Source organism: Neodiprion pinetum, chromosome 3, assembly GCF_021155775.2.
Source record: "Neodiprion pinetum isolate iyNeoPine1 chromosome 3, iyNeoPine1.2, whole genome shotgun sequence".
NCBI classification, from domain to species: domain Eukaryota; kingdom Metazoa; phylum Arthropoda; class Insecta; order Hymenoptera; family Diprionidae; genus Neodiprion; species Neodiprion pinetum.
The window spans coordinates 32,027,917-33,101,125 of record NC_060234.1 but is presented as its reverse complement, the minus strand read 5'-3'; the positions used below and the strand labels follow the sequence as shown (position 1 = coordinate 33,101,125).

General features: G+C 42.1%; 34 protein-coding genes, 4 long non-coding RNA genes and 1 other non-coding gene across 112 annotated transcripts; 19 read left to right on the top strand and 20 right to left on the bottom strand.

Annotated features, from left to right (window-relative positions):
- Positions 1–19,328: 19,328 nt before the first annotated feature.
- On the bottom strand, positions 19,329–22,123 carry LOC124214041 (cobalamin trafficking protein CblD). Of its 2 annotated transcripts, none has more exons than XM_046616005.1 (5): positions 22,031–22,123; positions 21,715–21,853; positions 20,445–20,890; positions 20,124–20,340; positions 19,329–19,992 (listed from the first exon to the last, which is right to left on the bottom strand). In XM_046616005.1, the coding sequence occupies exons 2-5, from the start codon at positions 21,851–21,853 to the stop codon at positions 19,919–19,921; spliced, it is 876 nt and encodes a 291-aa protein (XP_046471961.1). In that variant the 5' UTR covers positions 22,031–22,123; the 3' UTR covers positions 19,329–19,918. The 2 variants fall into 2 exon arrangements, with proteins under 2 accessions (XP_046471961.1, XP_046471960.1); XM_046616004.2 differs by having other exon boundaries at positions 22,000–22,105.
- A 639-nt stretch (positions 22,124–22,762) lies between these two features.
- LOC124214039 (EH domain-containing protein 3-like) lies at positions 22,763–37,253 on the top strand. Its single transcript, XM_046616001.2, has 7 exons — positions 22,763–22,866; positions 23,399–23,512; positions 23,705–23,816; positions 33,507–33,655; positions 35,382–35,685; positions 35,888–36,302; positions 36,457–37,253. Exons 2-7 carry the CDS (start codon positions 23,401–23,403, stop codon positions 36,706–36,708), a joined length of 1,344 nt encoding a protein of 447 aa, XP_046471957.1. The 5' UTR covers positions 22,763–22,866; positions 23,399–23,400; the 3' UTR covers positions 36,709–37,253.
- LOC124214044 (uncharacterized) lies at positions 27,597–28,934 on the bottom strand. Its single transcript, XR_006882054.2, has 4 exons — positions 28,467–28,934; positions 28,298–28,367; positions 27,894–28,111; positions 27,597–27,814 (listed from the first exon to the last, which is right to left on the bottom strand). It is a non-coding gene; the product is annotated as an uncharacterized lncRNA (long non-coding RNA).
- Positions 37,254–37,873: 620 nt separating the features above from the next.
- On the top strand, positions 37,874–39,841 carry LOC124214040 (zinc finger HIT domain-containing protein 2). 2 transcript variants are annotated; one of them, XM_046616002.2, is made up of 5 exons: positions 37,874–38,100; positions 38,198–38,468; positions 38,571–38,837; positions 39,000–39,209; positions 39,477–39,841. In XM_046616002.2, the coding sequence occupies exons 1-5, from the start codon at positions 38,054–38,056 to the stop codon at positions 39,801–39,803; spliced, it is 1,122 nt and encodes a 373-aa protein (XP_046471958.1). In that variant the 5' UTR covers positions 37,874–38,053; the 3' UTR covers positions 39,804–39,841. The 2 variants fall into 2 exon arrangements, with proteins under 2 accessions (XP_046471958.1, XP_046471959.1); XM_046616003.2 differs by having other exon boundaries at positions 38,178–38,468.
- Positions 39,842–40,234: 393 nt separating this feature from the next.
- Positions 40,235–51,357, top strand: Pi4KIIIalpha (phosphatidylinositol 4-kinase III alpha). Of its 2 annotated transcripts, none has more exons than XM_069134666.1 (13): positions 40,235–40,426; positions 41,378–41,771; positions 41,864–42,688; positions 43,723–43,973; positions 44,219–44,415; positions 44,507–45,827; positions 46,042–46,245; positions 46,676–48,178; positions 48,331–48,558; positions 48,646–48,992; positions 49,131–49,416; positions 49,598–50,004; positions 50,094–51,357. In XM_069134666.1, the coding sequence occupies exons 1-13, from the start codon at positions 40,337–40,339 to the stop codon at positions 50,317–50,319; spliced, it is 6,279 nt and encodes a 2,092-aa protein (XP_068990767.1). In that variant the 5' UTR covers positions 40,235–40,336; the 3' UTR covers positions 50,320–51,357. The 2 variants fall into 2 exon arrangements, with proteins under 2 accessions (XP_068990767.1, XP_046471947.1); XM_046615991.2 differs by having other exon boundaries at positions 43,723–43,977; positions 44,217–44,415.
- A 657-nt stretch (positions 51,358–52,014) lies between these two features.
- On the bottom strand, positions 52,015–52,915 carry LOC124214043 (NADH dehydrogenase [ubiquinone] 1 alpha subcomplex subunit 7). Its single transcript, XM_046616008.2, has 3 exons — positions 52,775–52,915; positions 52,426–52,604; positions 52,015–52,159 (listed from the first exon to the last, which is right to left on the bottom strand). Exons 1-3 carry the CDS (start codon positions 52,841–52,843, stop codon positions 52,099–52,101), a joined length of 309 nt encoding a protein of 102 aa, XP_046471964.1. The 5' UTR covers positions 52,844–52,915; the 3' UTR covers positions 52,015–52,098.
- Positions 52,916–53,126: 211 nt separating this feature from the next.
- Positions 53,127–56,897, top strand: Noc1 (Nucleolar complex protein 1). Its single transcript, XM_046615995.2, has 3 exons — positions 53,127–55,125; positions 55,295–55,723; positions 55,820–56,897. Exons 1-3 carry the CDS (start codon positions 53,310–53,312, stop codon positions 56,314–56,316), a joined length of 2,742 nt encoding a protein of 913 aa, XP_046471951.1. The 5' UTR covers positions 53,127–53,309; the 3' UTR covers positions 56,317–56,897.
- A 127-nt stretch (positions 56,898–57,024) lies between these two features.
- On the top strand, positions 57,025–62,422 carry LOC124214036 (serine-rich adhesin for platelets-like). Its single transcript, XM_046615997.2, has 2 exons — positions 57,025–59,596; positions 59,713–62,422. The coding sequence occupies exons 1-2, from the start codon at positions 57,120–57,122 to the stop codon at positions 61,166–61,168; spliced, it is 3,933 nt and encodes a 1,310-aa protein (XP_046471953.2). The 5' UTR covers positions 57,025–57,119; the 3' UTR covers positions 61,169–62,422.
- On the bottom strand, positions 60,684–62,608 carry LOC124214042 (U3 small nucleolar ribonucleoprotein protein IMP3). The gene is made up of 4 exons (XM_046616006.1): positions 62,357–62,608; positions 61,884–62,198; positions 61,380–61,452; positions 60,684–61,219 (listed from the first exon to the last, which is right to left on the bottom strand). The coding sequence occupies exons 1-4, from the start codon at positions 62,491–62,493 to the stop codon at positions 61,196–61,198; spliced, it is 549 nt and encodes a 182-aa protein (XP_046471962.1). The 5' UTR covers positions 62,494–62,608; the 3' UTR covers positions 60,684–61,195.
- Positions 62,609–62,715: 107 nt separating this feature from the next.
- On the top strand, positions 62,716–66,363 carry hyx (cell division cycle 73 hyrax). The gene is made up of 4 exons (XM_046616000.2): positions 62,716–62,936; positions 63,927–65,200; positions 65,403–65,544; positions 66,138–66,363. Exons 1-4 carry the CDS (start codon positions 62,806–62,808, stop codon positions 66,172–66,174), a joined length of 1,584 nt encoding a protein of 527 aa, XP_046471956.1. The 5' UTR covers positions 62,716–62,805; the 3' UTR covers positions 66,175–66,363.
- A 318-nt stretch (positions 66,364–66,681) lies between these two features.
- LOC124214033 (uncharacterized) lies at positions 66,682–77,429 on the top strand. The gene is made up of 6 exons (XM_046615993.2): positions 66,682–66,968; positions 70,104–71,126; positions 71,414–71,591; positions 71,696–71,989; positions 72,689–72,931; positions 74,131–77,429. Exons 2-6 carry the CDS (start codon positions 70,105–70,107, stop codon positions 76,066–76,068), a joined length of 3,675 nt encoding a protein of 1,224 aa, XP_046471949.1. The 5' UTR covers positions 66,682–66,968; position 70,104; the 3' UTR covers positions 76,069–77,429.
- Positions 77,430–77,974: 545 nt separating this feature from the next.
- sick (sickie) lies at positions 77,975–257,440 on the top strand. Of its 4 annotated transcripts, XM_046615988.2 has the most exons (22): positions 77,975–78,198; positions 89,369–89,466; positions 137,733–137,850; positions 138,727–138,779; positions 162,443–162,612; positions 182,966–183,120; positions 201,235–201,388; positions 202,312–203,893; positions 204,660–205,054; positions 213,996–214,209; positions 219,376–219,726; positions 220,609–220,839; positions 221,151–221,565; positions 221,888–222,029; positions 224,273–224,517; positions 225,184–225,335; positions 248,572–248,655; positions 251,526–252,173; positions 252,606–253,672; positions 253,822–254,024; positions 254,132–254,496; positions 254,776–257,440. In XM_046615988.2, the coding sequence occupies exons 2-22, from the start codon at positions 89,404–89,406 to the stop codon at positions 254,938–254,940; spliced, it is 6,972 nt and encodes a 2,323-aa protein (XP_046471944.1). In that variant the 5' UTR covers positions 77,975–78,198; positions 89,369–89,403; the 3' UTR covers positions 254,941–257,440. The 4 variants fall into 4 exon arrangements, with proteins under 4 accessions (XP_046471944.1, XP_046471943.1, XP_046471946.1 ...); XM_046615987.2 differs by lacking the exons at positions 77,975–78,198; positions 89,369–89,466 and adding an exon at positions 130,512–131,303; XM_046615990.2 differs by lacking the exons at positions 77,975–78,198; positions 89,369–89,466; positions 137,733–137,850; positions 138,727–138,779 and adding an exon at positions 147,922–148,606.
- LOC124214045 (uncharacterized) lies at positions 177,861–179,883 on the top strand. Its single transcript, XR_011176812.1, has 2 exons — positions 177,861–179,328; positions 179,766–179,883. It is a non-coding gene; the product is annotated as an uncharacterized lncRNA (long non-coding RNA).
- Positions 257,441–280,301: 22,861 nt separating the features above from the next.
- On the top strand, positions 280,302–286,125 carry LOC138190566 (uncharacterized). 4 transcript variants are annotated; one of them, XM_069134295.1, is made up of 4 exons: positions 280,302–280,915; positions 284,996–285,101; positions 285,366–285,471; positions 285,738–286,125. In XM_069134295.1, the coding sequence occupies exons 1-4, from the start codon at positions 280,823–280,825 to the stop codon at positions 285,853–285,855; spliced, it is 423 nt and encodes a 140-aa protein (XP_068990396.1). In that variant the 5' UTR covers positions 280,302–280,822; the 3' UTR covers positions 285,856–286,125. The 4 variants fall into 4 exon arrangements, with proteins under 4 accessions (XP_068990396.1, XP_068990398.1, XP_068990399.1 ...); XM_069134297.1 differs by lacking the exon at positions 280,302–280,915 and adding an exon at positions 282,014–282,046; XM_069134298.1 differs by lacking the exon at positions 280,302–280,915 and adding an exon at positions 284,530–284,673.
- Positions 286,126–294,343: 8,218 nt separating this feature from the next.
- On the bottom strand, positions 294,344–298,682 carry LOC138190560 (uncharacterized). 2 transcript variants are annotated; one of them, XR_011176605.1, is made up of 8 exons: positions 298,109–298,682; positions 297,732–297,868; positions 297,330–297,459; positions 296,947–297,068; positions 295,946–296,172; positions 295,258–295,363; positions 294,888–294,993; positions 294,344–294,621 (listed from the first exon to the last, which is right to left on the bottom strand). XR_011176605.1 is itself a non-coding variant. In XM_069134259.1 (7 exons), the coding sequence occupies exons 4-7, from the start codon at positions 297,052–297,054 to the stop codon at positions 294,504–294,506; spliced, it is 438 nt and encodes a 145-aa protein (XP_068990360.1). In that variant the 5' UTR covers positions 297,055–297,068; positions 297,330–297,459; positions 297,732–297,868; positions 298,109–298,682; the 3' UTR covers positions 294,347–294,503. The 2 variants fall into 2 exon arrangements, 1 of the variants encoding a protein (XP_068990360.1); XM_069134259.1 differs by lacking the exon at positions 295,946–296,172 and having other exon boundaries at positions 294,347–294,621.
- A 7,938-nt stretch (positions 298,683–306,620) lies between these two features.
- LOC124214794 (hemolymph lipopolysaccharide-binding protein-like) lies at positions 306,621–309,426 on the bottom strand. Its single transcript, XM_046617429.2, has 2 exons — positions 308,806–309,426; positions 306,621–308,210 (listed from the first exon to the last, which is right to left on the bottom strand). The coding sequence occupies exons 1-2, from the start codon at positions 309,220–309,222 to the stop codon at positions 307,914–307,916; spliced, it is 714 nt and encodes a 237-aa protein (XP_046473385.1). The 5' UTR covers positions 309,223–309,426; the 3' UTR covers positions 306,621–307,913.
- Positions 309,427–338,589: 29,163 nt separating this feature from the next.
- Positions 338,590–383,746, bottom strand: LOC124215089 (ras-related and estrogen-regulated growth inhibitor). The gene is made up of 5 exons (XM_046618056.2): positions 382,062–383,746; positions 375,117–375,173; positions 367,290–367,366; positions 348,200–348,381; positions 338,590–343,360 (listed from the first exon to the last, which is right to left on the bottom strand). The coding sequence occupies exons 1-5, from the start codon at positions 382,120–382,122 to the stop codon at positions 343,102–343,104; spliced, it is 636 nt and encodes a 211-aa protein (XP_046474012.1). The 5' UTR covers positions 382,123–383,746; the 3' UTR covers positions 338,590–343,101.
- Positions 383,747–386,567: 2,821 nt separating this feature from the next.
- LOC138190676 (uncharacterized) lies at positions 386,568–390,184 on the bottom strand. Its single transcript, XR_011176705.1, has 3 exons — positions 390,019–390,184; positions 389,782–389,921; positions 386,568–387,354 (listed from the first exon to the last, which is right to left on the bottom strand). It is a non-coding gene; the product is annotated as an uncharacterized lncRNA (long non-coding RNA).
- Positions 388,499–394,318, top strand: Karl (lipocalin/cytosolic fatty acid-binding protein Karl). The gene is made up of 4 exons (XM_046618054.2): positions 388,499–389,051; positions 392,431–392,659; positions 393,084–393,255; positions 393,462–394,318. Exons 1-4 carry the CDS (start codon positions 388,887–388,889, stop codon positions 393,622–393,624), a joined length of 729 nt encoding a protein of 242 aa, XP_046474010.1. The 5' UTR covers positions 388,499–388,886; the 3' UTR covers positions 393,625–394,318.
- A 452-nt stretch (positions 394,319–394,770) lies between these two features.
- On the bottom strand, positions 394,771–538,675 carry CASK (peripheral plasma membrane protein CASK). Of its 11 annotated transcripts, none has more exons than XM_046618024.2 (23): positions 538,035–538,675; positions 526,200–526,312; positions 522,697–522,802; positions 521,754–521,831; positions 520,612–520,787; positions 517,113–517,184; positions 513,028–513,117; positions 507,379–507,557; positions 503,887–504,009; positions 503,336–503,525; positions 502,953–503,074; positions 496,483–496,662; positions 417,023–417,214; positions 416,489–416,653; positions 413,859–413,927; positions 407,626–407,655; positions 405,276–405,513; positions 402,716–402,772; positions 400,604–400,723; positions 400,098–400,214; positions 399,500–399,607; positions 399,050–399,225; positions 394,771–398,435 (listed from the first exon to the last, which is right to left on the bottom strand). In XM_046618024.2, the coding sequence occupies exons 1-23, from the start codon at positions 538,091–538,093 to the stop codon at positions 398,256–398,258; spliced, it is 2,940 nt and encodes a 979-aa protein (XP_046473980.1). In that variant the 5' UTR covers positions 538,094–538,675; the 3' UTR covers positions 394,771–398,255. The 11 variants fall into 11 exon arrangements, with proteins under 11 accessions (XP_046473980.1, XP_068990631.1, XP_046473981.1 ...); XM_069134530.1 differs by having other exon boundaries at positions 507,379–507,554; positions 538,035–538,674; XM_046618025.2 differs by lacking the exon at positions 407,626–407,655 and having other exon boundaries at positions 413,853–413,927; positions 538,035–538,674.
- Positions 538,471–776,430, top strand: Atg16 (Autophagy-related 16). Of its 9 annotated transcripts, none has more exons than XM_046618047.2 (15): positions 538,471–538,953; positions 541,752–541,965; positions 542,227–542,479; positions 543,063–543,225; positions 543,421–543,509; positions 544,981–545,034; positions 546,344–546,482; positions 552,519–552,608; positions 554,513–554,618; positions 558,081–558,223; positions 761,875–761,995; positions 767,247–767,426; positions 769,404–769,488; positions 770,132–770,278; positions 775,711–776,428. In XM_046618047.2, the coding sequence occupies exons 2-15, from the start codon at positions 541,836–541,838 to the stop codon at positions 775,802–775,804; spliced, it is 1,794 nt and encodes a 597-aa protein (XP_046474003.1). In that variant the 5' UTR covers positions 538,471–538,953; positions 541,752–541,835; the 3' UTR covers positions 775,805–776,428. The 9 variants fall into 9 exon arrangements, with proteins under 9 accessions (XP_046474003.1, XP_046474002.1, XP_046474000.1 ...); XM_046618046.2 differs by lacking the exon at positions 538,471–538,953 and adding an exon at positions 541,290–541,420; XM_046618044.2 differs by lacking the exon at positions 538,471–538,953 and adding an exon at positions 541,295–541,425.
- LOC124215087 (uncharacterized) lies at positions 539,154–541,282 on the bottom strand. Of its 2 annotated transcripts, none has more exons than XM_069134535.1 (5): positions 541,012–541,282; positions 540,714–540,916; positions 540,262–540,433; positions 539,945–540,030; positions 539,154–539,582 (listed from the first exon to the last, which is right to left on the bottom strand). In XM_069134535.1, exons 1-5 carry the CDS (start codon positions 541,117–541,119, stop codon positions 539,387–539,389), a joined length of 765 nt encoding a protein of 254 aa, XP_068990636.1. In that variant the 5' UTR covers positions 541,120–541,282; the 3' UTR covers positions 539,154–539,386. The 2 variants fall into 2 exon arrangements, with proteins under 2 accessions (XP_068990636.1, XP_046474008.1); XM_046618052.2 differs by having other exon boundaries at positions 540,714–540,913.
- Positions 655,484–750,047, bottom strand: neo (neyo). Of its 2 annotated transcripts, none has more exons than XM_046618039.2 (6): positions 749,914–750,047; positions 693,614–694,017; positions 684,780–684,981; positions 662,316–662,652; positions 661,275–661,940; positions 655,484–658,592 (listed from the first exon to the last, which is right to left on the bottom strand). In XM_046618039.2, the coding sequence occupies exons 2-6, from the start codon at positions 693,984–693,986 to the stop codon at positions 658,053–658,055; spliced, it is 2,118 nt and encodes a 705-aa protein (XP_046473995.1). In that variant the 5' UTR covers positions 693,987–694,017; positions 749,914–750,047; the 3' UTR covers positions 655,484–658,052. The 2 variants fall into 2 exon arrangements, with proteins under 2 accessions (XP_046473995.1, XP_046473996.1); XM_046618040.2 differs by lacking the exon at positions 749,914–750,047 and adding an exon at positions 695,393–695,511.
- Positions 776,431–777,433: 1,003 nt separating the features above from the next.
- On the top strand, positions 777,434–808,128 carry LOC124213873 (uncharacterized). Of its 2 annotated transcripts, XM_046615575.1 has the most exons (7): positions 777,434–777,489; positions 777,736–777,884; positions 796,674–796,879; positions 802,331–802,466; positions 804,486–804,619; positions 805,678–805,909; positions 807,943–808,128. In XM_046615575.1, exons 1-7 carry the CDS (start codon positions 777,449–777,451, stop codon positions 808,017–808,019), a joined length of 975 nt encoding a protein of 324 aa, XP_046471531.1. In that variant the 5' UTR covers positions 777,434–777,448; the 3' UTR covers positions 808,020–808,128. The 2 variants fall into 2 exon arrangements, with proteins under 2 accessions (XP_046471531.1, XP_046471532.1); XM_046615576.1 differs by lacking the exons at positions 777,434–777,489; positions 777,736–777,884 and adding an exon at positions 783,650–784,224.
- A 1,317-nt stretch (positions 808,129–809,445) lies between these two features.
- Trmt6 (tRNA methyltransferase 6 non-catalytic subunit) lies at positions 809,446–811,706 on the top strand. Its single transcript, XM_046615574.2, has 2 exons — positions 809,446–809,840; positions 809,911–811,706. Exon 2 carries the CDS (start codon positions 809,944–809,946, stop codon positions 811,339–811,341), a length of 1,398 nt encoding a protein of 465 aa, XP_046471530.1. The 5' UTR covers positions 809,446–809,840; positions 809,911–809,943; the 3' UTR covers positions 811,342–811,706.
- Positions 811,707–812,005: 299 nt separating this feature from the next.
- Positions 812,006–814,940, top strand: LOC124213874 (uncharacterized). The gene is made up of 2 exons (XM_046615579.2): positions 812,006–812,906; positions 813,160–814,940. Exons 1-2 carry the CDS (start codon positions 812,571–812,573, stop codon positions 813,436–813,438), a joined length of 615 nt encoding a protein of 204 aa, XP_046471535.1. The 5' UTR covers positions 812,006–812,570; the 3' UTR covers positions 813,439–814,940.
- Positions 814,941–823,982: 9,042 nt separating this feature from the next.
- Positions 823,983–827,016, top strand: LOC124213875 (chromobox protein homolog 1). 2 transcript variants are annotated; one of them, XM_046615582.2, is made up of 3 exons: positions 823,983–824,085; positions 825,343–825,679; positions 825,944–827,016. In XM_046615582.2, the coding sequence occupies exons 2-3, from the start codon at positions 825,349–825,351 to the stop codon at positions 826,165–826,167; spliced, it is 555 nt and encodes a 184-aa protein (XP_046471538.1). In that variant the 5' UTR covers positions 823,983–824,085; positions 825,343–825,348; the 3' UTR covers positions 826,168–827,016. The 2 variants fall into 2 exon arrangements, with proteins under 2 accessions (XP_046471538.1, XP_046471537.1); XM_046615581.2 differs by lacking the exon at positions 823,983–824,085 and adding an exon at positions 824,107–824,317.
- Positions 827,017–828,163: 1,147 nt separating this feature from the next.
- LOC124215652 (NADPH:adrenodoxin oxidoreductase, mitochondrial) lies at positions 828,164–837,030 on the top strand. Of its 6 annotated transcripts, XM_046619300.2 has the most exons (8): positions 828,164–828,297; positions 828,396–828,604; positions 831,889–832,027; positions 832,199–832,417; positions 832,563–832,778; positions 832,980–833,803; positions 835,819–835,944; positions 836,072–837,030. In XM_046619300.2, exons 3-8 carry the CDS (start codon positions 831,908–831,910, stop codon positions 836,079–836,081), a joined length of 1,515 nt encoding a protein of 504 aa, XP_046475256.1. In that variant the 5' UTR covers positions 828,164–828,297; positions 828,396–828,604; positions 831,889–831,907; the 3' UTR covers positions 836,082–837,030. The 6 variants fall into 6 exon arrangements, 4 of the variants coding, with proteins under 4 accessions (XP_046475256.1, XP_046475252.1, XP_046475255.1 ...); XR_006882413.2 differs by lacking the exons at positions 832,563–832,778; positions 832,980–833,803; positions 835,819–835,944; positions 836,072–837,030 and adding exons at positions 830,504–831,050; positions 831,139–831,234 and having other exon boundaries at positions 828,396–830,420; positions 832,199–832,335; XM_046619296.2 differs by lacking the exons at positions 831,889–832,027; positions 832,199–832,417; positions 832,563–832,778; ... (1 more) ...; positions 835,819–835,944; positions 836,072–837,030 and adding exons at positions 830,504–831,050; positions 831,139–831,234; positions 831,384–831,862 and having other exon boundaries at positions 828,396–830,420.
- On the bottom strand, positions 833,905–835,432 carry LOC124215653 (uncharacterized). Its single transcript, XR_011176805.1, has 3 exons — positions 835,332–835,432; positions 834,736–834,987; positions 833,905–834,453 (listed from the first exon to the last, which is right to left on the bottom strand). It is a non-coding gene; the product is annotated as an uncharacterized lncRNA (long non-coding RNA).
- Positions 837,031–839,051: 2,021 nt separating the features above from the next.
- Hr39 (nuclear hormone receptor FTZ-F1 beta) lies at positions 839,052–857,759 on the bottom strand. Of its 2 annotated transcripts, none has more exons than XM_046619294.2 (7): positions 857,584–857,759; positions 846,995–847,312; positions 845,005–845,297; positions 843,626–843,994; positions 842,105–843,514; positions 841,621–841,906; positions 839,052–841,463 (listed from the first exon to the last, which is right to left on the bottom strand). In XM_046619294.2, exons 2-6 carry the CDS (start codon positions 847,143–847,145, stop codon positions 841,640–841,642), a joined length of 2,490 nt encoding a protein of 829 aa, XP_046475250.1. In that variant the 5' UTR covers positions 847,146–847,312; positions 857,584–857,759; the 3' UTR covers positions 839,052–841,463; positions 841,621–841,639. The 2 variants fall into 2 exon arrangements, with proteins under 2 accessions (XP_046475250.1, XP_046475251.1); XM_046619295.2 differs by lacking the exon at positions 857,584–857,759 and adding an exon at positions 852,050–852,474.
- A 1,605-nt stretch (positions 857,760–859,364) lies between these two features.
- On the bottom strand, positions 859,365–922,504 carry LOC124215650 (GTPase-activating Rap/Ran-GAP domain-like protein 3). 19 transcript variants are annotated; one of them, XM_046619281.2, is made up of 19 exons: positions 902,375–902,557; positions 902,111–902,296; positions 900,930–901,659; positions 882,461–882,530; positions 869,940–870,023; positions 869,587–869,668; positions 869,196–869,317; positions 869,010–869,074; positions 868,830–868,896; positions 867,940–868,042; positions 867,370–867,468; positions 866,581–866,793; positions 866,176–866,441; positions 865,779–866,067; positions 862,875–863,143; positions 862,252–862,588; positions 862,081–862,167; positions 861,763–862,005; positions 859,365–861,458 (listed from the first exon to the last, which is right to left on the bottom strand). In XM_046619281.2, exons 3-19 carry the CDS (start codon positions 901,250–901,252, stop codon positions 861,202–861,204), a joined length of 2,976 nt encoding a protein of 991 aa, XP_046475237.1. In that variant the 5' UTR covers positions 901,253–901,659; positions 902,111–902,296; positions 902,375–902,557; the 3' UTR covers positions 859,365–861,201. The 19 variants fall into 19 exon arrangements, with proteins under 19 accessions (XP_046475237.1, XP_046475238.1, XP_046475236.1 ...); XM_046619282.2 differs by having other exon boundaries at positions 859,365–861,446; positions 902,111–902,558; XM_046619280.2 differs by having other exon boundaries at positions 902,111–902,557.
- A 2,929-nt stretch (positions 922,505–925,433) lies between these two features.
- pot (papillote) lies at positions 925,434–939,835 on the bottom strand. Of its 4 annotated transcripts, none has more exons than XM_046619409.2 (5): positions 939,721–939,835; positions 935,113–935,185; positions 931,528–931,867; positions 931,298–931,457; positions 925,434–931,224 (listed from the first exon to the last, which is right to left on the bottom strand). In XM_046619409.2, exons 2-5 carry the CDS (start codon positions 935,134–935,136, stop codon positions 928,869–928,871), a joined length of 2,880 nt encoding a protein of 959 aa, XP_046475365.1. In that variant the 5' UTR covers positions 935,137–935,185; positions 939,721–939,835; the 3' UTR covers positions 925,434–928,868. The 4 variants fall into 4 exon arrangements, with proteins under 4 accessions (XP_046475365.1, XP_046475363.1, XP_046475366.1 ...); XM_046619407.2 differs by having other exon boundaries at positions 939,430–939,833; XM_046619410.2 differs by having other exon boundaries at positions 939,699–939,832.
- An 11,854-nt stretch (positions 939,836–951,689) lies between these two features.
- On the bottom strand, positions 951,690–976,024 carry shakB (shaking B). Of its 4 annotated transcripts, XM_046619412.2 has the most exons (7): positions 975,340–976,024; positions 974,188–974,318; positions 973,889–974,093; positions 957,662–957,881; positions 956,806–957,095; positions 955,887–956,145; positions 951,690–952,910 (listed from the first exon to the last, which is right to left on the bottom strand). In XM_046619412.2, exons 1-6 carry the CDS (start codon positions 975,571–975,573, stop codon positions 955,897–955,899), a joined length of 1,329 nt encoding a protein of 442 aa, XP_046475368.1. In that variant the 5' UTR covers positions 975,574–976,024; the 3' UTR covers positions 951,690–952,910; positions 955,887–955,896. The 4 variants fall into 4 exon arrangements, with proteins under 4 accessions (XP_046475368.1, XP_046475371.1, XP_046475370.1 ...); XM_046619415.2 differs by lacking the exons at positions 973,889–974,093; positions 974,188–974,318; positions 975,340–976,024 and adding exons at positions 966,122–967,174; positions 968,374–968,731 and having other exon boundaries at positions 951,693–952,910; XM_046619414.2 differs by lacking the exons at positions 973,889–974,093; positions 974,188–974,318; positions 975,340–976,024 and adding an exon at positions 966,122–968,731 and having other exon boundaries at positions 951,693–952,910.
- A 12,586-nt stretch (positions 976,025–988,610) lies between these two features.
- Positions 988,611–998,598, bottom strand: ogre (optic ganglion reduced). Its single transcript, XM_046616386.2, has 4 exons — positions 997,392–998,598; positions 993,474–993,581; positions 993,236–993,391; positions 988,611–990,377 (listed from the first exon to the last, which is right to left on the bottom strand). Exons 1-4 carry the CDS (start codon positions 997,641–997,643, stop codon positions 989,802–989,804), a joined length of 1,092 nt encoding a protein of 363 aa, XP_046472342.1. The 5' UTR covers positions 997,644–998,598; the 3' UTR covers positions 988,611–989,801.
- Positions 998,599–1,013,266: 14,668 nt separating this feature from the next.
- On the bottom strand, positions 1,013,267–1,017,136 carry Inx7 (innexin 7). Its single transcript, XM_046617080.2, has 6 exons — positions 1,016,760–1,017,136; positions 1,016,242–1,016,332; positions 1,016,080–1,016,152; positions 1,014,406–1,014,583; positions 1,013,731–1,014,259; positions 1,013,267–1,013,647 (listed from the first exon to the last, which is right to left on the bottom strand). The coding sequence occupies exons 1-6, from the start codon at positions 1,016,845–1,016,847 to the stop codon at positions 1,013,356–1,013,358; spliced, it is 1,251 nt and encodes a 416-aa protein (XP_046473036.1). The 5' UTR covers positions 1,016,848–1,017,136; the 3' UTR covers positions 1,013,267–1,013,355.
- A 6,091-nt stretch (positions 1,017,137–1,023,227) lies between these two features.
- On the bottom strand, positions 1,023,228–1,027,610 carry Inx2 (innexin 2). The gene has a single exon (XM_046616053.1). The coding sequence runs from the start codon at positions 1,027,383–1,027,385 to the stop codon at positions 1,026,312–1,026,314; it is 1,074 nt and encodes a 357-aa protein (XP_046472009.1). The 5' UTR covers positions 1,027,386–1,027,610; the 3' UTR covers positions 1,023,228–1,026,311.
- A 4,138-nt stretch (positions 1,027,611–1,031,748) lies between these two features.
- On the top strand, positions 1,031,749–1,031,821 carry TRNAR-ACG (transfer RNA arginine (anticodon ACG)). The gene has a single exon. It is a non-coding gene; the product is annotated as a tRNA-Arg (tRNA).
- An 11,966-nt stretch (positions 1,031,822–1,043,787) lies between these two features.
- Positions 1,043,788–1,055,143, top strand: KFase (kynurenine formamidase). 10 transcript variants are annotated; one of them, XM_046616174.2, is made up of 10 exons: positions 1,049,088–1,049,504; positions 1,050,021–1,050,174; positions 1,050,353–1,050,443; positions 1,050,563–1,050,664; positions 1,050,758–1,050,892; positions 1,050,986–1,051,064; positions 1,051,210–1,051,389; positions 1,052,483–1,052,609; positions 1,052,783–1,052,912; positions 1,054,112–1,055,143. In XM_046616174.2, the coding sequence occupies exons 2-10, from the start codon at positions 1,050,163–1,050,165 to the stop codon at positions 1,054,114–1,054,116; spliced, it is 861 nt and encodes a 286-aa protein (XP_046472130.1). In that variant the 5' UTR covers positions 1,049,088–1,049,504; positions 1,050,021–1,050,162; the 3' UTR covers positions 1,054,117–1,055,143. The 10 variants fall into 10 exon arrangements, with proteins under 10 accessions (XP_046472128.1, XP_046472123.1, XP_068990370.1 ...); XM_046616172.2 differs by lacking the exons at positions 1,049,088–1,049,504; positions 1,054,112–1,055,143 and adding an exon at positions 1,043,788–1,044,032 and having other exon boundaries at positions 1,050,026–1,050,174; positions 1,052,783–1,053,197; XM_046616167.2 differs by lacking the exons at positions 1,049,088–1,049,504; positions 1,054,112–1,055,143 and adding an exon at positions 1,043,788–1,044,032 and having other exon boundaries at positions 1,052,783–1,053,197.
- Positions 1,053,071–1,058,894, bottom strand: Daxx (Daxx-like protein). 3 transcript variants are annotated; one of them, XM_046616163.2, is made up of 5 exons: positions 1,058,683–1,058,887; positions 1,058,471–1,058,609; positions 1,056,259–1,057,564; positions 1,055,196–1,056,050; positions 1,053,071–1,054,231 (listed from the first exon to the last, which is right to left on the bottom strand). In XM_046616163.2, the coding sequence occupies exons 3-5, from the start codon at positions 1,057,553–1,057,555 to the stop codon at positions 1,053,225–1,053,227; spliced, it is 3,159 nt and encodes a 1,052-aa protein (XP_046472119.1). In that variant the 5' UTR covers positions 1,057,556–1,057,564; positions 1,058,471–1,058,609; positions 1,058,683–1,058,887; the 3' UTR covers positions 1,053,071–1,053,224. The 3 variants fall into 3 exon arrangements, with proteins under 3 accessions (XP_046472119.1, XP_046472118.1, XP_046472120.1); XM_046616162.2 differs by lacking the exon at positions 1,058,471–1,058,609 and having other exon boundaries at positions 1,058,683–1,058,892; XM_046616164.2 differs by lacking the exon at positions 1,058,471–1,058,609 and having other exon boundaries at positions 1,054,154–1,054,341; positions 1,058,683–1,058,894.
- Positions 1,058,895–1,073,209: the final 14,315 nt, after the last annotated feature.

Below are 1,073,209 nucleotides of genomic sequence, written 5' to 3'. Positions count from 1 at the left end.
AAAGAGCTGAAAAAGTCACTCCAAAACGACGACGGAATCGACGAATGCCTTTGATTTCCAGGTCACTCAAACGTTGTTCAAGTATTAAATATCCGTGATTCGCTTCGTTGGTATAAAAAGTCAGCTCGTTAGCGAATTGAGAATAATTATTGTTACCTACATGACTCTATATTCTGGAGTAATGTCAGCGAATATTATACTTGGTGAATTATTTATCAGGAGGCGATGAATATTCGTTACTCGACAATAAGTGTTTCTCGTTGATTGTACGCCAGGAATACTTTTAATTCAAATGCGCACGTGTATAACGTCTAACTATTACACCTGCGATAGATTTTTGCGACAGGGCAAATCATAGGAGTAGCTAGCCGAATGAGAGGGAAACAAAATTTTGTTGCCTTGTCATAAAACTTTTGAATGCATGAATATATTAATAATACGCCGGGGCTGGAAAGCAAATATATGCTCGTTATAAAACCCCTCTAAACGCAGGCAATTTAACGCGGTTAGTTAAACTCCGGTTATACTACACACATATATACTTGTACTTGCTTATCCCCAGACTCTGTATAAGAAAATTATAATGTATATGTACATATATATAATACGTATTGCGTGGAATGAGAAGGATATTTTTAAAGCTCGATGTAATCAAGAGTCCGGATTTAACACGCTTTCCGGGCGTACTTCCGATATGAGTTGTTGTATACCTATATATAGGTATAATATCATACAGAAATGCAAATGACTCCGTTAACGCGTTTAAAGATAGGCATGACAGACCGTAAAAAGATTTGCCAAATCTGCCAAATACGCGTATTAGGTTGAACAAACATTGTTCCCTTTAATTATTTCTATTTCTTCCTCGATGAGTATACAGCATAGTGTGGAACCGATTGATTTCCGTATCTTAGAATCAAACCACTTTTTGACGATCCGAAAGAAACTCTCATTTCTGCATATTTCATCGTTACACCTTACTGTGAGTCTAAACGAGACCAGATAACTATAGTGATTAATTTGTGGCATCTGGGATATGCGAATGAGTCAACCATAATTTGCACCCAGTGCTAATCATAAAAGCACGCCTTTTACAGATATCCTCAAAGGAGCACCCTCTAGTTTTTGTCCTATCGCAGTCCCGCGTTATTTTGAAAGGACTCTTTGTACTTGAAAAACTCTTCGCGGTAGGCTCAAAAAATCAGTAAAGATCTTTACCGAGAGGGTATGCACGTGTCCATGATTGGATAAATAAAGGCGAATCAACACTCGCGTGCAAACGCGTGCCTTGTGTGCTTTATGAAAGGACGATACGTCCGCATGCGTGCGGATTTATTTGGAACAAGTTAAAATGGATTTTGAAACTGGAAGGGTTGAATGTAGAAGTTCGGTGGTCCAATCAAGGCGTGCGTTTGATTGCTCGTTAATTAATGCGGTGGAACCCTTCACTCGCCTAGCTATTTCTCTCCCGACGTCCTCACCATGCTGCGCGTTACACATACACAGGTATGTTTGTTTGCAAGTGTGTAGCTGCAGAGTCAGGGCGCCGGTTACGCAATGCGGTCACCTGTCCAAACCACCTGTTGTGATCGCGTTATTGCCGAGTTGTAAAATTGAAGGGTTCGAAGCGATTCAAGGAAACGCTCGAGCGATAGGCGCGGATAGCGGGAAACCTACGTCGTATGATGACCCACCCGCGGAAAACACATTTATTTTCCTGATGTGCGAAAAAAATCGCACGTGCGCGCGAGAGAGAGAGGGAGAGAGAGCGAGAGAGAAAGATGAAACAGCTGCGCCCATCATCGTCGTTCGAAGTTATAAATGAGTCTTGTGGCAGCATCTCGCAGGAAAAGAGATTCGTGCGAAAGGAATACTTCTTCTCGCAAATAAAAATTTACCCGTCCTCTAGACACGACGATGGATTTTTTACAGACCAAATGTAAAGAAAAGGCTAATTGTTTTCCATTCAAACTGTGGAATAATCGCGGTTTTTTTTTATCGCGATTTGTACAAGCGTATAGACTTTTAATTACATTTATTACAAGTTTGCATAAGCCACAGAAAGATTATTCTTACTTTCTCCTAGCCAATGTTTCGCACAAATAACTTATATTGGTAAGTTGAAAATTCTTTTCCTACCTGTTTCGATCGTCCCTCAAATTCATCTCTGTACAATGCGCGCATGTACGCAGGCTTGTAAAAGATGCTTATTTAACTTTTATACTCGAGTCGCGTGACAGCTTCGGTGATCTTATAACAAATTACGGTTCAGCCTCGTGCGCCTCGTGCTTCATTTTTCAACAGTTTATATCACAGAAAAAAAGAATCCTGCTGAAAGTACAAAAAGTTTTCCTATCTACTCGTACCTGTCTTCCTCCCCGACCGTATATTCGTACATATATATGTATTATGTATATACGTATAATGTATATCTATACGTGTTAAACTTAACTTTCCTCTTTCGATAATGAGGGCGATAAAATCAGACTTTAAACTGGCCGCTGAATATTTCAGAAGTGGCCACGCCCACATTTGCAATATTATTATCTATTTTTTCATTATATTTATTTATTATTATACTAATTGGACGGGATTATTTTCAAATAAATCGCCAGAACAATGAGGTGGGTGCTTTTCCTCTCTAATTGGTGAACGAATTTTTCACCCATTTCTAGAGGTTAAAAAAGGTGAAGTGTCGTTATTCCGAACGTACTATTCCCGCGCAATGGGAACTTTTTTCGATCTCGTCAAGTATAGGCGTGGGCGTATGTGCGGTTGTTCGAAAAACTCCGAGAGCTTAACGTCGACGCCACATGGTACCACACGCCGTAACGAGGGACCATCAATGGGTTGCCGAGGGACGGATTAGTAATGAGATATAAAATGAAAATCCGAACGACCGAGCGGCGCGGTGTAAGGTTTTTATAACGACGACATTTATGATACTGTAAAATGTCGCAACATGCCGTTTTAAGGCCCCGCTGACCCGGTGTGTCATATATATATTTCGTGACGTCAGAAGCAGGAAAATTTCATAGTCGAATCGTGCGAGAACGGGGTTACGAATCTGACTAGGAAAATTTTTTAATCGTAGCTTGAATAAAAGCGTACCTCCCTATCTCCGTCATTGCTATTCATATATATTCATTTCCGACAGGGAGATCGAGACGTATAAAAGCACGCACGTCATTCGGGAAAAGCTATGACATCGGTTAGCTTTCCGTAAATATGACGGGATTAGACAGCGAAATTTTCAGGTGACGGAGGCCCGTTCACGATGGCCGACACGACACAACGCGACACTACGTGATTTTATTGGCCTATTCCGTTAGATCCGGCCAATCAAATCATGTCATTTAATTCAACGTCTAGGAGCGCTGCAAGTATTTATGACGATACGAAAATTTCAAACGCAAGCCGGTTCAGCGGCACCTTAACGACAGTTTTACTGACTCGCGTTCTGGGCTTCGTACAGGCATTTCCTGTCCAGTGGTCAGAGCGACGCTGAATGCGAGAGATTACAATATTCCATCATAGCTATCGATAGATCGGAATTGCCAATTAATATCCGAACGTCGCGATACGTAGAGGCGGCGGATTAACGTGACGAACCTACCCAGCTAATTAATTCTCGCATCACGGGTTCGAAAAACGAGTGTCCTTCATAAATCGCGTAATTGAAAAGCCGCCGCCGGGCGAGCTGAAAGTCAAATTGAGTTAGGCGGTGTGGTAATTTTCACGCGTTGCGTGAATCAGGATCATGCATGAACCTTTTTATCCTGAAACTAAATCGCGAATGTTGCTTGACGTTCGGATAATCTGCAACGCGATCAGAAACTATGTGTAGTACATTCAGGTATCTAGGCAAGTGGCTCATCTGATTGTAGAGAAATCCAATTATAGGATATCCAAGGGAAATACTCAATGATATTTCATTTAAAATAACAAGTTTGCAGACCTGAACAGACCTCGAGGTCTCTTTCCAATAGTCGGGCATTTCATCCTGCCCTCGGCTTGTTTAGATGTGGCTTCAAATTTTATTCGCACTGCAATGCGGAGAGGTCGTTAAAAATTTTATTCGCCCAGCTACCGAATGAATCTAGAAATTCATCCCCCGATTCTCGCTCAATAATTGGTTGTGTATATCGTACATACATATGCCTCATGTATTTGAAAAGGTTTAAATTCTGCGCGCAACTGCTAAAATCATATTCAGCTTCAACGAACCGTGACCATTTGCTGCTGACTATTTGAAAATTAATTCAGAAATAGAAGGAGTATCTTTTACTAATTTTGAAAATTACCGCAAAAATAATAAAATTAACAAGATATGTATTCCAAATAACGAGATTTAAATTACTTGACTTTTCCGGATTTTCCTGTCAGCAAGAATTAATTTTCATTTTTCCAACCATATTTTATGTTACGTATTTTAAACAAATTGGTAATTATATTAAAAGGTTTCGAGATCTGTGAGTTCTTGAAAAATTTTAACCCTGCCATTCGGTTATTTTTTCGTTTCATCGTACTAGAAAAATACATTCACTCTGGGTGAATGCTAATTTTGAAACAAATTGTGCGTATCGATATCAAGCGTACGGGGCCAAGTAATTGTAAAATTGATCCTGATCCCGGGCGAGGCTCTCCGACATTTTCGTAACTTCTCTAGAATATAAAACTTTCCTAATCATTTTAAATGTTCCAAACTTCCTGCAGTTTTCACGGCTCCCTTGTTTCACCGCGATAAAAAGAGACGTCATTATCTTTCTCCACCTCTGCGCATAAAAACTTTGGTTAAATTTACCCCTCTTACGCCAATTAGTAATTATGTGAAAAAGAAAGGAGTATGATAATACGTTTCGTTGAACCGTAAAGATTCTCGGTGATCTTGGACGAATATGAAAGAGTGACCTAAATCACTTTTACAGTTTTACCTTGGAAGCCTCGTCACGCTGCTTTTTATTATTCATTACGGGAAACAATTTCTTCGCCTTCCTCGTCGGCACGTAACGCACGTATATAGCGGAACACTAACGTGCCGGGTATTCAGCACGTAACCTATATAACGTAACTCGTTGCCAGTATTAAACATGGAAAACCTTCCGCCAATCTGCAGCTACGCCGGTTGAAGAACAACAAGAAATTCGGTGCATAACGCGCCCAGAAGCCTTCCGGAACACAGAAACGGTACTTACGAAAGTACGGATTCGCGTGACCAAACAGAAGCCAAACAGCCTGCCGCCCGAGGGGTTAATTTCCGGAAATGTCTGCCGTTCCAAAGTGAAGACGTTCGCGAGATAGGATCCCTTGCGATATTTTGTCCCAAGTTTACCCGGCCATACCTGCCTGCGAATAAATTACTAGGCCCAAGTTTACCCTTTAAACTTTACTACCCCGTTTCGAATATAATCGTATTAATCCTACGGGATTAAACCCTGGGGTTTGCTCGGTACAATCCCTCATCTCTGTATGCATACATGCGTCGAAATCTTGGCCGAAATTATTGTCTCCGAACGGAACAACTGGCGATGAGAAATCCCTCGACGGCCTTACGAGACGAACTATCTACGATAATCTTCTCCCCTTGACTTGTTTCCCGGCATCGCGCCGAGCGTGGCTGACTAGCGTCGCTCTTACTACTTATTTTTTTTATTCGAACCGTGCGCTACCTTCGATCGTTTAAATTGTACTTTTGGCCGATCGGATCCAGAGCTATCGAGAGTTTCTCACTACTGTTATAGACTTTTTCCACGCATCCGTGACACGGTCCCCAAACGCTGGGTGGGTTCGTGTCTGCAAGTTTTCCAACTCAATGATACTGGGTGAATTTTATTTTTCTTCTTTGGAACGTGCCAGATTAAAGACGTAACAAGTTTAGATATCTTCGAACGAGAAAATTGGGGAACAGAAGTTTAAATGCAGCAATTTAACGGAGTTGGGTGAAAAAACGTGTCGTTCAGATTATTATTTCGAGTGAATCATTTTGACGGTCTTACAACAGTATGTGATCAATATCATTTGCGATTGACACGAAAAAATTTTTTTATTACCAAAAATGTCTGGTGGGTCAAATATTACGTGTAATGATGAGTGTTTTAAAGTGTTTTTCAGTTACCGTAACAATTCATGGTTATGTAGCGCAGTGTAGACATTCTATACTGGTTTCAACAAGTGTACAATTTTGAAGAAACAAATAAACGAGTCAGCGATACTGTCAAAGTTGAAGAAACGATCGTCATGAAATCTCCAGCAAGGAGTAAGGTAATACTCTAACTTTATTTTAAGTAAAAAGTGCAGAGTTCCGGAAGAAATCAGTGGAAGAATCCTGCAATAAAATTTATGTGATTTCTTAAATGTGACGCGGAACCACGGTTTTAAAACGTTTCGGGAAACAGCGTACAAAAAATTCTTCTCAACACAAATTACGTACGCCGCTATTTAATTGCATGATCTGACTTAGATGAATAGAATATACAGAATCTAACAAATACATGCGTGCCGATAAATCCGATTGGCGACATTCAGTTATATCGAATAAACAAAAACAGTGTAAAGGTGCAACGAACGAACGCTGTTTCGTCACTTGTATTTTATTTATTTTCCTATGGAGCAAATTGCAAATATTGACATTCGTATATGTATTTCATACGCACGACGCACGATGGACACGTTACTAATTGGGGATCGACCGTAACTTTTTTTGCTGCAATTTATACCTGCTCGACATTATAACTTGTCATCTTTCAACCTTTGTCATTTATATTTTCTCGCGCATAACCCGGATAAAAATCTCTGTATTAAAAAAGTTACGTAAATAATATGAATAAGGGCGGGTCATGTTTTTAGACCGACGCATGCATGAATTTTGCGAATACTTATTTCTTACGGGAACTGGCTGGTGTTCATAATTTTTGTACTCCCCCTGTCACTCGTCTTCTCGCCGATCCGTATATCTTTTCATTGTTTAACTTTTCGTGCACGTAATTCTTGATTATAGAACGGCCCTCGCCTCGTCGCAAATTCATTAATTACGCATGTCACAATTATGCGTTGCCTTACATACTATTATCGACTTAGTGAAATCGATTGTAAAAAATTATTCCCGTCATTTTCATTGCCCTGCGTAATACGATAGCTCGGCGATTATAAATTCAATTGAGTAGACTGAGCCGGTACAGAATTTATCGTCGATGTGAATAAATAAGTGTGGTGGTATTGATGAATTAAATGAAATGTAAAAACCGATTGATTACGGGCGAAGTGTTTTGGACTAGTGGATTAACGTTATTCCCAAAAATAAAACGGTTCTCCACTAGCTAGGCTACCCTTGAACGGATCGTCTTGATCCACACGCATGTATCCAATATTAACAACAACTAATTTGGGTGAAGATTACACAATTCGCGTTCGTCCTGTGCTCGCTGAAAATTGACAAATTCACAGCTGAGGACTCGGGGTCGAATTAAAGGGAAAAGAAGTATCCTAGTATGACTTTGCAGAACATCAGTTAAGATGAATCGAATTTTTATGATCATCGTCAAATTAGGATGATGGATCTAAATTAATGGAATATGTCCATGAAAATCAAGGTGTTATTTCATGAAATAGTTAGATATTTTTTTTTTTTTTTGCGGACATCGTGAAGTGAAAAAAATTGATGTTACTCATTAATCGGATTTTCTGAATACGTACATCTCTTATTCATCTCTACATTAGTCTTAGTGGCTCAAGTCGCTTTCATCATGTTTTACAGGATAGGAACGAGCAAAATGTAAAATTTCGTGAAAAAGAATTTCATTCAATCGCTTTATGTACACTTATCTCAGTTTGCCTCAGTAGCATTTTCACTATCTGAAATTTTGCAAAACGATACGTCATTCAGTCCACCATGTTTCATTGCTGAAATTCGGATGCGTCGAATTCGCAATATATATGTAACTCAGATGAAAGGTAATTTTTTTCACCCTGCTTTCGCGAAATGTACGATGCCATGTGTTATAAGCTATGTAGAGCAGATCTAGTTGGATCGAAGGGAATATTCGGTAAATTCTGGTCCCACGACCCCAACCGCAAGTTATAAGCCACCTCAAAAGTATGAGATTAAATTCACCGCCTTACCCCGGAAGTCGATAACTCGTGGCTTGCTCGCTCGATGGAATGAAATTCGACAGACTGCTTTCCGGCTTCGACACGATCCGAACTATTTTATTCCGGTGAAAGAAAAAGTCACGAACCATCTTCAGCGAGACCGAAGTGATCCTCTGCAAAAATGCAACCTGCATCGAAAATCGCCGGTTAACTTAAAACGTCTGATAGAAAGAAAATTTAGGAAAATTGTTACACGGACGAGAAACCATCGCGACACTCGACGTCATCGAGTTATAAATTGTTTAGGGTGATCAATGTCCCCCGGATGTTGGTCGTAAGCTCGTTTCAAATTTGGCAGGCTTTATTTCTCAAGACTTTGAGTTGAATCCAAGATAATGGGATAGCGAGTCCCAATGCGATTGTAAACGCGATTCGAAAAGCTGGATGAGGGGCTGAGCGACTGTGGACTCGGAAATATATGGGATAATGGAGAACTTTATTTTGACGTTAGTCAAACCGATCATCCGCAGAACCGAAGTAGAGAATCATTTTGATCCATCTCCAACCGCAAACCCTGCACCCATGCTTCACCGTCCCGATTGAAATGGAGAAGGAAAAACAGAAAAAAAATCGAACATCCGCCTCGTTTCTTTCTCTCCTCTCTCCTCTCTTTTCGCACCCGTCAGCGGGACAATAACACTGGGCGCAGCTCGTAATTATAAGAGGCCTCAGGCTGTCGTACAATGCAGGGTTGTGCGCGACGTCGATCCGCGAATCTTGTCAAAGGGGTCAAACGGGTCAAACGGGTCAAATGGGTCAATTGGGTGTCGGTTTAGTCATCCGAATCTCCCCGCCGCGTGGTAGGCACTCGTTAGCTTCGCGGTCTGTATACGGGAACAAAAAAACCAGGGGCTTCCCCGCCGGCTGTTAGTTTTCGCCCCCCCCCCACGACACTCGGTTCGACATTCAAGTACCCACCCTCGTACTCCCGCAAGGTGGGTGCAGGTAGCCTCGTCTGGTTCATCCGCTTTCATCTTCATCTCCTCAACAAGGAGAGAATAACTCTGGTTCTTAAGACTCGGGGGGCAAGGAGACCGTTACATCCTTTGGCCAGGATATCGATCCGGGTTAGGATGAACCGCCGGGCGGTCGGTGAACCGCTCACTTGATACACGGTACTCGGCGTCGGGACTTGGTTAAAGTCTTTTTCAACCTTTAACCCTCCGCCGACTTACGAGACCCTCCGCTATTTCGTCTTGATCTAAATTCTATCGGAATCAAGGAAGAATTGCCCGGGCATTCCGTTGCACCGTCTGGAAATACCTTTTCGCCTTGTATTTGCTCAGTCTCTGCCCCCCGCCGCGTACGTCACATAACATGCCTTATCGTACACTGCAAAGCTATTTCTAATTCGGTCCTCTCGATCCTTGGGATGGTTTCCATTCTTCTCTGTATTTCCTCCGCATTTTACCTGCAACTCTTATAGACAACTTACCATTCAAAATTCTGTTTCGAAAAATTGGTCGATTTAAGGATAACTCGTGAGATCGGGAATTATTGATGGGGTAATATTTCATTGATCCTTGGTGCTGATATATCTGGGTACTTGTACGGATCAGAATCAATTTCTCGTTATGGTCAGGGCGTAATATTTTACCGAGCACCTCGATATCGACTGTAGAACTTTAGTCAACGCACATTAATTCAAAACTTCCGCAGAGCAGGGTCGAAAGGGTTGATTTTGTATAAACATCTCCTCAGAATTATAATTGCAATGAGATGATGAATTCGTCGTTGTGGAAAGTGCAAGTTTTAATTGCACTACTTCGCAGCTCGGATGATTTTCCCGCTGATTAAAACCACAAGCCCAGCACCAGTTCGCTTCTCGTTGTGTCATCCCACTTCTCGGAATCCACCAAGTTCTCAACGGTTGGTTGCTTAACAGGTATACACTCGCTGTGTTCCAAAAGCAGCCGGCTTCGTAAAGTGCGGAACTTATCGGTCATTGCACAGGAGAGATTTATTGATATGTATTAACCGAGCCAGATATTGTGCTCAGACGTTACCCGATCGTAGTATATACCACTGATTTGTGAGTAAAAAAGGCGGTGAACTGAATGATACTTCGATGATTATATTGACACGAAGCCTGTTTGATGGCACTAAAATTTGTTCAACACTGATAATTTTTTCGCCGCTTTATCCCTCACAATACAATGCAGGATTTACGGCGTCATACATTAACGTCAAGCCTCGAGAAACTATTTCAACTTACGAATATATCGAGTTGAATTTAAATATCCCGGATTTGGCTCGGTTCGCATTTAGACAAGTCAATTCTTCAGCTTGAAAGTGCATCTCTTGGCTTACGCTTGAGCTTATTGCCATACGTAAGTACTTTTCATCGTAACTTGAGCCTGCATTTGGGATTCTTTTCAGTTCCCTCGCGCTTTTAGCTTATCTGCTTCCGCTTCGTCTTTCATCCACGTTTCGTGAGAAGGATATAAAATACTGGTATAACAGCTCATCGAATATGCAGTGAAATTAAGGGGTAAAAATGGCCTGTTAAAATGTTCTTTGACGACTTTTTATCATCGTTAATCAAGTTCTCCTGTAATTCGAACTGCTAGCAAACTTTCGATGAAAAATTTAAAGACAAACGAGATAAACCGCATAACGCGACGGAGGCTTTCGAGGGCTTACGTAACGCCAATTCAACATCCGAAGTGCGGGGTGGTATCAGAATCTAAAGAAAATTCAATTTCAGCTTTGAGAGTAACTTTTTATTCGTTAGTCAGTATTTTTCTTTTGCCTAATTCGCGTGTGCTTACAGTTACGCCCATGTAATTTACGAGTGAAATCGGACCGACACACCCTACCAAAGTTTTTACTTTTTGTATACAGTTTAGCTCTCTGGTTCGCGACGTCAGCCCCAATTCTCGATACAGTTTCATTAGGGCAGGAATTCAAGAAGTAACTTTTCGTTTTTATCTGCTATCGCGAATCTATGGGGATATAATTTAATTTGCGGCCATTATTAAAAATCTCTCCAAAAATTCACTCCTTTCTGTTGACATTACTCGATCAATGGAGGGAAATAGAGAGAAAGAGAGAGAGAGGAAGTAGAATAGAATAGTATAGAACAATTTTTATTATACTAAAGCACTGCACCCAAAGGTATAAAGCAATGAAGCCAAGAACAGAGGAAGTACAATATCTTAAGGTTAACTTAAATCTATATTACCAGTAAGTAAATAGCAGCGAGATACCTCCATAATAAGAGCAGGATTATAAAGCAATAAACAGACATACTTGTAAGAAGAAAACAATGTGAAGGAACACAGATCCATGATTAAACTAGGCTAGAACTAATACCGGTACGACTGCTATTATGCTATTGTGCCCGAAGAATAAAGTCGAAAAGAGATCTCTTAAAGGGCGCAATGGTGGGAACCGCATGTATGGCGGAGGGAGGGATTCAAGAGCCGAGTAGCTGAAATCGGGGTCGATTTTTGATAAACCAAAGTCCTGCATACAGATACGACAAAGTTGGAGAGTAATGGAGAGGGGTGCTCTCAATGACTGGGCACGCAAGGATTCAGTTTCAGAGAAAGAGAGAGAAAGAGAGAGAGAGAGAGAGAAGTAAATAACCCCGCAACCTTATCTGACAATGAAGTAATTTTTTCCCACGTTCCATCGCGTAATTACAGCTATTCGTTAGGGAAATTGAAAATTTCCTCACTTTATATGCGTAACAACATAATAATCGTCCAACTTTTCGACGATTTCTTTACATGCTATTCGTGCCGCGGCGTTCCCTCGTCAATGTAAGCGTTATGCATACGTGTGTATACCAGCATATAACACGTACACGTACACATGCAGGCGAGGGTAGAAGATTACGGGTCGCTGGTCGGAAGTTCTTGCAGGTTGTTGTTTGCATAGTTATACATACGTATACACAAGCCGCGAGTTCGTCGACCCCGAGGCAGATTCGACCGTTCTTGAACTAGCCTTCCGACCGTCGCGACGCCGCAAAGCCCATGTTGCGCTTGTCTCCCGAGGGATTGGGAAGGAACTACACCCCCCATATTTATTCGACCAGCCTTCACTTACAGCCAAACACGGCGCTCCCATTTCTAATTGATTGTCAGAGAAATTCTGTTTTACCTCCCTTGATAATTTCCCGCACTCAACTAATGGGCACCATCAAATTCGCGAACGTGAAAATATCCTGGCCACACTTGTACACTATAGGGTGCGATCCCTGTTTGCGCACAGATTCACCTTGTCGGTGCAACAGGTTCAATTCTACTTACGTTAGTATGAAAAACGGAGGAACCGATAATAGAGATTATACTAAAATTACAAGTAATACAAAACCGATATCGTGTGTATCGATTTGAAATTAAATCTTTGAAATGATAATTGGAGTAATTATGCATGATGCATCTACTCTCAGGTGAATCGTGAATTGAGTTCAGACCAATTTTGATATCGCCGTTGACAAGGCATATTAACTACCGTAACAAGACATTCGCCCAGTATCGACGAAGCAACAGCAATGCAGGTATAACTAGAATTCTATCAACAATCCGAAATTGGAGGGATTGCATAGCTGCAGATGATAATAGACTGCATTACAATGAGGGATGCTGATCTCGGAGATCTCGAGAGACGGATATTTCTGTTTGGTAACTATAGGTGTGTTCTGTATACACACAGCCCAAATGGGTCGGGCTTTATCTTCGTTTGGAAACGAGCCGGTACAGCGATACTCGAAGTACACGTTTATCTCGTGAAAAATTTGCGGGGTCCTGCAGGATTGATTTAATTGGTATTGGAAGATAATCGCGTATTCGCAGAACCACTCCTGAGCCAATAATAACGGCCTGGAACAATTCGCGATAAAATCTACACGTTAGCGAACCTCGGTAAAAAAAGAACTGCGAAAGTACAATGTAGGTTTTTCAGGACATTTGTTAGTTTGGAAAATAGTTTGTGTCTCCAAACGCGAAAGAAACCAGAACCGTATTCGCTCCACAGTCGAATCGAAACTTAATTTAACTATTAGTCTCAAACACAAGAAAACAAGTCAATATTCTCCCCTTTTCATTTATCTGCATCCCATATTTCACGCATAACGCTTTATGACAACATTTCTGAGCTTAATGTAATGTGCAGCGGCAGGGAAAAGTGGATTTTTTAACCAATCTCCAAAAAAGCATGTAACGTAAATCGATTTAGCCCTCTTTGCCTTTCAGCCCTTCAATTAAAATCGATCACGAGCACCTGAACTTTGCGCTTTCTTTTTACTTTTTATTAATCCAGTCTCCAATCCTTCTCCATTAATCTTCAGAATAACCGTGACATCCTCATGGTGTTGGAACATTTCGGTAATGTTTCAGACCGTTAGCTTTGAATAGAATTTGGGTATTAACTTGTTTCCGGTTCTACCCATAATCCTCTCTGGCCGTGTGGACTTTAAAGCTGTCAGTTGGCCGTGGAAAATTAGCCCGAGGAATTCCGGTAGTGCCTCATCGACCAATTAGGGAACGCAACTTGCGATATGAGGGTCGCGTGGCCATAACGACGTCGAGAAGATCGATTAGTCTATACTTATGCGGTAAGGTACTCTTATAATTTCATTTAATTTTCGTTGGTCACCTCGAAATTTCGTTCGTACAGTGAATGTCGTGGCAATTACGCCGGGAAGCATGTGCAATGTGCACGTATATAAAACTACCAGTGGGGATTGAAAAGGGGGGAGGAAAAAATCAATGAAACAAAATTAAACCCTCTGCAAGCCTTTGTAATTGCCGCGTCACCGGAAAATTACTTCAACTCGATTTAACTTTTGAACTTCTCTAGTTTGCTCCCGGAAAATCGACCTGCCTTCCGGCCACCACGTAGCTCAGCGCAATTCTAATTAATCAGTCTGGTATTAACGAACCGTTTAGCTTGACTTCAGGATTGATACTCAGACAGGAGGGAGGGCCAGTATTACACGGATCATAATTGCAAATACTTTTCTTAGGAGTCACAAAGCTGCGCTCGAGTAAACTACTTATAAAAATTTCCCCCTAACGATTCTTCGTCTCCTTTGACACGACTCGTATAACCACTTCACAATACGTAGATTTGTGTATAAATTGAAAACTTATCTCGTTTAATTATCATCCGCTGGCGTTGTTCAAAAGTATTCGTTTGACAAGAAATTTCACCTGATAATCTACATTTCTGATTAAAGAGATGGAAAGAATGAACTCCTCGGCCCACGCGTACGACGGTACATATCGAGATTAGCATTTACCTGCGTAAGAAGTCATGTCTATATCAAAAGCTATATCACGTGTCGTGACAAGTGGAAACACATGATCTCACAGAGTTCCCAACGCCCTGTCATTGCGTGAGTTCTGATAACCCGAGGGGATGACGTTACATACTCAGGCATCGAAGCACGTTTTTTTGTCGGTTATATTTATGTACACAAATACATAACAAGTGTGGCTGGTTTTAATTACATCGCAGAAACATTGTCTCAATTTCATGGTAAAAGTCGACCGCATTCACCATGCATGGATAAAAATGAAAGAATTCCACTCGTTAAAGTGGAGTGATACCTAGTAGCACTCACGGATGTAACTGCAGTCCTTATACGTGAACATTGAAATCATTCTGATCGCAGATATTTCGACCCTAAACTCGAATCTACAAGTTGCAGAATTTAGCAGGGATTTCAAAAGAAACGCGCTTATTCGGCTTAACTCTAGTCCAATTTCCTAAAAAACGTATAATGCGGTCGCAAGTTCTTGTTCACGAGAATATCGTCGGATAGCGTACGAATAGCGTCGGTGAAGCCACGGAGGCCAATCCGCGGAGTCGATGCTTCATTGATTTCCTAAACTCATACCAATCACGACCGTGTGTGTAGAGCAACTATGTCACTATTCATAGTGGTTGCTGATTCATGTAAATCAATAAAATGTGCAGCCCACGTTCAACCCTACCGCACTGCAAGCTCATATATTTATATCCTCGCAAGCATTATACGGGTGTGTCATTTGCTTGCTTCGAGTAATTATAAAAAATGTGCTGCAGGGTGTTCTCGGCCCGCATGATGTAACCCGATGAAACCTTGGTGTACGCCGTAGAATCGAACAGTCCCAATTGCACATCATTACCGTACATTATATCTCACGGCGTTTGCCGAACTTGCGCAACGATCGGTTGTTGCTACGTTGATACCGCTACCCTGCTGCTGCTGCTGTAACTGGCAAATTTAAGCACCGCTCGTTCATTCAACCCAAACACGAACATACTCGTATATTTACCTAGTTTCAGTACAGCGTAACACGGTACGTACGAACCGAACAGCTTGTCCTAAATCCCAATTGATTAATTAACCATCCGCTGCTGCATGAATTGGCCCGCCAATGGTTCGTCGGAGTTGCGAATTCTGTACACCTGTGTATGTATAACTCCCAATTATATCCTGTAAGCATGAATTTACCCGCCAACGTTATATCAAGATACGTGACATCTAGTTGATGTCGGAAAATTGGGAAATTTGGGAACTGCAAATCACGTCTGCGGTACGATTTTTGTTTTTTATGCATGTATCGCATTTACCTTTCCTCGTACGTACAAAAAGTATTCATTTCGGAAAAGGATGCACCTACAATTGAAAGGTTGTACGCGCTACGTTTCTCCGACAGGGAAATTCGCTCTTTCCTCCAGCTTCGTTAGATCTTTCATCGTTTGTTTGACGCAAGCCGACATTAATACCTATCACCTTTTACGCGCGATGTATGTATGTGTATAACCGCGCTCATTTCGCTCAAGGTGGTGATCTATTTCCCAATCTGATAACCCAGCCCGATATCCCTCGTATAATACACTGTCGGTATAGAGTCTACAGACTGAAACAGGCCACGGATAATCCACATAATCCACGCGACGTGTTATGCAATGGAAGCCTGTGGGTCTACTTATTGTTAATAAACATGACGGAAATATTGATATGAGACTACCTGCACAGGCACGATTTCGATTTATTTGTCGTACATCTATACCTACAGTTGTGAAAGCTTGGAAAATGTTTCGTTTTCTTTTTAACAAACGCTTGATAGATTATCCTCGACGTGCCTTTTAAGATCTTCGATGTACGAGGATGTGATACGCGGATTTAACTGAATAAACTGAAGGTATGAAATGGCATTATTCGAGCGCCAGATCCAGAAATTATTCTTCAGATTCAAGTATTTGGCATGTGATAGCGTGGGCTGGAAATACTATTGACAAGTGAATTTCAACGGATTGGGTCAAAATCAATACAACCGATGTTGATTGTACGTTTGCAATTTCTTTTCGGTTGTACCGTCATTTCCTGTGCTCGTTAGTCTTCGAGCGTCAGTAATTTACGCCCAATAAAATTACAGCAAGAATAATTTAGTCACAATTTCGTATCTAGGCTTCTATAAAAAGTTGAAAACTGGAAATTCAACTTGCAGAACTTAGTTTTACTGCACGTATTCGTTTAGTACATGAACTGTTGATTGTTAATTCCAATGTGTAGCAACGGGAGGAATTTATGCCACTCAGGAATGTTCAACATTACGTTATTAAATTGCAATTCTAATGGACTGCTTCAAATTTTGAATTGACCAACGTTACGCGGAATTTTATCCGTCTGTACACAGCTGCGGTACAGACGGATTATACGAATTATATTTTATTCTTTTTTCTCATTTCTGTATTAGCATAATTATTTTTCTTGCGCAATAAATTCCTTCCGATATTCGCAATTATACCGCATTCAGCTCCGGTTTGTTAAAACAAATTGAAATAAGCAATAAAATGGAAAATTGAATAATTTCGGTTAAAGATTAGCGGCATTACCACGATAAAGGAATGATTGGATCATGGAATATGAATAATACATGTTGATTGAAGAGGAAAATTGAGATTATCCAATTAAAAAATCGATTGTAAACTACAATTATACATCGACGCGGAAGAAAAGCAATGAATAATGACTCGTGTCGTATTTATCATAAAATTTCCACCATAAAATGAAGCATTTATTACAATCTGTACTCCATTACAGTACAATACCGTACAGATACCGTACACCTATTAAAATCGAATATACATGTACATGTGTGTGTGTGTCTGTGTACATATAGGTATACGTACGGATAGAAAAGACTTGTACCCACACCGAAACGCAGTGGGGGCGAATTTTATTCAGGCTGACAGAAACACGAAGGAGCCTGAAAAGTTTCGAGACTATGAAAAAAAGCGTATTCCAGAGCCCTTGCAGACAACCATTATGTCTTTGATTACAAATTAACGAATAAATTAATTTACACCTGTAAAATAAATATACAATAATTGTATAGTGTGATAACATCGTATATGTGTAAGAAACAGATATTTGCGGACCATAGCCTAGCGAATAGGCATTTTTTTAAATATCGATGTTCGCTGTATATTATATTATAATGAATAATCATATTACTGTAATTATATCGAATCAAGAAAACCAATCAAATTTCTCATATATATAAATATTCAAATAAACTAAATGTATCGTATTTGTACTATATCTACGATATTCCTGTGTACCCATACTTGTTTATTTATTTAAAAAATAAATCAATGATAAATGTCTAGTGAAGGCGGTGCAGCAAAAATGTAATATAATAATAACCAGACCGATAATAATAATGAACGGTCGTATCTCACAATATGCTAATTAATTTTTGTATTATATCTAACCGTGACACAGGCAAGTACAGTCGCCTGTTTGACGAGAAATGTATGTATCCCACTGTCTGCGGGTGAATTACCAAAGCATTTGTAATAATTAAACTATTGTACCTAATTAGAGAGACCAATTTCACGTCCTCCACAGCTACCACCAACTATTTGTATGCCCATCGGCATTTTCTTCCGGCAGTTAATTGAATTTTCCAATAATTAGCTTAAGGCACGAACGTGTTCGCATTACATTCAAGATTTATGCAATATTTTCAATTCACATTTAATATTATTCACGAGAAGCAATATTCACAAACTTGGATAATTTCATCTATACCTAGATATGTTTTTTATCATCGGGAATTGAATACTTCACTTTCAGTCTGCAGAGTTCAAATTACTCCAATGACTATAACGCATATTATGCCCGTCAGCAAATAGGATTCATTGATATTTTGTATGCAGATTGCAGAAAATCAATAGCTTACTAATTAGTAGCTTACTAATTCTGTGAGAACAAATTGCCTACTGATATAACCTATCCGATTGTCTATCATTAGCCAATTAATTGCCACTTGTCTCATACATATAGGATATATCATTCTTCCAGCGAATAATGTAAAGAAATGATTATTTTGGTTAATAATTATTGTCAAACTTACACATGTGAATTTTCTTCTATCCTTGACCGCCTAATAAATGTGTAATGAAATGCTGAAGAATTGATACTGCGAATATACTATCATTCAAAGAATACGGTACGGTATGTTTTAGATACTAGACAAGTGATGTTTTTTAAGTGCATACATACAGGAACGAAGGGAGTTGGGCTTGTAAAAATCTGTGTACAGCGCGTCAAGCATTCTTTTATACTCGCCATCAGATTAAATAATTGTAGTAATAATAATAATAATATTGATATCGATCAATTTGAAGAGTAAAAAACGGCATCCTTTTTTCCAGAACACTTTGTACGTCAGATATAAATATAACTCAAATCTATTTAATTTCTTTGCTGTACTTCCTACACTATTGTATATCCGCGTACCTATTATACATACCTATATTTATACTATAGTATACATATGAATCCTAGTTACCTGTACTTCATTGTGTAATTCATATGTAATGTGTCATTAATCATTTCACACTCAAAAGTGCATTGTATTTACATACATCTCTATACCTAATGGCAGAAACAAGATATTTGTATATGCTGCGTTGTATTATAATCTACCACTGTAAATTGCTTTATTATCTGTGTGTTTCTTCCTCTCTTTCTCGCTACTTTCGAGTATCTTTTTTTTTCAGTCATACTTCAACTAAAAACTACCTTCGTAATCAAGAAAACCAGCTCGGTGTAATAATTCTTTATACTTCAAATGAGTCGAAAAACGGTTGATGCCCAAAGGCAAATAATTTGGCCAGTGCAATACGGGTTTTTTAAGATTTTGAAGAAAAAGGCTACACGGGGATTTAAAATTCGTAATCCAGCGAATTTATTTTCATTAAACAATCCTGTAGTACATATTTTTCACTAATCTTCGAATTTAATGTTTATTCGAAAAACTGTATAGTTTAGTTCTTTCAATACTTATTGAAAACGTTCCTAATTTAACGTGAAGATACATACGTACATACTCTGATTTCGATTCAAGGTATCCGTTGGAATAGGGAAGAGTCACGCAGTACCGACCAGCCTACAGTATCGGTCAAAGCTAGTTGTCGCTTCCCTTTGACAGACTTAACAACTTTAGTCGATACCAAAGGCTGATCGGTACTGCACGTCTCTGCCCTAAATGTCTTAGCTTCACAATCAGATATCATTATCTATTAGTCAATTTTCGGCTAGTAGGCTGCCTTTAATTGTAGGTTGTTTTTTAACTACGTTTTACTTCATACGAACATAAGTATGAATTGAACCGGTAATAAGAAGTCAATAAAATTAATCAACACTAGTTGGTATAACGGAAAACGAATTTTTCTTCTCTTTCTTTTTATCTTAATTCAACAACTAATCAGCGATATTGAATTGACAATTTCTGCTAACACGACTTGAGACATGTCATTGCTCGTTTAGATCATTCACAAGTTCCTTTAAAAACTCCGTGCTGGGGGGTGCCGTTGTATAAAGACTCCCTGAAACATAATTGAACGTCAATTATTTATTAAATACTGTATCTGCTGCCAGTTTTCTATGCTGCCTTCATATATGGATCTGATTAAAGACAGTTTTGTTCAAATTGATGGATTCTACACAACCCACTCACCGATAAAATTCGTTTGATCACTGTCAATTGAGATGACCTTGCAGAATCTTTTCTGTTCAATTTTAAATCCAAGGCATCTGAAACGCTCATCTGTTTTATAAAGGGTACCATTTTTATGCGGGTTCAAGAACGGCTGTCCACTGAATGGATTTATAAAATCAGCCCAGTAGCCAACCATTTTGAGCTTAGTACAGATATCAGACGCTGCAAGAAGGAACTGTAGAAAAATGTAAGGAAAAAAGAGATATTATGAAATTGATGAAAGTGAATATGATTGGCAGGGTGGTGTTCGGGAAGAAGTATTGGCTGTATTATACTTACATATTTCGCTAACTTTTCAGTTTCAACTTCTTTGCTCCACCTCATTGTTTCAAGATTTGGTTTTTGACTGATGGTCATTATCGTTAACTGCGGCGAGTTTATCTCCATACATCCGGGGAATAACTCGGTTATACCTTTTCTTAACAATACTGGGCATTCTTGAGCCACACAATGTAAAACGGGTCGACTAGATTCAAGTAAAGTATCGTCAGATTTTTTCGGTACAGATTCATACGTATCTGAGTCTTGCGGAAAAGTATTGGCTGCTTCCATCAAATTCTCAATGCTATTCTCATCATCTAACACTATTGAACGCGTTTCCACCTGAGCTGTTGTCGAAGCATCTAGCCAGCCAGGACCAACACTGCCAGGTAAATAAAATCGGAAGCCCCTTGGCGCCAATAACTCCCAGTTGGGATTTGCCCCAAATACAGTGTTTTCCACATCTAAAAAAGACGCAAATTTTGAGTTTTTTTTCAAATGTAGAATAATGGAGCAGCATTAAAATTAGTCTTAACAACTTACTGAGCTGAATAAATTATTATACCTGATCATTCTTATTTTTAAATGTTTCATCCACTCAGTCCGAGCAATATTTACGTAATATCAGTACTTCCAAAAAAGTTCTAATCATATCTGATACTAAATTTATCTAACAGTTCATTGCAACGTATAAATAATATATTCACTCATTTCATCTATGCTGCATCATTTTATGGTAAATAATGTAAAAAAAAATAAAAAAACCCTTGATCAATACATGCTGAATCATGATTGCACTTTTACTAGTCAATCTTCATATATCCTTGGTTTTTGCAAACAACATACAACTCTAAAATTAGTTCTTGAAAGTTAAACTTTGACATTAAATTCATTTTCCAACTATGAACAAAATAAAAATAAATTGTAATTCTACTGAACCGATGATTGCTGAATATGATGTGAACTGATGAATGTCAGGTGTAATCAAAAGTTAAACTATTCTCAATTAACATATCAACGCTTGATCTTAAATACTTTAATTAATAACCTCAAATATTTTCTTATTGCATCATTCTCTCAATGCTTCATCAAATATAAATATTTCTAAGATAAGACGAAATGAACCAAGGAACCAAATTGCCAAATCATCAATCGATTCTGACTAAATATATGTATTTAACATAAGGCCAGCTGAGGTCATATTGCCAAATCTAGAATAATATTAGCCTCTTTTTCTAAGGAAAGTGACAATGCATGAATAAGGAGCAAAGATAAACAAGCCCTTTACCTTCGAGCGGTTCGTTGTTGGATTTAACGACCTTGTATGTACTTGTATTCTTTTGACTGCGTCGTGAGTACTTAGCCTTCAAAATGAAACTGACGGAGGTAGCGTTGCAATTTCTTTGCAATATTTTGGAGCAAAGCATCTAGAATAATATAAAATTGGATGGGTTAGGTTATGCCTACTGAAATCGTACGAGTTTCCTGGTGATAACGTTTTGTGAACAAAATTGGTTTGGTTTTCTAGAGTTTTTGAAATGAAAAATGCATAAAAATACGATGTAATATGCACCTTATTACGATTGAAGTATAATTTTACATACTAGATTTAGATTACGTATCGAAGACGATTCAACTACCCAGGTTTACTTTCGCGGAACTTCATTTTGCAGATTAACTTAAAGCCGACTGATGCTAGATGGCGCTACGTGTTATAAATTCAAACAAACCGGTCGTGTGACTATGATACGCGCGTGTTTTGAACTAGCGACTCTGCTTTTTACATACCTATAAAAATATTGTAACCTTAGCGAATAACTTACAAAAAGAAAAACATTTTTTCATCCAATAAAACAAGCAGCGATTCGCAAATAGCACTCATGTTCGTACATACATACCTCTAAGAATGCATCTCATTGTTAATTATGGTTGAACACACGGCTATGTGATTGGTTTGTAAAATAGAGACCGAGCCTTTAGCCGCCAGCCCAGGGTATGGACACTTATTAGACCTCCCCTCCACTCCTTATTCAAGCGCAGTGGACCAGGGCCATACCACAACAATAAGATGTAAAATTCCCATGTATTAAGTTTAAGTGGTATCACTGACATATCGAGGCGTCCTCTGGAGATTTGATAATTGGCTTGTATGAAGTTAATGTTAATGATAAACTGTTTGAAGGAGGTTTGATTATTGTTTGTAAGTATCAACAGAGGTCGTCGTAATCAACATGTACCAACTATTGTGGAAAAAAATATGAAATTCCTATAATTTTGTTAGTGAAAACTGTTATTATGTTGGCTATAGCCCAGTCCACACCGACGAATAATTTGCCTCAAAAACTGTTGAGTGTCCATACCCTGCGCCAGCCGCCAGGATTCTCACGGCTACCTGCTTTGCGTGTTGCTTTTTATGATTGCTTATCCGGGTACTGAAAAAGTAAGTTTTTAAATGACAAGAAATAGCGTAGATCCTTATTTAAGCCGCTAAACAATTGGCACTATATCTCACTAGTTGACATTGTCTTCTTATGTCTCAGCATTTCTGTGAAAGAAATGGAACCCTTGAGGTTAGAATCCCCACGGTCTTATCGTGAACCTTCTTTACTGATCATTACTTAGTTTATCTAATACGATAATCTATGTTAGTAAAATAAGACAGAGCGCACACCAATCTTCAAATTTGTATTCTGTGTATTTAAATGTATACGTTTCTTATTGAAAATAATTATGCGCACAACATTCAATGTTGACTTGTTTCTAGATTTTAAAAATTCTTTGAACTGTTCGTCCCGTTGCATAAACTAGAGCTAAGAAACAAATTGCAACGAATTGCCAATTCATTACAATTATTATTCTATTATTTTAAGATACCATTCATCTTATGTCCATGTATCCAATTAAAACTATACGAATTGAAAGGTAGTTGTGAAATTCGTTATTATTGACCCTGTCTTATTGGTAACTTTCAGCCATGTCAAAGACCAATTCGCTGGACATAGCCAATCCACTTCAAAATGACAAGCTAAGCGTGAATGAAAAGATTCTTAAAGAATGTCACAACCTCTACATAGAGCCGGAAAAAGGTACAAAATGTGTTTCAGAAATAGTGAATGATATATGCTATATGAAATCGTAACTTCATATTCTTAAAAGTGTAAAAACCTCACCATCCGACCATAAGGGACCGTCTAAGTGTTTCATCCTGGCTCTACAAGCTCTGGTATTGAAAGTTTTGCAAATACTCATTCGACTATCTCTCCTTTTTATACCTGCAGGTCTCATTCATATTGCAAGTCAATTTGGGTTGAAATTACTTGCCCCAAGGAAGAAAATAATAATTCAATTAATCGGTAATCATTCTGCTGGAAAATCATCATTCATCAACTGGTGAGTGAAAGTTATAGGCCTTATTCAAAAATTGTTTATTATACGGTATTAAATTATGAAGCAATCATTATCATTTTCGTAACAGCAAAAAACTAAATATTTAACGTAATTGTTATGAACAAGGAATTTGACTCCAAATGTCTTTTTACCTGCATGATAATAGTTTTTATTGTCTTCCACAGTAAGTCTTTCAGTTACAATGATTTTTTATTAAGTAACTGATCATGATATTATTGCTGTAACAGATGGTAATTTATTGCACTTGGTGAGACATTTTGTTTTTTAACCTTGACTGTAGCACAAATAGCATAAACAGCGGCTGTGCATCTTTACCTAACTCGCCAGCAAACACTCTTAAAATTCTCTTTACACGTATAGAAAAATTTCTACACATGAAAAGTGTAAACACTTTTTGTGTCCTGCTGCCTTTAGTTAGTATTTTTAGTTATGTCCCGAGTCCCAGATGCTATACCAGTTTTTTGCTTTAGTCAAGTGTATGCATCCCTTTTCTGGCCTTATCCCATCATACACTCAACAGCTTCGGTAGTCCCTCGAATTTGTCTACTACAGGCCTTCCTCCTTTATCCTAAGTCAGTTTAAACCGTCTCAACGGATTAGAAAACATCTGCGACTTCCGAAACATTCTAATGTAATCCTATTAGCAAGTTGGTACCTTAGAGGGGGAGTATGACTATTAGCAAAGAAGTAAAATGTATTTCAAAACAAATATTAAAAGAACACGATGAATACAATTATACCGTTGGGAAATGTATTGGACATATTATTCTGTATTCCTTGGAAGTTTGGCCATATTTTATTTTTCATGTTTCGTAGTACATAAACATTGTCAAGGTGATGAAGAAGAAAGAATGAGAGAATGTAAATTAATTTCAATCATTTTGCGATTATAAAATTGTTGGAAAATCAGGGCAAGCGATCAGAATTGAAAAAGGTGGCGAACATGCATTCTTGTCAAATGAATGTGGCGCAACAGCCAAATATGTAACAGAATGCAGCATTGAGGACCGTAAAAGTAACGCGCCGTACAATTAGGCACGTACCTAATTGCCGCATTTAATCTGTAACGATATCGGTCGAGGTCAATTGTGGCCGCGAGCGCTATAAGTTGGTTTACGAAAAAAAAAATAACGATCATATTCACGATCATGTCAATCCGCGAATGAAGATAAAACGAGTCTGACGAGTTCACCGAATGTGCATTCCAACGTTGTGACTCGGCGATGCAACAACATCCAACCGAAATTCATTTCCAAACGTAATACTCGTAAATTACGTATCGCCGGTACGTAAAGAAATCGGAAAACTTTTAAAAGTCGGATAATTTTTAAGCGTTGAAAATTTGCGTACACTTTAGTTAAACTTGACATGAATTAATCCGAGCTTTGTCGTCGTTCGCGCAATTTTACAACATGACTCGCACCTCACACGTGTGACATTCCTAGAGAGTGATCAGTACTTATGGAGAAAACCTTGGATTATTTATTTTATTTTTTCCCTTATATTTCACGGTCTAATTATAATGTAAGGACTTGAACACGGACCTGTAAGAAACAGCTGCTACGATAAACGTTCGGTTTAATAGCGCACTTCGGTCTCTCCGCATCGATATTGTCGAAAGAAACGGGGCGTCAATCGTTTACTCAACGACGTAAAAATATTTATTCAAACGCGTAGTCTTTGCGTGCACGTATTAAGTTGATAATTTCTTTTTCCAAACTACCGTCTATCCTGCAACAGGGTAAATATAGGGATTGTGGTTTTCGTATCGGGCGACACATTTCCGCATTAGATTGTTGCTTGGTAAGACCGCGAGAAACGGTTACAATTATACGTTCCCAGCATTGTTACTTTTACATGTATACACTATTCGTATAATATATAATATTTTAGAAAACCGCTACTACTTTGCCAATCTTAGCTACATTTATCTTCGGTAAAACGGAAAACTTTTGTACCCGGTAATACAGAATAAACTGTCGTTTACACACTCATAGAGTTCTAACGAACGCGTTTATCACCGCATTCGAGACACTGCAGCTGAGGCTAGACGGAATGCAGCTAACTGCAGATACAGCGCAAAACGTTACTCATACAGTGTTTTACCATATTCATCAAACAGGAAATGCAAATGCGTTGTCTCTCGTCTACACGCTCTCGCGGTTAGGGACACTGCCCTCTGACCCTATCCCACCCTCTCCATCTATCGCCTGACGGTATTTTTCACTTACAATTAAACCTGCTCCATCCAGCTTCCAGACCACGATCCGAGAGGTTCGATTTCAACGGTCATTGTTACCGCTCGTCTTCGCCTCTAATCGTAGACTTGGTGCCTTCAAGCCATTTATATGCGCAAATTAAATATATCGAGAAGATAGAACGAAACACCGTGTCGTCTTTAATAAGCACTTATATTCTTTTCTCATCAAATCAATTTTCCAAATTAATTCCTTATAATACTTCCGGTTGGTCACCGGAAATGTCCTTGTAGTTCTTACAATTAGCCAGCGGTTGTTAGAAAAGTAAGCCTACGTAAGCCGCAGATGTACATTGAAATTGTAAAGTTAGAGAATGGGATAAACGCTACCTGTGTGAAACTCAAAAGTGTAGGTAGGTAGGGATCGGGGTATACGTTGCAGGAGCAGATATATCTGCAGATGTATTCTTGCGGTAATTTGTCATTCGTAGCATTCGTTTGTATCATTTACCCCGTATAATCTCGACTGTTGCTCATTATATGCCCGATGCAGTAGGTATGAGTGATCGAGATAAAGTGCCAAACGGTTCATAGAATTCCGACTGAGATTATATTAACGAGTAGGTTGGACCTTCCATGCATATATTCATGTACAATATTACGAATACGACCCCGAAAATTTTCGTCTTATCTTCAGTCCGTGGATATCTCACATCCGCTGGCATTTATCTGCCAGTATATTGTCGTTTACGAATAAACTACATGCAATCAACCGTATCCACGATATACTATTTTTTACTTTATCATTAAATCTTATTAAACTGGACCAGGATATCCTGGCAATGGGCTTGTTACACAAAATCTCATGTATAAGTTGAACTTATTCTAGGTATTATAGGTACAATATAACGCTATCGGATCTCAGAACTTTGTTCACCGCAGCTCTGCGACATTTACCGAGTAACGTACACAATATATTAAGTATATATATAACGTTAATACGTGATGCTTAATTTTGCCAAAGTGTAATATTAGACAAAATCGTAGTGCTGGTATCCATTGTATCGCGGCACCGGCTCTCGAATGATATGATGCATAAAATAAGCTTCTCGATTCAACTTTTTGTAATATGTGAAAATACTGAGAAAACGTGATTCTCCAGGGCTTAGACACCTGCTTTATGCGCAACTTCCCATGCACGTTTGCGACGCATCAGGTACAAAAAAAACTATCCATTGCACTTCTGCGTCGAAGCCGATCCCGAGAACCCCGAGTTACGTACGAATTCGTACATGTATGGACTGTACCGCATGTGTTATAGGCGTAGGTATATCAAACTTGCAGTCGACAAGTCGTTGAATTCTCCGTGTAAAAAGCGTCGCCGCGGGGGCCTGAAAATCATCGTATATTTGTACAACTTGTACGCACGTATATTACATCTACATATAACGTATAACGTTAACATCCTCTTTACGGGGGCCCTTGAAAAGCGCGCGAAGGTAAGCGGCCCCTTGCCCCTCCCCTACCACTACCCCCATCCACATCTGCACCAGAATATGGCACAGAGAGCATACATGTAGATGTGTATACATGCATACATACGCGTATACGACATCACCACGTGCTTTGCGCAGCGTTTGTCTCGCCCCCGATCCCGCTCCAGGGCCAGGAGATTCAACTCAGTTTTATCTTGAACACCATCCGAGTCGTTTGCGGTTGCGCAGTCCTGCAGCAGAATCGGTGCGATTCTGAATATCCGAGGAATTTTTGTCGTTTGTCTCGACTGTAATATACATATCCATACATACATATATATATATATATGTGTGTGTGTATATTATTTTTTTATTACTTTTTTTTACTTTTCAACAACTCGCCAACCAATCATGCCGAATCGACGCAAGTCTCCAAGGGTTATCAAAATTCTAGTGCACAAGTCGTCCTCGTTTGCGGTGCCCCGGCACACCGCATCTGCTGCTTGCCGGGTACGGAGAACTTGTGATTTTTGAGTGCGGTTTTGCCGAGCTTACGCAGTGACTCAATCTTTCAAAGTAAGTGACCGCACTGTGTGCGATTACATCTGTAAACCAACATGTATTATACACTTTATCTTCTTGACCACCCTTTTTCCTTATCCTTTTACTCTTTTTTCACTTTTACGCCTGCTTAGCTATTATGAATTATGTTATTTTACTTGGAAACTTTGATTTGCGATAACGCAGCGAGTAGGCATACCGACGTATAATGCGTATAGAAATACAATCACCTTAATTAAAGCTCGCTATGTAATCTTGATCACGGATGGATGTAAGTCGTACAGCGCCCACCAAACTTTCCTGCGTACACATTGAAGTAAGAAACACATGCGGGTAAAGCCGGGATATGAAAGAGAACTACGCGCAGCTTATGTGTTACGTATAATATGGTATACCTACTGTGTTGTACGAGAATTGTTCGCATAATTTTAGAGCAGTGTTTCAGCAAGTAGACGGAACCCCGATTACTGCAAAATCATCTGTCACTGCATAGATTTTATACTTAGTTATTTCGTTACACTTTTATGTAAATATTACGTCAAGTTTCAATAATCCCGACTCGGCTGCATCGATGATAAAAAAGGCGAGCTTACAGTCGATATTTTCAGCTCCGAATGCAAAAGGCTATGTAACCTCATGTGTAATGCATGATTCACGCGGAAAAACATTCTGTGGCATAAATAGATATGTATATGAATGTGTTGAAAAAACATTCGTGACTGTCACGCCGTGTGCTGCACCGGTCAATTTTTATCGAACGATCGGCTAGTCACTCTCGATCTCCCGAGTTCGAAAACCTCGAAAAAACATTTATCTTTACACATTTTCGCATAAGCGAACGGAAACTGCGCGCAAACCCGGAGAGTCGCTAAAGTCGAGAAACGCGAGTGTAGACTGCAGGTGTGTGTAACACATGTGCGATGAACGATAATAATACCTTGCCAATGTATTGAGAATACGTGAATAATTCATTCGCCAATTTATACGCAAAAAATACTGCGATCAACCTCAGCGTCAAGGTTCAAAACGGATTGTTCATACAGTTTGCTGCGTTATTTCTGTTACTATGTTAATCAAGCCGTTTCCCTAATATATTAATTAAATGCATTTCTTCACTGCTCCCAATGTCGTAACGAATTTTTCATTGTTTCTTGTCGTGGTTGCAGTATTCACGTTTCTATTTCGAATTTCTATTTATTTTCTGACGAAAAAGCAACTCCGAGTTTTTTTTTTTTTTTTTTTCCTCTTGCCGTCACGATAACTTTCCAGTTCATAAACTTCAGGGAAATGAGATTCACTAATAAGCGCTTGGAGACGAAATATTTCAGCTCTCAAACCATTTGCCAGTCAACGCCAAGTCGTCCTCCTGTCAAATCGACCGATAATAATTGGGAACTCCTGCAATTGCTCCATAATTCGTTATAATCCGGGACATCTAATAATAAGACTGCCCTAGTCTTATCGAAGAATTTTACGCACGCCCTACGTCATCGACTGTATTTTTTCTGCGGAATTACATACATCATGCTCATGCATTCCTTTCCTATTGCAACATCGTGACGCTATAATGGCTGTAGAATTTTATCGACAATTTTATTAGTAATTAGAAGGCTCTTCGTGTTTCCAGCTAGCTAATTTTATGATTTGAAAATCCGATGAATATTCTGCTTTCTATTTATTATTGCATAAAGGAGTGATAATGATCATTTTGATGAAACTGTACCATAAAGCTTTGCCAAAATCTGCAGGCTGAAATTACGTCGTATATCTATAAGACGAAATGATCAGTGCGACTAGAAAACGCATTTGGATAATCGGTTTTTGATAGCTTTACGTAAAGTTTGCTGGCAACTTTATGCACATACTTACAAAGAAGCATTGATGTGCAGACGTATAATAAAAGCGGTATACCGATTGTGAGTTACGTGAATTTTCGCATCGCTGATGTTCGTACCGTGGGATCCGTACAAAGGCTTCTTCGATGAGATTATATTACACACACACACATAGACACACGTAGACTAACTGTTCAATTTTGAAAATTTCTATAGAACGCACTGAATAGACCACCGCGGGCCTTCCCGCCTTATGAACGGAATGGCCAAACGGTGGTTCGGCATAAGGCGAAGGGAGACTGCGTGATCTAAACATTTTTTCTTGTCTTTTTTTAAAACTTCCTACTCGTTTTGGGTATAAACTGCAACGACAGCGCTACACGTTGTTTCTTCATCACTTCTACAGGTCAGCATTAACATTGTAAATTTCTCTCCAACTGCCGAACACTGGTTTATTTATGTCCTTCGCTGCACAGATATGTCGTGCTATTACCCGCCTCTTGGAAAGTTAATCGAACTCCTTTAACCACATCAGAAATTCGGTTAAGAACGAAGCTTACAACGAGTTACACACGTTGCATGTCTACATATTACTGTTAAACATTAAAATTAGGAAATTCTGAATAAGTACGGCTCCAAACCACCGATGCTAATGGTTATTTCGACATCTGTGTATGTCTTCATCGACACGCTTAAGAGTTCGTTGGATTTTTCATGTTACGGTTACTTGCACCGGTTTTGGTAGGTATATTCGCTAACTAATTGGCTGGTTATCGGACGATATCTAAACGAGTTGCGCTTTTGATGTAACACCTCGGATATTTTGCGATCATGATCCTGTGATCGCAATGACGGTGTGATCATGACCATGAGGTGAGCAGCTCTCAACCCCATCGACTCGAGCGTTCTCGAGTCTCAACATGTGGGTCAACGGTGTCGAGCCATGCAAGTTGGAAACTGGATGGAGTGGCTGGGGGCTAGTAGGTACCTTTGGGATTTTTCAAAAAAATAAACCGTTTCCCTTGGGTCTAGCCGGGATTTACAACACGACCACGACGCTCCGTGTAAGGTATATTACTATATGCGAGAGAAAGAAGAGCCTGCACGCTGCAGCTTATAGTCGGCTCGAAAAGGTTGCCCACATCTGGTGGCGCAAGAAACCGTCGTTACTGAGAATCTTCATGGGAACCCTTCTCCAAATGCTAATCAGTCATGCCTTGTCACATATTTTCTCCCTTTGTTCCCGGTTCAATTCTCGATTTCACGTACCGCGTACCTATTTATACCTTTGCAACTGCAGGTAATGCATGCATGTCTGGTACTTAGTATTTTCACCCTTACGCAAGCAGCTATTTACATTAACAATGAATAATGCCGAAGTAAATGTGCAGTATTTCACTTCACTTTATGCAAGGTATCGCATTATACGTGTCAAATGTGTTTGAGAATACAGGAATGTCAGTTTGAACGGTTTCAACCATTCAAACCACTACAAATATCAGTTGTCGTGGATGCAATATACTGTACTCACAATAAAGCCACAACTACGCCGTTATACTTGACGTCGGATATGAATGAGACCAGTTTGTGGTGACTTTGACAGTAGAAAAAAATTTAAATAAAACGTTGGATTTTAAAAAATTTTTCAGTTTTAACAGTGCGGTTGAGTAATCGGAAATGACTACGAAGCGAACCCGCGTATTCCGAATCCTCTGAAGGTAGTAGTTTTAAATTCACAAGAAGTGCCTAATACGGTGTTGACAAGTTCATGTTTTTACAACAGATACGGGTGTATGTTATTTTAAGCCCGCTGACGGATAGTTATGGTATAGATAAACAAACGTAATTTTGCGCCGCAATGTGACCGTAATTTATTGTTTAAACTATAACGGCTTCACGATCACGATAACTGTCATGTCATAAATAATATAGTGATATAATATATTGATATAAACTATTCTCCATATTTTCGAATTATTCGTTATATTCCAATCAGCCGTCACTACAGAGGCCAGAACTTCTTCTGTAATTATCAATTATAACAACTACAGCTGGAGAGCAATTTGCAGGAACTAAGATTTCGAAGTATGAGTGTGTTCCGTTTTATTACGGCTTACTGAATTTCAGACAATTCCAAGATCGTGAAGTAACGGTTTTTCCTCAGCATGAATCGTTACGATAACTTTACTCATTTCAATGTGATAAATTCAGGCCTTCCCTGTTAAAAATACCAGACAGAGTTGATAAATCCATATTAGAATCATCAAAGTTTGTCAAAGATCCGGGTTCAGAACCTTACGGCAAATACGGTTTTTGAATCCGCATCTAATATGAATTTATCAGTCTCTGTACGGCATTTCATGCAGGGTTGTGACGTTTCTCCCCCGTGTCACGAAAAAGTTCCGTCCTTATGGTACCGCATTCCCATCTGCCGAATTTCATTCTTATGTATATGATTTACCTAAATCACTAATGAAAATAATTCAATGACCTGTTGATATCAAACTGTACTTTTTTTTTATTCAACGAGCAAGTAGCTCATAAATCTCCACCGATCTGATATTAGTAACTTTCTAAGACGCTGAGCATTTCTCAATCAATAATATTTGAGAAAATCACGGGGCAGCAGAAAAAAAAAAGTATCATGCATCGCGATTTTTCTACCGAATGGTTTCACATCCGTACAGATCACTAGTAAAGTCAATATCGTAACGCGATTATTGGAGATTCGAAACCCACGATTACACGATATACGCTCTCCGTACGTAAATCATGCAATTCACAATAAACGCATTCAAAGCGGAGTTTACTTTATTTAACATTATTTATACAAGTAAAGATGTAAGATTACGAAATACGCCGCATGTTTCCCGTTTCCCGCTCGGTAGTTCAACCGCAGCGATAAAAATGCCAATGTGGCGTACGTTGCACGCATTGAAGATAACAAGTCTGTTCCACTAGCCGAATCAGCGTTTTGCACGCTGTTATTATTCCACCGATGTATAATATTTCGCAGAAAATAATTACCGCTATATTTTATTCTCACACCGTTTGTAACGTTGTTGAATCAATTCCCTTTGATCATTTACTACGTTGACCATCGTTAACTTAATTGTATAAAGAATCGCAATCAATTTTCTCATCAAATATTTATCGCTACACTGGTCGTTTTTATTTAAAATTTCCGGGTCTTCTTCAATAGCAACAAAACAAAGACGTTGTAGCGTACGTAGAACGTGGTTGATATTATAGTACAGCAGACCTTACACACAAGTCTTGAAAAAAGGCAAGGCTATTTATTATTAAACTTGACTATGATTTGAATTTTTGATTCAAAAAGGATGGCTCCACCTGTTTCCAAAGTGCCTTGACAATTCCTAAAATATGTATCAACAATAGAATTTGAAAAAAATCAAATGACATTGCAAAATATTTCAAACCAATTTGCATCGTATTTCATCATATGGAGTTTTCTAATGTACAGCAACACTTACGACTGCTTTCGAATATTTACGGCCAATATTTTGACTCCTCATATTTTAAAACTTTCCCCCCTCCCCATAAGTCCTAAGTCCAAATTAATCACAATATTATTTCAATTTAGGTATGTCGAAGAACATGTGCAAAAAACTGGGGTCGCAATTGAGACGCAAGGTATTTGCCTCGTGACATCAGGCAAAAGGCGAGAATCGTTGATGGGAAATGCAACGTTACATCTTTATCCACACTTTAAGCCTCTCCAACAAATTTCGGGTATGTGCTTAAATTTTTCTTAGCACATCTAACCGTTCTTGTAGAAATTCTCAACTTTAGATATGATAAAGTTGATTCTATCGTTACACAGCTGTCAAGTTATCATTTCTGCCATATCTGGTTCATTTATCTACAACGTTTTCTTGCTTGCTTGAAGTTCCGAATTAATCGAGTTAATCAAACCAAAATAAATACAAGGGATATGCCCTGTCAACTCAATCGACATTTAATTCCGGTTGTCTTGTGTTTAATGAACATTTTTCCAGTCATTCTTTCTCCATGGCCATTTTGAAATTTCTATCTTATTCAAAAGAGGTAGTAATTTGTTTTCTATTCCTTTTATTGTGAATAAAAAGAAATTAATACAGTTTAGTGAAAACGAAAATTGATCGAAACTGTGGCGACACAATATAGTTCTTGCGACACTTTTTTTAATATCGATATTAATGTAAATTTGTAAGGTAAATGAAAATCGAAAATAACTAATGGTTCAAGATAAAACTACGAGTGCCTTTTGGACTTGAGACAACGATGTACGAAAAATATCAATGGATCCGTGAGGATTAGATTTGATCATGAGAAAAATTGACGCGAATTACTCTGTTGACTTTTTTTTCCTATTTTTTCAACGGATTTAAAAAGTAAGTTAATAATAGTAACATGGTTCTGTTGTATAACTAACGATCTGTTATCTTGGTGACGTTTCTGAATCTTCAGTAATTACTTATTTAAGAAATAATTAGCACCGTTTGAATGAAATTAACTAAATGGTAACATGAAATTTAAAATAAATTTTACAATTTATATTCGAAATTTACCGTATGTTCGTAAATATCAAAACGCTTTCATATTTATAATATAAAAATATTTAATTCAGTTGAATGATATTTTTTTAGAAACTTGTAAAGAGCAAATAAACAAACAAGTTATGAAAAAAAAGAATACATTGTGCGCTCTGAGTTGGGAGAACTCAGCTAAGCTCCTGGTATCTCGGGTTGTGTGATCACCGCCCCTTCCTGTTTCCTTGCCTTGGTTAAACTCGGTCCCACAATTTCCTGTGGGTGGAGCAGAGATTCCCTTATAAATTGGTTCGTTTTACACAAAGTTCTCATATTCGTACTGTCGTCGAAACTGAGTAGATCTCTCTTAGCTCAGCTTTGAAGCGCTGCGTTGAGGTACAAAAAAGCTAAAATCCTTTCGTGTAAACATTGGCAAAGGACAATGGAAGTAGAAACATACACTAACCATCTCACTGTCACTGGGATTACTTGAAATGGTATGAAATACTATAAATTTAAATAATTTTCATTCCACTTGGAAATTTATCGAGTCTTGCATAATTTATAGTTACTGTATATTCTACTTAAACATTTGGTTTAAAACAACGAAGAATGGAGGAGCCATGGAGACTGAATGTAATCTGTACAAGTAGATATATTTCTTAGGACGATCAACACTCAACTGTAATCTGAAGCGTAAAGCATTGGAGATATCTGTCATACGAAATTAACTACAGTGCGGCTCATCATCGGGCACTTTGCTATTTTAAATGCAAGCTGCCTAGTGAAGGGCAACATTGTGGTTATATACCATCATCGCCAACGCACCTCAGATACCTTGCTGTTATTATTAGCATAATTATAAGTGTCAAATATATTACGTACAGCGATGATGATTTTCCAATTTATTTCAATCAAATTCTTATTACTTTCGATTTATGTTACAGGAGTCGTGGACTTCTTGTCAACTGAAATTTCAACTTCTAATAAGAAGAAATTTAGTCTGGTTACATTCGTGGATACTCCAGGATTGGTCGACGGTGACATGCAGTACCTGTTCGATGTGAACGAAGCACTTTTGTGGCTTGGTAGCATGGCAGACTTGATATTTGTATTTTTTGACCCAATTGGCCAAGCACTGTGCAAGAGAACCTTGAATTTAGTCGAAAAACTGAATTCAACGAATGCCGAGAAAATGAGGTTTTACTTATCCAAGGCAGACGATGCTGGAAACGAGTCGGACAGACAAAGGTATGTAATATCGAAAAAAAAAAAATAATCATTATAATCTAAACTACATGAATAGCTTTCTAGCTCTGAATATCAATAGATTTCAGTCGTTTGGAACAAAATTAATTAATTACATATCAGTAGATAGAAGATTAGAAAATTTGATAGTATTTGTAGACACGCTGTTGCTACCTTTATTTAATAATAATTTTTCGAATTTCAGAGTAATGATGCAGATAGTTCAAGAGCTTTGTAAGAGACCAGGATTGAACCGAACAGGTTTTGATATGCCGACAATTTTTATACCAGAATTGAACAAGCCTTCTAAATGTACTAATCAAATTGAAGAAACCTGTCGTGATATTGAAAAGACAATAAATAGAACTATACAGAATACCTTGAACACGTTGGAAAAAGATTGCAATGATATTAAAACCCTAATTCGTCAAGGACTTTCCAAAGATGAAGCTGATAAAAACTACAATTATAAGACTATTTTACGCACTGCAATGATGGGAGGCGCTGCTGCTATCATACCCCTCGTGCTGTGCTTACACCTCGTAATATCTGGTCTGGGAACAGACTTTATGCACTCGGTATTTGGCGAGGAGTTTACGTATATACTACACAAATATTTGGTAAATATCTACGGTATAATACATCTAATCATTAGTAAATATGTTTCTAATTGTTCAGTTATCGGTTAGCCTTAAAAAGTCTGAAATTTAATTCATAATTATGCATTAAAAATCTTAATCAGTTCTTGATGCGCTTTTCTTCTTTTTCTCTTAGAGTCCTGTAAGGATCTTATGGTCGATTGTCCCTGCAAGTCAACAATGGAACATATTTCTTCTGGTGCTTGCCTTGTCTGCTGTTCTGTTCCTGCTAACACAGTCATCCCTAGGTCTGAGAACAACATTGACACGCAAGCAGAAGCACTCGTATATTGAGATGTTAGATCATGTGTACAATGTTGTTGTTCCTAAGAAAACACAATTGTATTTTGAATACTTGGAACAGAGTGTAGGTGACCATGATTTGTGAAATTGAATATCTGTTCCTTGTGAGGTATTGATAGACATATATAACTTCACAAAATAATTGGACTAGCATATTTTATACCATGAACCTGACATACGATTTATCTCACCATTTTTTTCTCATATACGCCCTTCATCGTTATCTATCTTTATTGTACTAGATCTATGAGATTTTCAATCCAATCAGAGTATGGTTTTTATCATACTGGTTTTTATTGTTTGCAAAAAAAAAATGTATTACTTCAACGTAGAAGTATAATGATAGAATAATTTTATCGAAAACTTGTGGTATTAATATGTATTGTTTTATTATACTAAACAAAAACCTGAATTTAAGGAGATCTGATTAATTGTAAATGACTGCCACTGGCATTTTAATTACTTAAGTTGCCTGGATTTACATGACAAAATGGTAGCTATATACATTTGGATGTGAAATCAGGCATTTATTGAATTTTATAAATAAATTTGCAATACAATGTGATTTTTAAATATAACAATTAATACTCATGTTATTCAATCATTTAATAAATACATCCCTACAATGTATCACTGTGATCTGTATCTCACGGGAGGCCGACGCATACATATGTGTACAGATCTAGTCATAGAAACTGAATTATTGAAAATTTAATTTTTCACAATCACGAACTGACCAATGCATACACATACACCTATCATACTGTTCTCAGAAAATTTGCACGCTTCTAGTAGAGCCCAATTTTTTATTTTACGCCAAGTTTGAAACCTGCGATGTCTAGGCTTTGGGAAAAATCCACAGAAACCTTTGTGACTAATTTTAACCGATGTTGAAGTAATTATAAGTATTCAAAATATAGACTCCCCCGGACATTGTCAGTTTTGGGAATATCAATCAAAATAATCTGCGAAAATATAATAGTAAATTTTTGGTAATCTAGTGTGCATATCGTTAAAAGCATCTCAAGACCTTCTTGCGATTATTATAAAACATTCGATTAATTTCTCACAAATGTTATGGGTCCGATTGCAATTACTATCAAAGCACAGCAATCATGATACGTTTAAAATATTTGCACAAAAAATGGATATACTGATTTCCTCACTAATCTCTAGCACTTCGGGCTATTGCGCAGGTGTATACCGAAGCAGTCGATTAGACGTCATTTCAAATTAGAGATTAGCGCGGCAGAACAGACACATGTGACTCAACACGACATGGCAGACATGGTCTAGCCTAACCTATCCTAACCTAGTACAACACGATTGTTCGTAAGTGCGGAACAAACTGGCAATTGAACGGACCAGAATAGACTAACAGCAACTCATAATACGGAGATAGTACGAATATCTAATTTGAAAACAATAAAATGGAGAGCAACTCATCGAAGGAAAACTACATCAAATTATGTAAAATGTAAGTATTGCCCACACGCTGAATTTGAGCTTTGTTTATTATTCATACACATTAGCTAAACGTTGAAGGTATTTAAGCAATAAGAATTCTTTTACAGATGCGATCACAATGTGCACAAATATCTGTGCCCCAGGTGTGGTATAGAATATTGTTCCGTCGTTTGTTACAAATCTGACAAACATTCGGAATGTTCAGAGAGCTTCTACAGAGGTTGTGTTGAGGAGGAATTAAAATTCAATGAAAAAGACCCGGAAACCAGGAGAAAGATGCTGGAAATTTTGCAGAGAATGCACGAGGAACACGCGAATGACATGGAAGACATGGAGGAGCTAGCGCACCAACAATTGGACTCTGACGACGATGACGAAGTAAGTCATAGCTTACTTTATTACCTGATTCGAATTTAATTTAAATTGCAACACATGTGGCTTCAAGTTTAACTGTGTTATTATAGACAAATTTTCCTCTAGGTGCCAGATTTGTCTGATCGTTTACGAAATATTGATTTGGATGACGCTGATTCTGTCTGGGCTGTTTTGACCGACGGTGAGAAACAAGAATTTGAAACTTTACTATGCAATGGTGAGATGGAGAAACTGTTACCTCCATGGAAGCCCTGGTGGTCTTACCGAGCAAACGCGAAACTAGTGGAAGATCTGAGTAAAACAAGCAAGGCATTTGATTACCAACAAAACTGCCCACGGATAAAAAATATCAAACACTATAATGAGATATCGGTAATTTGCTGTTTATATATACCAGTATAGCCTACAGTTATAGAATTCTTTCAAAACAAGCTTTCTGAGAACAAATTCATTTATTCTACTGAGTATCATTTAATATGCGTAACTATATTAAAATTTATTTCACTCTAACCATGTGTAAAATTGTTTGTTTAGAAAGTACCACCAGCTGAATGTGTGAAAAATAACGTATTGAACGTCCTGCACGCTTACGCTTTTACTGCTTTATATTTCAATGGTGACCATCACAATTTTCCTAGGGAAGCAATATCTATAATTACAGAACTTTCCAATAATCTCAGAGAAAATGAAGTTTTCATTAAAGCTGATCTAGCCATTGAATCTGTTTCCCAACAGGCAATGAATGTGAGTATCAATTTTTCGTTCTCATGTTTAGTTATAATGTAACTTAGCTAAATGTCATTGCTGAAATTACAGCTTTATTCCGACAATTTTCAAGTAACGGACGGTATGGTTTTGTCTTAGCAATGCATTTAAAATGTTTCCTTCACTACACGAAGTGTAATTTTGAGGAAATTGCTTTAACAGTTGAAAGGCATTATTGATATATGAGTGACATTCGATGCATTTTGCTTCTTCACATAAAAAAACAATATTTTTGTTGATACCCAGTGTCGTACGCTCGTCGCTGACACGGAAAACATATCGGCGACAAAGAATGCATGCACTTGCATTCTACAAGGACCTGAAGATTCAAACAAGTATTTCTATGTGAAAGCGGCCTTTTCTGACCTACACAAACTTTTTTCAAAGTGTACGGTGCCAAGCAAACGAAAGGACACTCCCAAATGCACCAGCAAGGAATTCTCCAAACGATTTCCTGATCATGGTGCAATTTCTGCAATGGAAATACCTCGAAATAAGTTGAAACTTTATTTGAAAAAAATCGAATACTATCTTTCTTGGGTTGAAACCTATGGCTCGAACCTGTACACGTAGGTTTAACATATGAGAATAAAACTATTTATTTAATCCAAGTAACTATTGTCATCGACATAGTTCCTACATGGCATAATTGGCTGTTCTTGTAAGAAAAATTAAGTTTAAATTTTCTGCGAATAAAACAGTTATACCATACTAAAAATTCGAAGCATAACTACGCTAAATGATACCAGGATTAAAGTATGATTATTAATAAAACCAACAAATGAACACCTCGACGGTTTGTCTCCTATGGTCATGAAACAAAAAAATATATTGAGGCCGCTTTAGAATACTACGAAATAGCGGATAAATGGCTTCAGGGTCGATAAATTGATTTAATCCTGTAGAGAATTCCATCCCAATAACATAGAATATCATAATGTTTGAAAGGACGCATGCGCTTGATCGCGATAAATACGTCTGTGAGATAATCAGGCGGCGTGGGATTCAGACGATCAGAGAGACCCGAGCAGGCAAGTTTTAATTAGAAGGAGATAGGCGCGCTTGTATGTCTGCTGCGCTGACTAGCGCTGACAGTTTCGCGCAAAATGGCAGCGGATGAGAAATTATTTTTCTCAAACACTGTTCAACATTTGGCGAGATCATTGGCAGCGATTAAACCTACACCGTGGGAAAAGGTGAGCTTCGAGAATTATTGACCGTAAATTTCATAGCTAGGCTGTAAATTAATTTAAAAATTGAAGGTGGAGTTAGGTTATCTTTCTTGTTCACCAACAAATCACTATGATTCGCTGTCGATTTTAAATGATACATTCCGATTATTATGTAACTTTTATTTATAGGTGTAACTTTTAAATGTTCGAGAATAATACATTTGTTAGTATGGGTAAACAACAGAAAATGTGTGGCTTATAACCTAATTTCTCTTAAATACCCATTCCTAATTATTAATCAATAATCGTGTAGGAAAATTAGTTTTTACTTTGATCTATCGATTTGTTATTTCTATTGTTGCTTTTTTTTTTATTCACATTGCTGCGCGCAGATAAACTTTCTCAACTGGGTATGCGCTCAATAAAATTCCATGCATAATATCTGTCACTGATTCGATAACCCACCATTTCCTGTGATTACGACTTGCAAATGTAGCGTAAACAACAATTTCTTGCACGTCACTCTCAGTTATACAACAATAGCTGCAAATCTTTAGTGACGTGAAGGATAATTACATGTAATTAAGTCTTACCATTTCGCAGTATCAAATAATTATTTGCTAACAAGTGTAAACCATGTAATTCTATTAGGAAGAATATTATTTTATTATATCTATTAGTTTTTTTCCAGAACCTGTTGAATGAATAATGAGTAAACATGCTGCCGACTCCCACATTAGATGGTTAATGCACCTTAATTAGCCCAAATTGAATCTATGCTAACTTTTCATGTTAATGCAGCTCTTTTCTCCTTGATGTCTTAATCTTTTCATGTTTTATTTCTCAAATGAATGTAAATGGCAGTGTATTCAAAAATGAAGTTCATATTACTACATGAAAAAATGGATGAATCATTTTGCTTCAAACAATTAAAGCTGAAATTGATTATTGCACTCTAGCATATTTTGTTTTCAGGTGAACAGATTATTCAAATTATGTCCACAAGAATCAGCACAAGGTGTTTACAGACTAGACCATCGCGGTCAAGATGCGGTCATTGCGCTGGGCATATATTTTTTAGAATCACATCTCCAGCACAGAGACAAAATTCTACCATATTTACTGAAGCTACTAAAAGGTCTTTCAAAGGCAGTATGGCTTGCCGAAGTGAGAAGTACTCCTAATGACAGGATTCCAATCGCTGAGCGATTCAGCTTTTGTCTGAATACACTGCTTAGCGATATAGCTACCAAATGTGAACCAGTAAGGGAAGAGATCATAACAACTCAAGTTGAGATCCTAGGTGTTTTGACAAACTTGATAAGAGGCTGCAAAGATCAAGATGGCAATCGGAGTATGCAAGCAAAACGTGAGTTTAACTATGCTCAGCTTCATCATTGAAGCAAACACTTTATTTACTTTTTTCATGATATAAATTAACCATTTCAATTTCCTTATCAGTGTCCCTCTGCAAGTGTCTGGTGCCCATATTGATTGGACTCGCCCGTTCAATGGGACGTTTTTGCAGTTCGGATCCGCCACTACTAAGTCGTATTTTTCCGCGTCCAGAGCCTCTTATTCCACCACCTCAGAGTTTCACTGAAAAATCTCCACTGAACAAAAAGAAAAGTTTCAACAATTTTCGCTCCATAATTCCACGCTCATTGAGCGGAAATTTGAATCCACATACGTTAGAAATATTACAGTTAACAGATGTTGTGGATTACGCATCGACAACCAAAAGGCCATCGCTGCAGTCTTATTCATCAGTTCCTTACGATGCAACAACATACTTTTTCAGCAAATATGGCTCTAGTTTCAATCAGTTCCCGCAAATGCGGTTCACTGAAAGCCCGGAGAAACGAGCTACTCTCCAACTCAGCATTGTTCACTTGCAAAGTGTCCTAGCTTTAGCAAAAAAATTACTTACTAAAGATGTGCTCACGTTCCTTGATGAGGAAGCTCAACAGATTTATAACTCTGGACAAGTCTTGGTATTTCCATACAAGACATTCAGCGAAACAATGAATCTAGTGATGGTAACACTACTCAGAGAATTATTGCAAAATCAAAGAGACTTACCAACACCATTCACGAGAGATGTCCAAGAATTTGTTAAAGGCTTGTTTTTATCTGGTCAAACAGAACTACAATCCAGGAATCATGATGCAAGTGAGAGAGAAGATATGGACACAAATTTTCAAACAGTCAATAAATTCAAAGTAAATGTTATGGCAAATTCAGCTTGTGTGGATCTCTTGGTTTGGGCTATAGGCGATGAAACTGGTAAGTTCGTTTTTGAACATATGAAGGTACACAAATAACTTCAACATAGAATATCTCTTCAAATTTATAATCCGCTACCGAGTACATCATTTTATTTTTATTCTTTTATTATTCCGATTAAAATATGTGATTGATACAAATATTTTCTGAAATTAAATAAAAAGTTTTTGTGAAGAAGTATTCATTGAAATAATGAAGTTTGATTAGCTTTCGATATGTTTCCAGCAAATGAGGAGTATGATTTATCTGCATTGTATGCAGATATAAGTTCTATGCTGATCGGCGAGGGTATTTCAGTTCCCTTGTGTTCCGTTTTGAATTATTCCTAAACTAACAATCTGTTGTATTCTGTATCCATGATTTAAGGCAGATTTAAATCATGTATTTCTCAGAAGCAAGCATTTACTGATCATCCAAAATCTTGTGCATAAAAAATTGGTCAGGAAAAATATAAGACTTTAATTCTGAACATCAGGTGTCTGTATGCAGTTATACAGAATACAACTCTACTCATCTTTGTGCAATAGTGTAGAAGAATTAATCGATGCTGCTGTCTTGAATTGATCATAAAGACTCACAGTTACTGTTGACTGGAAAGCTTTGTCAGAGCTTTACAATGATAGCTTTGCCTTAGCGGATTTCACTGTCTTAGACAGTTCTTGCCACTTTCTTTATCAACAATCCTTGTATCATGGAATTGTAGTATTGCCACATAATTATTTTGTATAGTTTACTTTGTTTGCAGTATCTTTCATCTGTCTGCCGGGAATACTATAAATTTTCATGATAAAATAAAACAAATTAATGTCACGATAAGATCCAATTCTGTTTCTTTGCATCTCTACAGTTAGAGGCCTGTATAATTAGCATGGTGTACAGTTATTTGAAATTCTACAAATGATAATGGCAGCTGCTGGAGTAGTAAAATCTGATTTATTATGGGAATAATCAAACTTCTTGTTTGAAAAAAGTAATATAGATAAACAAGAACTATATTTTACAATTAGGATGATTAAAAATTTTCTGGTTTTCAGGAGCTGATAGTCTCTGTGGAAGGCTAACCGAGAAAATAAACTCCAACCACGGTCACAAATTAGTTCTGGCTCATATGCCCTTGCTCATGGTTTGCCTTGAAGGTTTGGGAAAATTAGCTCAGAAATTTCCAAATATAGCAACGACCTCGATTTACTGTCTACGCGACTTTTTGGTTACACCATCCCCTATTCTATCAAAACTTCATCGCCAACACAACGACAAACATGGAAAAGATCATCAATTCAAAGTTACAAGTACTTTAAATCTCTTAATTCATGTATACAAGTATTATCTAGATGGCAAATGCTTGAAGCTTGAAGGTATCTCAATTTCTCTTGGAACTTTGGAACTCTGTCAAGTTTTCTCTCTCCACTATTTTCCATATTACATGCAGTGTTAGAATTCAAGATAAAGTTTTACTTTTAAGCTGCGAGCATTCCGTTGTATTATTTTTTTATTGAAATAGATATTATCACGTGATATTTGGTTTTAGTTCAGGGAAAGGAAATGAAGACAGTGGATACTAAGCAAACAGCTTCACAGACGCAAAGTGCTTTTGAAAAACTGAGAGATGCTGCGATTGAAAATTTGTGCATTGCCTTGGAAGCAGCTCACTCGGTCGATCCATTTTGTGTTCCTGCTTTGGTGGCAAGTGTTTCCAACAGACTATTCACAGCAGAGAAGAGTGACAGGTATAAATACTATCTATTAAGTATGTATAAAGCTGAATATATCGTTTAATTTTATGAAACATAAGTTGACCATTCTGTTTTTTTCGATTAGTGAAACTTCTCTCATTTCGACCAACATCGTTATCATGTTGGGACACGTAGCAGTTGCACTGAAAGATACGCCAAAAACAACTGATACAATCCTGCAATTCTTTCAACAACGATTTTGCCGAGTACCGAGCGCCCTGGATATTTTGATTGTAGATCAACTAGGATGCATGATCATCTCTAAATGTGAACCCCAGGTTTACGAAGAAATAATGAGGATGTTTACTACAATTACCGTTGAATCGGGGAGTGCTGCTTACACTACAAATGATGAGCGAAAACAGTATAGACACGTTTCTGGTGCCGTGATAAATGCATTGGCTAATATTGCTGCAAATCTTAAAGGAGAATCAGAATTGAATGATTTGTTAGTTCGATTGCTCGAATTATTTGTACAGCTTGGCTTGGAAGGAAAGCGGGCTAGTGATAAAGCACCTAATCCACAGAAAGCTTCGAGCAGTGCTGGTAACTTAGGTGTATTAATTCCAGTAATTGCAGTGCTTATGCGGCGGTTACCTCCAATAAGACTCCCTAAGCCCAGATTATTGAAGTTGTTCAAAGATTTTTGGTTATACTGTGTCGTAATGGGATTTACGGCAGCAGACTCGGGGCTATGGCCATTAGAGTGGTACGAGGGCGTGAAAGAAATTGCAGTTAAATCCCCATACCTAATTTCTCAGACTTCAGCCCGCTTGGAAATGCGTGAATTGCAATACACATCTGCTGTTAGAAACGATAGCGTGTCTCTCAATGAACTACAGGAATTGAAGTCACAGATACTCAAGATGCTAAATAGATCAAGTGACATCACAACATATGTGAATAAGTTACAATTTGCCCAGTGTACGTATCTATTATCAGTTTATTGGCTAGAAACCTTGAGGGTGACATACAGCCCGGAGCCAAGCTTGCAACCGATGCTAGAATACCTGAGTGACACTGCTCTCCAAAAGGATAAAAGTGGAATGTGGCAGTGCATTTGCTGCGTCAGTGATTCAGTGTTTATGAAATTCAAAGAAGTTATGCAGCATAAGCCAAAAGATGAACATAGGGAAAAGGAATTGGAAAGTCATGCTCAATTCCTGTTGGTCAATTTTAATCACATACATAAACAAATCAGAAGGGTTGCCGATAAATATCTCAGCACTCTGGTCGATGCCTTTCCACATTTATTATGGAATTGTAGAGTTCTTTGGAGTATGTTGGATATTTTACAAATTCTTTCATTTTCACTCCAACTTGATCCAAACGAGGAAACACCAACTCTAAAAATACCCAGCACACCGTACAGCATTCAATTGATGGATACTCGTGAAGCAAGAGAAGTGAGTAGATAGAACAGTAATTATGGTTTTCAAGCAGAACTATTTTTGGGTGATTTAGACCAAATATATTACTTTGAAAGAATATTTCATCAATTTCTTACTACAGTTATTCCAACAGTCGTAGAATTTGAAAGTTACTTTATTTATATTTACATATCTCCTTTTGTACTTGAGAATTTAAAATACTTGAGAATACAATTATTACTTATTCCAGAGTATAGTGAAAGATTTTGCTGCGAGGTGTAAAGGTATTGTTCAAGAAGCTATGAAGTGGGCACCTCATGCGACCAGGTCGCACTTACAGGAGTATATTAATCATATACCATCATCCGGAATGTGGCATCATGCTGGATTAGCATTAGCTACTGATTCGGTCTTGGAGTTTACAGACCTCACCATCTACACAGCTCCAATTAATGTATGTGTACTTAAAACCTCAATACTCATTGATCCCTGTGTGTAGTTTTCGAGTCATAAGTTGTATATCAATGGTAAATTACATGGCCCAAATCAGGATACTATGAAATTTTTCTCAAGTATTTCAAGTATTGCTGTTTTGTGTGATTTTCTCTGTTGTGAATAAGAAAAATACCAGGCATACGAATTGAACATGAGAAAACTTCATTCTGAGTGCATTTAAAAATTCGATAGTCAGATCTGAGGTTCCTTTGCTACTTTATTACAAAGCCTTTGCTTCAATTGCCATTGTGTAAAATCATATTAAAATTTAAGTTGAGTAAGTGTCATTACACATGTTATGAAATTTTGCAATAAACACAGTATTATACTTTCAATAAACATACTTGGAGTTACTGGTAAGTACAAAATTTTTGTTTTCGTTGTTACAGACGAATTCGTTGGATAAAAAACCAAAATACGTTAAGGGGAATAGTTCAAAACTAGTCTCTATGATGTCAATGCGATCACGTTATGCAGGTGAAGTTTCTGGAATGTTAGCACTTGATCAAGATGAATCCCCATCATCGGAACTGATAACCTTCAATATGACCCAGAATAATAAAGTTATCAGCAAGTTAATCTCATCAGTCTGGAGGGCTTGCAGTAACAGAAGCGATTCTCAGCACAGGGTTGCCCTCTGGCGTGCAACTGCTCTGTTGATTTGTACACCTGGGATTCATAGGACATTGCTGCACACAGTAGCATGTTCGCAAATTGAATTATTCACCGACGATGCTATGACAACAGCAGTTGAATGTTGGCAATGGATACTAACGGCACGACCAGACTTGAAATTGAGATTTTTACAAGAAATGTTAGCGGCTTGGCAATACACTGTGGACAAAAAAATGGGTGTATTCTCTTTGGAACAAGAAGAAGTCAGTCCCCTGGCCGTTTACGAGGGCTGTCAGCTAGAACCGAATTTACCCTATGTGAAGCCTCATGATATCTGGGTGACATTCATAGCAGAACTAATCGAAACCGCAAAGTATTGTTGTCAGGAAACAATCGAAATGATTGCAATGCTAATCCATAGATCTTTACCAATGGCTGTAGGAACATTGGAAGATCACTTGAATAGACATGTCGCTGCTGTTGGAGTTCGTTTCAAGCTATTGTCCTGTGGTTTGCTGCTTCTGCAGGGAGATATTCTTCCGAAATCATTGAGCAAGAATGTCCTTAGAGAGAGAATATACTGCAATTGTTTAGATTATTTTTGCCGGGCTCCGCAAACACCAACTCAAGGTACAGGTCAACTCAGCGAAGACATAACAACGTTAATACGATTTTGGCAAATAATGCACAGTGACAAGAAATACTTGACTGCAAATGGAGTCGGTGATTTTGATCTCTATGGACCTCATAACAACTTGACTTCAACATTACAATCCGACATAAGAGCCTCTACAACAAGCAGCGAATTAACAAGACCTGTTACAGGGTGGATAAATACAGTGCCTTTGTCAGCTAGTACAAATACTTTGAGTAAGAGAAGCTCTCGTAGTAAAAGAATTGTTAATGCTGACGTCTTTGTTAAAGATTACATAAAGAAACGTAATCTTATACTAGAGCTACTGGCTGTTGAGATAGAACTATTATTAGTCTGGAGAAATCCTGGAGGCAGACAAGATTTGGCAATGGCTGGTGAAAATCATATCGCTGAGTGGAGAGCTAAAGCAACGAACGAAAAAACATGGAGAGATTACACTAGGCTTGCCTGGGAGATCAGTCCTGTTTTGGCTGTGTTTCTACCAGTCAGACTGAAGAACTCGGATAGTATCGTAAGCGAAGTATCGCGTCAAGTGAGATTGAACCCAATATTAGTGGCGCACATTCCTGAAGCTCTTCAGTATTTAGTTACCACTGACATGCTACTAAACGACGCACCTGAAGTGAGTATATTACTAGTATTAACTGGGTACATAGTTGCAAGGAGCAAGCTTTGATAAGACTTGAAAACTTAGGGCAATCGGTCAACAAACTGCAAAACAAAGAAAAGAACAGACTTCTAACATTCACCGATTCGAAATTATTGCCGTTTCAGCTGGTGTACATGTTAACTTGGGCCCGAGTTTCTCCTATTCAAGCATTGGCTTACTTTTCACGCCAATTTCCACATCATCCAATTTCCGCCCAGTATGCGGTAAGAGTATTGAGCAGTTATCCGGCCGATGCTGTTCTATTTTATATCCCACAACTCGTGCAGGCTGTCCGGCACGATGCTATGGGTTATGTAATAGAGTTTATTAAGGCCATTGCTAAAAGATCACAGGTATGCAAAACGTGATACTAATTACACTGTCAAAGAACGTTATGTAACGAAGCTTGATAGCAGATAAAGTTATAAATAAATTTTTAGGTGGTGGGTCATCAATTGATTTGGAACATGCACACAAATATGTATATGGACGAAGACAAACAATTAAAGGATCCAGTGCTCTACGACATTCTAGATTCTCTGATCAAAAGCATTCTCAGTGCTCTGTCTGGTCCTGCTAAACAATTTTATGACAGGGAGTTCGACTTCTTTGGTAAAATCACAAGTATTTCTGGTGAAATAAGACCATACCCAAAGGGTCCGGAGCGGAAGCAAGCCTGCTTACAGGCTTTGAGTAAAATAAAGGTGCAGCCAGGGTGTTATTTGCCATCTAATCCTGAAGCTGTGGTCTTAGATATTGATTACAACAGTGGAACACCTATGCAGAGGTAAGTTGACGAATTTTTTAGATATCAATTTATTTACGTAACACATTCAAATGGATTGAATAGGCTTTCTTGTTAATTACTTACAAATGATTACCAAGTATTAGTGAGGATATCCGTGTAATTGTGTACAAATTTCAGTGCTGCTAAGGCTCCATTCCTTGCAAGATTTAAAGTGCAAAGGTACGGTATCAATGACTTGGAGCATATAGCGATGGCTGTCTCTACGAATTCTAGACTTGAAAATGGAAGAGACCATCATAATATGGGTGTGGAAATGTGGCAAGCAGCAATATTCAAAGTAGGTGATGATGTAAGACAAGATATGCTGGCGCTTCAAGTGATTGGAATCTTTAAGAATATTTTTCAACTTGTTGGTCTCGATTTATATCTCTTTCCATACAGAGTTGTAGCTACAGCACCAGGGGTAAGCATTTTTCACAAAAATAGATGCTTGCATTCATGTATGCATTATTTTTTACATCTTTTGTTTCTAACTTCTGCATAGAGAATATCCAAGACTGAGCTGCATGTGTAAAGATTTGAAAATAATATAATACTTTTCACTGCTTGCCATGTTCAATAATTTATTCAAAATAATTTTTCAGTGCGGCGTAATAGAATGTGTACCACATGCAAAATCCCGAGACCAACTTGGACGACAAACAGATATTACCATGTACGAGTACTTTATCACCAAGTATGGAGATGAGCAAAGCAAAGACTTTCAATGTGCAAGAAGAAATTTCATCAAATCTATGGCAGCCTACAGTGTGATCACGTACTTATTACAAATCAAAGACAGACATAACGGGAATATTATGCTGGATGATGAAGGGCATATTATTCACATAGACTTTGGATTTATGTTCGAATCATCTCCAGGAGGAAATCTCGGATTTGAGCCAGACATAAAACTTACTGATGAAATGGTTTATGTTATGGGTGGGAAAATGGAAGCAGCACCGTTCAGATGGTTTATGGAACTGTGTGTTCAGGCATATTTAGCAGTCCGGTCAGTATATATAATGGAAATATAGAATTTTACTCACTCACTCACTGACGTTTTAGCTATCCTTGCATTTGAACATTTTTTTCTTACAGGCCATATCAGGAAGCAATTATTTCGCTTGTTTCACTGATGCTGGATACAGGATTACCGTGCTTCCGTGGTCAAACAATAAAGCTACTACGTTCTCGATTTGCTCCATCAGCCACAGATCGTGAGGCAGCTGCATTCATGCTGAATGTCATTAGGAGCAGTTTCCTTAATTTCCGAACTAAAACGTATGACATGATACAATATTACCAAAATCAAATACCATACTAAGTTACCTGGTAAGTGTAAGGCCAACTTAATTACAGTATTGTAAGACAGTATAAAAGAAAAAAACTTGAGTAGCTACTTATATGATTTCTCCTGAAAGTGGAAATATACCTTAAAGCCACCTACCGTCTGAAATCGAAATATATGTATAAGTGTTAGATGCTAATATTTTTTAAGAACTGGTCGTACTTACTGAAATTCTCCTGTAACTGGTTTTAGTAAAATAGCTGAATGGTCTTGCAATACTACAAAGTCAAAGGATCTGTGTAATACCGCTTTTGTAATTGGAGGCTAGTGAATACCACTATTATTTTCGTAAAAATCATTTTTTACCGTTCATGTTGAATTAATGAAACACGGCTAAAATTCTTTATGGAATACAAATTTTTAAAAATAAACATTACTTGAAATACACCAGTTCTTCAAAAATATCACTTTTTGTGGTATATTCTGTTTCAGTATGAAAATTGTGCGAAATTATTTAGTAAGTCAGTTAAAAACTGTTCATTTCGTCTCTCGAACAAACGACGTATACAAAGATTAAAGAAAGAACTTGTGACGATTCCTTGTTCTTCGTCAGATATATGCCTCCGCGTAAGTAATCACCTTTATGCAGTCAAGCATTTTACCAAGACTGTGAAACATTGTATATTGGTTCACACATAATATATTTCTATATTGATAGAGATGATGTTTATATATTCCAATTATACTGCACGCACCAACGAAGAAGATTCCAGTCTCTGGTCAGTTATTCGGTATTCCTTAGATTTCGCTTTTGAACTGTGGCTTGCAGCCTTCCAAAGTAATATACAGCCATACAGAATTGAATCTTCAAAATATCATTGTAAAATAAGGATATTACATTTTAGGTATTCATTGTTCTAAAGGATATTACTATATTACTGTTATCACTGTTGAATGAAATGATATTACCAATATTTATCATGTTAACGAGAACTGTGTACATTCCATTGATTTATTTATTAATTTACACTTAGGAATTGTTACTATGCAATAAAGTAATAAAGATACTATTTATGCGCAACTCTTGTCAGTCTATTTTGGCATAAGAGCTGCAATAATTATAAATTTTTATCATTTTAACGATGAACTGAACAGATGATGTTAGGATCATGTACAGAATTAAATAAGCACAATTTAATTTATTTTGATCTAAAATCTCGGATATCTTGAATTTGTTATGAATCTCGGGCAGATTCTTTAATCTTTCACCTTGCTTGACACGGTAATATATTTATTCTCTTCTGTTCATGGTCCTTATTATTTACTAACAAATAATGTTCTTATGATTTAATATATTACGATTTTTGTGAGTAATTGTTATATGTACATACTAAGAAATGGAAATTAAAAAGGTATATATATGTATATACTTTATATGTATATTCCATATCTCTTCGGAAATGTCAGAATTCATTGCTCGAAGAACATACACTAACGGTAACGATGAATGCTAAATCAGTGGTGCTATAAATGAAATGCAAAATGAACTTGAAATCAGTACATTTAATTGAAGTCATGAAACAATTTATGTGATCGCGACTGTCAATGAATCCTCACTGAAACTGGAGATAATTCAAGACTTTATTTATCCTTATGGCATTGTTCACATAACATGTCATGACTAATCAGGTTGGGAGGAAAAATTCAAATTGTATCCAGCATCCAATGTAGTAATTGTCAGCATATATTTATTTCGTTTATTTACATTCAAATTTTACCACTGTAATTCTACGCCAACTACCATTTCATAATTACTTAATCACATTCGAACACTTTTCCAGGTGTGACCGGTTTAACTTCAGTTGATACTTGGCCACTAAAATTTTAATTGGAAAAATGACTTTACTTCTCTTTACTTCGAGAACTTATGGATACGGTTAAAGTATGGTATTTTGTCTACAAAAAGGATAAACTTTAAATGAGAAAACCTTTTTAGAGTGCATATGGTGAAGACATCTTGAAGGTTTTCTTTTGCAGTCTCGGAACTGTACTGATAATTAAATTCTAGCCATATTGGTGAATAATTTCAACTTATAAGCAACCCTGAAATTGTCAAAAATATGTTATAAGTGAATGACTCACGATGAAGCGATTTGGTGACTGGTAGCAATAACTGTTGGGGGTTGCACCTCTCGTCTGGCATCCCTGGTAAAGTAGTAGATTTTTGAGGTCTTATGATATGGACCACCAGGTATTTCAGGTGGAGGTTGTGTGCGGGCAGCAAGACAATCAGCAAAGCGTAGAGCATTTACGTGATCTTTCTGTAATGAAGAATTGTCATAAATTGAGAGATAAGAATGCGAAATCAGTAATTGTGAAGCAATTTGGCTTAATGAAATTGAACTTTGTGTATAATCATTATATAAGCAATCAACTTAACCTCTAAATGTAAATTACATCGCTATATTTAAATATAATTCCGTGAACTTACCCCACGTAACAGTTTACGGATTAAATTCACCATTCCAGTGACCGAACGATGTTCAACGGTGCCAGGCATTATTGCTAATTTATATTAGATCAATTGATGCAGAAATTTATATCACTCCCAGAATAAACTGTCAAATAACAAATCGTCACCAATAATCACAGTATTTTCTAACGTTGACTGAAGACTATAAAGACAGTTCCCCTGGGTAAATTTTTGTGTATCAGTTTTCGACGAGCAAGTGGGCCCAGGTGGGAGCGTAGGAGGTATGAACTCAGTGGTCTGTAAGATCAGAGTGCGGTGTGCTTCGCATCAATTTTCTGGATGGGATGCCGACTCTAATATAGCTGCTACGTCTGTGACTTTGGCCGTTGAAGCAGCATGGTTAGCTTACTCTAGGCTCCCATGAGCTGTGCAATCAACGCATGTGCGCTTCGTTAACCTAAAAATCGACCTGAAAATCGTGCTGCAGATGATCGTCATTTGAGACAAAATAATACATGAGAATACAAGTGCGGTGACAATAACGAAAGTGACAATGTCGAAATCAAAACACAATGTAAGAGACCTGACTAAAGCAAAGTTTGACAAATGGCATGAAGAATTTCCTAAAACAGATGACATCATTGCATCTGGTAAAACCGAATTGGAAATTATGGAGCTGAAAGATGAGGCTAAAAAGTGTTTAGACTCAGATACAGCAGCTTTCAATTTGAAGCAATCAAAGTTGGGAAAGTCAGATTTTTCCTGGATGAAGACGTTCTTGTCTAAAGGTACTGTTGCAGACAAGGTCGCAGCGTCTGTCATACTGATTCAAGACAATCCGAAGTACAATTTATCGCGGCTAAGTAATCTCGTATCGATGGTTAAAGTTTCTAAAAAGAAACAATGCACAATGATCATAGATACGTTGCAGGAATTATTCTCCTCGGACTTACTACACCCAAACTACAAGTTGTTTACATTCGAGCAGCAAAATTTCATCCTGTTGAACGATAAGCTTTTTGCCAACAATCCTATCAAACGAAGGCGGCTACTTGCTCACTGGTATTTTGAGGACCAGCTTAAGATGTGCTACTCTCAATTCATCGACGCATTGAACACTGTTTCTCATGACACGGTTGATGCAAATAAAGAAAAAGCTATTACCAACATGTACAAATTGTTGGCTAAAAATGCTGAGCAAGAAGAAAAGCTCTTGGCACATATTGTGAACAAAATTGGTGACCCAAGTGCCAAAGTTGCCTCCAAGGCGGTATTTTGCTTGGGGCAATTGTTGGATGAGCATCCGAACATGAAGCAAGTAGTCCTGAACGAAGTGGAAAAGTTATTGTTCCGAAAAAATATAACGCCAAAAGCACAATATTATGCAATCTGCCTGCTGACACAATTTGTTCTTGATGACGAATGTAAAGAGGTAGCAAATAGTTTGATATCACTATACTTTAGCTTTTTTAAGGCTTGCCTCAAGAAAGGAGAAGTTGACTCTAGGATGATGGGAGCTCTGCTCATGGGAGTAAATCGTGCCTTTCCATTCTCACAAATGGATCCAAAAAAGCTGGAGGAGCATATTGATACTATATACAAAGTTGTGCATATCGGGTCCTTTAACGTCAGTTTAAACGCTCTCAGTCTACTGCATCAAATCATTGGCAAAGAAGATAAGCAATCTAATCGATTCTATTGTGCTATGTATAAAAAGCTCATGGATCCACATATTGCAACAACAACTCATCAAGCGATGTTTCTTAGTCTGCTGTATAAAGTTCTCAAAAAAGATACTAGCATTATACGCACAAAAGCATTCATCAAAAGAATACTGCAAATTTCAATTTACTTACCTACGAATATGATTTGTGCTATACTTTATATGATCTCACAAGTATTTAAAGCTAAACACGGTGTCTACATTGGAATGTTCAAAAAAAATCATGACATTGCTACTTTGAGAAATACAAATAATGAGATATTGCTTAATGACAGTGAAGAAGAACTAATGGAAAAGGACGAATCGAAAGATAAAGAAAAAGGAGAAGAAAAAGAAGAAGAAGAAGAAGAAGAAGAAGAAGAAGAAGAAGAAGAAGAAGAAGAAGAAGAAGAAGAAGAAGATAGCGAAGAAAAAGAAGATAAGACTACTGTCACATTATCTAACGTCACAGTAACACCAATAGAAAATTTGCTGGAAACTGTGGAGCCAAAAATTGAAGTAAAAGAAGAAAATATTAAAGCATATAATCCTTTTCACCGGAATCCACTTTATTCAGGTGCCAACCTGAGTTATTATCATGAACTTTGGCCTCTCACATTTCATTTTCATCCAACGGTGACTCTTTTTGCAAATACAATAATCAAAGGTAATATATAAGGCACAGAAATTTTTGTCGCCTGTTCAGGATAAAATTTTTTTAAGTAGGTTAGCAAACAAAATTAATAAGTTGGAAATTTTCATACATGGAAATTTATAAATATAAATAAACTGATTTATTACAAATCTAATATATATCTAATTCATTCTCAATTCAGGAAAACCAATCGTCTACACTGGTGACCCACTTCAAGATTTCACCTTGATTAGATTTCTTGACAGATATGTGTTCAAAAATCCAAAGAAATTGGAAGAAAAAAAAATATTGATTAACCAAAAAAATCCTCTTGCTAAGCGTTCATCTTATTTGGCGAAAGGTGTGAAGTCAATGCCAGTGAATAGTAAGATGTATCTAAATGAAGATGAGAATAAAATACCAGCAGACGAGTTATTTCTATACAATTATTTGAAGAGCCGAAATGTGATGACTCAACATGACAACGAAGACAACGATGAAGATGATGACTTAGAGAGCGTAAACAGCGAGGAATTTAACACAATGCTGGATGGACTTAGTAAAGACAAAGATTTTGATGATATTGATATTGCCGGTGAAATAAGTGCTTCGAAAAAAAAGAGGAAAAAAGGTAAAACTTATCCCAGCTACATTTTATAATAAAATTTAGATAATCATCATGAAAGTTGACACAATTAACTACAATCTTCATGTTATTTGTTTCCAGGCGAAGAGGAAAGCGAAAATGAATCATCAGATGACAACGATGTCAATGAAGATAGTGATGAATCTGTTGACCAAGACAATAATGGATCTGAAGACGAGATACTAAGTGATATGGAGCAAGACGATGAAGATGACCTTGAGGGTATTGACGACGAGGATCTTAGTGACATGGACTTTGATGATGACGATGAAGACCAGTCTGATGAGTCCTCTTCCCATCAAACCAGCAAAAGCAAGAAGAGGAAAAAATCGGATTATGATCAAAATGTCTTTGCTGCTGCAGAAGAATTTGCAGAGCTTCTTGATCAGGAAGGTACCTCAAAATCTAAACACGGTGGAGCAAATACTTTGAGCAACGTTGATAAAGCAGCGGTAAAACAACTGGACTGGGAAGAGAAAAGGCACAGATGGATCAAAGGATATAATAAGAGCATAGGAAAATCAAAACCTAGGACTGGTTCACAAAGAAAGGGTGTTAAAAGATTTAAAAAACGATGAATTAGAATGGATTAATATAAATAAAACGCATCAATGACTCGTGTTCATTATGTAAAGTGGCTTGAAAAAAACAACTAAATGTATTATTTAAAATTTATTCACGTTATGAAGTGAGTTTTCAAGATCCGTAAATGACTTATGTAATTTCAATGTCAGATAATTGAGTTTTGCTGCGAACTTGAACACCAAGTAAGCTAGTTCATTTTGGTTCTGCATTATTTTTGGTTGCAAGCAACCCAGGTACTATAGGTTTTCTTTTTCTTTGTTTTTCCAATAGCGAAAATTGATAATACGCAACGATACCACATTATTTTATCTTTTCAGTAATCGACAACGTTTGTCTCCATCTCGACCTCACCATTCTAATACTGATCCCATATATACGAAATATTATAACAATGAATAAAAATCAACTTAATAATTTTCCATTATAGTATATATGAATAATGGTTCGTTTTTTTTTTCGCAGAAATACTCGGCACAATTATCGTAATTATGTTTTACGTTCATCAGTCTTTTAAGTAGAAACATAAGTTGTACGCTTCGAAATTAAAGTGAAGAAATTTTTACATGAAAATTAAGTAACCTTGCACAGTTTAAAATTCAAATTCGCCATTGGCGTAGCCATGTAGGATGTTGAAATGTTCCGACCAATAAACGGTCACCGTTGACCGAAATCTGTGCAGCGTTACGAAACTGATCAACAGTAGCGAAGAAATTTGGATTCTGTTAGGTTTCTCTCTGTATTCAGTATAGTCAGTACGGAACCTGTCCCAAATAGTTTAAATCACGGATGGTCAGAAATGGCAAACCCTAAATATGAATTGACGATAACCTGTAAATCACCGCGATCGCCACAATCGACTGGGAAAATAAGTAAGGAAACTGGGGATGCACGTGAAAATGTCAAAAGTATGAATTCAAACATTTTTGATGAATTTGAATATGGGAATGAAAGCAATTGTATTAATTCGAACATAAGAAATGATAGTTTCGCCACTACAAAAGTAACACTGAAGAATACTGTTGACCAGATACTCATAGATGATCCAGCTCAGATTATGGAAGTAAATGAGAGTTTTGATTTGAATTCAGGGATCCAAGGAAGCTTGTGCTCTCAATGCAAATTCACGAATAGACTTAATAGCTATATTGAGCGCGCTATTAATAGTTCGGTTGAAATGGAAAAGGAGTTTCAAGAATACTTTGCCATGTCCGAAACTAGCAGCTTCTCACCTGCGATGAATGGAACCGTAGACTTATCCGAATCTGTGTGTGATGATAAAACTAAGAGTGTAACAGGGTATATTTCCCCGAATATTTTAAATTCATCATATCATAGTATTGGCTTACAGAATTCTTCATTTACACCTAATTTGTTATTAGAATCAAATCGACCACAAATTTCTGAACAGTATTTAAATGAAACGGAAAAGACAGCACTGGAACTTGATCAATCCTTGACCAAAAACTCTGTTGAGATTTGCAATGGGAAGTCAAGCAAGGACCAATTTACATGTAAACGATCTCTTACTATGTCATGGAATTCTGAAACTTGTTTGGTAGAGTTTATTTCATCAAAGAAGACTCATTTCCACAGTTTAAGAAAGTTTAAATCCGAAGATAACATCCTAGTGAAGCTTACAGGAAGTAAGAGTGATAGCAGAAACAAATTTTCTGTTCTACCTGACAAATTTATGTCAAATTTGATTGAAGGGTTTGGACTGATACCCTTCATCAAAGGCAACCATTCTCCAGAGATTATAAAATGTAACGAAAATGTCAGTAATGCTCTTACTTTGAGGCAGTCAAAAAACAAATGTCTTGATGACTGGAATAACGATAAAGTAAACACAGAAAATTCACAACAGTTTTCTGTGCTACTTCAAACTGACTTTGAAAAATTAGAAGACATAAAACAAGGAGAGATGGGTATGGACTTTGCACAAACGTACAGGACAAGTAAAAGCATTTCGTTTGAAAGTAGTGATATTTTCTTAGAACAATTAACACCATCAAAAAATCTGAATGTACAAGATACTCCCACAGAAGATAGCAGTTCTACATTTAATCAAAGTACAATTGAAGAAATGTATTTCATGGATTCTAATGATAATATTGACTGCTCAAGCACTAATGAAAAATTCCAAATATTGCCTCAGCACGAGACTAATGGAAATGATTCACTCCAATGCACACTCAATGACAAAATGATAAGAGATACAAGCACTACAGAAAAGTTGGTTGATTTGAATCTCCAACAACTTGCCAACTCAACTACTCAACCGATTCACGAAGATTCAAAAAAGAACAATATCACTGTTAACAGAGACTCAGGCAGCATCGTTGCCACGATTGATTCAAAAACTGGATATAATGAGATGCAAAGTTCATCCACCGATACTACACTAAAATCCGACGCACATTTGTCTGTCATACAGTTGAAGGTTATGCGGAACGAAGAAGAAACGACAGTGAAGGCCATCAATCTTGTTAATCCTATCGATGATCCAGGGAAAAGTTCTGAATCGCTAAGGGATCAACAGCTCGGAAATGAAAAGGGTTTGGAAATTTCAAGTAACTCCTTCTTAGAACTTTCGATAGAATCACAGATGGATACCATACGAGAAAAAGACACACTTGGAAAGAAAGAAATCGTTCCTATTCATATAAATAATAGTATCACGAGTTTCACAACTTCACAGAATTTGAGTGTGGAAAATGTAAAAACAAGAAACAGGCAACTAGCTGTTTTAAATACAGTTAATATTAATGCTGATGGAGCAACAATAAATTTACCAGATAATGTGAATACAGAATTTATGATTAGGGAAAAGTTGAATAGGGTTGAAAAGGAAGATGAAAGGACATTAGAAAAGAGGATGCTTTCCAACTTGACCGACAATCTCTTTCCAAATGTTGATTCGCCAAAAGATGAGAATATTGGGAATACAAACCGTCAGACATCTCCAGGCGATTTTAGTTTGGATATGCTGTCTGAGTCACAACTGCAAACAATTGAAACAGAAGCTTATGTAAAAGCAGCAAAAATAGATGTTGTCCAATTAAAGAAAGCAACAACCGAAGGCGGTGTAAACAAACAGAATATATTCTTCAAACCTGAACAGACAGGTATTATTACTACGGATAAGAACGATCTGGTACTGCCCAATTGGGTGACAAATCGTGCTCCTGAGCCAGACTATGATAAAATGAGACGTGCCTTTCAGAACAGACGACAGTACGTGAAAATACTACTTCAGGAAATACTCAGACTTAGGTGCGCAGCATATTTTAGTTTTCCTACATATCATGCAGACAAAGATCGATAGTTCAATAAATTACGTTGTCACATTGATCATGATTGTAAACTCATCGCATCATTATCATTTTCAGTACGATAGTTTCCAAGGTAGGGGCTGTGCTTCGTGCAGAGCATGCAGAAAACAACTTGAAGCCACATGTGGACAGTGTTGATGAAGCAACTATTTGTGAGACCCTTAGTAATACCAAAACCAATGTTCAGACTTCTAATAATGCAGTGAAAGACCTTAAAAATAAGAACATATTTTACGTACCGCCGTCGAATATGCCATTTCCAAATATCCCTCAAGATTTTCCTAACAACATAAATAATCCGCCTAATAGTACTGGAGCTTCCATGAACACGGTAACACTTGAAAATAGCGTATGCACTGATATAACAACAGATCTTAAACGTGAAAAATTTTATGTACCTACGACAAATAAATCGAAGTACGATACCCTTCCACTTGTGAATCAACAAATGGATACAAAGTTTAAGGATGGTCAAATTACTGAAGCATTTGTGCGTCACAATGCCTCGAATATGTTTGGCTCCCTGAAGCAAATTTCGAATAATCATAAAACTTATAAACCAGATGTCAGGAGTATATGGCACTCCTCTGGCCAAGAAAGTGGTTCCATTCCGGAAATATCGTTCAGCAGAAACAAGGTTCCGAAAAACAATCAAACAGTTCGACAACAAATTGCTGCAGGATATGAAATGCCACAGTCAAATTTAAATGCTTCAATTTTTAGCAATAATACGGTAGCCAAAAATGTTGAAGAAGGAAAAAGTAACATATGTGACTTGGATCATTCAAAACTGGCTAATAAAAACACAATTTTTTACGTACCCGATGAAGGGTCATCAGTGTCAGGTGATTACGTTGGATTAGGCAGTATAAAAAATGATCCAAGTCGCTCTTATAAGTTTTCAATGCCATCGAAATCGCAAACTAGATCAAATGAAAATTCAAAACTATTGGTCAATGATATATTAGCCATGAACACACAAAAAGCACAATCTAACAGAAAAAATCTAGAAAATTTGCAGCTCACTGTTAAAAACGACATTTTTTATTCACCTGATGAATCATCAGTGTCAAATAATACATTATTTACAAGTAAATTCGCAGAATCAAGTGGTACAAAAAGCGACCAAAATTTTTTTTATTATGCAAACTTTCCAATGCCTTCTTCATCCCATCCAAGACCAGATCAACACCTTATGTGTAATGTGGTAATCTCAAACAAGTTGAAGAGAAAAAGTAACATTCATGATGTGAACAATGCAAAGCGTGCTCGTGAAAATACCACTTTTTATTCGCCGGAGAAATTGTCAATACCGTCAAAAGATTTATTCTCAACAAGTGATTACATGGAAATACGCGATACAACAAATCCGAGCATTTCTTCACGTAATTGTTCACTGCCTTCATCCCACGTGAAACTAGGGAGACCACTACGACTGTTGAATAATACTGCAGTTTTTTACAACGGTAATAAAGATCAGGAAACTGGTTTCAGAAAACTATATCGCCATTGATTGTTCTGCGGCATTTCATCAGAATGTTCATATACCCTCAAAGTCATCTTTCTGAAACAGTACAGCACATGCAATTGATTAGATAAATGATTGTCACAAATTGTAACAAAATATGTTGAAAAATGTTGTGTATTAGAACATTTTCTTAGATTTTGCAACACAAAGTGTAACAAACGACATATTATTACTTGCTCCAGAACATGACACCTACCATTTCATTGTATTCCAATACATGTTTCCTTATTGCTGAAGTATCAACCCATGTCACAAAGTCTTCCAAGTTTCTGGAAATCGAAAATTATTACGATTAGCATTTTAGGGATGTCAATTTCAGATAGATAGCAAAATTTAAAAATTGATAGATACTTGTACCAGTTAATTTTATTTGGTCTTATTATTTACAGATTAAAACTAAATTTACTGTTTAATATCAAACTGAATAATTACTTTACGTCTCTCAAATGTCATATAGAATAAGGATTATTGTCTAGTTCTAAGATCTTTAATGTGAACCAGGAAAAACTGTAAAGTATTCACAGAAATATCTTTCAAGTTACTCTGGTAAGTTATAACTGATATAGAATATGTATTATTTATTAACTCTACCGTCAACTACCCTAAGTAAATTAGAAAAGTATATCATTATATTTTTAAAAATAATGCCAATTTGTTTTGAATAAATTAGGATATTAATGATTTAAAAAAAAGTATATACCTTGTTACAAGAAATGCTGGGTCCTTAATGACTTCAGGTCCAACTCGTACATGAGCTTGTTCGATTAGCTTTGTCGCCATTTTAATGGTTTCACTCATTTTATTACGAACCATAACGACAGGTAATCTTCTTCTACAAAAACAGCTGGCTGTAACTTTCTCGCACAGAGATAAATCCCACTTAGTGGAAATGAGACCCATCATATACAATTTCTCCAGCAACATGGCACTTTGCTCTATTCTGAATGGATGTTCAGCATCTACTTCCTTGATCTTTCTAGCCAGTTCTCGAATTTGTCGTGATAATTTGTTGTATCTGAAATAAAGTAGTTGTTATACGTACACATAAGTTAAAAATTAGAAACATAACGAACAGTTTTAAGGAAACAGTAGCTTAGGTGATGTCAATATCTCGGAGAGAAATGTATCGAATATTTCGATCATGTGGAGGTTATACTGAAAATGACAACTCACTTCGTATAATCTTCTCTTTTTTGGATTCGGTATTTTTTCAAAATTTTAATCTCGTGCAAGTTATTGTCTACCTCCCAAGAAATAAAGTCTACTTTTTTCAGCAACTTCTTCTCGTGATGTTTCAATTTTCGAACCATCTTTCGAATTCAAAAATGTCACGACTTACACGAACACGTGTGTTTTGTCGACACGCGAGTCTGGTTTTCAGCAGAAAGCAATGGGTGCGTTCGACTTGGGCGCTTACGGCTTCAGGCTTCAGCGCATATATAAATATACATATAAATGCTATAGGATATGGCGCTCACAGCGCTCAATGTGGCTCAAAGCGACCCAGTCGAACGTACCCAAAGTCGGCCTGTACAACCTCAGTACTCTCTGCTCAGTAAAAGCGTGCGTGGACGGTGGTGGACGGTGGGAACTGCGGAACGAAACCGTCACGGTAAACAACCATGGCGGATCCGTTGAGTTTGCTTCGCCAATTCAACGTAAATAAAAAGGAAATTATTGAACGTGAAAACCAAATTATATTTGGTGAATTCTCATGGCCAAAAAATGTCAAGACAAACTATTTGACATACGGGTAAGGATCTCATCCAAAAAATCTCATTATATTTCTTATACTACTTTCCAATCTGGGCAAACTACAACCAAAAATCAGGCTCGTCGTTTTGCTTTTTTTGGCACAAAGATTATTTAAGTTTTCATATTGCATTCATGTGTAGCTGACTGAAATCAGTGTTATACAATCCTTATTCTTCACCGATATTTTAAGAACTGGTTACTTCAGTGGCGGATGAAATTCAACGCGGGCCATTTCTCAACAAATTTGTACACGTATAATAAGGTGAAGTCTTTTCGTGTGATGCAAACACGCTCTGATACATTGAGTAAATGTAGCAAACAAACGCAGTAAAGTTTAAGTGCTTCCTCCTATTTATTATGAAGATTTTCTTTTTGTACATCGACGTAGCTGACGATGTATTTTGGAATTTACGAACGAATCAAATGTGAAATTTCTACGGAGATACGATAAGATTTTCTGCTGTTCACAAATTTCAAACTTGATTTCTACTAGCATTCAGATATCATACATTGTTGATGAATGTTCAAATGTAATCCACGATGTGAAAAAAGAGGTATCATTATACCTTCTCACATACTTTTTCTCCAGCGAATCGCAAAATAAACAAAACATGTTTATTAAATTTATTATTGCATAATCATAGATTTGAACACTATGAAATGTAAAATGAAGCTGTAAACAATTACCTACATTTATAATTATCCAAAACAATTGCGCAATGTTTATATCTCGATTTCACTTGCATCAAACGAGTCAGCGAGACATGAAACTTCAGTGACATAACGAAACGCAAATAAGAAATATAAGATAATAGCTTGATCGTTGTCAAAATGTGAAATGTCATGAATTTAATTTTTTTTATATTACAAAGTGGTAAGATTTCAATTGCATGTTAGTTTTTGGGTTTGTCTACGAATCGACATATATTTTGTAGTCCTTGTAATTGTTTGGTTGTGAAATTTTCAGTTTTCTGCTTACATTTTGCAGATCCGGAAAGGAAGGCACACCTAAGGAGTACTATACTCTTGAATGCCTTTTGTTTTTATTGAAACATGTTCAACTCACGCATCCAGTGTATGTGCGGCAAGCCGCCGCAGAGAATATACCTGTGGTGCGCCGTCCGGACAGAAAAGATCTGCTGGCTTACCTTAATGGTGAAACAGCCACCTCAGCCTCCATAGATAAATCAGCTCCATTGGAAATACCAACACAAGTAAAACGAACTGCCGAAGATGGGCTAGATGCGGGACTTTCTAAGAAGCCACGTTTTGAAGAGACACATGTTCAGAAGGTGAAGGAACAATTGGCAGCGCGACTGGATGCGCCAAAAGAAGCTTCTGTGACAGTCGACAATATCAAATCTCTTTCAGAGGCAATGTCTGTTGAGAAAATTGCTGCAATCAAAGCTAAACGTTTGGCAAAAAAGCGTACTACAATCAAGGAAAATGACGACATTGGTATGGGTTCGGATTTGCGTGTTATACTAGACATGGATGTCGATGATACTAAGGACATCGTATCTAGAGAAAGACAGTGGAGAACTAGAGCAACGATACTTCAAAGTGCAGGTAAAATGTTTGCCAAGAACATATTTGCCATACTTCAAAGTATCAAAGCCAGAGAAGAAGGCAGGATGCAAAAAGGGCCTGCAATACCCGCACCAATGGTTACGCCAAGGTCTACACCTATGCGCCCATTGCCACAACCAGCAGTTTACAATCGTTATGACCAGGAAAGATTTATTCGTCAAAAAGAAGAAACTGAGGGATTCAAAATCGACACAATGGGGACTTATCATGGTATGACGCTAAAATCTGTGACTGAAGGTACCAATCCCGCAATAAGAAAGCCCACAGTCAATCCTGCTGCTACACCAAGCTCCGGATTACTTCCTGCATCTGCTGCAAAACTGACTCCACAACAAGCAGCTCAGAATAAAAGACCAAGTAGAACACCCATAATAATTATACCCAGTGCAACTACATCTCTTATAACGATGTACAATGCCAAAGAAGTATTGCAAGAATTGAAGTATGTTAGCAACGAGGAAAAGCGAGCACAAGGTGGTAAAAGGGAGAATGAGATTCTTCTTCAGCGAAGAAAAGATGGTGGTCTCACTGTTCCTTATAGAGTTGTTGATAATCCCCAAAAGTTGACCAATGCAGACTGGGAGAGAGTCGTTGCGGTGTTTGTTATGGGTCCTGCATGGCAGTTCAAAGGTTGGCCTTACGACGGAAATCCTGTCGAGATATTTTCAAAAAGTAAGACAATTCAATATATCTACATTACTGGTCAATGTCACTTGGATACGTGAGAGATCCTGTAGTTTTATTCTGTAATTAAGTTTTTGTCACCCAAACTTTTTTTCATTTGGTGGTTGGAGAATTCAAATAGTTTTTATATTATTGCTTTTCATAAAAATGCCTGATCAAGTTTTATATGTTTTTACTAATATAATTTCAGTTTGTGCCTTTCATTTGAAATACGACGAAATGAAGCTAGATGCAAATGTTGCCAAGTGGGCAGTAACTGTTGTGGAACTGAGTCGCACCAAGAGGCATTTAGATAGAGCAGCATTGATGGTCTTCTGGGAGCAATTGGACAAGTAAGATCAATTTATGTACAAAATAGCGAAGTTCATAACTTTTTGCGATTAAAGAATATCAATAATTCCGACGGTTATTATTTTTTTTTTTTTTTTATTTGCCTAATTTTTCTGTAAGGAAAAAAGCTGTCTTAGCATTCAGATCATTTTTACATTTATTTGAAATATGTTACAGCATGTGTGTTGTCAAACTTCCGTGTTCTTCCAAAGTTTTATTATTATTACTATTATTATTATTAATCCTATCCTACTGTCAAATATCAGCCAGCAATTTTCTCTAAAGTTGTATGTATGAGGACCAGTTTTACCAACTTTGTTTAAACATCGAACTTCACTTGCATAGTGGTTTAATTGACTTGACAGTTGAGCAGTGTAGTTTAGTAATAGATAATAGTTTGGAGGAATGAACGGATTAGAAAAGGCATAGAGCAGCTAACTTTTTTTTACCAACTTTTTGTATACCAAGAGAGAACTAGAAGTAGATCAAATTCCGAGCGTAAGATTTCTGGTCTCCAATAGGTAAAAAGACCTCTAAGCTGTTGACTTTCTAATTTATGATATACGGTGTCATAATGGTTTTATTTCTGTTTCAGGCATATGATCAAGAATAAACCACATCTGCGATTTTAATAACTGAACATGAATCGTGCTCTAAGCAGCTTGTAATATATAGATGACACAATCATCCACACAGCATACGCATGCACATATATTAAGTTTGTATATCATGACTAATACGGTTTATAATCGTTAAAAAAAAGAGAATAGCATTATCAAGTGTAAATATTGGTATAAAAATGAATAAAATGAGTACATGAATATTATGTGGAAATATAGATTGAAAAAATGGAAATATTATATGTTTATAAATAGTACGGTTGTGTATAACGATAAATATTCAGTTATTTGCAGTGGTGATGATTTTTTTTATTCGGAAAAATTTTCTTTTCCATGATAAAACGTGAATGTTTTCATACTTCCGAATGGTTAGTTTCCGGCTAAGCATGTGGTGTGAGGTCTCAGCCCGTGGTCTCAATATGTCTGCCATTTTTTCCTCCTATCCCCCTCCGGCCAGCCGCTGTGTTTTCGTTTACGCGTGGCTTACGCCTATGTATGTTATGTAGGTACGTATCTACATGCCTACTTTACAAGATTTATTGGATCGCAGTCTGCCTTCGGAGGAAGATCGTGGTGCGTGATTACGGGATTTGTGCGGCGAAGAAATCAATCTGTTCAACGGAAATAAAAGATCGCGTGGGTGCTGTAACGTAATATAGGAGTGTTTATCCTGTAGTTGAGTAACAAGTCCGTTGAAGCGTGAAGTTTCAATTCCTTGAAAATATGTCAGGCCAGTAGTGAATCATTTCTGCCGTTTCAGTCAACGTATTTTATCAATCCAGCCGTCGTCAGTTGCAGCGAGACAGGTGAACCACCGTACTTTAATCATTTCTTTATTTCTCCTTCGTCATGACCAGTGGAACGATTCTTGACACGACAGCGAGCCGAGTAACAACCCGAGGTCTTACATCTGTATATATTGAGTGTGCTGCGTAAAGGATTAGACCGAATCTGTAGGTTAGAAAATCCTTCGTCGCACGATCTGTCAGAGCTGCCTCGTTCTCTTTATATGTTATACTAATCGGTCGGTATATACATTTGATTTTTCTATAACGTGTAAAATTGTGACCGGTGATCCTGCGCGGGTTCAACGATATTTGCATGAATATATTTGCGGTGAGATTGCTTGATTCTTCGCCTAGTGATGTAGTGCCGGGATTCGTAGCTGTGAAAATTACCGTATAAATTAATCCACGTACAGGGTGCTGCAACTTGGACCGTTAACGATTATCGCAATTATTATCCCAAGTTTAAACATACACTTTGAAACAGTTTAATTGCTGTTACCGTGGGTCATTGTACCACCCTCTCTTAACGCGCCAGCCCCTCCCCTCCTCCTCCCACGAGTTGTACCCTGTGCATACCTATAGGTATGATATTTATACACACAGAGCATGTACGGTATACCTATATCTACGTGTAGTTCAGATCTTATCGTTATATCTCCCTCTCTTTTCAATGGTGTTGTCGGGTTTTGGCTGATATTAGTCACGCTTTTAGCATGTTTTGCATACTGATTTGCAATTACAGTGTACCCTTTGTACACAGATTACCTATTATGCAGTTATACATCATTGCAGTACTTACGTGTGCGTACAATATGTATGCTCAGAGTCATAAAGTTTTAAAGCTATGGGATTAGCTCTGGAATTTGAGGGTGGTAACAGATATAGTTTAACCACTTACCTATGATACTATGGTGTTACCACTTTTTTTGAATTATTTACTCTCCTAACACACTTTATATTGATGGCTAAAAATAATCCAGTGTTGTAATCGTAGTTGCTTAAAGTTCATTCCCCTTTTGCTTTTCAACTCTTGCTTACCTGTTCACCAATGTAACACAATACTTTAAACTTTTATTTCTCCGTTATTCAGTCCTGCTTATATATAATCACTCCATCCTTTGTGTGTCGACGCGGCTTCGCTCTTTATTTATTAATATTTTTATCCGTGAAAATATAGAAAACATATACAGGTAAGAAAAATGTTGCAAATTAAACCATCAGCTATTTCTTATACAAGTAAAGTTTTCAATTCACAATGCAAAGTAACTCGAGGCTATATATTGTCTTGATATATATCGTACTGCTTTATTTGGATACAAATTATTGCAGCAAAAGAACTGCTTGGTATCAAGTAAATAAATAAAACAAGGGGTTTTCAGCAAAACTTTTTATTGACGTGAGACAGCAATTGTTATAATTTGAAACATGATTTATTAGGCAAAACTTGGGGAAAATAGTTTGACGATAAATAAAAACTGAAAATGAAATGAATGGTTATAACTTCAGCAATTGTGCTATTAATAAGAATACTTATCATATTAAACCACAGAGTCCAAGCTACTCATTTTTTAACCAAATTAATATTGTGTATATTCTCTAGCACTTTAGTTGTTGTTATAAACATTTGTATCTGCTTATGAAAAAGACAAAAATTACAAATAATTACTTTTCCTGAACCTTTATTAAATATATTTTATAAAGTGAACCTTTCTAACCAACGTGTAATGATAAGTTGCCCAATATCGTGTTGCCTTACTTCTTATGTAGCAGAGGCGTATAGTTTAATTACACAGCTGGGATAGTAGAGGAAATTATAGTTTTCGAAGTGTCAATTATTTATTTATTATAAATGGTAATTGGAATTTTGAAATTTTTAAACATTCTTCAGACTTTCGACACGACAAAGGTGCGTCATGATGTGCCCTATAGCTTAAAATTAATCTAAAATGAGGAACAAGCAATGGAATTCTCTCAAATATATTATCGCTTCAAATGATTGAGTCAGGTCTTGTCAATGTATTCAATAATGTTACTAGTAAGAAATAGTCATGGGAAAAATTAAAGTACCATGTACAGTTAAATTGTCATTTTGTCATCGCGTGACTTTCTGTTGAGAATGTAAAATTGAATTATCAACCAAAAAGCACCTTGGTGCAAAAACCTTTCACCAAGTACATTAAACATGTGTCCTCGTCCTTTATAAAAAAATAATGAAATCACATATTACTGCCAAGTATATGTTTGTCAATGCACAATGAAAGCAGGATTGAAACTCAACCCTTAGCTTCCACATCTCTCTGGAATCACACTGGGGTCAGACCGACCCTAAACTTATCCAACTACAAATGATAATTAAGTATGAATAAATAATAAAACAACTCATACACTGATGAAAGTCCTAAGAAAAAAAATAAAATTAGTAAGTGGTGCTTGGCAGGCCTTTTTAGAAAAATACCATACAGTTTTAAAACGAGGTCTGAAAGTCGGCGAAAATTCTTGATCGAAGTGACGATTTCGTCGACGTTGTAAATATCAGAACTAGTATATTTTGGCTCTTTGTGCATCGATCGTATTGATATAAGACTTAAGTGAAAGCTCTAAAAATCTGTAGACTGATAAAACTTGTGGGATGCTGAATTTCATCGTGAGAGTGGGGCAATATGTGTTTATATTTTTGCTGGGTAGGTTTCTGTTTGCGGTAAAAGATAGTGCAGTCGGCGAGTCTGTATTTATGTTTCATTTTACTGAATTTGGCGCGATTGGCGACTGCTAATTGTGATAACGAGCCCTGGACAGTGATACGATTTTTGGTCAACATTAGGGAGAACTATCAACATTTATAAAGAAGCTTGATTTGTCGAAATAAATGCAATCCACACCGATCTATTGTTTATTATGTTGTGTTCAAACCAGCTGTTGCACAGAGTTTCGTACATCATATACATATCACTCCTGATGATATAACTATGCGTGCGTTAGTCAGAAATGGTAAATTGGTGGAATCTTGAAATTTGTGAACAACATCGCAGTCCTATTGTTATTCAAGATTTTTGTTATATTGTGTTTTTGTAACTGGTAAAACGTCTTAAAGATAGAATATATTATAAATGAATATATTATGTGATAGTTAAAAGTTGATTGTTTGAAACGCAGGATGATGGAGGAACCGTTGAGTCGGGGTGTCTCGCCGTCGGGAGGCAGTAGTCTCTCTGGAGGAGGTGAAGTAGGCGCTATGACAAATGTGACATTGGAAGAACGCTTGCTTGATGTAACATCACGGCACTCGTTGAATCTGCTTCGAACACCACCAGCAAAGAAGGCGAAACGCGTCCGTTTTTTTCGCAACGGAGACAAATTCTATACCGGTGTAGTAATGGCAGTGACCCCTGAAAGATATAGGAGCTTTGACAGTTTGGCAACGGATTTGACAAGAGCATTAATTTCAAATGTAACATTGCCCAATGGAGTTAGAGCCATTTACACAATGGATGGAAGGAAAGTGGTAAGTGTCGGCGATTTGGAGGATGGAAAATGTTACGTTTGCTCTGGACAAGGTGAGACTTTCAAAAAAGTCGAATATTCTGCATCAAAAGTTCGGAGGGGCAGCTCGCTATCTGGACTACCGCAGTCACCGGCTGGAACCGGTCGCCTGACTACTTCTGTTCCTATCTATGTTCAGGCCAAAATTGTGACGTTGATTAGGCATGGAACAAAACCTCGCAGGGTGCTGCGGCTCTTGTTGAACAAAAGAAATGCTCCGAGTCTTGAGCACGCTTTAGAAGCGATCACAGAAGCAGTTAAGTTAGATTCTGGTGCTGTGAGAAAAGTTTATACTTTGAGTGGTGTTCAGGTCACAACGTTGGAACAGTTTTTTCAAAATGAGGAAATTTTCTTGGCTTATGGTACAGACAAATTGACTCAGGAAGATTTCGAACTTGACTTTGAGGAATCCAAAGCTGTTCAAAGCTTTAGGAGAGGCCATGGCCTGACCAAGAGATATGGGGGTCCCATGCCTCCAATGCCGAAGAAATCAGGAAAGAAAGCTCTCAGCATACCACAAGTCAGAACACCAAGTCCTGTTTTTGTACAACTACCACTACCCCTCAGAATGCATTTTGTAGCTGGACATGTTATTGGAGATGGAAATTTTGCTGTTGTGCGGCACTGTATCCAGAGGTGAGTTTCATAATGACATTGGGCTTTTTCTTGCCTTTACTCGTGTTTCTACTTGTATAATAGTATAAATTTTTTTATTACATAGACATACTAGAGAAGCTTAAAAATTTTAATTATTTATTTACACTTATTGAAACGTAGACTTGTACAATTACAGAGTTTTCACTTCGTGACAATCTATTTGTGATCGTGGTACTCAGTTCCATTCTGAAGCTGATTGCTGTAATGTGATTTGGTGTCTTCTGTTTATCTATTTCACTGACATTTTGAAATTTTGTTGTTCGCAGGAGAACTGGGGTAGAGTACGCGTTGAAAATTATCGATAAATATAAATGTCAAGGTCAAGGAACAATGCTGGACAGTGAAATTGCAATAATGAAACAAGTTTGTCATCCGAATATAATTAGCTTGATTGCCGAACAAGAAACAACTGACCAATTGTTCTTAGTCATGGAGTTAGTCAAGGTAAAGGAAACCGGGTTTCAGTACTATTGTTTTCCTTCCATCATTTTTAGAACTACATTCCTTTAGGTGACTTGTTTCCTAAACTAAAACTTATTTTTTATCAGGGTGGTGATCTATTTGATGCAATAGCTGCTGCTACGAAATTTTCCGAAGCAGAGGCTAGCGTGATGATCACTCATTTAGTATCAGCCCTAGCATACTTACACGCGCACCACATAGTACATCGTGACGTCAAACCAGAGAATCTCCTAGTCGAGATGGAAGGAAGTCGTGTAACATGTTTGAAGTTGGGAGATTTCGGTCTTGCACAACTCGTCAGGGAACCTTTATACACGGTTTGCGGAACCCCTACCTATGTTGCTCCTGAAATACTTGCTGAAGTTGGCTACGGATTAAAGGTAAGTGTGTCGGATTTTTTTTTCTATTCCTCGAAATATGAATATCTTATGAAATTTACGCATCCATTTGTATAAATAATTTGGTTGTTTCAATTGGTTTAAATTTCGAAAATAAACGGAGCAATGAACAGATTATGGAATGCTGATGGCCTGTGTGAGCTACTTGGGAACATATAGACAGATATGGATAGACAACTTTCCTCCTACGGTTACACCTACTAATTTTGTCACAAGTCAGCTGCGTTTCCATTTATGTGTTGGTTAAACTGTAAACTTCTTATGCTCGATATATTCCTATATATATTCTTGGGTATATGTACTTGAAATTCACATGAATAACAATATCGTTTATTTATTTTATTTATACTTGAGGGTGGAAAATATTTGTAAATACCCGTGTGGATTTTGGTGGTAAATTCTGTCAATTTCAATTGTAAAGACAGGCAAAGTTTCTTTGAATTATTGTTTTTTTAATTACTCTAAAAGACACTTGGTGATTTTACTTGGATGAGATTTATAATTAGCTTGAGTCATTGACACCAACCTGATCATTTCCTCTGTATGACTTATTCTTTTCTGACTATAAATATTTATAACCATATCATAATCTGCCTACGTTTTATATTAGAAATATTCATAAGAATAAATAAAGTTAATTTTCGATGCAAAAGTTGAATGCCTACTTTTTGTTATTCACAGATTGACGTGTGGGCTGCTGGCGTAATTATGTATATTCTGTTGTGTGGCTTTCCACCGTTTGTGTCTCCCGAAAATGAGCAGGAGGAGCTGTTTGAGCGTATTTTGAGTGGTCATTACGAGTACACAGCGCCGTACTGGGACTCTGTATCCGAATCAGCCAAACAGCTGATATCGAATATGCTCCAAGTGCAACCGGAGCTGAGATTTAGCGCCGAAGATGTTCTGGACCATCCATGGCTCGCGGTAATTTTTTACTCATATGCTTTTTATAATTAGATTTACCGGGTATAATAGTTCATATTTGCATGCCTGAAAACTCATACCTGTAGGTTACTTCTTTGCAGCCCTAAACGCCCGTTTCGGTTGTAGTAAAAAGAAAGGTGCTAGGAATGGTTGATTCCAGTGATAGGTTCTGTTCTGTATATACGCAGCTATATTTATATCTAATCGGACACATAAAATTTCAGTATTTTGTTGGTTAGTAGCTTGATTCAATAGTTTCATTTCGAGTACAGCTTTTGCTCTCATTATCATCTCTTACTATCGTGTACGCTGGGCTCTGTTGCAACGAACTTTGAACTGGATACCATTTTATTACCTTGCACTTATTGGCACATTTCTTAGCTTTGTATTATTAGATGTTCGCACTACTTGATTTCAGATTATATAGTACTTCAAGCTTATCTGTTTCAAAATATAAATAAAGTGACATACAATCTTGGTGCGTAAACTAAATGTGAGGTATATAGGAGTATTCTCCGAGGGTGTAGGTGTAATAAGATTCAGATAGATAACAGAAAATACTGAAAAATCGGGATAAATTGAGTACGTGATTGCGATTTTTGTGTTCAATTTATTAATTGCATATTTCCAGATTTCAATTCATATTATTGACAGGGGGAATTTAATGCTATAAAACTTCGCATTTGTAAATTCTCTCCCGTCGTATTAAGATTGTCGTGATCATCAGCTGACCACCTTACAATTTACAAAATTTTATACACTGAAAGTTATATCAGGGATTTTCTCTAAGACTGGTCCGCCTGCAACAGATTCTTCATTAGTGAAACATCGTATTCTACGTATTTCGAATTACGAAAATGAAACCCTTTTCTATTTATCTTGTAAATTGCGCAGAAATTTGGGTTTTTTGCTTCCTTTTTTTTGTTTAAGATGAGAAAGAGGTGTTATTTTGGTAGTTGCACTTTATGTATAATTTATTGCAGCTTATAACATGTATTTTGTTTGCCAGTATACCCTTTCTTGAGATAGACAGCCCAGCTTCGTAAACTGCTTACGTAAGAAACCGTTAATTTGATCCTTGGTTGTGATTCGCTTCTATCGTGCAAATCACGCAGCGCAAGTTCCTCGCAGCAGCTTTTGTAGTGGTTTGTTGTATCTGTAGCGGTATTTTCTTTTGTTTGGTCTCTGTACACTAACAGAGCTTTTTAGGAGGCGAGCAGGCCACTGCAGCAGCTGCAGAACCGGCGGAGCAATACTGGCATAAGCAGCGTAAGCCGATAAGACAAGCCACGTATGACTTCAGCTATGACTATGGAACGAGAAGACAAGAATCTAGCAATAACACAGGAATCGATGGTCAATACGCCTACGTGGCGCCCACTTCGTCTCTGTCAGACTTTGTGTTTACTCAAGGACACTGGTCTGACTTTCCCAAATCTCAAAAAACATACTGTAATGTTTCTCTGTCTGCATCTGACACGCACATCAATGAAATTGACTTTTTGAATGGATATTGTAATGCCAATGAACCACAGTCTCTTGATACTGCCTGTTTGGAAGACATTAGAGCAATGACAAAATCGATGCATGATTTAATGAATAACATAGGTCAGATGAGTGATGCCGATATCAAAGAAAGACCAAATTCAGCTCTAAATTCTGTACCATCGACGAACGGTGCTTCAATCCACCCTAGTTCGAACAATAAAAATGGAAAATTGACTGCCAAAGAGAGGAATTGCGGTAGCTCTATGTCAGAAATTGCAACACGCAATGAAAGTCCTAAATTAAAATCAAACAGTCGTTCGTCCTCTGTTAGGAATGGACATTCATTGTCTGACGTCCGCGGGAGAATTAGTGCTGGATCGAAATCTTCTAATCAGCGGCAGAAGTATGGTAGTGGAAGTAGTATCGAAGAGAATAAAAAAGTACGTGTACGGAAAAGTACTCATGCTAAGTCTGTCGAAAAACTTGAATCATTAAAATCGACGCATCGCGACTCTTCGGACTGCTCGGAAATTTCAAATAACGGTATTTCTCCAATGAGTACACGGTATAGTGGAAAACAAACTTGTTCTAAAATCAGTTGGAATAAAGCGCCACAAACTTCAAACAACAATGCATCAAAATTCACAAAGTTTGCTAAGACTAGACATGTAGATACCGTAGATTTAAGTACCAGGTCCAATTACGATGGAAAATCGAGCTCTGATAATGATATTGAAACTTCAGATAGTTTCGTCAATATACAATTTGCAAGGTCAGCTCTTTGTCAGAGTTCTGACTCTTCTCACAGTATCGAGTCCACTGATAGCTTTGAAAATGTTCAGTTCATCAAATTCACTAAGAGTGATAGGATCTATGAAGCGAAATCGTCAGATAAAACTGGCGAAAGAGAAAGGTGTCCTAATTCTAGCACAGACGATAAAAAAAATGTTATAAATTCAAGTCGTATCCAGTCTCCGTCGGAATACAGTATTTCTAAATCAACCAAAAAAATACAGAATTCTAACCAGTCACAGAAAATTAGCAAAAGTCAGGAAAGTGCATCAAATGTTACTGAGAAATGTTTAGTCAAGCGAAGGGAAAAAAAACCATCCCATGTCAGTAATTCTACAGACGAACTCAGTTCAGCAAGGAATGAAGTTCATAGAAATAAAAGATATAGCTGTCATACTCCACACGTGGGTAGAAGGATGCAAGGTGGGAAGGATGTTGATGAAAGAGTTAATCAAACGTCGAGTAGTGAGTACGTGACGAAAAATAAGAAGTCTAGTTCCACTGATGAGCTACACGATGTAAAACAAAAACATTCGAACAAATCGAAAAGGTATAGCTTGTATTATACACCGCAGCCTTCGCGAAAAAATTACAGTAGTGATGGTAAGGATGCAAAGAATACAAAAAAACTCGTAAACGAAAGTATCTCACAGTTGGGTAGCCGTCAAGCAGATTTTGAAAAAAATATCACAGAGACAATTACCTCGAGCACAAGAAAGGATGTAAAGAATAGAAAGTCCGTTTTGCAAACGACAACGGCAGCCAGCAGGAATAGGTCCAACAAACAAAGTATTCATATAAAACCAGGCATCGTTAACGTTAAACCAACACAGACGAAATTAGTTAAAAAGTCGTAATAATTAATATATCGACAGTTCATTAAAAACGATCTCGATTAGGGGTGACCTAATAGGCATAAAGTATCTCAAATTACGTATATGACTCAAGAAAAGAAAAAGAATGTTTTAGAGTTCGAATTGACTAGGAATCATAGGAATGTGGTAGAATGAATATTTTTTAATGACGTATGCGTATAAATGCTTGTAAGGCCGATTTGGATTAAGGTCACGATGTGGAAGTATTTTTTGTGTTAAAATAACTTATTTATTTAGATATCTTAATTTCAAAACTGACAGAAAATATATAGGAACCAAAACATGCCAAATGCATTTAAATAGATTTATTTTATATTCTTCCCTCATAAAACTATAATACAGCATAATACTCCAACGTGAATTGATGATTAATCATTAAAGAGTATGGGAGTGTAGGGAATTAGGTGAATAGCAATGTAATATACAAGAGTCCCAAAGACTTGAGGCTTTACCTCCGCTGGGTTACAGAGAGAAGCGATAGGGTACTAATTCACGTTTAACTGGTTACTGTATGCATACAACGAGTAGCTGTCTGTTTTGCTCAAGAAAAACTCCACCTACGTAATTGCTAGATGGGATATTTTTATACAAACTTATTACAACAATGGCGACCCTGAGCAATAAATGAAACGGTAATCACGGTATTTGAAGTGAAAACGCCTTAAGAACAAAATCATTCAGTGACGTCCTTTAGATCTGATCAAGGCTGTTGTAATTATTTATAATTGTAATTATACAAATTATCACGAATATTGAATTCTCTGTTACCCAGAATTAGCCGAATATCCCGCATAGTACTTTTCTAACGCAAATTAATTTTTCTATTTAGCTATGTATATAGAGATAGTATCATGTAATTGAAAGAATACCACAGAGATCTGTGTTTATTATTCACGTAACGATAACTAATTTTTAGACGTGTATGATAGCTTGCGATAGCCGTGATGTAATTGTAGTCAATTCGTGAATTGTACTTATAATTAATCAATGTTACTCCCGTGTAATTTTTCGTAATACTCGCCCGCGGTGACCGCCAGAAGTATACTGTATTATTAATTTATAAATAACAATTTTTACGAGGAGGTGAATAATAAATTACTAGTGTTAATGTACGCCAAATATTGCGCAGTGATTATACGGATACCAAATTTTGTTAATAAACGGTATAATTTTTTATATTAAAAACATAGTATACACATTATACCTATAATAATTATCATGCAAATTAGATGTTATATTCGCTACGCGCATTACCTAATCCTATGATATGATATATCACACTAAACTAAAAATAAACGTGTAAATTTATTGTATTAATTTTATTATCTAGAAAAAAGTAATTAAAAGACAAGTACAACTATACGTCTAGTTTCTGGCATAATCTTTACTCCTACTACTGTTCAATTACAAACTCCCACATTGATTTCATTCGAGTCAAAGAAACTGGAATATTATTAATTATCAACTCAATATTCATCTCTATCAAGATTATCAACACAAGACACACGCGTAAAGAAGTTAGCGCATAATTTGTTAAAAAAAAAATGCGTACTTCGCGCAGTTTGTTATCGGCGGAGCTGATAACAAAAGCGCGCGAACTTGAGTCCGCTATCGAGTCTGAAGTGCGGAACGACGACGGCCAAGGTCGTGTTTTGAACGTTAACCGATGTAGCGTAGCGTTAAACAGGCCGCAGAATCAGCAACGAAGAACGTATAAACTCTGTCTGATCTCAATTCTCAAATGCGATAGGTGGTCAGATTAAACGAAGCGGTCGAGCCGGCCGGTATTTGTTTCGACTTTACGCAGCTGTTGACGGATCCGCTGGCACATCGCGGGCGCCGCGATGTCTAACCTCTCGGTATGTTTCCACTCGGAGCCTTTCGTCAGTTGCACGCTTGTAAGCGTGCGGTGAGGGTGCCCGCCCTACAGGCGCCCTTTGCCTGCCCGATTTTGGGAAATCAACGCGTGTTCACATTCGAAATTCGAATAACCTGCATATCAACCAGTGACAGTCGTGCCTAATATTCATATCAGTAGTTTTCAGTTTTTACCAGTGAGTTGTGACATGTTTTTGTTTACCTTTCGTCGGTGATTGGAGCACCGCTATATAGGTAAATGTTTACTATCAATAAGGCCTGGATAAATATGTATTCAAAATTACAAAATATGTACTTATAATTTAGAATTGAAAAAATATGGAGAATAGAAATTGCATTTTCTGCCTCCGAATATCATACTTTACGTAGAAAACCAAGTAAGGAACGAAAATCATTTAAGTAAAAAATATATATTTACGTATTAATCCGGGCCCTAACTATCAAGGTCACTCGTCATATTGTAGGATAATTTCAACATCCATGTACCGACTAACTGGAACAGCCAATCAAATCAAACGCTTATCACAGTTACGTGTAAGATTCTCATGCGATAGTTGCTCACAGTTTACTCTCAGTTTCGGCCAAACCTCGCACAATCAACTCGGAACGAATACATTCCGTTTGACTTAAACTAGGCGAGATATTTGAAACCGCGGAAGGGTGATCGTCACGTGTTTGGTGGTTCGAAATAGCGGTGAAATATTATTTACACTACGTACTCGGAGCGCCGTGCACCGCTTTTAGAGCCTAAATATATTATCTACTATAGCGCACTTTGTCAGCATTGACAAACGGTAAGTGAGTTGGGAGGGGTACGATGAACCTTTTTTTTTATCCGCTTCAACATGTCTGCTTTTTCTATAACTTTTCACCAGACGAAAGATTGAGAGTCGAACAATATTCACTTATTCATGATATTATTCCAGCTGCTTAAAAGTTACGGATTATGCGTCATACGTTTCGACATTTGAAATTAATTTTCATACATTTATTGAATGATAGAAATCTTGTTCAGTAATTATTTTTATACGTGTGGTAGAAAAAATGATAAAAATAATACTAACAATAATAATAGTAATAATGATAGGTATACGTAATAAGCTAGTATAAAGAAAAATTCTTAAACATACCAGATGCCTGCACAGATTATGAAATTGTTGTCAATGGTCTTGAAAAATTAATAACTCTTTGACGATATATCAAGTCAGTATTCACGCGGCTGCTGCAACTATAGGAAATATTCAAAGAAGGAACATTTTTCAAATCATTGATGTGAGCGAAGGAGTTTCTGTTGAAAGTTATGTTCATTTTTGAATAAATTAAATCACGAATTATATATAAATCACGAATAAAATCCTTGAATGGAATGTATATTTATACAACGATATTGTACATGTTCAGGGTGTGCATACATTTGGTAGTTACTCAATTGAATTTGAAATCATTTGGCGCGATATCGTCCACGTTTGATGCAGATTCGCAAAGACTTACAGTTAGTGTGAGATTATTCTCTGTGTTCGCGCGAAAAAGTCCAAGTTTTGTACAACAATTTTATTGAGCGATTATAAACCGGTATATTTTCATGACTAGAAGATTGCCAAAATTAGGCAAAGTAAGATAACCGCAAGCGCAATACGCCAGAGGCACTGAACATCGGCTTGCCTTCTGTACCGGCAATTCATTAGCAAACGTGATAAATTTGTCTGTGATTCCTACCTCCCTTTCTTAATTCAAATTCGCCTTATCGTATCGTTGAAAACTTTTAATTAACGAACCTAGTTTGCTGCCCCCGGTAGTTGGGCTTACTCTTTGTGGACATTGGGTATGCACATACATACCTACGCGAGGCTTCACTTGTACTCCTTGTATAGCTGAACACCGCGTGATCTACAGATTAGAGATACAGATAACCGTCGGTTCAATCTTTCATCTGGACGTGCGTTATCCGTCGCCCCAGCATCACGTGACACGTTCAATTAATCAACAGGGGAAATTAGAGGGTTATTAATTACCTACGGATACAACAGACTTGTTCCCCGCATGCTCGGGCGTTGCCAATATCCTCAGACATTTTACTTTTTTCTCTTCTCCAACAAAATTACGAAATACCGTTTTACCTTTTCTGGTACGACTCGGCGTGCCATGTACGTGAGAAATGTCTAACTAATCGGTTATGTGATTCGTCAAAATTGCTATAGGTTGCAGGGAATATACTTTATACCTACCTTAGTTATAGGCAATAGCTGGTACCACGAAGAAGCGCGTCTTGTTGATGTTTCGCTTTGATTATTTACTTTTACCGATAACCAGAAGAGCGCGAGGCGGTTTGCTGGTTCCTTTTTTTATTTTGTTATTCATTATACACATAAAGATGTTTCACGTGAATCAATAGATTGATGAATGAATTTGGTGCCACGTATACTTTGACGATACATAGTATATTTTAGTTCGCGTTGGTTGATACGCGAGGGAGAACGAGACTGAGGTAGCCTGACGGGTAAGTTGTCGCATTGCTTATATACCAGCATCGCACCCTTCGTGGTTGCTACGTAAAAGGAGCTACAGTATTCAATTTTTTAAAACCTTTTTGGATACGAAACTCATGGGGCTGAAAGTATTATACTTACATGGCGCTTTCTTTACCCCTGTAGCCGTTGATGTGATAAAAATTTTTTTAGTCATTCGTTTGCCGTGATTTGCAGTTGAATGCACGAAGATTTCTATATAATAGAAATAAATTGGGATAATGCTCGGAAAAGCGAAAAATTTATGTCGGGAGAAGATATACGTTACACTTCGTGCTTTACTCGTCATTGGTACAATAACACCAAGTAGAGAGTATATATATATTCAAGATACAAAATTATATGAGGTGAATTACCCGTACAAAGTAAAAGAGGCGAGTTACTTTATGACATCGTTTACGTTGTTACCGCCAACCTCATGAACTAGAATTAGACAGTATATAACTATCCCCCTATGATATATATATACATATACGTCAAGTAATTTATGTGCATTACGTGGGGTGAAATTGACGCATTAAGGCCCCACAACCATTATAGGTTGGAAAAAAAGCTCGTGCCGGATTTAGGGATATGCACATATACGTGGGTAAGTCCATAGTACGTCGTCATTACACGAGTTACGAAAAATTTTGGAAACTGCAATTTGTCCTCATTTGCTCGCACCGTTCGAGTTTCCCGGTTAGGCATGATGTTCACGAAATACACTATTTTCACGTTATGGCGGAAAAAAATAATGCGTGGTAAGTAGGCAAATCGGGCATTATTAACGTTGGTATGTAAATAAATATACAGTAAAGCGGGGGTGGCGAAACGCGTTGAGTCGTTATCGCGCCCGACGCGTAAATCAAAGTCGCGTAGAGTGGAGAATTACTACGTCATTAAACAGTATATATATTTAGCGAAGTGTTTTACGTCGTGGTAAGAGATTCGTTGTCAACGCAAAATGCAAAAACGTCGAGTCATCGTCCGGCGGACTCGCCTGCTCCGGCGATGCCAAGAGTGTGTGATCCACGTTGGCTGTACGGTGATCCTGCCGCAGATGAATGCCATCGCATTTATCACTTCGAGTACGTCTACTATGTACGAGCATCGCACATGCGAGCGAGGCGAGCTAAATGGACGCTAAATGGTCTGACTTGAAAATTATCGCGCCTCATTTGAACGTCATCCTTGAGTAGACACCGACAATCACCTCAGACTCCGAAGTTGGTAATTAACCGTACGAAGGGCCTTCAGGATCGAACCGATTCGGTTAGTTCCATGTTTCGTAAGGCTGTAGTCCTCTGACTTCTACGTTTAATATTGCGAAGCACGGACGTTCGGACTGTTGATAATTGCCAAAGTTATCGATTCTTAGTAATGCAGGTATATACAACAGTCACTTAACTTACTGTTGAACATACTTTTGTAATAATTGCCTAAATATCAACAAGGAGAGTGTAGGTGTCGAGTTTTATTCTGAATCCAGAGGAAAACGACTGGTGCGGATGACAAGTTGTAGCCTAATTTGCAATCAGAGGTACCCTATAATCTTACGACGCGAGTCGTGAGTAAACACGTTGTGAACGCGTATCCGACGGCGAGCACTTATTAAAATCATTTGTCAGGCCGCCGATTAGCGTTAATGTTACTTTTAACGACGCACGCCTGCTAACAAACGGCGAACAGAGACCCTTGAAAACGATTCACGCGACACGCAAGTCGTAAAGTGATAAAGACGTCCGGATTCTGATGTAACCGCGGATCGGATGCAGGGAGGCCGTTGTCGTTCTCGCCGTCGAAGTGGTGAACGACGAAAGGAAAGGCAAGGCAAGGAAGGGAAAGCGAGAATTCGACGAGTCACGTTTGAAATTCCTACGGGACATCTGCAGGGAGGAAACCTGGAGCTGTAAGGGACTACGGTGTACAACGTCGCCTAGCCGGAGGTGCGTAGACGTCGTCGACTGTTTGTTGATATACTTACAGCCGGCATTTGCACACGTCGGTAAATGCCTGTAGGTATTCTCGTACTATACATATACGTAGGACACAATACGAGGAGGGTACATTGCGGCGAAGGGAAAGGCGATATACTCGTGTTGTAAGGGGTACTAATGGATGGGGCAGGATGCCCACGACGTCGCGTGTCTTGTGGCATAACCATAGACTACAAAGGCCAGATAAAGATAGGGTTAATTTACTTACCCTTCCGTGTTTAATCGATGTTACCGCAAGACAAGTACACATTTTGGTGTCGTAGGTATCGTCTATTGGTTATATATCAACGGGTTCAGGATCGTCACTCTATTTGTGGAGTGTGAAGGACAATTTGGATTCAGAGGTTCAAGAGGTTACATGTATATTAGAGTGGTTTACCGTTTTTTTTTTTTTTTTTTTTTTTTTTCCAGTGCGGATTCCTTATGAAACTGTTGTTTATGACGAAAAGAAATCGCCAGCAAATTTGAGCTCGATCGGATAAGATTTAGAGGTCCCGCTTTCGAGTTTTCGTTTTTACAGTGTAATAACACGTAAAAAAAATGCTTACCTTGACTCACCGTCGATTTCGCGTGAAAATATATACGAAAATGAAATGTAAAATATGACGCGATTCCGAAAGAGGTGGTATTTGATGACGAAAAGCCCCGGTAGCACCGTTGGTAGCTTCCTATATTCGTTTTTGTCTACTATCATCAGTCCCCATGGGGATTAACTGCCAAAAGTAGGTTATCCGAATTTATGAAGGAATCCGTATCATTATTCTTATCCAACAAAAAAATCCGTACTACATCGTAAATCATGTGACGCCGATAACATTTCGGATTAGTTTCTTTTTAAGATGATAGATTTTTACCATGATTATTTTGCTGGTAAATTGTTGAGATGATCATAACGAGGAACAGAAGCAATCGCTGAAGGAAAAGTTGACTATACACCCTGAAAAAGATTTTGCAAACTACCGAGATCGTAAAGATTTCAAAACGGCACTCGTCGAGACGGCCTTATGTAGTAGTTATTGATGTAAAATAATGTAACGATAACCGAATTGTTACAAGTACGTTACTCGCTGCTCGACGTTCTTACCGACGGTTTGGCAAAGCGATTACTGCGTCTAGTCACGTAACATTTTTCGTATCGTATACAATTTAGTCATAAAGATTCTCTAAATTCCGCGTATACCTACACATATAAGCGTAGGGTGGATTTAACTCGACCGTGAGGAATTGTGTGCTTGCCTGACGCTTGGAATTCCCCTGAAATCAAGTCTTGCGTACATTATGATCTTGCAGTAGCAGCAGCAGTAGCGGATTCAGGGGAGGAAAAATATTACGGGACATTACAGACCTGTTATCAAAAAATGGTGTGAACGTAATTGACCTTTAGGAAAATTTTTCCCCACCCCAGGAGTTTGTAGACTTTAAAGACCTCCTCTTCAGCGGCTCTAAAGCTGGCAGTGAATATTCCAACAGTTTTAACCAGTGAACGCTTATAGATGTAAGGAAAGTAAAACGAGAGTCTCGCAGGGTATGCGGTACAAGAATGCGGAAGCATGGGGGGCGGAGAAAAATTGAATTGGTAAATTCGGCGGACACGGTGTTCTCTGCAGGAATAACAAATCGAATTTCCTGTCCTCCGGAGAAATCACAAAATCACGGAACACCATGGCGGGGGTGGAAGTAGTATTTTTTCTCACCACCCTCCCCTCCTCATCCTCCTCCTTCGTCTTCTTATTCTTCTTCTTTTTTTTTCTCTCCTTTTTCTCTTCCTCCGCTTCTCCAAAATGTCGAGAGTTAAGCAAACACTCCTCGAAGTGCGCAAGGCTCTCTCTTTCATGCCCTGCATACCACACTCCGCTTGGTTTGGGGCTATAAAACTGCCCACGAAGGGTTGAGGACCTGAGGGACCGTCGCCAGAGGTGCCGGATACTGGATTCTGGATCTTTCAAGCTGGATATGGATGGACTGCTCTCCTGAACTCCTCTGATAGAGATATTAATCTTTCCGTGCCCCCCGGTTAGCTCTGTCTTTCTCAGGATCGGCTGGCTTACGTGCGGCGAGGTGCCTTTGTGAGTTGCACTCTCTGTCACTCTCTCTCCCTCCCCCCCCCCCCCTCTCTCTCTCTCTCTCTCTCTCTCTCGCTCTTCCGTCTCCCTTACCCTCGCACACGTATGAAAAGTGAAGTACCATATGTCTGTGTCCAACGGATAAACTACGTCGGGTCGACTACCCAAGTTTCGACTGTGTACCGGGGGGCTTACAGCTCGTGGGTGCGTGACCTCGCCTTTTTCATTACTTTTGCCCCCCCACTTTCCGTCATTTTTTGCTCTCACCTTGGCCCTTTTTCATTGCAAACGATCCTCCGTAGATAAATATATAAAAATAAGATGATGGAAAATAATAAGATGCGGCAAAAAAGGTATGCGCGACGGTCCCGACGTCGGACGAAGGGTTTCATCGAGTACAGACACCCTCGTTACGTTTTTACGATTTCCTTTTATCCGCACGGTATAAAGTTCGTAAATTTTGCACCGCTCTATACCTAATGGGGTCTTCTTACCGGTCCGCATCTATTATCTCAACACCGAGTCTCCGTATCAGTTCTCCGCAGTCGTGAAATTAAGATCACTAACGTTCTTTTGATTGCAAATAATCTATAAATTTTACAGATTGTTAAATAAAGGATGTGGAGTCATACGAAGTCTTTAAAGTAAACTTGTCCGATACATGGAGAGCTGTGATAATGGCTACGAGTACTACAGGCAAAAATATTTCTCAAAGTTAACCAGTCATATAATCTATGTAATTTATAACGATTACTGCAGTTCAAAATTTACGGATAAAATTGTTTTCAATGTTCACCTAAGAATTCGCCTACGGTCGTACGAGAATCAAAGATGTCAGTTCCGTGGTTCGGTGGTTCGGAGGAGTGTATTTACCGTCAAGTTCATTAAAATTCGCGCGCCTTGATCAGAGTCCCATTCATGTAAGCCCTGCACCTCTCGACAATCCTTACGCCTCGAAAGGCGGGTAAACTTTGTTAATTCAATCAAACCGGGTAAAAGTTTGAGTTCTCATTGCATAGTCATTACGCGGCGTTGTTACTCATCCGTACTGTACGACCTGAGTCCACACGTATACTGTACGGTAATGAGGACAGGTGGTAAACCACGATCATACGCAGCACGGAAAAAAGAGAAAGAGAGAGAGAGAGTGTGTGTGTGTGCGCTGCTCTCTCTCTCTCTCTCTCTCTCACGTCAAGAGGAAGGGGGTAGTGCACACCGCGTACGGTGTTGCACTGGGTTGTGTTATGGCATTGCGAGGGTGGGGACGATATCGATCCTCTGCAACGGGGAGTAGGTAGACCTTATGGTGCCGCGTCGTCCTCGTCGCCGGAACCCGAGGTATATACCACGTGTGTCTTCAGTTCAAGAATTAAACTTATTGTTAGTGCAGTAGAAAATATGTTGACATGTCTCGACTCGAATGATCCTCGGTCTTTTTCACTCGAAATTACAGTATAACGGTTAAATTGTTCTGTGTTTGGGTTTTGAAAATAAAGGAGACAAAAGAACATTTTTTTTTTCAGATTGTAATTCAGGCGTGGGAAAATATCGAGTCGATCGGATGTCGAGTCCGTTGAGAATATTGCTTGTACGTCGGTGTACATGAGATTTTTTTTTATATAGAATTTTGAAATTTGAATCATATCACATTAACGTGTTAACAAGGTACGAAAAAAATATTTCCGAGATTTGATTTTTAGAGACGCTAGATTGTGCGTGTATGTTATGTAAAAATACGCCGTAAGCATTGAATAGCGTGTGCAATGGCACAAACTTTCGGATATGGTGATTAAAGCGATACTTCCGTTGGCTGTTATCCGAGAGTAGATATCATCGGGTCTTTCAATCACTGTCATAGTGTAACCCTCAACACGGTGTCACCGTTGGCCAAAAGTATCCCCATTAGACCGATATAAACCCCGTTATCTCGGAAAGAAAGTTCCGTTTTCTGTCGTTGTTGTTTTTTTTACGCCTCCCCTTTCATTCTTCAATTCGTGAACTAAATCCGATAAAATATAGAACCCTGACTAATCGATGCTTTGCCATTAATTTATTTATGGGGCAATAATGTACCGAGTCAGCGAACGGGCAAGCCTATAAGTATATTAAACGCGATGGCTGCTGGGCGAGAGTCTATCTTGCACCCCGTGTCAGGCCTCATTAGACAGCATGGGACCCCATATATATTGCCTCGAGGGGAAGCCCCGCGTCGAGTACTGAACCGGAAACTAACGACGTGAACCTCTCTCGTGGCCTGCACTTCCGATATATCGGATATGGATCGAGGCTCAAAGCCATCGGATACATCCAGTGGAAACCAATTTGTTGCATCTTATCTCGTAGGCCTCGTAAATACTGAGATGCAAGTGAAATTTTACACACGCCAGGGTTTCGGATTCAGAATTATTCGGAAACTAAGCGAGTGAAAGGAAAAGGAAGTAGAAAGAGAAAATGAGAAAGAGTTTCAAACGTAACTAAAACCGGGGTTAGTTTTGTTCGTCAATTTTGATGAAAATTGACGATTGTTTGAAAATTAATATACCTTTGAATAATTTTATTTATGTTCGGTGTTATTTTAATTATCTAAATATCCGCTCTTGGTATGTATTCAAATAGTGTGAATAGTATCACTGAAACTAAAGCCATTGAGAAGCTCTTTCACAATGTGGAAATTTTGGCGAGTTTGAGGATAGCGATAATAAATTTACTCTCTTATTATTCTCCACCAAGTCTCTCCTTTTTGCCGATGTGCTTGAACCTTGTAGCACTTGACCTTGTCACGGGGTTATTATTGTATAATATTCGAGGTACTTTATCCTTAGTTGCTGCAACAGGCGCGCCTCTCCGTTCTCGACTGTTTTGATTGTAGACCCGTCATTAATCACCGCCAATTCTTGTATGATTGATACGTTTTAGATTCGATTAAATTTTACACGCGAGCACTCTTCATTTCTCTTAATTTAGCTAATTGAATCTTTCAGCTGTTCACATAAGCGTACATACATTAATAGACGAGAGCGTAATTACACGTCTAGCCATTAGCCACTATCGTCTTAACTTTTATTTTAGGGTTTCCATTAGGAAGCAGACTTTCATTCGATTATTTAAGAAAAACGTGAAAAACTATACCGATGGTACCATTGAATTTTCCTTAACACGGATAGCAAAAAATCCCGAGAAAATTGCCATAATAATGCGAAAATGTACGTTAGCAATTTTTTTACGATGATGTACGACTATAACACGCTGCAGGTTCTGCAGCGTATAAAACCCTGTTAGAATCTCTTGGATATATTCGATGGCGAATCCAAGGGAAAAATTTTGCTCCCCCGGTGTTACTCACGGCTTCCTAGCTCCCCGCAGCATCCTGGACAGGCTCTCCCCCGTCAATTGGTACCTGGGTCACGTACCTCTTCGTATTGACAGCCAGCCAGCCAGCCAGCCAGCCAGCCTGCCTGCCTGCCTTCCTGCAGCCTCATGCTGGCGCGTTTCGCCCTCTGTACCCTGCCTGACATCCCCTGGCCTTACGGGGTATTGCAAACGCCCAGTTGCTGGGAAAATGGTAAAAATGTTGAAAATGTAGGAAACTGTGCCTGTGTAGGAAAATTCGAACAGTGTATTTGAAAAAATTCAATCATTTGGGAAAATGCTGTCCGTACAAGCTTATTGTTAGCAGCATTCGGAAGATCCGGTTAAATTGTGCTCGGTTAGTTGGAAAATTTGAGGAATCGGAGATATTTCCAGAAGGAATACGAGAAATTGTTGAAATGTATTCGCAGGTGACTTGTGTCACGTTTTCGAACGAATGCTTATGTTGAGTCATATTTCTAGTGGCATGCGTCAGCGGATTTTCGAATATAAGGGTCGTTTTTTCAATTCCCCATCACTTTTGTACCTTTAGTTTCTCAGTGTCGCTCCAACTTTCAAGACCGGTTTTCAAAAAGCAGTCTTCAAGATAACCCCTCCGGTTCTGTGGCGTAACTTAAATCTGGAAAAAATTTAAATTATGAATATGTATTAATTTTTTTTCCAAATACTTGTCCCAGTAACAAATCAGCTTTTCGATAAAAAAAAAATCAATTTAATGCCTTTTCAACATTTATAGGTCGTGGTTTTCAACCGACCGCAGTTTCCATTCGTCAGTGCCAAGCTTCAAGTCGATAATTTTATGTCTGGCTGTTGCACGAATGATACGGCATACCGGGATTCACGCGAAAAAATTCCCCCAGGCTTGAAAATATCTCTCGGTTGATAACACCGTGTGACAACAGATTGGGGAGAGGTTGACGGGATCTTTGCACGTGTAAGAATGTGTAAATCGATGATCCGCGATACACTTCTATAAATCGGCGAGTAATCGCGGTTCGGATTCACCGCCGTGTTCGGTTTACGCGACCTTGAGATGACCAGAAGATCACAGCAGCCCCATCGGCTCCACGTACACGCGTTTCACCCCTCAGGGGTCGTGATGAGGATGACCTTCCCGGGCGAACGACCGCGACGTAGAGGGCCGTCGGTCGGAGGCTGTAAATTGCAAGTCACCATATCCAGGCATGCAATGCCGCCTGTTCGAGGGTTGGGACGGAACCGGAAGTCAACTGCTGGGACGTTATTTACTTATTTGTCTTCCTCGCGTTCCCCTGTACGCATAGCCGAAGGACCTCGTAGAGCAGAGCTCGACGACTTAGCCATTAAGCCGGGTCGTCGGCTCGACTTATACTGTATATAGGTGTGCAAAATCCGGGCGTTACATCCCTCGATAATGTCCCAACATATCACGTCCTGTACCGATTTATTGTTATGTCTAACCAGGATTTTTCGCTTCTAATTGTTCCAGGGATATTCCAAGTTCACTGCAGTGATGTCCTAGCGATGAACCTGCAGGTCCAGACGGCGAGTCAACGTGCGAGGTGCTCCCCGCAGGAGACCGTCAAGGTAAGACTCACACGCCGTAGATCGTATGGTTTAACCAAATTCTACCGTAGCTTATTTCTTGGACTTCCATTAGTTGTATGGTATTGAAAGAACCGGAACACCCTTATTGTTTTTAACACCAATTCCATTGAACGTGTATCATGAACGTGAGATTTTTCAAGTTTACAGGATTATCCGTTTCTCAACGTATTCACTAAAAATTTCAACACCATTATTGCATGTACACAATGCTTAAATCGCTATGTATACTTTTACACGTGGTACACGCGAAATCAATATTGGAGTATAAATTCAACGCCACTTCAACTTTCATTTCGATACGAAGGAATGAGCAAATTTTTGCTGTGTAAAGTGAGCATGGTGTCCAGTGGTCCTGGAAATGCCCTTGAATTTTTCTCGTCCTCCAAAAGTCCTGGAAACTATCTTTGAATTCATCTCGTATCCTGGAAATATTATATATAAATATCCTTGAACAACCTGAAAATTTCTTGAAAATTTCCTGGGAATGTCCTTGAATTTGTTACAGATTTTTTACGAAACACTATGTAAATTTTCATTCGTCACGATTATAAAAGATTTGACGATACGGTAAAACATTATACAAATAACGAAGCAACATGTTTAAAGTATTTTGAAGATTATTTATTGACAACGGAGAAAAAATGATCGGTCTTGAAAAAGGTCGACCAACTGATTATATACGAACTATAAATTGCAGGGTATGAAAATTCTTGGTTTTCAAACTTGACGTATTTCAAGTTACATGAAAATTATCTGCAAATCCTGTAGTACCTCGACGTCGACGGTGACGATGCTGAAGTCGCAAGTTGTCGACTTTTGTATAAGAAAAAGGCAGCTCACGCCGCGGGGGAAAGTTTTAGCGAAGCGTCGGGTCGTGCGCCCTGAATATATTCCTCGCGTTAACCGAAAACAGTTGCGGTTGCGGGTTAACGCGGCCCGTGGCTCGAAAATGCGGGTTTAGCTCGCGGGGGCGGCTGCAGAGAGGTGAGAGATTTTTGTCGGGGGTGGGGTGGGGAGGGGAGACGAAGCAGAGCAGAGGAGAGCGGAAGAGGGTGCGGAGGACCACGCCCCGGCCATGAGGATGAGATGATACGCGCCCCCGCCTCCATCCCTCGAGATTCCCCGGTTTGCCACCCCGCGCGAGCCATCCCCGAGTCGGATAATTAAGGGTACAACAGGAGACTGCTGCCGCCGGGTTCTTCCGTGAAACAGGGGAAACTCGGAAACTAAATGTTAAATTGGCTTACGCCAGCTTACGGGCACAATGCCTGCCCTGGCAAATTTCCCTATTATTTCAGACATTATCTAAACGTTTCTCATCTTCTCTTCCGGATGCCCGGAGGTACGTCGCGCCACCCTCTCGATTCGCGTCGGGATCGGGTTCTCCGGTATAACAAAACACCGAATATAACACTCGAGTCGATTTTCTTCTCCCGGTTGACTGTGTGCGACTACATATATTTACCTACCTAGCTTCGTATCATTGTCCCGTACTCTGCACCCTTCGCAAATATGACACCACACTTTCGATGGGGTAGACATGTGCTCATTGTGTAGACGTATACTTGGATACTCGCTATGTATTGTACCAGGTACGGAGACGCGCTCAACTCGATTTCGAGAGAATGAATTCGGCACACCGGCCCACGTAGGAACACGTAAGGGGCGGTACGGGGTGTTCTAAAAAATTAACACCGACGGGAACACAACTCGACGTGACGAAAAGCTTGTTGAGTAAATATGTACGTGTGTATATTACAGTTGGATCTCGCAGGAACGAATTATACGTGAATGTACTGCCGTGCCAAAGAACCACGAAGACGGGCGAAAAATGACAGAAACAATATTCAACTAATTATTCAACGTCACGTATGATTCTTTGGTACTCGTTAAAGCAACGAAATCAACTTTATTTCAGGTATTAAACATGCCACTTTTGATAGAAATTTGAAACACTAATGCAGATTTAGACATACTTTCTACTTATTCCATGAGAATAAGTAAGTTATTTGAAATTTCTTTGAAATCTAATGAAATCTGTACCACAATTGCAACACATTATCTCACATGGCTGAAGGTCGTTGTAAATCCAATCCTACGATGAGATATGAATTATAATCAAACTCAGGTTCCAGCAACGTCTGATTCCAATGCATTTATTTGACTAGTATCATGTAGATGTACCTCGGAGTGCGGAGGGTAAACCTTGTACAAGGTATCGCGAAGGCCGGTTGATGGTGGCAGCTGTCTTTACACGCGGATATCACGTAGGCTGGTTTATCTCTAGACTCGTCATCTCGAGTTTCGCTGACGAGAGCACAGCCGCCATGTATCCAAGCCGTTTACGCTGTGCAGGATGACGGTTCCTCGATTTCAGCGGAGGTCCTCACCGACTTTCTCCGATAATCGTTTTCGGTTCGTGACGGATTTCACCCGGCTGACTCTTTCCACCACCCGGCTGTAAATTACCGGTAATATTAATCTTCGATTAAACCTTATCGCAGTTCGAGTCCTCGGGCAGGCAGGCAGCTGGAAAATTCGTTGGTGCGAAAAAGTGCCTTATCTCGGCTTCGACCGACGCCTCGCTGCGTCGCGACGCCTCGTGGAGCGCGTGAAAATGAGAATGGGGGAGACGGAGACGGTCCGGGTACAATATGCCGTTGCGACGTCGTCCCGACCCTCCCCAGCCATTCCATTTCCCGTCGTTCCGGACCGTTCTCAAACGGCGGAGGGAGAGACGCCGAAATGCCGGGCCAATTTCGAGAGCCGATAGCCTATCGATATCAAATGTTAGAATTCTTAATCAACGCTTTTCGGATATACGCGGAATTCTCTGCAGTTCCCGGAACAGCGAGAATCGAATGTGAAACGTCCCCAGCAGCCACTTTAAGCGCGCTTTTCTCGGCTCCAAATGTTTCCCTCTTCTTTTTCTTACTTTAACCGTTTTTTCCCCGTATTTTTCGGCCGTTCCTTCTCCTTCTTTCTGGGGTGAAACGCTGGGGTAGCCGATATTTGTCGTCTCCGAAAAGCGTTGGAGTAAACTTGATCTCTCTCGACCTAAATATCACTCGAAATCCGAAACGACGGACCATGCTATGCGGCTCGGAACAAAAGTTGAACAAGATTGAATTATTCAACGCGTGGGGGGTGCATCTATGCCCGGCTCATCCCTGATATCCTTTTTCCGCGAACGACGACCTGCCCCTTGGATGATCCCTGATGTGATGCTGCGCTGCATCCTGGCTCTGCAAACTTGTCCGTTGGTGGTCAGACAACCAACCCACGTTTCTTGTATGTTGACAATCTTTTTGGTCAAGCTGCGATTTTCATTCAATGGCATTCGATGAATATGTGACGAAAAACATGAAACTAAAAATATGGCAAGAGAGAAGGAACGTAGAAAGAGAAACTTTAAACGAGTCCTGTTAAGAGAATTCTATGCTTCGGAGAACTATCAAAATGAATGTAATATCCGTTTGTGCTCATTTTTGGTATGAATAAAATATCCGGCTTTTATTCTCAAGGTGTAACTATTGTTCACGGTGAAATTCATCTAGAATGAATTACTCCGAAAATTCCTCTGCATAACAGTGTTTCATTATACAAATTCGATCGATTCAGGATTACAAGAAAACGGTTAAAAGAAACCAGAGTAATTACTAAAAACTTCAATTACCGCTGATAACCTGATAAATTTCTTCAATAGTTATTCAATCTGGAATCAGGTTCAATTCGTGCTCTTCGACTGTATATAATTGTATTTGAAAACTTTTGTCACGCAAAAAAAGTCTTCATAATACATATGACAATAGATTATCCGTCTCGTCCTCGATCACAATTTTTTTATTTGTTCGTCCAGTTCATGTTCGCATAAAAACGACGGTGCATATTTCGTCGATCAAATCGTCACACCATCTGGCGTCCCTCCATTCGCCATCCAAATATTACTCAGTCCTCGGCACGTCGTTTGACTGACGCAGCTTAATATTTTGCCCTCGTGGCCGAAAGGGTTAATAATTATTCGACACAGTTCGGTGAGTTGCGCGGCAAAGTTTAGATACAAATGTACGAATTAGGGGATGAGTTGTCTATACCGCGTGCAGAGTGTTATACTCGGATAATCAAGATCTCCTGGATAAGCCATTGCAAGGGAAAATCTGATGGTCGAATAATTCTTGGTACATATCGGAAAGATATTTGAAGAAAGAAGTGATAAATCGTTTCCAAAGATTCTCCCGGTAAAGTTCAATTGAAAATTGTCTACAAAATTTTTATTTTCTTTAATGAGTTTAATTTATTAATGAAATGTTGTCCAATTCATGCCTTAAATATGATTTTGTGCGTTACATTAACAAATGAAGGAAACGCACAGATCGTTGAATCTTTCAAGGCCTTAATATACCTGTCAAAAGTACGTTAATTGTAGGTATGTTAAAGTTTATGAATTTCTGTCAAATCGTTCCTCGTTATCATTTTACACAATAAATTGTTATCATCCCTTATAGACTGTAATTTACACCAAGTGGATGTAACCGTGTAGCTGAAAATTGTTCGCGTTTACCAATTCTGAAACGATATAATCGCGGGAAAAGTACAGTATTCCGCATACGTTTTCGGATATCATGTCACTAATGTAGCCCGCGAAATAGCAAGTCTAGTATATTGACAAGTGCGTTGACTCGTGCGATGGAAGTTGTTCGGAGGAGCGCCGAGTCGTTTACCGCGGCAGTAGTGCACGCACGGTGTTAGTCAGACACGCGCCAAGTGGGCTAATCCAATCGGTTCCGCACGCCGTGAATTCGGCGGATAGGTGAATTTAATTCGGTTCCTGGAGCTTCCCGGAGGTTCGTTGCGGCAGCCCGAGTGGCCGGATGGCCGGGTAGTTGGGTACATTAGACGGCGAGCTTGCAGGGAGGCGTCGCGCAGTAGTCAGAGCCGTGTTGGGCCCGACCAACCCGCGGGGACGCCGACGCCGCGCACCACTCGCTACAGCTGCTGTCACATAAATATCCCCAAACCCTCGGATTCTGGAGTCTCCCTGCAGCCCCTCGCTGGTAAAGTTGTACAAACTCAGCTATCGATTCTCAACTCTTATATTGCCTACCAAAGCTGGTCCCTCGAAGACGCTCCGATTCGAAAAGCTCAAAATCGCGGCCCGAACTTTACTGGGTTTTCAAATTCCCTGATAAGCTTTAATCTTGTGAGAAAAAAAGCTGCTGCATTCGCCGTTGGTAATATCGAAACTTGACTTTTCGCTGTACAACAGGCTTGATGAGGTCTATAAAAGAGGATCCTCTCCGATCATTTGTCGATGCTGGTTTCGAAGCTTGTATTATATAACGAGAAAAAAAGTGAACAAGTTTTCACGATTTCGGTTAGTCAAAATTTTTTACTTACAGCACCGATTGAATTTTGAGAAAGATCGGTCAAAATAGGTCAAAATATGCTCGAGTTATTTCCAAAAGCGAAAGTTTTGTCGTGCAAGATTTTGAATTTCCACAAGTCACAGAAATTTAACAGTGATTCGAGTTGAATTTTTCCTGCCACATTCTTTTTCTTCTTCTTCGTTTTCTCCTAAACCCGCGAGAACGAATCCGCTCAAGATTGACGTTGTGCACTTCGGGAATTAGCAGCAAAGCGCAAGGGGAGACGGACAAGTTTCTTAATTGGCTGAAAGTAACGGGTCCGCTTTACGCGCGAGTCATGCCGAAGGATCGTCAGGTGGTCGTGGCTCTCGCTATAATCGAGGTCTCTCGCCTCTCCTACACCCTCTCGGAGGGGCGGGTGGCGAGGGTCAGACTTGCGAGTCCCGACGGAGAAAATTTTCACAATTCTGAATCTCTCCGAGACTCGCCTGAGAGCCCGGAATGCCAGAGAAGGGTCAGGACACAGCAGCGTCACTTTTCGTTCGTTGAACCTTCTTGCAGACTGACTCTCTCCACCACGTGTAACGTCGCAACTCAAAGAAGAATAATAAGTCCTTTGTTCGAGAAACTGTGAAATCTGTTGTTAAAAATTTTTTCCTTCTCTTGACGTTTTACTCTCTCACAGCATCGTGTGAAACAAAATTTTTATTAAACATTTTATAAACTTATTTTCAGATCTGTAAGGAATTATCGCGTGTTCTGTTGTTTCAAACAATTTCTCATTTCAACCGATAATAAATAATTGAGTGTCCCTTAAAGCCATCCTTCACAATTTCATATCTCTTACAAATTGTTTTTCAGTTGAAATACTTCAGCCCTTATAGACAAATGTATTGGTGTAAGTGATGAAAAAATTTCCAAAAATGTAAGCGGGATAAAAAAAATTTCCTAATTTAACGTATATCGATACCCGCCCGTTTGTTTTTGCTTCTAGCCAGATGTAGGTATTCGAAAACGACTAATAGCTTCTTGCACCGTTCGGGGATGAAGCTCCCTCTCAAGATTGCGGAGAGTGAATAATTGCTTGTGATTAATTATCGATGGCGCAGCTTGTACAGACTAGGTAAAAAGCTTGGAACGATAATTGCACGATATACTATTATCTAATAATAATACGTATTATTCAATTACGCGAGGAGTTTGAAACTGTTCAAATTACCGTGGTAAAAGTTCGCAATTCTTCAGGGCATTTATTTGCCCTTTACAAGGTGCGCTGGTATTTCTTAAATTAAACTAATCGTCACTTCTATTCGTAAGAAAATTCGGTCAAGATAGAAATTGTGTTTTGAAAAAGGTTCATAACAATCGTTCGTGGATTTAGAAAGAAATTCGAACTACGGTTGAAAAGAAGCCAATTTTAAGTTACACGGGTAAACCTAATGTAGCCGCGTGAAGACGTGTATTCCGCGAATGCAGTTATTGGGTTGATTTCATTTCAATGAACGTACCTGACAACGTTTTTTGCGCAAAGAGTTGAAAGTCGATTCACAGTTTCGCGATATGCGCGCTGCTTCTATGAATTTCTACCCCCTGTTCCGGCCTAGACTGCGCGTATCTCTGGTCTCACGTACGTACCAACAGGTATGCCTCAGTTTCCTAACTGAGGAATGCGATGTTAATAGCCGAGAATGGCGGTTTGGATTTCTCCGGGCGTTTCTTTTCCCGCTAATTTCCATACCGAACGATTCAGGTTTGCTGGATTCGGTGCCGCCTTGACGACACTCCGACACGCAGCGAAGCGTGCGTCAAACGACTCGGTTTACCGCATCGTTAAACCTCTGCAAACGATATTCTTTAATCTCCCCCTATATCCACATAACAGAGAGTCGAGGCTGCAGGGAAACATTTTTTATATCAGAATAAAATTAACCTCTATCCCCGCAGGCTGCATTCAAGCTTATATAATACAGGGCGGATGGTTTATCGCCACCGACATTCGACCGGACAGGCCGATTCGTCTTTGCGAAAGACGTTTGATCAAAGCTTAGGTTAGCTCGAGTCGTCGGAGGGTCGTCTTCACCAGCAGCCCCATCCTGCGAATACCTAGTCGAGTGTCCTCGCGCCGCCGAGTGTCCTTCACCCTTAATGGAATTCATAACGAACGACAATATCACCGAGGGTCTCCTTCTCGCTTCTTTTTTTATTCAGCTTTCTTTCCGCTCTCACCTCGCGCCCGGGAAACTTCATCTCGCGTGTATAATGCACGTCCTGTATCGCGTGTACGTCTGTGCACCTACAAACCCTGAAATTTAGCTCTCCGTTGCGTAGACCTTCTCCCCTGTACAACTCGGCGTTTATCGCCTGCAACGCGGCGCCGAATGGCGGAGGTCGATGCTGCAGGGTGTTGCTCCATGAGCAGCCAACGTGATGTTTGCCGCTACTGCGGACCCTACGAGGTACATTTAATTAGAATATAGTACGTACACCGGCGCCCGCCAACGTTCAACGGGGATATTTTGTCAGCCGCTTTCTCTCCCTCCCCACCGCCCCTCCCCCTCCTTTAAAACTCCGCCAGTTTTAGCACGCGATGAAAATTCACAAAATTATTATCCATTCCTTCGTTAGTCAGACCAACGCATGTCACTCCATACATGAGTATAAGACTGATCAAAGTAAATCGGTAATCAGAAACAATCAATTACAGTGCACAATTGAAAAGATTTTTTCTATTCTATTATATTTATATATTTGTAAATATGTTAGATTTAACTACCGTGATATTTTTACTGGGCTTGCGATAAATTTAAGCCGTTGCGAAATATCGAAGTCCGTGCGTCCCTCATTCCTCACACTCCGTAAAATCCGAGGTCCATTATTCGCATGGGCACCCGCTGCAGCGGTTCTGACTCGGCTAATTTAGAGAGCACTCTGCATACGCTGTAATGGGGATGGATAGACACGTAGGTACAGCTCGCAAAGCTATCGCTTTGCATGGACAAATTGTCTGTGCGTCTCACCTAATTTTCAACCGAAATCCGTGTTTGGTCGAGCACGAAGAGGCAAGTTAGTTCTTTCGTATTACAGATACAGCGGGAATTCTGGTTGAAACTGATCTAGCCAAATTCGATCGTATATTTTTTTGACACGTTCGTTATCTTGATGGTAGAGAAACGCAACTCTTCTTCATCCCGTTAGTTATACTCGGCTGAACCAATCGAATCATTTATGATCAAATACCTTATATTACTATAATAGATGCCAGTCGCTAAATGTTTTTATATCGACAAACGCATATTTGTTTTGTTACGCATAAGATGGAAGAGGGAGCAAGGGATGAAGAAGATTTAGAAGGGATCTCCACACTGATGTTTGACAACTGAATAATTAGGGCTGCCAATCAACCTCTGAATTACTACCGAGGGTGCAGCGGTGTCAAACCCCACGAAATCCCACGAAATCCAATAGCATCTGTGTTTGGGAAACGCGGTTTAATACAGCCATTTTGCTGCGGAGAATCACTTTTACCGAACGAAACTTTTCATGACTGTAATGTCGATGCGCAAAATTTTGAAGAAGCAGTTTGTTATCAACAAATGAGACTGCGAATTTTAATGCGTTATTTGCCGCATATCGTGGAGTTTATTTTTCAACCCCGACCGAATATCGCAGACTTTTACTTTTCTAGCGTCAAAAGTGAAACCGACGAGGCGCCGTCGCAGCCTGCCCGAACAATTTGGCTAATTGTAATTGCGCACAGCCGATGCCAAACTCGGCGTATTCCTGCCCCCATAATTCGAGAAGTACGTATAAATTTTCAGACCCGGTCGTTTACCCACGTGCGCGGAGGCCGCCCACGTGACGAATGCTGTGGCGACGAACGTACAACGACGTCGTTACGCCACCGTCCGCGTCGCGACGCCCACGGGCAATATATAGGTATACTCGGTATACGTATAGGTATACAGCCGCGATACCGGCGCACCGTCATATATCTAATCACCGCGGTGTTTGGTGAAACATGTATATTTCAACCTGCACGCCGCACGGATGGGTATACAGATGTGGGCAAATTCTCGCATCGGCAAAAACTTGTCTGCGTGTTACAAAGGGGTTTAAAGTTACACCCTTGCAGACATCCCTTGGCTATCCTCGAATCGAACCCTTCGATCTGCAAGGGGTGGACAATTGTTCAAGTGTACGGTTCAAGAATTGTCTTTGTTTTGTTTTTGAACTGTATCAGAAAAGTTCAGGAATTTTTCATGGGTACTTGAAGAATCATTTCGACAAACTGTTCGCGGCGAATGAAAACCTTGTTACGATTTCCGTCGGGGTAAATTTTGTCGTTCTTGCTTCACTGCGTATATTTTATCTCACGTTTTGATTGATCGATTTATCGTTTCCGCATCCTCGGATAAACATGAAAAATTCTCAAAGCTCGCGTTCACCGAAAGCATATTGTAACAGAATTTTCTTACCCTCTATTTCGTCGAGAGGACTCGCATTTTATTCACGAAGCCGGTGTATGTGCGCGAGGAACTGCAGGGGGTTGGAAAGGGCGGGCCAAGGTGCGCGTGACAGTCGGCAATAACGTTAAGAAAGAAGAAAGTGTCTCTGGAAGTCGCAGCGGTGAGCCTCTTCAGGGAGACCCATCACCGGAAACAAAAACTCTCGTATTTATAGGCTGTACCTTGCAATCGCGACACGTAGATACAGGTATATTCATAATGTAATCCCATAGCGATAGGGGGCGCAGATTGCGATACACGTTCCACCAGCACGCGTTATTCAGTTATTGTTATTTGTTGCTGTAATAAAATCGCGGGATTAACGGAATGTTTGAATTCCCGTCCCCTTTTTCGCGGGTAATTAAAAGTGCCCGATTGTTAATCAGCGGTTCTCGGGTCGTTGGCATTTGCGTTGAAATTGGTAAAAGCCTCTCGACGTTCGAGACAATCCCTTAAAATTTAGAGCCTTGTCGCCCGCCTACCCCGATACATATATATATATATACCTACCTATTCTTAGGCAAGCTGAGGCACCTTTATCTGACTAGTAATAAATAAGGGTCTTGATCAGGCCTAGAGAACTCGCCCTTCCACCGCCGTTGCCCTGGCAATACTGCAACACGATAACTTTTCCATCTCTTTCCTGGAACTCAGGTGCTCGGAGCGTTTTTTACTCTTGTATATTCGTCGCGCGCAATGTTTGTTCTTATCGTCGTGAAAGCTCGACTTCGGGACTGTGCTTTTTACTCCTGCTGCAGAAATAACTCGGGTGTATAATAAGAGAGGAGAAAGGCCTCGACAATAAAACAAGTAAAATACGTGGAAGAGACGTTCGCTGTACACGCGTTATTATACGTTATAATTAGAAAAATTAACTCGTGTGATGTCGCGAACCGAGCGTGCAGGCCGTTTATTTTTCACAAAGGAGGAACTCCTTTTTGCCGACGTCACGTCGTTTCATCCCTTTTTATCCGGTATACGTCGAAAAGTACACCTGTGGCAAAGTGTGTATCGCACGTGATATGCGATATCGTATTTTTCTGTAGAAAGGATTATAATCACGCTACTGTGAGGAATAGGGAGAAAAAATAATTGGGAACCTAGAATGTATTCGGAAAAGCACCTTTGTCAATTAAACCTTGTTTCCCCCGATATAGCGTAAAGTCTAAGTATAATACATGTATTTTATGTAAAAATGAATCTCAATTACTGTATACCACCGTGAAAGGTTCAATTTCGAAGAGCGTTGAAATTTGAAAATTTCTTTGCAAGAAACTTTTGAGCTGTTTAAGTTTTATATTGTACTGAAAAGTCAGTTTAATTTAATTACTTCAAGTTTTAATAGCGTTTAATCAAACAATTGAAAAAGCAACGAACAAAAAAATAGTTTGCCTTATTTTCTCGGTATGAAATAATCAAAAAACGATTACAAGTTTTACAAAATATCAAAGATCGGCGCCCTTTGTGTATTTTTATAATTTTTCCTTTTCCAACATTTCGCCAGTGTTTTCCAAGGGCACGCAGGTATTAGAGTACGCGAAGCGCGCGACAGTGCGTTTATTGGACAAAACTTGAGCGTCGCGACGCCGCGCAAGCTCTGTGGGGCCACGTGGGAGTACTCACCCCCTGTATTATGCAGGGTGCGTCATTCGCGGCGACGAATTTACCGTGAAATCAGCACAGAAATCTGGAGATTTTCTTGTACCTGCGCTACTTCTGCAGCATCTTTTCCTGCCCTTATCTTTCCAGACAGAGTATAAAATTGCCTTGTATAAAAGTCTGCCTCGCTTTAATACGGGGTTCATTTCGCGTGATATATATGTTAACATCGCGCATATAAATGACGCGAATGAATAAATTTCGTGTACAATATTTATAGATAAATTAACTCATTACCATGATTAAACAGTTAGAATTATAATTTATTTACTCCCTGTTTCGATTTACGCATCCGCCATGGGGGATACAAAATGTGGGTTAGTGTATCCCAGTTTCGTTAACTTAACGAACTGGGCACCACGTGCTTTTCACGAGCCACAACCGCTTCCGTAAACAGAGGGTAGACACGTATATGGAACAACACGCGTGTTCTATTACGTCACGGTGACTTGCAGCCCCGTAAATTGGTCACAGCACATAGCTACCGCTTTATTAGCTTACCCCACTTTATCGTTTCTATGCCTGCATGGCACGCGTAGATTTTCATTCTGATTACTTAGATTTTGGATACAGATTTTTCAAATTATTAGGTATTACTCACTCCGAGTGTGTTCGTATATAAAGTCAGATCCGTGATTAAATTATCAGAATCAGAAATTCTAAGATATTTATAGTTCCTGTTCTGATCATAGACGTGGTAGTCAAATTTAATTTCGTGATTTAGATTATTAAATTCACAGTGATTCAGTTTTGCGACTGATCAATTAATGGATCTGAAAGTGAATAATCAATAGGTCGTAAGATATCAGCGATTCTATGTGAATTTACTAGAACTGAGAATATCGACGGTTGTAAATGCGAAATATCGTAAAATTGGAATCGATCAATTCGTTTCGGTTAATCGAACATTTTGTTGATGTAGAGTTTAATGTGATTTTCAAATTCTCCAGTATTTACCGCCTTCTGCGTTGTTTTTTTTTTTTTGTCATAATCCGTCGCACGGAAGATTGCATATTCTAAGGTAGTTCTAAAATTCATTTCAAACAATTCCCATTTGATGTTTAAAAATTTACAACACAATTCCAACTCGCTTTCGAGCTAAGGTTGCATCTATGCAGGTAGCCGAGGTGGTTGTCCAGTAGTTGAAGTTCCCACCGTAAAGCCGGGACAATAGAATTGCAGCGGCGGGATTCGAATTAATGGCAAATCCATAGTCACCCTTTGCGCTGCTGGGTTCTCCGAGTCACCGAGGCGCCGAGTTCGTTCCTACGCCACTGGCAGCGCGCTCTGCCTTTTTACCTTCTGTACAGTGGTTCCATCTTTGAACGAAAGCCGGAAATACGTTGGGGGTGGTTCAGCGCTTTCACAAGGGTGACAGGGCGCTGCCTTACCGACAGGAATGGGGGGTGGGTTCCATCAATTTACGAATGATTTAGCAATTAACTACCAACGTCGCACCGTTGCGCGATACTTATTGAAATATTTATCAGCACCCCTTTTTCAATGAATATATTAAAACGCGAATCCTCACCCTCTCGGAGGATCGACCTTAGACTGGGAAGAGGATGTAAATAAAGGTGTTAAAGTTTTTTCTCGTCCCTCGGCTAGACACGGTTTTTTACTTTCAACTCATTAGACCACATTATGGTACCGTAAATAAAAAGAAATTTATCCAACCAGTTTAAAAGTGCAACTTGTTGTTTTTTTTTTTTCTGTTTTGCACAAGTTTACCCAATACCGCGCTTTATTACCGCAGCAGCCGTGACTTTCTCGTTTTATTAGTTTCTCGAGAGCGTGCAGTTGTGTATGTGTTGTGTGTATACCTCACACATACGTGCGAAGGCGTATGAAATTAATGCCAGAGTATTACGTCCGCTAAGTAAACAACCGTATCTGCTAACTTTTTTAATACAAAAGTAAACTCGGACTGGGCGACGTATTCCTGATTATTACAAGATAGTATCTCGTGGTGACTTGTATTTCCGAAAGTTTCCAATTCAAAGTGGAGAATTCAATTACGAAAAATTGATTATAATTTTATGAGGATAATGAGATCGCCCGACTCATAAATCGATTATTACATATGAGAAAATTCAAGCGATTCCAATCGGCGTATTATCGATATTACGTCGGGCATACTTGCGTACTCCACACATGAAAAGGATAGTGGCTCTTCGGCTTATACATGTATACATACACGCGATTTTACATACAAGGATAGTATTTATACACCTACATAAGTTAAACGACGCGTAATTGGAACTAAGCCGTTTTCGGTGGATCGAGAGGGAGAATATAATCTTGGTACGGGAGTGCAGGCAACATGTAACAGGATAGTGGGGATTATAAGTTGTAAGCTTCCGTGGCGAATCCATTCGTTAGGCAAAGCTTGCGGGTGACCGAAACCGGATTCTGATTCGACTAAATTTAACCAAATTTCTCTTCCCGTCCCCCCTCGATGTGTGGTCAAGCTGCTTGAGCACTGACCATTTTTTTCCTTCGAATAATATAACGTCAGTAAAGATGTGAAACGGTAATGGAAGTTGCGAGCAATGACAATAAGGCGTTGCAATTTTTGATTCAAAATAAACGGTGCAGAGTGTGTCACTTCAGACACTCTGAAGCTTTGAACAATCACTGATGACATAATTCGTCATTCATAAATGAAGTTTGGATGTCATTTTCAACCCGATTCTCTCCGACTTCACAGAATTAAATCGTCGAGGATACTTTGCTAGTCGTGCATCAGTCCATTGTAGAGTTTCTTTAGATTTCGAGGGTATAGGAAAGACCAGATCGATGGCTCGTCTGGCTTAAAGCAATCGAGGCTTTCGAGTGACCAATAAGGCAATAACGTAAAGTGGATTCAACTCTCTGTACGTTGATTCAGAGCTTATTTCTTATTTCCCAATCGCGAGCTACTTTGTAACTTTCGTTACTTTCAATCCTATTTTTACCGCGATCTGCGCTGTCTGCACACTCAACATTTTAATACCGCTTTTTTCTTCACGATTTCTCTCACCCGGCTCACTTATCTTCGCGGAATAGCAGAATGGCAGCCCTTGCCCCTATATCACTGAGGCACCATGCTAAGTGCTCCACGTAACGCCCTAAGGAGTATTTATTTCACGTCCTGAGACAGCTAAGGGATGATCTTTCACTCCCTTGTTCCTTTCGGCTCAAGCTAAGTTGCCATTCCTCGAGGTATACAGCGCAAATGGCAATGAGTCATAGTTCACGCGGATTTACACACGGGATTTTGCTGGTGTGTTCGTGTTTGTATCGCGGACACCTTTCTCACCGGGATGGCGGGTCCGCCTCGGCAAACACAAAGTCGCGATTGGAGCCTGGTCCGGAAATGAAATTCCCTGATTGAGGACGACGTTATCTTTTGTCGTCGTCGTCGGATCTTTCCTGACGTAGCTTGGTAAACTTGCGGAAATACTCTCACCTCCTCTCACATCGTATACCCTATATACATACTATATACGTATACGGAATATACGTAAATTACTTCCGGTTATCATTTGCTATACTCACGTTACCCATTTATCATACACCCATACCTCGCTTCACGGCCTCGATACTGTTACGGTTTCCCCCTTCGAATATGCATGTATTTATTTAATTAATCAAAATGAAGATCTGATGTTCATTGACAACGAACGTCTTTTGGGTTCAACGAGTATCTTTCTCGATTCCTGGAACGGACTTCAAACGTCACACGTCTCCTTGTACTTTTGTCCTAAAATAAACCGCCCCAGTCTTTTTGAATTCTCCTGATTATTTATTTCGCCCTCTTACGTAACAATACGTTCCGGAAAAGTTAGCCGTAAAGCGAAAAGCCGCATAACGAATCAATTATTTTTATACAAACACATAAAAATTGAAATTGGATCTATTCCAATTTTTTATTAAATAATACAGCTCTTACTTCACAAACTATTTTATTCTTTTAATAGGGAAAAAAATTATTTGTTTCGCCATATAACGTAATCGTGGCCATAAATCTAATTAGTGTCGTAATTAAAAAAAGCCGTTATAGCGAAATGCCGCATAAAGATCGGCCGTACAGAGAGGTATAGGTGTAATACAAACACAGGTTTTGTAGAATATCTCATCTGAAATCTGAACGAGTATTTTTAGAACGAACCAATAGTGTGATCACATCCGTTTCCCCGCTGGTGGTCTACAGACTCGATCATTACTCTTCGCACCAATCCCATCAATCGTAGATTCTAAATGCGAAGCTATATGTTCATGAATTTTTTATTTCACCCACTTGACCCTGATGGTCCTTGGTTGTTCTTCGGGTAGGAAGGCACCGATACCCGTCTTTACATAGTTCCAAATTTCAGAAGCTCAATTATTTCGATTTACCAATGATTCGCGTGTTAAAAGTTTACATCTGCAAGCTGCGATGAACTTATAGGATTGAATAACCCGAAATGTCTCTCTCGAATTCCAAGCTGATTGCCCAACTGTCCTTTGTTCCACCCCAGGGAACTATTTAATGTCGTAGTATATTTTTATCTGCGTGGAGAAAAAAACTAGGTATTCGACACATGACCGCACATTAGCCGAACACGTGGTAGGTTCATCGGATACGCCTCCACCATTATGTAGATGACAATCGAGTTGATCCTTTTTTATAATTACGGACGGCTGTGTCTGATGTTATTTCAACTCCCCAATGCCACATTTCGTTTATACTAAATTCCAGTACAATAAAAAGGTAACTCGTCAGAGAATTGAGAAATGGTAGTTTATTACACAGTACAAGGTCCGCCCATCGGACACGTTTTTGTCGGTTACACCGTGTATTAGAGCCGAAAACGCTGCACCGAGTCTCTGGGGTGAGTTTCGACGTCATAAATTGTCCCATCGAGCAACGCGGTGTATAAAAGCGCTTCGCTTTTTGTTTTATCGAACAAATATTAGGCTAGCCGGTTTCTTCTGTGTCATATTACGCGCAACTGTCAATCGATCGTTACCTGATTGCGTGTTCGTTTCACCCCCTGCATAATCATAAAATATTTTTCCTTTATCTTATTATCTCGACGTGGTAAAGCGTTCCATCGATCGCTGTCGAAGATTGAGATGCGGATACTCTCGCTTTGTCGAAATTCGAACAAAGGTACTCGGAGGAAGAATCGAACTCCCCTCGTGGAATGCCTTGATCAATCCGGTTAAATTATTCCGCCGATCTGATCCTCGAATCGCCCTTCCCGCGTCCCGGCCGCAATTGGTGTCAAAATATTTTCAAACAAAAAGGCACCCCGCACCCTTTTCTCAGTGTGTATATAACGCTCATGCCATAACTGTAGCAGTGTTACCTCCTGCACGGCCAGCCGTAGGGGTCGAATCATCCCTCCTACGCCGAGGGCCGTTCGCCCTATGGTATCTGATGAGATTGTATCCAAATGCTATTCATGAGCCACTGTGTATGCCTTCGTTCGACGACGTGAAACCACGGACACACAGCGAGCTGTGTAAAGAGATGGAAACAACCGATATCACAAAGACATTTCTATCGCTATCCACCTACCCTTAATACTGCCCATCAACGACTACATCGAACTTCTCGTCTAAATGACCATACTTGGTAAGAACATTATCGATTTTCATTGTCGATGATGCCCCGCAATCCTCCCTCCACCCTTGTGCAATCACACAACTCAGTCGTGACGAAATGATAGGATTGTTTTCCTTTGGTATTTATTTTTTTTATTCGTTTTCCGATCTTAAGTTTCACTCGTTCATTTACATACCTCATAAATATATCCATTTTCTAATCTAGTTTCCTACTATACAATTGAAACGTATTTCGCTCAATTTCCTTGATTTCCTTACAGTAAATAACTGTGGTAAAAATTTTTCTAGAAAATTGGCAGATAAAAACAGAGGTCCAACCGTATCGGATGCCGCTCTGCAAACTTGATTAATCACATGTATATCGAACATAAAAATAGTGGCATTCGTTACAGTAAATATATCGCGAAGCAGGCTTGGACTGTCACCCCGTTCATTGCACCCATAATCATGAAAGATGATGTAACAGAGAACAGAAATTTGAGCTTCCTATCAAGCGCAGTCCTTCGGGAGTCATTGGCCGTTTTGTTCATCCAGCGTATAAAATTGCGAAAGGGTGCGCGAAGGCCCATTGCATCGAAATTCAGTGACGCATTTCTGGTGGCGCGGTTTGAGATGTGAGGTTCGCTCGACGTCGGGCCGAGTCGAGGGCACATGGGACGTGGTTTTCACGGGTGTTGCGTGTTTCAATATGGTGCATCGCGCATCGGGCACCCGCCGCCCCGTACACACGGCTTGCCCCTGTGGCCCAATATAATTAGTTTTTCGCCCCGTGGCTATGATAGGGGATGGATGCATGGTTGCTGCTGCAGGGGCTAGGACCTCGGGCAATGGTGTTGCAAGCTCGCCGGAGCCGTAGGCGCCAGGACGATCGTCGAGGGTAACTTGCCGAGGGTCCCGCCGCTCGTGCTTAGCCTCGAGGCATAGTCAGTTTGCTGGGGGCACTCTTGGCAAGTGCATCTATTGTCTGGACGCAAGAGTCCGCGAAATACGGTTATGGTATCTGCGCTCATCGAGACCTGCACGAGCAGCCGCCCTTTCATCCATTCGAGAATCCTTCGAATCTCTGACGTCGCAATTACACGAGGTCAATGCGCAAGGATTGCAGTGTGCGTTGTTTAGTGATCATCGTCGTCGTCTGCGGGATTATTCGACAAGCGTATATACCGTTGGTGCCACGGTGATGTCGGTGAAAAGTTTATAACGTCAACGTGCAGCATTATAGACACGTTTCGCGGAATTAATCGATGCTTGATGATTATCGTTACCGGTGCCTGTTTTTTCAGAGAAACAACTCGGGTGAAGGAATTGGAAATTATACCCCGAATGTACGCACATTCAATTAGATAACGGAGGGACTTTAGCAGCTGTCGGTTGTACGTCTGATTCTTATTAGTTTTACCCCGAAGTATGGATTCCGGGCGCATAGACTCGTCGCATAATAGATGCACAGCGCACGGGGTGCAGAAGGTATAAAAATGGCTAGATGCAAGCAGAACTTCCGGTTCGACTCGGCCGTCAAATAGGGTCGGAGAACCGGAGTGGCGCTAAAAAGGAAAAACAAGAAAAAAAAAAATAACGCTCGTGCGCATGAATTCTTCTTTTCTTTAATTATCTTTTCTACACCACGTGTTGTGCGTACAGAAATCACGGCTCCATTAACTGCAACGTCCTAAAAAATATACACTCGCGGGGCAGAAATTCGCAAGTGTGTTGAAAAATGAGCGAAAAGTATTGTATATATTTAGATATTATGTCGCGGAAGTAGCCGCGGAAGGGGGAGAGGGGGATGGGAAATGATGTTCTCCAGACGACGAACTTTCCACGTTGACTGGGACTCCCCCAGTGACGAAACTGGAACCGTAAAGCGACGCCCGGCGTCGTTTAGCGTCTCGTCGCACCCCACGTGCCCCGGACAGTCTATATTTAACGCAGACGTAAGGAATTGCATCGAGAGCGTGCAATACTACCAAGTTAAGGACTGCACCGGTGGTTTTGGCCTGAAGCTACTAGAGTCCTTGGACGTGAACGACGCTTCCCCGTCGGCGAGGATTTCCACGAACCCGGGGGCGGCAGTGATCGCGAGATTTATACCCGGGGAGAAATCGATCGGTGGATCGAGTCGGGTGCCGAATACCGAGGATATATTTTCGCGAGATAAAGAAGAATTGGCTATTCAGAACAGGCCCGTTAAGGATAATAGAAGCGGCGTCGGTTCGCTGTCGAGTTTTCGAACGGGTCTTCAATCTCTGCACCCGTCCGGCTATAAAGGGGATCAGGTTGAAAGTTTATCGGGGAACGAGGAGGATGCGGGGCGAGATCTTGGCGACGAGGAAACACCCTATACCGAGGGTATAGATGATCTCGCAAAGAGGGCTCAGAACTCGAGCCTTGTACCTCCTATTCGCTCTCCGGTTTTATCCGTGACCCACGAATTGCCCTTGAGCAGGAAAAGCTTCGGGCTTAAGCTAACGCAGAGGCCGTTCAAGTTCTCGTCGACGGCGAAAAAGCTTGGGAGAAATCACGCAATCGAAAATTGCAGCGACGCCACATCAAGGAAGTCAGGAATTCCCAGGCCGAAAGTGAAAAAATCGACTTCGCAAAACTTCGCACTGCTTGGAAGAGGGTTGGTCAATTCAAGCTCGGAGAGTTCGGGAATCGGATCTCCGCTCTCTCCCCTCTCTCCGAACCAAGATACAGCGAAGCTTCCCGCGACTTCCGGCAGGACCGGAAACCCCATCAAGACTAGCGACAGCGCGAGTTCCGGTCTGGGATCACCGGATTCTCCGCTTTCGCCGGATAGTCAGCAGTATTCCGCCGCGTATCTGATTCAGGACCAGTTGGAAAAGTTGCACAATTGTTCCTGCGAGACACGACAAGCACAGGTAAAACGGAGGTCAATCAACTTTTACGTCGATACGATATTGGCTTATTAGTATTCCCGATTATTCGGTTTTCTTTTTTTGGTTCCACTTCATTTTTGCGCGGGTACTCGATCGTCTCAGTTTATACAGGTTTTCTAATTACGTCTGGGTGTAGGTATGTCGTTTATGATACATGGATAACTGGATTGGTTATCCGCGAGAGGTTGAGGCTAGCTGTTAATTGGAAACGTCTGTTTTCATAATTAATAGATCCGTTGCTCGATGCGAAATTCGGCATTTGAATTGACCGGATGATAATTACAGAGCCGGGTACACATCGGATGATGTCGTTGGCGAATTTAATTGCGACTAATGCTGCCGCATCGCTCAGCACTGTAACCAGTCTTTTTGATGCCCGGGGCAAAACAGAAATATTGCTCCTTTACGATACTTGTTAGTCTGATGGATTGGAGAACACTGAAATTATTGAGAAAAATAGCTCATTAGGCGTACTGATATCAGTTTTCACAAACAATTGTTGTGAGCGAATGGAGCTGGGGCTCTGAACCTTTCCCTTCCTTGCCAAAAAGTTCAGTCACTTTAAAAACTGTAGAGACGAACTCATCTCAATTCTGTATCAAAAAGTCGACTGCAATGGGTCTCAGGAGGAAAAATACAGAGTATAACTTCAAAGATTCAAGTAATCTTCATCTCCATTGTAAGTGGTTGGTATGATTGCGATATTTTAGTGGTCGTTTCCAAATTCCTTGTATCTCGCATAGTAGGATTTTCTGAGAAAATTTCAACCTCCCGATGGAAGGGAAAGACATGGAAACCTTATCTGTTCTCTTTTGCGAAAAGTTTCTAATTTGGAAAAATGCTAAAATCGACTTCCATCAACATTTTAGGGCAATAGGCTTTTTGAGTTCCGAAATCGCAGAAATACTAAAGCTGTACCGTTTCGATTTTTGTCAAAATTTCAATAGATTTGTTATAGCAGATATGCGTTCTTTCCCGCTTACAGTAATTACACCTGAAGGGCAGTTGATAGGGTATGATTAATAATTAATTTTCGTCGAAATGTTGCTTATTTATTAAAGTGAACGTACAGATTATTTGGTGAATGCAATTGAGGGTAAGATCTGGAAATGTGTCTTGAGAAAGACTTGGTTTTAGAGTGAGATGTGTGTTTGTTGAAAGTTAGAATACGAGTGAGCTTAGAGATAAAGCGTATGGGTGCAGGAAAGGTGTGAAAGTCTAGAATGAGCGGAATGGAATTAGCTGAGTAAGGGCGATAGCGATTAGCGTAAACCTGGATGGAGATAGGAGGACAGGATAAAGACTATAAGGTTAATGTAAAAAACGTGGGAGGGTTAGCAAGTAGGAGTAACTGATGCAAAAGAGGGTACGCCGGACGTAACAGATTTTGGAAATCATTAGAATTAATTATGTTATTAGAAATTGTAATGCCAAATCGTTGCCATCAATGATTCCATTGAATTCCTAAATTCCCGACGACTTTACACGATTTCCAGATACGCCGAATGATTTTATCTTTCAATTTCTATCATCGATTTCCAACCGATATGCTCATTTTTCAAAAATTTGATCTTATCGATTGCAGAGTCTTTGAAATTAAATTCTCATCGCTGGCGTTAATTTGTCACTCGAATCTCATCGTGATGATAAAACTAATCCACGAACGTGAATACTTTCAAAAATGAAACGGAGCACATCTGAACCCAATAATTCAAATTGTGTGTGCATATGTCAAGCTTTGGTCGCAAGCTTCGGCGGCCGTGGTTCCGGTAAATTTTATTATTTTTCAAACGTAGGGTTAAACTTCCGCGACAAACGTTACCTGACCATCCATATAACAAGTACCATGTTTTATTCGGAATCATAAACACGCGTCTAATTGGAAGTATATCCACTCTGCACGCGACCATATTTCTGAAACGTGGGTGTCTCCAACGATATGTCGCAATACGGCGAGCTGAGAGACAAGGACGAAGCAATTCGATTTAGCGCACGTTGCAGAATCCCGCAGATTGGGACGTCCACTGTTGAAACAGAGGCTATAAATCTTGTGAGTCACATTCGGCTACGGGGGTGGGAGCTTCCACGTGGTGCCGAGGAATTGCCCGGGACCCGGTGACGCATCCGGAGTGCGTAGGCATGCGCGAAGAGTCGGGATCACAGGCATGCACCTCTCATTCATACGCCTACACTCTCGCCCCGAATCCACCCTCTTTTTCACCCTCGCCCTCTTCTCTGTCTAGCTCAAAAGCTCGCAGATTCCCGAGTTACCGCGGGGTGAAATAACCCCCTCTTTTTGGCACCCCTTCTTTCGTTCCTTCGTCGTCAGATGGCGCTACCTTTGTCTTAGCTCGTGGTTGATCTCCTCATTCGCCAAACTAGGTCAGTCCGGTGCTAATTTTGTTCAATTTTTTTAAATCACACGTCAATTGCATTAGATTTATTGAAATATTAACTAGATTTGAAAACAAATTTTAATCGCGTCTTTCACGAATTTTAGTTTCTTTGAATTACGGAATTCGAGACTCTTGTTTCTCAATACAATAAATTGTTGATCGAAGTTGTTTAAGTTTTATGCAATCAATGGTTAGAAGTATAGAGACGACAGAAAATGATCAATCCTTAAGTTTTATTGTCAATAATTAATATTGTATAAACGTAAAAACTTTTGAATTTTGTTCTCAGTGTGTCATTAAGTGGTACATCCACCTTACATCGTCATTTCATGTCAAAGAGTTCGATGTATGTATAAAAAGACCGTATCCGCAAAGTGAAATGTATGTTTACACCCACAAACGATGATCGTGGTCGAAATGTTGAAAAATAGGACCCACAGGGGCTTAAGGATTGCAATAAGTCACTGCAGTGACAAGTTACACCGAAGTCCATCTGATTTTTCAGCAACTGTAGAGCCGGGTCGCAATTCTCAGTAATTTTACGCGTGGTGGTAGGAATTTGGCAATATATCTTTGAACGAGTTGTCGTTATCTTTGCAGCTGCTGAGGGCAAGGGGATAAAAATAAAAAAAAAAAGATATCTGTAATGGGATGAAGGAGGACTGTGAGACAGCAGCTGTGGTTGTGCTTGAGGGGAGAAAATAAGTGCGGTAAAAGAAAGTTGATTATGGGGATAATTAACGGACCTTTGATTCTCGGAAATCGCGAGACTTTTTCTTTTCTCATTAGTACGTACTCCGAATTGTGGTTTCCATACGTCTGTACCTACGAGACGAACGAGGGATTGCATATGGCCTAACGGTAAAACAAATAATAATAGACACGCGGCGGCACGTACCAAAGTGATGTGTGTGAAGCCTTGTGCGAAAAATCAGCGTTTTAAAGAAGATAAAACAAATAAAATAATAAATAAAAAAAAAAAAAAAACCAGAAAAGAACAGATAGCATCCAACAACTTTGTCCGCCTCTTTGCGTCGCCCAGCCAACCTCGAGGCGAGACGGATATGAAAAAGAAACACTAATAAAAAACGAGGGAACGCTTACGCTTACGCTTCGAGTGTGCAGCGTGCGTTATAGTCTCGCTTTGAACTTGCGTTTTTTTTTTTATTGTTTCACATTGTCGTGTTTCACCCGTCGTACGTACCAGAGCCAGTCACCAGTTCGAAAATCAAACGACATTTTCGCTCTTTCGGTCCAATCGAACCTCACAAATTTATAGTCTCTCCCCTGCATTGACGCGTCGAACGTGTTCTTCTGCGAATGAAGGAATTGTAGCCTGTACTCACTTGATTCGCGACGAGCGAGCGTTTCCTCAGTGATGGATCGACTCATCGACTTCTACGATCGATCGCTCTCAGCTGTTCAAACCCATTCATAGCTGTACATGTTGCGTAACACTATGTAAGTAGGCGCGTAGTGTTATTGACTTTTAGTTTGCCTCAGGGAATGACATTGACCGTGAGACGTCGCTGCCTTGGTTTATTCTTACCGCGTCGTATGAATTATCGCATATATGAGGTCGAAGGAAAATGACGAAAGTGTGGTTAAAATTATATACGACTTTTGGATTATTCAACTCGGTAGTTAATATGAGAAATAATTCCTCAGCTACACTTCACGATTAGTTTTCAAAAAGAGTTTAAACTTTCTATATGATATTGATTCCGTTACTTGGTAATAAAATTTTCCAAAGATTAAAGTATGCAAAAGAAAACGGAAACCATTCGTATCTGGCGACAATAATAACCGAGTCGCTATTGCACGCCGTGCTCACAGCGGTGTACGTTTATCTAAATTGTCGGATTTAGATGATTCACCATCGACGATTTACCCAGCGAATAAAATTCCTAAACGTATCTCGTTTCCAGTTTGCATATCGGTCCCGCATAACGAAAACGGATATCGCAATTTTGTGAACGTAATCCCATAATGCGATCACCCATTCAAACGAACCTCGCGAATTATACATTCGGAAAAAAACGTTAAGCGCTTGGGGGATGAAGCGTGGATTTGTAAATGCATATACGGGGGGTTATTTCCACTTTTGGTATAGATTGTGTATGCATATGTGTACGTGCACACACACACACCCTCACACACACATGCGCGTACGATTCGTGTCGAATTATATTGTACAGCGATGCAAGTAAGCCACATCATCCCTCCTGTATACGCGGGACCGCATAGAAACATATTGAACAAAACATCACTTATTCCACGCGGCTTCGCTTCCCTTGAAAAGCGTTCCCCCCTCCGTGTTTGTACAAGCACACTCCCCCGTCCCAACAGGTGAATCCATTTTCTCTCGTTTGTATTTTCGATGTTTTCTATGGCGTTTCTCCAAGTGATTTGATAGAATTTTTTTATCCCTCGTCTTCTCGTGCCTTTTTTTTTTCTCTTGTTCATTTTTTTTTTTTTTTGCTCTTTATCGAGATGCTTTCTCGCTCAACGTTTCGGGTCTTTCGTCCGGTGTTTCGCAACTTCCTTTCAATTAACACTAAATGTATTTCGAGGGATGGCGGGGAATGAAATAAAAAGCAGCTGCGTATATACAGACTGAAATTGGACGACCCTCCGGCTGAATGAAACACATTATATTCCCAGCCATTTATCCTTTTCTGTATTCTTCCTTTCAGGGGATCACCATCGTGTATTTCGTTAAAAATGAAAACCTCCTGCGCAGTCCGCATTGCGTGTAGCACCTACCGGAATTATTTCAATCCCTTTGAAATTCAATAACCTCGTAAAAAATTATTCTCCTCTTACGTAGACTGTACAAGGCTTATTCGATTCATAGATGTAACATAAATCGGATTAAAAAGAAGAGAGTTGAAAAAAAAAATGTCACGTTCCACCGCTTGCGAGAACACGAACCGAGGACTGGGGACGGAGATACGTCGCGATTCGCAAAGGGGTCCTACAATACCGAATATATAATATTCGAGGAATAAGTTCACTTTCATGTGGAAAAAATGAGGCCGTAATCCCGAAGCCAGTGACATGGCAATAACGGTTTCCGTAAGCCACCCTCAGGAGTAGGGGAGGATGTTCCGGGTATCGGCCCTGCGACTCTCTTCCTCTTTGACGATGGATCCGGGAAGAAGAACCCACCGTCCGTTCGGATCCTTTCATTTTGGGAATGAGAGGTGCCGTTTTGGCCCGCGGTGAGAACCTCTGGCATAAAGCTCAGCCGCGCAGGGTTGACAGGGCGCATTATTATATTGAATCCGTAGAAACGGAAAAGCTATATAGTCTCGGCTGCGGGGGAGGCGTTTCTCTGTGTGCGAACAATACGCAGGTTCAACGTGTAGACGAGGACGGTTTACACGCCCTCGATGCTGCGGTGTGAGTTTATTAATTATAGCGGTGACGAGGCAGCCTCTGGCTCGGTGCCCTTCGGCTGTCCATCCATCAAAACCCCATAAGTCACACGCGGAAACGCTGCAGGTTGCGCCGCAAATCGATAGATGCGGCGATCCGTTTAAGGAGTTGCATCCTTCGTGTTTTCTGGCCCGATTTAGTCGACGGATTACAAGTGCGAGCACTCTATTAGCGGCAGGGAAGCATTTCGTTTCTCGTTCGAAACATAATCCGTCAAAGCTTTGCTCACGCGTGTATCCGTGTATAAGCAGTATTAATCATAGTAATGAGCATCGTAGAAAATACTGTGGCGCAACGGCAAGTGATCGCGTCGATTTTTCTTCACTGTGTGGGAAAAGAAGTATAGTGAACTCATTATGCTCACAATTAGTGAGAAAAGTGTGGTACGGTCTACATGGTAAGTGAATTTTGATGGTCGGTATACATTGACTTACGTAAGTAACAGATTTTCGAACAATCAATCGGAAGACAAAGAATATTAAAGCCCCCCCCCCCTCAAATAATAATTTCTCCGAATCGACTGATTGCGCTTTACTCTGTCACAGTTTCGAATCGATGAAAATGGTACGAAAAGCTCGCCGTTAACAAACCTGTAACAATTTCCGTGCAATTGTTAAGGCGTGTATATAGGTATACGGAGTGCACATGGGCTATGGGGAACGTCTCTCGAGTTCGGGATGTCGTGACGAAGAGAGATACGTATCTACTGGTCGAATTAAAACCCCATATAATAGGCCTGGTTGAGTGACGTGTGCGTGCAACAGTACGATGATGGATATGGCCCGGTATCTCCACGCTTCTACGGGCCACCGGCTTCACGGCGAAAGTTAGTTAGGCGGTTTATGTACCTCGTGAAAAGTATAGGTTTATACTCTCCCGTTATGCATGCACTCGCACCCCGCTCTCTCAACCCCATGTCGAAATACCTACGGGATTACAGCTGTAGTGGTGCCAATCCGGCGTGCAGGCGACGTCAAAATACAAACTTATTTAGCATGCATGTAAAGTCTTCTGGCACGGTGAGCATTCACCATAAATATGTATGCATATTATGGCCTGCGGAGGTGCCGCTCCGCTCTAGCCATATATGCAGGGCATGGGCAACCGGCGATACACCACCACTGTATTTTCATCTTACTCTCTCTTTCTACCGCTTTACCGCGCCTCACTTTCCTCCTCTCTTGCCCGCCTTGCAGCCCTCTGCAAATGCGTTTATAATATTCACCCCCATTGAGTGGAAAGAGAGTCGCAATGCCGATCGAGCCGTCCATGGGGCGCTCTCCATCCTGTTTCCGATGGTCGGAGTACCGCGCTGTACTAATTCACCCTCGAATCAGTAATTCTGCCTTTCAGTGCTATGTCGGATCCTCATGGGGCATTGGGACCATTTTCCGCTTGTCGGAAAGACAGGCTGTCTATTTTACTTCGAGATTTTAGGACCGATGTAGAGGAATCCGAAGGGTTTTAAACTGCACAAGTTCTGCAACGCAAGGTGAAATATTTATACGCCGGGGCATTTTTCCGGAAAGTTTTACATTATTTTACAGCTGAATCGCGCGTTGAAATACGATAACAACGAAAGCTTGTCGGCAAGTTAATTTCACGAACGAATTTTCACCGTTTCGTTCGAAAAATTGCGGAGAACGGTCAGGATTTGAATGCGCAGCACTCCTTGGAATTGGATTGTTCACAGAACTTATACCTTGCTGTACTAGAAAAAACCTTGTGAAAGAAACAATAAACATAATCAATAGCATTTCTCGGCGTAATGATAAATAAAATACATTCGTTCGCGAAGAATCAACACAGGTATAATAACTATATATAATAACGGATGACTTTCGTGCATAAACAGACGGTGATTAGCGTAATTGACGCAACCAGTCACGAGACTCGTTAGCGAGAGGTATGAATGTATATATATATATATGTATATAACCAATTTCGTTTTGCATCGCTTTCCGTATCCGCGGTGGCAACGAACTTCAACTCGTCCATCTCGGCGCTTCGATTATAACCGGGTATAACACCAAACGAAGCCAATTAACAGTTTATTTCACATAAAGTAAAGCGTCCTACCGAGACAAACAATCGGGGAGTTATATCGATCGTTAAAAGAAGATGCAATGAAAGCCAACTCCCGAAGTTATTAACGGTCATGCAGTAACGGGACGAGTTTCATCGAACCGAATTGCAGTAATACGGTTCAGGATTACGCGGGTGGTGCTGGCACGATAACAGCAAAGTTTCCTCCAACTACTGCGGAAGCTGTAACTTCAACGACTCCAGCAATTGTCGAAATCCTATCGCAAACTGCCGCTAAACGTCTATAAACACCTCGCAGTCCGAAAACGTAACACAATTAATTCGGGTAGAATTAGCGGGATACTCCGGTTCGAAATTTTGACATGTCGAAATACGAGAGACCGGAACGCAATAACAACGCGCTTGTCACTGCAGCCTCTGAGGGGAATTCGCAACAGCGGACAATAATTGGCGCACTGGTCAATAGACCCATTAGCTTTGGATATGTGGAATTCCGGGCACACGCACGGGTGATTCTTACTCGTGTTCGCAGTTCGTGCAGAGCCAGCCATGGTGTGGGTTCATCGGGAACACAACTGGCACACGAGTCGAGCTGCTGTGCCAAAGTAGCGCGTACGTGTTCGCGCGCGCGCCCTTGCATCGGCCGTTCGTCCTGCGGACGGTGCGCTCCTTGAACCATTCAGTCCCTGCGGGGAATCCTCGCGGGAACCTCTTACCGTGTGCGCTCAGTGTTCGACGTGAAAGAGCGCCCGGTGATCCGGTGGTTGGAGAGGTCATCGTTTATTGTTGCCGTTTGTCTGCCACCTACGGAGCATGTGGCGTCGGTGTGGGTGGATTTGAAAAATGGGTGTACAATGTCAGGAAGCTCAGGACTGAAGTTACCGAGTAATTACAAGCAGACGGGAACCAGACCCAAGGTGAAAACGTCGAAATTGACGTCTCCAAAGCCGGTTAGGTCCACCTCCATCGCTAATGCTAATAATAATAAGCGACAGGACGTCGCTTTTCAATCACTCACTGCCGAGGCTCACTGTCTGAATTCTAACGACAAGCAAATTAAAGTTACCTCGAGTCTGCTGTCGCCGAAGAATTCTCCAAAGAATTCTCCGAAGAAATCACCAAGGAGGCTGCATTTTCCTTCCGAGGATCAGGATCAGGACACTGGTTTCTCACCGAGGAACTCACCGAAACGCTCGCCGAAGAGGTTGTTACCTTCGTTGGAGGACGCTTCTCGCCCGGTTACCATGGGTCTCGCTTTCAAGCCGCAAAACAACTTTCAGGACGAAATGCGCGACATGTCCTTCCTCGAGTTTGAGACCAAGTATAACCTCGAAAAGGAGCTGCTTCTGTCCAGGTACGAATTACGGAACGAGTACGACGGCTGCGGCGGCCTCACGCCCACCAGGATGGGCGTTTACACCGAGCTGCCTGACCCTTGTCGTAATTTCGAAACCGTGACAAACTCCTGCCTGCAACCTGCTGCCGAAGGATTCAGCTTTGCTCCTGGATGGGCGTTGAACGCCGAACATTTTTACCAGTGGCAACAGCGGGGGAAAACGACTAAAGAGGTACGCTGCAGTTTTATGACAAAACTGCATCGACGTGCAGGTTCACCATATTGCTGCTGCACTTGCGCGTAAAAGTGCTCAGTGAACGTGGTAAGGGATCCTCGACATTGGATCGAAATGTTGATTCAGAGATATTTCACGCGACGAATTTCACGCCCAGTGGCTTTACGGTGTTGGGGTTTAATTGAGACGCTACTTTAATCATGCGTAATACCTACTCGTATCTGAATGTGACTCATTCGCTTCGCTCGTGTTGGCCGAATGCCAGAAATTAATATTCCGATCGAATTTTCCATGGTTTTCTTTTATCTCTTTGGACCAGTATTGCCCTAGGCAGAGAGTGAAGGGAATATTACGCCTACGCTGTGAGATTCATGTTTAGTATCTGATCAAGGTGGCTCATATAGTTGATAGTAATTATCACTGAATTCGATTTGGTGTAACGGAAATATGCACATTGGTATATCACTGAACGGCAATTTATTAAACGTAATCAATCATCGTCAATTTACTCTAAAATTATACCCTGTCTTTGAACCTGGCAATATAAACGGTCAAGTTACATCGTTACTGAACGAATATCGATACATCATTATTCCTCGTGATAAACATATTAGCTGCGATCGCAGAATTTCTCTTTCGCCTTGCTGGATATATTTAAAATCTCAAAGTAAATCGTGACAAATCAATTAGGTACTTTGAATTTGGTCGTTGAATGCGCGATTATTTAAAAATATTGCAAGAGATGCTTGTATTGAAAAATCGTATCTCTCAATACGCAGAGTTAGAATTCCAAGTTTCCCTTTATAGAGTGAGTGGCGCGTACGACAACAATGAGATTTGATGCGGCGAATAAAGCGTAGCGAAGTGCTCGAAAGGCCGGAGTTAACATAATTGAAGTTATTCCAGCACTGAAGAGTGAGTCAATTAATATCGTTGGAATTCGCAAATTTGCAAGCTGTCAGCTGCAGCTCTTCACTCGGTTTCGTCCGCCTCTGGCTTCTCTGGGAGAGAACAACAATGACTTCTTCCCTTTCCCTCCGGGTCCTGAAAGCCTCAGGGAAGTCTACCGTAGGCTCGATGGCACGGCTTTGAAACCCACTCGTTCGTTCGTTTGCATTACGATTCAATTCACTTATGCAAAAATATCCGTACATACATCCATAGTGGTGTATGCCTGCATATCTGCTCGAAGTTCATTCCTGCACTCGGTTCGTTTTGCTTTTCCTTTCGTCAGTTAGCGAACGGCGCATGAATGAGCACGCTATTCGACTTACGGCTTACGGTTAATTTTAATGGAAATAAAATCGCCCGGTTCCTCGTACAGTTGCAGGCGTACGTATTGCATATTTTATTTGCAACATAATTCCAGCTCAGACGGCTACATCGCGCGGAGAAAGCTGCTGTTTTCTTTCCTTGCGAGATTTCTTATTTCACTTTTTAATCGAGATACTTTTTGTAAATTACCTAAGCTCGGTACGACGCCTCGAGGCACGTTTGGGGTGGCTGCATCGCAACAAGGAAGCAATATTCTCCTCGGTGGTTGCGCATCACCGAGAAAATATACCTCGCTCTATCAGGGCTCAAAATTACCCTCACAATTACTCTGCGGTCACCCGCATCCAACGATGGAGTTTACATAATTTTTATTTATTTATTTTACGATAGCTCGGGATTTTGACGTCAGGCGATTCTCTTGATAAAATACTCATCAAAATGAAAACACGACCCTCGTGCATTCGTTGGCAGAGGCATCGGTATTTCCCGCCTTTACTCCCAAATATTCGCGGTTATTCGCGCATCTTTGGTCGCATTCTCGGATAATCCATCCTCACAGCTCAGCCTGACGATCTGGTCTAACGCTTACTTGCCGCCTCTCCGACTGCATAGGGTGTTTTTCTTAGTCGGGCGGGCCCGTACTCGATGCATCCGTAAGAGGCTGTAGGGCCGTATGAATTTCTTAGGGTGATTTTAGACGGGGCTAATACAGTGCCCGAGGGTGTCGAAACACTTTGATCAATCCCCTGTCCGCGCTTGGTTGGTGTTTACTCTGAGGGCGACGAGAGCGGAGCTACTACCAGCATCTTACGCCGCTGCAGCTAGAGCTCGAGATTCAATATCGCGAAATCTCTACCACGCTTCGTGGAAGCAGCTTCGCTGCAATGCAGGCTATCGTACGCCATGCGTCAGATGCCCGGGCGATCAATCGCTCGGAAAAATTGACTTTTGCCGCACATATTGCTTCCGGCTAGGCGATTCTCCACCCCGAATGTATACATGTGTATATATATATATATATATATATTAATTTGATTAGTAACATATTTTCTTTATACCGCCGTCATAACTTTTACGCCCCATCCATAGACATTGCAGGAGTACGATGGCAGCTTTATGGTACGTCTACCGTGCTTTCGTGGTCATGGAATGTGCAAGCCGTTCCGAATTTCATATTACCCGAAAATTCGTATCACCGCACGAAGATTCGGTGTCGAAATTCGTTCTTTCGGTTCGAAGCAATGATCTCGTTGCAGCATGTTGACTCTGATGTTCTTTTGAAGGACAAGTTACGTATTTTAAATTCGCAAGAACATTCTGACGAGCGAATCTTCAAGTTTAATGGAAGAGTCTTATGCATACAATTGATATTGAAATAGTGCGAAAATTAAGGGGAGCGTTGAAAGATGAGGAAGGGAAAATAAACGCTCTAACAGGAATCGCGAGAGCTTTAAACACGTCTATGTTTTTCGCAATAGTGAATATCGCGTTTCGCAAATTGGGAACAGGACGAGTTGTTACAGGTTCCATGAGTCATTACTTGGGCTGATTGAATCAGAGATCCATTTTGGGCGAAGATTGTCGGGTGGAGATATTTAGTTTACCCCGAGGGCTTGGGGTAGGTTATACTTCCCTCCATTCGGGACTTGGGCCGACCTCTGACCCCACTCCGAGACCGGGTCGCGTCCCAGTTCTAAATTAGTTGCTTCGATTGCCAATTTTCGCCTCCCCCAAGTTGAAATTCTATCCTACAAACTCACGGGAGCTCGGCACACGGCGGCGGCTTGACTTACGACCCTCTCTAATGTATACACGGACACGTGTATGGACGGGTATACAACTTCCGGTTAGACGCTGCGGCGCGTTGTCTAGTATCTATCCGTCGAATGGATAAAAAGCGAATCGCCTTCTTCGTCGATATCGTCGTAGGTCGTGGACAGACTCAAGTAAGAATCGTCATCGAATGATTCGTGCGTCATCTTCGTGAGAAATTTTATCGTAGGAACTGATGTCATTCGTTAACGACGGTTAACTCTCCGTTTCCGGGAACGAGACGCGTGTCTCAGGGGCCATTTCTTATCTCTTCCTTGTATACATGCACATGCCTACACAATCCGCTTGGATTTATTTTCGTTTTGTCATCGCTCTGCAGCCAACTTACATGGGCGATGCTTATTGTCTGCGAATGAAACGGAACGCATGTGCTCTGCCTTATTTTAGGACTTGTTTTTTCTGTTGCAGGCATCCTAGGAAATTCTTTTTTTTTTATTTCTACACGTTGAGTGACGTGGCGTCTCAGAGAAATTTACACAAACTGTGACTTCACTTTCAGTTTTGAAAATACTTCGTCTATTTGTAATCGAAAATTTATGCGAATGAAACGGAACAAGACCTTGAAGGATGTATGTAACAGTACATCCGAATATCGTTTTTTTTTTACGGACCAGAACATATAATTCAGAAAATGCGTCTCGAGCTCCCTGAATATAAATAAACGTTAGAAAATACGGAATGTCCGAAAGAACCGATGTAAAAAACAGACCCTGCATTCTGTATAACAAAAAACCATACTTTGGTTCTATTTCTATTTCTATTTCCAAAGTTGCGAAATTTCTTTCGGCGTATCATAGCGTGTGATTACAAAGTGGAGGAAGCAATCGTCGTTTGAATCAAGTCACCCGGTAAATAGGTAGGTACGGTTTGTCAGCGTTGATCTTTGTACGAGATACGCTAACCAGCAACTGACAAGGTTGATTAACCGTGAGTGCATTTCCCTCCCGTGTAGTTAATTAATCCTTGTTTTTGATGACCGAGCTTCAGCCCCGAGTGTTCCATTTCATAAACAACGGAAAGCGAACCAGCGCAGGTAACTCGATAAACCCGTGCAGCCGATCCATTTGTTCGGTTGAAAATCAAGCCCCCATTTCCCATCGAATCCCCCGGCGTCGTCCGGGGGCTGAAAAAATAGACAAATCCGTCAACCCTCCTTCGGCGGCGGCAGACGAGTCCGTGTAAACGGCCAGATTTTTTTTCCTCATCGCTTTTTCTCCTTCCTTTTATTTACCGCTGTGGACAAGCGTGTTGGCGCACAGTTCGTCACCCCATATACGGATAAATTACTTGTCGTAATTCGATTATCAAGGGCGTTCCCGAGAATGACTGGAGGAGAGCCGCAGATGCAGCCTTCAATTGGGACGAATTCGGCCGGATTCAAGGGAGAGGAAATCGGGATGGGGGGGATTAGTTCAAATTCCGGTGGTCCTTTGCATCCCGGATAGGATTTCGTCTGAGTAAACCAATTTGGGCATCTGGATTAATGGATTGTGTATCCCGCAAATTAGTTGTGCCTACTACTCCAAATTGATGCACTCGCATTGGAACACGGCCCGTACCGCGATCTACAGCTGATCAAATCCAGTGCGTCATAATCCATTTTTTTTTTTCATCAGACAATTAATGCTCACCCCTCAAACAAATTTCCGTCCTCAATTCGGTACTTGAATTCTACAGGGAAACAATTTTCCAGTCTTTAATACGTTCAAATTTCGCGCAATAGTCCAAGGAAACGCGTTGCTCCGAAAATATTGAGTTTTTAAAAATGATTTGGCACCTTTTTATTCCCAAATCAGTTACATGGTGTACTGTGACGATTGTTCAGCGAATGTTTATACACAGTTTGTACACAGTTTGGTAAAGTCAGAGCCTTCCTCTTACCGCAGATCTTAACTCGGTCACGTTCAAATTGCCGCCATATGGGGTTACTCGAGTTGCAGCGCTAGTCTTAATAACGCAAAGACAGCAAAAGCCGCCAAACACAGCTTCACAAAGCGGTCAAAAGTGGTAACAGCTAAATATAGACACGTGAGTTCGTTTCTCCGAGGTCTTAATGAGGCTCGATTGTGCATTTGCATCTCCGCGCCGTGAATGCGGCAGGTTCAACGCTGCACTTTTTTCTTCTTATTCTTATTCTGAGTACAGTTTAATTTTTCGAGGAGATACGTGTTTTCATATACGCTTTATTTCATCGTTTCAAGTCACACCGGGTGATTTCAAATGATTTTCGACGTGCACCTTCGAAGCGAATAACCCCCTATTTTTTCGGTCCGTATCGTCTTTGTTCATCCCCACGTACAATCTCATGCGATACGAGTCTTTACGAAATCTGCCAACGGGTGCGAAGCTAGCAGAGCGAAGACGAGGGCGACGTCCCGTTGATCTGGCATCGGGTAGAGCCCTTCGGGGGAAAACCCTGCCTCGAAATGTCAGGGCTCGTTAGGACGAACCCGAGTCAGGGTATCTTCCGGAGGTGCCCCGTGTCTGTCACTGCAAGGCGGCCGAATAGAATGCATGCGCGTACGTGAGGAGGAAAAATTATCGCAATTCCGTATTCGGCCCGCGGGCGAATGTGTGCCGTTGAAGACGCCCCGATCCGTCAATTGGATTCGACGTGGTGGCTCATCCTACGATTCCTGAACCCGAGGGCTGCGCTTGTAATTTCAGGCGTCCGTCAATCACGGCTCGTAACGTATAACGGGGAATCGGCGCCTTACAGTCCGAGCTTTGGAAATCGCTGTGAAGTGCCGTGACGGAAATCGGGACGGAAATCGCACGCGTAACTTACGGCTACGTCGGCAAATCGCGGGGAAATCGTACAAAGCTCGAAAAGCCTGAAACGGTGAGAGTCCCGCTGGTGTCGTGACGACTCTGCTTCGCGGTCACATTTCAGGGTTTAACGATTATTGGAAGAAGTAACGTGCTCAGCTGTAATTACATATCGACAAGTGCTGCTGGTGCTGGTGCTGCTGGTGACGTCGATGGTTTATTATACCTAGTAATTTTACGCACATATCTGCACGTAGAGCTCATGTGTTGCGGTTTTTCCCACTATGACATTGTATGTCGGTCAAGGTTTCCGAGTATTTTTTTATAAGCTACATATGGTTTGCGTTTTGTTGTATATAATTGCTTAGTGGAGTGTGTTATTCAGGTTTTTTTTTCTAACCGTAAACAAATTTTCTTTTCGAAAAATGATCTTCTTTTAGTACAGGTGGGAAAATTGATTTCGTAATACTTGAGCTTTTTTATCAATTTTTTTTTAAAGGTAATTCGTGTCCACGGAAAAGTGCCACCATATTTTTTAAACGTTATTATCTACATTTTTGTGGAATGGAAAATTTAAATCTTTGTGTAAGCTTTACGGACGAATTTTCTCAGTGTCAAAATTCGTGTCGAATGTTTCATGGTCATAATTCAAAATGATGAAACTTTTGACATATTTATCATCACTTACTTGCAACAATTGTTCCAAGTATTCGTACCTATGTTCGAGGAATCAATATAACTTTGAATACGTCCCGATTTTCTTGTCATTGAAAAACTCGCTCCCGCCCGAGTCCGAAATGTGAAAGGTGAAAATTAAGCTCGGCGACGAAACTTCGGGGTGGGTATTTAATCGTAGTTTAACCATTATTACACGGATAATGGTTATACGCAGAGAGTACGTCATTATAGCTGATACTTATAACCTACACGAGTTCCACGGGTGTAATAAATGTGCATATCGCGTCTAGCCACTCTCGTGTCGAGGCCCACACGGGTCCAGCTGACAATGGGAGGGTTGGGCTCCGAAGGATCCTTTTGGACGACGCCGCGATGCGGTTCGGCTCGTCGCCGGTCTTCTCTCTCGCCTCGTACGGAGGAACGCGCGTGTGTTGTAATGATATGTACGTCTTACTCATTCATAAAACATGCTCACGTGGTCGCATGGCGCCTACCCGAGTAACGTATGTTCCGGTAAAAAGACGATTGTGAGTAAAATAGCGTCTCTAAAACCGAGAATTGTGTGACCCGAAAAAAGAAGCAGAAATAAAAGCAAAGGGGGTGAAAGAGAGAGGACAGAGATAGAGAGAGAGAGAGAGAGAGAGAGAGAGAGAGAGAGAGAGAGAGAGAGAGAGAGAGAGAGAGAGAGAGAGAGAGAGAGGATATGGCGGGCCCTAAATAAATTATCAGGGCTGCTTGGCTGCTGCTCGGCCAGTGCAAGTTAAAATGGGGAGAAATTTCAATGCATTATACACGCATAATGCGAACTTGTTACCACATAAATATTTATCCGGCTACTTTCTCCGTCTTGAACGCATACCTATCAGCATCAGCCCGCTCCTCAAGGAGCCGCCTGCACACGCTCCAGTGGCATTCGAATTCACGCGCGACCTTTTGCACGTTTCATATGGATATGTGTCCGTACGTCACACACGTAGACGTGTACACGGATAACGGGGAATAAAAATTTCTCGGTTCGGTTACCATGGTAACTTTTACCCGCGAGGGATGCACGTATTCCTCTAGGACACGTACTACGCGCACGTCCTGAGGGAAGAGGGTGCATCCTCTAGCTTTCGGGGATCGCTAACTAGGTTACAGAGGTTCCCAACCGTACCGCCCCCAGTCACCCGACCGTCTTCATTATCCCTCCGATTCTCTCCCCTTTATACCTAACGTATCCTGTGCAGGCTACGTGGCTTATTTAATGCCGACTTGACCGACCGTTGCTTATACCCTTTGTATACATTTGTGTATAAGATTGTAGTGAATTTTTTTAAACAAAAATTTCCCTTTGACTACGATGTTTGCGGTAGGATTCGATTTTCCGTTTCGTCTAGTATCGACAATCTTATAACTGTCAATAAAGTCTTGCCGAGACTTTTTATAACTATATGTCGTGAAATGAAAAAATATCTTTCATTTCATCACGGTTGATGCTTGTACAATCGTGTCTGGGTATAAACGTAAATAGACACGCGTTTAATTAAAGTTTTCTTTGTAACATTGCGAGATATTGCGAGGTATCGATGGAAAATTATTATTTTCTCGTATTCCTTTACAATGAAGGATGTTTAAAAAGGTATATTTGGAATTGCTTAGAATCTTATTTTTCAATTGTCCTACTTCACGTGTACGAGAATTTTAACAAACGAGAAAATAAAACTAGCGCGAGGTAACGCAGATTTGAAAATTGTTCAACACGTGTTTTCGCTCAGCACACGATTACTGATTGCAGTATTCGTATTACATGCACGCAAATATACGCACGAAGTACACACACAGAGGCGAATGCCTTATGGCCGCGATGTGCAAACTTTTCAACAACATACGTGTACTCACGGAGGCGTAATTGGTGTGTGTAAAGTGTATATAGGAAATGGGCACTCGTCCAGCTGAAAGAGGATTTTCTTTTTTTTATCCTATTTTTTTTTTTGGTTTTACTACTATCCCACCGCGTTTCCCCCCCCCCCCCCCCCATCTTTTACTCTACTATCAACTCCATCTCGCTTCTACGTGTTTCCTCGCCCCGCTTTTAACCCCGTTTCATATCAATCCCTCTTTATCCAGCACTCGCGGCGTGATCCACGCTGCACGTGTAGTAGGTACGTACGTTTATAACGTTCATACGGGAGGCAGCGATCCCCTGCATTCGCGGTGGATGGAAGGCGAACATGTGGCCTCTGTTACTACTTAGCCTTTTCTCCCCCCCCCCCCCCCCCCCCCCTTCAGCGGGCTATCCTGCACGAGCTTTCGCTCCTCTCCATTCGTCCGTCTCTCCTTTCCATGTCCCTGAGCAGGCCCGCCTTGTCCGTAGTCCCTCGCTTTTTTGCGTCGGAAGCGCCACGTGCTCGTGCGGAGCTTTTTTACCCGCGCGTTTCCCCGTCCCCGTCGCCCCATCGTTCGCCCTTCTTTTGTTTTTAAGCGGGAGATTTAAGATCTCGCGCCGGGACTTTAACTCGAGGATTTCAGTTGAAGGGGGACGACGGCGACAATAATTAGACGTCATCTAGAATTTGTAATAATTCTGTCCCTCAACACGCGCGATCGTTACAACTTGGCTTCTGTTTGTATTTTTAATTCACGTTTTTTTTTTTCTTTTGCCTCTCTTTTACCCTTCAATTACAAATCCTCCGATGGAGCTATACATAGGCATCTTTGTATACATGTATGTATATATGCTTACATGTCCACACGTGGGTCGGGGATCACCCACGAATCACGATTGCGCTCTGCTTATAACCCGGAGACTGGGTCCCTCGTTTTTCTAGTTTCGTCTGCTCGTCAATCTCTGTTATACTTTATTTCTTTACGAGTTAAGGGGGAAATGACCTTTTATCTTTGAATAAGTTTTTTGTAGATCGTGTAAATATAAATTTCACCTCAAATTATCACTGTCTGTGCTAAGTTTAATTTGTTCAAAAAATTTTACATTTTACATAGCATGACAGAATTTTCCGTAAAATATGACAGAGGGTGTATGCAAAAAGCCTTGTCAAAAGCTACTTTGTTACATGTATTATTCACGTTGAAATTGTCAAAAAAATCGTAAAAATAACTGACACTTCTGTTGAGGTTTCACATTATGTGTGCGCAAAATTTTCGCGATGAAGCTTCCTAAAAAAGCTAATTTTTGAGTTGAATGAACCGAACGGAAACTGCAGTCTTTCGTAACAAGTGGAACAAAAAAATGTGCAAATAAATTTTTCGGCTCATTTGTGAACGAAAATTTTGACTTGTGGCTACCAAAGAAGAACGGCATCATGAGTTCGCGACGTTAGGTTATGACAATTACCGAGGCTTTTCAGTCGCCCGCGGGACTGTTCTGAATCGTAATAAAGTACTTGGCGCATGATTCGAATGATAATGCGCCTTTCGACCACGTTGATACAACAAAGAATAGCGAACTTTGCACTTCATGAGGTTTGGATGAATGAATGTGCAGTACAGCAAATACATCGAGGAAGATACCGAGGGATTGAGATCCTGCACGAGAAACGATCAGACGCGGAGCGATGCAGAGGAGGCAATTATTTACTAATTAATTTATAGCCGCGGTAAAGCTTCGGCCAATGGCTGTTGGTAATCCGTTAATTTGTTTTATTTCCCGAGTTGTTAGTTAGCCGCAGAAGAAGCCTAGAAGGAAGGCTGAAAGTTAGCGGTGCGGTAGCTGACTAAAGTAACGCGTCTATTCCGGTAATCTTATGAAAGTTACCGCGGCGAGGCTACAGGCTGCTCTAACCCTAATCTCTAATCACCCAATCATCTGTTCGTTTCTCTCAGATGTTATTTTCGTTCGGCGGATGGAATGGTATTGTCCAAAAGACGGCCTGTTCGGCTACGCCAGGACCGGGACGCGCGGTGCGGATGGACGTTATTATTTCTTAACCAACTCACGAACTTTACTGGCAGGTCACTTTTACGTTCGGCTGATATATTTCGCGTCGAACTTTTGCCTTTTTCTAACTTTTTTCTTCAAACTTTAGTTATTTGCCCCATGTTTGACAACCTCGTTTCTTATTAGACCACAGTATTTTACCTCGTCTAAACCGCGGTACCAGTTTGTTGTCTAATAAATTACCTTATTTTTATTTTTATTTTTTGTAAATACAAATAATCCCAACGACTTATGTGCATCAGTGCTCCTCAATTTTTAAGCTTGCAATTCATGATAAAATATAACGTTCAGTGGCCATAACGTGTCATATGTGTTAGTGACCTCAGAGCTTTGAGTTCACAAATCGTGGTATTTGAAAAGTAATTTCGTTGGTCTCATATTTCCGATTTTGAAAAATGACGAGCAAATTTTACTCGCATTTGTTTTTCGAAAGGACATCGGTACACAACGAAAAGTATTTAAAATGCAACGGTGATTTAAATTTCGATATCACTAGAGCGTATTCTGAATATCCAGAAGAACAACCGTAACTTCAACAAAGCGTTAAAACCACAAGTTAGGAAATTTGATTGCATATGCATTAAAAAGAAACGAAAATTACAAACGACGGACTTGCAGATAACTTGATTCATCGGCGCACAGGTACATCGGTGTAAAATAATCGTCCTCCCTGTTCTTTGCACTACGGCTATTATTTGAGGTCAATATTTTGACTGTCTGAGGCATCTGCACACACTGGCGCATGTCGACGCCGGGCGTCGCAGTGGATTCAGTCACGTCTAGTACGCCGCACCGTCGAGACGCACGTTCCGCTCGTCGCGGTTTGCCTTTGAAAATGTGCGCGCCGATCAGGGAGGCCCGAAACGCTACTGAAACCTTCTTAAACACTTCGAAGATTCGTAAAAAGTTATGAAATTTGGTGCTACATGTATAGTTGTCTAATATTATTGTCGATTGATAAACTTATCGGTGAAAGTCTTGCACCGAAAAATTTGAACTCGTGTAACCGAAAAATTTGTTAAAAATAATATATGAATAGAAAAATTTCTTTAGAAATATATAATTATGGGGTATTACTATTTTTACAAGTCAAATTCTATCACACAGTGCCAATAACTCAAGGTGAACATCCTTGAGGATAATTTTGTCGTGTTACATAATAAAAAGGGTGATTCTATTCAAGAACGACAGCGAAGCTTGACGAATTGTTCAGAATTCACGCGTTAGGAATCGAAGGGTTTGATGGTGCCGTTACTCTCCCTTCCTCCGGTCACGTGGTGCACCCAGGATAGTTGAGTTCGATTAAGTTCGAGCCGTGTCGTTGTGGATGTCACAGTTGATCCGTCGTCTAGATTGAGTCTAGACGGGTCGAGATCATAAATACCGGTGAAGAGCGGCTGACGGAAGAAGGATATCGGTGCAACACCGCAGTGATTGTGGGTGCTTTTTAGGTGTCCTTAGAAAGGTTCGTCGGAATCATTAGGTGGACATTGAGTGCGGTTTGTAAGTGACGTAGAAATATATAGAGCCGGTGCGGGACGAGGCGAATGCCCACTTCGGACACGCATACCTTAGCGCCTTTAAACCTCTCAACCTTTCAACCTTTAAGCTCTTTAAACTCCTTAAGCCTTATCTTTATTGCACGGGAGGACACCGTGGCACTCTCTCATATACATACCAACGGACATATCCGTACTCATACGCTACTGTCCGCCGAACGCGGCCTGGCAAAGCCTCGGTGAAGCACCAAAGTCCGGGATTATGGCTTGCATCAGAGCTCCAAGGTCCGTACAAGGCTCAACCGACGACGTCAAGATCGACCCTACTACCCGAAACATTGTACAGGTATTTCACCCTCCTATCCTCTCGACATGAGACCCTCGTGTCCTCTGCACTAACCCCAGAACTTTCAACCCAGCCACTCGTTAGCTTCGCTGGGAAATTACTCGTACCAAATACTATACTTGGGTATATTGATAGGGCCAAGAATAGTGTAGAAGTTTTTTTTTAACTGCTTTTGCAGCAACTACGTTTGAAGTATTGACTATAAATTAATGTGAATCGAGAGAATTTGCAACTTTTACGTCAAGATGGTTTTTATTTGACACACATTAATTTCAATTTGCGCATTCTTCATCAGAGATTTTAAAAATCTGAGGGACTGAGCGTTCGAAAGATACTGAAAGTTCGGTATTAGAATCCTTTCAGCAGTGACATGATTGATCCCTACTCACTACACCATTGAGGGATGGAAGTAGTTTCATTTTTAACGAATGCACCTCTCACATGTTCAATGAACAAAGGCTGGAAGCTCAGATCCATGTATTATTGCAAAAATTCAACGTTCTTTTCGCTTTATATATGGTAACGCGCGGCTGTAACGTGGCATTTTTAATGCGCGTTACAATATACGTAAATATACATATACTGGAATATCGTTAGAAAAGGAGGTGACGCTCATTTCGAGAGTCGATTTATATCCACCTAACTTGCACCTTCCACTATAAAGTTGTCAGCACGGTTTGACTAGCAGACAAAACCCATTGTTCATGTAACCCACTCCACCATCTGCCTTCTGCATGGTCTATACATACTTCCATCAACATGAGCTTTGGATCGTTGAATTCTGAAAAAACATGTTGATCAAGGCAAATAGAGGGATGAGTGTTGACTCTTTTATCGAAACATCTCAGAGGCGTTTATATATTTGGAATGGCTATTCGGTTACTGCTGCAGTAGATAAGGGTGATGTTGTGCAAAGAGCACGGCTAGTGACCAGTCAGCCTTTTTCGTGCCATAATTGCACGTTCCATTGTTTCGGATGTCTCTGTGTTATGCTTCTTTAAAGTTTTTCTTTAGCAAAAAAATTCTCAAATTAAAGTGGAACGTGTGGAGTTCATTTACCGCACAAATCCCCGCTGACCCTAATCATCTTTGTGGCGATGGATGCGCCTAAAGCGCAGAAATTGTGCAGCAAGCGCAGAACAGCGCACGTCTAATTAACCATCGGAAAGACAGACGTGCGGATGAGCACAATGAAGATTCGTCCGTTGTGCACACCTACGCGAAATCTACGACATTACAGCGTCGGGTTAGGTTGCAATAAGCGTTGTTCAGTCTGCGTCGTCGGCTCTGCACCGCTTTATTAACACCTACGGTTAACGTGCCGGGTGGAAAGGGCAGGTTAGAGAACTCGAGTGGTTGTTCGAGGATTTGCGAGACCCTCATCCTGTGCTCAAAGCAACGCTCGGTAACTTGAGAATCGGCCGTGTGACGAGCCTGGAATCAAGATCCACTCGTTGTTGGGTGTGAAATTCTCCTATCCATAGTTCGTTCCCTTTATCTCGTGAATTGTTTTAAAATTATTCTCATGCGGGACAACAGCGTATTATAGTACATGTATACAAAACCAAGAATTCGACGTAAGCCGCTGACTCAATTTTCATCACAATCAGTTTAAACCAAACTTCCCCTTGTGTTTTTACACAGAATCGGTGATTGGTCGTTTGCTGGTTTCTTCAGGAATGACGAACGTCGGAATTTCCGGAGAGTCTAAATTTTATATTTAAAATCACGAGAAGTGTTGAAACATGTCAGTGTGCCAGTAATAGCCACTGTGTGCATGCTGATCGCGCTACCAACTGTGCCGTATCTGGTCGTAATTTTGGAGCCATTACAAACGAGTAACATCGTCCCATAACTCAAATTTTTACACCTTTAACCTCAATCCGGTGTGGACGGTTGTTGTTATACCTTCTTGACCGAATTTCGATCATTCCAATCAGAGGAAAAGAATCCCTCGCAAGCTCATGCCTTTACGGAAAATTCTTGTATCTTCTTTAGATCATAAGCGATCAAGGAGTATACATTCAGCATATTCGTTCTTTTGTCACGAGCTCTGCCAAAGACTTGAGGGAACAGTTTGTTCCCTGACGGTTGACGTTAGAAAACACAATGCGGGATGATAACGAAAAATCGTTCGAAGAGAACGGGAAAGTCAACTCGTCGACAGGTATCAGATATGCATCTCAAGTTGACGCAGTGTTCGATAGCTTCTGGAGGCATTCAGGTCTCTTTGAGTTGTATGAGGCAGTAAATCCGGAGTAAAAGATGCCGCCAGAGTTATCGGTATTTTGGTATTTACAGTGGCGATGCAGGACGCACTGCCTGCGCTTGGAATAATAGAGATTAGGAGTGACCCGAAATTATGAAGGAAGTGATCTTGGTTTTCTCTTTGGACGGCTCAAAAATAGGTCCGCCGTGGTGTGTACGCCGGTGACTAACCCCCCGTCCTCTCTTCCTCTCTTCCTCTTTTCTCTCTCGCTTCACTCCATTTTAGAATACCCTCTCCCTCTCCTTCTCCCTCTCTCCCTCTCTCTTGCTCTCTGGCTTTTTCCTACTCTGTGACACTCTCCTCTTCTCTCATCTGCGCGTATTTCACCTCATCTCATTTCATCTTCCCCTTTTCTCTCTCTCTCTCTCTCTGTCTCTCTCTCTCTCTCTCTCTCTCTCTCTCTCTCTCTCTCTCTCTCTCTCTCTCTCTCTCTCTCTCTCTCTCTCTCTCTCTCTCTCTTTCTCTCTTTAGCTCTCTTCCCGCCCGTCGCAAAAACATTGGCTCTCTCCCAGCACAATAAACACTACGAATCCAAGAGTGCTGATGCACTCCACGCAAGCAATACACACTGCCCATGCATACTTTATACGCCTTCTGTTTTGGCGCAGGACCTTTACGTCTCTCGCGCATTATACAGGCGTATCTATAGATCGGCCAACCAACGTCAGAGGCTCACACATGTACATACAAGGCGTAACATCGCGAGTACGCGCATCGAACAATACACGGTATAATGTGCACTTTATACCTGTATATTATAACCGGGCGTAGGTTTCATTGTTACCACCGACGGTCCGGAGGAGATTCGTGATCGTCATCTTTTCCGTCGTTACTATCATCATTATTATCATCGTCATCGTAGTTATATTGCGTATCTGTACGTATACGACAGTATTATTTTGTCACTCGGTCTAGTGATGGAACACAATAGACAACGTCGGGTCGACTTGATTACATCGAACTTAATGCTACGCGACGCTCATACCGATGTATTTATTGCTTGCGTAGGATACATCCAGTAAGTAAAGATGAATTATAAAAGCCCGTTACACATACAAATCTCGTCACGCCTACGCACACCAATTCAATACTCGCGATGGATTATTGTCGTACCTATAACTGCAGCAATGCGCGTGCAACTCGGTGACTAAGTATACGGCGTGCCACATTCACCACGAGGGGGTTGAAGAGATGCATTGTGGTTCGTACGTTTTGTGCGTTTTCAAGGGTTGGACACGCTCGTCAATTCCCTTCGTTTCGATTCATTCACTCCAGACGCGAGCTAGCCTCGTTCGACGGACGACATCGTTTACTCACCGAGGTGATTTTGTTTTTCTTTGATTTTTTCATAATCATCTTATAGACTTGTACCAGTGCCTGCGAGAATGAGTTATCGCGACTTCGTGATTCTTCTGCGAGCTACGATGAAGGAAAAATAACAGAATCCAACCCAATGCTTGTGCGATGAATTTTAACCCGGGCTCCTTCTTCTTCTTCTTATCCAGATGTAGTTATCGACTGGAGTATGAGGTCGTACAATGGGCATTGGAATAACGACATTCTGTGGCAGCTGCCGTTGATCCACACTGTTATTTCTCGTCTAATTTCAACATAAAACCGATGTGATGTCTAGTCTATACTAATATATAAAATCCTTTGTCTCTTTGTTACCGATAAAAACGAGAACCAATCGACCGATTTATGTAAAACTTGCACCAAATTGTTCCTTAGGGTTGCTCGACGAACATTGGTTACATAAGCTATGTGAAATGGATCCAATTAGTATATGACAATTGCCGAGCAGCTTGACGGGTCTAGTCTCTTACGCACGGGCAATATAATCCAGTTCATTGGTGCTATCTTTGATTTCATTGCTGATCAACTAGCTTCCAATTCTTTAGTCTTGACTCGTTGGGCCGTTATAACGTGACTGCAGCTACCGGAATTCGTAACCTCGATCGCAGCTGGTATCTGCACCCGTAAATTCAGTATCAAGGTGCACCGTATCATGAACTGCACAGGTGATCATTACGTATCACGCTCTACAATTAGGAAAAAATGAAATCGTGCTGGGAATTTTTAATTTTGTATGCACGATCAGCCTCTCGGCATTCTCATTTTTCTCTTTACACTTCTCTGCCGTGATCGGATTGAGAAAATATAAGCAATGGAGCGAATCGATGTGATGTTGTCTGTTTTGTTGAAACGTAAGTCTACCGTATTTCGCTGACGAGAAAATAATGTTGACGAAAAGTCAGATGTTTCTAATTCTCTAAAAGTTCGCGAGTCATCGACACTCGCGTCTGTAAGAACGTAACGATGCGAAGGTTTACGACCCCGCGCTTGATTTTCCCAGAGTGGTGACAGACCGGGAAAACCGGGAATAGTCAGGGAATTTCGTCTATCAGAAAAATTCAGTTGAAAAGTCACGGAAAAGTCATGGAATTATGATGGACCATATAGGGAAAAAACATACTTTCTTTACAAATCGTCTTCAAACTTCAGCTATACGTCGTAAATTCAGTTAACGATAAGTTAACTCTCGGAAATGGTATTGTTCAATTTCTAATCATTTGTGTGAAACGAAGTAATACCACGTGTTTTTTAGATCCAAAATTATATAATCAAGGTGCACAAATTCAGGAGCTTTTGGTTATAAAAGCTACCCAACATCACGCAAGTTTCGTTAGAAAAAGTCAGGGAGTTATGAATTTTTTGACGGTAAAAGTCAGAGAATTTTATATGAGCATAATTGTCGGCACCCTGTTGTGTGGAAAATGTCACCTTTCTCTTTTTTTTTCCTTAAATTTCATTACAGAGTCGTTGATCATTCGCCTCACGCTTTGATTGAGTTTTTTAGAAATCTACACCAGACGACAAATTTTACGAGTTTACGAACGTCGGCTCGTTACAAAATCGATTCGCCATTACGATCCGAGATAGTGGTGGTATCGTGTCGTTGATGTGGTTCGAGTTCTTACAGAGGCAACGAGGCAGTTCAGATAAGTTACGGATCGGGACGCGTGAGGTTCGCACACCGTCGCTGTACAGCTCACACCCAGAACGTCAATTACGCACGCGATTGTTCGCAGGTAACTGCAAAACGAGTTGCAGTTCGCATGCTACATATTTACTGCCAATCTCAGCGGCTACCGCAACTCCTCGACCTCCGCCACAGCGGCGGGTGAATAAAAATATTAATCAAGTCAACGGTTCTACAGCTCCATAAACACGTGATCCTATTCACTGACCGTTACAATGCCCTGGTTGTAGGCCACTAAAGTTTACAATTAGGAGCATGCGTGCTTACTTAGACGATTGATCTCTGCACGGTAATGCCAGATGTTCATTTTCTAATCTTGATTGTAGCTCCTACAGATTGAGATTAATCTGCGAGTCATTCGTCAACTCCGATGCTACTCTCTCCGATCACTTTGGCATACCGTGAAATATGAATCTCTGTTTATTCTTTAAGCACGATTGTTCTCAATGCGGTTAAGAGATTCGTATGCATGCAGTAATTTTTCTGTGCGCTGTAACGCTCAGCTGCATTATGGGATACAGGAATGTTTTGTTTCTTCTTCCATGGTATTCACGCTTATACTCTTGTTGAAACAGTGTATATCTTTTTACCGCGTTATTGTCATTCAAAATTCATCGCGTTCGAGAGTGTCGAATTGAATATTGAAAAACAACAAAACGCAGAAACGAGTCACTCGCACTATCAATATATCGTGAAATACAGCTTGAAACATAAGAGCCTGATCCATTAAAGAAAAATCTCGTTGTTCGAAGCTGAGGTCCGTTTTTTCTTCCTCGCGTGACAAAATTCCGCCACTTTATCCGTACACGCGTCGGGTTACCGTGAACGACTCTCTGCAGAGGTCCGTTATCATCAGCCTTCTTAGTAACCGAAAACGATCTAGATTCAACGGACTTACTAAACCCAGAATACTTAGGAGGACCGGACAGAGGCGATGGTAGAGAGGGAGGAAGTAAGAGAGCACGGCCGTTTCGTTTCTCCGAAACACTCGATGGCTTTATCCGCTTCTCTCTACCCTATATACATACGTATATGTATATTGTATATTTACACATGTATATACGTTGCAGTTATACGTTACATGCGCTAATGAACCTCTCCAATTTTCTTATTTCAGATATACACAGACTGGGCGAATCATTACCTGGAGCGAGGCGGTTCTCGTCGAAGGGTTGCGGACCTCCAGGCCGACCTCTGTGACGGGGTTTTGCTTGCCGACCTCGTCGAGGCTGTCAGTAAGTACATTAATATCGCCGGACCTCTCGAAGGATTGTCAGGCGAGAGCAGCAGGTGGCTCATTGTTAGAGAACCTCCACGGAGGATCCCAAACGCGTTGTACCAGCCAGCGAAACTAGATCTAGTCTTGCCCGAGGCGCGAATGGATTACATCGTGTTTCCAGACAGTACATCGTGCCAGAATTAATCAATTTAATGCGAATTTAAACAGCCGGCTTTGACACGTGTTACCAGTCGGTGATGCGTCAAGCACACGGCTTCGACTCTTCTCCATTTGACGATCTTCGTGTGAAATCGATCATTCCTACAACACCCGGAGGGTGTGGAAAATTTCCAGAAAGCTCATCGAATGTGATTGCAAAACTTTTTTCATTCGGATTTAGATAGGCGTAGTCTGGCAATTGAAAGCAATGAGAAGTTTGCCATACGCGTTTCTAAGAATTTCTAAGCACTTTCTAAGCCTGTCAGCCCCGCACTCGCGTCCCGAATAATTTATTGTTCCGTTTTAACGTGGCGATGAGGGTTTTGGTATATTCTTTCAACTAAATTAGGAAGTAACTGTGCATGAAACACTTAAATGGTAACCGACAGTTAGAGTTTATGAGACGTGTGGCTCACGTGCTAACTCGTACGCCATATGCCAGGCGTTACGATATGTGCGTATGCACCAACGTACGTTACAATCATAGAGCCGTACATGCACAGGCAATTCCACGTGTATTTGTTTGCGTAGGATAATAAGTATATGCCGCCAAGCAGAATGTTGTCTCGATTTGATTGTCGTGTACCGTTTGTCGCTATTTCAAATTAATATACCTATATAGGTCACTGGCCAATTAATTACGTATTGATTAATAATCAACTCATTGTTTCAGCCAATCAGAAAGTAATTGACGTCAATCGAAAGCCGAGAAATACGCAACAAATGGTGAGTAGAACGTTTCCTCTTCTACAATCTTTATTATATGTATAATATATCCGTACCATTTTTTTCGGCGAGGTTTTAACGCTATATTGGAAGATATATCATTGTCTGAATGTGGAATAATGCTACCGTAGAGAATTTTTCAGTGTAAAAAAAAACCACAAAAAAAAAATATCTAAGATAATTAGATAATGAAATTTTTTATTTACTTTAGGCGTGCATTAAATTGAACTCACGGGTCTTTTTTGACGAGCGATGCCGACCGCGGGACAAGAGCCGCAACTTTATTTTAAGTGCATCTTGAGATTAGAATCAATATGCGGGGGAGGAGTAACGGACCGGAAGACCGAAGACGATTAGAGAACCGGGCTCTGATCCCGTTTAAAATGAAGATATCGGCTCCACCTACGGTCTCGGAAAAGTCTTAAAACCGGTGGGCGTTTGCTGGGTGAATCTTGAGTCATCGTGAGCATCGAAGACGCGTAGACGCATCGCCCCCGACTCAGGGTTCCTTCGGGATATGGTTCGACTGTCACGTAGGTGGACGGGATGGGACGCCGGGTCCCCGAGGTGAACTAGGAGTACAAAGTACAAAGGAACCGAGAAGTACCTACACGTGTTTGCGTTTCTAGTCGATCCATGGGGGTCCGACCGGTGATCTATGGGGTCTTCGGCGCGCAGCTGTGCGGCGCGTGCCTTAACCGAAATATCCATATAAGCGCCATCTTTTTTTTTCTATTTTTAAATAACTACCTCGGGTGCAGTAAACGGTTCGCACCGAGTGTCGAGTACCGCTGTAAACATTGACGACTAAGAAGGGAGAGCGAGAGATGAAAATCCTATCGCGCACCCACGCGGCTATAAATATACGCGGACATGCTCGTACGGAGACCTAAACATACGTATACTATGAATCTTTTAAACAGTCATCTTACTACCCAGGTTTCTGTGTCACTGGGCTGAACCACGCTTGATACGGTGCGATCCGAATTATGTGAGACGCTTCTACGTATTCGAAATTTGTATGGATAATTATTGATTGCGGTACAATACATTTAGAGAAAAAAGTTCTCTCCTCGCAATCAAAGTGATCGTAGACCACTTCGTACTGAGATCCGATCGATCCTCAACCACGGTTTCAGTCTTTCATCAACTACTTAGTTTTCGAGTAAATTTTTTTCCAATTAAGAGAGATTTTCACAGCCGCTGCTGACCGTTGTGTATAAATAATATTTGTCACCGGTTCGCTGGTTACACGACAACGACGAAAGTAAACGGGGGCAAGCGAATATTTTCTGGACAGATTCCAACCGGCGGAAGTATCTATCTCGCGAGAGACGGGCGACGACGCCTCATTACCGCGATTACTTTCTGCTTCCATTAATGAGCTGTAATCACCTCGTATTACCTCATACGTAGGAAAACCGTTCTTCGAAGCTTCCGGCCTGCGGCTCGGACCAGTAACAGTAGGATCTGGAAATATGTACAGTGTGGAAGGCGATTAATGTACACCGGCTCGGTGTCACGTGGCGTTTCGCGTATCCGGTCTGAAGAATCCGAGAGAACTTTCGATGTCATCACCAAGATGATTTTTACGTAGAATTGTATTTAACTGACAATTGTCAACGTAATAATTTACGCATAATCAATTTACTAAATATTATCAGTCGCGATTTGATTGTTGATATAACTTTCATGGTCAATAATTGAGCGACGAAAGAGAGGAATGAAAATGTGTCATTTGAAGGTAAGACAGGGTGAGCGTGATGTAGAATTGAATTCTCAAACTCGACCCGAGGTCCTGACTACAAGCCTCCGCAGGAGCATAAAACGATGATTTACGATGTCGGTCTTGCGGGCGTTGAAATTTTAGAAAAACAAGTCTCCGTAAAATAAAGCGCTAACAAGCTTCAACACAGTTACACGGCCACCAGGCTGATTAGCATAAGAAATAGCGTCTCGTCGTGTCTGGTAATTAAACTGTCTAAAATTTTACTACCATCAGCCGCGTATTCCGCCGATTTAACCCGCCGCGTGACTCTGCTGGCTGCAAGTCGACTGTGTTGTAACTTTATAATACCCAGTCAAATGTTAGGAAGTACTTACAGGTCTACCGATCAGCCGTGGCAGACACGCACGCACTGCGAATCTCGAGATCACTGGTACACGCCCTGTTAAGTCGCCGTTTCGCTTGGTTTTGTTTGCCGCGATGAAAAAAGATGGTCGGTATAGGGTTTGCATGCATGAATTAGGAACCACGGCCCCGGCTATAACCTCACTTGATTTACATTTACTTGGCGAATTTTCACCCGCAAGGGCGCCACGTTGTACAACATTTCCCATAATTAAACTTCACGCGTGCAAAACGCAAGACCCACCTTAGGTACTCTTTTGCTGATCGTGGTTCACGCACTGAATTACCCTGCGATGTGACACGCAGCCGAGAAACTATTGAGCTTATTTGTTTCTTCGTCCCCCTGGCTTGTTGATAGTTTGGATCGATTTTCATTTGACAAAAATCGCGCGAAGGAAAATAGCAAGATAAAGGTCCGCGGAATATTTACCATGGAAGTTTAATTTTGTGGAAATAAATATCTCCCGAGGTTGGAGAAGAAAAATCGGACATCGAGAAGCTTTCGGAACGAGCGGACGAACGGCAACGTCATCTATGGAGTCGCCAGTGGTCTAGCTGCACTACTGTAATCTATTTCTATTTCACGAGATCCTATGACTCACGAAGATTAGTCAACTCCTCTACCAGAGCTTTAACAAATTTTCTCCTCCAATTTATAAATACGGTGGAAAAATGGTCAAGTCTAGAGTCTGGACGTGTCTGGAGCAGTTTAACGGTGTATCACGTATGTGATTGAAACTAGTAATGCTACTGTAACGATGCATGTTCAGGAAAACTGAATTATCTGAAATTAAGTAAATCATACCACACCAAACACATCGATATTTTTCGAAAGCCAACTCCTCGAAAGTCATCTTAAAATTGCGAAATAATGATTTTCTTCCTGAAGTTTCGTGACGTTAACGTTGCTTACTTCGATCTTGTTATTACATTATTATAGCAAGTATCTCGCGCTGCATGACAATTTACACGATAATATCCTAATAATTGTACTCGGTCATTGCGATGAAAAAGTCGGTGCTCTGTACCCAAGTATCGATGGGCATGACGACCTGGAGCGAGCGATTTGCGTCGATCTAATTGCCCCTCGTTTCTACGCGTAATCGGCGATTCGGAGCCTAACTGCCTGGCGATAAATGGTAAGAGGTAATCGCGATAACCTCGGACCGTGTTATCTTGTAAAATTAATCGGTAAAACCTGACTTCCGAACGATGCGGTTAAACTAGTTGAAACGGCGGGTTGCACCTGCAAGCACGTCGTTGAAGAGCGCAACGGAAGGTCATCGAGATGGTAAGTTATGCGGTTGATGAGCAATAGACGCTGCACGCTTATACGGTGGTACAAGGCATGCTAAAGTATGCTAGAGACAAAATGTTAATTGCGGTAGCTACACGCGTCTCGTCGCTAAGAACTTTCTCTGCTGCTCGTATCCTATAGAGTTCCTCTTTTTGACGCAGCTGATGCTACGCTGCGTTGCGCTGCAATTAACCCGGAATGCTATACAGCTGTATTTGTAATTATCGTTGAATTCAGAGACACTCTTCCGAATTTCAGAGGGACACACTCGGCGAGAGAAGAAGGCACGAAGTGCGTCTGTGAAAAAAAGAAAAGGAAGATTAAAAACGAAACGAGAGGAAGTTGAACGATCGGAGAATCGAGGTCTCGCCGTTTTTAACCGCGTGCTTAAATTCGACGCGGTTAGACCGATATTTTTAGCGAATCGGATCGAATCGGTGACCTTTGGCGTCGGGTATCGATTTTTTTGCAACTCCGCGACGCGCACGGTTTCGATCGATCTTCGACCGTTTAATATCGTGACGAATTATCAAAATATTTTCTGAAACACGTACGCGTTGAGAACGATTTTGAACGCTTGATAAACCGATACACTCGCATAACGTATCATATGAAATCGTTATGCGGAACCGATTGAATGCTATGTGAAATTTACCCCCGTGAACCGATCAAACGTAGCCAAGATGGAATTAACTTCATGTTTCAACGGGCCGGTCCGATTTTCGATAACGATTTTTCACCGGTCATTCGACGTCGGAAAGACGAGTATGTACAAGGTTAGTAAAAAGTGCGGTGTGGGTAGTCCTTCTTTGACTTGTTGCTGCAGTAGTTGGTATAACATACCTGTGTGAAGATCCACGTGATGCGCATCGGTAAATCGAATGCGGTATTCCAACCGCAAGTATTTGTTCGTTTCTTGGACGTAATCGATTCTCAAGTCCCTCGAGAAGAAGTCGGCCTATTGAATCGCGGGAAAACAATTAAAATTGACGCTGGACGGCAATACGGATTGATACGACCCGACTCGTAGATATTATGTATTTATTCAAGAACTCGCATCACGTGTCAGATACTTATCGAGTAACGGAATTGAATTTTGTAAATTAAAGAAGGAAGAAAAAAGAAATGATACAAAAAGTATTTTCTATCGCTAATGATATTTGATTGAGGAAGGTGAATAAAAAAAGAAGGAAAAGGAGAATATTAAAACCTCATGGATCGTTGTGGGTCTTACATAGATAATGGCCTACTGAGCGTGGTAATTTATTTAGATTGCTAGGAGTGAGAAGGAGAGAGAGAGAGAGAAAGAGGAAAAAGAAAATGGAAGGAAAAAATCACCCACCATATCCCACATGAAAAATATACTCGTTTGCGCCGTTACGTCGTCGTTTCTCTAACTTGTCTAAGAATTAGTTGAATACCCAAGTTTTCAGGAAACACGAAAATTACTGCGCGGGCGCACGCGATCTCCTAATATCCAGCCACTTGACGCGTCCTCATCAACGGATCTGAGTAGGTGTGCCCTTTACAGTGCGTCTGGATCTCTGATATAAGCTTGAGGTAGCGCAGGGCAATTTGAATAATTTCCTAAACACCGTACCTAGTTGTTAATTATTTCATTGCTACAGGCGTAGGAGTTTCCGATCGTCAATTCCAAGTCTAGCGATCAGTTCGTACGACGGGGGACGTTAATTTATGAAAAACTGTTTTATTGAGATTAATTAAATCCAGTCCGTTGACTGTTGGGATTAATTCACGGGCCAACTGGCTGTCCCCGAACATTTCGTTGCTACATGCGCCGCGCTATTCGTGTTGTGTGCAGTTGCGAGTTGGGACCGAGATTAGATGATGGGTCGTACAGTTAACCCGCTCGTATATACACGTGTCTCTAGATCTACGATTAGTTCTACGTACGTGATTTCTTGGGATGATCTCCACCCGCAATTATCTTGCCTCTGTACGATGTATGTAACCTTCCAAGTAATTGCGATTCTTTCCTTTTCTTCGTTGAAACGTGCGCCTATTGTAAACCGCATTACAGCCTGTTTCTACGTCTATGACTGAGATATTAATTACCGTATTTATACCGCAGTCATCACGGCACGCCGAGGAATGTTGATCTATTCTTTTTCACGGGCAAAAGTTCTCCGTTCGCACGAAGTTGTACATCGTTCAAACTTACACGTGCAGACAGAATCTATACGGCTAAAAATAACGTACACCTTGTCATTTTTCAAATTACCCACAGGCGTGTCTCTTTTCGATCCGACGCGTAATTTTATTCATTTTTCCATCAGTCTTTCATTACCTGATATTTTTTTTTCTCTATATTTCCCATGGGGAAAGTCTGTGCTACGATTCCAACGTGCAGAATGGTGTGTTGATATTGGAATTATTTATAGCCGATTTCTAATTACTGCTGGACTTCAAATCCGCGATGGGAATTTATATTGTTTCAGGTTTTTCAGTATAAGTATTTTTTTTTTGCTGAATGCGTGACTTATTGAGTAGTGGCGAATGATTGATGAAATGGTAGGATTCGTGAAGATGTAATGAAAATTTTCAACTTCTGATGAATCTATTTGAACTGGGACAATTTTGTACAGAAGTTGGTGGACGATGTTTTTTGCAATCAGTGTTGATCCTAAATCTAAATTTCATGATTTTCCAGGAATGCTTTGAGACAAAAATATTGCCATAATTATTGTCTAGTTCCAGTTTAAAAACCGCCATTCATAAGACTCTCGAGAAATTTATAACTTTTACAGCCTCCATTTTCTTTCTCGTTCGTATCGGCCCGAAGATGGTTAAACGCAAAATTGCGAAGAGTGTAGACACGAATGATGCCCATCTCGACACGTATGCCGCGCGTGTTGGCAGCATGGGTATTTCACTGTATAACCCATTCAACTGTGGCACTTAAGGAGCACGCAGTGATTTCTGTAGGGTTATATTTCATCCCTTTTTGTATCTCTCTCGGTTCATCTCGTCTCGAGCAAAAGTGTATGGAACATGTACAGATACTCATGTCGTTGTGTATGCATGCGTAAAAGTTTTGTTGTAGAAACGCCATAAACGTATATTAGACCACTTATGCATGTAGCGTCGTGCAGGCTGCGCGTCGTCGTCCTACACCGTTTGTTATCTGATTAATATTTTGATTTCAACCGGGTGGTCTCAATATTTCTAGATTTTTATAATCCGAAGAGGTTCCAAGTAGACACAAGGATTAAGGTCTACCTCTGTTATATATAGGTATACATAGGACCCAGAAGGAACTCGTCGAGCGTTTATAAGATAAAGAGATGCGGACGTATACAGCGTTTGTGGTCGAAATACGGAGGCTTCACCAGGGGTTCGGTCACGGGTCTGCCACACCCCCGTGCAGGGAGAAACCAGGCCACCTGTGGTGCCGGTTTTACGGTAACCGTACATAAAACATTTCACTTCCCTGGAATATACCGGAAAAAAGACAGAAAAACACGTTCTTATTTATCTTAGTTTTTTTTTTTTATATTTATCGGATCGTGTCTCAGAGAGGGGAAATAGACAGGAAGGGTCAAGGGGTGTCACGATCGTTTAGTGCAGATTTTAAGCGCGATTTCGAGGCTTCTATTCACCAGCAGCACAGTTTCTCGATGACGCTGAGTCGGTTGCGGTCGTCGTAACTTGTAAATTCATTAGTCGTCAGGACCAATTAAACTGTTTTATTCGCTCTCCAGTTGTATAGTTATACACGTACTGTTCCGCCCGGTTCTGCAGTCGTTAGGCATGGTAAAAAGTTGGCAAAAAGTATAAATGAAAAAAAAAAAGAAAAAAAACCCATTCTCGAGTATTGTATGCTCGCGGAGCGCTGAGTGCTCCAATCACGTCTTGTGGCAGGATGTTGTACCTGTGGATTAAGTGCTTTTGACTCAAAAACACCGAGAACTCACCGGAAGAGCGAAAAACAAATCCTCGAGTACATAGACTTGCGTGTTTTAGTTAATTGCGTTAGAGATATATAGCAAACTGGACACTTGTAGTTAGTGAAAATTGTTCGACTTTAAGGGATCGTCTCAGTGTGACCCTCCGAAAAATCACTGATTTTCGCGAATTTTTTTTTTAATGTTCAAATAAACTAATCGGTCCGGTTTTTTTTTATAAATAAATACGTTTATGAAGAATACAAAATGATTTTTTTAAAGTTTATTTATTGAGTGCATCATTGTTGTATAAATTGTTGTAATTTCACGTGAAAAAAAAGGTGCTGCACGGTTTCCACGATGACGGCCGCAATTTTGATCTGAAAAAAAAATTTCAAAAAGATTATTGATCTATAGGAAAGTCGCTATCGCGCTATGGAGGGGTTTTTTTTTTTTTTTTCAAATTTGACAAAATGGCGGCGGTTTGAACAAAAAGTGTCGAATGTGGCCCTTTTTTTCGACAGTTTTTCGTAAAAAAAAATAGGAAGTTTTCAAAAAAAAAAAAAAGCTTCCATAGCGCGATAAAGAATGACGTTTAAAATGTTCTCCCGAAATTGGAACTAGATATCTTTGAAACTCTTCCTTTGAGAGTGGAAACCGTTTTGAAAAACACCATTCTGAGAAAAACGCGTTTAAAGATTGAAGTTGGAAAAGTTTATATAAATCGTTTACTTACGATCAATCGGCGATGCCAGGTCTTGATTTTTTTCTTGTGGGTTTCTCTCGTACGTCTATCCGTGGTGGATGTCAAAAACGAACTGAAATGCTTGGACAGTTTATTCTGCAAGGTTATAGAACCTAAGCACCTTAGTACACGCGCAGGTAGAAAAACCGTTCCCTTTCTACAAGAAACGCTGTAGCGACCGTAATAATTTGAATTTTGATTTAAAAATTTGAGAGAATGTTTAGAACAGTGTATACTATACGATAATGCAAAAAAAAAAACAATTTTTTGAAAATTTCACACTGAGACGATCCCTTAAAAATTTCGTAAACTGTTAAAAAATGCACAAGTAGAAATATTTCTCAACCACTTTTCCTTCCTGCCAAGTATCATACCTGAGAGATTCTCCACGGGGGTTTTCTATTATCTACATACCACGAAGCAGCGATGAAAGATACGGCGAAAAAAGGAAACAAAATTGCGAGTCATGGGGAAGAACCTGCATCCCTGTTTTCCGTATAGAAATTAAACCCTCGTTGTGTATAAAAAATGTAGGTATAGTGTAGTTTGAAAATAGGAAGGATATTTTGAAAAATTTCATCCAATCAGCCGGGCATTGTGTTCGGGATAGGAACTCCAGCGGGGATGTTTCCTATTGAGGGTTTCTCAGGGCTTTAGGGAATTAGTTATAAGGTGTATCCGTACTTTCCAGCGTGTGCAACGTGTCCAACGTGCCCGTGTCTCGACGGAATCTCAGTGTATGCGTGATCAAGTGACGTCAGTGGAACCGCGATCAAACGTCCAATCCTAGGTCGGTACCTGGACCACGTGACGTACACACGTTACGTTACCATGCCTCGTAGTGCGTACTCGACCCGCTCGCACTCTCTAGTCTCTTTTATTCACTATCACACGTGGCCGTTCCCCGAGCGTGTAAGTGCTCGGTAGAGAGAGAAAATAAGAGAGGGAGAGAGAGAGAGAGAGGGAGAGAGAGAGAGAATACAGCCTTATTGGAGCCTGAGCCTGAGAGTCGAGTGTTTCACCGTGAGCTAGTGTATCGCGAGAGGTCCAGTAGCGCGGATGCTGTGTCCGATCTCTTCGCAACGGTCCGCAAGCGTGCGATTGGCAAACCGACTCGATCGGGCTTTCAAATTGCCCGCGCAAATTTGCCGATTTTGTTTTTGACGGTGTCACCTTATTCGAATGAAACACACTACGCGCAGTTTATTTTTGCACAAAATTTGGCTCGCGTTATTGTAGGTACGAGAGAGATACTCGACTTCGGGCTAAAGAAACTCTTTGATAACATTGGCTAAGAGTTTGTGGACCAGAGTTTGATGGTGATTGCATCGGCTACGTCAGTGCCTGCAGTGCAGTTAGAATGAAGTGTACTTAGACTCTGAATCGATTGCTACACATTTCAACGTTGTTTGGTAGAAAGAAAGACCCGGTAGACGACGGTGTTCCTATTAGATAAAATACCAATCGGTAATAAATTTTTACGATAAGAATAAGTTTGTGTTTCATTTGTAAAACTTTTATCGTTTCGTGATGCAATGTTCTAGGAGTTCTATACGGTGAATTGGCGATATGTGTTTTAATCAATAAATTGAAATCGAGTTGGTCGTCGTGTCGAATGATACTGGATGCCAAACTTTATAAACTCGAGAAATTTGAGGATAAGCGTTTTCCGATAAACTACGCAAATTCAGCTTATAACTATCAACGAGATTAGTTCCTCGCAGCCAGGATGACATCGTGCTTATACAGGTAACCGAATTGCAGAAAATATACAATATGTTTAGTGAAAATCTATCGATATACCGCAGAAAAAAATTGGTACGCTGCTTTATCAGTAAGAAATGAATTAGAAATTTCACTTCACAAAAAATTCTCAAGCAATATGTAGAATGTTACAGCAGTATATATCTGGTTGCGTGTTCTCTCTACAAATTGTGTAAACTGTGGAATTCTATGGTTTTTCGTTATTCAAATCAACGTGTTTTGGCAAAACTGTGGCAGAGGTCAAAATTTTAGAAAGTCGTTTCCACTAACAGATCTGTCAGGACATCGCGAGTTGTTATTTCACTTGAGTATCGCTTGTTAAAGGCGAAAAATAAAAACCTATATTTGACGTTATCGATAGCCGAATCACTTTTGGATTTCAAATGTTGCAAGATACTATAAGTCTAAAAAAAAAGTGGCATACATAATTTCTAGTATAATGAAGACAGTGAATACTTGAATTGATTATTAACTTTTCTATCACATGTAATTCAAAATGTAACCTAACACGTAGATCGATTGAAGAGATTGAAAAGTGAAACACACAGACTGTTCTCGAGTCTTAAACAGTGCTTACAGTGATCGCCCATCGATTACCGAAAGTGAGTTACATGGAGTATAAGCCATTCGAATACGTAAACAAGAGCGGTCGGAAAAATTTTTCATAGAATTTGAAAAATTTGGTATGCTGACGGTAACGCTTTTACGCGGTATCAAACGTACATTTTCAAGTGCGGTAAATCGAGGGAGCGGATAAACGTGTAACAACCAGCCTGTGTATAAACTGCATATTGTGAACACGTGGGTATTTCCAAATCACGCTATACACTCGTTAAGCAGCGAACGGTGACCAGGCATTGACCGGTTGTCAATAATTAGATAGATTATTGTCGGACCACGATCAATAGCTACGGGCACGTCCCTCCCTCCCCCTTATACCTTTAAGTACCATGCATTGGTAGATTGTGCACGGGGTACGCGGCTAATGAGGACCCCGGTTTTTAAGGTGTTCTAAATCCATGTTCGATAATCTGTACCTGACCGGCGATCCTCGGACCTGTTCTATGGTGTGCGCGACGATAATACGAGCACATGCGGAGGGAGGAGGAGGGCAGAGAGGACCGATATTTATTCTCGCATTTACAAGCTCTTTCCAAGAACAAGGAAATAACCTGACTCACTAGTTTACACTCGGTCATGCGCAGCTCGGCTTTTCTACGGAATCTAGATAAATATGATTTCTTTCGAAACGATTCGTAACGCTCAAACCTGCCGTGCATGCATCGACTTACTTCTTTTTATAGACGTGACGATTCTCACACCAAGGCGTATTATGTCCTTTATATGTCCACATGTATATTCACGTCTCGGAGTTGTAATCTAATGATTTACCCGTCTCTCCCGTTGCCTGTGGTAACTCAACCAAATTGGCTGATCGCCAGGAGTAAATTGATGGTTGGATCCAGATACACGAGCACACGTGATACGATTCGTAAACGGGAGGAATTGGCTTTTCTTGCATCCGTTAACCCGTCCGCTTATTATGCATAATGCGAAAATTCGGCGAAAATCTGCAACTTGTTTTTTACGAGGCTGAAGCTACCAGACAGAATTAACAGCCAAACGTTCTAATGTTCATTCGAATCAGATAGTGATGTCCGAAAATCTAGACTTCGTGAAATACCCTGAATCCCCAATACTTTTGTAGAATTATGAAATTAAAACTGAACTGCACTTTGGTATTTCCAAAAAGTTTAACCTTCTTGGCTGCTAGCTTCAGCTTCGTACTTTTTTTTCATTCCTGATTTCTACGATGTTTTGGAACATCGTATTATATTGCGTGTATCACTTCTGCACGAAGGTGGTTGAAAAGAATCATACTGATAAGAATCAGCGTTACCTACCTGTGGAAAAAAAAAATTGAAAACATTTCCAGCATCGAAGATCGTTGTTTTTTTTCGTTTCTTTTTTTTCCGTAACCTTGCGAATCTCTTTGTCGAACAAACCTCATTCCGTCAGTCAGACTCGTTGTGTTTTACGTAACTCTTAGCAAAGTCCTTGGTGCGAATCACGTATTGTTATGACTGGTTGTCGGAGTTTACCGTATCGCCGGGTTTCCGTAGAACGAAAATTGATGAAAAACTAGCGAGTTATAGGCGTACATGTGCACGTGCGAATTCCGCAAGGAAAACAGCACCGACCCGTACACCTAACAATTAGCCGCTAGGGCTCGTGGCACGTGCGTTCCTCGACAGCCACTCCAGCAGCAGCAAGCTCAATGCACTTACCTTTCCGAGTGGGTACGTAGTTTGGTTGCACCGCAGGGCTAACGAGTCGATTGACTCAACTCGAATAGGCACGGGTATACGTATAATAATGAGAGTCTGCGTACGTATAACTGGCGGTATTATTGCACGTGCGAAATGTGAATTGAAACGAAATGCAAAGCCAAGGAGGCGAGAAGCAGCTGAGAAACCAATCGTGTTATTTAATAATCCAGCTTATATCGCCTCTCGTCCCCGTCCCGTCTCTTTTCGTATCGTTTCGTCTCGCTTGGCGTGAATGCTGCACTTCGAGCCAAGCCTTCTGCGGTCTCGTTAAGACGTTATCATGTGACTTAATTGTATACATTCGGTTTGGCTCTTTCTCGTTCGCTGCCACACTCCGTACATGCATGTACGTGCATTATATGCCAATTCGGGCGGACGTGACAGCCACGGCTCGAACCACACCACGATAATATTTCAGTATTCGGCGTGCACGCTTACTGGTATGCGTACTCGTTTGTGCTTATAAATATATACGTATGTGTATTTATATTTGTATATTTACGTATACAGGCGAGGGAACTTAATGTATGAGCTTCGTTGATTTAATCACCGCATCGAGAATACAAGGACCTCTTTAATCCTTCAACCGCGTTCTTCGAAAGTTACACAAACTTGCCACATCCTGTCGCTGTAGTCATTTTTGGCATGGTATACGGCGTGTAATGTTGCAGATTTTCATTTTCATCAGTTAAACGAATCTGACATATATTTTGTTCACTCTGTGGCCTCTATTTCGAATTAATGATACATAGTGCCTCTGTGCATGCAAAATGATGCGACATGGTATATATATTGACGATTCGTCAGACGTACAATCGTTACTCCAATACGACGTGCAGATGTCTTTTGATCTGAAAACTTGGACAATTACTTTCGAACATTTTTTAATACCATCGTCATCCACGACTCGAACAATTGGAACATCATTCGCTGTAGAAAATATGTTTCGGAATTCATTGGTTAGCACCGTCGCCAAAACGGACTCGAGCGAATTTGATACAGTGAAGTTGCGATGAAAGGTTTAATTATCCTCCCCCCCCCCCCCCCCCTGATCTTCCCCTCTCCACCCCTCGTTCTGCACACTGGCACGCATGCATACCTGGGCCAATATGCAACATAACATATATACCTATACTCTTTGCGAGAAAATAAATTATGAAAGCTTTGAAACGCTTGAAAGTGAACATATTTTTGGCATGGTCAAGGCCGAATAGCCGGTTGAATGCTACGACGAAACTCGTGCCACTGACTTATTGGAGTGTCTGGACGACAATGGAGCGAGGAAAGATCCACGGCATATTGGTCGTTAAGACAAACATGTCACGATCTCATGGAATCTTATTTGAAAAATGTATTCCGGAGGCCCGACGGTGTCATGTGAGGCGTGCGTGGGAATAATAGATCGGTGCATCGTGAAACGAAAAAGGATTACAACCATGTCGCTTCACGTTTCGAGTTTATATTGCCATAAGATTTCCCGTCAATATGCAGCAATTGGATATGGTGAAAATTAACGACTTGAAGGAAAATTCCACGGACCATTTTCTTCGCGTAACGCGTCAAGAGGTCGAATTCCCAGGGCAATTGACCGACACGCTGATGAAGTAGCCCAACAATCTCTGAAGCGGATGAAAAAGAGAAGAGGACGTAGGTATGCGAATTACTACAACGACTCGGGATGAAATTACTTTCTGTAAACAGTGTTTACTCATCTACCTTGCTACCTGCGGGTAATTCGCGCCCCGGGCATTCGTCGTTCCAAATCTACAGACGAGCACGAAAGGTGTGGCTTACACGATACTGTGTTGTTCCATCACGTTCGTCAAAGCCACGTGACGTGTATCCAGTCTCTTCGGTGTGCATTTCGTCTCATTGTTGGGACCGTGTTACATACCTGCCATTAGCGGATACAATGCTCGTTTTCTTTGAGGTATTTCAACGAACTCGTCACTTGTTTGCCGCTTTGATATCGCAACGAGGTATCGATTGCAAACTTGATACCCTAAGTGACGAAAACAAATCTCGTGCGGTTGATAATTTAATTTTTTTTCTCTTCAAACTGTAGCGAAAATAGCCAGCGATGTGAAAACGAGGAAGGGTCAATTAGCTGGGTGAAACTCGTTTTATGCTCAATTGATCGCGGTAATTACGACCGACCTTTGATCGTTGAAAATACGGATTGTGGGTAATACTAACAGAACCATGTCGAAAAACTCACCTATGAGTTGTAGAATAAGTCTGATCTTAAGATGATCTTCAGATGCTGATTGTGTGCTCGGTTAACATTCTTCTTTTACATCTTTGCGAAAAATTTCGAGTGATTTGGAACAACGGTAAAATCAATGAAGGACTGTTTCACACCTCATATCGACATAATTTTCTCAAGACTGTTGAAGGTTATGCGATTAGTTCCGAGTCGGTCGGAACGTGCGTTTAATAAATACCAATAAACACCAAAGAATCTTAATTCTTTTTTGAGTCAGAAGTGTAAAGTTTGTGGTAAACGTTAGAGAAATGGGAGATGCAGAATTGAGCCACGAATAAGCCTCGTACAAGACGAGTGGCCCCGGAACTTGTCGGTACTTACACGAATAAATTATTGTAATTTTTTTTAACTTACAAAATAGACTTGTACAAAAATTTTCGGTATAAGACATAATCAGCAACTCACCTACGATTTTTTTTAACACGACGCTGGATAATATCTCGCAGATGAATTTGTAGAAATCAAATTTCGGCATTACCTATTTCGATAAACAATGTTGGCACTCGACGCTTACACGATCAATTACGCATACGGATATTCTCGCTTTTCGTTGGGCAATTTTTTGCGCTGCAAATATTACAGCATCACCGTTACATTCCGCGGTCCGTTACCCCAGATCCCAGAAGCCCGGACCTCTTCTCCTGTGCCCGTGTTTGCTCGTTCGTTCGCTCGCTCGTTCACTCGTCTGATCTCACCTGCTGGCCCACAGACCTCCTGATGCCCTCTGATTTGCATCCTCCTTCGGGTCCGCATTTCCCGTTTTCGTATTCAACGGTACGGCTGCTTGACAAGCGCTCCGTGACTTCGGAGGAGGACCACCTGAATACGATACAAAGGATATACACGTACAGCGGGATTTCCGAACTGAGTTCATTCTTTATCGTCACAGACGCTACTCTCTGTACAGTGAATCTATCATCGATTGCAAGTGTTCGAACAACGTTTCGTCAAGTTGGGTATTACGAAATATGATATTACCTGGTAATTGCTATTGCACTCCAGCTGAACATGCAATCGTCTAAACTTTAGCTTTTTTTTTCGCTTCGCAAATGTCCAAGTCATCGACGTAGCTATTAATTTGTTAATTGCGTCGTATAATTTTCTGCTAACTGAATTGCCATGCTTGTGGTTATTCTCATACCGATTTGTATGTTTTATAGTTACACGAATGAAATAAAAAATATTGTATTGTACAACGAAGTGTACATTGCGTACAAGTTGTCGGAACATTAGTACCTGCGTATCAGTGTTCTCTATATGCCGAAGAGATCGATTCAATTATTTATGGTTCCGATAGTGGGTAGGCTTCTTTTTACCAGGAGCTGCGCACCGTCGTTCGAATCTCGTGGTACATGTGTCGCCTTCTTCGAGAATAAATTTAACAAGATACCCGTGGCGTCCCTCAGGGACTGCACTCATGGGGCACTCACTTTTTATCTTCTTATTGCGCCTATCTTTCAAATTCGTGGATGTGCACCGAGGAATTACTGTTGAAGTATGAGCGCCGGACCTTGAGTGACTCTCCAACCAAAATACCTCTGTCGATGAGAATGTTTTTAAGAAAGAAAAAAAAACTTCATTCAACGGTGATTAAAAAAAATCAACGAAACATTAAAATAAAATCAAAAAAAAAATCGAAAAATCCACACTGACGATGCTTCGCGTGGCGATCTTGTATTTCAATCGAAATCCGCGTAAACCGATGATGGTCGATTTTTAACGATGCTCTTGAGTAACCTCCGAAGGTGTACGATGCTAAATGTTTGCGAATTAACCGATTATCTGACCTGTACGGCGTTACGTAATATGCAAAATTATTAGATATTTGTCGTTCAAATGTGAAGGACGAGTATTGCTGGACGATACTGAGGATTATCTGCGCTTAACACCGGGAGGCGTCGCGATTACATCACGTGGAATTGTTGATCATTATTTGCAATTCGCCACCTTTGGACATTGCGGTGTACCTACGTTATACGTATGAAATCGCGTGTGACGGTATAACCCACACATGCCTGTCCCCGTAATTATTTTGCCATGAAGTAAATTGCAATTCCTTTCCTTATTGCCCGGTCGTTCCCGCGCGACGATGACGTCACACTTATCATTCTCGATTCGCGCCCCGATGCCCAAGAGAGAGTGAGAAAGAGAGAGAGAGGGAGAAGAGAAAAAAAAGCAAAGTACCACTATTCGCCTCATTGCGTAACATCGTTCGCTGATTTTGGTCGCAGTGTAATGACCGATGGCTCGTCCAACTATCGCTACATGGCAAAGAATAACATATATGTATGTATATATACGTATATAATATGTAAATATCTACCTACCTATGCGTCTAGCAGTCGCGTGCCTTCCGCCTTTTTCAGGAAGCAAAACTATCATTATTTTTATCAGGAAGACGAGCAACAGCAGCAGCTTCCTGCGGGCCATGTGCGCCTCGAGACCTCTCTATCTAAATATATACATAACTTAGCTTAGCCGAGCGAGGCCTAGTCTAGAACAGACAAAACGACCGACCAACCGGCCGACCGACGGACAGATAGACAGACAGCCGGAGCCGTGTATCCACCACCATGATGCAGCGATTTGGACAAGCAAGGTTTGAAACGCTTTTTAGGCGCCGCAGAAATTTCCCTCGGTTATTACACGCGGCGTACGTACGCCGTCTTTTCCTCTTATTCCTACAAGACAGCTCGGTCTCGGTTCGAGGTGTTAAGGACTCGTTCCGTCTGACACAGGCGAGAATATCGAGCCCTAAGCAGAGCTTCATTAGGATCGGTTATTTTCGTCACCATAGCCGTCAGGCTGTCTTCAACGTCGACGAGGGGATCTTGTGAAATATCGTGGAGGTACGAATGGACTGAAACCCTTGCGACCTTTTTGTTGTCGAGGACTTTTCTTCTTGCGGCAAACTTGAACGGGTTGGAGGAAATTGGCAGGCAGCCTCCTTGATCTTACAATCAGCAGCAAAATAATTCAAAGATGTTGCCGTGCTAATTGTGCAAAATATCGTCAAGTATTTTACTGACAACGAATTAGAAGGTTGACGTGTCGTTAATAAGTAGCATAACGGAATCAGGTGTACCGGATCTCGTTTCCAGATACTGTTAAGAGAGGTCGAGTGGCCTGCAACGCGTTCTGGAATCTGTGTTTTTGTCGCCCTTTGTAACGCCTCGGAATCCGAATTTTTGTTGTCCTTCTGGTGTGACTCAACTGGCGGAATTCCAGCGGTCGAACGTCGGATCGCCAGCTGACCCAAGGAGCGTATAACAGCTAGAGGAATTGTTTGTCGTATTACGATTCGAAGTTCCGTGTGACCAGAATTTTTAATCTGTATTTGAGTGCCGGTTGTTCTTTGGTTCCCATAACGCGAATCATCCAACCTTTGAGATACGAAAGCGAATTGATTTTCTTCGGTATTAAATTTATCTGAACTTGTTTCTCAACAATTTATGCAAAACTTGTTCGGGTCTTCCGGCTTTCGGAATAATGAATTTTCCTGCACGGACCCGTCGCATCGACGCGACTCCGACTCGCTCTTTCAACACCCAGGCCTTTTCACTTAAAATTACGAGAGGAAACCGCCCAATTAACGGTAATCTGTAATCCCGGAAAATCTTGCCTCAGTCAACGGAACTAGTTGAATTTAATTTCGAGTATCGTGTAACAGGTTCTGGGCAATTGCCTACGAGCCCTGCTATGCTTTTGCCGAAGTTCCGTTTCATCCATTCCATTTCTTCCGTTGATACTATACAGGAAAATAGCCCGGAGCCTGTATGCGCGGACTAAAAATAATGAATCCTAACACCATCAGGATCCCGTTACGCATTTCGACCGTACCTTGAATAACGATGAAGTTTTCAAACCTCGGATGTTTTCGGCAGAGATTTTATTCGAAGCATTACATATTTTCCCGGTTCGTGACCTGGGAAGCAATCCGCTCCCCGCGTTCTTCTATACAATAACTCTTTTTCAGCTACGAGTAACGCGATTCGAGAGTGGGAGGGGATCGGGTCGGTCCCATAAAGTCCGGGTCTTGTGTACGACTATTTCTAATCTGTAACGCTGTCGTCGCTGCGTAGAATGACGCAGCGAAATCTGAGTAGGTATCGTAGACGTGCGGATCTCGCTGATCGTATATCGCGTGTGAAAAAAGGTGTAATTATTTTATGACTTGAGAAATAAATGTGCAAAAAATTCAGGCTAATATCCCCGTTGGACCAGCTCGTAAACAGAAGTACAGAAAAAGAGTGAGTAGAAAACGTTATACAAAAAGAAAAAGAAAAATGCGAAAAGCTGTGAGAATTGCATAATTTTTCGTGCTTCACGATCCTCCTTATCGCCTTGCGAGAGTTCGTGTCGCAAAAGCAAGTTAATTAATCGATGCTGCAGAATGAGAGGGAGAGAACGAGACGGAGAAAGGGAGGAGGGGAGAGTTCGTCGGTGTTTTATACGACAATTAAACCGGACGGCAGAGGTACGTGAATTACCTTATCGAGAACACAAACTCAGGAGAGAAAACTCTGTACACGTCGCCCATAAATATGTAGGTGCCCGATTTCAAAGAAATTCCATCGCCCGTATATATTCCGAGCGCGCGGTAATTATTGCCCTCTCTTCCTTCTTCAAAAGCCGCACTCCGCAGCCACGAGTGGGGGTGATTTTTCTTCTTTTTGTCCGTTGACTGTCTCCCTGCTTTCATATGGCATGTACCGTACCGGCATCCACCGCTGGGAAGGAATAACTTGATCAGGTTACAAGAATTGATTCGTTTTCCGTAGAGAGAGAACGTTGAACAAGTTGTTGATCGTTGTCTGCGTCTTCCTAACCCGTCTTGTACATTCGGCCTAAGCCAAGGTGCCCGAGACAAGAATAAGTCGATTGAGATTTCTTTAGGGAATTTTCTACTCAAGTATAAATTTTAGGAAACAGGTCCGGGGGTTGGTGGGGTTGGGAAAATCCACAAACCACAACATTAACGATGCACTCGTTTCCGTTGAAATACGATATGGGAAAGGACTGGAACAGGAAGTATTTCATCCGGGACGAAGAGCATACCTACCTGCGTTATTGACACTGCAGTACCTACGATCCTCTGAGAAAATACTGATCCCTGGGTGGAATGGTCGAGGTGTCCGAGGCGAATAGACGCCTCGCTGTTTGCACTGGATCTCTCGGCTCGACCCGAGCGAGTTAAGAGTCGGCGTCTGCACCCCGAGCTGGAGCTGGCATTACAGGTATTTGCACCAGAGAAAGGAGCCGCAGGACAGTTTCTGCAGATAATAATTTTTGTCACGCGTCTGAAATCTCCGTAAAGGCAAAGCGTGTGAGTTTTTTTAACGCATGCCTCGTTCCGGAGACGCGGGGGGCACCGATCATCCAATGATCACTTTCTTCGCCGCCGCGGTCGCGGAACTCTCTGTCCCTGTATCCTTATCCTTGCTCTCCCGCTGCAGGGGAGAAGAGGACAACACCGGTCCCACGGGTCCGCAAGAAGATGTAACTCGCCGGGATACTGCAATGGAACCCGGCGACCTGCCGATGCCTACACTCGTGCCTCTTATTCTCCGATTGTGATTCCTCCTCTCGCGGTCCCCGAAGACGACTCTCCTTCTCCGCGACGAGTCGCGGAGATGTCCTCTTATGGTAGCGCTTCGCGTTCAGCGCCTCCGCGATAAAAATAAACAACAACAACGACAACAACAACAACGAAAAAGGAAAAAGAACTAAGATGAAATGTAAAGAAAAAAAAAAAAAAAATAATCGAGTTGCCCTCCGCTCGCTTGCTTTTATGTACGCTGGTAAGAGTGTACGTTATAAAGACAAAACGCAGTTGGTAGCTTACGTCGCTGGAGGATAGAGAGAGGGAGAAATAATAGGTTGCGTAAGGATGCTGCATTTCCTCTCTCGTCTCTCCGCACCGAGACGGGATACGTTTCTCTAGGTGGTTTATCTGCTCGGGCGCATCCTTGTTTGATATTCCCTGGTGTCTCGTAGATTCGGACCCACTCTTCCTACGTACAATCTGGCCTTAGTCATGCACTCTCTAGGTAGGAGTCCAACGTTGACCGACAACGAGATTCCGTCCCTACTGCCAAGGGAGTGGTTTAGTTTAGAGGGTATAAGGGTACCATTCCCTTGGTATCCTGTCTGAATATACCTTTTTAGTCAGAAATTTCAATGCCAGGTTGCGAGTGATACATGATTCCACACTGGCATGGTGTATTGGTCCTGTATTAACGTACCTGTATATAGTCAATCATAAAAACTGTTCGTACATAAGGTTCTAATAATATCTCAATGGAAATTGAAATTTATTGAACAAATATCTTACATCACTTTTTCCATCCTCTACGTAGGTGTGCAGTGATGTTCATTAATGCCTCCGAATTCAGTTAACTTATTTTCGGTTCGAAGCAAAATACAAGTTCAATTCTATACGAATTTTGTGACAATGGTTCCCATTCTCTTACGTTGCCTGCCCGTGCATCGCCAGTCGTTGTCACGAAATTCGTATAGAATCGAAGTCGCATTTTGTTTCGGACCGAAAACAAGTTAGTCGGAAGGTTAAAGCATTAATGAATATTACTGTACATTGGGAATGTGTCTTTTTTTTGCATCTGTGTCGTTTCCTCCCACGTTCCTTTCACACGGCGAAGAATGATGGTTAGGTCAGCAGTAATTCATTATGTCTACTGCATCAGCGTGTTGCAGCAGAGTTTATTACCGTAGAGAAGATAATAATTATGGGGACTAATTAAAGCGATGCAGCTTTTATAGCATTCTGTCACTCAGCAACTATCATTCCCAGCGCTTCAGGTGCGGGGAAAAGTATTGGCAAGTTACAGTCACGCATAAAATTGCGGTTATCAAACTAAAATAAATGCTCAATCCCCTTGGGTTATTCACTCCTGCCTGGTCACCGGAAAGCATCCCTTCGAGTACGAAGCGTAGGTGGTGCAGCTATTGTAGCACTGAAGCCAATACGAGAAAGAAGGATCAGGCTGAACTTGCAGGCGAGCATCGAACCGGCGAATTCCCCTGCCCGCAAGTGCATCAAACAGATGAATTTCGGATGAAAGTGCACTGCGGAGATACGGGGGCCGAGAATCCGGGATAGGGACACGAACCCCGAACCCCTTTGCTTGCGTCACGAATCTGTGAGGAGAGCTTGCAGTGTACCAAAGTCTAGATACCCATGCATACGGATACCGACTATATGTGCAAGTGCATGCTCCGTCGCTGCAGCCTCCCTCTCCCTCTCGCTCTCCCTCTCCCCTTCTCTCCACTTCGAGTCTACCTTCGTTCGAAGGTAAGAGCGATCTATTTCAGATCCAGTTTACCTGGAAGCTGCACTCGAGCCTTGTGACCTTGCTTGCTCTCCTTTTACACGATCGCCTCTCGCGCGACATCAATTGTCACTCGTAATCAGAGCGCGAGGAGGAGAAAGAACGAGATTATGTCAGCGGCTGTACCTGCAGCCTGATACTGACTTGTCAGCTGACTCGACGATCTTCACAGAAATCACTCTGGATCGAATACTATAAGCACGCTTCGTCATTCTCGGCTTCTCGGCGATTCGGAGACCTGGAGCAAGTCGGAAAGCGTTGAGGACTGATTGTGTGTAGTCGGGGTACCGTGGCTGGTGGTCAACGTTGAAAACAGCTTTTGCAAGTATTGTTTGGTGACTCACCATCAACAGGGTTCTCTGCACGCGGCACGGCTTGCTTTCCGTCTAACGTAAGCCGCCAGGCTGAAGCTAAAACTAAGAACAATAGAAACAAAAGAACAACGCTTATGAAGGTAGGGTAGGGTCATATACCTACATGCCAAACCCACCTATGTACCCACTGGCATTTACTCGGAGTATGTGGAGCTACACTATGTAGGTTCAAATAAAACCACGTGTACATATACGCGCGTGTGTGTATAATTACCCGTACTTTGTTATACCCTAGGTATACATACTTGAGTATTCAGATATACGGTAGGTATACCTAGTAGGTATGGGAGGTAGACCGTACACCATGCTCTATGGTCAACGTGCGGTCACGTTTCGTGGAGTACACACGTGGAGGCCTGGTTGCAAAGGGCTAATTGCAGCTGGTTGACACAGAGTTGGGTGCATATTCCGGAGTCAGGAAAGCGACATTGCAGTACCGGTATACAAGGACACACCACACGGTGATGGTGAGAAATTTACGTGAGATGAGAATAACGGATAGAGAAGAGATTATTTCATCCTCTTTCGTTCGTTGGCAAACCTAATATATTTCAATTTTATGGCACGGACCAGTGACAGTATGAGACTCATTGTCAGCAATGAATTCACAGTTTAGTATTGATTATGAGCTCAGATGTGCACCACCATTATATTCATTTAATTAACCGTGGAAGGAATACTCCTTTTGTGAAAATAATCTATTACGCTATAGCCGGTGAATATGGTGCATTTTTCGTAAATTATACGATACAATAACGCGAACATATGCATGCAAAAATGAATGAGTGAAATCTACAACACCCCAATACTTGTTGTGTATAATTTATTCTTTTCTATGTCTTGTATATAATATTTTATAATTGGATTAATTCAATCAGGTTTTGCGTGTTTCGAAAGGCTACGTTTCTGTATGATGCGAATTTTCATATGATTTCTTGTTTAGACACCTCAATCATGTCTGGTTTGTCAATTTGAAAAGATATCATTAGGTATAATAGTTTTTTTTTTTTTTTTTTTGTTTTACCCGAAACCGGTTGTCAACTATTCAACAAGTTCTGCACGGATACTTTTCGACACGTAAAAATCGAAGGTAACAAAAAGTTTTGCGACACGTGTATAGAGTTAGCTTGTTGCTGCCGTAAAATTAACATTATAGGTATATGAAAATAGATAGATAGTTACGGTTATTACGGATTCCGTTACGTAATTCCTGCAGACATAAAATAAAGTTATTGTGCGGAAACAGAAGTCAAACTACTAATCCAGCGAAGATATAATTTTATCAGTCATTACTCTATAACCTTTTGCATCGTTAATTTGCAATTTTAACGGGAATCTGATTACGCTGACTGTTTGTTCGAGTTATTTCATGCAGGCATTGCATTAAAATTACATGTATGCGTACGTTAGCTTAAGCCGATGGAAGGAAAATTGTAAGTGAAAAAAATTCTTTGTTCCCTCCAAGATGACACTAATGCGTTACTTTAATATTTCATGCGTAGGTGGAGAACGTGAGCTTGTGCGTCGGGGCGCTTCGCGCACTCGGTGCAGACGTTGGGGCGGTGAATCCCGGTGAGCTTGCCTCCGGGTCCACCCTACGCCCCGTCCTGGCCCTTCTCTTCGCCTTGTCGCGACACAAGCAACGGGCCAAACAACTTCAAGACATGCCTCGGTGAGTCACGCTTTTGTTCACTTCAAGCTGTTTCCCGAACCACCTTCATGACTACTAATTACAACTGTAACAATTACTCGCTCCTGGAATCCCTATGATTTACTTGGAAAACAGTTTCAAAGCCACGCGCTGAGTTTCTTCGGAACTCGCACAAAGCTCAACTTTCCTGTGTTCTCGACTTGGAGGAAAACGGACCAAATGTGTTTACTTTTTATGTCCTCTCAGATTCATCATTTCCAAAATTTTTCAATTTTCAAATTGGTCTAGCTTTCGAGTTCAACTTCTTGCTAAACGAAGAATCCAAATTTGTATTACCTGCCAGTATTGACTTGGTGGAATCTGCAACGATACGTTGGATTGGTAAAAAAAAATTCGTCGTCTCGGGTGACGCACTTTCGTTAATACGATTACCGACGGTGTTTTATCGGCCGGTAAGCTACCGACCCTCAGTGACTTGGCATCTGTCGGTGACGTTGTCGGCCGTTTGCTGCTTCGTTTCATCGGTTGGTAACATCGACAACTTCGAGACGTGCAGAAGAGTAGTTTGAATTTACTCTACGTAGATAAGAATAACGAAATGTCGAATGTCAGTAAAACCGTTCACAGCGGCACAAAGAAATACAAAAAATTGTCACCGATGGACCTTCCACTTGCGGTTTTAACGAGCATTACATATATGGTTTTAACTAATAGAAACTCACATAAAGTGTGTCTACAATGAGCCATCAAAATTCATGTTGCAAAATTTCCTATTGCTATAAATGGTATCGATTACGAATTGTTCAGGGCTAGGCTCGAAATGAATTGAGCGAATCTATACATCCCAACGACGCCTGTTAGGAAACGATGATTAGAAAAAATAGACACTGGATAAACAAAAGTTATACGAGTAGCATCGTCCGTAAAACGGAAGATAGTTATAGCTGAACGATTTGTTTGGAGGCTCGATTCGTCCGGAGTAGAACAAATAATTTACATTATTTTCGAATCGCCCCTCTGCAGTCGAACTGACGACGAAACTCAGTTAATTATTATTTCACGTAACGGAGATTCAAGAAGTAATAAAACCGTTCGTAAAAAGAAAACCGTGAGCGTTAAAGTTGGTAGTTCGAATATCCAGGCAAGCGCGGGCAGCAAGAAAGGGGTATACGATTCTTGAGACTCAACGAGGTCTGAGCACTAAAGCATCCCGTCTAGATACCGGGGTAAGATAGCCTAAGTGCACCGAAATGCGGCGGATATCTGGTTACTTGCATCAAGATTCTCAGCAGCACCGTATTCTACTCAGGTCCAGTGCTATCCACATTTGTGTATGCGTATACGTATATTGGTATACTATACATATGTATGTTGTGCACTGTACGTATTACATAGCTGTTCAAGTAGGTAGAATACGAGCGCATATAACACATCAACCCGTTCATTCAAACGAAATATACTCATTTCTACCTGCCTTAGGCTATTACAAGGCAAGTCTGCGGGTTCATTGTACAGTGGAGAACCGTATTTCGCAAAACAATATGCACTGTCAACAATGATCAGAGGAGATAACGACTCTGTTCAAACTTTGCGGGGAAGTTCTGTACCAACGGATGCTTATCTAGTTATTTATATCTGTTGGTAGGTACTCTACAGAGTTACGAGTACATTTGCATAACCGCAACGTTCTTGCTGTAGGAATCGAAACGCTGTAATTAAATTTAGCAGTCGCAAAATAATTACTTTCTCGAAAAGAAACGTCACTAAGCTGCATGTCCTTCCGTCTTTTTCCATGCGATATCTAATACATTAACGGATGATTTTCTCTGTTATGCTCGAAAACGAAGATGGAGTCTGTCACTTATTCCCGGTAGCATTTTTGTCTTAATTAACAAGAAAGTAGAAGAAAAATTATCCAGAGGCTATGGGTCACGTGTATTCTGCGCCGCGCAGCTCGCAAGGCAGCCTGGCGACTTGGGGCCGAGACTTGAAATATTTTAATTACTCCGGGCGCAGTTAATTCTTAATAGCAACTGCCAGGGTGACGGTTAAGAGAGAAGTGTTCTGTGCTGGTGCCTCGTTCCCGCAGTGCAAAACAGGATCGTTGAGGAGGAGCACTTGCTCTCGGGGTTCTGGAGTTCTCAGTTGGAAATGTGTGTCTGTAATTGTGCGGTTCTCCCCCTTAGGAAATGAAGCTGTAATCTTGTTTGGCAGTTGAAGAATGAGTCTTGCAGAATTTTTAATCAGGCCGCAATACTTGTTTCTAGTGCTTTTTACTCCTTGTACTGTTTTACCTGACTTTCTACTTCCTATTTTATTGTTAATACACTGTTTCCTAGTTCTGTTTTGCCAATGTATTAAACGTTCGCACTTATTCGTACTCGGTATGCAACATTAATCTACGATGATCATTTCAAAGGATCGAGTTACAATGTGGGTCGGCTAAAAGAAGATAAATCGTTGCTCCCGATTGTGATCACAGTTCTCGTATACAGCACGATAATCGTTTCACCGCGTGTACTCATTTATTAATGTAATTGTGCGGGATTGCCTTCGGAAACGAAGTTGTAATCTCGTTTGGCATGTTGAATAATGACCGTTACACAATTTCTTATCATATATCACGCACAATGTTCATTATTCTTTTTCTCCAACGTCGAGCGCGTTATAAGAGTCTCTTGTATCGCGTGCATATTTTTTCAAGGGACAATCGGTTTGCTCAGGTGCCTTGGACAATCGATTCGGCAACTAGATTTTAGGTTTAAAAAATTGTCCTATTTTTCGAAACTCACATTTAACAAATTCGCTCCGCCAAACGGACTGAAAGATGATATTGTCGAGAAGTAGTTAGTCGTTATTGGAAAATCAGCGGAAATGTCAGATAACTCAACACTCCCACGAACGTGAGAAACTCCGGCTTCTTCACGGAGGTGATTAAAATCCCATCCCAATGTGGATGCCGGCTCGTGTACTCATTTTAATACCCTGGACACCGAGAGCATATTAATACCGAGAACCCTTTGTGAAGCCTTCGGAGGTCTCTTACCATTTCAACAATGTACCATTATGCCACGCGCGGCTGTGCCGAGGCCATGCTGCGTGCAATGTACCTCATACCTGCGGTCGTAGGAGCCACCACCCATTACAATACGTTCGTCGGCGATGCTTTCAATGCGAGCCGATGTACATACGAGGAGGATACGAGGAGGATACGAGGAGTCACATAACACCCAGCAAACACAATCATCAGACGTGGATGGCTGCGCGAATACGCTCCGACACCTGGAACACATACACCGCGGGGCTTCAGGTACGAAGAGATGACGACAGGCAGTTCGAACGTGGCTGCTGGATCCATCGGCAACTGTACATAGCGGAGGAGGCGGCGAGTCGTGGGGCGCGCAACAATGCATCGTGAGCGTTAAAGTAAAAATCTTTGGAGAACCGGGTAGGGGTGCGATTCGGGCCACTCGGTTTCATCCTCGTTACCCATTCGTCCGCCCCAGGGGAAAGCGGCGACGCGATTGGCCATGCGCTCGACGAAGGGTCGGAGGGGAGGCTGCGGAGACGAGAGAGAGAGAAAGGCCATGTGGCTATGGGAATCGGCTCCTGCCTTCAGTTTCAAACAGACCATCAACGATGCCTACGCCATGGCCACGCCATGGGCTCCGTTGAACCTGCGCTCGGCGTTTGACAGGCGCATGTGAGCGGTGCGGTTTTCGAGTCAACGATACTGTTGCACCGGGACTTTTTATTTTTGAATATTTTTGTGGTTCTTTGTGATGTTTGGTTCGGGTTGAATTGGCCGCGAAAGTTTTTCTCTTTTTTTTTTAGTTTTTCTTTTCTAATTTTGCTTGCGTTATGTTTATACGAATGCGACGATAATTGATTGTACAAACTGCAACGGATTTCGATGTTTTATTTATCGATGACGATGCGTTATCGACGCGTCGACGAAGGATCTTACTTTGGACACGTTGTATTCGTACGGGGGTGAATTTATTCCAACCTCCAGACAGATTGTGCTTGACACATGCTGTCAAATTTAGTAAGCATAAAAAGGTTTCGTCCTCGGTTTTAGGCCACGGTAAATCGCCGTGCCGGTCGGAATATGATTTACGATTTTTACTGCTCTCACCGGTCGTCGGGTGAAGCATAAAAATTCACAAGCGAAATTGAAATGTAGCGAGGGGATGCCGAAGTTTTGTACCAGTTGCTTTAGTTTCGTTAGTTTTCAAATTCTCGAAGATGCGTGATCCGGTATTTGTCCGCGAAAATCGTTTACCGTACTACGATGGTGATCGTAACATATCCGAATACAGCTGTGCGAGTTAGGCTGTAACAAATACCGATTTCTGGTGATATATAAATTTATACATAAATATTATGAAACACACATAATCATTAGTATTAGCTGTCAAAGAATTATTTAAATTACGTGTATAATAAAATTACTACTCTCGGGATTTTAAAGAAAGTGATAAGAACCGAGTCCACGTCTTCCTTATCAGTGATAAATAAATTAACCTAACGTAAATATGGGAAATAGCAACAGCAACAGTAGCAGCAGCAGAAAAGCGCGCAGTTTGCCGAACTCACCTGAGGCTCACAGGTATTTTCCCCACTGTCACTACATATACGTGTAATATGTAAAATACTACTATCGCCTGTGGGACTTCGAACACATCCGCTCAACCATAAATTCTCGGCGTTACTTGCGCTTCGATCTATTATTTCTGCATTTGCAGACCTATCTCAACAGCCGGTGCAGATAATATCGCGATCGTAGCGCAGCAACAAAGGCGGGCTTTACAAATTATTACACGAGCTACTAGGTAGCGTGCATATCGAAACTCGGCAGTGATCGTTCGCTCGGATATTCGCTGGGCGATTCTCATTTGTTTCACGAGCCGTCGCGCAGGGCACTCGCGATCTATATTAAGATTGAAAAAATTGAAAACCAGATCCGAGAGTCGAGCCCTCTGCAGAGACCGGTTAGCACGTGGTGTCTTTTAACACCTTTTGCCTTCTATGATTTTAAAATAAACCGGTGGGACACGCAAGCCCGTTTCTTCGAACCGATTTCAAACCTCGACGTTGTTGCTGTCGCGACGAATCGACTCGCCCGCACACATATTTCCACCGATCGGAAATCTGCACGGCACGCGAATCAGGCAGGATTAAACGATATCGATAACCCATGGAGGATAATCGACGCGAATTGGTGCTGCAATGGTTTAGCCGAAAATTAAGCTTACGTCCGATTCTTCGACTTCCACATTTACCGAGCAACGTTCGAATGATCAGAAATGCTAAATATCGACGGTCACCAGCCGAGAAGCGTAGGCGGACCGGCCCTCCTTCGAACACGAATGCATTACACAGGTACACTACGTTATGCGCCTTGAGGAGACGTTGGAAATATAAAAGGGGGTTCCCCCTGTTCCTGCAGCGACGCTGCGTCGGGCCACGTATTATACTACCGGCAGGTAAGAATGTTGCAGGGATGAGCAAAACGTGAAATAAGGAATGAAAGAAGGGAAGGAAACGAAACGAAACGAAACGAAACGAAACGAAATGAAATGAAATGAAATAAAGCGTATAGAAGATGTGAACGCGTTACAAGTCTGGTCATGCAAGGGACGTTTGTTCTTTCGTATCGTCTTTATAACCCAGTGCTTACACAATAGGTTGCACTAACGAGATGCAGTGCGTATTCTCTTTGTCCCAGTCGCCTCGTCGAGTTGTCTGGATTGCACGAAAAAACGAGAAACACTCGACGAATTTCGAATCAGAGGAGAAGAATCATTTTTCACGACGAAATGTTAATTGGCATGCAAATCGGCGAAACACGTGAAGAATTCATTGCAATCGAAGACGCGACGGGGACTCGTTGAAAGCACGTGGAGCTGACCGATGCACTTTCTCCGATTCTTCATTCTTCTCTGTATCCCTTTGGTTCTCGGACGTGCGACTGCGGTTTGTCGATAATAATAAATCCTTTCTTCTCCCGGTTCTCTCCATCGACGTTCCTCCTCTACGCCGGTGCTGCGCAACGAGTTAGTATAACTCGTATATGTCTACAGTGCGTATATATTTATTATTACGCGGTATACGGTTTTTATCACGTTCAAATATCTTTATTTAGCAAACGAGTTCAAAGACATCGCAAGTGACTCAATGTTTTGGATTTGAATGACCACAGAAATAGATTTCTCGACTTCTGTGCCTTCGTATGCGTATATGTATTCCTATATACATATAAATACTGGGTATATAGCCAAGGCTTTTGTACATACGTGATACGTATGCACCTAACGGTGTATCGTGCGTATAGCAGTACATATAATATATAACACCGTACGTGCGTAATTTCACAGTAATTGTATCGTCGACTAGTCAGAGTGGTTCATTACAAGTCCCGTTTCTCGCCTGCTGCGTAATCGATCATATCAATAGTTTCATGTCCCAATTTTTAATTTGTTTTTTCATATTTTTTAAATTTACCGAAACTAATTAATTTATTTCTTTCTACGGAGATTGAACCTGCAGTTTTTATAGCAATTTAAACGTATGTACAGCTGAGGATTATTACTAAAACCAGTGCAGGCTACACTCGTTCAAATTTCGATTGGATTTTAGTCATAGATTCAGAGTTTGCCGCAGGCGACTTGTAGTTGATGCAATAATTCGCCGCTCTGCAGATTGGAGAATCTCATTCTGTAGAGGCCAATTGGATCTGATCGTTTTTCACACTAGGGATAAGATCATAAACCAGCTTTCTGTGTCAGCTGTTTTACCTCGTGTTAATATCAAACATAACACAAGTACTGTATTCCTTATCTTATTTCGTGGAAGTTGGAATGTGGAAACAATCGGAAGAAAAGATTAATTGGCATGAACCGCAATACGCTTCATCGAATTCATTATTTCATCCGTTTCGATTAAAGATTCGAGCTTTTGCATTTGAATTTAGCCCACACGCTTAATGACCGTTGTGGAAATACGACTGACAATGAATGACAAACTGCTGCCTGATATTCACTAATTTTTCAACACGGGTTGACACAAGCAATTAGTCACTTATTGTATCCGGTATAATTTTGATACCGATTCCCGACAAAGAGGCAACGCCCTCGGCTTCTCTTTCTTCTCCCTGGGTCTTGCAGCCGGATTTTAATTACGTTTCGACGAAAGAAATCCATTCCGGAGGAAGTGCTATTAATATTATTTAAACGCGCGAGCGTTCATAACTCATTCTCTTAGCGTGGGGAGGGCTTCGAACCCCGCAGCTGAGAGGGTGACAAAATCGAAATCTACCACTCGCCGGCGAATCCGTGTACTTACGTATCCCTCACAGGCCTGTAGAAACCGACAACACACTGAAATTCAGGAACGCGAACTCCTCTTGCCACCCCGTTGTCAATTCGTTTCTCCCTTCTCGATATTCGTCTACGGCAGCTGCTTTGTGTCCGCCTATTCCGCTTCGTTCGTCTCGAGATTTCGGTTTTGCTCCGGGGCTTTTCGTCTGTTTACAATCCCTTCATGCGGCCTCACGCCTGACACATGTTACAAGCTATTTGGGGGATGCATGGCTGTTCGGTCGCAGCAGCATCTCACGTGCTAGGAAGTATTTGTCGAAGTGATTGGTACTGGTTGATCTTCGACAAATGCGGAACGCACAGATCATGCATTGTCTCGTGATATTAAAACGCGACTCAACCTGCGTGTTAGCTCATTTATAAAATTCTTTTGACCATCTTCGTTTACTCAAACTCACCCTAATCCGTTCCATTCATTTGAACAATATTATCTATTTTATAGACCATTTATCCTTATTACGAGCACGTTGCGTTACGTTACGTTCCAAGTTCGTACAGCCGTGTTACGTTTGCAGTTATAATTGAACCAACTCGGTAAATCATTACGGTTTAGCCAGGTGTACCGGTAGGGATCTGTTCGAAGTGCATGCCGGGCCTAACGTCGTCGAGGCGGGTGGGTGTGGATTCTCTGGATTCGGAATATGCGACGTGGCGTGTACATATCGCGGCTGAACATTGCATAGTTACGCCCAGCTATAGTTGTACCTTTAACTCGCCCAGTATGTGCTCCGTGCACGTAGACGGATAGGTTCGCGTCCGTAATTCATTCCGGCAATTAGGGGTAATTGCGTGTCATACCCTCAGGCCAGCGCTCAAACCGTCTGTCCGTCTGCCTAACCAAGGAACGCCGTAAAGTGCGCTGAGCTGCACTCTCGGAGTGCAGGGTATATATTTAGAAGGGGTAGAGAGCCACCTTTCCTTCCGCAGCAAGAATACAGAGAGTGAGACTACGGCATTCTCGGATAATGCACCATACAGGCTCAGTTTCGTGTCCGTTCGTTACTGATAGGTAGGTACTCGGGAGATCGATCATCCGCCTGAATATACTATGCACCTCGCGTAATTATACTTATCTATAATAAGCTTTTGACGCTGGGTAAATCACGAGAAACCAACACCAGCTATCCCCCGCAGGAGTTGATTCTTATTTTGAACGAAACATTGAGAGTAAAATTTATCGTAAATGGCCAGAGGTGCTCACGAGCCCGTGAAACGAGGATTGTATGTAGTTTTAACGTAGCTTTGCTTACGATCGCATCGCGTTACAGGTGTTGAACATTTTACACATGACGAACCATCGCGAGAGCCAGTAAACAATAAATTCAGTCACTCGGATCGTTCAACTTCGAATGCTGTGCTGGTCTGGTCCAACGTTTAGAATTAATCTTGCGTTATTATATTATACTTTGACTGTTCTACGGCGAATTTCATATCCGCCGCAAAATATTACACAGTGTCGAAATGAAATCACAGCTATTTTGGAGCTTGGGTTTAATTTAATCGCTTGACATTAGGTGTGCCATTGGGATCTAATATGCCCGTGTGCGTGGGAATGCTCAAAAGCAGCGATGAGGCATGACATTTTACACGCTGTAGTTTGTTTCCACGTTGCTGATCTAGCCTGTCGTTTCCAAAACGCGTCATACATATTTCATTCGCTTTTTAATAACAGGCATTTTTCACAAATGTATATCGCTATACATGCTATATATTGTATGTACAACAAAAGTCACAAATTTACGCTGTCAAATTTGTCTTCTTTTTCTGCAAGGGAAATAAATTGTCGACTTGGTCGGGGGGAAGACCCATGACATCCTGTATAATAATTACTTGGAGATAGCAATGACAAGTGTGCCATTTTCATTTTCAAACAATGTTCATTATCAGGTGATCAGGAATGATTAACGCTCGACTTGCTGAACTAGAAAAAGAGGAATTCGAATTAGAAACATGTCATGCCGATAGTCGTGTTAAAATGAATGCGTCACTACTTGTAAAATTGAAGCTTCTGAATGTTGAAAAATCGTTATTTCAAGGATTATTCTGCAAGGTATATTAATTCACGTAATTCGCGAAGAACGAACTTTAACGCCGTACAAGCATTATGAAGCATTGAAATTTCCTGCCGTTCTGCTTGCACTTACAAAAAAATGTCGGGGCGTCTGTGCGGCGTGAACGGAGCCGAAAGATTTGCCACGCTCTCAGCGAAGGCTCGTGTACGGCTCTAACACATATCGAAGCATTTGTGTATACTTGCATACGCCGCGTATGAACATACATTGAGGTATGGTGCCGGTTGGGCAGGTAAGGTATAAGCCGAGCTAGTCAGGCGAGCTCGACGAGCTGGTTCAGAATTAAAAGCAACAAAAAACGCTGCAGCGCCGTGCCGCCGCCGTGGACATATTTACGATATCAGATGCGCGTTTGCTCGCCCCCGCCTTTTTGGGGGGGCACACCTCCGGAATTCCTAAAGTCCAGCTTTGTTTCCGTCCTTCCACGGCTCTTCGTTGAGTCGAGGCACCTTCTTCCCCCGTCTCGTTTCGAGCGTCCAATGCATGTCCCTTCAGCCGGAGAATAGTGCAGGTTGATTTTAATATTCGTACATTATAATATACTCATCACGTAATTTCGTCGAAGTATTGTGCAAGTGTAATTATGATATTTTGAAAGTAGTCTGCCAATTTTTTTCACGTCGCAGTGACGCGCGGATATATTATATGGTGTAGTACAACGATTTCGCGATATCAACGATCTGCAATTTTCGCAACGAGCTTGCGACGGAAAGCTTTGTCAGCACGATAAAGCGATCCTTTCAACTTTTACGTCCTTCGCGCTTCTTCCAGTTCGTTGCTCGAACAGGGAAACCGACACCTGCGACGTAACTTCCGGCCACAATCTGCGGCTCGCCGCTGTTTCCCAGCATCCCCCTTGCCGGATCAATCGAATTATCAAGTGACAAGGGCAGAAATACACTCCCGCATTCATTATCTCTCTGTGGAGTCCCGGTTTACGATGCCGTTGTCGAAACTCCCCGCACCTCGAGTAACTGCCATGCCCTTCCGAAGCGTACAATACTCCGTAAAATTGGTGTATTTTTTCACCCTGTCCCTCCGCGGATTATGCGTATGTCCGCTGAGGCGCATGTTCCTGGGTATTTATTACACACGGAGGCCACTGTCATCCAATTGCAGAACCGCGTCACAACCCAACGGAGTTTGCGAATGCGTGCAGCACATGTGAGATCGCGAGGGGCCCGGCTAATTACCAGCCTCCCCCCCTTTCCTCGTCTCCACACTCCATACGGATGAACGGACCGATGGACGAATGGCTCTGCCTTGGAACTTCCCCCGCCTAGCCGCACACACGCGGAATTCTCACTGCATCTGGATCCCGGGTGGAATTGTCGTTTGTACTTTTCTACACACCTATATAACGCTCCTCCGCTTGGACATGGGCACGGACGCGGACTCCGCCTGTACACCACATTTGTACGAAAGCACCGGACCGTGTTCCCTGCTGCTGATGAAAACACGTCATCTGCACACGCCGGTTATTTCCGACCGAGGAATATCAGACCGCCAGGGTGGGCACCCTGAGTGAGGTCGTGTTGGACACGAATGGCTTTCTTTGTTTCGGCATACGTAATCGATCCTACAATGGACCTAATGAGCAAAAAATATAGCATTTCGTATTCGGAGCGGAGGTCATTCTAATTGGAGATTCGGAAAATTCCAGGTTTCGCGGGAAATCGTACTGTAAAAATTGTACGCTGTGTTGAAAAATTCACTGCCAATTTCAGTACACACGACGCGGATCGGTGGATTAATGAACTGTATGAATTTGCCGTTACGAGAATGGATTGGATACCGCGAAACGTAGTTTCACAGTTGAACGTCAATTGAACTTTGAAACTCCGTCCAGACAAAGATCAACACCAAGGATGCAGCTTGGACTAGCCTCTAACGACTTTTCGGTGCATACGATCCAGGCTTTCTGCGGGAGTTGCTCTTTAAAAACCGGTCGAGAAGTGACGAGGAGGTGTTCTACCGGGCGGGCTGATGGCTGAAAAGCGAAGTGACTGAAAGTGTCACTTCTGGTAATATACCGTCACGTATATCGTACTTATAGCTGAAAGTATGTAAATATTTGTATTATATGCACGTACTGAATGGAGCAGCCACTTGACACGAGCTGCCCACGAAATGGTGGGTGGTTAGACACCCTCGGCTGAGTCTGTACCCGGTCTGGCTGAATAACGAGCGTCAACTTGAATTAGGACCTTTTCGAGGTGTTAGCTACGCTCATCCCGACCGAACTCCGAGTATCCGGTTTCGCTGTGAATTATTACCGATGTATTTGTTAGCCATAACTTGCCGAAGGCGGACCAACAACCTTATAAATGAAGATTTTAACGAGTTTGAGATGATATTGTTGTAAGCCGTCCAATTCGCGGGTCTAATTTCGACGCGTGCAGGCGCGAGACTCTTTTCGATTTACGAGCCCAAAACGCTGAGAGACTAACTATAATTTACACCTGTGCTTACGATCGTAAGTTTTGAACAACGATCGGGGTGCTGGAAGAGGAAGGGGAGCCAGTCTGCAGCCTATCCGTTGCCAAGGCATTGAATCACTGCAATGCCGGGCCGTACAAACTGCTGGGCACAAACTTGACTTCGAGTTGTATTTCTTCCAAGCATATAACTCAGAGTCACGCAGCCTCCAAGTCGAACTTTGATGTCTACTGCATTTCGTCTCTCCCTCTCCCTATCCCTATCCCTCATCCACCGAACTCTACGTCCCTCCGATTTCACGTGCTGCCCGCTTTTTGTTCCCCGCTGCACCGGCAGTGCAGACTCCAATTCCAAGATTTAATAAGTCCCTGGCGTGATGGAAATCTCGCGCAATCCATAGGCAACGCAATGTTCCTCCTGTGTCGCCGCTCCAGAAGCCAATTTCGCGCTAAAGCCGTTTCGCCGCCTTGAAAATTCTATTAAACTTAGTCGCCGGCTCCTCCCACGATTCGGCCGGGGGTTCTCTCTCCTTTGAGAATCGTCCGCCCGCGATACCGTCTCAGACTAAATATTTACCCTCTCGTGTATAACTTAACCAGGTTTAAGTTACGGCACCGGGAGACCGGGTTTATGGACCTTGATACACCGTGTGTGCTACCATTTGCCGTGCGGTGTTCACCTCGTCACGATCGATTTGCGATACTGTGACGTTAAACATCCGCTTCATTCGCGCGGAATTCCGACATCGTATTTGCCAACTCGATCCCACGGGTTCACCGCCACTCCCGAAACCCTGCACGATGATCCCATGATATTACATATACCGTGACCCGATATTCAGAAGCGTGCACAAAATTCACCCGTCGCCGTTATCGACTCTATTCTTATCTTCTTTATGTTTATGTGCATGCGCGCAAACTCTTCTCCTTCTTCTCCCACCTTTCATTTCATCGTTTCACGCATCAAACCCCACCGCCTACTATATAACACCGTATTGTATAAGGGTAGATTTTTTTCATAACGCGATATCGCACGTGCAATGGACATCGAGGGGGTTCAAAGAGATTGGAATATATATGTATATATATGGAGCTGAGTAGACGAATTATTACGGGGAAAGAATCGAAGTTCTTTCATCTATAGAAATTTCCTTTTCATACATCAGTTTTCACCGGAAACTCACCCTGAATTTAAACTCTTCATATAACCTCTTTCCTGGTGAATTCATAGTGCAGTCTAACGATGGAAGACACTTTAATCGTGAAGTTTTTTTATCTCGTTAAAATGCTGAGACGATCCTTCAAGCTAGATTTGACAGTCCGGAGTAACAATCCAATTCATGGTCATAAATTTGTCGTAGCAGCTGCTTTTGTCTACGGTGAAATCTTCAGGCATGTGTGTACCGTGAGGAAACATTGACAAAGATTAGGTTTGAGCCACGCGTGTACCTGTATTGTCAACATACTTTGGCCGATGTTTTAGATGAGATTACCACGATACACTCAGCTGTAGTGACAGGAAGCTGCAGCTGCGGAACACGGTACGATATTAGTAGAGATTGTGAACTCGCTCGATTCTGCAAATTGCGCGACAAAGGAGGCGTATTATGGTCATGTCGTCACAGTCTAGTGATCGTAACTTTAAATTGCAAATTACCTTTCCCTTTCCTCGGCGTTGAAACAACCGCGAGTCCGTTTGCATTAATGATCAATCGCACACTCGATTAACCAGGCTACATCGCAAACGAACCCTAATCGATTCATAATACTTCTATTCGCAGCGTACACGCTATTATACGTAATTGCGAAATAAACGAACAGGCAGCACCTAACCGCTGACCGTAAAATTTCACCGTGTATCGGGAAATCACTGCATGTATTTCTTGACATAAGTACCCGATCATTCGGAGCACAAGGTTCATAAACCGTATTTCAATCCCGAAAGAAAATAGTCTACCGAAGGGATGACTGGTTTACTCGACCGCTAAATTAACATTTCGAAATACAGGGAAGCTATGGGGTTCCTTTTTACGAGTTTGGGACGACTACATTTCACTCGTCACGAGAGTTTACACTTCAGTTCAGGTAGTTGTCGATCACAGCTGAAGCGAACGATCGCGTACAGTGGACGGACTGTGTTTTTTCTATTTAGCTTTGCTATCATGTAGGTACTTTGGTGAGATACCGCAATTACAGTATTGGTTACCAAACTCTCCCTAACTACTGTCGTACCGCCGACGTAAGACGTACAGTTTTTCTTGGTGAGAGCATAACGTGGAGCAGCGCAGAGTTTCATTATTATTATTCGGTTTACATAACTTTTCATGCGATGATGTTACTCTTACAATTAGTTACTCTTGCGTTACTTTAGCTTTCATTATTATCACATAATGGCGTACCCATTTTGTAATTGTTTTTCAATAAGTAAGAAAAGGTTCACCGAGTCCTTTGATATTTGTTTTCAAACGTGTTTCGAAGGAAATTTCACACCGCAGTGGTACAAAAAAGGTACGATAATCAAACCAGTAAGGTAGGCTTGCGAGTATAATTATCTATCTCTGGAGATTTTCATCGACTAAAACCGGTCGAAGAACCTGGCATGCGATATAAGGAGACGGCAAATTTGCGAGCATTCGGTATGTGGAGAGTGAAGTGTTTTGTTACATGCTTCCGTACGAGTACCTACCACCTTATACACTGTAAAAAATTTGCGGTGTAAACAAGCTCGGAGTTGTTGTTTAGGAATATCGGTGTCACAAACAACACCAATAAAGTGTATGAAAGACTCCGGCGATGTTGTTGTAATTAAAAATGGTGTTATCTTAACTAAATCAACACCATCTGCAGTGTTTAACTCATACTGACACCTTTTGGTGCAATTTAAATGACTAAGGTGTTGATTCAGCCTCTTCAGAAGTTAGTAAGCAAGCTCGGTGTTATTGGCTGGGAATTTCGGTGTCACGAATAACACCAATAAAGTTTATGAAATACTCCGGCAATGTTGTTGGGATTAAAAATGATGTCATCTTACGTGAATCAACACCATCTGCAGTTTTTTACTCAAACAGACACATTTCGGTGCAATTTGAATGATCAAGGTGTTGATTTACCCTCTTCAGAAGTTAGTATATCTTCAAAATAAAAATTCTCATAGTCACAATGAGCCTCGTCTGTGGTACGAGGTATACTCACTGTCTAGATGTCGGAAATCTTCGTACATAACTTGAGAATTGTATTCAGTGATTATATCTCACCGTGCGCGAGATTACTCGGGAAAAAAATAGTCCGCCCTAACACGATAAAATTAAATAAAAACAAACAAATTACAATTCGTATTTGATCCAATAAGATTATATCAGATTATACGCATGTATGTATAAATTAGTATATATTATATGGGCAACATTTATTCGCTAATTCAAAATTTAGCACTATATGGTGTCGAAAATGACGAGTTGCGTGTGTTTAACAAGCTGACCGTGAGCCAGCCCTCGATCTTCCCGTTATCACACTGCAGGTTCCAAGTTGACGGAATAAAAAAATATTAATATCCAATTCGAATTTCGAACTACAAATTCAGATTCGTGATTGATGTGTCGAAAGTCCTTGGATACCATATTACATGAAGATAATATGATTTTCTTTTATTTTGAACCACTATAATGGATCCACCATTATGAATTTGGGAATTCTGACCTTGGATTTGTTATCGGTGACCCAAAAAACCTCCGACTACTAATTTCTACCAAAATCCGAATATTTTTAGATTTTATTCCACCATATTGGATTCGCCATTTTAGATTTTGCAAATCTGATCCCATATTCGTGATCAACGACCCCAGAAATCTCATGGTACCAATTTTCATTCAAATCCGTTGATCCATTCTCAGGATATTTTTATTTTATTTTTCGGAGATTTGTTGTTCGAATAATTCAAAAAGTACTGAACCGATCAAAGCAAAAATCTAATCAGTTCTAAGTTTTGAAAAGCCGCGTCGATTGGGACCAAAATCATTGAAATGCGGTGCCTCGTTTTTGAGATATCGTCGGATAAAAAAATTGATCAGATACGTATATACATACACACATACACACACACAGTCGTCCGTCCGAAAGCGGTCGGAGATGATTCTCTGGATCTTGAAACGTCAAGATTTAGTGAACACCTAACTTTTCATTTTCGGGGTGATGACAATAATTTCCTTTTTTCTCCGAAAATGGAGAAACGGGAAGTTAAAAAGCACCAAATAGTGTTGCTTCCAAACCGAAATGCAGTCTATAGAAGTTTTATAGAAGTTCACACCGTCGATTGTTTACAATGTGTTGGTTTGACGGCGATGGTGTCAACCTCAAAATCCAAGTCTGTCACAGATTTGCGTGTACACCGACACAGTGTTGCATTGACACCGATATAATGTTGAATTGACACCGATGGTGTCAATCTGATGTCGAAAGCTCTTACGCGTACAAGTTTTAACATGCCGCAAGTCCTTAGCCCGCAGTCAGAGAAGCTCAGTTTCCTCCACGCGCGCTTACAAGCAGTCGCTTCGCATTTCAGGTAAAACGTGTTGTCTGCCTCGTGTATGGTTCTAATTATGTCGGAATCAGATTTTGTTAATGTTTTTACCGTGACTTTGCTTAATATGGATGGCCCTGAAATGGAAAATGTGTTGATTGATAGTGCGCAGCAAGCAGCAAATGTGCAGGATGCACCGGATAGTGGTGACATTGTTACCGGGACATCTTTCCAGTTGCGAAAGGGACGATACAACGGGGAGACTAAATAGATAAAAGTGCTCACTCCCAATGGCAAGCCCTTGGAATAGAATGATTTTATTATTACAGGTAAGTGTTAATAAATAATATTTTCCAATAAATCGTTAAATGCTATTTTCTGTTCATCTAACACTATTTGGTGTTCTTTGAATAGTATCTAGGGTTCTTTCAACGCTCTATGGTGTTATTTTAAACCATTTGGTGCTGACTTGTATAATTGAGTACCAACCAAGCATTATCATTTCATTCCGCGTACTGAATTACCAAAACGCTCGGTGTACACTAACCTATCTCCATTTGGTGAATTTATTGGAAATAAATTATTAAATTGGAATAAAATACTGCCACATTCTAGTCGGCATTGGCTTTGAAAAAAATTTTGAATTAACATATTTTATCTATATATAAGTGAAACTTTAGCCCGATATTTTTTACAGGATCATATACAGTAGCGAATTATTTATGTGTTAATAAAACTATCTAGCATTTACTGATTTAAATTTCAGGAAATATTCTATGACCCTGAAGGCCGGTCAGGTTACATCTCCTGGAGACTGCGCACCCTCAATAGACGTCGTCAGGTGCCAAGTAAAGAAGTTAAAATTGAGCAGAAAGAAAACGTTCGACCCCCAAAAATGTGTACCCTCACAATGAGGAAAGTGCGCAAGGACAGTTGATCTTCCTCCGCAATGCCTGTCCTAAGACACAAAAGAAAGAAATTTTATTGGCACAGGCGGAGGCAAATTTGATAGGTATGACAATTTTATATCTGAATTTTTGTTAGCGAGAAGCGATTTTCAATTTAATCCATCCGATAGAATATTCGTGGTGAAAAAAGTAGTTTCTGGATTTCTTTATAAAGTCGGATTTTCAATTGCAACCCATATTGATGAACAGACGGATCTACCCGTATTTCAGGTCATCACTCATATCTTTGTACATCGCAATGTACCATTCGTTATTTGTACCAAATGTAAAACAAAATATTTTAGTGACGAGTACCATGCTTTTGTAGTCGAACCCAAAATTATAAAGACCTATAGTTTAATCGATCTCAATCTGTTGGATCATAAATATGCCTATGAATTTCATCAAAGTTATCACAAAACTACTACGTTCGTAGTGCCGAGATGTCATATTTTTTAAACGTACCTATATGCTACTATTTTCATCATTATCATAATTATAATCTATATGTATATTGTACTATTAGTTTTTACGCCGTTTCGTGTCACTCAATTCATATGTTCATATAAATGCATACGGTATTTAAAAGTTCCTATCCCGCAGAACGGAAAGTACAAACAATAATGATTAATTATTATTTAGCCAATTTGTTGTTAAAGAGAAAATAAGTTTTGTACTTTTGATATCAAATATATAATATGTAAGATTATTCTAAGGTTCATGTGGTTATATATATATGTATAAGCAAAAATAAGTTTATATATGTATATATTTGAAAGCACATGTAAGGTGTTTACCTATGTAATAGAAATTATATATTGACTTGGATTATCTTATGAATCACTGTATTTTATTTTTAAACCCTACCTCATGTGTCATATATGCATATACCTATATTCATATAAGAAAAAATAGTCGGTTTGCCAATTCTCTGGTGTTATTACCATGGTGTCAATTTTTTGGAGTTGTTTTTTGTTGTTGTATAGTGCTATATTGCGGATGTCAATTTTCTGGTGTTATCAACTGGGTGTCAGTTTTTTGGTGTTATTGCCAGGGTGTTAATCCGCTGGTGTTCATTCGCAAGGTGCTTATTCAGCGGTGCGGATTCTTATGGTGTCCATTTCGATGTTGTTATTTCGCAGGGTTCAAATTCCTTGGTGCTGATTTTTATGGTGTCATAATTGTCTGGGCGTCAATACTCTGGTGTTATTCTGAAGGTGTCAGGTTTCGGGTGTTACTGCAATCGGTGTTACTTCGGAACACCAAACTTTTAACACCGTCTGTTAACACCAAGCATGCACACCAACGGAGTGGACTTTTCGGGACTACGCGTGGTGTTAAAATGGTGTTGATTTTGACACCAAATTTTTTACAGTGTAGCTGCGAGAGTAATATACCAAAGTTGCGGAGCCGCATAGTGGAGATCGGAATGCTTGGCATCCTTACCTCGCGGTGTTTCAACGCGGGCGGACATGTTATTTCGAGATAAATTTCCCGACAAATTATATCTGCGATAGTCCGAAGCCTCGGAGGGTGAAGTATGACGTCGAGTCGACGAGACGGTGGAAAACTCCGAGCCGTGGTTATAAATCAACCGTTCAACGAGAAACATCCGAGCTATCTCTGCTTTGAGATAATTTTTCGCTTCGCCCTTTCGCGCTCGACCGTCTCGTTCGCTTTTCTAGCGAGACAAGAGCCAAGAAGCACCCAATCGGAAACTTCCACCGCCGACAAAGAGGTTTTACCGCTCTCCTTCTTTCGGGAAAAGATAAGAAAATATACGTCTCAAATTCTCACCATCACAACGCACCCGATTGTGGAGAGCTTAGAATTCTTTCGCTTGTAGATACCTACCTTCGCTGAAAATTCCTTTGTCGCACCGGCAGGTGCCAGGCAGGTGCATCTCGCACTGCAGACTTAGAGAAAAAAGAAATCGCATAAGCCGATAGGCTGTAGACATTGATTGTATCGTAGCATGTCAAACGCGTGTCGAGATGTGCTGGAATTACTTGAAATATTGTATTTGCTCATTTTCAAAATGAATATTTGAACTCGGGACGATTTCCGAGTGTACGTTATACGAGCACTCCGAATTTGTTGGAAATTCACTTTTCTCTGACTGTTCCTAATAAAGTGATCGCTCCCAAGTGATTAATGTTGAACTTGGGTTGTCTCATCGCGACTTGGCGTAATTCGCGTAGTTACACTCGGGCATGTGTTAAGAATTTGCGAAGTTAGATGAGATCCCGGGTTCTCCTCGCGAAATGATCGTTACGCGGCTCGGCTAAATTCCGTCTCATTACACAACGACAGTCAAGTGTCGTCAGGCAGCACTTTGCCGTCACCTTTAACGTAACGGGTACACGAGCGTACGCGTGTTTTACGCGATATAGTTTAGTAAACATAACCGCGTGCCGTGCCATTCGTGAGTGTTAATCATGTCCGGCTTCCGTAGAGAAGCGAATGCGGGACACGCGACAGAGTGGACGAACCTACGTGTGTCTGGATGCATGATTATGAACCGTGTCCGAGAAGATGGATTTCGACGGTTTGCTGGAATTTATGCAATTTACGAAAATAGAATTAATATCTAGTCAGATTTCGGTGTTCCGACGTAGTATCGGGGACAAACAGAGCTTAATCCCGCTGGTCTGAGATATTTTAGACACTGATCCAACCCTCGATCGTCAGTATTTCCTTCTTGCGGTCTGACAAGGAATCTGAGACTTCCCTCCACATTCCTTCACCCCTTCCTCGTCTCCATTCACTTGTGAATCGAGTAACACTGGCTGCAATCCGAATCGTTGATATCTACGGTCGTTTCACCCCGCGTGTGGAGAGGCTTGTAATGTCTACCGTGGGTGGAGCGTCTGGGATTCATGCGTGTGTACTATGAATACAGTACGTATCGAAGTACAGGAAACTGATACAGGCGATAATTTCTCATTTGCAATAGAGTAATAAATTTGACTGCATGGACAAATCGTTCCTTAAATAATTTCGTTCAATTTGATTACAGATTGCCTTCGCCCTACAACAAGCAGGCGGGTGTCGCCGGCCCGGGAGGTCAGGGTGGAACCAGCATCCCCTTGCCTGCGACGGTCGCTGCCACGAGAAGATGTCCTCCGGACAAAGTCAGGCCTGCACCGTCGCCGGCTCACCAAACGCAACTCGGTTAGTCACCGCAATCAATACTAATACATTATTCATGCCTGATTAAATTACCGACATTCTTAGTTCTGGTCACGGGGAAAATCCGTCGTCTATCTAAACGTAGACGCATAATGTGTCAAACGGATATCAGGGGCCGTAAAGGGTCCTCATTCGACCGGTTTTCATCCGAACTTTAAAGCATGATGTGCGTTGTTATCGACCGTTCGTGGAAAAACTTTGTCTTATACCCATGCTTTCACATTAGGTTAAATCTATACGAACGAGAATCGAAATGGCAGAAAAAGTACACGGAAAAACGGGTATGCTAAAAATTTGCATGCGATGTATGGTGAAAGACGGATTTCCCATTGCAGTATCAGGATTATTCCGATTCTGTAATGCAACAGTCAATACAACTTCAGTACAATGTTCCACCCAGCATGAAACCAACACTCATGCGAAGACAGCAAATCTATCCGTTACTACAGCATTCGTGATTCTTAGTATAGGTATATCCTTATGTACGGATATATTGGGCATCGCGTGCTGTGTTTCGATTTAGGAATGTAACAGTGTAATTTTGTTGTTTTCCAGTAGGTGTTTATTTCGAGCGGTTGTCCTAAAGATTTAGTAAATTAAACGTGAAACGAGTCCCCGGTCGGAGGAGGGCGGGTCGGTGGGAATTCCGAGCAGAGATTCCGAGCGAAACGATTCGTGAATTATTTAAACGCCACTCATCTGGCCGGACCGAATTGCGTCGAGTTCACTCTCTCGTCCTCCGCGGACCGACTTCCCCCAGGGGTCTTGCGTACCTTATAGGTTTGTGAAAATCTTCCCGCTGCCCGTTGATTATACCTATACGCGGGGTTGCGAAAGAGGGGAAAATTAAATTCGGCTTTCGAAGGGGGATGGGTTTTGGTTTAACGGAGAAAACCCCATTAGCCCCCGTCAAGCCTTCCGCCTTTTAGCAACCCTTTGCGCATTTTGGAGCGTTTTAAGAGATATGGCCGCCGCCTCCGCCACGCAGCCTCTCCACCGTGCAGCAGGGGTTAATGCTGCACGCGTCTATAAGCGAGTCTGCGTGTCCCTCAGCACCCACTGTGCATCCACACAAATGCAACATCGTACAGCCAGCGCCCATATTATCCCCGCTTTCACGTCCACCTCTATACCAAAACTCCTCCATGCCTATGGGGTGCAACCCCATAGTTTATACTTTGCTCCATAATTCCAACTCCCGTGCCTAGGGCTCCCAATGTTACTGACCAGATGTGCACGCTGATTCTAGAGGGTTCTCAACGGAACGATTACTTCTTGCTTCTTTGTGCTGGCTTCCCAGCATTCGTATGCCCGCTGATAAAACGCGAGGGTTAATTCGGGCGGAGTTTTCTTTGAATATTACTGATATTGAGTGGATTCGATGCGTGTATTATACATACATGGATGATGGAGGGGGAAACAGGGAATCGCAAAAGTAATCGTACGTATGTCGGATTTAGTTTGTACATGCTCGAATTAGACAGTCTTTATCGAGCAATAAGGGGACAATTTCGCGATTGCGGACTTTCAAACGGTGCTTGTATCACATCTGCGAATAGGTCTTTGAATTTCCTGTTTTTTACGACCCTGAAGAATTGATACGAATGCTCCAGAGAACAATCTTCGTTAACAGAGGCACCGAGAGATTCATTTTGTAAAATAAAATGGCTCTTAAAACTATACTTATTTTATAGCAACAAGATTTTTTTCTCGCTTAAAAAGTTACAAATCTGATTGACAAAAGCAAAAGTTGATCGAATCGTTGTTCAGGGAAGCTTTACCTACTGTAAATATCTCTTTAGAGCATAGGATCTGATCGATGTATGAGCATACGAGAGCTTGTGGATGAAAAAAAAAAAAAAATAGCATTAATCAGTTCAACGGAGAAAAGCGATGTAGAGAGATAGAGAAAGAGCCGGAAATACAGATGCATGGGGATAAAAAAATACACGTCACGTACTGGTAAGACAATAAATACTTCATTAACGAGCCTGACTTTTTTTGAAATCTTTTCTTGTGTACAATTAAAACACTGCCAGTGCGTTGCATGTACGAAACATTGGACTGACAATGAGAATCCGTGGCACAAATAAATCGAGGAACTCAAAACCCGGTTGAGAATCTCTGGTTACGTTTAGGGGATGCTGCTGCGCGTTCTGCGTTGGTACATATACCCTACATCAAAGCGCGTGTCTCCCTGGATACGGACGGCTACGTCGACGCCGCGGCACCGTCGAGGACGCCCGGTAGAAATAGACGCGGGTCCCTGTTTTACGATACAGTTTTGAACCGTTTTTTTCCACTCTTCTTTCTCCTATCTCTACGATTCTCCGTCTCTTCCTTTTTCCCCATTCCGACGGCTCGGCTCATGCCGTTCTTATTTATTAGATCCTTTAGTCTAGACTCGGCTGGAGCAGATCTAGCCCTAGGTCAGGATTTTACTTTACGGTAGTTTTACCGAGGGAATAACAGACAACTCGGTTATTTGTAAGACTTAATATTCACGCACGATTACGTGTATCCGTCTCGTAAACGTCCCAGGCAACGATCGCTGTTTGTGAACGGGGCCGAGAGCTTAAAAGCGTCGCAACGCTGAAGGGCTCTCTCTGAACATAGGCACAGGGATGAGGAGGAACCGATGGATGCACTATAACCGTGCACTAAAGCAGAAAGAGAGAGATTATGCGAGGAGCGGAGAACCGACGACTCACGAATTCACCTTCGGTACATGCCGGCGGTACGTCTTGGGACTCGGGGTGCATCCCTCGTCGCTGATTCTACCGGATTCAACGCTACTTAGCACTTAACGCTTACGATCCAGTCAGGAAGCTGCAGTCATCCTGCTGCCGACTCGGGTATTGCACGGAGCCGAGACGCGAAGCTGCACCAGATACCGTGAGGAGGGTTGAGGGGGTTGCCCATGAAATTTATCAAGTTTATGGGGTGGCAGAAGTTAAGCTGCCGCCCAGCGCGTCTATATGGGGTCTGCCCAAGTGTTATGAAAATGATGATTTTTGGGGAAAGATTTCCCCGGAGGGTTGTAACAGATAATTCGACACGCTGCAAGTATCTTATGTATACGTATACATGTATAAGTAAGCGTATCTATGTAGATATGGATATACGCCGCAACATCTTGCCAACTTTCTTTTTATTCACCCGCAGCCGTTTCAGCGATCGTGTCACTTTATTTGAAACGTTCGATGGAGCGTGAAAAAGTTGGAGAAAATCTGTGTATAACCTTATACCCGAATTTATTCCTTTGACTGCGAGATGAAGGATCATATAGATCTTGATTGTGCTACGGATTGTAAAGATATTCGGTATACCTGACGTGTATATGAGGAAAAGTTGAAATAAAAATAGCGGTACTGGAATGGTTTTCGTAATCCCCCCCCCCCCAGGCGTAATTATATCTTGAAAAGTAACGCTCTCGAATATGAGAAGGCAAGGAACTGGATGAGAAGTTTCGCGGGTGGATTGAGGGACTAATTAGTACCGCCTAGACTGACGGAGCGAGCAATGATAGTTTCCCGGGAGTTGGACTCGGACCCGCCGAGGTAATCCGGGTGAAATCTCGCAGTGTCTCAAGTAGTTTCAGCTCCTAGGAAGGAGGGGTCACCCTGCAGAGTGTACGTAATTGTCGTACGCGCAGGGATGTTAGTTTCGAAGGAGGGCGGTGGGAAATATTCGTCAGCACTGATATAAAGTATCTCCGTCCTGACTCGGGTAACGATCTAACGTAAGAACTAACGAGGCCCGAGAAGAGGAGCAATGGATCTACAGCAGAAGAGTAAAATGGGGCTAGAAAGAGGTCGTCACAGAGGAAGAGAAAAGCAGGAAGGGGGTAAAACGACAGAGAGTAAACCTCGGACCGGTCCTTAACCCGGTTCGCGACCATGTCAGGGGTGCTTGGTTCGAAAAACACGCGAAAAAATGTCACGCTGTCGAACCACGTGTCAGATATTCGAAGTTACTTAAGCTGAGAAGTACTGCCCGAGAACATTTGCGGGCCTTTAAATCTCTCCGGTTAAAAATACAACCCTTCGGGTTATTCTCTTTCTCTCTCCCTTTTTCTGACTCCGTACGGAGGGACTCGGTTTATACATCTACACATGTACATACGATATGAGCATAGTTGCCACAGCGTGACCGTCCGTACTGTTTCTCGGTAATACATGTGTACGCATCATCCGGATAAAGATTCGGAGTACTATTAATATATCAGGGGGTTCAAAACAACGAGACTCGGCTTGAAACCTTTGTTTCGGAAATTCAAGTTGCAGGTTACGCATTTATGGGTTGAGTCACGGCTGATCATCCAGAACTTGAATCACGTAATCAAATACTGACGCTGTCAAACGTCCGTGATCCTCTTATCGGTCATGACTCGTTTTCTGTAACTCAATCACGGGTGGTGAAGTAACTTTAGCGTTTCACCTGCTTCCCGACAGGTCAAAGCGTCGTCAATTATAACACAAATTACAGAATAACCCCCTTGAGCGATAAAAGGTATTGCACCTTGAGAAGGTCATATTCAATCGTGACACGCAACTCTTTCCCGAGTCGCATAGTCGTCGAAAGGGATCTTTAGATAAGCTCGATTTGATTCGATTTTCACGGCGTTTGACACTGCAGCCTCGATGCTCATGAAGTTGACGACAACGCTGGCTCCACCACAATCAGGAATTTAACTAATTCACAACGACACCGAGTACCTACCTGTATACAGCAGACGTTTATTAAAATTGTTGGTGGATATGATTCCGCGACGAAATCCGTGGAACCGACCCGTATGCGGGGATGAACGCGGACCAATAGAAGACTAATGAAAGCAAGACTTGAATCTAATTGGTCGCAACGGCGTGGGGAGCAGGGTTATGGGCGGTAGTGTGCGCTAGTGTGCGTGGCTGGATCTTTCTTCACTCACGTGAGATTTCCGTCGATGCAGCAATTACATGGAAATATTGTGCCGAGGTCCCCCGTGCCTCCCTCGCAATGGTGCTTTGGGGCTGAAGCCAGGCTGATTCTCAGGCCTTGGTTTCTGCGCGTTACCCCCACACCATACGGGGTGCGAACCGCGTTTACGTGCGCCGGTCGGCGGGTGTCGGGGGTGCTGGCGCAGGTACTCGAAATCCGTACCGTAGAGTCGGAGACCGACGGAGACCCGGCCGCGAGCCGAGGTCTCATGATCCATGAAGAACGCACACACCTCGGTTGATAAAAGAACACCAACACCGAGCCGCGTGGGCGGCCTTAAACAACGAGACGGAGAGCCGAGGCCGCGAACACGGGAGTGAGTCGGTGTTACCTCGCTAAAGGAAATGTCGGAAATAAAAATCAGTTTCTCGAGGGAGGCTGCACCGAGAGGTGCAGTTGCGCTGGGTGATGTGGTTTTTATAAATTTTTACCCACTGATCAACGGATTAATCGCCAACTCCGAGCCAATTAGAGAGTATTTTCTCCTTCTCAACGCCACGATGGTCACGGACTTCGTGTTCGCTGCAAGGGTGAGTTCAATGTCGGTGTTGTCTTTTTGTATTTCACGTTATAGGGTCCTGGTCGGCAGATGATGCGGCCGTTAGTTCGTGTGCGTGAGTTGAGCAAGATTTTATATTTTGTGTTTTCTTCGCATTGTCGCACAGTTGCATCGTCTCGATATAAAACTTCGACGATATCAAGAGCACTGTGGATAATGCATGGTATCAGAATGATGAGCAATTGTTCATTTTCTCAGACTTCTGCGTGCGGACATTTTTTTGCTGCTCGGAATTTAGGCGTCAGAGATTTTCTGTAATTGTGAGTCGGTGGGAAGAAGGGGTGCGTACTTTGTCGTTGTTCGTGAATCGTGATTATAGAGCGGAGTTGGCGAATCCGTGAATACGGACCCTTCGGTACGAAGTTTCGGGACAAGTGTTCGTCAAATTCCAATTGAATTCAAGCCATTTGACATCGTTGAACAGTACCTACCCTTGATTCGTTTCCGTTTTACCGTCATTCTCGAAACGGAAATCACTGCTTCTATACGAGGGTCCGATCACTTACTTCGGATTATCGATTCTACTTAGACAGCCGGAATCACGTTTCAATCACTTATTTTTCCCATTCCTTCGCTCTCCTCGATGCAAGTGATAGACTCTGTCGCGTATAAGCAATACTTGAGATCTACCTGGGGAGTTTTAGACCATCACCATGTCAACCGCCGAAACATTCTTTCCCTAGATTTATTTTCTCATTTCCTGTTCGCTATGAGCCCGGTTCGTGAATATGCGTCGATAAAATTCAACGACACGAAGGGGTGACCCCACGAAATATTTGTACCGGAAATAAAGAAGCTTATAATTTTATTCCTGAGTCGCAATCGCGTGTACTGATCTTGCCCACGCCTTGGTTACGATTGTGTTCCACGCACTGACGGCGATACAACCTGCAGACTGCAGGATTTGTCGCTCAGTGAGTCGCGACCTGATGTTAATCTTCTAGAATTCCTTTTTCTCTTTGACCATTTTTCCTCCGGTACCGGGTCAAAGACGCGGTAAAGAGAATCTGAAAGCATTTCGTCCTCAGTCGTACAAAACGCGAGGTGGTTCAGGCTTCGGTCCCTTTAAAGAGCTGCAGAAAAAATTATGGATAGTTGCGAGTGCGGCCGCACACAAACGCGTGTCTAGATCGTCTATTCACCGCATGCATGTCTCCTGTACACCACCCCTATTCCACTATGTAGACGTTATGTAGATGCATGTAGATTTCGAGACGTGTATAAGTGGGAAGGCGCTGTTTACCGTACGGTTGTGGACCATCTTTGCCCGGTATAATATCCGCATGCGCTTGTGCAAAAAAAGCTGCAGGCAGGAGATGCAGGCGTATGCACTACGCGGGTCGAGGTGCAGTTGGGTAAATGACGGTATAGTAGACGGAGTTGCGCTTGCACACAAGAGAGAAAATACTGCAGTGACTCAAGTGAAGGCAGAAAACTCTTTTAGGTCCTCTCGCAGTCCTTTTTCTCTCGCTCCGGGCCTATGCAGCTAGATCTGAGAGGCTCGAGGGTTAAAAATTTATTTATAGCCTCTAGCAGTCAGCTGTATATCACTGCGATGTCGAATAGTAGTAGTTGTTTTTCTTCTTTCTTCCTTATTAGGATTCCTCTTATTATTGTTTTTATCTTTACCGCAATTGGTGTATTTCTGCTTACTCTTGTTCTTCCTCCGCAATCGATCGACCCGAGAGTTGAACCCACGCATCGCCATTATTGCGTATTTTCTGGTCACCGGTGAAAATTATTTATTCGATAGATTCAGGTTTTTTCATACGTCGGAGTCTTTTTCATTCCGAATAAAACCTCTTGTTCATACTGCAATAGCACCAGCTGCAAAGTCTCGATTCGCGGAGGTGTAGAGATTTTTTTTCTTTGATGTACACCGTTACGCAAGAGATGGCATATTCGAAGGTACAAAAAACCTTCGTTCCAGCTTGTAATTATCAAGGATAGCGGGATTTCCAGGGAATTGATGGAGCTCGTATAATAACCACCCGATACTTCGGTGCTTTGCTCGTTCTTGCATGTCCCCCGCATAAGTCGGGCAGCGCGATATATAACATTTTTAATGAAAGTACCAGACCGTCGTAAAAATCTTAATTAAAAGAACTTCGGGTCTTCTTTTCTTTTTCTTTCTCGTTTTTTTTTTTTTCTTTTTCCTTCATATTCTCTTCCCGGCTGACAGAAACGCGGCCTAATTTACAAGGCTGTACGAGGCAGAAACTGGTGACTGTTGACTCTGAAATTGCTCCAGGGGGACGCGGAGGGCCGAAAAAGAGAAGAACAGGCCCGTCGAATGACTGGCGGCAACAGTTGTTCATCTCTCGAACGCTGCACCGGGAAGCTATTTGATTTTCACGCATTTGTACGGGGGGCAGGGCCGCGGCTTTTCCTTTTTCTCCTCCTTCTCTACCCGAACTCAAAAACGACAAGTCTCACTCGACGAGGACAAGGACAAACCTGCACTCTGGATCTCCACCCTTGCCGACGAAAATCTAGACGCAGTCAGGATCGAGCTTGCGCTTTCCACCAATCGTCTCTAGGAGATATGAGAATCCTTTTTCGCCGTTGCAGGCCAGACTTAGGGAGATAGACCCGGCTTAGGACTCGATAGGATATTGGATTAGGGGTTGATTCGAGGGATGAAGCCAATTTGGTATATACAGAGTTACATTTTTCATGCACCCGTGCCGCACACACCCTATTTTCCCATCACGGGTATTCACGGGATATACGCACATGGGATTCCGTGAGCTGTTTTTTGTTCTCTATTTTTTATTCCTTGCACGGCGAGCGTTGGCGCGTGCAGAGCTCATCCAATTTCGGGTTATTACTTTTGAATCAAATATAACGAACTGATAACTTCGCTTAGAATATTTATAGGTACAGGGATAATCTTTGTCGTGTCTTTGTAGCGCTAAAAATATGTCATATTCCAGTCTATGTACTCGCTAGCTGTAAAATTTCTCAATTTTCAGAAAAGTGATATTGGTATTACCCTTATAGTTCAATGATTTTTATATGCGAATGGCGAACTCAATTCTCTGCTTGAAACAATACAAACCTTGTTCGAAGTAAATTTGATTCTCGGTTATTGCATGATCAAGTATAATGAGCTGTATAACGCGTTGAAAATTGGACGGAAATATGATTAAAAATTATTAGTCGTCCACCGATATTCGTTATTTAGAAATAAAACAAATTGCTCGAATAGTTTCGCGGTTTAATATACTCGTTGTGTAATTAAGGAGTCAATAAAAGCACGGTTAATTGTAACAATTTTTCCTGTTGTTAACACAGCAGATGTAACGAGCTCAGCATACCGCCGCGGTTCTGTGCGGTATAAACTTTTCATATAAAGCATACTAATTAATTTCCCTTATATTTGCGTAGTTAAATTTCCTTTGCCAAGCTCTCATCCGGCTGCCCGACTCAACAGCTTCCCATCTTTCGTTCGGTACGGTATAGGGTAGGTGCAGAATGGGTGAATGGGTGGGTATATATAGGGTTGAGCTCAATTCATCCGCGTCAAATTTTCATAAGAGGCTTACTCTGGCGGAGTTTATTAAGTCTTCGAGAAAAGATGATTAAATTTTATTCTCCCACACCTAGTGGTAGCGAGTAATACTGTAGAGGTAGTATGAAAGGTGGAGAGGTACGTTTGGCTAATCCGTCGGGGATGTTTAGTCCAGAATCACCTCTTCCTCCATCCATATCCAGATGGGTCAATAATTTACCGAAGCGCCGCGCCCTCGCGCCGTCAGTTTCTTGTCTTATTTCCTTCGTCTCGTAACAATTTTTTTCTGATTTCTTTCGGTTATTTTTCTCCTCTCTCCTTTCTTTCACACACGTTTACATCCAGCTCGTGGGGTTAGCCGAGCGTGTGTCACGGGGAGGCTGCAGGGACGCCTAGCCAGGACTCCAGCCGGGCTGTCTAGGACACATGTCGGCAATTCTTTATCCGATGTCTCAATATAAATCGTCCTCTCTCACCTAACGGTATACACGATCGATCGGTAAGCCCGGCGCCTACTTCACCGACAACCCTCCAACCTCTCTCTCCTCGCCCTTCGGGGACGAGCTTCGAAACAACCTAGGTTTACATTACCATGGGTATGTGCCCAACGTGCAACGGGATCTCTAACCTTCGCATCTACATACCTTACGTCTATACATATGGATGTGTGCCCATAATCGATGTACGGGGTGGCTCGAGCCGTTCGTGTCGAGAGACACATTCTTTGTTTCCACTTCAGAATTGGGCAGCAGAAATTACTTTCGTCATTTCATTACCCGTAAATTACAATTACTGTGAATAACTGTAATATTTAGTAACTAATTACAATTGCGGGAAATAATTATAAATTTTGATTTATCAATTACAGTTAGTATAAACAATTGTAATTTTATAATTATCAACTACAATTACTCGAAATAATTGTAATTTTTTTGTTGTCAATTAAAATTACTTGAAAAAATTGTAATTTTTTTGCTACTAATTACAATTACTTGGAACAATTGTAATTTTCTGTTATCCATTACAATTAATGGAAATGATTATGTTTTTTTTTCAAATTTCAATTGTTTTTCATAATTTATTTAAACAAATTACCTTTGGAAACGTAATGTCGAATTCTCAACATAATTTCAAATTCCGAAAACATCGGGAACTTCATGGAGCTTACATATTCACATTGACTGGTCAAGCAAATTATTTAAACAAATTAATTTTTCAAAGTAATGTGAAATCCTTGATCAGCTACCCAAAAAACTTTGGTAACCATAGCCCATTCACATATTGACTGTAAAAGACTCGTTCTCGACAAAAACGGAGTAAATTTATTTGTCTATTTGTTATTATTTCACAGGAATAACGTTAGAGAAAAAAATTCAATTGGACCACATCGTGTGGTTTACAATTACTCAAAAGAATTTTAATAATGTCTGATTTAATTACAATCACTGAGGATAATTGAAATGATTTCTGATTAAATTCCAATCCCTGAAAGTAATTTTGATAAACATTGATTAAATTCAAATTACTCAATGTAATTTTAATGAAATCCAATTCAATTACAATTACTGGAAATAATTTCGATGGACTCTGAGTCAAATACAATTATCAAAAGTAATTTCACTGAACTCCGATTCAATTATTATTACTGAAAATAATTTTAATGAAACTCAATGTCATTAAAAATTATCCTTAGTGATTTGTAATTGTTAATTTTTTATTACAATTTTGCCCAACACTGTTCCACTTCGTTTAGGAGATATTACGAGAAATGATCGCCAAGTTCAATCGTCTGAATTTCTCTTCTTTTGCTCTATCATTTCTCGTATATATATACATTTTTCTTACGCATTTTCAATATAGTGTAGGTATGCAAGATTCAGTGAAATATGTTTTGAAATTTTTTCACAAGTTAGTGATCCATTTGACTGAAAATCGCGGGCTTACTAATTGCAAATGATTTTTAACACAAGTAAATTATCATTCTAGAAATCGATTCCGAATTGACGTAGGAAATTTTGACAATTTAGTTGATTTTTAATCGCACTTGATCCTTGCTCGACGGACTGTTTTCATCTATATCTATGTACTGAACTTTCTACCGAGGCAGGATGTCATCGCTGTTGCCGCTAACATTAATCTTTCGAATTCCATTTTAATTTGAAGAATACATTTGGCCGCGGAAAGCATCTTCTTCTTCAAATAATATTCTAGACAGTTTTCTCGTTCCCCTCCATCTTTCACCCCCGAATGTATCGTGTAGCATCTATTTTTATGCTCGCTTGCTAGACGGGAGTCCAATTAGTACAAATTAGTGCATGTATATAGGTGAAAAATCTAGAATTCCAGTTTTCGTTGTAAAAGCAACCATTTCTCAGTTCCGGATAATGAGGACGCGCGTTCGAGATGAACGGATCATCGGCATTTGAATATACAGAAGCAAGAAGGATCTTTTTCGAGATAGATACAATATTTTCCTTAAAAAATGGGATTTATTACAAGCTCATCCATGCACACGTGTCGATATTTGACAGCGAGAATTACAGCTTGTGCGCTAACTGGTTTCTTGTTTCCGTACAAGTTTCGGAGCAAAATTCAAGGTGAACTGCTAGGGTGACCGAGTGGAATTCGCTCGCCTTTTCGCGAGTGTATCGTGTGATATAAGTATACATGATAGGGCTTGTCTCCGATACAGATCTACAAATATTCAATCAGTAGGCCGTAGCAGCCCCATGACTCACATCCCATCCCTTCCCTTCTCTCATCTACTATCTCCATCCCCTAAAACACGAAGTCTGTTGAGCCTGACTGACACCCCCCTGTTTCCACCCTTGAGGGATCCGGACGCGTGCGGATCCATTCTCTTCGTCCCCGAACCGCACGTCGTTGGTAAACTAAACAACGTAATAGATAATAGACACCCTGAAAGTGAACACTACGTAGTAACAGACTGTAGAGAAGCTCTCGATCGTTACGTATTCAACCGATGCAAATGCAGTCTGTTATCGCAGAGTTACTCCATCCGCAAGCAGACACGACGAGACGCGTCGCGACGCTACGCCGCGTGCTTCGACGCCGGCGTTTCTCGCATGCGGAGGCTGCGTCGAAACACTTGGTGGTATTAGCCCCGTCCCCAGGGCTCGTCGACATCGACCGTCAATATTAACGTAGCACTAGCTAACACCCACCTACATGTCAAGGTATACCTTATACCTACTTCGACATACCGCACGGGAAAAATCCTTCGGGGTATTAAGAGATAATTCTGCTCGACGAGGACGGTCGTATTTCATCGTAAAATATCGCGGCTAGTATCTTTCGTATCGTTTCTCAGCAGACATTGGAATTTATTACTAAGCGAGACGCAATTCTTTTTTGTCTCGGGAGGGAAATTGCAGCAATTTGTGATTAAAGGCTTTTATTTTGAAATTAATAAATCGATTTTGTTCAGAAGATTAATTCGTATGTTACCGTTTCCGATTGCTCGGAAAGTAATTTTTATACTTCAATTGGGCAACGACGTAACCGTGTGTTTTGATTCCCGAGGTGAAATAGAGATATTGCGAGATTTGAAAAAAACTAAAATTAATTTTTAGACAGGCCATGATTTTCACCAATATTGAGAAATTGAATAATAAGCAAATAATATTTCATTGGCTATATACGTGTAATTTTACAGGAACAGACGATGACGAATAGTCCTGAATTGCTGCGATCAATTATGCAAAAGATGCAGCTGGAAAACAGAAAAATTGTGTCGTATTTTCTAGTATCTATTCTAGAATTTCTTTAGCTTTGATTGAAACAGAGATGACTTCCTAGCTGTAGATTCGTCAGGGGAAATAATTTGGATTGTCTTCCCTCGAAAATATCAGTAATTAAAGAGCTACTACGGAACTACGGTATTGATTCCGCTGCCTCGTTTGATTCAATATTGGTTTGTCTATCATCCTTTTGCGTTGGTCAATACTTCGAATAGGGAAAATGTTCAACAACGAATATGTCCAATCCTTATCTTGCAAATTTGTACCTTGGATCACGTTACGCCCGAAGAATACAGGGCCTCGTTATTTCCTCCTTTTGTAGTTGCCGTGCTGCGTTTCGGTAAAGTCGAAGTCGAGACGAAATAACGAGGAAAAATCTATGGGTATTCTCGGTAAATATTGAGCTACTATAGCAGTATTCTCGGTAAAATTCATAAAAATTTGTTTCGGAATCCCACTGGAGCAAAGGATCTTTACATCGTACTTTCTTCACAATACGACGGTAATTTTATCTACATATCAATGGAAGAAGCAAGAGCGAGGCGCAGAGTATTTGTGCGTTGAAAAAGTAGCCTCTGGCCAAAGAGAGGCTACTGTGTGCAGTTCCGACTAGCGCGGTACGCATCGTACGAGCGGAAAGATCGTAATTAATGGAGTGTGCAGGAGGCTCTAGACACTCCAGAGCTAATTTCCAGACGTGAAGGGCCCACCGTCGTTGTTGGAGAGCCCTTAAAAAAAATCTTCAAATCTCCACTTTCCCTGGCAGTAGGTATAGTAGTTTGCAGTACGCTAGAGAAGCACATCCACGCGAGACTCAGCGTTCTATGAATAGAGCACGGGCTGTTCGTCTATAACGTATGAAACGGTGGCCGTGGTGACTAACCACTGATTATCGGTTAGCCGTCAAACGGCGCGAGACTCTCCAGACACTCGTAGCTTCTTATCCTACTCTGACGTCACGGACGTACAAGGAAAGAAGATATCGCCCGTAGATGTCGCAACTACCGGTCTGTGTAACAACATTTTTCGAAAGAGGGTGTGCGAGGGTATCGCCAAAGTAAATATTACACCCCATTCTGAAAACGATAACGTTACACAAAAATCGGAAGCACATTGGTTACAAAAAAGTAAGCGTTCCCATCAGACGTAGGAGGCGAATCCAAGCTTTGAACAATATGCAATGCTTCGTAGAAAGACGATTGTTTGTATTTCGTAAGTCAATGTAGGCTGTCTCCTCGAGAGACGTCGGTTTTCTTTTCTTTTCTTTTCTTTTTTTATCGAAGCAGCTAGGCACGCAGAGATAAAACTTTCGTCCTTATCTCTGTATGGTTATTTTTCTCTTTTTCCGGGATCGTACATCTCCGAACCCTGCATCCAGCAAGAATCTTGGTTCCACCGCAAAACTAATCGTCAGGTTTCCAAGCTCCGCAAGAAGCTCTTGAGAACACAGGGAAGCGACCGCATCCGAATGTGAATATAGAAAGAAATGCATAAAAAATGTACGCGGGTGAATGAAAAAAAGCAAAGATAAACTCAACGGAGTGGGCAATTAAGATTAGCTCCAATTGCTCGTAAACCGTAGGAATATCCCCGATGTGACGACCGACCGGGCAGCTCGACATTGCGGCACACATACCGGCGTGTAATGGACTCTTAACTACTCCTGCACGCATAATCTCAACGTGGTTCCCATTTCGAGTGCCCGCTTAGCCGAGGACGCGTGACCGGGTGTCGTTATCGCCGAGTTGACAATCTCTGAAGTTAATCTCCTTGGCCCGTCAATCGGCGAGTCCATCGCCGAGTGGCTAAAGTGACGTGTGTGCCTTCAGGCTTCGTGTGTTAACGGAGTGCGATTCGCGATGGGTAAACGCGTGGTCAATGCATCGCTTCTAGTCGCCTGTCCGTCTCTTCGCGCTACGTAGAGAGCTGAATTGCTCCGGTGGCGATTTCTGGACACTTCAGAGTTCAGCCCGGACTTATCTTCGTTGTGCCGCTGTATCGCAGTTTTTTTTTTTTTTATCGATAGCACTGCGAAACCTCCTTCTGGTCTATACACGTGAGTTTTCATTTACATTCTTACGTTGCGTGTGACAGAGACGCGGAAAATGAGGGATAGCTTCTGGCAAAAATATAATCAGCATCTATGTTGTAGTTGCGAAGTTTGTCGTACTGTGACAAGCTGCAGAGCAGTTAGGTTTGAATCGATTGTACAGGGTGCTCTCAAACGATGATCGAATCAACCTATAAAATAACAAAGAGGGAAGATTGCCAAGAGGAAATTTTTATCAGAGAATAGAATTGCACGGGGACGGGAGTTGGCGTATATACTGCATATAATATGAACGCTTCCAGGTAGCCGATTTCAATTTATTCTATTCAGCATGTGACCTAGATGCTGAAAGAAAATTGGATCATGTTTCGTATAGGGATCTGAGAGCTCGTGCGGATATGTGCCAAGGGATGAGAAGAAATCGCTACACACACGTTTCAATTTTCTTCATCGAATTTCGCCTCCGTTGTTTTAGAATGCCTGTCCTGTTTACTCAAATATTATTCCGTGTCGAGGTTTTCTTTCCTATTCACTTGCGGCAGTTTGTGCGAGCCAAATGTTTGCCAAAATAGTAAGTTAGGTACACTGTACCGGCACGACGAATATTTCCGCTTTGATATCTACGGTTTGAATACGAAAAAGTCAATTCGAGATAAACTAAGGATGACACATCGCCGATTGGATCCGTTTACCGTATTACACAGCGTCGAAAAATTCGTGAGAGTATATTTTTGTAGCTGCCGTGCACGGATCGGATTTTTAGCTTTGAAAGAATGGCGTTTTGGTTTTTCGTTTTCCGCTGATTTCACCACGTAGCGTTTGACGGTAGTAAATTCGCTGTTATATTTACAGGCACGGGAGAAAATCGTGAAAGCTTTCCTTTGATCATCAATTGCCCATGGGGAAAAAACGCGGAACGGACGTTTTCGTCCGATCCTAATGTATCCGAGGGATAACGGATAAAGAAAAAAAAAAAAAAAAAACAACGAACGTGGCTGATGTGGCACGCGTGTATGTTTATGTCAGTGAAAAAGTGACCCACGTGTATACCGTAATGCTTGATTGTACGCACGTCAATTGTAAAATAGAAACTAATCCTGAGGTCGAGCGTTGCAATAATACGCGGCCTCGGAGCCTCGAGCGCATCGTGGTCACGGGGGGGCTATTAATTTTACGAAAGATCGATCTTCGACGTAACTGTTCTTGCATACAATACCGAATGAATCATCTGTTCCGGCTAAGCAGCTTCCAGCCGATGCCTAGTCACGTTTAAAGTCTTCTCTTCTTCTTTTATTATCGGCACGGCGGCCAACCACCACCTAGCTGCCAACGTGTTTGGAATATATTATTTTGACACCCTATATTACGGTTGCCCGATGCCCCGGGCCCTTGGTGTCGTAAAAACCGTCATAAAATACGGATCTCGAGCCCCCGAGTTTGACACGCGTGACAAAATTCCGATTTTATTACTCTCGGATATATCTACGCTATACATAACCATCGTTGTTTTTATCATTGACGCATATCTCTCTCTCCCTCTCCCTCTCCCTCTTCCCCTTCCTTTCTCTCTCTCTCTTGCTCCGTTTTGTCTCACCGTCGATCACTTTCATGCCAGGATTAAAGCCATTATTCGATGATGATATTCTCTTTGTTTTATACCTCTATGCCTTCCCTTTTCCCCCGATTTTTCCTTCGTCTTCTCCCTTTTCTTAGCTGCACCATTTATAATGGACTGGAATTTTCGCGAGACCAAAATCTCAATTGGCATCTCAAAAATTCCTATAATCAACTGGCTTGCAGACAGATTCACTTCGCCTCAGCGCTATACTTAAATATCATTTAAATCAAGGCGACTTGAAACGAAGAGAGAAAATCATATTAGATCCCCCGTGAAGCTGTTGATTGGTGCCCTTGATGGTACATAAATACGCTCGTGCATTCCCACATGTATTATATATAATATTCGCCTACGTACATCGTTTCATCCAATTTATACACAGCGATAAATAGCAGTGTCGTGATTACCGAGTGTGCTAGTCGCCTCACCGCTACCCGTATATTCCTCGCCAAAATACCATCTACGTGTTTCGCATGGTTTAATATTTCTGCGCCATCCGGCAGACCATCCCGCAGCCTCGCATGACCGGGGTTCATACTGTATGTCAAATGTGTTAAGTATCAAAGACACATCCTCAATTCGAGCCGACCGGTACGGTTGTATAATTTTAATGATGCAATCAATTCCAATTTTGCTTCACTGCGCAGCCATATTAGCAACCGTTATTCTCATCAGATCTGATTTATCGTTGGTCTCATACATGTTTAGTCGAATCAGATTCTGATCAAGTATTGTAGTCTTTGACTTTTACTCGAAGCGCAGCATTGAAAGTCTTAGTTAAGAGACGAGAGTTGGAGTGAACTTATTTTTAATTTGTTTTTAATATTTTGATTGATATATTGAAATCTGTAGATCAGAGTCCAAGCCCGTGATCACTCTCAACATTTTGCAACGATGTAATAGAAGCGAAATATAGGACTGAAAATTCATCAAAGATGATATGCTCGAGGCAAGATTGTTTGAAAAATGACTAGTGTACACGAAACGAATGGTACATGTTTCAAAACTAATGTGTCAAAATGTACGGCAGAAGATGGTGATAAGTTACGAAAAGCATCGTGCGTCGTGGTAGTTCAAAAAAGACGCACAGCAACGCCGGCAGGAAGCTCTTATCCTTACGAAGCGGTGGGTATAACACAGCAGTGAGCTAACGATCCTGAGAGAAATTTATAACGCTACACGTATACATACTGGGAGAAAACGGGAGAGCCTGACGGATCCGACGATCATAATTTTGGCTTTCAAGCGTGCAAATGCCGTGGAGATTGTCGCCGAGTGGCGCCATCTGGGCAAGTTGTCGAGAACTCCAACCACCCCCTGGGCCTCAGCAGGTCTCCTCGGCAATTTCTTCTCCCCTTTCCACCACACCTCGGCATGTTTCATCCCTGAAACTCTCTGCCCTCGCTTCATCTACCCAGACATTATCATCTGCCTCTCGTGGAATACATAAAAGCTAAACAGGAGGTGGTTCATCGAAAATAGTATTATACATACCCAGCCGTAGCTTGTCCCCCGAGCAATACAGTCGCCGGTTTTGCTTTTCACCAGCCTGCGTGCAATCGCACTTTTTGATTCTTCCTTCTCGTGAAAACAACGGTTATATTCTCGTTCCAGGACTGAAGCATGGAAACGGAGGGATAGGAAGCGCCAGCAGCTCTAGGAGCACGAGTCCTAGTCAACAGCAGCCCCCTCAGGGTGGCCTGTCCTTCATTCCCCAGCCGAGAAGTCAGAACCCTGCGAACAGGCATCCTCCAGCAACTACTCCAAGGTACGTAGCCGGGCGGTTTTTCTTGTCGCCGGCGTATACCGCAGCCCTTCAATTCATTTCCCAAGATCGTCGATATCGAAGGAGGCAAACGAGTGTTTCGTACCCCAGGCACGTATTTACGGTCTGCACGTAGACAGCTGGTACCTGCAAAGCGGGCGTCTGAGGTATACACATCACCCCTGAAAAGCCTCGGCCTTTCTGGATTTTCGGGGTATTTAACGGCCCATCTTTCAATTTCACGCTTTCATCGGGTGAAAAGGTAGAAGAAAACGGAAAAGCAAACATGTACGCGCCGGGCTTTGTCTGTTCATCCCCTTCTCCAAACGCTCCGGGAATATTAAATCAAGCGGTTTCGTGACGGCCATCATTTACTACACCCCGTTCTTTTTATAAACCTCCGTCATTCTTCAGTCTTCGCGTTCCCTCGTTTTTTCGTTCATTTGCCAAATGTAGCTATTACCTGCGCAACGATGGATTGCACGAGCTTTTCTCATTTCCTCATGTGTAAAGGTGTTTTTGAACTAGACGGTTAGCGGTGGTCCATTGATGCCGGTTGAAACCCCGTGTATCTTTGCTGTGTCGAAAATTTCACTGAATCTTTACAAATTCGTGGGATGAACCTGCAGGCGTCGCGAGGGTTGATGGTACACAGAGCTGTAATATTTCGACACCCTCCATGCTCTCTAACGGGTAACGAAGCACTCTCTTATCCTCTCTGTTCCACCCCCCTAAATTCCGAAGATCGTTACCCCGGTGCATGTATGTGGCAGGTGTTCGACCCCGAACGACCCATTCCGGAGTTGCCCAACAAGTGGTAGTTTGATGAGCACCCGAGGGATTCCGCCCTTCTGCTGCTCGTAGATTCTCGCATGGATTTCCGCCCGGTTCTGAAATATGCTAAACTCGGTGAATCTTGTTTTCAGCCCGCGGGCCTCGACCGTCGGCCGACCCGGTGGTCTCAGGGCGCCCCAGGCCTCGCCGTACGCAGCGCCGCAGCCGACGGTACAGCAACAGGGGAAGAACTCGGTTCTCGACAAGTTCAAGCTCTTCAACAACAAGGAGAAGAATCAGGAACGAAGCAAAGCGTCTTCCGGCGTTTCAAAGCGCACCTCAAGCTCGTCCGGATTCTCGTCAGCGAGGTCGGAACACTCGGACAGCTCGACTTCCCTCTGTGACCAGAGCAAGGTTCAGGTAGAATCGCCGAAGTCGAGAGCTCTCAAGTCCAAGCTTCAAGCCAAACCTGCTAAACAGGCGAGCCCCAAGGCAGCGAGGAAGGAACAAGCCAAGGCGCAGAGCAAAATCGCGAGGACGAAGGGTCCCGAAAAGGGTCTCGCCTACACTCCGCCCGTCGAGGACGCGAAAACCAGCAAAATCGCCAACATCGCGCCGAAGCTCGTCTTGGACAAGAAACTGAGCAATGCGGAATTCCTGAAGCCGACTAGTCAGGCCCAGAAAACAAACGCCGCTCTGACGGCCCCGAAGACAGTCGCACCTCTGCAGGAAACTAAGATCGTTGCGAACCAGAAATCGGAAACGAAACACGCCCAGCGGCCGAAAATGGAACTTCCGGGCAAAATATCCGACTCGAAAATTCAGCTCCAAGGTCTCAAGGGCCCTCCGAATGGACTGAACAAGGATATAATTGCCCACAAGGCAGTCACCCCGAACAGCAACGGTTTCATCAAGCAAAACGTCCAGGAGCACAACTATTCCGGGTCACCGATCTCGCCGAGCCACGGACAGGTCTCGCCCTTCGATAAAACCATGTCAATGAACCATTCGAACATATCGGACGCGCAGAATCATCACTTGGAGACGAATCAGCAGCAACAGCACCACTTTTCGACGGTCGACGAGGGCAACGAGAAGCAGTATTTTGCGGACATAACGCCCTCGGCGCAAAATGGTAATCAAAAATCAACTCCCACCGAAACGCGGATCGCGGAGGCTCGAACACCGAACCAAAATGAGTCCTCGACAAAAGTCCCGATGTCACCGGTTTCTCTTCACGTTACGGACAGCGCCAATCAAGCCGATAATTACAACTCTGGGCAAGGTGACAACAGTTCGTGCCAAAAGAAAATTAAGTCCGACGCCAGTCCCTCCGGTCAGGGATTCGAAACGCCCCCGAACAACTTGGGCAGTAATTTGGGAAATTCGATGCAAAATCTCGCTCCTGGGTCCAGCATTCCTAAACCCACCGCGCTCGTCAAGGGCACCTCGAAACCCCCCAAGGATCCGTGCAATCTCGGCACTCCAACGCCCAACAAGTACAAGGCTGACAGCTTGCACCGGAAGCTTGATCCAAACACGGTCGCCATGGTCTCTCCGATGCCCAGTATTTCCGACCTAATGTCCGAGAGCTCGCACAGCAACTCGAACAGCACTGGGCAGAGTAACTCGAGCGATAGCAGCGTCATATACAGGCCAAGCAGCGAGAGCGGAAGTGACATCAAAACCATTCCAAACAGGAAAATCGAGACTACCTTCGAACAAATGGAAAAGGTCGGTCGAGCTTACACTCGTTCTATCATCGTTGATCGGTGCTTTATTGATTGCCGGAAACACGGCCTCTTTGGACCACGGGAAATAGATTTAATCTTCCACTTTTATTTTTTTTTACTCAACCAAATGCTATAAAATTCTACACTAAAATATATGAATGAATATAGCATCGCATGGAGATCCAAACCGTCTGCTTTAACTGATGTCCGGAGGGTTTGAAAAGGTCCACAACACTTTCGAATCGATATAACGGGCTTCATCGATAGTATGAATTTCGTTTCTTATAAGCTGTTAAAGATTAGAGTATTTTCTCATTGTCAGTTTGATTTCAATACATCAGCCGTAATGCGGCAATTAATCAGTCACTTTACACGCATCGAGGCGTAGATTCGCGTTAAAAATACGGACTTTACGTGGTCTTGAATAAACACCATAACGATAGAATAAATTCATTTACGAAGTATATACGAAGTAAAAACATGAGAACTTGGGTGTACATTTACATACAGAATGATCTGTGATAAGGGTTCCAAGAATCATATTGGATTGAATTCTCTCTGTTTATGCTCGTTTGGTACTACTCGAATACTGTATTTTTTTATACCTTTTAATGTTCGAAGATAAAAGCACTGTTTACTATTAGCTGACAAAAAATAGCGCTTCCTGTTATAAATTTGTCGAAATCTATTAGGATTGGATTGGGCTCTGTCATGAACCCTTCGAAACTTTTCAACGAGATCTAAAACCAATCGTTTTCTTCGTCTAGGTTTTATCCGAAGTCCCAAACTGTGGAGGAGGAGGCACCGTGGCCGAGGAGGACACGGAGATGACGGTGAAGCCGATGCAGCCTCTCCTCCGCGGGTACACCCCGGGTGCACGAGGTCTGCAGACATTGCCGAGCAGAACTACGACGCGGCAGTACACGGTGCTCCATTCCTCGTCGCATCACCACGTCGGACACGTCGGTCACGATTACGCGGACAGTGATATTGCCTCCGGGTATCTGAGCGACAGGGAAGTCCTGAGGGGAGGAATCGGCGTCGGTGGCGGACCCGGGGTCGGAAGCCGAACCTTGTCGGATCTCTGCGACGGTTACATATCGGAGGGTGGCGCCCCCCTCTACGCTCGAAGAATCATCCCCGATTATTCCCACGATGACCGGTAAGAGATGAAAACGAGTAACCTGTGACGTACGAGAAAGTTGATCCAATTTACCCGCGGAAGATTTAAAACCAATCGTCCGAAAATTATTCGGCTCATCCCTTCGACGGAAAAGGGTTCGAGTTTTTATCCAAACCAATTTCAAACCTCAATTTTTCACTGTCGTTTCGCTACCGCTCGCCATCCTACTGAAAAAAAGTTTAAACCGACGGTCCGTTTACTTGCGATATATTTCAACGAGGACTTCGGTAGTCGGTGTTGTATCGCTAGTTCCGTGTAGGAAAAGGTATCGGTTTTTATTTAGAATCATGTCTCATGGATTCTTCATGATAGAATTTAGAGAATTCAATTGAAACAATTTTTGATAAGATTAATGTTGTGATTTGTAATTCTTATGCCATTTTGGCGGTTTGTAAGAGTGATTGAAGTTTTTCGAATCGAGTCTAAAGTCAGTCCTTAAAAAATGTTATTCATTTCAAGAATTTCATTCTTCGTGATTGAAATCCCGTAAAGCAGCCACGGCTTGAAGAATTTCAGATGAAAACAAGAACTTTCCATCACTTCTACGAAACAGCCGCAACGCATTACGAAACGCCCTTCTGGGAGTGAAATAAAATTTGTTCAAGCGTTTCGCGGCGCCCGCGTTGTATGTATATGTATATCTATACGTAGAGCTGAGACAAGAGACGCTTTTGGCACACAGTAGAGATCCTCCTAAAGAAGTGGACCGAAAGAATGATGGTACACAAAGACGAAAACCGCGAAACTCTCCTCCTAAATTCTGACCCGGTAAGCGTGAAAATTTCGAAAATTGTACGACCCAGGCATGGTTGATGAAGTCGTGAAAATGAAATGCCGAGAAACGCGTGCTTTGTCACATCGACATCATAACCTTACATCCTAATGGATGAGCCACAATGTCGATTGATTTGGCAAGTAAGACTCTCACGGTGATAGAAGCGATGAGAAAAAGAAGGAAAGAAAGAGTATATTTCCCATGTAGCAAGTAACACGACTTCGTGTTGGACTTTCATTATGTGCGAGGGTTTGAGACGTCGTAGACCCACCAACTCGCGGTAATGTAGTCGCGCAGTTAAAAGACCGCTTTCATTCTAATTTCGTTTAATTAGCCGTAATTTGCTACGCTAATTTTGGAGGTTGAGTCTTATCCGCTAATTACAACGCGGGTTGGATTAATTGAATTAAACCGGGTAAACTCTCGGCGAATAATTAATACCGTGGTGCGGAGGACACGTGCCGCGTGTCTAGGCTAATCAGAGCTGTTTTAAAACTCGTATACGTAGAAGTTGCGTAATCCCGAATGCCTAGAGTCACGTCTGTACGAGCTGGCATTAACGTGATGTTTTGAATATCTCGGTGCATGAGGGGTGAGAAAAAAGTAGAAAAATTCATCTAGTATGTGAAGCTATAACGATGATCATTACAAGAATCGAGTGGAAACGAAAGATGAGATAAAAAAGAGCGAGGCGATCGGAGGAAACTTCATTTCCAGGCAGGATATTATCGGCGTGGGGTTTGAGGATAGGTGGAATTAGGAAATGCGGGAAAACTAGTAACGACCGGGTCGCACTTTCATGGGAATTGACCGAGTGTTTTCCTCGTTTGGGAAATACGGGGCTGGCAGTCACGCGCGTATTTAAGCCGGTCCCTCCTTAACCCCGAGGTGAACTTTGCAGCACCGTCTGGCGCGAAGTTTCGGTTACGGGTTGGTCTATAAATTCTTTCGGGTCCGGCATGCAATTACTAGAAAACGCGGCCTGCTATACACGCGGTTGGACCCTTGCCACCCTGCCTCCCGAATACACAGCGCGGAGGTGAGATCGATCCGTAGTAGTGTGCAAAGAGAGGATTAAATTTCGAGAAACTGTATCGCCTTTCAAACGAATGATATAGGTGCAGGCACTACAGGAAACATGAGAAGCCCTTGTGTACCGTCCTACAAAGTCTAATACACTCGCTGGCCATATCGAGGGCCGGATATTTCCAGCAACGACTTCAGCGCTGAATGGTTTCCCGCGTTCGAGTAGCAATATACATCCTTGGAATATCCAAACACGACGTCCAATATCCAGAAAAACTTGCATTATCCGATCCTAACCAGTTTCAAACCGTCTATTCCTATACCGGATAAAATTCCTCCCCGTATTCGAGCACTCAATATTCGCCGTCGGCCTTGGCCAAAAATTTCGTCCAGGCAGCGGAGATATTGGCTGCTGGCTCGAGAAGAGCTGCTTCGAAAACAACGCGACGGGGCACAGAGTTCGCTCTTCCCCCAGCTCGAGCAGGCTTAACGTGGCCGAATTCAATCCACGGGATTTAATCGGGATTATCCGTTTTGGCCCACTTCCGCCGCGGTCTCGACACCCTCGCTTCTTCCATAACCCGCCTGAACCTGGGTGTAAGGGTGCCGTTGCATGCAGGGGTAGGTTTAAGGAATGGAAATCTGACGGAGTTGGCAGATATTTCTGCGGGAATCGAATACTCGCGGTGGGAGGAACTCCTTGGAATATCAAGGGGACGTGATCCTCGGGCCGTGTTTTCGGCCGCGCTTCCTCGAGCGAAGAACTATTGTCTTCATCCTGATGCAATGAACGTTCACCTCCACCACCCTACCTCTCTCAATTCGCACTTCACCTTTGACTCCGTCCTCTTCATCCTTTGTCAAAATTTGCCGATTTTTTCTAACGGCTTTGCACGCGATTTTCATTTCGGGATTGCAGTCGATTGGACGCGCATATTAAGATAACGTAACTCGAGTTGATGCTTCGGTAGGATGGAATGTATCGTCTCGGTATAATTCAGTGAAATTGTATTCCATCCACTCCGATAGGGGAGTCGTAAAAACTGGAAGCTTCGGAAACCAGCTCCAGGGGAAAAGACATGAAAATTTTGTAATGGCTCAGTCATGTATAGGAAGCAAGACCCCGACCAGACTTGGCCCGCCTTTTTATCACGCGCGTGAGATGCGAGAAAGAAAGTGAACGGCTGTATCTTCGAACCTTCAGAAAACTCGACATTGAAAATTCATAACCGCACAATTTTCGTGAATAAAATGCGATGGGGATCGATGAAAATGAGTATCATTTTTTACATTCTGCACCTTGGGCGAAAAGCGACGAGTATTAATTACAGATACTGTGCGGAAAGTATATAATACAGTATAGGTATACGTATATGTGATACAATATATCTGCGGTTGAAAGTGCAGTCGCGGGGAGGGAATCGTTAAGAACAATGAGAAATGACCGAGAGGCGTGTTGGTGCGTCACGTGATGCCGGGTGCATTTAATGAATGCTATCTCTCAGCTGAATGCTGGCATTGTTACGTCTGAAGGAAGTCCTTTGTCGAGAAAGGGGCAGCCTTGGGCCTGCCGGAATAGACTATAATATCTATCTATTATCCGTCGTTATATCAGGCGCGTTACACAGCCGGACCATCCCGCGCAGTTTTCACCCCTGGGCACCCTTCTATTATCATCGAGATTTTCTCGCATCTTAAACTTTGATAAACCGCTAAATGAGTTGTGTAGAAAGAAGAGTAAAAAAAAAAAAAAAAGTAAAAAAAGAGGAAGTAAGAAAATTAAGTCGAATAACGACGTATAATGCTTCGCATGCTTAGGTAAAAGCGATGAATTTTTACGGCTTGCAGTAAGTTCTGCACGACGATGGGGCTTGCAGCAAGCCTGTTTAGCATAAACACGCCTACCATCTACGCGGCACGGCGGCGACTTTATTATGCCCACCTTCCTTCCTTCCTACCTTGCTCCTTCCACCTTCCTACCATGCCGCGTTGAAAACCAGCGCAGAGTCATTAAACCTAAGCGTTCGGCTTTCGCCTGGCTTATTGTAGCTGCAGCCGTGACGCCCTCGCGAAATCTTGGACTTTTCATCTCTGATCGATATGGAATGGAAACCAGAGCGGCTTAACGATTCCCGCTCATTCTGCCTCCGCCCGCCGCGATTCATTTTTATACGCTCCATCAGCGCGGTGTTATCGTCGAGGCAAGAGGCTTCCTACCTCGATACGGCGTGTAATTAGCCTCCCTTAATAAGTGTACGTATACATGTATATATATTTTATATATATATATGTACACACCTATCTCTATATGCATCTAAATTCACAAGATTCGAAAAAAGACCACCGTGTACCAAGTCTCATGCCCTGCATTGTTTGAAATTTCCCTAATTGGGTCGGATTAAATTCCACTCATTATCGAGGTTCCTTGATTCTCACAATCAGTTTCGAATCGATACAGGTATATTCAACAGCCATTTCAAACGCTATCTGCTCGTATGCTTTTCAAGAGGAATAAACTCTTTGCAGCGGAGATAATTAATTGGCAATTCACTACTGCCTAATAGTCCCGCCATATCAGTCTAATTAGAACTCTGGTAAACGACGCTTGAAAAGCACATTTTATGTGGGGTGCATGCAAATTAACCCCCGCTGAATAGTGGCCGATTATTCAACGGCTTTCGCTGGTTAAATTTAGAAGAATCATCCTTGACGGCGTAGAAATACTTTGGTATTGTCTGAAATGAGACCAAGAAACCTGCACGGGAAACGAAAAACTTTGCCAATTCGCGAGTGTGATTGGCAGTGTAAGAAAATGTCGGACATCAAGCGAGTTCGCAAAAACTGTAAAAGTTTTCGCTGATCGTACTTTGCAGAGAACAAGGGGATCGAGCAACAAGGCATATTTATATATACATGTAATGTAAAAGACATTCAGCGTTACACATCTCCCTCCGTTTTTATTTTGAATTATACCTTTACGAGTTACGACAAAGCAGGCGAAATTTTTCTTCGAAAACCGTGGATGTACATAATCGTCCGACGCAAGAGGGCCGTATCTCCTTATCTCCCCATCATTGCGGTAAATCGTGGATCACTGGGAGCTTTCAATCATATTTGGCACATATCCCTGAACGTACGAGACGTCGTTACATTATCCTAAACTGCGCGGGGTGAGGTAGGGGAAGAGGCAGGGGCGAAAGGAGGAACGATTGCGCAATTCGATATCACTTTGTGCAGGGTGAATACCAGTCCGTGTCATATTTTCGCGGGAAATGACGTCGGTCGTGTCAACCGGCCGAAACCGTCAGGCACTAGAACCGTAGGCATTTACTACTTCGGCGGGTAGTACGAAGCGATGACGCTTGCGTCCAGGGCGTCCCGTGACGTCACGTCGATCGATCCCCGGCACATCGCGCGGTGGCGCGACCTGCTGGCGTCGCGACGCCTACTGGCACCACGACGGGCGGGGAGTCCGGGGCGGCAGCGGACTGACAGTGATGATCCTGGCCCGGCCCGTCCACCAGGGTGATCCGAACGTGCCTCTTCGGGGATCTACGGGGTGGACGGTGAAAACGGTGGAAATAATTATTATCCGTGCGGCAGAATTACGGGGTTGTTATATTAAACGATGTGAGTATTTCTCCGGGGTTTTTCGTGCGCCGTCGCCGTCGACGTGACGGTTCGAGACGATCGTGTTTTTCCAGTTTGTTGTAGGTATTGCGAAGCGAGGAACCGGAGCGGACAAGGTGAAGTAGATTTTTACCCTCAATCTTATTACTCGGTAACCGTACATTTACACTCGTGGCTTGTGTTTATGGGGTTTGCATTTTTTGATAGGCCATGTTTTAGGAGTAGGAATTTTGCGAATTTAGTGTTTCGATTTAATACCGAATCGCTGAAAATTAGACGAAATAGGTTTGGACAGAATTTTAGCTGTCAGAGTTTCAGTCGGTCAGTTTCGAGCATGGGGCCGCGGTTTTTAACCAATTAGGTATTCTTCTGATGTCGTTTGAAAGTAGTCTAACGCGACTCGAACTTTCAAAGACTCAATCTGTATCGCAGATATTGCTTTTCGCCAAACTTCAAACTCCGATGTTACTTCGTAGGCAAAGTTTCCAATGATTTACCAGGTTCTTTAGTACAGTGGGCTGAATTAGTATTGAACGCAAATTTTTCTTTGTGATTAATTGTTTGCGCCCAAAATTGAACAAAGAAGTTTTTCAATACATTATTCAGATAGATCTACAAAACAAAAAAAGGTGAAATTGGTAGCGCTTGAAACTCATTACACACTCTTCATAAAACATCTCAGTCAGTAGTTTATTGCAAATTTATGTGTGTAAAACGAAAAATATTTTTTCTTCTTTAAGCTATTTAAATTTAATCTCAATAACTCCGTGATTTTTAGAATGTAGCAACTTATTCGATTTTCCCAAATTGGAACTTTATGGAAAGCCAAACGAAATCACTGCTCATGCTTTCATTTATAATGCAAGTAAACGACTGTCAAGGAACAGCCCATCTATCGTGACTTTTATAACTCCAGGCTATGGTCTTCCTATCAATTATGAAAAAGCGTTTTCTGTAGTTTGTGACCAGTTGTATTATTGTATAGCCACAATCCTAAAGGTGGACACTTTACTATGCTCATGTATTCTTTATGCTCGTGAAGGCTTGTGAGGTAGCTAAATCTCGTTAACCCATTCTCTTTGTCACAGGTAAAAGCGTAATCTACTGCCAGAACAGTGGCTTTAATTAGATAAACACACACAAGGACCGTGCATTATAATTGCCCATTTTCAATAGGAGGACATATACTTTGAACTCGTCCCGTCAGCTGTTAAGGATTGAAGTTATTGTTATCCAAGACAATCCGTCAGTTTTGAAAAAGTCTTTGGGTTTGATTACTTCGTAGAATAGGCGGGTATGTTATTTCAGTTGACTCCAGTCCTCAATTTGACTACATTAATACAACTGCCAAATTAGCAGTGAGACAGAGTTCCAGTATCGCACTGATTAAAACAATATTGAGCCTTGTCTTCTTGTGTCCAATCTGTGCACAGGACAAAGGAATCGACAAGGGTATTCGTTTTGAGCGGCCTTCATATATTGTCATCCCGAAATCACCCCACTGAACATATTACGATCTTCGGGATGTGCCAGTCTGTTTAATCTTTCAACGTGATCATACTTGAGATTGCGAATTAGCCACAGACTGATAACTTGATCAATAATCGAAGGTTCGTCCTGTGACGATGTTAGGCCAGCATTAATGGAAAGACGTCATTCGACGGTTTACTTGGCAACCGTAGATGGATGGAGTTGAATTCATACCATAGCTGGAACTATTCCCAATCTTGTGATTATTTCTCCACGTCTCGCGGTTGAACATCGCTGACCAGAGTGATACGCAAGTTGTACTTAAATTCGCTGATGGACGCGATCCTTCTAAAGTATCTGACATTTTGCACACAATTGCAGACGTTTGATAACAATGAGGAATTATTCATTGACGTTGTTGCGGTGAAAATTCAACCTGCAGCAGTGAGTTGTGACGCAGTGCAGTTACAACTTCCGGTCTTTCAACGGAAACGTTTCTCCGAGAAGAGTATGATAGCTGGTTTTGAAAAAATAACATCTCCAGCTTACAGTTTAGAGTTAAAATGAACATTCGCTGGATGATGAAGGAGAGATTTTCATCTCCCTCCGATGCATTTGGTTATTTGTGCAATACCCACCGTGTAGATCAAAGGTTTCGAATCGGGAAATCCAATCACTTAGTGCAAGTGAAATTTTTCGGACGGTCTTCAGGATATTGCTTATGTAGATTGGTCGCGGCGAGCGTTCCAACCGAAGGACCGAGGGACGACAGTGAATTGGACTCTGGTCACTACGGGGTGGGAATATTATATAGGTGGCGTGGAATAGATTGGGCCGATGGTTTAATCTCGCTAATAGAGCTATTCCTTCTGGAGAGATAACCGAGAAGGAAGGCGTCTCTGCTCGTCGTAGGAATTGGTTAAGTGCTCCGAGACACAAAGGCCTTCCAAATACCGATATTAAGTGTAATGGCGTGATTACGCGTCTTCGTGGTGTGGAACAATGTGCTGGTTCACAGCTCTCTGAAGCGGATGGTGAAGCATTACCGCAGCACCGAGTGTTAATGGCTCCTCATAACGATGGTTGACGTTCGAGAAGGTCATACGAGGTCGGGGAATGTCGAAGCTCGCGTCGGCGACCAACGTCTCGTCATAAATTTCTGAACCACACAGCGAGACTCTGGTTTTTTCCCCGTGTTATCCATTTCGTCAGACGTGCCAGAAATACTCCTACCGAGATGAGAGTTTTATTCGAAGCTTATGGACAGGTCACATTGTCTGGTAAAGGCAATGAATCCTATCCGATGTACACTGAATTATGTGATATCAATCCCAAATATTTTTATTTGGATCTAACCAGGATTGCATTCGGTGGGGTATGAAGACTCGAAGATTTAGGTGGTTCGATTCAGGATGACAAAACGCGTCTGAGAATTTATGAAGAGAGAATAATGAAAGGAAAACGAGAAAATACGGAGGTCGACACGCCTGCGTATCAGGTTCGCTTCTTGGCAGACGAAAGATACAGTCAGATAATAGTCCTCCCCGGAGATCCTCGAACGTGAAAACACTCCATATTCAATACCGCGGTCTTTTCATTCGTACACAAGTTTTCGTAGAATATTTTCTATACCTCTTGATTGTATGGAGATTGCGAATGCTCTCGGTATTGCGACGCGCTGGGTTCAACGAAACCGCACGTACCTACCTACCTTGATTACGAACGCGCATGCATGGAATGCCTTGCAGTTGTATTCACACTTGCAAGTCACGAATCGCACGTATTCGCTGTTTACAACCACTCCACTGTGATTGAGAACTATTGAGAATCAATTTCCGATGAATGGGGTCGACCAATCGGAAAGCAATCTTGCTCCGTAGCTGCGAAGACTGGTTATTTTATCTTTTCGATAGTAAAATTGTAATGTAAACTGCGCCATTGTTTCTTTCAGAAGAATTCCGTAACACGAAGATGGCTCTTTCGATAAACTATAAAGTGGCTCTTTCCCTCACGTTTCAGACTGGTGAGTGGTTCGAGACGAGAATTGTCCGGAGTTAAAGATCTGGTGTCTTCTCGGAGGGTCCAGAAGAGGCCGTCGGGCGCCGGGAGGTCGGATGGTGGTGGTCTTTTAGGAGGCTGTAGTGGTGGAAGCGACGCCCTGGCCGAACTCACCATCGAGGAACTGGCCTCCATACCCGCCGCCAATCACGCTGGTCATCCCTCTCATCACAAGGTTAGTCATCCACGATCAATCAAGTCATACTTCGAAGTGGCAAATCGCTCAATACACATCCGCGGCGGGATTGATGGCGATATTTTCGACTGTTGTGGCACCGTATTCAGTTTTTTTTCGGAAACGTCGCACGTACCGCGTGGATTTCAACAGACAATGTATTATAAATTGACGTGTCTTAGCGTAAGTAGACAGCTGGTCCAACCTTACGCCGTCATCCATTAATCTCTATCGGCTAACGACCCTTCCGCCAAGAGGTTCGCCGTAATTACGTTCCTCTACCTAAACGCATTACGCTTCATACTCTGATTGGTAAAAGGGTAATTAACTCCACCGATACAGAGGCATTCCGCCGTTTATTGTGGGGTGACAAAAACTGTTTGATGATACGTACTAATACCTTCAAGGCTTGGATGTATAACGTGTATAACGAATATTACCTCGGATAACAAAGCGCTCCAGAGATTGTGCAAAAATTTTGAAATAGCAGACGTATACTTCTTCAGGAAAATTCCAGTCAAATCAATGTCAGTACTTAATTCGACCGTTGAGGATTCCTTATTTCATTAATTCCCAATAAAAATCAAGGAAATAATTTACTTTAGATCCATCAATAATATCGACATGTATCACTGATTCCCAAGTCGAAGTTAGCGAATTATAAACTCATTTCTAAGTTACTTAATTTTCCTAAAGATGATTTCCGATCCATTTTGCAATTTTGGATTCCATTGTGATTATCTCGCGTAGTTGGACGTATTCGATCTTCAGACATTAATCTTTCTTAGAAATCTATTCCCTCGACTCCTCTTGCCGCCAGCAAAACTTCTTAGCAGTTGCAAAACTTGGGACAGACTTGCTGACGCATGCATTGCGCTGAATATTGAATAGGGTGCAGGGGATGTTAACCCCGTCTTCTCAGACGGCGCGATTCGCCGAAGAAGCCATACGTCCAAGTTATCAAGAATGAGCTATACCATCACTTAAGGTCAACTCACGGTTAAGGGCAGCTGCAAGACTAAGTCGACGCGTTTTAATTTGAAGCGGGCCTCGCGTCCCTTCGTTCCCCCACAGCGCGGGTGTTTTTACGGCTTAAACTTTAACTGCAGTCCTCGATGTACGTACGGCAGCAAACCTGTTATGAGACCTCTTCCGACGGGGTTTGGGGGGCTCGTCGGTCTAGTTTTCCTCTTATTAACAATCCTAAGTGGTTTATGCCCCGGGTCGAGTCTTTAGAATTCGGGCTAACCTAGGGGCGTATTCATTCATAGCTGCAGATACAAAAGACCCGGGTATACTATATCCCATCTCCCAATTCTAAGGGAGCAATTAGGTGAAATTATTATTATAATCTGGGTTTAATCATCGCTACTCGAGTTCCGCTCCGTAATTCTTTATTATTCATATTCGTCTGGAGGAAAGGTGAAAATCCGCTGTACTCATTTACAACACGCAATGTTTACCATAATCTATCAATGACACCTGATCCTTGAAACGGTTTGAGCTCAGCATTATAAATTATAAATAATAAACAACTGAGAGTTTAGAAATTGTAATTATTCTTCAATCGCAAAAGCAACTTTGAAAGAATTTCGAAATAAGAAAGACTCTCGATTCGATAGTTCTCGTTTTCACTTTGTATTCTTTTTTTCTCTGAGATCGGTTTATTACAGTCATCGAAATAACACACTTCAAATCATGTGCCATCCACCTTTTGTTCGAACAAAAATCACGCACTCCCGATCGTTGAGGCGACAATCTGCGCTTCCTCTGCTCACTCGTTCTCTTTGGTACTCATCCTGAAAGCCGAAGGCTTCTGTTGTCACCGCGAGGTGAAGCAGCCGAAGAAACGGACGGGGTTAAGAGAAGCCTACACTTATTGGTAAAACATTTGACCTCCTTTGCTAACCGTCTATTCGCCACCGGCAAAGAGTGCGCAGCACTTATATTTCTTAAGAAGGAATTGCCGAGACCTCCTCTTCCCGTCCTTGGCGCTTCCCCGACTCCTGTAGACTCCAGGGTCTCTTATCGATAAACGTTAAAAGAAAATGGAGTGCTACCAAAACTCCGTTCGTTGTTGACTCTCTGTTAATCGCCTCGTCTCCATCTATACTTCTTTTGTCTTGTCCTTTTTTTCCTCGGGGCTCAATGAGACTTTCAACCCTTCCGGCATGATTTTCATTTCCATTGAATAGCCTTCGCTCTCGTTTTGCACGTATTTCACCGAACCTATAAAAATTCGTATTTTTGCGATTCGACTAAGTTGACTGAGCATAGTTTTGGATTAATAATTCTTGTTTCTTTGTGGTATGGTATCGCATCGAAACAAAGTTCTAACCAAAAACTCAACAGACCACTGATACGTTAAAGGTGTAGAAGTTTAGTCAATCCATTTATCGCCCAGGGATCTACATTCTCATGGTTTTTAAAATAATGGAAAAATTCGGTTGGTCCTTTTTCCTTCTCAGATGTCAACTCGGTGTACCGCCCTTAACGTGATAAGACTCCCGGTATTCACGCAGTACCTGCATAACAGAGGCACGGCGAAGAGAGAATGTTTTACGTCAGAAATTTAGGGCACAACGGATATATAAGTCAATTTAGTCGTCGTTATACCCTCCTGCCCCTAAATTAACGAACCCAAAAACTCCATGCCATCAAGCCTGACCCGAAATCGACTTAAGGAGACTCAAACCATAGGCCGAAGATTGGACTTCTTGATTGAATTATGTAGACGGGTCACGCCAGGTCGAGTTGCGCAATCGATATCAGCTAAGTAACAACAATCGGAGTCGGGGTGGACGCACTCTGCATGTCGCTCGCTTCCTCACGACGCAAAACATTCACGCATTCACAACGCATGCGTACTATTATACCACCACTGTGCAAACGGTCTTGCAGCCCTTTTTTTCGTGATAGGGCAGAAGCGTTGAGCGTTGAGCGTTGCGTGCGCGTATGGCTTACGCACCGTGAGGATGTGTACGTACGTCATAACACACCCGGCTCATATGGCAGCTGGGGGTGGTCGGAATGGTGTATGTATGCCTGATGTGGCCAGTTTACACGTGTCCATGGAAGTGCGTGCAAGCACTGTCCGGCCGCTCCGCCTCTTCTTTTCTCGCACAAGCGCGATTACGCAGTTTACTGTTCTGTCGAGCAACGCGTTACGCATCTACAGAAAACGGACCTGCGTGCCAATAATTTAATGCAACTCGTGACCCAAATATTCTTGGAGAGTAATGAGAGACCGTGCTGTACTTGCACCGATAATTTTCGCGTTAAAGTTGTGACTTCATGTGCGCGATAAGAGTAATCTTGTTTCGTTTGAACCGTACCAGCGGACGGATCGAAAATTTAACTGCGATGTAATCGGTTGTGCGCTGATCGAACACTTTCACTCAGATTTGGAAATAACTTCTGCTCATCCTCTTTAATCTTACTATCGAGAGTCTAAATTACAACGAAGTATCGGAAGAATAAATCGACGAGGACGAATTGTATAAAAGCGTTTCCAACTGCGGTTGGGAAGATAAAAAGCGTCCGAGTGTGGTTAATTAGGAAAGAGGATAATCAGACTTGTAACAAAAGACATTTCGCTAAATGTTGTGGAGCTGGTAGTCGGGGGTGATACGTAATCGATGGTGAGTTTTAAAAATCGTTTTTCATCAACTTGGATGTAGGGAATTTCGTCTTCTACGTTGTTCTTGAAGCGGCGGCTGCTGATGCGTCGGCGGCGCAGCCGTCTAACGGTAGAAAAAAGTTCAAAGCTTCATGGGAAATATTTATTGTTTCTACGGGGTCTACGTATAATCATAAGCCCAGAGTCATGGGTAACGTCTGGGTGTGGTAGGTGTCAACTGCCTCTGACAGCAAGGAACACGTGTGGCAGCCGGCCACTGAAACTCTCTATAGTAAGGTCCTAGGTACATATAAGAACTTGAACCGCACAGTTCCCCATGTGTAAGCCAAAGTGCGGCTGGGCCCAAACTGCGAACAGTTTACGGGGTGCCGACCCCCATGACTCACCCATCGGGCTCGTAGAGATCCGTCGAGTGTAGTCACGGCGCTTCGAGACTCGCGAGAGAGAGAGAGAGAGAGAGGAGAATGAGACACACCCCATCGAAAAACTCCAGAAAGACCCCTACTGACTCCTCTGATTCATGCAGCGGGAGGCTCGATGATACGGCCCCGTGGGAAATCGATAGAATCAAATTGGTCGCACGAGAAGAGTGTACAGACTTAGGTACATAGGCGGCTGCGTCTACGCTTGGTGTAGGTCGTGGAAAATTATTCAGGTCGGGAGAATTTTATTACGCAATCTTCTTTCGTCGATATTTCAGTCACGTATCTCAACTTTTATAGCATGGGTACACGTCCCTCCCGTTCGCCACTTCCTCGGTCTTCTTCCACCACGTTTTTCGCACCAATTTTTCTTTCAGCTCAGCTACTCAAATCTCAGACGCGGAAATGTGATTTTACGCGGCGCGGTTATTCTATTCTATTTTATTTAATTTTTTTTCAGGATGTGATTTCTTATTTTAACTAACTCGCTATATCTGCAATAATCGCGATAACGTGATTAGTCAAATTAATGATGATCATCGTTGTGCAAAAAAGTTTTAAGCTGCTAGGCATCAATTTGATATGTACTGTAAAATGTACGGCGCGGTGGCGCTGTGTTATCCGTATCAGTGACGCGGCACTACTTTAGGTTTATACGGAAACTTTTGATCCTATCCGAAAATTTATTGACACCGATTCGTCATAAATTTAATTCCATAGAAACGGGAGTTGTATGAAAAATGTTTATAGACTGCCCGGAATGCTTGAATTTCATGTTTTTTTTTACTCAGTTTAAGCTTAGGAACGAAAGCTCTATGGAAGTGTTAAATCTCACTGCAGGGTTTCCGAATAATTGAGAATCTAAAATATTATTTACTACCTTAAAAGAAATCAGAGATGTTGAAATTAGGACAGTCGAAAAGTTTTCTGACAAATTGTATACCCTGTAGTGTTCAGTTTTTAAATATAAGAATATAACTAATGTCAGTCGTCCTCATTGTGTCAGTTCAAGCTACTTGGATCAGATAATTCGAATTTGAATACATTTGTGTACGCTATGAATATGATAAACATGTGATAATGAAGAATGATGTTGAAAAACAGAGGGTGCCTGGAGGCGGTAGCGTGGTTGTGGGGGGTGGCGTTGTGAGCGGGAGTGCCACCCCCCAAGGACCAGGTGTACAACAGCAGCAGGGCCACCCCGCTGGGAACAACGTGGTACACAGAGTCGTCAGTTCGAGGCACCCAGGCGGTCACCACCACGTGAAAAAGTCTGACAGCTCGCAGCAAACTGACACCTCAGCGTTCAAGCAGCCCCAACAAAACAGCAACAGCTCCAACAGTAACTCGAACAGCCAACAATGGAAAATGTACATAGAGGCTGGCGCTGCGAGAGACAGGGACCCGACTGGCCATCCGGGCCCACCCAGTCCTAGTCCTTCCAGGCGATCTCAGGTCAGTTAAAAGAATTTCGGAGAAAACCTTGTTCTACATTTAGCTTCTTCCCAGTCGTTAAAGTCAACGGCCAATCAGTGACTCAGTTTCCTGCAATTTCGGTCAAAACGGAGAAAGGAAGAATTGTCGGCAGGAGAAGCGTTCACATATGAACGAAAGACATGGTTGTTACAAACCTGGCAAAACTTAGGAAACTCATAAATATCGTCATAAATAATCTTTTCAGCAACTCTGACTGCAATTTTCTAGTTTTAGAGAATGGATTTCTTGCTGAGCTAGAGTCTCTGGTTATTTTTTTTTTTTAAAACCTCCTTTGGTATTGTTTAGTATAATCTTACCTTAGTATTTTTGAAGTTTTAGGAACAGTTGCCCAACCTTCATTAATTGTTTGACTTGAACCATTGAAGGTTTTTTTTCTGTTTGGCAAAATTTGTGATCTGCAATGTCTTTCCAAAACATATTGTTTATGAGCTCTCGGGGTTCAGCTGCCAGCTGACAGCTCTTCGGAGATACAGGAATGGCGACTAACGAAGTGTAAAAGAAATTCATCCGTTACCATCCAGCTCTGCGGAGGACGAGATAAGTTTAGCCGTGTTTCATCCCGGTTAAGTGGAATGGAGCGTGGAACGCACAGGAAAACATTTGTTCCAATGACTGTTGCAATTACTAACGCGAAGAAATGTTTTCCTGAAACCACATTGCGGACTGGACGTGTGTATACCATGCGTGCTGGCCAAAGTGGAGAAACTGATATACGAAAATAGTCCTCGTCGTTAGTCATCCTCTTTCCGTTCTTTCCTTTTTCTGCGCTGTCGTGTATGTGTGTGGTATGTAGATATAGCATTATACGCGGCCTCGCGTGACGTGTCGCGCTCTTTTCAGGACAAGCATCGGAAACAGGCAATGGCGGAGTACGCGAACGGGGAGAAGCCACAGAAGGTTTCTTCCGGTACCTCGACCAGCAGTGGCGGTAGCAGCAAGGTCAGGGGGGTTCCACAGAGCTTCGGATACGTCAAGAGGCACAGTGCCGGAACCAGTAACACCAATGGTTCGCAAAACGGAAGCAAGGATCCTACCAGGACGGCGCAGGTCAGCGCTGTTCCTCGTACGAAGGTTGGTATTGGTAACGAAACCTAATCATCTTCTATTTCTCATCCTCCTATATGAGAGTTCAACGTCCGACAAAGAATAAAAAATCTTAAATGAAAACTTTTGAGGCATTGCGGGGCTTGCTGCACCACGAATCGAAAAATCCTCAACATGTCGTAATGAATCGAACTAAGCACATTTCGAGCTTAAGACGGACGTTTGCGATTCCAGAATATATCTTTCCGATCCTCAAGCTGCTACACGGGTTCTTCCAATTCTGTAAATCGATACTGAGTCACTGAAACCATTCGAATGATCGAATAAATTTCATCTAGGTCAAGGTGTCGGGTGGCACGCAGACCTGCACTACCGAGCTTCAGGCGAACTCTGGTCAAAATCAAGGTCAGGGTCAAGGCCAAGGTCATCACTACAAGAGCTACAGCCTTACGGGGGCGAGTGCCAGCCAGTTATCGCAGTCGGTACGGGATCGGCTGATGCTTGGTTCTCAGAGCCTCCCGAAGCCGGGAAGCCCCGAGTTCACTGCCCTCTTTGCCGCGGCGCACCATCGCGGCGGTGCAACGTCTTCCTTCACTCCGCGGGTTCTCAAGCCCTCCGACGGTAGCCTCAGCGACACCTGCAGCAACTACGCTGCCCCCGATGTCCAGGGATATTACACCGGCAGCAGTCCCTACGCCACCACATCATGGATGCGACATAGCAACACCTACACACCCAGCGGACGCAGCCAAGGTGAGTTATACCCGATCGCACTTGACGGATGTTTCATTTGTCGTGAGGAAATGGGATGGAATTATTTTGTTAGACGAAAACGTGGAATACATACGAGTCACGCTGGATGATAATTATTGAATCGTTTCGAACATAAAAAAATGTTTCAAACACCTGATGAATTTGGGTCCGATAAGTGAATGTTCACGTTTCTAGAATCGGTTTTTGTGGTTCTTGAATCATTGCTTCTTTGGCTTCACTGCAAGGTAGTTTTCTCCAGTTCTCTGATATTTATCGTGCAAGTGTCAATTTTTGTTTCATTCTTCTTATTACCATCCGCCAGGTATGGGCCTGTGTGAAGCGGACAGCGTCGAGTCGCTTGGCTCCCATCGAGCCAGTTTAACCCACGCCCGCCTTCTGATGCACCAGAGGGATTCCACCGGATCACCAGCTCCGCCTCGGCTGAACAGAAGCAACTCGATCAGGTGAGAAGCTCGTTCATCTCCATTTTATCTGTCACAAATTTTATCGTCTGGTCTAAGGCCAAAAGATATGAGCCTCGTATTGATAGGTCGAAAAAAATTTATCGTGAGATTGAACATGGGGTTGATGCCGAATTCAGTGTTTCATTTTTTGCTGTGTGTTCGCATATAATATTGAAGTGTCAGAATTTATGAGTGACGATTATGAAACTAATTCGAATGATGATTTTACACAAATATTAGAAATTGAAATTCGAGGCTTGTATTAAACCCATAGACTAGAATTATTAATCGAATCCTGGTTTTCTTGCACTGTAAAAACATCCATTCAAGCACCTGTGTTTTTTTCTCGTCTACAATCGTTTCGAACAGTAATTTTGTATACAGAACAGTGCGGTGATATATTTTTACAAAATTCTTTTTTCGTCCACACCGCAAAACTACTATGTGAATGATTTTATTCAAAAGAATAATGAATCTCTGAACAAAATAACAAAGCGATTTGGTACCGTTTTAGCCATCTGCGGGACAGGACCTTCCCAAGGTAGAAAAACTGAAACAAAAAAAAAAACAAAAAAGAGTTGTACACACACGATATATACGGTATCGATGTACCGCCCGAATCTTTTGATCGCGACCAATTTGAAGTATCTAAAAATTTGCACTCAGCAACTCGAAGCCATAAATTAGGAAAATAGTTATCTGGTACAAAGAAGATGAACCGAAGATTATTGTTACAGAAGACGATAATCTTCGGAATAAAAGGTTGTTTTTGACCAAAAATTTAGCGATTACAAGTTTTAGTATCGTTATGCAAAATTTTGTTGTACTAAAGAAATCGCCTACTGATAAATTCGGTACGTTTTCCACGGCTGCATGAAATTCAGTTTGCTCGAGCCTGTGCGTATGCAACCTAACATACGTTCCGGCGTAGCGTCAAGCAGTCCACGTGGAGATGGCGTTCAATTTGTACTCTGTTAGAACGATGGCCGTTTGGTTCAAAAGATTCCCGGCACATCGACGTATGAGAAAGTTTGACACTGTACTGAGTGGTTCACGTTTGGTAATAATTGGAGTAATTAAAGTAATCGAAGTAATTGGAGCGACGTGGTCGTAACAACGCTCGATTGTGTTCTTGCATCTGACAAGCTTATAAATATGTCTACACCAGTATTTTTCTTTCCTTCGTTTCTTCTTCTTTCTTTTCTTCCTTTTCTTAATTCTTAACTCATTCGTTTCATGTTTTCGGTTACTTTTCTTTGTCCTTAATGTCATTTGTGCGCCTTCGCATGCGTAGCAACCATAAATACACATACCTTGTACCCTATATTCAGTTGCGTTGGTATGTACAGGTTGGCCCCGAAAGACTCTAAGCGAAATGTGAAACGAAGGGAAATCATTTTCTTTTTTTCACGCACAAGACGGTGCTTGATATACATCACGTTAACAAAAAATTTCGCTCTAAAACTTCTCCGGTCCATCCTGTACATTCAGTCACAAAGAGTCTATTCTTTAAATTCTCGAGAAGTGAAATGAGAGCAAAAGAGTTAATGAGAAAAAAGGGAAAGGGCAGAAAACTTTCGAGGCACTAATTGAACGTTTACGGTGAATATATGCACCACTAGTGACTGCAGTTGTTGGCGTAATTTCAAACTCACTTGTTTACGTTGACGTTTTCTTCTCATGTCTTATAATACCCTGCAGCTCTTAGCGAATTAAGGACAAGAGAAAGAAATTGTTGTTAAACCTTAACGAGTGAAATTATCAAGCAATATCACAAATTGAGAATAGGCTCTCTGTTTTGTTACTTCTCGTAACTCTAACTGCTTTCACAGTGCCTGTATAACGATACACTTTATCTTCAAGTATCGTTTATTTGTATATAGACGGGAGTGTCGGCAGATTGCACGGATATACACAGTACTGCGGAAAAGAAAAGAAAACTTAGAGAAGTAAAATAATGGCGACCTTAACGGTAATGGAGAACACGAAGAAATGAGTATCATAATCATTTTTCAAAAGAATCAATAAAATTAGGTTCCGTGATCTTTACGGTCGTCCTACCATAAATCAACCCAAAATCAAGAATCAGTTCCCACAGTGCCATATATCCGTTTTTTGACATTTCCGCGCCTTGCATTAACTATCTCTGCGAAACTTCAATAAAAAAACATCACACGAAGATAAAACAATAATACTTCGCTAATGACTTTCAACGTATTTGGGTTTATCTCTGATCGGTTCAGGTCAACGAAAAGTGAAAAAATGTACCCGTCCATGCTCGCCCGAGGAAGTGGCGCGTCTTCCTCCGTCGGGGAGGAGGTTGGGGTTGGAGTTGGGGTCGGTGTCGGGGTCGAGCCCTACTACAGCGTGCCCGTAGGCTCAGCGGGATGTCCTGGACAACACTGGTCTCAACCAACATCACCGACACCCACGCACGCTCCAAGGCAACACCCGAACCTCTATCAACACGTCCACAAAGATGACGACAGTAAGTTGATGTAACGTACATGCAAAACATCGATTCTTGCTCGACTGTTTGTGGATTAACATATTTGAAAACAAAAAATGCTGACTACACGAAATAACCGGAGTTTTTTTATGCTGTTCGGTGTTTTTTTTTTTTCCGAGTCTTTGGTTTCTTTTTTTTTACGTATTAAGGATAGTCGCGAAATTTTACACGGTCGAGAAGTGAAATCTGAGAGTACACAGAGGTGTTTATACAGTCAGTATATGTACATAGTTAGTTGATTAAATCGAGTGTAAAAAATTCTTTACAAATCCTGCTAATATGGTAAATCCCTTAAGCCGTTTTAAGAATTTGAAATGAATTCTGCAGTAAATCAAAACTTTTCGAATATGTTTTACACCTTCAGCTTTATTTTGGACCAGAAAAAATATTGACCATAAAATTGAGAAGAGAGCGTCTGTCAATTCTGCAGTCGAGTAAGAAGTCGGTAAAAAGTTGTTGCGCACTAACGGGGTTTCGAAGTCACTGAGACGAGGCCAAAGCCCGCAGTCACACAAACGCGCCATTAAATTCTAGCAAACTGGTAGAATTTTTAACGACCTGCCGGACGACAAAATTTTTTAGACGGTGTCGTACCATTTTTATTCGCTGGCACAACAAGCGTTTGACCTTTTCTTTCACCCGCAGTTCACGGGTCCTCGGTGTCCCTGGTCTCAACTGCCAGCAGCCTCTACAGTTCAGCCGAGGAGAAGCAGGCACACGAATTGCGCAAATTGAGACGCGAGCTTCTTGACGCACAAGAAAAGGTCCATTCCCTCACCAGCCAGCTGTCGACGAATGTGAGTGCTCTTTAAAATTGAATCGAATAATGATCTCGAATATTAGATTGTTCGAGGAAGATTGCTTCAATTTCTGGTCGCGTAATACCCATTGCGGTGTGAATTTTCGTACAGTATATTTGCACGGTCATTGCACAGGTGAGTCGATGGTTTTCCAAACCACTGCATAATTACTTCTGTTCCGGAATATATACCCGTACCGACTTTGCACAGTGCGCATGCAATTCCAACGTTTGCAATTTGCTGAAACGCGCGCGAAGCGATCCAACACCGAGATACCGTTTTCGCTACGGCCGCTAAAAAGTCGAGACTGTGTGATGCTATTTCCGCAAAAGATTTTTAATGCGCTGAAGAAGCAGAAAAAATTTTATTTCAAATTACGTAAACTACGTAGAAATCTTTGTTGAAACGAAATTCTGGTATAATTTACATATATTTATCCGAAAACCGATTCGAATAAGAATATATCAACCGGGATATGGTAATTGCCGCAGCCATTACGGGTGCCGATGGGTGTACATAAGGCATGGTTCTGAGTGAGGCAGCAGCTACTGCGAATTCTTGTACGATTCATCGTGGAAAATCGGGTGAATCCGTAATGCGCATTAGCTTGAATTACTATTAAACGTGACTATAACGTATCCCCATCAAGTAAATTTACCGCATGGCAGGTTTGAAATGTACATAAAATATTTAACGTTAATGATTCGATGCTAATGCTTGGTAAGGAATAGAGATTCAAGATGTTTAACCATTAACAGATTCATGTATAGTTTCTGCACAAGTAACGTAGGTTATCTTTCTTGATAAATGCGAAAAATATTTGTACACGCGTCTCAATCCGAAATTGGACTGCACTCGGATGCGGGCAATTTAATAGCGATAAACTTTTGAATAATCAACTTTAGATGAAGATGTAGCTGTGCTAAAGACCACTTATATATGCTATTGAGTGGCAATTTTGCATTTTACCACGATTCTGTCCGTTAGTAATTTGCTTTTGCAGTGACATCACGTTACAGTCAGGTTTTACGAGTTTCCATCACGTCGGTATCCCCGCGGTGTTTCGGTAGCAAACTTAACGATCGGCATTCACTGTGATCAGTGATATGCAGTATAAGTAGAAGTGGAAAAAAATTATCAATGTCCAGTCTATTGGATAAATTCGGGTTTTTAATCGTATAAGAATCTTTTAGAAAATTGTTTGCCTGATCTCTTGACGTGCTTTGGAGAAATTTCAACCTGAATCACAGTCAAGCCGTTGGTCAACGATCATTTCGCTGATTATAAGAACGCGTTCCGTTAAGTTCGGCGTTCTCTGTTATACATACCTATGTGTGCAAATGACCCGCACTTTCCCAAACGTGACTATCGGCACAAATCAATTTTGTCGCCATTCCAATGCATGTGTTTCGATACCTCAACGAAATATGGATATGTGGAAATTCAACCATACCTGTCGAAGATGGCTAATATCCATTTATCGTTAGTTGTTCGCGTTGCGGCAACTCGTTTGTGATACGATAGGTATATTTTTGTAGTTACGCGCAGCTTGACGAAATCGATTAAGCCATTTCCATGGGACATTTAGTGAAATTGATGCGCAAGCTGAAGCCGTAAAGCCAAACGACAACCGCTACACCCACGCTTGTGTATTTCAAACCTCTGTGTAATAAATGATATCGGTAGGTACGTGTGTGTGTGTGTGTGTGCACGAGATTTCAAACCCATCCGAAACCAACGAAAGTAAAGCATAAAATATTATCGCCCCGTGCCCGTTCGAGTCAATGGATAACGCTGGCTGCATTTTATCGCTCGCTATTGGTCGCCTGGCAATCTTTATTGGATTTTACGCAACGAGGCTGCTGCATGGGCTTGGGTGCAGCGCCATGTGAGAGACACGTATGAGTGCCGAGTATTTACACATAGGCCACTCACGAATCTCTCCCCGCATACCTCAAAACGTTTTTAAATTTGAAAAAAAAAAATGTCTCATCCCATTTCCACGATTTTTTGTCACCGCGATCCTCGCGTTTGTTTGTACTTTTCAAAAATATGTATTTACCTACCCACATATGTGTGATAGTATTTCAACCATACGAGACCGTGATGAATTTCCGCTTGATATATATCTCACAGTACAGTTTCTCCAATATTAGCTTAGGATATCCAGCCGTACGCGTTGCAGCTGAGTAGCGGGGAATAGAAAATGTGATAAAAAAAAAAATTGTGGATATCAGACAAAGGAGAGATAGGATCCTGCAGCGTGCACTCGACGAATGTCCTGTTGAAGGCGAACCACGCTAACGGTACCAACACACGCACGCGTCTATTAATGTGTAGACTATGTCCGTTTCTTGCCCCGGTCATCGCTGCATCGCCGCTGTGAACGCACCGTCCTAAAGTACAACTTTTTGCCTGGATTTTTTGGGGTATGCGTGCCTTCGTGGCCTGTTTCTTTTACATCTGGCTTAGAAATAAAATTCGACGTGCGTGCGGCCGCCAAGAAGCCGTAATACGGTACCAAGAGCACATACATGTGATAGTCAAAAGTTGAAAGTGGCTCGGATAATACCAGTTACAGTTACCTCGATACATGATTGGAATTTAGTTTCAATTGCTTTGAATATTGCTGGCGTGCCGTATCAGTTTATTCTCTCATCATCCAGACCTGTAATTATCTCAATCACGAAACCTGATTAGATTCGAAATTCAAAGTTGTGCGTTTTATTGGGCTTCAAAGAGCAATAAAAGGATTAAACAAAGAATAAAGGTAATTAAAATAATCGAGGAAAATACGACGAAATGTTTTTACTGAACAAACTTCTGGTTTTTCATTGATGTGAAATAAATTTGTTTAACGGATTTCAAATAATATGAATACTGTAAGAAAACGATAGAAAATGTTTTACAATTATTCTTTCAGTTTTCTATTTCGGTATTCTTACACGTATTGCTGTTGTATATTTGGTCATACATAAAAGCCAGAAATGATGGAACTCTCAGAACAGTGAGAAGGTGATTTGAATTAGTTAATCCCCCATTAAGGGCGTAGAGTTGCAATATTTTGGTTTCATACAATTAGATTTTAGTATGAAAAAATTTGACATGCGCATACAGCAGGGAAACCAAAAACAATCAGTTCATGGTTTTTCTTTTCTCGATTAAACAGAATTTGCAATTACGTTCTTGCAAGCAAAAGAAAAAATACCATTTGACTGTTTTTTTTTTTTTATTTTTCTGCTTTATACACATATACTGTTGTTAAAATGCAATGACCCAATTGCATACATTCCATCCAGCGCAGCTGCCTTTTATTGCAGACTTGTTTGAAAAGACGATATAATTTTCATAGAAAGCACGACAATCGTAGAAAGGAAATCACTAAAACTCAAAGAAGGAAACGTTTGTCTCCATCGTATTCCTCCCGCTTCGTCTTGTTTTTTCTTCTTCTTCGCGGACAACAAATTTAGACGTAGGCACTTACTTCAGCGTATGCTATGCAATGCCATGCTTCAGTACAATTTTGGCGCGAAAGTGCAACAATGCGACGACTATTGTTGCACCGCACGGTTCAACAAGTACCCTGCTAAAGGACGCCGAGGAGAGGGAAGGGGGCTTACGACGTCGCAAGGTCATTGTGCCCGGACCAATCAACGTGAGGCGTCGAAGCGTCGCGTCTGAGATGCGGACGGTGGGGGAGGCGAGGCAGTCGGCGTCGAGACGCGGTTGAAGCAACAGTAGTCCGTCCCGGGACAGGTTGCCAGTGAACGCGGGTGGACGTGGATGTGCCGCATTGGAAAAATAAAACTCTGCGGCCATAAAACGATATCGAAGACCGAGCGACAAATTTTACAAGAACCGGAAACAAAAAAAAAAAACAAAAAAAAAATCCAGAAAATAAAATAAAAAATGTCGACGTTACGTTGATAGTGTTAAAAATAAAAAGATAAAAAATTGGAAGCAATTGTTTGAGATAGTTTCTTTTGCCACTATTGTAATTGCTTAGTTCAGTCTCGCAGTGATAAGTGAAAACGATCACGTAATTATACAATTTTGTATATAGCTCTCTGTTTGATGGTGACTCACCGGCCTTAATTTCTTTATCTTATCGATATCTATAGGGTATGCTTACATATTGATTTTATTTTGTGAACGAATACCTTTGTCATGACGTGTACCGAGGTTTCTTTAAAAAAATTTTCCCGGGGTTCGACTGTCTCATCACTTATCTTCGACATGTCCAAAAACACAAATCTTCGAACGAACGTGATTCCGAAAAAGAAAAAGATCTTTCTTCATATCTATAGTCGATTGATTCCTTAGTGAATCTCTGGTTCGATGAATCCCTTTAGAAGATGCTATCTAGGCACTCGCACGATCTAAAAGTTGGAATCAAGTACATCGATAGATCTACGACGTATAAGGCGAATCGTGCAGAGCTCTGCAGAGTGCGTCCGTATTATACCGTTGCCGTTTGCAACTTCCCGCATTGAACATTCCGCGTGCGACCTCCTCTCTTTCCACTTTTCTCTTCTCCTTCTACTTCTCTTCTCTTACGCTCGTATTCCTCGATTTTCTCCCCTTTTCTTTCCCCTGCGTAGAAGCTGCTTGCCCCCCCCCCCCCCCCCCCCCCCTCGCCGCCACCTCTCTCTTCCCTCTCTGTAGTCTCGTCACAATTTATTCCTATTCTTTTTAGCTAGACGCGCTCCCCGAGTCCACTCGCTTCCTTATTCCCACCAACGATTCAGACATCGGTGCACCTGCCACGAGTTAAAACATCCCTGCCCACCGACCCCGGTGGTTGAAACGGTCGAAAATTTTCTTTCATCTTCTTTCAATTTCGGTTGTGAGATTAGGAAAAGCTCTACTTTGAGAACCGAAGCGAGGTGGGAGGGTGCGCACAGTTCGCATGCTATTCAAAGTAAAATATCATCCACCTGTCGTGAAAGGCACGTGTAAAGGCGCAAGTTCCGCTGATCCTCACGTGGCTGCCGGAGCCAACTTCTGCACGCGTAATAAATGTGGGTAGACGGGATGACTGCATTCATGCGTAAGCTGCAGAACCATTGCACGTGCATCGGAGAAATGAGGAAGTCGGCCAAGAGCAACGACGACGCGTTTACCACCGATTTTCTTTAATATACCGGTGAAATTTAGGACTCCGTGACCGTCCCTTGACGAAGGGAGATCAACAAAAGTACCCGTAGGATATTTCTGGGGTCCCTTATTCTCAGTGGGCGAACAACTTTGGGCCAGCCAGCCAGCCAGCCAGCCAGCCTCTTGGGAAAAGTCACATACACACGGAGAGAATGGTTTTGGGGTCTCTGCACTGTGTCAACAGAACAGAAAAGCGAAAAGCCAAAACTGGCCTTACGTGTCGTTGGAGCAGGCAACGGTCGAGTCCAAATCGCGTTGGGCCAAAGAAAAATCCCCCCTTTTTTTCACTTCTACCGGATTCCCGTTTTCTAAAGGATTTGACAATCGACCCCAAAACCTTGTTCCCGGTTTTTCTTCATCTTCTAGCGTCGTAAAACGGCGGTGTCAGGTAGCCGATTTCCCTGCACCGTTCGTCATTTGTGCAATAATAATCCCGAAATCCGAAATTATCCCTACCTTTCACAGAATCCTCTGATCACAGAGACGTAGGTTATGAATTCAAATTTCACCCGAATTCTTCAAGTATGCAAAGATAAGTACGAGGCCCGCATGAATAATGAAAACAGACGTTGCATATTAATACTTCCGGTGTGAGTATGTATAAACTGCAATGAAACTCTGAGAAAAGAAATTAATTGACTCGTCGTTCAGGTTGTTTAGAATTGAGAAACTTTACTACCGCTTGCGCAAACTTTGAGGGTTTTTTTCGAGAATTATCTACTTTACAGGGAAAATTAACAATTGAATTATAAAAGAAGGGAGAAAGGAAATAAAGAGAGGAAAAAAAAAAGAAAGCAAGAACCGGGGGGCGTCCGGAAGCAAGAAGAAGGTGCCGGACAATCGTGATTGATTTTCAATTAAACTCATCGCACGTCCCTACCGCACGTGTATCTTACGTATATACAACGCATTGCGTGTCTCTCTGGTGTGGCATGGTTTATAGCGTCCGTGACTTATCGTTTAAGGGAAAATTAGATAACTTTTCGCTTGCGGACATATGATGCTGTTTGGATTGAAAATGGTAGCTGGACGCTTTGCAGTTGACCAAGATATACGATTGAAAAAATTGATCAATGATTAATGTCGCGGTTGAAATATCAATTCAGCGAATTAAACGTATCGTTGCGATCGGTATTTTTATTGAAAATTATTACCGATTGTAGAGAGAACGCGGGTCTGTTGAGTGGCCGGTTAATTATTAATATTCCGATGACAATTGAGCGGCGACTCAGACACTTCCATTGGCGCCGACCAGCCATGTCCGACGGATAAAATCCCGGCTGAAATAAATCCGATATCGAGTTACTACTACTCGGTCTACAATTCTCTCTCGAGCGGAGGCAAGAAGGGCCCGGATCCTGTAACTCGCTCCGACGCACACCATGTCCGCCCATCCCTTATACGTGCGAACACCATCGAGGGTTTTTCACGCGCTCTGCTCGTCATTCTCTCTAGTTTAGCTGCTGATCGCAGGATCGCGAGCCTGAAATGAGCTGCGCTTCGCGATGTTTTCTACTTTGATTTTTCACTCGTGTGGTATAATTTTACGCGAACAAAAACTGACGAAGATATCTTGTATTCTTCTTATACCTAGGTGTATACGCGAAATCTTGACACAATTTTCTTGCACGAATTACCGCGACCGGTATTCTGCGTGGGTATAACCCAGCGCGTACAGTTCTCGAAGTGTCTGCTTCACTTCGAGGCGATTGCACTCGCCTTATAAATTCGACGCGGTTCTTCGCTGGGGCTAAAAGGGGACGACTATACTCAGGCATTGAGTGGCTAGTCCGAGATCTGTCGGGTTAGGCTCGGCTATGGAGGAGAACAAACCCTTCCGTGTTATCCGCTGCGTTGCGTTGCGCGCTTCGGGTTGGTCTTCACATAGCCATATTTAGCATCAACGTACTCCTGTTCCGGTACGCATCTCAGTCGGGGTGAAACACGGTATCGATCTTACGAATCGAACTCAATGCTGCGATCCTATCGCGAGTACCATTTCAATGCTCAAATTATGCAAAATACCTGGTTGTATAGAGTTAGATGGAAGATTTCTAAAGTCGGCTGATCGATCGACGATCATCAGGAATTCACGGTCTCAATGTTTCCCTGCTGTAATCGTTGTCCTTTCAAGAATTTTGGTAGTTTCTTAAGATATAAGTACAGCCAAATAGACCTCGAGTCGAATGATTTAGAAAACTACTTTCTCCCCCGTGGTAAAATGTTCACTACCACTCACCGATAAAACTGCAGCTAATATAATCAGTAAACTCGAGTTTAGATCATTCGTAGTTACGTCGAGTTCATTTTGATCTACTCTGAAATGGAACCGGAGTCGCTGCCACGCCGATGTGGTGATGGTTTCTTGATAGGCGAGATAGATTGGGTACATTAATCGCGTTGGATAGGTTGATAAAACGAGATTTTATTAGGTCTCATCGCCGAGTCAATGGAACTAAACAAAGAGGGGTTAATCGAATCGAATTTACTCAGCGGAGGAAATAAGCCTTTGTTGGTTGAATACCAAGGATGCACTTACGCTACGCCCGTGTGCACTTGCTGCTTGCACGATGCGCGAGGTCCGAAAGATGACTCGTGGGTAGCGTTCATTAGTAAGCAGTCGCTTTGCTCGCGCTACGAACGTGGCCGACGAATGCGTGGGGGGATGGTGGAGGGGGAGGAACGGGGTGGCGTCAGCCCTTCTCGCGATGCCGAAGACCCCGTCTTTATTGGAGCCAACTGGCCAACCAATCGCCGTTTCTGGATCATTAAAACTGACGTAGTTGTTTTGTCTTTTGTATTCTCTTTAACTCGTTTACCCCAGCGTTACGCTAGCTTCCCGTAGCTAAGCATTACATACTACAAACACGCCATCCGACGACTGATAGGTTAAGCACGTGATCCAGTTGTGGTCGTAATCGGCATCTAAAAACCACGCTAATGAATTGTGATAATTATATACTTATTTTACATAGAATGACGACGAAGCAGAGAGAAAATAAACTTACTTCGCCAGTACCGTGAATACTCGCGGTTCTTATTTTGACACCTCATGTATACGCAATTGGCGCTTTATCACCTCAATGGAATTTACTTAAATACACAATATGTCGTAACAGGTTGTATAAACCGATCAGTTCACGTCGTTCGAAATCGGCGGAAACAATATTATTGTACAGGTGTGTAATAATTGGACGTCTATACCGTGTCATATACCGGATTATCTGTATGAAATCGGTTCTCGGTAAAGAGAACGATCCGAGCGTCTCGTTGTCCGGCCATCTTACAGTTCTCTTTCAGCGCTTATTTTCTACTTCTTCTTCTTCTTCTTCTTCTTCTTCTTCTCCTTTTCCCCTTTCCTCTTTCCTGTATTCCATTTTCGTATTTCTTTTTCTTTCCCCGCGCAAAGCGGTCCATTATACCTACAACTCTTTGCGCCAGAGCTTGAAGTATATTTTCTCCTACCTCCGTTTGTTCGCCTCTTTGTAGACTGCGCACAGCTGCCGCCGCTTCGTTTCTGCCCTACGGGCTCTTCGTCTTGCGCCGCGAGACCTCCAGGATTTCTTTGATATATACGAATAAGTAGTCAGTCATACATGTGCCCTTACCGACCGCATTTACTTCCGTGATATTTTTCGTGCGTTGGAAAGGACAAGTCTCACTATACGTATGGTTGGAAGGGATCAGGAAATCGAGTGATAATTAAACTGTTCGTACGTCAAACAACGTGAATAATTGTCATGCCAATTTGTTACACCTGGTTAAAATATGAATCCAATTCCGAACAAAAAAAATTCTTGTTGGAAAAAAAATTTGAGTGATACTGATCTGACACTAAAAATATGACAAATTGCTCAATGCCGAACAGGTGTTGGATGCCATCGGGAGTGGATTTGAGGTCCTGAGTCGCCGGAGGCCGTATGAAATATCTAAAATCATTCGTCATAGACTCAACGGAATGGCAAAAGTACGGAATTTTTTTATCTCTGTAAAAATCTGCCGCCTCTTCAATTGCATTAACGATGGCGAAACTTATGCTCTGTTGAAATGATCGTTTAACGTGTTTCAGAGAATTGACATGAGCAGGAGGTTCAAAATAGAAATTATGAACGTGTTAGTCTCGTATTACACAACATTTCAACACTTGTTCAAATTATTTCCAACAACTGTCTACCGGCGCAAAGGGAAATCCTAACCATTTTGATCTTGACTGTACCTACGGAGGGTTTCATACGGACTCTGATTCGGAGATTGGTCAATTTATAATAACGTATTCGCCTGGATTTATAAGGCGCAGAGATGTGTCGCGATCTAGGCAATAGGGTCGAGTTATTATTTTATACCTGGGATCGAGGCCCGCGGCGAAAAGCGTAGGTGCCATCTTTATCTCTGTCCGCGATAAGACTATCTCGAAATCCTATCAGTAAATAAACGACGCCACAAATGGCTGCGACAACAAGGCGTCTCGCTGCTGCAGCAACGCTACCGGTCTCTCAATGCCGATTCCCATACAGATACTGTACTATACTTTGTAACACGCGGCAATCATACGTACCTGACATACATAGGCAGTTGACGTAGGTGTGCGGTCATTTCACTGAATTCCCACAGCTTCTAGGCTGTCGTAAGAGACTTTCTTTTGATTTCAAAGACTTAAAATTAATACATTTAGGTACAATAAAGGACAACGTATCGAGAGATTAATTAAATACGCTCCGTTATACCGATGTTCATATTATAGGTACGAGGTATAACAGCTTCATCCACTTTCAATATTATAATATTTATTTACGGACGTTTTCATGCTGCATGCGTACAAAGGCATACGCGGCACACATGTATTTTTATTACTATTATTCTTGTTATTATCGAATATCTCTTCAATGCCGTAACTCGTTTTAATGCTTGCGTATTATACATACACACATAATTTCGCGGTCGCCTCTAGTCACGTCACGTCGTTAATTCTGCACACCGAGAGATCGGAAATATCAGCCACGTAATCCTCCACGATCGTTTCGTGAAATCGTTAGAAATCTCTTCCGCAATTTTGCGCGTAACGTATAATTACAGAAGTAGGGTAAAATTGAAAATAACGAAAAAAATAAATAAAGCAAAAAAATATTGTCATGGGCGAAGGGGAAAGGAAGAAAAGGAAAACGACGGTGATCCGAAAAACACGTATATGTCGTTCTCCAGGAAGAACACCGCCGCAATGTGCGCCGTATTTATGTTTCTCAGCTTGTCCGACGTGTCTCGTTCGCCATATTTTGCTTGAGGCAGGGTCAAGTGAGCAACTGCAGCACACTTCGAGAGTAGGCATCTTGAAGGAGAAGATTTCCGTCCTCCTTATAAGACGTGGAGAACAGGCATCATCTGTTTCCCATTAACCGCATACCTATTGACGACTAGTCCGCGGAAATTGAAAAGAAAACCACGACAAGAAAAATTCGCAGTCTTGATTAAAACCCGCTGAAGTGTGAATAATTGCGCGTTGCATAAAAATGAAACGAGGAACTGTAGGTCCGAAAAAAAAAAAAAATCTAAATCGTGTTCTAAGTAAATAATGGTTCAGTGATTATATTTTACCGTCGTTGCAAAATTTTACTAGCATGAGAGGGTTAACTTCCGGCTGTGGGAAATACTGTAAAAATATTATAGCTTCGAAATGCAATTAGAATCATGCCGCAGAGTATCGGTCGAACTAATGATACCTAGTACGCGACTATTGAACCGAGGGTAACCGATCTCATCGAGGCTCTGACCACTCGTCGGGTTGCTACATTGATATATGCATGTATTCAGGAAATGAACTACTTCATTTCGAGGTTGTGGCTTATTCGCGAGTCGCTTGATACAGGCTTTGGTTTCCATCTGTGTAGCGGGTACCGTATATTTTGTACATTTGCATCGAAGGAATGGTTTATACACATTACACAATACTTACTGTGTATAATACATACACATACATACATATCACATACGTATATATATCATGTAGAGAAAACCAGATAGCATTGACATTCGAGAACTAGAATGCGCAGCGTCCAGTCCGTCGGTGATCGCGTGTATCTGTCTCTTGTCTCTGTCTCCTTGTGACCCCAGACTACCGTTCATCTTCTTCGTTGCATAATTTAAAACGAGAGAAAAAATTACTAGTATCTTTCGTTAACGAGCTGTATGTAAATACTAAAGCTTGAATTATCAATTCGCATTTGTAACCAACTGTTGGCAGGAGTTTTTGATCGATCGAATACCCCTCGGTCTAAACCTCTAAACTACTAATTTATCGCGTAACTTTCAGATCGGTTTGAAAATTTAAGCATGAATTTGACGATAAAATGACGAGGCTAGCTGATTTTGAACTATAGTATTACTGGACGAACGTGTAACATGGAATTGAATTAACGGTGGAAATAATTACTTCGGTTGTGTTAAGTATTAACGAGAAACGCGAGTAAAACGGAGCTGTTCAATTGTGATCTCCATTTCACGATTTGACAACCGTTATTTATAGATATTGACTTATGGGTATCGAAGAGTACATAAGTGTGCCAACGTTTATCGATGTAGGCGAGCGTTCAATCGCGGAATTGCGAACATCACTAACGTATAAAGTGTTTCATTGACCCAATACAATCATTTCGTACCCGATATTCATCGAATGATTTGTGTGTATGTTTGGCTTCTTGAGGGGATTGGAAAAAGAAAAATTGTATTCATTCGTTTAATCTCCGGTCCAGATAACACGGCGTGATGATTATTCGAATATAAATCGTGCAGGGCACGAAGGTTCTATACGTAGTCTATAATTCTTCTGTTAGGGAAATGGTTGGTCAAGGGTTCTCGGCGCTAATAATTAAAAAATCGAAAAGCTTATCGTCTGCTGTCGTCAACGTCTCCTTTGCGTTTTTATTGAAAAATTTACTCTCGCTGCTCCATCTCTCTCATCCACTCTATCTCCTTATGTTTTTCTTCAGGCGACCGCGGTTGCTGGTATAAATTTATAATTTCACATAAACGTCTTCTCCGACGATTCCGGAGTAAGAAAAACTATGCATCGTCTTTACCACAAGATCGATTGGGGAATACAAAACGAAGGAATCGAACCGTGCAGTAAGCTTGTCAGCAGGAAGCGCGGACAAGCGTGAACTGAATAAATGTTATTAACCATATCTCCAGTCGATTAAATACCGGCTACCGATCGTGCCGCAGTATCGGGGATATATTGGTCGCGCGTGTAAACGATCGCGACACAATTAATTCAACGTGGAAATAAGTCGCATGGGCGCGCCGGATCTTTGTCGGTCTGCGCGAGGATAGAATACCTACATCTGTGACTCGAATCGGAATAATCCCGTCGATGAACAAGCTGAGAAAACAAATTAGGTAATCGATGAATATAAACGTTCGTCCGGCCGGCTAATATTATGCGTTTTAGTTATGCAACTTGGATGTCGACGAGGTTGAATAGTTGGGTTGTTATAGCTAGGTTTAGTCGAACGTGAAGCGATGAGCTTCAAAAACCAGTCTTATATATACATGTTTCTTAAATATCTATCGTAACGTAAACAAATTGGCGAAAATTTTCAGCCTGGAATTGTGCTGCTGTCATCGATTCAGTTGCAGCCCCGTCTTATATAAAACACTTGATAATTACTCGTATCGTTCTATACGCAGCACGCACAAGACTTATTATGGTACACGTCATGAACAGGATGTTTTCCCTCTTATTTTGTATACCACAAAGTGTGGTACTTGAATTTTACTGCTTTTACTTTGGTGAGATCGTTCGTACACCCGGGTTATCTTAATCGTTGCGTACTGTCGTCACCAGTAACCGACGATTTTGATAAGGTTCTCTGTTAAAAAAACGCCGATCTGAGTCACCAATCGGGGAGATTCAAACTTATTGTGAAATCAAGATGCCTGTTGCGAAATCGTTCGAAATTCAACCGGCAATTAACCGGGCTAGTTATGATTATTGGAGCACCACCTATGATTTAGAACCTTGCCAAAGATCGCTTTCGACAATTAGTCCCGCAGCAGCGTGTAATTTATTTTTTACGACTGACCACTTTTACAATTCAATCGTCATTAATTATTCATTATTATTACCAATAGCCGGTCTTCGGTGCTGTTCTTTTTTCTTTTTTCTTATCCTACCCTCGTCGATCTACTGATACGTTGCTTTGACTTTGAAGTTTAGCAAAATTTGATGCCTCACATACTATTTCCAAGAGTGTTGTTAGAAACGATCGATTTGTCTCAACTGTATACGATATTCAATTAGTTGATGTAATACTTCTCTCATTCCAACCAATAGCAATATCAAATACTTACAAGTAACTAGAGCGCACGTGTGGCAACTGAGTTAATAAATGGGTAAGGGGCGAACGTAGTGGGACCTAACGATTGTGATGGTTATAACATCAGGCAACTTTATTTCACAATGGCGTACCATAAATTTATGGTACTTATACTGAACTAAGCAAATACCCGTCCATAACACAGTATATATTGTCATGCGCCCCGACGTGAATAAATAAAAAGTGACGCGTGTGTAACCAGTGGGATATTGTCAATCTTCCAGCGATGCAGTTTCAAAAGAAGAAAGAAACATTTTGAATAAACAAAAAACGCATGTGTTCCGAGAAGAAGAAAAACATCTTGTTGTTTCCGCTACTCGAATACAGATCCACGCAATGTTTCGATACGCGGCGGAGCTGACGGTCATGGTGGAACAGAACGTCTGAAGTCATTCTGAACGTGAATAAGATGCGAAAACCCTCGACGCTACCTTGATTACTGGAACAAAAATCATGGAACTCAACGTCTGCTCGAGACGCGTCCATGACGGGTACGCGACCATCCGAGCTCGAGGCCGAAGCAGGCCGAGAGCAGTCTACAGATCCGACTCCGAGGAGCTGCTTAAGGAGACCAACGGTCCTTATGCACCTATGGAGATGTCATCGATCGTTTCTCTTCAAGGATCGGCGCGGGTGCCGCGATGGTGTGACGCGGGGAAGGATTCCTTCGCCGAAAACTACGGCACTCTCAAGGCTAGTCTGAGACGAGCCCCGTCCCTGAACGAGGATCGAAAGTCAACACCGGACGACCAAGTCCCGATATTGAACACTTTTGCGAGCAAAACTAGACCGAGACGTCAATCCAGCTGCACGATTTCCTCCGAAAGTGGGACCTCCTTTATCGGTAGCGAATCGGAAGCCCCTCAGACGCCTGTCGCCACATCCGTTCTCCAAAATGGAGACGACGCGAGGCGAGTCTACGACAGTCTTCCTCTTGAGGGCGACAGGCATGCTACGATTAATTCGGACTGGGTACAGAAGGATAATCATGCCGACGAGGAAAGATCCGCCATAAGGTCACCGGAGGTGGTACAGCGCGATATTGGATGGACGAAGTTTGCTATCGATGGTAACGTTAACTCGAATGAGAATAATTGCACTGTGGATAACTATGCGAGTCTGAGAAGCTCGGGGCATAGAGGAGATGACGGTTTTCTCCACGCTGATAATAAGAACAACAAAAGAACGCCGGCGAATAAGACGAGGCAGCCAATTTACGCGATTCCCAACGTGCCTCGGTTGAACAATAAACCACCGCGGGCACCGAGGGACCCTGGTGTTGAGGGCAATTACGTACCGAGTGGTGATCTGTACCGTAGCACGGCCCAGTATATCGAGGATTTGAATAGAAACATCGCGAAAATTGATAAGAACTATGCGGAAATGAAGTCGGGGAATAACAGGAACTCCACGTACGGTATAATAAATAAGATCGCCAAGAATGATGTCGAGAATTCATCGAAAAACATTTACGGTGTTCACAGAAAGAGGGACATGGTTCCCATGCCACCGATTTCACCCAACTTTGGTGAACCCTCCGAGGATCGGGAATTCGAGTTCAAGGCGCCGAACGGAACTGCCAAAAAGACGACAAAGGCGAGGCCGAATTCGTACGGAAAATTGCCTCCAAAAGTACTACCCAGGTCTTCGTCAATCGAGAGCACCTCATCCCCGTCGAGAAACTCGAATGGTTCATCATCTTCGGCAAAATCTACCGAATCTCTATACGCCATCAGCGAGGCTTTGGCCGGATTGCCAAAGAGCAGAGTAACCTTCCAGGAGCCGAATGTCTCGAAGAATACTTTCAGTTCGAACGAGGTTACGACGAACGTGGCCCATACTCTTCCAGTCAAGCGATCGTCCTTCAGGAACCGGAAGGACAGGGCAAGACCACTGGATAATTCCAAGGAGGATATTCTTTCCGTGACGTTGAACAATGCAACGGGCCGATCGGTGACCCTCTGTCGCAGAAACACGGAGCGCATCCTTCGGCGGAATCCGTCAGAGGAAGAGATGGTGGACGATGTGTTTGTCGAAAACGCGAACAACTCGTTTCGCAGTTCTCCTTCGAGAAAGGTGAGTCCGAAATCAGCAAAGGTCGTCCGCACGATTACCCGTCGGAACAGTGCGCGCTCTCACGAGGATATCCTGAGTGATACCCTCGCTGTAGGGACGACTTATGGAACGCTGCCGTACCGGAAGCCCGGGATGTCTCCCAGGCCGTTGCACAAGTCCAGCGAAGACGTGCTGGACGGTGCCAGGAATTGTGGTATCGAGACCGAGAATCTAGGCAGAGCCTACAAGAGCACGGTTGACGTGAGAGACCACACCGAACTCCTGAAAATCCATAGGAGACACGGTTCCGGGAAGTGGATGAACGCCGTGCCCGTCTGCCTGCTCGACGCCACCGACGTCATCCTCAACGGTCAGCTTCAGCGCTCGAAGGAACTTCTCAACTCCGAGAAGCGACCCGAGGAGGTCTCGAATACCACCATGGATACGGTGGACCATTACGCCATGCTGCAAGCCCAATTCCGCGGTGAGGGTGAGGACCACCCAAATCCAGTGGACGATAAGAGCGCCAGAAAGTCCAGCAGAGCTCGGACTAGACATAATTCTTTGGAACTGGACGCCGACGCGTCGGTCTCGAGCAATAACATGAACTACGCCACTCTGCCTCGAAGAAGAGGGAACGCAGCTAAAGCCGACCAGGACTTCGCTGATTGTCCGAAACGCTTGTCCGGCACCTTGCCGGTCCTGGAACCGCTCTACGAGCACGCCGTTAGTGACCCCGTCAAACCCAGGAACCCGGATAATGTGATTCCGTGGTGGGAGCTGGCCACTAGAAAGTACAGGCATAGGAGCTGCCCATCTTTGCAGGTAACACAGTTGTTGAAAGAATAATAGGCATCGTCAGATCTTGTGTAGAAAAAGCTAGACTCGACGGTCCGCGCGAGCAGGCGCCGTCTAAATTAGAGAGAAAAAAAAAAAAAAAAAAAAAAACGAAAAGTAAAGATGAAAACATACAAATGTGGTTACACAATCTAGCCTCTCTGAACCGGCGAGCTTATTTTTAAACAGATAAGAAATTGATGACTCTTTATCTCCGTTCCCCAAGTAAAGAGCCGACGTCCCCTCCCGATGACTCGTGTATGGCAGTAATATGGTAGATATAGATAGTAATGGTACACAACAGATATTACATCAATTCTATCTGCAGCTAGTGGTGTAATTAGCGGTATAACAACTGTGTAAATACCTTAGCTGCTTCGTAAACGTGTCACTGTATAAGTATTTTATTCAACGTGTATGAAAGAAAACTAAGTATGTATTATGAGTAAGCCGGTAAGTCTGAAGTAGGTACATTGTACAACAGCAGGTAGCCGCGTTGCTTCTTGCCTGTATGATCCGTTGGAATACTATTATTCTTGCATCTTGTTAAATTGAGAAACAATCGTCTATTATCAAGCTGAACACAATGTAGCCTTAAAAAAGGGAACCGAAGTCTTCGGGGATCTCACTTCTGGCAGCGCTACCAATTTCTTTTTCTAATCGTAACCGTACGTCGTGTCTATAGCCATATGAGAATTCTCTCGTTGTTGGACTACCGACGCAACTTGGAAACATTAAATCAAACCAACGGACAAACGGGGAGAATTGATGATGACCTCTGCGCCGCCTTCGTATAGGACTCTCTCTGGCCAAGCCCTACTTATACATTATACCACACTTCCAGCCTTGCTTGTTCGTGTACTTGGAGAACGAAGTGGGTACACGCGAGCGTCGGAACCGAGATGGATGTGTGGGTTGAGTATGCGATGCTCATCTCTCCGACTGAACAATAGATCTGATTGAATAATTAGAAGTAGTTGCAGTGCCTCCTCCTTGCATTCTATTTACTTATTTCAGGAGCACATTACAGGGCATTTCTACTTCTGTCGCATACATACGTTCGGAAGCGAAGATCTCTCCGAGCTCCTTGAGCACTGTTCATTGGCGCAAATTCTGTAAAATCAGACGATTTCACATCAACGGATGGGCAGAATTTATCGTGTAATTCGTAAGTGCGACCACGGGCGTGGGACAACGGGAGTGGCATGTCGCGTGTGCATGGCTGCTGCTTCTTTCGGTTACCGACCAACCGACCAAAGATTTATTTCATAACACGCACGTACGTCCCGGGTTTTCGTACTCGTGCAACGCGTCCCACGTAGGACAAGAAACAGCTAACCAGATGATGTAGGGCCCGAGTTTGCGTGGACGCCCTTATACTCCTGCCTGCAGGGCCATGGTCCGCAGCTCACCGATTCCGATTCCGCGGACAGCCCATGGGTGACATCATGTCTCTAATTATTTCGTATATAACGCGCATCTAATCCCATTAACTTCGTCAGGGCGCTGTCAAGATGGCAACCACGTGTTCATCCTTGATGGCAAGACCGACGCGACTCACACACACATACGAGAGCTTCTGGTGGGTTGCCTCTTGCGCATCCGTATCTTTCTTCGCGCGTCTGTAGCCCGTAGAGGCAACGCACGCATGTAACTCTGAGATAATGTTTCACGCCAGTCCTCTGTGGCCTGGGAACTGTTACTCCAGTTAACACTCCGTAACCTCCACCATGGCTCGGGTGCCTTCACACCGAACGATCAAACGATCGGACGATCGAAGTGTATAACTTTATAGCTTTACTCTCATACTCTGATCAATGCCACTTTTAAACGATCGTTCAGAGCCAGATCATCAGATATTCCGTATCAAAAAACGGACTCACGAGTATTGTCCGCGACAGGAAATGTCGGTAGTACAGTTTTGTCGCGGCTTAGGAATACCAACTATCGAACACACCTGTGTTGTATCAATTCACAATGGGCTTAAAAACTTCCCATCGCATCGTGTCGCGCATGCTGGTGTGCATTGACGTTGCATACTGATTTTATGATGGTACAGCCGTCAGAGAAACATCGTAGGTTGTTTATCGTTATGCCGAAGTGCTCCCGCGTTCATCCATGTAAATTCTCCTCAATTTTAGTGTGAATGCTGCCTTGTGGGTGAATCGAGAGTTAAGAGACCGTATCTCGAGACTTGGTTTTGTGACTATAATTTCACCGCGATGCAGCTGCGTCGTTGTAAGTGCATTATTTGCACGTTTTCTGACGTGATGTATGCGTCGTTCATTTCAGCGCAACATCTTGAAAATATTTGGAAGGTCAGCCGTTCAAAAAACGGACGTTTCTTACCTTCAGTTTCGTTGGCTGCTACGCAGCAAATGATATGTCACGGTCATCTAAAGTCACAATTCCTACCCTACTCTCTAGGTACGTTTTTTTTCTCAACTCTTCGGTGGAACCGGAAACGAGTCGCGAAAAACAAATAAAATGTTTATACGTTGGTGGAAAATTAACTCCGAATGTGGGATGAGTGAATGTTAGTGGGGCCTTGTTTCCATCACTCCGAGATATCCATTTCTTTGTGCACTTTGATTAAACTTATTTTGAATCCAAATTAGAGTCGACGAGGTCACGATTCGTGAAGTTTGAGCAATCGTTCGTGACCGCTTAAAAAGCTACCACGAAAATCGAAGAGTTTATTATTATGCACGTGGGTGGTACCATTTTTAAAACTGTATTATGGACTCAGCTTACGCAAATATCCCTCAGCCATATGCGACTGTATCTTTCATTCGTTTATGTAGCAGAAGTCTTAACTCGATCCAGAAGGTCGTGTTTGGCTAGAGGCGCGATAACGAAAACCAAAACTGCACTCCGTGTAAACAACTCTCGTGCCTAAGCAAATTATCCATTTGGTCGGACACATTCCTACGGTTGATTCATTATATACACAAATATTCGGCGATCATGGACCCAGACTAAGTGCCATTCTCGAACCCTTTTTCGCTTACCCATTAAAGTAAACGAACCAAAAATATTTCATGCGACTTAAAATTTTCCAAAGGTCACTTATCGCTAGAAGCTATACGGCGTACTCACGATGTTCTCAACATTCTACTGCTAAGAAGGTGTCATTGGCCTTTTATGAGAACTCGGTAAGACGTGGAATAAAGTATAAGGTAATGCAAAGGATACGGGAACTGCAATGTTTGACGTTGATTGTGCAAGCCATCTTTCCACTATCGTTGAATTTTATTCGATAATCATCATCGAGATGGCGACGATGATGTTGCAATACGCTCCGTGCGTGAAATTTAAGTTCTCATTATCCTTTGAATTGATTTGGTTGAATCGTGTTGTTACAAAATGAATTTCGCTACAATCTGAATACGCGCAGCAGTATGACAGCTGCTGATTGATTCTCTTGAATTTTACCGAACAGGGTGATACCTAACAACCACGTGGGTATTATAACTATCGTATACTTTCTCTATAGATTGTGGTATGCATGATATCGTGTGGCCAACTAGCAATTTTCGAAACTATACATGCACTAAGTCGCGGGCTCTGAAGGCTTGAGTCTATCTCGTCAATCGAACGTTGGAATTATGAATACTATAACAACAGCAGAGACAGTGAGTCAAGGATGTGTCTCCCGGCTTACATACTTTGCCTATGACATCTGACTCGATCCGAAACTCACGGTATCTCCGTCGATCCTTGCGCTTCTTGTGCAGTTATCTTATTCATTTATGGTGGCTATATCCGCGTGTACTTACGTATATTTATAATACCTTTGAATACGAACAAATGCTGTGGGTGCGGCCGTAAATTTGTAAATTGCAACCTATTGTTGATAGAATAGAATCCGTCGGTACATACAGACGTATGGACATGGTACAGTAGCCAGCTGAGTGAATTACGTAGTCATCTGGGTTCGTCTCCTCGTATAGCTGAATATTAAACGAAACTAGGCTTCGCTAGTTACGCAATTCCAATTATCTTACCCACTCATGACGACCACGACATACGATCTCAATTCTCAATCAGACCTTTCGCTACACGTTCTTGGGTCCTCGCCTTACCATACTTACATCACATACATGTACGAAACTCGATGCCTCATCGCTGTAAAAAAGATCCTCTTAAAGAAGACCGCAGAAAGAGGCAAACAAAAAGAAACTATCAACAGTTCTCGCAGTCATCGGTCTCGAGAGGTCCATAGCAGAAAAATATTTAGGAAGTGAAAAACAGCTGTCCAAGTCACAATCGGCTTGGTTGCACTCAAGTTCACGTGAATCGGAACGTGACACCGATCGGTGCTAAATTAACATGAAAAGATTCGATTGAAACGGGTTTTCGGTTAAGCGTAGGAGGAAATAGACGTCAACGCTTTTCATGGATCGCCGTGTGTGTTCGAGATTAGATATCAGATTGAGCCCCCACGTCACGGTACAGTGTTCACGTTTCATTCCCTGCAACGATCTGTGGTCGATGAATTTGTCCATAACACACAGTTTGCATTTGAGTCACCGTCGTAAAGTTCCAGGAATGTTGAAAGATAGGACGTAAATGTGGTACTTGGGATCCTTATTCCACAGATCTTTCGTAGCAGCGGCGTATAATACTTAATTCAATCCATGATCCGGTATATTCCCACATTCCGTGAGAATTTGAAAAATTATCCAGAAGACAGTCGGGGGAATCAGTTTCAAACCGCGGCCCACCGCATGATCCTTTCTCGAACCAACACGATCCAGAATCGATACAGTTTTTCCGACTTTTAACCGCTATTCCTTCGAGGATATCAGCTGTATTCTACATCTAAATATCACAGCGTCCAGGTGATAATTTCTTGAAACTAGTCAACTAGCAACAAATGAGGTAGGTATCGACTGCCGCAGGAGCAATTTGATATCAGAAACTGATATCCAGATGTTACGCGTACCGTTATTGTATACATCTTATTTCCTTACACCTTTCAAATAGAAAATGGACCATCTATCCACGTATGTTTATAGTACATGTATATGGAGGGAGCATGCATTCACCGAGGATACATGTATGTAATATGTTTACATACAGAAATTTCAATCGGTGTGGCGGTGCGTCGCGGCGCGTGGGCGCCGGTTTGGGTCAGTCGCCCACTGATGCAGCGTCTTGCCAGACTAGCACGAACAATTTGATACGGTTTTTCTTATTACCAAGAGCTTATACTGGACCATTGGAGTGCAAGAAGTAATACAGAGTTGCCAGCGCCATTATTTCTCGGTCCAAGCACAGAGCAGATCCGGGTACGCTCGTCGCAAGGCTTGTCATGCCCATCGTGGAAATTAAATTTACCGATGAATTGTTGAATAAAAAACAGCCAGACTTGAAGGTCTGGCGAGACGTCGAATAGGTCATCAGAGCGCAGGCCAATAAATAGACCTCGGTGGTATAGACAGGATGTTTACGAGTTGATTACTTCATTAAAGCCGGTCATAATCAGAAGCTAAAAACGCTGGTAGGTACCAGAAAAAGCTGACAGGCCTGACTAGCGTAGACTGTGCGAGGCGCCTCGGTGACTGTGCATACCGGCGTTTCTCATTGTTAGTATGTTTCTCCGGAACGGTTTTACTGCACTTTGTTCTCCGTTCTTTATTAGTGAATCATTCTTTCAATTGCAGCGACAACTGTCAAAATTCTATAACTAACCGAGTCTACACAGGTATGAACATACGAAGATAATGTGTTTTCCTTTTACCTGCGCTCTGCCCGATTATGTTTATATTCACATTGCATTACAGTACCCAGAATCGAAACAGTAACATATCCAAAGTGGCGCAATATCTTTGAATGGATAGCTTTTAATGCTTAACGTGTTATAATACTACGTCTTGAGGATTACGTTCATTGCACGAGCATTAGTCTGTTCGCAGCGGGTTCACTGAACCACAAGAGGTTCTCAGGTTCTATATCAAATTTTCTATTTCCAACCGAAGAAATCATTCAGATAACGAACTACGACTTGGCTCCTCTCGCTTGTACTATGCCTCTTGAGAAAAAATAGAATCTATAACTTTGGACGAAAATAAAGTAGATTACCGCACCGCGAATGGTTATCATTGTCTATTACTTTATATACGCATACACGCAAGGTACGGTCTGGCTTCGATGCCGATACAAACCCGAGCCAGAGTGAATCGAATACAGCTGGTGGAGAAATCACAAAGAAAAATCAATAAAAAGATGATGTGAAAAAGCCACGGAGTAATTTAAGTCGGTCTAGTTTAGTCAGATTCATCTTGCGACTGGTTTTAGAGCGCGTCTTATACACCTGACAGCGGCTGCTTATCTTATTGCTGTCAGGCCCCACTGTTGGGAAATATCATCGTAATTACACGTCCGGACCTAGGGACTTGCGGTACACATACAGTGGCCTGCCGGACCTTACCACGCTACGCGTCCGACTCTCCCAGCCCTGAAAGCCCAGGGCCCGAGGCCGGGTGCGCCAATGGATTTTTTTCATTCGTTTTAACGTGCTAACGACAACCTGCGAACACGTGTGCAACTGCGTACGGCCCTATGTTCCGAACCGTATAATTTTCTCCGATTCCACGACGAATTCTGAACGAAAAATAAACAAACTGGGATCAACGGGAACGTGTCGAATATTTTAAAATATTTTATACGCTAGATTTACACTAGATCTTAGATCCACAGTCTCGTTCATCAATATCCACGCTGGGATACGGGACTTGAATAAAATAACTGCTATTCTCTCGGGCGTAATATCAGCCTTTTAAATATTTTTATTTCTCTTCCTGTTACAGGCCCACGTTGTATCTGCCTTCGAACAGTCCCTGTCCAACATGACCCAGAGGCTGCAGTATCTCACCGCCACCGCCGAGAAAAAGGTAATTATTCAATTTCACCGCATAAATTTATACCGCAGGCGCACGCGTCGGCTTCACCAAGGTTCAAGTTGCAGTTCAAGCGGAGTTCACGACTCGTGGATAATGCACGCCGCCACGAGTACTACGTTTGTATCACTGCTGCGTAATTGTACTCCCAAGTTTTATCATTGGCGTGGTTGACAATCTAGTAAGCAACTTCAACACGCTGCGGTTGACTGGGAGAATGGTTTTCGTTACATGGGGAGTAAGTAACATGTGTTCAATGTTGGGCTGCAGCGTGCGGAGATATAAGTTACTTGTTGGCGGGAGGAAAAAATCTGACGGCGGGTAATACCATCTGGTGAATGGAACGAGAGAGCATGAATTTCGTCTGGAATACTATTTGTGAAATATTTTGTGCCGCCAGATTGCATCGTCATTACTGTATCAGTTATGTGGCTGAAAATTGAAGCTGAAAAGATCTTCGTGGCCGGCTGAGTTTTTACGCTGTAATCTGAACCAAGTTCTGTATGAAAAACAAAAGATAGAATGTCAAAAGAAGTAAGATCTTATTCCGCAGAATCGTTGCGGTGCCGAAAAGAAACCTCAAAATTAGAAACATATAAATTTCGGCAAGCTTTGATGACAAAATTAAATAAAACACGTTATGAAATGATCAAGATAAGCTCCGAGCAACTCTAACTTGAAAAATTTCAGTTTTCCGAAAATGCTAATCGATGTGGATCGTCCTGCAATGGACCAAAGCCCTCCGCTATTGAGCTGAAAAGAGCCTTGAGTACCACTGACATGACAGATCCCGAATACCAGCAGAATGTCAGAGCGGACGAAAGTGCAGCTATCCTACAGGAAACGAGTCGCTCCCTCGTTGCGGCGCCTAGAACGACAGAAAATCTTGCAGGGTCTGTAGTAGAGGATTCAAAAACTACTACAGTTAAAAAGAATCGGTATGATTCAGATCACCAGGTCTCTGGATACTCTCCAATCAACGCATGGAGGAGGGCTACGGAAGCGATAGCAACAATCTTCAGAAGTGGCCAGCGGTCGAGTATCAATTCACCCAGAAATGATGAGCAATCCGTACCGCAAGAGTCCGGTGGTAAATTACCTTCAGATACTGTTACCCAGGATCCGAAAAATCCTAAGCGTGATCCCAGGAATCCGAATCGCCAACAAAAAACCAACCACTATTCACGACTCGAAGATCTAGGCGCCACCGACAATCCCTTAGTCCCCGGATTAAATCAGATCATTTCGCCTTCTGCTATCCCTATGTTAATACCTACCCTCTCAGAGGACGATAGAATCATGCGTCTCAAAATGCCACCTTGCTCAGCTTCTGCCAATGTTAGAAGGACGTCTGGTCCTTCGGAGACGAAAAAATTAGAAGGAGGAGCGTCAGCAGGAAAAGACGCTTTAAATAATGTCAACTACTCTCAGAAAAAGATGGAAATTTTCGAGGCGTTGGACGGTCAAATAACCGCGGGCAGTCTTATCGGTTACAGCTCGAAACTGGATCGTAGCTTGAGAAGAGTATCCCGTAAACCTGAGCTCCTGTCCAATCCCAATGCAAAGACGCAGCTGGTGCCGAACCGGAATCTGCTTCCCGTAGCCATAGTAAATGCTGGCGGAGCTTTGGGCATTGGAGGATTAAGGAAATCACCCACTATGACTACTCCTCAAGACGACAAGGCTGACAAGCCCCTGGATCCGAGCTCGAAGTCCACGAGACAACTATATAGCATGGCTGACTCATGGAGCAGCGATTCTGTCACCAGTCACTCCGAAATTTGTTCCTGTTGTCACAATAATGAGCCTTGTCCTATCCATGGAAAATCCAATGTCACACAAAAATAATCAGCGACAGTGAAAATAATTAAGGCATCGAGTTTAAACACTTTCTTAAAATGATAGTAACGTTCTGGATAATGTCATAGCAGTTCGTCGACTTTTTTAAATACTCATGCACGTGGAAGCTTATTCATAAACCCGTACACTTATCATAACTGCGTCTGGCATATAACAACTGTAATAGAGCCATAGAATAAAATCTATTGAACGATTTTACTTCAGTATTTATAGCGTTCGGGGCCTACTTAAAGAATTCGTTTTACTGTCATCATTTTTCGAACTCGATGATGTTGTACTGATTAGGAACAATATACGTTCATCGGTACATTTTATTTTTAAAACGTTAATTACATTGTTGCGCGAGGATTGCTTATCTTGTATCGTGAGGAGAAGATTTTAGGTTAGTAGAAAGAAATTGTTTCTGACACGTATACAAGGTAAAATATAACAAAAATAGATTTTCGTTTCCTCGAAAACGTTACACTCATACCAAGTTCTGCAGTTTATTCCCATGTAGAAATCAGCTTTGCAGGGCCCCGCATAAAGAATTTTTACTTAATAAAAAGAATTCCGAAAATTAATTCATAATTTTCCATAAAATACAATTCACCTCCTGCTCGCGCTTTTATCGTATACAGTAAATATGTTGATATCGAACATTTTTTTATCGTCATTGATAATGAGATTTATTGAAATCATCGGTTTGTATGAGAAATTTTGTATCTTCAAAGACGGGGCCCCAATCAAGGCGGGGTCCGGGGTTTCGGCCCCATTCCCTTAATCCAGGCCTGGTTGTTGCGTATGGGTGTATTTTTAAGAACCTCAGATGCTGGAGGATCTCTTGCAACACATTTGTGTTGAATCAATGGTTCAAAAGTTTTTTATAGATGGGTACATCGAATTAAAGTCAATTATGACAAGTAATCCTGCCGATACTTGCTTATCGGATGTCTATTGTCTTGCAATTTAAAACATTGTGACCATTCACTGATAAGTAACAAATGTCACTTCTTTCTCCACAGGATTCCGAACTACAAGAGTTGAGAGATACGATAGAGCGACTGAGGAAACAAAGTGCGGAGGCTGGACTGAATGCGTCGAATCAAAATGCCGCGACGAATGGACGTCGACATACCCTCGGTGATTCGGAAAGCACAACCGGGTGCACGGGATCGAACAGCAACCATCAAGGGTCTTCAATGGCGAGGCAGTTGTCAGCGGACAGCGTGACATCGTTGAATTCTTTGAGCAGCGCCTGCTCAGCCAGTAGTCATCACAAGAAGAAAGGATGGCTTCGAAGTTCCTTTTCCAAGGCGTTCTCTCGCTCGCGGAAAAACCGTCACGGCTCTGTCTCAGACGCCGAAGATTGCAAGGATGGACCAGGCGAAATGAGCGCACCAAACAGCCCAAGGTTACCCACGGCAGCTAAACACGAATCTCGAAGTCAAACTCAGGGCCCGAGGAGCAACGGGCAAAGATCTCCGGAGAATGAAAACGGAATGACGGGTAGCAAGAGTAGTTCTGCGTTGTACAAAAAAGAGGATGAGGATGTTGACGAGCTGAAGAAACAATTACGGGAGAAAGACATGGTTCTTACCGATATTCGGTTGGAGGCTCTTTCGTCGGCACATCAGCTAGAATCTCTGAAGGATACAGTTATCAAAATGAGGGTACGTATTGACATGGAGACTATTGAATCGACCTCGTGACTAGTCACTGTCTTTGCATATATTTATGTCAGGGATAATTCAACCTATTGCACGTACGCCATAACCATGAATGTATTCTTATCTTACGCACCTTTGATCTCCGTTGCGAAATCACACAGTTTATAACAAATGACGTCTGTTTTCATGTGCCATTTTGCCACAAGTTTGATAGCTTTTATTTTTGTCTCGTTAGACTTTACTCGTGAAACGCGATATTTGATATCATTATCAAAATTGCGCTGCGTCTTACATAATGTAATATGTAAACGAGGTCGTTCAGTATCACGAGTTTGAGAAGCCCAAACACTAGTCCGAAGGTCGGATATTGCCAGCGTTATTCACGCACCTGTTATAATGATATTTTCTAACTAAGTCTATCCTTTATTCATCTAGAACGAAATGCTGAATTTGAAGCAAAATAACGAGCGTCTCCAGCGTTTGGTAACATCGAAATCCTTGACCTCCTCACAATCATCGTTGCCAAGTGATCCTGAACGAAGATTCAGCATGACCGAGGTTGCCTCAAGCGTCGCGGCAATGTCGAGCGGAGGCAATCATCCCCAGGGTACCGATCAACTCGAGGATTTATCCGTTCCGGAACATTCGGTTGTTCAGACAGCGACGACGATGACGAACGAACCTCCGATCGAGCAAGACACCGACGGAAAGAGGATCAACGTGGCGGTTTACCTCGGAAGTGAACGAAGCTTCAATTTGAACGTGATCGGAAACACGTCGACAGACGGAAAGAACGAGCCGGCTCATTGCGTGATCGCCAGTGTCTGTATATCGAACAAAACCACTTGGGATTCTCTCGATGCCACCGTAAGACGGTGCTTCAAAGAGTACGTCGCCAGGGTAGATCCGGTGACGAATCTCGGCCTCGGAGTTGAGTGTATCGCCGCTTACCACCTCGGCGAATCTTCCCGCTGTACCGCCGACTCTCAGTTACCGGAATTACTGCCGTGTGGTTACCTGGTCGGTCACGTAAGGACGATCTACTTGGTTTTGTCAGGCTACTCGTGGCTTGCCGTCGATACCTTGATTCCAAGATCCATAGTTCAGCGGCTGGTTTCACTCCTCACGGAACATCGCCGTGTTATATTGTGCGGCCCGAGTGACACTGGCAAGAGTTACCTCGCTGGAAAACTCGCACATGCTTTAGTCGACACCGACACCGAGACGAAGTATGCTGCGTCGGTTGCTACTGTAAACGTAGATGACAAGCCCAGCAAGGAACTCAGGCAGTATCTTGCCCACATCGCTGAACGGTGCGATTCGAGCGCTGCCGATGAACTACCTCGCGTTATCATTCTAGAGAATTTACAACATGCCGCATCGCTCGGTGAATTGTTTAGCGGGCTGCTAGGCACAAGGCATTCCTCCTGTCCGGCCATCATTGGCACCATGAGTCAGGCCACATGTAGCACTACCAATCTTCAATTACATCATAATTTTAGGTGAATGATAGCAATTTTTCTTTTCAAGTTCTCTTGTCATTGTTAAAATGGGGGGAAATTGACAACTACTTGCAATGACTAGATGTATTTCATAAATCCGGCAAAGTTATTTGATCTTAAAAACTTTGTGTCATTATAAATTTCAAAAGGTGGGTTTTGTGCGCTAACCACATGGAGCCGGTCAAGGGTTTCCTGGGACGTTACCTTCGACGAAGACTGCTGGAGCATGAACTGCGGGAATCGGGGGGAACACGAAATGCAAAAATGGCTGCAGTCGTAGAATGGATTCCCAGAGTTTGGCTACACGTGAACAAATTCCTCGAAACACACAGCAGTTCTGACGTCACGATCGGTTGGTTACCGAAATTGATTTCTGTACATGATATAAATCATGAAATATAAAATTAATGACGTGTTGAAAGTTAATGATTCGACGGAACTTGTTATCGCGTCTTTCAGGTCCACGACTATTCCTATCTTGTCCGATGGAAGTCGCGGGCTCCCAAGTCTGGTTTACGGGCGTATGGAATTACTCCGTGTTACCGTATTTGGTTGACGCGGTAAGAGAAGGACTGACCTTATACGGTCGGCGAATTAGCGGAAATGGTAACGGAGATTCTCCATGGGAAGATCCTACCCACTTCATCACATCCAGCTACCCTTGGGTTGCACCCCACGCCGTTCATGGCGGGAGCGATGCTCTCCATCGAATGCGACCCGAGGACGTCGGCTATGATGTTAGTTCCGCTCATAATTCTGGCGTTGGTGCGTCCAGCGTCAAGAGCCTTGGCAGCACGCACAGTGACACGGAAGGCGATCCGTTGGTACGTTTCGAATTAATTCTGGATGTTTTATCTGTAGTTGAAGTATATTTCCCAGTGAATCCCACAGGAAATTGCTCATATTCCGTGAAATACATAGGTGAATATTGAAAGACTTGTTATTAGAATTTAGAACGAACTAGGTATATAGGCCTTATTTTGTAGAGAGATGTCTCATTAGATAAATTGATGAGCCGATGAGATTAATTAGCGGTATCTATATTTAGTCAAATTAATCATTGATCAGTTTTATTCAAGGCATTAAATAAATTGTTATTACAGTTAAACATGCTGATGCGGCTACAGGAAGCAGCCAACTATTCAAGTCCGCACAGTAACGACAGTGATTCGGTTACGTCACTGGACTCTTCACACACTCGGCACTCCGAAGACCTGACTTGCAGCTCTTCAACTTCCTCCTCCAGAGGCGTTGAATCTACGCTTTAGAGTATATGAAATGAATCGCCATGTCGAAACTACGAAAACGATATTACAAATTTACTAACTATCGCTAAATTTTAGAAGAGAGCGTATAAATGTCAAGATGATTGCTGAATTCAGGACTAGGAAGGAAAATACGCATGTTAAAAACGAGTACATGCTGGTTTTTGTTTTATAATTTTATTTTGATCATAATTACTCAAAAAATGTCTGATGTTGAATTGATAGTTATAAAAATTTATTCGTCAATCAAAAGATTTTTAAATAATTATGAAAACTCCTGAGAGTTATTTTTATTTGTACAAATATTTCTTCCAGGTAAGATATTTTGTTTGTGTATATCTACGATTGAAACGCATGAGAAGCTAATTTATTTGTATTTCAGAATCGCAATATAATCATTTTAAATATCGATGAATAAGTTGGTTACAAATTCTATTACTTTCCCAACTTACAGTTTAAGAGTAAGCTTCATTTTTTTCTCTCAATAGGTGAGTAAATGAGTGAAAAATTAGAATGTACTATGCAGGCGGTGAATGTTTCTCACTAGTCATATTTCAAAGAACAGAAATCAATGGTCATAACTTGAACGTTTCGATTAAAATAAAGTCATAACGTCAATTCTTGACACTGTATTCAGCAGCTGTATTTTTGCCATTTATCATCGCTACTATTGTTGTTCGTAAATAATACTCTTGACTATTGACGCAAGTAAAGCTCTCGTCTCTCCCCCATACTATCAGTGATTGTGTGTTAATTGAATAATAATAGAGAAAAGAACAAATGTTATCCATACACAATTTATTATACAGCACCATGCTGAAGTTGGTATGGATAGCTCGTGTTGTTGGCTACAGAGGCCTAGGTAGAATAATAAGAAGAAAACGAAAAAAAGAAACGCCTTTTCAATACAACGTAAATCGTAGTATAAATTTCACATAGGAGGCATCGTCCGGTCAAGATTACCAAAAGTATGTACAATACCTGCAATTGTTTTCCATTCTTATAATATTTATCAATCGCTTAAGAATTGCCTCAATGTTGATTGGTATTACTATAAACATAAACTGTGTACATATTTGTAGTGCGATGCTCGAGGTCTATATTTCTATATGTATAGGCGATTGGTACGAAGAAATATGTTCAATTGAAATGTGGAAACAGAAGAGTCAATTCTAAGTAAACAGATTGCAAAATCATTTAACCGCCAAGTGATGAGTCCACAAGTATTTTTGCGATTTTTTAAAATTAGTATGGAAAAACGCGATGCAATAAGCTGTGCTGCCATTACAGTAGTGTGATTGTATTTTAAAACGAATATACTATCAAACGATATGTGAGTGTCGCAATAGTTGATAAAGACAGATGCGTACTAAACTATAAATTCGGAAAAGCATCAATTAATCATGTGAAAATTCTTAACTTACAATTTTAGCCGTAGATACACACTACAGTATTATCGATGAAAATGAAGTTTACTTTAAACTGGGTGCTTTAAATTAAAATCACTTATGCAGTATATATTTATTACTATGCATATTAATTGTTCCCATTCGTCATTCAATTTGAGCTGATATCTCGACATAGCTTCAAGGAAGCTGCTGCACAATAAAAAACTAAAAAAAATCGAAACCGTATCGATTGCCAGTGTGCAGTATATTTATAACATAGAGAACTATCACGGGTCGTTTCGCCAAAGAAGTCTAAAGGATAACATACATAACTGTGCAAAATAGTTTGGCACCCAGGATGAAGTAACATAATCAGGATTATACTTGCGCAAAGATAAAATCATTATTTATACATAAACATGCTATAATAAATTTTATTTAATACAAGTTGTTAATATAATGATATAATATATGAACCAAAATAACGACGGTGTATATACATATATGTATCAGTGTACATGCATACAAAACGCGTTTGTATCTATATATAAATATATATATATATATACGCATGCATTTAATAATAACGGTGGTAAAACGCTTAGTTTAAGATACATGAGTAATTCTGGTCATATAATATTGTATATATCTATACTCATAAATCGAATGAAAACTAAGCGAAACCAGACGATGTTGTATAGCCCGTTTAGATCTGAGTGGTCTTTGCCGATAATCAACTGATGGAATATACGTCTTGCTGCGACGAAGTTTCCGGATTCAAACTTGAACGCCATGAAGTTTAACATTTTTCATAATATTTATATTGATAATAATACTAACGATGAATTTAAATTCGCCTAAGACCCGAGAGGAGGTGATCCAAATGGACTATACAGATGATATATTTAATTTAGATTATTGCGTCTCGCTCACTTAGGACGCGCCTAAAAACGTAAGTTATAATGTAACATGTAATCATTATACAGTCACGTTTACAGGTTTTTTTACGTTTTTACCGTATTTATACGCTATATATACATACGGCACTACACACAAGTTCTACTCGGATGATAACGTTATTGTGTCACGAAATAAAAACATCAAATTCTGTGAAATTAATCGCGTACTCTCATTTTCTAATCACGGTTTGCTGTATCAGATTGCGCTGGCTTTTTCTGCTACCGACATAAATCTTAAACAGTATTGATTGGTACTTTTGGTCAAGTCCGACTAGTGATACTAACGTGTTGCCGTCGATGTGCTGAGTTCTGTCGGTCAGTTAGAAATCTCAGCAAGATCTTTGGTATTTTGTGGATCGGGAAGCATAACTTTCACACGGTACAAAACCGGTTGTGCTGTTCAGATGATAACTTATCACGAACAAATCTACAGCGATCGACTACTACGTCGGTATTAATTGTGCATCCTGCACAGCAATGCATTTTATAAGCACGTTCATCACCGTACAATTATACACACGGTAGTTAAGGGTCTATTCAATTGATTAACGATTTCTATTCTAGTCATAAATCCCTGAACGCATGTAGTATGTGCAATGGAATTATATGGAGTTATATAAGTAACAAAGGAAGTCATTAGATGAATGCCCGTGGCCTTATAGTATGCTTTTTTCTTGACATTCGATCTTTTCGAATTATATTATATAGTCATTAGAATGACTCTAATGCTGTATATGTAACGAATAATTGAATTATGTTTGATGATCGACAGAAGAATTGCGAAGCATGCAACTGCGATTAGTTCAGAATGCAAAATGTGAAAATTATCGATGAAAATAATAGATCGGTATTCAGTGATTAACAATCAGTACCTGTACATAGGTTGGACAATTACATAACCATTGATCACTCATGTCGCGGTATAGACATCTTATATCTACGGCAATGATCGTGATCGAACCTATTAACCTTCCGCATCTATAATATAGGCTACCACGCTTCACAATCCAGAGATTTAATGAACTGTTGCACCAGATTCCTGCGGTATCGAAAGAAATACATTAATCAAAGTTTCGTTTCGTCATTTTCCTGTATTGAAGCAGTCAAGTAGTTGCCTACATGTACGAGACCAAAAAAAAACTAACCGTCTTCCTAATGTGGAAGTAAATTCTGATCTTATAATCATAGAATGTCTCTGATACCTATTCCGAATGCAATACTGTCTTGCATTTCACTAGTTGCGCGGAAACGCGAGAAAGAAAAAAATAACTTTGTTATAAGATATGCTAAAGGTACCAAAATATGTTTGAGGAATCTGCAACTATAATGTTACACTCAACTCGACGTTTCTCGAATTAGTAACGGGTAGATGGGTAATATTCCATGGTTAACTGGTTTTAATAAACTTATGTATTTTTGTTTGGTCTGGTTGCGGTTGTTATTTGAGTAGCCTGCGCATCCCTTGGAAGGGCCAAGGAAAATGGCCAGGCTGGCATTCAGGCTTATCGCCACGTGGACAAAAGCGAGATTATACGTGTGAATTTATGACGCATGCCATTGTATTTTTTTTTAAATATTTACGTTATTATACAAGTTTGTCGAACGGCATGAGATCTCGACGTACGAACGGCCGTATTTCGCGTATTCATACCTGTTTCTAACTGATTACTTGATCCAAGTCCGTTCAGTTGGACAATTGATTTGGGTTAGGTGACCGGTGGTATTTGACGATAGAATTATAGTGCCTTTGCGTAGCTATACAGTAACACTGATCCGGCATTGACATTCAATTTGAAGTGAATTCTACTTGTAACACCATGTAGGAATGTAATTTGGAACGCGGTTATCGAATAATCGAATCATCTGGGTAGAATGGAACGAATTGTGGATCGGTTCGTTGACTAATTAATTATGTACGAGAGCGTTCTCCGAATGCTGTAATTTTCAGGAAGAATGAATAATGATCGTCGTGCGGAGTGAATGTCTTCTGAGATGTGTAGTAGGTATACTCGTATGCCGTGTAACTGCTTGCCAGTGGATTGGCGAACCCACCAAACCAGATTGAGACAGGCGTGTACGCGACAACTGACAATGAATCTTGAATTTTTCATTTTAATAATTAGTAGTAAGAGTGACGTTGATCGATTAATTGTCTGCACACTGAACCACGGAGAATATACTCACGTACACAGTTCAGATTCAAATTTATATCAATCGGACGAATGATTATAAATTAACCGCCATCAACTGACTTCGGTTTGTAAATGAAATTACGCAACGACGGCATTACTTCATATTTCCATGCAAAAGTTGTTAAGGGATGACAGTGAGAGTGGTATTGAATTCGTGCCAAGTAATTTTACGAATCTACCGTGAACACCCGTTTTCATGACTTGATTGACTTCAGTTTCTTACATTTCTCACTGATCGACCATCTACCGAAGCGTATGTATAAATAGACAAGGGTCTAACGATGTTCCCTTACATCAGGTCAGCGAGTTTTGCTCAATGAAATACGCGTATTGAAAATTCGTGGCAGGTTGTTGCCAAAGCGTGTCTTTCGGCAATCACGCGTTTTGCAGACTGTTATACGCGGATTAATAACGTGGAAGTTTCGGTGCGACGAAATCTCCAAGGAATGGGCTGGACGATGAACGCCCAGCGCATCTCGTACGAGCCGGTTAAGTAGTTGTATACCCACTCAACCAATATATGCAAGCCTGGAATGATTGCCACACACGGATGCGGTACGAAGGCAGGTGCAGCGCTCGAGTACACCTTTCGAATGTGTGAACTAATTTTCAATTAATTTGATACTTATCCCTCGGTGCAGTGTTTGCGGTTACAGACACGCACCGGGCGGCGTGAAAGTGCGCGGAGTATCGAATAGGTATATTATCATGGAGATCTAATCTTATCGTTGGCGATGCATCGCCAGTGAGTAACTAAAGCCTATGCAGCGTGCGTTTAAAGCTGAAACGTGAAAAAGAGTGGCGCCAAACGGAACCTTAGGGCTCGAAAGGTTAGCGACCTTGGCGTGTACTGCCTGCGGTAAAGGTCGGGTCACTTGTTCACGCACCACGAAATGGTCGATGTATAAGAAGGAAAGGATGGGAGGACCTGCATCCATCATTGCTATCCCGCAATCAGTATTCCGGGCCCATTTTATCGTTCAATTTAATCAACACATTGACCACCGTGACGATTCCGGGTACGGAATATTTCGATGGATTTCTGTATAATGTAAAATTTGTCGAGTAATGTTTGTCGCGCGAATTATCATCCGACGCGGTCAACAATGAACTGGTAATACCGATACATAATTTTTGGGAAAATCCATAGAAAATAGGAATTGAAGTAATATTATAAATAACAAAGAAGAGAGAAATTAGTTTACCACTTTTGTCGCTGTAGAGAATATTATATTATATTACGCATACATTGAAAGATAGCCGGTTTAGTCATTTGAATTAAATTTATAACAGCCAGGTTTGTTTTTGAATTGCACTAATAATTTTTCTTCCGCAGCTCTTCCGTGTCAGCCCTTCCTGTTTCTTGAACAATGATCGCACGGTTTCTCGACACGTGGACAAAGTACATACAACAATTTCATCCCTCGCACTTGGAGGAAAGTGCAATATAAGATACCTGTATGGGAATGGCAATGCATCCGTCACAAAGCAAATGTGCAGCAATGCATTCAGGTATGATATTAAGGAGTCCGTTATAACTTACGTGTTACGGAGATCAGCGTGCAGGTATGGGATTGCATAGCGCGCGTGTCGGCCATGAGCTCGTGCGGGTATTACGGAGGGTGTACGGATACGGTTCAAGATTGTGTACCGTAGTCGTACACGTATGTGTCCATATGGATACGATATGCAACGCGTATATGAGTACACACGAAGGTGTACCTTAACGTCGAGAGGCTATAAATAGATCTAGCAGACCGCAGACTCGCCCTGCCCTCTCCAAGCTCAACGGACTAGTAATCTAGTCGCTCGGAGTGATCCTTCGTCTGGTCGAAATTCTTCAGGCATCACCTCATTCCAGTGCTTTTATTACACGTACGCGAGTATCTCGACTTTCCATACCGATTCTCTGCACCACCGCGGACATCACCGATCCGGCTGATGCTCGGGATGAGGAGCTTGCGCTCAACTGTAAAATCGTGAACATGTAATTTTCTCTCTTTGCCGCTCGGGCATCTTTCAGTATTCGTGGTGTAAAGGAAGGCTCCGTAGGGCCACGAAAGGGGGAATACCAAGTGGTTGGTGAATTTTATCGCACCTTGGCTTAACAAGGCGGCGAGAGATGTTACACTGTAGGGTAATTCAAGCGTTAGTTTCACGCGATCCGTTATGATACCGGTACCCTAGTGATCCTGAAAACCTCGCGCCATGTCAGGTAGCTTCTGTTTTCGGCAACGAGGATGTCAGACAAATTATCGTACGTCCACGCTGCTACCTTATACCTATAATGTAATTTGTGCGTCACGTTAGCGCGATGCTCGTTTCATTACAACGACTTCATCTGGTGGATAGAAATAAAGATCTTCAGAGACAAAGACGGAGAACTGGGTAAAAATTATCAGAAACAACAAAGCTTATATGTCTGGAGCTGAATAAATGTCTGTACAACAAATCAATCTCGTCTCGTCTGTCTCGCTCAACAGCAGTACTCATTATCTTGCATTCTCTGATAAAATCTGAGCTGTTTTCGTAAACAGCGTGAGAAATTGCGTACCGGTATTTTTTTTATTTTTTTTCGCAATAATAAATCTCTTCTCTTACCTTCGCGCGATCTTCGCCCGCGAGAGTATCGATCACGATATTGATTGCGCAAGCTCGTCACGTTGCACAGCGATACGATGTACGAGTGATACGTTGAAAAATAAACGAAAATCCACGGCTAACAGAAAACAAAACTAAAAAGTTGGACAAACCGAATTCCACTTCACTTCACCCCTTCGTCTTGCCTTCGAATAATCGATATCTCTACTGATACTCGCCGATCAGCCAGGCGGCATTCCAGTTACCAATGTAGTTTGATTTCACCGCAGGTGATACGCATACACTGGCATGCAGACAGCAACAAGCGTGGGTAGAAAAAATTACAAGGAAGGTGTTGTCGACTGTATCGTGACCCAGGCCGTGGGACGTAACTATTATATCAACGAGTCAATTATAAATCCAGGCAATCCGGAAAATAAAAAGCTCACCCCCGAGACAGCGAGGGTAGTGCTCTGAGGGGTGATTGAACCCTAAGGAACGAACGCAATGCGCAACGGGCTGTTCTGAAAGACAGAACGCAAAGATGCCTGTGTCACTCAAGTACTCGCATTCAAAGTGGGTTGCCTTGATGGATATTTCGGAAGAATAAGAGTATGTACGTACACCACCGAAATGTGGTAATTGCGCGAAAAATCTGTCCCGGACGCAGAGGGCGCCACCGGAAATCAAAGCGATCAAACTGAAAATCGGAGCGCTCGGCGCGAGGGAGCATTCCAAAATTATCACCCAGCGTGAAGGGTCGCTAAGCGGAACTCGGAGCAGCAGATACACCCATCAACACAAGGAGTCCTTAACATTGACCGAAACGTATTTTTTCGGTGGCTCACGTTCCACGTACCTCGAAGCGGGACGCGGAAGAAGAGTTTCCGCTAAAGGTGAGTAAAATTGGGCCCATTTGTATCTATTACTAATTAAATCTAATAAAAATTCCTCGAAGACGGTAAGTCAGGTGTTGCGTAATAAATTTCTTTAAAGTGATTAAGAGGCGTGCAAACGTCGGGAAACCGTGACCGCGAAATTGCCGGGACTGGCGCCAACGCACGGACGCTGTCAATTACCTCGGGACTTTCTTTCGTCCGTCTTCTCATGCAGCGGCAGGTTGGCCGATGTCGCCGGGACGCCGCGGTTCAAAGTGGTGCCTGCAGTTTGCGTTTGACAAGAACCGCGAACGCGTTCAGGCCGGATTAGAATCTGCTCTAGCCGAGGTTGGACACAATTAAGAGACTGCGATCCGTTCACCCATCAGGCCCAGTCACTCACCGAGGAATTCCTCGTGAATATCTTTAATGGATCTGGCCTTGATCCAGAGCCATCTGCATGCCTGCGAAGGCGAAGCATCGTAACTCTGCGTATCGGCCGACCGGTGCGGAAGATACGCATGGAAACCATGAGTTCGTGCAGACCTCGGAGACCTGGCGGTTCTCGGGCTCCGTTGTTACGATTGTTTTATAGGTCGACTCATGTGCCAGCTTCCAAGAGTAGTCCCAGACCCATAAATTCTGGCCTTAACAATCCCCGACGGTCCCCGCAGCTAGTAATTTGATATTTTAGATCGAAATCTAAGTGGTCGAGAGGCGCGTGTTTGCACACCGTTCTGAAAATCCCAACTCTTAACAACTCGTGATGATTCACAAATTACACCGCTCGTCGTTCTGCATATTCACGACTGGCATAAGCGTGTTATAAGTATGGAAGGGTCCTCGCATCCGTTTCAGATCTGCGACTACCGCGAATGCGAATTAATTTCTTTAATCTCTTTTTCTTACTCGGTCTGGTCAACGACGTCGGTACGTGGCTGTGGTGTATTCAACTTTGGTTTTGACATTTTATTTTTCAGTAGCACGTTAACCTCGATTCGTCTTCGTACCCAGCAGCCGATATATAGGTGTTTTGCTTATCTACGTACACGCACACGTGTTGCATATTGATTGCGTTATTCTTGTGACTATTCTTATACCTTAGTAACAATTTTGTAAGTCAATTTTCCTAACTCTTACGGTCCAATTGTGCCAACAAATATTCATCACCGTGTGGGTATTCTCGGTTTCTAAAAAACTAACTAACAAAGAAATTCTCTGGGATATTCTCTGGATTTGATCTGATCTCTGATTTGTCTTTTCTGCAAAATTTGAAGCAAGAGTTTTCTAAAATGGTGCAGTGGTACTAAATTACTGCTCGAGTCATGGAAAGAAAATTGGATCGACCAAATTTGAACATTCATGTTTGTTAAATGGTAGCCAATACCTGCATAATCGAGTTAGTAATGGAAACTCTAAATTAGTGAAAGTTGGTATGTATCGTTTTACTCGTTGTCAAAACATATGGTAGATGCTCCAGCAGCCCGTCTCATCAATGTTTCCATTGATTCGTAATATCGTTCGTCACTACGTATAATGAGATTCAATTACCCGGACAATTAATTCTTTACAATGATATCTTGATGGGAGTTCTACGGCGTCGTATTGCATCTGCTTCGGTTCACAGGAAGATGAGAACGATCGGTTTCGTTATTGGTACCTTCGATGTTATTGTTGTCGCTACGATGCAAGGAAGTTAGAATTTGATCCTACACGCGTGTAATTACTTGTCTCTGTAATTACGATGTATACACGCCCCACCAGCATAACGTCCATTAATATCCATTGCAGGTACAAAGTGAGGGTATTTCGGTTTTGACGTTTGTACGATATAAGACGATTATTCGTTAGTGTTGAAAGTAAATGTCTTACGGTCGAATAAATTTCTCGCTTATACGATGGCAAACCTTGTTTCAAGTAACACCTCCGCGTCTGGAGAAGACTCTCAACCGTGTAATTGTGTAAATTGAAAACACGCGTGGCAGAGGTTAGTGCAGGGAGATTTGATCGCGCAATGAATCATGGAAGGATTTAATACATTCAAGCGAATTGTTGAATATAAATAAGCTGTAAATGTCACCGATTGATCACGGTGTGATGTCGAGTCGAGACTCAACTCGAGTCCCGAGTAGGTAAATTCACAATCACAGAGCAGGTGCCACTTGCAGGCGAACATTGCCGGGAATCCATCAGTCTCGTCTTGCCATATGGGTGGAGATCGGTTGCTTTCGTATTCCATTGACGCGTTTGCTCCCATCTCGTGCATACCCTTCGGATAATTTAATCATTAATACGTCGAATACAGTGTATTCGTATATAATGTAAGTGCGGGATTGAATGTGAAAGTTTTCCTCTGACGAAGTGAATCAAGATGCGTGATCATCGATTGATTCCGGCTGTCGGAGGCGTGTGAAAGAAAGAAAGCTGAACCGATTTGGGTTTTCTGAATATTCAAACAAGGATTAATCCGATCGATTTCAAGCACCCTTCTAGGACTTGCTTTGTGTAATTGCAATCCGTGATTGCAATTAATTAACCCAGGTTTCGATACCCGCTACTCTTTACAACCTAGAACATTTACTGGGAAAGGTTTAATGCTTGCAAAACGGCGTATACACAGCATACGAGCGAATAATTTTACTGCCGTGAAAGTCAATATTTATACAGTCTATTATAATGGGATTAGAATGTATCGTTGAAGAGTACATCTAGTGAAAATTTTACAGTTTTCTCGGCAAATTTCATTAATTGAGAATGTTTTACGCCGTCTAAAAAAGAAATGTTTGAGGAATAATCGTTTCTTCCAGCGACATTTGTTTGTTTGAAACTCACGTCGCGACTTCTTGTAATTAGGTATACATAGAAGCGTAAAATTCTGCCCATAATATCCGTTACGTGTCACCAGTGGGGGAGCTGCGAGAAACGGTGTAAGCGGAGGTAAACGTAGACAAAGAGTATCGGAACCCCACGGGGTCTTATAGGGTCCCATGGGGTCCCTCGGTGTCCCGCGAGCGCCAATTTATCGTACAAGGTACACCGTAAAGTGTAAGTACTACCCGGGGAAGCAGACAATACGAAGCAATCACAGTTAAAACGATAAAGGTAATTGTAATCCCCATGCGTTCCAGCCCGCAACGAAATTACACGCTTCTTCTGTTTCACGATAAAGACTCTGGTAAATTACCCATAAAAATCACATAGCGCACTATCACGATGTTCACGGTTATCCTTGTATTACGTCAGCTCCGGATATCACGTGAACTTCTTGTAATACTAATTGAAGGATTACATGCAGGTATTTAGATTTGAATGAAATTTGATAGTGATTTAAATAACAATAAATATATTTAACAAATTCATGTGGCAGTTGATCGATGTGATTGGTTGTCAACGAAGTTCTCATTGATGGACCATTACACGAGTATGGATTGAAATTTGTTGAGCATAACTCGTGGAGTGAACACGTCTGCTCTGGTTACTGGTGCGTGGACAACTGATATATAATTGGAATTGAAAACACGGCAAAGTTGTGAGAAAGGGTAGAGAAATGATAGGACAAGGGTCATAAATATGTGGAAAGTGGACATGGCGGGAAAATATGCCGGTAGGTACTTCAAAGGTTGGACATAGAAAATACGGATACAAAACTAAAGGACCTAGTGAAAGTAGGTAGAAACGAATTTGGGAACCAGACGTGTTCTTAATTGTAAGGTAGTTCTTGTATCCTAGGGAGGGTCTTGCAACGCAACACACGATGAACCTAACGTCTTATTTTTCTCACCTTCAACGGCGCCATCAGCCTTATGAAATGGCAAAGGTATTATATGTATTATAGGAAGGAAGTTAGCTGTTAGGGAAAGAATCGTCGGACTAAACGCCGGCCGTTGGAACTGCACGTAGTTACGGCAGCCCGTCTTTATGTCATTATTTTACAAGTAGTACACGTCGAGTGCAAGCCCCACGTACCTATACGGTTGCGCAAAATACTTTTAAGGAAGTTTGCCCCGTTCTTGTACGGGGTTTACGATCGCAGCTAATTTCCATCTACGCGAGCTAAATTATTGTTCAATTAGCGTATATCCTTGGTGCACTTTCACCGCGATATAACTTTACTTGTGTATCAATTATACCCCCAGTCGCGGTATTTCAGTTTCAACTCATCGCAAATTCTCTTCGTCAATCGATGTGAAATACACACGTATTAAACGTTACTCAAGGCGATCGGGATAATTTTAAGAGGAGTGAAGCTATCCGCACGTGCGTCAACATTTATGTGCTACGTACATTAAAATAAATTCAACGTGGTCATTGTAATATCTCAGATTATAAGTTCCTGTTGCAAAGGAGTTAAATCATACCCGTGAAATTATGAACTGTATCCAGTTATTCTCGAATCATCGACACTGGGCCAATCAGTGAGTGTGCATTTTTTGTTTTGACATCATTTTATTTTCCTTCTTAGACACTTTTATGTAACACTCATTCAATATTACCGGAAAAGAGACATAGTAGGATAGGAGTGGGTTCCAAATAGATGGCGTAGGCTGTGTGGGACACCTACTGTAGTTTGGAAATCAGACGTCGCTGTTTTTGGTCAGGCAGAACCTGATGAGTAGGGAACTTATAAAAGTTCCGTGAAAAGCTTCTTCGCGATCCTTCATTGCCCTCAAGACGTTTTCGACAATCTTATTCCCATTCTCATGCTGGAAATCATGAGGATAGTAGAAGACGAATAGAGCAGCAATGGCTGTTTGAAAAGCAATTAACCGCATGTACCGTGCCAGTGACAGAAAACTGTAATTGAATAGCGCGAGAGTATCACGGGTAGGATCGCAGGGATGGCTGGAATGGTGCAACCGAATCGTTTACCATGCATCCACTGTCGCAACGATGTTATGCAGCCACTTTGCGTGATCTGTAATTGACATATTATTCCATTATCTACTGGCAGTAATAGATCCTCTAGTTCCTTGATTGGCTCGATACTTTAGCCGTCTAATCTTTCGGCGTAATCGAAGCATCAGCTTTCTCCCGTTCAACGTATTTTCTTTTTCATTCTGTTATTATTTTTTCTTTGTTCGTTCAATGCTTTTCCTATTTTCTCTTATTGTAGCTCAACTTTCGATGCATGAAGTACACACCTGCGTGTCGCAGACCTATGTAAGTATATCTTGCGAAAATACACCGCTTGCATAACATTTTGTCTGTTGCAATACTCTGACTGGAAAAGTCCAGTTACATTTGCCTTATTTACAGCCGCTCGATCGTTGTATACTTATCGTGGTTACGGTTTGCAGCGGGAGCACGAAGAGTCCTAAGCTCGATAAAAAAATTCGCTGAATAAGAGTGCAAGTGCTAGTCCGAGTGTTTCCTTTCAACAAGTCAAATCGTCGACCATTCACTTTCTGAACGTAACTATTGAGGATTGTCTATCTGAGGTCTGGAAAATTTGCCCGTTGCGCGATGCGTTACGCAACGATGAAACGGACCGCATGGACAGTTTTGCTCTAATTCGTCGGGCCAGTTCGAATAATAATGAACGGATCAGAAAAGGATGACGACGACGGAGGTCAGAGGTGAGCTTAGCAGCGACGCCAAGTTTCGCTGCATCATCCCGTGAAACAGTTCGACATAAATCAAAACAATCGCCCGATCGGACGTAGGTACGAAGCGACGTGGACGGAACGACGTGGTGCGCCGGCTGTGTTGAAAGAAGGAGAAAGAAAAGTTGTCCAGTCACCGCTTCACTCCCTGAAGTCTTTGGCGTCGGTGCGTCCGTCGGTGTACAATCTCGAAGCGTCCCGATCTTGAAGCATACCGACACGAGGCCAAGCTCGGGCTGACGTTTAGACCTGACAAACGCCGGCTCTCTAATCTTCACAAATCAGTCCGACTTGAATCGCCGGCTTGGCCGTCTATTTATAAGGGATGGACCGCAAGCCGATGCGGAAAACTCCGTCTCGTATACCGTTGGATTCCGAAAGTTGTGCGAGTCCGCATGCGTGAAGGAAATACCACGATTCATGTGACAAATCCTCTGACCAGTGAGTCGTTGTTCCGACACGATCCTTTCGTCTGTGTCCACTTATGCGATCACTCCGACAATTCGTTATATTCCTCCATTGTACTCGCAGAGTAGTTACACTCCGCGCGTAGGACGTGCACCACCGGCTTAGTTTGCACTACTGGGTATTGCTATCGGCTTATTCTCGGTTTGAACACGTGGGGTACAGCCTACTCGGGAGCATGCGTGAGTAACCTGATCCGAACTGGGATTCCCCCTGAAGGAGTCTGTCGATCTCATCTACGGTCCATCAATATACTTTCCTTTTCTCCCTCTTTAAGCCTGCCTCGTTTTTATCTCAGACTTGAAAAACGCCTCGTTCCACGTTTCTTATTCCAGTAAAAACATCCGACCAGAATGCCCGAGTAATTTCAAACGGCGACCATATCGCTTAACGTACACTTTCGTTGAAGATATGTTAGCCTCGGATGTGTCCACGGTTCACCGAATGGACAATTTCTGATTGTACGCTCGTCTGGTGACGATCCCATCCATCACATACTTTTGGATGTTGTAATCCTTCGGACAGGAACAAGATTGTTGCGTTTATTATGCTTCTATTAGAAAGACCTGGATAAAATTAATTCAATTTGGACTGATTGTATTTCTAACAGGACCATTTTACTGTTGTTCATTGAATCATTTATCAAAAATTAATTTTTCATCAACATTATACTATTGTATAATTGGCTTCAGAGTTTGGACTAATTTCGAAATTATGTCACGAGTTTGTTTTTCGGCTCTCGTTGTCAATATCTTCTTCAATACATTTGAAATTACTGCAACTGACAGTGAAAAAAAAAAAAAAACCAGTTCCCGGAGGAAGGAAGATACGCTGCATTTATCCTCCGGCCTCGTTTCTGTCTCTTAGGTCGCAGACGAGAATGATCTTACAATCACGCAGGCGTAAAATTGGCTTCGGTAATTCGATGAAGCCACATACACTACAGGCAGTGCAGACTGCGGCCGTCGCACACGCGTGCTGATCCGTCCGCTTGTGTGATTCGTAAGGTTGTGGGTACCAATGAGAATGCGTTCGTACGGTAATATCTCATCGAATGAATTTCACAAGGCGTATAATGGCGATCAAATGACACATTGATATTTTCTTACCTGAACTTTTAAGACACGATTGTATCTTGCTGCAGGGCGTAGGTGGCGCAGAGTCGAAGGCTGCACCGGACCATCAGCCGATCTTATCTGGAAGCGAGAAATTGAGTAACTGTTACGACCGTTGTACAAGAAGTGGCACCTAACAAGGGAGAAATGGCTTCGGCTTGCTCGACGAACCCTATGACATCCAACTGTGTGGGTTACTGTTACGGAACATGGAATCTGTCTTAACTTATATTCCAAGGATTATTAGGGGCCCGCCTGTGCGCCGTGCTGGCTACACGACTGTCAGCTAAACAGCCCATGAATATCCCTGCAGCCTACCCGTTCTGTGTTTACCCATTCAGGACATAACGCTGGTCTCTCAATTGACGATTAAGCGTTGAATCGGGCATATCTTAACGTTTGGCCTCAACGTGAACGGGATTATTACCACGTGCGTAGTTCTTGAGCTTGGTCATGAAGTTAGGTATTTGTGAGTTCATGAATTTCATTCACCGTGCAGTCTGGAGAGAAATCAAGAGTCGACAGTTCTGCAAAAGCTATCGACGTATCTCGCCTAGTATATCAAAGTAATTTTACGATACGCCATGTATTTATTTTTCGCAATTTCATCATTCGGAGTACGGCGTCTATCGTCCACGCGCACCGTCCACAAGCACTCTGCAATTTACACAGTATTTTTTTTTTCCTCGACTATGAACCGAGGTAGGAAAAGATTACCTTATTCCTGTTTCGTAGATCAATGATATACTACCTAATAATGATGATTTCATTCTCCGAGGTTATAAAGGCAAGCGTGATGGTATGCAGACGATGCGAACAATTTAATGCAGCATCGGCTGAAAAGACATCCGTCTAAATATCCATACCAGTTTACTTGATCTTTTCCTCAATAACGATACCCCGCTGAAAGTAGAAAGTGAACTTTTATAAACGGCCCATTGTCGAACCAGGCATCCTGAATGATCCTTCTATTATTTCCATCTCGTTGTTGGATCAGTTTTACTCCACGAGTTCCTTGTTGAAACGCTCATTTCTCCGCAGGCTGTATTGCGGCAACGCTACAATTTCCACCTGCATGAACGTAGATCGTTAATAGAGCACCAGGCACACTATTCTTTATATCCGTTTCATTGGTTGGCCGCTATTTTCTACCCAATACTTTACGGATCTGCATTGAGGAAGCAAATGTTTATAAATAGATGAACACCGGTCTTGGTAGCCGCTTCATGTAGACAATTAATTAGCTTGTGATCAGATATTGCTAGCTGCTGACCAGGTACGAGTGATACAGCTCATCAGCTACGTCAAGACTGATTGTGAGACGTCCGAGTTTAGAGGTAATTATAACAGACAAGGTAATATCACGGGGTACGTGAACCGTACAAGTACAACGATCCATTATTGATCTCCGATAAATTTAGCTAATGCTTTGAGAACCGAATGGCTCACCTGGCCCCCGGGTCAACGAACACGGTAACATAATGAGGAAGCAAATCCTTCCTCCCACCGCGAGCGATCCTATCGTTGTACGAAAAAATCGTTGCGTCATCCGTTAATGGATGAAAGCGAATTACGCGTGGGATAGATTTTTGTATTATTCTCTCCGTCATAATAGTTGTGATGTTCAATGATTAGCAGACTGTGATACAGGACATGAGAAAAAAAATGTTCTACCACATCAACGTTCAAGACTGCTTATCACAGATTCCCTGAACTTTATTTTTTGATTAGATAATGGATAGTTGCCGCAATAATGACGCTCCGGTTTTACTGACAACCTACAATCGAAATCTAAGATAAAATTGATCTTTCGTATACTTTACGTCCGGTTTAGTATGCGTTATCCCCGGTTCGGAATTGATCTCCATGAAAGTTACGGGTGTTGAAAGGTCCTGCAAGCCGAGAATCAACGTATTACTCACACGTAGATGAAACATGTCCAATCATGCATCATCACGTCCTATGAATTATTAAACAATGTATATCGAAGAGGTGTGCCTACCTGCTGGATTACACGATGAGTATAATCTCGAGAGGTGAGATATATGTATGTTCACCATCCCTGCGGGACACGTGTTACGTAATTTTAGATCATAGAGATTTGCATTATCACTCGCGCTGTAACAGTTGTTGCGGAAACTGAGGTTAATAAAACGCGGGTCATGGCGCCGAAGCGTTGACTTCGCCCAAGGTTCGTAGGGAATTCGTATTTTTTGGAATCGAAATATCAGACGCTGAAATCCGGTCATTTCTGATTACAATAATATGGATACTCTCGTTGTCGTGACCTCAGAATTTCTCTTCACCTGGGTTGCTTGTTCCTTTATTTCTCAGTGCGACTGGTACAAATGAGAATCGTGAGTTATTGAAACCAGTTTTTAAAGTCAGTCAAGAGACGCTATTACCGTAGCGAGGCCGAGTGTCGCCGTGCGTCTTTTAACTCTTTCGGTATAACTTTACAACCGTGTCGAGCAGCTAAAAGTGCAATTTTTTACTGTGATTGAACCTCCTGCATGTGTTCCCCGTGGCCTCGTGACCTCTGCAACACTGTTCAAGGCAAAGGTTCCATTTCAATCATTCGTGGCCTCTTCCTACAGGAACGGTAAAAGTTGACGAGCAGTTGGAAAGTTCGGTTACCGGATGTCGCGACGCGACGCAGTGCCTCAGGCTACCGACGGCTTCCATGACATCCAAATACTTCGATAATCCCAAAGGACACAGGTAGTCAGGCACGACGGATTTGAAGTGCATAATTGATAACCCCGACTACATAACGATGGCGCGTTTCAGTTCCTCACAGATATCCTATGTCACTCGGCGATCGTTGTTATGCGATTTAGTTGCGTGCGCCTCACGTCATTGCCCTTCAAACACGACAGGGCTCGCCGAGATTTTCTTGGATTGATATCAGTCGACGCGATCAAGAGATTGACCCGTTCCAGGTCGTGGGACCTCCTACGGCCCGCGGACTCTGGAGCGAAACGAATAACCTACCTTCAGTGTTGTCACCTTGTGCTTGCAGCTTGCTTCAGCAGCGTCACCTGGTCTGCCCTCGAGCTTCGCGAGTCACTCCGTTATAAAAGTCCGCAGTCGAACGAGTTCCTTTCCCGTTCCGTTAAATATGCAGGGGTCCTCGCCTACGGCATATTCGAAGACACCCTGCTGCGTGGGGGGCGGTTTGCTTGATAGGAGAAAGATGAATCGAGTTAGCCACGCGTCGGTGAGCTCGTGACCAGTCCGGTTCAGCTAGGTTAAGATTTACATTCATTGGCACTCTCGGGATACAGTTGTTGGCACTAGCTATCACCCTTTCTCTCTGTCTATCATCGCCACGTTTGCCGGACGAGTCTTTTACGAGTGACAACCGCCGTCGGAGTACCGTCCGCGCCGCATATCCTTCAATGTCATGGAGTTTTTCGTTACCCCGTAACCTCGTAGGGTACTTTAAAGGTGGGCCCTCGATATTGAGTGAAATCACGGGTATTAGAGGTCGAATTAAAAAGAAATTGGGCACTAGATATCACAGACAATTCGTATGTTTCGTATCGAATCTGAGTTGATTTCCATGGACGGCTATGAGGGGAGAGGGAAAAGTGAAAGTTTGTAATACTGCAGGTAACCCTGGAACATCACTTTTGATTCCTAATTTGAGGATCTAGAACCTGAAACGTAGAGTCTAGAATCGTTGTTATTCACCGCCCTTTCATTAGACGGCGGTACCGAACGTGGTAACAGTCGTCGGGCTACAACATCTGTTCACTTACGAATCAGACAATTAATTTTCCGGAACTTGACAATCATTAGTGCCTCACACTCACTCCTGACACGATTCCGGACCCTGATTGTTTTTTAATTAGTGCCTTGGCATTCGAAAGTGAAATCCTCACTGTTAATTTCGTTTTGTGAGCTTCATCGTCGTTGTCATCGAAGCAGGTACTTATCCATAGGTATAATCCTAATATTTCTTTCATGGAACCTTCACCGTTTGTTGGGATAAACAACAATCGGCAGAGAATAAAAAGAGAGCAGATATCGGTGAGTATGTCATTGTCAGCACGGTTGTGAGCAGGCGGTGCTTCTTTATAGTTCTGCAACTCGCAGCCTTGTGACATTCAACGTTCCAGACGCCATAAAGTAAAGCAAGGTACGTTTATAGCTGCCGCTGGACAGGAATAACGAATATAACCCGCCGTAGGCCCAGAGGGATGAGGCTGAGGTTCCGAGCCACAGTTGTGTTCTGAGACTGAGTCTGCAGCACTTGCTTAACGCGGCACAAAGCAGCAAAAGCGATGCGGGTAAACCAGGCGCGTACGTTAGCGAGGCGAGTCAGAAAACGAACGACTGTGTTCTCACAATCTCTTTATACACATTCTTTGATCCGTTTCACAACCCAATCCATTTACTTTGACACCAGGTTCTCATAAGATATTTCTCATGACATCAACTTTCTCGGTATCGCGGTGCAGAGGCTGCAATGCTTGACCTTGGTATTACTTTAGCACCCGGGTACCAAATTTGGTTGAAAATTATCGGGCATGTCTTTTAGATTATGAAAAATTGTTTACAGTGCTGCATTCATAGACTGAAAGGTTACTCGTGGTTGTACAATATCTATGTGGCTTAATTGATACGCGTTAATTCTATTCCTGCAATATCGCAGAAGTATACGAGCACTTTAAGTTGCTGCACCGACGTTTTTTCAAATTCGAAAGATCCTGCTAATTTTAATTACCGACTATTCAGCCGTTGGTAAGCGTTATCTCCGTACATACTTATCTTAGCGATTCTTCGAAAGGTAGGGACAAATCTCTTCGGTGTTACCCGAGTAACGTTACCGGAATGCTATCGCGGCTAGCGCGAATTGTTCTTGAAATTCAATACTGTTAAACGCGCGAATGATATTGTTGAACCCACAAAGAACGATAATGTTCATTTATTAAAGGGAACATCCTATTCGCATCTCTCCAGCTTTACGTGCAGCGAATAGGAAGCTGCATGATTCTGCAGGAAACGCTGTAAAGTCAAACAAATTACGTTTGCGCGGGAATTTTTGCTGAATTTTGCATCTTTTTACGAGGTAACGTTTTTCAGGTGTCACAGCTGTGCATCTGCAATCAGAATTACCCGAGCATGAGCTTCAACAGCTAGGAATCTAAAGATGCACTCTTGATGGTAATGCTGTCACGGGATCTTGGGCCAAAGGATAAAAATCAAATAAAAATGACAAGAACGTAATATTAATTACCCGTAAGATTACGTGAAGACTAGTTCGCTGACAACTGGACAGACTGACACCTGCAGAAAGTTGCACCTCCACTTATTCCCCTTCCTCACGCCCCTACGCAAGGCGATCCCTTCCAAGATCGAGATGAAAGTGTCCCAGCATTGCCCTCCGGCCGAAGCATGTAACTTCTCGGAGAACTCGTAAGAAGCATCCTTCGAGTACCCGCTTCAGCTGCCCCGAGGAATCGCTTCAGGTTGAGCATCCTCCAATGTCGTAGGTTCAGCGGGATGCTGGAATGATTATACCGAAAATCATTCAGCCACTTGGATTTGGGAATTCGTTTCCCAAAGACAATCTTCTTTGAAAGTTTCGTCAAGTAAGTATTAGATATTTATCGTACAATTCGGAACGCCCAAGTTTTTGCTAGGTTCATTCCGTGTGGCAATAAAGTGAAATATATGGTTATGGCCTATTTTGAGAAAGCGGTTTTATTTATTTGTTTTGTCCACACTCCGAAGTCTTTCCAAATTCATACATAATTGTAAAAAATCTCTAGATCATAAGACTTTATTTAAACCGTGTCTTATCTGACGATCTGATTTATGAAATACATGTAAATGTGTATTATGCAATTGCGAAAGTTAACTAACAGCAGTGAAAATATATTTTCTGTTAACGTTTGTGATCCGTAACGCAAGACGGTCAGGTGTGGATGTGCCTTTACTCTTTAGAGATCATCTCGTTGTCTTTACGTGCGGATGCGAGGCGCGCCACTTAGCTTGAGCGTGCTTCAGGCTTGGAGATGGAGTTTAGATCGTTATTTTGAAAAATGGTGCCAGGCACGTACTGGATAGAACTTAACCTGAATACAAAAAACTATCCGTATTATTAGTACAGCGCCACTTCGCCACGATACCCGGATCAGCGTTGATCTAGTAAATGGTGGTAAATTCGAGGATGGAACACCATGGACATAAACTAGTGGTGCAAGAGGAAAGAATTATGACACCGTAACGTGTTAAAAATCGATTATGAAATCCCCCGGGATTCTTCCAGATCTCTTCTTCATTTTCACACGTCATGGAACACGTGTTTATAATACACTTAGTTGGGCACGATATTACCTCGGCTTATTAGGCACCGATACCAGACCCAGTTTGAGTTCAGGTACTGCTGAGTCCCGTCGAGTAGAAAAATCCGAAAGAAACCCAGGGGATCCTGGTGACTCGACAACCCTCGGGCATCGTGCGTTTTCAAGGTAAGAAGGGAATAGTAGCTTGCGCGTCATTAATCATTCGTTTGAAAGATTTGTAAGAACGCGCGGGTTTACTGAACTTACGTGCTGATCACGCGGCGTTATACCGGCCACTTCAAAACGCAACATGCGTGTAGAAAATGCATCGTTTTAATTTTTCAAGGAGGTTCTAACACACTTTTTTTCTTCCCTTTGACCCCTTTTCTTTCGCTTGAATTGACCGTTGAACTTTAATCGTCTTTAACGAGATACTCGGTATTTCTTTTGCGTGACAAGCATCCGTATATTGCTAGCGGTGAACCCTCTATAGGACAGCTATTAAATCCAGCTAATTATCAAAACAATGATGTTGCCGTTTACGAGATCCGTTAATTACAGGGGTTCGTCTGACGAATAGAACAATGCAGCTTCAGTCACACTGTGATCGTTTCCCAGAGGACTTAATTCACTATCGGAACTTCCTCCGTTTGTACGACAAAGGATTTTTATTCGGATGAACTAACTTGAACAGATCCAAGTACGTGTTGTGCAAAATTTCAATTTCTGTATCCAGCGATAACGGATAATACGATTCTAATCGATTACTTTAACAATCACCGAGATGGTGATGATTCTCACTCAACGTAAGCAGCGAATTATCCAAAAAATAATCACATCCTGACTGAATTTTTATTCTCGCCATTTGTCAAAGTTAACTCTGATATAGTGGTCCCCTCAAAAATGGGCGGCAACTACTGCTTACACTCGTCAGCCGCTAAATGTTGAACTGTTACGATTAAACACGCCTCACAGCACTCAATAATGACATGATGAATAGCGCTCGTAAAGTGTAATACTGTAATAACTGGCTGGTGCGCATAAATCACACCGTTTCGTAACTGTCCAATGAGTACTGCGTACCGAGCGCGCAAAAAGGTGTGAATAGCGATATGCGTAGGTATAATGTTATACCTACCTCGGTGTTGTCTCCGCGCGTCTTCACGTGGGTTATCTTATCCAGAGGCTGCAGCACGGTTCAAGCCGCGCGTGTTCTAATCGACCGATCATGCGGAGTTCGAATTTGAATAAGAATATTAGTCGGTAGGTATAATGTTGGTATAAGTAGGGGAGCTGTAAGAAATTCTCAAGGAAGTCAACAATGTGTGATTGTAAAGTCAAATACCCACACGTTGAATAGATGTAGGCGCTGCGTTGTCTGCCGCGAATAACTGAGCGACTGAAAAAAAAATAAAGAGGGGGGAAAAATGTATGCAGGTAAGCAAAAGTGGAAAAAGGTAGTACCGAATAACAACGATATCAACAACCATGACATAATGATAATAATTTTCAAGCCAAACGTGCAACGATGAATAAAGCATATACCCACGGCTTTGTATTCAGCTAACCGAAGCGTATAGTCACTACTCCGTCTGTCATTCGTATAACTTATAGTATTTTTTGCGAGCGAGCGAAAGTGGATAGAGCCAAGCCGTGGTAAAAGTTCCCCCGATAGCGTGGTTACGACTTTTGGTACTTTATTAACTCCTTGCTCCTTATCCTCCTTGCTTGTATGCCTCATAGACGCCTAAGACGCGTTACAAATTAGTCGTTTCGATTCACCGGTAGCTATCGGCGATATCCCAATGTTCCAACAACACAATGCCTGCGTATCCTATCATCTACCATTCACTGCTTCCAACTATTGCAGACGCGTTGAAAAAAGCCTGAAGCTTCGGAACTCAGCGCGATGTGTCAAGCCCGAATTTTCGAGAATGAATAAGCTTCGACTCGCAACTTTTTCTGTATTAGAAGAAATTATTTCAGCCTTGTGAAATTCAGGTTAACGGCACACTTGTCAGTGATTGTTCCTCTTACAGATGTGATAATAATAGGAAGTTGTAACAATTCGGTATCATCCGTGTCCTTGTAGGTAGGTACTCAGCCTTGTTCAAGCCAATCGAATAACTACCACATACACTGAGAGCGAAAAAGGGATAGTCGGATTTTATGACTAGTATAACTATTTTTATGGTAAACTGCACTAAAGTGATAGTTTCTCAGGCAATATTACATTTAAACACACAACAAAAAATTTATTCCAACTATAAAATGTGGATGGCCCCTGAGGCAACTATGTGTATTTTTCACTGGGTGTACAGCTCGAGTACGATTTCGTTCCTCATTTGCAAGCGATAAAATATACAAATCTCTTGCCATCTATTTTAATACAAAGAGAAAAAAGAATTCTATAGAATCATTCATCGAAGCATTGGTAGTAGAATACTCGATACCGCGAATGATGAATATTTACGTGCCATCAGTTCCTCAAGCCAATCACGCGAGAAGACAGGCGGAAGTAAAGGTCTGCGAGTAGTTTATACTCTCCGACCGAGTAAATTATCGACTTTGATAATTAGGAAAGTGGGATTAGGTCTGCTGTGTAGCAGGATCAGTCGCTACGCACAGTTTATGTTAAATGCCTGGCAAAAGATGGCACGGTGCGGATGCTATTTACATATATGTCACTCAGCGGTATGAGCGAGTAGAAAAGAGAGTTGACGTTGGAAATTCGTCACGCCAAGGCACGCACGGAAACGTTCGCAAAGCTTGAGAGACTAGCTGGACTCCGCAGGACTCAGGACCACGATAGATACCTACTCGAGAATATTCCCCATCGCAAGAGCTTAAGCCCAGGCTGCAGCGGCGATACGGATGCTGTTATGACAAGTTGGCTATTAATTCAGCTCTCGGTATACGGAGATATATTACGCGGGCTCGCCTCTCGAACGAGTCCTCTTACCTTATCCCAACTAGCAGTATACGCGCGAATCTCTCTGCTCGCCACGTGAATACGATCGTTATGCCTCGGATCGAAAGATACCCAAGTTCAAAAATCATCGGAGCATGACGCGAGGGCTTTGGTGTATTATGCAAAAGTAAAGGCGGACTTATACGCTCCGCATTATGACCTGAGCAGCCCGTACGAGCAACTTGGTCCTACAACTTTATAAATATTTCAAAGATAATCGCTGTACGGTTTGATCGCAACTTCGAGTGAAAGTGCTTGTCGTCTAAACCCTCACAAGTGAAAAGTGTTTTAATCGTAGGTTTATCGTCATCCTAAAGACGAATCAAGCGTTTTCCCCTCGTCTAGGTACGCACCTTTCATCTTACAGTATGTCGTAGCTAAGTGCTCTAGCGTGCGTTTTTTACCGTGCCACATTAAAACTGAATAGGAGAGCCTGTAATGAGAAAAACGGAAAATAGAACCTGTGATAAACTAAGGCACAGTCTTAATAATACTGTGTGCTGGGTTTACGTTACAAAACTACTTTCCATGATTTCACAATTACTTCGAACCCCAGTTTATGTATCACGGTGGTTCGACTCGGCTTCGTTTGTGTGTTGAAATATGCGGCACGTGGTTGTTAAAGATGCGGTGCAACGCGAACCGTCATAAATGAAATTGTCAGCCGTTACAATTTAATTTACACGTTGCCATATATATTCGAACATTAACTTACAAACTCTCCACGGTCTGCCGCATTTGTACTCGGAGCAATCTATTCCTTGCATGCATACGTCAAGGAGGCTGATGGTTCATTTTATGGATGAGAAATGATTATGGATCATAACAACAGCCAGAACTCGTCTGTTTGTCTGCCTATGTTCGTGTCACAGTTTGCACTCGACAATACGTGGGAATAGTGAAAATCGTCATAGCTCAGGTCTCTGTGCTCGTAAAACGAGAATCAATTGAAACAACAGGGAACGAAGTCTTGAGCAATTTGAATAGATCGTCTGTGACACAATTGACGTTTCGTAATCAAGTCAAATCTCTATGAAAATAAAAAAGTGAAAGAAGCGCCTCGATCGCTAGTTGTATTGGTACAGTTGTACACAAAATGATCGTTGAGGCTAAGAAAGTTTAAATGTTAACCGAATACCGCTGCTCTCGTCCGTTGTGAACCAGTGAAGAAACCTTGATTGATCGGATAGTTAAGCGTGCCTGCAGTTCGCGAAAATTATTAATCGTGTATTCTCATAATTGCAACTTGATTCTATCGTTATAAGACTCCCGGGACGAATGACGCAAGCGGCGCCAGCCTTCTGGTGTTATGTGCTGTTCGAAGAATGAATTCTCGTTCCGCGAATGCATCTCAGCATCCCGTCTCATCTCATTTCAGTTGTTAACGTTATTCGCGAAGAAATTATTGCAGTGACTCAAGTGACAGTCTTTGACATTTATGGTGCTCCAAACGATCGACGCTATCGCTGCTGTAAAATCTACAAGAAAAATGACTCGCTCTCACAATTGGAATATCATGATTAATTCAACGGTATAATATATTTTGGAAAGAATTATAACTCATGTATACTTCTAGTGGATTAGCAATTCTGGCAGCCTAGCAACGGAGCTGGGAAGATGGAAATGGCAACGGCGTTATGGTGGTACGGTACAAGTCTTTCGTGCAGAATTAATTTTGGGCCGAAGGAAACTCTCACCCTACGAGAAATGCATATGAAACGGTTTAGAAAAGGGATAAATTCTGCGGGCATTATCATACGAAGCGTTATTTCATGCGGCAAAAGAACCAACCGATGCTCTCTGTCGTTCCTGTTGAAAACTATTAGGCGTTGCGGTGTCAGGATTCAGAAGCCGCGATTCAACCGTGCATGCATGTTCGGTCTAGTATATTGCCCGTGTCGCGCTTGATGCACGAGTCGCATTACCAATTCAGAGGCAACGCTCTTCCTCGGCTGGCTGTATCGTATCACCGCATATTATGATAAGCGAAGGCCAATTCCAACAGCGATATTACAATCTATGGGTAATGTAGCAGTGGCAGCTATGAATCAGGCATTTTTTTATTTGTTTTTTCATTACCCACATACTGATTTTTGCGCAAAATTCTCACAGGGCAAACGAACTGACGCTTATTGCGTATCGTAAGCTTGATGTGAATTCCCAAGTGCCGATCATTAGGTGTTGTGAAGATTGCCTATTTTTCCTGATGTGGCAAATCGCATGGGAAATATTGCACGTGAAAGCTCGGGCAAGTACAATGTGTGCGGCTCGTTAATCCTCGTTAAACGCAGGTAATTGTCAGCCGAGGGGAAACACTCACTGGGTTTATTCAGATTGCGCCTCGTATTATCTCATTGTCAGGTTCGCGCGTGGTGAGCCTGTTCTTGTCACTCAATCCCACCGGCTTCCGCCTCGGTAAGTGTTTCTGCAGCACGTTGCTTTATTATATTTGATTACTTTTCTACCTTTGCCGTATATCGTTCGATCGTGAAACGGAACGTTGCGATCACCTGCGTAATGAAGTGAAATAAAGTGAAGTTAATACGTGTATATATCAGCAAGTTTCTATGACCGCATCTATACGCTCTTCTACATCGCGGCGTATCCTCGGTCCAATTAACCGGGTTAAGTGGTAATGAAGGAAATGCAATTCGCGCCGCTGGTAATGTTAACTTATCTTTCGATATGAATGATCGAGGATGTGTTTCATCCTTAAGAGTCTCTCATCACTCTCCAACGGTCGCCTCTCTATCCTGTGCTATAATTTCGATGCTATTTCTGTTTTACGTTTGCGGAAAGTAATAATACGCAAAGTTGATATTTTTCCAACTATTTTACTTCTTGTGCTTCTGATAAACTGACAGCTAACTGTCGAAACCACTTGCAGCTTGTTTGTCAGAATACGTCCTCCATCCGCGAGGTGCACTGTATAGGTACATATATCAATCTCTTTGAGATATCGCGATCAGCGCCAAGGCTAGGACATAGAAATGACGAATGGACAGTTGCTTGAGTAATGAACATCTCGAGTATGTAATGTGCATTGATACTAATCGTAAGCATACGCGTGCGGTATGCTAATCTCTGCATTAGATTGATCAATTATAGATTGTCCGGCCTTATCTGATATCTTTACGACAGTGCAGAGCAAATGCAAAATAACAGACGGGCAAAACTGAATTAGACACTGAAGTGGGAAATTGTTGGTCAATTTTGAAAAAAAATTGGAAAAGTTAGAATATCGTCAATTTGTGCAAACGAACCTCAAGCAGGTGCTTACAAGTCGTTAAATATCGCTAAACAAATTGGCGATGAAGAGGCGACGGCTGCAGAAACGACTGTATAGCTTAAGTAAATTCTGTGCAGCGTTCTTTGTTTGCGAAAGTTATTGGCGCGGTCTTGGGAGATGGTTTTGATTGTCGGACACCAGGGCGAACGCACTCGTCATCCATACTCGCACTTGCACGTGAACTTTACACACGTCAATAATTTACCGGCATGTGTTACGAACGTATGTACTTGCTCGTACGTTACGAGGCATGCACATAGCGCGGTCCACGGATACGCAGCGAAACGACCGGCGCATCTTAGAGGCAGGCAGGTCGCCTTGGCCGTGCAAACAGACCTTGGGTCACGAAAAGGATCCTGCCTGCTGGCAGGACATTCAAGAAGCTTTCCTCGTTTCGCTGCAGGCTGGATAGCCTTGCTACATCCAATTCGCGGGGCGCCACCTGTCCTTCAATTCTCTGCTTTCGCGTATTTTACACGAAGCCGTGTCCGCGTCCGGGAATGAAACGGCGATGATAAAGCCGTGATTTACCACACTCGCGCCCGCGGCTACGTCACGTTGTGAAAATTTTCCAATTAAGCGACTCGTCGTATCCGAGTAAATAATGACCATGCCCACCGTTCAGGCGGACTGAGGTGAGACTATTTACCTAAGTTGAATGCTGGCATCTCTCGAGAATTGTCAGTTGAGAAAAGGCGTAACCAACACGTGCCGCGTTTCACGCGTGGACACTGAGCGTATAGCCAAGCACACGCTTACACACATCTCGAGATGTCGTACTGAACCGGGCAAAGCCTACCGGCTCTTCGTGTCTCTACGTGCAAACGTACATTTTATTGAGTCTCGATCACTTCCGTATTCCACATCTCAAAGATGTAGCAAGGTGATTAGCGCCTTGGTGTGTTACGCTGTCTTATCGTTCCATTCCTCTGCGTTGCTCGCGGGCAAACCAGATATTCATTCTTGAATACGGCGAATGAAATTTAATTATAATTCAGCGAGTCCGCGTTCGCTTTATTATCCAGCGTTAATCCGACTGCGATAGTTCGAGATTCCCTGAATATGATTGTAACCTTTTCTCCTTTTTATCTTTGAATCCTCCTAATGATGATACCCCTAGGTCTTGCTTCTTTCGGTACACGAAGTGTAATTTTGCTGAACCTGTAACGTCCTTTGAATATCGTAAACAGCGTCATCACATTTGAATTCTAATCTAATAATGATTCGCCTTTTCAAGGAGCAACAAAAGGTGATAAGAAAGTTTGGAAGCTACGAGAAACCTGTTCGAAGAGAATACTGATCAAAAGTCAATTATTCATCGTCGAACGCGTGCCGCCGTGGGGCTTCTGTGAGTACAGATGCGTTGAATGGTATTTAGACTTGAGCTATTTCACTGGTGCGGTTCGGTTGCCGCTCGTTAACGCTCGTCAGCCGGGCATACCGGTGCCAACATCATCGCGACGGTAAGAAACTTAACGCAATGATTTTTGACTCAGGACAAATCTTGTTGATGGCAACGTTATTATTGAGGATCGAATCCTTCTTCCGAAATCTTCGTTATTTATATGTTATCCAATCTTGAAATCAATTTGCAAACTTCGTGAAAATCGGTCATGCCGATGGTCTTATAAAATAAGTGAGTGAGTGATGTACATCATACATCATACATCATCATACATCATACTTCATACATCATACATCATACATCATACATAGTATTGAAGTTCGTAACCAAAGTTTGGATGTCGGATGTTCGGATGTTCAGAATGTGACGTCACCCAAAATTTTTTTTCTCTTGACGTCATCGATCTATATAGACGAAAATCAGCTAGCCGAATTCCTCAGTCCGAAAACAACCGCGCAGTGGAGCGGACGTATGAGAATCACGCTCGGCAGATTTCGAGTACCGGCTTCTTTACCTCTTGGATCTTGCGTTTCGCGTCCGCTTTCTGGTGCAACTCGAGTTCCAGGACAAGCGCTCCGTAGTTTCTATGCTTCAGGTCGGCTACCTGGTGAAACTTGACTTCCAGGACAGGCGCTCCGTAGTTGTGGCTGTCCAGGTCCTTGACCTGGTGACTTTTGTCCTTCAGGACTGATTTTCCGTAGTTCTGGATAAACTTGTCATGTTCACAATAAATTATTTCAATTCATTTTTGCGCAAGCCCAAATTCAGAGGCTATCAGTGCGCTAACGAAATTTCTATAAGTTGTTATAATTATCTCTTACTCTTCTTAGTGAAATGTGTCAATAAAAAATTTATATGAATCCTTACGTAATGTTTTTGATGTGTTCTTATACTGAAAATGTTTACTGCTATTCCAGGTACAACCCGAGGTGGTTGACAGTGATTGTTGGAGGTGGTTGAATGTGGTCGGAGGTGGACGAGGAAGAGGACAAGGAAGACGTGGAGAACGAGGTTTTCTGCACGGTGAGTAAAACATTTTTATAATATTTGATGACAATTGTAATTATATTTTATCTAAAATTTATTAAACTTTTCATGTATACAATAAATTATTTCAATTCATTTTTCGCGCTAGCCCAAATTCAGTAAGTATCGGTCCGCTAATGAAATTTTAATAATTTTTTATAATTTTCTCATAATCTTTTTAGTAACATGTATCAGTAAAAAAATTATATTAATCCTTACACCATATTTTTGATGTGTTCTAATACTGAGAATATTCATTAGTATTCAAGGTATCTCCTGAGGTGGTTGGCGGTGGTCGTTGGAGGTGGTCGGCGGTGGTTGGAGGTGGTCGGAGGTGGACCTGGAGGAGGACGAGGATTTGTGCATGGTGAGTAACACATTTTCATAATATTTAATGGCAATTGTAATTATATTTCATTTAAATTTATTAAACTTATCATGCTTACAATAAATTATTTCAATTCATTTTTCGTGCAGGCCCAAATTCACTATCTCTTAATGCGCTAATAAAAGTTCTATTTTATAATTTTCTCATAATCTTCTTGGTAAAGTCTGTCGATAAAAACATGATATTATTCCTTACACAATGTTTTTGATGTGTTCTTATACTAAAAATATTTATTACTATTCCAGGTATAACCCGAGGTGGGTAGCGGTGGTTGTTGGAGGTGGTTGGCGATTGTTGGAGGTGGTCGGAGGTGGACGAGGAGGAGGACGAACGGAACTGAGTCTCAAAGCCCTGTTGACATAAAAGCAGCTATTCGATAGAAATTATAGTTTATAGTTTACACAGCCCATTGCATGATATTTCATTATAAATACGTATGTTTCAATGTATTTAGGAATAATTTATCAAATGTACAGAGGTCATGTGCAAATAATAAATGAATTCGACCGCAGTTTGACGTATTCATTAGAGCTTTAACAATAAATTTAAGCTTTGTTACTTCTTTTATTTCATTATGGATAATCAAAAACATTTCCGACTATTCGTGCTGTGGAAGCATGGGGATTAAACCAAATGTAGCAAAAGATTAGAAACAGTGTATGTAGAGTACGGGTATTTTTCTAATAATGCAAATAGAATAGAATACCACGCCTTGCGAATTAGCTTTCCAGACAGAGATGAACGATGAATTTTAAGGACTGCATTATCGTTGTTGAATACTCTATGCCTCATGGAAAAAGAAAATCTGTAACGATAAAATTGATGCACCGGATCATCGTCGACTTTAACTTTTGAAATGTCCTACCATTTCGAACACCTCCTACCTCCCCCTGCCACCACCGACCGTCAATGGCCACTTTCGACCACCCCCTATCACCTTCTGCCAGCGCCGACCACCTCCTACCATTTCCGAACACCTCCAACCATCCTATTTACCTATATTACTAGATTAGCTATGATATGAAAAGAGAAGAATGATTCATTTCGAAATGGGATTCTATTCGACGCGCGGTCGATGTATTCCATAACATTAGTATTCATAATTATTCCAACAACTTTTCATTTGCTCTCTCGATCTTGAATTTTCATAGGCATAGAATCGAAACGTTGTTTTAGCTGGTCGCAAGTGAAGTATCTGCGTTGGGTGGAGGAGCGGAATTGTTTTTCGAAAAGTATTCGGATGGAAAAAAATTCAGAGTAACTGCAATACATAACGGATGCGCTAATTCTGAACGAGATGAAATGGATGCTTCGTATATGAGACAGTATTTAACGCTGCGTAGTGATTTGAAGACCTAGAAAGGTGATAGGGAGAGAAAGAACGACGCTTCTCAACACTTCGAGTGTATTTTAACACACATTTGAAAGATACGAGCGAAATTTTTCATCATCCAACTGTCGCAGAACGGCAGCGTTATTAGCCGACCCGTTCACTGAAGAATACATCTTCAGTCAACGGCTGACCATCGAAGGGCCTGGCCGCTTGAGTCTGGAATCGGCAGGAGAGATAAAGTGTGTATTTCTTGTATAAAATGTGAAAGCTAAAATCATTATACATCATATCATATCATCATACATCATACATCATACATCATACATCGTACATCATACATCATCATACATAGTATTAAAGGTCGAAACCAAAGTTTGGATGTCGGATGTTCAGAAAGTGACGTCACCAATTCAAAATCAGCCAGCCGAATTCCTCAGTCGGGAAACAACCGCGCAGTAGAGCGGACGGATCAGAGTCGCGCTCCGCAAATTTCGAGTACCGGGTTCTCAACCTCCCAGATCCCGCGCTTCGGGTCCGCTACGTATTTCGAGTACCGGGTTCTCAACCTCCCAGATCTCGCGCTTCGGGTCCGCTACGCGGTGAAACCTCGACTTCCAGGATAAGCGCTCCGTGGTTCCTCGTTCATGTTTACAATAAATTATTTCAATTCGTTTTTCGCGCAAGCCCATATTCAGTAGCTGTCGGTCCGCTAATAAAATTTCTCGACTTCCAGGATAAGCGCTCCGTGGTTCCTCGTTCATGTTTACAATAAATTATTTCAATTCATTTTTCGCGCAAGCCCATATTCAGTAGCTGTCAGTCCGCTAATAAAATTTCTCGACTTCCAGGATAAACGCTCCGTGGTTCCTGGTTCATGCTTACAATAAATTATTTCAATTCGTTTTTCGCGCAAGCTCATATTCAGTAGCTGTCGGTCCGCTAATAAAATTTCTCGACTTCCAGGATAAACGCTCCGTGGTTCCTGGTTCATGCTTACAATAAATTATTTCAATTCGTTTTTCGCGCAAGCTCATATTCAGTAGCTGTCGGTACGCTAATAAAATTTCTCGACTTCCAGGATAAACGCTCCGTGGTTCCTGGTTCATGCTTACAATAAATTATTTCAATTCGTTTTTCGCGCAAGCTCATATTCAGTAGCTGTCGGTCCGCTAATAAAATTTCTCGACTTCCAGGATAAGCGCTCCGTGGTTCCTCGTTCATGTTTACAATAAATTATTTCAATTCGTTTTTCGCGCAAGCCCATATTCAGTAGCTGTCGGTCCGCTAATAAAATTTCTCGACTTCCAGGATAAACGCTCCGTGGTTCCTGGTTCATGCTTACAATAAATTATTTCAATTCGTTTTTCGCGCAAGCTCATATTCAGTAGCTGTCGGTCCGCTAATAAAATTTCTCGACTTCCAGGATAAACGCTCCGTGGTTCCCGGTTCATGCTTACAATAAATTATTTCAATTCGTTTTTCGCGCAAGCTCATATTCAGTAGCTGTCGGTCCGCTAATAAAATTTCTCGACTTCCAGGATAAGCGCTCCGTGGTTCCTCGTTCATGTTTACAATAAATTATTTCAATTCGTTTTTCGCGCAAGCCCAAATTCAGTAGCTGTCAGTGTGCTAATAAAATTTCTATAACTTTACAATCTTCTCATAATCTTTTCGGTAAAATATATTGATAAAAAAATTATATTAAACCTCACACAGTATTTTTGATTTGTTCTCATGCTGAGAATATTTATTAGCATTCGAGGTATAACTCGAGGTGGTTAGGGGTGGTTGCGGGTAATCGCGGTGATTCAGGAGGAGAGGGACGAGGATTTGTGCTTGGTAAGTAAAACACTTTTATAATATTTGCTGGCAATTGTGATTATATTTTATCCAAAATATTTCAAACTATTCATGTTTACATTAAATTATTTCAATTCATTTTTCGAGCAAGCACATATTCAGTAGCTATGAATAAGCTTACACAATTTATTATATTATTAATGATTGAATTAATCAATTACTCAATTACTCAATTATATTAATCCTTACACAATATTTTCGATGTGTTCTCATACTGAAAATATTTATTACTATTCAAGGTATAACCTGAGGTGGTTGAAGGTGGTCGGAGGTGGACGATGAGGAGGACGAGGAGGACGAGGATTTGTGCTGGGTGAGTAAAACACTTTTATAATATTTGCTGGCAATTGTAATTATATTTCATCTGAAATATTACAAACTTGTCACGTTTACAATAAATTATTTCAATTCATTTTTCGTGCAAGCACATATTCAGTAGCTATGAATAATCGTATACAATTTATTATATTATTAATTAATCAAATAATATTCTTATAATATTTAATGGCAATTGTAATTATATTTCATCTGAAATATTACAAACTTGTCGCGTTTACAATAAATTATTTCAATTCATTTTCCGTGCAAGCACATATTCAGTAGCTATGAATAATCTTATACAATTTATTATATTATCAATTAATCAAATAATATTCTTATAATATTTAATGGCAATTGTAATTATATTTCATCTGAAATATTACAAACTTGTCACGTTTACAATAAATTATTTCAATTCATTTTTCGTGCAAGCACATATTCAGTAGCTATGAATAATCGTATACAATTTATTATATTATTAATTAATCAAATAATATTCTTATAATATTTAATGGCAATTGTAATTATATTTCATCTGAAATATTACAAACTTGTCGCGTTTACAATAAATTATTTCAATTCATTTTCCGTGCAAGCACATATTCAGTAGCTATGAATAATCTTATACAATTTATTATATTATCAATTAATCAAATAATATTCTTATAATATTTAATGGCAATTGTAATTATATTTCATCTGAAATATTACAAACTTGTCACGTTTACAATAAATTATTTCAATTCATTTTTCGTGCAAGCACATATTCAGTAGCTATGAATAATCTTGTACAATTCATTATATTATTAATTAATTGATTAATTACATTAATCCTTACACAATATTTTTGATGTGTTCCTATACTAAAAATATTCATTTCTATTCCAGGTAATACTCGAGGTGGTCGGAGGTGGACGAGGAGGACGACCAGGTGGACGAGGAGGAGGACGAGGTGGACGAGGAGGAGGCGGGATGGGTCGTGGGAGAGGACCTCTCCTCTCCTCAGAGGAGGGAAGGGGGAGAGGTGGGCGGGGAGGGGGAAGGGAAGGGGATGGGAGGGGAGCGGCGGGGCAGGGAGGGTGGCGGGGAGGGGGGTGGGGGAGGGAGGGGAGGGCGGCGGGGAGGGGGGTGGGGGCGGGAGGGAGGGAGGGTGGGAGGGAGGGAGGGAGGGAGGGCGGGCGGGCGGGCGGGGGGGGAGGGCGGGAGGGAGGGAGAGAGAAAGTGGAGGACGGATATCAATGCGAGCCCGTTACAGTTAATAGAGCAGTACACCCCCCCCCCCCGCCCGCCCTCCCGCCCTCCCCCCCGCCCGCCCTCCCTCCCTCCCTCCCACCCCAACCCCCCTCCCCGCCGCCCTCCCCTCCCTCCCCCCCTCCCTCCCCCACCCCCCTCCCCGCCGCCCTCCCTACCCCGCCGCTCCCCTCCCATCCCCTTCCCTTCCCTACCCTTCCCTTCCCCCTCCCCGCCCACCTCTCCCCCTTCCCTGCCCTCCCCCTCCCCTCCTCTGAGGAGAGGAGAGGTCCTCTCCCACGACCCATCCCGCCTCCTCCTCGTCCACCTCGTCCTCCTCCTCGTCCACCTGGTCCTCCTCCTCGTCCACCTCCGACCACCTCGGGTATTACCTGGAATAGAAATGAATATTTTTAGTATAGGAACACATCAAAAATATTGTGTAAGGATTAATGTAATTAATCAAATAATTAATCATATAATGAATTGTACAAGATTATTCATAGCTACTGAATATGTGCTTGCACGAAAAATGAATTGAAATAATTTATTGTAAATGTGACAAGTTTGTAATATTTCAGATAAAATATAATTACAATTGCCATAAAATATTATAAGAATATTATTTGATTAATTAATAATATAATAAATTGTATAAGATTATTCATAGCTACTGAATATGTGCTTGCACGGAAAATGAATTGAAATAATTTATTGTAAACGTGACAAGTTTGTAATATTTCAGATGAAATATAATTACAATTGCCATTAAATATTATAAGAATATTATTTGATTAATTAATAATATAATAAATTGTATAAGATTATTCATAGCTACTGAATATGTGCTTGCACGGAAAATGAATTGAAATAATTTATTGTAAACGCGACAAGTTTGTAATATTTCAGATGAAATATAATTACAATTGCCATTAAATATTATAAGAATATTATTTGATTAATTAATAATATAATAAATTGTATACGATTATTCATAGCTACTGAATATGTGCTTGCACGAAAAATGAATTGAAATAATTTATTGTAAACGTGACAAGTTTGTAATATTTCAGATGAAATATAATTACAATTGCCAGCAAATATTATAAAAGTGTTTTACTCACCCAGCACAAATCCTCGTCCTCCTCGTCCTCCTCCTCGTCCACCTCCGACCACCTTTAACCACCTCAGGTTATACCTTGAATAGTAATAAATATTTTCAGTATGAGAACACATCGAAAATATTGTGTAAGGATTAATATAATTGAGTAATTAAGTAATTGATTAATTTATTAATTAATAATATAATAAATTGTGTAAGCTTATTCATAGCTACTGAATATGTGCTTGCTCGAAAAATGAATTGAAATAATTTAATGTAAACATGAATAGTTTGAAATATTTTGGATAAAATATAATCACAATTGCCAGCAAATATTATAAAAGTGTTTTACTTACCAAGCACAAATCCTCGTCCCTCTCCTCCTGAATCACCGCGATTACCCGCAACCACCCCTAACCACCTCGAGTTATACCTCGAATGCTAATAAATATTCTCAGCATGAGAACAAATCAAAAATACTGTGTGAGGTTTAATATAATTTTTTTATCAATATATTTTACCGAAAAGATTATGAGAAGATTGTAAAGTTATAGAAATTTTATTAGCACACTGACAGCTACTGAATTTGGGCTTGCGCGAAAAACGAATTGAAATAATTTATTGTAAACATGAACGAGGAACCACGGAGCGCTTATCCTGGAAGTCGAGAAATTTTATTAGCGGACCGACAGCTACTGAATATGAGCTTGCGCGAAAAACGAATTGAAATAATTTATTGTAAGCATGAACCGGGAACCACGGAGCGTTTATCCTGGAAGTCGAGAAATTTTATTAGCGGACCGACAGCTACTGAATATGAGCTTGCGCGAAAAACGAATTGAAATAATTTATTGTAAGCATGAACCAGGAACCACGGAGCGTTTATCCTGGAAGTCGAGAAATTTTATTAGCGGACCGACAGCTACTGAATATGGGCTTGCGCGAAAAACGAATTGAAATAATTTATTGTAAACATGAACGAGGAACCACGGAGCGCTTATCCTGGAAGTCGAGAAATTTTATTAGCGGACCGACAGCTACTGAATATGAGCTTGCGCGAAAAACGAATTGAAATAATTTATTGTAAGCATGAACCAGGAACCACGGAGCGTTTATCCTGGAAGTCGAGAAATTTTATTAGCGTACCGACAGCTACTGAATATGAGCTTGCGCGAAAAACGAATTGAAATAATTTATTGTAAGCATGAACCAGGAACCACGGAGCGTTTATCCTGGAAGTCGAGAAATTTTATTAGCGGACCGACAGCTACTGAATATGAGCTTGCGCGAAAAACGAATTGAAATAATTTATTGTAAGCATGAACCAGGAACCACGGAGCGTTTATCCTGGAAGTCGAGAAATTTTATTAGCGGACTGACAGCTACTGAATATGGGCTTGCGCGAAAAATGAATTGAAATAATTTATTGTAAACATGAACGAGGAACCACGGAGCGCTTATCCTGGAAGTCGAGAAATTTTATTAGCGGACCGACAGCTACTGAATATGGGCTTGCGCGAAAAACGAATTGAAATAATTTATTGTAAACATGAACGAGGAACCACGGAGCGCTTATCCTGGAAGTCGAGGTTTCACCGCGTAGCGGACCCGAAGCGCGAGATCTGGGAGGTTGAGAACCCGGTACTCGAAATACGTAGCGGACCCGAAGCGCGGGATCTGGGAGGTTGAGAACCCGGTACTCGAAATTTGCGGAGCGCGACTCTGATCCGTCCGCTCTACTGCGCGGTTGTTTCCCGACTGAGGAATTCGGCTGGCTGATTTTGAATTGGTGACGTCACTTTCTGAACATCCGACATCCAAACTTTGGTTTCGACCTTTAATACTATGTATGATGATGTATGATGTACGATGTATGATGTATGATGTATGATGTATGATGATATGATATGATGTATAATGATTTTAGCTTTCACATTTTATACAAGAAATACACACTTTATCTCTCCTGCCGATTCCAGACTCAAGCGGCCAGGCCCTTCGATGGTCAGCCGTTGACTGAAGATGTATTCTTCAGTGAACGGGTCGGCTAATAACGCTGCCGTTCTGCGACAGTTGGATGATGAAAAATTTCGCTCGTATCTTTCAAATGTGTGTTAAAATACACTCGAAGTGTTGAGAAGCGTCGTTCTTTCTCTCCCTATCACCTTTCTAGGTCTTCAAATCACTACGCAGCGTTAAATACTGTCTCATATACGAAGCATCCATTTCATCTCGTTCAGAATTAGCGCATCCGTTATGTATTGCAGTTACTCTGAATTTTTTTCCATCCGAATACTTTTCGAAAAACAATTCCGCTCCTCCACCCAACGCAGATACTTCACTTGCGACCAGCTAAAACAACGTTTCGATTCTATGCCTATGAAAATTCAAGATCGAGAGAGCAAATGAAAAGTTGTTGGAATAATTATGAATACTAATGTTATGGAATACATCGACCGCGCGTCGAATAGAATCCCATTTCGAAATGAATCATTCTTCTCTTTTCATATCATAGCTAATCTAGTAATATAGGTAAATAGGATGGTTGGAGGTGTTCGGAAATGGTAGGAGGTGGTCGGCGCTGGCAGAAGGTGATAGGGGGTGGTCGAAAGTGGCCATTGACGGTCGGTGGTGGCAGGGGGAGGTAGGAGGTGTTCGAAATGGTAGGACATTTCAAAAGTTAAAGTCGACGATGATCCGGTGCATCAATTTTATCGTTACAGATTTTCTTTTTCCATGAGGCATAGAGTATTCAACAACGATAATGCAGTCCTTAAAATTCATCGTTCATCTCTGTCTGGAAAGCTAATTCGCAAGGCGTGGTATTCTATTCTATTTGCATTATTAGAAAAATACCCGTACTCTACATACACTGTTTCTAATCTTTTGCTACATTTGGTTTAATCCCCATGCTTCCACAGCACGAATAGTCGGAAATGTTTTTGATTATCCATAATGAAATAAAAGAAGTAACAAAGCTTAAATTTATTGTTAAAGCTCTAATGAATACGTCAAACTGCGGTCGAATTCATTTATTATTTGCACATGACCTCTGTACATTTGATAAATTATTCCTAAATACATTGAAACATACGTATTTATAATGAAATATCATGCAATGGGCTGTGTAAACTATAAACTATAATTTCTATCGAATAGCTGCTTTTATGTCAACAGGGCTTTGAGACTCAGTTCCGTTCGTCCTCCTCCTCGTCCACCTCCGACCACCTCCAACAATCGCCAACCACCTCCAACAACCACCGCTACCCACCTCGGGTTATACCTGGAATAGTAATAAATATTTTTAGTATAAGAACACATCAAAAACATTGTGTAAGGAATAATATCATGTTTTTATCGACAGACTTTACCAAGAAGATTATGAGAAAATTATAAAATAGAACTTTTATTAGCGCATTAAGAGATAGTGAATTTGGGCCTGCACGAAAAATGAATTGAAATAATTTATTGTAAGCATGATAAGTTTAATAAATTTAAATGAAATATAATTACAATTGCCATTAAATATTATGAAAATGTGTTACTCACCATGCACAAATCCTCGTCCTCCTCCAGGTCCACCTCCGACCACCTCCAACCACCGCCGACCACCTCCAACGACCACCGCCAACCACCTCAGGAGATACCTTGAATACTAATGAATATTCTCAGTATTAGAACACATCAAAAATATGGTGTAAGGATTAATATAATTTTTTTACTGATACATGTTACTAAAAAGATTATGAGAAAATTATAAAAAATTATTAAAATTTCATTAGCGGACCGATACTTACTGAATTTGGGCTAGCGCGAAAAATGAATTGAAATAATTTATTGTATACATGAAAAGTTTAATAAATTTTAGATAAAATATAATTACAATTGTCATCAAATATTATAAAAATGTTTTACTCACCGTGCAGAAAACCTCGTTCTCCACGTCTTCCTTGTCCTCTTCCTCGTCCACCTCCGACCACATTCAACCACCTCCAACAATCACTGTCAACCACCTCGGGTTGTACCTGGAATAGCAGTAAACATTTTCAGTATAAGAACACATCAAAAACATTACGTAAGGATTCATATAATCACAGGTTTTGTTTTTTGGCTGTAACTTTCGATGCGTTGATCGCAGCGTCTTGGGACTGCGCTCAATCGATTTCTCTCGCAAAATTACGTCAGAATAGTGCCGCAAATAATTTATTCCAGCACTTTTGAAAATCGGGAAAATTTTTGCCAAAAATGCAAAGGGGTTAGCCTTACTTTTTCTCTATTTTTCGACCGAAAATTTCAGGTCTCAGATTCGATTTGTACGACCCTTTCCTGACTAATTGGACCCCCAGGAACTCAGAAAACGCAGCGAAAGGAGCGTGGGATCCACAGGAGAAAAGATACGAGGAAAAAATTACCTGCTGAAGAATGTCGAAAACACAGGTTCTCGTTTTTGGGCTGTTACTTCAGAATCGTTGATCGCAGCGTATTGGGACTGCGCTCAATCGATTTCTCTCGCAAAATCACGACGGAATTGTGCATGAAAGAATTTATTCCGGCACTTTTCAAAATCGCGGAAATTTTCGCCAAAAATACAAAGGGGTTAGCCTCACCATTGGATGAAGAATATAAACACAGTCGCCCTCATGGGCTTTAACGTGACAACCGAAAACTGCTCTGTGAGGTATTCCAACGGTAGAGTTGAGAACTTATTGCAGAACATCAGAGAGTTTCCGATTTCGACATGATGCTGCCTGCATTCAACTTCTGAGTAACACAGTCTTCGCAATGGTAAGCCCAAGCCAGTACTTGGCCTGAGTGTACTCACCGACTTGTCGGCCTCCAAGAAATTGATAATGAGAATAAATATCTTTCAAAATTCGTAGCAAAACAGTGATTCAATTAAAGTATAGGTATCCGAGAGAAGAATGATGCATACATAGATCATGAATAAAAGTAGATCAGATGTAATAATGATGCAGAGACCAAAAAGTATAAATGTCAGTATACGCGGTCCATGTTCGACACTGATATATATATGATTCATTTATGATTAACATGTGATGCAAATTATAAATTTTATAATTTTCTAGAAAACATACTAGATAATCCACTATAATTGGCTATAATATGACAATAAAAGAATTGTTCGTTTCGATATGGGATTCAATTTGATACGCAATCTATATATTCCGTAACATTAATATCCAGAATTAGCAGTAGGAATAGGAGTGAGATCAGGAGTAGGAGTAGAATTAGGAGTAGGATCAGGAATAGGAGTAGGATCAAGAGTAGGAATAGGAGTAGGATCAGGAGTTGGAGTAAGGTTGTAGTAGAAGTAGGAGTAAGATTGAAGTAGAATCAGGAGAAGGAGTAGAAGTAGGAGTATAGGAGGTGGGTAGGGGCGGGAAGGGTAGGGTAGAGTAGGGGGTAGGGTAGGGTAGGCTAGACTCCTTCTCCTACTTCTACTCCTACTCCTGATTCTACTCCTACTCCCACTCTTGATCCTACTCCTATTCCTGATCCTACTCCTAATTCTACTCCTTCTCCTGATCCTATTCTTACTTCTACTTCTACTCCTACTTTATTCAATACTTTATAATGTTATACTCACAGTGCACAAATCCTCGTCCTCCTGGTCCACCTTGTTCTCCTCGTCTTCCTCGACCTCCTCCACGTTCACCTCCGAACATCTCCAACCACCTTCAACCACCTCCAACATCCATCGATAACCACCTAAGGTCATACCATGAACAGTCATAAATATTCTCAGCATAAGATCACATTAAAAGTGTTGTGTGAGGATTTATATAATCAATTGATAAATTAATAAACCAATCAATCGTATTAGCGCATTTAGAGCTACTGAATTTGTGCTTTCTCGAAGAAATGAATGAATGAATTAAAATAATTTATTGTAAACATGACCAGCTTACAAAATTTCAGATAAAATATAATCAACATTGCCACTAAATATTATAAAAATGTTACACTCACCATGTATGAAACTTCGTCCATCTCCTCCTTGTCTTCCTCCTTGTCCCGCTCGATCACCCGCAACCACCTCTGACCACCTCCAACGACCGCCAACCACTTCCAACGACCACCGCTAACTACCTCGGGTTGTCTTGAATACCAATAAACATGTTTAGTATGAGAAGACTTCAAAAATATTGTGTAAGGATTAATACCATTCATTCATCGACAGACTTCACTAAGAAAATTATGAGAAAATTATAAAAAGTAATAGAACTTTCATTAGCGCATTAAGAGCTACCGAATTTGGGCTTGCTCGAAGAATGAAGTGAAACAATTTATTGTAAACATGCCAAGTTTAAAAATTTTTAAGTAAAACCTAATTACAATCGGAATTAAATATTATAAAAGTGTTGTACTCACCCTACAAAAATCCTCGTTCTCCGTCGCTTCCTCGTTCTTCTCCCCCTCGTTCTCCTCCTCGTCCACCTTGATCACCCGCAACCACCCCTCACCACCTCCGACCACCTCTAACCACCGTCAACCACCTCGGATTATACCTAGAACAGTAATAAATGTTTTCAGTATAAGAACACATAAACAATATAGTGTAAGGATTATTATAATTAATTAATTAATCAATTATATAATAAATTCTATTAGCCTATTTATAGCTACTGAATTCAAGCTTGCGCGAAAAATGAATTGAAATAATTTATCGTAAACATGACAAGTTCGAAAAATTTTAGATACAATATAATTACAATTGACATTAAATAGTATAAAAGTGTTAAACTCACCGAGCGCAAATCCTCGTCCCACTCGTCCACCTTGTTCTCCTCGTCTTCCTCGTCCTCCTCCTCGTCCAGCTCAGACCATCTCCAACGACCAGCGCTAAACACCTCGGGTTATACCTCGTATACTGATAAATATTTTCAGTATTAGAACACATCAAACGTATTGCGTAAGGATTAATACAATTTTTTCATCGACACATTTCACCAAGAAGATTATGAGAAAATTATAAAAAATTGTATAATTATTATTAGCGCATTGACAGCTCCTGAATTTGGGCTTGTGCGAAAAATAAATCGAATTAATTCACTGTAAATATGAAACAGGAACCACGTCGCGCTTGTCCTGGAAGTCTAGTTTCACCATGTAGTTGAGCTTGCGCGCATAAACTACGGAGCACTTCTCCCTGAAATCGAGTTTCACCAGGTAGCGGACCTGGAGCATAGAAACTACGGAGCGCTCGTCCTGGAACTCGAGTTTCACAAGGTAGCGGACCCGGAGCGCAGGATCCAGGAGGTTGAGAACCCGGTACTCGAAATCTGCGGAGCGCGATTCTCATCCGTCCGCTCAACTGCGCGGTTGTTTCCAGACTGAGGAATTCCCGTCGTCGACGATTACTATAGATCGATTACGACAAAAAAAAAAAAATTTGGTTGACGTCACTTTCTGAAAATCTGAACGTTCGAACATTCAAACTTTGGTTTCAAACTTTAATACTATGTATGATGATATGATGTATGATGATATGATATGATGTATAATGATTTCAGTTTCTACATTTCAGACAAGAAATACGCACGTTATCTTTCTTGCCGATTCAAGCGGCTAGGCCCGTCGATGGTCAACTTTGACTAAAGATATATTCTTCAGTTAACGGGTCAGCTAATAACGCTGCCGTTCTGCGACGGTTGGATGATAAAACTTTTTGCTCGTATTTTATTATTTGCTCGTACATTATTTCAACCAGAAAATGAAAAATATTCATATAACAGTTCACAACATAATATTGAACCGCCTGAACGCATCATTTCGTATTCGCTTCTTGATGAATATGTATAATAAGAAATCCAATTATGACGACTGGATTGAATTTATTATTTTTCTGTAAAAGGACGGATCTTCGTTCGGTAGCGCATTAGAACTCATTTGATTTCCCTTAAATCGGCGCATCGTAGAACATTCGAAGTCTTACGATCTTCAAGATATTCAAAATTGTGTAAAACTTCGTTTTTTGCCTTCTGAAAAATCGGTTCTTAGTATAGACCATTTTTCATGTATTGTGAGGGGATTATTCAACATTTTACTGTGACCTGATCGAGGAAGCTGGCAGTCTATCCTTGGTACCAATTTTACGTTTCACACTGTCAATCCTTTCAAAATTTCTTAAATCCTTCAGAAATCGATTTTCGTGGAATACATTTCTATTGTCATCAAATATTCAGGTTAACCTTTGTAGCATTTTAATTCAATTACATCGGTGTTATGATAAATGCTTGAATGAAATTTCCTGTATGTCATAAGAGCGATTTTTGTATTAGTCATTTTGACGTCATACCGCTAGCGGAACTGATATGGTTTACAATTAGCTTGCTAAATTGCTTAGACTACGCAGCGGAGAATTACAGCTGGCAAATCCGCAGGGCATCTTCTGGTAACTATCCGGAAACTATCCACATTTATGCTCATACGAGTCAATTTGGTCCACTCATCACGTCATAAACGATATCTATACCTAATATGATTTCCATCCATACCTACGTATTTAAATAATCTTGCTGTTCTTTAATCCTGATAAAATGCATATCCACCACTTCTAGTAACTAGTCATTAAACTTTTTAGCGTGTATGCAGTACGTGCATGTATGTACAATGCTTTAAATGTCTAGAGAATATCAGGGATTGCATAACATTATTCAGCTTATTGGTCCACCAATGAATACACGTTACATAAGTATTTTGTTATTATTAGTTATGGTTTCTCGTGGCAGACTTTAAATCCATTCACGACTATAATTAGATCGATTACGAATCATGCATGTCATTTTCAATAGAATTTTACCGAATCACTAAGTCTCACAGCAGCACGGATTTCTTTAATCTTCAATTCGGTCAACCATCCAGAGACGTCGCACGCCTGTAAGAGACAGGACGAAATCGCTAACGGACAGTGTCACTGTAGTTAAGATAAGACTGCCTCGGTGACTCGTTCGAAGATGTTCTGCAAATCAGCAGAGCGCGATGAACCACGTTGACGTTTGATGATCGATTGGCGGCTGATTGCTCCGAGTATTCTCGAACCCTCACCGAATGGAGAATTTTTTCTGAGAAAGCTGCAACACAATTTTACGCTCAATATCTTAAGCTGACACAGTGCTCCTACTTCACATATTACTTGTTTCTCACCTTAACCCACATGAAATCATGCAACGGATTCTCGGAGATTAATTCTCTATCATATATATTGTCGCAACTATGCGAAATGCATTGTCATGCCAGTACTTGTATTTATTCCACTTAATTGTCGTTTCATCATCACAATCCTTGCACCCGCAAAGATTTGACGAGGGTTTGACACAGGCAAGAAATTGATTTGTCAACCCAGATTTCCAATCAGGTCTCGCGTCAGTCAATGCCGATGCTGAAAAACCACAGAAGCTTTGCCTGCAATATTCAATTACACTGAGAATGTTTACTTAACTTCATTTGCGTGAGACAAATGATATACTTCCATGAAAATCATTTCCCAGTGCATGAGGAGGTTCCTTCGTGGCGCCAAAGCTTATTTGCATTCGCAGGTACAGGCAGAGGTGCATTGCCCGAACGAGAGCCCGAGCCATGCACTCCGACCATATCCTTTCTGGCTACCAAGTAATCGTACATCTTCCAATTTAAACCTTCAACGTGAGTCTCTTCGATCTTATCTCAATGGTACAGCCGCATTACAGTTGAGTGTTACAAAGTTCGAGCTGTCCTTCGTTATTTCACGAAAACGAGGCAAAGAGCTGGGCACCAGCTCCGTTAAACCTGTGCATTAGGTAATAGAATTAACCGACAACTTCTAAGGGTCTTGGGTACATGACAATATTACGAATCACTACTTATTCAAGTTTCCAAGAATATCCGTCTCGCCACAAGAACTCTTAATATATAAGGCGTGAAGTTGGCGCCTGCGTTGTTCAACTTGTGTATCATGAAATAGAACTGATTGAACAACGTTCTAGAGTCTTACAGCACAATATTTGTTTTCACTAAATATTTAGTATTCCAAGAATGCTTCTTGCTCAAGAACCATCATCAAAGAAACATTGCAAAAACCGTTCATGAGAGTAAACGTACTTGGCGAATATTGATTTTTGAAGAATTGGCTTTACCCAGAGACACTGACCAATGATTCACTCATATTAAAACATACATTACCTTAAAGCACTGAAATCGAATTAGTTTTTATTGGTCGATAAAGTGTACTCCCATTTGGCGTAAAAAATTTCGGAATAAATATACAATTTATTGAACACGTTTTCGTTAATTACCTTATGGATTCTTGCAGCAGTAATTATTTCCGTAATCGTGTATACGAATATTGGCTAGTAAAAAAAATTAACCCAGCAGTATACGTACCCTCTAAATTTTCCTGGATAAGAATCAATGAGTTGCGCACCCATACAAATTTAATTCCGAAGTGAAGCTTATTGAACAACTTTCACAAGGCGACATTATAGAATTAAATCGGTGATCTATAACTTCTGATATACGTGGAATGCGAGCGATACATCTAGTACGTGTTAATTCAATCTGGATGATGCACGGGGTCTACTACAGCGGATTGTACGTATATAAGTGTGAAGATACCCGAGTACGGCTTTTCTTCTTATACATATATTTATCTGCGGAATTAAATGTATATCGTAATTAATAATCACTATTTTCCATACGCTCTAGATTCCGTATCTTGATCAGTCCCGTTTGTGTACATAGGTGAGTACATAGATACGCATTTTCATGTATTATATATCGCTGAGTGTAGTTTGGACTTTGATGTCATACCTTCCGTCCGTCCGTCCGTCCGTCCGTTCGGTCCATCGGTAGCTTGTGTGTGATCAGTCATCGGTGGTAAAGCAAACTCTATTTTCCTGCAAGTTGGAAGCGCTGTATTACGAAAGTACTGCAGGGCAAGAGCCGGACGGTCCCGGCGTAATTTCTAAACGAAGACAAACGTTGCATCGAAACTACATGTACGTTCTGTTCCATTAGTTCGGAGTAAGAAAACGTTCTAGGCGCCTGTACGTATCCCACAATAAATATTGAAACAGGCGACGAGTTCTTTGAACTGAAATGCACGTAAGATGTACCCGAACCTTCGCGAGAACTTGCTCGCTCACTGCAGTCGACGGACAGACGGATGAACCGATCGAGAGTGCGTGCCGTTCAAATTAAGAAATAGAAATGAAACTTGAGTTGCATGAATTACACCCGACGCGAAATTACTGTTGGCTTTGAAAATCCGACGAAAACACTCCACCCACTTCATTCTAGTTGATTAGGTACATTTTCGACACATTTTTCATCGGGATCCGACTCAAAAGGCGTGGTTAATAATAAGCGATATGACGCTAGAAACAAGTGTAAATCAAATAAATCATATTCCAATATCAAAATGTGAAATATTTCGTACAGACTGGTCAACTTTCACGTTCCAAAGTCAGATTTACTTGGAATGTGAATTCAGATAAGAATCTACTTTTACAATTAAATAGTTTTGCCCTGCGGTTTTGACACGTGAGGGTGCCACAAGTGCTGAAAATAAACAACCATTCGAAAAGTTCGAGCATAAATTTTCTCCCCGTATCCGACAAGCTGGATTTGCTTTATGAGCTTGAGCTGACTTCAAGGAGTAACGCGGTGAACAACGATCTGCACCGGAGAACTTATTTGGTCCATCGTATAAACTTTCGAGTTCTGCTAACTAAGCGTGAAATATCGCGCTTCGAGGGTCTTGCCTGGTGCAATCGCCCCGGGGCCATAACGCCGGCTTAGAAAACGGATAGAGTGTAGAGAAAATCAGGGAATAGGTGGTAAATAGCGGAACTGTAAAATCCGATAACTGTTATAAACATCTCAAGATGTGATCGCGATCGCGGTACACGCGCGGCCTTATCGACGAAATTACAAGAATGGAGAACAGTGATACCAGGACATGCGACAGCAGGAGGATTGTTGACGTTGCGATATTGTTATCGTGTTTGAAGTCCAGAAGAGAGTCGACCCGATTATCCGAGATAGGAAGCGGGACGAGATAAGGATAAGGATTCCTGTCCAAGTAACTTGAGCCCTGCTGCCGGCCAACGAAATGGTCGGACTACCGAACAACAGCAAAACAACATCTCGAACAAATAAGTTAAACATGACTTGTGATCACTTAGCCCAAATCCAGCCTCAGTAAAATCTCTAAAGAAACTGCGAGGATTCCTCTTCTTTATCTCTCCCGATTTCGATTATTCCACTTGAATTCGTAGTTGATCCTTGTTATTTTCTTGCTCTTGGAATTAGTGCTTTCATATTTTTATACAGGCTAAACCTTACGTTTCACCGATGGTACACATGGTAGGTGCACCGGCCCCCTGCACTGTGAGATATTGTGCTTAGGATGTACCGTTCGGGGCTGAGCATAATCGGCAACGCACGTATTTCTCATTCCAAATCACACGACTGACACGGATAAACTAATGGAATCTCTATGTTGGCTACTCACCGTTGTCGCATTCTCTATCTCTGTTCAATGAAAGAGAGGAAAAAAGAAATATGGCACCATCTGAGATCGACCGCTCACTGAGCTCCGATCTCCGTTTAGTTCCCATTTCTTCTTTCCTATTTTACCGTCTTTCCCACAATATTGTTTTTTCATTTTTTCGATGATTTCTGCCTCTTTCTCTTTCTCGGCCGTTGCATTACATTCTGTGGAACAATAATATATTTTTTCCTCCCTCTAAGTATCTCCGATTCTCTTTCTTCGATTCCATGCAGTATCGAGCACCATAAACCATAACCTTGTGTCAAAAATAACAGAAAATATCATAAACTCTTACGTGGAAGCTGAAGTCTCGGGAATCGAGAGAGCTCGGGACAATGTCGAGGGACAGGAAGAGACAAAGTCTATAACCAAGTGCGCCGGTCGTGGCTCGCGGATCTGCGCTCGCTGGCGCGTGAACGAGAAACTGGCCTCCCGTCGGACGACTCTGTTCATTTGCTGCCTACTGACAGTGCGATTTCATTTCCAAGCCAAGTTCTAACTGATCTTCGTGCGATTCTTAATCTTGTGATATTTGAGGAACTGATTATGGACTGTGATTATCCAGCTTTGTCAATAAATGCATAGCGCGTAATCTGGTAAGTGATTAGGTAACCGGCATAAGGCCATGATGACCATTTCAGTTTCCAAACCCTTCAGTCTTCATCTGTCGACATTAGAATATTTTTCATTTTATTATTCCTCTAATTATACATATCTACATATTATTCCTTAAGTTCGCAAACTTTTTAATCGTCAAAGACATCGTTACTTTGACGATCATTGGCTGGGCTCTTGAAGCCCATATTAGTATGGACCAATAATAAAGAATGGGGAAAAATTTACTGTACTCGAATAATTTGCGCTTATAGTCGATTCTTTTGAATTCTACATAAAAAGCTCTTTCGTTTGGGATACAAAATTCAGTGTTCGATCACTGGCCCTTCTTCCTCCTTCTCATACACCCTTTAAATGCCAATGCTCGAAGGACTAGCTTTACCTCTCTTACTAAAAAAGGTCCCGGAATTTTATTACAAACGTATCGTGAGAAAGCCTTTCAGATTCAGGATGCTGCATTCAATCTGTGTTTTCTAGATCGATATGTAGCGTGGGCCACCTGGGCGTAGATATGGTGCACAGTGCTGTGCAGATGGAAGCAGCTAGGATCGGCTTTCTAGCGCACAGAAATCTCGGTTGCGAATACAGCTGTACAGCGGAATGAAACGTACCGAAGCCTAGGTTTGAGACAGCAAAGTCTAGGTATACAGGTGGCTCTGTGGTTCGCGAACAATGCTCACGACACGGTGGCTACAATGGAGATCATAATCAACATCTTGACGTGTAATGACTTATAGCTCCTTTTGCCATCTCCACAGGCGAACAATACATCCCGACAGAGATGTTTAGAGCTAAAACCTCTGGCCTATTGTTATTTAAAACCACGAACGTTGGTATTTTAATCGACCTCGCGAACGAATCATGAATCTGCACCTGCGCCTTCTTCCCTAGCCGTGTGACATTAGCTTGAAGTGGCTCGGGTTCCTTGCACACCTCCGTATAGAAGTCCTCTGCAGGCTCCGCCACGGACGTGGGATCCATCGCTTAACTTTTCAAGAAACCGAGAGATTATTTTTGTATTACTATAACGCAATGCCACGGTCTTTTGGATTTTTGACACGTTGCTTCTCAAAAGTCGCTGTAAGTACTGTAGTAGGTACCTGATCAAACATCACCGCATCTAGGATTGAATTTTTACTCCTTCACCAAGCAGCTGGGGTAATAGTAAAATCTGTGGTTTGATGTTGATTACTTTGTTCCTTCAGCTTAAGCAAGGGGAGAGCGTTGCACTCAGGGCTATTTTGGTCTGATCTTACCGTATCCGGTTTGACACGGTGCACTTATTGCTTCTTACGCAAATGACTCTCCATTCTAGAAGAAACGAAGTAGAAAAGTTATTTCGCTTCAAGCTATGCCTAGATTTTTGTTGTGTATTACACTGCTCCGTAATCGGAAGAGAACTGAGAAAGTACTGTATAGATCTGACAATAAAATCTGCACGCATTGTGATTCAGGGTCAAATCAATTAATTTTTTTACAATTGAATCTTCGTGGTAAGAAATCCACGGTGGTCTCTTTACATAAATCCACATCGGTGTAATATACTTCAGTTCTTCAGTGGGACGGACTCTTGAGTGCGGCGCTGATTTACATCTCGGCGTAATGTTGGAACGTTTGATGGGATCATTGAACCACAAGGACTGCCCATTGACTTGAATCAATGAAGAGGGTGAAAGAGAGGAAGGGAACGGCGGGGGCGGGGGAAAAACGACTTTACGCACCGAAGTGGCGCGAACCTGCAATTTAAACAGCATTTTCGCCCGGTCCGTTATAATTGGAGCTTGTGCACGAGGCACATACCCGAAGAATGTTCTCGCGGATCGTTCTACCATCAGAGCACCCGGTGTACACGTAGAAACCGATACACTGTTGTAACGATGTATTGTAAATCACAATATTGCTGCATTTTTCTCTAGCTTTTGAATTGAAATTTGGTTTTCACATGAGATATCGAATAATTACCTTTCGCATTTCTGTTCACAAAAATAAAGATTGAGGGAAAAGAAAAGATATAGTTTAACAATAAGTCAAGTTATTCATGGAGTGCGATCAATTCTAAGGTAAAATTCCAAAACTAACTAAGAATATTAAAAGTTGATAAATCATGGAACTAATTCTCCCCTGAAATGGGGTTTCTGTTATTGTGAAACATAGAGAAATGTTGATGGAGGAATGAAACAAAATTATGCAGTTGTAATTGGTATATCTTTACGCAACACGGCCGGAGATTTCTTATACACAGTGTCACCTGCGGTTGTGATTTATAGAATTCTATAGTACATTACGACCCTAGGCCCGAAAGTTGGATTTCCTGGCCGCGTGTGATATAAAGGCCGAGGCGAATTTTCGCCTCTCAAATGAAACTTTATGGAATTGAAAGCTATATCTGTTAATATCTATCGAGCTGCATCGAGTGCGCATATATGTAGGGTTAATAAATTACAGTAATTAACAGATCTACCTATCTTAATGGTAAATTGAATCGCCCAATTGGCAGTATCTTCCGTCGGTGGCGTGACTACTTGCGGCAATAATTGCCAACTGGTTCTTGATTTTCAGAGAAGAAAAAGAAGTGCAAATCGATATAGTATATATTGCAACGCCCGTATATCGATCGGTGACTTCAGCTGCAGTGCTACCGTCAGACGGAGAATTTGAAATTTATGAAGCACTTGCAAACCCGCCGGATTCAATCTCCTTGTTCCGATATTTATGAACTAGACTGCGCCGCGAGGTGTATTAGGCCAGAATGGCAGAACGAGCGCAGGAGCCAAGGCTCAGTCTGGGAGCGTCAGCTACTCGCGATCCTTCGAAGTTTCTTACATATGCCGGCAGCAATGTTTGTTGGCAATTAGCAAGGATATCCAGTAAAATGAGTAACATCGTTCTGCCAATGACGATTCACCGCGTACTCTCACGAACAGCACACAGCTGGGTTAACCGTGCGCTAAACAGTTGGTGAAAAAAAATTTCAGGAGCAGATTAAAAAGGTTGTGCAAATTGGAGTTCTCGAGCATCGGTACAGATATTTGCTAACGAGGTGTAAAAAGTTTCAGACGAAAGAAAACAACATATTTTTTCAACCACACAAAGAGGCATGATGCATCAGGATCGTGACTTAAGCCCAACCGCACCGTAACCGTATCGCGTTCTGTATGAATTCACCGTCCGTTATTATAAACTGCAACCAGACATGTAAGTGGTAAATTTTGCGCTGCGTGATGATCAAACTTGGAAGACAAACTTATTTTTATTGCAAATAACAACATGTTGAGTCTCTAAGATCGAATGGAATAGTAGAAAGATGATTTCATAGATGACACCATTTTCGAAGTTGTCGAATAACGTAGATCAGACATCACACGATAAACGGAATTCCACGAAGATCGGCTATTGCGACAATCGAATTAATTGACGAACTGAATTGTGGGCAGTTCACAGAAGTACGCAAAAGCTGCCTCGCAGAATACGTCGTCCATGCCTCCTTCCTTGTACAACACACCGCAGTTCTGTTTGCCATCACCGTTGTCCGGCTGGCCGCCCCACTTGTCTGTCCATTTGGTATATCCAGTTTGAGCCAAAGATTCCCCTGAAATCGTAACCCATTCGCCCTCTTTGTACAGATCGTGAATTCCAAGGTACGCCGCGTGATCGTAGGCTGCGCCCTTCACCGGACTTGACTTGTTGAATATGTCCAACAGCACCTGGGGATGTCAAGGAATTTCCTATTTTAAGGGGGTTATTGACCATGGTAATTATCACATGGATTTAATTATCTTGTAATCTTGCTCTAAGCGACGATAATTCCAACTAAGAATTTACAACGAATCGATTTTAGGCTTACGATAATAGGTTTATTCGATCAATGTCTTAGATTCGTTTTTAACAGCCTAATTCTCTTGACAGTTAAGTCGAATGGAATAATTTGTTCGTAAAGAAATTATCGTCACGAAAATTTATTATACGGTAGGCTAATCGTAAGCCGGTGTGACAAACTCGTCCTCTCTGTCCTGTCATACAGTCCCCTAAGTAGATTATCCGAGAATTAGTCATTTTGGACCAAACACAGTATTTATAGTTAAAACACAGGCGCTTTCAACGGTGCCATACCCCAATCCAGTAATTGCATTATGGTACTCGAGACGCTACAAGTACACCTCGTACGACACTCGAAACATATTTAATACAGCGATAAATGAGGGTGCAATTGTGAGGCTCAAGGAAAAATCCAGGCATTGAATAGTACTTGTGCGTCATCGAGGTGGATCGCGTGTCCTTTATCAACAAATATAACGTTACCCGAGCCTCGGAGACAGAGTTAATGATAGCAAGGTGGCCGCCTTCGTCGTTGCAGACCTTCCTCGCGTCGTTCCAGACCAGAGCTCGCGTGTGAAGTTTGTGCGAGCCGATGCCTGGCGTGTAAATGTAGTCGTCCCTTATCGGAATCCTGGAGGGACCGAAGCTACATACACAAGGCATTCCGTTGTAGACCAGGTTCTGCAACGAATTGGTGCGGGTACCGGTGCCAGAGGAGAGCAGAGGGCGATTCGCCACGGTGGGTGATTCGATCTGGGCAGAAGACACTGAGGACGAAGGACAATGGCACGGTTCTTCCGCAGTTTCGACGCTGTCAGGTTTGAAGGCCAGCGGCGATCCGTTCCCCAACGGACCACCGAAGACTCCGCCGAAGAAGAGTATGACCAGCAATTTCCACATAGCTTTGGAACGCGTAGGTAAAAAATAAATAAATAACACCACACGAGAACGTCCAAATTTCACTGCGTCCTGCGGCCGACTGAAGTCCCTCTGTCAAACGTCGGGCCTAACCGCACTAATTAGCCGTTTCCTCACGGCAATCCACGCGCGTATTATGTTTGAAGACGAAACACGATAGACGATAAACGCTCTTATTGGAAGAACGCTGCGGCGTCGTTCAAAGTTTATATGTATATAGGGCGGTGCCGAGTCTGGCCGTATGCATATGTACGCCTACGATGACGAATAGCGACGGCGTCTGCGTACCTTCGACCCCAACCTATGCCTGCGCTGACTTTGCATTGTTCTGCCATCGTCATACGTTCACTCGTAATTCGTAATTCGTTACGCCGTGGCTCATCTTCAAAGACCTGGGGGGACCGTGTCTAGTTGATCACAATATTTCGACCTATTCAATTTTTCTCAGTCACTTTCGTCTCCCGTACCACAAGTAGTACATTCGATGAAAAAGAAAAAAGAATTTTATTCAAGGAAAACTTTTTCTGAAATTATTTAATGTCTTCATAAGTATCTTTAATTTCACGATCAAATTCTTCAATCAGCTTAGCTACTATAATTATGGGCGACGCATATTTTGACTGCGATATAATTGTTAAAATAATACCGAAATCATTGAAGGATGATTTTCTCGTACTTTAGATTTTATAAAGTTTCTGTATTGTACAAGTACTTTTCTCACCGCTGGGGTAATGGATTAAGGTCATCTAGTTTAATTTAAGCCTTCAATGAATTATGCCGATATAGATCAACTTAACGGAATTGACATTTCCGGCCGCGCCTATTCAGGTCATATTATGTTAGATTATATTCAATTATAAGCTGCAGGTTCATTGTGAAAGTAGCTTAACGCTGTTTGTTTTAAGATAAATTTATTTTGTGCTCTCTATGCAAGCAGAAATTTATTTTCTGACGATGATTATGTGTGTGTCTGTGTACAGACAGCAAATATTTGATACTCTAGTCGTTGTTGTGGGTACTTAGTTCCGCGCTTTTATCATGGCCAACACGCTACTGCATTCATATCGTCTTATAAACGGCCGAATAAAAACGATGCTGCTCAAACAAAAGTGCCATTCGATAAGCACAAACACGAAGCTGGAACGAATAAAACTCGCGTGTGCAATATGAATCGATAGCATACGATAATATGATGAGAATACAAAATAATAAGAATGAGGTAGAGATTCTCCACTGCTTTCACTACCATATGGGCAGTAAGTCATATTTTCCCGGATGATTTAGAATCATTGCTTATTGCGGTTGCGACTATGAAATATATCCGTGATACATTGTGCATAGGCATATTTGCATAACAGTAATTGAAATATTTTGCAATACCAGCAATACGCCATCGTTTTCACCTTTCGTATCGAAGCTTGCTCTTCACCTGGTGGACTGGCTGTAACGGGTGAGTGTAGGAAGGAGGCTATCAATTACGTGCGGCACTTGATTGTCATTCCCCATGATTCACGTCGGCTCGCGATATTGGTTTTCACAGTGACTTCTTTTCTTTTTACCCACTCGAAGCGAGCAAATATTTTCTGCATACCAAAGTGCGCACAAAGGAAAGACTCGAGATTATGATAAATTCTGTCGAAGACGAAGGCATATTGAAGAGGCTATATTAGCAGGTCGTCAACATCTTGAAAAATATAATTCAACCTTTGTATTCTTTCGTCTGTGGGATGAGAATCAAATGTTTGAAACGGGCAACTTTCTCACCTCCGAACAAAATTAATGCCGCGTTATATATTCGCGATCGCGTTAAAAACTCAACAGTGCTCTTGAGTGGTATACGTGTATCAGAGCTGCGCTGTTTTAGATGGTCAATTGAAAGCACAAGTAGAAAGAACACGGCATTTCACTTAAGCGAAACAAATATGTGCGTAGTGGTTACCCAGATCGAGTTCTCTCCCGGCTGCTTCTTAGCGTTACTTCTTAAATTCATGGAGAACCGGCCCCTCGCGTGAGCTGCAAGGTCGTTCTTGATGCATGTGCGTCTCAAGAGGAATGGAAAGCAGAGGATGGCGCCATCGGATAATCTGGAGAGCCAATATCGAATGGCTCATCAAGATTACTTCGAGTCGGTAAACCCAAAACATGTTATACGTATGGTGTCTCTCAGCAACTACCACCGCGAAAAACATGAAGGTGGAGTTCGGTTCGAAGACCATGAGAGGTTTTAAACTTCAAGATTATGAAGATCTTCAGCAACCGATGCAATTCTTAGCAGGAATTTCAAGCGGCGTTAATTACGAGAACATAAAACATGTTGGGAAGCCTAATCGTAAGCATCGTGCCCACGTTTACGGCTCTGCCGCAATAAGCCATAAGACTGTGATTATTACCGATTTTTTCAAGTCCTCTAACGAGCCGTTCAATGTTTTCAGTTCATGCACCCCGTAAACGGAGACATCACTCGAATCGAATACGACTGGAGATTAGCTGCCACTTTTAGATACACACTCTCCGTGTTTTGAAAAATATTGAATATTTCCGGTAACGTTGCATCGAGGAGTTGCCGCGTAATTATAATAAAATGAATGAAATAATACTTTGGGTACGAGGCGCGGTCACAGTCATCCCGTACAAATCGGTCGAGTCTGATCAAAGGCGCAAGGTGCAGGGTCAGCTCCCGAATATACACGAGCATCGGCGCATCGCGCCAGAATGTTCATGACTCCCGACTTCCGATGAAAAGGAGATAAAATACCTAACTAAGTTCAGAAGAGCGTGAAATTGAATCAGGAATGGAAGTGCGTGCATCGCGTGCTCCGGCCGATGGCATCGTATAACCAAAATTAAACTCAAGGATCTTTTTCCGGACAAGTACCATTTCGGTGAAACCGATCATTCTCCGCCCGATCTTATCCCGGACGCATCTGTCGTTCACAGAATGTGGATTGTGTAATAATAAACTACATCGATAGACGTATCAGCGGGTTCGTTATAGCGCAGCGGTAGACACGCATGTGATCAGGGATGTTCAATTTACATGTGAGTGTGGTGCGTGTAACGTCGACGCTTCGTAAGATCCGTACGTTCATCTCCCCGCCGCATCGTGGTCCTCGGAAGTTTTTCTGACCTGGTTTGGTTGAGAGGAGATGATCGCGCTGCACTCACGGCTGCACCACCGTCAAAGGTGCCTAGTCATTTCGAGTGGCTGATAACGACTATTAAATGACTGGCGGGCAAGTGATTGGACATCGAGTCGACCGAGACGTCGGTGCACGGTAGCGTAATCGAAACCCCTCTCGATATAATCTGGAGGATTTTAAGTATGAGCAGCGTGTACGCAAATGGGATTATTCCGTTGAGAAGGAGAAGAAGAAGAGGCTCCACACTCGCGGTACGCGTACAACCTAGCTTAGATCCACACGACCGTATGTAATATTATTATATTTTTTCCACCATTAATTCATGCTCCTCCTGCAGTAAAAGATGCGCGTGTTGAGCGATGGTAATTGTGAAGTTACATTAAGATTATCGCTACCCCATAAACATCCCGCGTGCGTGGATTGCAAACTCCATCATCTTGATAACTACAAAACATATATACATGTATATATATATAACGAATTTAAGTGTAGGTGAGGTACGTATGATTAATGCTACGTGTTTAGTTACGCTATGCGTGACTGATTTCATAATTTCTTCACCTACCTTATTATACGTATACATGTAGGCATATACATATCTACATGTGTATACGCCCTGGCCGTTTACGCGCATATACAGGTATGCATATGTATATATATATATGTATACATACTCGTACATGTACCAGCATTTATGGATAATACATAAATATTTCACATTAGACGCGTGAACGCATATTTATTATCGAAAGAAAGACATCACGATCTCAACAACATCTTTTTTGCTGAAACCCACATCTGTCACACTGGCTAGACGTCGCTTCTTCCCGAACAGATGAACTTTAAGCGATACTCTGGGGTCTGCACTTGAACGCGACTTTTGCACTACACGTTGGTATACGTACTGATGGGACTGATGGGGGTAATCGCGAATAACTTCAAGCTAGCGGGACAATTCACAGCGAAGAATGTTTCCGCTTCTCGGACAGTAGAGATATATTTATTCCAACCTCGGGAATGAAGTCTGAAGAGGTGGAAATTCTGGTAACACTTGAAGAATCGTCATTCGTTGAAATTTTCGACCAACCACATTACTGATTCTGCAAAAATCTTACCGTAAACATACATTCCTCTAAATTTCAAACCAAAGATCGCAATAAAGAACCGCAGTACTCATTCAACCATCAAGCGAATCTTTTTTCCGCCTATTGCCGTGCAGGACTTTGTAACGCGTGAATGGCCGCGGGGCTAGCTGCATGCGTGGTGATATAATGGAGATGAAAAGCAAGACTAATGGTGGTACAGTGACCAACTCCGTGGTCCTCGGCTCTCCACGTGACATTAATCAACGTTTCCAACGGGTGTACGGCTGTCGACGAATCCACGCTCATCCGAGAAGCCGGGTTCTAGGTATAATGTCCCGAAGGTAAAGGTACGGAGCTGAGATCATCAGAAGCTTCAAAACGGATCAAATAAGGCAGTAACTTCACTCCAGTCGGAAGATTCCTCTTTAATTACCGTCGTCTAAACGTCGCCGACGACACATCCGATCAGTCTCCGAAACAGAGCCGATCCTCTGAGCAGAGCTGTGTGTCTTTTGCCTTCTAAATTTTTTGTTTCTTTCTCTGAACAAAGCGGTTCACTCAGTTTTAATTTACAGATAACATCTCGACATCTTGAATGACTCGAGCGTATCGAACTGAACCCGAATGAAAGAGAAAATAAATTTCAGACACGTATGTAAAAAAATCTAAAAATCATACTGATACTCTGCGTGTTTTAAATCGTATCTCAGCGTAGAAAGGGAAATTAGTAAGAAGCATCGGATGTTATTGGCGATTGATTTACATGCGCGGAGCTGTCGAATTATAAACATCCTCGATTACGGATATGAGGTCTGGTAAATCGCTATCGCTTCTGCTTCTTCATTCGTTGTAATAAGCAAATCAAGCTGATGACAATGACTCCTGGTTATTCTAAGGGGAAAAGAATTCAGGATCAGAATAAGAAATGGAGTTTTTCGATCAATCAATGTCATGTGATCCGGCTATAAGTATAACGTCTAGAAAATCATGGAACGTGCTTTGATTCTTCGGAAGGGATCAAAGAAATCGAGCTGAAAATTAGGGTGTTACATTAATTGAGCCTTCATTATGTTTTGGCATTTACCGATTTGAACGAAAAAATGGAGGCGCCATGGCATTGCACGAAAGATATTACATACCCTGTGTGTTTCTACTAGACTACCAACCGATCAAAAGTTGGTATCAAGCCGATGCTGCAAGCCACATAAATAAGCTAGGTATTACACGACCCGATCAAAATTTACGAGCATTCCGAACACCTGACAAGATCTGCCGGTAGTTTTTCAGAAGTTGGTCGATCACTCGGGACCCAGAGTTCGGTACCTATGAGTGATTGACGCTGTAAACTACCAATCACGGTGTCAATTTCACCTCAATATTTAGCAGCACGTCGATAATGCCTCGAACATTGATGGGCATCTGATAGTCGTAGACGTAATACTTACGCAGCTGCAGTGGATAAGTGCCACAAAGTAATAGCGTCTGTCACGGGGAGATTGATCCGACGATATTATTTAGTGGATTTGCTCCATATGGAAGTAAAATTTACCGATGTCAAAGTGAGACGGCTTTGCGTCATCTGTTAAACTTTTTCAGCAAAGTCTTATCGCGATCCTCGCATCGTCCGGCAGACAGGCGAATAAGATGGAAGATTCGGCGGATCAACATGCATGGTTATAATAGTGATGCAAACTGTCGTATCCCGGTGACAGCCGGAAGCAAAGTTATACTAGCATTGCGAATTATGGAGTAAAAGTTTTGCAGGCTGTGCCACAGAGTTAGAAATCGCAGTTTCAGAAACGGAAGAAGTTGACGACCGTTGGGGCGGATTGGTTTCCGCGAAAACGAATCGGGAAACTAGTTGTCCGCAACTTCCTCTTGGGCAGGATATTTCTATCGTGTGCGATCCTTGGATGATCGTTTAGTACTTGTGTTTACACGTGAGGCTACTTCCTAGGTCTCTGCCTAGGACGGATTCGTCACGCTACTTCGTGTCAAATCGTGCATTTCACTTTTCTAAAGCAGGTTATTAATAATCCTCCTATTCCTAAGCTGAGACAGTCAGGCGTGCTTGGTCGTCGAGGGGAATTATTACGTAGGTAGAAAATACATAGTTCAGAACACGCATGGAACAGTTAGTTACTACGATAACGGCTTGATATGTATATACAGGGACTGAAAGAAAGTCGTTGAGGATCTAGAGTGTTTGTTTTTTCGGATATAATATCTCAGGTGTCTTTCCGCAGGTCAGTATAACGCTTAATTTATTGTTATAACTGCGTACACGTGGTGTAATAGCGCGATGGAAATTGGAACAAATGTATAGGAAGGCTGCGGGTGAAAATAATTTCAAATAACCAATTATCTCCGGCAATATCTGTACCGTAGCGCGATGCACTGCGGTGCCGCATTTTTCATCTAGCGTTAATAAAATTTGTTGCTGTATACCTGACCGCGATGAGATTGAGATTAAAACTGCTTCACCGGATGACGGTATAAACTTAAATGCAAATCAAGCCTAGGTACCTAATCGACCAATTTATGACTGTGTTCAAAATTCATGCAACATAAACGTTAAGCCTTATTAAGAAACCAGTTTTTAGTCGCCCATCGCTGCGCGTATATTATACTAAATTATTCATTTTCTTCCTAACTACCCCTTAAATGCCTCTAATTGTTGGGTAAATATCTATAAGGATAATAATTGATGACTATGTTACTACATCGGAATACATGTACGGCACTGGAGAAATTCTTTGGTCAAAGATACCCGAAGGACTTAATCTCTTCATTTCCGGATTAAGAGAAGTACTGAGCGGTATTGATTTTTCTGAGTATATATATACTTGGTGCATACGTTTTGTATCACACTCGTGCGTCTTCGTATTTCTTCATGAATTTCTTTTTTGATAAGCAGCAGTAGCCGAATTGTTGGACTTGACTCACAATTAAGCTGTTGTAATTAAGTACTGGCATGCGCGAAACTTGTATAAAAACACACAAATCGATAACGTATTGTCCATAAAAAAATACTACATCCCAAGCGTATACTCATTACCTGCTATAAGGCTATCTTACAAGTCACAAGTCTTCACTAATAGTAATTTTTTGCGTACAGAACTCTCTGGAATTGCAATGCTAAAAGGCTTTCACTAAAAAACTAACTGAACAAAAGTTTGAACGTTCGTATAAGCGGAACCCCATCTTATCGTAAATATCATCTGACATTACGGTGTGACCGGTTAAATGGGCGGACGGTCAATCAGTTACGCGTTAGCATCGGATCTGTCTTTGCCTTTTTGCCATTCGGGTCACTGCGATGGCTTATAACGTGTAACGATTATACTTCTATAGTATTTTTTTCCAAACACTTTGGCATGGACAGTTTTTCAAATCTGAGATCGAAAATTTGCCCACAGAAATAACTCCGAATACGGTGTAATATTTTGATGATCATTTGTCGCCGAGGTTGTTGACTGTTACCGAAAGATCAAACCCGGTGATATTACAGCGGCCATGGACTATATGGCGATCCTAATGCCTTGACAGCCTGATATGATTTAAAATAAAAATTAAAAATCATGCAGTGGTTTTTTTTGGGGGGCAGTGTGACCACTACTCGATCTTTGAGATAGGATTGAATGGTGGCAGGACGGAGTCGGGAGGTCACAACGGTGATCTATTGTTTTTGACAAATATCTTTGACAGCATCACGACTGGACACCGACAGTCGGTCTACAATGCTGACGTACCGGTTATCGAATAATGCTAATAAAATTCAGATCTGTTTCTAATAACATACTATGGGTATAGGAATTTTTTGCGCGACTCGGATATGTAATCTCAATCATTTCTGAGTAAGATCAGTGACCCCTGAGTAGCTTAAACTCTGTACCGCGGCCGGGTGATCGGCAAATACGAAACTTGTAATCAATTTATTAAATGGGCGAGCAGCGTCGTCATGGAGATCAGCGCGTTTCAAAATCAAGGTTACTGAACTGGTGGTACGTAGATAGTACATTTCTAGCGATGCTCGCTTTGCTTTTCCTCGATGAATTAGGATGACAAAATCATTGCTGTTTCAGTCATTTCTTAAAAGTAATAGACCATTACTAGCCACTTGGAGATTTGAAGAAAAGAATATTTGCTGTACAAAATTTTTATGTTTCAAAAACTCGGAAATTCATGTAAATTGTTAGAAATTATTGTTACATAAGCTCACGTAACATGCCCTGTACGCCCTGAACGCCAGCTGAGTCGACAAAGAAAGATAGGAATTAAGTAAATGGCAAACACGATGTGCCGTCTATCAGTAAAGTAAAATGTGCAGGGATCGAGTAATCTTAACGAGTTGCGTGGAAGAAAAACGACGAAAAAAAAGAGTTCGAATCGCGGTGTATAAAGCCATGTTTTTCCAGCGCAAAGAAATATCCCTCTGCACGACATTCCTTTGTTTTTGCGCCGAAGGTAGATGCTATCTCAGGATATATCGATCGTTTCATACGCGCCACGGCGAATATGCCATCGGCTATTTTAATTAGCTGTTCATACTTCGTTAGCCAGTTAATTAAAATGTCATTAACCTTGTAGTAGTACTCGGATGCAGGTTATCCAAAGGTTCATTAAACACACACGCTAGCGCATGCTCAATTTGTTTGCTAAATAATATATCGCGAGTCACGCGGGTATTCAGGTGGTAATGAGATTCGATTACCATAAGGTTTATTGAAATGAAACGTAAGAAGAAAAAAAAAAAAAGACGCTTTCATTTCCCACTTTCGATAGTCTCGTTTATGAATTGAACTCGTGGCTTGTTAATGCTTCGTAAAAGTAAATCGTGCGCCGAGTCCGAGTGCCGAGCACGCATTCACAGACACAAACAACGGTGAAGAGATGAGACTGGTATGCTTTCGCTGAACCTATCAACACTGACTTCCCGCGTACACTGTTAGGCCACTTCTATAAACTTTTTATACTTGAGCACATGCATTCATTCACGATCGTTTGCTCAAACGACATTGTTTCCTCGTCTTCACGGTTCTCTCGAGGCACGATTTCAGGACCCAAACGTACACCATCTGTGAACAATACCCGTGATATATTATGAAGCAACTATCGTCGTTGGCCTGCCACGGACTCTCCGTCATTTCTAGTTCACAGCCTTACACTTGAGCTCAAGATCAGGACAACCGAGAAATCGGAAAGAACGAATCCACGAGTATCGTTTTTGTACGTAATACCGACTTTACAATTGAGCATAGAAACTTGTCTCTTTCATAATTTCAAGAAGATACGATCGTATCTGTATATGATTGGAAAAATATACGTATAAATGTTTATAAATTCCTGAATTCAAGCTTCGGTCATACGCTTTAACGAATATGTATCTGGCCGAAACAAATCTATTCACTCGAATTAATCAAATCGTTTGATCGAAGAAAGCAGTTACCGTTACACAATCCAGTGAAAGGTTCATTCCGTTTAAAAACCAATCGCAAGGGCTGCACTGTCAGTTGTCCGACGCAAGATAAGTCGTTCATTTGATTTTCCTCTTTTAAAATTATCAAGCGGATCGATTCCGTTTTATGATCCAATGTCCGCCTTAGATTCTCACGAATATCTCTAGGCCAGGCCTGGAAGTGTGATCAACATTGTCGATGCGGCAATTGTGGTCTTCAAATTTGTATCAAGATGCCCGTGTTCCAAGCGACTAGGCGATGGATTAACCCAAATATTTCTGATCACCTAGTGCCGGTGTACACGTGTACGATAATGCCCCGTTGAGGCCGTGGCGCCGTTTGGAGTGGCGATAAGAATGGGCTGACTTAAAATGGTATGAAAAGAAGAAGAAAATAATAAGAAGGCTAATCCACTCCCGAAGCGAAAAGAAGTATTCGTGGGGGCTAAAAGTTCCGCTCTATCGAGATCTACATAGTTGCATAACTTGCATGGGTATCGATGGTTACAGGGAGCAGCAACTGAGGCAAAGCAGTCGCCGGGGCTGGCCTGCAGGATGAGGCCGGTGCTCCCTGAGATGCCCGATAAGAGTCGTCGACGCGACTGACCATGTGACTACCGGACCAGCCCGATACTCGTTGCGGCTCCAGCGCAGCCTCCGCTTCTTCTGTCTGCTGCTACTGCCTACAACTATCTCTATACCCCGTGCATCCACTGCCGGCTAGTCCATGCTGTACGCTCTACTACTGTTACTGACTGGACCACGGCTGCCCACTTGGTGGTTTTGTACCAAGGTGAACCTCGTCGTAAGCGTTGCGCCGCGCCACACTGAGCTTATGCGGCTGCCCACGATGTACTCGGAATCCGATGACTACTTCCGAGTATCGATCACCTCTTTCCATAACCGGCCGCTTGCACCTAGCCCAATCTTTGTCTGAGTGTTATACCAGCGAGGCTCGTAATTGCCGACAATGTAACTTACTTCACCGCTGTGATACACATACCCTCGTCGTTGCACAACCTCTTCTGAAACTATGGCTTATGGGGCCCTTGGTTGGGCAACGTCCTATTGTTAACGGCGAATGGACATCGTTTGTAAGTCATCATCGTCAAACTATTGTTGTTCCGCTCTTCGCGTTGAAGACCTCGTGGCGAAGTTATACTTCACGAGGATTGGTACCAGTTCTTTTCGAAATATTTTTCACCACTGGTCTAAATTGCTCGCTCAATGACCCGGTACAGGAACGACTATTACTTATTGATCCAACGAATGTACGTCATTGACCCTCCGAATCTATTTTTGCCTGACAATATAACTTTATAATCATTTCATGCTTCGCCGCTGTGATATATTCGACCCTGTGATGGTTGCACAACTTCACTAGAAACTTGAACGGCCCTTGGGCGACATTGTACTGACAAAAAGAGTGGATATATCGTTTGTGAGCGATCGCCATAAAATTTTTGTCCAATTATAACGGCTTTGATTTCTCCGCATTAAAGAATCCGTAGCGTAGCGAAGCAGTAGCCCAAGGATATAGATATTGGGGAAAAACAGTGCTTAACATGTTTACGTTCGGTGGTTAAAATTGTAGACTTAATGTCCTAATACCAGGCCAACTATTATTAGATGATCTACTTGTGCAAAGCAGAAGATCCTTTCCCCGGTTATTCAAAAAATATTTCCAAACAATACATTCCACGATAATGGTATTACATTACGGTTGAATGAGATTTGAGACACCATACATGATTGTGCCAGTGAACGGTTTCATAACTGATCCCTAGAACTCGTGGAACAAAATTCATTGCCATGTTTATTGTGACGAGTGTACGATTCCGGATGACCCAGTTCTCTTTCGGTAAGTGGCTGTTATTGGCGCTCCTGGCCATCAATCTATCAACAACGATTGTTTTTCGATATAGGTATATCGAGATCACGGAAGTCCAGCACGAGATACCGCAGAAATTGGGGAAGTATGCCGCTGGGGCGTGTCTCTCGGCGTCCGTTTCGATTACCCTTGTTCACCTGAGCGGTATGGCGCACCCTACGACTTAAAATATCTGATTGAGTATCGACGGTTCGTTTAAGGTCGAAGAGCAACGGGTTAACGAAATCCACGTAAAATCAGTTTTATGAGCTGCAAATTTACAGACACACACGACCAAAATATGCTCATTCTTTGTTCAGTTTTTGTAAAGGAGAGTCAAGGTAAAAAGAAAAAAAAAAGAATAGAGAGCAAACTTAAATGCAACAAGATGATCCAGCAAGCACGACAGGTTCACGATCTAGTGACTCATAGAAATATCGAGAATTATTCGGTTTCACTGAAATATTCTTATACCTTGAGTTCTGGGAAATCAAAGTATCACAATTTTGAAATACCCATAACCCATCTTGAATTTTTGGGAACAAGGTTTCTGACAAGAACTAATCATTAACTCAAATTGCATGTTTCAAACACATTTCAATACTGCGTGAATAATATCATTAACCACGAATTCAAATACAAATCAAAAAATTTTCCCCGGATGACGTTTTAAAAAACAAGGAACGATACTCGCTTAATCATTCACGATATAACGAAGGCACCAATTGTGGAAGATGAGGGAGCATGCAACCGAGTGAAGAATCGTTCGGCAGACATTTGCAAGAGTAAATGGCACGGGTGAATAAAAAATATCCACAAGGTATGCAGGATGAATGCGCTTACGTGCTGCGCTATTGAGACGCGATAAAGCGCAGGTCTCCGAGAGAAGTCCCGAGGCCTAGTAGGGGAGGTGACTTTGGCTATGTCGTATCCGTTGTTAAATATAACCAACGCTTTGATAAATCACACGAATATCTCAATGGCAGAGGGGCGGTGGCGAACGCGTAGGCCGTCAATGCGCTCGCTCGGGCGTAAAAAGTTCGTAATAACAGACTCTGGGCATCGCTGCATCTCTTCGACCCCACGAATGCCTTTGCCTTGGCAACCTACGCCACGTGCTCCCTTTTCTCATTTAAAAAATGATTGCGAAAAGAAAGCATTTGCTTTGAATTACAGTTTATCACGTACTTACGGGTGAACCTGCAGTGTCCTCTTGACCGAAGTTGCGCAAATCGAATAAAGAGAATCGCGGTACTCTTCGAGCCCTGTCACATTTGCGCTATAATTCGTCGAGAACCGGTCTTTATCGTGCAGGACGAATGTCAAGTTCAGTAAACTTCGCTAGTGGCAACCCAAGGAATACGATAGCTCATCCACAGTCGAGTACCTCCGCGTAATATCCATCATCCATAACAGTTGTACCGTTATTCGTAGGGTACGCGTACGGTTACGGAATATCTAAAGTTGATTCACAGAAGTCACTATCGAGAATTAGGGTTTGCTGTTGGTTATTAACTGATACCTCATCGGAATCCCGTTGAAATAAGAGCTCACTGTGCGTTATCAGTACTGGATGCTCGTGTAGCATGCGCAGCTACACCGTTCGAATAAAGCAGAATTTTATACAGGCGGTGACTTCCGGCAGATGAGCGAGTATCGCGCGCACCGTTCCTTGCAGGATTGAATTCCATATTCTTTTCTCCGAGTCAACATCTTTCTGTTTTTCCTCTCTCTCTCCGTCAGGGATTAATGAAAATACCCAAAGGAGAAGCGCGAAGATTTATGCTGTTAATAAAAAGACGTTTAAAAGCAAGATTTATGTTGTTATTTGGACAGACGCCACCTTGTGGATATATATACACGCAAGACGGTGGTATGAAAAGACTCGGAGTGGTCGGAAAAGGTAAATGCGAGAAGGTGCGAGAGCATGCTCAACTTAACCTGACACAATTTGTACTCATTCAAGAGTCTGCCAAACAATGTATACAAACGCGACGTCCCGATCTGATATGATCAATGGCGCTCTAGCTGTGCTTATTAAATTCCTGTATGATCGTAGCTGACGCATCGTATGATTTGTGTGGGTACTGATTAATCCGTACGAATTCCAGAAATTTCGTATTACATTTAAGATGCGTCAAACCACTCTGAAACCAAAACATAGTCTCACCATTCTGTTGTTAATTTTCACGTTTAATAATAATTGCTCACCGTTAACCATTCGTGAAACCCGAGAACGGAAATTACTCCTGTTCATTTACAGGACCATTAGAAGAGATTAACGCAACTTTGCGAGTCCGGAAGACAAGCCTCACAGCAATCAACGTTGATGATCATTCTGCATGGTGCATGATACACGCTCACCGAGAGTTAACTGCAGCTGAATCGTGCCAGGCGTTTGTGGGTGTGACTTACGTAGGCATAAAACCCGGGTATCTCGACAGTTGTCGAACAACGTGATATTCGCCCATGGTTCCCCGTCGCAATATCTCTGTCTCTCCGTCCGTCTTCTTATCCGTCGTAAATACCTATGAACAATGGATGGTATTAGATCAATTACGAAATATAATCGCCTTTCCTAGATTATGTTAGCATGGCTTATGATAGGTTAGTTATAATGCTACGTTCTCACTTTTACCGTTGATGCAGACGGCCCTTCCGGTCGGTGCGCTCGTCCGCAACCTGCGCTCCTCGTCAATATATTCTTACTTGCCCTCGCGGACACACAAGTAGATAAATGCACGTTTAACATAGCTAATACGTACGTTCGACGACAAAGTATCATCGTCTATACAGACGCAAGCTGTTCTCTCATGCATCTGTCGCTACTACCAAAGCTTTATTTTCATTGGCTACAGCGTTATAGGCCACATGGCGAGACCGTTTGAACAACGATCACTATTTGGTGAAGCAATTCCGGAAACTTTGCAGATATATCAAGATCTTTCAGTTAAACTGAGAGAAGTTACTCTCATTCGCAGCATCGATCTCGTCGAAGAGCTGCTCGTGACCATTCATCATCCGCGATACGAAGTTTTCATGCTGATTGCTTAGTGATGGTAGTCCTGATGGATGGTGTAAGGTATAATGTACAAATAAATCCTGAACTCGAAACCACTGCAGGATATTGATAATTTTCTATGTGGTTCCATCCGTTCCATCAATAGATTAGCAATAATCCCTGGAAGGTCTGCTGAAAGTGTTGGTGAATCTCGAATCAGGAGCTTGCATTCTTGGTAATGGCGACGACCTATTCAGCGAGCGTTACGGAATAAGTCCGACTGTGAACCCCTATATCCTCGTATCTATTACGAGCCGATGTAGATCGATACAGATCGCACCTACAACACGCCAACCAGCATCGGATGAATAATTAATGAATAATAATCGATGGTATCACAGGTACAATGCCGGCATGATGATCGCGAGATCAAAACCCCTGCCTTGCTCCTCCGTCTTAAGGGCCAGAAGTGATCCGATCGCTGCTCATGGGCTGCTGGTAGACTTTTGCTACGGTGCTGTCCACTTTCAAGTCCTGCTACAGCATGTGCAGAGCACCAACAAGAATAAAACTTACAGATAAATTGACGAAAATAAAAGACCCGATAGACCGACCATGTGGTGGTGTGCTGCCCCCCTGCAATCACGATGAGCAGCTATATTTACCTTCGCCTCAACCTCCCCTTCACTCTTCATCTCCAATTTTCCCTGGCCCTTCTTCATCTGCAATGTCCTGCCCTATCCGCCTCTCGATCCCGTCTCTGGTGCTCTTCCCGACTTGTGAATTTCGTAATACGCTTATTCATCATCCGGCTTTTATGCTGATTTTAAAATCTGCATCTTGCAGCGTATTTTCAGCAAGTGTGATCGCTGGTTAACAGATGTTGCCGTGCCTTCGTCAACTGGCAAGTTTGCAAGCATTTGACGCACCGCACTTGGATATTCATAGGTCTGGCCCAAGGCGTGATTTTTACGTTACCTTAACGAGTGCCGAGTTCCAGCGTAAGCATCCCGAGCGAAGCAAAAGGGCACTGATGAGCACTGATGAGTCTGTGGAACCTGAAACAGTTCAACGACAGGTGCAGCAAGGCGCTGGCATAAAAGTTTAAAAATAGCCTTGGAGGGGTAAATTCTGGTCCGGTGGAAATGATTGTTGAATAGAAAAAAGGAGTGTATAGAGTTGAGGAAAAAGGAAGTTTCAATTTAGGGTTCGTTAAGTTCTAGTTCATGTGCATCTTGAGATGCAGTAACGAACGCCGTGATAACCGGTTTTTACATCGTACCTACAAACAGTTTTGAGATACGATCGGTATAGGTCATTAACGTCTTGTAAAATGAATCAAGGTGCAACACATCTGATTAATAACGTAAGTTCATCGGGCTGTGCTCAATGGCCGAACAATTCATTACTCTGCCACTCGCGCTTCACTCATTTTGCAAGGCTGACGAAATCTTTCCGACGAAATTTTCAACGTTTCTTTTTCCCTTCCCTTTCCAAGTATCGACCTTCTCGGACCAAGAAAAGAAAACCCACGACGCGGTAGGATGCAGTTGTAAAAAGTACGATGCTTTACATTGCGATAATCAAGGTACCCTTGACCGCGCAGAATAACTGACTCTGAATTTACACGCCGTATAATTCACAAGCAGCAGTACAAAATTGAAAAAGGAAATTTTTTTAGTCAAATTTTCTATTCTGACTATTGAACCATCCTTTGCACAAGAGCGTTACAGAGGCATAATAGTATATACGAGATTAAACCGCTGAGGTGGCAAGCTTTGAGTTTACGTAGGTTGGAGTGATGACGCAGAGTAATCTATTAATGACTGGGATTCGAGCATGTTTTCGCGCGGTCGTATTTCGCTGCTCTGTTCGGCCTGAAATCTGCAGATGCGAAATCTGTACGACGACTGAAAGAATGTGGCTTGGGGAGAATCTCGGTGAAAGTTTCAGCTGCGGTAGAGAGTCAATGATAAATTTGACAAATACATACCTTTGCAAAGATATCCTGCGAAGTGGTACGCGCGGTTATTATTCGCAATGCATTTGGGTCAGGGACAATTTAAAATTATCACCAGGACCTTGCACGGTGGATTATGAGGAACGATTTTCTAAGGTAAAAAAATCAAGACTGCCCGTCTCTCGCTGCACGAGTTATGCACGAATATACAATTCTTGGAATGCTCCGTCTCTGACGAATTGCATAAATTTACCGCGGCCAAACGAATCCCGGGTAAAATGTATATACATATATGCAGATATGCGTGTGCATCCGAAACATCGCGTCACACGGATAAAATTACCAACAACCCGCCATTTGCAGAGATTATGTGCAGCAAGAGAGAAGAAAAATCGTATTATAGAACAACGTGCACCTGTCGGGCGAAATGTAAGGAACCGAAACGAGAAAAAGGTAGCACAAGAACGAAAGCTTAATTAAATGAAAATTACTCACGAAGGCGTACGGCGTCGTTGGGCATCGTAATAAAATCAGTCCCAGGGGTGATGATATCTGTGCGAGAAGACCGGTAGCCGAAAGCCGAAAGGTAGATGCAGGACGGCTGCACACGAGTGCGCTAGGAAGTGTTCGAGGATAGGTGTATCGACTCCTTGGTGGATAGGTGCGGGGTCCGAAAATGCATGCTCGAATGTATAGGAGGATCGTGTGCAGGGTTGATTAATGGGCTGCCAGAGCGAGCATCCCCCACCACACGAAGCTGGATTCTGGAAGCCACCCGACAACCAACGGCGGCATTGAAGAGAGGAAAAAAAATTGGGGGGGCTCAGGAAAAGCCACGTCGAGAATAACAAAACGTCCGGGTAACGAATTTGCACGTATCTCTCAAGCCGGGAATATGAGGTGAAGGCAAATAAGCAACGGAACGCGGGGAACTCGTCCAACTGCATTTTTCCTTCTTACTTTCTTTACGCCTCCCCGCCCCCCCACTAACTTCCAACTTCCCGGGATCGAGGTGATCTACGGTACTAATACCGCTCCGTACTCCGTACACGCGATGGGAGTGATTATTTTAAAGTGGCCCTTCCCCCCCTTCGACCGAAACGAGTGCAAAAGCCGATCTCGACCGAGGGAAGCGGGATTCCTGCGGCGCTCATTGTTAGTTACAACCTCCGCGTGATATCCGAGGTGTTGCTCCCCGTTCATCCGGATCATAAAATTCGAGTGCAATTAAGCCCAACTTATCACCGTGCCGCTAAAGCCTCGCGAGGTTGAAATTGGAAATATTTACTACCCGCGTTACGGCGTATGAACGAAGTGCGCAAAATGCTAAAGATGAAACCACGAGGGGACGATGGAAACGAGATCAGTAAAATTTACCGCTCTACCAAATTTTCAATGTCTTTTTACGAAATGATCTTTCCTCGTGAGTGATGTAAGGTATCGGAATATTACCTACGGCAATAGGCGGCGTACGTACGCTCTCATGGTACTAGTTGAACGCGTCGGGGTTATTTGAAGCTTATCTTATAGGTAGCTTGTCCCGAGTACATTCTGCTCGATAGTCTCCTTCTCTCTATCCCTCTCTCTCTCCCTCTCCCGTTCCCCTCGCAGTTTCTATCGCTCATGGTGGGTATATCGCAAAAGCGGTTTCCTTCAAGGCCTGAATCCGATCAGTCGAGGCGACGACCAGTTTCGATATAAGCTCACCCACGTCGGTGGGTTTCAACTGATACGGAAGGATTAGAGGCTTCAATGTGTGCAACGCGTGCGTGCCGACTGACCGAACGAACCGAACCAACGAACGAACGAACACCGACCGACCACCTCGTTAGATTTCATTAATTCGTAACAGCGAAACGCACGACGGGCAGCCTGCTTTATGACCTTCGAATAACAGCGTTGTGCTTCATCAGGAGGAACCGTCTTTTATCCGTGAACACGCTGCGTGCGAGAGAAGATACAATAACCTGACTTTGCAGGCGCCTCCATGTTGCATGCTGCATCCTGATTGCGTAATCATCAGTTATCTTGTATATTGCGAATTATTTTTCAACTCTGCGCAGATAAAAATTATACACGTACGTTGTTTTTAATAAATTGTTCTACGGTGGGGTTGTTCTTCTTCCTTCGCAATTGTGTTATTCCAATGTTCCGAGGAAAAAGAAGATGAATCCTTTCGTCGCTCGGATGTGAAACGTAATCTTCGAATTGTTCCGTCGTATTATACGCGGAGTTCTGATATGTAAAAAAAATTCCACTCTAAAAAATATCATATGAAAAACACTTTGAAGCACCTTAAAGCAGAGAGTTATACAACGCAGAAATTTTTCCATGGATGCAATTTACTCATCTGTCCATGATCGTGAAATAAAGAATCGGAGTTCGAGAATATCCGTGAAAATATCGCGGTGATCAATCGACGAGTATACCGTTTTAGACTGCAATATTTATTTGATCTTTCGTTTGCAATCCAAACGAACGTCACCAGACTCTATAATAATATACTAAGGAGTTATTCCCGTACGGAAAGGAAACGGAAATAGAAAGACGTATTATGTAGTTTCTAAAATTAACTAACTTCGCAAGGGTGGCGATGAGAGATTCACGAAAAACCGACAACTCTCCGGTCACGTGGAGTACTCCGTTGGTTATATCGGTCCAGCTCACTTACGCTATGCAAATATGACGGCCGCGGTACTATTATGAAAGTAAAACAGCTTTTCAGTTGCCCGATAACCGTTTTTAAAGATGCTTTTCGGTGTTATTTTTTATCCGATTGACTTTCAAGAGTTTCACCTCGAGAAATTTACATCTCCAGTTGCACCGTATAGAGATGACAGGATTTGGAGAGAGTCAAAGTTTCTGAGATCATATTGCGTAACCGGAGTTGGTATTTCTGAAATCGGAAATACATAGAGCTTCGAGTTACCGTAGCAAGATTCCTGATTAGCTCCGGACGTGATATAAAACGCGTTGGAGCTACAACAATGAAGTTTACACGTCGGCTTTGTACCGGATAAGATTTGCCAGCTCGAGTCGACGAAATATACGAGGTAGTCTGTTCCTGTGCACAAAGGATCAAAGAAAATAAGGACATTATCGAAAATGTCGGTTAAAAAATGTAGTTTGTCAATTTCTGAACAATATTCGTAAATTTTACTTTTCATGATCAGTCAAACGAGTGTCTGAACCATTAGTCGCATCACGTGCATTAATTATTTATTTCAATAACAACGTGACCGATTATCTTATCTGAATGTTAACAACGAATCTATATTCACTTGGAGAAAAAATTTAAGGACCTGGTCTCCATCTCTCAGAGTTACGATTAATCGCATCGTATTCAATCACAGTAGAGTACAATAAGATATTATGGAACTTGTGGACCGATAGTTGGATGTGTCAATAATTGTCACGTCATTCGGTGAGTTAAGGTTCAGAAAACATTGCGACAGCGTTACAGTTTCTAGGCATGTGTGCTTCGCACGCTTGAATGAGAACGCATAATATATTCCTTTCCTCGAACCCTTGCATTCTTCTACCTGCCGGTATGCAGTGCATACGTATTGGACATACATGCATCGATGCTACTCGCGATTCGGCCATCTCTTGTCTGAATTTCACCCTCAACATCGAAGCGCAGGATGCCATCATGCTCTTTGAATTTACGACCGAGTCGCTCGGGATGGGGAAATAAATTCCGTATATAATATGAGATTTCGTTCGTTTCCCGGCCGTCGCATTAGCTCGCGTTTATTTATGACATGGACATACGTACTCATACGAAGCACTGTGTGGTGATATATCGCTTGTGGTTACGAAATACACAAAGCACGCCGTACCAAAGCAGATTATCTGATAAGACTTGCAGAACTTTTTCCGCTTTATTATTACTCGATAAAATCGGGGTACCGTAATAAATAGCAGCCGGGTACAACACGATTCGCCTTTCTACTTACCAGCGAAAACAACGTGCTTGTCTACAACCGTGGCGTTGTGTCTCTCCTCTCGTGCGACGTCGCGTCGTCCCAGCAATGTGACCACCGTCGAATCAGCCCCCCGAAACACACAGATCGGACCAGATCAGTTCAATTAAATCGGTTGAGCAACGAATGGCTCAACGTGAATATCGGAACCAATCGGTTGATTGGAAAAATCGATACAGAAGAAAAATCTGTACGTTAATTAACTGGGTATAGCTCGAATGATTAGTTTTCCGTCAATAAGATTGTACACAAAGGAGACGAACCTCAGAGATTCTACAAGTTTCCGTATGAAAAAATCTGTTTGACAAGATCAAAGATGCAGCTTCTTTGGTTTTTACTATAAACTGCAATAAGTGAGGTAATTCAATTGCACAAATTTCCACAGGTTTGCAAGGAGTAGAATTATTGTTGTTAAATTAGACCTGTCTGAACGCAGCTGGCGTTAGAAAATAAAACTGAAACTTTCCGTGCTCTGCTTGAGGAATTAATATTCGAGATGTGCTCTGAAGGCTGGCGCATGTAATATTAGAAAACTTGGTGAGTGATATGACAGAATTTACGTTTCCTGGATAAATCCACTCCCGAGTCTGTACCTAGTTGTTACGAAGTAATAAATGGCGGTGTACCTCCTGGGCATACAACTTCCCGTGTAAAGACAATACATCTCTATTTTATTCGCCGGATAATGGATAGAGCCCGGTTATACTTCTCTCGGTAACAATATAATCGTGATTCAGCCAGCCGGGTTCAGTCCGTTTAAGCATTCTTTTACATCCATCGAGGAACAATATGCGGAAACGTTTGAAACTTCATGCAGCCTCGCCGCACCCGGACGAATGAATATGACGTCATAGGTGAAGGGTTCTACTGCTCGCGAAAGTTACAATCAACCGTATCCATGCGGCAGATATCCTCAACGAATCGAAATATCTTCACACCTTCGTAACTTGTCTGCAATAATCGCGTCATTTTGCGAATTAATTTCTCCCTTCGAATCCGTTTGAAAACTCGTCGTAAGAAGGGGTTCGTTATCAAGACTTCGGAATCCCTCAGCGATGTAACAGGGACACTACGAACTGCCGCGAGATTTATCCGAGATCCCCTTTCCTCGAGACACTTACGATGATAAATGAAAATTAAGTTTAGGTGAAAGTTGCCCGTCCAGGACTCTATCCCATGTTAACACATGCATCCAGCCGTGAACGAACAATGCCAGCCAATTACCGGTGCAATACGGTTGACGATGTCAAGTTTCCCTTTTACACAGCCTGTAACGTGTGGTCCGCGAACTTGCCAATGAGCTGATCACTTTGAAAACAAGACTTACCTTCCCATGATGACACGTTGTTGTCCGAAACTCAATACGCTTATGTTGAGCAAGGATTCGGATATTTACAGTATTTCACTTGCCAACACTCTACCACTTCACCCACTGACCGCGATTTCGAAGCATTACCGTCTCAAGAAAACTCATTAAATGCCACTTCAAATTTCCCGCATGCACAACTACGGCACTTTGACGAGAGAAAAGGAGCAGCTATTGTACACTGTGACAAAGAACATCGGAGAATCGATATCACTGACTCGCATAGCACAACACTTTTCCCAATGTAACACGGTTGGCATACATTTGTGGTACTTGCGTGTAATTCATCCGTGTTATTCGTTACGAGACTTCAAAGTAGACTGAGTAGGTACTGTTTGGATGGAAGCCGTAGTTCCATTTTACACAGGCAAGTATTTATCGTTCACACAAGCTACGCTTGGAATTCGTGCCATTGTACAACGCAGCATGCAGGCTTGTACCGGAGACTGTCTGGGGACCGGGAGGATGAATCTGGAAAGAACGGAGAGGACACGAGGTCCTGCAGGTGCTAATTAAGTTAACCAACGACTGTCCACGCGCGCAATCCCCGGCTCACGGTATGCGCGGTAATTTTTTATCCCTTATTTTTCTCGTATGCCTCTTTTTCCTCCCCGTCCTTTTTTCAATGATAGCTACCATTACTGCGATGAACATATCCACATGCGCCTTGTGAGCGGCGGTAATAAGCCGGTGGGTGAGCATCGTACCGACCTCAACCATCTCCGAGATGACTGTGTAACCGTACCGTAAGCTCGGACTCCGATGGCTGGTCTACGTAATTGCTTCAATTTTTACGTGTAGGGTACGCAACATTCCTCCATTGTCATGTTTGTTTTTTAGTCCTCGAAACGATCCTGCGCAGCAATTTTCCATTGGAAACTCACCGCGGGCTTGTCATTAATCGAAAAATTTACCGATGTGACAGCGAGATACAGAGATTCTTCGGTCACTCGAGCCGTTTCGTCGAGCATTGATGATGCATAGGTGGCAAAAGAGTTCTGGGAACAGTACTTGCCACCGCAAGTTGGTGTAACACTCCGTTTCGTCGCGGTACGAAGTGTTCACCTCCCTGCAGTTGGTCGTACGTGTAAATGTTGGTATGATATTGCTCAGCTGGTTATTGTTTGCGAATACGGAGAAGTCAGATTTACTGCTAACCACTGCTGTATAGGACGTCTGTGGGACGCTGACTACATGGAAGCGAATTGTGTTTGAAAACAAGCTCCCAGGGCTTATCGCGAAACCCATTAGAAGTGCTTTGTCTGCGGGCGCGAGTGTCTCACTATGGTCACTGAAGTTATCATTATCATATCTGCAGTGGAACTTCTCGACGTATCGTCCGCATGGAATTATTTCGCTCTGCTTTCACTACTTTATGCTTTTCACAAATCCGGATTTTCCTCAATATTGTTCACACTCATCTCTGATAGACAAATCTGCTGAAGTGCTGAACAGACGCCATAAATTTACACCGAGTCCTCTTTATTACACGCTGATCAACGTCTCGAGGATTTTGTTTTTTACTCACCGATGCATATAGTTGAACTATATTTACCTTTCTCATCCTTTATGTGAAGATAATTGATACTTTCTCGCTAATTTTCACAATCTTCAAAATAGGACTCGTACAGTGAGAAAATATGAACTGGGCCTGAATCCGTGCGGTGAATATTTCAAATTATATTTTCTAGTCGACCACTTTAAGTTGAGTATTCTCGTCACATGCTGACTCTTCTCTAATATTAACAATGCAAACAATTTGATGGTAGGATACGTGCACGGGCATAATTTGAATTTTTTTTTTTTTATTTTCTACGTTCCTGTTAATGGTTCATGCGTTTGAGAATTATTGTGTGTGTGCGCGCGCGTGTAAAGAGGGAGGAAATTTAGCTGCAATCAACTTTGTCACGCCGGTATATAGGATTATTTCGGTCAAACGTCTGCAGTTTGCGTACAACTACGCTCTTTGATGTTTAAGTATTATATTATACGGGTTCGTGTTCTTTGCGCCTCGTGAAAATTATTTCCGTTGGAAAGAAGTGATATTTTTACACCTTTAGAAAACCGTTACTCGGACGAAAGACGAATTGTTTTTTATCCGCCAATATGATGTGAGATAATAATATTATAAATTAGCGGCCAAACAAGAGTATCAAACTGGAAATAGACGCCCTTCCGTGAAACCATTTCTGTTAAATCAGAAACATATGCCGAATAAATGCCGTAAACGTGACCGCGTGCGATCTCGCTATCAACGTCTTATTTCTTTCGTCTTAATGACTGCGAATGTTGTTCTGTAAGGCGACGACGGAATAAATACACTATTATAATTAATCTTTAATGTTTGGGTGTATCCGACACGCTTCTTATTATACGTTTCCCTGATATCTATCAAATTTTGATTTCAATCCTCACAGTCTACACGGATCTTCCAATAGCAATAAGTCAAAAATGTTAATCATTTTTAGCAACAAGTGGCTAGTCGTGTACATGGTTGGAAAAAGGTGCTTCAAACATTGAGGAAAAAGAACGAATCGTGCCACGCAGCGTGGATAATTTATCATAATTCACTTCCCCGCGGATGATCGAGTCGAGGCAACCTTTGAGGTTGAAACCACTCGAGACACTGCCGCTATTAGCGTTTGTCGAAGACTGCGCGCTATCCTGTGCGTATACACGATTGTGTCGAAGGTAGAGTGCAGGTACAAGAGCCGTATTATAGGCTGGTACTGTGTTGTGAAGCGGGAATCCCCTTTATGACACCCCGCATGCTGCGTGGAGGCAATGCGGCATCTATCTCGTGCCAAGAAAGCATCGTTCCCAGAGTGGTAGGTCATGTCCGCAAGCGAAGGCCACGCACAACGCATGATGCGCGAGGCAATCGTTTCTGCCATCGAAGCTCGCGATTCCGTTGGAACAACGCCGCGTTTGCCTCATAATTCAAGTATTTTCTCTAACGGCTGAATCGCCCTCTTCTGGGACCTTAATTGTGCCGATCTTTTTATCAGTACAGAAAACGATGGAATTATACGTTACAGCTAGGGGCTTTTTTGTACGTCAGACAAAATTTTCCCGTCAATGAAAATATGCCCCGCATAAACCGTATAATATTGATAAATCTAAATTACATAACCGAGTCGCCGATATGCCTAAGCGTCGCGTCGCAGGGTCGTAATGACGCCAGTTGTGCGGCTCTAGACGTATTTAACACACGTCGTAAACCAGAGTAAGCAGTGCATGTATCGTCGTCTTTTCTATGCATATTTATAACCCTAGGTGCCCGCAGATTGAAAAGCAGAAACAACAGCTAGATCCCCGTATGCGAAACGACTCATACGACCACACAGGTAGGCGTAATGCGCGTATTACATATTGCAAACATCCCGAAGTGTTGCAACAGTTTTACACACGTTTCCGTTGTTCTTTGCCTGCGAGGAAAGGGGCGGAGAAATTCGCGAGCGTAGACAGAGCTAAAAAACGATCCAAGAGCACCACAATCAAGTTTTCAAATAAAACGAGTGTTTTCATTTTTATTTGATTGTGAAATACGCTCGAGGCATATTCACTGCCTTCCTCTCGGTCGGCTAATCTTGACTGCATCTAGTTGACAAAAGCTGAGTACCGAGCAAGTGTCGTTTTACGCGATAAGAAAAAGCGTGGCAGTATATCGAGTGGCTGTGCTTCTGTTTTCGAATGAATCCACAGACGCTTAGGTTGAAATTGAAGCACGATACCGTAACCAATGATTAAGCAGTTTCATTCTTCAAGGTAACGAAAGAATAAATGTTCGTATATTATGGTCAGAAATAAACGAGGTTCATTGGCTATTTGTGCAATCGTGTGTGCGTTGTGAAATATCCTACACACCACTTTCCGATACATGAATTCGTTTATGAAGGAAAAGTAAGTAGTCAGTACAATCGACAAATAATGTTCGGATTTCGATGATCCAACGACCGTTTTACAGAATTGTGATCTTTGCAGGGCTGCCACCGATAAAAATACAAAAATATTCATTACCGCGCCGTGACAACGACTGCAAAAATTGTTGACAAAATAAATAACGTAACTGGTCATTATACTTACCTACCGATGGCGCTCGGCAATACCTACTTCGACTACTTAGCATGAATTATGCTCTTGCAGAGTGTGGAGCTGTAGAGTGGCACGTGTAACAGAATTGCATAAATAAAGAGCTGCAACAGCTCCTTAAAACGCGAATCGAACTAGCAGAAAACAGTGGAAGCAAACATGGTAACGAAACGTAACCGATCGCTGTTTGGCGCCACACTGTCCTGCCAACAATACCTGTAAAATCAGGTTGAAGTGATCGTTTGTCCTCACTATTCAAATTGCAATAGTATATTTTTTATTTGAAATCGACGGTCGGAGATTTTTCAACGTACGGCACACATGTTGTAACTATTACGTGCTGCACGTACAATTCGTTTCAGAAATATTTTTATTTTCAATTTTAGTAGAGAAAAAAAGAAGGTCCACATGTGTCTCGATGCTCACAATACGCTACGCGGACCCTGTTCCATCACATTTCCGTTCCACTCACGATTCGAACTTTGGAGAATTAACTTGACACGCGAATCGGTCGAACCGATCGCGCACTGTATACTCAATTTCAGTGTCAACTTCTCGAGAGGATGGCTACGCCAAGGGCGCTGCACACTCTTTACTTCCTAGAGCCCAAGATAAATTCCGCGACGTCCCGACGCTCACGCTAATAGGACGTAAAAACCTGCCAGCTCAGACACAAGTGTGCAGGGACGGTGTGCATTTCGCCTGCATCACCCATGCGGGATTCACCGTGTGATTTAATGATTCGGCTGGGAAGATGGTGTGCATAAGGGGTTGGTATAACGAGTGTTGGCTTAGCTAACTTCGAGGCAGAACTCCGCAAGACAGACGAGGACGCAGATGTATTAAATTTCAAGACTAGCCTCGGGCCAGACTAACTCGAGAGATGCCGACTCCCCTTCACTGAGATATAGCGAACCGGGCGATAGGTGCAAGGTGCATCGTGGTGACCTACAACCTTCGCGTCACGACTACGCTGCTCAAACTCTTCGAGGATATATACAGTTCTTCGCTCACATTTTACTAACTTATCCTTACGAAAATATTATACACCGATATTTGAACGCGTTAATTAACTCCAGAGATCGAATGCCGCAAACTGCAGTCTCCAGACCGGTCAAATTTTCTTGAAGACGAAATAGCAATCAAACTATTTTTGCTATCTTTTCTGTCCCCATGAAATAGCATTTTGGCGCTGTATTGGTGAGTTGAATTCTTCACTTTAAATACTAACGTTCCGATTTGTTCACAGCGGCATACAAGTTAAACTGTATGGTTGGAAAATTTCACGTATTGAAAACAAATATTGGTAACGAATTCTACCAAATAGGATATATAAATTTTCTTGCAATGAATTGATGTGGCTGCCAGAATTCCGTTTCAACCTAACTTTCAACCAGGGCCAATGATTGTTTCAAGCAGAAATAGATTGTACGTGAATCGCCGGGAAGATCACTCGCCGTATGTAGCTCGAACTTTCCTGCATATAAGCACAAAACGCACATCGAATATCAATAATTATTTAAAATTCCCGTGTAATTTCCCAGAGTATAATATTCGATTACCGGCACGTGGTTAATCTTACAACCCCTGTCAAGAGGCTCTCTCCATCCATATATCGGAGGTATAATTACCGTACTCGAGTAACCGTAGGTAGGTATAAATTAAGTTGAACGTGTCTAACCAGCCGCCACCCACGTGAATTCCACGTGACGTGTCGAAGCTCAAGAAGTCCCCGATTACAGTCGGGTTCGAAATGTTTTCCGAGGCGTTGCTATTCTCGGCGATAAATTGGCGTCTGTGTTTATCGGGGCGTTTGGCTCGCGCGATTTGTCTTTCCCGCAGGATATAGTAAGGCGAACCCGGAGGACCTGAGGGACGCGGAGAGAGTCGGGAACTTACCGAGATGTCTCGCTCCAGGCTGAGCAGGGGCAAGCCTGTTACTTGTACCTCTGGCCCAGCTAACTGCGGCCAGCGCCTCTTATTCCAGACTCGAGAATCCCGCGTTTAACGCTTCAGTTTACCTCCGCTAAATATATTATACATGCATATTACTCTCCATCGCGTGCGTGCAAGTGCGCAAACCGTAAACATACATGGATATATTATATACGCACCTGCGCACTCGTGCGGGTAATAGACCGTTGTTATCGGCCGTTTCAACCCAGGGGTTAACTACTCGTTGATTTTTGCGCACACCCGATTCACGGAATCCTGCGGGGCAGCTAAGATTTCACCGGATTTCAGAAATTTCAAGGGATTCCAGATGTAACAAGATCTTACAGATTTTTACAACTTTCACACGATTATTCTCTCTTATGGGAGTTCCAAGATGTTCAAAGAATTCAGAAAAATATAAGCATAACTTGGAAAGATTTCACGGGATTAGAGAATTTAAAATAATTTCACAAGATTCTTCAAGTTTCCATGGAACATTAAACGATACGGAATCGAATATGGTAATCGACAGATGAAGTTCTTCCCATATTATAACACACATAAAATTAGTTCGTAGTAAGATGTGTGCAAACGTTGAATTTTTGTGCCGGAGATAATTCTCGGGATCGAAATTATCATAAATTCCTACCATCGTCGGTTCGTCCGAGCTCGATTGCCGCGTCACGCTGGCGCTGCCAAGGGGATGAAACGTGTAATCGCCATAGACGCTTTCACGGGGCCTCCGTATTATACAATGCCGGCAATTGGTAGTCGGAAAAATCTAGAGCCAACTCTGATGCGATTTGCTCCGGTTATACAGACGGCCGTTTATGGTTGACGGGTTGTTCTAACGCGGTGTAACCGTCTCATCTGCATGCGTGTACGTACCTACGGGATGGGTCACGAGACCCTGGCCAATATAATAATAACGCAAGCGGTTCGGCCGCGCTGGCGCATCTAATTGTGCACACATACAACAGGTAAAGTTACGGTAGTTTTTGACGAAGATTCATCGCGGCGTGGCGTCGCGACGCGTTTTTCTCGCGCCGCTTCATATGCTCAACTTCTTCACGGATCCTTCTTTTCCTTCTTCTTCTGCTTCTTCTTCTTCTTCTTATTCTTCTGCGTCTTCTTCTTCTTCTTCGGACAGTTCCGCAAGACGCGGACGGGGGTGGGCAGCAAGGAATTTGCCTGCGAAACCAATACGCCGTTAAAGAGATCGAGGAAATGTATTTTCGAGAGGCACAAGTGCGTGACACGTGCTCTGGAACCTTGGCCCAAATCTGCAGCCCGCCCACCTCGAGTCTCGTGCATGCACTGGTACACCGAACGTGATCCACGCAAATTGCAAATGCAGCAGGTAGGTACAGGATGCAGGTCGCGAGTGGATCTGCGCGTAAAGAAGATTCGGTGAGAATTTTGGACAGTGGATAAGTCGATAGACGATATTGTAATTTCAAATCTTGATATTTTTTTCTGCTGTATAACTTAACATACAAGTTTCATCGCTTATTATTTAAAAAGATTTACAATAACAAGTGACTAGCACTTTGAAGTACAGGTTTAATTCAACGCATTCAATTCGACGTCGTATCTGTATATATATGCATATAATAATTTGAATTCTTATACATTTGGAATGTATTTATCAACTATTAATATAATTAATAGGTATTATATACTTTAAACTCACACTTCGTTATTTTTTCTCAACGGTAGCGAGCGCGCGCACCGATGCACGAGAACTAACAATAAGTATAATGTATACTTTCTGGAAGGCACTGAATATGGTAAATATTGTAATATATTATGTACAGCTATAGATTATAGTATCTGACCTACAGTAAACAGTTTTATCATAATCGCAGAATAAGAAGAAGGTGATAACGATGAAGTAGAAAACCGACGAAAAGAAAAACTCGGTACAATTCTTACAACCTGAGTGATACCTCGAAACGAAAAGTACATCTAAACGAATATCTCGCTGAAATTCAATTCGGGTAAATCTGCACGAAGTTTTGAGAAGATAATCAAATAATAGTTGGAAAAAAAAAAACGAAAATAAATAAAAATAACAACGATTCAACTGAAATTAAGTATACAACCTACCGATCGGATGGATCCAGCAAACAATCATATATTCTCACATTCAGAACGAATCTCACTGCGCGGGCATCTTTCACAGGACCCGGTTACTAAATTATTATGGTACACCGACAGCTGGTGCGGTTAATCAGGATAAAGCCATCACAAATATCCATAAGCTTCAAATAATAATAAGAAAGCTATTTCATACAACAAAAGCCACCTTGCAGATATACTGTGTTGTAAAAATTATGCAATCATTTTACGAATTTCTATTCCTTGTTTTTCAATAATTCAGGATCATTTTGTAAACGATTGGTTACGGAAGTTATTGGTTGAGAATATTATTGGTTAGGATCAGCAAATGGTTTTTTTTTTATGAGCTAATCATTTTATAAAAACCTTGTGCTAGCTGTAAAACCTTCACTCAGTCACATTTGAATCGATACGGAGTAGTATGAAGGATAAAACGTCACTTCTAAACTAAAATACAATTAAGTTTCCACATCACATTTTCTGTCACCGTTCAGATGGCCGATCTGGGTTATTCAGATCCCGAAATCGTAAGCAATGTTCAAATGAATAAAATCCGTTCATGATTTGTTTTAAAAAAATCTGAAAGAAAAAAAATGTTGTATATCATTAATATACCTGCAGGCTCGCCTTTCATACTTAAATATACAATAATATACGTCTAACATGCGTTTACGCGTAACCGTATAATACATGTATATAATTCAAGGTTATACTCTAGATTAGGAACATTAAGATTTACTAGTATCCTTAGCACAGGCTCACTCGGAAGTAGGGCACTCCAAAAATAAGACTTAATATATAAACCACCTACGCTGTATACAACAATAATGATGATAGTAGTAATAATAATAATAGTAATAATAATAACAACAACAACAACAACATCGGATATAATTTAAATTTACATTAATTTCAGTCGCTTCGATGTGTACACGTATAGTATGTGTATGTATACACATACACACACACACACATATATATAATGTATATTCAAGGCCTCGCGAATAGGTGTATATAAACATATACGCCTAACATGTATATGTATACCGTGTGCGTGATATACCTATGCACAGGAACTCTGTACAATGATTTGTCCGCCATTTGCATATACGTGTTACTTACGCTACGTTAACGACACGGACTTACGGAGTAGGTATGCCGATGCATTATAGGCAGAGGGTCGGGCAAGGGCTGCAGCCAGGAAGTACCGGCGCGGAGGTGAGGAGGACTCGAAGAAAGGTTTCGCCAAGAAACAGAGGCTTCGTACTTGAGCACGGGGGTCACCCGGGTCAACCTATGCGACCTCCGACAAGGCTACCGGCTACCCTCAACCTGCGGCCAACGGAGGCTCTCGCTGTGCGACCGTCGCTCGAATCACGAGCCCAGAGGTTTATTGCGGCAAACGTTGTACGCGGAATTGAAAATACGAAAACCTAGGAAGTTAACCCCGCTGAATACAAGACTTGTAACCGAGAGCTAACTACAGGGTATAAAGATTCTCCGGCCGCCGAGGGGATGGGATGCTGCGTTCGAATGCAACTGACGGGTCGATCCGAGGACCTCGCACGTCTGGCTGATTAGAAATTGCGTTTAATTCGTCGGAGATTACGATAGATTCCGACACATATGCAATTTGCCAACGAAGCTACCGTAGTTTCAAAATCTACAACCTATAGATCATCGTTATTTTGTCGAACATTTTTTCACCAGCTACTGTACGAGTACTCAGCATATTTAGGAAGATCTTTTATCTGTTTGTAATTTGTTGTTAAATGAGTGTAGAATTCGAGTTTTGACGACCTAGAGACCGAAGATTAAACGTGGCACGATTATGTACAATATTCTCACACGACAGAAAAATTGACCTACGCTCGACGGAATCAGAATTAATTTTTCGATGATCTCAAAATGTATGCTAAGACTCGGACATGTTTCATGGAATGCCTTTAAGAAACACCGGCTATTTCACCTACTTGAACGTCCGTTCGTTCCGTAATTTAATAACGCGTTACAACTTCCCGAATCGATGAATAAAGAACTGATACTCGTGTACACGTGATACATGGTCATGTAAACTCTCTGGGCTACAACTGAGTTGCAAGGCACTTATTTTTCGATACATCACATTGCTTTATTTTGCAGCAAAGGCGGTCAGGGGACTGTTCAAAAGGAGAGCAAGAAAGAAGAAAGAAAATAATTCAGCACGTCAGGTATACGACTTGATTCGATGCGCGTATGCTTACTTTTTAATATCCCTAACATCCACCAAACGTAATTACTGCACCAGTTTGAACCCCACAAAAATTCAGATCACGCTTCATCAACTTAGAGATAAATTGTTGTCACCTAGCAGTCATATCAAGGACCATCGACCACACTGTATGTACATTTTTGAGTTTTCGTGCTCATCGTGCGAGGACTGGCTTCTCAAAGAGTGGCCTTATAACGCGAGAGCTGGACCGTGTTGAGTCATTGACATAACAACGGTTTCAGCGTACCATGTTTATATTCGTAAATTAAACAGTTTGGATTAAGTATTTTCTGCCTTTTCTGTTTTCCCATCGACTTGCGTACGCAGTCAAGCCATACTTTGGCACCTGGCCCAAGACGCAGCGATAAGAGAGTATCGCCGATCGTTCTCACTCTCGCTCTCGTGTATCAGCAAATTTTCACGAGAAACTTATAAACAGCCGATAGAACAGACGAGTATTAAGTACTGAAAGAATGAGAAGCCGATTATTCGAAATAAAGCCTTCAAGAGATCCGTATATAGCCTATAAAATATAAATTGAACTCATTGTGTCCCTCGTGGTAAATTAACGAAGACGATAATTCAATTGCACCAACCCGACGATGCTTGGCACGCGTTCACATTATGTGTATAGATTTATAAATCTAGCGTACAGTATAATATCTACCTAAATATTTTACCTGACGTAACACTAACAGAGCTGCGTACATTTATGCATTTTTTATCGATATTATATTATAGCTATGAAGTAACGGTAATTATTACTACGTATATCAATCTCTGGGTACGAATTTTCCGCACTTTTTCCCGCCCACGCCCAGTTTTGAGATGTGGAATGTCCAAGCTGAAAACTAACTTCTAACACTGCATAGACCGCAAACATGTTTTACAATTCCCAGCACATGCTGCATGTCGGTTATGCTTGCCCACTTCCATTATACGCACTTAGAAATGCAGATTACTCGCTTATTGTTTCTCACGTAAATTAGAGCGTGGCAAATTTTCGTGAGTATCAAACGTAAGCTTGTGAACATCTAAGTTCCACAACACCTTAAAGCACTTACACTCGTAACGCTATATTTCCGTTCCAATATCCACTTCTAACACTTTTTGTTTAAGAAGAACTTCCGGTACGTCTGGGTGGTTTTTACTTTTCGAATTTCGACTCCATTATTCCAATGAGGAGAAAAATAATTGGGAAAGCGAGTGAAACGCCTTTTGGAAAGACAATTGTACCGCTAGCTATTTCAATATTCGATCCAGACCAGATAATTCCAAGTACCAAATTTAGATGAAAATAAATCAAACCATTTCAAAGTAGCTGCAGTTCTATCTCGAACTATGTGTTTCCGCACGTATCAAATGTTCGAACTGTGGTACAGACAAAACGTTACGCTTCTTTCAGACGTACTAAAAAACATAAAAACCACCGCAACGCGTACCCGTAATAAATAAAAATAATATAACCGAGTGAAATTACATCCACGAAGGAATCACACGCCGCTAGTTTCCGTGCACGCTGCTGCTCAGCACGATCACGTCCGTCCCATGCCTGGGATCGTCACTTCCACCGAGGAGAAGCGCGCACAGGAGACGTCATATACTCAGAGATGGCCTTTTCTTCCGGTCTTTGGTGGTATTCTTCCCGAATATCGTACCGAGTACCCGCGACACCGAGTGAACGCCAAGTTTCCGGCGTATCGGAAGAGCGCGGAGCAGCTGGACCGAGCGGGCTTCCCGGAGGAGAGCCTGGAAGGCGAGGGCCGCCCCTGCGGGACTTTCCGCAGCGCTGACCTCGTAGAATTGGCACCCGTGAGCCAGCGACAACTGCTGACCCTCGTCCACGCACACCTCTCTGAAACACGAAACAAACGGATTACGACACCTGTCACCCTATAGCCATCCGTGCGATGCGGAGCCATTCCTGCCTCTGGCAACTTTCCGCTTCCTCCGACTGCGTATAATGCATGTCGCAACGTGAGCGGTGTTCATTTTTACGCATTTCCGAATCTTCTCGAAGGTCACGTCAGCAGCCAATTTCCGCCGTTTGTATTGCCTGTGTCTCTCGCCGTTTTGTCTTTTGAACCAAATTTTGGTCAGCAAGTAGTACTCGACCACATTGGACCATTTTGAGGTTCGAGTCCTCAACGTCGATTTCAAAGCACCTACTTTCAGTATTCGATTGCATTTTTTGTTCAATTTACTGCAGTTTTGTCAGTCGATTTGCACTAAAATGTATAATCAATACATTTTTAAAGTTAAGCTTGGAATTTTATTCTGGGAAAAAATTGATTCACATTCATGTAAAATCGGAAAAGTTATAATAAATCAACTACGAAAGGAAAATAAAATCTGCCAGGTACATTCCACGTTGTGAAACGGACAAAATTCAATGCGAGTAATGAATTTTTGGTAAAACGAAACAATGTCGAATGTGCACGCAGATAGCAGTGTCTCCGTATTATCCACGCAAGCATCCGATGTTAGCCATTCGTACGTGCATATTCGACTTTCGTTGATACGTTGAGTGCAGCGGTGTTTGATTTCCTCGATGCAGTTTTAGAACGAAAATTCTGGTTCTGAGCCAGAAGTGGGCACGCTCTGAATAAGAGAGGTAACACTGCAGGCCTGCGGTGAAGCCGGAGGAGATTGTATCCACCCACCAACCACTTCAAATTTGTAATATCATTACGAGCTTTTATTAGATTGTCCCCCGAGATGCACCGACTTCTCTAGCTGATGTTCTCTACCATCGGTAACCAATTACAGAACTGCAATCTAATTGTTGTCGTTTTTTTGTAGCGTTCTAATGTCCGCAGGACCGGCGTATAGTTTTGTTGTTTCAGTGACCTTGTTACTGAATTATTTCAGCTTGCATAATTCAAAGACTGTTAATTCGATAAGAATTGTCTACGGTTTCGTCGAGCTTTTGCCATCCCGCGGGCACGTGCACGGAAATACTATAATAGACGTAATACATCAGCTCGAATCGATATCGTGTAACGGGCGAAGTTTAACCGACGAGGTGCTTGACCTCTACTCGGGCAGTCAAAAATAGATTTGTCCCTGCAGCATATCGATCGCCAAATCATATTGAATGGTGCTAAATATTTCGATCCCATTAATCAGACGGCCGGCTAACGAGTTAACATGTGTGACCCAATACTGAGAATAATGGTAGAAAAGCGTTTGTCGGTAAAATATCGACACCTTTTTTCCCCCGTGTGAGGATTATTGCCACGTGACGTTAATCGGATCAGATGAAACGTGCACGGAGCGAGCTCGAGGTTTATACGATGTTAGGAATAAAGGCGAGTCGAGAGGGAACCTGGGCAGTCTTGAGATGGCTTCAATGTAAGGTTATGGGTATAATAGTGGAAGTGAAATGGCTGTTGGGCGCTGCGTTGCACCGTGCGATGGATCTGGCGAAGCCTGGAGTCGGGACCGTACGGAGTGCCCGATTGCCTCCTCTATAAAATAATAAAACAAGAAAAGAGAGAAGGCTGAACACCGCATCGAGCGATGTAGTGTGACGTAGGGCAACGTGCCGGGCAGTGGAACCACCCACCCACGCGATAGCTCAACACTCCGGACATCACGTGTACCGCAAATTTAATTGCGTTCATAAATATTGCTCGATAGTCATTCGAGCGTTCGCATAAAATACGCAAGCTCGAATGCCACGATCCGGTTTGACCCTTTTTTTTGTCTTTCTTTTCCGTTTTTCTTTCTTTTTTTTTTCGTTTATTCTCTTTGTTAGAATGAGAGAGAAACGACGAAACGAGACTTGAATGAAGTGACGCTTCCACGCGTTATATACGTATCCCGCAGGCACTGCATCATACGCCAAGAATATATGTTATGTATAATGTATTTACCCGGTTGAATATTGATTGTTAATGCCGAAGGAGAATATGGAGTACGGAAAATACATCTTAAACGGATTTCTCCTTTCCATTCCGGGCGGGTAAAAAGAACGTCGAACATCAGGTACTCCGTTATAACCAGCGTACATAATGTATACGTGTATATTATAACACTTTGCGCTCCGCCTCATGTACGATCATACTCAGGCACGGAAGCTTAATTGGATAATCAATTATTAATGTAATTATGTTTCAATATATATTGCCGTAGTTATAACGACGACGTATCAAGAAAAAATACGCTGAAATCAATTCGTTGTCTGCTCCAGTTCACTCGACGACATTGTACCTTATACATATATATACATGTGTATATATATATATATGGTCGTCAGAGAGACAGAAGGCAAAAATAAGAAAAAGAAAAAAAAAGAAAAATAACGCGTCTGAGAGAAACAGAGTCCCGTAATTATACATTATCTGTTACTTGCACTACAAGTTCTTGTGTGCTAGTGGAGAAAGCTTGGACCTTGACTTCACAACGTCAGTTCAATAAGACTGTACAAGTAATACGCTGTCAGCTGACATCGACGTCACCCAACGCACTTACAGCTGTTTCATTGCCCTTTTGCATGCCTCGGTTACTCCGCACTGAGTTTGTTTCGCATTATTTCTTTGAATTGCACCGTACGTTCAGCAAGGAATTTCATCACTTAAGCAATTTTTTAGGGGTAGCTCTTGGACGTATTTTGAGGTCTTTGTGCACCATAATAATGTGTCGGCGGAATCTTAGGTTCTTCAACCCCATGTTCTACGGAATTGTATCCCTCATACGCCGTATTTTTAGAAACGCCTTCAACCATTTAAATTTTATTACATACAGGCAGTTTCACCGCGGTCAAATATAAAAACTTATGGAAGAGCAATATTGCGCTCTATAGCCACACGCTCTCTGGCGACCGTTCACTTCGCGTACGTACTTATGTTGATTTTCAGAGTCAGAGACTTGAGGAAAGGGCTGTGCATCTACGAGCGGAAAATGCTTTGAAAAACTACGGTGATATGAAAGAAGAAAGACTGTAAGCGTTGAAAAATCGAGCAACGAATGAAAATGGAGTGTAAAGTTTATCGCAGTTTCTTTATCAAACATGTATTTCAACGTTTTTCGTCTTCGCTCGTCGATTGAATAAATATATTCAGATCCCAAGTTCCCTGTCACGTGACATTGGTTGCTACTGCGACGTAGTTAATACACCACGGTTCGATCAAATGTTTTATTTCTGGCAAAACGCTAGACACACATCTGGAATATTCGAATCACGGACAGTAAAAAAAATAAACAAATATACGTTCAGTGGTTAATGGGATCGATCAGCCAGACCTGCGACGCAGACAAGATTCTCTGATATGTTGTACCAGGGCGTCTACTTTCTCAGCTTGAAGGAATATAGGTATCAATTTATATCTCCTCCTACTTTACAGTATTCTCATGATAGGATTAGCAAAAGTCAATCGGCACAGATACACTGCACGCCCTCTTTAATCAAAGGAATCAAATACTGTGCTACATTTCTGGTGATCAGACTTGTAATTATCAAATCACGATTTCTTGCTTAATCCTAATTTATACAACAAATAGCTTGAGCGTGTAGATTTTTTCTCACTGATGTTTCTAATTTTTTCGAATTCTCGAACGTACATAATTTTAATCAATTCTCCATAAAATCTAATGTGACGTGTTTCCAAGAAAAAAAAAAAAAAATATACCGAAACTGGAAAGTAACTTTGAAGAGAAAGAAAATGAAAAAAATTGACACTGACGCGGTAATGTGTAAACGAAATTGGGCAGCATTAGAATTCAAGGACTGAAGACTATCAACACCATCACGAACTGATCTCGTATTTACGATACAAACGTCCATTCTCGCGGCATAAGGAATACGATTTAATTTAATGGCTGTACCTTGAATTCAAACATAAATTAATTTCCATCATCTGCACTGATGCAAAACTGACCTAAGCTCGAATTAATTCAATTAACGAAGCGTTCAAGAATTTTATTCCATCGATTTCCATTTGATCGAAATGAAGCAGACGGAGGGTGCGTGTACGGAGATCGCGTGAATGGTTTCTAGGTGACCAGAATCGAATACCAACCACTACCGGGTATCTTGTGCGGTGCTCTGCGGTGCGGCAGAGTGGACCATGAGCTCTGGACTGGCGCCGTGCCGCTTCTACTCGGATTTCAAATGTGGGCACCGGCCAACAGCCGTGCAAATTGCACATTTCCATTCGCAATTCCCGTTTCGCATTCCAATGAAGATAATAAAAAATCACAACGGAGCGCAGAGATTCGGCTTCGTTGCTTCCTTAGTGGTTATCAGAATTGGCACAGCTTAACTGTTTGGTTTTAAATTTCAGGGTTGCGAATTTTCAACGTTGATCATTTCGATTCAAAGAGCGCCTTCGTTCGACGAAACTATCCTCACAAGTGAGCACGTAATTATCTAATTACCGAACGTTACATGTAATCGTGAAAATGATTATCCGATGTTTCGTAGCCCATGATTAAAAATAATTTGGAATGAGCCGACAGTTTGTGAAAAGAAGACGTCCACTTAAAGAGATATTGAGTTCTGGTAAAAACTGGTCTCGGCTTAAGCCCGCGGTAAGCTGAATAGAGTGTTGAGTTAGGAATTGGAAGAAAAAGCATAGACCAGTTTTTGTCCCAACCGCAGGTACGACGTAGTAAGAAATAGCGTCGAGACTGTGTTAAAGAAGCAAAGAAAATGATAGAAAATTGTGAGAAAAATTGATGTGTGAATTACCTCGCATGATCCAGGTCGCGCTTGTTGCCAAGTAGGAGGGCTGTGAAGTAGGAAGGTAAGCGGAGGTCCGCGAGCTGCTTGAGGAGGCCCCTCGCCTCCTGAAAGCTCCGCTTGCAGGTCACGCTGTAAACCACGACGAAGGCCTCGCCCCATCTTATGTGCGAGTAGAGGCAGCCGCTTTCCTGAAAATATGCACATTCGACTTAAAGCTCGTCGCTGCAGCGTTCTTGCGTACCAACCTGCGCCTCAAGTGCGTCGGTGCAGCAGTTCTTTTACACTTTTTACACCGCCTGACGGACAGGCAGGTAGGCAGGCAGAGAGACAGGTAGACAGCTTCGCCATTTCAATTCAACCCGTGGTTCAAAACTGTTGAATTATATTCGCATCAGCGGGAAAGCCGCTTAAATACATATACCATGTATTTTATCAAAAGAGAGTGTTATTTTTGTGCGTGCAATCGAGCTTTCAATCCTTCTACCGGTAATTCAATTAACTGCCTTGTAACTTGTAATACCAAGGTAGATGTTATGCCGCACTCGAATACGAGCCCACTTCACAGGAACCAGTTGACTGCATACTGCCAATTTTTCGTGCCCGCTCATTATCCGATCAGAGATATGAGATAAGAAAAAAATTACATACAGTGCTGATAAGTGATTCCCGGTTACGTTTGAAATACGATGTCAGGTACCCCTCGGTAAGGAAATTTTTCCCGAACGAAATTGATTGACCAGGTAGCAGAAATATTGAAGGAGTAAAATCTGCATTGCTCATCGTACAGACGGTTCTCTCTCTACCAGACAATCGACGACCAAAAGGTCCAAAACACAAGGGGCAATTGATCTTATTCCTAACGGCACTATAACTTTCACTTGGACTCATTGCGCTACACGAGTCTGTAGTCACCTGCTGCGATAAGACTCGGACGTTATCAAAAATACACTTCAGGTATTCCAGGATATTCTCCATCAGAGACATAAATTATAATTAATTCTGTAATTCACTGTCATCCTCCTCGCGGACGATTAGGTAGCAACTTTCAACAATTACTCAAACGCTTCTATCGATGAAATGACCGAGCTGCATTCATTTTTTATTCATGTATAATTTAATAACCGACTACTCCCCAACGCCTCGAAGACGTGTTCAGTCAGTTGAACTTCATTTAGGAAATTGAGCAGTGTCACGCAGTCAGTGAGTTCGATGTTCGATCAGCCACGGTTCAATTAAACCGAGAGGAACTTTTGCAATAGAAGAAGGGCTACGTACGCATGCGATTGGCTGCTGTACGAACTTGCCTTGGAATAATATTTCTACCGTAGAGAAGATGCATGATCAGATTACAAAGATTTTGTTTCATTGCTACCGGTACACAATAATCCTAGATACACTTTCAAAAATTAAAATTTGAAAGAACTCCGGCATGAAATATTTTTTCTCATTACAACGGACGACTGAAGATACTGATAAAAATCCGCTTCATCGTTCCTGAGCATTGAAAAGAAAGTCGATCATGTTTTAATAGCGATCCGATCGTGAACCTGTAATTGTTACTAGCTTTAAAACCCTCGCCCGCTGAAGCTCGCTCAGGGTCGGATGCCTAGTGTAGCTGGTTTTTGTGCTCGTGCTCTCGCTTACTAGTTGTCAGTGTTTCACCAGATGACATAGTTGTAGCGGAGACTGGGGCACAATGGACCCCCCAATAAATTCTGGTATTTGCTTCACAGTATACAAAATGAACACTGTCTTCGTGCATGTGACGCAAACCGAATCTGCCCGTAAGATTTTTTCTATATAATGCTACGAATCACGTTTACGCATTCATGTAATTATAACGTATTGTGATTTTGTGACAATAAATTTCGTCAAAAAATACCACAGAACAATCAGCTAAGTGCTGACAGATTTGAAACACGACGCACAGCAATTTTAGCTCTAATCGGACGACGTTATTGTCATGTATTCCTATGTGCACAATGCCAACCACTCACCAATTGCAATTTGTTGATCCTGGTCGTACGGTTTTTTCCGATTCAAAATGTTATCTGAAGCATGCATATCGGTTTGATAGTAAAAAACATGACGTTTTCAATAATCAAACTTGTAAACTTGAAAATTTATCCTGAAAGTCAAAAGTCACCAGGTCAAGAACCTGGACAGGCAAAACTACGGAGCGCTTGTCCTGGAGATCGAGATCCGCCAGGTGGAGGACCTGGACAGGCAAATTTACGGAAAATTAGTCCTGAAGGTAGAAACTCACCAGGTCAAGTACCTGGACAGCCAAAACTACGGAGCGCTTGTCCTGGAGGTCGAGATCCGCCAGGTGGAGGACCTGGACAGCCAAATTTACGGAAAATTAGTCCTGAAGGTCGAAAGTCACCAGGTCAAGAACCTGGACAGCCAGAACTATGGAGCCTTTGTCCTGGAAGTCGAGTTCCACCAGGTAGCCGACCTGGAGCGCAGGAACTACGGAGCACTTGTCCTGAAAGTCGAGTTTCACCAGATAGTGGACCTGGAGCATAGAAACTATGGAGCGCTTATCCTGGAACTCGAGCTGTATCAGGAAGCGGACCCGAAGCGCAGGATCCAGGACGTAGAGAACCCGGTAGGTACTCGAAATCCGCGGAGCGCGATTCTCATCCGTCCGCTCAACTGCGCGGTTGTTTCCAAACTGAGAAATTCGACTAACTGATTTTCGTCGACTAGTACTATATATCAATGACGTCAAGAACAAAAAAAATTCGGGTGACGTCACTTTCTGAACATCCGACATCCGAACATCCCAACTTTGGTTTCGAACTTTAATGAACCTGTAATTGTTATTCTACTGATTCTAGGCTCCGTACTGTAAGTGTAGAGGCCGGATTTCATCGGATTTCGAACGGAAACCGAATGCTGTAGCCTCGTGTGGATACGAGCAGAAGCCTTTGAGCGAAACTCCGGTTGGAATAGCTGCTGGAATCGTAATAGCATTCATCTTCGTGCATTGAAGAGGTGATTGGAGTCTGGAGGAGGAAGCTGGTAATACCGGGAACAAGCAGCGAAAGAACACGAGAGTAACATCTGCTTGAGAGGTTCGAACGTCGAATACTAAACCAATACGTTTGAACGTAGGTAAAACGACCGATGTGGTAACGCTATTTAATAGCTCATAAATATTTATTGATCGATTGTATCAAGACAATTGGATGAGATACCGGTGTGTTTGGTAGTTAGATGTACACAGGAGGAACTTGCGATGTTATGACGAGTAGGAGCTTGAGCAATCCAACGGGCACACGTACGCGTTAGTTTAATGGGATAAGGTGGGCAGATATATGCCCATATCGCATCTACCTGTGTACACAAACACAATTTTCCCCCGTAGAGATCGCGCGTACGCGTACTTATAGATAAATACGCGCGGGTACATGTATTTACGTATGTTTGCCTCCCCCTCGAGGCGGCCCGAAAATTTCATAACGATGAAACAGCCGGCCTGCAGTACGAAACCCCGATCCCGGTACATCCATAGACACATCGGTTGGTACGTGGTACCTACCTACCTACCTACCTATATACCGTTGTTTCAATATTTAGCTTTACATAACACGATGCCCGAGAACTGGCAGACATCATTAGGCAATTACCGAAGCGATTGTAAATGATACCAGGTTTCGACCAGGTACCTCTACACCGTACCCGGGACTCGTGAGGCCGAAGGGTCAGATGCTGCCGGGATCAAATTAACCATAGATCGAAATCTTACGCGTCACGTCTGCGGCTGCCGAATATTTCAGGGTTCGTGATTCGAAAAGGAAAGAAGAACCACGTCCCCTAACGACGTGCCAGTGAATTTTTAAAAGTTACGTTTTACTGTTAGGAAAAGGGCTGGTCTTGGTATCAGCGTGATAAAGCAGAGAGGCACGGCCGGTTACATCGTCCAACTATTTACCGTGCGTTGTCGTCGCCTCGAGGAGCAAAGAATCAGAGTGAAGTTAGCGCTGATGGTAGATTGATAACGATTACGTAACAATCGCCCGGGTAGGTTGAGGGTATGAAGAAAAGAGGCACAGAGATGAGATAGCTCGTGGAAGGCTCTTGTATTCGTATATTTCCTTTTTCTTCCACTCCGTACAAAGAGTATCATGCATGGCCAGTACACGAAGCGAGAGATGTCTGTAGTGCCCTAGGATATATTATTTCCTCTTGTTAATTGTTTTCACTGTCATGTCTGCACATAATACTACCGCCGTCAGACTAATGATCCAGCGCTGTTATACCGAAGACTTGGGAAGGATACAGTTGCAGGTTCGAATATACGCGGCGACCGAACGTGTGCAGCAGCTTTCTTCTTATTCTTCTTTCTTCTGACTTCTTATTCTTTTTCTTCTTTCTCCTTTCCAGCAAAGTTGTTTTTTCAACGATATCTTTCATATTCCTACTGCGTTTACGTCATCATCACGATGATCTCTGACCTTCTTTTCTCCCGCTTGGAAAACGAGAAATATAAATACTGCTTCAGAGGACGTCGAGGGAATCGCGCAAGAGACGAGAGGTTTGAAATGACGCTGTCAACGGAATCATTGCATCTGAAGGTAGAAACGCCAGGAAACCAACGAGGGTCTCCTATCGGGCATCGGGCGACGTTATACCGGCTGCCTTCCAGCGTAACTTCTGTAAGCTTGTGTAACTTCGGTACCATGTGTGTTTTACTCACACAGTCAACGGTGCCAAAGGGCAACAGGCCTCTCTGCGTGCCACAGTCATCGCCACAGGGAGCTTGTACTCTCGTCATATCCTTTCTGTCAACGTTTCACCAAGCCTTGACCGGGGTAGCGAAAAGAAATTTATAAAACAAAATATTTTAAAAACGCATACCGACACCACGCCCAAGGCTCTCTGCCGATAAGGACTGTTCGAGATACGACGCGATTCCACCCACATTCGGCAAGTAGTATTTGGAAGAGAGCGTTTCGTTCGAATTAAACTACACGAAGTTTTGGGGATCCTAGTTGACGGATGTGCAAACGTTGCAACATGTTGCAACCTTCTCAAAAGTACTTCGCGCAATTTGAACCCGTGACAATTAACTGCCTCACCAACCAACGACGCGTGGTTTAAATATTTGCACACCGTATGAGAGCAAAGTGCAAGTCGCTGCGAGTATACATTCCTTAAGTTCGAATTCCTGCGAGTGCAGGCTGGTTTGAATAGAGCAACAGCTCGGTGCCGTCTCGACATCCTGCTTGACTGTCCTGTCGCTACTATTTGCTCGGTCTCAGGTACTTCGCCAAGGTGTTCGCTGGCCCCTTGTTATTCCGACAGAGACGATGACGACTGTATCGTGCCAAGGTACTTCTGCGAGCATTACATACGGCAGAGGCGGACGTTAATATCGGCTATCCAAGGATCGGCTCTGGAGTTTTTTCTTGCAATTGCGGTATCCGCCTCATCTCCGTTTTCAAAAGTCCGTGAATAATAATTCGCAATTAACCGCTTTGCTCGAGCGTTTTGCGTGGGTCCGTGATGCAGTTTGGTTCGTACGGTAGAGGGCAAGCATCGCAAATGACCGCGGTTGCAGTACGTGCATTGCACAGACCGGTATATACCTTCTCGTGCCATGAAAAGTAAAGTAATAATTACACGGTGCAGACTGTGGAGTATGCAGTTACAAGGGTAAGACTGCTATTAATCTTATCTCGCCAGCCTCCCGATGCGATTGAAACACACGGAAGAACAATGCAAGAATTGGGGAAGTGTGTCACTACAATCGAGCTTGAGCCGTGATTCGCGGTTGGTCCGAGAGCATCGTTGTTGCATCGTCACCGCCTGCCTTTCAACCGAGACTCTCCGATCGCTTGACCTGGGCGCGAACTTGTAATATATAATACGTTGCAGGCACCGGACGCGTGTAGAGATTTACGTGACAAGACGATAAACGCACAATGCAAAGGACAACTTCGGGCGTGAATAATCATAAGCCCGGCTGTTCGGAGTTAATAGCATTTCTTTCTCTTTTTTATTCCCATTTTTAAAACAGTTACGACCACCGGTCAGATTTACGACTTACAGCTTAACATTTTCGACCGGCCCATCGCCCGTTCGAATAGCGCAAATTACTTACGGCTGCATTGAGATGATGCGGATAATTAAAGGGTAGTAAAGGTAAGACATTGGTAGAAGAAAAATCGTTCAGCAGAATATTACAATGCGTATTCTGTCTTAAGTCGCGTCCGTTAGCAGGGTACAGGCTGATCATGAGCACGTGATTCGTTTTATCAATATCGAGGACTGGAGTACGTACGATTGATAGGAATATGACGTTTGTAATCGTACGACCCTCGTTCCGCAGTTGTCGTAAAGCTTAGGATATTTACAGTGGCGTTGTTATATACGATATTGTTATGGGAAAGTATAAGGAAGTGAGTTGACGCTCCGGCAATCAACATCCAGCATGTGGCAGTCCGCAAAGTGAAGACTTGACGGTGGGCAGAGCGAGTACCCGCAGCGATAATGGTGGTGGAGGCGGTGATGGTGGTGGTGGTGGTGGTGGTGACGGGGATTCGTAAATTTATCAGGTTTAATGTCTGCACGTACGGTTTATTAAGTAGACTTCATGCCACGACATCACGACGCCGTTACAAGTTACGGTGAGCGTAGGCAGGCAGTCGGGCAAGCATGAACCACTCATAGGTTGTCGACGTGTCGTCTTGTGAAATGGATCGATTAAAATACAATAGCGATCGGGCGCATCTCGCAGGGATTCTGCATCGCTTCCCATATCCCATCCGCATGGCATACAAGAATTAGCATCGACAAGAAAGCCACGGGGCCTTGCGCTGTTACATATTATCAGTTGATCGGAATCTCCGAGCAATCAATTGACAAACGTGCGTTTTTAACGCACACTAACAATGATATTCAACTGTAACCTTATTGGGTGCAGTTATATTTATAGTTGCCTCGATCGAATACCACGTTGCGACAGTTTATTCAAATCCACTTCATACCTCACATCGGTATAATTTTCATGCACCGAATACGATGTGTGGGGAAAATGAAACCCCCCCCCCACTAATAGATACAAGCATTAGGTATACGGCATAGTAGTTTTACCATCAGCACCAGAGACCGTTTGTGATATGATTACTGACAACTTGGTTGTCATTTCGGAAATCATAAGAAAGCTAACGGTACTTTACTACTTTCAATGCATACAACACTCAATCTTAAGCAGTGCAACGATTGATTAACCACGATTTCACAAAGTGATTATCTCTATCCATTGAAGAGAACGATACAATGATTTTGCTATATTTAGCGTGCCAAATGCACGATGCACTTGTAAATCAAGAATTATACAATGAAAAAACTTAACAGCGTCGGCATTAGGTTACACGAGGCGGAATACTTGTGCAATATCTCAGCGCAACATAAAAATGTTCTTCAATTTCTATTGTGTATTCTTGCTAAGGAATAACCGTTTATATTTCGCAATTGTCATCACGGCGATTGGTAATGGAGGTTGTTGCCCATTTAAGGCTAAGAGAAATTTATTGGATCACTATTACATTTTATTGAGGCAACGGTGAATTTATGGTCTGGCTCAACGCAGCTGTTCACGGACGTGACGATCGACGACAGACGCGTGTCGCGTGTCCGAGTCGAGAGACGAAAGCACCCTGCTCAACGACGCGATGTGACGCGATGTCCGCTTCGCACCGTGATTGGCGTCGAGATACTCTCTCGTCACTCGCGTCACTGATTCGAACCAATTACGGTTTTTAACCACTTAGCAATCTCCGCTTCTCATTTTCTATTTTGATGCAGTTGTTTTTTTTTTTTTTTTTCTCTTTTTCTTCCACCAATCATCGACTTGACGCTAATCAATCTCCTTCAACTGATTACGAGAAATTTGTATTTTATCTCGATCCTACAAGCAATTCATCCGTAAATTGAGCGAGTGGTGACCAAGTAGTTCTGATATAAAATAACGTCTCGCGAACAGTGATCGGTAATTCGAGGAGCAGTCGATTCGACCGACTTAATCGAAGCAACCAATCAGCAAAATTGTTGAGTGCGATTTACATTCTAATATTCGGTCACGTTGAAGCTTATTGTTAGTGCCGTTGGTCGACGCAACGCGTCTAGAATTTCCGACAAATCATTTTGGAGATGTGCTTTCCCCGTTAAAGTCGCTTCGGTTGAACAAACGCAAATGTCCGAAGAGAATATCAAACAAGGTGTCACGTTGGGATTTGTAGCAACAAACCAACATTCTCGTGTTTACTCTCGTACAGCCCTAAGTCCCAGCAAACCGAAGTATAGAAACGGGTTCGAGGAAGCCTTTGCGCATTAGACGGAGGCGTTGGTGGAGAACACGCGACTCGATCGTACACGTATGTATATATCGTTCGTACAGGCAATAAGGTATGAGTCACGAATTGTATTGCGTTAAAAGTCACACGTTCCATAACATTTGGAACGTATTTAACGCTTGACTAAACATTGCAAAGTGCTGCACTGCCACACGCGCCAGCATCACGCCGCGGATGAATTATCTCCTGTAATTAGATTTTCATAAATTTTCAAATCTCCGCGCATGATGCAGTCGAGTCTAATTCAGTCCCTCCGCGAAGAGCAGCCTGAGAATGTAAACCTGCGAGAGTAAAATCCGCAAACAAATCCGACATACCGCGTTTTCATTCGGCTTTGCAATAGTGGCCGTGGCCTTTTACGCAGGTGTAGACGTATAACATAACTTCCGCTATAAATCATCATTTCCTAGGCATTCAAACGACCGAATGTAAATCTTGTTCCGCGGATTGTGCCTGGTTTAAATGTTTCTGGTCACATGCAAATGCGGTCCTACGTGGTTTATTTTTCACTTTTCAAAAATCATTTTCTCATTTTACCAGTGCGTATAATCGACTTCCCGCAATTATACCCGGCTCTTATAATGATACCTCGATCTGCACAGTCCTGCTGGAAATGAAATTGGTACAAGTCAATTTTTTTACCCTCAAGGACTACAATTCGCCCAATAACAGCGGCGAGCCGATGTTGCGTCAAATTACACATTACAGGCTGCATGACCAAAATTGATCACTTACTGACTCATATCATTTTCATCCTCACCGGCTCACGTACGTAACGCACAGCCTGCAGAACGAGCGTGGCGAGTTGACGGGTCAGTCGGCCGTCTTCGACAAAACGGTATTCACTATTAGTGCGCGACGCGTTAAGGTGATGGAAGCTCGATCAGTGCCGTCGATTGCTGGCCTTGATCGTGACACGAATATTTCACTTCCTGTTTCGCGATAGTGTGTCGGAAAACATCGTTCACACTACGGTTACCCGCTTTCCTGCGGTTCTCGAACGATGGCTTTGCCATAGTTGCAGAAATACAGAAAAGAAAAAAAAAATAACCTCTCTCTACGGAAACCTAATAACCACTTGTCGTTCATCATGTGCGTCAGGAATTGCACTATCAGACTTTCTCACGGTTGCGGAAATTCGTAACCCAACTCAAGTGTGGTCGAGATTCTATAACCCTCTCGTGTAAGACTATCAAGCTGGAGCTCCAACATGCTCTGGGGCATTTTCTTGCTAATCCGTCACAGTGTATGCGAAACTCCAAGGATAATTATTTCGAAACTAGTCGGCACGCGACAAATGTGCATGCCAAGGATTATGCATGCTTATTATCGGCGGTAGAAAAAATGGAAAGAAACCAGACGTCAATTTTCGCCCCAGTTTTTCCATCACCGATTCACTGAACCTTTTGCGAAACTAACAGTGATCAATTTATCAGACGATTGCACTGAAAAACACTACAAAGTACTCCACGTTCTATGTACTGGTTATCAGATGATCCAGTTCTCGACTAACCAGATTGACTGGAAGCAAATCTAATGCTTGTGAGCATAGTGGAGATACAAATCGATAAAATACAACGCCGGAGATCAGTAGGTTAGAGAAAATACTTCCATTTCATGAAAATTGATGACCGTATACACTTGCCTAATCCGACTTGATAATGGATCGTCCAGACGACAAGAATAGGCCTAGATAGATAGCTCTACAGTGATTTACATACGAATGAAAATTCTTGGCTGCGCGGTAGGCTGCACTGCTGGGAACCTTCGGTCGGTAGGATAAAAATAATTATGAACAGGGAATAGAGAAAAAAAAATAAAAAATTAAACAAAAAATCAAACGTCAACTCGTAAAGTATCACGATATACGGGGATTGAAATCGGAGCGGGATCTGGGAGATCTGTATCGATGTAGAACAGTGTGGCAGTGGTGCCATGGCACATAACACACAATGACTACTCCTTTTCCTGGTTGCAGCGAACGTCGTTACCTGTACGGTTTATACCGACGTTCGTTCGGGGCGCACTTGATACAGGTAGAACCGTAAATCCAACTATATCTTCAGGTAATTGTATGTGCGAGTAGCATACCCACACCACGTCTCGATATCGGACTCGGACGTGCAAAACACACATATACATGCGGAAAACGTTCAACTGGTACAAATTGCAAGAACAGCTCTCTGCTCCCTGTCGAGGTTATTTATTGAACTCATGGATCAACGGTACCTATTGTATCTTTATATTACTTGAAAACATCGGTGCTGCACGTATGCATCAGCTGTAGACCAGTATTTGCGGGTCAACACACACACACACGCACACATTCACACGTTATACCGCCCAATTGCGTTCAATATCGTTGCCAGGCATAACGTCTGGCTCGAAATTCGAATCGCTTTGGCAAATCACAATTCAATATCGCAGCCTTAAGTTTCTCCTCCGCACTCCGCGCTCCGAAGCCACGAATTACATTGCTCCCAGAGTATCGCGAATTTTGCCTTCGGGCTGAACGTATCGTTGATGTACGATTCGCAAACGGAGAACGGATAACTTGTAGATGAGGGTAACACTAGTGTCATTTCCCTACGTAAGTCTCCATTGGCTATAACCACCACTTTCTGTTGCGAATCATAGACATACGCAAAGTCCGCGAATGGATGCGGGCAACAAACCGACAATCAACCATCAACCGATCAGTTCGGTAAACGTACTTCGGTATACAGAAGATGTGAGGTTTTTAAGAAAAATTTTTACGGAGTGGTAACTTTCAATTCCTGCGGATTGCGGATCGTTTATTCTCCGTTATTAAACAACACGATGAAATTACGTGCACGATTGTGCGCAAACATCGAATACCGCGAGGGTTGCGCGTTATATAAATGAGACGAAGATTTCTTTCGTCACTTTTTTTTCCGCTTGTAGTATTGTGGTTTTTGTCCGACAGGTGCAAACTTCTCTTTCTCTCTTCTCAAGTCCATGTTGGAGAAAAAAAATTGGTCGAACATTTTTTAAACAGACTCTAATTACAGGCCACGTGAAACCAGTTTGCTAAAAACAGCCTGCCCCACCTATCGCGGAGCAGAGTGTGCTACCGAATATACATATATGAACCGCGTCTCACGTACGCCACAGGCCGATCGTTTGGGCCTTGAAGCGTCACGAAACCTGCAGCGAAAGAAAAGAAAAGACCGATCGAAATAACTTGGAAATTACTGAAGAGTTTGTACAGCAAACGTCGTACCGTAGGGGCCGGTAAAAATAATGATACTAGTAACGATCATCGACATGGATATTGTGTGAAACAAATTAATGACTCGTAAATGACAAGGCTGAACGTGAGAGGATCGGTTCTAACCTACTTGGCGTGTGTAAGGGTTAATTCTTAAGCCCCGACCTGTCAACCTGGATCAGGAGATAATGTTTCGATACACCAAAGCCCAAAAACGATCCACCTCAACAAAGGGCCCAGGGTATCTGTCACCCATCGTATATGACGAATGGGCCATGCCAGGGGCGCCAGATGTAAACATCTCCATTACGTTGCACCTCTTCGTCTCTTGGTCACGTTCACGCCCACGCGCATTCTCAACGTGTCCATATGGCCTCCTTGGTTCGATTATACCTCTACACAATATCCCTTTTCGACTGATAAATTCGAACCAACCACACAGCAAGGCCCCGACTAATCGTAACTGTTTTTCCACAATATCGTTTGCAAATATACTGTTCCAACTTCAGCGGTCACCATTATTAAAGGTCTGGTAGTCGTCGATCGCAACGATTACCCGCAGCTTGTAGTTATGTGGTGACAAGAATTGTGGGAATCGACACGACGATCCGATGCCAATAACCATTGAACTTCTGCCGATAGTCGGTTTATGGTTTTCCATGGTAAGATCCTCGACACTTGCCAACGATCCATTCATTCATTTGCAAGCTCACGTTGAACCGTATGAACCTACAGATATTTTCTTCTCTTCTGAGACAATTATAGCCACTGTGAGAGGCGATCAGTTTCCGGGAAAATCGGGGGTGTAGATCTCCCGAAGTCTCCGAGAAACGGGCATCCGGTGCTCGTTTTCTTCCATTTCTCTTTGAGTCTGCAGTGGATCGTCGAGCGAAGCGGCGAAGCGAAGCGAAGACGGACTAGTTCCGTTGTCCGGATCTCTTGCGGGGGGGGGGGAGTCGAAGCCCCGACGACGTAAGACGCTTGCAGCTTCGTTCTTACTACCCGTCGGCTCCGACGTGCCAAGGTCACTCGAGACGGCGGGCAGTTAGACGGACGGCCGGTATTCTTAGCTTTGGATCCGTTGATGGGTTCCCGGTTGACCCGTGGGCTACGCAGTCAATTATAATCAGGAATCGAGGCGATTAGTTTGGGGTTTATATATTCTTCACCCGCGGCTACACGATGAACAAAAACAAATTCTCGTAGAGCTGGTATAAGAGCCCCGCGATTAAAAAAAGGGTTCTATAGATGAAAAGCTATCTCAAGTTATCGGCTGACAATTATACATGTGCACCTGTAGAGTTCAGTGAAGAAGGTAAACGGTACCCTTTCGACAGCACGGTATGGATGCGCATTCCAAGATACATAGCATCACGTTGGTTTTACCTGTACAACATCAATTAACGGATTTTCCATCACACCTTCGGTACAGCTTGTATAACGTGGTCGTGAATCGAATAAAAAGCCAGAAACGTCGTCCAGTTGCAGTTGAAAAAATGCTTCCGCATATTAGGCATTTCGTTTTGCGAGTAAACGAAGAAAGATGTTTTCTCAACGGGTCGTAGAAATGACTCGTTGCGGAGTGTTTCAATAAATCAGCCGAATGAAAACGATGACTAAATCCATTTACGTCCCTTTTCTCCATTGTCCATATCCACCAGCGTGACTCGAAGGTAAGTGCCAATCCCCACAATTCTGAGCACATCTCAAGCCTGAAGTACTGCAATCAAACCACCGTTCAAACGTTGATCGTGACTGCGCGAGTTTGATTTTTCCCCTCGACCACCCTCAAGGATGAACAGAGACGAGTGTTCCGCGTGAATTTTATCGACTCGGCTTCGATCACGAAGAATGAATAGAATGCCTCGCTTCACCCCTCCCGGTATCGAGGAAGAAACACTCGGGTATAACGTAATGCTCATCGTCCCGTGGGAGGTGGTTGCACGATTGTCACGCCCTTACGGATCCTCCAGGTGACTAGCATTGCACTCGATGGAGTGACTGGCAGCGTGTTTGATTGACAGGTTGAAACGGGAGTTTCATACATCGAGCCGTGCCTGCGTGTACGATCAGCCTTTGTGCGAGGTAAAGTACGAGGAGTTACCTGCTCGCGATGATGGCAGACATTTATGCGAGTGAATGTATAGCGAGAGATCCTTTTCAATGGCACGTCCATACACGCGCATCGCAAGAGACGATCGACCCTTTGGCTGGCATACGCGAGCTGTTTATACCGGACACAATAATGGCGACTTGTTTGAATGTGGGAGGCTCAGAGGGGGGACGACTGACGTACGACAAAGCATGCAATGAAATTAGAAGTGTTTTCATCCTCTCGAAATAGAGGCGGTACGGCAGCTCGGTAAGCGTTTGGCCGCTTCGGCTTATCGGCATTCCAGACCAACTGCACCCGATGTTGCACCATCTTTTGACAGGCTGAATTATTTATAAGATTTATGGGATGAGGGTGCTGGGGGCGAATATTACTCTTGATTAAATGCTAAGCTTATAGGTCACGGTAATCAAGTATGAACTTCCCTCACCGCTGTGCTCTCCTGGGATTACTACCTGGTTCTTGGTCTCTGCCATAATACATTCCTCGGAGTATCTATCTGCAGAAATGTATTTCTCGTGAATAGCGGTTCGAACGTTACGTTGAGATCATTACTAATTGCCAATTTCGAGCACACCTTATATGTATAGTCAGTTGAGAATTGAGCAGAACTGAATTCATTCGAGGGTGCCGTTAGTAATAAGACAATTGATTGTTCATTTCCTGAGGTCTACTGGAACGTTTTCCATTATTTTACCTATTTGACAAAGTCTCCTGACAATTTTTCTCTTAAAAATTACATTTACCGCACCTAAGCGTAAGCACGTTTTTTTTTCAATATAATGGTAATAATCAAACTACTTTCTCGGAGCATGTATACTATTCTATGAATTAACAGACGTATATATATTATCACAGGTGTATGTACATGAGTAGTACGACTTATAATTGGTGGCAAAAGTGTCCTACTTACAAATTCATTTGTATGTGTGGCAGGTCCCGAGCTTTCATTCTCTGTTTTAATTAACTCCATAATGATTTGCCTAACCACAAGCGCTTAACCTACAGTTATATTTCCTAGTGACATAGAAATAGTATATGGCCCGTAAAAAGCACGGAACGACGTAATCAATTTCAGAAAGAAAAAAAAATTAACCACGACCGATTAATCTGCTTATTTGAAGAAAAATTGAATTATTGGGTTATTTTGCAATCTCAAGATATTTCCCGATACCTTTGATATTTCTATCCATCAGGTATACACAACTTCTTCAAAAAATTTCAAAGAAAATAGTCATTCGCGAGACAACTTCGTGTATGAAAAATAATTAAAAAATATTGTGACGCGTGTTTTCTTTCGAGTATTCTACGATTTTTCACGTGTAATTAATTTTTTTTTCCTGTCCGCTGTTTGCTTTGTGGCAAAGTGCCGGAAGGTATGAAAACAATGCCTGGCTTCACGTATTATTCAAATTAGATGCCATGGTACCTGCTGAATAATCCCAACCGTTAGATCGTAGATGTATTTGTATACGACACAGAGATTCCCCAACAAATCTACGAAAATGACACCTTCGGTGCTTGTGCAACCAAATCATTCGATTCCATGAGTTGATCGGAACAATTTGTTCAGGCCCAGGTGCGCACTGTTAAAACTGTAAACTAGCGTCGCAAGCTTACTGTAGAATCTCTACAAATTTATAACAAGATTGATGCATTTCGCCACATTTCATTTTTGAATCATACAGAATGCATATGGAATAATTGAATGACAGTTTCATTGTCGGTTCATTGAGGTTCTCGGTGAATGAGATTAGATCAATTAGTACAAAGGCTTCAAGACGGACATCGTCCACTTATCGAAAACCCTACTAGATTAACGAATCAAATTGTCGTTTAGATTTGGTTAAGAATCGTTTTCATCAATTACCAGTTTCCGTTGATCATGTCAACAGCAAAGTGATTCTAGAGCAATCTATAGAATTCGGAAACACTATTTCGTCACACAATTTGACTAAAATACATCGCTAACCCTTTTCAATATTAAAAAAACTAGCAGCAAGTGTACTTTGGTAAATATAGTTTTTATACGCGGTATTGCGATACATGCTTGTTGTATTTACAATACAGTGAATGAGAATAGTTTGTACCTTGTATTTATATCTGATTACTTAATACCACATGAGCGAGAGATCTATTAAAAGTATACTCGCAGTATAATGATTACCTGCTGAATTGCTCTAATGCGTCTACCATTGATAAAGAAAAGGTTGGCTCTCAACGGGTCTGTTTAGATACACTTTGCGGTAGTCACTAATCACCGTAGCGTGTCAAAAACTACGGCGTTTCAAAGGAGTTAAACCTGCGGTAGCCAGGAGATTAGGCTTTGAATAGTTACGGAAACATACCTTTATACACACATATATATACATACACATACTGAGATTAGCGGACCGGTCGTAAGTGATCGTCGGTATTTTATAGCATGGAGATACATACCTTTTACCGCTTAGAAATCGTATACACACCAACGTACAGGTGTATATACGTATACAGACGATGCCTGTATATACACCCGTATAGCGTAAAACTACGGGTACCGTTAGCACGTTTGAATTGAATAACAATCACGTATAAATTCCGAATGTGGGTAACTCGCAATGAGTTCTCACGAGCTTATAGCGTTTCTCTCCGAACATAATATTATTTACCCGCCTATTCATGCTACGTATTTCCAGACGTGGGTGCGGGTGCACCAGCCTTACGTACAGGGCACGTATAATGGTACCTCGGAGACTAATCCTGACACGGAGTGTACCTGCCGCGGACACGGTAGCTCCAACGAAACTGCACCATTGAAATTCATCCAGGCGAACGGTTTTGCATGTAACGCATTGTTTTCAGTATACACCGAGTGTCAGGAACCAAGACTACCTAACAGTTGAAATAACGCTTACGTGCATTAACCTATGAATAAGTAAACAACGCCACATGTTTCGTCACCATTATGTACGTACGTACGTCTCTCGCCTCTCGGAGACTCTCGTATCTTTTAAAAGTACTCCTGTTGTCTAACCGTGTGAACAACTGTGATTGAACAAACGTCTCCAGGTTTGTGGAGACCTAATGTTCAAATTACTCTTGAAGTTCGGATTTCTTGCTGTATTGAAATCTTTTTCCCTTCGTAAATTGTACTTTGTCCGACGTTTCCCACAGTACGAGGAATTGTTCGATACCGTTTACTCTATTGGTCTATTGCGGGAAGAATGCCCGCAATTTTGAAGCCAGCCGCTTGTGCTATCTCTGCAACTATTCTAACTATTCTTTACCACGCAAACGACTATACACACGTTATTCTTCACCTTGCTCGGAAAGTTGGCTTCTTGAGTAGCCGGACCATAGAACATCAACAGAGGAATTCTGGAGGAACATTTTTTCCCAAACTTCAATCTCCTCACTAATTCTCTCTCATTTTCGGTCGAGAGTCTTCCCTCGACCATGGTGTCGAATCGTTTTATTTTTTCCAGTCCCCCTCCTCGTCTGGATGCTGGAGTCTAGTGTTACAGATATTTTCTAACGGCTACAGTGGCCATGGTGAAGAGCTGCGGGATGAGTTTAGAAATTCGTGCGTGGTATAACGATGTAATTTTTTACGCCACGAGCTCCGGAGGGGCTCGGCGCATCCGAGATACACGATAGAAAAACGCGTCACACCTCTACACGTATTCTCGGGACGTCTGAAGGGAAAATAGTAAAAAGGTGGACTGAGAACCTACGGAGCCGAGGCCCGAAACTTGAAAAAAAGGTGTTGACTGAACCACGACAACGCTTACGAGTACGTCGACCATCATGCGTGTATCTCGAGAACGAAGAACTGCGACGCCTTTACCTCCGGCGGGTGAGGGAAAGTAATGCATGTGTTTGAAAAAAGGAAAAAATTTAATAAGAAATTATCCTCACGTTCGTTGGGGTTTGGAACATCTACTTGGAATTCTTTTCAAAAAGAAGTTAATTGATAAGATAAGAATGTATCATTACGATGTTTCACGTAGGTTGTTTGACCAAAAGTCGATACCTCCCATTGATATTATTACGAGATAGTCATAGATTGAGTCATCGGCAAATCATTACATATTCATAGGCTTCAAAGATTTATCCAAAAACACAGAATTAGAAATCATTGGAATTGTGAAAAATGGCTTAGGTAACGATGCTTAATTTCGAATCACTTCAAAGTTATTGAAACTCTATATTCATTAGATTTCACTCTACGATGGCTAATTTTATTCGTAAGACTATTGTACACAAATTTACTGAAACAATTTTTTTCATCATGCAGGAACCGCTAAATATTCAATTTCACAAATTTGCATCGATATTGATTATGATTTACAAATGGCAATGCTGTAGTACCTGCTGAAAAAAAACTCTGAAAAAAAACCACTGTCTTTGAGGAAAAAAGTATCATGAATAAAATGAGCATTCTCGGAGTGAAATCAAACGAATCTATTATATTCTTAATAATTTCAAAGCGCTTTGAAATGACGCAAGAATACACAAGCTCTTTATTTATAATTCAAGTATTTTCTATTTTTGTACCTTTAAAAATATCTTTGTAGCTTAAGTATACAATAATTTGACGAATACTCAATGTACGACTACCTTGTAATGACATTAATAAAAAGCAGCGATTTTCGGCGAACAAACCTCCTTAACTCGGTTCGTAACTGAAATTTTGATAGCAAATCCTTGTTCGGCGGTAATGGTTTACAGCTGTTAGTGATACAAGCGCAATTTATCAGAGCACAAAACGATGAACTCCGCATCGGTGGTGTGCAAGCATCTTATTAAGACTCGTGCCCCCAAGCTCGGTGCAACGTAGTATTGTCAATCAGCGTTCCCCACTGATCGGTGTGCTTAACTCATTGTTAGCGAGAATTGCATCGATAAATCCTCCTCGCTCGTTATTTCCCATTACGACCGGCTATCAACGATATGCATACATATAAGTATGTTGCAAGTCGTGTGTGTCGACTGGACGTTATTACACGCGTTGCTGCACCGGACCACGCGCTTATAGATCCAGCTCCGCAACATGTTCGTTCGCTTTTTGCTTTTGCCTTTACATGCCGATACCTTTTTGCTATCTCAAACATAACAATGTGTATGCGTGATTTGAGATAAGATGTAATATATATTTGATCGGTTGCGGCTGATGGTTCATTCGCTTCCTTATGAGAAGGAATTTTTTCATCGCACTCAACAAGGCAATAATTATTCCTCTTATAGAAAAATAATGCGCTAGAACTTCTGTCATGAACTTCGGTGTGTATTGTCTTTCAGACAATTGATGAATATTATTTTTTTTTCCAAGTATTCTCTACAGTAGGTGACGAGAGATCGTCAGGAAACGTTTCAATTTTCAAATAAATAGCAGAAACTTACCTCGCACCTGGAAGTATCCAATATCTCGACTTCAGTGGCAACGTTATCAATAGTGACACTGTGGCGGTAGAGGAAATCTGCAACATAATATATATAATAAGCGAGAGTGCAGGATTCCGCGCCGAGTACACGCAGGTATAACCATTAAAATAAAATAAGGAACAATATAATTCACTGCCCATAATAGATTACCCTCTCAAGTCTTATAACCGATCCTTCGTTTTCTTAGTTATAAATCTTTTAACGCTAAGCAAAGCATCATCGACATCAGGAACTTTATGGTACATGGAAGGGGTTATAATGGATGAAACGTAATTTCCTTTAGGGATACGCAAGGAGCACGGAACGATGGACGATAACTTTTTACTCGCAGTATGAAGAAGACTTATGGTTATCTATTTGAGCTATTTCGTTGAAGCGGCACTGTCAGTCAGTTGCTCAAGTTATCCGAACAAAACAGTGTATTAACAAAATATGCACGAATGTAAGAGAAATGTGGCTATTAATGGTGCCGCGTGAATTGTCTCTCAAGTTGAATGTCCCAGAGACGTACTTTATATTTCTACATATTATCGGTTTTTGAACCATCCGGATGATTCCGATACACGCGCGTCTTACACCGCGTGGAGGCGCAGGGCGGCGCGCGTGGTTATTAACGAAAATTTAGGTCATCCCATTGCAGCTCGGGTTCACAATGATAGCCGCAAGGTGACACCATTTTTTCCGTTACGCGTTACGTTATGCATCGAGGCTTGAGCATCGGGTAAACGTTAATTACTACCGCGGCCACGCGCTCCGGGGTCATTTCGACCATCCGGAATACGTGCCGTTGATATTCCTACGCATACGAAAATATAACCTTAATTATCCTAATTGGAGCGTAACGCATCTTGTATGAGAATTTTCTCCCCACTTACCGGACGTTTACAAAGTATTTACCGAAAATAACTGAATGTTAATTACGTATGTATATGTATATATAGGTTGGAATGAATTTCTCCGTCGTGTCTCCGAAGCTTTGCTACACGTCGCTATTTCAATGTCGGCAAGTTTTGATCGAGCGATGAAACGACGAGAAGGTAACACAGATGGAAAGAAAGCTAGAAACTCAGTATTGGCAGTGATGACGTATTTTAAGAAGCGGGTAAATTGGCTAAACGAATCGCAAAGAGATGGTTGCAAGTCGATCAAGCTGGCGAAGGCCTTACGACTTAATGCGTGCCCGGGTATGAAGACGGACAGATTATCCATCGGCCGCATCGTAAAAGTAAAGTAGAAGCGAGGTGCATGCAATACGTTTGTATTACACGTTATGTGTAAACGTGGCATCCGAGCGCGACAGTTTGAATCAGCTGCGCTATCACCTCAGCCAGTACGAGTACAGCTCTGCCATTAGATCCGATCTCAGAGTAACTGAACTTTCGCTCCGTAAAGTCGGACTGTGAGGATCGACAATGGAAGGGTCGTTAAAGGAGGAAAATGGAACAACGTTTTACTCAAGTTTAAAAAACTTAAATGCTGTGAGATTTCAAAAAATTAGTGAGGAGCTCGATAGCCCTTTTCCAATACTTCGTACGCGGTGTTCAAAACCAATGTCAAAAAGCTCTTTTTACTCCAGAGCAAGTAAATTACCGGAGAAAACGCGGCTCCTTTTTACGCCAATCCATTCAATCGCATACTATCGAGCATTTCCTTCGTACTGGGATTCTGTTCGTCATTCGAAGAAAGACGAAAATGAAACAGCATGAAAGGAAAAAGCGAATCAAAAATAATCAGGAGTGCGTTGCCATCTGTCAGCATGATTTCTGCGAAGGCAGCAATTGCAGGCAAGAGATGCGCGTTGAATTCCGTTATCGCGTCATAACGAAATTACTGGACTGAACTTGGTTCAGGCACCATACCGCGAATTGTATGGAGATACGAAACCGCGAAGCCCGTCTGCAATGATATTTTAATTCAACTGTCACCGTTATTGCAATCGCGGGGAGAAAGAAAAATAAAAGGTGCAATAAAGATTGCGGCGCGGGTCCTTCGTACAGCATTGGCGTCTCTTCGCCTCGCAGTTTTTCCCTTCAACGGAATCTCTCGCCTATATTTCATTAAATATCGAAGGAGGAAAAATAATTTTGAAAACTCCTCTCTCGTTGACTGTGCAATTTCGCGCTGTGAAATTGCACGGGCAGAAGAGATATCCGTGGGTGACAAGATTTACTCGACATCTGCATAACGCGGCTTCGCACAACGGTGTGGGCGGACAATATGTACGGAAGTAATCCGGATATGCTTAACAAGGTACAAGAAACAAGATCTTCCCTCGTTAGATTAAGATCGCACTTACAGAAACAAGCAAATAAAGACTAGTAGTTATATTATATTACTCTGACCAGTATCCGATATCCGCAGTACGTGCATGCTGCACCAGCCGTGCTGGGATGCATGTGTGCCGCTGCACTTATGTACCTACCTAGGTGTATATCCACGGTCGTTACCTTCGTGAAAGTTTTATTACCAGACAATGGTGGAACACAAGCGTGAGATTTTAAACGGACGACAGGTTGATTCGCAGTAAAATATATCGTTGGCAAAATTTCAATCTCTTGACACGGTTAGAAAGCGATGAATTTCTGGCAAATATAACGCGCACCACTGTCGTTATTCGGATCGATCTCGATACTCGAAGATATGAGGCAACCCGGTGTAGCCGAATTGCCATCAATCGTCGCACAATGCTCTTTAGTTCGACCCAATTAATGACTCCACTGTAACGGTGGAAAGTCAAACGGAAAGGCACAATGGTGCAGCCTAAATAACCGGTAACAAGCATCCTAAGAACTCGGGATCTCTCACCGGGAGGCTGCAAGGAATATGCGGCCAGCAGTGAAGACCACCGATTTAATCGTTTTCTTGATAAGGATCACCCACGTGGGACGCGTCGAAAAACGAAGACCGGTACAAGATTTGCTTTCGAAACAATAGTCATAACGTTTAGGTGGGCGGGATTCTGTTTGAGGTTGAGGGGAAAGAAACAATAAATAAAGAGAATCGTAAGATAATTAAATATAAAATTCGAGGAAGAAGAAGAGAGAAGAAAACAGTCGTGTTTACATCGTATTATAATAGTGTACACATGCAAGCACAATACAGACCGAAGGAAATGTGTAAATTGCGGAGAAAGTGTGGTTTGTCTTGTTCATTTTTCATCCTAGAACTAATATGTAGATATTTCTTGTTTGCCGCGACGACGATAACGAGAAATTACGTGGGTGTAAGCGCGAGGAGAGGTTAAGTACCCGTTTGAAGCGTTTGTTAATCATGTAACGCTATCTTATTATACATATGCGAACGAAATGTTTTCCCGACTAACAAGGCAGTTTCTCACTTGGCATATTACGTCAAACTTGTTGAAAAACAAAAATTCAGATGCAATTTATTCACCCAATGCACGGAGAACGGATCGGAGAGAGGATGCCTTCTCCAAGTACACTAGCTGCTGCAGGTATACGTATGTGCAGGGGATTGAAACGCGACGTGATCTTGAACCTTGTAAAGTCGTATACTATACACGGTTGGACATGCGCGAGGTATCGATGCGTCAGAGCCGAGCCACGTTTTACCTAGTCGATCGAGCAAAGGGCATAACTAAAGTTCCTCAAGCGTGATTGAACTACAAAGTATGGTACGGAAAAAAAAGAGCCGGTTATACGATGCGCCCTGCACACTGCTCGTGCGTAATTTGAATTGTACGGTGTGCAGGAAAGTGCAGGAAAATTGCAAAAGTGCGGTGCCAAGCTGGCGTACGCAAATAGATGCTAATACATCCGGATGTCGGATAAGCGAGTTTGCTCGAATAGAGACAACGGAAAGTAAAGTCCAATAATTGGCTGGTTCTTGTCGATCAGTCGTGGACGGCGCGTTCCCAGCGTCCAGATCACAATGCAAACTTCGCTTTCTAAATCATTACCTAGAATTATTCCACGCAATAAGCGGAGATGGGAGAAATTTGCATTGTTAATCGAGATCGAAATAATAGTAGATCTCGGGAGGCTGGTACACGCGGTAACGTGGTTCTGTTACACCGTCTGGGCAGCTGCCTCACTTCCAAAGCCGAAGATGAAAAGGTTCGGTCTCGTTTCTCCTGCGCAGCGCGGAGTCGAAGCTTATAGAAGCTGCTCGCGAAACGAAAAACGCAACGTTGATCCCTCCTCGCACCGTAGCAATACGATACGTATTGGAGAATCGTATATCGGCAAAGGATTAGCGAAGCTGCTATAACGATCGATTCTCCAACAAGGAGATTAAACTTTTTCGATCGCGTTGCAATCCTCCGGCAAATACTCAACCGAGAGTCCGGTCAATCGATAAGCAGTTTCTCCACACTCGAATGATTCCAGCCCCCTGGAGCACTCCGCACTGTATGGCGGTCCGAGAGCTGTAATTGCTAGGTCAAGAAAATCCCCGGCCTACGCCTCGGCGAGCTGATCGCTGCACGAAACCACGGGGCGTTGACACCGGGGCTTCTTCCTCACCCTCGACGCTCCCATAGGCATTCCGATTTTTCTCAAAACACTCCGAAGGCGTCCGCATCTACACACCGAAGGTGAAATAATCACGCGCACGCTACGCGGCTGGATGTTTCAGCATCGAGGCAACGCTCAGCATCGGTTATGGATAGAAACGCGAAGTGGAACTTCGTCGGCGTTGATGTGGAAGCGAAGAATTAAACCCGGTCGAACACTGGCGTCCCGTGGCAAGTCACCCACTGACCCAGAGGCGCAACCAGTTCTTGGACAATTGCAATTACGGATTGACCAATTACTCGTCCGGCTCCCCGATACGAAAAGTTTCTTCCCCAGGATCAGGATCCTCGCTCGTTCACCGAGCTGCGGATCGACTTGGCGTCTGTGGGAGGTGAACATTACGATCATAAGGTCCCCGCGGAGGCACCAAATGCTCGGGTGAGTTATGAGAGAGATCTGCATTCTGCGGGCTGTTCCTTCCACTTCATTTCTTTCCGCCGTGCCTGCAAACGCCGCAGCACGCCTCTTATTTATTTATTTATTCATTTACTTATTTTTCGTTATCAGCTCCTCCGATCTAAGCCTTTCCGCCGAGAGTTGTTGCTGCTGCTGGTGCTGCCGTTGCACTGCCCGAAGCCTAGTCGATGCTCTCCTGCGCCATGCGATAGTCAATAAATTATCGCTCGGAAGCCTTGAACCGGAGCTTTCGAACGCGCGCAGACCACGCGGCTCTCTGAAATCTGGTAATCTCACCATTTTATCGTTGTACAGCTTGTTCCGACGCGTGTTCGTGTAACCTGTCAGGCTAATTGAATCGAATTAGTCGTTGCGCGTCATGGGTTACACAATGGGCATCGACGGTACGTGTACACACTCGCAATCGGGATTGAATGGTGAGCAACGTCAGGCCGGTCGAAGACCGTCAGTAGGCCACGGATGAACCTGAACGGAAGTTCTGATGCCTTCGTGGTAATCGGTATTAACGAGAAGTTGTCAAAGATCCGAACCGCAACGTGGATCCCAGGTTGAAAAATACAATCTAACGCGCACCTACCAGCCTGACATACGAATCCTCGAACCGTGGATTCGTCCGCAGGCGGAGTGACGATGGTGCAAGTGCTTTTATGGAGGAAGAACGGGCCGACATGTCGATGGTAAGGAAACTTGAACCAGACACGAAGACTGGTTAATTGTATATGGAAGCCTGGAGTGAAGTGGACTTGGTGCCGTACGAGGACTATTCTTAGAATTGGTACAACGCAGGAAATCGGAAGACGTAGGTGTTTGTTTTATATCCTCAAGTGGTCAGACCCCGCGTTCCCCAATCTTAATTACGAGTCCGGTAATTCGAAGGGTCGAACGATGCCGTAAGCTAACCTCGAATTATCATCGTAGCTGATCGAAGTTCCGCGAGCGTTTTTTCGGAGAGATATTTATACGCGGGGTATGCGGCACGCCTCCCCCTCCAATGAGCTATATGTAACATGCCCACCAGCTGATGGGTACCCTTAAATTTCGAAGGACCTTGAACCGACACGTATGTATAATAACGCGATATTTCCAACCGGTTGGACGGGAAAAGACTGGCGAAAGAAATGGTTACTATAAATACATTTTTAATCTGAACCAATATTTCTGCAGCTGCAAGTTTAGTCATAAATCAGGTTCCTACACTGTCATTTGCAAATAGTTTATGGTGCCGGGCTCAGAAGGGTCGTGCTGTGCACTAAAGTTTCAACATGCAACTTACAACGCGTGCCTTGTGAATTATAGCAGATGTATAGTATCTTCAATAAAGGATATTACATGCATCACCCGGGGTGTTGCCATTGCGGCGAGTCTGTTTCACCGCTCCCTGTGAAACAACGGTCACGTTATACTCATTCAACTTTGCCACCGCAAGAGCTACGCGCTAGACTCAAGAATCATTTTTAGGAAGACAAGACGAAACTCTATGATATAAGATTAAAAGTGCCGCTAATGGGACAGGTAGCTCGACGCAAATAGAATTTCGGGAAAATAAATTTGTGTCGTGAAAAAAAGATAAGAATGAAAAACGAAAACCACTGACTTTTTGACACGCTTATGGTTGAAAGAAATTTTTCATCGATATATTATATATTAGTTAGCGTTGTCGTTCTAACACCTCTCGCCGTGTTTGAAACGGCAGGTGACAATTGTGATGCGCGAAGAGTGTGAAGATTGATTAATTCCGTCTCATATAGATTCGGCACTGCAGCAACGGTTCGTCATCCGAAATGATCGACTATTGATACTGTAAAAGCTGCAACATAAATTCGCAACTAGAACGTCGAATCTTTTTTTTTCACTTTGAATTGGTTCAAAACGATTACCTTTGAATTGAACCGGTTTTAAACCGTTATTATCCACGGTGAAACGAACGGAATGAAAATCATTAACCAGTCTCAAGTATATCGCGAACTTGACAAAGCGCATGATTTTAACATTGTCTAAGCTTCTTCTACAATTTCTTCACAGCTGATCGCCTTAGAACGTTGGAGAAAAATAGCTGGTACTATGTATTTTCACATCCTTGAGCCTATATACGCGCGCTTCAATTTGCTCCATTGTTTCATTATAGGGTGTGTAAGAAGTGGTTGAATATATAAACAATTAGCACTTTGAGAAACACGAATGCACGGCTGCTGCGGGAGTACCGATCTCACCCTCCATGGGAATTATCTCGAGTCGAGATAATCCAGCAATTACGAACTCGTCGATCTCGGTACTCGTTAATTTAAGTGTAAACTCTAGAATATCTCGAGTTCCCGTCCCACCCACGCTAAGAACTCTTCGAATAGTCGAGAGCATTGTGATACAACCGAACATTGTACACAGAGGCATCAGTATCAAGGCAGTCTAAAATGTCGCAAAAAAAGCGGCAATTTTACGCTTGCACATCGCCATAGCTGGCCACCACTGACTTCAGCTAGCACATCGCGCGCATTCCAATAAAGTAACACCGTCCGGCCTCCGAGAGAAAAAACTAGATCGACTAGCTCAGGCCACGAGTTATTATATGGCTGTATCCAAGATTCGAATCGACTCCACATATAATGTCCACTTTTTCTGAATCTTCCACGAGAAATGAATGAAAATTTTTTTTTAAATAATTAAATTTATAATTATTAAAGCAGAAAAAACTTGGAAGCTGAGGATTCGGTGTGACGCCACGTTATTTCCCTTCACTTTAACTTTACTCTAACTTTATTCGATTTCTATTTCTTTTCTTTGGGATTCCATTCATTCCGTTAATTACTGAGGGTAATTAAAAAAAACGTTTACTCACCACTCGTCGAGCTGTATTCGCCGATGTATCGCCTCGTCAGGTATCGGACAACCACCGCTGAAACAGAGATCAACGATTATTTAGTCACTTGAGTCGTGCGTGAACATTAAAAATTCGACATCGGTATTGGCGGGACGAAATTGATCTGGACCTCAAAGTTTCGAAGCAAACTTATCACTGAATTTCTATAAAAAATTCGACCACGAACAATTGTGACTACAATTTAGTAGAAAGTTTAATTGTTGTACATTTGCAGAGTCTGTAAGGTATTTTCCTTCTCATCGGTATATCGACGAGAATTGACACTTTCCTTTCGTCTGAATATGCAGTTTCGTATTTGCAGGTGAACGTTGGGGATTTACATGCAAATTCACGTTGTTGTTTTTATCATTTTCGATTTTCTTTCCGATATTTTTTTACCGAGCACACGCCTTATACGGTTTTATGCGAGTGGCAACCTATCGTTAGAATGAGTATCGGCGGTCGGTTAGCATCTGTAAATCGTTTAACGCTGGAGAGAAGTTCTTGTTCGCGTTGCACCGCCGCTCTGAAGCCAGCCGAGCCAACTCGTGCGAACGTAGAGAATATACCGAGATTGGCGAACTCGCAGGGGGCGTCGCGGGTGAGTGGAAAGTTGTATCTCTCCTCTATCTCAATTTACCGGTTCACGGAAAGTTTACGACGCTGCAGAAAGAGTTCATTATCTGCCAATCTTACGCCGAGATGAGGCATTAACGATGCGCAAATGAGTAACGTTCCTCCAATACGTGTTGCCAACGCTTCTGTCAGTACACAGATACGCTTTCTAACTCATACATGGAGGTACAAAATTTCTTGATGCCGGCTGTCAAAATTCATACGCAGGTACGATGATCTCAATTTAGTCAGAGAGAAGAAGATTATTTGACATCGTTAGTTACGCGGATTCGTTGATGCGTGTCGGACTTGAAACTCTGCAACTATATGACAAAGGAAGCGAGTAACTTTTTGCGTAACTTCCTCCTTTTGTTCCTGAACCTTTTTCTCTCTTACCGAACGAGAGAGTTCCCTGCGGGTTGTGCGACGATACTTTAAGTTGGAGCCCTGCAATTTTCCTCATTCTTTGAAGGCAGAAAATTGCACACACGTACCGATCATGAACCCTTATCGGAAGGTAATTACACGCTGTACACTACATACGGTCCGGCAATGTAACACCTCCAAAAGAGCGGATGATTTGCGGTGATCGGTTCACGATTTAACCGTGACATTGCATTGCTACGGATAATATTTTAATGCCTACCTACACACAGCGGCATCATAGATCATGAGAAAAACTCGCGGGGAGTATTTAGGTGTTGCCACGACGGGTATGATTACTAGACAGGAAAAAAAAAAGTTGTATACCTACCTAGGTTCACGTTAGATGCCTTACGCTTCAAAGTAACCATCGCATTGATACCGATTGTAATCGCAAGCTAATGCTCCAAGCGCAAATATAAAGCAGATTGCGTAGGAAATACATCTCGTGTAAAATGCACGTTCGCCTTGTACGGAGAATGGTGTTAAAAAAAATAAAAGATAATAAGGAAAATGCGATAACGCATTGCACTGCAGATTAATTACGTGTGCTTTGGTAGAATAACGTAACAACTTTAGCGTGACGCGTTGTACGGTCGTCGTGCTTGAACGCGTTCCAATTCTACTATAATCTATAAGAATTGAAAAAATTCAATATTAAATTTTGTAATCTTATTACATGGCAGATTAGCCGCAATTATAAGTAGACTATTAACATCGAACTCGTGAATTTCGAGTATTTTTAATTCAAAATTTAACTCCACGGCGGGCGTTGAAGCTGACTCAAAGTTCGTGAAATTACTTTTTCGGTCTTCCGTGAAGAGATATTCACCCTTTGAAGCGAGGAATGCCGGCACAAAAGTGGTTACGTAGCCAAGTGTCTGCGGTTAGCGAATACGGAGGTGCGAAGTTAAAATTTCGTTAGGTCAAGTCGAGACGAGGTTTGGTGTGTGTTGCAGGAATATTTCGCCCAAGGTGTGGTTCGGGATATATTATACGCATAAACTCCGATAATGGCAGCATAAATACTTGCGGCGTTGCTGCAGGTAGAGCGAAAAATACATCTGTACAAGTAATAACTGCGGTCGTCTGAAAGCCGAACGATTCCACGCTTCTTGAAATCTGTGTTATCAATACCCGTCCGCGGTTGATACTAAATACGCTCTGTTATACTCACAGTGGAAAAACTGATCGAACAAGAAATTGTGTACATTATACGATGCCAGTTTTACAATTGATTCCGCTTGCGACTATGTAAATAAACGAGGCAGGACACTGAAATTCACGCGATACGCTTACTTCGGGAGGATAATTAGGTTTTCAGAGAATCCCGTTCGAACACCGCCAAGATATATGTGCGATCTAAAACTTTATCGGGCACGTATCCCGTTTGGATACACACAATTGAACTCCAATTATTCTTGAATCGAGCATTCCGATTAAATGTAATCCTGTGCCAAGTAAAACGGGAGCTTGTGCGGAGCTATAAATCTTGTGCCAAGTAAATGTTTTGATTATTTATGTTATGCCCAACTTGAAACTTGTGAAAAGTTGTGATCTCTGCCTTGTTCCGTCGTCGGTCGTATTACTTCGTTTATAAAAATTCATTCGGTTCATTTTGTGAGGCAAACTGGAAAATGCCACGTGACGTACGATCGTGACTACGGGCACCTCGCGAGGGCAAAGGTCAAATCGGTGCGCGTTGCACCTTGCAGCTTTATGCAATGGCATGGATATAGATACCTGTATCACTATCCGCAAAGCTGTACGGGCAAGCAGCGAGGGTCGAAATATATTTGACGAGACTTCCATATTCAAATCAGGGAGTGTGTGTACCAGCTTGGATAATTATACGGCTCGCTAGTTCTCGCAGCTACACGCGGTTTGTTTGCTCGTTTACCGATAACTGGTTATCTCTACCTTGCAGCATCCCGAGTTCTTGACCGCTCGCGTTTATTGATCTTTTCCGTAGGGAAAATGTCTCGGTATATAATTATAATTAAGAAAGTGATATTGTTAGGATGGAACTGAGTTTGTTTTTCAAGTCACGAAATTTTGTTTCTAGTACCTTTTTTTAAAAATGCAGATCACAAAATTTAACTCCTTCTGTTTCGTTTCAAAGCTTTCTAAAACTCGAGCAAACTTTCGGGGAAAGATTTTTTTTCTTGAACGAGCCAATTTTCAAACATTCTTCACGACATTCATCATTAACCTCTCAAGATATTCTACTCGTTTTGCTAATCCCGAGATGCCAGGATCGTATGATCAGCGGATGCACAGCATCTTAATTCGACTCCTCAAGTTATTATTTCCGGATACCGTGAGTCTTATCTAATCAAGATACGCTGATGAACTCTGCAACTCCAGAAAAAATGTCGGCTTTGTTTACTACGCATTTAACTAAGACCGAGTTGAAAACAAGATGAAAAAATTTTCTGCTGATGTCACGAAAATAAGCTTATAGCGTATACATACAATATTATGTACGACACATGTTCGGCTTCATCTGGCCAATTAGCAGGACTTGACAGCAGCTGTATAAATATATTTTCAATGAAAATGTATTATCGATAATAAAAGTTCAATAAATATTGAATTGTGTAGAAAAATATTATTCTCATTGAGCTGTTCATCCGAGTTGTAGGAACGATTTATTACAATTGAAACGGTGACTGGAAATACATAAAGGAATGCTATGTGAATTAAACCGTGCATTAACCATTTATAGTCTCCATCGCAAGGAATTGAATAATCATGAAAATAAACCATATCATTTCTGTAGATTGCAAGTATAATTTACCGCAATGATTTGTTTTCATCAATATAAAATCTGCAGAATTAGTGACAATGAACGAGAAATTTTTGGAAACTAAAATCGCACAGTACAGCTTCAGTGTAATCAATGTTTATTAAAACAAAGTAAACTAACTTTAGCCGAAAGAGAAATTCTGACCTGGTTCATCTTCGCTTATCTTATCACACCCGACTGCAAATAACGCTGCAAATATAGCCGCCGCGGTGAATATAATGTTTGCCAAATACTCAAGCGAGGCGAGACGAGACGAACGATCGTATAAAGCAAGGGAGTAAATAAGTAGTTGTGAAGCTGAAAGGCTTAGGATGGTTGCAAGAAATCCCCGTGGAAACCGCCTACCTACTACGTACACTTGTAGTCGATCCGATCTAAAGAGCAGCGGAACGAACGAATGATAGCGTGGTCGCAGCGGTTCGAAATGAGATCGCCTATAGAACACGCTTGCGGTTCTGCACTTGCTGCAGCAGCACTGAAGCCGCGACGTGAAAAAAACTTACCGGCGCAGCTTAATTATACCGCTAATTAGCGTATTGACAATCTCTACCAGAGTATCGACTAGTATAATCGAATACAGGGCACTGGGTTCTTGGGTTAAGACCAATCGTCGGTCGATCGGGACCACGAACTCTAATGTAGATTTAAACTGCATCCGAGTCTGTCTGCATTGAAGAGGGAGTCAGGTTTTATGGTCGAGGTACTAGGATGTATAATATCGAATGCGTCAAGTTCGCATGAAGTAAACACGTGATTATAGGAAATAACTGTCAACGAGTTCCTTTTGTCGAAAGCATCATCGCCTGCGGGAATTACTGACTTTTATGAGGTAGGTATCGATTCTCTTCTTGGAATTGATTTTGCGTCAACTCTTCTAGATTGCCAAACGGCAATCGATGCGATAAGAAAAGTTTGTCAATCGGCAAAGAATATGGCGAACAACGCGGTCCCGAGGCTGCGGAGGTAAGTCAACGTACGGTGAAATCGAAACTAGCTATAAAACACCGTTCTCTAAATATAGACAGAGCGGTAAAGTCAGGGCCAGGGTCAGCAGCAACGAAAGCCTGGAAAGGTATTTAACGAGGACATGCAGCGAAAGGTGATAAAGGTGTTCGGCAGCGGTTGCAGGTTCGGAATGCTCGGCTCTCGAGACTCACCAACTAATGTAAGACCAATTTGACCCCGTGGTTGAACGGAGTCACAAAAACGATCGGTCCGCTGAGTGCAGGGAACGCGGGGCGTCGATAACCATTGAAATAAGAAAAATGTGTGGAATTTTGGACTTAAAACTTTGGCTTAATGCGGACAGGAGGCAGTAGGTACCATAATACTCCGTACTCCAAATGGATATCGGATGTCTGCATCTCCCTACCTGCCGTCGGAAGCACCCTTTACGGACTATTGGGCTCAGACTGCATATCCTGCGCTCGGCCAGCCGACGACTGTGCACAAGGCGACATTCGATCGCTCATCCGGAGATCCTAATTTCACGTCAGATTCACGCCACTTTTAGGGACTCACCAACCCCTGTGGGGGGGTCTTATACGAGACGCTCAGGGATCGGTTATACGATACGTATGGGAGCGCTAAAGCGGGGATTACGTTTACGGAGCTTACAGAGGTGAGGAGCTTTAAACGCTTGCTAAATTTCATTGGAGAACGTGCGCGGTGATGTCTCATGTCCAGCTAATGATCACGACGCGGTAATTCGTGTGTTGAAATTTCTTTATTGCTCCACGCACAACTACGATGACGAACGAACTGAAATGAGTTCTAAAAATCTAGAACCTCTTTCTTCACTTTCGACGGAAAAATTAGTGCCGCATTAATCTCTAAATGAGTGGGAGTGTAATGAACGAGAAAGTAGGTACCGACGTGATCGTCAAAGAAGAACAAATTTCATTCGTTTGCTGAAGAGTCGAAAGAAAAAAAGAATAAACGAATCTGTGCGATGCAGGATGGATCTTTGAATATAAATATACATCGTGTAATCACGTGGAAAATTGAATATGAAGAAACCATCAATATGGGACCTCGAATATTGATTATGAAAGAGGCAAGAAAGAAAAATCACAGACCATAATTGAATTTGAATGTTAAACGTGATAATTTATATTCAAGTTGCACCTTCACCGTTGATAGTTCATCAGATTTTAGAACTGCTAATAAGTATATTATCCACAGTTCTGAGTTTATAATGTATGTTATATGTATAATAAATCAGTATACGGGGCTCGCGATTCGATTGTTATTCCTGAGAGGTTTTATGGTTATGCAGCAACAATAAAACGCAGTAAAATCCAGTATATGATGCACTACGGTAAAATTTGAGGCTAGATGCAGCAGACATTCGTCGGTATCAGTTTTTACCAATGTTTCCGGGACATGCTATAATAGCTATATACCAGAATTTCGACATTCTTGCAGCCCCTTAGCCCGAGCTATTGAACCAGCACTTCGTTTCACATACAATTAACACTTGTCCTGACTTCGAGGCGTGGGTATATCTACAACCTCAATAAAATTTAACAGTCACACTTCGAATCGAGTTCTCAGTCCCACAATTTTTCTGATTCAATTACCAAGTAATATCTTACCGTAAGGACTGAGTTACACAAATATGGAATAAGTAAACTGTTTTCCCACAACCTGTTAGGTTAAAAATAGGAAACTGGAGGAAAGCTTGCTTTCTTTCAACGTCCGTTTTCTCTTATTACTCAATACTTGTTATTTGATTTCTAGTTCGCTAAAATCGGTGTCACAAAAGTTACAGGCAGCTGTCTTAAGAATTGAACCGGTTCGTAAATGATAGTCTCTCCTTACTGATTCTGCCGATATTATCCCTTTATGCTACTTATTAGTAGTAGTTATCTGTACTGCTCAGGTTCAAAATATGATACTGGTATTTGAGATCGCTGTTACCGTCACATCTTATAATTATTGTTTTTTCTTTAGAACAAAGTATTTGCCCAACTATCAAACATACATACAAAATCAATGAGATCGAGTTCCAAGTGAATTGCGATCGTTCGTTTTTCAGAGTACGAGAAGCGAAAAGTTCAACGAGCGTTACTTACCAGATTTGCCGACTCTGGGGCCGCCGAGGACGACCACCCTGATCCTATTGACGTTTGTCATCGACCAGGAGAGATGGGGTTGTGGTCAAGTATCGTTTGAGTCACGTGGGCGCATTCTATCTGTAGTCTTTAATCAGCGTCGAGTGTGGAGCGGTGATTAATTATCGTTGGTAGGAGGGTAGCGTTAAAAAGGAAATCTTCTCTCGCGTAGGATTCACCGATATTTATCGATCACATTATTTTGTCGTCCTGTTCGTTGTACTATACGCACTGATCCAGGGCACTGACCTATTTATAAAGGAAGCGCCGTTCCAGCAGCGTGCCGGCAATTTATAGACTTCGGGCAGGTATGGAGAACTCGAGGCGAACTCTCATACACCAACCTACCAACCAACCAACCAACCAACCTACCTACCTTGAGTCACGAATAGAGGTAATTATTTCGAACGCGGTGCAGTGTCGCCAGCAAATTACAAGTTCCTGGTTCTCGGTACATTATACATATATATATATATTTATTTATAATACACGACTTAGCATTTGATGATGTCTGGCGTCAGCATAACGCGAAAGTCACGCCAAGTAGAAATAACGCGTCTCGAGCACCCCGACGAGCGCGACGTGCTTACATGGCAGTTAAACGCCTTGTTTACCAAACGCATACTTAATAACACAATAACCGAGCCAATTGCGTAATTGACAATCACTTACGCGACCGCTGTGTCTTTCGGCCGGATCAACGCGAAATCCGTGTTCAAACAAGTCCCGAGTTAAACGCGCGAAAAAATTCCCGCCGTTCAGTTATTCTTTGCTCCTCACTGATTCACTTCACTTTCTTCACTTTTCACTGATTTCCCACGCACTCTCTTCGTTTGACGACACACCGGAAATTAGAAGTTTGTATTAAAACCAGGCGATTGGAGGATACGACGGGAACAGCGACGTCAATAAGTAGCTTTCAAGCTTCAATAAGTAAAAATTTACGGACTGGTAAAAGCCGGCGCGGTGTCAAAACCAGCGTTACGCCGCTTCTCGAACTTGGTCCATTTGCGTTTGGATGCTGAATGAGCGTGCGCGGTTGCGGAGCCAAGGTGCGTTCATCCGACGACGAAACGTATACGCGATCTAGGTGGGTGGGACGGAAATGTCACTCGTCGAGGATGATACAACACAACACGAGGCACTGTTGTGAAACGGTATTTACGTACGTCGCTCGATCGCTGCCAGCGTCTGTAACATGTGCGACGATAAGGTCTCGCCGTCTCCGCGACAAAGGGCGAATCTTCGATTTATAATCGTTCGAAATTGCCGATCGGTAATTCCGAGGAGAAGAAGCACGTGCCCGGGCGGACCGCGCTTGAACCAACGGCACAAGGCACACCTCACACCGACAACTCAGGATTATCGAACAGCGGCAACGGCGACAACGGCAGGTGGATTATGCGGACGAGAAGGTGCGTAAGTACGAAGCAGGTACTCGAAACATCGGTCGGACGATTCGGCTGACGCGACTCTTGCGACGCAATCGCGAACCGTCCCTCTCGCTCGCAACGCGGCAGGCGAATGCCTCTCGCAAGGCTGTGCGTGCCATCTAATATCCAGCGCACGCTTCGTTCGCTTAAGGCGCCAGTCCGCGCTGCGCAACTCAAACGCTCCCGCGCCGCCGCAGTCGGATTACGGCTAGCCGGCTACCCGGAGGTTGAGAGACACGCCGTGGCGCCCGACGGTGCCGGTATGCGCTCCGCTCCGCTCCGCGTCTCTGGCGGTGCGCAATGCAACAGGTAAAGAGTGACTCGCGAGGCTCGCGAGTCACCGGCAAAGGACCCGGCGGCGGCGAGCGTTCGCGATACCGAACCGGACGAGCCCGATCGTTTCGTACAGAATTGACGTCGCACTTTAAAACCAGTATACGAACTAAGTACTCACTCGAGCTGCTGGAGTATTTCCGGTGGTCGTTAATCGGGGGGTGTTCCTCCCTTCCGTAATCACGCCTCTGCGGTTCCGCGATCTTTAACCGGTTCGTTTTCTTCTGTTTTCCTTTTATTTTTCAATCTCTTCACCTTCGCTTACCATTTTCCTGTTTTCCTCTTTGTAATATGTGATTTTTCTTTGTTTTTCTTTTTTTTATTTACTACTAAATGTAGAATCACGATACCGCCTACTTGTACTCGCCAACTCGGTCGTGTTATGAAAATTTTATACTTTTCATTAAAATTCTGCATTCTTCAGGTGAAACCATATGCCGCCGGAAGCTTTCCCCTGCCCCGCCGAGTTCATGTTACATTTACTACGAGGGTTCTCAAGTTTTTGTCATTACTTGAAAAAGAATTTATTAAGATTCTGAAAAGCAGCCATTTCTTTTTTCTATTCTCAACTTTGTTTGAAACTCAAGGTTTCGTTCATCCTCGGTATGGTTTCAACGAATCGTGTCTATACTCCGGAGGAAGCTTGCACCGCTATATTTCTTTAGAAGTACTGAAATAGAAATAATTGGAAGGGCTGCTGCGCAAGGATCATGTGGCTCCGTTTGAAATAGCGTGTAACACCCTGCAGCCTGCATGCGGCATAACTGGCAAATGTACACGTATATGTATGTCTATGTTTGTGATGCCAGCTGCTACATGATTACATCTCGAATATTCAATCCGTTTGAGCTCAACTGATGTTTAATTCTAACAGCATCAGGTACATCTTGAACATCATTGCACCGAATTTGACTTTCGTAACAGCGAGAGTACACCGATCAACGGTAGCATCAGCAGCAGCAGCAGCGGCAGCTGCAGCGTCGATCGATCACGGGCAGTCGGAAATTGATTTCGACATTTTAATTATAACGAGCACCCCGTACTCTTTGAACACTTCGCTGATCCACGTTCCTCGATATAACACGATGAGCAAAAGTCTTTGCATTCAAATTAACGATAAGAATTACGCCCAAGTGAAAGCCTCAGTTGAATTATTCGCTTCATCGGTGGCTCCTGGAATGATGCACAAGACCCGGGAGTGTTGAAAAATGATTAATTATTACCGTTTGCAGCCAACTGCCGTCTATTGTAATTCATTCGACCCGAATGAAGAGTGTGAAAAAATTACCACTGATCGGTGCCTATAGATCAGTAATCACGATTCGTTCCGCGTCTGCGACTCAGATGGATCACTGAGCTGTCTATTCCTAATTAATTTTTCCCAATTCCTGTTTCGCTTTCTAATTATAGAATCCAACTGCACAGTATGAGGACTCGAAGCTGACAAGGTAGACGGCTCACGAGCATGATAATCACTACCACTCTCTGACTGCGATGTAATACGCAATTGAATATTCACACACGTATAGATAGACACATGTACAGCGAATGGAAAAATTCCTGGAGCATATCAATGCGATGTTTGACAATTGAAAGACTGTACGGACGATTAGGAGAGTAATAGTGAAGCATTTCCGAGAAAAATGCGGATGCTAGTAGCGTCATTAGTGCCATTCCATTAGTCTCGGCGCCACGACTTTAGACGTGATAACGCGTCTACACCGAATGTATTCTGATCATCTCTTCCCTAACACTGTTAGAAAGAGGTCTAAATACACCGAGTGCATCCCAATGAAATAATCGCCAGTAACTTTAGAGGGACTCGGCGTGCTCTTCTTTATCAATGCGTTTGTGCAACATCTCCACGGATAAACGCAGCACTCCGGTTTTCTCATCTGAAACTGGTTGAGCTTTTGTCGGTAGGTATGCTGTCTCTATCTACAACAGCTGAAAGCCAACGCATCGCTCGGAGGGTAAGAGGACACTGACAAAGAGGGAACTGCAACTATTCACCTTCATCGCACCGTCATCATCATTGTTTATAAAACTTGATATAAACTAAAAATAAAGACAAGAATGTATATAAAAAAAAATGATGTACGAATAAAATCTCAAACATCAAACACTGGTATTATTCATTCACAAATCGCTGATTACGATCCACAGTCGGTTTCCACAAAGCTTCTTAAATTAAACAGACTACTATTCGAGTCTACATCACGTGCTGGAAGTTTAAAATGGGTAAAAGGGTTGTAAAACTAATTCAAGCGACGCATCGTCGTTCACGTCTTTTTGAGATTAATCACACGGCGTCAAAAAATCGAACATTCATGAATCCCCACAGCATGACGCTGGGTAATCATACGATGAACATGAACAAGCATCCCGATTGTGTTAGCGGGACACGCGCTCCTCACTTTGTAATTATACAAGTGTTGATGCGTTGTGGCTTCGGCGTTATCATATTTACAACCGTCAAAGGAAGAGGACGTGAGATAACTGCATGCGATAGCTCTCAACCAAATTGATAGAAGTTATGTTACTGGAAAGCCCGGTGAATAACATGGAAAAATTTTTCCACTCCGTTAATTATTTACCAAGAAATTATTGCAGAGAAGTTTAACGGAAACGAAACTCAGAGAACGGGACGAAATGATGGCATTATAAGTGTAGTAAATACTTTCGCTTATTCGACTGTATACTTACAGAAATCTTTTTATTGCATACTTCGTCAAGCACTCTTCGTCTGAGACACTGGAGCGCTTCTACAAGCTCGGCATTGGCATTTAGTACATTTTCTGGTCTGTTCGATATGTTGAGAGTCATGCCACGTCAAGGCTGTACGGACAGAATTATAAAACGACCGTGTACGAATACTCAGGACTGCAATTGTCCGAATGGAATTATCTTTTGTCCATCCAGCAAGCCATACTCACACGCTTTGACGTCCGAAATTCTTATTGCTATTCGTGGTGTTCGACAAGGAGTGACGAAATACGTGCTTCACGTTCCTCAATGACCGGCCCTCTGCTGCGTGCTCGGTTAATATTGTTTCGCTCGAAACATGTGCAAGCGCTTTACAATTACGCCGGTTATGTCATAAAGCTGTAATGAGTCAGTTCACGGAGCCGGTCGCTTGATTTGTTTTGATACGACGATGCCGCGCTCCCGTTTACGAGTTGCTTAAAAATTTTTACCACAATTTTTCATCCGACTTCTTTCAAAGGGCTGCATTGAAGTTTATAGGTTTTCAGGTTCTCGACGAAACCACAGCAGTGACAGGAAACAGCGTGTTACTGACACTAGGAGTGATTAGTCATCGACGAGGAACGAAGCGGTACATTATTGAGCAGTCGACGCATATAATAAGACTGGTTTACTCGTATTTGTGCAAAACTTTGTAGCTTTCCTTTGCCGTTCAACGATCGAGTGATCCAATCATTGCGAAAATGCGTTCCCGAAATGTCCATCGAAACTACGGCTCGCCCCTAAAAACAAAGGTGGCATTAATCGACACCATTCGGATCTGTGAAAAGAATGAACCTGTTGTTTTTCACACCAGGCTCGAACTCCTGTCAATGCATTGCAACCATATCTAAAAATACGATCGCTTCGGGTCGTAACGAAGTTACATCGGGGATAAAATCTGAGAATTCTAACAGCGACCCCCGAAATAATCCTTGCTTACGATAAAATCACTCGTCACTGAAGATCACGTCTTACACGTCGTGAATCGAATAAATTGCAAACTAAACGTCAATTTCGTTATCGTTTATAAGTTATTTCACCAGCAAATTTCGCGTCAAACTAATTCAGATGTTAACAATCTGCACATACGCAAACTATACCCGAAATTAAAATCTGAGTTTGACATAACAGCTAGCAAGCCTGGGCAATCGGCACTAATTCATGGAACACACGACTAATATCAGAGAATAGAAATTCATGAATTTATGATCCATTTAAGAATGTGACAATTGGAAAGAAATTTAAATGAATTTCTGCGGGCGCACGGTGGAATCATAAATCGGCTTTAACCGGATGCCGTCATTTCATAATTAAAGGGTTCAAAAAAAAAAAAAAACAACATACACTGATTAACTATTCCCATGCCGATAATAAAACCACAGACTGTTCAGCGGCTAGTTATAGAGTCTCAGTTTATATCGTGGAATAAAATCGAAGGTTATAGTGTGTACCTTATACCTTCCGAATGCTCGTCGAACACGTCGAGTCTGGCCAAATCGAATTTGTATTCGCTCGGCGTACAAAGTATACCTCAGAGGTTGCGGTTCCCATCAGCGGAGACAAAAGGCAAGTGTCGTTAGGTAGTTGGGTTCTCTAACTTGGCAGACAGCTGACACTACTCGTGACTCAATGTACTTTCCTTCGCACGAAATAAAACGAACGGTGTATACGCGCGTATAACCGATGCAGTAGTTCTGGGGCCATTTTCCCAGAGACCGGGCGATAAGGACAGAGACATAAACACGTGAATATAGCCTCCCGAGAAAAACTTTACGAATACTAAATTCATTCAAAGCGTTACATGCGAGTCTTCCTTAAGCTCGTCATGCGACATTACAACATTACAATAATTTGATTCTTGGTGCAAGGTCCAAGGCTACCGGAACACGAAAGTGTGCAGCTCTATTTTTTACAGTCGTACTTTGAACGGAACTGACATAGAGATACGGATTAATCAGTCGAACGGGACACGATCGTTTCCGCTGCGAGGCAGCGGGATCAGTGTAGAGAGAGAAAGAGAAAGATTGCGCGCGGGGAAAACTTATATTGATCAAACCGTTGGGATAATTGGGAAAAGTAGTAAGGCAGAGCGGAAAGTAGGAGCTTTGTGATTAGTGCTTCGATTCCCGTTTCAGGCCCTTCCTCCCTCCCTCCCTCATCCGCGCCCTTACCGTTGCCCCCATCCGAACTCCCCCCTAAAATCGTGCAGACAGACAGACCTCGTGGTTCCGATAGTAGAACGTAGCGCGTCGACGTTAGTGGACGGACAAAAATGACCTCCGCCTTCGAGCCTTTCGGCATTTACCGTGTCCGTATTTTCCTGTTCTTATTACTTACCGTTTACTTTATCAGTGAGACCGATGGCGTCTACAAGAGACGGGAGGATAAATCTAAGTGCCCGAAGGTCAAAGCTATACGCAACTTTGACACGGCTGAGGTACGTTTTGAAAAATTGTTTACTTTAATTCATTAAATACACTGTCCAATTCTCACACTTGATATTTTTGGAGTAAGTAGTTCAACTTGACGAAGGGGCCTTGAATTTATAGTTCACCCAATGTTTACACTCCCTAGATTCCAGTTTATTTTTCGATTGCAAATTCCACCACGGACTTGTTCCCAGCCTCCTCCGTCGAGCGCGGTTTTAGACTCACTTTTACGACCAGTTTAGAAGCATTTTCACACGATGAGCGGTCGTTATTTCGTTCTTATTAAAAACAATAATTCGTTTGATCTTTCCTGAATAGGTACTTGAAAAATTAGTAACCGGAAAAGCTCTGCAATTTTCCGATTCGATGAACAGAAATCGGATTCAAAATACTTGCAAATATCTTCGTGCATATGTATATTGATGAGTTGATTACTGACTCGGCAATCAACATTTCCGTAGCAACAGTTCTAAAATCCGCTGCAAACTCGTTTTGAGAATTTTTCAAAGTCTTCCGATTGAGATTTAATTAATGCAAGAATCGCACATGAATTATTTAGCTACAAGGGTAACGTCTTCCGGTCAAACCCATGGGCATACGCAAGTAATTTCATCAAACTATTGCGAGAAGCGTGCTATTGAACAGGTATAGAGCGTCTGTATAACACATCGATAAATTACGGCTCGCTCTATACTTGAGACAAGTCTCAAGACGAGACCGGCTTTCAAAAATGCTCACCCAGGGTCGAGAAGTTGCATCAAAAGCCAGGTTGAAATGCTTTCGAATTCCTTTCGCTTGTCTCGGGCTCCATTCCGCCTCGTTTAAAAATTGGCATTGACGAGGGGGATGATGCTTCTGCCGGGGGCTCGAGTTCGTCCCTGTGAATACCAGCGTCAAGGGAATAGGAAAATATGAGTGAAATCGTGACTGGTAGTCAGAGTGGCGTTGCCACGTCGCGACAATGGTTAAAAATACCCATTCGATGACGAATTTGGCGTGTGGCGTTTCGGCCCGTGTACCGTTGCGCGAGACGAAGGGATGCTCTCGTTCGCCTTTGAAGAAGCTCGCTGCACTGGAACGACGCGGCGACGCATCGCCTCGTCGGGCGGAAAGTCGTCGTCTGGGAAACGTGACCTAGGGATCTCCGTTTTTACGAGCTGTAACGCGTCCGCCCGGCTATCGGAACGCGATGCATGGGTTTCAGGGCTCCAGGGTGTATCTGAGGCCACGATCTGCCCGGTCATTGATAGCGGGGATTTGTATCGAGGCGGCCGGTCGACTGGACGCGAAAATGTCCAAAGAAACCGCGCGGCGCTCATATAAAGCTTCGTTACGGCTCACTGTTCTTCGGCTACGGGAATAGACCCACTGTTGACTCTGCTGGAAATTCGAGGTTATTGGGCCAACGCGTCGACATTCCGTCGTCACTGGATTACACAGGCTCGGCCGATCCTTGAACCCCCGGCTTACCGAGACGGCATCATCGGCTCTGCCGCGATTCCTCAATTATTAGTTTACGCGAGCGTTCATCTTCAATCCGAGGCCTCGCACCGAGTACTGATAACAGCTTCGCTTGGTGTGATGATCAGCCAAGGCTGAGCCGGTGACGTAACGGACAATATCCCGACCAATTTCTAGACCGCGAACGATTATACGAGAGTAAAGTCGATTAAGATCGAATAAACTGAAGTGGGTTTATAAAAGACACGGATTTCAACTTCTGCGGATGATTCCTTTCAATCGAGGCTCTTGAAACTTTGAATGACAAGTTTCTTCAACGAAAAGATCCTTGCGATGTCGGCTGACTCTGTTACGCACGCTATCCTCGTGGTGAAAGCTTTCATCGTCTGGACTATGAGGAATGTTTGGCTCGTCGGTTTATTTTCTTCGGGAGATACGGAAAGGAGTGTTGAATGATGAATAATTTCTTGTTCGCAATGGTCCACGGAAGAATCTTTGATCGCATTGCATTGTATATATCGTTACGTAGCAATTTTATGTGTCCGTTACCGAGACTTTGGGAAATATGATTAGCTTTGATCCGAATAAATGGAGTAGGTCATATTTATACGAGTAAATTTCATTTTCGTATCTTGACGACTGACAGAGATTACATTAACCTAGTTTTTCTCTGTATAATATGGTAAAATAATATATATGTTTATTCGCGATGAAAATATTCTTTATACCGATTCGTATACAATCACAGTGAGATTTAGCCTGAGCATTCATTACCCGGTGATCATAAAATATCGGCTTTATTTTTCAACGATCGTAGGTTTTCAACTGTGCAAAATTGCTTTTAAATTTCCAGCAATAACTGACCATTCATCGTTGTCGAAGTGAGAGAAAAATTATCAACGATGGTGTACTTTTTGATGGAGTATAACGGTGTACCATGAATCTGAAATCCTGTTACAACTCATTTTGCAAGCTTCTACATACCCGTGGTGTTCAGTTTTCTCTAACAATAAACGTTGAATAGGAAATTCTTCTAATTTGTAAATCCGGTAATTTAATTAGCGTGTCTGGTCAGATTGCCACGTGGTGATAAGTCAAGGGTACACTTGAGTGCACTACACAATCTATACACTCGGCACAAACGTTTACATTTGAAAAAGATTGGTTCTTTGATGCAACTTGCGAAAAAATTTTTCAAAAGGGGTAAACTATTTCCTAGCCGTTACTAAAATTAATCAAACAACTATACCGAGGTAAAAAAAATTTATTTATTGAATTATTAGTGGAAAAAGAGACTAAACGTTTCGCATTGTATTACATACATACCCTGCAGCATAGATCAAAATTGTTTACTAAAGTGGAGTAGTTGTATTGAGTTCCACGTGGCAAACCCTCGTGTTTTGTAATTTGTCCAAACCTGCGGTCAAACCGTGGCATTTGGAGTTTACGATTCATTTTCCCGTGCTTCAAAAGTGTTTAACGCATAGAGCGGCAGCTATTTCGGTAATACGGAGCTGCTAGAGAGCCATGTTAATGGGTGTGTCTCATTTCATACCACTCGTAAGAATTTAGTGCGAAGGATTGTACCAGAACCGAATAACGGATGATTCCGTATCGTCTAAAAGGAATTAACCAATGTTAGATTTGTATCGGCACGTGAAAAATATAAGCTGTAGCGATATCGGGAAATTCATCAACACGCTGCAGCTAATACCCCAAGACACCGCGTCGGATTCACAAAAGTCCCGTCCCGGAATTTGTTAAATTTGTCACGAAGTACAGAGAAATTATTTAAATTCAAATATAGGTTTTCCGATACGTCTGTCACATTGCAGCTTTTTCTACTTTCCCTCGCACCATTAAACTTCCCCCAATATATTAAATAATCCTAATTCTTACCGAATGAATTTTCACCGTACGCCACAGTTCTTGGGATATTGGTACATCGTCCAGTACTATGCAAGCTCGGAGGAAGCTCTGGATTACAGATGCATGCGAGCCGAGCTGTCCGTCTCTTCGGAGATCGCCGAAGTGACGATGAACTTCACCTACAGTTTTGCCGACGATCCAATCAACGAACAGCTCGGTGGAAACATCACCTGGAAAATACCTTCGCCGGATTTCCCTGCGCACTGGGTCCACGCCGAAGACACATGTGAGAACTACACGTACCGTTGCAATTTCGTAGGGCAGCTTTTTCTCCCTCGCGAGGCTTTACCCGAAATTTCTCGGCTATGATTTTATGCTCAGAATTAGTTACCGGCGCCACGAGGGCCGAGATTTTTACCCAACATCACGTAGCAGCGCGACTGTTAATAACTGCGAATCGGGAACAAGTTGAAACTAACGAGCCTGCGGTATTTTGGCAAAAATATTTTATGCTTCGGTAAAACGATTCGAGCGGGTATTGTGTTTGTGAAAATTTACTGGCGCCAGAAGCGCCCCTCTCTCTACTGACAAGGGCGCGAGTCAAGGCCGTTAATTTTACGGATCTCAATTCTTTCACGCGTCTAAATAAAATGTTATATATTAATGATAAATTTCCCGCGCATTGATATCGTGACAATTGTTATCGACAGACGAAGGGATATACAACACGTACGTACTCGATTCCGACTACAAATCTTGGGCCTTACTGATGCATTGCGCCGAGAAAAGCAAGAGCCCTCGATACCTATCCAGCTTCATTATGAGCCGGGATCCTCAACTTGGGGTCAACGTCATCTCTTATCTCCGAGAGAAACTCCCCAGGTTGGAAATAGTTATCAACCTAAGTGTATATTAGATTTGCAGTTAAGTTCAGGAAAATTTTCAAGCGGAATGACTCTTTTGACTGACTTACGAATCGATGATGAAAAGTTTGGTGGAATTGACAAATCTTTGCCACGATTCCGATGATGTAATATAAATGCGAATCAAGTCCCTGATTGGCCTGATCCAAAAAATTTTATCAACAGGTATGACATCGACCTGGAGTACATGTTCCCGATGTCTCAAGAAAATTGCACGACTGTGGATCCAGGAATCGGACTACTGATGCCACCTCCGGTACGCGTCGTGTCGAAGAGGCGAAACGGGGGGCGGCGACATCCGTTGAAGAGGAAAAATCGTCGCTTCTAATTACCTGTGAACTGCTATAATGCCGCAGCCTTGAATGAGAGAGTTTAATTAGTATTAGTTTTTGAATTTTGCAAAGGTTTGATTCACAAGTCCTTGACGATTACACGTATTAGCGGTATAACGAAATTGTCGAGAAGAGGTTTGATACATTGCTTCGAATTCCCCCGTTAATTGGAATCAATTAATAATCGACCCGTGTTGTTACCCCGGATTTGCTCAAATCGTTTGGGCATTGCTCCCTAGAACTGTACAATAACAAGCTATTGTTTTAACAGCTGTTAGTAGATGCCGGAATTATAATTAGTTATGGCTAAATGCGTATAAATAAATCGAGGTAATATATGAAGTGGGAATATTGCCGTTTGTAAATGGATGTAATTATTCACAGAGTGTAATAAGTCGGATCTTGTAATATGTACTATAATATTCGTAATTATTATATAGATAATAATAATGATAATAATAATAATAATAATAATCACGATAATGATAATGATAATAATGATAATACCACCTGACAGAAGTGAAAACACTATAATTCCAATTTCCAAAACAGCGTTTCTCTCTGCTTGTAAAAGATCTGCCTTTTCGTGCCGATATCTTCACGACGATTATGCAAGTGCAGTCATATCGACAAGACTAACTTGATCAATGATCCTTTCTACGCAAAATAATTTCAGCATTAGCAAGAGGATCTGAAAACTAATCACACTCATTGCAAAGGAGAACACAAATTTTCATCATCGATTGTTTAAAAAATTATCATTGTTACTATCGTGTCATATTTTTTATCATTAAAGACGAGAGTCATTTTCTTTTAGTATTGTACTTTAGTTGGTCTTGTCGAAATTATATGCACGTGTAGCGCGTGCGAATCTGCGTAGAGTAAGAAAATGATATCAGGAAGTATACAATTTTAAGGGTAAGAGATAAACGTATATACATAGAGAGCAGTTAGCGTTATGTACTGATTGTAAATAAAATTATGTGATATAGCGAAAAGGTGAAGAAAAGATAGAAAAATTCTAGACACAGGTAACAGTGCTAGCTGACCATAAGCATTAAATGTGTAAAGCGTATACAATCTGATTTGAAGAAGGTATAACTTCTCAAGTAATTGGCGATATATAATTTTTTTTCCTACTCTTCTTTATCTTCTATATAGATCGTCGTTACATTAAAAGAGACGTGACGTACGTATAGTTAAGTAAAAGCGTATAGGAATACAGTACCTAATTAATACTCTACTTCGCAATTCACGCAATTTTTATATATTCCTTTGTAATGCCTGATGTAATTGATGGGAGTAAGCATAAAATATCGTGCCACAATTACTACTATCTACTATTATTATTACTATCATCTTTATACATTCTTTTTTTCTTTGGATAATGTTAGGTTATTTTTAGTCAAAACAACAAGCTTAAAACCATTGATGCATCGTTTTTACCAACGGATCGTAGCATCGAATTGTCCATGAACATGAATCATCTGGCAGTGATGCGTGAAGAGTAATATTTCGTATTCAATTGTTGAGATGACGAAAGGAAGTTCAAGTTAATACAAGACCGATTGTTTAACCATCTATCTTATTTATTTTATTTGTTTTACGCCATATTTTAGTTACTCGATAACCGTTCCAAACCGCGTTCGTATTTGAAAAATAATATTTTTCGAACGTGATTGTCCGTCAATTCAAAAGAGTGAAAGGTTGAAGTTGCATTCTTTGTCAAGTATTAAAAATAGAAACACAGAGTAGGTGTTAAAATTCCAACAAATTTACGTTATTAGACCCAGTATTTTCTAATATGACTTTCAATGCTCAAATTTTTTCCGGGACGTGTTACACGAGTCTAGTGCTATATCGATTGTAAGACAAGTGTGAGTAGAACGCCGAAAGTGTCGACGAAAAGAGAGAATTCGTTAGTTTTGAGGCGTGGAAGGCCGTATAAATGAAGTTTCCGTTACTCTAAGGATTCGAGTAAAGGCAGAGAGATAGTTGAAGGTTATCAGAATCGTGAAAAAGGCGAAGGCGATGCGACGGTTCGGAATCAATATAATAGATTCAGATTTCAGGCGCTGGGTAACTTTTAATGGAAATATACCTTAATCCTCGCTAATTAAACCGGCAAGTCTGTCTCCCTTCGCCTTCTCGCAATTTCGCACACAACTATTCTCAGGTTATTCAATTCAGTTATCAAAATTCATTTAGGAAGTTTTTAATGAATTAAAATACAACTTTTGATACTTTGGGCTAGTTTTATTAATTCAATTAACAACGTTTTATAATACTCTTCATTCCTCTCTCTCTCTCTTTCTCTCTCTCTTTCTCTCTCTCTCTCTCTCTCTCTCTCTCATTTATAATTACATAATTATAATGAACTGTTATTGTTTCTTTTAGACCCGTCATCTTATTTCAACATCCGTTAGCTTCAGCTTTAGCTCTAGATCAGCCATGCAGCCAGTCGTTGGTTATCAAGTACAGACTTTTCCAAGAGTGCGAATGCCTCCACTTTGATACTCGAATTACTGATATTATTTCCGGAATTTAGTTTTTAAGTACTCATCGCTAGTTAATCATGGCAGCTACAACTTATGAGAAATATTACAAAATCACTTACGACCTTTACGGTTTCTTGTGTTTCTCTTTTTTAGCTCTCAATAATTTTCACGCACACATTCAATTTTTCATAATGACACGTGCAACCAACTTACTCTCCCTCCCTTCCTCTCACCCTCTCTCTCTCTCTCTCTTTCTCTCTCTCTCTCTCTCTCCCTCTCCCTCTCCCTCTCCCTCTCCCTCTCCCTCTCCCGCTCTCTCTCCCTCTCCTTCTCTTTTCTTCCCTTTTTTTCTCTCGTTTTCTCACACACGCTGTAAGTATATAATCAATTATATATTTATTATTAATCGTTAATTATGCTATCCATTCTCACCGGTGATTCGAAAATACTAGATCGATAAATAAAAAGAGTACGTAGGCGCAGCGGCGCTGCTATGTAGGATATACAATAGAATCATGCCAGTAACTTCGACTCATCGTGATTATATAATCCAATCTTCATATTCAATTCTTCATGCGCGCACTCACATCCAGCATTCCTACGGGTTGCGTATGGAAATTTCTATTAGTCTTCTAGTAATTCATTATTAATTACTTACACAATTAATTCATTAATTACCTAGGTCGTTTAATCTGTTTTAATGTTAAATTTTTATTTTTATATTTTCCATTCTGTTATTAATTATTATAGACTGGTAAACTATCTATTTACTTGATTTACGTTATATAAACTTCTATATAACCGCGTTTAGTTCGATATTTCGATTATGCGTTTGTACGAGGGTATGCAAACCAGGTGTTTCTGGCTTTATTAGGGGCGATAGAAACGCTTGCCGCAGGCAGCCACCGTTACTATCGAAATTCATCATCTTCAATTCTTAAATTTCATTATTAAATAGTTTAATCGACAATCAGCCGTTCTTTCGACTTGACGAACTGCGGTTGTTCGACACAACTCGCAGAGCCAGTCTTGTTGTCGACGAATTCAGAAGGAAAATAGTTCAAATACAGTTCAAGGATGAAATTATAATTATTCCAATCAACTGGCCTATGATATTCAAAGACAAAACTTAGATGAAGTTAGTGTTTTATAAAAATTATTTTAAGATGCACCGCAAATTTTTACTTCCCCAATTATCGTTAAGATCTATTTATCGTCGAAACGTGTGACAAATATTTTGAAATTTGAAAGACTTGACAAGAAATAGAATTTTATTCTATTCATTTTATGATAAGAATTCAGTCAAATTAAACCGTTGATTTTAAACGAAGAGGATCGCGAGAGTGACGGAACCCCGAGATATTACCAACTGATTCAGGACGAGCTTTCCAACACGGCGGTTATGTACTTCTCATGCTGAGCTACGAGTCCATTATATTTCTGCCGAAATGTCAAGTCTTTCCGGAGAAACGGAGCAAAAAGCTTCCACGCAATCGGTTTCCATCTCACGGTGTAAAAAAGGAGAGTAAGAAAAAAAAATACACAGGGGGTATAAATGATTGAGTCCGGAAGAAGTCGGGAAGCAAAAAAATTCCCAAGGGATAAAAATATTCGCAGCTACTACCTTGATTTACGAAAGAGGATTGATACAGATATATCCTTAGGGCCGCAATTAGCTCCTCCATTTTCCTTCTCTTCGTCTCAATCATTAGGTATAACAAGACTAACGTCTTCGCTGATCGATCTGCAATATATTATTATATACATGCACGCTCGGTGGCTGTGTTGTGTGTGTGGTTTGAGTGTGTGTGTACGCGAGTGTTTGTTTGTGTATAAATAATGCATATACGAGTACATATACATGCATACGCATATGTACGTTTAAGTAATAATTATGAACACGCGGTCACTGCCACGGCATTCGGCGTTGCGGTGACGTCATTTGATTGGTCTAAGGTCCCGATACGTGTCGCTTGGCTACTGTTTGATTGATTGTTCCACGCGGCACTGCGTGGCGATTGATTAGTCCGCATTCGCGTCGTGCCGCCTAATCACTGCTTGGCCGTTTTAGCGGGGCCGTTGAAGCCGTTGTATTCTGTGTAAATCGCTCTCGTCGGCGAACTCCGCTGTCAGTAGACCCAGGAGACTGGAATCCATTGGGGTGTAGTGTGGACTCGCTCGATCGCCGCCTCCAGGGAAGCGATCGTCTCCTCGATGTCGTTGTTCACTATGGTCAGGTCGAAGAAGTGTCCGTACGCCTGCCTCAGCATGTCCGACTCCTTCGCCAATCTCTCCAAACTCCCGTCGTACTGAAATACGTCGGTATTAATTCCATAAATCATTTCTCTCCGATGAAAGCAAGGTTAATACGAATGAAAAATAATTACAATTTCTTTTTCATTCCAGATAAGGGTTTATAACACTTTAATAGTAATTTCTTGGCGTGCGTCAAGATTTTTCCGCTCAATTTAAGTTCGTCTCATTGGCAGAATTCATACGAATTTCTCTTCTAAAAATTAGTGATACTTGTTAAAAGTAAGTGAAGAAAGAAAAAAAAACTAGAGGATTTCGGTGAACGATGAAGGATTAGGTAGAGCTACGGAGCGAGGAATGTCGGTACTTCGAATTCTATTACAGATAGATACTCCTATCGGCCGGGGATGGAGATTTCATCGATAGGATTCAGCTTCGCTTCCACACGGCTCGTAGATATACATACGGGGGTAGTGTGAAGAGGAGAGCAAGCGGCGTAATGCATTCGCTATTCATGCGTGAATCCAGACTTGGAAAATATTGAAATTTTCACTCGACTTTGGAGGTTTGACTACATCCGTTTTCATCCATCCGCAGAAATGTTACATTTCACAAGTAGGTATGTATATTGAACAATGAGAAATTTATCCCCTTTTCACTCGTTACTCACATCGGCAAGATTCTGCAGGACTGGCGCAGCTATGAAGACGACGTAGGGTGCGAATTCGGCGGTGCGCAGCACCTTCAGCGCCTGTGGTTCTACGTCCAAAATCGCCATCCTGCCTTCCTCGTGAATCTTGCGAATAGTTTCCAGCTTCGTTCCGTACATCGCGTCCTCGTGCGTCCCTGTCGTTCGTTTTTCGTTAATGCATCGAAGTATCAGGAATTGCAAATTCAGCTACGCTCGAATCGTGATTTATAATGGCAATTTGTCGAATGGTTAATATGTCTGGTAGGTACATTGCACGAAATGGTTGATTTCCCGTAATAAATCAGTCGCTCATTTTTCAACACCGATGCAGTTCGGAAGGTTGAGAGTGCAAGGTTCACCGAACTGTTGTCGCTACTTTATACGATATCAATTGACACAAAGATCCCATACACGGGGTCCCCTTCTTACCGTATTCCAAGTACTCGTTCGCAGCAATATCAGCCATCATGTCATCGTGCGATACGAAGTAATAATTGCGTTCATTTTCTTCGTCGTTTCGTGGCGGTCTCGTTGTATCTGCATCGAATGAATAATAGATTAACGCTTGTATCTTACAGTTGTCACTCCACCTTATCCACGCGACTGTTTCTTTCAAGATTTATCAAAGAATTCGGGTTGAGCTTGATAGAAGCGACGGAAAATAAAAACGGTGAAAAAATTGAATGCAATTTTGTGCAGTGAGTTTGAATTTTCAATCAAAAAGCAATTAGGCAAAGTAGCCGACTCGAACACTGCTCGTACGTAACGATGGTTTAGTCGCTCTTTATTACTTTCGCCTGTTGGTAAAAGGCGCTTACGGATAAAAATATGAGACGCAAATATTTCCGTACCCGGAAGACTTTGAGGGGAAAATGTGTAAGCGAAAATCCATATTATATCTACCTATGGGTGGATAATCTTCGGAAAAATCGTACCTCGAATTCGATCAAACGAAAATAGAAAATATGTAAAAGAGGGTTGGCATAAAGGTGAAATATTCTTAGAATGATAATGGTGAACCACTTACGCGGAATGGGATAGGCGTATTTGTCGGGGTGCTTGGCGATGATGGTGTTTTTGATATGCCGACGACCAACGCCGTGCGCGCCGAGCAATACGAGAGTCTTGCGTTGAAAGGCGGGATCTGTTGCGACGTAAAATTTCGATTAAACACCGCACAAAAGATCCGGAACTTCGAGCCTCCGAGGCTTCGGAGCTTCGGAGTTTCGGAGCTTCCATCCACCCGTCGAGGTTTCAAGACTCTGTCCGGATAGAACTTCGCCGTGATACTCGCGTCAGCTCGCGGTACTTTCCCGTTACTTTTCTATTCTTATTTTTAGTAGCGAAAAGCCTCGGGCCACATGCGGGCCCGATAACAACTGCGAATATGGCACCTCAAAGCGGGGCGTCCATCCGATCTATCCTTCTGATCAGAGGAAGCCTTGAGAAGCGGATAGGAAGTTTCTCAAAGTTTTAGAGACGGGGCTTTTACGCTGACGGAGAAATAATCGATAAACGGACAAAGGGACTCACAAGGGAGCTTGACGACCTCCTCGTATGTGACCAGATCCAGCTGATCAAAAACCGCGTTGTGCTTCGCCAGATACTTATCCTTGTATTGCTTCTTCTTCCGACCGAATATTGAGCAATTTACTGAAATCAGAATAGATCGTTACGTTTTTTGTACCTTTACCTCAGAGGTATCACCTCAAAAATACGTATATAATGTACAGGTGCAACAACGCAATTGTTCCTTCGTTTTGTATAATCGTTGAACTCTCTGAGCACCAAATTTTTAATCTCTAACAAATCGCCAAGTTTCATATAAAATCGGGAATTGCGCATTTCCAACTCTTCTTCATCCGGTGTAAACAAAATTTGCCAGCAGCATTGGTTTTCAGCAGATTTGAGACTCAGGTTTTACGCCTCTCTGTTTATCTGAGTGTTTTCTTGCGCGAAAATTGGGATTGCATAAGACACTCGTTGCGCCTGAAAGGACAATAAAAGACGAAACTGGCGTATCGGGTATCGGACAGCTCTCGGGCCACGAGATTGACGTTTTCTCTTCAGTTTCTGTCAAGGAGTTTCTTCAGCGATACAACAAGCACTCCTAGATTTGAGAATGAAACAGATTATACGGAAGAATTAGACAAACTGACGCAATTTAATTGTAAGACATACAAATTCGAGTATTCTAGGTCTTGGCAGGGCAAGAATATTCATCGATAAGTGAGTCTTGCGATGATGATTAACTTCATTGCTGACTCAATTTAATTAACAGTTCAAAAATGTTCGGCAGACTCACTTGTCGTTCGTCATATTTCGCCGCATCGCCACGTCTACTTCCCTTGCCAAGAACAGGACTGTGAGAAGCGTGTGTTGATGTAATATCCGTCTAACAAAAAGACTAAAGAACAGTTCTGCCCACTAGTCGGTAAAAAGCCAAACATATAATGGGGTCGGCGTTCCGATAGACTTGAAATGTTCCAGTAGGTCACAATATCGAACAAGCTTAATGTGTCATCAGTGCGTGAGGCAACGTGTTCGTGAGAATATTTCAATACAGAGGAACATGCCGAAAGAGTAGACATGGAAAAACAGAACGGGGATCCAACTGGACATGCAATTCTGGTTCTTACATTCGAAATATTGAAATGTGAGTACAGGTAATGCGGATAGTGCAATGTCGTAGATTAATTGTATACATGTAATGCGGATGGTGCAATGTCACAGGTTAATCGAATACCACAACGGTTTCGGTTGATCGCGTTTTAGGTATTTTGTGCTCCGATGACCGCTGTGTAATTTGATAAGTCGACGTGCACGATACGTGATTTAGGTTTTATGACGAGTGACTGACCGGCGGTTGTGCCGTTACGGATGTATCCATGTGTATACGTACTTGGTTGTAATGAGAATAGAGTATTTTACTTTCGGTTGATAAATAACAAAGTGAAATGCAATTCGGTTGTCCGATGGAGCTTTCGTGAAGATAACGATCTTTAAGCTCCTCGTGTGGCTCAGCGGGAATAGGGTGAACAATTACAAGAAGGATACATATTTTGTGGTGCGGAGTCGACTTCGCGATGAAATAAATGTTGAATCTTAGGTTTCTGTATATAGCCTTGCGGAGAGTATCAAGACTCGGTTGGCACGTGAAATTTGTAAAACGCCTCGAGGCAAGATATCTTGATATTTTTCATTCCAGAACGAGGCCACGATCCGTGTACATTTTCTTCTCGAAATAAAAGACTAGAGAGCGCGTCTTCCGGAAAAGCTTTTATATCTGAATGCATGACTGAAATACGTATAATTCGCATTAATGTATGCCAGGTACCGGAACCTTCTACCTGGGAGAAACGAGAATGAAATAAAATATGACACTTTTTATGGAAAATCGATAAAATTGAAGTTTCCACCGTTCACATGGCGGTGCGATTAAAATTTGCTCTGAGACTAATCTCGCGTCGAGGCGATTGATGCTTGACAGTTGTTAGAGGAGGGTAGGCGTAATTGTCTGATTGGTTGATTGATTGATTGATTGATTGATTGATTGATTGATTGATTGATTGATTGATTTATTGATTAATTAAGATACGGCATGCTGCTACGCGACTCTACCAGTCCTAGGCCAGTCGGTCGTACCTGTGGAACCGTCGCAGCCCTCGGCATGAGACGAGCATCCTCCTTCCCCTTCCGCTTCTAAAGCACGCACAACATACAATAACAAACATCATCACGCAACTGACAACTGCGTAAACTATCTGCCGAAAGTGGGTGCTGCTAACCACCCACCACTTTTAACTTCCACTGCACAACTAGATGAGAAATGGCAAATGTAATCGGCTTCCTTTTACCCTCGTGAAATGTGAATTTTCGGGTCGTAAGATCGCGAGCTGAGGACACAAGCGTGAGTGTCGTTATTTCGATTGAGAAAAAAACGTTTTCGGATATCATACAATTTACGGTATTGTGTAGCACTGACCACGGCTGGGAAATTTTTATCCAAACTTGCAGGCGAATGAGTTGAATGAGATTTGTCGAATAATAAAAATTTTTAATTTTTCGTCATTATTATCTTTTCCTCGAAAACATTTTTCCCTCTGTATTACGTACATACACGCTTTGGATTTATGTCGCCTGACACCCAACACGCTGTGATCCAGTACCGTACATTCCACTTTCGCGTTACTTCTTGGTTTTTGCTTTACCTCTTTTTGAAATAAAATTTTTAACGACGTGTCTTTAGGACTCAGAATAAAAGCTCGTATCTCGGCGGCAGGCCAACTGTTTTATTCTGCAAGCATGCGATAGCATATTTCAACTCGACCATTTCCCCTGCGTTACAAAAACGGAAGAAAGTAAAGAATTGCGCTCGCTTGTTTTATCCAAGTCCAATCTAATGCTCAACCACAAATATCGCACATGCTTACGCTAGTTTATCTCATTATGAGTTTGTAATTAGGCTGCACCGTTCAACGATCTTGGTAGAAGTTTGTAACTCGTACTTAGAAGTGCTGGAATTTCATCAACCGATCGATAGCAGTGCATTGGCAATTAGAGGAGCTTACAGTTCGAGTTTCGGCAGGTATTTCGGTATAGCAATCACTTCCGGAAACTCGATGGACGCCTGATTTCGTTTCATACGTGACTGGTATCAAGTTCATGACTCCGACTCTACAGGACAAATGGTTATACTGAACGGAACGTGAAATATATGTATCATCTCTTGCTGTAATATTGTTTAATAATAGTGAAAATCTTCATGAGGCAATTTTGTTCTCGCCAAGCGTAATAAATTAATATTTTCTGCTGCGTTTTTCTCGATTTCAAACTATTATAGAAAGTGGAAGAAGCTGTTGCCAGTAAAAACCCCTTCGCGTTTATAACTTCTCAACGATTTTAATTTACGGCTAAAACGTAGTTTCTTGCTAAGAAACTGCAATGGGAAAACTTCCCCAACAATTCTTTTTATCACTCTGAAAATTTGCACGATAACTCCCGTTACAGCGCAGATGAATTGTGAAGATTTCAGAAAAGCACACATAAGCATAATTTTGCACGGTTTTAGGGTTATTAAATTGTTTAACATCGATCGATATTATTATTATTACTATTACCATTAATATTACTTTTTAACAAATTACTATGACTGACTCGAAACACAATACTTCATACCGACGTATTATTATGACAGAGAAGTCGGATGACAAAGAGACAATTGAGGATCACAATTATTGGATTTCACGAAACATACAAATCTGTCAATGGAAATACTGACAAAGAGGTATAAATGAAATGAATAACGAATAAACAAAGAGGAATAACCAAACCAATCAATAATTTTGAAGATTTGAATAGTGAAATTACTGTGTACTGGAAAAGTGACAATGAACAGAATTATTTTTGGCAGAAAATTTGTCCAATTTTGAAAAATTAATCGATACTTTTTTTATCTTGGAATTTAGGGAATTGCTTCCTTTTAAAACATATTTATGCACAATATATATTCTAATATGGAGTTATATAATGTACATCATTCGTCTAAATGTGGAATGACAGCGCATGCTCCATCAAAATCTCATACAAATAAGTATATATACTTAATGATCTGAATTATCACATATCTGATTCTAGATTAATATAATATGAATGCTCACATAACAATATATTACACGCATTCCACACGACGAGACATCATAAAGTATGTGATAAATATACGTGAAAAGGGAACTGAACGAAAATGCGAGAAAATAGTATATTGTTCTTTCAGGGTGTGTATAAATATATAAATAATGACCCCCAAGAGGTCGCATGGACACGACAATGCGATCTGCTGGAACCAGCGGGCTTTGCAGGCTCGCCGTTCAAGTTTCACTTCCGTTTACAGCCACGTTTGCATCTGTTATTGTCTCAGAAAATTTACCCGGCAACTTTATCACTGTTTGGATACACGAAACCGTCATGCACATTCCCAATTGAATGGCAACACCCTCGCCTGCTTCGCGCGCGATGGGAATTATAGAACATAGTTTTCACAGATGTGTAACCGGCTCTTCATACGCACAAGAATTTCTACTCGCGAAAAGCGGAAATTTCATTTTACAAAACGCAAGTGCTTTCGTATAATGGAAGTGGAAGTCGGAAAGGTGGGAAGGGTGGGAAGGAGAGGGGCGGGGGGGGAGGAGGAAGCGTAAAAACGCACCTTGTTCCTGCTTCGTTTTCTCCATAGCCACGCAGGCGGTGCGCCATTCCTGGAGTTCCGGGGATGGTATGAGGCCCGCGGATCCGGCGGCATTGTCCTTTCGGGCCTGCCACCAGTGATGATCGTCCTTACTGATGATCTGCAGTATGTCCCCGGTCTTGAAAGCGATTCCCGCTTGCGCGCAGGGGATGAGCTCATCCTCCAGGGGATCGTAATCGAACTGGGCTCGTACAAAAATCTGTATCAAACAAAGAGAGCAAGAAGAAGGGCGTCAGTTTGATCGAAAAACTTTTGCGGTTTGGCGATCAGTTTTTAAGCATTTATATGTATTTGTTATAGCAGAGGAGTTCACATACGTTTCTTTGACAGAGGGATGGAGTTCGAAAATTTTTTATACCTACAAAGCTGATCGATTACTTTTCTATCTCTGTCCAAAAAAAACCTTTTTTTGCTTATTTAAGGTGTGAAAATATGCCCCTGTCAATGAAAAATATCACAGAGAGCGAGAAAACAGAACAAATAAAAGAAGAAAGAAAATATGTTAGGATAATCTCGGATACGTAAAATGAACGTTTTCACACATGTAACAAACTAATCGTAAAAGCCTATAGGTGAAAAGGGCACAAGTAAAACTGTGCGTGTACCGCGGCAAGCAGGATGGATTTATGACGATTTATTCGGTAAGTAATTATTCTCATGCATTTTCTTCTATTCACAAATTCAATTTCCATAGTCAATCTATGCCAAACGCTACGAGGTTCTTGTGGTGGCTGACTGACGTCGTGTCGCTTATTCGTCGAACTGCAGTTTCCGGTTCGTTGGGCTAATATGAGCAAGTGAAGTGGCCGATGTTGCATTATGTAGGTCAAAACTCGGGTCAAACTACTCGGACTTAAGTATGAAGGGTAATCGTGAGTGGCTGTGTTCAGGGAGAACGTGCGCGGCTTTATCGCACTACTATATGAACTACTTTTTCTCAGGGGTAAGCCATGTAAAAGGCGAGATATTATCGAGTCGATTTTCATTTACGTGTAAAGACTGCAGTTATTGTCGTGGTATTCGCTCGGCGGTACTCTGCAGGTAAATAGACAGTCAAGATAGATTATTCAACAATATCATATGCAACGATCGCTATAGCAGCATCGATTTTAGATTACATCTCGTTTCTTTGTTCGTCACGTATTTTATAAAAATCGAAGCGAAACGGAGTCGAGTTGGAGATCGAGAGAGAAGTAAAACATACGAGAAAGCACTGCCAATAAAGCGCTATTTACGCTAAATTGTTTCGACAAGTTGCATTAAGTCAAAACACGGGCAAAACGAACGTAGAATATTGAAGAATAGCACCGAGCTTGGATTTCGGGTAGTGTGCACGCATTGCCGTAAGATGCGAACCAAAAGCTAAGTTACGCAGGCAGCTATGTTATATTGTTGTGACTTGAAAACAATAACGGCTTTGTGAAGCAAAAACTGTATGTTCAAGAAAACAGTGAATTGACATACGTGGTTTCGTAATCATAAGCTGAGCTGAGCGGTGATTATCTGGGTGTTGATCGATTTTACTTGTTTGTCACACTATCGCGTACGTACAAGCATTTGGTGTGCTTACGCATTATTGTGCATGTGGGGATTTTTCTCAGTATTAATCGTGTCAATTTTTTCGCTGAACCATTAGATTGTCAAAAATAATTTTTCGTCTAGCGGCCGATTACCAGTGAGTGGATTGCAGCTCAAATCGCATCGAAAATATTACAGATCATACGTTGAATTAAAAAATTTGTAAACATTGACGACAGTGGATTTGATAATCTGAAAAATTCACAAAGTGATCAATCAAGTATAAGTACAATCTGGCAAAGTACAAGAAGAAGTACTTAGAGGTCAACGAAAAAATTTGCCTGGTTTAAGGAGAAAGCAGTCCGGTATGTCCGACGGTGTAACATGGATCAACCTTCATACGCACACCGATACGCGTGCAGAGTACGACGATGCAGTAACGCGGTTATGCATAAAAATAACTGTAAAATGTCCGAGTGTAAGTATGCATAAGCAAATACGAATGCATGTTTACGCGTGTAAGCTGGGTTAGAGGGGCTGGGCTATGGAGGGTGTGATGGCGGGTGTCTGTCGTTGAGAAATAAAATATGAATACGCTACAGTTCGCTATGCGACATGCCGCGGGGTGTGTGTTGTGTACAAAATCCAACTCGACAAACAAGACCGCAAACCAACTGAAAATCAATACCAGAAAGTTAGTGAGAACCTACACATTGTATAGGCGGTAGCTGCATGTGCGCATAGCTTCTAACTACAGCAGTCCAATCACACCAGATCAAGTCATGGTACTTACTAACACTGGCAGAGGCCTAATCCTGAACAACTAGAGTTTGGAAAACAGAAGAACAGTAATTATTAATTCATGAGAAAATTCATTTGTTAATTTTGTGTAGTATACGGCAGCTGTCAGGTTTCGATTTACCCGGTGCATGTCTGACCCTGCCGCATGCGATTCAGCATCAGGCTACATTGTGATAGTCCATTGTTGCACGGAGGCAGTCGTCTCCGACGCGTATTTCACGAGTAAAAAAACACAAACCAATAAAACAATTGCAAGCAAATGGAGTTAAAAAACGATCGAAAGAATACGAGTGATGTGTATAGAAATCAAATGCCGAGTGTCCATTATGTATGCAGATCGTTATCAATTTTCACGATTGCGATGCAAAAAAAAAATAAAAAATAAAGTTGGGCAGTGTAAGAAAATTTCGCAGCACAAATAGTCCGCAAACACCAGGCGTAAAATATTGTTAATTTACTCACATTTTTCAATAATCATGAATCTATGTTAATTGTGCGAAGCATGGTCTGCATTCCAACACCAGCGCTGTTATTTGTTAGTTCTGAATAGTGTTTTTTTTTTTTTTTTACGTATTTTTTTATTTTTTGATCAATAAGCAAAGCAAAACAGGCACAAACCGGTTATAAATTCAAAGAATTTTGAAACTGCTGGAACAGCACGCTGCCTCCGTTGACCGATCGAAACGGTGTTAATGTATTATCCGTAAGTAGTCAGACATGACGTAAGCTCACCCTTGTCGCGAACAATACAGGGATGGTCCGATTGTACGAAGAAGAACGGTACTGGATCCGTCTTCTTCGTCCTGAAGTTTAGCCTGATATATACGAGTGTATGTTATGGTGATGAGAGTACGGCACAAGTGCACTAAAATGATACAATCTACGGATTACGGTACTGAAGGTACGATAGACTGGGACAAATGACGATTTCTCTACACAGTAATATGATAGATACGTTATAGCGGGTAAACTATCGATACACAACTCGACTGGTGGACTGGCTGCTGTGGTCGATGAACATCCAGAGGATTCTCACGCGAGACGTGCAATCCTCCGCTACTGTTGTGCTATTTTTCACTTATCTTTCCTTCCGGATACTCGATACTATAATCGTCAATTAGCTGACCGAGATGATTCGAATGGTTGAGAAAGGAAGATGAATAAAAAAAAAAAAATCTCAACGAACTTTAGTGCAGTGCTCACTACGGGGTAACGTGTATCAGGGAAGGTGCTACGATGTTAGAATGATATTGATGATAACAGTAAACATAAAGATATTACCTAAATAATCCACGCATACTGCAACAATACGTGTAATGAAGGATAGTCGAGGTTGGGATATTACTCGTGGGATGCAGTTGGAAGCTGCCGAAGTTATATTTTCGATCAACTTTTTAAGGGACAAACTACATGTACCCCTGTCAGAATGAAATTAACGCAGAAAAAAAAACACAAACAATTCCGTAGCTTTCTTGCAAATTGTCAATTTAAGCCATGAAATCCTATGAGAAATCTGTTTACTCAGTTTTCTACGTTATTTTGTCAACCAACGGTACGCGGTGTCGTTTAATTAACGTGAAAATGAACAAAATGAAACAACTGATCGATACCACAGCTGAATCTCCTTGACGAGGAGGGCAATCTGCCACAAAGTAAAAACAGATTTTTTTAATATCGTAGAAAAAATATTCGGTAACAAGTTCGGACACTAATAATGCAAACGGAACCAGCTAGAAAGCTGCTTTTTCAATATCTTTTTGCATTACAAGACGGTACGATCCTACCTTCTGCCGATTGTTAAGATACAACGTATTCGACTCAGTTTATTGTTAGTACTTTAAAAATTGGAGGACCGCCCGACCGAGCAACGGTCGTAAGCTCCAACTGGCAAGGTGGCGACGGGTAGATTATAGAATGGATCGTACGCGTTATACCGCAGCGTACAGGTGGGCGATAAATGCATTGGATAGGTAGAACGGAACGTACATAGTTCACATATACGCGGCACAACGTCGCGTGTTCTATTCTACGAGGATGGGTAAGAACAGGTCACGTGTGCCTTCGTTTCACGCTTCGTCGTGCGCCTTGGAACAATGTGCTCTGAATGTACCGACACGAGGCTGTCGAGTAACTCGTTGGCGACTGTCAAAGTCGGTAAGCGTCGCCTACGCAGCATGAACCAGCGGAAGAACTCGAAATAAAACAATTTGTCTTCTCTCATTCTTGGGTAAATTCAATCAGCTCTTGGTCTCCTTCGTCTTCTTATCGCCGCATACACAAGAGAGTTATCGGAAAACCCGTGCACGCGAGCTTTCGATCGAAGGTCTGCAAAGCGCGGACGCGAAGACGTCCCGGATTAAAACGGAGTTACCAAATGTCCGCAAGACTCACCACCAGGGGGTCGATATTACCAAAATTGCGAGGGTACTTCGCCGACTGAAATCCCGTAGTTACAAATGGTATCCGTTTTGGACTCGAGACGTGCTTCAATTAGGGGGGCGTGTATTATTGTTGTTATGTTCGTTATGCTATTGCTACCGGAAGATAGGTGTATATATAGAGGTGATTACTTCAGTCAAACTTAATTGTGTAACCGTAGACCGCAAAGCTGGTTCGCCGAACACGTCGAGTCTCTGCTGAACGAGGATAGAATGTGAAGCACGCTCTGCAGTGTTTCTCAATTATAATTACACGTATACGGGTGCAATATATTTTTTGTCCCTTTGTTCGACAAAATAATGCAAGTTTATGTAGTTGTTACAACAGAACGTCTAGCGCGGCACACGGGTACACAATTACGTTTACTTTTACATTGTTGGATTTACACAGCAGTTGAAATTTGTAACAGTAATAAATATGTCACTGCGGTTTTCACTGAATATACAGATGGTAACATTGATTTCAGTATTGCGTTTATTTTACAGGTTTAGTAACACAGTTGCACTTGAAGTAATTATTCTTTACGTAACATGAAAATTTTCAGATCTTGACGTCGGTGGTTATCAAGCACTGAATTTTACATTGCAAATTATGCAGATGAAAGAGCTGAAGCTATGTATTACAGGCTGTGAAGAAAGCGTGGCGGTCTTCAAAACAAGTCCTGTCCCACCACATTTACGGCTACTTTTGTATGCTCGTGACGATTTAGTTTTAAATTCGTTGATTTTAGTTTCATAGGTTTACATAGGTTTCCTGTATAGTTACAAGACTCGGTTAAATCTGTGGTTTCCCAAAAATACTTCGACAGATCACATTGGATAAATAGAGCAAGGAATGAGGGTAAAAATGAACTACAATAATCATGAAAGAGAAAAAAGAGATATGTGAAAATGGATATAAGTACAGTTCTAAAGAAAGAATGATAAGTTACGCTCGTTTCAAAATTATTGCTCACCACTTGAAAAACTGAAGATTATCGAAACCGGAGATATCAAATTTTGAAAAGCGCTAGGTTTGCGAATAGAAACACATCGAACTGGTTGAAGGGGGGATTGAACTACAGTCTGACTTGAAGTTGACGCAATTCAAGGGAAAAATAGGAATTATAACAATCGACTCTCGTTACTAGTGGAAACAAGAGAAATAAATTACCTTTTCACCGTTTAGTTGGCATATTTTCATCATTTTAGGCGGCAACCCGACGATCGTGGAGAAAAAATAGACTATAAAATGGACGTCATATAACAGGCAAACAAAGCGGGGTGTAACAAACGCTTCTTACATGTCAAATAATCTGTGTCCCACGCCAAGTTGGTCAAATCCAATGAAGATAGTTAAAAAAGCTTTAGAATTACTTAAGATAAGCATCAAAATTTTCGGGACATTGAGATTGTACTTGGAACAAGCAAAATTGCAAATAAATCGGGGCATAAGATGTTAACCCCGGATAAAAACTTGAGGACCATCATTGATACTTTATAACTCCGCTGGATACCCAACAACGTCCGTGGGAAGCTGCACTGAGATATTCCTTCATAAAAGAGCCATAGGTGTACTTATTTTAGTTATGAAACCATAAAAATAGATGTTTCCTTAGTGAATTATACACGTGTTTGCCTAGCGGTTCTTTTATCCGAGCCATAGCGAACTACCGAGAAATTCCCGCGTTTGCGAACAGAGATTTTTCCGCAAAGACGTTCGATTAATCGGGCTGCTTGTTGATCGATGAAGCGATTGTTAGACCCCGTCACAGTCGCGCGACACGCATCCTCCAAGTAATGCCCCGCATCATGAAATTTTAACGTAAGAACAATATTGGCGAAATTATGAGATTATATACAATGTATGTCCATTATTTGTCGTTCGCTTCATAAACACTGTATATATATATATATACCACAATATGTATGCACACATGTACCTAATAAAACACGTATATATACAATATATTACGTACATATAGTAAGTGTAGTATGGAGTGATCATCGAGCCCCCGAACAAAAACGCAGACATACAATCAAGGAATGGGAATACGTGCGTATAATACTAAAACTTTTAACTCCTAATAACGTGTTTATGCCATGCCATTTAACCGAAGCAAGATGCCGATCTGTGTTGTATACAATACACTATCTGTACGTGTATGAAAGTTGTGTTGTGAAACTGTATGGTACCTATTACATGAGCAAGTAATATTAAAGATCCTTTCGAATAAGTATTTGTATGTATGTACGTATAATACGGATAAAAGAAGAGAAGAAATAAGAAAGAAACAAGAATACAATAAGTAATATGAGAGATAACGTAAAGCAAATAATAAAGAAAGAGTACAGAGAAGAGATAGGTGAAGCTTATTTTTCGGAAAGAGCCAGGGAGGGGGTTCGCAAAAGGTTCGTGAATAAGGAGGGTACCCTGTACGTATAACCATATATACATACATATGAGTGCCACTCGAGGAACGACCAAACGTAAACGGAGGAAATGGCGGATTCCGGATGGTTTGGTAAACAAAAGTTTGGTCCCTTCCCGAAATTACCCCAGTCGACCCTGAATCCGGGCGGTCCTTTGCAGAGAGTTAATTAAATTCGTTAGTTGTCTTCATAAATATTTCACAAGCAAAATTAGTGGGAGCCGTTTCAACTTTGTCGCCAAACGCCGTCACGTCAAGGCGGGAAATACGTCAACCGGAACGAATCGATGAGCCTTCCGCGGAGGAGGTTCCATTTCAACTAGACGCAACCTGACGATCGTTGACATCGAATAATCTTGTCATTTTTTATTTTTTCCTGCTATTTGAGAGTATTTCGTTTAACGTAGCTTAGGATGACAATAATGTAATATTCATTTAACTGTGAATTATTTAGTTTCATGAAAATATTCAATACATACGGTATTACGATAGAATTATGAACAATGTTAACGGTTCGATATAATCTACTTTAACAAGCTATTTCAAAGCTTTAAATTGACTATACTATAGATCTGAAATCTAGACAAGCTGCTCGTGTTTATAACATGCCGTCCTAAAATTGACTAGAAGAGGGAAGAATCCGGCTTGGATCACTTCCGATTTAAAAGACGCTTTAGTCGGCCGAGATCGAGTTAACGAACACGACTACTCCTCATCTTTCGAGACTGCGATGTGATGTACATTTCTGACAGCGATTAAGAAGCCCGCTGCCAAGTCATTGCAAGGAGTTTGCACATTAGAGAAACCTTGGCTAATAGCCACAGAGCGTGAAACGCGAAAAGCGAAGCGGGAAAGTTATCCTAATCCAAGTCGAGCTTAGCTAAACTAAGCCAGACTGATTGTGTGATGAGCCGGACTAACCTTGAAGGAACTGACTTTAGAACAGGTACGCGATCTTTGGCGAGAGTATTATGCGCATTTCCCTATCTTGGCGAACTAATCGTCAGTTGAGCGGTAAACTATCCGCGAAGAGCGCAAACTACTGTAAAAACGCGAGCTAAGCACCGCAAAAACGCGTAAGCCTAAGACTTGCGAGCAGCCCTCAGAGCCGACAAGGGGTTGAGGCGACGTTTCGGTGTATTTTCCGCCGAGGAGGAACCGACTTTTGTTTTCTTGCTTTTTGGGGTTTTCGGGGTCTTAGGAGCGGCGCTGCACAAGCAGGCCGCGGTCACCGGTGACTTCGGAGTGTTTGTGGATGCGGATCTTACGCTTGCCGTACCGGCTGCGTTGCCCGAGGAGGTGGACGGGGGTGCCGAGGAGGATGCGGGGGTTGTGGTTTGGGAACGAGCGCCGCTTGGGCTGGGGCTTACTTGTACCTCGCAGGGGGGCGGCGCACTCCTGTACGACGGCACTATCTTGAAGGTCACCGATCCTCTCGCCTCCCGCTGAAACAGAAAATTATTCTTTCAAGAAACTTTTCCTCGTGTGGAGGGTAATCGGGACCGGATGGCTCTCAAAAGCCATAGGTTAGGTGACAGGTAAGTGCGCGTATACCAAGGCGAGTGAGTAAGAGCGACCAACGGGTGCAGTCTTGTCGGAGAAGTTAGCGAACGAAGTGCGCATAATTAAAGTCAACGAATGCAAATATTCGTGACGGAAAGTTGGGTGTCTATGTCGGCATTCTGGCGTCTGCTGGTCGGCGATGCTCTATTATATGAATAGGCATGAATCTTGGTGCAACGATTTTTGGTGTTTACTGCATTTCGATTCACCCTTAATTCTGTGAAAACAGTTATGTACTCGAGGGTATTTTTGTCTTTCAGAAAACTACAACTCTTCCACGATTCAAGCACGACCTCTTCGTGTTTCGTTAACAAACAAATCATTAATTAATTAAAGAAGTACTAGACTTTGATCCACGTACATGATTTAAAGTCGAAGACTCAAGTCCACAGCAGCAGCGTATTCAGAGCTCGTCTGATTGTATTTTTCGACAAACATTGCCCTGATATTTCATCACTGTTTCGTTGTTCTGGAAATATGCCCCGTCAAAATATCCTCTTTTGGTACGTCGATTCATTCATTTTACCAGTCAGATATATTACTTTATCACGTTTGCGGAAGAAATGACTCGTGCGTTGGCGAAAAAAAGGAAATTCGAAGAAGAAACATTCGATTATTATTGGTCTGTGGAAGAACGTGATTGACCTTGCGAAGTGATAATCGTTGGCGGTGAAGCTGAGGCGGCATACTCAGCGACTGTATTATCGAGCTGCATTTAATATTCGAGAGTGGGTAACAGATATAAGCACGATCTTCCCATAGAAAATCGTCTAACAATGAAATAGAGTCACGCCGCCGGCTGCATGCATTATCAGGTAACTCTGCATCGGACTTGAATGCAATCCGTAGCGTGGTGAGTTCATTTGTCAGATTCGAGTCTGGTATAAAACTTTTGCGTGGACGACGTGAAAGAATAATTCCCACAAATACGGGTGGGAATAAATTGTGAGAGTCAAGTATTCGACTTTCTTTCACTGCGAATTGAGTTCTAGGCAAATATCAGGTACTCCGCTTTATTCGAGTCAGTGTCTGGTTTGGTTTACCGAAGAATCAGACTACCGCTTTAACAGCCAGACAACTTAAGAACTGAATGCTTGGTGAGCTAGCGCATGCAATAGTTCACAAAGAAAATAAATCTCCGAGGCCAGTGCAGAGGAGTTTTCTGAAAGGAATTAGACCTGAGGCTTTTACTACGCGTACAAAGGCATTCGTATCCGTCAATTGAAAATACGAAAGAGGGCCGGTTTCATCGTCAAAAGCGGAAGAGTAATTCCTCAGTCGAAAAAATCCGCAGTGCTATATTGGAAGCAAATTGTCTTTGTGCGTACTGGTGACTAGTAGGATTTGTAGCCAGCGCAGACGAACCGAACACCACAAAATGGTACTTGAATGTTTGAAAGCGAAACATCTGCAGCAGTACTGAACGATGTCAAGAAATACCCGAAAATAGCTTTCGAGGATATACTTTCAACTTTTTCTAAGCTTTGATCTGGTTCAATCTCGTGCGAGGGAGTGAAGTTAAACGATGCTTCCATGTATCGAATATCATCCGTGAAATGCAATATCTAGGACCACGAAGGACTGGGGGAATCGTACATGCCCTACAGATGTATAGATCCTGGATATCAGATGCACGTGTCGCAAGTCAGCAGGGGATTGGAGGGCGCACACAGATATTATATATTGGCGCGTCATCCAAACTACATGGAGTTCATGGACGGCAGGTTATTCCATTTGTGCTCTTTATAAAAAAAAAAGTTCCGATAACTTTGATTGAGAAAAAAATCCATGCTACAAGGACGGAGAGAATTGAACCCTACTTCCAAACATTAGAAGTTTATAATAGTAAAGGTAGAGTTATGCGGCGACTTTTGGCGATCATAAACTTTTTAAGAGACCTTGCTTTCGTCATATTGTATTATAATAATATTTCGTTCGCACAAATTTTTATTGGACGCATGGCTTTTTTCAATGTAGTACAAGTAACGGTTTTGATGAATCAGATTGAATGCACCGTTTCTGTATTGTTAAAGCAACAGTGTGCAATGAAAGCATAAATTTTTCAACTTGATGTGTATATTGGGCCGAAGTACTTTGTGGTTCTTGATGTCCACGAGCTCATGCTGGGGTAGGGCGAAAATTTTGTGTTTTTTACAATCTACCCGCGCAAGTTGTGCATATAGAACGACATACAGAGTACAAATCGTTAAAGTTTATGTTCAACAACGACGAGGTAATGGCCGTGGGTCACTAAATACTGGGGAGAACATATAAAGGGAGTCGTGTTCGTAATAAACGTTCCCTTCAACTGTCGTTCTTTACGAGAATCACGCTCGGTTCTCCCTCGATATTCAAGCAATGCTTGAACGATAAGAGTAACGTATCTTCCATGCACGTATATTCGGCAACCTCAATACTATACTTGATCTAAGCTGGTACTCACAAGAATTTTTTGTAACGCGTTGACCGATTGATTGGCGACTGGGACTCCGTTGATTTCTCTAATCTCGTCCCCGACGTGAAGCGTTGCTTGTCTGTGGATCATCCCGCCGTGCATTATACGAGCGACGACGCACTTACCGTCCTCGTTCATTTTCAGCGTGATTCCCTGCAGGCAAAAATTTATGTTTTTCATAACTGATCACTTTCCGAAATCTGTGGAGAGATGAGCGAAAAATTCGTTTTCCAAGAGGAATTTTGACTTCAGTAACTTGACTACTGTTTTGGTATTGAAACTCAATCAGACGAATGAGAATATTCAAAGACGTGGAACCTTGGGCAGTTTTTCATAGTACGTGTATGTATGCTTTTCATTGCACTTGCGCCTATTTGCGTGGTGCCGGTATAATGTTTCATTATTGTATTTTGATATGGTTTACCGACCAACTTACCTTATATTACACATGTACGTATTATATATACCTATATGCAATCAAATAAATACGCATCTATGTGTCTATCAAGAGAAGAAACTCACCATTGGCTCGTCAGTGTTCTTCTGGAACTGTACCAAGCGAACACGCGTGACGTTTTCAAGGTCTAGGTCACCGTTTTGCCCTTCGAGATCATCGCCCCCGTTCAGGTAAGGAAAAAGAGGTGGAGGCGTAACTCTCGTCGCGTCTTCGCCGTAGACGTCGTGTCCTGCCACATCATGTGCTTGTAGTAGCGCCTGGAACACGAAGTGTTGAGGCAAATTTTAGTAAATGATCGACTTGAGTTCCACAGTAACTTTTTTATTTATGTAATTAGAGAGTGATGAACTTTCGCAATTGAAATTGTCAATTCAATTGAAGGAACGAGTTCAATGACAACGGCTCAAAATCTGGAAATGGGAAGAGAATTTTAATGAAGCTGGTATAACGTTACGCGCCATTTAGTAAACGGAACTCCTCTGAACCCTTTTAAGGTGAATACTGCGATGGCGAATGAGATGATAACATTGGCATCAAATGCTCCAGAAGTTAGAAGAGCAATTCAAGAATAATCATCTTTTTGTTTTCAGAAGCACGTCCGCGTGATTGTACGGAATAATTGAATTCTTTGAAATAAGCTTCGATATCTCTTAACGAAAAGGCTTTCGCCTGCCTCACCATCAAAGAATATTTGACGAAGAAAGAACAAACTTTTGCATAAAGTTAAGGGTCATGGTGAAATTATTTGCAGCCGACTGTTGGAGATAAAGAATTGAACGCATTATTCTATAAGTAAACTGCGTTAATGCAAACAAGCACTGGTTCGACAAATTCTTTCTATAAATGTTTCTTTTAAACATTTTTCAGAAGTAACATGGGTACATGTACCATTTTTTTGTCGTATAATCAATTCACGTGCGATGATTGTGCGAGAAGCTAGTTTGAATTAATTCAATTTTCGCAGGCAACCCAAGTTTTAAACAAGCAAACCTCAGTCGGAGCGATCGTGAATTGTACGTTATTATAACATCCCCAGTGGTTGGAATATTGCCTGGGCTCTACCTGGTTCTATGCACTAGAAACTTCCGAACATTGTAGTTACGAATTGGTATTGATTTTTCTTGAACCATGAGAAACAGCTGTTTCACTGGATGATCGTTAGAGCTTGCCGGATATTGAATGTGAGTATATTTAGATAATAGATCGCGCGTCTCGTGCAGGCGTAACATATACGTCTGCGCTCGGATGCATTCATTCGAAGAACATAGAATTAGCATAAGGAGATGCATTCGTATTGTTGTGCGAGGCAGTGATAAATGCGAGGGAGTAGCCATTGTGAGAAAATTCGCTTCTCGAGAAGCTCGGTGAGTTTGCTGTGCGCGCAAAGCACCCTTGACTCGTTCGAAGGAAATTTATTGTTCAGGAACTGCTACGATCACTGTTCTCTTTATCGCGCATATAATTTAAATTCAGCTTTTCCATACTTGTTCAACACTAGAGTAAAATGAGTCAAAATTAAGTGAAAGAAGTTTTTATTGTTCCCGGAATAATTAACTACTCCCCATTTATTTAACCTCGATCAACCTCCGCGAGCGAGCAGTTTCTTTCTCTTAGATTGCGTAATCTAATTCCTTCCAGCGAACGAGCGAAACGAGAAGCATTACTGATTATGATAATCAACCTAAAGCGTCGTTCACTCTAGGCTTCGATCGCTTGAATGGCATTAATCAGAAGTGAATGTATGCCATCGGCGAATCCGGCTCGATAATGATGAGAAATAGCAAGAGCAAGCGGGTTGCCTAGAAGATACCGGATAATTTGTTGGATAGCTGCCAACGGAAAGACCTGAAGGATATCAGAGCAAAGTGGCACTCCTCGAATGCACCAGCCATCGCGCCTAGAGGTTCACAGCTGGATGAGTAACGCGCCTCCGGAATGTCAGAGAGTTCTAGACTTTGAAGGCAATTTACCTATTTGAAGCGAAGCCAAGCTCGTCACCTGTTATAACCACCCAGTCGATAACGATTTCCATTTTCAGTTATTCCATTACGGTCGGCGATTATTCTTAATTAATCTCTCCGCCGCGCACATAGGCATTTGCGTAATGTTGCTGCAGGCTTGCAGCAATCAGGCCAACGGTTCTGCCGTTGTGGGGGTGAAAAAGCTCCGAGCTCTCTGACACTAATTCTATTTTTTTCTTTTTTTTTGTCAGTATTGCGTCTGGTTGGTTGACACGCTTTCCGGAAAATCACTGTTAACAAATACAATTTCAACTAAGCATAATTGATAACATGCTTTAATTGAACCTTAGTTATCTGACTACTAATATACAAGGCTATAGTGGCATTCTCTGCATTTCAAAAAACATCTGGGGGAAATTTAAAAAATCGGAAATAATGGTTCAACCGACGCCATACCCGGGAAGTTTGTAATACTAGCTGAATAATGAAATTAATGTTGTTATATACTTATTTATTGAGACAAAAGTTACAGAATAATGCACGACATTAACGTCTCACTTGACATGTAGATCAAATATTTCAATTGTAAAACCTTGAATAGAATTGAAATCCAATCAAATTTGACGACAGTAACAAAATTAGCTTTTCTACTAAAAATCACAGCTTCAACAGTATTGAAATACACGGGATGAAACGTTACAACCGTCTCCTGCACATCTTTTAGACGTTTTATCGACATTGAAAGTAAATTTTTTGTAACGTTAAAAGGTGTAGTGATGAAAAAATAATTTATCCCAGTTAAGCGTGTAACCTGCATCGCTTGCGTAGGTCTGGTGAAATGTTCGAATGCTATAAGGAGGGAAGACGTATCGATGATAGCACAGATTGTATTACCTTCAAGATAAATTTAAGCGAGCCATGTTTGATCGGTGCTACCGAGAACTATTACCTAGGATCTAGGTTTCACGTAACGATCAATAAGACCCTTGTCGTGATCCGCCTCGGATATTTCGTCATGCCTTACTTGTTGTTACGGTAGGGGGAAATAGTGGGGAAAAAGTGCTGATAAAAACACGTCTGGGTTGAAACTATTCTAGAATCCACTGCTTTTAGTATCCGTGTCAACGAAACAAACCCAAACTTTTTGATTTCTATACTTGACACTGAGTTTTGGCACATTACGAACCAGAAGAAAAAATAATTAAATGATCACCGCGTGCTTTGACCGAGTGATACTGACGAGATCAAAGCTCAGTGAGACGTCGCACGTCATTTACTATCTACTTCATTTATTTGTGCGACCTTTAATAATGAATTTGATTCCAAGCCGTTGAAGAGGTAACAAATATTACCTCGACTCAGGTTAACAAAAGTTGCGGGCAGTTTACTTTGCAACTAAGATAATGACTGACTAGTGAAACAAAGTTTCTTTCTCCGCGAGAGAAATTTCTTAGCTGTTTTCTGTCTTCATATTCTTCATCAACACTTCAAGCGGGCAGGTGCAGATTGTGCAACTTTTAGTGAGTAGCTGGCAAAATGGTGCCGTGGACTCGCGGTAAACTTAGCTGGAAAATAAATGAGCAAGGAAAGTAAGACGGAAAAATTGAAATAAGAATAAAAAAAACTGTTCGGGTAAAGCACGAGTGAATTAAAAGAAAACTACGTTGAAGAACTCGAACGTATAGATCAAATTTGTCGCTTGTGTAAACGACAGCTGTGCGAAAGCGATTCGATCGAACGTATATGTATTTGTTGGATCAAAATAGCAATCAGTTTCGATAAAAAAACCTGTTTTTCCGAAGCGTAGAAAATAATTGTGACACCGGCGTATAGAAATACGAGATCAATGCATCGAAGTATCTCAATTTGAAGCCCGTGGTGTCTGATAACTTTTAGAAAAAGTGTCACCAAGATAATCGAAACAATTTAATCATCTAGTTGTTACAGTGAAAAATTTTACCATTTTTGACAATCGGATGGGCGTTTTAATTTTTAAACGTTTTGAGCCTGATAGTTGGAGATGTGGAGTGAAAAAATGCAATAAACTTGGAGTAACGAATGGACGCGATATCCATACAGACGCGTACGTGATTTCGGTGAGCTTTTAAAGAAAAACCAAGCGGGTTACAAGCTCGTTTGGGTTGACGATTATTGTCCGCGTAAAATTCTTTAATGAAACGAAATAATCCAGTAGGTAGGTTGAGGGGAAACACACCGTATTTGCGGGGCTCATTCTGATTTTACGAGACGAAAGAGTAAAATATTAAAGCTGAGATAATTGACGGGCAACTCTCGCTTGTCAACGCGCCGATTCTGCGGAAGCCTTCCAGATTTTCCGAAATTACTTTAACATGGTTAAAGCCTGCACAGAGTCTGAGAAAGCATACACAGAATTTGCCACTCTTTTTTCCTATTATTTGATTTCAATATAAAATCACAAAAAGTACAATCTTCCAGTTCTAATTTTGATGCAGAAATTACGCTCACGTGGGACCATTTATTCGAAGGACAGAGCGCAAATTTTCTATAGGAAATTGGGCAAAACCACATATGCAGGTTATTACAGTGAAAACCAGATCGAATTAAGCTCGTTCAGCTTCTTATCGCCTGCAGTGCTCGGTAGCGTTGGATTATGATCGAGTTATTCTTCGGTTGGCTTTGTTAACCGTCGCCCTCGCACCTTCTACCATCTCTCGTAACTCGCGCCCTGGCCTGTATAGCTATTCATCAAGTTTTTATTCACTTTTATTTTTTATTCCTTGCCTTTTTTGCGGCACGAACCCCTCCATCATTCCGGGTAAAAGCGAACGTAATAGAAGAAAACAGAATAAAAAGGCGAGGGAAAAAAACGAGTAATTTAGTGCGCACTCGGTTAACGGGTTTCGTAAATAAGCTTCGGCTTCAGCTTCGCCGTTTACCCTCATCCTCGTTTCATTTCGTTTTCGAACGACTTATCTCGGAGCTGGGGACCCGAATGTACCTTCCTGATGCTGAAGCGTTTCATTGTCACTTGCACAGTAATATCATCCTTTTCTTACCCTTTACTCTGTAACACCTAATATTGCTTTATATACGAAAACAGCTCTAGTGTCTCATTACACTTTCTGCGGTAAAATATTTTTTTGTTTTTCACCGAGATATTCAAACTTTGCATTATTCCTCGACTCTACATTATACTAGAATGAATATTATACCTATGTAATCACACAGTACAGGAAACGGTAATTCATTTTACTGTATCAATGGTAAAGTTATAAATTAAAGAGTCGTGCAAATGCGATTTCTTCCTATAAAATAAGGAATAAAAAGGAAAAAATAAATAAATTGAAGTAGCTTTTATTCATGTCAATTTATCGAAGTGCAAACAATTTACAGCAGTTTAGGTTTTCAGTGATATCGATTGAAATTCATAATGATCCTCCATTTTTTGAATTACCGTTGATTCAAGTTTCCAATCACTGACTGACTGATTCGGTCAATGCGTTGCGTTGAAAATGTCGTGAGCAAAAATGACAAGAGGAATAAACCGGATTTTCTGGAACCACTCGTACTAACGCGGATGGGGACAAAGTGGACAAAATGATTGCGTCACAGACAATTACTGATATAAATCATCCCGCGCGAAACATAGAGAAATCCAGTTTTGCAGACATTTGTCCTACAGGATCTTTGCTAAAGAAATTATATCTCGTAGATCATAGAGCGCAATTCTACAGAACGAAAATTCTACAGAGTGCAGTCCTACGGAAAACATTTAACCTGAAATGATATACAACATTTTTTTCTACAGAAATTTCATCCTACAGAATGCATTTCTACAGAGTCCGTTTGTACAGTAAAATTCTGTAGAACCGCAATTTATGAAATAAAATTTATGCAGACTAGATTATGTTTATCATTTCAGGTTAAATCTTTCCTGCATGGCCGCACCCTGTAGGATAAAATTTCCTGTGGAAAAAACCCGGTAAGATATTTTTTGTAAGGCTTTTAGTCTGTAGATTATATTTCTACAGAACTGGAGGCCCCTCCTAAATATTGTTGGAAAAATGCAACGCATCTGTTACTCACAATTTATTAGAAATAATTTTATTTCTCATGTATTTAAGGCAAGCCAGAGAGATGAAAAAAAAAATAAGTTGTTATGAGCTTGCATTATATTACAGTTTACTGGTGTGGCAGGTGAATGGTAAAATAATGACCGAATTTTAGATCGCATTGTTGGGTCAACCGTAATATTAACCTTAGGACATATGTACGAGGTCATGAACGACCGCAGCAGATTTTCAAACTGCACTCCTAAGCTATAAATAAATATTATCGCGTTATCACTTACGCTAATACTACAACTAAACTTCAATAAAATTAAGTTTGCTCTTCACCATTCATTTTCTTATAAAAAACGGAGGAGATTTATTTACTTACAAGTCTCATTGTTGCTTTTATAACAATTTTACGAACAAGAAACGCGTGGAGTCGTTATCGACGTACTCATGAATTAGAAGGTAGTAAAAAAGATACATGTGTTCTAGAATTAATTCAAAACTATCCGGTTGTAATAACTTCGATATTGTAACAGGTATAAAGCAATTGGTGTGAATAAACTATCACATCTATCCACATTGTTTGCTGATATCAATACTCATCTGCATCCCTCAAGGCTAAATTTTATTAGACACATAGCGTACCAGAGTTTTTTAGATACGCACTCTGAGCTTACACTTTACCACATAACCAGACCATCAATTTTTCGACTTGTTTTGTGAAAAAAATAAAAAATAGACTACATGGAAGAACTTATGAAAACGACGACTCCAAAAATTTTGCAAATATTATGGATCCAGGTGTGAAACCCTTGCGGCAAGAACGATGTGCTGAATAAATCCGATGACCACCTAGCGCACATCGAGGATCTGTCAAAACGTAGCGCTCACCGTGATCCTCGGAATTTTCGCAGCGTATAATCGGCGTGCTTCCGAAAGCTTGGCACGTGCACCGAAAAGGGCAGATTCTCGTATGAAAACGGAGTTTGAAAAAAATGTAGCTCGAAGAAGGTTGCGCGTTTATCATTTAACACTGTACCCTGGATTAAAAATGAAGAAGTGCACGAAGGAGTTTAAACACGGCGGAAGGGATTAAGGGTGGGCGAGAAGGAGATGGGAAAAAACGAAAGAAGGCGAAGAAGAACAAAGATAAACACAGGTGTCACAATGGTTGCGCGAAAGGCATTGGATATTCGAACGCCGTTTCTGTACAAGACGCGCGCAACCACCTATAAGCCTACCCACCCCTTACAGACAATGAGTCGCTCTTTATATTTGGCTGTCAGGCGAGCACCCCGAAAGCTTTCATAATTGCTGGTCATTAAGTCGACCGAGATTTCTTCTTCTTTCACGGAGCTTTCGCGACTCAACTCGACTCGGCTCGATCCTAAGCGTGTGAAACTCGTCTTTTTCTCCGCCCCGCCCCGCCCACTCTAGACCCATTTGCTTCTTCTCTTTTTACTCCAGTATGTTTTCACGTTGTTCGGCGCGCCCGCGAACCTCCCATGTCTAATCTGCATACATAACTTTCAACCTATCCAACGCCCGAAGTGAATACCTTATCTCTTGCACGGAGTATCACGATTATCATACCCGCGCAAACAACTCGTATAGGTATGCGTAATACGTACTATAGCTTGGTGGTGAGATGTGAGTGTAAATTCAACGATCGTTGAGAATGACTGCCTCGTCGTTCCAAAGAGTTCGCGATACAAGAGTTACTTTCGAAATATTCCATCTAACGTGCGATGTGTTGCGGATGCGAGTTAAAGGGAGGTCATTAACGCGATTCATTCCGAATTACAATGGAATTTTCATAAATCTACGGATATAACAATTTCGAGGAGTGTCAAACTTCATTTAAATTTCTCACATATTGCTCGGTTATTTCCAGGGGGGTTAATAATGGTGTTATTTCAATCATTCCGGAAATTTGACGGTAACCGCAGACACCCCGAAGTTCTTTTCGTCAAGGGATTACACTTGTTGCACTTGACGACTTGGGAGATTGCGCGCGTACAATACTAACGAGGTTGAGTGAAATTGATGTGTTCGAAGCAACTTTACAAGCAGTTCAATCACCCGCCTACAACTTCCCCAGCTCCCGGGCTTACCATATCCAATTTTGAACGATTATGTAGCAGGATAACTGATTAGGTGATCAAGGAAGCTTGGGCGCCGTTGTTTTCTCAAACCTAACGAACTCTGGATCAAATTGTCGTTGCAGACGAGAAAAGCGTCGGAGGTTTCAATTAAGCCTAATGCCACGATAATGCGATAGGAAAAGGGATTGTTATCAATGTATTACACCGACAATGAGCATATTATGCACGGTATATGCCGATGGGATAATTCAGTTTTATTCCCGAAATAAAAAGGAATTCACGGTTTCGGTTTCACTGCCAAACCACTGCACTGCCCGCCTACGCTCCCTGTTTTCCGCTCTAGAACATCAGATTAATTGAAATCCACCCTCTGTCTTGGCAATCGGAAGAAATATGCGTAACATAGATCGTCGATAATTGAGAGAGGATACTCGCGTGGGTGGATTGCGGGGAAAAATAAGAAACGAAATTTCTCTCTTCTAGCTCAGCAGGGCAAGAATTTCGACTCTGTTCCTTAATGGATGAATCCAATACCAGTTCCGTTGTTTGCTTTTGCAGAAGCTACAGCTGGAAATCTAGGTTGACTCGTCCCAACTTGGTATAGTTTCACAAATGTACCGAAGTTCGATCGGAATACAGTGGGTATAGCAGTAGTAATCTGCCCCGTTAAACAACCAACTAATTCGCATTGATTAAACTTCCGCAGTTCCAGAACACTCGGTTTGCAGCTTATACGAAGTAAACGTAAACACCGTTTCATCTAGCTGCCTCAGCTCCTCAGAAACCGACCCTTCCGATTCAGCCCTGTCGTTCAAATAGACCGGCCATCGAGCCAAGAGGAATCCAACGAGAGCAACTGATAACGTGAAACGAGATATTCCACCGAGAAATATATACGTGAAAAAAAAAAGAAATGACGCGATAAAATCTCGGCGGATTTGCAACCGTGTTGACTCGATGAGCCTTTACTCGCAATGTGGTCTTCATCGATTGGCGAACAGACCAATGCGTGACAGCTTTTACAAAACTTTAACCAACCCCAAATTGAACAAATTAATTGTCGTCCTTCCCGGATAAAGCGGGGATCCGAAATATCCGAAATGTTCGCCAAGTTGAACTCGGCTGAGAATTTCCGCGAATGTGCGGACGACAGGGACAGGTTAAGGGTTGGGCTAAGGATTCCGAAAGATAATCACTGGTTTCGTTGTGGAGCAGCGGCGTTCTGTCCGTTATTGAAAATGCCAGCGAACTGCAACTTTATCTTTCCTTTTTCAGAAGAATCCCAACAATTTCGGTCTTTCACCGCGCATTTCAGGATATTTCTAATCTTTTCTAGTGGACTCAACGGCGGTTACCAACGCTTCAGAACTAGATCGGCAATTGATTACACTCCGAAGTTGGTATCTGCAAAACGGAAGAGCTGATGCCCGACGCATGAACGAAGTTTGCATTTTTTTTTTCAATTGCGACGGCAGCGATTAATGGGATATTTTGTATGAGTGGTGAGTTAATTAGGATAATAGAGCTACTACGTTGTCAAGGTTCGTAGATATAGACCTGCACTCGTGGTGCCGTGAACATCATTTACAAGCTTCTTAAGGCGAAGGGCTCATTTGTTCAAAGTCAAACTCGAAGTCTAGAAGAGGTATCCGCGAGCTGTCAGAAATTTTTCCGACGCTTCTTTCTTACGTAACGTACCGAGTTAATGCGTTGCCGCTTTGGTAAAAAACGTGATTCTAGTACTGGGCCATGAAGCCACGATACGACACGTCAGAAATGAGAGCATGTTTGAAGAGTCGTAATTTTCGTAAAATATGGAACACCCGCAGCAGCATCCCCGCATTTGTTTATGTGCGTAATATTTCATATACCGAACGAATATGGCTTCTTAGATCGAATACAATGTGAGAAAGCTTTCGGCGCCTTCGAATTACGTCGCTCAAATTTACTCGGTGTGCGCTCAAAACTCCGATGAAAAATACAGTTTAGAAACCAGAAAATAACTGGGAAAACGTCTATCGCACCATGGCGCTGATCACAAGATTCATTTATGAACAGAGAGAAGGCTTGTTATGGCAAACAATATTCCGGACTAATTCGGTAGATTAAAAAGATTCTTCCTCTACTTGCAGCCTCCTTTATCTAGTACACTGGTTCGTAACCGAATAATAAAATCAGTAAATGGGAATGAAAATTTCGACGATACCTCAACGTAAACAGGATAATTGATTTTCCCAGATTATCGCAACTACTATTACAACAGTGACGATAGAAATTTGTGCCAGGTGGTTGAACGCGCGTGACATACGAAATTAATTGAATATCCGTAATGCTACACAGTGTGGAATAACGGTGTTAACCAAATCGCTAATTGCGTGAAATCGTTTTATCGAACGTGTATGCGTCAAGAGTGGCGGATTATTACACCAATAATTTCCGCAATTCTAATTGAAAACTCATTTCTAAATATTGGAGATTAGTTGAAAACTCACGTAACACAACATTGCGACTTCTGGTTGCACGAACGGTGCCTAGAACGGATCTTCAACCTGCATGATGTCGATATTTTTAAAACTCTTTTACTTTTCCTAGACACTGTCTAAATCGTCGATTCAACTGCGGTTAGCACATAACTGTTCACTAGGGGAGATTCGAAATACGAAATATGGGGCAAGCTAAAAAAAAAAAAAAGAAGGAGAAGGAGAAATAAGGCAAAAATCGAGTAAGAGGATCAGATATTCACAAATATGACAAACGTCGTCCACGCACGTGACCACCACCCGCGCAATGGGGCGGCTGCCCGCGAACTGACTCTCGATCCACCGCGACGCCGAGCGTCGTCGACGTAGCCACGTTGTCGCCACCCTCGCTTTCCCGCCAAGATTCGAAAGCTTGCGGATCAGAAACGAGGGTCTTATTTGCCCGACGAATACCTCGCGCTGTATACCAAACACAAATATATTTCACGCCTATTTGCGTTCATCTCATTGTCAGTGGGCATTACGGCTTGGCGTGGGCGGGTGAAAACACAATCGCGCTGCTCTTTATTTGTTCACAGGAACTTCCGCGTACAGCATTATTCATGTTCTTATTTTGTGATGCTTAAACCATCCGAAACAATGAAAGAAATTGAAATTGGATTGAAAAGGGTTATCGAAATCAAGTGGAACCGTGAACTCTACAGCTTCCTGTTGCTCAACCTATTGAATTGATTGAAATCGCGATACCCGAAACGATTTCGAGATCAGATTTGAGTACGGTTATTTTCGCGCGAATAGATCCTAGTCCAATTGGTGAATTTAGGATTCGCCACGTATCGGGGATATCTTGGAAAACGCACGCGTGACTGGCTTCGTGTGTCGCAATGCTGCGCCGACGTTTCGAAGAATCTTTCAGGTTATTTTGAGAACCTTTAGCGTCGAGGAGAATTGCCGAAGAAAGGTAAATGTTTATACGGGACAATTGCTTCAATCTTCGGTCAGTCTATATCTGCGGAATTAATCTCACCAATTTTCGGATTACACTTAGGCGGGTTTGTTAGCTTCTCCGACGATATTCCGGAGATTTTTCCCTTTTATGGGCATCTAAATGAGCACAAATACGGCGTCCCTATAAGGTCTGGTTGAAAGCAAACCCCAGCTCAGTACTTGTTGGTTGATCCTTAATCGTAACTTCGTCCCCCCGGAGGCCGATAAAAGTGAAGAAGTAGCAGAATCGCGTGAAAAAGGTGTACGCGCGTTAAATACGATTTCGACAAATTGTGCGCCGTTGCTTTACTTTATAGGTTTTCGGAGCTCGGCGCGAGGCCTCGTAAAATGTCTGTGATTGGTTTTTTGCGACGCGGGTTAATTTTTCATACGTATATTTCGCCCCACTTTTTAAATCTCACACAGCCTCTACAGATTCAATTTTTACCGGCCCTCGTATTCTCGGAAAAGTTACGCGGCACGTGGTGAGCAAAATTTGAATTCGCGACCCGGATGCACGTGACGCGGCTTAAAAATCGGTTTACAGAGAGCAAATGGAATAAAGTAGCCTTTTTGAGGGTGTGAAATTATTCAAGGCACGGAGAAAAAAAAAAGGACGTGCGTTTGTTTCTCTGCAGTGGGATCGAATTTTGGCTATTTTTCACGCGGAGAAAGATACGCTGTGCACCAAATTTTAGCAGTAAATACTTCGTACGACCTAATGCATTGGTCGTTGGTATCGCAGATTTCCGGACTAACGCGGATCGCGCGATATCACCCTTTGAATCTGAATCGTTGATTTATAGACGAGAGAAATATTAGTAAAAATTCACAGCACGCATTTGTTGTTCTCCAGTGTGCAGTTTGTTAATATACACTCGTTACACGACCCACTCGTTATAACTGTCAGGATTTGAAAATTATTCTGTAATTAGTATTCAAAGCTACGGAGAAAAAAAAATCTCTGGTAGAACTGCAGTACTGCGTGAAAACGTCAGCGGCATGCACGTTTGTAATATGCTTGAAAACGTGTTTTTTCCGTTTATTTAGTAAAACCAAACGCATGCGGCAGTTAGGAACGTTTCTACACAGAGGAATAATCATTGTATGGCTAACTTGGCGTTGAAGCTACAGCATGATTCGATCAATGCGGAAAAACTATACGCGTGTTTTTATTGGAGTTAATTCGTGTGGTCAGCGAGCATAACTATTTCTTATATAATTTGTTAAACATAATCTTGGAAGGGAATCTATATCCTGTCTGAAAATCATTACATTTAACTTTGGAAAAAACACGCGGCAAGCATTAAAGTATTTTCGCAATATCCGAGGCCGAGAGCAGCTACACCCGCTTCTTTCCCGTGTTGCTTCCTTTTATTCGACAATCAATGCAGGCGAACCATCCGTCTTTCGCGACGCGGTATTTTCCTCTCGAAAAGCAATACAGGAGAGGATTCGGACAGCAGTAAGCCAATGAGCCGGAAATTCCAGAATCGAAATTGGGCCCCGTATAGATTCTACGCCGGATGAAACCGCTGCTGCACCTTTGACTGCCTACCTACTGACCATGCCTACTTCGTAAGCGATTGTTGCCGGAGGCTACGCTAAAAAGCTTCCGCAATATTGCGGTTTCGATCATTGTCAGTCGATGTGATGAAAGCTCGGGCCGTAATTGTGAAGAATTTTCTTTCTGATATTAATTTCACCGACTTCGATTAAATACTCGATCGATGTCGAGGTGAGGCTTCCTTTTTGACGAAAGTTAACCGCAACTTGTTAAACGAGCGATTTTATGTCTGAAAGGTTGAGGCGCTTCAATCCGATACTGGGAGTGGTTAATTGGGGTTCAAAGTTTGGAAGAGTTAATTGGTGGGATTTTTGGGGTTGTGAACGGTTGCGTTTGTCGGAAATACTGAACATTTCCACGTGTCAAATGTTCACAGACATCCAACGTTCTCAATCGTATTCAAAGCAATACGTGCTTGGTAATAGCAGTGGCATTCGATTTAATTACAAAGTCAGTTTATCACGTACTCTGAGCCATTTTGCAATCTAATTGGCAATTTACTCAGCGAGGCCGGCAAAAATTCTTACCGTTGGAAATATTTCGAAGAAGAAGAAACAAAAGAGAGATGAAAAATGAGCAAAGGACCGAAACAAATTGCAGAAAAAGGATCTCAACTATACGGGACAGGTGATACGAGGATATAATAAATTGATGTAATTCAGCGAGTCTGGCAAACAGCTCAGCGACCCCATAAATTCATTTTTCTAATCATGGACCGCTCTTCGTCTTATTTATTCATAAATTACTAGCACGCGAAGAAGAAATACATCGCACGAAGATTACTGACTGGCTTCACGTGAATCAAGATGCTGTTTATAAATTTCAAATTTGAATAGAAATGTGAGATTCGTCGTTCCGGGAAGGGGATCCGGCATCATGGAAGCTGATTAATTCACGAGACTCCGGTTTATGAGGTGACATTTCCCACCGACTGCGCCATCTTGCGCCGTGCACTGGGTATATCAGTGTGAGCTCATACTATGAATTAACGAGTGGCGGGAAGTTAACGCCTGCAGGGAAATTCCGGTAGAAATAAAAAATGCCAGAGAAATCTGACTACAATGACAATAATTGCGAAATTTATGAGGGATTCTTTTTGCAGTGTTACTTGTAGGCATATTTGACAAAATGGACTAGAAGCAGCGTGTTTCAGTAGTGATCGGTGCAAGGCAATATTGTGAAACCATGGAGACATAAGTGCGGGGCGAGTGAAAGAAGAAGTGAGAAAAGCTCGAGGCGGCGCGGCGAGGAGCTCGTAAGCAAACAAACAGGCCGCGGCAGCCGATAAATACGTTGTCTGGGAATGAGTTTGGCTGATACGCCGTGGCGCAGAACGCACGGTTCTTAGCTTCGCAGTTTCCCAGGGGGCGAGTTCGGGGGAATTGATTCACTGCGCCAATCCGCGGAGCTTCCGCCATTCACCGCTCGATGGCGCCCAATGGTGCGTGATTCACCACCATTCAGCCCCGCCAAACCCTGCGAGAGCTTATCAATTACTCCCCGGAAACAAAACAGCCTATTTATCAGTCCTAGTAATATCTGTCGCGGATGGAGGCGGCGAATCCCTCGACGGAATTGCCAACGCTCCCGAATATTAGGGATCAGGGCGGAAGTGATCGCTGTTTATGATTCATCAAGAGGGTACCTAAAGCTAGGTTGACGCTCGGACGCGAGACTAATTCGCACCTGAGTTTCAATTTATTATTAAATAAAAAATTCTTCACTCCACCGGGAAAGAGAACCCCCGTGTAAGCCTCGGAAGCGGCGATTTTCAATGGCGCTCAAGCTTTTTTTTCACCATATCTTCTTTGTCACGTTGTTGTTACCCTACGTCCTCGAATTGTAAGCTTCTGATTGGATTTTTCATTGTGATTAATCAGTTCAGCGCGAACAACGATGCCGATGCGAGTATCTCAAGGCCATGGGTAAAAGGAACGGAATTGTGACCCCATTGCTCGCTCGCCCCCGTCACCGAACGTCGATTTTATCCGACGATTGACCCTTCGCGAGCTAAGATATTACGATAATCGGTTACCGCTCGTTATCAGCGTATTATGCATACACCGTTCAGGCTCGCAATCATCACCTTTGCATTATAATATACCTTCGCATCAGACTCCCCACCTAGATGTGCTTCTGACAGGTGATTATGATAACAATAAATTCTACCACGCGAACATCCCTTCCTTGCTGCCCTTGAAGCCGGTAAATACAACCACGTTACACGTGTGAGGAAATTTTTACTGTTCATCTCGCATGAGCCGTTGTATTTATTCAGCCAGAATTTTCAGGTATTACGAGGTCTGACAATTTTGCTATAATTACATACAGCTGTAGTGAATCAACTGAAAACGTATTTGAATCGTGTAATTTTCACCACAAAACAGTAATTATGTTATGGACGAAAAGAAGGTCTATGACGCTGAAACCAAAGGGATCGTGCATCAATGTAATGATAAAAAGTTTGTGTCATGATGTAATGTAGGATGTTTAGATATAGCCAAACTGCATTTCTTGGCTCACATCGGGATGAGGCTATCTGAAACCAACATTACAGAAGATCGTTGGATAGATCGGGGGAAAAACACGAAAATAGGTCAGGACAAATTCTGTCTACATCCTACTACGTAGGTTGCAGGTGGTTTTACTGCATATCAAGTCTAACGAAAGTGGGATGCGCCAAGGTAGAATAGAGATCGGTGAATTTCTCCATGCTTGTGTGAGGCTTCATGGATTGTCCGGGTAAATTGAAAGTCACGACGCGTCGTTCATAATTATATATACCTACCGGGTGGAAGATGATAGGGCAATTATCTCTCACAAGTGAGTCTCAGGTTCGCGTCTCAGGTGTCACGTACGCGAAAGCAGTAATTACAATAGTGTGCAGAATAGCGTGTGTGGGCAAAACACTTCAACTTGAAAATCTACAATTCATAGATGGATTAGAAATTTCCTCAGAAGGATTATATTCCATTCAGCCAATTGTGTACATCCTTGCAAGCCGATTTCCCCTCTATATTTCCTACACTTCAAACGTGGAGATGCAAAGAGAAAAACTATCGCGAGTATTTCAGTCGTGTAAGAATTTTGAAGGTATTTTCGCTCGGATCTGCTTTTTCAATGGCTTTTACAATGGAATGGGAAACTTTATTGCACCAGACCGTTAAACCAGAGTGAATTTCTTTACTGCAATTTAATGGAAAGTAGCGCTGTTTTCAAATAGCTTTCCACGTTCTATTCTTTGAAATCGAATTGTGGCAACTAAAATTTCAGACGAAAGGTTAGCATGTATGGTTTGCAGACTAACACTTTTTGTTAAAATGTCTCAAATTCTAATGGTTGAAATTGTTCAAGACCGCTCCGGTATATACATAAAAGCCGGAATTCATAAGACTTTTCGGTAAAGTCTTTCTAACTCAAGAAATACGTAATTATTAATAACAGGCGAATAACGTAATAAGATCTTTCCCTTCACCACCCTTAGGGTGATTAAATTAGCCAGCCTCTTCGTAACCCATATTTGAATATTATACTTCAGACGGAACCTCTAACTCGTAAAAATGACTTGCTTTGCGTACTAGAAACGTTCGAATCAATCTTCGTGGAATCGAATTTTGTGACGGTTGCAAACACGTACGCACAGGTTCGACATAATTCCACCTGAAACAACAGCTGGATGATTGGCGTGTTGGTGAAGCGTTCGCGATACAAAATGTCGCATTGTACGCTGGGGTATTTCAATCTCTACGGCAAGAGTACAGGTATAAACAAACAGGCTAGTTATCCGTTCGTTAGTGTAGGCACGTTTGAAAATTGATGCGAGCAGCGAACGACGCACACGGAACATGATACGACAATAAAAAAGAAAAAAGTGAACTCCCTTGTCACAGTCGAAACAGAGCACACGTCGTGCCTTCAGAATTTCCAGCGTAATTTTTTATCTTCCCGTCCTCTGTTCGACGCCATCGCGTTAAACGTTTCGAAGCGCACCTTCCGCATGCACGACTGGACTTCGTTTCCGCCTCTCACTAATTGCACGGGCGTTAAATTTCCCAATTCTTTTTTCAATCGATTTTCCCAAACTCGAACACTCCTTTACCGAAAAAATCTGCAGGCCGGGTAAAAGTTGGGGAAGTTTCGCGATTCCTTCCCCAATTTGCCCATCCTTCGAATTACTTCCGGTCGCGCGAACCCCGCTAGAAAACTTTTTTCGGAATATGCCCCGCGTCGTCATTTTTTACACCCTCGCATTAGGATCCATCCAGAGGAAATAATTTCCGGGCGAACTTGATATCGCGGTATTCGAAGAGTGCTCTTCGCTGTACGGAGCTGCCGAAGCGAGGGCGGTTGAAAAGTCAACAAGAGCTGCGCACCCTAGAAAAGTGTCATCGGGACTTCATCCCGACCTGTCTGGGCAACGAGGCCACTATGGTACTCCCTCTCGCTCACAAAGGGGCTGCAATGACTCTCGTCGGTTGACCTAGATCGAGGTACGAACGATCCGAGTGGGACGTCGAGGCAGGAATTGAACCTTGACACAGTCGTCTCCGACGGCGAGGTCCGAGCGCTGGAAGCCTCGCATTAACGTGTCGCTGATTATCCGCTCCGAGAAAGTTCCTACCGGGACCGCTGCGACTCCTCCAGCCTCCGAAACAACGGCGAAATTATAATTACTAAATTTAAGTAGCTCCAAGAGTTAACGATCTCGGGTTGAAACGAGGCCTGACAGCGGAAAGACCTTAGAGGGTAGTCAAACTGACGATTAAACTTCACCAGCGCGACGAGCAGGCGACGAAGTTGACTTTTCACCGACACGTCGGTGCCCTCTCTCGGTGTGTAGCTGTCTAATCTCTCGAGGGTGGGTACGTACGTTCTATAGAGCCAAAGACGCATTGCTGCATTTTGCCTCAAGCTCGGCTGCAGGTGGAAGTCGTTGCGGCAGAACAGTTAAACTTGACCAAAAGTAAAGTTGCGCAACACTCGAGCTCTTTGAGTGACGACAACTTCGCTCGGAATTAATTGTCCAGGTAAGCCGTTTAATCAAGTCTCATGACTGATTATGAACTGTTTCACTATCGGACATACGTATTACAGAGACGCCTCTTGGGTATTACGAGCCATGCGCCTGTCAGTCGTAGAAGCCGTAGTAAACATATCTACAGACCTCTGCGCGAATGAATTTATTCCCGCGAGTGAGGCGGTATACATTTGTACAGATTTTTCCTCGAATTCAGGAGAAATTTGTCCTTCTGTCCTTCCTGCAAACCGAGTCGACGAAAGGTGAAACGCGGTATCTCGCGGCATGGAGTTACAAAGATTTTGCTGGAATAACGAGAGCCGTGATGAAAGCTCACCTGTTACTTGCAAAAATAAGTAATTGGATAAAGATGCCGCTGCGTGCGGGCTTTTGTTACACTTTCACGTGATTGCAGGTATCTTCATGAGACTTCGAAGAGTCCGTCTGTGAGGTCATTCCTTAAGCTCCGAATCTAGTCTAGGAAATTCCCAGCTCACTAGCGGATAAATTTGATGCGGTCTCCTAGCGAAGCACGAATTTCGGGAGTTCTTCTAATCCCACTCGAAAGAATTTATGTAACGATCTTTGGTAGCCAACAGAATTGGAAAATGTCGATGGTAAGAGAAATTAGCACGGCATTCCGCGAAAATTTAACGTCTCCTATTAATTTCATCTCCCCCGCGAGGGGCGAGATGAAAAATGACAGATCGATACTTTATTCGAGAATGGGCGCCGCGCAGGGATACTCATCTGTTTCCGGATGGTAAAGCTCATGCCGCCGGCAAATGAACAGGAGCAATTTTAGAGCGCATGGGCAACCGAAACGACCATTTTTGGAGTAAATAACACACCTATAACCAAACAAAGCTGGGCGCCATGTTTGCCAATTAATCACTCCACGTGACCTTAATCCTCCTCCCTTTGAATCCCCTTACGCCATACCGGAACGAACCAGCCAGGTCCAAGATAGGCCGTATGAATTGCACCCGGGAGGCAGTATTGTAATTTCCTGGGACTTTCGCCGCCACCCCACGTGGGATGCCGAGTTTCACGTACCATTTCAAGCCAGCCTTTTGTCGCTACTATCAGTTCTGGCCTCTCCTCGTCATGTTCTCGGGTGGGTGCGTGATTAATTGATCGATATTCGGGGAGCGTCCGAAGAGCACAACCGGAATTCCTTATTCGCAGGTGAATCAACACGCAGAGTCACGTATCATCGTAATAAAAAAACCAAGTAATTATTTGTTTTCATCGAGAAAACAATCGAGAAAATAATCAGCTGTGTTCAGGGCCACCGAAATATTTGCATGAAAAAATATTTTGCTTGCACTACTTCTGGGTAAAAATACCAAACCCACCATCAAACGTTAACATTAGATTAAATGATTAACTTTTAACCCAAGTAACAAGCTCATTGTCAACGATCGACCCAATTGAGCTAACTGGGAAAGTATATGAGCGTGTCCGAAGTTTTCGTGTTGGAAATCTCTGACCCACGCTTTTGGATAGAAATATTTGAGCTAATAATAAGACGAGAAAAAAAAAGATGAGAAAGAATTTAGTAAACTAAATTGGCTTTTGATTAGAATTCTACAACGCATCTGGTATACTGACGGTGGTTATGGATATGTCCGAGAAGTATGTCAAAGTGTTTTAATGAAATTCTGTCACTTAAAATATTCACCCTCTTTTTCAGCAATATTTCCGTCACACCTACATTTCACTTCAATTATTCAATGTAATAAAGCGAAGTGAAGTAGCGCAAAGTAAGCCGAGGGCAGGGAACGAAGAGTTGTGCAGGGTTAGGCCCTAGCAAACGAGAACAACCGAGGACGAGCTCAGATAAAAGATCATATCTTCCTTTATAATTTCACGTGATGTATCGTCGAGCAACGCCTCCTCGTCCTGCCTAATGAATAAAAGCTTTTTTGATAATTAAGTTTAGACCTCGTACCTTGTTATTGAATAGCCCAGAAAAAAAAACCTAGAAGATGGAAGGGAGACGAGACGGAAAAAAGACCACATTAAACAATTCATGAGGAACAACCCCCAGCACAATGAACAGCCTTGCCTCAACGAACTAAAAGGTGAATTGGCCTTAGTAAATTACGGAAAGACTTGCGCAATATTTGAGAAGAATAATTACCATTTCCTCAAATTTTTTCGAATTGTTTTTATCAGTCAGTCCCGTCAATGAATATATCTGTGATTTCTATCAGGAATATGAACAAATTGTTGAATGAAAAAACGTATTTCAAAACCTACGCAAAACGATCGTAGACTGAGTTTGGTTAACCACTTACTTTATAACGTAATATATTTCGGAAACGGATTATCTCCCTTTTCCGTAACGGTATACGAGATTTGAATCACCCTACGCAATTTGCCGTACCTACAACGAAATTAAGCGTAGTAACGGACAAACTGAATTCCGGAGAGGGTTATACGCACGTTATACGCATACATACGAACATGGATTTTCCCGTTTCTGATGCATCAATCTGGATGCGCACGTATATTTCATACGTACACATGTTTTTTATGTACAAGTAGAATATCTGATTCAAGAGGTCGGCACCAACTCAGATTTCACGCTGGCCGTTTTTCAAGACAGCATCGTAACCGATCGGGCATTTCACAGCAATCTAACTGCTCGGAATAGTGGTGTGTACCTATCGAATAACAGATAGGCGTCACGTGGAAACTCGGTTCGTCAATAGCTCTCAACTTAGTGCTTTACTCTGTCCGCCATGTGTAGACCAGAGTGTTCGGTCTAGTTCATTGAGCCAGACATTTCGATGTAACGAGTGCTGAGAGCTGGATGGATTCAAATTGACGAGGGAAAATTAAGAGACCTGATTCACCGGGTGAAACGATTTTCCCGTAATTTAAACGATGCACCGTTGCAGTTTCTCGTTAATTTTTTAACCTAGTTGCAGTAGCTACTTCAGAATAAAACGAATCGATCGGGGCACTAAAAATGATATCTTCGTCAAAGAAGCTCAAGGTACTTCTGTCAGGGTGACAGTGACTTTCACATTTTTAGTGTTCGTTTGTCGTTTACGATCTCCATACATCTCTGTGCGGTACGTAGAACTCTCTTCAAAGGTAACGTTTGTTTGAATAAGCTTTCGAACTCCTAAACTCTTAGAGATTCAGATGAACACCGTTCAGAGGAGGTCAAGTTATCATTGAAGCCCGTATAAGACTTTTGTAGGGTTTATCTCTACCCAAAGTAATAATACTTTTAACAATCCTTCCATAACACAAATTGAACCAACACTCATAAATGAAAGACAATTTCGAATCCATCGCAGAAGGCGTTGTGTTATCTGCTTATACGCATTTTCTTTATTACGGGTCTCTAAGTTTTTTCTCCGTGGGAAGAAAATATCTTGCCATGTTAGCGAATCTGCTTCTCAAAAAAAATAGCCTTCCAGATATCATTTGGCCGCGCCTTCTCTTAATCCTGCCATCAGTAACATTCCCCTAACGAAATAACGAAGCGAGGCTGAAGTCCGCGCCAGTCACTGGTCTGATTCAATTCGGTGAAGCCACTCCGATTAATCACTTGAACGAGTTTGAGGGCAAACTTCCGTAGAACTAAAACCTTGGTTCGCGGACAACTGAGGTTGATTCTTTAAAAGAACTCCATCTTCGATTGTTAACATAATTCTACTTCGCAGTGGACTGAAAGTAGAAAATGACCGACGTAATAAAATTCCATGAGTTGTAGTAGTCTACTTTCGTGAACGCATTTACAAAACGTTTCCGTAATCAAAAATCAATCAGTATTCCAGTTGGAGATAGTCGCTGTATTCAGATGTCTCCGAAACCAGCCACATACCGCAGAGGTGCCGGCAGGGGATCAGAGTGCCGGCGGAACCCTTCCGGCAATATAATTGGAAGCAGCGAATTCAAAGTCTGCTTATTCTCGTGTGGGGGCACAGAGATCCCTGAAGTTCAGAGCCCCTATATTAGACCGCAGCCATGAGCAAACTGGAGTTGTGTAATGGCAGATAACGTTGAAACTGAATTCTTCATCCGTATGCGGTTAGAGCTTCGAAGCAATCAAACATCGTCATAACCTTGAATAATGTACCAGAAACTAATCGTTACCGTGTAAGCTGGTAAATTACGTGAGAAGCGAAAAGTGCAGTGAGTTATTTGGATCACGAACGATATTTTCCCCCGTCTGGGTGTAGGTATTAATGGTAATCCTGATACTCTTCCGCGATTAACAATAAATCAGAATAATGAGTGAGAATGATCTTACATTGCGGGAAATCAAAATTCATCAAATGATTTCACGAATTCTGGGTTGAAAAATCAAACTCCATACTCGGGGTGTATAGCGGGGTTTTGGCGTTGCAGGCGGTCTCGTTGGGAAGTTGGGATGAGTCAGCAAACGGCAAGAGTAGCTGGCCGAGTAAATGATAGGAGTTCCCGGTATTTCGGGCTTTTCAGGAACAGCCAATTCGCCCCATTCTACATCCGGTGTATGCATTTCCTGGCAGAGAGCCGACCTCAACCGCGGGTGCAGACTCTACACAGATAAATCTTGCAAATGAATTTTATATTTTAACATCTGAGGTGTATTTTCACCCTGATCCACAGGGTCTTTAATAGCTCCAGCCAGTTAGATATTATCAGATAATGGCGCAAGGCTCGCTATCAGATTTGGCTCGATGCTGGTAAAACGGTGGAGCTCAAACTCGTACACTTTCCAGCTGTATCAATTGAAATAACTTTACATTTTACGTTGATATTTCCATTGAAATTTCACTCAGGATACTTACACGAGATGAGGATTTCCGCCTTCAGCGGACAGAAAAGAAAAAAAGAACAAAAAGTAAAGAAAGTCTTGGGTACGAATAAATTGCAGCACATAAATGTACACCTATATTCGTCTCGTATTGCACACTCACATACATATCTAGGTATAAGGTAAACGTATATTTTTGAGGTGGCAAGCTTGAGCCACGAAGCTCGGCGACGCCGCGACAAACGAGGATAGTAAATCTTAATTTTCCACTGACGTCGAGGCTGACGTAGAATTCTGTCTCCTAGTTGACCTCACGTTGTACCACAAATTAGCCCCGGAATTCTGACAAACTTTCTCCGGCACTATCATGACCACATCCACCACAGTCGGCACAAAATAATAACAATAATAATAAAAAAAAAAGATAACGAACTTGTTTCGCTAAAACTGTCTCACTTTCTGCAGACGCTCTTTTTTTTATCTTTATGAAGTTTCACATCCTAGTTTAGCAGCACCGTTGCGGATGCGTGTAGAATTTTTTTTTTTTTTTACTCGAACCTTGGAAGCAGCTACAAACGTCAATACGATTGCGGAAAGTGTTGTGCAATCTGCATAAAATAGTGGTTTGTAGTCTTTGAAGGTTCATTGAAATCTGATCTCACCAGTGGAACGGCTTCGGCCTCATCCCCTTCGCCATTTCCGCTCCTTATAACTGTTCTTCACAATCGGCTCCTTCGTGCGTTTTGACATTTCTCGTCTTTTGACGGATACGTTCCGTACTCACGCGTATTAATTACTGATCGATATGCCTGTGATATATTGCATGTGTGGTTTGCATGTGTGGGCACTTGATTACTCCGAAGGCTTCGGAGCCCCGATTCGTGGGGCAAGAAATAGGTGCCACAGGTGGAAGCAGCTCCGCATCTACAATGCTTCGTTCAACCAGGTATATACGATGTTTACTACATTTTCCATTTGTCACACAATCGATCGACTTGTTTCCCACTCTTCTTCTAAGCTGCTTGTCCAGGCATCTCAGCACGTTACTCCATTTCCGCAACACAGGGTAAACCACGCCCCCGGAATCCTTGTCTTGCGACAAAACGGTAAGGGTCGATCGTTTCGCAGGACCCCTATAAAGATTCATCGGATTCAAGGTGAAAAGCCTTGCGCATAGCTGTATATTACGCATGTTGAAATATCCACGCAAAATAGTTCAGCAAATATTTACCCGCGCCTATTTAATAACCATTGAAGTTTTAATGTAACGTTCGGATAGTAGAATATTCAGAAAGAGAGTAAGATAAGATCAATTCAAAAAACACAACACTGCTACTGTATTTTAAACCGCAGTAAAAGTACAACATTTCGCCATCGCAAAAAGACAACGTGTTACTCGCGTCTCTTTACAGACATTGCAAGAGTTTCCGCAACCTCAGATTCCTCAACGTCAAAATGGCACGGATGTGAAGAAAATCTTCATCCAGCCTCAAAGGACGTAACCAACTGAGGAATCCACAGGATCCGGTGCATATTGCGGCAGGTTTATGCACCCGCAATTTCACATTACTCGGAACTTGTCAAACCCTTTACAACTAAGTGCATCACTTTCTATAAAGTGGTCGGTAAAACTTAAATTGCATTCAACTTATGCTTTATTTATTCTGTAAAGAGATACGATTACATCAGTTATAGGCAAAGGTTGAGCTCCTCTGATCCGTGTAACTAATCCAGCCAAGGTTCATGCAGCCATAAATAACAGGTTGAGATGACAGAAAACTTGCCAAACAACCTACCCGGTGCCAAGAGCTGTTTAGAAGTAAATCCATCAGCAAATAGCACATTCTACTGGCTTAAAGTCAACATTCATGTTCATCGAACTTTGTCATAAAAATTTCACGGTATTGACCGTCACGAGGACGGCAGGTGGCGATGATACGAGAGTTTCAATTATGCATCGGTATTTTCACACAGTTTCTCGAAATCGGTTTCCACGATTCGAGGTAATATGCACAATCTCTTAAACGCATTCCTAGTTTTTATTGTGACAATCCGTACGGAATACTGGAATATACCCATCAAGAGAGCCGCAGGCGAGCAATCGAACGCAATACGTGGGATGGTATCACATGGATGATATTTTCCACCAGGAATTTACTCTTCAACGAATTCACAGCCATCCATCGGATGTCGTTATGTTGCATGTATGAAAACGTACACATGAATGTATGCCCGCACTGTGCCTGGCCGAGTTGTCGATATCGGGCGTCATATTTCATCCCTCTGTGACCGTAAATAAAAAAAGGGTTTGGAAAATTAGGAATTACATGTGTATCGTGAAAAAAAAGGTGTGGGTGTACGATATAATGCGCAAAACAGAATATGACGATTGAATTTATACCGAATTGGAAAACATCGGCGAACGAGTATGCGAATGACTTGGTTAATTAAATTTTAAATCAACCAAGCCGTGTGTCTGGATGCGAGTTGCCTTGCCACCCTCGGGCAATAAATTGCGAAAAATTTAATACGCAAATTGTAGAGTAGTGAAAGAGCAATAGGAGTAACATAGAACAGTGACAAGTCAGCTAAGATTACAGAAATGCAGTGTAAAGCTAAACGGCCGGTCTGAAAAAAGAGTATAAAACAGGAACAGAAATGCATTTGCATGGAAAAAGCAAATTTTTCTGTGCTTCGTTTAAATTTTTTTTAATTCTAGCAGAGCCGCGATATGAAAACGAGACAAATGAATGCGTAGGTGGCCGCAAAGACCGGGGTAGAATTCCCGCCTGGAATAAAAACTGAAATCCCTTTGCGGGATAATTTGTTATCGTTATCGTCCAACCGAGCCGAACCTGACTCGAGCCGGCCCGGCATCACGTCGCGTAAGCTTTTTCGTGTTCTGGCCACGAGCTTATTACACGCAATGAATGAGAGAAAGGCATGATGTTAATTTTCCAACGTTACAGCGACTTGTTCCCTCTCTCCTCCCTTCATTTCGTACAACTATGGCCATTCCCCAAAATTGAAAGTAAGAAAAGTGGTGTACAAGCTTGTTTTTGGCAACGACGAAGAAAAAACGGAAGAGATTACGAAAACTACCAAGTTCTAATTCGAATATGTGGTTGACTTTGCATGCATGGTTGGCACGTGTACCGTTACAGACGTACATAATATATCATACCTGCAGGTATACCTGTGTTGACTGAAGTGAGCTGAAACTCGCTGGTTCCCGAGCTTAAGCTTATTTGCTCTGGCAGAGCCACGACCTAGTTCACTCATCCACTTCCACCCACTGTTATGAGCGTCGAACTACCGTTTAAGTATGTTTTGCAAACAAAAAGTCCCGCTTGGAATAGCAATATCTAACCCTAGCTTCGACGAACGGTTACGAGTCAACCTGCTCACTGGTACATACATGTACGACACATGGATACCTACACCCACCCACTCGTTCCTTCTGGCCGGACGGGTAAAAATACGAGAGATTCTTTATCGTCTGAAAGATATCTTGTACTGCTATCTTCGAATACTTTTTCCAGTCTTTCAGAACTCCGTAAGTTAGCTCCTACATATTTATCATTACGATACGCGCTCAGTTTTTACGATGAAAAATCCGTTTCCCCAGACCATTTCCCTCAGACACGAAAAATAGGCATATCTGTTGTATGAATAATCTGAACGTATTTCCTAATTATTCATCAAGTCGCTCGACTCGTACTTTGATGACGATCAAGGATCGAAGCTGTTTTTCGTCGAACACAGTTAGCTTGGTTTCATGCTGGAGAAAAAGCACGTAGTAATACATTAATTGGTAGGTGTTCGACTCTCGGAATATCTGATGCACGTGTGTTTGCGTCGACACGTGAATCAGTGTAGGTGTAAATTAAGGACGGGCAAGAGGCAAGATGGGCGTCCTTGATTATCTGCTGATGAGGCGACGCGAAGCAGGTCTTCCTGCTCTAGCTAGTTGATGGGCTGTAGAATCAGGTAACTAGTGAGATGGCCCCGGAATACTCAGCAAGTGTGAAGATAAGGGATGCAAGCAGTACCTGCGGTGGATCATATTACGGTGTTTGCGAAATTTCCGGGCGACAGCTTGGTGGCAAGGTCAGTTCAAAGTAACATGACATTCATCGCGATCTCGCAACTTGCGCGTTTTGCCGGCTATTGGTAGCGTGATAAGGTAGAACCATAATAGTCGAAACGTAGAGCAAAAAGCACATGATGCGGTTCTTTTCAACAACAATTTGGCTTTATCGGAATCGAACTTGTGACAAACGTTTCTTAATTTCTTGTTCTTTGCAGTCTCCCCGGCTTCGTCGAAGAAGACATTGGGGAACTTGTGGTTAGTTTTCGATGTTCGATGTTTTGGCGGTATTTGCCCGCAGATTGGAAAAAATTGCAAGGAATGGAGCCCTCGATTATGGTTGTGAAGGTCATAAAATACTTGGTCGTTTTTTCGGTGATACACTGCTGCATATTAGTGAGAACTATTGACCAGCAGAGAGGTAAAGGTACCTTAGATTCGACGCAGCAGAGATCAATACGCAGGCGGATGCACTGCGTTTGTGCCGAGCTCCCGCACGCCTCGTAGTTTCTCTTTGAATAAAGGGTGAAAAAGTTGTGAGAATTGCTTCACTGTCGGCGCAGAGTGTTTTCTTTAGCGGTGCGCAGTAGGCATGAGATTCCTCGAGCAATGCTCCATCAAATTTTGAGTAAGGAATCCCAACATGCTTACAAAGGACGCTCGACGAAGGTCCTCCCGTAAGTAATATGCTTTCATTTGATCGTTGACGCGTTGTCACGCTCAGTAGATAATCCTGAATAGTAGCTATGGTACAACATAATGGAGGGTCATTGTTAGCTTCCGTACACAACACCAACGTTGACACATGGTTCATCGTATTGTACGGTAGTCTAGCCGCGGGTATCATTTCCTGAATCACTCAAACTTTGGAACGTTCTCCTCGTTGACACAAGCTTGGCAAAAAATATGAAGGATTTCCCGTCTCCGGTTGTGCAGCGACTCGGTGGGAGTGGAGATTCTTGAGGAGACGAGCCCGGCGTTCAATACTTATACATGGAGCTGGTGCCGTCTATTGTGTAACCATATTGCCACTCGCCAAGCGAATCTAGGATGGCCGCAAAGGCAACAAATTAACCGAAGCTTAGCTCGGGTTACAGGAAAGGGGATAGGGGTTGATATGCGCACGAGTATTGTGGTATAGTCAAGTGTTCGATATCAGTTTCGTCCTTTCCTCAAGTTCCAACTTTCTGCGGATCACGAGTTACAAGGTTCGAAAGGTTTTACCGTAGGCGGAAAGTCTTTTCACGATACAGTCGGCCAACATTGAAATTCACGAATAAACTACCGACGGCGTATAAAATTTTAAACAGGAAACGGATTTGTTTACGAAAAACCGAATCTAAACGAGTCCTGCAACGTTCAAATAAACGTCCGTTCAGGTGATCCAATGCCTGTGCTCGCTATTCATCGTTCGAATATTTTCACTCTGGGCTCAAAAAAAACTCGAACAGCTGAACAACCAGAGAGAATAACGTCGGTTCGAACTGAACGAAGGGATAAAGAAAGCGAGACGTCATCGCGTCACTGTGTGCATTGAATGGCCTAAGGGTATCGAACAACGTCGTATCATAGATGTATTATGCACGGCGGGACACGCCGACGCCGATTTTCACGGATTAAATTCATATACTTTCAACCTTGCTATATACAATTCCAATCTCACTTATACGCGAGCCGGAGGTCAAACTTGGCAACTGGTGAGACGCGCGACTGCAGGATGCGAGGTCGAGGAACGTCGCGCCGCTTATACGTCGGGGTACATCGTAGCTGGTTCGATGGACTTGAAACTCTCAACGTCACGCGGCGAGATTTTTCCAGGTTAAGACAGCTGAAGCGGCAAGGTAAAAAGATGCTCTCGGCAATTCATTAGAGCGAGATATTCCTTGGAGGAAAATAACGAGGAAAGTTGTTCTTTGCGGTTCGCTGAATTACGCGCCTGCAGACGGGAGACGCGGAAGACTTGGCCTCTGTCCAAGCAACTCCACCGATTGGCTACACCCTATTCTCGCATTGCGGTATGTTCGGTAGTGGTTTTCAAACCGACCGTTTGTCCACGTTTCGAATTCCATGCTCGCCTCGTCCTAACTACGAATAAATTTACTTTGTTCGTACTAGGCAGGAACTCACGCGACGAGCTATCTTTTTTGCTGTATTTTCGGACTGTTACGTGGCGGCTAAACACCGTTTTAAAAATGTACCGGCGTACGAGTTTCGTGATTCACTGTACACTCGAAAATCGAGTGCATGCCCGTAGAGGTGTAGAAACCGCGGTGAATTCGGGATATTCGTTAAATCGAACCCGAAGCGCTGGAACCTGTACTAGTGGGTATTGACGATTGCATTCGAGGCTGATTCATAGCTGGAAAACTCATTACCACTCGATCGATGAAAACTCTGTTACCGAGTGAATTAAACGAGACAAGAGAAGCGCGATTCGGCATCCCAGCCCATTCGATCCCATCTCGATCGACGTGTACCAAGGTCGAAATTTCTAGTACAAATGACAGCTGGTTCCGAGAGTCAAATCGCTAATAGCGGGTGGAACGCGCTACATCCGCTTTCAGATGAAACGACCGTGACGGCTACGCATCGAAAGCGCTCCTTCCTTTCAAGCAGCTTCGCGCCATTAGCCGCGTTTAATATACGCAATTATGCTTGCACGTAAATTATATTTTGTCATTCCATGTTTCGACTTCATTTCTAGCTCGACAAGGGAACAAGATTACACGTAAAAGCGGGAAAAAGTACCGAGAATGTGAACGGAATATCAAAAATCTGCGAAGGAAGCAGCCAAGTGAAACGAGCTGCGCGTTCGACCGTCCGTGATCGAAGGCTAACCGAGCCAGGTAATAGGATTTACGCTAACGGTGTGAATTTTTCGCTGACGAGGACCTCGCAAAGAAAAAATAAGATAGAAGCAGAAAAAGAAAAAATATATCGTGCAGCCTCTGAGTTGGGTCCTTTGGGAATTTCGTTGCTGACAACTCTACGGTTGAAGACGTGATTAAACGCTTTTTGCAGTCAGCACCATTCTACGACGACCAGATTGTCTCAATAAACGTGATAATTCAGGAGTCCGACGACGGCTGGGACGGATATTGTTACTTCATTGTTCGAGGGCTTTTTGAGAATCAAGTTCAACACCGATGAAACCTACACACTGAATTATATAATTCGTTTCATTAGTTTTAATAGTTGTTGCAGAATTTTACAGAAACTTGCTGCATCACCAGCAAAATTCACCGGATTCAACTGGAAGCATTAAAGTTTTACTCGAATTAGGAACTGAGGCGTAACTCGCGGCCGACTTGGGGTTTCACCGGTGGGAATGTGAATACTCGGAACAACCTCATAAATTCACGAAGATGGTTGAGAAATCAAATTAAAAAATACGGGGTTCTTTTTCCACATCGATCAACAAAGACAATTATAATTATGGTTGAGCTATTCAAGGAGAATGTCTGGAAACTGGGTCGTTCTTATCGGACAACCAAACGAATGAATCGACCATCGTTGGTTGTGGTGGAAAATCGAAGATATTTCAACTGGAACGAGTAATGGAATTGGTATCTCTCTGGAGACGCTCGGCGTCACGATCTTACGAAGAGGTTTAGACATTTTCGCAGAATCTTCAATCGCTTGGCAAAATAAAATCACATAGTATCCAAGAATTGTATAGGTTGCTACTGTAATTGGGTAGCAAGACAAAATTCGATTCGTTCCGTTTATACGTAGCGATATTCATCCGATTCTTTTTCAGCCTCTCACGGGATTTATTGTTTTTCACTATAAATGCTTGCCACGAGAGCTTCCTGTTTGGGATAAAAACCAATTGAAGCTATCAAACCACAACAAAAAAAGAAACTATAAAAAGCCGCGGCTGGGGTTGGGGATTCGTGGTATTACTGCAAGGAATTCGTAAGGGGGAGGCATCAATGAAAAGCGACAGCTCCGAACCATTGAAGGAGGCCGAAGTGTCTGGAATCTAGATCAATCCGCAAAGCAGGATCGTGCTGCTAAGTGATGACGCTCCTGATGGAAAGAACATTAGTCAGTTGGTTCTACATTGCGGGGTTGTAAGGCTTTCTGGTGGGCTGGTCTTTTGGTGAGAAATCCATGCAGGAGATCGACTGTTGTAATTGCACAAAAATGAGGGTGATAATTATTTGCGCGTTACTGAAATTTGAATACTGAAAAAAAATCGCTATATAAATTCTTTGACTTCGAGGACGAGTAGGAGCAGCTCAATGCGACGATTGATCTGTTTTTTTATCACCCATAATCGCACAGCCTTCATATTTTGTAGTTGATATTGAAATGGTTTTTCTGTAAATTTGCGTTGTCACCCGTATTACAGCAGGCTTTACTCTTCACTAACTTGAGATCACGCGACGGTTGCAAAAAATTACACAAGTTATAGTCGTAAATTATGAGAAAGAGACTTTGCGCTTTATAGATGAAAAAACTTCAGCAAACGATGCCGGTGAAAGTGATACTTCTTGGATTTTTGAAGCCTCTTATCCCCGCGGCTAAGGAACGATATCTTTTATTCGTCTTGAAATGAGTTTTTTCATTCTACCACGTGATCGTGAAATTTTATCTGCTTTTATGGGATGGTAGAGATTTCACTAAGAGTTGCGATATCGCGTATAACACGTATATCTATTCACGGTCATTTCGTATATAAAATCAGATAAATCTCGAATACTTCTTTTCCTTGGAAAACCGAAATAATTCAAGTGATATAGTTTGGCAGAATAATTATCTCGAGCAAAAGCAAGGTGGAGTGGATTTCAACAAACGAGAGAAACCATCGTGAGATATTCGTTAGACAGCCAAAATATCATTTGATAACACGGGTACAAGCCTTGTGAATGTACGTACAGCTATTCCTTGCAAAAGAAAATTTCGTGCACAGCGTTATATACAGTCGATATTCTATAATAGGAAAAAAAAAAAAAACTGAAAAATAAATAAACGTGAAAAGAAATCGAGGAGCCGGTACAACCGAAAGGTTTCATTATAATCCCTTGGCGTTCGCTTCTACTTCCGTCCCTCCTCGGCTACATTCACTGAATTTGGGCTTCAATCACCTTTGCTCAATCGGAAAAGCTGCACGACTTCCTAAATCCTGTCCACGGCTCCCTCACCCTCCCCCCCGGCTTCGAACGATCAATTAGGCAACACATGAAAGGGCACTCATATTATCTAGATGCAGAGCGCAGGACTTGCGCAAAGACCAGACTTGTCCCCAGTGTGCAGGGTCAGGTAAATGATGGCAGCAACTGGCGCGGCGATTCCATCGGTAGACCGATTCAATTACAACACTATAGTTGTTGTGTGGTGCTAGCCGCGAGGGGAGGTTTTGGGTGATCGATACGGTCGAGACAGTTGTACACAAGGATCAAGAATTTAGCATGGGGACACCCGCTGCAGGCTATCCAAAATCCCCGATCGACGTAACAAAGGCGAGTTGCTGTGAGCTTCTAGTAATGTCCGGGCCTCCGTTTCGAGATACGTTCACCCTTGTGAACTGTATATTAGGGTATTACATATTGAACAAATGAAATACGTCGAATTAATCCTCCTTGACGAAGGCCTAAACTATATTAACTCATCGTTAATGGGATTAGGTTTTGGCATCCTGTTGTTAAATTCGTGGTTATCGCTCGGTCGATTCCTCCCCGGAGAATTGAAAGTTGGGCAGGAGGCTCGTTCCTAGAGTTATGGATAATAAATTTCTGTTCGGTAATGCATGGGTTAAATCGGAGGAAGCCTCAAGACTTTGTTCAATCTTTCCGCCCTAGTCAGCATTTTCGCAATCCTCTGGTTGCAGCCTGAGCGATGGCAATTGAATCCCGATAAGAAATCCACTAAAAAGGTAGAGATGACGAAAACTTGTCACTCGTCTTTAGATATCTGCATAATTCGATTCCAAATGCCTTCGGAAACAGGAGCCGGATCACCACTGATTCGAATGAGAAAAAGAGGGTCGCATATGTTCCTCTCTTCTTTGAAACTTTTCCCACCGAATATGGGCACCGGTGAAATGACGTGTAGAACGACCGCTGCTGGCACGCGAACGATGATTGAGAGTGATTTCGCTGCGGGGGTTCTCATCGCGTTTGCTCGCGCGAAACGGGGTAACGGATCCCAGTCCGCAATGCGGGTCGGCTATAACACACTCGGCGTGTCACCCAAATTTTTGCGAATTTTTCACCCCGAGAGAACCAAGCCTCTCGCTATTTTGTCTCTTCTTTTATTGAACCGCGAGGCGTTTGGAATCACTCTGTGTAGTCAGCAAGGCGGGTGTGAATGATCGTCGAAAGCCATTCGAAAATGTGCCATTTCATTTTACCCTGAAAGATTGATGTTTGACGTACCTACTACGCGGATTGGCAAAGCTGTTACCCGGCTACCAGATTTGCGGTTTTTATGGACCAATGCAGCTTGTATGCATCTTCCTTGATTACTTATGCAATTTGGGTCATCGGGTCAGCCGATATTCATGTGGAAATGTGCAGCGATGCGGTATGATTGAAAATAGAAAAATGAAATGGGTATGTAGCCCGTTGAATATTAGCCAGCACCTTTCAATCGCTAATATCCCGTCAGTGCATCGCGTTTGTCTCGAGACGTGTAACAACGATACATACATAATATGTGAAACATAGACTCGTTTTAGCCGATTTACTCTGCTAGTTCTCGGACATAGACGTCCCACGAGGGTCGCCGTAATTAGATTTTCTTCCTTTCAACGAAGTAGAAGAACCGAAGGGATTGTTGGGCGGATACAGTTGCACCGACAAATATCGGAGTTCAGAATATCGGAGAACATTCACGAACAGTCGGTCGGGAGTCCAGAGGTTACCCAGTGGAGAGTATTATAGGTGTCCAGTCCCGTAAGAGCTTTGATGACTTTCGCGTTTGATCTCAAAGAAAATCGATTATTGGCGTTGAAGGACTTGAAGGACTCGATGCCGAAAATCCAAGCGTTGATTCAGGGCAAAGATTGATTTTTCAGTCAACTTGCCCCGATTCGGCAGAAGAGTACAACCTGCATCGATCGAAACCCCACTCCAAGAGAGGAAGAAAAAAGAAAGGACAAAAAGAGAAAATCCGCGGTACAGCCTGCTCGGCTTATTTGCGTCGGGCACAATAGGGGAATATTTCGAAATACTTTTCACTCTTAATACGACGGGCTGCAGAGTTTGATCTGAGAAATAGAAATATGGAGAAGTCTACACGTGCGTGGGGTTCGCGAAAGGAAATCTTTGGTATATGAGACCAGATCCCGGCCGGGTTCAGTATGACGAATGATCAGGTCGAGATTGTAGAAGAAATGTCACATTTCATTGTATCAAATTCACGAAATTATATTTAATAACGACTCGCTCGACGTGGGTATTCTGAACTGGTTGCCGCGGCGTTTCGCTGGGATCACTAAACCAAAAAATAGGGTGGCCTTACCCTGTATGAGACTGCAGAGAAATGGCCCCGTCGTTGTGAAAATTTTTCCATTTGTTTGTTTTTTTCTCTCATTTTTTCCAACAGCCCCGTACCGTTAAAGCCAGAGCACATTTCTCGCTGCTCCTTCAGAAGCTACTCGGTCCTTCTGTTGCAGGGGAACGAAATACGTGCTACTCAAGATTCCGTAAATTATTTCACGAATGAGAGATTTTTGAAACCGATTTACTTTACGACAAAAGAAAATTCCTCCAGTACTGGTGTCAAAAAATAACAATGATATGCAGAATTTACTGGCAATTAAAAATATTGAAAGAACATTTTTGCTCGATTGTCAAGGCTTGGAACGTGTGCCTACGTTGGGTGAAAATTGATTAGATGAATATAATTCAGTCATAATGGTATACCGTTTATGATGGGATATAACTGGGTAACGGAGTTATTAATATTTTATTGCGGAAAATGTCTCGTAGACGTACAAAACCAAAGTAACTCCATAGTCCGTAATACTGCAGTTTCTGGTACATTATTGATCTTCTATTACATACGTCTATATTGCACATACGACGATGCTTGCGTAACGAATTGAATTGCGACCGATGCCCAGTTTTCGTCTATGAGCTGCTTCTACGATAAGTACGTTTAATTCTTTACAACTCGAAGCGTAGATCAGCGAAATTGACAGTGGTTTAGTAAGTGGCTGATTGTATATAACGTGAAGAGAAAAACAAGACAAAACAAATTGGTAACGAACCTGAAAAAGTGTGAAATAACAAGTCTCGAAACAAGCATGGGTTATTTATTAAAAATTCATCCCGCAAGGTTTTCTGCTACAAGCTTCAAAGACCACTCGGATTTACCGTGATGTGTTGCATGAACGAGAACGTCTGACGCTGAGGTTAAAGGCGGAAGCGATGAGAGGTGGAAACCACAGCAAGGGATTCGCGTGGCACTCCGGTACTGGAAGCAGCACCAAAGACGAGCGTGACGACCGCATCCGTGAGAGGAGAACCTTTTTTACGATGCGCAACACGAAGCCGGATCCTTTCCACTGGGATCGGGTTTTCTTCACCTAGCGGTAGATACCTAACGACGAAGCGCCTACACAACCGGCGAGGCACTCCAAGCCTACAGCCTCTGCTGCATTTTCGCAAAATAATTTATTGCCTCTCTCCCAGGGTCCGTCTCAACCTGTTACCCCTGTACTTTCTCTCTTTCGAGTCCCTCTCGAGGTGCCAAAAATACGTGAATATTAATGACGTTAGGTGTGAATAACCCACTGCTGGACCTGCGGATGGATCAGCTTGCTTTCAGAAAAAGATATATTTGTCGATTAACGAGGGTGGGATCGAAAGTCAAAATGTAGGGCATTGAAATTAATTTTTTCCTGGAATATTTAATACTTATCCAGCTCATTGTTGTCCATCTGACGATGAAACAATGGTAACGTTTTTGCAGGTCTGGTTATCCGACGGACCGCATAAATAATAGAGAGGCGACAACGCGAAAGATTAATGACTGCAAATCGGCAGGCTTCGTGCGAATGTTTGTCCGAACCTTTGGAGTTTGACAACTCTGAAAGAAGCTTAGCGACATGAGAATGTCCAGTATCCAGCTGATACAGAAACTGTTTAACGTATTCTTATTTGCGACAAAGAGGTCACGTAACTTGCAAAACTTTTCATAGTGTCCTCTCTTTTCTATCACTATAAGCAAGTTTCGTATATTTCGAGTCCGCCGGATACTGATCGGCGTTTAATTTCATGTCACCAACCCCGTTCAAAAGTTGTCCAATTCAAAGGAGTTCAGAAACCATAACCGTGACTACGAATCTATAATTCAGGTGAATAATAATGTATACAGATAGATTGTTCCCCTCTAAAGTGTTTTAATTTAATGATGAGAATTGAAAGTTTAACGAAATACGTACCGATAATACTAACCAACACGACGAAGCACGCAGTAGGGTTGAAAATTTCTGCTCAATGTTAGTTTGTCAAACACCGACAGGTAATTAACACTTTGTATTATCCTCCTACATTATCTTCCGAGCCAAGGACTACCCACACCACAGGCAGAAGTTTATTTTGCAATTAACTCCACTCCACCTTCCGACAGAACCGTTATCTTTTTCACGAAAAATGGGTAAAACTTCTGCTGGTAGCTGTATTTACAGAGACGACTTGGCTGAACTTCGATTACGTGTAACCGTTGGTTAAATTCCAGTATGGCTATTTTACGGCTGTGAAAAGTATGCCAAGGTTCGCAGAAGTGTACTTTTATACCACAGTATTGAGTATTGTGATACATATCAATCATATTTCGAATACGCCATGGCAAATAATCTACGCGATGCTATCTTCGAAATTCTACGTGGTGAAACTGCGAATGTTTACATGTGTTGTATGTTGAGGGAATTTGGTCAAACGGGACCTTGGTCATGTCCCGTATCGAAAATGGGAGTGTTTGCTAATTTATTGGCTGGTCGATTGTGTTGCTCGCAATTTAGCAAATTACTTGATTGCCCAGGGTCAAAGCGTTCGTCACAAAATACGCACCGATTTAGTCACTCGAGACACGTGTCATTCAGTAATTGCATATTTGGGGCCGTCCATAAAAAAAGCAACACAAATTTGGGCAATTTGACGTCCGCCCACCCACAAAAAGTGACACAACACCAGGTAGAAATAGTACATTGCGTATCAAGGCCGGAAAGAAGGCGATTAGGAGTGCATTATTATGCGTTCTTACATCTGCATTCAGTATTCAGTAGAATTTGGATTATTTTGAGATGAGTATTATTAACCTTGACTACAATTTTCAAAGGAAAATTCATGATTTCTGTGAATAGTCAAACAAAGAAGAATAATTGGAGTTATATAACGAAACCTCCACCCCTCGACCCCTGGAACAAGTCGTAACGCCCCTGAAATGTATTGCATATTTTATGACGACCTCTTTTGTTTTATATTTTCTAACCAGAATTGGAAACTGATTTTTATTCAAAATTATTGTAACATGTTTAGTATTATACCATACGCAAAAACCAAGCGGGTACGAAAGAGATTTTACGTTCGCTTTGTGAGAAACGGCATTCAGTGCTAAAAAACTTTTGAATAACTCTGACTCGCTGATCAAATTTCATACGACAAACAAATTGTTTCAATAAAACTGTGCTGCTATGTCTGAAAGGTTACAGAATTCGTTTGAGATATACCGGTGCTTCAGAGAGACCACCAACATCAAGGGTTATTTTTCTCTTGTCATCTTTTATATGCCCGTCGTTTTGCAGCACATACTTCGGTATCGAGGTCAGGACACTCGAAGGACTCGCGGAACGCGGACGTTATGTCTGGCCGAGTCCCAATATGTGTGTCTTCATAATCCCTCAGCTTAGCGATAGGGGAGGAGGGAGACAGCGTTGTTTTTCTTCAAAACGTGAGCACAACTATGCTGTTGGTATGTGTCCTAATGTATGTGCACAAGGTTACAGATTCAGTCCGAAGTCTCCGATTTCCGGAACAAGATCTAGGAAAAGAGGACAGAGACAGACTGGTATATTCCGAACTACATTTTCCGAAATATGATGCTACAAGTTCCGGTAACTTAACAATACTCACGCAATATTGGAGATTCTGCATCGAGCTTCAAATTCTTTGATGACAGCGAAATGTTAGTCTAGAAATAGTACCGTACCCGGAGAAATAGTAATGACAACTGAGTTCAGCGGCGGATAAATAATTAGAGACCGTAAACGATTTCTTTGCCGATCACCTCAGGGTATAATAAACGAGAAATTCAGATTTTTTGCTTCGAACAGACATTTAAATACTGCCGTCGATAAGAGTTTTTCGTGGGCTTATACGTTGCCGAGCAGCTATAAGATGAAAGAAAGAAAGGAAAAGGTTTGGGCAAAAAAGCTGACCTGTCGAATTCAAGCGACAGAGGGATATATCAGTGTCTCGATTTTGTACCGTTAAGAACTGCTGTTGCCACGTGGCAGTTGGCCAAGACTTCGCGTGCTTGTTTTGACACATGACGATATATTGGTTACATTTATATGCGTATTTTTCAACAGGCGTCAACGAGAGGTAAAATAACAAAACGCAAGAATGATTGAAACATCTAAAACTCATTTAATTCGATCTCCCGAACTTATGAATGCCTTAGAGAATGAAGTATTTAATTAGGCATATTTAAGATTGGATAAAGTAGAATCAAAGGACAACTTCAAGAGGAACATGTGTAACATGCAACATACGATGTACACGAAAGGAAATAATAAACATTAACAAGTACCAAATGCAATTAGACGATACCTTGCAAAATTTTTTGCACGAAGTTGAGCGTAAAAAGAGCCAAAGAATCTTTTCCCAAACTTTGTTCACCTTGAATGGTTCACCTGTTCCCTGGCTCGATGGGGCAAAGTGGGAGAGAGAAGTAGAGGATAGGGAAAATCGTTATTCGAAAAATCTTCACTCCTCGACGATAATTCAAAGGCCGCTCTGCAGATTATATCCAAAGTTTAGTGGAAGACTAAAAGGCATCCCGTGTTCCCCGAGTGGTTTTCAAGTCTGGGCACTATGCGACTCGGACGCGCTAACGCGGTGCCTTCGAAAAGCTACGAATGACGTATCATCGAGGCTTGAATCAGCCGATACTACCGGGCCGTTTAGCTCAGCATCTTATATGCCAAGTAGTTTGAGCAACTTAATGAGATTTCTCTCGTCAGTTTAACGCCTAGCGTACAATAGGCTTGAGGTTAGGCAATTTACACGGCCCATACGTGCGTGCAAAATTTGTGTCACCCTTCATTACCGCAAAAGCAGATGATACTCGAGGGAGAAGGTCAGAGAAAGAGGGAGAGTGATGTATGTATAAAATGTTGGGGAACCCTTGATGATAAGTGGGAGTTTGCTGTCGGCAGTCGGTAGTCAAACGAAAGCATAAGACAGGTTGGCGATAAATAATCTGGTACATGCGCTGCCGCACTGACGTACGAATCCGTCGTAACCCTGTGTTGTCGCATGCTGATGTAATTAACTCCTCGATTAATATGATAGGCAGAGTAATTCTGTGGATCGCGACAACGGTATAACGGGAACTGGTTCGCCATAGAATGGTTGACGAGTCCTCGCTACCAAACTTGCACCTACCGTCGTACCTAGGCTACAGCTCATGAATACATATGCCCTCGAGTTTTGGCGAAATGAGATTTCGTCTAAATTATCGAATTATCGTCCCGGCAACAGCCTGTTGAGACTGGTAACTGTTGGCAATTCGAAATTTTGGTTAGTCGCTGCTTCGTCGCCTCGTCGGCCTAGCCTAGAAGCGTTTTTTGCAACCCTTTGACCCTCCTGCTTCAATGGATTATCGATTACGACGACGTCGGTTTGCTTTAGGCTCGGCCAAAAAGTTCCTTTGTTCCTCTCGTGCCGGCGTGAGAGGGCTGCAACAACATTGGAAAGCTTCGATTCCATGGTAAGATGATGTACGTCAACTTGGGTCCTTCTGCTCGGCTGCGACGCTAGGCAAATAACTTGAGAGACAAATTTATTGGGACTGGGCCGTCCTTATCGATCCGCTGGCTGCTCAATTGGCAGTTTAGCGTTGTTCGCGTAACTAGGGTGCGAGAAAAAGGTTCGAGTGATCGGTCTACGCGGCATTCGGAGCCCCACTCAAGCGTAACAATCAATCCAGCCTTTTCCTCGACCGCAAGGAATTATATTCCAAAGGTGAACAATGAACATTGGGGCACGAATCGTTAACCTCGAGCAGGAAGAGTTTCAATCGCGCTGCGCTCTCCTTCAGGTTTCGATTGAACGCTCGAGCGTCTAACTCGACACTTGGGTGCTCGAGGGCTTTTAATGACTGCATCTTCTACAGCGTACATCTATACGTTGGTTAGGAAGGTTACGTGTATCTGTTTGTGCCAATTACCACCAGCAAGTAAAGAGAAGCGCGTAGCTCGGCATCTGGGTCAGCTTGACTAGATTCGCTGTTTGCGGATTAAGTCTTGAACGTTGCCGAATTGGCCGAGGCATTTACGCGGGTGGAACAATTTTTTGAGTAGAGTTTAGCAGCGGCGACGAAACGCGCCTGCAGGATCAACGCGGTAGCCTTGAAAGTTTAATGTTTTACAACGATCAAGCGAACACAGCAACTGGACAGCGGCACCGTCGGTGACATTAGCAAAATCGCGAATGTTCGCGAACAAGCGAGAGCGGGAAACGCGTAGGTATAAGCAGCGACAAAAATATTTCATGAAATATTCACCAGAGGGTGATGAGGGTTGTAGCGCGGGTTTAGTCTATCTCGGCCCCTTCGTGGATCGAGGGCACGGCAGGGTGTAGTGGATGCAGCCTTTGCAGTGGTGGTTGGCATAATAACGATGAAAAGTTCGCCGAGCGTGTGAGTGCGCAAAGTCACATAAATGCGGCCAGGGTTTGTCGCGGTGGAGTGCGAGGTCGCTATAGACGCTCGGTGTCAGGGTGTGGACTTATGGCGTGGTCCGTTCAACGCCGGGTAAATTTTTCTTTCAGCTTTCGAACAGAGCTTAATGTATTCCATTGACGGGGCCCACTGGCTAGGGTCAACACCCCAGCCCACCGTATCGACACAACGGCTTGCTGTCTAAATTATGAAGATAGGAGGTGGCACCGCTGCCTTGAATGCTGCCAAGAAACTCAGAGAATCGTCAAGCCTGTGTCTGCTTGACGTTTCTGTGCCAACCGCGTCACGCCCGTTCTCTTTACTGCGAAACACTTTGCTCACAAGCACCAACTGATGCCTGAGCTTTTCTGCGCCTCTCGAATTAGTAGTTGATTCCTGCTTTTCCTAGATCAGCGCGCTAGCGGGCGACGCACCAACGCGATTCACAATTGACCAGCTTGAATTGGGTTACTGGCCGTTGAATGGTTCGCCTAACTACACCATTACAGGAGACGGGAGAGCTAACGAACGATTCAAATGCGCTGCGAGGAGAATTTGACGTGCCCAAAAATAGAGGGATTTTTATTCCTGCTTCACAGCTTGAATATCCACGTCCGTATGTACCTACAGGGCTTCTGGAATCTTCAAGTAAGCGCAAGCGTCGTCGACGAAAATGTCTGGGCAAAATTACACCGTGATTCTTGGTTCATTCAAATCCACGTATACCATATACATACCAACTCTGGGCAAGACTCTGTTTTCCACGCAGACGGCAGAAGCAGCGAATCGTTTGGTGGAAAACAATAAAACTCAGAATACTCAGATTGAGGTTAGGAACTCGCGGAAAGCAGTAAGACTGTATTGATTCTGCATAATTTCACTTTAACCCACACGCTCGCGATTCGTTTCAAAATGAAATTTTCTGCTACCTGAACTGGACGTAATTTCAGTCAGTAACCTAAGCACGTAGCTTTTTTATTTTTACTGCCCGAGCGATAATCTGTCGATGCAAGTAATGTTTCCAATGGAACTGGAATAAAAATTTAATTGAAAAAATGTTCAGGTGCGACGGTATTATTTTATTTTTGCAAATGTCAACTGTAAAATATCTGCAAAAATTTTCGTTGCCCGGATTCCTCCAAGCTAGGTTGCCAGGTTCAGTGAGACACGTTCCATCCTGGAATTCAAGGAATTTCTGTGCTGTCGCAAATTGGTACAACTGAATGTGAAGTGGCGAGAAAAAATGTTGAATCGTAGCCAAGGACTACCGACAACATGGATAGAATAAATACGTAATTCCGTCACGATAACGATCCTGATATTGAACAGTGTGTTGGCGCTAATTGGTACGTTGCGCGGCTTTGATAAATTATATGATCTGCTCTTCTCCTTCACTTTCCTTCGATGAAGGCATTAACTGCACCAACGGATTTGTCCGATATTCACGCGAATGAAATGAAATGAGATTTTGCAGTCCCATGAATGGGTTCAGGTAATTCTTGCGTAAGTCTGATAGATTGGCGTCTGCTAATGTGACTATATAAATGTTAATTTTTCGCCAAAGTTCAACGAAATTTACATTTTCCCGTTTTTCACAAGATTTCATTCAGAAACTGGCACAATGGATGCGGCTTTACCAGATGCAGACAGTACGAATTACATTCGCCAAATTTCTGAGCAATTTCAACTGCTACGTGCGAGAACGCACAGAATTGTCCATATTAAACCAAACAGTGCGAGGCTTCTAATGTAAATGACTACCAAGGGCAGAATGTCACAAAATATTTTTACCGTTGGGGTGATGAGCACTGTGGGGAAAATATCTAATGTTTCTTGTTTTTAGCGCGGAAGCAGAAAACCCTGCCTACGCCAGACAACGGCTTGGGTGAAATTAATTTCGAGGATCGTGGCCCAGAGCCGTTCGAAAAAAGTAGTGCTCTAGTAACTAATTTGCGAGCAAAGTATTCTATACGTATATCGTCGTTCATTTATCTTTGCGCAAGTGGGTCGATCCTGCAATGAGAAAGTGCAGGGCTTGTTAAAACGATCCGTGTAGCCCCTGGTAAACGGGTTCAGTCAAAAGCGATTTACGTTGTACTATAATTATTACCGTATAATTGATAGTAACTCCGCGCGTTGTAGCAGGATTAATTAGCCAGGGCTTAATTGCTCTTTGCGACATTGCAAGATTATTGACGTCTCGGGCAAGGAAAAAGAAACGAAGGAAGAAAATTAAATTTACGTAAAAAACTGCGTTAGTTGAGCAAAGAACTGCTACGGCGTTGATGAATAGAATAAAAAAACTGATATGCCCTTGCAAAGAAGCTTTGAAAAATGTCATAGTGATATCGGAATTCATCAAAATGCAACCGGTTTTTCGATCGCGGTCTACAATTTAATATCCAACGGAAATCAGAATTTGGACCGGAAAACGTATCAACTTGGAACGGCATTGTGTCGCCGAAACATTATGTGGTAGGCTATTGCTGAACTCTTCTACAAGAAAGAAGTAGAAGATCGAAAGAGTATCCATAAAGAAAAGTTTCGCAGTATTTCTAGTAGAGAGAAAAATATACTACATGAATTCAAACGAGATACGTATCACTATAAATCAAGACAATTCAACTTGCACAAAACAATCGTCGATTTTACCATCCACTCGCTGTGTGTGGAGTATGCAGCGGAGCACCTTTGGATAAAAAAATCCAATTGCGCAATTGAACTGCCCCTCAAAACATCTGTGTAACTGAGATCATTATCAACGTGATGCCATCCTTGATTGATTGGCGATTAAAAGAACTGTGATCATGTTGCACTATTCTGTAATGGTAAATTTTTAAGATATATTTATATATATCTGTGTATAATTGTATTAGCACTCAATATCAACTAATAAATATTTATCAAACCATATGAATCGATATCGTATTATTTGTACGGCTGAATCAAATCAGCGAATGTCGAGATGAAAAATGTGATTATTCGATGTTTCATTGAGAGAAACATATCATAAATGTTCTTTCTTCAATGTTACGAAGAAAATTCTGTTTTCCATATGCCTCGATCCCCGATATATTGTCGTATTACATTTTTCATTCGATAATTTAATACTCCTCAAACCAGTCCATGCACTTGTTTTCTGTGATCCGCTTATTCGCGTCATCTGCGCGCGTTTCTGACTGTAAGTGGACTCGAGAATCTCGATGAAATTTCACTGTAAATAAAGCAAGACCGGCCTTACCAGTGTACTCTGAATTCCCTAATCCAAAGCTGTACGCGCAAAATGATCGACGACTGTACATTGCAGCTTCTGATATTTGGCTCTGGAAAAGGTACGAACTGATACTTGAAAACGTAATTCTTGGTGCTGGTGTATGTGCGTGTTAATCCCATGTTTGGTAAAGTGCTGAAGGAATCTGCTCGAAGCGCTGCCAATATTTAATGCGTATTGTTCGCGAATACCCGTCTGTAATCGATTACCGGGTTTCACAAAACTGTCAATCAACAGAATAAATTCACACCACGGTATCAAATAAAAAGTCTTGCACGTAGTAGCCCATTGCGGGCTTTGAAGCCACGATGACACGAAATAGTCAATCTGGCACCGACGGCGTCCCGATAGCGGTCGAGTCATGTATGACAAAGTAAATTCTGCGAACCACCAGCGCTTTGGTCAGGCCACTATTGGAAATCGACGGTCTATTCCACGACAGTAAATCATGCGCAAAAGGCACAACTGCAGTTATCACGCGCGAATATGGTGAGGTGTGCGTGACTGGTGAGACTGACGAGTAAGGGTCGTTGAAGGGGGGGGGGGGGGGGGGGGGGAGGGAGGGAGGGCCGACTCAGATACGGAATTCAAGGTTGAAAATGTCAATCAGGTATGAACATGCACGGGCATAAATCTTTCTAGGATCGCAGACAATAGATTTTACTCAGAAGGACGGTGTCCTGAAACTGTTACTGAAACTCTCTGGGCGTGAAATACGACGCCATTTCATTCTCCCCTTCATCCCTTTCGACACTATCCACAAACTTTATCGCTATCATATGCACTGGCTTTTCCCAAGAGTATAATGCACTTCTTGCGACGAGAGCACGACGCACGCTCCATTACCAGCGAGAAAGAGTGTTAACCGTCGCACGCACCGCTTGCACACGTTCCGAACCTTGGGGGAGTAATAGCGTCAGGATGAAAAATGTTCGTCCGCGTTCTGTCAATGGCAATAACGGTATTACACCGAAGAACGTCGATAATAACAAGACCAACCTGGTCCGGAGAACAAGCGCGAATCGGGGAAGTTATTTAAGGGTAAAACCAGAACAAGAAAGACCAATAAATAGAGTACGAAGTTTCGGTTTACCTGGTGCTGAAAAAACTCCGATCCACCATTGGGAAATCGAAATCTGAAAGGACTGTGAACGGGACAGTTAGCTCTGAACGGACTTTCCGCAGGCATTCGCGGTGGTGGATGGGTGTGAGATCCAAAGATAACGGAGTCCATAGGCAAGGGACGGCCAGGCGTGTGCTCGAGGGAGCGACAGGAATAGTTGAAAGGTCGACACGTTGCTTCGACGACGGGTCTGCCGCCAACGTAATCGTGGAGCGGCCTATGTTCGACCGAACGGCATCCGTGGTCGTGTGCACGAGCAAGCTGTTCACGCGCGTGTCCCGTGTGGTCCATCAACCTGCAAGGATGTTCCATGGCACGCGGAGCGTGATGCTCGAGACTTCGGACCGACGGATCCATCTGACGCATTTGTTCCGTCGGCCTGATTTGCTCCAACGATCTGATAGAGTCGACCATCGGCCTTGATTGCTCCATCTGCCTTATGGAATCCATGGACCTCATGGACTCCATGGATCGCATTGACTCGACGGAGCGGAGACCATGGTCGATCGGACGCATCGGCGAGGGATCCGTCGATCTGCACGGTCTCTCCCAGCACCGGGGTCCAGGGTGTCCTTGCGGTGGTCCCCATCCAACGCCTCCGCCACCTCCGCCGATTCCTCCTCCGGCACCGTACGGATCCATGGCACAATCCGGATTCAGGCACTCACGAAGAACGCCCCGACACTCGGAAGTCGAGTCTACACTGACCGTAGCACATGGCCCTGTCCGGCGCCATTTAGGAGTGACTATCTAGCAGCTCTGCAGATTTCCACAAGAGTAAAAGAAGTTCGCGGCGAGACGAGGACTTTGCCAACTTTACACGAACGACACCCGTTACTACCGACGTTGCGTTCTCACAATTTTAATTCCGATCGGCACCACGTCGGCTCGACGATTCAGCGCGCAGTTTTACCGAGATTCGAAAGTTATTATTCCGCAATTCACAAAGAGAAAGAGACGAGGAGAGAGCGCAAGACGTAAAGCGAGTGCGGCAGCACCCGAACGCATGGCGTCGCGATGCCGCGCTCCCTAGCACTGAGCCCCGCCGTCGTAGCACGGCCTCGCCGTCGACGCGCAGTCCCTCCACGCAAACCGAGTCCCACCTCCGCACACCACCCCCGCCAACCTTCCCTCGCCCTCGGCCGGCGCCTCAGCCTCTTTCGTCCCCATGGACCGAACGCTCGTTCCCTCTTCCATGGCCCCGTTCACCCCTCTCTCGCTGCGACATACAGGCAAGGGATTCGCATGCACGCGCCCACACCTATGCATTGGGACATAAGACGTCCTTCTCAGCCCCTCGTCCTGGTCCTCAACTTCGAAATCTTGTCCCGTAATCAAACTCGGCATCGTTTTGCAGCTCAGGAGTGGAAGTTCGCGGTAACGATATCTATGCTTACCTTGGCCAAATGTCGAGAGTTGACGACGGATACTCTCCGAGGAAAATATTTGATAGCGTATTAGCTCAGGCACGTGGTTCGCGGTGAGGACCGTTTCATGAATGAATAAAGCCAAACTCGCGGTTCTTTTGGGCATTGCAGAAAGCACCGCTCAAAGTTGGACCTTCGGATGAGACGAGGGACCTAGCTTTGGGATGCGTGCGGATACGTGAGATTTTTATGCGGATACGAAAGCGGTGATTTTCTCATGAGAAACGGCGAAACGAACAGGGAAAACATACCGACGAACATTCCTCAGGAACAACACTTGTTGCGTTATAGTTACAGCTTTTAATTAACGACGCTCGTGAAGTACATTAAGAATTCGCAAAGGAGCAATCCCAACCCTCAACTTCATTCTGCGGGCAAACAATTCACCATAAACTTGCCGAAGGCCTTAAACGCTTTTACCCTTGGAAGAATGTGCAAAACATGTGGATGTTCATTTACAAAACACATCTTGCGGGCACCGAAATACGGGTCACATGAAAAACGCCGCTTTTTTTATATAGCGGTCTCGTTAACGGTTGCCCTTAATGTTCGAGCAATATAACCTGCCAGAGAGGCGCGCCAATTGCAACCTCAAATAAATTTATGCGCCGAATGCCAATGGCGGCAGGTACAATTCGGTACAAACTCGAGGCTGTTCGCGTTCCACTTCGCTATTTTATCGAGGCGGTGTCTACAGGCAATTCGAGTATCCCCGGAGTGAAAGGACGGGGTAAAACAGAGGCTCGGTGACTCGGAAGACAACTCTGCTGTCAATCAAGCTTATTCTTCGCGGTATCGACCAAGGACTGAGTGCAACCTTCAATCAAATCTTTGATAATCAGCGTAGGAAGAGCTGATCCCCGATCCGCTTCTTTTCATTATCCTGATACGGATCCCTGTTCTCGATCTCATTCAATCACATCGGTTGCACGCCGCTAGAGCCTCGACAAGCCAAAATAAGATTGACAAAACTACAATACTGCGGTGGATAATACGGAAGGTGTACCTCACCACGCCTCACCTCTCTCGAGGCAAATCAATTTTGAGTCTAGCTTGCAGAGGGAGCAAAATGGTAGGATTCTCGTGAGGAATTTTGAATCAAGGAACGCGAAGATGAGAAGACCACCAACTGGGGCTCCCGGTGAGCCCGGAAACATATATCTATTGCCTAAAGTTATCCGTTCCAACGATGAAAAAGGTGAGAAAAAATTCAATTAAAATCTAATTTTTGCTCCTTCGTAGTTAATACGGTCCCTCGGCTTTGACATGCAAAACCAGAGTTCCGATTAGTTTGTAACTTTTTGAAAACTCCACGGTTAATCCCCGCCGTCGACGAGTCACTACGCCGCGTCCGATTCGATGCGCTCCATATTCAACGCTCGACTTGATCTCGCCCTGTGCTCGACAGCCCTGGAATCGATGGATCATTCGTCCGCGGAACAAAGACTGCAAACGAAGATGACCCTCAGGCATAGACGGCTGTCGGAGAATCTGGTCACGAGCGAGTCACGGATTCTGCGAGCGAATGAGCCAACGAATGGACACCACAGGACGAGGAGGAGCTGTCAGAAGCGGTAACGGCGGCATGGACGCCGAATCGGGAGATCGATAGCTCGGAGTCGGGTGAACGCTGAAGGTGGCCGGGGAACCGGGAGATGAAAGTTGGGAGGAAGTGGTAAGGCCACAGAGGAAATACAACTACACCTACAGCCGGGTATGCGGACTCGTCAAGCGTTCCAACTTTATCGTGACAAACACCAATCTAATCGCCATCGGATTTCACCCTTCACAAGACCATTCATGTCACGATATATTCCCTTGCTTACGTATTTATCACCGCCCCCTGGAAACGCCGTATCTTCACGACACAGAGGACCTGACTCCAACATTTATATGTCTGCCATAGCAAACAGAGCCCTGCGTTCCATATACACACACACACATATATATATGTGTGTGTGTGTGTGTGTGTGTGTGTGTGTGTGTGTGTGTGTGTGTGTGTGTGTGTGTGTGTGTGTGTGTGTGTGTGTGTGTGTGTGTGTGTGTGTGTGTGTGTGTGTGTATTGAATATACATGTATTATAATGTATATACATACATGCAAGTTTGGGGTCAAGTCAAACTTGAATCAAGATGAACAGAGTTGCTGGTTCTATTCAAATTATGCATAACAATCAAACCTGAGCTTTGTGACTCGTAATTAGTTGGAACCAGAACGTGACTTTGTGAACATGCCTTCGAGGGCAGTGGTGACCTTCGAGTCAAGTTGACGAGAAATTGAGATAGCTGATTTTGATGTCTTATTCAATTATAGTATTCAAATCAGTTTACCTAATCCAACCAAGGGTGAAACGGCGACGCGGCCCGAATCACTGTCAGTTTTAACGCCGGGCGTCTGTATAATACATGTTCTTCAGCGTCGTAGCCCGAAACTCGGTTAACCGAGTCACGAACAGTCAACCACAAAAACTCGACGACTTTACCGCTTGCAAAAAATATCGGCCATACTTTGCAACGATCAACCATTAAAGCAAGTATAAAATAAATACTTCCAATGTTTGCACGTATTCAGGTGCACCCCAAGATCGTTCTGCACTTCTCTCAACTCCTTTGCCTTGTTCCATAATATCTTGCTTAACACACGTTTCGTACAGACGAGTCTCTGATTTGATTTGTTTCGATTTCGGTGTTAATCTTGCCTGTTTTTTTTTTTTTGCTTCGAGCAGTATTCAACATTTCTCGAGTGCATCAGAGTTGAATTTAAACGGGAAGATAGTGCAGTAAATCGAATGAGTAACTTCTGTGTCTGAGGTAGGCAGAGTAAGCTATGACTCGGATAATTTGGTACTCACCTCAATGATTCGTGGACGTTGAATACGGTGAGAATCAACGGTCAAATATAAAGCTTAGTAAAAGTAATACAAGGTAAATTGAGATAACGCAACGGTAAGTGGAGTTGCCGACGGGGTGACCGTGAGAAGAAATCCTAACGCGTTTACTCAAACTCGGGAACTATTTGTCGAGGATGGAAAACGTATCGTGCGAGGAATAAGTAAGCACCAATTTAAATTTTTTAAGATATCTGGGTGATCGAAGGAAGATACTTCTCCTCACTCCGGAGGGGATTATAGGTACCTTGCTTCTACCACTCATCGCCCTGCTCTCGGCTTTGAAATATAGAAGCAAATTTTATAGCGCAATGCCTATAGAAATGACAATTAGAAGTGTCTTATAAGCAGCACTTGGATGCGAAGAGGAAAAGGGTAACCCCTTTTTATCCTTCGACTCTCCACCGTCTGCACTGAAAAGTCAACTACTCGGCTGTTCCTAGTGTAAATGACTTCAGTCAGCAAGGGCAGAGCGTTCATTCTGGCAAACCACTGTTTTGTCGCCATCTTTTATAATGATTTCCGCTTTTCACTACTTAGTATTGGTCTGGTGCGATTGTTTACTCACTTGGTAACTAAGATAACCAAGTGCAACTTTCGCGAGACTTAATTAACTCATGCTGCGTCGTAACTTCGCGTCTTACACTAGCTTTTGAATGTGAAGGGTAGGTACGCGAGACTGTAAAATGTTATTTCACAGAGTTTAACGCGACGGTGGAGATAACCTGCACCCTCTTAAACTCGGCCTGGTTCCAAAATAGCCAGGATTATCAAGAAATATACGCATGTGTGTAAAGTCGGTTGCAAATGCTTCTGTGATGTCTGCATATTGCCGTTACATCCGTAGATTACCCTGCCATAAATATATAACAACTGGCAGACGTAATCGTGTTTACCAAGAAATGGTGACCCATATTATTTGGCATGTTGGGGACAATCCTCACCCGATTTCGCTACATTGTACAGTAGACCCCTGAATTACTGTGATAATACTTAATTCTGAAATAACGCGAATTTTTCCATGGACGTGTCGAAAACAATGCCGTCATCTTGATTCCTGAATGAGTTTAGATTTCGATTCTGGTTTACATTCAATTTGCAAATATCGTCACAAAATGCACAAAATGATTCCCAGATCGTAGACTCTCAAGAAATCTCCACCCTGTGGTTATTCTATCATCTTTTTTCGTTAACAATGTACACTGAGCATAGGAATTAGCTTTTAAAGCCCTGGTATGACAGAATGACAACAGTGATTTGAGACACAAGTTGTCAGTGGCATGCCTGCGAGCCGAAGAAATGAGATACCTATGATGAGACTAATATTTTCACGTTCGTGCAAAAAAACGAAAAAAAATCACTTCAAAAAAAGGTTTTGAAATTTTTTCTTTAGCGAAATAAGGCGAAATGGAAAGCGGATAGAAATTTTTATTCGCGTGAAAATAGTTCGCGAGGCAGAAACGTTTGGATAGAATATTCATGAATTTTTTGCTGATTTCGAAACACCCGTTATGCCTGTAGAATATTCATAATGAATTTACGTTTTAGATCCCAACTGTCACATCTCTGAATATTCCGTATTGAAAAATATTGATTTCATTGACAGAATATCTGATGCGAACAAGAATCATTGTAGAATATAAATCCGGCACACGTCGTGTTTATCATCGATTTTGCTTGGAATATACACTATAAATTCGTCAGCTGGGTACGGTTCGTTACAGATGTCTGCCGCGTATAATCGGTTCAATAATATTACTACCGCGGTTTATGTACAGAGGCGGCGAATATAGGGAGTTACTAAAACACCTAAAATTGATCGGGAACGTTAACTCAGTTCCAACGAGATAACAAAATTATAAGATAAAGGATGTTGCGTGGACCGAGACGATAATCATTAACACTGAAAAAGCGTACAGCCACGCTCTCAAACAAAGTTACGCCTGGTTACCGTATTAACGGGAAAATTTCAATTGAGACGGAAATTATTTTGAACCGTAAGTCGTTAGGTAGCACAAGTTTACCGCAAATTCGTTACGCATATTACATGACGCAACGTTTTACAATGCGCTTGCTTAGGGACAGAGAAATCGAGGTATGTGAACAGAAATACCGGAATCATCCGTGTATATCGGAGTAAGACGACACGAAAAATATCAGAGATTTCGCGTGAAACAAAACTTTGTGCCTCTCTTTGTCGAGACGCGGTCAAAGGATCACGCCGCCCGCCCAGAATCGAGAGGTCGGATAATTAACATGAGAACTGCACGAACAATAGTAGATGTTAAAATGACCAGAATCTATTAAGAATTCATATCGAATCAGAGCAAATTGTATTTAAAACTAATTTTCTTTCCGTGATAAAAATTTACATTGAAAGAAGGACACGGGTAGAGAAAGGTGATCCCGGTTTACGTGTGTAGTACGAGCCTCTTTCATCGGGTAAAAAGTTATCTAGCTCGAGGGGTTTCACGCTTTAAAACTTACTTGAAACAAAAAAAAAAAAATAAATAAATAAAATAAAATATAAAAAACGTATGCACAAAATTAGTTGGGCAGGCGGGATAGCAACTTTTAGTTCTGCCTTTCGAAAGACTTTTCGCATGGCAAAATTAGCGGATGGAGAAAAATGTCTGTGTATAAAATTCGAGGGAAGTTTCATGTTTTCCTCGGCCCTCGGCGCGGTCGCGCGATGCATTACCATATGCATATATACTTTTCCTCAACTTTTATAGGTTCCGAAATGAGATGCATTTCTAGTTTACTCAAGTACGCGTACAAACAGATATAGGAACTCTTTACACCGAGAAGGGAAAATACGGGACTCGCTCTCGCCGATTTCACTCGAGCTTCGCAATGCTTTGCAGAAAATCGCCCCCCTACTTGCCGGAGATAACGAAAAAGTGCCGAAGCAAATTTTTCACTCGTATTTCTCCAGCTTCCGCTTACAACATTCTGATTTTAACTGAAACGCTGTTCTCTTCGTGCCCGTGCCTATATTAGTGGCATGATTCAAGCTCAAATGGATTACGATACGTTCCAGACCGTGTATGCGATAAACTGCAGCCGATAATACGATGTGCGGGACACCGGGAATCGATTGGTAATTCGCGGGGATACGTGAGTATCCAAAGTACGTGATATAGAGTTTGGATTGACCTGAGGATTGCGTATTCAGGTCAACGTGACCTCGTGCTCAATTTTCCGGGAGGAAAATCAACGAATTCAGCTTTCATATGGGTGAATATATAAATAGTTTCAGATGATTTTCCACCGGTAATTAAGCACGCGAGTTTGCTCTAGCTTTTTCATTTTTGTCCTATTCACCGCACTGAATAATTACGTGCCACCGGCTGCTCTTTCCCGTTTTTTGTCTGCAGGTTAAAAGTTCCACGAGACTACAAAGAATTTTACATGTGGAAAAATTCTTTTGAAATAAAAAAATATTCATCATTGCTTGAATATAACTCGTGAATTATTATATGTATCTAGATACGTGTGCAATTCATCAACAATACTAACCACTGATCCGTTTTTACCGTACCGATCATTTTCAAGGGTGCAGTCTGTCACAGTAGCGTTTATGGTCATATGTGTATAATTAGCAGCGCTGCTCGATGGAAGTACATCTCTCTGTGTATGGGTTAATTCGAACTGTGAAACTACTGATGTTTCATAAAGCGTTAAGTTTCATCAGGCGATGCAGTCTCGTTATCCTGAACCAACAGATAAAGGTGGAAGGACTCGGTGCGCAGTCACCGATTTTGGATAGTGAGTGACTGATTATGGGGTCCTGCCGGAAATGCGAATTTCAGCAACCAAGCTGTACGTGCGACGTATCAATGATCGGAAATTCAGCAGACGTCTGCAGCCCGGAGTTCTGGTGGGTTAGACGCTTTGTACCGAGATTAAAGATGGCTGCGTTGAAAGGTGAAAGTGCACGCGAGGGTTACCAAGCGTCTCGGGATCACTCCATAGTCTATACAATAACCCTTGGGAATATGTTCACGGTAAATTTGCTAATCAAGGAAGTGCAAACGAAACTTCCTACACGGGGCTGATTTAAATGTAGACGACACTGATCCGCTAAGAATTTGTTACAATTAAACCGACTACAGTTGGCGCACTAGGGGCTCATTAAAGGTCGGAGAATCCCTCCGAGACAATTGGATTAAGAACGGAAAATCGCTTCGTTACTTCTGCAGTAACGGCATCAGGTTCGAATAAACTCAATGAAGAATTGACTCAGCTTCATGCCCGAATACACTCGAATATACAACGGAGACGAGAAATCGAGCCACCAAATTTACAATATCAACAGTCGACAGCTTATTTAGCTTTTCGATAGAATTTCGTCGGTCTTCTTTTCGATGTGAGATCCGAAAATAGACAAATTTTTCAAGTCCAAGACACGTCAGTTCAGAATATTCTCAAGCTTGTCAGAAATTCAGCAAAACCTTTGTCCTGTAAACGAACGTACTTGAAGCATAAATATTCGAGCGATTTCATCGACCGTCATAAGCAGGTGACACGATTAGCCAAGGAGTGATTATGCTAATATGTTCTTCAGTGTATGAATATAAGTCGGATGATGAGCACCCCTCAACGTACTTAGACCAGGCCTTTCTCCCTGCGTAGCTCGGCTCGCCTACGCCTGCACCGTTTTCAGGATTTAGTGAGAATTAAGAAAGCGGATGGAAAACTTGGCCCTAACGAAAGTTAGCTGTTGGATATCACTTTCAATACAAATAGCGTAATGCTTATTGAAACGAAAAATCTGTAGCAGATCTCCAACATTCGTTGAACATGATAAGTAAAAGGAATAAGTGAAATTAAATTTGGACTCTGTGGAACTAATTAACGAGATGGGAAAACACATATTTAAAGATATGGAGTAACGTAAACGTTTCGAATCTTATGTACGAGTACACTCAGCTGTAATATTGCTCAATAGTAATGCACCCAGTGCAAAAATTATTTTCTAATTCTATAGGAATTGATGAACATTTTTAGGATCCTTCAGATTACGTTCTGTTGAAATTTTTGTTTTTTGTTGAATCGTAATAGCTTTGTTGTACGGAATGAGAATTGCAATATTTTTTCACGGAAATTCGGGGTTATGGGTAAACCACTTCATCAATGCTATCCAACCTCTCAATATTGTTACCTTGAAGGACCGAAATGGTGTAAAAACACTTGCGTAAATAGGTTTACAATTTCAATACTTTCTTCGAATGAAAAAAGTCGAACGAACTTCACCCTATACGGGTATCGGTATTATTCAACGATGGATGTTACACTCGGCATATATGTAGATACATAAAAAATATACGTAAGATGGAATAAACATGCCGTGGGGAATTTTTCCAACGCGTCAGTCGCTCACTCCACGTGGAGAACGCGGTACATCCTCAAAGGTGTTTTCCTCCGGCTCAAAAGTCATTCAACAATTTGCATCATAAACATTCGCAGCTCATTCCCCAAGGAAGTTCCTTTCATGAGACGTTATAAATAATGCAACATTCATCAGTACCTCTTCCGGAAAGGTTTCATCGTCACATATCGGCACGAACGACAAAACTGACGACAAGTGTCTCGTGGAATAGCTCTGCTTTTGAACAATTCTTACAGAAATTTCAAATTGTTAGCTTATCAGGCGTTTTTTCGCAAAAAATAACAAAAATTCTCGAAAACCAGACAACAGCTGTATTCGAGATCCCAGACTTTCTCTCAAACGTTTTCTTCTTTCACTTTGACACACTGTTTCATGTTCGTCAAGTGGTGTATTACAAAATGAGAATCGTGATTGCTGTTACACGTTAGCAAATGAATGTATACAAACATCCATATGTGCGTATATGTATCTTGGGAGAATATCTTACACACAAGGCCTCGATAACTCATTGTCGATAAAACCATGAAAGACTGCTGTTTTTACGAACATTGATGGTGCGAACTCGCGCGAAAAGAAAAGATTGAAAAGAAACCATGCTTAAGCTGGTCGGTTTGAAAAATTTGATTCAACAATCAGGTACCAATAACAATAATGATGATGATGATGATGATGATGATGACGATATGCGAAGAAAATATATCAGTAATTATTTGCAGAGATACATGCTGTTATACTGCAGGTGTAAATCAGTGCAATGAAAGGAATGAAAATACATTTAAAATATAGCCATACAGTTTGAGAAGAAATATTATGATTAGCTTCTTCATTTCGTGACAAGGACCGCAACGAGACGTTATATTCGTAATTTTGTGGTTTGATCTTTCTCGATTAGCAGACAGTCTCGAATATTTATGGTACTTCACTCGTGGCTGCCTCTCGAATTAGTCTTTCATCCCTGAGAGAGATTTTAATGAGAGTGTAAAGGTTCAAACGAAATTTGCCGTACTTACATCGATGGTCAAAATTTTGTGTAAAATAATTTCACGCGAGGGCAATCATGAATAAACCTCAAGTTCCCAATATTTTTCCTTAGCGCAAAAATCCGTGAACCAAGAAAAAAAAGATTTGTATACATCATAAGATGTCACTCGAAATTCAAATACCGCAGCAACGTTTTTTGAACTGAACTTCGTGTCGTCGAGTGATAGCGAGGCATCGAAGTTTCTTTCAATTATCTATGGCTACCGTGATCTATCTGCATTCGCTTCGATAAAATAGGCTTTGCTCAGTTGTCGACTCGGCTCCCGAGCTGAAATTGGATTCAACAAAAGTCCGAAATAAATCTGTCTCACCAGGTTCCTACCTTCCGTACATCAGACAGCAAGAGTTTATCGTTAAGATGATACTGCGTGCCGGGATTTCATCCCCCACTCGAGACCTCAAAACCCTGCTCTCTCATTTCTTTCGGTGCTTCGATTTCCAATCACAATTTCTCACTCGCGTTGCGTATATATACGTACATACCTACGCATAGAGAGTTTCTTCCCCTGGTGTCCTTTCCCTTTCTTTCAGCTCGTAACTGCAGTGCAAAATGGAGAAGTGAGAAAAGAATCTAATCCACCATAACAATGTCCGTAGAATAGTACCTAGTGTGAAGCTCGTACGAGGAGTGTGATGGAGGGGTGGAATGGGGGAGGCGTACCTTCATGTTCTGTCGACGATACTCTTGCACGTGGCCGAGGTAATACTTGTAGACGTGAGGTCGCAGCGATCTCCTTGTCTCTTCCCCGATCCATCGGTCAGGATGATCGAGCCCCGGAGGTCGCTGAGTCGTCGAGGGTGAGCTCCGAGCCAGCGAACGTCCCGGCGACCCAACGCACGATCCGGCCGGAGCAGAGTTGACGCTTGGCGACCTGGCGGCGGTCGGGGGGTGAGTGCGGTAGCGGAAGCTAGTGCGGGGCGAGACCCGCCCCTGAAGAACCGCTTGGTGGTTGCGATCCGAGTCGGCGAAGACACCCCCAAGGGCGTCGGGGGCTCCGCAGAGATGGAAGCTGGACGCGGGTCTGGCGCACAACCGGCAGATCGGCAGAGCTTGAGAATTCCAAGGATGATAACAGCACCCCGCCGACCTGACCAACCCGAACGGGTCCCTGGTCGCAGGGTGATTCATGGCGCAAGTCACATCGCACTTTACGAAAGTAGCGTCGAGGGTTTTCGCGGGGAAACGCTTGAATCAACGGTCGCCGCGTGTAACATTTTCTTTTTAACGATGCCGGCGCAGGTTTGATCGACGAAGCGCGGTTCTCTCGGTGGTTGCCAGGAGTTTCAAACACGTCGCTGATGATTGTCTTTACGGGAGGGTTTTTGCTGCAGGGTAACACTCCGCGGAACTCTGCTGGAAGCCTCATCAAGACTGGTTACTCGCGGCCGTTAATGGTGGGATGAGGCGTACCTAATCATTGTCGCGGGCAGAGGCGAGCGTCTGACACAAAATTTATCTACTACATGCGACCATCTAGGATCTCTACTGAATCTCTAGAAACGTCTTAAATATCGAGGAAATACTCTTTGTTTACAATCCGATGTGCATGCGCGCTGTAGGTTAGATGGTTAGATACTTCTATTTCATTCTATCGGATTGGAGGACGAACCCGAGAAACCGCCTTCGTTATTTTAATTATTTTTTTCCAGCCAAACCACTTGAGAGTTAGAAAAGAAAAAGAAAACGTCCAATCAGGTCTGAATTTAAAGTGAAACTCACGCTCTGTACCACAAGTAACGCGTTCCCTTGTGAACGAACCGAGAGGCCGAGAAAAAGAGACGTGCGCAAATAAAGAGCGATAGACCAACACCTTGTGTGGGCCACTATCTAACCGAGAAGAATAAACGAAAATAAGAGAAATTGAAAGAGCCGCGTTAGTTTTGATTACCGAGAAAACGGTGAAAAGTTACGACTGCTGAGCGGCTTTTCCATTCCCAGCTAAGAAACAGCCTCTTCGGCACAGTTTCGGATAGCCAAACATCTCTCGCGGCACATCGCCACCATATTTTCAATCGACGTCTAATTGTAAGACACTGCATCGACCAACTAGACAAGCTACAGAACTTACAGATACAACGATGCACAAAGAGAGCCAACTTTTTTCCGAGAACACGAAAGCTGCTCTGTTGGCACGTGAAACTCTTATACTCTCCTCACTTTGCCCTTACGGTCAGCCATCCGGCCGTTCTTCCACTTACAACCGCATATAAAACGGACTTGATGTATGAATTCCGATTTGTCCCACTTTGTTCAAAGCACTTGCCAGAGGGTGGGAAGAAAATTTAGGCCCAACTGTTAGAAAACTACGAAAATAAACTGAGCTTATTCACTAGTCAGTTTCTGTTCAATGACAAATCCACTCTATGCATTCAAAAAAAATATTTAGATTCAACAACCAAATTTTCTGATGCAATTCGTGAATTTCAAGACGATTCTAAAATTGATAGAGTCATTTTGCGAAGAAAACAAACATTTTTTAGTACTGTCTGGGGAAAAGTTTAGAGCGCAACAATTCGATGGGTTCTGTTGCAATTGCGAAACTGGATTAAATAATTTTTCAACTATTTTGATTGTAAAGATTATCGTTTTAATATGATTTATGCTACATGAATAACATTCAACGTCAAACAAGAACGCGGGAATTTTTCATTGTTTTGATGCACTGCGGTGAATAGGTCAAAAGATATTTTTTAAAAATATAGAAATTTTCGTATCTTTTGAGGTTCTGAGGTACCGATTAACCGAAAAAAGGGCGGCTACAAATCGATTACGAGAAAAAAAAAATTTGAGCCTGAAAATCGCTCAAATACAAACGCTTTTTAACTTTCGCAAAAATATTGTGCGATTCTCAAAAAGGCTAAAATAAATTTTTGCATGTGGTATATCAGCGTATTTTTTGAAAGTCACCGATTACAATCAGTCTCGACGTTGTATATATTCGAAAAAATTTGATAAAAAATGCGTCAACAAATTGATGTTAACAGATATGCAAAGACCTTTTTCTGAGTTCACATTTGTGTCCGTGCATGTGTGCACGTTAAACCAAGTGAACTGCCGTAGCAAACGATGTACCTGCACTGGGGAGCAAACATGCCGGTGCGTTGGCGCACAGGCACATTATTCCAGTTTGACAATCAACAAATTGAACGCTCGATCACGAAATGGTGTGTAGAGGAGTCGTCGGATTGATTAGTATTGTTGCCGTAGAGGTGCTGTAGTTTCAGTTGATCTCTTACAATTATGGCGAACATGAAGCACCTCAATTCAGTCGCGTGTAAATTAACGACTATGTGATTATTGGATGCGTAAACTTTGTCCGAGTACATATTATGTGTGTGCATTCGAGTGAGTACAGCGAGGAATATTATTGTCGTTGGAGAAAAATGCAGAGTCGTGAAAGTATGCGCTGAGAGAATCGAAGGAATCAAGAAAACCGCATTAAACATTTTGCGAGATATCACACGCCATCAGTTTCGTGTGGACGAGCTATTTTCAAGATATTCGGGGGGAAAAGAGAGAGCGATATGGCACTTCTATCTGCACGCCCCAAACTTTGGGCCATTAGAGATCGATCGTTTAGGGGCGGAAGATTTATTTTACGTTCATTAGAAATAATTCATCGCTGACGTTAAGTATTTTTAAACTAACCATATTTATGACGCGTGAGAATTACGCATATACCCACCTACAGCGTCTCGTTGGGGCAAAGAGAATTTATATCCAATTACGCGTCACCGTGGATGTTCAATAGAATGTTCCCGCTCTCATAAATATATTTAGAAATAGCGATTCAATAATTTCATTCAGACTATTATCGAAAAGTAATCTTATACCACGTTACGAACAATTTTCAGTATCGAACTAATTTTTACCCCTTGCGTTCGTCGGACTCGCATGGAAAAAAACTCTGGAAGCAAACAAGATGATTTGCATAACGAGATTAACCAGAAATGTCACAGGCAATTAAGCACAACTCGTTCGTATACATACGGACAAAAAATCCTGAAATGAAAAGCAGCGATCGCAGGGAAAAGCCATCTTGAACGTGTTCGAAAGTGGTAATAAATTTGACCGCCCTTAGGCGAGAGGAAATTGATGGACTGTCGAGTCAATGTATTATTTGTCCATTCGTTTGAACGAGACGAGTCATATAATGAAATGGCAAGACAGATGTTCCGCGAAAGGTCGTCGCTCGAAGAGAAAATCAATGCCTGGTGGAAGAGAACTACCCTTTTCTATCGGATTCTCTCGCAGTTAATACTTTATACGATACTTGGGGGACTTGACGTGCCCGATCTGCGTAAATTAAACTCACACTGATGTACCAGTGAGCTAAAGAAGGAAAAAGGTGCGTCAATTTAATCGCGGTTCGAAGAGACGCGGTCTTGTGCGTGGCTGTGAATACAAAGCAGAGCGAAGTGCTGTAATACGAGTACGTAGGTACAAGAGGTGACGATACTTCAAAGGAAGCAAGTGGTTCTTCGTTCCTTTACGTGTGAAAATGTATCGCACGTTGTTGAAATTCGTCTCATCCCCGAGTCCCTTTCTCTAGCTAACTATTCTTGTACAAACGTGTGCTGTGTAGCTCCTGCCGTACACCGAATTCTCTCTGAAGTTGGGCAATACTAGAATTCCGAGCTGCAAAATCGGCATTGGAAAGTTGCCCAGGAGCATCGTTCCGTCAATGAATATTAAGGGGACATGGACAGTTCACCGTTCGCATGGATACCGCGAAAAAAGTGTCCGCTCAAGGTTTGATCGATGAGGAACTCCGCGGAGTATCATCTCCGCAATTTTTCAAGTATATTCACCATCGGCTGTATCTGTCACGAAAAATATTAGGTACCGGCGCCACATTGCAGTCTCAAATTGACACCAGCAAAATGCTTTTTTCCGTTGTCACTAGCATCTGCCAGTTTCTGTTTTTCAGCACATATCTATTAATTATTTGTCTATCGTTTAAGATGTTTCAATACAAGGTTTGTCAAATTCACATAGCGATTTTTTTCGAAAAATCATTCGACCTTGGCTAATAAACCTCAATTTTGTTATTCTCACACTGTTATTGAATAATCAAGCCTATATTTCGCGACGGTGGATCCCGTGGCCAGGGTTAATTTCGGGAGCCCCGTGTGGTCGGTCAATGTTTGGTTAATAAATAATTTAGGGGAGATGGTTTAATGAGGAAACTCCAGTGAGCCAGGGGCAGATGCAGGACTTAAATCTGAAAATAAATCGGGCAGGCACCCAGTATTCCGGGATGGCATTGATTAATCACGGTTTATAGAGAGACATTCTCGGCACTTTTCGTCATTCGAAATCCAGTGGCTCATTTCGCGACTGATGTGAAAGCAAAGTGTAGCAGGTATGAATGTACGTACATACGTACATATATTTATGTATCCGCGCCCTGCAGCGAACCGAGCGTACCAAAACCCTCCTTTTACCTGGGGATGAACGTATAATTAATCGTTCGTTTGACACAGTCTGGCGTATCGGTGATAAGCGAAGAGAGTTGTTAGGGTATTTTTACCGGCGCCGTCACGTTTCGACGAGTTCTCCACACCGCGACGAAATTTTCCTTTAGACTCACACACATATTTCATTCCACAGCCGTACGCCTCTCTTGATTCGCACAAGCTACCTTCTGTGATAAATTTCATCCACAAAGCATGCGCCGCGCCTACGTTCAATTTCCCCATAAACCATGAGGTAACGTGTAATACGCACAAAATTCACGGTAATCCGGACATAAGAAAGTTTTAACAGCGCAATTTGCATATTCTTTTATGTTCGCTACTTTTGAGCTTGACTGCCGATCGTTAGACACACCTCAATTTCAACGCTCTAGTATTTTTCAAGCAAGCCACAAAAGTGCTAGGAAGATAACTCCCGGGATAATTGGTTCCACTATGCGATCGTCTCGTTATGGGCTACGTCAATATAGGTATTCGGGTTTCTCTCAGAGTATCTCAATTCTCGTTTTCTAATTATCTACCAGGAAGCTTGTTGCGTGCGTAATATCGGGCGCTGCAAACTAGTTGAGCAGGATTATGGCTGAAGACACGCACTACCCATTTATTCCGATACTCTACATCCAATTTTAATGTGTTAATTACGGCCCAGTCAAGTCGAATCGTACGTCGAAAAATTTTACTTCAGTTTTCGGGATGAGTTCAGTGTCCAAGTTGCATTTGCACACGGATAACGATTGATTTTCGGTCTTGAGAATCTCGACCTGAGCTGCAAACAGTGCCGAGTATTATTTCAGCCCGTCAGAATTACTTCGCGACCGCAGATCTCCTAGCGTCATTAAACGTGAGCATCCTTGTTCATATAGGAGGTTTAACGATCCGGCAGAATGACGATCGCATAGTTCGCTCAACCATACCGTCTAAAAATTTTCTCATAGACGTTATATACAGTGAACAGAAAATTCATATGAAATATTTTCGAAAGATTTCGCTGGTGTTTATAAGGTTTGAGGACGGCCATCAAAATTTACAGCGATGGTAACAGTTTCGGCACGCGTTCCCGTTATCGGTGAGTTTTAACGCTCGCGAGGGTTTGATGGTCGTCATTCAACTTCCACCGCCTGACTTTGCATTTTCCGATCCGGACTCGTTGGCAGGCGAAAAATAGCCACCGATTTTTTCCACATTATAAAGCGGAAGGCTGCATAAAAATTTCCGAATCAATCTCCGTACCCTTCATCTTCCGCTATGCATTTTTGAACTTGCGCTAGTAGAAGACACGCCCCTTGAAGAAGAAAACTTTAACGTGGGGGATTCAAGCGGCAGTCGTCATAGACAAAGAAAGGTGTTCAGGGAGTCCATAGCTTTGCAGTAAAGATCTTTCAGACCGAATCCGTTTTGAGAATGGGAGCGAGCTTCCGAACGGACGGCTTCAAGGCATGGAAAACCGGGTGGTCGGGGGCTCGATGGGGTGAGCGTAGACGAGTATTGAATAATGATTCGAGGCGGAAGACGTGCTGCACGTGCCGACTGAATTTCGGACGAGTTTTGGGGAAAATTATTGTTCAAGTCCTGGCTGGGACAGAGTCGCAGAATCAAATGCCAAAAGCAGATTAGATACGACACTGAAATCTACTAATTGCCTTCGTGAACGTTTCGCAGGTGATTGAAAATGCTCGCGTGGTTATTGTTGCCTTCAACATCTCCGATCTGCACCCTTGTCTTTTGCGAATCAGGAGAAATGAAGGAAGATTAAAAGTTCCTGATACGTACAGCCGGGGAGGAAAAGAGATATATGAAGAGGTAGCGAATAGTACTGCCTGAAGATGAATAACCAACCACTGGAAAATCATACACTCCGATACAAGCGTGAATGCAAGACTTGCGGAGTATAATGGGACTCCTTAATCTCAGCCACACTATCAACACGATAAGAGGTGGTTTACCAATATGCTAGCTCAGTGCTGGAAAAAAAAGCCCGTCGGAAGTAGAGAAGTAATGAAAAAGTGTTTAGTTCGATATCCGAAGGTAATATGTTACAGACAATGATCGGACCAAATCAAACCGGTGAGTTTCAATGCGGGTAAGGTAAATAAGTCGTTGTTTGCATCAACCAACATTTCACGTTATTTCAACTGAATATTTGCTTTACCCCGCCAAAGGCTGCATCATCACTTGGTTTAATTCGACTTTTTTCGGTGGTTCGTCAACATGGTTGTTTGCAAAGGTACGAATAATTTGGACCTGGTTAAAAAAGCATAAAGTACTCGGCCTCAGGTTCTTCGGGAACCTCACTTGACCACCCCGCCTACGTGCGACACTTTTTCACGGCCTATTCAGCAGTTAAGATGTCCATATAATTTATGTTAACGCTTCGAGAAACCCATTAAGATTGCGAGGTTTCACAAAAAAATTAGAATTGCGCTACTAAGTTATGCAGCAGATTATTACATCACAAACCTCTTTATAATGTCGTTATGGCACGTCCTTGAGATCAAGATGAAAAAGAACCATTACAACACAACTGCCATTCTTCCAACTGCCATTAACAATCTGCAATTCCGCCGGAGAGTTAATTACCTTGTAATGGGTTGGTAGAAGAGTCTTTGAGTTATGAAATGCAATGAGAAAACTTGCATCTTTGGAAGGGTTCTGCTTGGAAACAGGTAGTTGGAAAAAGTCGATTTAGTAGAGCATAAGATATTACCGATTTTTCTGAATATTGAAAAATTAACGAGTCGAACGGATAAGAAGCAAAATGGCTGTTCCAGTCAAAGAAATGAGCATGATTCGCGATGTTTCGAAATTTTGATTTTCTTTGTTCGGTCTCATGTACTTGACTCGCCGCTATTTTAATCAACGTGAAGAATAACGCCATTATTTCGATTTAAACTTCCCTCAGTACGAACGGACAATGAAGTTGATAAGTGCGAACATTCTTCTTCGTACACCCCGTACATTTTCCGATTACTCAAGCCAACGAGGGCTGCAGCGAAGCGAGAGGCGGCGAGGGCAAGGAGAAGAAGAGGGAGGTTTGGTCGTGGGAAGCTGGGCAGTTTGCCATGAAGTGACTCGCCATGCGCTGAGCTATAAGGGGTAAGCGGTAAAAAATAAAAAGCAGGAAGTAAAAAGTAGAGGGCGAGCGGGGAATGATACAGGAAGGAGAAGAGTCGAAGAGCAACGACCAAAGCTCAAGGACTAAGGACGCCGGCCTGCAAAGGATATCTTATACATATAGGTAGAAGTATTTGAGCGGACTTCTTTGGAACTTTACATCCGCTATTCTCCCCAGCAGGTTTTCTTATTCCGACTCACTATTTTTTTCGTATGTGTCCTTTACATCCGATATACGCCTATACTTCAAGAGCAGAAGCAAGGGAGTGGAATTGGCAGTGTTTCAACAGCATCGAATGTTTTTATTTGTACTTATTTTTCAAAGTTTTTCAACTCGATAGAATACAACTGTCTGTACGATCGCTTTTAAAATGGTTTTTTCTTCGTGAAATTGAATTAAGGGCGAATCCTAAATTCTACGACTCCGCATGACTGTTGATTCCGCAAAATTTGGTGACACATTTCATCTCGTAACTGACCGCATAGATATGTTTATCTGAAGCTATCGATACAATTTCTAGAGCGCTGCTAATGTGAAAGTATAAGTAACGTGTAATAAATTCTGTTACACAAGGTTAAAATATGAAAATAAGGTAGAAGGAGATTCTGTTTGAGAGTGAAAACGAAAGTCTCTGCAGCAGAGCGTCGAGAGTTGTTACTATTTAACTAGAAACGTTGTATTCTGATTGGAGAAACAGTTTCAATTCCACGGTGAACGGTAGACCTATCTCATTCCAGGAGTAGCGAAATTTGTTCTAACACACGACATTTCGGTTTTTCCTCCCTATTTGGTGTACCCCATTGTACAGCTGGTAACAAGATATCCGTATGGAAATTTTTCGGATAATCAATCGAAGATTTCACATTACCGATCGAGCCGATTGATATTACGCCGAGTGGAGACGTATCATCGTGAGGCTGTTATTGCACGGAGGGCTTTTGTAGCTGACGTTAAGTACACAGAAATGATATTTTGGGACGCGGAAATCGCGGGGAAAATATACGGGGTGAAAGGTGACGGAGAGGCGGAGGACGAAGAGGTCAGAGGGTGAAAGAACAGGGCTGTGCGTAGCATCAAGGGTAGAAATGGCAATGTTTCCAACGCCGTGGAAGCAGCTGGTGGAATATGAAATTCGCAGCAGCCCAGGGTCCTGGCATCGTCTATATGGATTCGCCAGCGACGGGTGATTTCGCAGCAAATCGTGTCCACGGTTAAGAATCAATATCCACCTACCTCCACCTAGCTTGTGACGGGATCCAAATTACTGAGGTGATGGAAAAGCTACAAGAACACTAATTGACCTCTCCAAAGTTATACTTTCCCATGATATTTCGGAATTCGTCGCCGAGTGCAATTTGCACTTCTGTAGGTAAATTTTTTGACTCGATCTGTCTCGGAACTGTACCACAATTTCCTACGAATATCGTAATCGAATTCAGCCAGAACGACTCTCTACGGTGTCGGAATTCAAGTCTGTTTTTCGGAAACAAAATTTTTGAAGAGAAATACATTTATGTGACTACCCCCATCACATGTGGAGGGTTACGCGCTTGGTCGAATTTCACAATATTTACTGAGTCAATAATTTAATCGATTGTTTTCACCGCACTATATTTGAGTTTACTGCTGAAAGGCTGATTTATGATGTGGAACAACACGGAGGTTTCTACAGCCAATATGAGCTGTGTTGTACCAACGAATGAAGTTTCCGCACCTATACGGTTAGCGAAATACGTGCGAAATCTTGCTAATCACATCCATCCACTAAGCAAAGCTTACCGCAGCCTACACTCAAGTTGGTTTCTTGTTAATTGGAATAATACAATCCCAGGAACGTTTTGAAGCAAACACCCACTTGACCGGGATACACGTACACAGTCTACGTAGTGCATAAAAAAGGGTGAGAATGAAAACAGTGAAAAAAAGTTTGAAAGCCGACCAGGAACTGTTTTTGGAGTCAATTTTAAAGCATGCTTAATTCCTGGTTTCCATTGAATCAGCGTGAACCTAAGACCGTAATGCAGATAAGATGCTAGTCCGTGGTTTATAGATAACTTTACATTTGCTTCCGTTCAATTTCTCAGAGCCGCACTCAAGACCAGCCGTTACCTAGGTTCGTGATTCATATAAATGGGGAGATTTTTCCAACCCGCCTTTCAGAAAATCATTAATAATGCATCCTCCGGCCATAAGGATTCTTACTACTTTTGCTGGAACCAATATGCGTCGAGGCGACTGCGTGTGTCGCGACGTTGCGGACTTGCCCGAAATCTGGACAAACTTTGGAAATTTAAATCACGTTTCTTGGCCACACTGCAAGCACCACTTCCGCGATGCGTTCTGATATTCGCGACACTGCAACTAAGTGGCTTTTCCTACTGCCACTAAACTTTTAACGATACTAAATGGACAATCATAGCTTTATTTTACGGGAAACGTTATTGTGAGTACAAGACTTTCGTTTCAAATCTTTACGACTCGTTCTTTACGTTTCAAAGGTACAGTAGAGGCTCACTACTTCCTAGTTACAGCCGCCTATAGTCACCCTTTTCTGAAAAAATGTACTCCGCAGCGTATGGAATACTCGGAGAAAGTATCCACGTTCACGTTCGCCTGGATAAATTCAGCATAATGTTATGCTGGTGAAAAAGCATTTGGCTAAATCGAAAGTTTAACGACTCTATTTAGATAGCCTGTCTGCGCGAGACTTGATAAGAATACGTCTCAGGTTCAGTTTCAGTTGATTATTTGAGAAATTGGAACCAAGGTTGGGAAGATGGAGAGGACCAAGAATTGCTTGAAAAAATCCCAACGAGTTTTAAGCAGCTCAAATGACAAGCTGCGATCTTTTTTGTCTGCTGCTGACTAACTAAAGAAGTGCCTGATCATCGTCACAAAGGTTGAAAAAAAAAAAACAAGGAGTAAGAAGCCCTGCGTACTTTGAGAGCATCCTTACGGCAATAAACGTGCGTCTGGTGATTACGAGGCGGCTGGCTGACAAGAGAGGCTTGAAATGTTTGATTGTGAGCGTTGGCGCGATGAAAAATCGAAAACAGACTGGTAGGTAGGAGAGCCGCGATATAAGAGAAGGCAGAGACAGGTGGTACGTACATTTTTATGCACGGGCTCAGAGACAAAGCAGCCCGATGACAAAACATGCAACGTTTCAATGCTCGTCGAGGGAAACACACGAAGTAATATCGTCGACGGTACCATCGCAATGCCCCGAGGCCCAGAAGAAGTCCGGAAGTCCCGAAGCTCGAGCCTCCGAGGATTCTCTTAATTCGGCATCCGCGAATCTCGCGCGAGTTATATAAGTTTCGCGTTTCATTATCTCCCTCATAATTCCCCGTTCACCCTAAACGACTCCTGTCGTCTAATTCGGCCCGACAATATTACCGACTATAAATTATTGGTGTAAACCTAGGTAGTTAGGCGTATTCGTAGTTGGAGTCGCCAAATACGATGAAAAATATTTATGGTCATTCGGCATGGATTTTTATTCCGCTACTTTCCAGGTCACGGTATATAAAACGTGTTGTGGCAGGAATCGAAGCAGCTACGCGATTGCTTTTTAAACCCTGAGCATTCATCGTCGAAATACCAGCCCCTCGAGGGTTCCGAGTTTGAACAAGATTAAATGAAGCGAACAGGAAATCTTTCAGCAGTTTGAGATGTGCCAAATCGAAATATACGGGTTGATCATCGCGGCGGTTTTTGCAGTCGCGTGAAAGGTTTCCAGAAATTTTCGGTAAATGTTGAAAAGATTCTTCCTAGTTGGAACGAAGAATGTGAACGTTTTAATCAGCGCATTTCATTTAAATTGCGAGTAATCAGTGAATCCCGAATGTACGAGTATCGACCTCGTCGACCTCGAGTGTCATGCATACTTTGCCGTTGATTGTAGCACAAAAAAGCCTCGCTCTCTATAGGCTCTGTAAATTGTCCGAGTCAGAGGGTCAGGCTTAAGAAGGAGCGAGTATAGTCTATAAGAGATCTCACCTCTGCTCGACTTTCGGCCGAGTTATAACGGGGGGAGAAACAATTTGGCACGTACGAAAGTGCGAGGGCGACGACGCAGAAGTCGCAAACAGGGGAGGCTGGCGGCGGATAGCGTCGTCCTTCCACCATCCCATAGTTTCAGCTCATTCGTCTGTTTCCAGCGAAACCAGCTGTACCAAATTCAATCAATGCGCGAGCGCGCGGCCTGCGATCAACCGGGTTTGCGAGTGTGTGTGCGCGCGCCAGCGTCTGTAGGTGAAAGGAGTCTACCGGTGTTTGTACATCGTGGACACGCGTACACGCCTTTCAGCTTGTAGTACAGAAACGAATATCCATGCACATCATCCCGCGCTACAGCTTTGTATTCATTGATTGTTCTCGTGCCCGTCATTTAACCCAAGCGAATATCATTCGCTTCGAAGCTTGTGTAAAAGGAATTATAATGTACGTTCAGGGGCGAAATACGAAGTTCTAATGAATATCGATGATCCGCGAGAGTTGAAAGGAACAGGATGAAGTTGATGCACCGTGAAAGAGACCTACACGCCTCAAATAATCCGGGCCTTGATCTTGTACAGATTTCCAATTGAACCGTTAAGGAGTAAACGGCCCCATTCACGCGTCCATTTCTCGTCCCTCTAAATCCCATTTACAACTAGTCTGCAGATTCAAGTTTCGTCGTCGTTGATCGGAATCTCTCAACGAAATGATTCCGTACCCTGGAACCATGTCAAGGCACAATTGTACGTATAAAATCTGCCGTGACCTTCAAGAGTGATTGCGAAAATATCGGGAGAGAAAATTTCATCCCTCTAAGAGTGAATCTGACATCAGTAAATGGCATCTACTGTATCTGCATAAAACAGGCAAATAGTAAGTTTCCGAATGCTAAGGCACCGCGAATGTTGCTTTGAAGAGTTAACTGACAACATGACTCGAGGTTTCCTGAACACCCGCCACGTTGCGCGGGAACACGATGGCTAGTAAGAGGTCATGTTTTCGCAAACCCGTGGCTCCGCAAGGCTCTACACCCGGGCGGCAGCACCGGTAAGAAGAGCTTCGACTCGAGACAGAGCTCCACTGCAGGGTGCCTGGAAGGTGCCGCTTTCGCGCCACCCGCAGTGTCGACAACCTGCCGGTCAACTTCACGCACTTTCAAACCAGTAGCCGACATGCACACAGGACTGCCAGTTACGGTTCATCCCTTATAATTATTCCATCTGTTTTCTTCAGTTTAGCCCATTATTTATTTCGTAGATTATAATGTTTCACCTACTTATTGGTTTACTTTGAAGTTTTTTTTTTTTATTATTCTCTGGTTCGACTTAAAACATGTACAACAAGAATTACGCCGACGAAGAACAAAGTTTCGAAATTAGATCCACCTACAAGAACCAAGATGAGAAGACAGCAATCAGGGAATCCTTAAGCAGGCGTAGTAGTTGAGGGTCGGATGAGACCGGGTCAGGTTAGGTTAGGGTATGCGAGATGGGGGTTGGGCCGTGTTGATCACGTTGGACGAGAAGGGGTCTTAGCGCCGAGGCGGGATGCGAAACTTGACGTAGCCGGCAATAGGTACGTGAGGATCCAGACCCTTGATAAAGAACCGTACGCTTCAACGCGACGCGACCCCAGGGCGACGGCCAGGGTGACGGACGCGTAGCGTCGCTCGCGATCCACGCTCTGCGGCACACTAGCTAGATGCCCTGGCGCCCGCGGCACCCCCACCCCCGCCCTTGCGATTCGCCGCTCACCCCCGCATCCACCTCCTCCGCCTCCACCACCACCGCCACCACCGCCTCCGCCTCCACCTCACTTCCGTCCTTCGTCCGCGCCACTTCCATTCCCGCATCGGTCCCGCCCGGAACTAACGTCCCGCACACCCGGCCAAATGCCCACCCTACCGCTACGTTTTTCGCCGCCACCTTGCAACCTCCCGTGACTTAAAACTGCCATGTCGTTACTCTCCTCCGTTTTCACGATGCTAAAACCCTGCTGGTGTACACTGGGGTGGAACGGATAATGGGAATGCAGACTGAGGGATTTTGGCCGGTGCTCAGGGTCCTGCTCGCCCGAAGTCTTCAAGATACCCGGAAGCATTTCTGTAAATTCATTTCCACTAAAACAAAAACGCTGGAAATAGTTTCACGGGATTATGATAGGTATACCGAGGAGGCGTTTCTTTTTTCAACTCTTTGCTCCTAGGATATTTTACAAAGTTGACATCAGGGCCAAGACCCTAATTTGTTGGTAATCGTTTAGTACAACGTATGCCATTGTTTGTTTTGTCGAATATCCGTGTAATTAAACAAGTTTGCAAAACGACATCCGTTTCGGTCACACCTCTGTGTTTATCTGCGAACGTGTAAAAGATTTTCTACCGTAGTACGACATTCCAGTTTTTTTCGTCTTTTTCTAACAAGACTCGTATCGTAAGTCCGGCTATAGATAGACTCAACGTAAAACAAAAAAGGACCTTCTTCGTCATACAAAAGAATTGCACACAGCGAATGGTCACGATCAAAAATCTACTCTGGGATCCAAAAACTTGAAATAACCTCGTCGAAAGTCTAGTTGCAGCTTGTCACTCTTTGAAATCTTTTTGGCGAAATCGATTCCTTTCAAGTCACCTCAGTACGCGTATCAATATACGGCGCTTCAATGATTGTTATTCGTCAACGGCTACTTTACCCGAAAATCAGCTCAAACCCAGATCAAATCCGACGAAACCGTGGCCTAACCGCAAACGTGCGGAGGCCCGGAAGACAACTGGTCGATCAACACTCACGTATAATCTGAATAATGCGATCATTGATCAAAGGCTTAAGCATGCAGCGAAGGGTCGTGCAGGTTAATCACTTCTGCGACCTCAGTGGTTTATTAGTAATACTCCTGTAATCGATTCGACCCAGACGTTTCGAGCGGCGTCACCGAGCTAATGAACACTGAGCAGCACCCTTATCCATAAAATTGAGTATATAATCCAAGTAGCATAGGAAAATCCATGCCAAATCAAAAATCTAGTTTCATGTAACAATTCAACCGGTGCTGCCTGAGGTTGAAAAAGAGAACACAGGTCTGCAAAAAAATCCTCCATCGAACAAAAGTATTATAAATATGAAGATTTTAATGTGCCAAATCTATATCTGTTTTCCGTTTTTTTTTTCTGTCACTGTATGTATTATATTATATGATTTTTTTACACTATTCAAAATTTATAATTTGCAGTGTTTTATTTTTGCATTCACACTACTTTCATGTATTTGAATAGTATTTGTACATACACACCCAGTTCGAACTTATGGAAAGAGGAAGAAAGTTATCTCCTAACGCTGTTTCCACACCAATGCATGCCCTTCCGCAGTTCTCGTCGTGAATTCATGTCGCGTAGAACGAATATATAAAAAAACTAGCAAATAACTCGAATTATACTAATATATAAATTTTCTGATGATTTTAATATTTCATCATTTGAATTGGATAACTTTTTTGTATAAATAATGTTGCTATGATTAGTGTTTGGTGATAATTTGTAAACAAAAATATCGCATCTTTACAGGGGAGTAAAATCAAAACCATTTTATTATTAACTCCAATGAAAAAATTCTAAAATGGTCTTGAAACTGTAAACAATAAAGCGCTCAAACTCAAATTGCTCAAAGTCTTTTCATTTTTTTTTAAACAAAAACTGCTAAAAATCGGTATGCTTTAGACCGTCCAAGCTGTACACCCACCCCTCTTAAAAAAAAAAAACATTACATGCAAGGTATATATGGTAAATATTTTTGATTACTATATTTTGATTCAGGAAACTCAACTCTATTACAATCATACATAACAATAAGAAGAAAGAAATGAAATTTTTTTTTTTTGTAGACCAGTGTAATCAGACTAACAACTCCTCAAAATCAAGCGACGAAGAAACGAGTAGGTTTCTGTAATGATCGGAAAGTTGAGTACGTACCCTCAATTCCAGCTTGAAGCTGCAAGTAATCCATTTATTAAAGCTTGTCTGCTCGACAAGTCAGTTGAGTGGTAAAATCCAGTTCGTAAACGATCGGCCAATAATACCCACCTCACCGTAACCGTAAAGTTAATTTCTCTCGAGTGTGCTCGATGCAACAAGTGCAGTCTGTCAGCAGGCAATCATTGGTTCGGATATCAATCCTTCTGCTATTACAACCAGTCGAAAACAAGCTCTATAATAGGAGGGGGGTACAGAAGTTAGAGAGACGATACAGGAGTGAACTTTTACCGCGAACAACTTGTTTGAGAAACTATCGCTTAACCCCATCATACGGAGATGTTACCATATTGTCAATAATTCAGTCGTTGTGAAAATTACGGGGCACGATAAGAATGAACTAATTAGTGCTTTACTCACTAATGCCGAGGCATGTGAAGTCCGTACGAAATCTTGGATTTTTGTACTTTTATGTTCCCGAGTCAAGACGACTTAACAGTTTGGTGCTTTCGGACTCAGACCGCAGTTTATTTAAATGATGATTTAAATTACCCTTAAGAAAGGAAGAAATTTGCCGAGCCTCAATTTCGAAGTTGAATTTGAATCTGTCGTTGATAAATAACCGGCAACGTCACCGTTTTCCAACATACGCTGAATTACAAGGGTAGAAATGGCCACGTTCGAGCCATTTGACTTACCCCAAGTTGAATATATACCGACATAGGATTACTTCCAGGCAACAAAATAATTCCAACTTGCTACAGCATCAATTTAACGTACGGGGAAGAACAATTACTAACTCTGGTTCAGCATTCACGAAATTTTCCGTGGACAGTAGCGTGCAGGATGCTAAAAGGGAACCCGAAGACCCGTAGGGAACTTTCGGCAATACCAACGACCCCGATACAATAATCGGTGTCCCTTTCCTCGTCCTTTTCGGTTTTGGGTAGCTGATACGGATAATTAGGCCGTCTCCACTTTTATTTCCCTAGCAGATACAACCGCTGCTGGTTAGGTGAATCTTTAATCACCTGCCGCACGTGTCCCACGGGATTCGCGATATCGCGCGGGAAGATCTTCGTAGATCCACTCCCGGAATCTCCCATATAATAACCGTTCGACTTCACCCTTGACCCTGACCTCCTTCTGGCCCAAAGATAGAGAGCTTAGGTTTTTGCATTTAGTTTGACGACAAGCAGCCTTGCGCCCCTACATTTCTGCCTCGTTCTCCTCCTCTTCCTTCGGGAATTAAGCCTCCTGGCTCCAACGTCCTGGTTAAATTTTGACAAAGATTTCACCGAGACGTGGTGCTGCTTGAGCTCCTACCTCTATCAAGTCAGAGTTTAAACTTGGAGCGAGACTTGAATCTGTAAGGAGCCCGGCTCCAGTTTTGCATGCATTTCATTTATCTCCTTCACCGTTACACACAATTTCCCGTGCTGCGGCACAGTGAGCTGCTGCATTATATTTCCGAAAATATTAAGACGGAAGAATATAATTTATTCGTTCAGGCCGGTAGAGACATACGTGCTCAGTATTCTCGGTCCTTGGAAAAATATGAAAGGAAACGGAGTTGCAGGGATGGCTTGGGTTTTGTGAAATCGGTCAAGGTAGAATAACTCTTAAAATATCGCGTATCTCGCTGCGGTGGAATAATATATGAGTAAACTACGAAAGTATACCGAGAACCCAGCGACAAACAGCATTGTCATATATTCGTTCCTCCCCATCGTCCGTACACACACAAAAGTGATGCTGGGAAAAAATGGCGAATGGGGAAATGGTTTCGAACGTGAAAAAGCCTGGCTGTTACATTTGTTTCTACGATTTTAGCCGAGCTTCGAGTGACCTCTGTCGCCGTGAGCCAAGCGGCTTTAATTCCTTGCACGTTATTAGCTGAAAGCTACAGCTGCGACGAGTTTCAAAGGAATTAGCCATGACGTACAAAGGGGGGTATTAAACATTCGATTAGCGTTTGTAAAAGCTGACGCTCTCACCCTCGACCTGGTTTTTGACTCTGGTGTATAATTCGTTGTTTGTGCAACCATGCAGATCGAGGCACACCGGGCAGAAACGTCATTCGGTGAAACGTAATTGATGAAAATACGTGCTGCTGCCAAAGAGGGTGCCGTGCCAAATAATTTGCATATATATTTAAGCTTGGTAGAGGCTTCACGGGTGCAACTGACAGTTGCTTATCTAGCGGGCGAAGGCTGACGTTTCTCATCCAGATGCCGCGTTGTCGCAAGCTTGACAAAGCGGTTGACGCATTTAATATCACTTTCTTGAAAAGGTGAAAATACTCCTAAGCCCAGGAACGATACGAAGTACAACCGAACCATTCGAGAGCGCAAACTTCACGGTGTTTGGCTTTCCGGTCGCGCTAGGAACCGCGAGAGAATTAACCGTTCGTCGTTTGCTTTACTCCGAAACCCCCAGCCAGACAAGAATCACTCTAACAATCGTTGAATAACGAGGGCGGGAGATAGAAAAAAAGAAAACTTTGAAGCACGTAAGCCCCTGAATGTACGATAACCTTTTCGCGCGTACCTGTATTGCCATTGGAGTGTATAGAATTGTTGGTGAGAAGTGGAGGGTTCGGGTACCGATGGGCTTGCAAACGGCATGTGGGAATATCTCAATAGTTGATTTATGTCTCATATGAATAACAAGTGCTGGGCTATCGGAAGCACCAATTACACAGGTCTGCGAAATATAACTTTTAATTTACCCCTCGAGTAATAATGCTTTTTTTAGGCATTAAAGTGTGTTGAGGTAAAATGTAGCGCTAATTTTTTACAGCACATCGAGATTTATTGTTATGCATCGTTGAACTATTTTTATGGAACAAAAATAAAATAATATAATACTGAATGTTTGGGCATAAAATGAACAGCATTAGGTTCAAACAAGACTTAAGAGACCAGATAAATCAAACAGACTTGTGATATGTTTTTCTACTTTCTTTAATGCTCATGTTCAACGATGAGATGAACCGAATCGTCGGTACAAGAGTAAAAGATATCACAAGTCTGTTTGATTTATCTAGTCTCTTAATAGTCTTGTTTGAATCTAATGCTGTTCATTTTATACCCAAACATTCAGTTTTATATTAATTTTATTTGCGTTCCATGAAAACAGTTCAACGATGCAAAAACATAAATCTCGATGTGCTGTAAAAAACCTAGCGCTATATTTTAATTCAACAATCTTAAGTACCTAAAAAAAAAAGCATTATTATTTGAGGTGGAAATTAAAAGTTATATTTCGCAGGCCTGTGTTATCGAGCAAGCATTCTACGTTGTGCGCAGTCCAAAAAAATTAAACCAAGAAATAGAAATATCTAAAGATTTCTGAGCATGCATTCTGATGGCCACTTGTGCGAGATAATGCCTGTATCTACTTGGTTGGATTCAGTATATTATATCCATACAGTACCAATTCCCCGTTCGCGTACTTATTTAGCCCAGCTGGTTGCCGGTGTTGCCACAGGATTTTTGAATGAGAATTTTAACGATCGACCTACATTTACTTGCCCCGTTTACAGAATATTATTACATACACGCGAAGATATTGTATGTATAGATAGTTATGTACAGCTGTGTTGCAATAATGTCAAACGTAGCGCCTGAAACTGTATAAAAGTATATACGTATGGGTATAACTAGCGGTAAGATTCATCAGAGACTCGTGATTCGATAAAAATAATCGCGAAGTTGGCTTGTAGTGAATGTCCTTATTAAATTATACATATATATATATTAATATAAATTATAATAGTACCTTATGTGTATATTGCATATCTACCGGCTTTTACAAACCCCCCACAACCAAGGCAAACCGAATACGTACTCCGCTGAATCAAAGTTGATCTTTGACCTAAAAGTTGGGTTTTCATTCTACAGAATATTTTCGGTCTCCAGGAATGAAGCGGTACCTCGTTAGGAAAGCTAGAAAAACGTTGAATTGGGTTTTTCAGATACGATGATGAAAAATATCCGTTCCTTCGTTGACGGAGAAATTCCCGATGGTATCGCTTGTCAGTAATCGATAACGCGTAATCTATGAGTTTGCGAAGAAGTCCGGTGCTGTGAAATTTTCAGGAAATGCGCGAACTCGGTTTTAACACAATACGCCTTAAAAGTGAGTCAGAGCACAGACTGGCGCTGTTACCAAATTTCCATTTAACCACGCACTTAATTAACGCACGGAGATGTATCTGATGCGGTTTGCCGCAGGGGGGGGGGGGGGTCGGGGGTCGGGGGTCGAGTCGGTTTTCCCCAGCTACTGAAACTGTTCTATAACTGTATACATAGACCACGTTATGCGGGGGTAGTCAAGTTTTAGATTTCCCCCAGATGGGGTAAGAACGAAACAACGCCGGACCAAATCGTGGGTCGTATATGCGCAATATTACCTAGATCATGGTACGAAAGTTTTTTGTCGCCTGGCGGATGTTGAAAATTTCAAAACATGTAGCAGCTGTCGTTTCGTGGGATATTTGAGGTGAAATTAGTTCGTCGCCAGACAAGAGTAGCCCAATGAGAGTGCATGAAGAGTATGTTGATGTTCGCTGCTAACTTTGAAAATGGGAATAATTACATTGAGGTAACTTGTAAGAGTAAGTTACTTGTCAAAAATGAGAGAATCGACCGGCTGTTGAATCTTAAGCAGAGATCGTGAAGCAATTACTATCTCGACGTATCCTGAATATGACGAGAATTTTCAGAAGGAGAGGCAAATAATCCAAGAAACGCGCCGTAATTCTGAAGAATTTCCAATAGTAGGATTATCCATGGCAGATTCTCGCCGGCATATCCAGATTCTCGTAATATAATAATTGCGAGTTCATTAGATTTCTCTTCATCCCTCTGGAGGACCTCATTACCGCGCGTTCGGTATATCCCAGGATCAAAGGCGTCGGTAGACTCGGAATTTTCGAACCATGAATAAGAAAAAGTGTCACGCCAACGTACGAGGTTTAAGTTTTTTCATACTCCGATGTTCCTGGGGCTGGATTTCTCGGCGTGTTTATCACCGTGTCCCCGGAAAGCGAAGCCGCCTGAGAATAGCCCGCGAGGTGGAACCGGAAACGCAGCAGCCCGTTGTAAATTTTCTACACTTTTCTCACGATTTGCTACAAATCGTGGTCCTCGTGTTGCGATATCTCACGCAGGCTGGCTGTTTCCTCTAAGAACTTTCCGCGATATCACTCGCACTCCACCGCGTAAGAGCGTCGGGGCTTATGGGGTCACGTCTTAAAAAAAACGCCTGGGGGAAATGCGAAACCGGAAGCACTAATCTTTTATCACGTGCACCTTAAGGTGGGTATTATACCCAGGACGCTCTCTCTCTCTCTCTCTCTCTCTCTGCGGTATTTGTACTAAAAATGTGCACCACGTGTCGCTGGATTTGTCTTTTTTTCCATGTTTGACTTTTTCCCCTTTCTCTCTTCTTCTCCTCCACAAGTTAAAATCTCTTTCGCCTCTGTATACGTTGATATTAAACCTACATTATACACCTATACGCCTAATCGCAAGGAATAATACTTTTTTAGAATAGTATTCCGTACGCATATCTTGAGGAACTAGTGATATCGATCAAAAAATCGTCATCTTTACTCAGGGTGTTAGCTGTTGGGAGCAAACGATCAACGGGGATGTGTTATTCTGCAGCGACCATTACCTACGAGAATTTTATAGGGGGTGTCTGTTAAGTAGGGGTAAAATTGTTTTATTCAATTCAGCAGAGCCTTGCCGCAATATCGACACCCCAAGGGGCCGAGTTCTCCTCTCTCCTTAATTGGTCTAATTGCACTTGCCTGTGTACTCCCTGCAGTTAGTAGGAAGGTGAGCCTCGGTGTACCGAAGCCTCGCCGTGGTTACCTCACGCGTTTTAATTGGCCAGCCCATCACGATGGAAATTACTCGGGAGCGCTATGTCAGAAATTCAAACATAAATGAAACGCGTTACGCGAGACTTGAAGACCCCCGTGAACCCAATAGCGCAGGCCTCGATGTGTAGAGAAACTTGCAAAAGCCTCTTCGATAACGAGCTTCAGGGCACACGTCGAACCGAAGAGACGTTAATGCTGTTTAAAATCTGATGCAACAGCACCCTCTTGTTCCTCCTGGACACAACACCCAACGCACTCTCCGTCATACAAAGCTCATCCTCGGCGAATTCAGCCGACAGAGGAACTACAATGGCCATTCATCTTCGCCGTTATTTCGTTACCCGAGCGAGACAGTCGCGGTACGGCTGAGCACTTTGTTCATTATGTTTTGCTCTTTGGCAGGGGGCGTACGCAGGGGAGCTTAAATAATTACGTTCCATATTCGAATCTGTGAATTAGATGGAATGAAAATCCCTCGAGCAGAGCCATGCGGTAAAATGTTGATGATGCCAGGGCCAGAATTGCTCTTCGAATGTCGTGTAAATTCTTTGTTCCTAATATTTGACAGCCTCGAGTAACGCCGTTATTCTTCAATTCCATACACTTAAAGTGGAGCTGCTTAAAGTCAATCGGGTTTCACGAGAAAAAGTAGCAACAATTTACAATGTAACTGTACAATTGACATTGGCGATCGAGACGTGCTGAGAACATTTTGCGGTACGTGAAACTACCACCCTTATACCGAACGTATCGGCTCTCAATAATAGAATATCGTAACGCCAGGGGCACGATTTACCCCGGTGTACGGATAGTTTGAACATTATCGGAGCGATTCCAAGAGGTTGGTATTCTCAAGTATAAAAATTTCATCTCTATCGACTCTCACACGCGATACTCAGCCTGCACCAATGATATGAATAACTTAATCAAATGGTTGGCCGCTAACAGTTTCGGACAGAGTTCCGAGCCACTCGCACGTAATAAATATAAATAAATAAACAAGTGAAAATTAACTCACCTTGAGATGCGGCTGGACCAGAAGATCCCGGAGCTCTCGGAGATCGGCACGATCGACGTTCCTCATTGCTGACAGTTCCGCTTCTTTCAGAACCTCTTCGACCTCGCGAGCACGTTGGACAGCGTCGGTGGGAGGCGCCCTTGTCGGCGTAGGAACTCTGCTCGAGATTCTATCGTACAGCTGCAAAAGGCAGAGAAGAGAATTGAGAGAAACGCGATGAAAACATTTCAAGGTACCGTCCATGCTGCTTGACAGTGGATGCAACTGGACATTGTGCAGGTTTATTTGATGGAAATAATGGAAGTAAGAAATTTTTATAATCCATCCACGGACACCCCGATCTTAGAATTGAAACTGAGATTGTGCCTCAGTACAGAATTCGAGCACCGTTGCATTATCACCGAAATTTTTTTCACAGCGTAACCTTGGATGTCGTATATCATAGACCAGGAAGGAGTTTGAGTCCACTGAGAGTAGCCAAATTAATCATGATGTGCCGATCAGATACCTAATTTTCCCGTCAACGCCACCTTGACAAACTCAATTACGGTGGACAGTTTCCCGCGGGGTGAGACAAGAAACGGTGCTACGTCAGATCCGTAATTCAGATTGAATGGAGTTGCAAACTAATCCCCTAAATAACATCAGTACGGGCCGTTATAAAAGAAGAAGAAGAAGAAGAAGAAGAAGAAAAGAAACCACAGATCTGAAGTTGGATGTACGTTAAATAGCTTGGAAACCCTCGCAGACTGCTGAAGATTATTGATGATGATACGTAACTCTGCTCAGATTCTGTTGTGAGCTACCTTTAATGCAGGTGTTACTTAACAGAGAAATATTTTGCAGCCGGAAGTCGGTGTTCCGACCTTTTAGATGTTATGGTTTTTGACGCTAGTGTACAATATATGAGCTTCAGCGAAGCTACGGTTCGTTCATTTGTCGAGGTAGGTAATATATTATTGTGCGCTAAGTAAGAAGAACTACTGCCCGTATTATTACGAATGGAACTTCGGAACGGATTAAGGAGGCGAGACAAAGGCAGGAACTGGGAGCCTTTAAGAGGTTGTTTGAGTGAGTTCTCAACCTATGGTAGGCATTCTTATCGCGAGGTCGGTCTTATGCGAGCCGTGTATAGACTTTGTTTGCTCAATCGGGAAAGTTTCATTGTTCCAGAGCCGTCCGGAACTACTGCGTCCAACGAGTCGCGAAACACACCCTCTAGAACCAGGGTGAAATCCTTTGGAAAAAGTTTTGGCGAGCTTTGATTCGCCTTTCAGATAAATTCTAATCGCTCGTTAATCTCGAGTCGCACACATCCAGGATCGATCAACACCTCAAAATTAAACGGGCCTAACTCGACTGACGGATAAGAGGAATGTATCCGGGATGTGCCGGACACGTGACGCGGAGTAACACATCCTAAGAAAACATAGGCGGACACCGATTGTTGCGGATTGTCGCGTATGAAAACGTAGTGAAGATTGTAGCGACCGCGAGAAGAGTCGCCGTTGCCGGAAGAGCGGATCGAAACGTCGCGTGTTATTCGTGTATATGAGAACGAAACTCACCAGGAGACCGGCAATTTCAAGCAAGTCGCCGGCTAGCTCGGCGTCATTGATGAACATGAGTTGGTAAAGGTGCATATTGGCCGTGATATCACTCCCGAGACATACCAACGCGCACAATATTCCCCCGCCCTTTTTTGCCCTTGCCTATCCTGTCATGTCAACGAGTCTCTCGGTGTCTCGTTTTCGTTTTTCCTTCAAAACGATTATCGGTACGTGTCCATTTCGATGTTTGGGAGCCGGAGAACTTGCTCGTCGGTGAATATTGTTTATCGTTGTCACGATATTTTCATCGCCATTTTGGTTTCAGGGCGCTTGCCCGTCTCGGCGACGCGCCGGATAAGCGCAACTCGACTTTTCCGAAACGTGCAGGGTGTCGCCTCTGCTGGAAAGCCGTCGGACTCCCTCTACCGAACATGAAAAGGGGGGAAAAATAATGAACGAAAAAATCCCCGCGAGCAACAGTTTATCCTTCCCTCTTATCTCGAGTCAACGCGCAGACGCCGGCGTCGGATAAATCGTTACCTCGCACTCTCGTCGCGTTTCCCCGATCGTCGCCGACGCGCGAAATCGAAGTTACAAAGGACTGACGATGAGTACGGACCGTTCGCAAAATTTCACGCAATTGATTCAGAAGCAGATCGTTAAAACTTCATCGTACCTACGCCCTTGTCCTCCTTACGCAACTTCCAACGCGTGTCGGTACATCGTCGAATCGACTGACTTTGAAAAAGTTGTACCGCTTTTTTCCCGAGTAGCATTCTCAACGTGACCAGGTCAAGAAGTATTAAATCTTATGCAACGAAATGTCCAACTATTGCATACAATAGAATATCATGCCAGCCATAATAACACGAAATATGTCCCGATGACATATCATCTCATTTGTGTTATTAAGGAAGCAGTGGAAATACAATAGCGTATATAATCTGATAGTGTCTCCGTATCGCTTAATTCTTGCGACAATGGTTTTGAACTTTAGGTCACCAGAAAGAACAAATTTCAAGATTCCGAGAGCTTTTGGTATACTTGTCGATACCGTGAAGGTATTCAACATCGATCATTGCTGTAGCAATTACCTGGCGTTACCAACTCCGTCTCAATTGTTTCGCGAGATTGAATAAAGTCATTGGAACGGAGTGTGTCAAATGGTTTTAGGATGACAAAGGTATTACTGAGAAAACAAGAGGGAACCGAAGAAGCCTAGCTCTATACCGGATAACAATCTACTCGGCTGCCAAACCGGATTACATGAGAATTGTCACGGAAATTGGACTAAGTTCTCGAACACTCTCTCGTAGACGTATGTAAATGAGGAATAGCTTCCTCGGTGCTAACTCCTTTTTTTCTGTATAAACAATTGTTCCGGTAATCACAGCGCCACGATAATACGATGATATAAATTTAGTTGGAAATTAGTATGGGGAACATTATGTTACAAACTTTCGAATATCTAGTAAAGAAGCTGCGAAATCATTACCGTTCTTCTATTTGATTTGAGGTCGATTATTCTTTGCAATAGAATATAATTTTTTTATCGCAGCGAAGATCCAATTAAATTATGGGGCACGATAAAAGGGTGGAGAAAACCGAACGTATGTGTAACTTTGCTTGCTTCTTTACATCGTGGGAGAAAATCTATCGCGATTCTCGATGCTTTTCACTGTACTGAAGTTATAAGTTGCGACGTAAATCTAAACAGAATACAACTTTTCCCACAGAACTCACTTCCTGCTACTGTATTAAAAGTATTGAAATGTATTTCAGTGAACCGTAAATGCAACCGGGGCAATTCAACAATAGCTCTCGGGGTCAGAAGACGTTGAGAATGTTCATATATTTTTTTTTTTTTTTTTTTTTTTTTTTTTTTACAACTTTTCCCCACCAAATACATGACAGTGAATTCACTGGCTGGATTATCTCGCGTAGTCGCGTCGTAGAATGTATGCGAGGCTTTTACATTAACGGATTATAATGTCGTAACAGCCGTAGCATTTAAATGAATTACGAGATAGCTTTGCATATTTATCCTACGAGTTAAGGTCAGGCCAAGTCCTTCTCTTCAATTCTTCACGTATTTATCCGGCGCTGAAACATTCGCGTGAAAAAATCATCATCACCAAATAGTAATTATTCGTGGCCGTAGTTGAGCACTGAAATTAAGAGGTGGCTGAAGGGAAGATTTCGAGGCCAGGATTTCAAGTTTTTATGAATTTAGTAAATTGAAAAAAACAGGTTTATGTCCAACGGTACCAAAAATTGTCTCTTATGAAACGAACCTTCCTAACTTGATAAGAACAAGTTTGTGAAGGATACTATAATTAATACTACTGACACAGAAAGAGTGACGAACTTGAAAAAAAAATATACAAGTTCAACGAATAACAATTTTAAGCAAACATTGTAGTGTTTAAAAGAATTTAGATAAAGTTATTGGAAAGTTTTAAAAGTTTTTAAAAAACTACGTGTATATTTCTTCTGAAATAGAACTTTTGAAATGTCGTAGAGTAGCATCGATGCACTGTGTGTGGGAACTCGAATTCTGTCTACTTCAACAAATGAGATTTATAACAATAACGATGATAAAAATAAATCATTCGTATCGATTGTGCCATTCTTGACCAAGTTCGGAATTTCGATTTCTGTAGGGTGAAAATACTATTAGGTTAAAAAACGATCAGTGGAAACTATTTTGTTCGTAAATATGCCTATCTGATCAAAATAAACGTGAAAACTGATTCGGTTGACTGGAGAGAGGAATTGATAATTCCGAAGGAAAAAAAATACGCAGAGCCGAAAAAAAAATGTCGATACAATTTTTTATCACTAGATCTCAAAGTACAAAATATTGCTATACCGGTATTAGTTTACTGAAATTATACTTCTTACATCAGATAAAGAAACTTCAAATTGTACTACCCACGATACTTCGAAACTTGAACTCAACCTCACGCTACATTCTCATTCCAGCATTTGAACCTGAACAGCATTCGCTGGGAAGAAAACAGGAAATTGCCCGACCTAAGTATCGGAGATTTACGTATCCGAGAGCCGAGAGGGTCCAACTGCCCCAACGATGTACCCTCATAATCATAAAACGTGCAATCGACGGTGAACGAACTACCTACCTATCTCTCTTATCACCCTTTCCTTACCCAAAAGCTATGAGACTTTACTTCGAACTCCTTCCTTACGACATAACCACCGTTTCAGGTTCTGTGTAGTAGGATCACTGTCGGTATTTCAGCCCGCAAAGATACCTGTTCCCTTTAGCTATAGCCACTCATGAATGCTCTCATCAATCGTTGGCAGTACGTCAACCGTGTATGATAGCCATTGACACGCCTTACTCGACGACTTTTTCTGTTTTCCGTTTAGAACTGATAAGGATGTGCCATATGCTGTTTTTGTAAGATGAAATTGTTCTCCGATCGACAGTAAAGGAAAAAAAATATGTCAAACAGGTCGATCGAATGACAATATTTTACAATAATGCCAATTAGCCCGCTAACCCGGCTCTTGATCTTATTATCGTAACAGATTTTTTGAATTTTCTGTAGTGTCGGTAAAATACTTTCGTTTCAGCTTAGGGTAAATACGCAGTTTTGCATTCACAATATTTTTTGGCGATACAAGTGTTTGCAATTAACGCAATTATTACCACTTTTCTTTAGTTCAACTCTTGTATAAGCTTGGTAAATATTGTGATAATATTCCTGACTGAGATGTATGATAAATTTCACCTTATACAAAATCGGGATTACGTAAGTTAGGTGATTTGAGCGTGGACGAGTTCTCGTTGTTTAACGAATTAATCGTCAATTGAAGCAGATTTTGTTTTCTAGGTGAAGATTGAGCTTAATCAGCATTATTTGACAATATCAAAGTGCAAAACTATTCATGCTTCCAACGAATCTAGTTTTGATCTCTTCTACGCTCATTTTTCAACAAGCTCACGGACTGTCAGATTACTGTGACGCACGAATATTAAATGTTCCATATGCATTTTGCAGAATATCACACTTAATTTATAGATAACGTGAACTGGAGTTATTAAACGTGGAAAAATATAGCCTTTGAAAATAGATAAGTGCAGGTAGAACGTTTCCAACAATAATTGTAAGAGAATTGTAAAAGTAATTGTAAGAGAATGTCAGAAAAGGACGTGAGGTACAAATTTTGAACACTGGCCCTGATAAACGGCGCTCTGCTTATTTTTCAGTGTCATTTTCAAGCTTGTTGTAACCCATCATTCGGACATCTGTGGTATATTGAATTTGACATCGATAATTTCTTTTATATGTCATTAATATCAGTTGACGTAACGTCGAACAGACGTTCCAATTTCCGTGTTATCAATTCCACTTCAATCTCTCTCTCATTCAATTAGCAGATTCATTTTTTCCTTAATCATTTTCAACTTTAATCCAGTAATTGATCGACGCTTCATTTTTCATAAAGAGACCTATTGTAAATATGATCGAGTTCCGTAGCTTTGTCAGATAAAATATCGAGACGAAAAGAATCCATTAATCATATTCAAAAGGATTCTGCTTAATCGCTGTATGCAGAAGTCTTAGTCACACTCTCGTTTATTTTCTACTGTCGAAGACCTTCGATCATTGATCTTGAGACCACTTTCGTCAGGATTTAGATATTTGATCTATATATAAATCAAACTGATTGCTCGAGGAATCAGCATAAAAACTGACGCAGAAGTGGCCATGCAGAAAACTGCACATCTGCACATAATTCTGCATGTGAAATTTGACCTTTAGTTTTAGTGGACAATTTTAGGGGTATCGGGTCACTGCTAATTAGCGCAGTGGAGCAACAAGAACAGTGTCGAATAAAATCGATGGATACTTGTCGCGTCCCCCGACTTGACGTTTGATCCCAGCTTACCTCCAATATTGCTCGAAGTGTAAGATCATCGACAGTTGCTAAAATCTCACTTCGCGAAAGTTTGGCACTTTCCTGGAGTATTTCGATGCCGTCGAGAGAGTCTATAATTTCCGCTACGGCTCCTGAAATTCGAAAATTGATCGTTCAATATTTGACTGATGGGCACGTTTTTTTTTTTTTTTTCATACACACGCGTCACGATATCAATTAACAATATTGGATAACTGTTTCTCCTGCTGGGCAGAATGGTATTACTCTCTTTTTTCAAAGCTTCTAAGCCCCTTCTTCATGGAATGAATATCGGGTCAGTCTTATCGTGTTATACTTTCAAGGTAGGAGGGGATGAATTGACATGGTTGGGCACGTGTTGCGACCCGACTAACCTGTGGTGGTGAGTTCATCGTCACCGACGTCTGAAAAACTGTCGGTATTCGTCTCTGGGTAGTGAGTGTGCCACTTTGGAGACGAGACGGCGGCTATTACGGCCTCCTTCAGTTTCCGTCTTGCGTTGAATTTCTTCAGCTCTTCTATTGTGCCTCCTAAATGTGTTCGCGCTGCGCCCTTGTCACGGTCCTGCCACGCAAAATATACACACATTTTTATATTCATTATACACAACAGCGAGGAAAACAAAAAATGACAACGATGCACGAATATAAATGTAAATGTATACGTTGAAAGTGATTGAAAAACTTCCGGTCTCTCTTTAACAGAGTTATAAATCGCTCAAAACTGTGAGATAAGTTGTTCCCTCCTTAAATTTATACCCAACTTGATGATAAATGTTAACAAAACTCTTGACAAAATTAAGCCTCAAGCTACTTGTTCCCCTTTAATTAAGCATCATAATTGTAAGGCATGACAAGACCAGAGAATTTCGTGTATATACATATTTATATATATATAATATTACTCTATACATGTGCAAACTTACTCTAAGCCATTTGTGGTTCAAAACTTCTTGAATCGTGATTCTGTGGTTCAAATCGGTGCAGAGCATCTTCCTGAGTAAATCTTTGGCGGTTTCGCTAATCGTGTCCCAAATTGGCGTCTCCATCTGAAAATTTAATCAAGCCTAATTCAATAAAACCCCTTTTACCATCAAGTGTGAAATATTTTGGATGGAATATACTAAAAAAAAAGAACATAAAATTAAACCGCTTCTGTACATATAATATATATATACATCCCGCACGTATAGCGGAATTAACTCGAAAGCAGAAGCGAATTTAGGAGATCTATTTATGAGCTGGATTTGCGTACATTTGTGCTGTACAATCGCAGCCCTACATAGACGTAGATATGTGTGACGGGTCAGAAGACACATCAATATCTGTCGGCTAGTAGGAGTCCGATCTATAATATCCTCCCACCCTGCAGGAAAACTCTGGTGTAAAAGGAAGCATGCCTTCGTTGCGAGAGGCATTATTTACGATTGACAAATTGAGAATAACGTTATTATAGTTGTTTTCTGGCTTCCGTCCCGGTGGAGAAGAAAAAAAAAACAATACAAATACTACCGTTTTATCGACAGGTGTAACTATCGCAGCATACACGAAGAGTAAGTGGAGTACATGTTCGAGGAGTGGAGTACATGTACTCGTATGTGAACACATACACGGGCACACGTGTGCGGAGCAGTGTGGGCAATTGAAAAATTCCTCGACAGGCGTGTAACACATCTGTGAATGTACTGTGAGGGATGTAGGTACACGTGTAAGGTATATCCACCCTTATCCCTGCAGCCTCTGTATTGCTCTAACGGCGATATTTAACCTACCGTGAGACAGGGTTGATGTTCAATATCGATTAAACTACGGGCTACCCCTGGAAGAACGTTCACCCGTTGCAGGATGAAAACAAACTAAAACATACTCATGGCACCACCGGAACGCGACGGGATACGTTGATGCCGGAAAAGAAGGAAGAAAAGGAAGAAAGGAAGAAAGGAAGAAAGCAAGGGGGTGAGAGAAATTTATGGAACAACCGGGAGTCGAGAGGTGGAGGTTTTGGAAATTCGTATACCCAACCGGCGTTTACCTGTCCGCCCTGCGACTGACTTTTGTACAACATAGCACTGATGTGGGAATAAATGCATTGCTCGAGCAGAAATATTTGTGTAAATGCCGAGATTAGGAGGCGGAATTGTTTCTGGTGGAAGGGTGGAGGACGTGGTTGACATTTTTCAACGGAATCGCGGGTTAGCGAAAGCTGACTCGATAGCTCTGCGGCACGGATGCTCGGAGGTTTACAGACGGGATGAAGTTCGAAGATCGAGTTTGAAGGCTTACGTTAAGGGCGCCGCAGGAATTGGCTTATATCCTGGTCCACTCCAGCCCTTCGTACGGGAAAATGACGAGATAATACCGGGGGTTACGTTCTCTACGCTATAAAGTGCGCTGCGCAACGCTGCATTATAATACATGAGGGTTATACATCTTCCTTCCTATTTTGGCAGCGACTGCCTTTTAGATTTGCTGTCGCGAAAGACGCGGCTCGGGGTGAAAAATTATAATGACTACACGCTATATGAGAGTGAAAATGTGGAATTTTCAGAAAACCGAGAAGTGTGATTCCTGTCACTTTAAAATGTAGAAAGATAAAATGTATATGAATATGGCTGATTCCGCCAATCACAGGTAAACCAGCAGGTGCGAATCATTCGATTTGGCTACAATTACGGTATGTCATCACAATGTACTGTGATCTGTGTAATTAGTAGTAATACAAATCATTTTTTTTTCAGATATTAGGGTAACACCTCCGGTACGGCTGGTTCAATCCCAGGGTGAGTAAGTATAAATTTCACACAAATTGAGCTCAGACCGATTCCACGGTCATCCCACACCGAAAATCTGGGTTCTTCACAAAAAAAATTACCAGCTTTTTAATGGAATTATCAAAATATTTTTATTGTTTGCGGAACCTTGAAAGAAATGGACGACCTATCCGAAAATGGATTCAAAATTTGGAGAGATAAGACTTTTTTTTTACAGAAAATAACATAGAGGTCCATATTTTTCTCCTGTGACAAGAGGTGCTGAAAATTCAAAGTAAAAAATTCATCAATATGTTTCTCGTAAACGGTAGGGTCGAGAGGTCTGAGATTTGGAGGATTTTCATACCTCAGGACACATCATGACATACCGAAATTGCAGCCCAATCGAATTTTTCGAACTTGGCGGCTTACCTATAATTGGCGGAATCAGCCATGTATGTATATATGTTAGGCCTAATATATATATGAAAATGTAGAAACGTCAAAGTATAACGGGCCAAAATATAGAACCGTTGGAATCCCGGCCATTTTTTAACTTCAAGATTTTCGGATTTCGATTTTTCTAAATTTTCAAATTTTGTGTAATGGATTTTCGAGTTTGTAGAAATTCGATATTGTGACCGTTCTATCATAAAACTGAAGCTAGCAGTCAACAAAGTAAGCAGCCAACCCTTTTAAACTTTGTGGAATTAATAAAATTCACTTCAGTATTATTCGGATAATTGTATAAAAGTGTCGGGATTCGTGGTATTTCAAAAAATTTTGATTTTCGGATTTCACAACTTTATTAGAATGAACTTCAAAAAAAAGATTTGAACTTCAGAACTTTTGGCTGCTAATTCCGGATGCTAGCTCAAGCCTCGTCGTTCTATCGTGTGGCTATTTTACTTCTAGACCCTAATCCGAAGAACGCCTCGCTTTGCAAAATAAGTTCTCTTCTTTAACTTGGACGCATGTGCTCTATGCCTCGCGTGTTACACTTTGCTAGCATTTTGAGCGTGTATATGTACAGTGTACGCGAAATCGATTTTATGTCTTGAACTTTCGAGGAAAAACTCGACCGAGTTGGCTAAAATTTGTCAGGGAAATCTTAAGTAGGTACTCGGAGAAGATGCGCCATTAACCTATTCAACTTCTTCCCGCAACTTCAGATTACGAAATGGCAGTCGGTTAAACTTTTGCATCTTTCATAAGCCGCATAAAATTTTTTATAAATCTTCTTTTCGACTGATGAACAGATTGCTCATTGTTATTACTGCTGTGTTTATTATCACTGTTTTTTTTTTTTAAATTTCTTTTCTCTTACGCTTGCGCGATTGATTTAAAAAAACCAAGTTGAAAAGATTTTTGCGCTAGGTATGCCAAACTCGTTGAGTAATGTCTATCTCACATGAAAAAGTAGCGCTTCATGTTGAAAATTTACAAACGTAGACAGAAAATTCAGATTCAATAATTTTGACCATGGAACTATCGACAAAATAAAGCGTCTCTTTCCTTTCACGTTTCATGAATCAATAAACATAGAGTACGTTCCATCGGTAAATCAAACATCGGTAGATTTACTTGAGGACTCCAGTCAGATTGTTTGCCCTCGTTTCGTGCAAATTAAATTTTCATCATGTATGCTTTACGCAGTTCGTAACGTACCTGTACCCGCCCCCTGCAGATGGCTTCGCGCAGGCGATCACGGGCCCCGATGAAGGGTAAGCTGCCGGTCAAGAGAACGTGGAGAAGAACTCCGGCCGCCCAAACATCTCCAGCCTTCCCGTACTGTCGTCGTTGAATAACTTCCGGTGCCATGAAGTGCGGACATCCGACTCGTCCTGCTTGGCCATGTGCAAGAATCGGAAAAATTATAGAACAACATCCGGTGGACGCGTCGAACGATTTTCATCGCTGCTTCGTAAGCTCAACGAAAATAGAAAGTGAGACAAAAAAAAAAAAAGCAAAGAAAAGAAAAAACTATCGCAAAAACAACGAAATCGTTTACAAGCAGCAAATCACGATAACGATTTTCGTTGCAATAATTATGTCGCATCCTGTTTCCTTTTCTCTATGAATAGAACCGCGTGCAATTGGTCGATTTCAACAACGATTTTCCATCCAGAATGATTCTTCCTACACGTAAAAATACAAGGCAACAAAAAGTAGAGGGTCCTCCAGAGGCTAGGGGCGTAAATTGTTCTATTATGCATCGGGATAGGAGCTAGTAGGTATATTGCTGCAGCCTTGCGACGCGCCGCGAATAAAGATTTGGAGAATCAAGGGTCCCACCTTTACGACGGGTCCTACATTCGCTGCGACAGTAGCGAATGAAATCCGCATCCATACCTCCGGGGAATTGTGGCGATTTTTTTTTGCGGTGCATCCCGCACCTCTCAATGTTCCTCGGAAAAATCCTCTGGTTTTTAAAAAATACAAAGAAAATGACTCGTCTCGCGCTCATATATTCTTCCTCTAGATTTTCTCCCTGAAAACTGTCGAGGTAGTTATCTCGGTCCGGAAACAGCGCGACCCTCAACTCGCGTCGCGATCTAGAGAAATAAGATAATCCGACGCGAATGAGGACCATCGGCGACGAGCCACGCAAAACGGTATAGGTACACTTAAGGGTGGCCGACTTTTAGGACTGGACGTTACTGTAATCTCTAAACTTCCTGCCGGGGAGTCCTTTAGCTTCGTTGCCACCGAGGTTAGCATTTAGGATTCGTTGAAACTTAAGCTGCGGGACTTTTTCGCTAGTTTCTTTAAATTTTGGATGCCGTTGTATAAAAACGAATGAATTCGCTCGGTAAGTGGTTCGAAATGGCGAATATATGATATGGCTTGAGGCTGAGACGCGTTATATTTGTTCAATTCAAGTAATTGAGTTATCAGGTGCAGTAACAAGTCCTTTCAAATGCTTCTTGTACATAAATCAGCATGCGTTTCGCGTCCCATGAAGAAACAGCCTCCAAGGAGTTTGATTGACTCGTGAAGGATTCTAAAACGAGATGCTAGAGTTAATTGATAGTGTCATTTCCACGGTGCGACACGAATGCTTTTCACACCGCTTTTCCCACTTCCTCACATCGGGCGATTTCCAATCTGACGGAGAGATCATTCGACCATTGGTGATAAATTGTTCTCATACTTTCGATAACTTTGGAAATCGCAATTCAACCCGAGTGGCTTTTTGCAGATTGAAAATGTTTACGTAGGAATTGGAGATTCGATGGGCACTATACAGTGGCAAACGGCGAGTTGTAGCTGCTGTGCCGTCCCTCAAATTAGGTATTCAAGGTGTAGACGCACGGATGCAAGAGAGAACCGTTTTTGAAAATTCCTCGGTTGAATCGAATAAAACTTTGACGGTAGCTGATCGGTGTGCTGCCGACAAACCACGAGTACAGTGCCCGAAAGCACTAGAAGTGCAAAGATCCGAGATGCTAAGCCCTTCTCGAACACGAACCGCGGGCAAATTCAAATTAGATTTGCGTCACGCGATTCACGATTTAAATCATTCTGCATAGTCGTTGTCAAAACCAACCAAGTGCTGTTGAATTGTTTTTTCCGCAGGCAGTTAATTATGCAGTGTACCCGGAATATCGACACGAAAAGGCATTTGAGAAAAAAGAAAAAAAAAGTCAACACGCAACTGCAGCAAGAGTGCAATGTGGTATGCGAACAGAATGCAACATATCTTAACCATCTGGTGATAAAAACTCTAGACGAAAGAAAGCCACACACAATGCTTGATTCTCTATCTCAGGGCCCCGGTTTCATGCCAGAGTGTGTTTCCAAACCCATTGACTGCACAGCATCAGAATATGCTCGACGCTTTCAATGCTTCTTACAACAGCGTAAGAAGTGGTAGAGCATTTCAATGAACGCCAATTTTCAAGGCGTGAATAAGTTTCCAACAACAAGAGATCGGAAGAAATACTGCGCACAAAGTAAGCAATTGTTTTAATGGATGTAACAAGACGGAATTAACCAATTCGGTCAATTGGTTTGCACACACTGTGGCTTCCCAGTTCATATGCGTTCAGTTTATTGTAGTAACCAGCACAGAGGAGAGATCCCATTGTAAATCTCTGCGGCGCTGATTGCCCAAACGTGTCAAATAAAAGCAATATATATATATATACATACATATACATATATATTTATGCATGTACGAATAATATGCAAGTGCTATTTCTATTTGCGACGCAACACCGAACACTCAGAACGATGCATAGACGAAATAACGACAATGACAAACATGTATTTAGTATAAATGCTAGCTTTGAAGCGGGGAATATCGATGAAGCTGTACATTAAAATGATACGATGTTTCAGAAGCAATTAACGTAATAACGAAACGGTAGCAGGCAAAATATATTATTAATACGGTAGTTTTGATGTCACGAACGTTTGAAACGCTTACATGTATACTATGTTATGTATAATGTGTATGTATACATTAGGGTGAGCCAAAAGAAAAAGAACAAATCATTTTCTCAAACCTGCGTTAAAATTTTGGTAGAGCATCTCGAATAGTATATCTCATCTAAATATGAGCTCTTAATATTGATATTTACAGATGCTTATTTTGTTTTTTTCTATTTTCCACTTAAATAACACGTAAAGAAAATCGGAAAACTTTAGAATTTTATTTTTCGTAAACGGCTCGACTTATAAACTATCTAAATACAAATTCTTCAAGGAAATTTTGTGCTCTATAAAAAAGTACCAAGATCAAATCTTCCTATCTCTGACCGATTAAGAGATATTCGCCTATAAACTTTGGATCATCTTGAAAATCTATTAATCAGCTAAAGTTAGGAAAATTTTTCTCCAGTACTTTTTTATAGAGCGTGAAATTTCCTACAAGAATCTGTATTTAGATAGGTCATAAGTCAAACCGTTTACGAAAAATAAAATTCTAAAGTTTTCCGATTTTCTTTACGTGTTATTTAAATGGAAAATGGAGGAAACAAAACAGACACCTCCAAATATCAATATTGAGCGGTCATACGTAGATGAGATATACTATTTGAGATGCTCTACTGAAATTTTGATGCACGTTTGAAAAAAAAAAATGTTTCTTTTTTTTGCATACTCTAATATACATATACCTGGTATTGATATTCGAAAATAAACAAATATACGATAAACATAAGCGTTGCGGAAGAATTATGAATTATTCGTAAGTATCGCACAGCTCAATAATTAAATATGGGAGCATCAAAAATCGCGTTTCTTGTATATAGTAAGAAAAGTGAATCGATGAATGCGGGAGTAATTTTTAACTCGTAACAAAACTTGTTCGTACCGAAGAGTAACATCGAATAACGGTCGCAATTATAATCATGTTTTCTTTCTTCCTTCCTTCCTTTTTTATTTTTTTACTTTTTGTTTTAGTTTTAAATAGCTCGCATTTACTTGATTTGAGAGCAGGTATGACTTTTGCGTCTATACATACCTACTTATAAAATTTGAAAAAGACGGAAATGACACGGCGCCTGGAAAATGTCAAGTATAAAATTTTACCGCCTGGCTATATAAGTGCAGGTTATGAGGTAAATGAAAGTAAGGATAAAACGAAAGCCGGAACTCGTGGAAACGACGCGCGGTCTCGCTACTTCCACGAATTTCCACGTCTTTGCCAAAATTCCGCAACGGACTTGGAAAGATTGGGTCCGTTGATATTGACTCGCGATTCGTTTTCTAAATACGATACGAGGCTGTCATCCACCGACCTGCGTCGTATAAACGTTATTGGAACGGCGCTTGAATGTGAACAACGTTCGTTGGTTCGCGTTGCGGTTCGGCGACGCGACGTAGCAGGGTGCAGGGCATTGTTTCAATCTGCAAACTCTCGACTAACTGCGAAACCGCGGCTCTATTTGTCTTCAAAATCGATTACTCCTTCCTTCTTTCCCCACCGTCCTTCTCTGTTCCTCCGCTTTCGCCTCCTCTTTCGATTACCCTGCATTTCCGAACCCGTCCCGCAATTTCTCTTCCTCTCGTTTTGCTTTTTGTGCTATATTCGATACAACATGTCGGAATGTTCTCCATTTCATAATCTCTATTTTCATTCGTCGATACTCGAAATAACGGCTCCGTACCTGATCGGAAAACGTTAATATTTTCGCAATTTTAAAAACAATGCACACACGTGACTACTCGTACCGTACCAGATGTGTTTTTTCGTTTTTGTTTGTTTTTTCACGAATACGTACTCATTACTCGTGCATTGCATATCGTTCGAAGAGATAGAAAAGCTCTATATTCAACGAACTGGGAACATATCTACTCTCGTTCAATTTAAATGGGCTTTGTGACGATCTGCAATATCTCTAATCTCAATATTGACACAATAATCACAGTGATAAAAAAAAAAAAATAAATAAAAGAAGAACACTATCCGAATATTTGGCGATTTATACGACACTATATTAACGCTACTGCGGAGCGAACGAATGGTAAAAGCTTATCCGCAAACCACGAATAACTATTTGCATATAAACACGTATACCTACGGTGTAAAATTGATGATAAAATTAACGAACATGTACAACGTAGGTTTAATTGTCTGCACGTGACAAAATGATGGACGGACGGACAGACGGACAAACGGAGGGTATTTACGTTACATATGTCGTACGTAAGTGTACACAAACTAACGCATTACGTTGCTGCTACGTTATATTACGCCTAGGCGGAAAAACACAACACACGCACACATGTGGACGGAGCCACCTAAACACGACTATGATAACTATGAGTGGTATAGTACAGTAGCTATACATACGTACTATGGCACAGGCGAAAAACTGAAGAGAATTAATCGTAAAAGAAAGGGCACGAAACACACGAGACACAATTATCCTAATTCCTACGATCGAAGCAAATTTTTCAAACAACATTATTTATGTGTACAGGTGTAATGATACGTGTTCGCACATTACCACAGAACTACTTGTATGCTGATTCGATTTCTTTTAAACGAGGCGAAAATATGCCAAGGCACTAGAAATCCTTCAGCGATAAGTTTTATTCAACGCTAAGGCTAATTGGTATATTGTTGATACTATTATTCTTGCGCCGGGTTGTCGCAGTTCTGTGAAAGTATTTATTAATTTATCGACTTTACACGGTGAAACGAATTTTGAAAAACTTAAAACTCGAGTGCAGAGACGTTACGGCGCAAAAACATTTTCACGTACCCATGCGTCTGCGAATACAGAGAATTATATGTATTGTACGATACGTCGTTGATAAACGCATACCGTCAACGTAACAGTAATGAGTGAAACTGGGGAATACCGATTTTCTCCTCCGTGTCGCTGACAAGCGAGTCCTCCGCATCTGTCAGGTCCTCGAAAGGGAAATTGCTGCTTGGAGGCGCAGTCGGTCCTACCGAAATAATAATAATAAAGAAATGTCTAATCGGTAGGGTCACTTGTAATTTTTGCTAAACGATTTTTGAGAAGGGATAGAGGTTATCTGTGTGTAAAATACAATGAACAAGTAAACGAGTAAATAAATGTAAATGAGTGATCAACGTGAATTGGCCTTCGCTCACGCGCAAGATTCACGCGTGGAATTAAACGCACGATATAACAGAGCACCTATGCGAACTGCTTCCGAACGTGCTGAGGAATACATTTGCGATTTCAGCAGCTATTCGTAAGCCCGCTACAGTGAAGCATAACAAGTAGGTATAACGTATGCATTTGGATTATACAAGATTAGAGCAGCCGCAATTCGTTACGCGGGGGTCGAGGGACGTTTCGCCCCCGCGATTTTCGTCTAGCTTTTATTTTTATACCTTTCTATTATTATTATACGTTTATTTCGCGCCAAGGAAACGCCTCGTTTTTCCTAGGAAAGTATAGTATACCTAGTATATTTTACACGGTATAGTAAATTTTCCGAGTGTAGCGCAGGCTTTTACAGGCTCGGAATACCAAGTGATAAGGATACTCGATCGGTCACGTTTTCACTTCGTATTCTGCGCAGTGTAACCGTTAGGAGTAACGTACCACAGGAAATAATTAATTCACGGTTAACTTAATTACACTGCGGCACCAGACTGAAGGAATTCAGTTTTTCCATAATTAATTTCATTGCATCATCATCGTTATCGCGTATCGCAATTTAGCAGAACATGTTAAATAACATCTATGGCCTTGATACGCCTGATCTGCAAATTTTACCATACGAGATAAACTTGTTTGTTGCTGCGATTTTAACGCGTGTGACGGCTTGTGTTACATTATACACGCGTAGGCATCGTGCAGGCGTAAGCACAAATAAATTTCATCACGATGACGGTTATTATCGCACGGAATTGATTATATTCTCACGAGAGCAATTGTCCGATATGGCGTTAATTGATTTTTATTTTTATTAATTACTATTTTTAACGTAACCTACAGTCATGGGCATGCTGCGGAGTTAAACGCCTACCGGTTTATGAAAATACAGCTACAAGTGTTTTTTGTTTACTTCTTCTTGGAAAGCAAATTTTTTTTTCGGAGCTTAAAAAATTTCATTAAGTACAGATCAAAACTGCTACGTTCCGAAGGCTGTACAGTAAGGTGGTTCTTATTTTGATCATGCCGGATGTATGGAAAAAACTTGGCCGGAACTCCGAATTTGATCGATATAAAAATTCTACCGTTTGACGGGGCGTGTTAGAGTTGTCGAAAAATTCAGGGTTGCAGCCAATTTTTCTTCTGTATACGTTGATTACTTTGGAAGGTAAGCGCGCAGAAATTCAGAAGAAAAAAAGAAGAACCACCCTGCTGTGCAGTACCAGAATGAAATATAAGCTACGAGCGAACATAATAACGGCTAAACTCAATTATGAACATTAATTTTTGTCTAGACTAGCAATGAAATTAATTCTGAAAGGGCCACGTTGCATGCAATTTCTCTCTGACGCGTACACAAGTAATTTCATACACGTTAACTGTATGCCAAGGAGTTGACGAACACCTTATATCGTAGAACAATTTCTATGCAGGGACTGTAAGTAATTCACTGTGTTGATACGTATGCGTATGTACGTACAAATATAAGTTTAAAAATTCTTTTGCTTGTTTTTGTTTTTTTTTTTTTGTCGAGTACTGCAAAACTTTCCATGCATTATAATTTTGTCATATTCTTTATACACGACTGTCACGTGCAGATAATTATATAATTACATAATTGTCATATGTGTATATTAGGGTGTTTCAAAAAAAGACGAATTTTTTTTTTTTTCTTATGGTGTCCAAAAGTTGATAGTATATCTAAAAACAGAAATTTTGGCGCCAATATGAGCTCTTAATATCAATAGGAAGGTTTGCCTCTATCCATTTCTTTATTTTTCATTTAAATAACACGGGAATTTTTTTTTTTTTATTTTTGAATTTTTATTACTTTGGAACGGTTCATCGTAACAACAATCTGAAAAAAGAGATTTGTAGGAAATTTCACGCTCTACAAAAAACGCCCGAAGATCAAAGTTCCTCAGATCAAAGGTTTCAAAGATATCAGCGATCAAAAATAACACTAATCAAAAATTTCAAATATTTTCCAATAAAACTACAAAAAAATATCGTGTGCCATATTTATATTGTTTTTTATGTAAAATTAATTTAATTCTGTTAACCTGAGACTGTAAACTTTTTTTTTTGCTAACCAATTCAATACTTAACTCACAAAAAGCACAAATACATAAATATAAAGGTTAAAAATATCACATAAATGATTATTGCGGTGAGAATGTATCGCTATTCTCAAGACTCGGGATAATTTTTTCTTCTTGACTCCGCGTTTGAAAAGCAAGATATTACTCTACAAACATCTGTAATACGTAAAACGAAGCATATATTGTTCGATGCTTCAAGTATAAATCATACATCATACGCAAGGACATTTAATTCAGGAAAGTCTAAATATATGATATTAAATTGAAACTTCGTGAAAATTAATTAGCGAACGACGATATTGCAGAACCATTGGAGAGCATTTTGAATCATTTAAATTGCGAGAATTCACTTTTGGAAATTCGGAAGATCATATTTGTAAAATGCATAAAGTTTCTAGCTTAATTTTGGTATCAGTGCCACCTCTCAACGGAAATTCGTGACCTCATCTTTGAACAGTTTACAAAATGCTGTCTGTAATGTGTTAAGAATCGCGAAAATATAATTCTCACATGTACTTGGAAGAGGAGAGCTTACTCAATTCTCGCACCCTTATAGTGGTTTTCAGATTTTCCTAGCGAATACAGACTTTGAATAGGTTTAATTGAATAGGTGAGTCTTAAATACCGTTACGCACTTACAAAATGTGAAGACACTCGCCGCTAATGATTTCGTGCAGAGCGAACACCAGAGACAATGCGTGGGTACAAAATGTGAAAAAAGCTCTTTTCACCGGCCGTAATGCAGAAGAGCTATCGTTGACTATCGCGACGCTACCCGAGTATAACTGCAATAAGCGATGTTATTGCGAAGCATTTCCAGCTAGTGTAATGTTCATCTATTGTGCGACAAAGGCCGAGGGGTTGATCGTTGCTTCTATGAACCAGCGTACACCCGAAGGACTTGATAAAGCTTAAATCGACCCCGAGTGAATTCACATTCAAACCTCCGCCGGCGTGTGATTTTTTACTGACGTTGCCGGCTAACATGGACGATTACGTCCTGGGCTTTCATCTAGGTGCCCGCTTCATATTCCGAATTGTCTATAAGCGAATTAGTAGAAATTGCTGAACAGTGAAAAATTCCCGGGACACCGATAAGTGAGAAGGTCAGCTTAGCCGATATCGTCCGTGTCGGCCTGCGGAGGGTTAAGTGACTTTGGGCGAGTTCAGAAGCTTCCAATGCTCGAATTAGCGTAAACCTGACTTAAGGAAGAATGGCCAACCCCTTGGCGTGAGTATGATGCGCGGGTAAACAAGGTGATGGAGAGTGTCGAGAGCGATGTTGAAAAGCTGTCAGCAGCGCGGGTGAAATTGACAAGACCAACGGTGTGAAGCGTGTATAAATAACAAGAGTGAAAATGCGTCTAATAATTGATAAACAACGAATGACGGCGGTAATTGCGAGTGAAAGGACGACGGGAATAGATGTACGACGTGTATTCTATGAGTAAGAGAAGTTGGAAGGGGGCCGAGGTGGGGGATTGGAGGCAAGCAGGCAAGCGATAGCGACTTCTCTCACATTATGGCAGAAAGGCGTGCGCCAAGGTGTCTGCGTGTGAGCGTCTGTGCGTGTGTGTACACGTACGTATGCAATAATAGATAATGCGCGATAGCAGTCGGGAAGAATGAAGGCGTCGTGTGTGGTTCGAGGGTGTAACGAAACGGCACAAGGTCCTGGGGAAGCGATGAGAAAAGGTTAGGTCAGGCTTACCCTCGATGTCGGCCTTCAAGTAGAGCTGCCCCTTTGGGCTCAGACTTCGCCGATACTCGCTCGTGAAACACTCTGCATTCATTCAAACCAAATACAGGTTATCAAACCTACCTTATACAACTTCGTATCACGGCATATGTCTACCTACATATACAGGATTACTTTTTCTTTAACCGGATGGGTCACCCTTCATCAGCTTCTTAGCGAGACAATTGTTAATTTTAATCGAATTTTTCATTTGCTCTCATTTTTTATACGACAATGTACTCGCGAATCATTACACGCTGAAAGTGACAGTTGAATACAGTGCTAATTGTCCTTTGCAACTAGAAATTTTGATTCAAATCTGAATACTGTGTATATAATTATAAGGTGATATATTATGTGAGTTAAAGACGTTTCTCATTCGTATAACAATTAACGGTAGTGATTTTCGAGTTCCTAAACAATGTTTGTAAATTTAATCCCAAATTTATGCAATGTGATATTGAAAATTCTCTGAACACCTGCCGATTTAGTTTCCACGCCTACGATTTCGTATCTCGGAGGAACGTGAGCCGCATTTCGCGGATCGGGGCGTGAGTTATATGGGGGGATTTTTTACGTCACTATTAAAAAGACATTGATAAAAGAGCCAGAAAATTCACCTCGCACGATGTAAGACGATCTGAAAGTGCAGGTATCGGACAATTGAGAATGAGTGTCGGATAAATTGACTTTGTGGAAATATTCTGATAAATTTCAAAGTTACCTAACTCTTTCTTTCGTGTATCGTAAAGAAGAAGTTCAATTAACGCGCTAAGCGAAGTTTGGCGAACTTGTCAAAAACGTTCAACAACTTCGCTCGACAAGTGCGAGGTGAAATTTGCTTCACGCTCGTAGCCCTGACGTCACTTTACAATCTTAATTTAAACCCTTTAGCTTTTCGGTGACAAAGAGGAAGCGTCAGAAAAGAGGATTTTGAAAGTTAAAATTTTCCGAAACACGTTGTTAAATAAGTGTGTCAAAATAAAGCAGCACTCTGTGTAGATTTTAAAGTGATCATTCAAGACCTCGACGGGCTTTTTATCCATGTGCAATAATGCGATTGTACAACCGACGCCATACGCGATAAGTAGTAAATTGATCCAATGTTCGGTCAAGATATTGTTACTACTAATGATCGTCAAAGTTCTAGCCCATAAATCAGCACAAGATATTAGTACAAGGTAATTAGTAAGGAATTTAACCTAAAGTTGCACACTGTACGATAATAATAATGTAAATAATCATAATAGTAACGGTGAGAATATTAAGAAAGATCTGTCACTTGAATACATGTATAAAATATCAAATATTATACGTAGTAGAAAAAAATCAGTACATGATATTATGCGTAACTGCAGCGATTATTATATATATATAATGGAACCATAGTGGAGGATGAATAATCAGAGAATCTATAATTATAATAAAATGCTTTTGCGGCCGCTGCATTCTCCGCATCATCCCCGCCACATTGAACATTGAAAATTTCGAATGCGACTGCCAGTACAATAATTATCGAAGCAAAATTAGTGTATAATATAATACAAGATCGCAAGAAGAGCATCCAACAACGAAATTAAAACATTTATACAATGTCTCATAGACGATTCAATTTATAGGGCCATTTACGTAACAGAAGTACGTTACTGTTATAGAATAGGCCGATATAACAATGGCAATACTAAATCAGAGAGGCAGTATTCAAAGCGATCGCGAATTCATACCGGCGAATAGGGCGACCTAAACACGAATATAATACAGTTGGAAACTTTGCGAAATATTGTGAATGGCCTCGGGTTCTCTGCGTTATACTTACAAGATCGCATATTTCGTCCGATTTATTAATTGGCCAAGTTGCCGGATTGTTATATACGACGTGAATTAGGTGAATTTTGTCAGCCGAATGCAATGCGCAATATCGCGTATAAAGGAAGATCCGAAAAAGAAGAAACAGGCTATCGTTTACGCATTTCCCTTTGCCGAATAGAAAATTCAACGTCCCGTTACCCGAATGCCAAAATATTGTTATTCCGACCAATTTCATTTCTAACGGGCTTTCTTTGATGCCAAAAGTACGAGGCAGCTGCGACGGTCGTTTGAAAGGTTCCAGAAAATTGCGCCACCAGTCTACCGGTGACCTTTAGCGGTGAAAATAAAGCTCGGAGCTTTGAAACGTCGGCGTAAGCACGATGCCTGAAAAAAGGGAGTAGAATTCGGACGCGCGGTATGCACAGCTCGTTATACGCAGGTATCGTCGTCAATTCAAAGGGGAACATGACTCGAGAATTTTGACGAAGGCACGACTTCTGGTTAATTTGTATTCGCATTAGCGAGCGGTGCGCAATGCGCCGCACTCTGTAACCGACGAGTGAAACATTGCACTGGAAAATGAAGAAATCATCTCCCATGCGACGTCCCCACGAACTGTGTGCACGTATCAGTTTCATCCCATGCTTCGCGACGCACGTAATTCTCACCCTATCTCTCGCTGCGTCTACGAAGGAGGATTAACAGAGCCGAACGAGCGGTATGAACAGACTTCAAGAGCCAACGGAAGTGAGCAGCGCGTAAGACGTGCTCTTTTCATGTGATACACTGGCAACTATCCGGCAACAGGTCGTCCAACGCAGCTATGGTCGGTGGCGAGAGCAGGTATAACGATAGACCATAGAGGAAGAATGAAAAAGGCCGGCTCACGGCTGTCTTTGGTTGAAATCACTTGAGGGTGAGCGCCTTTGGGTTAGGAAAAGAGGCGACGGACTGTTTTTTATCCCTTACATCTCTGTACCGTGCAGTGGAGTCGATAAAAGGCTTACAACATGACGTTAAGTCTCAAGGGATTTTCGTTACGAACAAACGTCGAAGCTATCCAGAATTCTGCCTCTCTGACACTAACTCTCCGACGTTAATTACTGTACAATTTACGTATGTGCATGATGATATACGAGGAGAGAAATTCGAGGAAACGACTTTAGACGAATTTATACTTTTGTCATGAGATAAGGTGCTGTACCTACTCTCATACTGTCAATCATTCGAGGGGTTAATCCTACTTAATGTTACCCGAAATCTTATGACTCTATGGTGTTAAGTACGGAAATCAGGTGTCTAATTATATACTTACAATACATGACTACTACACATACGAATGTTCTGCATTTATACATATATATATACATATACATACACAGATACATGTATTCACCGTATTTCCAGACAGAGAAATGTGGGTGAAAATCAACTAGCCAAGTCTAGCGGAGAAAAAGAGCTGGGAATAAACACATCGTGTAAATTTCTCGGCACGCAGGAATTTAATACAAAATCGAAATAATCATATCTCTATCTAGATGAATATGTGTGTATATGTATATATAATGTGTGTATATGTATACATATAATTATATACATACATATGTATGTTTGCACGTGTACAAAATACTACAATATGCGGGAGAATAATGTGTAAACGTACCGACGCCGTTTGTTTGCGACGCTGGCAGCTGGACCGCAACGCCAAATCCGCGTAGCTTGACAGGGGCGGAATTTTCCCGACCTGCTAAGAGCGCGCACTGCGGCTTCAGGTCCCGGTGGATTATGTCGTTCTCATGACAGTATCGAAGGGCTTCCAGAATCTGCCGCATGTAGTGACTGGAAGAAATTTTCATAGTTAAACATTTTCGACAGATCACGCGGATTTCTAGGATAAAAGGTCAAGAGCTAAGGTTCAGCCCGAATGCCGTGCGAGCCGAAAGTTCTGCCGGTAAGGTACGAGTATCCATGGGTGTACTTTGGAGCAACCGAATAACCTCTGACCTTCTTTCTTGGGTCGCGAGGGACGGGAAAAGAAATTCAACCCGAGTCAGTATAAATCTGAGAAGACTCCCACCGAATGTGATAAGGATGGAAAATTGCGTGCAGGGGTATTTCACTTATTATGGATCGGTGACAAATTTTCACAGGAAAAGATCTCAACAGGTACGTTGAAATGAACAGTTTGCAGGAACGTGCTCGAATTTGCGTCGACTGTTCCCGCGACGTCGAGAATGAAGGTGCTTTAATCAAGAGGAAGGAGAAAATTGGCGAGAAGATTGAAACAGCGAGGGTGACAATGAATTTTGTGAATTAAGGCGTGTGGAAAACTAATGAAAAAGAGTAATTCGTTTTTATTGATTAGCGGTGGTACGAAGTCCTTCAAGTTATACAATGTATCTGTACGTACGTTACTCTCCAACGTATATAAAAAGAATTCCATAACGTAAATTACCACTTAACGCGTTCATTGAAACAACAATTCTCAACTAGTTTTACGTCTTTTTTGCACGGTGTAAAACGTGAGTAGCTATCATCAGTCGTGCTTGCGTGATGTAACGGATTGACGGAGATTTTGGATCTCGCAATAATGTGCTTCTTCTCATTGATCATTGGGATCGAGCTATTTTACCGCAAGCTCTATTTCCAAGTTTAAATAAAGGCTCTTATTGCTCATAGACCCTCGAACAAACCATTCTACGTTGTATGGTTGACGAAACAAGTAACCGCGATCATGAACTTATGACCGAGGAATGCTCACGCATTTGTCACACATGGATATATAAGGGAAAATTAATCTCTGACCTGGCAACTGCTTCGCTGTAGACGAAACCAGCTGTGGCACGACGCACAACTTCGAAGCAAAGGTCCGATCCGTCCATGCTGTGGATTAGAACGGGTATAAGTGATTATTCACCACCGGCAAGGAGAATAAAATCCGAGTATTGTGTTCAAGGAATGAACAGATACGAATTCTTATCGATACTCAAACGAAGTCAACTACTTCTCATATTAATGCATGGTATTTGATACGCACGATATGCTCTTAGCTGCATCAAATTTACTCACTGATTGCATATTGTCAGATTTATGTGACGTACCTACCTCTGTAATCTAGTTCGTTTGATTCATAAATTTACTGAAATCACGTCTATAATTACTACCTTCAAGATTTCTGCATCTGCAAGAACGAACTATCGCTAGAGCCGTAGCTTTCACACCATCGTTCTGGCAATGCGAACAAAAGTTCTGTGAAACATCTTGTAATAGGATTTTATAAAAAGAGTAGAAAACCGCAACTAGATTATCAAATGACAAAAAAGAAAGTTCGATATAGCTCTGTTCGTGGAATGACTGTTGAAAAGTTACAGTTTGTCGACGTTCATTTTTGCTGATGTAGAAATCTCTCGAGGTTATCGACTTATTTTTCTTGCAACGCTGTAGGTTCAAAAACTGAATCAGTGAATTCGGTGATCTCCTTTTCCAAGCGAGTTTTCTCGTCAAGTATGTTCGCAAAATAGTTCGTTTGCCTATTCCGACGAAAAAGTTTGAGGGTAACAGACTTTACAATGAAAAGAACTGATCAAGAAACTTGTCAAAACATCTCGAGTTAGGTAAGCCTTTAAAGAGGACGTCACTTGAATTGTATCCCATGGACTGAATTCAAGTAAACTCGTTATCATCTAAGGCCCACCGTACGATACATGTAAATTGTGTAAATGGGGCTGTATCCGCAGAACATACTCACTATTCGAACACCATGTAAAGCATTCCTTCGGAACTGTAGGTCTCCAAGAGTTCCACGATGTGGGGATGTTTCAGCATGTGACATATCGTTGCCTCGCGTTTCAAGTCTGTAACATCCGTGCGACATAATATGCATTGGGCATACACTGTAGTTGGGCAAATTTTTGAAAGAGTATTTGGACAGTTCGTAGAATCAGGATAGAGTAAGGATGTTAGAGATGTCCTGTGGCGGCTGTGTCATATTGCAACAGGAGCCTGGCACGAAGAAACTTTTCGAACGCTAACGAGTAAGCTGGAGCTTGACCCACATTACCCTTTCTGCGACTGTATCTTGTCGTGAGAGTAAATCCCCGGCGTGCAAAAGTTGAAGCTCGTGAAAAGAAGCGCGGTAATTAGCGGATGGTAATTACCGTGTATTGTTATCACGCCCGGGGGTTACTGAGAATGAACTAGGTAGTAAACTAAAATAACAATAACGACGCGTGTCTACACAGAGAGACAATGAGAAACAACGATATTTTAAATCAACTTTTTCGAACGCGTTGATATCAATGTTCCGAAAAAAAACGTTCCAAAGCACGTATATTAAAATAGGCAATCGATCGATACGCGGAATATTTTATTCCAGACGTAAAGTTTTCTCGGTTGAATCGCAAGTTCTTATTAAAACGTGTTTCGGTGTTGGTAAAATTTATACGCTTCTACACTTTTGTAAAAGGGGAATATACGCTGGGTACTTTCTTCAGGCAAAAATACATCTCAAGATATCACAAATCTGGCAATGCGCGTTCGAAGTGCAATTGTGGTACATCCCTTATGGACTATGACATGGATTCTTTCCGCTTAAAGCGATAACACCTGAAGCGTTATAGGTGAGATATTGATTACTGATTGATGTTGGTCGAAATGTTTATCTAAGAACGTGAATTAAAAGATTACTTTGTGAATGTAATTGAATGTAGGGTGTGTAGAAGTGTCTTCATAAATAGCAGGTTTTTGAGTGATAGAAGGGATCAAAATGTGAGATGTTCAAAGGTGGCCTGGGAGAAGCAGGGGGTCACGCATAGCTGAGTAGGCACTTTTCAGATATATGCAAGTCCGAGGAGACGTGAAAGATAGAGGGACAAGATGAGAAGTATGAGGTTACAGTTAAGAGATAAAAGTGGCAGTCCGAGACTCGGCCGGATATTACAATTGTATGATTTTTGGACGAAACGTAGGATGCGTGAGACCAGTTTCCTTCAAGTCGTGTTTAATACTACACCAACCGACGCATTATTTTCTTTTGTATTTTGTTTACCAATCCACAGAAATGTCCTTCCAATTTCCCCCAATGCCAGTGTAACAGCCCCCTTTTCTGTTTATGACATGATACGCGGGGGGGAGGGGGGGGGGATCAATCCAATGCTCAGTAAAAATTTACTCCCACGTTCAAGACGCCAGTGAATCATTGCCGCATAATCGGAGAACAGAGATGAAAAACTTGTAGCAAAATGGTTTAACCCTTAAAGTTAACAGAGTCAGTCAGTAGTTTCATTAATCATCGGAGGGCACATGACGGTCACGCAGATGTTAAAGGAAAAGAAGAATCTCGCGCTCAGTGACGACTGCCGAGTTAATAACCGTAATTCCTCTTATGGATTCCCGGGAGTATTTTCGGACAAGAAATCACCTCGGAAGACGCACAATGCAGCGAAGCCCATTATGCTTGCGCAACCAGGACTCAGGTGGGAGTCATATCCATCAGTGCTCCTAATGATGTATAACAGGTTAGTTGGGACGACTCGAGATTGAGGGTTGACGGGTCGAATGAACAACGCAACAAGAACGCAGTTGCCTGGATGCTACTCCAGCTGTGATACCTCGTTTTATTCAGTTAAGAGTTCTTATTGTTAATATTTAGGCAAACAGACCCCTGCCTACCTGGTCCGCCACTTACTGATCGTGTCTTTCAATGCAAAGAATTACGAACATTGAGCGCACGTTATTTCTGTCCGAGAAAAGCTCGTTAAACTCTTTCCACTTTTCGGAAGAAAATTATTTTCGCGAGAAGATTATAAGTGAGTATTCGTTTTTTTTTTGTCCTTCAGGGTGATTTTGTTATGAAAAAATGCCTTGCAACATACGATATTCGATCTTCTCAGTAGAGACAACTATTATTACTTGGATTTAACAAACTTTTATCTCCTTATTTTTATAAATAGGGTTAGATAACTGTCACACACTTTTCAAATTTAATTGTTTCGGTTACATTATCTAATCGTCAGTTTCAAAAGCTATCTGATAATTCAGTGACAACGAGTCTGCATATATTAGATAAAGGCGCAATCGGTGTGAGAAAATTCAGAGAACCGTTTTCCATCGATAACTTGTGCATGACAAGGTTTCTAGTGTACAGCAAAATAGCCTGCAAAAGCAGTCCCAGAAACGTTGATGAATAAATATTATAAGTTTCGCATGTATGTACCTATCCAAAATGGTACACAGACTCGGCTAGTGGGATGTAGTGTAGCCTACTCTTGCAAGACTTGGATAAAAATACATTTTCAGGGATTTTTCAGACCGAGAAACCAATTGAATGTTTAACCATGCTCACGAATTCTGAAGTGGAGATAAAACAACTCTTATCGACTTACCTTAATCTGTTCGATTCACGTAAACGAAATGGAAAGAAAACAGAAAAAATGAAAACTTCATTTCAGGCGAAATGTTTTTCTTACTGGTACAAATTAAATTTTCCTTTTTAGGAGTGAATATTCCTTAGAGTTCTTAAACGTATGTCTAAGCTTCGAAACCGCGCAAGGGTCTCACCTTCTATTGAATTATGAATATTCAATATTGGAAGAGTGGATATCGCGGTATAGAATTTTGCTCTCACTGTTTTTGAGGTATGCAAAAGCGCAATGCCACACCCGGATCCCCACGCTGCTCGTAACTTTCCATCTACGTATACGCACGTACATATTACATACATATATGTATATGTATATGTATTTCTCCTGAAAGTATCCTCCTCCAAGAAAACTTGCCAATCCTAAACTTTGACACTCCTTTAGAGAGTTATATTTCACTATCGCTTAATTCACGTCTGTTGGAAAAATCTTTCGTACTTCAAGCTTTACAGTCTAGAAACATGAAAACATTTGTTGCCGATATTTCGAGTGGGTATTCATTCAAAATACAAACAGCGTTGCAGAGGGCGGAGAATCGACTCGACAAGTCCTGCGTGCCAGTAAAAAATACGGGCGGAGTTGTGACATAAAAATGCAGCAACCTGCCTCCTAGACGTATATTCTTGACGAAAAAATAACAGATCGTGTTCCACGACGATCCATGAACACAAAGGCGAAAGTGAGGAGAACACTTGGACGTAGATCGTTATAATTTTAGTGCAAATACAACTCGATGAGATAATCATTACCGTCATTACCTGTGGCTTTTGCTGATAATTGGTTGGGTGAATAATTCAGCGATGATTAGATATGATCCGCTTGATGTACTTACCGGCTGTGCTGAGTCCAGGACTGGAAGTGAATTTCGCAACGTCGACGATTTTCACAGCAAATGTTTGACGAGTTTGACGGTGATTGCATTTTCGAACGACGCTGAAAGGCCCTCTGAAAATGGAAAAGAATGTTAGAATCAGGGATTTTCGTGCTATACATATGTGTGCATATTTGAATTTGACGGTGTTCGAGAAAGAGATCCGAGGATCACCCATTACAAAAAAGACATGTGCAGACTGCCTTGCCTGCGTTATTTCCCTGTGAGCATGATCAGATAGAATGATAAGCATCCGCAACAAACACATTACCATATAATATTTATTACACATTATTTATTGATTTTAAAATACCACCTATAATCGATATTCCAGTCATGTATAACGAAATAAACCAGTGTGCTGAGATTATCCGAGATTTATCGCTCAACGAACCGTATAGTACATGTACATATATATTATTGTTCAGCCTATGCTTGACGTGACAGACAAACTGATCCTTTTGAATTTCATACTCACAATCAGACGCGAAGGATGCCAGAATTCATTCAATTTTTCGGTTCGATCCGTTGCGTCTCAAATCCGTTACGGTATATTTCTAGTCACGTTGGGTATCTAGAAAATATGTGGTTTCGAGAGATTGACTGGATTTATAAAAGTCAGATTCGCTGCATTCTGATTGAAGAAGAAATTTATTTTCGTACTTCAAATCAATAATATCATTTCCATTGTACTTAGTGCCTGAACGCAAGTTAACGTTAACATTTTAGTCTTCAATGTCTAAGAAATTCGTCGTTACACTTTATTTTCTTGCGTTCAATAATTTTTTTGCCCTAATCAAGGGCTTTATCTGGTTCTTCACAGCTACTAAACTTTGCGTCGTTTGTTATTCATTGAATATTTACGTTACGTTGTTGAATGAATATAAAGATTACGTTACCTATGTTACTCTTGACACATAAAAACATGTCGAATTCTACAAGCATCGACTTTCAAAAGTGCAGTCCGTTATAGCTAGCTGATATGACCGGCAGGACCGAACTTTCCGGTCTGCTATCAAATTCGAGTCAGGTGCCGAAGCCGTCAGAATGATTATATCGTGCAGTTATAAAATTCAAGGAGATTCCACGGTCAGCCTGCAGGAATGCAGATACGATGAAGGAAAAAAATAAAATCCCCGCACGTTGTTCCGCCGCGACGGAATAAAATAATCTCACAATCGGTCAGAAACTATACGATAAGATCAATTGAAAATTCTAAAATTCAGCTTTGAAACTGAAAGTATTCAAAGTGGATGGTTTTACACACGATGCAAGACGATTATTAGGTTCGTCTTCTCCCTCGACAATAACCTTGTACAGGTATAATTGTGAAAAGCCAACAGCTGGATTTGGCGACTTAGTTAAGGGCCGAAGGTGTCGGGTGGGATTCGCACCGAAACTAACCGTCCCACCGATGGCCTCGCTATTTCGAGTAAGTTACGAACTTTCATTTCGCTCACAATTTCCCGAGGTTGATCCCGCCGTATTTCACCCCAGCAGGTCAATCAACCAGGTGACCTCTTCGGCAAAGCCTGGAGCTTCTGAAAGCCACGTTCCACCGAGATCATTTTGCGAGCTTTTTCTTTCAAGACGAGCCCGCAAGACGCTGCTCCTTACTCTGATAAGTTGAGCCTTCGAGTCACAGCAGTTATAGTTGTTGTCAGCCCTGTTATTGTACGTGAGCCCATCTGTTTATACCTATAGTAGCAGTTTATCCCCTTAGGTGCGCTCATCAAGTTCGGGAGACGTGGAGCGAATCGTAGATATTATAACCTGCTTCGCTTGGATGGAAGATTGTCCGACTTAGAATCGTGTATTCACTACTCATTGCTACTGTCGATTGGACGTCTTCGTTTGTACAGCCGTATGATTCAGTACTTTCATTTGGAAACAAATATCGACAACGTGAAGATGACGCATTAATAATGTATTTGAAACGTTCAAAAATCGCAGGCGGTTGCTGCCAAACATCAAAACTAAAATTGTTGCTGAGTCCAACTTTGAACTATAAATCTGAACCCTTAAGTAAAATGAATACTATAAGTATACGATTATACATTGTATACTCGTTTTAACTTATTCGAATTTGGAAGGTATGAAATATACAAGTACGTCAACGACATACCTATGTGAACCTAGCACCCGACTTGGAAAAACAAATGTATTGACTAATTTCTGAATATTCGCATTTTGACCATCGCACGATAAGCATGGAATGTGGAGCCCAATTAAAAAAATTGAACGTCTAATCCAGCGATAACGGAATTCCACCTTAACGGTACTCCGAAAAATCTTAGCACGTACTAAAATAACAGAAGTCTTTCCCTAACTCGCAGCGATTGCGCGCAGAACATCACGAGTTTCACCGTCAGCATAACAAATTGTGATGTTCACTCTAATAGAAGGCGAACTGGTCGAGGTAAGCTTGGAGTTGCATGTAATTGAAGTTTGCAAGTGGAATTGACAGCGCATCCCCGCAAATAAATGACGCCCCCCGATTCGCAGCTTTGCGCATTCGGATGAAATATCGCCGGTGGCCACCCGCCAGCACCGAACAGTCGGCAGACCCTTGTTGTCCGGCTCTCGGTGCCTATCGGTGTATTTCAATAGATTCTGCATGTTGTATTAATACCCCACGTAGCTAGCTGCGCGTTATAGACACGCATTGGTTTCAGACATTTCTGCACGAACATGTACTACGCAGGAGAGTAATGCCTGTTTAAAATTTCGGCTCGGAGTTATGGTCCAATTATTTGGCTCCTGAAATCCACACTTGGCAAAATTTCACAACGCCAAGTTTCCAGCTATCTTAAGGCCAAGGCCGCGCCGGAAACGTTGTCCGGTATGCAAGAAAAAATTTATACTTTTCAGGATTTTATAACCTGATTAAATTTTTAGTAACCATGCATCTATACCTAGTAGTGCGCTAAAAGTAACACCGATATAGTATACCGTCACTGCTCATTCTCATCAGTCTGGATATTAGAAATACTACGTGATAGAATTACCTCAGCGAATATGATTTCATGGTTACATGGATGATAAAACATTTTGCATTCAGCTAAAAAAGTGACTACAATTATTCTCAACTCCATTTGACTACTTGAAAGTGCTGGGATACAGAAGCTTTGCATTTTGCGAAGCTATCTGCACATACTTCTCTTCGGGTGTAAGATTTATTTAGCCGAAGCCACCCTGATGGAACGCTCATTCGAAATATATACCGACCCTTCATCTTCTTCATCTAAACTGTGATCGGTAATACATGACTTATATTTCTGTACTATCGATTTTGCTGGTGTAGCTATTCCATAAGGAAAGTTAAGCCCTTGGAATTCAATAGCTACGCGAATAGATGTCTAGCATCGACCGATACTTGGCTTCGGTAAATCTTTGCTTTGTGTCAACGTGTACTTGAGTTACGGCGCGAAAGAGACAAGGAATGGAAGAATTTCCGCCAGCCTGATTAGTTAACATCTGCTTCTTACTGATCCACTCTATAAAAATTGTTTAACGCTGAAACTGGCCGCCTAAGAATCAAGTCGCCAAGAGTAACGCATAGTAATGACTACACGTAGTCCAATGTCGTTTCATACTAACTGTGAGCAAAATGAAACATATTCACATATTCTAAAAATGACCGATAGTGTATCTGCATGTAGATCACTGACTATGCCACAATTTTAACATACGATATATCTTCCTGGGGGCAAGTATCGCAGTCTTGTTGAATTATAAAGTACTCGGGATGGCCGGGAAAGAAAATAGCATCCACTTCCATCGACTTCTCATCGGGTGTCCCGGGCGGAACGTTGAAACTGTAGGATATAAAATACCTGTACTCAAAGAGCTGGAGATGGAAGATAAATATCAATAAGGGTTAAGCGCTCGCGCAGTGTAATACGTTTCTTACAATTCGTAGAGTCTGCCATTTGAACCGATGAAAACGAGACACTCGTTTCGAGTGAGCGAGTTTGAACCGCGGACTTTTATTTCATTGTCAGATAAATAAATCAGTCCGACTACTTGCGAAACTCTTGACTAACAATAAATTCACAGTTCGTTAATGACGGTGACGCAGAGAGATTTGAGCAGCGATTCGTTTTCAACTTTTCGCCCATTCGCGTTTTACACGTTCTTTACGAACGCCGCATTCGCTGATGCTCGAAAATTCTCAATGAAACGGAAAGGTGGACTCTTTCCCTGGACCATGAATGATAATTCAATGTAATATGATGACATATGAAAATGTTACTGACATATTTTCATTCACGAGTGATGTGGGAGTAGATCATGAAATAGGTGAACATTTCTATCGGTTTTACATGAATAACGCAAGAAAAACAGAATTTTAATTTAGTATTGTTAATGAAAGAGAAAAAGTAATTGCACTGATGTAATAATTCCTATCCCGTTTCTATCACAATCACTTGTATTGTTGCATGTAGTCGGAATAACGAATTCTCCAAAAAATCTCCATATTAACATTAACAACGTCAAAAATATTCACACGTTAAGTTTGTCCGCAGTGGATGAGTTTCGTGTCAGTTAAATCTCAATTATGAGGACTCGATATTTTTCGGCTGTATCTTTTGAGAATAAATTGTCTGATCGTTTTACGACTGATCGCCATTGCATTTTCTTAAAAAGATACGTCGATGGGGCGCATGAAACCATTAATTGCTTCATTTTTTCAATATTGTTTGAAATTTTGGCAATAACCAAAAGCGATAGTACGCAGTTCTACAGGATCATAAAATACTTTATTTGGACAGACTATCGCATTAGATACGGTATAGTTCCTGAGAGGCGTTGATTACTAAGAACAAATACGCGAAACACGTCGAGGATACATTTCCGTAATGCAGTGCCTCCAGCAACGAGATAGTAAAAGAAACGACACACAGTACGTACCTCCTTTCTAATTTAAAAATGTTGTCCATGCTTTCTGTTCTACGTCATTTGCGAAAACTGCTTGAGGCAATGCTGCATAATTTTCCTGGCGTAAAGTTTGTCGGACGTTGCCATAATTGTACGTCTCATGTATACATATATATACATATATATATATATATATATATATATATATATATATAAAAGAGAAAGAAAATTCATTCCAGTGAAATCGATTCGTATTATTAAGTTATTTTCCACAGGGGCTTATTTAGTTAATTAGATGAATTTTTCTTTCGCAAGTATCGCATTTCTTGAAATTCTTTTTATTACGGGGGAGATTAAATAAAGTTTCTGCACTTGATGCGGATTCTTTGCACAACTCAAATTTTAAAACTAATCCTGTGGGTGTTTTCCCCAAAGCCTAACGTATACCCAAGAAGATATCAATGGCCTCTCTGAAGTGTATTACGAAATTAACCCTCACAATTGTCACAGGCATTTTGGCTTATTTATTTTATAAACGTAAACGACATATCCAGCACTCGAATTAATCAAGTTGGAAGACAGACCGGTATACCAATAGGTTTATTTATAAAGAACGATCGATCTATGGTCCAGTATTATACCCGATTTTCGCTCATTTTAAAATGATTGAAATTGAAATTGGGTTTTCATTCTTGCATAACGTGATTTTTGGTAACAAGATATTTCATTGAAAAATAGACATGATGGATGATATTAACGGCATCGAACACAACTGGTCTCGCACACTCGTGAGTACTCAACTTTTTGGTTATTTAGGTTACGCCTACGTTGAATCTACATGTATTAGCATGTCGAGGGTGGATTCCCGTCAAAGTTTTCCCACGTCTAAGTTACGCTTAAGTTACCTTACTTGATGTGATAACAAGTCGTAAAAACCATTCGTGGTATGCATCACCTATTATTTTTATCATCAGTTGCCTGTAGGATATTGGAAGGAGTGTTATCCCGTAGGGAACAAACGATTCACGCTTTACTGGCACTTCTGCCAGGCCAACGATTGCACTTTATGCCAAGTATATTGGCGATTTACGTGATACTCTTTGTGAATTAATTTCCATTCTAATGCGTTGTCGCCGCGGCGTTTTCGATTCATCGAATAACAGATTAGTACCATGGCGCGAGTGTTATACATAGACAGGCACTACATGGTATGGTCCCGTGTAACCTGCCCCGTGCAAAGTATGTGCGGTATAAGCAGACACGTCAAGTTGCATGACAGGCGAAGTATGTGTTTCGAGTAGAGCATGATGTTGGTCGAGGGGATTTGCAGCAACGAAAAATGATAAAGAAATGAAAAACGTCTGCGGCGTATGCAAACTGAGCTGGATGAGAGTTTTGCAAGAAATATCAACATGAGCTACTGGATGGCGTGTCGTTATTATTGTTCAATTACATGCACACGGTGGTAGGTCAAACTGGGGTATAATATTACCACTACAGGTGAAATATTTCTCGAATTATGCCACAAGACTTTCATATTTTGAATCAAATTAGGCGCACTTGCGTTGCCACCAGTTATAAGCACGTGATGCATGCCATTAGACGTTTGCTGCGATTTGATTATTCCCGAATGGATGTTTTGTTGTTCACCTCTACGGGGCAATGGCTCAAAGCGAAAGGTTGGTGTACAGTATTTGGCGAAATTTCAAACTCGACTCGAAAGTTGAATGGTATTTTATATCAGATTTGATACCGAGTATCAGTAGATTTGTTCACCACGGATTTGATAGAATTTTTCACACATTACGAGGACAGATCGTCCAGAATCGCAATACGATTTAAATTTCAAGGATCCTTGCCCCCTCTTAAACCTACGTCAGTTCAGATTATTTAATTGTGAATCAGCAATCTTCGATTCTTCGTTTTTTCTTTTATATAGCCATGCGCGGTGTTTATAAAGAAGCTGTTTTGTTTTTCTTGTTTCTTTTTCTCTCTCTTCCTCTCTCTGATTTTTTGTAACGAGATGCACTATTTAAGTTCAAATTTAGTGATTCGGTGAATTAATCGACACGAAAATGTCATAGGTATGCGGCTTAATCAAATGCCTTTTAAGTTCTTGTGCGATCTAAACATGTGTGACAAAACAAACAGAAGACAACCTTCAAATTACAATTGAACTTTCTTAATTTGTAATTGATTCGAAAAAAACGCGTCAATTACAATTTTAATTTGTGATTGATTAGAAAAAGGATGTCAATTACTTTTTTAATTTGTAATTGATTCGAAAAAATATGTCAATCACAGTCGTAATTTGTAATCAATTTTTTTTTTCAAATATAAAATACATTTGTTATTAATTTTTGTCAATTACTAACACAACTGTAGTTTGTAATTTGTAATTAATTAATCACAAATTTGCTCAACACTGCTTAATTGTACGAAATTTTGCGATCCCGTCACGTCTTCAACGTGTAATAGATTATTGGTAGTAAGATATTATAGAACAAGGTAAGAAAATGGATGTAAAATTGTTTTGGGATGTTTTTACGAGAGCTTTATAAGTGACATATAATATACGGTGGGTAATAAAATACGTTGTTATAACCGAGATTAATGTCCTGTGAAAATAAATGTCTACGAGAAGAGGAAAAAGGGGATGATACCTGATGAGACTTCCAAGTTTCAAAGATTTTCTACATGGCTGGAAACATCGTAAATTGTACATAATATGTATATGTGTGGTTTTAAGATCGGCTAAAAAACCACCGACCAGCAAAGACGGTGCTATTTTCATCCTCAAAAAAACTCTTTCAGTCGAAGCGTTCCAAGTACAACATCCTGTCTTCGATTATTGGTCTACCACGAAAATATATGCATACCTGTTATATCGTATTCTGAACGGGTGCGATTCATCACGTTTGGCGGTGAGAAAAGGCTTTATAAATATTTAAACGAGCACTGTGGCTGAGTGAATTCTATCTCTCTCCAAAAAAGAAAAAAAAAAAATCCTCCGAAGACGAATGTAGTATGTACGTGCAGACAAAAGAATTTATGCCAGAAGTGACAAAATCAGACTGCTTCGCATGTTTATAATATTAGACATCGCGAAACGATAAATCAAACTTCCAACGCATATGCAGGGGTGAACACACCAACATGCCATACACCTACATCTCTACCTCTGCGTACTTCGCCGGTTAAGTTCAGGGGCAAGACAAATCGACAAATCAAAGTCCTTTACATGACGCTTATTGTTTTAGTTACACGGTGATTGGACACGATCCAAGCAGCCTATTGCGTGTACGCAGGTCATGCAATTCCTGAACCTCTAATCCGTTAGTCGGACATTTATTCACAGGCAAAATGTACAAGGTACTACGAGTGAATGATGTAGGGCGCTCAGCCCTTCCATTTCTCACCCTCCCTAGCGTACTTAAAATTCTTTCATCTTTCTATTTCCTCACTCTGCTTCGCTTCCGGAAATACCGGACGAGGCAACGCGGAAGCAACGAACGACGCAAAGTCGTGGCCAACTTTTTGCCTGTCTCAAAAACCGAAATATAAAAACTGCAATATTTCTCAATGGTGCCGTTGTCCTCTAACTTGGCACAGTACTATGGTCAGCTCGATTGCGGTGGTGGTCGTCACTAATGCTGCAGGACTAGCCCACGGAATTTGGATGTGGGGGGAATCTTTGTAATTCTTACAAGCAGTTGGGTTGTTTACTACCCGGTTAATTCTCACACCGCGTGATTCCGGCGGAGTCTTCAAATGCTTCCATTACCCAGAGAGTTTTCGAGATAAATTAATTAGTCGCGGCTATTCAAGACAGTCGACTAAATAACGTTCCTCTGTGTATTTTCATTTGCAGAGTGAACCTCAGTGTGCCTTCAGATACGGGCGTGTTACACAGGTATATTCGATTTTGGACGACGATCAATTTCCGGATTGGAACACAGTGTAGTAGCGACCAGCAGTCAAAAATAGTAATCGTAACATACGTATGACAGGCATATGGATATATGTATATTTAGGGTACGCAACGGCACCTATAATTATGTACATACACGCAAAGTCGAATGAATATATTCATTTAGGTGAGCAGCCCAACGGGGGCAATACAATTAAGCGACTTTAATGTATCAGACACATAGCTCGTAGATTAGGGTGTCCACGGGAACACCTGGTAAAATGGTTGACTCAATTTTCCACGTGAGTCATAATTATCTGAGAGCCCCTCCCTGCCGCAATTTGTAAAGAGCAGACGGTCAATTTTTACTTGATGTCGTTTATTTGTGACTGAAGAGATGCAGTAACGAATGAAAACTTGTTAAAACATGAAATAAATTCATAGAATATTTTATATTTATAATTTCCGAGACGAAAAAAATGGATTTGAACAACTAAACCGCAAAAGTGTAGGACAGCCCTGAGTGGGAGGAATAAAGTAAGCCGAGCAATATATTAATATGATCAAATATATAATTGTAGGTACCCAGTTATACCGAAGGTTGAAGATCAAATTGGTTGACTTATCATTAGACTCTGAACCGCATTACCGATCGATGGAACGAACCGTTCTAAGGAGAACAAAAAAAAAAAAATAGAGCAAGTATAAAGAAACGTTCGTTGATTGCGTCTAACTGGATCTGCATATCTAACGTGTGTTCACTCAATCTTTAGCTGACACCTTTATCTGGTATAACATTGCTGGCACCTTGGGGTCATTGAAGACTCCGATCGAAAATTGATTGCTGTCATGAAGCAACTTAATATTTGAACTCTATTTTTTTTGAGTATTCACCTAAGTGTGTTTTACAAGATAAAAAAGATCCCAAGAATAATTTTAAATTTTACAGTCGACCCCAAGGTACCAGCAATGTTAGACCAGATAAATGTGCCAGCTAAAGATTACAAACCTTTATGTCACAAATGACCGTAAGGTATGTTAGGTATGACCAGCTAAAGGTTAGTTTCAATTGACGAACAGCAAATTGACTCGAACCATTCAAGTATTCATGTAACTCACATGCAACGGTCGTACAGTTTCAACGCACACGACGAATATTCTCTGTCATTAAATCATAAAATGCTTAAAAGATTTATGAAGTAATACAGATACTACTGCGTAGTGCACAAATTTCTTTCGATAATAACACCCTTATACTTGCTCGTGAATGTAGTTCTGCCGAGCCCACTCTCTAAATTTGAATCAGTGAAAATTCGCTGATTCCCAATTATAAGTATACCACTGGAAAAAATCAGTACATATGCACTGACTATTCAGTGAGTTTTTACTAATACTTCATAGGGTGAAGTTAGTAACGTTACTGTAATGATGCATGTTCAAGAAAAATCGCTAATCCGCATTTTTAAGAATGCCCGAGATTTAGTAAACTATTACAAACAAAATATACTTTAATTTTGAATAGCCAACTCCTTGAAAGTCATTTTTAAATTGCCCGATAATGTCGACTTGTTAGCCTAAGGTTTTGTTACGTCACCAATTTCAGCCTGATAATGTGTCATTGACTTCCAGTGTATGCACAATGATTTTCTCCAGTGGTATACTTATAACTAATTCATATTTAGACAGTGCATCCACAGCGCCACAGCTCAATTTAGTTTGTGAGATTAAGAATTGTTCACAGGATTGTTTGAATAAGAGTCCAATGTAGACCAACAAAGACCCAGAGTAAGCTCAACTCGACGGTCGTACCATAAATTCAACTGTCAACTCACGTCAAGGACTGTTAACTTTTTCGTGGCGCATTTTAACGCTGTGACGTTCAGGTAAGAAAAGTAAAAGTTCCGTCACAGTTTACTTTCCTGGCAATCGTTGGTGTATAACATTTTGTTCGTCCGTCACGTGTTGCCTGATACTCGTCTAAAACATTATGCTTGGGCTTTGATCTGTAAAAAACTTTATGGTTGAACTTTGACTCGGAAACGGTAAAACCCGAGGACTGGCATATGTGGTAATACAAAAGTTTTTCATATTCGTTTCCCCTTTCCTACTCGGTGGATATATTTCGGGACAAAATAATCGATATCAAACACATTCCCGTCTCCCGACCTGATACATACATGCAAGCATATGAGTCCGTGTATGTATAATAATATACCTATGTACGTGAATAAAGGTACTGTGGACTAGGTATGTCTATATGCATGAAATAATCTGCCTATGCTAATTTTCAAAGAATGAAATAGAAGTTGAAGATAATACGCTAGATCGAAACCCTGACGTGCGCTTAAATAGTTCCGGACAAATTTCACCTGTGTAACATGCAAAGGAGACGATCAGTGAACCTGGAATTTATAGTACCAAGTTTAAAACGAGCAAATTCCAACTGCTCGTTAAAATGTCGTTGGAAAATAGAAGACTGAGGTTATCGTTTCCACGTTGAAGTTGACGGCGATAGAGAGAAAATAAACTAGTCTTGATAACGGATAATTGAATTTGGCGGGCTGAAGTAAACACAAGATGGCCAACTACACCTGATATAAGTCAGGCTATCCACACATACTCTCGTAATAAGCATTCCGAAGAGTAGGTAAACACCCGTGTGTGCGTCGTCGACACGTATACCTGGAAATGTGAGATCACGCTGACGAAACGCCCGTCAATCAGGTTAGGTTCAAGTGTGACAAAATTATAAACAATGATAATAGAAGTGTGCCTATTCGAAATTTCGGTATCGCATTCGAATACCGACCGAAATTCGTTCAGCGGGTAAAGAGTGTAGTAAACACCTGAAAAGTTGAAAAACAAAATACAATCGTGGACACGAAAACGCTCGCAGTGTGTCAGCGGACAAACATTCGAACCGTTGACCGTTACTAGGTTAATGTGAGGGAGTAGAATATTCTCTATTCGTTCCGATGAGAATCAAGAGTCCCGAGTTTACTCACTTTCCGATAATCTCACAGAGCTCGTAAACATCGTCGAACAAGACCTCATCCTCTGCCATGACTTCGTCTATGCCGGCCGACAAGCCCGCTGCCTCCGTTCAACACGGCGTGGTAGTAGCAGAATGGGGGGGGGGGGGGGAGGAGGGGGCAGTGGCCCACGGCGTTCGCCTCGCCTCGCCTCGCCTCCTCGCGGAGTCTGGTCCTACGGTAGTTGGCAGCGATCGTAGGCTGGTCGTTCGGCGCGAGCCGTTTGTTCGTTCGTTCGTCCGTTACTTCGTTTCACTGTCACTTATCACGTACACCAACCTATTTTTCCACCCTCGGCACGGAGAGCACAAGGGGGCAAAACGCAGCGAGAGCGCACACGCAAACACCGCCTTTTAGCACAATGCGGAATTCACACTTTTGTCAGGCGGTTTTGAAACTACGAAAATGGCCGGAGGACACGCGCCTCCATTCACTGACGTTTTGACAGCAATCCTACTCGCTACTAGGACCGTGACAGATAGCACACGCCTTTCTGACAACCCCGCTGCTCTCCGCCGAACGCTGCAGCGCTCGACACCCAACCACACCAACCAACCCGTTGCTCCGACGCAAAACTGGTTGCATAAAACACGGCGGGCGCAGGGCGGCTGCGCGACGATTCGGCACCGAAACCCGGCCGCCTGCCGTAGTCTACGCAACGCGCGGAGCGCGCGCAAGCGGACTGCCGACGAAATCGACGTGGTGGGGCGTGTCTCACTGCCTTCTCGACCCACGGTGTGCCCTGCTCGTATCACGGACGAATTCAAAATTCATCGCGGAATATGTCAAACACCGCATACGTGTTAATTGACAATATTTTCCCATCAACGATACAAACAAGCGTAGAAAAGCTCCCGACTCTGTACGTGACACCGTCTATGCATAAGTATAAGTACGCATATTTGACAACAACTTGATAATATTAAAATTAGTTACTTAGCTCTACTTGAGCGACAAATGATTAGGTACGTATACGGATTCGCTGCTGTGAATTCGTAATGCTTGAAAGACTAGTGTTAGAACAAGATATACTTCAGCTGTTGCGTTTACGTTGCGGTAAGAAAAACTAGGAAAAACAAAAACAGAGACGAATTTATAAACCGTGATATGTGCAATCCTGTATTGATTCGTTATTATTTATTCAAAATATTTGTTAGACTTGAATTTCTGTCCAAAACGACTTTGAGGCTCTTTAAATAAGTAACATAGCTTCTAATGACTTGACACACAGTATAAGCCACACACGGTCAAAGAGATATGTCACGTTGTGGCAGTGAAGTTGCCCGCTACATCTATGCCGACAAATCAAGTTGTTTACATGGACGTCAATGTAAGTAACACAGATCGTCAAATGCTTCTTCCATATCTTCCTCTCGGCCAAACGCTGTTAGTACCAGCATTACTCTGGCCTGACCAGTTGTTCTGTATAAAGTGTTTGATTCAACAGCTACATGACGTACTTTCTTTGCCAGGTATACGAGGTGTTTGTGATTATACCCTTTCAACACTGTTATCTTCTGTCTAGAATGAAAATAAAACATATAATAACCCCTCAATATCGCTTAAGAGATCTGATAGAACAGGCATGACTTCAGTTACTGTGAATCGATAGAAGCGCTGCTAGTGTGATACAAACAGGTGATATTCAACTATTTGAATGCAAGGAACACCATATTTGAGTATTGATAAATAGGAATTTAAATGGGAACAAAAATAATATCAGGTTATAAGCATAGTTTTTTTATTTGAGGGATTTCAATCATACGTATTATGTATCATACATACTGGCAATACCAAATTGTTCTGTCGTTGTATGTTGTTACAAAACTTGAAACTGTTTACTCGTTAGCATACAAACAGGTTAATTATTATCAGAACCTTACCCTGCTCTATCCCATGAATCAACCAGACTCGAATGAACGTTGCTTTCGTCTAGCTTTAGATAGAGAGCGAGAAATGATCTGCAAAGCTGTGAAAGCATAAACATTCCTTTTATCAATTCGGACAGAAATATCTTGACAATATAAATTAGGTATACGATTTCATTACGGTACCAATCCAATTGTGCTTCTTAGAAAAAATTTATCATTTTTATCCTGAATCTTTTATACATCTTAGTTTTTGAAAAATATGAGTCAAAAGTGGTCACAGCAACAGTTTGGAAAAATTTGAAAGTGAAAAGAATGGGTAAATATAATACCGCAGCAGCCGTCACACCTTGGTCCATCACCACACCTGTATTTATCACAGAGTAAAAAGTATACTGGACAAGTCTAGATAACACACTTCTACTTGCATGCCGAAAAGGTGGACGTGTGTCGGAATCAGAGTTGGATGAGGCGCTGCTGTTTTCTTCCGATTCAGATTTCTTTCTGAAATATAAAAAGCTGTATTGAAAAAAATTCAGAACGGTTTTTTATTTTGCTTTCGATGAAATACGCTAACTGGCTTCCAGATTATAAGTAAATTAGGAATAAAGGTATTAAAAGAATATCTACTAGCTTCTTTGTACTTAAATGCTAATATAATCACACATAAGTTTTCGTCTATGATTACTGGGATAAAGTCAACAGATTAGGTCAAACCTATCACAGATTTAAGTATTCCATTGCAATGATTTCATGTATGTAAACAAATAGTTTGATAACGAACCTTTGACAACTTCTTAGTCGTCTTCTAGACCCGGTGGAATTTTTCCATTCGTTCGAAGAACTGCATCTGGTCGGTTGCTTTTGACTCTTCGAGGTATGTGTATTTGTAGTTTGACAATCATTGGGTGAAACTGGCACGACTGACCGAGTACGTTTGCCATTATTATCTGTTAGCAAGAGGTTATCTGCGCGGCAGAAATCCTGCTGAGGTATCTCGTTTGAATCATAGATATTAATCTATGACTTGCTATTGGCGGAGGTAAACAGAGGTAAATATACAAACTGAAAAACGTGTTTACATCGATCGAGAGACTCTCGCGAGAGTCCGATAGAAGTTTCTTTATGGTTGACAGCGTATCCGACAACCAATCCGTTCCGTGCCTTGTGCGTTTTAATTTCTTTGACATGTCCTATTAAACGTGAATTAAGCGTCTAAAATTCTTGAAAGTATGCATTCAGTCCGTTAAACACTTTTACTTGAGATTTCATTCCATAAGTTAACCTTTCCCAAGCCAGCGATTCATGCTGATAACGAAAGTAATAAACACCTGTGACATTTGCTGACGGTCGGTCTGTTCGAGATAGGCAAGAGTCGAAGCTTGTGATACTCTTGCTCCTCACACAGACGCAGTTCCAACTTAAAGATTCGCCCAATGAATGCCCTGATCTGCCGAAAGTAGCCAATGAAAAGTCAGTTCATCTTCAAAAGTAAGGTGCGCATGCATTCGAGAACAGTGATATGTATGTGGCGATAACTTCAGGCTATTCAGATTGGTGTTTGGTACGGTGTAGTACCGATTGTCTAAACGACATTGATATTTGAGGTTAGGATAGTCAGTTTTGCAAATTGAAAACTTTATTGGCTCTAACTGTGATGACATGTGATTATTACGGGTTTTTCGCTGTTACATATTGTCGGTAGTTACGTAGGATTCATGTATGTGCCAACAAAATTCATTAAGAACCCTTAATGCAAGCCTATTTCTGGTTTGAGCAAAGTGAGCAGCATCTATTATTATAATCATTCGAATTTTTTCAGTCTTAATTCGCACAACCCACCGGCACGATCTTTAGATTCAGTTACTTTGCTAAAACGGAATCAGTTGGCAAGAATATTTGGGCCATGGCTGCTTCCAATGCAAACACTCACCACCTGCCTGGGGAGGACACCGATTGGAGGAAAAACATTATAACCCAACTGCGAGACAGGAATAGATCTGAAACTTACTGCTTTCACGATCTTATCTGCCTACGTAAGTTACGATAACTACTATTTCTTTCACATTTAACAATTAGCACTTGAATATACAAATATGCATTATTATTATAAGCAGTTTGACAACATGTTTAGCAGAAGAAAGGTTTTCTGCTTCACGCCAGAACACTACCAATCGCGTCATTGAACTGTCAAGCTTGCAGCTTTTAAGCAAGATATTGTCTACTGTTCTTATGATGTTTTTTCAGGGTATCAACAGCGAGATCACCAATCTCAAAATTTGTATTTTATTTTACAGATAATCGACTTCTCGAAAGTGCCAATACATTAAAATTGGAGAACTATCAATTGTCCATAGCTAATGAAAAGCTAAAATGTGAGGTGGGATCAGGTGGATTTGGAGGTAATTCAACTTTGGAAGCTCGACTTTTGGCTCATGCTGAAGAACTGGCCACTCTTCATAAACGAAGAGGTGAACACACTCAGCAGATTGTAGATCTTAACAACAAACTTCAGGAGTTACGAAAAGAATTACAAACAAAAGAATCTAGGTGAGAACCATCTTCTATGAATAACACTATTGTCCAACAGATTATACACGTACTAAACTCGACAAATCCAGATGTAACTGAATTTCAATTGAATACAAAATCGATCATTTTGTTTCGAGAAGTATGTACATGTGAGGAAATCATCATATAGTTGTTTCAGCTGAGTTAGAACGAAAGGCTGTGTTGTTCGTGAGACAAAAATATAATATTGCACAGATCTCGTGCTAAAACTACTATACCATGTTTAAATTTTATATTAAAAATCAACTGAGTATTAATATTTGCATCATAACTTTCTCATTTTATTTACTATACAGTCAATATGGCATGAATTATTGCTGATTAATGCTTCCGTTTAATGAAGCTGAGTCATTAAATGAGGATTTTCTGATCTATATTATTCTTGATTACCGTGCTCTCAATGAGTGCGATGTACGTAATTCATCATGCCTGTTCATTTATCAAATCTTAACTTTTCTGTATTAATTTTTATACTCATATCCTGAAAAATTATTCACATAAAAAATTAACAGTGTGCAACGTTTGATACAAAAATAATCTTTTCTTTAATTTATGTGAATAGTATTGCAGAAAGTTTAGAAGTGAATGCTGGGCTGCGCGCAGAAATTACAAGATGTGTCAGCAGGGAGCGAGAATTGGAGAATGTAAATCAAATGCTGAAAGACGAACATCAAGCTCTGCAGCTTGCTTTCGCCGCTCTCGAAGAAAAACTTCGAAAAGTTCAGGTTAGATCCTCTTATTACTTTGAGTTACATACTGCCCGTACTTAGTACAATAGGTGCTTGCTTTGATCATCATTTGAATTCACAATGCCTGCTCCAGGTCTTCTACAATTTCACTAGTATTATAAGTAAAATCATAGCCTGATTTCTATTAAAATGCGTATTCTATACTAACCACATTTACAATTTAATTTTCAGGAAGAGAATCGTCAGCTGGTAGAACGTCTGATCAGGTATAAGGCGAAGGATGCAGAGAAAATGAATGAAGAAAATGACAATTTTTTAAAGTAAGTCTCGTCGATTGAGGTTTGTACTGAATACCTTTTTAACTGTTTTTCATTCAATTACATTGTGTACAGACCATGAGATATTGACGCTAATATTTCAATTTCGTTTTTAGAATTTTTCAATGCATGTACCTATTATTTACGTTTTCGGAACACTGGTCTTCATATAATTCTTCTTTTATAATGCAAGTTGAGATTATTGTACAGAAACAAGCATCTCGAATACTCGATGGCAAAGGCCATAGTAATATGGTATCATTCAAAGAGGACAAATTCTCGCCCAATGGAAGTTGTGATAGTCGTTGCAAAAACACATCTTTGAATCTCTCACAAGGATACTGTACATATCTTGACTGTCCATTATGGTTTTTGTAATATTGAAGCTAGAATCATATTTAAAACTTTCTACAAAAGTTTCCAAAACACTAATTATAGTTGAGCAATTCATGTCGATCTGTATCTTCTTCGTCGTATTTTTTCTGCTAAACGTTATCTATACAGTGCTGTTCATAAGTCTTTATGGATGTTATAGCCTCGATGCATAGTAAAGAGACAAAAAAATTTCTGTTGCATGTAACACCAATTGTGCTCGGTCCACTCAAAACTACTGCAAAATAAGGAAAGCTTTCGTTGTGTTCTTGTATCATTTGAATGCCTTGCGAAATGTGAGACATAATCTCATTTAATGGTGAATCAAAGTTTGTCATTATACTGCTTGTGTTTGACTTGTGTTTCATCTACGTGGTTATCAGAGCTTAGATAGTACAAGATTACCACTAGTCTTGAACTCTGAGAAAATGTTCAGGTGTAAATCTGATGTATACACATACGATTTAGGTTGTGCAATTTGCTAATCTTCACATTGATAGACTCTCATGTTGATTTTGATGATATATTCAAATATTGACATATGCATATATATGTTATGTACAATATTGCATGTATTCCCTGAATTCAATTCAGAGTCAAGAAAACATTTAAAAATCGTTATTTTTGAGGTTTAGTCGGCACATCTTCAAATCATCATGCAGTTTCCAAAAATAGGTGTTAAGAGTCTGTTATAGTCATGTTTTGACTAGTTTGATGTGCATCTGCACAGCAAAAACTCTTAGGGATTGGTCGTTCTAAAGAATGTGAAATCACGAACCAGTTATCTTGCAATTTCATCAGAATTTTCAAAGTTAACGCTCTAGTCAGGTAGTGCGAAGTATCATGATTCTAAATCTACACTGCGAATACCAAAGACTTTTTGGCTTGAAAAAGACCATGGAAAGTGGTTTTTCACTGTGATTCGATAATCTTGGAATATACTTGTTGAGATGAGGATACCTGTAATTGATTTTGTACATCGCATGGTTGAGTGATTGGATTTTTTGTACGAAAGTTCACGTTCACTGATGCATCTCGTAGGTATAGGAGTAATAGGGCTTGCTACACCAGCCACTTCACGCTAGTTGACATTTTTTTTCAGTGAGGCTTTTACCAGCCCGACAACCTTTTTGATGCATACACTATCAAAATTTGGGTAAGTTTACAATATCAAAAGAAGAAGACAATGATCATATTTCTGCTTTCCTCATATCGTTTCAGTTGTTGGGGTTTTTTCGTTTCTTTTATTAATATTTTAATTCAGTCATTTTATGGTGACACCTGCTTTGCTAAAAAATAACTGTTTCGTGTCTACTCTTTATAAGTCAATGTAATTTGAATGCAGCTGTAGTTTTATAGAAAAATTACAAAAAATCATCGTCGCCTTTCTTTATTTGGAGTTCATTCGGTTAAAATATTAGGCTGTTTTACATCCAACGTCGATGATGCCAATTGCTATTTATTCAGTGCTACCTGAATGTACCTATCACAAAAACTTGTGTAAAAACATAGTCAATGTTGCATGGATGCTATACATATACCCATATCTCTCTTGGATTGGAGATGACAATAAATGGTTATAAAAATATCATCATTGTTTATAGTATTCATCATTCCATGGGTTTATCATTGCTATTTCACTCTACTGTTTGTTTTCTCTTACGATACTCGCATTTCACACGAGTACGTAATTTATATCACTCTTCTGAAAAATTGAAATTTCTCATTTTTAAACCGGGATCATTCAACTGATTCATAAGTATAAACCTCGTATTGCCAGTTGTAAACGCCACCTTATGTTTAAGTGAGCGAACACATTGCCCATGTATCTAACGTACCTACTCTCAAACATTCGATTGACTATCCTGTTTAACAGCAATTAAGAATGCGCTATTATCATGGATTCACATTGGTTTTGTTGCTGATGAGTGCTACTAAAATACGATCCCTCTACCAACATCGTATCATTCGACCAAACTATACATGTAGTAAAATTGGTTTTAACAACACCCAAACCTTACAAAAGTTTCTGTTATTATTCCGCTTTCGAAGAAAAATATTCCTTCCGACATATCCACAATGAAATATTCGTCGATAAGTCTAGGGTCTCTAATAGCATGTCATCAAATCAGCATGAGCACAACAAAAGTTAGACATATATTACCATTTTAGTTTTGGCAAATTATTAAGGCATGTAAGGCGGGACTGCCTATTGGCTCAAATCTGTGAGAACACTACTTTCAAATCCTTCACTTGACCTGAACAGATATCCAGGTATTCGCCGTTACCTGTTGCAATTTTCTCAACTGAAAGCTTGTCCAAAAATTTGACTACTGGCATGTCGACACTCTTATTCTCTGCTCTTAACAGAAACAATACCTAATTATTTACATATTTTACGTTATATTAAGATGCTCGATCAATGTGAGGTTCAACGATATTGATAAAGGTTTTATATTTTTCAGAAAACGGCAAGCTAAAATGCAGAAGGAATTAGAAGACGCAGCACGAGATACTCGTGGAATCAGTCCAGATCGAACAAGTTTGAAGGAATGTCCCGCTGGATTTTCGCCGTCGTTACCCACCAAAGTTTCTTCCAAATTTGTAAGTTTATTCTCGTATTTCACATTTCTCGACATTATCGAGGCTACGGCATCGCTTAACTGCATGTTTGAATAATTTTTCTTGCAAAACTGCTCGACTATTAATTAAGTTCAAATAATTGAGTCATCTGGTGCGAAGAGTGTTTTTGTTGAATAACACTCACGTTGCATGTATATCACATATCTAATCGTACAAAAGATTATATATCATATAAAAACTAGGTCGACATTGAGAGTTTGTTTTCAAGTTTCGTTAGACTTTGTTTCTACAACTTTCACGTGCTTCGATACTTGTATAATTCGACTTACGGAATCTTACTTACTTAAAAATCGTAAATGACTATCATAATGCTGTACACATTTCTTGTATGTATGCTCTCTCTCTCTCTCTCTCTCTCTCTTTCTCGCTTTCTTTACGTACTTTTACTGTAGCAACTGAATTATTAATCTAAAAGTTACACGGGTTATGCGCCAATGAAAATGGTGGATACTTAGTTGGTTCCAAGAGTGTCGTATTTCTACCCAAACTGTCACATTTTATGGCATACTCACGTTTTATCAAATACTTAAAATGATCGCTTTCATCCTCGTTTGCACGCGGATACTTTTGCACTTGTCGAGAATAAGTATTCAATAGACGCTGAGTTTGTTTTCAAAGGCTGGTTACAACTTCGGAATTCACAATTTGTATACGTTTTCTTTGGGTTGTTTTAACATTTTCTTTTTGGCCTACTTTCACCGATTAATTCGTATAATATATCAAAATCAGAGCTAGAAATACAATGTTTCATTCGGTTGTTCTTTGTTTTCTTTTCGTAACTCCTTCGATTCGATTTCATCTTCGATATATTGTTTTCAGAGAATAGATTAATCACAGAATATAACTGTACCAGTTTTTCGATAACCGTGTAACGCAAAAGCTGAAAAATAGCAGAGGTTCAAAATGGTGAAATCAGTTTCGAGACTGCATTTCGGTGTTTAGTTTCTACCGTATCCCACTGTAAATATATGACGTACGTATTATCAGCTGCAGTTTTGATACAGTAGACTATATTTGTCTGTCATTAGTTTTATCGGTGAAAAATTTCGTGAGTCGAGAAGCGCATACAGGATTACAGCAGTTTCCGAGGTAGTTTCACCGATAAAACATCGATTATTTCATTCCTGGAAACGCTCAAAAAACGGAATGCGCAGCAATATGATTCGACAATCGTTACTGTCGTAAATCATGCCTCACTTCTTACGTACCTGACTAAGTTCTCTAATCCTAGCTCTATAGCGGAGTGAGAAATGATCGTAAAATTTCAACAATAGTCAACCGCTCTGGCGAAAAGTGGAAACGACGTAACGCCGGTCCAATCTTATCAATTCGCATTCCCTCGTTCGCGAAAATGAGAGTGCAGGAAGGAGAGGGCGAGCTGCGCGACTGGCTCGGTTGGATTCGCACGTAGGAGGATATGCCGTACGCAGTTTTTGATGAATAGTCATGTTTGAACGTCGGACGGAAATTCGTTCATTTCGGTGCAGGGACTTCCCGTGAAACAACCGTCGAATCGTACCCAACAAATGTCCGACCCTCGTATAAGAGTTGGCACGGCATCCCCCATTGCGATGGCCTACAACGCGTGACGTTACAAAAGGACCGGTCAACTCGCCTCGGCCAAAGTCTCATATTTCAAATAAAGAACCGCGCGAAGTGGTCCTTTCAGCGAGGCACCGGCAACGACCTCGCGTATTTCTCTCACGATCCTTTTTATATCATCTATTATATACAACGTACCTGTATACGCCCCTCTGCCGTCTAAAATCGAAATGAGAAATATCGAACGTCTCGTGCACCTATTAGGACACCTGTGTCTTTTTTTGCAACACAGTGTTTTCCTTGCGGAAAAATTCACCTCTTATCCTTCTCTCATCGCAGGCTGCGTCTTCTCTCGACGCTTGTTGATTCGAGTAAACGAGACGACTCGGTTCAGAGGATTGAAAATTTACCGTTGATTTACACGTGATTTAGAAAATTATCGAAATTCGAACTGGCAACAGGAGCCATTCAAGTATTAGCTAAAGCATTTTCTGCAAATTTTTGCATCCCACCATTTTCGCTTGGTTTGCCCACTACTGTTTTTTAATGTTAGCTAACGCTGTTTGAAAAGCTTATCGGTAAATCGATTCCATACCTGAGAATGGCAGAAATGCCATTTATAGATCGATTTATTCCTACTTTATTAAATATTAGTTATTATTAATTATTAATACATGTTCAGTAAAACGTGAATCTGTTGTTCATTGAGTATTAAATCTATTATGTATTTTCTTTCTTCTCAAATGCATGCAATAAACATTATATTTGCTAAGATATTATTATTCGGCAATTCACGCATTACTAACACCTTTTTTTAAAGACATTTTTTTATCGTTGTCAAACTGGCGGCGTGTTGGCTTTGAGAACGCATTTCGAATTTCCTATGTTAGCTAACGCTTGCCTGGAATGCCTACTGCTATAGAGTATCATTTGATAACGTTTCTCTGAACGGCCTTCCCCTGTTTTAGCGTTAACTAATATTTCAATGGCTCCATAGTTTTTGTCGAATTCACGCATTGATTCTTGAACCGTTCGAATTCATTGACGTAAGCTTGAAGCAAAGGTGAAACGAACAATGATTTTGGCTTCGAAGTCTGTTCGAATTGTAACTGATTCTATCAGAACCCCATTGTAGGTAGACGTGATGTACCGTCGATGAGAAAATCACAAAGTATACTCGTGTATTTGCGAATGGTTTGTCTGTCTGCTGAAAGACGTAATAATTGGTTCTGTAACGAGAATGTTACACAATCAGCCGTGAAACGAATTGTACACCTTTGTTGCCGGATACTGGATATAAGAATCTGAACTTGCGGGCAGAATAAAAATGGTCGTCTTTTATCTGCCTGTCGAAGAAAAAGGACGTGGATTCACAGTAAAAGCCACGTGGAATTTTTACTGCGAAGTTGGAGGGAACAGTTCCGCTAAAACTCAATTCATTAGCGCCGGAGCGCGATGTATAGCCCGAAGTAGATAAAGATAGAATAGAGGTTCAAGCTGCCCACGTCGTTTTCTTTAGATGACTTCGGAGTTGTACGTTTCATTTTAATTAATCTTGTTTGTCCATTTTACGCCACGTGCAGAGCCGACCGATTGAACGTGACGCTGGTAATAAATAATGAGCTCGCTTCGTCGGGAACAAAGAAAGGAAAGGAGATTGGAGCCGCGATTAATTTCGTAGGAATAAAAGGGAAAAATTAAACCGGACAGATAAGCCATCTTAGTTTACGTCAATATTGCGCAACGTCTTTCATTCCCCTCCGCATGAGTTAGTTGGAACCTTGTTACATCGGGATTCGCCTCTTCTAGCTTATTGTTAAATATATTGTAAATTGGCCGCCCATCCAAAACTCGAAGAGAAGCAATGGGGCGATTCCTCGTCGAAAAATCGCTCGACGAAACGAAACGTTTGGAACGAAAGTTTTTATACCGAGTGAATTTTTCACGAACGCGAAAAGTTCATATATATTCAAGATTTTCAACTTGTTTTCATGCGGAGAGAGAAAGAGAGTTCGCCCCATCCTTCCACGCGATCCCCCCGTGATATCGATGTTTTCTTTCAACTCGTCACCAATTGACAAAGCCATTCTCCCCAAAAGTAGACCGCGCTTTTCAATGGAGTTTTATCGTGCATCTCCTCTATGGCTCTCAACGTAACTTGCTTCCTCGTTTCTGTGCGAAACGCAAAAATAACGTGGTATAGATAGTGGAAAAAACAACCGTACCCACTTATTCTAGGAACCGTTCCCCCGTGGATACATAAATTTTGTTTAAATATAAAACCAGCTGAAATACAATATATCGCCGTCCAAGTAAAGACTGTTGTTTTTCTTTGTCGAAATTTACGCGACGCGCCGGTGAAGAAATTTTACTAGATACAATATTCAATTTATTTCTATCATGTCAGGCTGAATACCGGTTTCAAACGAATTGAACGATACCTGCAACCATTACGCTGAAAAACATAATAACATTCATTCAACCATACACGCACGATGTTGGCCTGGCTACGCGCGGCCATTATTCAAACTTTTTCGTACCCGCAGAATCTTCATCATGTGGGCGGCTGTCTATTCGTCAATCCTCTGTCTCGCTTGTACCGTCTTGAAAATTGTATGAATTTTCGGAAACGCTCATATGTCAAGTATATCGAACTAACGACCTCGAATATCCAGGACGATCGAAATTTCGCTTGAATCAAGTCATTTCTCAAATTTTATAACCTGCGCGGTGTTTCAGTTTCTGCGTACATTGTACGTATATCGGCACACAGCGTCACGGGTTAGGAATGAAGTTATTCGTCGAGTGCTGGTTCTCCTTTTTTCTATCCGTATATGCTGTGAAATTTGAAATTGCAGTAAAGCTGTTTAGCCGATGCTGGTGAAACTTTGCCAGTTTTCAAAAGTAAAATAATCCAATTGCATAGCACGAAGTTCTTTGTACGAACGCAAGTACCGCATGCGATGAGATTGAATAGATGTATGGTCCGTGTCGATGAGGACCGAGTTTGAAAGCTTTCGGATCGAAAGTGTACGTCTTGCGCGGTTGTATGCGGGTATCTATGCCTATACACGCATTCGCATAAGTATGCACCTTAGTGTACGTAGATGTCTAGTAGACTCCCACACGCAGGTCTGTTATACCTTTGGAAAATACCCCTTGAGATACGTGGAGTAAGTATACGTCTACCATCCTGAAGCTCGGGCGGGTACGAAGAGCTCGTTTCTCCCGAGCCAAAAAATTGCATCATCTCGTAACAAATCTTGACGGAATCCACCGTTTAGCCTTTTTACAGCTATATCGATCCGGCCTCTGAAAGTGTGTTTTCGCCGCTGTTTTCTATCCGTATAACCATTACCAGGACTAACGAGATTTCTCAAAATTGAGAGAGCTGTACAAGCTCGCGATTCGTTTCTGCACGGCTCCGGCGTTTCACCCTTTCTTTATTTTCCTTCGATGTTTTTATGTAGCTCGTCGAAATTAGGATTTCGTTTATTTTTCACGCATCGCGCGAGGTATGAAATATCACGATTCTGGTTTAGTTTGTTCATTTTTCAATCATCGCCAGAAGATACTAAAGTGACGAAGAACTCGAGTTTTCGAATGATATTCGATACAGGTACACGTGAAAAGTGATTATAAATTTTTGTATTATCCGACATATTGTTGGGGCAACATCCTCGTCATGTACAGTACATATTTCACTTGTTTGCGGTATCTCAAGTTTCTGCAGCGACTGCAGTCTGCAGGTAGCGAGCCTTTTAAAATCCGAGAATTCTGGCATGCGATCGGTGGACTATATTTAATCGTAGTTTTCGTGAATTTTCTGTAAATAGAACCTCTCGAATGCGTTACTTTACTCACAAGCGGCGCCACCCGCAGAGCGGAGTGTACGGTGTAATCTTGCCCACGAATCAACCGTGCGGAAATTGATTGTGTGATTTTTTTCCCCGGCTCATCTCTGTGAACAATATTTACGGTATTATACAATATTTTCGAAAAGCGCCGTTCATTTCACGTGTCAGTTACCACGTGGTTCCTTCCCTCTTTCCTTCCCTCCTTAATTCGTTCCTCAGTTACGTGGACACCCGTTCGGTTCGGTGTTCTTTAAAACGGTCGAATAAACGGAGATTATTTTTTTTTTCGAGTGCCGGTGTTGTTGTATACTTGTGAATTGCGGTTGACGTTGCGGTTTCACGATCGAACGCGGAAGAATCTGACAGTTACAGACCGCAATTGCCACGCCTGTTCGGATACCTGGGTTTGAATAAATATTCTTACCCTTCGACGAGATTGAAGGAAAGAACGGAAGCAACCACTCGCAACGTTTGCTCGCCAATTGACTTAATTCACGAGCCAAACAACCGTGTGATATCCGGTACAACCGACTGCACTGAAATCGTCTCGACGAAATTTTTTCCTTTCATTGCATTTTTTTTTTTTTTCTTTTGCTAGGCCAACGCTTTCAAAGCTGTGTCAAATATGCCGAATAGGAAACACAATACGCGTCTGACGAATCGCTACCAAAGGGATATTTTGATACAGGTATATTTTTTGATAAATATATGATTGTCGTGAGCAGTAAAAAGTTTACTTGGATTATCCGAGGATTTGGTCATTGTACTGCATGCCCGATTTTTTTTTTTTGATATTCATTCGTTACGAATTACGTTTGTTGGAAATTTGCGCTACAGAGGAAGAAAATTGTCACCTTGCTCGGCGCGTTGAGCTTACGTATTTTAAACGGAAATTAATGAGAATGGCTGTAACGATAAAGTGGAAGTAATTACTTTGAAATAAATGCGCATCAAGAAATCAAGATGGGAATTCATTTTGTCGGACGACAATTTTCTTCTCAATTACATTTCGACCCCTCCTAGAGCTCATTAGTGACACTTGCTCTCAAGCGAAAGTGAAATACTCACCGTATTCCGAGCTTTATTCGAATCACGAGACTTTATATACATATAATAGAAATAATTAATTCCGGCGAGACAAAAACTGAGAACGACTGCTGGGAATATGACTGGAATCCAATATGTGCGGAGAGGGATATATCTCCTTGTTCATATCTATCTTTAAACTATCGGTGATCCATCACGCCATTAAATATTTAATAGCATAGCACGCCTGGGATTAAATGTACGCTTTTAAAACATTCGTTGTGTTGACCGATACGACAAATATTCGACGGTCACAATATCTCTGTATTGATGGTAAATATACTACGCTATAAACCAATATAAATTTATAACCGAAAAACATTAAAAAAAATTTACAGAGAAAGGCTGGGCAAGATTTTCTCCCAAAGTTTCCGTCTGTTGTACAACTTGCAGGTGCTTTATAAAGATTGTGTCTTCGAGATTTAGTTCGTACATGAACCCAGAAACATGAAGTGTTATAAAAGCAACCAAATATTAGTTATTCACGAACTCATTAGAAAGTTTATCCGCTAAACGCGAATGTTTACTCGAATTATTGAAACTTTTGTATTTCTTTGACGAAACGTAGTTTGATGCAGCAGAAGTGATTTTTTTTTTCTAACCTAACTATCTCTACATGCTATCACTAAATTTTCTTAACGATTATTCGTGATTTATTAAAAATTTAGTTCCTTGAAGCCCTCTGCTTTCTTGCATGTAAAAGTTAATCTAAATATAGGAAACTTTATAATACCGCTTCCCAATTTTAAATTGATTGAAACCTTAGCGTTCGTGTTAGAAAGGCACATTTTAGAAAGAATGTAGCCACAGCTTCTAGATGATGAAAAAGTAAAAGAAACAGCTGTAGAAAAGCAATTTGTCCGTACAAAATTGAGCTAACTCGAGAATTTAGTTCCTCGTATAACTCGCAAGAAATTTTTTTCGTCTTAGTAGTCAATGATCTAAAACTCTTTGCTTCTATTTAACCATTTACTCATCTACACAAACGGCTCAATCTGCAGAACGTTAATTGCTATTGAGTATGAGGCAAGTCAGGCAAAGTTTTTACCGAAACCTTGCAAGCAAAAGTAATATTTCCCTATAAGGCGAGAGGGTGATTACCACGAGTGATGAGACATATAGTAAAATACTGAGCATGTGCTCAGTTAACTCGCGAATTTCATTACTAACATAACTCGCGAGCAATTATTTTCTCTTCTTTCTTAATAATGTTAAATTCTTATCTCCCGTTTAACCATTTACTCGTCCACATAAACGGGCTCGATGAACAAAACGTTAATTGCCGTTGAGTATATGAAGCAAGTCAGGCAAAGTTCTTATTGAAATCCCGCAAGCACTTTGCGAAGGATAGTTAAATTTTTTCGCGCTCGGGGTGATATCGAGGCCGACTAGCGTGCCGCGCGTAACTAGATCCCGTAACGAAAATCGAACAGCTAACCATTTTTAACACATTGCGCAGCATTTGTTCTCCTCACGGATCTGTATAATCCTGGTGTATTGTTGCAGGATGCTCACGATGGCGAAGTGAACGCGGTGAAATGGTCACCCGTCGACCGAATAGTGGCGACCGGAGGTGCCGACCGGAAAGTCAAACTCTGGGACGTATCGAAGGGTGAGTAATAAACCGTCAATTATATCGAATGGTCGACGAACTGCATGCGGATTGGGGGCGGAAACGGGGAGCATAATTCTTCGCCGATAGATTATAGAGTCGAATCGGCGAACGGCGCAGCTTAAACTGCATGAGTTAGTGGAATTTGTATAATAATGAGGCTGCGGGCGATAACCGCTGAATGATCAAAACGATCCCCCGGTTAACAACGCAATACTTCGTTTCACCCGTCTGCGCCTATTTCATCGCTGTCACGGTGTTTATACGTACGTAAAATATACAGTACGTAAAATTAGCAGCCCATGCACCTCACCCGCTTCGGTTCTGATTATTTTTTAGTATGGTGTTCTTACCGACGCAAAAGATTCTCGGGATTTTTTTTTAGATATTCTTTGGCCACTGGTGAAATTTATACAAAATCGCAACACCAATTACGAAAATGTGGTTTTGAAAAATCTTGAAAAATTAACAATGATTCTATTATTTAAAATGTAGTTTTTGAGCACCGCACGATAATGGGATCAGAATATTTACTCTTTTCTTTTTTGCAAGCTTTTAGGTTTTCCATATCGGAATCGTTTTTGTTTTATTTTTAATATGTCTCGATCCGAATAGATTGCAGAATTATATTATTTTCATGATTCCGTGATCTATTTAGATAGGAGAGTCGAAAAAAGAACAACAATATTTCAATTCTCATATGGAAAAACTAAAAACTTGAGAAAAAAAATTTCAAATCATAGAATCTGTATGAATTTTTTTATATTGTTAATAATGGCGTTTTCGGAATTTATTTTCGATTTTCTTCATAATTCACCGGTGGCTACACAAATCTGAAAAAAATTTGAGACCTTTTTAGGTCGGTATAAACATTATACTGAAAAATTATTAAAATCGAAGAGGGTGAGGTATATGGGCTGCTAATTTGACGTGGAATGCCCCATATACATATGTATACAGGTGTGTACAGACTTACACGCGCGGGTGCGTAATTGTTCTTCAAGTCGAGAGCTGAGCCCTGGACTCGTTAGCCATTTCGACTGGTAAGATTAAGTCGGGGAATCTGTTTGCCGACCAAATTGAACGGCTCACCTCAGACAATAGCCGAGGAACTGTAGGTAAACTACTTGAGGAATATATGCTCCTCTTTCACTATAGGTACTCCGGAGATTCTAAAGAGTCGCGGTATCGAGCATATTTATTTTGCGTATTTCAACACACTGTTAACAATGATTATGAATTTACTACGCATTTACTGTAGAAAAGAGTTGTCAATTTGCGAAATCAGGTTGAAAATTTACAAATTCAGCGCAGCGACGTAAATTACTATGCATTTGTCTTAAAATTTAGAATGAAAATTTTTGATTTTACTCAAATTTATAGGAAAAACAGAAAAAAGTTATTTAAATTTAACAAATTGTGTAGTAAATTTATTGTCATTGTAAATTGAATAAACAGTAAATGCATGGTGAATTCACTGTTCGTATCTGAATAAAACTTCCGAGTATAGTGTATAGGAAGTTCCGTACAGAAATTTTTAACAGTTGCACGACGTGCAAAATGCGAATTTCAGGCAGATAACATTGACGTTAAGAGTAACCTAGCAACTATAATGCACGGGCAATAAAAATCTCCACCTACCGAAAAATATTTTATTTATTTTTCTTTGTATTCGAAAAGATGATCCCCACTATTTTTTCATCCTAGTTTCTCTCTCGCTCTCTCTTTCTCTCTCTCCCTCTTTCTCTGTCTCTCTTATTTCCATTCTCTTCTCGACCTACATTTTATTCCCGTCGTCGTTCAATGAGACAGGAAACTACGCTTCAAAAGGGTGAAGAGTTTTATGTTATTCCAGAATTCTCGTAAACAGTGTATAATATAAACTTCTAGCGAGAAACTCAGTCGACGTTCTCAACAATTACGAGGCTCTAGAGTCTCGCTTCAAAACTCTATCTGCGACACCGTACGTCATAGCAATAATATTCGAAATTAGATCGCCTCGATCCGCGTGTCTATATCCAAGAATTTTATGTGCTCAACTTTTGAAACATTTTTAAATAAACTCATTACGATCATTCTTCGTTCGCGTTAATACCCGAGCTCCGCACGGCATTTATTGCTCATTTTTAGATGTTATTTTTATATTTTTTTTCCGTTCATATATTTTTACGTTACACCTACGCAATGTTGTAACTATGAGAAAAAGATATTCTCCGTATTCCACGGTGCGAAACAACTTCAGTTTCCAATGCAAAGAACAGATATGATACTTGCGTTCATGTAGTCTCTGGTGCCAAAAATGCGACGTCAACATTATGATACTTTAGAAGTACAACATCCCTCGCATTCAATGTAGGTATTAGAAGAAGAAAAGTATTGGAAGAAAGATCGGAAGAAAATGAGAGAGATGGACCATCGGCGTTATAAAATTAACCCATTCATGCCACACCCGGTTCTGTGGGACGTCTATCAATAATTCTTGTTAAAATGGTCGTATTTTCATCATCTTTATTTTTGCGATGGTCAATTGGTCGAGAAATCTATCTATGCGTTGACAAAATCAACAGAGTCGAAGACTTCTTAGATATATTCGGTTGAAAAAATGATTTCTCTCGAGAAACGCAAGCTTAGGCTTTCACTTGTAGTTTTCTGAGATGCCAGGGTTAATATTCAATCAAACTTTCGTGTTATCTTGTAACAAAAGATTACAGGCACTGCCAAAGTTTGGTCGTAAATTGTTTACTTCGTTGACTGTCGATGATTCAGTCATCATCTGCAAGAATTGGAGAAAGCTTAGTTTCTTTGTGCAAACGAATTCGATTTGTAATTTTTGTAATTATACTATATATATCCGATTGTAAAGATTTGCATTTTTAATCTGCGCGGTTTAACGAAATTTCATGACCGATTGCAGACTGAATTTGCCGTTGAATGGTACTAAATTCTATTACTGCTCACCGGCGCAATTTAATCACTCGAAGTTTGACGAAAATCCTTTACTAATCGCTTTCTGAACTCTGCAGAAAACACTCTCTGCAGTTTCTGCTCGCTTGCCGGTTATATTATGCTTATAATAAAGTTTCGCAATTAGAAATTATAATTCTGCAGTATTGAAATAATTAAATCGTTCCATATTACTCTGAATTCATGAATTACAGAAATATACGCATACGTCTAATCTGGTTCGTCGTATATCTACATCAATACTCGAGGCACTCGAGACCTGCCAGCAATTCATCGAATTCCAATCGCACCCATCTCACGATCAGTATAAACGTCGCGACGCCGTTAAAGAGCGATGTAAATCAATATCGCACCAGCTCGAGTCCTGTCCAAACGTTAAAAACTGTCATTTCAATTACACAAGTAGATTCCATCGGTGTTTAAATACGTTATTTACACAAGAAGCAACGAAGCGACTTTTTATACCGCGCACCCAGTGAAAACTTGAATTATTTTCAGGCTCGTACGACAGTAAAGGTATGCTGGTTGGCAGCAACGCGGGCGTCATGTCGGTGGACTTTGACTCAACCGGAAGTCTGATTTTGGGTGCATCCAACGATTTCGCCAGCCGCGTTTGGACGGTCAGCGATCTTCGACTGAGGGTGAGTGCTTGATATTTTGTTGCATTTTCGAGTAATACTTATTGAATTCTTCTCGTGGTGAAAGCCGTGCTGTTTCAAAGTCGAGGAATCGAACTTGCTGCAAATCTGACGCGTTCAGGTACTGACTTTTTCTACTTACTCAAGGGCGTTGTTACCGTTCGTCTCTTCTCGCGGTTCGCCGCTGCAAGCTCGGCCAGAAAGCGCATTATTCTTTGTGGAAACTATAGGTATACATACGTATGTAGGTACGATACAAATGCAGACCGAACCACAGTTTCTACTTCGTTCTCCGCTGAGCGTTTGTATTTATGATATTATTATCCACAAGTTGTTGTAAATTTTGCGCACGGAATTGTAAATCGGATTAGCGGGAAACGTGGTATCTTTGCAACAATTTGCAGAGACCCGGATCTGCAGGCATGCCTTCCCGCTTGCGTTGCGTACCTTACAACAGCTGGCAAACTTAAAATCTTGAAAGAGGAAAATTCGTATAAGCTATGTATATACGTGTATTTTTATATATACAACGATATATATGTATAGGTATATCGGAGGCAGGCCACCGTGTATAGGTAGTTACGGCGGTGCAAATAAGATTTTTGGAAGATTGCCTACGTTGAGAAAACGGATTAACGCGTGAAAATAGCGAGAAAATTTATTGGCTCACAGACTACGTCGCGGAAGATTGAAGCACCCCGTTGGTCTGGATGGAAAGATCGTCTCTTTGGATTTTCCTTTTCCTTTCCGTGTTCTCTTTTTTTTTTTTTTTTTTTTTCTTCAACATTTTTTTTCTCTCCTCCCTTGCGCGAAATCTGATTGGCTGAGTGGATTTTGCATTGGGACGCGAATGACTCGCGAACATCCATTAAATTATGGGAGACGAGATGACGAGGGGTGCCTCCTCCACCCCTGCCCCTGCCCTTCCACCTTCCCCCGTTTTCGGTGCGGTGCAGAGTTTGGAGGTGAGATGGAAAAATAAGGGTGGAAAATGTCGCGGGATGAAGGGTAGGGGGAGTGGGAGACACTTGGCAGGGGAATGTATTTGCAATAGAATATGAAATTTATCGTCACCTTCCCGTCTATTATAAAGCCCATCTACATTTACTGCTCTATCGTAAAACTAATGACGTTCCGGGCTGAAAAATACAGTCACCGAACCTCCGCCTTACAGGCGCCGCCTGGAACTATTATTTTTTCGCTACATTTCGGGGCGGGTCTTTTCTTCCTATTCCTCTCGTCCTATTCTTCCTTCCGTCCCTGTTTTCATCCTCTATCCTGCACTCAATCCCCCTACAGAAACCCATCGTTTCGCTACCCTCTCAACTCTCGAAACGGCAGCTAGACAGACAGATGGATAGCTCTAAAGAGATATAACTTGGACCTTTAAAGATAATTCTTGTACTCGATGAGTCTGTCTGGATCCTCTTTCGATATATACATACCTATGACGTCTCTGCTTTTTTTTTTACCGTTCTTTGGTAATCGTTACGAAATCGAATAACTCCCGTTTTCAAGCCGTTTTCGTACTTGGGTAAAATATCACAGCTCCTCTTTCTTCGTTGTTATAAACATTGGCGATTATCATTCTATTTTAAAAATATTTCTTTATGTTAGACAATAGTACTTGGCGTGAACGACACAACTTTTGCGACGAGAAAACTTGAAGAAACTGTGGTAAAAAAAAAAATTATCAACATACATAAAATTTGTCTTTTAAACTTTTCCGTCTTTCTGTACCTGCACCTACTAAAGAAGTTACAGAACAAAATTATGCAGAGTCGGTTTACCAGCAGCATACAACTTGTTTGAATAATTTGTTTACACAACCGCTTAGTATAAAAGTACGTTTTGAAGTGATAATTTCTTGCATTTTGACACATACTTTCGAAAGCTCGCATGCGACTTTTCACATCTAAAGCAACCGAAGTGGAAAAATACGCTTCATTTCGTATACGTGGATCGTTTTAATGAAAAAATCGAAGAATCCATTCAAACGAGATATCATGAAAAAAATTTCACCTCTAGCCCAGCGTTCACAATTTAGTAGGTCGAGAGGCTTGAAGAGCATACTTTTTTCCTGTATTTTTTCGGAATTAAGGATAAATTGACAATGAAAGGTACGAGTGGGACGTTTCGATTCGTCGCATGCATCGTTGCTCCAGTGCCAGTTTGTTGTTGATATTTTAAGCATGACGATGGGAAACTGTACGGTATTTCTAAAATTTTGAACGATTTTGTATTGAAAAATTGGGCCTTACTTCGTCAAAAGTTGCAGATTAGGAATATTTCGTTCGTCCGCTTTACCCTGTAATAATTAACGGCGACTATGCGTAGCCAGCTGCCTGCCGCAAACAGTGGTGATTAATCACGATTGGGTTGCCATAGGGTGGCTCCTAAGCTTTTCCGTAATCTATGTAGACACCTTGTCTGATCGTCGAACTTGACAGGCTCTTAGACCCGGGAAAGCCCGCAACTGGCCAATAAATAATGTATATCAGGTAAAATCCGTGTGCAGAGAGTGTGGCGTCTAAGCGATGAAAAATACACCATCAATCCGGCCGCGTGTTTCCCGGTTCACATAGAATCTCGCGTTAGCTTGCGGCTGATGGTTAATTAATCTACCGTCAAACGCAGCGCACCCTTTATCCCGAAACGGAAAAAGAGAAGCTAGAATTTTACCGTAACCGCGAATTGCGATTGATTCGTCCAATGTATACACTTATACATATATCTCCCGATTCGTTGGCACACTGGTCGAAATCGTCATCGGAAGGGACCCAACGACCATTTTGCGTTCGAAGCATTTCATCGGGGATTAATATAAGGGATCGTGAATTGTTTATATGGTATGAAATTGCTCCGGTTGAATAATTGTTATTTTCGTTGAATAACGAGGCGATATTCGTTCACGAGTTGTTCAACGTTCGTTTTATATTCTGCACGGTAGATATTTGTTGGAAATGTCGGTTAGTAATCTCTTTTAATGAAAAACATGGGAACGGTTAAGATAAATATTAATCTCCACTGAATTAATTGAGCCTATATCCTTTTAACATGTAAATTCCCGGTATACGTACGTATACTGTTATGAATGTGTGGAAGGATGAATTTTCTAAATCAGAACTCTCGCGCGAACACTTGAAATGCCACGAGTTTGATCGATGTTTGAAAAATGGTATTTCTATCCAGCTCGATTGATCGGCGATGAAGAAATGACGCATCAGTGATGTCTGCGCGTATGATAATAATGGAAGAATTTTCCCAGATGAATATGCTATATTCTGTTCGACTATGTCAAGTCGGGTTACGTTCAAATTACTCCCGGTGCACATCCCTTGTTCAACCGACCTCAAGAGCTCATTATGAATTATTGACCATTTGAATTATTGATGCTTTCATTAAGTGAATCTGAACATGAACCGGAACCGTCTAGATTTCTGATATATGTATTTCCATCTAGGAAATGAACTTTTATATCTATAAAAAATAAAAAATCATTCAGGAACCGGTTTATCGCAGCACAGATCTGTATGTGCGTAGCTTTTATAGATCGTAACTAACCGATATGCTCGGCGAAAACTTCATCATTCTTTCAACAAATATGATATCTGGCAGCTTCTTCTGGGAGAATGAAATTGTATGAAGAAAAAATATGAAAGAATGTATGCAAATCCAGAAGAAAAGTTCAAACTAAACCTACCAAGGAAGAAAAAGAGAGAGAGGAGGAGAAATAACGAGAGATAAAACATAAATAAAAAATAATACCTCTCGTGTATCGAAGTCCTTAAATTCAATATAATTTTCTTCTTCGCGACCCTTGTTTGTCAACTTCACGGAAAATAAACGACGCGTTAAACAGATATTGATAGTATTCGGGTACCAGACTCCGAGTCGGGTACAACCTGGGTAAGGCGATAATGGACTCGATTTTTGGCTACGGTGTTCACCGTTCCGTAACCAACGGCGATCGATCGAGCTCGGAATGATCGTAACTGCCGCAGGATTCCTTCGCTGGCTAAAACCTGTCTACAGGTTCAACCTTTCATACGTAAACTGTGAAAAATCGGCATTGAAGGTCAAATCCGCCAAATTTTGCCGATCAAAGTCCGATGGTGTTAGATTTACACCCAAAAATATGTTTTACGGAGGAAGAAGGAGATATTTCTGTTACCGGCTGCAAGCCGTCTTGCTTTCACCTACGAAACAAAATGCCTGCGAGACAGCCGGCAAGGCCCTCGCTACACTCTCAAAATACTTTCGGGATGTTTCTTAGAGCTTTTTCCGACGCGTTTCGACCGTGCGTGCGCCAATTTTCACCCCAGGTCCGGGGTTCGTATGTTTGCAGGGGTGGGATTTATTTATCTCCTGTCGAGGAAGGGAAAAAGTGAAAAGTCCCTAGAGTGTAACATCTCACACAGTTTGTCGAATTTCCACAGCCTACTATACTCACCTTTTCGGTGTATTTTTTATTTTATTTTTTATTTTTATTTTGCTTTTTATTTATCTAAAAGTGGCAATAAAACTCTTTCCATTTTACACGTCAAACCTTCTCGCTTCACACTAGATTTCACATAAATCAATCTCTACAGCATTATTATCTGAAAACGTGCTAGTCAGACTTTATCGTCCCGGTCGATTTTGGTTCTCTACTTTAATTCGAAATCATCGATTCTAAGTAGTAATCAGTACAGTATATATGGGCAGTCAAGAAAGCAAGAAGATAAATGAAAAAATTATTATACTTGCGTTTTTTACTTTAACCATAAGTATAAGTATAATTCATTACGATTTCACACCAAGCACGACTATACAATGTTGAAAAATTAGTTCCGGTATCGTGATTCTTGCGAAAGTATACTTTCTCGATTCTTATAGTAATTCGCGTAGGTACAGCAACTTGGAGATATCCAATGACTGCGAATTGAATCCTCGCCAAACTTCGTCGGTACATAACCACTGTCCAGTATTCAATGCGGTTTAAAAATGGAAAAACAATTCCACAAGCGATTGAATTATTCAATGCGTATTTTCTTCCAGTTATTTAGAAAAAAGCGAAGCTTTGTGTGAACTGTTTTAGTGATCCGCGATATCGGCTGCAGTATCAGTTATGTATCAGTCTTCAAAACATGCCTAGATACATTTTTATAGATATAATATATACACATTGTCTATATATGTATACATATAATAGTTTTGCCCCTTCGATTATTCGTCTCTTTTTAACAGCATGAAGAAAGTTGAGTTCTATTGACAGTCGTCTAAATCACGCGCCTCGTGTAACTTTCTTTTCAACTTCCGCGGCTGTCTCCTACTGGAGAAAAGTATTTCCTATGTTCGTTTTTCCGTAAGTTTTTTTTTTTTTCTTCTGATTCTTTTTTTTTCTCGTGTTATTTCATTCCTTTTTTTCCTTCGAAGATTGAAAAATAGGAAATAAAACCTGCGGTCGACCGAGTCGCGGTGGCCAAGTTTTCTATATTACTTTGTAAGAAAGGCTGTGTGGATGGAACACGAAGTGTTGATATACAATAGCTTGAAATTCCATACTGGTTTCACATCCTCTCCCAATCAGTTTCGACAATTTGGAGATAAGGACGTAGAATAAGAAAGTCTGGACATCAAGTTGTCCCCCGAAACTCCGGAGTCCACCCCTGGTAGGGAATTTCGTTTGAAACTCAAACCCCGTCCTCGCCTCAACGTTCTTTACTCTATCGAGCGGATTCCGGTTGCAGATTCAGATTATCTCGCCGAATTCCACAAGAGTTCTGGATTTTGAAGTATTTTCATTTGATATTGGAGATTTGGACAGGCATTTATTTTCAGTAATGAGCCGCTCTTGTCTACATACAATTATATATATAATTATATATATATATATGTATATGTATATATACCCGGGCATCACAAAACTTTGGAGTAGAAGAAGGAATTTAATTAATTGGCGATTTGACATGATATCATTGGGTCGGATTTGCGCTCCTCTCGTTCCTCCTTCCCAAGGCCAATCTCTTTCCCACAAATCTCACGCTGACCGAAATCAAATTAAAACTTGCGACGAGTCTCGTTTGACAATGAGAATTTATACCCCCTGCCCTCTTCCACGTTTGTTAAAGGACACCGGAATTTCGGCCACATCTTTAACGACCATCTCCACAAACTCCCTTTGTTAGCCCGCTTGTATTCAGCTTTGTTCGGTTCGGAGACAATAATTGGACCGTCGACCGCGAACGGAAATGTACGCCTGGATTTTCTCCGGCATCGGAAAGCTCCGGCTAAGCCGCGTACATCTCGCTGACTTTTGTATGACGGTTTCACCCGGTTAATTCTCCAAGTAGGTATACCCTGTACCGTACACAGTACTTTCACTTTCACTTTCGACGAATCCCTTGACCCTTCGCTTTCTGTCCGCGCCATCCGGTCAGAGTATTTTCGCCTGAAGCATCATTTTCCCGGAGCAAATGAGGCTTGCGGTGGTCATCCTTACGGGCCACGAGCACCCCTGGAACCGATGGCAATCCTCCCGATCACCGATGGATTTCCTCCGCGTATTCGGACCACCCGAACCTCGACGAAGCTCTCAGAGCACCGCCGAGAAATTGCCGAGAATCAAACCCAGTTTCCGTTAATCACTCATCTGTCTCGACAATTTTCCGTTCTTCTTCTCCCCTGACAGCTAAATATCCGCGGTAGACGCGATGTGCGTAGTATATATAATACGAGAAAATAATTCAACCGGCTGCGGTGTTCGTGAAGTTTGTAAATTTCGAAAAACCCAACAGTTTCAGGTAATTTTTATAACGATGTTGAAATTGAAAATAAATTTGATAATCCAAATTTTATTTGAGCTTGTACCGAAAAATTTATCGGTATCGCATGTACGCTTCTGGCTTCAGCTTTTGTGTAACGTTACCTAACAAGTTTCGCGAACTCTTGGATTTTATATGAAATTACAATTTGTGCAACTTCCATGCGTTACCGGTATGGAAAATTTTACAACGAGGGAAAATCATATTTATTCTCTAATTGGAGTTTGTACAAAAATGTGTAGGTACGATAGTTGCTTTAGAAATCATACTTAGAAATGTTTACTTTTTGTTGGTGTATAGTTTAGAAAAGTTGTTTACCACACGGTAAAAAATGTGATGTAGATTTTACATCTCCGTATCTATGTGAATATGTAAACACCACTTTTTTGGAGTGAAATCTACATCAATTGTGGTTTATCTACTTAAGCACATTGTAACTCTTACTATTGGTTTTGTAACTCTTATTATTGGAATTGCAAATCTTGCTACAATTGATGTAGATGCAACTCCAGAAAAGTGCTGTCCATAAATTCACCACAGTAGATGCAAAATCTACAATATTTTTCCTTCCGTGAAAATACACTATCACGTTTGACTCAATGAACCCGGATCTACTTTTTGTTTCACTCGCTAGCAATGAATGCAGATGCATTCGATCGAAAAAATTATCATATTGGCGAAGAGTACTTTTCGTTCAGTCTTTAAAAAAAAAATTCCTGGTAAAGTCCTGAACTTTAATACATAAAGTTTGCCGAAGGGTGACCTGAAAAGATGAAGAAGAAGAAAAAGGAAGAAAGAATATAAATGTAAAGAAAAAATGAAGCAAGTAATGTCGGTTGGATATGGTGAATCCGAGAAGGATCGCTTTCGCAGGAATTCGTGTTCAAGACTCCCGGAAGTACCACTGGCCTGAAAATTTCTAAAGACCAAATTTATATTCAAGCATACCTATCCCACCACCCGCGGGTAGGGAATCAGGCAGGCCGTATTGAATTTATCAAGGGCTCACCCTACTTACGAAAACGTTATCATCTCCGGAGCTGCATGCACAACAGCGGACGCGTTCATGCCGCGATTCGCATTGCAAACGGTGGTGGTGCAGACTTTTTTCTAGAAATCCACTTATCCCGCAAATCCATCTCTCGCACCTCTATTACTATATTGTACATGTGTATACGTACGTATAACGCTTGTATGACGCGAGTAACGGTAAAGCGAATTGTTCATTCTCATCTTGCACCTTTACGCAGTATTATATGGTTTTCGTCCAGAGTTTAGAAAAAAAATGAATACAAAAGGGCTTAACGAGAAACATTCCACTTTTTACCCCTTTAAAACTCTTTTTCGTATATCGTAGCGGTACTCTTCTTTTTTCAACCACAATTTCTATTTCCCTCGCGGATACATTTTACGCTGAAGATGATTTAGCTCGACGTTGATTACACAATACTTGAGAAAAGCGTATTTTCTTCCGCACGCTGTAACCCAAACGTATTTTTACTACACGTTGTAAAATTGGCCGAGAGACCGTTTTTCAGGGCGCACGACGCGCTGAACAGTGAAAAGCATACGTCGCAATGCGTATTTGCAGCTGTGTTTGCTTTTGATCGCGAGAACGGAGTTTAGTTACGTGTTTGTCCTCAGACCGAGGCGAATTCCATTTATACCTCGATATGTACGTAGGTACATAATGCCTTAGGTTTGATGCAGCGGCGGGCTGGCCCAGGCAATTCCCGTTCTTCTCTATAGCCCTACATAGCTGCACGTCATTCATTAATCCGACGACCTGCGGAGAGTTAATGGAATTAGTTTATGGATCCCCGACGTAGATACCATCCTCGGGCCCTCGACTTCCACTCACTCGCCTTCCATTCCTACCATTTCGAGGATTCCGTATACCTTGAACCTCGCCTGCAGGGTGCTACGAGCAATTTCTTCGGCGTCAAGCGGATGAACCACATGTACAAGCATACGTACATGAGTACAACCTATATAATGTATTCGTGTCAGGAACAATGCCGGGTAAATTCACACGGAATGATTGCGCAATAATTAAATCTCTGCCGGAAATACCGAGCCGAAGCCTCTCGCTATTATATAGAACTTGCTCCGCATGTCATCATCAATTTTTTCACGACATTCTCGAGGCCGCCGAGGCGTATTCTCCTTTTCTATTCCCCCAGATCCGCCCGTCCCTCGGTCGCTCTTCTCTTACGTAATTACGTTATGCAATTTTTATTCTTATCTTTTTCCACCCTCCATCCTTCCCCGTCGTATCTTCCACTCCGATTATAATCCATCCCCTGAAAAGTACCCGTCGTCGTCTGCATGATGTCCGTCGTTCTTGGTTCACATTGTGCAGGAAAAAAAAAAGTTATTAAAACAGAGTCGCAGGACGGGAGTGAAAGTTGAATTGCCGATGCTCGGGGCTCTCGAGGGTTGCCCAAATACGGCCATCGTGCGTGTTTGCCAATGGGAACAAGAAGATGATCGGTCCGTCGCTTTTAGGGCGCTACTGTTGTATAATATCCAGGGATAATCCGATAACGCCAAGCTCCGGGAGTAGTCCGGAACAGTTCGTGACCCTCGGGTGTGTTTCCAGAATTGACTTCGGGTTAATTCACCGAGAGCGGAAAGAAGATACCCACCGATAGCTTAGCCAACCTAAATCACTGCTGCCGCCCGTCAACCACCCCCTTTCCCCATCACAAACCACCATCACGGTGGTGAAATTCAGTTTACTCACAGATTTCGTGAATTTGCGTTACCGCGTATAAACTTCAACTGCGCCACTGCACTATTTTTAGTACCAGCACTTCCTCGTTCGAAACAATAAACAGATTCGTTGTTGCCTTAACCCTTCAAAGGGACATTTTTCTACTGAACAAATTTCGAAAATCATAGGTGATCTCTTCGGTAGAAATTATTTTTTTTTTTTTCAAAAAACTAGGATACGGAAAATTCTAGGAAAAATATGCATAGAGAATAGGTAAAAAAAATTTCAGAGCCTTGGCCTGTTTACGGTATACAAGAAAACACTGATTTTTTTTTAGAAAAAAACAAATTTTTTCGCTTTAATTCTTCATAACGAAAATATAAATAAATAAATTATCACAATTTTGCCTGAAATTTTTATGCCTCCGACACTCAAGAGCCTAAAAAGTGTTTACGCGCGTATAAAAAGTGCAAAAATATATTAGAAATATGAAAAAACTGAGACTAAACAAGCGGGACGTATACGTCCCACTGCCCCTCAAAGGGTTAATTCTCAATTTACTCGCTTATGTCTCACACGATTCGATTAGGTAGTTCAAAAGAAAACACAACCTCTGGCTTACTTTTTGATCTTTTTTATTTCAAATATGTTTGTTACGTTGAAAGCTACACGGTGTTGAAAGAAACTTGACCACTAGTCATCATAGGTGATTATGTACCTAAATAAGTAAATAATGTATTTGAACCTCGGCCCGGAATATCCGCCCTACCAACGACAGTATAAATACCGTAATATCGAAATACCTCATGCGATACGCGATCGGTAAGGTTTATTTGTCAATTGGTAGCCACGCATCACGTTTGCTCAACGCCAGGTAACGAGCTTCTACAGTTTAAACGGTTTCGCCGGCAAAACTGTTTGCCCATTACACTGCACCGCGTTGCTTTATTCGAAACTGCGTTCGTTGATGCGCTGAAACTATCTCGAACGTAGAGCCCCGTATGTAACGCTCCGATAAGCATTTACTGCACGGTCACATGCAATTTAAATTCCGCAGTCACGATTGCGTTAACGAACCCACAACTATAAACGTCGAGGTTGAAATTATGCGGGATGTTGGCGGATTTTGAATATAGCTTTTCCATCCCGTTATCAAGGTTGAAAAATGACAAGCTGAGGGTTCGGTTTTAACCCGGGTTAGCGGCTCGGGGCACGCTAATCCAACGGTGACCTCATCGTGACCGGAGTAGACGATGCTAACCGAGTTTTTATACATACGTAATGACACGCAGGGCATTTTTTCTTACCTAGGTACATTATTAAAATAGAGAAAGTTTCAGATCAACTTCTGCATTCCTTGACAGTTTTTCGATAAACTCATGTCGCTATTATAGGTTTTACCGTAATCCGTGCCGTTCGGTCGATTTATTACCGAAGAATATAAAACGTCCGTATGGAGAACTTGTGATTATCCGTATACATATACAATTTTCTTAGCCACGTATAAATTGTTTTGTCGTATATTTGTCGATCGTTTTCTATAACATATAATATGTGATATTTTTAACCCAGTAGCTTTTTATCACATCTCTCTGCTCTCCTTTGGACGTACCTATAATTACTATCCTATAATACGTTATTTGACGACTGCGTGCAAGTCAGGCGTGTAATTAACGAGATGGACACTTTATTACCGCAGGTTTATGCGTTGCGAACTCGCGTGCAAAACCCCGCGGCGCGTGTCAGACGACCAAAGAGATTTCCTCGACAACGTGTTTACATCCACCCCCCGCGAACAAACGCGTGTACGAGAAGCATATGCCCCTTGGATGAGATACGGCACAGGGTGGATGGATTTGAAGATGGTCCTCTCACGGTTATTATATCCAACTAAACCCGTCGAGCAGTGGTCACAATTTCTCGTTGCGAGTGCGTTGCTATAGTTACACAATGAAATGGCCGGCTCGAGCAGCAAGGGGTTGGAGACGTCGGGGGTATCGACCGGTAACTGCAACAGACGGACGCAGCTCTCGGTGGTTGGGTAACTCGAAAAAAGTTGAAGAGAGAGAAAAAAAAATCCAGACCTCTCCGCGCACCCCTGAAATAAATGTAAAAAACAGAAGAATCGAGCAAGTTGAAGTATGAGGGGAAAAAAAAAAAACCGTTGTCAAAGAGGGAGATAATTAGATAAATCGCCTTTGAACAGGAACAATTAAATGGTACAGTTTCACCGAACGAAGTACAGATCCTGGCTTTCGCTAATTGGCCGAACGTTTATCGGTTGGTTACTTCGCCTTGATAGCTCGCATCGTCTACGGTGTAGATTCCCCCTCTAGTGTACACGTGTTGTGTCTTTGTGTACGTATGCAGAGGTTCAAGATAGTAGTATAAAGTAACTTTGACAAGCCGCGGTTAAGAGTAGCGATTCGTTTTATACGTAGTAGCCATTTTTTTTTTTTTTCTTCAATTGAATTAAATTTACAGCGAGCCAACGATGAAAAAAATACGTAGCAATAAAACGAACGAAGCTTCGTGCCCCCTTAAACTCACTTAAGTAAGATTAACAAACTCAATCTTTTTGTCGAGATTTCTAAATATTTGGACGCAATTAAAACATACTTTACTTTATAATCATAATGTCACGTGTCTCACAGTCGATATGGAACGCCCGAAATCCGAGTCATTATATCGTTATATTATCATTATCATCATTATCATTATGATATCATTATATCCAACGAGATCAAAAATTTATTACATATATCGTTATAGTACTTATATTGATTTGAAGAATGATGATGTAATATTTTGTTCATTTTTATTGTTGATGATCCAAAAATTAAAGTGAACACCACGAGAATACCTGAGCCTAAATTTGCTCAGATTTATTCAGTCATTCACGAAAGTGTCTGTATTTCCTCCCATTTGTCAGAGTTAATCAGTGTAGCGATCCACTTTTCGCACTTTCTGGCTGAGAGGTGGAATCGTAAATTTGACGACGACTTGTAGACTGAGAGTTGGTGGCCATTTGACTTACCTCATTTCATAAACAAAATTTTCCATCTTACCGCACTCTCTTAACATCGCTGATAATTGATTCGGAAGTCTGTTTGGCAGCCAGTGCTGCATAGCGTGGCGGGACGGGCGCGAAGGGTTGAAAAAATTAATTGATAAAAAAAATATCAATTGATTTGGTTTCTGGAAAATGGCGGCAGACGGCAATAAAGAAAAGCAAAAATATGTCTAATTTACGTCATACCTTAAAGGCTGGTACAAAAATAAATATTTACAGAAAGTCATCCAAATTCTATGTACAAAAGAGCAGGCAAAAATCTTGACCCGAACAGTCTGGAAGACAACTGAAACTCAATTATCAGCGATGTCAAGAGAGTGCGGTAAGATGTAAAATTTTATTTATGGAATGACGTACGTCAAATGTCACTGGCTCTTCGATTATTCTTAACATTGATTTTAACGGACTTGTGTCGTGCCGCTCAAAGCTTGGCGAAACCCTCTGAACTTTTCGATATATCTTTGCTCTTGGGCGGAATTGCCGTAGCCACCACGTCTCGTTGCAATCAGTAAAGACCCGTAATATATATCGTTGTGTACTCATTTTAGCGCCGCATTATCATTGAAGAGTCGATTCGGAAGAAAAAAAAAGCGAGCTTACGGCGTAATAAAGGGAATTAAGGAAAACAAACACTCTGCTCCGGAACTTTAAGACTCACTCTCGTAACATCATTCGTGAAAGTTTTTCGAACGGGTCAGAGATGGCCAAGAGATTCTTTCCGTACCTGGAGGTTCGCCTACAGTCGTTCGACGAGGCGCGAAAACGACTTAAAGAAGTTGATTCGACTTTAATTGGAACTGAAGAATTTCGGCGGTAACGATCTAATCATCAAGTTTAGACTCCGCGCTGCGATACAGGGCTCAAGGCGCGGATCTAAAACCATCGAAGCGTTGCACTTCCTGATTAGAGTTACCATGTGTACGTGATTAATTATACGGATCTGTGCAGGAGCGGTGTCTCTTAACTCCGAAGGATACCGTCCTCCTCTCTCCAGAGTTGGAAATTGCTTGTTAATTCCACTACGGGCCTGAAATGACACTTGGAGCCAGCTACAAGTTTCGAGTTGATATTAGCTGAGGTACACCTACGTCATACTACCTACGTTCAATTAGGCGTCTGCGTGCACACGAAAACGCGTAACTAACTCACTTGCATGAGGACATTCAAGTAATACGCGAAGTGCCAATTTTCATAACTTTCCTTCGCCCGCTCTTCGGCTGTTATATGCGAGTATGTATATACCTATATTTAAATAGCAACCCATGCGACTCGCCCGTCAGACATTTCCGATGGTGTTAGATACATTACAAAGAAGCCTCCCTCATCTCTCCTCCCGTCCCTACCCCCCGCAGAAGGTACTTGTCAAAGATACTCCGCGTTTGAATTCTTCCCGAGCAACATCATAGCCGATTGTCATTCCATGATAAATGGAATTGATTGGACGCCTCAACCCCCTGAAATACACCCGGATCTCTTCATATTAATTTTGTTTGTTTTTTTTTCATCTTGTTCATATTTTTCACTGAATTTTGAATAAAATAAAGGTGACGTAAGATAACGTAACCCTCTTTCAGAGCTACGTAGTATTCGAACTGCCCCTTATAAACCGATATAAATTGCACGTTACCTTCGACGTCTGTATGTGACACGTGACGCGGATTGGGGACAAGGTTATTTTTTTCTTCTCCCCTCCCTTTTTCGTCCCCCGACTATCTCGCGCTGCCGCTATATTCCGAACTTTTCGATATCGTGTCTCGGAATGAATTTTCCTTGATCGATTCTTCCGCTAAGCTGTTGGGACGAATTAGGCTTCGGTAATGGGAATATGTAGCGAACTCTTTTACAGGGTAAGCATGCTTCAATCGAAGAAAGCACATCTCCTTTTCATTACGCCAAGGGATGTTTCACTCAAGGGATCATGGTGTCTATATCATTTGAAATCATTTCGTGATCACCGTAATTACACTGTGTTGGTGTCAATTTTTACTCCAGTGAACACCTCTTGCATTGTACATTATATATAATGTGTTTTCATGCGCCTGGCCGGAAACGTGATGCTTATCTTTGATTATTATCTGCGTATTTTTAATTCAACTCGCGCGAACTTGTATTCCGTGTAGTCATCAGCGGAAGAGAGAGATAGTAACGTTTACCCCATTCGTACTTGTCTAATATGTGGTGACTACCTCGCCCAAAAACATTGACCGTCAGAGCAGAAGACCGGTCGTGGCGTAAACTTTGACCCTGATGTTTGCAGATAAGATAATATTTGTAAATAATATCTACATTCCGAGCTGCAAACGTCAGCTGTCTCGGCTTACGCCACGATCGGTCTTCTGCTTTGACGGTCAATGTTTTTATACTAGATGGTCGCCACGTATTAGACAAGTGCGGACGAAGTAAACCGTAACTATCACCTTCTCAGAGCTTGTCGCTATGCGGAACACAAGCCCGCGCATGATCCCATACATATTGAGACCGAAACCCGGTAGGAATTGAAAGTGTGAAGAAAAGTGAAAAATCAAACGAGCTACATATTACAATCAGACGTGACGTATACCGCTCGTCTTTTCAGAGAATTTTTCTTCAAAACCTAAATAAACTTTTCAGAGAGTACCACGGTGGAAATTCTCAAATTATTTTTTCCTCAAACACCCTAATGCATTATGCATTGCACTATATGTTATACATATATGCGTTTGTAAACGTGTACACGTATCTAGACAATTCCAAGACGATTATATTCAACGAGTGATTTATATGCCGGCTATTGTTTTAAACTTTTTACTCCAAACTTTATTGCTCCTCGCGGCAGTTGCTCCGGCAGTTTATACAATTCCGATTTACTTCGAAGTTACTTGCGAGCAAAGTATTGTTTTATCGCGTTAATCTCCTGACAATTTTCTTGGAATGGAAAACGCCCTCGGTTAAAAGTTCTTAAAATCCCCTCGTTGTACATCCGCGTGTAAGTACTTCTCTTGTTGTTACCACCGCAAAAAATCCACCTGCGGATTAGTAAGAAATTTAACTAAAGACAAATCCCTTTTGTTTACCTTTAATTACATATAACTCTCTTTCTTTTTTTTTCGCCTCTTCTAGTATTCTTTCACGTAATCCTTTTTTTACTTCGCAATTTATCGACCCGCACTGAGTGAATTGGTACAATTAGTCAGCGGACGACCGATTCCAAAATTGAATCGCGTGCTGGAGTAACAACGTTAGCTTTCAACTTGAAATCGCTGCTATTCCTAATTGAAATACATTTCATTCGACGACGATGTAAGAGGTTATTTGCCAAATTAATCACAGCTTCCTTACCATGGACTTGAAAGAAGTTTCCATACAACGCGTCATACGATCAGTGCGCAGTCGAATATCTCAGGGTTTCGGGAATGTTCAGCCTACGCGTGTTCGATCGATTACGACTAAAAGTATCTCCGTTCACAAAGAGTGCGGGCGTTGATAAAACGCATTAAATTTCACTCAATCGCATATCTCATCGGCGATTTTCGTCAACCTTACAATCTCCGGTTAGCGAAAATAGCTTAAACCCTCCGAAGGCATCCGATTAACTTTTCCCGGCTTGTTAAGCCTGCAAAGTCTTATCAGAGGAGTTTACTTTGAAGATACGTGACTAATCGTTGTGACAGGGATCCCATTCAAGGTATACATAAGGATATCCTCTCCTCGCGGCTTCCTGGACCCTGTACAGGGAATTTCACTCTTGGGATATTCTCGCGCTTGAAGCCCTTGCCTTATGCGTGCCGAAAGAACGGAGACAAGGCGGGCGAAGCTTTCCGGTATTATAACCTTCGTCAAGATATTAACCTCGTCTTCGGAAGCAGCTTCGCGTCGGTGCAAACGAGGCTTTTCGATTATTCGAATCAGGTCAGCCTTTTCGCTCTTATCATTCCGTGGACTTGGAGAATAGTGGAACAAGCGTACATTGTCGTGAGCTAGTTGGGTGGTCCAAGAGCTGGCGCACCTGTACCCAAAAATGGGTCGGAGCCGGTGCGGAATTGTCGTCAGGCATTGAACCGCCTGCCGCATTTCTCTTTTGAGGAAAAATTACCGCATGGAAAACACGTCGAGGCGGGTAACGGTGGCCCATTCACGTCACCATGATATAACAAAGGGGCCGAGGGGAGGCTGCACGACTTCTCTTTTTCTCTCTCACCTCCTCGTTCCTCGTACGAGCTGGTGGGATATCGTTTTCATAAGCGGAAAAATGTTTCCTCGAGACGACGGCGTCGAGTCGCCGCACGTACCTCGCCTCCTAGAAACGCGCGTCGCCTCGTGTCGCGTGGCTCGGAGTCGCTACATGCAAACCGCTAAGTGAATGCATAAATTTATCTTGTTTTAGGCGCAGCAAGACCAGCAGGGCAATAAGGCAGCGCGTTTCTTTGCGCTTTATGATATTAACGGCGTCGACCGTAAATGGGCGAATAAACAGCTCGGCTCTAATACCGACAAGCGGTGGTTGTTCGCCACCCTCTGCTTCTTCTCCTCTCCTCTCGCCCCTTATACCCTTGCGGGCTTTCACCTCGGGGACCGCGATTCGATTCCCGTGCACCCTGAGCTACCGAAATGGCTGCACCACGCTTAGATTCTCTGATTTACGAGCCAAATTAATAACCCATCTTCTCGACGGTCGGAGACGCGCGTCTCTACCCATCGACATTCGAATCAATTTGCTTTCAAGGTGTGCAGATTCACTGGATATCGTTGATCTTCTTTTTTCCCCTCTTATTTCGCCCGCGGGAAACACTTTTAGCACTTTTTTCAAACCTTTGACAACTTCTATAATTTCCACCAATTATCGTACGCGAATCGTTGTTGAATTCACTTTGGCCTTCGTAGACTTGTAGAATCTTGTGAAGCGATGATGACAGACTCAATCCAGATACACCAAAAACGGTGTTCGTCGAGGGTGAAGAAAGTGGCTCGAATTTCGACTCGATCAAGCTGACCTCCAGTCTCGTCTAGATCTAGACGCGACTCGAGTACCTTTTATCTGATTTTCCTGCCATTTATGCGGATCACTGTCCACAGAGCTTGACCGCTCGGTTTATCCGGCCGGCTCTTCTTCCGCTCTTCCTAGGCATCCAGATACCGACGGACCCTTACTGAGCAACGATCAGATTTCGAGCAGCTCGACCGAACGTCCGAGGCTAGATCCAAGGCGAAGCCCGTTTATCCCGTGGCCAATCCGGGGAGGGGATCGACCGCCTGTACTCCCCGGACTTCTTCCCCGTCGAACGTGTCCAATACCGGCGGGATTCATGCTTAATGTACTTGTATTAGGTATCGGTGAATCGCGTCTTTGTCCTATGTGGAATGTGGATTAAATTCAATAGCACATTTCCAATGGAAAATAAAAATTAAAGGGAAGAGAAACTATGCATTCGTCCGGTTATTTTGTCCCCGTAAATGCAACGATTTCGACGAGAAAGGTACAATCTGAATGTACGTACAGTAATAACAGAGGACATTTGATCAACATTCATCATTTCATCGCGTTTCACTCTGTCGAAAAAATTTCGTGACAAATGTTCGCCGCCGAATGTATTTTCCCTTTAATATTCCAACTGGGTGAAAAACTGATCAATTTCTCTCTATTTATTTCTATTTTTCATTATCCGAACATCCAATTGCTGTTCTTCTTCACCTATACCATGGTCGGAAAAAATTGGGGGCGAGATGTTCACCGGAAGAAAAAGAAAAGAGAAACAAACTAAGCGAATACCTCTTTCAAATGAATCGAATCATTCCTTCGCATTTCATACAGTTCGAATTCCTCATTTTTTCATTCATTCAATACTGAATTTATCGCGTTACAGCGGGTCCGCAAGCAAAGTGTGCAGTTTAAAAAGAATCGTATAAACATTTGAAACTTCGCAATACGCCCTGGGAAACCTAAATCGCAAACGTCGCTCGGTTCGCCAGCTCGTCCTATCTTCCTAGCTCCAGGTACTCGCGGATAACTTTTTCGCGCGATTTGCATCCTGCTTTGCTACTTCAAATTGCGCTTGGTGAAACTTTTCTAGTGGGAAGTAATGTGCTAGACTTTCTCTCTCGCTCCGCCGACTTAGTTATAGTTGTAATGCAAGTACGAAGTTGGGTTATACAGACTTCACGGATGGCGCAAGCCTAGGTGCAAGTTATAATGTATCTCGCTTTGATGCAATTAACATCGTGTCATCGTGTCATCGTTTGAATTTGTCAGCGAGGCGGAGATTGAGTGTGTATAAATACACAGATTCAACGAAACAGAAAGGAAATAAAAAGTAAGCGTCAAGATTTAACGCCCCTTTCCGTTCGAAACTAAATTATGGGCACATCCCTTTGGAATTTTTTCATATTATAAAATTATATTCCTGCAGATTTATACGACAGGTTGTGGTCGGAATCTCAACGAGCTGCCAGCCGACCGGGCTGGAAAAATTATGAGAGTGAAATTAAATCTCAGCTTCGGTGTGATTTTAATTATGAAAAATAAAGACGGCAATGTTTAAGGCTCGCCTCGGTGCAATTTTCAACGACTGTCGCGGTTGCTAAAAATAAGTCCCCAAAACGACGCTTTCGTCGGTGATTTATATTCGAAAAGTTTTTCATCATTGTTCTCTGTCCTTCGTTAGTTCGTTTATTTCACGAGTCTCTTACGCATCTGTAATACATGTCCAAGTATATCGATGCAAATTTCCTCGTGCTAAAATCTCAATTTCGCACATCGACATGCAACGTATAATAATACGACGCCCCGGCGAGGTGATACTTTGATCCCCGGCGACGAAGTATAAGATCGAAAAAGTGAATCCCATCAGAAACCCCGTAAGAGATAATGGTATCAACGAGCTGAAAATATCGACTAATCGAATGACTACGGAGAAGCAGCGAGAGTAAACGAAGGGTGAAGGCGCGGAGGAAGAATATTGTGTCATGGCTCGGGTCGACTCGGTTTGACGATCGGAGGGAATCGGGGCTGCTCGCCGAGGGTCGGGGGTCCTCGGAGGGGGTGAAAGGTCCTCTCGAGGAAATGAATTAATCTCGTTCCTTCGAGTAATTCTGAAACTATCTTCGGTTAGGTGTATATATACATGTATCCAGTTATTATCGTCAAGGATTGGCGGGTTCCTCCTCTTCGCAATGGGATTGAGATAAATCACTGGCGGGGTAACGGCTCGACGGCCGCGACTGTATCGGGCGGAACTCTCGTATTCTAGGCTCGCCTTCCATCTGAAAGCAAATCCGAATCTATTGGGGTGTGTTAGGGAAGGATAGAACGGGGTTCACATATTACGACCACCAGCATCGGCGCCCAGGCCGCGCCATCCGCGACCACCACCACCACCACCACCACCGCCGCCCTTATCTTTTGTGTTCAGCATCCACCTGCAAAATTTACTTCTCCTCCACGATGACCTCTTCCCATTAGTATTTTTCATGGAGCCGGTTAACTATGCCGGTAGAAGGGGTTCCCTATTATGTTTCCTCCCTTATCGCGCAAACGTTCCATATATATTCCCACCGTATATTTTATTTCCCATCCCCAACTCCGTCCTCCGTACCAACCAATCCCACACTTTCTTTCCATTTCGGATTTAATCTGACGTCGGGTCGGATGGATACATGCATATACCTAATAGTCCTCTATATACGTACCTATATGCAACCGGCGCACCTTGTGCCGCAGATCGGGTGTTTAACCGCCTCGCTTGCACTGCCCTTCCCGACATACCTGTCCCTTTAATGAATAACCACGTCAGGCGCATCGATTTCGGCGCAATCTGTCCGCGAATCATACTCGGCGTCGATTTACTCGCAACCGGTGCACGTGCCACGTACAGGTGTGCAGGTCCGAAAGTAGGAGCTGCCAATCGGGCGCTACAGAGGTATGTGAATTTGAACTGGAATATAGGGTCAATATTGAAGGTTGGCGAGTAGCGCAGACGGCGGGGGTGGGGGTGGGGGTGGGTCCCATCTGCCGACCACCGAGTGTACACTGGGCGATGCGCGGCGCCTCGACGCTTGTGCTGTGTGAGACAGGGTGGTGTGTATTGTTACGCTACGTTGGTTTGTTTGATTACGTGGTTTCGAATGACTCTCGGGCAAACATGCAGCCCCGCTACTTCCTTTATATATGTATATACACACACACACACACATATGTATATATATATATATATATATATCTTGTAATACGTAGGAACGTCGCGTCGGTACGGGTTGTACTTTTATTCAAAAATGTAGACCCGTATACATATATATTATGTTTGTAATACGTACGTATACGTATAACACTCTACCGCATGAAAAGATCAGACGTATGCTTTTCTTCCGTTCCGTGCTGCAGGTTTTTTCACCTTTGGTATCACGTGATAAAATCTGCAAAATTATCGACGTCGTGATAATTATACTTCAGTGTATAGTAACTAGGAAATGGAGACAAAAAATCGTTCCAACGTTATGCTTATATTATATGTATATTTATATACTTATGTACACTCGCACGTTGTATATGTATGCATATGCATTCAGCCTCAATCCTACAATCCTTAATCACGACGCGATGTGAATCGAGTTGCGCTATATACCTTTATACGCATATTCCTTCTTTTCTGGAATAAAATACGAAGCGCCGAGCTCTCTCGGGCGGTAATTCAGGAAGGAATGAATGAGATAAAAAAAGGGCGAAACAGTTTACATCTGAAATATCTTGAATGGTTTAAAAGACGGTTGCCTGAGGCCAGGGTAATGAATAGCCAGTGCAAACATTTCGTTTCAGCTCGAATCCTCATCTTTACACCCGGCTGTGGCAAACCTCGCCTCTGTTTGTGCGAACGTAGGCAGCCCGGCTTGGCAGACCTTCGCCTGCATAGACGTTATACACACTTGTGTCGGGTGCTTATGTACGTGCAGCCGTGTATAGCGTCCCCATTATGGATAGCGACTACCGTATCTCACCATTTCTCCTCGTCACTTCCCAGATCTGCTCCACTTACTGTCCGCTGGCTCCGAAGCGTAGCCGCGAATATGGACTCGGCTTCCCCTGCGAGGTAATTCGGAAAGCGGAGAAAAGAAAGATGGAAGAAAAAAGAAAAGAACGAAACCACGTACCGCGTTTCGTGAATTGTCATCAGTTTCACAGTTTCGGCTGCACAGCAATTTCTCGGCGAATATTTGAACCCCGTGCAAACAGAAAGGGAGAGAGAGCCAGAGAGAAAGAGAGAGAGAGAGAGAGAGAGAGAGAGAAGCGTTTATTCAAAATGTCCTGGGGCAAGGTACCCCTTAAGGACAACAATACATTACAATGTTGAGCTCTCGATAGAACGTAAGAAACAGAAACATGTAACAGCCTTATTGAAAAACACATGCTATCAGGGTGGTACTACAAACCTAGTTAAATAATGAGCTAATCCTACAAGGAACATACATGTATGAGTCGTAATACATTGACATTTGAAAAATAAGATAATCATATATCATATGTTGAGAGTGAGAGGGAGGGAGAGAGGGAGGCAGGGAGAGAAAGTAGTAATGAAGCGCTTCTTACTCATCTGCACAGGAAACGGATGAAACGATTCGCGGGATGACACAATTATACATCCTCCACCCTGCATCATTCTACCGGTAATTTACCGTCATTTATCAAGCTTGCAATCCGACCCCTTCAAATCTCGATCAGTCACGCTTCTGCAGTGACGAATACGAAATCACAGATTCCAAACATCCCGACTCGAGTTCGCCGGATGTAAAAAATGAGAGCGTCACAGACGGAGCCGTAAAGGATTTCGCCGCTTCCACAGTGTTTATGGAAATTGGAGCCTTGACAATTAGTATCGCATCTCGCGGTGTAGGTATGTAATCGTATGAGATGCATGTAACGCCGCTTGTAGCTTTGCCTGCACGTATGTACATTGTACATGTATACATATATGCACGTAATGCAGTGCAGAAGTTCAGGCTTACGTTTAGTTCGCAGTTTCACGCCCACATTTCCAACGCGTATAACGCGTTTATAACTGACGTAATTTATGCATCGTGCGGGCATTAGGTTAGGTAGACGCGGCCTGGTAACCAGGGCTCGATTGCGGCTAGTTTACTTATTTGCCATGAACTTGATGCCAAGTTAGATCAGGGGAAGTTTCGAAAGTGGCAAAGCCCCAATACTGTTGAATCCGACCTAATTAGGTTAATGGATAATGGCGAAACTTGGTTTGGTTTGACAGTTTATTGTTAGATGGTACTCGGTCGATAAAATTCTTCAGGCAACAATGGCCGGGCAAAAGCGTTGACTGGTGCCACTTTAGGCTTAAGGTTAAGAGGGTTGACGCCAAGATTTCACCAACCTCGTGTAGAAATTTCCCAAGTCTTGAACTTTCGCTATTCAGCAAATCATACACCCTTCACAAACAATCTTTTTCCATTATATACGCGATATGTATACATATCGTATGTACATGTGCAGTAAATGGCGGGGCTATGTATGCGCACATAAGAGGCCCTAATAAAATGGCTTTCCATTCGGAGAATGTGAGGCAGGAAAAAATTCTGCGGTCAAAATCTTACGGTTCAACGACTTAAGAATAACGTAACCTGATCAGATATGTACCGAGCATACATTTTCATCCAACATTTCCTTCTTCCCTTTTCAATTTTATTTCGTTTCCGTATTGTATTTTTCTCTGTTATTCTTTCCTCTCGTTTCGCTGGAAAAGACTTCTGTTTTCATCATCAATTTTTTATCAGATTTTGATGTGATTTCTTATTATCATCTTCTTATCAAAAATACAAACGTACATAACCCATTGATCTACCTACGTTGGAGGCTTTGACCACATGACAAGCCCTCGGGTTCTTGACTTCGCGTCTTGTATATCGCACCTTTGCACAGTTCGAGATCTTCAAAGGTTAGACTCGAATGTAACGGCGAAGGGACCGTTTCTCCGTATTCGTTGACTTAGCAATTGGTCAGAGTCCACCCATCCGTCACAATCCTTCGGACACATTCTCTGATTACTATTTGGTCAGAGAATCGCTTGTCCGTTGGTGCGAAAATTGGCATGGTTTGGATATTTGGAGGTTCTACTCTCGCAGAAATTCACTCGTCACAAATTATCGCACGTACAAGGTACACGGTACGTGTCAAGTGGAAAGCCCGCAGTCCCTCTTTTGGAGCCTTGACTGACCGTTGTTATGAAATTTTTTCAATAATCTTGATATCCGTCAAAACAGAGCGTGCGAAAATTTTACTCAAGCCGACATGTAGATTTCATGATACCCTGCAACTCTCGAACGTGTGTGCAAATTTTCACCTCAATCCCCCTCCGCTGAGTCATCTCGTTTGCCGATTCGTTCGTTATATCCGTTTATTTCTTCTGCCGTTTACCCCCGTTTGCGAAATTGATGGATTTTAATAATTCTGACACGCGTCGCAATCTTCGTCGATAATCCCGGTACATCAAAGGTAACCACGGCCAACCTGCGCCTTGCACCCTGCTTTCCCAGCTACTCGCGTGCTCGTCTCAACACTTGATTACCAGACTGTATTACGGTAGCACGCGCTTGGTAATCTTCTCAAGAGATTCTCAGGATCAATTGAGAGAGCCTGTCCACTGATCAGACTTCTCAGGTATTTCGAGACGCGGAACCCTTATGACGAGAGCCAACCTCTTGACCTCTTGACTAACCCGCTATTTCTATACCGCCAAGCCCGAACAACTCTTGGGAATTACCTCGTCGACTCGAATCGAGTTAATCAAATTCGAAACTAGATCCCGCGGGATCGTATAAGTTGCTTGATCAAATCTCTGATACGTTTGTTGATGTTCCAGGAGGGGGAAAAAACAATGGAAAAAAGAAATGTATTTGGACACTCGTGACAAGGGGATATATGTATACTTATATTGTTCGGCAGTCGCGGTATCGATGTTACATATACGAGTCGTTCAATATTTAGGATAATCTCGCAGCAGTCGCAGTCTTTCTGAAGTTTGGCAAGCCGCTGCTTTTCTGCGCCGTCAACGAATTCCATCTACCTATAATAATATACTTTCCAAGGAGATATCAATAATGGAACTTACCGAGCCCTTGAATCCCCCCTTCTTAAACATCGAAATAAGAATCAGAATTTCTAACGCAAATACCCTTTTATACATACAAAAGAACCGATCACTTACATTTCGGATATTGGAATATTGTACCAACGCGAGAGACAGTTCGTGCAAGGCATGGCATAAGCCTCGAAGTCGACGTGTGATTGCGCCTATAACGAAATCGGAAACAGAGATGGAAAAAAGGACGCGAAATACGAAATTGATCAACAAAGCGAAGCCGGATGCATCGCTGGATGCAAATAATTGCAGCAAATTGAATCGACCATCGAGCGTGCGTGCAAATACGGTTTTTCCATGTTCGCTTTTACGCCTCCGCGATGAAACCCCAATAACTGAAAGACCTGTTGTGGGTAGGTACGGGACTCGGGAAAAATTATTTCAATACAATCACCTGCAGGCCCATTCCAAAAGTACTTACCGGAAGCATGTACGCTGGCAAATGATGCACTCACGGTGCCTGGGTTTTCAATAATTCATAATCCTGCAAGCTGCGAGTGTACCGGCTGTATTTATATATGTATACCTAAGTATCAGCAGCGGCGAGCGAGCTTTGGCAAACCCCGTATAGGCTAGGATCAAGTAAAACAGGAAGGCATGTGCGAGTATCGGTGTGCACGCCGCTTGCTTGACGTAAGTACGTGGTGCAGCATAATATTATGCCGTTAATACAGTGCATATCGGGACAGGAGCAGCTGCTTAGCGAATTACAGCCCGACCGCTTCGCTTCTGCTTTTCAAATCTCGTCCCGTTCCTCTCTCTCCCTCTTCATTTTCCCTCCTTCGACAGCCTGGAAATTCCTTCATTAACACGCGGTCGCGTTACACCTTACAATATACCTACCGGGGAAGAAGATGTCTTTTCCGTAAGCTCGCGTTCATATACGATACAGTATATTGGATGTTACGTCAGTCTTGCTAATTCGTATAATGGGATGATAATTTAACTGTACAACTCTCGAGACGACCTTCAGGCGCAGCTAGATGATCATCTATGAATGCGTTACATCCTCCGTAGAAATATGAACAAATTATACAATCTTTGAAGAAGATCGCTGGATCTTTCAATTTAATAATTTGATGGAAAAAACATGCTCATGCAGAGATAATTCTGATTAAAACAATTTGAAGTCCTGCAAAAACTGATTCATGGGATTATTAAACGGTAATAAATTCATTCCCGTATATAACTGTCATCAATTACGAAAATAATTACAACGTGACTGCGTCGAGATTTTTTTTCCCATTAGTCGAGGTTCAAGAGTGTAGAAATCTGTCCGTTCCATTGGGTTGACAAATTAATTTGACATCAGCAAGCCTTAAAAATTTTACATTCAGTATACGTATATCGTATAGCTGGCGTAGTTGATTCGATATTTATGTATGGAGGAAAAACGATGGGAAATGATTTCAGCTTTACATTGACACTTGATATATTGGATCTACGTATAATATTATACTGGAACTTCGGCCCTGTCGCAATCGATCACTTCTAAGTGGTCAACGATTCGCCGGGGGGTTGACGCGATTCGACGAGATCGAGATCACGCAGACAAATGGGATGATATTCCACACCCCGGGAATGTACGAAGGGTTCGTTAAAATGTATTTATTCGATGAAATTTCACGACGAAGTATACAGTGGCTATGTTTTGAATATTTCGATTTCCCCCCTTCAGTCCTTGTGGGAATTTCACTTGTGCAATTTTTTGACCCTCTCACTCTGACCTTGCTGAATGTAGAGTCTACAAGAGGGCGAATAGAAGTTAACCCCATATCGTGAATCGCATATTTCTACCCGACTAACGAGGCGGCATGAGGTGTAATATTAATTTGTATAGGAATAAATTTCATTCTGATTATACGGGCTGCTTGAGGAGAACCGCTCGTGGTTGCGAAAAGTTTTCTAATATTTTCTCCAAGTGATATTGACTCGATGGGTGTGGTAGAATTTTGGCGAAAAAATATTCAGTAACACGTGTTATCTCCTCTCTATTCGCCGCATACGTTAACCCTGCAAGCATAGACGCTGCTGGTGGCGGATTTCTAACAATTCCATAAATATTTATGCGACTCTCTGCTCTTCACCAGAATCGATCTAAACGCGAAACTCGAGCATATTATAGTTGAAGGAACGGGATCTAGCGGCATATGGGTGTAGAAGAGTTTTGGCTGACGGGTGCGCCGAATTTCGTTTTGGCGCAATCTCCTTTTCTCGCTTATACGCTCTTCTTTTTCACGGCATTGATTTATTTGCCAACGGAGCTGGAAATTATATCCATTAACCCGTTAAATCCATTAAACTCGGGCAAGAGTCGGAGGCGGGGACTGAAGGTGTGCGGGAGAAGGGAAGTCTGCTCAGTGAGGGGTTGAGGGCTGGAGATTTGGGAATCCGCACCCGTCAACTGTACCACCGAATTTATGAAATTAATAATTGGGTACGTGCTGATCCTCGCCATTCAATGCCTCCCATATTCCGTGATCCTCCAAATTCAAATCTCCTGCAGCTCCGTACGAACCTTGGCCCGAGAAAAACTTCTCAAATATACAGGACTACCACCTTATATACGTTAAATTTAATTTCAATCCTTTTCAAAACGCAACCTAGCGTCGCGTCGGATGATATCTGGTTAGAAAAAGCACCACGTCGCCCTTTGCGTCTTCGAACCTCCGGCGCACCTCTTCGTCTCCTTCGCAACCGGATACTTACAGAGAGAGAGAGAGAGAGAGAGAGAGAGAGAGAGAGAGAGAGAGAGAGAGAGGGAGAGAGAGAGAGAGAGAGAGAGAGAGAGAGAGAGAGAGAGAGAGAGAGAGAGAGAGAGAGAGAGAGAGAGAGAGAGAGAGAGAGGGAAGAGCAGGGCTGAAGGAGGAAAAGAGGGGGGTGAGTCTCGAGCCAGTCAGGCATGGGGGGTAGGTGCGACTTTAAATCGAAAATTCTGGTCACAAAAACGATTCACGTAGCCAACTAAATTCTAAAGGAGCGAAATTGAAATCCCTCGGTGAAAATAACGCGACTGTGTATGACTGTAGTGATGCAAAGTATCTTCATACATTCTTAATTCTCACTGCATACCGCACGCAAAGGTGTTCTATATGCTGATACACCGCAGGATACAGATTAAATTTGGAAGTGATGGAATTCTATGTTTAAGAATTGCTGATACATCTGTGTCAATTTTTTTCCTCGTCTTAATGTTCGTTGTTTCAGCTGTATAATCAAAGTAATGTGACACATACAAGTCGTGGTAGGATTATTTACTCTACATATAGTCGTTACTTGATTGATCGTTTAGTCGGTAACGCGCTGGAATGTATCTTTCATCGGGTAATTGGATGCTTTTCTTTGATGAAATATTTTTAGTGGATATTTCGAGCTCTCTCTTTCTAAAGCTAATACCTACCCTCTGCACGTTTGAGATTGAACGTGAAGAAAATGATGAAAAATATCGTTTCTTCATTGCGCGGCTGCAGTACAAAATATACTTTTTTTCGGAGTATCCCCGGCAATATAAAAAATGTTGAAAGCCTGTAGGGAAGAGGCATCCGCAAAGGCTTCGTAAAGCCGTATACATCACAAGACTGAGTATTCACGTGCAGCGCGCGTAGAATCTTAGGATCTAGTGACATTTTGGTTTATTTTAGAGGGGGACTTTATGTCGCGCGCCTCGCTGCGATTTATTGGATTCCTCGAAGAGTTCCTACAATATATACGTACACACCCAACGAGTTTCCATGTACACGCTATCGATATTCGTCAAATACCGTAGCTGCTGCATACAAGCCGCGAAATTTTGTAACTGAAAATTGAATTCTCTGCCGGATCTCCGTATATTCGCGGTTGGTACAGAGAAATGAAATTCTCTCGAACGGAAGAGCATACTTCGTCTATCAAATCATAGGTCGGTAGGCCGGGTTCCAGGTGCACTTACTTGGCGCCCTACTTCTGCCGGTGTCTAGGCACTTATTTACCCCAACAGCCAGTGCCCCGAACATTAACTATTTCCTTGCCTCTTCCCCAAACTTGCCGACTACCGAGAGGAAGCACTCCGGCCATGGAACTTGGAACCCTCAAAGTGAAGAGCGAGCGACGATGCACCTGGAACCCATTTGGATCCTGAGCATTTGACCGTGGTCCTCACGGCTTAAGACTCGCTTGTTCGAAGAGGAAACTTTACCCTCAGCTGAAATTTCTAGACAATCATTCGCTTCAAACGCGTGATACATGGAACATGAGTGCCCTTAAGGCGAAGATCTCTTTGCAGTCGACGATTCGAAACAATATCCTATGACGTTTGATTCTGTAGATTGTATGCCTCTATATTAAAACATATGAAAAGTTTCAATAAAAATCATTTGAATTGTAAATTGTGCAGAGAACAGGTTTCATTGCAACGGGAGTTTTTATTATTTATTCATGTCAGTGGGACGAGGTAAAAATTGGAGAATAAATACGAATGAGATGAAAAGGCGCACCGTGGAAAAGTTTTTACCAGGTATATTTTCCTTATTTTATTTTGCATTTAATTGTGTTTTTTTTTTTTTTTTTTCCGCCCAACTTCATTATCTGTTCGGAGTTTGAACTAACAAATTACGAATTGAATTTAATTTTCAATCATGCTTCTTACTTTGAACCTGCCTACTTTAATGATGTTAAATACTACGTGGAAGGTTAATTAAGGCGAGGATGAATAAATATGTCTGCAAAAGCAGCGGAATGATGAAAAATGAAAGGCGTTTCTCGAAGTTTCAAACTTCCCTCGGTGGTCCCTTCGATATTTTGGAGCCCAGGAAAGGGGCGAATTGGGTCACGGAGTTCGGAGTTTTGGAAGCGAATAGAAGAACGGGCTGACGTCGGTGCACCTGAACCGAGATGAACGCGGTGTTATACATCTGCAGGCGAGCCACCGTTTTGCCAAACTCCGGAGAACAACAAATTGGAGCGCCGAGAGTGGCGTCAGGCTGGCAATGGGCAGACATTCGTCCGCGTCAGTGAGAGGTCTGGAAAACGCTACGCGAACAGCATTTTAACCATAGGGCGTCTCTTCTAAAGGGTCTAGCCACGAGATTCGCCTCGGGAACAGACGGACAATGTAGCGGAAGAGACTTTGTCGCCGATGTTAAAATACAGGCGCGTGTGCCTTCTCAAAAAGCTGCGGCCCGTGACCCGCGAATTTGCCAAAAGTTTCTTCTACCGACGCGCGCGAAATTGCGATTTCTGCTTATTTCCGCGCTCTCTTTAAGCGTGCAAAGACTGACGGGCAATACGGGCCTTTGGGAGTGACGGCAAAAAAGTACGGAGCAAAGGAGACAGAGTGAGAGACGGAGAGACGGGAAGGATCCCAGAGCCGTAAAACCGAACAATATACTTACTCACAGTTCGAGATCTCTTATGGGCATTATAGCGTTACTTGGCATAATATCGCAGCCCGGCTTCCAAGTATTGGAGAGCGGTTTGGGTGCCTACAGATCTTCCAGAAATCGCTGCCCTCGCGGAACCCTCCGTATCTTGTTACTATCCATAAAATGGTCCCGGCGTCGCAGAGCGTTGCGCGAATCGCTTCGGCGAGTATACGCTCTGCCGGATATATGTATTTTTGTCCACTGGCTCTGGAGCTGCGATAATCCGGCGGGCGATAAAACTTCATTTCTCATTGATAAGCCGACCTACGAATTAGAGTTTTCGCCTAGTTTTCGTCATCGATTTTTACCCATACCGTTGTCAGGAAGCTGCAGAGGTATCAATTCGCTGATAGCAATCGTTCGCATTGCGAAATTTCCGTATCTTTTGCCTCTTTTCCTGCGCGAAATCAACCAGTCATCTCGAAGACGTACTAATGACACACCCAGAAAGCAATTAAGTAAGTTCCTTTGTTTGACATGTACTAGGACCGTCAGTGCTTTCAACCTTGTTCGGTAATTCGCGTACGCGAGTATACACGTTACACTCACTCGCATCAGCATCTTATACCTACCTACATTTGACTTGGGCGTTGCGTGTAAGACTTCGCGAGTGAAGTTGAGGACTGTACTAACTTCGTTTATACGGCGGTAAGAGAGGAGGCGCGAGAGATCCCATAGAAACTACTCCCGTTAGCGGAAACGGGTGACGTGGAACTTCGATTAGATGCCAAGAGTCCCGTATCATCGAGGAACTTGCTGTAGTCCTCGTCCCTTCGCCGCCGAGACGCGGAGCGGTATAAAGGGCGAAAGTAATTCGCGCGAGGAATCGCCCGCCGCAGTGCCTTAGAGACCCACTCTCGCTGCTACTCCATAATATTACAGTCAACTCCCGTAAACTAAAACTTAATGACTTATCGGGTCTGCGTTGCGTGACGCGAAAGACAAGAGCTCCGGCACGCAAAAAATAAAATTCTAAAAGCTGAGACGGCGATCGAATGAGACGGATAGGGTGAGGGAACGAGGAAGGGAGGAAAGAAGAAATGGAAAAGGACGAGCACCAGCCAGAGCAGTAACGCGAGAGAATTAAGGGGTTACGAAGGTTGTCGTCGAGGTTTTCGAAATTAACCTCATTTGGAACTCCTTCGGGGCTTCCAGCCACTTGCCGCTTTCTCCGCCTCTGCGGGCCTTGGAATATCACCCCTGCCATTTCCCATCGGCAGGACCCCGACAGACACGCGTATTGCTTCGTCGTACGTCAAACGACCTGCCCAAACCAGCCGGTGGATAGTTGCTCCGTCTTTCCCCCATTCCTTCGATGCGACAACGCCCTTCGCGGTCCTGACCAGATATCGGCAGAGTGTGCCGGATTGTTTGCGGTCACCAGATTGTGTCGATTCCGTGTTGCTCGGGGCGCCACATGCGACGAAACCCACCCACGTCCGTCCCGAACCCTCAGACATTAACGACTTTTGCACCATTGGGGCAAAGGAGGCGAATCAATGATCTGCTAAGACGAGTTTTCACCGCAGTATTCAACTTTATTTTTATTTTCAATTTTCGGTTCATGCGTCAGTCTGACCTTGTGAATAGGTTCTAGAAAATCAAAGTATATCTTAAAAACTGTACACCCACCGTCACGGTATCTGTCGCACCCGGAATAGGCAATGAAAGTGACAAATTCACTTTAGATTGGCAATAGCTTAAGTCACGTAGAGATCTGCTGACTCGAGTGCGCGCGAAATGTGAAGCTAGCTAGCGAATAAAGCTTGTAGTTAGCGGATTCCTATATTACCTCAGCTATTGCCAACCAAAATTGAACGTGTCACTTCGGTTGCCTATTTCGGGGGCGACGAATATCGTGACGATGGGTGTACCTACTTAATGAAAATTCCTCTCTGGGATTATTCTTCTCCTTCGATGTGTCCATATGACGGTTATTTATTCAGGCGGTGATCTCCTCTCTGTTCTCTTTATACACTTCGAAAATCAATTGATGCGAGAACGTAAGGAATTTTGCTAATACTTCAACCTTTACCGTCGTTTATTTCTTGTTTTAAAAACTATTCAGAACAATTTATGAAATTTCAATTGCATAACCGCAAGAAACAGTTATGTTGGTGAATTCTGCTCGAGATTCCACCCGCATCCCAGCACAAATATTATAGTTTGAAAGGTATCTTGGAAACGGTGAAACATTATACACGCGTGAAAATAAATCTCGAACACTTGAACAAGCTACCCGTGAAAAATATGTCCGCCGGTGTTGATTTATTTCCTCTTCTATGCAAATGGCGAGGAATAGATTTAAATTTTTAATATTCAACATGGATGCGCATACCTCCCTCTTCCAAGCTTCATAATTGTTCATATATCACATTTTACTCCTATATTTCTACACAATGGTTAATATTGCTTTAGCTAGGATTGCACGTGGAATGCGCCAAAGAATGCATCTACGTGCAGTACGTATGGTAAAACTGAGATTTGCGTGCTCATTTAATTATCTAGAAGAGCGTGGCGTATCCCGCTTATACCGTTGGGTCTACGGTAATATGCACAATTATCTCATAATTCCTGCATAACACCCCGTGAATATTTTTACTTCCGATTAAAAGGTCAGAATTTTGAGACGATCGGTTGGTTATTACGGAGTTAATAAACCGAGCTGTACACGTACCTGTCGGCCTAATAATAGTACTTAAGTCAAAATGGACTCTCTGACATTTTTCATTCATTTGATATTTTATTTTCTTCCACGTTATATTCACATTCAGACATTTGACACATTTTCTTTACTTAACGTAGCCTATTTAATCTTCGCCCTAATCCCTACACCGATTGAAATGCTTATCGTTGAATCATAGTGAAGATAAAAATGAAAAAAAAAACCCACTAAACACATAATTGTTTTACAGTTTCTTATAGCTCACGAAGTAGCGAATCGCGTGCCAGTTCAACCTGCTAAAGTATGCGGAAACGAGACCGGAAGTCGTGGATAAATTGGATTTATTCTTCCGCCCAGAAAATTGCAGAATACCATCGTGTACCTTTGGTCCGACGGCGGACTGGTACGTAGAAGTGGGAGTAAAAGCTTTTCTCGCATTTAAACTCCGGTTGAAAAATGCGAAGCATCAGTCTCACCTCAAGCCACGTCGCCTCAAGCCACGACCCCTGAATTCCCCAATCGTGATACCGCCGCGCCTGAGCCTCGAGATCCTGATAATTTCCTATTCCGAATTCTGTTTCAATTCGTCTCTTTGGTTTCCAATTTGTATCGCGAGTCCCAAGCGGATGGGGCCGATTAAATGTACCCACTTACATCGAATGTATGTATGTTAATTCCCTCGTTAAATATACCCGATGTGGTTGAAATGTGGTGCATGCAACGGTTTCGCAGTCTCGATATTTTTGTGTCAATGAGGAAGGTCCCCGAAGGAAATCAGGTCTTACTATACACGCATAAATACATCCATAGTTTAAACCCAATAATTTTCCCGTCGACAACGATTACGCTTGTAGAAATATAGTCGCGTAAAACTTGATCGGTATAAAGGACAATTATCGTAGATAAAATTATTACCAGCGTTGAAAAAGAAGACAACTTGGAGGAATGAAGAACCCTGAATCAATAACCCGTTATGACCCATTATACACTTTGTACGATTAAGAGTCTGTTAGCCGGTAATGTATACGAAGGCTTTGTAAAAATCTATTAAACGCCGCTGGGCCTCCTATTAATTGCATCCCTTTCAACCTCCCGTCATGTTGCCCGCTCGTGTCTACGCGGTTTTACTTGTTGGCATTTTATGCCGGCGCGGTAGGCTGCATGGGAGACAACCGCTGCACTTGTCACACACCTACGTGTGTGCGTGCAGCTACGATGCAGGCGTGTGTCTGCCGTCGAGGTGCACTCGGTAATGAAGTACAGGGATTGTAATGGAGCCGTTTACACACCCGGTGCCGTTGCAAGACCCATTAATTATTATCTACGTTCGGGTGTAGCGTCTATCCTCGTAGGTATACGTAGGTACTACACCAGCCCATTTATGCGCGCAAACTCGCCAATTTTGGCTCGGTTCCGCCCTGCGACACTCAAGAATTTCCCACTGCCGTGCCATCAATCGATTTACAATAGTTTATGTGAATTAGAGCGTGATATACGCGTCCTTGCTTTTATAGGTACGGTTCTCTGTATGCCAACGGTACTTAGACTTTCAGGGAATATATTTTCGCACTCTTCAGTGCATTCCTCTGCCACTGGCGCGCTTTTCACATCATGCCCTATACCTGTATTTGAAATTTGTTTGATCGACGATTCACCGAATCATTGCAAACTGGACAGACATAAAATCGAGATTTGTCAATATGATGTTCCAACTGTACTTAGACGTTCGGGAAGTATATTTTCCCATCCTGCAGTGGATTCCTCCGTCACCGGTGGTCCTTTGATTTCACACTCTACTTGTGTTTGATTTTTGTTTCATCGTCGATTCACGGAATCATTGCAAACTGGACGGACATGAAATCGAGATATTTCGCTATTCCATTGACAAGCTCTACATCATAGAGCTGTATTTCGAAAATATGTATGTTTTTTATACACGCTATACCTACATGAAACATTGTTCACAGGAAATTCACTACCTCGAAATTCTAAGGATTTCTATCGACTAAATATGAAAATATATTTTCTGTTCAAACGAACGTTAAAATTATATAACCTTTGACCACGCGGTGCTTTTTCGTATAAATATCTTAAAAAAGTACTCTGGCTTTTGCATTCTTCGCATCTGGAGTTATTTCGTTTCAGGCCCGAGATCGGTGATTTCCGTACCCACGGAAATTGTAACGGCGATTGAAGGCAATTTGTGCCGTTGATCAAACTTTAAGCGAGTCTAAAACTCTATTAGAATGTACAAGGTATTTCCGAAGGTGTAATGCAGTGAAGCAGACCACCGGGATCGTTAATCAAAATCGTTACTCACAATATATATTTGAAGATTGGATTAGATGGAATTCAACGGCGAAGCAAGGTGGATCGTTCCAATTACTCGGAAAGAAATTGAAATTTTCACCTTCAAAGCGTCGTTTGTTCTACATTTTCACGAGACTCTGTAAGCAATCGTTGATTGCCAACCAATGAAGTCTGGTAGAGAACCGGTCCTGTTAGTTTTGCTTGGGTTTGAATTCGGATCGATTCACTGGCTAATGTCGCCCTCCGTGGGCAATGTCAGTTGGTATTTAATTAGAGAACCCATCGCGGTGTCGAGTTCCTCGTCCAGCAAGCGTCTATTCCAGTGAAACTCTGGTGAATCCTACAGCCGATTCCGGCGTTTGCCAACGTAAACTATGCGCGGCTCTATCTCGACGCGTCGGTTATGAACCTCCGTTTGGTCGATACGCCGGAGTTTGTTTAGCTCTAACCGAACAATCGCGGTACCTCGCCTGCTTTAGCAAAACAGATTAATAAGTCAGTCTGGTCATCGTTAACGCAAACGTGCCGTGCTGCTGGATTCTGCGATGTTTACGGGTGGCAAGAACATCTGCTCTATCTGTTTCATGATCGTTCTATCGAATTCCAAGCGAACGACCCTTCGATTCGTCCCTTGAATCCATGTTACCCAGCAGAACTTTGATTTGGACGATTAGCTACAAATGGAAAATGATTGGTTTCATCTCTCGTGGATTTGCGTAGCAGCTGATGACGAGCCGAAAAAACTATCTTCGCTAGTTATTCTTGGGATCAACCGATGGAATCCTAATTCTGGGTTGTACACACCACATGTCGCACAACATATTCGTGTTCTACGTTTAATGGTGTGCATTTATCTTGTCAACTCAAATTTTGAACCATAGTTTGGGTCGTTTGGCTTGCGGTTACAAGAATCAACGTCTCAGTGAGTTTGTTTGCAGTAATTTAATCAGAGTTCAAGTTTTACTTTCGTGCGCACGACGTATCCACTTGAAGTTAGTTTTGTAACTCACAGTTCTTCGCGTTTATTTCTAACATTATCTGCGACCTACATGTTCTTTCTCGGCTAATGAATTTGATGATGCGCAATCCAACAGGACAACGTTTTTTTCAGTCATTTATTCCCAAGCCAAAGAAAAAAAAAAAAAAAAAATTAAACATGTAATTGGATTTTCAAAATGCACCTAATACGTCCAAATAGTTTGATGTATTATAACAACGGCGTTGGGCTGATTTTCAATGTATTTTATCCGGATTTGTTGACAATTAGGCACAGCTGGCTGCGATTTAGTCGCACAACGATCACTGCCATCCACCGCGGTTCCTCATTACACCGTAATAGCGTTCCGAACTTGGCGCGTAAATCCAGTTTGCTGAAATCGTCGGGTCCCCGTCCTCTCGCGACCCTCAGAACTCTACAGGCTACAAAGAAGCTCAACCCACCAGTTTCTCACTCCGAGGAAGAGCTCGGGTGTTGCCTAAGTGGGAGTCTTCTGAACGCTTCCGCAGGCCTCCTTCGAAAAGGTTCCGAACAAAGCGATATCGATTCTACTACTTGCCCGGATCCAGGAAAGAGGCGATGAGGCCTCACCTGCGACGCGGACTTGAGAAAAATGTATAAGGTGTAATGAAAAGTCGTATCTCGTTTGAAAAATGAATTACATTCGTTTGCATCAGTATTTTTCGACCTCGACTTGTCCGCTGGTTTCACCGCAATTAACGGATTCCCCTCTTCGTCCGTCCCAACTCCGAATCCTGCAGCATCTCTTTCGCTGTATAGCCGATGTCTATTTATTCTTCTTTCTTGTCCATCGCGTGGATGTGCTTGACGATAGCTCCTGCAGAAGCAGTAAAATACGAGGCCTATTCCCTGCTAACAAGTTTTTTTCCCCATCCTTCCTTCCTTTCCCTTCTACCGTCGGTTCCGATAGCTCGAAATCCAGCGACGGTGTCGACGTGAAATTTTCTAGCGCGCGAAACGATTTATAGCCAGTGTAAAGCAGCCCCACTAGATATCCGAGTCGAGTTGTCGAGTTGTCTCGTTCCATTGATACGCCGTTGGCGTCTCTTTGACGTCCCGGTACCATGCCGTAGATGCTGGATGTGAGAGCGCGAACCCGTTCTTCCGCCAACATAAGCCCATCTTTGCAAGTCCGATGTCTACTTTGAAACGTTCCACTCCTTCGGCGGCAGCACTCTCCGAAATAATCGATTCGGAATGGCACTGAATCTTCGACGGTACGGCGGTGGCGGCCCGCTACCCATATCCTTGAGAGTATGCAGCCCTGGATCCGCATCACCATAACCACCTTCGGAACGAGCGGTCCGGATCCTTCCGTCGCGTCGTTTCAGTCCGATAAAAATCTGTCGGAAACCTCGTTAGGGTGTCGAATAACAGGTTGGTTGACAAGAAGGCGTTGGTTTCCGTTCTCCTTGCCTTACCGGAGCCGAACCAGGAGGTGAAAGTTCGCTTGGCGCAGGCATCGACTTCCCGTGTAACGTTCACACGTGTGGGTACCGCGAAGCTTGGAATACCTAGTATCGAGAATTTCTGAGAATGCCGCGCATAACGGTGGCGGACGAAATTAGTTTCTGCTGAATCAATTAAATCCCGACGACACGCTAGGCGGTACAGAACTTCTGACGACGTCAAGATTGTATTTCGGTATTCAGCCTCTAATGGAGTCTGGTATGAAACGTGAACTAGACTTAGTCTTGATGCGGGGTAACGCGGAGGTCTCAATAGCTAGCCGGGCGCGAGAAGAAGTTCTTTCGGCGAATGGTTGAGGCAAACTTTCGACTGGGGGTGCCGTGTGAATTCAATATATACGGCAATAAACAGCAGGGTATAGTATATCATGGAGGGTACGCGTTTGCACGAACACCGTATTTCACCATCAAGTATAAATTTAATACATCGGTTTGCACGGTCCCGTGGTGCAACGCGCATGCTACCCCTCGCTCATATTGATTCTGTTTCTGCAAACTGCAAACACCGAGTACTTTGAGGACCATCGTTACTTGTCGCTCATGGTCCCCGTTTGCGGGTATTCTACGTATTCCACGATCAGGCTGCGCCGTTGCACTGGGTCATTGATTCGCCTATTTACGAACATTGATACTCCAAATTACTTGGGGTTTTACTGCGTTACGTTCGTTCATCTGCAACAGCAATTTTCACCGTTGTCTGCGTTCGCCGATATTGAGGAGAGTTTATCCTCACATTCTCTGCGTCTACATTCTTTTGAGAACATGAAAAAGTAAATAAAAATAAATAAATAAATAAAGAAATAGTAAAAAATAACAACGAACAAAGCAACGATGTTCCAGATAGCTGGAAGTTTTTCATGATGGGTTATAAAACTCGAGGGTTTCAATCAAATCGGGTGGCTATTTTTTTTATTTCTATACAACTTTACAAACTGTGCAAACTTTGCAATTCAATGCAGCGACAAATTTTTAATTGGAATTGAAAATTACTCCCTTCCATCGCAGAATTATAATAACAAAAGTATGTGTGAATATTCGAATTTTAGAACACTAAAACTTGACGTTCTTTGAGCGCTTCAAGTAGAAGATTTGAATATTCAAACCTACCTGTATTCAACGTTTGCTCTCTCTTTCTTTATGTTGAGTCCTTCTTTATTTTCTTTTCCAGACTTATTTATTTCGGACTGAGGATATTCCACTCTCTCAGTGTGAAAAACTCAAACGGCTCCAGAATTGCATTTCGCGAGTTTAGAGAAAAAAACGACAGCTTGACTTGAGCGGAATGTTTATTTATGTATCTCAAAACTGAGCCATATTATTATGCATGCTTCGCTTTTTCCAGAGAAAAATGATTATTCACCGGAAAACTCGGAATAACAAAGATCTGTTCGTTTTTCGACGGTTGTAGCAAAAATAATGTAAGCAAAAAAGACACGGTGTGACCGGCCGGCAACAAGCTTGGTAATCTGCACGTACAACTTGCAAAGGTTCAGAGAGAAACGGTCGAGCATAACTTTCTTCGCGGTTAAATTTTCGTTCCTGGAGACAGGTTTCGTGAAAATATGACCGTTGAAAATTGGTGTAACCACATGCCATATCATGGTTTCTGTGAGAGCTAGAGAAGTTTAGCGTTTTATTTTTCTGCATCTTTTTCGTAGTATTTTCTTCCTAATAATCTCTCTTTAGCGATTCTTTTCCCACGTTATTTTTGATGCTCGCACATATTTAGTAAAGTGTGCAAAAATGACCCTTGTCAGAATCATTTGGTCAATTTATCAACTCACTCGGAGTCTTTCGGAACTTCTACACATATCATCTTTATCTATCGCGAGTAAGATCCGAAGAGCCCATTTCTTGTGAAATATCCTGCGCAATCCTTATACCTGTATACGGAAGTTTTGTGCCGAGGCGAAGCGCTTGTTTCAATTCAAGTTGATTGATTTTTTCTAGGGAATGCTCGACAGCCAACATCAAAGAGATTGAATTTATTCGGAGAATAGAAACTGCGCGATAAAAATTAATCTATGCAACTCTGCCATAGAATGTAAATCGTATAAATTTGACGATTATATTGTCGATGCGGATATGAGTAAAGTCTTAGGGTGAGGGTCACAACTTACACGAGTAACTGCTCAGGCACATCATACTTTGAAAAAAATTCGATCAAGTACAATCGGTGCCCTCTACCGGTGATTTGATTGTTTCGATTTCTTACGTTTATATTACCGTGGAAAGTTTTAAAACATTTAAACTCAATTAAAACCCGCCGTGGTGAAATTATTAATTACAAGTGCGTGAACTTGGTTAAAATGACGTCGAAATATTCTCACTCGGATATACTTAGGTGTTAAATTTCACCTTGACAAATACTCCCTCCGGAGTTCTCTCTGGTTGGCTCGAAATCAGCAGACTCGGCACAATTACACCGGCTGTCTCAAGCGAACTGACTAATTCGGGTTATCGCTCGAAGCCGTGGTATCATCATTTTATATCCACGCCCGGTTACGCGTTCAACATCGGAGCATCGAATGTTTCAGAATCGTCGAGACTCTCTTGGCGGAAAGACAATTAAAAAACAAACGGGACCAGGAAAATGGTCTCAATAATCCAAGCTCGTGGGCCGCGAACGATTGTCCATCTCTTAAATGAACCGCCAGCTGTTTCGTACTCTTTATCCATTAATACCATCAGTTCACGCGTACCTACGTATACCTATAGCGAAACGTTCATCCCTCTGCCAAATGCCTGTTATACCGTTCCGGGCCGGAGGCCTGACCAATTTTCGAGTCAAATTGCAGCCGAAGCTGATTATATTATGTAGATGATCACCGCTGCCTCCAGCCCACGAAACGCACTCCGGGGAGCTGCTTGCCCAATGGATAGTCGTCGCTTTGGGTCGACCTTCGGCCTCCGATATCCGACCTCCTGGATACCTCCTAGTCGAACTACCGAGGGCGAACCCTGCCGAACCCCAGCCGTCGGCCGAAATTCACGAACAGCCCCTTCGGCGGGGGGTGTGAGAGTCCCGATCCGGGTACTCGCAGACTCCTTCGACCCTACGGCCTCCCTAAGTGTCCCGTGGCCATCGCAGGGTCAAGACGGGTTATCCGAAGGTTTGAAACTGCGCAGATATCCCGATCCCCCGCGCACGTGTCATATATTACTTTTCGAAATGCCTGGCAAAAAGTCGAACCGCGCGTTTGGCTCTGCGGCGGGGTGAGAATCTGTCCAGACCGATAGGGAGCGGGTGCGGAGGAAAAAAGTTTGATAAGTCGGGCGATAATACAAACCTAGCGACGTCGTACGTGCCTGAGGTGGTCATTTACTCGACTCGCCCTCCATCGCCTACAGGTCAATTGTATTTCTTATACATCATCCCTTGGTTTCCGACGCAGACAGCGTTCCTTGGTGGCTGCGCGTCGAACTGTGGCCGGAGACCGTGAAGGGGGGCTCGCAAGGCACGTTTCAAAGTTTTAATACCTCTTGAGCTCGCGTCGTCGACCCGCGGTGAGGTTCGTACGCGACAACAACGCACGAGGCCACAGTTATATCGAAATACCAGAGGGGCCAGTATTTTTCCGGCTTCAAAGTACAAAGTTTCCTTATTGGAGTCACGTAGAGACCTCGGATATTGTGTTCGCGCGAAAAGTGTCCTTCCCGAATGGAACCGTCGAACCCACACCACGCCACACGTCGCCTTAATCGTTCGCCCGATAACGAAGAGGGCGAATATGGAAAGGATTTCACCCCGACGGCCTCGTCCATCTCTCGACATTCCTATTTCACTCCCTAGCTAGACCACCTCGCGCTCCGGCTCTTCTCCGGTTCTTGATCCTTCGCCCGAGGGATTCCCGGGAACGATGAACGGAAGGAGAAAAAAATAGTCAACTTTTTGCAGACCACAGTGGGCCTTGTTGGCTCGTTATGTTCGCGCGGTGTGTAATTGAACTGGCTCACTGACGACAAAAGCCAAGCTCTAAATGACGGTTTGCATTCCCTTGGTATCCGCATATACACACAATCGCATCACGCCAACCTTGGTAGGTAGGTATGCGGTCTACTTGGAAAGCAGCTCCGCCTGCCTCCGATCCCATTGGCGCTGCAGGTCCCTATGGTCGGGGGTAGGTGTTTGAGCTAGTCGGAATAGTACGAGAGACGAACTTATTGCCGGAAGTAAACTGCAGAGCCAGCTTGAATCCGTGATCGAAACTATACCCTTTGTACAACCTCGACAGTTCAGGTTTCATTTCAATCTAGTGACGATGGCCATTCGCGTGTACTTCAACCGGAGGTATAAATTTATGATGAAAACTGAGCAATTTCTCTCTCGGTGGTTGAGCCGTGGCAACCTATCAGGTTATCGATATTCGGAACCCTCAGGGGCTTCCAGAGTCCTAATTGCCGGCAGAATACAACGTTACACCTCAGTCCTCTTCCTCGAAAGGCCTTATTAGGATGAGCAAGGGCTCAGCGAGGAGAGGCAGAGCAAATCAGTGTCGGAGCGGTAACGATTCGTGTCTCCTGTATTGAATCCATCGGTGATGCCGAGATTTTTTCAATTGCGCCATCTATTCCAAGGGCGTCAATTGACACGCAGTCGATACAGCGTTGTGAAAAAGTGCAAAACGGTAAGCTATTCCGTTCGTCTCTTGCGCTTTTGAACTCGGTATAGGCTGGTTGATGGGCGGGAAGGAGATCGGAACAAGATATGGGGACAGGCGGAGCCGTAAGCCCTCTTGGTCATCAGAGGGTCGAATGTGGGGCTGCTGATAACCCGACGAAACGTAAAGGCCGTGCGAAATAATTGTAACACGAGCCGTCCGACGTCCTTCGGGAAAGATATCCGCCGTAACACGGCCAAAGCAAATGGTGGACGACCATGGCATCGATCTGGATGCTCGGTTTCATTTTGGCCCGGGTGGATCTCCGTGTGGTCAACCAGCCGGTGCTGCTCATCCAATAAAGAATCATTTCTTCGAGGCACTCTCGAGTGAAAGATCCTTCGAATATTGGGTTATTCGATCACCGATCAGAATTCCCTCGCGAGAAAAATTCCTCCGCTTTGATAACCCGCGGCACCCGGCAAACTCAGGAGCTGGATGTATTATACATACAACACACAATATACGTGTACAATTTTACTCGTCGAGTGGTAATCATCGCTGACCCCTTTCCAAGGTAAATTCTTGCTCGTTGGTATCCACCGTCTATCTCGCTTAGCTTATTCGCATGAGAGTCGTCGATATTACGACTTACTTGTTCGAAAGGTGCAATAGCTCTCACGAATGGCCCGCGTCCGGTTCATTGGAGCCGTCTTAAGACGTCTTTAATCTTCTTACTTCTTGCCCGATTCCTTCCACGCTTTTTCTCCTGTTCCTTACACCTACCTACCTACCTACCGATCCGCGCACTCTACTGTCTCACGATCAGTTAAAGTACGACTCCGGTCTAATCAGCGTTTTCAAACCCGAAGTGTACTTAACTCGTCAATGCTGTGTACTTATCCTTAATCGGTGGAGGAAAATCGTTCGTTAAATCCGCAGAAACTAGACGTAGTAGTAAATCGGTGCTTCGAGGACCATCCACAGTCGTACTTTCCGCCGGGATTAGAACCTCGGCAAGAAGCGCACTGCTACTGCAGAGCTTTGTCAGGGTTCCGGCGCGCTGCGACTCAATGTCGAGGAATGATCCAAATGCGAGCCAACCTACATCACGTGCAGGACTGGTAATCAAATGAAGTGCTCTACATTTCATCTTTAATAACGCCTAGCGGCTTCTTCTTACTTCTGCAATTCATGTTTACTTCCTTATTAACAAAGGAATCTTTAATCCCGACGTAATAGTCTCCCTGTGCAGCGCAAGACTGAAAAGAATTCAGAAATATTCTCTCGGGCATCCCGCTTTGGTGATGTGAAATTTTAAGGCCTGAAGGGAGCAGAGACGGTACGCCGGGAAGCCGGGAAGCACAATATCTATTCGTTACTTTTACCGTTGTTTGTCCTGCATTTGACTTAATTTCAGAAAGGCGCTCACCGGGCGACTGGGAATGTCTGATTGTATTAAACGGGAGCAACTGTAATGGCTATAAAATTAACCCCGTGCCAATTTATGTTTCCGTTTAATAGCGACTCCATTGTTCTCCAACTGTAGTCTGATCCCGCAGGCACGGAAGAACTGGGACCCCGTAGTCATTTGTCATTGTCGCCTTACGAATAAAGCCAAACAACCAGCTTGCCGCTAAGAATACCCACTCTTCCGTCTTGTCCTGGCTTCCCGCATTACCCCCGTACACGCAAACTTTTCTTTTCGTTTAAAAGATTTTATCTCCGATCTCGGATGATCGTCCTACTATACGGCAAGTCTTTCCGCAAGTTTTTATCTTTCTTTTAGGGAGGAGAGGATAAACGAATATCAAGTTGATCCTACTTTTTTATCCCAACAACTTCCCACTTGTAAAATATTTCCTCCCCGTCACTGCGATATTCTGGTCGATCGGATGCTTGACAATTTCCCCTATTATCATTCATCTGTACTAAAGAGAAAAAAGTGATCGGACTTTACAATTTGTCTGCAATAAAACTCATCCGTACATGAACGTGGCGCATGTTTGAACTATTAAGGTAATCCAAGTAAAACAATGAAAATAGTTTAATAAAAAAAATTCTGCAACACCATGGTGTCAAGCGACAAAATCGGCAAGGGACGTCAACAATTACAACTGCTTCACGAACAGAGAAATGCTCGAGTACGACGGATTTGAATTTAAATGGTTCAGTGCCTAGTTGGATCCTGAGATATTAGCCCATTGTCAGTTGCGGTGATACGAACAATGAGCATTATGGCAACAAAAGTGCTCCGATCGTGAAAAAACACTTTACTAGGTTAGCTTGCTTCGTCTTTCACCGCAAGGTGCTTTTCGTTCTCCGCTCCGCTCGTCTCAATTTCCGCTTCATTGTTGTACTTCCAATTTTAGAAAGATTTCGAGTGATTTTACTGGTTATATTATACATTCAAGGTTCCAACCAACGCGAGAAAGCGTATTGTCGAAGAACAAATGGATGAACTTCACGGCTATTTTTATGCAAGCTCTTACAGATCTTGGGTATGCCATGGAGGTTATAGGCAAGGTTTAACCTCCAATACCAAGCAAAGCCAATGATTAGTTGTTCAGCTGTTCAAAAAACTAGAAAATCAGCTCAGTCAGCCTAAATAAATAATTTCTTAATCAAGTTTAACGAACACTATTCTATACACAATGCATTTGTACAATATACATTATATACGCCACGTTCTACTGTATTAACTACGCGATACCGTCAAAACATTCGACTTTCAATCCGTTTTCCACCACTGCACCGAAAAGGATGGAATCGAATGGCAAATCAATATCTGACCTGTTCATCCGATTCAACGTGTGTACCTCATGAAATATTTTTAAAGTAGAATTTCGATACCTGTACTTCGAGTAATTTTTTTCATGTTATTTATTCTTGACAAGTTACACCCCAACTTGTTGTCAGTGTACGGGAAGTTCAGTGCATGCATTTTTTGCAGTTTGAATGTACAAAAGTCAGTCTTGTTTTTTCCATTCCCGTTTTTATTGTGGCGTGACTAGATTAGATATCGATCGTACCTAGGAATCTGAAGAGCTATATACGTATATAGATAAGATGTTCGCGGCAAATAATCTAAGAAGGGTAGTCGGCAAATGAAATTAGGCGTTTCAAGGCAATCCGGCCTAATTGCATTTCTCCAAAAAACGTGATTGATAAAAACACAGGAGATTCTCGAGGCTTTGTTGGGTAGTAGATTGTTGGGGAACTCCGGACATGCTCGCTAATAGCTACCCTTTCCGCCACGACGTATTAAGATTCTTTTTTACCATTCGAAGCTCCCGGCTCTTCATTTTTTCCTTCCTGCCGCCCATCCGCCTCTCTTCTTCCTTCACCCTGGATACTATATACAACCAGGGACTAACTGAGCATTAATAATATCATAGTCTAATAATTGTTTCAACTCTTCTCACAGTAGGTATCAAAGACTGTGGGATATTAACAAAATTTGTTTTTCTTCTATTTTGACGTGGAAAATGCACGCTTTACACTTCACTACCCGCTATCAAACTAATTACAGAAAATTAATTAAACGTCCGGAAATAACCCGCCTCGTAATAATTTTAGGATCAGAGAATTATTACGCTACTCTGGAATTTCAGAGCACGAAGATCCTAGCTATATTCTAGCGAAAACGTAAGATCGTTCCAGTTTCGTACGACTACACCTTCCGAGAAGACGACTATATAGGTGTAATATAGATACGTGTGTGCAGGTACTCTGTACATATACACAAGGGAAAGTGTACCATACCAATTCACTGAAATGGGGAAGAAACGCGCGGTTTTACCGGCAAGTGTAATATTATTGATTGGCTGGAATGATTTTACGAACGTAGGTACTACGTAGGATATTACCTACACTGCCGAACGTGTTCCTGACGTTAAAGCGGCTACACTTCATCACGTCTCGCCTCATATCTCATAGCATGAAATCTAGACGCGATGCTCCGACGTATAACGTTGGCCTATCTGACTGCTTGCGCACCTACATTTTGAATCGCGATGTCGAGTCCTTGGGCAAAATTGTAATCTCACAAGTTACAGGGCCGCTTACAGAAAGATCTGCGTCGAAAATACTCGGTTAAGAATATTGCAAGCGATACGGGGAAAAATGTCTCGCGTCAAACCTAATACGGATCCAAAAAACATGCAGCTCTGTAAGACCTGGGTATGCATTCAAATTTACGGCCGCTCGTGTAGCGTAGGGCTTGCCGAGTTTCTCTGATCAGTCTCGAGACTTCTCCATTAACCTCAAGTACTGTCGATGTTCACTTTCGTATGTGTACTCCAGTACTGCAACCTGAAACTTTGCCCCGGTGTTCCTGATCCTCGTACTAAATAGACTTCCTTTCGTTTCAATTAGCGCACTCGACCACCGTCGATTCGTATTTCCTTAAATCCATTTCAAATGTCTCTTCTCTATGTAGTACAAACAGTCTTGTTCAAATCATAAATTGCTCGCGGCGGACAAACTTTGAATACGTTTCCACTTTGTATTCTTACATCTATTTTAAAGTTGGACTGATTTGGCTTGACTTTTTTTAATCTTCTGCTCCGATTACTCCCGCATATTGATAGCTATATTTCCATTAGCAATCATATGTATAACGGATCAGAGGCACTGAACGTTTCCGGCTTCTAACCATTGGATCAACTATTGGAGTCTTCCGAGTAGGAAGACAAAAAATGCCCTCTCTGGTCAGTTTGCGTAGGAGTTTCAAGTACCGTATTCCAGTTGGATCGATATGCTCGCTAACGGCGTACTCGTCAACAGCTAGTTCTGTTCTGTTCTTCTTTTATCCTCTTGAGAGTTTTTCCTTACAAAATCCGAATATTACCGGTACACATGATCGTTTTCCTATGAATTCGATTGATCGGTAAACATCAAGTTCCGCGAAATAACGATCACCTCACCAACCCGAGGCCATTGAAAGGATGTATTCTTGAATAACTTGAACGTCTTGAAAAAACTTTATGCAATATCTCGTCGTGGTTTAAAAATAAAATATGATAATACGCCGCTTCTTGCACTTAGATATGGTGAAAGTCAAGTTAGCGAACTTTATTTTCCAGATTTTTTCAGGTCCAAAAAGCATCAAGCTTCACGGATCACAGGTTCAAAATATTATGATACGCTTGACTCCTACGAGGATTTTGTCAGATCGTTGGCATCCAGCTGTAAAAATTCACTTGTGTATACATGATTGACCTACAAAACATTGCAGCCACGTTACTCAATGAAATTATTTGATCGGAAGCTTTGATTTGCAGAACGGTCGTAAGTCGTCTTAAGTGACTAATCATAGCGACCGATTATTGGATATCTTGGACCAAACGAAATTCTAATCTGCAGAGTTATGCGTTATTCTTAATGACTTATCGAGTACACTGCAGTGGGTACAACTAGAGGCGGCGCCAACTTCGTCGTATAAACAGAAGCTGGTGGTGGTTACTCGTATTAGCGTATGCGCGAGATTAGATAGGTTCTATCGGGATAAGTTTGAGCGTGATTCTCGCATGGAACTCTCGCGTACCCTGGGAAAAGCGAGTAACCAGGCAACGCTGCAGAAACTAGTAGGAGCCAGCCACTGTGCCTGCTACCGTATGCGGATACCTCGAGCAAAGCTCCAGCTGCGTGCAGTCATGATTGGAAGCTGGTTCGCAAGCTGCAGGCAAAATGGCACCTGGAATCTGTATCTACACACGAATACCCGATGCAGAAGGTGAAATATCTTTGGGAACCGAGCGACGAAATCCATATACCCTAATCTAAACTAATCTAGACAATCTCACTGGCATACGCGAGGTACCCCTAATGTGGAAACTTCGGGCGAGGATAACACGGCCCAGCTGCCGCGTCGCGACGCCATGAAACCCGCAACTCTGAAAGCACTGTCAGCCCCGCACTCACCGGCGAAACTTTCGAGTGCCAAACGATCGGGAGTCATATATATCAGTCGATCTCTCGATCGCCACATATTTTCTGCCTTCCAATTCTGATCGGTATTACGCAACTTTTCTAGATACCCTCTTCACTGCAGTGACTCTAGTAAATTCGATAGCTCTCCTCCTCCATCTTACCTTATACCATTCACGCAGATCTGAATCGTTATTGCTAACTCTACGCTCATGGATTTTCTCGAGTTTCTGTGAGCGCTTTCAAAATCCGTTGTCGATGATTTTTCGTTTCATCTTTTCACGGAATGAACCACCTGAAATATTTTTTTGTGATTTCTTTCAAATTTGTGCGTATTCTTCTCCTTCGCTCAACTTTCAATTTCCCCCGAACGTTCCGGTAGCTCAAATTTGCATCTGTAGCACTGTACCAACAGCAATTCATCAACTTACACTTTACAATTCTTACATTCCCCTGTTACACGAACATGTGGATAATATTGGCAAAAAAAAAATAAATAAATAAAAATCACAAGTCATAACATCGTCGAGTGCTCTTTAGATATTTTTTGAAAGGTTCCTGAAAATGAATTTCAAGATGAACATTTTTTGGGCTTCAATAGCATGCAACTGAAATACTTAGAGTAACTAATTTTGGAAAACGCTAGAACCAATTATTCTGTACGATATGTCAACATAATTTTGAAAGAAAATGATTCCGGAATGATTAGTCCCTAGTCACTGCGATAAATGATCGTAGCACGTATAGGGGACTAAAATCAATCGAATACCTAAATCATGATTAGGGCGTCTAATTAGTACCTGAATAACACTTAATTATGGTATATCTCACGGTCTGTTCCTTTTCGCATGGCTCGGCCAATGATATTGCATATGGTACTAACTATATCGAACCATCCCAAATTTTAAAAGCTGACTTTTCAGACTCCAGAACCGAGCCGAGGTGAATTATAGTTCTTAGTATCGTTGGCCGATGGTAACCTGATGTCTCTGTCAGTTGTGAAAAAATGGCTAGTTTACACAAGCAGCGATGAAACGGCAAAGTTTTCCATCAAGTCACAATCCGTAGTATCTCACAATCACTTTTAGTGTTCTTTGTACAGTTTCACTTATATTTCGGACAAAGATGCGGTAGTAAATAGGTACATCCTCCGCTAGATGAAATGCTAGTTTCACTATGTTCAAGGCGCGGTTCCAGCATCGCGAGTTCAGTCTAGTCAGTTTCTTACCGCGGGTATTATCTTACAAAAGCGAAACGTTTGCTTTTTTGTGAAGACTGGCAGGCACCTACGCCATACAGAACCGTGAAGGTATGCACGTACACACCAAGTATGTCTTATACGCTGTATGCCTGCCGCGAATGATGTTATAATTATATATATATATATGTAAAGATGTGTTATTGCGATGCAGCAACCACCTGTCCGTTCTCTCGCTGAACAACAAACTGCTGAGACTTCTGGAAAAGCTTTCCAGTGCCGACCTGTCTTATTTTTTTATCCGTCTCTTCACGCCGGATTTCATCTCGTCTCCGAGTATCCGGCGCGTGCCAGACACGCGTATGACGCACTCGTAAAGCCTCGCTGGAACAACCATGATGGCCAAGTCTCTTACAAAAGTCAAGGGAGATTTAAAACGAGTCTACAAACACTTGAAATACCTCACAGTTGCTGCTTTAAGCCACGTACGCATAGACCTTGGTTGAGTGCTGGAAATCTTGGAGGCAGCAAGTATAAGGTTCACGCAACAAATGTATCCTAAAAAACATTGACGTGCCTATTTGCATCAGGAATCGCCAACAGCCCAGAAAACTAGGGTTAAATTTGGTCCGGTAATACTAAGTTCCCCCTTGGCATTGACCCTCGGGTAAAAACTAGAGATGAATATTTCAGGAATTTCGGGTGTGAATTTGCTTTATATATGCATTAGAGAACCTTTGTCGAGCTTGAATGAAATTGGAACGCAAGTTTCCACCGGCTACACCATTTGCGCAAATCTGCATATTATTGCAATTCCATCGCTGTATAAGCGTGGCGGGAACGTTCACTAACAGTTAGTTTCTATTCCGTAATGTAACTGGCGATAAATAACTGTATATATGTGTTACGTGGAAACGTACGATGGCGTCATACTGCAACGTAGCAATTGTTGCGAGTCTCGGGAATAGCGGTAAAGACAAGGAAATACATTCACCGCGGTTTTCCTTTTTTCTACTTGATCATTTCTGCGACACCGAAGCGCGTCGGGTCGGGCCGGTGACTTGGTTCACATACATCCCGTCGTGGCATACGGTCTGTGACTTTCTGGGAATAATATTAACGGAATTAGATGCGGCCATTACTATGGTACTCGGAGAACACACTGCAGTAATGTTGATAATGATGATCGCGGCACTCCAGAGAAGGATAATTACGAGACTGTAGAACGAATGATGTTCCAAATAAGTAAAAACAATAAAAGCAACTGTTGAAAGAAAAGGTCTAGATTTTCCTGCACGTTTATTGAATTATTTTAAGCCTCTAGATTATATGATGGCTGGTAACGACGTTTGTGGCGGTTGTCATATTTGAAAGTAATGTAATTGTAGCGAAGAGGTGAGCTGAAACGGAAAAAAAAGACGCAGGGTGAAGTATTTCATTGCGTTTTTGTCGTTACCGTTGTTGGGAGTACGGACCTCTTACGTTTCCGAGGTTTCTACACTTTTTCACGCGTTCCGGTTCCGGCTACCGTGCCCATCATTCGCCCCCAACTTTGTCCCTGGGTGCTGCTAACTAGAAAAACAAAAAGAGAAAGAAAAAAAAAAAGGAAAATTCGTGCACACCGCAGCGGAGGTAATTTTGTATTTTGTTAAATGACTTGGCCCGACTCTGATTTCTATGCAAATTGAGATTCCCGCGAGTCGCGGATCGTCGGGTCGTTCCTGTTCTGTTTCCGACTTTGGTGAAAGCGCGTTACGTGATCCGTTCGCTTTTTGGTAGTGCGTCGAGGCGAAATTCAGCTGTAAATTTTCCTTCTCTCTTTTTTTCACTGCTTCTTTCAACTCTGTTCTTCGAAAAGCGTTATACAGGCACAGGAAGCATTCCCGAGCGCCATGTTCTGTCTGGGCTTTGACGATCGCTTTTGTTTCAGGTATACGCGGTTGACGCAGCCGCGCGCTTTTCAAGTGCGCGCTTACATTTGTCTCGAGTCGCAAGCTCTCGAGCCGAGTTTGAAAAAGGTACCTCTATCCACCTTCGTTGCCGAGTTTCTGTCGTAGCGTATTTTTTATTCCTACGATGTTTTTTTTTTTTTTTTTTTTTTTTTTTCATTTTTTCGCCTTCCTAGTCTACCGAATATATACCCGTGACTCTGCCACGGAAATGAAAGCATTTAAAATGCGCAGCGTGAGATCGGAGTTCCTGTGTTACTCGAAGTTGAGCTAAAAGGGCACCAGACAGTGAACACCCACCTCTGAAATAACTGGTGCTCCTGAATGCATCGTGCATTGCAGCGCCCAAGGTGCGTTCAAAAATCCCTCGACCATGCTTTATGTACCTACCGGAGATTTTACGTCGTGACTTAACTTGCCTTGTTCAAATATAGAAACAAAAATCACGAAAAGCTCAAGAGCTTGCTGGAATATAAATAGTATTGCATTGCTTTTCGTGCAAAGACCTTTGCGAACAGTTTTCTGTAGTCAGTATATGAAATAGAAAAATGAAAGTATGTCGAGACGCTCTCAACAGTATGCCAAAGAAATTGCCAATCTTGAAACTGAAATTCACAATACGTCTGTGCTATGGAATCGATAATTAACATTCAACAACTTGCCATGAGTAAAGTGATTTTGCAACGAGAAATTGAAGTCCATACTACTTCTGGTTGGTGAAAAAAGGAAAAAGAAGAAATGTAATCATTTTCTGTAGTCCATTAGTGGGGAATTCATTCATTATTCCATAGAATAGTGTAACAGTATAACATTGCGCGGGAGTATGACGACCAGTCTGGCCGGAAGGTTGATTGTAATATTTCGCCAACCGTCTCGACATACTCGATGGAATGAATTTCTACCTTGTCAAAAAGATGGAAAAAACATCGTACAAGCGCTTTATGAACATCGCTATATTTGACAGTATGAATATCGTTTTTCCGAGACTCACGCGACCGTAAGTGAAATATGAAAGCCAGAAATTTGTGACAATCATACTTGGTCTCCCCTATCTTCATATTTGTTTCCATACGACGAAGGTTCCGTAAACGTCCCGCCGTTTCATATACATCACCCGATAAATTTCAGACCTCCACTTTATCCACCTCGTTGACGCGGTATTTTTCTTACCCATTGGCGAACTGGTATGTAAGAGCGAAAAGTTCGAAGACAGCTGACTTATTTGCGTGATGAAAATCGGCCAGGGTAGGTTATACCGACACAATCTGTTTCATCCTTGTATATCGGCGCATGCCTGCATCGCGCTGCGGAAATACCGTGGGCAATACGTGTACAGATATAAGCTTCGCGGAATGACTTACGATAGCGAAACTCTTGCGAATTTCGTATGAAATGTTTACCGAAGAAACTTATGCAATCCGTTACGTAAACTCAGCCCAACCCAACTAGCTTTAACAATCTACCCCGAGCTTTTGGAAATCTGGTTATAATTAAGTGTAACTCGTTATACGCCGCGTAGCTCGTAACGTAAGTTCATATTAGCAATTACTTCAGCTCCCTTGGCTGAGCGTAAATTTGCTGCGTAAAGAATTACAACCGTGTCCGCGGTTGAAAGTTATATCGCAGTGAGTAAAGAGTGATTTCTATGCGTTCCTTACTTTTACTCTTACATATATCCTTAATGCCGGGGTCAAGCACAGAAAGTGCCGCTAAATCCCCAACGCAGTTTGAATCAATAGAGAAATACGGCTACCGCTGTATAAAGAATGTTTCCACACCGGCATCGAGTGCCTCTAATAACGGTTCGTAAGAGAAACAATTTTCATCATCCAAATGGGATGCAGTACAATTCTGCGAAAGCTTTTTCACTCTCAAATACGCTTTGGTTCCAATAACGGTGCGATTACTGTTAACGAGGGCCACACACGCTCTAAACTTCCAGCCCGTCGAGTGCCCATTTTGAGCATGCGAAAAAATGATCGTTTCGAAACATCTCACAATTGGTTCGTTATTATACCTATAAGCTCTCAGTTAAAAAAACACCTCGTATATTCGAGGCGAGCTTGACCCAGCGTCGTTAATTCCAGATTCCACAGTCGCGGGAAACTTTTAAGTTGATTACTCGGCATTCAAGGACGATTCCATAACACAGTGAGCAAATATTTACCGACTGCACAAGAAACTGGAAACTCTAACAGCGGGGCTGCAGGAGAATGTGCATACTGCTCGGTTTCGCTTCGATCCTACTTCGAGATCAGCAGCCACGAGGTCGATTCGTCGTCGGTTTGTCAGCGAGAAGCTTCACACCAACGTTATACGAACCGCTTTGATGTCAACGTGGCAATCTCAACCCCCCCCCTTTCCCGATTCACCCCTCGCCGCTCGGCCCACCGTCAACGCACTAAATGTAATTTAAACCCGTCGACGTGTTCCCCTTCGACGCGACGCTGCCGGAGCTGCCGACGCGTGACGTCGCGATCCGTTCCCTCCCTCGACTCGCGCACCGCCGTCTACCAAATGCATTTAATTACTATTAATTAGAACACGTCGGTATACGGCGAAGGGGGTTAAAAGGGGGTCGGAGGGGGGGGGAGGGGAGGTGGGATGGCTCAGCGCGCATTGTGGTCTTGTTTGACGACTTCATTTTCAACTTGGCATCCACCGTTCGCGCCTTCCTCAGGATTCTCCTCCGTTTCTATCCGTGGCTCGAGAGGCGCCCACAGATTCGAGATAAAGCAGACCCCACAAACATCCTTATTTACAGCTGTACCCAAAGTCTGTATCCTAGCTATTTATCTCACTTATATGTTTGGTTTTATTTTTATTATAGGTATTCTTTTCACCCTCCTGTTATACATCTCTTCGGCAACGCGCGAACGCAGCGACTTTTGTTAGTTATACTTATCGAAGATCAGACTGTAGTTGGAGTCTTGTCGAATAAAATAATTCGAGTACAAATTGCAGTAGGATAAATTCGTACGTGAATCCTTTGGATCTTCAGAATACCTGTAATGTAACAAGGTTTGTTGAAAAATTTCAGTCTCGCGTTTTTTCACCAATATTATCGAATTACATAAGTGTACATGTGTATGTGCGTGTATAAAGTTGAATATAAAAATTCGATGAAAAAAAGACATAACGTTGCTGTAAAGTTTAGAACTCTGCCGTATTTTGAGATTCTCGGCATTTCTCACGCATCCGTGGAGAAATTTTGCAGGAAAGTTTATGCCAAGTTTTTCTGACAAATATATCCAGACGATTCAGTTTCGCTACCCGAAGCAATTTCAATAATTCAAGCTAACCTGGTGGTCGATGCTCGCACACAAATCGAATTTACCGCATACATACAATTTATTGTGTCTCGTTAGCACAGCTGCAACATAAGCATCCAACAGCTTTAGCACGGTACAATATTCGCGTATTTTTGTTTACGAGCCAACGAAACAGTCTCTGGTACGATGATTTGTTGTTGCGGTATAAGGGATGAAAAGTTATCGTACAAATCGTCACGGCACGTGATGATTCAAGTTATTTTACCACTGCGGTAAACAGCCGGCTGTGTTATATTACGCATATCTGTAATACGAATTAGAGGACGCAAATCTTGCAAGATTGAATTTCAATGGTTGACAAAATAACCGCGCCGCAAATTCCATAATCGGTACGTTATTCACTCGCGTTAAGTTATATACCCACCACTCGACGCCGTAGATTCTATCGCGCGAATTGCCTGCTCTTAGTTATTACGGGACAGAAGGAGTCGTGACAACGCGCATTGCAGGTACCGCCCGTTTTATACCGCGAACAAGTACACCGAGTTGAACGCGAATAATCTCGGCTCCTGCATTCGCTTGATTCTTCGACTTACGCTTAACGAGCATGCGGCTTGCAAGCTCCGCGTAGCTTCCGTGCCAACAGATGCGAAAGGATCCTCAAAGGCGCATCCTGCACCTACGGACGACGACCCGTTTTTCCCGCATTTTCCCAGCATCCATGAGGGATGAAATATGAAGCAAACCTCAGGAAATTTTATAGAGTCTAGTTTTATTCGACATCGAAACCTGGGAAGCAGATTTACAGATTTCACTGCGTACGATTGTTGTTTCTTTTAACGTCGCACTAAAATGCGTATAAAACGGTGGAAAGATCGATCTCTCGGGGTTATACGATCTAGCCGCGTGCTGCGGGACCGAGAAATATAAAGAGTCCCGTGATGCAAGGGATTCTCGTTTATGCTCGAACGACGATTCTGATCAGAAACTTGCCCTTAGCTCGTTCGCCGAACACTTTCACAATCTGCGAGAAAAACGAAATACAGAAGCCATATAACTCTGACGAGGATAACCGACGTCGGTGTACACGCAATTATGGGTATAAAAATGGCCGGAATGAACCGCAGTCAGCTCTACGTAGCGAGGATAAATTCAACGCGATGGTTTGTTTTTCCTCCGTAGGATTAGCGGACGTTGGTATGGGTGGAAGGCAAGCGCGCCAGCAGGTAGCCCGCACGGTATCTTTGCAATTATTCTAATCAATTCGTATCATTATACCGGCGAGTCTACAAGCCAGGAAGATGAATATCTTGCGCTCGCATTTAATTCAAGGCAATTCATCTTTTACACCACAGTGAGATTACCGTGATAAAAGATCTTGCTCAAATCACTAGATTCCTCGTCCAACTTCATTAATTACATCACTCACCCTTCTTCGACTCGGTGAAAATGTTTTTCTCCCCCCCCCCCCCCCCCCCCCCTCTTTTTACCCTTCCTTTTCTTTTTCTTCTCCCTTGGTTTGCCTGCGTATAGTACGTATAATCGAGGAAAAAAAATTCCGCGGTGGCTTTCATTCGACTTGTTAAAAGAAAGGCTGCGTAATTACGTCGATTTAAAACTTTTCCCTTCGAGGCGATCCTCTCGACGCTTGACGATTTGCCACTTTTTCCAATCGCTACTTCTGCAATTCTCATTTTCTTCTACATCTCCGGCTTTGCCGCGGAATATTCGAGGTAACAATTGAGCGTGTATCTCTAATAATATGTCATCCTGATTTGTTGATTTTGCGGAAGAATACAGCAGTAGTTGAAGACCCGTCGCGGAATTCATGGATAATACCGAGTAAAATTTAAATTGTTCAAATTATACCGCGTCCAGTTAAAAAAATATACATTTCAACAGCGGAGGATCTAATTAAGTCGGAGGAACGTCTGGTCTCGAGCCGAAAGAGCATTCGGTTGATACACAGGACGCGAGTGTTTGCTCGTTCTCTTCTTTATTTGCTCCTCCCTTTTTTCGGGAATATCACACGGCCGTTTTCCCACCCACTTATGTGTAGTTTTACCGGTTCAACTATGTGTTTTACCTCGATTGTTCGGCCCTTTGGACGCCGCGTTCCGGGCGACGCTAAGCTGTAACGATCGTTTTGGGATTTGTTAGAGAAACTCGGTGTGTGTGTGTATGTAGGGTGTGTAGGTGTGTATCAACCGGAGCGACCGACGCGGTCAGTTGGCGCAGCTCTTTCCGTATGCCAATAAAGAGGCTCGCCCAATATGCCGGTGGTGCGGGGGATCGGTCGACCCTGTCACCGCCCGAGACCTCGACTCCCGACCCAAAACCCACTTTCGGCAAAACCAAACGAACCCAAACGGGCTGATGCGAGAAACATTCGGGATATCGCTGGCGGAGCCTACGCGCGAACTAACGCAACCTTTCCTATTCCTCCCTTGACTTCGCGAGGACGAACAAAAATATACCGATACAAAAAAGTGTCCGAAGCAGAAATTGGAGAAAACGCGAGGTTTTGTTAGACTCGAGTAGGAACGACTGCTCCCCTCCGCCGCCGCCGCTGCCAAAAAAAAAAAAAAAACTCACTTCTTTTCCTTGGGCTCTGATCTCTTATCCAATTTGTCGAATAATATTTCTCTTGTGTTTCTGTATATTTGAATTTTCGTAAAGCTTCTGCTTTGTTATTTCATCTCCTTGTCTAAATCGCAGATCAGTTAACCGCGTAAAGTCGAGAATTCAACATCTGTCGTTATGTCATACCCCTGATGATAATTTCTGCGAAATACTTAAACCTGCCCTTTGAGACCTTACAACCAGACAGAACTTGGAACGATGAGATTTTCTCTTGATCTTGTGCCACTTTGTACGGTTCCTATTTCAAAATCCTCCTTCTTGTATTTCTCACTGAATTCGATTTCATCTCGAAAGCGACTATTGCACTCGATAGAAACCGATTTTACTGCCTGCTGAAAAAGAAGACATCAGGCTTTTCATTACTCGTGGCGGGAGGTAAGCTACCAGACCCATAAGAAATACACGCAATGCAGGACGTCGCATATTCGTGTCAAAATATAACCAAGCTAAATCAAAGCTTCGAATTATCCCGGTACAGCCCGTTTTCGCTTTGACGAATACAGCCCAGCCCCGCCACAGTGCCCGAACTGTTCCGGCAAGAAAATTGACTGGGTTGGCTGGTTTTCATCTAAGACCAAAAGCCCGTTGCTACCGGTAAATAGATGAGCAGGAGAAGCGGGGATCCACGGCTCATTTCGTATAGTCCGGGTTTTCGTTTTATCCTTCATTTAACTCAGTTTCAGCACCCGCGCCGTCCATTTCGCCCGAAGACACTTCCGCCGCTTTTCCGAGGTGAAATAATTGATGGAAGCGTAACCCGCCACCTCGTTAAATTCGGTCACTATACTCACCCGGTAATCGTTCGCCGTAGCAATTTCTCCGCGTTGTACCTTCGCCGCGCGTTCACCGTCCCTGAAAAAGTGCTCAAAAAGCGTCATTTCCGCTTTTGGACGTGATCGCTCGTCTCCGGTCCCCTGAAATTTGTCGTCGACGCCGCGGCGACGTTGATCGCGACGCGCGAACGCAGCTGTTATTTTCCGTCGAATTTCACTAGCGTGAAAAAATTCACTCCGCCTGCAATTGCGGGAAATATTCCACACGCAGAGAGCGCCCATCAGCGAACGGCGATGAAAAGTACGTGAGCATGCAGCCAGCACGAAGCGGCGGAGCGTGCAGAAGCAGAGGACACAACGGAACTATGCGGGCGTGCCGGCTCGTGTACCAAAAGATTGTTATCTGTCCCCTGTACCTTTATGGCTACCAGCGTCAGGGCGAGATGCCGGCGGAGGCTGGACGCCGCTAGACGTTTATCCGCAACCTGGCGCCCTTATCGCCACTTTTTCCCTTCATTTATTTCCACCTATTTCCGCTCCTCGCACTCCTCATACTTCGGACGTACCTGCACCGACTTTTTGCATTTGCTAATTTCGCTACTCATTTGCGAAGCAGTTCGCATACGTGTTTATATGTATATACATCATACGTATACATGCATGTATGTCTATATGGATGTATATGTGTATACGTAAGTAAAGTATACAAGCCGCGCTGCCAAGACGCTCGTACGTATATGCCCGGACTTTATCGAAGCCTCCAAGAGTTACGGTTCCCGTTGACTCTCTTCTTGTTGCATTACGACTCGTGTTACGTTCATTTGTGCGATTGTTTATGACTAGCATCGTCCTATGCTGCTGCATGTCTATGCGCTGCCGCCTGAGCACTCTCGCTATCTCTTTATGACTCGCATACCCATCCGTACCCATACCTGTGGAGCCAACCCATGGCAATTACATTAATTTATTCCCCACGGCCCGCGCCTATTCTTAGCGGCATTTATTTTTCGTCAGGCCTAGACTCCCTCGCATTTTTGCGCCGTGGAAGAAAAATCGATCGAGGATAAAAATGAGAAAAATTGGAAAAAAAGACACGCGAAAAGAAGAGGAGAAAAATCTGCTTCTTTTCTCACTTGCCCCTGAATCCCGGCTTTCTCCGGGCTGCCTTATAGCCCCTACGAAAGGCTTAGTAGATTGAAAAACCTTGTCCACCGATCTCCCGCGGCTGGCATGATTCGGCAGATCTGACCCTTCGCGGTAAGCCGTTTATTTCTGTTAGTCCAAATTCCTTCTATCATGTACGCTCTGCCTTCGAATCACGGTTCTACCTGGCCAATATGTCTCATCCCTTGCTCAAGAATTGGAAGGGAACAAGTGTAAAATCAAAGGAAGTTCCGACCGTGATGCAGGCGAAAAAAAAAAAAGATTTCACCAGTGGGATTCCAACGGCTGGTTAACGCAGCCTGAAATATAGGTACCGTCTCGACTCTAAGTTTCTCTCTACCGACTGGTATATATATGTCTACTTAACCTTTTTCCAACAAATTGGCAAGTTAATTAGCAAGTATCCCTTGTGTAAGATTCGCGAATTCCTTATTCCTTTTTTCAATTAAACGTGCCGCTACTCCGGCTCGGCTTAATCCCGGGAACTTGGAAGGGATCGATATTTCACAATTTTATTCGACACACAGCCTTAGCTCGGATGCCCGAAGATTTATTACAAAATTAATAAATTATTCGGTCCGCATCGTGTTTCGTAATCACTTTATCTTTCTCGGTTCGGTGGTTCTCTGCCCCACGTTTGCCCCACGGCGTTCGCCTTGTGAAAAGAGAGAGAGAGAGAAAGAGGGAGGGGAGAGGAAAAAGCGGGGGATTATAGAATTAAGGTTACGGAGGTTCGCGGATATTGCCGGATGCAATAAAGTGCCAACAAATAAGAGGGATGAATAATATTGAAATTGAAAAAAGAACGAAGCAAAACACCGACTAATACAATTTTCCGACCCCTCTCTTGCCCAGTAATTGCGATGAATCAATCGGAAGTCGACAGTTACTCAATTCCGAAAGGGTTGGAAGTCGGCAGGGGCAGGGAGAGCCGGAGGATGAGGCAAAATGGGCGACAGGCGAGTGTCTCCTAACGGTACTAGCCGTACAAGCACCTCGCAAATACCAAGCGGATCGAGGTGCAGGCTGTTTAGTGTGCAGGGTGTGCGACGGATGTGCATTTCTTACGCAAACTGGCAACAGGCCAAGACCCGGTATTACGAGGTGTCAGTTGTGTCACCAGACCGCGTCGAGGATTGGCAAGGGTCTGCGGGACTGCCGCCGCGACTCCTGAATCTCGAATTCCGACTCTCAAATACTCCCCTCTACGTCCGTGCGTATACCTATATATGTATTCGGAGGGTAATACTTCTCTGCTCTATGTAAAGCGATACGCCTACATCGTATATCTATATATGTTTGTACATCGTTGAATTTGTCGACGAAATTGACGAAAGATGAAAATATTCTCTCATCATTTATGTACGCAAAAAACTTTATTCGAATATTTCGTAAAAAACGAAAAAAGAAAAAGAATAATGATGAATGTATTCAGCGATGATACACGGAGGGAAAAGATTGTTCGGATCGATAATGGCATTTTTGAAGGTGCTAGTGATGATATTTTACTTGAGGCGTTGAAATTTTTCTCGAACCAACAAAATGTTTTTCTTGCCCCAGCAAACATTCGGTTACCTAAAGTAAATTGTTGTCATCGCCGCCTGAAAAAATGCCTTTGCTGATCCAAATAATCCTTTCTCCCTTGTATGAACAATTTTTCTTTTTTCTTTTATATCCAGACCTACGCACTGCGAGCTCTGGATGTAAGAAGAAAATGTCACTTTTATCACTTTTAGTCACATTTTTATCGTCACATCTTTATTATGGTAGAGAGAAAATGAAAAATTTTTGAAAATCGATATGGCCAGGTATAGAAAAGTCGCGGTTTGTGTGTAATTAAGTGAATGTAATGATCGTTCATACGCGCATAATTACGGAAAGAGCACATATTTTGGGTTAATCGATAAAACCGAATTTCCAAAGCTTTCTCCGGAGCTGAATACCCCAACTTTTAGGGTGCGGCAAAGAATTTTCTGTACTTGCACGCGTACCCACAACTTTTCCACACCCGGCCATACGAATTTTCAAAACTTGTGCATTTTCGCTCCACTCTAATGGATAGGCATGCGATATAACAGGTATGAACCACGTACTCCAAAATTTCATCTATAAATTTTCCAACATACGTCACTGTTTCATCATTTTTTTCTTGTCATTCAATGGTCACTGTTCAAATATATCTAGTCACCTTTGTCACCCTTTTGTTTACCAAAGACTCTGCTGTGTATCAGAAAATTATAACTCGTGTGTTTGATGAGTAATATAATCGAACTGTGGTAAACAACTCGATTAAGATTATATTTCTGATATCGATCAACCGGTGAATTGAATTCTTCTCAAATTGCTGCAGGAGAATCTCACAGTCGTGTACCGTAGAATTCAAGTAACAGGATTGTATAATGTTATAGAACTGAATCGCGCAGACCGTGGTTGACGATAAAAGGCCGAAATGAACCACAAAAGCGAAGTTGATTTGACAAAGCAATCGGGAGCTTAAGCGGTAGAACGAAAAAGACAGCGGCGAGAGGGTTGAATATGTTCGTACAACGGGGTGAAATATCTAGATGGGTATAAAATTGTTCAAATGAGCAAAATGACTAAAATCATACACTTTTTGTCTGAGGAAATATTTTTCTCTTATTATTTTGATATATGTATAATACTGCAAACGTTCGCGGAAAGCGGAATATTTTTTAAAATAAATTTCACCCACTGACACGGGGCTGAGGTTATATCGGCCGCGTTATGCGGCACGTTTGCGGGCGTGTATCATACTCGCCGCTGCATACATACACACGTACACACGTATTATATATCCTAGGTCCCGACGCTTGTACGGCAGAGTCGGAATTAAACGAGTATCCAACGTCCGCGCTGAAGTTTCGCGAAACTTTACCCGGTTTCGCGTTGACTACTGCGTTACAAAATAAATCGCGATTTTGCCCAGCATCTCCGTTGCACCGCACTTAGTCATTCAAGACGAGTGTTTGCTCCGTCGCGTTGCGTTTGCGTCGTCACGCGGCCGATTCTGATAATGCGATTGAACGGGCGAGACTCTCGAGGAATTCTAATTATCCAACAATTAGCCCGTGCGACACTTCTACAGGTTCGATCTTCGAAACACCTGATCTTGACACGTGATTAGCCATCTTCTCCGAGTAATTCAATTATTCTCGAGGGCCACGCGAAGCCACCCACCCGCCCTTTGTTCGCCACCAATTAACAGGCAGCAAATTTTAAGTGGCCGAACGATTCCTTTTAATTAGTATTCGCATTGTATCACCAGCTAAGGTGTCTTTTTTTTTTTTCTTTTTCCCTCTATTCGTTATCGGATATTTGGATTCGGATGCGTCGAAGTTCGCCCAGTATGCTTCGTTGAATTTCAGTGTTAGGATCGGTTATTCTGCCGTGGATTTTCATAAATCAGAAACTATCATGAAAATAAGTATACGTTCATTGTAATCAATTATCATTGTCCATTGCTATTCATCGGCAAGCTCGCCAATGCATTTATACCATTTTAGAATATTGCTCTATACCGATTATAATATGATAAAAAGTTGTTTTATTTCAGTAATTTTATCCTAATTTCTAATTAAAACCGCTCGATTCCATAATGAATAATGTGATCTTGGATTTCCATTGAGGTAATTCCGTGTCTTCTTCCGCGTATCATTATTTTGCTTAATTTCGTTATCATTTTTTCTCACGTAAACGTGTAATGTGAAATTTACGAAGACCCTGTAAGCGCGCCGACGCGACGCGGTTAGATCGACGATGGCTAGCTGCCACAGCGAGGCCATGGGTTACGCAAATGACAGATATCCAAGGTACTGGTACGAGGGAACGGTAATGATCTATAGTTCGTAGCCGCGCGAGTAGATTCCATGTAATATCGTTCGCCGCTGATGTGTATAATTTAAAGCAATCAATCGACACCCGTGCCGGCCACACCGTTGCAGCTGGGCGCGCCTCGTTCTTTGGTAGAAAACGAAGATGAGGAGAGAGAGAGAGAGAGAGAGAGAAAAAAGTGAAATAAAAAAGGGCAAATCCGCCCTTTGAGCTGATGCCTCTCGTTCCATCTTCGTACCGCCGTCGTCTGCATTTTTCCCTCTAATAAGTAATAACCTCCAGCAAGCAGCAGCGCCAGGCTCGATTATGCATCCTTGCCAAGTTTCCACGGAGTGAATCCTCGATTCGACGCCGGTTGAGCTGCAGTCGGTGGTAGCCGAATGCGTAGCATCTGCGCAAATTTCCTACAATCTGCACCCAGCGCGTTTACGCCGGAATTTTCACCAGTTTCACACGCCCATCGGGACACTGAAAAATTGATTTTGTTTTCTCATTTGGATGAGTTGTATTGCCGTGTACCTACCCATCGGGGAATATGAAACCATAATTTTTCACCGCTCTGCTACGGCCTTTCGCTTTTTGTAAAATTGGCTCCAAAGTATCGGGTTGTTTTTTCTTCTCTCTTTGCGCTGAGCTCTGTCATCGTGTAGGTATATACCTATTGTTCGTGTTTCTGGAACTGTTGATTTTCGGCGCTCGTAAAAAAAACCAAGAAAAAGAAAAAAAAAAGAAAAAAACAAACAAGAAAAAAACGAAAGCTCTCTGATTCAGATTTTCATTCCATTCCAAACAACCCTTTTCAGACGTCGTAACACACTGCGTGGAATTTATGTCCGCTAATTTTCAACGTCGCTGCAGCATAATATGCATATAATATTGTGTATTGACAGAGATGAACGAGTAGACTTGGTCCACCTGTGGTAAACAGCTAGCATATGCTTGTGTATGTACAACGTGTATAATTAACCTGGCAATATAATTAACACGAACCTCTCTACCAAGAACAATTGAATAATTGCTGGCTGCTGTACCTGTACGTATACACGTACGTACGTGTGCAACGTAACTAGAAACGCGTGTACGAGCAACGATTCCGTAAGAGGTGTGTGGAATTCGCCGTTTAATCAGCGACGAGTAGTCGTGCTGTTTCGCCAATCAACGTAATTTTATCACAACTTTTGTCAGTGGTGGACCTACAGGCGTATGAAACTGGATACCGGCGCGTAATTCGGAAAGGACGAAACTGCCTATACGCGATTATTTTTGTTAGCGAAACGCAATTAAGGAAAATAAGCTTGTACAATTTGACGGCAGTGTGCAATGACCTCGCGAAACATTAGCTCGCTGTTTTACCGTGTTGAATTGCATATTTATTAGGTTCACTGTACAGAACGACCATCGCATACTGTTACTAACGAACGAACGAACGAACGAACGCGAGCAACTTGCCGTGGAAGTCTTGGGTGGGTAATTGAACGGTTGCTCTCTTCTTATTCGCTTTCCGAGCTGTACGCTTAAATTCTGCTCAAAGGACGATATTACTCTATTAAGGACAATACTAATATATTCTATTTAAATAGAAATCACCATTATACCATTTAAACACAATTTCTCTATCAGAAATTAACATTCCGCAATCATACGAAGTTTATAGAGAAGATTTCGTTTCCTGTAACGAGATCGGATTTCATCAGGATTCAACAGTTTCACGGTATGATTGGATTTTCATATCGCGATGTGCGATAACGGCGTACAAATGTAACGCGCACTTATTATTCGATTCTATGTACAATTAATATCATCGAGCGAGATTTTAATCTTCGCAGTTTCACCCGATTAATACCTTTACACGTCTGCCATGCACATTGACTCTGGAAGTGTAAAATATATTTACACAAAAGAACAGCAGCGAACACAATGAATGTCATTAAAATTTTCTTCACCTCGCATCGTGCCCTTATTCGTACAATACAGCAAACTCCCTTCACTCGTGGTTCTGCATTATAGGCCATACGCGGACGAGAAATGTTTTTTCCCTGAAGTCGTAAGACACAGCAATTACTTCGGTGCCGTTTCCTGTTACCTAGAATGCGTTTATTCTCTTGTATGAATGAAGAGACCCAGAGCCAGCCGTTCTTTCACGCTTCTTTCTACCCTCCATCCAACGATAGCTGAGAGAACAATATTGTCTCTACGAGGGGTGATAACAATAATATAATTATTGCATGTTGGAGTATTGATTGTTGGTACGACAACAGAGAGACATATACCCATGCATCCGAATGTCTTGGTTTAGTTTCTCACTAACGGCGGCAGCATCAGTGGCCTCTGATTCGAACTTGCAGCGAACCATAAGCCTTGAAGCATTGTGAGGCTGTACGTAGAACGTGAACAGCTAGTACGAACGGTCAGATGCGGAGCCCGAGCGGCGATGTTACACGTAGAGAATATTTCCCGCAGACCCTTAAAGGTTCTTTCCATACAATAGCGTCATTAGCACATGTTTGTCGAGCAATTGTTCGTCACACAGATCAAGGAATCGAGTTTCCCGTGTTTTACGATCTGTGTCCGAATAGCACTTGGACTAAAACACCTCCGGCAGTCTTCCCTGCAGTGCCACTCTACGGCCACTGGAACTCGAGAACCAACTGGCCGAGTCCCGATACCACAGCTGAAAGACCTTCCGAGGCTGTAACAGATGCTCGAGTCCCCCAGGACCAAGGGATGCTGGATGGGTGAAGGCACATCACCGGTGTGTATTATACACAGGCGTGCACGTGTGCTTCGCATACGAACTATCGGAGGATATAGGTGTACACATAGACGATGTACAAGGCGTTCCGCGAAATGGAAGCCAGGCAATCGCTTCTACAGTTCCGGTGAAAACGTCGAAGCAATTTTCACGCAAAGGACGTTACTGTGATGTATGAACCGTGCTTTTTGAATTCCGTTTTCTTTTTTCTTCTCCCGCAATTCTTTGTTGCGGAATCATTTTTTCAAACTGCTGTATATTTCTTCTGCACTTGACGGAGAAATTTTATATACGGACTAATCTTTTTTTTTATTGTTTAACTATTCTCAGACGCGCGGATTTGAAAAAGAATAATTGAGTCATCGTCGAGTTGAATTTTTCATCAAACGCTTACAGCAACCACGTATTACGCTGGGAGTACTTTGCCGATAAATTTATCTAGGGAAAGAGAATTTTAAAAAGCTGCATATTCAGTCACCAATGCAACTCGGGATCTACTCTTTGTCGGATCCGAAATGATTTCGGAGCCACCGAATATACCGAACTCCGTCGATATCGAAGTTTCGAACGTCGATGTATTCCGGAATATAAACCGGCGCCAGGTCGCCGCGGTTGTCGGTGCTGCATCTGTGCCCGAATATCAGCGAGCTTTCAAACTTTATTTACTCCCACTTTATCCTCCCTCCATTTTATTTTCGTCATTTTACCATTATCATTATTTTTTCGAAATTTGAATAATCGAGGGTATCGGGATCCGAGGCTTCGGTGAGTGAGCTACGTACGTCACGCACCGTCGCCGTCCCTCTCTTTCTAGTCACCCTTCGACACCCCGGGGCGCCGCAGGAGTCGAGAGGCAGCGTTATATTTACGACGCCACGCGCCGGCGAACCAAAGTGATGCAAACACTTTACTGTATCCTCGAGATACCCACCAACTACTTCTGCCATCGGTAAGAATCGTGACTCAAAATATATTAAATTCACCTACTGATACAAGCCGTCCATATTTTTCCTTCCTCATTCAAGACGTACGCCTACTTATCTCCCCGCTCGTAGGAATCTTTCATTTAACTGTGAAAATCTCTGGGAACATTTTCAAAGATGAGACAGAATGTCCTTTCTTCCTACGTCGCATTTTTTGCAACAGCAATCAAGCAGGATGGGTATAAATTGTTGTTTTTTTTTTCCCTTGCTTTATAAAATGTCGCGCGTTTCGAAGTCCGCAATCTCCCAGAGGTTGACAAAAAAGATTCAGCACTCGAAGAGAAAGAGGAGTTCCACCCGATGTTGCGCTAATGATCTGAGATGTGAAACGTCGTCCTGGTTTATTGTCTCAATTATCAATTTGCCTCTGAGCTCCGTTATAAGGAAACTGGATCCCATCGCCGCGCCGGCACGCGTGTAATAACGACTCTAATAATAAATTTATGAACGGTATAGGTAGTGCTTGCAATTAGTTGGATATGCTTTTATACTAAAAGTTGAGACGTAAAATGTCAATTACATAGTAATCAGAAAGTTGTCAGCAGCGTTGTTGATTTATCTTTGTATGTTAACGACACCGAGTAACAGAGGTTCGCCGCTCTATGATAGACACAAGAACTAGTTACGTGAACGTCACTAACGACTCGCCGGCAACGGTGACGTCAATTTCCTCCAGGTACTTCGGTATATCTTGATACGGATATTGTCCATTATATACCCAAGTTTGACGTTGCCAATTAACAGCGAAAATACCAACTTGCCAGTCATATAATAGTTCGGCGTTATACCCGGTAGATCATCCGTGGCACGGTGCTAATCTTTCTCGTTCAACGGCGCTACAATCGAGCCAGACAAACAAACTAAACTGTAGGCTGCTGGCAATGCGACGCGGATTTCTAACAACCAGGAAACTTTGATATTCTCAGTATTCATCGGTGTAATGGTTGGGTGGTAATTAGTAAGATCAGCTGTGCGCGGTACACTGCCGAAATAATTAATTAATCGTTCAACTCTCTCCTACTGCGCGAAGTCGTATGTGATTCAGCAGGCGCTGGAACCGATGATATCTTCCGTTGTCTCGTACACGCAAGTAATATTATTTATATACGTATCATATTTTCGCTCGAATTGCAAATTAGCCGAACCGTCGCGTGAGATAACAATTTGAAAATCACGGTTGCTGCTGGCCAGGAAATAATCGAGAGTCATGGAGTTGTCAAGGAATTTCGTTACCGGTTACTCGTGCCGCGGAACGCTGTTTTTTCCAGAGATCTTGTGACCACCGTGGAAAATACCCTCGGCTCGGTTCATTGTTAAGGTAAATGAGATACGTGCTCGAGGTGGGAAGAAGACGGAGATGCGCCGTCTAAATCTCGACGTGGAATTGAAACTCGAACTCAGGTGTTCGCGGGTCGAGTGAACGCGGCATCAACTTCATCTACAAGATTTCTATTGTAACGGAGTTATAACTGTCCTACTTGGATTCTAACTCACTTGCCAACGTGTCACAACTTGTCGTTCAATTCGTAGTCACGGTGCGAACTCGGAAGTTTCGGAGAAACGATTTTTTTTAACCAACTTCGATGCGGAACGGGGAAATGTGAATGTATTGAACGTTCCCCTCGACTACGTCATACGTACGTTATTGGCCCATTGAATTCCAAGCGAGTTGTTCTTTGCTTTCGTAGAATTAACTGCAGTGAGAAAGAAAAGCTAACCGTCTTCTCGACGGACGGTTTTGCCTAACCCAGTGCGAGTTATAACCTGACGAGTAGTTATGCCGAAGCAAATACAACTCGTTAGAATTGAATTTCTGTGCTGGAGGATGCTCGCGCTACTCTTTACTTTATTCTATGATTTGAGCATGTAAGTGATGCAATAGTAATTATATTTATTATGCTGGTAAATTTCCCACCGCAGGCCGCCTTGCACGACCAAATACGGGCCTTAGTCGTAGAGCTTGACTTCCTTCTTGGACGCTGCGCATCGCTATCTGCACCTTATACCGTATTACAACGAATGACTATTTTACATACGATTTATATTTATCTGAACAAACGTCGACGATACTCGCCTTTCCTACCTTCTCCGCAGCTTCGACTCCCAGGCTTTGCTTCGCGTGCGAAAATTCCTGTAAAACTTCTCGGACGACCCGTGCTTACCAAGCCACGGACTGGTTACTTGCGTGACTGCGCCATTGTTCTCGTCTCTCAGTCACGCGTTAATATATCGCTGGCGCCTCGCATAAAGTGTATCGACTCACGAGCACTAGGTGTCGGTTTATGTATCCCACCCGAGGCCTGGTAATAAATAATGTAATAATGATAACCGTGTGGAATTCTTTGTTTTTTTGTGGTTTTTTTTTTTTTTTTTTTTCATATATCCCTCGAATTTTTATTCGTCATTTTATAATGCATAAGATCTGCCACTTTGAATTTTTTTCCCAGTGTCAAGTCGTTAACAGTACTTTGGTGAAGCAATTACCAGCTTTAAGGACTGGTCGTTAATTTTTTGTACACATCCAGCGTCCAGCATCACTGAGAGAACGAGATTGAGAAATTTCATTTCGAAACAATTGAAGATCTGCTATCTATACGGATAATATTGGTCGGTTATGCGTGATTATCATTTGGTTCTGCGTCGGTTGACGAATCTGTTTTCGTTTGCGTTGAACAGACGATTCACCGAAGTGATTTCCATGTCGGAGCATAATATAGTCGAAGCATTAATTAATTTCAAATTCAATTTGAAATTATTCGCCACGGTTTGTGAGCCAATATGGTTAATCACGTTTTCGGGACACGCAATTAATTATTGAAATCTACTCAATGATTCAACGTTCAATAATAAACCTTATAGCTGGACGTAGTCGTAAAATTACACTCGTTGCGGTAATTACAGTAATTTATTCGACAGCAATTATCGCCGGCAGGTAGGCAGGCCGGTAGGCAGTTCCGTCTAGGAGCCCGCAGGATGTTTCCTATCGATACACGTGTACGCATACGAGTGCGTGCGAATTCGTATAACTCTGCATTGCTGTATTCCATAAAGTACGCGGACCGCAGTCATCGTGTCGGTGATACGGAAAGTACCGTAACAGACGCGCATCCAACGCATTTGATATTAACGAGAGTCAATCGAGTCGCACGAATGTCGATGGATCGTTTCATCAGCTTGTTATTTCTGTAATGCTGCAAGTTCGGCTGAATAGCGTACGGGTAGATCGAATTCGAAGTACGTGGACTTATTCAACGCCAAGTCGAATAAAAATCCCCGTCATCTTGGACAAACAGTTTCACGACCCGCGATATGATTCTAGCTTTGATTGCACGCGAGTGTTACTGCAGAGCTGGCGCGTGTACTTACGGATAATATTTACAGAAACTCCCGGGCTTGTGTATTTCTATTTTTGGCACTCGCCGGCTTTGATGTTGAAACTGACCGTTACAGAGGTATATACATATGCATATATATATATATTTGACGCGAAACTGCGGCAAACGAATGTGCCTGACAGACGGGGCAGGAATGGTACAGAGTCAAACGAAACCTTTTCCTTCCACGCGGGAAAAGAAAAGCACTCGCTGCCAAGGTGCGCACTCCATTTCGCCAAAGGAAAACTGTCGAGATCTCGCCATTTACCGCTACCGGCCTAGTTATGGAAAACCACCCTCCTTCCTCGTCGCTTGAAAAACGAATCCGCCACTTCCGTATAATACGACTCGCACGCTAAGAAATATCAGTCTGCGCCCCGTGACGAGGTGTGGCTTTGGCCATGGAGTGGAATAAAAAATTTTTGTTCGGCGCGAAAGATAAAACACCGGTGGAAACGCGTCGTGAATCGCGCCCTAATGTGGAATTCTCCCTCGTATCGCGTGTATTTCGCTACTTTTCGGCATCTTTTTAAACCCGAAACAAAATGTCGTGACTGTTTTACGCGTTCGTCTACGAACCCCGTGCAAACCTATTGCACATTTATGTACGATGTTGAATATTCAGAAGGCATCCGCGGACGCGTTGAGTGCTAAAATTGATTTTTAATATGGTATTCATCGCCGACTTTCTTATGCCTCGGGTTTTGTTTTTCTTTTATTTCTCATTTTTCTTTCGCTTGCTCCGTTTCATGCTCTTGTACCTTTTTCTCGCCTCATCGCTTTGCCATGCAGCGTGGCGGTATAACACTGAGATTTTATTGGCGGTCGGATCAGTGACCTCTTGCTGATCCCTCTGCCGATGAAGCTTTCCGCGTTTGACGACGGTGACCTTAACTTCCTGAACATAGTCGAGGTATAAACTTCGAAGTTAATTTACGATTACCGTGCACTTGCTCTTATACCCGCGCCAACCAGGATCTTCTTTGGCCTGAAAAACGATAACTTATTTTATACAATTTGAATAAATCAGGTACCCACTCGCACGTCGTATGGTTATGGGCGTAACCAACTTCGTGACTCGTCGATCTAGACTCGGGTGGAATCCCGTTATCTCCTCGGTACCAACCCCCGTAGTTGGAAAACTCTGGAGGTGCAGTTTCGTGGTCGTCTTCCGCTGCAGTTACAGTACAAACCGCTGCGTTCATTCCATCTCTCGCCCTTTTTTCAAAACTGTTTTCTTCCAACGTTATCTTATCTTTGCCAACGAATCCCTTTTACCTCAGCACATCCTCGCGGCTGACCCAATTCGCCGCACGAGCTGCCGAGGAGAACTAATCAAACGTAAAAACTGACCGGTCGTACGGTCTATCGGTATACGGCTCAGCGTTGGTTTTACGTGGCAAAAAAATTTATACGCCAGGATTGACACGCTTCGAAGGACAGTCCGCCGCACCGTGGCGATAGACAGGTTCAATGCACCGTGTAAAGACGTCGCGAACTTATGTAACACTTCGCCAATCCATCCACTCAGCCGATAGGTATCTATAATCCGAGTGATTGGGGGATATCGATTCGCAATTTGACGCACTTCAGGAAACCAGATCCGATCGAGTCATTTCCGGGATTTGCGGATCGCAAGGGTGGGCTGGCTCGTTGATGCTGTGTTGGATACACGCTGTGTGTACATATGCCTGGGTTTTAGGTTAGGGCCTTTGGTCCGTCGGGAAAGCCGAAATGAATGTACCGCGTTGTTAATACCTCTTCATCGTGTTACGTCAGATTTCAATTATGTTGAGGTGTACAGTCTGCTGAGAACAGGGAATGTATGCGAACGACGAGATAGTTTGGTCAATGGATAAACTCGAGGATGACAAGTGACTACATTTTTACGATAGCCGACGAATGAAAAATTACCGAGTTCTTTCAGTTTGTACGTTCTGCTCATTGACTAACAACGCAGAGGAATTAATCACCGATGATCAGTAGAAAATTCATTTGAAAACAAAACGAGTCGTGGTGCATGCCCGTTTAATTGTCGATTCTCCGAAGGATCGATTTTTCGCAGAAGGATGACTGGATTCTCTTACAGTTTTATTTTATTTTCTTTGCATCGCAAGAGTGTGTCGTTTCTGCAAAATTTAAATGAATCGACGTCGGTCTCATTCTTCAAGTTTGCATTTTACGAGCTTTTTTTACCCACCTTTCTGACTCGACTGTACGACCTGAACATCCATAATCCTAGAACTGCACGCCAGGGTCCAATGACCGAGACAATGTGGAATGCACGGTTCACGGAAGATTAAAAAGTGTAGAACCGAGTTTATGACTACTTTTTTTTGGCAAAACGCTGAGTGCTCAAAACATCATGAGTTATCGTTTTGAATATTATACTCCGGTATGTGATGATGGTTCGAAAAGCAAAGCCAAATAATTAAAAATCAAATGGAAATAAGCCGCACAGGAAAAGACCATTAAAATTTTAACGAGCTTTGCAAAACCGCGCGATAAGCTCTCTAAGGCATGACGAAAAAAGGGAGATGGTAATCAAAGAAAACATTTTCTACACTTTTTTTTTTTTTACCCAGGATCCGCTCGTTCGGTTTTAATTTTTGAAAACGTGGCGGTGATAATTAGAACAAGATTTTCATCCACAGAGGCTCAATCGCGCTGTAATACATAATCTGAATCGGGCAGACCGTAAATTGTGCTAAGGGAGGAAAAGCAAAATAGGTGGAGGAAGGGGGGGTGGAGGGGAGAAGAAGGAAGACGAGGCAAAGCCAAAGGAGACCGAGATCGGGAGACGGCTGGCGATGAAGATGAAGATTGAGATAATGATGGGAGATAAGGGCGCTGTCGTGATACAGGGACGCGGCTGCATCGCGTCGAGATAACCCGGCTCCAGATATATCTGTATGCACGCCTACGACACGGGTTTAAAGGCTTATATCGTATCGATTGGGTGGAGGCTGCGCCGGAGCTCACGCGAGACTCCCTCGACTCTATCGCGCGCTAACTATAAGATGCCACGGTGCATATAAGAGGCACGCAAGAGTAACGAACGGGCAAGGTCGAGCCGCGTGGCACATAGGCCAACGTCTCGCGGAGAGGAGAGGAGAGGAGAGAAGCGGAGAGATGCCCCGCAGCTGAAGAAAAAGAGAGCGGGAGAGATCCTCCGCAGCATTGCAAGGCCGCAAACCCTTCCCTCTCTCCCTCGAGAAAGAAAGAGAGAGAGAGAGAGAGAGGGAGAGAGAGAGAGAGAGAGAGAGAGAGAGAGAGAGAGAGAGAGAGAGAGAGAGAGAGAGAGAGAGAGAGAGAGAGAGAGAGAGAGAGAGAGAGAGAGGGGACCAGGACGGGATCTCGCGCCGTCATGCTGTCATTGTTAGGCTGAGGTGAACCTCCCTGAATATATATCATGCCAGCCAAGCTCGCCGTGCGCCGCCCGCGAGATTATGCAATTTACAGGCAGTCTTTCGACTTCCGGATGCATCGTTAGCGACTGGCTCCAACTGGGCGCAACTGGGCGGAACTGGGTCTGCTATCTTATGCCTGTATAGAACACGCGCACGTGGCTTCGGGCCACTCGCGGATGAGACGCTCTATTTGCTGTAATCGGATCCTCAGTTCCCATCCGTACAAGATGTAAGGTACGTATTTTGCCACGGCTTGTGCTCCCCAACCTCCGTCCCGGGTTCACGGACTCTACTTTAGGTACAAGCATCCGGTCTGCGGCTTCATTGCGATCCGGAATGATTTTCAGGAACCGTTATACACGCCCGAGGAAGTCGAAAGACCGTGAGGTTCGTCGTGTAGACGTGTGGAAACCCGTGAACCCTCGCATGAAGCTTGCGAAACGAAAGAGCCCGGCGTCGAGTTGAATCGCAAAACCGTAGCAAAGGCCGACAGAAAAAGCTCGCCGAAGAATATGAATCGCGTAGGTGTTCGCAATTTTTCCATTTTTACATTCGTTCACCGAGCGTCAGCTTTGTGTATTTCTCGAATCGAGACCTTCACTTCACCAATCTCACCCCGGAAGTTTAGATCCCAACGCGCCAGGTGTAAAGCTCACTTCGGTTTGAAGAGCGAACGAGCCGTCGAAACGATCGTTAAAAATCGACTCGGTTGTCTGAAAATGATGGCAATTAAACCGAAATCCCAGCTTCAAATTTACGACCATGTTATCCGGTGAATCCACCCCCGCTGAGGTCGGGATCAAACACGGCAAAGCGTTACTGTGCAATTTATTCAATTTCAACTGCATCGTAGCTGTCGTATTGCTGGGTGTCATTCATCACAATTAAACCGAGGAACTCTTCCAAGCTCAAACCCAGACGCGATCTGCAGTAACTGTTGATCAACGCAAAATAATATCACGGCTCTGTCGCAGTGGATTGAATAGTAAGTACCACGATTTGTAGATGGTCACTCTGGAATCGATTACATCGTTGCAGCGTTGCATCGCTCGTCGCGGTTGCAACGTTTCAAATATAGCTGAAACCGTATAACCGATGGTCGAATCTAGGTAGCAAAATATGCTCTGTGCTGTAAAAACCGATCCGATCCAATCCGATGGACGTACCATATTGCGCGAGTATTAATGAAAGATAAAGCCGGGGTCCGTTTGTTCGGTGGAATCTTCTCGCCAGCTGGCACTGGCCATCAAACCGTCTACGTCTGCAGCCCGCACGAACCATGGCGGTGTCTACGGTCTAGTGTCGAGTGGTAGGTGTCACGTGCCGGTTCTTTATCCTTATTTCCCCTCGCAACGATCTCGCCGAGGTACGTCGACGGACGTCGAGGCACGAAGCTCCGCAGCGCTCAAGCGCAGTGTTCCTCTCTCCTAACTCGTAGCCGTCATCCAACGACGATGCTAATGCCGAAGGACGGGACGGGGCACTTGCCTTTTTCCATCTTGTTCTAAACATTCGCGCTACGAGCTCCATTTACGGGGCAATTATATGCGTACGCGTAGGCGAGGGTATTTGGGGAGAAACGAGAGGCTGCTGGGGGGCGCGAAGCGAGTCGAGGGATGACGCTATGATTTTGGTCTCGGTTCGGGGCGGCCGTATTCAAATGTAACTGTGCCCTGCTCGTGACGGCGTAATATATAAACCTGTTATATGGAAATAGATGCATGTTTTTACTGGTTTCTGCTCGGCGCCTACACACTACCGCGCTTCGATATTATGCAAGCCGATTCGCATATACCATCTGCAGGGCTCTTCGCTTATTATACCTGCTTTACGGTCGTTACTTTGATCCGTATAATTAGTCTCGATAATTAATTACAAATATTCGCTGCGACCGGTTGTATTATCCGGCACCATGCACCAGTGGGCGGAATTCTATTAACCGCATAGTTTTTTTCAACTTTACGCTATCGGTGAAACACTATACGAACCGGTAGAATTATGGACCCGCGTGTCCACAAGATGTAAATATTGTCGAGACGATCAGTTTGCGTCAACTTTGACCAACGGCCAGCATACATCCAGTTGTACGTTATTTTATGAAACATTCCGTTTCATGTATCATACTCGGACTTTGCACTTGGGTCAAATACGCGAAATTTTATTTTACAATTCTTCCTTTTTCTGGCTGACGACGTGTCTTCAAACTTTCCCAAACGATAGAGCATATGGTTGTGCTTGTGCGTTGACCTGGGTAATTTCAAAAAATTCATCGTAAAATACAAAACATATCTGTTTCTGAACTAGCTGCAAATACTTGGATTCTTTCATCGTTTTTCCGAACTTTTCTCAGTGGATCCAAACAAACACAATCATAAGCCCTCATACGACTATAACACTAATTTTGGGTACGGTTTTTTAACTGCCTTTTCTGTTGATATACCCGATGAGAGGTTCATTTTTAAAACTTTTAAAAAAACCCTGAGAATCAGGCCCTCAAAAAATAGTAATTTTACCATTTTTTCGCAACGGTAATAAACTACGAATCACCGACAAAACCGATGAGATTTCATAAAGTTTAAGTTTTTTTCATTTATCGAAACAATTAAACTTTTCAAAGAAATTCTAACAATGTGTCGGAATGAAAATTTTTCCCATTTGTCAACGTCACCTCACACAGTGATCCCCTTGATTACCCGTCACCTCTTGCTCCATGCGTGGGTCGATCAGGTCGACGTCGGCTAACCCGGTGGGAAAAATCGACAGAGATTGAGATTCCCGATTAATATATCTCTCGATCGAGCTTCGGAACGTCCGTCCATCCGTCGAGGCATATCTCCGTTTCGATTATCCAGCGGATCGTCATCTCTGAAAATCAAAGTTCACTCTCAATGCGGCATGTATGCCGGGCCTCGAAAATATAACGCGTCGGCATTAGGGCCATTTGATGTGGTCGATGATAATCCTGCATTTCCAAGAAACCATTACCGGCTACCGCGAGCATCGGAATCGCCGCGTGTGTAAACCTGTCGTTTATTTCAATTATGCAAAAGACAATAATACATTGGTCGTATAGCTCGATCGTAGATTGCGAAGCTTTTACGGCAGTTTACTCGTCGTTTATCAAACATTCGAGCGACCGTGCATTGTCCAACCGTTTAATTACCTTTTTCTGCCCTCGCTACTTTCTCCGCCTATTAGCTATAAAATAAATGGCGGTATAAAAATTTTACACGCACCTTCGTTCGGTTCAGTAACTACCGCAATGGCCGGTGTTGCCCGCAGTTTCGGTAATAATCAAAACTCGATCATTCGATGCCTTTAAATACGACGTTTAAACAAGGGAAGATGATTTAAAAAAAAAGAAATAAAACAAATACGCCCGTGTACTTTCCGGACCATTATTTTTATTGGTATTTTATTTGAACAGTAACTGTTTTATGTTGTGGCAGAAACAGCGTTGTAATCGTGTAATTTTTTCTTTTTTCCCCATAGGAGATTCAATTGTTCTTTGTGATCATTTTTCCCCGATTTATTTCATCATTTTTATATTACGTTACAAGCAGAGCAATCAAGCGCCGATTCAATTTCTGCAATCAAAACGCGTACCAAGTTCGAAGAAGGTGATTATATTACAGTGCAGTATTGTAGAAGGTATACGCGGTGTACAGCGAGCCTGGCTCTGCACCGCGCTTGAAAACTTCAATTACAGAATCTTATTACGGTTAGAAGAATATAAATTTATAAAAGCAATGCGAACATTGCCAGGTGGAAGACGAAGGGAGTCCGCGTGTAAGCAGGTACGGCTCAATTTCAAACTGCCGTTTGTTCATTTCAGCTGGAAGTAAAACGTTAACGAGGCCAGTGTTGCAGTGCTTCATTTTCCTCTTCTTTGCCTTCTTCGTATTTTCACCTCTTGTCCTTCAGTACCAGCAGTATTATCAATTCCCGAGACCTGCTCGCGATTTGACAATAGTCCTTCTTGCCATATCTCGGAGGCATCCCGCGTTATAAAGCAATCACGTATCGATGCGCCTAAGCGTACAATAATAACGAGCTCCCATGTTAAGCCTCTGGCGATTACCGGCTAGACCGTCTATCTATCATTCCCTGCTGCACCCTCGTCGTGGCTACCATTCAGCAATCTTGTTATTGCCAAGCTATTATTTCGCAAAAGACTTGCACGCACATCTCTCATGCTTCTTCATATTATTGCTCATTTGTTTCTCCTGTTGTTTGATACTTTATTATTACCTTCATACCGTGTATGTACAATACATGTATATTTATAATAACTGTCAAATCATCCATTACTTGATCGTAAATACCTGCCGTGCCATACTTGCAGCGTGTCGCATATATCACGCTTTGCAAATCCTCTGTTAATTTGCCTGTGACTAATCGAAGGTCTGAATACGTTATTTTTCACTATCGCGGTGGAAAACTCCCATCAGCGTTACGCGTTATAGGTTCTAATTGACGATTAACCGAAGCCTTCAGACGTTATTATGTGGAAGCAGCAGAGAACAAAGGCTACGTGTAATTGCAGAAAGATTAGTTTCTTTCGAGTAAAACGTTATTTTATCCCAGTGACGTAGACTGGCCTTTGTTTCATCAATCGTAACAAAAGCCAAGAAAGTATTTTGATTTTGAGACTTCCTTTATGCTGTGTGAAGCGCGGCGTAGTTGAATTAAGACCCGTGTAACTTGTCGCGAGATTGAAAGAAATATATACAGACATAAATTGTTTCTTTTCATCTCGGAGAGCCGTGTTTCACTTAATTTCTCAGTTAAAAATTACGAGGCCACGACGAAAGTTCTTTTAAAGAATAACAATAACGATCGCGCTTAAATATCTTCAACTCAAGAGTCGATTCATACCTATTATTTGCAGTACACCCAAAACTTCGCAACGCAATTTTCGCTTTAGATATTGCTTTGATGAAACACGACGTAAAAGAACAAATTCGTATAATAAAAAGTATTCGGATACGCATCTATATTTGTAATATTACATAGTGTTTTACACTATGATACGCAGCGAGCTAGCATTTTCTCAAGGGATACTCGAAGATCCGTATTATCCTTTCGGTCACCGTAAAAGCGGTTTTCAACCGTCCCTTTATCCAACCAGGACTCAGACGGGCGCGTCATTCGAGGGAGCTTCGAGCGATATCCAAGGCGAAAGCTGCGGACCCACGGGATGCCTTCCTTCCCACGCGAGAACTGCACCTACGGGTAACGCCGACGGTGGCTGAAACCACGCCGTGCGGCAGCGGGAAAGGATTGCAGTAATGGAAGTCCGCGTTGCGTAGTTGGAAGACAGATTGACAAAGTAGGGGCGATCTTCCTTCCCCGTATGACGAACTGCTCCTTTATACTCGGGAGTCCAGTTCCAGTTGGTAATCCGAGTCGCTTCCGCAGACACATTCACCCGGCTCGACTTCGAGGCCATTTCCACGATATAATCAGCGTCGAATCGAACTTCTTGTCCGCGGGACGCGCGCGGGTTTTCAGCAGCAACTCTGCGCCGTTTCTATGCCTGCACACTTCACTGCAGATCGACAGAGGACAATCCGGTCCGTAGATTTCGTTTTTGTCACATCCGATCGTGTTCGATTCTCTACGATCGTGTTCCGTGACGTTTTGAATTTTTATCAACACGCCACCAGACGTCTGTTCAAAAAATAAGTCTAGCTTAATCGACGTCTGTTTTACTCGCTTGATTTTTGAACAATTGATTCGTCTCGCGACGTTTGTGTACATGCCTACACTTGAGATCATCGGCTGTACTGAAAATCACAGAAATGTAAAGTCACGCTGGAATGTCAGATGCCCGAGTCTTGAAAATTTCTCAAATTTTCTATCATCACCTTCATCACCCAAACTCACATCTGCTCATTGTCACTCTTTGACTTTTACTTTTTACCTCGTACTAGGAGTCGTAATTATTCTGAATTCGAAGTACGATGTCATGAAAAAAATGGAAAAACGAACGACTTTCCTAGAAGTAATCTCCAAAACGCATCTTAATCGCAAAAACCTTGCGCTAAGTACATTAAAAACAAGAATTTACCTAGTAACTCAAAAACCACTAAAATTACAATGCACGCAAATAAATACCTCCAACAATACCCTTACCCACGAAAAATATTCAAACCGAAATCGTTACTGCCAAGCACGTGACTTCTTCGCAAAAGTAAGCAATCGACACGTTTTTTTTTTTTTTTTCCAACATCTACTTGATCCGAGACTGCTGAGTCTCGTAATACTTCCACGTATCAATAATCCTGGGTTAATTAACTAAAGCAGATTTAATTGAAAGAAGAATATTGTAACACGCTTCATTAAAAGTTTTATTATAAAGACAAGATTTACATTATTTTTACTTTCATTTACAAAAGAAAACTTTCCCGAAAACATCCTGAAGATCCGAGTCTCTCGTTGTATATACTACAAATCAAGGTATTTAAGGAAGAGGGTACGTATCTGCAACTGGCAAGTGTAACATCATTCAAGTTCCGTGGTTTTAATTTTCGGAAACTGAAGCAACCCCCAATTTAGCAGTTGCGATGATTCATCAGACGTTTGGACGTTATAAAAAATGACCGTAATGGTGGCCCTTGTAATTCTGTCATTGTACACTATCCCCTATTCTCATCAATTACGCCCTTCCCGTAACTCCTCCCGGCATGTATAAAAATGACCGCGATCGAGCAATAGATTCTCCGGCAAATAACTCATCGTCAGTGTAACGTACAAGACTTTAGTATCAGTTCGCAGCCTGGATAAATGAGGAATAAAAAAAGTTGGCGTTTTTCTTCCCGCCTGAAGTCGACTCTGCATAGCTTGTACCAGCTACTATTCATGCATGTGTAGATATGAAATCGGATATTCCGGGATAGCGATTCGCTACGCTTTTATATTTACATAACCTCATTGAACGGCTTAAGTAATTGGTTTTTTTCCTTCTGCGAACAATCCGCTGAGCCAAAGTGATTTTCCAAATTTGTACTAACGATCCGCACCAATTAGATTAACGTCAATTTCGGAATCGGTTTGTTTTCGGACTCGCAACTCACGTAACATTCAACGGTTTCTTATTTCCTCTTTATTTCTATTTCTGTTTTATTTATTTATTTTTTTTTGTCTCTCTATTTTCGTTTCTAATATTCTGAGATTACCGTCGTTCGATCAAATTTATATATTCACAATAAATGAGTCGCTGTAGTGAATTCCAAAGAGTCAATATTTCGCGGTGGTTAAGATTCAGAAGAAAAAGTCTGTTCGCGCGTATAAAAGCTTCGCGGATTAATCCCTTGAGATAAAAGAGTCGCGGTGCCAACGAGGACCCGAGCAGAAAAACAGTTCTTTATAATTATGTGTGAAGAGGTACGAGATTCACGTCAACGCCTCATTTTCTACGCTCCATCCTTCATGGCCTTTTTTAATAATCTTTTATAATTCTTTTTTTCGTCCCTTTATTACCTGACGTTTTTTGAAATGTATACCAGTGAGACAATTACTACCTCTCAAACAAAGATTCTCGGTCACGATCGTTCTTGAAATGCTGATGAAAATTTGTATTCAACAAATTATCTGCTGCTAAGAACTTTCCAATTACGAAAATGTCGCGAGTGATGTCAAATCTATGAAATGTCAATGCCGGACATAATTTGTACCAAGATCAGAAATTCTGTACAAAAAGGAACGTGCTTCGTCTGATATATTGTGACAAAATATATATTAAAATATGCCACGCAATAAAATTTTCTCATCAAATTTCTCTCGGACAAGCACTGTGTATTTGATTGTACCAATATATAAACCGAAGATTGAAAAACAACGATCGAGACATATATTTTACGGGCATAAATTTAAGGGGCTGGAAAATTGCAAGGTGTAATAAATTAAGGCACGCGATACACGGACATTCCTAAGGACGTTAATATATTCGTCGTCAAGTTTTTACTTTGTACTCGTCCTGACCTCCGTTGTCGTTCGTGAAATTGTCAAAAAGGAAATTTTCACTTTCCCTTATCTCCCACTCCTCTCTGCTCCACTTCTCCCCTTGGCGCCCCGGCCGTCTTCCCGTCTCTCATCATTCCACGAAAATATTTCCATAGCCTGCTCCAGTAAGTCGTCACAGTTGACTTCGTCACGGCTCGCTGACTTTGCTGCTTTTGTACCGACTACTTTTTGGCCCAGTTTGTTAACGGCTACTTTCACTTTGAGAGGATGATCGCTGTTTGAGGAACTCGCGAATATTCATTTCGCCCGAAATACCCAATTTCTCGAGACTTGGGACGAGTTTCCTCATCTCTCACTATTATACCTATCTAGCTGTCTAATAGACTCGTAAAGAAGTTTACTTGCGTAGTGAAAATTGCCAATTATTCCAAACCACTCGCCATCTCATTTCAACCATCAATTTGTCCAAATCCCGTTCTCCACTAAATCTTCGCTGTTTTATATTTGATGTCTTCGCGAGCTTTTCGCTACTGCAGAAGCGTTAACGTCTCGTCTGGTCTAGTCTAGTTCCGACGAAGTTACGGCTGCAACTTTTCCGATTGTCTCATATTACAATCCCGTTTTCAAACAAACAAATCAATGTCGGAAATGCAAAACAATTTCTCAGATACCTACTAATAAAGTTGGCAATTTTTCTTTGCTTGGAAACTTTTTCAATTTATACACTTTTTCCTCGTTTCTAGTTCCCTCATCTCTGCCTTCTTTATCTATGTTATATTTACAAGAAACAAATCACATCGTTTGAGTCTTGCAAATAATCTCGCAGCCACGCGTAACTTTACTTTACATTTTTCTTCTTTCTTCTTAGCTTTTTATACCCCATACCTGAACGTCTGCCGATCTCAGCTCGGCAAGTATAAGCCCATCATCCGTGTACAAGGAACGAATGGCTTAGCTCTGAAAAAGTTTAGAACTTTCAGGAGTGAAAATTTGCCGAAAGAGCTGCGCGTGATCCGCAACACGTTACCTACTTATTACCGAATCTCGACTGATCCGTGTGGGATTTGTACCCGACACGTCACGGCACTCCTTCGGCCGATGTGTCTTCTCGCAAATATTTTGTGCCGCGAACAAGGCAGACCGGTTGTCAGTTTCATTCCACCGGTTTCGACACCTCTCAGAATATGCGAAAGCTCACGCGACGCACGATTCTGCCTGCCGACAGCGACGCGATAATTTCCATCTTTATCTCACTTTGAAAATAACCGCAAGCATCGTGAAATTCGGATCACCCTCGTATTATCTTTTGTCATACAATATTTACCTTCGGCGTTAACGATTGTCTCTCATTTTGTCACAATGTCTCGTATTCTGCCGAATGAGTTACTCCGATAAACCCAGTCGAAGTGACACGTCTATCGTGTTATCGCCCAGTGATGTAAGTAAAATTTTGAAAGGAGTATTAATTCTAGTTGATAGTTATAATAGGCAAGCGCCGTGATGTGGAAGAAAAGTTTGGTCTGCGCGGCAGGGGACGGAGGTGGAAAATCCTCGGCGAAGGGTGTCGGAGTAGCCGCGAAGGGATTCCGCTCTCTCAAGTTTGTTTACTAATCGTTCCTTCGTCGTCGTCTTATTCGCCCACTTCGTCGCGTTCCGTTCCCCGGGACTCGTTTAATTCACCATTCTTCCCCCACGTCCGACCCGCCGACTACCGCCGTCCAACTCTGTAACCCAGAACAAACTCGTCGCAAGTTGTTAATTAAATCGGAAATTAGAAGCGCGCGCCCAGTTATATTTTCCAACTGCAAATCGATTTGTTTCTCATTGTCTCGCAGAATTAAGTGGGGTTTTGTTGTGCACGAAAATCATTGTCCGCACCGCCCGCAATCGACGATATTCCCACGTGGTATTTTCCTTGTTTTAATTTTGTACACATCGCGGGATTCAATAATAATTTTACGTTTCCAGTTTGCAAGCCTTCCCGCCCACCTGAAATAACATTATTGTTTCACAAGGTATAACCCCGCTTATCACGCAACGCGGCGCTCCCGGTATTCGTACGTTAATCGGAGGACTAACGTCAACGTCTCACTGTGAACTAGGGTGCCGAGCTACACGCATATCGGACAGTTCCGGTGAGCAGGAAGAGGAATGAATTACCTCGCCGAGAGCAGATTGTCGCGCTCTGTCCGGTTGTTTGCTATACTTAATGTTTTCCGCCTCGCGAATCGTCACGTGCGAAGATTATTTTACCACCACTTCGGATATTCTTGTTTCGGAAATTGCTGTCTGATGGTGTCTTCCTGACGCAATTTCGCCGCGCAGAGGTCATACTTTACGCTACGCGAAATCCTTCCGTACGAAATGATCGAAATAAAAATAAGCCTGCTCCGTCAGATCCGTGAGATTGGATTTGTTCCCGTTGCTCAGTTCCACCGTTCCGGTGCAAAAGCTGGTGTAGAATCTGATTGGCTAGTATTTTCAACCAACGAATCAATTCTCCGGCTTTCCACTGCTGTACACGTCGAAAAGCCCCCCTCCCCCCTTCTTCCACATTGATTTAATGGAAAGTTTGCAATAATTTTCTAGGTTATTCCCCGTTAGCATATTCACTGTACGGATTAGTGTTAATTCTCCCTCTGCATGCCGTTGAAGATTAATCGTATCGATAGAATTTCTAGCGCGCGGCCGCTTCAAAATCCTGAAATTCCAGCACCCCCGGAATTTCCGGCGTTCGCGCGAAACCCGCTTGATTTCGTGCGTAATCCGGAAGGGCCAATAGAACTGGGAGGGTTCCAACCTTTCCAACCCTTCGGCCGTGTGGGCTGCCCGGCCGTTACGTTGAATTTGCGTCCGTGGAGAAGCCTCGGAATATCGAGCGCGTGTTACGCGCATTTATCGGCCCGAGTAATGCAATCGTAGGGAGATGGGTTATCGGATTTCTTACTCCTTTTCTTTCGAATCGTTCCAAAGTTCCTCGACGACTGTCCGCGGTCCGGCGAAACGTAGCGATAGCGCTGCGCCGACAGCTTTGTTGATTGTGAGACCAGTACGTATACTTGAGGTAATCCTGCAGCATCCAGGAACCACCGGGATATTCTCTGAGACTACGCCGGTTGATTAGTATAATATTACGATTTAATGGCGAATGCAGCGTGAGTCATCCTCCGTAATCGAGTTTCTCCAAGTTACACTATCCCGCTTTGCCAGGAGGAAGCCACTCGTGATTGCAGCTTCCCTACTCGAGTGAAACTTACTTCGCTTTACCCTTGTGTAAGAACCATATGCATATATATCTAGGTAAACCTGCCCTCCATCCAGGCAGCTCGAACCCCGGTTATACATATATCAAGCCGCGTAAAATAGTTTCGACAAAATTCTCGTCGTATCTTTCTGAGGTGAAACGATGTTTCGCGCGTAAAACGTTCAATCTCTTTATCGTCGTTATTTATTCATCGCCTTTTCATAACGCAAATAGCACAAAATTCTAGCCCTGCCAAATCTTTGTAACAACAATTCGTGAATTTCCCACGGTGGTTCGGTCCTTTTTGATCCTGTCCATAATACTGACAGTGAGACGCAAACTTTGTTACAAACTGCTGCTCACACGATGGTCGTAATAACTCGCTTCTATTCGATATAACTAATTTGATCCACGCTACACGTGCTCGTGCAACGGAATACGCTCATTGCTAGGATTGAAGTTAGCACAGAATGTTCATTATTACGTGTCCCCTGGTCTGGTAATTGCTGGAACACTTGCCGAAGTTTAGGCAGCCGAGAGGACTTAGCGAATACGCGAGTCGTCGCTACTGTCTGACCGCGGTCTGATCGACTTGCCGTATTCCAAGAAAAAAAAAAAAAATACAATAAAAGAAAAAAGGAAAAAAACTGGAATTGCAATCTATACTCTTACATTTGTACCCTGCAACGTTCGTCTTACTGTTTCTCTTGAGCTTTAATACGCAGTCTGTCGACTCCGAGGAATTCTAAGTCTTCCCCTTGTGTGGTTTCATTGCGGTAGGTACAGAGGTATAAACGATGAGCTGTATTGAACTTGCGAGGTAACAGATGACTCGTATCGTCTCGCATAAAACTTTTCACCGCTTTTCATTCCCTGCAACTCCTTTTGAAATTAGCTTTTCTTCGCGTCTCTCGAACCCGTCCTCTGTTCCGTCTATCTCGTACCTACCGAGTCTCTCAAATCTTATTAACCCGATATCCCTTCTAATCGGATGATGTCAAAAGATTTCTGTCGCTTCGCTTACAGCTGGATAATTCCCGGGCTCCAATTACGATTAACTTTTTAAACAAAAAAGTCGCGCCTCGGCGTACTAATTGCTTCTGATTATATCACGCGAAGCAAGATTTATTAAGAGGTGTTTAGCAAGCTTAGCGTCGAATCAGCTATCGGCGAGATAATTCTCAACGCGGAGCTGTATAAACGATCGATTATACCCCGGAATTGCGTCGTTTTACCCGATCACAATATGCCCTGTGACTTCCGGCAAGGCTGTATATACGCTATCCACAAATTACGAGAAAACAATTAACGCCCAATTACGGAATAACGCGCGGTCAACCATCTTCCGTTATACGTGTACGCAATTATTGCCTTCGTAATCAGCAAATGAGGCAAAATAATTTGCTTACCTTTGATGCGGGATTTGAGGCGTTCTTTTTCCTTCCTGTTTCTCCCTCGTCCAATATACCCGGGAACGACGCGAGGCTCCGGTAAGTGAAGGGCTGAGGGTTGGGTGGAATAGGTGGATGGATTGGTAATGCGAAACGTGATTACTTGCCAGGAGATAATACGTGTAATGCCAATCGCATTAGCGCAGAAAACCGCGCGGGAGGATAGTGAGAGATTTTGCGTTGTTTACAACCTGGTCTAAAAATACGCTGCCTCGTAGCCCTGATGATAAGACGATTAAACAGAAGCGATTTCGCTCTTGTAACGTGCATACCTCCACCTACGCCTCCGCGCTCTCGTTCACCCGCCAATTTTATCTCTTACAAATGATCATCGAGTCGAGAAGAATCACAGCTGTGCAAAACGCTCGAGGGCGCCTATGACTTGCGGCGGAGAGATATAAACCAATGAAAACCGATGTAACAATTTGTTAGCTGATCGCTCATCGAACTATAATCGTAGGAGTGATCTTTAGATGGTCGAGAAGTCGAGCTCGTAGGAAAGAGGAGAAACCTCTGTGGGTCTTAACATTTGTTTTTTCTTTATTTTTGCCATTTTATTATACGGATATTTTTAGAACCTGCGAAGACTTTGTAGAGGAGATGAGAAACCGGCTTTTAACGCTCGAATGATTCATACCCAGCGCGTTAACTCGCGTTGACTAGCGATTATGAAAATATCAGAGTTCCCGGTCACTCGGTCTCCCGTATGCCTGCCAGACTTGCTGTAACTTGGAGTAACTTGGCTCTGACTCTTTCTGCAGCGCCATCCTACCCACCTTAGAATCCGCCCAACCAGCTGATTAAATTATAACGGAGTGGAGAGCGGCGGAAACGAAAAAAGGCGAGGGAAGAGAAAGAAAAAAAAAAAAAGGAAAGTAAAGAAGAGTTTCTCAAGACTGGGCGAATTCTTATCTATCCAGATGAGGATGATGTAGAGTAAGGGCGACGCGCCGTCGTCCTCGACAAACGCAAATGATATTACTACAGAAGTACGTCGTGACAGCCAAGCCGAAAGGCCCACCCGACTTGGGAACAGACGTCGATCCATTCGTACGTACCCGCGTTCCATGCGTATCGGTTTACCGATAAAAGGAGGACCAAATCGGCAATGAAAGTAACGAGAATGCGTAATGAAAACGAACCTGCGGTGCTCGCTAGGGCGTAGGCTTATCTTTAATGGCAGGCAGTAGTTACAGGTATGCCTTACAGGCGTGGGTCGCCCTTGCTCTTTGGAGCAAGGACCATTCGACGGAGGAGAGGTTGACCGAAGGTTAACAATGTTCACCTCCGTCAGGCCGCCGGACAAGAACGGGAACGTGTTTTCGGGGCGAGGTGGAAATTATCAAGCTGATCGGAAGTAATTCCGGGTGAATTTACTTCGGGTAGTTTGAGAACTTTGGTTTGGTCACCGTCGATCGATTTCAACGGGTAAGTAAAATTGTTCTTTTTTGTTCCCGTTCTCGGGATCCATTGCCGCAAATCGTTTCCAATAAATTACGCCACTGAAGTGGTCGGGAAATTGTGCCGAAATCCACCTCTGTTGTACCAGATACTTGCCAACTCGAGAAACCATCTTTTTTGATTCTCATTTTTTTCTCTCTCCGCACTCTCCAGTTAATAACTTAACAGTAATGCCAACACGACGCGCATTGCAAACCATAGAGTTATTCATACCTGTTCAATAATCACCCTGTATATTTTTCAGGACTGAGGTCACGTTCGAGATGTCATATGTATGTAAATGTAATTCAGGAGTCAATATTTAAATCTAGTTACATCCGTCGTAACCGGTTTCGCATAGGTTTCGACGTAAAAAAAAAAAAAAAAAAAAATGCAGAAACTTCGTTTCAAATTGACACGCGAACGTAACTAACTTGTCAAAGATAAGCAAATAATATTAGCATTTATGTAAAGGTGGCAAGGCGTGTGACTTTCACAAAACTGAAATTCAGTCAATCAGTATAATCTTGAAATTGAGCGTCACCGAGTGTTGTGACCGTTGAATAGTCGAATCATAAACAAGTTTATTGGGAAAATACGAAATGAACCAAACCCAGAAACACACGTACATGAACGTTTAAGTATGAGTTTGGCGTCCACTTGAATTGCCGTAAATTCTTACCAGAATATTCAATCTGCGAACGAAAAATCGTGCGAAAATGATACTGGACGACGGGCAGGGACCGCATCTTAAACAGTCTTCATTTCAAAGTACCGTTTTATCTCATTCCTTTCTAATTCCAAATATTGTTACATCTTTTTTCCAATGGTAAATTGATGATTCAGCTTATGAAATGGAGATCTACTGAAATCTCCTGATGAGTCTCTTGTCTGCGAGATTTAATTAATTACAAGAGATGTGAACTGAAATACCAATTTCCAGTTTGGCACCAACTTTTACTGCAAAACGGCAAGAAGCTTATTGATTTTCAAACTTATTCGAGCTCATCTGGTTTAAGTTATGTATAGGAATCTCTCAAGGAGTTTCTATACCCAGTCCCCACCGATTGTGTTAAATGTCTTACAATATTAGCTATTATCAAAGGCTATACATCGTAACGCAAAAAGAGCTAACATCCGTATTCTAGATGCAATTTTCGTATGAAGTCAAAATGTATTGGTATATTTTCATTCAGAATTGTGTGTAGAATACGGCTTTTATTCCTTTCTTTCACGTTCGTGATCCATGGACGTGGATATTTAAAGATATCTAAGTCTATGTCGAAATCGACTGTAGCCTCCTCTAAATGGTATTTCTTTTTATACAGTCATGATCGTATTTCCCGAACGACAGCACTCATACATTTTCGGTTAGCGAATAAAAAATCTTTGGCTCTGAAGCAATGATCATTTCAATCCCAAGCATTAAAACGAAACGTTGAAAATCGTTGAGACCAAAGTCTTTCGGCTCTCACAATTAGCAAAATGAAGTAACATCCGGCTGGTGGTTAGTGATAACCATCGTTTATCAACGGCTGATCTTTATCGAGACGTTTAATTTCATTTGTAAACTTTTCAATCACCGGTGACGTCGCCTTCCTCTGTGTCATCTTTTAATTAATTCTTTCGCAACTCGGCACGTTTATTTTTGCCTTCAACAAACGTTGAACCAATACAACTGGCTTTGCTTTTCTAAAAATATGATAGGAACGTGTGAGTAACACTCTTCGGGAATGAGAACTTGATATTTCAGAGTAACGGTTGGTTTCTATCGAATAGATCAGGTCCAGTGAAAATAAACGAAAGATGAAACGCGGATGGCTGTTGCAGTGAATCAAATAAACATAAAAATGAACGAGAGATTAATAAAATTAGGAAGCTTACAAGTAGCGAGAATTAGAGAGAAAAAGACTGCTACAGAAAATTACGAGAGAAAAAAATAAAGAAACTGTACTAAAAATCATGCGGCTGCATTTGTTGAACGTGACTAGATAAAATTAGCCCTTTGTGCACGCGATCAGTTCGCGCTATTTTTATTCCAGACTTCTCTGATTCAATATCGATGATGGTAGATATTTCGCACGCCGGCCACAATAATTCAGTGAAGCAGGTAATATTGGCGCGGTAATGGTTGAACCATTTGGCTCTGTGTCGTTATGCTGTTATTGGTGGTCGCTACGTAAAGGGTCGCTCGTTTCAAACGGACGCAGTAGATTCGTATACGGAGGTGGAAGAGAGGGAGCTAAAAGCATAAACCATTTTCTGTCAGTTGTTGCCGAGTGGTGGAAATTCCCCGCGAACAATTTTTACTTTCCCGATTATTTATGTGCTTTAAAGAGACCATCGTGGAAAAACACGTTTTAGAACGGCGTAATCCAAATAAAGGGGACAAGGCTTACGAGCTTTGTATTGCGGTATCTACGCAGGTACGAAGAGTAATATTTTTCTTTCACGAACCGCCTGCAACGTACAAAAGTGTGCACGGTATTGTGTAATTGTTACGATACCTCTCGGATTCGAATATCAGCTAAGACAATGTCTTCTCATTTCTAGCTTGGGCGAGTAATTTTAAAAACCTATTTCTCATCTATTTTTCGTATCGATGAAACACTGGTACCGGATTTGTATTTATGGTGTATCATATAATTTCATCCCACATTTTCGAATCCGGTATTGCAATTTTCGCACATGCTTTTCTAAGCCAACGCCAGGTATGAGCCAATTAGTTCGTCGATATTTGACTCGCCGTCGATTCCCATTTCAACCGAACGAAATACCATCATTGCGTGATATATTGGCTATTATTGCATTTCGAGGAATGTGGTCTGATAATTTTTCAACGCAGGCTGGTCCAATAGATACGTCCTATTTTTACGCCACCTGTCATCCATACCGCAATGGTTTCGCAACGTTCGAGGAAATTGTGCGAAGCGTTGGGTGGTTTTGTTATTGATATCTTTTTTCCAACAATGTGCCGTTTCAATGAGCAATAGGTTCACTATTTACGTGAAAACATCGCCCGAGCTTTGCGAAGCTCGAAAATTGGCTAATTTAAATTCATTATTTCATTAATTCATCATCCCGTGATTTCTCAACGCTTGGTCCGGCAATTAGGTTTCAATGATTCATAATTACAAGGTGTTTCCTCCGCATTCTAAAGATCCCAAGTAGCGTTGGGCGTAAAACAAGCTTGTTTCAAAGCGCCAAAATCCAAGGAATGAGTGGACATGACACTAGTGATAAAAAATGACCCACGGCTTAGGTCAGTTGTGGTTGCCTGGCTTGGCTAGCCCGTCTAGTAACTATTACCAAAGCACTGCTGCAGGAAGTGGAATAAGTAAAATACTGGCCGGGTAGAGAGCGGCGTATAAATCACTTAGTGTGAAGTGTGCCCACCCGCAGGGCCCGTGAAAGAACAAAAATTCTAAGTGGGTGTGAGAAAAACACAAGTTGGACATTTTCAAAACAAATAAATCATCGCTTTCTTTGGTACTCGGAGTGCGGATAGCTTGTACCGAAAAAAAAATCAAATCATTATCTAGATCCTTTGGTTATTATCACACCCCTCATCTCCAGCCGCGATGCTCCAGCCAACTTAAGATTACGATGAGAAATAACATCATCTCGGTGAAAAAGCAAATTTTTAATAAACGTTAGCTGCGGGATAATGGAAACGCACGTGTGTTGGTCGGCAGACACGCAGAAGCGTAGACGATGGCGGGTGGGTAGGTGTTACCCTGATGGGCGATACAATCTCGCCACCGTTTGAGAGCGTTTCAGACCGTTTGAGAGGGTGTTAAGTGTAGCAGACCCTCGAAAGTGCTAGGTTACTCTCGTAGGAATTATGCTCGATCCGGAGGCTTAAGATTTCGGAGACTGTGCAACTTATCCTCCTGCAGACACGCCGAAATCATTTCAACTTTTCAGACATCACCGGAGGCTGTCGAATTACTCAGAAGAGGGACGCTGTAGACCTTTGGAAACGATCATATGATAATGCAAATTAAACTTTTATACCGCACTTGCAAGATTGTCCTTTTAATTTAATATTCGCCCCGTTTAAAGTCCGAACTTTTTTAATTATATACCTTTTTGATTTTATTTCCATTACACGCCGAGAAGGGGGACCACTCTCCGATATACCGTTGATAACACAAATTGTTTACGTGCCTCGGCACATGGGTTTGGAAAGAAGCTGAAAAACTATACGTAGACTAATTTGAATGGCTCCTGGGAAAATATTTACGTCTCGCGTATAAAACTTGATCCACGATTTACGTGATTGAAGAACTTTTTAGATCCTCTGAATATATTTTCAGCAGCGTCTGTTCCGACAACTTTGCATCTACGTTCGGAATTTTAGTTCGGTTAATATCCTCTTGGAGATCAGTACGGGGAAGAAGTAGCTAACGTTGGAAAGTTACCCGACTGGGATAGGATCAGGAATCCCACGGGAAATCATCCGCGGAGGAGAACCGCTCCTGTAACATATTGTCCTCTATCCCCTAATAAAAGCTTAGCCCACTAATGATCGTTATACGGGTGAAACGTTCGACGAACCGGCTAACGTGACGTTCCCAACCTCTTCAAATTTTGCATCTGGGACGCGCTCGGCTTTGCCTCTGGGTAATAAATAATTCCGCTTTCCTTCACTCCGGAGTAAATAATGGACGAAACTCGACTATGGTGAATTTTTATTGCAACTAAAAAGTATAATTCTGCATTCGTCGAGTCGGCTTTTGTGGGGATGTACAAAATTTCAAATTAACTATACAAATTAACATCATGCGAAACTGCCTCAATTTTCGTGTATAACCATCTTGGCTCTTTTCAGCAATAATTCAAATTAATGCACGTTACGAAATTTACTTACATGTGCATCTGAACAGGATCCGGTATGGAGTACAACGCCCAGGTATTAATACACGGCGTATCGACGTGCCTGCTGCAAGTGTCGCGAGCTCTACTCGGCTGGGTGAAACAATGGATTCTAGATGACTATAGCTGCGACATTTAGATCGTGAAGAGAGATTGTTTCGATGAAGCAAGTACATAAAAGAGAGAATCCCTGACCTCGCCGTGTTGCGCGCGAAAAGCAACTTTTACCCGGTTATCCGTACTATCCTGGTGCATCCGCTATTGTCTTCCAGGGAGCCAGTTTTCACCCTGACGACATGTGTGACGGTAGATCGCGAAGATAACGAGTACAGCAACGACGGAAGTCTGTGTGCACTTTAACAGCTGGACAGAAATCGAAATTATTAGACTGCTTATCCTTTCCACCGGAGGTAAACTTGATTTGTTGTTCAAAGTTTGCGGCTTGATGCACGCTGGGAATCTTACGTGTAGCGCAAAGAGTTTGAACGTGAAATGGCAGGAATTTGCCCGAGTTTCGCAGAAGCCTCGTGTTTATCAGCGTCGTGGAGTTCAAAGACGACATCCCGTAGTGTTCACCCTGCAGTTGCCCGGAAAATGGCAAGAAAGCGGAAGCGCTCGCGCGTGCTTTTGAAGAGCGGAATAAAAATAGGAGAACGGGAGCTGGTATTATTTACTCCGCTTATCTTCCGCCGTTCACGTCGGGAACAAGGGAAAACCACCGCGATCTTTGATATCATAAAGGTCTCGTCGGGTTCGTTCGGGGCTCAACAAAAGAACACTACCGCGCGTCGCCTCTTCGGCGAAAATAGCAAAACCGCGCGCGATCTTCGTCGCTAATTTCTTTTTCGTCGTTGGAAGTTCCTCACCCCTCCCATCTCTTCTTGACGGCGAAATCGATACTCGAGGCCCAAAAACGCGGGGATAACAACAAGAGACGGAGCTCGGAAAACCCCGGGAGAAAACTGAGCCACTGTTGTTCGGTTTTGCTTCGGCAACAACGCCGCACTTCGAGGTAATAGGCACGGTGGAGATCGAACGGAGGGTCCGAGGAGTGTTCGCGCAAGTACTCGCTCGGCCGCCCCCTGGGAATGCGGGTCCACCTCCTCGACAACGGGTCTCCTCTCAAACACTCCGCAGTCCACACTCCGTGCACTCTGGGTCTGGACGTGGCCGATACTTACCTTGGCCATTCCTGAACCTCGTCCCGCAGGATAGGGATTGCATTTTGTCCGGAAGCAGACGACAGTAAGCTAGACAATCGCGCATTCGGCCGGTGATCCAGGGTTAGCGAAGCTCGCAGACTCCTTGGAGCGATCGATCAACAGTGGGAAGGTTAATAAATGTATAATTGCCTTCGGATAGACAGGCCGGATGGTCAGGACGAGACGTGGAATTTGGCACCCTTGCCGAAAGCCCTCGGGAACTGTCGATCGTGCGGGTTTGCCTTTTGATAAATGGCTGCGCATTATATCTAAGACCTTCTCTCTGGCCTTCCAAGTCCCGCGACGTTGAGTGAATAATGACCAAGCGATGTCACACTCCGTGTGGAAATTCGATCTAATAAATCCAATTTTCAATCACACGACAAAACGAATAGCGTTACCTTTATACCCTGCGCATGTACAGCCCGTAGGCACATATTGTCATCGATACAAACGGTTCGTTTGTACGAAACCCATTCTGCTCTGGTCGTACGTACGATTTCGAGTATGTTTTTGAAATAAGTATTGCGCAGAGTATGTACCGAAGCGTGGAACAACCGTCGGATCTACATTCAACATTTTACATTCTGTACGTAATATTTCAATAAAACGAATGTTTAACGAAAATATAACCGAATTCAAATATGATTGATGCACCTTTGTACTACGTTGAATTCGAGGGGTATGGTATCATAAATTTTATATTTTTACCTATAATTAAATAATAATCTCTGCTCGTTTTTGAACAGCGGAGACACAAATGCAACAGCAATAAATTGTCCTAGAACCAAACTCTGGGTACCTCTAGGATCTCAGTTTCGACCTGATTGAGCTCGAGATTTCGCTTCACCCATACGTAGGTACTCAAATTCGTCAAATCTATCCGTCTGGCCTATTGTACCAGCGAACACTAGTGCTTTGACAGAGAGGACCGGTTCATAGTTGTTGTTCCATTTTGAGACGGAGAGTCCGTTGGCTGTTGACGTTAGAGTGTCGGCGGATCTGTACGCTGTGCTGCACGCGACGTAGCTCCTTGGCACGTCACAGTCTGGCTCTGTCTGAGTGCTGGCGAGCACGACCGAGTAAAATGCCGTCTGATACGCGTATGTACAGAGTGTTTTCTGAAAGTCTCCTGCACTGGCGCCAGATTCATCGGCGGAAAACCCGGAAAAGTCTGGTACGTGCGAATTCTGGTGAATCAAGTTTGGGATAGTGTTTTTCTTTTTTATTCCCGATGTTGGACTGCTTACGTGTTTCTTAATTTTCACCTGAAAGGATCGGTCACATTTTTCTCCCCTCCTTTTATTCCTCAACTTAGGAGTGAGCAAACTTGCACACGTTCTGCGGGTGGTGGAATCCCCTTTCTGCCAAGTTCGAGATCAAATAACTCACCGGTAAAAAGTTGCGCAATGCATTCTTCGCGAGGTATACGCGTTGAAGAGCTTTTATCAGCAAAGTAGCATGAAAGTATTGGAAATGATTTGTCGAACGTTTTCTTCGCAGAATATCGATTGAAAATCTCTGTTGCTGTTCATTGGTTTAACTTCGCATGAAGAGATGTTCGACTATCCTCAGTTGCCGTCGGTTCCGCAAAGCCGGATGGATCACCGAAGAAGGAATAATGCGGCACCGAATCCGCCAGGTACAACCGATTTGTCCTACGTCGTGAATCTCAGAGACTCCTCGGCCGTCCCTCCGAAACCTAAATCGCAAATGTTCTACCATCGAAACTTCAGTAACCGCGATAATCAGATAGTACAACAGCCAAACCTCGTGCACGAGGACACTTCGCGGTGGAAGGCGCAGATAGGGGACTCAGACGAAGAGTTTCGATTACCTGGAGCGTACACCCACACACAGGGACGTATAGGAGAGTAATAGCGATGGCTGAGCTGCTCTACAAGGAAAACTGCAGGCGCGAATGTGGCAACCATCGACCGAAAGCAGTATCCGGATAGTCTAGGAGCCCGTCGAAGGCAAAGCCACTGCGTCTTGGTGTCTCCTAAGCCAACCGCCGTCGGCACCGAGCCATCGGCTCGTCACCGCGATCTCCGGAAATACCAGGAACCTATCAAGACTTTTACGTCGACCAACTAGCGTTCGCTGTTGCGGGTCGATAACCCTGTGGCGGAGGTATTCAGCCACTCGGCAGACTCTGGTGATATTTCTCCTCCTGTTGATATTGCCGCACACCAGGGACGTGTGAATCCCTCTATTCCCCCACCCTCCCCCTCCTCCCACTCAACCCTATATTCTCGATCGCTATTCTGCTCTTGTTCGCTCTCTCGCTCTCTCGCCATCGCAGTCTCGCCCCTTGCCCGAACTGCTGAAAACATACTCACCCTTATACGAACTACCGGGCTCGTACGTCGGAATGGGAACACAAGAACGATTTTCGCTCCCAAATTGATTCGTTCGCAGTGAAACTCGAGATGGATCGGGAGTCGTTGACCCAATGTCATTGGGAAAAGTTCATTAATTATATAGGCGCTGGAGTGATGCGACCTTAGTTCGACCAATTATACCTCGGGGTATACGAATTTCCCAAATCCTCGAGTCCTCGGCCGACGAATTTTATTTCCCTTATTTCCATGTGTATATATATATACATTATACACACACACCCACGCCGGGTTGTAACAATCCGAATCCTTCGCGAGTGGATTTTGCTCAACGTGCAAAAGGTCTCGCCAGGAAGATAGACACGAACGTCTGGAATGCGGTGAAACGGGATTATAGTTATATGGTTATGGTGTGACAGGATGGTGAAGGGACGAAATAAGTTTTCAAACAAGCAAGGCGATTTCTGACATTCGTTAGAAAATGAGTTTATTTCGTTTTACCACATAGTATATATACGTCATAGTACAATGTCCTGGTAATGGACACGCACGACGTTGATCGTTACTGTAGGAAACAACTCTGAAGTACTAAAAAAAAAACATCATAATAATAAATTTGAAAAAAAAAACACAAACAAAAACAATTACACAAAGTCACAATAATCATATGTAAGTACTAATAGAGTTACCGTTAATTTGATACGTCGTACAAATGTAATTATAAAACTGCTTTGCGCGTATGGTGAAAAAATAAACGCGCGAGTGTGGCTGTGTGATGTAAATAATAAATAAGCACGAGTACTCGTGGTGCGACGCAATGTGGAGGCTCGGTCGCCGGGTCGGCTCTGTGCGTGACGGCTGTTGAGATGATTAAAATAGTTTAATCTGGTGGAGTTTTACGTAAAGTGGCTCCTCCGGAGTCGGAGGAGCAAGGTTGACGGGTGATGCGGACTAAGGTTTGGGGGGGGGGGGGGGGGGGCAAAAGGGCGGGAGGAGAAAAAAAAATTCACGGTTGTCATGGTACAGAGCAGACTCGGGTATGTCCCAGCCTCCGCCGACTTGGACCAGCTAGGCGCGCACCTCAGGCTCGAGGACAAGCACCGACGTCTATGTTCAGGCATTTGGCAGTTACCTCTTACGCGTTATATCATAGGCGTAGGGAGAGAGGCACTGCTCGGAAACATACTCATTATGAAAAGACTCAGTGGTATTCATGCAAACCTGTCGCCGCGGAGTCCAATTTGAGGAAAAGCGGTCGTCCTCGAGCCTAATATTATACCTTTCGTCTTTCTTCGTCGTCTTTTCTGCTTTTTTTATTCCTTTCATTTTTCTCTTCCTTTTTTTTTCACTTCTTCTTTACTCTTTCGCCTTTTACCGTCACTTCTCTTCTTCTCTTCTCACTACCGTACACTCTTATACTGTTCATCTCGACTCCAACTCTCACGCTCAACATCTGCGACGAGACGAACTCTAACCTTGCACAGGTGACGGCGCTCGGATTTTCATACATCATAATGTGTTTTTATCGTGATATGAATATTAATAATTATAAAGAAAAGTTGTAATATTTTTAATAATAACATTAATAATGGTATACTGATTAAAATGATGTGATAGCGTATGTATATAATAATATGTAGTACTCAGTAACATTAATCATAGTAGTAGTAGTCGTAGTAGCAGCAGTAATAGTAGTTATTACGATATAAATCAATATTCTTAGACAGTTTCCATTGAGTTGCATCGAACGCGCGTCAATGTAGCTATGATAATGCAGTTCGATCAAGTCGATGAAAAGTGTTTCGCGGCGCTTCTTTAGCCCCGCTCAGGCAACAGAAGACACGTGTATATTTAATGTATACTAGTATTGCAGTAGGCAGTATACGTGTGTGTCATGTACAAAATACTCAAATACGAAATAGGGGGTATGCAGTGCGCACTGTGCATACACGTACATTTTCAGCGTACAAACCCATTACGCGTGTTCAGCAGATACTGGCCCACCAAACTCGTATAATTGGCACTACGCTCTCACCATAAGCATAAAACCGAGGGGGAAACGTGACACGCGATGGCCCCTCAGTTTCGATGAAATTTATAAACCTTATCTTCATCTTCGTCAATATTAAAATTCAATGAAACGAAACCGATCGCATTTTCGTCGAGACACCCGGACACTGTACCCCAACGATCCAACGACGACGCATCGAAGGAGGTGCTGGGAGCAAAGTCACTCCCCACACTTGATACGTGATCTCGTAATGATCGTAACTACGTACGCACGTACGCGGCGCGAAGACACGCGTATATCGCGGCTGAGGTACAGAAAAGGCCCCGGTTGTTGTTGGAGAAGTAACGGCAAGTATGCACGGTGGCAGTTACCCACGTTGGAGCGAGTTCAGATTTATATGCTTGGCGCGGGCGCGACGCCGTGACGTTGCTAAGGTCAACTCGAAGGAGGATGGGGTCACACGGCGAAGCTCAAAGTGGCACAGAGACGGTTCGGCGGATGGAGATATCCTTGATACGATCCAACTGGCCCAGTGGGCTGGGCCCTCTTGACCTCACCCGGATACCCAACCCCCCCTCGCGTGCTCGGCTCAGGCACAGGAGATGCCGCCACAAGAGGCAATTAACCTTCCGCGCTGCCCGGCTCCCCTTTGCGCGCATGCACCCTCCGGTGTAACCCCTAGCTGCTGTATACGTACTTCGCCACTCCCTTGATATCCCACTCTCCGGCACATCTGCATAATCACGCTTGATTCCCTATGCTAATTAGAATCTGCGGTTCGTTGCAAATACACCAATATACCCCCATCATCTCTGACGCGATCCAGCTTCTGTGATGCGAACGTACATCGCGTTAGTCCGCCCCGTTGTGCGTCTCGACTCGTACGCAGTGGGACGATTAAGCTAATGATAAATTGACCTTACCGAGTCGTTCCGCGCTTCGTCTTTGCGCTCAAACTTTTGTTCGATTTGTAGGTCTTTTCACTGCTGCAAAAGGTATTCAAAGGCATTCAAAGGCAGTCAAAGGCAGTCAATACAATATTCAATCTGGTACTGTATGTAAGCTTACATTCCAAGTGTGGCTCGGAACTTGGCAGTTTTTTTTTTTTTTTTTTTTTCTGTCAATGGCGTAGGACGATTCCCATCACTAAATTGAGTTGTCGATCCTCCATCATCTTCGTATAAATTCACCATTGACGGCAAAAGTGATTCTAATAACGAATCGTTGGTAAATAGAAGCGTTCACCGAATAAACACCGTTCTACTTTTCCATTTCTGACGAATGGGATCAGCATTGAACTGTGGGGTATACAATAGAAAGAAAAAACGAAAAATTTACGCGGTGCCAGGCCGCGCACCCAAATAGTACTGCAGTTACGGTTCGTTACATAAGAATGCCGCGATACGGCAGCATTGAAAAGACCTTAAAAATCGTTGACGTAGGTGGGCAACGACGCGTTATCCAGTATTCTCTGCAACTCGCTCCAAAGTGGTACCTATTACACGGCGAAAAGCGATCTCGTTTCACGATATTATATCAGGCCCATTGTCCATTCACGAGTAAATTACTCGAGAACGAAGAGTGAACGCGAATTACTTATTATTGTTCTTTCGTTCGAACGGGACAATCTGTCTCGTCCCGTTCGGACAAAATCATCTATCTTGACGCTAATAATCTTCCGACGCATTATCGACTTCCTATAGTTACCGTTGCAAGTCTCGATATTCGCGCAACCAATGACATTCGGCGTAGCCTGTGGAAGGCAGCTACTACACGATAAGTAGGCGGTAAATCAATGGCGCATTTGAGTTCCATGCTCACCCCGTTAGAACCGGCGTGAATAACCAGCGTCGTAGAGCTTGCAAAGGCTGTCCGCACGTCCAGGAATGCCCGCGTGCATACCCGGCACCGAGACCGACACCGAGAGCGCTTCCTGGTGTTTCAGAATCTGTCGACGTCGCTGCCATGTGAAGGTCCACGCCGCGATGATGGCTATTTGAGCGACGAGAAATACCGTTCCGGCGACTATCGCTTCGCCTAGGTTGATGCAGATGCCGTTCACGGCCTCCGACTCGACGAAGATCGTGTCCTTCGTCGCCGTCGCGTTACCGGTCTTGCCGTCCCGCTCGAACCCGAACTTATCGGTTATCTGGATCGACTGCACCACCAGGAGGTCGTCTCGCGACTGGGATGCCGCACGTCGGCGCCGACGACCGAATGAGATCACGGAACGCAGATCACCCGTCGATTCTTCCTGGTCGCACTGCACTGGCTCACAGCTCGGCATGCACGGGGTCACCAGGGCACGGAATTGTACCACTTCGGAACTCGGGAACTTGAAGGCGTCGAAGTGGGATAAAAGGATCTGAAACAAGATCGTTCCGATGTTGTTGGATGCGTGAAGATACAAAAGTACATGTTAACATAACCGGAAGGCTAACGAGCACGGGTTTGTTTGAGTGGCGGTAACTCATCCTGTCAGATTTCAGGACGATACATAAATTTCGACCGGTCCATCTCCCCTGAAATGTGATATTTACACGAACCCTCGAAAGTCAATCAATTCTGCAAATCACTCTGAAACCAATCTGCAGCGACACCCGTCACGTATTCATCGGTCGCTCCTACTTCTCGATAATCGTACCGGAAATTTGGCCTCTTCTTGTCAACTGCTGTGACGCAGCTCAGTTTCGAATGGGAATTAATTACGTGAGGGCATTTTGCGCGCAATCCGAACTCACCGGGGGGAGTTTAATAGGTTGGCGGGTGTAGCTTACATACATGTACAAGGTGTTTTCGAGTGAACAGCGGGGTACGTTGGCTTCCCTCCGTCCCTATTTCGCCGATGTCGATAATTTCAGGTTACATAAAGCACGTACATGTGTACTCCGTTTTTTTTTTTTTTTTTTATTGTTTACACAAATTATTTAAACCGTTAAAAAAATATCACGTAACAAACAGTAACGATTTCGCATGCTGTATCAATAACCTCCGTCATATGTTATACAGATTGCCAAATCGGAATATAAAGAAACCGAAATACCAAGATATTTAATCGAAAACGATGTTGTACATGGCGTGACTACTTTTTGCGAATATGAAGTCCAACCTAATTAGATGAGCAAATAACGGAGATTTCGAATAATTTTAACCGTCGACTTGCGGTACTTTTTACACCTAGAAGCGATGTTTGCCGCAAATATGAACCGCTTCGAAATGCAGCCGAGTGACAAAAGAAGTCTGTAAGCATCGTGAACAGGTTTTTAATCGTAATTATTTTTGAAGACAGTTTTTATTTTTAATTTTTTTTTTACATTTTTTTTTTTTTTTAGTTTTGCGATTATCAGATTTCTTGTAGTTCTGATCCGGGCGTGGATCGGGGAACACGGTCAATTTGCAAATGAGAACGAACAACTTGCAGGATCTTGTAAATTGCCACAACCTTCGCCGTAAACGATATTACTCACTTACGAAACTCGTTTTTCACAGTACTTTTCTCTCTCTCTCTCTCTCTCTCTCTGTCTCTCTTACTCTCAGAGTTACCACAATACCTAGGTGGATTTGTAGACACGTCCGTTTTCATTATACGCCCCTAACTTTTGAACCTTTTAGCCGATTCTGTCCACTTCTAAACTCAGCCGAAATCCACGCAAGGCTGAGAAATGTTCCCAATTTAATTCAAACCGGTTGTAAAATGGGAGGTCTACGGCAAACGTGACACACATACCAGGCGAAACTTTTATCGAATTCCTACCGGTGTAGTAATATTGCAAGGCAAAGTATATTGCAAGCTTTGCTCAAAAAATAAGAACGCGAGAAGTCCATGTTAAAATTATTTTTCATGATTTAATCACGAGTTAATTGTCATTCGATCAGGCAGATGAAAGTAGAACCGAAAAACTTGACTGGAAAGAATCGTGAAAAAACGTGCATCGTATATGTGGTTTCAGAGGTTCAACTAACCATGGAAATACTCTCGCACACGGTAAAAACAACCGCGTTTTAAATTTGCAAAATGTCCGACGAGCTATCAACGAAATTCCCTCTGTGTTGCGTGTAACTCATATTACTTTCTAATAAAGCAATATTGTGGCGTTCTTTGTGGTAAATGACGTGGAACGGCGCTGCTAACGAGACGCTACACCCTGGCCGCTTCTGGTCGACTTTCATTGGCTGTTCCGCGGACGGCAGAGATTATGTGTACCATTTCTTTTCACCTTTTTCATTTCATTCTCATTTGCCTTCACTTATTTCGTTCTATTGCTTTCGCTCACGGCGTTCGCGTACGCTTGCGGCGAACCGAGCCACATTATCTTGCAAAATGACCAGATCTACAACACCATCTATTAAACCAGTCCCATTGCAACCGGTAGCGTAGGTACTTCTACCATTTATTAGGCTTCTTCAACGAATGCTATCTAAATCTTTCTGGAACGTAAAATCCCCCCACCCCATTTCCTGAATGTTATATTCTCTGCGTTCGTAAGAGCTGCACTCACTCGTCTTCATCGTAATTAAATCTAGATGAAGTTGAGAGTAAATGTCTGGAAAAAAAAACTCCAAAACCTGCTTTCTATACGTTCAGATGGCGAGAAATTTTTCCCGCATAACTTGCCAACGTAATTTACCTTCCACGCAATCTCTCCAGACTCGTAAATTTGTTAGAACAATACGTAACCGCACGGTAATTTCGGTTTTTCTCTTCAACCAGCGCATTCCATCCACGTACCTACACGACGATGCATTACATCTCCCGGTGCTTCTATTCTAGCTAGACCAATTTGCAACTAAAATTTTTTTTCGGTCTGCTGGAACTCGAATAAGGTCGAAGAACGGTGAAACCGTTGAATCGGAATTAGCATTTTCTGAACATTTGATGCACCTTATAATATACGCGAACGATTTTTCTCCATAAAGTTACATTTTGTAGTTTCCAAGGTGTCTCATCTTTCCCGCAGACCTTGAACTGAGTCCTAAATATGAGACCTGAGGGTTCCGATGAAAAACAGTAATTCTCACAAGCGAATAATGTCTTTGCTGCGCTTACCTTGCCAGTGGTGGGTAACTTATAGAGTGGACCCATAATCAGGTGATCGGTAGGACATCCGCGTGCGTCGATAAGTTCGATCTCGCTGGAGTCGACGCCATCCATCGCCACCAATTCGCGGACGAAGATCTCGTACGGGCTGTTGGGATTCAGTATCTGGAACTTGAGGGCCAGGGGGTCTCCAACCTCGGCAGAGCGCACGACGTCGTTTCCACTGCGATCGGTAATCTTCATCGCCACATTAGGCGAGTCGACGATCACCTCTTCCGATAGGGCGGGAGTGATCTCCCCGTGAACGCCGAGGTCAACCTCATTGGACACCGTCTTGTTGGTCAGGTCGTAGAGACAGGTTATGGCTAGACCAAGATCGGAACTCGTCACTATAGTGTCGTGGTGCTGGATGACAATGTCGTTCATGTATCTGCCGAGACCCTGTTGACGGATGTTGCATTCAAGGTCGTCGTAGGCCATGCGCAGCTCGAACTCGAGATCGGACTTCACATCTTCGACGCAAGAATTCGGGGAGCCTTTGGCGTAGATTTTACCGTTGAAAAGCTTGCTAGTCTGGATGTGGGCGACCATTTGACCGGCCTGGCAGTCTATCGTTACGTTGTAACAGGAGCTCAGCTCGTAGCTTGATCCTTCGGGTACGTCTAGATAAGGTTCCTATGCAACAAAACAAGCGTATTCGAAGACTGCAGTCGCAACTACAAAAGTTACACGATCGCTTAGCAGAATTTCATAAATTTGGCCGTAGTATGAATATCAAATCAAATCAAATCACAATCTGCAATCCCACACCTACAAAGTTCATGAAATCCTTTCACTGGATTCCGTGAAGGGATAGATTCGTAGTAGGAATTTCTCTCCTTTCCAGAATTACGTTCTACCTTGACGTTTTCAAATGGCGTCTTTTGATCATAACATAGCGAGACCCCGACCCGCGGATTGATACTACATCCAGTATACTGTACGAGAGTGTATACCAAGGTGGGATAGCATAACGAATGAGATGCCGTCAAGTGTTAATCGAAGTCTTACCTGAATGTCAGTGAGGGTCGCGCGAGAGTGATGACTGAGGCGGCAAACCATGTCACCGGTGTCGCCGTAATCGTAGGTGTGACAACGGAAAGGCGAATTGAGGCAAAGTTCACGACACTCGTCGGCCGATCCAACATCCTGGTAAACTGAATCTACCGTTTTCAGAATTCGACCGGTCAACTTCTTGAATTCGCAGAGCTTCATTGGCTCTTCGACGCAATGGTTCTCCAAATAGTCGAAGCCGTTTGCTGTTTGGAAGGCGCCGGAACCAGCAACAGTCAACCGATCCATATCGGATAGCTCACAAGTCTTGGTGGAGTTCTCGTAGTTGGCGGACCTGCAACAATGAACCAATTTTCGAAATTATACGTCAGTTATTCGTTAATACGAGTCACTTGATTGTCTGTTGTTCTTTTTTTTCTTTTTCTTCACATACTGTCACGTCCTTAGAATTTTTTTAATTGATTAGCAAACGAAGTATGAAAAAGGAGCAACGGTAACGAACTACGATCATTGTAGACGCTGTTCATTCGGCGATTTCGTAAGTCAAGTATAGATTTTCATTAGCGTATCGTGATGTTGAAATCTATAGAACTGTTCATGTCGAGTTAACTCTGTTGTTTATAGACACAAAAAACGTGGTTAGGTTAGGTATCTGTGTGTTATGTTAGAAGGCAATTAACCTAATGCTTTGTAAACGCAATCATCTCTGCGAACGTTAGTTACAGTCTGGTTGAAGCCTGCGTTACAGGTTCTTTGGTTAGTTCCTTCCATTGTCCATCTCGTTCAAAGCGTGAGTTTCGACTCCACCCTTTCCATTGAAAGTGGTGGTTTACTTCACGCGGTTCCAAGGCGGCCCGCGACCGCATAACAGGAGAGCGAAAAATATATACATATATATGCTCAGTCATCCATAGACCTCACCATCTTACGCGTGATTAATCATGTTTCTAATTTTATGCGGTGCGAGTTCTTATGCTCCTTTCCCCACTACGCCGCCCTCTTCCCATCCCCGTAAAAGTTCTGGTCGTTGCTAAGCCCAATTCTGATCGTCTTTGGAGAATAATTGAATTTGTTACCGCATAACGTGAGGTACTGACTGTACCGCTAATCCTATTCAAACCGTGACTCTTTTTCCATGTATTCTTATGTAACCCGATTCCAACAACAAAAATTAATAAATTGTCTGAGTGATAATTCTGAAGCATATACTCTAAACCGCCTATCACGCACATAACTTTTTACGACGGTTAAATAGAGGGAGAAATGCAAGGTTTCCGCTCTGCATGTGCCAGAGGCAGGTATCATTTTCAGCGCTGCGTAAAACGAAGTGAAAAAAAAAATAAACTGCGGCAAAGTATTTCAAGCAATACCATTTTGTTTTTAGTAGCCTGCATTGTGTGACGATTGTAGGGCACGGATTTATACTGCATCTGTAGTTGATGTTGACCGTTATTTCACCCTTTAAACAATCTCGCAATAATAATTTCTCTCCTCCATGTAAGTGCACGAACTTGTATCTGTATCGTTGTTAATGAAGAAAATCTTTCCGCCTATATCTCGAGCTTCTTCGTCGTTGAGCGATGGAAATTTATTCTATCAAGCTTTATCGATTTTGGATTATATTCCTTGTATTACTTTTAATACCTGAATAATATTCATGGGCGTTCTTCGCTATGATTTCAATATCAAGATATTCTTGTCGGTAAAATTTAAGAATCACACGACTTCCGTTAATGTTGTCTTAAATTTCAAGTCCCTCCACCGAAATACATACACACAGGCACGTTCTCTCGTCAACTTTTACTTCCACACCCATTATCGAGATTCCGTCTGATCCGGCGCTTTAAAGAGGAATTTTCAAAGCCACGCTCCGCTCGCGCGAACCTAATGAAATCTCCAAAGTGGTGTACCCAACCACTACACTTGCCTCCAAGTGTCTATAGGCTCGTTATCCGGCCTTTCCGACGACACGCCAAAATGAAGTAGAGCCTGCAACTGGCACGACTCGATTTTTCCCTGAATCACGTCAGAGTTACTTGAACCTTGCAAACAGCCCTAATTTTCATTTGTAAGGACTTGTGAAAATCACCGAAATGAATACCTTCATACAGTTTCACCTGACTCAGCTGGAATTTCTTTCCATCTTAATCACACTCTGGCTGATTGTAATTTCCTTTCAATTACACGCTATTACGAGTCTGATTATTGAAATTCTCGTACACGTGTGCCTGCGATGTTTGCTCCCAGCGCGTGTCACTTGAAACCTTTCAATAAGAGTGACACATTGGAGCGGTGAATCCGTCTCCATCATCCGTTACCCAGAGTCAATGAAGCGTTGGATTTGGCACTAGAGCCGTTTCGAATTAGCCACCTTATCGGTTACTGGACCAAAGATGATGGACGACTACGGTTCCCCGGCACTTTTCCTTCGTATAAGTTTCCTCTGTTTCTGGCGAAGAGTCTTTATTCATTTATTTCGTCGTGGCCTCTAGCGGTATAGCCAAAGTCCTAGTATCCTCCGAAATTCAAGATTCTTGTCTTACTTTTCAGTCAGGTAATCGGATCGTTGACAATTCTACGTTCAAGTACTTCTCGGCTCTTAATGCATTTTGATTCCCTTCTCTAATAGGACGAAAGATACTCACCCGTGGCAAACTTGGAATAATCCCGAGGGAAATTTTAACCTTCCTGGGCAGATGTTGAACGTAAAGTTAACTTTGTCCGGGCAATACCACCTCCAGACGGTCTGCTTTTCTTTTTATCTACCTCTCTGTCCACCTTTCTTTCTCTCTCTCTCTCTCTCTCTCTCTCTCTCGCTCTCTCGTATTTCTCAAGCTATTTCCAACAAACGACGAGACAAAAAAGTGCCCGCGGATCAGCGAGGCAGTGGGAAAGAATTACAAGTGGCACCGCAGCACGATCGCGTCTCGAATGAATCTCAATTATTTCACTGCTCCCAGAGTACGTTTATACCTATACGCTACTCTGACGTGTCTGATCTACTGCTACATGCAAGAACTAAGACGCCATTCTCCGTAGCTCAGTGTAAACTTCCGTCTGCGCCTACACGGGCTGTTCAGATATCGTTTCAACGCGACTCGGAATAGACCGAAAATATTTTACTACATTAATATCAGGCAGAAAGCTTAAAAACTCTGTAATGGCGCAAATTCTTGACCACCCTTTTTTATAGAGCAGCAAGTAAAATGCTGATGAATACGCTAATGTAGTTTTCAATTTCGCAGACCTGTGTATCATTGCGGTACTCCACGGCACGAGTGTAATTATCCCCTTGGCAAATAAGTAGAAGTTGGATCTATACAAAAAAATGGAGCTTACAGTACACAAGACTCCGAAGGTAAACACGAGGTGTATAATTCGTGAGTAATCGCCAGAGGAGAAAATGCGATGGTCATTGGCCTAGCTAGACGGATTACTGATCACCGTGCTGATACGTTTTTATTGAATTTTTTTTATTTCACTCAAGTTATCTTTACCGTTTCAATTGTCTCATCAATGTCTATTATTATGGCTTTGAAATTTCACCGGTTTTTGATTAGTCCTTCAACTCCCGGATAATTAACAATCTTATAATTACGCCCATCTGGCGCCTTTCATTCATTTCAACGTATTTTATTTGAAGTCGGAGACCGCGTATCTGGAAATTACGAGTGCAAATTATACGGTCGAGATCGATGATCTGACTAATTTGAATAACAAGAAATAATAATTAAACAAATGTGACGAAGGAAGCTACGATCGCGAAATAAATCGTCCCCCTTGTACTCTACCATACTCGTTCTCCGTCTGCCGCTGGGGCACTGTGAAGCACTCCAAAAACATGTTTGCAGTAGGATATAATGTAAGAAACGTAGCGTACATTACGGAACCTGTTATAAACTCGGGTAATGAGCCTCAATTAGCGGACCGTAACAGCGTGCCATTACAGTAAATATCGCCTCCGTAGCAAAAAATGTTTGATAGTTATAAATATCTGCGGCAGAAATTGGCGCGATTTGAGAATAAGAAAAAGTACAGAAAGAATGGGGATACAGATATGTCTAAGGAAAATATTCCTCTCAGAGTGACCTTAATTAACTATTAACTTGGCTACCGAAAACTATGGAAGTTTGGAAGAAAAGCTGTTATCTCGAGTTACGAAGTCAATTAAAGTTTGAAATTAATATTTTCTGAGCTTATTCGGCGTTGACTAAAACAACTCCTCCCTCTGGATTTAAACGTTAGTCAAATCTCTCCGCTTCAATCTTATTCGGTACAGCTCAACTCACGGCCTAACCTAATCTTGATGCTTGAACTGGCCAGACTCGGTTTATTGTTAGACGAAATTAAAAGCGACGGAGATATACGTATCTTATTGCAAGAATGAGATGTCACGGAGATAAACTTACTTGTAGAAAAAAATATAATTCCACAGAATTGTGGTTATGGGAATTTTGGACTGTGCCAGCCTTCTGCAATAGACTAATTTCAACTTTCTAGTTTAAAATATTGGCAATGAGACAGCTTATCTTTCCATCGAATGAAATTGAAATCGTTTAGTTTGTACACGAGCTTGTATATTCTATCTTTGATCACGAGCATTACGACAGTCTCGACCAGTTCCTTATTGATCTTACAGCCAACATAAAACCAAATCCTCAAGCCCCATAAACATCAGGCTCGTGAACTTGGAAAAAATTTGTGGAACAGGGTGTGTAAGATCGCATTACATGAAATTGGTTGTAAGGAAGACTGGAAAAGTTGATATTGTGCCTCTATTCGGTACAAAAAATCCTGTTGACGCTTTCATAAGCGATCAAGAACGAAGACCTTTAAAAACCCGACTCGTCCACACTAAAAATGTGTTCAATTTCGAGTGTCCGAGAGTTTATCTTTTGACTGTATACGAACGTAATTGAGCATATAAAACGCAATGCAAAGGAACTCGGTCTAGTGTGGTTTCGTGTTCGCATTCTAGCTTTACCGTTTCTTGGAAAACATTATTTTAGTCAAATAGTAAAATAGAAGTAAACCCGTGACTAGGAAAAATGCAACAAAGAATCAACAGTAACGGTCCAACATAAGCCCCAGGGGTAAATCCGCCTCCTATTTCTCTAGCAATTTCGCATCGCTTCCTTTTCGTTCAGACCTTCACCTCTTAGCGTGCATCGTCTCTAACCCGTGGATTCCATATTTTATCCGCACGGCTGGTACTCGCATTACACATCGTGAGAGCCGGCGACTCTTCCCTGCAGTTTTCATGGTTTTGGTACAGTGCCCCTTTCCTCTCAGCGTCATAATTTATGTATTATATACTCGCATGTACCCGGTACCCATACACAGATACGTATGCTCTATCCAATCCCGTGATGAATTGCGCGCTCAGCTGCAGCTCCGACTGGGCGAGACGCCCGCCGAGTTCAAGTCTAAGCCGCAGACACTTTCCAGTCTACCATCCGCAGCCAGCAGGACTCGTAGGAGCCAGTCGACAGCCGCCAGAGCCAGAAGCCGCCCTCCATACCCTCGATAAATGGCTACAATTACGTACATCTGCCGATATATAACCGCGCGTGTCGACGTACAGCAACTGTGGTGGAAGAGAGCGGTCTCTCAACTTCCAATGTCCAGCACTACGTCACTCAGTGGTCTGCGGCGCTATTCACAGTTTTGGTAATTGTCCCGAGAGACACGAGCCAGAGAGATGTGGTGGTAAGCGACTTCTGGACGTTGTGACGAGCGAGGTGTGGAACCGTGAAGAAAGTACTCGGGATCCGGAGACTAAGCGCTCCTATCAATTCCACGTGTATCGTTCTTCTTCGTCGCCGCATCTATTTCACTTAAAGATGGCTCTTTACCAAGCCTGGTTCAACCTTTAGCATGCAATTTTCCCGAAGAGATGAAAATCGGTTTCCATTCACGAAGGATGGAACAATGGGTCTCACTTGCGCGAAAACAAAAGATAATTCGACGATGCCGCCATACCGCCTCGAGTACGTCACAGCGCTTCATGAGTCCTTAAAGTTTGACGAGGAGCACTTTTCTCCATCAATCTCCGGGGCTGATACTATGCTCGAGAATTCGTATAATCTTTGAACACTCCATGGTCCGGGAAACGCCTCGCTGTTTCCGCTCCTGGGATCGTATATCCTTATTTCGTTCATCTCGTCTGACTGCTCACGGTTCGCCGATTGAACGTCATGGCTGAGTTAGTTAGAGGGGAGAGGACAAAAAAGGGAGAAAGTACCGCGAAGGGTGGACCCTATTCCAGGCAGGGAGGTCTCCTGCTCCGATTGAAGCTCATGCCGTCCGCTTTTATCATACCAACGGACGCTGTAACGATCGGGGCATTTAGCGTTCTATAACTGTCTCGCGAATCGGACCATGTGGGTAGCTCGAATGGGCTAGATCAGCACTCGTGATTAGACTGATCGAATCCCATTTTGCAGGGAAATAATGCGAAAACATTTTCACTTCTACGGCGTTGCAATCAATCACTTACGTACCGGCATTCATGCAACTGCCCCACATACGTACACCGATAGCCAAGTACGATGATCATTTAATCTCGCGTGCCTACTAATTTAATTAGTGCAGAGCATCAGGCTAATTAATTATATCTGTCGCGAATGGCTATAGTCGATACGGCCGGTGATTGCGAAGTAATTGACTATCGATCAATTTGCATAAATGCGAAGGATAAATAAACCGATAAAACCGGACCGAGAAAGATACAGAGTAAACGTGAAAACAAAGCAACAAATCGGCTATAAAAATTTGAACGTAGAAACAGCTATCCTTCCAAGGGTGGACTGCGCTCAAGAAAATTGTCATATTTTTAGGATAGGTGTATATCTCATTTAGGATATTCTCGAATTTCCTTACAAACTTATCATTTTTTTTTTTTTTTTTTACAGTAATTCAGAGATATCTGATACAACTGTCAAACATAAGCACCAATATCTACAAACGCCTTGCTTTATTATTTATAATTTCAATTTATTTATCATCCAGCCAGTTGTGAAATGGTGTTTTAAAAATCAACATTATTACAACTTTATCAGCTTGTTCCTGTGTATTTTTGTGTTACTGTATTATTGTATTAATTATTTATTTATGTTTCTTTCTTTGGGTAATACATTTAGAGATGTTTTATGTTATACGTGCAGTAAAGCTTAACATACATCTTTATTTGCATGCTTATCGTGTTTGTGTGTTCCTCATTATTCTCATTGCTTTTCACTTTGTGATTCATTTTTTGGCACTTTCTTCGGGCTAGTCCTATCTCTAGATGTCCCTGTGTAAGCAACATTATTTGAGGATATTTTAATCATTTCAAAACTTCGGATAAACAATACAGTATGAGTCTGACTGCAAACGCTTTTAGTTTGATTACACCGCCCAACTATGAAAGACGAAGTTTTAACGGACAACATTTGGTGATACCAGACAACGGCTGTGATAAAATTGCGCGATAACAAAAAAATTCGTTCGAGCGAGGTACCAGTCCCTCAAAAATCCCCCCATTTTATGCCCTTCCATGAGCTAATATGCCGCGGCGAGCCATTATGTGCTCGGAATTCAAAAACTCCCTGCGCTCCCGTCCCACTGCCGTCTTTGCACAGGAAAAAAAAAAGGAAAGGAAAAACGTCCCTGAATCTCCAACGCGTCGAGATCAAGCGAGACTTTCCTGCGATGCGAAGCCGACTAGGAATGGAACTGCCTCTCGGTAGGAGTCGCTGCTCTCAGTTTGTCACGATAACCCGTAATAACCTGCTGAATAACCCGGAATATGACCCACAATATAAGCTAAGAGTCAACCGGTGGCGGTACGCTTCCTAATATGCGGCCTACCCACGCGCATCGTTGTAATACGGATACGTATTTACGTCCGAATGCGTGCGAGTAATGGTGCTTACGTATTTACGGATATTGTACCACCGCCTGACACAAGTAGCTCGGAGAGTCTGGATAACTGGGCACATTGCGGTAACGACTCGCCTCGTCCAACTCTCTTTGAAAGAACCAAATCAAATCGCCTATGCTCGGGCTTAACATGCGTTCCTTGTACTTTGAGCGAACTCTGCAGGGACTCCTTTGGTCCTTGCGAAGGAATTATGTAAATGGAATCGGAGAAAACGGTACGGCTATCACGCACGGTAGCGCGGTACCCGTACCCGATCATGCGAACGCGTGGCGGTCTCGGGAGCACGGGATCTACACGTGTGGGTAGCCTACGCGCACCCAGAAATGCACTGTAGCAGGGTGAGCAGCCAAAGAGGGGAAAACGACGTCGCTTATCTCCTGCTTTAGCTGCGATTCCCTCCTTCAGATTTACTCAGGAATCTCCAAGAACCCTGAGGTAAATACGAAATGGCAATTCAACTGACGCACGCAGGAACAAAAAGGTCCTGGCTAATCGGTGATCATGCCGACGACGGAGTTTCAAGATCATCGTCCGTGTTCTCGTGTTCCTCGGCTCGTCTAGGGAGACGGTTTCAATCGATATGACCATTACGGTGAAAAAGTAGTAGCGTGGGGGTGTTTCATACCGAAGTATACCGGTATAAATTCCGCGAACGCATGACGCCGACTCCTGAAGAAGCTTCATATCACCGCGCATCTTTATAGTTTCAGATTGAAGAGACAGGACATAGAGCGTCGTCCGGGTACATACTTGATGTCGCGTACGTCCTGTGTGCATTGAAATTTTCAACGTCCGGGAGGTTTCCCTTGTCCGAAAGCGACGAATAATACATTCTTGCAAACCAAACAACGCGCGACGTTCAATGTTGCAGGCGGAGTCGCTGCCACTCGAAGAACGCGAGATGAGTCCCTGCGATTACGTTCAGGCATAATCCGTCGCTATAAGGACGAACCGACCGTGCGGGGCCTCGGTACGGACAAAGTACGGCTAAGTACAGCTGCGTTACAGCAGACGAGAGGCACTGCAGGGTACGATCGGTGTACGTGGCCCGTTCGGAGTTAACCCGCCCGTTGCACGCCGACTAATGCTCGTTATCTGGACGTGCCGGCTATCTAATGGTCCTGGGTAATGGCTAACCAACGATATATTGTCCGTCCTCGGAAAGCGCTAACTTGGTCCCCAATCTCCGCATTATTCCCAAGTTATTTGAGCCGGCGCGGCGATTCTCGCTGACCGGTGTCCGACTCCTTGCAGGACTCGCCGGTGACGCCGGGTTGGCTTTTCTTTGACGGCGCTGCTGCAGCGCGGAAACGCCGCGGACACAATACCTGGATATAAACATGCGGTAGCAAGGATCTGACGGGCTGCGGGAGGACCTGTCTCGCCGTCTGAGCACACGGTAATCTTCCTTCCTCGGTGTGTGGCTGCGGTTGGTGACATTCTGCGTAACGCAATGCCACGACACATCCGTTATCGCGGCGCATGTATACACGCGCTCGTAACTCACTCCATCGTCTTGTAAAGTTTCGCTACCGCCGTTAGTGCTCCTGCATATATATATATGTATACATACGTACGGGGGGATCCTCCATTATAATAGGAGCGAATTTATCACCCGACCGGCACCACCCGGCCTTTACTCGATGGTGCGGTCGCACCGTGTATCTATAATCCTCGAGACGACGATACCCACATCGCAATCTGGATACCACTCCCGGTGTCATTTATAGTTACGGCTAGTTACGCTCGCTCTGTCTGCGGATCTAACGTACGCCATGCCCATATCCATCGCTTTAACGAACTTACCCGTAACTTATAGCTCCCCGCGTTTCACTCTATACACCATCGACAATCAAATACTTACGTATTTTTCAACGCGAGGCGTGTTTCCCGCCGAACAAGGAATGCTCAACTTCGTTTCGCCGCGCAAGGCCAATTTGCAAAATGGTAGGTACCTACCTATTAACGATAAGGTAGACCGAATGCGAGACAAAAGGTTCTCTTCGCCGGTCTCTTTTAAATCGAGAAAAACAAAGACCTATCAATTACCCACCTCTGAAATGATAAGTAATTTAGTGTACGTCCTGCGCCCGTCTATACATATCAAAGATAATAACTAATAATTGGATACGCCGGGGATATTATGTTGTATATCACTATATTCGCTGTATGGCCGCGACTGACAACTCTTTCTCACTCCTCCCGGGAGCACCGCGGCGTGCAGGATCTTCGATCGAGAAACAAACACAGACGCGAGAACGTCGAGAGATGAAAAGAGTGCGGGGACATAATTACCCGGTCACGCCATCGCGCGTCTCCACGAGTCCCTATATCACTATATTGACAGCAAAATATCGTACCGAATAAACTTTCCTCTAAAATTAACGCGCTGCTTAAGTGGCTACTCTGTATCTAATTACCGATTCGCGGTATAATTATATCCGCAGCTGAAAATACAACGTGTATTATATTAATAACGAGCATCCCAGTACTCTCCGGAGATTTTACGTCTGGTACAAATTTATCGATACACGTATGATACACAAGCGTTGCGTTCCTAAGTGCACCCCTCTTCCTTCTACTGGCAAAATTCCCAGAGGAGATCGCGCCGTTCAAGAGCCGTTTATATACGGCGAAGAATTCGAAACGCCATCTCGTCGGAACCACCTATACGTGTGCGCACGTATAATTTCCGGCGAACAGCGTACTGGTCAATTGTTAATGCAACCTTTTTACAAGTTCTAAAAAATTCAAGCAGCGTTAAGTCCGTTCATTACATTCTTCGAAGTCTGCTATACATGCTATACACATCCACCCACACAGGTTGCAAAATTATTCGCAGCCGTAGGGGTGAAGCTCCGTTCCCCGGCGATTGGCCGACCTATTCATTTGTTATGTCTACCGCCGCAAAATTCTCCTGCGAATAACACGATCTGTTCAATTCTCTGAAGAGGTCTCGCGAATCGTCTAATGTCCGAATAGTCTGGAGGTGAAGAGAAAGAAAATGAAATAGAAAAAAAAAAAAAAACCTTTGAATAAGAAAAATATATCGAATTAATTTAAACAGAATTGGAAGAGGAGGACGGACTATAACAAAGACCGATAAAAACACCGCTTGGATCGATCCATTAACCGATACCAATCTATTGTCTACGAGGTACTATTTCACGGTACTTCAGCCGATCATTCGCTGGCTTTTCTTGCACGTGAGAGCTTACTGTACAATACCGCCGCGTACCTAAAGCGTTCTCGCGGTTCGCAATATCTCGGACAAGAAGAATTTTGCCCTCGGTCTCTTGGCCCAGATGATATCATTGTAGCGACTCCCAGCTATCATTACCCACTTTTATTACGGTACTTATGTACAAGATTGGACCAGCCGTAGGTGCTTTCACGCAACTTCGAGCGTTCCGAAAGCTTGATCTCTCTCAAACGTTTGCTAACCTTCGCGCGTGTGATTGCGAGTGTACCGTGTATACGGTGAAACGAGTTTTGGTACAGTCCTGAATGTGATTTTTATTCTCATATGTTCGCATTTTCCCATCATTTAGTCTAAATAAAATTCAAAATCAGTAATTTTTTATATCTTTGTTTTTCTGACTCGAATAGTGTGTCGATATTCCTATTCGAGATTCTTAGACTTACAGTGACGCAAACTGTTTTCCCCAAGTTCACAAATACCTTATTTTTCAATACAGTTTTCTCGTCACTTGAGATGTAACGAACATGAAGAGCAAAATGTTGAACAATATTTAAAACTAATTTCTTATGTCAGCCGCACACACTGAGACAATAATCGTGAAAAATCCAAATACCAAAGTGTAATCGGCACAAATCGCAAGTCACAAACGGTAAGAATCCCCCGCCAAATCATCACAGGTCTACTTCGCTTGTAGAGATATTTCATGAAATTTTCGACATCTAGGAGTTCTTCCCGCGTTGTATAGGTCCAGGCTTAATGCTTTGACGCGCCGTTTCATACATCCCTCGACTGCAGACCGATGGTAAATCATCGTTTAGCGGTATGAAATAAATACGGGAAATGGCGTAGGGCAAACGCCGTAAGACACGCGTCCCATCCTAGTGTCAGAAATTTGTTTGCTTTATCGATCAGACGAAATTAGCCCGGGGGTCTTAACCAGTGTGACACACGACTGGTGCACGGGTCGTGTCGCCCCAGGTGTTTCCATTTTCTACCGGGTATAACGAGCACTCAAGTGGCGAGGTGTCGGGAATTAATATCCTCGGGTGTGTTACGTCACTGGCATCGCCGATATGGATCCGCGGTCGACACCCCCCCCCCCCTCCCACCCCCACCCACCCTTGCCTTGATCCATATAATTTCTGGTCCTCTGCGTAACTTATACCGCGGTCATCTCGACGGCGGGAATCAAGACGTGGAAGTGAAATTCCCCCCCAGGGTATATCCTAAAAGCTCGAAAAGGCTTCGCACTCGGGTGAGAACCGAGCCACCGTGACCCAGGGCGGAGTTTTCCAACTCGTTTGGAGCTCAGCAATGGGCGACTAGCGCAGCCACCCTGTGCCAAGTGAGCTTGCGGCCGGCGTTAGCTGTTGTTGATATCATAATGCGCGGTGCCGGCGCCGCAATACTCCTCCGCCCAGCAAAACCGCAGTTGTTTTGCCATTTTTACATCAAACGGAGATCGCCTCATCCTCCCAGCTTCTCTTCGCTGTACCTACGTTGCAGAGATATCCCAGAAGACCGGCCGAGCGTCGAACCCGGCAGCAGCTCGTGCACCTCGGCATTCGTCGGATTGTTACACACCTCCGTCTATACTATTCGAATCCCTCGGCAGCAGCTTCCTTTGCGCCTCCACCTGCCGCCGCTCTCTACCCGGTATTCGCAATAAATCAGTCATGTCATGCCTACACCGTTTCGGGCTTGAGGTGATCATATCAGCCTCGGTATCATTCGAACTTGCAAAGCCGCGCGTAATCAGGATGTTTGTAACACGGTGGGAGGATTTTTCCAAGGATTTGTCAAACCTTCGTACACAATGCCTTGGAAAAATTGCTAATTAAAACATTATATACGGAACGTTCAAGTGTATCGTTTTGAATATTTGGCAGATCGAATTCACTGGTATGTAAATTATCGTATCTCGTAGAATATCAACCACCGAGTTCCAAAGGTCGCCAATAAACGCCTGGAGTCGTATCATAAGACAATCGTTTTTCGGTTGGAAGCTTTCGGTCACGCTTATCAAACAGATTCAATTAGACTTCAGGTACCATAAGATAATTTCCGAAGATCGGACCGATTCCGCGAAGATATGCCCTTTCGTACCGTGTACCGTACAGTACCGTGGCTTTCAGGTCACAAGGTACAATGCTTCCGTTTGTACATTTAATAATGTATCAGGGATTAAACGCTTCTACCAACACCTGGAACGAACGACGAGGGTTCCGATTTTCAACATCAACAAACTCGGTTATCATTTTCTAACTTACGTACCTAATGACGAATTACCCACGGTTACGGATACGTGTATGGCTTAAACCAGAACCGTGTTCGCTTTGGCGGACACTGTGTCTCGATACGCGGTAATGATAATAGATAACAATGCCATCGTCACCTCTCACGCACTACCGAGCTACGCTCATCCGATGGCAAAGGCCTCGGTACAAGGTGTGCACAACCCCGTCTCTATACAGCGAATAATTTATCTCAAGAGTCTGAAGCGGTGCGAGTGCAAAAACTGTCCATTGTATGAATTTACAGAAAGCAGCAAATATGTATATAATATCGCTGTCTTGCGCAGTCTTAATTGTGGCGCTATGCTAACCACGGAATCCGCTCGTTCTACCTTACGCTCAAATTGAAAATTTACTCGACTACTCAGTTTGTATGGAGCGGTTTTTGAGAAATCCGAGCGAGTTTTTTCTCGTTCCGCGGACTCTCTCTACGGTCGAAGCCGGATGCTGCGGCACTCTTCTTTCGGATCCGCGGACTCTTCTTCGGCAAGAATCGTCCCTGCGCTGCGCAGCGATGCGCTTGTTCATCCGCAAGGCCGGATGCGGCTACTTTATTAGGTATGCATCTGGTGCGCGATATATAGAAGAAGATGGCGCGGGGTGGTTGTACGCTGCGGATATACCTGGAATCGGATCGTGATCCGTTCGGCATTATCGACAGTCGAGCGCCAGCAGCGAAGGAGAGTAAACCCGATTGCATCTCGGCGGTGATAAATCGGTTCGATCGACCGATGCCTGTCTCTATACTTCTCGGCTCCTCTCCCTCTTTCTCTCTTCTTCCTCCGTCGCTGTCTTTTTATCGCTCTCCGAGTGCCGCCCTTTCCCTTTCCCTCCCTGCCTCCGATTGTTCTTTTTATATTTTCCCTCTTTACCAATGTCACGTACGGCGACCCTCCCGCACGGTTCGCTACAAATTTCGTTTGCCGGCGCTCTACTGTCGCCCTACGAAATTGATTGCTGGCCGGGGCAACGCCTTCGACGAAAGTGAATATTTATGTCTTACGAGCGACGAGTTAGTTCCCCTCAAACGATCAGCGAGACCCGGAGGAGGACACGCCTAGCGCTCTGCCCAGGCCTGCCGATCCGAGTCAATTGCTTTTCATATACCGAGGAAAAAGTATACGCCTGCCCCATCCCTGTAACCTATTCTTACGGAATCTCTGTCGCGAGAGAATTAATCCTCGAAATCGATGATATTTCTGCACCGTTCAGCAGGGCTGCGGTTCCATCGGGGACGGAGCGAAAAAACTGTCAAAGTATCGGCAAAAACCGTTTCATACTCTACGTCTGTATAAACGAGGATAGCCCGTTGAGTCGTATAACGGATGATCATCCTTCTGACTCCGGAAATAATTTCGGTGATATACGATTGTGGGAAAACGGACGATTATTCGGTTCGTCAAGTTTGACGAATAAAATGGAAAACTCTTCAACACCGAGCGAATTTTGTCAATCATGGTAATCGTGAGATCGACGTAGAAACCAATGTCTTATAACCGAGCGGATCGTCGGTCAGTTTCCGTCTACAATTAAGTATCTCTTAAACCCTAGTCTATACACATGCGGTAAACATAGCCTGCGAATAAGTCCCTCGAGGAATGTAAACACTCAACCTTAACGCAGAGCGCACCGGTACATATTTACAACGTCAGATGGTAATATTTTGTTTCAAATCAGTCAGTATCGCTCCAACTTCGGTTGTGCCAAGGTGTAATTTACGATCGTTGTACGATAATTTGAAATTAAAATCGAAAGTGAATTGAATTTGCAATTTTCACGTTATAACAAGTGAAGTTCCATCGGCGACTGAAATTGAACGCAACTGGCGACGAAGAACGTTCTCAACAAAATGTAAGTGGCTCGTTAACTTATCCGGCAATTTTATACCGCGTGAACCGTAGCATCGAAGCAAAGATCTTCGCACGAAGGGAAAAATAGGATGTTTGCCAAATTTTTCATCGCTCCTGTCAGCTTCGACGTACAAAGGCACGTGAGATGTCGTTTGTGCCGGGAGGTCGCCGATGGCGCAGTCGAAGATTATCGACGAAGCTAGAAGACAGGTCGGAAAGTCAACGTGCCCGGTCCCGCGACGATACAACGGTGCATAAGTTATTGCCGAGGATTAAACAACTCCCGGGTGATTGATTACTTTGTGCTCGGCGGCGCTAAAACCTTTTCGCGGCGAGCCGCCCACGCGAACACCCTATCCATTCTCCGAGCTACCCTGCCCTTCCCCCCGTCCCGCGTCCCATTTGCCCCACCTATTAACCCCTCCCTTTCTGCGGGGAACTTTCGACCACGGAGGCGCGTTTCTACCCCCTTCGACCCGTCGTACGTTCACCTGAATATCTGCCCGTACCGTGTAGCCGACGTCTAAACGCTTAATGAACCAGCGATTCGGAAGAGCAGGATGAACCCGAACGCCGCTGGCCCAGAAGGGGCGGCGGGATGAGTCCGCGTTCTCCCTGTTATAACTCACGACCTGCTGATCTCTGCTTTCCTTCCTACCCAGACTACGGTCTACGTATACCACGCTTGCTTCGCCATTTTATTACGCCAGGTGATAGAATAACGTGACATTTTGTTCCTTGCGGCAATAGCCGTGCATGTGAATCGGTGCGGGTTCAACCTATCGCAGCATACAGCCAACACTGGTATTTTGCAGTCGCGTAAATCGATATTACCGTTGCGAATGGTTCGCGATTAGCAATTACTGTACCCGGAGTTACTACAAACTTTGAAACCGGGATGAGTCAGGGAATTTAATTAAATATCTGGAAATCGGAACGTAGGACCGACCTCTTTTGGACGAGTGTCTCAACTTTTCTTCAAATATCGCCTTGCAACGAATTCAATTTATAATGTTACGATTCGCGAAACTGATTTTACAAAATCACACGTGATTTTTCCAAGATCGCGAAATTTTATTTATGGGTCGAGAACTTTTTAAGGTATTTTCAGAACGGACTGCATTCTCATACAACGCCGTGCTATCGAATATGTAAATTCAACATCGAAAAATGGATTCGAAAACTTTTTACACTTGTCCAAGTAACGTTAACGCCTGTTCTCGACCTAATGCACATGTCAGAGATTTAAACTATCTCTGCAATCTTTGATCTCAGTTTCGAGCCTGTGTAGAGAACATAAAACTGTTTGCGCCAATGCCGTTTCGTCAAATAAATTATACACGTGTACCTGAAGGTGGTAAACAAGTATTACGACCCAGAACGAATTACTCAGTTCGAAAAGTTTTCAACGGAATAGCCAGATCAGGTGCGTGTACCGTCTTTGGCATCGACGCTGATTCGAAACAAGCGTAAATTATTATCTCGAAGCGATCGTTGCTGAATTCGTGCCTTCTGCTCAGAGGCGAAACCCAACGTTTTTTATCTCTTAAACGTATGCAAAGAAGGAAAAAGAAACGATGATACGGAAATTGCTCTGCAGTTCAGAAATAAATTCAAACAGCGTATTTTTCTTCCGTGAGAGAATCTGTACAAGATGATTTTTTGTGTCAGATTATCAATTCAGTTGGATCAAACAAACCCTGAATGAAAATTCACTTCTTTGACTGGCTATTATCGTGGTACGTAACTTATGCAATTCTTACCTTTAAACCAATCCTGGCACGAAGGATGTGATTTCATGATACAGTTTAGTCGAAATATAATTGCGGCGGTATCATAATCAAAAATGATTTCATATTTTATAACCGTTGAAAATCACGCCACTTGCGGTACTGAAATTTTATACTGTCAGCGAAGTGTGCGGCAGCACAAAGTTAGATATTAATATTGAGCTGAGTTTCCCATCTCTCGTATGTTTGCTTTGCAGCAAAATTTTAGGTGGAAAATTTGTTTATCGAGCCATCTCAGAATTTAATACCGACTCCACGAATTACAAGCTAATATTTCAGCTGGAAAATTCGCAAAGACCGCAGATATCCGCTTCCAAGATATCACCTACCTACCTCTTATGCCACTGTATACATAATACATATTCTTCAGCCAAGTCGTTATTGTTTGAAAGGATCAGAAAAATCAAAATCTCACAAGAATAACAACTTATGATTACATAAATACACGATGGTGATAAATTTGAATCAAAAAGAACAAATTTCCTTTTCTTTCCTCCCTTCATGCATACAAGTTATGTTTTCAATCTAAAATTCGAGCCGCGGTTCATCGGAAAGATGATGAAAATTGCCTCACGGATTTTTATCCCGCGACAAGTATGTACATATTTATTAAAATTTTTACCGACAGTTTCCAATATTGAGACACTGCTTGAAATGGAAACGACTTGAGTATTAAACGGTATACCTTCTTTTGCGAAAAATCTTTACTCCGTAATTAGCGATTCTCGACAGAGTCAATTTTCCAACGAAAGTTGAAACGTCGCAGCAGACGTAAGCATTCTTTCGGGAAGAATAATTTCAATATCGCGCGTGCACGTCGACCGTCGACTGATTACGAAATGTTCAACAATTGAAACCCTCCGGGATATCGATCGAGCGTGAGAATTGTCATGCTCTTCTCGAACCGAGTAATAACAGAGTGAACCACGAAGTAAACAACAAAATAGGATACACGTATATTACACTAATCGGTTAATTCGTAGGGAATGACTCGACCCGTCATTCATATAGAAACATCCGACGATAAGTGGCGTGTAATTAGGAACTAGTAAGAAATTAGCAAAGTAATCGTCGGAGGATGATTAGAAGTATACAACCCCTCCGGTCTTCCGGCCGAGCACGCAGGAGGTTTCGTACGCCGCAGGATCAGTCCTTACGCATCCGTTCGCCTCTACACAGCCGACACTCGTAGGCTTGCCGGCTTCGGTCGCGTGACACAGAGATAATCTTCACTTCGGCGCCGTTCTTATCCGCACACGCGGCCGACCCGCCAGCACCGCCATTACCGCGGCTCGCCGTCCCTCCGAGATCGGTCCTTACACCGCACCCACGTGTGTGAGTTACGTGCCCTCGTCCATGTGTATCGACTCGACACGATCTCGGTACGCCTGGGCTATGCATGCCCATCCCTTGTTTCATACCCTCTCATTAGAGAGCTCATTATATTGCTTCGCGCCGCGGGACCTTGCTATGATTATATTACATTATTGTAATTGATTGAAGCATAACTGTAAGCGGCATAACTATCTGACGCAACAAATTTATTACGCTGAGTGATATGTGTATGTTCGGGGTGTACGTTTGGGGCTGTAGATATTCTAACCGGGATTAAAACTTTCATTCTCCACGTATTATGTTACATATTCCCTCGTCAAAGAGAACGAAAAATTACCGAATGCGTCGCCGTCACATCTCACATTCCAATTGGCTGTGACGGTAAGACACTTTTTCCGCCTGCTTCGTCAAACTTGATACTTTTTGTGCACCGGCAGCAACAACAAAGAGAGAAAATTCGCCGTGGCTTAGAAAATTTTCGAGTATTAAATTCAGAAAAGTTTTAGCGTCCTTTTACACGTTTCAACTACAAGTTAAAACAATTCCGTTGCAAAGTTGTAAATAATGTATTAAATTTTTTAACGGGAAGAATTTGCACAAACCTTTAAATTAATGTTTTCAATTGCTTGTATTATCATTAACCACTGAATTTATTTTTTTAATGGACAAAATTTTCATTAAGAAATTAAATTTAATAGTTGATATGTTATATTTTCATTAAGAATTCTACAACCCTGCTTCGTTGTTCACCTTGAAACGTTCTCAAATTTTTTCACCATTGAAATATTTTTTTTTTTTTATCGCCGTATGATTCCGAAATAAAAATAGCCTACAGCTTTCGAAAATCGCAAATATCTTGCGTATGAACGTGATTAGGTATTAGGAAAATTGCAAGTATGTTGAGAGTTTGAAAATATTCAAGGTGAGACAAAAAGTTATAAAAAATGAAACTAATGAAATTATTTAATTCAATAATGTAGAAATAATTTTCTTTTTTATTCCACAACGATAAGTCATGCAGAATCTATAGCAGTATCTGCATTCGATTCTCGCCGTATATAAAATTTGGATAGGGTGTTACGTCCGCGCGGCTTTGTCATGAGACTTATCTTCTCGCTGTCGGTTCACGTCTGTTTAAAAAATTTAAGAATCAGTCGGTTACTGTTGAAATTGAATACCTGCCCACCAGATTCGATCCCGCATTATAACTTTGCTCCGTTGCGGAGGTGCACGTTCCAGACTAACTGTATTAATATTTATTGCCGCTCTTGTATGACTCAATTCACGATGATCGGAGCTAACTGTTTCCGTAATTACAAAACGTGTAGAAGCCGATACGTACAATCAATCCGTGACTGGTTTAAGATAGAGAGTGAGAGAGGGGGAGAGAAAGGGATTCATTTAAAGTCTAATAATCGAGCGTGATATGAGGTTTGATACCGGATATTGTACCGCGGCGAATCCCTTGAAAGGATATAGAAAAGTGAGATAGATAAATCTTAGCCGAGAACTGGCTTCTAGTTGTGCCGGTTGGTGGCGCTGGAGCTGTTGCAGCGCGTGTTTTGCGAGCGCAATAAAGTAACCGTGTATAGAAGGTAAGTAAGTACCTATCCGGTGCTCCTCGTCCCGGGTCTGAGCGTAATAAAAATCTGCAGCATGCTCGTAAACCCTTTCGGCGACTCGTACGAGGCTAGAAAATGGCATAATAGTCTACTACACTAATTTAGCGCCATAAAGGTATACCGACCTACGCGGAGTCGAAGAGGATATCACATGTAACAACAACGTGCAGCCTCCTTACTCGCGTTAGACGGGGAGGCGGCGCGAGGGAAACTCTTATCGCTAAGTCTGTGTACATACGGGAGGTGAAACGGGAAGGCGAACGCCAAAGGCGTAGTCCACGAAACGAGGCGGGTTACCGGGTGAAAAACCGCAAGCTGTTCCACACCGTGCCGAGGATGGGGAGAAGGAGGAGAAGAAGCAGAAGAAGAAGAAGAAGAAGAAGAAGAAGAAGAAGAAGAAGAAGAAGAAGAAATAGTCCAGGAAGTAAAGGAAGCGGCTTTGGTCGTCCGAAGAGCGTATACAGCGAACGTTGGAGAAACTCTGGTTAGAGCGACGACGCGAGTAGGAGGATAAGAGAAGAGGAAGAGAAGGGCACCCGCCGGTGGTGAATCGCAGGCGAAGAAGATCCCGTTCCCATAGAATGTTAATGCGAACTGCACGCTCCGAGTTCCTGAACCAGCTGGCTATCCTCGGTGGCTACGTTCCTCGCGATCCTCCGTAGCACCAGCTTCGCATTCGCACGCACAATTCGCGGGCGGCATTGTTACGTAATCGAGAAGCCACTTGATTATCTCACTCCTCTATGCCCCCCTCCCCCGTTCCAGCTTTCGTTACCGCAATGACCTTTCCATGACCTTTCGGTATCATCTCGACTCGAAACCCCCGGGGGCGACAGTTTCCCGGGCCCACTTCCGGTTTCTACCGCTCCGGGCTCCACGGGCGACACGCGAAGTCAACACAGCCTTCCTGCACCTCCGTCTTCCGCCCCAGCTACGACTAAACTCTCGAGTCGCGTGTGTTTCCTCGTTGCATACAACTTCCGTCTACACTACGCCACTTTCCCGCTTCCTGGGCCAGCTCGCTTTACTTCTAATTCCGTCTAATCTCCGCGCACGCACCTCGGAGCTCGGGGCGCATCTAGCAGACACGCTTTGTAATGTTGCATGCGCTGAACGCGGAAAACAGCGCAAATCGCCAAAACTAGGGGTTTCAGAATTTTTAAACTTTTGTTGAAAATAGTAATATACCTGTACAACTCAACTCGAGATACAAATTGCGACATTGAGATCCATATTATTTTTTTTCTCTCCTCGCTCAGCGCTCCTCGAATCGTAATTCCGGGTCACTTATCCCGGTGGTATTAAAAATTCTGCGAATCTCGATGCTTAATCGTGACACCCGTGACGCATAATCCATATGCGTTATGTGAATATGGAAAACAGTGAAATGGGGGGACAAAGTATGCGGTCGGCAATGTGGGACTGGACAGTAGATAAAGCTCCCGCTGTAACGTATTTCCTGCATCGAACGTCAGTGTGCAACAGTACTAACGCGTCTGACTCCCCAGAGATTTGCCGCAGCAATTTGACGTGCGCGATTTTGACCTATAGTACCTACACCGGAGGGATTTTAGCTTTCGCCAATGGCCTGTAACGCGGCACATAAAATTTGTACTTTGATCGGGAGGTGAATATCTATGCACGAACTCTTCGCAACTTTAGTCATTATACAAAGCTATTTTTCTTTTGGCCGATTCACAGCGTAACAAGAATGAAGAAGAAATAAAAAAAAAAGAAAAGAAACAGAAGAGTAGCTGCGGAAGAAAGACGGGAGAAAAAAGGAAGAGAAAAAAAAACCGGGGTGCTCTCGCAAAGTTTCATTTTTTTCTCGTTTATTATCAAGCGTACACACAATGGAGCGGCTACATGTAGTCACGGGAAGTGTGAAAAAAAAGGGGGAAATTCTGAACTCTCGGGAGCGTTGACAAATGAAGATTCCGGGACAACCAACCGACCCCGTAGGACACGCCGCTCGCGGTTCATAAATTACCAATTCATTAGATTTGGAAGGTCTAATTTATTTCGCAGCTTATGCACCCTTGATCGCCGTTCCTGTCAGAACGTCGCGTAATTTTTCACTTTTACCGTCGGAAATTTGCAAAATCCGAGACCGTGCGGAATATTTCTCGCCCCGCGAAACTCTGCTCCGGATCAAAACTGAGATTAATTTCAAAACCCTTTTCATCACTCCCCGTGCTTTTTATTCGTTCTATTAATAATCTCATTGTGAAAAACAAAAACGAACGTTGAAAGAAAGTTGAAACGCAGTGTTTAAGAATAAATGCTTATCGTCCGTTCATGTTTTTACGCCGACGCAGCTTCCTACGCAAATCTAGAGGCACCTTTCTATTCCTCGAAGAAACGGACTCGGTTTGTTTAACGCGTAACGATCAATGACCCACAAATTAGAATAATTTACGTAATTCCGTGAAACGCCCACTTACCGACAAAGGAATTCTCTCTCTCCGAGGCACAACTCCAGGCAATGCTGTCTCGATGATGCGGCCACGTTGCGCTTCGTATGACCCTGGAGACGATGACCTTGCACCCTGTCGATGCACCATGCTCTTTCGCACGGTTTCACGCTCAAGCAGCTCTTCTGGGCGTAGATTGTAAAGACCGGAAACTGTGATTGCGAGAGCGCACCTGTTTCGAGAAAAAAGAACAATTCATTATTCAGCTGCGCGAATACCAACAAGTTTATAATTGCAGGTAGTGCTTCACACCCTAAAAAAGTTTAGAATGTATATACGGAATACAAAGAACCGTTCTGCCATGTATAAAAAAAAAATTAGGTGCACACATAATTCAGCAAATCCGTTATTAAACTCTCTCAGTATTTTTTTATCACTCGTAAAGTTCTTTCTACCGACGACACTTCTCCTTCTCACTCTGTAATCACACTGTTTTTCAGCAATCAGTTTTTTCGGATGAAAGTGGATGTAAGATATACCGTCGTGAAATCGCGATTAACCGTTGACGGTTAGCTTAGACTGATAGTTTTCGACTTCACGATGGATCTCCGCGTAATCGACTGTAGCGTTGTTGAGTTATTTCACAGTAAAGACCGACCATAACGTGTTGATAAATGTAACCGCTATAATTTCAGCCGTCCGTTGCGATAATTTTCAACCGAAATCGGTCTGAGCAATCAGCCACAGATTTTGGTTTGTGTGGAGCTTCTTTATACCGCGTTATAAAGCGACCGTGATAATCGAAACGAACTTGGATCCGATTTTTTACACATTAAAAAGTTACGGTTTGACCGATCAGCGGAGGTTCGCTTCGTGTTCGCAGGCAGGCTTGCTGGTAATTGCATTGGTAATTATGTAATTAATATCATCAGCGGAGCTTCGTTCGATATGGTTAAATGAGGAAGCCATTTCTATCCGACATGTAGGTACATCAAATATCAATCTATCACGTGAACATGGAACTTGTATTCTTAGTTGGCTGCCCACACAACGTGCACCAAATCGACCGGTCTGTTATTATTTTGATGAGTATTAAAGTGTCGCACCCGTAGTGTTGGAATAATATACATGCATATATATATATATAAAAAATGATTCGAGTACAAGTTAGTTAACCCAACCTGACCCTAAGGCATCCGTTTACTGCCGAATAAAAATCAACGACGGTATTATTTTTCCCCACGGGACGATTTTACGAAGGAATTTTCGTAATGGTTTCAATATCACATTGCGTCAATTTCGCTGTATAATAATACGTGCGGCAATAAGGAGTGATAAAAAATAATAAAATATGACGGCCGTCTCTCTTCTTTTCTTTACTTTTTTACCATCCCTTACTTCTTTCTCCTCCGTGCTTCCTCCCCGAAATTCCGGCAGACACGGCTGCGTGAAATCACCGAATGTGTGAAGAGAAAAAGATTCTTGTAGCCCGTTTTATTGTGGCACCTTCCGAAGTCGTTCAATGTGTTAAGATCAAGAGAATCACCGCCAGAGAACCGTGGCAATACGTACGGGTATAGCATCTAGGTATGGGTTTGCCTATGTATACATCCACGTACACCTCGCGATGTGCGATACCTAGGTGAGAAAGTGGCGACGGTCAAAGTAAATAAAATAGAAAAACGAAACATAAAGAAACCGGGCTTACTGATTTACCACCCAGCCATTTCCCACCTTTAGTTCTTCGGTCCCGCCATCGGCGAACCCTTTCGCTTTATAGAGTATCTAAACAACTGCGCTATATCCGTGCAGGGTACAGAAATGCGTGTTAAAGAACAAGAAAAAAACGAAAAAATAATAACACCGTCGAAAAGAAGAACCAGGAATGAACCTCTCGAATAAAATCGTGGGATATATTGTGCCAGTTCAACATTCCCGAGGCGGGACGAAGCTAATTGCTCAGTGACACGAGATATCGTGGCTGAATGTTGCTGACATTAACGCCAAGACGTTTCTCTTGTGCCTCTACAACAGAGTATCGTCTGACATAGCCGATTCAAACCAGCCGTTCATTCCGTAAAGCGATTATAGTAACCAAATAAATCAATTCGTTCAGCACCTACCTATATTAGGCTTACATCAAATTTCTATTCCTTTTGGCCGGTTAATGGCAGACTGCCGGTGTACTTGCAGTATATTGAGTAATTGACCCGGCAGCTTATATATATATATATATATACTCTAGTGTGGTGTAATAAGACGAGGCTTCAACGTCGATGGCGTCAAGGCGATGTACGCCAAGCTTCGCAATATTGAGCCATAAGTGATCGGTATCATCATACCGGTGGCAACAACCTGTTCCGTTGCGATCATCGGAATTCACCGTACGTACGACGGCTCATCCTACAGCTACCACGCGGCGTTGAATCTCGGTCAAGAAGTATCGGCCAAGTGAATTGCTCGACTCTGTCGCCAGAGTTGCACCGGCGACCTGTAACGCCGCGAATCGCAAGTTGCAAATTTATGCCTACTCTTCTCCTCTCTCGGATCCAATTCCATTGTGTCCGAACACCGCGTCAGCAACTGGTTTAAGATATCACAAGATGTTGTTGCTATGAATAGAATATCGCGAGCCAACAATTCTTTAAACCAATTACGAAATACCGAGAAGCATCTCACGGATGCGACATTGAAGAATGAAATCCTGCATAGCCTCGTGAGCTTTTCTAATTTTAATTCTTATTGGCAAGGGGCATGCCCCGCAGGTACCCGAACGTGTCGTACTACGATCGCCGAGAAAAGGTAGGACATGTCTAGGAGATGGTGTGTGACCGTGCACGTTGTACCGCATCGCGTAGACGCTGTGTATTGTTTTCCCCAATCATTTCTGACACCTATCGTGGCTGAGGGCATAAACAAAAACGCGACAGAAAATAGAATTCCAACGTCAACTTTTTCATTCCGCTCTTCTCGAAGCTCCTTTCAACCTTGCCATGCCTTTGATGTAGCTACGCCGGATCACGCTCGAAGGCTTCCCGACTTACGAAACACCGTGATCGAACAATGAAATTAGTTCTGTCCGTCGACGAACATAATGGGGGCTGATCGCACGTCGCGTCCTTCTATGCCTTCTCCCGCCTCTTCAAGTTTGCCGTGAAAAACTCCTTCGTAATGGATTCACCACTCACGATGTCGGGCAACGAGCCTCCGTCGGTATTCCCAATATGCGGTCATACTTTACACGGATTATTATGGCCAACGCATCCTCGCGATTTCCTGCCACTCGAAGTGATTTCGGTAAAAACTCATTTAGTAAAAACTACCCAAAAAATTTGAACAGAAATGAAGATTTGCCTTATCGAGCGAAAAAATAGAACCTCGATCAACGCTATCATCGTGCAGCAAATCAGCCAGCTGATAAGATGCCGAAATAAATTGGACGATCACGCATATTTTCACTAGATTTCCACGCTGATTCATCGGGAGATCAATGCTGAGCAGACGACACCAGCCATAACGATACTAAAAGGTTGCCGTGGTACCGGTTCGATATTGTAACGGGAAATGATTCGCCGTCACGATTATCCCGGTGGCAGTGCTACTTCTTCCAAATGTGGAACGTGAGCTGTTCACCCGGCAGGCCGGCAACACGGCCGACTCTTCCGCAGCCACGAAATCCGTGAATGGACCCGTTTTCGCGTGTAGCGAGAGGCGATTTTCTCAGGTCAAGCACGTCGTGCAGTATATCCACACACGTATCGCGGTCAACTGATTGGTCAAAATCACAGACCAGCTGCTGTTGCACACGTCGTTTCCACAGGCAGGCTCCTCGCGACGACCCCGATTACGCGACACACGACCAGCTCCAATAATAACTCACGCGTAGCGATTTGCATAATATATAACCCAGAAGCGTGGTCTCGTACGAGTGTAACCGTAGGCGTACGTATATAAAGGAACGCGTGCACGTGTCGGTGCTTATATTAAAGTCGATGAACGAACCCCCAACTATACGAAATGCCGGGCGTAAAACCATACACGGTGTACCGACTACGTTTCTTTTTTTACTTTTTTCGTCCAACTTCACGCCGATCGAGAGCCATACCTGCAGATTAAAGGACTGTCGGTGCCACTGCTTGCAGTGAAAAAATCTGTGGGCGAAATCATAGCAATTAGTCTATCCAGATGAACGGCAACTCGCATTTCTTTCCATGGACAATCCGTGCCCCTCGTCACAACTATGCTACGATTGTCGTCCAGCGTTGTTATAGTCGAATGATAAACCGTTTCGACGGTCGTGCTCAGCCATCACGCCGGTCTAACGACTCCATTCGTACGGGTATTAGCATTGTTAGTGCGGCGACTCACTTCGAAAGAGCTATCGAATGTTGTTACCATATTATTACTGTCCGAGTTCTCAAATTGACGAACAAAGGCTTACTGGATTTTCAAAGCTGCCGTTTACGATTATATAATCCGTGCGAAGTGATCGCCATTTAGTACTTGGGAAATTTCCGCGGTTCTGTTTCGTTGCCCTGCCTCCCCTGAATTTTGAAGCCCCGGATTAGGAGTGCAATTTGTATGATGCGTACTATTCATGCCCGAAGTTTATAATCCATCTACTCAACTTTATCCCAATTAATCCTCCACCGCCTGGGGATGATGTAAGGAACCTAATTTTTTCAACCGTTTCTACAAGCGCCGAGAAAGATTTACATCGAAGGTGTATAGCTGCTCGGCACGGCGTTATTTCGGAGGACTGAAATTTCGTACATGTTATCGTACCTCGAACGTACCCACAGAGAATATTACAGATCTTCATACTCCACTCCAGGGATTGCCCGTATGTAAGCCGCTTATAATTTTGGCTTTGTACGCTGATTCGCGTGATCTTTTCCTCGAGTGAAACTAAGCAGTTGATGAATCGCCTCTCGTCGCGATTTTTGAATCCCCTCTGTAAAGCGGAAGACAAGAGGAAGGTACCAAATGTGCGGGGAATGGGCTCAATAGGAAGTGGCACGATTGAGTTTCGCCGGCGTATATTGCGTTGTGGAAATCACCGCGATATGAGTTTAAATCTGGAGACTTGACGGGGTCACGGGTGCGTGCTTGCGTGCGCGAGCGAGCGAGCGAGCAAGCGAATTCGTTTGCCTGGGTGGAAGTAGACCGGCAATGACTTTGCACCTAGGTGTCTTAGGGCTGCGGTTTGCGGATGGGCGATCGTGTTCGGCGTACGAGTGAGCGATCCAGGCCCGGAATGGAAGTGCTTTGATCGCTCGTTCGCGTTAAGTATTCTCGAGACAACGCGGCATGCCATTTCCCACGGCTATTTGGAATCGAAACGCGCGCGGACGGGTGTGTCGACGTGCACGAGTGCGTGGGTGTGCATCTCGGCGAGATGTGTGAGACGGGCGGGCAGCTTTCGTATTCAATGGGATTCGTGTCAGACGCGGGATACCTTGATGCGGTGTGTGGCGCACCGGAGACCGAAGACCTCGAAACCCCCGCAACCCCCGAGACCGAACTCCGGAGGGATACCGAGGGCCCGAAGGAAGGGCCGGACACAGAACGGGCAACAATGCCGTTGTTAAGTGGATTAAACTGACCACCACGCGAAACCCGGCTCGGTCTCGCGGCCCACTGCTCGCTCAATCGCCGGAGCCGGAGCCGGACGGCTGACCGACCGACCAACCGACTGGACAGCCATGTGTGAAATTGACTTGTGAATTATGTGTAATTTGTCACACTGGCTGCCGGTATGCCACCGCGGTTATACAGATGCTCGAATTCCTCCCGTGCCGCAAAGGCACGTGCTTGTCTCTCCCGCGAGCTTTTCCCCAAGATTTCCCAATCCCTCGGCCCCCCTTCCATTCTTCGCCCCGCCGTTCTTGACTACGTTTTCATTACTATAAAACGCGAAGCGCTGACTTCCGTGGTCTTTCCCATCGGAGCTTGATACCCTCCGCCGATCTGAGCTCTTGGTATTATTGTCTAATTAACGCGGAACGGTCGCGAGCTGAGCAAAACGAGGTAACGATAGCTCGGCGTAGCTCCCCGATCTCGTGGAAGAAGAAAGACTCAGCATACACCGCAAGTTGCGAGTGCAGCCGAAGATGTTAATACCGCTTATTAAAGGATGATTCGCACCCGTTTGTGTAACCGTATTGTGCATTTTATATACGGAAATCGTTATTACGCATTAATGCGGTATGTGGTATTATGGTCAAGTGCAGCCTGCGCGGTATCGTCGGTATGCGGTCAGTCCCCGTTAGTCGGAGCATGAACGGAGAATAACCGATCGCAAGGTGGCCGGAGAGTCGCAGGATGAAACACGGCGACACGTTGAATCGACGAAAGACTCCTCTCTCCGACTCCTTTTCTCTCTTTCTTGACCTGTGTCATCGGCACGCAGCGCACGGTACCGTTCGGACGCCAACGCCGCAAGTTCTATTTTTTCTCACTCCTCTATCGCTCTCGAATAGATATAAAAAAAAGAATTTCCATTCAGAACAGCCGATGTATGACAAATTGACAAACCGATAGAGGAGGCACGGAAGAGATCTTTTTTCAAAACAAATTACAAACAATCCCGCCTGGACGAGAACCGATACTAATACCATTTTGACCGGCGTGAAATTTGAAAGAAAAAAGAGGGAAAAAAATAAGAGAAAACAATCCTTTCGACCTTTTCACACCCTCCGTACATCAGCTACCTATTCTGTACCGCGTCAGTTCGACTTTCGTTAGTGAAAACCTTTTCCGTCGAGAAGCGAAATGTCGCAAGATTAGATCAAGCTCGTCCGCTTCTCGGGTGGTGATCAAGAGATGAGCGGATCGAATCGCGTTACGGATTCCACGAAACCACGAGAACCTCCGTATAACGGATACACAAGTTTGAGGCATCTAAAGAGTGGCACGTTCCGTCATTCTGAATGAGATGAACAATGAGTAAGAAAATAACTGACGAGTATTCCGGGTAAAAAAAACCCATCGAACGCTTCAGCAGCCCTACGCGTAACGGGTTCGATCGGCCCGCGTTCCGCGCTGCAATTGTTTCACTTTGGATGAAATTCTGGCGTGTTGGAAAAAGAGAGAATGAGAAAGAGTGAGAGAGAGGGAGAGAGAGGCAAAAAGTACTTCAATCACTTACTTTTTGGTGACGTATACTATTACAATGTTTAATTAATGTTTCTACTTCGTGAGAAGCGCTGGACGGATAGTTTATATTAATTACACCCCGGAAGATTCAATTAGTGCGTTTCTCGTTACACTTACTTATACTGGTATCCATTATTCATAGACGAGGAGGCAGCCCGGCACAGCAGGCACACCCTCTGACAATGCACGATATTCTATGATAACTTATTCCTGCCGAACGCCGGCGAAAGTTAAGCTAACAGATATTCGATTTCAATTATCGCTTTCGAAGCTCGTTCACGGAATTATATTCCTTGTCCCGGTACGAACACCCGTGTACGTACAGCGTTACCGTGATTAATAGTAAGAAAAATGGAAAATCGGCTGCACAAATCCTATGATGTTGGTAAAAATTTCTGGATGATCAACGACAATTCAGAGCAAGGTAAAAGGCATCGCATACAACCTTGGTACAGCCGTAAGACGAATGGAAAAGGCGAAGAGCTTTGACGGCTCCAAATTGAGATTCGTTCGTCTCTGTCAGCCGGCGGTTTGTCTTGTTTCGCCGTGTACGAGCCGCGATAATGGAACAGGTAGATGGAAGGAAGGATGAGAGTCGAAGGACGATGGGCAAGAGATAGCCGATAAACGCTATCATCTTGTAGAGGTATTAGGTATAAGTTCGAACCGGCTATCGCGGAACACGCGAAGGTGAACTAACCGTCTAAATTCAATCTCGTAATTACACCCTCTCACGTGCAGTGTGTGCTGGTTGATGGTCGTCTTACCGCCTCGCATCGAGGCTCCGTACATCTTATAGCTGCACGTTGGAAACTGCATGTACTAAGCGATTCGTAACGCGGTAGTACGTATGATGCGCACGCGAGCTCAGCGATTAAGAATAAATTCTAATACCCACGTACCGTAGAACACTCATAACAGTAATCGTAACAATAATCATAACAATATTAATAATTACAGCAATATCAAGAAGCGATTTGCAGTGCGGTATACATATTCCTACGGTATATATATGTATATATATATACGCGCCGAGCTATTCGACTCAGCTCGACGTGAAATCATCAATGTTTTCATTCTCATATCTCATTTATGAACAATCATATTTTATCCATAAAGAAAAGGAGATAATTCGGCGAATAGAAGATCGTTACTTTATATTTCGTTCAATCTTCGATCTATAAAAAACTCAATCTTCCGTCGATTCAATTCCTCGTGATCGTAATTTCAACTACGAAAAGCAATTTTTATTTTTTATTTTTTTTCTGATTTCTGTGTCAAATGACCGAAACTGTTAGCAAATGCTTCTTCGATATCTCGCTCCCGAATAATTGGTCGATTAAACAATTCGGGGCTGATCTGGAATTTAAATTCACGATACGTAATTTTTCGCACAGCGCTACAAGGATACTTTCTGCTGCGAAAATATTCAATTACTGAGTATCGGTGCTCGTTCAAGATGTTTTGCCATCCACATCCGTAGCAGTAAGTAAGTAGTAAAAGCGTCGCAGTACATGCGCCGTTACCCGAAGTCCCAAGATTGCCGAGGTCGGAGCAATTTTTTGAAATTCACGCCTACCTCGATCAGGGACACTCGGTGGATCCAAAGACACCGGATACCGAAGACTAACCGCGACGCATGAATTTCGAAACGTCTAACGAGGGCTTCCCGTATATTCATGGAATCTGTACCGATTTAATCTCACCTGGATTATTATCCGCATTCGAGCCGAACAGCACGCAGAGACCCGTTTCATAGTTGACTGCTTGGCAGGAATCGTTCGCTTGACAAGTCTCGAGGCAGTCGGTGAGCATCAGCGTCCCGGGTATGGAGTCGAGCATGTTGGCGGGGTCCGTGTAAACCCATCCGGTGACCAGCTCGAAGCCGACCATCTCCGGGTCGCACTCGTCCGATCCAGCGGACGGACCCGTGTAGTCCGGACCCGAGACGCCCGACGGTTCCGCGGACGCCGATACGAGGGAATCCTCGTCCGCGGAGGCGGCGCCGCCGAGGATCGGTATGAAAATAGCGAGGACGAACCGAACGGTGGCCATCCGGTAAACTGGGCTGCTCCTCATTGTCAGGCGAACCCTCGAACTGCGGTGTTATCTGGAAAAGAACAAAGGAAAAGGTCGTTCGTTATAGAGTTTATATCTCGCGGCTTTCGCCTTATCGGTGGAAACCCGTTTCCACCTGAAATTTCATCCCGTCCCCTTATCCCGTCGCTTCCTTTTCCTATCGGTCCATGTACCGCCCCCCGGCACACCCCGCGACTCCCGGGAAGGTCGGAAGAAGGCGGCTGAGCGCTATTGAAGGGCTAACGAAGCACCCCGGGTACGCTCATTATCGCTCACCGCCAACCCTCGTCGGCCATCGAAGCCCGGCTGAACCGTGAATTATGCAAGTTTGAGTCCGTGCGTGTGTACCTATATAACTATCGCCGGGTCGAGCAAATATTGGAACAACGATCGTGATCTATAGAAACATCGCGGGCTGCGCGCGGGTCTTTGAGCAAATATTTTACCAGGCCAGTTTTCCCGAAACTCTGTCACCCGCTATCCTCTCACTCCCCCTCGCTCACTCTTCTCGCGTCTAGACTAAATACCTGTTTCAAGTACCGTACGTACTATACTGCTCGTAAGCTTGGAGATGATGCTGGCCACACTCCATTAAGTAAAAGTGTTGAAACGGTACTGGTCCGAGTCGGAAATTCTCGTTGACGAGTTTATCGTGCAGTGAATCTATCGATAGTTTACAATCCGGTAGCCGAATCTGTTGATTTCCGCTCGCCGTGAAATAGCGAGTGGAAAAATCATGGGTATATAAAAAGTGTCTCTTGAACTAGATGATGCTGGATGAGGCGAAACGCAAACACTTGGCCGTAACGGTCGCGGCAGAAAACCTCGTGCCCCGTTGTTAAGGCGTGAAATATTTTTCCACCATAACGCTTGAAAGAAAAATCCTGTAGTTTATGTAGCTATCTACATCGTTTATCGTTCGGCGGTATAAGCCGGTAACGGGAGATGGACCGACAATGGCAGAAGATATCGATTATCCGTGAACCTCTTTACGTTTTATCCCGGTGTGAGATACAGCCTTGCACCTTGTGCAACATCATATGACATCAGCGGCCTCTTATCGAGAGGTTTTCGTTGTAAAATTTTTATTCCCACAATTTTTCCATTCCGTAAGGCGAGATTGACGGCTTTCAGACGGCTCGGAGCGGCCGTAGACTTTGATAACGGAATTACTCGGACGCTGCGAAATGACAAACCACCTAAGCCCTCCGCACGAATGAAATAACCGAATGAATCCCGGAACAAACACCTCTCGGTACCGCACGAAACGCTGTACTCGAAATCACCGTGATAATGTTACTCGCTTTGTCAAGATTTGCAAGATGACGAGATGAAAGGGGATCAGAAGGTGCGCACACTTGTTAACCGATACTCGATGCCGGGATGAATATCGTCTAGGTACCCACATTTGCGACTGTAGCCTGGTACCGAGGTCTGGCGACTGAGGATCAACGCACGGCGAGATTCGAACTCGGCAAATGCTTACAGAGCGTGAACTAGGAGATGGTACACGCACGTGTGAACACGGCGACCTGACCGTGGCGACGACACCGACGCGCGGCGTCTTTGAATACGGTCGGATATTCGACCGTCACCGCTACCTTTGCGCTCTTCCTCCGCTCACGACTCCGTCTTTCTCTCTTTGGGTTTCGCATACCAGGTGCTGACGCGTCACATGGCGAAGTAACGGGTCGCGGGAGACGTTCCTAGACCCAATCACAATGACAGTCGCGCTGCTATCGCGGCAAGAGATCACCGCTAACACCAACACCTCGGAATTACGTGAACCAACGACGAAACTGGTCGCGGAACAGCGCCGGTTCGCCGGCTGTCCTCCTTTCGTTCCGGTCGCTAATTAGCCGATATGCTTATTTTTATCGATTCCTCGCCGCGGATAACGATCCCTAAGCAGGGCAGAGGTCCTGCCGAGGGAAAAAAGCAGTCCTCTCTTCCTCCTTCCGCCACGGTGAAACAAGAAACATGACGCTAAAGGCCATGCGACAAACGCGTTCATCGGGACTATCGGTCTCCCGCTGACCCTCGATGAGACCGACCAAACTCCTTCCCTGCTATTTTCCAAGTTGGACATTTTCGCTGTCGCGTTCGCGAACATCGACCGGCACCGTCGTTAGCGAGGCTCTAATCGACAATCCGTTGTTCCAAGCTTCTGTAGCGCCATTCAATATCCATCGGGAAGCTCCCTTTAGCAGTCTCTCACTCAGCGTGGGTTCTTTATCGGCGAATTGTCACGTGATTGACGACCGCTGGACGGCATATCCGCTCTTATAACTGCCCATGCTGCAGGTATATCGCTCGTCGGAGGATTGTCGAAGCTTTGGTAAATGGCCAATGGTCGTTCCGTGTCGGATCCCTTGGGACAGTCGACGACGGCGATACGTAGGAAAATGCCAGTCGGATAAGCAGAAAACTGGTTTATGTCTGGTTACCTCGTGTCTCTAAGTGGGTACCACTGCCTTCTACAGCCGGAATACGGATACTATTACCAGAGAAGTATGACTCGCATCATTCGCTAACAAACACCACTTGTCTCTCTCTCTCTCTCTTTCTCTCGATACGGAAAAGACGAGTGGTCATGTCCGTGGAGGCGAGCCGACGTCCACCAGCACTGCCCTGCAGCCCGTCGCTCCGGGGCCCAAAGTATTTGCGTTTAGGGTAACGTGAACGACCTGTCGTACGGTGATGGATCCGTGCCTCCGCACCAGGAATCGGGGACACCGCCGAAGTATCGCGGTAATTAAACTTTAGTCGTATTATGCAAGACCTCCTTGGAGTGTCGCGGAAGATTGATGAACCGTTCCCATTCCCGTTACCCACCAGCCACCCTGTCGCGACGACGACGCCCCATACGTGGGTATAACGAAACCTCTGATCCCTGGCCCCCCGCCTTGCCTGTAACTATTCTTATCACACCCCCCTTTTACAGTGGTTCGCGTGTAGCGCCTTCCCGCTAAATATCGCGATTAAGGATCTTGACACGAAGTGGCAGAAGGCTCGGTTTATTTCGCCTCGACATACGTGTGCTGGATCCGCTGCTGCAGCACCCTTTGCGGTTCAGTATTTATGAGGTAATCCTCATCACCGAGCTCGGTGGTAATCGAGATCGAGGGCCGAACGAGACACCCCTTGAATTGCCTCTAATTTGTAAACCTGGAGGTGCGATACGCCCGCTCTGCACGTGTCACGGACGACTGGTTGTTATGTCGGTGGAAGAATGAAATGAAAACGAAAAAACAAGTGGACAAAAAAGAAAACTACGCGGAATAAACCATACCCGCGTGCATATTATTTACCGAGTATAGGGTACGAGAGTCTCACCGGCTGCATTCCACTTGTGGATTGCGGATTTATATGCAGATTCGTCGTCGATTCGAATTTCCATACAGGTACACTGCTCGATCGCTGCGTGCGCGTCCTTTTTCATTAGATGAAAAAAACATTCAGCTCCATCCTATTCTCATTCTATCTACCGAGCACTACGGTTGGTGAATTTCGAACATTTGAAATGCAAACCTTTTGCGGCAACCTTCTTCTGTAATCAGCTTTAGGTTATTGTAGGATTAACAATATTCGATACCGATTGCCGAGGATTCGGTTACCCAGTTACCCACTTCTCACACCGGCATCACGCTTCGCTGCTGCGATACATTTTCGTAGGTGGTGTAAGGCCCGACCGCTACCGCCATTATAAATCTCACGCGTGTGTCGAATGAGTGAGAAAAAGACAAATCGGAGGGCGGAGAAAGAGCGGCCGTAGCTTGTCGCAGCGGGAATTTGCCTCGCGTTGATAATTACTGCTTAGTGGCAATAATTCTATTCCGCGTTCGGGCGCAGCGTGAGCGAGACCGCAACGGTTCGTGGCAATGGCCATTCCGTTATCTGGGCGAGTGCACGTCGTTGCTTATATCCCCTCGCTGGATTTTAACCACAACGATGCGTCGATGTAACATCAAGTCAAGGTACGTAGGTAGCGGAAGTCGGATCGACAATTGTTCCAACAATATATAACCAGCCCGCTGTCAGAACCCCAGCGCGACAGTAGCTAGTCGCAATTTGCGACCAACTATTCGCTGAGTGCTAATAATCATTTGCCTCGTCAACGTCGTTTATCTCCAGGTGTCAAAGTGTCTAATCGTCGCATAAAGGCCCCCATAATGGGATGTAATCTCCTTGGCAAAAAGTGTTTTAAAATCAATTCGGAGCGCTGAATCACCGAATGATACTACTTGACACTTTTGAGTGACGGGGGGATTATTCAGTTACAATTATATTCTCTTCCCGCAAGACGCGAGCGCGTCGAGTAGTTGCTGTCTTGTTGGTATCGAAATCGGACAAATTCCATCTAAGATTCTCCGTATAAGTAACACAAGCTACGGTTGTTAAGAGACTGAACCTAACGATTCAATCAATTATCAACGCTGATGGAACCCCCGACGAAGAGCGCGAACGGAGATAATTTCTGAGAAACAGGAATAATCTATACCACACATGAATGCTCGGATACACACGTATATGCCGTACGGCTATCAGTTTAACGGTATTGATCCTTGAGCTATAGCACTTTTCTAGCCGCGGTAAAGTTGTACTGTTACGACAGTGGCACCGACTATATTCCCTGTATCATCTTTCACTATATTTTTTTCACTTTTATTTTATTTTTTTTTCACGAGTTGCAATTACTGGATATAAACGCCTGTTCGTAACCACACTGAAACCTGTCGTGCCGTCTTGATGCTAACGTGATGCAGAGAATCAGATTTTTTGCAGCGCGTGGATTAATTAGAACTTGGAATCGGACTTCGCGTCTCACATATTTATCGTCGTTTCAGAATTACAGTTTCTACGCTCGTACGTCGCTGATTCGCACTGATTTGAATAAAGTCATGTTATATCAGATAATAAGAGTGTCACGGATTAAAAATTTTTTGTTCACCGAAGTTAATGGAACGTAACGGTTAACGTCTAGACACATGCTGCTAATTGCGTCTCTTCCGAATATAAATGTTCGTTCATTTTTTTCATACCTTAGCAAATCGTAATTAATTTCCCAATTAAGTTTTTTACGCTTCCTTGACTCAGTTTCCTGCCTACCGTGTAAGAGTAAAAATAATCAAAAGTCACCGTTTAACAGCGTGCACTTGAAAAGCACGGGTAGCTTTTTAATAAACAAGTAGGTAAGTACCTGCCCGCCTGCCCGCTCACCCCCCTTGAAACTTCTTAGGAACGCTATCGCAATTTAAATATCTTAGTAAACTTTGCAGGCAAGGTAAACATTTTGATAAAATAGCTTGGCGGAAGTGAAACAGTTCTAAACTACTAAACTCGTGCATAAAGATTGCAGTTGAATTCACTTCTGAGGGTTCATCCTGCAATTGACGAACTCGTCTGGTGACGGGGTGTTGCCATTAAAGCAAAGGAGTCTTATCCTCTCGAACGGCTAACTACCGGTATCATCGCGAAGAGACTGTAGATACTGTAAAATAAGTAGGTAGTCGGTATATCGTTTATCTTGACTCTCCACCAACTCGGTCCCCTGCAGTGAAACTTGTATATATGGGATTTTCGTATAATAAACTTTTTTACCCGTGAATAATAACTCTGTAAAATATCTACAAGACTGAAAATATTTTCTGTCGCCAAACATCTCGAAGGTCAGGACGGTTTGAAAAAAAACTTAGGCCACCCTGATGCCGACTCGGGGCATTTGTCCTGTCCCTCGTGGACGTCGCTGTTATGATATTGGACGTACGTAAGTGGATTGATTCGATCGATCACTCCATACGAGGGCTGAAAACTGATAGAATCCCTGGAGGAGATGACGAATTCGAGGACATCAGAGACGCGGCCGGGACGCTGGAGGAAAACGTCGCGGGTGGGCCGCCCTGCGCGCCCCGCCGATTGCAAGCTCACTGGGCACAGTCATTACTCATAATAATTATTTTCCCGCACTGCAGCAGCCCCGGCCGGTAACGAACTGACCGGTAGCTAGAGGCGACTGTCTTTTTGTATGATTGATAGCAATCCTTACTCCGGAGTGTCTTCCATTCCCCTTTACCCATAGACCGCGTGCCAACTACTCTCATTTCGCCTCTGGTTATTGGGCCTTATTACAGTTGGTTATTGTGTATGTTGTTCGTTCCGTCCAAGGAGTACACCGCCCAGCATCTGCGACGCGCGATTCAATTGCATGAAATTACACCGGGCGGGTAATGATATCGGAGCGCCAATTTCTTTGACATTTTCTACAACGGGACAATGGTAAAATGAAAATTTCCGCCCCATTTTCTCGCGTGAAATTACTCTATCGCTCGGGATTCGTTGTGTTAAAAGGATTTTCACGCGGGGCACTGTCTGCCTCGGACAACTGGTAACTGGTTGAGAAAAAAGTCTATTGTAAAAGGCGAGCCACGACTTGCAGAGCGAGTGTAATCGAAAGAAGTGGCGGCGGGATAGCTTTCAAAACAATATTGGATTATCGTTAGCGACGCGAGATATTGCGCGGAAATCGCTGCCCCCTCGCCTTCGTCCAGCATTAATTTATAACGATGTTTTATAACGATGTTTATTACCCTGGGACGTTAAGGGACAGAATGTAATTAAGGGCACCCAATTACCAGGAGAGGCTTCAGCTTTCAAAGAAATCTCTCGTACGAAGTTAAAATGTAGGATGAAATTTCTGTAGAAAAGATTATGTTCATCATTTCCGGTTAAATGTTTTCCGTATGACCGCGCTCTGTAGGATTTTCGTTTTGTGGGATCGCACTATGCAGGATGAAATTTCTGTAGAAAAGATCCCGGAGGACTTTTACACCGTGGGACAGATTTCCGTAGAATCGGTCCATCCCCATTGCCAGCTGTAAATGGACCCCATTGAAGGAGATAAGTTTTCCCCCGAAGAGAGCTAGTCGCGCGCCGTTACAATCCACGTACTTATACACGTACACCTACTTTGCTTGCGGCATTGTCAAGGCGAGAGGCAATTTTTGTCCCTTCTTTGGACATCTTTTTTCATCCTCTTTCTTCCCTTAATCACCCCGCCCATAATACCCACTAAGGCTATCGAGATACGAGGTATTGTCTCCCGACATCTCATCTTTCATTAGAACAAAAATCTTTGGAATTAAAAAAAGAAGTAAGAATCATTTAGTATCCGGCTTACGTCTATCGAGGCGTGAAAGAGCTCGTCCGTAAAATTGTTTGATAACGATGGTCTGGGATGAATTGTAACAGTTAAAGTGGAAGAAAGAAATGACGGAAAAACGGCGAGGCAACAGCCACCGTAAAAATTTTATTACGACTTTTTCTCTTTCTCTCCCTCTCTCTCTCTCTCTCTCTGCCTCTGTCTCTGTCTTCGTCTCCGTCTCTCTTTTTATCCGAGTTCCGAAGGTGCGGAAGTGTCACAGCGTAAGAGCTGGGCCGAATTTCTGACTGAAACACGCATTCCCTGCGTCTCGACGGTCCGTGGAAATGTGAAAAGTGTTACAATTGACTCGGACCTTTTACCCCGCGACTGAACACGCCGGTGTGAAACATAGATACCATTTGTAACGATACAAAGGTACAACGAACACGGTGAACAGAATGTGCTCGGAAGCGAGGAAACCAGCTGTGGCGTTGTAAGTCACGCGAGCATAATCTTATACAAACAGCCTCGCGAGTTAAAGAGGACTCGAAACATTCCGTTGCCCACGTGTAGCACGTTATATAAGCATGTACGCGTACATGGAGCTTATAGTCTTTTATTCGTACATTGTTACGTGCAATTATCGACCGAACGACCGACCGTAGAGCTCCGGGTACTTATTCTCCGACAATATAACGAACTGAGGCAAATGAGATAGATGCGAAGATGAGATGCCGGAGTTATATTATACCTCGGTTCATTAGAGCAAGAGTCACGTGAGGCAAGGCATGTGTTCCCTGTACACAAGATAGATACTGCACCACGTACGTTTACTTACATGTGGTTATCGCCCATACCTACACGTGTCCGCGCCTAAGTCCTTACGTACCCGTGGTACCTATATCGTGCCACACCTGCAGCCGAGTTGGCGTTGCTATCGGTTGAGTTCCACTAGGGTTAGTTGGCTCTGGCCTACGGGCTTTCGATATCGATGCAGATCCCGCAACGCGACCTCTTCCCGCGCTAATAGCGATCACCCCTTATCTCGTCGTTGATAATTCTTGAAAGAATTTTACCCAGGTTCGAATCCGGTGATGATTGATGATTCTGATCTCGGTCTGTGTCGTTATCGTTAAATAAGACAACGATGCCTTGCATGTATAATTTTGTAGGAAATCGGTATCTTCGCCGACTGTTTCGTACTCTTCGATTTTTGAGATCGCCAAAAATTTGATCATCAATATTATGCAGACTCGCACCACAGCAACATGCCAGCTAGTCTACGTAGAGTCAGCCAGAGTTACTTCATTTCCATGTGACGAACACGTCTATACGTATACGAAATATACGTATCAAGTACTCGTGTACGGTATACCGAAGTTTGGTTACATAAATTCAGAAGGCCTTTTGGGCGATAACCAGCTGTCGCAGACAGATGATGGAAATTTACCCTAGTAGAAAATCTCTTTGCGATAAGTTGCAAGGTATTGACGGATGCTGTTACGCTGGCATTTAAAACCGGACTGACGACGTGACGAAACTAATTGCGGTTTGTCTCCGACTCTCTCGTTCCTGACTCGAGTTAAGATTTTATCGAGTTTGAATCAGCGTTGTCTGCAAGGTAAAATCCCTGAAAGTGTACCTGCCGCCACTGTCGAATGTTAATCAGCCTTTCTCGCTTGGCTATTCATAATTTAAGAGGCTTTCAAGGACTTTGGTAAAAGTCCGGGGTCCAAGCGGGTCGCCCGCTTAACTCGCCTCGGTTCTTCTCGCCTCGCAGAGTGAAAACGTAACCGTTGGATTTATAGTGTGGCGCGCGGGTTGGTTTCCTTTCCTTGGTTTTTATTAGAGGTGTGATTTACTAGGCAGTGGTATTAATATCAAGGAAACAGTCCCGGCCGTAGGGAACGACCCGGCGCGTCCCCGGGACCCGAGCCGTCCCTCAGCTCCCGGTTAAACCCAGTCAGCTGGACCGGATATATTCCTGTTCGTAGGTGAAGTAGATTCACCTCACTGTTCACCGATATATGGGTAGTATAATATACCAATATGCGAAGGCAGGAAAGCGCGCCGAGTCGAGCCCTCGAGAATAAAACCCGTATTCGTACCACTTTGGAAGGTCTCGTGGATTCTTTCGTGAAAAAAGCTTAACCTACTGCAATTGGAAATCGCAAAATTATGTACAAAATACCCTTGAACCAATTCAATTTTGAATATAAAATATTAATAACTATTCCGTGGGTTATATCCCTAGTCGTGAAAATATGAATATTAATATGTTCCGATCGACGGTGAGATGGCATGTTTCGGACATTTGCAAACGCGTCGATGATTCTTCAAACGAAATGAAAAATTCAATTTCAGATTTTTTTTTTTTTTTTTTTTTTTTTTTTTTTAATACGTATATATATTTATTTTACAGCATCGCTCCCCTGCCGATTCTGCGGTCGTGGCTGCGCACTTGCTCCCACTCATAATTGAATCTACTTATAAGCACCCTTGCATTGTTAAGCAGCCATCCAAAGCGTACTCCCCGTGACTTCGAAAGGTTGAAATACGGCCTCGGCAACACAATGACCCTGTATTTAGCATTTAAATAGATTTTTTTTTCAAACCGCGACAATAATCACCCACGCTCCGCACTCCCAGAACTCCGTATAGAAATGGTCGTCTCTCCGCAACTTCGTGTCGCTGTATCAATGGTGAATTTTGCCGATTGTGAATTCAACGTTTATCTGTTGGGTGGGGTACAAAAATGCGAAAGACCAAAAAGTCGACGGTACCAAATCCCGAAAGTCGAACTACCGACAGTTAAAAACCTAGAAAGACCATAAATACGAAAAGATGACTTGCTAGGATGAGAGAGCGTTCGGATAAATAAACTTTCGAGAAAATAGTTATTCTACCGGGTGATTTATCGAAAATTTCAACTTTGGTAGGCTAATCATTCGTTGTTCTAAAATTCGTAACTCAAAAATTTCGGGTTTTCGACCACTCGACGTTTTGGTCTTTCTCAATTTTGAACCTCACCCTGTCTGTTCAGTTGAATTATAAACTCGTTGGCTATATAACACGGAGCTTCACAGTCGTCGTCGGTTTCTCTCGGTCCTTTTGGCAGTGAATTTTCAAACCGATTCCACCAACAATCACACTTTCAATTCTCACCCTCGCCATGAGTTATTTCTTACTTAAACCTCGAGACGTCTTGCTGTGATTTACACACGAGACTCGATGCAATATTGAGAAAATCATCGGGAGTCCCCGCGGCCCGAATTTCACCGAAGAAAATCGACCACGAGAACAGCCCGCGCCACAGCCGCAGCTCGTATAAAGCTGTCTCGATATTCCCCGGGGTGCCTTGGTATCGGCCGCTGGACTATCTCGAAAATCTACGCGTCTTTCGAAACTGCTGTGCACCTGTGGACTGCGGCAAAAGAGTGAACAGAGATGGTCAGCGGAGAACCGCAAGAAGAAGTCGAGTTTACTCGGCGCATTTGAGCAGCTTTTACAAGGACTCGTCCATCATCGTGTTTAACGATTTTCGAGTTCATTATAATATCTACAGGTTGTATCATTCAGCGATAGCATATTTCTTTGGTCAGAGGCTCGTGGGACCGTGATTGGACGCGATGATATTGGCGCAACTTTATTATACATAGTCCATAAAACTGGAATAGTCCCAACCGGTCGCAAAGCACGTAATAATATTACCGAAGAGTTCCCACCGTCCGTTCAGAGATGTGAATATATATACGTGTATATTACGGTCTAATCTGGATGGCTAATTAGACTCGGCTCGTATACCGCGTATATATTCGCAGGCTGGGTACGAGAACCAGATTCGTTTGGTAATCGGATTTCTTAGCGTGCAGGAAACACAGCCTTGGATATAAACGCGACCTCAAACGATCTCGGCGATGCTGTAAGAGTGGCGTCGTCTCTGGGTAAATGGCAGACGTGGTGTGTCACTTTACATGCGGGATGTAATTTATTCTCTATGCCACAGACGGGGAAACGCGTTTGTCACCGTAGGTGTGTGCGCGAGTGGAAAACGTTGAACCAATAAGGTAGCTCCCTCTATTCCCTCAACGCGAAAACATTTCTCCTAAGCAAGTTATTCCGTTCGACTATTCAATTATTGACACGAAGACGCGGTTTACCTAATAGTAGACGTATACAACCCGTGTAACACCCTGCCGACGTATCGCGGGATGCGAGAAAGGTTCCTTCGAAGAAAGCGGGGAGAAAAAATTACTTCATCCCTCAGTTGAAGTATTCCCATCACAGAGAGGGTGGTTCGCAACATTTAATACCGTGAATGTCAATGTTTCTTACGCCTCTGTACGATCAGCGGTTTTAGGTGTCTCGCTGTTAGGCGAGTTCCCTTCCATGTATTCCTCTTCCTCCCATTTCGTATTCCACCCCCGTCTGCCACGTAGTATACACAAATATCTTTTCGTTTCTCTCGTAAAACAAGGTCCGATGGAAAATTTTTTGCCAAAGATTTGACGGGAATCGTTTCCAGAGCTTATAAGGAAAACGTGATCTTGATTAGAAATTCCTCTCTATAAGACGGTTTCTACTCCGTCTTCCAAGTTCCACCACAGATCGAAATTCACGGTGAAACGAAAACTACACAGCGGGATCAAGCTCCCTTGTATTGCTGAACGAAATCCTCCTTCTTTGTTAAAACATGATTTCAGTCACAGAGCATTAGTCACTGTCGTCTCCAAGTCGCACGAATTTCACTCACAAGAAGTGGTGGGTACCGCGGCTCCGTATGCTGCCCTCGTATTACACAGAAGCCTCAATTTGTATTCTTTCCATGCACAGTGACGGTATGTGGAAACAATTACTCCTCGTTGCAGCTCTCCTCATTTTTTCTTCACTATTCTACCAGTCACTCTCCACCGATTCAAATAGTAATAACTGTAACGACAACTCGTTCAACATCCACCACGTAGTCTATGTCTCGTCAAGAGTTGTGCAACTACATAAACCACTCTTCCCACCTAATTGTAATTTGATCATAGATTGCTTTTCCCGATCCTATTGAACAGGCCTTGGTGTAAGTGGAAAAGTATTTTTTCTCCCCTGTTTAAGCACGGTTCTAGAGTTGTCTAGTTGTTTGGGTATTTGCATAAACATACAGCAGGGTACGGGAAAGCTGACTTCTCGATGCGAAGCAAGCCAGTCGTGTGATTGCTTCTGATTAACTTTCATCGTTCCCCAAGCGCCCTCGTTTCTTTAATTCAACTTTGAAGATAGAGTTCGAGGGAGCGGAATGCTGAATATTTCAGAGTTGAAGACGAAAAATGAGGACACGTATCGCGGCAGCAGTGTAGTATTTTTCAAGACGAAGAGCAAATAAATGTCCATACGAAACCGGAAGAGGGTACGTCTAGGTACGGCATGCACGTGTGTACGTACATAGATATATACGTGTCTGACAGAACTATTAATTACCTACCCCGGTCTGCGAGGGAGTTTTCTCTGCGCTGTCAAATTCAGGAGCTTAGCCGAAAGCCGGAAAAAATATATCGTAGCTTCTGCCGGTCAGATTACGGGCACGGCTGCGGAGGACCAACAGCAAGCGAATTCCGCTGCCACAACGCCCGTACAATACGACTTTGAGACAAGGAACGTACGCCGTTAGGCAAACTCGGGAAGAAAAGAAGTCAGATGCAGAAGTCTGCCTGTACCGAAGACACGCGGATTCATGCCCCACTGAGGCCTTTCGTAAACGGTTTCGAGAACTGCAACACCATAAAGTCACGAAACCTTGTTACAATCAGCCAGAACGTGCAGCAATCATCGAGCCCTCACCGCTTATTCCGAACTAGAAATTGCGAGAATACTGAGATCTGCTTTATTTTACCAGCTGCTTTCCGCCACTTGTTTTCTATTTATTGTTCTGCCCTTTTTCTTATACCGATTTTAACCATCTTAATTCGAATCTGTAAAACACGCAACAGCGTTAAAACCTGGGACCTTTGTTCTACTCGATACGAATAGACAGACGTCAACATTTTATAATTTGTAATAAAATGTCGACAACGTTTCAGGCAGGTGCCAGCGAATTTGTGAAATTACAATGCCTAGAGGTCCTCTAATACCTAAACGACGCGAAGCGGCAGATAGATCCAGGGTGTTTGTAAAAATATCACCGCGACTTTTTAAAGCCTTGTACATAACTCCTGAACGATGAATGATACGCACCTCTAATTTGATATGAATACTTTGAGAAATTTCGTTCCGTACCTACCTATCGTATTTTTTTTTTTTTTTTTTTACTACAATGCGGACACGTGATAAATCCGCAACTAAAACGGTCTTCGGAATAACCATCCGGGGGTTATTTTATGCTGTCTCGTTCTCCGCCGTTCTTGCCCAATCTTTCTTACCGGTAATTCGTTTAGAAATGGGAGGAAAAAATAGCGATTGTCGACGCGTTCTCGTCGAACCGAAACAATTTCCCTCCTTCTATTTCTTTCTCGTAAGAGAGCGGGGAAGAACGAGACGAGACACCGGTGCAGTCAAGCTGCTTGTTACAAAGTAAAATGAAAACGGCTTAAACCTCGTGAAATTGACTTGCGAGTAAAATACTTCCCCGGAGTTTCCACCGAGTAGCTGTTTCAGTGACGCGCAATGAAAACACGGTATTCAACGTCGGGTTGACTCGCGTCGCCCCCGCCGCTCTCAATCTCCGACACTGTTCCGTTCCCACGGAATCACCGTGGCGTTCTTCGACTCCCGAGTCCCCGGCGCTGCTGCCGTTGCTGCTCCCTCTGCCGCCGCCTCCTGTTCCACCTGGCATGCCATCTTCGACGGAAGTGCAGAGCGACGCATCGCGCACGAACGGCCCGAGCTTTTTCACCGTGACCTTTCCCACCCGTTCGCCGATTCGGGTGTCGAGCAAAACTCTGCGCCCCGATTCACCGGATCGCGGATCCGATTCCCGCTCGCAGTTTCAGGGGAGCCTGTTCCACGCGTTGACCCTTTCAAACCTGCATCCGTATATCCGACTCGCGCAGAGTTGATTTTCTATTCACCTGACTCCCGCTGCCGTCTCCATGTATTCGTGCCGGAGTACATCGACGCTCGCCACGTCCCATTGAACCCGCGATATCGCGCTCGGATATATCGAGTGAAACAGTTCCCATTTCGTAACGGCTACTCGTCCCCTATATCGCCGCCATGCGAAGTTCGCCGAGCTGTGAGAGAGCCGGTCAACGCACGTACCGATGCGGTTCAGGGATGAAATTTGTTGTGAAGATTTGTGCGCTGCTCTGGTCGATCGGCGGGTTAGCAATAATTTGTCTCTTGTTCGTTTTTTCGCGCATGTTTTTTTTTTTTTTTTTTTTCATTTATTTTCCTTTAATTTGGATTTTATTTTTTTTTTTTATTTGTCCTCTCCGACTGACTGTTTGTAGATATATATGTCGGCTATTCGTGAATCTCTCTTGTTTGTCAACGACGTTTACACGATAAACCTTTTTTCATCCGTGAGAGCCACTCAAACGGGAAAACTCGACGGGTGGCGTTGGGCGACGTAAATTAATCGCTAATTGTAGGAAACTAAAAAGTGTCACGCGTTAATTCCGTTCTCGTTCGCAACTTGAATATTTCTGTGTTGTCACGCGCCTACGTAACGAGGGACCTTGGTTAATTTAATTCCATTCATCACACCGACCGGCCGAACTAACAGACGACGGACGAGCAAACGAGTATATAAGCAAATGTATGCATGCATACAGATTAGATAAATAAATATGTATGTATAACGTTATTATTACGGGACGTTGATAAATTAGGCCCTCGTTATTAGCCAGGGAAGAGAGGAGCGGTCGAGACGGAGAGGGAGGAGAGAGAGAGAAAGAGAGAGAGACCGACTGAATGGAGTGGGCTGCCATTATCGCTAATAAGCAAGCAGCCCGCGCGGAGGTATTCCCGAGGGAGAATTCCGGAATACCGAGAGACTGCTGCGCCTGCTTCTGGAGATTTTTGCGGAGGGCGGTTCAGGGTCATCGACCCTGTCGCGTCAAATTTTTCGGCGCAGCTCGCTTCAATTGCGATCGAGCACGCGACACCGCAACGGTGTTCTGTATCAACGATCGGTGCGAAATCTTGATATGATGTATAACGGTGTGTAAACTTTCCCGTGTTTTCACAGAGAGAAAAATTATAGCGGCAAGGGAGTTGTATAAAATAGAGGAGACGAGGAGAGGGGGGTCAGAGGGAGCCCAGCAGTAAGTCGTTTGAGTAATACTTTTTATATTTCCCGGTACTCCACTTCCCGGCCGCGAAATTGCGCTCACAATTCTTCACCAGACAGATATTACGTGGGTGCCGCGCGACTCGCGGACAAGCGAAGCCGCCGCTCGCTGAAACCGCGCGTCTACTCCAATTACCCGGAATGCATTTAGCGCTTCGATTTAGACGGTCGGTTCTCACGCGTCTCTCGATTCATTAAGAACGAATGATAAAAGCTAATTACCCAGCAACCTTATATCGTGGGTACCGCGACAATCTGCGCAGCAGCCTCGCTTATCATGCCCGGGAAACCATGGATTTTCCTCCTCTTTCTCTCTCTCTCTCTCTCTCTGTCTCTTTCTCTCTCTTCCTCGACTACGGAAACGAACCGCAGTCAATGTACTCGGTTGACAATGTGTGGAGTATACGACTTTAATATCACGGATTGGGTAAACGGTGCGCACGGGAACGTGGATCGTGCAACCGATAGAGCAAGCAATAAAGTCCTATCCGAGCTTGCGGGGAGAGTCTCGTCTGCCACTTGAGCGATTCTCATACTCGGAAGGTGTATTATAAGGGCTATTCCGCGTCAACCGGATCAGTCATCTCTCAGATATTTTTTTAATTTGGCATGTGGATTGTGTGGGACGAGTTAGATTTTTGTGCCAAAGCGCGAATCTCATAATGCAAAATTCGATTTTTTATTAACAATAACAAATTAGACTCCCATTTTTTTCAAAAATTCATAACTTCGGCAAAAAATTAGATACAATATATTTTTTTTTTTCAAATTACGCGGAAAGCTCCATAGAATTTAAAAAAAAATACGAAATGGTAAAAACAAGTTGTTATCAATTGTTTATTTAACAATTAATTTTTCAAAGATTTTCAAAACAGTGACTGACACGATCAAAAAATTTTTTTAAAATTCTGACATGTTCCTTGAACTGTACTACAACCTGTGAATTAATTCCAGAGGGGTGTTTTTCTTCGTTTTCGAGTAAAAAATCATTAAAGGTGTCGATGCGCATGAAATTGCGGCCCGCCGAGTCTCTACGTAATGGCGGGCGGCCGGTTGCCGTCCACCGCTACACCGCGGTGGCGTCGCAGCGTTATTTTAGAGTCATTTTCACGATGTAGGACATGATTGAAGAATCTGAAAAAAATACTGTACCTTCACAAGGCCTGCTCAAAGCGATAAGTGAAGTTTCAGGAATGTGTTTTTCACCGTTTTTTTATTACAGAGATTCAAAATAACGGTTACACACCATGAGAGTGCACATAAATGATAATAATTACATAACTTGCTACTTATTTTAAAATAAAAACACATTCCTGAAACTTCACTTATCGCTTTGAGCAGGCCTTGTGAAGGTACAGTATTTTTTTCAGATTCTTCAATCATGTCCTACATCGTGAAAATGACTCTAAAATAACGCTGCGACGCCACCGCGGTGTAGCGGTGGACGGCAACCGGCCGCCCGCCATTACGTAGAGACTCGGCGGGCCGCAATTTCATGCGCATCGACACCTTTAATGATTTTTTACTCGAAAACGAAGAAAAACACCCCTCTGGAATTAATTCACAGGTTGTAGTACAGTTCAAGGAACATGTCAGAATTTTAAAAAAATTTTTTGATCGTGTCAGTCACTGTTTTGAAAATCTTTGAAAAATTAATTGTTAAATAAACAATTGATAACAACTTGTTTTTACCATTTCGTATTTTTTTTTAAATTCTATGGAGCTTTCCGCGTAATTTGAAAAAAAAAAATATATTGTATCTAATTTTTTGCCGAAGTTATGAATTTTTGAAAAAAATGGGAGTCTAATTTGTTATTGTTAATAAAAAATCGAATTTTGCATTATGAGATTCGCGCTTTGGCACAAAAATCTAACTCGTCCCACACAATCCACATGCCAAATTAAAAAAATATCTGAGAGATGACTGATCCGGTTGACGCGGAATAGCCCATAAGCGAGTGGAAAGTCGGCCGGGAATCAAGGTACCTACACGAGTCGGCTGTGTTTCGGGCGTCCCGTACTCCCGGGGCGAGTCACTCTCCTCCGAGCGCCCCGTAGAAGCCTCTCCACCTCGGGATGTAGTTATACATTATTCGATATTGCCGCATCACGACTTCCAAGACGATATTCTCATTGTATGCCGCAGCGCGGCGGCTCCGCAACGTCGCGGGGGCAAGTACAATTCAATGTACAATGTTTGAACATTACTTGAATGCTTAATGAAGTCGTGTCTTATATCGAACAATGCCTTGAACGGTTCGCATCCGAATCCCCTCCGCGAACCCGCTTCGCGTCTTCCACCCTCGTCGCTGCCACACCGGGATCCCGACGACTGCCTCTCGCACTCTCGGCTTTGCCTCTATACGAGATCGTCCACTTGCACGCTCTCCTGGTACCTACGCACACACTCCGAGCCTCTCTAGTTATCCACACGCACTCGACTCGCCGCGCTCGCGCGAGCGAATCCCAACTGCCACCACACCGCTGCATTTCCAATGATTCATCTTGTGCGGTAAGGCGGTAGCCGATGAACCTCAACACTCTGCAAGGCTACCTCGACGCGTCGTTCACCACCTCCTTCCTTCCTTCCTTCCTTCCTTCCTTCCTTCTCGGCCATTCCGCCGACTAACGACTAAATTTACCGACGTGCTTATTATCACAGGTAACGACGCAGCTCTTGGTGCTGGTGGTGCGTTGATGCTGATGTTGTTGCTGCTCCTGCTACCACGGCAGCCACTCTCCGCCGGTATTTTAATGTACGAACATGAACCCACCGACACGCGTGACACGCGACTCTGCTGCTTACACCTGGAGAGTGTTATACGTCAAGTTCAAGGATGCGAATTGCCCGGGCTCCTCGGAATTCCTTTCCCTTGGAAGATCTTCCACGGGTTTCGTACCGCTTTCGCTAATCCCGCACACTATCGGAGTTCGGTAACAGACCTGAATCTGTGATTATTAGACACTCTGAAACGTGGCTCGATTTCTGGTGATATATGGCATCCTTTTAACCGGTATCAAAGTAACTGAATCCGGATGAATTTCCAGAGTTAAAAGCATAACCGAATCGCCGATCCGTGATTTCTAGTGTTTTTACGACGAGATCTCAACGGTGGAGAAGATTGTTGTTCGTTCGAGCAATTTAATCGTCGCTCTAAATGCTGCGTATACAGCAATTAGGCAGAATACTTTTTTTTTCTTGTGATTTCTATAGGGTTAACTTTTATCCAATACTCTTTGTTATCGCTAATTTCTGTTTTGGATATTAAAGAGGAAATATATGGGAAGCCATAAACAATTCTTCTTGTCATGCGGGACTTAATCTCGTGATTACTTACTAAAACAAAATTATCATGACAATAATATGATGTGGTGGAGTTAGCCCTTGCAATATTTGTAACGTCACTACAAGAATTAGACTTTCAAAAGGCATTACTTGACATACATTGAAGAAAAATCGAAAAAATAGGTCATGCCTCGTATCAAGAAAGAGAAAAAAAGACTGAATCCTATTCGCTAAAATTCATATTATTGAAATCCGAGAAACAGCATTACTGAAAATGCGAGATTTCAAAGGTTGTCGATCAATGGTACGCGGTCTGTACTTCAAGAAATCTGCTTTTACCGTGATTGCATCTGACTGTAAGATGCGAGGTCTCGAAGAGTCTCGACTCAATCCCCGAATAACACTTTAAAAGATTATTACAAACCGCTGTAATAAAGTCGCGTGGGGTTAAAAAATTCCCTCGAGATAGCTGGCTGCAGTCTTTCAAGTTATGAACGATCTTATAGAGGATAATTTAACACCACTTTCATTGCGTGTTTATCTTGATTCTCCGACGCGTGGAAATATATCTGAAGGAGGAAATGGCGAAAATGATGGTTCGAAAGAGAAGGAGAAGAAAGAAAACCCCGAATCGTTCCTAAGCCACCCCCGAGTATATACCAATCTCAGGCTTATTCAACCGGGAGTGCTTCGTCGGCATTAGGAACAGATGTGTGGTAGGGGTGGTAGATTTGGAAATTTTTTTCATTTCTTCTCCGTTTTATTTCACCCTGGCGCGCATTACCATACACAAACGTCTAGACATCCGCGAGTGTTCCGTTTCAATTTAATACGCATAAACGTGGAACAACGAATACATTACACCGTGCTCGAAACCGTTCAACTACGTCGAAGCAAAAGAGAGGAGAGGACAAAAAAAAACACAAAAAACTGTCCCCATCTCCGTGTCTGTATAAAAAGATCCGAGGATTTGTTGACTCTGAAAACGTGCCACGTGTGCCGCCTGCACCGTTCCCAGTTATTAAGATACATCCGTGAGGCAAAGGAGACAGCGAGTGGCCTTACTCTTCTCCTTTCCATCGGCGATGAGAAGGGCTTTATACATATAAACCGCTTGGCACCCGGTGGTTACCTGCACTTACAACTCGCTCGCTGCAGGACGCGGCCACTGCAAGTTTACATCCCGAATTAGTATTCGTTGTCTAAGGCCGGCCGGTTCGAGGAGGCTTAATGCGGTTACCTTGTATCAGAGCGTTATTTCCTGGTTCAATATTGAAACTGAACGGCGCAGCGTGGCGTTCCGCCTTCGAGTGCTTTTACCTACGAGCTTCGAGTACTCTCGCGAGGAGCGAAGCGACGCACACGCGTGTCCGCCTGCTTGCGTGCGTCCCTGCCCACGTACCTGTATGTGAATATATATAGTACATGTACATATTCACGGATGCCGTTGCAGCTCGGCGTCGTTACGGTACGGTACCAGTTCTCAATATGAACCGAGGTCACGATGTTAACACAGGTCAGGCGACGACTTCCACCTACCTTCGTACATGTAGGCGTAATCTCTCTTACGGGTACCCCGGGTTCTCGACCGGTTTCGGACCGCCTTTCAGCCGAGTGTCAGCGCTCTCAGACGCGGGAGCTGCTCGGGAAATAAGTAATGACGGATCTAAATCGCAGCGACCCGATCATTCGTTCGATATCTCCGGAATGAAAGGGGGCAGGGAAGGGAAAAGAGGATAAACACATCTGCGGTGAACGCTCGTGGAAATATATAAATATGATATAAATCAGTGGGACTCGGAAGAAGGATCCGAAAGGATCCTTGTAATTTTCCTCTTTGACGAATGCTCCGAGATCCAGATTGTGGACGTGTCGAGAAGCACAATATTGTGGGAAACTGGTTGGGTGCGAGGAACGAACCGAATGTATCTAGTCACGCGTGTGTGGGCTTGTGTGTGTGGGTGGGTGCGGGATCTAGTTTTGTCATCTCCTGGCGAAGGTGGGACCCCTATCCTTCACACTTGTACGGTCCAGAACTCCGGAGGAGGAAGTGGAGGAGAAAGAGGAAGGGGGCGTCTAACCTACAGGGTACACGGTATGTAGCCACGTAATAGGTACGAGCGTACATAAATCTCTCGGCTCACGCGTGCCTCGTATCGGCGTTACATCGGGCCTCCACCCCGTCCATTTTTCAATGAAACGGCAAACTGTTAGTTGTAACAAGTAGCGCTTTGTTCTTTGCGGTCGCTGACTGCGGTAACGATAAATATATCCGAAAAACTTTTGCTCCTTTGGCGAATCACCCGACGTTGTATACCCCCCACGTCCGACCAACGAACCAACCAACCCGCTAACTTGCGTGTACGATGTGTACGTAAGCTCACTCCTGCACACAGGCGCGTATACCTATGTATGCCTGTGTAGAGGAAAAGTTTCGCGAAAATGGAGTCGTAAGAAAGAGTACAAATCTTGACGGTATTTTATACGGAGGAAAAGGGTTAAACTTTATAGGGCCACTTCTTTTCTCAGCTGCAAGTCCATTGATATACACTCTTGGAAATAGTTTTTCCGAATCTCGCATATTCTTTATTCTGTTTCGGAATAAACACGTTTTTATCTACAAATTTATCGCGATCAAAAAACCTTCAATTTCCTGCTGCTTCAATGATACGGCGCAATTCAAATATGTGTTACTGTTAGTAAATCTGATTGTAAAGTTTTTTCAATGTTCTGTATAAATTTTATCTATAAAAATTATTCCAAATTTATCCTAGAATTTGTTTTCTATCGAATTACGTGTAAGCTATGTTTTTCGCAGTGAGATATTAGCACATCAAATGAATTTCGTCGTGAGTAAGCCATACCGTAACATGCTGGAAATGTTGAAACGATGAGAACTTTTTCGGTCAATTTAACATCCTGGCAATAATTTGAAAAAGGCTCGAACTCGTACAACGTACGGTTTACTCGCAGGCAGGCCTCCTCTTAGCATTTATGCCTGTGAGGTCGACGTATCGGTATAATGCACGCAGACGCGATCCGAGCCCGGGGTGATTATGCATGTGTTTGTGTAGTTACATTTATATATTGCCCCACCTCGTAACCTCTGCGACCGGTAGAATACGATCGCTTGCCCCGCTTGGATCCCCGAGTACTTTACAACCGGTATCGTTGTTAAGACGACATTATCATAATACAAGGTCCGCGCGCAGCCTCGTCGATAGAGACGGAGAACAGGAACGAGTCGGTGAGCGCGGAAAGAAGCACGCGGAAACGGCAACAGTCGGTTCGTGCCACAGCCATAGCCTGCCGTGTAGCTGTTGGCGGTCGCAGCGTTATTTTGTCATCGATTTTTTATTGTCATCAAACCCGTGACTGCCCCGCAGTCAAGAACCAACCACAGCCCGTCTTGTCCGCGCAAAAAACGCCACTCGAGATACTCGAGGAATTATTCGCGCGATAGACGAAATGGCGGATAGAAAAAAAAATATGAAAGACGTAAAGCGTCTTTTGCCTCCACTCGTTCATCCCTCCCTACTTATACGAGTATATATGTCATTACAAATGCCCGTGTATCCGATACACCCAGGAACACCGCGTGCTTAACCCGTTACGGAATTTCCCGAGACGCAAGCGTCGTCGAGAGATCCGATCTTGCGGATCAGAAACCCGCCATGCGTCACGGGAACCTCGACTCATTTTAGCCGGCCATCGCTAACCGCGTATTAGATCCGGATGACTCAAATTGCTGGGATTAGGAGGAAACGCGCTGCACAGTCAGAATTTCCATTAACTAGGCCGAGGATTGGAGGTGGGCGAAGGAAGATTCAAAGCGCTGGCGCATCCTAATCTCGATATTATCTGGGCGCAGAGACTAACGGAAATAGGGATCCGGTAAGCGAATCGTGACTTGTGTGGGTACGCCTTTCGGTGACGGAAAATTTCGAATCCGTCCACAGCGATCCGCGGTGCGGTTCATCCGGGTGGTAACGGATCACGCCTTTGATTGTGGGCAATTTCCCTCCGCCCCTCGTCAAAAATAATACCTAAACTGCGAAACTATTTCGCTCCGCCGTTTTGACCGTTGCGATCGCCAATTGTGGCTTGGCTACTCCGACGCGTAACGGTCCTCCGAACTCTGTCCGCCTACGTCGGCGATCCGTTGCAGTTGAAAACCAATTTTGCAACCTCGTTTTTACCCCGTAAACGATTGCGTTTGCCGCATCCACTTCCGAGGTAGAAAATATTCCAAGATTATTGGCTGCGCATCGGCATGCTGCTGCAGCTTGTATATTTCGCGCATGCGCGCTCTGCCTTTGTACGGTTCTACGGGAGTAACAACCGCGGTTATATACGAACACTTGAAATAATTAAGACAAAAAATGAACAAGATAATTCAGTATCTGCTCATTGCTTCTCTCGTTTTGTAAACTTCGCCTAGCTCTCCAACTGCAAAAAGTATTTCAGGAGCGTTGACGACGAGGCTTTCGATTATAACAAAAACTACTTTACTCTCTTCTCTGACTTTCAGTCATATGACTATACGATCCTCCGTCTATTGGAATATTTGATATTTGCAATCATACAAAGAATGCCAATGTGCCGTTGAAAAAGTAAATTTTCTTTTTTCACTTATACTTTAAGCCAGTTATGATGCTGCCTGATTGGTACGAGCTGCCGCGGCGAAGGTACGAGGTGCAACAGGTTTTTGTGCGTGAAAAATCGTGTGATTTTCATTTGCCCGAGCTTCATGTCGAGAGATTAGTTTTGGACATTGAGTGTCCGCGAGAAAACCGGTTCGTCTAAGAATAAGATTGCAGTTGGCCTTTTCTGGAATGATTTCTTCTGCCAGTTTGAATGGTCTGCTCTATTATTGCCTGCCACGCGAGACGGGCGAGTTTCTCGAGGAACGTTTCTACCGACGAAGATTCTGCCATAATTTCAACTCTCAGGTACGTTACGCTCGGAACGTTTGTTCCGGGGATCCAAAAGCTACGCTCCGAGTTGTCAATTTGGACTGATTGTGAGTATTTCACGAAACTGGTATAAAGCAGACTTTTCTACGGTAAACACCGTGATTTCAATTTTCCCTTGATTCGTCTTCGGCAAACATAGGCTTCGCCGACAGAACTCGGCACTTCCGCGAACGAACGCATTTCCTACGCGCCTCTGAATATTTGCCCTGCCGTTCTCTCCACGCTCGCTCGCTCGACTGTCTCTCCTGGTTCATTTAACGTTTCAAGCTTGCGCTATTTACTCTATCAGCCGAAAAATATTTACAAGCTCTCCTAAACGTGACGCGCAGTAAAACACAAACACGACGCTTGGGATTAGAAAATTTCTCGAAAAACGAACGCCACGTTCCCCGGAGCACCTCGCAATGTACATACAAACGGCTGGGCACGACCGCTACTGGCTGATGGTGACAGACTACCGTCAACGAATCCCCTTTTCGTGCGAGTTCAACAAGCTGTAAGAGTTCATCGGTCTAATTTGCAGAGAAAAAAAATGTAGCGATACGACAATTTGCCACACCTGCGGCACGAAACTTGCTACCGAGTAATTAATTTTCTAACCAATGGCCTATGCCTGCAAGCTTTCCGATCGATTACTCGAAACGCTTAGCGTGCAATTTTCAGACAATGAAACAAAACCGCAAATAAGTACTCCAAGTTTGTCGCAGCGTGATTCTCTGACCAAAATGCGACATTTCCTCGTTCTTAACTGTTTTGTCTTTTGTTTCAGGTAAGTACCCGTGACTGACTCGTGCTCTTCATAGCGTACCGTTCACTCTCGGATACCTCGTAAGTACATTAGCCATGGTTTTTTTTATAATCTTCCTCCGGCAACCAACCGTCCAAGATTTCGCCAATCATCTTTCTGATTCGATAAATACCGCGATTTGAAAATCAGTTGTGCGGTAAATCCACCGTGATTATTTGCCGGAAAAAACAACCTTACGCCTGAGAAATTATCGCCACCCTAATTGCACGAAGAGAAATGAACGGAAAGCCTGAATTGCTTTGAAATGATAATGACGGATCGAAAGTCTACTCATGCGGAGTCACTGTGCACCTTTCCGTATGAAAAAGACCTCGTTCAAACGAACCGTCCAAAACGGCTATAACCTGCAATATCAACCAGTGGCCGCGATGCTTTTTTCCCCGTTTCCCCAAAAACGAATCAGCAAAAGTGCAGAGTCGGGTCATAGATCGCGAATCAAGGTCAGAGCGAGGTCGATCCGAGGTCCACGTAGCGGTGCAAAAGGACCGATTCGCCACAGACACGGGGTATAAAAGGTAAGCTGTTACGGTGGGCGTGTTGGGATCCGCGGTGATCGTCGTCGCGGTCTGAGGCCCGATTCCAGAGGCCACGACACCGGCCGGCCGCGGTCATAGAACAACGAACGGACGCCGTGTAGTAGGTACGTAGCGGAGCGAAGTATCTCACATACATTAGAAAGTTTAAAGTAACTTTTAGCCCTGGGATAGCCGGGAAGGAAGTAAGAGGGAGGCTGGGCTGCTTGACATCCTCCCTGCTGCCTCTGCCTCTGCCTCTGCCTTCCGCCCAGACTCGCTCCTCGATCTCAGCTTCGTTGCTCGCATGGGTAGTGCCAAAGCACCGCTACGGCAGAAGAGAGGAAGGAGACCCCTTGATCTTTCTACGTAATCCACTCGCGGTAATACCGGACCAACCGTCGTTCCTCGGCGAAGTCAAGAACCTCACGATTCACCCTGTTATACACAGAGGTATACCTACACCGCTGCTCGGCACCCGCCGCCGCTCTCCGTGGAATCAGCTCTAACCAACCGCATACCCTGTTCCCGTGCAGGCCCGTTCCTAGACAATACGAGTATTTATCCCGATTGGCACTCCCGGCACCCGGCAGCACCGTTCCCTCGTTAGCATGCTAATTTATCGTTGCATTATATTTTGAGCCACCCGCCATATCTGGGCTACAATTTATACCCTAGATATTTTAGGATCAAAACGGATTACTGCCAAGCTTGCCGTTACGGTCCTTACGCTTCACTCTCCTCCTCTCATACGTGTTGTACACAAATTGCTATACGTCCGCGCATATATTATTATACCTTACACACCGGATATCTTCCTTAAAGCCCTACACCGGTACCTGTAGCTGTAATGCGTAAAACTTCATTAACCCTACACTGTAAGTTCTAACGGGGATCGATTCGAGTCAGAAAGTTATGTCAGGAATGAGTCCAGTCTTCCAGCATTCCCGATTTCGTTTTCACTCGGGCACAAGCCCGCCCAAAGACTTTTGACAGGAACTCGGCCTGATCTGAATACTAAGTGCACTTTAGCACACGCCGCGAAGCTGGCTGGATACTAATTCTCTTAGCAGCGCCCAGGTTAGAAGGTCTATGTGCATGGAGCGCGGTGATGCAGAGAGTTAAAAAGCTTGGTCTGGACTGTTGGACGGTAGTCGAATGGCGGAAACTTATATGGTCGAAGGAAACGTTTGGCGCCAACGCGGATTCAACCCAGATCCGCATCAAGCGTCTCACGCGCTTTTATGGCTTGTAAAACTTTAATTCTCCTCACTGTTAATCCCGACTATCCGAGGTGAAATTTTCTGCTCATCTTCTTCTGGAAATACTTTCAAGGGGGTTACCCTTCTCGGCCTCGTCTCCTTTTCTGCAAGATTCCTTGGTTATAACCCAAGTACTTTGGTAGGGCTCTTAAATGTAAGGTAATAAGACGCGTGAGATCTTGCACAGATATGTTACTGACATGTATAGACCGTATACCTGTAACTATGTTGTTAGGAAAACCGGATGTTCCCTGGCAGCCAGTCCTTTTACTTCCGGCTGCTCAAATTTTACGAGCCTGTACTTTTATATTCTATGTTTCACCGGTGTCTCGTTTGTTTCTAAGAAATTGAATGAAACGCTAGCACGTCGTATTCTTAACCATAATTTTATACGAAATATATCCACTCCTTTACAGTGATTGCCATTGCGTAGCTCATGGAGATACATGGTATTTTTCAGACTTTTACAATTCAAGATTCGATGTTCTTAGCAGCGAAATTTTTTCTTAAATTTCCGGAAATTTGATTGATCGATGGTTCAGTTTCCGCACGTGCGAATTTTTCATCGTGACTGACATGATTGTCAGTATTTGAAAAAGACAGAGGCAACTGAGTTCAGCAACCGAACAAAATTTATCACTTAGCGGAACTTTGGCTTGACAACCTGGAAATGGATGCGTCGGTAACAGTGAAAGAATGAGCGTGAGATACGTCTGATGGTAGTTACGTTACGTCAGTCTATTTTACGTACGAAGATCATTTCCCGTTTTAATAACTGTTTTTACAACGGAAACATACAAGCTATTAATCCCACTCATATAATTCGAACAGGAAATGAATGTTGGGCAAATGATTTCGCGGAAAGTCTGGGTTGTAGTTCCCTTTGAAGATTTCGCTCCTCAATCTTCGCCGCGTAACGATCATTTTTAAACAATGAAACAAACAATACCATCACGTACAATTATAGTCGTGCAATTTCAGCTCCACGGTCTTCCAGATGTAACACCAGACCAGAGATATTAGCTTTGAATTAATTAAATACACTATAACGGTGTATATTCGCCGCTTTGTTCAATCCCGTGTCAAGATCAGTGATGTGCGCATGTAGGAAAGGCGCCTCTGATATTGCGTCACGATCGAGTCCCGTTCTTCCAATGAGTTCATCTACACCCATTTCGGGTCCCGCGAGTCTTATATATTTTTCGTATTCTTGAAACCGGAATTTGCTAACGGTCGATCAAATTTCCAGCTGCGATGGTTCTTGTTGGGCCAATAACTCGCGGTAAGCTACTCGATGCCAATTGATTTATTTAATGGGAGAAGAAAGCCAACGTGTCGGTTTTAGACTCTCACTCAGTGTGTTACGTACGACGCCACGCTATGTATTCGTTCACTTTCCGCTTTTTACGTTTATGCCTTCGCGGTGAGGGAAAAAAGAAGGCAAAAAGGAAGAATCCCTTGTTCTCGGATACGGTAGAAAATTATTCTGGAATCCTTCGCCCCATCTTATTTTGATCACCACTGGGCAGTTGGTATCCTACGTGCAAATTTTGTAGTCTCGTAATTTTCCACGGCTCTGTAAGGCCGGCATCTTTATCTCTCTTACGTCCGCGCTCTCTCTCTCTCTCTTTCTCTCTCTCTTCGTACATCCATCGCTTCTATTGCCGGCGGCACTTTTACAGGCAGAGTACCCTGTTTCGCAACAGCTAGTGCGCTATCTCCGATTGATGAAAGAAAAATATAGACACGAGCAAGGACGAGTATCTCGTTGCGTTTTTATCGCCACGATTCGAGAAACTCGGGCGCAAAATGGCGAGAGAATCCTGGATACACGTATACTTCCTAGATACGGACGCCGCGGTACGTCCCGCACAGCCGGCGAAACAAGGAATGAGGGGGCTGCAATTGAGTGGCAGGGCTTTAGCCGTTGGCGTCGCAGCCACCGCCGACCGTCTCTTCGTCGTCTACTCGAGCAGATAGCCGAGTTAAGAGACCCAGACGCTCGCCGAGAAGGACGAACGTAAATAAGAATCAGACGAGTACGCACCGTTAAACAAAGCTCATCCGCTATTTCCTTTTGTTTTTTTTTTTTTTTTTCATCCTCAAGCTCTCGCTGTACTTTTCGTCCCACCCCTGGCCTCGACTCTTCTCCCATCCCCCGGTCTGTAGTCTCTTGGCTACGGCTTGGGAAAAAAGTCCTGAATGATATCTCCTCGCGAAGTACGTACAGCTACTGCCGAATCGTTAGGATACCTACTTGATCGCGATAATAAAGTAAACACGTTTTTTACCCCTTATTTTGTTGCAGAATGAAAGTTAGTAGCGTCCGCGAGTCGAGTATAGAGAGGTTTCCTCCCTGAAAATCGATGGTTACCGCCAAACCGGTCCAGGGTTTGCTCCTCCGCAAAACGTAAACAAAATTTCCACGACGATAGTTCTCGGCGTGGCTCATTTATTTACTTATTTACTACACCGCTCGCTGTCCTCGTAGAAACCGCAAGGGCCATTCGAGTGATCTAACGCTATTCCTGGATATTGTTCGTCACTCGCCTTTCAGGTGATCCGATCGTGAGATTACATCCCCTTTATCGGCTTTTCGAAAACCTTCTTGATCATTTCGAGGAGATTTTGTACCGTCTCAAAGCGTAAGGGATCAAAAGATTTCAGAAGCCAGAACCATTCATAAATCATGTTCCTCAGTCCCATGAATTTCCAATGCGACTCTTATTATCTGACGAATTTACGAATCCGGATAATTCATTCATGCACCGTAATGCACGCGAAGAGTAGTAAAGCGGGTTTATCGTTATCAGGCGGTAAAAGGTGTTTATTAACGCACCCGGTAACGAGAAGGCGCGGAAATGGCGCTATAACCAAGAGAATGGAACGGAACAGTTTTCATCATTGTACATATCTAGTAATTCGGGAGTATGGAAGTTTGTCGGGAAAGCGTTACACAACGCGTATGGTTAGTTGGGTACAATTGTCAGTCTATGACAACAACGAGCGAAGAACCTCTCTCCGCCCTAAACTCACACCGTGTTCCGGTAATATTCCGGCTGCTGACCACGGTACAATGGACACTTTCCTTCGCCTCGTCCCTCGGGATGACCAGTGATCAATAACTCGGGCGAATGTCTTTGTCGTGCACCCAAGTAGGCATCTATGTATACTTTATCCACACGTAGATGCGAGCACACAACCCCGCCCACACCTACGTCCGACCCGCATCTACACGTCGGCCACCTCGCGTCGGTCTATACCTCGATTCTTTTCCATTGTGCACTTCTCTTTTATACCCACCGCCACCATTCTCGCAAATACTTATTACGATGGGTAAGATATCGCGGCATCTACCTACCGCCAGATGCACACCTACGCATACCCACCATCCGGACCACCGTATACAAAGAGTGACGTGGTACATGCGTCGATTCGTGCACACACGTCCCACGTATGTCACATCGACGATGGATATTCTCGGCGTTCGAGTTCGGACAAGGCAGGCCGAGCGGCTTATTACATTTGAAGGCTTGTTAGAGTTGATTATTTGTAGACAAGCCGTGCAAATATTGGCATGATATTCCGTATTACGGGTCAGTGAATTTTTCCAATCCCAATCCGCCCGTGGAAAGTAGGGTCTGTACGCTGCTCCTCGCAACATGTACACACTTGAGGGATAAAAAGAAGAAGGAACGAGAGACAAAGAGAGGGAGAGAGACAGCGAAGTGTGCGGTGGATGGCGTTCCGCCTTGGCGTACACCGTATCGTAGAACTATCGGGGAGCTTGGAGGACACGCCGCCCAAGAAGAGGAGAGGATAGGAGGGTGAGAGAGAGAGAGAGAGGAGAGGGCTGTGCAGCTTGCTATTTCATTTGTTTGGTGTTCCTTCGGGGTATTAGAGAACGTGCTGCTGGCTGGCGAAACGTGCTATCCGTGTAGACACCTAATAGAAGCAAAGCAATCTGATGAAACCAATAAGCGTGACGGAATGCGATGGAGTATCGGGGAGATCCGGAGGAGCCGGGAGCCATCCTCCGGTTCACGGTCGACATCGAAGTCGCCGGTGTGTACGGGTCGACGTTCACAAGGAAGTTCGTAACCTCAACCGGGACGTGGAGCGGATGCCAGCCGACGCCTGGCGGCGCGACGGCCCCCGACGTCTACCCGAGGCGTGACCCTCCTCCGAGGAACAAAAACCGTCGCTACGAATTTAAAACGAATTAAACGGGTGGCCGACCCTCGGAGCCAAACGCCACCATCCGACTCTCCGCGCCTCTCCGCGCCTCTCTCGTTTCGGATTAATCTCCTCCGCCACCTTCCCTCGCTGTGCAACGAAACTTGGTCCGTCCTCCCTGCAGTCTGAGCGGACGGATCGCCGCGCTTTCCGTACTTATCTCTCATACGCCACCAGCTTGGCTCTAGCTTCGCCTTAGCTTCGCCTCAGCTTCGCTCCAGCTTCGCTCTACCGCGGCACGACACTCGGGCCTGGCACGGCGGCATTCCACCGCGTCTCAGAACTTGGGCGGCTCTTGCCATTTCCACGTTGTGTTTGCCCTGTCCTCCGAGATCTCGTAGTGCTGGATCATGATGCATGCGCCGAAGGATCGGTGCTCTCGCTGGTCTTGTAATTCCTCTTCTTTTATCGGCAAAACACAGAGTTACGGGAACCGAGTAGCGTCTTGTCTCACCGTACATCTCAATTTATTCGGTTCACAATTTTCGGAGCTGTCACTAAATAAATAAGTCGACACGTTCCGATCCCTTTCTCTACCTGACCTTTCCTCTTTCCCGTCACCGGTTTCCCTCATCGTTCGAACCACATGGTGATAAGGACGGAACGAATTTTTTCAAAAAATCGTACGTGTATTCCGCGGGGCAAGCGGCGTGACATCGCGTTGTCCGGAATATCGATCGTTGTACGTTTCGTTGGATAACTGATAAGAATTTTTACGACGGCAAGTGCGATGAGCATTGTCCCTTGTTAACGCAAACGTTTTACGACCTGATTCGAAAGGCAACTCGCCGTGTCATCGACAACGAGCGCATACCGCTGAATAATACCAGGAAACGTAGCCCAAGAAAACGAGACAGTAAGAGACACAAAGAGCTCGACGGATAAAGGGGAAGAGAAGAAGAGGACGTTCCGGGGCTGGCGCATCGATTGATCAGAGCCTGATTGCAGCTTTGAGGAACACGTCTTGCTGGCCACCTCTCGGTTTCCTCTGAATTGTTTCTCCCGTCGCGGAGGGAGCTTCTTGCTCAGATCGCTCTATTCCAATTACAAATCTACCTCCTGCTAATTCAGCCCCGGCCAGCTGATGCTAACCGATAATAATATTCCATTAAGCCAGCAAGGCTGTACATCACGGCCCATCACGGGCCATCATGAACTCCCTGCGCGTACCACCCGAGTGATAAGATCTACACGAGGCGTTAATTACCTAGACTACCGCGTTACACCGGCACCCGAGATATTTGCAGCTGGTTGAATCGCGACTATAAGATCAAGTATGTAGGTCCGGTGTCGAGCTTCGTTTCAACGCCACATATCCGCTGCACTTCGTGCTCAACTACACGAAGTCGTCTGTATAATGTCTCCTTGTTTTTATTTCGCCTCGCCTCGCCTCACCTCGCTTTATCTTTCCTTTCCTTTCCTTGCCTTCCAGATTCCCTTTCACTTCCTCTCTACTCTTCACTTTTATTTCTTTCCAATCTTTCTCTCGCTTTTACGTTTCTTGTGTTGCTCTCCGCTGATCCTTTGGTCTGCGCCCCTGTGCCCCCATCGTATTTCGACTTTACACTCGGTTGCCCCCATTTTTCCATCAACTAAATTAACCTTTTGCGTTTGGTAGAGACTCGCGACGAGGATCGAGCCTCAAACTTTCTGTCGGAAAAAAAATTATATTATTATCCGCCTTCAACTTGGCGGTTACAATTTATATGTAACTCCAACTCACGTCCCATCAAACTAATTATCCTATCTACTGGGTTCGGTGTTGTCACGCAATCGTGTCTTTTCCTTCATTACAACCTACCTAAATATAAGCCTTTTGAAAAGAAGCAACACGTCAGCGAATAGCTTCTATAAGATTCTTACGGGACATTGAGACGGTTTTCGTAAGGGTTTCGAAATATGTAAAACATTAGAAATTTACAGGGATTTTTTTTTACATGCATTTTGTTGAACTCACAGTCATTTAAAGTCACGTGTTGTATCCGTGTACAAATTCGTGCGAAGGCTATCAAGTCTTCAATTTCATTTCGTATTTACCAGTGTAGTACATGTGATAGATGTCTGCTGAGACTAACAAAAGACTTGTTTTGGTCATTTCAACCTCGTCTAACAATAAGTTCGTTTCTGATGGGAGATTGTTGGAAACTTTCAGAGGCAATATCTCACGAGTGGTTGAACGATAAGATACTTAAATTGGCGTCGTTGAATTCGTTTCAATGTCCCGTATAAAACACGAGGGTAATGAAAATGCGAGATGGAAGTGATTGTGAAAATGAAAAACGACGTAGGTAAACTGCTCTTCAAGCCGGCGACTCTGTTGAGAATAATAATATATATGGCCTCTGGTATCTACTTGCACGGCTGTAATCTTGCGATAGACTCGCAACGATTTTTATGGTTGTTGGCGAGAATTGTAATTTACAAGGTGTTATCGTCTGACAAGCTAGTGGGAGATAGAACTAAATTGCCGACGCCTGCGGGTAACAATTATGCGCTTGCCTTTAAGTCAATATTGAAACGAGAATTACCCAAAGATAGGTTACTCACGGGCCCATGCGCCAGACTTGAGTGAGGTGAGTTGTGTGCCTTCAGCCCCTATTGTTCTGTACTTCCTGATCCGTTTTATTCATACTCGTTTCTTGTTATTTCTTTTACCACGCGTATACGTACTGCGGACTCTGGCATTGAGTAATTTGAAATTCGAATATTGATTCTCACACTTTACCGCCGAACAAGGCATAGGTCTACTTTTAGAACCAAGGTTGAAAGGACATATTGAGTTCGGAATTTGAATCACGCATTACTCCCCATTCCGGACGTGTCAGTGGAATCTAAAGAAAACGAAAGCAAATAATAGACGCGTGACCTGCCTCTCTCGTGCGTGACGTTGCGTTAAACGGTGAACCTTGAACCGTACGTGCCTACGTTACAACGCTCATGACTTTTACTTTCAGGCAAAGAGACCAGCCACGTTTCTCCCGGAGAACCGATGATCCGACGATGAATTTTCAACTCGATAATCTCGCCACTGTGTCCGAACTGTGCTCGCCCACACCGCTCGAGCTGTTTCCAACGGCCTCGGTGAGCGACGATTGATCATCGGTACCCATCCCGTCGTGAACTGGCAAATATCAATGATCGCGTAAACTGCTAATCAGGGAATGAGCAATACAAACACTGTTCATCGAACCTTGCGCGCTAACAGTGGGTTAATCATAATTGATCAGACGCCATTGAGCCTGGAGTAGTCGATCAAATAAGCGCGGTAATCCGATGACTCGTCCGTTCATCCGTAGCATGGAATTAATTGGAAAAAATAGGAAATCAAATGAATAGTGAATTCATTCGAACCTTGCCGTGGTCGGAGAATGTTCTACGACCGAACGTGAAAGCTTTACGAAGCGAAGTCCAGTTGCTATCCTCCGGCTGCCGCGGAAGCCGCGACTGCGATATCCTTAATGGCCATACGCAATTAGCCACAAATCATTGGAATGATGTATAACTCTAAGGAATATACCCCCGTCGGCGAAGTAGTCATGAACTTTTCCCAGGACAGCTGCAGCTGTGCGGACGATTTATCCCCGGGTGTATTGTGGATATCAGAGAAAGAATCCTTCCCGGAGGTAAGTAGGTACAAGTCAGAGAGACCTGACGATGAGACCGGCTGCGGCATCACGGAGAAATCGAGTCTGTCGGAAGTCGACTTAGTTGCCACGGTTAAGCCGGCCGAGAAGAACAAGATACGCTGATAGTTTACAACTGAGGGCAAACTGCTAAGTGCAACGCGGCTAAACGCGCCGGCTTAGGGGAGAAGAGAGAAGGACCTGCGTGAGCGGTCCAAGGAGGGAGTGAGCGAGTCAGTGAGCGACGTACGTTGAGAGGAAGAGATCCCGGTTACCGTACGGGCGCGGTGCCATGTGCCAGGGATATAAAATCTATCACCCGGTCAATTGCCTGCGAAAGGATTCGCTGCCATTGCTGCAGGTTCTTCTGCGATCACTCGCATGGCATCGGCCGTCAAGCAACGCCTGACGTGTAGCCGTACAACGCAGGACAGGCTATGAGCAACAATAATAACGGCGCGTATGGTTTATCGGGGGCGGGGGGGCAATTACGGAGTTTGTCATTAGCGATTTCATCGGTCAACTGAACGCGGTGCAGAAGAAATGATTTGAGAGTCCTGTTACATACGTGTGTGGATATATTTCGACTCGTATCACTCGGCAGTCATTAAATAATTAAAGTTATTATATTTACGCTCGTAAAGACGGTCAGCTTGTCAGAGCTCGGCGGAATGGCTGCAGCCGGTAAGCCTAGCGGGCTATGGGGGTATAAAACTCGCTCCTGCACCGCGGTTGTGTTATTATAAATTCTCTAGGAGCAGTGTAACTGCACGCTGTTAGTAAGTACGTGGTACCTGCCGACGTACGGAGGCTCAGCGAGAGAATTACTCCTAATAACTTTGAAACGGAAGTCTAAGTGAATGTACCTTCCGGAGGGAATGGACCGGGTCAAACCGTACGTTGAACATTGAAGGTCCGAGTCCACCGCTTGATGCAGTCTCCCGCCATCCGGCGAACCACTCGATCCTTGCAAGGTCAAGCTTGAACCTCCCGCAAGCGCTGTCCATCTTACGATGCAAAACGGCGTAGGTTATGCAACGCGTCGTGGCGCAGGGGAGCCCGGCCGTGGCTGTTAGTTACACGCGTCTTAATTGCACGTAGGCGATACTCTCTTCCGATGCTATCACGTGGCAGCTGTCAACGCAAGCTGCTGCCCGCGCCTGAGCTAACGGGTGTCGTGTAAGTATCCAATTTGCGTGAATTCCAACACCTTGACGTGCCGTCCGGAAACTCGGCTTGCGCGCTGCGACGACGACAGAAATCGTATAACCGAGGGATTCGCGGCTTTCAGGAACTAGTCGCCCCGCGATCAGAGTGCGGTGGTGGAAATAAGAGAGGCCGTCATTTCGCTGACCCCAATTTCGACCCAGACGAGAGGTCGTCTCTTCTTGACAGGGTCTGATCGCTTCGCCTTGTTCCCAGCTCAACTGACGATGAGTTAAAAATTGAGATTATCCGTATCCCAGCTGAGAAACGGCGAGTCTGCTTCCCCGTCGTATAACCGCATTGTAAAAATGTGCGAAAGCGAGCAGTCTGCTGCTTCCGGTAAACATCGAGGTGTTCTCAAGCGTTCCCCAATAACGGGAAAGTCTGCGTAACTGCTTATCCCCTGCACGCTTGCATAATGCGCACGGTAAATGAGCTGCGGACGAGAAGCCTGGCTGCGAATTTCCTGTAAAAGGAGTCTCTGACCTCGCGCCGTACGCGGAGGAAGAGTGTCGACCGAATTCATTATCGGGAAGGCTGTGATTCATGAACTTGGTGCATATCTGCGCGGACACGAGCAGGCGATACGTTATTCTATTTGCAGGACGCGCCGATCCGAGGCTGGATAGTCAGTCTGGCCGGATCACTCCGACGCTTACGATTAGCCAAAGTGCGCGTGGGCGTTGCGGGGAAACGACTCTCCTTCTTCACCTCACGTATCGTCGCACGCACTCGTTACACAGACGCGAGCCTGAGCTCGGCTCTTACGTGCACCCTCGAGGCTGGCTCGCTTCGTTCTTCGCCTCTCTTGCTCCCAGGTTGCAGAGGGCCCCGTTCCTCTCCCTTTCGCGGCGCTCGCTCGGCCCGCAAATCATATTCAAGAAGTCGAGGCATTTCCTCGTCCGTTTGCCGCGGACTCGCTTCCGCCCGCCTCGAACTCGTTTTGCTCCGGCAGCGTCACCGCGCCTCGACGCCGCGATGCTGCAGCTGGCTCGTTGCAATTTAGAGATTAAAATCACGTTAGCGAAAGGGTTGGGCGAAAAAGTTCCCCCGCTCGCTATAATCTGCCGATCAACCTACGCCTAGCGCTTGCAGAAGGAGGAAAACTCCATTATACCACTGTCAGGACTAGCTCGCCTACCACCTCGAACGTGTCGCGTTCTCATCTCTGTCGTAATCAACGCGATCCCTGACCCAGCTGCACCTGCCAAGACCTCGTACGCAACGTCCGACTGCGAGTGCCTCAGAGTGACAGCGGATTGACCTCCGCCCTGAGCATGCCGCTCGAGGAATTCAAAATTTCCCTCGAAGATGGTGCAAGTTAAGGTCGACGACGTCGACGACGTCGACCGTCCCTCGGGCGTCCGAGTCTCGTCGGCGGTGGAAATGCCTGCGGTCGAGTCTTAGCTCCCTCTCGCCACGATCTTGGCTGGCACTTCTCGCTCTCGGAATGCTTCTGGAAATTCTGTCCGTATCTTTTCCTCGTCTCGCGCCCGGGCGCCTGCAACACCGCTGCGCACCATTGCCTTGCGACTCCTTATTCCCTCCTCGCGTTAAAGGTACGATAATCGGCCCACGGGCTTTTGGCTCTCGCCGGACACTCCGAGGGGGAATATGCGGGGGAAAGAGAGTAGGTACGACGATTATCCGACCCAAGCCAACTCGAGAGAAACCGCTATCGCCTATTGGATTGCGGTTCGCTCGGTGGATGCCGACGTCAATTGCTCGTCAGGCTCACCTCTCTCGGAACCACCGCAAGCTTTCGTTGACTCCCCGAGTCCGTATTCCCGCGGCACCCGCCGATCCACCCGGGATCTTAAAACCCTCCCGTTATAGGTAGGTACGTATCTCAGCCACCCTGGCAAATCGTTTCTGTGCTCCATACTCATACTCGTTTCTCCCACAATGTAGAGGATCGCCCGTTCTGACTCGGCTGATACGATTCATACGTGACCTGTGGCCGATACAAAAATAACCTTCGGATAAAAAGCTTGCTTTTCCGCGACCGCGCGACGTCCTACAAGCCGGGAGGACACATTTTCGCCATAAAGGATACGGGTAATCCTTTCAAAGCTCGGCAAACCCCGTTCAAATGGATTCTCTCAAGTTATGGAAAGGGGAAAAAGACGAATCATTGAATTTACCGCTGTTTGGTTTGACTTCCGTCAGCCACACCTTGTATTCCTCACTTTCGTTTTCTCCGCGTATACGTACGAGGTAAGTGTACCAGTTATCGACAGATTTAGACCCAATTATTGACCCTTTTATTTTCCAAAATTATAAATTGACGGTACAAATTTTGAATTTCTCGATTAGTAAAACCAATCGCTGGAGGGTTAGACGCTAGAAACTTATTTTTTGGTAATTCTAGAACTAAGGGTCAAACAAAAACAAATACAAATACAACCAAAAAAGGTCATTAATTGGAACAGGGTCAGTAACTGGTACACTTACCTTAGTTGGTAACGGCTATAAAACTCATTCAAATAGATGATCATTGACGAACAGAAATGTAGCTATCGTGAAAAGAAACGGACGGCGGTATCGGTCAATTCGTGTGCTAGGCAGTCGCGCACAATGTGTGTATATCCATGAGCAACACACCTTTGCAAGGATGGGAATGCAAATTGCAGCTAGATCGCGCGATGCCCGCGGTGTCGGAACAGCGCGGGAGCCGTCTGCTCTGGCAGAAGTTGCTTTTTCTTGCTCCGCCTCAGCCGCGACATGTATAAGCGTATGCATACATAAAGCTGTGTACTCGCGGCAGTATAAGCTGCATATCAGCCGCGTAACGTCGTTCCCCTATCTATCCGGCAGCCGTGCGAGGGTCTACATGCGCGCTTCCAGCGCACGTCAGCGATAACTTTTAACCGCGGATCCGCATCGGAATACCCGCCGAATCCGAATTCCATAAACGCACACATCACGGTCGCTCCTCTGCACGGCAAAAAACGAGACGAGGAAAAGGAGAAGCCGAGTAAAGTGGAACGGCACTTACAAACCGAGAGAAGGGATCCCGGGTTTCGGGGTAGGTATAAGGCAATATTCAAGCTTCAGGGCGGAAACGGCGGGCGATTTTTGGGAGCCAGGTGTCAAAAATGTCGGCGTTGTCTAATTCGTTAAAAATTACTGCAAGTATAAATTTTGTAAATGACATTCAACACACGCGTGCCTCGCGTCGATTCTGTCAGCCCTCTGTTCTCCGCGTTTTTCACCCTAGTTTGCCTCACTACCGGATGTCAGTCGGGCCTCGAGAGTCAACGCTCGTCATTTTTCAGATTTTCAAATGATTTCATCACGTGTGATTATGCTCTTCCTCTAGATTGAAACGGAGGGAAAATTTGTTTTGCAAAAAGGCACGTGAAATTTTATTCCCATCGATTAATCGTTGAGGGTTCTTAAATAGCTTTAATGATACGTAATCTATTTTTCGTTTTTTTTTTTTTTTTCCCCCTAATCGCTGAGCCATTATAAGCTACCAAATATCTGCATAATGAATCGTCCACCTGTGAACGCTAGCCAAAACCAGACAACGGCGGTTTCTCGCGGTGATTCCTGCATAATTTCGACACTCGCACAAGTCCGGACACAAGCCGCGTACGGCTTTGCGTGGCTTACAATTACCACCGTTCAACACGTAATTCGCTGTTTCAACCGCCACTTCTTTGGTCGCATTCAGCTTTATGGAAATCGGAGCTAATTGGACCAGATGCTGAAAGGCACTCGCGTAAGCACCGTTGAAACAGGCTAAAATTGTACAACGAAGCAATTTACGGACGACCGAAAATTCATTCGTTTAATTCAAGTCGAGTTTTGCCGACTGTGCGAATCGCGCGTTGAATTTCTAAGCTTAAAAATAGACGCGGATGAACAAAGTGAACGGTATCCGAGCAAATATAACAATTTCCACATTCCCATAACGGGGTTGAAAACAGATTGTGTTTCTAATCTAGCACGCATTGCGTAGGTAGGTATCTACAAACGGCACCTTCGATCATGCCGTATTAGGGTCGTTTGACGTGTCGTCGGTAATAAATAAAATATCAGGTACATGCATCCGGTGTACGAAAGGTCGCTAACGTCGCGCAGCCGAGATCGGATGGGCAGGAAAGTGCAGGCGAGGAATAAAGTCATACCGGTACAGACCGTCGACCTGCCGGCCGTATATGGAGTTGGCCACGTTTTCAATTATACACGATGAACCCTGACACCGAAACAATTATCTCCTCGGTCCGTTACTTGGTACCGGCGCCATGGGAGACGCCGAAGCGTGGATGGCTACCATGCTCGCAATGACCGCAAAAGGTTTACCGATCGGCGCTACCCAATCTCGGATAGTTAGCTCGAGCGTGATAATTGCATGATTTTCCGTGGCTTAGTTAAGGGCCGACTGTCTTTCCGCCCCCGCGCCGACCTCCCTTTCTATTTCCCCTTTCGGCCGCGGGATCGGGCATTAAACGTAAGAGGCTTAGAGGAAGAAATTTACTTCCAAACCAAACTCGCCGAGGCTGTGTATAACCTCTAAGCCCCCAGCTTCTTCCGCGGCTGTCGACCCGCCGCACCAATTGCCTTCCAACGTCAGCAAGATGACGGGCATTGTTGCAGAACAGAGCTAACGGCGGGGTGAAGACATTAGTTGCGGAGCGGGCGGGATTCCTCTCCCGACCCGCCGTATATCTCATCCTATTTTCCATTTCGTCCAGAATCGATTCCGGCAAACTGGCGATCGTCCGCCTATTCCTTGCTTCGATAGATTCTTGGCAACAGCTGGAATTCCGCGACACCTTTTTCCCGGCGTCCATCCGAGAGAGATCAGGGAGAATCTTGTTCGTTTACTCTCCTCACCGGTGACAATGATCTGAACTACGGAACACGTGTTGGTCCAAAAAAACTGCAAACGCTAGTGTATTTTGTTTTTTCTAATATCGTCATCTTTCTTGAGAAGAGTGGCAATTTTTTTACTCTTTCGGTCAAGAATTCTTGAATACAAAACAACGTGGTTTATCTTCGTTGTCAAGAATTTGACGATAGTTACGGTTTTGAAAAAATCGAGCGAAAGCTTTTATTGATAATGCGTTTTCAATAAGTCCTCCGAATCCTATATCGAATCAGAATTTTCATCACCGTTCGATTGTCACGTAATTCCCCGGGAGCTCTATTCTACCAATTGATTCTAACTCTCCGACTGCACCTCGGCGCAGCGCAAGATTCGCTTTTTCTTTTCATTTAATTTAAATAATTGAACAAAGGACCGTTCACCAAACTGCTAAACTCGAGAAGGATCTTCTCTTCTAGTCTTCTCAGAAGTTCAGCTGCGAATCGATGGCGCACCGTTCGTCTGACGATGGAAAATCTTATCACGGAAACGAGCTTACATGATATAGAAACGTGTAAAATCAGAGTGGATAAAAATCCGCAATGGGAATCCTGCATGTTGTAGGAAAAATGCTCACAAAAGTGTTTCTGCACATCGCGCCACTCGGTAGGTGGTAGTGGAAACTGGTTCAACGCTGCCTGCATGATTGAATTTTTCTCTCTTCTTCCGCGCGGTGTCGATCACGCCGCAAAAGATTGCACAACTGGTTGATTTATGCCACGATAACCTGGCTACGTCGGTACCAGGATACGGAAGAACAGCCGGAGGATGAGACCGCGCTGCGTTAAATGATGCTGCATTATCTGTCGCCCGCGCTCTATTCCGATGGACAAGAGAGTTAACCTCATACGAGGCTCGGTCGTGCATCAACAAGCAGCTCCTGGAGCGACGGTGGCGATGTCCGCGATGTCCGCGTTATCTCGCGCATAAATTTGCACGGGTTTGCAAAGCAGGGTCGTTTTCATCTCGTCTCTTCCGCTCCTTCGACCTCCTCGAGTACTCGACCGGTAGTCGCTGCGTGGCCCGAGCCAACAACAACTCCGAGGAGGAAATCTCATCCGCGGGGTAAAATTGGCGGAATCAAACTCTCGGAGGGCTAACTACACGGCATGAGGACCCTTTTCGTTTACTCCTTCTCTTCCTTCTTCACAGGCGGGAGAATTATTTCCCCGATGTATCACCGGAACGGCCGTGGCATTTTCTTGTTCCCGCAGCTCCTCGGATCGCCGTTACAACTCCAGGAGGCAGAACTACCCTCCGCCACCCTCGATCGATCCGCGATTCCCTTTCCCACACAAAACGGCTCCTGCACACCTCCTTCGCTTCGTTTCTTTCGATCCGTTTTCACGTCCCCTCCCGCGAATGTCGTTCAGGTCCGAAAACAGCCCGACATCCCGTTTGCCCCGTAAATTAACCGCGGTACAAAGAAGTGCCCGGGACCCTCTTTATACGCGCCAACGAAACGCTGGAAAGCTGCCTCGATTAAACATCGATGAATCGTCGGGCTTCGTGGGCGGTATTTATTTCTCATTTATGCTTAGCTTCTCTGCAATCTTTACGACGATCGAGTGACAGGGTGTGATTGGAGATGACGTTGTGGTCAGACCGCGGTGGCAGCTACGCCATGGCGCGGGACATCAAGCGTGTCGAATGACGATCTGGATTGATTTCTTGTGCTGTTGGGAACCGGAGGACCGATTCTTGACGGTGGACGGCTCCCCTGACAGCCGCCGAGTGCGCGAATGAATTGAGATGTTGATTACACCGTACGCAATCATTCCTCGTATTATTGCGGTCGAGCGGCTTGAACGGCTGTTGTGACGGCCTCTGCATATTCGCTTGTTTTTATCAACCCCTCCGAGTGGATTATCGAATTGAATCTACCGCCAGTTCTTGCCGTTCGTGATGCACGCACATACCGACACTCGCTTACTTCTGCTCCTCGGCAAGGTCGGCCGTCGGACGCGGGCACCGTGAACGAAGTTGACATTAATCTTGTGATCAACGAACAGTGCGCGGTGCAGTGTGCAGCCCGCTCCATATTACCCAGCGTAAAGTATCAGTTTTAACGTGGTGCCTGTAGTTAACATCCGATTCAATTGAATCGTCGGATCGTCGGCTGGAGTATCCTGAACAATTTTTAACCCTCCTCATCGGCCATCGGCGTTGTGTTAATTGGCTGAGGTGTGATTAGTGACGAGTAACCACGGAGTTGCCATTGAGGGTGAAAGATAAATGGCGATCGTAATGAGGGAGAAGCGTCACCCTAAACCGCGTGCAAGAATCGCTATGAAATCGGACCAGTCAAGTCGCCTCTCTATAAAATACGACCGGAGTTACCGATGGCAGGTGACAAATAGGTACTGTTACAGCCAATTTCTTTAATAAATGATGCCATTAGACGCCAAGAGGCGATAAAAATTTACGTAAAATTATATTATGCGCTTTCGCCCCCGCCTCGTCTTGAGGTGAAATTGGATATTTATTGAGCACGGTTACAGATACGTCATTTCCGCGGTTCCTTTCATGGCCCGGCTTCTCCTGCCCAGTCTATTATAGGCTACATAATGCGGCTGTTCGCAAGCCAGGAAGGATCCTTTCAAAGATACCAGCTGCTTCTCAAATTAACCGTTTCGACATTTTCCTCGCGCAGGATGACTTGCGTGAATAATTTGTCGTGCGTAGGATTGATCGGTCAGGGCCATTGTACGATGAAATCGATGCTGTACGTTATATGTAAACCAGACGTAAGCACGAATACGTACGCATTGAATTTTCTTCGGCTTTCCTTCTTTTCATTCCTCGGGTAATTCGCGTTCCTACCCTAGAAACGATTTCAAGAGGTAAACCGAATGCAAAACCGAAGCCAGAGCTGCACTCGTGCATCGCGGTAAAGTGCGGTGCGCGGATCGAGTAATTCGCACAACATTGATCCAGCGTTAGCGGGGAACGACTTGCGCGGCATGAAATTTTCACAGCTTCATATTTTCTGAAATTCAAAGAGGATAGAAAAGACAAACGCCCTTACCAATATAGAGAGTGATTGGAAAACTCTGCTCTATCGATAAACGCGGATCGGCTATTTACAGCTACTCGTACGAGGTACGCGAGCTTGCGTCAGGATGCGGGACAACTGGATGGATGGATGGATGGATGGACGGATGGATGGATGGATAGAAAACCGCGGAGATTGCAGGTGTAATACGTGCGCGGCGGAGGAGCAAGGCAGGCAAGGTACGCCGACCAACGCAAAGTTGTAGGTCGCGACTTATTATCCTGTTTTACCCGATCGATCTGAAAGAGGATTCTTCCTCGAAGCGAACCGTGGAACCGAACGCGTCGCTTCGATTGACCGTCAATATTTCAATCGATCCCCGCGTATGTGATCAATGCATGTAACTGGTACTGCAGCTGGGTCGCGTCGAGGTCGCATACTTCGAAATATGATCCTGCCCACTACACGCCGCTGGCTATTATTATCATTACCATCCCATATTGAAATCTGCCTTTCAACCGTGTATTTTTACCCGTATATTTATAATATTCTGCCGAAGGCATAATATAACGCATCTGCACTATCATATCATGCCCCCGGAATGCAGACAGGGTATTTTTCATCAAGCTTCAAAACCTTCCGCGACTTCGTCATCTCATCCGAGCGAATAATTTCTTTCCATTTCCTTTTCTCTCTTTACCGCTGCAGTGTCGCCAACTCGCGTTACCGTGGTAAGAAAAAAAAAAAAAAAGTCAGGTCTCGTTACATGAAACGAGAGAAATGGCATCATTTTTTCAGGGAGAATCCGATTTCTATCTGTATATACAATGGATTCATTCTCTTGTTACTACGATCCTTCTTTCAATTCATTTTACTTTTATTCGTTGTTAAAATTATCCCTGAAATCAATCAGTGTATGTACACAAGGAGCGTATCATTCCAACAAACAGACCGTGGTTTGTTATTACGTTTGTAACAGGAAGGAGTATACAACAGGGTACGCATCACTGGGACTCGTCGTTGACGGGAGAAGAGTAGCACCCGCGCTGCGACTTTGCTCTTGCACTTTGGACGCCAATGTACTGTACCTCTGCATATACTCGTAATTGGCTCACCAGAATGAGGTATTACCGGATACCGTTCCAGGCAGCTCGATCTTCTTCGCCATCCTCATTACGGCGGAGAATACTGATTCGTGGTAACAGAGACAAAAGTAATAATAGTAACAATAATAATAATAATTATAATAATAATAATAATATTATTATTATTAGTAATGCCAACGGTTTGATAAAAGATTATACCCAACAGAACACGTTATTAACAATGGCTCGTCTCTCTTTGCCTGAAAAAATCCCCCTAATCACCGCGATTGACTTTTGGTCCTTTCTATTCGAGTCCAGACTCTTTGATGTTCAATTCTCGACTACGAGAGTAGCGTATTTGAAAAATGATGGATTGGAATACGTTATATCAATTTCTCCGAACGTGTCCAACGGTGCTTTTATTAAAATGAAATTTCTCTTAAGGCTCGGTGCAAACAGTCGTTAAAAGCATTAGAGCAATTGAATAAAAACTCGTATCTGTCGCTGCGTGCAGCCCGTACACGAAATTGAAGTGACGAAATATCAGTAATTTTCTATACTCGTGTACACGTTCGTTCCCTTGGGCCTCTTACTGGTACCGAGTAGCCTTTATACAAGGCTTACAAATTGAAACGACACTCAGCCAGGTCGTCGAACCTTATAAGGCGTCTTAGTTCTCTCCAGGAATTACGTGTGCACCTGCATTTCCGAAAAAACTGAAAGAGTTAGAAAAGAATCGGCCAATTTTACATGCATAATAGTTTCCTTCGGTAAAAAAGGTGTTGACACGTGAATAATAACGATAATCACAGATACGCGCATATTAAAGGTGGACGTAGGTGCATAAAGGTGGACATAGGCGCATAAATGTGCACGAACGCACACGCACGTAAAGAGGCGTGTGGCGCTGAGCTCATTTCGCTGAGCACGTGCTGGGAACCATGAAAACTTAATTATCGCTGGCTTACCTTGTTAAAGCCGAGCGAGGATCTCTTGCGATAATCGAGGCGCAAATATTTGTTTGGAAGTTAATTCAAAGGCATACAATACAAACTCGAGGGGCGAGCATATATGAAGGGGTAGGAGAGTAAAATGTTTCGGTAAAAGATTTTCGAATCGAGTGTAACGATGACGCGTTTGCGGGAAAAGTTTTGCCTCGTCGGTTCAGAGGGAAGCGCTCGGTTGTATGCGTGATATTGACGTATTCCTTTCTTTTCGCGTCGGCAAACATCGCCGTACAACGTTTCGTCCCCCCCGCGCGCTTCCGGTAAACAAATTACGTAATTACCGAGACAAGTTATTGCAGCGTATCGGATCACTTCTCTTTCCGCGTCACTCCGTGTACAAACTCGTAAATTACCTATCCCGGAACACCGTACAGCTCTACGACCATTCGCTCCACCGAGAAAACTCTTTAATGCCTTGCCGATGAAAAGACGAGAGGCAGGTAAAACTTCCCTTTACACACTTTTGATTGGACCTGGTATACGTAGGTATGCGCAACAAAGAACGAAACTAGACGAAGTTCGAAGTACGGAAAATCTTTCCACGGAAAGCAAATCCACCGCGTCAAGTAATCGAATCGCGCAAGTTTCCGATGCATCGAGTCGATATGCCAATTTAGTTGTTTTGTGCTCACCCGAGGAAACGGAATTTCCAGGTCACCCGTCTAGCTCTCTTTTATGCGCCTAGCTGTTACCCGGACGGAGCAATATTTCCTCTTCATATTCCTCGCCCCTCGAGGCTGCAAGTGCGAAGAAAAGTTTATGCAATGTTTTCGCATCCGAGCAGATTCGAATCATTCTAACGATCGGTCCGTAATTCTTAGACCATGCACGGGTCCGTTGTTGTCTACTCAATTGTTCGAGCATACGTGCGGAGAGTCAGAGAAACATCGTGAATATCGTCGTTCGCTGAATGCTCACTGATAGAATGTGAAACAAAAATAGTAATGTCAGCGGATTCTTTACTACACTTTATCGACTTACATTGTATTGTATTGTAATTGCCACAAATGTGTACCGATTGAGAAAAAAGGAACAAGCTACGTGTGTAAAATATTGAATTTACGTGGTGAAATGATTCACGATTCGGTAAATTGCGATACGATTAAACCTTCGTAGCATCGTTGAGTAGGTACGAAATGGGCGTGATTCTGTAATACCGCAAGTAAATTTCAAAGATTTTCGAGAAATGCTACGGACCGTGACTTACGACAAGCCCCTTTACTTTGGCTGCATCTAATTAAGAAAGGGCGACCTCTCCGGAGTTTCTGACTTTTAACTAATATTATATGAAATTGAAAAGTTTCGCCGTAACAAAACCGCGGTAATTAAAACGAAAAAAAAACAAAAAAGAAAAAAGAAAGGAAAAGAAATGACATTTAATTTCAAGAAATACGCGTGCTTGAGAAATTCCCCTTCGTCATAATGAGGCGTAGGGTTCATACTCTTTCGACGGAACTTTGAGGGACAAATGCAAGTTCATTATATGCTGTACGCTACGGAATAGCAGCGTCAGCAGCAATAGCAACGGCAGGCATGTTTGTTCTTCTGGAATAGTAGGATAATACAAACGAATCGGGAAGTAACTTTGCGAACGAACGGAGCTGGGAAGCGGTGTACAGACTCTGAAAAAGGAGAACTGTAATCCGGTCGCGCACCGTTTGTTTGCTCGAAGAATCGCGAGCCGGTGCAACGGTCCTCGAGCTTAAGATTCGCTATTGTAACAATTAAGAGGCATCACTTACGCGAGGGTACGGGAAGCGCTTAGTAAGAGGGTATAAGGGGCTGGTGGTAGGATAATAATGCACTCGTAAAATCTGTGCCCGAATAATAATTCGTGGATTAAGGCCAGGCGAACGCGCATTGCTATGCGCGACTCGAATGAAATTAGCCAGGCAAAAGTACTTTGTACAGTTATGCGTCGTTGATATGTGGGACGAAACGTGACTCAACGAGTCACGAATACCCCGAAGCTGTGTGGGTTTCGTACGACAGGCAGAAGCAACAGCAGCAGCACCTCGCTTCGCCGAAGCCTCTCTTCGATCGAGCCGGGCAACGGTTCTCCTGATTTTCAACCTGTAAAGACCGCAGCATTCTTTGACGACACGTATGCTCGCAGCGGCGTGCTTCCGATACGCCTTCTTGTGCCCCTTTTACCGATCCACGACGCAGCCGAGTCGGGGCCCGAATTTCTTGAAATTGGAAAAACCGAAAAAAAATCCCCCCTTTTTAAAAAAACAAAGAAGAGAAACAACGAAATCCTGTCGAATCACGCGGACATGTGTTTCATTCAATTCCCTCTAACGGTAGTCGATACCTGCAGAAAATAACGACCGTTCGAAGTGCGTGCTAATCGTACAGCGATGAGCTAAGTCGAGCTGCCTACCTACCCGACAATTTTCTACAGAAAGAGCGATCGACGCAACGCGGAGCGAACAGATTCCCTGAATGATTAGGCGCAACGCATGCGGGGAAAAAGCTACGCGGCGGTATTCAGACCTGAATGTTTTACCTAAGCCTAACCCTAACGAGCTTACCGCACTCACGTAATTAAACGTTGCGTCGGCTGACCCGTGCCCACGTGTATTTATAAAATCACCGGCTTCCACGGGCGCGTTAGCCTGATCCCGAGCTTCCTGGTTCACCTTGACCCGTAAATCGCCGATTGTAGGACTCGGCCTGGACGGAAGCCGGCATGAGTGGCTCGCTGTAGGAAAGCAACCCTGCCTGCCTACGTATACATACTTGCGGATAAGTAGACGTATACCTAGCCAACCCATTCAACCGACCTATTCAACTTCGGCGGTGTGCGGGACGCGTTACTTTGCCGAGCGTTACCAAGCAGCTAAGCTTACAACGAGAAGCAACCGAGAACTAACCAAGTTCTGGGACCGCAAAGGCAAAGGCAAAGGCTGCGTAACAATTCCCGGCATCCGACTTCCCCTATTTATACCAAGATGAAGTACGTTCCCTCCCTCTACGTAGGTAAGACCTTGCACACCCCGACGACGCGATCGACTAACTTCTGACACGTGCATTCGAACGCGTCATTCAAAAGAGGGAACCATACTCTCCGCTTTGTCACTTTTTTCGTCATCTTCGATTGCGAATTCAAGCCACCTTTCATTGTTCAAAGGACTTCGGTGTAAGTTGAACTTGAGTGCAAGTGTAACCGAGCGAACTTTTATCGAGAGGGTTCCCATTGCGGAAAAGTATCTCGGTGAGAGATTATGAACGCGGTACCCTTCTTCATTGGCAATAGTTACCAACCAGATCCTAGCACAACTTTACGAAACAAACTTGCACGGTTTCTTTTAGGCAAAAAGCCATCTGCACTTGACTTGTTATTCTAGGATAAATCCGCTGGGTGGCGACTGACGATGTCTGCAAGGCCTGCATCCAGGCTTTCCGACTGGGTTATAACAGTGTCAGCGGGGGTTGTAACTGAGAGTAGTCTTTCTGGTGGGTGAAGATACACATTTGTGAAAGAACGCGGGTGCCTTGGAGCAAACGATAAGGAGCTAGGAAACGGGCTAGCCAATTCTTGTTCCAGGAGTTGGTCGGTTCGGGTCACCGCGGAGTTTTCCTGGCTGCAGAAAGCACCCGAGCGGGTACATATAATATTTTATTTTCGACAAAAAAGACCGGGGTGTAGGTGCCGCCGGGAGAAATGGTACGAGAGGGAGAAAAAAATGGGAAACGAACAAACAAACAAAACGAAATAACGCACAGGGAAAATCGCGTGGGTTTGAAAAAAGAGAGGGAGAGGGTGGCGCCGAGTTCCTCGTAGTCTTCGCGGGACTTCGAAGGCGCCAAACGGCAAGCCTCGTTTGATCGGCACAAAGCGGTACATCGAGTGGTAAACTCGACTAGGCACGATGAAAAACAAAGTTTTGATAGTCGAGGGCGCCTCTCACCTCGTATACTCTCCTTCTCTCCAGTCCGTGCGGTGCTTCCGAAACGGCCTCTGTGATCCGCTTCCGTCACACCCGCCGAACTAATTACGCGCTCGTCCTTCGCGTGGGTCCTAGACGTGCGTGCGTGGAACGCGCAAAGTTCACCGAAAGCGCCTTCGAAAGTGCTTTCGACCGGGCGATTGTCTCTCCGGGACTCTGTGTGCCCACCCTGCTAGTCTGGCTTGTCCGTCACTTTGTCACCGTGCACGCCGTGAGGGAACCGATGGCGCAACGCTGCTTGACGTCGAGTCAAGTGACCGGGCACATTTTTGGTAATCAGTCAAGTGCGGGACAAGGGATGCGTGTTGGGGAACAAGAGCTGCGCTCCGAACCTGCCGAGGAGTTTTTCCACCGCTGGCAGTGTTCTCGAATGATATAACTTGATTTATATGTTTAATCGAGGAAAAAGGTGAGCTGCCCAGTTTTGCTCGAGAAAGAAAGTTGAAATTGATTTAAAAAATACCTTAAGCCCTACTCTCTTTCATTCGTCGTACCAGCCTTAAAGCTTATTTCTTCTCGATGCCAAATTTCTTTAAAGTTTTTCAGCATCCAAAGGCTGTTTCAAGGCGAGGTCGAATTTCGAGTTCACTACAAGTTTTATTGTAACCAGAGTACATATTCTATGCATTTCAGAAGTGCGATATAAAACACAGTACCAACCGTACATTAGTTATAAGTCCCGTGAAAAATTAATTCGGTTGCGTCAGAGAAGAATAGGCGGTAAAAAGAAAAGAAAATTCCTCCACAATCAAGAGACCCCTTCGAATTACATAAATAAACACTCTGCGCTTTCGTGGCAGACGATTTGACTTTCTCATCGTTCGTTCCGAGGTGTAACGCTGCTAGTGAATTTTGCGTTCGCCTTAGCTGCATACTCTTCCTGAAACGTCTCTATTAAACTTGACCTGTGAAATAGAAGGCCGTATATTCGCGATATAATGAGGTAAAAGAAACTAAATACTACCGACGGTACGATCGTGTAATTTGCGTTTACGTTGCCGGATTGCCGATTTCCCGGCGAAGCACCGGGAGACGATGAAGTCGGACGAGTAAGAGAGCTCGAGAAACGTAGCAAAGGATACAGTAAAACAATAGTGGACGGTGCAGGACGGACGCACGCGAGAAAAGGTAATAAGTATACGCGGAAGAGTGCATATGGACGTTGAGTGGACGTCGTACAAGGGCGGGGGGAGAGGGGAGGACAGGCTGTCGTTTACTGCCGAGGCCGAGAAGAGTTAAAATTGCAAGCGTAACGCGGTGCTGACGGAACGCGAACCCGCCGCGTTACACATGATACACTATGTGCATACAATATACATAAATATGTGTGTGTGGGTGTGTGTGTGTAGGTATATACGGGCAGTGTAAAATCCCCATGATTTTAGTGGCAACCGAAGCACCGCCACTTTCGGTATGCAACCAAAGATCCGAGCTGTGTTTGCGCGTGTGTGTATGCAACGACGTCTTACTAACGGTATAACGCTCCGCAACGCGACGCAACGCAGCGCACGTCGAGCCTCATGCCTCCACCGACTGCAGAGGAATCGCCACGAAGATGGTCATGCGGCACGTAATTGCGCCCCGATCTTCGCTCATTCTTGTTCGGCTGACCGACCGACCCGCCGATCGCTTTATTCCCACCGGCGGGCCCCTCGGCACGCATCATCTGGGTCGCGGGGCCCCCCCTTTGGGCCTGACCGCGTTTCTGTGGGCGGTCCCGTTTTACCTCCCTTTAACGAGAGTCGCGCTTCCCGATGCACCGCGTGTAGGCATATGAACGCGCGTCAGTGTCGATGTGCGAACCGCGCAGGTAAACTGGCGATTAGTGTGAGCGATTCCCCTCATCCAATGCTCCGATATTTCCAAACCCGGAAAGAGAGAAAGATAGCGCACGTGCATTGTCGGATAAGCTATCGTCATCGGATGCATCGGGAAGAACGCCTTCTTTTTCGTTATGCGAAGGAATTCCCATCGCCCCAGAATACACGGCTGTCCCTGTTGTTTCATCGCGGTTGCGAATGTGTGTATAATGTGTGTGTGTATGTATAACACGCCGGGGGATTTCGTTGCGAAGGAAACGTGTGAACTACCTACTAGACATAACTGCTCGTTCGCGCGAAAGGCCGCAGGATATTTGCGACGCGGACGTCGCGTGTTATTATAATGCGTGTGTGTGTGTGTGTGTCTCTTTCTGTGCAGGGCTCTGACGCCGGCATTGGCAACATTTCATTGATTATAACGCGCCCGTTGATAGTCTGCGGTCGAGTCAAACGGTTCTCGAGAAAGAACTGTACGACATATATATTATATATAGTTCTACGGCTCGCGCAGTTTTTAGTTTGAAAATTTTTACCTATTTTTTTTTTGTATTTTTATTTTTTATTTTCCATCGTTTTTCTTCCTCCACTCGGCGCGTTTAATGCCGCACGCGGTCACGCACAACCGATCGGATTATTCTCCCCCCCCCCCCCCCCGATTCGATCCCGCGTCCCGTTTTTCACGATCCCTCTACTTCTCTCTCGCTCTCTCGTTCCCCTCCAACGGCTCAATTGATCGCCGATGAAATATATCCAATTTTTCTGGATAACCTTTCAGCCCGCGGCCGAGTGTCGGTGTCGGCCGAAGTCGACGTGAGCTGACTGTAACGTAATTGCCGCTACATCCGTTTAAACGTCACCGGGATAGCCGAGCGTCGCGTCGGTTAGGTATGAGCTTAATGGGCGAATGTTTAATAGGCGCACCCACGCGGCGCAGACTCGGACTCTCATCCGTATGACGCGGTTCTCGCTGCTCGCGTGCCCCCGAGAAATAAAGCAAATCATTCGGAATACAAGGTACACGGACGACGTAACGAGATTGTGCAAGCCGGGGTCGGGTCATTGTTGGCTTGTTATCCACGCATTAGCGCGTCCGAAATTACCGGACAAGGCGCAACCGCGGTCCCTCTCAACACCAAAGACCAGACTCCAAGAGTTCGAACAGTGCCGACGCTCTTTAGACCACGTCACACTTTGCCCAAAGCGGTATGATGAGCCGGTTAGCAATTGTGTCCCCCGCGCAACGAAGATAATAAGAGAGAGAGAGAGAGAGAGAGAAATGGCGGAGAAACGGAGATGGGAAACGTCACGACGGGGCCCCGCCGCGGGATCGGAGTAACGGTACCCCACCAGAGGAAGGCAAGCGCCACTTAAAACTTTATCCCGTGCCTTTCGAGCAGCGCAATTTTCCTCCCAAGGCGAACGAATATTTTTATATACTCCCGAGGTATACATCTACACCACGACGTCACGTCCGTCAGTCTCTCTTCTACATACCAGCAACGTCTGTCCGTTCCGACGTTGTGGGCACGCTTTTCACGGATAAGGCTGCGGTTATTGTACCTTATATGTATACGTTTCTGCGGAATTGCTGCAGCCACGGTGATAGACGAGGACTCGCTCGCCTCGAGACGAGTGTGGGTGTCGTTATCCTTGAGTTTTTATCCCCTTGGTGCAGCTGGTTGACATCGACGACGTAGCCGAATGCAGCCGGAAGTTGGGTCGAATGAACCAACCTTGCTTCTGGCCACGTGGCGATAAAATTCTCATAAATCACGATCGCGTCGCGAGTCGACTCGATTTTTTACGATCACGTTCACGCCGTTTGTTTATGCATGTATCTTTTTTTCTTTCCAATTATCTACGAGAACGTCTCGAGGGTATTTCGCGATGGCATTTCACTCGCGACTTGACACGTCGCGGCAGTATTTGCTCAGTGTCTCATAACTGGCAAAAGTAAAAGCAGTTTGTGTACGGAATCGGTTTTGCGTCTCTGCAAGCATTGGCATAATGTCTTAATACAACAGGATATCTTTTAACTGAATTTTTTATGCTCATTAGGCTCGAATTATCACAGTGAGACATTCCGAAATTTGAATCTGAATGACTTTTGTTCGTAGCAGAAGTGGAAAAGAAGTGGATAATACTTAATTGTACAGGCAATGATTATTCCGACTTCGAATATGAAGAGACGGCTCACCGCGAGACAGTCGAAATGCCGTATAAATATTTATTCAAAAGACACGTTATTAACTACCCAGTCTTAAAATTCCGGCTTACTACAGGAATAATAAAAAATTTAATTTATTTCCGATTAGAGGATAGAATAAAACAAGTACACGTATACGTATAACCGTTTGGTAATTACGCGGTTATTTTTATTTACTGCAGAAATTTAAGGAGCGCGTGCTTAGAAAATTGACCATCTCCGGATGTGTCCAGCTCGCCCTGCGTCTTCTACAGTATATTATAGTTGCAACAACTCGCTAATTAGCGGTCGAGCCTGCCGAGATTGAGACGATTGAATTATAATCATAGCCGGAGCGTAATCGAAGCAACAATGGGTGTGCACCGAGACCAACCGAATAATTAGAATTCTCTAGCAGGCTGCGAGCAATATAGATATAATACCTACGGACCGTGAATCCGTTGCCAATATAAAATAATTACGATAGGCCCTACGATCAGCGGGTTGTTCATTATCACGAAATCCTTCTATCGGGCGAACGCGCTGCCGCAGAACCTTGGACTCCGGGTTCGGTAAGCCAAACTCGTTGTTCACCGTTCCTTCGAATTTGAATGCGCACGGCTCGCGTTCGAGTAGCGAATATGATAATAACTATATTTCGGTTAGGGGATAGCAATTTCTCGATCGTAGCTCTCCTCCGAATGATAATCTCAAATTCTCAACGCACGCTGCACGAAGTCGAAGCTAGGCATGCACGCGCATAGACATACACACGTAATCGGCGTTCGCGATGTGCACTGGATTACTGGATTACTAGATTGAGAGCGTATAATCTCTGATCGCCTCGTAATCCCAGGCGAGGTGATTCGAATCTCTCTCTCCAGGGACTGTAATTCAAATCAAGAGCTGAGACATGTGGTTTGTGGTGGCGGCACTCTTTCCCCGAGGGTGGTCCCTAATTGGTTGAAACGGTTGTCGGAATATCTCCTCGGATATTACTCTCATTTGCAAATAAACAACCAACGAAACGGCTGCGGAATTTGATTGCTTTTGGGCGGATCTTCGTTTCGTTTTGCCCGTATAAATTAGCCCGAAATCTCGTCGAGCTTTCTAATTCTGTCGGAGGGGTTCTTTGATTTTATTTTTTTTCCCCGTGCTTTTTTTCTCGTCAAACACCAGTCTTCAACGCGCTGTAGGTACGCGTAAGCTCGCTGAAGTTGACAGGCGATGAGGCGGACGGTTTCTCAGCAGTGTTGCGGAAATTTCACAAATTAAAGTAAAACCACTTGTCAAAATTGCCGCAGCTATAATTTGGCACGGGTACGCGTTTCGAGCCGTATTCCGCCTCGCGGCGCGGATTTCATTTAATTTTTCCAACCTCTGAGGACTCGTCGTAATTAACGAGTAATAAGTAAACGCTGTTACTTACAATATGTCGGTATAACGCCACGAAAAGCATACCGTGAAGCACCAGCGAGCACAAAAGCTCTCCTATGATTCTCCGCGCGTACAAATAACTCGGAAGATTTTCAGGGCTCTCGAGATGTTTGGCGGCTCGACGATCGCGACTTGGGTACCGCCGCACGTATACACGCGGGGCGTTCTGTTAACCTTTTGCAAACAATGATTCAAGAGCGGAAACAACGCTCTGTATACCCACTCGACGCTGGTTCTTATCAGCGTTACCTTTGGTTACCCTAGCTAAATTCCTACGCGGTATCAAAGGCAGCTGCGCGATACACGCCGCTCGCACTATGGGAAACCCAAACCGACACCCGCCATAACGAGCCTTTAGATAGGCGTAATAACCCTCTCGAGGCTGCACTCTAGGCGAGGATTTAGCTCGCTCTCTTTCTTTCGCGGACAGGAAAACGAGCGCATTGCGCCTCGGGGTCGTAGCCCGAAGTTCCGCACTGTGAATTTATGCTAATTCCAGTTACGTGACGTTAAAAAGGTAGATTAAAAGACAACGCGCCCCGGGAATACGGCTCAGGCTTTCGTCCCCGGGTTTTGAAAGGATTTAGGTGCGCGGGTTGTTTCTTTCATTTCTCGCCGCTTAGTCAATTTTCCTACACTCGTTGTACCGTCGTTGTCGCGGTAACGCGACGTTTCTGCAGGCAACGAACTCTCTCGCGAAACACATTTCGCCTCGCTCCAGGGTGGCCCGGTTTGATATTCCCGTAAGTTAGAAAATTATATAACCGTACGCCGCAATGCCGCGAACGAAGAGTGACGACGTTCGATTAAAAGTCGACGACCTGGCACCGTTACCATTCCTGGATACGTGTAGGTAACAATTTCCGAACCGAGATCTTCGCCGATAGTTCGTTAGATCAACAACGTTGAAAGTTCGCTTCGCGGTGCAGAATGAAAATTCAATCCAACCCGCGGGGGTTTTTTCTTTCCTTCTCTAATTTTCCTCGAGTGGTACAAAAATTAAAGCAAACTTTAAATCCATTAGGATTTCGAAGCGCGAAGATCACACGCCGAGTCTTATACTTGAGGGTGAGTCCCTTCCTCCCGATATCGTTTCAATTATCAAAGGTAATCCGAAAACATCGCATCGCAAACTTAGAGACCGGTGATAACTCCGTATCAACGAATCGTTTGAAATTTCGCCTTTCGACGGATGCAAGTTGACGTAGGTACGCAGAAATTAGTGGCCAGTTTGCTTCACCTACCTGAAAGATGACTTGAACTTCCTTCGGAATCGCTATCAATCGGGCCGAGAAATGTCTCACTGGAGGAGCTCGCCTTGCCCTTGGACTTGAGGTGCCGTTCACGGCCACAACCAACACAGAAATGCGACGATCCCAAGGCGTGCGTCCACTTTTCCTGCCTCTGCACCAGGTGGGGGGATCTGCCTGGCTGCCGCTGGCAGGTGGAATGTCCAATTGCTCAAACGTTAAAACGCTCTGGATGGACGCACGTGTGTACGTATGTGTGAACCTAATTGCTCCTCGTGAGTAAATTCTTCCTCCCGATTTAATATTTCGAAATTAAATCAAACGGTCTTCTATTTTTTTCAAATTTTTCACTTCTTCTCACTACTGTTCATTTCTTCTCTATCCCAGAACGTTTACCGGAATCCTGCAACCGGTTCAACGCAGCGAAAGGCTTTTGAGAAATCCGAGCAGCCGCGACGACTTCGAAACAGAGTGAATTTCTTTTTCTTACTTCGCGTAAATCGCAGTCATACGTACCTGAACGTTGGCATAAATTGATACCGGTACAGGGTAGGTATGTATATGATACGAGTTCCGAAAAGTTGCGGCGACCCGTGTCAAAGTAGGTAACAAATGAAAGGTATGTGTGTTGCGAATAAAAATAAAAACGAACTAGGTCTGCGAGTACAAAGAATATCGAAATCGGCACGCGTACATGATTTGAAATTGAAATTAAGCGCCGTTGTGTTGCGACTGCTGAAAAAATTGGACGTACGCCGGGACGGTTAATTTCCTTTTTGTGCGAGAAGACAGGCGCCGAAATCTCGTTAATCGAATCGTTATGGCATAACATCAATCGCATCTTTCACGGAACAATATACCTGTACAATGTACATGTGTACATATATATATATACCCATGCCGGTTATACACGAGCGCATCAAAAGATCCGATGATAGTTTCTCCTCTTTTTCTTCTCCATTTCCTCAGCTCTATCGTCAATAGATCCTTACGCAACGTATGGTCTATTCCTCACGTGCACGTGCGTGCCGCTTGCGAGACTCACACGTCGGGGTCCCGCGCGTCTCGTTCGTTTATCTTCTTATTATTTCAGTGAGAATCGCGCCGTAAAGAATGTATCAGGTACTCCATATAACAAAAAACTTGATTATCGGCCCCTGCCGAAATGTCACGACTTATGGTATGGGGCCTTTCTTATTTTATTCATCCATCTTTTATCATCCAGCAATTCCCGTCGTCGGACAAGCAGACTACGTGACACGTGGTGGATGCATTTTTTTTCACCCAATCGTGAATTCTGGTGGAAATAATTACAGGCATGCCTTGGAACCGCCGTACCCGTTACTTCTTACACAGATTGATTCCAAAAAGCTATTCATCACGTCTTCGTCTCACAGCCCGTCGTTTTTCGCGGGAACAATCGGTCACGGACGAGGCGATGCCGCGCGCTCGGCCAACTCGAATCGCGAACATGCAGGAACGCGGATCGAACACACAATGTTGTGTATATTGTCTACGTATGGTAACCTGACACCTCCAGGACCTCTCCGCGACGCCGTCTCCTGCAACCGATATCGCCTATACGCATCCCTCGCACGCATTTTCCACCCAATCTCGCTTTCAAGTTTCGAGGCTCTTCGTACCGCGAAGCGTGAAAAATTTAATCCTGCGATTACCCACTTTTTGAATCTTAATAATGAAAAACCCAGGCATAAACCGACCTCACCGTGCAATCTGTAAACGTGCACCTACTGCTACCTTGTGTTTACGCGGGATTTTTCATACTGCGGTAACCGAGCTTTTACCTTGCAGCCTTTTTGCCTCGATGTCCTGGATTTTTTTTACTGCAGTAAACAGGTGTTGCGATACCCGGCACTACTTGCCGAGGGAGGGAAATTCATGCATATAAATTAAAAAACTGAATATACATACGTGGTGTAAAGCTTCGGGGCAGACATGTAAGGAATTTGTAAGTTTTTGTTCGCGGACTGCAGCGAGTCCTATTATCCTACAGGGTTGGAATTAAAAATTTTTAACCCCTTATTATACGTTGAATGTTTGCCGAAGAAACAACTGGTTGCCAGTTAGTATAAGCTGCTCTATTGCTCGAAACCCGTCGAGAATAGTACCTGCAAGTACCTTAAATTCAAATCCAATATTACTTTCATTTTCAATACTACTTTCATTATAAAAATATTTCCTACCTCGCCCGGAAAGATTTCCTCTGCTAAATTTACAATTCAAAGTAAATCCGGTCTGCACCGACTTCAACTTTACGTATTATTTAACTACTGTTTTATAGATAAGTTGAAACGATGAATAGTTTTTCGCAACAAGGTTATGCCGTATGAATACCGTTGATTTTTACAGATGAAATATGAGATCGTTGTAGATTGAAAATTTTTGTTATCACCCTTTAGTGTTCTTGTCGCGTAACGAGCTCGTTCAACTGTATATCGAACGGCAGCATCGCTATACCATTTCCGATGTTAGTTACGTGCCAAATATGTTTTCGAACTGCAGTGCAGTCGGGAAAATATACAATTTAATACATACTTACTAAATCATTAAAAGAGAAACATGTAGTTATTTGTGAGATATAAAGAGTACTCGGTGCTCGTCAAATCGAGAGAAATCCATTTCAACAACTACCATTTATACTATAATTCTGCACCATGTGTACGTGCATTATGCGTACGCAATGTGTCGGACTAGCGATATTTTTAGTACTGATTGTAATCTAAATGTCAACGACCACAATTTGCGTACATGTAATATTGATTACTCGTATATTCCGACTCCCAGTTGATAATGCCTAGATTTCAATCAACTGATAATAGAAATTTATTGTAATGATGCTGCGTGCTTTAATATTTGTTTGTTTGTCACGTGTAGATGTTGATCGTAAAGATTTTGAATCATTTTTTCTCACAAGCGGTGATCGAAAGGAGAATAAATAGATTTTCTATTGGATATTGTCAAAGGAAGAAACGGTTTATCACCCGCAGCAGCAAGTTTATTTTCGAAGTGTAGAAAAAGGAGAACAATTAAACATTAATTGGACCGCTTTTTTATGGTGAAACAGTCGGCTTGCTCTGTAGAAATTGAGATGGGAAAAGAATAAGCTGAGACTAGGGCGATATCTGGTTTTTGTCACGATGCGTCGAAAGGCATCTATCGCTAATAAATGGTAAGTGAACCGTCCGACGCCGCGAAGCCATTCATTAAGTTGTTCGGTTGTCCCCCATAAGTCACACGTTCACATAATACGTACTTATTAAGATAACGAGACACGTATATAATTGAAATTCAATTATCCGCTGCCCGGTCTGTTGAGTGTCTACCGTTTCAGCGGCGGTAGCCAAGCTACACCAGCGTAGCAGTTTCTTAAACTTGAACTTCTACGCCCACAATTTTTGATACTTATACGTGTAACGCTTGAGTCGATTACGTCTTCCGAGAAACGCGTAATACCAGCCGTGGCTGGAATAGGTTAGTTGACGGAATAAAAGAGTATAACGTTGAAAAGGTGAGAAAAAACTTACTTGAAATTTACTTATTCGCGTCGCGTAGCGCAAGGCATGAAACGCCGCGCCGTATACGCAAGTCCAACCGGTATATAAATAAAAATCTGGTAACCGCGCAGATCTTGACTTAACTGTGCTACATTCTAGCCGTTTAATTAGAAACTTCCTGCGTAACGAAAAGAGAATCCAGCCATACGTTATTAAGCGGTATAATTAGTATATACGCATCACACATTGCCAAACCAAGTCTGGCCCGCACACACCGGTTAAACCAACACGTGAGAACGGTTACAAAATCCTCGGCCGTACTCATGTACGGCCGTATATTAAGCCAAACGTGGTATTTAACGAATACGAAACGTTTCTCCCGGTTGAAAATAGCCAAGTCTCTCCTCGAGGTAGGTACACCGGGTATTATCGTCATCATCCCGGAAACCTTCCTTTGTGAAGGCGCACGTCCTCCTCCAAGCCTGTGTAGGACACGCCGATCGACCGTTAACCTTAATTCCGAATAGTGAGAATCAACGCGCCCCTCCGGTTTCTTCTGCACATACAATTACCCATTCCACGTTCCTGCATCCAGAATTACATACCCGGTGACACGAGGATATCGTGATACCCGGTGGAAACGGCGGCGCACATCCATCCGGTGGTGGTCCCGGCTCCTCGCGAATACACGTATACCACCTACGTGTGTGCCGCGAGTTTTCTCATCGATCATCCGCGCGGTTATTCGCGTTGAAGCAATCGAGAGAAAAGGAACGAAGAAGATGTAGAGAGATGGACAAAGGGAAGAAAAAGCACCGTGAGAGGGATGCGCCCTCTGGAACTTGCGAGTATCATATGGCAAATTATGCGTTCCACATTGATTCAAATCTCCTGATAAGATCAACCGGTTCCTGCTGGGCATGAAACCCGTTATCAGAGAATTCACACACTGCTTTTTCACTAATCGAGTTTCTCGCAGTTAGCTCAGGCAACAAGACTTGAATGCGATATTCTAATTAGATTAACGCGGCGACGCGACGTCGCGACGTCCGTGCCTATATGAGCTCTCGACGGTGGGGACCTACGTGCGACTGACTCCCTCGGCTCCCATCGCCCTAACCATACACGGATACAACCCACACGTACCCAACCACGTGTGGTCGAGCAGACACTGGCGGTTTACCCCGGCTAGAGTCGTTCGTTTCGGTGTGACGTCTCCCTTGCCATAACGATCCTTCACAGGTTGTTTGGAAGGACAAATTACATCTAGTGTAACGGGCACCTACCGCCGTGCAGACATTGACAACGTGATAACGTGCGCTCCGGAATTGATCGATGTGGTCTACCTACGCGCGTAACCCACATGCATATGCATCACCGGCACCGCTCGAGTCGCCTCCCGTTTCTTCTCCAAAGATTGTATTTGGGCAGGGTACGGTACATTCGAGTAATGTAGTCTCTCGCTGCCGTAAGCCCGTTCGGTAGTAGTCGGACTGCAGCTTTTTCACAGGACTCCACGCGCCCGCTTCCTCCGCAAATTGCTTACACTCTCTTAATATCGGGAATTTCCCTACTCCATCCTCGCCCGATCCGGGAATTTATCGATACAAGGAGACTTGAACGCGGTGAATCGCTACGGCCGTTGCACGGGAACGGCATTGATGATTTCGGCAAAGTGGCGTGACCGTTGCGGGAAACAAGAAACTGACACATAGGTAGACGTTAAGAAATTAGCACTTTATGGAGATGACGCGGACGGGTTTTTGTACTATGTACGGTGTTCCTGATATACCTGATAAATCCACTCAGCTATGTATATATTCACCTGCATGCAGATGCGAAGTTATACGTGACTTAGTTACATCCTCGTTTACTTAACAATGTTATAAGGTTACGGGCCATTATCTTGTAAAGCGGTTATAGCAGTTATGCTGCATTTAATATTAGTCAGAAAACAAGCCAGCTTTGTAAGTATTTATAACCAGAGGTCCAGCGTGTTGGCCTGGAGCAATGGAGCAAGGATTCTCTTTCCGCCAGCGAGCTGCAGGTGCAACGATACCGCGTCGTCTTACGTAACGGGTAAAAAATTAACCGCATCTCACCTCCGAGATGAAAGTGTAATTGCAATCATGTTATTTCTTGTACCTGAACCCAAGACGCGTCTGTTCTCGTGTTCGGCGGACGAATATGGTCGCGTGGTCATCTCGTCGTCGTCCGTTCGACCTTTCCTAATCCACGAAACGAATCTTCCGAGACGTCGTTGCGCAAGAAATTAAACAGAAAGAGTCAGAATGACAGAAAAATATAAATTTCACCCCCGCTAAAATCGGATTGCATGTATACGCGCGTATAGTTAGGTACGAATAAAACGGGCAGTGGGCCAAACCGCACAGGTCAGTGAAGCCGTAGCGGGTCTAAACTTGGAGAACGACCTTCGGCCGCGAAGCGAGATACTTGAGGATAACGATTTACGGTAACGGAGAGTCCGGAGTCTGCGGTGAAAAGTGTATAATTGGTTTCGCCTAACGTCTGAAAATTGTCTGTATATGTACGCGCAAGTGCTGCCGCAAAGGTATTACGTAGGTACGTGAACGCTTCCTGGTTCACCGATGCGTCGATATTATTTTCCACGCATGTACGTAATACGGGCTTCTTACGCAGCTCGACTATGAAACAATTTCATCCGTTGAATAAGTGTGTTACAGCAGAAAGTTACGCGAACGCACGCTGCGTCGGCCCGCGGGATGCGTTGCGGGTAAATAAATATGGAGAGGAGAGGATCGCTCTCGCAAAATCACAACCTTTGATGGCGCGACTTACGAGGGAGTGATAATAAAGCAAAGCAAAGCATATGCTTCGATGTGTCGTTAAGTCGGCTCGACAGCACTCGGCTATGCAACCTCAAGTATCATCTCCCCCTCCCGCCGTTGGCCTCGCGACTTTCTCGTGGCAAACGATAATCACCCCACTGCACGGACAATCGGATGAAATTGAAGATACTCCCGGCTCATTCATATCGCCGCGCGGAGAGGCTGCACGGACGGTGACTCGCGGTTGCGAACGTGCGACACGCGTAAAATCTCGCATGCGGAAATTTCCCCGTTCGTTTCGAACGACGCGTTAAAGAGGTGAAGAAAAATTCATTTCCCGCTTTCTGAAGATGGGACGACAAAATATTATTCTAGTCAGCGTTGTACAACCAGTATAGGTAATGTTGCGTAGAGGGCTCCGTTGCGCATCGTCTGCCACCACGGCAACTAGTTACACGTATGAAATAATCTATTATCTAGAAGGGGAGTTATCTGGTGCGGGCATTGAATCGCCAAGGCCGTGGAAGAGCGTCGGCAGAGGAGTCGCACCGCGGTCATCGACCCTCATTCCACCGTGCACAGCGACTACTCCTGCCTGCCTCCGTGTCTCCCTCCTCCCTCTCTCTCTCTCTCTCTCTCTCTCTCTCTCTCTCTCTCTCTCTCTCTCTCTCTCTCTCTCTCTCTCTCTCTCTCTCTCTCTCTCTCTCTCTCTCTCTCGCAGTTCTCCTCCGACGGCCTACCTCACCGTCCCGCGGGCCTCTCTCTATGCAGTCCGCGGTGGAAAAGATGCACCGAGTTCTCTTCCTCCCTCCCCAACTGTTGCAGTAGTAAGCTCCCACATCTCCTACTAAATAACCGCTGCTGCCTCGGTTCACCCGGCTCGGTGGAACCGCCACCCTCCTCGGCTCGGCATACCTGCAGAAGCACCGGGAGGAAGTGCCGCTGGTAGCTAGGTGTGCAGGGATCTTAATAATTAGGAAAAATATCAAGCTGTGAAGCGTGGGTATACGGTCTAAAAGGTAAGTGCTACTGGCAACGTCTCGGCAGTGGCTGACTCTCTGTCCGATTCATCCAGTGCTACATGCCGCACCGTGCAGGTACGAAGCCGAATAGTCGCGGAGGGTCGCTGATTCAGCCAGCGCAGGCGGGTGCAAAGTCGACGACGCGTCGTCGGCGGTTATCTGGTGTACCAGGTACTGTATGTAAGGTTGCAGGTTGCCGGGGTGTCTGATTACCCGCTAGGATGTAATCCGCGTACGCCGCCAAATTACAGTCCCCCCGTTCTTCTATCCAATGGCGCGGAAAATGCAAATCTTCTGGTGCACTTCTTATACGATTCCCCCGGCGTTGTTACGGTAGGTATATGAGGATGTGCCGGCGGTGCAGATTCGCCTTATTCAGCAGGTGAATCCTCTTCCGCGAGCGGAAAGTGAGTAACCAGGCATACGGAAATAGTCGGGATCCTCTTCGGGTCGTTTGATAATTCGTAAAAGGTCATGAAAAGACCACAGCGTAATATTCGATGGATGTGCAACGCTATCCTCGAATATCCCAGGCTGCTCGTTGATTTCTTCACCGACGTATACACGCGGTTTGTACGGTACGTATAAGGCTGACTTGCGTGCATCGAGCGGGTATATTTACCGGAATACAATACGTACACCGCTCTTCCAGCGAGATTGTTGTGTTTTACAACGCCAAAGCATCGCTCCGCGTGTCGGAACACGTTGCACACTGTAAAGTTTGCGGCATCCCAGATAATACCGACTCCAAGAGGGTGGTTGGTGTAACGCGTATCTGTTGAATCAGCAAACTAGTTCGCTCGTATACTCGGGATCATAAGTTGCCGAGCAGAGCCCAGACGCGATGATTCTCTAGGAAATATGTATATCCGAAGCAAAACCTGGTAGTAAGTATTTACCTTGCCCTCTCGACCCGCCGCGCCGACTGCGCTGCACCGCTGGACTCGTTTGACCCATTTGTCACGAAGAAAGCAAACGGCATGCGAATTGCTGGGGAAAAAGTGCCGGCGCGAATAGAACCTGAATTTTAGAACTCGATTTTGTCTACTGTTCCCGTATACCTGTACACGGACTGTCGAACTATAATAACAATCGACGGTTCAGCAGAAAACGATTCGAGTCTTCCGACGCTTGTAGAGAACCAGAGGACCGTATTTTCCTGCTTTGAAACCAACTTTCCAGTCTAACCCGAGGCCTCCACCCTCGACGCGACGGGGACTAATCGTAAATTGGAAATGCCCAATTCCTACAGTGTAGCTGGTAATAATTGATAACACGGAGAAAATATCGTAAAGGTCATTAGGGGGGGCGGAATGACACGGATGGATAGTTTTTCGGCGATCGAAAGACGCGGTTCCTCCAACCAGACCCAACGACGAGATGATCAAAGTTTTCTCGTGTCGCTCAGCTAAATCGTGAATGATGTGCTCTGGTAAACTTCCGCCGCTGATAATGTGCGCGAACTTTTCCTTCCGCTGAAACATGTGGTGCGGCGGCTGGAAGGGAATATCATTGCAGGAGTGAAAGCTCGTTTTGCAAGTAGTCTGAAAATTTTTAAGACGAAGGTTAAATAAACACGGGAATTGCCACGTCCAGCGCTTCACAACTTGTCATTTTCACCACGACATCATAAGCCGTATTTCTCTGTACAGGATCATCTGAAACATGCTTTGAAACCCGCGTTATTATACGTGTTGCTCAACGAGGCTTTGAAAAGTTGTGTACCCATTTTCTGGAAAATACGTGCTGCTTTCAAGTTGTGAGAGCACCTTTTGATACCATCTCCAGTTTATTACGCAGGTAGATATAACGTTTTCAACGCACTTTACCGACCAGGCAGAGACGCTTTTGGTGCCATATACATATCCCACACATAATTCAGGATGGTACAATAACGTTCAATACGGTAGCATGAATGCACTTGATACTTTACACGCGCTACTCTAAGTTTCCCTATCGCCGAGGCTTTCGTGGCGCGTAAGATGCATGGAAGATTGCGTTTGAGAAAATCTACCGATGCGTGCAGAAAAACGATACATTTCCGTCGCTAAAACGCTCTCATTAGGAAGAAAAGAGAACGGAAAAGCGTGGATGAGATGTAATTAACCTCTTTTCAAAATGTGGCGGGAACTTTTTACAGAGCTTCGTCACCTCGCAGATAATGTGCCGGCTTTACGGTGTTGACAAGGTTTTCAAAGAACGAAAATACGGCATTCAATGTCGCTGCCACACCGACGGAGACCCTGCGACAGGCTAAATACCGGTTTACCTTTACCCACCGTTTAGTTGAGGTGTAGTTGAAAAGCCCGAAGAATATTCCCTACCCGAGTTCTCGGCTTGCAAAATTCAACTAGAATTGAGCCACGGATGTGCATGATGCACGTCGCGCGATGTACTGGGTGCGGAGGGATGTAGGACGTTGATAACGTCCCGATCGGCCACTTGTTGGTAGATCTTGGTCTATTCATCAGCAAATGGCCGGGAGCCTGGAGGACGCGCTCTGCTACAGAGTGTTGAAGAGTGCGGCAGACGTTATTAATGGAAAACCGATACCTATGATGTTAGCGTGATGTTCTCCTAACGATAGCTGCAGATGAACAAGATAGAACGCGAAGGTATGAGAGATCTCCAGTTGCAAGGAGCATAAAGCTTTTTCGGCAAATGGTACATCCTGCTGACTGCGCTTTTCTGACCCTAGACGGTACGCTCCCTGCAATTAGCGGTCATAAGGCCATCGGAACTCTTTCATCGGAATGACGAGTGTAAAAATGTGAGACAACCGTTTCTCCCTCTTTCGTGCTCGTTAAATCCCACCCATCACAACGTATCCCGAAAGGGCTCGTGCCTGTCAAATCATGCGCAAATTGCTCTCGCTGGCACTCATAAACATCTTGATGAACCTGCACGCACATGACAGCGACGTCGGGTCCTGCCGCCGATGACGAACAATATTTATAGTTCCGGTAGGGGTTCGAGCTACTTTTTTGTTTACTTAGGATCGCTCTCTCCAAGAGTTGAGTACCTATACGGCATGCGGGGGGGTTGACTCAACCGAGTGAGCCAACAGATTACTTCAACTACCGCCAACGTTGAGAGATTGTCAGGATCAGGTTGGTGCTTGATTCCCTACTGTGGCGATGCCCAATGCTTCAAATATCGTCTGACCATTCGCGGATCCGGTAAATCAAATTGGATATCTTTTTGCCTCTGACGTTATTTTCTGTTGACAAAACGGGTCCGCTAACTTGTTTACCCTGACCCTCTACCACCTATGATCTCCAAACTACAGTATTGAGTGATCCTCTCGTCATTTTCCGAATCGGTAATAAGGATGGGGATTTGATTTTCTTATTTTCGTTATTTCTTTCACATTGTGTGCGAAAGTAACCATTGTATTTCCGGGTTGAGATCTGATCAACGCTTACGCTTAATAGCCTTGAACAACGCAACGAATCACACGTGTGTGCATATAGTATCGTGCCTCCGTTGCTTCATGTGCTTATATCAACAAGTTAAATATTACCAACGCCCACATTTCCAATGGGTAAAACTGCTCCAGGTCTTATAGATGCATTCAAGATGATATTATCAATTTGAATATAAAAGTCGAGAAGAATTCAAAGGAATGAGAAAAGACCAGTCTAGGTTATTACCCGTGGCAAAGGGTACTCTCATTTAATAAGATATTAAATATCACCAGTTATGATTCTCTCACTTCCTGCAATCTCGATGTCTGTAATTTATAAAAACGAGCAATTCTTGGACGGAATCATCGGGGCGAGGGAGCCAGACGCGCACAATTAACCATCAATAATGGTTATCACTGGCATGTAGAAAGTGTAGATTCGACATTTCCCGTAACACCACATGCATGGTTAATTTTTCTTACGATCACGGTAAATTGGCTCCAAAGTGGATTTAAATTCAACACGATCGCGAATGATATTTTAACGATTGCAAAACATTACGTGATTATATACACCGCTCGAAGTACGGCTTCATTCGTTCTTTCTTACGGTTCTCTTTTCCTGTCCTCCGCGCGGCCTCGTCCCCCAGGGAAGATAGCAAATTGTATCGCATACAGGCTGGAGTTATAAAGTGCGTGATGTACTAAGTTGATATAATAAGTGTCTCGTGTGCGTATACACACAGAAGTGAGAAACTTACCAGCGTTACTTGTTTTTGTATTGCACCTAAGCGAGCCGCGTATAAAGCCGCGACGAAAGCTTTCGCGCACCGGAATCCGGTGTTAAATTTTCAAACTGTATACTTAACGCCCGGAGATACTTGGCACGGAACATGACGTGCGCAATATTTGGCTGTATCCTCGCAATTTTTCACAGGACTTTGCGTGGTCCGGCTTGCTTGACACAAGGCTCACTTGTCCTAAAAAAACATTGGGATCGGACAAACCCATTATAAAAGTCCTCCGAGTCGCGAAATTCTCTCGTCGCTCGAGTTCTCTTGCTTCCGATAAAAAACCCTAAAAACAAACTTTATGTTATTCAATTTTACACACCATCTACCCAACCACTTCAGTTATACTCTTCCAGGTTTCGTTCATCACTGCAGATTGACCAATAAGCAACGACATGGTTTTTGTTCCAGCACACCCTCACTGGCCATTGCAACAAAGTTATGGCTGCTAAATTTCTTGGCGAACCGTCCAAAGTCGTCACAGGAAGCTATGACAGGACTCTCAAAATCTGGGACCTTCGCAGCAGAGCATGTAAGCATTTTATCAAGTCCTTCAAACGATCGATATCTTTTAGTAACTTATGCAAACCGTATTTGTTATCTTGATTTACAAAAATTTTGCGGTCTTTGTTCCTTTTATTCTTTTTTTCTACTCCGTCGTTACTTCTTACCACGGCAAATTTCGTGTATCGAATATTTCTGAGAGATGACAAAGCCGACTCATCGTGTTTCCCCATTTAAAGAAGACGTAGCGCTTCTTCGTGTTCGAAACGTAACTCTGACATAAAAATGTAACGCCGTTAAAAAGAAAATATCATTGCTACTCCTTTTTGAAATCCTTTTTTTTATAACTGGAACGAAACGAATGAAAATAGAAATTGCATACTGTCGCAGTTTGTAGCTCATACCTTTTTCAAGTCAACAGAGTTTCGCTTCAGTTATTAAGATTTATTTTTTCAAGTTATACCTCTGTCTTGGAAGGGGAAGGTTATAAGCATTTTGAAAAATTCTGAAACGTGAAAATACTCAATAAAACTGAGTTTTTCGGCGCATTGAATTGGTCGGGTATATCTTTGTGTGATTCATAAAAAGTGAGCTTTCGAGTTTTGCACACCTTTCAAACTTATCAGCCATCTAATTCAAAGTGTATGTACGACTCACGCTTTGCGGTAGTACACGTACGAAAACTTTGTGATATACATTTCTGTCAGACGATAGTCGCAGGAACAAGTTTTACGGGAAATACTTATAAAGGTGAAAAGTTACATGTGAGGTCAGTTTGGTTATATAGGTAGGCAGTAGTAGTTGGCGCGTATAAAGTTGCTTCGAATCTCGTATATCTTCAAGTGGGATATCTTGAAGTGCACCCAACTTTAATTTCATTTTCCAGCGCACAACCCGCTTAAAATGACTATTCAGTTGAATGAGTCGGCAAAATTAACGTCGGTAATAATCCGCGAACATAATCTCGTTCTCGAGTTGCATAATATCTGCTTTTTCACGCCGCATCTTCCGTTGATAGACACGCTGCTTGTACAAAATTGAGGCTACACAGATTCGAAACTATTGTAACTAATGAATAAAATTCTTTAAAGTAATGCCCAGCTGTTATAATACAAATAATCGCACGGCACTGTACCTCACAGAATTGTTAAGATTAGTACCTACCTTCGTATGTTCCTTCTAAATTTATCTTCAGCGTACATTAAATTAAAACTGTATAACTGGATAGTCAAAACCGGGAGTTATTACGCAATGAATTAAAAAATGACAATTGAAAATTTCGCCCAAATGACGCGTGGAAGAAAAATTGTTCTCTTCTTTTCTCTCTATCCGTCATGCTCTAGAATTGAAATTACCCATTCGTGGATTTAAAAGCCGATGGTAAAACGGTTCTTCAACGTTTCAACAATCAACGCTTACGATTTGTATGAACTATATCTAAAAACTGTTCACGACACCTGCCAATATTATTGCCTCTACAGCTGTTCGGGCAAAAGTACCCAGGGCAATAAGGAATCGAGAAATCCTTTTACAATTTGACACACTATAGAGAAGTATTGGTTCAAACGCAGATATAACAGTTTATTTTTATTCAGCTAATGCGTCTATAATGTGTCTGCAATACACCGATATTTCTTTCATATGAATCTTTTTCTCTTTTTCTCGGTTTGTGTATCTTTACCGTCCTCTATTCGTTAAAAGTTTTACTTTAAGTCTCACGTTTTCGATTTGCTTTTTTTTTAATATATTTTCATCTATCTGTCTTGATTTTGTATTCTTCTATACACATTTACTATTATATAAATCCTAAGTGGACCGTGTCGACGGGCATAAAGAACCATTCTTCCTCCTCTTTTTATTTTTTTTTTTCCAATTCACCGTTTAATATGCCTTATAAAAGAACTGGAAGAAATTCTCGGATGCATGCTGCGTGCGGGTATTTGAAACGTTATCAAATTTTCAATTCACCGTTTCAGCTGTGTTTATTTGATCGTTGAACTGTTTACTTCTTCTTCTATTTAGTTTTTTCTTTCACTTCCATCAAAAATAATCTCCCCGTTCATAAAATACTCTCGTCGAAATTAAAGGTGAAATTCAAATAAAGGCAGCAAGCAAATAATCGTGTCTAGCGAGCATATGCCGAGACATCCTAACCACAAAATCAATGGTTTAGTCGAAATAAATCATACCTATTTTGCATACATTTGCATTAAATATACATGTTTAACGGTTTTGCATCGATTATGCGCAAATTCAGTCGAATATTAATTGTGGCGTAGATTTCACAAATTCAATCTATAAAACTCGCGACGCGTTAGCGTAACAGCGAATTGCTTCGTTTTTTTTTTTTTTCTCTATTCTGAATCGAAATTCAGGACATAAGGCACCTTTTGCGTTACAGCGTTGATTTATTCTTCCGCAAATCGTGTTCTTGAAGGGCATAGAAAAACATACGGAATGGGGAAAACACATAATTATGAACAGCCAGCAATTTCACGAATTCTTCGAAGCTCAATTCGTGGCCGATAATCGTACGAATGTTAGCGAAGCATGGCGAATAGTCAATATACATTAGAGCGTAATTGTGGCATATAGATATGCCCACATGTACAGTCCGCATAACGTCCATGCATATATAATGAGTCTTGAAGTGCAGCACGAGCTAGTTGTATTTGAGTTTGGTCTGCGTGCCAATATAGGTAATTCTACGATCGATTAAAACAATACCGTTGCCCCGAGTCACACTTACGCCAAAGACAAATGTCTCGGAGACAAGAGGGAATTCGTATTGATTAGAGCCATTGTAGCAGATTCCGGAATTCTTCGCCCTCCCCGTCGCATTTGTCGCATTGTTCGAGCTTCCATCGACTCTCTTCGAAACGTTATCGCCACGAAGTATCACAGGGGTTTGGGGAAAGAATATTAACTTCGGATATTAATATTCGGTCCTTACTCGAACTCCCGGCCCTCCCCGCTTTGACGTGACGTCATTTTTAATATTCCCACCCGACACCTCCAGAGCGATCGGCATACTTTATTACTATTATTATGATTATTATTCCGTTTATTATTACAATTATTTTTGTAATTACAATCCGTCGCCTTTACGTCTGGCTGCATAATTTTTAAAACTATGCGAGGAACGTCGCTGTGGAAATTGTTCGCGAAACTTTGAGACGTCTTGTCAAATTTTCTAATTTCATTATACACTTCCCTCATTTTGTTGTAGAGATTATTCTCAGCACGGTCTCGCCTTAAGGAGCGGACCGCTGCAGTTACTCGTTTAAAAAGTTCATTATTCCTAATCCGTTACCTTCAACTGATAAGAGACTTTTTATCGGCTCGTTCGTTTGCCCGAACCTGCAGAAGCTGTTATAAATGAATATTCAACCGAGACCATTGAACTTGGATAATTTACTTGTCAAGTATGAAATATCCAAAAAGTTCGATTCGCCACCCCATCGAACCCTTTCAAATTTCAAAATGAACGGAAGACCTAATTACGCTGCAACCATTCAACTAATCACGAAGTACGCAATGGCGCAATGCGAGATTCGCGATTTCACCAAGAGCTCAACATATACATTGACGAGTGTACAAAACCGAGCACGCCTCGTTTGAACCCAGTTATCTCGAACCTCGCATTAGGGTGGAACTTTCGTTATTCGGTGAAGTACACAGTTATGAAGTCAGGATTTTGAGACTCGGCAACTTCTGAGAAATACAGCAACTCGGGTATTCTTGCGCCAAGTTACACGGTGGAAGATAATAATTGGAGTTAAACAGTGTTGTAAAAGTTTACTCAAGAGTGCGATATACGATTATCCAACTCTCGTTCGAAACTCTGTAATCGTTGACTGATGCAAAAATACGGTGACCAGTCCTAAACTCGCGGTACAAGGAATTAGGACATGGACCGTCGTCCGCCATCGGTAACTTCTTCACCTCAAAGCCTGCCTGCGGATCGCGAAAATGTTGATAATTCAGCCATCCGGTAACAGTGACTCTCGACCATTACACGCTCAAGCTGACGCCCGCCGTTGACGCTTTCTACCGTTCCTTCGGAAGGTACAGGGCAATACCCACGTTGGGAATTCCGCCCTTGTATTCAATCTACCGAACCCGATCCGACCAACGATCTGTGGCAGCCACGTGCCGCACGCAACGAACCCTTCACGAATTAACACCAACGTGGTTTAGCCCCGGGTTTTCTCCCGCGACACTTGTGGCTTCCCATTGTTTGATTCGCTTCGAAACTTTTGCAATGATGGACGAACGCTTCTGCGGGACGGAAGCCGATTTTTATATCGCAGCATCGCCACACGTTACGTTGTCAAGGCAAGAACGCTTCTTTCCCACCAGCCGCAAAGAGAAAGCCAGGATTCTCGACATCGTCCAATGACACGTTTTACGTCAGCAATGCTCGCCGTAATACAGGATGAATTTTCCTTCAACAGTCTCCGTTGCGAAAACTGAGCAGAAACACGCGCCTTTTGCAGGAATCGAATCGCGCATGCAAAGTACAATCCGTACTCCGGTCTTTCAACTCGAGAAAACCTGTCCCAGCGTTACTTATGGGTTGAGAAAATCTTGGCTGCATTATCCCTCCGCTGTAAGCCAGGCTCTGAAGTAAGGCCGATGTGTGAGGCCGCTCGGGGTAATTCCCTGGAGTGATTTTTCCCCTGGAGGTATCGGGCAGAAAAGACTTCCGAGACAAGTGGTCGGTTCACAGCTCAGTCTTCTACAAGATCTGGAAAAGTGCCCAGATAAGGCGCCGCGAATTCTTCGTTTTCACCCTTCGTTTCACGTTATACGTTCAACAGGGCAATTACGTGGTTAACCACGGCGAGAATTATCTGGAAACAGACCGGCACTTGTGTCGTATAATCAGTGTCTCCGATTTCCCGAATTTACAAACTCATGGCTTTCGGTATACGAAACCCCAAATTCTGTCCGACCTCCGAAGAATATCGCACTTGGATCAGGCTTTAAGTCTAACACAAAAGTCCCTCCTCCACTCTCGTGCTTTTCGATATGTTAAAACAACGTAGGTCAGATAAACGCCTCAGGGATCGGCGAAATAGGTTTTTGTTAAAAAATTATGCGAAGCTCTATATTCCGCGTGTTTCTCTTATATTTACTACCATAACATTAGCGTAAGCCGCCTGAAATCCGTGTTGGATATAAAGTGGTCCCGGAATTTCAATCAGCGTTGCAAATATAACGCGTTCGACGATCTACCGAAATTCACGGTTATTCATACGCGAATGATTTTACAGGTATAGAGACAAAGTTTGCTGGATCAAGCTGCAACGACGTGGTAATATCCGACGGCTCGGGATCGACGATAATCAGCGGACACTTTGACAAGACGATAAGATTCTGGGACACGCGAGCCGAGTCCAGTTCAAACAACATCTTGCTCCAAGGCAAAGTGACGTCGCTGGATCTATCCCGAGGTGAGTTTATAAATCCCCAGTCATTAACAACTTGCACCTTATCTCAGACCTACGGGACCAACGATAAATACGGTCACCATATCCGCATCCCTTCAGGGTGAATGTAGGAAATCGTGCTCAAAATTCTCCTAGTTTGTAATCACGACATGCATCTGGGTAAGGCTCATCCGACTGTCGTTTCACAGTGAAAATATCACTCTTTCAATCGAAAAATTCATACTGTTATTATCCCGTTTACAAACGCCCCTCAGGCGAGTAAACTTCCGGTTATATATAACGTTCTCTTCGTTTGGGCGGTCGAGTAGAACCACTCGATTTAGCGACAGCCGGGGAGCAAAGGGAACGTCGAAGGGTTCGCAAATTTCCGGATGGGAGAACATGTATAATATGCGTTCGTGTTTAACACCTCCCGATGTGTAAGGGTCTACGTATATAAGATGGCTGTGGGAACGGATCGAACAAAACCAGTCGCCGTAAGCCCAAATTTTAAAACGATACAAATCCGCCGGACCTAAAGACAATATTTTCTCGAAACACATTCGGGAAACGTAAATGATCTGTTCGTGTAATCCAACGTTGCAGAAGAACTGGGGTGTAAAACGGAAGCAATATGTGAATCCGCACTATTATATATGTGTAGAAATTTCGCTCCATGGAGAATTTGTAATAAATGATGTGGTTCTCTTTCCGAAATACGTGATAAGGCCAAATTGTACGTTCAACTTCTACCGGTGGCATTGTCTTCGTATACCGCCATTTATTCCACCCTTTTCGTCATTACTTTTCAACCCGTGCATACGCACAGAAGTCAAGCTTGTATCGAGCATGGCATGTGCCGTTACATAATGCCATTCCAGTAGTGGTTCCAAGGTAGGAAGGTGGATGGGTTCAGGGTGCAAAGTATGGCATAAATACCCGATCCTGTGCGCCTACCCGTCGCTGTAATATCCAAGGTTTGGATAGATGGGAATCTCTCAACGTTCATTCATCTGTTTTTTCCACCCTCTTGTTTCTTTTCCTCCTTCCTTTTCCCTCTTTCCTTCGTTTTTTCATTATTCGAGCAGTTACCCCGTTGCATTGACGTATCGCCCTGCTACCCCGCGTACTCCCAAAGCACCCAAAGCACCCATTTACGGAATTCACCATGGAGATTCGACAGCTCATTCGAGCAAAAGAGATATTATGCCACACCCGTCCCGTCGTATTTCATTTAACCGTACCTACGGACCTACGCTTCCATCCCCACCCATCCACTCACCTACCCTGTCGATCGACAATGCGGTGGGGATCTTCGAGCTCCTGCGCTCTGGTGGCGATCAAAGATCGCTCGTATTATACATCACGCGGTATGTTTCTGGGGCCCCGTGAAGATGACAAAATCGCTATACTCATCTCAAGCTTCGAATTTCATCATACCCACTTTTTTCTCCTATAGTGCTGGGACTTTCACTGTTATCCAAGACCAGGATAGAACGGCTAATCATACAGGTCTTGTTGTATATTTCAAGCGGTAATCGATGTTTTTCTCCTTTCTTTCTTTTTTCCACTTTCGACATACCCTTTGCTGATCACGCTTACGTATAGCCAGATGTAACTAACAGTTCCTCGAATTGGGACTAGCTGTTGCAAAGCGAGAACAATTCGTTGCGTCAGCAAAATAGATCTGATATACCGGGAGATGAGTTATTATTGGAAAAATTACCGTCGTAACGTAAAGCGAATACCGTATCGTTGTTTGAAAATGAAGATATGTAAATGATCGATTTGAATAGAAAGTAGATTTTTTGTATCGAATGAATAATAGAAGTAAAATCTATGAAAATCTAACTCTATACACGATAATCATTCTACAAAGATTGAATCATTTTTACAACCTATCAGTCAGTTAGAATTTCGACTACTGCAACGTAAAACTGTGATATGTACTCGCAAATAGCATATTTAATAACTTTTTTTCTTTTCTAAATTAATTTTCAGACGCGCATTACTTGTTGAGCTGCGTCCGTGACGATACATTGAAGTTGCTGGATTTAAGGATGAACCAAATTATCGGTACTTTCAGGTAAGGCCAACTTTATTCTGGCTTTCTTCGTCCAAGCGTTATTATAAATCTGAGCAAACTCCGGGTGAAATTATTCGCTTGTTCGAATTAAGTTGATGCATACGTGCATGTAAGTATACAGGAGAGCACATATACAGGGTAAAGCTTGGAGAGGTTAATTTATGCGGAGACTGGAATTAAATTCAAATTTCACTTAAACGCGTTATTTCTACCGTCTCTCCGATGAAGGGTCACGCCTGCGTGATATGCAGCTAAACTTGCACACGAGCTTTGCATGAAATGAGTCTGGCTGCATATACGTGTAGCATGTAAGTACGGCATATACCATCGTCTTATTCTCTGCAGACGCTGCCACCCGGCTAGCTGGAAAATTTATACAATATGCCGTGCAAGCCTTATTAATATTTTCCCCCCCTTACGAAACGACCAATCCGAGTTTATGGTTTGCCAAACAAAAAATATCGTACACCATCGGTTGATTATGTATATCTCGACGAATAAACGCAAAGTACGGAGCAGTGTGGAATGGGGTTGAAACGAACCCGCGGGAATGGCTAAATGCATGAAGAAAATGCAACGTCAAGCGAAACTTGACTTCTGCTCGAAAGAAAATTACGTTTCTTTTATACCGAATGTGTTACAGTGCCGACGGTTTCAAAGTTGGCTGCGATTGGGCACGCGCTACTTTCAGTCCGGACGGACAGTACATTGCCGTTGGATCTTCCAATGGGTCTGTATTCATCTGGTCCGTGAGCAGCAACAAAGTGGAATCGGTGCTCAAAGACCACACGTAAGTTTCTAGAATTTATCTACCATTCATACATCCGCGTGGAGTTGAGCGTGAACCTTAGGCAACGCATGCGTGCGCAGTGCGCACGTAGGCACAAATGAATTACACGGTTTGAATTGTCGGTTTTCCGAAGATTCTCTCTTGCATCGACATAAAATGATACCTGACCGATTCTTGCCATGATTATGCCGGGTATGACAAATATAGCGCCCGGTAACTGGCGTCTGTAAAACGTGATCGTAAACCCAAAATTAAATTCCAAGCATGCCGACGGTGGCCATATTTAAGTTATACCGCCGTTTGAATTCGTTCGTCAAATATTTCGCCAATGTTTTTCCTTATTTCGGATTCACCCTCAACGAGCTCTGAACGACCTACCAACGCGCCGCTTATATTATACACTCAAAGTACACCTAATTCTCTGGCATGCTAAACGCTGTACCAGGTGTAAATCGTGACGGGATGTTCATTTTAGTAATAAACTGACACTTGCCGTGAATCCCGCTCAGCTGCTCGAGCAAAGTGAAGATACACAGGGCTCAATTTACATCGTGTACATGTTAGAACGTTTAAATCAATGATGTGAGTAACGCGATAAATTAGTAAACCGAAGTCAACGTTACTAGCGGGGAAAGGCTGAGACGAAGATCGAGGTGAAAGGTGAAAGGTGAACGAATCGCTAAACTTACAAATAAATTGTACAGCGTTTGATTACAGCATGTGACGAAGAAATTTAAACTCATCCCGTCATTTCGCGTATAACCGGGTGATTAATCATATCATACATCATACATAGATTAAAGTTCGAAACCAAAGTTTGGATGTTCGGATGTTCAGATTTTCAGAAAGCGACATCACCCAAAATTTTTTTTCTCCTGACGTGATCGATCTATAGTAATCGTTGACGACGAAAATTCCTCAGTCTGGAAACAACCGCGCAGTAGAACGGACGGACGAGAATCGCGCTCCGCAGATTTCGAGTATCGGGTTTTCTACCTCCTGGATCTTGCGCTTCGGGTACGCTTCCTGATGCAACTCGACTTCCAGGACAAGCGCTCCGTAGTTCTGGCTGTCCAGGTCCTTGACCTGGTGACTTTCGATCTTCAAGACTAATTTTCCGTAGATTTGGCCGTCCAGGTCCTCCACCTGGTGGATCTTGACCTCCAGGACAAGCGCTCCGTGGTTCTGGCTGTCCAGGTCCTTGACCTGATGACTTTTGATCTTCCGGACTAATTTTCAAGTTTACAAGTTTGATTATTGAAAACGTCATGTTTTGTACTATCAACCCAATATGCATGCTTCAGATGGCACTTTGAATTGGAAAAAAAACCGAAAAACCAGGATAAAGAAATTGCAATTGGTGAGTGGTTGGCATAGTATACATAGGAATACATGACAATAACGTCGTTCATTTAGAGCTAAAATTGCTGTGCGTAGTGTTTTAAATCTGTCAGCCCTTAACTGATTGTTCTGTGGTATTTTTTGACGAAGTTTATTTTCATAAAATTACAATACGTTATACTTACATGCATGCGTGAACGTGATTTGTAGCATTATATAGAAAAAATCTTACAGGCAGATTCGGTTTGCGTCACGTGCACAAAGACAGTGTTCATTCTGTATACTGTGAAGTAAATACCAGAATTTTTTGAGGAGTCATCGTGCCCCAGTCTCCCCTACAACTATGTCATCTGTTAAAACACTGACAACGAATAAGCGAGCGAACGAGCACAAGAACCAGTTACACTAGGCATCCGACGCCGAGCGAGCTTTAGCGAGCGAGGGTTTCAAAACTAGTCACTTTTAATGGAAATGGAATGGATTTTACGATCAGGATGAAAAGTTCAGGAATTTCCACAGGTTGGATGCACTTTAATTATGAGGATAACAGATCTTGAAACTGAAAACCTCTGGGGTTGGTCTTGCATTCTTTGCGTCACCTACGTACCAAAATTAAAATTTAGTTTTCATTCCCAATGGCTCTGAATGGACATTCTTGTATGTATAAATTGAGCGTAATGATAATCAAAATTTTCGTCATGTCTTCAACTCCATGGGCTTTCTTGATCCGCGTGAGCTTTCGTAAAATTGCCCAGACTAGACAGTTTGCTGTATCGACATCTGGTCAAGTACCTTTGCGTCGCGAAAACTACTTCAAGGGAATGTTCGGTGTCGACGATGTGAAGTGGCAAGGTGCAGGAAAAAATTCCAAAAAGTACCTGACTGGAATAAAATGCCGCTCGTAGGAATGTGTAGAAAGTATAAAGACGGGGAAAGGATTGTATTTGTCAAAAATCAACGACAAATGTACAACAACTTTTGCCCCTGTTGGTCGGAAAAGTTTCGCAGGGAGAAATTTCTCCGATTTCTACCGTTGGCTGAACTTAAATTTTAATGAAGTCCATGCACGAGGACCGGTGTGCGGACAGATGCTCGTACTTGCTGTACTAAAATATTCAGAAATCACGTCGCATCTAATCAAAGCTTACATTCGTACACATATAGAAGAAATATTCGTACGCAGGAGAAAAAAAATAAAAAAATTCACATTTCCATCAGACGTGGATTGGTACTCGACGGGTAACGTCATGCGTTAAGAATGCATGCGGAGGAATAAAATTTTGTGTAAATTGTGTGAATTTTTTTTACCCGCAGTGAAATATCGTGCAGGATTTCTCACTGGTTTTTTGTTTGTTTCTTTCTTTTTTGTCGAATTTACGCAAGTTAAAGCCGCGGTTAAAAACTTGCGGATGAAAATCGAAAGACTAATACCTGTACAACAGAGACACCGCCGGTGGAACGAAGCGCGCGTTTATATGAACTTTATCCTTAAGGTGAAAAATATACGAGTATACCTATATGTATAGCTTGCAGCGTTGCGATTCGCGATGCAGGGATAACACTGATGCACATGTAGTTGATTATCTCCTTGTTACCGTCCTACCAGAAAGTTTTCTCCGCTGCGCCGAGGTATATGACCCTTGTTTAAATAATTATTTAATTAATTAGGCGCCCTAACAGCCATGAGAGATGCTAAAGCCATGTGGCTGATAACCACGAGCTTGGTGTAGCGGTAAAGTACTCTCCTCTGAACTCGGCTGTCGCCATGCTCTATTCACACTCTCGAAGTTCCTCCGCCGCGTGACAACGATGAAGCACAATTGCCTCCCGCTATATCCCTCCTCTCCCTCTACTCCCTTCACTCCCTCCACTTCTCTCTACTTCTCTCAAGATAATTCTCCCACAGTGTGGAAACGCGGATAATGCAGCGAACCAAATCTCACGTGCAAATCGAGGCGGGTAAAAAACGGTGGGATACGAAGGCAATTACAAAATCACTCTTCCGACCACCATTGACATACTTAATGGGATAAAAATCCAGTCAGTCAATCGCAAGAGTTAGGTACATATAAATTTAGCAGCACTCAGCCCCCGAAAATTTGTAAAATATGAGAAAATGGATCCGACAAACTGGATAGCTAGAGAATAGAAATACCTACCGATAAGTTAATCATTGGCGATGGTACAATACGATGATAATGTGCGGCCAACGAGATAGGGTGCGGTTATATTATATGATGATAAAATTTGCGTGTACCGATCGCATGAAGTATAAAATGTTACGGAGGACGGAAAAATAATTGCTCAGTGTCACGCTTGTAATTCCGGATAGTTGGAACTGCAGCGGACGGAAAATGACAGGCATACGCGTAGCTCAGCGGCCTATAAAAGCGGTAGGATACAATTTTCAGAGTTCAAAGAGACAGATACGTTCGGATAACGGGTATGCGGTCCTGTTTTCGTTACTCGCGTGCATTAAACGAGCCTTTCCGCTTTTGTATTCAAATTCTATTTTTCCCCTCTTTATTCCTCCGCCATTCGGTACGTGCTCTCGATGCGCGCGAACCGCGGCCGCAGGTCGAACGCTGTAATTAGGGGAGCCAAGCTGCCCAGCCCTTGTAACCCGAGGTCGTTTTTAATTAACTAAAAGGGAAGAAGACGCGGTACTCGAACACCGGCGCCTCAAAGCGTCAGCGAGCCCACATGCCTACCTTGGCAATTTACGTTACTTGAATGATATGGCAGTTGACGAGCGGCGATCCGCGAGCCGGCGCGACGCGGACCGAAAGAAGAAACTAACGCATTAAATACTACAAAAGAGGCAATAGCGAGTTACGTCGGCGAGTCCGCACCGCCATTCCAACGATCCGCTGCGTATTCCGCGGATCTCTCGCCGAGGCCAAACAGGCTGGGCAAAGAGCGGCATCCGTGCGCGGTTGTTACAATTCTTGCTTTTCAAACTTGGGAACTCTTGATTGATAGGCAACTCCTGCCACGTTTGCGACTTATTTTATCCCTCTTCATTTTGCACCATTTCGATTCACAATTCGAAAATGTCTCGGGGAGTCTAAGACGTGAACGAGCCAGTCGTTGACTGGATATAGTTACACGAAACACAGTAGATGCCTTCAAACGCCAAGCCTTCAAAGATGAAATATAAGGAAATTCAAGCGAAGCAGCATGGAGATTTACCTCTGCAATTCCACCTTTGCGCTGCGCACTATGTGCATTTCGGTATTAAAAATACGTCCTTCCATCTCTCGTATGGTCGTGAACTTCCAACCGCTCCCGAAGATTACCTCACCTCCTTATGACGCAGACCCGCGTTGTACAACCTAGCGCGTCCGAAGACGAATATGGAGTGTACAGATATTAGATTTCTCGTATCGAGAGTCGTATTATACAAGTCGAAGACATGCGATCACGACTCGTCGACGCTTGGTCGGGAAAAGAAACGAGGCGAATAAGAAGAGAAGAATTCGACTCACGGGTCAAATTTAGGAAGTGACGAAAAACGGCTCCATAGAAAGTCTATAATATGCATTCAAAAGTCAAAGGATCGGCAGGAGCAAAAAGCGACGAGGGCTGAAGCTGAGTGAGAATGAAGTAACGGGAAGGCGAGGCGGGGGAGGGTTCGGGGAAAGAGAATAACCCGCGTATTGGGTCGCGCGGTGTTTCATTTTCGGGAGGGTGACAACGAGTCAGTTAGGTGTCAGTGTCAGGCAAGATTAATAGAGGCGTCAGTCAGGCAGGTTTCATTCCCTCGCGTTACCTGCCGTTTCCGTGGCCAACTGGCGCTGATTAATAGCGCCCAGGCCACCGACCGAGTCATAACTTGGGCTTAATTTTTCTGCCCCGTTGGTTCCGCGAAGCACAGACTTATTGGTGACCTGGAACACTGGAAGCCCGGAACCCCGGAGTCCACCGTTCCTGCAATTATTGTCGCGGTTACGACATGCGCCTAATCCTAATACGATCCGTTTCATACCTTTCGCCATTCGCCTTTCGCCTTTCGCCTCTCAACTTCGGTCTCGCTGACTCGCTGTAATCAGCACATTTCAGGGCGATGGCCTTTTTCATTTGGTCCTCAGGTCGTCGGTGACGGCGGTCGCGTGGCATCCTCAGGGAACGTACCTCGCCTCCGTAGACAGGACCAAGCAGGCGACCATTTGGGGCGACGTGTGACAGGATTATTCGCCTTGAATACGAACTGGAGGTGCCAAGGAGCGTGAAAATCAAATTTATATTCCGAGGGTGGGTGGAAATGTGGGTATATTTTCACAGGAGGAATCCTGCCCTCGAACTGAACAAGTTCCCTGATTTCATGTCTACGCAAATGCACAGAGCCAGCTAGAAGGATATACTTTGACGCTAAAAAGGCAGCTCTACGGTTTGGTCAAATTGCTATTTGTATTATACATGTTTCAGTGAGTCTGATATACAGTAACAGGATCGTTTAATTTTTAAGATACGAACGAAGCACAGTAAATTTACAAACAAATTTCGCCAGCAACAAACAAATTAAATTTAAAAATACAAATTAAAATAAAGAATGTTGATACATTCGTACGGAGTTTATATATACATTATATACATTATGTACATTATATATAGTAGATACGATTATATACATGTATACCGTGATGTAGTGATGTATAGGTATACGTATTAACACGTTATACGTAAGCTAAAACTGAGGTACACAATATTACTTAGATTCTTATATAAATACGATATTGGTACGTTCGAAGTGTAACATTTTACGAATACTCAAAAAAGAATTAATTGTTGTTTTGAACTTTATAAAATTTACTTTTACTACAAAATATCACGCAGCAATGCGAGAGTCATTTTATTTGTCGTCCGTACAAATCGTCGAGCCCCTCACGCCTCGTACGGTCGAATCGCACGGAACTTCATCTGGCTTTCAGGTCAATCGATAAAACTGGAATTCCGATTCCACCGATTTGGCAAAAACCTTTCACGCCCTCCGAGATGCCTATTGAAAAAATAATCTCAGACCGTGTCTAATTCTGAAATCCGAGTCAGATTTGAACTCTACAACTCGTGTAATTCTGCGAAAAAAAAATTTCCGTAAGATTGTTCGATTCATCTGTACAAATGCTACTCTAAATGTACCTAACTTTAAATTCAAGGAGGAAAAAAGAAAATGTGACAAATGTACCGCTTCTAAACGATCAGTGAGCGAATGCGGGTAGCGTTCATATCCTTATTTTCACGTTTCAAGAGTTCATCATACTCCTCGCAGTGATGTTCGGTGCAGTAACCCGATACGTCACTCAGCACTGCATCAGTTTAAACTTCCGTTGCAACCACAACTCTGGGGTGAACTAGTAGGTAGGAATGTTATATATACGTGTGTGTGCTTGTGTGAGTTTGTGTGATGCTTAATGCGAGCAAATTCGTTAAACCAACTTTATTATGCGTTGCTCAATGTTTTAGGAGTGTTTGTTAAATGTCTCGAAGGTATACGTATACGTGCACACGGACATAGATACATGCATAAATGCACAAGTATAACAGAAGCGTCGCGTCGTTCGAATCTCGTTACGGTGCAGAAGCAGAAACGAGAAGAATATTATGTAACGAGATCGTAATACAGCCGACGATGAGATGAGCAAGAAACAAGTGAGGGAGAAGAAAAAAATAAGTTCAAACACGACAACTTAATTATACTCGTCTGAGCTTGTCATAATAAATGACCCCTCCGTGTACACGAGTGTATGTATGTATTAGGAAACAGCATATTTACGCGTACAAAAGACTGAACGCTTTTCATCTTGCTTTGAGAATATTGAATCACGGATTATGCTTTCCGACGTTCCGACGGCCCGACGAGTCGTGCCAAGGTAAGGATGCCCGGTGTTAGGCGTCAGAATCCGGAGTTAGGTTCATCACCTCGGTCATTCCCAAAATTCCAGTGGAAATCTGATTAACGGATTCCTTTTAAACTTTTCACTCTTTCCTCATTTCAGTACCTGAAATACTTTAATTGAAATTGAATTTTTCAGCTTCTTAGTTGCGTCGCTGATTCAATTCACAGAAAGTACGGAATGGGAACAAAAATTTCAACTTATATGTAAACATTATTTCAGAGATCTCGAGGTTTATATAGGAAAAATAAATTTACGTCTGGCTCGAAGACGTAAAACAAACTTGTTTGAATTACTTATTTTAAAGATGTTAAAAAGTGGAAAAACTCAATTTGGCCTCTTTCCGAGGAGACATCATCTCATCTACCAAGGTAAGATTTTTCACAATACTGATATCCTTACAAACTGTTGATAAAAAATATTCCATGATTGCTGCCGTTGTAAAAATCGTACCATCTACCGTTTATTCGACAGTACACAGAATCGCGCTTTTCAGCCTCGTCATTGATAGTTTAACGCAACTTTTGTGACTTGCCTTGTGACTTGTCGTTTTGAATGGAGTTTGACAGCCAGCACAGTAATTCCACCTTAAACAAGTATAATGAGGAAAACAACTCGAAAGCTAATCGGTTTTACATAAACAGGTACGTGGGTAAGCACGCTGGTACGCAAATACTCTTAAACGTTGCAATTTAAGCACCTGCAAGCATTGCCAGGGAACTAGAGACTGAAGTGAGTGGTTGGAGCCAGGTAATCAGCTTAAGCAGCCCTTTTGTAATACTGAAAACGTATAATGTGCACCGTAAAACGTCATAGCTCAGAAGAATAAAGCGAAAGTTAGAGTTTAATGGCAAATGGACAATGATCAATATCCAATATCTCGGTTTACGGGGCAACTAACCCGTGATCTTACAATTTTATGACTAGGTGGGTATAATCTTGAATCTCGTCGACTGCACTCGCGTATCTTGAAATGGCTGCCAACTTTAAGCGGAATCACCGCATGACAATTCACGGGTACCTCTATGATTAGATATAATAATACCTCTTCGAGGACTGTTTGAAAAATTTTCAGGCCGGCGCAAATACTTCATCCCTGAAATATAGCAGCTAGTAAGGCGTTAATTTCACTTGGAATATTGCGAGTGATTTTTCTTCAGTTTTGTGTTTTCTGTAGTCATTCAATTAGTGAAATACTTCAAGTATGATATTTTACTTCACCGCGGTACTGCGGTAAGCATTTCCGGTTGCATCAAGTACGACTGCCCGTGTCTAATTGTATACGTATGATTGAAACTACGAATTTATGTATTACACATTAATGTCGAAAACTTTCGGAGAGCCCTTAAATAATTTCTCATAGAAAATTCATTCCACCGCGATGTCCTATGCAGTGTTTTTAATCCCTGATTACTTCTTTGAAATGAAAGTCAACTATAGCCGTTACTGCAAATCGAGTAGGGGGTGATTCGACGAACGGGGTATTAGGTGTGACGGTGGCGGTGCCACAGCTTAAAGGTATAAAATTAAAGGTGAAAAATTGAAGGTGAAATTCAAATAACTCAAATGAATATTCATCGTGGGTATTCTTTAGAGTCGGCGCGTTATTGCCCTGCCACTGAAAACCCCTCGAGGCTTCAGAAGATCCCGAGTCTACCGAGTCTTGATGGTGTCTTCGTCGAGAAGAGCTTCGCCTTCGTTTTAGGTGACGCGTGAAATTACGAAGTATGATGGTCGGATCTCGTTTCCCTGTTCATTATTTCGATTCACCCTCGGGGCTAATCCAACTCGCACCACCGCCACTCCCGAAACTACCGATTGAACCCCGCTCTGCTGTCGGCCCGCGGAGCAGGTCAAAATTTAAACGCCAAATATCTTCATTTTTTCCAACCGAACCGAGAGGTCGCCCAGTCTTGAATATTGCTTTCACCTTCCTACGGCCACCTGTGATAATATCTGCACTAAACGTTATTAAGAAAACATTTCGTTATCCAATTCATTCATCATCACCTGTCCCTCCCAGCGCTACTGCTTGGCTTTCTTTACCTTTTCTTCTTTCTTCCATTGCAGAAATAATTGCTGGGGTATTTTATCGCGAATTATCATTATTATCGTCATTATAGTTATTATTGACGTTTTGTAATTTTTTTTTTTTTTTTTTTTTCATGTCTTCGTTTACTATTGTTATTCTTACTATAATTTTATCCTGGAATAATGGGGAGAAATACAGCGACGGGAATCCGTTCGCCTGGGATCACGCCTATAGGGATTTTTCGTCCGAAATTTTATCCGTGCTTACCTAACACCAGAACGGAAATCACCCGTGTATATATTTTACGACGTAAACGGGACGCGACGGTGTATATGTAGGCCCTCTACATTCGGGGATGAAAGTTCCTAACCATGTTCTACTTTCGTATCTTCAATCTTCGACGAATCTTCCTTGGAAAATTCTTATTCTCCGCACGGTAGCTCTCCAAAGTTTGCAGGTTCGAGTAAAATATGTAACGGAGTTAGTACCTTTGTAAATGATACAGCACATGTCGGCTGGGTATCCGTGCCTATAGGTATACATTTCCATGAGTTTATTGTACGCGGCATCTCGTACACGGTATAACGATCAGCGTCTAACGCGTTTGGAAAAAAATTTCTACCCGACCTTTGGACTTCCGAGACACCGCGGAACGTTCGATGCCGAGTAAAGTTGTGGGCGTTATTCACGATCGTTGATTGAAAAATATTGATTTGATATCGGGGGAGTTTTCAGCCCTTCGTAGCCAGGTACATAGGTATACCTACCGCAGTGCCGAATCTCGAAATTTCCGACACTTGACCGACCCTCGCAATCTGAAAGGGTGCGTGTTTCGATTCCCGCTATCGGCGCGTCGCCTTGCCCATCCATTCGCCGTGAATGAGACCCATTCAACTTCCTGCTCATCGATATGGACCCCAGGGATAAATGTGGGCCTACGAGACACCCCGTCCGCGCCCTTCTTTCTCCTTAAATTCCTATGACGGGTGCGTTCAGACGTCTACGTATTTACGTACGGCCTCGTTTTACTCGCTTACCGAAGATCAAGTTAGGGTATAACAAGCCGGGATGGGAAAACGGTTCGATATTGCTATTGTGGCTTCGATAAAAAATCCCCTCGCGATACTCAATCGCGTCTGTAATCCAACGCATATTTCCAGTTTTCGAAGGCGAAATTGTGGCTGAACTCTTCTTGCCGTCATCTTGTTTCACTTGGAACGGCTTTCGATGATGGGTAAGTGTAAAAAATGATCGTACAGCTGAAATGAAATTCCAAGCGCGTCAGTGGCCATCTTGTTTCTTTGACGGCAGCTCTGGGTTTCTCCTGTCAAATGTCTTACGAGTACAACTGGCGTAGTAACTTTGACCAAGTTGCCAGCTGTCTGTATTATTTCACGTCTAAAACTTGAATCTTGACAAATACCCTAAGCTTTAATAATTCAGTCGTAATTGTTACAGCTGTTGGGAATGAAATTTACGAAACGAATTTACGGAATTAAATTTCCAATAAAACACCTTTCTATACACTGAAAAAAAAGTGTGCCGATGTAAAAAAGCCGCGTTTTCCAGAGGTGTCGCGTAATTTTAGCAACACATTATAGACCATTACAAAACGCAGGATAGCGTTACGGATACAGGTGAATTATCTCAAGGCGTCAGGAGAGGGTATAAAAAGGAGCGAACCGTCAAGCTCCGCTGGCTTCGTAATTAGTACAGAGTGCGGCTGTTTTCTCACCTCCGAGCCATCCCCACATACGTATAGGTATATCTTATAATTCGTAGGAGCGAGAAGAAAGGAGTGAAAAGTGGGAATGGGAATGGGAATCGGAGAGCGACGCCACTGCGGTGAGGAAGAAAAATGTTTTAGAAAATTCAATACCACGGCTCGCCCGTTGCGGATGCATTGTTTTTCAACGTTTCCGGAGTCTCTCGGCTCCGCAAAGAACCAGGTCGTACATCTCGCGGGGGACTTTGGCCAAGAAAGACGTGGCGCACGAAACCCCCCGTCCTTATAGCTGCCGCAGGAAAGGAAACGAACTTTTCTCCTCGAGTTTCGAAGGAGGCGAGTCAAACGCCGTCAGTCAAGCGAACTGGCCCGATTTCCATATCTGATTGGCGCGTTCGCCAGCACCCAAGACAGATTTCGATTTAATTCTGTTTCAGCTAGAGTCGTCTGATCGTTCCCTCATGGATAAACCGGCCTTACCGTCCGAGTCAAAAGTTGGGAAAAGAGAAGGAAAAAAAAACTTTCAAAAAATTCTCCAGCCGTATTATTTGTTCCAATGACGGTGAACACGAGGTACGAACTTAATCGACTTAATGTGTAAAGGGTAATCCGAAGTGATAGACGAACTGGAACTCTGTAGCAAATCATCTCGTATAGCGTCAATGGAGTCCAACGCTCGTCAGCGGCAAATGGAATTGAATTATCGAGTGTAGTCTGTTTCAAATTCTCTGATAGAAAAACATACGGTGTATCAAACGGAACGCGGTACAATCAGCCGTTTGTTGTTTCTCGCTTTATGTACTGTGGATGCAAGCATTGTTGTGAAGTACAGTGACCGCAGCGGCGGGAAGTGAAGTTGTAACTCTGTCACTGTTGGACCAAGTGTTCATGACATGTGACCATTTTAGTGTTCTCGATCGAAACTTTGCACTAGTGGTGCGGTTGAATTTTCACGATACATGTCATCAATTTCAGGTGAGTCATCCTTTCAAGGCTGTAACTTGCTTCGCCATTCTGTCCCGATAACGGGTTTGAATCTGTTTGTAGTCGAGACGTGTTTTTTATTTTTTTGCAATTGCACTTCAACTTGAGTCATTTTTTCACCTACTTATTGATTATTGATATTACGTCGTGTTGTACAGTGCGTCTTATTATCCATATTTTCTTCTATTCAAAATATACCTGTACACAATTAGGCCTCTTCAACTCGAGCGAGCGTGTCAGTGAAATTATAAGCTTTTCCAACTGACATCAAATGAAGTTTCATAAAGTGTATATTTGTTTGTCTATTCGGATTGATTGTATATATTTGGTAAATTCTGAAACGTTGGTTCAAATGAATGGTTTATTTTGACGACTGATTATAAGATTGCAAATTGGATGCCAACTTTTCTTGTCTACGCTACCGGGATAATTTTGAATTTGTATCAAATTTTTATTATAGAAAAAGAATATCTAAGAAATTGTCGAATATAATCAATCCGTACAGGCGGAAAAATAATACATTTTTGTAATCGTATGTACCAATATGTAGTTAAAATTTGACAGAAATCAAAAGTTTTCAGTTTCACCGACGCGTCCTCTCAACTTTGTCCGACTAAGCTCAGACTTACTGGCAATATCTGAGTTTTACTGTAAATCTTACAAAACAAATTCACGGCACCTACAGTATTGCAACTTTCCTGAAACCAATTAAAATTCTTGAACTTCAAAGTCGTAGAATTTGACAGAAACGATACACATTCCTGAAATTCAAGACAATTGGAAAAAAGGAAAAATTTTCCAATAATTGTCAAATTTCAATTTGGGGTGAAAATGGAAAATGGGTCAAATGTAGGTATTTGGTTACTATACAGCATGACCAGAGGTGCGTTGCAATGAACAATTGGTGAAACTATTCATATATTCGTGATACGAGCGTATCGATATTACGTATTCGCTCGTTCAGTTGGAAATTGGTACGTATCGCCGACGAGGGAAGGGGATCGTGTCTTGGCCGGGTGGTTTGACGCGTTGACGAGCGTTCAAGTTCGACATTTGGCAACCCTCGTTTGGCAAGTGGCTACTTGAGGATGAAAGGAGCGTGGCCGGCGGGCCGGTCCTCGTCAACGGTTCGACGGTTCGACGGTTCGGCCGTTCGACCGCTCGACGGGCCCGGCGTATTTATTCATGGAGAGGCCCGTGACTGATATCAATATCGAAATGTGTATAAAAAAGATTCAATCAGTCACTGAGCTTCCACGCCAATCAATCACTCGGTCGGACGTGAGTGTTTCGCGCAGCGATCGGAGGCCGCGTCGCGACGCCAAAATGGCCGAATATTTCGGCGTCGACGCAAGATAGTCGCGCCACCGGCGGGAGCTCAGTCTCGGCGCGAACGCCGAGTGCGACTTAGTTTACGAGCGACGACGCGTCCCGACGCCCCCGCGGAGAGATCGTTCGTTTTTTTTTCAGAAATCGCACCGTCGCATTCGTATAACGTGAAAGTTGCAAACACCGTGACATCGAACCCCCCATCTCGAGGCGGCTGACCCTCGAACGAGGGAAGACTGGCCCTCGATTTCGGATGTGGAAGTAGTTATTATTTCGGAACTCGAATTCGCACTAAACTTATTCCGCACGCCCGCGTCCCCCTCCAACCCCACAACCCCACCACGCAAAATCAAAATCCCGGTTATTTTGCGGCCTACGCAATTAGTGACTATTATTTTCACCTTCGCCACTGCTGCTGCTGCATGGTCCCGCCGGAGTTCGTCGAACCAACGACACTAACCAAGTGGTGACAATGATTCTGTGATCGGATCTCTATAAACATACTAAATAAAAATAAAAAAAAAAAAAAAAAAAAAAAAAGAATAATCAAACAAAAATACGAAAACCATGAAAAGTCTCGCGGCTCTCCGAAGATTTCAACTCTTCTACGCGCCGTTGTTCCTACTTTCGGCTGCTACGGGTAAGCGCATTATCTCCTTCCGCGTTCGCCCGTCAAAAGAATCCCCCGACCTTTTCTTACCCTTCAATTGCATCCCTCAGCATCCCTTACGCTCCTTCGCACAACAGAGACGATCGTTTCCTCCAATCCATCCGGCCCCGCAGGAATCCGGAGGCTCTATTTGGCCGACCGGAAAAATAGCCGTCATTCAATACCCGCCTGCACCCTACGCTACACCTTAATTAAATAATACGCGCGGCTTATCGTATTGTCGAAAGAAAAATCACGGTTCAAAACCAAGACGCCGATCGTCGAAAAACAGAACTGGATCGAAATGAAAGAAGTAAAATACGGACAGATATTTCGTGTCCGACTCGAATCGCAACGAGACGACGTTCCGCCGACGACGCGAGGCTGTTCGTTACGGTGCAACCGTGCATTACCGCATAACTGTATCATCCAACGTCAGCGGTGAACTTCCCGATAATCAGGGATAACAACGACGTTTCAAAAATACATCATTCAATTAGAGCGCCGATGCCGAAGGCCTGTTTAATCGCGCAACTGGCGCTCGGAACACGCCGGAGGTTTGAGCACCGAGCGATCGTGAGCGATTTGAGTCAATTACCCGCGTCGATCCACTCGTTGACCATCACCCTGGGAGCAGGGTCGGTACGAGATAAAATACTGTCAAATCCAGACGCGGGAGGAATCGCCCTTCAAATTGCAGCGTCAATGCGTAAACTGAAAATGATGAAAACACGGATAATGGAGGATGTAACGATCGCTCGCACGTTCGTGGGAGAAAATCAGAATTTGAAAGCCCCGAGCTCCCCCCCTCCCTATCTCGGCGTCATCCCCCCGTCCGCGTCGATCTAATCTGGTGATATGTTCCTTTATGGTTTCATCGCTCGGTAATGCGCCGTCTAAACAATAAGAGACGTCGGACTTTCCTCGGAGGTGCGAAAAGCTCGACGATGATACACTTCCGGGGTGGGTATGGCTGGGGTCGCTCAAGAAATATATATACGCGTGCCGCGCGGCCGAGAAAGCTCGACGTGACGCGAGAACGTAAACCGAGACGGCATGGGCAGGCAGGGCAGGCAAGGCACCTGTCCGTATAAGTGTACAGGGTATATTACGGGCGGGATGGTGTGTGACGGTGGCCAAAGTCGAAAGAGATTTTATCTCTTCCGAGTAAACACGGAATACCGACGGAGAGACAATCTTTGACCCCTTGGCGCGGCCCTCCGCCCATCAAAATTCAAAACTTGCGCCGGCACGCGAAAGAAGGGTCTCATCCCCCCGAAAATTTCCCAGATTCAAATCGGACCATTAACCCTTGTACGGGGCATCGGAGAGACCGATAACTAAGCCGGGTGTTTCAATAAGCTTGAACCCGCGTACGCGTATAATGTATATTATATGTACATATGTACGTGCATACATGTAAGATGTGAGACGGACCGGCAGAGATGTGCCGACTTTGCAGCTCTCTCGAGGGGATGTATACTTGCCGACCGGTAAACGACGCGGTGACTTCCTAATGAAAATTATAACGTCGAGTAATTAAAACGCGCCCGCCTTTGAACTCCCCTTCGAGTGTTTCTCTATTTTGTCGCCGTTCGCTGACTACCGTATTACCTACTCTTTTCGCATGTACGTAATATAAGCGAGAAACAAGCCGCTTGTACAAATTCCCCGGAATCTCGTACATCTCGTACACAGATATAAACACTCCAAACTTCTCGAAATTAGCTTGCTTTCGGTCGTACATTTATAGTTATATTCCCGCCTTTGGCTCGCGTCTTGTATTTCCTGTTGCTGTTTCATCAACGTTTTGCCGCAATTATGCTTCTCTAATCATCGGGCGCGTGCATGCATTCGCATATAGTTCTGACAACTTGTGCTCGTGCACGACATACTCCGTACGAATGTCGCGGATCAACTCCCGCGGGGCAACATTGATTTCTGCACCTGTAAACTTTTATTACGACTTCCGGACGGATGGCTACACGTTGTTTGGCAACAGTTATGACCACCATACACCAACCATTTGCTGAATCACAAATCTGGAATGACGTTGGAACTGAGCATTTCCGGTTGAGTTGCACCGTGCCCAAGATCAATACGCGTCCGGTCGGTCCACTCTACACCAGTCATTGCATCAAATTGTCGAACGATATTGTACTACAGCTGCGAGGAAAGCACGATATTGATTGCCAATAAAAAAAATAATACGTAGATAAAAAAGAGAAGCGAAAATTTGACAGAATTCGTACGGCCATCGTACGGAAGAAAATTATAAATTTTTTTCTCAATTTGTTTTCACGAACGGGTATTCTATATATATACACATATTAAATGCAAAACTATTTTCACTTATTCATTCAATTCGTTCGCATGCATTTCAATAACCGCTTTGTGTGCCGCGTATAATAATAATACATCGCGCTTGATCGCAATTCAATTTGGCAAATCGCCGCGTTTTCAACGATTAATAAAACACAGCGTGCAGGACGGATTATGTACACAGAAAAAAAAAAATTGCTGAATTCACCAAATATGGCGAAATTAATGTTTTCTTAATTAAACTAGATGTAGTTCGCTTAACAAGACAAATTATTGAGTTCATGTCACTCTTTCGTTCAATCAAATAACATTTCTTTCATTGGAAAAAAATAATTCATTCGGTAGATTTGATCGCCATATATACCATATTTGGTAAATTCAACAAATCCTTACTCTGTGTGTATGTGTATCAAGTGAGGAGGCGTGACGGTTGAATGAATTCTGAAAAATCCTTTGATGATTTTCTTTTATTTTCATATTATTGTTTTTTTTTTTTTTGTTAATATTTAATGGGGTTTGAAAAATGAGCTCCGATGATTGTGTAAATGAAAGAGCGAGAGAGAAAGGGGAGAAAAGAGGAAGAAAAAAAAATTAAACAAAAGAGGAAAGAAAGAGTATCAAACTAAATTGAGCACGTTCTACCGCAAAGCGACTGACACGCGGGCGACCAATCGACTCCTGCAGCGCAGCGTAACCACCCTCTTTCGTTATTCAAACCGACGACAGGCATTTTCGTTGTTTTTCTATTATTGGCTTTCGTTTTCTTTCCCTTTTTTCATCTCCCATGGAAGCTACGTACCCCCCTCCCCCATATCCTCCATCTGTACGATCATTTCGTACAGAGTGGTTTTTTCCATTTTTCAACGATGAATATCATATAATCGACAACCATATTTTATCTACGAGTTCTCGTCGCGTCACCCATATACGAGTCTATGAGCTGCCGCGGGGACCTTTTCAATTCACCAAGAGCTCAACTCCGATTTATGGCTCAAGTTTCTCTTTTTTCACCCCCCACCCCTCCCTGTCTATTACCTCTTTCTCTGTAACTTCTTCCTTTATCTCCTCCTCTAACTCTGGGCCAAATCTTCGCTCAGGGAGCATGACTCCTCGGGGTAACGATTTTTAAGTTGAAATTTCAACACCAGTCTCACATACCTTGTACCTTATAGTCGAGGGTGGTGAACGTCTTTTGGCTTGCTCGAGTCGGCTGGCGGCCGCCAGAACGCGACGCGCCGGAACCTGAACCAGAAGCTAGTTGTAATTTACCGGAATTGCTAAATCGCATAGAAAACAACGCTGGACCCGGTGCCAACCGGGCAGCACTCGTGTCTCGTTTCGAAAAATAACTATCAATTAAGACGCGCGTCAGCGGCGTATCGACACGCGCAGAGTGTAAATAATTTAAGGCAAAGTATAAAAATAAAACAAAATTAACGACAAACAAGCATACACCTTTTGCGGCGCGGTGCGAATAGCTAACTTCTTAATCGCGAGTACCAATTTACAGAGCGTATCGCATAAACCAGCGTTGCCCAACTAACTAGACGTATTAGGACAGGGATAAGGCCGAACGAGTTTGGAACAGTTTGGATAAGCTCCTCCGGGGTCAACAATGCCCGAGGTCGATTTCCCATCCGTCAAATTCCGGCACGTTCGCGTACTTGATGTAGATACGTAATTAGGTGAGGAATATTTTGTCAAAATCGCTAAATCCCAAAGACCAAGCTTGCGGAAGTCTCGGAATTTCATGCGCAACGACGCATTTATCCGTTTTGAGCTTACCTCGCGGTGTGAAACTCTCAGGTTTCCAAAGCTGAAAACAAACTGCGCGCAAATATGGTTTAACCTGCACCGAGGAAAATTCTACGAGGTATATCTTCTCGACCTCTCGGGATATAAAATGTGACGACCTAACGGGCTCCGAGTGGATAATCCAATGGTAATGGGCAGTATCGTGGAGATGAAAACGCGAAGAGGACGTCGGAGGGTTTTCACGAAGCCCTTAAAATATTTTAGGGATATTGCGTGCTTTCGAAAAGTATACAGACAGTCGATTATCACGTTTATTGATTGTCGTACAACGGTCTTGTATATCCGCAGTGTTATACCTATCGTTGAAAAAATCTCAACGGTGGAGCTGTCAAATTAACCTGCTATACGTATGATTTTTGAAGAATTCTTCACGGAACCTTGCGTTTGCACGATTTACAAATCGATTTAGTTACTCAGCTGCTCACCGTCAGTGCAATGCGAAATGTGGAAAGAGTTTCTTTGACAATCAGCGGTATTCAATAACGAAGTCGTCAGTCTCGTCATGCGAGATTCCAATCCTATGCATTATACTTGAAGGGCAGTATCGAACCCTGGAGTTCCCAGAACCGGAATCTATCTTGGATGTTGACAGGAATTAGTCTTACATCTCGTCGTCGGATTGCGATAAAATACCTGCCTTACCCTTCGACGTTCCTTCATTGCTGTGAGCTCTGTAAATACCGACGTTCTGACACGTTTGCTGAATGAAGATATGCGAAATCATCAAGGCCACTGACTCAACCAGAACTTCGTTGTTCGGAACGTCTCATTTTCATGCGGAAAATGTTAACAGACAGTAAATCAATTCGGATACATTCTGTGCATGAAAAACGAATTATAACGTTCGTTCTTTGTTTACATAAAAACTTGTCACGAGATAAGTTCTGCGCTTCGACCCCTTCAGCGTAGATATATATCTCTGTAACGATATTTCGTGTTAACGCTTTTATTCCACCTAGGGGTTCAATTGTGTATGCCGTTATATTTCTCCCAAACAGAGCTATAAAACTGGCGAATAAAAATTATGGGCGTTCGTAAAAAAAACATGCGAGGGAAAAAGATTTGTTATATGCAACATGTAGGATTCGTATATATCGTATGTATTATATAAAATTTATGTGGGAAAAATCTAACTGTCGCTAAACTTTCTTGTCGCAAAATCGTCAATAACCGCGAAAAATTTACGAATATGTGCGACACGTGTATAAAATCCATCTGACGTCAAAGTAAACATTATTTGGTGAATAATTTTTTAAATCAGTACACGCAGTTATGAATACAATAATTACAGTGTGGTGAAATCCGAGTTTGCGATTCATCGAGTGATAAAGAAGTGTGTAAATCGTGAACAATGGTTCGTGGAGGTACCGAAAATATAATGCGGTGAAATCGTGAGTGAAAAAAAAGTGCGGAGGTGCGATTACAACTGTGTTTATGTACATGTATATTGTATACGTGTACGAGTATATATTCGTCAATTTCTATACACATTTACACATACTCGTGGAACTTAAGCATGCTGGAAGCTTTACTCTGCCAATTTCTTATCGATAAATCCTGGTCGAATGTATGGGAACGAACGCACGTATAAACTCGATACAGTGAACGCTCGGTGACTTTCATTCTGAAAATTGTAAGCTGTAGAATAGGAAGAAAATGACGTCGGGAAACGAAGGTAATGAAGCGGGCACCGGCTTACCGTGCGACGAAGTTGAAAAGCCCCAATCTTATTTCTCCTGTTCGATTCGAAGACCTTTGTTCGCTGATCACTCGATGGATGCTGAGTGTCGCGAAATACATATTTCCGTTAACCTATCGTCGATTTTCAAAACGTAACGCGGCGTTTTCCGTCGAAAAAATTTCCACCAAATCTGTGTGCTTGTAACGAATATTCAAAATTTGTTATAAAAAAATGTTATAACGTCGTTTAGTAATTTTTACCTCATTTGCTTCGGTGAAAGAAAAAAAAAAAAAAAATTAACAATCTTCAAGTGCTAAACAAAACGCAATCCCTTAAACGAAGACTTTCAAATTGATACATATGTATACTAATACATACATCCATATATATATATACGATACGTATGCATCTATTAATTGAAGCATGGAATAGCTTTTAACCGGATCTAGCAGGAAACCCCGGGAAATGTTTTGTCAATTGGAAACAAAACGAAACAAGAAAGTGGAATGGAAGCACAGCGAAAAAACTTTTCGTATAACTAGACGTGAATAACAGATAAAACACCTCGCCCCGAATCCCCTCAGGCTGCGTAATCCAACTAGCACGGTGTGCATGCAAAAGCAACGTTTCGTCCCCTTGCTTACGCATACAATTACCTTCGCTTCATCCAACATTCGCCTCTTTGAACCTCGGCGGAGGATCCCGGGTTATTCAAACGAAGGTCCGGGTGTACTTTTGCCTTATTTAGCCCCGAAATTTGGGCAAACAGTCGCGATGAAACACAAATGCCAACCATTGAAGCCATAAGTCAAAGCAAGAACCCTTCCTCCTATCATTCTCATTTTCATTACGTGTCACTGATACAATGCGCATGGCGTGAGCATCAGGAATTTCATGAATGAAATTTATCTGCTTAGCTTAAAATTTTTTTTTCTTTATTATTTTTTTTTTCCAATCTCAATCAATTATTATTAATCTTCATGCTTGCGTCAAAGTTCTCTTACTTTTCGACTGCAGAGTAATGTTCGCGCTCTTCGTTATATCGGTTTGAAAGTTACAAACTATTTTCCAATCAATCTACAACGTGCGGTTAGTCAGCGGCTCGATCGGTTCTACCGGTGGTGAAAATTTAATGCTCATCCTGCACAAAATGGCGAATAGCGAATATCGTCCCTGGATTAGGTGTTCTTGAGCTGCAATCATCATAAATAATACGATGATGATTAAAGAAGAACTTTCGCTCGAGGTTTTTCCATAGTAAAATGTTTAAAATGAGACTGGAATAAGATCGTCTAAATTCTCTGAGAATATTCAACTGGATATATGTATATAAGGCAATTTGCAATAAAAATTAAAGCTTCTCAACTCGTATATAAGACGAGGGAAAAAATACTATTAAAGTTTTTCCGTTCTACCGATTGGTAGTCGTGACCATAAAACGTACTCGAAATGATAAAAATATTTCTCTGAAATCCTATAATCATAGCTGATCGTAAATTTTCACAACACATAACATAACGCACCTATACGATGACCGATAAATCGGTGCAAATTAAAACTACCCTTCGAGCGCCCCTTCGTGATGAGCATCCCGGGAAAAATCGTCCGCGCTATGAACTTTGATGTAAGATCAATACCGTCTATAACGCTGTAAATGATGAACGAGCACTCTTTTTTCACACCCTTCTCGTTGACATCCCACGGCGTCAGCTATTATACATGAATTTTTACCACCGAATACACCCTGCTGCCCCTGTTACTTTTAGGTCGTAGCGATCTAAATTTTCGCTGGTAAAATAATTTGGAGCTTGATAAAGAAAGGGGAGAAAAAGAATAATAAAGAGAAGAATAAGCAAAAGAAGAAGGAAAAAAAACCGCTGAAACGGTATCTTGCACGTAAAATGAGAATATAGTCGACGTTTGAGGAAAGGTTGAAGGTATGTATATACCTGCCGTAAGTACATACCTACCTCCCCTCCCGCCCCTTCCAGTATATCCTAATGGAAAATGATGGGAGGCGTACCCTTTTATCCCGAGGAATTTAAAATTCCATGCCACCGCAGATATCCGGCAGGTATTTTGTGCGAACCACTCAACCATCAGCCATGCATGCTTCATGACGTTAGGCTCTAAAGCTAGAGGACGGATACCCGAACAAATTTTAGCCGCGGTCAATATTGTTAAAAATGCAAATAACTCCGCGGCGGGTGCCCCTGTAATTTCTTATCTAACACCGTAACGTTGCGAAGCTGCTGCTTCTTACACTTTGCTCAACGACGAGAGCTGGCAAAGGAGAAGAATATATAAGTATAACAGGATCAAAGTGAATGATTAAAAATGTATAATCTTATCAACAATACGGCTTAAACTTGGCGCTGAATTATGTAAGTTTATTATAATACAAAGAGCCGCGTTCATCACCTCAATTCCGACGCTTAAAATGTTTTCTGATTAAGATGGCGAGGAAGTTGGATTATAATTCCGTTAATCACATAATAAGACCTTGATTTGTGTATTTTCTGAAAGCGGGAAAGTTTTAATTCTGATGCCCTCTTTCTCATCTCAGTTTTCCTTTTTATTCCACCTTACGCCGAGTTCCTCACGGCGTATCTTGTTTACGAAATCTGATCTACATCCTACGTACCGAGGCAAATGGTAACAATGCCTTCGTTCTACAGATCGAATAAAAAGAAGTGTCGAACCGTGCGTCGCATCGGTAAATGAAGTTCAGTTTCGGCTTACACGCGAACTTTTCTCCATCGAAAGCACAAAGAATTCCGTTTTCAACGACGGACCGATCGCTGTACCTCCATGCTCCTCGACCGATACGCGTCTACTTGCCGATACCTGCAACGTATTTTGCGTATCCTCGAAATATACGAGGGAGCGTTTATCGATGGGGCGGAGGTGCGGAGGGGTGGGAACTTCTCTTCAAGACAGCCCGAGTAATCCAACGAAATTCGAGACAAAAAAGTTTCCCTCGCGACTACGGTTCGGCACCCACACCCGCCTCGGCCTACGAGAAATTGCAATAAGTGCCGTGAGGCGGGATTCGCTACTTTGAGAAGTTCGCGCGGGCTGCGAGTCGCCCGGAACGTTAAAGGGGAGTTACTACGGCCAACTGCGCGACAGCCGAAAGACGGAACCGGCGATTCTTTCTTTTACGAGTTTTAAGCACGAGAAACTTCCGCTCCTTTCACCCTGAAGCCCTGCCTCTCGCCGGGATGGCCATGCCTGAGTAAATCTTGCCGCATTCCAGGACCCCGCACCGCGCTGTGTACAACTTACACCGGTTCAGCTTTCGGAGTTGATCCTGGAATTCCTGGACTCGCGGTCTCGGCGCGCTTTTCTCCACTCCTTCTTTTTGCAGCCGCAGCTCGCCCGCAGCAGACTAGCGGCTATAGAAGCGTGCTAATTATCCGGAAGTCCGGGGGACATGACGTGGTATGAAGATCGCGGTGAATAAACAACCCTCTGTCTGAGCTGGGCGAATTTCGTGGGCGGCAACCCTTCTTCGGTGGCAAAGAGAACCCCTCTGTGCTTGTATAGCTCGCGCCGTACCGCGCAAAGTGCACGACTCGAGGGTACGTCGAAACAGGGCCCGAGGGATGATCTGCCTCCGTCCGCATACGTCGTCTACCCGCGGCGCATATATTCGCATACATCTACATCTTTGTGGCGAATTTGGATTTGCTCCGAAACTCATTACTAGCCTCCGACCGTTGCTTTTTACGTCGAGTCTGATGCGAGTCGTGCGTAGCATGCAAATGGTTTCACCCAATTCTGATGACCTTGACAAAATTTTTACGGTAAATCGGAGCAATTTAAACGATACACATCGGTTAATTGCAAGGTATTTGTTGTAATTTTTCGGACTACGAGCCGTTCACCGATATTTAACGAGATTATACTCGTGTATAATGGGTTTATTTACAACGCCCGCTACTTATACTCCGGGATTTATATAACAGTTTTTTCCTTGCGGTCTTTTTTCGCATTCTAGACTCGACTTCTCTCCAACATTCTTCGACGAAATTCTCGGTCCCGAAATACTTACTTCGAGTTTGCTTTGTGAACCTAATCTTTGCCCCAAACTTGACCCCCATTTCGAATTCCACCGAGTTGCGACCTGTGACCTCAGAGATCAAAGAAACCGTGCTCGAATTTTACAGTCGAATAAACCGATCTATCGATGGTACGCACTGCAGTCCTTCAATAAACTCTACCAAATATTTTCCAACGAGTGTAATGCAATATCTTATACCGTAACTGTACCTATACGGTTATCATTCCGCATGAAATTAAATGACTCGACCGAAAATTTTCATGTTATAAGAGAGTTTAAAAGCATTCATAAATTCAGGTCTTTTAGAGCTCGGTCACTCCGTCGGACTTTCGGAGCGGTTCTGCAAAAGTTCCGCTAATCTTACATTTCAAGTATTCGGAGCCCGAACGGTGACGTCAGACACAGCAAATGAGTTAACGATGTCCGTCGACTACATGTTTTTTTAATCTCATTTCTTGTTTATCTTAAAACCTAATACCTCTGATTTCAGGATTTTTTTTTTCTTTCCATTTCGCCCGCATTATTCCGCAGGTAGCTCAAAGCGGATCGGTGACCTTTAACGTTACGGTAAAAACCAGCGAGAAGCATGGGACCTATCGGTGAAGAATACTTAGCGAGACTCGCGTAAAAAATTAATTTTTATTTGCGAACGGGGCTTCGAAGCATCAGCACCGGAAGAGCAGGTGCCGGCTGATCACGATACCGTGAGAGAATCTTTAAAGATTCAGGAAATGCTTTTAAACTTTGAAATATTCAGCGGGTTTGGAAAGGCACCGTGACTTGGATAAATGTACCGAAGACTGCCCGTTGTAAATTAAATACAGATTGATCGCAATGAATATAAACGATCGCATTAGATAACCTCATGTATACCCATACCCACAGCTTATATATAGAGCCACGATTGGTATATATAGGCGAATAAGCACGAAGTAGCGGGCAATGCTTTATCGAGAGGAAAATAAAGGAGGAGACGAGGACCGGGAAACAGGATCTCTTGAAATCGGAAACCCCTCTAAGTAAACTCATAAATAAACTAAACCAATAAGTAATGACAGCGGAGCTCGCCCGGGATCCCCTCCCCGCTCTTCTCTTCGCCGCTCCTCTCCACTCCTCTCAAAACTCCCGTGTAACATTCTATACTTGCGACACGGGAGAAACAATTTAAAAGCTTCGTCACCTGCAGCTTTACCAAGCTTCTTGGGTACAGGAAAATTACGGCGCAGCTTAACGCCTTTACGAGACTACGTAATCGATTCTAACGAATATTAGATGCCGAGGGCTTGAACAATTTGGGAAAATCGTGGACAAAAACGAATGAGTCGGAGAGGGATCATGTAGGAGAGAAACTACCGCTTGCCAGATTCCCTGATACCGTATTCCCATCGCATGCCGATCGTTCTAGCCGCTTTTTTCTACCGTCGACGTAGGTAATCGAGCGACCAGCGATTAAGAGGGTACCATCCAACCCTCAATGGCGGACTAAAAAAATACTTTTTTCCTTCGCAGCTGTATCCGCAGCGTGAGAAACTGAGAAGCCATAGACAACAGCTACGGCAAATCAGTGATTAGTTGCGCGCATTTCGGAAGATCTGTTTTTACTATGCATCGAAAAAAAAACTAATTCGATTCGCAATAAATATTGTCACTTTGACGGATGTTCGTACAGCGACACGTCTCGCAATACAACTGACAACCAGGAATACGAAACATAAATTTTTCGGGGAACCAGGTAGATTGCGTCTATCGATTCGAGGGACAGATTTCATCTTTTAAGAAATATAACGCTGAGGCTGTACTTTTCCTCAACTTTTTCATATTTTTCAAGCTTGCAATATTCGTCTATCCCTAATTCCTCACACGGCTCGATCAGAAGCAAGCTATTTGTGTTCTATCGAAAACCTTGGTTTTCATTATCGCAACTCTATCTTCTAATCTTAGAAACGAACGGTTTCCGTCCAAACCGCCCTTAGACACGTTCAGCGAACGCTTCGGCAAAGATCACTCAATTATTTCAGCATCGAAGAAAAAAAGGTTGTATTTTTTACCCACACGCGACGAGTCGAAAACCCCGTATTCGCCCGACTGTCTCCGGGGTCCCAAACTGTCGTCATAGGTGCAAACGTTATACGTGTGGATGGTACCAACCAGTGAGTACATATGTATTCTTCGGGGGTAGCGAGAGAAGGCGCGTTCTAAACTTGGTGACACGTTTCATCGAGGTCCTCGAAACTTCTGACGTTGGATGAAAATCATATTGTACCTAAGGAACACGTCTGTCATTGGGGCGCGGTTCGAGAAGTAGAAACTCTGCAGTTCTCCTTTACACGATATGTCAGTTTACTATTTTCATATCAAACTGGGTGTGTGCCCACGTAGCAGATTGGAACATCGGTCGTGCGCGAGTCTCTGCAAAACCCACTTCTAGGACATTTACGATATTCCCCTGCACCTGGGGCTCGCCCTGAGTCGGTTCACCCGCCGGCCGTATAACCGAAAGCGACTGGCCGTTCTTCCGCATTCAATCTCCAATTTCTAACAGCTATCTTGTTCCAGGAGTGCGAGGCTTGCGAGACGTATCGATAAAAATACCTCTAGCGGTCGCACCTGGCTCCACGGTTACTATGACCTGTCAGTATGACCTAGAAGCGGATCTACTCTATACGGTCAAGTGGTACAAGGGGCGCAAAGAATTCTTCAGATATGTCTTGAAGGAGCTGCCGCACACTAAAGTCTTTCCTCTTCCGGGTGTCAACGTCGACGTGAGTATGCTTTGTCGCCTTATACTGCCTGACACGAATCCATATGCATGCACCCTGCTTTTTTTGCGGGTTCCTTCCTCTTTATGTCTGTAGGGATGATATTTCAGATTATCTTCAAGGTTCCGGTAGGCGGTGTGCTTGTAAAAATCTCTTGCGAATTCCCCTCAGCTTTCACTGAATCGTTTCTTGAGATACATTTTTTTCGTATTTTGATATATATATATATATATATATATATATATATATATATATATATATATATGCATATATATATGTATGTATCTTGCCGAAATCATAGAAATATGTATACATATAGAGTGTCATTTCCGACACGGTGATATCCGAGGATAGAAAAAATACACTTACTGAACGTGCACTTTCATCACGGTTTGATTCAGTTTATACAGTACAGGTCACCTTATTTCTCAAGAACTCTGTAAATATTTAAGAGAAATTTCAAATCGTCAATTAATCGATGATACTTTTCTGCCACTTTCTTCTATAAGCTGGAATAGTTTTCATGTATTAACACGGGTTAAATAAAAGAATGTATCTTGAAAACTGTAGCAGATAAATTGAACAGTGTAAAAAAGACATCACGCAATAAGATATTTCATCTCCGAGTGTTATACATGCTAAGATCTAGCTATATTATGGAAAGCATCTAAAAAAAAATTATTTGATAAAGTGACCCAGTTAACAAAGACGACCCCAATATATCAAATATTACACTATCTGCAGAATTCAGAGAAGTTTAAATATTCCGACGCTTTACATCGAACAGTCATTTATATTTTCGACCCTTTCAAATTGTCGAAGCGTATTAACGATACCGACGTGCGCTAAATGTGCGGATACTTAAGTGTATAAGCCTCATACAATATCAATAGGCTTGGAGATGAATTTTGTGTAAATGCGGATGAGGGGAGGTGGGAGAAGGGCTGAGGGACGTCGAATCAATTAGCACGACGGGATTATGCGTGTCAATAATTACCTCTGCAGGCCATTCTACAGAATCGACCTGTTTTGTAAATTTGCGTCGATTGCGTGTGTGTGTGATATAGATATAGATGCACGCGCGGTGGATACAAAATAATAATCAGCTCCGCGGTATTCGCGTCAGGTTTTGTGGTTCAGCGGTATAATTCGAGGCGATTAAAATTACGCCTGTATTATCGGCACTTATGATGCCTGAATAGCGTTGAAACAGGTGGATCGTATAAAGTTGAACAGGGTTAAACTTGGGCAATAGACGATACCTGCCCGTTTAACTAACGTCACTCTTGGAGATGGCAAGGGTATAGTAGGAAAGTTCGCTAGACACGTTGAAAAGATTTATCGTTGCCACCCTGACATTCGGGAAGGTGTATTGCCTGTACGCACACGTAGGCACGCCGAGTCCCTGAGTAACGAAGAAAAATTGTACTGGAAAATATAAAGTCTTTATTGGTCTTTCAACTCCTGTTACGAACGTGTAAAATACAGGTCGTGACGCAGGCTTAGCCGCCTATTTATTATATTCGCACATCGATTATCCAGCGTTTATGAATATGCGAAACTCGACTCGAGCGCCTTTATAACGTGCGGCTCGCCTCCTTAACCCGTGTAAAATGTGTATTGCAATATACATGAAACCCCGCGTCTTAACCACCTGCAGTATATCACGCGGGCAGAGCACCAAGTTTATTGAGCATAACCGTCACCGACTAATGAACGATCCTGTAATAGAAAATGAGCTTCTGCGCTGAGTGAGGACTGACTCGTGTCAGCGAAATTATAAACGATTTCCCGCTGGATTTGTTGCGTCGGAAAACAATGGACTTGCACCGATTCGAAGGTAACCACACAACAAAGAGAATTGATCGTTTGATAAATGCCCCATCACTGGCACTAGATTATTAACTGAAATTTCGAGCGTAAATTATATTAGCCATTATATGTAGACCATATCGAAATTTTGATAAATGGCCGTTTATGCCGGTATGACTTTTGCTATCATACTACAACTACTTTTTTTTATCGGGCCACACACGGGAACTCGGATATCTAACAATTTTCACGCTCTGTAATTCGGTCTGTACCTCGACCATCATTGTTCGTAACCTGTTCACCGTATACGAATTACCAGTTACTTTTAAAAATGTCGTGAAGAAAAATTGTCACGCTAGCATTAATATTCATTCGTACCATGTCATGAATAATTCGTTGAATGTGATATGCTACGAAGTTGGATGTATATTTAGCGGACACTCGATGAGGCAGCAGTGTAACAAAAATCGTTCAACAACCAAGCACGTATAGTGCATAGTATTGGTCCCAGTGGAAATATCGCATCGACGATCAGCATCTCGTAAACAAAAACACTTAGGAAATACTGACTTTATTATAACGCGATAATTTGTTCGTCATGATCGTGCTCGTATTACAATTTTTGGAAAGACGGCAAGAAATTTTCCTTCCCATCTAATTTCTAAATATTGTATCTTTGATGTGTGCAATATAACGAGCACATTTTAGCTATATAAGACGAACAAGACGGATATTGCAGATAAAGGGATTTTTCGTTCGCCCTTGCGCGTACCTTGTATGCAGAAAAATCGACGCCTCGTCGATTTCACGCGGCTGAACGGATTTAAGTGCGGAATAAGGAAATAGGTGTTGATCGAAGCCAGATCGAGAACGGGAGTCGTATATCATACATGCATCAGGCAGATCTTCCGTTGGCCCGGTTCATTGTCACGTTTTCTATATATGTACCAGATCCGAAGCTGTAAATTCACTCCTCTCGCTCCCTTTTCCGCAAGGAGTCTCGAAAGGCGGCTCCCGGCAGAAAGAGATTCCACTTCACCACCGCAGTTCGCGTATTCAAATCGGTGTTCGTACATCATCCGTAATATTATCAGTTTATGCTCGCTTTTATTCCTATAAAGAACGCCTTAGCTCCTTCCCTCTCGCGAATACTCATCTACTATATTTTTCTCAACTATCTCTCGAGTATTAAATTCACGCCGATCACGCCGAAGCAGAGGCTCGTCTGCCAGAGCACTATTTATCCGATTTATCCGGCTATACGGTGTACACCTGCATCGCGGGTTACATCAAATCGGTAAATAAAAATGATACAGTTTAGGCATTCGAGTTATCAAATTTCAAGCTTCGCAGAGTCGCATAAGTTAAAGCTCTGATCCTACCGTGTCCAACAAATATGGTGTCAATATTTATTTCGGAATCGTGATAACGAGCGCAAATCTTTCTATCTGCCTTCTTCTTTTTCTCCTTCTCTTTCTCTTTCTTCTTCTACTTATTCTTCTTCTTCTTCTGTTTCTTCTTCCGTTTCTTTTTATTTCCTTTAACCGTTTATCCCCAACCTCAGTCTCAAGAACGTGCTTATCTCCCCTCTGTTTGTACTCAAACTGGATAACAGTTGGGTCAGGGACATTTCCACAGCATTGACAACCCAATTAGATTCATACACACCAATGCTGTTTCACGCCAACGAATCTTCGCACGTAACTTTAACCCAAAGACGCTTTTCTCAATTTTTTCGCGATTTTTCTTCACCGTTTCGGTATGAATCTTGTAGCTCTTTTCATTTTTGGACTCTACCGCTACTCGATCGTACATGAGTGATGAAGTTAAAGCGTGTGAGCTCCTAAAATACAGCGAAGAAAGAAACGCGACTTGAATGTGATTTTTTTCATATCTCGTAAAAAAAAAAAGACCAAATTGATATTTCCCGAGTGATCGTTGGACCGCTTTCGTTTCATCATCTGCGATTACAACAACGTCAGGCAATATTTTTCTCAGCACGAAGCTACCAATCTCGGAGAATAAATGTATTTTTATGATCGATTTCGGACGAGTTCCAGGTCAAATATTTTCCGTCCCATAAAACAGGGTCGTAATTTCAGATTGGGATTCTTGAGATTCAGGAAAAGGAGATCATTCCGCGCCAGGATGTTTAAATCTTGAAACTGAAACTTGCGTTGGTTCCATTACAAGCGTCTAGTCCGGATTAAACTTCCGTAAAGTTTCAATTTTATTAGAAACCAAAAGTATATTCAAATCCATGCTTCGAAATAACGTTTTACACGCATGTACGATGTATCAATTTTTCGCACGATTCATTTTACATTAAAACGAAAGTACAGGAAGTGAGTTAGGTATTATAATAAAAGCGTGTATACACATCATTGCGAATAAAACGAAACAAAAAAAGTTTCTGAAGTTGAGAAGTTTTTAATGCCGGACCAAAATCACATTTCGCAAATGCAGTTTGTGCCTCTCATAACTCCGGTAATTGTGATTCTATTATAACTTTAATGCCGGCCGGCTTGTACGAGGATATAGGTATATACCCAATCTCCAGGCGCGACTTTTATCCATTCGAATATACAAACATCGTGCTGCGAACTCTGCACGGCCCGATGCACGCAATCGAAATTGCATTGAAATTAGAAAATACAGATTTCGGAGGTATACCGGAGGAGATAGAATCAATATCATACACTCGCGGAACGAAAAGTGTGAATAATTAAAGTTTGGAGAATTAATATACACACAATCGGAATCGTACAGAGTGTCTTCACCAAGTTATTGACAAACCTCACGCAACGTTTGCCGGAATTAAACCCACCCCTCCTCTTCCCACCGAATTACATCACGTCGTACACATCCTGTGTCGAAAAATTGCTCGATAATTAATAATTACCGAAACGAGAGAAACGACGTAACGCGAACTGTCGCCGCAGGTAACTACGATTACCTAACAAGTTAATTGTGTTTTCCGAGAATCTAGAAAGCCTCTTGTGAGGTAGGATTTTTACAGGATGCAACACGCGATAGGCTGCTTCAGATTATGCTTCCTGTTCCTCTTTCCCAGCGGTATAACCCGCACATACGGTTGGACGTGTAATACCACGACGGTATAAGGTATACAGTCGGTATCTGTGTACATATAGGTGATTCTGAGAAATCCGACGATGTAGCGGCATCCATACATATGCTACATACGTAATAAGTAATACGACGTATATTTTATGCAAAGTGAAAGACACTCGCTGTTACTCCTGCTTCTGCTTCTGCTTCTGCCTCGGTGTCTTCCACGTCACGACACGCGCCCTTCCTATTTCCTCCTCGCCTTTTCTCTTCGTCGGCTCTCATCTTTCGACCCCGGCGCCGCCGACTGTCACTCCGAATCCTCCGAATCCTCCGAATCCTCCGAGTCCGCCGCCCCGGAGATCGGGGGAAATTCGCAAACGCGATATGTGATAAACAACCGAGAGTGTGGCGCCGTTCACGTCCGAGAGAAAGGCGGGATCGATCTTAGAATTATGTTAAGGAAACGTCTACTGGGGTGGTGATGAGTAAGATAAAGTAACGGGTATTTTTGTTATTTACTCTTTACCTTTTTACTTTATTCATTTTGTTTTCTTTTTTCTTCTGTTTCAGACCGCATTGAGCGACTCGCATCATGTTGTCCTGCACGACGTACAATCCGATCTTACTGGCAAATATCGGTGTGAAGTATCCGCTGATGCACCGTCTTTTCACACGGAAATGGTATCCAGCTACATGCACGTTGTCAGTGAGTATGCCTTGTCGATTTAGATTTTTCATTCATTTTCAACTATGCCGAGTCATCGTGAGAAATAGAGTTCACTGAAAGCTTTGAACCCTCATTCATACTCCGTAATACATTCGCTTGTAGTCAGCAGACATTTCCACCTGACAAGTTTTGTGCCGTATAAGCAAAAAGTGCGATTATCTGCAAGTTCAGAAACTTTGTTATAATATTTAACAAGGTAAGTAACCGCGTAAGAAATGTTAGAAAAAAATTATACGTGTAACTTTAAACGTGTAACCCGCGTCCGAATTTTATAAAACTTTTTTGTTAAATTTACATACCGTGTTTCATCCAATATACAAATTCGTTCGAATTATCGCATATTATCTGATATAAATTTCGTTAAAACTGTTACATCCGTTTATTGAACAGAAAATTTCGAATGTGATTTATACAATGTTTTCTACCCATCCGGCTTCCCACTTTGCATAAGTCAATGAAAAATCGCCAAGAATTTATCTGCACTAAAAAATATTGCAATAACACCATGGTAAAATTCACATTCTGCGAAGTCCCGTCTTCTACAAAAAGCCGGCTGGAATGAATTTCCGCATTGCATGGTAAAACAGTGAGAAGTCACCCAGATTATCAAAATCTTCTTAAACTCAACTGCATACCATGATCACCCAGATTATCAAAATCTTCTTAAACTCAACTGCATACCATGATCTCCAGATCCTATACAAACACTAGGATTATTTTTATCGTATAAAAGTAAAGGTAGTACTCGATCTGGCGAGTTGTAATGAATGTGTGAGAGAAATCCATTTCCTTGGTTCCAGCTGAAGTCCTTGATAACATATGGGGCGTGTCCGGTCATTCATAAGTAAAATGGCAAACGTCTCGGAAACTTGAGATCGAATCTGGCTTTCGACCCGGAAGAAAAGCGCTCGAGATTTCATGAAATTCTTTGCTTTTTGAGGTCATGAATTTTTCACCATTTTTCGACAATACAGTCGTTCAAAAATATTTAACGACCTACAGAGGAATCATTAGTCAAATGAATCCTGTATGATATTTTCTACATTGTAGTTTTAGTCGGGCCTATTTATCGTCGCCCGCAGAGAGTCGTAATGAGATGAAAAAAACGTCGCGTGAAAATGAGAGTTTCTTTCACGCGTTTCTTGAAATTTTGTTTTTCCCTATACATTTTTTACGCCCATGTGCTGCAGTCCTTCATCCCTCGCTTCGGGTAACCCTATTTTTTGCCACCATTACCATATAGTAAATTCGCCACTGTCTGCAGCCGTAACTGTTACAATGTCACATCTGGTGCCAACGGTACCGTAAAAAGCTAATGTAGTTCGGTCCCATGAGTCGAATTTGCCTGAAACTAGGTCATTATAGTACCGAGGTGAGAGCAATTCCTTTTTAATGACCGACTCCTGAAATAATTACCACCCATAAAGTATGTATTACAAATACATTACTGGACGTCAAAAATTACTGATTTCACTCTCATTATCACTATTATTATTAATGTTATTCGCGTCTTAGTAAGTAGGTACATTTATTCATGAACGATGCCACTACTGCTGTTCTTTTGAAATAAACCTTCCGCTCTTCCCTAAAAATATGTCCTTGAAGCAGAACATTTTGTTATCTGTGGACTGCGCATGAAAGAACAGCCGATGTAACGTGAACCTGAAATCACCATAGTAATAAAGCTTTATTATACCAATAATGTATTACATCGTAGCGTTTTTTTAATACCTTAATTCAACGTTTGCCCATGAATTGAGCGTAAACTTGAAAGTCTTACGGCCTTATCTGTAGGAGAAGAAGCAGCCTTTCAACATTCGCGTATCGGTTTTTATCCAGTAACTTCAACTATCGGATGAAAAAAGTGAGTCACGAATTATTCGGTCAGAATTGCTCCCGTATTCCGTTTTTTGTTTACCCTATTTCTCCTCTCCTGTTCATCGTTTTTACTCCATTATTCAGTGGTGCTTGTGAATTTGAAGGACCGAAATTTTCCAGACCTACCGGAGGGGGATCCAGAGATTCGCGTCGAGAAGATGAAATACGCTGTCGGTGACGTGGTGCGTGGCAACTGTACGTCGCCACCGGGGAATCCCCCGGCCAACGTTACGTGGTCCGTAAACGGATTACCGGTACGTATCTTTGAGCGGTTCAAACGTCGTGCGGATTGAAAGGCCGCGGGCCGCAAGCCGGGGTCGGGGGTCGTGATGCTGGGCTGCGGGGAGAGACAAAGAGACACGTATCGATATGCGTCGAATTTCATAAGATTCATTGCAAACTCTGATGAGGAGAGAATGTCATGCACAATGTTCAAATGTAAAACAATTAATAGAGTTTGGCCATGACATTTTTATAAATTATGATCAAAAGTTGTATGTAGTGTACGATTTTTTATTGCAATCAACGACACTGACTTGTTACCTAGCTTGATCTAATTATTTTTCCTATTTTATTTCAGGTTTAATATAGCTCTCGCTAAATATCTGTTTTAAATCTGCCTGCAGACCAGAAAATAAACTCCATAAAAAGGAACGGTTTTTCAACTCTCTTGTACGAAGTCTTTGATTTTAAAGAAAAGTAGATAGCTGAGGTTACATCTTACTATAGTAGAGCGTCGATTATCCGAACTAATTGGGACCGGGAACCATTCGGATAACCGAACAATATGGAAAAAAAAGGTTGATTTGTTCAATGTAGATACATACGAATGTATTTCAAACAGACGAACTATCTTCTTATTCTATACATAGTACTTTTGGTTAACATTCCTAACGCTTACGTAGTAGAGAGTGTATAAAATATATGTATTGAGAAACAAGTGTCTATACTAATATTAATATTTTATAAGTGGCAGGTGTATGTACATATTTGGTTTACTCCTTTGGAAAAAAGTCCACAATTTTCCTCTGTTTTACAACGGAAGTTTGGCCTGTTATTCGAAAAACCAGGAACTAAATAATCTTTCGGATGATTGACGTTTCGGATAAATCAAATCACCATCCGGATAATTGACGTTTCGGATAACTGATGTTCGGATAATCGACGCTCTACTGTAAATTGACAAAAACAAAAAACGCTGTCCATTTAAGTGTAAATTATAGTAAATTATACGTGAGGTTGAAGAAAATATAGACGTATGAATGTGTACGCAAATCTATGTAAACATGTCGATGTCTAATCGTATGTTCAGGTAAATTCGAGTTACTCTCGTTCGTCGCCATCTAAAGCGGAAAATCCGCTGGTATCGGTTGTTGCTGGACTGGACTTGGAAATTGCCCCGGATAGTTTCAACCACGGGAGACTCCACATCACGTGTCGAGTCAACGTGTTTGATTTGTATACAGCTCAATCCGAAATATTCGTAGAAGAGGAGCGCCCAAGATTAGCATCTGTTCTCGGAACTCGCGAATCATCCTACACCGGTAATGTTATATTCCTGATTATTTTCAGAAGGTAGAAAGAAAACGGATGAGAAAATAAAGAAAAATAAATGTGAATAAAATCAATTTCCATTCACAGCCAAGCTATTCAGTAAGTAATACGTTAGAGTTCAATTCGTAACGAAAATAAATGCAAATGACTTTTTTAATACGTAATTTTTCAACCTTTAACGTCTACTTAGTTTTCGCTTACCGGGTTTTGATTGCGTTGAATAATTAATCACTTTTGAACTAAAGGATGCCAAACTTAGCGAGCTCTTATAAAATGATCGTACATTGATAACGAAATTCTCTACCATTTTCTGAGCATTGTGAAGCCGTTCTGCGGCACCGTTATACCGGAGATTAATGCATTCCACAGGCTGTAATATCTGAAAAACTTTATGTACACTTTTCAGCTGTATTAAAAACACGTTTCTAAAGATTTTTAATGAAAAGTTCTCTCGTAAAATTCAAAGGAATCAGATATCAACGTGTACGGTAGCCGCATATAATTGAATAAAAAAAAAAAACACCGCAAATCAGGATTTCTTGTACTAGTTTATACAGTAATAGTCCACCATGACTACCGTGAATATTAAATCTGTATGGTCCATAACCCGGTGAAGTCATCACGTGAGGAAATGCCAGAATTGACCCGATAAAAGAAAAAGTGGCTAAAAAGAATGAAATTCTGACTCTCGTCAATTGCAGGATATTCCAAGAAGCCCAATTGAGCCAGTTACGAAATAAGTCTCTCTCAATTCTCTTCATTCTTTTCCCGTTTTCTGCCACCGAAATAGCTGTATAATAATTCTTATTGTCCGTGAATTTACATGTGTTAAAACCGAGAAACAATATTTCCATATACTTAACCAATACCATGAGAATTGTATGTATATAAATACATCTTTCACGGTACAGCATTGAATTTGCAGTTACGTATAAAAAAATTTAATACCCTGCCGGTGACTCCAAATAATATCGGATCATTTAATGTTCTTAGTAACAAGGCAAGCCAGTATACAGCTTGTTCAATTAAATAATCTACATGTATATTATACATACGTACGGTTTTACAGGTATTAAAAACTTCGGACTCGGTATAGTACTAATTATAACCTTATCTCATGTTATTAATTAGTAAAATAAATAAGCTGTGAGATGTGTAACCTTCCGTTTACTCAGAAATGGTGAATAACTTTTTCTTGCATACCTTACGCGGATACAAATTCAGATCGGCGTTAAAATTCGTTGGTTGCGATTAGTTGAGGCTTGTACTGATGAATAAGATTACGTCCTATACACTCCTATGTCAGCATCCGGTAATTAACTCGTTTTTTTAATCATCTAATGTATTTCTTCCAATTACCCAGTCCACAACATTTATTTTGGTATGTAGTGGCATTTATATATTGCCGTATATTTTATTTCTTTTTATTCTTCTATGATTCCAGTTCCAGTGCAAAGTAATTATTTTTAAAGTTTCTTGATATTTTTCGGTAAACGTTTGGAAGCGCCTCATACAAATCCTAATCATCCTAATACAAATGTAATGATATTCAGGTAAACGAATGGTAGTTTTCAACCAATAATATTTTGATGACAATTGGATTTAATCCGATTTCAAACGGAGACTAGATCTTTACCGTATATCTTTTATTTCCTGCAGTGACATGATTAGTCGCAGAACTTATTAGATCAAATTGTTCAGAAGTATATAATTCAATCTATTTTTTCATACAAAGTTAATTCAGGCTTTCATGATTATAACACTTCTACTTTATTAATTTTTTTCCTTAGGCACCTTTATCACAGCTGTGTGTCAATTTGAAAAGAAGTTATTAGTTTTTTACATTTTACTTAAAACCGGTTACGGTGGATTTAACAAGTTTTTAATGTACACTGCTTAGTTCATGTAATAACTCTTAACGGGTACTAAACAACCGTTATAATGCTGAATCCGTAAACTCCGATCAATAGATTGTGATTTGAATCATAAGTATGTCGAATGAAAAAGTATAACTTGATTTCAGGAAAGGCCGGACGAAGAGTTGAGCAGTGGATTTTCATGGTAGCAGTAACGAACCTACTGTTATACAGCCTGAGATAACACCAAAGAACGTTCAGTTGATTTTACGCGTTTAAGTGTACTGGGAATGAAGAAGTAAATTGTTTGTAAAACTTTGAAAATAATTAAAAACCCTTTTGTTGAAACATTATCGTGTGTATGTTATTCGTGTAGATGTGTAGCACTGCCGGAAGAGCCGTGTAGTGGCATTGATTTAAATAATGTAACATACACCTACGCGCCATTAGAGCGTCAAAAGCGAACAAATTTCTTCCTCAGATTAAGACGACGGGGTTTTTTTTCAAACAAAATGGATACGAACATTCCCTAGTTATACTGGCATTCGTCATCAAAATCGCCCAACACTCGTACACCCATATATTTTCGCAGACCAAAAACAGGACTAGAAGTAAATCCGTTTTGAAATGTCAATTTATTTTTGTTGCATGAAATGTTAATGTTAATTACATGTATATGCAATAAACAATGTAAAATACTACATATATGATATTAAATACATAAACTAGAAATACGTCACGCTGCACCGAGTGTACGCTGTGTGTCACGTGCAGAGTTTGTATAATAAAATATTCACATACAATCGAAAATAAATATCGATGTTACGTTTGTGTCAATTTGTAGTATTAACATGAAGAAGAGTTATAGTCAGATAAAAAAATAAAGGTGGGAGGGGGCAGTGGATTTCACATGAAACATTCTTAATGAACGATGAAAAATATATTACAAGTATGTGAAATTTATCAATAACTGACAGCATTTTCACAGAAACTCCGTAAGAGCTTCCTGCGAGCTATGCATGCTGAGTTACAAAGGAGCTCAAAAGTTGCGCCGTGAGAGCTTCCTCAAAGCTGCTAAAAGTGTAGCTTCCTCAAAGCTCGCATGAAACTTTTCTTGCTGAAAAATTTCGGAGCGTTCTAGAAGTTCATCGAAATAAGTTCTCTGGGAACTTCGTTGGAGACTGTCTGAAGCACTATGTATGATCACTATATGGTAATTGTGAGTATTGTGACTACAGTTTGGTAAAATGCTGTATTGATTAATTATTGTGACTTTTAATTTATTCGAATACTCAATTCATTACTGAAGTTCGCTTTTGCAGAAATTTAAAAATTACAATCTAATAAAAAACATTCATCAGGTCTAAATGGTTTGGTAGAAAATACAAATCGTATCGGTTATTTATTAAATTCAGTGTTGAATATATACGTCTAAAATGTCGTAGGAATTTTTTTAAACTAGATTTTTAATCGAAACCAATCCAAATGCAATAGGGTTCCTTTTTCAAAAGTAGACGCTGAGGAAGAAGGAAATGAAGTGAGTATAGAGAGAGAGATGATCCCCGGCTATTGATCATTTGGAAGTAAATAAAGCTTGCTCCTAGAAGTAGGCAATTGTTTTCACATATGAAAAGTTGCCCATCTATCTCCAGGAGCTTGACACGAATTCAATGCAATTCACGCTTTACGTAAACCGTTTCCACTGATTGAGGGTAACAGTCAAACGTGATCAGGTTTAAAAAAGTGAAATCCGAGTATTTGTTATAATATCCCAATGAAGCTATCCTACAGCAAACGTTCTACAAATACGTCCGCAAATAAAATTTAACTAATTATCAATGTAGATGTTTAAATATACCCGCCTTCAAATCTACAGGACTGCAGTCTTGAAATCGTTGGGTTAATAACATTGGCAGCGTCGACCCGAGCTTCGATTAGCCCATGGATTGGCCATTGAAGTCGATCTTGTCAGTAGTAGTTGGTAGCAGTCTGTACTCTGTGGTCGATCTGAGGTTACGCTACACCAACAGTTGACGTCTCGTTGGCCTCGCATTTGGAGGTTAAGGTAATCATTTCTCACGTGGATATCTGATTACCACGGACGATAGAAAATATAAACAAACTTCACATTACAGCTTGGAATTTGGTGTACCCAAAGTGCCACCACAATGAACGAGCTTGATGCAGAAGTTGTTAAAGTTGGAGACTATGTTGTCGTACAAAGACAGAATTACTACAAGCTCCATAAGGTGACGGCGAATGGAAATTTACTACTGGGTAAAGACCAGCTGGAGATGAGTAGTATAATTGGTAGACCAATGTGGACAACGTATAAAATGGAAGCAAAGGTGACTGGGAAGAGATTATACACTTTGCTGGAGACTAAAGAAGTTGAATCGCTATCGAAAGACTTGAAGAGTGTGTTACCCAGTGGGCTAGACAACAGAAGCATCATTGACGACGGAACGTCGCAACAGTTATCAACCGAAGATATTGTGGGATTAAGGGAAGCAGGGAAGTCGAGTAAAGAAATAGTTGGCAAACTGATAGAGAATAGCAAAACGTTTCAGAATAAAACTGAATATTCGCAAGCCAAGTATTTGAAAAAAAAAGAAAAGAAATATTTTGAGTACATCACGATTAGAAAACCTACAATACGGCTAATTCAAGACATTTATTTTCGAATGGATCATCAGAAGATCAGCAGTCTGAGGATGGATACACTAGCTCAGCTCCTTTCTTATTCTGGCGTTAATGCTGATGGGCTCTATATGGTCTATGACAGTGGTTCTCAAGGGTTGCCCGCTTCAGCTATGCTTCATCGCATTGGCGCAGGAACAAATGGTAAACTAATTCACATGCATCCAGGAAATATTCCCCAAAGAACATTGATTCAAGCAATGAACTTTCCCGAGGAGCAGCTGCGTAGAATGCTTACTGTTAACATTTATAGTCTAATACGTATGTATTACCAGGGGACTGAACAATTTCTAGAAGTATCAAAGTACAAAGCAAAATCTGATACCCTGAACGTAGAATGCATTGTATTGGAATCCAATGACACTGACTTCACAGAAGATGTGGCAAATCCTAAGGTGCCCAAGGCTGAAGCTGAAGTAAAGGCAGAGGGGATTACAGAAGATAATGCAAGCAACAGAGCTGTGAACTCATTCGAAAGCAAAGGGTTGAAACGCAAGCTTAACGATGCACCAAGTCACGAACCACCTAAAAAACCTAAATGGCTTATAGAAACACAAGAGGCTGTTGAGATTATGAAAGTAACTAAAGCTGACGGTCTAGCTATCATAGCTAAAGAACATCCACTTAATATAATCAAAGGTCTTCTGCCATTTTTAGGAATCTCTAGGCCATTTGTTATTTATCATTCATCTCGAGAACCATTACAGGAAACTTACGTCGCTTTGAAGCAAAGATCAGATGTTATTAATTTAAGGTTATTCGCCAACTTCTTACGGTCTCATCAAGTATTGCCAGATAGGACACATCCTGACATTTTGATGAGTGACACAGGTGGATATTTATTGTATGGATATTTAGTTGACTAAGCTTAACACATAAACTTCCACAATACACAGTGATCAAAACACAACACAGTTGTGGCACTTTTAGTGAAAATTTCAGGCTATTTTAAACCATATAGCATACGGCTGACAAAGTTGTAGAGAAAAACTTTCTCACGAAATAACAAACTGCAAATAAAATCAGTGATTTGATACAAGGTCCAAGTATAACAAAAGTTATTTTTGAGTATATTACAGTACCAATAATTTGTGCAAATCTTATTTGAAAATAGTTTTTGGAGAAATTTCCAGTGCTAGCTTCATGTAATTTAATAAGAATTCCATTCATTATATTAAATGACATACAATCAAGATGAACATTTCTTATAAAAGTATAAATATGCAAATTATATCAATTCGGATGAAGATATACGTTATTAGGCCAACTGCATCTTACAAATGAAATCCGTTGTATTGTTGACTTAGTAAAAATTTCAGAGCATTCAATAATCAATCTGCGAGAAAAATAAATTTTGTCAATCTATATGTAAAACTATATATTTGATCCTTGCGTAAATTGCAGGTAACGATATTGTTAATTAAATATCGATACGTTTCGTTAGAGATGCAGGGCTTGCCTGAGACCATACCTCCAATTTATTCCATTTTGTACCTAATGTGTATTTATCAACGCATCGTATGATTGTACTTTCAGTTGGTAATATCAGAATCTGCTGCAACCCTGATCGACCTACAGCGTTGACTGTAGATACCTATCGTATATCTGTCGTATATACATATTTGGACCTAGATTGGAAAGTGCATTTTACATCGTACAACGATATACCTATAATGCTGTTGGGAAGTGAAATTAATGCCGAAATTTGAATTCAAATATTTCCTTAATCCAAATACGAACTGGTCCGAAATTCCAATCCAATATCCATGTTATCATGCTGTGCTTGACTTGAATCATGTTTTAAACAGTTTTGAAACGAGTGTTGCGTGAGTGCATTACGAGTGCTTCAATATCTAAGTACAACATATTCACGCAGCCTTGCCCAAAAAATCGTTAATTCCCGCTTGGCAGCCGTTGGCGTTCAGTCGCGTTCAATCACGTTGGTATCCATGCTCTCTACCGTATCGTGCTTTCGCCAAAGCTCAAGCGACAAGCAATCAGGAAAAAGTGAACTGAGAGAAGAGGCTAGTGAATTATTGACAGTTTGATAAGCGGTATTATTTGGGCATTAGAAGCCACGATATAAGCAGTGATAATGAGGCCAGATTCGAGGAGTATCTCGTTCACATTTCACCGCTCGGCTTTAACCGCAAACAACACCTCAGACGAGCCGAAAGAGTCAAGAAATTTACGTCGAAGACTGCAGGATCGTTTTGACCAAGAATGCCCGTACAATTTGGCCAACAAAGAGTCACCTTCAAAAAAACGTACTTCCAAAAGTAGGGCTGGTTCCTTAACTCCCGAAAAAGGATGGAGTAATTTAAGCTTGAGTAACGTTTCGGCCGACTCAAGACGAGCCTTCAGAAATGGAGCTGAAAAATTATCCAAGACCATCTCTTCGGTTCGAATGACTTTTGGAACAATTTCTCAGGTTTGTGCGTGGTACTATAATATATCTGAATTCTTTGTAACTTGTCGTCCCTTTTTTAATAACTGCCTTTCAACACCTTTTACTTTTTACTTCATGATAGTAAAATACCACCTGCATGAAATTCAAACGATTGCTACAGCCATTGAATTAAAAATCTATTCAAGCATTTGTCTTTATATCTGTCTGTATCACTGTGCATTGGATTGTGATTTTTGTGGAACAAACAATAACATGCTCCTTTTTCTCTATCAAGAAATTTAGAAGTTCAACACGCAGGAGGCAACGTTTAGAGGAATGCCACTCCCCCACAATCTCTGCGACACCTCAAACTCGGTCTCGTCATCTGTTGGGCAGGACACCAACAAAACTCTACAGTCCATTTGGCATAGAGTCGCCAAGGTCTGCTTGGAGTAATTCACCTGGAAAAGAAAATGAGGATTCCAGTGCCATGCATAAACTTACCAACGTTGAACAAAAATTGCGCAAACCCTTTCAACTAACCAAAGCTAATGGCTTTACTACGTTCAGATAAATTCTGAAATCAATACATCTATCGCACAGATACTGATTACTAATTAGCACATTTTTTCACGTTTATTAATCCTTCAAAGGATAAAAATATTTCATTCCCAGCAAGATATATTGCTGAATGCTGCTACTTTTATTGTAAGATAATTGATGCCTTAACATTTTTTGATAATGCGAGCTTGTGTGATTTACATGTTTTATAGATAGCACGTCAGAGCTAATTAATGATCAATCTGATTACGACTGGTGAATTTACAACTAAATTTTTAAAAAAAGTCAAATTACGGCTTTATTGTTCAAAACACCGTCGAAAGTTATCATGCTGTTTCAAATCCAAATCATAATTTGCTATCCACAACTTGGACGTACATTGAAAAAATGAATCTTCACTGCCTAATTGATATTGACGATAACTTATTTCACAACAAGTCTATGTTTTAGGTCTCACTCAATGGAAAAAGCATTCGTGACAAAGGAACTAAGAAAGGATGGAAAATATCGGTTTCTGATATTTGAACCGACTGTAGCTGTTTTACAATTTCTTGTTCAAAATGATCATCGCAGGGGGACATGATTATAATTTACGATTAAAAATCGTGTATCTCTTCTATATACCAATTAATTATTCCTTCTGTTAAATTTGCGTTGACGATTCCGATATTGATTGAAATTAAACTTGAACTTGTCATCCCTCCAAATTGTACTGTAATGATAAGACTTGAGCAGCATATTGTATAAACCCCCTGCCTTGTATTGTATTTTCAGTATTTATTGTTCGTAAGACAAATGAAACAGCCAACTGTGTTGGCTTATAAATGAAAAAAAATCCTATTAATTTAATATTTAAAGTACTACTTAATTTAGTAATTAAATAATAACTCATAACGTATTGACAACTATGTTGGAATTAAGAAGTAACATATTTATCTAAATGATAGTTTTAGATATTTTGTCTTGATCGATTCAGGATCAACTTAATCTCAGCGTATATCTTGTAGCTTTTTCACTCACTATGCCTGGTAGAGGCTATTTTTTCTACAAGTATATCCTGGACCATTGGGTGCATATGATGCAAACCATTTTCAAGTATTATTGCTATGTACTACGACTGTGTAGACTATTGGCTAATTTTGTTTCACAACTGAGCATCAAGCGTTCAAATGAATATACGCCACAATTAAAAGTCTAAATCTGATATTTTAAAAGAAAACAATCGCAAATGAACACCTTTAAGTACTAGACAGTCGAAATTTCCATTGGGATTTAAGCCCACATGCACACTAATTTTCGAAAATTTGATGAATAGCAATGAAAACAAAATAAGAGAAAATATTTTAATGCGAACCTGTCTATGGAAGGATTGAGTATGATTAATTCGACTGATTAATGTAACGATCCATGATATTTTATTTTTATTATTAGTTTGTTTTGTATCTCTACAAGTTTCATTTTATTGGCGTAAATAAACTGGCGTGCTTTTAACACGTGGTACTGTTTCAAATATAATTCATATTTAATCTACGTAAGCTGGCAGTGCCAGATTTCATAATTTTCGGAGTATAGTTATTGTATGACGCAAGTTTCGACTTAACCAATTGAGTTTTCCTTGATGCAGTGTACACCACTGCGTACTTTTTCTTCACCTCCAACCTCCTCGTGGAGAGGTCCTCCTCCTCGTCCACCCCTAACCGCCTTCCACCACGTCCAACTACCTCCAACTACCTCTTGAATTTCTTCCACTATGTACAGATGGGCGTCGCCAGTAACTTGTTATAATGTTGGTGGATGACTCTAGATGGGGTGTTTCAAAACTGTCTATAAATTGGGTGACATTCGTATTTTTGTTTTATTGTGGATTATCTCGCTTCGCGGTGGTCGTCCAAAAAAAAGTCCGTGGAGCTGAAGGTAGCAGCCGGAATTAGCAGCCTATTATTTTAATATTTATTCCAATAAGGTAGGGAAGACCGTCAACCAAAATTTCGTAAAGTACTTTGGACCCCCATATTCTTTATAGAATCCCGAGGATGAATCTGGATTGCATTTTCATACTTTCGAAACATTCAACACGTTTGGCTGCTAACTTTGGCTGCTAGCTTTAGGTTCATAAAAGTTCTCAACAAAATATCTACCGCGAAAAATTTTACACGAAATTTCGTCATCTACTTTGAAATACAATTATTTTTTATGTAAAAATCTGATTTTATTCATTCTTCTATGTTCTTTTTTCGATTCGCTATAACTTTCGAAATACTTGATGCATATTTTTGCAAATTTGTGTATTCGTGTTCCACAAAAGTTGCCGGAAACCGGGGCTGGTATTGTGAGCAATGAAACCCTCAAAATTACGATTGGCTTTCAAAGTGCCGCAAGGATAAATCGACACTAACCGTGTCATTTGGAAGTTTCTTTCGTGGACTTTCATTATGCCAAAAAAATTTACACTTTGACCATTGTTCTTTGACAATACGGCAAAAAAATCTGGGAAAAAGTGATTTCCGATTTCATGTGGAAGACCCTCCCCTGACTAATCAGACGCTCCGTAACTCAGAAAACGCAGCGAAAAGAGCGTAGGACCGACAGGAGAAAAATGGCAAGCAGAAAAGCACCTGCTGAAAAATGTCGAAAATTCAGGTTCTGGTTTTTTGGCTGTAACTTCTGATGCGTTGATCGCAGCGTATTGGGACTGCGCCCAATCGATTTCTCTCGCAAAATTACGTCGACATAGCGCATGCAAGAATCTATTCAGTCAACGGCTGACCATCGAAGGGTCTGGCCGCTTGAGTCTGGAATCGGCATGAGAGATGAAGTGTGTATTTCTTGTATGAAACGTGAAAACTAAAAGCATTATACATCGTATCATATCATCATACATCGTACACCATACATCATACATCATACATCGTACATCATACATCATCATACATAGTATCAAAGTTCGAAACCATAGTTTGGATGTCGGACGTTCAGAAAGTGACGTCACCAATTCAAAATCAGCTAGCCGAATTCCTCAGTCTGGAAACAACCGCGCAGTAGAGCGGACGGATCAGAGTCGCGCTCCGCAAATTTCGAGTACCGGGTTCTCAACCTCCTGAATCCCGCGCTTCGGGTCCGCTACATATTTCGAGTACCGGGTTCTCAACCTCCCGGATCCCGCGCTTCGGGTCCGCTACGCTGTGAAACTCGACTTCCAGGATAAGCGCTCCGTGGTTCCTGGTTCATGTTTACAATAAATTATTTCAATTCGTTTTTCGCGCAACCCCAAATTCGGTAGCAGTCAGTCCGCTAATAAAATTTCTCGACTTCCAGGATAAGCGCTCCGTGGTTCCTGGTTCACGTTTACAATAAATTATTTCAATTCGTTTTTCGCGCAACCCCAAATTCGGTAGCTGTCAGTCCGCTAATAAAATTTCTCGACTTCCAGGATAAGCGCTCCGTGGTTCCTGGTTCACGTTTACAATAAATTATTTCAATTCGTTTTTCGCGCAACCCCAAATTCGGTAGCTGTCAGTCCGCTAATAAAATTTCTCGACTTCCAGGATAAGCGCTCCGTGGTTCCTGGTTCACGTTTACAATAAATTATTTCAATTCGTTTTTCGCGCAACCCCAAATTCGGTAGCTGTCAGTCCGCTAATAAAATTTCTCGACTTCCAGGATAAGCGCTCCGTGGTTCCTGGTTCACGTTTACAATAAATTATTTCAATTCGTTTTTCGCGCAACCCCAAATTCGGTAGCTGTCAGTCCGCTGATAAAATTTCTCGACTTCCAGGATAAGCGCTCCGTGGTTCCTGGTTCATGTTTACAATAAATTATTTCAATTCGTTTTTCGCGCAACCCCAAATTCGGTAGCTGTCAGTCCGCTGATAAAATTTCTCGACTTCCAGGATAAGCGCTCCGTGGTTCCTGGTTCATGTTTACAATAAATTATTTCAATTCGTTTTTCGCGCAACCCCAAATTCGGTAGCTGTCAGTCCGCTAATAAAATTTCTCGACTTCCAGGATAAGCGCTCCGTGGTTCCTGGTTCACGTTTACAATAAATTATTTCAATTCGTTTTTCGCGCAACCCCAAATTCGGTAGCTGTCAGTCCGCTAATAAAATTTCTCGACTTCCAGGATAAGCGCTCCGTGGTTCCTGGTTCACGTTTACAATAAATTATTTCAATTCGTTTTTCGCGCAACCCCAAATTCGGTAGCTGTCAGTCCGCTGATAAAATTTCTCGACTTCCAGGATAAGCCCTCCGTGGTTCCTGGTTCACGTTTACAATAAATTATTTCAATTCGTTTTTCGCGCAACCCCAAATTCGGTAGCTGTCAGTCCGCTAATAAAATTTCTCGACTTCCAGGATAAGCGCTCCGTGGTTCCTGGTTCACGTTTACAATAAATTATTTCAATTCGTTTTTCGCGCAACCCCAAATTCGGTAGCTGTCAGTCCGCTGATAAAATTTCTCGACTTCCAGGATAAGCCCTCCGTGGTTCCTGGTTCACGTTTACAATAAATTATTTCAATTCGTTTTTCGCGCAACCCCAAATTCGGTAGCTGTCAGTCCGCTGATAAAATTTCTCGACTTCCAGGATAAGCGCTCCGTGGTTCCTGGTTCATGTTTACAATAAATTATTTCAATTCGTTTTTCGCGCAACCCCAAATTCGGTAGCTGTCAGTCCGCTCATAAAATTTCTCGACTTCCAGGATAAGCGCTCCGTGGTTCCTGGTTCACGTTTACAATAAATTATTTCAATTCGTTTTTCGCGCAACCCCAAATTCGGTAGCTGTCAGTCCGCTAATAAAATTTCTCGACTTCCAGGATAAGGTTGCTGGGTGAGTAAAACACTTTTATAATATTTGATGGCAATTGTAATTATATTTCATCTGAAATATTACAAACTTGTCACGTTTACAATAAATTATTTCAATTCATTTTTCGTGCAAGCACATATTCAGTAGCTATGAATAATCATGTACAATTTATTATATTATTAATTGATTGATTAATTACATTAATCCTTACACAATATTTTTGATATGTTCCTATACTAAAAATATTCATTACTATTCCAGGCATTACCCGAGGTGGTCGGAGGTGGACGAGGAGGAGGACGAGCTGGACGAGGAAGAGGACCACGTGGACGAGGAGGAGGACGAGGTGGACGAGGAGTCGGCGGGGTGGGTCGTGGGAGAGGACCTCTCCTCTCCTCAGAGGAGGGGAGGGGGAGGGGCAGGGAAGGGGGAGAGGGGGAAGGGAAGGGAAGGGAAGGGAAGGGAAGGGAAGGGAAGGGGTGGGGAGGGGAGGGGAAGGGAGGGTGGCGGGGAGGGTGTGGGAGGGAGGGCGGGGGAAGGGCGGGAGGGAGGGAGGGAGGGAGGGAGCGGGAAGGGGCGGGCGGGCGGGCGGGCATGTTCTGCTCTATTAACTCTAACGGGCTTGCACTGACATCCGTACTCCCCTCCCTCCCTCCCTTCCCCCCCGCCCTCCCTCCCTCCCTCCCTCCCTCCTTCCCTCCCTCCCTCCCTCCCTCTCCCCCTCTCCCCTCTCCCCACTCCCCTCTCCCGCCCCCGCCCCCTCCCCCCTGCCCCTGCCCCACCCCCTCCCTTCCCTTCCCGTCCCTTCCCCCTCCCCGCCCACCTCTCCCCCTCCCTGCCCGTCCCCCTCCCCTCCTCTGAGGAGAGGAGAGGTCCTCTCCCACGACCCACCCCGCCGACTCCTCGTCCACCTCGTCCTCCTCCTCGTCCACCTGGTCCTCTTCCTCGTCCAGCTCGTCCTCCTCCTCGTCCACCTCCGACCACCTCGGGTAATACCTGGAATAGTAATGAATATTTTTAGTATAGGAACACATCAAAAATATTGTGTAAGGATTAATGTAATTAATCAATCAATTAATAATATAATAAATTGTACAAGATTATTCATAGCTACTAAATATGTGCTTGCACGAAAAATGAATTGAAATAATTTATTGTAAACGTGACAAGTTTGTAATACTTCAGATGAAATATAATTACAATTGCCATCAAATACTATAAGAACATTAATTAATTAATTAATAATATAATAAATTGTACAAGATTATTCATAGCTACTGAATATGTGCTTGCACGAAAAATGAATTGAAATAATTTATTGTAAACGTGACAAGTTTGTAATATTTCAGATGAAATATAATTACAATTGCCATCAAATATTATAAAAGTGTTTTACTCACCCAGCACAAATCCTCGTCCTCCTCGTCCACCTCCGACCACCTTCAACCACCTCAGGTTATACCTTGAATAGTAATAAATATTTTCAGTATAAGAACACATCGAAAATATTGTGTAAGGATTAATATAATTGAGTAATTGATTAAATAATTAATTAATAATATAATAAATTGTATAAGCTTATTCGTAGCTACTGAATTTGTGCTTACACGAAAAATGAATTGAAATAATTTATTGTAAAGGTGACAAGTTTGTAATATTTCAGATGAAATATAATTACAATTGCCATCAAATATTATAAGAATATTAATTAATTAATTAATAATATAATAAATTGTATAAGATTATTCATAGCTACTAAATATGTGCTTGCACGAAAAATGAATTGAAATAATTTATTGTAAACGTGACAAGTTTGTAATATTTCAGATGAAATATAATTACAATTGCCATGAAATATTATAAAAGTGTTTTACTCACCGAGCACAAATCCTCGTCCCCCTCCTCCTGAATCACCGAGATTACCCGCAATCACCCCTAACTACCTCCAACGAAAACCACCAACCACCTCGAGTTATACCTCGAATACTAATAAATATTTTCAGCGTCAGAACAAATCAAAAATAATGTGTAAGGTTTGATATAATTTTTTTATCGACATATTTTACCAAAAAGATTATGAGAAGATTGTAAAGTTATAGAAATTTTATTAGCGCACTGACAGCTACCGAATTTGGGCTTGCGCGAAAAACGAATTGAAATAATTTATTGTAAACATGAACCAGGAACCACGGAGCGCTTATCCTGGAAGTCGAGAAATTTTATTAGCGGACTGACAGCTACCGAATTTGGGGTTGCGCGAAAAACGAATTGAAATAATTTATTGTAAACGTGAACCAGGAACCACGGAGCGCTTATCCTGGAAGTCGAGAAATTTTATTAGCGGACTGACAGCTACCGAATTTGGGGTTGCGCGAAAAACGAATTGAAATAATTTATTGTAAACATGAACCAGGAACCACGGAGCGCTTATCCTGGAAGTCGAGAAATTTTATCAGCGGACTGACAGCTACCGAATTTGGGGTTGCGCGAAAAACGAATTGAAATAATTTATTGTAAACATGAACCAGGAACCACGGAGCGCTTATCCTGGAAGTCGAGAAATTTTATCAGCGGACTGACAGCTACCGAATTTGGGGTTGCGCGAAAAACGAATTGAAATAATTTATTGTAAACGTGAACCAGGAACCACGGAGCGCTTATCCTGGAAGTCGAGAAATTTTATTAGCGGACTGACAGCTACCGAATTTGGGGTTGCGCGAAAAACGAATTGAAATAATTTATTGTAAACGTGAACCAGGAACCACGGAGCGCTTATCCTGGAAGTCGAGAAATTTTATTAGCGGACTGACAGCTACCGAATTTGGGGTTGCGCGAAAAACGAATTGAAATAATTTATTGTAAACGTGAACCAGGAACCACGGAGCGCTTATCCTGGAAGTCGAGAAATTTTATTAGCGGACTGACTGCTACCGAATTTGGGGTTGCGCGAAAAACGAATTGAAATAATTTATTGTAAACATGAACCAGGAACCACGGAGCGCTTATCCTGGAAGTCGAGAAATTTCATCAGCGGACTGACAGCTACCGAATTTGGGGTTGCGCGAAAAACGAATTGAAATAATTTATTGTAAACGTGAACCAGGAACCACGGAGCGCTTATCCTGGAAGTCGAGAAATTTTATTAGCGGACTGACAGCTACCGAATTTGGGGTTGCGCGAAAAACGAATTGAAATAATTTATTGTAAACGTGAACCAGGAACCACGGAGCGCTTATCCTGGAAGTCGAGAAATTTTATTAGCGGACTGACAGCTACCGAATTTGGGGTTGCGCGAAAAACGAATTGAAATAATTTATTGTAAACGTGAACCAAGAACCACGGAGCGCTTATCCTGGAAGTCGAGAAATTTTATTAGCGGACTGACTGCTACCGAATTTGGGGTTGCGCGAAAAACGAATTGAAATAATTTATTGTAAACATGAACCAGGAACCACGGAGCGCTTATCCTGGAAGTCGAGAAATTTTATCAGCGGACTGACAGCTACCGAATTTGGGGTTGCGCGAAAAACGAATTGAAATAATTTATTGTAAACATGAACCAGGAACCACGGAGCGCTTATCCTGGAAGTCGAGAAATTTTATCAGCGGACTGACAGCTACCGAATTTTGGGTTGCGCGAAAAACGAATTGAAATAATTTTTTGTAAACATGAACCAGGAACCACGGAGCGCTTATCCTGGAAGTCGAGAAATTTTATTAGCGGACTGACAGCTACCGAATTTGGGGTTGCGCGAAAAACGAATTGAAATAATTTATTGTAAACGTGAACCAGGAACCACGGAGCGCTTATCCTGGAAGTCGAGAAATTTTATTAGCGGACTGACAGCTACCGAATTTGGGGTTGCGCGAAAAACGAATTGAAATAATTTATTGTAAACGTGAACCAGGAACCACGGAGCGCTTATCCTGGAAGTCGAGAAATTTTATTAGCGGACTGACTGCTACCGAATTTGGGGTTGCGCGAAAAACGAATTGAAATAATTTATTGTAAACATGAACCAGGAACCACGGAGCGCTTATCCTGGAAGTCGAGTTTCACAGCGTAGCGGACCCGAAGCGCGGGATCCGGGAGGTTGAGAACCCGGTACTCGAAATATGTAGCGGACCCGAAGCGCGGGATTCAGGAGGTTGAGAACCCGGTACTCGAAATTTGCGGAGCGCGACTCTGATCCGTCCGCTCTACTGCGCGGTTGTTTCCAGACTGAGGAATTCGGCTAGCTGATTTTGAATTGGTGACGTCACTTTCTGAACGTCCGACATCCAAACTATGGTTTCGAACTTTGATACTATGTATGATGATGTATGATGTACGATGTATGATGTATGATGTATGGTGTACGATGTACGATGTACGATGTATGATGATATGATATGATGTATAATGCTTTTAGTTTTCACGTTTCATACAAGAAATACACCCTTTATCTCTCCTGCCGATTCCAGACTCAAGCGGCCAGGCCCTTCGATGGTCAGCCGTTGACTGAAGATATATTCTTCAGTGAACGGCTCGGCTAATAACGCTGCCGTTCTGCGACAGTTGGATGATGAAAAATTTCGCTCGTATCTTTCAAATATGTGTTAAAATACACTCGAAATGTTAAGAAGCGTCGTTCTTTCTCTCCCTATCACCTTTCTAGGTCTTTAAATCACTACGCAGCGTTAAATACTGTCTCATATACGAAGCATCCGTTTCATTTCGTTCAAAATTAACGCATCCGTGATGTATTACAGTTACTCTGAATTTTTTTCCATCCGAATACTTTTCGAAAAACAATTCTGCTCCTCCACCCAACGCAGATACTTCACTTGCGACTAGCTAAAACAGCGTTCCGATTCTATGCCTGCGAAAATTAAAGATCGAGAGAGCAAATGAAAAGTTGTTGGAATAATTATGAATATTGATGTTATGGAATACATCTAGCGCGTGTCAAATAGAATTCCATTTCGAAATGAATAATTCTTCTGCTTTCGTATTATAGCCGATTATTGTAGATAATCTAGTTTGTCTCCCGGAAAATTATGTAATTTATGGTATGCATCATGTATTAATCGTAAATGGATCATATACATTAATATCGTACTAGGACAGCATATACATGTGTACTGTTTGGTCTCTGCATCATTATTACATCTGATATAAATACGTACACATTCTTCTCTCAGGTACCTATACTTTATTAAATCACTGTTTTGCTACGAATTTAGGAAGAAATTTATTCTCATTAATAATTTCTTGTATCGCCGACAAGTCGGTAAATACACACAGGCCAAGTACTGGCTCGGGTTCACCATTGCGATGATTGTGTTACTCTGAAGGTGAATGCAGCCAGCATCATGTCGAAGTTGGTAACTCTCTGATGTTCTGTAAGAAGTTCTCAACTCTACCATTGGAACGTCTCAGGGGCGCAAGCGCAGGACGACTTTCGGTTGTCACACCAAAGCTCATTAGGGGTAACTGTCTTTATCTTCTTCAGTCAATGCTTCACACGTGCACGAAGTGTTGATGAAGTTGGCTCATAAATGAATAGGGACTATTTTTTACGAACTCGGAATATTGAGCATTGGTATGTTCAAAACGTCATATGGAAGGTTCGTCTCTATCAACGCTAATTATTACCTTTTCCAATATTCCATTTGACTGTTTCGTACCTTCGTCTCTCATTATTCCGTCAGGGGCAGTTGGGTTGCGCTGAGCGCAATCAGCGGCGATTGGCGGGAAAGTTGGTAGTCTCATGCGTTCGTTGTCTATGCATTTCGATTTCCGCGGCAACTGGCGGTAACGGCAGATGCCAAAGAGGCACGAGCTACACAGAACAGTGGCGTATCACGGAACTATGTAAGTAGTTTATTCACAAGAATCAACGAAAAGTAAATATCCGTCGCCCACTCCATGTACCAAAACTTGTCACAATCAGTTGTCGGTTTTATAAATTCCGAACCAAATTTCGGACTTGCATACATTTCGTTAGAACTTCCTATCGCTTGGCGTGGCTTGCTGTGGCCAGCCATTTTGAGTATTGTCGAGTGTAAACTGGTGATTGATGTGAAGCGTTACCTTGAATATGAAGGTATTTTCAAAATGATAATTATATTTATAATTATTCTGATATGATAGTTAGTTCACCTAATACGAGGATTGTTTTGTGCCTTGACGGTCTCCAAATATTTCGAGAAATGATCATCCGCTTAGTTATTTCAAGTCAACTCGGTCATGTTGTTAAACCGTAGGCGATAGAAACTTGATATTTTGTCAGTTATGTACAACGAAGTAATGCATTTACCGTGAATAGCGTGCCACTGTGAACCTACCTCACTGCCAAATTTCAATCAGTACATCAGTATTATATGTTGAGTGACGTTCGGAGTGATACACAATGCCGTATCAGGCCGACAGCAAAAGCAAACAAAATGAGAATTTATATATATGTATATGTATATATATGTATAAACTTTCGTGATGTGTGAGTGTGAATATATTCATAGAATCATCAGCAATGTGCACAGAGAATATTAAGGTAGTCGGTAAATAATAATTAGTAGATTCTTTCACATTTATAAAAACTTTTTGGTTTCTACTTGATGGAATTTGAACCATGCTTTGCTAGTTTATCACACACTTCAAGTCTAACAATGTTTTGATATTTGAAACCCTCAATACTGCTTTAGATGTAAGTAGAACAGTACTTTATTTGACAATAGATGAATATGGAAATTTCTGAATGATGAAAGTATTTGCTAAATTAGAAAAGATTAACAAAATTTGCTGAAATGTAGTGGGTTAGTGTTAGAATGCAAGGAATACTGTCAATTGTCTAAATGGTGAATTCTAAAGACCAATATGTCTAGTATCATACAGAATATCGCCACGTGTAATAATGTAAGCTTGATAAAAACTAACAGCATTACATTGAAATATATCTTGAGTTAAATTCTGATCCAGCTCTGCAAGCGTCAACTACTGCCTACTTCTAACATGATCTAATATTGTTGCAAAACATTCATATTTTTGTGTATCCCTGTATACCTATTGCATTGAAAATATCACCAATATTGGTATATTTACATCTACATTATGGTATGTTCTTTGTTGCAGACTAAAATGAGTAAAACTAAAGATTCGCCTGTCGCGGATGGAGAAACTGAGGAGGAGTTCAGTGTTGAGAAAGTTTTGGATAGACGTGTCGTAAAGGGAAAAGTTGAATATTATCTAAAATGGAAAGGATACAGTAACGATGAAAACACATGGGAACCAGAGGAAAACCTTGATTGTCCAGACCTGATAGCACAGTTTGAAGAACAGCGTAAAAAAAGAGAAGCTGTAGGCAGTGGAAAGAAAGATGAAAAAGAACAGAAGAAACGAAAGAGTTCGTCCACACCAACTCCAACAGCTCCCTCAAAGAAAAAGGTTACTGAAGATAAGAAACCTGAAGGTGAGAGACACTATGGTTTAGAAGATTTAAGAATTTAAATCTTAGATAGTCATGTGTATTTTTTTTAATTTACTTTTTCCCTAATCCTTCGAATTACCAAGTCGAGACAAATAGAGTAAATAAAAAGTATTTGAATTATAATATCAGAGGAATACTTACAGTTGATAATTATTACGGGAATATATTACATGTATGAACGATTAGAGCAAAACCACTATTGAATTTAAAAAAAAAATTTTCATATAATAACATTTTATTTTACAGGTTTTGACCGAAATTTAGAACCAGAAAGAATTATTGGAGCGACTGACTCTAGTGGTGAATTAATGTTTTTGATGAAATGGAAGGGTACGGACGATGCAGATCTTGTTCCAGCAAGGATAGCTAACGAAAAATGTCCCCAAATCGTAATTAGATTTTATGAAGAACGTCTAACCTGGCATAGTCCAACCCATGACGAAGAAAACAACAAAGCCGATCCTGAGTAGCAATTAAGACCTGAAACATTGAAACCCAAATTGGGATTGTCTTATACTGCTCGTTTTAAAATATGTCGCATATAGCCATGTCATATTAGGTTCATGTATAAGTTATGTTACACACACGAGCAGATTCGTTAATTTACTTGGATCCATAAAAGCATGATGCAAATTGATTCTTAAATTTTGAATAATACTTCTTCATTTAACGTACCGCTATAACTTACACAGTATCTAGAATTATGTTTTAGCTATATTGTATATATGTGTAGGAAACGCGGATCTGAATAATGAAATTTGACAGTTACTAAAGCACATCTACTTTAGTTTTTGAATAAATAACTGGACTTTTTCAAAAACATTCTCGTTTGGTGATATTGACGTTTTATCTCTACATTTTGTTGAGAAAAGTGAAGTTCTAGTTTAAACTGATATTTAAGAAAACAATGAAACGTGGATAATATCTGTTTATCGCATTTGGAAAATATAACATAGCTCATTATAATTTGCTTCGTGTAAAGTTTCTTCGTAATAAAAATTGGTTTTATTATGGAAAAATAGCAAATTCGCTAAGTAGACGTGGTATAATTTTTACGAATCATTTACATGTCATACCATTATGTGACTTGGTGAGATGCGTTCATTTTCTTTTCTATTTGTTAAAGTACGAGTTCACACTTATATTGTGGCTCAACATGCCCCATGTTGTGCGTTTCTTTTAATTCGGTTTTGATAACTTTAAGTCTAATTACAGTTACAAAATGTGAATCAGCCTATACGACTGGCATTGCATTTATATTTTTTGTAGTGAACGTGTGAGAAAAAAGAACAAGAATATAACAGTTGTTATCGAATAAACGCATAACCAAATGAGCATTTATATACCCTTCGTGATATGGGATGATATAGTACAAGTTTTATTTTTACTACTATCCTTCGTTTCATATGATCTATACGCGTTGCGTCAAAATTTACGGATAGAATGGTCCAATAGAAAACCGGGGTACTACAGGTAATTGACTTCTTAAACGATAGACCTATTAATTTGGAGTTTCAATTAAGTACATCTCTTATACTACTGCCTTCCTAATCCGACACCTCTGTAACGTATATTTTCTACAGTTTTCGACAACTTCACTGAGTTTCATAGATTGAAGAATACATTAAGGAGACGCAAAGAAGACTAATAAATCTGAAGAGTGAATTGCAGCTTAGCATTAATGTAATTTTACGAAAAAAACACGCGCGTAAGCTACATTCGCTGCGATTAACGTATCAAGAGTTCCAACACTTACTGCTGAGACACGGGATATTTCCTTCGTAATTTCTATACATGCGCTCTTTTGATACGTTTTCTGCTTTTCTGGGGGTTCAATTAGTCATGAAAGGGTCCTAAAAATCGATTCTAGGACAAAATATTTTTTGTTTAAAAAATAAGTAAGGCAACCCCTTTGGATTTTTCGTGAAAACATCGACGATTGTTGAAAATGCTACAATAGATTTTATATACGCCATATCGACATAATTTTCTCAGAGGAATTGATTGCGCGCAGTCCGAATACTCTGCAAGCAACGTATCTAGAGTTACAGCCGAAAAAACGAAAAATTCTAATTTAATTACACTGATGTTGGTCCCACGCTCGTTTTGATATCTTTTTCGTCTTTCGTTAACCCATTTGGATTTCTTCAGTCAAAATTTTTCCGATTTTGAAAAATAGTTGAATTTATTCTTTGATACACTATGTCGACGTAATTTTGCGAGTGGAATCAATTGGGCGCAATCCAAATACGCTGCGAGCAACGGATCAAAAAGTACAGCTGAAAAACGGAAGATTTCCTACTTGATTACATTGCTGAATTTGGCTGAAATGAATTACCTCAAATGAATTTTTTTAGCCGTCGGTCATTTCACAGTCATAATAATATCCGACACTACATAAATCATCTGGGTACACGGGATAGTAACACTTGTTCTTGTCGTCCTTACGTACCGACCGTCTACCGACTTAGTTCGGTCATGGAAAGCCCCAATTTGGCTAGCAGTCACTATGTGTCTTCAGTCAACGGTATCAAGAAATTCGCTTTCTTCTTAACACGCGAAGTAAATAGCATGAGAACATCTTTGTCCTCTATTGCTAGGTTTGTTGGCATCTCAGTCTACCTCACCGGCACTACAGATCGCAGAAATCTACTATATACGCTTATGTCGGTAACTCACCATTATGTTTTTGTGGCAGACGTAGCAGACCAATTCAAACGGACTGGTCTCTGCAAGAGACTGTGGTTGCTTATTTGAGCGACCGAGGGCCGAGATTACCCAAGCATGGATTTGATTATTTGGTGAGAGCGCACCCAAGGAGCGCACAGCACAAGTATAACGCTGTACGGTCACATGGTGTTAAACAAGCAACAATACCATCAATTGAGTGTATTCTCATTTGCGTAGGTGAGAAAATACGTGTTTTTCTATCTAAATTGCTCACATCGTCAAGCATATACAGTTGTTTTGTCTGAATATATTATTTGAATAAAGATTTAACAGACGAGAGCTTTTCTCTTAATTTATTGATAAAAAATAACTCTATGTATAAAGTCCAATATACGAAACAGCCTGCGGTACTTTTATTCTATTGAAACCTCACTTATGTGCCGGTACTGTATGAAAAAGATAGGACCATTTTTTTTATTGAATTTTCCTGAAGAAACTGCAGGTCATAACATTATATGGACTGTCGTATGAGCAAAACGAATGTAGATTTGGTAATAGAATGGGGAGTAAGGAGGATATATTTGGAAAAAAGCGGCATTTGAATGAAATGTCAAACGCTGAATTACCAAAGGCGTTTACTTCGTCAAATCGTAATCATTGGCAAAAAAGATCAAGAAGCGATAAAGCCTTTGAACCGCTAGTCGAAAGTTTGTTTAAAAAACAATTCTTAATTGAAAACGATAACTTCATCATCCCTAAACCAGAAACAATGTTTACCGATAATCCATGGGATATAAATAGGCTACAAATATTGAAAAGAGAGCTAAACGATATAAAAAACAAGTTAAACGATTATGACATCGCCACGTGGCATCAGCACACAAGCCGAAGAAACAGAGCTGGAGATGTGCAGTGGCGTCTCCGTAATGAAATAGATCCGGAATTCCTGACTCAGGCATGGTGTAAATTCTATGAAAATGTATCTTGTTTCCCATTGGTACCAAACACTGCTGTAAAGGCTGAGAAACTTTTGTCAGTTCACCTGTGTGAGGCACCTGGTGCTTTCATTACATCTTTAAATCACTGGTTAAGGTTGAACGCACCTAATGTACAATGGGACTGGACTGCTATGACATTAAATCCATATTATGAAGGGAACCCTCTTTCTTGTATGATAAATGACGATAGATTTATCATATCCTCCTTGAATCAATGGTGCTTCGGCAGTGATTATACTGGGAATCTGATGAATCTAAAAAACATGATGAATCTGGTTGAAAAGTGTCAAGAAAAAGGAGATGTATTATTGGTTACAGCTGATGGCAGTATAGATTGTACTAATGATCCTGGAGAGCAAGAATCAACCGTTGCACCGTTGCATTATTGCGAAGCAGTCACGGGCCTTTTGCTACTATCCGAGCACGGAAGTCTACTCCTGAAAATGTTTACAATATTTGAACATGATTCATTGTGCTTAGTTTACCTTATTTCCTGTTTGTTCCATCAAGTATTTATAAACAAGCCTGCAACCAGCAAAGAGGGAAATTCTGAAATATATTTGGTATGCTTGGATTATCGAGGACCAAGCTATATTGCTCCTTATTTGAACATATTGAAAAAATATTATGAGAAACGTCCAGATAAATCAATGTTCCGTAAAGAGGATATACCAGATGAATTTTTCCAACAAATGATCTCATGCGGCGAGTTCTTCAAAGCTTATCAGAGTGAAGTGATATTAAAGAATATAGAAGCCTATCATTGCGGCGAGGATAATGGACAGTTAGATTTTGAAACTAAAAAAATTAAACGCCTTGTTGCAAATAAATTCATATCAACGTATGGTCTTCGAAAACTGGAAAATGAAAGTTTAGAAGTAGTTGGAAAAACTAAACTGACACACATCCATTCCATCAATTTGGATCCAAGAATACCAGATGGCTCATACAATAGACGGCGAGTAATGGAAAATCTAGAGCCAGAATGCCTTCTCTTAGCGCTATGTCAAAATCTAATTCCAATTCAAGTTCGAGAAATGACACGGTGGTTTACAGTGAGATTCTATTCTTAATATATATTTACGTGTGTAATTATTGTATCGACGATGTCAACGGTTTAACTCAAACATAATTGTAGTTCACAGGACCTTTGGATGCATTGCAAATCTGCTGTGGAAAATTGTTTCTGAAAGTGCAGAGTTCTAAATTCTGTACAGGAAAGTTTTTGAAAATTCGTAACAGAGTTTTTGAACTATCAGAAAAACTTGGTATTGATTATCCCTGCAGTCAAGTAGAATCCATTCGAAACTTTGTAAATGTGTTAGAAAGTGATACGAAGAATTATAAGTATTTGGGTTTTGAACCATCAATTACACAAAACAATAACAGTAGTTTAAGCAAGATAAATAAAGAACTGGAGAACATACTAGAAGGGGACAGTCTGGTTTTGATTGGCTATTCTTTGTTAACTCAGTTGAATGTAGGAATTCTATACATATTGGCCCACACATTTAAATCACTCGGTGTGATATTGGATGAAAAATTTGGCTGCATAATTATATTGAAGCATAATTTACACACTAAAAGTATATTGGAGTGTTTTAAAGAAGTTCTCAATGCTACGATTAAAGCTGAAGCCTCTGGTGAATCTGTACTATCAGTTTTACCTGTCACAAAACTTTGTGGTAAGAATAAAGCTTTGTCCATCCTAAGTAATTTTCTTATTAAATCAAACACTCTATTACAAATTTCTTACCAATTTCATACTTTTAGAAAGCGATCTTTATCCCAACATCGTTGACGCTAATCATTGGACCATCGCGCACTGTGTGAAAGGAATTGGTGAATGTGTGCAAAAAAAGTTATCAAGTAATACATCACATTAACATAATACAATACATGTGATTATCTTTTACTTATTTCTCAAAAATGAATGACTAAAATCAGAGTCTTTCAAAGTTTCACCATAATATGGAAGTTTTGAATAAAATTATACATGGTTGTCCTGATCCTTTCAGCACAAATGGGAATTACTGGACACAGTTAAATAAACTTCGAAATATTTGTACAGAGCAATGTAATATTTTATGCAAGAATTTTATGACTCATCCAAACTGGATACGTTGATGCGATTTATGAATTATATACTTATCTGACGAATAAATAGTATAAATGAGACATTGAGAATATATTCTTTAACATACCTTGTAGGTCTCTAAGTTTCCATATCGATAGATAAGTATGCTATACATACTTATGTTTTATTCATCGCACATTGACCTAAATGCCCGTATTTGAAGTTACTTTTACGTGGTATACTCTACCGGTGATGCCCAAGATAAAATCAAAAGCTCTTTCTGTAGCAAAGCAGTTAATATACCTAGTTTTCTTGAAATAGTTGCGTAATACTTCAGAGTTCTTCAGCTACTCATTCTAACTGCTCTAGATTAGACCGAGTGTTTCTAAGTGTAGTGAAGGTGGCGTATTATCAATTAATGTAACTAATTATAAATGTCTTTTTAGACTACATATTGAGTGAAATATGAGGAGTAACCTGTTGCATAATTGTGTCCGACATTTTACAAGCGAAAAAATTACTCCACAAATATGTGTTATCGGCGCTGGTCCGGCTGGCTTTTATGCTACTCAACATTTGATTAAGGTACATGATGCTGATGTTGAATTCGTGACAAATTATTTGTGTAATTTTGAGATTTATGATCTGTATTGATCTTACATATGATACAAAGTAAGATCTTGAAGAATATTTGCAAAATATTTTTGATCTAGATGCTAATCTGTGACTAATTTTTCGTGTTATCCTATTATATAGACATTGAAAGATGCAAGAGTTGATATATTAGATAGATTACCAGTGCCATTTGGACTGGTAAGATTTGGCGTTGCCCCTGATCATCCTGAAGTAAAGAATGTTATCCACACATTTCATAAAACTGCACAAAATCCAAATGTTAACTTCTTTGGAAATATTGACGTGGGGAAAGATGTTACAATAAAACAATTGCGAGACGCCTACCACGTTATTATATTGGTAAATACTTACAATTAGTATAAAAGTTAATCATATGAAGTATCAAAAATTCATCCAATGAATGGGTGCTAAGAACCAATGTTATTGTATGTAATATGGAAATCAGTATTGTTTGCTTGGTAATAGATACGAATTAAAATTACAGGCATATGGTGCAGAACAAGATAGAGAGTTGCATATACCTGGTGAAAATTTAAACAATGTTATATCAGGACGTCGATTTGTAGGCTGGTACAACGGACTACCAGTCGACAAAGATTTGAACATTGATTTGGATGTCGACGAAGCTGTAATTTGTGGTCAAGGGAATGTTGCTATGGACATTGCTCGAATTCTCTTAACTCCAATTGACAAATTAAAGGTATGTTGTCAAGATTATGAATATTGTGACAAACTAATCATAAATGAAATAATCTTATCCTCATTTAATAATACAATATTTTGACCACCTTTAAAATGAAATCTGTGATACTAGTTATGACACACGAAAAAATACAAGACTATGGTTAGTCAATAAAATTACTAACTCTTGAAAAATTGAAATACTTGATTTTAATTACAGAACACAGATATTACGGCACATGCATTGGAACAGCTATCGCATAGCAAAGTGCGTAAGGTCTGGTTAATTGGACGTCGTGGACCTCTGCAAGCTGCTTTTACTATAAAGGAACTTCGTGAATTGATTAAACTTGAAAACTGTAGTACACAATGGCGCAGTGCTGATTTTTATGGCGTGAGAGATCACTTACCAAAATTAGCACGGCCACGGAAGCGTTTAACTGAGTTGATGCTCAAGTCCTTGGATGAAACTCCTGCGACCAAATCCAATTGTAAAAACGTGTTAGCTCCTATATTTTTCCGAGGTCCTGTCGAATTTCAAGGCACAAATGCTGTAGAAAATTTGAAATTATGCATAAATGAGTTGAGTGGCGATAACACAACTGGCCTTATTGCAAGAAGTACAAACAGTTTTGAGGATATTAAGTGTGGCTTAGCACTAAGATGCATAGGCTATAAGTCGGTTCAAGTTGATCCTGACATTCTGTTCGATTCAAAGAATGGCCGAGTCCTAGCCCAACATGGTAAGGTAGCAGAAAACTTCTATGCTACAGGTTGGGTGGCAACTGGTCCTGTAGGAGTAATATTGTCCACCATGACGAATGCTTTTGAAGTTGCCAATCGAATATGCACGGAGTTGAAAGTAGAAGAGAGAAAACCAGGGTGGACTGAAGTCTCATCTGTTTTAACTCGAAATAAAGTACAAATTGTCACGTACGAAGACTGGGAAAAAATAGACCAAGTGGAACAGCAGAGAGGAACAATTGTTGGGAAACCAAGAGAAAAGATTGTGGACGTTACCGAAATGCTTCATATAGCGTCTAAGTAATGAATATTAAGTTATACTGAAGTGTATTTGGACTTTATTCCTATACTCAAAAAAGAAAAAGTATTTATTTGCCATAAATGGACATTTTTATCAAGGCTTTAATATCAACGACATTTGCATCATAGATATCCATAGAATAATTTTTTTTGAACTGTAATATCTTTTAGGTGAAACATACAATCAACTTGTAATACACATTAGTTATTCAGAAAGGGAAGGCATCATAGTCGATTAGCACATTCACGGGTTATAAATGCACAAAATACGAATAAATATGAGTGCAAATACTTATTGTAGTAATGGAATCTCAAATTGTCCTGATATAGTAGATAAAAAGATTGTATTTATATTTGTATGAAAACATATTAAACTTTTACTCATATTTTCAATAAGTCGCGAAATTTTGTGCTAAATCACCAATTTACAGTTGTTATGCGCAGTTATATTTAAATTCTTTTATCGTAATTATGTACAAGTATAACAGTTTTTTTATAATAATTGATCATAGTACATATTATTCATTTTCAATGGTACGATCCCTTAATGTGCGTATAAATTCTTGGTCTGCTTGAACTTTTTCTTTAATGTATTGTGGCATATTCGGCACTATGTAGGATATGAACTTTGTTACACCAAATACGAAATGCTAAACAGAAAGGAAAAAGTACCTGTTTCAGTACCAATTTACAGTAGAACGTAGTTTCTGTTTAAGGCTAGAAAAAGCTGAAATTGTGTGTGCCAGTTACGATTTCTCATTATTCCGAAAAAACGTGTAAGCGCTTAACACTCACCTTACATTGAGATAACTTTCAGTTCTATGATTTAAATTTCAACTTTAATTTACTTGTGCTAATTCCTAGCAAACGACAAGTTTACAAAACTGTACAATCGTAAACTATTTGGTGGATTTGAGCGTATTGAAACTTACCTCAAATATTGCGAGAAATATGAATTGCCAACATAGTATGTACCAGTATTGCGGTGTTAATTCATATGCTAGTGGATGATCAGGTGGATAGCGGTAACCGACATATCTACACGTATCCGGTTTTAAAGTTGATTTGTAATGTTTAGTTGCAAATATTGACAGTGAGTCATTTACATAGCCCGTTAGGCTACCATGTTCCATTTTATAGAGCAATTTTGGTACGAAATCACTAGTAAATCCTATAATTAAACCCTGAGAGATACAGAATAATTTCAATATTATTATTGCATTTATAGTAAACTTGGAGAATGATAATTTTTACTCGCATTAAATACAACTGCGGTATAGGTCACTCCTTGCAAAATATCTTCCCATGCACCCAAATTTGTCACTCTACGCGGAAAAGGTCTTCTAAGGTCACACAACATCTTCTGTGCATCAATTCGTACTTCAAATATGTTGTTTATCAATGCGAACATTGGTGCCAGAGGAAATGTTGATACGAATAAAGTTACAAATCCGTATTGTAGCACTAAATTATTTTTGTTAATTATCTTACTGTCATGATAACTTTCAATAGGTTGCTAATTTCTTACCCATTTCATGTACCTCTGCATACAAAGTGAATTGTCCATTTTCTTTAAGCAAGTAGTCTTCTTCCCAACGTGGCAAATTTGCAAATTTGTTCATCTTTCCCCTGAACCAATGTTGAACTTTTGGAACAAGTATTTCGACAATATTCATAAACACTTGCTTTCCACACATAATAATTGCTAACTGTATTGAAAGTTCGCTTAAACAGCCTGCTGGATCACATTGCTGCATAGCAATGCCAGACATAAGATTCCAGCGTCCATGATCGCCAGGATGTGTGTAAAACTTCCCTTTGAAGAATGCTACGTACACTAATGCAGAGTAGTAATTAATAAATGACAGAATATAGATTTTTATAGTGTAACTCTTGCTATACTCTGCACGTGTTCTAGGATTCTCTAAATCAGTCAAGATTAAAGCTAGCTTTTGATATACCTGTAAAAACAAAAAATTCAGATCAACGTTGAAATGTCTTCTATCACGTTACAGGGAGTCCAAATCTGTACTTACAAATTCCAGTGCCAATATGAAGATCAAATTTAAAAATGAAGCAATAACAATTGCTATTATTGAACTGTTCCAGCGAAGGATTTGGTTGTGGCTAACTCTCAAAAAGTTTGTTATTGTTGTTCTCAAAAGAACAACGCCAAAGTATATTGAACATGCCGTAACAGTCTAAAACATGAAAGGATATTTAGAAGTACAAGTAAATGTTATATACCTTAGACCTTTTCATTTTCAGGAAATTCTAGAGTGATTGCTCAGCTCTGAAAAAAAATCTAGTAATGAATTATCTTGTCATACGTACCAGTACCATGATGAGGCTGACGGATAACGCTATTTGCCAGGTCTTACGAAATGCATCATGCTCCAGATGAACCTTTTTTGTCAGTGAATTATACCGATACTTGGTTGCTGCTTTTTCAAACTGTGGTCGAATGTCGTGGTCTATTATTGTATCACGAAGATTCCAGTACCAACTTAAAATTGATAACTTTCGCTTCCACATTTTGTTGAAGATTGTTGCTATTGAAATTGACCCATCAATGATATGTTTATTGTAATAATGTATAAAAAACGACGCAACTTAGAACATTATATCGACATGATTGGTTTGATCTCTATACCCCATAATGCCATAAATGCTGAATAAAAAACTGTCATATTGTTATCAGCGATATGCGAAATTTTTGTGTAGGAACAAGAGTCAGATATTTTGTATGCAGAACAGTGGTTTTCGTCCGGACACCGTCCACACATTTTTTCCACACTTGAACACAACTCATCTCTGTATGTAAACGAGTTGTTTGTTAATTTTAAATAGGAACAGTTATTAGGTAATCCGATTTCATTAATTTAATATTTTCATGATGGCATAGTCTTACACAAATGAGTTACTTCCATGTAAAGTAGTAACTCCAAAAATAAATGTGGCAATTCCTACAACAGTTGGAAATAGCAGCATTCGATTGTAAAACGCCAGCCAAGTGAAGTAAAGACCAACTTCGCAACCGAAGTAGAGGCAAATTAAATTCAATGGTTGATATTTAAATGTCGCCTTAGGACTGCCCCACTCATGATACAGAATCTGTTGATGAGATACAATGTGAATAATTCATTTTCAAATATGGTAATAAAAGTTTAAAAATGTAAGCATGTGAAATGGAATTTCATGCCATGAAATTATAAATTTGTCATATACATATCTTTCCTTACTCTACCCACGTCAAAAATTTTTACTTGTACAATAATATTGTTAACTTAAAATCATTGAACTCACTATTCCAGACAATGTTATTCTCATGACCCTACTTAAAATTTTTATGTGTTAAATCATGTAATGTTTTGAAAGAATTCAGCGTGCAATTGATTACATGAGTTCTCTCGTAAATTTGATAAAACATCTAAGAAGTCGCATAAAACATTATAAAAGTACGAATCATTGGACATACCAGATTAAAAATCATATAGTTGACTACATTGTTGACTACATGATTTTTGAAAAAATTTCCAAAAGAATCTGACGATGTGTAGCAAATGAAAATGATGAACTAGATAATTAGACTTGTTGGAAAATATCCGCATCCAGAGCAAACCATGTGACACATAATGTGAAGAATGAAGATACACACATAGTGTAAAATAATGAATACAAACTTGGCGATGGGTGGGTACTTCATTCTTCCGTGCATCCACGTATCCATCATGTAGTGGATATACAGTTAAAAATACTTCTTCATGCAGTAGCTTTAGCAAACCACTTTGGTATGGTTCAGGACCAAATTTCGTTCTCCACATTATCTCCCAGATGATAATTGCTCGATCTGCCGTTGTATAAGCATGTTTTTCCCATTTACTACTGAGTAGGCACAGATATTTTGTAAATTAATTTTCGTAGTGAATACCTGTTATATTATTGATGCTCAAAGAAGTCAGAGTTCAAAAAAACAAAAACTAAGAAGCTTCTTGTTCATTAAATTATGGCTAGGTAAGAAATTAAATGATTCAATCAGATGGAAGGTTTAGATAACTATTGATATAAGTACAGTCCATTGATGATCTCATTTATATAAATTTTTCGGAGGTACTCGGTGCATGGTTCTAGTTTAGGAAAACCAATTGGGAGCCACTTATCCAACCAATGGGTACGGTATGTCTGCTCCATAATGTTATTTGGAGTTGGTTTGATTTCCAGTAAATTAGCATGCCTCACCAACTCCTTGTATGGTGCATGAATTTTTACAAAGATTAATCCGCTTTCAGGATTCTATAAAATAAAATCTCATTTGTAATTTGTTCTTCTGGTACAGTAGCAAACTCTATAAGTGTTATGTTTTTAGGGATGAAAGTATTCCAGTGTACTTATAAATACAAAGTATTAAATATTTTTCTTGATATATGTGACAAAAATTAGCATATTATGATGAAAAGGCAAATTGATAGTCAATGTCATTTCGTGATTGAGTTCAGGTAAGTAGCTACCGTTGCGAGAGTTAGCTCAGTCTCCAATCCCATTTCTAGCATAATATTGGTAAAAAATGTGTCTCGCCATTTCTGCTTTTGCGGCTCCTCGTGCGAATGTACTTTGTATACTAGTATGACATCGATGTGTCTTTTACCATCATCAAAGTAAGACGTGTCAATCTGACAGGTACAAATAAAATATTTGACAGGTTAGTGGAAATGATTGGCCACCTTATTGTAATTGAAAACGAACCATATTTCATGCGAAGTGTAAACATTTAAATTCCAGCACAAACATGGATAAAAGAGCTAAAGTGAAATTGTTTATAAAAATGACCGTTCATTTTCAAATCTTGTCAGAGCTTATATTTCCCTCATTTTTAAATACGTCACAGCACACGCGCGACTGCTTCCTTTGGAAGTTAGAGAAACATTTGAAGTGGTATTATCTGCATTCAACGTTTACACGCCATTCGGGCTACGATAATGTCCGAAATTCGTAACAAGCAATATCCTACATTGTTAAAATTGTTTGGGTGTTCAGTAATTTCTTCATCAATTTCAGGAGACTAAAATTACACTCTGCACGTTTTGCTTTGAGCTTACCAAAGAATTTGATAAGATTAATAATGTGAAAGTTAGAATCATAACTGTATGTAAAATTACTTAAGAGGTGATGAATGTAGGGTGTACAGGATACAATAATTTTGAAATTACTAACGAAATCTTAACATAAGTAACATAGGGAAAGACTACACTTCTTAAAACGTGCTTTATTTGCATTAATAATTGTTCGTATCGTAAGTATAAAACTACTCTATATATTTACTAGAATCGTCTTGTTATTAGTATTATTTTAAGAATGGAATATTTTTATGGTCATTTATGGGTTCTGTATTTCATCATTCTTATCGCATACATTATGTGGCTTTAAATATTTTTGTGGAGTTTGTTGTTTTTCTTTCTTCCAGAATGTCAATTTTTGATATCGACAAGGAATACTATACGTGAGTATCTATGATATTATACTATAATATTGTCTGTTCAACATTATAGCATTTACTCCATTTTTATTTCGTATTGGTATCTAATGTTTATATTAGTTTGTAAAGATATAATATAATTGTCAGTACAGTCTGTTGTATTTAAGCTCTTTGAATATCAATTTATTTTCACATAATTTTGCCTTAATATTGTCATCACTGGCATTATCCCCCCCCTCTTCCCTCTCCATTCAATTCTTTCATACAATTTTTTAAACGATGGATCTATTTTCTCTTCAAATATGTACGTCTTTACAGGTATCGAACTTAAATATGAGTGCAAACGAATCTATTCGGAGCTCCGTTTGTTAATCATATTTTGTTGTACAATAACTTTAATAAATAGCTGCTTGTAGCCGCCATTTTCACTTGGAATAAAATTAATTGATTAATGAATAATACTCATTTACCGTGTGTCGATATAACAAGTATTGTTTCCCAAAACACCAGTTTATAGCTCGAGTTTATTGCCACCTCCGTCATGAAAAGAATTTATAAATAGTTTTACCTATTAACTTTATTAAAAAAAAATTAAACAAAAAATAAAATAACGATCCGCACTATGTGTAGTAATGAAGTATGTAGAAATAATTATTATCAAATATAAATATAGAATAGACACAATTCAACAGGCAAAAACTATCTTATGGCTACAACATGTTCACACGCGCACTTCTTTTGCTTGTTCAACATGACACCACTTTCTATATACACATTATTTCTGTCACTCATTTCTTCTTTTATAACTTCATGTTATATAAACTATACTTCCTTTGAATATTCTAATACCAATTCATTTCGCATTTGCATGAATACTGGTTTTGTAATAATTTTACTCTTTTGTTTTAATTTAAGGAACTTGACGGTCCTTATATTGCCAGTAGTACGTAACTGTTTCATTCGATTAGAATAAAATATGAATTTCTTTATTTATCTGCCTCATCTGACAAATCAGCAGTTCCATCCTACAGCAGTCTTACTTTGGGTGTACTTACTTAGGTACCGACGAGTACTTACAACTGAATATTCAATTACTCATAATTGTTTTGTTATGTTACTCGGATTACTACAACATTAAAGTGAAATAATTATCATTACTGAAGTTAAACCTCTGTGATATTTCGCATTGATGACTTAAAGAGTTACCGCGAGTCTAAGAAAAATTACTATGCAAAAAGAGTTTATAAAAGTTCATAAATAAATGCGGTATGAAACAGTGAAAATAACGTACCAATTGGATTTAGTTTTATACATATACATATATTATATATATTATATATATATAATATACTTATCATTTTTAAGAATATTTTTTCAAAACCACAATGGCTATGCGACTTTTGCTAACGATAGTTACTTGGCACGATATATGCTAAGAAACATTAAAAATTTCTTTGTCTTGGTATTATACCTTTTTTATAATGGATGGAACTCTGCGACTGAACAAGAATCAGCTGAAGCTGAATTGTCAGATCAAAACCGGGTAAGGCTATAATATATAATATATACTTTTTTTTGTTTAACATATATATATACCTATATATGTATATATATATATATTAATATATATAATATTTAATTATGTAATTATGTATAAAGTATCGTAAGAAATACCTTGAAATAGTAAAACTAAATAAGGTAGTAATAATTAAGCCTTACAGATAATAGATTTTAAGTACATTTTTACCGGGATATAAAAGACATTATGCTTTGTTTTTAAGTAATCGCAATTATGTACGAAATACTGGTGTTTCATAATTATAGTGTAACTCTAAGATTACACTGGAAACATATTTGCTCTCTTCCATCATTCACACGACCAAATATTATCACTCGCACTCGGACTCTCACTTGAATGCACACTGGACGATACGGACATACTATAGGCCGTCTTAAACTCCTGTACTTAAACTTTAAAGGCAGGAATACAGGCCCTGTATGGAAGCATTTCAGTAAAAAATATATTATTATTATCTAAGTCCTCTAACAACCTAATAATCCCCCTCACCAAGAGCTAACATTATTACAGACTACTTGTTACAGTCATTTCTCTTGTCTTTAAAAAAATGTCCTTACATACCACACCCGATTCTATCTGCTTATAAACACTCCGTATAAGCATGGAATCTATAAGAGAAAAAATGGTTCTCTAAATTTTATTTCCGTATTTCAGAAGGTAAGATAATATACTAAAGAAGATCTAATCATTTCAAAAGTCCCAAAACTTCACTCGATCTCAGTGGAGCAATAGTTACACAGAATGAAAATATGCAACAATATTTACCTGTGGTGATGGTTAGTACTCAGTGGTCCCCGCGAAGCAGTTCCATCAATAAATTGAATGAACTGCCCTCTCCTTCAGCCCGTTTTGCACTGAGCAGTTCCTTTCCTGCTTGACATGTTCGCTGCAAGTCTGGGATCCTGAGAAGAAGTTCACCAAACTTGGCTGGCATTTCTGGATACATGGCGATTGTATATTGTTGTAACGCCTGCAATGCTTTTTCTTGTGATGCTCTAACTTTTTCAGGCTCCTTCAACTCGCTTGTGTCAGAAGTTAGTAGCACAATTACCTTAGATTGAAAAAAAAATATTTATAAACACCAATAAATTTTGAGCATCAACATATACGGATAAATTAAATATTATTTAAATTCGACTAGGAACGGAGTATGCAAAGTATCATTTTACAGTATGCTAATTTCGTTCGGATGATAATATCGGATTGTACTTCGTAAAGCTGTTTATAACGTTAGTTTAAAAAATATTACCTTCATTGCGACGTACTCATATTGGTCCACTCTCAATCGCCTAAGGTTGTTGGTGAAAGCAAGCATTCTTTCGATGCAGCTAGCCAGACCTAGTTGTCTGGCCTGTTCAAGTGTAATTGACTTTCCCAGCGAGACTCGAATCTCTCCCGGAGTATTCACGCTTCTAAAGCAGCATGAAAATAATAATAACTCACACCACGAATTGATCAGAAGGCAAATTTGATCATCAATTGAAATGTTTTTGAACAGGGGCAGGCTTTTGCACCACTTAACAATTTTATAAAGCCGATGATCAGCAATATTGCACAGGTTTGACAAGAAATCCGGATGCTGCGAAGAATTCGCATTCGTGTTTGCATTGCTAGGTGGGTGTTGTTGATCATGATCGGTGTTTTGTGGTCCAGCGGAGCTCGGCCTGGGCTGTTCCGACTTGCTACTGCTGCTACTACTTTGCGCACTTGTCGTTCTATCATTGTCATTATAATGCCACAAGTGTTCTACGTCCATTATTTCTTGCAATAGTTGCGGCACAACGTGTTGCTTGTGAGAATGGTTTGAGTGATGTCTTGCTGAATGATGATGCTCGTATCCAGGAGGAGCGGGACTGCATGTTCCACCAGCCATTTTATCACCAGGTAATCCGCCAGAAGTACAGCCCACCAAATTTGCCGGAAGTGTGTAACTGCACTGATATGTACTTCTGCCACCTCGAGTTCTGTCTTCCCTAATCGCCTCCAATTTCATTCCCATATTAAGGCATTTTTCGAACCGACAAGCAGGACACTTCTTACGAGTTGCCACGGTAACCGAACAGCCAGCCCCTCTAAGGCAGACATAATTTTTTCTGTTCTGGACAGTCCTCTTGAAGAATCCTTTACACGATTCGCAAGAAAATATGCCGTAGTGAAAACCACTGATTTTATCACCACAAATGGGACATGGGCTATTGATCAGTTGTTGCCTGGTCGAAATGCCCGCCGCAGCCGGTGCTATCTTACAGTCTTCTTGATCCTCGCTCAACCCCTCGGAAAGTTCCGAATTTGTCGTTGAATAGTGATGAGATATTGGTAAGTGTAAGGGGCTGCCCTGAGCGGCTACTTGATGGTGAGGATGTGAAGTGTGAGAATGAGAGTGTCTTGGCTGTTGTACAGGTGAATGTGTTGGTGGGCTGAGAGACCCATAACTGTAGCAGCTACTGGATGCATCAGAGTTGTTACGCGAAAGCGAATGCGAGAGAGACAAGGAAAGCGACGACGTGGAATTGTTAAAACTATGACGCGAAAGTGACAGTGACGAAGACGGAACTGGACTACCGGCTCCAAGTGCCGAGTGTCGAGCAGCATGCGGGCTTTGTGTCGGAGAGCTGAACACACTGTACGCCGAATGTATCGCCGAATCCGGGGATGGAACCTATGGATCGCAATGATTGGCAAATTGAGTATGAATATGATAAGTTTCATTTCAGTCTATAACAGAAAAAGACATGTTGTAAGAAATTAGGTCTTTATAAAGAATACTAGCCTGCGATCTTGTGTGACTATGTTTAGTCAGGTGGTGCCTTGGGTTAAGAACTGGACTATGATTCGGAGTGGCGTTGTTGTATCCTCCCAGCAGCTTTCCAACTAAAAGTGGTAAATCACTTTGTTGAGTTTGTTCAAGTCCGTCGATATTCAGTTGTTGCTGTTGCTGCTGTTGTTGGTGCTGTTGCTGTTGATGTTGCTGTTGGGTAGTCGATAGGGTCACCTCATTTGGGGGGCCTAAAGGAGGCCCTGGGCTTGAGCGGAAATCTGGTTCCAGTTTTATTGCGAATTTAGGTTCCGGTGGCGCAAGTGTCGGCCCTGGACTCGCACTACACACTTGAACACCTTCCATTGAAGTTTCTTCATGGTCCTAAAACCGCGAGCGTTGTAATCAATGACAACTTTGTTTATCGAATTATTTTAAAGGGTGACCTTACATTAATAGTACCAATCTTGCCAGTTTCTGAGATAGTGATTGAAGCTCGATATTAATTAACTATTCCTTTACGAAGAGTTGTGATGGATTTTGGTATGAACCAATTTTCACCAGCATTCTATCACTTTTAGGAATATGCTTATGTTTTTATTAGGTAAAATTTCAAACTATCCTATCACATAGGTCTCTATGATTCTGGTCAGATAAACATTGTTCTTACGCAAACAGAAGAAAACATTTCTGTACGACATTGACTGCGGGATTCTTTTTAAAACCGATGTAACCGCATGTGCATCACTATCATTAACGATTAATCATAAGTGCATAATTAAACCTTGTGTTTTGCCGTAAATTAATCATTGGTTGCCCAAGGACATATACCGTATGGCACTTTTGACCTACATAGAAAATTCTGAATGAAAATTTCACGTCTGAGGTAATACCTTTGCACTTAATTACGAAGCAATGCATATGAAATCGCAATACCTCAAAGTCTGGTTTCACATTTATAAATAAATAAAATGTAAATCAAAACCTGAAAATCATATACGACAAAAACATTTTTCGTATTCATTGATCTTTTACTGGAAAATCACGATATGTACGATACATTTCCGGATTTGATAATGTTTCTCGAAATTTTTTTATAAGTTTTAAGCAGTTAGTTCTCAACACGTGCAGAATTTGTTACGCGAAAATTCTTGAAACCCTATCTTAAGAATAAGCAATAACTTAAACCACGTGCCCGTTCTGTCTTTGCATTACATCATTTTCACCTCGGATTCCAGACGTTCTGACTCAGAGTGTATCCTCGAAACTCTTGAGCTGAGTCAGAAGATCGTTATTCGGAAGTGAATCACGAAAACGACATGGCACATGGCATTATTGAGAGTTCATATAAAATCGCATTGTATTAAGGATAGCTAAGAAAATGAAACACGCACTTGATTAGTTATTGTATTGGAAGACATTTCTTGGTCGGAAAGTTCTCCTTCCCAGGACATGGGCCGTTCTGGTTGCTGCAGCATCGCCTCGGTCACGGTGCTGGCGTCGCTTTCTTGACCCTCTGGCGCGTCCCTCTTCTTCTTAGTACGAAGGTTTACTCCCCGGAAGTCGATCTTGCTCACTTCTCCATCGCTGTCCGCTCCGTCATCTTCAGGTTCGTTTCCGGTCCCGCATCCGGACACAACGGACACCGTCACGCCATTCCGACCACCCAAATACTTAACATTTTTACCTGCGTGAGATAGATAAGTAACCAAATATTATCAAGCATCTTCGTGGATTCGGAATTCATTTGGTATTTTACAACAATTTAAACAATATGCACGATAGGATGCAGGAATGAAAATAAAAATATATTCCTTTCCAGTTTTATGTGACAAGTAAGAAACTAAGTTTTATTGAAATTTATGGTAATGACAATGACCTATTCAAGTTTATCTGACGTTATTCACCTTTCATTAAGGCAGTGACCCGACAATCTAAATCATTTTTTTTTTTTTTTGTAATTAATTTTTTTTTTAAGTACATATGACTGTTGCCATCGTACAAAGACATGTATAATAATATTCATTAACAATTTACTTCGTTTGTATTATCTAATTTTTACCAGTATCTCGGCTCTGTATTATAAAAAAATTACTTAAATCTAATTTATCTTCACTTCCAGTTACGGACAAATTGGATTCTAATTTAGGGGTAAAGGCGGCAAATAAATTATTCGAAAAGATAAGAGTCGCGTCGTCCAAACAGCACGAATGAAAAGCTTTCAAAGGCATGTTGCGAAGGACCAGCGCAGCCGTTGGTGAGTCGTGATTTTCTTGTCACCCTGTTGAGTTTCGCAAAAGGTTCAAGGCGGTTTGAAAGCACCGGTGATTTTTTCATCGAGTATCACGTTTCCCGCTCCGTTCCCGGTGGCGCGGTTTAATGAAAACATTCCAATCGGCATTAGGTATCCTGGCAATAAATAATCGCATGCTGGCCGGGCGCGGGCGGGACGTGTTGGATGTGAGGGGGTAACGTTGATCATAATAATTGTTGTACCCTGTTGGTGCGATCGAAACGTGCTTCAAAGACTAAACATGCCTCCGACATCTAGTCGCCTTATACAATAATATTCTTTCACTTTTTGCTAACCGACGTATCGGTACGTTATACGTACGTAATCCACCCATGCCTCCACCCATAGGGCACCATGCTTTACGGTGTTCACCGCGGTACACCCGCCACGCTCGTTTAACGCATTCGCCCGTACGCCTCGATTAGTTTGATAAGAATATAGGACGGAAAAAAAAGAACTTTCATGTCTCTCCATGTTTTCCGTTGCTTACAATTATCGGGAGCTAGTTTGAACCTCTTAATCGTATAAATTTGGATAGAATCTAATCGGGAATGAAAGTCACTGTCTAAGTGTTCGATTCGTCGAACGTTCATTACGTATCGCTATCGGTATTCAATGAGTTTCAAATTCCGATTGGCTACTTTACTAGTGGACGACAAACTTCTACTAGTTTAGAGATCGCAGCCGATAGGAATTGCTGTAACAGATAACGTCGCATACGAACCATAGTGCCGATCGCGTCACCGTCAATCTAATCGTAAACTACTCTCCGTAATATTATTTGTAGCAACTGCCAACTGCTAGTGCTAAAGAAAAAAGACAAAGATGATTTATGATTCGAGAAATGTTTACCAAATTTTCGATCTTTTTATTTTTATAATATACTTTTATCGCGCATCGATATAGGGTCGAGGCATTTGAAGCATGCTAAAGTTGCGCGGAATGTCCGGTCACTGAAAGCGCGGACTTCGATAGACGTTGTATAGCATAAGAAATATCGGTATATATACCTGTACAGGTACGCGCGTGTGTTCTGACTGACTTGATAAAAAAGAGGGTTATAAATCAGGTTGGGTTGAAGGAAAAATTACCGTCATGCATTTCGTGGGCTGGTGGAACGTTGATGGTGGTCACAGATACGTTTTTTCCTGCTTCTGGTCGTGCAGGGGCTGACGACGACTTCCAGGATTGGGCCGGAGGCCACCAGCCTGGGCCCTCCGGGGGCCCATTCTGCTCCGACATTCTCAGCTGGCTTCCCTCCAGGCGATTCTGGCGTTGACTTTGGGCCAGTGGACGCTCGCCGGGACGCCCAGCATTCTGAGCCGTCCTTTTGAGCTAGACTTCGCGTTCGACGGTTGAGAATTCTTTACGATGATTTCGGATTGGAGAAAACCCCAAGAATCCAACCGCTGTTACAGAAACAATAAAAAGTACCATTAGCATATACTTGTTTTCTGTGAAATGTTTCCAGTAAAACTAAACCAACATTCAAGACATACTGGCAAAATGCAAGTGCAGCCAAGTTTTGCTTTACAGTAAATCAACATTTGTTCATCAGATCGAAGAAAGTTGCTTATATACTTCGACAATCATTTCTCCCCGACTATATATAATTGCGCTGTATAATTTCGCGAACGGTGAAAAAGAAAGTCCTGAAACGAGAATAACCTTTCTCTCATATATCAAGGACGAATTTATACAAACGTCAACTTCATTTCGCAAGGAGTGAATGATGTCATGTACGTTACAACGGAATTGAACTATAAAATTATTAAATAGAATTATTTCTACAAATTAACTTAATATATTAGATGGTTTCGTAGAGGATATTTCAATCAAAAATTAATCATAAAACGACACGTACTTGTGCAAAGATAAAATGCGTTCGTAAATTAATAAATATCTTATCACCCTAACAAACCGAACCTGCAGAACAGAAATCATTTTGAAATTAAAACGTATAACCGTAATATTGAATTTAATGTGTTGGTCAGCGGGCAACAACATCACGCGCATCGTTCCTTAACGAACTTTTCCGTATCCCCTGCAATTACCTCCAACGTAAGCCTATACAGTACATACAACGAGGGTAATGTGGGTACGTAAACTTTCGGAATATATGGTGTAGAAAAGAGTTACAGGCTTTACGGGAGAGTATAACTTCCGGAGTATAACGGTCGTCCCGCAAGGCCGGCCCACTTCCGGTGCCAGACGACCTTCGCGCGGAAGAGGACACGCACATGGCAAGTGTCGGTTGGTTAAATATAAATACCCGGGGCACACACCGGCGGAGTCGAGATAGATATACGTATATTCGTTTGTACGTTTGTACATTTGTGCCGCCAACGGCCTACATAAAAAGTTGCCAGATATGACGCATGTAACGAATGAGAGAGACGAAAGATCAGCGACGCGAAGAAAGAGAAAGAGATCGCGGCGTCGCGTGGATGGAGGGAGGGAGGGATCCGCGAGCGTATATTACGCGTACTTTGAATACACGTACATTCTTACAGGCATAGGTGTCTCCTAGCCTCTACGGAAAACGTGCGCGCTTGCGTAGGTCGAACAAGGATGAATTCGAGCGTGTATAATATGGCACTCGAAGCGTACCAGAGCGAGAAGGAAAGTGTTGACGAGGATGAGGATGAGGAGGATGAGGAGGATGAGGTGGAGGGGAATCGATGAGACGAAACAAGTTCCCGGGCAAAGATTGCTAAAAAAGTATGTTTCGAAAATCGATTGCCTGCAGGGAAATTTAGCCGCGCGAAGAAGAAGAGAAGCGGGGAGTGCCAGAAGCAGCGTCGTCGTCTTATACGTACCGTTGTCGGTGCGATGGAGTTGCGCGGGAATGGGAACCTGTTTTTGCGGTTTTTATTTATTGACAAAATAAGTAGATAATCACAGGACCTGCATTCCTGGCAGGCCTTAGGCTTTGATCTCGTCCTGTTACTCGGCTTATACAGCTTACATACGTATATATAAGCCTGCACCACCGTGTCGCATACTCGTCAAGTCCAACTGCACTCGCATACCCGACTTTTCCAAGCTGCACCTCTTTTATTCACTAGGTATAGGTGTAATAATGTACCTATGCATGTAAACTTCACGGGCATCCATACATGCGGATAATTAAATGGACGGTAATATTTTGTTGGTCGTCCAACAATCGGAATCTGGTGTTCGCTCAAGATGTTCGACCTAGGAAATTTCACGGCTAATCCCGGTTTTCGCGGATCCTGATAAAAATTAATACATAAACACGTGTAATATACTTTCTCCGTCTTGATAATCATTACGTAACAAATGAAAGTTAACCGAAAATACGAAAAAAAGAGAGAAAAAAGAAGAATTCATTTGCTTCTAATAAATTTGATGAATCGCGCGAGATAAATTTTTTTACAAATATCAGGCGGTACACAAAATTCTCTTATATTTCCAGGTGTCGTTTTCGTCGTAGGTATGAAACTGCCAAATTCCATGACATAATCATTCTACGATTTCAGCGAACACCTTAGCTGATATATATATCTTATACTGTATAAATCAGCTTTGGCATTAAAAATTCTTGATCCGTACGCTTACATACATTATACCTATACGAATACGCAATGACAAAAAATCAGATCAAATAACCGATAGATATAGAGTTTATATTTGGCGCAACTGCCATGATCCCGCCTCTCTGGGCTTAATGTAAACGTATAAAAAAGTAAGACGAAAAAAGGTGACGCAATAGCGGTACCTCCTTTGTCTCTCGGGAATAGTATGTATACAATAGTGTGTACACCTACACACATACACACATACATACATTTACAGTACAACGATCGTTCCGTAAAATTTCTGTGAGTTGAAAGGTGTTTCCATGTATATACGTATAATGTATATACCTGTAATGTAACGTAGACGTAAAATACAATAGTATTACATACGGTCTTTAATATGCAGAAACGGTGTTAACGAGTTTGTATAGATTTGTATCGAAACATATGCCACAGCAGCACATGTATTTTAGTAAAACTATGTAATAAGCTGCAGTGTACAAAGGCATAATATACTGTATTGTGAAAGGCAACCACACAAAGTTTATCACAGAGGGTTTAATACGCACGCAAACGTATACCTACTGTATATATATACAAGGTATTCGATACGCGCGTATGCATGCACGCGGGGCAGTCATTCGCGCGAATTGACGGCACACAACAAACAAAGAACATATAATATATCCATGACGGTGGGTAGAGTCGGAGTCAGTCAGTCACGTTATCCTACGCGTCGACCCCCCCCCCCCCCCCCCCCCATCGAGGTATCCCTCCGTGCCCTTCCCTTCGCTCGTTATCAATCCATCCCGACCGACGTCGAGCACAACCCGCGCCTCTAAGAGGGGTTCCGTTGCAAAGACCGACGTTTTTCGACGCGGCAGTAGTAAGTCAGTCTCTTCCCAAGCCGGTAAGGTCAAGGCCCTCGTCGCCCTACCCCATGCACCTTAGGGTCACGTGACGCCGCTCAAGGTCTCCTATCCCCACCTCGACGAGCCGCCACTTGAGTCAGACTCCGGAGTCCGGAGACTAGACCGGTCGCCCTACCCTCTTGAACACCCCCTCGAACCCCCGACGGAACCACGGTGACCAATCGCCGTCGAGCTTTCAAGACTATTTATCCCCCCCCGTAACGCGGGACGGAAAACTGTTGTCAACGATGCTCGGATGCCCGTTAATTACTTGCAGCGTACCCGTACGTGTGGGTGTCTGTCTGCCTACGATGAAGCAGAGTATGTATGTACATGCACACGGGGATATCGTGCTATCGTTACGCTCAATGTAGAGGCTGAAATATGTCTGATATAGATAGATATTGGCGGTGAAAGATTATTGATTGTTGAAATTTTGTAGGAGTATAATCTTTATAGATTGACAAATCGAAGCTTGTATGGCGGTGAAAGGGAATAAAGCCGGCGGAACGTTTACCGACGAAGACTGTGCACTTCATCCCGAACAGGCACTGAGTATTGTACACGACTCGCATGTGCATTTGTACACCTCTGCAGCACGTGCATCAGCGTATGTACACACGTCCTAGGCATAACAACGATGCACCGCAGTCATACGCGTGTACGGTTGGCTGGATGTGTCCGTGCGTCCGCATGTACACGGAGAGAGTATAGACGAACGAAAGGTCAATGACCGGAAACGTTCGCGAGCGAACTTGCTCTATTTTAAGGGCGGTTGTCACGCGCATGCGCCACCAGCCAACACGTGCTCTCAGGTCGCGTCGCGGCGAACCACCACGGTTCCGTGAAATTTCTATAGAGTGGAAACTGTCTGATACCTTTATTAGTTTCCGACGACAGGCTTCCCACTTGTATGCACGCGTCGAACCTGCGTCGGTATATTCGAATTCCCTGTCGGCAGATATGCGAAATCTTTGTGTAAAGAGGAAGAAAAAAGAAAAGAAAAAAAAGGAGATGAGAGGAAGAGGGGGAAGGAGAGGCGAGAGAAGAAATATTCAATGAATTCATGGAACTTGCGCCGGTAGTTTTCACGTGAACGCGCGGGGAACGTAATCCTCGTCGAATGTTGGTAATTCTTACGTCAAACGAAGCCTGTAAGGTCGTTTCTAATTTTGGAGTGGACTCCTTCGAATGTAGTATGTATGTATGCTAAATACCTAGCATTATAGGTGTAAAATACTAACGTCCCTCCTCACGTCTTGCGCATACTTGTTATACGAGATATGTCTGTTTTCCTTTCACCGAGTGGTGCCGGGCCTTGCTTGCCGCAACTACTGCATATCTTTATTCCACCATACAATACACATGTACATGTATATTCAAGCGAGAGATAGGTAGGCATATACATATTACAACTAACCGGCGATACCAATTGAAATTATTATTCTCGTAACGCGGATCCGTTCGAACACATGTGGAAAGGAACCGGTTCCTGATTGGATTCGAGATTTCCGTTCCGTTCAAATACATGTGAAGCCCTGCACACCGATATCTCGATAAAGATCGTTCGTTCGAAATTGCCTTAATCTCGGATTTCAAATATTGATAAAATTAGGGTATGCCTATTTTTTATTTGTGTGTACGTACATAAATTCTCAATGGCTGCAGTAAACATAGGAATAATTTTTATTACCTGTGTACGTAATCTGTAGAAATACGTAAGATATGTCCCGATAAGTGTATAATATATATGTTACATGATCCAGATCACGTAGGAATTATCACTCGTTATATCTCCAGTATATGAACATACATCATGCAATGTCCATTATTACTTTTTTTAAAATACTTTTCGAACGTCGACAAACTCGAGTTCCTACTTGTGCCACACTGTCCACTTGCTTCGCGATGTACGACGTTGTCCTTTGTAATCCTTGCCGTTAGAATGACTGTATTCCGTATATCTTGATACACTATAATTGCACGTTAATTATTTGCATTTCTAGGCCGTACACTTTAGACACAGGTACACTTTTTAAAAACGTGCACGTATACGTATAATGGTATCTCCCAAAACGATAATTATAATGACGACGGTAAAGTAAAAAAGAATCAAAAAAAAAAAACGCGAATTGTCTGTTATCTTTTCCTTTGTTTCCTGCTGTTGATTGCACTACTGTGATTTGAAAGCTTTAATGGTCAACTATCGTATAATACCGTAGCACTCTTATAACTGAATAATATTGTTCGAACTTTTCAACAATTGACGTTGTCAAACAGCAACGATACAATTTTCAAGTTTCATAACTGAGAAACACTTGTAGCTATAACACAATTCAATTGAAACCTTGTTATCTACATTTGGTATTCATCGGATTCCGTACTCGGTACATTCCGTTTCAAGAGCACGATTACGGATTCGCGAAAGAGCGAAAAAACTTTTGCACCACAGCCTCGGGTTCCTCCCCGCCCCGGGAAAAATAATTATCAAACCAGTCACCTGTATGCCGATAAATAGAGGTGTAAGAGGTTGAGGAAAAGGAAAAAAAAAGAAACGCGGGGCATAGGCGACTTGTAATATCGACGAGAGTCAGAAGCGCGACGATGTCGCACGATAGCCACCACAAGGCGAGGAGGTAGCCGACTGACTTGGTCGAGTCAACTACGCGCCGGGGTGTCGAGCATTCGTCTGCTCCGCGGCCGTAAGTTCGTCACGGAGAATCCACTTGCGGCTGCTGCATGGCCCTAAAGTTCCGTCCTCTTGCACCACGGAGAGGCTACCTGAGGGAGTCGTCGCAAGGTACCACAACCTGTAAAAAGAAGAGGAGGAGGAGGAGAAGGGAGGAGGAAAGAAGGGCGTCCCATAACGCGGCACCACCTTAAACCGCACGTTGCAGCGTTGCACAGCAGAGTCTGCAAACCGAACGGTTGCCCCGGTCACTCCGTGCATGAGACTCATCCTCTACTCTCTCCCCTTCCTGCCCGGGAATGACCGCGATTAATTTCTTTGGTACGGCGAGCCGCTGCAGCAGGGAAGCGCCGAATTTCTCATGATTTCCTCTGTCGTCGTTTTCTCGGGGAGTAAAGCAAAATGCTTTCTCGTGAGTAAGTAAACTCTTAGCGAAGATAACAAAGGTGCAAATGCTTATAAGTGTGTGTATGTTTGTATACATATATATATATACGTTGCGAGGACGAATGTAGCGTGCAACATTAAATTTTTGTTTCGCACAAGCCTCGTGTCGTCGTCTTGTTTTTACTTGTGTACCTATATCCGTGTGCGTACCTACATGTATGTATAGATAGTGGATTTTATTAGGTGATTAATGGTGCCGATTCGAGGGATGGTAGGTAGTAGACAGGTTTGTGTGTATAATAAAAATTTCGTATAGGTTGGAAGGGTGCCAAGGAAATGATCACGGTACACACATACACACGCGGCGAGCTGCAGTGTAGGTATAAGAACTCGGAGCTCTGAACTCCTGGGGTAGACGCGTAGACTTACGTTGCATGTGTGCGGTGTTTCACGGATACAGTTAGTGACAGATTTATCGAGATCATTCAGTCTTACGCTCACAGCCTCCGCGGCGCGGCGAGGCAGGGTAAGAAATGAGAGAACCAAGAATTAAAAAGCGGCAAAAAAGCAACTTGGGCGCTGCTACGGTGCTTCGCACGCAGCAATTCGCCAATTTAACGATAATGTATTGTACGTTGGCCTTTCAATTTTAACGATACACGCATTAGATTGGTATATATTAGATTCATACGTGCGCACGTAAATATAGGAAAAATCATCGTTACGTACGACGATTGCACAGTGTGACATTTTTATAGATATGCAGTTTGGGGATTAAATCACGGATTTAGACTTGTTCAATTTTGATAGTTAATCGCATCTGTATACTTGCATATGGGCCACATGTTTTATCGATAATATTTAATCTGTGGCCAAGTATGGAAGAAGACGACGGTGAAGCAACCTGTTGGGGAGCGTACCAATTCAGCGTCCGGCCGAGTACTTTCGTCCGGTTGTTTGGATTTTTTGGGCATTTAATCCTGAATATAATAACGTCACAGAAAATATTCCGAAATTACGATTCCGATGCGTATGCGCTATCCATTAACATATAGATGCCTCATCTTGTGAAATGTTCAAAATTTTTATACTACAGCGCGATGTTGTAAAACGCAACTTCTTAATAGCTAAGTAAGGTAGATTGTTTCTCAATATGGAAATCAGGTATGTATAATTTATAAACGGTCGATTTGAATGCTGATAAAATGTTATAAAACACATGCGTAAGAAAAGTAAAGAAGAAAAAACATTACACTAAAATATGATTAATTTCGATTTTGTCTACGAAGGTATGCAAACAAAAAATTGGCAAAACTTGTTTAGGTCTGGACTTTGTAGTGCGTTGCCCATAGTCTCGTAGATAAAAAGATTGAGACACTGATCTGGCATTGGGCAGACTTTTTATCGTTTACGAAAAATAAAAAGTGGACAGATGTACGATTTGATCAGTGCGGGGATTCATTATTTTCAACGCCTGATGCCGGGCGCGACGGAACGTTTGTTTTATTTGCATTATTAAAAATTAAAATATCGCGCAGAACGAAACGATCTCGCAGCTCGCCGCAGACGCGTAAAGCTCGGCTAGATGATGAATAGGTGTGTACCTACAAGTTGGTGACTGACCACGCGCCGCCACGCCGACTGACTATGCATCAGCGTTAAGCGTAAACTGTTGGTAACCGCTGCAGAGAAGGTCGTCGTCGGAGTCGCCGTCATCGTCGTCATCGTCGTCGTCGTTGGCAGCGGGTACCATGGAGAAAATACAGTTACATGCTCGCCAAGAAACGGGCGCCGACCGCCGTGCTCGATCCGCTACATTACGTCGGGTTAGGATATACCGCACGGTAAATACCGAGCCAACTAACGAGTACTAGCCGAGCGAACGAGGGTAGAGAAAAAAGATTCACGAACGCGTTAAAGGGCACTCGAATATTCTCAGGAAAGCGTGGAAAACTATTAACGCGGTGCGGAATCGACGTCGTGACGTCCAACTTGGCGGGTAGGTGTACATCTTTTATTCCAAAAAGTTTTCGCTTCGAGTCGACGAGGTGCAGCAGCGAACTCCGATGCGGAAGGTGAATCTAGTATCGGTTTTGGTCTTCTAAAAAGAAAGCCCGTCGCGCGTGCGGCCAGCGGGGTTACGATCAACTCCATCCCGTAATATGCTTACAACACATAACTGCTGCATACCATCGCGCGGCATAGCGCAGGTAAAACTTGAGCTCCGCGTGTTATAAGAACGCGTTGGAGAGCGAGCGAGCGAGCGAGTGAATGAGCAGCGAGGTGCGGTCCGGGCTGCACTGCGTCGAGAAAGGTTTTTCATCCATATTCATAAGCCTACGGAGGTTTATCCGCATCTCAAGGATCGAGAGAAGAGAGACCGAAAGAGGCACTCCTGCATCGCGGGTCCCTTCCTCCTCGGAGTCGATATATGCGTTTGCCCATTCCTCAACTCCCGAGTGTGTAATATAAAATTTATCGCATACCGTGTAGGAATTTTTTAAATCGTCGGAAAAATCGTTGACGCAATTCTTGGCTCGGGTTGGGTTCTGTTGGGTTGGGTTTGATGCAGAGGAGAAGGAGGTGCGAGCCACCGCGAACACGTTGCTCGCTTTATCGTCTAGGTATACGAGAGTTTTAGCCGATCGGGTATTAACTCGTGAATCAGCGTCTTTCAGATAAGCTGTTTCTAATCGAAATGTTTGCCATCCAGCGCGCCGTGACTATAAGTATAATATCGGCCAAATCGAACTATGTCGTGTAAATAGTATTCCGAGTGTATTGGCTTGAATTATGAGCGTTCTCGAAACCCTTGAGGAGAGAAAATGAATCATTTCACCGGTGAAATACAGATCTATGACTATCGTACGCCGACGTGCGTATAAAACGCTGAATCGGGTGTGGAAAAAGATTACTGATTTTTTGAAAGGTGGTCGGGGGAGTCGGTTGAGGTATGCGACATTATTCTTTCCTGGTATAGCCGCTGTGACGAAGCCTCGCTCGCTGCGGTCAGTAGTTTTACCGCTGAGGATAAGATAAAAGGCGTAAGGTGATTTGGGGGTCGCGAGGACGAGGCGGCGGGGGAAGAGGAGGGCATAAAGAGGCCGGGGAACGGAGAGAGATAGAGATAGGCGAAGGGGACGGGGACGGCGGAGAGGAAAGGGGAGGCTCAAGGCCGGCCGCGCTGTCAAGTGTCAAGCCAGAAGCCTGCGCGCCGAAATATCAACAAGCCGTCTCATTTCCTCGCATGTTAATACTCGACTTTCGAGCGAAACCTGTCTCCGTCTAACTTTGCCGAGTTGCTCCTATTCGTCGTATTCGCATTCTGTTTATACAAACGTTAAATTGAAGGAGGCCAACGTGTGCGAGGTAAAAGAGAGCGAGAGGGAGAGACAGATAGACAGATATATAGATAGAGAGAGAGAGAGAGAGAGAGAGAGAGAGAGAGAAAGAGAGAGAAGTAACGTACACGATATCACACGTATGCATAGCTTGCGAGTAAGGAGAAATTTACGCGGTGGTATTAGTAGTATAATTTTATAAACGAGGTGGTATCAACTCTTCGATAGTCGTCGAATCCGTCGGCGCGGTTCGCGTATATAACAAATATGAAATTGCGGTATAGCCAGAAGCAGAAGCAGCAGCAGCAACAGCAGCAGCGGCGGCGGCGGCAACAGCGAGCTACAAAGCAAACGGATTGTTTGCGAAACATGTATGAAAGTGCCAGCAGCAGCCCGGGCAGTTATGAAACGGACCGCAGCGCGGCGGCTCGAGCAAAAACAAAAAAGAATCGGTCAGGTGCGCTCGCGATACCTCGCCAGACGACGACGACTCGATTCCCCTCGTCGTGCGCGGCTGTCGAATGATCCACTCATGATACTCCGAGGACTCGCTACGTTTCTCCGTTCGAAACGTTTAAAATAGGTACATACGTAGATCGTTGACAACCTGGTCGATCGGAAGAATATACCCGAGAGACAAAGTGCCGTGATTCTGGTTCCAGAGGGCAACCCGGAGTGGGGAGATGAGATGCGAAACATAACCTCTGTCCACTCGCTAACCCTATTAATACCGCTCTCTCTGGACATTTGATGTCTCGTCGTTGTTCGAAAACGCGTCGCGAGACGCACCTTTGATATCGTTAAACTCACCTCATGCTCCGGATGATGTCTCGCGAAAACCACAGGAATATCCTAGTCCGCGATCGGTTCCGACGACTCTCTTTCGGAGAACGCACACAGCACTTTCACAATACGCTGTCCCTGTACTACAGCAGGTAACAGGCCATCCAGGCTAGGCACACCTTCACGTTACAAGTTACAAGCCTCGCGCACAGGGGAACCTATAGTACCACGGGCAAAGATAGTACAGTGCATTGCCGGCAGGGGGCAGCTCCAACCGGCACTTAACGCCGGCTCCCTTCGCTCCTCGTACGTTCATTCGGAAAACATCGTACTCGTCGCGACTTCAAACAACCCTTCATTCTCACCCCGCGGCCTTTACGCAGCCACCGGGGTTTACTGACCATAGACAACGTCTGCTCCGTTTCGCCAACTACGCGCGACCTATCGATTAGACGGAAATAAAAAACAACGGGGAGCCGAAATGAATAACCGACGATGAACGAAACTGCGGTACGAAAGGACGAGCGCGCGTTGTGCGTAAATGATTCGGAGTTGCAGCCGGCGATGGTTTACAATGAACTATAAATCTCGGACACTTCGTATTTCGTACAAGGTAGTTTTGTATACATAGATTTTCATGAGTTCGACAACCCCCACGAGCCGAAGGGTTGCTTACTTGTCTTCAGAGGTTATTCTCTGGACTCGGCTAAGTTTTCGACGGATAAATTATCCGCGTCATTCGTTCGACGTGGCACTATTTCGAATATTCAATTTGAATTCTGAGTCTGCAAGTTCCACGATGATTCGAAAATTAGATAAATTCAATGGTTTAGTAAATTGCTTGATACGGGAATACTTACGTCATTATCGTACCTAACGATGTAAGATTTATTGTAATTCATTCCGGAAGAAAATTGTACGTATCGTTACTGCTGTTCATCGATGTATTATTGGAATATTTGAATAAACCACACCGATTTTATTTTATTTACGACATTTTTACTCTTCAATTAATATAAATAATCTCGATCCGTTCCATTGATATTAGAATATTACGACAGAGTCAAGCTGAAAGATATAATATACCGTATGCTGTAGAAGTTTAGATCTTCTATGAGAGAAGCAGCGTGGACGGATGATGTTGACTATACTAGTAAAACGTAGACAACAAATACACGACTTGAATTTTAATTAGGATATATTCTTTGTTGCAACTGTATCATTGACGGACGTGAAAATCATTTTAAGCGTCCCCTCTTCGTGGTATCACCATTCTTATACCGTGCTTTTCTCTGCTCGGGGAAATCCAACGCTGCAACGGGGGATTCACGGTTCATGAGAAAAAAGAGTTTAGGTAATACCAATTATTTCAGCCCGAGATTTAACACCATCTGGTGGTGTTCGATAGTCGCGTGTACTACACTCCGATATCCAAATAAACGCCACGCTTCTCAAGTTCGACCGTCGACTACCGAGGAAAGAAATGCCAGAGCCATCTGGCAGATGCTGCTCCGAGCAGTCTTCCTCATCCTCAATATCTGTAGATATCTTTCAATTTCTTCGTTTTATCAAGAGCGATACGCAGCTTTCACAATCTTCTCTTCTACTTGGATCCCGAAGGGTGAAGACTATCGCTTAAACTGTATACTGGTTTTAGAGAAATTTTGTATTTTCTTACAACGCTTAAATACCTTTGTCATATATTATCTTATAATAAATTCAACTCACTCCCGTAACAATGTGTCTGTAATGTATTATAATATGCAGGGGAAAGTAGTGTACCACGTACGTAGAATAAGGCGTTCGTCTTTATACTTTTGAGAAATTAATCTTTCGATATTTATTAAACATTTTTGACAGGGAGAAAATTTCTAAACAGCGTTACCGACGTAAACTCAATTCACACCACTTTCCCTTGACCCTTTAAAATTACTTCTTAAACTTGACATATATATATATATATTTTTTTTCTTCATATAACTCCATTACATTGTTTTATTTTTGCTTTCTGCTTAATTTTACCTCATATTGTACATTTTCAAAGGCTGCGAAAGTATAGCCTGAGAAGATTAGTGCGTACAGTGTAACACGGGAAGTACATATTTCCTAAGAGGTTCCTTAGTCTTTGGCTTCCTTGGATATTTTTTACCAATCCTGATAGATTATAACAATTTGATTCAATCTGCTTCACACCATATCATAGATTGTCGTCAGGGAATTGTTCATCCTGTATGTCTTAATCTATGTATAGTGAAATAAACATAACAGAAATTTGTACATGCGTTTCATTTTTTCAATTCTGAAAATCAATCATAAATAATATATGCCACCTACACATACATAATAATACGCACAGAGTAGTGTGACATTTGATATTTTATCTCGAATCCGATCTGATCACAGGAATCAGCACACGGCCAACACAAGTCACTAGTATACATAATTATTAAAGAAACTCATTTTATTGCTGTAACAACATGACGGATCTCGCAGCAAACATTTTTCTTCCAATGTGAAACTTACAGGTAATGCTGCATTTCAATGTGACAATTACAATTTACGACGAACATTCATTTTTAGTTTTATTTATCACTATCAATCAACTACCCTATCACTCAGTCATGCTAGTTAAAAATTAAATACCGGGCCGGTAAATAAAAAATTCACCACTACTCTAACGCGCCTGAAATGTACGTGTACAAATATTTGTGCTTATATCATGTGTGTGCTTTATGCATTTCTTATAGTAAAAATCATAGTAGAGACAGTAGATGCAGGTAACGTCACGGACTAGATAACAGTAGTACGCTAAACTATATTTATACATCTATAACATTATATGAGGTTACTTAAGACGTACGCGCATTCTGAAATAAAATATGGTACATTTTCAAATATTTGTGAATAATATAATTTTTTCGATCGAATCTACGTCCGTACGCGTATGGGCAACACAATGAATGATCCGCCTCATTCCTTGTATTCTACATATTATTTAGGGAATGGCGTTCGCGTATCACATGAATATTAATCGAGACTAATGGATGTGCGTGGAGTTTGCACAGGTTAAAATAATATACAGTTTTTGCCATTATCGAGATAAATATTGTTGTTAATATTATTATTATCGTTTTAATAATAATTATTATTATTTGTATTATTATCTGTGTAACTGTAATTGGTTATTATATATTCTTATTGTTAACATACGTTTTTCAAGTTTTAAAATAGCTGTATCGCCGTATCACAGAAGAGAAGACGTTTAATAAAGACGTGTACAATCACGTGTCTCATAATATAATAATAATACTATAAAGATTAAAGGTACGTACGAAATTTGCATGCAGATATTCAACACACAAATGAAATTCTGTCATATAATTATTTTTCAGCACTATGTATAAATTTATATATTATGTTTTATTTATACCGTATATTTTTATATATTATATATTTATATATCATCATGCTTGAAGCTAATGCCCCAATGTGGGCTCAGTGGAATTGAGGCATTGGCGATTCAATCGTTCGTAAAAATCCTAATTTCTGTTGTGTTTTTTGTTTGTTTCTTTTTTTTTCTTGGTTTTCTGTCAATTAAAGAAAAATTAATTTCAATCCAATTCTTCAACGTTTTGTATAACAATGTTACTTGTTTATTCCCATGCCCGGTAAGCAGGGCACGTGACCGGGCGTCGGACTGCTGCTGCACGATCTGCTCAAAGCTCTGCTAGAGTCGACCGTAAGAAAGTTGGCATCCCCAGAGGGTGGTGCGGGTACTAAATCCGGCTCCGCAGGACTCGGGCATCGCCTCTCGCAGGTGGCAACCGTTGTTCCCGAGAGGGTGCTCAGAGGAATCTTGTAGATCCTCATCGGCTTGGCTTCGGGTGAGGCTGAAAGAGGGGCTGTAAAAAGATCGGGTTGGCTGCGGAGTCAAAAACGAATAGCTGTAGAATTAAACCGTCGGATGAGCAACGACGAATTGACATTTTAGTTAATACGCCGGTAAAAGAAATGAGCTCAATTTATCGGTCGGCAAATCGATAACGTTTCAGAGGCATGCATCTCGTTACTTATAAAAGAAGAACCGAAGCAAAAAATAGGATGCGAAAGGTCCTCAGCGCGGTTTCAAGCCCGCGAAGCGACCCCGCGGTAATTAAAATAATTGCGAACACCTGCTCCCGCCCTCTCATTGTTCCCGTAACCTACCGGAATGGGGTGATGCTGGGGGGCTGTTGTTCTTGTCGTCTTTATCCGTCTTTCCATCAAAGTGGATCCTCTCGGTGCGGGTTGAGAAGAATTCCGGGGCCGTGGTCGCGAAGAATATGTCATTCTTCGAGGATATTAAATTCAAGTTCGGCATCACCATTGTGTGTACAAGATTTCCATTTATAATCAATCTGATCTCCATCGTGTCCGATGTGAAAGCGATTACGTATGGAAATGCACATACTGTGGATAATAATGAAATCACAATCAGTATTAACGGAATTCACCGATGACATTGTTTGAAATTTCCACACGTACCAACCGCCGTCGGTACGGAATTCCAATGAAAATCGAACGCCGTCGAAGCCATGCTTTCGTCCATGAGCTTTTGGAAATGGCACGTATCTGAAAATTGAACAATTATACCGAGAAATACCTGCAGTAACGTGTCTCGCGAACCAACTCGCTTCGATTTGCGATAATACTGACTATTGTAGCACAGAAGCAGTTCCGGCTCCTCGTCTTCTCGAAGGTCCAGAGCAGCGACGAGATGGGGCTTGTTGCTCGTTTCCACGGATAGTATTCTCGATGCACCCTCCGCCGAGATGAGCTCGAAATTATGTCGCAGAGCGCAGCAGAGTGCCCAATCACCGCATCCCGTCGCCCCCTCAACGATGGTCACGAAGCTCGGCACTTCGCTAGCCGTCAATTCCTTGACGAAGACGAAACCGTCGACGGTGTCGGTGTCGGATGCCGGGCACCAAGCGGTCCAAGCAGCGCTGTGTTTCCACTGCATAACGACCAGTCGACGCCCTATGGCAGCGCACTGCGGAAAATCGGAAGTAGATGAAAATTAAGGTCGTCGACAGGATCGAACGGTTTCGATCAGCTTGAGCCTCGAAAATTATTCTCAAACTGCTTCTGCTCAGCCGAGGGACTGATTTACGACATTTTTCAAAGCTTGATAAAGGTGGTAGAGCGGATCTCCCGCGCATCCGTTTTAAGCACCAAACTCAAGCTTTCGCGAGATGAGTTGCTTATCTCAAGGTAGAGGAAATTGAGAGTAAGATTACACGGGGGCTGAACAGGGTCTCGAGTTGCTACGGACTCACCATTCGCAGATGCGAGCCACCCGGTCGAGTAAGGGAGTATATGTGGCAGCCTCTGGTGCGCTCCAGTTTTCTCTCCTTGGAGTGTGATCTCGTCTTGGGCAATGTGTCTCCTCCAGCCTCCGCATCGAACTCGCTCAGACGAAACACGTGGATTTTGCTGTCTCTCCCGCGGTCGCCGGCTCTGATTAGCAGGATCCCGTGTTGTTCCACCACGTCTAATTGTCTTATCTGGACGGACTTGTCGAATATAAGTCTGTGCGAAAGACCGTCTGAAAGCAGATTATAGCACTGCTTCAATTCCGACCTCGGCGCTTCACACGCAAATTTACGCTTGAGTAAATTTGAGCCTTCATTCGGTGGGCACGGATTTAAACTGATGATGATTATAGCGAATTACACTTTGCTGCGCCCACTTGGTATTGATTAGGGTCTTGCAAAGCGAGCGGATATTGCTTCGTCGGAATCAGCGAAAAGAATAAATCCATGACCCTTATTAGCGTGACCTTCGGGAATTTAATCGAATTCCGAAAATCGTCGGAGGATAGCATTTCCAAAAAATATCAATGCGCGTAATAGTAATAGTTTAAATGCAGAATGATAATAAAAACATCGTAAGTTATTACAACCGAGCTTCACCTCGTTGTCAATTTCTTCGACGATAGATTCATAACTCGGATCGATCATAAGACTTTGGCAAAGCCATTCATTCGAGTGAATCAGGACACCGCGGGCTATGAACAGCAAGTATTGACCGTCACCCCATCTGAGGCTCTGTTCTTGTTCTCATGACCGAAGCTTCCGCTAAACTTGTACCAAGTTACATAGATTGCGAAACTACTCTACAGGCATGCATGATTGGAAGTTAACTCAGTCCCTGAAGTAATTCCGCGTATAAAATAAATATTAATAATGAAAGATCCGTGTAAGACTGATCTGCATAAAGTAATTCCGACACAATCTCGCCTGATACTGATTGACGGAAATCTGTTGTTTTGTTTTCAGAGAAGTGTAACAACGCGTGACTAACGCTGCTTCCCAAGATTTTTAATGAAGAAAACTTTTCAGTGAACCATGGAAGTCGTACACGATCACTTTCATAATGAAATCAGATCAAGTAGAAAATTGTTGGTCCAAGTTACGAAAACTTTTTTACGAAGCTCCAGACCGAGCTTATCAGATTCCCAAAGATCTTCTTACCGGATTGTGATATTCAGGATTTTCTTCATTACGATCAGGGTAAGGAATAAAATTCAAATTTCCGTAGGTAACCGAGGATCACATAATTGACTGGATGACTTTTCAGCAAAACTCGAGACCGCTGTGAACTTGAAAAATAATGAGAATAAAGAATTTCTCTATCATCGCCAAGGTTAGAACTTCGATTACGCAGGCGCTGTCGCCAAGTGCGTATGCCGTAGGCTGTTTCCCAGGGTTTGCTCATTACATGGTTCATTTCGATGAACGATTCAGTTACACGGGGAAGTTATGAACTATGAAACTTCATTTACAACTAGCTTTGAAACCTTCGCTCGCTAAAGCTCGCTCGGGGTCGGATGCCTAGCGTAACTGGTTCTTGTGCTCGTGCACTCGCTCACTTGTTGTCAGTGTTTTACCAGATGACATAGTTGTAGGGGAGACTGGGGCACGATGACTCCCCAAAAAATTCTGGTATTTGCTTCACAGTATACAGAATGAACACTGTCTTTGTGCATGTGACGCAAACCGAATCTGCCCGTAAGATTTTTTTTATATAATGCTACAAATCACGTTTACGTATGGATGTAAGTATAACGCATTGTGATTTTATGACAGTAAATTTTGTCAAAAAATACCACAGAACAATCAGCTAAGTGCTGACAGATTTAAAACACTACGCACAGCAATTTTAGCTCTAAATGAACGACGTTATTGTCGTGTATTCCTATGTATACTATGCCAACTACTCACCAATCGCAATTTCTTGATCTCGGTCGTTCGGTTTTTTTCGGATTTAAAATGTGATCTGAAGCATGTATATTGGTTTGACAGTACAAAACATGACGTTTTCAATAATCAAACTTGTAAACTTGAAAATTAGTCCTGAAAGTCAAAAGTCACCACGTCAAGGACCTGGACAGCCAAAACCACGGAGCGCTTGTCCTGGAGGTCGAGATCCACCAGGTTAAGGATCTGGACAGCCGAAACCACGGAGCGCTTGTCCTGGGGATCGAGGTCCACCAGGTGGAGGACCTCGATAGCCAAATCTACGGAAAATTAGTCCTGAAGGTCGAAAGTCACCAGTTCAAGGATCTGGAAGGCCAGAATTACGCAGCGCTTGTCCTGGAAGTCGAGTTTCACCAGGTAGCGGACCTGGAGCGTAAAAACTACGGAGCGCTTGTCCTGAAACTCGAGTTGCCCCAGGAAGCGGCCTGAAGCGCAGGATCCAGGAGGTAGAGAACCCGTTACTCGAAATCTGCGGAGCGCGATTCTCAACCGTCCGCTCTACTGCGCGGTTCGTTCCAGACTGAGAAATTCGGCTAACTGACTTTCGTCGTGACGATCACTATAGATCGATGACGTCAAGAGAAAAAAAAATTTGGGTGACGTCACTTTCTGAACATCCGAACATCCGAACATCCAAACTTAGGTTTCGAAGTTTAATACTATTTACAATTTACAATGAGAACGAGGTAAGCTACCACGCGTGATTATAAGTCAGTGGAGCTGCTAGTGGTGAGCGCTCGTGTATTTTCTTAACGAGAACTTAGTAGCAAGTCGTTAATTGTCCTGATTAATTATTATTAAACATGCCATATGGTGGTGGGTGAGGTCCGTCGAGTACAGCGCGAGAACAGCTCATAGTTAGTTCCAGTTCCAGAAACACGTGTGACTACTCGGTCGGAAGTAAACTGCTTACTCGCTTACCTTCTATGAGAAACGTCCCGAATTCGGTTGACAGAACCATTCGGTTCTTCTGCGACCATGAATCTCCGCAGATGATATCCTGCGGAAAATCCGGGTACACGCAAAGGGGTTCCCAAGGACTCGGCTTGAAGGGACCAGCCGTGGCCATTGACGTTGGTGCGAGGCCTCTGACTATGGCTTCGAGTTTGTAAGCCTGTCCTACGCGAACCATTTCGACGGCACGTGTCTCTTCACGCCGTCGTCCCGGCGCCTCGACGACGTCGGAAAGGGCGCGTCGGTTCAGCATATTCTGAAACAATTGGGAATGGGTAAAGACAAATTGAAGGGGACGGATCATCGTTTTTTCGACGAATGATGACGAACGATGAGAACAAAAATCACCGCGTGGCCTACTTACGCTGCCCTTGGTGTCCTGCACGTGTTCCTGGTAGAGGTCCCTGATTAACATGTCCAGAGTCCTTTCTCTCTTTTGAGAGAACGTGGGAGTGTTGAACGTCGCCTTTTCCCCGTTGATAAGCTTCACCAAGAGGAACTCCCTGAAGGTGTGCGGGTCGTTGAAGACTGGAGGGCAGGGTAAACTAGGTCCAAAAAGAGGTACGCATTCGTCGCAGTAAACCGCGACTCTCCATCCGCTGCTGTCGCTGCTCACTATTGCGAATACGTCTGAAAATTGAAGAGTTTCTTTCACGGTAAAATTATCACCGTAGCTACCGATCTGCTTTCGTACAGTGTAAAAGGTTTTTATATCAACACTGCACTCAACCGATTCGTACGTATATCTGTATTTCTACGCGAAACTTACGGGTGAACTGGCTTTTGATGCAGTTTGGATTAAACGAGTCAAGTGCGGTTGGATCATCGGTAAAAATAACGTTGACTATGTCATTTCCGATGTGCCGTTTACGTTCGAGTTGTTGAGGATTGTCCTTGGAGTGCGGGAGCATGGTGCTTACGTGAAACATGACTTCATGTCCCGCATAGACAGTGTACACACTTTCCTTGCCCGTCATGTCACCTGGCGGCATATACAAGAGTGAGATCACTCGTTTTTCATTAATCGCATTTCATTCCATATCACGTAATATTCGTGAGGAAATTCGAAGCTCAAATTTCGCTTCTCGTTTAAGGTACAATTACGCCTACGGGATATTTGACGGAAGGATGATCGAGTTCACTGTGGTATAGCTTACTGAAACAATAGTTTAGCAGGGTGACTTTAGAAATATTGAAAAGTACACAGGGAATCGATAAGATATGAACTAAAGACAAGTCAAAGAAAATTTATTCGACGATTGACTCAGAAAAAAGATAATGGCGAACACTTTTTCCTTTCATAACTTTTTTCACCTGACTGTCCACATTGGCGCGCATCTTCTTCAAATACCGATCATAAAAAAGTTCGAGTGAAAAAGTTTCGAAACAAAAGACCGGGCAACGCGATGTAGGCAAATTCCTCACACCCTCGTGCGCACACCCTTCTTTTCACCGAACACGATGGCATCGATTGCGTATCGTTCCTTACGTATCACAGATATTATAATAATTCAGTAAAGTGAGCTATTTTATATGAAGCCCAAAGCAAATGTAGTACCTTTAACATCCAGACCACCCCTATACTTGTCCCAGCCTTTCAGTCGAATCCTTTCGCCAAGTAGATCTAAGAATCGGTGAAAATCGTGGCTTCCTTTTTCTGAAACAGGATAGAGAGATTTGGCAATACCGCAGTGAAGCCTTCGATAGCGTACATCTGGCGAGGCTGACTCTGACACTGACAGCTTAAATTCCACGCTTGTAAGAAGATCTCGCCGTTTCACGGCAGAATCTACCTCACTCGGTGTACAAGACGATAGGATGCCACCTCGACAACTTGGCATGATAGTAAAATCCATTTTACGCACAGATAGGCGTCGAATCTCGTTTTTCTTGCCTGGGAGAATCATCACGGAAAAAAACCCTCGACTTGGGTGTAAATTCGTACCCTCAACTTTCTTCTTACGGGGATTTAGTATTATCTATGAGTTGAGGGTACGAATTTACACTAAAGTTGAGGGTTTTTACCGTGAGGGAATGCAGACAAGACCTTACTCATCACTTATGGCGCGACATTACATACATGGCCGAAGGCTGTTGAGGTCAGGTTGGGACGAATTTCTTTACTCACCGTTAGACAGCATCTCATCGTCTGTTGTCTGACCCTCCTTGGCATAGACAACGCCGAATTTGAAATTCACAGAACCTTCTTGTTCCTCCAACAGTAAAAGATCCTGGGAAGTAAAGAAAGAAACTCGTTCTGAATACCGCAGCAAACGAGTGCAGGGTGTCTCGACCGAACAAAACTACAACTGAATCATGAAAAGGAAAATCAATGCTCGTAAGAGGTTGGAGAAAGAAATTATAACCAGAAGGTGAAAACTGAAGGACCATTGGAACAGAATGAAGAGGGTGGAAAATACGGTAGCGAAATGAAAAATGTGTTCAGTTTGGATGAAATATGAATGCTGCTTTTTCTGTATCACGGCAAAGATAAAAAAAATTTAATAGAGACGTTCTCTCGGTGAACGAGCTCGTAAAAAGGCTTGCACCTAGTTACCATTATGCCTGGAGTGAAGTCAGTCGCAAATGGTAATTTAAGCCGGAAAGTTACGCGGTGTAAACAAGATATCCCCTACTTGTATTCAGCGTCAACTGCAGTTTTATCATACGACTGAGAACCAAGCTTACATACATCGAAAAACTTTTCACGGATTTAATATTAGTCAATGAAAGGCTTTGGGATAAAAATCTATTATTTCATATTCTACATGGAAAACACGTCTTCTCTTCACCTTCTTCCTAGGGACCTCTAGCTCAATTTGCTCAAACCGAACAATTATCCACTAATTATTTGCGCCAGTACTTTTGGGCCCGAGTTTTCCAAAGCCATTCGACACGGAATGACTTGACACTACATACTATCGAAGCGGCAAGCGTCTCCAGCATGCATTTCGGCCCACTGAAAGGAATCCCGTGAAACATAGAGACTGTGGGATGAGACCTTGATTGATAACTCACCTTTTGTATGTCCGGAGAAAATATCTCACGTGGTCCTTTGTCCAGTCTGTCCATCCCAGGAAAATTGCTGAAGTCATATGTTACATCAGTACAACAAGAATCACGGAATATACATGCATATTGTATAATGCATATGTAATGTGATGGACGTATTACGATAGATTGGTTAAGTTTACTGACCTCAAAATTTGCTTCACCGTCATAGGTTTGTTTGCCATGTAAGGTAGGGATATTTTTTGCGCTCCCTGAAACGAATGTCGTATTTACCCGAAAAAATAAGGTCTAATCAGCTAACTGCGCATATATACACATACATGTATATGCATGTATATACAGATATATATGCGAAACGCAGAAAAAGCTCACTGTTCGCCGCCACAGAATGGCTCTGTAATGTGGAACGCAGCGATCTCCGGCTCCTTCGCTGAGGACAACAGAGAGAAAGATGGGACTTCTTTCTTGATCCGACCCGACGTAATTCTGGTGAACTTTGAAAAACAAAAGCTTGATTAGAGTCCCGAAAAAGTTACGATATCGCACAGCCCCGTTTTCCCCAACGGTTTCTGCAGACATCTTCTTTTTTTATTTTACTTCACGATTCCTCTGCCTTTTCGGTACTTATTCGCAGGTGCAATAAACCCAAGCGTGTGTTGAAGACCGTGATGATCGTGTCGCAGACATTCTGACTACGTATATCCGCAGAATACTGTACAGGACTTCTTAATGTACGTGCAGGATCTTGCAATTTAGTACTTACGCTTTCCAAGAAAATACTTGAAGTACCATCGTGTCTGGTTCTCCGGATTTTCGAGTACCGGCGTACTGGGCGATCCGAACATCTGGAAAGTTCGTCAAACTTACTTTTCGTCTCCACGACGTGATGGAGACGGCTTGGAACTTTTTGCATAACTTATTTGAATCCGAAAAAATATAGGCACAGTTATATGTTGCTGCTCTACGATATTACCGTACCATATATGTTATTTGCCGCGTATTCATCGAAGTTTCAGTTCAAACTTTTCTATCCTTTTTCATTTTAACAGAAATTTTCGTACTGGATTCGAATGAGATTTGCACTTATAAACCATAGTTTATCATTTAAATAGTCACCTCTTCCTTTTCCCCAAGAGAATCGCCATTTTCAACTCGAAATCTTCGTCCGTTTTCCAAGCCGTCCTGCTCGACCTGCGGCAACTATAATACAGAGAATGCGATATTACGTCGTTAAATTTAATCTAGAAATATGCAAGCTTTTTAACAACTTTCGCGTTATCAAGTACATTTGCGCAGTATTAATTGACATTGTATATATATATATATATATATATATATATATATATATATATACAGATATACATGCATACATAATATACCTTTTACATTTACTTATTATAACAGCGTGATGACTTTTCAACGAGTTGCTAATGAGAATTACGCAGCCACATTTCCTGAACTGACCTCGAGAGCTATTTCACGATGTCTTCAGAGACCCAAGAAGGCCATGAGTTAATCGCTATGCAAATTTGGATAATTTCGCGAATCGAGTAAATTACGGATCTCATTTTAACAGACCATTTCTGTCAGGTACGTGGCAAAACTTTTATCACCTCAAATTGCAGTAGAATATTTTTATCCGGAAGATTATTACTTCCACTCTAAATGAAAGAATCGGTGTTTAAATTTTCGCAAATGTCTCTGCCAAAATCTTTTTCAAACAGAAAGTTGAATATTTATTTATAGAGTTGAAAAAAGAAGGAAATTTTAACTTAACCCTCGCACATGTATAATGGAAATATCCAATGAGTGGAATGACGATGAATCAACGTACACGGTACAGTCATTAACCGATATACATTCAATCGAAGAAATAAAAGCAAATACGTTTGAAAGTAAAGCAGATTTTAGTTTCGTGGAGTGGTTGCGTAATATAATTTATTTTACGGAAACCCGAGAGCACCTCGCTATCGGTCATTTCCCAAGCCTAAACTGACAACGGTTTGTCGCCGTATGTTGGTGCGATACCAAATTTGCGGAGGCAGAAAACCAGCAATGAAATATCGTCCGTATACGTTTCAGAGTATTCGTTTCCACCAAGTGTATCGAATACGATGCTCGGTAACATTTTTCACACTTGTCATTGTGATTATTTACTGCCTTTTTTACGTCCGATCGGAAGCCCCGGCCAGCTGGTTGATATTCATGCCGAGCATATGGGGTGTCGTATTAACGCCCGTCGATCAATCCTGGATACCTGCCTATCTAATTCACGCGTTTCATTTATGACGATAAAAAGAAAAACGACCTGCAGCCTAGCGTAACGTAAACCACCACTAAATTACGTATGTAATTGTCGTAGCTAGACAGACAGTTATGCATAGTTTCAATTTTTACAAATCAGGTACGGAGAAAGTTCCAAATATTTGAAATATTTCGGTTTGTGGAGGTACGCAATTAGAGGTTGAATACGGTTTTTTTATGTCGTTACGACGCAGGCACTTGAAGTTTAAACTGTTACGATACGAACATGAAATGTTTTTAGCAAGCTCTGCAATGCAAGCACTTAATCATTCCGAACACCGAGAAGTTCGGAAAATTTAATTCGCAGACAACTTCTAGGATTTAGGTATTAATTAATTATCGGATTACCCGTGCAACCGAGCATGGCTCATAATTGTTGAAACTCGGCGAGCTCTTATTTAACTTGCAACAATAAGGAAACGTTTCCGAATACTGAAATGTTTATTTGAAAATTTCAGTTGTTTTTAAACGAACGATTAGTATACATCATCAAAGTTCCTCGTGAAACGAATTCGAGGTGAAATCATCTAAGAATAATCTGATAAAAGAATAGAAATTCAGCGTGTATCCTATCTGATTAATGGTAATTTCAAAACGTCGAATAATCATAAAGTCAAACAACCGGATCTCACAATAAATACACACTACAGTGTTATACACGATTCGGATGCGCTGAAATGCTGGCCTCAGTTTGTCACGAATTGTAGGAAACAATTTCATGTATAATATACGTGAATTGACGCAACCACCGGTTCAATTGTTTTCCGCTTATTATTTTCCACCATTGAAATTATTTGCTGTAAAATTGAGAGGCGAGAGAGAATTTTTTATAAAATTTTATTTGCAAACAATCGACGTACCGTTTAAAAGTTTTCGCTTTATGCATGTTAAGCGGACCGTGTCGGGATTGATTGGCTCCCGAGACCCTTTCGCCGAATAATTAAACTTTGACACGCTTACCCAAGGTTCAATTTACAGTTAGGTAATGTTGTAATACTGAATTTAATTGGAAACTTTGTCAGAATATCCCACAGCGCTATATAAAATAAATCGTAACCGTGACTTTGGGAAATAATGGAATAAAGAGGCGTAATAAGGGTTCCACTCTTTCCGCAGCGAGCTGCGGGGGCGCCAAGTAGGTACGGATTCGTATTATTTCAATAAAGAATCAGTGGTCGACAGAAACTATCCATTAGGTGCCCACCGGGAGTCCACTTCGCACCTTCCATGCGGTCCTCTCAGTTCCTCCTGAAACCCCGTCTCTCGAGACCTGGAGACACGCATCTCTTCCCTTCACCATTCGCACCTCCAGGGAGAGTAAGAAATACCACAATTTTCAGAGAAAGAAATGTTTTGTCACCACCACGGCACCGTCGTCGAGAAAAATTTCCTCTCGTTTGGCAAATGATCTGAAACTTTTCGATCATTCCTGATATTCCTCTGCTACATTGATTACGATTTATGCCTCCCCTGGTTTTTTTTTCGTGCTACTTTTTTTTTCAATTGTACAATTTCTCGATTTACGCATCGGTAGTTTTGTACGAAAAAACGACAAAAACAAAATAGTAAATATCGATTTCTTAGGTAAGGTACAAGGACCTTTCTCAAATGTTGAATACTGCGTGGTACTGATGTAGAAAAAGGAACGGACCACCCTGCATGTTTTATTCTCACCGCGCAAAAGGGGAAGGAATTGTTGGGCTTGGACGTTTTGCCTCCCTGGAGAACGAGTCGCTTACCCTCATATCCGTACCATAAATCCAGCGTGAGATTTTCGAGGTTTTCTTTTATCTCCGTTTTTTCCATCCCGTGGATATTGAAAAAAATGACAAACAGCTCTGGCCGTCTTGAGGCCCCTTCGTGTAACGCATCATTTTGTCAGTAACATCGTAGGTGGGTTGAACCGATTTAATTTGAATATATTTTCTAGCCTAGTCTTAACCAAATACTGTGATATGGTTTATTTGGTACGTCGGATTTCGTTGGTTTCATGAATTTAGGCATCGCATCGCCTTTCTTTCACCTCTTGCGATTCCGTTTAAATTATTAAGACGTCAGACACACCAACATTTTGATTAATAGGGTATCGTGTGAAAAAAATATACGATTCAGCTAGCCATATTAATTTATGCAAACGAAGCTTTTTGACAACTCGAGTGTACAAATTCATTTCAGAAACTTATCCAAATGAATTATAAATGACAGGACGAATAGAGATTAAATAGTTTGTCATTTTTTAGTATGAGTAACTTGAGTCCGCAATACAAGCTTTTTTTGTGTTCCGTTACTACAAGCTCTTTCAAGCATTTTGGCGCAATAAAAACTGAAAAATTAGCAAAATTAAGCTCAGGGTGACTAGGAAGGCTTTGACGGCTAAATATGTGGTAAAAATTCAATTCGCCTTTATAAACTACTGAAAAAACATACGCTATTTTTGTTATTTCTTAGCTGTTTGTCACATTTTTTTCGATAAAAATCAGTGTTACGCGGAAAAAAAATATTAATAACGAACAAAGATATTAAGCGTTGAAGACAACCGTGCGTTTCTATGTGATACATATTTACACGCGGTTTCCTCTAAACAACGTTTTTCATTAGTTTTGCCACGATAATTCAAGAACGCAGGATATCGCCTTGTTCTTTTCGTTTTAAATGAAGATATCAATTTCTTCTACAAAGTCAACCAAAGTCTACGTAAAAAAAAAATTTATTATTGTTGTTATTACAGCAAACGTCATTCATTTTTCGATGTTTTTCAAATTTTAGCCGCTATTTTTTTAAATTTTATACATTTTCAAAAATTTTAGGTTCAGTCTGTAGAAGAACATTGCCTGAGGCGAATGACGCTTGAAAATTGCCGAAAACTCTAATCGTTCACTCGCAACCATGGCAATAAGGGAGCAGCGCATGAGAACCATGGTCTTCTTTATCCGGTCTTATCTCTCTTAAATCTTTATATTTTAAAAATAGAAACCACTGAATTTTATAGCCAAAACTCCAATAAAAACGTCGTATGAAATAAAATGTATTTATGTTCTTTCAGTTTTTCACAAATGCCATTTGAATTTTATCCCATTTTCAGCCAATTTTCGCTAGCTACTACCTACTACTCGACGGTTTGCTAAGTGTTTGTGTTAATTTTTTCTTGCTGTAATTACGTTTTTTTTTTATTCCATTTCTTTGGTTCCTTCATTATTCAGCGAGGAATATAGTTAACGAGCGAGCTGCTGTACTTCAAGCATTCCAAATGACTTCATGCCAGAAACCAGCTGGTTAAATCGATATTAGAGCAGATTACGAAATAAATTGAGTTCTTGATACCAACGGTGAAAGATGACGAGGGTGAAGAGGGAACTCTGTGCGCCATTGCCCGTTAGATGCGGAAAACCTTTCGCACGGCAGCTGTGATCTGTTTTATTACGCACCGCATAACTAATTCGATAATATCCCGGCAATTTCTATCGAGCTTAAATTTGCATCAGTATCTTGGTAAAAATTGAGATAAGCAACGATTTGACTCAATAAATTTCCTAAATACGTGACAAAGATTATCATCCCATCTAACTTCACATGCAGCTAGCCCGAATCAGATAAGATTAATATTCTCCGATAAGAGTTCGCCTGCTCTTGGTACGTAATACCAACTGGAATGTGTGTTTGTATTGGCATTGTTTAGTGTTTACGTATGATATACTTAATTTTTAATTTATATTCTGTCACTTTACATTATTACATCGCTGACCTATATCTAGATCCACTACATGTTTTTCGCATCGCGTATTCTTGTTGTATCATTTTGGCTACGTATGTTGGTATTGATTCATCGTATAATATTATTGAAATTTACGGTATTCCATACTAATATATTTACGGCTACTATTGTTGTTGGTGTCGTTCTTATTATTATTATCAACATTATTTTTGTTATTATTTTTATCGTTACTATTGTTATTTCCTCTCTTGACGAGTCAATTCCGAGCAAAGAAGAAGAAAAAAACGAGGAGGAAATACATTTTTCTTCTTTCGTGAAATTCCCTCGTCGAATCCCCTTGTTGCAGGTGCCGTATCGGAATTATGTGTGTTTGACGGCGTGGAAACGCGGCACAAATCGTCGTGACCTACAAAACACCTGAATTCTAAATATAGAGGAGGAACGCAATTACTCAAATCGACCGTCTTGGAAGGGGCCCGGTAGCCCTTCAGTGAAAATTATCTGGAAATAGCCACGTTAGTGTGACGGGTACGATTATCGTCAATTTCACTCCCATTCAATAGTCGCGGATGGAGCTTTTCGATCTATTAAAAATGCGACGCGGAAAAGTAGGGAAAATATTTGCACAAATGTTCTGCTTCGCATGCAAATTATATTGCACACAATATTCGACGATCAATTCTTAATTTGTAGGGACATACATATTTTACTAATTAAAAAGAAAATTGCGATAATAATTATACGCGTGAAAGTCGAATTGAACGTATTGGTTTAACTTCAAAGCTCTATTAATTACCGCCAGATTTTTGGAAGAAACAGGTTTCATGAGCAATAGGTACTTAAATTTGTTGCAAGAATTTCACTTCCTCTTCGTTATCATTCGAGCGGGCGATTATCAAACTGATAGATTTATATATATATATATGCAGCTCCGCTGTGAAAGCTTTTAACGAAAGTGGAAGATACAAGACTGATAATCTTATGGTAAATATGTACATAAATAAATATATAGCCGAACGTCGGTGAGGTTCTTGATGTAAAACGCCGATGTGAGGTAAATAAGACAAAAAGTTCAACTTTGGAGAAAGATTACGACTAGTTCTTCATAATATGTCTACAAGTATCTTGACAGGGGAATTGAAGTTTCAACGTCTTAAAAACACTGCTAAACATATTAAAACAGACGTCAATTTTTATTACCCTCAAGAGATTTTGGAGAACAAAACTCGTACGTTCCGCGATTATGACTTATTGTTGTGCAAAATCGTTTGTTGAACAATTTTTACCACTTATTTCACCCGGCGCAATTTCGCACCATAAAAGTTTCGGCTTTTGTCGGTATGGAATGGCATCAAGTGGGTGTGAATCAGAAGTAAACTTTGGAGCGCGGTTGTAGTTGTGCTTTCGATGGAAAAAATTATGCGATTATAATGGAAGGAACGGATGCGAGAAACAAAAAAAAAAATAAAATCTAAATAAGAAAAATAAAAAACAACGCCAAGAAATCATGCCAATTTACTGTTGAAATAATTTTCGCAAGTTTATGCGCCGACAACTTTTTATTATTCTACAGAATTTCACGCCCTGCGAAAAAAGTGCGAAAAATTTCACGATGAATCCCAATTAATCCCGCCGTTATTTTGCTGACGTAAAACTCGCCCCAGTATAGAATTATTGTATTACTCAATAATTCAATATGATATTTTCACCCTTAATTGACATTTCCCCTGAGTAATTTTTTTGCTTCACCTCCTTTCTGCCTGATCGTGAAACTTAGTTGCCAGCTTCCGTTTCGGGTTTCGCCCTAAATTCGTTCTCTCGAGGTATTCTTCACTAACCGCGGCAGCGGCAGCCTGGCAACTTTGAGCTCGGAAAAAAACGGCTGTGATTTATTTCATGAAAGAAAATTATCTTCCTGGCTGAAGGTACACATTTTTCATGAAAAAGAACTATTTTCCTGATGATTTGCCAAAGATGTTTGCCCACCAAAATTCGATCAAACCAGCTGCGGTGAATAATTCTCTTTTGTGACAATGAATGAAACTTTTCCTCCTTTTTCTAAATGGAAACGGGCAAAGGGTGAAGGAAAGGTCTGAAATTTGAACCTCGCTACTTTCTCCTCGCTTCGGTACGATCCTCACTGAAGCCAATCCGACGAAAGAAGGATGGTTAGGTAGTAAGGGTGACCGTGTGGTCAGACGGTGAGCGCGCACTTCATCCCTTATGCATTTTCATTTCTCCTTCTAAGAGGGTCGGGCGATTGTTTACCTATGACTTTCCAGGTCACTGTATATTTTGCGGAGAAAGTAACGAACCAGAGAAATTGAAATTAAGGATCTTATCACTCGGGCGGTACAAGCTCTGCAGAGTGTAAGACAGCTGTAAGCACGCGACGTTTGACAAATTAGCCAGAAGAATGACGGGATGGAAATTATTTCAGAGTAATATATTATGCCTCTTTAAGGTGTGTGTGTAATATCCTCTTGGACGGATTCTCTTTTTTCCAAAGTTGGCGAGAATATTCACAAGTATCGCAACGATATTTAGCCTCGTTGCAAACAGACTGAGATGAGAAAAAGTATTATTTACTTAATTCAAACATTATTTCGCCTGACTCGTTGATGAAGTATATGTTTATTTTTATAGACGCAAGTGAATTTCCAGCCACGGTAAAACGGATAGGTATGTTCATTTGAATAAGATAAGTCTTTTGTAGGTCAAGAGAAAATTAATCATTGAGTCGAGTCGATCATACATTTATTTTCTCTACCTCCTTTCTATTGGATCTCATTTACATATATTGAATTGTGTTGCATATTGTATGTTACATTATAATGAAATCTGAAATCGCGAATCAAATGGACGATTCATCGAAACGTGACAGTTGGCTTGTCATAAATTTGTACAATATGCAATGGTAGGAGTTTATCATTCGGTTTACGCAGTCATGAATTTGATAGTCATTTCAACGATTTGTAATCGTCCATTTGTATTTTTTTAAATACTGAAAATTAGTTTACAGACATGTTTATCTCATTATCTGAAGTTCGTATTCTTAACCCGTTACTTAAATACGAGGAAATTTTATATTTCTTTTCTTTAAATATGTGAATAATGCGGGTATTGGGTGTAGCATTTTTAATTCTGGACTTTGCGAGATCCGCCGTTGAAGCGAGAGTGGAAATTTTTCCACGTTGATAACCGAATGTTGCAATTTTTTCTCGAGCTTTTCTCTGCTCGGCGTCCCCCCTCCCCGACCAAACTCCGACAAGTTTAAACACGAGAATGTGCGTTCGGGGTTGTGCCGAAAGATATTAAAGTATAAGCGCGGGACCATGCAGAGATTTTGACAATATTTCAAACTTTATTAAACTTACGTTTGACTACGATCCGAGTGGATCAATATTTACCGTTACTCATATCACGTGTCGCTACGCGCGTAAAGAAGGGCCAGGGAAACAATATTTTAGATTTTCTATCGATTCAGTTCTAGCTGACGAAAAACTCACAGAACCGCGGAAATAGAAATTGATTGTATCAGGCAGAAAAAAACGTGCGATTTAACGAATTGGACGAAGTTTATGACGATGTGTTTATTTCCCTACAAACAATGGAAAATTCGGTGAAAATTTGCAATCTGATCGAATGAAATTTATGGAGCTACTTGACGAGTGGTAACCACTTTCCCATTTTTCGCACGTCCGGGGATGAAATATTTATGGCCACGGCGGCGCTTCTGCACAGAGCCTGAATTTTACTCGCTTAGCCTGATATTTCACACAGATTTTGCCACGGTCATACCGAACAAAATTCTGGAGGGTTTTTGGGCTGCAGAGTTAAATTTCTTGATCAATAAACACGCACTGATAAAACTGCAAACGTAAAATATACCTACATGCGAAAGCTGAACTGCTGAATATTTTCCTAATTTGATCTAATTGATAAAATTGTTCCCACGGCGAGTTTCACATCATATTATATTTGGTATGTTGAGCGAAAAATAGCAGAGTATCAACATCCAGCAGCTCAGGGCTTAGGGAGAAGCTGGAAAAGGTTTGATGTGGGTTGGGACGCAAATTAGGATCGCAGTAAATTTTCGAAACACAATGGCGAGAGACCTCCGATGAAATTAGCGCGTAAATCCCTGCGGGCTTAGCGTCGTTCGCAGGTGCCCCACGCATAATGCATGATTTATTTATTATACGTTGCGAGAAATGTCACAAGGCCCAAAAAATAATAGAGCCCGGGTGTGTGCAGATCCTATCGTTACATCGCTCCTTGAGACTTTGACACCTCACAGGTATTACATATGTATACGGGAATTCGTTTGCACCAGTCAGGCGATATCAATGAAACAGTTTCCTACTTTGCTAGCTGGGCACGTCGATTCTAGTCGTCTGTTTTTATCGCCTCGTCTCGTGCGGTTAATTGATCAGGCTTGGCTGCTATACATATTTACACTTCTCTCAACAGTCAAAGTGGCGAGACAAGAGGTGCAATTACAGAATGTCAAGATAATGAATTGGGTAGTCGATACAGAAGCAGGCTCGTGACTAAACGCGGTAATGGGAAATAACATTCGGTGGTAGAACAAGATTAACCGTCGTACAAAGTACCTGCGGAATGCGGAAATATTGGGGAAATTGATCAGGGATCTGGAACGCAGAAATCGATGTTAATGCGTCGCCTTGTATTCCGGACAACTTTTCACGCGACGAAGACCGTTATAAAAGTTATAATTTTTCTGCTGCAAGCCTGCGAAATCTGAGAGAGCAAGGAAATTTGTAAACTAACCAATTTGTCATTGGCACGGCGATATATGGAATGTGAAAATGGTCATGTTGGAAACTAGAAGATCGCAGCAGGTACAATATTGAATACTGTTTGTGAATACAAGAATTATAATGTAAGAGGCGGAGAATCTCCTCGCAACTTATACATCCAGGGATAAGAGGAAGCTGCATAGAAGGGTTGAGCAAGCACCGAGATTGAATCGTGGGTGGAGATATATTTTCATTTCGGTTATAAGTAACGACGGTAGTAAAGTTTGCTCGAATCAGACATAACGAGAAGGTAGTTCAGTTTGCCTGAGTCGTTACGCAAAAAAGTTCACCCAGCTTCCACCTTATTCTAAACCCTAAGGAATGATTGGTCAACCGGTTTCGAACCCTTTTTACGGTTCAAGAAATTGCAATTTGCGCTGATGTGAGTATACGCATACTTCATTAAAGTAAGTTTACATTTTTCACGAGGTCGAAATTCCTCTAAGCATCACACTTACAAGGTACGTTATTCGGAGAAAAACTGACACAGCTTTAAATTTGGCACAGCCAAAGGCAAGAGGAATAACGAAATGAAGTCGGTAAGACTCGTAAACCCAGGTATGCATTCCTACCAAGATATTCCACATCGCGTACGCTTTACAATTCGGCACATATTGCGGTTCCCAACATTTTCAATTATGGAGTGTGTTTCCGAGTAAACACCGCAGTATATTGGATTGCCTACCACTAAGAAGAACAAATATCGGTAAAACAGACCTACTGAGTCATAATTACTTTAGTCAAGTCAAATTATATAATCATTTTAACCCATTCGCTTTTCCGTACACCATAGTGTACAATCTTGATTTTCGTTTTTTACGATTTTCACAAGATATACCGCATATTGAATAGTTGTCAAGTATATGAAATAGGGGTAAAATTTTCTGACAAATCGATTGTCGCTATTTATTTTATAGAATTATTCTCACATTGCAAGGAAAACGTGAATTTTGGAAATAAAACTCGATTTCTGATTCATATCCAAAACATGTCAAAATCGTCCAAAAAGTGTTTCTTTGGTTAAATAAAGGCATTTTGAGTTAATATTTTCATTTGAAAGTGAACGGGTTAGCTAGACTCTGGAACTCGACCACTGAACGCGCTTCGGCACGAGTTATAAACTACGAAAGAATTGCTTGGCCAAATTCTCACAACTTGGCAGCATGGGCAGTTCCAACTTACTCGCGAGGACTTCAAACGCGCTACCTACTGATAACTCGAAGCGATATTTGTTCCTTTCAGCGGTACGCAACCCAACACACTTCTACATTTACTCGGAAACACACTGTATATGGTTTACTAGAATGCCTTTGGCATATTGCGATTGAGCCGATAGGTATTTGAGATAGCTACCGAAACAACAGTTCGCGCCAATTTCAAGTGCCGATAAATTATGTCTGGACTCGGAAGATTTATCTTGGTCAACGTCGCATTCACGAAAACCATAGGAGAGTAAACAAAGAGCCGTTTGAATTCTTTTCGGTATCGTTAATTATTAATTAGTAGACATGAAACAGGGTCAAGGATCGCTTATATCTTGTCTGAAACTGTCTCGGTGAATTTTTAACAAGTGCCCTTGAGGTCTCGCGATAGTAAAAAATGTCGGCACTGTTTTTACTGGCTATAGGTGTGAAGCATAGCAGAAGTATTTTCTGGGTGAAAATATAGCTACTTTTCTTAAAATATGCGTGTACCTGTTCAGTAATGACCGAATTATACGCCTATACTGTATTTTTCAAGGTATATAATACAACATTTTGTAGTTCTATTTTGGCAGTATATTATACGTTGCAATCTGCGACAAACGGACTGAATTTTATGAACCTGCGCTGGCTCGTTAAGTCTGTATAAAGATAGGTTAACAGCGGTAGATTGAACGCGGTCGCGAGCGAATTTCCGGTAACCGGTATATTTGTGTAAATTACAAAACCGCGGGGAGATTAGAGCCGGGTTTCCTCGGTTGATCCATATTCAACGTTGCACGCACGTACACAGAAAACGTGAAAAATTTGAAACGTCGAAAAATAATTGTTTTCTTTCAATTTGCATATCCGTGTCCAGACGCTGGCGTTATCGCAGAGATACGGCCGTTATCCTGCAGCATCGGCGATATAGGTATAGGATCGAGGTTTTGATTAACCGTCTTCAGATAATCGAATGTGGTTACAATCTGATTGCGGATCAGCGGATAGGGTATTTACTCTGCTTTTACCGTTTTATATACGCGTTCGCGGAACTCGATTTGCTTACTTAGCCTTTGCAGAGCTTGCGGCTTAGTAATCGAATGAAAATACGGTTTCAAAGTGGTTGGTTTGTTGGAAATTTCACCCGATAGTCAAATTTCTCTTGCTCGGCATAATATCAACATTAGCACGAGTATGTCACTGAAATTTATAGTCGATGAGAAAAAATTTACAATCAGAACATTTCGTCAGGTTTTCAAACTTCTACTATTCTACTCGAAGCAAGCAGACGGCTTTTCGATCGTCTTAAAATCGCTGCCCGATCCACTCGTGGCATGCAATCTGACCGCGAGTATACGGAGCGGTGATAATCAGTGCTGAGCGGGATGGTCGATTAAAGTATAAATTATCACGTGTGATTCACCGAGAATTTGCCGGCTCGTCAGTCACGTTCTTCAACCGTTACCACTGACCGGTGCATTCGACAAGCATTGCACAAGTGTCTTATGGATACGTATAAAGTGCAGGCAATTAGTGAATCAACGCAGCACGTGTAATCGGTTATCGAGTCTATGCGGTAGATTGCGATTCGTAAATTAAACCAATTGACCTTACCATTTCGATGCTGCCATAGTATCGCCGGGAAAAGACGCCCCTCCGTGAAACAGTGTCAGTGGCTGGTGAGCTGAAACAAGTATAACAAGAGGCAATTGAGCATGTGCATTGAAACGAATGCTAGACTGGGATTGAACGGCGCCCTTAATTCTAACCCCCGTCAAGTGATCGGAAGGAACTTGAACCCATCTGCCTGATATCAGTTCGAATTCAGACTATTTCCACGGTTTAAGCCCTAAAAAGCAGCACGTTTCAGCCTGGGACTTGGCAGCCGAGGGGAAGCAAAAGATATAGGGGAAAATTCGCGAGAGAAGATATACGGAGAGAGATGGAAATGGGGATATTAATTAAAAAGAGCCAAGTCCGCTTTATACTCTCGCGGATATAGGTTAATGAGCGATCGAAAGGGTGAGTCTCGCCCATGCGCGAGGATAGGAATCCCGTCTTTGGCTCTCAGTTTTCAATGTTTCCACCCGTAGTTGCCCTGATGAAGGCGAAGGCAAAGACGAGACGAGTACAGAAGAATCCGGTCTAATTAAATCCATGAAATGAGAAAAGTACCTCAATAACTATTCTAGAGGTTTTTTTTCTATACGCCGCTCACGCATCGGTTTTTACTTCAGCCATTATTGCTCCCTGCTCTACATCCGCTTCTAGAATAATTATAGGAATAATTTTAATAGGTATAATTTTGATATGGGTAGTGAACGGGAGGATAAATAAAGCAGATATCCGGTGTTTATCGCACGGAACATTATGTTAATATTTCATTATGAATTATTCAGACGGTCGATTAGTTTTGAGATTACGCCGGGCTGGGCTTAGCGCCGAAATCCGCCAACGTGACATCAATTTACACGTGAACGTGTGCATAAACAATTTATTGCACACACCCGACGTTTTGACACTATATTGTAAAAAAATAGCTGCAAGAAACTGCGCAACTCGGTTCCGTTATACCGTACCTATAGACTGCACATCAAAGGTAAGCGACGAAAATTTGAAAATAAAAATTGACTCTACCTATATTGCAATCCCGAAGCAGTTTTACTACGTGACCAACCGAATTCTAAGGTCCATAAGTCCGGGGCTAATAAATTTTCTTCGTAGAGTGGTGTAGAACGGTCCAGGATTATCAGGGGGTTCAGCTGCTCCGAAACCGTAAGAAGTGGCAATTTTTTCCACGCAGTCCATTGTGATCCGGGAGATACCATTTATGAACATGATCGTATAGAGCTGTTATCTTCAAGCTATTGCAGGACCTGTTTTAACGTCGGAGCAAACAAGAAATAAATCAATTTTAACCCAAAATGGCGGAGTAACTGCGACCTCAAGGTGTGTACTGTTATCACGGGTCCCTCGTTATTCACTGCCACGCGGAAACTAGGGGTTCAACGTATTCTGTTAACATTTTCGTCCTATGTTTCGCACCTGGCCGATAGCGTGATATTAATCTCGGAATAAAATGGTCAGTTTTATGATAAAAGTTTAAGTAGAATCTTAGTAACTTGGAAGTATATGTTCTAGTCGAGAAGACAAAACAAAAAACGTTGCAGAGATTTTTGTCCTTTAGACTTTCGTACTCAAACGATCAATTTCGAGGCCCGCTTCAGAATGACATATTTAAGAGCGAAAATTGTCTCACTTTGTATTTTGCTACGCACATCAGTGGTTCAATTGGGATCGTGGTCACCGTGATTCATTGAATGAAAATAAAGATATCTTCGAGAGTCTACTACATTCCACATTTTTTTTCATCCAATTGAATACATTTTAATACGCCCAAACAATATCTACAGTATACTTTCTCAAGGAATAATGAAAAGAGGGCTAGGTTTGTGAGCACATGGCCGAATTAGAATGCATGATGAAACAAAGGTAAGTATGTCTTACTTCTTACAATTGGATGTTTGAAATATGTAAAATCGAATACTTTTATACATATATATACGTATGTATAGTCGAAGTAGTATCTGCATTGGAGTGAGCTTGGAATTTTTTTTATCAGGAACGACGTACATCGCTTTATAAGTACTTTTTTCAAAATGGTAGGATATTTTTTGTTTTTTTTTTAAACGTCAATCTGAGAGTTAATTTTTCATACAGTGGCTGTACAGAAATCCCGACAAAACGGTTCCAGGACTTCAGCTGAAACTCAGTTAAAAAATCGAGTATTCGGTGGAGATTGTTAATTTTCGAACTTTGCAGACTTCCGATAAATTGATGATTCCCAAGATTTGTTCAGAAACTGTACAAGAATTTGGCAAATGCATACGCGAATCTTCCGAGCATAAAATTGTGCGTCTTCTGTAATTAACTTGCCAAATTCTTGTACAGTTTCTCTGTTATAGAATTTGTGCAGAAAATTATTGACAAAGAAAGAGAACATTCTTCCTTGGTTCGATGCCGATCAGTTCGGATAATACAAAATCATGACGATACTCAACGTACATATTGTGACTGGCGCGACGATGCAGGTGTCTCAATTGCGAGGAATTGAGGACAGGTACGCAAACGGAACGCGATCTGTCCCTGACGATCCTCGGAGGTGGGCTGGCCGATGCAAAAGTGGTATCTGTTGAACTCGAGAAACGGTCATCCTCGTCGCTCTCAAGATCGGTTGAGGGCACCACGCTGCTTACGCTGCCACCGCGGTTCCTTCTCGGAGTGGCGTCGGAGGCCGAAGAGGAACCGGATAACCCTCTCAAACGAGACACAAGCTTCATATCGAGACACAACATGCCTCAAATTCTACCGCTGCTTATCAGCAATCCATCGCCGCCCTCCTTATCACATGCAATGCACAGGTGTACATATACGTATATCAGAGCGTTACATTTCGTGTTATTTGTTTATCGGAAGGATTTGGGATAAAAACCGCGAGCCTCGCCGCCTCAAGAGGCACCCGACAAGTTTCACTTTATTGACAAATGCGCGGCGGCATTTGTGTATATTTACAGTCGGCAAACACCTGCGACTCACACTGACGCGTATCCCTTACACGCAGCCCGGTGAACACGCGTCCGTGTTGACGATCGTTTCAAAAGCTCGTTTTCAAGCGCCGCTAATCGTGGAAAGCAAGCATTCCAATCGTCATATCAAATCCTAATTGCAAACGTCCGGCTGCAGAAATTGCTCAGCCCGCCACGTACACGCAACCTCCAACCCCCAACTACCCCGTCAAATTCGATAACGCTTCGGATACAAGCAGGATTATACCCGACGATAATGCCGGCACTATCCTCAACTACAACGGGACGTAGACGCGAAATTTATTTTTTTTTCGTTTACTTTTTCAAGTTGTACTCAATTCTACCGCTTCTTCACCACCGGTTAAAACGGTTGCCGCGAAATAGGCGGCAGACGGAGTGAGTCGTCGACGTACCGCTTCGCGTTCGGACTACGACTGGGCCAGGATCGCGACGTCGTCGTCGTTGGCGGCGGGGGCGACGGCGGGGGCGACGGCGGGCGTCGCGTGCGACCTAACCTGACATCTGTTCATAGTCTTTGCGTAGCGTACAAGTTTGGCGTCGAGAGGTGTCGATGAGGCGGTTCTTTGTCACTGACACACTTTTGCACGCACTCTATACCTGTCTCTTCGATGCGTATAAAAAGATGCCGCAAAAAGCGTATCAAGGTCCGGCGCAGGTGACTTTCCCTTTTCTTCAACCAGCCTTCGGCATATTTGGAATTTGGGAGGAACTTATTCAATTACCGCAGCGAAGTTATCCCGTCACGTTCTCTCGCAAACTTTTTTTTATCTTTCGTTCGATGGAATCCCACGATACGTTGGTTAAATTTTTGATCTGAGGATTCAGCCGTCTTTTCTGTAACAGCAGCGGGGATTGTTCGTGAATTAGAAAAGGTTTTCAAGCGGCCTTTGACAAGAGGGTTTCGCAACTTTTTATGCAACCCCTTTTCATACGTGATCTTTTGTTTAGAACGGCCACGACATTTCGCACCCTTCGATCGCGTTTCCTATTTATTCTTTCATTCGCGTTTGATGAAAAGCTTCTGTTTTAACAACACGTGAGAAAGTAGGCCATGGGTTTTGAAACTTTTTTCCCACACTTTGCGCTGACATTATATCGGGTGTGATACACTTCGAATAGCGAGAAGCGTTGTCGCAAAACAGATTTCATTTTCAGCCTCCTCCTGAATTGAGCAGGTCTTTTACACTCTGGTGTGACGCTGTGAAGAAAGGGGCGGAAGAAATAAAAAAAAACCTACACACGGCTAGTATGCCGAAAGAAGTAATTTTGTCGATGATTTTGCGGTGTGTGGAAACGTCGAAGCGTTCGAAACTTCATCATCTTTCGCAATCGTTACAATCCTGAAATACGAAGTTCGGATCTATGGTCATTAAAATCCCTGCAAAGCGTTTAATACGAGTAATATGTATCGATAAATTTTTCCTCCTCGTTTAATTCTTTATGTTTCTCTTCGCGTAAGAAAGTGACGCCGTAATAATAATCCTGAATTATTCATCCGATGTATACGCGTGACCTGCGCCCACGTGTTTTACACATTTTAACAAGCTATCCGCAATTAATCAGAGGGAAACAAGATCGTTGTTTCAACCCTTAGATGAAAATTCAGAAACCCTTTTAACAAAGTCGACGCAGAAAGAGACCATATTACAAACTCCAAGCGTATTCCTAAAATTTAATAAAATACTACAGCATATAAATGTTTGTGTTACTAAAAAATGTGCAAAATTTTCGTTACTGCAAATTTGCCGTATCGATATTTCGGCCCACCATCCACGTTTTTGTTATACTTACATACATCGATAAAGTGATAAAGAGAAAAAAATACGTGTCATCGGGTAGTAAACAATTGATTATATCAGTTAAAAGTATATGAAAATAGTTGGAGAAAAAAGAAAAACCATCAAGACTAACGTAGCAGGCACAAGGAAAAGGATTGTTGAAGGCTGAGTCATACCGTGGTTAAATCACGCTGACTAAACCTTTCTCCCGGTGATCGAGGCGTCACGTCGGCGTGTTCTGTATAAACTATAAATTTTATGGAGAACGTTGAAGAGCGGGTATAGGAAAACGATAGAAGGTGCCACCACGCAGTGGAGCTACACGGTTACTGCGTTTACCATGGAAGTAAAACGCGGCTTACCTCCTGCATTCCCTCTCTTGAATGCGGCAGACCCCATGACGCATAGAGAGTCACGCGATATAGATACACGTCCTAAATGCAGGCGTGGAATAATCGCTTCTGCGTATAATGAGCCATGTGTCGGAAAGAAGGTCGCGTTCGTTTCGTAACTATAGTTACAAAAAGTAAAAAAAAGTAAAAAAGTAAAACATTATCTCGCGCTAATTGTTACTTTCAAATAATATCGCTGAACAAGTCATGTTAGAGTGGTCACAACAGATCACCAATGTTCCGTTTTGTTCTTGATGCTGCTGCGGCTGCTGCTGCTGCGAGCCTGCCGATATAACTTGAACGATAAATAACCGCTCATTACCCGACGAAAATAGAAACTGTAACAATTAGACTCTCATGTGTCGTGTGTTGGCAACCTACCATCTGCACAATCCCCTGTGGCAAATGTCATTCGTTCTATCATCGTGTATTTCAGTTCAATTATTTAACGAAGGTATTGATTTTGGAAATCTCACGCTTCTTTACTGGATCTATTGAATTTTTTCACACCTGTGCCAATTTATAGCTCATGATCATTATTCACTTTACACTTTTGTTCGCTCATTACAGGATAGGAGTTACTCTGCTACGGTGATCAATTATCGATGAAACGTAATAAAAGGAAATAGAAATTAACCAACAATCGTACCGTAAACGATTTTTATACGGATAGTGGCTGCTTCTATAATACCACTTGTAGACCACGCGTACGAGTTGTTGGAGTATCAAGTGTCAATTAATCGAGGTCGCTGATTGTATTTTAAAATTTTTACGCCATAGAAATTTATTAATGATAATTTTAAAACATTGATGTATATATGTATAAACGTCACACGTTTTGTGATATTTACGGATATTTATACTTTTCGTTATATATAATTATAAGCTTCCTGCTCTGTGAGAAATTTCCCTTTGCACAATAATTTCAAATTTATTAAATTGAACGCCTGCGTATAACTATATGCGTGTATATTCGACTCGGATTCAATGCAAGAGTGAATCACTCGAATTTTATTCATCAAACGACGAGTACAAATGGAGGAAAAAAGAAATTGAAATAACAATCTATCGATCTGATCTTCACGCGGTGAATCTCGCACCATGGAGTATTTATTTTCCGCGTGAAAAAATCCTTGTACCTTGGGAACGTCAGTAAGAAGAAACAGGACCGAGAAATAAAATGAATAAATAATCTCGGGCGATATAAGAGACGTGTAATCAATTTTCCGATTACACCCAGGTACCTGCGTTCAAATTATACGGAACGATGTACAGCTACGGTTTTTATTTACCACCCGAAGTCGAAGTCACCATCCTCGAGTAATTACAAGTGATTAAAAGTATTGCGTCCCCAAGAAACGACCTCCGGTGCGATCGGCTTTCAAAGTATGCTGAGCTTATACAGGTATACGTGCATGTATACAGGTGAGCCTTCGTGTATACGGGCATTACCCACGTGGAATACAGTCGTCGTAATCAGGGATGGCCGAAAGTGCTCCAATTTGCGTTCGCGTTGCTTTCCGAGCTTTCGTAATCTCGAAGAATACGCCGACGCTGTTATCCTTGTTAAGTGTCCGACGTCGACGTTCGGGCGTCCTTCCGCACCCTCCTTCTCCCATCCCTTCATCGACCCTTTAATGCCCTGGATAGATATTTCACACTCGCCCGCGTTCGCTTCCGGCCAACCGAGTTTATGCAAAGCACCATGAGTATACACGGACCGGCATGCCGGCGGCTAGACGTTGATGTTGTACACACCATGAGATAGTTTATGATGCATATTGCACGTTATATGCACGTGCATATAATTACATCGCATGTTTCTACAACGCCGTTTCGATTGAACAGTTGGAGAGAAAAAGTTTAAAAGAGTTTGAAATAAAAAATAAAAATTAAACTCGCATACGAATCGTTATCGATTCTTTAATTCAGCTCATGTTACTACATGAAATGATATTTTGCTCAACTGACCTGGAAAATTATTATCGCGCATTATCCTTCGATCTGTACAATAAACTGCAACAATACCCATTTCGGAGTAATAGGTAAAGCACCACAATGGCCTCAGCGTTCCTTGTTCACACATAAATGTATAGAAAACCTACGGGAAGATAAGAGCAAAGATTATATTGACTGCCTGCTCTTTCTTATGTCCAACACTTAACCCCAATCTGTTCAGCGAACGTTACGACCTTCGAACCACTCAGTCATCCCATTATACATGTATACATAAGTATAATTTATGAGCATACATGTACATAAACGCGGACGTAATTGTTATCGCTTGGAATAGGCTTATTGTTGAAGCGAAGTTGGACGTCACCGCTTTGCTATTGCCCACACGTGGACATCCACGGTTGCATAATAATCAGCTGTTTTCAAACAGAGGGTAGATATCACCCGAGGCGGAAGAAATGTACGCGGAAAATAACGAGCGAAATATAGTGAAAAAAATATAAGGGAACGGTACAAAAAGTAAAAGAATAAAAACTCACAAAAGCGAGTAACGTCGAGTTATGAGAGCGAATAACAGAATTCGCAATAAATTCAGGCGAATGTGTACACCTACATGCATTGCATGCGTATCGTGCGAAAGAGGCGTAAAAATTGCCCATGGGGGTACGAAATGCCCGTATAGTAACGACCTGCTTTCACCAACGTGTATATTCAGGGGAACACGAGAGAAGTGCTAATGCGTAACCCGTACACTTATAGATCGTGCAGAATTCGTGTCTCATACGCATAGGAAATTCGTTCTGCTTTGCTGGTTGGAGGAAATTTGGTTTACCACATGCGAACCGTCAATTAGTTTTTCCTCTCAACGGCCAATTCACAAAGCTTTTTTGTGGCTGCACGCAATGCAACTCCAATCAATCCAATAATTCATATTCGAATCGGTGTACGAGACTTTCCGCAGATGAAAGAAAATCGGGATGAATTTGGAGGAATGAGACATGGGAGCAGGGGAAATCGAATCGAAAAAATTTGACGTTGTCGTTTTTCATCGTTCTCAGTATCCCCGATTTAAGATACGAAGCCGCTGACGCGATATCATCAACCCTTTCGAATGGATCTCGGATTTTTGCGCCGCTGTGAAAATCTCCGGATTCGAGCCACTGCAGGGAGGATTTTTTTTCAGACAAGATGTTTATGGATTAAGTCGTACCTTCGGAAAATTCCTCTGCGATTATAAACACTAGAACTACGGAGGTAAAATGCAACATGAAGTAGGAATTTGAGAGTGAAATTGTAAAACCAGTGTTATAAAACAACAATAAAATTCAATATATTGCTCCTTTAACTATCGTTGTAAAAGTCACTACATCACTGCGGAAAAAGAATGTAACGTGAAGTACGAATTTTGTAATGAAATTGTAAAACCAATCATTTCGACTGGTCTGGTAGTTCTGTTGTGGAATTTCGTGTTTTACATAACAGATGTAAGGATTATACGTTTCCAAACCGGTTAAGGTAGCGCAACGATTTCACGATCGTCATGCAGACGTTTATGACGATCGTCCTCGATTGAACATTGAGGTTCAATCTTGAGAGTAGGTCAAGCAGCGAGCAATAAAATTACATCTGATAGTTCCAATTCTGGTTTCCTCAGCTATTCCGTACGTTGTAATATCCCCGACGTCGGGGAAGTTGGGTGCCGTCGGGCGTCGAACTCAAACTCACGGAGGACGCCTGGCGTCGCACCAACGAAAGGCAGAGATTGTAACAAAACATCGTCTGGGTCAGGCGCAATGGCGCCACTTCGCGAACGGTTTACTATACATGTATATATGCGATGCATACTCCGTTCATCGAACTCTGAGGAGGTTTACAACTACGAATTTATCCCCGAACGTGTTCCTTCTTTCAGATTGGGATATAGTTTGTTCATACGCGTACGATTTTCTCGTTTCCACTTCCGATTCGCGTCAGCTGTCCAAAGCTTTACCCGACAGAAGTGTACATATACATACATCAATTTATACTTTGCCCATAGGTTTACGTACCTATATACGGATATTTATGGGTACGAATATACGAGCGCAAATTCCAAGAGAGAACAGGAATTGAAACACCGCGGAACCGTGACTTCTTTCCTCGCGATGATATGTTGCAGCTTCCATACCTATTCTGGCAAAATAGCAGATTACATCGGCGAGTTTTCACGACAGCTGGGTGAACTTTCCTATCCTATCCTCCCTGCCCGCCTGACAAATGAGACTCGCGATTCGTATCGCATCCGAAAGTTTATTACCCACCTTCTCGGTACCGACCGGCTCGAAGGAGTTTGGATAGTGGGTATTTTCCCGTCCTCTAACTTCCAAATTACTAAAAATCAACGCCAGGCTTTTTATAGGCGGAATTTAAATAACTGATTCCGCTCGGGTATATCCACTTCTTTTTTCACAAACTTTTTCCAATCTTTTCAGCCTCTTTAATTTTCTGCGAGTTTTCGACAGAGGGAAAGAAGAGAATTACTTTGCTTCAGCCGTACGATGCTTTGTGACTATTAATTCGCTTCGTTGATTTATTTCAGTCAATCGTGAAGATTGATGTTGAATCTTTGACGGAAAAATGCCTCGAGTTTAATCGGGTTTCTAACATTTTGGATGTGATGACTTTTGAAATTTTTCATATTCAGAATCGCCGATTCTTTTCCTACAGTTCATGTGATCCTGCAATTTTCGGGATGTTTGAAGCATGCAAATCGTAGATATGTCATTGGTTTGGAGTTTGGAATCGATGCACAGGAATGGACAATTCCAGGTTTGAGAAGGATGTTATTTTTCAATCGGTAAATCAGACCCTGTCACAAGGCATCGTTCCTTGAATTGAATGAGAATATTGAATTGGGAAGAAGTTCCGGGTTGAAATGAAAGTTATAATTCAGACCACGCGACCGTTGGTGAAAATCTCTATGGTTATTCAGATATCAAATTGGCCAGGAACACAGTCCAAACAATCTCGTATTCACTTATCTCCAAGAAATACTCTGCTATAGGTACAAGGGATGGTAAAAAACTGGTAAGCTTGCGTATCTAGTTCAACTTGGTGTGGGGTTGAAGCGTCTGAGCAAACAGGTTTGAACGGTACTTTTGAAACTTGGTAAGTACGTTATACATCGCGTCATTCGTATACGTATATAGCTATTTGCATGTCTACAGCAGACTCGGCATTGCAAACTATTACCATTGTAGCTAACTTTAAACAAGCACGTCTTCGGCAGTTAGGATACCCCAGCTTTGCCACCCGCCTGGCAGTTTTAGTCAGCAAATTGCTAAAGTTGAAAACAAAGTGGCAATCCAACGTGTCCACGCGGTCGCGCGCGTCAGGTGTACTGAGTGGAAAATCTTTTCGAGGATGCCTGAAGATCTCGAAGGGATGAGAAACGACAGCGTAAACTCTGCGGGGAGAATAGTTTAAAAACGAAAACAGAAAGAAATGTGAATTTAATGAACGGTAGATTCTTCTTTCAGTGCTTCGCGAGGGAAACGATCATCGCGAAATGGTAACGGGTAAACCTACAGGTTATCAAAGAAATAACATCACGAGATAATATCTGCAGAACAATGAGGAGTGTAATGGCATGAAAGATGCAAATTATAGGACATGAAACTTTGCTGGACGAGGGGAATTTGAATTATCTTGTGCGAAGGATTTGAAGTTACCTTTGGTAATCCGAACTGCTTTTAGAAATTCACGTTGGATTACACCTGTCGGATATAGGGATGTATGCAACTATCCATCACGTGTACACAAATGGCTCCAACGAAACCCTTCTGGGCCTACATATATGCATACATAAGTAGTTACATGACAATGAAAGATTCACGTACAGAAAATGCTAAAATGTTCATGATAAAATCGTGGGATACTTATGTATTCATATATTCCGTATACCAGAAGCATTCTGTAGCTGATATTGTTCATGCTAGGGAAACGGTGACCTGCACTTAGAGAGTAAAGTGAGATTCAATCATGATTCGACTCCTCTTTCTTTCTTCTCCGTAAAAACCAGGATAAAACCACAGTCAGCGGTTTTGTTAAGCTCATCCAGTACTTAACGGCAGTAACCTTTCTGAAAGCAACCAATTAGCAATTTTGAAAAACAAAGAAACGAGATTTAGTGGCCATCAATTGATTTTGAAACAGGCAATCGTGGTTCGAAGAAAAAGAACAATACTCATCACTGCACGAACAGAAGACGGTTCAGAACAATGAACAAATTAGAGGTTAATTTTCTCTGTAAAAATTTCAATTGGCGATAACACCAATTGGTGTTCTAAAAACTTTTCTTTTCTTGATGAGTGATATTCATTTGTCTACGAATTTCATTTAGAGGGTGGACGAATTCTGAATTCCATAACATTTACTGCTCTGGGAGATGCATGAACGATTCGTACACAATCCATCGCAGACGAAATGTCAGGTTTTGTCGGGAGCCTAAATATTAATCACGTTATTAATTTCAGTAATTGAATGGAAAATGTAGTGAATTCTTTTACGTGACGTGATGTAATTGGTATCATAACTTTAGGCGTACGTTATGAATACAGAAGCCGTCCATAAATTATATAACGCTGATGGAACGACCTCCGTTACGCAATGTGATTTTCTGGTAAAAATTTCACAGCTATATTATTTGCCACGTTTTTATCATAAGGTTGTAACAAAAAATACCTTGCCATCTTTATTTTACAATTAGACCAATGGCTGCTGAAATACGGTGATAATAACGGCCTAATAAAATGTTATGCTATGCTGGAAAATGTATGAAATGTTAGGTAACACGGATAATAACGCCGATAAAAAAACCAGTTGAAAACGAGATCGAACTTCTTGAAATTTATGGAATTTTCGTTATAACGCATCTGTTTCATTGCGATAATCATTCCAAGACCTATATACAGTTACTTTTCTGGATTTGTTCACTATTTCAGTAAAGCTACTGCATTATTGTACGCAATTTATCTGTTATTAATTAAATCATGCAAACTGAATTTTGCTGACCATTGGATGTCTCTTGGAAATGAACAAAGTCGTTCTTTCATATTCGCACCATGATTGCTGGATTTATGTCGTACACTGGTTCAATTTGATCCCGGTATTTTTTAGTATGACAAAAATATTACTGACCCCCTGGTAGGTAAGTGTTCTCCGACTACAGTTCGGATCGCGTTTGATGGTAACATTTTTTATCTCGCTGCAATGGTTCGTAGGTACACATAGTTCGTCAAGCTCCATCGGTTGGAAGTACAGAAATCTGTTTGAAAGCTCGAAGTGTTTCCGAGCTTTCCCGTGTTTCGGTTCCTCTGTCAGGCGAGGCGTCGCTAACATCTGGGTTCTGCTTTACCTTTGCAATCTAAATCGATACTCAGCCCTCGGTTGTTCGTTCGCTGTCCAATTTTTTGGCGCTATTCGTAGCTTTAGCAGGAATAAAGTGTAACAATAAGCTTTGATTTGAAGGGGGTATAATTTTAACCGTTTCACGAATTATAACGATTTGAAAATGACTAAAATCACCGGTTAAAGAGAAAAGTTTACAAGCTAAATAAGTTTTTGAAATCGCTACTTTGCTGAACATTTGCTACCTCATCTCGGGTTTTATCTTATCAGTAAGATTTATCACCCTCTGAAGTCGCTTAAACGCGGATAAAAACTTATTTTGAAGAAAAAGCGTGGATTCGTGTGGTGAATCCGACGTAGTTCAACCTTCGGTCTTAAATCACTTTCTGTCTAAAAGAACAACTCTCCAGGGAAATTTCCTTCTAATGAAAATGGTTAGCTACTTCATTTATTACACAATATTTGTATCGATCAGGTACGTGTAAACATATTCGTGTTTTCAGTCTCGTAAATCGCGCTGCAATTCAATAACAGAAATAGAAACAAGCCGTATGAAACCCGTATGTAACTTTCTGTCGTCGAGGGAGGGTTGAAAATCAAACATCCGTTAGTACGCGTGTGCTTTTTATCTCAAAAAAATTTCATCGCGGTAGCTCGAAGTACAGATGCACCCCATGGGGCTCTGTTCAATTTCAAATAAAAGCAGTTCAAACACGGTTACACAGGCGCGTTTGAATAACGAATTCTTTATTTTCAACGGATATGGGGGGTCAAAGTGAAGCGCAACATTGCAGAATATTTGTTGCTTCATCGAGCAAAAGGTGAAGTCTAAACCGTTAAAGCAATAAAGGTCACCCAATTTGCTACATGGCTGCTGCCTAATATTATAAACGTAATATATGCACACGGTGCATACACAGGCTGATACTAATAGTGCTAGTTATATGCTAAAATAATAAATTAACACGATGTGCTGCGACGCGATTACGAGCTCGGCTGCCGCTAGCATCGACTACGACAAATATGCATTATAGCCTGCATGGATGCCGATAAATTGCATTACGCAAACATAATGCCCATAACCATCCGTTACGCTAAGTGAGAAAACTTTCCTCGGCGAATAATAATCTGCACCGATCCGGCAACCGTGTAGCAGCAATATAACGCGGGTTCGAGAGGATGATCCATCACGTTCAACGTTGAAAAGTTTTCCGCTGCGTTGTAAGATTTGAAAAATATATATCCATGTATCATTTCATCTATCAATTTGCGGAAATCGAATTTGGTGACATTGGACTCAACTTGACGAACGTTACATTGGCACCGGTTCACCACCATTTGTTACCATTTGTGGAAACCGAGTGAAAAACTGCCAGGGAAAGCCACTAGAATTCGAGTGGCTGTTTCGATAGGCGAAATTCCAAGTTCGTGACACGGTAGCTTGGGAGTAAAACGTCGGGAATAAATTGAGATCACGGATCAGCGGAATTGATATAAATCTGCCAACTTTGGATAACGGTGATTGGATTTTGTCTACCTGTTTGAAATTTTAAGAGCGGGAAAAACCAGGCTTTTGATAGTTACGTGAGAGGTCACGGTCAAAATTTACACCGGAATCCTCAAGCGCAGAGATCGATCATCGCGCGTAAGCTCGTCACGTTGGTTCGAACCTCTGTCAATATATTTTGTATGTGTATTCGAGTAATTGCGGCAATGAATTACGTAACGTCGACCCTTTGAGCTTTTCTCGGTTATAAAATAAACACACGAAATAACGTTGAGGAACGTTTCACGGGAAATCAGCTTCGGCCTGTAGTGTGCTGACAGGGAAAACGTGTAATGCAAGCTCCTTAACACCCGACCAAGATGGTGCCGTGTACTCGTACATACTTACGTGTTGCAGATTAATTTACACTATGGTCATGTCGGAAATTTCTCCTCTCCGCGTAAAATGTATTATTCTCTCCTACATTGCGTGTAATCTTTAGAAAGGGTACAAGAGCACTCGAGTGTGTTACTGGCAAAAACACCTCTGCGTCTTCCCAACTTCTCTGTGCAAACATTGTTACGTGCCGTTCTTCGGACGACGGGACGCCAGAAATTCCATTGCAGACTTGTTTATTCTTATTATGAATTGTCGTATCATTTACGACAGCGCTCTTTGCGAGTAAAGTAATTAAAAGGTGCATCGTTGCAATATTGTAGGTATACGGTAAACGTTGTCAGTGGCAGTAATATCCTTCCAATTTGGATAAACCTATACCTACAGAGAAAACACTTATTTCTCATGCGGATATTTAGTTATCGTCAAGTGAAAAATGAAATCATTCAGTTTCTTTTTTTATTTTGCTTGAAATAATTTCACTTCATTCAAACAGAGCTACAAAAATTTAATTTGTGGTTAGTTGATTTCTTCCTTATTCCAAGTATACTCTGTTCGTGACGAATTCAAATCAACTTATAACAAATAAAATATTTTACGCAAGGTTCACCTGTAGGTAAAAAGTTTTCTCAGTCCATTGTAACGGCATCGAAATCATTAGTCTTGTCCTCAGAATTTCGGGCAAGTCTCCAATTACCCAATTCACAGATTGCAGATATTTCCTTCACGATTTACCCCGGTTTTCCATGAATACAAATTCCGCATCACTGTGCGAACGTGCGTGTGAGTTCGTCGGTGGCATCGTTCAAGTTTACCTTTATTGCGACTATGCTAATGAATCAGGAAAATGGAGAAATAATCGGTGGCTCTTAGAATAATCATTTCGGACAGCCATGCGGGTGCCTGTGACAATTTATGAGTATTAGATATTCCGGTAATGATATAGGCATATAATGGATAGCCTGGCCCTTCTGCCAAATGTGACGCTACGTGAAAGGTTTAATTTACAGTTCCCGTCTTTCTCATATCCTCTAATCTAGGGTTTTTGAGGACGCAATTTCCTTGTTCGACTATATCTTCACATACACGTAGGCAGCCAATATTACCACAAATTACAACGGGTCTCTATATACATATTATACATGTTTGGTGTCACTTCTGCTGTAATTATTGATAAAAATCTTGTCAGTTAGCTGTTATGCGCTAATGACGTCGATATGAATTATAATTGCGCATGCATACTCCGAATACGAAATAATACCACCATGTATGGGAACAATTTATTTCATTTAATTTGAAGCCGAGATGGAGAATGAAACATTTTCCCAGTGGAATGCGCGCGAGTAGAATCAGGAACTTTCACAGGCACGTGTGCGTATCATAAAATTCATACTCCGTAATCGTGGAGTAGTACAAGGAGCGCGCAAGACGTCAAATCCAATTATTGCGATGTAATATAAACTCGGCGATACAAGATGTGAATATTGTAATTGGAAATTTTCTTTCACTCAGACCATCGGCGTTAATTAAAGTTATGAGAAAATGAAGGGTTCGTAGCATAAAATCAATTCCAGCCCTGACTGTACGATTTCTTATCTAGACTTCAGCAGGTTCACAGAAGCTCTTGAATACCCGAGTAATTTTATTTTACCACGAAATTGAAATGACATTGCGTTTATGCTAGAATTAAATCAGATCACGACGATGAAATTTTTTCTCGTTAAACATAACAACTCTTACTATTCGTGTTACACGCAGATCAATCCCGAAGTCCAGACATTCTCGACTGTATAGCTCGGGTTTCTTGATACCCAAAGTTTTAACGTTCATTGTGGAATGCTAGGATTTGCATGCGAGCGAGTTCTCGGACGAGATTCTCGCCTCTCAGTTTCCCCTTGAGAGATTTACGCTTGACCGGTCGACCGCGAGACGGGTAAACCTACAATTTAAGGGGCACAATTTGATGTGATCGAACACTGATCCAATTAGTTTTGATTGGTTCTATTTGCACGAGATATTCACTTTCACAGTCCGGCGCAGCTTCGTTCTAGCTTATCCACGATCCAAGTATTCGTTACCTGCAAATATACCGAGCATCGTTCAATTTTATTTGCCCGCCACGCTTGATCAGTTGAGTCAGACTGTTAGTAATGATGAAAGAAATTATTGTACAAAACAGAGAAAAAGTTACGCAGGAGACGATCCTGTGCTGACATGACAGTATATAAACAGTTATTCGGAAACATCGCTGCAGGAAGTGGATAAACATAACCTGGTTAACAATAAACGTTATTTCAATAGATTACTTCGCACACAGCTGTCGATGCGCTTAAGTTATCAAAAGCGTTTACGTTCTTTCTTATGGAAATTCTTCCTTGTTCGCCGAACCATGTTAGCGACCGATATTCATGGTACCTAGCTGCGTACTTCCTTCGATACAATTCAGATACCAATCAAACCGGTCGTTTAGTTTCGGTTAGTTTCGACAGATAAGTGGTGCAGTAACGTAACCAATTCGATACACCAATTTTCTGTAGAAGAATATTCTAGTCATCAACTTTCAACGGCAGCCGCATCGTAACCCATTGATTACTAAAACAATTCCGCCCGTCGATTCGTTGCTAACGATAGAAACACCGTTTCGTACGTTTAGTATTTCTGCGCTCGTTCGTCTACTCATCAAACACGGAAAAACTTGTGCTTTCTTCAACTAGCCAAGAAGAGAATAACAGATTTGACGATCGATAGAGGGAAATGGTAATTCGTGTACGTGCGAGGAATTAATCATCGATAAGTTTGCTACTATTCGTAGGATTATTTTTTAACGATTCTTTGAGGGAAATTGATTCATGATGTAATGGGAGAAGTTTCGTTACATGAGTCTTGAGTGCGAATGTGAATAATCACGGATCAGCAGCATGTCGGTGAAAACATTCTGTGGTAATTCGTAGATCCGACGCGACGGATAAATGGATCGACCTCGAACGGTCGGGGGCAAATATTTGCGTTAATTTACCTATTCGAATTGTGTTCAAACACGAGGGTTCAACTTTATTAATAAAACGTTCAAATGGCCGTTTTGTTTACAGAAATGCTTATATGCGAAATGCAAAACTGGCGAATGCTGCAGGATGACGAGGTGTTCTTTTCGCCACCGATGTCAAAGTCTCCAATAACTGCCTGTGTATCTACTGTAACTTTTCACTGTCGCATCACCGTAATCCTTTTAATCAAATTTACCGTCTCACTAACATAAGGCAAAAGTTTGCTGCGAGTCCTCGGGTTACTAGTTTTTTATCGTAGTAAAAAAACGTATAATTCCAAATGCGGATCTGACAAAAAAGGGCTTCATGAAGTTTCTCGTCGAGATTTTTTGCTCATTAAAAAGGAACAAAGTACAGTTGTACGAATCAATTAGAATTATATAAGTGTGAATTCGTAACATTCTTGGTGATTGATTTTTTTCTCATAGCACAACTCGTACTCGGATATATGCATAAAAGATGCTCGGTTCCGTTGTTTTCCGAGCGAATGTTTTCACTCGGGATAACAAAAGATTTTTAATATTCACCGAGCTGCAGCGGAGCGCTGACAGTGTAGGTGATGTATGTAACAATAGGATCCTTTCACGGCTCCCAAGTGATCTGAATACGAGAGAATCCTACAGGCTTCAAAGACGCTTATACTTGTTGCTTGTGAAATATCTAGGATTTGAAAAGCACTCGGAGTTTCCTAGGCGGAAATTATACGCTGATCTGCGCCGAGGCCCTGACAATGCATTCGGTACCACGCTCCAAGATCAAGCGCAGCTTAACGTGAAATCATTGACTGTAAATACAGGCGCTTAACAGACTGGCGGTGAAGGCGTGTGTTTCCAAAGATACGGGATATACTGCAGAGAGGATTGCAGGTTATTCATCGTCTGCAGCAGAAGATTTCATTCTCCGGCTGCGGATTGCCGTAAACAGACCATAAAGGGGAGACATACATGTATGTACCAGCAGCGGAAACTCTGCCCGCTGTTACGATCTCGCACATCGGTGCCGCTTGTGGAGTTGCGTTTTCCATAGGCGTACTCACCTCGAAACCGCGATGGACAATGTCGTCTGGTGTAGGTGATGCAAAATGTCAGCAACCGCGCTCCGTCGCCGGTGACTTCTGGCCGTTCGTTTAGCCCGAGCATTGAACGTCAGGGCTCTCCTCAAGGGGCTCTCCTCCTCCGCCATTAGACCCGCCTTTGCGCCCTTTTCGAACTCTCCAATGCTCCCCCATCTGGTTATCACTCCATGCTCGGTAGCTGTCCCGGTTCCGGTTCCGGTGGGCAGAGGAACCAGCGGCACCGGAATCACCCTCGGCAGACAAGATGCCTTCCTTGCATGGCTCACTCTTGCTGCTGGGTCCATTCCAAGCGTAGGTGATCCGAGGGTTCTTACGTCATGAGTTGCTCTTCCGTGACTTCCTCACTCGTGACGAAAGCTTATTTTGCCGGACGGGATTCTCCAGATTCAGCGGTTGGCTCGATCCCGGGTCGAATTTCTGACTGATTGTGAAACGAGAACGCCGAACCCGAGGCAATGAAACGGGATTTCTCAACTTTCTGCACTTCCCTGAGGAGGCGCTCTACTTCCGTTAATTATATCTTACACGTATGAGGATACGTTGGGAGATTATACCACCACTTCCTGCTCCTTGATTCCCGGCCTCCAGCGATATCTGTTCTAACTATCTTGCTGGGATACTGCAGGTTGATTCAACAGGGATCTAATCGTTGATGCTTAACGTGGACTAACTCGGCAATGGCTGTTCAGCTCTGCAATATGGTTAAGAGTAGGATTATAACTAGAATGAACCTCTGTCTTAAGACGAGTTAACTAATTTTGAAATTGGAATACGCAATTACAATCTTGGCCCGAACAGCGTACATCAAGTGCGATTAGCAACGCTGATTAATGCAGTTCAGTTTTCCAAACGAATTTTTTGCACAGAATTCAGCACTTGATTTATGACGTCTCTTCTGCAAGAACACAACTGGTGTGCAGGTATTCCGCGTATTTATATTTACAAAAGGTTATATTGCGGTCACTGTTATCAACAAACAAAAAACCAGGTCGAGACTCTCCGGTTAATTTGAATTTATAGTAGGTTATTTAAGTAACGTCGAGCACTATCTGCGAATAAAAAATTCACTCGGCTTGCCAGTTTTGAATATCAATGATCAAAAGTTCATTATCTTAATATGTTAGTTCCTTCTTAAAACTCACAGTTCTCATCAAATTTCACCAATGATTGCAGGCAATTTTTTCAGCATGGACCGAAAACTGGTAGTCAGTGTCGAGGCAACCCAACTTTAGCATCCGGTATGATTATACGCGTAGAAGTTGGTAACGTAGTTCAGAGTAGTTGTTTCCTCTGGGATGTGCCGAGGCACGTTTCGCCGGAAGTTTACACTGTAGTTTCAAGTCGCACCATAAAAGCATATCAAATGAGAATTTTCGGGCGTCATCATTATAGCCTCTGTCACTCACTCACGTACAAGCTGGACTAACTTCCTTCTGCCAAGTTCCATTGTCGCTTTTCCGTTCCTGCAACACGTAGAATCTCCCCGAAGAATTGATGCTCCACTTATTCAATACAGGTATGCCGGTTCACATGGGTGCACCGCACGTACAGCCCTAGCGGTTCTCGCTGCTAAATACGACGTGTTTCTCGCGCGCCAACACCATCCGATATGAGCCCGGCCTTTGGCCCTCGTTAGAGCTTTTACGCGGGGCTATGAAGAAGCGGTGCGCGAGTTTGCGAAATGCCCCGTCGATAGGCTGCTGCTTCTGCAGGGGATCATTGGGTCGTTCAACGAGCCTCACCTAGTGTGCCTGGGTATAACGGGATATCGGACAGTGCGACGACGTGCACAAAACCTCGACAAACACCCGCCTCGCCGCTCAACAAGTGAAGCTTTGATCATCGGTTGACTCGCTTCTCTTCCATATACCGCGCACCAGATTCCCCCGTACAAACCACCACACCTTTCTCCCATCCCCTGACCAGCCTTTCCATTTTGCGGCTGGAAACTCTGTTGCATCCATATTTATTACTGAACATTGTATAGGTAGGTATACTTTGCTCGCTAATATTATGGAATAATTTCAAAACACTTTTGCAGTGTCGGTATTGACTGTTTCTGTAAGCACCTATTTATCTTATAACAGTGAAGGTTAAAGAAGCGAAAGAATTTTCCATAAAAATGCGAAATCATGGTTCGTTAATTTTTCTACACATTTCACTACGTATTCCGAACAACTGCAGATTTGCAAGCAACATTCACCCCAGCATATATTTTTTCCAACGTCTGCGTATAAAGTTCGATTTCCGAGGCTGTGGACCGTGCGTAAGGTGCCCCATTTCCGAACAGTGCGATAAAATGACGTTAACGCATACGCACAGCCTCAGTGCTCGATCTTACACACTAGGACTTTCTTTGACACATGCGCGCTTTCGGACAACTTAATTTTACGCATCGTGCCATTCAGCATAAGTTACTTAACAGAAATAATACACGCTATCAACGGCTCCTTCCGTCATTTTGAAATCAAAATCTGCTTTACAGGTTTTGAAAAAAATGGCGTCTGTCACACGTGCGGACAGGCGATATCTGACTCGTGTGATTACACTAGTACTCGTACGATTGCAGCACTAGCTTTTGCGGCTTACGTTGCAAACTTCGCACTCAACGGAAGTCGCCCACTTTCCTCACCAGTGACACAATATACTACTTCGCACATTTCACTGTTCGGGGTGAAAAGAGTTTGAAAAGATAGCTCAAGTTTGTGGGTACGCGATATTCCAGTGCCGTTTTTCGTCTACCTATGAACTTTACTTCATCTTTTGAACATCTCTAACAAAGTTTTTCTTACGACGACAGATTTTACGATATATTTGTATTAAGTATATCGAAATCCGTGATAATAGCCGCAAGAATAGAAAATTTGTCGACGCAATTTGATCATACGCCACGAAGGATTCAATGGAGATCAAATTATACAGTCATAATGATTCCACGATATCTGTTGCTCTCCAGTTTATAATGCGAGTGAGTTTGACCTGGTTAAGAGCGCTTAATTGAATTTGCCAATCTTGATGGCCTAACCGAAAAGTTCGAATGCGTCTGAGGTACCATAATGGTGTGTGGTCATTCAATCCCCCCACGCACAATTCTTGGAAAGTGAATAAAATTTGAAGGGATAATTGTCCCGCTTAATTGACACTTCCATGCTCTGCAAGCTCTCGACTAACATTTTCTACGGGCGTTCAAACTTCTGCTTCTGAATTTCTGTGACTAAATTTCAAGAATGTAGCTCGTCTCCTACACAAAACTCTCCCTAATCTGTGTAAATGCTATAAAGTTGAAAAATATTAGACCGTTTAGCCTTTCCCTTCGAAATACCACGGATTCGTGAAGGAGTGCTAATCAACGCTTGTTTTAACCGCTACTTTCCCTTAGATGTGAGAATTTAAAGCTTATTAACTCTAACATAACGAAAAAGTTATGCTACCTCTTATCGGTGAAATTATTATATTCTTGTCGATTGCAATTTACTGTGAAGTATCTTTGTTGAATGAAAAGTTGAATGAATGAATCCTTAAACACCCTATCCCTGACACCACATACTCTACTCTAATATATTTTCAACATACATCACCTGTTCTTGCATAGATTTTTGTATCATCTCTGATAGACTTGACGACGAACAGTATCAAATGTTATCAGTTTCAGACTAGGGTGGCTGAAATGATTCGCAGACCGAAGCCTCATGCGATATATATGTATAATTACCAAATTTGTTTGTAACATCATTACGAAACCTTCTATCATGGTATTCGAGGGTTGTAATTTGAACCTTGATGGCTACGGCTTACAGGCACTTTGTTCTGGTGTCAGGTTTACTTTTGATTAGGATTTCTCTAGGTATATCTGCACTAATTTTAGCATACTAGAATTAGGGGGAGCCCGTTTTTGGCGTTACTCGTAATCACCGTAACCCATTGCGCTATTACAGAATCTGGCACGCAAGTGTCTAGTAGGAGAAATGGTAAGCGTTTCGCAGCAAAAGCTCGCACGTACGAGGGAAGCAAAAAACTCTCAGCTTTGTAACTATGGTTACGTTTAATGCTGCATACCGAATTGTTGATCGTTTCATAACGTAATAGAATTGTAATCACTTGAATATTTCAATTTGCAACCGCGTCGTTTGAACCAGCGTACATTCAACCGTTTACGTATTCAAGTACGGATCGCTTCTGGCTGTCGCGATAGAAATTTTGGGCGCACACATGCAGACACCTGTAATTACTGACGCACGTGACGGCGGTTGTTCTTGGTTAGTATAACATTAATCAAGTGACGAGGGTACGTGGCAGCTAATCCGGCACCGAGCCAACTTTCGGAATGTGAATCAATTCAAATTGGATTCAGAACTATTCGATTCGCGTGGTACAATATCGCAAAGCAGCTGGGCTTCACTATTGTGTACAAAAACTAGATTGGTACATTCCTAGAGTTGTTACAGGTTTCACGGACCGGAAAAACAGCCGGAGTCAATCAAAATCAAGGAAACTTTTTGAACCATTGTGCTAGGAAAAGCTCGGAGAATTTCATTATGCATTCACGGTACGCGATGCGCTAAATTTACTTGTATAATTTTATGTCTCAAATAGCCTTAAATTCTGAAAGTGAATATCAATACGTACTACTTTACGATCATCATTCAAAGCGAGACTTATCCCAAGTCCGAATTTTGATAGCATTCGCTGTGAACAAGGGTTGACAGAAATGAATTAAACCGAGAATTTCAGTAGCAATAGTTCGTATAGAAACAACCCTGATTTCATATTCATGCATCGTTCGATCTTCTTATATCGTGGTTGTTTTTTTCTTGATTTTTTATTTACTTGTGTTTGAATATAGCGAAAAGTCTGACCGCTCGAAGATTGATGTCTCGTCTTATTCAACTCGCCTCAACCGATCATTTTTTTGGCAAGTCGAAATAGACGATTTCACGCACGTCTGCGCGACTCGCTGTACTATAAATTATTGAGGATGATTCGATCGCTATTTCTCTCAACGCTGCAGGGGATTAATTATTCATAGTGAGAAGGTCTCAACCGACATACTAATTCCTTTATATTTCAGTGACTCACCGACCTGAAATGAAATTAATATTTTACGAGAATAATTAGCTGCGTTCACGAAGTTATCAAAATGGTCGATCTTGGACTTCCTACTTTCTTTACTTTTTTAGATCTTGAATTGGTGTTGAGTAACGCTCGTCATTAAGTAAAACACTAATAATTTTGTAACTGATTGCAGTATAATTTTAAGTATTATCAGATACGAATATATTATACTAATGCCGGTGAAAATGTATGACCTCCATGGACATGGTTCACGTTTTGTTTGAAACTTCATGAGAACTGAAGTATTCTGTTTCGATTTCTGACAAAATGTCGGAGAAAAAAGAGATTTAATTATTAGGTTGCTATGCAACTACAATCGAGATAGCATCACACGACTTTTTCCTGACGCAAATAAATCGATAGGTACAGAGCCTGGTTTCTGGCTTCATCCATAAATTCACCTTCAAGAGTACTTCAAACATTGAATAGTGTTAATAGGCTTATTTCTTGAAAACTTTTTTCATATTCTCGGTTGTAATAATTTACCACCGTTTCTTGCAAGCCTTCCGATAATTCACTTTCTCCTTTACCCTGATACTCGCATAAGGTAAGTGTACCAGGTATTGACCCTATCCTAGTTATTGACCTTTTTCGGTCGTATATGTATGAACCGTAGTTCTAAAATTATCAAAAAATAAATTTACAGTATCTAACCCTCTAGGAATTGTTTTTAGTCATCGAGAAATTCACAATTTGTGCCGTTCATAGTTTAAAAAATTAAAGGAACAATAATTGGGTCTATACGTGTCAATAAATGGTACACTAACCTTAACTGTATTCTTTTCGCCGTTTCAAAGTTTGAGATATGTAGCAAGAAATCTATTCGAGGTTCGGCATCCAACGTGGAAGCAGCTTGAAACGATTCAGTGTCTTTCTTTCGTATCCACGTTTTTGGTTCCACTTCTTTGGGTCCCTTTCGTTTGGGCAAGTTTCGACCCAAGCTTTGAGCTGGTGTGTCGCTATAGCTTCGTTATGCCGGTGAAGTCGACGTTGTGGAATCGTTGGTCCTATAGGCTGAGCGTGTGAAGCCGATCGTGTAGATATTCGGATTTGGGCTACCGCGAGCGGCGACTCGCCGGGCAAAGTAATCGGAAGCGCTCGAGCTCTACTGACTTCCACTCGATCGGGCGTGCAGAAAGTCGCGGCGCCATGGGAATCGCGTTACGGTCAGAAAAAGGAAAAATGACGCGAAATAATGGCCACCGACGGCAAAGGGAAGAACGAAACAGAAGCCTCTCTTGTGAAATTGGACCGCGACCTGCCAACTTTTGTCCCCAAATATATATAGCAGCCTGTGCAGATTTTCCACTAATGTGACAAAGCCGCGATGTCAGGATCTTCCTTAACCGTATCTTATATCTGTGTATAATGTAATTACTTCGTGCATGAATCACAGAGGTATAATTCGTACTGTCGTGACGCTGTATAGGGAAATAAAGTTGAACGTGTGAATTCACTCGGGGTAACCGGAGTACTGGTTACTTCAGCGAATTTCACGAAATGGTGGACTGTGACTTTGTAATTATGACGCAGACATCCGAGTATTACATTTACCGGAAAGGTGAATATCAAGGGTCGGTAATTACGTACAAGCCTTCAAGAAGGAGTAGGCCAACGTCATTTTCGATGAGTGAATGACAGGATAGGATTAACGTTGAGAGAAGTCAAACAACTATAATTTCTTCGCGATTTGCGTTGTCAAATTTCGGCATCCGATGGCCCAGTACCCTCGACTTTGGCGACTGTATCGCTGAACGTGGATTACACCAATCGGACCGTCGCACCTGAAGAAGGTCCGTCAAGATGATCGATCATCTAATCGCGATCGACCCACACCGCCTTGAGTGCCCAACAAACGATACATTCGATGGTTGCTCAGGGGTGACTGATTGATTACAAGGCTTTTTCACTGATGGTGTTTAATCTTCCGATACGAATGACGAGGCAATGTTAGTACAAGCTTTTTCTGCACTATCCTCGCACCAGATACTGGGAAACAGAATAGGAGTTGTGTAGAATTAGTAGTGAAACCACTTTTTAAGATGAATTTTACGACCAGCGTGTAATAGCACTGCTATTGAAGACGAGAATTTCATTCAAATCACGTTCGCTATATAATTGTACAGAAGCAAAGCGCTTGAGTGTAGCCTGAATTCAAGGGGTCGACCTGCGAATGCAATATTTACATAAGTATTCCTTTCATGCAAAATGGCCAAACAATACAAGGTCTTTGTTTGATAACGTCTCAACGCGTAACAAATGAAACACGTTTCGTGAAAAACGTATCTTGGATGACGCTAATGCAAAGCGTCGCTCAGACGACGCGACGTAATCACGAAGAGCGCGCTGGAATCCCGTTGAAAAATGTTTCTTGCTCCATGTACCACCTCACGGTTTCAAAACCCGATTTAAATATCCAGCGTCAACACAACCGAACCGGAGTCCTCGGGATTCGAAGAAAGCCCGATCTTCCTTCTGGCGGAATGCTATCTGAAACGTCTGCTGGTCCCTTGATATGGTCACGTGCTCAAGATACGATGTGTAAGCTCAATGGATCCTTACATTTGAGGGAGGTAAAAAGGCGGATGGCGAGTCGCTTGATAAACCCGTTCTTGCTCAACGCGGAGAACGGGCAATCGAAAAATTCCGCGTCTAGCATAACGAATCTCACATGATTCGCCGAGACGCGTCTGAAATTTAAAATAGCCTGGATAACCTGAAAGAGCACCCTTGTTCAGCGTACCCCACATCCTCTGACCCAGCATATTCTGCTTTTGAATCCCTGGTGGCAAATATCCTTCTTGTCATCGCGATCATCTATACCTATGCCCGCAGACATCGTCTTCGTGATAAATTTGAAGGATATTTCTCTCGAGGTGCGTTTTTCTCGAGCTGTCGACGTCGATGTCGAAGCGACGGACGTCAATGGCCCCTTTGAAAAAAGTGAGGGTGATACTCAACTGACTGATCGACCCCACAAGTCTTGTCGTTCACCTCATATTACCCCCCTTACATAATTTACTCTGGGTTTTGTTATTGGAGCAATTCCCCAGAGCGCTTGAACAAAAAAGTATCCCTTTCCAAGGTGTCGTATAAACTTTGTTAACGGACTACTTAGCCATGCGCGGAGCAGTTCATACGAGGATTTAGACAACGAATGCGAGTGTGTAGCTGGGATCGGCTAAACTGCCGGATGTGGTCCCAGTTTTCGTTTCAATTAGGCATACGAGTCGTGCATACGTGTGAGTCCAGGCCTGAAATGCTGGGAGTTGGTTGTTAATTAAAAAGAAAAAACTTTAATGGGATTCTCCGGCGTCAACCGCAATTAGCCTCTCGGGTGAAAGATGAAAAGGGGTGCAGGCCAGGCTAACGCCCACGAGTGACAGTAACACGCCTCTACCTGCACGCGTATATAATATTACCTTTCACGTTCCGTTTCGCGAGCCACTGGAACAGCGTGTGCTGAAGTTGAAATCTTTGCTTTTGACGGCACGACGACACCGATGCAGACAGAGAGACGATGGCACCAATTCAACTGCATGGTTTTTTCAGCCTTTTTTTTCTCTTTCTCGACATCAAGAAGATACCTAACAGACCGTGCGGGACAGGATTAGGTCCAGGTTGCCGGGTGGCTGGACACGTGACTAATCGGGTGTCTAACGCTCTCGCTACGTCACCCGTGCAGCTTCGAGTGGGGTACGTAAAGCTCTTATCGCGGGTGGCTACAGCTTTTATGGAAATATGGTAAAAAGTATAATTTTCTTAGCGAAATGCACTTTTTTCAGAATAATTCAAGCTCGCACTTGCGCGAAATTCATATTTCCCTCGACTCGTGAGTTATTTAAAAACTCGGTGAATTCAATTGATCGATGAATATATTTGAATACATTACAGCTGAATGAGGCTTTACGCGCTCGATCGAGAAACTTTCATAAAATTCACATATTTTGCCACGGTAATTTAATCTTCGACGAATTTATGAAAAGTCCAGAGGACGATCGATTTGTTGAAAACATCATCTATCGATTACCCCATAATATGAATATTAAGAAAGACATACAGGCTCGGTTCTTAATACCGCAGGAATATTTGAATACAACATTTTTTAATAATATTTGCGGACGGAATTTTTTTTCTGATTAAAAAAAAAAAAAAAGAAAAGATATCTGTCCAATTACAGACTTGACTCAGAAGCATGTAATCACCGACTGTTTAATCGCGCATGGTTTACTGTGGATTACGAAATTCGACTCAGTTCAGGGCTTTTGAATTATAACTCCGTTTTACTGCGTATACGAATAAAACAGGAAGATGGATACTGGAGAACGTTTGTTATATAATAGTTCACTGAAGCGTCACGTAATCTCATTAATTTCGTATAACCGTCTCTTTTTTCCAATATATAACGATTGAAAAAGGGTATCGCAGATGGCTGTATAGGTAGCGTATTCAAATCATTTTGAAGCGGCAAATCGTAGAGTCAACGTTGTTATTAGAAGATTTACGATTTAGTAAAGGGTGGCATACACATTCGCATGTCCTCAGCGGTCGAGTAATGACGCACGTTGCGATTAGTCCACACGAAAATTGCTGGACGATCGTTATAAGCTACTTCGGCCTCGGTCACCCGAGCATGGACAAGTCCTGTGAACGCAATTTTCACTGTAGGAAAAAGTCCTCTTCGTCCTGCTGCCCAATTGCGTTTCTCTACGAGCCGACGATCCGATTAAGCAACGCCAAACGCCGCGGGCTCGATACGTTCGAGTTGCGTGATAGCGAATGGGAATTCGGCGAAACTTCTCGTCGAGTGAAGCTCACGCAATAATTAGCGCAAGCTTGAGGTCTTGGCGTCTGGGGACCAGGTCTGGGATCGTGCGCTGTGGCCCTCAAAGGCATCTGCCCGAACTTGTCAAGGATTAAGGCTAACGGAATTTCCTACAGGTATTAAAACTTTGGCGTTCTGAAACCCCGCTACCTCCTCATCCCAGCCATGCAGAAACACGCGAGATGAGAGTGAGAGCAAGAATGTGAATATTTATCAGTAATATGTGGGTCAAAAGTTCTAGGACTCCGTGACGCCAACCGTGGCCGTGAGGCGAGATGGTGCTGTGCTTGGTTCGTTTCTTTACCGAAATAAACCACAGGTACGAATGTATACGATACACATTTCGGACTGTGTTTTTGCTTTCTGCAATACCAGCAACGATAATGCTCGGCGAGGAAAGTTTTTGCGGCTGAACATCTGATTTATTCGTTTTCAAAATTCATGCGTGTACACGGCTGGTTATAAAAGTGTATAACGTAATCTGGCGACTACAGCTGTGCAAATTATTATTGTTATTGTTGTTATTATTATTATTGTTGTTATTATTGTTATTATTTCTAAGCTACTAAATTATTAACTTTGTTAGATTATTCTCTTGCCTGAGTCTGTTTCGACTACAAACATATTCGACATTTATTTACCGTCACGAATGTGTGTTGAACGGATTATGAGAGCAAGGCCTGCTCATTAAAATAACATTTCTTTTTCTCTTTACTTCTTGCTTTTTGTTCGGTGTTTTCGGTCGTTGTTGACTCGACCGAGAATATCAAGTACAGCCTCGTATTTAGTGATGATTGATGATCGTACAAAGCGACTTATGTATACATATATTTAACGCCATTACAACTTCGTTTAAATAATCTGTATGACCGGTGTTGTTTGAAGAGCTTACGGAAAGGCGTTCGCCGAGCTTGCACCGTCTTGAATTCAATTTGTATTGCAATATCCTTGCCGCACGCCAGTTTGCTCACAGCTGCGGTCTATGTTCTACACAGAAAGCTCTCTCGCTTTGGTCGGAAACTGTTTGAAGGACATTATAAAGCTGAGCTGAGCAGAACTTCACCCCAATCTCTCTCTCTCTCTCTCTCGCTGAAGTTTCCTGTAACTGTAATATAGTGTTGACACTTCACCCTTTGGGGTGGACAGCTACTTGGAAAACTATGACCGAATATGTCCCAAGTTTTGGTTCTGCGGTCACAGCAGCCCTCGTAACTTGACCACTAGCACCTTAATTTAACCGCCCCGATCTGGCCCGCGGCGGATAAGCTCAATTTAATGCGCTGACAATATGGCCTAAGTGCATCGATTTCGAAGTGTGGGCAAAGGGTAATGGCATATGGGGGATTGTGCTGTATCATCTGTTTCGAATGCTCGGAACGTGCCGAGAATATGAACACTTCCAAACGCGATTGAACTAGCAAAAGGGTAAAAAGCCGCGAAACTGGGAGTCCGATATTCCCTTCGGGCCAGGTCACGGGTATTTATTTCTCTGGATCGAAGCCACTATCGGATAGTGATATTAAAGGCCCTCCGAGGATAGAGCAGACCAGGCCAGACCACGTATCTCGCTAAATGTGGAATACCCGCGCTTGTATGAGTGCTCGCACATCCTTGACCGAAGACACGTCGAGTGAATGGAGAGACGAATGTGGAGGAAGGTATAGATCAGCCAACAACGAGTTTCGCTGGAGATTAAAACTCACCCGGATGGAACTGACTAGCCTGCTATAACTCTACGTTTAACCTATCTATACGTAGGCATATACGTATATGGAAGCTCATAGCCCAGATGAACCGCGAAGCGTCCAACATCCGAACAAAGGTACGTCTTGCATCTAGAGCTGCGGGACCGTCGTTTAACGATTTTATTTCAACTTTTTTTTATCCGATCGGATTTCAGAGCACTGAACTGTGGCGGCCAATAGATCATCGAGTTGTTGTACTGTTTCCTACATTTAACCTAGCCGCGGCGCGGCGAGATAAACCGATTGGTTTAACTGCCCCCATTCATCCTCCGTTAATCACATTTTCTGGACTTTTTTTTAATTCTGATGAATAGATGTATAAAAACATAATATTTCTTCTATAAAAACGTATTGCAGGCGTATTTCCTTGAGAGTGAACTAAGAGCCAAGCTCCGAATCCCGCTGGTGCTTTATCGCAAGGACTCAGGGAGTTGTACAGACGGAGATATGATAATGAGAGGACTGCCTCATTTCGGTAGGTATAATGGAAGTGCGCTCCTGGCGAAATAATGGATTTCCTTGGCCGCTAGTAGATATGGCTGTGGCTATGGCACAAGCGCTGCTGTTTCGTTTTCACTTTGTGCAGAAAGCAAGCTGAAGTTGATATGGATGACACGGCAGTAGGTCATTGTTCAACGGGAATGAAAGTTGTCTGCCACCGAGAAATTGTAGACATGAGAGAGGCTCGGACAAGTGTTTTTCTTTTTCATCTATTATTTCTGTGACATGAACAGTTGCCGTTTTTACGCATATTGAAAGACCGTGGAAAAGTAATCGCACATTCGTATCCTCCGAGAAATTTACTTTCAAATTCAATCTGGCGTGTAATCGGTTACCGAAGAGCTTGAGAATTCGAGCAATTGAAACCCCTACACGGTTCCTTGAACCTCCGCTTTCTGGTGAAGCGTGGTCAATGTATCCGACTGTGTCCATCCACTCCCTCCAGTAATTCAAAGGTTTTTGGGATTCAGTCGTTTAGTCATGAAAATGTACAAGCTTTGGTTATAAATTTTCGGGGTTATCAGATCCTCCGAGCGATTCTCTACCAAATGCCCGAGGTATATTTAAGCAATCAATTTTTCGTCTGATGCCCACAGCCCTAGTTTTTAAGCCCCGATACGTATCCACGATTCGCTCGATTCAAAATGAATTCGTTTTACGCCCCTTCCCACTTCTCTCGCTCTTTTTCTCGAAGATGAGGTCTTGGGACAATTCGGATAGAAGCCAACCGGGATGAAGTGAATAATCAACGTTTTTAAACTGCTTGCGGCAGTCTCTTGGGCCTAATGGAACGGTATCCTCTTTTATATACAGGGTGTTCAGTCCATGCACGATGTATACACAGATTTAAATGTTGAATGAAATGAAAGAAGATTAGGTTTAGAATTTCTCAGCTCTAAGTCTACCCGCGAATATACTTTTCATGACCTGAACATGGGCTTTAAGGTGCAAACGTAGAAAAGTTTAGTAGCACCTAGTTTCGCAAAAACCTTGTATTTGCGATCAATCTTACAAATGAAGCACATGAATGTATATGTTCTTCGTGAATTCAATTGAACAACGTCTATCTACCGCTCTGATAACAAATCGCAATCACCGTGCACACCCTGTGTGTTATACTTTATACACGTCGCGAGCATGTTATATTGTTATATGTATCCCAGTAGAGTTCTACGACGTCGGACGACTTTGATTCCGAATTCAGGATACTCGCGTCACCCTCCCGTTCTTTGCGTATATTCCCCAAAGCCACCTGCCAGAGAGAAATTGTAAATCAGTTTCCAAAGAGGCAAGAGAAGAGAAGTTCTCTCAAAATACAGGTACCTCTTTTTTCGTGAATTTAGACAATTATGAAATTAAGAGTGGCATGGTAATTTTCCGACTTATAAACTACCACTGCTCGACGAATCGAAGTGAGAAACTGAGTAAAGTGAAAACAGAAAATGAATAATATCGAAGCAAACTTCAAATAAGAAATTGGACTGGAAGTATAACAAAACATAGTGATATTCCATGAGAAAGATAACACCTTAACAAATATTTTATACATTACAAGGGTTCAACGTTTAAATCAATACACGGTCACCTAGGCGAGCATTAAATCACGGCCACGGCAGTTTATAAGCACATTTGGAAAGATATAATATAAGACACAGAGTGTTGGCATATTTGCGTTCAGACTACAAATACGGCAGCAAAGTTTACCCGAGCAAAGAACGTAGCGGAACTAAGATCCGTTTTTGCTTCCCCCAAAGTTTGCTACCACAGTGATATGTCGGGTTGGTAGTGGTGACGAGATTTGGATCTGCAAAGGATCCGTTTGCAAAGGAGTCCTACCTAAGCAGTTAGTTTAAAGATCGGATCTGTATTGTGTGTAATTGTGAAGTTCATTGTCGGTCAGAGCGGGAGTGGGTGCGTTAATTAAAAACCACTGTCAACTTTTCCAAAGCCTTGCCAAAGAACTCCGGGACCATACTCTTGCTAATTCTATTCCAAGAATTGAATGGAATTACAGGGCTGAACATTTTCCCATCGCTTTCTCGCACCTGCAGCGGGTTTCGATTAATCGAGGAAAACAACCCTCAGCTGGGACCGTGCCAGGTGGGCGATGATATGTAGCCTAAACAACACAGAACTGGCACGATGGCTCGGTGGGAGCCCCCTAGTAACCGTGTTCCCGGTTCGCGCCATACACCCACTTCCTCTTCATCAGGGACTGACTTAATCTCCACCCGTTTCGACTAGCAGCAGTTCCATAAGCCAGACTTACAACCAGAAACCTCAACGGCAGATATATATATCAACGTGTAACATTTAACACTCCGAAGTAAAAAGAGCATGATTGAAGACCGTGCTCAAACCAATCAGAAGTGTTGAAAACTTACCAGGCCAAGGTCAGTCGTAGCTTGGTCAGTACCTTATATCAGGACTCGTCATTGGCGCCCCTCTATTGCCAACTTTCGTATAGCTTCTATTGACTGGGATCCGACAAAGTACCTCGGGCTACAAATCACTGCCACCTGACCGTATCCCTAATTCACGACCTCTGAAAGGGCACTAGGAATGAAACGGCAGCAATGAGAAACTTGGTGATATTTTTACTTTTTTTTGTACAATTTTATTTATTTCTTTTATCCGTTTTTCTGTAATTCAACTTCGCTTCGCTTTCGGCACTATACACAGAGTATTAACCAACCAGTCTGGGGCTCGAATCATACGTCAACAGCAAAGATCGATCGAGATATATAACTTACGAGGCAGAGAAAAAAAAAAAGAAATATACACGAGGTCATGCCACAATGGCACCATAACTATAAGAAAATATTTTATATGTCATTTGCGACTGGGGTTGTTAGGTACTAACCTTTTGCGGAACCTTTGAAATCACCTCACGTACACATGCATACGTTTTTAATACGGTAAAAACGTGCCTCTTTTAAGTAATCGCTTTCGGCGTCATGAGCGACTAATGATCGCTGCAAATCGCTTGCGGAAAGAAATTACGTACACCATTGTGAGTATCCACGGCGATAATAATGAACACTGCACTCACAAAGTAATGGACTCATTTTTCACCGTTCAATCACTACTCTTAATTACAATTTTAAACAATTTATTGGAAATTATGTCTGCTTATTATATTGTGATGCAGAGACTAAAAACTACAATGAATTCATAGACTTCTTGTACTGATGTGTATATTGATCACTGAAGTTCTACCAATAAAGAATCACCTGTATACGTATTAACGTCTGTATATTTATGTTTTTCCTTACTTCTTGATAAGTCATTGAATCATTGATAAAACAAGAATCATTGATGTTTCAACATATATGGTTTACAAGAATGGTGATATTGGTGACATAACGTTGTTTGGTTACATAATCTCAAATGTCTTTGGAAATGACAACGCTTGGGCTAATTGTAAGCCCTAAAAAGTATTTGGAGCATTAAATTTCAGTTTTTGATGACTTCTCGCAACTTGGTAAAAAGAATTTTCAGTCGATAAAATATCTACTCGTGTAGCTGCTAAAGGGACTGAACCTTTTAGTATTGAAGGTTTCTATGATGAAAGGTGCACACGTGTGCTGGTATTCAGTCCGATGCATACGCATGCACAGTTGCGCAGATTTGAACCATTCGGCCAGCCTGACAGAGGCATTTCCGGATTTAGGTTTCAATGCACGTTGATGAAAATTTAATATCGCGGAGCATCCTTGAGGGTGCCTTATTCACGATTGAAGGCTCACCTCTGAGAGTAGAACCTACTATAACTTAGCAAGCAGAGCTAGTTCACGGTTCATTGTTGCCGAGGGTTCTAGGAAAAAAAAGTTTGAAAAAGCTGGACGCAATTTCGGTTGGACTCGCGTCTTGCGCCGAAAAGTTTCCTTAATCATTTACCCGAACTCCGACAATGTGGAAGATTTGCAGAAAGTTTAAGAGCAGTGAGCGAAAAACAAGAGAAGAGGAATTAAATGAACAACTGTGTAAGTGCTAAAAAATTACTCTGCTCATAAAGAAACGTGCTAAGTATAACGTATATCTCTCCCAGAGAAGTTACAAAGGAGTACGTCCCCCGAAGCTTCTTGCTATAGCTCATATTTTAAGCGAAATTTCCCGAGAGTTTCGAGGGAGATGAAAAGCTCGACGATGCGGCTGTAAGTGACGGGTACACTGGCATTTAAAGGGCCGAAGACGAAGGATTAACCGCGGTGCTCATCCGGTCAAATATGCGGTGGTAGTTCCGTGGACTGCTTCGTCGTCAAAATGACCTTAACTGACCCACTAACCACGGTAAGGAAATAAGTTCACTGACATCTGTTACCATGCTCCATTCGTCATGAACATCGTACACTTATCGTACACCTTTCTCATGCGAAGGAGACATTCCACATTAATATATCCAATAAAAGCTCACCGCGTTGTCCATGGCAGCACCCTACTGGATCCCTCAAAGCTGACACTTCTCAATTCATACTTGGACCTGGAGTGGAGAGGGGAACCGGTATTGCTGTCTCGTCCGATGTTTCCTGGTGACAGATTCCTCACACTTGGGGACGAGCCGATTAGCACGTGGCCCATGCGACGTGCAGTGCCGCCTTTGGCGGTCGCTGTTCTTCTCACGGAGCTCATCGTGCAAACTTTAATTTTATCGCCTCGAGTTAAATATTAATCACGGCACGTCAAGTTTGCGTTATAATACAAATTCACAAGAGTTGCATCACGTACTAGTTGGGTCCTCGAACGGCACATTTTATGGTCGACCGTTCTGGATAAGAGCATCGTAAATTCTTATCTTCTGGTGAAATCACATTCCGATTTTTAGATGTCTGAATTCAAGGGTTTGGTTGGCTCTCCGTCTGCCCTAAACCAAGTAAGTGCTCAAGATGCGAGGGGAAGACTGCTGAGCACTCAACATAGATATTCCATGTTGTGTTTATGTTGGTTGTTTCATCTTTGGAGATTGACAGAGATGGATGTCGGGTTTGCGTAGGCTGACCTCACTCTCGCACATAAAGTGGTTTTTCTTTGAGCGAGCGACACTGCCGAATGAGCTGATTAGTCTCAGTCATGTGTCACCTTGACGATGTTGCCCCGGCAGAAAAGAAAAATTGTTGAGTTTGTAGTCAAGCAGTCTGCAGTTCACTTGTGTGATCAATTTTCGATAGGGATTATAATAATTTTAATTAAATATCTGTGGCCTTGTCAACTGCCGGGGGATTTCTTGGCTTAATGCGTTTTTAATGATCCAAAGGAAACCCTACTGTTTCCCAGCATGTCCTTAAAGCGGCAATTTCGGCTTGATGAAAACAGATGATTGATTGACCGGCCACCTCTGCCAAAATGTTCACGTGATAATTAGCACTGCTATACCAGTGGTATGGAGAATTTCTCGCAGCTGGTAACTGCTGAAAATCTATACCGAGCCAACCAATGATACAATTTCCAGTCTGTGGACTGTAAATCTGTATGGAAAAGCACACATGGCAGAAATGGTGTTAAATAAATGACTCTCACAGGGCGGATAACCTGTTGATGTAGATTTAAATTGATCACCGCGCTGCAGTCTATGCAGTTCCTCATATAAGCTCTGCCCCAAACGACGTTACCCCACCGCCCGGTCAGACCAGATGTAAGTCAGCTGTTTCCGAAGCACTAAATAGTCTGCTCTCTAAAAATGGTCTAATAACTTTTTATCCATTTGAAAAAATATCATCGAGTTCATTATCAATATTATTCGAGTAATCGCGTAACTGATTTATTGTTATCACAACCTCAACCCGTACGACTTATCTCGTGAAATATGAACGCCGAGTTTGTTTTTAAAACGTAAAATAATGAAATTTGACCAATTTTCCTGAAAAATTAGTTAATCTTTCTATTATTATTATTATTATTATTGTTATTATTATTATTGTTATTATTATTGTTGTTGTTGTTGTTGTTGTTGTTGTTGTTGTTATTACTATTATCATCACGTGTATCAGTGTTGATCACTCTGTTTTGGCCCGATATATTTTAATCGCCGAGTCACCGTCCGCGGATCGTTGTCCGTGTCGGAAAGAGTAGGCAAATGGATCACGCGAGCACATACTTCCGTTCGTTGTCACAGTTGAAATTGGTGTTTAGTTTTTCGTTCGATATTGAGTAGAGTCGGGCGGTCGGACGATGATTAAATGGTAACAGGCGAAGATGGTAGTAGCACACTTGTTGAAGGTAGCTAGTATCACGCTGCGACTGAGCATGGATACCTACAAGGCTATAAACTCGGCTGAAGCTCCGCTCTCCCACCCCCTTCACCTCGAGCAGCCCGCACGTACAAAGTTCGAACCACCCGATCCTGCCCATTACGGTGAGCCCACGCATGCGTCGCACCGCGAACGAACCGCAGCTATAAGGTTCTCTATAAACGAAGTAAAGAAAAAACTGAGCCCACGCTACCGAACACTAATGAATCACTCGTGATCCAAAGTACCAATTTTTCAACTTGAAATGTAGCGATCAATTCGAGGAATGTTTGCAAATGATCCTTGCTTGGAGTAATTTCGACCAATTGGAAAATTAACGTCGAAACATTTTTTCTTTTCGAAATATTTGTAATTTACTTGACACGTCTTTCTTTTTCGCCAAATGGACGTGGCACGTGTTTCTTGTGCTTAGCGTTCTTAAAATTGGTGTTTAAAAAAAATCTGATTACGTGATCACCTCAATTGGATCTCGAGTAAATATACTCGAGATTGATAAATCACCGATATCAAATGATGAATTTCGAGCATCCCTGTTAAACATCTAGCTGCTTCGATAGCCAAAACAAGCTTCGACCTCTCTACTTTGAAGTGCCATATGACAGGAATTCGCAAACGCGTGTAGATCGCTTTATACTGCAAAGAATGTCTAGCGGGGTGCGCCGAGAAGTTAGGGTTTCCTCGGTACGCGATTGTTTGACGGCATAGTTGACTGTGCGTGGCAAATTGCGGTGTTGAGAATTGTTGACTTCCGACGACTAAGGATGTATCGTAGATTAACCGCCCTTTCCTAAACATTGTTACCAGTCAACCCTGGCAATGTACCACCAAACGCTATCTGTGACAAATGAGAAATTACAATTACTGGCGAATCCTTATTCGTCGGCTTGGTTGTCAATTCACCCATTCATGCAAAGTATGCTGATTGAATATCTCATTTTGTAGAACAGCCTGAACAGATATACATGTTTTGAATTAGATACAGATTGATCCTTGCGATTTAGCGCGAAGGTGAAATTTATAAATCAGGAATTCCGTTAATGCATTTTACTGTACAAAGCAAGTAAACGGGTGAATTTAATTTTTTGCTTCAGAATATTAATGCAGGCGCATGTGTATAAAAGGCATCCAACTGCGACGTGTTTGTAATGGCGCTTGCCACTTCGAGCCTTATCATACTCTTGATGGAATAAGGGTGGATGACTTCCGGCGTTTAATGTTCACGACGCTCTTTGAGGGGTCGGCTCCTCATCGAGCGGCACTTGTCACGAACATGCCCTTGGGCCGAATGTTCGTCGCGAATTATTTTCACGACTCGAAACAGGGATAAGCGGTTTTTGGGGTTTGAGCCTAATTTTAGAAGACATTTATTTTCAAACAATGCATCAACCCACTAGACTGCGAAACCATGTATTGAAAGTCAAACACATCCCGATTAGTTGTATTAGACAAAGTCGGTAAGTATGAACCGATCGTGGTTATAATTTTAAAAAAATCGCCGATGACGTTGCATCGCATTATCAAATAGAAAGGTAAAAATAAAAAAAAATAAAAAACAGATGTGATAGCGGCTTCACTTAAAGAGGCTTATCTACCTGGAGAGGTTTGAATACTCGATTTTTTGTTACTCCGTCTGAAAGTTTCATGTCTTGAAAATGTTTCCTGCAAATTTCATATTGATATCTATAAAATTGACATAGTTACGACATTTTGTATGAAACGTGCTCGAGCGCTGGAAATTGCAAAAAGAATTACTCGCAGGCAACGGAAATCGACCTCTCATGAAATTGCCATTGTTACAGAGGGCCATGGAATTTAGGACCAAAGGTTAAGTTGAAAATTTTCGCTCTTTACCCTCGCAACAATAGCAGAACCACACTCAAAACTTCAAACGTGTTTTTTTCGACACGATATCTCGAGAAGCGCTTTATAGATCTTTTTAAAATTTACACAAAATACGCGGAGACATACTAAAAAGTCGTTGACGATCTTACTTTTGTAAAATCAACTTTTATTTTTCCAAAAATTCCACAAAACCGCGAAATCCTTCAGGAACTTTTCGTATTTAAATTTTAATTGGTCACCAGTTCGTGAAAATAATAATAAAAAAAACTTGGCGATCGTCAACGACTCGTGAAATCTATTGATTTAAATAACTCGTTTCTGTTTCTTTCTTCCAGATAGATCGTTGAGACCGGAGAGTGTCCAACGCTACACGGGATAAAAGAAAAACGTTCTTCCAGCGGTCCTTTTGTTTTTTTTTCGTAAATTTCACGCTCAAAATATTCATACGTATAAGCAAGAAAAAAAAATAAAAAATCAGTTGATTTTCATCCATAGGTTATGAGGACAAATAATCCAAAGTTTGACTCGTTTTTCGATTCGCCGGATAAATGTGCGCCCTTGGCAAAACTCGAAATGTCAGAATCCTGCCAGTGCCCCGGCATTATAGATTTTTGCTATATTTCGAGATGTTTGTCAGATATGATTCTTTGTAAAGAGATTCATCAGAGAATTACTCACACACACGAGTCCAGGTCAACGACAAACGTCTTCAGGCTGATTCTGATGAGTTCTTCCCATCCAGCTGACCGTCTCGTGGAACTCGGTTCTTTGACTGAACCCGATGATTCTCTGGCACATGGTAAATTGGAAGAAGCATCGTCGCCAAGAGTGCGTTGTGCTCGTAGACGTCTTCGTCGTAATCGAGCGCCGTCCATCTTCTTTCAGATCCGTAAAAAACGCGGCGATGCAGCTTTCACTTCGCCACAAAAATACTCAAATTGTTTGTAAAGTTTCTCTGGGAGATGTAAAGCTCAAAAACGATGAATCGCATTATCACCGTTCTCGCGAATAGCACGTGGGCATGATGATCCCGCATTTCGTCGTTGCGGGGACCAACGATGATGTACTGTTCGAACTTCGATCTCAACCCGGAGCGCGAGCGCGTTGATCGAATGAGTAATCACACGTCTTGTTCGACAGTTGCGACTGCACAATAACGATAAAGAGTCGAAAACACAGGGAGACGCAAATCTTCTCGACCAGTTAGCCCGGAAATTTTCGCACGAGTGCTTCCCGCACAGTGAAGCTTCGGCGCACAAATGCGAGGGGAACTGGTGTTCTGGTCGCGACGACGTTCGCCACACTTCCTCGACGACGTGGGCGACGTCTGGCTGTGTTGGCAGAGGGCTGGCGCCAGTCTGACTGTAACTTTGGCCGCGTCTGCTGGAGCTGGCAAACTTTTGTCCTCGTCGCTATCCGAAATTTAGCTATTCCTGGGGGGTGATCAGGAGGGGCGGCTATCGACGCAAAATTCCGGGCGGCTCTCCCGTGAAGCGCCACGTGCCGTTTACCCTGCAAATGAATCATAGAATCCTGATTAGGATATGTGATCCTGGCGTTGCTCGGCTTCGTCAAGGACGCGCCAGTGACAAACACCCGCGAGGATCGATCGAACTATTAGGAATTGGGCACGACGTGACGCGGAAACAGCTTCACGAGACTCACCAGACATCGGAAGAGTCTGTCTCAAACTGGACAAAGTGCCGTGTAAGCGTCGCGTTAATCTCTTCAACGACACTCGGTCCGGGAATCTTGTTGTAGCTTCGGTGTGCGGCGCACGTCGCCGCTCGGACGGGTTAATTTGAGAAATTTGGAACCCCGTGGTGTGCAGGGTATTCTGAATAATCCACCGTCTAGACGCCGTGCTGATAACCGAACGAGTTTTTCAAACTCTAATCAAGACAATTTTATGCACACCGAGTTATAAGAATTCCCGATGAAGCGCGCATCAAGTCTCTAATTAAGTAGCTTAATTGAGAGCGAGGGGTGTCAGCGAAATGGCCGTGCCCGAGGGCAGAGGCGCACTATCTTTGCTGCTTTGTGCGATTTTTTAATTTCTATCCTTCGCTCTTCCGTTGTCAGTGATGGAGCGCTTTTTCTGTACCTTCTCATAGGTGACCCGTGTACCGTAGCAGCTGATATGATTCACCGCACGTAGGTACGATATTCATTCCTGCACCCCGTCTGTTTGTGTCAGGTAGTAAAGTTCACCGCGTAACAGCCATCCATTTCGGATAAATTTTGTCACTCGAGAGAAAGGAGCAAAACGTTGAACGTCGTCGGTTTTCACATTGACCAGGGTAAGAAATTGATGGAGGGTCGTTTGGCCGATTACATTCTATAATAATTGCAACGTTTTGACGCGTTTATAAGTTACTCTGGTGAATCCGCGTTACATTTCAGGGTACCTGTTCAAAGGTATAATATACGATGTTTTCTTTCATCAACTTTGCGAGATGATTAACCTGTACTGAGAAAAATTTGATTTCCTACAGTTGGGAGAAAATTATAATAAAACGGGTATTGTTACGGGTATGGTTTAAATATTATCGGAATTACAAGTAACTATTTAGTGTAATTATAATTGACGGCACTATATTTCCTAGTTATTGCAACGTTGAATTTATTTGTTAATTGGGTAATCACTTGTTTTTAGGCGAATGAGTCCTTAACATCAATTTACTGTAACACTAATATCAAATTATCGCGGCAGTCACAGTTAAATGTAGTCCTCGTGATGATGATAAAAAATAATAGCAATACGTACTGAATTTTCGAAGTAAAGCTACAAAGTACCTTTTCACTTTGTACACGGAACTGTTTCGTCCGTTGCGGTAAAAAATGAAAATAGTCAATGACATACAAAATAACTACGACAAGAAGCTTATCTAGATGTACATATATATTATATGTCAAATCTACGAAAATATCGTCTGGCCCGTCAAGTCGACTTTTCAGAATTTTCCCACACTCAAAGGCTGATTGTTTTCGCATTTTAAAGTATTCGCAGAATTCACCAGATACTGAAGTATGCTATTGTACAAAATTGAATTCCTTCTTTTTAATTTGCACCCCAAATTCTGTGCGACCCTCTGACCAATATTAATCATCAGAACCTTTTATTCGTTATAATTTACTATGTAGCTTGCGATCTACCAGTGTAAATGAAAAGCACATAATTTCATAATGTGAATAATCAAACACATTCCGTCCGAGCGTACACGCGCTACATCCTGTAGGATGCTTCAGGCATCTGAAGGGGATGATAAATGTGGGTACGGCCGTAGAATACTTTTCAAGTGAGACAAATGAAGCTGGAGAATAGGATTGACCACGCTGCCCCTGAAGAATGACAAACCGCTGGAGCTATCGTGGTTCGTTAATTATATTCGGTCTTTGATACCTTTAATGTGCCGAAGAGCTGTGGGCGTGAAAAGATCGAGGGTCTCGCTGGCGTTATTCTACTACTTGATACCGTGAAGCAATAGCAATCCCTCAAGTTTATCATAAAGGACCCCCGATACCCTTTTACCACAAAAAAACATGTCACGTTTTTTAGCCTCACTCGGAGCTGAAAAAAAAAAACTCTGCATAGAATACAATGGTCCACGTTAAGATAGCCGACGTCGAGCCCAGCAGCCCGGATACACCGGGGATTAGGCGAGCTGGCTTATTTCTGCACGCTCAGTAAATCGATAAAAACGAACAAAGAGAACAGCTGGGGTTAATTGGAAACGTTCGAATCCATGAATCTATACGATTTACCCATTGCACAGAATTACAGCTGATTTATCGCAGCTTTGTTCATTCTTTGGTTATGGATTTGCGGTGTGTGAATGATTATAATTATATGCCACTACCTCCATTCTGCTATTGATTATTCCATTCCATCTGTATCATATTCTTACGCCGTGCAGCGTTGTTATTGTGATGCGCACTCTTCTTATAACGTAATAAAAAATTGATCGGTTTATCTGACCCTCTTCCGATCACCTGCGATCTCGTTTATTTTATTGAGTCCGTCGAAGGTGGCTTACGAGCGGTTCTCCAACTGAAGCTTATCTGTACAGTTCTCGCAACTTTCAGTGAAACTTTTACAGCGATCGAGTGTAATTTAAACTGATGCAACTAAAGAGTGCAAGCGTAATTGGAAGAAGATTACTCGGCAGTTCGAGATGGATTTACCTAAAAATAGTAGAAGCATCATTACATTTTATTTCAAAGAATTAGTGAAAATTTACAACGAGTGTTTTACAATTTATTAGAAATAAAACCATACGCCTCGCAACGTAATTTCCCTCGTATTACTTTTTAAAGATCTGTCGAATTGTAGGGACGAATTTTTTCTTCACATTGAGTCAGTGTATATACAGAGTAGCACCTTACTAAAGTAACTAAATTTAAATGGCTAAAAATATATGTCGACAATAGAACGACTCTCTGTAAAAAGGGGCATAGTTTTTGCATATCTGGTTGGCTGGCAGTTGGTTATGTATAACTTTGTATATTGAGCAGGATTGTCGAAATAACGATTCGTTGAAATGCATAAACTGGCGAGAAACGTATGTGTACTAATTATAACGTGCAACGACCCTTTTACAAAGACATTCGAAATATTTTCATCCAAGTTACAAAATAGGTTTCTTTTTTTTTTTTGATTCTCGTTAGATTCGTATAACGTGTTACAATATTATATATTTGTATATTATTTTTTTGACACTTTTATCAATATTTGCATTTATCTGTTCAAACTACATGTATCAGTGGAATACATACATACATACACATATACATGTATCTATTTGCAGTATGCGTACTAGTGTGGTCGTTAAAAATTAAAATCTTTGCGGCGCCCGAAAAAATCCTTCCTTCTGATGAGAAACTACGGGGAAAATTTTGCTTTTGCGATTTAAACAAAAATAACACGTGCCGACGGCCAATTGAAGTTTTTCGATAAAATTATGGTTTTTTTTTTTAATTTGTCTCACTAGTTAAGTTTGGGTAAAAATCATCAAAAACGGCTTGTAGAAAATTAAATTCTCTACAAAATTTTTTTTTTATCACCATATTTAGAGCTAAAAATTCTGTTTTAGCTGTTTAGCTCTAAATATGGTGATAAAAAAAAAATTCTAATTTAGCTATTTAGCTCTCAAATCATCAAAAACGGCTTGTAGAAAATTAAATTCTCTACAAAATTTTTTTTTTATCACCATATTTAGAGCTAAAAATTCTGTTTTAGCTGTTTAGCTCTAAATATGGTGATAAAAAAAAAATTCTAATTTAGCTGTTTAGCTCTAAATATGGTGATAAAAAAAAAATTTTGTAGAGAATTTAATTTTCTACAAGCCGTTTTTGATGATTTTTACCCAAACTTAACTACTGAGACAAATTAAAAAAAAAAACCATAATTTTATCGAAAAACTTCAATTGGCCGTCGGCACGTGTTATTTTTGTTTAAATCGCAAAAGCAAAATTTTCCCCGTAGTTTCTCATCAGAAGGAAGGATTTTTTCGGGCGCCGCAAAGATTTTAATTTTTAACGACCACACTAATGCGTACATTATCTACTGGTAGGTATAAAGTTTGAATACGGTAGGTCGGTACGTACATGTGTCTTTATGTATACGAATGGTATAGAATTTATCGTAGTTTAACTAATCGTTAAGCGTAGACCCAGCACCACTTTTTACCTAATCCTATTATCACTAGCGATCGCAAGGGAATACGGTCAGTCAAGTTTCGAAAGTGGCCAAGCTTCGGTAAGTCGGGTTCATTTTACTCTCATCGTAATTGGAGACTTTCAAAATCTGTCTGACCTTCCTGTTAGGAAGCTAAGTCTGAGTTACGCATAAAATTATTGTCCTGTTAATCCTATTAGTTTAAAAACATTTCCAGCCAAACTCTACAGTCCCACTCGCACCCTCAAGAATTGTTTAAAATGAAAATTGAAAAGTAAGTAAAGAGAGACAGAGGTTAGAAAGATTAAACCGGGGAAAACGCGAGTAGCTAGTGTAAAGCCTGGCTTGTCGTTTGCGAGCGGTGCTACGAAAATCCCTTTCCTCGATAGAACGTATAAGGTAGATTAGTTGACGAGAGTCTCGCTCCAGCCGTGAACTTTGTAATTATAATGCTAATTTAAACGTATCGTTTTAATGACTTTCGCGGCAAGACTTGGTGAACCGCAGGACGGATTAATCCCCGTTAATAATGGGAGTTCGAAATCTCTCCAACTTAGCGAGGGCAATGTCTATATACCTACGAGAATAAAAAAAAGATTTGAATGTTAATGGTTATGTCGAGCCGCGATGCAGGAGCGCCAGGCTCGGCGAATGCCGAGAAAATGTACCGACGAGTTTTCAAGTCCGTTAGCAAGTCAGCTGATCTGTCGAGCTCGAGCGATTAACATAACAATGACGATCCTACGTGAGCGAGCATTAATTTACGCCTGGGAAGCTCAGAAGTTCGGTCTGGCAGTGTAGCTTTAAAGAAGACCCGTTGTCCTGACCCTGGCGACAGGTCTCGTACTTGGAAGGCGGTATTCGCATCCGAATGACCGTCGAGGTTCAACGGGAATTTCAGCAGGGTCTCTTACTGTGATCCGATATTCCAAGGGATGAAAGCGGAAGTACAAACGGAAGGGACCAACGGCCAAAAAACGAACGCGGACACAGCCGAGGGATTTTCAATTAAACTTTCAAACAGTTGAACGAAATTATAAGTTGCTAGCTACCCTCGTGCGTGTCTTATCTTTCTAGTATAGTTGTGACTTGGCCGTTGCGAATCTCAAATCGTTTCTACGCTACTAGTAACAGTACGTCATTTTATGGATTCGTGGAACATTTGGTAGAGATAGAACAAATTCAGCACACACGATAAACACGCCAAGTTCGTACGTTCTTCTTTAAGGAGTGCCGTCAGTCCCCGCATAAATATAACTACGTGCATACTGGTCTTCATACCCCAAAATCCGTTAAAACTGGTCTGACCAATTCAATGATAGTTCATACACTGTACGACGAAAATAGTTACAACCGGTGACGGTGTAGATTTTGCATAATTAATTATTCTTCTTTTTTTATGGTTATATCCCTATCGAATTATGAAAAAATCGAATCAAAAGTAATATTTTCCAATTTAAACTTGAGACGAAATATCTATCATAACAAACACAAGCCTCTCGATTTGTGAAATGGAATAAAATTATATTTTGTTCGCGAATTGTAAGTAGATGTATTCAAAGATGAAGCCTAATATATGAGAATTGGTCTCTTCAGAAAGCGATATAATTCCAATCGTTTTATAAACTGGAATACTATGATTTTTAAGATTAATCCGATCCCTTAGAATTTCTGATGCAACAAGGTGAAATTGGTTATGCCGAAAAAACAGTATCACAATTATTTCACCGGATTTAGGGTTTTGCCGATAATACACGTATATTTAGAATTGAATCGTTACTTCCGCCAAGTGCGTTTTTTCGATATTGTTAAAAGAAAATCGCGCACCTACGTGAATTTTTCGGAGAAGTCCCTTCGATAATCTATTTTGATTTTGGACGATGAGACGACGCTGCGTCATCATTAGGCATCTGTATCACTTCCTCCCTAATTTCGTAATCATAAAGATCCTCAGATCTGCATTTCCGGTTCCGAGTCGTCATGGAACCAACTGGAACTTCCCTGTTGCTGGGTTTCTCGAACGGTCTCAGAGTACCTGGCCTCCCTGAAGACCATTCCCTGCGTCCCCGGTGCTCCGCTGGCAGTGATCACGCCCTGTTGAGCGTTGCTGAAGACGGAAGAGGTCACCTGCTGGTGGTGCTGCTGATAGGGCATCCGCCTCACGGGTTGCGGTGTCGTTTCCGTGGAACTGACACCGTCCTCGCCGCCCCAAGTCCCTCTGGGAACCCCCCAGTGTTCTGTGAACTCAGAACCGGACCTGGCAAGACTCGGCTGGCTCAACGACCTGACGAGAGACTCGCCTTCGTAAGAGCTTAGACTGGTCAGATCATCGCGATCCGCTCTGGCGAAGTCCCTGACTGTCATCTCCGACATGGATCTGAGATCGGCTTCGCTGCCTCCCCGAGTTGTCGAGCTCAGGCGTCTGTAGCGACCAGGAGGAAGAGGAGCGCCTGCTCCTTGCCGCTGGTCCTGGGTCAGCGTCCTGACGGAGCTGCCGCCGTCACTCTCGTACTCGTAGAGCGTCGGTAGGGACGACCTTCGAGATCTGGTGTCCCACTCGGAACCCTTTCCGCGCTTGTAACGCTGCCCACTTTTTCCGGGCGGAGCCGAAGACGGAGGGCTGAGGATCCTGATTATCACGTCCCACTTCTCCGATGAGAATAGATTCGTGTATCGCACGTCCTTTCTGATCAGCTCGTAATCCTCCTTCACCACAGCCTCGGTAAGGAGAGTGCGGAGGGTGCTTTCCGTGGTGATTATCTCTCGCCACTTGACGCGTTCCTCTTCCGTCAATTCCGCCGCGTGTTGCGGTTCCAGTACGCGTATCAGGACGCTCCAATTTGGAACCGGATCTTCGTCCATTATTCTGGACGGCATCTCCACCCTGGGTGTGTACGTCGGCTCTATGTTTGTATCGACCATATCGAGCAACTCGGGTTCCGGTTCGTGAGGCGATGGTTCGTTTGTGATGGTAAGATTAGACGCTGAGCTTATGTCAGAGAAGTTCTCCCACTCGGGAGGGGGTGGTGGAAGCTCCTCCGTCGGATAGTTTCGAATGGTCACGTCCCACTTCGGGTCCGGAAGGACTTGCGGCCTGGCATGGTACTCGGTCACTTGCCGTCTGTGACGTTCAATGTCCTCTATGGTCCGCTTCTCCGTTACAGTTCTCAGGAAGACGTCGTCGACCTCGTGCGTCGTAATTTCCGGGCGCCTCTGAGCTACCACAGGCTCGACGAGAGGCTCAACTCGTTCGGCGGGTAGTTCGTGGTGCAAAACAGTCGTGTGCGTGCTCGGCCCAATGGATGGCGGAGGCGGTGGCGTCGGTGCAAGAATGCTGGCGACCTTGTATCTAGCGTGAGTATTGTCGGTAACTTCGGTGAGGGAGTGAGTATCCGTCAACTCCGTATTCAGCGAGGTCAATGACCTCGGACGATGAATAGCCATCGGTGGTTCCATCGCCTCTCTCTCGGCCTGCTTCCTTAGAATCCTCGAGTACACAGGCGGTGTTTGCTGTCTGGATATGGTGGCGTTCGGGGGATAGTGCAATTCGGGAACGTACGAGAACGAGGTCATCTGAGGTGCAGGTGGGACGGGACTCTCCATTGATCTGGCGGACTCCTCTCTTTCCAAAATTGTCGTCAAGTTTCTTTCGAGGGCAATGCTTGCGTCGGACTCGGACGGCAACGGACTAGGTGGCGGAGGTGGCGCTCTCTTCACTCTCATTTGCACGTCGAATTTGGGTTCTATTGGAAGAGCGACGGGGTGTCGAGGAACTGCGATTCTGGATGCATTGGCGGCCGTCATTGCCGAGGTCTCCGCGTCCGCCACCGATTCCGAATAGAGCGAACTCGGTGTGCGAATCTCGGCCTGCTGCTGGTGCATGAAAGCTTTGTTATCGTAGGATCCAGCGGAGGAAACCGGTAAGGAGCGTTCTTCGTCAACTTCCGAATGGCTCTCACTCGGATAGTCGCTGGGAAGGGTGTCTGAATGGTCGATGACGAGATTGGTCTCGCTTCCGGAGGATGACGGAGCTGCGTGAAGGAGCGCGTGAGCCCTGGGTATCTTGAGACCCTCAATCATGGACAAATTGCTGAGGGATGATGTCGACATTTTTGTTATTTCAGAACCGGATCCGGTGCTGAACGGATGCCGGTGAATAACGCGAACGTTTCTTCGCTTCAGGCACATGTACGAACAGCCCAAGCCAATAAGTAGAAGCGTGAGGAACAGGATTGCGCAGATAATCAGAAGGATTTGGAATCCCTGGAGTGGTGCTGGCAGGACAGGAACTACGGCTGGTTCATCGCTGTAATTATACCGATAATGGTTATTGACAATTCCCATCCCAGCCGATACTTTTTAATACAATATTCACTCACGTTCTTATACGCTGCGTTATCGGTGGTACTATTACCACTGGAGGAGGATATCTGCAAACAATGGTGATAACCTCATCACCTTCCATTTCGAGACCAGGATGGAATCGCACTACGATGTTATTAGTGAAAACACGCTGGGGATCCTGGACGGTGCCACAGCCTATGTTGAAAAAATGTCGATTATTATGTTCTTGAGCTCAAAGATGCCTCAAGTGGGTAGCAATACGCACCTTTAAGTGGCAATTCTAATTTTGTAAAATTAGCGCCGTTTCCTCTAGCCATACAGGCACTGTTGCGATCAAAGTCAGCGTAAGCTACACCGTAAAATGCTTCATTGAATTTTAGCTCGACTTCCATGCTGCCTTGAGCACAGTTCAGATGAGCTTTAGTACGATTTAGGGATATGTCTGAAGAAATATCATCCAATTTTGTGACTTTGCCGTCCAGAACGGTACTAGGCGGGAGTCCTGGCTGGTACTCGATGCTGTTTGCCTGGGAAGCATAGTTGCTCTGAGCCAACACCTGCGTGAATAACGCCCCGAACACGGGGATCAGCAGGTACAGCGTCATCTGAAAATGATAAAAAATAAAATAAACTTTAATTGTAAATGTTTTACTAAAGCTCAAAACATATGCGACAAAAATCCCCAATTGGATGATATCAAATGTTTCTTAAGCGTAATCGTAATTATTGATTTTCAAGTCCAATTTGATGGTTTTCGGTTTGATTGACAAAGTTATGCCTAGATGCAAGATCCCAGCACAGTGTACCATAGACATTGAGAACTATATGTAATTTGCAACCGGCTACGAGTAGATAGTAATACGATCGTTACGTTACGCGCCAACGGCACAAATAAGATTTTCCCAGTTAGAGTCCAGCGAAAGTTGTTCCGGTGGGAAAATACTGATATTCTAACTAGCGCACGCTAAGGCCAGTTTCGCATAATTTGCAAAGATCGTGATTCCAACGTGTCAACCAATCTTAATCAATTGATGAAACCAATTGCGCCAAGCAAGGCCCAAAATGGATCACTGCCTTTAGACTTCACAATCACTTTCACCAGCAGTGATTGAGAATATACGATCAGTCCACGTACGCGGCTATAAGCTGCCCAAGGACAATGCGCGTTGGACAGTCTGCAAGGAGCCTGCATTCCAATGTACTGGTTGAACTCGCTTCACGTTCGCACGAATGGAAAACGAAAAAGAAGCGAGAACTTTCAGCGTTTCAAAGTGCTGAAAAGTTTGACGTGAAATTCAGCGAATCCAGTAGTGCCGAATTTGTGTAAAAAACAAAAATCAATAGTACGACCTGGTTAGCAAGAGACGGTGCGTTTTTTGCCGAATAGTATGTTACTATACGTCAAGCTTTATGTAAGTGGTTACATCTGAAAATGAATTTGGTTTTGTAGAAATTACCAATTACCTAAAATCTCAAAGTTCACAATTTAACCACCACGGATGTACTCAGAATCGCATACTGATGTAAAATGTGATGCTATATTATTAGTGTGACTAAAATTAAACGTCCTTGTTCTCAAGGTTACTTGTGGGCGACTACTTTCCACCCCGCAGAACGAACTCAATCCCTTTGATTAAAATGTATTGAACAGCGTTAGTCTAACCTTATCGTAACAATTACGACAGCAGTGAAAAGATCTGTAGAATCGACAAACTTGTAAATTATGTCAGGCTGTAAATAATAAAAATTTCATGAGAACTTTTCATTATCTTTTTGTAATGCGCATAGCAAAAATTTTCATAAATACACGTGTAAATCGATCTTCGCAAACCGCGCAGCTCACTACGAAGACAATCGATTTTAATACCTCTTTTAACTAGGTGAAACTAAACTATTCTCGATTGTTTAGATCAAAATTTGAAAGGACATCCTTGACTTTGTTGAAATTCACTCTTTCGGAGAAAATCCATGGCATCCTCTCCAAGGAATCCCGTCCCCATTTTCTTTTGTTCGCCCATTCTTCGAACCATGCTTAACTACACCCACGGCTACAATCACCTTGACGATCTTTCGTCAAGCGTAAAGTGTCCCTATACCGCGTATCAGATTCTACCTCACTCTCTCGCTATTTTTCTCTCTTCTGCCACTGTTTTTAGCACTTGCACTACCTATTCGATATCTTTGAGCACTTTGAACAAAAAGACGGCGGAGACTTGTCTGTCGTCTGTAAGGATTGATATTTCCCACGAAGGTAGGATTCGCCATCGTGAATTCCTACGACGTTCATCGAGCCAGTGGCCCTTTTTTGTGCAGTTATTTTGTCCGTCGGGAGCAAAGTCCAGCGAGGGCTCTCCGTCGGGATTCACTGTCATCGGTAAGTAACGTCATTCACGTTAAACGGGGGATCGCCAATTCGCCAGCAGAATCCGAGCTACGGGTCGCAAAAATTCTACGGTATTTTTGCGTGAACAGTCTCCGACCTTGGACAATCCGGTTATGGAGGAAAGATACGATCTGAGCAAGTTCCACGAACATATTTTTGCCCTAGTTGAATGTATCTCTGCGTAAAACACATGATACGAAAGCAGCATGTCCCGGCGGGTAAGTTTTGATTAAATTAAATAGGAAAATTCAGCACGATTGGTGGAGGTAGAACTGTATTTCAAATGACCTCCAAACTGGTAAGTGATAATTTAACTCTTCGTTCATCGAGTCTGAATCGTTCGATAGCATGTTTTTTTTTTCTTTTTTTTTAAGTTTAAATCACTAACGAGATACGGTCGCTTAATCAAGCATTCGCGGTAAAGCTTAAACCTCGCGCAGCCTCTCACTGATCTGTAAATGCGTGCGTATAATATACGTATATACTGTGAATGGCTGTAACTGTTTGCAGCGTATTGGTGTGTGTAGGTGTAGGAACTGGACGATGATGTCAGACTGGATGAAAAACGTGTGGGCAGAGATCGGAGCTTAAGTGTCCAGATTGAAAACATACGGATGATTCGTGACTTACAATTAATGACGACTGCGAGATTGCCGGGATAATAATTTGCAGAGGCGCACCACGCCGTGAAATGTACAACGGTAATTCGATTTTCAATTTAACATAATGGTGGATCCAAATCGGGAGATGTCGTTAGTACTTTTTGCCGAGTCCCAAGACGCGTAACCACTGGGTTAGGCAAATGTGAGCTGGAGTACGTGATCGAATACGGAATGGCGCCAAGTGTGTACAGAGCTTAGATTCCTGCCGTATTGGCGTACGCGAAACGCGAAACGTGAAACTTAACTGCAGAATCCAGTCAGTCAGTCAGTGAAGTATGTAGAGCAAGGCTGCAAAGCGTTGTGTAAGAAACGGTCGTCTCCTCGACGACTTTCGAGTGTGTCTGCCAACTTTGAAACAATGCATTCACGTCGGCGTACATCCCTCGAGATTTCCTTTTGCTTCGGGGAACCTTTCGGTGGTGTTCAGTTCCTCGAAGAATATTAACATCGCTCACTCAGGGAGATTGCGTAGGTACAAAGAGGAGTCGAGTTCACAGGGGGGGGGGGGGATTAATCCTAACTCCATTCGTCTTCACCGTATAGATGTTTGAAAGTTTGACGAGCGCTCAGAGAACGTTCGGATGAAAATTTCGTCCATTTTTAACAATGGGATTTTCGCTCGCCTCTTCTTCACGGTACATGCTCCGGTGCACCAGACACCGTTACACTACCCATTCTAGCTAGTTTCGTCGGCAAGATGATGTATCAACATTATCAACAATGCAATGCATTTGCATTTTATTTGTGATCATAATATTTCTTAGTATCGAATATCATACTCGTGACAAATATGTTGTTTTATTACCTTGGTCACGTAACGATGACCCATCTTGTTCCAGGTAAATTAATGTCTCATCGCCGTCCCATGGCTGGAAGTTCTGCAAAAGAATTTTTAATCGTGAAAACATTATGAATTTTATCAAACTTGTACACGCATAAAAATTCCATATGGAGTGTGATTGTTTTATTATGGATATTTATTTTTATCACCTATACTTTACACGTTGTTGTCCGAACATAATGAACAAAATCTATACGCTGTATTCAAAATTCTATAAAGGGTTTTGTATTCATTAAAAAAAGCTTCTGGCAATGCATTTCGTAATCGTAACAAGAATCAATTGGATTGTGTTGAAAAGAAAAATTATCGTGTTCTTGTCTAATTGTAAACTTAAAATTATTTTTGTGAAGAATGATGATGGAAATTTTAGTATACGCATCAATACTACGAAATTCAAATTTTTAGTGATCGCACATCCAATTAACTGCACTTGGTTGGATAGGATGTTTATTCATGGCTTTCATTTTCGGTACACGTTCAAAAGTACTACGAAAAACAATGACATCAAATGGGTAAACCCGAAAACTAAATCAATTACAACTCATAGGTATTCGTTCTTTGAGTTTGACTAGTAATAATTTGCAACTGCTGTTAGAATATTCTTCCAATTAGGTTTCTCATTTGCAAAAAGAGTCATAAACCGCGTAATCCGAGTAACGAATCACTTATTGGTTACTGAAAAAGTAATCAACGTTATTAAAATTTGAAAACAGGGTGCTTATTCAGCACTCCCAGGTTCTGTACTCCGTTTACATCATTAGTAAATAAATCATGATCAAATGTGCACGATGGCGGGTTGCTGTTGTGCCGAGAACTGTGATAAATACGCCGCCGAGAGGAGCTTGAACGGTGCTACAAGGCGCAGAACGTGTTGCTGTCACGATACATTTACTGTCTTTCGACTGCCCCGTTGTCCGAATAAATAAAGGTCTGGCAAGTTGACTCGCGAATGCTTTTGTACAAGAACGCACCTAGGTTTCAAGTATTACGTAAGTTAACTGGTCGGCCAGCGATTAGGACGACTGCAGGAAGACCCGACGAACAGAGCTTACAGGCCTGTTAAAGACGGAACCAATGAGCTAGACAAGCCATCGCGCGGCGATACGAAGACGACCTTCGACATTTCCGGCTCTAAAAACATGCAGCACGTAACGCATCGCACAGCAGAGTAGATGCGACATCGACGCAGATAGGAAGTTTTATTACTAACGACGAGAAAGAATGAGGAGGAGGAAGAGGAGAAGAAGAAGAATAAGAAGAAGTCCCATGCATGACTCGTTATGAATTGTCAACAAGGATCGTTGTTGGAAAATCGTGTAACACGTATGTCTTCTTTGTTCCCGTCTCGTATATGCTTCCATCCGTTCATTATTCAGGTACCGAGCCATACACCTCGCTCCTCACGCACTCGAGCAACGACCGCTGACCCCTTCTACAACTTGTCCCGAAAAGAAAACGCTCTCTTTAGCCGAATTTCAGACGTATCCATGGCATCCGAATTCACCTTTTAATTTTCACCCATTCGCGATAATCCCATTGAAATTCACGACTCATCCACCGGCCTTGTTTACACAAGAATAATGGATATTCCGATTCGAATAATTTTACGAGGAATACGTGACGGCTGTTGGCGCTGCGCGCTGAATCGTTCTTGACATGCCTGGGCTAAAGCATCAGCCCCTCTTCTCTCTCTTCCCACTTTACTGACGTCGTGAGTTTAAAATTCGGGCGGAGAACGGATGCTATTGAAAAATTAATGAGTAGTCTAAGGCTCGGCGTGACTCAACACTCATTGTTGCCCTTGTGACAACTGCCTGGTCGCACCTCTCGATTTCCGCGAAACAAACACCAAATTCCAATGCTCTTTTCCCGCAAGGTTTCGGTTCCCGTTCTGCCCGTCTCCAGCCCCGCCATATCAGTGCACTTGGACATCCCGTAGTTTCGAATGAAGCTTTCTCAGGACGGTGAGGTTCGCTATGCAGTTGTTCTTCCGCACTCGAGTGTAACCTGGCACAAGAGCCAGGGCGATCGGTACCGTTGGTTCGTCCTAGAGCGCGCGGATTGCGACAGCACTGATTGTGAGGATGACGGAGGCGGGAATGCAAAGAAAATTCGCGGCTGATTTTGGCCCGAGGATTTGTCTCCGGTACTTGCGGCTCCGCGAAGCGAATTTTTCCTTGCATTCGTTTCGGTCGGTATCAATCGCCCGGATTGTCTTGACCGTCGACACTGTCACGACGTCTTACGCGACGTCGGAAGCTTGGATAATTCGATCCCAGCAACCCAACTGCCGAATGGCAACTGAGAAGTGAGATGACGAGAAAATTGATATTTCGTGGAACTAAATGAAATTTTTCAGCTTGTCGATTCTCCGATCGAGCTCTGCGGAGGAAACTTGACGTAGCATTCGCTTCTGTTAAATGATTCCGCTTTAGCTGCCTTCAGGCACGATTAGGGTTTTCATTAGTTCTATGCACTGATAAATTATTTCTACTTTTTCTCCAAACTAATCAACAAATGGGTTAATCGATGCGAACGGAACAAGCCTTATATATTTTACGCCACGGAGTCTCTAATTATTAGCGGTCCGATCGTTCGAAAGAAGGCCGCAGAGTTGCTGGCGCAGACTGCGAACGATATGCCTTCATGAATGTTACAGCTAGAACCGTTCAGGTTCCACAGCGGTAAGTACAACCTGTTTGGAGTTTAACGAAACTTTCATCAGTTTTAATCGACGCATAGTAAAGCTAGGAAAAGTATTACACACTTTTTTTCAACTACCTCCATTTTGCACCTGGTAAAGTGTTACGTTCTGTGAAGTGACACCAGTACCCAATGTTGAATTCAGTATAACCTCTAGTTTAACGTCTATTCGACCAGAGTAGTACGATTAAGATTGTGAGGTTGCTGATATTTCTTCCCCACAAAACCGTATCCACTTTTTTCCAGTTTGTGCAAATGACTTTGGAAATGTTAAATCCGACCGTATAATCTTGGCTCATGATCTTCAAGCTGTTTGCTGCATCGCTTGTCTCTGTACGATCTCGCTTCGTAAAGTGACTGTTATTTTTCTCCAGCTCGACAACCCGCGTGTAGGAATCTATGTTGTTATAATCATAATAGGCGTTATAACTTATGTGCATACTATAGGATGTCCAGGAACGTACAGTATGCTGTTATACGCGTGTGCCCACACAAACGTGGTACATACCGCCGACCGCCGCTCCAACTTTTTCGTTTCAGGCGTCAAATAAGACCGACCGAGTCGATATTGTTGCGCAAAGGCTAACTTTCACTGCTCCGTGTCCTGTGCCATGCCATATACTCGTAGATACGAACGGTGTACCCAACACACCGACAGCCAGGCACGCAGCCTCCGTGTATTTCCAGTCAGCGCATATTACGCTTTGCACACATGCGTGAGCTGACCACACTTACGTGTCAAGAGACTGGGATGGCGTGTGGCGAACGGACGAGGACCGGACCCGCGGAGAGGCGAAGACTCTACCAATGACGTCATTTCGGGCGAGAACCAACATGGCGGTCGCGTCATTCGGAGAATTATTCCGGGGACGTCGAAACCATCTGGAAATACGGTTCCTCGTTACGAGTAAGGAGCACGCGATATTTGGAGTACCACAAGCTCTTTCGCGTAAACCAAGGCTTCCCGAGGCTCTTATCATTCGTTCAACCATCACCGTTGTTGGTCTTTTCGATCTAGGTATGTACCTGTGTGCGTTTTCGGCCATGATCGGTCTATAAATAGAAAAATCATCCTTTCACACCGTGCGAATGGATCGAGCAAACTTGTAAACTGGCAGGAGCGTGGATGGCTAGCATCTTGCGTTGCACGTGTATGTAACTGACGTAGAAACGATGTACAACGCGAATGCGAGCGCGGCGGTAACAACGACGAAACATTATCGTGACGCAACCTGGTCGAGAGATAATAAAAATAACAAAAGCACACAGGCCCCACTTGAAATAATCGTAATAAAAGGTGGCTACAACTTCGTGAATGTCGATTGTGGCGTGCGGAGCAGCGCGAGAGAGATCGGAAAAATTGGAAACCTTGGAAGCTTCGGTCACGGTACAGAATCACGACGTATTTATGCATACTGTATACACGGAGGTGACGTACGCCGTCTGTTTATTCGGCCTTCACTCCGGGTATCGGATGGGAGAGTTTGATGTCGCACTCCTAACGGCCATCTCGCGTTCGCACAATGTATACGCAAAGCAACGGCTGACTCGGTGCAGCATCCGGAGAAATAGTCTTACCCAAGCGTCTCGGTCTCCTCGAGGGTCTCTGGCACTGACTGCACTATTCCGCACACATTGATCACTCGGTAAAGACCCTTTACTCGTTACAGCGTGTTTGCGTTTAGTTGGCAAAGAATATTCTAGGTGTTAGGCGTTGCGCGTAGTTCGGACAACTGCAGAATCGGATGAATCGGTTGACTTGGTTCTTGAATCGGATGATTGTTACTGGGTTATTTAACCAAGGTTACATGCGTATCAGGCGGTGAATCGGTTAAGGCGAAACTGACCAAATTACGTAGAAACACACACCGTTTTTGTTCGTTTGTGAAAAGTATAAAAAAAAGTATCGAATCGGCAAAGCAGCCTCGCTACTCTAGCTTGGCTCACTGGGAGGCGAGGCTGACGGCAACTGCAGGCTGCCGATCCAAACTTCCCCGCGTTTCCCTCACCGCCGTCGTGATGGACTCCCCACCTTCCTCTGGAGTGGCCAGTGTCTCCGTCCTTTGCGGTTCGGTTTCTTTTCCACTACCTCCTTCTCTCTTTGCTCTCACCTGAACAACAATCGCATTTTCTCTCTTGGAATATATTTAACGGCGTAGTCGCCTTGTGGTATTGTACATCATGTACAGCATGCACTTAAGGCCCGTGCCCGCTTTCCGCAGTCTCTTTTTTTTTTCTTTCGATAAACACAGCACAGATCATCTTCCCCGGTAGATTCTTCTCACTCTCCTTTCTGCAACGTTTCTTATCACTTTCTTTACCCCACACTTTCCATCTACTTTACCAGCGTTTTCGATCTACCTTTCAATCAACCAAGATCATTCCAATTTCACCATCCGATTTTTCCGCCGATTCACAACAGATGCAACGCTTCTGCAGACTTATAATTGCACAGCGATTAGTACCTTAAGCGGAACAAGATGATTCGACGAAACTTCTTGTCTAGAAACTTGATTGATATTTGTGTAAGTAGATGTTTCTACACAATGGTCAATGATTTCTCATCTTTAGCAAGATACTGCGTTTATGTAATTAACCATTATGCATAATATCGCATGCTAAGTGGTGAAAATTACTAAAGAGCACGAAAGAACAGCGATGAACAGGTTTTATTGATAAATACAGCTGTTATACGTACACTCGCTGCTTGTTAATTTCATTTGTAAAAATTTCTTCTAATAATCACTGTAATTATACCGTATGAAAATCACCTCCTTGTGCACTTATACTGCGTATGAATTCTGTCAGCAATTGAAATATGTAACTCTGGAACCATTTATGGCAAGGAAAGTATCCGCTTCTGGTACCCGATGCTACGTTTTATTCGTACTGACTTATTTTCATTTCGTTACAAGCTTTTTACATGAATTGCGTTATTATCTCTCAGTGAGTAAGAATTTTGAAAATTACCGCCTGTCAAGAAATTCAATTTAACGTGTGTACTCAGCCGTCCCAGTTTACTGTTATGGAAGAAATCATCACGCAATGCAAATCTGAATGTTCAAGTGTTTTCTGCGCACAAGGCAATCGGTAGCGGAGTGCCGATAATTGCATACGTTCACTTCGACTGAAAGAAATTATATAAAAATTAACTGACAACGATCGGAATGCTTTTAATTTTTGATGAAATTGATCTATAACAGTCGCCTCTCGCTACGGTTGAGCGATTGCTTATATCAAATACTAAATAATAATTTAGTGGAGTAAGGCTCCGGTCAAGCATCTCTGGACACCAGGTTCGATTCCTGGCTCCGTCATTCATTTTTCGAAATCACCAGTTTTTCGAATTTATATCTCCCAACAATGAACTTCTCCTAATTAATGATATGCACATCCGCATATCATTTATTAGACGGCTTTGTCCGTCTTGCGTGGCTTCCCATCGGAAGCGTAAGATTCCAACATGTAAACATTCATCTACATACATTCTTAACATCGGGTGCTCAAGAGACGAAAACGTTCTATTCACTAAATAATAATATTCGACGACGAGTCGCATTCTTCACTCCAAAACATTACACCGACGAATTTCTACTTTCTAGCCTGTTTATACCAGCGAGTCTGGCACCTCGTAATCCGTTGTTTAAACATTTGCTTCACGGTTTCAAACGAGGATCATTCGTCGCGGCATTTCAGGCACGAATAGACAACGGACGTTGACAATCGCGGATACCAGGCTTCAACATTCGCGTGCTCTTGTCATGCTCCCACGAACTCTATACGTGCTTCGGTGTGCTCGGCTAATCCCTGCAACCGGGTATGAATATCTTCCCGGTTTCAATGATTCTGCAATTTTGATATCGCAGGTGAGAAATCGAAATGCTGGCATGCACGCAACGGATCCTGCACCAAGGCTGAAGGCTGTACCTACCTTATCTAGACGGTGGCTCGTGTGGGTAGCGGCAAATGAGGACCGCCTACTCACCTCAAAGTTCAAATTCTATGTATAGCTGTGCGAAGCTTTCCTGCGCACTGTTTCACCTCTACAGATGCATGCCTAAACCGTACGAATTCATTAACAACTTCCGGCTCCCGTCCGCTTTCCTTTGCTGTTCCTCCTTTACTCCACCCCTGCACCACCCTGCAATTAGATGGGCTAGATTTACCTTGGTCAGGATGCGTTTACTGCACGTATGAGGTGTGCCTCACCTTCGTATTGAAACACACGTGCGTATGTGTGTATTCTCCTACGGCTACACGGGGTGTTCCGGAATAATGTACCGTCCTCATGTCAAATGGTATTTAATGCGAGTTCCGTTCAATTTTCAACATGGTGAACCTTCAAGCTGTGTCATAATTTATCTAACAATACCTACAGGATCGTAACATTTTGCTGGCGATAAAATTGGTTTTATATGGTTGATCGACTGAAATTCTGAAATCGACTTTTTAATCGAATGAAGAAAGGATAGCAATCTTGAACTGCGAAGACATTGCAAATTTTGCTAGACTTTTTTATTTTTCTCCGAATGAAAGTAAAATTCTGTAAGCATTATTCTGTACATTGTTACGCTTCTCAGTCTTTATCCGGGACACTTGAATAAATAGATACAAATCTACTTCGAAGAATGATAAAAAATATTTTTTCCGATTATATACATATACGTACGTACGTGGAGTTTATTCGTTTAGTTTGGATGATACGTACTCGGTTACAGCTACGTTATTCGAATGGAAAGTAAAGCCAAACGAGAGAATATCGCAATCGACCTCGACGATTATATTCGCTAGTGTAAAAACTGAAAATCTTGTCGTACACGATCACCTTGATTATTTTGATCAATCAGCTCCGAGCAATGAGCTGAAATTAATATACAAAATTGCGAGGGTTACCCAAAAACGAGACTGCAACGGAAAAGCTAGCTAGGTCTAATCTTCCGGGAATCATCTAAACGGAAATGAAACTTCCTTGTCCCTGCGTCCACATTATCCTAATTTCATTCACATCAGGTCTTATACGAGTCTCGAGGGCGCTATGCATGTTTCAGAGCACCGTGTATATGTGTATGTATATAGAAATTCTGGCGGGTAGATTTCGGGTATTGTAAGGGACACGGAGCGCAGGTGGGTAGGGTCACGCTTCGAAGGGTCAGTTAATCACTCCCTCGTCGTCGCTTATTGTCGCTGCACCTGTCCCCCGGTTTTCGTCTCTCTTTTCTCGCTTCCTTCCTCGCCGCTCTGCACTGATAAAGGTGATGAAAATCAGATTGAACTGACATTGTGCCTTTGTTGCGTATGCTTTTTCAGGTCAGGTTTAGAACCTTCTGAAATCAATGTCGGTACGTGCAAATGGAGTCGGAGTATCCTCATCGTGTCGAACAAGTCACATGCAGACTTAATTTGATGAGTTTACCTAGAGAATTAGTTACTTTTTCCCAAAAAAAGGGCCCAAGTTTTAGAGTGCACAGATTTTACAGTATCGCTAAGAACTTAGAGGGTAAAAAATATTTATCTCAAGGCTGAAACGATTTTTAGGGATGTTGGAATGTTCCGATCATTAACTTTCACGTCAATCTATTGCACCATGGGAACCATTACCCGTTAGCTTATAAAATTTAACGATGCTTCGCGCAACAGACTTGTTGCCTCGAAAAGTACGTGGTTGACTCTTATACCCTACCGTATACTTACACTGTCAGTATCATTGTTTGCTTCAACGTACTGTCGGAAGGTTGACAATGTAGCCTGCTCGACTTATGAATTACAGACCCAGCTGCCTCCATCCGGATCACGCAGGAAAATTCCCTCACGCGCGTGTGTTACTGTGTAATCCGACTATCCCACAGAGCGTCAAGTGTACTGTAGAAATTTCTCCCAACGGTATCACAGAAACCTCGGGTATGGCACCATTTACTCTAAAAGCATAAACTTTCGAAGCGAACCATAACCATTTCGGCACGAACTATTCAGACTCAACGTTCAAGAATAAAAATTTACTCTAGGAACCTTCGCTGCAGAAATAATGTGTCAGTCAATTGCCAAATCGACAAAGTAAAAGGATATCTAAAAAAAAATTACGTTGTCGAAAAATCACCACAGTCAAAATCTCCATATGAATAGTCAAAAATAATTAATTCTACAAAATGAAAATCCAGTTGAGAAATCCGGTGGCACGAGTAGTTCGTATGAGTTTTTCACGATGATTCACTCTGTGAACGAATAATTATTCTCAAAGACGATTGTCTCCTGTAGCAAATTGAACCTGAAGTAAATATAACGACGTTATTCGAATGTCACGTTCATTATCGCGAACTATGTGCATACACAATACCATATATGAGGCAGATTTACACAGGTGCAGTGTAATCTAGCAGCCGTACGCATCGGTTTTAATTGAATCGATAAACGTCGGCTCTTGTGTGTATACGAGCACAAAGCAGCAGCGGAAGAGGACCAGTTTTTCATCCTTCAGGTTATTATAATTTTTTCTTCCTTATCATTGCTTCAAATCAAAAGATCCTCTCTTTCGTATTGCCTTATTTCGCATCGTATAAACTTTTTTCTTCGTCCTTTTCCTCCGCGTCTCGGCTCCTTTCCCCGCAGGGTTCACGCGGCCGTCTCTCCTGACGACGACGGTCAGCCTCTCGGCTGACACTCTCTCTCAGCCTCTGCCGGTGTACCGGCCCGTAAATGGCGACTTGTACTTCGAGTTTGGAGGCCTTGGGCGCCCACGCGGTCGCCTTCTACCCGCACCGACACCTTATGGATTCGCTTTTCTTCAACTCCCGGCGTTTCGCAATTCAGCCAGAGCACGAGCTGTCCGACGTGGAGTTAATTAAAGGCGATTAAAAGGCACCGCTTGCACCGTAAGCGCATGTCGAACTGCATTCGTACCTCTCACTTATTTACACACTGTAAATATAGGCATAATAAGACCATTATTTCTGTAGCAATCCTGCAGTATGCTGTCATTCGTTTGCGTCGAAGAATGAAATCATTTCACACCGATCATTTTTAGTACCGCGCTCTCGAACAAAACGGTTATGTGTTCAATATAGTTTATCAGTCGATCAGTCAATAAATAATAATCATCTTTTATAATGTACATTATAATTCGATTGTGAAATACGTATTCCATTCGCAATAAATAATTATGATCTGATCCTGATCTTTTGAAATTTATTGTTGTTCATCGCCAGATTCGTTTTATTTCAGGTACCCACCTGAGATAATTTTAAGTAAAAAGAATACAGAAACAAGCACACATAGTCTAGTTTTTGAATCGCCATTCCATGATATCCGAATGATTCGAAGATGCAAAGTTGAGTTTTTGGATGTATTTGGAATAGTTGTAATTTCTTTAACCTATTTCAGAATGCCACGGCTATTTTTGTCGTTATTATCTCAGTGTCATTAATGCCGCTGTTATTATCATCGTCACGTACGAGCGCAGAACGACTAGAATCGCCGTCCGCACGCGAGAATGAACGAGTATTCTGAACTCGGTCGATTTGTATGCGCCCGCCGTATCGCGTTGTGTCTATCGTAGGGAAGATCTTGAAGGTTTCGAGAGATGGAAAACAAGAAAAGGTACAAAATCAGTGTTTGAAACGCCGCCGACATACATGAGTAGCTGAGGGATATTTCAGACTTCAATAATTCCAAAATTCGGAAGAAACTCTTCAGTCAGAAAGCGCGGTATCGAATTTATTTTCAAGTGGCAAGCACAAGCTCAAAGCTTTTACCACCAATTTATGACACGTTTGTATATTAATTATTTGAAGCTGGTTAGAACTAGTAAAGAAAATTATATTAGGAATGCGTTGATGCATCGTCGCTTTTCCCGCGGTTGTTCAAAGCGGAGAGCGTGTCTTGGCACTTTCTCCGTTCGCAGCCGAAGACCTTGAGTCGAGGCATCCTCCCATATCTCGCGTAGCTAGTGTAGGTGCGCGAGTTTTTAGTCCATTATAGAATGAGTCCCTTGGGCATACTACATATTTTTTTCTCTCGTCATTTTATTCTGTTATAATTTGATGTTTTTGTAACTGAGCCTCTTCGAGTGATCGCAGAATTAAATTTCTACAAAAAGTAGTTTCATATCAAAGCAAGCTGTTGGCTAAACCTACACAATACGATTTGCTCACGGACATGATACTCGAACTTGCTACTTATTCTTGTAAAAAACCCACAAACTTCGCTTGGACTGATTAAAAAAATTGCATCTAAGTATACCCGTGTAGGTATATATCAAATATTGACGGATAAAATAATATTCTACATCCGGTGGATGGATTTTTGACACTTATAGTTTCGGTTATATTGCCTTTGGAATTTTTCCGATGGTCAATTTATTAATAACGCGTTTATTTTTCGGTCGATATTCTGATTGGGAGACGAGATTTCGTTAATCAGCCTTCGGGTTAGGAAAAAAGTGTATTAAAGACCAATCAACATTCTGGAAAGCGTGTTAAGACTGAATAGATACGTGACCAAATACTTCACACCTGTAACCACGCACTTTTTTATTCTAATAACATTTTTCTTTATGCACACGACGGTACAATAAAACCGCACGGTGTATCACGACTATTGTCACGAATACAAAGCTGTAAATATTTGTTCGGGATTTATTATGTTTGGTCTGCGAGCAGTACATATTATCACTACAGAATCGCGATTTAACCAGTCACTTCCATTCAAATCTCAATCAGGTTAGGAATAATAATTATTATTATTCTAGAAACAAAAGTCAACTCAAGCCACGACATTGTTCAAATTACGCGTTGAATTACGTGCACATAAAATATTTTTGTTTAGTGCAATTCTTATTCGACTGTGAATCGAACAGAATTTCGTCGCAGAGCAGTGAGAGAAATTAATTATAAAACAACTTTGGGATATTGTACAAACAGCAATAAAAGTTTGAAATAAGCCTATCGGTTCTTTCAAAAATCTTTACCAAAATGTTGGTTTCGTTTCAAATATATAAACTCCGCCGATCGCGTCCAAGAACCTTTCATACACGTAACGGTCATTTGATAAATCGTAAAAAACCAACTTCAGTTTATTGTGAATGTTGACAGTGGCGTATTAAAAAGAAAGGGGATAGTCCGAATGGTCAAGCTGTATTTTTTAGGTAAAACAACTTTCGATTGTTACGACTTGCACGTTGAGAACACACCTATACAAGCATATTACAGTGTAATAGAAAGCCGTCGAACCGCGATAATATCCGTCAGTCAGCCGATTTCTGCTCAGCTCAAACGTGGCCCGTAATACACCCACAGAAATAGGTATGTAGGTATAACGCAGACCTGGCGGGACAAAGACGGCTAGACAAGCGATCATTCGGAGGTGGAAGAAAGGGGGAAGCGAGGCCATTTCGCACATGGTCAACCGGTGCTCACCGTGCTCGAGTCTCTCGCTCCTCAGCTTCGCGTCTCCGATCAGCCTCCGACCACGGATGCTGCTCGCTGGTCCTGGATGCCCATCGTCCGTGGGCGACGACGGGTGCTTCGGTCCATGCAACGGGTGGCCGCGGCTGTCGTTCGCGCCCGGGCAGTAACCTCTACTCGGCGCGTCAGCTCCCCGTGGGCCACGCGAACCAACGAACGAACCAACGAACCAACGAACCAACGAACTCCTTCCACTCGATCCTGTGAGATTCCTTCCCGCGAGCAACGCGCATCTTGAGCGTAACTACCGGTTAGCTCAGGCGCGGAGCCAGCCAGCGAAAGTCCCCCGCGTACTTCGGCTCGCTGAAAATCGTCGGATTTACCCAACGAGTACTTCACTACTTCAACTTACCTTCCACATCAAGCGATTTTTACAGACGAGCTTTTAACCCGATGCCCATGCTCGACTGCGAAGAGAAAACTATGCATAGAAAATTCAACTCGTGTATAATCTGTTCGAGTTTTTGTACACGAAAAAACGCTATTTTGCCATTTTTCATTAATTGCAATCGTCACACTGAATCTGTTCGATTTGTCGAGCGAGAAAGGAGATATAAACGCATTCGTAGCCTGGGTATGTTTCATGCAGCGCTTCGTACAGAAAGATCCGTTACCAAACGTCTATAAATGGAACCACATGCGTATTACACAAGATTATGGCGTTATATAATATTTTGTACTTCTGCTTAGTTTCTTTTTTTTTCTTTTAACTTCTTTTCGCTTCTTGCCTTTTCATTGGTTGTTTGAGCTTATAAAAGACGCTTGATATATTCCACCGTGGAGTCTTTTTTTTTTTTTACTCTTTCCACGTAAGTGCGATTGAAACGACGTATAAAGACATTCGTGAATACACGTTTCGTCCTCTGAACTCAATGGGTTGTTCAGAATTGAAAGCGGCAAAATAAAAAAAAGCTTTCAACGAGAAAATAAGTGTCATCCATTATGAGGCACGCGATTTTAATGTTGAAATGACAAGATGATGATATGTAACGTATAACAATCGATCGGCCGATTAGATGTACGGTGACCCTTGTGTCGGTGTTCAAAGCTACGATCTATATAAATGAATTATCTGTTGAGTTTAGATTGAATAATATCGATTTGAAGGTAAAGGTTTACGGACAATATCAAGTGCTGGAGTTTTGTGGGATTGTAAGGCTGGATAGTTAGCCGGGGCTTGACTTATACGATTTGTAAAATATTATAATAATTTCAAGACCGTTCGAGATGAAAGCTATCCACCTGACAACTTGTTGGATAATCAAGAGGAGAAGTCCGGAAACCGTAAACATGTATAATCTAAATTGGCCACGCCAAAAAGAAGCCAATTGCTATGAAACTGCACCTATATTACGCCGTATCAGAGTTTTATAGATCAGAGGCCGAGATGGGTTGAAACCAGTACTGAATTATGTCCCGGTGAGCGGAACGGGCTTTAATGATAGGAGACGTGGGAATTAAGCCGCCTCGCTCGGAGATTTAAATTAATCGAAATTTAGCGAGAGGTCAAGCGGGTCCGGGATTACGACTAGGGCGTGAAAATGACTTGCACGTCGCGTCTTAAAATGGTTATTGAGACTCGAGGCAGCAGTGGGGGAACTTTCGAGATGTATTCTCTGAAATATATTCGCGAAGCGTTGTGAGAATCCTCTATCGTTAGTGAAAATTCCCGGTAATTCTTAATACTAGGTAACCGACCGAACAAGAGCGTTGAACCGTGTCGCTCTGCAGGCGAGAACCACAGAAGACTCGATAGTCTGGGTTTCAGGGCCCCGAGGGCCTGTGAACGCCCTTTGCAATTTGCTCAATCTCGTCGAGATTGGACGTGGCCGGTATAATACGCCCGTTCGTTAAAACTGTGCACTTTTTTAACGTTTCAATAATCACGACGGTACCTACACGAAATGGTTTACCTACCATTTTTCCAGGGATTCTTGTCGTCGTTTATGAAATGAACGTTTCTCGGAGCAGGTTGGGTGGAATGTGCAGGGTATTCATCCGCCCATTCATCATCTCCAATGTGCGGACCCCTATCACCCGACAGGGAAAGAAATTCTCATTTGAAATACCGCTGGGAAATAAGAATTGAAAACCGATATCAGAATTGGATTATCCTCGCAACCTAAACGCCGATACTATAATATCGCCTAAAACTATACTTTAATGTACGTCATGTCTAGACGAGAGAGTTGTATGGACAATCGAGATAAATTGCAAATTTCTCCCCGAAACACCCACTTCGCGTTTGAAATAATATAGTTGTATAATAATTCGTCTGAACGTACGTCATTATTTTCACATATAATACCTACAAGTAGCCTCGGAGTTTGGGGAGTTGCGAGTCATTTTCTGACACAGCTGAATCTGCACTGCGTTTAGCGAACTGAAATACGAGAATATTTCCATTCAATATGTGAGATAATTCGAATATATGAACATTAATTCGCTTCCCTTCAAGTTTTCGAAATATAACGAGTACAAAAAATTATAATACATTACACATACGTTAACCAGTAAGCTTTCAATATCATTATGGCACGACGTAACCAGGTTTATCGAACAAGTATTAAAACGCGACTTCGGTTGAATGTGAATGTTTATAACGAGAACGTCGACTAATTGGAAGCTCTTACGTAACGCGGTCATAACACAAATTAATTACAAGATGAACGAATCAGTAAAAGACTATCCACACGAGGATGGTTATAGATGATGATATTCAAATGGAACTGAGGCAACAGATTGCCTTTAAGGGATTTCGATGAGCTCCCGTTCTTGGCGTCTAAACGGTACGTCTTCGAATAGGCGATAGGCAACGAGCAAGGCAGCATCGACATGTGGAGATTTTTTTTCTTTTTTTTTGGAGATTAGGGTATTCCTGGCCGGCTGCGATCTGAATTCCAGCGCGGTTTGGCGAAGATGTTTACACGAAGATACCCCCCGACTTCCTCGCACGGCTTATAGTGCCGCAATCAGTCCAAGGATCGGCTTCATCTATACACCAAATGTTTCGGGTTCGATGCGGTTCAAAAAATTCCCTTTGTCTTAGATACGTTAGCGTCGGAAACGTCGAGACAACGGCGCGTAGACATCCTTCGGGGGATCTTCGTATTGCTTTATTCCGCTGATTGTTTTCGTTCCGTTGTTACACCGACCCGCGACGTTGATACTGCCGAGAAGCTACGGGGGTTTGTATGTTTTGGCAGCAGGCACCGAGCAAATCGCTTTCAAACGATTTAACAGCCAATTTTAATGCTGGGGTTGCGCATTCTCCGTCATACCGCGGAGCCTGGGATACGATGCTGCGTTTCGGTTATGATTGGTTTTGACAGATATCGCCAAAAAAATTCTCAAGATATCGCATTTGTTTGGATTCTAAATAGTTCCGCGGCAGTCTCTGGACAAAATTTGTCACTTCTCTTTTGACTCGGTCACGCCAATCATAAGTGTTATTTTATTTTTTTTTTACTTTTCACATTACAGGACTCCTCCTTGTTAACGGCAAAAATCATGCACCATGATTTCTTCTACGCGACAAAGCAACTTGAACTGCCGCTCTTTACGACACAGAGTCCATCGATTATCCTGCATTAACCATATTAATACAGAATCACCCTCACTGGCAGGCACAAAACTTTCACTTATTTCAACTGATTATCGACATGAAGGTGATATCTGGCGCGAAGTTTCGAAAGAAATCTATATTTTTTATCCTATATCCTGACACTAGTATTACACTTTCAATTTAAAATTGTACATTAGTAAGTCTTGAAGTACCCGATCATTGCATTATAGCCAGAAAATGTATAAAGAATTATGATCGATCAGCGGAGATGATACAGCGATCTATCATACACCTTTATAAACGGATGTGACGCGGATGAGTAGGTTTATTGTTTATTGTTATGCTGGATCCGCACTATACATATAGTCCACACCAAACAATCGGTTACCACTTGGAAGGCCTGAAAAGTCGCTTTTATTATATCGTATTATAGCATAAAGCATATTGACGTCAGGTCATAAAAGATTTTTTTATAAACATCCCTCTCTCGTCAAGAGGTTAATAATATTTAAAGTTTTTAGGATGGAGAAGAATAAAACAAAAAGTACTGACGCGATCAACACGAGATGCAATAATAAATATTCATAAAAAAACATATAGGGCCACAGACTTTCGCGGAATTAATTCAAAACGTGTTGTGGGTCGTATGTGATTTCTGAATAAATAAGAAATTGAAATGTTATTCATTTATAGCTGACCAGCGACGACGCAGCCGCTATTCGTCGAGTCAAGAGGCCAGGCCGGTAAAGAGGAAGAGCTTTTTCTCCACTTATATGCACAAGCCACACGTGAATTGGATATCAAAATAATCGACCAACACTACGTCAGATTTTATATTGAAAATCGTTTATTTTTTCACGTTCGTCTCATTCACGCCAATCTCTACACTTTACACGCAGATATATATATATGCGAATATATCACTGCATCACTTCTGTTCTTTTTTCATTTTGTTTCAACATTTTCCGTTATACGTAAAAATTTTCACCACATATACATATGTATAACTGTATTTGATGTATTCGTGTGTTGTTTAAGTACGCATAAGTAGGCTTTATGAACAGACCGGTTTTAAATCACGACAAACTTGCTGCAAGTACTGCAACTAATTGTCTGCACAAACCTCCTACACTGAATTTATTGAACGGAAATATGATTTGTTCGAGAAGCCTTAATCTGCAACTTTAACGCGAAAGGCAAGAATGTTTATCGAAATTTACCTTGGTCCTCCGTACCATTTAAAAATAGGTTAATATCCCTATACACTCTTCGAATCACGCGCAATAGTGGCAGTTGTCTTTTTTTAACTATATAGATATTATTATTATTATTATTATTATTATTATTATTATTATTATTATTATTATTATTATTATTATTATTATTATTATTATTATTATTATTAAATAAAATTTGATTTATTCATTAAATAAATCTTCACTTCTTGATCGAGGTATAGCGATGCGCTTTACGAGCACACACCCCTCGATTATATTTTTATTTTTCATTTTCATCTCGTCAATTTTTTCACTCTCTGTAATTATTACTATAACTACCACCTATCACTCGTACAAAACGCGTCTTTTTCAAGTTTAAAAACTCGATATAAATAACGATAATAATAATAATTGTAATAATAATAATGGTAATATTAGCGATACCTCAATAACAATGAAGAAATAAAATAAAAATAATGAGAATAAAGATAACAATAAAATTTATGGATCTAGCATTGGCGACACCGCCGATGATAATAACAATAATAATGATAATCATGTATAGTACTAAAGTGCCTGTTACTATAATAATTATAATACACAATTAAGCCCATATCGACTATCTTGCATGATTATTACCAAAATCTCGTAACGACAGGCGTATTCTTACACACGTCCCTACACATAGGCAGATCATTTTGATGCGTAGCCTGGTATACGAAGTTGGTATAAGATGCAAATAAATAATGAAACTCCTTTGGTTGGTTGAGATGCTCTCGGCTGGAGATCGATGGGGAAGACACAAATCGATGTTGATGGCGTCTGGAATAAGAACAATTTACGTATTACAGGCGTTACGCTTATGCGATCCGGTTGCGTCAGATGTAAATGAACACGTCAAAATAACGATCAAAATCGTAGACGACTTGTAACCCGGACGTGATCGAGGTCATCTTGGGGCGATATCGCGTCGTTTAGCACTCGTCTCAGTTATAGCTCAAACGCGAGGTACCCATATACTGTACCTATGTTGAATGTGTCGGTATGTGAGTTCAGGCAAATATTTTGTTTTTATTTTTCGACTCTTGTTTTTTATTCGCTATGTAACCCGAAATGCTTTTCTCTAGCTTATTGTTATGTGGCAGCCGATGGTCGATAGACTGCGATGTACTACTTTTCTTTTACTAGGTCGGTAAATATCCTACTGCAGATGGACTCTGATCTGGTTTGTAGCAGAAAGCAACTCGGGAGAATGAAGGAAAGCAACGTATTTACGTGCGTCCGTCACGAACGAGCGTTTACTGATAATTAGATTAAAATGAAGCACGTTAGGACGAGGTAATCGTTATGGAAACTGATACCAAGTGTCGCTATCTGTTGCCGCCGACTGGAAGATCTCTGTCAGCGCTGTCGCTGACTGTTACAACTCTACTTCGCAAGTCCGGCATCGACAGTTTGAAATCATTGGAACCAACAAGTTCTCCCACTGCGATAATGCTGAGCGCACCGAAGAATTCACTCGGAACTTATTTGTTCAAATAGCGGTGATAATAATGACGATGATTGAATTTTTTTGTCTCTTCGTAATACTACCAGTCAGCTTCTACGATTCGTACATATTTATAACTGCCTCACAACCTCTCATTGGCTAGTGTCGTGTGATGTAACAGAAAGTGGTTAGGGCAGTTGATTGATAATATAGATATGTGAATAAAATTTTCTTTAAATGAAACAAAGAGTGAACATTTTTCCCTCTCAAAATTGAATAACGGCTTTATTGATAACTTCAGTACCGATAGCCTTGCGTCTGGGACTGGTATATGAAAACAATGGATCGCTAATGTTATTACTAGAAGCTTTAGGTATATATCTCTTACATCTTTTAGAATAAACTTGCCCCCTTAGATTCGTCATCTAAATGTATCAGGGTGATGCACAGAGTGCAATTTTAATAAAGTGTATAAAGGTGAAAATTCATTGCGCGCAAGATTTTTCACTTAACATTTGTGGCATAGCACACGGATTTTCTTGGCGTAATCTACTTGTAAATACCCACGAATTGTCGTAGGATTTTTTCAATACCTTCATTTTGAACGAAAATATATAATTTTTTCGAATATTGACAAAAAATTAACAGTTTTTCGACACAAAATTTATTAGATCTCACTCCCGGGTGAGAATTTAGCTAAAATTCTATGACGACGTGTGAAAAATACTTTAAAATAACAACATGTAAAGGTTTCAGGTGAATCGGCCAGAAACTAGAGAAACATTGCGCTGAGGTTTGAAAAATCAAACGTGAAGAATAATGCGTTAAAAATTCTGAAAGAGTTGCAGTATGCGGCATATACAAATTAAACGTTTTCGACACCCAAAAATTTTTTTAGGAACTAAGTCCCAACGCGCCCATTCGAAGGAGGGATGAAAACGAACAAGAATGCAAAAAATCGATAAACCGATTTTTCGGCCGTAAACGCCCCCTTAAGTTTTCGCCATTTTTTAAGTCTTAAGGGAAACATAAGACGCGTTACTAACCGTGGCGAATCAAACGGGCAGAGAGAGCAGCGGCACGGCAAGCCTGAAACAACAAACGAACCGTGCTCGCGTACAAGCGAGTTAAATTAATTCGGCTCGCCGTTGCGATCGGCAGAGAGCGCCCGCTGCTCGGTGACTCGAGAAGAGGTACGATGCTCCCTACCGAATCGACCGACCGTCTGGTTCGCCACACGCATACGTTATACACATGTGCTACCGGTGTCCTGGTTTTTCCCGCTCATGCCTACCGATCCCGCGACCCATGATTGAAACGAACGGAGTGATTCCAGAAGCTGTCTGCCCATCTAATATTTGGGTCCTTAACGGCGTCGTATACCAACTATATTTTAAACAACTTAACTAGCTTGTATAACTTCCGAGTGTATAATTAAGCATATTATTTGTTGCCGCAATCGAATTATAAGAGGATACCCCGCGAAAAACGTTCACGATATTGCCAAACACTTACTCCCCATATTTACGATATGCTGTGCAATAACGTGCCCACGTTGTTTTTATACTTGCAACGCAGTATTCGCTTCTCCCGGGGTTTCATCCGTCTTTCGAGCATCATGGGAACACCGGAAACTCGGCGCTCATTCCTAACGCCCTGTCATTCCGTCGTGACTATTGTTAGCATAACATCAAAGTGATATCAAACGTGGAACCAGCGTCGGTCCGTTAAAACGTCGCTAAGGAGAACGAGACGCCTCGGCATGGCTGCAATAACTTTTTTCCAGGGAGAGGAAGAGAGTAAAATTCGTTAAAAGGCATAATAAAAATAGTTAAAGAACGGCATAGAGCATCGAGGCTCGCAACTGCAGGTTGATTAAATTTAGAACCAAGCTCTTCGTCGGATGAGGGAAACAACAATTCTCTCCAGAACAGCGCGGGAACCAAAGACCGAAGACCTACCGACCGCCCGGCTCCGATGGCCAGTTTATAAAACAACTTCTCGGGGCCGCAGGGTAACGAGACTCTAGCGCACACCGTCGCCACAGCGGTGCCGGTGGCCGTTCCTATCTGTCTATCGGGCAATAGAGGAATATTTTAAGACTGCATGCTTGCCGCGCTCCAAATAGGAGCGGCCCACCGCCCCCCGCCTCGCCCAGAGCCCTCAAAACCGCGTCACGTGTAGTCGCGTTGCTTTCCGAACTCGCGGGCACCTCGCCGATAATTTATTGTTAAGGTTCGTCCTCGGCTAGGGGCAGATGATGAGATTTTTTGAAAATAGTGCAAGCCTCAATGAGTTTCGAAACTTACGGGTTTTTGGCTACGCCTCCTGGAGCTCGCCTTTAATGCCGGGGACGCTGTGATGATGCCTCGATGCCAACTTGTTGGCCAGGTCGTGCATCACGTCCCTGTATATCACTGTGTCCAGATTCTCTCCCAGCATGTAGAGGAGGAACCAGTCTCCCATTTTACTCCGTCTGACTATCGTCTCCACAGCTTCTCTTCGGACTAGGCGAAATCTCAGTCTCAACAGGTAGACCCTCATTCGTGGTGAGAATATTATCACGATCTGTGGCGAGCCAAAGATAAACATTACTTATGCACGCTTGACGGAGTCTGTCGTCAACGCGAGATGTTGATTCAAGGATTTCCCGCAGAGCTGCACGCGCATATCACTTCGCGCCGAAACTTTACGACATTGAGTTTGCCTGCACCTTTTGCAAAGTCCGGTACCAGGCTCGAGCGATAATGGTCCCCGTGGCACGGCAGTAAATGCGAAATGACTCATTACAGGGATAAAGTGCTGCTACTTTGGATAAATGTGATACTGATTTCCGAAGCAATGCGTTATTTATTGATACTCAGTATTACGATTCACTGTTAGATAGTTCCATGCGTCTCCCACTCCGGAAGAATGGTATGAAAATATTTCACAGTCTGTACGAATTTGAAAACCTCGAGTATTTCCTACCCCGTTCGCATGCCCGATATTTCGATATTTGTAACGACGTACCTCCAATAACCTCATGACTGAGTCTTGATCTTTGAAGGCTGCTTATGTAATGACGTCAACTGCTGTCATCGGTACTTCCGGCATACCGGGATTCTTGACGCACGTTATATCAAACCGACGATTCTCGTGATTACTTAGAGGCAAAGGCCGTTGACAAGATTGATATTATGACAAGGTAGTAGAACGGAAATTGAAAAATTTGGACGACCTACGTACCCTGTACACGACGGTCATGAAGCTTAGAGCACCGAGAAGTAGGAACCAAAACCAGAGGAAGACATAAATCTTCTCGTTTACTACGTTCAAAGGCAGTATGCAGACTGCGTCATGTTTCTCCACCTCTCCGCCAACTCCGTACTTGTAAAAAGTACACTTGGTCATCCGCGGAAAAACGAAGATCATCGGATCGACTCGGTCCTCTTGGTCAGATTCGAGGAACCTCAGAACGTCAATACCAAACGTCAGGAATGCTCCGTCGAAGAACCGGTTCATTAGAAACATTTGACCTATGCAAAAAAAAGAATTCAAAATCAGACACCGCTGTTTCCAATAATCGTCGCTTGCGAGCAATACGCTCGGTCAGATACCAATTGCATCGCCGGAAGATCCGGGGGGGAAAACCCTAGACATGTACCATTGGACCATGTACTACTCGTTTGAACAAGGGGCGTCATCGCCGACTGATACGAGTCAAAGATCAAACTCTGGGTCGTAAGAAACGTTTAGAGATCACAGAGGTACATTGTTCTAATAGCTGGTTCTAAGATTACTGTGACGTTGCCAGTTGTACGCCTGCCAAATCTCTATAAATAGTTCATTCATTTACCGATCTTTTTTTTACGCTTGCAATGAATAAAATCAGCTTATATCGTTATAGCCCATCAAATACTAGTCAAGTGATATACATAGGGTACGTACATATCGCTAAACTTGGGACGGACAATTCACCCGGCACCTATGTATGTCATACTGAATTACGCCGGGCTAGCAACAGAGGAAAGGAGAAACGAAAGGAACAAAAAAAAAAGTAAAAATTCATGCGTGCTCGAACTTCGTGGAATAAGTTATTTACCAATGACGTTAATGAGGGCCAAAACCTCACAGAGGTAGTACCTATACGCCCACCAGTTGTGGTACTTCAGGTTTTCCCACAAATAATCTAGTAGCAGCTTCTTCTTTTGTTTCTTTTCGACTTCTGAGCAGATGCCAATATCCAGATCCATCATAAGCGCGTGGATCTTCCCACCTTCCCATCCTTTCCACAACCATCGCGGTGTGTAGAACAGAATTGCCTGTAACAGAATTGGCCAAGTTTGGTAAACGAAAACAACGCTTAAAGTATCTCAACGAGTTGCACGTACAGAAATAAAGATCCACATCTCGTGCAATAATAATAGTTTCTAATCACACGTCGATTGTTCGCCATGTTTGCACAGACATTTTAAAGCCGGTGTCAATGCACCTACGTTCACGTGCGAGAAACAAAACACGTATTCAACGTTCGCGCGTCTGCGCACGAGGCTGAAGTTTTTCCATATCATAAGCTTTTTGGCGCGACTCCAAATCTTACAGTTCCGTCGCCCGCGTTCGTATCGGCCACCGACTACTAGCCGCTTGACCTAAACATGTGGACCCTAAGTACTGGATTCGCACATACCGCCTTACCTCGACTTACATAAAACAGAGGATGTGTTTTAGGATGCCATTAGAGCACGCTTTGGCATCCTTTTACCTCCACTTTGCAAGTTATTATATCGTTTCCAAGAATAATTTTAATCTTACTCTCGGCTACCGATATATTTCACTTATCACTTTCATTTTGGCATTCATCTTCCTCTGATGCCAAGGGTGTGGAGGATGTGTAAAACGGACGTACATACGAATGCCATTTTTCAACTTTCAGCGCTCGAGTAACTGGATCTTGTTCCATAATAGCATAGCTTCCAGTTATCGTATGTATTGCCTCTCTTTGATCTAATAAATGTACGCGCTCAAAAGTACGAATGACGATATTGGACAGGATCAATAAATGTGTATAGAAATGTGTGTTTCAGACTAATGTTTTGAGAATGATGGTTAACTTCAAGAAGGACGGTGTCTGCACGTGCAACTGTCAGCCTAAGAAAACAGGAAGCAGAAGCTTCCTGCTGTCACGTGCGGAGATTTACTTTTCGCCTCTTGATCAAATTCATCTCTCGAAATATTAAAAGTTCATATAAAATCTTTCCGGATATGAGAACGACGCCGTTCTACGTACGAGTGGCAATAAAGGTGGATACGAGCCACGCTATATTAAATGGTCTAAGAGCATGTTGAACCTGGAACCAATTGCTTGCTGGAGTATTGCGTAGTTTGAAATTTTACAGACCATGAATTTCTGCCAAGTGCAAATGACAGAAACAAATTACTGCTTCAGAAAGGGATTTGATAACGCAATTATGAACAAAAACTTTTCACCTGTTCCCCAACCTGTACATCATGTACTCTGCGTAACAGCGATCCATTTTCAATCACCGGTCACAATTGTAAAGACGCAATTACGTTACGACACAGGTGGCACTGGCTTGTGACACAGGATTACCAATTCGTTTCAATTTTCGTGTCGCCCATCGATATGCATTTGCCCTTTCGCTAATAAGCTGGGATACGAATGTTCTTTCAAACGTGCAAATCAATAGTCCCAACAATGTTCATGACATAGCGATGTAGATTACAAATATCCTATGGAGTTCTATATACGGTTTACCCACTTAAAAGAGCAAAAAAAATGATAGTGTACGACCTAGAGTACGAGCAAAACGAAATATAATATACAAGAACGAGTCGTCTCTTCTTGTGATCAGTTTAAAAGTACCTCGCAGATTTCTTTGAAAAAATTATGTAGCCAAAATCTCTAACAACAATATTTTAAATCAGGTACAAAGAAAAATACTATTCTCGGCCTGGCCTAAAATGGACTTAGCCTAGAGAATTCGTAGCAGACTTTAAAAGCCTTCGAGACGTAATGCGGTCAGCATTTGGCCACGACTTGTTTTATTTTAAGTAGACCTCACGAATTAGGATTCAGAAGACTGGACAGCTAATAGGCGAAAATTGCGTTAGGTACCGCAAGATGAATGTAGGGCACAATACATATCGGCCGTTGCATTTACTTCATGTTGTATTTACACGGAAAGATAAACCGCAGCTTACTTGGAAGAGAAGTGCGAAGATGACCCACTGATAGTATTTGTGCTGTTTGACCAAGGGTTGTGGACCAGGGCCATGTACGACAGCTTTACTGTTGAAAACACCCGGGTAAGGAACCGCCTGACCCAGGCTCATGTTGAACGCGTGTACCATGCTGTACGTCGTGTGTAACCAGCAAAACGTCTCCAATACTATTTTGTCGACAGAACCAGCAGCCTCGCAGTGAATTGGTGATCCGGATAGGCTTTTGCATGCCAAGGTCAAGCAACTAGCCAATAGTAGAGCGACTGTGGCTCGGTAATGTAGTCGGAATATCAGCGTGTCTTCAGAAACCCGCTGGACCTTGAACAACGATCTGATCGAGCCAAAAATATCGATCATTTTTAGCATGATCGGCATGCTCCCCCTAAATTTTCAAGCAGGGATGCAAATCCCTTAGCTTTTTCACCGTCGGAACCACTCGCAGTGTTCAGCCTCCGTGACATAGAGGCTTCTGCCGCGCGTGTTGACTTTAAGAAGTGTCAATCCAGCCGGGGATCAGCACCACATTGATCACGGAAGACAAATTATTATTCCGATCGAAGATCAAGTTCAGAGGCAGACTGTAGACGCGCAACTTTACCCTTCTTATTAACATTTTCACAAACGCATCTTTCCACCTTCACTGTTTTGTATTCTTTTGACGGTTGCAGCCTCTTGAATTTTCTTCTCAATCAAGTCAAGGTTTCAGGTACAGTACGATCAGCTGAAATTCTTTCTGATTCCTTATCGATACTTCTCCGCTTTGCTGATTGGATAACTGCTGCACTTTACAATTCTCGACAGCAATTGGTATCCTGCAGGGCGCTCACAGATTGCCAAGCAAGTAGCATGCAACTGTGATAGTTTCGGTCTGGGAGGAAATGAAGAAGAATGGAGAAGTAACGATGTAGAAGCAAGGTAAGGAACACAATCTTAGGACGGAATAAACACGTGGAACACAGAGCCGAGCTGTTAGAAGACTGAAGAAAGACTTGAGAGGCCTCCTTAGACCTCCCTTGGCCTCCCTTGGCCCCCCTTGGCCTCCCTTGTTCCCTTGGCCTCAACTACGACTACTACAAGTCTAGGACGACTTACACGCAAGACACGACTTATATTATCTCCGTCCAATACTGGCCCTCATAGAGTCTTGTAAACGGGTGCCAACCAGGCTGAGATTTCAGATTAACTAGGTGCGCCGGGTGCGGTAGTGTTGATCAGGAAATTAACAACTCCCAAAAACTTGGCGAAATGGGAACGGATGAGAGATCGTGAAGCAGATATGATACGACAACTAGAGAAGAAAGGGATTAAAGTTCACACGGCCTAATGGCAAAGACTTGAAGTCGGCACAGTGTTCCAAATTTACTGTGTGAAATACAGTCGATTATCGCATTCTCGATTGCAAATTGTCGATAACCGGATGAAGATGATCGGATGACGGCAAGGGAAGGAATAAGAGGAACGTGTAAGCCAACTCCCTGTGTCATGTGAAAGGTGAAATCAATCTTAAGAAGTGTACCTCCTAATAGATTTAAGCCAAGCATACTGTAGGTATCCGGGCAGGATCGACCTGCGTAGGTAAATATGTATACGTACATAGGTTTATGTACGGATTATATGATTGAAGAGTGCTCTTTTCGGAGGCCTTAGATGCTAAGATTAGCTAAATCTTTTTGGGAGCATCGATAATGGACTTTGAAACCGACCGACACTCTGACACGTTTTGTCAATTATCATATAAGTGTGCGAGTCGGTTCTTAACGATTATTTATTGTTCATTCGCTTATCCAGCTTTATTTGCCTCGTATAAACAAAGGCAGACTTGAGAGTGAAATGGTGGTAGAAAAATTTCGGCACGGTATTATTTGTGGAAAGGTACCGGGCATGTTTGCACTTCATTATGTTCAATCCGCCACTCAGGAATTTACGGCACGATTAATTAACTATTGATAATTAATAAACATCCTCGATGCGAAGCTGTTTTACACCCTAATAAAATTGACGAGTAAAACAGTGAATACTACCAGCATGTGGCAGGAATGTGATTCGCGTCAATTCCTCTCGTCGCCATATAAACGATGCCTCAAGCACGCTCTCGACATCGATAATTCTTCCGCTTTTCCGACGTTGCCTATAAGAGTCATCTTGAGTGGTAAGCACTCTTGTCTCAATTCGCCCACGTCAGAATGCGTACGTGGCTTAGTCACAGGTCTTCACAAACGCAACAAACCAATGGATCGTTGTCCCCCGCTTACGAACGCTTCCCAGAAAGCGTATAACCGTGGCGTCTTCCGAATGATTTAGTTCGTTTTGCAAGAATGATTCAGAAATTCGTGGAGTCCTGCTCCATTTCATTTTGCTTTGCTGTTAATTTAAGCCAGCTGTTACAAGTTACTTTTTCTACATAATTTTAGTCTTAACGTCTCCATTTGTACCAGCAATTTTACGTTGTACTGAATAATACTTGCGTTGACTTGGTACAACGGGAAAAAGCCCAGGGTCGGATACAAGCTTGGAATTCAAGACCGAGAACAACTGAGTTATACGTTTTTTGTTTGTTTTTTAATTAAAATATTCGAAGCTACCCCGCAGCGCTCGCTATACTCACCACATCAAATCCACCCTGCTTGGGTATTGCTTTTGACCCTTCACTCATTATACAATGTTGTTAAACATAAATTGCACGTTTATACCTCCAGATACGTAGAGACCGTATTTCAATTTAAGTACAACCGTGAGACTCGATGCAAAAATGGCCAAAGTTGATTAAATATGTTTTGCACTTCTTGCCTGGATATACATCCATTTAATATGGTGTAACTCCTTCTTATAGACCTTTCATCACGTATATTCAACGTGGTTCCTTACTGTTTAGTTACGCTCCAAAAGGCACAATAATAAAAATCTCTTTGATGAATAGCGCCCGTTGTAATCGGGTAATTTTTATCGTCACGTATCACTGAACAAACGAAGTTTCCTAATAAACGACTCTAAAGCCAGAACATTTCTAACAATAACATATTCCAAGTTACAACTGTGTGCAAGACATTTGAAAGAACCGTTTGAAAAACGATGTTTAAGATGTGAGAAGAAAACTTCAAACGTTTTTCAACGTGCACGTCTCTATCAATACTGTAATTGTCTTTTTGTTTTACTAGCTTTATTTTCTTTTATAATTTATCCCCAGTGGAAAGGATTGAACGTAAGTTTCGCACTTTCGAGGCACTATCGTAACATTCCTTTGACGTATTAAATCCGAACTGCAAAACGACATGCGAGAAAAGGAGGGCCGCAAAATGACAGTACTAGCTTTTCCTAAAAAAGATACCAAATTAACATACCGTGTCTGGGCAATTCTCCTCTCGCTATAACCGCTCGAAGAAAACGACCCCTGAGCCTCGAGCAATACAGATGCTTGTGGGATTTACGCGACGCGTCGCGACGGCCAAGTTTGAGCGAGGCGTTCTATCACCGTTAAAGTCAGGTCTGTTGCTCTCGAACCATTCTCGGACCCAAGTCCCCTGACGTGCAGCTTCGAATAGTAGTGATAGATGACCTGCGGTCAGACGCTCGAAAGTCAAGTAGAAAAGGATCGTGGCGGTCAGGCGAGGAAGCAAGCAAGGAATAGCGGCACGACGCGTACGGTCGAGTGGCCGACGGCGGGCAGAAGCACGGTGACGAAGAAGGTGTGAGCGACTGAACCGGAAGTGTTGAGCTTGGCTTATTAAAGCGGAGCCTGCACGCGGCGACGTGTTTTGCAGAGCGTTTAAATCCCGCAAACGCGGCGCTTCGTCACGCGTGTAATTGTGTTTTCCGCCCCGCGGCCACGTACCAACTTACAAGTGTTAAGTATATATGTATGTGTGTACGTGTAGTTTGCCTACAACTCCCGTAGAATTCATTTTCGCTCATCTCGAGTGAAAAGCGACGCGAACTATTTGCAATTAGGTGCTCGGCGCCGCACGGCTCGGTAGAAAAACGTATAAATGAATTTCGACATTGAAACTCGAGGACAGGGAAGAATCAAACCCACTCTCATCTCTTCGACTCATTTCCACATTGAAACTTTGATCTGCGACTCTGTGTCCGTGCCGTTCTCATTTGCGATCATGCATGATGACTCTTACCCGGTTGTGAAATACTCGGAAAACTTCAGAAGTTTTGCAGATCGTCAACCATAGCTTTAATGAGCCTCCGGTCTATTAGCGTCCGAAAATTATTGCGTTTCGAGACGCGGCTCGTACAAGATCCAATTAAAATTGAACAAAATTTGATACATAACCGCGGTTCGCTTGTACAGTGGCGCCTTGACTGCGTTATTTATTATCGTTCATAAATAAATTATCACGTGTTCTCCGATTTCATTTTCAAGAGTAAAGAAAGGAGAGAGAGAAAAATATTGATATGAACTTAGGTATTTTTCACTATGCTTATTTGTCTAGTTCGCTAAAGTGTGCGACGATCGTCAAACCTCGCGCATCACTTGGCGGCTCTCTCTGATGAGCGACGCGTGTGCAGCCTCTTATCATTCATCGCGTTACGAGTCGTTGATGCAAAAATACGAGAGAAAAGGGTGCGACGACACCTGCTGGACTCAGATGACACCGAAAATTAGACATCCAGGTCATTGTCAAACTATTGTTGGAAAAGCACGCGGGTCAGACGTGAGGCAGGGCTTGCTCCGGCCTTGGCCGGAAAACTTCCCCTGATACTTACACCTCGGATTCGAAGTTTGATGAAAGGTGCTGCGCGCCACGCGAAACAAGGGGTTATTCTTTACGATCTGTATACCCTCGACAACAGCTACGCTACGGTTCGCGTAGGTCGATTATTAGCTGTCTATTGCCGACAAAAATTTTGCTATTGCTTTGAAATACTATGTACACGTCAATCGGTTTAAATTGAACTTCTCGAAAGATCTAAAATCATCACAGGAGTATTGCAAATGCCTATCCATCGAAAAATCAATTTCTAAAATTTTATATCGAAACAACTTGTCCTCCAGCGCTAAGATTTTCAAGCGTGGAAATTATTTATTACAGAAAAATCCAGTTAGCACCTCTCAATGCTTGACGTCTTACTCGCGATGCAGCTGAATTGACCGCTGGAAATAGATATAATTGATAAAGCTGTGCCGTTCCACCGGACTCCATCGCATTAATAGTTAGCGTTGTATCCTTGATCATTATTGGCACACGTGACACAACCCAGTGATCGCGAGACTCGCGAAGGAAGCGGCGCTTAAATGAGAAATATGCCCGTTTAGGGTTTCCTTCTTGGCAATGAACTAGTCTGGTTATAAGCTGATATAGTAAGCCGCGTGACCGCAAACCCAACGACCACCACCACCTTTTCATATGTAACCTTCCCAACGACTCCATTTACACATGGTCACAATATATTACTTTCCGTGTAATTATGATTGTCTAACGGAAATTCAGCCTTGACACCATCCTGGGCTACTTCGATACAATTGAAGCCACTCAGCCCCGCGGCTATGTTAGAAGATTCGCCAAACGTTAAGAAGGGTGTAAGCCTTTTATATCGGCTCGCCGTACCTCGTGTATCTGTTGAACCAATGTGCAGAAGATTCTGTAAGCGAAAAATATAATCCATGCTTTTCCTGACTGAAAATATTCTGCCTTTTTGTATTGAAGATTTAGTGAGAGACTGATGAGGTTTTTTTTCTTTCGTAGTGCTGACATAAATTCCTTTGCTAAAACCAACCGGATCTGCAGCACAACTTTGTCAAGGAAGAAACTGGACCGATACGAACTGCTTGACTTTGATAGTGACGCCGAAAGATCGTTCATCAACCGCGATGGACACTTAGGCTGACGCCAGAGTGTATATAGATATGTTACAAGTGACTTCGCTCGTTCGGAAATTCAGACTAATGTTCCCGTCCGATGGGAAAATCGTTCAACTCAGGATCAGAGCACCGGAGATGAAAGGAGTTGGCGGTTAATTAACGAGTCGCGGGAATACCGGAGGAAATGTAAACTCTAGAAGCATCGGGGAGGGTGCGAAGACTGATGAAAGGGGGTCCCTAATTCAATCGAGTGCATCTTTTCGGCGTGTTTGAAACCAAACCGGCCCAAGTTTACATCGATGTTTACCGATATCGAAGTTTCGCTTACAAGGCGATGCCTGGCCGTCGACACATTGTAAGGGCAGAACTATAACGCAATTTTTTCGCACCTCACATCGGTCGAGGTCGACACAGGCGATAAAGACTTGCGGCGGATTTACGCCCGGTTGAAATAAAACTGAGTGCAAAGCTGTGAGAAGATTGAACGGTTGAGGGTTGAGTGAGAGTTACCTGGAGGAAGAGCATGAAGCAGACCCACTGATAGTACCTGTAGACCTTCTTCTCACTCTCCGGATGGGCCTTGGAGTTGTCGACCCCGGGAAATGGAACCTCCGAGCCCTCCTTCTTCTTGTAGGCCGCTGTTATCGTGTAGGTGCTGTGAATCCAGCAGTAGGTATTCAGGACATCCTCGGGCAGGTCCTTGCTGTGAATACAGTCTATCGGATTGCCTACGTACTGCCGGGTCGTAACGATCAGGGAGAAGGCGACGAGCAGCATGACAGTGATGCTGTAGTGGAGTCTGAATACCGCCGAATCGATGTGGATGTGGGAAACTTTGATGAGGTTCTTCAGACCGCGAAATATGTCCAACATCTTGACGCACTACGATCCCGTCGCGCAGCGGGTCCTCGTCTCTGCCGTTGAGCAGAATATTACCGAATAATCCTCAGACACCGGGGGTCCCAGAGTTCTCCGCGTTGCGACCTGCAGATTTGTCCAGGCACTCGCTGCGAAGCACCTTGCCGACGATATTCCGTACTTCGAACGTTTTAGGGCGACTTTAATTGTTCTCATATCGAGTCGTATGGTTTTAATGGGTTTTATTTTAAGGAACTAGACGATTGTTACACTGCGGCGTATACGTCGATTTTTTCACACAAAGTTATCGGCACACGTGTGCAAATTTTCCGCGCCGTATCCGAGCGCGCTCCTTTATTTTCGCGGTTCAGGTGTTCCTGCGACATCAACGTTATACGCGAGCGCGAACGGACGGATGGGCTGAGATTAATCTTGTCAGAGAGCGGGGCGATCATCACGTGTTATTTGTCTCCATTCCGCTAAGATTCTTCGAGGACCAAGCGGGTGTTCTCGGGTCGTTCATCCTCCTCCTCGTATTATAGATAAAACCGGGTACCCGAAAATGCCAGCGATCTCGCCGACAGGGCGGTCGGAGTCTTAGTGGTGTCCAATATTTCAAACTCTTTTGACTAATTTCCAACTTGACAAATTGCCCTCGTTCCGGAAAAAGTTCCTAGATGTAGCCCTTCCCTCACCCTTCGTTTCCTACAGTTTTACGACAGTCGAAAACCAAAGCAAAGTTAGGGTTCGATGAAAACGCCGCTCGGCAGGGGGACCTAATTTTATTTTATTTTTCTGTTCCACTAACTGCCGAAGTGGCGGCGAACGCAACCTTGGGAGAACGAAAAATAAGAAAGATGACAATGGCAACGCCGGCGTCAAGAAGAAGAGATAAGACTGTCGAATCGATGCCGAAAGCTGTCGTTACCAGCGCGAGTAAACCCGATTCGACGCTTTCCGTGTTACACAATTGTAGTAACAATAAAGCTCTGATTCTCTAGTCCGACGCGCGGCCGCGGAATGATGCGGTTGGAACGCTGTTTCTCATCAGCCTGTCTCTTGATTCTCTTCTCCGGGTCATTTTGTTCTATTGTACCTACGCTTAGAGTCACGATGCTATTTTCGTTGTTCCGCGTACTACATATGCAATTCGCGACCAAGACTAAGTGGGCATATGAATCCCGATCGTACCCTCGCGCAGAAATGTTTTGAGGACAGAAATTACAGAAATAGAGCGGAAACCGAGGCGAGCTCGGGGCTCAGCGTCTTCTCGTCGGTAATCCGCGATTCTCTCAATTCTCCTGCGCGCAAGGATATTGTATACCAACGAGTACAGAGGGCGAGCTATCCCGAAAGGCCGCGGGCAAGTCTTGCGGTGATTTAACACGGCGAGGAAGGAATACTTGCATCGATGGCAAGAAATGAGGCTATAGCCGGGAGAACCCGTACAACATCTCTCGTAAATATATCAACGAATAGTAAACAATTTCGTGGGCGGCAGGCAGGGCGGCTCTGATTCACGCTACGTAAGTACTCCAGGAAGCTGACACGACCGGATCTTCGTCTACCGAAACCCCACCATCTTCGAGGAACAAAGCTTTTTCAACGAATCCAACCAGCCTCGGGCTTCTGGTCGCAAGTTATCGTTTATTTACTCGCTGGCGCGTCATGACGCAACGGGATACCCAAAGTTTATCGAACGCGACGTCAGATTGTTTCAAACCAGTCGACGAGCTGCGGAGGTGAACGCGGAGCGTTTTCAAACGGTTGAAAAATCCGTAACTTTGAGGAATGCAAGTTCCTCTAATTTGAAAAGCAGCAAGCCTCGTATCTGTTCCGCGGCTATTTCCTCGTTACCAAATCTGACAGTCGCGGCGAGTCGATATTTCAGATTTCCCACTCACTCTGTGACCGCGGTCCGGAACTGACCGTATCTTCCGCACCTGGGTAGAGGAGCGCTGAAACGAGGACCTTGATTTCTGTCGCATGCTCTCCCCTCGATCGCAGCTCAACCCCCGAAAAGGGCGAGTTTGCCAAGTTCCTTTAGCGTTGGGTCAAGTGAATAATATTCTGGTCCAACCCACTTCGCAGGGAGTTCCGATCTCGCCACGTTCCGTCGAACCCGGCGACGCCAAATTATAGTCGAACTGATCGCGCACCGCCAACCGCGATTCGTCCACCGTCAAAACCAACTTTCAAAACTCTCGATACTAGACGACGGACGATATAAATTTTGGAAATCTCTCGGCTAAAGGCGAGCCGACAGACTGACTGGCTGGCCACGCACTCGACGGCCCGGTCCCTCCGTGGAGGACCAGAGGTGGAGGCAAGCGGCTCCAGGAATAGAACGGATCCCAAAGTCCAAGTCGAGCGCGCGCTCTCGGACAGGCATATACTTGTGAAAGCCAGGTTTTATATAGGACCACGCGCCCCGCGTATTCGGAATCAAGCCAAGCAAAAGCTCTTATCAAGTATTAGCTATCAAAATTCAACTACAAGTAGCGATCTGCCGCGCCTCGCAGATGCGGGGACGCGGAACTGCGGAATTCCGACAGCCTGCAATTTGAGGCCCACAATTTTTAGCGTACGTCTCCGCCCCCGATGACGGTCATCGTTGACGACATAGGATTTACCGACAAGTTTTTAAATCAACCCTTCCTTCGTTTCCTTGTTAAAAAAAAAAAATTCCCACCCGTTTATGTGCTTCAGAATTTTTTTTTTTCAATTAATTAAAGAAAATCTCAAAGATATTTGAATACAAATTTCCGATTAAAGATATAGCAAAAATACTTTTTCCCACCTCGAATTGCACTCTTGAAAGAATATACAGTTAAATTAACCGTAAAGATAGCACACCCAAGGGGGCAACTTTATTTTATAGTTGTGATAACTAATTATATAATCGGACAAGCAATGATTATTATAGCCTGTTTTCTCATAAAAATAGGTGACTTGACCAGAGATAAAAAAAAATACATGCACGCGTCAGATTGTCCCCACATTTCTTTCAGCAGAGACCCGAGTGAAATAAAAAATATGAATGAATTGCGAGATTTTCTTTGATGTATAGTTAGAAAATTATCGCGTGTGTGCGTGCGCATGTTTTTTTCTTCGTATTTTTTTTTTTCTATTTCAACTTTGTGATTTGTTACTTTTTAATTTTCAAACTAATTTCACACTGTTTTACAACATTGGCGTAATATATTGTTCTTAGAATTTTAACTGATTCGGACTTTGAAAAAACACCTCTTCCACGATTTAATTCCGTGAAATATTATAAATTTGTTTTATCACAAGCATATCTCACGGCTTAGCAGAACCGATTATACGCAGACTCTATATACCTGCTGTGAAATGGGTCCATAGATTGGAAAGAATATTTTTTCAATATTGCAGAGTGATTAATTCTGTGATGATTGCCAGTATTATATTGCAATATCTCTAGAGTTTTGCCGCAAAATTGTATTTTTTACCCAGACTTTAGTATCAAACATACCCGAAATAATTCGAGCACGTGTATTTCAGTGCAACTAAAATACATATTTCTACGTCCGACTCCGTACCCTTTTCGAAGCTCATCGTTAGCGGCATTCCGTTAGCTATAAAAACTGAACAAAACGGATAGAAAGCTGAAGACGCAAATACACGTTCGAAAATACGCCCCATGCGCTGTCCGCAACGAGGGGTAACGTAGGTAGTTATGTACATCTACATATACCTATATGACATATGCTGTTATGACGTTGTACTATATAAAGTTGCGGAATTTACTACATATTATCTTAAAACTTGATGGCAGCGCACGGGTGGCTGCAGATGGATATACGCGTGCGATTGCCCTCGGAGTTGCGTCAGAGCCTTGAAATTAAAGTTTTTCGCGTAAAAAATAAACGTAATACTTGATTTTCCCGAGGCCCCGAGGGTACATCACGACGACTGCCCGCAAAGCAACAAATTCACCCTCCTGTCACTTTCAGTATTTATGCCCGTGGGATCTTTCGGCGACGCAGGGACATATATCTGTCCACCCATGGTCCTATACCCATCGTTTTACGCTTCCAACTCGGCGCATCGCGTCCGATGAAATTATAACGTGTATTCACGATTGTTGTGAAAGATTATTCGTGAGATCGGCTAAGCCGCGCGATAAATCTCAAGGATACTGTTGTTTTTTTCTCTTCCTTCATCGTCTAATGAATAGATTTACGCTTCGCGCTTATTTCCGCAGAAATAGATAAATGATACATTCGTACGGGACGCCCAAACAACGCCTGCGGATCGACGAATACGAAAAGTCAAATAGTGACTTAATTTTAGTCCGTGTATTTTCAGTCGATTATAAAGATTTCTAAAAATATTCTCCTCCACTACATAGCTGTGGCATCCGCGGTCTTCCTATCCTTAGTCTCCAGGAGCCATGCTGGATCAACGGAAAGAAGTCAACGGACGTCAACAGAAGTCAACAGAAGTACAATCGGGAAGGTACTGCTTTTTCAACTGTTTCAGGTTTGACTGTTTCACAGTCGAACACGAATATAAATAATTATTTTTCTCTTTGCCATTCTCTCCAGAGAATGTTACCGTATGTCGATTTTCTTCGTACTGAGCTCGCATTGAATTCCAGGATTAAGGTTTCGTATGGTTTTTCAAAGTTTCAAAAGTTTTTAGCAGCTTTGAAATACTTTCTAATTCCGATTTTCCGAATATACTGAACATTTTGTAATCCTTCGGAGCTCGAAACGCGGCTTCTATTAAACGTACAAGAAAGAAGAATGTGAATTTGTTTTTATTAAGTTTGAATTGTAGCTAGTTAAATCGGGGTAATGTTTACCTGAAAATAAGAAGACTACATAAAAATTGCGAAACGAGCTAATCGAAAAAATCGTAAAAAAAAAAAAAACACGACGAACAGCGAGGGTTTACGGCTGTCGAAATCTACATATCTAAAACAGATAGAAGAAACAGAAAAACTTGTTCGAGATCAATCTCGGCTGATCAGCAGGAAAGGAGCCGCACGAGGTTTGAATTAATTGCTGAATGAAGATTGATCCGCATATTTCCGTTCAATTTTAGATAAAATGCAAGAGTCGCCACCATTTTAAAAAATCTAAAGTACCGGCTCGAGAGGAGAATTTAGTCATCACTCGACACAGCAGTGCCAATATGCACCGTCGTCGGACCGTTCGTCGGATTATTTGATCATTAAGACAACAGAGTAGTGTTCTGAAAATTTCCGAAGCAACAATCGTCAATCATTTCGTGACCATGGAGGATTGTTTATTAAAGTGTCTCACGACTCGGCTGTAAATACCTGCTAACAATACGACCCACGCCTGATACCAACGAAATGTGGCTCACAGGGAGTTTGAAAACTAGAAAACGAAAGCGTGTTGACCGTTCGATTATGTATATTTCTGGACGACAGCGTGTGTAATCGTGCACTGTTACCCTGGTAATAACGCTCGGTGTTAGTACAGCGGCGGGCAACAATTCGCCTACTGACAATTAATAGTGACAGGTGTCACATCAATTTTCGAGTAATGACTCCGATATATACGCGTCCTCAATAATTTCTCAAGCGCGTGTATAGCGCATTGTTTGATAATATTCCGGGCGAGTAGTTGCATGGTCGAAATTATCACCGATACATGATCGTCGCCTCGACCATTTGAGGGACGAATCCATGCATCGACAATTGTCTAACTACACTGTTTTTATAAGTAATTGGGGACTCGATGGACGACGATTGCAATTACGTATTTGTAGACGCAGGTTTGATGACGCACGTAATTCTCAGCTATAACGATCAGTTACGCAAGAGATCAGAAGAGGACCGTGGCTATATCATCCTCTCTAGGATTTCCCATAAATTACCACTCTAAGTAGCCAAATCAATTTGTAACACCGACCAACCCCTTCTCGTGCAGAGAGTGCAGGCGCCCGTCGATCAGACGTCGATTTTATTTTTAAAAGCCGATCGTTATCTCTTGCAGCGAATATATTGCTCTCGTAAACCTTAGGAGAAATTATTATTACATTATTACACTTGTGTATTTTCTGCGATGCCGCTTTCGCAACGGTCAGATTACGGTCCAATTCTATAGCGTAATCCAACGATATGATATCTTGTATTACGACCGCAATCTGTCGGTTACAAGCTTCGAGTTTTGCCCGAGGAAGGGTCAAACCCTTGTGCCCTTTCAAAGAGTCCGGGAACACAGTTACCGACCTCTACATATTCGCAGATTTTCACTTTGGTGGGTCGGGCCCGAGGCTGTTGTTCCTAATGGAATCAAGTAACAGGAGTTTACGAGTCATGCGAAAAGAAACGCCAGCAAAGGCGAAACGTTATTAAAACCTCTAAATTGTCGGTGGTGATACTAACGATGATTGATTACGTAAGGCGAAAAGATGTTCTCTTATTGTTAGCTAACAATACACGTGGAAAATAAAAATATTGTAACTTTGGTCAAATATAAAGAAGGAAGTGAACTCGGTTTGTTTATTCTGAAAATTCCGATCACTATTTACGTCTAAGTTTACTCTGTAGCCAGGCAACCCACTAACACAAAACGTCAAACGTCAAACCTGCGCGTATGTCGTTTGCAAAAAAATATCTTGCACGGCGTTCGGTTATTGACACCTTTTTTTTTGGTCACACAATTTCCGGACGATTTACAATGATTTCATATATTTGGTAAACAATAAATAAAAATAGTCCACGATCAAACTTATTCATGACTTGTAGTCCTGAAACCTACAAAATGTTTAATTGGTTCCAAAAAAACACAAGGTGCTTTATCCAAGTTCCAGTTGGAATATTTCTCACCTGAGTTAACTCAACTTGCATATTTGTGTCAGTGAAATAAATGTTTCAAGCGACTTGTACGTGGATTGCAAATTTTCTTTTCATTCGTGCTCAGTTATTCGTGACAGTATTGAGGGTCTTGTATAATGGACGACGAAATTGGTAAGGCTGCGTATAATTCACGTAGTATAGTTAAATAATACGTTATCAAGGTAATTCGTCATAGACATACAGCGTAGAAGACACTTCGTTCAGAAATTTGAACAGATCATATCAACGAGCCGACATTTCGGTACTTTGTACAAAACAAGTTTGGGAGAGAAGGATGTAGGTCATGTACGTCCAAATTCAACGTCCCAAAGAGTAGAACTTTCTTGATATCTCACCGTTGCCATACCCTAGTTAGAAGTTGCGAAAACACACCGAAACTTACCTCATTTTCTTTCGACAAAGGGAAACTCTGTATGTTCTGCTGATATACCTGACAGTTCATATCCAGCAGTACATATTTACTATCAAAACTACTTTCGCCTTCGCTTCAGAGGGAAAAAACTGCTATCGCATCGTTAACGATATTACATGTAAGAGATTATATGCATATGTATATGTACCTGAAAGAAGAGCGTGAAGGCTACCCATTGGTAATATTTCACGTGTTTCACGACGCTCGAGTGCTCGCCTTGGGGATGTTGATGTCTTGAGGGTCCGACGCCAGGGTAAGCCACGTTTATACCACTCAAACCCAGCATGGCGGCTGTTATGAAATATGTACTGTGCACCCAACAGAAGGCGTTAAACACGTTCACGGGAATATCTCTGGACCATAAGGATTACAATTAAAGACAAATATTAGCGGTCAGGTCAAAGTTATAAGGTCTGATGCCAGTGATTGGTCATTGAATGAGTTTACCTTGTATGATCGCAGTCGATTGGATTCCCCACGGTTTGCCGAGTGCTGATTGTTATCGAAAATATCAACAGCAGTGCCGCCGTTAATCGATGAAGCCTGAAGACGATGCTATCTGTTTTCACTCTGTTCACCTATATCATAAATTTCGTTTTGGCATTGCCCTCAGTCTTTCGCGAAACGTTTAAAAACGGTTCAATTGTCTTAAAAAGATAATCCCAATATTTTTACAAATATGCACGTTTGATGACAAACAATTTTCGTTCCCTCACCAAACTGATCTAAAATACTGTAAAAACAATTAAGATACTGTCGTACAAAATAAATTTAAGACTGTGTAAACATTTTTTTAGCATGAGACAATTCTCGATGTAAAAAACTTATAAGTTAGCTTGTATAATAATATTGTAAGTGAAAATGCAAATTTCTTTTTACAATGTGGTCTACCCTTAAGATTTGATCTATGTTTACTTGTTTTATTTTTTTGTTTTCCTCCAATCACATCAATTAATTAGTTTGGCTTCTTGAGAATAGTATCCAATAAACTTGACCTAATATAAGTTTGTCGAAAATTCCTGTTTTCTGATACTGTAAGGTCCTGACCTAAGCATCATTATCATTGAGGTGTAATTCTCGAAGTATGACCACAAGCAATTTGGTAATTAAATCACCGTCGAGTGGGTCGAGTATTCCAACTATCGGGTGAAAATCGGAATTCCGACGTCACGTCACTGAGCAGTTCCTCCTGCCGGCAACACACATCGCTTGTCTGTCAGACGTTACTAAGTACGACAGGCGGAGCAATGATGGATTTATATTGTGGCGATACGTTATACGGGGGCGGGGGGCATTTGTTGGAAGTGGAGATTTATTATTCTCCACACGATCCGCTGTCTTGACAGGCGGAATTTCATAATTTCACTTTCACGTCAATATCAACAGACGCTAAGCGTCGAGCGGGGTTCAACCTTAGCCGGGGTTGTCGATCGTCTCGTGTTCCGCGTCTTTAATTCTCTCCCTCGACAAATTATGGTTGCGGAATAACATTCGATGCACGTAATTCGTCCCGGTCGGGTTATTAAAGGAAACCAACACCAACGATTTACGAAATCAATCGAGTGACCGCGTAGAGAATTGTCATTGAATTTTACTCACGTGAGAGAAAAAGTACAGACTTCTTATCGCGTCCATTGCACTGGAACCAGACTCCTGACCACCGCCGTTTCGTCCCTTCCGACCAGCACCCTTGGTCTTTCCGTTGGCCTTGACCTGGTCGAGCTTTTTCTTCACTTTTCGAAACTCTTTCGGCTCGCCGCTCTTCTTCTGATCGTTGCCCTGGTGCGCGGACGATGGATGACCAGATTTTCCCTGCAACTTGTTCGCTCTCATTCCCAGCCGGAGTCACTACGATAATTACCTCCTTGACTTTCATCGCCTCCTAACTTCGACAAGCTGCGGTCCGGAGCTTTCCCAGCTTCTGGCCGTGCGCATGCATCGAACCTGCCAGAAGGTCATTGCTTCACCTTGTACTTCACGAGGTGCGATTTAGGGAGTTCGTGGAGCACCTGGCGTCGGCCAGGCGTCGAACGACTTGCAACATCCTCACCGCGTATCACCGAGTCTATTGGGCTTTTTGTGCGTGATAGAATGCAATAAGTTTCTCACGTAATCGACACAAGCCCTTATTCTCAGGGGTCCTGGGAACCTAGGCTTCCGACCGGATCACTCGTTCGCTCTTGGATAAAACACTCGGTCCTGATGCTCATCGGGACGTCGTTAAATATATGGTCTTAACGGCCACGCACTATAACAAACGCATTGGAGGTATAAGAAGAGCGGGTCAGCGGCGCAGGAGGACTTCCAACAAACTGAGAAGAATCTTGGACACGCGGCTCGTCCCCTTGCCAATTCTTGCCTCTGTTTTTATTTTTACACTTTTCATCTTTCCTTGTTTTCTCTCTTAGACTAATTCATTCTACATGCTGCGACCCAAATGTATTAATACGTGTGTATATGCATAATATGTATACATATGTAAATTTCTGATCTAATAATTCAGGCACCCCACTGATTTCGTTGGCCGACCAGTATAACCCATTACGAGGGTTTCAGTGCCTTCTATTTCCGTTCCAACAGCTTTACTCATCCAATATTTTGGAAAAACGGGACCTCTTCTCGAATCACGAATGTTTCGACATTGGGTGAAAAATTTCACGATAGGACACACGTTCGTCAGTTACGAGATTGACGAAAGATCCATTGATCACTATGGAAGCCGAATTCTCGTGCAGCTGCCATGTTTCGGACAATTCAAACTATTTTAAAGGTTTTGGAAGTTGGTTACAAACTCTTCCTTTTGCTAACTGTGGAACGAACAATTCTGCAATACTTGTCGGTCCCAATAAAGTCTCCCCAATAAATCTCAAAATGGTAAGTTCTTTCTTTCCAGAGTCAATGAATATGAAACCAATTCGCTGTACTTTTCACCGATTCGTTAAAATTCTGGTTAACTTGTCGTTAAATGTCGAAAGCAATTAATTTAGTACCATAAGTTTACCCATACGATTAGGGTGCTGCAGAATTAAGTGTTCTTCTCTGAGTTTTTCCAACTTAGCAACTAAACGCTTAATTCTCAGACAAAAATGTCAGGATCACACTACATAGGCACGATGTCACATGTTGTCTCGCGCAAGCGCGATTTAAATCTAAAACGGCCATTTTTCCGACGAATTTAAACCAATCAGATTTCAGGAAACATTTGATCACAGAGTGATCACAAATTTAAACAATGCATTTATTTCTTTACGGTAATAATCAAGCTTACTTGCAATTTTTATGCAGTAGACGCATTTTCACACTTGTGATCGGATTGAGGAATTATGGTACTCCGACAGAGAAACCCGAAACATAGAAGCTTTCCTTACGTTCATGCCTCAGAGACGCGCGTTCGCTCCAGAATTAAATTCCTCAGAACCAGCGTTCGACGTATAACTAACTATAAGTTATTCTCATTGGTGTTGTGGCTGGATTTGAGTGAATCTTCATATGATTCGAATAACCAAGAGATTTTCGTCAGCGCCCTCGTGAGGTCACCGAAGTATATTTATCTGTTAAAGAGGCGGAGGGCCGAGGCCTACCCCACCGCAGTCCGGAATAACTGGGTTAAGGCGAAATCATATTGTCTGAAGACAGCAGTGATGGAAATGACCTGTGCAGTCTTAACAGCTCCCGTGGCAGATATAACTGCACTAAGATCCGTACTGCATATAATCACTCCACTAATTATTTACCACTCAAGATACGGTAACGAGGCATCTCGTAGCCTGCAACTACCCGGCTGACCTATTTTCGCCACACAACAACGATCTTGGGAAAACTGAAGAGCATCGCATACCGACGGTGTATTATGTACAAGAGAATCTCTTGTTTGGACATCAAGTCAGGGTATACCGGGCGATGGAAACTATCATCTTTTATCAGACACTTCAATTTTATCCTATTCTTAGTTCCATTGCACACATTGTTCATAGTATGTTGACGGAAGATTTGAAATCGTCGACGGCGAAATAAGAGGGGCTTCCCTTGGGAATTTTTGCGCTCTAATTTGACAGTCCTAAGAAATAGATTGTTTACAGTTGAGTGGCAAGACACTACAACAGTAGAAAGTTGGTTCCCGTGTTTATGCGACTAAGAAGAATCCTTGACGAACGCTTTCGGGAATCATGGAATCGTTTTAAGCTATCGCATGAGATTTCTGTAATTGGATTTTGATGAGCTGATAATACAGATCAAAACTCCCTGCCTTTGCGATGTAAGATCCCCAAATCTTGATACTTTATCCATTCGGAACGTTCAAAGTTATACTAATTATTCAGTCAACGACTACAAATATTTACAGTATAATTTTTGTAGGAAGAAATTGTATATTTGATTTCAGATCATAATATTGATATTCAAATCGCAGTATGATACATCGGCGAATCATAATCTCTTCATCGTAAAAAATCACGACTTCTGTTAGTACATACAAAGTCGAATAGGTTCACTTCAAATTCAACGTTTTCATCGAAAATTTTGAGGTTTATTTAATAATTTGAAAATCAGAGATAAATCAGTGAAATTTCACGCCTCAAATTCAGTCCACAGCAAGACTAATAATAACAGCTACTACAAAGTTGAGTCTCACGGTATCAGGGAAAAACAAGGTCTTGTTTTGATCACCTATATCAATTTGGCGGTGTGGAAGTTTTTATTTTATTGCTATAATTACGGATTTGTAAACGATTTTATGGGAAATGCAAGCTGCAGAGTTCGTCTGCGCTCTTCAGAAAAACGGTAAATGTTTGTATAAACTTCCAGCATTTGTATTTTCACGAGCTGATATCACCGTCTGGATATTTGCATATCAATTTCCGTGCTCTTTTCCACCAATGATGCAAAATTCCTCTTTCAAGAATTCTTTCTAGCCAGCTCGCTGAGAAAACATCTTGTAAGTTACGTCTTTTCTTAAGCGAAACAATTTTTTTTCTCTTCTTGATACAAAACAATATTCCGATTTCCAAAGGATTGTTTCACAAAAATTATCCGACGATTACTCAAAAAGAAAAACGATTTCAACAGCCTGTCGAAATATTGGAATTTTACGACAACATTTCGGAAAAATGGCTTCCAGAAAATCGATAAAAAATGAAATAGCCTCTTCTTTTACAGCGACTAGCCAAGTATTACAAAGACATCCCTGATGTCGAGTCGCTGGAGATGTATGTCGGATTCAGCGGCAATCCCCATACGTCAATATAACGTGGGCCTAGCTTCTCTTATTGTTTTATGTTTACATGAAGGCACAATCCCCTCATTTAACACGTGGCAATATGATAGGAATGTGCAGAGCGTAGTAATGTATCGTGAATTTTCCGACTTCCCACTATTACGTAAGGGATCAATTTTACCTCACCGGCCTACAGCGACCAGAAGATAGAGTCTGTTCGGTATCAGATCTTATATCGATTTCAAACTTACGTGAGTGGCATTCGAATAAGCGTGCTCTATACATAAGTAAATACAGACATCTAGATTTTGTTATTTTCGGGACGATTTTCAAGCAAATTTAGGCGCCAGTCTGCCTCAGAAATTGGTCGTTACTTCGCTTTCAAGTCTGCTTCACGGTCTCAAGGTACTTTTGATTTTGATGCTTTTCTTTTCTCTTCTTTATTGAGTTACCGCTGTCCGAGCATAAATTACCGATATAAAGTGCCAACGGACGGCACTTTCCGCTCTAAATCCACGACGGAAATCAGCGGCACCGACCTAGAAATAAAATACCTGTGGTGGCCCGTTTCGTAAACGAAATTTTAATTACAACAATAAAGACGACAGGTTTGGGGATTGGATTTCACAGGACTCGCGGGTGCTCGGCTGGCCGGCTGCCAGGTCGATAAAACGTCTTTGTAGACCCGTGAGGGTAAGGACGCACGCCCACGTACCGACTGCAGTCAACGCCGCTCGCCGCTCAGTCGTTAATACAGTTTTCTGACACGCTCACGTCCGGCATAATGAATCCGTCGCGGCAGCGATAGCAAAGCGACGCCTTTGTGCACAATCACGATGAACTTTGTTTCAATTTTCGTCAACCGGCACCACCCTCAATAGCCTCAAGGCAATTACGTCATTCATAGCTATTGTGCTCAACGAACTCTCCAGTTTTCTGGCACGCTTCCCGATACCCGCGTTCAACTTGTTGCTGCACCGAAGTCGGCGGAGGTCGATGTAAACTCTGCGGGAATCTACTGTGCGTACCGTAAATACGCTTACCTGCTCTAATTACCAAACCTGCTCGACACAGCACCTTTGCACAGCATGGCACAAGGCTTGACGCGATCATGAATGCACATACTGGTTCTCTTACGAAAATCAATATTTAATATCGTATCTCTAGAAGCCCAGGAGTTACGTACTCGTCGGACTACTAATTTTTGAGACATTCGACGGTTTGAAAAAAAGGAGTGTGGCCTTACCGCGATATGGATGGCATGTACAGTTTGAAATACTTACGACTTGGTAGCATTACGTAAAAATTTTTTGTCAAAATTCTTGCCGGGCAGGTTCGGTTGAAACAACTTTCAAAAAAACTAATGGCCAAATTTAGCTGACTGATTTATGTTTTCTGCGGGATTCTTATCTGTACTTTTTCTATTAAATTTTGACTTTGAAATAGCTGTTTGCTTTTAAATTCTTAAAATATCCTTATCGACAATTATTGAATAATTTATTATGTACGCGTATATGTGTAGACAGTAATAAAGTATGCAGAATAAAATCTTCGTTCTTTCTCAATTCCAGTAAACGCTACAGATTGCGGTTACTTCGCGAGTCATATGCGCGGATTACTGCATTTAGAATTGTTCTATATGGTTATAGTCGATTTCTCAAGGCTCTCGACCACATGACTAGGTGGCAACAACGCTTAAATGGCTTTATTGGAAGAACCGCAATCCTTAATACTCGTAAAAAGAACAAGAATATAAGAGAAACTCGAAGAAGGAGACGCAGAAAAAAAAGCAGCTGTAACAGAGTAAATCCATTAGCGCAACCAACTTTCCGTTTGCGCGTTCTTTGGTTGCACAAAATATTGTGCTCAACCTTTGATTATTTCTATGTATAGCTACAGTAGATATTTCAGGATTCGTTCGTGAATGTCGCGGGCACATTAATTGGGTACGTATTCTAAACGTACACATTTTTTTCTCGATGCAACACTTTGTTTGCACCTGTATGACAAATGCGAGTATTCGTTCGACTATTTCATTTCCAGTCATCGATGACAATTCCTGCTGTAGACTTTTCATAAGCATACCGTGTGATACTTATACCCTGCCGCTTCGTATTTCGGTTAACCGAAATACCGAAACATCGATCTTTCCACAAATCCCAAAGCACCGAAATTTCAGTACGATACCGCAAAATCAAAGTCTAGATAGATACCGCAATTTCGATAAATGCCAAAAATCTAAATTTCGTTAAACTCTGGAAGATCTATATTTCCTTAGATTTGAATCTACAAATGTTGACTGAAAAAAATCTGTATTGCACTGTTACAAATGCTGAAACAAACAGAGGGTATCATCAACTGGAAATGAAACGGCTGGGATATTTAACAAACCAAATTCATGCAAAAAAAATGGGTAATTAATTATCTTCGTTGTCACAAATAACGTGGACTTTTATTACAAATATTTTGTTAAAAGTCTTATATATATTATATATTTGCTGACTTTTGCATTTTACGTCTCATAATCTTGTGTATTACAGTCTTATGTCTTGTGTAATTTAATACCGTCTGGTATGTAGGAGGATTTGAATTTGAGTTTCGACATTTGGCATTCGTATCCAGCGAATATCTATATATATATACACACACAAAATAATACAATATTAACTGTCTAGCAAATCTCAATATTCCATACTGGTTTTGCGATATTGCGAGATTCACCGAACCCACAATATTTCGGTATCTACCGATTTTACAATATTATGATATCTACCGGAATCTCGATATTTCGGTATTGACATTCCGATATATCTCGATGAAAGAGATGCCGAGAAAAGTTCGCTATACTGAAGTAAGGTACACCCCTAATGTAGCGATATGCAGACTGTATTGATTTTACATTAGCTGTTTTCCAGTCAGTTGAAGAGGTGAAGCAAAATTTAACTTCAATCGATATGTGGATAATCCATGTACAAATAAAACGAGCTACGATTCGTTGAGAATTTTTCGATCACGAAAAAATGCAGAATAGTATAATATCTATAACGTTGTCCACAATTTATCTGTTTCCGTATGAATTCTTTGGCTGTAAATACCAATTTTTTTTTTCTAGTTTTGTTTCTCTAACTTGTTTTGAACTAATTCAACTTGGTCAAACTCATTTGCGCTTCTTCGATATTTATTTCCTATTTCTTTCGCTTGTACATTGTTTCGCCTGACAAAGATGAAATGATTTGAGAAAACAAGAATGGGGGGAGAAGACTGAGACTTGATTGAGGATTTAATAGTAGAACTAATTTTAGAAGAACTGCATGATACAATGTTTCGTCAATGTCATTCAACATCAAAATACGTCAAGACAGACATCGAGTTTGTCTTTTGCATAGCAGATTATCCGAATAACTACGTGCATGTAAATAATTATATTCGAATTGAGTATCGGAATTTTTATCGGACCGCCTGGTCTTGATTAAAATAATCATTAAAGCTAAACGAAGAACCAGAGGGAACTTACAATAAAAAAATTTACCACGGTTGATTTATTGCCACGTCTGCACGTCGATGAAAGAGTATTTTTGTCAGAGATCGTCATCACAAACTGATCAACTTTACGAATAACATTGTTGATTTTATATTGAGTCCAATTATCTGGCCTTGTTGTTGAAAGGATAAATAGAAAAATTCATTACGTTGAAGCTCATGTGACAGGTTGCCTACGACCAAGGGGGGGAGGGACGACATTGAACGCTTACACCGGAAAAAAGGCTTATTGTTAGTTGCGGTTACTATACGATCAGGGTCCTTAAGTACTTTAATTTTTCAGAACAACTGAAAGATACAGCTGTATGTGAAAATTGAAAAAAAGTTTCATAGCTGTGACTAGAGAAAATTCTGTATTCTATAAAAGTAAAAAAAAAAAAACTGTATTTAGTATGTTTTACCATTCGTTTTGATCATGGTCACGCGTATTACATATTTTTCCGCATCTCACAGCAATGAAATGAGAATAAGTCCTTATTTGATTATAAAATATAGTTGATTGTACAAACTTGCTTAACGTTGAAATAATAAAAAATTGAGTATTGACAACAATATTTATAATGAATAGTTGCTGATACTTTTTAAATAATGTGGCGTAAAAGAGACTCGCAAAGCCGTACAGCCAAATCACCGGTACATTTAGATACACCATTCGATTATGCATGAAATCGCGACCAAATGATGCGACGTCTTGATACAATAACAGTTGATTACATGCAAGGCTCATCTATCATTGGAAGCGTCCTGCAGAACGTAGGATCAGCCGAATCATCCTCCTCGCGACATAAAGTCGACCCCAAGGCAGAGGCAAAGGGCACGTTCAGTACACGTATTTTTCATGTTCATACTTTTATACATTTAATTTTCTGTTATGAAACTGTATAATAACTATTTATTGAATTACGAATAAACCAACAACTACGAAATCAATAATATTTTGAATCCCAAGATATTAAAATTGTGGAGCTTGACAAAAAAAAAAAAAAACTTAAATTCCTAAAATTCGGCAGGTGATGTAGTTCCATATTTCGTCACCTTCCCGAATATTCTTTTCAAGTTCTATACAATAATTTTCGAAGTCGCCAATTCCGGACGAGTCAATATAGATGGACCGACTTTCGATGCGTCCATTAGAGACTCCAAATTAACATCAGACTAATGAAAGATAACAGGTATGGAGATTCTCACATTCCTGGCATAATATATTAAATGTCTCCTCGTTATTAGCCGACTGCACTTCGTTCAAACATTCAAACACGTTTCTAAACTGATACATGAAAAGTGACCAGGATGAGGAAGGATACCCCAAATAATAACATCGTTGAACCGATTGATGTCTTAATGAGCCTCTCGGTACATCACAACCAAAATGAAAACAAAAAATATGGAAATTAGAAACAAAAGGGGGGGGGGGGGGGAATGTGGAAATTACAATATTTAGAAAGGTAACAGGAAGTGAATAATAATCGGAAAGAACGAAAGGGAAGCTTTGAGCGGAACACTTCACTGAAAATCGACTTGCCCGTCCCGCACTAGGGTACGGAATAAGGTAAGGGATGGTAAGGACTGCGATCAGTAGGTACGGCGGATCGTCGATCCGGGACTAGCCGAGAGGTGCTGCCTCGGTACTAGGCCAGTCAAATAAGCAATATTTCGGCTCTGAAATTCTAAACAAGATTAGATTTCACAATGAAATGTTGTTGACGTTCGGGACAACGTATCAATAAAGATTTCACTATCAATGGCGCGACTGGAGTCCCGCTAATTTTAGCCCGAAAGAAATAACGTTCAGAATATGCCATCTTTTCGCTGCGCAAGATTTTCGCAAATTTTTCTACCCAGCGGAACATATTTAACAAATTACTTGGCAAATTTTTTACGCGCAATTTGAATTTCTGCCGGCTGTTTGTTACTTTTTTCGAAATTTTGAGTCTTCACAAATCAAATGTAAATTTGATGTACTTAATAATCGGAGTGGGAAGAAATAAAATGTAATCGCTTCACCCTGCGATGCTCTAGGAATTCAATTTCTTCGTACTGCCGTTGCTATAAGTAAGCAAATGAAAAAACCTGGTTTTTTTATTACGAAATCGTCTTTCTTCAATTCAAACGGTTTTGTCTCAAGAACGTCTAAATATCCCCCCCCCCCCCCCCCCCAGAACCATTGTACAACATAGATCAATTGTTATAAGCAATTGCGATAAATTATTGTTTTCAGACTTTAATTTCGCGTGATTTTTCTGTTTTTTTTTTTTAATGCAAGCTTCATCATTAGAAAAAAATAAATTAATGCCAAAATCTCACACACGTTTTTACAAAGAACTATCAGCTTTCGTTTTGAAATGTAAAATATTTTTTAGATAAATTTTCGATCACAGTGACTATACCAAAATTAGATTTTTGAAATCTTAAACCGCAGACCGAACACTCGTAACGCTATCTACAAAACAACGCGCTTCTTCGGTCAAACTAACAACAATTATTGACATTCCGATACGAGTTAAGAAGTTCCTTTCCGGGTTCGACTTTTTAGAATTACTTTATACTTATCAAATTCAACATTTTCCCAGTAATTTCGCAACGTGATCTTGTCTTTTGCTTGTACTAAAGCTTAACCCAAGTTTCGTAGGCATCCTGAAAATATTTCCGATAGACGGTTCCTGAGAGTATTAAGACACGGTTTATATAAATGGTATCCATCCCGATGATCCAGCATTCCGGGCAGGCTTTGCGACTGATCTTACAATTAGTGTACGTAATTCGTCTTCCTCGACGCGTCAGGTCGACATGCTTAATCTTGGGAATGTGGTATTCCTGGATGTCCGGAAGTTTTATTAGTTGTAATGTTCAGAGTTAGTTGCTTTTTGACGGAAGTGTCTTTCCCCGCATAATAAGTGATAAATCATTTAATGTAGAGTCATGCCTTGGTGCACTGCCATCGTGAACTTTGTTTCAATTAGCGACAGCCCCTAGGAAATGACATCATTCCTCGCTATTGGGCTTAACGAACTTTCCAGCTTTCCGGCACGTGTCCGACTTGTTGCTGCAACGTAGCCGGAGGTCGATGTAAACTCTTTACTCTCTGCGGAAAGTTACTTGTATATATACGTATGTGCCGTAAATACGCTTACCTACTCTTATTACCAAACCTGCTCGAGTCAGCTCGGCTGCACAGCATGACACAGTCTTGACTCGGAACATAATATCCTCTGCTAACACGAACCGTAATGGATTAGCAGTGATATCCATTCGTTATCTGTCTAGCGCACATGAATGATACAGAATTTCCTAAAGTGTATCAAACTTGCTACCATCTCTTACATGCCCTGGAGTTAGGTATACATACTCATCGACCAATTAATTTTTTAAACAAATGGAAGTTGTCGGTGCGTGACCTCACCACGTGTAGGGTATTGGTATTTGTAGCTTTGAATATTTAGAATTTGGTACAACTGTCGAAAATTAATGGCCAATTTTGTCTTACTTATTTATGTTTTCTGCGTAACTGTTTCCTTGCTCCTCTTTTTTAGCTGTATTTCAATTTTTAAATCGCTGTTCGCATCTTAATTCTTAGTTTATCTCTATCGAAAATTCTAGAATAATTATCTGCGTATACATAGAATGAGTGCTTCGTTCTTAAGCATCCTGTCCACGCGACTACGCGGTAGCAACGCTTATGGCTCTGTTGGAAGAACCGCACTCCTTGATTCTTGAAAAGAGAACGGAAGTTTAACAGAAAAGACGAAGAAGAAAGGGAAGAATAAGAAAAAGCAGTAGCAGCACGAATCGATTAGCGCAACTAATTTTCCGTCTGCACGATCTTGAGTAGCACTGAACGTTTTCTCAGTATCCGATTATGTATATGCGTATACATATCGCACAAACATTTCAAGAAATGTCTTACTTATTCCTTCGTGAAGGTTACAAGCGTGGTAATTATGCCGGATTATCTATACCGGAAATATATTAGGCAACGGTATTTATGTATCAAATATATACAAAATAAATGTCTGGGCCAAATGAGAACATTTTCTATGTACAGTGTATACATACCGTTAAAAAAAAGTGTTCTCGCGAGTTCTCGTTCGACTAGGTATTTCATTTCCGGTAATCGATGATGCTTCCTAGAGTGGACTTTCCGGAAACGTGCCGTGTGCATTGTATACTCTGTCGCTTCGCTCTAAAATACGGCGTTTGCCGTATACAATATCCACGCATACCTATGCATAGCTAAAGTATGGGTAGGTAATTGTTCGGTTGCCCGCAGCGGCACCAAGGCTTCCAGAGTATTCGCTCCAAAAGGATATACCTGTATATATATATATATACATATATAAAATATAATATATATATATACATGTATATATAATATTTCTTCTTGCCCGCAGGTATTGCTAGGTTGCTCGCATACCCCATAATTTACACTGGAATGCTAGAAGTTGTTCCTCTTTTTCCATACATTATAACAGCGTGTAATAAAACCGAATTTGAAGTAAAGATAAACGTACATACACAGCAGGCCGATATAAGACGCTGTATTAGAAATGTGAACCCGATTCTCCGGAAAGCTGAAAAAATAATTATTGTTAATTGTGTGGGAAAAGTTTGCCTAACCGATGTTGCGAACTTGTCAGTTCCGTAGGGAAATCTTACAGGTGGGCCACGTGGAGGATCTCAAGGCTGGGTTTGAAGTTCGAACGCGAACCGCATGCGCGTTGAAATTTCTAACGCGCAGTGATAGCTTCGGTTGAATTTCGGAATTCTCGGGATTGTTAAAAAAGCGAACGATCCACGCGGAAAGGTCGTCGCCCGAGTCTCCAGTTCATTCCCCTTCGGGAGAAAGAGCTCTTCATTGCACAGGGCTAGCCTGTCCCACCACGATTCGCTGCAGAGCACAGTTGAGCATGTATACCCTTGTTTGTTCTCGCTTCCGATTGGGCGACAGATATGTACGTCTTCAATTGCTCCGCAAGATCTTATTGGGTCCAATTAGACCCGATATAAATTCAAAGAACAACTGCACACAAATATGACATACCGAAATATCAACGCGGTAGATTGTCCTTCGTGTTAACCAAGCGTAGCTGTGAACGAAAAAGATTACTTTTATCCGCGGTGCTAACATCTTGGAGAAACGGAGTGTAAAAAACGAACAGTCAGTATCTACCATTCCATTAGCAATGATAACCATTTGAATACTAGGATAAACACCAGTCTGTTTACTCAAGAGTATAACGTATTTCCGGAACTGTTAAGTGACGTGTACGATAGCCAATTAAGGCATTTAAAAAACTACCAAATGCAGATTGTATTTTTAAATCACGACTCACATCACCGTCATTGCGGTCAGCATTTCCGTTCCCATTCAAAGTTTGAGCTGGCAATGGAGGATAAAAAGTTGAGACGCGTAATGTGTCGTTTATTTTTTTACTAATTTGTTTCATTTTTCCGGAATCAGAGAATATCTTCCATCTATTTCCGCAAATGCCGACAGTGTAATATGAGAATATATCTGATTGAAACTTACGAGCGCATCCTAAGTACTAAAGACCGTACATCATTTTGCTGCTTAGCTTGTGCACCGTGTATATATACCAATTACCTATACCTACACCAGTATAATTAGAATGTTTCAAAATGAAACGGTATTATTTCTGCTTGACCACTTGTCCCGCTAATACTTTATTTATACTCCGATGCTGACATACGGAAAGTTTAGGTGCCACTTAAAAATTCCTACTACAGGCACGGGCAAATCAGACTCATCGCTTTGTCTTCTTCAACTAACACACGTCAAATAAGGATAATATTCGTTGTAAATCCTCCAAAATTTAGCAATAGAAAGTCATGATGGAAGAAACAAAAAGAGAGTATCTACGCGTTGTTGATCACATCTAATCACATTCTGAGAACTCGTTGAGCAAAGAAATGGATTCTCGTTCGAACATTTCACGATTGCGGATTTCCAGAAACGAATTTTGAGGTGTTCCTCTGTTATTTGTTTCTTCGGACATTGCACGAGGTGAATCGTCCTTGATAAATGTATGGATACACGTATAGGAAGACGTGCAAACGTATAGTAAAGGGAGGGGAGGGACTTTGAGCACAAATTAAGAAATTCCATTTCAATATTTAATTAGGCTTATCGACTAAAATAGTCCGTCATCGCGACGGCTTTTCATACTGTTTACTGTAATCGTACGTAAATTATAATTAGATATGTGAATATTCATTGAAACGAGAACAAAGCTCCAAGAAAACTGAGTGAAATAAAAGGGAGAAAAAAAATCATACACATCAATATCATAGAATATCACTCAAGCTCCAAGTTTTAAACAGACTACAATATACTAGATTTATATGCAACATTTCACCCCGAAGTCATACCGATTTGAAACACCTTTCTTCCACTATATCACTCAATTTTGCTACTAATTATGTAACTCGGTCAAATCGAGTGCGTCCGATGCGACCGCCTAAAATTTAGTAAGAAAATTTTTGTAAAATATCAAAATACTGTATATGATACTGTATATATATATATATTTATTTATATCGTAATGCATAATAACTGTTATACCTATAGTCAAAGGTATCATATGTTCAGTGAGCAGTTTTCAGACTTTCTCAGTCTTTTTTTATACTCCCATTCAACTGAAAACCCTATAATGATTTTGAAAAATCAATTAAAAAAAAGAAACCCAAAAATAAAACAACAACAATTCAAAACGAACAAAAATCACATAAAAGTTTCACGTGAGATTCACGGTTGATTAGGAATAAGACGTGTAAAAACTAAATCAGACATGGGATATTTGTCAGTAGGGAAAAAAAATTCAGTGATGAAATAAAATGTTTAAAAAATACGTTTTTAAAGCGATGAAAATTGTACCTGCGTACGAACACAAATCGTCGTCCGATTTAAGCAGAGAAAAAGGTAATATGAAGAAGAAGAAAAAAAGAAACGATAGCCGAGCACTCGGCCAGCAACTTAAAGTAAAAAGAAACTTTTGCTAGCTACTAGAATAAAGGAATCACGGAATGGCAGATAAAGTCTCATCTATAAAGTTCTGAGTGAGTAGAGCGGTCGATAAAAAAATATTGACAGGTTCAAGAGAGTATATCAATACGGTCTGTAAAGCTTTGCCGGAGTATCTATAAAATGTTTACGCTAGGCCAGGGCCAGAAGCAAACGAAATCACTCAAGATTGGGTTCGAATATAACCGAAACGGCGAGTCCTCGTCCGAAATCGCCTCTTTGACATTTAAGAGCGCATCGCGCAATAAAATATACACATAATATATTCCGCTAAGCAACTACTTGTGAATTTTGATCACCCAACTTTTTTGCCAGCTCCTGAAGAATCTCCCTGTACATGATCGAGTCTAAATTCGTACCCAGACAGTAGAGCAGCCACCAATCTCCAAGATCCGTCTTTCGACTTACGCTCCGACAAGTTTCCTTCGACGTTCCACGCGCCGCAAGGTGCATCAGGCGTGGTCTTATGGCGGGTGCGAAAATAATTGCGGCCCGATAGGCGAGCAGACCGACCAGCAATACCGTAAGTATCAGGTACCAGAACCAGATGAAGATATACGTCTTTTCGTTGACGATGTTCAGCGGAAGGATGCACAGCGAATCGTGTTTCTGTACCGAGCCACTGGGACCGATCTTGTGGAATATGCACTTGGTGACGCGTGGAAATATGTAAACCATGGGATCGACACGTTCCTCCTGCGGTTTGTCCGCGTACTGTAAAACGCGGAGACCGTAGCCCATAAATTCACCGTCGAAGAAACGGTTCATACAGTAGAGCTGGAGCAGTATGTTCAGCAAGCAGATCGCCTCGCAGGCGTAGTACCGGTATACGTAACTGATGTGTGTCTGTGGAACAAAAAAAATTAACCATTTATTCGTTATGCGCTGTGCGAAAATTAGTGGTTAAATCAGGGGCAAGATATTGGACAATTTTTGGAGCAGCATGGCTCATGTCAGTTTGTTGACATTGAATTTTATCACGTGATCTCAGAGATATCTATGCGCATAAAGCGCTAATTTTTACCACCACATCACGCGAAAATAACACAATCATAACACTTATTTTTTTCAACACCTGCTTCGGAGGTTCGATTTTCGAAGCCTGTGGAGCGTGCGTAAAGTGCTCGATTTTCGAAGAGTACGGTTAAACGAGGTTGGCGCACGCGCACAACTGAAATGACCGATTTTAGACACTAGGGATTTCTTTGCCGCATGCGCACTTTCGAATCACTCGATTTAACGCACTTTATCATTGATCATAAGTTACCTAGCCGAATGATACGCGCTGCCAGCGGCAAGTTCGCTGCTTCTCAGATCAAACTTTTCTGCACAGGTGTTGGAAAAAGTAGCGTGCATGGGTATCTTCCTTTTTTCATTCCCAGTGCTTCTAATATGTCGGCTTCACAATACACTGCGGAATGGCTCCGAAATAAATTTCAATGTTTTCAGCAGCGTAGATACGTGTAAAATGGAAGAGTTCGCAGTTCGCGGTGGCTCGATTGTTTTTTTTCTCTTTATATTCAGTTGGAAGATGAAAAAAGTTACTAAAATTAACCAAGGTGAGTTCGTTAATATATTACAGAAGATGTAAAGAGTCAAGTGTATGGATACAATGTTTTACCGGATGATTATTTCATTCGTAAGAAATATGTGTAATTATCTATTGAAGAATTTAAATGGTATGATACTATAATTTGTAAGAAATGGAGGTTACGAGATCAGCGCGATTTTGGTCTCGCTAAATATAATGCCCCACTTTCCACACTTGTAGCATAATATATCATAATTTTTTACTTGTAACTCGTAGGCATTTAAGTCCAATAGTTACATGATCGGTGATATAGGAGAAGCAATATCAACTAAGGAAGTTGATCAACTATTTACTGTTTAATTCAGGAACGGGAAATAAAATGATCACTCGCATAATGAATTGAAAATAAAATCATGAAAGCCATTGAGGGACCATTATGACTTCTTTTTGGACTGATCCAAAATAATATATATATGCTACAAAACACACAAATTGATTTTACGAATACGAGCGGATTCTGTTGCACCATTACAATCAGTACGATCCGAAAAATAAGAACGAGTTTGCCCTCTAAATGGTAATAAACCTAAAAATAACGTAAACGCAAAGTAAATTTTGTCAATTTTCAATAAACATTGTCATTTGTATGCGGGAATCGTGTGAAATTATTTCTCAGCAATTTTATCTATTCAGCAATGAATTTTTCCTATTAGTACTTAAGAATAATTGTGATATTTTTGAAACATACCAAGACATTAATCGTTTTGTACTGAGAATGGAATAACAAACTTGTTTACCGTTATTATGAAATGATCAAATTTACTGTAAGATATCGATGTTTTCGTAACAGAGACATGTTTTTGACCGTTCACTTATAAACCTCGAGATACAAATGAAATCCGTCAATGAATATAGAGCCGAAATAACTTGTCAAATATCCGTAATATTACAGCGCAAACGTTATCGCCCAGCATGTCATCATTTTCACACGAATAAAAAAATTAGTCCGTCAAACTAACTGCAAGACCGATTACGTGAAACGTTGATAAACAAGCTGGCATATGTTTTCACCGAATGCGATATAGAATATATTGAGTGAATGCCGTTGTTTGGTCAAGATTATAATACGTTACACGGCTCATATATTTAAATACGATTATACGCTGGTCATGCACACAAGAATTTTATGCAATGTATTACATCTCGTCCACTGAGATTCCAATCTAGTTACATAAACACGTGTTCCTATCTTGCTGGCTTTTCACACCAACAGATTTTGTAATCGTTCAAAACTAGAATCAATACGTCGGTATATGGTATTGTTTTCACATTCCGTACAAAAGCCAAAATCAGCTTTCACAAATCAGTATATACGCATACATAAATAGCTAGTGGCGGAGATAGTATCAGGTCTTGATACAAACATTGCATAGATGAAAACAAATCGTGGAGGTTTACATAAGAAAACTTGTATCACGTAAGCACGCAGTCGTGGTTGAAATGGTGGAAAATTAATACCACATGAAATGAAAATGAAAAAAATCACAGGAGAACATTGATCGCAAGCAATGAACCCGGGGTAACCGGAACTGTGGTAATCTGGAGCTTTTGACGATCCCCGTCTCCGACATACGACACCACGATTGTTTGCTCGGTTATCGCAGTAGACGAAAGATGTGTCCACGCGACTCCGGGCAGCCACCCAAGATGAGGTAGTACAATAATACCGCCGGAGGCTTATCAGGCGGAGTGAGACGTCTGGAAGCGCAAGACCAAAGTGACGCCCACCGAGTGTGGAAGTTTGGTAAACCCAAACAAAAGGTTGAACAGCGGATATGTGCCGTCTTACTGTCAGCCACAAACATCATTAGGTCAAAAATAACAGCGAGTCGTCGTCGTCGTCGTCGGCATTCGATATCCACAGTGGTGCGTATATACATACGTAGATAGGTATGTACACCTCCCGAAATGGCTTCTGACCGATTCGAGGCCACCCGTGTCGTCTGCTACGCAGGTTGAATAAATGGTAGCAGACGACACCGGCGGCCTTGAATCGGTCAGAATCCACCTCGGGAGGCGTACGCGTGTACGTAATTCGATTAGCCGGAGTTTGTAACCCCGAAATATAACATGATATCGTATGATAAACGGATCGAGGAGTAAGTATTCTCACCGTGCGGTGTTTCATGATGTAATTCATCATGACAGATTTCTTCTTTAGCTTCTCCTTCTCGTCGCACAGTTGGTGATTCATCCCCATGACAATGCTCCTCATCAAACCATTTTCCCAGGTGTTCCAGAGCCACTGAGGCACGTAGCACATTATTGCCTGCACAAGAATTACCCGATTTGCCATTGAGATCACCGATTCAATTTTGGTAATGAATCACATCTACCGATTGAACACTCACCTGGAAGAACAGTACGAAGCAAACCCATTGATAGTAGGTGTAGTACTTGCGAGCGCTTTCGTCGTTGAAATCGTTGCCGATTCCAGGATGAGCCACTTCCTTGCCGACCTTGTGGAAAGAAAAAAAAATGCACTGTATTTACAATCTCAAGTCGATATCGGACAAGGAATTTTTTACACCTGCACAACTTCGTGCAGCGAATGCGCTATATTGCAGGATCACAGGTACGTAGATTTACGAAGAGACAAGCTGGCTTCTCCACTTCAATAATTGTTTAGAATTAGTAAACGAGTCTCCATTTTGTTTTTTTAGAAACTTATTCTAATTTCTGCATCTTTGAAGGCGCGCTATGGAATTCGTTGAACGCTTTGTCGGGGAACGGATGTAATGGTGATAGCACTTGCAAGAGTAGTGGGGAATTCATGATGTGAATAAGACAATATTTAGCGAGAACCGAGAATGAAAATTTATAGCGGCTGAAAGATCCAGTCAAGAAATGTTAACCGAATCAGTTGTTCTACGAGTTAATCAATGTATTTCTTAATGAAATTATGATTCAACAATCACACGAGACGTGCTACATCAAGTTATGTTGTTATATAATACAGGGTGCAGCAACAGATTTATGGACACATACGACCTAACTAACAAGTAGCGTCAGTCCTCCGGATCACGGATTCTGCTGAAACTGTTACGGGTGTTTCTCCAGCCCAAAATGTGGATCATGTTGAAGTTTGTAGCGTTACTGTAACAGAGCTTATTGAGGAACATCTTTTCTTGCCAATTTATAATTGTGCGAAATTCAGTAAACCGTAGTAAAGCAAGACGTACCCGTATTTTAAAAATTTATCTCGTTCAAAGTTGTTCTAAAATTGCAAAACAAAGCATTTTCTTTCCATTGTTTCGTAACGATCACGTTACTAACTTCAATCTTGTAAATGAAGAGCTTCTATCGTGTAATTCCATCCATCGAGGCTCTTCACACCGGTTAAAATTGATCAAGTTAGCAGTTTGGTGAGTAAAATGCCGTGATAAAGGAAACCTGTTGTACATTTTTGCCTGAAATAATAATTTTCAATGTTCTCTATTTTAGTTTCGATGGCAGGCTTCTATAGATTAAAGTATGAACAAATATACCATCATTTCAAAGCCATGGTGAAGTTTAAACCATAAATTTCCGACAACCTGATCTATTGTAAATTAAGCGAAGGAAGGCCAAATGGATGGAATTAAGCATCAAAAGTCGCATATTTTGAGTCAAAGAAACACCCCTAGAAGTTTGAGCAAAAGCCGTGATCCCGAGGTCTGATACTTTCCTTGGAAGTTGTACTCAATTGATAAAGATACCACAATATCCACAATAATTCGAATCCGGAACCACTGAGACTTTTACAAGGATCGGCTCAGTGCTCCAGACAAATCGTGAACCAGTGCTGAGCCGGGTTATCTCTGTGTAACGCTGTGCCATGTGAGGGGTCACTCTTGGATCCGTACGAGCATTACCATGTACATAACGCAGTTAACACGTTCTATCTTTAGCACGCGTTATACGAAGCTTCACTATATACACATATGTATTCTGACTCTCTGACCCGGACCACTCGAATTGACCTTCGTCGACAATATCTGCGATGTATGCAAGAGCTACAATTGAAAATCAAATTGAATTTAATATCGTTCTATGCGTGTTGACTTTAGCATGATAGTGCTTAAGCTCTAAATGTTCTTTCTTTTCTACCGTTCGACAATGAATTTATACGGTCTGTCACACTGAAAGTTATCCATTTAAGTAACTCCTCATAAGCATCTGTGGTCTACGTTACAGAAATCTACAGTCTCGATTATCACGAAACCGACTCTGTTAGCATCATGAACAATAAGAAATTTAAAAGTACTGGACTTTTTCGAAGATGATGCGATCTGTGCAAGATTACAACATCGAAACGATACCAAGTGAGAAACTTGCGACATGGAAAGTATAAAATCCGTTCTTGTACTTAATGTGCCAATCAGGTATTGTTGCACAGTAGTATTGCGGCGTATGTGCGATTTGTGATAAATATAGGATTTATACGATTTCGCACTTGTTCTTTATACGCTCTTACACAAGTTGGAGACGGATGTGGTTCCTCGTATATGATATAAAATTCGAATAAGTGATAAAATTCTACGAATGTGTGGCAAACTCCGCGCACGCGTCAGTGGCGATAGCTGGTAAGCTAAGAATGAGCGATAACTCTGACTATACTTATGTGCGGGGCAAACTTGTTTCAACATTTTACTCAACTACTCTGTGCCTGACTTAATATAATAAAAAATCTGTCGTCGGCAGTCCAGAAATCGATTTATCTGCAAACGTCTGTACCACGAGTTTAATCTCAGCTTCGAACTGGATTCATTTAATTGACTTTGATTGCTCGTGATAGCCTCAGGCATCAAGCAGCATTCTTACACAAGCGATATCTTCTTACCAATCATTATTGTTCGTTTTAATTGTTGTAACTAACGCGGGCAATTTACGTAATTATACTTTGCTTCCAATTGCGTTAAAGGTGAGTAAAAGAACCATTCATACTAATTGGTGAATTATTCGTCATTGCTTGTTGTCTTACACATAAATGATTGAATTAAGTGAGTTCACTTGACTTCCGAATTCTATTGCTATAGATGTAAGTAAACAAGGATAAACCATACGGAATCGAAACCTGTGTAATAATGGAATATCACTGCTAATACACACTGCAGAGTTACGAAAGTTATGAACTTTTTCTGCTGCATCGAATCAAGATCATGTACGGGCTATGTATCCACGGTTCTTTACATTCCATTCGAGAGGTGACCTGATTTATCGCGTCATACGTAAGCGAGGGGAACCGTTGCATTATCTTTAATACATCCCGCAATGGAAATTTATGATAAGTCTTTTCTGGAAGATTATCTGCAGTTTCTTACTTCTCTCATATCATTTCCTGTTACTACCGCAAAACGTAATCGCGTTGGAATACTCGAAGGAATCGTTAGTATCCGGTTGAAAATTTCCTGTTAATGACGAGCTTAGATCGTAAATTTACTGCGTCCGATATCAAGTAATATCAGATTCGATGTTACAACATATTGCACGGCTTCTGTTACGCATTCGGAACAGCAAGAATGAGAAACACCTTCCGACCTGCACCATCAAATGTGTGTTCAGAGTTAGAATTTTCTTACTAGCCACGCGGAGATTCTGCAAGCTCCGATGTTGGATGAAAAAAACGCAAGATTCAAGGTGTTGTGTAAAATCGCAGTAGCAACGGACCCTGCAGTATCTCTTATCAAAATTCACCGCGTACGGACATCAATCACTCATTGTCAGTGAACAGTCATTGGTGGAAATCGGAATTGACGATAGGCCGGAAGTGCAGCAGCGACGATGATCATATTACATTACATGCCTGTTCATCCACGTTTGTGTCACGAGACTCACGTATGTACGGAGGCGTTGGCGCCCTTTTGCGAGTATGAAAAACAACTCCTACAAAATATACTGTAGTATAGTACTATGCTTTCCTTGTTCTTATTGTTAGTAGAGAGAATCTCCTGCGAGAGCAGTCGTAAACCGCAGGACCGAGAAAAGTGCATGCGAGAGGCAAACGGACATGTGTGATGCAGACCGGCGCGGCATGCATGCTATGAGACAAAAGGGCGCCCACCAAAGGTTCTGGAAGACACTCGACGAGTCCCACCCCACCGGCCCTTCACAGCCTTCAAAGGCCCAGCCCCCCGAACAGCATCATCGGGGCAACGAATTATCCTCGTGTGACGACGAAGTTGGCGCGACAACGAAGAGCCATGATTGGGGCAGTGGGGGGGGATAAAATCGATATAATTTCCATCGCGGTTGCAGCACGCGTTGACGCGGTGAGAATAATTAATTACCTGGCGATTGAAAGCGTCGGGCATCGTGAATGTCGAAGTAATCCAGCAAAACGTGTTGATCGCGTTCTTACGGAGGCCCGATTCGACTATGCAAGCGATCGGATTGCCCACGTATTGGGTGGCGGTGATGATGAGCGAAAAAGTGAGGAGCAGAACCGTTGTGAATATGTTGTGCATCCGGAATATCATCGAGTCCGTTGTTATGTCCTGCCATTTCAGATACCCCCTCAAATCACCCAGTAGCTTGTACATGGTGTATGACGTATGATCGTAGCGCTTTTGAGGTTAGAAACTATCCCACATCGGGTAGACACTCTTGAAATTTTTCTTAGGTCAGAGGCGCAAATCTCGCCTGTGATCAGGTTCGAATTTGGGAGACTTCAACGTCCGCCGATGTCGGAAATTCGTTGAGAGAATTCGTTCGCTGGGCGAAAATCGCGGAGCTGTGTCGAATAGAATTTTCGAACAATGAAACAATTGACACTCGACGACGTACGAATCGTCGCAATTTTAATCCTAAATATAAAAAACAGGTCAGTTTCGCTCCATCGCCGTTTTACCACCTCGAGTTTGCAGTTGGATCAAACCTTTCAACGCGCCGTGCGCTAATAGAGAAACTGTGTATAACGTTGCACCGTTAGGTCCCCGACTTTCAAAATAACGATAACGAATCTTTTCTATCGACGCAGTGACTCCGGTCCTTATTTCCAGCGGCGCTCCTCAGCGTTCGTTTGCCGAGTTTCCGCTCATCATCTCAATTATCTATCCTCGCCGTCAACCCCTGCGCGTATTCGTATGCAGAGAATGCATACAGTGCATACGGTGCAGCGAACCTTGCTCGAGAACGATCTCTGCTTTATCGAGCGATCGTCGGGACCTTTTCTTCGGCTTTTTTTCCTCGCCTTTAAACGGGTTCGCCGATTGTTTTTATTCCGATTCGATCGCCGACCCGAGCCGAACCCGCGAATTCCGGTTATCACAATCACAACAACAACAACACCGAGACACTGTACCGAACTGGAACATCGACCCAATAAGTACGAAGTAACTCGACCGTCCGATCGTCTCGGGCGATTTATCCTTCTCGTGTATTCTCTTTGCGCCTTACTAGTAGCTGAATCGTGTTGGCGTTCGTACGCAGCACTCTTCGGCGGCAGCAGCTGACGAGGAGTGGAGAAGTGTGGGGTGGGGGGTAAACCCTGGGCCCCCCACTATAGACTATAGAGACTCTATAGTCCGCTCCCCCAACTACCGACTACCGTGCCTCCGCGTTGCATACGCCGAACGGTACACGTATACCCCTCTATCTTCCCGGCAAGCCCGGCTGGCCGGCCGGCCCAACGCGAAGCCCACGATTTCGTGCCGAGCCTTCCTCTTCGTGGTCACTTCGCCGCCGTTCCGAAATACACTCTCGGCAATCAGGTATAAGATTGCTAAGGTTAATGCTACTTCTCTTCGTACTTTGCACCGCCACTTTGCCTCGTTCCGAGGCTGACTCGCACCGTTACGGGTTAATCGCTGAAAAACGCGGTGTGCAATATCGCATCGTGGACGCGTCGCATCTCCGTCCTTCGCATTTTCCTCAAATTCTAGCACGGCTTCCCGCCCCAAGGAAAATTACACATGTTGTCGCATCCTTGACAGATCTGTGCGTACGTACGCGCATCGCCAAGAGGACGCGGCGAAAGGCGCTGAATTAAAATTGATCGTGATGGGACCAGTTGCTCCGAGCCAATCGGAAGGCAGCGAACAATTGCGCTCGTTTAATGTTGTTCAATTGCTACGGGTACGGGCCTCGTTGTCCAACGAGCCTTAGCCGAGAGATGGCGCTGTCACTTCGATGCAACGACTTATCGTGATGTTTGATTTTCCTTTTCGCATTTTGTAGACGTATTTCGGAAATCTTGAACCTCGGACGATAACGCAGTCCGGAAATAAACTCGTAATTTTCCGTTCTACCAACATCATTGTAGGACAGATAAATTCATAATGCCCGCGTTCACGCCCAATGAGCGCTTTATAAAAATCAGTTTCCTCATAATTTTGAGAACAATGGGCATCCTGAAATAAAATATTGTTACAAAGCGGAAAATTAAGAGAGGAAAAGGATTTATTTTCTGACGAAGCTCTCCTTTCAAAGTCTCGAAATAGACTGTTTTTTATCTATGATGACTACTAAATCATTAAAAAGGGGACAAAACGGGTGATTTCATCCTTTGTAACAATATTATTCATCCAAGATTACAGTTTCCGTGTCGATGTTTGATATTACCAGTCTCTGCCTGGTTTATAATCATCGTTATATTTATATCATTTCTCTGGACCTTGGAGAAAAAAACCTACATATACTGACTGGTTGCGGATTCGTATTCTTTTCCTGGAAGACTGTACTGCAAAACTTTCCTTGCTTTTTATATACACATATCATTTACACCGATACAAATGTTATACAGTTATAAGGTAGTTATTAATTTTTCTTTGTCTGCTTTTGCGGAAAATTTTTGTGAGAAATAACGCATTGTATGTTATGCGGATGTCGCACGTGCCGACGAGCATTGTTCGTTGGCGCTCTTGTATTAAAATTATACACATGATTTATTTTCACTTTTCCACGTTTAAATAACGCTCTCTCTTCAGATTAACTGAACAAGCAACGTTAGGAGACTCCGTTTTTCCTCTGTTCTGTGAGATTTTTTTTCAAAGTTCGAAATGTCTTGTAATAGCTGCACTTCGCTCGGTGGAACCTTCATTATCAACAATTATAAACTTCGTGCAGTTAAATTGCGACTACACGAGGGGAATTTTCCTGGAACGTAAATTCCTTGAAGTTGTTCACCTTCCGAGAATGATAAAAACTCTTGGCGCGCCGTGAGTATAGAAATTCAGGTGGTTTTTTGCTGTTGCCTGTAAACAATACAAAATCCCTTCGTCGAATACAATGTTAAAAGCAAGTCATTCGTACTACAAGAAAAATGAATTGAATAAAATATTCAGAAATTCATCGATCCCCGTCGGAGCGTATCGAACGATCGTTGTCAATGATTTTGCGACACGCTGTATTCGGTGTCTTTCAACCTGGTTTTTCACCTGCAAGACGCCTTCGGCGATGACCGGAGACCGGGTACGTGGGATCCCTCACGGAAAAAAACCCCAAATTGGGTATAAATTCGTACCCCCAACTCATAGATAATGCTAATTTTCCATAAGAAAAAAGTTAGGGGTACGAATTTACACCCAATTTGGGTTTTTTTCCGTGAGGGATTGCCAAAACAAAGTCATGTTGCAATAGAAGAAATAAAAATCGTTTTACAATTATTTCAATACTGACTGGTAGATGAAAACCTGCGAAATTATGTTCTTTGTATCATACATAATAACATGTAATTAATCTTCCGTGAATCTGTTTATGCAACAAATAATTCATACACCTTTTAACACTACAATGCAAATACTTCTGAACTCTGTGTTAACCAAACTTTGTAGCAAGTTTGGGGGATAAATACATTTTAATACGTATCTGCATAAGAATGATGTTGGAAGTTTAGGCTTTTGTTAACTTTTCACAAGTTTGAGAATTCATACGGACGCAAAGGAATCGTCTGTGTGCAAACCTATTATGAAAGAAGACATCTTTCAGTAATTTGTTAGTCACGCGTAATGCGGTTGGGTGCATCCTACGTGACTACGGGACATCATGCCACGAACCATAAAACGAATACTTTCACACCTACTCATATTACACCAGCTCCGATCAATTTAAAGCACCGCAAACGATCGACAGAATGGAGCTTGTATACTTATCAGGTTGAGAGACGGGAAGTGTAAAAACGAACATTTTCGATAGCATGTACCGCTGATAAATATCTTATTGTTAGTTGAAAAAAAGGCACGAGTAAGCCTGCTGTATCAGTCTGGCGATGGATGGAAGGTCTCTTGACGAAGGTCGTCTATAAATACAAATAGTCTAGCAATGACGAACACTTCATTTGCATCGATCATAGATCTTCTACCATTTCAGGTACATACACATTTTAACATACAAGAATTCTCATCGAGATTCGACTCGTTCTGAGCTGCAGTTGCTGCCGGTGTTTTTTGTCAACTTTAGAAAATGCTTCATTCGTCAGGCTGAAGTAAATCGTAGTATAAATGAACTTCGGACTTTGTTGGAAGATTCGACACGTAAACGCAGATGAAGGTACACCTTGCAGCGGTTAAATCATTCTGATAGTGCAGCCATACTTGGAATATGCTTTGCAGTTTAGTGCACTAGAACTAGTAGAAAATACACTCTAGGTATAATATAAGCTAACGAATAATGTGCACACAGTGATTTGACAGATTTCGTTATCGCGTATAACGTCACTAGGCTCGTTTCATCGATATGTAATTTATAAGTTACTGCGTAGAAAGTGAGACGTCTAATATTTGATTTTCAATTCACACCGCGATGCGTATACTAATTGCGAGAGTGAGATCGATTCTGAAACGCGGTAGTGATAAACGTAGCTGAACAAGTCGTTTAGATTGGGCAACAAAGCTAAACAACTTGCCCAACTATCACTTCCGTTTCAGAATCAATCTCTCTGACAATGAGTAGGTATACATGACACGCCAATAAGGAACTAGACGTGAAAATGGAAAGCTGGCACGATATGCTTGCGGACGGGGAAAAAAAATATGACGAAACATTACACCAACTGCACGTGGCGTAAATTGTGGTATAAAATAAGCGCCCCTTGATCGCGCGAGTAAGCTTTGATACGTGAGCCAGCTGAAACGATTAACGGTCACGGAACCGTGAATGATAATTACGGTATTCCAAGGACCTAGAAATTTGGAAATACAGTTGGATGGAACCTGGCTTACCGACCGTGGCCTCGTAGGTACCTACCTACTGCCTACCTATCTGTATCTCTGAGTGAAACGAAACGAATCGGCAGTCAGTCAGGTATTCGAAATCGTCAAGGTTTTACAACCTGATTTCACGCTTGCCACCTGAACGCTTTCGCCGGCTTCCTTGACTTTTTATTATTTCTGTTCGCTTCGGTTGGCCACGCCGCTTCTCTACGCTTCGTTTTTACCCTCGATTCCACGCCGCGGAAATTGTCACTGAACTAATTTTTGTTTTATAACTTTTTCATCCCAACAACTTGGTTTTTCCTCCAGTACGAGTGAACAAACATCCTCGATCTCCGCATATTTGTTACACAAATTCGGCGAATACATAAACCGACGGAGAAAAAGATATCGCGTATATGGCACCTGATTTCGTCTACATTGTGCTATTTACATATCAATGTACAACTTCCAATCCAAATCAACTGCGTATCGTGGTACCCGAGGAACTGATAAGAGGGCTTATTCTGTTTTATTCATTGATCTGATGTGTAATCATCCTTTCAAATTTGAAGGCGCGGAAAATTTTGATACGGAAATATGGAAATCAGCAGGCCAATTGATATGGGTCTTTTTTCAACATATGCGTCATAGAATCAAAGATAAAATAGGAGACACGTGTACGCTTCGTTTGAAAAAAATTACTTTTCACGTATTTCTTTGTATTCTAGTACGGAAGAAAAATACGATGAAAAACTATGTACTGGTTTCAATTTCGCGTTATACTTTATCTGTGTTGTACACCGGCTCAAATGGATTTCAATCGCTACCGTCACGATGTATAAATCGCCAGTCGCGTCGCAACGCTCTCGAATTCTTTCGGTGACCCGAAAATACTATTTCAATTGACAAAACTAACGAACAGATATCGCTAAATATTTATGATACGCTACGAATAAATACTGTAAGAACAACGTGACCATGTACTTTATGACGAGTAGAGCGTACGAAACGGTAAGGCACGATAAGACAGTGCGGTTGTACGGTTGGACACCGATGGATCGAGCCAAAGCAAAGGAAACGGGAAAAGAGTAAGCACGAATACACTTATTGTTAGCGACAAGAGATGAACCATGTTAAATGGAGTGAAGTACCAGAGCGAACGCTTGTATACAACAAAGTCGAGTGATGCAGTCAAGTGGTTGAAACTGGGTGTGAACTACACTTCAAAAAGCCCCGAGCCTGCAGGTCGCTGCAGTGGAAGATGAGGGTGTTCGAGATTCAGCCATTCGATTTCATTCAATTAGCAAGAATCTTGACCCACATGTAGAGAGGGAAAAAAAATCGAAATCGATGTAAACCTGTTTCCTACGGAGGCGTTTGAAACTGGTTCACACCCACAGATTCTGGATAAGATTGCGTGCCAAGAGGACATAGAATAATACTAAAAAAAAAAAAAAAAACACGAGTAGCAAGTTCTTTTCATAATTAATTACGTAAATAAAAGTCTGTATCCGAAATATTTCATAAATTTTCCTCCGTTCACTCCTCGCAACCCACACGGGAAAAAACCTGTTGGGCTTACATGCGCGAAGGAAATATGGATAGCACTTTTTTGGAGTAAAAATTACTTCGATCAACTAAAAAAGAGCTGTCCACATATCAACCGTCGCGTATGTAAATGTGACAGTTCTTTTTTTCTCCTTGTAGAATTTGTAGACTTATTGTTAGCCAAAATTATGATTGGAATATTATACATGAGTACCTAACAAACTGTGCATTGACCTCACTCTGGATTTTATTGTTTATCTGTGGTCACGGCGGTTACGTGTCGTTGATACAGGCCAAGTGTAGTAGAGCTCGACAAAACAGTTGTTACACAAATTCCAGTATCGACTTTGCATTACAAATACAGACTAGAACGGTGTATACATAGAGCAAAGTTTAGGGCATCTCCTTTTCCTCCGGAAGGGCTCTTCTCGAGACGTATATTTATATATTTTGAATTCCTAACGTAGATGAACATACGTTGCACAAGTGGTGCAACATCTTTTAGCGTACGGTGTGCCATTCGTGTTACGTCGTCTCCACAGCGTGTAATTAATAATGAAAGCGACTGTGTAAAATACCACCAGACCATACCGACAGTCAGACTAGCGGCTAAGATAATGTACATTCTAAAGTACACGATTATTATTATGGAGCGCAACACCATGCGGGGCTCAGAACTCGTACGCGAACGGTTTGAGCAGGCTGCAGTTATTGCTTGAATTGAGTGAGTTCACTGGCGCGGAACTCGTGGAGGTCTGATCGCCTCCAGATAAGCAAAGACGCAAAGAAGAAGAAGAAGAAGAAGAAGCAGAAGAAAGAAGAACCGAACGAGTGCACGTTCGAACTTTTCAGGGTGCTCGACACGCTAGAAGCCAGCTAACGATGGATTTCGCCCAAGCTTATTTATGCTTAGAACTTACAAACAATTCCCGTCACGTTTTAGCTGGACACGCACAATCTCTTCAGCAACGACCGATGACGTACGTATACCTACGGTTTATCAGAGTAGGCACTGATGCTCGTCGCGCGCTTCGACCGACGCTATCCGGTCAGTCTTACAATGAGACCATCTGTCAGCCAGTCTTGATATGCTTTTGATTCTCTGCCGAGAGTAGAATAATACTGTGGCACGTTTTTGTCCGGCATTTAGAAGCAATCCGATCTACCAACCGTGGGACCGCGTGATTTAAGCACGCGTTGGTCATTACATGGGCTTCGTTTTTATTAAGGATACGTGAAAAACGAATACTGCATAGAGTTATTCGGGTCGAGTGGGTCGAGTGGGTCGAACGTCGAGAGTAGTTCAGTTTTTTGAAAAAATTCTGTAATTTTTTAAAAAGCAATATCCCACATCTTGCCTCGATACTCTGTAAGGTGTTTCTAAGCGCTCTAACCATGCGCGTCAAATTGAAAATAAGTTATTAGTTTTTAACATTTTACTCACAACTGGCTAGAATGAATATTTAACAAGTCTTTACATGGACACGACTGCGTAGAGCGACGTTTAGTTGTAGAATGCACAAGGTGAGGCACGTACATCGCATTTTGTCAAACGCTACACACTATAATTAATTAGAGCCTAGAGCGTGTGTAAATAGTCCCTTTCTTTGTGGATATATATAGATTCTTTCATAAATTACCGTGTTACCAAGCCTAAAGCGTTTACTCCTCGCACAACTTGCACGTCCTAACGTTTATTATGCGTATCTTCGTACGTAACTGTGAGTACAAATAATGAATCCCGACTGACGCCGGGTATTACATATTCCAAACTTTGAACCTTGGATCATAGAACGCCACAAATATTGACACCCCGTATAAATCTCAGTGAAGAGTGATATTCACAAGTCACAACAACCGCCGTACACTTTCTGAACCTTATGATTCGGTAAAAGCCTTGAATCTGATACTTCAAAAGTATAAAGTTCAATGTCGTTCGTTTTACTAAAGTATACGGTTATCTCGTTACTTACTACCGCCCGCTTCGTCCGCCTCGTTGACATTTATGGACTATAAAACTGTATTTCATATTCCTGAAGTTAATTTTTTCCTTTTCCGCTTTAACGTTATCAAAAAAACATCGATCGGAGGGTCACTCTTTCCAGCAGCCCATATAATAGATTACGATAATATCTTATCGATATCTTTTTTGTAGCCGAGAAAATCATCTCAATTTACATAATTATCTAACGCTGACATTATCTTCCCCCCTTTCATAAACGGGTAAAAAGTATTGTCAAATGAAACAAGCTGCTACGAGACGATTGGTTCGATTCAAACCATGAGGCAGGCGCATCTTTCTCCTTTCCTTAATTTATAACCAGCGACTGCAGACGAACCGATGAAGGAGGAGAAACGCGGTCTCTTCGCCGTCAACTTGTCATAATTTTTTGTTCTTGGCCGCCCCATGCCAAGCGTGATATGAACTCAGATCACATATGACGCAACCAGTGCAGGAATTACTGAATCTACGGCTCGGCCACTGTCGCAACGTTGTGCAAGAGTGGATAAAAACTAGGGTACAGCAGCCAAAAGTGAGTTTGGTGATCCGAAAAACGAAGGCAGCGGGTATTCGTGCGGTCGGAGGCTACAACGTCGAAGGGGGCCGGATTTTTGACAAGACCCTATGCATTAGGATATTGGATACTGCAGGGGTTGAAACCAATCCCCACAGCTGTTCGTAGTTATTATTTCAGCGGCAGGGGCGAGTGAGAAAATTTTACCCTGGTGAAAATGATTTCTACGATCTTCCATGAATTGCTAGAGAAATTGGATAATTTCGTACAATTTTGTATCAATAATTGTAAAATAATTTCTCATAAAAGCTTGGAAATTTTCATGGAAATTCGTATTTTTTCAGTAAAAAATCCACGAGACACTAAAATTTAAAAAAAAAAATGAACAATTCTTCATGATAACTTATACATAATTGCAATTTTTTAAATTCAATTTCAGTAAAAATGCGTAGTCGTAAACATTTTCCACAGGGTGGCTTTACAGGGTGTATTTAAATGCTCGCATGTAACTTGCTCGTAGCGTTTTTTGTCGTCTCACAAAATCTTACATGTTAATTGTTTAAATTATGCTGTGACACGATGACCAGCTTTATAACGAATATCCGGAGATAGAAACTTCAGGAAACTTCGTCCGACGACAATTGCAGTGAGCAATTGGTTTACGGATTACAAATACTACATCCCGTCAAATAAATTGGGAAGGTTTTGTAAAATTTTCATGATTTTTCATTGATTCTAAACGTAATGATTCAAGTAAAAGCAGAAACTATTTTTTAATATATACTTTAATATTTTAATAATACGAAAAAAAAAAATTGAATCCAAGCGAAATTTGTTCCCATTTCGTTACCGAGGTCGCTGATCTCGAGTCTGAAGTGTAATTTATAATAATCGCAGAGTGTAGACTGTAGTATGATGAAACTTCAGCGGATAGACGCGTCACGTGTTTCTGAAATCGAATTTTTGGAACGCACTATATTTAAGAAAATAAGTGAAAGATGCATATTATTCATAATAAATATTATCAAATAAATAAGTATTCATAATTTACCTTATGTCTTTCGAGGATTCTTTCGTTGACTATAATGAAATTTGATTATCCGAGTAACGTTGAAAGCTCATAGAATGCCGAAAAAAGGTTGACAATTAATAATACGGAAAGTTTTGGAGTCGAAGCTTTTTATCACTCCGAAGTACCGTTCGAACCATGTTCCATTGAAATGGCAGACCTTAGAAACACCCGATATAATACGCGAGCATCCGTTACAGAGAAACAATCAAATGATGCCCTTGACGCTTTGACTCCCAACATTCTCCTCCGTTTTTCTAACAGCAAATATTACCATGGAACTAAAACGCGCATGTGTATAACGTATATACCGTAGGTAGGTACCCGTATTTACCTGACTGACATCAACCAGGTAGTACTGTAACTCAGAAAATCCCTGTCGAGGTACGCAGACAGAGCAATAAGTGTTCGTTTCCTTCGTAGTCCTATTGGGTACCTTATTTTAGAACTCCAATTGTCAACAGATCCCGCTATTTCCGTTTTGGGCATGTTACGTGCGCATTGTTGACACCAACTGTCAGCAATCCACGACTATAGACGTTGTACAAACATACCGGGGGCTTAACGAATAACATATTCATATGTAATTTATTTATTCGGCTGTTACACTTGTACCGTAAATATTTTGTACGTTTAAAATTGCCGGTTTCGTATGAGAGTCCATAATTGACAATACAGGGCGTTATCTTGATGATCGAACCGATCGCACCGTTACGACCTCGATCGGTGATTATAATCGCGGTACCGACCTCTCGATTCTTGAATTTTTTTTTTTTTTTTTCTAGTCAGCCATTTAATTACTGCATACCAAGTTTCTCTCCCCCGGGCTGTCGCAAAATGTGAATGCCCATACGTCGATACTACCTTTCGAAAAGTAATTATCGAGTAATCAGTTTAAAATTCTAATCACGGACTCGGGTAACAGCTCTGCACGGATTGCGTATACCGATTTCTGTAAAAGAGCCTTTCCAACGCGTGTGATTATACTCTTTTTAACGACGTGTGTCAAGTCGGTTGTCATGCTGGTTTAGATTGAGAACCACTGAGGGTCAACTACGTTAAGTTAACGCTATGAGCACTAGGCATACCTACGTGCCATGTCAACACTGGCAACGGGCTTCTGTGAACATAATTCGAAACGCGCGTTGCTTCGAACGAGGCTCTAACAATAAGGCGCACTATTTATTTGTCTACCGCGACCGCCTAGTCTATGTTATCTGCAGTCACATGTTGCCGCCACAACCGTAAAGAAATAACAAATCAAAATTCGCGACTAACCGCAACCAAGTGTTTCCGTATGATATGAAGGAAACTTAACAAGTAAGGTATCCCCTTAACTGAACCGCAAAGTGGAGGTGAACGGATGTACATGAAACTTCAAAGGATAGAGTAATTCATAACATGCAGGTTCGTCATACATTTTCTGTTTTACACGCGGAAATGGTTCCACTTTGTACGCGGAAACATTTTTGAATCGTATAATTTTATGCTATACACGTTTTCACTCGTATGTCTTTCGTTCTGCATACTAAAGGATACCGATGATAAAGAACTTGACAATTTTATAAACTAGTAATAATGAGCAGCGATATTATAACGTTACATTTTTTTAAACTCTTGCCAAGTCTCTTGGAATTATCTCTCGGTCATCCTTCCACAACTTCTGTTGCAGCATGGACGCGATCCCCAAAAGGGTCACATATGGAATACGCAATAAATTGATGAAAGTTTGAACCTACTCTAACGACCGTTATGTACTCCGGATTATTCGACCTGAAGTTCATTCAGCCGTAAATTAACGTTTAAACGCCTAAAAGAACCGTTACCCCTGGGTATTGAAGTCTAGAGACAAGAAATGTACAATCGCACTCTCCCAAGAACAGTTTGACGGGACAAGAACTCTACGAAGAAAGACAGAAAGTATTATACATCCGGTTTGTTACGTACTCACCAGCTTGTCCGCAACTGTGCGGAAAAGCTAGTCGTCTGATTTTTATCTTGCATATTTGATACAATTCAAGAGTGATAAAGAGACTTTACCAATATCGATAATATAGCTAGACCGGGAGCTATAGACGAAAATGAAGATTGTATCTCTTGCTTAATGGTTTCTGAATTGAAAACGAATATCACAGTGTTCTTTGCGGATTACGACATGACGTTTGGCTCTGTAATTTTCAGGGATGTATTGGACGACAATAGCGATATTGTCATACCAAATTTGAATAATGGATTACTTTGCTTATTTCGTGAATCTGATTCCGATAAATATTTCACAAAAATCGTACTAACGAGTTACCGATGATTTACTGTATAACAAACATTGATTAAAGAACAAATAAAATATACGTACAAAACGACTATTATACATATAGTAACATTGCACAGTAATCGTTGACTGGTAAACAATCAAACTACAAATATGACGTGGATAGAGAGTAAAACTTTTTACATTTCCTGCAGCAGTTAATTCCTACATTATCAAGAAAAATTAACATTGGAAATACGAGTACATTTATACTTACTACGAAAGTAGTAGAGGATATCGTGAGGATTCGTAAATGCGATCAATTGTTAACCAATACAGACTATTTCTCAACCTTTGGAAAGTCACGAATTCTCATGGTGTACCACGTAAACTTAAGCAAGCTTTGAATCAACTAGTACTATAAGAACAGCTCACTTCTTGGTGACGATATCGCACATTCCAATAATCAACCACATTTTCGTAGATTGTTACTTATTGTATATAAGAATCTGAATCATCGCTGGGATGCTTGAATATTGAATCACAGCAATTCATTGTTGTCCTCAACCAATATTTCTTTATTGAGGACGCGCAAACACTGAGTATAAAAGTAAGCCGAAGAAGACAATACAGACACTCGGCTGGTATGGAAGGTCATCGTGATCAAATTGTAAAATTATCGAATTTAGTCAATTTCATCTGTTTCAAGCTGTGTTCACAGTACTTTCGAATGAGACCAACGAACGATAATTGCTCTTCGTGTCGTTTGAACTGTGATGTAACTTTTCACCACAAAGTATCGCTCTTCTCAGCTTTCAGACTGTGATCACGACACTCTTCGCCTGCCTCATTGTTGTCGTTCCCATTTGCAGTAATTTACGGTACAAACTCTGAAATTAAAAATCTAAGCATTGTCCACGAAGTTATGTATCGACTATTTCTAATTTATCGAAGAATCATCTGGTTTTAAAGCTGAAATCCATTTTGACGGTCCTTTTTCTTTGCCCATACTTACCTACATCGACAAAAATGCACAAGCTGCAAATGGCCGATTAGATTTTTTAGCACACCCTGTACGGATTCGCAGGTATATAATCTACAGGCCTGACCTCCGGCTGGTCGTTGTGCACGGAGCGTCAAGTTTAGCAGGTACCGAGGATCCGGGTGCCTGCGTACCCATTATAAACTTGTACCTACATGCATTCATTCTCCCAAGACGTTTTATTGTCAGGTCATATTTCGTCGCGACCGAGTCTGACGACCAGGCACGTATTCGTCCTCACACTTGTATATGTAATACTGCATACGAGCGACTGTTAATAAAAGCTCTAGTTATTTGAGCAGGCTAAGTGACAACGCCCCCCTCAGTTAAGACCCATATCGTCTGTGCCACGATTATTCAAGTAATGCGTGTACGGCAGGCAGTCGGTACAGCGCTTAGGCACATTCGTCCTGCGAGCCGGGAGAAATTGAAAATTAATACGAGTCTATCACTGGCACCTGAAAGTTGAACGTTGTTTTTGAATAGACAAGTAATCAAAGTACAGTAGAATCAGTCGCGACTAGACTGAAGGCAGCATGACGAAAGATTCAAATCGGCCACCCGGTAAATAGATGCATTTTATACCTGGTGGACTATTCATTCCAGGCAAAGCGGTTCGTCTGTGCCTTTCAAGCTAGGAATTGTAAAACGACCTTTTCCCCTCCGTACAGCACCGATGCACAGCTGCTGGCCACATTTTCTCTGTTGCAAGCTGCAGCGGAGCAGCTTTGTCTAGCTGGTAGAAGACTGGTTTGGTGTCGCCTATTTTTCGAGATTTGTACATATGCTGTGCAGACGATACTGCGGAGCTCGGAGGCGCTGGCAAATTAAATTCTGTTCAAAATTTATGGGAGCACTTGTATTAAAGGTCAGGAGCGAAGGCTCAGACGTTACAACATCTCGCATATGGATAATGATTGCGTAATGAAATATACCTAATCAAAAAACGTCTTACGTTTATTAATAAATAATATATATTGCATACGGCCAGATGGAATCTAATAGTGCGTGTTTGTTTTTTTCATTTCGTTTTTTATTACAACGGTACTTGACACATACACAGCTATTGCGCAAGGCACGCGTCCTTTCGATGTGTCACGCAGCTTGGCTAATGGCTAAATACGTTCACTCGCCTTCTGGTATTTACAAATGGAACACACTTTACCGCTCTTGGAGAGGTAATTAATCGGATTGAAATTTTTTATAGCTGTAAAACTACGTATTGAACACTCAAGGGCTGTTATATACATAGATACATCCATATTTTCTTCGCACCTGGGAACGATATAAAAATCGTTACGCACTAACGAGATTTGGTCGATCGAATGGGATATTTTTTATGAACCGAGTTTTCTCAATGACCTGTTCGACATCGTAGCTTCGCTTTACACATACACAGCCAGTTTGCATCCGTCTACAGTTTTTCGAAGTATATTCAGCTGAAAGTCAGGATTTGTGAGACTCCAGAGACTTGAAGTAGACGTCCTTTTCTTTACCCTTCTCTTCGTTCAAGCGGGAATGGTTTCTGGATTACACGTACGACTATTATCTCTTTTCTTTCCGAGGAAGCCTTTCTGCTGGTTTGATTTATCTCCGGAGGTAGAAAATTTGTAAGATGCTTTCAGTAAAGTATAGACCGGACACGTAGTCCAGAAATTTCTTTGGAATTTACCACGAGTATTCTCGCAGAATGTCATTGGCGCCCAATTCAAGAACATTGCCACCACTTAAGTATCATTTCCAATCATAGTCAAGAAAGTGCAGAATGCTATCTACGTATCACCGAATTGATAATAGTATAATATAGCTACCATGTTCTCCCAAATTGTCTCTTCTGATTTTACCTGATTATACCGATGTAATCTAATTGATTTTAAATACGACGAGCGGCGAAAAGGTTTCAACGAGAAACATCGTCGCACTTTGAAAAGACCCGTTCTTAACGTTTAGACGCAATCGTACTAATTTTTTGTAATTAACGAATGCGAATAGCATTAATTTCAGTCGATTGGGGTACCGAAGGGTGTCCCGCCCTAGCGGAACCCTGAGAAGATTTCACTTCTTCATTCCGACACTTAGCCGCCGATGGCGCTTTCAGTTTTAAAACGGGTTTTACCGGAACAAGAGGTTCTCAACCTTGAAATGATTCGCGACACTGAATGAGATGAAACTTAGTTCCTCCGTTGCACTATATTTCAAAGTTTCATCGCACCAACGGCTGAACTTTTGTACCGGGAAAAACGCCACACTGTAACCCATATCTTCGTTACTCGTATAAAACACCTCAAGCGATAATGTCACCAAAGATATGTAAATAGAATGCTACCGATACTGGAATGAAAAAACTCGCAGCACCGGGAAATCCGCCTGTAATAAGTATGTACGCGTACAACGAGAGAGTAAGAAAGAGAAAGACGTATAAGCAGAGAGAGCCACGAAGCATATAGCTGAGAAGAATCCGTGCTGAAAACTATACAAAAAAAAAAAAAACGGCGATATCGGCTAATGAGCAAGATATCTCGATTGCGTATGGCACACTTTGGGTCGTTTATAAAATACCGTATCAGATGTGAACCGGTTCGAAACAGGAGCGATCAGTTGATCGATAACTACGTCGAAATCTCGCGTCATTTATTTCCCGAAGTATAAACCAGGCTTAACCATCTAGCGGAATGCCTTTCACCTGGGAGATGTTCGGCTTAAGCCTGTTTCCGCTGGTACTCGTAAGTGGGCAGTAGCTGGCCCTCTTCCTTGTCCTCCTCCGGGATAGGCGGCAGGGGTTTTTCGTACCCCTCGCCCCGTCGCTCTTGAAGATCTTCGGCCAGCTTTTCAAAGAGCCCCTTGAACACGTGGTTGTCAATATTTTTCGCAATGTAGTAGAGGAAGAGCCAGTCGCTGAAATTGTACTCACGAGTGACCGTGAGCACGTTCCAGGGATTGTTTCGCCCGGGACAGGCCATCGTGAATACCATTTGGTTGAACTTCTTGCTCCTGGAATTCGATGAGTCATTTAGAAAATCAGAGGACCCTGGTCTCGCCGGAAGGTATGCGGTCGGAATTACAGTTACACAAACCTGGCGTGCAGTAGCATGGTTAGAATTCTCCACAGAAGTCCTAAGCCGGTGATTATCGCAAGAATAACCAGCCAGAACCATAAAAATATATAAATTTTCTCGTTCACAACGTTCAACGCCATAACGCAGAGCGCGTCGTGCCTCTGAATCGTTCCTGATGGACCGTATTTGCGAAAATCGCACTTTGTCACCTTCGGAAAAACTATGTCCAGCACGTCAATTTCGTCGTCAAATTTGTCCTTGGCTACGCCGTGTCCAAGACCCAGAAATGCACCGCCGAGAAATACGTCCGTGGCGTAAATCTGCCCGAGGACGTTGATGAAGTTGAGGACCTCGCACATACCCAGGTAGTAGGCCCAGGGCCGGTTCACGTGGAGCCGATTGAGAAATGCAGTTCTGATAGTCTGCAGCTTTTGCTCAGTGTCGAGACGCGAGGGGATGGTCACAGTATCGTTAACCGTTATCGCTTCGTCTCGAAGAGACAAAGAAGTCAACTTAAGTCCAGCTACGAGAGCCTTCAATCTCCCACCTGAAACCGATTCACCCGATTCACGGGTTCAGCTAATTCGAAAAACATGTTTTCCTACACCGAATATCGTAGGTGTTGCTCTGTGTATTATCAGTACCAGGTTACTACGAAGCGATTGAACCATCAAAGAAGAAAATATCGCTAACCTTCTTTCGATCTCCAAATGTAATGCGGTAGGTAAAAAAAGATTGCTTGAAAAAATAGAATAAAAGGAACCCATTGGTAGTACGCGTGATGGACGACTGGATCCTCATCGGTGACGGGACCAACTCCAGGATGCGGTAAAATTCCCTCGTTCACAGCATCCAAGTCCATGTGTTTTACCTATGTACATATATTAGTTATAGCGATTCATCGGTAGGTCGACGAAGAAGTTTCTTCTCTTGGGTGATATAATGAAGTTGATATGTCATCGTGAAATGGTGAAGCGGCAGTTTAGATACGGTAAATATATTTTTTTAAATCGGAAACCACTGCGTGTCTTTATCTATTTGTGTCGCCGTAAATTGGGCGCTATCTTCGGCGCGACGACAAACCGATTAAAGCATATGTAATAACCGTATAACATGCTCTGCGGTGAACTTACTCCGTCCAATTGAACATCGATTGAGACTGTCTTATTGTTAGTCATCGGAATCGCATGGTGCATATTCTTGTGTAGACATATCGACTTCACAGTATTAAGGAATACTTTCAAGTACGAATAATATCAAGAGTACCGCGGTTTGTACATTGGGATCAAAAATATTTTTACTATGCTATGACGATTTATTTTTAGCTGACAGCTAATTATATTTTTCCTATCGAGGTTGTCTGATTTTTTGTTTTCTTTCGTGATGAACTTCACATGCGAATTGAGTCCCAACATAACTACAGCCCTCACGTGTGACTGCTTGAGAAGTCGAATTATCGGAGACTCAATCTTTAGGTATATGTACAAGGGGGTCATATTTGTACGGAAAACAAAAGGAACTCTTCAAATTCGTGTAATCATCACACGATAGAAAGTAGACAACATTATTTATTTTTTATCGATATTCTCAGTTCTTTTGTATAAACTTCACAGGCCACGCACCAATTTTACTTATACGTCAATCTCCGGTCGGTAAATATGAATATTTTTTTATTCGGACATACCTAAATGTACCTGCTCAGAATCACAGCAAGCTTCACGAGAAAACAGTTTCAACACTTAAACGCTATTGAGCCAAGTTTCTTAGCTGAATACCAAAAACTATTTGCCCGCGTCATCTGTTCAATCCGACAAGGTTTACACGCTGCGAGACTTTGGCCTGATGTAATCAACTTCTCAGTAAGCTCTCCTTATAATTTGCATTTAATTAATATCCTTCTACAGCGTTTCCGTTGAAAAGCTACGACCCTCACAATCGTGGCAGATGTGATGCAACTATCGTATCGAGTGATGTATTCTATGACTATTTGAGGCTCTTACGAAACCATGGTGTATTTGACGTGATATTAATTCTTATCTACTGTTTACCGGCGCGACTCCTTTAGAGGAAAACCGTTAACTACAAACACGATTTATTTGTATACGCGGTTTGCAGTCCCTTCCGAAAATGGCCTATCGCAAGGATCGCACTTATCAAATCAAATACGGTAGCTCATGAACCGCCAGGACTCCGTGAACCCATCGCGCTAATGAAAGGGCCATCCTACAGCGTTTAACACGGCATACAGAGATCCCTCGAATAGTTGAAAGGGACCCATTACACCGAATCTTAACGGTACACACGTAATACAAAATTAACGACCATGAACGCCTTATTTATCGCGAGTATCTATGATAGTTCACTTACCACCGTGAAAGTCGATGTGAAAAAGCAGTAGGTGTCTATAACATGCGGTGGTATCGCCAGGTCAGCAATGCATCTAAATTTTTTGGAAAGTTACTTGAATCTGCTTCAATCGTCCGGGCTTCAATAATTGTAACAATGAACAGTTGAAACGGCATTTAATACCTTATATGTTCCCCGATAAATTGCCTTGAACACACCAGCAACGATGCCGCTAGTAGTGCCAAAAATGTTGCCCGGTAGTGTAACTTGAAGACTGAAAAGATATGCACAAGTGTTTTTACAACAACATTCTTATAAATCTACTAGAATACTAGAATTTGCTTTTTCGGAAGATCAAAAATATTGTTTTTAGCGAAGTTTTAAACAACACTCAAAGAGATATAAGTCGTAAAATAAGGTTGATATTTATTTTGAATATTGTTTCATCCTCAGAGTAGTTCGAAGAATACCAAATCAATAAAATCAAGCGCAAAATCTTGCGAGGGGATAAATTGACACATACGGTAAAATCATTTCATCACGAGCTACGAATATGAAACTCTTTTTTCTCATTTAACGTAATTTTTTCTTACAATCCAACCACGATACGTAATAATTACTATTTACCGACTTTTATTTACCCTGTGATTAATTGACCATTTATTCGCTAATAAATTACGTTAATGGCTGTCACAAATTACCAAGATTGTCGATAGACACGGCGTCCTGTGTGACTTTCAGTTTCACATGGTCTTTCAGGACGGAGAACGTCGCCAAAACGGTAGCCATTGTTGAGGCGATGGATGGGTTACTGCAAAAAATCCGTGCTGCCTAAAATACAATTGTCACAGCTCGTCGGTTCACCACAAAGTCCTGCGATTGTTTCCTTGGTCCTGTTATCTTATCCCGAAAAGTAACACGTCTACCCGTGTCTACCGACGTGACGTCGGAGTGCTAAACACTTGAACAAACAACTGGAAGGTAGGTAGACGAGGACGTCTCAACTTACTGATTGGACTCAAACTGAAGCAAGAAAATTTTATTTGCCTTATCTCTTCAACGTACACTCCCACCGACACTCACTGTTTTCAGAACACCGGCATACCTTTATCGGTATATCATTTTTAACACCCAATGATAGGCTTCTATCTGCGGTAGATGTAAGCTTCAGTGTTTTTAAACACACACCTTACAGCGATAAGCCTCCTTGCGTGAAATCATGATTCATTGTTAGAGTTTTCAGCTTACTTTGACGTAATTTTACTGAAAATTTGAATTAAGACAATATTTTATGCTTTCTCAAATTTTACAGAGAGATCGTTTACTCTGAAGAATCCCCAGACGTCAAGGCCACCGAGCCGTGGAACACTTGTACCTCTCATAGTGACTTAAATTTATTTCATTTATAACAAATCGCACATCAGGCAACCGTGTTCTACAGTCTGAATAAGATTTTCATGAAATGAGTTGCCAAATTTTTTACTTATTTCACTTTTGCGTATAATGTCACACCTTGTTTTCACCTCAAAATCTCGGAATTCCTGTTTCAAACGAGTTTTGGAGTTAATTCTATATTGCTTGCAGCAAAGGCAATTGCCGGTAAAATTCCGCCTAAGAATTAAGGGTTATTGTTTTCACAAAGGTAAAGAAATTGAAATCAGACATTTTTTTTTTTTAATGCCCCAAGGTTATGTGACGTAAAAAATACAACACTGTACAGAATAGTGGTTACAATCGATTGATCTTTATGTTTAAAAAGCACAAGTCACTGTACTTTTTTCAGTCGCGAAAAATCAAGATATAGTTACGTAAAAGATTATTGTGTAGAAACTTTATATTGCTCAACATTATATGTACGACCGAATTTATTACTACGAGTTAACACCTCTCTCAAGTCAAATGACGAAATCGAACTCAGAGTCATGCTCGCCAAAATTGGTGGGCATGGGCCCAAAAATCTGTCCATCCGTGAATGGAACGCCCCGGGTAAAATTTTCAAATCTTAAAGTCGGAGATAAATTAACGAGAATAATAAACCTGTCTTTCAACGTATATTTTGCATTCGTTGGTAAAAGAAGCAAGCTTAATTGTACCCGCATAGCGGATTTATGTGTCAGGGTAATTCGATCGACAATAATCGATTATTGGCACTTCGCGGAATCCAAATTCGCGTATTATCGCCCCATGGCATTGAGGTGTGATTCCCTGAATTTCTTATTCGTTACAAGACCCTGAGAGACGCGACTATAACCTTGCAACGAATTGTGATTACTCTACGATTACAGACTTCGATCAGAATTTTCCGGACGTGAAAGATAAGGTTATCGCCACCTGACACGTACGGTATGACAGGTCTCCCACCTGTTGGATTCGTTCCACGAACAGGCATCAGGCATTTCAATCACAATGAAATGCCTGTCACTCGAACTCCGACACGTAACGTAGTCGCAGTACGCATGAGCGAACAGTTCTGATCCTGGGAATCGCCACGCCTTCATCGCGGTATTCCAATTATGCGATTTCCCTTTCTTCACCCGCGGTAAAGACGAAGCTTTGCCATTTTAACAGGATGGGCGTAATACTGATGAGAAGAAATGTTACCGATTAAAAAATACCTCTATTTCAGAAAAACAAATACTTACTTGATGCCAGAATCGATGAAAAAATCTACGAATAAATCAGCTGACAGTATAAAACGACGATGTCATCGCGATGCGATTAGATTTATGAACCGGAACGAAATCGTTGTGATCATCTACGTGAGTTACGGCATGCTTCAATAGGACTGACTCCGTCCCGCTTCGCCTGTTGCATCATGTTTTAGGAAATTTCGAAACAACAATTTACTCGACCGCAGTTTGAATTGTATCAACTTTTATCACAACTTATATTTTTCGAGAACTAAGCAAGTTATTGAGAAACGAGAATTTTATTCTTGCGTCGACGAACTGCAGATAACAAACGTGCAGCGTTATAATGTACGTCAAAACTCACGAGAAATTCTACCTCTTTAATAGAGTCCGCAAAGAGACGGTATATACGTCTGCCGTTACACGACTAACAACGAGATTATAATTTTACTTAACTGATACTTCCTCGATCGTTTTACCTAATTTTTTCAATTATATAAGATCTGTCGTCTGTTACATTTATTATGCAAGGTGGAAAAATGCAGACTTAGTAGGTTATAAACACCTCATATTTCCTCCAGTTTAGGCCTCCTATTCCGTCTCTTGATTTCTCAAGTTTTTATAAATTTCGTTAAGAAAATCAATCGAAAACTAAAACGAATCCACTTTCTATCAATCCCGAATGTCGACGCAAGTTGAGCGTGACAACGTTTTTTGTAAAAAAAAATGTCTGACTTGCTTTCATACAGCAATCAGAGCAATAGAACGAATCAATACAGCTATGTACAAATGAGGGAAAAATTGTGAAAATTTTATCAAAATTCGAAAAGAAATCGAAAAAATCATAATTTGGAGAAAGAAGGTGAGATATTAATCACTGTAGATTATGGCAGTGGAAAAGAAATACAGCGAACGTGATGTATTTGGCAAAGTTTGACGATAATTCTCGGTACCCGAGGTATGAACGGCTAAATATAGAATTGATTAATATATATGATTGGCGAAGAATGCTGGGAAGTCTATGATAATGAAAAACAGCGTGTAACTACATTTACACATGATCACGCTACTTGAAAATCATCGTAACAAGCGAGGCAATTAATCTTATCGCCGAGTCCGCCTCATTGCGCTCTACATCTACAATAATAAACTGTATCAAAGTCACTATCGGGCAATATCTAGAACAAAACGTAACTCCGAAGGATATATGTGATTATACGAGACACGCCTTAATTAGGGCAAGTTAACGAGGAAGTATGCCGGCCGGTAATAACGATTGCCATCAATAAACGGTCGTGCAGAAGTCCGCGTGAGGTTCGTGTCTTTGTAGGGTAATCGGAATGCAGGCTGCAGACCGTCGATCTTCGAAATCCCCCGACAAAGGTAGTCGAAACCGACTCGATCAGCGAGTCCCACGTGTGGGCCACGTGTCTCTGTCATATTACGCCCGAGAGGCGTATGAAAGTTGCATCGGTCGTCTCTGAATTCCTCGTGCTCCCCGGGCTGCTCATTGGGAATACAACCCGTGCACGACCGTCTTGGGTTTCGACGATGCTCGACCGAGGACGCAGAGTTCGTGAGACGAGAGGAGAAGAGTCCTCGGTCTCTAATATACACGTAACGCAGGAACCCGTACAGGCTACCGCGGCTACCACCGGCGGTGACCGGCCGTTGCCCCCGTGGGCCCGACGGGCCTCATGCCCAGTCGATGCCGAACCCGGCCGGCCGGATCTTCGCCAGGCTTCGCCGGCCGCCATGGATCCAAGAACGTCGTCCGCCGATCGTGACCCGTGGTGACGGTCTCAGGGTCTCGCTTGACGCGGCGTGTCCCTACAGGTACGAGGCAATAGCGTCGACGTCGAAAGGTTCGGATCGTCGTGTTCCATTGTCTCTTCCACGACGCGATGGCTGCCAATAATTCTGCGCGATTACAGAGGGGGCTATTTTTTGCCGTTTATTTATTACAGAGGTCACGGAGGCGAGATTATTTTCAATTAGACTTAGATAGAGCTGACGTTATACCGTGTTTATCATTCGTGATGCAAGTTGTAAATGCAGTCCGGGTGATTTATGAATCGCGGATGCTGCAGTCGTACGTGAAAGTGTAATCCGTAAACCTTGAACCGCCAAGTAGATATCGACCGTATTTTGTCCGTTCAATTTTTCGAAAGTTATGCCCAATGTTCGTCGCTTCACTACGGTTTTGTACTTAAAATACGTTTTTCGAATCTCGAGATTGCTAAATACCTCGCGATTCTATTTTTTATTAGACGGTCATTATTTCCTCGATCAAAGATTCGTTAGCCTGCGGCTCTGTCTCTACTTGGTGGAATTTGGCGAAAAATCAATCACCATTAAATTTCTCGAGAGTCATTTATTTCGAATACCCTGGCAGTATAATACGCTCGTTTCGTCTGTAATGCGACAACTGCAGCAACCAGTGGTCACAATGAAATTTCTCTCGCCTGGAAAACGGACGACGAACGGTATGACAATTTTTCAGTGGCCATCGGCTGCATTGGTCGAACTTTATCGTGTACGTAAATATATTCCCTGAATAAACAAAAAACTGATATCGGAGAGGCTGAAAAACGTGTTCATGCGAGGATAACGGGAACGAGCGTGATAATTGGCTAAATGGAATTCGTTATGGAAAAGTACGTGATGCCTGTCATGAATCGTTTTACACAACGGTCAGATTTCTACAAGCCTCTTTGGTCGCGTGCGAGCCCCGGATTGCTGCAGTACAGCGTTGATACGATGCACGGTCCTCAATAACCGGTCTTTGTGACGTTTAGATATGCACGAGTGTGTCATTAGATGATAAAGTTAGATTACCTAGGAGGGTGGTGCCGTGGGCATCGGGCAATCGCAATAAAGTTGGAGGTCAATTTAATAAAGCAATAATCGTACTCGTAGCTAGATGTTTTTCCGCGATTTAATGCCCTGTAATTGTGCGTACAGATGAAGAAAAAGTTGTACGCCAAATCGGCGCGATCGGTGTACCATGTGGTCGACTCTACGCCAATGGGGGTAGCATTGTAACCCGGTGCTTCGAGCAGAGGAAGCCTCGAAACCGGATTAAATCGGCGTTCGTCACTCTACCGATATAGTTGACTCACTTCTTACCGGCTCGAAATACGGACTCAAAAGTATCTGCATACTCACTCGTGCAGTCAATATCCTCGAGGAATGTGAATCTGTAAGCTAAAAAATATGTGAATCACATCCGTCATTATAGACTTGAACAGTTCTTTCGCATTACAACTAATTGATGTCTTACATCTCAATTTGTCCAGGAATGACGCAAATTGTCGGTGATTTGTAAACGTAACGTAGAATTAGTTAGTGGAAGTAGGCCTGCTGCCTGTCCGATTTATCTATATGGCACCTAGAGCTATCTCAGCTATTATCACTTCAGAGTAATCTCTGCCGAAGGTCTCGAAGGTGCTGCGTTTTCCTGCAGGACTTAAACATGTATCCCTCCGTTACAGGCCAAAGCCATGAATGATTGCTTGCCTGTCCATGGATTTTACTATAAAAATCGAAACAATCGTTCGGTTATACGTTGTTCATCAACCCTACACATGTTTTCAACGTTATTATCGTCATTTTACAATCATCTAAAGATTTGACCGTTTGACTTGAGATGCAGTGTCCGCTTCCCAATGGAAATGAAACATGTTCAACACGTGGGCAGCGGTGTCACGTGTGCGAAAAAATAGGTCTTCGGAACATGAGAACCGAGAAGCATAGCAATTGAGAGGTCGAACCGCCTTTCTTTCACTTCCATCTCCAGGTGAGGCGTACCCGACGAACCCGCAACTTTGTCCTTACCGCGTCTAAGGCACACCCACGTACATCCAATCCCGTACGCCTTCTCTGCGGCGTTTGTTCGACTAGATGAAAGACGGTGCCTCTCGACGCTGAGGTATTAGAATCTTTTTACATCAATATACACAGCTGGAGCACAAAGGTAGGTATAGGAATAAGCAGCGCCGTTGAATATGTTTTAACATCCGCGTGTATATACACGTGTAAGTATGGACGCCTACATTCGTAATGAAGCCTACAATAACGCCGTACATTGTGCATACAGTGTATTTATAAGACTCTCGTAACCGTGGTTTACCAAACGAAACCTCTGGTAGGATTTTCGACCTTACGAAGTAATAAACGCGACTATTTCAGACGCTTAAATCACAGTTAAAAATTTTAAGCGTATACCTTCGTATCGTTTTTCCAAGTACATCAACGCTATCAGATGAGGAAAAGGTTTTTCAGTTTTCTCTACACCGAGGTCGTGGAATAACTCGTGGACATATACGATATTCTTAACTCCACTAAAATCGCAGTGTTATTCGGAAATTGCAAGAAACGTCACTCTCGGGTTCCCCGTAACGTATAAGAATTAACGCGTCATAACACGAATGAATGAATGAATAAATGAACGAATGACCCTATATAAGGAGTTACGCGGGATAAAAAGTACTGAGAAGCCGAATGTGATTAGATGGAAAAACAAAACGGTGAAGTAGGTACTGTTTTGCAGCTATCTTTATTTCAATTCGATCGGCTAGTTTGCATCTTTACATTAATTATTTCTTTTTATTATCGTCTTACTTACTTAATTAATTGTCTTTCTTTTGCTAGCTCGTATGCATAAATTATACAATATGGAATGTTAGCTGAACATGTTTTCTTCTTTTCATTTTTAATACAGGTCTGTTTCGTTATCTTCCTCACTATTTATTATCTACAAGAAATTGCAGCGAATTCGTAACTATCACGTATATATCCCCTTGGACAACACTTTTCGCAAATATTTGATTTTATTTTATCCAGTCTTCACTCACGGACCACAATCACGGCTCATTATAGGCGAAACATTTAATTTAAAAATTGACCGGGCGCTTTTTATTCATTTTCATTAACTACTATACCATCTGGGTTGCTTATCAATAAAATAACTATCTATGAATAGATATCATTGTCTCGCGAGGCACTTGGACTACAAAGCCCTATTACGGAAAGGCTAATCTCAGAACATACCCAAAGCACGGACTGTAGCGAAGTGAACGGTACTAGTAATAATAATAATAATAATGATAATAATAATAAAAATAAGATTATTGACAATACAGAAAATTGCATTCGTGAGAAATGATCGCATCCAGCCAATCATTTTGTGCTAAAAGTAAGTAAGAAGGTTCGCAGCTGATTTCACAAAATTGATGATCTAAAACCAATTAGCGTGACGACGAGGTGACGAGATACAAAGTGTATACTCACAATTATGAATTATACGTGTAGATACTCCGCGAGAAAAACAAAGGAAGGAAACCGAGAGAGAGAGAGAGAGAGAGAGAGAGAGAGAGAGAGAGAAAAAAAAACAGATAATAAGAAATAATAACAATCGTGTGGTAAGCGATAAGGAGCAGAGAAGTTCTCGTGTTTGTTTAAAGGCTACAAAAAATATGATATTTATTTTATTCTTACAGCGTTTCATTAATATTATGTAAACTATTGTCGCCAACTATCACTGTTGCTATTATTGCAATTTATCAAACCTTAAGTCTAACGTCTTAGAGCATTGCGCGCTTGAATGTTTTCACACGGCAGGCCACATCTCTTACGATTTTTAATGCTACATCTATAATGAAATGTCTTATTAAAATACATATAGAAAATTATAGAAACTCGTATGGCATACATTCGGCGTACCAAATCGTTTGAAATGTATTTAGGTGGGAATGATGAGATGTCTCGACAAGGAGAATGGTGCGATTGTTTGTAAAATGAAGAAAAATAAAAATTGGTGTTCAATTTAAGTATCTTTCTCTCTTTCTTCTTAGAAATTTCACGACTTATTTAAATTACAGTGAATATTTTTATATATATACAAACATATAAAATATTTCCGACAATCACAATCTGTAAGGATACAGTGAAAATATATATTTATATTGCATATTCTCACATCTTGTGCGTCTCTTAGTTGAACATTTGCGTAGACGTTAATCCACGAAAACCTGACAGCGAGCCTGACATTCGACAATAATAATTGTAATTTCATCTATTCATCATATAACTATTATGCGATTCACACAATTCTCTAATCGTGTTTGGAATTATTATTGATTTATCATTAATCATTATTATTAATAATAATATAAAATTTCACAAGATACGATATGATGGAGTGTGTACTTGTGGCAGTCTTACTTTGAGCATCAATTTTCAAAAATATTTGTCTTCTCTCCTTTTACATTATTTTGGTATTTGCGACTACCAAAAGCAACGTAAAACTGAACGAAAAAAATTCTAAATCATTCATGGAGGAGAATCCCTAGTTTTGTTCGAAACTTGTATAAGGGGGACGCATGAACAAACAGTGACTCTTCCTCATTGGATCGGATCTAACAAAGAATAATAATGTATTTTTATATATATATAAAAAAAAAACCACAAAAAAAAAACACGTAATTCATTTGAATATACTTATCAATTATATATGTAGGCATATGTATGTATGTACATATATTTTTATTGGTCCCTCGTGGAATGAAAACTTTACGGTTAAGAAAGATACTATATACTAAAATAGTATACCAATTACTACGATAAAAATAATGTTAATAGGGAACGGCGTGCAGCGGTGCGCTATCGCAAAAATATTTAAAAAAAATATCACGGCTGCAACACTTGCTCGAACATCTATGAATCGGTATACGGTTATGTGTGCGTTGATGGACAAAAATTATCATTTTCTCCTTTCTCTCCTCAAAACACACAATCACACACACACACACACAGAGTGCACGGATAGAAGCAGGTATGCGTGAATAGGTGGCGTCTGGCAAGGCGGCAGAGATAAACCGCTCGATGAGAACCGCTGTGAGACTGACTGTGACAAAGGGCCGCCTTTAGACATTCGCTTTCGGTTGTAAACCGTGCCTTTCCGAGAACTGCGGCGGGCAAGGGCGCAAACAAAGATAGGCTACGTGGCGTGCATGCCGAATGCAGTCGGGCTGCATAAGGGTACGTTTACGGTCGTGAAGCGTTAGGACGTTCAACATCTGTCCCGACTACCAATTGTAACCTATTATTTGCTCCGGCCTAAGCCAACCGAAAACGGAGAGTGTGTGTATGTGCGTACATTCGTGTGTATACATATGCATAGGCATGTACTGTATATATGTATGTTAAATATACGCGTAAACAGCGTGCATCCTGTGCAGAGCAGTTGTACAACCCTTGAAAACGTCTTCCAGATATTTCTCAACACACGATCGGACATGCAGTGATTCTAGGTATGCGTGCGATCAATGCACGTGCCGTTTTCTAGAAATGAGACGCGATCGCAATAATACATGTACCGTTAACTCGAGTGTTCCGCAGCATCGCGTGGACGCCGACCCCTGTATTTATCACAATTAGAGCCTGCGCCAAAGTCTGGGAGTTGTTTATACTAATCGTTTTCTTTTCCATTTCTATTGACAACAATAGGTAGTTTTGATCGATTGTGATATGAAAATTTGTGGCCAATGTTGAAACTGCATCCCCTCGGACATGGCGCGACACTCTAACATTCGTCGAAAACGACGATCGAGTCTAGGGTTGTTAGACGGGGTCCTTGCCGTCAAGCTTGTCGGCGAGGTCGGCAACGAGCTCCTTGTATATCAAAGGATCGATGTTCTTCCCCAGCTGGTAAAGGACGAACCAGTCGCCGATTTGACACTTCCGGGCGATGGTCTCTATCTGCGTCTGCGGCGATAGGCGAGCTCGGGCGCGAAGGAGAATCAAACGCAGCTTTGGCCCGGCGACGACGGCGGCGCGGTAGGCGAGGCTGAGCCCGCTAAGGATCGCCAGGATGATGAACCAGAACCAGAGGAAGACGTAGATCTTCTCGTTCACGATGTTCAGCGGCAGAACACAGAGTCCGTCGAACTTCTGCACGCTTCCGGAGGGACCGTATTTATGGAAGGTGCACTTGGTCACCTTGGGAAAGATCCGGGACATCGGATCGATTCTATCCTCCGGTTCCATTTCCGTCATGCCGACGACCTCGGCGCCGTAGGTGGTAAACTCCCCGTCCAAAAAGAAGTCCATGAAATATATCTGACCGACTACGTTCACGAAGTTCAATATCTCGCATAGGAAAAATCTGAACGCGTAGAAGTTCTGCGTGTGCATGTTCGACGTGAAGTAATCGACGAGGAGTTTCTTGCGATCCGACTTACACTCGTCGTTTACTACGGGACAGTTAAGGTCGAGGACCAACATCTTGATGCGGCCGCCCTCCCAGGACTTCCAGAGGTAACGCGGAACGTAGAATAGTATGGCTTGGAAGAAGAGCGTGAAGCATACCCATTGATAATACTTGTGATACTTGGTCGCGTCTTTTTCCGAGTGAGGCCCGACTCCCGGCTGCACGATGTCTTTACCGACCTCACCAGCGAGGTTCGGCAAAGTGAACGTCGAGTAGATCCAACAATACGTGTCCATGACGTTCAACGGGATGTCGTCGACAATGCAGTCGATCGGATCCCCGATGTACTGTCGCGAGGTGACGAGTAGGCTAAAGGCGATTAGAATAATCACGGTAGCCTTGTAGTGGAGACGGAATACGTTGTTGTCGATGCATACCGAGTCGAGCTTGAGCAAGCCCTTCACGGATCCGAAAACGTCAAACATTTTGCCGGTCTTGGCCTTGTATTAGGCGAGTCCCACGGGGGCGCACACGTCCCGTACCGACGCTCGATGCTACGAATAATCACACTAACCAACTAACTTGCACTCGCGGTAACACTGCTATACCGTCAAGCGTCGTCATCTAGGTTAAAGAATACTGTCGACGCACACACGGCACAAGTCCGACGAGTTGTTCCCCTGCGTTGCTCGCTCGGGTCCACTCAACCCCGCCGACCCGCCGAGACTCCCGTCGTAAATCCCCTCCCCCGACGCCCCTCGGCCGAGAAGCCTCGCTCAGTTGTTCGTTGCGATACCCTCGCTCCCCCCTCCGCACACCTGGGACCCCACTTGCGGCGTCGGCCCAACGCGCAGGCGCACGAGCCAGTTGATCCCGTTACCATGGCGACCGACTAAGCGAGATTAGCCTCGTGACGGGTCGGCGAGCGACGAGCCTACCCGCTCGGTTGGGCTAGTCTCTGAGCAGGTGGTTGGTCGCCGCGAGGTAGGTATATCGTATGGACGTGCGATTGTTCCACTAGGAAAGATGAACGTTTTATACTTACTCGGCGATCTTTTCGGCATCGGCACGTAACACGGGTGACGCGTTAAACGACGCCGATGCACGCGTGTGACGAGCGGCTGAACGCGGGCGCCTCTCGAGGGCGGCTGCGGGATGATGTTTCCTTAGAATACCATAATTAGTCTGGGAAAAACGCACGGCCGCTGACGACGTCCTGCTTGAGAACGAAAATCACATTTTCGGGGTAGCTATACCTTTACCGTGACTGGTTCAAGCATTCTTTGTCGCTCGAAATGTCGATCACGCCGGTAACTGGCCGAATTCCGTTTTTCCGTTGGATGGTGCATGTTTCGTGCAGGGATCGTACATACGGGGAAAAATTGAATTACTTACCCAAGACCTTCGTCCGTGTTGTATTTGAAGAACACAGTTGCGACAAACCATTCTACGTCATTCTCGGGGGGGTTTTTCATTGCATCTTTCCCCAAGACCACTGTAGGCGTTAACCGGAATCGGTGGTTTCATCAGTTTCTCCATATTTCACTGCGTGTAATGAAGAATTACCATAATCTGTAAACCTTGTCGCAATTACACGGATCTTGTACGTTGCGCGCTTGATGCTCAGAAAAATATACGAGCAGGCTGCATAATTAATAATAACGGTACTTGCAGGGTTTCGCCCAGCGCAAAGACCGCGACTAAACCTGTCGAAAATGTCAGTAAAGTATTGAGAAATCAGAAAATATTAAGCACCCGCGTAGCGGCAAGATGAGAAATTCTGACGGACGTCGATCGTGATCTTAATTACGACTTGGTTTTCAAAACATTTGAGACGTGACGTTTGACGTGACCCGCAATGACTTGTCGGGAACATTCAAGGCATGAAAAGAAACGTGTACGCATATCGACAGCATGCAGAGATCTAGTTTCTGACAGGCTGTAAGGTTTAATCGATGTATACAAACAAGTGTGACACGCTTAACGGAAAGTGTGTATGTAGGTAATGGAAACGTCTTGTTAGTAATTAGAAACATGTGTTCCATATGAACTCGGCACCTGTAGCTCGTCTCGTTGTCACATTAGTATACGTCTCCTAACGCATGAATTGACGCCCATATGGAATACTTGTAGGTACTCAACTCATTATCACAATATTACGAGTGCGAATAAATTTATCACCAACTCTTGCAAATAGAAAGGCTGCCAGGCGTAATGTAGGGTGACGCGATTAGCGAGATAAGATTTTTTTCGAATCAAGTCCAGTTCAAACTGAAAAACTAGGTGGGGGGGATTGTATATTTTCAATTTACTACATTTTCATAATTTTGATCAGCCTCGAAACAGGCAGTCTTTCACCGATCACTTACTTAAAAATCTGCTCTGGTCGATTTCGACGTGGTTTCGTTATAGCTTCCCTCATTTTATTCGATTTTGGTATTGTAAATGTGACAACGTGTGCGGCGACATAAAAAGATATTGTGACGTAGCGCCTCGTAAAAGCGTAACGTCATCAATAGGCTGCGCGACGAAATCATTGAATTAAAAGAGATACTGATGTAGTAAATTGATAAACGTGATATAAATTTGACTTATAAGTGAGACATATACGGGGCATTCCATGACATTATAAAGCCAATCTGAGACGTCGAGGTAGAATCTTGATCGAGATGTAATAGAATGCCCCATACGTGAGTAATTATATTAATTATATCACGAGTATATGAAACTTGCAAAATAGAGCAATGGGAATTTAATGTAAGAAACAATGCGTGAAACAAGTGTCACGACTTAAAGCTTCGGTCTGTCCCACTTTTTCATCACAACATAGGATATCGTTGGGCCGTGACGTGTGTCCGATTTATCTTCGGTTAGAATTCTGACCCCGAACCAAACATCTTCCTAACCACTATTACACGTCAGTGCTTATAATTTTGTATACACAGTATTTCACACGTGCGTTAAATATGCTCGTCGCTTTTTACTACTATCATCACCGTTATTCGATATGAGCTTACGGAGAAAGCCAAATATGTCAATATACACACGAGTCTTCTTCACATGCTGTGTTGGTGTACGGAATATGATGACTATCGTATGAGCCCTGAGGTCTGCAAAATTGCACGTGAGGCTTAAGGTGCTTGCTAAGCGATATACCTACGTGTTCCATCCGTTCGTATATGGCTGCGATGAGCATGCAAACGCTACACCTATGGCACCTTGTCTTATTAATTATATTATTTGACTCATAGCCTGATCATGTAAACCTATATTGAAGTACACGTAGTACGATGTTATAATTCGTGATCGGAGTACCAGCATCGGAAACATGGAGCACGAAACGGTAAGACCTACGCGCTTTTATCGCCTTCACGAACGATCGCAATACGAATATGTCGCTTTATTTATTATTAGGCAAAAAAACACTGTATATACCTGCGTATACTTTCGTACATGGTGTTTCGGATCTACGTTCTGACCGCTCGCATGTCAAAATTATTACCTCCGACATTCTGCTCGTCGAACGATTCGTTGGGTAATTCGTTCAAATTATATTACATTCTATACGCGTCCGTACATCCGTTAACTTATACGTACTGCTTAAAATTGTGAAACATGTAACGTGAGGAAAGATAATCGATCGTTAGTTGGTTTTCAGGTTTCAACGATCGTTTCACGGAAGGCACGGTGCACGTATAATCGTAATGAAATTTCTACCTTGTAGATTACTCATGCCAGCAATATGCAGCTATCGCTAACTAAATACCTGAGGAAAACTTCTGTTCGATTTCTTTTTCTCCCCGTGAGCTGTACTCGGTTTGGTAAGAAAATCAGGCCAGCGCAAAGTCCCGAAGGCATGATTCAACGATCAGCACTTGCAATTCTTTCTATATTCTTGAACTGCACAGCTGCGGCTGTTATCGTCGACGCGAGTAACAATCGTCGGTTAATCATGAGTCGTTACAACGGTGAATCAGTTATCGGAACTGCGTTAGTTTCTAAAGGTGAATCAACGGACTACGCCGGCTGCAGTGAACGCCGAATGGCTGTTCGGGCAAATGATAAACCGTTATATACGAAAAGGTTCAGGAAACATTTTAAAGGAAGCGCCGAAACAATGTTCTACTGCATCCGGCTGTGATGTTGCATTCTCGAGATGCTAGCTTACCTCGTAAATCTGTAACAACTAACGTCGACGCCAATCGTCAAGCACTTCTGTGTCGTGTTTACGAGATACGCTCGCTGCATCGTGGACCTCTACACTTTTACAACAGAAACAGCCATTAAGAGTGGGTGAAAGGGTTCTGGCCGAAAGCCAAACACCGTAAAGCATCACGGATATAAACGGCTTCGTACACGTATAGTTTACAAATCGAATACACGCAATTATACGCGGAGGTTTTTTCGTCGTCGATTTATGTAATCATGCGGATAGGCTGAGAGATCAGTCTTTGAGATAATTATTTCTTACCGATAAATTACGTATTGTTTATCCGGAATATTCTACGGTGCAAAATATCAGCTCAAATTTCTCAAGTTTGGTATTTGGGAAAGTAAAAATTCTCAGCATTTTAATTCTATTCACCTGTCATTTTTTTGTACCTTATAGCGAGGGTGATAATTTTGTTTACACAGTACAGCACACAGGGATTCATCATGTTTTGCATGTAAAATTCGTTTATTCTTAGCCGGTGATGTAATCTTATCGTGTGTATCGCCGCCACTTTGTCATACCTTGGTATTTTTATTCGATTTATTGAGAGATAAGGTTATTATAATCATGAAAATACGTTGTATTAATGTAATAGTTACGGTTTCTTTAGAAAAGTAGCGCATCCACAAATAACGGGTCCTGTGGCGCAACGGATAACGCGTCTGACTACGGATCAGAAGATTCCAGGTTCGAATCCTGGCAGGATCGAGATCTATTTTTAAATCGTCAATGTTTTTGTCCTTGTAAGAGTCTACCTATTTTTTATTAAATAAAGCCTTCTACACACAGAATCTATTACTATTTGTGACATGGTATTAGAATTTTATCATAATCGTACACGCCATTTCGCCACAAACGTTTGCGGTCAATAGCAATGAACTGCAGTTGTATATATATATATATACCGATAATAAGAAACAGTTATATTATAATTGATCGACTTTGTGAGCATAATGGATATGAGAAAATAATTATTCACCTATCTTCTACATTTAGAAGAATTACCAATTTTTAAAATAGCCATTCAACCGGTTTGAGCTCTAAATTTTATTGTTGTGATTATATTTTCATTTGTTACACGCAACTCAGCTTCCCTATAATGATAGGTTCTCATCGTCAGTGCCGAAAGAAATAATTATATTTTACGCCTTCTCCCTGCCGCCTATCCCCGCAGGCGAAAGACAGAAGACCGTAATATAAGCTTCTGGTTATAGCTTATACCTACCTATATAGCTATATATATATGTATATATATATATATATATATATATATATATATATATATGATTAAGGTGCAAACTTTTCCTGCGAAGGCATTCTTTCAGGTGCACGCAAGGCGAAATATTCGGGACCGCGATTCATCGAGGGACGATTATACTGACCGTTTGGAGCAATTTACATGGATAATCCGACGGCTTACACACACACGCACACGCGCGCATCCATGTATAGTATGTACGTACATACAACTTGAATACAAGCATATGCAAACAATAAAAGAAAACGAAGAAAAGACATGGCGGCGTCATTACTCTTCGTGAACAATGAATGGTTATTAGCGTTGAACTTCTCAATTCTAAGAAGACTTTTTGGACTTAACTGCTGTCGTTTAGAGACATGATATCCAAATGAAGTACGCTTTACCAAAAGCCCCATTAACGAACAAGGTGGGAATTAGCGAAGGACATGAGACGCCAACTAAAAATTATTATCATCAAGATTTAGGTGTGCCGATATGAGTTAGCAGCTTTGGTTCGGAGTATCTGAAACTCATTTCGGTTTATCCGTCATTAGTACTTGGGGATAGTTATTACAAAATAAACAAATTACCATTGCTCAGAAAATGGATACGATTGACGTAATGTTTTACGGTTTTCACTGATCTATATTTGAATTGTTTATAAGACTAGCGCATTAGCGCCCTCGGCAAACTCTTCTCATTCTTATTTTTTATCATGAAAATTGTCTTTATCTTTGTAAGATTTGAATAGTCTGTTGACCCTGTGAATGTTTCTGAACGCTATGTTTTTTGATTATCAAAACAGAATCTTAATCGATCCTGTTCGCCGTAAATAATTATCTACAACCCACTGCGTTAAAATAATCAATGCCTTAATAAAAATGTTAAATTCATTTTCACGAATAGCTAATCTGTATTCTATGTATGCCGATCTGCTCACGCGTTTAGTAGTAGTTAACTTTCTATCAAGACGAAGTAAATTAAAATGCCGACCTCTCGTTCCGTATGGATGAAATACCGAATAAATCCACGCCTCCACCTTTTGATCTATTCAACTTATGTTTCGTAACATTTTGGTATTCTTATTTTAAAAAATGACGTATGATTTCGGCATTTTTTAATTCACTGGAGTAGAAAAAATAGCTGTTACTTCATTACATCTTGAAGAATTGAAACGACGATGGTCTTGCCGTGGTTTCAATGTGAAGCATTAATATAATTCGAGTTTACTTTCAATATAGCTGTAATGTAAGTAATGTGCTGTTGATTCCAAGTCGTTATTTGATATTATTCTTTACTCTAAATATATTATTACTACGGATCATCTTATCTAGTAATTGCATTGTTTCTACATCAAATTCTGAATTATTTTGCAAGCGATGATTTAAGGTTTCTTGTGCGTCTATAATAGGATGAAAAGTTGGTCGTAACTTGGGTTTTCGGTGTCAGCCGAATACACATATAATGATGTATTTATTTGAAAATATATCTGCCCCTATATTTGAAAACAATAGGGGCCAGGTCGTTGTGTTTGCAAATTTAGTAAATTAGGATCAAAAGACGCAGAATATATGGAGTTATCATATTACCTGATATTGGATAATTGTATTAGGGTAACTTTCATCGCGTGCAATTCTGCTGGTAATATACGATTTATCTCCAATTTTAAGAAGATCGTCAATAATGTCACGTCAAAAACGTCCATCCACTTGTTAACATAGAAACAATGGTTACAAAAAATTCAGATTTTTAAGTTTCTACATACGTCACGGATACACGTGTACTTTTATGAAGAATTTGTGGAGATCAGTAAACTAAAATGAGTTTCAAAAGAGCGTGAATATCTACGTTTTTCCGTTGACTTGAAAAACTAAATATTTCCGTAAACAATAATTAAGTAGAACGTGACGAAATCTGTATTTTCCAATTTGTAAAATTGAACAAAGAGATTATTTGACTTCCTTATTCTCTTGAAAGAATGGATACATTCTTGAATACCGTCCTACGTGGGTATAATTCTCGCATATACATTATGATATACTGACGTTGGGCAAACGATTATTCGAAGAGCACTTAAGAATAGTATCACGATGGTAATACGTTGTAATTCTCGACCATCGCAACGTGACTCGCAACGCGTTGCAAAACCACGGACTTGCGGAAACTACCTCATGACATTCGCTGTCAGATGTTAAAAAAATTTATTCTCGTTTTTCCCATGTACGTAATAAATCTTCCTCTATGCACTTGGTTTATTTATTCATTCATTTATTCTATTTCCCAATCATCTTCTTTTCACTTCCCACCGTTTAAGAATAACTCCCCGGCTATAATATACTGGAACTTGAACAGCTACGTGCGGACGGACTGTAACTTTTTGAATATCGTCGAGGGCGAGGGTGAATCTACTTTCACTGCGGACTCGCGTACATACCTACGTACAGACATATTAATTAAATACCTGAGCTCACGCATTTGTGAGACCTCTCGGAGATCCACTGCCTTGCCTCATACGGTAGGTACAGCGCAACGAACAGTATTTTAACACGAACGTGATAAAATGTCAAACTATAGTCCGTTGATCCATCGTCCGCCCGAACACGGTAAGAGTAATCCGATCGTGCGTCTTGTTTAACAAAAACTTTATTTACCTCTATTGTTCCTTCTATAATTATGTGCCACTTGGTGCATAAATTTAGGTAACCATGAATAACCTGACTTTTCAACTTTTCCATCGGAACTACGTTAGTCGATGATGATGTCTAGTTTAGAACCAAGTTAGCCCCATATTTTTAATTTTATTATTTTTACTAATTGTAGATGTGGTCAAGCTTCTAAGTCCGCCACCGAGTTTCTCCGGGTCCAAAAAGAAGCGCCGCTGAAGTCTTAAGATATTTAGGTGTACACTGTACATATACCGCACCGTAAGCTTTTGTAATATTCCAAAAGTTCAATACCTCAATTTCGCCTCGTGTGGATTCAGTTGCTTTGCTTCTTAGCGACGAGACGTAAATTTGACAGTCTTGACTAAACTGAAAAATTACAATATTCATTTCTGAGGCAGTGGCATCTTTTCAGATTTTGCATGGTAACTGATCTTTTCAAGCGTGTAGTTCTGCAAAAAGAGCGAGCCCAGTCCCGGCATTGATGATCTCCAATTCTCGTTCCTCAGCTTTACTTAACTTTTGTATCGCGCAAGTAATGGACTTCATTGCTGAGAACAGTACAACAAGTCACTCTTGTTTTTCAATTGAAAAAAAAAACGTATCGTCTGACGTATATGTGTAATGTTCTCCAAGAAGCGAAGCACAAATGTTAATTGAGGCTAAAAATAATAATAGGTTAAATAAAGTTAATCTGCTCTGGTCTTCGGTTAACCAGTCACGTGCGGGGTGACTGCAGTATCGTCCCGCTACGTCAACCAGTCTCCAACCGAGAAAAATCCCGTCCATTACTATACAAGCATATTGATACGTTTACCCAGTGGTTGTACCTACATTTATCATAAGTACATATTAAGATTTCCATATTGAGGCTGGTCTGTGTAACAAACAGCACGACACTGCTTTGAAATCACTTTGTACGTGATTTGAAAAAGCTTTCGCAGCCAATGACATCGTTCGAATCTCGAAGTCCGTTGATGATTTTTCGGATTTAGAAGATGCGTGAATGCAGAGCCGGCAAAGAAGTTTTAAAACCGACGCGAGGTGGAAGTAACAAAGCAACGGTTAAGTTGACCGCAGAGTTGCGGTACTACATGTGAAGCTATCGGGTGATATTATAGTCAATTAGTTGACAATTGTCTATTAGGAAACTATGGTGTAGGCGGGGTTGCCTCAGCACTCCGGACGAGTTTTGGGGTGAATTAAAATGAGCACACAGTAGGTACTACTTTGACATGTATCGTAGTTTCAGTAACTAGTCGGCCGATATATCGTTGTTGGTGTATGCGTACGTATTTCGATTGAACACACGACTCGAAGCTCGACGTAGAGCGTGGAATGCGCGAGGAGATGCAGGGTGCATAATTCTACACGCAGGATAACCCGGGACGGTGTCTAAAAGATGGGTCAAATGATTAGTAAAGATGCGGAGGTCGCTTCTGGGCTTCTATATCAGCTACAGTACGTCCGCGCTAACTCTAGCTCGTCCTTATGTCAGGATGTCCATTGTATTTATACTTATAACTATGCTTATACACAATTTGACTTGGTTTTACTCTGTTAAATTCTCGTCTCTATAAGTCTTTGTCCTAGGCTGTTTAACGGACGCTAGTATTAAAAGAAAACGTGCACAGTTTTTGCATTGTTATTTCTTCGCTTATTAAACTGCATAACTGCGTTTAATCACAGAGTAGTAATATAGTTAAAATAATTATACAACGGCGACATTTACTTTGAATGTATCGTTGCGGGAATAAAGGTTAATTTTTTCCCTCTGAAACTGTTGTTTGAAATAACTACGAAATGGATACCGTTCACCCGGTTATCATAAAAAATATTTATAATTCCTCTGTATCTGCCGATACTTATAATTAAGTGAAAAACTTGACTAGTTAAATTATTCGGTGGATCGAGGAATTATAGTTGTACGCACGAACCTCGAGCACTAACGTTTCCTCATACCGTGAGAAAATTTTCCGATGTGTTGCCATCCGTACGAACACAATATAAAATATCCGAAAATGCTATCCTAAGGATGACGTACAGATCAAAAAGAAAACCATCGTTATACTACAGTATATTTTCGACGTTCCGAATACCGTCAAGGAGTAGCACCTAACGATGGAGAGCTGGCAGAGCTCCTCCTCCTCCTCCTACTCGAAACCCCTCACGAAGCAGGACTTTTGACCGCAGCCATTAATCGGCCGTCTGGGATCTTTGCGGTCAATACGTGATCGCAACTAGTTTTCTTACAGCAGAATCATCGGCACAAAGAGCCTTCTTTACACCTCTCGATATTACCTCCCCCACCCGAGTATCTTCTCACGAATTTTGATCTGTGCGAAAATTCGTCCCCCGCGCGTGAGAACGCAGGGCACAGTAATTAACAGGCAAGTTGAAACCGAAATATCTATACACCTATATCTATATATTCTATATATACATAAAGACGTCTACACCGGTCGTCACCTGCGGCAATCACGAAGAACGGGATATCGTCTCACCTGTAGGCTGTATAATACTTCTCGGTAAGTATACTCCAGCCCTGCCGGAGGCTTACCGAACCACGTCGTCCTGCATGCATCCCGAATGCATTTATGCACCTACCATCAGCCTATGCACCATGCGTACATCCGTGTGTCGTCCCCACACATTTTCACCGACAAAAGTATGCAGTCTCTACCCGCACACACAACGGCTCTACCGATGGGCTGGGGCTCATCCACACCCACATCTACGCCCACATCCACATCCGCACGTCTACATCCTACGGTGTCGTTAGCGCAGTCAGTGAGCGGTGGTTCTCATGGCGGACTTGTCCGGCTTGTAGCGACGAGAATCCGGGGACGGGGGCGGAGAGGAGGGGGGTTTGGGCCCGGTTTTTCTGGTTCAAGGCTCGCAGCGGTTCTGCTGCAGGCCTCCAGGTATTCCAGGGCTGGATTTGCCGACGCTTCCCTCGCCTTGACTCCTCGGCTGCACCGTGGGCATCGTATGAACGGCAGTGGGGGCGGCGAGGGTGGAACTATCCGGGCGTCTGTCTCCGGGGGAGCCGGATTCACGGAGCCCTGCCATCTACGGCCGAAGAGGAGGAGGCTCGAGGGAAGGGGGAATGCAGATAGCGGCGGTTGCCCTATGACATACATTCGGTGACCGAAGTACGGCAGCGCCTTTCTATCTCGCATAGAAACGTTCGCAGCAAACACCTACCTCCTTTTCAAGCCTCCTTGGAATCCAGCGTTGCATACCGTGTGTCTTTTTCTATGCCTGGGTAGGTATGTATACACTGTACATTGACAGAAAGGAGTCAAGAAGGGTGTATATATAATGTAAGGCCGGTTTTCGAGGGGCCCCTAACCGCCCGGCTTCCCATTTGCTTTTACTGCCGAATTCACGGCCCTCCGAACTCTCGGGTTGAGTTCCTTACCGCAGGTTGCTGCGGCGTGGGCGATGGTGAAAAATGTTGCCGCGAGGTCCTCTTTTCTCGATGTAAGTATAACTGCCGGGACCGGTGACTCCGAGGACTGTAACGATGCCAGCGAATTGAACCTAATTTGAGTTTCCTCCGATGTCCGGAAGAGGATCGCTATGTTAATTAGGTAGTTTGGAACAGACTTATTGGAGATAATTGTAACATTCCTAATACATAATGAATATTTCAAAAATTAAACCACTTTCCGATCTCCTCATCCAAGCTTCCTTATAAGGATAAACGATCGGTTACACGTCTTGCATCCAGATTGATCACAGAGCTTGCAGTAATGATAAAATTGCCTACGTGACTTATATCAGATGTACGCAAGCATCGAGACTTAGTGTAATAGATTCTCACGCCAAGAACATATTGTACAACGTTAATTGTATGTTTGCAGACTCCAAGCTAGCGTTCATTTGTAATTTTACTGATATCACGTTGTGATTTCTTACAACGCATATGGTCATTCGGTTTCCGTTCGACAAAATATTACGTTATACGAAACCACAAAGTTACGTTCGATGTCTTCTTGGATTCTACAATAAATGTAACACTTCAGCATTTAATGTTCAGAAACAAGGCTTTTAATGCACTGCGCGTTGCGGTAGAAACGCTGGTAGTGTTTTAAAACAACCTACCAACTTTTTCTAACAGTAGATTAATTAATCCAGCCCATTGAGGACAATTGGAGTAATCGAACTCGAAGTGTCATTCGCTTAATTTCCGAAACGAAAATACAATTTTTTCTCATCCTCAGGCGAAATCCAAATTCCACTTTCTTAATTGAGATGATGAGCCAAACATGTCCGGAAATTTTGCGCTAAACTAAACTACAGAGTCGACAGTGCAGGGAAGAAACGATTAGCGTGTCAAACATTGTCACTTCAAATTTGAAATATGAAATTGCAGATTCGCGTTCGATAATCGCACATGGTTGGCGAATAGCAGTGTCAAAGAGCGCTGATAGGATATTTTCGAGGAGTTGAACTCGGTATGAGACAATTTCTAGAATGCTGAGGACCTCGCCCGTGTAGCTAAGTAAAAATTAGTTGACACAGGTTTTTCCATTATTCAGACATTTATGCAGCAGTATAGATCAGAGCTGCGAAATAGTTGGTCATACCAGGTTTCACATGTCATTTAACACAAGTATAAAATGTAAAATTTTCTCACAACTACATCGGAAATTTTTTAAGCGTAACGAATGATCCGTTTAACTTGAACACCTGTGTCTGGACCTTTTAGATGTTTGTTCGAATAATAATTCGGAACGCGAATCAGTGACGTAATAAGCGTGGGTTCAGTGGCGCCCGCAATTCAATCAGTACAGTACAAGAGTTGTATTGAAATTGAAAAATGTTTCCTTTTTTTCTCCCACGGTATATTTGCCTCGAAACGATTATCCGGACCTGAACTTTGATATATGCCTTTATTTATTCTCTACGTTATGATCAAACTTGAACACGTGGCTGAGGAAGGCGTTACCAAAATAGTAGTCAAACGAGTGTTTTGGATGAATCGTACGAATATCAACGACATTATTTGTTAATATGGGCAATGAACGACTTTTATAATTAAACACGATCATCTCGGAGTAGTTGTACTTTGTGCCATCAGATATAACTACCTCGTGATGTGTCTAAAGTGCCTCTGTGTATAAATTTAATACTTGAAGCATGCCGCATAATTGCCCTGCGCCTCTGATAAAGAAATATGGAAACCACAATATTATAGCCCTGATCCCGGCATTTCTTGAATCGTACTTCTCTATCCTTGAGCTAGAAAACCAGCTAGGCGTGAGAGTGCATTGTGGACATCATGTGGTTCAACTCTTCTCCGTCTGGTATGCACAGCGGTGAGGATCTCGCATTCCGCAGACAAAGCATCGCTATTGTCTTTCTTCATGTTCTTCCGTTGTTCATGCCGTGACTTTGCATCGAAGTCGAAAAGTTTCTTATGCTAATTTTTGCGTCTCGTATTCACCGCGATAGAGCGTTAAAGTCAACGGGTCGTATGAATAAAAATCAAAAACTTGACGTTTCCAATTAGCTGCGCAAAAACCGGTACTGCCACGTGGGAATTATTATTTGACATTTGTTCAGCGTAATCAAATAATATTTATGAACGAATCGGTTGCATGGCATTCGCAGTCGCATATTTTAGAACCAAACCAACCAGAAAAACTACTTTCTGTACATCGTATAAGCTGAATGTTAATTTCAGGATTTTAGAGGCTTCATTTTTCACGACTAAAGCTCAGCGACCATATAACTTGAATACTATTGACAAATTTGTGCTCGAACATACCATGAAACCTGGTTAATATACCAGTCTGTAATGTCCTCTTTTCCTGCATCTGGGCACACAAACGATTGCGGCATTGAGGAAAAGGAGATCGTATCACTCTTGCGCAAGGCCTATGGCGATACGGTGTATTAAATCATTCGTGACACTTTGCCTGTAACAGTGAGGATGTTTCCATCTTGTACCGATTATCATACGTTTCCATCACCGAATGATTCCGTAATTATCTATTGTACAAAATTATTGATCAACAATAATATGCAGTATTCGGATGGTGCATCATAACGAAGGCTCTCCCCTTTCGAACGCGGCCATCACCCTTCCTAACGTCTATAACTCAAGAACCCTAAAATTAAGGAGCCGTATAGGTCAATAAAAAATGGGCTTGCTTAATTAAACATAAAAACTATGTCGGAACTTTGATCTTGCCTGTTACATTGAACAGCGTTACGACGTGCCTTAATTTTTATAATTGCCCGCTTTGAATGTTATTAGTACTACTAATTAATACAGATATTCGTGCGTAAATATCTTTTACTGGTGATTGAAGAATTTTCTCAAAGAATTATAATCAGAAATATCTACTGAATATGTACAGCAAGTGTTTCGTAGCAAAGTATAAAGCCAATAATTCGAATCACAAGGTAATACTGAGTTATGTTAAAGAACCTAAGATCAAATATTGTAGACTGTGATGTTACTCACCTGCGGCTGAAAACCGGTTAGCTGAATTTCACATTTTATTGTATACCTCAAACATGCCGTACAAAAAAGATATAAATTTTAACTGTCACTATCATCACGAAAAAGAGATAAATTTTAACTGTCACCATTCGCTAGTGTACTAGACATTTGGAAAATTTTACGATTGCGGTGAAACGTTTAATACAACATGCCGTAAAATAGAAACTCGACAGCTTTTGCGATCTTAAATCTTTCATTTATCACTGAAATGCAAATTGAAGTCTATCATCCATAAACTATCGGGCTGGGACTCAATCTATAGGTTCTAAGTTTTTCTTTGAGGACACCTACTGTACGTCCAATTGGTGATGAATGAATGCGAAGACCATATTTACCAATAATGCATAGGAGATTATAAAGTTTGATCAATAGGTCGTCGTTTTAATCCACGCCATCATCACAACTATACATGTTCGTTGGTTAATTTGGTAATAGTATTCTTAATGGATCACTTATATACCTACCACGTTATTCCATGATAATGAATCTTTGTTTCAAGATGACTAAAGCTGAGAGCGGTGCTTTGCCCGTAATAACGCGTGACGATCAAAGAGACAAAAAAAAATAAAAAATATGATCTCCAGAAGGTGGCTACAAGTATCCACAAAAGTTGAAACAAGATAGTATGAATACAAAGACGTATTACATTACGAGCTGCGCTTGGGCCAAACTCACAGTAAGACTCTTTCGGACATCTGATTTGACGGTCTTCGTCTTATCGTTAACTCATGATGGCACATTGATGTGCAGTTATACCGAGCACAGCCAACTACCGGGATTGTATGGTTTACAGGTCAGAAGTTCAGTTCCTGCGAGATATCGATACGGCTTCGTCCAACGTTTGGAAATACGTTAATTCTTTGCTCATAACTCTTAGTTTGGAACACTTGGAACCTAGAAACCGGAGACTATGAAAGTCCCGAGGTGGCTGATGAAATCGAATGGATAAAAAAAATTTAACCTCCTTGCTGTTTGCAATGTGTACTCAAGACAATGTAAGGTGACCTCGTGAACACGGGTGCGAGCCAGTGGCGTAGCTAGGGGGACAAGGGCCCTGGTGCATAGGGAAAGAATCGGGCCCTTTTCCTCCCCTCTTTCCGCGTAGGTTGAACTTGTATTGGCCTTCAAAATTATTGATAAGAATAAGAATAGGAAACAGTGAGTTGAACTTATCCCTAGTAGGCTAAATCCATACGTCGTCTCTATTAGAATCTCCATGTGTTTAATAGAAGAAAAAGGGAATAAATAAACAACGACGCACATGACAATATAAAATATTTATTATACAGATGAGATTAATTAAGGGAAAAAACGATCTTTAACAGAATTCGCCGCCCAATTTACAATCTCTTGCGCGCTTTAATTTTCGCGAATTCGTCTATAATTTCACTCAAATCCAAGTTTGATGCCACCTCATTTTCTATTGCAATTAACGATAAATGTCAGAGGCGATCTTGTCGAATGCTGTTTCTTAAATAATTTTTTATAATCTTTAGTTCACTGAAAGATCTTTCTGCTGCCGCGGAAGTAACGGGAATTGTATGAAACAGAAGCATCGCTGTATACACTTCCGTAAGGTCACATTCGAGCACGCCAAATTTCGTTATAATTTCTTTGCAAAGCTGGCGAATAGACCACGTCTTCATCAATTGAGGGAGGATCAGATGATAAACATTAAGAAGAAATTGGAGCGAAAAATTGGGTCCAATTATATCGCAATATTTCTTCTGAAACTGATCACATTTCTGGAGTAAAATCGTTTCATTCCAGCTAAGCAAACTTTTTGGCATCAGGAAGTCGAACGATTTACAAACTGCACTCATACCAATAAAACGCGCATCTAACTGATTGATTATTATGTCGAGTACATTGTTGAAAATAATTTCTCTAAAGACTTCTTCCTGGTTTTCAAATCGGTGATCAGAAGCCAATTCATCGAAATGCTTTTTAGTTTTTCTCCGTCGCTTTTCTGGAAAGGTAGGATCGATATCGTATTTTCTCGCGGTTTCGGTAGCCTTGGATTTGAAGGACTCGAAGTCATTTCGATACTTTTTCAATTTATCCGTTGTTTCGTACAAATTTTTTTTTTCAAAGCTGAGGTTAGAGGGCCCCCTGAGCTCCAGGGCCCTGGTGCACTGCACCGCCTGGCCCTATGATAGCTACGCCACTGGTGCGAGCACGGCACTAGTTTGGTTTCGTGCGCGCTTGCGCAGAACTTTTTTCCCCAAACTACGAAAGACGCTCCATTTCCAGGGCAACACACAATCTAACGCAGTGTAAAATAACGCATTGCTCGTACGTACCTCAATATTAAGTAATACTAAATATTGATTTGATTTTCATGGACTATTTCAGTCGCGGTTATGAAGTAAAAAAGTGCAACATTAATATCACCCCCATATTGTTTTAAGTATCAATTACTTTAAAAGTGAAAAGAAATAGACGCTGCTCGATAGCTAGAAATTGACCTCTGAGAGCCGACGTTGAAGTAAAAAGGTATGCAATCTTGAAATTCGTATCTCTACAATCCGATGATGAGTACTAATTACTATTTCGTTCTGATGATAACCATTGTGAATTCAACGGTACTTTTCTGAATGGCTGGGTGGATTGAGAGTTTGTTAATGCGTTTTTAGGTTCACAAAAGTACACATATTGATTTTGTTTCGACACTTGATACTGTTGATGTATGTACTATACATTTATATTGTACACACATCACTCTGTAATTTATAGTGACATTGAGGAAACCGAATCTGACCTACACGTATGTATGTATTCAGAGTCAAAGAGAGTCGAAAACAAGATCGCAGAGAAAGCGCCACGAATGTCAGGTGTTGTCCAGAAAATTCGAATATTAACCTAACGTATTCCAATAGAATAAATATACCAATAGAATTATTGGAGTCTCGTTTTTTCCCAACCATTCTAACATGGTAGCAGAGGTCCGTGGTTCCTTCTTGGCCTAAAGTAAAGTGAAACGAGAAAGTGCGCGTATGTGAAACGCAGAAAATTCGAACACGAAGGAACATTCGAGAACGTTGAAGAAGATCCAAGATGGAGGAAAAAAGGACCACCATACCAGTGTTTGACGGGGAAGACTATAACATGTGGAAGAAAAGAGTAATGGTGTTCCTAAGAATGAAAAAGTGTGATGAGGTGATAAAAAGAAAAAAAACAAGTATAGATAAAGAAGAATGGGACGAAAACGATCTAAAAGCGATCAACTATATTTACAGTGCAATTTCAAACAAGCAGTTGGAGTTCGTGTGCGACGAGACGTCGGCTCACGGAATTATAAAAAAGTTCGATGAAATATACTTGAAGGAATCTACGGCGCTACAAATTGCTTATAGAAATAAACTAGAAAAAATGAAGCTTGAGCAATATGAAGACTCGGCGACATTTTTTAGTGAATTTGAAAAATGCATGAACGAATTGAAAAGTGCGGGCGCAAACGTAAATGAAAGAGAAAAATTGAATTACATGTTGAATACGCTACCAAGTCAGTACAGTTACATCGGTGACTTGATCGATGCACTGAAAGAAGCAGATCAGACAGCAGCTTACGTGAAGAATAAAATTCAAATAGCAGAAATGAAGAATAAAAATGATCTAGGAGAAAGAAAATCGAATGTATTTGCCGCCAAAAAGGAAAAAAGGGAAGGCTGTTTCAAGTGCGGAAAATTTGGGCATTTCGCACGCGATTGCTATGCGGGACAAGATGGCGTCAGCTCTGGACGGAGCAACGGCAGTTGGAGAGGCTCGCTACGTGGTCGGACCAGAGGCAGAGCAGGAAGAGGAAGCTATGGCAGAGGGCGCGGAAACTCTTATCGGCAGGGAGCCAACATAGGTCAACAACAACAACACAGCAACGATTCGGGCGCAAGCGCATGGGTAGCGACGGCGCATGCGGCGCAGGGCGAAAAGTTATGTAACAATGAAATTTTGTGGCTACAGTGCTCCCCCCCTAAGATATCCCTCTGTGAGATATTACTTCCCCTCATTTTACTATCATTTCCCCGCAATTCGGCTTCCCCACTATACTCAGTGTTGTTTACTTGTGCATGCGCGTAAGCCGCTACTATAAGTCAGCTGTCTACATATACACCCCACCTTTTAAGAGTAGAGGGGATACCTCTCTAAGATATTTTTCCTGGAACCAGAGCCCCGAGTCTGAAATCTTAGGGGGGGAGCACTGTACTAGATAGCGGATGTAGCGATCACATTGTCAACGATGAGAAATATTTTGAAAAGAGTATAAAACTAAAGAAACCGATTGATATCTTCTTGGGGGATAATAGATCAATAAAAGCAACGAAGATAGGGAATGTAGTGTGTTATTTTAATGCGTATGGAACAAAAAATGAAGTGAATATGAAAAATGTATTTCTCGCGGAAAAAATGCATGGAAATTTAATTAGCTATGGAAAAATAATGGAAAAAAACGTAATTGTCTCAAAGGGTAATACGTCGGAGATTATTGATAGTAATAATAAAGTAATTGCAGTAGGATTCAAAGAGAATAAAATTCTGAAACTAAAAGATACATTAAAAAATAAAATGGATAATGTTAACAATATCGAATGCAATAATACATATAAAATGAGTTTAAAAGAGAAATGGCACAGGAGGTTAGGCCATGTTAATTTTGGGTATCTGAACACATTAAGTAAAGAACAATTGGTAACAGGTATCCCTTGTGAGTTGGAATCCGAATACATGAAATGCAAAACCTGTATTGAGAGTAAAATGCACTGTTTACCTTTTAATAACAATAGAACTAAGGCTAAAGACGTATTAGAAATTATCCACACTGATGTTTGTGGTAGTTTCAAAACAGCGGGTTTGAACGGAGAAAAATATTTTGTTTCCTTCATTGATGACTACAGTAAAGTAGCTAAAGTGTATTGCATTAAAACCAAGAGTGAAGTGTTTGATTGTCTAGTTCAATACATTAATGAAGTCGAGAACATAACAGAAAAGAGAGTAAAAATTTTGAGATGCGATAATGGCAAAGAATACCTAAATAACAGATTTTATAGCTATGCAAGAGAAAAGGGAATATGTAACACTAAATAATTGCCCACCCTACGTGCATGAACTAAATGGTACGGCTGAGAGATTTAACAGGACAATAATGAATATGGCACGTTGTCTGTTAACAGAAGCAAATGTACATAAAAGATTTTGGCCTGAAATCATTATGGCAGCAACGTACTTAAAAAATCGTACCTTGACAAACACAGTCGAAAGAAAAACACCGTATGAAATATTCTTTAAGAAAAAACCAAATATAGAGAACTTGAGGGTATACGGGAGTAAAGTTTTTGTGAAAAGGCCTGAACAATGTAGGGATTCAAAATTTGATAAGAAGGCCGAAATGGGTGTATTATTAGGTTACAGTGATGTTGGCTATCGAGTCCTACTCAATAACAGAATAATAGTTGCTAGAAATGTCGATATAATTGAAAAGGATGTAAAATGTATAGGAATTGACTATGATGATAATGATCTGAATAATAAGTATGATGCTAATGAAGATGAGAACTCAGATGATGACATGTTGAAGGATGAAAATGAGTTGAATAAAACTATAGTTGAAAGCCCAGAAAAAGATAATTTGCTAGAATTACAACTTCCACTTAGACCTGCGCGTGAAAGAAAGATTCCGGTAAGATATCCTTTAAATAGTGCACATAGCATTCAAGTAAATTCTTGTAGAGTCGATATACCTCACACATTTGAGGAGGCGATTAATAGTGAAGAAAAGGAGTCGTGGGTTGAAGCTATGAACAAAGAGATAGAAAGTCTAGATGAAAATGGAACATGGGTCCTGGTAAATGAAAAAAAGGATATGAAAATTTTAGATGTAAAATGGGTTTATACGAGGAAATCTAATGGTTCGTATAAAGCAAGATTGGTTGTATTAGGATATCAACAAACAAATGTAATTGACGATATATATGCACCTGTAGCGAAAGCTCAAACTATGAAGATTCTATTTTCCTTTTGTTGCCAATATGGATTAATAATTGAACAATTAGATGTAACTACTGCTTTCCTTAACGGCTTAGTAAGCTCAGAGATACATGTACGTCAACCTAGAGGTTATGAAGATGGTACAAAAAGAATATGTAAACTGATTGAAGCACTGTATGGACTACGTGAAAGTCCAAGAGCTTGGTACGAATGCCTGGATGAGTATTTGACAAAGTTAAACTTTAAAAGGAGTGAAATTGATAATTGCTTGTACAGTCATGGAGTGGGTGAAAATATTATGTATGTGTTAGTTTACGTTGATGATTTACTGATTTGTTGTAAAACCGAGAGTAAATTAAAAAAAACAAAAGTATTGCTGTCAGAAAGATTTAAAATGAAGGATTTGGGAGAAGTCAAAGAGTATCTTGGTATAAACATAGTGTACGATTATAAAAGAGGTGATATGAAACTAAGTCAGGAAAAGTATATTGAGTCATTGGCATGTAAATATCAGCTAGAAGGCAGCAGACTATACAGCACTCCTATGGAAACCAATTTGAAATTGGAAAAGGCTAATGATTGTGAACCACACATCAAATATAGAAATTTAATAGGTGAGTTGTCTCACATAAGTACGAAAACAAGACCCGATGCTGAACACAGTGTAAATTATTTAAGCAGGTATCAGAATGAATATAACGAAACACATTGGAAGTATGCAATGCGTGTACTGAAATACTTGTACTTGACTAAAAACCTAAAACTGAACTATAATAGAAATAAGAATAGTGAAATAATTGATTGCTTCGTAGATGCGGATTGGGCTGGAGATATTATTGACAGAAAGTCCACTTCCGGGTATGTTATTAGACTGTTTGGAAATGTGATCGACTGGAAATCGAGAAAGCAAAAAGGTGTAACGAAAGCGTCAACATATGCTGAGTATATAGCTCTTTCAGAGGCGGTGAGCGAGATAAAGTTTGTCAAAGAATTGTTAAATTTCTTTAATGTTAAAATGTCTGAAGCGATAAAGATTTTTGAGGATAACACTGGCGCGATAAATATTGCAAATTATGGGAACTTTACAAAAAATTCTAAGTACATAGAAATTCATTACCATTATGTACACGAGAGCGTAAAAGAAGGACTGATCGAAGTATGTAAGATCGATTCTAATGAAAACATTGCGGATATATTCACAAAGGCTTTATGTAGGGAAAAATTTGAAAGGTTTAGAATAATGATGAATATCGTATAAGATAAAATGAAAATGATCAAGTGTACAATACAAATGTAAGGAGGCGTGTTGATGTATGTACTATACATTTATATTGTACACACATCACTCTGTAATGTATAGTGACATTGAGGAAACCGAATCTGACCTACACGTATGTATGTATTCAGAGTCAAAGAGAGTCGAAAACAAGATCGCAGAGAAAGCGCCACGAATGTCAGGTGTTGTCCAGAAAATTCGAATATTAACCTAACGTATTCCAATAGAATAAATATACCAATAGAATTATTGGAGTCTCGTTTTTTCCCAACCATTCTAACAGATACAATATTCCTTGGGTAGTAATAGTGGTCGCTGGTGAACTATATACAAGCTATCTCTTGTATCATATTACAACGAGCCAATTCTACCAGGCTCTGCTTCTGTCAGTGGCTTCTCAGCAACCTGGAATACCAGTAGTATTCACGTGGATTGTTTCTTATCAACAGTTGGTACCTCATTTTTCCTAATCATTGTGGATTATTTTCGCATCGATACAGTTCAGTGTAGGGTACTAACTGTTACCTGTGTTAATTATAAGATTAGATCATTTCGCTGAGTTTGATAACAATATTATATGCTTAGTCTGAGGTCTCGAAATTCTGTGAAATTATTTACAATCCACACGTGATGGCTTCGTACATAAATATAGGCTTCATTGTTGATACGTTCGTGACAAGGTGTGTTTAATAATTTCAAAATTCGTTGAGGTACGTCATTTTTTGAATAATTGTTTATTATACGAGGTTTCGCTCGGACACCCGCCAACCATCTACAGGCTATAACAATATTACAAATTCTAATGTTATTCTTCTGTGTTTAGTTTTTTGAAAAAGCAAAATATGATGCACCATAAAATTTCAATTTAGGAGGTACTTTTAAAAATGGTATTTGGTTGGATATTTTATAAGGTGTCAGGGGCTGAGCTTGAACAGCTGGCAGAATTTTATTTATCGTTCTACGATCTAGCGGTTCAATTTTTAATTTCGGTATAATATCACATTTCATGATATAATAATGGTATTTCATTATTTATCAGCAAATTAATGGGCATTGACGTAAGTGCGTAATGAGTTTGCTCAGAACACGAATTTTTGGCCTTTCATCCTCTTACACCTTAACACCTCAAATTTACGTTAATCATACGCTAAATCGAAATCGTGGAGAGACGCTCTTGTTGTGAAGATAAGTCAATGAACTGTCGTTAATGTAGTATTTTTTTTCAGAGTAGAAAGCAGATCACCAATAATTTAATTGTAAGTTAATATCTGTGGAGAGTACGTGATAATACAATCAAAATACGTATGGTGCTTGAGAGGAATATTAAATATTCCTTTTCTAAGGTGTCAACTTTCTCTACACAGGAAAATGGACAACGTCGTGAGTTTCCAATTACATATTCAGTAGTAAACCCATAATTTTATTGTTTCCGAGTATGCGATATATACTCCAGCACAATAAGAAATGGTTAGTCATTTATTGACAAAATCTCTACTTCGTATAATTCTTAATCTTTGAATTAGCAAATTCTATCACATTTTATCATTATTCTACCTAGGATCAAGAAACACTATTTTCACCATCGATGTGGAATAAAAGAACAAGTCCGGAGAAAGTAGTGACAAACTTCCTGAAGCTTGGCGAGGAAGGTACGTGCGTGAAAATAGACACCTGGTACCACGCATTACAAATTGTAGGAAAGCTTTTAAGATGCTTCAGTTTCTAGTAAAAAATATCTAATTTCGAGTTGTTTTTGATAATTTTGCAGTTACCATTCGCGCCCGGGAAAATACCAAGTGTAAACTCGACGTTCCTTATGGACCCTCCGTAAAAACTAAGTATGACGTCTATGGCATTGATCTACCAAATGGTGAGTATATATAACACAAGAACGTTGTCATACCATTAATACGTGTCTTCAACTTCCTTAATGTACTAATGAAACTAATTCATCATATTTCAGATGCTCCGATATTTGTATTCATACACGGTGGATACTGGCAAGAAACGAGTAAAAATGTTATCGCATTTCCTGTAGAAAACTGTGTGTCAGAAGGCATAAAGGTTATTTGCGTTGGCTATGACTTATGCCCCAACGGTAGGTATTACGTAAATAATTGAACCAAGTTTTAATAGGCTACAACTGGATCGTGTGCAATATTCTTGACCAACGGTTTTGTGTATCTTACAGTCCAACTGCGTGACATCGTACTTCAAATTAAGTCCGCTACGCATCAAATTCTTGATAGTGCGGCCAAATCTGGATCTCGGTAAGGTCAAGCCATTCTATTTGTTCCGATATTTCTACAAGTCTCTATCGAGTGTCTTGACATCCACCCGCAACCATACCCATTTTTCATATCATGGCAAACAATTTTTCAACTTTCTTTACCAATCGTACGAATTATTCGATAGGGGCGTTTGGGTGGGTGGTCACAGTGCTGGGGCACATTTGTCGGCTAGTTTACTGGAACCAAAATGGCTTGTGGATGAACCAAACAGTACATTGCTCAAAGGACTTGTGCTTCTCGGTGGTATTTACTTTCTGGAACCACTACTTACAACTTCGTACAACGATCAGTTGAAACTGGACAGGTACAGTGTCTATTACAATTAGTTAAACTTCAAGTGTTTAAGATTGCAAAGTGCGAATGGAGACGACAGCCATGGACAGCAGCACGAAGTTTTTATGGTAGTTTGTTGCGCTGTTTTTCATCAACAATTAGTTCAAGTTAAGGTACACATAATAAAGAAAATTCGGTCAGCGATAAGTTTGCAACATTGTTCATCCAAAATGAAGGATTACCGCTAGGAGTTATATATAATTGCACCTAGGCTCGACATGAGTTGCGATTGAGTTGAACATTCGAATACTGACTTATGCAAACTTCGATTTTAAGGAAAGTTACTTACACTCAACTACAGATTCCAAGACGTTTGTCTCTTTGAGAGACCACAGCCCATTATAAGTAGCATTCAACCTTGGATCTTTTCTTTTTACAAGTAACAGTTTCAAAAAATACCCGCTCTGTAATTTGTTAGGTGTGTAGAATGGAATTTAGAAGGTGTGCAAAGTTAATTGGGTTACTGAATTTTAGTAGATTTGTGATGTTTGAAACTATACATTGTTTATACTAAACAATGAATTCAACAGAGCGTATGATGTTACAAAACCATTGTTATTAAGAGGGCTCTGGTCGATTTCGACGTTGACGCACATATCTCCAAATGTCGAGATCCACCTATCTCGAACGCAAAAAAGGGTTAAACAGTCCTATTCTATACGCAATTCTGAACAAAAACACTCAGATACATTTTTATTTGATGCAGAAATAACGAAATGGTATTGATTCTACGAAATCGTGGTAGTAAACTCGTAGAATTCATGCGATTTCTTTACTTCTACGCCAAATGGAAATGTATTAGAGTGTTTTGTTCAGAATTGCGTGTAGAGTTGGATGTTGAACCTTCTTCCCCATTTGAGATACGTGGACTTCGATATTTGGAGGTATATGCAACAACGTCGAAGTCGACCAGGGCACCAGTTTAGAATATCTTTCCAATTCGGCAGATGGCTACGTAAACTGTAGATTGTATGGAAATTCATGAAAATTAACATTACGAACTCTACACTATATTCAGTAATATCTTGAGAATATATTAGATTATCTATTCTTTTCAATTTCAGCAAAGAAGCAAGATTCATGAGTGCCCTGAGTGTATTGCACGCTCCTGTTCCGAACTTGAAAGCAATGGTTGTGGTCGGAGAATGTGATTCTCCTGAATACATAGAACAAGCGCGCCAATTGACCAAGGTACGAAAGATTAATGAATTTAATAACTGTCAATATGTAGGTAAACGGATCGAAGAGGACTAAAACCTGAATCGCTATTTTGATTTCTCAAAAACACGAATTTGATAAATTTCACTTTATTTTCATTCACCGCAACAGTAGGAATACGATATTACGATTAATTTGTTTTACAGCAACTCTGTAGCTACATGGACAACGTGGAATATGTATTACTTCGAGATAGTATCGATCACTACAGTATGTTGGAAAATTTGACAATTAGCGATTTTCCGCTCACCAAACGAATAGTGAAACTTATAAAAGGTACTTTCGATTAAAATTTATGCACAGATTTAATTACTCTTAGTCTTTGTTGAGGGACTTAGAAGAAAGGTATCTGCTCCTGAATTTGTAAAAAAGCAATCAATTTAATACTCAACGAATACAAGAAAATAATATATGTAATACTTACAATAAATAATACAATAGATGATTAATTTATCAGCCGAATGTATTACCATTCTACTTTATACTTTATTGTTCACCAACTTCGCTATCTATAACTTTTGCATGAAAGTAATAATAAATATACTTTTTCATACTATAGGAGTGCAGTAGAAAAAAGGGTATTAGTATCTACTCTACCACATACGTGGGAACTGTATCGTCGGATTCATGGTATACTTTTTTTGACTTATCCAGAGATTTCCGAGGAACATTGATATGAAAAATTTTTCTAACACTTTTGGAAACATGGACTTTCAATTTTGGGTCAATAGCGCGTAAATTGCCGCTTACCCTTTGAGCTGGATCAAGTGGTACTTGCTTTTGCGCAACAGGCCTTGGAAGAACAATATTTTGAACTTTGTTTGTGGGGATATGTTTCACCACCTCATATATTGTTTTTTTCCCACGTTGATTTAAAATGGGCAGATGGCAAATAGTCCTTTTTTGAACCTGATTTTCTATGTTTTTTGGCGCTATAATTTTATATTGTCTCGGCGGTGTGATTACGGTAGTTGTTTGATTGTTGAAATTAGCTGGTTTGACCGGCCTGCTGACTGTCAAAGTTTTCACTGTCTGATTCTCATTCGATTTTTGAGAAGATTGCCCTTTCTTGGAACTAATACTGATTACCCCAACATTACTGCAATGTGCAATTATTGTCCCTTTTTTGTCGGTGTTAGTTTGTTGCGAAGGGCCGGATGTATTGTTTGGTTTTAACTGAATCTGCTTCTTGAAATTTACAAATGTAAAGTTATTCGTCACATTGTTAACACTGATTTTCGGACTATTTCTACTCGCAATGGTGGGTATCATGATAGTCGTTTTTTTACTCTGCAAATCTTTGAGGACATCAGCATTCACCTGTATAGTCTTTCCTGTCGGGGTTGGGTTAATCCGTTTTATAGTTTCATGTTGTCCACATTGAGCTTGCAACATTTTTTCATTTTTTTCTTCCTTCATATCCACATCTGTCGTTTCATTCATCTTCATATTTCCACCCGAGTTATTTGTTTCAGTCTGAAAATCTGCCCAATAAGCAGATGGCTTGGCGAATGACCGTGGCCTCAAAATTGGTTTCTTCTCTTCCTCCACGCAGATCGATTTGACAGCTGGGGCCATGGCAGAGGCATCGGTTACTGTAACACAAGTAACGAGATCAGCAAGCCACTACCGGGAGCCAACCTGATGACACTTTAACAGTGTTATATCTGAGTCTCCGCCTCAAGGGGCTCCGCTTGTGCGGATTCTGAAAGTGGTTAAAACGTTCGTGATAAACAAAAGGGAAGTTCACTCTATTGTCACGAGTAATTAAAATACCAAATAATGAGTCTTTAAGGACATGCACAAAATCATGGCTGTCCTGATGTACTTAATCGACTTTATGCTCTGGGAAAATGGTAATTCGTTACTTTTTGCAGGATCACCATAAAGTAGACGTAATAGTAATAAATAAAAATATCAATTCGATTTTTTAAAAAGCGTCTTTTCACCGGCTGGATTAATCACAAATACTATCACCGTATTCTTCCACCAGTAGTAACACTTTCATTGTTAGATTTTGTAAATCTGTTTGTGTTACTTTATGAATGAAATGAAATAGCAATATTTTCGTTGGAAGGCTCAAGAGTTTCCCCCTAGGAATGTGTGTGAAGTGTGACTATTAATGATATATAGAGAAAAATACGTGTTTGAGAATAACTTAATTTCTGTACTGAAATTCATAGATATTCTATTGATGTATTGATTAACCATTAACGAACGAAATTACAAAGATGTCAGTGTCGTTAAGAAAGAAATGTGTATAAAAGTAGTGGTTCTCCAAGGCAGTTTGAACCAAGTGGAATGCAAGGAGCAAGTTAAAGATGTCAAACTTGGAATAGGATTATACTTTATAGAAGTTACTTCGGTCCTGCAGGAAATCGCTTTTTTATCATTGCATTCTTTTTATTGCAATATAAACATTATTTATATCAGTATACAAAAACAATCGCACTATTTAAATTGAAATAAAACGCCATGAACTGAATGAAATTTCGAGATGGAAGAAGTACATGTTGAAAAAAATAATGTGTTATCTTGTTATGGAGTTTGATAACGAACCTTCCGCTTTGTCAGAAGGAATTGGGGATGAGCTCCCACCAGCTGATCCCAAATCGTTTGTTTTTACCATTGGTAATAAATTTATGTTGCAGACTACAGGTGTAGTTGTTTTCTTCTGACTACCAGGTGGTAAAGCAATTTTCTTGACAATTTTGGATCCTTTAGTTTCACTTATCTCATCACCCTGTGTTTGATCGACAGTCGAACCATCAACAGCAGTTCGAGGCAACAAAATTTCTGATGGGATTTGCATGTACGTGTTTTTTTCTTCAGCAGCATCAACATTTTTTACACTTCTTTCTGTTGCAGATTTATTCGTACCCGAATTTCTGTGTGTTCGTCTATTTTTCGAAAGTGAAAGGGAATTACTTCGGCATCCTTTATTTTTTTCTACATCATTATTAATCTCTTCATCTATATCTGAAACCCTATTGAGTTTGCTGTCATTATCTGTTGGACTGGAATCTTTTTGCGATCGTATGCTTACTTTATCACCGTCACTTTCATTGACATCACTATCCATTTCTATATCCAGTGGATCATGCTCGTTTGAGTCAGATTCATCACTTTCGTTGTCATCTGAAGATTCGTTATTCGTCTCTGTTTCTTCTGCTTTTTCTGATTCCGATATATTCTCAGTGGTTTTAGATTCATCTTGTTTTTTCACGAATTCCGCAAATACTTTCTCCAACCTTTCTCTACCAATTTCTTTATTTTTACGTAATTTTTCCGCTAGGCTTGCATCTTCTAATGCCGGGTCAGAGTCATTGTTAAGGTATAATGAGAAAGTATCATAATAGTCAGATTGCCTGCAGCGTTGTAAGTATGCACCCAAGTCCAGAAACGCTTGCTTCGCTAGGAAATCAGTAAAGAATGAATTGTGGTGGGTAGTCGAAGAAAATTGTAATAATTGGACAAACAAATACAATTCTACGAATTTTTCCAAATAATCAATTACAAATCATGCTGAAGAAGATTTCATGGTAAAATTAATACACTGAAACTGATCTTGGTTAAGTCAAATTTGTATACAGCGTAATATAATTATATCGATCATGCTTACCAATTGTTTCTTGTTTCGCCTTACTCAATTCAAGATTTTGGTCCATGTTACACTTTTTTATGCAGTTCAAAATATCTACATAATCGGGAAAATTTACAGCACTGGTGAAACGTGTCCTGTTACCCTTTTTCTTACTCCAAGAGGATGATTCCCTAAATTTGGTCATTTTCATGTTGACAAAATTTGAAATTGCTTGATTTAATATCGGCAGAGGTGTTACAGAATGATGCTTAGGTCTCAAATAGTCACGACCTGCATCTGCACTTTCTCCTGTCATTTCACAATATTTGTTGTAAAGTTCAACCATTCTCTGCTTATATTTTTCTGCCATTATATAATGGCTATCATTTTCATCATCAAAATCAACATCAGCCATTTCGCACTTTTGTATGTAGTGTTCGCAGCGTCTCATCGCTTTTTCCAATGCTCTCAATTTTTCCCTATGTTTAACATCTTTTTCATCGGATTCTTCATCGACAAAGGTGCATTTGGCCACAAGTCTATTTTGAATTTGTCGAGCCTTCATTTCGTCATTGACCTCACTTATAGTCACAAAAGACATTTTCGGTTCGTTTAAGATTAACTTTTCCTTCGTACGAATCAATTTAATAAAACTTTCAGACTTTGCATAATGTGGCTCTAAATTATCGAAATGTTTTTGAAGTTTTGCTATGATTTTAACCATATCCATGCTACAGTCTTTACTTCTGCAAGCATTCAAAAATGACTGAAACAATTCTTTACTGATAGTCAAATTGGGATCGCAAAGTTCAGAAACTTTGACTTTATTCTTAACCACCAATTTTGGCTCAAGGTTTTGCCTGGATGATGATGCTCCTTCATTGACCTTAAATGCATGAGTACTCTGCCGATCATTTCGTGATTTTGATGTATCTCTAATATCTGAATCAGTTGCATTTTGTTCTCTTTTTGAGCCTAAATTAACAACAATGTCAGAACTCTGCACAGGATGAGGTTCCACGAGTATAGTGGCAGATTTTGGTGAACAAATGTCTGGCTTTATTTTTTGTTTTTGATCTGCAGTCAGTTGACATTTGTTGTTATGCAACTTTGACAGGGTTGCAGAATTAGTAACCAGCTTTTTAACTCCATTTGTAGGATTTTGATCATACGTAGATAACTTAATTTTTTTCACATGTGTTGGATTTCCATCATCATGTATTCGTTTCTTGGCTGAAACTACGTTATACACGATCTCCAATTCTTCCTCGTTTTTGCAAATAAGATTTTTTGTTGGTAGTCTACTCTTAGAAAGTAATGACAAAGTTGCTTCCATGCCCCCATTCTGTAAAAATTAGACACAAAACATACGCTTAGAGTCAGTAAGAAAATTTAATTGGCTCTTTTGTATATGATAATATTTCATAAAGAATGCATTTCATTGAATGGTTTACTAATGTGTTATTATGTCCAAACTATGTTGGGTTTTATTATAAGCTTTTCATTTTCTTTTTAGAACTGTGCAGTTTATTGTCAATTCATCTTTAAAGACTAATTGTATTGCACGCAATTGAACACAAAGTAAACCAATTGATTGTATTGACCAAACGCTAAATTCAATGTCTAAGGCTATACGTTTCCTGAATAGTATGTAGCTAATCGATGGTCACAATAAAAGTATTCAAATTATCATGAGCTTCCCACATCGATTTTATGACATTTTTCTACAATGGCATATTTTACTAGATTAGTGAAATTGAATAAAGGTGCGTATAGACAGCTAATTCTTATTGGTATGTTGTGTAGTTTTCGCTGCGTTACGACGTAAATATTGGACATTGGGAAAATTGCAATTTTTCATAATTACAAACTTTATTCGTAATTCAATTCCATTAAATGAGACGAAAAGTTTAGCAGATTAAAATTATCTGGCCGTCCCTGTATAACTTCAATTATTACCAAAAATAAGTAAAGGTACGACGTGGAATAATCAATCATGTTCTAATCACATCATTGCAATCTTTAGCGATATCTAATTCTATACAAAACTCAGATGCAAGCAAATTTATGCTATTTCACATTTACCAGTTATTTTTGAATAGTTGACTGATAAAGCATTGTCCCGTTGATTTATAAGAACCACATAACCCAACTTCTAGCATGTACTTTTCACATTGCATAATTTTAACTTCAACAATTCAATGGGTATCTAACTAACAATATATAAAACAGAGAAGTGAAATGTACATACGATGCAAATCTACAGATCATTTCTTCAATAAACATTAGAAGTGGCACGTTATGCAGATAATTAATTAATTGCTGTGTCTGGCTAGTGGAACCGTTGATTTCGAGTGATGACGTTGGTAGTCAGTCTTGGCTTTGCGTAACTGACATGAGAATAGAAAGTTAGCGAAAGAGCTACGATCTGACAATGAGCATAGGTATGGATGTGTAGCATACCTTTGGCGCGGACGGTGTTTTCTCGTCGTCTGAAGAGAGGTCTATTACTTCCATAGGCTCCATTTCATACGTGCTGCTCGACTCGTTGAACGCACGTTGTTAAAAACAAGTAATCGCGACTATCGACGCAGAAAAAAAACCATTCAAAACAAGGTTTTTGTTCGCCGTCAGTCCAAAGAATGATGGTATGTAGTACCAAGTAGCAGAATTGCCAAAGCTGAAAATAAAAACTTACATTTATGAACGTAGCCAGAAGAAGTTAGAAATTTGTTGTCGTAGTACTTTATGTAGTACTTGGTACACACTGAAGTGATTCCCCAGTTTTAACCAATCCCTTTTCACGTTGTCTAGGGTCAACGTACAGGCTTGTGGTGGTAGCACTGGAGGTGACATCGAAAGCCAAGTATCGATATCGAAATCGAACGATATATCGAAGTCTCGATCTCGATCTTACCCGATTATCGACAGTAGGATATCGATAATTGAAGTTGGTCAAGGTTAATTGCTGATATCAAATAACTAATTCTACGTATGTTTGCAATGAACAGATTAATTGATTTGTAGCTCATGTCTAAGAAGAGGCGAATGAAATACTAAATGCACAGTGATCGAATGAGGTTGGGGATTACGCGGAGATCAAACGCTGGGCAAGGTAATATCGATATAAAAATATTATATATCGAGGAAAACATATCAATATTTTCGATGTATCGATGTAGAGAAAACAACCTATCTTACGTCTCGATAGAAAGAATCCCGTTAATAGTTTCGTGGTGAAGCGCAACACACACGCACCTCAAGATTCATACCCCTCGTCGATAACCTTAGTTTGCGCTCCCCGTAATGTTCACTCAGACCAGGCCCCGCTCAATCATGTGCACGTGTAAGTGCGCCTATGACTTGTAGGTGGTCCTGCAAAAGAAACACGGCTCTACTTGTGTTTTGGCTTATATTCTATTGAAGAAAGCCTGTCCCTATGGGGGATTCGACCGCCGCATAAGTTGAATGATGGCTTACCGACACGAACGACGACAGCAGATTAGTACGCGATTTGCATTGCCGGTGCAGTTGACTGACGTACCGACAACGACGGTCTGCTCTTTATATTTGATATGTAAGAAAGAGATAGTGAATGTACTATTACCGATCTGACAAGACAGCAGCGTCTTCACCTGCCGACAAACGCTACGAATTATGTAAACTGCCGAGAAACACTTGGCCCATTCGAGCGGCTGAACCTGAGCGGCAGGTATTGTTGCCCAGGGCCTTACTCGTTTCGGTAGGATATAGCGTTAACTGGGATTGGTGAAGAGGGCCAGCCAGCAATCAGTATCCATTTGAAGCAAGTACTACTTCTCTGTGAAGTAAAGCCGTACGAACCGAAATAGGTTTTTGGCAGTTGATAATGCAGAGTATATTTACCATAGCGAAGTACCACTGTAGTGGTCAAAACTGAACAAATCACAAACACTAACAAATGATATTACTGTAGTGTGAATAAATAATTTACAAAATGTTTAAGTTCATAATATATTGAAAAAAATTGTCTTCGTCCACTAGCCCATCTCCATCGAAGGACTGAATCTGTATTTATGCAAGGATCAACTAACTAATCGTATTTAGAAAGAATATTTATGTTACTCTGAATGCAGGATCCCTTTAAGTTGAATCGAAGACTTCGGATCGAAGAGGACCTTCGACGGTCACGCCACACAATAATGAATGTCTTCGAACCTTCCTCCAGGACTTGATTGGCATCTGAGGACAACAATCCGCATCACAATATGTCGAATTCATAAAGACGCAGATGTAGATTAGGTTTAATCGGCCGCGCCTTTTTGCACGAAGATTAATCACAATAATTGAACGTGACTCTGGCGCGACGATTGATGATGCGAATCGATCCATCGCACCTTTTGCGCGTTGATTTTGCAAACGGTACGTGAAAAAGTAAAGCAGTATTCAGCTGTTCAGTCTATTTTGTTACGAATAATCAAGTTATGAAGTTTGACTGCAGTTTTTGGGCGTCGACTTGATACTTTTCGGTTCTGAGAAAGCGCAGCTTTGGCAGGGCGGGTATTCAATGCGCAGGGCCAAAAATATCGGATGTATACTGATACACGAATGCCAATATCTTACAGTACTCGGTATTTTCACTGTCGGTTTACGAGCTTCAAATGTTCACTAGGTTCTCTACTCTATAATGGGAAAATTTAAAACCTGTACGCGAACATCCGAACTCAATCGACGTTAAACTATCTGAAAATTTTCGAAGAACTATGTTGAACAGGCCTACTGGAGATAAAACGTGAAACAGAACGGCCCGGATGATCTACCGTTGTCGGATTCTAATCCATGATTTATCTTTATTTTCTTATGTAATTTGTTGATTTGAGAAATTTTTAGATAAGGTATAGTGTGCACATTTATTTTGTAAATTTATTTTTGTATAAATGTGTGCATGTGTGTTAACTACTAAGAATATTGTTCGCGGATCATTTTGTAAAATGAATTTCATACATTCGTGGCCCCATAGATATTTGTTCCCATAGAAATTTATTGAATTCGCTATAGACGGAAGGCTGCAACAATGAGTAAATAGCACAGGAATCAGAAAATTCATACTACAATCAAGGAGATCGATGATTTTGGATGAATATTTATTAGAATCTCAAAAACTACTCATTTTCATTGATCGAATCGTTCAGTCAACGGTTGAATACTGACAAGGTGCAGTTTTTCAAATTGCAATACTATTATTACGTACATTAAACTAAAATGGATGCTGTAATATTTTATAGGGTACATGAAATCTCGCCTCTCTTAAGCTTACTTATCCTTATTTTATTCTTCATGCTCAACGGAGTCGATCTTGTTGAAAAATTTAGGCCCAGTTTTGCTGTGGAGATACGGTAACAAATGATAAACAATGTTTGTCGTATATTTGAAGCACACAACATTTGTTAATTGTTTATTCATGCCGCAGTAACATCATTTGTTAATATTAATGATTTGTTCAGTTTCAACTACTACAATGCTACTTCCCTATGGCAAACATGCTCTGTATTATCGACTGCTTTTGTGACACTAGGCACGGCGGGGTACGGTCGGTAACTGACCTGCAGTTATGATCCAGGATATTTAGAAATTTAGTTCCAAAATCCTATTTCGTGTTCTGGGGTGCTGCCAAGGCGGAGTACTCCTCTCTAATTCACATACCGCACTATCCATTGGCTGCTGCTAGAGTGCGCTACGGTGAAAACAATCAAGCGACGCTACGTGATTGTTTCAATCATTCGCCGTTGGCTGAAGATTGCTGAGGACAACCAGCTGTACATACATGTATTCCTTTGAAGTTGAAATAAGGCCGCGAAGATAATAGCAATGCCCTACATTTACCGCCTCGCACTTGGGATCAATAATGGTAGGAAGATCTTGTCCCGAAGCACCCTGCTCGGTACTTTCTTAAGTTACGCCAAACTTCAAAGCTGAGAACTCTGATGCTAGAGAGGTGAAAGAAATTACGAGTGGAAGGGGTAAGCGGCTACCTTGAGTATTTTAGCAGGAATTGTAAAAGGCAGAAGAGCGTATCACAAGCGGCACAAAAAATTATTTGAATTCCTATTTACAGCATAGGCAGGAAATTGGTTACTCTTGTATGCATAAGAAGGTAGTGTTGGTGTATGATAATGAATTTTGAGTTTATACAATGGATAACTAACTGATACTCGTAAACTCAAAAAAGTCACGTTATTGGCTAATTTTGTAATCCACTCGTTCCCCACCACTATTGTAACAATTTACTGTAGTAAATGTGCCCTACACTGCCTTTCTACACTACCCACTGTCTTCACGACGGTGAAATACGAGTCGGTTACCGACGTACGTTCACCATCGTACATCACATTCAAAAACGGTTTTAATTTCATATTAGGAAGTGCTAGTAATCTGGGGATACGAAAAACGCGAGTATCAATTATGATTGGAAGTTCAGCTTTTGTGGGATTAGATCTAGAAATATTTACTACAGTTCTGAGATTTTCTATAGATGGCGCCACCATTTGTTTTTGTACTAAACAAAATTTCGACTTGCAAGAGACGGACATAAGTTATCGATCGTCATCAATGGCCTAGAAAATCAGCGATGAATAAGCGAAAGTCCGACAGTATGTCGTTTTCTCGATGGTTGCGATAATACTCTGGATGGTCGTATTCCTATAGTTATTCTAAAATCATATGATATGCGGTTGGTATAAACACCTCAAATTTGGTATTTTACCATGTAGTCGGTAGTGTTAAAATTTGATCTACCCGTTACAAACAGATTAAATTCCTTGTCACGAGCATACAGTTTTTACATGTGTTAAAGCCACTTTTCAACGAACCTGTAATCTCTACTCACAGCTATATTTAGATCGATCGTCAAATTCAAATTTATCTTATCCCTTGGAAATAGTTCACCCGATTAACAATTTCTTCTCGGATTCAGCTGTTACCTACTATTTACGTCAACGTAAATAATTTCAATGGTCATGTTTGTCGCGACAGGTTATTTATCACTAAACCTTTCGAAGATATAATGAAAAGTTGAAGGAAATATTGCATCATTGGATTTCGTCCGGCATAATTAAAAACGAATGCAACGTATGATACCGCGATAATATTCGACGATTGTTGGTACTCATTTCGAGTAAGGTTCGAGAACCCAGCCTTGTCATGGAATCAAGGTTAATTAACTCCGTCCACTTTTATACCTATGTCAATTGATCCGTCGGTGCGATCAAGATGACTTACGGCGACGGTGGTGACAAGTCTTGTTCGAAAATCAATACAAGCCTGTAATATACTGTATATTGTGCGTATTATATGCACTATTCACGCAGATGTACGCACAACATACGCGCGTGCCTTGTGACCCGACACTTACCCGCCCGCATGTAACATGCGTTCTCTGAACACGTGGAGGGGTCGATGCACCATCTCCAAAACATGCGTTAACATTTGTGGGCCAGTCGGCCAAACAGCTTTGCTGAGCATTGGGTCATTGTCAGAGGAAGTTCGAGGCGTACGAGAAGGAGACGGCAGTTGCTGTCAATCTCTCCTTAGTCACTTCCGTTTTAAACTATCACTAGATAATATTGTAGCTCGAGAGCATCGAGAAAGCTTTTATCGGCCTCAGTTTATGCGACATCAATTCAACCGCTCATTGTCAGTGTCTTCGCGATTGTCAGAAAGGCTCTCGCATCTACATTTAAGATATTACACGAAGGCGATTTCTGTTTCGAAAAGTTTTCAATCCTCTGTTTTGTTACAAGGGTATGGGAATGATAGAAAAATTTGCTGATATCTTGGCGCACCAAAAACATTTCACAGTTTCATGATATTAATCGCTTCGTGTTGTCAGTGGAATCCAAAGGTAACGAAACGGAAATTTTTCCAACATCTTTCAAGTTCTAATGAGGTGTTTGTTGGCTACGTAAATTATAATTTATTGGTGTTTTACTTCTACTCAATGTTCTAGGAAGTATTTTCATCGGGTCGATATAGCCGGCAGATAATTGCAAAGAAAAACATCCTGATCTATGAACATATTATATGAATAACAAATACAAGTAAATATTATTCTCGTGCCGACATGCAAGTGTACAGCAACGGCGAATAAACCCGCGACTTCACGTAGGATGATTGTACAGAATTTTCTGTGTATACAACGGTAATCAGTGATATCGTGCGAGACTTTTGTCATGTACTATCGGGCATAGCTATTTTTGTATTCTTTCGACGAATGGAGCGTCCAAGTTCCGTTTAAACAGAGCTTCGTATATTGTATACCCTTTGTCTTCAACGCTTCCGGCTCGTGAAACGATAGTAGAATTAGCATCGAGCCTCTACAGATAATGGTACCAAATTCGAGTTTACTTTTCGAGTTATCTGCATCCTGTAACGACCACTGATATCACGTCTTACGATTAATGAATTGTAACGTGAATTAGACTAACATTGACGATCTAGAAATCGGGAAATGATTTGATGGTGATAGTTTGGCCTTATTTGGTACTAATTCATCATCGAATAAGCTCAATATATTAGCAATCAAATTTTTCCCTATTGCATATGACAAAAATGGCAACACAACGTCTCGACTCAAAGGACTATGCTACCATTTATGACTATAAATTCTAGAGTTGGCACATTTACAATTTTGTAGAATATTTCTACGGCTACACTAATGATAGCTATGGCGCGGCTGTAGATTAGTAAATATGCTGAAATGACTTGTTTAATGGTACTGATAATGCGTTTGTTGACATAGTTAACGAACACGTGCCTTTGAGCATATCGAATTGATTCCAAAGTCACGCATACGCCCACGGCATACGCTCGGTGCATTAACGTCCTCGAGTCACATGTGCTTACAATCGACTCCTTAGGTCTCAGGTTGTATTTGGGATGCCATGACAGTTGGGGGTCTCCCGAACTGACTACTTGTGCCCCTGCTGTTAAGGTAAAGCAGGTCAATCTTTGCTAATAATCAGATTTATTGTCACATATATGGGTCGTCTATATTTCTGATTTTTATTTCATTATAAATATAAACAAATAAGCGAAGGGGTCAATCGGAAAAAGAAATGTCAGTAATATTTTGCGAAAACTAATATCCTGCGTTGATAATAACTCAATAACTTGAAACACATACAAGACGCTAAATCAGAATCGAAATGTTATGCATTCAATCATTCATGATACTGCAGAAAATAATTTAAGACGGTGTATTTAAGTATTTTTCAACGCCGTTAATCGCATTTGATTTTCTTCACGGCTCTGCGAGAATTGTTGTTGTAAACCCGACGATTATTTCGTCAGTCAAACAGCAAAATCTTTTTAGAAAATCATTCCTTCGGGTAACCAATCGCGTAACAAATATACATATACATATGTATGGTTCTATGCCGTTTAATTCGTATTCGACTCGGAGGTTGACAATATTCTTTGGCGAACACGTGCACGTGATTTGATTTTGGAATAAGATTGTTCAGCTTAATGAATGATAGATCAAACTTATATTACTATATTATAGCTGTGAAATGTACGAGAGTTATTTTTAAATACTCATTAATATTTATAAACTCCAAGGAATTTATATTGCTGATAATGAAAAAGTGTAATTTACTACATAATATCGCAGTTTATTTAATTACTGCAAAACATGCCGATCTGGTGAAGCTACAGAGTTCTAACGCCGCACTAGGCAATGTAATTCTTAATACGTGCTAGCTGTTATTCTTATCGTCGCGGCGTTACATGCCGAAACTGGGTCATTGTCTGTTTGCGACTGGCAGTCACCCTTGGCCCTGCCAACTGTTACTTCACAAAGAGTTTTTCTAAATCACGTTCGTATAAAATGCGGTTCAGTTGGGGAGTGTGTAACAAGGTCTTATCATTAACCACCAATTTGATTTTTTCACGATTTCTTGCGCAGCAAGCTTAGTGTTTTCAACGGTTTGTGGTAAGATTCAAAGTATATGTATAACAATATTTCATAAGAAATATCGATCACGACTCAAACAATACAGCGAAATTTTGAACCAACGCTAACCACGAATATATTTTCACGTTACATTCACATTTGTCCGCTAATGCGAGGCACGCAAGTCCATGTTTAACGTATGTATATGCATGTATTCATTCGTCAGATAAGTTTATCAGAGAGTCGAATACCTATCTTGGCATTAGAACTGTCGGCGAACTAACGGCACTTTGCGACGAGTGGCGTTGATCCGTACGTGACGTGTTAAACCAACGAAGCTTCTCCGATGTTTCGGATTCAACCGATCACTGCAGTAGTGCAACTCTTGTTCTCATTTGAACCTATCCTTTTCATCCAACCTCTCCACCCGGGCGAAGTATCACAATCATGAAACGTTTGGTACGACGAAAAGGAGTTTGCCAAAAATTGATCAACACCATGCGATCGGTCACAGGCTGCTCAATTTATTGCTGCAGATTTTTGAATGTAAAAATAATACCAATCTCTTGGGACAAGAGAGAGCGAGAGAGCATGCGCGGCAAAATTATCACGTCTATGCACGTCACCCTGGAGTCCGGGATGGCCGCGTGAAACGACGAGACCATGAGGAATGAAGTAACGAGCGTGACCTTGGACAGAAATTCGCGGTCCTTGCGTGGGTTGTCGCACGTGACACGAGCAAGGTCTGTGCAGCATCGGTCCTCGTAATATAATCCCGGGGACTATCGTTCGCAGTTCAAGATGCGCGTAGAGATCATTTTGGATATAGCAAATACAGGCATCGCTCTGACAAACCGGGCGAAAGATGATCGCATCGCTTGTCAACTTTTCGTATGAGTTATAGACGAGTAGTATAATAATTATCGGATGATTCTACGTATACGGCTATGTATATTTACATGTATATACGTATGTAAGCAAGGGTTTTTTGTTTATTTTGTTTCGATCAATTGTCAGGTTGACACACCTAACGGTAAACTGGGTCTAAGACAGCCTGGAGTGCGATGTTCCATTGCTCCTGACATTTCTCATTCGTTACACCCAACGAACGCTAAAGCAAATGCTTACGCCGAACAGATTTAAATAGGTAATAGCATGGCTAAAATGTTTTTACACAATTACGTGGCGCGCGTAATGACTTGACTTTCTAAATGATTAATTCGTTAAGAATATCGTATCTACTAGTTCCTGATAGAGACACATTTCAAGGCGTCATGCTGCTCTCTGCATTAATCTCGTTTACTATGCCGCCGCAATCTATAGTCAAAAAACACTTGAGCACCTAAGTCCGCATACGCACACCTATCTCCATTCTCGTCGACACCTGCTGGTTACAGATTATAGATATATTCAGGATTTTGTCGAATAGTACAAGTCCCAACTGATTCGAAGTCTAGAGAGTTATAGAGTTGGAGTTATTAGTATGAATCGATTGGAACTTGTCACAGCAGGCTTTTCGGGAAGCTGGTTTATACCTCTTTACCGAATTCATTGCTCTGTTTGATCGCCGGCAAATTCATTGTTGAATCAGCTGAACTCACGTATACAGTAAAAATTCACTCTGGCATGCGAACGTTCGTTTATTTCAGACAACACGTTTATGTTAGCAACGGCTGAAGAAATTACTCTTCCATCGACTGAATGAGACGCCGTGTTTACTGGAAAATAATTTCTTTGCTGGGAACTGTGCAGCTTCATAAATACCTGACCGAAAAAGAATTTGACACGTGGCTTCAGCTGTTTCGCTGCCAACAAAAATCAGGATTTTTACAAGGATCTTTCAAAGTCTAGAGACGGATAGTCAAGAACGAGATCCTCTTTACTTGGTCGGCCGATGATCGGTAGTGAAATTGTGACGATTGTGACGAAATCGAGACCCGCCAAAATATGATTTTACGAAGCAGACCGGACGACTTGGAGCGAAGATAAAGACATCGTCGGGGGGTCGGCAAGGGGGCCGGGGATAGAGGCGATAAGCCGAAAGCAGATAGCGGGGCAAAACGTCGACGGTGACTTCATATATCTCAAAGTCAATGTCCTATGAAGGACTGTGCTCACCCACACCTCGCGCTTGTTACGCGCGTGTTCCCTGCACGCGTGCTTTTTCTCGCGACGCGTCGTATAGTAGGAGCGAGGCACGCGAACAACCGTACTTGCCAGCCGGTCAACTGTCCGAGCTTATGCCGATAATTCTTGGCGGGTGTGCGCCGAAAGAAACTGCTCAAAGACTTTGTGATCAAGCTCCGAATGTTTAAACACCTCTCGATGCACAACGTGCCTTTTTCCTTCGAACCGTCCCATTCTAGTGTCGCTGATTTTTCATGTGATTGCAAAAAACGACGGACAAAAATTATAACGAATAGTAATAATTAACAGCTGGACAATATTTTAGCAATGAAGAACTTTGTACCTCGAAGCATAATTAATTACCCATGCTTACATATTTATATTCCAACCTTTGTATTCGTTATCGGTGAATTGCTGTTGAACATGATCGCACAAAAGGAAGGAGACATTTGTAAGAGTGGCTTGATCATGTCAACAGCATGCGTATCTTTTACTATCTACTGATTCGAACTCTTTGGGTACTCGGGCGATTAGGAATGGCGACAAGCCTTGCGCACTGTATACAACGCACACCGCGGTATATAGAACGCGTTTTATCGGAAGAAAATAATACGCGGTTTCATCAACGACGATGGAATTTTTATCTTTATCGGTTAGAAATTATATTGCCGCGCGGACAGGTTCGTGAAACTGATTAAACCCTACCGGTTAGAGTTTATACACATATATATCATGCGCGTACTGTTTATACACGTATAGTATGCACGTAATAGTTGAACGAAATTTATAGGATGTCTGGGATCATCGATTTCTCGTTCTTTTTGGGTGCCATGTGAAATATGAAGATTACAGTCGAGTTCAAATGATTAGACGTACTAATATATAAAACATTTATCACCGCATAGAATCGCTTGAATTAGGGTAGCCAACTAGTAAGTGCCAACACATAATTTCCATCCCTACTAATATTATAAATGCGAAAGTGTGTTTGTTGGTTTGTCCTTCTTTCACGCAGCAGCAGAGCAATGGATCGACGACATTTTTTGGATAGAGATAGTTTATGGGCTGGAGAGTGGCACAGGTTACTTTTCATGTCGGGAAATGCACAGTACCTGTGGGATAGCTATTTGGCATAATTCTGTAATTGCCTCTTCACACTCAAACGGCTGAACGAATTTTGATGAAATTTAGTATAGAGATTTCCTAGGTTCTGAAAGGACGTATTAAATACTTTTTATCCTGGAAAAATGTACAGTTTCCGTCGTATAGTAATCATCATGTAATGCTCTGTACTGTGCCCAGGATTGGTGCTCTATTGACAAGAACTCCGTTATTTTCCCTTACAATTAAAATCACGCGACCGATGCCGCAAGTAAAAGCTAGTCGCATATAAATCGTAGATTTCACGCATGAAGAATCATCACGTGTGTATCGCAGCCGCGCGAATTTCGTTAAGACTCCACCTATCCATATTTGAGATTTGCGAAGTAGCTGGCGACAATGAAATATTTCAAAAGTACTTTCTTTTGCTTTAGAAATGCAAACAGGTGATTCCAGGATGCGTACAAGACCGGTCCACCGGTGAATAATTTGGTAATCCTTTAAAACAGTTTTCTCAGAAGTAACGCACTTACAATGTGTTACGGTATGTATACGTGAATTCTGTTGAGCTTGTCGACAGATGATGTTCACTTTCTGACGTAATTGGCACGAGTCAGATGACAGACAAGCGCGTGAATAATTGCTGACGAACCTGAGAGATAGTTTTCGACGGTACGTGTATACGGCTAATATAGTCTGGATACCAATATTATCGCATAGAATCGACCATTGAAGTGAAATATGTTGGTATAAAATCTGCTTTTTATACAGATTCACAAGTCAATGCTTCGCCGCTAGGTGGCGATTTCCACTGTCTGCCAATCTTGTGACCGCATGTACGCATGTACGTAGATTGTACGTGCATGCACGAAATATTTCATATGGTATGTAGGTATGTGTGATTGTGCGTCAGTGTCTTATGCTTGGCGATAAAAACACACTTCCTCTTTCGGCCAAGTAATATACATATATGTATAACGTTAAACATACATCGTTAAAACCGAATTCTGTATAACATTCCAGGTTTCAGACAACGATAAGACGTAAGGAAAAACGTCACTGACAATGAGACATCGGACGCTTTTCTCGTAGTACATAACGCACAAATAATATGTATAATGTCGTCTGTCGTCTTGGAAAATGTATGTAAGAGAGGTGATTTTCGTTTTAATCCAATAATACGGTGCGACCATATATTAAATGGTATGACTCTTGACTGGCTGCAGCACTATCAAAACGAAAACTTGACATAAAAAAATGTACGTTCCGTATCTCACAATAGTTGATGATCGAAAAATAATTGTCTCAACTGTAACATTTCTCTCATTGTCAGTGACCGAGGAATGAAAATTCTACATGTACACGTTACTGTATCGAAAATACAGGGATCACCCGTCTACATGTATAACAACGATAATTGTGTACCAAATCTAATTCGTAACGACTGCGGTAAAATAACGAGTCTATCAATTGTTACATAACTGCAGCGTTAATGTTGGCGTGGATGCTCGGCTTCAGAGTCAACTGTTACGTATTTCAGTACGCTTACAACGCTCTATAAAGTGCCGCGGGGAGAGTCAGGCGCTTCTTCTAACCAGCCGAGCAACTGTGTTTCAGTTAAATCTAATCTAGATATGTGCTGTTGATATGGCTCTTGATTAGATATAGGTGTGTATATACGCATGCGAAGTCTAGAAACTACAGACGCGCGCGGAATTGGCATAAACGTACGTAAGAAGATATATTGTATGCACATGCTGCTGCACCGCAACGCGCAAAGTACCTACCATCTCCACGATTGCAATGGCGCTCGAATTGCGCTTATGTAGAACATTACAGCGAGGATAGAGAGAGGCGGGAAAATTACTACGTCCTTGTCCGACGGCTACGTCAAAGTTACAACGATCGGCACATTCATAATCATCAGCAATCCCGCGAATCGTGCAGGTAATTGAGGAACGAACACTTACAGCGTAATGTCCGCACATGTAAGAACACTGTAATGAAGACCACGCGACCACTTTGCATTGCAATTTTTGTGCTTCCAATCAGCAACGTTGTGAACTCCCAAAGCCGCTTATTTTTATCTTATATGAACTTGACAGGTGAAAACTGTCCTCACCAGTAAAACTGTACATTTTGCAAGTGTCGATATCGCAATTGTCTCTGAACAAAGCCTCGGGCGACATGTGATTCAAAGTCAATTTCAGAACTGTTTGTTTCCTGCCGATGTGTCTGACTACTCGAGGAACAGACTTGTAATATGGTGTTTCAAGGAATCGTACGAGAGTGACTTTGTCACGGGCAGGGAATGGGGAAGAATTACAGATAAGATGTAGTGGGATCCTCTGCTTCCTTCCTTGTCACGAACAGTACAGAGTGTAGAGGATAATTCAACACGTGTCACGTCCTGATTACAGAACGCAAAGGCCAAACGTTCCGGTTTCTTGTTCGCGTTTGCCAAGTACCGGAAATCCGATCAAGCAAAACTTGTATTTATCATTTTCTGTTCTTGTAAAAAACGAATTAACCTGGACTCGACGCGACAATCACATCACCATCTGTGGTGAAATAATTTCACGCGATTGAATAATGTACGCAGCTTTACTGAGGGGGGCACCAAACTACGGTAACGACGTCCCTGTGTTTTCGTACGTAAACTCAAACGACACGTTTTGAATTCCACTTATGAATATGAACCGATCACGATTACAACGTTAAAATGATTATTACCGAACTGTGTGGACTCTTTCTACAGTATACTAGGCGAATGAAAAGTAGGGAATCATTCAACGTGTCACTACGATTACGACGTTACGACTCCAGAATGCGAATCGGTATACAGATCAACAATTTTCACAGTCTAGAGTGGTAGAATATTTCGGTGATTGTATGAGGAAAAAATGTCAAGTTTATACACCTTACGTACGACAAAGCGAAGGTTGAGCTGAAAAACTTGGAAGCAATCGGGTACGGATTCAGTACAGGCATAATATCGATAGAAGCTGTTTCGCCGATAAATCTCGAGTTCGGTATCCATGTACCGTGATAAAGATCGCTCGGTAGCAAGGAAGGAATCGCAACCTTACAGGGTATTTCGAGCATAATCCGAATCGGTGAGAGTCAGCGTAGCGTACCGGAGATCGCGGGTGCCTAACACGACCGTTGATCGATACAGGATTTCATCGTTATCTTCCGCAACATTTTCCGCGAGGACGTTGGACATACAAACGCAGACGAAACCCCGATACCCACGCGCGCGTATACCTACGTACGTATATCAATACATGTATTTCGATGTATACACAATTTTGCGTATGATTGCACTCTGTCTCTCGGTGCATCATCTCTCTTCCACCCCTCCGCCCGCGCCTCTCATCCCGCATCGGAGGGACGTGTTTCGCACGGACGAACGAAGCTGGCGCTGTCGTCAACGGGGCTTTTCGGGGTGGTTAACGTCGTCGTTGGATCGAAGGGAAACGGAGGTCCTCGGAGGACGTCGGAAAACGACGAACGGCGGCGTACGCTAGGTAAGAGCGAGGGTGCCGTGGGGGAAGGGGGGCGGGGAAGAAAGGGTGGCGGAATCAGGAAGAGTCGTTGCACCGCGCGAGAGGGTACTGTACCAGTGAACCCGCGTTGGAGCGTTGCCATCCCATCCCATCCCCATCCCTTACCACCCCCGCCCACCTCCTCCTCCTCGCTCTCTGGCCGCCACCCCCGGAAGAGTCCTGGCGAGCGAGCGAGCGGAGCTGCGGGGGGGGAGAGGCGCGGGGATAATGCAGGGTGAGATACTCCCCGCCGAGTGAGGGAGGGGGAGAAGCCCCGAGCCGC

Coding starts and splice junctions, on each gene's coding strand:
- LOC124214041 (XM_046616005.1), bottom strand. CDS start 21,853: ATGCTTTGCTCCAAAATATTGCAAAGAAATTGCAACGCTACCTCCGTC. Junction 20,891..21,714: donor CAACAACGAACCGCTCGAAG/GTAAAGGGCTTG, acceptor CGTCTTTTTTAG/ATGTGGAAAACACTGTATTT. Junction 19,993..20,123: donor TGATCAAACGAATTTTATCG/GTGAGTGGGTTG, acceptor ATTATGTTTCAG/GGAGTCTTTATACAACGGCA.
- LOC124214039 (XM_046616001.2), top strand. CDS start 23,401: ATGTCAAAGACCAATTCGCTGGACATAGCCAATCCACTTCAAAATGAC. Junction 23,817..33,506: donor AAATCATCATTCATCAACTG/GTGAGTGAAAGT, acceptor ATTTCAATTTAG/GTATGTCGAAGAACATGTGC. Junction 33,656..35,381: donor GCCTCTCCAACAAATTTCGG/GTATGTGCTTAA, acceptor TTTATGTTACAG/GAGTCGTGGACTTCTTGTCA.
- LOC124214040 (XM_046616002.2), top strand. CDS start 38,054: ATGGAGAGCAACTCATCGAAGGAAAACTACATCAAATTATGTAAAAT. Junction 38,101..38,197: donor TACATCAAATTATGTAAAAT/GTAAGTATTGCC, acceptor ATTCTTTTACAG/ATGCGATCACAATGTGCACA. Junction 38,469..38,570: donor ACTCTGACGACGATGACGAA/GTAAGTCATAGC, acceptor ATTTTCCTCTAG/GTGCCAGATTTGTCTGATCG.
- Pi4KIIIalpha (XM_046615991.2), top strand. CDS start 40,337: ATGGCAGCGGATGAGAAATTATTTTTCTCAAACACTGTTCAACATTTG. Junction 45,828..46,041: donor ATACTCGTGAAGCAAGAGAA/GTGAGTAGATAG, acceptor TACTTATTCCAG/AGTATAGTGAAAGATTTTGC. Junction 48,559..48,645: donor CCATTGCTAAAAGATCACAG/GTATGCAAAACG, acceptor ATAAATTTTTAG/GTGGTGGGTCATCAATTGAT.
- LOC124214043 (XM_046616008.2), bottom strand. CDS start 52,843: ATGCCTGGCACCGTTGAACATCGTTCGGTCACTGGAATGGTGAATTTA. Junction 52,605..52,774: donor TCCGTAAACTGTTACGTGGG/GTAAGTTCACGG, acceptor TCTTCATTACAG/AAAGATCACGTAAATGCTCT. Junction 52,160..52,425: donor AGTCACCAAATCGCTTCATC/GTGAGTCATTCA, acceptor TTAAAATTTTAG/TGGCCAAGTATCAACTGAAG.
- Noc1 (XM_046615995.2), top strand. CDS start 53,310: ATGTCGAAATCAAAACACAATGTAAGAGACCTGACTAAAGCAAAGTTT. Junction 55,126..55,294: donor TGCAAATACAATAATCAAAG/GTAATATATAAG, acceptor TTCTCAATTCAG/GAAAACCAATCGTCTACACT. Junction 55,724..55,819: donor GAAAAAAAAGAGGAAAAAAG/GTAAAACTTATC, acceptor ATTTGTTTCCAG/GCGAAGAGGAAAGCGAAAAT.
- LOC124214036 (XM_046615997.2), top strand. CDS start 57,120: ATGGCAAACCCTAAATATGAATTGACGATAACCTGTAAATCACCGCGA. Junction 59,597..59,712: donor CAGGAAATACTCAGACTTAG/GTGCGCAGCATA, acceptor TATCATTTTCAG/TACGATAGTTTCCAAGGTAG.
- LOC124214042 (XM_046616006.1), bottom strand. CDS start 62,493: ATGGTTCGAAAATTGAAACATCACGAGAAGAAGTTGCTGAAAAAAGTA. Junction 61,453..61,883: donor CCAGCATTTCTTGTAACAAG/GTATATACTTTT, acceptor TTCGATTTCCAG/AAACTTGGAAGACTTTGTGA. Junction 61,220..61,379: donor TATTGGAATACAATGAAATG/GTAGGTGTCATG, acceptor GTACTGTTTCAG/AAAGATGACTTTGAGGGTAT.
- hyx (XM_046616000.2), top strand. CDS start 62,806: ATGGCGGATCCGTTGAGTTTGCTTCGCCAATTCAACGTAAATAAAAAG. Junction 62,937..63,926: donor ACAAACTATTTGACATACGG/GTAAGGATCTCA, acceptor TACATTTTGCAG/ATCCGGAAAGGAAGGCACAC. Junction 65,201..65,402: donor TGTCGAGATATTTTCAAAAA/GTAAGACAATTC, acceptor ATATAATTTCAG/TTTGTGCCTTTCATTTGAAA.
- LOC124214033 (XM_046615993.2), top strand. CDS start 70,105: ATGATGGAGGAACCGTTGAGTCGGGGTGTCTCGCCGTCGGGAGGCAGT. Junction 71,127..71,413: donor GTGCGGCACTGTATCCAGAG/GTGAGTTTCATA, acceptor TGTTGTTCGCAG/GAGAACTGGGGTAGAGTACG. Junction 71,592..71,695: donor TAGTCATGGAGTTAGTCAAG/GTAAAGGAAACC, acceptor ATTTTTTATCAG/GGTGGTGATCTATTTGATGC.
- sick (XM_046615987.2), top strand. CDS start 131,220: ATGGCTTGCATCAGAGCTCCAAGGTCCGTACAAGGCTCAACCGACGAC. Junction 224,518..225,183: donor CGTCCACAAAGATGACGACA/GTAAGTTGATGT, acceptor TTTCACCCGCAG/TTCACGGGTCCTCGGTGTCC. Junction 254,025..254,131: donor CAGTTCTGACGTCACGATCG/GTTGGTTACCGA, acceptor CGCGTCTTTCAG/GTCCACGACTATTCCTATCT.
- LOC138190566 (XM_069134295.1), top strand. CDS start 280,823: ATGGTGCTCCAAACGATCGACGCTATCGCTGCTGTAAAATCTACAAGA. Junction 280,916..284,995: donor ATATCATGATTAATTCAACG/GTATAATATATT, acceptor CTGCTATTCCAG/GTACAACCCGAGGTGGTTGA. Junction 285,102..285,365: donor AGAACGAGGTTTTCTGCACG/GTGAGTAAAACA, acceptor AATATTCATTAG/TATTCAAGGTATCTCCTGAG.
- LOC138190560 (XM_069134259.1), bottom strand. CDS start 297,054: ATGTTGGAGGTGGTTGAAGGTGGTTGGAGATGTTCGGAGGTGAACGTG. Junction 295,364..296,946: donor AGGACGAGGATTTGTGCACT/GTGAGTATAACA, acceptor CTGCTATTCCAG/GTACAACCCGAGGTGGTTGA. Junction 294,622..294,887: donor AGGACGAGGATTTGTGCATG/GTGAGTAACACA, acceptor TTACTATTCCAG/GTATAACCCGAGGTGGGTAG.
- LOC124214794 (XM_046617429.2), bottom strand. CDS start 309,222: ATGTGGAAATTGCTGGTCATACTCTTCTTCGGCGGAGTCTTCGGTGGT. Junction 308,211..308,805: donor ACTCTGTCTCCGAGGCTCGG/GTAACGTTATAT, acceptor TGACATCCCCAG/GTGCTGTTGGACATATTCAA.
- LOC124215089 (XM_046618056.2), bottom strand. CDS start 382,122: ATGACAAACGTCAATAGGATCAGGGTGGTCGTCCTCGGCGGCCCCAGA. Junction 375,174..382,061: donor CCCCAGAGTCGGCAAATCTG/GTAAGTAACGCT, acceptor TCTCTGTTTCAG/CGGTGGTTGTCCGATACCTG. Junction 367,367..375,116: donor CGAATACAGCTCGACGAGTG/GTGAGTAAACGT, acceptor ATTATGTTGCAG/ATTTCCTCTACCGCCACAGT.
- Karl (XM_046618054.2), top strand. CDS start 388,887: ATGACCTCCGCCTTCGAGCCTTTCGGCATTTACCGTGTCCGTATTTTC. Junction 392,660..393,083: donor GGTCCACGCCGAAGACACAT/GTGAGAACTACA, acceptor TGTTATCGACAG/ACGAAGGGATATACAACACG. Junction 393,256..393,461: donor CTCCGAGAGAAACTCCCCAG/GTTGGAAATAGT, acceptor TTTTATCAACAG/GTATGACATCGACCTGGAGT.
- CASK (XM_046618024.2), bottom strand. CDS start 538,093: ATGGCAGAGGATGAGGTCTTGTTCGACGATGTTTACGAGCTCTGTGAG. Junction 517,185..520,611: donor GTCGCAAACAAACGGCGTCG/GTACGTTTACAC, acceptor GAATGAATGCAG/AGTGTTTCACGAGCGAGTAT. Junction 399,608..400,097: donor ATACGCCTATCCCATTCCGC/GTAAGTGGTTCA, acceptor CATTCGATGCAG/ATACAACGAGACCGCCACGA.
- LOC124215087 (XM_069134535.1), bottom strand. CDS start 541,119: ATGTCAAAGAAATTAAAACGCACAAGGCACGGAACGGATTGGTTGTCG. Junction 540,434..540,713: donor CGACTAAGAAGTTGTCAAAG/GTTCGTTATCAA, acceptor TTTATATTTCAG/AAAGAAATCTGAATCGGAAG. Junction 539,583..539,944: donor GATTCATGGGATAGAGCAGG/GTAAGGTTCTGA, acceptor TTTTCATTCTAG/ACAGAAGATAACAGTGTTGA.
- Atg16 (XM_046618047.2), top strand. CDS start 541,836: ATGGCTGCTTCCAATGCAAACACTCACCACCTGCCTGGGGAGGACACC. Junction 541,966..542,226: donor TCACGATCTTATCTGCCTAC/GTAAGTTACGAT, acceptor TTTATTTTACAG/ATAATCGACTTCTCGAAAGT. Junction 552,609..554,512: donor AAAGGGATATTTTGATACAG/GTATATTTTTTG, acceptor GTATTGTTGCAG/GATGCTCACGATGGCGAAGT.
- neo (XM_046618039.2), bottom strand. CDS start 693,986: ATGAGGAGCAGCCCAGTTTACCGGATGGCCACCGTTCGGTTCGTCCTC. Junction 684,982..693,613: donor GAATGCGGATAATAATCCAG/GTGAGATTAAAT, acceptor TTCTCGAAACAG/GTGCGCTCTCGCAATCACAG. Junction 662,653..684,779: donor GAGAGAGAATTCCTTTGTCG/GTAAGTGGGCGT, acceptor TCATTGTTGCAG/GTCCGCCAACTACGAGAACT.
- LOC124213873 (XM_046615575.1), top strand. CDS start 777,449: ATGCTTTCCGACGTTCCGACGGCCCGACGAGTCGTGCCAAG. Junction 777,885..796,673: donor ACATCATCTCATCTACCAAG/GTAAGATTTTTC, acceptor ATCTTGTTCCAG/GAGTGCGAGGCTTGCGAGAC. Junction 796,880..802,330: donor TTCCGGGTGTCAACGTCGAC/GTGAGTATGCTT, acceptor CTTCTGTTTCAG/ACCGCATTGAGCGACTCGCA.
- Trmt6 (XM_046615574.2), top strand. CDS start 809,944: ATGAACGAGCTTGATGCAGAAGTTGTTAAAGTTGGAGACTATGTTGTC.
- LOC124213874 (XM_046615579.2), top strand. CDS start 812,571: ATGAGGCCAGATTCGAGGAGTATCTCGTTCACATTTCACCGCTCGGCT. Junction 812,907..813,159: donor CTTTTGGAACAATTTCTCAG/GTTTGTGCGTGG, acceptor TTCTCTATCAAG/AAATTTAGAAGTTCAACACG.
- LOC124213875 (XM_046615581.2), top strand. Junction 825,680..825,943: donor TGAAGATAAGAAACCTGAAG/GTGAGAGACACT, acceptor TTTATTTTACAG/GTTTTGACCGAAATTTAGAA.
- LOC124215652 (XM_046619296.2), top strand. CDS start 828,927: ATGGGGAGTAAGGAGGATATATTTGGAAAAAAGCGGCATTTGAATGAA. Junction 830,421..830,503: donor AAATGACACGGTGGTTTACA/GTGAGATTCTAT, acceptor ACATAATTGTAG/TTCACAGGACCTTTGGATGC. Junction 831,235..831,383: donor TGTGCAAAAAAAGTTATCAA/GTAATACATCAC, acceptor TGATCCTTTCAG/CACAAATGGGAATTACTGGA.
- Hr39 (XM_046619294.2), bottom strand. CDS start 847,145: ATGTCGGAGCAGAATGGGCCCCCGGAGGGCCCAGGCTGGTGGCCTCCG. Junction 843,995..845,004: donor CCAATACAATAACTAATCAA/GTGCGTGTTTCA, acceptor TCGCGGTTTTAG/GACCATGAAGAAACTTCAAT. Junction 841,907..842,104: donor ATGAGTACGTCGCAATGAAG/GTAATATTTTTT, acceptor TTTCAATCTAAG/GTAATTGTGCTACTAACTTC.
- LOC124215650 (XM_046619280.2), bottom strand. CDS start 901,252: ATGGACCCAGCAGCAAGAGTGAGCCATGCAAGGAAGGCATCTTGTCTG. Junction 870,024..882,460: donor ACTATGGCAGCATCGAAATG/GTAAGGTCAATT, acceptor TCTGTATTATAG/TTGCCGCAGGTCGAGCAGGA. Junction 868,043..868,829: donor TTTCTCCGGACATACAAAAG/GTGAGTTATCAA, acceptor TTTACTTCCCAG/GATCTTTTACTGTTGGAGGA.
- pot (XM_046619409.2), bottom strand. CDS start 935,136: ATGGGTCATCGTTACGTGACCAAG. Junction 931,868..935,112: donor GTCATCGTTACGTGACCAAG/GTAATAAAACAA, acceptor TATCATTTTCAG/ATGACGCTGTACCTGCTGAT. Junction 931,458..931,527: donor ATTAGAATTGCCACTTAAAG/GTGCGTATTGCT, acceptor TTTTCAACATAG/GCTGTGGCACCGTCCAGGAT.
- shakB (XM_046619412.2), bottom strand. CDS start 975,573: ATGAGAGCGAACAAGTTGCAGGGAAAATCTGGTCATCCATCGTCCGCG. Junction 974,319..975,339: donor GTCTGTACTTTTTCTCTCAC/GTGAGTAAAATT, acceptor TTTATGATATAG/GTGAACAGAGTGAAAACAGA. Junction 956,146..956,805: donor TCATGACCGTCGTGTACAGG/GTACGTAGGTCG, acceptor GGCTCGCCACAG/ATCGTGATAATATTCTCACC.
- ogre (XM_046616386.2), bottom strand. CDS start 997,643: ATGTACAAGCTACTGGGTGATTTGAGGGGGTATCTGAAATGGCAGGAC. Junction 993,392..993,473: donor GCTTCGTACTGTTCTTCCAG/GTGAGTGTTCAA, acceptor ATTCTTGTGCAG/GCAATAATGTGCTACGTGCC. Junction 990,378..993,235: donor ACATCATGAAACACCGCACG/GTGAGAATACTT, acceptor TTTGTTCCACAG/ACACACATCAGTTACGTATA.
- Inx7 (XM_046617080.2), bottom strand. CDS start 1,016,847: ATGGCTACCGTTTTGGCGACGTTCTCCGTCCTGAAAGACCATGTGAAA. Junction 1,014,260..1,014,405: donor CATTTGGAGATCGAAAGAAG/GTTAGCGATATT, acceptor AATCGGTTTCAG/GTGGGAGATTGAAGGCTCTC. Junction 1,013,648..1,013,730: donor ACCATGCTACTGCACGCCAG/GTTTGTGTAACT, acceptor ATCGAATTCCAG/GAGCAAGAAGTTCAACCAAA.
- Inx2 (XM_046616053.1), bottom strand. CDS start 1,027,385: ATGTTTGACGTTTTCGGATCCGTGAAGGGCTTGCTCAAGCTCGACTCG.
- KFase (XM_069134268.1), top strand. CDS start 1,046,584: ATGCAAGAGAAAAGGGAATATGTAACACTAAATAATTGCCCACCCTAC. Junction 1,048,483..1,050,020: donor ATATAGCTCTTTCAGAGGCG/GTGAGCGAGATA, acceptor ATTTTTTTTCAG/AGTAGAAAGCAGATCACCAA.
- Daxx (XM_046616162.2), bottom strand. CDS start 1,058,745: ATGGAGCCTATGGAAGTAATAGACCTCTCTTCAGACGACGAGAAAACA. Junction 1,057,565..1,058,682: donor AAACACCGTCCGCGCCAAAG/GTATGCTACACA, acceptor TAATTTTTACAG/AATGGGGGCATGGAAGCAAC. Junction 1,054,232..1,055,195: donor TCCTTCTGACAAAGCGGAAG/GTTCGTTATCAA, acceptor CTTGTGTTACAG/TAACCGATGCCTCTGCCATG.